Source organism: Toxorhynchites rutilus, chromosome 1 (assembly GCF_029784135.1).
Source record: "Toxorhynchites rutilus septentrionalis strain SRP chromosome 1, ASM2978413v1, whole genome shotgun sequence".
Classification (NCBI taxonomy): Eukaryota; Metazoa; Arthropoda; class Insecta; order Diptera; family Culicidae; genus Toxorhynchites; species Toxorhynchites rutilus.
In genome coordinates, this window is record NC_073744.1 from 143,697,156 (window position 1) to 144,850,588 (window position 1,153,433).

The following is a 1,153,433-nucleotide window of genomic DNA, read 5'->3' on the forward strand; positions in this document are numbered from 1 at the left end:
GTCAATTGAGACCACCCCCGTCTCGCAGAAATCGCCAACATCACAATGCACCCGTTGGGTGCCCCGCACCGATCATAAATCACAGCCGATCGAATTTAGGCAATACATCAAGCGCACGCAAATGCATTTGTATGTCAATCATAGCGCACCACGTGCCTCCCGATGCCACCCAAACCACCCATTCACCCACTGATCCACTTGGTCAGCATTATTTGTCTCTTCGCTGCAGCCTCATCGAAGAAAGGGAAACACATACCAACCTTTCTTCGCGCCGATTCAAGTCTTTTCCTTTTCATTTGCTAATTCCCACTCGCTCACTCACTCTCAGCTCTCTTCCGTGGTGCGGTTTGGACCAGCAGGGGAGATAAAGTGAATGCTAATGTTTACATGCTGTTATGCTGGCTCGTCGTGAACCTCCTCTCCGGCAGACGCGCGCGCTTGCAACGTGAGTGGCCTCCACAGCGGTGAATCGTAGCATAAAGCGAAATATTTTACTTCTGTTTCTGTTTGATCGGCACACAAGGCACGAGGCAAGGGTCTCCCTCCCCCATGCGCAACCCAGGTCACCGGGGTTCAAGAAGATTATCATTGGGGCGCTCCGAGAAGACACTCTCGGGTGGCCTTTTGCTTCCTCTCTCTCGCTTGCGAACACACAATCACCCGATCTGCTACTTGTTGCATTTTGGAGAACTTCAAATGCTGGCGGCAGAAACTTCTTCACTTACCGTGTGCCATTGTAGTTTTGCTATTAAGGGTATAAATTGGATTACTGCGCACTGAACCATCGTCAGTCATCTGTTTGCATTCCACGGACCAACAACAACAGTCCCGAAATCGCCAGAATATCGTTTTCCCGACTTAAGAAGCTTTGAACATCACCCCCAAGAAGTTCGTCCTGAACCGAACCCGTTCGTAAGGATGAGAGCCTTTGTAGTGTTGAGTTGCTGTTTGGCTCTGGCTTCTGCAAGACCGGAAGCCGGGTACTCATACAGCCGTCCCTCGTCGGGCGGAGGTTCCCACGGGGGTTCGTTCTCGGGTGGCCACGGAGGTGGTGGCGGTGGCGGTGGTTTCTCCGGAGGCCACGGAGGCGGTGGCGGTGGTGGCTTCGCCGGAGGTCATGGAGGTGGTTTCGGCGGTGGTTCTTCGTTCAGCAGCGGAGGCGGAGGCGGTGGATTCTCGTCCTTTGGAGGTAGCGGATTCGGAGGTGTGTTTTGTGATAAGAGACTACGGTACAATGGTGGTGAAGCAAGTGATGGTTGGAAAATTCTTGGTAGATAGCAAACCAGTGAGTGAGTGAAATGGACAAAATGGATATTATTGCGAGATTAATCAGTGGAAAGTAACACAAAGAACGGTTAAGTGACCACAAGGATTGACCTTATTATTGTCGTGACTTCGTGAAAATTCTCCGGTAGAAAATTACGAGCAATTCGAAGTGATCATTTTTGAATGAAGTTCTAGTAAACATTCTCAGAAATATTTGCACACTAAAACATCATAACACGCTGTGAAGACTTTACGTTGCTGCATCGAAGTCGTATCATTTGAAAAAGAAATGTTCGCAAGAATACCCTTTTCACGGGTTTTTTTTTGCAACTGATAACCAAAACGCTCCAAAATAATCGTGGTCTTCAAGAACAGTAATTCTTGGCAACACTTCCATTTGATCTTCAAAACATGGAGAGTAATGTCATCAATTATATCATTATAGTGAGTACACTCTGGCAGGTAATGCAAACAATCATCGAAAGGTTGAAGAATGATGAAAACAGAGATTCGTTTTGGCGTCCACAACAGTTTTTTGAGATTATCTCGCAAGTTGACGATTCAGAGTCGCCATTTGATTATATATACATATATTTACAATATTTCCCACACGTTTCAGTTGGTAACATGATCATTACTTGGATTTCAGTTGACAGGATCTTTTGCGTATCCTCATCAGAAAATAACTCAGCTGAGTCGAATCGCGTGCTCTCAGTGGACAATTATCATCACTAAATCTGAAAATTATGCATTTTTTTTATGTTTTTCGGGATTTAAATCAGTAAGACTTGTGAAACGCGAAACATGGCTATGGTAAAATCACCTTCTAGAAAAACTTCAACAAGTATCCAGCATTGATATGTTCTCAAACGATCCATGTGGTTGAATGGAAAATCTAAAGTTAAACAAATCACAAAAAGGATGCTTCTCATGTTTGACATATTTCAGGATACAGAGAACACTCTGTCGAAAGAAGTGTCAATGTTTTATTCCCTGTATCCACACAATAAGAGTCCTATTAAAGGAAAAACAACATTTCGCCAAATCCAATTTCAACGACCTGGTAAATGATTTTTGATCATCGATCTTCTTTCGAGCACTTTCTTACTTAATAGATTTAGCATATTTTTGACATCCTCATTCGTTACTTAGAATAAGCTCAAAAGTATCATTAAAAGAGCTATTCACCCATACATAAGCGACACTTTACAAATAAGCACGCATCAAAAGTTTCAAGTTTATGCTCTCTGTTTTACTATCAGGAGACACTTTCCGTTTATACTTTCCGTTAATAGCTAATTTGATTTTATAATGCGGTGTAATATTCTCGTGTATTGAAGGCATCGTCGGTTGTGTGGAACAGCCTTACAACCCAGTCGGCTCGATCCCTACTTGGCATCGTTTGGGATTCATTTTTAGGGTACAATTTCAAGCTGACATTCAGTCTGAGAAAATGAAAAATCTGCTCTATACAAACATTTTAACACTCTTAAAAACAGTCATTTCTGAATTTGACGCTGTAGCACAATAAAAAACAATCTGGCAAAAATTAAATTCAGTTAACAGAAGAAAACATAGTTCCGATTGCACCACAACTTTTTTTTGTGTTTATATATAAGAGCTACATCAGTTGCGCTCCAAAGTTCTCGCTGTTTTTTTTAAGCGAAAATGCCACTGTGAAAAAAAGGTTACAAATAAATCATTCAAAATACTGGTTACAGCTTTTTCCCATCTTTTTGGAAGACCTCGAATACCGCTACAGTAAAAGTGTTCGACTTTTAAGGCCTTCCACGAATCAATGTGCATTTGGATGGCTGCATATGAGCGGAACTGCTACAGGCAAATCATGTGCATTCCAACGGAACATGAAAACTATCGGATGTTGCAATATCTGGAATGGCACATAGCGGATGAGATAGTACTTCCCATTTGAATGTTTCCAAGTAGGTATCAACGGGTTAGGCACTGTGAGGTCGAGCATTGCCATGCTGTAGAATCACTTTTGAATGCCTTTTTTTGTACCGTGGCCATTTTTCGCGTAGTGCTTGGCTCAATCGCATCAATTAAATTTGGTACCTCATTGATAGTTTCGTTCGATTTCAGTAGCCCATAATAGATAATTCTGAGCTGATCCCACCGAATACACAGCATATCCTTCGCAGCTCGAGTATCCGACTGACGACGTAGAAAAACAACAGGCAATCCAATGAACTTCACTTCTTTGTATTGCTGTAATGAATCTATATTTTTATGATCATTCTCGATACGATGAAGTAAACCCTTCCTTTTCTACAGCTGGAGCAGTTGTTCGCATACGAACAAACGCCGCTCAAAGTCCATTGGCAAATAACAATTAAGGTAAACGATTTCGGTTTGTCCAGTCGAAAATATGATCATGGTTTGTCCATTTTTTTGAATGCTCTAATTCAGCACACCTTTGTCAAATCAGGTATTCGAATGCTTCAATAGTATATTTTCACGAAATCACATGTTTTAAAGGATTATAAAATACACCATCAATGCGCCCCTCATTCGAACTAACTTTTGATCGATCACCAGATGAATATTTCAGATCATTTCTGGATTATAATACTTACAAATATTTTAAACATCATTCTTGCACATCATTTGTATCAGATTTACATAGCTAAACCATTATATTACGCGTTTTGATGAACTCAATTCTGATCATGAGTTTTCCAATTCAATAATGTTGTTTTGTCCACATGATTTATATGGCAACCGCTTGGCGCGCTGCAGTTTGTTTATTGTGTCCTTGGGCAGTGTGTCCGCATGGCAGAAATAAAGTTTCTCTAAGTTGAGTGTGTTAAGGAGAACACTTTTGAAATACCCAAGAAAATGCAATATTCTGAAGAAAGCCTAAACTATGAATGGACCAATATGATGACAGTAAACAGCAAACAATGATAAATGCACCATCTTCTTGAGAATTCGAACGTTTTCATTAAAAAATAATGATTTCTAAAGCCCATGATCAGAGGTGGTCAAACCATGATCATAATTCCTCTTTGAGGAAAATCGTTAAAAAACATAAAAACTCGAATAATTTCAACGCCTTATGGTAGTATTAGCAACTAGAGACTTGGGGCTTTTCAACAGACCCAAACTCGTATCGATTATATGTGATTTGCATGAAGAAAAATCGATTTGCATTTACTAGTTGCGTAAAAACACCCCAAATCGGACAAACCAAGATCATTTACCCTATCTGGCACGAAAGCAGACATTTTTTCACAACCAAAAGTATATGGTACCAAAAATTAAATCACTGAAGTATCAGAGCGATCTGTTTACCATATGTCTTAGTATCGTTAATGATGTTTTGGATAAGTCGAAATCGACCAGCATTTACTACTGGAGCCATCTATTGATAAACAGTGGAAGCTTAGATGCGCATCTCATGATAACTGTCTGTATTTATAAGACTAGCTTTAAAATCTTATTTTTTTGGTCGCATTCTTCAGGACCATATGAAAAATGTTTTGCTCCTTACAAAATGGACATCAAATTCGTATGAACTAAAAGTTTATAATGGCTATTCTGCGTGCTTGCAATTAAGCTGTGAACTGTTGAAATTTGTGCCTCGCTCCAGGCAGAAAAAAACTGTTGCTTAAGCTCTTCAACACTGTCAACACTTCGTTGTCAATAATCATACAGCTTATCACCGAAAAGGCGAAATTGTGTAATTTACCATATGCAATCGACACGATAAAACATATACACGAATAAATTTGAAAATCTTTAGACAGCAGTTTCGAAACACACAGCACACAATTCATTTTTACAGTTATATCGGTTCAATCGGCCCTAATGTTATCAATAATGTCCTTTCAATATTATATTAATTTTTGAGAAAAAAGGAAAGTGTCGCACTGTGTCAAACCAGGTGAATACAGCGGACAATTTAGGACACAGCCATGCGATCGGCGACTTGCAAACCGGTGTGTTATCGAGTAGACGAATTCCACTTTCTGGATTGTGATATTTCGGTTGAATTCGAGGGATTCTGGCCATCAAATGTTAATATACTGGCCTAATCTTGAGTTAAAATTCTCCAGTAGCCATTTGCCCATACGGAACCATTTACTTAAATATAATTGCTTTTAATTTCGGAACAACGATAATTTTAAGTCTGTTTGCTGAGACCAGGTGGTTCAAAATAGCATATTGTAGTGTAGATTGTAGTGAAATATTAAACCCACACTTGTTATGAAGGGTATTTTATCGAGGTTGAAACACTGCGGTCGATTGATGTACCGATTCACGATATGACCGCCAAAAACTTTTGAATTTTCGCGGTACATATTGTTTTTGGCGTTACGTTGGTATTCATGTCTCTCGCTTATGCTGGCACGATCAGCCATGTCGAACCTTCAAATAATGTTGCTTTTATTGCACGTGTTTTGGCTAGTCTTCGATTTTTGCCTATTCCAAAAAAATGGAGCAAAAAATATGTATAATTTTTTGGTGAAAAACAAAATTAAGTGTGCGGACGCTTTCCGAATGTTGATTGTGCCATATGGTGAAGCTACCTTGGACCGAAGCAACGTCTATCGGTGGTACAAAATGTTCTTTGAGGGTCGAGAAGATGTGAAGTTCTCAGAGAGGAACTGGAACTGGAACTGAAAAGTCGCGATGAAAAAATTACGCGAATTACTTATAGGGACCGAAGTCTGTTCAAGAAACTTTATCACTACTTGAGAATACGAAAGAGTTCAGTTTCTATTCATGCTCTATCTTTAAAAAGCATTCATCCAATTCGCACCGATATGAGCGTAACTTTGAACTTTTGAAATTTTTCAAAATTTCAACGCACATGGAAACATAAAAAAGTAATATTCCGAACAATATGAGAACAAAAACCAAAAAAAACATGAAATATTTTGAATAATATTTTATTAGTTGCCTTGAACTATGGGTAACTATCGATGAACTCATCTCGAGTCAAAAAAAATCAAAAGTCAACCGAAATTAATTAATCGAAAACGTTGATATTTTGTCTATTCACATCCAAGAAACTTAGGTGTTTTTAAGTAACGTTTATTATTTTCACGAGAAAGCAATTCTTTCAAATGGAACTTTTGGATTTTCCTTTGGTTGAGGTCCAACTGGGCAGACGACAACATCGTTTTGTTGTTTGTAAAGAATTTTTTCTTCCGATTTTTCATTCAAATTGATTCCCATGCTTCCAGATTTGAGCTGGCTACCGACGTCATGGAGTTTCCGGGGTATGGTTCGACACATACTTAAGCCCTAAACTAGACCCCTCATTATTACTTTCTTGGAGCTCTCACGAGAGGCACTTCGAAATCACATTGTAGATTATGCGAGCGAAAGCTCTTTTTTGAGCGAATCGAGACATTTGGCCTTATCGAGTCATCTCCACGGTTTCGTTTAAATTTTCATTCAAAATTAAGATTTGATAAAAGATGTGTATAGTGTGTACGATATTACTATGTAGGACATATCAGAATGATGCTCGGACGTTTTACTCTGTACCGACAAAAAATCTATTGGAAAAATAATTCCATGCGGCTTTACTATACAGCTATTAAATTACAGATAACGTACGTAGTAGCCACCCTAATTTTTGAGAGTACAGATAAGATATATTCATTTTTCTTAAGGCGAGCTTATTATACCCATCTCCTCTACATGTTTACTCTTAGCGGGAAGTTAATAACAGCAACGTATCATCGAAGTTAACAGCAGAATTTCATGACAGAATATTTGACATATCGGTGACCTTCCGCTCTCCAGAGTTGACGTCCGTTAAAAAAAAAGGAGCCTTCAGTCGGAATACTACAATATTAGCTCACACTTCTAATTCGTATTGTATTGTTACATGTAAGACAAATATTGTTCCATAATATCAAACTGACTATAGGTCCCAAAGTAGAAATTACTGCTTAGGCTACTGTTTATTAATCTCATTCAAAACTGGATCAAATCAATACTTTTTCTTGTTGACCGTAACCCATGATAATTTACGATGGTTGGAATACTGCTTGTCAACCGACAAGCAATATATGATTCTATCTTGCATGAACGAAATCGCATCCACTCATAGAAAGCTAATATCAAGAATTCTCAAATTTGTACCATCAATTGTATTCAAGACATGACCTCATCGTCTTCGGAACATTTAATGAAAACAAATAAAATACTCAAAACACATTCAATCTCAACAAACCTTCCCCACTAGGATCATCCTTCAGCTCCGGCAGTATCAGCTTAGGCGGCGGCGGCGGCGGCGGCGGTGGCTTCGGAGGCGGTAGCTTCTCGGCTGGAGGCGGTGGCGGCGGCGGCGGATTCGGCGGTGGTTCCTCCGTTATCCAGAAGCACATCTACGTGCACGTTCCACCACCAGAGCCAGAGGAGATCCGTCCTCAGCGACCCATCCCAGTTGCCCAGGCCCAGAAGCACTACAAGATTATCTTCATTAAGGCCCCATCCGCCCCAGCCTACCAGGCTCCGATCATCCCCGCCCAGCCCCAGAACGAAGAGAAGACTCTGGTCTACGTGTTGGTCAAGAAACCAGAAGATCAGCAAGATATCATCATCCCAACGCCAGCCCCAACTCAGCCCAGCAAGCCAGAGGTTTACTTCATCAAGTACAAGACCCAGAAGGAGGGTGGCGGTGCTGGTGGCGGTATTGGAGGCGGTATTGGTGGAGGCATTGGAGGAGGAATCGGAGGCGGTATCGGAGGAGGCTTCGGTGATGCTGGTGGTGCCACTGGTGGTGGTCATGATGGTGGAATCGGCGGAGGAATCGGAGGAGGAATCGGAGGAGGAATTGGTGGAGGCATTGGAGGCGGTGTTGGCGGAGGACACGGTGATGGCCTGAGTGGAGGACACGGAGGATCAACTGGACCATCGGCCCAGTACGGACCACCTGGCAAGTCCGGACCATACTAAAGAGACAGCGGAAAACCTTTGGCCATTGAACGGATTCCGGACCACGTAGCTAGTCGAAATACACAACAAATCACCCAAGCAAACACAGGCGCGAATGGAGTCGTTCGCGACCCGCACACATTCGATTGTTGACTTGCTGAAGTGCTTCCGGTTTCGTGGACGGAGGCGCCTTGGACATCTTCAACCTGGAAACCGGAACGCCAAAGCCTCTGTTGTACATAGTTTTCCTTCAGTGAGAAGAAAAATGATTTTTCTTAGAATGTAGGAATTATTTTTACAACTTATTATAATTGTAATCATGTTTTTAGAAGAAAAAATGCAATTAAAAACGGTGACAAATTTTTACAAAAACAAAAAAAATCTTCAATTTTTTTCTTCGACATATCTGAGACGTTGGACCACAATTTCAGAAATTACGATCAAAATCTTTTAAGGTGGTTATCTCTTCAGGCCGGCGTTTGTAGACAAATCAGCAATACAGCGGTTTTTTTTTCCTTTAACCCACATTTTAGACCATTTATAGCTCTTTTCTTTTGATAATCCAAATTTCGTTCACCGTTGAATTTCCGCATGGCGATTGGAAAAAATTATTGAGTAAACAAAAATAGAGAAACTAAGGAAAGAAGTAACCTTTTCGCGACCGGCAGCGCGTAGATGGAGCAAGTATCCCCATTTCCAAATTCCAATGTCCATCCCTATCTTTATTCCCATTTAAACCACTCCCTCCCTTCCGAAGTGCAGTGTGTGGTGTATATCACAAATACATACACCAGACGAACAGAAACCAAACGCACACAAACAAATCCGTGCATAACGATGATCACTACCTATGTCATAGCCATTCCAAATCCAAACGTTTACCGTGTTAGATGGCACAAATAAATTCCGTGTTTTAGAAGTTATTCCAAAGTGTGTTCAATTTTCTCCATACAAGCCACATCCAATGGTCTCCCTGAAGTGCAATATTCTACAAATTCCTGATCTATCATCCTGGCCTCCTTCAGCCGAAGGAACCGCCATCTCCCTCAATGGTGTGATTCACCATAACCAAACGAGATAGAGAAAATCTCTACATTCTTCAAAACTAAAAATCGGCTCTTCCGTCCCGGGTGCGACGCAGAACCTTCCCTGGGTACAAATGTTTCTATTTTTCTGGCGAAGAGGAGGTGCAAATCAACTCTTCCTCCCCGGGCGCAAAAGCTTCACTCGACGCCACTGCATATAGGGCGGATATAATGCTATAAAGAAAAACTATAAGTATCTGAAAATGCAATAGTTACCAGATGTGCGAGTTGAAATTGTTCGATTGACGTTTTATTTTTTTTTCATTTGTTCAATTTATATTATGTCACTTGAGACATTTTGTTTCTTCAAAATAATACAATGATTCGTATGTAGAACAGTGCGTCGCTAATACAACACGCATTGACTAATACACTCTGTTCAACTTCTATAAGACCAGGTGCCATCTTGCAGCTTTGTGCCATTATAAATAAACAATGCTTCAACAAATATTCTAGGGTGTTGGTATTGATGATTACCATACACTGCATGATTTTCAAATGTGTGTGTGTGTGTGCAAGCGCTGAGCGTAAACCAATGGTTTTGTATTTTCCAAGTGTCATGTTTTTAGAAGACCTGTTACATTTTTCCGTTGTTTTAGTTGTTTTGACCAATAAATCTGGAAAATACCGAAGAGAAAAGTGCTCACGGAGAAAAAAGAAAGACAAATCGATGTATTTCACCAAGAAAATACATATTGGTATCAGATATATTTCTCGTCGAATTGGACGATCCCATCTGTATGAATCACCGGGACTCGCAAACACGTCTTACCTCTGCAATGGCTGTAACGAGAGGGCCGAAGTATTATCGGTGTCGTGTTCACATGAGCTGTCAGACCGAGCTCAAGGGATGGTATATAAGGGGTATACATAAAAGATGGGATGAACGAGTATGGCGAGACAGTTATAGCTGGCAGTGCTGTTAATATGCATTCTGGAGTCCACACACCATCAAGTAATGTTCAATTATTTGCCGAATCCTCAAGGATACGGTAATAAGGAGAGAGCTCCACGTAAATCGAAGCTCTTTGACCGGGATAAGCGGGAAATAGCTAGAACAGATTCGAATACATCAAAATCGCAAAATGCAAATAAAGCAATATTTTGTTTAAATGTTACTCGGGTAACAATTCGTCAAGTTTTGGTAAAAAATCCTCATATAAAGAGGGTTTAAAAGGTTAAAGCTCATCATCTTATACCATCTCACATCGGAAGATGTCTGAGTTTTGCCAAAGCTCACATGAACCGACAGTGGGGCATGGTATGTTGTGACAAAGAATTCTTCCAAAAGAATACATTTTGCTATATACCATAAAGAAAAGTTCTCCAATGTATAGGTTATCTTCACTGACGAAAAAAAGTTCAATTAGGATGGTTCTGACGGTTTCAACGGGTACTGGCATTATTTACGGAAGAAGGAACAGAATTTTTCAACCAGGAATTTTGGTGGAGGCTCGTGCATGGTTTGGGCGGGATTCTTTGCAACCGGAAAGCTCAAGATAGCTTTCATATAATTCAAGGATTACAAACATGTTCTGGAATCCTCTCTCCTACCGTTTGGGCGTGGATATCGTCACAAGAAATTCACATATCATATCATATTCATATCAGCAAGGTAACTAAGCAATGGATTAAGGATCAAAAACTTAATGTTTTGGACTGGTCAGCTCACTCTCCAGATCTGAATCCTGTTGAAAGTCTTAGAGGGATCCTTGTACGCAGAATCTACACTGAGGGAACACGGTACACCACGATTGAAGAGCTCAAGGTCGCAATTTCGGAAACATGGAAAAATATCGAGAAATTCGTTCAGCAGCATTTGGTAAATAGTATTCCAAAACGAATTTTTCAGGTTATTAGCCAAAATGACAACGTTGCCAATTATTGAGATGTAAATCAGCCTATCGTTTTGAATTTTTAATTGATAATCCTCATCACCGAACCACCACCCTTTCGGAGGAGGAACTGAAACACTTCTTCTCACTCCAAGGGCACCGATTTATTGTCGCTAGCGACTTCAACGCAAAACACACTTTCTGGGGATCAAGGCTGGTTACCACTCGTGGTCGCGTTTTATATAACGTCATCACTGACTCTGGCTATGACATTGCATCATGCGGCGAACCAACACATTGGCTAGAGGATCTTGCACGACTTCCGGACCAGCTAGACTTCGCTGTCACAAAAAAAAACATTAATAGTAAACGAATTCGATCTAAGCTCCTTCTGGACTTATCATCTGATCACTCACCAATACTTCTGGAATATTTCATAGAAAAAGAAGTGAAGCAAACATCATCCAATCTCACCAACCTTTCTACGAACTGAACAACATATAAGACATACATCTCTTCTAACATGCTCGATTTACCTCTGGATAACGAACATCATATCGAGGCCGCAGTTAACCAGCTCAGTGAAGATCCTGAAACACAGAAAAATTGTTTCTACCTCAAACATAAAAGCAGCAGTTGCAGAAAAACGACACCTAAGACGTATCTGGCAAAACAAACGATCGCCAGGATCTAAAAACCAACTCAATATGGCATTACGCAAACTAAGAAAGCTATTACAAGACGAGAAAGATGAAAAATTCCTTCATACCTCACTGAATTGTCGCCAAATCAAGATACTAACTACTCGCTATGGAAGGCAACTAGGGATCTAAAACGGCCTCAGTTACAGATCCCGCCGTTCAAAATGCCCTCTGGGAAATGGGCCAGAAGTGATGATGAAGAACCAGCTACTTTTGCAAACCATCTTCATCAAGTTTTCACCCCGAATCAATCGGCACCTAATGAAGAAACGCTCGAATTTTCTGGTGCAACAAATCAAAACAAAATGAAAATCAAACACCGACTGGCGAGACACGTTATCAAAAATCACATCAATGTGAAAAAGTCACCCGGCATTGACCACATCAACGGACAGATGATCAAGGAACTACCAGATCTGGCAATAAAAAATCTCACGAGAATTCTCAACGCGATGACCCATAGAGGATATTTCCCACAAGCATGGAAAATTTCTACCATCATTTTGATTCCTAAGCCAGGGAAAGACGCCCAGAAAGTGGAATCTTATAGACCTATCAGCATCCTTCCAATCTTCTCAAAAGTGTTCAAAAAAATTATCTCAAAAAATCAACGCCCGAGATTGAAAGATTGATCCCGAATCATCAATTCGGATTCCGAGCAAAACATGGCACTATTGAACAAGTGCACCGATTGGTAGAAAAAATTCGTAAAGTATACGAAGACCGCAGATATTGCTCAGCGCTTTTTCTTGATGTAGCTCAAGCATTCGATAAAGTCTGGCACGAAGGACTGCTCTATAAAATTAAAAATATGCTACCTCAATTGTATGAAATTATGCGTTCTTATCTACTGGGAAGAAAGTTTCATGTTCGGTATAACCAGGCTCTATCACCATATAACGGTAATGGAAAAGTGGCTTCAAAAATGGAGAATTAAAGTAAACGAAACAAAATGTGTCCATGTTACGTTCACACTTAATCAGAACACATGTCCACAAATCAAGTTCAATGGATCTGCAGTTCGTTCATTTCATCTGTTTATTTTTACTTTTAATAATAACACTTTTCCCATGTAGTGGATTATTATAAGAAAAATAACATGCATAAACAAAATCTCTGACGTCACAGATTTAAAAATCTTCCCACCTTTCGTTTTTCATCTCGGCTGCGAGTAGCCCCATACATGCAAATTAAATATCAAATTTCGTGGTATGGGTGCGTTCGTAATTCTTCGGATCGTTTGACGTTTACTCGCAACCGAGTAACTGACAACGTCTAAACCCGGCTTTAGGATTATGGAACTGCAAATTTTAAGATCGCTCTTTTAAGTAAACGGAAGGAGAGATGGTTGATTCTTGTTATGAGAAGCATTACCCAACCGTTGTTAAGTTCATCGATCATTCGGAAAATTGGCGTTCGAACTGGCGGAAAAAAACGGACTGAAGCGGACAAAACGTAATCCGAATCTGTCATTCCGGAAGTCGGAAGCTATTTCAAACATGAAAAAATGAGAAAAAATAAAAGGCCCTTCTAGGTGATTTCAGTTAAGTATTTTTGTTCAATCATTTTCAAGCTAATATTCAAGGCCACTTATTGAGTACATCAACTTGAATTTCAAAATATGATTTGTCAGTTTGTATCCATTTTTTCTTTAAGTATCCGTCTTTCCCGACTCATTCTTATTTTTTCGAAGATGCCGGATACATTCTTTTTGTAAAATTTCTGCCTCAAAAACCAATTTTATTATAAAAAGAGTTTTAGACTAACAATTTGTGGTGAGGTAGCTATATATTTATTGTGAAATTCACGAAAAAAATAATCTTTTACTCAAGGTGTCCGTCTTTACCACCTTCCCCTATATGCTTCAAAAATGCTCTTTCCTCTGAGAACTAATAAACTCCAGTCAACATAATCTTTGTGAGAATAATTTACTCTTTGTCAACCTAGCAGGCCAAATATTAACCCTCTACAACCCAACCCCACCTTTAGACGGGCTTCACGGATTTCCTTTTAAAATTATTCAGACATTATTTTCAATGTTCACCCCCACTGGAACGTCTTTAGAGTATTGTCATCTATCACACATACACATAAAACCGTTGAAAGTTGGAAATCTATATATATAAAAAAATGAGGTGATGTCTGTCTGTCTTTCTGTCTTTCTGTCTTTCTGTCTGTCTGATTCTTATGGACTCGGAAACTACTGAACCGATCAACATGAAAATTGATATGTAGGAATTTTTGGGGTCGAGGAAGGTTCTCATGATAGTTCGAGACCCCTCCCCCCTCTCTAAGGGAGGGAGGGGCTGCCATACAAATGAAACACAAATTTCTGCATTACTCGAGAATGAATCAAGCAAGTAAAACCAAATTAGGCATATGGAGGTTTTAGAGTGCAATAAATGTTTCTATGGTGGTTAGACACTCCACCTCCCTCTCTAAGAGGGGGCTACCATACAAATGAAACACAAATTTCTGCATAACTAAATAAAACTAAAACTAAAAAAACTAAATAAAGCCAAATTTGGCATGTGAAGGTTTTTGAATATGAGAAATGTTTCTATGATGGAATGACACCCCTCCCACCTCTAAAATGGAAAGGGATCCCGTAAAAATAATTCGCATATTTCAACCAAACATATTCCAACCAAACATGGCAATTGAACTTTTTTTTAAAGTGATAAAACGCACTCCTATATCTTCTTCTATCTATATAAATAAAAATGGATCACCGAACGTGTTGATAAGAGCAAAACTCGAGAAAGGAATCGTCCGATTTAGGACTGTATCAAACATTTATTCCATGAAACGGATAAACATGTTATTTGCAAGTGGTTGAAAAATCTTGAACGAGAATTGTGTCTGAAAATAATCTAATGAAGATCTGATAGAAGTACTAGGAATTTTATATTAAATGGAAATTTTAAAGGGTAGATTAGAAAATCAATCAATGAACAGTTCTGCGATTGGACTCATGAACGTGCGCTTAGTAAAAAACGTGAATGTGATAACGAAAAATAAATTTTGGTCGGGACGAAGTTTGCCGCGTCAGCTATTCGAGATAAAAGTGGAACGAGTTTTGTAAACAAATCAAATTCAAATTTGGGTATTTTAATGTGCATATTACACCTGTAAATAATTCACTCCGCAATAACGTTGAAGCTCAATGCCTACAACGCGGATTATTTGTTTTTTTTTTTAATTTAACTATCACTTTTTATTTCCACCATTCCTTCGAAATCAGGTTGAATTTCCTTGATGACTCTTGAAAACAGTTTGAGATTGGAGTTAATTTGTTTTGAATTTATCTCAGAGGAGAGAACGTTTTTGAAACATTTTGAACGATACGAGTTTGAGAAAAGCCATGATGCTCCACTGCTCATTTTCCTTTCGATGCAATTATTTGGTGTCGGATCTCAAGGTTTGTTTCCATGATGAACCTTCATTCAAATATAGGCTTGATTGCGTATATCGTTCCAATTTCAATTGTATATAAACAGTGTGCAATCTTGGAGAAATTTCTGTATCCGAATAATTGTTTCAATCGAAGAATTCAATACAGGGTGAGATATCCCTCATAACGTTCTAATTGATCAACGGTCCGGTTCCATCCGTTCACTTACCATATACATCCGATCCAAAAACATGCTATTCCATAACCCTAAATGCAACCGATCATCTTTCGCGGGACGGGATGGGAGATGATGCTGCGCATCTGGCACTTGCCCAGCTCTTTGCCATTTCGAGCAGCAACAAGTGCTTTTGTTGCTCGTTCTCTCGCGCTTCTTCGTTTTCGCAGACACCTCGAACCGGCTTGGACTTGAGAAGTTGCTCATTAACAGCCCGCAGTGTGCTTGGGAAGGAGGACGACGCATACGCGTGCAGGTGGATGACAGAAACTACGTAACTGGGGGTTGATGTTACCGTGTTGAAATTTAAATAAATTTATGTTCCGAGGAAATATTAGGGAAAAATTTATATTTTGTACAGAGATATTCAGAACCTATTTCCTCATTTTTTTTTTCGTTAAAATAGAGTAAACTCAAGATTGGCTGCACGGACTCGATTATATGCAGTCTCCAATTTGGTTTCACTGTATATAATCGGACTATGTATATTAGCGAACCAAAAAATATACAGTGACTCAAACTCGAATTCGTACTCCGCCATTCAGATCTCTTTTCCCTACTTTTGAAAGTCGAAATCATCTTTCGTAATCTTCTATTCAGATAATGATATATGCATCATTTTAAAGATTAAACCTTCAAACCTTTTGAAATATATTTATCTTTATGGTTGTAGATATATTGGACAAAAATATCGGAAAGAAATAAAACATAATTTTTTCAGTTTTTGCGAAAAATATGTGTGCTAACAAAATTTTTTGCTAAACAATTCAATAACAGATCTAATTAACCTTATCAACCGGCTTCACGTATACATACGCATTTCCACACATGCATGCACTCATAAACATCATTGAACAAGAAGGGGAAATTTTTCATTCAAATAAAAACATCTCTGTGTTGAAAGGTTCTATAGAGACATTATAAGGATTAAATGAAATATATAGTTGATAAGGTTGAATGGATTTGCTTTTTACTTAGTTCGCAAAAAATGTATTGATACAAATTTTTTTGAAAAAATAGAAAGAAATCGATTTTTTATTTCTTCCTGATATTTTTCTCCACTACATCTACATACACCAAGAGAACAATATGTGCATAAAATATTGAAGCTTTTAATTCATCATTATCTAAAGGCAGTGTTGCCACTTATACAGATTTTTCCGTAATGATACAGATTTTCAGTATTTTGTTTGACCAAGAATCTGTATATACAGATTACAGATTGTTTGATATCCATGCAGATTTTATACAGATTTTGTAACATGAGAAATAGAAACTATTTTTTAAAATGTATTTTACGCAATAATTAACAAACTCAATCTTTTGTTAGAAGGGAAGTGCCTCAGTACAGTACAGCATTAGTACGACATCAAGACCAAATTCTGCAAGACCATGTATAAACACCACGAGGAAAGTGAAAAATAAATAAATACGACGAAATTAACTCTTTCTGTCGTTTTTTTTTTTATTTGGCGGAATTCTCTATGTATCTAAAGCTTTCAATCTAACATATTTCACATTTTTTATCAAATTAGACCTCTGTCCAAAAATGAATTGCACAGTAAACTACATAAGCCTGGAAATTGAAAAATAATCTTATTTAAAAAACAACTGGCAAGCTATACCAGTGATCACGAGCTTAAAAATCTGTATAAGCCGAATATATACACTTTACTGCAATAATGCAATTCTTTCTTCGGACTTAATTCTAACGCAAAAGTCTTAACAAATGCAAAAAGTCTCATCAAGTGCAAGATTCCAATGCAGATTTTCTGTTTTCTCTACAAAGCTCGGAAATACAGATTTCAATATGGCAACATTGTCTAAGGGGCTGTCCACTTACCACGTGGATATAAAAAGCACAATTTTAGACCAATGATCCCCGCATTTCATCTAGCAATTATCTTTAAGTACAACTTCTCCAGCGACTGAACAAATGACAATATCTGATAATAGCAGGTGGAATAGCTCCAATAATTTTAACCGGGCTGTCAAAGAGACATGAAGTTCGACATTATTCTGGTGGAAGATGACGTCAATTTGGTCAATTTTGAACGTTCATCGCTGATCCGTTAAGTTGCTAACTGTACTTGTAGAAATTTATTGACTGATAGTTTTGGTAAACAAAGACACATTTCGCTTCCCCAAAGATTTTTCTTTTCACTCAACATTTGTGATTTTTTTTAAAGTCAGCCACGATGCTTCAAAGCTGCGAAAAGTTCATCAATTCGTTCATAAAGCTAGTCGTTGTTTGAGATGCGACCCATTAAATGTTCTAGGGTCAAGTATTGCAGAACCCATACATTAGAGTGTTTTACGTAACAAAGTTTCGCCAGGAGCTCATGAACATAGATAATCGTAATGAATCTGCTAATTGATGTGGCGGAACTGAGAATTGTTTTTGAGAAGCATCAGTGGCGGTACGAACTTTCTGGACAACATAAAAACATAGAAGCGTATTCCAAAAAATATTACATTTTCACAGAAACGAACATCGCTGCTTGGAAAACTTCTCCAGAGACATTCAAGGAAGGTTCATTTTCTCAAAACAAGTTCAAAAAACAGTATGTGAAAAAATAAAACATGCTTCGCTGGCGACTTCATCCTGCGGGAATACCTGATTCTTCAAAAAATAAATCGATGGCTCTCAGCTCATCTACGTTACTCTCAAAATACAAATCTCAGAAAGAAGTTCAACGATATGAAGAAAATATAGAAATTCGTCCTGGTAGCACTATCGGACAGCTCAACTCTTTTATTGACAAATCTTATTCTTCGAAGTTCCTAGAGGAACTTCGTTGAGATTTATATGTCAAATAACACGCCTTGGATGCATTCTGAGTGGGAAGCTCTAGAATACGCGTGACCACAATGCAAGACGGAGGAAATTTCTTTGACGAAAAATTCCCCCGACCAGAACGGAAATCGAACCCGAACCCCAGGCATGTTGGATTTGACGCAAACCGCTCGGCAACGGGACCACCTAATCGACAAATAGAGTTGTTATACAGATATTGATGAACACAGCAGATACTTTTTTCAAAACATTCATTGGCCGTGTCCACGTGGACATTATAGATACCCCCGCCCTCCTCACAAGCTTGGACAATTTCGTAACCCCTACCCCCCTAAAGTTCCTCACGTGGTTGTGGACAGCTCATAAATGAAGGGCTTAGAATGAAAGGGGTGTAAGTGATTTGATCGATTTCTCTACATCGACTCTCTCTTTTGATCATAGCTTAGCCTCAAATACATTCCCAGCTGTATTTGACAATGTGGAAGATAGGTCAGTACCTCACCTATTAGATTCTATAGCAAACTTAAATTGGAACGTTTTTGCAATTGATTTATTAACTTAAGAAAAAGTTGATGAAGAGAAATCGATCAAGTCACTCACACCCCTTGCATTCTAAGCCCCTCAAATAGAATGCGTCGAATGCTTATTTTCCATTTTCAGAAGTATTGAAAAAATATATGCATGATGGGGTACGAATTCGAGTTTGAATCACTGTATATATTTTTCTGTTGTTTTCTATACATACTCATCTGCAAAATTTTCATTAGGTTACCTGTGCATCAAAATACAGGGTCTTTCAGATTAAACGCTCACGCAAAAAAAAACTCCTTATAATTTTTTTTCGCTCCGTCGATAATAACACTGCATTCCCCATTTCGGGATGATAATATTCGGCCACACGTTCTGATCGGATGTCTTCTAGTGTCAAGATGTACAATTTACAAGAACGTGTATTTTTAGTGAAATCGTATTACTCGAGCAACCGAAGATTTAAACCACAAAATTTAGAGGAACTTAAAGAAGAAATAACTCGGATTTTCAACAGCATCGAAGTCGTAATGTTAAAGTTGTGCATGAAGAATTTTGTTCACCGTTCAAAACGCGTTATCGAAAAAATCGAAAATGTCCCTAAATAAGCATTATTTTCGTTTTTAAAATAAAAATCGGTTCATTTTTGTAGAAGTTTTGTTGCGTAAGCGTTTTATCTGAAAGACCCTGTACTTGAACATGTTAACCTTGAAAAATCATAACTCAAAGACTATTAAAATAACATCTCTGATTTTTAGATATGTTATGTAAAAAGACCTAAGCTTTCAAAAAACAAAAAAAAACAAATACAATTAATAACTACGAAAACAAATTTCTTTTTTTTGCGTAGTAATAAGTAATTAATAAGAGTAATAATAATCAAAGAAGACTAGCTATGTGGCTTAAATTTGATATATCGTTCATATAAATCGGTCCAGTAGTTCAAAAGTTATGAATTTTTGAAAAATGTCATTTATGGAAAAAAGGGAAACATCGATTTTTTCGAACAACCCCAAAATAAGGATAAGGAACAAAACTACCAATGTTCACGAAATTTTGAGAACCACTTTATCGGATTGGCATAGAATGGCTGAAAACGTAGAATTTTTTTGGACTTAACATCTCAGAAATATTAAAAATGTTTTTTTTTTTTAATATTGCTTGGATCTAGACTTTCGGTACACAGTTTTTAAATTTTACTAGAAAATTCATTTGAATACCTTTCATTTGCTATTAGAAGCTTGCCAAACGGTCACAAAGTTCAAATGTTGCAATACTTCAAACAACGGTATATTCGTGGATATCAGTTAAAAAATTCAATATTTGTAGAACGAAAACAAAAATGCTCTATTCCAAGTTCCATTTTTACACAAACGATAGAAGGTAGGTATTTAGAGAAATAATATAAAAATATTTGCGGTTTAAAAAATTTATTTTTCAGAAACATCACACTCAAATTTATCTGAATATTTTCAATCGCTTCAGTAAAAACTGAAATTTTAGGCTTGACTGTTACATAAATCATCATTTCGCCGAAGCACCAAACTATCCGTGAATTTTTTTGCGACTACAATGATAACCATCGAGTGATCATTAAAAATATAGGAATCACTATCGACCAAGCTTTAAAATATATTTTTTCTGATGAAAGCCATTGGCTAAATTTTCCTTATTGGCGCTAAAGAAACCTCAATGTTCGGAGATTATTTTTTCCAGTTTACATTGCTCGAGAAACGACGAAAAAATCAGAAAATCAAACACTGGCCCAAAATCTGCATTATTTTCCAGTAAGAGTTTCAATAGAGTGTTTTTTTTTTCATCACAATGTGTGTTCTTTTTTCATAGTAATACAGTAGAAAGTTTTGTGTAAAATGTCTAAATACATTGTTTTTTTTTTTAATTGAAACTGAAAACACCTTCCGCACTTTGCTTTGAATCGAATGTATTGAATATTATACAAAATTAACGAAATTGATAGTAAATGGTACCTAATTAATGAAATACGCTTTCTTTTGATGCAAAAATATTACCATATGATTGCTCTCCAATGGCATGAAAAATCATCAAAGTAGCTTTAATGAGTTAAAGTTAATGAGTATGAAGATAATCGAATTAAAATTTATTATTTTGATTGGGAATTGGTTCAGAAACGTTACCTTGTATATTGTGTAACATTAAAAGTTTATAGCATTACTAGATAAAACAGTTTTGAGATCTGGAATAAATTATTCGAGCGTCCTCAGTGTTTGATATCTATGTTGCAGAACTGCTTGTATCTACTCTTCAGACTGAACTATTAAACTCAAAAAAATTACAATCGGTATATATAAGATAACCATGCCCTTCTCCAGCTGATAAGTGCAATTCACATGCCTCCCATGCCGCAATTTTACGCGCTCTATGGATGACCCCTTTACGGCGCCGGTGTATTGTGTGGACCCATCCGCCTCTCGCAAGGCAAGCGCACTATCTCTGCGTCCCAAAGCAGTGAGAGTGAACCCGTCCCGATGGGCCCCCAGCATGACCGGCGACTCGCGCTTTGTTTTGTTTGGAAAAATGCTACGCGCGGACTCCCTCTCCTCCAATTACATCACTCGCACTTGAAAAGATTATCATCTCGGGGCATCGAGGAGCTACGCATGTACTGGCTGCCTAGTTTGCCTTCTCTCTCGGGCACGCGTGAAAAAAACAAAAATAAAACATTCACTCGCGATCGCGCTTACCACTCACGGGGCCTGCATTGTGTGGTGTCCCAAAAGTTGGCGGCATTAACTTCTTCATTTATTCCCATTGTAGTTTGTGGTATTAAGAGTATAAATTCGATTACCTCGCACCGAAAGTTCGTCAGTCATCTGTTTGCATTCCGCCGACCAACATCGGTACCATCGCGAGTTCCAAAACTACAACCTAACGAGATCAACCCAACCTGGGCAGTGAAAGTGTAAGGATGAGAGGCTTCGTACTGTTGAGTTGCTGTTTGGCGCTGGCTTCTGCACGACCGGAAGCCGGATATTCATACAGCCGTCCCTCGTCGGGCGGAGGTTCCCACGGGGGCTCGTTCTCGGGTGGACATGGCGGCGGCGGCGGTGGCAGCATCTCGTTCTCCGGTGGCCACGGAGGAGGCGGTGGCTTCTCCGGTGGACATGGAGGCGGCTTTGGCGGTGGCAGCGGCGCAGGATTCTCGTCCTTCGGCGGTAGCGGATTCGGAGGTGTGTTTTTGGAGATGTGTTCAGCATAAAGACTGTTGTGACTGCTGTGTCTGTGTGTTGAAGAAGTGTCCAGACTATTGCGAAGATAAATTACTACCGAAAACGTGCAGTGATGGATACTAAATAACTAATCGATGGAATATTTTGTTACTAACGATAATGCAGATTTCGTTGAGAGTGAATGAACTGAGTTAATGACGACCATTGTGGAACTATGTGAAAATTGGAAAAATCAGTGATGAGGACTAGTGAAAATGAAGTGACACTCTTCTCACGACGTGATTTTTATGATTGTGATGTTCAAGAATCATTATTACGTTATTATGGATCGCGAAATTAAATAAAATCATTCTCACGCAATCAATTTGATTCTTCTCTCATAGGTTCATCATCGTTCAGCTCGGGCGGTGGTAGCTTCGGAGGTGGCTTCGGAGGCGGTAGCTTCTCGGCTGGAGGCGGCGGCGGCGGCGGCGGTGGATTCGGTGGTGGTGCCTCTGTCATTCAGAAGCACATCTACGTCCATGTTCCACCACCAGAGCCAGAGGAGGTCCACATCCAGCGACCAATTCCGGTAGGACAGGCCCAGAAGCACTACAAGATTATCTTCATTAAGGCCCCATCCGCCCCAGCCTACCAGGCTCCAATTATCCCGCTCCAGCCACAGAACGAAGAGAAGACCCTGGTCTACGTGTTGGTCAAGAAGCCAGAGGATCAGCAGGACATCGTCATCCCAGCACCGGCCCCAACTCAGCCCAGCAAGCCAGAGGTTTACTTCATCAAGTACAAGACCCAGAAGGAGGGTGGCGGCATTGGAGGTGGCATTGGAGGTGGCATTGGAGGAGGCATTGGTGGAATCATTGGTGGAGGTCTTGGTGGTGGTACTGGTGGTGGTCATGACGGTGGACTCGGAGGAGGACTTGGTGGTGGACTCGGAGGAATTATCGGTGGAATCAGCGGAGGACACGGAGATGACCTGAGCGGAGGACATGGTGGAGCTACTGCCCCAGCTGCCCAATACGGACCACCTGGCAAGTCCGGACCATACTAAAGAAAAGAAAAACGGAACATTGTGACCATCGAAAAGATTCCGGACCATGGTAGCTAGTCGAAGAACAAATGAGAAAGAAAAGATTCCTGCGCGGTTGTTGACTTGCTGAAGTGCTTCCGGTTTCGTGGAAGATGCGGGAACGCCATCGTCCTGGGGATCGGAACGCCAAGGCCTCTGTTGTACATAGTTCCTTCCAATGAGAAGAAAAAATGATTTTTCCTAGAATGTAGGAATTAATTTAATGAATTTATATAATTGTAATTATGTTATAGAAGAAAAAATGCAATTAAAACGGTGACAAATTTTAACAAAAACAAACATTCATCTCTCATTGTTTTTAGCTGAGCTGAACAGATGACAAATTGTTATAGCAAAAAAAAAGATAGGCTCGCGAATATCCGTGAATTCTCCGCTCGTGTTATCCGTAAAAGTTGACAAATCCTCCGACGGAAATTCTTGCAATTGAAATATTCAAACACGAAGCAGTATTTGCATTTTGAACTTGAAATGTTCGTTTTAATCAACTTTAGTTGATATAAGATGCAAGATGATTGTCAATGCGTATTTTACTGAACACTTCAACGACGTTTCATGTAATTTGAAGATACTTAGCATCTTTTATTTTTCGAAAACACCGGTATTATGTTTTGGGTGATTTTACGGTTTTAGCAACAACTCATACTCTTTGCGACGCTAGTAAATAAAGTCCGATAGAGCTGAAATTTTGCACTTTTGGGTTTTTTTTTTGCGGGAATCAACATTTCGCAGGAATGTATTGTATTTGTCTCGTTCGAAAATTCGAGATGATCAGATTCAATGGCAGTTTCAATTTAGCTTTCAAGACGACTAGACGTCGTGAAGTGTTACTGCTGTATACCGTAGAAGTTAAATAAATATTTTTTTATAATCTCCTTATGGAATAAGTTATTTCGAGAACAGTCGGGTAGACCTAGACTACGTTAAGAGAAATAAGTATTGTGACAAGGGTGGGTGTGGGACGCCCGCAACAGTTCTTCAGCGCGGTTGCAACGAATACAAACACTAACCCCTTTTTAAAATACCCTGATTTCAATAGAACGTTTACTCTTTTAACAGATGCGAGTGACTTAGCACTGGGAGCGGTCTTAAATTTAGAAAAAAAAAATCTAAAGCAAACGCGTCAAGAACGTTGAACGACGCCGAATGCAATTATTCAGCTACCGAAAAGGATAAGTATAGTATGGGTGACAAAGCATTTCAGACCCTATATTTATGGCACCCATTTCTAAATCAGAACTGATCACAAACCTCTTGTTTGGCTTAAGCGAAAAACGTTTTAAACAAAAAGCTTCTGAATCGGAAACTACCCCTCGAAGAGTTTGAATTAGAAATCGAATATAAAAGATGTTCTCTAAATGGAAATACAGATGCCATATCCAGAATTCAAATCTAAATAGACGTCTAACGACAGCATGATCCAACACTTAGCTGATACCGATGATAATGATTTTATCCCTTCAACTGAGAGCCAACTAAGAGCATGTTTAGAAATGATCATAAAGTAAATAAGGTACTTTGAAACGAGAACTATCAGGGGTTTAATGTGCGGTTTGGCTTCTTGAACTACCATTGATTTATGAAACACTAAATGGAAGAAATTACATAGAAACAGCTGGGAAAGGGAGTTTTGGTACACGTGAGATGTGGGGAAATAGTTTGGTATACGCAAAATGGACACTACATACTAGGAATTAATATACGAAACAATAATACTATTCAATACCATCAACACTATTTTAGACGCTTTCATTTCAGAGTAGAGTCACTCAAAACGGCCACTAATAAGGTTTATGGGATCATTCAAATATTCCAATATTACGTAACGCATTCAGAACGGAAGGAGGGAATGCCTTGTGAAAATTTGTTTAGAAATAAATCCAAATAAGTCTAAACACTTCTATGCAAATGTGTTACATACTGTGGAACGAAATATGAATGATATTTTTTTTATTTATCATCATTCATCTATAAATCAACCACCGATAAATGCATCTGCAGCAAAGTTTAAAAAATAATCGATTTTAACTGCTTTTTCAACTTACCCCAGGGTTGAAAAAAACATCATGTGAGTTAAAAGCAATACGGAAAAAAATTCTCAGTTTAGTTTTCAAAACCACTACAATTGATTCTCCCTATTTGATTACCTAACGTACAATTGTGGCTATATTTTTGAAAAAATCAATGTTTTGGGACCGAGTCAGCATGCAAAAATGTTTATTTCGATTTCAAGGAACAAGGAAAAGTAAACAAAGGAGCGTATTTCGTCAAGGCATTCCAATATACTGGTAATGACTGGTAAGATAGGTTAAATAACAATGTTCACTATATATTTTTATCACCACAGTCCATCATTTCTAGTAAAGGTTGTGGCTTTCGTCCTAACTTACTCCGTATTTCAACTTGCCCCGGTGTACCTTATAAAGAAACTTCCGTTCAGTCCAGCTAGTCTCATTAACATCTTGAGAGAATGCGCCACACCAACCTGTATTAATAGCCTGTTGTTCTGCGAACAACCTACGCTTTTGAATCTACAAACCATTAAAAAAATTACTTCTCTAGAGCGAAAACATTCAAAACGAAAAACGTCCATATAAACAAAAATATGTATTAACAGCAGAGCTAACAAAACCTTCGCAAATCGTTCAATCCTTCATTATAAATAGTAAAAATAGAAACGCTTTGCGACAAATTTTCGCATCTAACCATGGTCATTCCCATAAGAGCCGTAACACGATACCCATACTCAAAGTAATATCACGTTTCCTATCAAATGTAGGAAAACTTTCCTTTCTCATAGTGGAGCGAGAAGCTTCATTCACATCTACAACCGTGCAAAAATTTTTCGAAGAATATGACATAGAATATCAAGTTATCTTTAAAAATGATTTTTCAGATTTCGGAATGAATACAACGTCCCTGAAAATATTGAGCTGAAAATAAGAAAAAAAAGATAGATTCTTTAGAATCTTTTCTGCAAAACATAACGAAATAAAATATCTACAAAAAATAACAAGTCCAAAGAAGAACCTAGAGTAATCCAACCTAGCGACAAGGTCTACGATAGGAAAAGTAAAATTTAAAAAGAAAGAATCAAGAAAGATACCGAGAGTTAAAAGTTGTAGACAACGTGCGTACTGATGAAAACCGAAGAAAAAATCATAAAACTAAACTAAAACGAAAAAAAGGAACATTAACAAAACTCGCTACATTTTGTATTGACCCACATGTCTTCAATATTAGAAATATTGTTCTAAATAACTCGAGAATGGCTGCAAATGGAAGGACATTGATAATGAGCCCTTTTTGTTCTTAATCCAACCAGGTTTCATAATTTGTGGCTAAAATTGGTTGTTAACAAACAATTTCCACAATTCATAAAAATTCGACGTTCCACAAAGTTCGTCAAAAAATTTTACCAAAAAAAATTAAAATTAAAAATTAAAATGAAAATTATAGGAGGTTGTGTTCAACAAACGACCGCATTGTTGACGTAGAACTACGCTGTGATTTAATTCAAGTCGCTTGTTTGTAACTGCGGATATTATTTTGTTATGCTATGAAAATTTTAAAATAGCCATTCTACCGGTTTGATCGCCCTGAAATGTTTCTTTTATTGTAGAATCATTTGACGATAATTGTTTGATGTTTCATTCTTGTGTTCGCAGAACAATACATGCTCGAGATAAGCGCAGCTGACATCCTTAGTGGCGAAAGTTTTGCTATTGGCAAGCGAAACCAAATCACATACAAAATTCCAGAACGACATTTACTTTCATGGTGACCAAATAAACGAAATAAACTCTATCTGTTTAATCTCAACAACCTCGAAAAGAATAGCACTGCTTCATTATGATCAAGATTAGCGCGAATGCATTCCTAATTGAAGGCAGTTTTGCGACTGGCACGCGAGCCCAAATAAATTAATAACTTAATATAATTTATTGAATAACTATTCCCCAAATAAATTTTTTGATGCACAACCTTAACACCTGCTTCACCATAGCGTCAGTTCAATGCACTGATGACAGAAAACAAACAATGTAAACTGCTTGGAAAAAGGCTGAATATTTGGCTCAGCTGAGATTCATTATTAATACCCTAGCGCAAATATTTCCCTCCCGCTATCTCCCTTCCTTGTTTATATTTGTCATTACGGCTGCATAATTTGCAACATCAAACAATCGTCAATCATAGCATGAAAAATTAGCATATACAAGACATAGACTACGTTAAGAGAAATAAGTATTGTGACAAGTGTGGGTGTGGGTCGCCCGCAACAGTTCTTCATCGCGGTTGCAACGAATACAAACACTAACCCCTTTTTAAAATACCCTGATTTCAATAGAACGTTTACTCTTTTAACAGATGCGAGTGACTTAGCACTGGGAGCGGTCTTAAATTTAGAAGAAAAAAAAATCTAAAGCAAACGCGTCAAGAACGTTGAACGACGCCGAATGCAATTATTCAGCTACCGAAAAGGATTTGGTAGCAATAGTATGGGTGACAAAGCATTTCAGACCCTATATTTATGGCACCCATTTCTAAATCAGAACTGATCACAAACCTCTTGTTTGGCTTAAGCGAAAAACGTTTTAAACAAAAAGCTTCTGAATCGGAAACTACCCCTCGAAGAGTTTGAATTAGAAATCGAATATAAAAGATGTTCTCTAAATGGAAATACAGATGCCATATCCAGAATTCAAATCTAAATAGACGTCTAACGACAGCATGATTCAGCACTTAGCTGATACCGATGATAATGATTTTATCCCTTCAACTGAGAGCCAACTAAGAGCATGTTTAGAAATGATCATAAAGTAAATAAGGTACACCGCAAGTTGAAACGATTGTTTCAAGTTCAACTTTAAAGTTATGTTAAAAAATCACTTTATTGAAAATCTGTTTGCAGCATATACAAGGTTTAACAGATGACTTTACAAAAAAATAGAGATTCACACTCGATGTTTCGAATAATATCAATTTTTAAAATGTTTAGTTTTCATATGCATTGTTTCAACTTGTACCGTAGAGCGGGGTAAATTGAGACGAGAACTACTCGCGATTGTTGTTGCGGCCAATGCACACGGGAGCAGATATAAATGGGATTTCAGCGTAGCGAAGATGCACTATTTTTACGTACGGGTTATGAAACACGCACGTACGCACACAAAGCCATATATCAATGGCTTAAAGCAACTAAATATACACACACTTATCTCCGTTTTGCGCTTTTCTCAACCGAAGCCCTTTCTGGTTATATTGCCAGTCTCGATTAGCTTAGCTGTCATCCTTTGTGGAGAGAGTTTCCTACCGTCATGCGAAACCAAATCACTGTCAAAATTCCAGAACATTTACTTTCTTGGTGAGCTAACGACAGTCTAGCTTTATGATTCCCCACACGATTGTGTAGCTCAGAACCTTAATGCAATGGCATCAGTTTGATGCAATGATTGCAGTGCCAGAGACATCAACGAAGGAGAAATTTGGTCGCGTCCACAGCACAATCCGAAAAGAAGACATGTGGTGACGCAAAAAAAGGATGAACAAGCGATATTCATTGCTTTGAATACAGAACGATACTGAAAGTTTGCCTTCCTTCCTTGCTTGAGACTTTAATCTTCTTCAATTCATTCGTCTCTAACCTTCGAAAAGGCCCTTGGTAAACTTTACTTATCCATAATATTACTACTCAACCCCCATTACCTTGAGAAAGGCATTCGATCCCTCGCCGTCCAACTCGCCCAGCAACGATGTTATTCAGTCGATTTCCTCACGAAGAATGAAAGTTTGCCTTAGCGAGATCCACTGTTTATACTCTAGGCAAATATTCCCCTTCGTTCTTCTTCTTTTCCTTTGTTCACGGAGACTTTACATCTTACGATTTCCCCTTCGTTGCTCGTCGATACGTTGCTCGTTATTGACAGCTCTGTTCGGGAAAGCACACGAATGGACAGAACAAATATATGAGGAAATGGAAATGCTTCCAATTTTCATCTATTTAAACCATATACAGACTTTGGGATTGTAATGCATAGCATATCAAACAAATCTTAGGAAATCTTCGATTCGTTTGGTATGTGAATCGCCAAAATCCGTTCGCGGCAAAAATAGTTATTAAGGTTAACTTTATTTCATAACAACGTGACCTGTTTTCTGATTTGGCACCCTTAATGAAAGACGTAGTTCTACGTAAAAAAAAATGATATGTGCCAACTGAAAACAAATCAAATTTATCAAGAATGCGCCTCGAGTTATGCAACCAACAATTTAAGTGGTGTGTTGTGCGTTCAACTAAGAAAAACGTATGGCAATTCACATCTCTTACGACAGTGGCTGTCTTAAAACCGATATGAGTCGAGTAAAAGTGCCTCAATAATTGTATGAAATGCTTAAAAAAACATACCGTTTTCTATATAAGGACACTTAACAGACCTATGTGTTCATTATTAAAACATTGGTTTCACGAGACATGTACATATTCACCACTAAAACACTAAAAAACCACCAGCAAGCAGAGTAAAAATCGGTGCTTAATTGAAGGTAATGCAATACACTAAAATAAAGTATTTTAATTGTCCAATAGCCCCCCCGTCTTCCCCTACTCGCTCAGCTCGGTGCAAACATTCTGTGCCAAATTTGATAATTGTCGAATGGAATAAGGGTTTGCTATGAAATATGAGATATTTGATTTTGAAGCGAGAAGATAAATTCGCATTGACGACATTAAACATTCTATCACGAGTTTGGAAAGCGACAAAGACTCAAATTGATTGTCAGGTGGAATGAACACACTTTCGAGATTAAAATTATGAATAAAAAATAACTTTTCTATATCTAATATGTGATATATTATATATCTAATATGATCCATATCTAAATCATACCCAGGGGGTCTTCGTAGCCACATTGGTTGCGCGTTCGCTTAGTAAGCGATCGATCGTGAGTTCAAAACTCAGGGCCCTCATTGACCATCTTTGTGTTGTTACAGAATAGCTACGTCCACGCAACAATCATCAGCGATGGAGATCGATCCACGGTCGAAAAAAGATCGATTCATCCATACAACTGCTCTGCTCTGCAAGACACATCGGGCTGCTGTTCTATAAATAACTCAACAATGATCAATCAACTGTCTCCGCTGTCCGGTGGTCCAACTGGATAATGGAAGAACAGAAAGAATACTCTTACGCCTAAATGGCTACTGTGTGAATGTACCATATGTAATGGTATAGAAGAAGGAATACTGGCGAATGACAACTGTGTAATGTGCTAATTATAGATATGATAACCATGTGACATGTACACGATTAAAAATCGGCTCTGTTACAGCTAGATTGTTAATGAGCCTTAAATAAATAAATGGGATAAAAAAAATGGGTAGGTTATATCTATGATATAACGCAAGGTTGACGTGGGACTACCTTAGCTTAGCAATCATTTGTTTGTATTGATTAAAATTTTGATTGAATGAAACAATTTTCGAATTCGATTAAATTCAATATATTTATATCATTAATTCAATTAATATATATCAACACATTTCAGTCAGAACAAAAATGACCCCGATTTGCATGTATTTGCAACGCCGATTTCCCCAGACACCTTGGTTTAGAAGTCTTTATTAGGTAAACACATTTCAGTCGGAATAAAAATACCCCTGACCTGCATGAATATACAATGCCAATTTCCTCAGACACCTTGGTTCTGAAGTCTGCGTTAGGGAAACACATTTCAGTCGGAGCAAAAATACCCCCGACTTTCACATATTTGCAATGCTGATTTCTCTAACGCTGCTTGGTTTTGAAGTCTGTGTTAGGGAACACATTGCGGTGCGAACAAAAGTCCCCATACTTTCATGTGTTTGCAATGCCGATTTTCCTAAGGATGCTGGGTTTTGATGGCTGTGTTGGGGAAACCGTGAATCGGACCAATCAAAACAAGGTAGTTAGGGCGTTTATATAACGCTCAACATTTTACAGTTATTCAATTGTTTATCTAATGAAAAATAACATTTTAATCATTGCGATAGAAGCGTAGAAATATTCCGTATCAATTGATGCAAACATCTTTCCGATCCAGTAAGAAATGTTCGAGTTATAAGCATTCGGAATCTTGCATTTCTTCCTGCATGTTCTATGTTTAGGTTTTCATTTTACCCCCCATATACTCCGGTTAGACGTAGTCCCACGTCAAAAAAAAAATCATACCTGATCTATATCTAATATGTCTGTATCTTATATGTAAATCTATAGTGTCGACTGGCAGAAATATCCATTTAGGGAGTCATATTATACTCTATCAGTTTACCAGACCCGGAGGGAGGAAAATTTTAAATAAAAACTCTTACTACTATAGTAGATGACTAAATAACTGATGAATTGTTCTTAAAATCTCGATGCATTATAAAATAGTATCTGGAGTGATACACAAGCGGATTGAATAATATAATTCCGTTGGTCTACGTCGAAAATGCGATCGCGTCCTAGACACAATCCCTTACAATTTTTGACGTAGGATTACGTCTTTCGGGAACATATTGGGGTACAAATTGAAAATCGAAAATCGAGCACATCATGAAAATTGTCCAATTTCAAACGCTTATTGCTCAGTCAGTTCACGATGGATTGATGAAATTTTTGCTTCAATCGTTTTCAGTGCTCCATAACAATTTTTATATTGGAAAAAATAATATATGTCATGAAACTAACTATCGAACAATTGAAAAATTTCAACCCCTACCCTAACGGAAATACCCACTTCTGATTGGTCGAAATTGACGACACATGCGGCGATTCCCTAACAGAGACATCAAAACCAAGCTGCCTGGGGGAAATCGGCATTGCAAATACATGAAAGTAGGGGGAACTTTTGTTCCTACCGAAATGTGTTCCCTAACAGAGATATCAAAGCCAAGGTGCCCGAGCGAAAACGGCATTGCAAATATATGCAAGTCGGGGGCATTTTTATATTGCAAGTAAGATTAGTGATACGATTGATTCTAGCAAATAAATAAAAAAATAAATTTGGAACTTGGTTGCTTCGTGAAATTTCCAATGACCAATCGTGTACTGTGAAAAATTTAGCATAAGCACACTCAGAAAGTAAAACTTATAAAAGAAAATTACCTTTTCCATTTCAAATATGTTTTCTCTATATTAAAGTAATATGTTTTTACTGATGAGAAAAATTGATAATTGTGTTCGGTATTGGTAATTATCTTATATTACACTGGTGATTTTTTTTTCTTTATTTCATCCATACATAACACAGGAGGCATCTCGTCTAGGATCACAGAGGGTGGTTTTCGTCATATTTCGTTCCACTTCGGTATCTTTTATCTGATACGCACCATCCAACGACTGTTTACCATTTTTCTGTCATCATCACTCAGTAAAACTGGTGGAGTGAACAAACAATACCCAACAACCAAACAAAACGGCCCTTTTCAGGACCACCAAATCATTATCAAAGAGTTTAACGAGGTAATTCTTCAAACATATCCAAAATGAACAGATAGCCTAACGGAATCCTACGTCAACTATGCGGTCGTGTCTCGGACACAACCCTACTGTGACTTTTTTCACAAATTGTGTAGTGAACACTATTTTCAAAAGCTACTGATGATGGTCCCTATTCCTCGCGCAAAAACAGGTTTGCCTGTATAGGTTCTTGTCCGCCTCAGACAGCAGCTGATTACCTACAGTGTTCTAGTGCAGTAGCTCATTCAAGATGCAGCAAATGAGATGTTCATATCAAACTATTAAACTTAAAAACAAATTCGAAAGACAAATCTCAAATGAACTTTATGGAGAAACATTCAATTCTGCGATCTTTCAATTATACAATATTATAAAAGATTTAAACTCTATTTCTATTTTGACCGAAGAATTTTTTCGTTAAAGCAAATAGATCCGACTTTTACTAGTCCCCACGTATCTTTGAACTTGTGGCTCACAAATGTGTTCAATCAAGTACTAAAAAATATGGCACAAGTAATATTATGTTGACAAAGTAATATTGCTCTGCGGAACTCAATGCCATGGAGTAGAAGAAAGAATGATACGAATAAATGTAAACATGAACTTTGGAAAATAGAAAAGAAATAGGCACAGATTTGTTGATACAGATTCAGTACAAAAAGCTACATTACTATATATAATCCCGACAAATGTTCCCATTGCCCCCTTCCTAAACCACGAGAGTTACTGCACTAAAATTTCGTCATCATCGGACGCACAGAAAGTCGCTAATTACGCGCGATTACGCAAAGACTTTACGTGACCAGCCCATTACGATGGGTTATACTCATTCGCCCGGCGTTCCCTGATCACCTCCCGCATTTCGCCGCGCCTCATGATCGACCTTCATCGTTTCACCTTCTTTCTCCCATCCGCGATCCGTTCGCTCCCTCCCGAGACGGTCTGGATTTGACAACTTTCTTCTCGTCTCGTGTGATCACACATAAAAGGAACAACAAAGCAGAAAACAAAATATTGAACGGCTCCAGCAGAGACACACAAATGAAGCAACAAAAAAACCAAAACTCGCAAATCCTGTTCCTGTTCGGTCGTAATATTGCACGCGTCCAATTACGTCGTAGTGTGGTTCCGAAATCTCTTTCGCGCGCGGGGTTCATGTGCTTGTGTCATTGTTGCCGTTGCCGTTTGGTTAAATCAACAGATCACGAGTGTTCGTTTAAGAGTGCAAGATCGATACGTGTTTTTCGGTTCCTGTTTGAGTTGCTGTGGGGTAAAACCGCCGGCGTGCGATTCCGCCACCGCTGGTGGAATGTCACAGCCCAGCGCGCCTAATCATGACCTGGCATTCAGCACACATACACACACTCTGAGCTGCGTGCATTTGAATTGAATTCACACGTCAATCCGAATATAAATCCACAAACGCGCCAATTGCCCCATAACGGATTAAAACACAATCTGCATTTCCTACGCAAGCTTGTATTCCAGCGCCCTCTCTCGGGGCTGCCGGTGAAATGGAAACAAAACCAAAAGCAAAAGAAATGGCAGTTACGTTATGGTGACTCACGATCGTTTCGTTTGCAGCAGCAACTACGCGCCAACACCAAACCAGCAGCAATCACTTTCATCTTCTCGGAGGCTGACGAAGGTTGGGAGCGGAGGAATTCGCGTGACGTGATGCGACCTCGCCGCTTCTAACCGGCGTGGCTTGGTGGCCTTTTCCGAGTGCGACGCTTTGGAGCTTCCTCCCCGTGGGAAGGGGTTGGCTTTTCGCACGTTACTGTTACAGTTTCCACTCTCGCTTCTTTCTTCCGCCGCTCGATATGGGGGCGGGAAAAAAGCGCAACACGACGACCGAAGCAACAAAACTAACGATGCTCGATTAGATCATACTTCTGCTGTGCTTCTTGAGTGGAGTCAGCGACGGGGCGAAGACACCTAGAAGGGTGCAATGATGGCGTTAAGCACCAGAAAAAAAATGTGTGAAAAAAGATTATTGCATAATCGCTCTCGACACCAATTTCAAACCCCCAAAAAGCCCTCGGGGGCTAATGCGTCACGCAACAGATGATTATCTGCTCAATTTAAGGTGAGATGACCTCACGTGTTTTCACTCGGCTTGAAGGTCTGTCCGGGGGTTTCTGCAACTTTGTTTACATTTGCTTCGCAATGTTCACATTGCGCATGTTGGAATAGTTTCAATTTCAGCGCTGACTTAATCTGTAGTTCGGTCACATCTGCTCTAAATAATGTATGTATAATGACCTCCGAAAATGACTCGAAGTAATTTATTATACTATAAATTATAGCAAATTATTCGGCGTCGAATATGATGTAGGTGACGAATTCCATGCCAACTCGATTTGGGAGTTGACAGCCCCATATCAGATTTAACTGAAACATTGTGGGTGTAAAACACCTGCTGTTGCTTGGCGTACTTGAAATCTTTGAAAATCATCTAGATGATTTTTTTGAAAAGGTCCTTTTTTCTGAAATTTTACCAAAAATTCTAACTTAAAACTAGAAGACCTGCATTTTTTTCGCCAAAAAGTAAAATGTAGGAAATTGTTTCAAATTTTCATTGAAAAATATCGTGAACATTAAAATTTTCCTTAAAATTACACTGGCATTTTTATTCCACAGTTTTCGTTTTCAAATTAATAATATATATACAGCCATTCCATGCCAAACCGATATAGTGGTCCTCAGATTTTGGTGGAAAGTGGAAATTTTGTTCTTTGTGACCATTTCCATTTTAGGGTGATCCGAAAAATATTTTTTTCTCCTTTTTCAAAAAATGACTTTTTAAAATAATTTTTTAATTCATAACTTTTCAACTACTGAGCGGGCAATACATTTCGCGGCAATACATACACACACTCTTTACAGATGCACGGGCCGAAGGTTGTGCAGTCCACTGATGATTCAACAAGAGCCAAAGGTTGTACCGCTCATGACAACTCTACACGAGCTGATGATTGCGCCGGCTAGTGATCATTCTATCCTGGATTCCTCGAGTCGAAAAAGACGCACCACGCTAGATATGGGGTGCAGACTAGGGGGTCGTTGCTGATTAACGGTCAGCTGCATCCCAATAGGAAGTATCCCGTGTCGGGCACACGTACAGAGCATCGAAGACTGCAACATCCCAATTATGAGAACACTTGTAATACTAACCTCGAGTCAACCGCGAGTAATCGGTTACATATTACTAACATAGTTGTAAGCAAACATTGTCAAAATATTGAACTCCCGGCCCCGTTAGGCTGACGCCATGTGAGCCTTAATAAAATATATATTTTGGATAAAAAAAAACTACTGAGCCGATTTAGATGATCGACATATCAAATTAAAGCCAATTAGCTGATCTTTTTTGAAAAAAAATTCCAGTGTTGCACAAAATTTCAATTTTGGTTTCGTTATTGTTAATTGTATTTTTTTTTTTATAGTTTTCATGGTCTCGGAACCAAAGGCGCTAATTTTTTTTTTTTTTTTTTTGAAAGCTGAGAATCGAAACCAGAGAGGGGTTTTTTATTTTTTAAACTATGATTTTCCAAAGTTGAATTAACTTTTACATAACATATCTCGAAACCAGAGAGGCGTTTTTTGTTTTTATGTTATGATTTTTCAAAGTTAACCGTAATTATTTCTTAATTATTCATTGTATTTATTATTATAGCTTACATGGTTTCGGGACCAAGAGCGCTATTTTTTTAAATATTTTTTCTTGAAAGCTGAGTTTTTTCACATAACCTATCCAAAATTCAGAGAGGCGCTTTTTTTTAGTTTTCGAGTTATGATTTTTCAAAGTTAACATGTTTTTGCGCAGCTTGATGAGTATAAAATAGGAATAAGTATAGTTATCGGTAGATATTAATGACAATGAAAAACATGTATCAGGTAAATGCAAAAAAATGTTGAGATGACAAGTTATAAAGCAATGAAAAGAAAACTTAAAACCCGTTATAATCATGTGAAGCAAATTTCTAGAACTCAGTTATATCACAGTTTTAGACCGAAAAATGAAAATTATATTATCGTAAAACGATTCTCGTTCTCCGAAGAAGAACATTGTGTGAGACTGTAAAAGTAGCTTTAAGCATGCTTTATGCCTTGAATAAAAAATATGAAAAATATAACAGATGAATTTTAATTCCTACCCATTATGATTACGCGTTATGATTTTTTTAAAGTAATTTTTTTGAAAAAAGTGAAAAACTTTGATTTTTCGGACCACCCTAAAATGGAAATGGTCACCCTAACAAAATAAAAAAAATACGAGTGTAATGGTTTGCTTTATGCCTTGAATAAAAAATATGAAAAATATAACAGATGAATTTTAATTCCTACCCATTATGATTACGCGTTATGATTTTAAAATAAAAAAAATACGGGTGTAATGGTTTGCTTTATGCCTTGAATAAAAAATATGAAAAATATAACAGATGAATTTTAATTCCTACCCATTATGATTACGCGTTATGATTTTTTTAAAGTAATTTTTTTGAAAAAAGTGAAAAACTTTGATTTTTCGGACCACCCTAAAATGGAAATGGTCACCCTAACAAAATAAAAAAAATACGGGTGTAATGGTTTGCTACAAAGAACAAAATTTCCACTTTCCACGAAAATCTGAGAACCACTATATATGAATAGCCCACAAAAAAAAACAATTCATTCATAAATCGAAACCACAATGGGGAAAAAGTCGTTCTAACAAAGCTGAAAAATTCAACCCACCCTTATTTTTAATAAACTCTAATATAAAAAATAAATATAGACTTTTGTCATAGCTGTCAACTTTCAATCTCTTATAGCTTCAAAAATATACAGCATTTTCGCATGGAGTCTTCTGAAAATCTAGGGTTTTACTCATAACATTTTGGTGTATAAATTCTCGCGATTTACATATTAGGCTGTCAAAAAAGTCCTGCGGTATTTTTTTTGAATTTTCATTTGTTCATAAAATTAGTTACAATCATCTGTTTTAAGTCAAATATGCGCCGTTTTGTTCGATGACTTGTTCCCAACGAGATGCCAACTTCATAATACCCCTTTTTTAAGGAAGCTCGCTTCCTTATTGACAAAAAACTCGGATAGTCAATTTTCACAGGCCTCTTTTGTGACTAACTTCTGACTACCTAGCTCGTTCGCCATGGACAAAAACAGGTGGTAGTCACTTGGTGCAAGGTCCGGACTATACGGCGGATGCAAAAGAACCACCCATCCGAGCTCCCGGAGCTTCTGGCGCGTCACCAAAGAAGTGTGTGGCCTGGCGTTGTCCTGATGGAAGACAATGTGGCCTCTGTTTATCAAAGATGGCCTCTTCTTCATGAGTGCTACCTTCAAGCGGTCCAAAATAAAAAAAATACGGGTGTAATGGTTTGCTTTATGCCTTGAATAAAAAATATGAAAAATATAACAGATGAATTTTAATTCCTACCCATTATGATTACGCGTTATGATTTTTTTAAAGTAATTTTTTTGAAAAAAGTGAAAAACTTTGATTTTTCGGACCACCCTAAAATGGAAATGGTCACCCTAACAAAATAAAAAAAATACGGGTGTAATGGTTTGCTACAAAGAACAAAATTTCCACTTTCCACGAAAATCTGAGAACCACTATATATGAATAGCCCACAAAAAAAAAAACAATTCATTCATAAATCGAAACCACAATGGGGAAAAAGTCGTTCTAACAAAGCTGAAAAATTCAACCCACCCTTATTTTTAATAAACTCTAATATAAAAAATAAATATAGACTTTTGTCATAGCTGTCAACTTTCAATCTCTTATAGCTTCAAAAATATACAGCATTTTCGCATGGAGTCTTCTGAAAATCTAGGGTTTTACTCATAACATTTTGGTGTATAAATTCTCGCGATTTACATATTAGGCTGTCAAAAAAGTCCTGCGGTATTTTTTTTGAATTTTCATTTGTTCATAAAATTAGTTACAATCATCTGTTTTAAGTCAAATATGCGCCGTTTTGTTCGATGACTTGTTCCCAACGAGATGCCAACTTCATAATACCCCTTTTTTAAGGAAGCTCGCTTCCTTATTGACAAAAAACTCGGATAGTCAATTTTCACAGGCCTCTTTTGTGACTAACTTCTGACTACCTAGCTCGTTCGCCATGGACAAAAACAGGTGGTAGTCACTTGGTGCAAGGTCCGGACTATACGGCGGATGCAAAAGAACCACCCATCCGAGCTCCCGGAGCTTCTGGCGCGTCACCAAAGAAGTGTGTGGCCTGGCGTTGTCCTGATGGAAGACAATGTGGCCTCTGTTTATCAAAGATGGCCTCTTCTTCATGAGTGCTACCTTCAAGCGGTCCAAAATAAAAAAAATACGGGTGTAATGGTTTGCTTTATGCCTTGAATAAAAAATATGAAAAATATAACAGATGAATTTTAATTCCTACCCATTATGATTACGCGTTATGATTTTTTTAAAGTAATTTTTTTGAAAAAAGTGAAAAACTTTGATTTTTCGGACCACCCTAAAATGGAAATGGTCACCCTAACAAAATAAAAAAAATACGGGTGTAATGGTTTGCTACAAAGAACAAAATTTCCACTTTCCACGAAAATCTGAGAACCACTATATATGAATAGCCCACAAAAAAAAAAACAATTCATTCATAAATCGAAACCACAATGGGGAAAAAGTCGTTCTAACAAAGCTGAAAAATTCAACCCACCCTTATTTTTAATAAACTCTAATATAAAAAATAAATATAGACTTTTGTCATAGCTGTCAACTTTCAATCTCTTATAGCTTCAAAAATATACAGCATTTTCGCATGGAGTCTTCTGAAAATCTAGGGTTTTACTCATAACATTTTGGTGTATAAATTCTCGCGATTTACATATTAGGCTGTCAAAAAAGTCCTGCGGTATTTTTTTTGAATTTTCATTTGTTCATAAAATTAGTTACAATCATCTGTTTTAAGTCAAATATGCGCCGTTTTGTTCGATGACTTGTTCCCAACGAGATGCCAACTTCATAATACCCCTTTTTTAAGGAAGCTCGCTTCCTTATTGACAAAAAACTCGGATAGTCAATTTTCACAGGCCTCTTTTGTGACTAACTTCTGACTACCTAGCTCGTTCGCCATGGACAAAAACAGGTGGTAGTCACTTGGTGCAAGGTCCGGACTATACGGCGGATGCAAAAGAACCACCCATCCGAGCTCCCGGAGCTTCTGGCGCGTCACCAAAGAAGTGTGTGGCCTGGCGTTGTCCTGATGGAAGACAATGTGGCCTCTGTTTATCAAAGATGGCCTCTTCTTCATGAGTGCTACCTTCAAGCGGTCCAGTTGTTGGCAGTACAGGTCCGAATTGAGCGTTTGGCCATAGGGAAGCAGCTCATAATAGATTATTCCTTGACAATCCCACCAAACACACAGCAGAACCTTCCTGGCCGTTAATGAGGGCTTGGCCACCGTCTGAGCCGCTTCAGCGGGCTTCGACCACGACCGTTTGCGCTTCACGTTGTCGTAAGTGACCCACTTTTCATCGCCAGTCACCATCCGCTTCAGAAACGGGTCGATTTTGTTGCGATTCAGCAGCGATTTACATGCGTCGATACGGTCAAAGATATTTTTTTGCGTCAACGTGTGTGGCACCCATACATCGAGCTTCTTTGTGAATCCAAGCTTCTTCAAATGGTTAACAACGGTTTGATGACTTATCCCCAGCTCTTGGCCGATGCTACGGCTGCTACTATGCCGGTCTTTCTCGGCTAATTCAGCGATTTTGTCGCAATTTTCGACGACAGGCCTTCCGGAGCGTGGCGCATCTTCGACGACCTCTACACCAAAACGAAAACGTTGAAACCATCGTTGTGCGGTGGAAATGGAAACTGTATCGGGTCCATAAACTGTACAAATTTTATTGGCAGCTTGAGATGCATTTTTGCCTTTGTCATAGTAGTACTGTAAAATATGTCGGATTTTCTCTTTATTTTGCTCCATATTTGCGACACTATAACTCACTATATTATAGCGCGCAAAAATACCTTTCCAACAAGCTATAGTATGACTCGATACAATGAAAACAACTAGAACTACGCGCTTACAACGACACCTCGCGGAAATACCGCAGGACTTTTTTGACAGCCTAATATTATTAACATGTTCCTAAACAGAATGCAGATTGCAGTAAACGTAAATCGCTAGAATTTACATGCCAAAAAAAATTAATGGAACACTTGTAGTATATTTTCTAAGAAATCACGAAAAAGTTGTTGTTAGAAAAACTCGATTCCTGTAGCAATTTATTTATTTATTACAATAATCAACAGGCAGAATCTATGCCCTAATGATATTTAAATGGGTTAATATTCTCTTAAAATTACGTTTAATAGCTACCCTACATAAATTGAAATCAAAGCCCTCTGCAACTCTGTTGAACATTCTGAGCAGACCTGATATACTACCGTAGGTCGCGTAATTTGTTCGCCGGACCGGTATACGCAGCAAATTTTGGTTCCGCAGACTTCTTGGAGGCACCTGTAGTTGGAATGAACGGAGCAACGCCGGACACTCTGTTTTCGACGTCAGGACATCAGACACTAGCATAGCACGGGCGACATTGCGGCGAACAGCTAAGGTGTCTAAATTGATTAGAAGGCATCTACTATCATAGCTGGGTAGCCGAAACGGATCCCTCCACGGCAAGCGTCGAAGAGAAAAGCGCACAAACCTGCGCTGTACAGCTTCAATTCTGTCGACACCATTTTGGTAGTAAGGACTCCAAACTTGACAGCCGTACTCAAGAGTCGAACGTACCAGCGAGCAGTACAAAGACTTCAAGCAATATATATCATTGAAATCTTTACCGATTCGAAACAAAAAGCCCAGACTTCTGGAAGCTTTGCCCACAATATATGAAATGTGCTGCTGGAACGATAGTTTGCTGTCTAGAAGTACCCCTAGATCTTTGATACAGTTGGTTCTCTCGATGGAAGTATCCAAGAGTTTATAATCGAACAAGATCGGTTCCTTTTTTCTTGAATAGGTGATAATAGCACATTTACTTGGGTTCACCTTCATGCAATTAGCAATACACCATTCGGCAAAACTATCCAGCTGTTGCTGAAGTAGGCAGGCATCGGCAGTCGAGTTGATTATAAAATAAATTTTCATATCGTCGGCGAATAACAAGCGCGGAAGGTTCAGCTTAAAATTGACGTCATTGAAGTACAAGAGGAAAATCAACGGCCCCAGGTGGCTGCCTTGAGGAATCCCAGATGGCGCGTCGAATTTGCGCGAGAAATGATCACCAATTTTTACTGCTAGCTGGCGACCGATTAGGTATGACCGCAGCCAACTGATAATTCTGCCGCCAAACCCCAAATTCTCCATTTTAGAAATCGCAATTTCGTGATTAATGCTGTCAAACGCTGTTGTCAGGTCGAAATATATCGCATCTGTTTGTTTGGCGCTATTGAAACCTTTCGTTATATAAGCCGTGAAAGTCAACAGATTGGTTACAGTAGATCTCTTAGGCATAAATCAATGTTGGTCTTCTACAATGTAATGCTGGCAGAAACTAAAGATCGGTTCCAAGACAACAAGCTCAAGCAGTTTGGCGACCGAGCTTAGTGCGGAAATTCCTCGGTAGTTATCGATTTGAGTCTTGGCACCCTTTTTATGTACAGGAATCAAAAACGCCGACTTCCAGGAAGTTGGAAATTTTCCACTAATCAACGATAAGCGGAAAATGCGACAAAGAGGAATCATCAGATTAGCTGCGCATTTCTTCAATATAATAGACGGAATACCATCAGGACCAACTGAGCAAGACGCCTTGAGTTTGTTCATAGCAGCTTGTACCATTGGCTCGTCAACCTCGATATGGGAGCAAGACTGGCCGAGAAAAGGTACGTTTCCAGTAGCAGATTCAATTTGCTCGGGTGTTATCGACTCATCCGAAAACACGCTTCCAAATTTATCAGCAAATAGGTCACATATCGTTTGTGTGTCAGAACTCCAACGCCCATTGTACTCCATTGTAGAAGGTAGACCGGACTCATGCCTTTGCTCGTTTACGAACTTCCAAAAAGACTTAGGATTTGATTTCAGTTTCAGCTGCATGTTAGTTATGTAACTACGATAACACGATTGAGTAGCTCGCTTGTATGCATTGTTTAGTCGCACATAATAATTCCTAAGTGGCACGGTTCGGTACTTGGCAAATCGACGTAATGCCGCTCTCTTTGCTGTTTTCATTTGACTTAGTTCCCTAGTCTGCCATGGAGTATGCGAATGCTCTAAAGTAGTTCGCTTCGGTACATGCCTGTCAATAGCATAGTTCACGATAATGGAGAACATTTGAACTGCATTGTCTACATCGTCACAATCTAAAACATCTTCCCAGTCGATAGTAGACAGGACGTTAGAAATGACGTTATAGTCAGCTTCTTTGAAGTCATAGTACACTGCAGTTGCGGTTTTGCGGAATTGATTTGAAGCACGGTTCTCCAAAACAAGGTGCAGAGCGGGGTGGTGAGGAACGGTTGTAACTAGCGGAGCAGCCGCTGCTGAAATAACTGGAGCTGAGTCAGCACTGCTAACGAAGCAGAGGTCCAGAATTCTTCCGTTGTTGTTCTCGACATGGTTGATCTGTTGAAGCAGGCTGGTGCTGTACGAATCCAATAGGGAGACTGTGCATGTCGAAAGTGTAGAGTGATTGGCATCCGGGTACAGAAATCCTGATCTCGAAGGTCTCCATTTGATTCCAGGTAAATTGAAATCCCCGATTATCGCAATTTCATCCATCGGTTTGAGTCTAGAACGCACTGTTGCTATCGAATCCGTGTGGACGGTCATCAAAGCTACATCACGGACGCGGTCTGATGGTACATAAACGGCGCACAGAAATAGCGAGTGATCAAACATCTTAATTTCAACCCACACTTGTTCGATGCTTAACCAAGAGTCATTTGGAACGATGCGGGGTTTTAACTCACGGCGGATGGCAAGCAGCACTCCACCTCCAGAAGCTTTCGAACTGTTTGACTGACAGCGATCGCAGCGAAAAACATCGTAACTCTTATCAAATACCTGAGTGGATGTGGTACGGTCGTTTAACCAAGTTTCGGTGAGTGCAATAATGTCGTAACATAAATCAGAACTGGCCAGCAAATAATCCTTAATGCTACTATTCATACCACCAACGTTTTGGTAGTAAACGTGCAAAGTTGAAAGATGGCGATCACTGTTATGTGAATAAGTACCAACAGCCACAGAATGACGATCGTCTCCTTCTGAAGCACATCCTGAGAGAAGTGGGTACTGTAGGCTATCGTATGTTACGTGTTCATCAACAATAAGAGGGTCGCAAGTAGAACTGAAATTACAAGAGCCTTCAAGGAATGATCGACTGTTATCGCACACGTACTTGCCTGAAAGTGCAGGCTGGAAGACCTCTTCCGAACCTCCGTGAACAGGGCCGGGACGACTGCGACGGCAGGATACGGAGCGTGTAGAGGTGACGGAAGACGAAGGCTCGACTGTTACGGGGTCAGGAGAGGCTTCCATAATACTTTGTGGTGTGCGTCCCGGTTGATTCGAAGATGAAATCAGCTGACTTATGCAGGACACAATCGAATTAGGCTGGCTTACAGAAAGCGTTTGTTGTACTTCATGGTCGATGTCAGAGACAGGGCTGAAATTTGGAGGATCTTCAGGGACAGATCGACTGACAAAACACGTATACTTGCCGGGAGGTGTAGGCTGGAAGACCCCTAAACCTTCGTATACAGGGCCGGGACGACTGCGACGTTAGGAAGCGAAGTTGTAGAGTGTGGTGGAAGATGGCTCGACTGTTACGGGATTAGAAGGAGCTTCCAAAGAGCTTCTCAGCGTGCGTCCCGGTTGTCTTGCAGAGGGTACCGTTGACTCGAGATGTTCGAGATCGAATCCGATGCATTCATGTTTGATGAGGAGTTGTCTTCGAGAGGTGCCGTTGACAGTAAACTGACAATTGTCGGACCGTTTTTTGACCGATGATCTTCAAATTCCCGAAATCGGATACTCTCGGGCCACGTGTCACTGAAGAGGGCTTTTTGTTTGTACTGGACTGCAATTCCAACCTTGAAGGAAACGAACTGCAACGAGTTCAAATATTTTCCTTTCGGAACTAACTTCACCACCTTAGGTGGCACGCTGGTCAGATCCAGGCACTCACTGACGAGCGAAGAGATTTGGTTCTCAGATGTAGCAGGATGGAAGGCCGAAAGGTGGATCCAGAACAATTGCCCGTATTACGATATATGAATGACTTGTTGGTTGTTGTATGGGTTATTCATATAATGTTTTTCTGAATTTAGAAAATGTGGTTTTGAGAAACAAATATTATGAATAATTTTTTTTTCATAATATTTTTTCAATTTTGTACGATAGTTTTTGGTGAAAATTGAAACATCTTCCTACATTGCATTCTTTGATTAAAATTTTCAAGGCCTTCCAGTCTTTGATTTGAAATTGTTTATAACTATGTTAGAAAACAAAACATAAAATTACACTAAATTCAAAAACTATAAGCTCAATAAAACTTAAGTCAAAGATAGATTGTAAGAAATTATTTAAATTTGCATTAAAAAAATTAAACAATTTTCTGATATAATTTTTGCTTTTTTTTAAGTTTTAAATCAAATTTCACTACAATCTTAGATGGTGCTGCCAATGGCAAGTCCAATCCAGCAAGTCTGGGCGAATACCAACCTTACACGGAATAAAAAACGTTTTCGGGTTCTCTGGTGGGGCGAAATGTTGGTGTGCCAAATATAATCGTAGCTTCAGATTCCAAAATTGAGTTGTAGAGTAAAAGGGGGGAATTTGGACCCCCTAAGCATATCGCCTAATATTTCCAAACCAATGCGGTCTAAACAACAAATGGCACATTGAACACTGAGCTACACTTGTTTTGTCTCAATCAATAACGTTTAATCATTATATAAAGCTTCAATCTACCAAATATATTATAAAATAGAAGAGATGATTTTTGGACATTAAAATTTGATGCGGGGTGATTTGGTTCAGTGTGTGTTTCATCGAAAAAAACATACTTATGTCTATGTAAAGTATTTTGGGATAATGTTACAAACAGTCACAGTGTTCTGGGATCGATACCAGGTGTCTTGGCCAGATTCTAAACCAGAAAAATTGGATTAAGACCATCTCGAATCGATCTTTTCACTGTTGTTCGAATATTTTCAAACACTTTCGCTGTTTGGTCACAGAAAATCCGTTCTTGATGACCTGCGTTGCTCTTTCAAGCTTCTTCCTCTTCCAACGTTGTTTGTCCATCTTTTTTTTTTGTAATTCTGCAACATTTGGAATCAATTAGACCAAAGAAAACCCTCAAACCTGTAGGACCAATTCACTCCACAGAAACGTGTCCATGTCACCCCACACAACATGCAAAAATTAAAAGGCGATTAATTTCCTTTATTATTATCAAATTTACAGTTTCGCTGTATCAAAATGTTCCTCTTCTGAAGGCGAACAGAACTTTACAATACACAATACACGAAAAGTTTGTTTAATCAGCGGAAAAAAACTTGAAACCACGATCGAAAGACTCACATTTTCTGACAATCAAAGTGTTTGATATGTTCATTCTACCGTTTCCCTCTACCTGTTAAATTTTACCAAAGTTTTTTTTTCGTTAGGTATATACGGTTTATCAATAAAAGGAGATAACATTATAAAAAAAAATCAAGTTGAGCCGTACTTTTTGAGATAAAGGGGTGGTCCAAAGCACCCCGTATGACCAACTCACCCAATGTTACCCTATATGAAAAATGTATGCAGTGTCGACGTCTGATGGCATTATTCGTGCGTGGAACGCAAATTATCGGTTATCGAAGCAATGTCAAACAACGTAAATAATCAGTGAATAAAATCAAGCAAGATTTCGAATTATCTCAGATCTGTTGTCAGTAACACCACAAATGTAACACACAAAAGGACTCAGCAATGGCTGTTACAAATAATGTCAAAATTACCAGGATAAAGAATACAAAGCACAAATAAATTAAATGTTCTACAATGAATAAAACGTTCGGATCTCGATTGTTTTCGCACAATATTGTCGTATGTGACCCATTCCCCATCCCAGTCACTATCCGTTTATGGAATGGATCGATTTCATCCCGTTTGGTCAAGGCTTCGCAGATGGAAATTCGATCCAACAAGTTTTTTGGTGAAACCAGCTTTGCGCAAATGGTTTAAAACTGTTTATAGTCAATGTTTAGCTCCTGGGCGATGCAACGACTACTAACATACTGGTCACCTTCGATTTTTTCTGTGATTTTTTCGACATTTCCCACTAAGGGGCCTGCCTGTTCGAGGTGCATCTTTAAATCAAAAATGAACAGAACAGAATCGACGAAAATAAAATTGCATGTGATTAGCTGTTACAGTATCGGCACCATGAACACCATTATACAATATCAGCGGTCTGGCATGCATTTCCACCTTTACCAAAGAAAAACTGTAAAAAGTAAAAGTACCGAATTTTTACCAACAACAATTTTCATTTCATTATAATTATGGTGGTTCTTTCGAACAGCTGTTGTGGCATATACATGGAGTAGGGATAGGTCGACTGCACCCCCAGTGAGATTAATCTCTTTGAAGGGGGTGTTAAGCAGAAATACTCAGTAGAGTTCACAGGGATTCAACACCTTAGGCACTCAGATGATGTAGTTACGAATATTTTCTGTAATACGCATTCTCAGTTGATGTTTGAAGTCTGTCATGTTACGTTGAGCTCGTAGACTAAGTGGTAGTTGGTTGTAGCGATGTTTCCCATAATACATGAATGATTTTTTCATTGCCTCAGTCCTCGGACGCCGAATAGAAAAAGCTCCTTGGTTTCTCATCACGTAGCCATGCGACGGAGTCATGAATGATTGATTGTAATGAGCAGATGGATCAACTTGGAGCTTCTTCAGTTGGGTTAAGCACTGAAGTTCACGAAGGGCAGGGATTGGAAAGATGGATGGACTAACTTCAGAATATAAACAGACAGAAGAATACAGTCGTGGTTTACTGTGAACAATTTTTAGGCATCTGTTTTGGATACGTTGTAGAATTTGGAGCCTTGACTTAGACTTCTTCTTCTTCTTCTTCAATGGCACTAACGTTCCTAGAGGAACTTCGCCGTCTCAACGTAGTATTACTTGCGTCGTTTTTATTAGTACTTAGTTGAGATTTCTATGCCAAATAACACGCCTTTAATGCATTCTGAGTGGCAAGCTCTAGAATACGCGTGATCACAGTGCAAGTCGGAGGAAATTTCTTTGACGAAAAATTTCCCCGACCAGAACGGGAATCGAACCCGAACACCCGGCATGTTAGTTATGACGCTAACCACTCGGCCACGGGAGCACTATGTGAACTTGACTTAGACGCTACTCCCCAAATTGACACCATATATTGCAACTTTGATTGAACGAATGCATGATACATAGTTCAGAGCTGTTTGTGCGGCAGGAATTGAGAAGCATTCCACAACATTCCGCAAACTGAAATTAGGCTTCTTCGGAGTTTAGTAATGTGATCTTCCCAACTAAGCGCGGCATCGAGAGTTACACCAAGGTATTTAAAGACGTCTACTTGCTCCAAAACCATTCCATTCACGACTAACTCTCTATGTGGTGGTAATCGTAGTCGTGGCGAGTGAAACACGACATATTTAGTTTTACTCAAGTTCAAAGACAGAAGATTTTCATTAAAATAATCTTGAAGGACATGTATATCTTTGTTCATCTGCGGGACAATATTCTCTGGATCTGATGCTTGGTATGACAGAGATGTGTCATCTGCGAACAAACGAGGCTTGCCGTATAAGTTTAATCTCGCCAGGTCATTGATGTAAACCAAAAACAGTGAGGGACCAAGGTTACATCCCTGTGGCACTCCAACATATAAAGGACACTGGGCACTTATGGTGTTGCTGATGACAACACATTGGGTACGGCCAGTTAAGTAACTCTTAACTAGATCGTTAGCTGTTCCTCTTACGCCATACGAATCTAACTTTTGCAGTAGTACCTCATGGTCTATAGTGTCGAAGGCTTTCTTAAGATCCAAAAACAAAACTCCCATAATTTTACGTGAATCCACTGCCTTGTAGATGTCATCAGTTAGCTCACACATAAAGGGTGTGTCACATCAAATTGCATCACGGAAAAAACGCTGTAGAAATTCGCCCAGTAGACCGATCCTTTTGAAAATTTTAGACAGTAAAATAAAAACTATTAAACAACTTTTGGCATTTTCTTTTTATTCATACTTCGAGCCCAAGCCCGTATGCTCGCACCTTCCTCTTTACCCCGTCCATAAGGTTCTGTACAACGTCAGGTTGTAGTTTTTTTAAACAGAAATCCATTTTCTCTTGAAGTCCGCCTCCGATTTGACAACTTTTGGGTTCTTTCGGAGGGCCTGCTTCATATTCGCCCAATATTTCTCTATTGGGCGAAGCTCCGGCGCGTTGGGCGGGTTCATTTCCTTTGGCACGAAGGTGACCCCGTTGGCTTCGTACCACTCCAACACGTCCTTTGAATAGTGGCACGAAGCGAGATCCGGCCAGAAGATGGTCGGACCCTCGTGCTGCTTCAATAGTGGTAGTAAGCGCTTCTGTAGGCACTCCTTAAGGTAAACCTGCCCGTTTACCGTGCCGGTCATCACGAAGGGGGCGCTCCGCTTTCCGCAAGAGCAGATCGCTTGCCACACCATGTACTTTTTGGCAAACTTCGATAGTTTCTGCTTGCGTTTCTGCTTTGTCCTCTGCGGAGAAGAACAACAGGCCCGGCAGCTGACGAAAGTCCGCTTTGACGTAGGTTTCGTCGTCCATTACCAGGCAATGCGGCTTCGTCAGCATTTCGGTGTACAGCTTCCGGGCTCGCGTCTTCCCCACCATGTTTTGCCTTTCGTCGCGGTTAGGAGCCTTCTGAACCTTGTACGTACGCAGGCCCTCCCACTGCTTGGTCCGCTGGACGAATGATCTTGACAAATTCAGCTTATTGGTGACATCCCGGACCGAACTTCTCGGATCACGTCTAAACTGCTTAACTACGCGCTTGTGATCTTTTTCACTGACGGAGCATCCATTTTTGCCGTTCTTCACCTTCCGGTCGATGGTTAGGTTCTCGAAGTATCGTTTTAGTACTCTGCTGACCGTGGATTGGACGATTTCCAGCATCTTACCGATGTCCCGATGTGACAACTCCGGATTCTCGAAATGAGTGCACAGGATTAATTCACGACGTTCTTTTTCGTTCGACGACATTTTTCCAAATTTACCAAAAATTGACAGTGAAGCATGGCCAACGTGATCTATACACTCTTATCTGATTACAAGCGAAAGCTGAAGATATAATTCCTAAAAATTAAATTTCTACAGCGTCTTTTCCGTGATGCAATTTGATGTGACACACCCTCTAGCAGTAAGAGTACTGGATCCGGCTCGAAATCCATACTGATGGCTATACAGAACATTATTCTGGTTGAAAAAGCTGGTAAATCTTGATACCAGAAGTTGCTCTAGTATTTTACTTAGAACGGATAAAATTGATATTGGTCTATAATTGTTGATATCCGATTTGCTGCCAGACTTATGCACGAGAATTACTCGAGCCATCTTCAGACAATCGGGGTAGATACCAGTCGAAATGCTTTCATTGAAAACGTCCCGTAACAGTTTAGAAAACATTTCGTGATGTGTTTTGAGGAACGCTACATGGATGCCATCTAAACCGCAACTTTTGTTGGGATCAAGATCTCTTATTCTCAAAATAACCTCTTGATCTGTAGTTGGCGCCAAACGGATGAAGTTTCGCAAGGGATTGAGCGTTCCAAATTTATTGATATTCCGTCTACTAGAAATTGAACAGGCAAGCTGGGGTCCAATGGAACTGAAAAACTATGTTTTGTTAAGACGACTCCATCAGTAACAGTTATCAACAATTCATCTATTATGCAGTGTTGTGTCCCGTCAAATCCGAAGTTATCTAAAATAGTTGCCATTGTGAATTATGTGGATTATGGCGAGGTTCAAGGTAGCACTCTAGGGTAGGCTGACCATATAATCCAGGAATGAAAACGGGACACCTAAGCCAAAAAAATTACTTTTGATATTTTTGGAAAAAAAATTATTGAATTCATAAAACCGAGCATAAAACAAAATAATCAAACATTCTTAGATGTGCTGCTTTGTTCTCTACAATGAAGGTATATAATATGTTTTTTTGGAAGTTTCATGATTAAATTTGTCACATTCCAGATCGAAGTTCTGTTTGGTTTCAACATTGAGTCGTGACTTTTCCGTTGTCCACATATTGTTCATAGCAGAAAAAAAGCTTTTTACAGATATGGCACTACCAAGTAGACACAAAATATAGATCAATTCTTTGCCAGAACAGACTATTTTTACGCGACCTTGTACCATTTTTTTTATGTAGAACTATGATTTTCAGTAAGGATGCCAAATCAGAAAACAGATCACGATCACGAGATCGAATGTGTCACTAACTGTGGCGATAGTATTCGCGATGAATAGTACATTGCTGAATTACTATAAGGAAACAAATTTCTTGCGTCAATAATCTCCATCTTTTTCTACAAAATCATCCATCGGTCCTTTTAAAGCCCCTAAAACTTGATTTGAATTATTTGAAAATTTTCGGTGCATTCTAAAACAATTCCGGCATAATGAAAATCAAATTGATTTTTATAACTTTTCTGTCAAAAAAGAGTTTTTGTGAATTCAGGTAACTTGTTGGTGACTTTTTTCGATCAATCATTCTAATTCCGTGAATTCGAGCATTGTTTCCGGGTTAAAAGTGGCGTCAAAGCTCAGTGTTGCTTTTGGCAACAGGCTCTCGCGTGCGCTTTATTGGGAATTTCGTTGAGAGAGGTCTAAATGCCTTCGATGGTGCATTGCTCTCCAGACGTATCGTGCTGAACTAAATGAATGCAAAAGAAGAGACACAACCTACGATAGGCAACACTTTTAACTTCTCGAAGTTGGAAGAAATTTTCGAAGTTTAAGACAGAAGAAAATCGGCCGTAAATAAAATTGATCATCTGATAATGAAAATAATAATCTTGGTACCTGCCACCAAACGTAAAATTTGACGCGGAATTGCTCTATAATCCGTTAGATTTAAGAATTCTTAAAATCCTTAAAATCCTCCTAAAATCAGTTTTCCATCTCTATAAACATCTGCACCCTCCGATTTGCAACTGGCACCAATTCTTTGTTACACATTTTTATCTCATAAATTATAACTTCTCCAATCATTGTCCACTTATCAACAAAATATACTTATCTATTTGAACTGGATTTTTTACTAATGCTACTTTGAACATCTGACCATTTAGGAATGAACTTTAATACAATCGATTCATTCTATTATGTTTCTCGTAGGCTAACCTTCCATTACTCAATGTGTTCCAACGCAGTATCGAAAAAACACGAACAATTCGAACAAATCGATCAAATAGTACAAGGCATTTTTTTTCTCTTTATACTCAAAATACGGTACAGATTGATAAAAAGACGGGACAATATAAAATGGCCGACAGAATGGTACTGTCCCGTTAAATACGGTACGTGTGGTCAGCGAACTCTAGGCCCTACTCTGTTTGATTGTTATGTAAAAAAAATTTAAGGGCCTACCCCTCCGAGGTGTTTTGTTCATCTTTGCGGATGATATAGTGTTGATTTATGTGGGCGAATCCTGTGATCTACTCCAGAGTGAGATTAACGAAGATCTCTGCAGTTTGAGAGAGTGGATGAATCAACACAAGCTCACTTTGAATATTTCCGAAACAAAATACATGCTGTTCAAATATTTCATGCGACGGTAACTTTATTGATCGAGTGGATGTTTTGAAGTACTTGGAAGTATGGCTTGATAGTGAACTAAAGTAGTCTGAGCACCAAACGAAACCTGCACTTTTCACTGTAGTCATTTAGTCTATGGAATACTAGTCTGGGATTCAGCCAATAAATCAGCAATGAAACCTTTTCGAGTCATTCAGAACAATGCCATTGAAAATCTCTTTGGGTATTCCTGGAGATTTATAACATTTATCACAACCTTAGTGACAATTTGAAGTCTCGTAATGTATATTTCTTTAAAAAACAGTTCAAAACAAGTCTGTTGTCAGAGCAGTTTCCAAATGTTTGAAATTTTTCAGTTTTTGTCAGTTTCGATCACCATTTTACGGTTTCGTTTAAATGTATTTGTACCTCATTCAATAATTAACGTTATGAATTTAAAATGAAATCCAAAATATTGATAATTACTAGTCAGGCTCATTGACATGTGTTATCGAATGAATGAAAACAAAGACCGGTCACACAAAATCAAATTAATGCGTTCATATTTTACCTTAAACTTGTGCCTGAATAGGTTGTACACTTCGCAGTTGCTCTTCGTGATTTACCTTATCCAGGGAAATTCACAAAGTACACACTGAATGACGGTTAGGATAAGGAAACCATTCTTACATTCTTGCATGTTCCGGTGGTTCGAACGATAAATAGTCAACGAAGACGCCGGTCCACAGTAGGGAATCGCTGGCCATCAGGAAAAATTAAAATTGCCTCAGCTGTATCGTAATATTTTTCCTCTCTTGCTGTAATATTCAAATGTTCAAATCACAAATTTGGACGGAATATCACGAAATCTGTTTTTACTTGACTTTTCCAAAAAAAAAAATCATGTAAGAACAAATCGCTATTTTCAGCCCAGCAATACCAATCAATGGAATTTTCACATTTGGAAACTTCAAAATTAGAATGAGCCTCATCATTGACATGCCAAAGCACAAGTGTTCTCGTAATTGGGATGTTGCTGTCTCCAATTCTCTGTACGTGTGCCCGACACAGAATACTTCCTATTGGGATGAAGCTGACCATCAATCGGCAACGCCCCCCTAGTCTGTACTAGAGGTGGGCGATCCGCTCGCGAACTGATCTAAAGGGCTGGTTCTTTAAAGTGATTGAGCGATCTACCACTCTTTTTTAAAGAGCGGTAACTCACCGCTCACTTCAGGAAAAAAAACTGATACATGAATTTGTTGATTAGGCTGAGCGCGAGCGAGAGCTATGTAAAAGATCTTAGCATTACCGCGCGCCAGCCAAGCCACTCTAGCTACTGAACTAGAACCCCTGATCCCTGAATGGGAGCTGGGCGTTGGCAGTTGGCATACGAACGACCAAGATAGAGCTGATCGAGAGTGAGAGCGAGAGCGAAAGCGCATGCCACGTGCTGTTTGCTGTATGTATTCCATCCACTGATCTGAGTACTGACTACTGACCGTGGCAGCGAGCGAAAATTGAGCGAACGAGAGTTTTTTTTTTGTCCCTTTTATTTATTTTAGGCTCATTGGCATTTTAGTTGTAACAGAGCCGAATTTTAATCGTGTACATGTCACATATTTATCATATCTATAATTAGCACATTACACAGTTGCCATTTTTCGGCGTTAGAGTATTCCCTTCTATACCATTCCATATGGTACACATTTACACAGTAGCAGCCATTTAGGCTTAAGAGTTTTCTATCTGTTCTTCCATTATCCAGTTAGACCGGACAGCGGAGACAGTTGATTGATCATTATTTATAGAACAGCAGCCCGATGTGTCTTGCAGAGCAGAGCAGTTGTATGGATGAATCGATCATATTTCGACCGTGGATCGATCTCCATCGCTGATGATTGTTGCGTGGACGTAGTTATTCTGTAACAACACAAAGATGGTCAATGAGGGCCCTGAGTTTCGAACTCACGATCGATCGCTTACTAAGCGAACGCGCAACCAATGTGGCTACGGAGGCCCCCGAGCGAACGAGAGTTGTTCTGAGTGGTATTGAGAGCGGGACGGTTTGCCCACAAACACAAACAACCGAAATCATTGATTATTGCTCGGATTATGCTTTTCTGTCAACAATTAAATTTCAAAATCATTCAATCTCGTAGTTTGGTGGTACGTATCAACGCTTGAGTTTGCTCTGTTGTTTTTTCAGTAAAATTAAATTGGATATTCCGTTTATCTGAATGGTAAGCTTAAATAGAAAAACGGAGCACGATTCATTAGTAGTCATCTTTATTCTTTTTTTTTAGCCAAAATGTTACCGCAAGGAAGAACGCAGAGTGATATTTGGTACCATTTTTCCAAGGAAGACGGTAAAGGTTTATGCCGGTACTGCAAAGCCCGTGTCGCTATGTCTGCGAGATCTGTAAGCAACTTAAAGAGGCACCTTAAAACGAAGCACCCCATGATTCCTCTGAAAAGAGTAGATGGTGCATCGAAAGAGCAGACGGAGCCACGTTCTGAACCCGCAGCAGAAGCTGTTGAAACTTCAGGTGATGTACAAACTCAACCTCTTCCCAGCAATCAAGACCGAAAATCTGCAACGACATCCGACACTAGTACCTCTGGGTCAAACTTTACGCGGTTCATCCCGCAGTCTTCGATGACACAATTCGTCGAGATCGTTAAACCGTATCACCTCACAAAAGCCGGCTTATTGACATCCAGCTATTAAAAATGATTTGTAAGGAATTCCATCCTTTTTCAATTGTTGAGGATGAGGAATTCAAGAAGTTTATACATCTTCTTAATCCGTCCTACACACTTCCAAGCAGAAAAACTTTGTCTACTGGGCTTATGCTTGCTACTTACAATGAGTTGGTAGCAAAAGTAAAATCAGAGGTGCTGGAAGCTCCGGCTGTCTGTGTAACTTGTGACGGTTGGACCAGCATGACCAACACTGGTTTTTATGCACTCACTGCACATTTTATTGATAAAAATGGTACGTTAAAATCATACCTGCTGGAGTGCTCAGAGTTCACGCCAAGGCATACCGGTGAGAATATTGCGAAGTGGGTGAGTGATGTGCTTCGTAAGTTTGGGATTCAAAGTAAAACGATTGTAATTGTTACTGATAACGCTTCCAATATGAAGTCAGCAGCAAATATATTGAACATGAGACAGCTGGGCTGCTTTGTACATTCCTTGAGCTTAGTTGTGCAGAACGCGATTAAAAACTCCATACAACAAGTTGTCGATAAGTGCAAGACTATCGCTCAATTTTTCAAAAAAAGTAGCCATGCTGCCTCAAAACTGACCGAAATGCAGGAAAAGCTTGGTAAACCGACTCTAAAACTAAAGCAGGATGTTCCAACGAGGTGGAACTCCACATTTGATATGTTAGAGCGAATGATGGTGAATAAAGAGTCTGTAATTTCAACATTGGCCTTACTGGATCCGAAACGCTGTACGCTGGATAATGAAGACTTGGAAATCATCGAGTCAAGCATGGACATTCTTCGTACTTTCAATGAAGTAACTGTTGAAATATCTGCTGAAAAATCCGTCACCTTGTCCAAAAGTGCAGTACTTGCACGAATGATGATTGATCAAACTAAACTGAAACAGCAATCATCCGATTCGCTTCCACCAATTGTCAAAAAGCTAGTTGATGAGTGACATAGTGGTCTTGTAAAACGATTTGGAGATAGAGAATCGAATGATCTTATCGCTGAAGCTATTTTTCTAGACCCAAGATTTAAAAAACAAGGTTTTTCTGACCAGGCGATGTTCAACGAAACATACCAAGCTCTTTTGCAAGAGATGCAACAAAATTGTACTGCAACGGATGAGGAACAACAACCTGAGCCCCAGTTCGACGAAACCATCAGCAAACTACAAACAACACAAGATCCAAGGACTGCCTGCATCATGGAACTGGACAAATACATTGCTGAACCGTATTTAGCCAGACATGGAGACCCGCTTGCCTGGTGGAATTCAAGGAAACATGTCTACCCAAATCTATATCGGATTATGCTTACCAGGCTATGCATCATTGCTACGTCTGCTCCATGTGAGCGAATCTTTTCGAAGACGGGACAGCTCATTAGTGAGCAGCGAAGTGCACTATCTCCCAAGAATGTTGCGAAGATCATGTTTTTAAATGTAAATCTAACTTAAAATATATTCAAAACATACTTTTCAACCATTTATTAATAAATTGAACATTTTAACAGTAATACCAATAAATTTCTTGAGGTTTTTACTAAATTGATCGAATTCTCTAAGAAAAATCAAGCGAAATGAAATGAACGAGTGAGCTGTTAAAAAGAGCTAGTTCACCTTAGTGAGCGGAACCGCTCTGATCCGCTCACTAAAAAGAACCATTTTGCCCACCTCTAGTCTGTACCCCATATCTAGCATGGTGCGTATGTCTCGACTCGAGAAATCCAGGGAAGAAGCGGGCAGATTGATCCAGACCGAAGTAGCGATTACTATATTGACACAGCAAAACGTTACTTTAATCTGTACTCTTGATGTTATATGACTACTGCTATGCACAGAGTTTTACTTCATGGCTGTAAGATTATTCATTCCGCAATATTACCAATAGAAAGAATGACCGACGAGGCTCAAGAGAAGAGTGATAAAATAATTAAATATGCCCTAGAACATTTCACTCGTAAAAATTGTCGAGAAAATACTAATCATAACATAGTCAATCTTCTTCTTATCTCCACATGTCCATTAGTAAACCCTTATTTTAAAAAGGAGAAAACTAATTGTGAAAAACTTCCAAATGAAGTAATGTTTCTTTTGAAGAAAACAATTGTTGAATCAGGAAAAGATGACGATGAATCTGATGACAGTTTTGAAGTAGAAAAAGAAGAAGAACAAGATGATAATGATGATTATTTTAATTTGTAATCTAAAGAATATCTTTAATATTTATATCAGAATTTGTTTGATTTGAGGAATCGTCCATAAACTAAGTGATATTTTTTTCAATAGGGAGGATGCTTGTGTTTAATTATCATAAAATTATATAAAAAAGTATATAAAAAAAACAACGGAGGGAGGATGCCATAAGATCCTGAAAAAAATAGATCACGGGCTTTATGGACGGGCTCGAATAAAACATAGATGCCAGATTCGTGTTCATTATGCAAAAACCATGTTTTTATTCTTTCATGAAGTCAACCCACTGTACACTGGTGTTGTGCCTAACGGCGGCGACAACATTTAGAGTTTTTAACCGTCCAGTATAAGTCGACCTTATTTTGATCGTAACACCCCTTACAGACCACCCTGTCTGAAAACACTCCTCCAAGACTTGGGTTTGTCATTTGCATATGTTCGCAATTTAACACTGCGCTATGTTGGCGCGAAAAAAACAAAGGTCTAATTTGACAACCTAACACGTGATAATTGCCGTATTCGCACCCCGTCGATATTGTTTGAAGAGACGGCGTCGTCAGCCCACCATTTCGTACTACTAATTCAATATTGATCATGAGCGGGGTCGTCGGAACGGAGCAGCTCCGATCCCTCTCCATTAGTCAATTGTTATTGTACAATTACACCGTCCTGTCGTTCATTTTTCTCGCTTTCCTTAGATCGCGTCTTCCGCGTAGAAATTCAACGCAAGCTCTAAGGTGAAGAGGCGCCTCCAGGTTCGCAAGAGTAGCTTCCGCGTTTTTTGTTCCGTTTCAACTATAGTTATCGACCGACCCTCCTCCCTCTCACGTTCATGCTTCATCGCTCGAGATGATGGCACAAGCTGCAGCTGCAAGTGGATGCATATATTACTTTTCGATTTCATTGAGTGACGGAGAGCTCGTTGGATGGATCTTCATGAGCCCAATGATTGCTGCTTCAGGGTTCTGTAAATATATTTGATGCGTTCAAGTGATCGCTTGATTCAAGATCATCGGGTAGATGAGGTCGAGTTACAATTTTAATCGAAACTTGCGCAATCTAAAAAGATTGCCTTCATATTATTGCCGCTGACACTCATTAGTAAATAGTTGCTCACAAAACGGTTTAATTTTATTTTAATTTATTTTCGTATCTCAAATGGGACACAGAAAACGAAACAATCTATTTAATTATCGTTGAACTCTGACTGCTGTGCAGTACCCGGTTCTCTTTTTGTCATTGCACCAACTGTTCGGGCTTGGACAACGACACGATGAAACAATTTTCATTATTATACACAGGTTCTCCAGTATCAAGTTTCAATCAATTTGAGCTACAATTATTCATGGGAGGGAGTAGATGGGGGGCGTTATTTGTGAAGATGTGGAAAGTGTATACTCTTGAGAGACTTGACACTGACTGCCAGACAATGGATAGCGTAGCTGTAAACGTTTCCTGGAGACTGCGGCGGAAAATGCGAGAAAGTGCATCATGAAACAATGGCCGTGGGATGCTCCGGTGGCTCTCTTGTCCGTGATGCAAAATTTGTATTGAAAAAAAAACTTCCAATGAGGGAAGTTGATGTTTTAATACTGCCCGTTTCATTAAAAAAAATTAAAAAACAGGAAGTGGGTTATATCTATGGTATAACCGCAAGGGTGACGTAGGACTATCGTTGATTTAGAGATCATTTGTTTGAAGTTGAATCTAAATCCATCCTGAATGAATGAATAAATAAATATTTGGGTGACTTAAAAAACGAGAGTGTTACGTTGGAGACTCAAGGTTTTATGCATCCAATATTGGATACAAAAAACCTTGTTCTGAAGAATAATCTTCAGAAGCTTTCCTGCTAACTGCACTTGATTGACAAATCACAAAACCAAATGTATGTGGTCGCAGTATTATATGGATAGAAAACATTAAAATAAACTCGCTTGAATGTAATTTTCAATTCCAAGGGGAACTGGCAGATTATTTTTCAGCAACGATCATTTCTTTCCAGGTTTCCTCTCGATAACCAGCAAATGAAAAGAGTTGCGCGCGTGTATGTGTGTGTGTGTGTGGCGGCTGCTTCTATGTCTTCCCGAGGAACCGTATTTCGATGCTGATACTCTCTTGGTCACGAGAGTATCAGCATCGGCTTTTCTGCGCTCCCTCACAGTTAAAACAAACTGATTGCATTTCAGGTCAGGTCAGGCCAGGTAATGAATCCCTCGCCGTTCAGCTCGTTCAGTAACGATGTTGAATATCATTTCAGTATGCTTTTCGTGCGTGATTGAATCGAGAGAAGGTGTGGTTTACGATGGCAATTTGGAAGGCAAACTGGAGGAGAATGAACTCTCTGAGTATGAAAATTTCGGCGACTGAGCAATAATCGATTGAAAATTATATAATTTTCGCGATACGAAACATTTTCCGTTTTTCATGTTATGCATCCAATATTGGATACGAAAATATCCTACTGATGGGAAAGAATAATCTTCAGAAGCTTTCCAGCTAATTACACTTGATTGAAAAATTACGAAATCAAATGTATTTGGTCGCTGTGTTCGCCATATAATTTGAAAACATTAAAATAAACTCTTTCGCATGGATGTATTCTTCAATTCCCAGGGAACTGGCAGATTATTTTTCAGCAACGATTAGATCTTTCCGGAATTTTCTCGATGCTGTATGGCATCCAAACGAAAATTCTCGTTTTAGTTTGGCCTGTAAAAAACTTTTCTAAACTCTAATCCATCAAATTTGGAGCCCTGAAAAGGGCCGTTGATTATATGCTAAGCTAATATAGCACCCTTTCCTTGGATTCGATGGGCCAGCTGAATGTCCTTGGGCATGATGTGACGCGTTTTGCGTGGATAGCACACAAATTTGTATCTTCGAATAAGCCTCCTGCAGCGTCATAACCGCGGAACTTTGGAAGCGCAAGTCTGTTTTGAAGTCCTGAGCAATTCCACGATCCAAAAGCTGCAAAGGTAGCTTGCGGATCAGCAATTCGGTCGACTTCCGATAGCGATGAATTTCACGCAAAGTTCCCGGTCGATAGCGATGTGGCTTCTTCACCTATCCTGCGGCTGGTGCGCTTATCCGAGCTGCTTTCGTGTGCCTTACCACTGAAAGACTAACTATCTATCTGCTTGATCCCAAACAAACGAGTCGTCACGGTGCGAGAGTAGAGTAAGAAATGAACGAAAGCAAAGGAAGCGTCATTTTATAAACCATAAAAGTATAGAATCTAAACCCCACCCTTCGTTGCTTACCCTGAGAGAGAAACGAATAACATCGAAGTAAGTATACAGTAATGTATTTGAATCCGGACACTTTGCGTTACATTTAATACCATACCGCAGCCAAAACATTTTCTGCATGTTGAATTAATGCGATTGATTAGTAACTATCAAGAAACTATCAGTAACTATATTAGCAACTATTAATCGCATAAATTCAACATGAAAAAAATGTTATGGCTGTGGTATGATATTGAATGTAATGCAAAGTGTCCGGATTCAAAAGCATTACTGTAAAAAAGAGTTAACTCGACTGAAATTTTTTCGGTTCGGCCTGCAAAAACGAAATTAAGAGCCCCCGCCGACTGCAGACTGACTTGTCGACCGATAGTTCGGTCTGCTTCTTAATCAGTACGGAGAAAAAAAGTCTGTAGTGTACAGCATAATGCATAGACGTAAGTATGAGCTTCCCCATCTCACATTCCAATAAGATTAATGGGTTTCCAAGTGGGCGCGCTACATACGGATACGAATGATTTCAATAACCTGTTTTCGAAGCTATCATTAAGCTATTGAAACAATTTTTCGACTCAATAAATAGCAATCATATAACTCTTGGACATTTTATCTTTTGTATGAAATAATTATCATACTGTTCCGTTGATCCGAAGCAGAATGAATCACGCTTAAAGAAGGAATGGATTTTTTCTTGGAATTTAGTCAGCAGAAATAATGCCATTTCCCAACAATTAAAAACGACAAACGGTAAACAGTTTCATCAAAGTGATTTCTTCGATATGGGGATATATTCACTACATCATGTCATATATTTCATATTTTTCATTATGAAATTCATATCCATGGCACCTATCGGTATCGAATTATCATCGACACCACGATTTTCGCTAAATGCTCCTTTCAGTTCGGCCTGTAAAAAACTTTTCTGAACTCTAATCCATCAAATTTGGAGCCATGAAAAGGGCTGTTGATTATATGCTAAGCTAATATAGCACGCTCTCCTCGGATACGATGGGCCAGCTGGATGTCCTTGGGCATGATGTGACGCGTTTTGCATGGATAGCACACAAATTGGTATCTTCGAATAAGCCTCCTGCAGCGTCATAGCCGCGGAACTTTGGAAGCGCAAGTCGGTTTTGAAGTCCTGAGCAATTCCACGAACCAAATGCTGCAAAGGTAGCTTGCGGATCAGCAATTCGGTCGACTTCTGATAGCGACGAATTTCATGCGAAGTTACCGGTCGATGACGATGTGGCTTCTTCACGCTTCCTGCGGCTGATGCGCTTATCCGAGCTGCTTTCGTGGTGCCTTACCACCGAAAGACTAACGAGCTGTCTGCTTAGTCCCGATGAAACGAGTCCTCACGGTGCGAGAGTAGAGTAAGAAATGAACGAAAGCAAGGGAAGTGTCATTTTATAAAACATAAAAGAATCGAATGTAAACCCCACCCTCTTTATTGTATAAGCTTACTGTATACTCACGAATATAATAAGGGTGGGATTTAGATTCTATACTTTTATGGTTTATAAAATGACGCTTCCTTTGCTTTCGTTCATTTCTTACTCTACTCTCGAACCGTGAGGACTCGAGCTCGTTAGTCTTTCGCAGACAGCTCGTTAGTCATTCGGTGGTAAGGCACACGATGTCAGCTCGGATAAGCGCACCAGTAGCAGGATAGGTGGAGAAGCCACATCGCTATCGACCGGGAACTTCGCATGAAATTCGTCGCTATCAGATATCGACCGAATTGCTGATCCGCAAGCTACCTTTGCAGCATTTGGTTCGTGGAATTGCTCAGGACTTCAAAACCGACTTGCGCTTCCAAAGTTCCGCGGTTATGACGCTGCAGGAGGCTTATTAGAAGATACCAATTTGTGTGCTATCCATGCAAAACGCGTCACATCATGCCCAAGGACATCCAGCTGGCCCATCGTATCCGAGGAGAGCGTGCTATATTAGCTTAGCATATAATCAACGGCCCTTTTCAGGGCTCCAAATTTGATGGATTAGAGTTTAGAAAAGTTTTTTACAGGCCGAACTGAAAGGAGCATTTAGCGAAAATCGTGGTTTCGATAATAATTCGTTACCGATAGGTGCCATGGATATGGATTTCTTAATGAAGAATATGAAATACATGACATGATGTAGTGAATATATCCGAAGAAATCACTTTGGTGAAACTGCATTATAAAATTATTTGTGTACGAATGCCGCAATCGATAGTCGACTCTAATTTGCGCTGGGTAATTTCCTCGGAGGACTCGATTCCTCCTTTGAGCATTAATAATCTCTTTCTGGCAAAACGAAGTGGTATGAATCACATTATTTGAATGATAGAATGAAGAAGTTTTCTGTCAATTTCCTTCAACCTCCAAACGTATCTTTCTCCCGTTTGTCGTTTTCGCGTTCGCTAATCCTTTCTCACAACACCCATTTCTAGTTTGAGAAATTGTTGAGTAAACATTGTTTGCCAGTGCGCGTAGAGCGGGAATTCCTAAATATTCATTGCACCTCTAATAAATTGCCGAAAGACGTGGTCTTACGTTGATCGCACTTGATTGAAAAAATCCAAAACGAAATGTATTTGGTCGCAGCATTATATGAGTAGAAAACAAATAATCGCTCGAAAATGACTTGATTTTCGCGATGTAAAACATTTTCCGTTTTTCATGTTATGCATCCAACATTGGATACGAAAATTTCCACTGATGGGGAAAAAAATATTCAGAAGCTTTCCTGTTAATTGCGATTGATTGAAAAATAACAAAACCAAATGTATTTGGTTGCAGTGTTATATGGATAGAAAACATTAAAATGAACTCTTTCGCATGAATGTATTTTTCAATTCCCAGGGGAACTGGCAGATTAGTTTTCAGCAACGATGATAGCAACGAGAATTCCGCGCGTGTATGTGTGTGTGTGTGTGGCGGCTGCTCCGATGTTTCAAGCGGAACCGTGGCATCACTCTCCTCCTGATGGATTCCCTTTTGGCCTTAGGTGCACAAACAGGCTCTTGGTGACACCGTTCATCAGCGCTTTCATGATAAACGAAATTAGCTTCACAACAACAGCGACAACATGCTCCAATCGCTGTTCAATCATAACTGAGTGGGTTTACGAGCGGCGCTCGCTTATATACCGATTGGTGATTTCAATAGCCTGTTTTGAAAGCAATTTTAAGACTATTGAAACAAGTTTTTGGATGAAAAAGTAACAAGTATATGACGCGTAGACATTTTATCTTTCAAATGAAGTGTTTATCATACCATTTCGTTCAGTTGTTTAAGAGCTATTAACGCTCAAAATCTCGGTCTCCGGCGTAACGCTTTCGTTCTCGAAACTTTGGTTTTACACCCCGGTATAGAAATGAAAGACGTAGTCCTACGTCGAAACGTGTTCGGAAGGGGGTAAAAAAAGGTAATTTGTCCCTCGAATATAATGGAACCGATCATAATTATCCCAATTATCGCAAATATTTTTTTTTGCAAAATGATCCGTTCACAGCAACTAACAATCGACTGCCGTTGCTTTCGGTAGCTTGATTGGCCAACTCTTAATCACTATGTGTTGCCTGTCGCTTTAATGGAGTCTCAGCGGTGTTTCAATTCAATTTGATTGATGAGGGAGTTTAGTGCATTGCAATTTCGCTGTGCTCTCATTTGCATCGTTCGGTGCTGTAATTGACTAATTAAGCCAATGTTAGTGTGTTTGACGGTTATAAAATAAGATGCGAACAAAGCACATGGTTTGAAATCACAACAGGGTTTTCATGAATTCTGGCACTTATGATGAACTGAATATTTCCAATTAGTGTTACTAATCAAATTTTGAATAGAGGGGATTAGTGATAATTTACGAAACTCCACATTCATTTGAATCAAACGCCATTTCAGAATAAGTTTTCCTTCACAGTTTTGCAGACTGTGAATTGTTGTGTATGCTTTAAACTATGTGAACGACTACCAATCACTCGAGTCAGTGTATAAATGTCAAAACTAATCAACACACAGAATGTATCGCAGCTTCATTGAGCGGTCACGAACCGATACTTTACATTAACCATTATTACCGCATCTCTGGGCCGCGATCCTAACCGAATGGCTCGCGCTTTTGAACCTTTTTTTGGACCACTTTTACCATATAAAATCGGTACATGCTGCCCACAAAGGACAAAGGTTAAGTAAGAGGGTAACAATTTTGTTCCTTCGTCTGTCATACCTTCTGTCCAGGAGGGTACACGACCGTCTGCTGCATAGCATAGCATAGCTTGCATAATGCATGGCAAAATTCGCGGCTGGGTACAACTAGATACTGCTGCGAAGGCACGAAAGGAAAGAAAGGTAAAGTGTTTTAAATTGGATCTGCTTGGTGAGACGTCACGTCGGGTAAAGGCCAGACCGAGATTATTATGGGCCACCGAGAGCGGTCGCTTTTGAGCTGTAGATACCCCGGTCATAGCGAAAGAAACTGCGAAATAAATTGAGGTAATTATACCGAGCATCATTTTACCGCTAAACAAGGGCGTGGGTATTCTTTTTTGTGCACTGTCAGCTCTGCTTTTTTATTGCGAACGCTCTGGTGACGGCTTGAAATGGAGACCATTTGTTAAGATCAGATCGTTTCCCTTGTATAGCTGTGGTCATAATGAGAGCAGAAATAGAAAGTGTGTTATTAGAACTGCAGTTTTTCTTTTTTTCATTCTCACACAGGTAAATTAGTTGTTTGAGAAACAGGACTAGTTCATTTGGCACAACTTCGAGAAAACCACAAAAATCGAGAAGAAGTCATGGTAAAGCAAACATTATCATAAGGTTCTGTAGATAGGACAACATTGCTGGGAAAGGTTGAAGTTTGTTTCATAAAGTTTGTTCGTAGTACAAGCGGCGCTCCGATCTCAAAGCCCGCTTTGGTAATCAATATAACAATGCCCAGAAACAACCATTCTCAATAAATAAATAGCTAATAAAATTTGCGGCGAACGTATTTTGATTATGATCCATTCCATGAGGTTATGCACCAGAGAACAAAAAATCTAGTTTTAGGAGAAAATTGAAAACTTTATTTGAATAAGCACTAGTTATATCATAATTTTTTCATAACAAATTTAATTTTTATGCACCAACCTTTGAGAGAGGCGAGTTTTAAAAACTACATAATTATATTTAAAATATTTTAGGTTTACACTTTTTTTAATGTTTCTTGAGATATCTCTGCACATGCTTAACAAAACTTCAATGTCTATATAGCATTGAATGGGTGATTAAATGCTTGTTTGAAGTGCCGTGGGTAAACCTATGTTTTATTTTGTAATTTATGAGAAAAAAGCATTTGAAAAACAGGTATTTTGAAACGTTGTCACAAAAATAGAGCATTTTTTTAGTTTATCAGATGAACATAGGTTCAAACATTTTTATACTTGGGTTTCTCTGAGCAAACAATGAAGGTCAACAACCCTCAAAATTTGGTTGAGATCCACAAATAGAGGAGTATCAACTGTCTCCAGAAGTTGTTGTCACGTCACGAAAAGTATACGATCCATTCCAGTGTGATGTAACAAAATTTTGACTCACTATAAACACTTTTTTTGCGTTCTCATGAATAAAGCACACAAAATTAAACGATGTTATAGTAAAATTAAGAAAATTTCCAACAATAATCATCAGTTGAAGAATATTTTATAGTTAGTTTGGCTTTTTTTTTTAATTCGTTTATTTTTACAGGCTCAGTTACTTAAGTTTAAAGGAGCCGAATTCTTAAATATATTTTTAAAACTATATATATAGAAACAATTTTCTTACATCTATGGTTAGTAAGGTGGAAACCCGATTACTCGCGGTGTACTCGAGTTTAGGAGGGTGACATATTTTTAGGAGAAGGATGGGATATAAGGAAATTGTAACAATGTTGATGAGCACTCAATTCTTAAATCTATTCGTATATCTATAGTTTATTTACATTTCAACTTATTCTACTATTTATAGCAAGGGGACGAATTACCCGCGAAGGAAGGAAAGGAGGGTATAAGGATGTAGGGACAATCACACACGAAGATCTATAGCTTTAAGGAAAACATATATATGGGACATGTAATCAAGGTCTAACCGAGCCAACACATCTCTCACCGGCACATTGGGCTGTCTTCCTCGGGCCCGAAGGGAGTTTTCTAAATTCGATCTGGCGACCAGATACACCTCGCACGACCAAACAATGTGCTCGATGTCGTGATAACCTTGGCCACAAACGCAGAGATTGCTGCTGGCAAGATTGAAACGAAAGAGTAGTGCATCTAACGAACAGTGATTGGACATGAGTCGGGAGAAGGTGCGGATAAAGTCCCAACTCAAGTCTAGACTTTTGAACCACGGTTTGAGGCTAACCTTAGGGATAATCGAGTGAAACCACCAATTCATCTTCATTCCACTTGCGTTGCCAGTTAGCGATGGTATTTTTGCGAACTAAAGAATAAAATTCATTGAAGCCGATTTGACGCTGATATATATCGCCTTCAATTGCACCTACCTTTGCCAATGAGTCAGCCCTCTCATTACCCGGAATTGAGCAATGTGAAGGGACCCAGACAAAGGTAATGACATAACAGCGTCTGGATAAAGCACTCAAAATTTCTCGTATTCTCTCAAGGAAGTACGGCGAGTGCTTTTCCGGCCTCACTGAACGGATAGCTTCGACAGAGCTAAGACTATCCGTTACAATGTAATAGTGTTCAACAGGTCTTGAGGCGACGCTGTCCAGCGCCCAGTATATCGCTGCCAATTCAGCAATATATACCGAGCAAGGATTCTGAAGACTGTGTGAGGTGCTAAAAAATACGTTGAACACTCCAAATCCTGTGGACTCATTCATAGAGGACCCATCAGTAAAGTATATATTATCACAATTGATACGCCCATACTTTGCATTGAAGATTGTAGGAACGAGTCCCAATCTAAGATAATCTGGATTTTCATGGATTTTCTCCTTCATGAACAGATCGAAATGTACAGAGGAATTGATGTAGTCAGGAAAACAAACACGGTTGGGAATATACGAAGAAGGATCAACCTGCATGGAGACGAATTCATGATATGAGCTCATGAATCCAGAATGAAAATTTAGCTCGATCAGCTGCTCAAAATGTCCGATCACCAATGGGTTCATAACCTTACACCGGATGAGGAACCGAAGAGATAATAAATTGAAGCGATCTTTTAGTGGGAGTACGCCTGCCAAAACCTCAAGGCTCATGGTATGCGTTGAGGGCATACATCCCAACGCGATACGGAGACAAAGATACTGAATTCGCTCGAGTTTAATGAGGTGTGTTTTGGCAGCTGATTGAAAACAGAAACTGTCATACTCCATCACTGAGAGAATAGTTGTTCGATACAACATAATAAGATCTTCGGGATGGGCTCCCCATCATGTGCCGGTAATTGTACGGAGAAAGTTTATTCTTTGTTGACATTTTTTACTCAGATACCTAATATGGGCCCCCCAAGTACATTTGGAGTCGAACCAGACCCCAAGATACTTGAATGACATAGCATGAGTGATCGGTTTACCCAAAAGTTGAAGCTTTGGTTTTGCTGGTCTATGCTTCCTAGAAAAAACCACCATCTCTGTTTTCTCCGTGGAGAATTCGATCCCTAGCCCAATGGCCCAGGTTGAAAAATTGTTCAAAGTATCTTGTAAGGGTCCTTGCAGGTCGGATTCGTTTGATCCTACGACAGACACCACTCCATCATCTGCAAGTTGTCTTAGGCTGCAATTTTGTGTAAGGCAATTGTCGATGTCGCTTACATAGAAGTTGCACAAAAGGGGGCTTAAACATGAGCCCTGGGGGAGGCCCATGTAAGAGACCCGACTTACTGCCGAATCTCCGTGAGAAAAGTTCAAATGTTTCTCACAAAGCAAGTTGTATAACATATTATTCAATAGAGGCGGCAGACCCCGAGAGTGTAATTTGTCTGACAAAACCTCTATTGAAACAGAATCAAAGGCCCCCTTTATGTCCAAGAATACTGAAGCCATTTGTTTTTTTTCGGCGTAAGCAATTTGAATTTCTGAAGAAAGCAACGCAAGACAATCATTCATCCCCTTACCCCTGCGGAACCCATATTGTGTATCTGAGAGTAGGCCATTCGTTTCAACCCATCGATCAAGGCGAAACAAGATCATTTTCTCCAACAATTTCCGTATACAAGACAGCATTGCTACTGGGCGGTACGAATTGAAGTTGGACGCGGGTTTTTCGGGTTTTTGAATAGCTATAACTCGTACTTGTCTCCAATCATCTGGAACAATATTATGCTCCAGAAACCAATTGAATAAGTTCAACAAGCGATGTTTCGCCACATCAGGGAGATTTTTCAGCAAGTTGAACTTAATTCTATCCGATCCCGGAGCAGAATTGTTACATGAAAGGAGAGCAAGAGAGAATTCTACCATCGAAAACTCGGAATCAAGATCGCACCTATCTTGTGGTATATCTCGAACAATTTTTTGCACAGGAGCGGAATCAGGACAAACCTTTCGTGCAAAATTAAAAATCCATCGATGTGAATATTCTTCACTTTCATTCGTTGAAGAGCGATTTCTCATGTTTCGAGCCACTTTCCATAATTTTTTCATTGACGTTTCTCGTGACAAACCTCCCACGAAATTTCGCCAATAAGCACGTTTTTTCCCTTTGATCAAGTTTTTAAATTGATTTTCAAGGTCCAAATACGTCTGAAAATTTTCAGGGGTTCCACGTTTCCGAAAAGCTTTAAATGCATTCGATTTTTCTATATAAAGCTTGGAACATATGCTATCCCACCATAGATTGGGAGGCCTTCGACGAATAGTGGAACCTGGGATGGGTTTCGTTTGAGCGCGAACCGCGCTGTCATAGATCAAACGAGAAAGGAAGTTATACTCCTCCAATGGAGGTAAACCATCTCTGGAATTGATGGCTAGAGCAATCGCGTCCGTATATTTTTTCCAGTCAATGTGTCTTGTGAGGTCATATGCCATGTTTATAGATTCAGAAGAATTCGACGCAATGGTGATGGAAATTTTGATTGGCAAGTGATCACTACCGTTGGGGTCCTGGATTACATTCCACTTGCAATCTAACGATAGTGAATTCGAGCAAAGCGAGAGGTCAAGAGCACTTGGGTTAGCAGGAGGTTTAGGCACACGTGTTGTTTCCCCAGTGTTCAAAACGGTCATATTGAAGTTGTTACAAAGGTCATATATCAACAATGAACGATTGTCGTCGTACTGTTCCCCCCAGGCAGTTCCATGAGAGTTGAAGTCTCCCAAGATCAATCGTGGCTCAGGAAGGAGTGAGCACATGTCATCAAGTTGTTTGCGGCTAACCGCAGCTTTCGGAGGCCAATACAAGCTGACAATACAGAGGTCTCTGCCTCTGATGTTTGCATGACAAGCAACATTTCAATCCCTCCAATAGGTGGAAGGTCAATTCGAAAAAATGAGTGGCACTTATTGATCCCCAAAAGCACCCCTCCGTATCTATCATCGCGGTCCAAGCGTATAATATTAAAATCGTGGAAAGAGATATCATCTCGCAAAGAAAGCCAAGTTTCGGACAGAGCAAAAACATCACAATTGAAGTTATGAATTAAAAATTTGAATGTATCCAATTTAGGGATAAGACTACGACAATTCCACTGTAAAACAGTGATATCTCCGACCTCTCTATTTGAATTAGACATCAAGAGAGATAATCATTGCAAGGAGGGGCCATGTTTGCATCAATTGCTGTAAAATTGTCTTTAATACTGGAAGCATTGAGATGACAAGGGTTCTGATGGAGTCGGAAACATTAAAACACTTGAAGATTTGATCCAAAAGGTCAGACAACTTTATAAATCCCGATTGGGAAGTTGAGCTAGACGGAAAAACAGGGACAGTTGGGGTTTTTGATGTCCCCTCGAGTGCTGGGTCGTTCGAAGGTGAACTCTTCCCACGGAAGCCAGGAGGAACCTGATTTTGCTTGTCCGCTGCACTCGATTTTTTAGGCAAGCTAACTGGGGGTATCACCGGGGGGACTTGTTCTTGAACTTTGGGAGTGGTCACATTTTTGCGCCGGGGATTCCCTTTGAAAATAAACGGTGTGCCCCCGCTAGCTGTGTCCGCTTCCATTTCATCAACTGGCAACGTGGAAAAGATATTGTGTGTTGTTGTTGTTGGGCCAGTGGAGAAGCGCCCTTTAAAATTTCCGCAAAAGTGCGCTTCGAGCGTTCCTTTAAAGAGCGCTTCTGTTTCTCCCAGCGACTCTTGTAAGTTTCACAAGCTGAGAGCGCGTGTGGGGATTCTCCGCAATATGGACACTTATGCTCAGTCGCACTGCAGGATTTCCCCTCATGTTGCTCTCCGCAAGTGGCACAGCGCTCCTTGTTGGCACAATAATCTGAAGTGTGACCAACTGACTTGCATTTGTTGCAAGTCATGGGCTTTGGCACGAAGAGTCGCAAAGGTAGTCTCAATTTGTCCACCATAACGTAGTCAGGGAGGGCGGCACCAGCAAAGGTGACTCGAAACGAGTCTGACGGCGTAAATTTAGTTTGGTCCCCATCATGGGAGAGTTTCCCGAGTTGGCGACAGTCCAAGATCTTTACTTCCATTGAGGGAAGTTCAAGGCCTTTTCCTTCTTTTTTTTATTTGTTCGCTCGTCAGACCCGTTTCAGTTATCACCCCCGCAATTTCTACGTTATGGGAGGGTATAAATGTTCTATATTCGAGAGTGAAGTGTTGGTCAGCAACAATCTCGTTTGCGTGTTTCCGTTCATTCACGACAACCCGCAATTTGTTCGGTCTAACCCTGCGAATTTCAGATACAGAAGTGTATCTGGCCAGATCTTTCATGATCTGAATCACGTTAAGGCTTTTTCCTTTTGGTTTTGGCCGGAGGAAAACAACCCACGGGCCAGTTCCAGGTGCATCTTCTGGATAAACTCTGACACGTGGAGCGGAGACAACAGAGGGAGAAGACGAGAACGAGGACGAGGACGAGGATTGGGTTGGATCGGAAACATCAGAAGGGGGAAGCGAAATCGATGATGGGAGAGGGGGAGTGGAAGTAACAGTGGGTTCAGAAGGGAGGCTTGCTATTTTCTTAGAGGGGGGCTTGGAAGGATGAGCAGATTCGTCCCCAGAAGAATTATCTTCTTTTTGAGGGACTCGTTTATGTTTTTTCCCAGATCTTGAATGGGATTCATTATCGGAGATCTCCATCTCTGGAGATCCTCCACTATTCTCCATTTTACAAAAAATTTTGTCTTATTTCTAATCTATTATTGATTTTAACAATAATCTCAAAAAAAAAAATAACAAAACAAACAAACAAAAAATTATGATGATAATATTAAGCAATGAACATATGAGTTGAACAATAATATTAATAATAAATATGTGTACCTTAATATAAAAGTTGTTCCGATACTGCGCTCTACTGCCCTAACCAGGGAGAGACAGAGGCTACGCGCTATGGATCAACACAATAGCGCAAGAATAGCTCACACGGTCACGTGATGATAATTCCCGTTAACGACAGCCACACGATGGCGATCCCGTTATGCCAAAATGTTCAACAGCCGCCAAGGGCTGCAAGCTGCAAGAGCGCTGCTTCCTTTGTTCCACTTCACAAAAGGTCAATTCGAAAGCGGACCGCAATGACCTTCACTCGTACACTATACCAATCGCACAATAGTAAAAGTGGCAACGCACAATAACGACACTGAACTTTACTCGTCAAGAGTTGGATAGCGAATGAGTTAGTTTGGCTTGTTGTCAGTCAAATACTTTTGTGACGGGGCAACACCTGACTTTTTGCTGTTACGGACTGTTGAACATTATTGATTAATTTAATTAGTTACAGTTCCGTTTCGAGACATACAAATGATCTTTCCCCTATGTTTTACCAACAATATATGAACTTAAATTCCATAATATAAGATATAATCTATAAGATATAATTTCAACTTCCGGTTTGCTGATGGCTGTATTGAATGCTAAAAAGTATGGGAAACCCATACGATATGGGCTCACCAGCGGAAGTCAAATATCGTATTCCGATGCCATTTTGGAATCGAGGATGGTGACTTCCGGTTCGTTAAAAACGGATATAAAAGACCGGGAATGGCATGAAATCCCACAGTACGATCGTGAATGGTAATGTTGGCATATATCCATAGGTGCGCGAAGAGAAATAAAAAAAAGAATAATGTTTGATAGTGAGAGAGATAGGATTTAAGTAAGAGGGAGATAATGTTTGAGTGTAAAGAACTTAGCCGAAGAGCGACATGTATGGAGTTATACAAAAAAAAAAAGTACACAAACAAATGCACACGCAAAAATCAACGATCAACGATCATCGATCAAAGTCAAAGTCACGTCAAAGTCAAAGTCATCTTCAACACGCAAACGTAAACGCCTTTGCACAGGTATGTGTGCGGATGCATACAAACAGTTTATCAAAAGTTTCTGATAGCAAAATCAAATGCGTTACTCCTGTAGTGAGCGCCACTCGATGAACCAGGATTGTGCTAGCCATTGATGGCAAGCGCCAGAGTGAACGTGTTAAACAATCATGAAAACTGGAGGTTAGGATCGCCCCGACTTTTCCCAAATAAAGACATACCGTGTATTACAGGTAACAGGTAGATTAAATTTCTATAGCTTATTTTGATGAACATACCATAAACAATTAAAATTGCCTTGTTTTGCAATGTTTCACAATCTAAAAGAACATAGAACTCATTTTGCACACAGGTCGAATATATTTCTTCTCTGTTTTTGAGAAATGAAAATGTAAAATGGCGGTAAAACGCTAGAATGGAGAGAACCAGAAAAAATCACCATATTATCAAAGTGTCAGCGCTATAACACCTTTCATTTGACACTACTGAAAATTCGGTAGGAAGCACCGTTTCTGAGATACAAAGAAGAGTAGGTTCCCCTATAGGATGGACTTTTGGAAGGGGAAGGGGAGAACTCAGAGGAAAGTAAGAAGTATTTAGAGTAATAAGAAAAACATAAAAAAAGTATATCACTTGCTACAATACGGTGAAATTCTTATTCAATACAACTTATTGATTGTGTGGCGTGACAATGTTTCGTGGAGACTGTTTATTCGCACAGAGCGCGTTGACACGTCACAAAATGCATGCCGTTAAAATGCATGTTCTTGCGAGTTTTTCGAAAAACTGAGTATACAGGAATCTACTTTCATCTTTCGTTGACAAATCACAGAACAATGCTTATTTTTATGTTTTGAAACGGAACTGAAAATACAACATTAATGTTCAAAAGACGAAACCCGCAAAAAGATAGGTGTTGTCACGTCACAAAAGTATTGTGCTGGCAACAAGCGAATTCAACTGCTAAATATTCTTCTACTGAAGATTCTTGTAGGAAATTTTCTCAATTTTACTTTGAAATCATTTACCATTTGGAAATCATGTGATTTATACATGAAAACGAGAAAAATCCAGTTTTTAGTAAGTCAAACCGTTGTCACGTCACGCTGGAATGGGTCTTATCCGCAAACCAATCGAATCGAAATTTCTCTGAAAATCATTTCTGTTTCAGTGGATTTGAATTACATTACTGCAATTCTGGATTAGCTCAAATTATAGAAAATTTGATGTGGAGTCGTCAAAACAACGCCTTATGTAGGCACAGTTTTTGTGTGCACCCGTGGCCGAGTGGTTAGCGTCTCACATTATCATGCAAGGTGTTCGGGTTCGATTCCCGTTCTGGCCGAGGTTTTTCGTCAAAGAAATTTCCTTCGCCTTTGCAGTGTGGTCTCGTGTATTCTAGAGCTTGCCCCTCGGAATACATTCAAGACGGCAAAGGTTCCCCAGGGAACGTTAACGCCATTTAATAAGAGGCACAGTTTTTAATGCAGTATTACGTTGTGTCCGGGATCAAACTGAAAAACTAAATATCGTACGCCTCATGTAAATTGGTCAGTTTTGAGTACTTAGTGCTAAGTTAAGTTATTGCTGATTGAGATTTTTACTATTACTATATAGATTTACAAGATCTTTGCACCAATCGATTTGGAATAGGTGAGTTCTTCGTTCTCCGATATCGGTTCTACTGTCAGTTCCACTCTGCAAACGGGCTGTTAAGTTCCTTGCTAAGATAAAGATCGTGGGTTCACTCACAATACAATGTGCTAAGCGGCATTTTTCAAGGCCAGAGGCAAAATGAATGATTGGAAAGCTTAAAGCCTTTATGATAGCAACAACAACAACAATTTTCATTCTAGTCTCATGTTGGCAAACTTGCAACGAACAACCTTTTCAGAGACTGAGCGTTAACTTCAAAACCTTCAAGTTGTATTAATCTCGAATCGTTATTTGAAATGCGCTTACGAAGCAACTGGCTGTGAATAAACACTTGAAATGACGATTTCCAACAACACTTTATGTGTATGCGTTGGCTCGTGGTATGCAGTCAGAATATATGTACTTGAGCAAAAAATTAAAAAAAAAATCAACTCGATTAACAACATTGAAATCTCTGTAACTTATCGCAAAAACTCATTTCATAGGAATTTTTCCACGCACGAAAGCAGATTTTTCTATTTTGTTCTTGCATGATGGAAAACTCTACACCACATTTTCTTAAAACATTAAACAAATCACATTGAAAATCTGGACATACCAGGATCAAAACACAATCAAAAGAAGAAAAAAGTTCTTTTTTGAAAATCTTTTTCCCTGTAAAATTGCCCATTTTTTAATGTATGGGTGATTTGTAGGAAATTGTAAAAAATTTATAGGGAAATGTATGTATTCATATCTATTTTTCATAATTTTTTAAATAAACATGTTTCGAGAAAAATGATTTTTTTTTTATTTTCTAAATATTTTTTTTCAATGATTTTTTCTCTCCAAAATTTTTTTGATATTTTTTAATGAAAATCTAAATCATTTCCTACATTTTATTCTTTGTCTAAAATGTTGTAGGTCTGATAGATTCTTTTGTGATTTTTTTTTTATTTTGAGTTTTTTTTCCAATTTGTTTTCGAAAAATCTTAATTTAAAAACTATAAAATGTTGGTTGAAGAAAGGAATATAAGAAATTATTCACATTTTCATTAAAAAATATTTAAAAAATTGAAAAACAATTTAATTTAAAAAAATATTTTGGATATTAAAATTCTTTTTTCTGAAAAACATGTGTTTTAAAAATTCTGAAAAAATAGACATAAATATCCTTTACAATTTCCAACAAGTCACCCATAGATAAGTAGATGTGCACCTCTACAGTGAAATAGTATTTTTTACGACAACCTTTTCATGTTTTCTTTGAAAAATTACTATTAACTTTGTATGTATGAATTATCGCGATTTACATGTTCTGCAATTTTTTTTTCAGTCTTCATACAAAAATGCCTTATATTCCAGAAACTATAAAAGATAGAAAGTTGACGTCTTCGACAAAAGTTTATATTTTAATAAGATCAAATTATGTGTAATTAATTGTAGTTTTTTCAAAGAAAACATGAAAGAGCTGTTGTTAGAAAAACTTTTGCCCTGTAGAAGTGTGCATCTTACGATGTATGGACCACTTTTGAAAATTGTAAAGGCTATCCACATATTTTTTTGAGAATTTATAAAAAAGATCCTTTTTTGGAAAAACTTAGTTAAAAGTTTTAAAATATTATTGTTTTGTTCGAATTAAAAAAAATTGTTTGTATTTTATAATGAAAATATAAAATATAAAAATAATTCTTTTATCCTCCGATCAGAATTTTGTAGGTATCCTAGTTTTTGAGTTATACATTTTTGTGAAAAATTAAGAAAATTTTGTTGGCTATTCAAAAAGTAGTCTAATTCTGTTTCAAAGGTTTCAAATATGCAAAGTTGCTTAAATGACCCATATCTTCACACCCACAGCGTTTCACTGCTCTCTGAGATGGCGCTGCCAACTCCTAAGACGAGTTGGCATGAAATTCGTCATATTCAGATTCTAAATTGAAATTCCCCAAAAAAAAATCCAAAATTCCAAATTTACTTTTTGAGACTAAGATTTCAAATTCAGTTCCCAAATCCCGAATCGATAATCCTATTCCAAATTCAGATTTACCATTCAATTTCAGGATTCACCAGAATGTAACATTTAGCCGAATGTAACATTCATCCGAATTATCTATTTACAGCTATATTTCATTGGAAGGAATTTTTCATCCTTATGGTGTATTTTCTTACAAACGCAATAATTTTTAGCAAATAGTTTCACCTCCGATTTCGGATGCTGTCCAAGCAATTGGGTCTACACTAATTTCAGAAAATGGGTTTGCAGAGACTCTCTCTTCATTTACAACTTTTCTTATCTCAATTTTTTATTTTACTTCGTATTTAAGTTGCTCTCTCATGTTGTATTCAATCAATATTATATACTAGCTTACCCGACAAACTTCGTATAGATAGAAGAAGATAAAGGAATGAGTTTAATCATATTAAAATTCATTTCCACTTTCGAACAAAAATCAATTTCGTTAGCGCAAACATGAAATGGACTAACAACGTTTGTCACTATATAATTGTAGAACATATGCGAATTTGAATTTTCCTAATTTTTCCATTTTCCTTCAGAGTTTTCCGAAAATTTTGAGTTGTCATGTTTGGTTGAAATATGTGTATTATTTTTAGTGGACTCCCTCTCCATTTCAGAAGAGGGATGGGTGTCATACTATCACAGAAACATTTCTCGTATCCAAAAACCCTCACATCCCAAATTTAGCTCCATTTGCTTGAGTAGCTCTCGAGTTATGTAGAAGTTTGTGTTTCATTTGTATGGCAGCCCCCTTGCCTTTAGAGAGGGGGAAGGATTGTCAAACCACCAACCAAATATATAAACAAATATTGTCCCCTAAATTTTCCGTTTACAAAATTTGTTTCCGTTTGCTTGATTAGTTCTTGAGTTATGCAGATTTTTTTTCATTTGTATGGCAGCCCTCCACTTAGAGAGGAGGGAAGGGGTATGTAACCGCCACAGGAACATTGATTGTACCCTAAATCCTCCACATGCCAAATTTGGCTCGATTTGCTTGATTGGTTCTCGAGTCATGCAAAATAAATGTGTTTCATTTTGTAATAGCCTCCCCTAGAGAGGGGTGAGGAGTGTCGAACCACCATAGAAACGTTCATCGATCCCTAAAACCTTTATATGCCAAGTTTGATTCCATTTGCTTAACTAGTTCTGGAATTATTCAGTCCCCCTCCTCTTTACAATAGGGGAAGGGGTGTCAAACCACCATAGAAACATTTATTGCCCTCAAAATCTCCGCATGCCAAATTTGGCTCTGTTTGCTTGATTAGTTTTTGAGTTATGCATAAATTTATGCTTCATTTGTATGGCAGACCCCCTCCCCCTCCTCCTTAGAGAGAGGGAGGGGTGTCTATTCATCATAGAAACGTTTCTTGTCCTCTAAAACCTTCACATGCCAAATTTGGCTTCATTTTCTTGATTAGTTCTTGAGTTATGGATCAATTCATGCCTCATTTGTATGGCAACCCCCCCTAAGAGAGGGGGAGGAGTATCTAACCACCATAGAATCAATTATTGCACCCTAAAACATCCACATGCCAAATTTCCTTTCATTTGCTTGATTAATTCTCGAGAGAGGGAGGAGGGGTCTCGAACTATCATATGAACCTTCCCCGGAACCAACACGTTCGGCGATCCATTTTTATTGAAATAGATAGAAGACGATATAGGAGTGCGTTTTATCACATTAAAATCCATTTCCTCTTTCGAACGAAGATAAATTTCGCTACCACAAACATAAAATGGACTAACAACGCTTGTCAATATGTAATTGGACACATGCGAATTGATTTGTTTGAATTCTACCATTTTTCTTCAGAGTTTTCCGAAAAATTTTAATTGTCATGTTTGGTTGAAATATGTGCATTATTTTTATGGGACCCCCTCTCCTTTCCAGAGGAGGAAGAGGTGTCATACCACCATAGAAACATTTCTCGTACCCAAAAACCCTCACATCCCAAATTTGGCTCCATTTGCTTGATTAGTTCTCGAGTTATTCAGAAGTTTGTGTTTCATTTGTATGGCAGCCCCCATGCCCTTAGAGACGGTGTAGGTGTGTCGAACCACCATAGAAACGTTTCGTGCTGCCTAAAACCTCTACATGCCAAATATGGCTCAATTTGCTTGATTAGTTCTCGAGTTATGCAGAAATTTGTGTTTCATTTGTATGGGAGCTACCCTTTAGAGAGGGGGAGAGGGTTAGAAGAGTGTCGAACTACCATAGAAACGTTTATCGATCCCTAAAATCGCTATATGCTAAGTTTGATTCCATTGGTTTGATTAGATCTCGAGTTGTTCGGCACTCTCCCTCCCCTCCTCTTTAGAGAGTGAAAGCAGTGTCACATAACCATAAGAACATTTATTGCACCCTAAAAATTCCACATGCCTAATTTGGTTTCATTTGCTTGATTAGTTCCCAAATAATGCAGAAATTTATGTTTCATTTGTATGGCAGCCCCCCTTAGAGAGGGAGGTGCAGTGTCTAACCACCATAGAAACATTTATTGCATCCTAAAATCTTCGTATGCTTAATTTGGTTTCATTTGCTTGAAAATTTCTCGAGTAATGCAGAAATTTGTGTTTCATTTGTATGGCAGTTCGATAGTAGCGCAATGTTAGTTCAACACTATTTCCCGTAAATGGTTGCTTCGCCAATTATCAAAAGTTTCCACTAGGAAAAAATAGTTATGCTCCCTTTTCTTCGTTAGAGTCTGGAATGTTTGTTTTGCCTCCGGTCTTCAACATTCTCCAGGCACTTTCAATTGCATGTTCATGGTTTAATTACATGTATGTTATGCGTGCTGACAGAAGCTAATGAATGGGATGATGCAGATATTTCTGTTAGTACTCTCACCTTGTTTTGCTGCATACAATGTCAGTTCAACAATGATCTTCAAAAGAATGCAATTAATGATTTAAAATGCAAAACAAAAGTACATTATTAAATCCAAATTGAGATAGTTTTGATTTACGTTCGAATAAAGCCACTGATTGTAAAATTGAAGAGAACTGGCAGCTATTCATGAGCGGTTTACTTTTGACCTCATATTCATCGTCGTCCATCCTTGCTTATTCATTTCGGCAACTATTGAAGTAAAAATGTTTTTTCCCGGGCTTTATTCTCATTCAAAGTGTTTACACATGTTGAATGTGTTAATGATTAATTGTTACTGAGCCAGTAACTCTTTAATCAAAGCGATCATACGGTTATCCGAATTCGATGTAGCGGTAATTTTTACTTGTTTTTGACCCCACGAAAATCAATAAATTTCATACATTTTCTGTTACGTGTATTTATTTATTAAGAACTGTTTATTAATCATATCTTTATTGTCTACTTTTTTATTAACAGATGATCAAAATGATGGTAACTGTGGTGATCGTGTTCACGATCTGTTGGCTGCCGTTCAACTCGCTCATGGTAAGTTTTCGCAAGACGCGTTAAGCTATCAAACGTACGTTCAATTTCCCCCCTCATCCCCAGGTAGTGGACGTCGACACCTCCTGGAATCTACTGCCCTACGTCTGGTTCGCCTTCCACTGGCTAGCAATGTCCCACAGCTGCTACAATCCCATCATCTACTGCTACATGAACGCTCGGTTCCGGTCCGGTTTCATCCTAGTGCTGCACGGGGTGCCCGGACTGCAGCAGCTGTGTTGCTGCTTCCGCCACACTCCGATCAACCTCGCACGCAACGTCGGTTCCAGTGTGGCCCTCGCCGGTGAGATGAATGGAATTTACGGTGACAGTGCACTATCCCGAAAGGCTAGAAAGCGAGTTAGGTGCTACCAAAATAACAAATTCACCTTTCTTGATCTCACCCCAATATCGCCCCTCGTTGCTTCTTAGTGTGTGTATTTGCCGTTGGCATTGCTAGCTATGTTTGGTTTCGGCGATGTTTAGATAGACACAAGATAGTGCAAGCTTGATAATGATCATTTGGTTTGGCTTTCCGACATTTCAGGCTTCTCATTGCATTGTAGATGGAATAGTTATGGGAATAGTATTTATTTCTTCATTTTACAACCATGACAATTATTTACGATCCGGACAACTAAAGGGGCTAATTTGGAACATACATTCTGTCGAGTATATACCTGGGCTTTGTGTTTTTGAAGAAAATGTTTTATTTATTATCTAAATTTATATTATCGTCTTCAAAATAGGAAACACTTTTTGTAGCTGTATTCAGGAATTGCCTTCAGTTCACGCAGCGAATTCGTTTTTATGACCGCTATGTTGTCAAAACGGGTCCTACGAAGCGGTAATCTGGGTTTCGGAAACAGAAAAAAGTCACACGTAGCCATATCTGGAGAGTACGGTGTTTGTTCGACCACATTCGTGCCATTTTTAGTCGAAAATTCGTTCACAATGATCGATCCATGGGCTGGTGCATAATCGTGGAGCAAAATCCAAGTGTTATTCTTCCGCAAATCTGGCCGCTTGCAACGAATTTTCTCTCTAAAACGAATCATAACGCCAAGGTAATACTCTTCATTGACCGTTTGGCCCTCCGGAAGGAATTCCGAATGTTCAACATAATATCAAAAAAACACAGAACAATAAAAAGTTGTCTTGTTCTTGAGGGGTTTTCTATGTGTACACGATTCCAGCCCTTCTGGTTAACAAATATAAATGAACAGATTTTGAAACAGAAAAGATGCCGCAATGGCATTAACCTGCTTTTTCGCACGTTTTTTATGACAATTTTTATTTCTATTCAGAAACAGAAAATCCGTACGGTGAGTTGTGAATTGACCGGTTTTGCTCGTTTTAGATGGCAAAGCTGGAGAGGGCAAAGACCGGCCATAACGTCGAGTTTTCGTTTAGATAAGGTTTGTTGTTTGGTTTCAAAAAGTATATAACTTGGAATCACGAAAATTGTGCGCACACGGAGGAATGTTGCATTATTTTACGCAATGGATTACTCTCGGACGAATTTTAGTCGACTGCATAGCGCAATAATAAAAGGTTTTTCAAACTTTTCGGTATTCCAATCAATACTACGTAAAAGTAGAAGAGGACCGTGGAAGTGGAAGAGGACCGAAACGTAAGACTGATGCAGGAACGAACATGCTAGTTATCCGGGATGTAAAAACACCCACGAACGACCATTCGGGCAATTAAAGAAAGGTTGGATCTGGACCTTTGCAATCGCACCATTCGACGACGCCTTCCGAAACGGGACCTGAAAAGCTACTTCGCCAAAAAGCGACGTAGCTGATGATCAGCAACATCAACAAAAAAAAAACGACTTCAGTTTGCGAGAGACCATGTCAACAAGCCGTTGGAGTTCGCGTTATTTGGTCGGACGAGAAAAAGTGACTCATAGCATGGCGGAAGATCGACGAGGGCATCCAAGACCGACATCTACAGCCGACCATGAAGCACAGTGGTAGAAGCATCATGGTATGGAGCTGTTTCACATAGGCTGGGGTGGTCAACGGTATTACGACTGCCGACATCGACATTTCGTGCAAGAACTTGGAAGAATTCACGCTGAAAATGAGACTACACCTTCCAGCAAGATAAGAAAGAACTCCGAGCATACTGCGAAGAAAACAGCAGCATTCTTCCGATCGACCCGAATCAAACCAATGGTGTGGTGTTGAGAATTTATGGGCGATTTTGGACAACAAGGTGGACAAAACTGACGTTACGAACAGGTAAAACTATTTTGCTGTGTTAAAGAAGGCTTGGAACGATCCGGATGCGACAGCTCTACGGAAGTACAGGGTGGCTCAAAAGCCATTAAATTAATCAAACATAAGGTGACTATCAATATGGTATCGATAGTCAATAGTTATACTACCAAACAAGCTGATGACCACTTTGATTCCACTACCCCTATACACTGCGTTTCACAACTATAGAACCACTTATTTTCCAGAAGTTTCCAGAGATATGCAAGAAGTCGAATGAATTGAAGTTTATAGTGTAGAATACAAAAACTATGTTCATTTAAAAGACTGGCCATTTGAACTTTATTGTTATGTTCAGGGAAACGATAAAAAAACTGAAATTCCAATGTTTCATAACAATAGAACCAGATCGATAAACTCTGACTCCTTTACAAAAATAAAGTCAAATTCACATGAATTACAAAAAGTTCCTGATTCGTAGGTCGTCTTTAGTTCTTAATCAGATCAAATAACCCATTCGGGGTGGTGTAGACCAAGCTGTAGTGTGTATCTCGTTCTACGCAGAGGATAATGCTCGTTTGAGCTCTTCAAACCACTCATACTGCTTGTAAGCTGCATCTACTATTCGTACGATCACTCCTCATAAGTTCTTGATATGGTTTTGATCTGGTAAACAACCAGTCCAGAATATGAAGCCCCTCTCCAATAAACCATACCTTGACTTTCCGGATGTTACGAATTAATGCCAAATTATCCATTTATCACATTGTTTTTGATGTAAAAACAGCATTAAACGATTCTGAAGAACTTCGTTGCACTTCTGACTGTACATTGGTGTTGATGAAAAGATATCTGAACCAGGCCTTTTTGAAAATATTTTTCCTCAATCCATCAAACTGCCGCCTGCAAAGTAAAGAGTTGAACAATTACATTACATGTTCTGTAAGTCATTCCAGTATGAAGAATTACTATTCAAGTTGGATTTCTTTTTATTAGGAAAGTTCAACTGAAATAGTGAAGCCCATGGCATTAGCTTCCACATTAGTTTTCGGACCAGAAGCTTTGAAGATGGGATTTTTATGGTTTGGGGAGAATTTTCACAAAAAAGGCCTGGTTCAAGTAGCTTACCAGCAACAGGAATGCACTGTCAGAAGTGCAACGAAGTACTTCAGAATCGTTTACCGCTGTTTTTACATCATAAACAATTTGATCCGGAATCCGGAAAGTCATGGCATGGTTTGATGAATAAGGGCATGAGGTTCGGAGCTGGTCAGCTTGTTTACCAGATCAAAACTCTATCAAGAACTTATGAGGAGTGATCGTACGAATAGTAAATGAAGCTTACTAGCAGTATGAGTGAATAGAAGAGCTTAAACGAGCAGTATCCTCAGCGTAGAAAGAGATACACACTACAACATGGCGCAACTTGGTCCAAATCACCCCGAATGGGTTATTTGAACTGATTGAGAACTAAAGTCTGCTTCATTTAATATTGGAACACAAACAATTGCGTGTAGTTCAGTCATTTATTAACGAATTCATAATTTGTTTTTCATACAAATGTAGCATTTTCTTTACTCTTTCATAAAAAAAATTTAAAAAATTATTCATTGCTGTTTCGAAGAAATTCTCGTACTTTTCCCGTAATACGGCACATTAGGCGGCGCACACCCTTTTCGTCCACCGTTTTGGCGATTTGATTCCACCAGTTCTTCATTTGAGTCATGTTCCTAACAAGTTTTCCCTTTGCCTTAAGCCTCCGCTTCGTGATTGCCCAGTATTTCTCTATCGGCCGGAACTGGGGGCAGTTTGGGGGGTTGAGGTCCTTCGGTATTACGCTGACCCCGTTCGTTGCGTACCATTCCATAACCGTTTTGCTGTAATGGCAGCTTGCGAGGTCCGGCCAAAACATTACTGGACCGTTGTGGGCACGAATAAACGGCAGAATCCGTTTCTGTAGGCACTCTTTTTTGTAGACTTCTGATGTCATTGTCTTGTCAGTGAGAAAGACTTTGGTTTTCTGTCCACAACTGCATATCCCCTGCCAAATCATGTACTTGCGGGCGAATTTATCCGCAAACACGAACTTAATTTTTGCAGGTACATCCCCCCGAGCCGTCGCCAAATAAAATTTTTGACCTGGGATTTGCCCAAAGTCCGCCTTCACGTAGGTCTCATCGTCCATCAGAATACATCCGTCGAACTTGGTCAGCACTTGGTCGTACAGCTTTCGAGCACGGATTCTGGCCACATTGTTCTGCTTCAGCGTCCGATTTGGCTGTTTGCTGGCTCGGAATGACCTTATTCCTTCCCGGAGACGAATTCGTCGCACCGTACTGTGAGTGGCCTGGAACTTATTGGCCAAATCGCGGTCTGAAAGATTGGGATTCCTCTTGACGGCCTTGATGACTTTCCCACGCAGTTTCCGGTCGACAGTTCCACTCCGACGCTTCGAATGCGGCTTCCGAGCCGTCGTCAATGTTTCCTTGTACTGCTTGTACGCCATACGGTATTTCTGGGCATTTTAAGCTGTTTAGCTAGCTTAGATGCCGACAACAATGGATTTTCAAGAAAACTGTGCACAATTTTATCTCTCCGTTCGGCTTCCATGGCGGTTGTTTACAAAATGCTATCGTTTGGTGTTATGACATAAATACATGGTGAAAGGTAATGAATTTCCCGACACATGGGTGTCGTTTCCAAATCCGTCCACTAGGAGCGCCACAATGAGCAAAAGAATTTGTTCCAATATTAAATGAAGCAGACTTTAAAGATGACCTACGAATTAGGAACTTATTGTAATTCATGTGAATTTGACTTTATTTTTGTAAACGAGTGAGAGTTTTTCCATCTGTTTCTATAGTTATGAAACACTGTAATTTTTGTATTTTGAATGTTTCACGCCTGAACACAACAATAAAGTTCAAATGGCCAGTATTTTAAATGAAGGTTGTTATTATATCCTACACTATATACTTCAATTCAACCAACTTTTTACACATCTCTGGAAACTTAGATAAAATAAGTGGTTTTATAGTTGTGAAACGCAGTGTATTACTTCATTCGCCAGAATCATAACAAAGACTACGCTACACTTTGGATCAATTCACCATATTCCAACAAAACATGATCTTATAGGCTATAACCTATAAGGCTATAACCTATTGATACAAAGTGTTACACTACAATCCATTTTCATCTAACCGCGATCCAAATTGAGCACAGCATCGCCATCGCGCAGAGACCTTTCACAGTTTTAGTCATAACGCCATAATATCAACTTATATTCCTAGAATATAAACACTACTCAGATCACAGATTGAGGTATTACCCTTCATTCTACGCGGCGAATGACGTGAGCTAGCAAAGTTTCTCGCTTTATTGTGGAAGCCACCTTACTTTTCTGCTCCCATTTGATATCCAAGTCGATAACATACGAGGGTCGTTAAGAAAATAATTTTCAGTGCCTCAGAAATCGCGGAAAAATAAAGTTAGGACAAAAAACAAGGTGATTTTCGTAATCTATGTTTTATTTTCTATTTTTCTACATAATCGCCGTAACGATCGAGGTATTTTTCATAGCGTGGCGCGAGTTTTTCTATTCCGAGCGCGAAGTGCGTAGCGTCTAACTTTTTGAAGTACGATGTAACTGCGTCACGAATTTCTTCAGTGTTATCGAATCGTTGACCGCCGAACGCCTGTTTCATCGCCGGGAATAAGTGATAGTCGCTAGGGGCGAGGTCTGGGGAGTAAGGAGGATGCTCGAACACAGTCCATTTGAATTTTTTTCCAATTGCTCTTGAGTTACGCGAGCAGAATGAGGCCGCGCATTATCGTGGATGAGGAACACTCCTTTCGTCAATAAACCTGGCCTTTTGTTCTTAATCGCGGTTCTTAATCGGTCCAAAACTTCACAATAGTACGGTGATGAAACAGGCGTTCGGCGGTCAATGATTCGATAACACTGAAGAAATTCGTGACTTTATTTTTCCGCGATTTCTGAGGCACTGAAACTTATTTTTTGAACGACCCTCGTATGAGGACTCAACTCCAAATCTCACCCAATGACAAATTATAGTCGCCTTCGGGGACACCATGACTTAAGCCATCTCACGTCATTTTGAATAAAAGCGAGCACTCTAGAGTTTGAGGCTAGGTGACAGGACAGTCGTTTAGAAAGCCATTTTTCCTGAGCACATTAATAACGATTTGTGAAATTCAGTTTCTATTATGCGGAGGAATGACCCATCGTTTAGTTCCTCAGCAACCTGCTATGAACTATTATCTACTACTCTGTTGGAACGCTTTTTCGAAATTACGAAAAATGGCTCATATTGTGTGGCTCCTAAAACCGAGGAATCACCCAACACGCGTTGTGACTTATACTGCTGCCTGTATGAGGATGGGCTCTGCTAGGTGCGGCTCAATCGAGTGCGTGACCCCGGAGATAGTAACGCATCAAGTGTGTGCATACGAGGTGGGATATTTTAGTAGAGGATAACGAGCGTTATCGACAACGTTATCATTATCAACTAGTAGCATCACACACACATATGTTTCGTTTTCCTAATTATCTCAATGTTATATTGAATAACAATTTGCTCAATTCAATATCAGTTACACGAAGAAATGACTAATCGTTTGAGTTCCTCTACAACCCGGTACGAACCAATGTATAGAACAATGTGCCTGACCAGGGGTTTACCAATAAAGCATCCAATAAATGAATCGTTACAAAACTTTAAGCATTTGTATATCTCAACAGCAAAAGAGTCATGGAGTGGGCGTTGATGCACCGTTTTTGCATCACGGATGTATTTTCAATTAAACCGCACAAGGACCATGAGCCTAAGGAACAATGGTGCTAAATGAAATATGTTATCTGCACTCTTTATTTCCCTCCCCCCCATATCTCGCTTGCACGATAACTTCAAATTATCACAGTTTCCCGTGTGGTCGAAACAGTCCTGCCCGTCTGAAGTGTGAGTGTTTGTGTGTGGTCGGCCGCTCGAAACTGTTGCACTCGGACTGTGAAAAATTCATCAGGCGAGCTAGAGAAAACTTTCACCACAATAGCCAAGGCATAGCCCGGACGGCTTCGGGACCAGCTGTGCGAGCAGTACTTTCGGGGAGGAAAGCGATAATGAAGACTGTAATGGCGCTACAGCGATAACGAGGAAAGAGTTTTAACACTGAACGGAAATTTGCAGTTTGGGGTAAATGATGAGGATGGGGCCTCTGGGGTTGCCTTTTGACGTGGGACTACGTCTAACCGGAATATATGGGGGGTAAAATGAAAACATAGTTACTGAACATGCAGGAAAAAATGCAAGATTTCGAATGCTTATAACTCGAACATTTTCTACTGGATCGGAAAGATGTTTGCATCAATTGATAGGGAATATTTCTACGCATCTATCGCAATACATAAAATGTCCTTTTTCATTATATAAATAATTAAATAACTGTGAAGTGTTAAGCGTTATCTAAACGCCCTAACTGTCTCGTTTTGATTGGCCCGCTTTACGGTTTCCCCAACACAGACTTCAAAACCAAGCAGCCTTGGAGAAATCGACATTGCAAATACATGAATGTCGGGGGTATTTTTGTTCCGGTTGATATGTGTTTCCCTAACACAGACTACACATCCATGGAGCGTAGGGAAATTGACATTGCCAATTCATGCAGGTCGGGGGTATTTTTGTTTCGACTGAAATGTGTTCCCCCAACACAGACATCGGAACCAAGGTGTCTGAGGAAATTGGCATTGCAAATTCATACGAGTTAGGGGCATTTTTGTTCCGAATGAAACGAGTTTCCCTAACACAGACTTCCAACCAAGATGTCTTGGTTAATGGGTTTTACAAATAAATGCAAACTGCGAGTACTTTTGTAGAAGTTGAAGTTGTTGATTCATGCAAGCCGGTGGTACTTCTGCACCCGCATGTTTTTTTTTTGCACTCCGAAAAGTGTTTTCCTAACACGGATTACAAGAATGGGTACGAACATAACGCTTTGGCTCGGTTATTCAAGATTGCATTGAAGGAAATGCCATCATATCTTCTGCTCACTGAAATCATTGGTAAGCTTAGGTAGTCCCACGTCAACCTTGCGGTTATATTATAGATATAACTCACCCATTTTTTTTTTCTCTAGACCTTTTACTTGGATCAATTGAAATATGATTAGCATACTATTTCAGAATTTGACGCAAGTTCTTTACCGAACAATGGCATATAATTTAAATATTGATCACATAGCTTTAGGAAACGAGTGTAGACGAGTTCACGCTTAAAATAAATTGTATGGAGGTTTGCGCCACAAGTAAACACCACCATACTGAGAAAGAACGAAAAATATACATAGATACACCTCCTCCAATTGTAACTGAACCAAGCGAAAACAAAATTTGCATGTGAGTGTGTATTTGATTTGAATCGCAATTCAACTTATCAAGCGCTAGTGAGAATATTGTCATTCGGCTATGCGAAAGAAACCGAGTAGGAGTGAAATTTTGTTCAGAATGGAATACCACCCGATTGTTCTGTAAGTATTTTCAATTCCAAAACATTACACATCAAAATTTGATCTAATTTCTCGTCTGGCATATTTACTTCAGTTTAATGATGCTCATCCTAGCTCGAACCACTCATGGGACGAACCTAGAATGTACAACCCGCGACGACGATCATGACTGTTGTATCAGCAATCTTGTTATAAACTCCAATTTGCCCGAATCGTACAACTTCCCGGCTGAGCGCTCGCTTCATCTCGAAAACTGTACCATCGATAATTTTTCGTCAGCACTAGCGGACAGAATATCAGACACGACCAATGAACTGTCCATCATGCACGGAACCGCTCCCGAAGTGTACGTGAAAAAAACCCTGTCGTCATTTTCCAGCCTTTACTGTGGAACTAGCCATGTCGTGATCGACCCAGAGGATAACTTCAACCTAGAACTGCTGGATGTCAACGGAGGGCTTCGCGCCATCCCCGATAACGTTCAGCATCTGAAGAAGCTGGCAGTACTGGATTTGTGCGAGAATCAAATAGAATATGTTGATCTGGATTCGTTCCATGGACTTGAGCATCTGAGAAAGGTGAATTTGGGCCACAACCGAATTAGATCTGTCCGGTTGACGAAAGATTTAAGCCTTCCGGCGCTGACAGAGTTGTTCCTTCATGGGAATGAGCTAACTACTCTAGACTTGACTCAGTTGGAGGCCGTGAATCTGCAGCGTTTCTATGTGTCACATAATCAACTCACGCTCATTGGTGGTTTTCCAGAGCGATATACAAAGATGACCCGTGCAGATCTGTACTCAAACAAGTGGAACTGCCAATGGTTGAAACAAACGTTGGCCCATTTGGATGCGGGACAGGTGGAAACGCTAAGTTACTTGCCGGAAGAGGTTTGCGATGAGAAAGGATCGGTTAAGCTGGTGAAAATCGAATGTGTAGAGGATTGAAGATTATACACTTTGTTATTCAATAAATAAACTAAACGATAGTATACTATTCAAATCGTCATTGTTATCATTACACAATAACATCCCTTCCGTAGTTCTGAAGATTCTCGATTTCACACGCATTCTAGTTCATTTGATTGTTTAAAATCGTTAAATGCCACCGCATCGCATTTTATTTACGGTACACTAAACTTCTCGAACTTCTTCCGACAGGAATCGATGAAATATCGCATCTGCATCGAGTTAACACATGCACCACCTACATAAGCACCAGGAGGAAGACGAATCAAAACACGCAACAGGTAAGGATGGATAATCCATGACAATTGCAAGCCAGTTTCATCTTAAATCCGCCTAATACATTCGTGAAACCATCGAGAATCTCTTAATTAGTTCCTTATATCATTCTGAGCGTCAGACCTCATCTGTATACGAATGAAACGTAATTTTACGTTCGGACATTCGTAAGTACGACCTATTTCGGCTTTCCAATGCGCATAGGAAATTATTCCCTCTCAGTGGTTATTCAAGACAGAGTATCCATTTTTCTGATACAGTGCTCGACACAAAAAATCATCCGCTCTACAATATGTAAAAGTTGCATATGTGAATTTCTTGCCTCTATCAGTGTTAGGGTCTTCTGGTGTCATAGTCAGAATGATTGAAAATAGATTCTATTCAAATATCTATTAATCAAGTACACACACGGAATCACCTTATTTTACGTCTGCCCAGACTTTGAATTTGTTGGCAATGACTCACCGCGTTTACCCCATGATCTTTTGCGAACGGTTTTTCCAATGATGATTTGCTTCTGTAATGGATTAGTAGTGTTTCACTAAGGGAAATTCGGTCAATCAATTCATCAATTCAATTCAAACAGCAAGTTTCTTCATGTAGTCTGCCTTTTTCTAATTTCTAATGATAATGATTTGTCACGTGATAAACTTTCAGTGCATTTGGTTATCTTGGGTTGCAAAAATGCAATTTTTTCAGCCACTGCCAACCTCTTCCTCTTCCTCTTCCTCTTCCTCTTCCTCTTCCTCTTCCTCTTCCTCTTCCTCTTCCTCTTCCTCTTCCTCTTCCTCTTCCTCTTCCTCTTCCTCTTCCTCTTCCTCTTCCTCTTCCTCTTCCTCTTCCTCTTCCTCTTCCTCTTCCTCTTCCTCTTCCTCTTCCTCTTCCTCTTCCTCTTCCTCTTCCTCTTCCTCTTCCTCTTCCTCTTCCTCTTCCTCTTCCTCTTCCTCTTCCTCTTCCTCTTCCTCTTCCTCTTCCTCTTCCTCTTCCTCTTCCTCTTCCTCTTCCTCTTCCTCTTCCTCTTCCTCTTCCTCTTCCTCTTCCTCTTCCTCTTCCTCTTCCTCTTCCTCTTCCTCTTCCTCTTCCTCTTCCTCTTCCTCTTCCTCTTCCTCTTCCTCTTCCTCTTCCTCTTCCTCTTCCTCTTCCTCTTCCTCTTCCTCTTCCTCTTCCTCTTCCTCTTCCTCTTCCTCTTCCTCTTCCTCTTCCTCTTCCTCTTCCTCTTCCTCTTCCTCTTCCCGAAAAATGATTTAGTTTACTGGAAAAATTAACTCTTTATAATAACTTTGGTGGTTCTGAAAAAAACTTTATATATATTTTTTTTAATTTGAATTGTAGTTGGTCGATTCGGTTTTCGTTGGACTTTGATAAGTTTTTATTTAATTTCTACATAATTTCGCAACTTATTTTGGTTTCCTCTTCTTCTCCTTCTTAGTGTGCTTCATTGAAGCTTTTTATTTAAACATTCACTGGACGGGGAAGCTTCGGTGATGACGATGTTGTCTTGAATAGTAGATGCTTAAAATTTCTCCAGTTCATTCGCGTCTAGTCTTGGAAAAGGACAATTTTCAACTTATAACCGCCACCGACTGATTGCAAACTTCTTCTTCTTGGATGGTACTAACGTTCCCAGTGGAACTTTGGCCTTCTCAACGTAGGTACCACTTGCGTCATTTTTATTTAGTACTTAGTACTTAGTTGAGATTTCTATGCCGAAGAACACGCCTAGAATGTGTTTCGGAGTGGAAAGCTCTAGAATACACGAAACATCCCCCGGCCAGAACGAGAATCGAACCCGAACCCCCGGCATGATAATGATAATGATTGCAAACTGAGTTGATGATGTTTTGACGAGTGGTTGATTGTTTTGTTATGAAGGCTTTAAACTTTTGTAGTTCATTTATCTCTAACCTAGGAAAGGCCAATTTAAAAAACCTATTACAATTTCACGAAAAAAAAGCCATCATCGCCACCGTTTGGTTGTTAAGTGGATGGCGGCCAAAATCGCGATGATGTACAGTCGACAGGGTCCGAAATCTTCGAAGATGAAAAATGAAAATCGACTCTCCTCTCAGTAGCTTTGCTTTGACATGAACTACTTCGGCATTCGCCGTCAACATTATTTGAATTGACTCTAAAATAAATTGACGAGCGTTGAGAGCGAGGATGACTGATGAACTATTCTTGATGGACGGTTTACTGTCTACCCAACGTGAACTCAAACCAGCGAACTTAGACAGTTATCAGGTATTCTATTCGCGTTAGTATTAGTAAATTGCTTGCAATATAGTTTGCAGTTTGGAAGGAATTCTGAACAAAATTCTAGTTCACTTTGTCTTCGAGTTCAATTTTTCGAAAAAAATATACAGAAAAACGGGTTTTTATCAACAAAATTCACAAATTTGTCAGTGGTTCCGGACACAACACTGCACACTATTTTACACGTGTGAGCAATTTTCGTGTTAGATACAAAAAAAATTAGCTCACCTGTAGTATATGTCAAACCACGTTAAACTCAAACATCGATACATACATACGTGATACATGAGAGAGAGAAACGAATTCAGTCTAGAAGGAGTCACTTCGGAATGCAATGAAGTCCATTTGACGCGGAAGAATGGAATGAGATAATCGAGTTATGCTACAAAAATTTTGTCTATGAGTATATACATACTTCATTATGTAGCTTCTGTAAATGGTCCAAAAGGTCCAAAAGGCAGCAACGTGATAAACCGTTTATTTTAAGTACAAATTAACTCCTCTCCACAGCATTAATATGCTCGTTGATGATTGCTCGTTGTCTAAAGCGACACTGGAACACTGAACTTGCAAAATATCCAAGTATTTTTTCCGTATCTCCCAAAAAATTACATCTCCCCGCTCCAACAACATCATTCCCAAAGAAGTAATTTACAAATTATGCTATGAAAGCAGAACGGCAACAGAGAATTTCAAATTGAATTGCTTGTGTGATTATTTTACATGAGCAATGAACAATGTGCTCTTGTATCAAGCAAAATATGAAATATGTATATGAAATCACCATAAGAAAAGACTATCGTCTGCTCGTTAACTGGAGCGAGAGTAGGGTGGCTTCCTTCCTCATTTGTTCTTTAAACTCGAAAGTTCAATCTCCTCTAGTGAGGTGGCTGAGTCAGGCGAATATTTATAAGGTGTCTTCGTTTTCTCATTTCCTTTGAATGCAATTATATACACTATGGATAGCTCCAAATGTTTTCCCAATGGTATTGATGTATTCAAATTGTATTCCGATCTTACTCTAGCTATTTGTTTTTTTTTCTGTTAATTTTTGTTAATTTATTTAGGCTCATGTAACAGAGCCTGATTTCAACCCCTTGAGTGGAAATGACGAATTCACCTCACCATGAACTTTCCTGAGCAAACTGACGTTATGGCGTTAAATGACAGATATGGCTAAAAGAATGGGGGATATTTTATGCGAAAGTGATAATGACAGCGTTAAATTGACTGAATATGAACCATCAATTTTCAAATCATTCTCTCCTTTAGAAACTAAGAAAAATGAATCGTGTGCCAGAGCAGTCTTGACTGAAAATAAATTGTCGTTCAAGGGGTTAATCGTGTACATGTTACATATTTTATCGTATCTATTTAACTGCAGAAAACGAATGTTCTCCAAGGTACCAATCTAGCAGTTTTCTGATTCGATATTATCCTTGGTGGAATCAAAGTTGTCTTCTATGCAGATGATATACCTTTGATCCTATCAGACCAACATCAACCCCTTGGAAAATTTGATTTTTTTATCTGAATCAGCGAAATCAATCAGAAATCTATAGCAAGCCTACATTTTAAATGCATACCGTATGCGTGATAATAATTGCACCATCGTACAACAAAAGTTCCCGTTTCACATGTGCATACAATGCTTTGGTTTTCTTTCCATGCAGGTAATCTATAATTCAAATCTTAGTAGGCTGCGAGTTAAAAAAAGGCCGATTTCCTTAGTTTGACAGTTGCGCCATGACGAAGTGGCAGCGTATACGTGATTTGTCCCACGCGCAAATGTCGCAAAAAGTAATTTCAATCGCAGAGGGAATGTTCCGGTGAACCGTGAAAAAATGACTTAGGCCGTGAACAGAAAGGACAACTCTTCGCGAAAGTGTCCACAGGAGAATTGGTGGCTTCCGATGGCAAGAAATGATCCAGATGTTCATTCCAGAATGTGACAAAGTAAACACGGATATCTACATCGGGATTTTAAGTAGGTATTTTCTTCAGTGGATCGAAGGGCAGTACGGCCAGAAACCAAAAGTTGTATTTCAACAAGATGGGGCTCCGTACCACACCTGCCGTTCAGGGCAAAGGATATGAGACCGCCATCCAGACCTGATTTTAATCCGTTGGATTACTCAGTATGGCACGTCATAAAGGTCAATATCAGTTCTATACGTCACCCAAATACAGCTTGCCTCAGGCAAATATTGATCCGTACTTGGAGAGAAACGGATTCAGGCTACATCATTTAGACCTGCCGTGCATACCAGAAGCGCGTGGAGGCCGTAATTTCAGCAAGTGTAAACTCGAGTGATAACTAACATAGTTTCAGACTCTCAAACACATCCCCCTTTTGTAAAAAAAAAACAAACAGAAATTTTTGAGATTTTTTAAAATTTTGTCATTGTTCAATGTACAAAGCTTATCACGCATGGTTCCCGGAATAAATCGCCACAGAAAACGACTGCAACAGAAACCACCGCTTATAAAATGTGTAGTAGGCTATAAATATTGTGGCGCGGTATTGTATTTCAAAACAAGAATTAACCGGGCAAACGTATCGCCCCAGGCAAACGTAACGCCCCGGGCAGACGTATACCGTCCGACGCTCGCTAGAGCTCGGTCGGACATTGCTAAAGGATCGTATCCTATGTTTCAAACTAACCGGGCAATCAGTGGATCCCAGGTTTGCGTGCGAGACACCGCCGCTTCCGACGGCGGGTCGGCGGTGGACTCGGATTGCGTCATCTTGGCGGCATGGGCCGCCTCGATTCCTTATCCTCGCCAAATGGGGACTTCGTCCCCATTACATTGTCCTCAGAATAAATTTCGAAAAACGAGAACAAGAGAATAAATTTATAATAGAAATGTGAGGCACATGATGTTTTTCCCGCGCCAAATATTTCTAGCCTACTACACTTTTTCTAAGCGGTTGTTTCTGTTGCAGTTGTTTACTGTGGCGATTTATTCCGGTCACCATCACGCATATGATAGCGTACTGTTTGATATTGTAGTTATTCCCAATACTAGGATTGTCCGAAGGTTTTCAACAGAGTTCTAGCCTGAAAAAAGAGCTGGTCAACCCAGTGAATCTAGTTTCTTATCCATGGTTCACTGCTTGTATTCCCTGTTTGTATCAAAAGTGTCTTTATCTTTAAGACACGTGAACTTTTTGCGACTATTTCAGAAACAGACCTTTCCAGCACAAGGACGAAGCAATATGCAACATGCATAGAATACATAATACTCTACAATATCCATTGAATCCTGGAAAATCATACAAATTCAACTTTTGAACATCAACAAAGACAATCCGAAAAATCAAAAGTATCAGAAATATGGCTTTGGTTGTAGCATTAGAACCAGTGCACGGAAATATCTATTTTACATAATTCTTTTCAGCTGAATTTCGGACCAGTTGCGGTCATTGGGGGTTATCCCAAGAGTCGCTTCACGAAGTGACAGTCAATTCGCGTACGTGTTGGTATTCTGAGAATCAATGTAAGTAAAAAAATGCCAGGTGCAATGAACACTGTGAAAAACTCCGAATGGAAAAAAAATCACTTTTACCAAATACGGTACAGAAACGCCAAGCCTCACAATCGCAGTTGACTATCACAAGCCTCACCGACAGTTGATTCATTCACTTTCATCCATTCCCTCTTTCGTTCTGCTCTGCGTTCACGGAATGTGAACAAAAGGAAACATCCCAAGTTTTGTCATTAATTGATATTCATATACCAGTTCATTCAATATCAACATCGTTCTCGGACACTGACCAAATGCCAAAATCGTTGAAGAAGATAAGGAAGTGCAGAAAACTCATAATAGTGACATCAAATTAGGATAGCGTTGCGGAGTATGAATGAATTGACAGTGTAAGCCATGGAAGGTTCGATTTTACATTGTTTAATTAAGCAAGATTTTCGTTTCAGTTGAAATGTTTTCATTTTACATAGTGAATATGCAAACATGCTTCAAAAACACTCCAATTCCTATGTTAAAAAGTTCCGTTTTGACTCGAAATCCACACACTTCATTTTACAGACTAAATTTACTGAACATCCTTGTTGTTTTGATACCTATAAATGTTCTTATAGGAAGAATATAGGTGTTTTGATTATTCAATCTATATATATGAAAATCTCGTGTCACGGTGTTTGTTACCGAACCTCTACGAAACGGTTCGACCGATTTTGATGAAATTATGCACAAAACAAACTTGGTAAACATGAGAATAGGTTGTAAATTATATACGATTTAATAGCGATTAGAGTGTCTACATGCAAAAAAAATCTGATTATTTTTTTCTTAAATTTTGCTTCATACAATACATATAACCACAAATGTAAACCCCCATACCCTATTTTTAATCGCGATTATAAAGTTTTGTACAAATAATATTCAAATAATTTAACCATCGCTCGTTTTTAAAACTGAACGAATTTATTCATGTTGTTGAATGATAGGCCTAGCGCCCCGCCTCATCGAAATCGAAATTAGCTGGATCATCTGGAAAAAAAACGTGATATACGATATCCTTGCAATCCATGAGCCCATAACTTGTCTCCAGTCCTAATGTGTTTCAGTTTTACTAGCGTCATGCCTTCAACATTTGGATTACGAGTAATACTTCTACAAAACGCCATTGTAGATGTGTCGTTTCTAAATCACATTCTTTCGAGGCATGCATATTGAAATCTTTGAAACTAAAAGATTACCACATACCTTCATGGCTTTGAAGCGACCTTCCTAGTGAATCGTTTTCTTTGCCACTCACTGTACAGAGTCCAAAAACCCAATCAATACAGCTTCGCTTGACAAAGCATTTGATTGCCCTCTTCGGCCAATTGGCCATTGGCCAGAAATGAAATCGTCCCCAATCACACACATGTTGTCTGCCTCGAACACACCACGTTAAATTTAAACTCAATTCGGAATGGCTCGACGGATCTAATGGATCATGTATCAGTTTATGACTTTTCTTCCTTTCTGGGTTTCCCGCTAGATTGAGTTTTACGAACAAAATCAAATCGAAATCGTGTTTCCTTCTGGGAAGCGAATATCGGGAGTAGTGTCTGGGAAATTTCATTCGTGCAGCGAAGGGTTACAGTCATGTTTAGAGCATTTCATGATCAGCGGTTTCCACATCCTACTTTAGTATTAGTTATGTTATTTGTCTCGACCGAGGATCAGAACAAGATTTCATTATAATCGCATACTATATGCATGGTGTTTATTGAAAATTGAAGGAGTAAATTTTCAGCACTAACTCTTTAGGGCCGCAGCTGCATTCCTCATGTTTGTATAGGTCGCAGGACAACATCTTCTCTTAGCTGGATATTTGTTATCAGATTCACAAGAGAGCTGTTAACAGTTTCTTTAGTGGACGGAATACATGCTGCATTTGGCTGTACATCCTCTTTTATCTTCATCTATTGAATTTAATTACAGAGGGCAGCCTTGTGACACAATTGGAATACACTTAGAGAAAAGGGGAAGCTGTGGTGTTGCGATTCATGTAATGCCCCAACTGAGCCTACCGTACAACATGGTCTAATCCAGTGGCGTAGTGTAGGGAAGGGGGGCGGAGGGGGCTGTTCACCTCGGGTGTTACCCTTAGACCATGACAAGTATATTATATTGAAAAAAAAATCATGATTTTGAATAAAGGTAGCTGTTTATAACATATGATATTATCTAGCAGAACAAGTCTCTATCAAAAACAAAAGTCCATGTTATAGAGTTTTTCTTGTTTTTTTAAAGGGTGTGTCACATCAAATTGCATCACGGAAAAAACGCTGTAGAAATTCGCCCAGTAGACCGATCCTTTTGAAAATTTTAGACAGTAAAATAAAAACTATTAAACTACTTTTGGCATTTTCTTTTTATTCATACTTCGAGCCCAAGCCCGTATGCTCGCACCTTCCTCTTTACCTCGTCCATAAGGTTCTGTACAACGTCAGGTTGTAGTTTTTTTGAACAGAAATCCATTTTCTCTTGAAGTCCGCCTCCGATTTGACAACTTTTGGGTTCTTCCGGAGGGCCTGCTTCATAATCGCCCAATTTTTCTCTATTGGGCGAAGCTCCGGCGCGTTGGGCGGGTTCATTTCCTTTGGCACGAAGGTGACCCCGTTGGCTTCGTACCACTCCAACACGTCCTTTGAATAGTGGCACGAAGCGAGATCCGGCCAGAAGATGGTCGGGCCCTCGTGCTGCTTCAATAGTGGTAGTAAACGCTTCTGTAGGCACTCCCTCAGGTAAACCTGCCCGTTTACCGTGCCGGTCATCACGAAGGGGGCGCTCCGCTTTCCGCAAGAGCAGATCGCTTGCCACACCATGTACTTTTTGGCAAACTTGGAAAGTTTCTGCTTGCGCTTCTCCTCCGGAACGCTGAATTAGTCCTCTGCGGAGAAGAACAACAGGCCCGGCAGCTGACGAAAGTCCGCTTTGACGTGGGTTTCGTCGTCCATTACCAGGCAATGCGGCTTCGTCAACATTTCGGTGTACAGCTTCCGGGCTCGCGTCTTCCCCACCATGTTTTGCCTTTCGTCGCGGTTAGGAGCCTTCTGAACCTTGTATGTACGCAGGCCCTCCCGCTGCTTGGTCCGCTGGACGAATGAACTTGACAAATTCAGCTTATTGGCGACATCCCGGACCGAACTTCTCGGATCACGTATAAACTGCATAACTACGCCCTTGTGATCTTTTTCACTGACGGAGCATCCATTTTTGCCGTTCTTCACCTTCCGGTCGATGGTTAGGTTCTCGAAGTATCGTTTTAGTACTCTGCTGACCGTGGATTGAACGATTCCCAGCATCTTACCGATGTCTCGATGTGACAACTCCGGATTCTCGAAATGAGTGCACAGGATTAATTCACGACGCTCTTTTTCGTTCGACGACATTTTTCCAAATTTACGAAAAATTGGCAGTGAAGCATGGCCAACGTGATCTATACATTCTTATCTGATTATAAGCGAAAGCAGAAGATATAATTCCTAAAAATTAAATTTCTACAGCGTTTTTTCCGTGATGCAATTTGATGTGACACACCCTTTATGTTCATTGTTTCGTCATAAAACATCTTTCATTTCTGTACTGAGATGTAATTTTAAGTCTCAAGAACGAGGGAATTACGTTCGGAGTACAAAGTTTTGAGCGTTAATATCTCTGTACCGGATGAAAGAAGTGGTATGAAAATGACATTATTCGAAAAAAAAAATGATCTAAGATAGATACATTAAAAACTTGTTTCAATAGCTCAAAACTGCTTCGGAAGAAAAACTATTTAAATCATTATAAATAGCGATAGCTTGATGCATGATACATGATGCGTCGGCTGGCCAACCTCTGTCAGTTTCTCTTTTACTGCCGTGATGAACGGACATGCAAAATATTGAATATGATTTCGCACACATTTGGGCAGTTTACTAGGTGTTCCCGTGATGATTTTTTATATTACGGGAAAGATATTTAGGATGTACGAAGGATTGAAGGCTTGTCTTGATGATTTGAGTGTCGAACGTAAAAAAGAGATCTCGAACAAAAGAATATTATATTTCGGATATATTTGAACAGAACGCAAAGTAATTCCAAGGGAAAACAAAATATCCATTCAGCCATTAATACAGAATGATTACTATGCCAATGGTTGTCCTACGTTAACCTTGCGGTTATATCACGTATATAACCCACTCCTAGTATTTTCGTTATGGGTGGGAAAAGCTGCAGATTTGAATAACGACATCCTTCAACAACTGAAGGCCAGGGTTTAGTTTTTATGGAGTCCCGTTCGAAAGCTATTGACAGCACAAACCATGTGCGGATCAAATCAAGGTGTTCAGTTTATAGACAACTCCTTGGGCTTATGAGTACAACATGATTTTGCTGAGAATCTACAGTGTGTGACATTTTTGGAGCTGTTTAATTTGTTTACTAGTTTTTCGCAGCTTCAACTGATCGATGAGGAATGTCTCTGAGCCACAGAGGTGTGTTGTTAGAAGACAAACTCGATGGAGTGCTCATTATACTGCTGTGAAACCAATGTATGGAGTGATCACAGCCACTGGAGTGTTATGCGACTCAAATACTGGATCAAGTGCACGGTTCCTCCTACCAGGAGTTTATGATTTAGTACTTCTGCAATATCTGTACTTCTGAAGCGTTGTATTACATGAAGTAGATCTAGCGCAGAATGTTTACAAACCAAAGAACCATCGCCTAAAGAAGAAGCTGAAATGTTTGTAGCAGTTCAAGCTCGACACATGTTATGAGTACCCGACAGCGAACTGAAAAAGTCGATTCGACAAACTGGCAACTACGAACTTTCGGAAAGGTAGCTTTTGCTAGAGATACCAGGACTCCGTAGTCATTTGAAGGCCGATGGAATTAATTCTAATGATGTCATTAATGAGATTACATTGAATGAGTTACTGCTCATCATGAAGTGGAACTTCCATAAATCGGTTCCAGATTTTACAATGAAGTTGAAACTGTTTCTAACTGTATAAGTTTCTAAGGCATCTTATAGGGAGCCTTATCAGAGTTGAAATGAATTAAAAATTGGCGGTCAACAATGCACAATGGTCCAGGAGATACATTTAAGTATAAATTAGCATTTAGAGATCGACAGCTATTCTCTAGACAAAAACTGTCTTCGACAAAGTTCTTACATATAATAGAGCGCTCATTTCCATGTTATCAAAAATAGGGTGACCAAAATTGTCGATGAAATAAAAAATCTAACTTTCTAATCTTTATAGATAGAGATAAACATAGTTCGACAATGATGTAGCCCCAATTATTTGAAACAGCTTTGTAGAACAAAGTTTAAAAAGGGTTTTTTCATGGTTACTCTCATGAAACTTAGTTAAAAAATAACTTTGGGGGAGACATTTATTCTTTAGACAAAAACTGTCTTCGACAAAGATCTTACATATGATAGAGCGCTCATTTTTATGTTATCAAAATGGGGGAGGCGATCTGGCGTAGGGTTAACATCCATAACTCTCACGCAGAGATCATGAGTTTAATTCTCACTCCCGACATTCTTTCAAAAATGGAAGTAAAAGTGACGAACCAACCGGAATGTGTTGAAAGTCACTATAATAGAAGTCACAAGTCACAGGAAGGTTGTGTCCGAGACACGACCGCACAGTTGACGTAGGATTCCATTAGGCTATCTCTTGCATGCTGATTTTGGATATGTTTAAAGAATTACATTGTTAAACTCTTTGATAATGATTTGATGGTCATGAAAAGGGCCGTTTTGTTTAGTTGTTTGGTATTGTTTGTTTACTCCACCAGTGTTTTTAACCGAGTGAAGATGACAGAAGGATGGTGATTAGTCGTTGTATGGTGCGTATCACGATAGAAGATTCCGAAGTGGAATGAGATATGAAAGCCGCCTTCTGTGGCCCTGGACGAGATGGCTCATGTATTCTGTATGAATGAAATGGCGGGTTAGAAAAAAAATTTACCTATGTAACATAAGACAATTACCATTATCGAACACAATTATCAATTTTTCTCACCAAAAAAAAACATTTTACATTATTATAGAGAAAACATATTCGAAATGAAAAAGGTAATTTTCATTTATAATTTTTATTTTCTGCGTGTTTATTCAACCCATTTCCATTTACGCTTTAAAACCAACGGAACACGATGTGAATTTCAATTGGACTAACAGCACCGAATATTTCTTCATTTATCTAATTTTTATAGTCGCATAAACTTTCCTTGAGTGGAAAAAAAAATCGTTTCATATTTCAAATAATTTGAACACAACCGCTACCATATAAAATTTTACACTTACACTTGTGCTAAAAGTTTTACAATGCATGATCGGTCATTGATATGAAATTTTACGGAGCAACCAACATTAAAGTTCCAAATTTAAAATTTATTTATATTCTATCAAACATAAGTTCTATTCAGTTCAATAAAACATCATTCTTCAACCAATCCATCGGAAGATTCTTATTGGAACGAAAAAAAAAACCAATTGTTTTGGTCCGTACTTATTCATCGCTCCCAAATTGTTCGCCAGCGCGTATGCAACCAGCAGTACCCACACTACTTACAATGAACACAACCCATTGGTGCGCGTCGGTTGTCAAACCATCGACCACGAGGGTATTTACGTGCTGTTTTCTTCCAGACACCTTGAATTTGAAGTCTCTGTTAGGTAATACATGTCGGTGAAAACAAAAGCTACCTCTACTTTGATGTATTTGCAATGCCGTTCCCCTTCAATTCCGACCAATCAGAACGAGGTATTTCCGTTTTGGGATTTTTCGATAGTTTGATAGTTAGTTTCATGTAGTATATTATTTTATTCATTGTGATGAATTATAATGGTGTGCTCAGATCGATTGATGTAAATATCACGCAAATCCATCAGGAAATAACTGACCAATAATTGTAAGTTCATGAGCCGTCGCATGTGTCGTCAATTTCGACCAATCAGAAGTGGATATTTCTGTTAGGATAGGGGTTGAAATTTTTCAATTGTTCGATAGTTAGTTTCATGACTTACATTATTTTATTCAATGTGAAAAATTGTTATGGAGTGCCGAAATCGACTGACGTAAAAATCTTATCAATCCATCACGAAATGACTGAGCAATAAACGTTTGAAATTGGACAATTTTCACGATGTGGACGATTTTCAATTTCAATTTGTACCCCAATATGTTCCCGAAAGATATAATCCTACGTCAAAATCGAGGAGTTGTATCCGAGACACGACCGCTTAAGACGTAGGACTACGCAATCTACGCTAGCGTTCACACCTCGAGGGGAAACATAACACACAAAACGAGCAGAATAAGCGACGTTTGTTATTTCGGGCACAGAAAGATTCTGAGAATTTTCCTCAGAGGAGATGAAATACTTATACACTAGCGACAGCAAGGGTGGAGTTTACTTCGCAAATATTCTCTTTTGGCTATCCCTCTCGTTGTTTCTATTCCAGCGGCTGCATGAGTTACCCGTTATTGACAGCTCTGTTCGGGAAAGCACACAAATGGACAGAACAAATGTATGAGGAAATGGGAATGCTTCCAATTTTCATACATTTAAACTATATACAGACTATGGGATTGTAATGTAGAGCATATAAAAGAAATCCTAGAAAATTTCCGATTCGATTGGTATGCAAATCCTTAAAATCCGTTCACAGCAAAAATAGTTATTAACGTTAACTTTAATTCATGAAAACGTGACCTGTTTTCTGATTTGGCACCCTTAATGTAAGACGTAGTGCTACGTCAAAAATCAAAAATAGGGTGACCAAAATTATCGATGAAATAAAAAATCTAACTTTCGAATCTTTATAGATAGAGATAAGCATAGTTCGACAATGTTGTAGCCCGAATTATTTTAAACAACTTTGTAGAAAAAAGCTTTTTTCTATCTTTTAATATAATCGATTTGGCGCTTTTTTCCTAAGCTGCATTAGGGTGACAATGAAAAAGTGTTTCTTTTGCTCTAACTATTATATTTCAAATTCTACATCAAAACTGTCTTCGTACGACTTTTAGAGCTTATCAAGACCAACATTTTGCGATGCAGTACTTGTCAATATCTTAATCCTACTCAAATTTATTAATGGTTTTTCACCCCAAAACTCATGTTTTCAATTGTAATTTACTCAAACACGAAAAATAACATAGTTTTGAAAATCACACATCACGTAGAGTGAAATATGCTCTTTCAAATGCCATCAATAAACTTTTTTTTATGTTTGCCCCAGAAAGAATGACAAACAATTGAAGAGAGAATTTTTGGGGAAGAAATATAAATAACTTTGAGTGAAGTTGAGATATTGACAAGTTCTGCATCGCAAAATATTTTTATTCGTGAGCTCTAAAAGTCCTCCGAAGATAGTTTGTATGTAGAATTCGAAATAAATAGGTAAAAGGATCTGAGCCTAGGGGCACAGACGGAAGTTTGACGTAGGACTGGGATTGTTCAGAACAGTTGTTTTTTTAAATGTAATTCTTTTCATTGTTCAGAAATCTGTTAGTTTAACTCATTTGAAACTCCAAATAGTAGACCTGAAAGTTATATGTACTCGTAACCGTCTAACGGTTTGTAACGAACAAAAAAAAAGTTTTTGGCGAAAAGTTCAACTGTCTAATTGAACTTTATTAATGAATATCAGTTTAACGCATAACAGAGTGGAATGGTAGATGGAGTATATGTGGATCGGTAAACAAAAAAATCGTCATTGATTACATTGAATATAAAGCTTATGGGGAAGAAAAAAATAAGTTGAAAATACCTACGATTTCGTGATATTTTGAGGTAAAATACACATGAAATCATGAATTTTTAATGGATAGCTATGGTATTGTTTTTTTTCCATTGTGTTATTCTTATTATTATTTTTAGGAAGAGCTATATTTATACTTAAAATTGTAAAAGTAAATTACTTTTGCGACGTTTCTTATTATTTTGGATTAGTTTTAATTTCTTATGGATTAATTATATTAAGATTTTAAATTGTATTTTAATATAGGCATCGGGAATAGTAGCATTTTCGGTGAAATAATGTTCGTTTGCATACTTTCTCAATCAAGTCGTATTGGTTCTACTGCTGAATCTATCATAGAAAGAATTGAGTCATTGAGAATTATGAATATGAGTCATGAAGATTATTATTCGCTGTACAATTGCCCATGTTGTCGCAGCCCTGAAGATACTCGCTTAAGATGTTCGTTACCCGCTAACTATTTCACTAACTGGACTATCTTCAACTGGACTTATCTATAGCAGGGCGAACGTTAATTGGGTTGTAAAGTAGGTACAGGTCAGACTCGATTATATGTGTTTCGATTATACACAATTTTGGACTCGATTTATATAGTTTGGAAAAAAATATTTTTTTATATTTCAAATATGACTTATTTCAAGAAGAAATGTAACCTTTCAACGTTAAAATGTAATTTTGATGGCTAGTGCATGTACAGTGGAGTAAAAATCATGATTTTTGAATATTTTGCTTGAATTTTCACCAAGAATTGTTTATATCGATATTGCAGCCAAATTAAGAAAAATAGAAGTTTGGTGTCAAAGAAAAAATTGTAGGCCGGTTAGAGAGCTTCAATTTAATTGATAGAAACAATCTAGTTTAATGTAAATTTTTTCGATTAAAATCATAATAACACATTAAAAATAATTGACTTTCAAGTTTTTCACTTCCAAAATGTTATTAAAATGAACTAATTTAGATGTTCCACTACTATATCCTGTACTAAATTTTCCCATCTTTCAAATGGAAACAACAGAATTGTATTCCGTAGCGTACTTTGTAATGTAGAGGCAACAAATTTCGAAACAAAAAAAAATTCAATAACTCTGTCATTGTTAAAATTTGAACACATGCTTAGAAGGATTTTTTTATCAAATTTGAACGTCTGTCACTTCCTGAGAGAATTCTGATAATTTTTTTATGTGAGAAAGGTAATTTCTGACTTTAAGGGGATGAATCAAAAATTCCTCTTTTATATTCAAAACACAAAAAATACATGCAAAAAAAACGAATAAATAATTTTTTTTTGACTCGATTATATACAGGATTCGATTGTATACAGTGAAAAGAAAACAAAAGCTGTATATAATCGAGTCCGCGCTGTATGATGTCATCTTCAATTTGAAGTATTGCTCTTGCTGTTTTGCAGCCCAGTTAGCGAGGTCTTGCTATTTTGTTTGATAGAACGAATTATTGTAATAATACATGAAATACCTTCGCATCCGCTCGCAGAACATGTCTCTTTTATTTGTTAAATTGCTCACTTGTTTCATTATGTCCACTGTTGATGTCTCAGACGAAAAAAATGCTGGATAAATTTGCTGTCTAATGATATATATTATAACATATATCATAAAAACGATTCTGCGTAATATGCACTTGAAAACTCTTAATGAACGTTACATTTTTCGACGAGTGACCCCCCCTATATAGAAATCCTACGTCAAAAGTCAGAGCAAAAAAACAGATTTTTTCATGATGACCCTAACGCAACTTACAAAAAAGGCGATATATCGGTTATTTCAAGAGATAGAAGAGATGTTTTAAATAATTGATACTACAACATTGTCGAACTATGTTTATCTCTATCTATAAAGATTAGAAAGTTAGATTTTTTATTTCATCGACAATTTTGGTAACCCTATTTTTGATAACATGGAAATGGGCGCTCTATTATATGTAACAACTTTGTGGAAGACAGTTTTTGTCTAAAGAATAGCTGTCTAAATGCTAATTTCCACAAAAATGCAACTCCTAGACCATAGTGCAATGGGGCAGATATGTTTAACACGTTGAGCCCAGTATCGTTATTGCTGCACATTAATTGAGCCCACAACAAGAGAGCTAAAGTGCACTTAACGGGAAGCACTTGTACAATATCAGTGTCGGTCTCAGCTCCCAAAAATATCCATCTGATAAGATTTATTTGAGTCACATTTCGACACCCAAAAATAAACCATATTTTATTTATTCTCTTATTTTGTAACTATCAGTTCCAGTGACCAACGCGTGAAAATTTTGTGATCTCTTGTTCGTCCTATCGAATATTACAATAAATACGTTTCATATTTAGGATAAGTTTGGAGGGATGACACCCTAGTGATCCGCCCCGAGTGTCACCCGGCCACGCTACACCACTGGTCTAATCTCAATCGATGGCTCGATAATGGGATGTGAGTGAGGAGGCTCTACAGCGGGTTTCAGCTCTATGTGATATTTATCAGGGACAGCCACGCGGACAAAACCGCTAAATCTGACATGGACCTTAGAGGTCGCCATCCTAAATTTGGGTGATCTGAGCTGAGTATCCACCTTTTTACCGTTTGATACAGACCCTTTAACAAATATTCAAATTAAAGATTTTCAATATGATGAAAGGTTCGTTTTTATAGCAGCATTGTCATTTGTAAAGAAGTTTTTATTTACGTGATACATATTTGATCAAAGGCGAGTAAATGCAAGTGAACATGGAAACTATTCGCAAATGACACAACCAGTGTGACATCGACCAAAACGTGTAATCGCACTGGGAATTCGTAGATGAAAGTAGAAATCGTACCCCCTAACGTTGGTATAACACAGCGAGTCGTAATGACACGTTCTTCCCGCTGTAGACAAATCTGGTGTATCTCTTCCTGAGAATGCCTATCCCAATAACAAAGTACATATCGGAATTGGATTGCGACGGGACGATGTCAATCCACGACGTCTGCTTCGCTTCAATATCCTGGATTACAATTTCCTAGGAGGAGCCATTGGGGACCTGCAAAAACAAACCGCTCAGATTGATCCGATAGAGCGTGCGGATTCTCCCTCGGGGGCTTTTCCGATTCCGCGACTACACGTTGGGGGCGAAAACGAAACGATGGATGGATTCGAATAAACAGCACCGACAGCAATTATTTTACCCCAAAAAAAATCATTTGTTTATTTTTACGGAGCTATTTTTCTCCATCCCAACAAATATTCATCCCCGAGAAAGTGCAGGAAATGTTACTAGGTGGGAGATCTGATGAATTTATTGACTGATTTGATGGTTATGTTTTGGATAAGTTTCTTTTTTCGCTGATAAAGACAAAAGTTTTTCACGGGAGAAGTTAGGTTGGCTCGGAAATAGAAATAGCAACTTCGAGTGTGGGAAAAATGCCAGCTTAATGTGTGTTTGACAACAACGTATCAAATTAGAGTCCCCTCAAAGAGGAGATAAAAATGCCCATATCACAATTTTTCCCGCCATATTGCTCGTTCGGAAAACTTTCAACATTAATGGTTCCTATGAGCGCAATTCCGAGGAAAGGAAGTTCAATCGAAAAAAAAAAATCAATCACATTCGGAGCATTCGAATTGATTCTTCAGAGTGAAATTTAACAATCTGTATGTTTCTGGATTCTTCGTGTTGAGACGATACCGGGAACCGTATAACAAGCATTACACGTGGAACAACCGTTAACGAGAATTTTCATGATAAAGTTTTCATAAATTTGGCAATTATGGCGAAGGCACTGACGGAGGTGTATGCTGACAACATCGGCCGTACGCTGTCTGGTCTCTAGCGCAAAATGACAACGACGGACGACAAAATTGAATAAAATTAAATCTCATACCCGGTCCATAATTACTTGACGAAAAATGTGATACCCGGTCAAACGAGCTTGAGGGAGGAAAACAATCATTCTACAGTTTTACTCACTAAACTGATATTTTTCAATTGTAAACAACACTTCCGAGCACGGAAACCGCCATCTGGAGGATCACTCTCATTTTCTCTGGAAGGTATCAAAGCCCCAAACAAAATATTTTTTGAGCAATGTGTTTGTTTTCTTCGAAAATTACCCTCTCACCTTACTGGAAACATAGCGAGAAGCCCCCGATTTTGATGCTAATTGCAGAATGTAGTAGGAAAACTCCTGTGTGGGGGTTTGAGTGAGGAAATTGTCATTTTACTTTCGGAAGTCTTGGAAGTACCCAGCAAACATTAAATTGTATAACCAGGCATATTCCAAGTTGTATATAGAGTGGAATCGAGTCACAATCTTATAAAACATTGTTTAAAGTATGCATCGTGTATATTTAAAATCGTATAAAACGCGAAAAATCTGCTTTCATTTATCAGTCGTAATCTGGTATAGCAAACATCGGTTTTATGATATGCGCTATCGTAAAATTGAACTAAACGACATAATATATTCATATCAGGCAGATGCAGTCCGAGAGTCCATGTTCCGAGTTTCCAATCTCTAGTCCGTGTTCTTTGCGTGGGTCTAGTCCGATTGTCCTGTCTCGAATTTCTTTGTGAATTTTCCTGTGCGTTTTATTTTTACGGATGGCTTGCAGGGCCTGCACCAACCCCCTGTCTCGCCGGAGGACCGTCGTGCACAGCTCTTTTTAGAGTCCCCGCTGGCACGAAGACAGTGATCAGCCGCCCCTAACATGAGGATCAGACGCTGTTTTGAGCCGCACCTCCATGGTGAACAGACGCTCGAATGGGCCCCCTTCCCTGTCAGCATTCGACCAAGATCCCACCGGGGTTGGTTACCCGATCTTCACTATGGTTACTCGTACCCCAGCCGGCACCACGGGGAGGTAGGGATAGGAGTTACTGGACAGGAAGCTAAGGACCACGAATGGGGTCTATTTTATGCCTGCAGGTACGCGAAGTACCGATGGTACGCTTAGTCCAGTCATTTACCAACTAGTCCGAGAGTCACATAACGTATAATTTAAATCAATGTAGTACTGCGAAAAATCGTGTTACATGCTGTGGAATATCATTCTACAGTAAATCATGTTAAATCGTAATTGAGGACATATTACATCATACAGTAAAACCTGTTTTTGTGCGGTTTTTTGTGCGATTTTTTTTTGTGCGGTATATGAAAAGAAGCATATTTGACGATGTTAAAGTCCATTTAGTTTTTTTCGATGGTTTATATGAATTTCAGTGTGAAAAAAAACATATTTGCGTCTCAATTATTCACTTCTGAAATCATTCCCCTCCTCTCATCAAATGCTCTAAGTTTTTCGAAGTTTTTGCATGACATGATATCTAACAGCATCACGTTTCAGCATGCAACTAAAAGCACAAAACAGCCACGCGCAACCGAAGAGGCAAACTGTCCCATCGCAAAGCAGGGAAACGAAAAGAAATTGAACGGTGAACGGCGTGGATTTGAGTTGTTTTCTTGGGGGAAACTTGTTTTATGCGGTCCCTATCCACCGCACCAAAAAAAGTTTTTTTCAAAATGTGTACCGAACACGGTTTTTTAAAGCTACTGGTTTCGCACGATTTTTTTTAATGCGGTCCATACCCCCCGCACAAAAAAAATGTTTGCCTGTATTATAAATTTGACACATCATGACTGTTGATGTTTATTTCGAGACGGATCTATCCCAGCAAACATCAAATCGTATAACTAGCATATACGCAGCATCATATATCCCAGATTTTGGCATATACATATACTGGCATATACATGAGTAATTCCAAATGAAATCGACAAATGACAAAACATGAGTATTTTTGATTCGAATTAAAGTGTGTATTCCGTTTGGGTTGGAGGAAATATGAGTTCTCCACAGCAATTGGGAAGTTTTTTGACTCAAGCGTAACTTGTAAAAAGGGCGTATCGATTTTAGTAAGAGAAATCTTTGATAATTTATATCTCAAAAACTATGAGTCGTACCGAAATAGTGTCTTAGAAAGAGTTATAGAGTATTGATGGTTGAATATGAAAAAAATGTACACAGAGAAAAAAAAATACTACTCTTTTTTTTTATTTACAAAATAAAAATTCAATTTGTAATATCCAAAATATATATTTTCTAATTTTTTTTTTAATTTTTTCATACAAAATAGAAGTAATGCAGAAAATTTAAAAAATGAGCCCAAGATGATAAAACTATTTTTGACGAACTTTGTGGAACATCTAATTTTTAGGAATTTTTGAAACTTCGAATTTTTGTATGTTAACAATCTTTTTTAGCCACAAATTATGAATCCTGATGTGATTTAAAACAAAAAAATGTTATTATCAATCTCCTTCTAAATGTAGCCATTCTCGAAATATTTAAAAAAACATTTATGATCTATTGTCTTTATAATAGTAAATAATCCCTTTAAATATGTTTGTCGTGTTATACCATCATGTTCATGAGATTTTATGAGTCCGCTTATAATGTCCAACAACTTTTCCAAATACATCGTTTTGGTAAAGACATATGTTTAGGAGTTACGTTACGAAACGTTCGAAGACAATTGGGGTCATACAAATCGTAGCGAGACTAAAAAATCTTTTTTATCTTAATACAAACTTCAATCAATTAAAAAAATTGTTGTAAATTATAAGAAAATTCATAAAATTTCATGAACATGACGGTATAACACGACAAACTTATTAAAAGAGATTATTTACTATAATAAAGATTATAAATTAGAAATATTTTTTTAAATATCTCGAAATATCTTTTTTATAGTTTTTTATAATCTCTTTTAATATGTTTGTCGTGTTATACCGTCATGAAATTTTATGAATTTTCTTATAATTTCCAACAATTTTTTTGATTGATTGAAGTTTGTATTAAGCTAAAAAAGATTTTTTAGTTTCGCTACGATTTGTATTAACCCAAATGTCTTCGAATGTTTCGTAACGTAACTCCTAAACATATATCTTTACAAAAACGATGTATTTGGAAAAGTTGTTGGAAATTATAAGCGGATTCATAAAATCTCATGAACATGATGGTATAACACGAAAAACATATTTAAAGGGCTTATTGAGTATTAAAAAGACAATAAATTATAAATATTTTTTTAAATATTTCGAGAATGGCTACATTTAGAAGGAGATTGATAATAACATTTTTTTTGTTTTAAATAACATCAGGATTCGTAATTTGTAGCTAAAAATGATTGTTAACTTACAAGAATTCGAAGTTTCGAAAATTCCTAAAATTTCGATGTTCCACAAAGTTTGTCAAAAATAGTTTTACCATCTTGGGCCCATTTTTTTAATTTTCTGCATGACTTCTATTTTGTATGAAAAAATTAAAAAAAAAATTAAAAGATATGTATTTTGGATAATGCAAAATGATTTTTTTTTTGTAAATAAAAAAAGAGTACTAATTTTTTTTCTCAGTGTACATTTTTTTCATATTCAACCATCAATACTCTATAACTCTTTCTAAGACACAATTTCGGTACGACTCTTAGTTTTTGAGATATAAATTATCAAAGATTTCTCTTACTCAAATCGATACGCCCTTTTTAAAAGTTACGCTTGAGTCAAAAAATTCCCAATTGCTGTGGAAAACTCGTATTTCCTCTAACCCAAACGGAAAACACACTTTCATTCGAATCAAAAATACTCATGTTTTGTCATTTGTCGATTTCATTTGGAATAACTCATAGGTAAAAAACACTCGTAACCTTAGAAATTTTTTTTCGAAATTTCATAATAAATTTTCTGCCTTAACATACGCTGCGGACTGCTCGCTGTCTAGAGCGACTCTAGTCACAAAAACAACCTTTAATTATAATGTTGCAACGTGATATGTTCGCGACCGATCCACGCATCATCAGACAAAAAATGTAGCATTTGTTGACTTAGAACTACGAAATTATTTATCTGTATACCATTTGATAATCTATATATATATATATATATATATATATATATATATATATATATATATATATATATATATATATATATATATATATATATATATATATATATATATATATATATATATATATATATATATATATATATATATATATATAAATCTCGTGTCACGGTGTTTGTTACCGAACTCCTCCGAAACGGCTCGACCGATTTTGATGAAATTATACTCAAAATACTTGGTAGGTATGAGAATAGGTTGTAAACTATATATGATACCGGTAGAATACCGATACCCATACATTTAATACTGAATAGGGTGGCTCTATGCAGAAAAAAAGATCTGGATATTTTTTTTTTCAAATATTTGACTTCATACCATACATATAACCTTAAATTTTGGCCCCAATTCCCTATTTTTAATTGCGATTTCATTATTTTTGTGTCAAAAATATTCTAATAATTTAACCGTTGTTCGTTTTTTCAACAGAACGAATTTATTTAAGTTATTCAATGACTGATGGCGTAACGCCCGCTTCATTGAACATCCATCTACAAATACACAAGTAACATCAATTCATCTAAAGCAGGGAGCATCTCCGACGAGCTGGAAGCCTTTTTGAATGAGCACATTGAGTTATCGAAATTCTTCAAATCACATTTGCTCGGATTACAAAATGATAATCACGCTATTGCCATCAACCCTGATAAAACATCAGCTGGAGAGCACGTGTGTAGATCCAAAGCACAAGCGCTGCTGGAATCATGATAGCACGGTGACACGAGAAATTTAATGCGAAGAAAAAACAATAATCTGGAATTCATCGTTGACACACACCGTTCATACGACCCTCGCTATGTTCTTCTTCAATGGCACTAACGTTCCCAAGGTTTGCCTTCTCAACGTAGTACTACTTGCGTCATTTTTATTAGTAAATAGTTGAGATTTCTATGACGAACAATACGCCTTGAATGTATTTAACGAAAAATCTCTTGCATAAACATTAGACCAACGAGACCCCGTCACAGATACTTAATTCATTATGAACATCATTTCTCATTTTGATTTAATATTTATGAACATGCGACGAAACAAACAGAGGGCGCGCTCGAAGGATTTTTATGTTTATCATATGGTGATTTGACATGGTCAAGAAACGCCAATTCAAGATATCGTAAGCTGTGCCAACAATTTATGGTCGACATATACGCGATGGTAGAGATTGAACGACTGCAATTCTTACTACACAATCAACAAAAGCGGTGCGAGGAATAATACATTCACTTGCGAGACACTATCATGAGCAACGCCGACACAGCTTCAGTTATAGCCAGGCCAAAGCGCAATGCATTGTCATGACATTGCGCGTGTATTCAAACACAAAATGAAGTTCGATCGTATTCGTCCCCACATATTGTTGGTTGTATTCTGTTGAATGGAAAAGCGCAATTTTGCATTCTGTTCAAGCTCAAGTCCAATCGAGTTGAGCAAATGTGACAACCTTGCCACGCAATTCGACGTAAACAACATTGGTCTCCATGTTCCATTTCTTTGAAGCAAAAATAGTAATGGTTTTTCGGGTGGAATAAACACGCAAAATTTAGCATTCAAACACATTCAAAACAAATTTAGCATCCAAACGAAATAGAATAATAATTTTCATTCAAATTTCAACAATTTAGAATTATTTCCGGAATTATGCCGATCAGATAGAGAGTAATTTGAACCACAAATACGGATAACTTATTTTGACCATTGTTTCGCGACAAGGCGAACGAATTTAAGAGTGTAAAAGTCGATTTCGATCGAATTGTAAAATCCGATCACTCATATGCATATATGAATATTGAGTTCTACAAATCGGTGAAGAGTAATAAAAACATCCATGAATAAAGGAAGCAATATGACTGTGTTTCAAACTTAGATTACCGATGTGAATACTCCTCGATTGAATGACAACGATAAAATAACGCGATTCCAAACAGGCCGATTAATCAGCACCATTGAAGTTAGCTGGCGTATCGCTGTTTTCCAATTTATGAACGAGACCAAGCTGTTATAAACTAAGCCATGTTGAAAATCACATGCACGTATTTTCTAACAAGGAGACAGCAATAAATATTGATTTTTTATATTTCATTTTTTCTACTTTACGACAAACTTAAATTACTTTTTTCAGTTGACGTTTAACTTTTAAGAGATCAAACATGTCAGTTACGTTAATGAAATACACCAAGAAACATCATATAACCTTTCGTTCAAATCATTTAATTCGTTTTTTTATCGGTCACATTCGATTTATTTTAAAGATCGTTAAAATATTCAAACACACTTACAATACATTAGTGTGTTTTATTCAACACCCTAAATATTCACTAGAAATAATTTATTTGACAGAACAACGTTTGCCTGGTCAGCTAGTAATCTATATAATTAATATTTTTTACTTTCATCAGGCGAAATTTTCAGGCGAAATAAGTACAACATTGTGGATGTGTTTTTCGTGTCGAATATCAACTCTTATGCCAAAAGTTGCGTAGATACATAATACGATCTGTCAAGTTCAGTCAACGACGATGAAATACACACGAGTGTCTCATTTGCTGCAAGTGACATTCGAATCTCGTCACAATTGCTCACTTACTAGTCCATTTTCCTAATTATTCTATCGTTTACATTCTCTCTCGTCTCTTCCCTTTCCAGGTTCTGTCAACCGAGACATCCCTGCTACGATGATATCAGCAAAGCTATGACTGAGCGGCGACTACACGCACCGTGGTCCGAACGGAGAATTGAGCCTGACAAAAAATCACTATAAGCAGCAGCAGTAGCGTCCGTAGGAAGTTGATGAGGTGCGAGAGGTGTCATTGTTGTCGTTCGTAGTATTCTGGCCACCTTCCTGAAGCTCTATCTTCGACACCGGTGGCAGCTTCGTTGGAATGCGTAAACCACACGTACGCAACCACAAACACAAACACACACAGAGATAAATACTTCTGCTCGGCAAAGGACCAACGTAATACGATACAGGAAGTAGGAAGCAACTTGCAAAATGATCCCCGTAGAGGGTAGCCGGAATCAATCATCGACGAGACGGGAGGCAGAAGGAAGTAATAACAAGAAAATGTCACTTCTCATGAATGGGTGGGGTGGGGGAGAAAGATGCCATAAATCAGAGAGAGAGAGAGAGGAATCTTGGGAAAGTTTGGGCTGTGGGCTACTGGGTATCACACTATGGCAGTGCGGTGCGGTGAAACACTCGAAAGATGCCGTTGAATGATTATGCTCATAAACCAAAGTGGATGTATGAAATTTACACACGAAAAGAACAGTTCACAAATGGGAAAACTTAGCAATGGATGTAAGAGTGGGATTGTTCACTCATTCGAATTCACTTGCCAGTTTCAAGTTGCGTTCATTTGTTCATTTTCGATCTATTAAAAATACGCAATGCTAAATTCATACACTCATTCAGAATTGATTCAACCTTAAGCTCATTTGTGCTGTGAAGTGAAAAAAATATGAGATGTACGGTGGTCGAAACGTCATGTCGCCTAGGTAACTTATTTATAAAAGAAAAACTGAACGAGGCGCAGCATCATCGGAAATAAACCTAAAATTACAAAAAAAAAAGTTTTCAATCCTTCAGTCTAACGCCTTTTGTGGTTCTGTTGAGGACATTTTACATTACGAATGAAATAACAAAAGTAGTTCAGACTGATATTCTCGAACATACTATGGACATACACTGAATCTGTAATAGAAATATAAATTTTATAAGGATTTTTTTTTATTTCTAAATTAAAAGTTTTTTCTCCGTACGTATAACTCATAATCTCAAGAGGACGGATGGTCAGATACAGAATCAAATGGAGAATATTGAAGAAAATTTCGAAAAAAGTAATTGCGCATATGTTCTGGAGTGAAAAGTTTGTCCAATTGGAGTTCATTGGTTATACTTGGCCGTTCTGTTTTTATTCCAGTAAAATCTTTAAAAACATTTTTTTGTATATTAAACTGCAAAAACCAGTATTTAAATTATAGAAAACTAAAATTTTCAAAACTATAATCGAACATCTTTTCAACCTGATGGTCTTACCCCTAGTTTCCCTACATGTTGAGAAATCAGAGTGGAACGACGGGGTGTATCTTCTATTACTCCAATTACTCCATGTTTCGAGCTCGCGTATCTTCAGTAGGATGATTGGAAATCCTTTCCTCACAAACAAGGTCTTATTTTAACCGATCTACACTTAGTTCCTTTCTATCAGTCTGCGATAAAAATGTCGACTGATAATTTTCAAACAACTGCTGAGCAATTTTATTCATCCGTTAGGTATCTATACAATCCGTTTATTATTATCATATCTACAGTGACTCACAGTGACTACATACCTAAATCTACAACAACTATTCAATACCTGACCGACCGATCAAGAGATTTTTGGCAGAGATTGTTTAAGAGATGTCGTTGCTCTCCGAATTGAAACATATTGTATTTGACTACAAAAACAAGCTGAAAACTGTATTTAGCATCCAAGGGTAACCATAAATCAATTTCTACCTGTTATTGATTTTTTCTATTTATTTATTTAATTCACAAATACAACAGGCTACACATGCCCTAATGTATGATATAAAAAACTAAAACTAAAACTATTTTTCACTAAGCCTACTAAAACTAATACATAAGAAATTTCAAATTATGTAAGAGCAATAACATACAATTTTTTGAGGGACGAACGTGAAAGATGACAGTCAAAACAGGAGCTACAACGGTTAAACAAACGGCACATACTAGTCACAGGTTCATGGTATCCGTAATTTGTTCGTGTTGAGGAGATGTAGAGAAAATGACGAGAACGCAAGTTACGACGATTAACATTAAAGTTGATTAACCGGAGAAGCTCAGGACAGTCGATTCTAGCGGTAATTAAGTCCGAAGTAAATAGGGCCTTGGCAACGTTTCTCCGTGAAACTAATGAGTTAATCCCTATTAGTTTGCATCGATCCTCGTAGCTAGGAAGATTTATTGGGTCATTCCATGGTAAATTGCGTAGTGCGAATCGGATGAATTTCCGCTGGATCGACTCAATTCGATGAACACTATTCTGGTAGTACGGCGACCACACCACACAAGCATACTCAAGAATCGAGCGAACCAACGAGCAATAGAGAGTCTTGATACAATGCACGTCCTTGAATCGCTTTGTGACGCGGAAGATAAATCCAAGTGTTCTGGACGCTTTAGCGATGATATAGGATACGTGGTCGCGAAAAGTGAGTTTCGAATCCAGCATAACGCCGAGGTCCTTAATGGTACTGACACGATCCAATTTAACACCATGCAGCTTATATTCGAAGATTATCGACGAACGCTTGCGTGAGAACGATATTACCGAACACTTTGATGGATTCAAAAGCATCCTGTTGTTTGCAAACCATTCGGCGAAGATGTTGAGTTGCTGTTGTAAAATCTCAGCATCTCCGATGCAGTTTACTGGGAGGAACAATTTGAAGTCATCTGCATACGAGAGTTTGAGACACTTCAAACTGAAATTTATATCGTTGAGATACAGTAAAAACAGGTAAGGACCAAGGTGACTGCCCTGAGGAACACCAGATGTTACCCGTAAAGGAGTGGATATTGTGTCGCCTATTTTCACTGACATAACGCGGTCAGTGAGGTAGGAGTGGAGCCATTTCAAAAGTGGACCGTTGAAACCAAGACGATGAAGCTTGGCTACTGCGATGTCGTGGTTGATAATATCAAACGCAGCAGAGAAATCTGTATATACCGCATCAATTTGTTTTCTCGATTCCAAAGAGCGGATAATGTACGATGTATATAGAACGAGATTAGTGACAGTTGATCTTTTGGGCATGAAACCATGTTGTTCTTCTGCGATGTAGTTGTTGCACGCATGCGATATGAATTCCAGAATTATTATCTCGAATAGCTTGGAGATAGCGCATAGGGAAGCAATTCCTCTGTAGTTTCTGACGTCTTTTTTGCAACCCTTTTTAAATACTGGGAAGACAAATGATTTTTTCCATAGATTCGGAAATCTTCCGCAGAGAATGGAGCGGCGGAATAAGTTACTCAACGGTATCGAGAGGCTGCTAGAACACATCTTCAAGACGACGGGATACTATCGGGTCCGTAATTTGAAGATTTTTTCAATTTTTTACAGGCATCGTGTACAATAGCTGCATTGATCACGGGATAATATCTGACAGATGACAGGCTGGGTACGTTGTTCATAGCTGCAGATACTTGATCGCAAGTAAGTTTTTCGTCGACAAAGACTCCGCTAAATTGTTTCCGGAACAACTCTCAGATACCTTCTCTGGTGGTAGCCACATCATTATCGCGCATCATCGTAGTAGGCAAACCAATCTCTTTCCTCTGGCTGTCAACATAACTCCAGAAACCTCTTGGGTTGACACGCAAATTCATTTGTGTACGATTTTGATAAGCATCATACAACGCATTGTTCAATCGTTTGTAATTTTTGTTCGAAACTGAATACCGGTTTTTCCAATAGTCACAGCGATATTGAGAAAAAAATTTCAGGTTGGATTTTTTAATTGACTTTAGTCGTTTCAAATTACGATTTGTCCACGGTGGAAAGGGCGTTTTACTAGTCATCCTTTTGGGAACGAACTGCTCAATTGCGTAAACCAACACATTTGACATGGATGATGACGCTTTGTCTATGTCATTATCGTTCAAAATTTCATTCCAATCTATGCTTAGAAAGAAACGGTTCATTGACGAAAAGTCGGCCTTGCGATAGTTGTAATGAATTAACTCCGTAGTGTGATCGAAAACAAGCGGCGGACTAATGGATACAGAGATCAGTAGTGGTGGATGATGACGGCATTGTTTCACCAAAGGGGCAGGAGCTTCAATCACTTCCGTCTTGAAAATGATCTCTACACTACTAAAACATAGGTCAAGAATACGGTTGTTGTCGTTGAGGATGCTATTCATTTGACATAAACCGGCGGTGCTAAGGCAATCTAGCAGATACTCTGTAAATGAATTTACAGATGAATTAGAATAATCTGGATATAGATATTTCGATGCACTTAAAGACCAAGCGATGCCAGGCATGTTGAAATCACCCAGCAAGAGGATACTGTCATTCATCTCCATTTGTTCTGTGATCCAGTGAATAGTCGAAATATGCTGATTAATAACCACCGAGTCATTGGTACGATCAGGAGGAATGTAAACGACACCAAGGTACATCGTTCGATTATACAACGAAATAGCTCTATAACTGTACACTAGGATGCCAATGAATGTACGGGAAAAAATCGACCCTAAAATTTCAAAAAGTTACCCTATACGAAATGTTTACCACCTCGAAAAAACACCCTATGCCATTTGACATCAATTTATCAGCTCAATCAGACATGATATTTATCAGCCCAGTCGGACTTAAGGGAGAGTGGCGCAAAGCGGTCAAAGTTTAAGTTTTTTTGAATATCGAAAAATCACCCAAGGGGGAAGAAAGGAAATCAGGGTTTTCGAAAAAAAAAGTTTGATGCCAAATGTCTTAAAATTGCATTTGCAACAAATTTCACTCTATATAATATGTGATTTTCAAAGATATGTTATTTTTTGTTTTTGAGTAAATTAAAATTGAAATCATTAGTTTTTGGGTGAAAAACCATCAATAACTTCGAGCAGGATTAAGATATTGACAAATTCTGCATCGCAGAATTGATAAGCTCTAAAAGTCGTACGAAAACATTGTTGATGTAGAGTTTTAAATATAAAAGTTAAAGTAAAACAACCGGTTGTTTCATGGTTACCCAAATACAATTTAGTTAAAAAACAACATTGTGGGAGATATTTATTCTTTAGACAAAAACTGTCTTCGACAAAGTTGTTACATATGATAGAGCGCTGTTATTAAAAATAGGGTGGCCAAAATTGTCGATAAAATACGAAATCTAACTTTCTTATCTTTATAGATAGGGGTAAACATAGTTCGACAAAGTTGTAGCCCCAATTATTTTAATTAACTTTGTAGAACAAAGCTTTTTGCTATTTTTCAATATAATCGATTCAGCGCTTTTTTCCTAAGCTGCATTAGGGTGACCATGAAAATGCGGGTTTTTTTGCTCCAACTTTTATATTTCAAATTCTACATCAAAGCTGTCTTGGTACGATTTTTAGAGCTTATAAAGACCAACATTTTGCGGTGCAGAACTTGTCAATATCTTAATCCTACTCAAAGTTATTGATGGTTTTGCACCCAAAAACTCATGATTTCAATTTTGATTTACTCGAACACGAAAAATAACATAGTTTTGAAAATCACACATTATGTAGAGTGAACTCTGTTCTTTCAAATGCCACCAATAAACTTTGTTTATGTTTGCCCCAGAAAGAATGACAAACAATTGCAGAGAACGTATTTTTTGGGATGAAACATCAATAACTTTGAGTAAAGTTGAGATATCGACGAGTTCTGCAACGTTTGTATCAGTATCAAACTTTTAGAATAGTCTTTCGAAGACAGTTTGTATGTAGAATTTGAAATATGAAAGTTAGAGAAAAAACAGTTTTTTTAATGGTGACCCCAACGCAAATTTGGAAAAACGCTCTATATCGGTTATTGCAAGAGATAGAAAAAAAACTTCGCTCTACAAAGATGTTTTAAATAATTGGGACTACCACATTGTCAAACTATGTTTACCTCTATCTATAGAGATAAGAAAGTTAGATTTTTTATTTCATCGAAAATGTTGGTCACCCTATTTTTGGCAACATGAAAATGAGCGCTCTATCATATGTAACAACTTTGTCGAAGACAGTTTTTGTCTAGAGAATAACTGTCGAGCTTTAAATGCTAATTTCCACTTAAATGCATCTCCTGGACCATTGGACCATGTATGGGAATCCCCTGATAGCTGTTTTAATTAAACTTTTAAGCTCATTTGAAGTAAAGTATGAGGATGTCAAAAAATGTGCTGAATATTTATATAAACTGGCCAATCAAGAATCGGTTTCGGCTGGTTTCCAGACGTTTGGCGCGGTTGGCTTTTATAGGATCGTTGTCAGTTGAGTACTAGACCCATGCACGTTGTTAAGTATCTGCCTTTTTATGATTCTCCAATTATTTTATTAATCGAAATAATTTCATGACCGTACAAGATGGATGCCTGGATGCCTACGCCTGGAAAATGCTTTACTTTTGGAGTTTAAACATTTTGGTGGCCTTCATGCTGAAAACAAAATGGTTATGAGAAAACTGAAATTTTGATTCCCTATTTAAAGAAAATATGATACTTATACAGAATAAGCAGATAAATTAGAAAAAAATGCTTTTGATTTTTCAAAAACCGATTGAACCATTCCTACGCCGTTTAGAAAATCGATTCGTCAAGATTAATGTAAAATTTTCTTCAGACGCGATTTTCGTATAATATGTTTTTCTCTCTTGCAAAAAATATGGTTTTCATGTACATAAAATACAGATTCGATATAGAAAAGCTATTTTTCATTCACAATTGTTATTTTGAAGTGTGTTCATTTCACCTGAAATTTTATCATAATCATTGTCGCTTCCCAAACTCGTGATATGAAGCTCAATGCCGTCAACGCGAATTTATTGCTCCAAAAACTAATATCTTCGCTTCGTATGCGCTGCCGGTTCGTAATGAGAAGTAACACAAATACATCATGTTTTTATCGACCTGTACCGGTACGTGCAGGATAATATAAAGCCGCCTTTACAGTGAGAGTGTGAGAGAGAGAGGCATGTGTTCATGCCTTCCCTATTTGACAGCGAATAAACGAAGTCGTGCTTCACTGAGGAAAACCGAGTTCGCGAAAATGAATAATTTGTTTTCATTCGACTCAATACATTCATCTCAGTCCGAATGAGAGAAACTAGGTTCTCGTTTCACAGTGAACCCTTTCGGATCTTGATTGACGATATTATTCAATCTCAAACGATCGAGTAATGCTTTTTTTTATTTGATGACGAATAGTATTCTCTGTGATTATCGTCGATCTTTTTTTAATTGGGTTTGAATTTTTACCGCACTGATCATGACAACACCAGGCCATACACACATCGATAGTGATTCGCCACAAGCTCCTGTAACTTGATTGAGAGAAAGTTGTGAAAATCAACTGTCTTAGGTTTTTTTCTTTCAATAAGGTTGGAGGTCATTATGAAATGAACTTGAATATGACAATAGATTTATCAAACAAAAGTCGTGCTTGACCAAAACCGGGTCATTCTAACTATGCTGATCAATTAAATTGAAAAATGCTGACTTTCGATTTACTATTCTTTATACTTGGCACCTATCAACTGCTAAAGTATAGTGATAATGGAAGATGGAATCGCTAGCTGGCGTCCACGTCGGAAAATGTTCAATATAATTTTTTTTGTGTCGTAGAGTTTTCCACTGGTTCATGTCGAATCAGACCCTTGATCAATACATATTTACAACGGCATCCGCTGTCGTCATCGATGGACTATCGGAAATCATTCTCTTATTAACTTTTTATAGGAACGGACAAAGTTGCCTCACTTGCCACTATGAAGAACATGACTAACGCAACCCGCGGCTTCCCTACTGTTTTTTCCATGCTTTACATCAACACAAAGAAATTTGTAACTGATAACTAGCGACAATTTAGATCAAACGTTGCTTTTTGCTTTGTTCTACCTGCAATATCTGAACGGACGGCAAGCTTCAATCTTGCTTTGATTTTTCATTTAACACCACTAACTTAATAAACCTTCATTGAGTCAAATGGATCTAAACATCGTGAGTACGATGTTATTGCAATACAGTGATTTTTTTTTATTGAAATCAGATCTGTTGATTAGAACAGAATCGAATTCGTGAGGAGTTAAAATATTTGAATTTCGTTTAAAATTTGGTTTTGACTTACACTACGTTTTTCTGGATTGTTTCCAGGCTCAATCCTTCTTCTGGCCTGTGGTCTCACATGCTTGAAAGCCGTCATTGAAATTCATCCAAAATCGAGTTGAAACAGCACAACACCACAAATTGGCTGAATCGAATGTTAGAATTTTTCACTTGAGTTAATCCAATGTTGAGTTATTCTTCCCAATAGAGGAAAATCGAACATTCCTTTTGTCAGTAGCAAACCAGAGGAACCGAGAATCGCATAAAAACAGAATCGGAAAAATCACAATCGGCGGGTTGTCTACTAGTTTGAAACACATCCGGAAATCTCCATGAATCATTTTCAATTACGTGTAAGATTGCCAGGCGACGTTGAGTTATGACTGAAATCTAATATTTCTGCGTTTATGCACTTGTATGTGACCGAGGATTAATCACCTACATCCAAAATGTCAATACAATCTACCGGTATTTAATACAATGAACATCACATAAACTTCTTGAACACTCGAATAGTGTTGAAATAATCCAAAAAATAGAAAACTGGACAATTAAAAACAATTGTCGCGCAGAATAAAGGCAAAGAAACAAGTTTGTTTCGACAGGAGCGTGAAAGGAATTACAAGAAAATTTCAGTCGCAATGAGAATGTATCGGTTTCCCACAACTGGATTTAATGAAAATAAGCGTATAAGACTATTCACGATTGTAACACATTTTCACAAACAAAACATTGGTTTCATTAACATCATGAGATGCCAGCATGATAAACGGAATCAAACAAATAAAAACAGTATTCACATTCGCCCAGCACGAACACCCTAATCAAACATCAATCAATCAACATCGCTTCCGCGCGTTGGGCAGATATTAAAGCTGACACCTACTGACTCCAGATCCTGATGACACCCAGCGATAACTATTTTCCAAACGTCAGTCCCATATAAGACGAAGGGCTGGGACTGGCGAACATCAAAAGTTATTCCAATCATAACCCGCCATCGATATTGAAATGGGTTACTGATTCAATAAGGAAGGCATCCCATGTCTAAGACAAAGGATTCATGTTATTGTTAGTTGCTGTAAATCCAATTATCATAATAATCGATGCTATCGGAACATAGAGGAATGTATAAACTTTTTGGCAGATATGTAATTTGATGAGAGAAGAAACCAAAAAAAGTCAATCTTACGTTTATACCTGTATATATAATGGAAAACACAAAAATGAATATCGAGTGACTGATAGTGCTGAAATCAATTCTCGTAAACCATTTCATTAAAAAATTTATATAAAACATGACCCGACTAGATGAACAAAAAAGTGCTTCGTGTTAGGCTAACTGGAGAATATTGGTGTATGTATCATTTTCGAAAACCTGTGTAAATAAAAGAACGATATTTTATACAAAAAACGACACTGTTAGTCAAGCTCAACAATATATGAATCTTTTCTTTTCGATGACAAACCAATTTATATTTATTTAATTTTTTTTTTGATACACAAACCGTAGTATCAATTACTCTTTCACTGTTCATGAGGATTGAAGGATTCCCCGTAGCCGTTTGCCGACTAAGACATTCTTACGCCGATGTCTTGCAGGGTATTCAAAACAACGAAAACTCCTTCTGTTTAACGTAGACCAGGTCGATCGCAATCTCTGAAGTCTTCACAACCTCATATCCGAGGGTCACTTGTTTCACTACGGAGCTACACACCTATTCGAAGTCACTGCCATACTGTTTGTGAAGAATTCCAGCGCAACGCGTTTCGCCCTATTTCGAATGGTTTGTCCTGTTTAGTTCTCTTTCACTCTGAAGATCCTCTCACACTCCGGGAACGGATGAATTGAAAGATGTAAAGTCTCCGTTAACAAAGGAAGAAAAAAACCTACAAACAATTTTCTTTCTACACGATGAAATTGGTACTAAGTTCCAGGTCTTGTGCCCTCTGAAGGAAGCCATCTCCTAGCGCATCGCTACTTGCTAGACTAACCGGTCGTGGCTTTTTTTCTTTCTTTATTAAAGAGATTTTCAGCCAAAGGCTGGTTCATCTCTAACAGCCGATCGTGGCTGCTGATAGCTTCACAGACATTCTAAGGGTGAGGCCAGAGTGAACGCGACACGCTATGCAATGCGATGCGACGCGAAAAGAACGTGATGTTTAAAGCGACATAGTGGTCAGAGTGGACGCGATTGAACGCGACAGATGTAAACAAGAGGTTTTATTTTCATTTTGTGTTCAAGTTTCGAAATGGATTCTGACGAAGAATATTTAATGTCCGAAAGCGTACGTAATTTTTTTTCCGAAACAAAAAAGACCTCGGATGAATGGATCAAAAGGAAAAGAGGAGAATACGGAGAATATCACCATCTATATCAAGACCTGGTTAAAGATCCGAACAAATTTCGCAACTATACCCGTACGAGCATCGAAACTTTCGAATATATTTTAGGACACAATGAAGTTGTTCTCATGAAAAAGTGGACCAACTTTATTAAAACTCCAATTGAGCCTGGCGAAAAACTTTTGATCACACTGAGGTAAGAAAATATTCATAAATAATATTTATGTTCGATTTTGAATCTCTTTCCCCTTCACGTAGTTTTCCGGCATTATTTCAAAATCCCTTTTTCTGTGCTTTCTAGGTTTCTTGCAACTGGATTCTGGGCTTCATTTGTTGCTTCATAAATAGCAGACTACTGAAGTATGGCCAGTTAGTGGAAATGCTGTCATCACCGGGATCCCTAGATCTCGACTGCGGCAGCTTTCGCAGTTCACGGCCAAAAGTATCCCGTAAATTTTTCTATTTTTTTTAGCAGCATACTCTGAAATTCGAAAAATCCTTTCAATATATATTCAAACAATTTCATTTATCTCACTTACCAGTGATTCCTAATACATCCGAAACTTCTTTCCAACACTTACTAACAAGAACCCGGTTCCTGTAGTGTCGAGTTTGTTGATTCCAAAGTGCACTTCTTTGAAATATAGCTCCGATTAGTGCTTCCACATCCACAGACACATCTTCTTCCGCCATGATGTAAACAAAATATAAAACTGACATTCACTTGTCGCGTGTTCATCGCGCGAAAATGCTGTGCATGTCGAGGTTGATTTTGTGTCGCGCAGAAATTCGCTTGTCGCGTCACATCGCATCGCGTTTCCTCTGGCATATGAAATAGTTTTTTGCCAGAATCCTCCCTCTTCAGATTTGAATCCTGTTTAAAATCTTCGGGGGATCCTAGTATGGTTGATGAACTCAAGCACGCGATTTCGGAGACATGGGAAAATTTCGAGAAATCCGTTCTGCAAACTTTAGTATAGTGTCGCGTCACATCGCATCGCGTTTCCTCTGGCATATGAAATAGTTTTTTGCCAGAATCCTCCCTCTTCAGATTTGAATCCTGTTTAAAATCTTCGGGGGATCCTAGTATGGTTGATGAACTCAAGCACGCGATTTCGGAGACATGGGAAAATTTCGAGAAATCCGTTCTGCAAACTTTAGTATATAGTATATAGTATGCTAGAACGAATTTTCCAAGTTTTTAACCAGAATGTCAAAGTTACCAATTATTGACATGTAAACTTGTCGGCTTTAAGTTATACCAACAGGCACTTTACTCCCGTAATGATTTTCTTCAAAATTCTTGTGTCATGATGAATGACATTTCACGCTTAACTTTTCAATATGACGTATCTATTTTGATTCATTGGCTTTTCCTTTCGATAACCACGGCCTTGCAAACCTTTTTGCGCCAGTTTTATCATATAGGTTGATTAACGAGGTTTCCCTCTACACTCTTGATTGTCGAACAGCTCGGGAAATGCTTCAACCGCTGAATTACTAAGGGTAGAAAGTCGATGAAGAGAATCGATCAAAACAGATAGGTCCTAGTGAAAAGTTAATTTTAGTGTCATTTTATCCAAACGTACCAAGACCGTAGATCAGCAATTACATTTTATTACAGCCATCCCTTAATTATTTAGGGGAAATGGGGAGATTCGGACCCCCTAAGCAAATCGCCTAATATTTCCAAACCAATACGGTCAAAATAATATTTGTCACATTGTATACTAAGCTACACTTGTTTTCTCTCAATCAATAAGGTTTAATCGTTAATCGTTAATCGTTTAATCGTTAAGCTTCAAATTACAAATATATCATAAAATAAAAGAGATGATTATTGGACATTAAAATTTAATGAGGGGTGATTTGGACCATCTGTGGGGTGATTTGGTCCAGTGTTTAATCGAAAAAAACATACTTATGTTTATGTAAAGTATTTTGGAATAATGTTACAATCAGTAACAGTGTTCTGGGATCGATACCAAATGTCTTGGCCAGATTCCAGCCTAGAAAAATTGGATTGAGACCATCTCGAATTCTGCATGGATCTTTTCACTGTTGTTCGAGCATTTCAAGCACTTTCGATGCTTGGTCAAAGAAAATCCGTTCTTGATGGCCTGAGTTGCTCTTTCAAGCTCCCCCTTCTTCCAACGTTGTCTGCCCATCCTCTTTTTGTTATTCAGCGGCATCTGGAATCAATTAAACTAAAGAAAAGCCTCAAACCTGTAGATCAATTCACCCCACACAACATGCAAAAATTAAAATGTGGGAAAACCTTAAAACCACGATCGTAAAACTCACATTTTTTGGCAATCAAAGTGCTTGCTGCATTCATGCTACCGTTGTCCTCCACCTATTAAATTTTACCAAAGTTTTTTACGATAGGTACGTAGGGTTCTACAATAGAATCAGATGACATTATAAAAAATCCAAGTTGAGCCGTACTTTTTGAGATAAAGGGTTGGTCCAAATCACCCCGTATGTCCAATTCACCCCGTGTTACCTTACATGTCGCGGGAGGGATTCCTTGGACCTGCTTTCATTGCTCAAGCGAGCTATTTGGGATTTCTCCCGTCCTTCGTCATTTACACGTAGATAAGCTCCGTGATGCCTAACTTTTATTGTACTCATCGCATGTGATGGAATGAGTCAATCTATGCTGGCTGCTTATTGTTTATTTTTCCGTTTCGTTCAATCAATGTGTTATTTTGAATGGAAATATACGGAAAATATAGAACACAAATATACAGGAACACCTGCTAGTTTGATTCAAACTAGAACTGGTTCAGCACATGACCATGTATTTTCTACGAGTCCTGAAGAATAGCCCAAGAATATTAGCTTCTGAAATGTTACGCTAAATTCTTTGAATTTTTCTTTCGTTTCATTAAGTTTAGCGGTGAACAACTCCTATGGGATAATACTTCCAAATTTCGCCGATGAAATATTCTGAAGGTATAGGGGTAGTGGGGCAAATTGATCATGGGGACCTGCTTTTTTGGTAGTATTGGTATTGGCTATAGATGCCGTATAGATAGTCACCTTGTGCTTGAAGATTTTCATGACTTTTGAGTCACCCTGTACTTCAGAAATCGCTCTCTCGGTAGCCATTCGGTCGAAGTTTTGTGCTCATCATATTTAAGGAAATCCATGCGGAATTTAGTTTTTTCGACCTAATATCTTCGACAAATCATCAGTTTGGACGATTGTTCACAAATTATTATTGGAGTACCGGTAAGTTTCTTCATTTTTTTTCAAAAGTTTTATTCTGCAAAAATGGTTACAAATTTAATATTCAAAGTATTACCCATCGCTAGTCAGAACTTTTTCCCATCTTTCTGGAAATTCACGGATACCTTTGCGGAAATAATCGGCCGGTTTGTCGGTTAACCACGAATCGATCCAATTTTTGACTTCGTCAAAATTGGATTTTTGCTGTTAAACCAGGTCATATTGCATCGATCGAAAAAGGTGACGTATCTTGATCGAGTAAAGCCTCCAATTCTTGATCTTCAATTTTTTTTGCGATCCGGAAAGTTCTTTGTCTTCCAAGTCAAAATAACCACTTTTAAACCGTGCAAACCACGTCTGACACGTCCGCTCAGTTGGAGCATGGTCACCATAAACTTCCACCAAAATGCGATGACTTTCCGCAGCTTTTTTTTTCATATTTAAGTAATGAAGTAACACTCCCCGCAAAAACACTCTCGTTGGTACGAAATTCGACATATTCGAAGTGGCAAAAAACTATGTTGTTTACGCTTCAACTTTTTGACATATACTGAAAAAGACGCGCAATGACAGTAGCTTTCCAACGAATGTCTGGAAATTTGATTCACTGGAATAATAATAGAGTTACGCCATCTGTTGTAAAACCGAAGAAACTTACCAGTACACCTAATAGGATAGGTAAACAGATATTTTGATTAATCTCAGCGTTTAATTCGCATTGAAATTACTTTGTTGTTTTGGGACAAAGTGGCCACAACTGGCCCCCCTCAGATCGGACTCAAAAATTCTTGAGAGTGCCTGGAGGATTTCAGGGAGGCAGTCATGAAACCACCAGTTACTTGAACTGCTCGAAACAGAAAGTGTGTTAGTATCGGTTATTCTGAACACGAAATTTCAACTGCCCGCAATTTGAATGATTGTTTTCACGTATATACAGAAAAATATGTTTTTGTGCGGTTTTTTGTGCGATTTTCTGTTCTTGTGCGGTGTATGAAAAGAAGCATATTTGACGAAATTATCGTCCATTTAGTTTTTTCGATGGTTGGCATTTCAGTGCGAAAAAAGCATATTTGCGTCCAATTATCCACTTCTGAAATCATTCCCCTCCTCTCATCAAATGCTCTAAGTTTTTCTAAGTTTTTGCATGACATGATTTCTAGCAGCGACACGTTTCGACATGCAACTAAAAGCACAAAACAGCCACGCTCAACCGAAAAGGTAAAGTGTCCCATCGCAAAGCAGGGAAGCAAAAGGAAATTGAACGGTGAATGGCATGGATTTCAGTTATTTTCTTGGGGGAAACTTTTTTTATGCGGTCCCTATCTACCGCACAAAAAAAAAGTTTTTTTTCAAAATGTGTACCGGACACGATTTTCTGAAGCTGCTGGTGAAGTTTTGCACGATTTTTTTTATGCGACTTTTTTTGTGCAGTCCCTATCCCCCGCACAAAAAAAGGTTTGTAATAAGAACGGCTTTCGGACACAATAAATGCGCTAATCGAAATTGTTAAAGATTAATTTTCATCGTTATTTAATTTTCTGTTTGATATTGTCGCTTACTTACTATTGGTTGGCCATTTGCAAATATGTTCACTATACATCTCTTATCACTCTCTATCTATCATTACTGTGTTACAATTGGAATAAGATTCGTGACAATTAATAAGTATTGGTATAACGAATGTGCACTTCTCTCCTGATTTGTTCTTACAACGACGGTTCCGAGTGTGTCTTCTATTTTCGACACCATCAAACGACGCACATCAAATAAGTGATATAAAAATAAATATTTATACGAGCAAAAAGCTTTCGCTCTGTGATGTACTTAAAACTTAATTCAATCAAAAAATATAAAACCATCTCTGCAGATTCGTTTTTCCTTTGTCCTTTTTGCTTTCTTCCTTCCTCGAATGCTCACTCATAATCGTTTAAAAGTATTTTAACAAACAGCGAAAGAGACTGTTGGAATCGTTGGGGAGTTCTAATACCAGGGGGAAGCAAAATAACAAAGAGCGAATCAAACTGTGTGCAAACACTTCAGAAGCCGAACGTAGGCATCAACGTGGAAATCATAGATCTGATTGATTACGTACTGTTTGTATTGAAAATCTTTGCGATATCTTCATGGGGACGAATGGTACCTGTTTTGTTTGGCTTCGAGAAAGTGGAGATAAATTTCCACTTGAGGGGCTCCATCTTCCCTATCTGGGGCTTCACATACGCGCGTCATAACAGTGTTTCCTACATCCTATAATGGTATTTGTTCTATTGCTTTAGAATATTCAGCTTTAGTTTTACTTACGTAAGGCAACGGATTTGTGTGTCGTTGTACAATAATGAGTATTTTTGTATTTTTGTTCTTTTCGATAGAGTAAGTTTGTTTGAATTCAGTATTTGCTGCTATTAAGTATATTATGTCGCTTCAGAACAAGCTTTACAGTATGTAGTTATAAGTGGTATATCGGAACGGATGTTCTCTTCTCGAATTTGCTTGCTTGTCACTTGTCAATTTACAAACTGCAATGGCACTTTGGGTTACTACTGATAATGTTCTTCCAAAAATTACTGCCATTTTTACTGGCAACATATACCAACTTGTGATGAATGTGTTGTAGATTTCTGCTGCTGCATTTGTTTAGAGTAGTATGTGTTGTGTCAATTGAACTTTGAATTTCATTGTGAGCCGTCCGAAGTAATAATGAAAAAAATACAACAACTAACGCCAATAAGGAAATCAGATGTCAAACGAGTATGACAAGGCTCTAGATACCTCAAATTCAGAATTTAGAATTGAGAGCAATTTGTAAAAGCAAACTCTGGCAGTGTGATTTGCCTTCCTTCCTGCAACCATATTGTTCCAAAAAAGGATCATTTTCAAGAACCACCCAATAGAGCTGAAGTTTCATTGAATGTCACAATTTTTCTGCAGAAATAGCATGTAATGAGTACGATGAGTCAAAATTGGTATAAGAAACTCATTTTCAAAGAACTCTTCGATGATCTACTGAAAAAAACGAGCCATTGATCGTCACATTCGATCGATGACTTTACTGTCCTCTACAGGAAATTGCTCATGAGGTATGTTCCTTTCAGCTCAAACACATCTTACATGTGAAATGATTGGTTCTTCTCCTTGCTCGCTATAGTTCGATTGGAAGTGTGTGTTACTTCCGTAGATATCCTGAGTGTCACAACTCTCGCATTCTTCGTGACCACAGTAGTAGATTTAACGTCTAGATCTCTCAATATTTTGCAGTAGGAACGGTTTGTTAAATGTCCGTCAGATCAGATAGTAGGTTGCAAATGTGAATCATGCTCATCTTCTGAGTGGTTCTCTGTAGCCATAACGGTTGCGCGTCCCCTTATTATGCGAACGACCGTGGGTATAATCCCAGAAGTTTCCATTGATCAATATTTTAATAGGTCTTTATCAAGGCTAGAGGTGAATGAACATTGAAGTTTCTATAGTACAATCAGTCAATCAATCTCGCCTGTGTCGCCTGTGACTACGCTAAAACGGACTATTATCGGCAATACTGATACTAATACAGACAAAACAACCTCATGCTTACGTCAAGCTATGCCAGTAAGGTTTTGTTCGCATTACAGTGTGGCGCGAGTGGGATGTTCTAGTGTGTCACTGGCATACAATTTTACGCCGACAATGTTTTGAATTTCGTAATGCATAATCGCAGGGACAAAGCAAAGTTTAGTTTTGTTCCCCTTCATCAGAGTTTAATTCACATTGAAAACGCTCGCGCTACGCTGCGGTGAGAGCAAACCCTAAACGTTCATCAATACATTTGATTGTTCGCATAAATTGACGTATGTGTTTTTCAAATGGAATAAACATGTAATAAATCACAGTTTTTTTCAGCCTTCTTTTAACCGATAAATAACTGGGTCGAGGTGTGTTCGTTTCGTTTTTGCATGGAAAACATATCCATTTGAAAAATGAAATGAATTAGTACATTATTCAAAGATTTGACGGATTCCGTCGCGAAGGAAGCGTTCATCTTATGAAGCCAGCCTATTTTTGATACTCTGTTCTGAAATAAAGTGTTCTGCATCGAACAAAACAAATGGTAGTCGGGAGGGGCAAGGTCTGGGCTGTAATGCGGGTGAACAAGAATTTCCCATCCGTTATTTTCCAAATAGTTTTCAACTCGAACAGCAGCATGAGACCGAGCGTTGTCATGATGGTCTTTTATCTACTCGTGTCTGTTCGCATAATGTGGACGTTTTTCGACAGTACCCCGCTTCAAGGGGGTATTCTAGTGTAGAGACACGAATTTCGGACGTTTTTGAGAGCTCCGTAAAAGAAGAACATTTTTACTATTCATTATATAATCATTTGTTCATCTATCTTCAACCAATAAAACAAAAAATTAACGAATAAAAAATATTCATAACTAGAATAGTTATGATGTTATGTCTTATGAGTTATGTGATGAAGTAAGAGGGTTCAAAAAAAGTTGTGCCATGGCGTACACGATTCCAGCCCTTCTGATTATCTGAAACAAAAAAATCGACCAGATTCTGAATCAGTAAAGATGCCGCTATCGCATGGGTATATTCTTGAATGCCCTAAATTACAGAAATATGAATATGGCCTGGCTTTACATATGTTCCACTGCGTTTTGGATTGCGTTTCAGATACACTTTTCGTCCATTGGAAGCAGAAAATTAGAACTTCCTTCAAATGGTGGTTATTTGCAATGAAACTCAACATTTTCAACACAGAAAAATTGAGCTTGTTGTGCAAAGCTCGATTTTTTTTTTCCTGTATTATAGTGACTTTCAACACTTTTGGCTGGTTCGTCACTGTTACTTCCATTTTTTGGAAGAATGTCGGGAGTAAGAATTGAACTCATGACCCTTAGCATGAGAGGTATGTATGTTACCACTACGCCAGATCACCTCCTCAGCAAAGCTCGAAGACTTATAATAAATATTTGGTTACCCTTCACGATTCAGCACGAATCAGCAGTTACCATTAATTATTTACAACACCACGAGCCATCTTGTGGTAACGGAACGATTGAAATTTCCTTGACAGCTCGGCTCCACTTGGCCAATTCATACTATAAGCGTCTTTGCCCAAAACTTCGGGACGTATATTCTCCAGGAGAAGTCTGCGGTGGCTGGCCAGCTACAAACAGTAAAATAAAACAGTGCCTTCATACCCGCAACGACATCCACAAGACCACACAGGATCGAACATTTTAACCATTTCTTCAACAGGCGGTTTTTCTCAAACATCGTGAGAACTTGGCAAAGTACAGATGAGCCCGGGAAGACATGTTCACGACTTTGAGACGGAAAAAGAATTAACAGAAATATCATGATCATATAGACAAAAAAAAGCTGTCCCGTGTCAATGATACGCGGAAGTTCTACGAGAAGTTTAAGCCATCTATGTAGGGATATGGAAGATAACACGATCACCAACGAAAGCAAGATGGCTGATAGGTGCAAGCAGCATTTCGCAAGTAGAAGGGGTAATGAAACTGACTTTATAGCGCCACAGCAGATGACCAAATATCTGTCCTCAACCCTCACGAAATCCTGTGAGGGTTTGTAAGGCTGAAAAACAACAAAGTCGTTGGTAAGGATGGACTGCCGGAACATTTGCGAGAGCACTGTATGAAAAGAAGGGCATGTCCGGTATCCAGACCGTCACATTAGCGTTCGCTTTGAAACGATATTCATCAGAAACTGAAGCTAGAGTAGGTGTAATTTTGGAAATGACATACTGACAGGTTATGGTCTTAGCTTAAAATGGTTTTCGAACAGGCGACCCGAACCCGAACCCGTGATGGAATAGAGATTTGGGGAACATTCGGAATCGGCTTAGGAGGACACGAAAGTGGTATTTTCGATCGAGAGGTGATGACCTAAAAGGCAGTTTTGCGGGAACCAGAGCACCGAATCAACTCTTTGACTTAGGTCTTACATAAGCCGTGTGCAAATCGACGTCAGGATAAAGCCACAACAGCTTTGGACACACATTAAACTACAGACCAGGGTTCGGTTCGGCATAGTCATAGTCAACTGACTATCTGACTGACTGTATCCATATTCAGTCGGAAATGTCTTTTGGCTTCTTCACGTAGTTTCTCCGCCAAAACGACTCAGTCGGGCGTTTAGACGCTATCTCCCTCTACCGACTCGACTATATCATTTCATTCTTTCCAGTCAAATTATCTTCATTGCATTTTGAAGTGACTCCCCCCAAAACGAATTCGTTCCTCTCTCTCTGTTATGTATCATTATGCATGCATTGATGTTTGAGTTCAAAGTGGTTTGACATACGCTACAGTTGAGCTAGATTTTTTTTATCGTACACGAAAATTACTCAGCGTGTAAAGTAGCGTGCAGTATGTGTGCGCTATTTTGCTCGCTATTTACAAATACTAACGCGAGGACCTTTATTGCATACTTGATAAATGTCTAAGTTCGTTGGTTTGAGTTCACGATGAGTAGACAATAAACCTTCCATTGATGGTATAACTACTTTTTTGCATCAGAAAACAAGTTTTCGTTTCTCTTTATATGGACGTAAAATAAGATTGTGTACGCGGGAATAAAATTAGTGTCAGGGGGAAATGGAAGTGTGGATTAAAGTCAGTTGAATGAAGAGCAGATTTGTATTCATTAGACGCGTCAGTTAAAATAACCACTGACTGGACTAGTTCACCAGTTATCCCCGCTAGTCGACGCTAGTCAATTCGTTTTCTAGTCAAGTCACTTTTTGTTGACGGCGATTGCCGAAGCAGTTCTAGTCGAAGCGAAGCTACTGAGAGTAAAGGGTGTGTCACATCAAATTGCATCACGGAAAAAACGCTGTAGAAATTCGCCCTGTAGACCGATCCTTTTGAAAATTTTAGACAGTAAAATAAAAACTATTATACAACTTTTGGCATTTTCTTTTTATTCATACTTCGAGCCCAAGCCCGTATGCTCGCACCTTCCTCTTTACCCCGTCCATAAGGTTCTGTACAACGTCAGGTTGTAGTTTTTTTTGAACAGAAATCCATTTTCTCTTGAAGTCCGCCTCCGATTTGACAACTTTTGGGTTTTTCCGGAGGGCCTGCTTCATAATCGCCCAATATTTCTCTATTGGGCGAAGCTCCGACGCGTTGGGCGGGTTCATTTCCTTTGGCACGAAGGTGACCCCGTTGGCTTCGTACCACTCCAACACGTCCTTTGAATAGTGGCACGAAGCGAGATCCGGCCAGAAGATGGTCGGGCCCTCGTGCTGCTTCAATAGTGGTAGTAAGCGCTTCTGTAGGCACTCCTTAAGGTAAACCTGCCCGTTTACCGTGCCGGTCATCACGAAGGGGGCTCCGCTTTCCGCAAGAGCAGATCGCTTGCCACACCATGTACTTTTTGGCAAACTTGGATAGTTTCTGCTTGCGAATCTCCTCCGGAACGCTGAATTTGTCCTCTGCGGAGAAGAACAACAGGCCCGGCAGCTGACGAAAGTCCGCTTTGACGTAGGTTTCGTCGTTCATTACCAGGCAATGAGGCTTCGTCAGCATTTCGGTGTACAGCTTCCGGGCTCGCGTCTTCCCCACCATATTTTGCCTTTCGTCGCGATTAGTAGCCTTCTGAACCTTGTATGTACGCAGGCCCTCCCGCTGCTTGGTCCGCTGGACGAATGAACTTGACAAATTCAGCTTATTGGCGACATCCCGGACCGAACTTCTCGGATCACGTCTAAACTGCTTAACTACGCGCTTGTGATCTTTTTCACTGACGGAGCATCCATTTTTGCCGTTCTTCACCTTCCAGTCGATGGTTAGGTAGTCGAAGTATCGTTTTAGTACTCTACTGACCGTGGATTGGACGATTCCCAGCATCTTACCGATGTCTCGATGTGACAACTCCGGATTCTCGAAATGAGTGCACAGGATTAATTCACGACGCTCTTTTTCGTTCGACGACATTTTTCCAAATTTACGAAAAATTGACAGTGAAGCATGGCCAACGTGATCTATACACTCTTATCTGATTATAAGCGAAAGCTGAAGATATAATTTCTAAAAATTAAATTTCTACAGCGGTTTTTCCGTGATGCAATTTGATCTGACACACCCTTTAGAGTCGGTCTTCATGAATCAGAATGTTTTCTACGAAGACAGTACATCATCATGAAACGAAGAAAGAACTCGAAAAGATGACTACACGAATGTTTTCGTCCGCCATGTCGAATGTTTCGGTAAACTGCCTGAAGGCTTCTACGAACCCTGGGCCGGATGGCATTCCATCAATCATTTACAATTTGCTTAACACATTGAGCTCCGAAGTGTGCTGCCCATGTTCACATAGTTGACATAATCACTAACACCGTTAGTTTTGGGAAAACGTATTCTTGTTGTTTTTTGGCCGAAAAGCATACCCATGTACATTTCCATTGAAATAATCTGTCCAGTTAAAGCTAATTATCGGTAGAAAGAGGACCTAGAAGATTTTGTGAATTAAAACATATTTGTTCCATTTGGAAATGGCTACGTCAATTTATGTGAACAACCCATCGATGAACATTTGTTCGCATAACTTGACGTAAGCACCAGGTTGCTTTGTCTGTGGTATTAATATTTATTATTACATCAAAAATAATAGTCAAAACGCATCCCTCGATAGTTTGAGTGGTTGTCGAATAAAAACAAATAGGTTTGGAAGAAATTTCATGATATATCTGGAAAAGATACTCTGGATTTGTTGCGAGTCTATGATAGTTCCGACATGGAAGGTGAAAATGAATCCAATTCACCAGCCGCGTCAATATTATGTGAGTGGCTTAGAATGAAAGTGATTTGATCGATTTCTCTACATCGACTCTCTCTTTTGGTCATAGCGTAGCCTCAAATACATTCCCAGCTGTATTTGACAAAGTGGAAGATAGGTCAGAACCTCACCTATCAGATTATATAGCAAACTTAAATTTGATTCGATACGAGTCAGGTATCGGCGACACGGTATCAAATTCATCATCTTTTATGTAAGAAAAAAAGGTTGTAACGGTGGGTTTAGACTAGGGATATATTCATGTGAAGAAATATGATGGGATCTATAGAAATCGCATCAACCGTTTACACTAGCGCGAACTTATATTAGGCTGTCTAAAAAGTTCTGCGGTATTTCCGCGAGGTGTCGTTGTAAGCGCGTAGTTCTAGTTGTATTCATTGTATCGAGTCATACTATAGCTTGTTGGAAAGGTGCTATAATATAGTCCTTGACAGTGTTTTGTTTGGTAAAGTCGTTCGTGAGTTATAGTGTCGCAAATATGGAGCAAAATAAAGAGAAAATCCGACATATTTTACAGTACTACTATGACAAAGGCAAAAATGCATCTCAAGCTGCCAATAAAATTTCTGCAGTTTATGGACCCGATACAGTTTCCATTTCCACCGCACAACGATGGTTTCAACGTTTTCGTTCTGGTGTAGAGGTCGTCGAAGATGCGCCACGCTCCGGAAGGCCTATCGTCGGAAATTGCGACAAAATCGCTGAATTAGCCGAGAAAGACCGGCATAGTAGCAGCCGTAGTATCGGCCAAGAGCTGGGGATAAGTCATCAAACCGTTATTAACCATTTGAAGAAGCTTGGATTCACAAAGAAGCTCGATGTATGGGTGCCACAAACGTTGACGCAAAAAAAAACATCATTGACCGTATCGACGCATGTGAATCGCTGCTGAATCGCAACAAAATCGACCCGTTTCTGAAGCGGATGGTGACTGGCGATGAAAAGTGGGTCACTTACGACAACGTGAAGCGCAAACGGTCGTGGTCGAAGTCCGCTGAAGCGGCTCAGACGGTGGCCAAGCCCTCATTAACGGCCAGGAAGGTTCTGCTGTGTGTTTGGTGGGATTGTCAAGGAATAATCTATTATGAGCTGCTTCCCTATGACCAAACGCTCAATTCGGACCTGTACTGCCAACAACTGGACCGCTTGAAGGTAGCACTCATGAAGAAGAGGCCATCTTTGGTAAACAGAGGCCGCATTGTCTTCCATCAGGACAACGCCAGGCCACACACTTCTTTTGTGACGCGCCAGAAGCTCCGGGAGCTCGGATGGGAGGTTCTTTTGCATCCCCCGTATAGTCCGGACCTTACACCAAGTGACTACCACCTGTTTTTGTCCATGGCGAACGAGCTAGGTAGTCAGAAGTTAGCCACAAAAGAGGCCTGTGAAAATTGGCTATCCGAGTTTTTTGCCAATAAGGAAGCGAGCTTCTATAACAGGGGTATTTTAAAGTTGGCATCTCGTTGAGAACAAGTCATCGAACAAAACGGCGCATATTTGACTTAAAACAGATGATTGTAACTAATTTTATGAACAAATGAACGTTCAAAAAAAAATACCGCAGGACTTTTTTGACAGCCTAATATAATGAATAAATTCATATTTTCGGTGAATTTATTCACCTGAAGTAGAACTGCATCCAACTTTAGTGATTTCTCATCAGTGAGAAATTCACAAGCGTTTACATATGCCTGAATTTATTCTAATCATAGTGGTTATATATACCCCGAAGAAGTGTATCATATATATTCTCATCCGTTTACATCTATTTTCGCGTGAATAAATCCGTCTGTAGCTATAGATCTCTCTATTGTAAACCCGCCATAAGAGAGTGTTGATAACTGAACAAATGATTGCACAGCTCGATTAGGACGACAAATAGAACCAAGAGAGGCACAGGGAGCAATCTCTACGCGTCTCTACTATATACACTTAACATTCTTGTAATGTTTAATGGGCAGTCAAGTCATTTAATTAAATGTACAGATGAACTTCAGAAAAAATAAAATCTCGATAAAATGCAGCAGCATCTCTACAAAATACATATACACACATCCAGACGCCAATCACCTCACTACAGATCTGTCACCGGACCGGAAACGTTGATCGCACTCGTGGACAGATGCAGATATTGTTTGGAGGGCGAGGCGAGGCTTTGGATTTGGGCTGCCTTCTGGAGACTCGGTGATGTTCCGGATGGTGGTCGTGGTAGTGCCCCACCAGCACTCGGAGACGCACTGTTGACATTGCGGAAAAAGTACGAATTGGTGTGCTGTGGCTGTGGCTGCTGCTGCTGATGGTGATGGTGATTAGAGCTGCTGCTACCACTGGAGCCTCCGCTACCGCTGCCGCTGCTAGTCACCAGACCAACCGGAGTCGTCAACTGCTGCTGAATGACGGAGGCATGATGCTGCGAAGACAGCGGCGTTATTGTTGGGACCTGTTCTTTGAGAGTGCTTACAATATTTTCCAAACTTTTGTTTTTTTTTTGTAAATAACAATTCAGCAATTTATGGATGAAGAGATGCGAACATGGAAGAAATGAATAGATATTACCATGTTAGAGCCAGTTTTAGTACTGCAAAAATACACACACGCACACATGTCTACACAGGTCAGTGATGCCAACAAGCGGAACAAAAATCTGTACACCAGTGGCATCATTGACGCTGCGATGGTTAGCTTACGCTGTAATCCGGCTTTCCGATTCCTGTCTCGAGACCAACGCGTCCTGAAGCTCTCGTCTTATTTTTAACGCATCCTTTTCCAACAACAACACCTGATCATTTGGGGAATCATCATGCATCTCATCGCCAAAACCTCCACCATTTACCGTTGAGCCAAAATTATTCTCACCGAATTTCCTCATATTGCTTCCGTTGCTGTATCGCATTTCGTTTGTCACGTCGTTAAAATTATTACCGTAGATATCGTCCGTATTGTTAATTCTACCATAGTTCAAATGCAAACTATTTCTTCTGGCCTTGCTGGCGGCCGATCCTGGAGCATTTGTCGCGTTCATAGTTTGCCCATAAGAGTCCCGCTCTCGTAGGGTAAAATTTTGCTGCTGCTGCTGCTGCTGCTGAAGGGTCAACTGTGCCTTCAGATTGATTACCTCGTTCTCCAGCTTGAGCATCCGATCGACTAGTTGGTTCATTTCGGATCGCACGAATTGGACGGATTTCTTCGTTTCTTCCGCTTCCTTGAGCAACCTAAAATTGGCTTCGTTCAGGGCCCACGAGCGCTCCTCAATCATAGTCTTCATGCGTTCCATCATCGCTTCCTCGCGGACGCGAGACACCTCTCGGATCTCCCGTATCACATCCGTTACAATACCGGGGGTGTAGTTCCCTGGAAGGATTTAAATGATTGATTAGTCGAGCTAATGTAATCGAACAATCGAGATTCGTGGCAACGCTATTTTTTCTACACACGCAATACGGTCAATGCGAGTTGTTGGAATTCGTATCTGTTTTCATCGATTACTACTCCACATACCACACAACAAACGTGCGCAACTCGCATTGCTTCCACTAAACACAACGAGTGAACGAAAAAAAATCGACAATACAAATACCTTGTGAATGATACGTTGGTGCGGGACTCTGCAGTCCAAAGCTATTGTAACGCATTCCTACCGGCTGACTATTAGTGCTCAAACCGCTTATGCTGTCTCTACGGTGACTAAGGCCCCAGTGCGGAGTATGCTTCAAAGCTTCCATCTCCACTAGAAGTGTCGAGAGATTCGGTAGACAGAGATTTAGAGCATTGCCAGTAACGGGAGATATTCAAAGCATAAAGAAAAAAGTGAGTCAGGAGAAAAAAAACAGTGAAATAGAGAAAGATAAGAAATTTAGCTACATAAACGTAATGATAACATAGTCAAAACAAAGCGAAACACGAAATAGCTGTCATTTTAGGTTGCTGGCGCGTACGTTTCGGTAGTCACGCACACGCGCAGGCGATAATAAGAGTATGCTTCCTACTTCTGACAACAAACTAACATACCTTTGGTTTCATGCAAATTTCGGCAGATTTTCTTATTGGTATCGTGCAGTTTGTTTATCTCCTTCAGCAGAAGCAAAATCAAATTATTGCTGCTTACGTTGGGGGCACCGTTTCCTATTGAGCTACCACCACCACCATTCAGGGCACCATTGCCAGTGACGGCACCGTTGTTGACCGTCGCGTTGTTTAACAGGTTGAAGTCCGCCAGCAGAGATTCAGCTGTGTCTGGCTTGGATTTGGCACAGCTGTTCTTCGATTCGTTGTCCGAGGAATCGTTGATGTATGGATCCGTCATTCTACAAAAAAAATGTATGAAAAGTATGTTACTTTTTGTTATTTCGATTTTTAATGAAATTGTTTTACGTTTCTTTGTAAGAAGTAAGGAACAAAGCGACATCAATCGGACAACCCGATTGAAATGTCTTGTAATATTTCTTTGAAACAGAATATTTGTGTTCGGTTGTTCTTGTTTCTATTACCCGAATGAATATTGTATGATTAGTAATTACTCATATCGCAGCCCTTATCTGCTAGCGTAATAATTTTACACAAGAATCAAATTAATGATGGACGAAACGTTGGTTTGATCGATCAAAATTCTGCCGCGGGTCGCAAAAAAAAGTGCAAGCTGTTTCGAATAAAGTGATTGTCATACCACTTGGTAGATGGTAGATGCAAAAATATTTTAGCATTAGCTGGTTCGAATTCAGAACTGTTAATTAAAAGCTCGCCTACATCAGTTATTGAAAAGATACTAAATTGGAGATAATATATCTTAGATGAGTGCTCCCGTGGCCGAATGGTTAGCATCACACCGGGGGTTCCGGTTCGATTCCCGTTCTGGTCGGGGGAATTTTTCATAAAATAAATTTCTTCCGACTTGCACTGTGGTCACGCGTATTCTAGAGCTTGCCACTCGGAATGCATTCAAGGCGTGTTATTTGGCATATAAATCTCAACATAGTACTAATTTAAAAAAATGACGCATCTCTTAGTTCAAGGCACGCTCCCTCTAACAGTTTAGAACTGTCCTGGCAACTGCGAAGGAAAAGGAAAGAATGTTAGTTTGGTATTTACTTTCGGGGGTATTCTAGTGTAGGGGCACAAATTTCGGAATTTTTTTCGAGCTCAGAACAAATAAAACAAATAATATTTTTACCATCCATTATTTTATTATTTGATTTTGAATCTTTTAAGAACACAACAAAAATCAAACCAAAAAAAAAATTCAATATGAAAAAACAAGCTGGTAAAATATGGGTGTTCAAAAAAACATTGCCTTGACGTACACGATTTCAGCCCTTCTGATTAAATTTAAAAAAAAACAATGGATTCTAAATCATGACATCATATTCTTAGCCAAAATTACGACAGTTCAAAAATGAAAACATGGTTTTAGCAAACTTTTTTATGACAATTTTTTTAAATAGTAAAATTTAAAAAAATATTGGTTCATGTAATAGACGAATTTCATGCCAACTCGTCTTAGGAGTTTCATTAAAAAATATGAAACAAATTTTTGGAAAAAAATTTCATTGAAAACAAATATTATGAAAATTAAAATTGATTTTTCTCGAAAACATGTGTTTTTAAAATTCTGAAAAAAACAGATATAAATAGCCCTTAGAATTTCCATCAAGTCACCCATACATCGGAAAATGGGGGCAAATGAATGGCTACAAAGTCAAATCCAAGGTGTTCCTACAACTAGGGAGCGAGTAATTTAAGCCATTAAGGAAGGACCCCGGTCTAGATAATCGAAAAAAAAATTTTTAGTTTTTTGCATTTTTTGGAAGCTTATGCCCTCAGAAATGTTGTCTTATAAGGACTTTCCGGTATTTGATTTCGTTCAAAAGTTACAGTCAATAGTATGAGGTCACCTCAAAGAATATAGTAATGCTGTACGAATTTTAAAACGCGTTTTTTTTCGAAACCATGTTATTTCAACTGGTGGTATCGATATCTCAGGATCTACTCGACCGATTTGGCTGAATTTTTTTATCAGCATGTAAAAATGAATCATCTAAGGCGTTATATAGCCGTTTTTTGATAACTCATTTTTTCGATTTTTTAAAAATCGCTATTAACAAAAATGGCCGCCGTTTTGGCAATTTTCCGAATTTTCAAAAACCGCTAAGTAACACTTTAGGTATTGTCCTAAAGTTTCAAAATATCATTGGAATTTGTTCTACAACACCCCGCTGCTTCAGAACCGATCCCACCAGCAAGGTACCGATTTTCAGACAGCATCTACGCATCCAGCTGTCAACAGCGTCATAATCATTATTCGTGCACTCAAAAAATGGAAAACACACCTTCAAATATACCTTAAACAATAACCAAAATACACGAACACTTCACTTTATTCGTAACATCCGAAAAAAATCCACGAAAACTCATTATTTTCTGACCTTCTAGCCAGGGGTCCCCCCCTTAACACTCCTATACTCGCGCATTGGTCTCTCAGACCGAGAAATCAATAATTCGTTCATTTCTCAGAAAATATGAACACTACAACTTTGCGATTCTCTCTAGCTTCGTTATTCGTTGTTCGTCATCGTTTAGCGTATCGCATGTGTTGGTACAAAGGGGACGTGTGCCACTTTTTCAACACTTTCGGTCTGACACACCGACGCGAGTATAGGAGTAACTTTTTTGGACATGTGCCTTTTTTCATATTCTAGAATATTGTTGAATGAAATGTATATAATTAATGTTAGTGGCGTGGAATATTTATTGAATATAATGCATAAGATCATTACCGGAGTATTCTTATTTGGTTTCAGTCCCTTTTGTAACTGGATTGAACAGATCCATATATTAACTATTCGTCGATATATTCGTCGTTAGATTCATATGTTCAAAAGCAAAATGTAAATGTTTGACTTTCGTATAGTTATTCGCTAAGTATAATGGTCAAACATATACACACTTGTGAAAGAATTTCACTTATGGAATAATTGTAAACAGTAAACTATAAACTAATCGGTGGCTTATGGTAATTTTTAACAGTTACAGTTTCGGGGATATTTTTTTTTATAATGGACAATATCAACAAGAAAACAAGAGAAAGAAAAGGAAGTTCCTAGAAATCCTTTTATATCATCTTTTTGTGCCATATCTATAAAAAGGCATTAATTTTTAGTTTACCAAGAATAAAGAGACAAAGAATATTAGAAATATGCAAACTTTATATTCCAGAACCTTTATCATCTGGTGATTATCTAGAAGGTCGGTATACATTATTCTCTTCGATAAAAGATCCGAAAAAACACGCAACAATTGCATGGAATGTAAAAAACGTGTTTGTTTCGAACATGCAGTTATGCTATGTTCTGATTTTTACTCCAATGAAACCACAATCGATTAATTCGTTTTTATGTTATTTTATAGCTCTTTATACTTCCATGAATTATATTCGGTTGCTTACTTTTAATTAATAACAGTGAAAAATTCTAATTTCGTTATTTGTGTTGGAGTATCAGAAATTAATCTGTTTTGAGGAGGCTTAATTAGATGACTATTTAAACATAATAAAGACGGGGAAAACATATTTTTCGGAGGTTTTTCATTTAAACATACCCTCTTCTTAAAATAAATGCCAATAAAGCCCGAAAAATACACAATGGCAACATTACAGAGAAGTTCAATTTTCGGTCTGTGACACCGTGCGCGAGTATACGTGTTATGATTTTGCACGCGAGTACAGGAGGGTTAAAGACAAAGCTGTAAAAATAATTTTTTTTTCACAAAAGCCATTGATATAATTTAGATTATTGGTGTTACAGAAACCCTTTAATGCTGTAAAAGCATACACATGTCAGTCAAAGCTACTTAGGGAATGCATTCCATCCTTAAAACAACTAGCGGCTACTAACGAAGTTAATCTATACTGGGTACCTGGTCACTGCGGTATAGAAGGTAACGAAAAAGCCAATCTCTTAGCATGGTTAGGATCTTCAACTGAATTCGTCTGGCCTGAGCCATTTTGTGGACTATCCACATCATGCATGAAATCTGAGCCCAAAACCTGGGAAATATCAATGATTGAAACCAACTGAAGGGCTCTATCAACACCAAGACAATCCAAATTTTTCCTTACACCTTGTAACAGAATAACACGCAACATATTCAGCTTGAATAAGGCAGTTTTGAGTACATTAACCGGTCTATTGACCGGACACTGTCTGAGCAGGTATCACCTTAAAAAAATCAGAAAACTGGTAGATGATAACTACCGTACCATATATACAATATTCTCACATTCTATAAACGCACCCCCACTTTACGCAAATAACAATGTTTACGCTTTAATCAGCATGTGTATCATATGCCACCGTTTAGGTATTAGTGAATCATAGATATTCCACATTGAATAGTGATAGTGTGTTCGTTGCATCTGTCAGAAACACGATATATCTGTTTCCGAAGCTCCCATTTTTATAAACGCAGTGAGCAAATGCAGGTAAACTTTTGAATTTGAATAAATTTTCTCGATCGTATTGCTTGAAAATGCCAAAAGGAAGTGTTCTAAGTGAAAGAGAAAGGGGAATGGTCGAAGCCTACCGACGAGAAAAGGTGGCTCTTCGCGAAATTGCCCGTAGACTCAGTAGATCAGATTCGGTGATAAGAAACTTCTTGAAGAAACCGAGAAAGTATGCAACTACCAAACGGAAGGCTTAACAATCAAAGCTGTCGGTGCGCGATGAACGAAGAATTGTGAAATTGGCGTCGAATTCAACAATATCGGCCAAGATCAAATCTGAGTTGGATCTGTCTGTTGCGGATGATACTATTCGTAAGGTTTTGCACTCCAGCCCCAACATAATTCGATCTAAAATGCACAAGACTCCGAATCTAACACCAGATCACAAGCAAAAACGTTTGGATTTCGCAAAAGTGAACATGGCTCATCAGTGGGACACGGTAAAGTCTTCGTTATTTCCTGTATTTTTCTCAGATAAATGTTACAATGCGATTACAAGCTATTAGAGCTTTTGATTTTTTTTTATTCATCTTCAGGTTATTTTTTCTGATGAGAAAAAAATCAATCTGGATGGCCCAGATGGATTTACGGGGTATTGGAGAGATTTGCGGAAGGAACCAATGTACTTCTCAACACGGAACTTTGGTGGAGGATCTTTGATGGTCTGGATCGGATTTTGCGCAAAAGGAAAGCTCAACCTAGCATTCACATCTTGGCAAATGAGTTCGCCAGACTACATAGAGGTGTTGGAAAACAGGCTGAATCCATTCAAAGCGAAGTATCGTCGCCAAAAAATTTGTGTTTCAGCAAGAAAATGCTAGTATTCACACGAATTCAGTGACAAAATCCTGGTTCGAGTCCCGAAAAATTGAACTGATGTAGTGGCCAGCCCGCAGCCCGGATCTGAATCCTGTAGAAAACATCTGGAGAATAATCATGCGACGAATCTACGCCAACGGAAAGCAGTATAACAGCATTGCTGAACTAAAACTGGCAATTTCGGCAGCCTGGGAAAATTTTGAGAAATCAATTTTGGGTGCAGTAGACAAATGAATATGAAAAATCAATGTACATCGAGGAGTGATTGTTAGATGTGTCCTCACCTAAAAAGGGAAAAGAAGAGAGTTGAAGATTTGATGTGACAAAGAATTATTTTTATGTGGTCTTGGTCTGCTGAACCAAAAAAGGTAAGGAACTTCATGAAGGAAGGCATACCTTCGTGGGAGGATATGCAAAGTTCTAGTGCGATTTTTTGACGTGGGACTACGTCTAACCGGAATATATGGAGGGTAAAATGAAAACCTAAACACAGAACATGCAGGAAAAAATGAAAGATTTCGAATGCTTATAGCTCGAACATTTCGTACTGGATAGGAGAGATGTTTGCATCACTTGATAGGGAATATTTCTACGCATCTATCGCAACTAACAAAATGTTGTTTTTCATTAGATACACAATTGAATAACTGTAAAATATTAGGCGTTATCTAAACGCCCTAACTGCATCGTTTTGATTGGCCCGATTTACGGTTTCCCTAACACAGCCATCAAAACCAAGCAGCCTTGGGGAAATCGGCATTGCAAATACATGAAAGTAGGGGGACTTTTGTTCTCATCGAAAAATGTTCCCTAACACAGACTTTAAAACCAAGCAGCGAAATCGGCATTGCAAACACACGAAAGAGCCTAGAGGCGAGTGAACTGAGAAGTTTAAACCCTCTTAAAGCCAAAAAGAAGAAAAAGAACACACGAAAGTAGGGGGAGCTTTTGTTCCCACCGAAATGTGTTCCCTAATAGAGATTTCTAAACCAAGGTGCCTGGAGAAATCGGTATTTCAAATTCATGCAAGTCGGGGGTATTTTTGTTCCAACTGGAATGTGTTTCCCTAACACAGACTTCAAATCCATGAAGCGTGGGGAAATCGGCATTGCGAATTCATACAAATCGGGGGTATTTTTGTTCCGATTGAAATGTGTTTCCCTAACACAGACTTCAAAACCGAGGTTTCTGGGGAAATCGGCTCTGCAAATAAATGCAAACTGCGAGTACTTTTGTCCTCGCTTGCCTTTGTGCAGAGTGGAATATGTCTGTCCTAACATGATCTTCTAAACTTAGGAACCTGGGAAAATCGTGCAGCCACTAGAAGCGAATGAACTTCCCAGTTTCAAGCAAATTCGAGATTCGAGAAGTATGTACACTTTTGGGATGTAAACTTCAGAGGGAAATGTAAAATAAAATAATCGTTTGATAATTTTTTTTTGTCTTTATTGGAAAGATTTTCAGCCTTAGGCTGGTTCATCAAACGTTTGATAATTCTTCCGTACATATATTTTGTTCTAGTCATCATACCAAACGTAAAAGGTCCGTCATTAAATTTACTTGTAACGAAGAACAATCAATCACAATAAATGAATTGACTTTACACGGCATTTGTTCATTTTTTTCACTCACAGAGCAAATATATTGAACTCAATTGAATTTGGAAACTGTTTCATTCAATCAAGAATTTAATCAATACAAACGAATGATTGCTAAGCTAAGGTAGTTCCACGTGAACCTTGCGGTTATATCATAGATATAACCCACTAATTTTTATTACCTGAGTGATGGAACAAACTGACACTGCATACATAGCAAACTGGAGTACAGTACAATAGATCAAACCAATGGTCGCAGTGAGACAATGCTCCTACAGATGAAGAAGATGGGATCTTGGATGGAATTGGAGCGAATTGAAAGTGACAAATTGTTAAGGGTGTGCCTTGACAGAAAGAGTTCGCTCGAATATTATCTTGAGCCACTGACATTTTACACGTTTTGCATGGATGATTCAGAGATACACGCCAATTCACGGCAAGTTCTTGAGTCGAGGGAAGTGGGTCCAGAAAACTTTTCTGAACATGAGGAAAAACACCTTCGCGCTTCCTCAACTTATTTTTGACATAGGACTACGTCTAACCTTTCAATATAGGGGCCCATTTCAATATTTCGGTGTGAAAAAGTGTTCAGTTTTTGAACGCTAATACCTTCTCAATTAATGAATGAATTTTGGTTCCAAATACACACATTGAAAGGAAATATCCTCAGCAATTTTTTATATGCTACACATTACGGTTTTTCAGCTCATATAAAATTCTAATTGAGGAAAAATTGGAAGAAAGAATTCCCTACTTTTCCATACATTTTGTCTGCGCTCCCGCAACAAACAGCTATTCATTACAAGCAACCACGGGTACGAGCGAAACGTATGGACAAGATGAAGGAGAAAGACAAAAAAAGAAATTATAAATAAATATAGGCGGTCGCTACAACGTTAACTATATGGCTATATAAAGTGAACAATGGTGGGGCTTGACCACATTCTATCATCGGACGCCAAGCAGAATGTACGATATCTTGAAATTGATTATCAGCAAAAGAGATATCGCTGCATTTGCCGGGGATGTATGCGGTGCGATACCGCAAGAGTGAGAGACAGGAGTTTCAACGGGATGTAGAGCAGGAGAGCCTATCGAAGTGTATTAAAAGCGGTGGGAGCGTCGCGCCGGGTGAATGAGTGGCTAATAGCGCTCGATTTGATAGAATGCAGGAGTTTTTAAACGGTTTTATTTGGCTGTGACATATTTGTATGTTTGTATGTAACATCTTTGTCTATGGCGCGGTACCACATTAACTGAAATTTGACCCCTTTCCCGTTGACCGGTTGATCTGAAATTTGGAACACACTTTTATCTCTGCAGTCAACATAAACTCAATATAAACTAAAACTGCGTATTTCATGATCTTGAGAATCCAAGATGGCGACCGCCACTAAATGACGGATTACATATGAAGGGGTCAGAATGCAAGGGGTGTAAGTGACTTGATCGATTTCTCTTCATCAACTTTATATTTTATTTAGTTAATAACTCAACTGCAAAAACTTTCCAATTTAAGTTTGCTATAGAATCCGATAGATAAGGTTCCGACGTATTTTCCACATTGGTAAATACAGCTGGGAATGTATTTGCAGCTAAGTTATGACCCAAAGAGAGAGTCGATGTAGAGAAATCGATCAAATCACTTACACCCCTTTCATTCTAAGCCCCTCATATTTTCTCTAAACCCCATCAATATGGGTATCAAATTAAGGACTTGACTAGTAGAACACAGTTATTCATGAGGAGTGCAAATCCCAATTATATCACGATACCAGACGGTAAATTCCTATTACGATATGTTTGCCATCAACTGTGTGTTCGTTGCCGGCTGAACAATAACTTCTACAACATTTGCGCGACAAATTTTTTCGTATTTGAATCTAAACGTTTGAGTGTTTTCTGAGTGCTGAGGTTCTGTTTTATCCTTTGTTTTCTTTCTGTAATTTTGTACATGAAAAGCTGCTCATTCTGGGATCTGTGCTCCATGATATTCAAATAATGGACACCCCTTGGTGTAGTCCTACGTCTCCGATATGTCCCCGATATTACCCACCCGGCTTTTTAGTTTTGGAGTATCAAATGAAGCAAAATAGGTATAAAAAATCATCAGAGGAGAGACTGGAATGCACAATGTTCAATCGATGAGTGACACTACCACGCAAAGTAAGGGGAGCCAGAATCGACGACATTCCCGCACTAACCGAAGTACAACTACGCAGAACTGCAGACAGTGTAGGAGAAGATTACAGCATGGAAGCAGGAGGCAGTGCATGATGGCTATCAACAGCGATTACACATCGAAAAAACCACGCTTACACGTGATGAGATTTTTCCGGTAATGGTTTCATTGGTAACTATCCAGTACAGAATTATGTCGAGAAGAATCTGTTGGCGATACGTCTTGCATCAAGACACTAAAGATGTATAAGGTTGTATGAATTCTGACAGGCTGTTTCGCGTTAGACAAAGTGGTTCTAATTGTTCATTGATAAATGGCGCTCCAATGGGGTGTACCGGAATATGACAGATCTCCCAATGCACATATGATTTCGCTATTTCACTGAACCAAAATCACAAAGAGATCTAGGACTGCAAAATTTGCAAATGCCGACCATTGACCACGGAACTCAAAAATCTGAAATTTTTATTCTTTCGAGAGAATTTAAAATTCTAAACACATAACATATTATTCTAATAAAATTTTATTCTACATAAGGCAGACTCTGAGATATACCCAATTGAAAGCGTACCGATTTTAAACAGGCAGGGTTTTAACATTTCCACATCTTATCCATATCATAGACGAGTGGTTACAAAATCCAACTGTTATAATTCAACAGGAACGATCGAAAATTTACATTGCTAATCAAAAAGTAAACTAGAGTCTCCTCATCGCCAGAAGTGCACATCTCTTCATTCTTTACACTCACATAACACCTACACCGGATCCAATTGCAACAAATAAAACGCGAAGATAAAGATTCTTCTGGTGAAGGGGAAGCACTCGAATCAGAACCTATCGCCAATTAGCACTCACCTCATGCGGCTAATGAGTCGTTTGACCATCGCTAATGCACTGAAAACCTCGCAGTAAATCAAGCACACCCATAAACGCAGCAGCAGCAGCACCCGTCGTAATTGACCGATTGCCGAACAAAAATCGCGAAGCCACCGATTTCTTCTTGTTCAACGAGGAAAAACAAACAAGTTCGATGAAACCGTGTTTTATTATTTCATCGTCTTAGAAGCTGGTAGACTGTTAGTGATAGCAACGAGGATTCGGACACTACACTTGTGCTTACAACGCACGCGTTATTTGCGATTACAATTCAAAAGAATTGTGTTTGCGTGTTTTTTTTTTTCAATCATATCACCCACCGAACGAGTCGGGTGCTATGCGTATCACTCCGCTGATCAAGAAACGCGCCGCCTAATCGACTCCAGGCCCGGTAAGACAGTGATCGAGCGATCGAATGACGGCCAAAGAACCAATGGACATCATTCCTTTTTTACTTATGTGCGGGGTGGGAATTTTTTTCGTTGACACCACAATTAACGAATTGTTTACTTGTATGATTGCACACGGCGCCGTGATTGTACTCTCATTTTCCAGCCATTTTTTATTGGCAGTATATGGCAGTATATCTTTATTTCGTTTTTGTTCGCCGGTCCGTCGGTGTGGCGATGGCGACGGGCGTTTTATTGAGTTCTAAAAAGAAAGGAACAACACTTTGTGTGTTTGAAGTCTGCATAATTAAGCTTGTTTTGATATTGCATCTAAAACTGAACCAGATCATGTGTATTGAAAAAAGCAATCTAGGATTAGACTTGTTGAAATGTCCCGGGAAATTTTACATTGTTGTATAGGACCATCGAAGGTCTGATACCAACCACCGCACAAACCACTTGCAGTATAATTATATTTGTATTTTTGCTGTAAAATTTTCATTAAATATCATAAACGCTAACATTGAATATCAACCACTCACAATAATACATCGAGTAATGTAGCATACCTGGAAGTTTTTTCAATATACTTTGGGGCAAACGAAACAAATGCCAAAACAAATACAAGGATTCGATTAATTCAAATAAACGAATATCTGCAATTTTAATCGAGTAATTTTGTATCGAATAACAAAAAAATCAAGATATGAATACATCGAATAATTATCACAGTAATCGCGAATAATGAAAAGAGAACCATTTTTTACAAAAAAGGCAGTGCAAGACTTGTTTAACCGTCATGGCGTTTTGTCGAAAATTATCGAATATGCTAAACCATTTACGGTTGAAGCATGAACTAATTCCCTGGTGGTAGAGAAGACTGGGAGGAAGAAGTAAGCGTCCGCAGAAGTAAAAGACGGAATTGAAGGAGGTGGTCTAAGTTCGCGTACTAAAATGGTAGTACAGGTCGGACTCGATTATCCGGAGTATTGATTTTCGAATCCTCCGGATAATCGAATTATTAAAAAAAACGAATTTTCTCTTGGTAAACGTAATATACTTATGATTTACACTTATTTATTAAACGGTTTTATTTAGCTTGGACCCGTTTGTGTGTTTGTGAATTTGTAACTTTGTCTGTAGCGCTCTACCACATTAATAGAAATTTAACCCCCTTTCTGTTGACCGTTTGATCTGGAATTTGGAACAAATATTTATCTCTGGTGTCATTATAAAACTGCGTATTCCATGATCTTCAAAATCCAAGATGGCGGCCGGTACAAAATGGCGTATTATGTACATATTTTCTCAAAATCCCATCAACATGGGTTTTCCCAAAAACCCATCAATATGGGTATCGAATGAAAGGGCTTGACTAATAAAACACAGTACATCATGAAAATATTCCGAAAAAAATTAGGTAAGAAATAAACGTTTGATTTCCATTATCCACAGTTATTTGTTTCATCAAATACCCCATGATTTTATTTCAGTCTCATCATTGCCCTATATTAATGAAGGAACGGATGTGATAACTACTAATTGCTACTTGTCTGAATATTTTCTAGCTTTTAGTACATTAACCATATAACTTAAAAAGTTTTTTTTTACCTATTTCATTTTCTAGTTTTTATTAAATTATCTGTATCATTAGTATACTTCTCTACAATAAAACCGTTCAACTTTTTTTTAAATTTTTATTTCTTATCTAACTTTCTTCGGAATATTTTGATGATGTACTGTTATATAAGTCAAATCATTTCATTTGATACCAATATTGAGGGGATTGCAAAAAATACATAGTCGACCATTTGGTGGCGGCGACATTTTCGAATTTATGTTGTTCATAATGTAGTATATTCTCCAAGTCAAGCCATTGAGCTATATTTTAACGGCGGCCAAATTGAATGTTTCAAGATCATGGAATACGCAGAGTTATAGTGGCAGTAGAATTAAAGGTATGTTCGAAATTTCAGATCAACCAGGGATCAGGAACGGGGTCAAATTTCAATTAATGTGAGACAATCCTATAAACACTTAAACATACATACAAACAGGGCAATCTGAACGAAACCATTAAAAAGTAATTGTTTATTTGGGAACTGCGGCCATCTTGGATTTAGATTTTTCATGAAGTACTATGTTCTGCCAGTCGAGCACTTTCATTTGATACCCATATTGATGGGGTTCTGAGAAAATATGTAATCCACCATTTTGTAGTGACAGCCATCTTGGATTTGCATTTTTCATAAATAACTGTGTTTTACTAGTCAAGCCCCTCATTTGATACCCATATTGATGGGGTTGTGAAATAAATATATATTGCGCCATCTTGGATTTGCATTTTTCATAAAAAACTGTGTTCTACTGGTCAAGCCTTTTCATTTGATACCCATATTGATGGGGTTGTGAAAAAAAACAGATATGGCGCCATCTTGTGGTGGCGGTCATTTTGAATTTGCATTTTTCATAAATATCTGTGTTCTACTAGTCAAGCCCTTTCATTTGATACCCATTTGGCTATTCAAAATGCAATTATTATACAAATTATTCAAACTTTCCGTAAACCAAAAATAAAATACTCCGGATAATCGAATCCCGAATAATCGAGTCCGACCTGTATTCAAATTCAGAGTGCCAAGGAAAATATACCATACTAGTGGTCAATGATTCTATAAATATACTTCTTTTGAACTAGTAGTTATAAGGACGAAGCGGAAATTTTCAAACAAATCTGGTATTTCAACATTCGAAGAATAGGTAATTTTGATCGAAAAAATGGTAAAAACATTGTGCATCATTTTCATGATGTGCTCTTTTTTAATCGCCCGCAATAATCATGAAATGGTAAATTTATCAATATACAATATACAGGGAAACTTCGATATAACGTACCCTCGTTATAACGTACCCTCGATATAACGTCACTCGATATAACGTACATTTTACCTCGATATAACGTACACATTTCCAAAGTGTGAAGGAAAATTTTTTTCAATACTTTTTTTCTGATAGAACAATGAATTATCCATATTGTGATGCTATAACAAGTTTTATGCCTTCAATCAATTCCGAAACACAGCTGGTTTTGTGATTCCGGATTCTAAATGAATCAAGCTTTAATCAACAGTACGAAGGGAAACTGGCTTCGTCTTCTGATTGAAGTTATTCATTAACTTTACTAAAACAGCAACACAATAATGTATTATAGACTACCTTTGTGAGTACTTTATTATGCTTCGATATAACGTACAATTCGATACAACGCACAATTTTAAAAGTGAAATGTACGTTATATAGTTTACCTGTACAATATATATTTATCAATATACATTTATCAATATATAATCTCAAGCACAAAAATATCGAATAGCTCCTCATATTTTTTTTTCGCTCCGTTGATGGTAATACTGCATTCCCCACTTCGGGACGATAATATTCGTTTTTAGTATCAAGATGTACAATTTACAAGAACGTGTACTTTTAAAAAACCGTATTACTCGAGCAACCGAAGCCTTAATGAAACTTTGTCTTCTAATGGTAAGAATTCCAACATTTTTTTGCTATGTTAATAAGCCACAAATTTTGGAGGAACTTAAAGGAGAAATAACTCGGATTTTCAACAGCATCGAAGTCGTAATGTCAGAGTTGTGCATGAAAAATCTTGTTCACCGTTTAAAACGCGTTATCGAAATAAGGGGTGGTCACCTCGAAAATTTCCTTTATTTTCGTTTTTTAAAAATAAAACTCGGTTCACTTTTGTAGAAGTTATTAAAATTTGTTGCGTGAGCGTTTAATCTGAAAGATCCTGTACGAAAATACCATTTCATGCAAAAACTATTATTCTGCACCATGTTTATTTTAAAATTATATTTAATGTAACTTCTGAAATTATGAAATCATAATCTTTTTTCACTATGACATTATGTCTGTTTGTTTTGATTAAAAGAAATAAATATTCGCTCGATTAATCGAACACTGGAGGACAGTTATTCGAATGAAAGGAATATTTTAAAATGGTCCTACGATTAAACGATAATCGAATGGACGATAAATCTAGACATCTCTAGCTATGCACCGCAATGTTCCGGATTCTGATGCCAGATGATTCTCTGGTTATTTTTCATTGAAAAGGTAAAAGATAAGCTTCATTGTGGTACATAACATTCTAATGCAAAACTTCGTATTAAAAAGTTATAACCAAATTTAATCAAAAAGGATCAGTCTTACGCCAGAGGACTTTCCATCATCATCGTTATTTGTTTCATACTGAGACGAGTCAAGGCAATAATGGGGTCGATTATTCTTTGTGTGAGTGGTACACTAATCACTATCTCCTTTGTTCTCATTTTACCTAATTTTTGATAGGAATAGTGATGTCCGGTATCTATTTGTGGTGTCCTTTAAGATTATTCGTTTATCCCGAGCAACATTGATTTATTTACATTAAAATAATTTACAGTAAAATTTAGAAACTACAGACAGATTAGAAATTAACAAAAATTATGTTGAAACATAACCAAAATTTGGCTTGTAACATTCTCGTATTTTGAATTATTTTTTATATGTATTTTTGTATTTTGTATGAATTTTTTATGAGACTTTTTGTTACATTACTAGAAAACTAAAAGTTCAACTTAGTTGAATTTTTTTATATTTCCGAACATTCATTCAGACCATACTTTGAATTAAATCTTGTTTTTATCCGGATGATGAGCGTAGTTGCAGTTAACCTTGTATTCGTATAAGGTGTACAATAATACAATGTACAGTACACCACGAACTGCCTAATTTAAGGGCGAACCCTGAATTCAGAGGGTCGTTTAGACTGCATGAAAGTGATTGTGCTGAAATGTCGGACAGTAGTATAGCAAAGATGAAGTATACAGCGAAACCGGTGCGGAAACGAAGAAGAATAATTATCTCTTTCTCTTTCTGTTTAGCTTTCTTTCTCTTTCTCTTTTTCCCTTTTTCTCTCTTTTTTTCTTTCTCTCTCTTTCCCTGTTTTTCTCTCTTTCTGTTTTTTTCTCTCACTTTCTCTATCAGTATTTCTCTCTTTTTCTCTATTTCTCTTTTCCTCTCTTTCTCTCTCTTTCTCTCTATTTCTCCCTTTCCCTTATTTCTCTCTTTCTCTCTATTTCTCTCTTTCTCTATTTCTCTATTTCTCTCTTTCTCTCTTTTTCTCTATTTCTCTATTTCTTTATTTCTCTATTTTTCTCTACTTCTCTCTATTTCTCTCTTTCTCTCTATTTCTCTTTTTATTTCTATTTCTCTCACTCTTCCTTTTAGCGCGCTCTCTCTTTCTCTCTTCTTTCCATTCTATATCTCTTTCACTCTCTCTTTCTTTATTTCTCTCTCTCTTTCGCTTTATTTCTCTCTGTCTTCATTTATATCTATCATTGTTCCTTTCTTTCACTCCCTCTCTTTATATTTATCTTCTCTATTCTCTTTTTCTCTCTCTCTCTCTCTCTTACTCTCTCTCTCTCTTCCTCTCTCTAGAGATTTCTGAGCAATTCATGCAGTGTCATAGCACCATACATCAGGACAATCTCTGCACAAAAAATGTAGGATTCGAGGATGTCTTGAAGGATACTATCCAAATCGTCAATCATCTCGCACGCATTGGATCATCGTGAGCTCCAAACTTTTCTTGAAGCACAGTATAGCGAAATTCCATACTTTACTGAGGTACGATGGCTTAGTAGAGGAAAAGTAATTCGTTTGACCTTCGTAAAGAAATTGCAGAATTCGTGTAAAGTATCACAAGCCAAACGAAGGATTTCTATTTAGACCTGCAAGGTAGAGGTAAATTGGATCACACAATGAGCAACTATATCAAAAAAATCGAAAACAAACTCAAGCTTAAAAAAAACAAATGGAAATTTTCATTTCATCCATATTATGACACTCCTGGTACTCCTGTCGATAAAGACTGGGTTTTCTTTCAGATTTTGATACCTCAAAGCACATGTAAAATTATCCTTTGTTTTCTACCCAACTCAGTTTCGATTATGTACATGTCATTGAAAACGAGCAGATGGAACCCATTGAAACGCAATGATCATGATCTTTTCATACCTCAGTCCATCGGATTATTTACTTTTGGACAAAGTTGGAGGAGCGCGACTGTGCACATTCACATTGGAATTAACAATCGTCGAAGAATTCTACCGAGAAGCGTGCAGCGATTGACGATTGGCTCTATCCTTTTTCAACTCTCGAATGATAAGAAATAATTTCTACTAACGTGTTAATTATTAAATTTTGTTCCCTTCTAAGATAATATTCGAAGTGATGAACAAACAAATTGGATGAAATAATTTCGTAGTCCTACGTTAGCAATGCGGTTGTGTTTTGAATATCACACTTCTATTTTTTGCCGATAGTTTCGCGTTATCGTTCAATAACGTAATCTAGAATACAATTTTGACGATTTGCGTACCAACCTAATCGAAAATTTGTTTGATATGCTAAATATTACAATCCACTGGTGGTTTAAATTGATGAAAAATAGAAACATTTTTATTTTCTCATACATTCTCATTGTAATTCTGCTCATTTGTGTGCTTACCAACCCGTGCCGTCAATAAGGAGCAACTTACGTAATCGCGACATTGTACACAACAAAGGGAATATTTGCGAGGGTATGAATAGTGGATCTCTGCTGCGACAAATATTCAGTCCCGTTCTTTGCTCAGCGAGCGAGGTGGTTGGATCAGGAGGAGCATGACTTGGCAAGAATCGTTGCGGCCGGGAGTTGGAAAATTGCAACTATGGACCAAATTCATTAGCGGAACATTGTTGTCAATAAGATCGGAGATCTCCATGGGATGTAGTATGTAAACAAAAATAGATTCGAAGCGACAAATATCGCCATGGCGTCAGCACAATTATGTGGGGAATCATCAAGCTGAGCCATTGACACGTCACAAAGAAAGTAAATGTCATTCTGGAGTTTTGTGTGTGATTTAGTTTAGCGTGTCGGTAGCAAAACTCTCTCCATCAAGGATGATAGCTATGCTTATCGAGGCGAGTAATAGGAGAAGATAGGGAAAGATGGACACCTATGTAGGATTGATAAATTACATTTTTATTATAAATTTTAATTGTGTACAAACTTGCAATACAGTGTATCAATACCTTTGACACTTACTGTGTACACCTAGCTGGCCTTCTGTTAAAATAGTAAATAAAAACAAAAAAGTAATCTACAAAGAGCAGTTTGATGTAAATTTTCGTCTGTAAATAAGGTACTCATTGTTATCGAGTAATCGAGTAAATATCGAGAAATTTTTTCGTTACGTGAGTGTTTCACCATCACTTTTCATTCAGTTTATCGAATCAGTGGTGAGTTTTCTCATTTTTACTCCAGGAATATTGATGAAAAAAAAAACTTATCAGGTTGGGTAAGACCGACACTCCGTCGGAGGGAAAGACGGATACTTTGTTCTGAAAACAATTTGATTATATCCTCTTTCTTTATCTTAACAGATATGTACTATCTACGTTCACTAGAGCAACCGGAAGTTAGGGGCCGAACCACCTCTTCCATCCGATGGTCCGTCCATGGCTGTCAAAGCTGTGAAAGAAGGATCCCCGTAAACACAGCTGCGTTGACTTACAACATTCCAAGAACAACATTCATACGGCTCCTCAAAAATATCAATATTTCACAATAGCTAGGACCACTTCCGAAAGTTTTCAGTCAGTAGAAGGAGCAAGAGCTAAAGCGGCATCTCTTCGACCTTGAGAGGAGATTGTTTGAGATAACCATGACGGAAGTCAGAAAATTGGCTTTCGAACTAGCGGAAAAAAAGAACTGAAGCATTTGTTCAATGAATCAACTCAGATGGCTGGAAAAGAATGACTTAGCGGTTTTCGAAGCGTAATCCCAATCTCTCAATCTCTCATTCCGAATTCTTTTATTCTGAATTTGTCTGATTCTCTGTCAAAAATTCGCGACTGTCAATACCGCCTTCTTTTTTGGATAGTTTACACAAATACTTATTTACGTTACTACAAATTGGGTTCTAGAAGGACAGAATTTTTCTTGCGCTTTTTCTCTTATTTTCAACAGTCCGGCTGAAAAGTTTATAAGGTAACAGAGTAAAAACATTTTTTTTTTGCAAAATTCTATTTTATTATTCAACATAATTGCCTTCGAGTGCGATATAGCGGTTTTTTTTCGGTTTTTCCTCAAAATAGGCCTCAGTTTCGGTAATCACTTCATCATCGGTCTTAAATTTCTTGCCAGCGAGCATTCTCTTCAGGTCTGCGAACAGAAAATAGTCGCTGGGGCCAGATCTGGAGAATACGGTGGATGCGGAAGCAATTCGAAGCCCAATTCATGCAATGTTGCCATCAATGAACGGAATTTGGATTTTTCCATTTTTTTCACAATAACAAAAGTTGCTTTACTATCAATGCTGTAACTCACGAACCAATCGAACGATTGTTGTCAAATTCTGACACGTGTCCATTAAAAGATGGTGTTTTTTGATAGTCAAGTAGATTTTTGCAAGAGGCGCCATCTAGATGTCAACCTTATGAACTTTTCAGCCGAACTGTTATGTTCGTAACCCGCGAAAACTCCAAAGCCACGATACTTTTTGAACAGACCTCGTATACACGTTCTATTCAGGTGACACGACTCATGCCGATATAGAAGAATGGAAATAGAATTCTCACAGAGGTTGGTGCCCGATCCTTTCCGTTTATCATCCATGAGAATTTGTCTTACATATCGAAATTAATTGCATTGCAACAAGCTTTCGATTCTCTAAATAACTTCTTCCCATCCAATTATAAAAATATTGATAAATTGATCGGTTGAAATCAAACATTTCTGCCGACTGCATTCAACTATTAGTTTCATTTTCAAGCAGACGGTGTGAATGAACAGTAGTGGCCTTTGTGTGCAAATCACATTTCGCGTTCTCTCTCCGTTCTCCGCGCGTTCACGCGTAAAAAGTTAGATATCGAACGATTGGGGTCTGATTTATTAGGCATGGAAAATAATGTATTTTACACAACCGGGTCAGCGTAAGCAATACGTGAGAAAGTGTAACAATAAAAATTTGCAAAAATTCGATCCAAAACTGTTCTCCATTATTTGCAAATGAACACTACCTTGAGCGTCCAAACGAAAATCAATATTTTCAACACGGTTCCATCCACTGCTGATAATTATGGAGAACGAATAGGTTTTAAACGGATTTGTACGATAATCCTATACATGCAAAGCCGTAGACAGCCGGTCTTCGGTTTATATTTTTCCTTCGCGTCAGAACATATTCTTGAACAGGAACAGATCGATATGTATCTGCTTCTACCTATTTCACATTGGATTTGGTCATCTGGTCTAATATAAACCACTTAAATCCCCTCTAACTCACACCGAACGAGCGGTGCCACAAGAGGATAGAGAGAACTAAAATCAAAATCCGGATGCTCAAACGATTAGCTAGTGGCTACCGTCTGTCGGCAGATGCTGCATAGCCATGATACAATACGGTCATTGACGCGAACAAAAACACCGACAACCGAACTGTTGAATCAAATTTAGGGTTTTAGGCCATTCTCTTCTCACATAATGCGCAATTCACTCCCGCGCCACGAAATTGAATCACCATAAAACGATAATTGAATGAAATATACTCACATCCTCTGCGAATTGAGCAGATCTTGAAACGACGAACTCTGGTTCTGTTGTTGCTGCTGCTGCTGCATTGGCACTCTTCGGCCGATGGGTTGCTGCTGCTGCTGTTGCTGTTGGTGTTGCTGACTGCCGTGATGGTTGTTTATTCGCGGTGGGAGACTCGCAAATTCGCTGCCGTCATTGCTCAAACAGTTGCCGCCACCGAAGCCACGATATTGCGAGTGCGGGAGAAGAAGTTGCTGCTGTATGAAACCGGACACTGGCGGTGACTGTGGCTGCTGGGTAGGTGACAGAAAGCCCCCGATCGACGTGGACGAGTTGGGCATGTCGTGATAGCCCTGGAAAAAGAAGCGAAATGTATCGGTCTTTTAGCTTTGAGTTGACAAAGTGACATAACGTCGATGACGGGCACATATGGTTTTTGCGGGCAGAAAAAAAAGGAGAGTGGGTGGATTGCAAGAGACGGTCAACCATGTGTGTTCTGAACGGAATGCGAAATCGTTTCTTCGCCTCTCTTTGTTGCACATTCCCGCGTACACGACTTTTAACAAAGTGCAATGTGTGAATAATTCTCCAGTTAGGAATGAGTTGGTAATCGTTGATTAATTTTTACTCATACAGAATGATTATTAGTTTCTTTACTCAAAGTTTATTTTCAAGGATTTTTTTTTAAATTATTGTTATTACAGTTAGTCTCACAATTTCAAATACACAAGAAATAAAAAAAAATGCCAGAGTTGACCAGATAACAAATCTGACTGGTTTCAGGAATTCATATTCGGTAACTAATCAAACCCTTAAATATGTGCTTCATTAATGAGTTGATTTTTCGATCAACGCGTTTCGCTATTCCGAAAACTACCACTATGAAACTCAAGAGCCATTACAAACCCACTTCCGGAATGAAAATCTTTTATTATTTTTCAAACTTTGAACTTTCATCCATGTTACCTATGATCATCGATTCACCGGTCGAGGGTCCATTCGATTAATAGCTATTTGCATCAATGGGACACACACTAGCTGAGCAATGTTTCATTTTTATAACATAAACGTGTTTTTTTATAAATAAAAACCAAACAATACTCAATCGTTGATCACAGGAAAATATGTTCTTGAATTAACATTTTAGAAAAACATTTATGGTGCATTGAAGTACAATATTATTGGCTATGGATGATTGCCCTTTTTGATTTTCAAAATGTTGACGCTTTCTGTTCCTCTTTCTCTTTCACTTTATCGTTATCTTTCTCTTTCTCTTTCTTTCTTCCGGTTCCCTTTCTTGCTTCCGCTCTCGCTTTCCTTCTCCAAGATGATGTCGATGGGGGCCATCGTGACCATGACGCAAACTCGCATCGCCACGAGTTAATACGCACTATTAACCCTATTGTTGTTCCGCTGAGTTTTTAACGCTGCGATCCAGGCTAAGAATCGTAGTATCGATGAGGAGATACTAGCTAAAAGGTGTCTCTTGCTGCTGTTTGGGCCAGAATTTATAGGCATAATTCTAGACAGTGTATTAACTATCTTCGTTGTCTCTCTTTCTGTCTCTCTCTCTCTCCATTTCTCTCACTTTCTAGGCCTTTCTATCTCTTTCTCTTCCTCTCTCTTTCTTTTTCTATCTCTATCTCTTTCTTTTCCTCTCTTTATCTCTTTTTCTTTCTCTGTCTCATTCTTTCTTTATTTCTTTCTCTCTCTTGCTATCTCTCTCATTCTATCTCTTTCTCTCTCTTTCTCTTAATCTCTCTTCATCTCTCTTTCTCTCTCTCTCTCTCTCTCTTTCTCTCTCTCTCTCTCTCTCTCTCTCTCTCTTTCTTTTGCTCTTTCTCTCTATTCGGGACTAACTGATTACCCCAAATGCGTATGATCAGATGGGGTTTTTACTACTGCTGTATCATATCAGAAGAAAGTTGTACGTAAGGAGATGAGAGCATGATACGCAATTCACCACAACCAAAGTGGGTCAAGACAGCATCAGCGTAGCGCAGATAATATGGCTTTACGCTAAGAAACTTATTGACGTTGGACTACGTCTAACCGTAATTTAAAGGGGGTTAAAATGAAAACCTGAACATAGAACATACAGGAAAAAATGAAAGATTTCGAATGCTTATAACTCGAACATTTCTTACTGGATCGGAAAGATGTTTGCATCAATTGATACGTAATATTTCTACGCTTCTATCGCAATTAATAAAATGTTATTGACGTAGGACTACGTCTTTCATTTCTATACCGGGGTGTAAAATCAAAGTTTCGAAAACGAAAGCGTTACGCCGGAGACCGAGATTTTGAGCGTTAATAGCTCCTAAACAACTGAACGAAATGGTATGATAAACACTTCATTCGAAAGATAAAATGTCTACGCGTTATATACTTGTTACTTTTTGATCCAAAAACTTGTTTCAATAGTCTTAACATTGCTTTCAAAACAGGCTATTGAAATCACCAATCGGTATATAAGCGAGCGGCGCTCGGAAATCCACTCAGTTCTAATTGAACAGCGATTAGAGCATGTTGTCGCTGTTGCGGTGAAGCTCTTTATTTATCATGAAAGCGCGGATGAACGGTGTCACCAAGAGCCTGTTTGTGCACCCTAGGCCAGAAGGGAATCTATCAGGAGGAGAGTGATGCCACAAACGGTTCCCTGGGAAGACATCGCTACACACACATACACGCGCGGCTATTAACAGGTGGTTATCGAGTTGGTATTAACCACTGGTGGGCTTCCAGTATCGAGGAAAATGTGGAAATATCTAATCGTTACTGAAAATAATCTGCCAGTTCCTTTGGGAATTTTCAAAATATATTCATGTTAAAGAGTTTATTTGAATGTTTTCTTTCCATGTAACACTGTGATCAAATATGTTTCAATCAAGTGCTATTAACAGATGGTTATCGAGTTAGCATTAACCACTGGTGGGCTTCCAGTATCGAGGAAAATGTGGAAATATCTAATCGTTACTGAAAATAATCTGCCAGTTCCTTTGGGAATTTTCAAAATACATTCATGTGAAAGAGTTTATTTGAATGTTTTCTATCCATGTAACACTGTGACCAAATATGTTTCAATCAAGTGCTATTAACAGGTGGTTATCGAGTTGGCATTAACCACTGGTGGGCTTCCAGTATCGAGGAAAATGTGGAAATAACTAACCGTTACTGAAAATAATCTGCCAGTTCCTCTGGGAATTTTCAAAATATATTCATGTGAAAGAGTTTAATTGAATGTTTTCTATCCATGTAACACTGTGACCAAATATGTTTCAATCAAGTGCTATTAACAGATGGTTATCGAGTTAGCATTAACCACTGGTGGGCTTCCAGTATCGAGGAAAATGTGGAAATATCTAATCGTTACTGAAAATAATCTGCCAGTTCCTCTGGGAATTTAAAATTATATTCATATGAAAAAGTTTATTTTAATGTTTTCTATCCATGTAACACTGTGACCAAATACATTAGGTTTTGTGATTTTTCAATCAATCGCAATCAACAGGATAGCTTCTGAAGATTATTCTTCCCCATCAGAAGGATATTTCCGTATCCAATATTGGATGCATAAAACCTTGTGCCTCCAACTTAACGCTCTTGTTTTCGAAGTCCCCCAAATATTCATTCATTCAGAATGAATTCAGATTCAACTTCATACAAATGATCTCTAAATCAACGATAGTCCTACGTCACCCTTGCGGTTATACCATAGATATAACCCACTTCCTGTTTTTTTCATTAGATAATCAATTGATTAACTGTAAAATGTTAAGCGTTATTTAAACGCCCTAACTAGCTCGTTTTGATTGGTCCGATTTACGGTTTTCCCAACACAGCCATCAAAACCAAGCAGCCTTGAGGAAATCGGCATTGCAAACACATGCAAGTATGGGGGCTTTTGTTCGCACCGAAATGTGTTCCCTAACACAGACTTCAAATCCATGGATCGTGGGGAAATTAACATTGCAAATACATACAAGTCGGGGGCATTTTCGTTCCGACTGAAATGTGTTTCCCTAACACAGACTTCAGAACCAGGGTGTCTAAGGAAATTGGCATTGCAAATGCTGGTCAGAACTAACAGAGACATCAAAACCAAGATATCATCATACCAAACGTAAAAGGACTAACCTTAAATTTACTTGTAACGAAGAAAAATCTATTGGATGAATTGACCTTACATGGCATTATACAATCTTTTTACTCACAAAGTAAATATATTAAATTCAATTGAATTCGGAAATTGTTTCATTCAATCAAAATTTCAATCAGCACAAACAAATGATTACTAAGATAAGTTAGTCCTACATCAACCTTGCGGTTATATCATAGATATAACCCACCAATTTTTCAATTCAGTTTTCATTAAAGGGAAGAAACCACAGCTAATGTTTGTGGCCGTCAGAACTGGTTTGAATTTTCTTGTTTAACACTTTCGTGTTAAACGGAGCGACGAACGTGTTAAGTATGCATCACCGGCGGCAATTTAAATTTGTAGTTGGAAACGGATTTCCCTTTCAGTGTCGGATGTCAGGAAAAACTGAGCTGACACTCTTTCTCTCTCTCTCTCTCTCTCTATCTCCCTTTCTCTCTCTCTCTATCTCCCTTTCTCTCTCTATATCACCCTTTCTCTCTCTCTATCTCCCTTTCTCTCTCTCTCTATCTCCCTTTCTCTCTCTATATCACCCTTTCTCTCTCTCTTTCTATCTCCCTTACCCTCTCTCTATCTATCTCCCTTTCTCTCTCTCTCTCTATCTCCCTTTCTCTCTCTCTCTATCTCCCTTTCTCTCTCTCTCTCTATCTCCCTTTCTCTCTCTCTCTATCTCCCTTTCTCTCTCTCTCTATCTATCTACCTCCCTTTCTCTCTCACTCTCTCTCTATCTCTCTCACTCTCTCTCTATCTCTCTCACTCTCTCTCTATCTCTCTCACTCTCTCTCTATCTATCTACCTCCCTTTCTCTCTCACTCTCTCTCTATCTCTCTCACTCTCTCTCTATCTCTCTCACTCTCTCTCTATCTCTCTCACTCTCTCTCTATCTCTCTCACTGTCTCTCTTACATGACTTTCTCTCTCTCATGAGACTTTCTTTTTCGCTCACATAATTCTACATGAAAAAATGTATGAAACGATTTGACCTTAATCTAGCAGTGAAAATAATGTTATATGAGGGGTATATATTTAAGTCGATATTTAAGCGGATTTCGAAATTTACGCGGTTTTTTCAACGCGGCACGTATCAACCGTGTAAAAATTTAATGTGTTAATTGATGTGACTTTTCACGAAATGAGTTTGTATTGTATCACTGATTAGTAGCTGAGAAATAAAAGAAGAAACAGATATCATGATTGTAGCATGTAAACAAATAAAGTTAATCAATTGTTAGAATATGGGTTTCATTTTAAACTAATAATTCATTATTTATTAGATTTTCACACTAATTTTGACATTTCCGAAGTTTTTATGCGAATTTTGGAATTTACGCGTTTTTAACGCGGATTTTGAATGTACGCGGTATTTTTTACGCGGAATTTGAGATTTACGCGGTTTTCGTTTACGTGCCACGTATCCCCCGCGTAAAAAGCGACTCCAGTGTACTAACATTGAAGAGGCCACCCTAATGAAAAAACAGGAAGTGGGTTATATCTATGGTATAACCGCAAGGGTGACGTAGGACTATCGTTGATTTAGAGATCATTTGTTTGAAGTTGAATCTAAATCCATCCTGAATGAATGAATAAATAAATATTTGGGTGACTTCAAAAACGAGAGTGTTACGTTGGAGACTCAAGGTTTTATGCATCCAATATTGGATACAAAAAACCTTGTTCTGAAGAATAATCTTCAGAAGCTTTCCTGCTAACTGCACTTGATTGACAAATCACAAAACCAAATGTATGTGGTCGCAGTATTATATGGATAGAAAACATTAAAATAAACTCGCTTGAATGTAATTTTCAATTCCAAGGGGAACTGGCAGATTATTTTTCAGCAACGATAATTTATTTCCAGGTTTCCTCTCGATAACCAGCAAACGAAAAAAGTTTCGCACGTGTATGTGTGTGTGTGTGGCGGCTGCTTCTATGTCTTCCCGAGGAACCGTATTTCGATGCTGATACTCTCTTGGTCACGAGAGTATCAGCATTGGCTTTTCTGCGCTCCCTCACAGTTAAAACAAACTGATTGCATTTCAGGTCAGGTCAGGCCAGGTAATGAATCCCTCGATCCCTCGCCGTTCAGCTCGTTCAGTAACGATGTTGTCTTGTCGATGTCCTCAGGCGTCGTGCACAAATTACGTAACGCTAAAAATCCGAATTCTGAACCACCTCTCCCCCCCCCCTTTCGTAACGCAATTTCCTATCTCTAATAAACAGAAAGTAACGCAACATCTACCCCCTCCCCCCTTATCGCGTTACGTAATTTGTGCACGACGCCTCACGAAAAATGAATCGGTTTCACCACCAGAATATCATTTCAGTATGCTTTTCATGCGTGATTGAATCGAGAGAAGGTGTGGTTTACGATGGCAATTTGGAAGGCAAACTAGAGGAGAATGAACTCTCTGAGTATGAAAATTTCGGCGACTGAGCAATAATCGATTGAAAATTATATAATTTTCGCGATACGAAACATTTTCCGTTTTTCATGTTATGCATCCAATATTGGATACGAAAATATCCTACTGATGGGAAAGAATAATCTTCAGAAGCTTTCCAGCTAATTACGCTTGATTGAAAAATTACGAAATCAAATGTATTTGGTCGCTGTGTTCGCCATATAATTAGAAAACATTAAAATAAACTCTTTCGCATGGATATATTCTTCAATTCCCAGGGAACTGGCAGATTATTTTTCAGCAACGATTAGATTTTTCCGGAATTTTCTCGATGCTGTATGGCATCCAAACGAAAATTCTCGTTTCAGTTTGGCCTGCAAAAAACTTTTCTGAACTCTAATCCATCAAATTTGGAGCCCTGAAAAGGGCCGTTGATTATATGCTAAGCTAATATAGCACCCTCTCCTTGGATTCGACGGGCCAGCTGAATGTCCTTGGGCATGATGTCGTCACATCACGTTTCACGTTTTGCGTGGATAGCACACAAATTTGTATCTTCGAATAAGCCTCCTGCAGCGTCATAACAGCGGAACTTTGGAAGCGCAAGTCGGTTTTGAAGTCCTGAGCAATTCCACGATCCAAAAGCTGCAAAGGTAGCTTGCGGATTAGCAATTCGGTCGACTTCCGATAGCGATGAATTTCTCGCAAAGTTCCCGGTCGATAGCGATGTGGCTTCTTCACCTATCCTGCGGCTGGTGCGCTTATCCGAGCTGCTTTCGTGTGCCTTACCACTGAAAGACTAACTAGCTATCTGCTTGGTCCCAAACAAACGAGTCGTCACGGTGCGAGAGTAGAGTAAGAAATGAACGAAAGCAAAGGAAGCGTCATTTTATAAACCATAAAAGTATAGAATCTAAACCCCACCCTTATTATATTCGTTGCTTACCCTGAGAGAGAAACGAATAACATCGAAGTAAGTATACAGTAATGTATTTGAATCCGGACACTTTGCGTTACATTTAATACCATACCGCAGCCACAACATTTTCTGCATGTTGAATTAATGCGATTGATTAGTAACTATCAAGAAACTATCAGTAACTATATTAGCAACTATTAATCGCATAAATTCAACATGAAAAAAATGTTATGGCTGTGGTATGATATTGAATGTAATGCAAAGTGTCCGGATTCAAAAGCATTACTGTAAAAAAGAGTTAACTCGACTGAAATTTTTTCGGTTCGGCCTGCAAAAACGAAATTAAGGGCCCCCGCCGACTGCAGACTGACTTGTCGACCGATAGTTCGGTCGGCTTCTTAATCAGTACGGAGAAAAAAATTCTGTAGTGTACAGCATAATGCATAGACGTAAGTATGAGCTTCCCCATCTCACATTCCAATAAGATTAATGGGTTTCCAAGTGGGCGCGCTACATACGGATACGAATGATTTCAATAACCTGTTTTCGAAGCTATCATTAAGCTATTGAAACAATTTTTCGACTCAATAAATAGCAATCATATAACTCTTGGACATTTTATCTTTTGTATGAAATAATTATCATACTGTTCCGTTCATCCGAAGCAGAATGAATCACGCTTAAAGAAGGAATGAATTTTTTCTTGGAATTTAGTCAGCAGAAATAATGCCCTTTCCCAACAATTAAAAACGACAAACGGTAAACAGTTTCATCAAAGTGATTTCTTCGATATGGGGATATATTCACTACATCATGTCATATATTTCATATTTTTCATTATGAAATTCATATCCATGGCACCTATCGGTATCGAATTATCATCGACACTACGATTTTCGCTAAATGCTCCTTTCAGTACGGCCTGTGAAAAACTTTTCTGAACTCTAATCCATCAAATTTGGAGCCCTGAAAAGGGCTGTTGATTATATGCTAAGCTAATATAGCACGCTCTCCTCGGATACGATGGGCCAGCTGGATGTCCTTGGGCATGATGTGACGCGTTTTGCATGGATAGCACACAAATTGGTATCTTCGAATAAGCCTCCTGCAGCGTCATAGCCGCGGAACTTTGGAAGCGCAAGTCGGTTTTGAAGTCCTGAGCAATTCCACGAACCAAATGCTGCAAAGGTAGCTTGCGGATCAGCAATTCGGTCGACTTCTGATAGCGACGAATTTCATGTGAAGTTCCCGGTCGATAGCGATGTGGCTTCTTCACGCTTCCTGCGGCTGGTGCGCTTATCCGAGCTGCTTTCGTGGTGCCTTACCACCGAAGGACTAACGAGCTGTCTGCTTAGTCCCGATGAAACGAGTCCTCACGGTGCGAGAGTAGAGTAAGAAATGAACGAAAGCAAGGGAAGTGTCATTTTATAAAACATAAAAGAATCGAATGTAAACCCCACCCTCTTTATTGTATAAGCTTACTGTATACTCACGAATATAATAAGGGTGGGATTTAGATTCTATACTTTTATGGTTTATAAAATGACGCTTCCTTTGCTTTCGTCCATTTCTTACTCTACTCTCGCACCGTGAGGACTCGAGCTCGTTAGTCTTTCGCAGACAGCTCGTTAGTCATTCGGTGGTAAGGCACACGAAGTCAGCTCGGATAAGCGCACCAGTAGCAGGATAGGTGGAGAAGCCACATCGCTATCGACCGGGAACTTCGCATGAAATTCGTCGCTATCAGAAGTCGACCGAATTGCTGATCCGCAAGCTACCTTTGCAGCATTTGGTTCGTGGAATTGCTCAGGACTTCAAAACCGACTTGCGCTTCCAAAGTTCCGCAGTTATGACGCTGCAGGAGGCTTATTCGAAGATACCAATTTGTGTGTTATCCATGCAAAACGCGTCACATCATGCCCAAGGACATCCAGCTGGCCCATCGTATCCGAGGAGAGCGTGCTATATTAGCTTAGCATATAATCAACGGCCCTTTTCAGGGCTCCAAATTTGATGGATTAGAGTTCAGAAAAGTTTTTTACAGGCCGAACTGAAAGGAGCATTTAGCGAAATTCTTGGTGTCGATGATAATTCGATACCGATAGGTGCCATGGATATGGATTTCATAATGAAGAATATGAAATATATGACATGATGTAGTGAATATATCCGAATAAATTACTTTGATGAAACTGCATTATAAAATTATTTGTGTACGAATGCCGCAATCGATAGTCGACTCTAATTTGCGCTGGGTAATTTCCTCGGAGGACTCAATTCCTCCTTTGAGCATTAAGAAACTCTTTCTGGTAAAACGAAGTGGTACGAATCACATTATTTGACTGATAGAATGAAGAAGTTTTCTGCCAATTTCCTTCAACCTCCAAACGTATCTTTCTCCCGTTTGTCGTTTTCGCGTTCGCTAATCCTTTCTCACAACACCCATTTCTAGTTTGAGAAATTGTTGAGTAAACATTGTTTGTCAGTGCGCGTAGAGCGGGAATTCCTAAAGATTCATTGCACCTCTAATAAATTGCCGAAAGACGTGGTCTTACGTTGATCGCACTTGATTGAAAAAATCAAAAACGAAATGTATTTGGTCGCAGCATTATATGAGTAGAAAGCAAATAATCGCTCGAAAATGACTTGATTTTCGCGATGTGAAACATTTTCCGTTTTTCATGTTATGCATCCAATATTGGATACGAAAATTTCCACTGATGGGGAAAAAAATATTCAGAAGCTTTCCTGTTAATTGCGATTGATTGAAAAATAACAAAACCAAATGTATTTGGTTGCAGTGTTATATGGATAGAAAACATTAAAATAAACTATTTCGCATGAAGGTATTTTTCAATTCCCAGGGGAACTGGCAGATTATTTTTCAGCAACGATGATAGCAACGAGAATTCCGCGCGTGTATGTGTGTATGTGTGGTGGCTGCTCCGATGTTTCAAGCGGAACCGTGGCATCACTCTCCTCCTGATGGATTCCCTTTTGGCCTTAGGTGCACAAACAGGCTCTTGGTGACACCGTTCATCAGCGCTTTCATGATAAACGAAATTAGCTTCACAACAACAGCGACAACATGCTCCAATCGCTGTTCAATCATAACTGAATGGGTTTACGAGCGGCGCTCGCTTATATACCGATTGGTGATTTCAATAGCCTGTTTTGAAAGCAATTTTAAGACTATTGAAACAAGTTTTTGGATGAAAAAGTAACAAGTATATGACGCGTAGACATTTTATCTTTCAAATGAATTGTTTATCATACCATTTCGTTCAGTTGTTTAAGAGCTATTAACGCTCAAAATCTCGGTCTCCAGCGTAACGCTTTCGTTCTCGAAACTTTGGTTTTACACCCCGGTATAGAAATGAAAGACGTAGTCCTACGTCAAAATAAAAAAAAAAGCGGATCAAATATTTTGTGATAAGGAACAAAATAACCAATTTTCACTGCAATGTGAGAACCTCTGTACCGCTTTGGCATGGAATGGCTGATTATAAAGTATTTAAACCGCAAGGTTCATTCGCCTCTAGCCTCAAAAAAAGGCCAACTAATCGAACCCACGATAGTTCGCTCAGTGAACAGGCACGCAGCCATCTAGACTACGGAGACCTTCCTCCTGCCATTACTAGCACTCTTTTTTGTCATATAGAATAATATTTAGCTCCGGGATTAGATTCAGCAAACACTTCATTGTCCGTCTTGGCAAAACATGGAGGATTCTAACAAACTTGATTTCGAGCCCGAATCCGAATCGTTACACGAAAGAACGACTAAAATTCTGAAACAGTTTTTATGTTTCGCTTATGATATTTATTGCAAGAGCGGAATATGTATCAACTTTCCTTTTTGATTGTGAAGTTTCAACGAACGAAGTACTTCTCGTACATAACAATGTTGATGGGCTAGTTGCGTTACAAAAACTTATACTGATACTGATACAATTTAGAATAAAAATTGCTATGAGAATAAAGACTTCTTTCACACAAAATCAAGATAACTTTGCTGTCCTGAAGCTTATTGTAGTGTTCAAAATCGTCATGACAAAATTGTCACACAGCGGAAAAGTCAGTTGTTTTATATGATAAGTCTCAGCCCATAAATGTTAAACGCACCCGAAATTCGCTGATACTCTAAAGGGTCCCTTACACGATAAATAATAATGACATTACTTCATCAGAATGACAATAACAATGATCGTGTAAGGTTGACAAAATTGGTATGAAGGACAATAATGATGCAAATCCGGATTTTCTGATCTCGCTCCATCATTACTGTAATACACTGCGTTTCACAACTTTAGAACCACTCATTTTTTCAGAGATTCCAGAGATATGTAAGAAGACGGTTGAATCGAAGTATATAGTGTAGGATATAATAACTATCTTCATTTAACAGAGGCGAATGAACTGCAAAGTTTAAAGCCTCTTAAAAACAAAGAAGAAGAAGAAGATCTTCATTTAAAAGATTGGCCATTCGAACTTTGTTGTGTTCAGGCGCGAAACAATCAAAAAACTAAAATTCTAGTGTTTCATAACATCTATAGTTCTCAATCAGTTGAAATAACCCATTCGGTGTGGTTTCGACCAAGTTGCGCCATGTTGTAGTGTATATCACGTTCTACAGAGGATACTGATCGTCCAAGCTCTTCAAATCACTCATACTGCTTGTAAACTGCTCCTACCATTCGTACGATCACTCCTCATAAGTTCTTGATAGAATTTTGATCTGGTAAACAAGCTGACCAGTCCAGAATCTGAAGCCCTCATTCATCAAATCGTGCCATAACTTTCCGGATTCTATGAATTGATACCAAATAACCCAATAACCACATTGTTTTTGATGTAAAAACTTCAGTAAATGATTCTGAAGTACTTCGTTGCACTTCTGACTGTTCATTTGTGTTGATGGTAAGCTACCTAAACCAGGCTTTCGGAAACTTATTGTAATTCATGCGAAATTGACGTTAAATTTGTAAAGGAGTGAGATTTTTTCCATTTGGTTCTATAGTTATAAAACACTGGAATTTTAGTTTTTTGATTGTTTCGCGCCTGAACATAACAGCGAAGTTCAAATGACCAGTTTTCAAATGAAGATAGCTATTATAGCCTACACTATATACATCGATTCAACCGACTTCCTACATATCTCTGGACACTCTGTAAAAATGAGTGGTTCTATAGTTGTCAAACGCAGTGTAGAGCAGGGACACTATCATTTGAGGTGTCTAGGTTACTTTGCGACATTTTGTGTCAAAATCTATGTTTGTGAGCCAATTTGTGGGCCCAAAGCAATTTAAAATTCTTAAAATTTGAATGAAAGTTATATTTACTGTTACTTGAATGCATAAAACACGTAGCACTGAACCTTACTTGATCAATTTTCTATAATGTTTCTGAAATCCCTACTAAAACTCATTAGTATAAAATAAAATTACCACCAGAATTAGTTTTAGCTCAAGATTTTTTCACCATTTACAGAAAACCTGTTGCTCTATTACATAGAGCAACATATTTGTTGCGAAAAAAAAAAGATTTTCATTTATACTTTTTGATTTTAAAAGTTTGTTTCTTCTACCTGAAACCCCATTTTCGCTTCACAACGATGGAGCACGAAACTTAAAATGGTAATTCGCGATAGCCACGGTGCAGTGTCGACATCTTTTGCCCAAATGAATGGGTGAAGCATACGGGCGAGATACGGTGTCGACATCTAAGAAGGTATTAAATGGTAATGAATCAAGCATAAGCTATTTAGATTACTATTGAAAATATAAATTGTGAATATATCAATGAAAATAATTTCAAAATGGGTTTCGAATGCTCATAACATATTGTTTTGAATCTTCTTCATCCATCACCGCAATATATTCTATTAACAGATCAAATTGTTGAAATAATAATTAGAAACCATTATTAAGAACAACTTTCGTTCTAGATATTTTCATTGTTTGCAGAAAACCTTTCAAATTGTTGATGTGAATGTTTATTTGATACAATAAAATTGATTTTCATTGATAGTTTTCATTTCGAAAATGTGTATATTTCTCTTACGACTATGAAGGCTAGAGTTGCTGCATTCCTCGAAGCAATAAAAATGATTGTGTAGGGTTGAAGAATAATGATGATGCCGAGTGGAGTGTGCTTTGCTAGTATTGCCATTACTGATAATGTCGATGCTACTGATCGTGTAAGGACCGCTTAAGATGACATCGAAAAAAAATCGACGAAATGATTATGTCATGAATACTTCTTTGAAATTATGAAAAACCAAAATTATCAATCGCTATCGTATCAGAACCCTAGAAAGAGAAATTCTTCCAGCTTAACCTCAACTCAAAGAGACGAATGAACTCTCAGAGTTTAAAGTCTCTCTAATTCAATACCTTCCTTCCTTCCTCAACTCAAAGAGACGAATGAACTCTCAGAGTTTAAAGTCTCTATAATACAATACCTTCCTTCCTTCAACTCAAAAATCATGTCATAACACCTGGACTGAAATATTCTATCGTTGATAATTTTTTAGGCCGCAGGGAGAAGAATAATCTTAGATCAATTATTGTGGACTTGACTGCTCTAAACCGTATCATTAGCATTAGCATCACGACAATTGTACAATATCGTAGGTGATACGAATTCAGAACTGTTAAGTTAAAAGTTCACCTCCATCCGTTACTGAACAGATACTAAGTGGAGGATAGGCAATAAATCTTTAGAGGCGAATGAACTGTAAAGTTTAAAGCCTCTCTAATACAAACAAGGAAGGAAACAATAAATCTTAGAGAAAAGCATGTTCCTTCCAACTGTAAATGACTATCCTGATCACGTCTTTGTATCTGCTATGGAAACTGAAAGAATTCTAGTCCGATATTAACTTGAAGAGTACTCTACGACCTCTCACAAATATCACGGGAACTTGGGTTTTTTTTAGTAGGGATCGCTGCCCTATACCGTATCAATAAAATTACTAACATCCGTTAAAGCTCCGATAAATCCACAATTACCGTTATACACAAACAAAAGAATACTCACCAAATGGGGTGGGAGAGATAGCGGCTCGGCGAAACTCCCTTTCAGCGTAGGGCTATCCAGCGGGTCAACTGAATCCTGGCCCGTATTGTTTTCTAACCCCCGAATAGCGTTCGCCAGCCAAATGTCCAAACGTTTCGATGGATTGAATACGGGTTGCTGCTGCTGCTGCTGTGATTGCGTGGATGACGCTTTCTGCCGATTCAAATTAATCTCTGTCGCGTCGAAGGAATTGAATCACGAAATTTGAAAGAGAGAAAGAAAAAAAACAATGTGAATACTGACATTAATTATTCAGCGGGTAGGAGGCAGGTTTTCTGCGATCGTGCGGATCTCTTTGGACGGCGTCGAACCGAGCGAGCGTGAGTACTAAAGTTATCTGGAAGCGCGTGTGCGAGCAATACTGTGTTAGTCGGTGTGGATAATTTCCCTCACAAAAAAACCATGTACAAGGACGCTCGTCTCGGTGGTTGATTTTGATTTTACAGATCTTTTTTATTTGTTTGCTTGTTTGTAGCGCCGTGGCGCACACAAACGCAAGCCTAATAAACGCGCATCGATTGTAACCATCGGAAGGGGGCGCGCTCTGAATATTTGCCACAAACTGTTTCATGCTGTCATTGCGGCTGTTTCTTCAATGCTTCTGCGCTCTAACCGTATGACTGGGTAAGCGGATCGAAGAAGTTCTGGCATTTAAAGCTGGAAAGTGTACTTTTTGTTTTGATATCTTTTCTCGATCGCTATGAGAGAAACTTGTTTCGCTGAATAAATTAAGGGGGAACTCAACAGATTACTTAGTAACTCACATTGTCTACGCAAGAACGAAGATTGAGTACAAAAAAACCGTAGCCGTAAAATCCTTTTTTTTTTCATCTCGGCTAGTATTGTGGCCGTTTTTGCACGCAGTGGCCAATTCAATCGTATCAACCAAACTCTATACTATTCCCTAGTGATAGTTTCGCTCGGTTTCAAAAGTTCATAATAACACTTTCCTGTCTGTCCTATATGACGGGTGTTAAATAAAAAATGAGAATTTTTTCAATCACATATAAAAAAATGAGAATTTTTTCAATCACATATAAAAAAAATATTTTTTTTTTCAACGATTTCAGTATTTTTTATTAATAACATAATGTATTTTCTTCAAAAAAATGTCGGTGAATGTTTGAGTAAGGGCCGTGGTCTGCTGTTCGACGCAACTTTGTCGCGATGCTCTCACAACAACGTTGTACGGCACTTACGTCCATTTTCCGGATACAATTCCGGTTCTTGTACTCAGTTGCTTCGTGTCCTTGGCCCTCCAATTGTTTTCATACACATACACTGAGTGAGCCAAAGAAATTCTCTATTGGGCGGCACTGGGGCAAGTTTGTTGGGTTACGATCTTTCGGCACAAACGGTATCTTTTTCTCCTCAAGATACGCCAGCGTCTTCTTGGCGTAATGCCTTGTCCGGCCAGAAGACGTACTTCCCATCCGCGTGATGCTCGTTCAGGAACGGCAGCAGGATTTTATCGAGGCACTCTTCTCGATAGATTTGTTGGTTGATTGCCAGACCGCTCGGCTTAAATCAAGGCTTTGAAATGCCCCGGTCGGGAATGGCGATGTACAACATAACCTTTTTTTCAAACTTGTGCTTGAACTTGTATTCCACTTCAGGCGGTGTGAATGACTTGTCGCTGGAGTAGTAATTATCATTTCCTTGAATATGCATTTTGGACAGCGGAAAATAGCTTTCGTCGTCCAGAACGAAAGACGTCCCGCGGTATTTTTTGGTCATCCACCGACACTGTGATTTAACCGTCTCAATCTGCTCCTCCGTGTACTCCGGCGACCTCGTCTTCTTCCTGCAGACGATTCCTTCCATCTTGAGGGTCCGATGGATCAATACGTGGGAGCAGCCATATTTCCGACCGGCGTCACGCAGGCTGGTTGCGTCCTTTTTGTCAAACAGCTTTTTTAACGATGTCTTCCTCTGCTTCGTCATTATCGTCACCGAACGACCACTTCTGACCTTCCGCTCTACGTTCAGGGAACCCAGGATACGATATACCGTACTGACAGGTACATTTTCTTCCTTAAAATTTGCCACCGTGAACTTTTTTCCTTGCTGGAAATGCGTTTCGTAGAACCGTACAATGCGTTCACGGAGAACGTGCTGTTTCGACGCCATCTTTGCTTTAACTAAATTCAAACTATCAAAACCAAACACGCCTACTGTTTCTAGGGAGCCCAAAGAGCAATTTTCATGGAGAAAGAAAATTTTACGCTCTTTATTTGAGTTACTGAAAGGTATTGAAAAAATTCTCATTTTTTATTTAACACCCGTTATAGCAGTGGCGCCAATTGTACATAACCCACATACGCAATTTGATAAAAAAAAACTAGCTGGCCCGGCAAACTTCGTCCCGCCCAAAATTTATTTTTCGTTTTGATAACGTTTTCTTACTAAGCGCACGTTCATGGGTCCAATCGCAGAATTGTTCATTGATTGATCTTCTAATCTACCCTTTTGAAATTATTTTTTACTATAAAATTTCAGTACTTCCACCAAAACTCGACATTTTAATATCAAATTATTTTCAGACACAATTCTCGTGCAAGATTTTGCATCCACTTGTAAATAACATGTTTTTCCGTTACATGGAATAAATGTTTGATACAGAATATATGGTCGGTTTTAAGTCAGACCGGACCATGTGACATTTTTATGATTTCCAGAAAAACGAACATAAAGTTTAATGCTCTGCAATTTTCAAAGTATTTAATTTTTTCGTTCAATATTGTTCTCAGAAATGTTAGCTACTTTCTGGCCATAATTTGACATATGATAGTTGTAAAAAAACATCAAGTATCATACCAAAAAACGCAATTATTTGGTTGTCTATATGTATATGGTCCACTCTGACTGAACAAAATCAAGCATTTTTTAAGAGTTGGATCACTATGACTGAACAATTTCGAAATATTTCTCAATCAATTAACAGTTGTGAGTCGAAGTGTGCCATTCTGCTATGAAAATTAAAGTGAGAGGGATTCTTAGTTTGGAACTGCATACACATTTGTTTGCGTTCAGCATAATAGTCTCTGCCATCTACTGCTGGCATGAATATGAGTGCACGGCAAATATGTTAAGCATAAACCTTCCATTTTCAATCACCTTAGACAATATTCGTCAAGAGACAAGAATCGTTAAATTTGAATTCATTGTCTTCGCTACAGCCTAAATCGCACTCTGAAATAGTACATTTTGCGATCATTCACACTGAGGACCAGCATTTTTCAATGATCCGTTTAGTCGGAGTGGACCAAGTTTATCTTTTAATATACTCAGAATGTGCACATTTCAAACTAACGGGTTCAAGCACATTTCAACAAGGTACCTATTAGCTTCAAGAAAATGTTTTGTTGGTTTGAATTCGGCACTTGGATATCGTTTAAATTCAATATACAAATGATTGTCGCGTGGTCCACTCTGTCTGCACATGATATAGAGCCATTTCGCCATGGTAAATGATACATGGTCCGCTCTGACTGCAGACTATGAGAAATTTTCGTTGATCAATCATAACAATTTCGATCCGTTATTCCTGCTATATGCGTGATTTTCCAAGTCTGATAATCCAACCACCATATAATCATTTATTGCACCCCAAAACCTCCACATGCCAAATTTGGTTTCATTTGCTTGATTAATTCTCGAGTAATGCAGAAATTTGTGTTTCATTTGTATGACAGCCCCTCTTTAGAGAGGGGGAGGGGTCTCAAACTATCACGAAAACCTTCCCCGGCCCCAAAAACCCCTACATAGCAATTTTCATGTTGACGGGTTCAGTAGTTTCCGAGTCCATAAGAATCAGACAGACAGAAATCCATTCTTATATATAGATAGATAGATAGATAATATAGGATATATCTTGAAAACGGCTTGTCCTAGGGTCAAACGTTATAAATAGTTTTTCATGTAGAACCGCATGTAGATTCTTTTTTTCATGTTACTTTTCTTAAAAGATTAGAATTTTGCAAATCAATGAAATTTAATAATTTAAAAAAAATGAGTGAGTCCTTTTACATTTCGTATGATGCCTAGGACAAAATATGTGAACGGAAGAATTATCAAATGATTATTTCATTTTACGTTTCCTTCTGATGTTTGCATCTCTCAAGTGTAAGTACTTCTCGAATCGCGAATTTGCTTGATTTGATGAACCTCAGGCACTCAGTTTCGATTTTGACATGTACGTCGCACACATATTGTTTAACCAATAGGCGTCATCGCAGCTATTGGTTATCAACATCTTGCCTAATCATCAAATGGTATGCGTAGTAATTCAGAGAGCAGAAGATATGAAGGCATATCCTTCAATTCAAGCTTGAATAACCGAGCCAAAGCGTGGTATTCGTACCCGCTTTTGTAATCCGTGTTGAGAAAACACTTTTCGGAGTGCAAAAAAAACATACGAGTGCAGAAGTACCCCCGGAAGACCGTGTTAAGGAAACATATTCTAGTTTGCACAAAGGCAAGCGAGTACAAAAGTACTCGCAGTTTGCATTTATTTGCAGAGCCGATTTCCCCTGACATCTTGGTTTTGAAGTCTGTGTTAGGGAAACACATTTCAGTCGGAACAAAAATGCCCCCGACTTTCATGTAATTGCAATGCCGATCTCTCCAACGCTGCTTGGTTTTGAAGGCTGTGTTAGGGAATATATTTCGGTGAGAACAAAAGCCCCCATACTTTCACGTATTTGCAATGCCGATTTCCCCGAGGCTGCTTGGTTTTGATGGCTGTGTTAGGGAAACCGTAGATCGGGCTAATCAAAATGAGGCAGTTAGGGCGTTTAGATAACGCTTAACATTTTACAGTTATTCAATTGTTTATCTAATGAAAACTAACATTTTATTAATTGCGATAGAAGCGTAGAAATATTCCCTATCAATTGATGCAAACATCTTTCCGATCCAGTAAGAAATGTTCGAGTTATAAGCATTCGGAATCTTTAATTTTTTCCTGCATGTTCTGTGTTTAGGTTTTCATTTTACTCCCCATATACTCCGGTTAGACGTAGTCCCACGTCAAAAATCTTATCCTCATTTTGATGAGTCCGACCCGGCACCACAATATATCAAACTTTGATAAATTGAAAGATTCATCTGAACAATATTTTTAAAAATATAGAAGGATACATGTTTAGAGCGATAAACATTTTTAATACAAAATTCAACTTTTGAGCAAGTTTTTCAACAGTGTATTTATAATGTTATTTTTCATAGTGTTCCCGAATATGTTTCGAACTACTTAAATGCCCGGATGAAGATAGAGAATGATTGTGGAGCAAAACTGTACATATAAAATTAAACAAATGTATGTCTATATATATATATATATATATATATATATATATATATATATATATATATATATAAATGGAGTGATGTCTGTCTGTCTTTCTATCTTCTGGAATGTGGAGGTTTTATGGTGAAATAAATGTTTTTACGGTGGTAAGACACTACATCCCCCTCTTTAAGGGGGAGCTGCCATACAAATGAAACACAAATTTCAGCATTACTCGAGAATTAATCAAGCAAGTAAAACCAAATTAGGCATATGGAGGTTTTAGAGGGCACGAAAGGTTGTTATGGTGAATCGACGCTTCTTTTTGCATAACTTGAATTTTTTTTGCATAACTTGAAAACTAATCAAGAAAATGGAGCCGAATTTGGCATGTGAAGGTTCTAGGGGACACGAAACGTTTCTATGGTAGATAGACACTCCTCCCGTCCCTCTCGCATGTGAAGGTTTTGACGTAGGACTACGTCTAACCGGAAGATATAAGGGGTGAAATGAAAATCTAGGCACTGAACAAGTAGGAAAAAATGCAAGATTTGGAACGCTTATAACTGGAGCATTTCTCAATAGATCGCAAAGGTTTTTGCATCAATTGATAGGAAATATATCTACGCATCTATCATAACGAATAACATTTCATTTTTCTTGAGATGAATAATTGAATAATTGTGAAATATCAAGCATTATCCAAATGTACTATGTGCCCATTTTTGATTGGTCCATTTTGTGCTCCTCAAATCGTACCGACCAAAACGGGCAACCAGAGCAGCAGCGAAATACAAAGAAGCACGGAAAAAGAAAAATATGAACGAAACATTGGTCGCAGTCTCACACATGCGTAATTCTCGAGCCAGCCAGTCAGCTTAAAAAAAATTCTTTGTGTGGACACCGACTGGACAACATCGTTGCTGGACGAGCTGGACGGCGAGGGATCGAGTGCCTTTCTCAAGGACGGAGGGTGGAGGTGGTAGCGCTGGAGTAAAGTAGAGTAGAGTTTTCAAAGGGCCTTTCTCAAGGCTAGAGACGAATGAACTGAAAAAGTTTAAAGTCTCTTTAATACAACACCTTCCTTCCTTCCGTAACGATCATTCTCATCCAAACCGTACACCACATCGTTTCGCATCACATCAGATCAACAAACCAAAACAGAAGCCATGGTTGGACATGGCAAAGGAGGAAAAGTGAAGGGAAAGACAAAATCCCGCTCGAACCGTGCTGGTCTGGAGTTCTGCGCAAGAGTAGCTAGGCCGAGCACGTTAGTACCAATGCACCAGTCCACCTAGCATGCGATATATAGTTTCGGCCGCCGAAGTGATCGAGTTAGCTGGCAAAGCTGCTCGCGACGATAAGAAAACCCGCATTAAGAACAGACCACAATCGGTTCCGTGGACACATAGACAACAACAGGCAATTGCAGCGAGTGGCGAGTGGCAAACGCAACCGCAAAACGGCATCAGGTAGCAGAAGAAAAAAGTTTGTTCTTTATACAAACTGCTTTGGTGGCAAATCCAGAACAAGGCAGCATCGAGGGCGTTCGAAATGTTTTTTTTTCAAAACCACGAGTACTAAGTTTTCTAAATTGGAACCATTCCATAAAACACGGCGCTTATCAGGGCCATTAAACCTTCCAAAAAAGAGTTTACGAAATACAGTTCAATGCATTCTAAAATATTATCCAAAATAATAATAAAACACAAATTGATTTTTTCATAATTTGTTTGCCAAGATATGATGAGTATGAGAATTTGGCAGTTGTGCTGAGCTTATTGATGGTTGGGGACTTTCTCGATTATTCAATTTTCACCAATTCAATTGCTTCCAGATTGAAAGTACAGTAATTTACATTTAGATCGACATTTAGCTAATTGGACGGACCTGTAATGCGACATATTTAGTTGGACATTTTTGTAGACATAGAGTTCGGGGTCCAAATTATGACCCAACATGTCGCAAGCTGGATGGGAAGAAATTTTCCAACTGTGAAAGCTGTACCACTCACTGTCATCGCAAATGTTCAATTACAGGTTAAAATCGCCTCCAAAGCGACACTGAGCGGCACGTCGCGTTAAATGTAATTTACTGTACAACATGTCACAAGCAGGATGGGAAGAAATTTTCCAACTGTGAAAGCTGTGGCGAGTGGCAAACGCAATCGCAAAACAGGAAGGTTTAGCCGAACAAGATGGGGATATCCAGTGATAACAAAACAATAAACTCTTTAGATTAAAGATAATTTTGTGATCCTGAAAAGGACCCCTTTTAGCCTGCATGTGAATCCAATGAGCGAACAAATCGTAATGAATGTATTTATTTGCCATCGCTGCCTTTTAACGCTCATTCGTTCGTCTCGTTGGACTCGCCCCTTTGGCTTAGTCTGCCGATTTGTCTCTATCCTGTGAGCGTGTACCGCTAAAGTACAAAACACGCGGATCCGCTGAAAAATATATCATTCTGTTTCAAACCGTAAATCAGTGTGGTTGTATGACATCGTTTCATATCACATCGCATCAACGGATTGGTTCCGAAGCACCAGTATACCTAATAGCGGTTATAGAATTTCGGCCGGCGGAGTGCTCGAGTTGGCTTGCAAAGCTGCTCACGACAATAAGAAAACCCGCCTACAGAACAGAAACGCAATCGCAAAACGGCAGCAGGTAGAAAAAGGAAAAAGTTTGTTTATACAGACTGCTTTGGTGGCAAAACCAGCCACCGTAAAACACGGCCCTTTTCAGGGCCATTAGACCTTTCAAAGAAGAGTTATTAAAAGTTATTCACAATACCAATGCATTCTAAAGTGACATAATATGATATATAATATGAACTGATTTATTTTGTTCATGCTTGTTTTTGAACTTATTGGTGGTTGGGGTCTTTTAAGTTGATCATTCAGTTTTCACAAACCCATGCATGGTTCCCGAATTGAAAGTGGCTTCAAATTACAACACATTGTATGCAGGATAGCATTCACGAATTTTCTCGGTAGTAAGAATTGCTTTCTTTGGTTGATAACTTATGTTGAAAATTGACTGAGGTTACATCTGCATTGTATAGAAACATAACTAAGGAGCAACATGATGAGCTATGTATTTCCTGCTGCTCTGTTCTTATTTTAAAGGACTTTAATCCGAAGGTCATCCGTCCCTGTATTTACTGTTGGCTTTTCAGAACGCTTATAGCTCGTTTATTGCTCGACAGATCGTATAGTTCGTATCCAAAACCTCAGTTCTTTTTCATTTTTATTTACATTGTTTGCGGAGACTACAAATCTTACAATTCATTCGTTTCCGAAACCACAGTTTAAGGTACGGTGATGTGCTCAATAGTGAAATATATGATAATGAATGAGCCATCATTTTGATTGTACGATATGTGCATACGCCAAAAGATGCCCGGCGTTGAACATTTGATAAGTACAAAGCCTTCAGAAAAATATCAAGAGGCAACTATAAGATAGTGAGAAAAAATTGAAAATGTTTGTAAAAAAAACGTAAAAAAACAACATCAAAGGTTCTTTTCAGAACCTTCAACATGTTCATAAAGAGTAAACAATAAACTAATCCATTTTTCAGTTTGATAGGTAGGTATTCACGTAGGAGAAGAAAATAAAACAATATATTTAAAATATATATTTAGCAAAAGCTGTCCCCTTTGTATAGTCCTACGTCACTCCGGTTATGTCCCCGACATTACCCACTCGTCTTTTTGAAAATGAGAAATGTTTCTATGTTGGTATGCCACCCGTTCCTTCTCTGAAATGGAGAGGGGGTCTCGTAAAAATAATACATATATTTCAACCAGGCATATTCCAACCAAACATGACAATTGAATTTTTTTTAATGTGATAAAACGCACTCCTATACCTCTTCTATCTATATAAATAAAAATGGATCACCGAATGTGTTGATAAAAGCAAAACTCGAGAAAGGAATGGTCCGATTTAGGGCTTTCTTTATTCTATCATATTTTCTGTATCAAACATTTATTCCATGTAACGGATAAACATGTTATTTGCAAGTGGTTGAAAAATTTTGAACGAGAATTGTGTCTGAAAATAATCTGATATTATAATGACGAGTTTTGGTAGAAGTACTAGGAATTTTATAGTAAAAGGTATTTTTAAAGGGCAGATTAGAAAATCAATCAATGAACAGTTCTGCGATTAGACCTATGAACGTGCGCTTAGTAAAAATTATAGGAAGTTGTGTTCAAGACACGACCGCATTTTTGACGTAGAACTACGCTGTAGTTTAATTCAAGTAGCTTGTTTATAACTACGGATGTTATTTTATAATGCTACGAAAATTTTGAAATAACCATTCCTCCAGTTTGGTCGCGTTGAAATGTTTATTTTTATTGTAGAATCATTTGACGATAATTGTTTGATTATTCATTCTTGTGCTCGCAGAACAATACATGCTCGAGATAAGCGCAGCTGTCATCCTTAGTGGAGAAAGTATTGCTACTGGCAAGCGAAACCAAATCACATACAAAATTTCAGAACGAAATTTACTTTCTTAGTGACTAAATAAACGAAATAAACTCTATCTGTTAATCCCAATAACCTCGAAAAAAGTAGCACTGCTTCAGTTTAGCGCAAATGCAATCCTAGTTGAAACAGTTTTGCGATTGGCACGCAAGCCCAAATAAATTAATAACTTAATATAACTTATTGAATAACTTGGTATTCCAGATTTTTTTCCATTCTTCCTGATTTTTGAAAATTATGGTTGGCAATCCTGGTTGCATTTTGACGGCGCCAGTGGTTGTATGGTTAGCGTAACAGCCTCACAATCCGATCGGCCTGGGTTCAATCCCAGCTGGCGTCGTTGGGATTTTCTGAGGCGAAAAATCTCTGGTTACGTCTTCCTTCGGAGCGGAAGTAAAAGAAGTTGGCCCGGCTCATGAGTTGTTGAGTCTGATAGGTAGGAACAGGTGGAGTCGCCTCCCTGATGTCGGTGATTGGCACTTAAGTGGCGGAAATAGGCCGACGAAAAATAAGCGAAGATAAAAAAAAAAAAAAAAAAAAATCCTGGTTGCATGTGAAATGGTATAGCCGTCGATGCTCTGATTGTTGGTCAATAGTGCCAAGATGTTGTAGATGCCGGAATGGCATATCCGGCGTCCACAAAGTGCCGCACGATGTCCGTTTTCGACGCGGCGGGGTACTGTTCTTTGAACGCGCACACGTCTGAACGGTTTAGCTTCATTGCTTTCTCCATCACGGTTAGAGTTCGACTAATATAGCTGTCATTTTTTTCTGACGACTCATGGGTAGCTATGATTGATGCTGCATGGGTAGTTTCGTCAGTGCGTGTCATGGTAAACCCATGTAAAATAGGCAATTGTTGTCCATTTTTTAAAATGCAAACGTTATGGACATACACTAGATTTATTTAGACACAACGTATCTTACATGGAAGTATGCGTTCAAATCCCAGTAGGAAAACTTTACTGTTGCACGTTATTCGGCTCGATCCCACCTCGAGCGGAGTATAGGAACAAATGGGGTTTATAGTTTGGGATCGATATCTTAGTGGGAAGGAGAAACTCTCAAGCTATCAACGTGATATATTTATAGTGTCAGACATAGTGGGTTCTCAGTACGGATCAGCAGCATACACGGAGTTTCCAAAAATTTCGATGCTATGGTGAACAAGCGTATTGAATAATATAGTTCCGTAGTTCTACTTCGAAAATGCGGTCGCGTCCTAGACACAACTCCTCACATTTTTTTGACGTAGGACTACGTCTTTCATTTCTATACCGGGGTGTAAAATCAAAGTTTCGAAAACGAAAGCGTTACGCCGGAGTCCGAGATTTTGAGCGTTAATAGCACCTAAACAACTGAACGAAATGGTATGATAAACACTTCATTCAAAAGATAAAATGTCTACGCGTTCTATACTTGTTACTTTTTGATCCAAAAACTTGTTTCAATAGCCTTAAAATTGCTTCCAAAACAGGCTATTGAAATCACGAATCGGTATATAACCGAGCGCCGCTCGGAAATCCACTCAGTTCTAATTGAACAGCGATTGGAGCATGTTGTCGCTGTTGTGGTGAAGCTCTTCATTTATCATGAAAGCGCGGATGAATGGTGTCACCAAGAGCCTGTTTGTGCACCCTAGGCCAGAAGGGAATCCATCAGGAGGAGAGTGATGCCACAAACGGTTCCCCGGGAAGACATCGCTGCACACACATACACGCGCGGAATTCTTTCCGTTTGGATGCCATTCAGCATCGAGAAAGTTACGGAAAGATCTAATCATTGCTGGAAAATAATCTGCCAGTTCCTCTGGGAATTTAAAAATACATTCATGTGAAAGAGTTTATTTGAATGTTTTCTATTCATGTAACACTGTGACCAAATATTTTTCAATCAAGTACTATTAACAGGTGGTTATCGAGTTAGTATTAACCACTGGTGGGCTTCCAGTATCGAGGAAAATGTGGAAATATCTAATCGTTACTGAAAATAATCTGCCAGTTCCTCTGGGAATTTAAAATTACATTCATGTGAAAGAGTTTATTTGAATGTTTTCTATCCATGTAACACTGTGACCAAATATGTTTCAATCATGTGCTATTAACAGGTGGTTATCGAATTAGTATTAGAATTAGTGGGCTTCCAGTATCGAGGAAAATGTGGAAATATCGTTACTGAAAATAATCTGCCAGTTCCTCTGGGAATTTAAAAATACATTCATGTGAAAGAGTTTATTTGAATGTTTTCTATCCATGTAACACTGTGACCAAATACATTTGGTTTTGTGATTTTTCAATCAATCGCAATTAACAGGATAGCTTCTGAAGATTATTCTTCCCCATCAGTGGGATATTTCCGTATCCAATATTGTATGCGCCCGCAATCGATTTTTGCTCAGTCGCCGAAAGTTCCGAGCTCAGAGAGTTCATTCCCCTCTAGTTTGCCTTCCAAATTGCCATCGTAAACCACACCTTCTCTCGATTCAATCACACACAAAAAGCATACTTAAGCGATATTCTGGTGGTGAGACACATTCATTTTTCGTGAGGACATCGACAAGACAACATCGTTGCCTAACGTGCTGGAGGAGGTGGACGGCGAAGGATCGACACATACACGCGCAGAATTCTTTCCGTTTGGATGCCATTCAGCATCGAGAAAGTTCCGGAAAGATCTAATCATTGCTGGAATATAATCTGCCAGTTCCCCTTGGAATTGAAAATTACATTCAAGCGAAAGAGTTTATTTTAATGTTTTTTATCCATAAAATATCCATATAATACATTTGGATTTGTGATTTGTCAATCAAGTACAGTTAGCAGGTTAGCTTCTGAAGATTATTCTTCAGAACAAGGTTTTTCGTATCCTATACCAATATACACAAGGTTTTATGCATCCAAATGCATAAAACCTTGTGCCTCCAATGTAACGCTCTCGTTTTCGAAGTCCCCCAAATATTCATTTATTCATTCATTCAGAATGGATTTAGATTCAACTTCAAACAAATGATCTCTAAATCAACGATAGTCCTACGTCATCCTTGCGGTTATACCATAGATATAACCCACTTCCTGTTTTTTCAATTTAGAGCCAGTTTGAGGCAAGCAGAGCCCGAAACAAAAAAAATCTATAACTCTGTCATTATTGTAATATGATCATATGCGCAAAAAGATTCTTTTCATCAAATATGATCGTCTATCACTTTCTGAGAGATTCTGGATAAATTAATTCTTTTCATGTGAGAAAGGAGTGTTCTGACTTTGAGGGGATTAATCAAAAATTAAATTCTCCTTTTATATAAACAGTGGAAAAAAACCAAGACTGTATATAATCGAGCCTGCCCTGTGCTTTAGAATCATTTACTGCTACACCAAATACACCGTTATGATAGGGTAATTTGGCATCAATTCATAATGTCCGATCGACCATGGTATGGTTTAATGCATAGGGGCTTCAAATCACGGACTGGTCAGCTTGTTTATCAAATCAAAACCTATCGAAAACTTATGAGGAGTGATCGTACGAATTGTAGATGCAGCTTACAAGCAGTATGAGAGATTTGAAGAGCTTAAGGGGGTCGTACATTATGGAAACTTGAAAAATATAAAAAAAAATAAATTTATATGTTCTCTGGGACGTCTACTCTACTGTAGTTTTTGTCACAGGTTTGTCTGGAGGCTTGAGTGAATGATAAAAGTTCAGAAAAATGTAATGTTGATACCCAGACTGAATACCATCCTAAACTTCAAGGCCTCCATTGATCCGAAATCGTGGCAACTTTGAATTAGTCACCAAAAGGTGATACATTTTCAACGTGAGTCATAGCTGCTGGATTAAAGTAAATACTTGAAAAGACAAAGATGAGAAAATGCAAAAACCTTACGGGGCATTTGTCCAGGTAAAAATCTTCTAATTACTCAGAAAAGCATAAGAAACAAAATGTGTCACAACGATAAGGGCCAAATGCCGACAACCGAAACCGAGATTCGGGCGTAACACAAAGCAAAATAAAAGTAGCAAACTAAATTAGCAGCTCAAAACTGATTCATTCTCACGCCAATTATTATCGGCGGGAACCCGCGTGGGTGGGTATATCTTAATCCAGTGAACCTGGGAATGAACCTTAATCGGCTTCCAGCCGAGACCGATTCTCGAGCAAATAGACGGCGCCGAAGTAATTAGCACGGATCAAAATGGACACTGTCAGGGCAGGAGAGTTGTAGTAGACCGATATTGCTTGCTTTGGAATGCGACACGCATTCCAAAAATAACGGACCAATGTTTATCATTTTTATCTTCAATTCAAGAAACCCCAAATGAATAAACTAGATAGCGCCCAGATAAGAAGTGGGGACTGTGACCTCGACAGGTGCGTGCGCGTGAATGATACAATAACGCATCGTAATTATTTCTACGTTTCTTCTCTGTTCGCGCATGAGCTTCACTACGGAATAAGATAAATAAAAAGATAACGATAGCAAAAAAAAAAGCAGCAACTCCCCTTCCGAACAGAAACTGGGCGAAACCGGGCACGGAAGAAAGATAATTCAATCAATTAGCATAGCTTTTTTCTCACCGTTACCGTTGCGTTGTTGACCGTTGTTTTTGTTTTGATTACTGTTAAGCTGTGAGCTTTCCCGGTGGAAAGATGTTGCCTGCTGCTGCTGCTGAGTTTCGTAGTCTGGTAGAGTGAGACCTGCTCCGGAGGAACTTCCCAGCCGCAGATCCGACATGCTGCACACTGTTATTTCATCGAAGCTGAAGAGGCGGCACACAGCGAATCATGCCAAGAAATGAAGAACAAACTGTTGTAGACTAATCATGTAGCGAGAAAACGCATTAACTAGGCGAATGTTATGCGTTTTTGCAGTTATACAAACGCGGAATGGAAAACTAAGCTGGGGTAACAACGATAAAACCAAGACTTAATCCACAACACGTTCATTACTTCTGGCGGCGTTTAAATGTTCAAAATGTTTTACCTTTTATCCATGACGAACGACTCCAACCATGAGTTATTCAACCTGCCTGGAAGTGTAAGCAAATCCTTCAAGCTTCAGCATTGAAATACAAACAACTCAAACACTGCACTGTTACGATTATTCCGGCTCTGCTGATGTCACTGAATTCCAACTCGTCGAACGGCTGTTTTTTCAATAAACAACGTTTTATTTGATTAGGCTCACGGCGGAAGTTCAGAGAGCCCTCTCCTCTTTTTTTTTGGAATGAGACAATTCACTTCCTGCCAGGCTGCTTTGATTGGCGAATATATAACTGCTGATCACAAACTATTTTCTATAATTCGACCGACCGACCGAAATCAGATATTCATCTCGCCAACCAGTCTGGGTCTTTGGCTTCATTCACTGCTGCTGCTGCTGCTGGTTCTCACTGCAGCACCGTCTTGAACCCATATATTTTCGTGCTTTCCTATCTCCCACGGTCTTCGTCGCTAGCTTTGTTTTGTTACGGCCGCTGCGCTGCTGCTCTCGATCGCTGCTAGTTTCCCCCTTTTCACGATCTTCTATTCACTTCCACACAGAGAGACATTCACATTAAAATTTGATCGACCAGACCATATTATCATCACACAGGGGACACATTCGGTATGTCCGGAACACGAACGGCGATAAAAGGCACCATGGTGACACACGATTTTCACGTTAGCATCTTACACTGCTGCCAAAAGAAACAACATTACACAAAGCCATATTCGCGAGAAACACTTGAAAATAACAGCAGCAAACTCTCGTTTCCAGACTAAACTGAACCGACGATCGCAAAAAGCACAAACGTATTGAGGAGATTAATGTATCATCTGACACCGTTTTGGTGCCCCGACAATTGAGTTGTTTTCCTTCCTCTGCGGAATAACTGAATACTGATCGTTTTTACGTCAACGATGTCGACAGAAGAAAAAATTTTTGGAGGTTGTGTCCAAGATACGACCGCATTGTTGACGTAGAACTACGCTGTTATAATGCTGAGAAATATTCGAAACAACTGCTTAGTAGAATAATCTTTGAAATGGTTTTTCATTGTAGAATCAGTTGACGATAATTGATTGATGATTCATTCTTGCCCTCGCAGAACTATACACTAGCTGATCTTATTTCGCAATTTATTTCATGTCAATGCATTGAAAATTTACCTCGAACGCTATTCCGGTGGCCTTTTTCGCAATTGACATAGACTCGGCTACAGTCGATTATATACATGTTACACCAGCACCATTATTCCACATCTCATAACTACATCAATATATCTTTGGCACCGAATGGAAACAACAACAATGACAACACTTGCAAGTATGAAATATCATGCTACATGTTATTTAGTATTGTCTCAAAGCAATCGCACCTCTAGGCATCGTTCGTACAACGTAAACCAAGCGCCAAACAAGCGTTCGGCATACCATGCATACAGAACTATACATTGGTGGCTTGAAGCTACTAGGAAAACAAATACTTCTCATCATTTTGCGCTATTCTCAAATGAAACGTTAATATTACTGGCCTCAAAAAAAATTGCATTACTTTATCATGCTCGAGAGAAGCGCAGCTGTAATCCTCAGTGGAGGAAGTTTTGCTACTAGCAAGCGAAACCAAATCACATACAAAATTCCAGAACGAAATTTACTTTGTTGGTGACTAATCAAGCGAAATAAACTCTTTTTGTTAATACCAACAACCTCGAAAACAGTAGCAATGCTTCATTCAATGCATTCAATATCAGCGCAAATGCAATCCTAGTTCAAGGCAGTTTTGCGACTGGCACGCGAACCTAAATAACTTATAACATTCCAGTAAGACATTCAAGATGCTTGGTATTCCCCAAATATTTTTTTTTGTAGCATTACCTTAACGCCTTCTTCGCCATAACGTCAGTTTTATGCATTGATGCATTCTCAAAGGCACCAAAGAAGCCGTTTACATTTTCGACCGACTTGCCGAAATCGCCTATTTTGCTGTTGTTCGATGCGGTGTCACACTCGTGAAGGCTTGGTTCAGTGCGAGCGCTTTTCACAACACCAACATCGCGTGCATCATTAGATGACGCTTGCCTCGAAATTTCATTGCCCCTGGCAATGCGTTAGTTTTTTGCAGGGCTAGAGCCTGCCTCCCTCTTCTTCTTGCTCATCACACACTACGCGAAACGTCCAATTTATGACGCGGGAAAAAAAACACACGATACGAATAACGAATAACGAACAGAAAAAGCAAACGACGATATCCAAGTTGGATTACCACTGGTGGGGTCCAATCTTAGATCGAAGCGCAGCGAAAGCAAAGTGAACTGGATTGCTCAATAGTCCGATGCCGAATGAATGTTTGCCTAAGCGAGATCCACTGTTTATACTCAAGGCAAATATTCCCCTTCGTTCTTCTACTTTTCCTTTGTTCACGGCGACTTCAAATCCTACGATTTCCCCTTCGTTGGTCGTCAATAAGTTGCTCAATATTGACAGCTCTGTTCGGGAAAGCACACTAATGGACAGAACAAATGTATGGAAAAATGGAAACACCTAAAGTTTTCATGTATTTTAACCATTTACAAACCAGAAGATTCTAATGTATAGCATATTACACAAATCTTAGGGAATTTCCAATTCGTTTAGTATGTAGATCGCTAAAATCCATTCGTGACAAAAATAGTTATTAACGTTAACTTTATTTCATAAAAACGTGACCTGTTTTCTGATTTGGCACCCTTAATGAAAGACGTAGTTCTACGTCAAAACAGCACGTTTTATCGTTTGACGGACGGAAGCAACCTTTGAAATGTTTCAAATATTTCATAAAATATTTCAACAGTGTGTGTCTCAACTTAAACGAATCGGGAAATAAATTTGATCAGACCAGTGCTGCAATCGTCATCTATATCTGCGGGTTGTAATCCTTTTATAAACCCAAAAAATGATTGATTGATTGAATATGTTGAATTAAAAAGGTTTGAAACTCTGAGAGTTCATTCACTTTCAAAAAACAGATAGTGGGTTATATCTATGGTATAAACGCAAGGTTGACGTAGGACTATCGTTGATTTAGAGATCATTTGTTTGAAGTTGAATCTGAATTCATTCTGAATGAATGAATATTTAGGGGACTTCGAAAACGAGAGCGTTACGTTGGAGGCACAAGGTTTTATGCATCCAATATTGGATACGGAAATATCCTACTGATGGGGAAGAATAATCTTCAGAAGCTATCCTGTGAATTGCGATTGATTGAAAAATCACAAAACCAAATGTATTTGGTCACAGTGTTACATGGATAGAAAACATTAAAATAAACTCTTTCACATGAATGTAATTTTAAATTCCCAGAGAAACTTGCAGATTATTTTCAGTAACGATTAGATATTTCCACATTTTCCTCGATACTGGAAGCCCACCAGTGGTTAATGCTAACTCGATAACCATCTGTTAATAGCACTTGATTGAAACATATTTGGTCACAGTGTTACATGGAAAGAAAACATTCAAATAAACTCTTTCACATGAATGTATTTTTAAATTGCCAGAGGAACTGGCAGATTATTTTCCGGATCTTTCTCGATGCTGAATGGCATCCAAACGGAAAGAATTCCGTGCGTGTATGTGTGTGTGTGTAGCGGCTGCTTCGAGATCTTCCCGGGGAAACGTTTGTGGCATCACTCTCCTCCTGATGGATTCCCTTCTGGCCTAAGGTGCACAAACAGGCTCTTGGTGACACCGTTCATCCGCGCTTTCATGATAAATAAAGAGCTTCACCACAACAGCGACAACATGCTCCAATCGCTGTTCAATTTGAACTGAGTGGATTTCCGAGCGGCGCTCGCTTATATACCGATTGGTGATTTCAATAGCCTGTTTTGAAAGCAATTTTAAGACTATTGAAACATGTTTTTGGATCAGAAAGTAACAAGTATAGAACGCGTAGACATTTTATCTTTCGAATGAAGTGTTTATCATACCATTTCGTTCAGTTGTTTAGGAGCTATTAACGCTCAAAATCTCGGTCTCCGGCGTAACACTTTCGTTTTCGAAACTTTGATTTAACACCCCGGTATAGAAATGAAAGACGTAGTCCTACGTCAAAAATGATTCAATGCGACTGTTGAGCATCTGTTGATTTGGGGAAACCGTAAATCGGGCCAATCAAAACTTGACAGTTAAGGCGTTTAGATAACGCTTGACATTTTACGGTTACTCAATTGTTCATCTCATGAAAAAAAATATTTTATTAATTGTGATAGACGCGTAGAAATATTTCCTATTAATTGATGCAAACATCTTTCCAATAAGTTAAGAAATGTTCGAGTTATAAGCATTCGAAATACGGGTAGGGTTAGCACAAAAATCGGCAGAACAAATGTATGGGAAAAAAGGAAGTTCTTCCAGTTTTCATGAATTTAAACCGCTTAGAGATTAGCGGATCGCAATTTATAGCTCATCAAACAAATCTTAGAGAATTTCCAATTCGATTGGTATGCAAATCATGAGAATTCGTTCACAGTGAAAATAGTTATTAACTTTAACTTTATTTCATAAAAAGGTGACCTGTTTTCTGATTTGGCACCCTCCCTGAAAGACGTAGTTCTACGTCAACATTGTAAGGGGTTGTATCTGGGATACGACCGCATATTTTCGACGTAGAACTACGTAATTATATTATGCAATCCACTTGCTTGCAACTTCGAATATTATTTTAGAATGCATCGAAATTTTGACGTAGGACTACGTCTTTTATTTCTACATAGGGGGGTCACTCTACGAAAACTGAAACGTTTATTAAGTGTTTTCAAATGCATATTACGCAGAATCGTTCTTACGATATATGTTATAATATATACCGTCAGACGGAAAATTTACCCAGATTTTTTTTCGCCTGAGACATCAACAGTGGAAATAATAAAACAAGTGAGCAATTTAACAAATAAAAGAGGCATGTTTTGCGAGCGGATGCGAAGGTAAGTCATGTATTATGCATTCTTTCTTCCAACTTCGTTCCCATGAATGTTGTATGTAACACAAATTTGCGTGCAATAATTCGTTCTATCTAACAAATTAGCAAGATGTTAAAGTTATCAGATGCAAGATTTCATGCATCAATCAAACTTCATGCAAGATTTCATCAAAGCAACTAGGAAAGTGTCACCCATACAGTGATCGTTCATTAATTAGGAGGAGGCTGCGATTATAATGCGAAGACTTATTGAGATCGGCATTACATCGCATCACAAAAAATGAAACGAAATGAAATACTAATATTCTTCATGATTCATATTCATAATTCTCAATGACTCAATTCCTTCTATGATAGATTGAGCAGTGGAACCAATTCGACTTGATTGTGATAGTCTACAAACGAACATTATTTCACCGAAAAAGCTACTGCTCCCGATGCCTAATAAGAAGAATAAAACAATGGAAAGAAATCACAATACCATAGATATCCTTAAAAAATAAAGCAACTTCATGATTTCATGTGTATTTTACCTCAAAATATCACGAAATCGTGAGTATTTTCAACTTGTTTTTTCGTTTCTTCGCCATAAATTTCATATTCAATGTAATCAATGGCGATATATTTTTTTGTTTACCGATTCACATAAACGTCATCTATCATTTCACCCTGTTATGTGTCCCACTGATATTCATTAACATTTTTAGTTAGACAGTTGAACTTCCTGCCAGAAGCTTATTGTCTTTTTTTGTTTTGTTCGTTACAAACCGTTTGAAGGTTATGAGTACATACAACAAAAGGCCCTTTTCAAGGCTACTATTTACAGTTTCAAAAGAGTTAAACTAACAGATTTCTGAACAATAAAATGAACTACATTTTAAATAACCAAGTGTTCTGAACCTTCACAGTCCTACGTCAAACTTCCGTCCGTGCCCCTAGGCTCAGACTCTTCTACTTTTTATAATAGATTATGTTCTTCGTTACAAATAAATTTGATGAACGTCCCTTTACGTTTGATATGATGCCTAGAACTACCAAAATATGTGAACGGAAGAACTGTCAATCGATCATTGTATTTTACATTTCCCTCTGAAATTATTGCACATCTCATGTTCACGTAGTTCCCGAACCGCGATAGTTCATTCACCTATAGTATCTGAAATGACGATTTTCCCAGGCTTCTCAGTTTAAAAGTACGTTCTAGGGAAACATATTCCGGTCTGCACAGCGACAAGCGAATACAAAAGTACTCAACACCAAAAAATACCCCCGACTTGCATGTATTTGCAAAGCGGATTCCCCCAGGCACATTAATTTTGAAGTCCGTTTTATGAAACAGCTCAGTAGAGAAAAAAAACCCCGACTTGCATGTATATTTGCAGAGCGGATTTCCACAGGCACATTGAATTAGATGTCCGTGTTAGGGAAACATAGCTCGGTGGGAATAAAAATACCCCGACTTGCATGTATATTTGCAGAGCGAATTTCCACAGGTACATCGATTTTGAAGTCTTTTTGGGGAAACCGTAAATCGGGCCAATCAATACTGGGCAGTTAGGGTGTTTGATAACGCTTGACATTTGACAGTCATTCAATTGTTCATCTCATGAAAAATAATATTTTAGTAATTGTGATAGACGCGTAGAAATATTTCCTATCAATTGATGCAAAGATCTTTCCGATCTGTTAAGAAATGTTCGGGTTATAAGCATTCGAAATACGGGTAGGGTTAGCACACAAATCGGCAGAACAAATGTGTGGGAAAAAAGGAAGTTCTTCCAGTTTTCATGAATTTAAACCGTTAAGAAATTAGCGAATTGTAATATATAGCATATCAAACAAATCTTAGAGAATTTCCGATTCGATTGGTCTGCGAATCATGAGAATTCGTTCACAGTGAAAATAGTTATTAACGTTAACTTTATTTCATAAAATCGTGACCTGTTTTCTGATTTGGCACCCTTCCTGAAAGACGTAGTTCTACGTCAAAAATCAAATCAGAAATTCAAAATGGTAATATCAAGTATATTTGAACCTTATTTTAATTTAGACGAGATGCAATGCTAACAACGGTTCGCGACGATGCAAGTCGCAGGAGACCCTGTTGATGTAAAAATCATATTTTTCTCAATATAAAAATGTAAAAAAAATCTGACAGGTGGTTTGAATACATGCACATACAGATCGGACTCGATTATATACAGACTCGATTATATATGATTCGATTATATTATATGCAATTTTGGACTCAATTATATACAATTTGAAAAAAAGGCTTTTTTTATATTTCAAATATGAATTATTTCAAGAAAAAATGGGTGTCAAAGAACGGTTAGAGAGCTTTAATTTTATTGATAGAAAGAATCAAGTTTAATATAATTTTTTAGGATAAAATTATTAATAACATATTAAAAATTAATAACTTTTAAACTTTTCACTTCCAAAATGTCATCAAAATCCACTAATTTAGATGTTCACTACTATGTCCTGCACTAAATTTTCTCATCTTTCAAATGAAAACAACAGAATCGTCTTCCGCAGCGTATTTTTTAATGTAGGACCAGTTTGGGACAAGCTCTATAACTCTGTCATTGTTGAAATTCGAACATATGCGTAGAAGGGGTTTTTCATCAAATATGATCATCTATCATCTCCTGAGAGATTCTGAATAAATTTTTTTTTTATGTGAGAAAGGTGTTTTCTGACTTTAAAGGGATGAATCAAAAATGAAAATTTTCTTTTATTTTCTAAAAATGAAAAATACATGCATAAAAAACGATTTTTTTTGACTCGATTATATAATCGATATAAAATATACAGGGGAATGTTTTGATTTATTGTCACAATTCAGCTTAATCTGTGGAGAAATTGTCAGTTAGTCATCAACGAGAATTAGCTACCTGTGCAATACACCTCGAGGTATAAATCCTTATCCTATGCTATCAGTTGCTTTCAAGTACATGATACTCATAGTTTTCGATGACTAATAGAGGCTGAAACTGAGAATGGTTTTTATACAACTGCAATATAGGAGTCATAGATTTAATTCAGGAATGGCAAAAACGGCCGTCGCCATTCGAAAAGCAATCGATGATTAACGTAAAAGTATTGGGTCTTGCGAGCGACCACGTGGCAGACATATGAATGATGTTATTTTTCACAACTAATGGTCCAATTCAACCACTAAACTGAAATAAGGATAATCGGAATCTGAACTTTGTTGTGTTTGTTTTAACTCTCTCGAATAAAAAAGTCAAATACTTTTGAATGGGCTTAAAAATAATCACACATAGAGCATAGTGTTAAAGAACTGCCAAATAGATAACAACAAAGGCTGATATATTTTAAGTTAGCTACCCGATACGGTACAGAAAGATAAAGGGTTACTTTCAAACTCAGTTTCAAACTCAGAGAGTTCATTCGCCTCTAGTTTGCCTTCCAAATTGCCATCGTAAACCACACCTTCTTTCTATTCAATCTCGGACAAAAAGCATACTTAAGCGATATTCTGGTGGTGAAACGCAATCATTTTTCGTGAGGACATCGACAAGATAACATCGTTATTGAACGAGCTGAATGTGCTGGACGAGCTAGACGGCGAGGGATCAAGAGATTCATTACCTGGCCTGACCTGAAACGCATTCAGTTAGTTTGGAACTGTGAGGAAGCGCAGAAGAGCCGATCCATCAGAAGAAGAGAAGACGACCGAGAGAGTATTAGTGCCGAAAAACGGTTCCGTTTGGGACATCGAAGCAGCCGCCACACACACATATATACGTGCGGAACTTCTTTCGTTTAAATGCCATCCAGCATCGAGAAGATGCCGGAAGAATATTATCGTTGCTGAAAAATAATCTGCCAGTTCCCTTGGGAATTGAAAAATACATTCATGCGAAAGAGTTTATTTTAATGTTTTCTAACCATATAACACAGCGACCAAATACATTTGGTTCGATGATTTTTCAATCAAGTGCTATTAGCAGGAAAGCTTCTGAAGATTATTCTTCCCCATCAGTAGGATATTTTCGTATCCAATATTGGATGCATAAAACCTTCTACCTCCAACGTAACGCTCTCGTTTTCGAAGTCCCCCAAATATTCATTTATTCATTCATTCAGGATGGATTCAGATTCAACTTCAAACCAATGATCACTGAATCAACGATATTCCTACGTCACCATTGCGGTTATACCATAGATATAACCCACTTCCTGTTTTTTCCCCTGCTTTGCCATGGCTTGTGTTAATTGCAATGCCAGATGCACTTCATGTGAAATATAAAACATAAAAAACATAAAACATAAAACACAAAACGAGCAGAATAAGGGATCTTTGTTGTTTCGGGCACAGAAAGATTCTGAGAATTTTCCTCAGAGGAGATGTAATACTTATACGCTAACGACAGTTTACTTAGTATGCAAGAATGGAGTTTACTTCGCAAATATTCTCTCTTCGCTATCCCCCTTCGTTGTTTCTATTCTAGCGGCTGCTTATGTTGCCCGTTATTAGGCCGTATGAATAAAAACAAAATTCACCTTCACTTTACTTCATACGAGCAGTCGAGTAGTGAGATTAAGTTTTTACTACGTTTAGTATGAATAAATGAAACAACAAAGTATTTACTTCTCGAAAATGGATGTTTAGCTGATTTCGTATGAATAAAACAGCATTCATCAAGTATTTACTTCGTTACTATCAAGTTTGCTCATGAGCATACTTTGGATCTGGAAACACTATCATTCGTTTTGATGTCATATCCGATTTATGTTTAATGTTGCTATCTTGCGCTTGAAGTTAAACAAGTTAACGATCCGCATTGATGGCATTGAGCTTCGTTTACTAGTTTAGGGGAGCGTAAAAAAATTTATTGATTTTCAGGCGGAATGAACTCGTTTTTAAAATTTAAATTATGAATGAAAAATAACCTTTCCGTACCAAATTGGCATTCTGTTTAAATGAAAAACACTTTTGTTTGCAGGTGGTGAAAAAATCTTGTACGAATATTGTTTTTGAAGACAACTTTATATTATAATGAAAAGTTTCAGTAATGATGTTGGAAATGTATAGACAAAGGGTTAAATAAAAGTCGGAAAAAAGTGTTTTAAGTGATTAAATAACATGATGTGAACATTTTCATTCAAATTTTAACATTTGAAAACTGGCTTCGTGTCTTCTAATATGATAGGTATTACACTAACGAGATAGGGACCCAAACTATGGTCCCTAATTGAAAGTCGCCACCAGACGTCGACACTTTTTCATCGCGAATTCACGCTTTGTCAAAAAAAAAAACGTTTTGAAACGAAACCTAAACAATCAGTTGATAGATGTTTGACAAAGTAAAAACTATGTTCGAATTCGAAAATCAAATTAGTAAAGTAAACTTTTTTTCATACGGATTCAAGTAAATACTAGGAAAGTTTACTTTACTTGGAAACGGGCAGAATAAGTAAATACTTTTTTATTCATACGACCTATTGACAGCTCTGTGCGGGAAAGCACACAAATGGACAGAACAAATGTATGAGGAAATGAGAAAGCGTCCAATTTTCACCAATTTAAACCCTATACTGACTATTGGATTGTAATGCGTAGCATATCAAACAAATCTTAGAAAATTTCCGATTCGATTGGTATGCAAATCGTCAAAATCCGTTCGCAGCAAAAACAGTTATTAACGTTAACTTTATTTCATAAAAAACGTGGCCTGTTTTCTGATTTGGCACCCTTAATGTAAGACGTAGTCCTACGTCAAAAAATAAAAGCAACCAAAACAGAGCACCGATTAGAATGAACTTGTTTCTGCATCAGTGTCATCTTGCTTACTACCATTTAAGTGCGCTACATATACAACGTCCCGTCACCGTGAAGTCAACGCAAAGGAATGAAATCTCGCTTAACTTTTCAAAAAGACCTATGTGTTTTGATTGATTCTCTTTATTGACTTTCTCTTTCGATTACCACGGCCTTGCAGACAAACTTTGAACCAGTTTTGCCACATAGTTTGATTAACGAGGTTCCCTTCTATACTCCTAGTCGTCGAAAAGATGAGGAAACGCTTTTACCGCTGAGTTATTAACGGTAGAGAGTGTCGATGAAGAGAATCGATCAAAACAGATAGGTCCTATTGAAAAAGTAAGCGTGAAATGTCAAACATTCTCCCATGGAAATCGTATGGTAGCATTCACATACACCATCACCGGCAACTTTGACGTCGGCAAAAAAAGTCCAAGAGAATAGTTGACGGGACGGTGACGGTGACGCTATATGTGTAGCGCACTTTACTCTACGGATGTACCAATGTACACTGTGTTGAAAACTTCAAGAAAGATTTGCCTAAGGTGGTAAAAAGATTGGCTTCGTGCAGAAGCTTCTGAGCAGTGTTAAAAGAAAAGTTAGATAACACGCTTACCCTACGAAAAATAGTGCAACTTATATTGAGATCGGAATAAAAAAAAGGGTTGAGAAGTATATTTGAGAATAAAAAAAATATAGGAAAACAATAATTGTGGTTTTTCTTAATTAAAAAGGAAGTGTATTTACAATTTTTGGAACTGTTTATAGAGGAACTGGTACAAATTCAGTACCCCGTGCGTAATTTGGTACCCACCCGGGTCTTCGGTAGTGAGCGCACTCTGGTGCTGAATAAAAAAAAGTGTTCTAGTAATGTAGTAACAAACTTCAGATGCCAAAAACCCAAAATATCTGTGTTTAAAAAAAAAAATTCAAGTTTTGTTGTTTTTGAAATCTCGAAAATTTTTCATGTGCGCCTTTTGAAAAATCATTACAAATCGAATAGTGAGCAGATTTTAATTATTAATGCTGATTTGGATCAAGAAATTGATGTTCTTCAACGAATTCGAGTAAGTGTATCGAGATTTTAATCACAAATTTCAAAGATTTCATTCCAAAGTGAAAATTCGGTATGGCACCCCAATGTAAACATAGTGTTGATGATACACTATGCTAAGTATTGCATGCTCATGCAGCAAAATTAAATTAAAAAATTAACTACGCTTGTAAACTACGCAACTTTTGTAAAGGCTTTTGATTCGTTTTACTTTTTTAGTTAGAAATAAATCGAGATGGAATTTGTTCACTTTTACTTGAAAAAAACCTTTTTTGGTCCTCTTTGTTTTGTAAAATTGCATGCTTTTTCGTCAAAGTTGAGTTAATTTACGTAAGATAGTGTACTTCATCTCTATTTTGTATGAAAATGTCAAAAAAAAACATTTTTTAGTGATTTCAGGACGATTCCTTTAATTTGAAAAAATAAAAAAAATGGGGTGCCAAATTTATATCCAAGCATCTCGGGTACTTGAATTTGAGTTGTTTCACTTCTATGCTCAAAGTTCGGAGCCAAATCAAGATCTTTGAAATCGGTTTGCGGAACAATGTCCGCAATAGATCTCTTCATAAGCTGTTTAATATGAAGAAATTCCGAGCATTGGCCAAGGGCTAAGTCAAAAAAAAAATCAAATGGGGTACCGAATTTGTACCAGTTTCTCTATTGTTTTCAGAAGATCGAATTGAAAATGGGATTTATTACACAAATTTCCAACTGTGATACTTCATCCGAAAATAGAACAAAAAAAAAAACAGGGATAACTTGAATAAGGTACATTCGAGAATTGTGATTTCAAATCAGCAGGTGCATCTCATCGTAACTAGCACATGTCTGGTTATATGAATCCATGGCTAATGATGTTATGGTTATGGTTATGAATATGATGTTATGGTTTGATAAGATCAACCGTTACGAACATTGAAGGTTAGGTTGGGGCACCCAGAAGACTGTATCAGAAAAAAGCTCAGAGGAAAGTCCATTTAACTCCTGTTGAAACCGTGGATATCCCCACCCCACCCACAATACAGGTGTCAAGTACATAAAAATTATTCATTTTTCTTACACACACATATTCTTTTCCCACATCAGGAGCACACTGAAGGTTATCAAAACACCACACAATTACAATCGGTCGCGTACTTTGCGTTGTAAACTAGCTTAAGTCAATTAGCGGCAAATGTGCCAACAAATATCGAACCAGCCATAGTTGGGAGCCAACCGATGGGCTGGCAGAAATTTTTCCGCTATCGAATATCACGCGCTCGCAGTCCTTCTCTTCGCGAAAATCGAAAGGCGCTAACAAACACGTGAAAATCGGAAAAATGCAGAAAACCGCGTCTGAATCGAAACAATGAAAGCCATGTGAAAAAAGGTGCTGAATGTAACAGGGTCAAAAACGGGAAGCGAAAAAAAAATGAAGAATGCAAAACGACTCAAGCTGATGCAACCGCCTAGGCCGAAGACCACAGTCCTGCGGGAGTTGGTTCAACGGTTCCACCAAACCCAGATGGACAGCTTGAGGTTGTTGGCGGTTGCATAACCGCGATATTGACATAATTTAACTAATTGAATTAGATGTACGGTACGGCCTGTGGAAGTTCGAGAACTGGACACGGCCGCAGTGGCTGGTATTCGCGTTTCGGAAGTCGCACTGAGTGCTGCGAAATTTTCGCTACCCCTCCGGCAGGTTCGGTTCCGTTGGATATTTTTGTATTTGTTTTTTATGATAGTTTTTTTTGTCTTAAAAATGAGTGATTTATAGTTTATTTTTATTCAATATCCTCAGTTGGTCAGTAATTGGTTTGTTCGGATAACCCAAATCACGTTTCTAGACTTCTGGCAAAGGAATTTGTGTTCATTAATTTAATTAGTACAATTATATAAATATCTAGAACTGGGAAAAAGTGCGATTGGGGAAACGCAATCACGATCTTTTGGATCGTTTCATGTCGGATAGATACGTTTTCGTCTGTTTCATTCGTTAGCTTGAAGTGCTACGCAAAACTGTAATGGTGGAAAGCCTAAAATCCTATGGAAAAGTGTTGAAGCAACGCAAAATCCGCTTTATTTTCCAATAATCCCGCATATAGTGTCAGGAAACAGATCGGTGGTGAAGAACCGTGTGTAATCCGCGTATGGAAGCGAATAAAACAACGCGAAATAAGTGATTGGCGTTGACATTAATGGCAGTCACACACACCAGATGCCGTTGCTCGTTCAAACCTTAGTGTGGAGAAGTGACTTACCCTAGTGCTGACCTTGAATCAATTTGGGGGAAGGTTGTTGGGGTTACTGTGAGTCAACATGAAGAAGACCACAGAGTCCAAGGAGAACCTGTTCAGTTCGAACACATCGCTATCTCCAGAGGATGGGGACGCCAAATCGAACAAGAGCGGTGGTTTCGAGTTCGATCGGGATATTCCCGAACAGGTACTGACGAAGACGGAGAAAAAATTCTTGCTAACAGCCGAACGGGGAGATTGCGCAACGGTGCGAAGGTGAGTGGCAAAAATCCACTAAGTATTGTGTTATTTGCGTGTCGTTAAAGTTATAGAAGCTATAACAGTTTCAAGAACGACAAAGGCTACTTGGTACTCCCGCTGTGGCATATACTGTGATATATAAAGTGTACAAGTGTGTAAACGTTTTACGGTTAGTGACATTGAGCACTTCTAGGACTTCGCAAACTGTTAGGTGTAGTAAAAATCGATCCATAATTTTTCAATAAATGGTGTTAAAAATGGATTTCATACTAAACAAAACACTCGGACAGTTTTGTGATTCATTAACCCAATACTGTTTGAGCGCACGCCAAAAATGGACAACGAGAAAGAAAAAATACGAAAAATATGAATAGTATTGATGGTTCTGGTTCTGTCCCATCATATCACGCTAAATTTCGGTATATTAATACTGAATTTTGAAGTCAAAGATGCGTCAAATATCCAAAAATATCCATTTATGAACTCGCCTATCTCTTCATCCCACGAGTTAGCAGACAGTTTTGCTGAATTCTTCGAGTATGTTTATAGCACAGCATCGCCAACATTCTCTCCTGATAGTGTAAGAACTTGCCCTGCGTATAATCTGAGTTGTCCAGGCCCCGGCCAAGAGGATATGATCTGCGAGTCAAGATGTGTTGCAAATTTAGCTGTCATTGCCAAACTATCAAACTAATCGGTGAGCTCAAGGCAGATCTACGGAATAAGGTGCGCCCATTCGCTAATCATATTTAACTCGAAGCAATCGTCAAATTCGCGAAAATTTAAAGAGGCAGTTTCGCAATCCTCAGATTTAAGTTGGAAGTTGCCAAAGGGCCCGGCACGGACAATATACCGCCACTGTTTCTAAGGGTGGGCTTAGACCAGTGATATATTCATGTGAAGAAATATGATGAGATTTATAGAAATCGCATCAACCGTTTACACTAGCGTGAACTTCTATAATGAATATATTCATATTTTCGGTGAATTTATTCACCTAAAGTAGAACTGCATCCAACTTTAGTGATTTCTCACCAGTGAGAAATTCACAAGCGTTTACATATGCTGAATTTATTCAAGTTATATATACCTCGAATACGTGTATCATATTTATTCTCACCCGTTTACACCTATTTTCACGTGAATAAATCCATCTATAGCTATAGATCTTCCTAATGTAAACCCGCCATAAGAGAATGTGTCGATTCACTGCTGATGCCACTGACGATAATTTTTAACAGGTCACTAAGTGAAGACGCATTTCCGGATGCCTGGAAGCTGGCCTCGATTACTCCGATTTTTAACCCTCCTGTACTCGCGTGCAAAATCATAACTCGTATACTCGCGCACGGTGTCACAGACCGAAAATTGAACTTCTCTGTAATGTTGCCATTGTGTATTTTTCAGGCTTTATTGACATTTATTTGAAGAAGAGGGTATGATTGAATGAAACAACTCCAAAAAATATGTTTTCTTCGTCTTTATTATGTTCAAATTCAGCCTTCTCAAAATAGAGTAATTTTTGATACTCCAACACAAATAACGAAATTAGAATTTTCCACTGTTATTATTTAGAAGTAAGCAACTGAATGTAATTCATGGAAGTATAAAGAGCTATAAAATAACATAAAAACGTATTAATCGATTGTGGTTTCATTAGTGTGAGAATCAGAACATAGCAGAACTGCATGCTCGAAACAAACATTTTTTTTTACATTCCATGCAGTTGTTGCGTGTTTTTCTGGTCTTTTGTCGAAGAGAAGAATGTATAACGACCTTCTAGATAATTACCAGATGATAAAGGTTCTGGAAAATAAAGTTTGCATATTTGTAATATTCTTTGTCTCTGTTTTCTTGGTAAACTAAGAATTAATGCCTTTTTTTAAGATGGGGCATAAAAAGATTATATAAAAGGATTCTAGGAACATCCTTTTCTTTTTCTTGTTTTCTTGTCGATATTGTCCATTATAAAAAAAATATCCCCGAAACTGTAAATGTTGAAAATTACCATAAGCTACCGATCAGTTTATAGTTTACTGTATACAATTCTTCCACAAGTGAAATTCTCTCACAAGTGTGTATGTGTATGACCATTATATGCAGCGAATAACTATACGAAAGTCAAACATTTATATTTTGCTTTTGAACGTATGAATCTAACGACTAATAAAGGGTGTGTCACATCAAATTGCATCACGGAAAAAACGCTGTAGAAATTTAATTTTTAGGAATTATATCTTCAGCTTTCGCTTATAATCAGATAAGAGTGCATAGATCACGTTGGCCATGCTTCACTGTCAATTTTTCGTAAATTTGGAAAAATGTCGTCGATCGAAAAAGAGCGTCGTGAATTAATCCTGCGCACTCATTTCGAGAATCCGGAGTTGTCACATCGGGACATCGGTAAGATGCTGGGAATCGTCCAATCCACGGTCAGCAGAGTACTAAAACGATACTTCGAGAACCTAACCATCGACCGGAAGGTGAAGAACGGCAAAAATGGATGCTCCGTCAGTGAAAAAGATCACAAGCGCGTAGTTAAGCAGTTTAGATGTGATTCGAGAAGTTCGGTCCGGGATGTCGCCTATAAGCTGAATTTGTCAAGTTCATTCGTCCAGCGGACCAAGCAGCGGGAGGGCCTGCGTACATACAAGGTTCAGAAGGCTCCTAACCGCGACGAAAGGCAAAACATGGTGGGGAAGACGCGAGCCCGGAAGCTGTACACCGAAATGCTGACGAAGCCGCATTGCCTGGTAATGGACGACGAAACCTACGTCAAAGTGGACTTTCGTCAGCTGCCGGGCCTGTTGTTCTTCTCCGCAGAGGACAAATTCAGCGTTCCGGAGGAGACTCGCAAGCAGAAACTATCCAAGTTTGCCAAAAAGTACATGGTGTGGCAAGCGATCTGCTCTTACGGAAAGCGGAGCGCCCCCTTCGTGATGACCGGCACGGTAAACGAACAGGTTTACCTTAAGGAGTGCCTACAGAAGCGCTTACTACCACTGTTGAAGCAGCACGAGGGCCCGACCATCTTCTGGCTGGATCTCGCTTCGTGCCACTATTCAAAGGACGTGTTGGAGTGGTACGAAGCCAACGGGGTCACCTTCGTGCCAAAGGAAATGAACCCGCCCAACGCGCCGGAGCTTCGCCCAATAGAGAAATATTGGCCGATTATGAAGCAGGCCCTCCGGAAGAACCCAAAAGTTGTCAAATCGGAGGCGGACTTCTAGAGAAAATGGATTTCTGTTCAAAAAAAACTACAACCTGACGTTGTACAGAACCTTATGGACGGGGTAAAGAGGAAGGTGCGAGCATACGGGCTTGGGCTCGAAGTAAAAAAAAGAAAATGCCAAAAGTTGTTTAATAGTTTTTATTTTACTGTCTAAAATTTTCAAAAGGATCGGTCTACTGGGCGAATTTCTACAGCGTTTTTTCCGTGATGCAATTTGATGTGACACACCCTTTATATCGACGAATAGTTAATGTATGGATCCGTTCAATCCAGTTACAAAAGGGACAAAAATCAAATAAGAATAGTCCGGTAATGATCTTATGCATTATATTCAATAAATATTCCACGCCACTAACATTAATTTATACATGTAGTTCAATAATATTCTAGAATATGAAAAAAGGCACTTGTCCAAAAAAGTTACTTCTATACTCGCGTCGGTGTGTCAGACCGAAAGTGTTAAAAAAGTGGCACACGTCCCCTTTGTACCAACACATGCGTTACGCTAAACGATGACGAACGACGAACAACAAAGCTAGAGAGAATCGCAAAGTCGTAGTGACCCATTCCATGAGGTTATTCACCAGAGAACTAAATTTTAAATCTAGTTTTAGGAGAAAATAGAAAACGTTATTTGAATAAGCACTAGTTAAATCATAAATTTGTTGTAACAAATTTAATTTTTATGCACCAACCTTCGAGAGAGGCGAGTTTAAAAAACTACATAATTATATTTAAAATATTTTAGGTTTTCGCTATTTTTATGTTTCTTGAGATATCTCTGTACATGCGTAACCAAACTTTAATGTCTATATACCATTGAATGGGTGATTAAATGCCATTTTGGAATCGAGGATGGTGACTTCCGATTCGTTTACAACGGATATAAAAGACCGGGAATGGCATGAATTCCCACAATACGATCGTGAATGGTAATGTTGGCATATATGGGTGCGCGAAGACAAATAAAAAAAGAATAATGTTTGATAGTGAAAGATAGGATTTAAATGAGAGGGAGATAATGCTTGAGTGAAAAGAACTTAGCCTTAGAGCGATGTGTGTGGAGTTATACAAAAAAGGTGCACATACAAATGCACACGCAAACATCAACGATCAACGATCAACTATCAAAGTCAACGTCAAAATCAAAGTCATCTTCAACATGCATACACAAACGCCCTTGCACAGGTATGTGCGCGGTTTATCAAAAGTTTCTGATAGCTAAATCAAATGCGTTCCCCCTGTAGTGGGCGCCACTCGATGAACTAGGATTGTGCTAGCCATTGATGGCAAGCACCAGAGTGAACGTGTTAAACAATTACGATATAAAAAATGGAAGTCGGTTTATGACCACCCTCACTTTTCCCAAATAAAGACATACCGTGTATTACAGGTAACAGGTAGATTCAATTTATATAGCTTATTTTGATAAACATACCATAAACAATTAAAATTGCCTTGTTTCGCAATGTTTCACAATTGAAAAGAACATAGAACTCATTTTGCACACAGGTCGAATATGTTTCTTCTCTGTTTTTGAAGGAATGAAAACGTAGAATGGCGCTAAAACGCTAGAATGAAGAGAGCCAGAAAAATGTCACCGTATTATCAAATTGTCAGCGTTATGACACCTTTCATTTGACACTATTGAAAATTCACCGTTCCTGAGATATAAAGGAGAGTAGGTTCAGGACCACCGGTCACGTTAGGACCACCTTCCACTATAGGATGGGCTTATGGAAGGGGAAGGGGAGATATCAGAGGGAAGTAAGAATTATTCAAGAGTAATAAAAAAACATAAAAAATAGTATATCGCTTGCAACAATACGGTGAAATTTTTATTTAATACAACTTATTGACTGTGTGACGTGACAAAACTTCGTGGAGACTGTTTATTCGCACATGCCGTCAAAATGCATGTTCTTGCTGAGAATCTACGTTCATCTTTCAATTACAAATCATAGAAAAAAGTTTATTTGTATGTTTTGAAACGGAACTGAGAATACAACATTAATGTTCAAAAGTCGGAACCCGCAAAAAGACAGGTGTTGTCACGTCGCAAATGTATTGGACTGGCAACACGCGAATTCAACTGCAAAATACTCTCCACCTGCAGATTCTTGTAGGAAATTTCCTCAATTTCACTTAAAAATCGTTTACCATTTGGAAATCGTGTGATTTATACATGAAAACGAGCAAAAACCTGTTTTTAGTAAGTCAACCCGTTGTCACGTCACGCTGGAATGGGTCTAGTGTTGATATTTTCTGAGAAATGAACGAATTATTGATTTCTCGGTCGGACAGACCAATGCGCGAGTATAGGAGTGTTAAAGCTGGCAACAATCATGTAGTTGAGATTACAGAGGTGTCTCGATTTTATGTTCTCTGTCAAAAGTGTTCGAGCATTTGGCTCACGATGCTCTGTATGCCGCTTCCCGACCATTGCTATCGGAGCTCCAGCATGGTTTCGTAAAGCTGCGATCCGCAACTACCAACCTGATGTCCTACGTAAACTTCGTGTGTTCGAAAATTGAGAAACGACACCAGATTGATGCGTCATTCTTTGACTTCTCTAAGGCGTTCGACAAGGTACCTCTGGACTTGGCAATTGCTAAATTTAAATATCTTGGCTTCCCTGATTGGACCGCCGAATGGCTACGCTCGTATCTATCTGACCGGAGTGCGTTTGTCAAACTAAACGGTTTTCACTCACGCGTTTTCTCCATCACGTCAGGCGTTCCTCAAGGTAGCGTTCTTGAAACGCTGATATTCATTTTGTTTATTAATGATCTATGCTTCCGGCTGAAATCGAGTTTGCTGATGTACGCCGACGACCTGGAAATCTACAAAATTATATCATCTCATCTAGACTGCTGCGCACTTCAAGCTGATGTGGACGAGTTATCTCTGTGGTGTACTGAGAACGGGATGGAGCTTAACACCAAAAAGTACAAATTTATGTCGTTTTCCCGCCGACAATGATCTGATTTTCAATATTCCATCCATTCAGAGGTTCTGGAACGTGTAGAATCTATCCGTGATCTAGGGGTCACGGTTGATAGCAAACTACGGTTCAACGAACATGTAAGCGTGACAACCGCAAAGGCCTTTGCAGGCCTAGGTTTTATCCGACGCAATGCAAGTGGCTTCACTGATGCATACGCTCTTAAGGCACTATACTGTTCGATTATCCGCAGCATCATGGAGTACGCTGCTCTCGGTCACCTTATCATGCAGTCCAGAGTATTCGGATGGAAAGGGTTCAACGCAGCTTCATTCGGTATGCTCTTCGACAACTTCCGTGGACTGATCCAACAAATTTGCCGGACTATCGAAGTCGCTGTAGACTCATTCATCTTGAAACTCTAGCCGACAGACGCAGCAACCTTCAGAGACTGTTTATATTTAAACTCATTATTGGAAACATAGACTGCTCTTCTCTTCTGCAAAAGATCAACTTGTACGCACCTTTCCGTCAACTTTGTGAGCGTGATTTATTTGTAGTTAACCGTCACAGAACAATGTATGGGTACAACAATCCTTTCGATAACTGTGTTAGATCGTTCAATGAAGTGAGTGCTGTTTTTGTCTAAATACGTGTTCAAAACTAGATTCAGGAACTTAGACTAAGATTCAGTCTGTGCAGTGTTTAAAACTCGAGACCAAGTAAAATAATAAATAAATAATAACAATGTCAATACACTGTTGGAAACCGTCGATTGTGATCATCATATGAACCCGGTTTAGTTTTAGAAGCCAAACTGATTGTGAAGGCTGGATACAAAAAGAAGCTTGATGTATGTATGCCAAACGAGTTACGGCAAATAATGCACAAAATCGAAAAAAATCTACAAAATCGGAGTGGATAAAAACATGTGATGAGTCGTAGGCCATTTCGGCAAGCGAAAAACAATCGTGTGCGGAACAAGGTGAGCTGGCGCAAACGGTATACAAGCCAATATTGCTGGGCAGGAAGAATTTACAGTGTGTTTGATGGGGTCAGCGTAGAATAATATTCTATTAGCTCTGCTTTACGGTCAATTTATCGATTTGGACCTGTAACGTCAATAGTTGAACCAACAGAAGCAGGCAGTCGCTCAAGATTGGCCAGCTTCGACTAATAGAAGAGAAACTGCGTTCCATCAGTACAAAACCAGTCCACAAAATGATAGTAACTCGTTGAAAGCTCGCTGGTTTGAAGTTTTTTATGCAACCAAATGATATGTCTATGGTTATTGATTTACAGGTGGAAAATTCGCATCAAAAACCTCCCGCTTCAGTCAGTTCATGAAAGAACATGAACATTTCTCACGCGCTTAAATGTCTAGTTCACACAACGGTGAGCTTCTGTTGAATCTTTCGAATTGGTGAAAAATACGGTTGCAAATCGGCTCAGAAAAAAACCTCCGAGCTTCTTTGAGGTTTCAAGCATTTAAACGGGCTCTCGTCGTTCTCCGATACGGTGTCGGTACTTACTTGAAGAGTCAACTTTGAAGACTGCTCGGATGCTTCTTCCTGAACCGATCCGGCAGCGTTTATATAAGCTTTTCATCTTTGTTTATTTTCTAGAGACTTCAAACTTTAAAGTAAGTTCACAAACGTGTACGAAACCGACCCTTGATAATCTTAACCCAGCTATGATGCATACATTTCAAAAAACATCTTTTATTGTTGTCATGGTTATTCCGGAATTCTCGGAAACTCAACAGTTCAACAAGAAACATTCATACCTTGTAGACTGCTTAGAATAAAGTATATTTAATGTCAATTCCGTTCAAAAGAGTTGTTTATTTATTGTGCTTAAATATGATAATTTCAGCTGTCCAGTTTCTATAAGACCACTTCAAAATTCATAAGTATTATCAATGAAAAATTCAAAACGATAGGATGATTTACATGTCAATAATTGGTAACCTTGCCATTCCGTAGGTAGGAGAGAGGATTCCAGAACATGTGTGTAATCCTTGAATGATGTGAAAGCTATTTTGAGCTTTCCGGTTGCGCAGAATCCCGCCCAAACCATGCACGAGCCTCCACCAAAATTCCTGGTTGAAAAATACTGTTCCTTCTTCCGTAAATCACACCAGTACCCGTTGAAACCATCACCACCATCCAAATTGAACTTGTTTTCGTCAGTGAAGATAACCTATACATTGAAGAACTCTTCGTTATGATATAGAGTAAGATGTATTCTTTTGGAAACATTTTTTGTCACAACATACCATGTCCCACTGTCGGTTCATGTGAGCTTTGGCAAATCTCAGACGTCTTCCGAGGTGAGATGGTGTAAGATGAGGAGTTTTAACATTTTTTTTTTGTGAGGATTTTTTACCAAAATTTGATGAATTGTCACCAGAGCAGTTAAGTAGTCGAAATATTGCTTTATTAACACATGCGATTGTGAGGTATTCGAACCTGTTCTAGCTATTTCCCTCCTTTCCCGGTCAGAGAGCTTCGATTTACGTGGAGCTCTCTCCTTCTTAGCGTATCCTTGAGGATTCGCCAAATAATTGAGCACTACTTGATGGGATCGTCCAATCCGACGAGAAATTTCTCTGATACCAACATTTTCTTGGTGAAATGCTTCGATTTTATTGATCAAAACAACTAAAACAACGGAAAATGTAACTGTATAGATGTATAGAAACTTGACAGTTGAAAATACGAAAACATTCGTTTACGCTCAGCGCTCGCACACACACATATGAAAATCATGCAGTGTATGGTAGTCACCAATATCTACACACTAGAATATAAATTGAAGCATTGTTTGTTTACGATGACATAAAGCAGCAAAATAATCACCTGGTCTTATAGAAGTTGGACAGAGTGTACCCTGTTCTCCATCTGACATCATCCGTTGGGTGAAACATCAGATCAACCTGAGTTGGGATTTAGCCTGTTGAAACATTCATCCTATCCATCTTCACTAAACCCTCATTCTATTCAACAAACGCATAACGAAATTTCCACAATTATAGGTATTTTGGTTTGGACATATAGCACGCAAAACTATAACTCGTATACTCGCGCGGTATCACAGACCGTCTTATACCCATGATGTTTTTCCGCGGCATAATATTTCTAGCGTACTTGTGATCTTACACTTTTTCTGAGCTGTTGTTTCTGTAGCAGTTGTTTTTCGGAGCGATTTTTTTCCGGAAATCTTTGATATCATATTCTACATGAAAAAGAAGGGTGGGTAATGTCGGGGACATAACCGGAGTGACGTAGGACTATACAAAGGGGACAGCTTTTGTTAAATATATATTTTAAATATATTGTTTTATTTTCTTCTCCTACGTGAATACCTACCTATCTACCTGAAAAATGGATTAGTTTACTGTTTACTCTTTATGAATATGTTGATGGTTCTGAAAAGAACCTTTGGTGTTGTGTTTTTGTTATCACTCGATATTCCCATCTTGTTCGGTTAAACCTTCCTGTTTAGCTATTGCGTTTGCCACTCGCCACAGCTTTCACAGTTGGAAAATTTCTTCCCATCCAGCTTGTGACATGTTGTTCAGTAAATTACATTTAATGCGACGTGCCGGAGAAACACTTTGCCACTCACTGAAACTAATTGTTGCCTTGATGAGCGCCGAACCGAAGCTGCTCTGTTCTTGATACGGGTTTTCTGATTGTCGTGTGCAGCTTTGCAAGCCAACTCGAGCACTCCGACGGCCGAAACTCTATAATCGCTGTTAGGTATACTGGTGCTCCGGCACCAATCCGTTCGGCCTAGTTACCCTTGCGGAGCAATCAGTGAATGCGATCAACAGGGAACTGGAGACCTGCACGGTTCGAGTGAGACTTTGCCTTTCCCTTAACTTGTCCTCCTTTGTTACGTCCACGATGCCGATGCCGTACAACCACACGGGTTTACGGTTTGAAAGAAAATAAGATATTTTTTGGGGTCCGCGTTTTTTATACTCTAGCGGTACACACTCACAGGATAGAGACAAATCGGCAGACTCAGCCAGAGGGGCGAGTCCAACGAGACGAACGAATGAGCGTTAAAAGGGAGCGATGGCAAAAAAATACATTCATTACGATTTGTTCGCTTGTTGGATTCACATGCAGGCTAAAAAGGGTCCTTTTCAGGATCACAAAATTATCTTCAATCTAAAGAGTTTATTGTTTTGTTATCACTCGATATCCCCATCTTGTTCGGCTAAACCTTTCTGTTTAGCGATTGCATTTGCCACTCGCCACAGCTTTCACAGTTGGAAAATTTCTTCCCATCCAGCTTTGTGACATGTTGTACAGTAAATTACATTCAATGCGACGAGCCGAAGCACCACTCAGTGTCGCATTGGAGGCGATTTTAACCTGTAATTGAACATTTGCGATGACAGTGGTACAGTGTCAACTTTCAATGTGGGGTCATAATTTGGACCCCGAACTCTATGTTTACAAAAATGTCCAACTAAATATGTCGCATTACAGGTCCGTCCAATTAGCTAAATGTCGAGATAAGTGTAAATTACTGTACTTTCAATCTAGAAGCAATTTAAGAATTGGTGAAAATCAATAAGCTCAGAACAACTGCCAAATTCACATACTCATCATATCCTGGCAAACAAATTATGAAAAAATCAATTTGTGTTTTATTATTATTTTGGATATTGTTTTAGAAAGCATTGAACTGTAATTCCTAAACTCTTTTTTGGAAGGTTTAATGGCCCTGAAAAGCGCCTTGTTTTATGGAATGGTTCCAATTTAGAAAACTTAGTACTCGTGGTTTTGAAAAAAATCATTTCGAATGCCCTCGATGCCGCCTTGTTCTGGATTTGCCACCAAAGCAGTTTGTATAAAGAACAAACTTTTTTCTTCTGCTACCTGATGCCGTTTTGCGATTGCGTTTGCACTCGCCACTCGCTGCAACTGCCTGTTGTCTTGATGTCCACCGAACCGAATGTGTTCTGTTCCGAATGCGGGTGTTCTTATCGTCGCGAGCAGCTTTTCCAGCTAACTTGATCACTTCGGCGGCCGAAACTATATAAAGGCGGCTAGGTGGACTGCTGCACTGGTACTAACGCGCTCGGCCTAGGCTAGCTAGCTACCCTTGCGGAGAACTCCAGATCAACACGGTTCGAGCGGGATTTTGCCTTTCCATTCACTTTTTCTCCTTTACCATGTCCAGACATGGTTGCTTGGGTTGGTTTGTTGATGTGTTGTGATGCGAACCGATGTGGTGTACGGTTTGAATGAGAATGATCGCTACGGAAGGAAGGAAGGTCTTGTATTATAGAGACTTTAAACTTTTGCAGTTCATTCGTCTCTAGCCTTGAGAAAGGCCCTTTGAAAACTCTATTACTCTACTCCAGCGCTACCACCTCCGCCCTCTTGCCTTGTGAAAGGCACTCGATCCCTCGCCATCCAACTCGTCCAGCAACGATGTTGTACAGTCAGTGTGCACACAAAGAATGATCGTTACGGCAGCGGAGCGGAGATTTTTAAGCTGACTGGCTGGCTCGAGAATTACGCATGTGTGAGACTGCGACCAATGTTTCGTTTCATTTTTTTCTTTTTCCTTTCCAATCGTGCTTCATTCTATTTCGCTGCTGCTCTGGTTGCCCGTTTTGGTCGGTACGATTTGAGGAGCACAAAATGGACCAATCAAAAATGGGCACATAGTGCATTTTGACAATGCTTGATATTTTACAATTATTCAATTATTTATCTCAAGAAAAATGAAATGTTATTCGTTATGATAGATGCGTAGATATATTTCCTATCAATTGATGCAAAAACCTTTGCGATCTATTGAGAAATGCTCGAGTTATAAGCGTTCCAAATCTTGCATTTTTTCCTACTTGTTCAGTGTCTAGATTTCCATTTCACCCCCTATATCTTCCGGTTAGACGTAGTCCTACGTCAAAAGAAGTGCATTGAGCACTAAATGATAATTCAACAACCTTTCGAATAAAATCTCTATCAACGTCTATCAACGATTAGCCATTTAAACCAAACTCTCGTCAAAACTTTGGGGATAATAAAGTGTCGCCATCGTCCAAGTCATCTCCTCCTCAGTTAAAAAAAATAACGGGTAAGTAAGATCACGAGTTCAATTCTCACTCCCGACATTCTTCCAAAATGGAAGGTAAAAGTGACGAACCAGCCAGAAGCGTTGAAAGTCACTATAATACAGAAAAAAAAACGGGTAAGTGCTTGCTATAGGTAAATGTAGAATAATTCTTAATACGCATCGACTCACCTTGTCCGTCACGAAAAAAACATGTAAGAACGAATAAGGCCTAGACCATGGATTAGAGATGAGTGAAGCAGTTCACTTTGAAGAACGGCTCATTCGCTAACTGTTCATCTACCAGTTCACGCTCACTAGTTCTTTTGAATCATTAGGCCGTATGAATAAAAACAAAATTCATCTTTACTTTACTTCATTCGAGCAGTCGAGCAGTGAGATTAAGTTTTTACTACGTTTGGTGTGAATAAAAGAAACAACAAAGTATTTACTTTTCGAAAATGGATGTTTAGCTGATTTCGTATGAATAAAACAGCACTCATCAAGTATTTACTTCGTAATTATCAAGTATGCTCATGAGCATACTTTGGATCTGAAAACACTTTCATTCGTTTTGATTTCATATCCTATTTATGTTTAATGCTGCTATCTTGCGCTTAAAGTTAAACAAGTTATCCGCATTGATGGCATTGAGCTTCGTTTACTAGTTCAGGGGAGCGTAAAAAAATTGATTGATTTTTAGGCGGAATGAACACGTTTTTAAAATTTAAATTATGAATGAAAAATAACCTTTCCGTACCAATTTGGCATTCTGTTTAAATGAAAAACACTTTTGTTTGCAGGTAGTGACAAAATCTTGTACGATAATTGTTTTTGAAGACAACTTTATATTATAATGAAAAGTTTCAGTAATAATGTTGGAAATGTATAGATAAAGGGTTAAATAAAAGTCGGAAAAAAGTGTTTTAAGTGATTAAATAACATGATGTGAACATTTTCATTCAAATTTTAACATTTGAAAACTGGCTTCGTGTCTTCTAATATGATAGGTATTACACTAACGAGATAGGGACCCAAACTATGGTCCCTAATTGAAAGTCGCCACCAGACGTCAACACTATCCTTTTTCATCGCGAATTCACGCTTTGTCCAAAAAACGTTTTGAAACGAAACCTAAACAATCAGTTGACAGATGTTTGACAAAGTAAAAACTAAAACATTTATTCATACGGATTCAAGTAAATACTAGGAAAGTTTACTTTACTTGGAAACGGGCAGAATAAGTAAATACTTTTTTTTATTCATACGACCTAATATTCTGCCCGTTTCCAAGTAAAGTAAACTTTCCTAGTATTTACTTGAATCCGTATGAATAAAAGTTTACTTTACTAATTTGATTTTCGAATTCGAACATAGTTTTTACTTTGTCAAACATCTATCAACTGATTGTTTAGGTTCCGTTTCAAAAGGTTTTTTTTTGGACAAAGCGTGAATTCGCGCCATAGTTTGACTATCTCGTTAGTGTAATACCTATCATATTAGAAGACACGAAGCCATTTTTCAAATGTTAAAATTTGAATGAAAATGCTCACATCATGTTATTTAATCACTTAAAACACCTTTTTCCGACTTTTATTTAACCCTTTGTCTATACATTTCTAACATCATTACTGAAACTTTTCATTATAATATAAAGTTGTCTTCAAAAACAATATTCGTACAAGATTTTTTCACCACTTGCAAACAAAATTGTTTTTCATTTAAACAGAATGCCAAATTGGTACGTAAAGGTTATTTTTCATTCATAATTTAAATTTTAAAAACGAGTTCATTCCGCCTGAAAATCAATCAATTTTTTTACGCTCCTCTAAACTAGTAAACGAAGCTCAATGCCATCAATGCGGATCGTTAACTTGTTTAACTTCAAGCGCATGATAGTAGCATTAAACAAAAATCGGATATGACATCAAAACGAATGATAGTGTTTTCAGATCCAAAGTATGCTCATGAGCATACTTGATAATAACGAAGTAAATACTTGATGAATGCTGTTTTATTCATACGAAATCAGCTAAACATGTGGAGGCGATCTGGCGTAGTGGTAACATCCATGCCTCTCACGCTAAAGGTCACGAGTTCAATTCTCACTCCCGACATTCTTCCAAAAATGGAAGTAAAAGTGACGAACCAGCCAAATGAGTTGAAAGTCACTATAATACAGATAAAAAAAAAAAAAAAAAAAAAAAAAAAAAAGCTAAACATCCAGCGGGGGTTGTTTGTTCTGTTATTGCTAGGATACGCCATTATTGCATTTTCACATGCGAGAGTAGTGGATGAACTGGATGAGAATGAAATTCTACAAAATCATCCCTTCTTTTTCACATAAATTCATGAAAGCCGAACAAAGTAGGCATAGTTCGAATAAGCGTCGTGGCAGTTTGTAGGGAGCCGCCGGCAGCTGTTTGTAAACAATACCGACAGCAATTCCAATATGGCTGAAAGTGCATTTCATATGATTGTTTCACCTGGTATATATAGAGGCGCCTTGGCTGGAACCAGGGTTCGGTAAAGCCATATTCAACTGAGGATATTCAGGGGACAATGAAGTCATTCAATTGAAAATAAGTTTTTGCTTCTTCCATCAATTTATATGTTAATATGAATCAAAAGTCATGGCGTAACTACCTTTTTGCATCACAAATAAAGTTTATGTTACACTTTATATTGACGTAAAAATAAGACTGTGTACGCGGGCAACGAGATTGGTGTCGGGGTGGACTAGGAGTGGTGGTCAAATGAAGAGGCAGATTTGTATTCATTCGCCACGCCAATTAGAATAACCATTTACTTCAACTAGCAATGAATTAACGGCCGTTTAGAGCGAGTATAACTGATGAACTCTAGGTCAACATGTCAAAAGGGTCTATCTTCTTTAATCGATTCTCTTCACCGTCTTTCTCTTTCGATAATCACTTCCTTCCAGACAGATTTTGCTCCAGTTTTGCCATGTAGTTTGATAAACGAGGTCCCCTTTCACACTCCTTGTCGTCGAACACATCAGGAAATCCTGTTACTGCTGAGTTATTAATGAAAAGGAATGTAGATGAAGAGAATCGATCAAAGAAGATAGACCCTCTTGACATGTTGATCCAGAACTAATCATGTTGACGGCGAATGACGAAGTAGTCCAACTCGAAGCGAAGCGACCGAGAGGAGAGCTGATTTCCATGCTTCATCCTTGAAAATATTGGACCCCGGATGAAATCCACCATACATAGATAGCTTCACAATCATTCATGTCCTGGAATTACTATTGTTGGATCGAATAGGACATTTTTTTGATTGATGGGGAAAGAAAATGTGCTTCTTTTTCAAAAGTCGCAAATTTTAGCTAAAAATATGATTCTCACCCGACAATACCCAGCGCAATCTGCTTTCTACAAGAGTAAATGATTTAGGATTGTCCAGTCGAAAATATGATCTTAGTTTGTCCCCTTTTTATGGCGCACCTGTGTCAAATCATGTATTCAAATGTTTTCAAACATATAATGAAAATTTTCTTTATCATGATTTACATGAGTTACAGCCCACTCCGGATCTTCTGGATCTGGTAATCTCCTTTCCGGTATATGCACAGCATTCTCCTCCTCCCTGAGCGAAATCAGTGGAGCCACAATCAGCGTTATTTCTTGTCACCATCGCCGTAGGATGATAAAACTCTTTTCCTCGCCGATGGGAGCCAAACAGAAGTACATCTTGCATGGAAAGAAAGGCATTGATTGCGCGGCTAGAAGTGAAAAGATATACTTAAAACATCCTTCTGCACTGTTATGATTCATCCACTTATTGTAGATGGCTGAAAAAATAGAAGCAATTATGAGAAATTGTTACAATAGACATCCAGAAAATTGCCTAGCTACCTAGCTACAGTAAAGCGCGAGCAGCTATTTTGCCAACGAATGTATTTATTACCAAAAGATACGATTTGTTTTGTAAACAATTTTTTTTTTTCACGAGCAATGGCCGAACAGCAATTTTGACATTGCGGTCCACCTATAGTATAATGCCTTGGATCGGAGTACGCACGAAAATTTGATTGTGCGATAATTGACAAAGAGAAACAAAAAAAAAGTTCGGTACACCCAAACTAGCGTTGGCTGAAAACTTTTCATCTTTGCCAGAAATGATGCCATTTCGTGTGCTGGAGGGTCAAATGCGCAAATGATGAGCTGTTTTAAAAGCTTAAAAATGGTTTTGTATGTATGCGAGCAGTCATCTCTTTCTGTTTTATTTTCTCATTTTATTTGGGATTGTGTAAAAAAAAGTCCATACGACATCAATGGGGATCGAACCAAGGCCGCCTGGAATGCAAAGCTATTTCACACGACCACGCTATCCATATAGCTGATAGTGCTGTTATCAAGAAGCGTGATAATATTACACCTCATCATAACATGAAGTTGGAAAGTGTTTTCTAAGAGGATAAAGAAGAACATGAACGAGAATATATCTTTCTCTGTCTGGGCCGTGTATTTGGCAAACTATACGAAAAGCTTTCATATGCTTCCATTTGAATGTGTCTCCTATTTCGCTCGCTCGCTTAATGTAATAAATCGAGATGAGATACGATAACATGTGCTAAAAATTAACTTTGGGTGTAGAAGCTGACGAATTCGAATGAAGCAAGGGGGAACAATGTAACCACACCAATACAATTCAATGTGGCTGTTGGCTTACACTATTGCATACAATTCGTACGGCCACATTTCCGCAGCCAATGTCACCGCCGTGCAACGCCCGAATCGTATGCAAACATGTTGTTTGTTGCTCTTCCCCAGCGCAAACAGCGAGTAAAGTCTAAAAAACATACCTACTTTATTCGTTACATTGTTTACTTGTTTAACTAGCCTCACTGTTTCTATTTTAAGCAAAAAAAAAGCTGAATAAATTTCCCATCAAATGGAATAAACTAAAACATATATCGCAATAACGATTTTGCAAAATATGCATTTGAAATACAAAATACAAAATTTTTTTTACATGCCACATTTTCAATTTCAGAGGGTGATACCCCCCCCCCCCCTATATAGGAATCAAAGACGTAGTTCTTCGCCGAAACAAATTGGTAGCGCATTTTTTATAACATTTGGAAGGCTTATCAACCATTGATATCAAAAGATATAAGATTGAATTGTGGGTAATTCTGTAACTGTTCTGTGACCTCACATCCCTAATTTCTCCAACCAGACCTGAATTCATTCGTAATACTAGTTACGCGGGATGTTTATTGTATTTAACTAAGTATAATAATGACCAGCATTTAATGTAACTCACATTTTTGTGAAATAACTATATCAAATACCTCTTCTCTGCCTTGCAGAATTATCCACGAGAACCGTGATACACCGGAAGAGTTCGACATAAACTGTGTGGATCCGCTCAATCGTTCGGCCCTGATCGCGGCCATCGAGAATGAGAATATCGAACTGATCAACTTACTGCTGGCAGAAGGAATTCGAGTACAGGTAAAATCGCACAGGTTTCTTCTTGTGAAAACGTTCGCTTCACTATGCATTACCCTCCCCCTTTTTGACAGGATGCATTACTGCATGCCATCAACGAGGAATATGTGGAGGCGGTCGAAACTCTACTGGTATGGGAGGAAGAAAATCACGTCCCGGGTCAGCCTTACGTAGGTTTGATTTGAGCAGAAGAATTACGAATGCTACAAATGTATATATCTTCATATTGACAGAGTTGGGAAGCTGTCGACCGCTCATCGTCTTCGTTCACAGCCGATATAACGCCACTTATACTCGCAGCCCATAGGAACAATTACGAGATTTTGAAGATTCTCTTGGATCGAGGTGCAACCCTGCCTATGCCACACGATGTTCGGTAAGTGAGGTGCCTCGAAGCTGCGTCCCTTTGGGTGAAACTAACCACACATCCCCCGGGGAGGGTGTTATGAATGAAAACGCATCACGTAAATGGGTTGATGTAACCATAATTTGCAGAAACACGCAGCAATCGCATAATTAATAACTCTACGTGCTAGTTCTTGAAGTTCATCCGATAACATTGCAGTGCCAAAAGAGGAGGACGAATCAACTGAATGAATCGTTAAATAATTTAAAATGCCAGATCACGACTGGCTGCGATTACCCTGCCCACTACACTTACCGCACCAGCTTCCTTCAACTAAAGTATATTGTAATTTTGTGTTTGATTTCACAGCTGCGGATGCGATGAGTGTGTTACATCCAGCGAGCAGGATTCCCTGCGTCACTCGCAGTCACGTATCAACGCCTACAAAGCACTATCATCCAGCTCGTTGATAGCCCTCAGCTCGAAGGATCCAATCGCAACCGCCTTCCATCTGTCCTGGGAGCTGCGGCGGCTCAGTCGCACTGAGTCCGAGTTTCGGGCCGAATATGCGGTAAGATGGGGACGGGTTATGTGCTATACATTGTAACCGGGAAATTGTGTATTTTCATCCGACTATTTATTGGAAAACTTCTCACTGGTGAGAAATTGCACCTATTCCATGCCGAATTAACCTTAGGGTGGAAGGTGGAAGCTAGCCACAATGGCGCTCATTTCTTTCATCTCCCTCCCTCAACTCTCGCCCGAAAATCAATGATTTTGCGAAACAGTGTGAAGAAAATGATCATTTGCACACACTGCTCACCAAGTAATATTAACCAAAATCTAATCGATTACTCACCAAATATTAAATTTTCATCTGCCGTCGCAATGTATAGTGAAAAACATCGTAAAACTCGAGCTAGTGCTCTGAAAGTTAACTTTTCATTTTTCAATTCTCCGCAATGGTTTTGTTTGTATTGGTGAAAACATCTTTATTTTTCCGACACTGATGCCAGACAACATCATTGAAACAGATTTAAAAACCATTGAATAAAATGTTATTCCTGAGTCATAGCGTTTCATGTCATGAAAATCAATAGAATAAAATTGTGTTGATATACAATTATTATTTAACGTTTAATGGGTCTATAATGTAAGTTTTAGCAACTTCAACATTGGTTAGGCAAATTGTATTGCAGAGCTCGGAACACTGCCACGGCTGCCTATGCTTTCAAAAACAGTAAACTTAAAAGTATTACATTCAATCAAAATGCCTCGGCCAACTAAGAGAAGGGTTAAGGCTCTCCAACGTGAATATGTGAAAACAATACGACCAACGAAGGAAAATATTGAGGAATTATCGAGTTACTATGCGGAAGAACTTGTTAATGTTAAAAGAGCCCAATTCGCATGTGTTATAAATTTGCTCATGTTACGCTCGCGTATAATCAGAATTTTACTTCATATGCAAATGAACCTTCTATATATATTTATGTTTACAATTGTTCATCGGAACATATCGTTCATACATTCAACTTCAGTATTGCATTGTTATTTTTTTCAAATGTATTCAAAGACTCGTGTCAATGAAGCGCCACACAGTCTGATAAGTGAATTGATCTATTTACATGTGCTTTGCTCTTCTCTCACAGACACTATTACCCCATTTTTACACGTGGGTTTACCTATACTACTACAATGGCCGGCTTCCACCTTCACCTCATTTCAGCCTCATTTCTATCAAAAATATATAAAAAATATCAAATGTGGGGTGTCGAAATATAGTTTCTTCTAATATTCAGTACACTTTTTGAGCAATTTTTCAACAGTGTAAATAAGTTCTTTTCTTGAATGGCACTAACGTTCCCAGTGGAAGTTTTGCCTTCTCAACATAAGTATTACTTGCGTCATTTTTGTTAGTAGTACCTAATTGAGATTTCTATGCCGGATAACATGCCTTGAATGTATTCTGGAGTGGCAAGCTCTAGAATTCGCGTGATCACAGTGCAAGTCGGAAGAATTACTTTTGACGAAAAAAACCCCGGCCAGAACGGTAATCGAACCCGAACCCCCGGCATGATAATGTGGGACGCTTACCACTCGATCCCGGGAGCACCGTGTAAATAAGTTAAAAAGCAAGTTAAACAAGTCAATACCTAGATCCCAGAAATCCTAGATAGTTTAATGATTTAAAAAAAAAATGCCGAAAAATAATACATTTCCAGATGAACCAGCTTTTAAGTTATGATTTTTAAAGAGAAAGGTAACTGTTGTAAATATCTCTCGTGATAGATTAGCTGCTATTAGAATCGCTCATACGATAATGAAAATTTCGGGTAGACATCGATGAATATACAAAATTTAAAATAAACGAAGAGAGGACAGCGAACGACTAACTCGGCGTGGAATTTGTAAGAATAGTGATGAACACGACTATCTAACAGTACAGCGTTTTATTCTCTTGCGATAATCTAATTTGCGATGATTTTTCGAATGTTACCGAGAAAATAGTATATGAGTTAATTTTATTTTCGAGATTAATGCGTTGTTTAATAAAAATCAACACCACTGGGAGTATTAACTATGAATGTTCAATATTTTCCTCCTAATCTCGGAGCCATCGTAAAATTACCTATTGTTCTTCTTCATCAATTAGAATCATTAGAAACAAATCAGCCATTCCATTCCAAACCGATATAGTGGTTCTCAGAGTTTCGTGAAAAGTGGTAATTTTGTTCTTTTTCGCAAAATAATAGACCCGTATTTTTTATTTTTTCATTAGGGTGCCCATTTCCATTTTAGGGTGGTCTGAAAAATCGACTTTTCCCCTTTTGTCCAAAACTGCCTTTTGTTTTTTTTTCGGCGAATTGTTGAATTGGAAACTTCGGCGAATGCCGAAGTAGTCGTCTTACTCGAAGCGAAACAACTGAGAGGAAGGTCGATTTTCATGTTTGGTCTTCGAAAATATTGGATTCTGGTTCTTTATGCGCTCGCTACTCTCATGGCCATAGCTCAATAGGTTCTGTTCAGCAGTGTTCGGCTTTGCTCATTGTTGAGCGCTATTGCTCAGGCTGGACCAGCATATCTGAGTATCGATGAAGATAGCTAGAGTCGCCTCTTACAGTTACTGTTTCAGGCATTATTCGGAATGATCATGGCTATCTACGTTGTGGCTTTTGCCGCCTTTTCATAGGTATAGTTGACATGACTTCCGAAGTTAAGACGGTCGTCTATTATCACCCCAATAACTTTTGTTCCCATTTAGAGACAATGCTGTGATCCCCAACGATGATTTCCACTCGTTGTACAGCTCTACAGTTGCTGACAAGTACGATTTCAGTTTTGTGATGCGCTATTACCAGTTTTCCCTCGTACTGTCATCTCTCTATTGTTTTCATCGAATAATTATCACCTGCAAACCCAACGATGTTGACGTTCTTCGGCAACTTTAGCGTTAGCACTCCATCGTATATTACCAAACAGTTCCAAAGAGTTGGGCCCAGGATGGAACCTTGTGGGACACTTGCAGTTATATTGAACTTCTTCCCAACTGGCACAATATTTAGAACACGTTTTTTATGTCCACTTTTACGACGGCGCAGAATTAATTGCCACGTCGTTTTTGGTTCAGCGCTATCTCGGCTATTCCAATTACGCACAGGATAGCTTCTACAATAGATATTCCCTTCCGGAACCCGAACTGCAACTTTGAGAGCCCACGTTCTCTCTCTCTCTCTGTTCACTTCGTCGGTCTGTTTAGTATTATTCTCTCCAGAAGCTTACCAAGTATATTAAGAACAAAAATAGGAATGTAAGGTGACGACTCTCCTGCTATTTTTCCTGGCTTCGGTAGTAGTATGAGCCATAGGGGGAGGAGAGGCACATAGCACGAGAACTTATCAAGCAAATGGAGCCAAATTTAGCATGTGGAGATTCTAGGGGGCAAGAAATGTTTTCATGGTGGTTCGACACTACTCTCTCCTCTCTAAAGTAGGGCTGCCATACAAATGAAACACAAATTTATGAACAATTCAGGAACTAATCAAGCAAACGGAACCAAATTTGGCATCTGGAGGTTTGTGGGGACAAAAAATGGTAGTTCGACACAGCTCCCTTCTCTCTAAGCAAACTTTTGGTAAACTCTGAAGAAAAATGGGAAAATTTAGTAAATTTAATTCCCATATGTTCTACAATTACAAAGTGACAAGCGTTGTTGATCCATTTGATGTTTGCGCTAACTCAATTGATCTTTGTTCGAAAGTGGAAAGTGGTTCGAAGGCGAAAAACGCACTTCTATATCTAATAACTATTTTAAAAAAACGGATCGCCAAATGGTAGGCGCCAAATTCGAGGAAGGTTTTTCTAATAACTAATACTAATTAACTAATTATTAGCTAATAACTAATTAGAAAAAAGTTTCGGGGACCATGAAAAGGTTTAATGGTTCAAAGGTGGAGCTATTTATTTATCTTATCTGTACAGACTGAATGACAAAAAAAACCAACAAATCTTGTTGCATCAGAACAGAGCCGATGTTGCCGTTGTTGTTTCGGGCACAGAAAGATTCTGAGAATTTTCCTCAGAGGAGATGCAATACTTATACGCTAGCGACAGCTTACTTACTATGCAAGGGTGGATTTCACTTCTCAAATATTTCCTTTTCGCTATCCCCCTTCATTGTTTTTATTCTAGCGACTGCATAAGTTGCCCGTTATTGACAGCTCTGTTCGGGAAAGCACACAATGGACAGAACAAATGTATGGGGAAATGGGAATGCTTCCAATTTTTATCAATTCAAACCATATACAGACACTATGGGATTGTAATGTATAGCATATCAAACAAATAATAAAAAATAAAAAAAATCCGTTTCGATTGGTATGCAAATCGTTAAAATTCGTTCGCAGCAAAAATTATTATTATTAGTTATATATAAAAGTTATTAACGTTAACTTTATTTCATAAAAACATGACCTGTTTTCTGATTTGGCACCCTCAATGGCACGTATTCCTACGTCAAAAATCCGTTTTGGGCGGGACGAAGTTTGCCGAGTCAGCTAGTTTCAAAATAAAATCCTTTAAAACTTACTTGTATACTCAATTATAGTTGTCTAAGAGACTTGATCCTATTTTTTTATTGTTCGACACTCAAGTTTAGGATAGTGTTTGGGATGTATCTATACATTGAACATTGAAAACTACACGTTCTAAGTGTCCATCAACGCTACAAAGTTTTCACTTCATTCTGGATTATGCGTCTAAAAAAATATCCATTTCTCGATACACTTATCAATTTCCTGCAGAAACAGCGAAGAGATATTCTACCTATTCGTGGGCTGAGAATTCAAGAAAATAATGGCTAGTGAATTCAATGGATTTGCCAATACATCCTGATTCAATTCTTGTAACGTTTTATTGACAAAAGTCTGAACATTGTGAAGTATCAGATTTATTTCTTTGTCTTTTGGACTTTGGGTTTCTTCGGTTTAAATTGAATGAAGCTATTTATTTCATCGAGAGGAAGAAGCGTGCAATAGGGAACTATTTAGATGTACAAGAACAGCCATTTCAACTAATTACTAATACGGTTTGTACAACTCTATTAACAGTCTATGCGTCTCACCGTCCAAGAGTTCGCCATGTCCCTGCTTGATCACGCCCGAACATCCAACGAACTGGAAATTATGCTAAACTTCAACCCTGGCTCAACGGACAACTGGGAACCCGGAGAGCGACAAACGCTCGATCGTTTGAAGCTGGCGCTCAAATTCAAGCAGAAGCTGGTAAGCTAATCCCGTTGCTATTTGTGAACATAGCGTACAAGAACAATAATTAATCCTCCCTCCACCAGTTCGTAGCCCATCCGAATGTCCAGCAGCTGCTGGCCGCCATCTGGTACGAGGGTCTGCCCGGATTCCGCCGCAAGTCCCCCGTCGGCCAGATCGTGCAGGTGGCCAAGCTGGGCGCCATGTTTCCGGTGTACAGCATGATCTACATGACGGCGCCCAACTCCGAGATGGGTCGGTTTATGAAGAAACCGTTCGTCAAATTTATCGTGCACTCGGCGAGTTATGCGTTTTTCCTGAGTAAGTTTGGGACTGTGACTGTGGCTGCGGAATGAGGTTTAATTCAAGTGTTTGAATTGTTTTAGTGCTATTGGGCGCTGCTTCGCAGCGTATCGAATACTTGGTTATGGAGTGGTTTGGACCGGATTGGTTGCAGGAGATATTGAAGGAATGGAAGCGCAAGGAACGTGGATCGTTTCCGGGGATGTTCGAATGCATGGTTATGTTGTATATAATAAGTAATATGAGTTGATGATAATGATAAGAAAAATTCCCACGTAATAGAGCTGTTTTATAGGTTTGATATGGCATGAAATGAAGTCACTTTGGAACGACGGATTGCTCGATTATATCGCTGATCTGTGGAATATAGTGGATTTCATTTCCAACTCGTTCTACATAGCCTGGATCAGTTTGCGCTTCACGTCCTGGTACACAGTTTGGGTAGGTCGAGCGGGTATTGTTCTTAAGCGTTCACTACATCAAAATATTTACATCCACAGCGTGATGCCAACGCTGGTCTGAATCCGTGGTATCCTCGAGAGCAATGGGACCCGTTCGACCCGATGCTGCTATCGGAAGGTGCCTTCGCCGCCGGAATGATATTTTCCTTCCTCAAACTTGTGCACATATTTTCGATCAATCCACATCTGGGACCACTGCAAGTATCGCTCGGTCGAATGATTATCGATATCATTAAATTTTTCTTCATATACACATTGGTTCTGTTCGCGTTCGGATGTGGATTGAACCAGTTGCTCTGGTATTACGCCGTGTTAGAGAAAAACAAATGCTACCATTTGCCGTCGGGACTTCCGGATTTCGACAATAACGAGAAGGCTTGTACGATTTGGCGCCGTTTTGCGAATCTTTTCGAAACGTCCCAATCGCTGTTTTGGGCTTCGTTCGGTTTGGTGGATTTGCTGGCTTTTGAGCTGAGCGGAATCAAAAGTTTCACCCGCTTCTGGGCTTTGCTAATGTTTGGGTCGTACAGTGTGATAAACATTATCGTGTTGCTCAACATGTTGATTGCCATGATGAGCAACAGTTATCAGATAATCTCGGTAAAATTGAATCACACACAGCAGCAAGAATCGCGTGCGAGTTGATAAGCTGATTTCCATTTCTAGGAACGTTCGGATAGTGAATGGAAATTCGCTCGCTCTCGCCTGTGGATGAGTTATTTCGAGGATGGTGACACCCTTCCGCCCCCTTTCAATCTCGTGCCTTCGGTGAAAAACTTTTACAAAATTTTCAACTGTGACAAAGCCAAGCGCTCGACAACAAGTATAATCGTAAGTTTTTGCCTCTGGCGTTTGGGCTTTCCAGTGTTCTTCTAACGAATACTCCTTCGCAGAAACGAAACCGGGAAAAGGCCCAGAAGCGTCACGAAAACGTTATGAAATTATTGGTGCGAAGATATGTTACGGCCGAGCAGCGAAAGAGGGACGACTTTGGCATCACTGAGGACGATGTTATGGAGATTCGGCAGGACATTAGCTCTTTGCGATACGAACTCATCGATATTCTGCACCAAAATGGAATGAAAACACCTCGCGTTAAGCCGACCGATGCGTCAAGTATGCATCTGAAGGGGTTTCATACAGCCATTCCATGGCAAACCGTTAGAGTGGTTCTAAGATTTTGGTGAAAATTAGTTATTTTGCTAATTATTGCAAAATATTAGGCCTGTATTTTTTGTTTTCATTAGGGTACCCATATCAATTTCAGGGTGATTAAAAAAATATAAGTTTTCCCGTTTTTCCATATTTTTAAAGTTTTTTTTACAAATCCAAAAACATAGAGGTTTTTTTTCGGCGTTGACATGTTTTCAGTTTTCGTTCAATATTCCTATGCGTCTAGAATTCAATTTTTCGCAAGTTTGATATTTGGACGTAGTACTACGTCATTAAGGGTACCAAATCAGAAAACAGGTCACGTTTCATGAAATAAAGTTATCGTTAATAACTACATGCTAAACGTTGCAATCCCTGCATCCCTGCATAAATGGTTTGAATTGATGAAAACTTGGAACATTTCCTCTTCTCATACATTTGTTCTGCTCATATGTGAGCCTTCCTACCCGTACCGACAATAACGAGTAACTTATGTAGTCGCGATAATATAGACAACGAAGGGGAATATTTGCTAAGGTATAAATAGAGGATCACTGCTGAGGTAAACTTTCAGTCTCGTTATATACTCGACAGGGCTCGGCAAAGTCATATCCATCGGTCTTTGCATTTAATTGGAAATAAGTTTTTGCTTCTCCCAGCAGTTCTCCGTCAACATGAATCAACCATCATTCGGGTCCTCTTGTCGCTCCGTGCTCGTTTCGTTCTTCACCGTCAAATGGACTTCATGGCAAATTGAAGTAACTCCCCCGGCTGAACTCGTTTCTCTCTCTCATGTATCCTTTATGCATGTATCAACATAAATGGAATACAGTACATGTACCGATGGTATATAGTACATGTACCGATGTTTGAGTTTACGGTGAGTAAACAATGGAGCCATTAATTCATAAATGGTGTAACTACTTCTTTGCATCAGAAATCAAGTTTTCGTTTCACTTTATGTGGATAATATTGTGGCCTTATTCTCGATAGGAGTCGTCGGGTGCGGATGTGTTTCTTAGCTCCGCGTTTGTGTTTTTTTTCGTTTGGCATATTTTACCGTGTTTCGGCTCAATTCGCTATTGGGAATAGTTTGTCAATGAAAGATATTGTTTGGCTTGAGCGAAGTTCTTAAAACGCGTGAAATAGTGTTTTTGTTATAAGATTTTTCGGATCTTTGCAGTCACACGGAAAGTGATCGTTTGTGAAGGTTTTGCGGTTGCAAGTTTTGCTCGTTTCCCGCATCGTTTTTCAACTCTCTCGTGTATTGTGTGCGTATGTGAGAGACTCTAGCGCATGATCTCTCCAGCAGACATCGAGGGAGGAATCATAACTAGCAGGACGATAATCTCACCATGTTGAGAAACGTCAACATTCCAGATAAATTATTTTAAGATATTTTAATGTGTTGTTGTAGTTGTTATATTCATGATTCGAAATTTCGACAATCGATCCGAAAACTTGCCGAAATGTATTTCGCATACAGAGAGTCTCTCAGTGTTGTAAGAGGGAGTGAATGTGTCAGTCATAATAAGCTGCGGCTGTGTGAGAATGTGGCCGTATGAGTCGTATACGGTCGTGAGATTTTAGCTGCACAGAATTGTATTAGTGTGGGTGCATTGCTTTCCCTCGCTTGTTTCGGACTCGTATGCATCGGGCTAGCAGAGAGGTTTGTTTCTTTTCGCCAGTTGTGCAGTCAAGTTTTCGTTACAGCTCGGATCCACTGTTACCGTAGCTTTGAGCGCTATTATATTGGATTTGAGTGTACGGTAACTGGTGAGGGGAGTCAGGCTATTTTGTACACTCGATGCGTGGGGGCGAGGGGACAGGGGGGGCCGCACCGGTACAGTTCTGTGTAACTGTTTATTTATCGCGATTACATACGATTCGACTGCATTTTCGCACTCATGGTTACCTTCTCAGGTTTCCCAAAGATAACTCTTCGTCATAGTGATTGGAATTTGAGAAAGAGTATGCGTGATGAACAATTGAATATACCGTAGGATCGATTTATTTGTAAGGAGTTTCTTCGGTTGCCTTCTTAGGTTTCCTAAAAACAACTCTCTGTCGTCGTGATTGAAGTTCGACAAAAACACGCGCGATTAATAATATAGTATATAGCCGGTCTAATTATTTTACAGGGTTTCCTTTTCAGGATATCAAAAGATAATCTCCGCATTGTATAGTGACATATAAGATCATCGAAATTTCGTTTCGTCGATTGCCCGATATTTCGCGTTCACATAATCACATCACTTACCTCAGTGAATCCCGATTTTTACCTCTCCCCACTAACAACTATCCCTCCCATGGTGTTCGATAGGGAACCACGCTATAGAGGCGACCCTTCTGGCCTTCGGGCGGCGAATACCATACTAACATTCCTTCACTTCCCCTAGTGACTGTAAGGACGTGTGCGGCGTCGTTATTGACCATTCAAAGCTCGAATCATCGAAAATTACACAACGAGAATGATTTGCTAGTCCCGAGCATCATTCTGTGTGTTCTTTGTGCAATTTGGTTGGTTCAGGTCAATCACGGAGAGCAACTACGAATTGTACAGTCTACCGGAGCTCAAGCTCAAGCTCACTTTATATAGATAATACTGTGTATGCGAGCAACAAGATTCATGTCAGGGTGGAATAGTAGTGATGGATTGAAGTTAGATTGAGGCAGATTTGTATTCATTCGTGACGTCAATTAGAATAAACATTTGCTAAAATAGTTTATCGATCATTCTCGCTCTCAACGCTCGTCAATTCATTTCTAGTCAATTCAACTCATGTTGACGGCGAAAGTCGAAGCGAAGCGACTGAGAGGACTGTTGGATCCTGATACTCGAAGCAATGAACATCGTTTGTTTCCCCTTGTTTCACGTGATCATATGTCTTCTTTTCCCCTTGATCTGTGGACCTAATTACCAAATTACTCACTCACTGATGTCTCTGGCATTGGCATGAACTGGTTCTTGGGGTACTGGACTGTAGTCTTTTAGTCTTTCTTCACAACTAAGGATTCCGGTGTTTAAATGAAAACACTCAATGTATAATAACAACACTGTCTATTTACAATGCTATGCTACATTACAATATTTATTACACAAATTACAATAACATTTATTGGACTTATACCACACAATAATATTTACAATCATGGCAATTTTTTCCTCGGTGGTTGGGGACATAATAATTTTTATAACATAAACGGGTTTTAGACTTCCACAACACATTATACATTCACACAATTCCATTTCGCTCTCCTGAACCGTTGTTTTTGTTGTTTACTAGAAGGTAGGTATTCACAGATTGCGAGGGGTCTGACCACAACGATACCTTCTAGTAACGAACAACAATCATCGCATCAAACTGATGCCATGGCGTTAAGGTTCAGAGCTACTCAATTATGTAAGAAGAAAAACTATAAAAGGGTTATATCTGTGATATAACCGCAAGGTAGACGTAGAACTACCGCCAGTTTCCAACAGTTTCGAAAATAAAGAATGAAAATCGACTATCCTCTTAGTCGCTTCGCTTAGACTAGGACTACATCAGCATTCGCCGTCAGCATGACTTGAATTGACTAAAAATGAATTGACGAGTGTTAAGAGCGAGGATGACTGATGAACTATTCTAGCAAATGATTATTCTCATTGACGTGACGATACGTCTTCATAGTTCCCTGCATCAGCAAAGCATTATACGTTCCATTCCATAGCGTTGGATCCAAAATTGAACCCTGTGGAATACCGGCTAATTCATTGAACGACTTCTTTCCCTTGTCTGTGTCATATCTCATAACTCGGTTCTGGAAGTAGCTTTTTTGGATCCTACACACACAGTTTGATACCGTCAATCTGTGCAACGCTTCGGCGATAACTTCCCCGGTGGCACTGTTGAAGGCGTTTTTCCTACGTCGACCGTTATCACCGCACAATATCGATTACGACGTGGAAATCGATATTGTGCGTTTTGCTTCAACACTTATTCAGCTGTTTCAGCGACTGACAGGATGGCATGTACCGTTGATTTTTTTTAAGAAACCGAACTGTATATTCGAGAATCCGTGTTCGCTTTCTGTGTACCTCTACAACCTGTTGAAAATGAGCTTCTCTGGCAGTTCTCCGAGGGTATTAAGGAGACAAATGGGTCTATATGAACTCTCCTCTGTTAGCACCCTCTCGACGTGTTCTTCGTCATAACAATATGGCGTTGCTAGTCGAATCATGCTTCGGGGAGAGCCCTTCTCCGATATACTTCAAATTTTCCGGGCAAATTACACGGGGCTTCGATGGACCTCTGATTTTGGCCATCACTATCGTATGCGCTGTTCCCCAAGTGTTCGCATCGGAATATTCGCTCGATTTAAGTCCTGAGCCATTTCATTCTAATACTTGGTTCGAAGACAGTTCGAGTGAAGGGAGTTTATCGTTTTGTTCAACCCATAAACTGGACAGCATTCGTGTTTCCGGCATTCGTTGGCTACGTCACATGCTCCCACTATAATATTTGTAAGCTTGCTGGCACTCAAGTTATCAAGTGAGCGTTCCTCTCGGATTGCTTCAAATAAGAGATTCTTGTCGAATTCCACCGACTTCCAACATCGACAACCTGTTCTCATTCCTCATCTTCTTGATGGACTTTGACTACCAACGACACAGTGAATTGCTTTGTGGTCGCTGTGGGTATAGTCTTCACACACCCTCCAGTTAATGTTTTACATTAACATAGAAGAACTACAGAAGGTAACATCGATAATAGACTCTCGATCATCCTTGCGGAAGGTACTAGTGGACCCTTCGTTGACCAGTCTTACGTTCAGCTTTACCAGAACTTCAAGCAGGCTAAAAGCCCTCGCGTTACAAAGTCTATTTTCCCACCCCACTGTCCAAGCATTAAAGTCCCCGTTATCGTTTCCTTTATCTGAAGGTGCTTGGTACCAGTGTTGCCACATTTCCATCTGTTCCAGAAGGAGTAAAAATCTTTTTCATCTGTACTTTTTATCCAAAATAATCTGTACCATCGACAATATTCATTATAGAGAAAAATATGTTCTATTAGTATGAAATGAATACTCATTTATTTACTGCAAAATACTCTAGGTGGGTTGTATCTTTGATATAACCGCAAGGTGGACGTAGAACTGCCGTTGGCTTAGTAATAATTTTGTTTGAAGTTGCATCAGAATCAATCCACAATGAATGAATGAATGGATATTTTGAGAATTTTCTGGACGTTCTCCTTGTAAGTGTGTGTATGTGTAGATAAATAAAAGTATTGAATTATAATTGATACAGGGGAATACATGAACTTCGACTCTTTTAAACTGGCTAGTGGTCTTGAAAAGGATCGATGAGTGGCTTTGTAGAAGCTACTGAAGATGATAGATACATGATTAATTTTTATTCTCGTGAATTCAATACATGAGATTTGTGTCTTTATTGTCAGTATCATTCTCTACTTTCAGACATTTACGGCTGTCACAGACGATTTTATATTTGTTCCACCACCACCATTATATATCTTTGTGAACGTATAAAATAAGCAATCCTTACTTGCGATTCAGTACACAAACTCTCTGCAAACCAACTATGTACGGAACTCATGTGAACTTCAGCACCAATCTACTCAAAGCTTTCTTGAATATCCGGCGAAGAATTATTTACGTTCAAATGAGGAATCGATTGATTCCTGGAAATAACCAGTGCAAATTCCCCGTCCTCTCCCCGCCAATTGGAATCATCTATCGATTGCGGCATTGGTGAACATTTAATATTGACACTGCTTCTTACATCAAACAATGCGGTTACTTTGACTCAGTGAAATATTCTCTACCCCATATCAAAATTTGTATCCAATTATCATCGATATCAGAATAAAACGGGCTATGTTCGTCGGCAGAAATGGATTTGGGAGTAGTGCTAAGCGTGACCATTCTCCAGTCATTTCGCAATTACAACTAAATGGCTTTCCGAGCGGGTGCCAGCTTATATACAGATTTGTGTGAATTCAATTTGCATTTCTGTAGCAAAACTCCACCAAGGATAACAGTTACGTTAATAGAGACCGGCGAAATTAACAGAAAGAGCTTGTGTTGACAAGAGCGCAAAACGGGGAGACGTGCATGTGTGTTCGGTCATTTCAATCAATCAATATATGGCTGTGTGTGCGTACGTGCGTTCTCCATAAGCTATGCCACACAATTATTTGGGAAATCATCAAGCTAGACCATCGCGAATGTCGTACTGGCATGTTATGAGTGACTTAGGTTCACGTGCCAGAGCAAAATTGTCTTCAACAAGGATGACATCTGTGATAATCTTGAGCTAATTGAAGCGATACAACTCTTTTCGAGGTTGATAAGTTTAACAGAAAGAGTTTACTTAATTTATTTAGTCACCAAGAAAAAAAACTTGACGTTCTTGAAGTTCGTATGTGATTTGGTTTCGCTTGCCAGTAGCAAAACTTTGTTCACTAACTATGGCAGCCCGCTAATCTCGAGTATAAAAAAAGTAATGCAACTATTTTCAACGCCAGTTATATTAACAGAAAGCGTTTCTTTCGAGAATAACACAAAATGGTGGGAAGTGTTTATATATTTAGTCGCGTCCAGCCTCCAGTGTATGGCTCTGTGTGAATGCTATGTAGAACGCTTGTTTGGTGCTGGTTGGTCTGCATTATACGAACGATGTTTAGAGGTGCGAGTATTGCCATGATTGTTGTTTCCATGCTTTTCCAAAGATATACTGATGTAGTTAAAAGATGTGGAATGATGGTACTGGTGCAACAAATATATAATCGCCTGTAGCCGGGTGTATTTTTTTTTATCTTCGCTTATTTTTCGTCGGCCTATTTCCGCCACTTTAGTGCCAATCACCGACATCAGGGAGGCGACTCCACCTGTTCCTACCTATCAGACTCAACAACTCATGAGCCGGGCCAACTTCTTTTACTTCCGCTCCGAAGGAAGACGTAACCAGAGATTTTTCGCCTCAGAAAATCCCAACGACGCCAGCTGGGATTGAACCCATAGCCGGGTGTATGTCGAATGCGAAAAAGGCCACCGAAATAGCGTTCGACATACATGTTCAATCCATTAACATGAAGAATCAAATGGCGACATATGAGCAGCTTATGTATTATTCTGTGAGGGCAGGAATGTATCATTAATAAATTATCGTCAACTGATCCTACAAAAAAAAAAACACTTCAAAGCGACTAAACCAGTCGCATGTTTTCTAAAATCTCGCAGCATTCCAAGTTATATCCAAAAGAATTGAATAAAATAACATTCCAAGCATTCCAAGTTATATCCAAAGGAATTTAAAAAAAACAGCGTAGTTGTACGTCAGCAACAACAAAAAACAATGTTTTCTAAAACTTCGCCGTATTCCAAGTTATATCCAAATGAATTGAATAAAATAACAGCGTAGTTGTACGTCAGCAATACCGTCAACAACAATTTTCAAAAAGGCTAATATAACTTTAAACTAATTAATTTGATATTTCGATCATCTGAATCGGTCCATTTGTTCAAAAGTTATGAATTTTTGAAAAAAAAATCATGTTTGGAGAAAGAGGAAAAAATTATTTTTCAGACCACCCTGAAATGGGCACCCTAATGAAGAAATAAAAAAAACGGGTCTAATATTTTGCGATAAGGAACAAAACAACAAATTTTCACGAAAATCTGAGAACCACTATATCGGTTTGGCATGAAATGGCTGCATATTTCTTATTCGCTAATTGATTTTTTTGTTGATTCTATATCCAGTCGCTGGTAAAAAGGGTCGCGTCATGGAGCGTCGTATTCTGAAGGATTTCCAGATAGGCTTTGTTGAGGGTATCCTGAATGAGACGTTCAAGAATGCCACAGACAAGCCTGCAGCCGATGTGTTCAGCACTATCGCAAAGGCAATCGGTGGGCGTACCAGTGGCAAGAAGAAGTATCCCAAATTGATACCTCCATCTTACCAAAGATATAATGAATGTTATCCCCTCCTGCAGGAAGCCCGAAGACTGGAACGCCATCGTCCGCAAGAACACCATGGTTCGTGATCCTATTGGAAACTCTTCAGAGGCTGTTATGCGTCGTAATCAGCAGAGTTTACGCAAGCGAATCATCGAGGGCTCGCAGCAAGGTCTGGCGATGGACACCCAGAAATTGATCGAGTTCAACCCGAAGCTGTCCGAGGTGACACCGGTAACTCGTGTTGCGTACGTCAAGTTCATGACAAGCAAGCTGAAGAAGGACTTCCGCGAAGGAGAAGCGGATGAGGCGGTTGTCGAGAACGAACGCCCACCGGGGATCAAACCTTCGCTGAAGAAAATAATTAGAGAGAAGATTATTGTTGTAAGTTCCCACAAATAAATATTTAGTTACATATAATCCAGGGATTCCTCACGTTTCTTTTCAGCCAAATGAAGCCAATAACAAAGCGTCGGCCAATATCAAACAGAATGATATTCCGCTGAAGGAAGCGGCGCCTGCTCCAACCCAGGTGAGAATTCAACCTCCCGTGGGAACCGCTAATACCGCCTTCAAGGAGGAGAGAGATGACAACAGGATTGACCTCTCCAAGGTCCGTGTGCGTTCTCCCATCCTGGAGGATCCTAACGAGGAGATGAGTGGTTCGGATGGAGAACGGTGCCTTTCGCCCACCAAGAGTGACATTCCCGACCGTCCCAACTCTCCGATCCCATCCATAAGCCCACCGCTGGAGAAGGAAACCGACGCAGGAAAACCCAGCAGTGACGAAGTGAGCAAAGCGGGTTCCATCAAAGTCAAAGATCCCGTCGTCCCGGAGGAGAAACCGAAGACCCAAGCGAGTCTCAAGAAAGACACCCTTTCTCCAACCGCCTCGACCAAATCCGAATCGTCGCGGTCTCCATCGCCGAGTCCCGCGGCTCCCAAAACGCCCGCCAAACGCTTGGAAGCACCGGCGGCCAGCACCACCGACGATAACCTGTCGCGTTCTCCCTCGCCGGCGATATCCGACAAGGGCAAATCGAAAATCACCGGCAAAACGATCGGTGGATGGATGTAGTTTCATTTGCACCATCATTCGATAGAATATTTGCTTTGATTTGGGAAGCTTCCCTCACTCTCTTTCACTGTAGAACTAATTAGCGGGAAAAGCTTACGCAATTTGGATGTTAATTATTTCGTGCCCTATTGTGAGTAATAGAAAGGTTTAATTTGAATTCCATTGAAAGACGAATCAATGTGTTGTGCTGGTGTCTTTTCCTTTCAAAATGATGACCGGTCCTGAGTGAGTTTTGTTGTTCTTCCGGTTTAAGCTTAGGTGATAGTGCAGCAAAATTTGACGGATAGCATACAATTTCCTTTCGACATTCAAAACCAGGTTATTACTAAAGTAACATAAAGGAATAACATAATAAATTGGTAATTAAATTAAATTAGTCAATTTAGGAGATTATTATTCTCAATCACATCAATTTGTCTCGATATCATCACTAGAATCAGTTTTTGAGGTCCTGATTCTTAATGTGCCACAAACAATGACTAATTATTGTTGAATTTCGTTGTAAGATCAAGCAATGCCTAACCAGAGGTTTATGATATTTCTACTATTTTTAAAGCCCATCATAAATGTCTGCTGTATCGATCCACGAACATCTTAAAACTCGCACCATCCAACCTAATCTGCGTCTGCAGAATATTTCACCCAAAATTAGCGCGACAGTTTCTCCCCACCCACGCACAGGGCAAAACTCTCGTCCGTCCGCGCCCTTCACCTGCTTTATCTCATCCTCGCAAACTCCAATAATGCGCACACTTATCTTGTAATTTTTCCTTCGCTACGTGCTATCATTCGATTTGATGTTTGTTTGATTAATCCTGGCTTGAACCATAAATACCAGCAATTTGTTACATTAAGGCGCATTTTTCCCCCCGCATCTTCACGCTGTGCATTGATTCGCACACCGTAGTGCGATGCAGTTGGATTATTATGCCGGAATCTGCAACAACTAGCCGACCGGATCGTCGCCGACATGGAGTGAAAATTGATCGTAAAACATTTATTTTAATGAAAGTCTCACCCCGAAAAAGATGTTCTCTTCGATGGATGGGGATGCGTAGAGTAACCGGTCTGGGTTTGCATCGGTTCTGCATATTTATAGTCTTCAGAAGCCCCATGGTGGGTAGATAAAGCAGTCTACCAGCGGCAGTTCGTTTAATTCAAAGGTTCATTCAAAAGCTGGATTTTGAAATCATCTGCATTCCCTTTGAAGATTTTGCGAAGTCTAAAATTTCAGGTGATGTTTGAAATGCTCTAGCTTTGTTAGAAATAAACACATGAAGAATGAGTATAAATAATTTTGAAGCTTCTTTCAAGTTTTAAAATATTTTACGAACAATTTTATATCTGGGTGTGTAGATGAAATCAAAGTATTGCAATATGTGATCGTCTGGAAAAAAGGGGGCTTAGGGTAAATTTTGAATTTTTTTTTTGCGATTCGGGACCAGAAACTCCTTAAGAATCGATTGAGACCCATCCGAGGTTCCTAAGTTGAATATTCAGCCCGTGAGATGGTTTTTTGTACAAGGTCAATTCAAAAAGTTTTTCAAAAAAAGTAACAAAACAATTTATAATATTTTTTTTCTGCGAGTTTTTTTGTGCTCAAACTAGTTCACTAGTATGACAACATATCACAGAAGAGATTTCAACCAACACGACACCTTAAAAACAGATGTTTTCGCAGTGTAAACTTTAAACGCGTTTTTCTCGGAAACTTGTTTTTTACCCTAAGCCCCCTTTCTTCCCGGACGATCACATATGAAGAAGTTTTTCCAAACTACGTAAACAGCCATTCCATGCCCAACCGATATACTGGTTCTCAGATTTTCGTGAAAAGTGGTAAGATACACCGGGACAAGTTAAAATACGGGGTAAGTTAAACCGGAAGCCATAACTTTTACTAGGAATGATGGATTGACGTAAATAAAATATATATAGAAAACATTCACCCCTATTCTGTATTTCGATCGATTCGAAATATTTCGAACGGTTTGATAAAACTCCATTCTGTATTCCGTTCGAGTTGTTTGTGCATTTCGTTCGATTTGTTTCTCTTGGAACATTGGATGGGCGAAACGTTCGAAATAGGGAATGCGAAATTAAAACTCGAACGAAATAACGGTTTCGAACGAAATGGAAATCCGTCGGAATACAGAATAGGGCTGATTATCTTTCAACCCATATCATGACAGCCAAAACCAGAACAATGGAATGCCTTAAAGTGAAGGTGAAAGGAAGCCACAATCATTTCTTTCATCTCCCTCCATCACCCCTCGCCAGAAAATCAATAATTTTGCGAAACAGTGTGAAGAAAATGATCGTTTCGCACACTTCCTATCAAGTAATACCAACCAAACTCTAATCGATTACTCACAAGATATTAAATGGTCATTTACCTTCGCAGTGTATAGTGAAAAACGTCGGAAAACTCGAGCTAGTGCTCTGAAAGTAAAATTTTCATTTTTCAAATTTCTGCGATTGTTTTGTTTGTATTGGTGAAAGCATCGTTATTTTTTCGACACTAATGCCAGACAACATCATCGGAACAGCTATAAACACCACTCAATAAAATGTTATTCCTGAGTCATAGCGTTTCATGTCATGGAAATCAATAAAATAAAATTGTGTTGATTTCAATACAATTATTGTTTTTACGTTTAATGGGTCTATATTGTAAGTTGTAGCAACTTTAACATTGATTAAGAAAATTGTATTGCAGAGCTCGGAACACTGTCACGGCTGCCTCTGCTGTCAAAAATAGTAAACGGAAAAGTATTACATTTAATCAAAAAGCTCGGCCAACGAAGAGAAGGGTTAAGGCTCTCCAATGTGAATATGAGAAAACAATACGATCAACGAAGGAAAATATTAAGGAATTATCAACTTCGAGTTACTGTGCGAAAGCAGTTGTTAATACCAAAACAGTCCCAATTCGCATGTGTTATAAATTTGCTCATGTTACGCTAAGATATAATCAGAATTTTACTTCATATGCAAATACAACATCTATATATACATATGTTCATCGGAGCACATCATTCATACATTTTACTTCAGTATTGAATTATTATTTTTCCAAATGTATTCTATGACTCGTGTCAGTGAAGCGCCACACAGTCTAATAAGTGAATTGATTTATTTACGTATAAAAATCAAAACAGACGAAACAAATTGCTCTTCTCTCATAAACACTATTGCCCCATTTTCACACGTGGTTTTACCTATACTACTACAATGGCTTCCTTCCACCTTCACCTTAACGCAATCCATGTCTTCATTTACTTTTCCTTGTTCCGTGAAATTAAAACAAACATTTTTACGCGCTGACTCAATCGGCCCGAAAACATTCCTTTTTTTTTAAATATCGCCAGAATTGCACGTCAGGTTATCAAATAGGGAAAATCAAGTGGAGTGGTTTTGGAAACTAAATTGAAAAATAGTAGAGCTCGAAGCATTTTAACTCACCCCATGATTTTTCAACCCTGGGGTAAGTTGGAACCAGTGAAATTCGACTAGTTTTTGAACATTGCTGCAGATGCCGGACGTTATTTGTCGGGGATTGCTGTATGAATGAATGATGGTAAAATCTAAAAATGAGATTCATTCATATTTCGTGCCTCAGTATGTTTTACATAATTTTTTGAATACTCAGACATGATATAAGTCATATTTGTTAATTTTGCAACTAGGGGTCGTTCAAATATTACGTAACGCAATTTTACAATTTTACTATTTTATACTCTCTCTTCCCCACATAACATGTAACAAATGATCATTTGCATAAAAATGGTTAGACTCATTTGGATTTATTTCTAAATAGATTGCACAAGGCATCCCATCCTCCCTTCCTCAGTGTGTTACGTAATATATGAACATTTGAATGATCCCGTAAACTTCATTAGTGGCCGTTTTGAGCGGATCTACTCTGACATGAAATCATCTAAAATGGTATTCTTAATGTTATTGTTTCATATATTGATTCTCAATATGTTGTGTCCTTATTGAGTATATTAGACTACTCCCCTACATCTCACGTGTACCAAAACACTTTTTTCCAAATGTTTATATGTAGTTTCTTTAATTTAGTGTTTCATAAAATACTTGTATATAGTTCGAGAAGCAACACCGCACAATAAACTCATGATAGTTCCGCGTTTCAACTTATCCCGCTTTACGGGACAACGGGAAACAATGCATATGAAAACTAAACATTTTAAAAATTGCAATTTTTCGAAACATCCTATATTTTTCATCGAAAGTCATCTGTCATACTTTGCATATGCTGCAAACAGATTTCAATTTAGTGATTTAGTGATTTTTAAGATAACTTTCAAGTTGAACTTCGAAAAAATCATTTCACCTTGCCCCTGTGTACCTTAGTTTTGTTCTTTTTTGCAGAACATTAGACCCGTATTTTCTTATTTCTTCATTATCGTGACCATTCCCATGGTGGTCCAAAAAAATCAACTTTTTCCTCTTTTTCCAAAAACATCTTTTTTTCAAAAATTCATAACTTTTGAAGTATTCAACAGATTCAGATGATCAATACATAAAACTAAAGGTAATAAACTAGTCTTCTTCAAAAAAATATTACACTTGCAAAAAAAATCGTATTTTGATGCAGGATTACGTCTTTCGGGAACATATTGGGGTACAAATTGAAAATTGAAAATCGAGCAAATCGTGAAAAATGTCCAATTTCAAACGCTTATTGCGCAGTCATTTCATGATGGATTGATGAAATTTTCGCGTCAATCGTTTTCGGCACTCCATAACAATTTTTTCTATTGAAGAAAATAATATATGTCATGAAACTAACTATCGAACAATTGAAAAATATCAACCCCAAGCCTAACGGAAATACCCACTTCTGATTGGTCGAAATTGACGACACATACGGCGGGTCCCTAACAGGGACATCAAAATCAAGCTGCCTGGGGAAAATCGACATTGCAAATACATGAAAGTATGGGGGACTTTTGTTACTACCGAAATGTGTTCTCTAACAGAGACATCAAAACCAAGGTGCCCGGGGGAATTCAGCATTGAAAATATATGAAAGTCGGGGGCATTTTTATATTGCAAGTAAGGTGGGTGATATGATTAATTCTAGCAAATAAAATCTAAATTTTGGAAATTAAATATTGGTTGCTTCGTGAAATTTCATATCAATGACCGATCGTGTATTGTGAAAAATTTAGCACAAGTGTAAGTGTAAAATTGTATATGGTAGCAATTGTGTTGAAAATGATTTGATATATGAAACGATTTATTTCAATTTTCATAAATAAAAACTAAGGTGTGTTCCCGCTCGAGAATGTGTCGTTTGGTGTAAGCTGTCTGTTTTGTTGTGTTCATTTTCACCCAAGGAAAGTTAATACGGCGAGAAAAATTGGAAAAGTTAAGAAATATTAGAAAAAGTGATTGCTCTACATCTAGTGTTAGGTGTTGTTATTCCAATTAAAATTTGCATTGGGTTGAATAAACACTCAGAAAGTAAAAATTATTAAAAAAATTACCTTTTCCATTTCAAATATGTTTTCTATATATTGGTAATTATTTTATATAACATTGGTGAGTTTTTTGTTTTCTTTATTTCATCCATATATAGGGTTAGGGAAAAAGAAATGTCGTATTTCTGATCGAAATATGACGATTTATTCAACATACTTAAAATTATCCAATATAAGTCAAATACGCGCCGTTCTGTTCGCAAACTTGTTCCCATTTAGGAGGCAACTTCGTTTTACCTTGCAGGTAGTAAAAACGTAAAATATGGCGAATTTCTTGCTTGGTGGACTCCATTTTTGAGGCGCTATAACTTGAGACTGAAAAGCACAATCACAACACTGTCAAAACGACACTTGTAGCACAGATTGTTGTCTTTAAATAGCCCTATAGTATGACCCGATGCGATAAGTACAACACAAGATATGTTTAAGTGTTGCGATATATTGACAATATACGACATTTCTTTTTCCCCAACCCAATATAACACAGGAGATATCTCGTCTAGGATCACAGAGAGCGGTTTTCATCATATCTCGTTCAACTTCGGCGAACAAACAAAACCCAACAACCAAACAAAACGGCCGTTTTCAGGGCCACCAAATCATTATCAAAGCGTTTAACGATGTAATTCTTCGAATGGAACTTCGAACTAGCGGAATCCTACGTCAACTATGCGGTCGTATCTCGGACACAACCCTCCTTTTTTGTCATAATTCTTGATTGTATTTGTTTGTTATAGTTTTCATGGTTTCGGGACCAAGGGCGCTATATTTCTAAATATTTTTTTCTGAGCTCTTTTTACATATCATATTCAAAAATCAGAGAGGCTTTTTTTTTGTTCTTGAGATATGATTTTTCAAAATTAACCGATGGTCCAAAAACCATTTTTTTTCCCTTTTTTCACCACAACAATTCGTAACTTTTGAACTACTGGACTGATTTAGATGATCGACATATCAAATTAAAGCCAATGAGCTTTTATTGTTTAGCGAAATATTACACTTGGGGAAAAATAGAATTTTGTTTTCGTAATTATTGGTTGTAATTGTTTTTCATAGTTTACATGGTTTCGGGACCAAGGGCACCATATTTTTTTATATTTGTTCCTAAAAGCTGATGTTTTTTCACACTATATATTCAAATTTCAGAGAATGTCTTTTTTCGTTTATGAGTAATGGTTTTTTCTAGGTTAACATGTTTTCAGTTTTCGTTCAATATTCATATTTGACCATACTACATCTATACAACTAGAATCCAACTTTTACGCAAGTGTGGTATTTGAAAGAAACCCAACTCATTGACTTCAAATAATAATATAAAAAATACGGGTCTAATATTTTGCGAAAAGGAACAAAACTACCACTTTTCACGAAAATCTGAGAATCACTATATCGGTTTGCATGGAATGGCTGTAAAAGTAGATAATTAGAACATTTTTGCCATTTCAGTAACGTTGAACAAAAAATGACTTTGGTTCCTAAATGGGTACTTTTAGGATCTGAGATAAAAAAAACCACTTGCATAAATTTGTATGAATGTATGGGAAAAATATCTAAAGTTTGAAAAAGTTTCCCTATACAAAATCTTCACTGCCTCGAAAAAACACCTTATGCAAAATTTCAGCTCAATCGGACTTAAGGGAGAGTGGCGCAAAGCGGTGAACGTTTGAGTTTTTTGAGGGGCTGCCATACAAATGAAACACACATTTCTGCATAACTCAAGGACTAATCAAGCAAATAGAGCCAAATTTAGCATATGAAGGTTTTAGGGGGCCAGACACGTTTCTAGGGTAGCCCTCCGCCCTCTCTGGGGGGAGGCTGCCATACAAATGAAACACACATTTCTGCATTACTCGAGAATTAATCAAGCAAACGAAACCAAATTTGGCATGTGGAGGTTTTAGGAAGCAATAAATGTTTCTATGTTAGTTAGACACTCCACCCCCCCTCTCTAAGGAGGGGCTGCCATGCAAATAAAGCATAAATTTCAGCACAACTCAAGAACTAATCAAGCAAATAGAGCCAAATTTAGCATATGAAGGTTTTAGAGGGCACGAAACGTTTCTATGGTGAATATACACTCCTCCCTCCTTTCTAAGATGAGGCTGCCATACAAATGAAGCATAATTTTTTGCATAACTCAAGAACTAATCAAGCAAACAGAACCAAATTTGGCATGTGGGGTTTTAGGAGGCAATAAATGTTTCTAAGGTGGTTTGACACTCCTCCCCCTATCTACAGGGGTAGGGCGGGGGGTTCTGAATAACTCGAGAAGTAATCAGGCAAATTGAATCAAAATTTGTATATGGAGGTTTTAGGAAGCAATAAATGTTTCTATGGTAATTTGACACACCTGCCCCCCCTCTAAGGGCAAGGGGACTGCCATACAAATGAAACATAAACTTAAAATATTATAAGAATGGAGCCAAATTTGGGATGTGAGGGTTTTTGGGTACGAGAAATGTTTCTATGATGGTATGACACCCCTTCCTCCTCTGGAAAGGAGAGGGGGTCCCATAAATGTAATGTACATATTTCAACCAAACATATTACAACCAAATATGACAATTGAAAATTTTTGGATAACTCTGAAGGAAAATGGGAAAATTCGAAAATTCAATTCGTTAGTCCATTTATTCCATGTAACGGAATAAATATGGTTGAAAAACCTGAACGAAAATTGTGTCTGAAAATATTCTGAAATTATAATTAAAAGTTTTGGTAGAAGTACTAGGAAATTTATAGCAAAAGGTAATTTTAAAGGGTAGGTTAGAAGATCAATCAATGAACAGTTCTACGATTGGACCCATAAACGTGCGCTTAGTAAGAGAGAGGGGTGGAGAGTCTTAGAGAGAGGGGTGGAAAGTCTAACCACCATAGAAATATTTATTGCATCCTAAAACCTCCACATGCCCAATTTGGTTTCATTTTCATTTAATTCTCGAGTAATGCAGAAATTTGTGTTTCATTTGTATGGCAGCTCCCCCTTAGAGAAGAGGGAGGAGTATCTAACCACCGTAAAAACATTTATTGCACCCTAAAACCTCCACATGCCAAATTTGGTTTCATTTGCTTGATTAATTCTCGAGTAATGCAGAAATTTGTGTTTCATTTGTATGGCAGCCCCCACCTTCTTAGAGAAGGGGGTGGAGAGTCCAACCTTCATAGAAACATTTATTGCACCCTAAAATTTCAGTATGCTTAATTTGGTTTCTTTTGCCTTATTAATTTTCGTGTAATGCAGAAATTTGTGTTTCATTTACATACCAATTTGCATGTTGAACGGTTCAGTAGTTTCCGAGTCCATAAGAATCAGACAGACAGACAGACAGACAGAAATCCATTTATATATATATAGATTTGGACAATTTTTACATCATGCTATTTGATTACTTGAAACACGCATTCCTGACTTTTATTTAACTTTTTTTTTTCAAATATACATTTCCGATATTTCACAGAAACTATTCATTATAATATCAAATTGTCTTTCAACACAATTTTCGTATGAGATGTTGGCCTTTTGGCCGGACCTGGGCTCGGCCCATCATGCCAAGAGATCATTGGGGTGGAGATGGTTCGGCTGACGATTAACGTCTCGCAGCTGCGACTGATAAAAAAAATTTGGACGATCTTCAGACAGAGGATCTATTCCAGAAAAATCGTGATCAAAACGAAGAAGAAGCATCTCGCCAAGGCCACGGATGACCTAAAGAACTAGTCGTATTCTATCCTTTCATCAGGCTAAGTTTCCAGGGCGTCCACACATTTTTGGATTCAAAGAAAATTTGTTCCATCGAATTATATTTCTTAGATTTCATTTCATCTACATCTCAAGCTAGTTATTTTTTTAGTTATAATGCGAGGTATTCCCTAGGGCTGGACTGCCCGTCCTATTCTCATTGGAAACTGTTTTCAATCCAGTTTCACTTCCTACACTGCGATTCAGCTGCTTGGTCATATTCATTAGTAAAATTATTTTATTCTTCATCATCCAAACTCGATCAAACTTAAAGGGTGTGTCACATCAAATTGCATCACGGAAAAAACGCTGTAGAAATTCGCCCAGTAGACCGATCCTTTTGAAAATTTTAGACAGTAAAATAAAAACTATTATACAACTTTTGGCATTTTCTTTTTATTCATACTTCGAGCCCAAGCCCGTATGCTCGCACCTTCCTCTTTACCCCGTCCATACGGTTCTGTACAACGTCAGGTTGTAGTTTTTTTTGAACAGAAATCCATTTTCTCTTGAAGTCCGCCTCCGATTTGACAACTTTTGGGTTCTTCCGGAGGGCCTGCTTCATAATCGCCCAATATTTCTCTATTGGGCGAAGCTCCGGCGCGTTGGGCGGGTTCATTTCCTTTGGCACGAAGGTGACCCCGTTGGCTTCGTACCACTCCAAAACGTCCTTTAAATAGTGGCACGAAGCGAGATCCTGCCAGAAGATGGTCGGGCCCTCGTGCTGCTTCAATAGTGGAAGTAAGCGCTTCTGTAGGCACTCCTTAAGGTAAACCTGCCCGTTTACCGTGCCGGTCATCACGAAGGGGGCGCTCCGCTTTCCGCAAGAGCAGATCGCTTACCACACCATGTACTTTTTGGCAAACTAGGACAGTTTCTGCTTGCGAATCTCCTCCGGAACGCTGAATTTTTCCTCTGCGGAGAAGAACAACAGGCCCGGCAGCTGACGAAAGTCCGCTTTGACGTAGGTTTCGTCGTCCATTACCAGGCAATGCGGCTTCGTCAGCATTTTGGTGTACAGCTTCCGGGCTCGCGTCTTCCCCACCATGTTTTGCCTTTCGTCGCGGTTAGGAGCCTTCTGAACCTTGTATGTACCCAGGCCCTCCCGCTGCTTGGTCCGCTGGACGAATGAACTTGACAAATTCAGCTTATTGGCGACATCCCGGACCGAACTTCTCGGATCACGTCTAAACTGCTTAACTACGCGCTTGTGATCTTTTTCACTGACGGAGCATCCATTTTTGCCGTTCTTCACCTTCCGGTCGATGGTTAGGTTCTCGAAGTATCGTTTTAGTACTCTGCTGACCGTGGATTGGACGATTCCCAGCATCGTATCGATGTCCCGACAACTCGGGATTCTCGAAATGAGTGCGCAGGATTAATTCACGACGCTCTTTTTCGTTAGACGACATTTTTCCAAATTTACAAAAAATTTACAGTGAAGCATGGCCAACGTGATCTATACACTCTTATCTGATTATAAGCGAAAGCTGAAGATATAATTCCTAAAAATTAAATTTCTACAGCGTTTTTTCCGTGATGCAATTTGATGTGACACACCCTTTATGATCAATTCGGTTCTTCTTGTGCATAACATGTGAAAGTGAAGGGTATGGTTGAAGAACAGAATAGTAGCGTGAAATTGACTATCGTAAAAACTAGGTTTTGCGAAGTATGAAACGAATGTGTTTCTTATTAACTCATTTACAATTCGATTCCTTATAATTACAACAGCTCACAATAGACGAATTTCATGCCATTTCATCTTAGTTGTTGGCGGCTCCCTTTGATATTGCGGTGAAACGTTTATAGATAAATAACCATTAAAATTTCGATAAACAAAATTCTGAAGTGGATTAAATTGTAATTTCCATAGTAGAGCAACTTTGTATCGAAACAATCAGAACGATTATTTCCATAGCGTTTATCACATAATTGGAGATGATTTTTTTTATGCTATATAATAGAATAATTTTGATCACTTTTAAATTTTTATTTTTTTTTTATCTCATTTATTTATTTATTAGGCTCATTAGCAGTTTATCCGTAACAGAGCCGGGTTTTAATCGTGTACATGTACATATGTTTATATTTCTATAAATTGTAAATTACACAGTCGTTAGTAGTAGCCATTTAGGCGTTAAGCTTTCTGTTCTATTACATTATGGTAAATTACACAGTAGTAGCCATTTAGGCGTAAGGGTATTCTTTCTGTTCATCCATTGTTCAGCACACCGGACAGCGGAGACAGTTGATATTGATCATTGTTGAGTTATTTATAGAACAGCAGCCCGATGTGTCTTGCAGAGCAGAGCAGTTGCATGGATGAATCGATCTTATTTCGACCGTGGATCGATTTCCATCGCTGATGATGGTTGCGTGGACGTAGTTATTCTATAACAACACAAAGATGGTCAAATTGAGGGCCCTGAGTTTGAACTCACGATCGATCGCTTGGTAAGCGAACGCGTAACCAAGTGGCTACGAAGACCCCCTTACTTTCAAATTTTGATTCAAAGTAAATGATTACTTATCTCAGGTTTTTATTTCTGCATCATAATATTCTAATTTTTGTCTTAACGATTCCCTACTACGAATTGCGTCTGCTCAAAACAACAAGTATCATTATTGGCATCATCAGCGTCAACCAAAACCTCATCACCTGTTTGCTCGTTGCTGTTACTGAGCTTTCCATCCCCCAGCACAGGACCTGTTGCTGCTTTCCACATCACCACCCTGGAAAAGCTCGCCCACGTGAACTACTGGTCAAGCAGTCATGCGCTCGTTGCTGTTCGCCCAGCAGTTATCCCACCATTCCAACAATATATAAGGCGCGAAGGACTTGTTGGGCAGCATCATTTTCACCGTAAGTTGGCAAGTAAAGTGGTCATCAGTTGCACCAGGGGAAGTCATTCTGGTTTCTGGAATTTTTAGGAAGTGAATCTGTGTCTTGTGTGAAGAAGAAGAATACAAACGAAGAACTCTGTACATAGTTTATTATTACCCAAGTTGAATTGAGAACGGATTTACCGTGGACCGCCGACTCATCGTAATGCTGCCAGTGTCACAGTTGAAAATGCTCGCGTACATTTCGTTGGTGCTGATTGTGTTCTCGACGGCCAAATTCTGTCGAGCAGAAGGTGAGCTTACAAACGTAATTTGATTGTTTATCGCGACATTTGGAAGATTCTATGAACCTGAGACGAATCAACTTATCAAACAGTCATGACAGAATTGCCAAAAAAATGAGTGTTAAATATTTCAAATGTGCCGCTTGAAGATTATTTTGGGAAACTGGAATTTTAAAGCGAAAATCTGACAAAAAGTTTTCGAGTGAGTTCTTTCCTTCAGGAAAAATAACAGACAAATTCTGTTTGGAAAGGACAATTTGGTGAATAATGACCATAGACTCAACATTTTTGACTTTTCGAGTCGAATAGACAACTTTAGATTGATACTAGCTGACGTGGAAATCGTTGTTCTGCCATAAACAATATTTCTAGTGAATATGTGGGTTGTTAAATAGAAAACAAATAATATATTGTAAGTGTGTGTTGTTTTAACGATCTATGAAATCGATTGAATGTGATCGAGAAAATAGAAAGAATGAACGATTCGAACGAAAGTGTGTTTGATGTTTATGCTAGAATTGGAAAAAGAAAAAGATCGATCTTGACGAATCGATTTTCTAAACGGCGTAGGGATCGATTCAATCGGTGCCAAAGAATTGATCTTTGCTGAATCGATATTTGAAAAATCGAATGCTTTCGTTTTTCAATTTATTTACTTGTTCCATATAAGTATTGTCTTTTCTTTAAACAAAGAATAGACATTTCACATTTCTATGATTCAGAATGAAGGTCACGAAAAGAAATTTGAAAGTCCAGAGAAATGGCATTTTCCCGGGCATTCATTTTGTACCACCATGGAATTCATTAATTATGTAAATTAACTGAAAATTATTATTAGAAATTCAACAACTGATATTCATCGAGAACTCCGCTGACAGTAATCTCATAAAATCCCAACCGTGCCATACGTCTGGCATTTAATCGAAATCTCGGTAACTGAATATAACTTATGACCACTTGTCTCGTCATGACCAAACTTACAAATCTTGGAATGGATCAAATGTTTATGAAATTTGTCAGGTGGATGAGTGAGATTTAAATTAATGTTCACTGAAAAACAAATGTACAAAAAAAATCTACGAATAAGTAGATCGGAAGGATCGAATAGAAAAGATCGATTTTCGCGATTTTTTGGAGAACAAAGAATGGATCCAAAAAATCGGAAATCGGAGAGGAAAAGATCGATCTTCTAAAAATCGATATAAGATCGCCCAATCCTAGTTTATGCTCTCGAAAATGAAGGTGCGCATTGTCATTCGATAAACAAATGTGAAACATTCGTGAATCTTGTGTTCATACTTGTGTTTGACATACCGAAAAAGGAGCGCCAAGTCAACATATTCACAAAAATAGAAAAAAAAAAAGACATAAACCATTCCTTTTCTCAATGCAATGTGTTTCATTAACGTACCTGATTTCTTAAAAGTTAAATGTAATGTGAAAGAAGTAATATATTTTGGTCCTAAAGTACACAAATTTAATAAAGAAAGTCAATATAAATTTCGTTCAATTGCTTCCCCGTTGGTGAAAGATACGCACTTGTCGTTTTCGGATCGACGTTTACATTTATAACAGACTTGTACAAAGTGATGTATGTTATCAAATATTTATTTAAAACTAGCTGATCCGACGAACTTCGTCTCGCCCAAAATAGATTTTTTGATTTGAATACTTTCAAACATCCACGTTTTCTTACTAAGTGAACGTTAGTGAGTCCAATCACTGAACTCTTCATTGATTGATTACCCTGATGACCCTTTATAATTTCCTTTGACTATAAATTGTCTAGTACTTCTACAAAAAATCGTCCTTATAATATAAAATTATTTTCAGACACAATTTTCGTTCAAGATTCTTCAAGCATTTGGAAATAACATGTTTCTCCGTTGCATGGAATACATGTTTGATACAGAGAATATTACAAAATAAAGACAGCTCAAATCGAACCATTCCTTTCTCGGGTTTTGGGCACAGCAACACATTTGGCCTTCTATTTTTGTTTATATAGATGGAAGATATACGAATGCGTTATTCCGTCTGAAAATCTTTTTCCACTTTCGAACAAAAATCAATTTCGTTAGCGCCAACATCAAATGGACTAACAACGCTTAGCTAATTGTAGAACATATGGGAATTCAATTTTCCGAATTTTCCGATTTTTCTCTCCGCTATATTGATCTACGGTACAACGAAATATAGATAACTCAAATTGAACCATTCCTTCCTCGGGTTTTGCGCTTACCAACACATTTGGCCTTCCATTTTTATTTATAGATATAAGATATGGAAATGCGCTACTTCGCCTGAAAATCCATTTCCACTTACGAACAAAGATCAATTTCGATAGCCCAAATATCGAATGGACTAACAACGCTTATTATGATGTAATTTTCGAACATGTGGGAATTCAATTTTCCGACCTTCCTTCACGATTTTCCGATTTTTTCACTTCATATTGATCTACGGAAAGAGACGAATACAACAAAATAAAGAATGCTAAAATCGGACCATCCCTTCCTCGGGTTTTCCGCTTACCAACAGATTTTGCCTTACATTTTTATTTATATAGATATAAGATAAGGAAATGCGTTATTTCGCCTGAAAATCCATTTTCACTTACAAACAAAGATCAATTTCGATAGCGCAAACATCGAATGGACTAACAACGCTTATTATAATGTAATTTCCGAACATGTGGGAATTCAATTTTCCGAATTTTCCGACCTTCCTTCAGGATTTTCCGAAAATTTTCCGATTTTTCTCTCCACTATATTGATCTACGGAAAGAGACGAATACAACAAAATACAGGAGGCTAAAATCGGACCATCCCTTCTTCGGGTTTTCCGCTTACCAACAGATTTTACCTTACATTTTTATTTACATAGAAGCGTATATGTACAAAAAAAAATAAAGTCGCTGTCATTGTCGCTGACCGTTGTAAGACACTTCCGGAAACTCCTGCAAGCAAGTATACGCTTTTTTTTTTAATTTCTATATGCTCATACAACATTATCTTGCTTAAGTTCGGCTTGGAGGTGGAACGGACAGAATTCACAATATGACCTTCCGTACGATGTTTTCATAGATGTTTTTTTTAGGTAATTTCCTATTCATCCACAAATATCATCCTGTCCTAGAAGGGGTCACCAATTTTCCTCACCAATTCATATTTACGAATATGATCTCCGCATTGGTTTTTGACTCAATTATTCCTATTCAATGTAATGTTTCAATACTATACTATCCTTATACAGTGATATGTATAAAAAAACACCTTAGATGTATAGAAATTTACCTCAACCTCTGGACTATTTCATCAAAAACTACTACCGTAAATTTATAGAATCTCTTTATTTCTCTTTCAAGTAATTAACAAATTTTGCCATTTTTGTTAGGTTTTGTTTACTCCCTCACATGACTTCTTTGATGCAACACCTTTGAGTTACCCCTCGTAACCTCTTACTTGTTATGACATTTAAAGCTGTGCGGTATTGTTAGAAATCGATATTGGTGCGATAGAAAAAAAAAATTGTTTACATTGTATTAAAAACAGTATTAGATAACGATTTTCTCAATTTTGTTTGAATAAAAAACAATTTTGTTGAGTAAAAATAGCAATTTCATTAGTCTTTATTATGAAAACAACATTTTTCATTGCATTTTCATTTTCAGGATTAATTCAAGAAACTTGAACCAAACATTCTATTTCAATGGCACGCAAAACAAAAATAGACAACAAGTATCGAGATCGAGAAATAACAAATCACACAATAAAAGCAAAAAAAAAATATAAAAGCATCAATATTTAAACGATGCTCCGATGACCTGTCGAAGTTGTTTGGGCATGCTATCGACCATCTTCTGGAGGTGCTGAGGGTTGATTTCGTTCCACGGAAAGAAGTGTCCTTACTATAGGAGAAGTGTGTAATACGCACACCCTAAGCGAGAATGAATTTATCTTGACCCTTGCTCTCAAAATTTAAGGTAACACCTACGACAGTACGTAGATTAGTTAACCTTCAGTCATCTATACTCGTTCTGTATTCTAGATACTGAATAACAAAAGTGCTACGAACTTTATTTTGTAAGGCGCCCAAATTCTAGATTTCCAATCATACGGTGTTAAATGGCCCAGCAGAAGTATAATATGCCCATGAGTTGTTTCTCTCGGAGACTATAAAGTTCAGAGAAACAGCTTGTATGCATGAGAGATTCCATCAATTTATTCCCTTCATGCCCACCAGCGAAGAGAAGAAACCGTTCCTCCGATGAGCGTGTTCTCCCAGTATTCGTGCATTAATTCTCCAGTCCGCGCTCTTGTTTTCTTGCATTCTCTGAGCACATAATATAGATGCCAGATGTGAAGACATGTTTTCGTTTTGAAGACATTTAATTTTGTGAAAACATACTGAGGTCATTTCAAAGTATGTAAAAACAATTGTTTGTGTGATTTATCGAACATTATTTAGAAATATCGTGATGGTTTGCTCATTTTGTTCATTTGGATTACCTTTGAAGACATTTATTTGTGCCATGCAGAGATATTCGAGAAAATCATCTGGCATCTATCATTGACTAGCACGATTACCTATAACCATTGCATTTCTTTTCTTGATGGTTTACGAGAAAATCAGGCGGGTCAAATTGCCCGGCAGGCGCGTTTTAGACACATCTCCTCTAGTAACACCATCTCTCACCACATTGTTGTCGAGAATGGCCCACCGCTTCTCAATCGGGTTAGGATCAGGACTTTGTGTTGGCCATTCAAGGGGTTTTATTTTGCGTGAAGGGAAATACGCTTTGGTCTTCTTAGCAGTATGCCTCGGGTTGTTGTCCTGTTGGAAAACGAAGCTGTTTCGTAGGTCAGTTTTTTTGAAGTGATTCCTTCAGGTTGTCCTTAAGGATGTCAATGTAGACATCTGATGTTATGATGCCATGAACTCGCACCAGGCACCATTCCAGGAAAAGCATCCCAACTGTTAACGTTTGTATTACTGATCGTATTTGTTTGTGATGTTTTACTGTTACATTTAGTCTGGAGAAAAATATGCCATAAAAATACGTTACACATTAGTAAAGGATTAGGTTAAGTAACACCTACACATTCACATAAAAGCTGGAGTGAGAGAAAGGATAGGATGCAACAGAAATAAAGACAGGGTTAAAGATGAACAATTATGAATATATAAAGGAAAGGATAGAAAGAGAAGCAGAAGAGAAAATCAAGAGAGTGAAGACAGTATAGCGTAGATGAGATGATCGCTGAAATGATGGATCATTTCCTGACTAAAGCGACGACAGAGAATACTCATGAAACACACACAGAGAAAAAGTTTTATAATTCAACAAAATAACAAATTGTTGTAACAGAAAACCTTGACAACCAGTAGTAGCTGATAGAATCAGGTATTTATTGAAAAAGTCGATGTCAGGATTAAATTAGAAAAGAGACTCGAGGTAAAATTCTCTTCCTCTCTGTCCTATCAGGACCCGTTAATACAGGGTTAGATAATAACCCCAGAAAGCTAGTGAGCTTGAAGCATCGTGCAGAGACCCTATCCAGCTGGCGACAAGGATTCCAGCGGAAACACACCAACGACTGACACCCACCCAGCATTGTGAGAGGTTAGGTAATAAACGAATTATATCTACGCGCTTTTCCATACTCCACATCCGAGCCTTGATCAGTTTTTTCCCCGAAGAGCCGACCCTGAGAGTGATTTGCCACAAGCTCGAGCTTACCAGCATTAAAAGAGACGTTGAGAGCCCAACCTCAAAGGTTCCCAAGGCTCAGCCCAGGAACCGAGGTGTTGCCGTCTGACCCCCTGGAAGTAATACAACAACATTATATTGCCACCTTGGTGCCTTGTCTGTAGCCTGCAAATGAGGTTCCTGCAATCGATAAACGGACGTTTTCTTGTGAATCTGCTCTTGAATCTGTTTTCTTGTGAATCTGCCTTGAGCTCACCGAGATGTTTGATAGTTTGGCAACGACAGCTAAATTTGCGACACATCTTGACTCGCGGATCATACCCTCTTGGCCGGGGCCTGGTATTAACCCTTTGCGGTTCTTTGTCTGCTTTGAGCCACCCCAGCAAAGAAGTATACTAATATTATAATTCATGCAACGATGTACTAAACTTTTTCTAAACGAATTTTAATGTCTTGTTAACTTATTCACGAACCAAAACGGTGCTACTATGAATAATATATAACGGTCCACAGTATAAACAAAAAAAAATCATCCGTGCTTGAGGGGAGGATTAATGGAAAACTCTATGTATTGTGGCGCTGTATAGATGTAAAGAGCATTGTTTTGTATGTTCAAGCACAAAGATAAAAGGCGAAAGACGCAACACTAATTATTTTGTGATACATGCGAAAGATATCACACGAAGAAGAAATATCGAAAATATTTTTAAACATAAACATAAAAGCATTATTTAGTAAAAACTTATCAGAAGTTTACAAATAATAGAGGAATCTTGTTCATCTTTCATCAATCTCATAAAGCTATAAATTACAGCTTTTTCATTTAAAACTAATTCCGACCAGTGCGACATACATGTAGAAATTCATTACGACCGCAAAGGGTTAAATTTATAAGTTAAATCTTGAAGCATAATCTTAGCTTTAGTGTCATTCATTGGCATAGTTATTATGAATTTGTGATGTTGATGATATCCACCTGAAAATTCGTAAAATTGTGCTTCAGTAAGAAAAAGATAAACAGTTATTTATTTATTGTAAAGCTAGCCGACGACGCAGACTTTTTCATATTTTCGCCTTAGATTAAACATGAGAAAACAGTGCTACATGCTACTTATGAATGATAAAATGACTATCAATCAGAATGATTTGAATGCTGTATATATAAAATTGATGAGTTGGGAAATTTTTTTATTGAGACCAAGCGATAACTAATATTGGATCGTAATTTTGAAAAATCTGTAGATATGTATGAAAACCAAAAAAAAACTGTAATCTGTATCTACAGTTTCTTTGAAAGACTGAAAAATCTGTATAAATACGGATTATTCTGTAGATATGGTAACCCTGGTCTTAACATGTGAAAGCAAGGGGTTCATCAAAGGTTATGAATGATTTTAATATTATTGGGCTTCTATTTTTGTCACGGCATATTTGCACACTTTAAAGAATTCCTTACTTACATAAGGTAAACAAAATGTAACAAAAACTTGTTAATTACTCGAAAGAGCAATAGTTGATATACAATTCAATGAAATTACTATAATAGTTTTTGATGGTATAGTACAGAAATTGAGAAAAGTTTTTGAATATGCAAGGTGGGCTTTTCTGATGCGTGGAGGCGATCTGGCGTAGTGGTAGCATCTATACCTCTCACGCTAAAGGTCACGAGTTCAATTCTCACTCCCGACATTCTTCCAAAAATGGAAGTAAAAGTGACGAACCAGCCAAATGAGATGAAAGTCACTGTAATACAGATAAAAAAAAACTTCTGATACATATCACTGTACCTTTTTTTATTTTGTCAAACGGTGGATATGATGAAACTTATCAAACATGATAAGGTTGAATATGACATACAAAACTGCAGACAATATTTGAATATCCCTCTCAATTACCTACGTGGGAAGAAACTGCGTTTTCATCTTGCTCCCACCACATATATACTAGCAATCATGACGAAACATAAAGATACAATGCTCTGCTTAATCTCAAATCGCTCGCAGCAAAAGAATAATTATAGCGCTATTATCACTCGAAATAAGAAGAATGAAAAGTAGATTTTCCTAATTGAAAATGGATGCAAAACAATACACACCAACAAGAAGGAAATAAGAGAGAGAAACATGTAGGCAATCCGAAATGACTCGTCCGGCTTATAACACCGAATCAGCGCGCGCCTTCGGCAAAAATCCGCCGGCGAAAAGATGATTTTAATCATTCAGTTTTGTTTTTCGCTCTCAACTGCCACAAAGTTTGCTTATGCTCATTCCCATTACCTTCCACTCGCCCACAGTCGACCAGGACACCGTCGTCAGCGAGGTGCGACACAAACGGGGACCAACGGTGGGACTGTTTGCCTACCCGCGAGTGGGACGTTCCGATCCGGACATGCTTGAGTGGGGAGATATGCCGATGGAACTGTCGGAGGAATATGGTGAGAGAGATTAGTTGGCCGTAATGATTACACTTGCATTTCACAATAATTTTTTTTTTGAATTGTTGTTTTCATTTCTCGCCCGTAGACTACCCCATCCGGGAATCCAAAAGACAAGGACTGGTCCCATTCCCGCGGGTGGGACGTTCGGGACAGAACGGCGGGCGTCAGTTCTGGCCCATGCAGCAGAAGCGCGCTAGTAACTCGGGCGCGAACAGTGGCATGTGGTTTGGCCCTCGGCTAGGTAAACGTGTCAGCCGGGCATCCAGCGAGATCAAAGGTGAACAATTGTAAATACAGGTGAATTACTGTTCAATGTTGGATGCTAAACTAAACCGTTTATATTTGTTCCGTTCTGTTCCGTTCAAACCATCTGAGTGTTACGAGGTGATTGGTGAGATGGTCTGTCGCTACCAACTAGCCGTTTTTCGGATTTAATGTGCATGAGATCAAGCACGATCCTGGCCACGGGGAATGACATGAGAAATACAGTTGTTATACATTACTGTTTCTTTTTTTTCGACTAATACAGATTATGAAGCGTGTACTAATGTAACTAATCGTATTTCCAATTCCAGTAGGTAACGAACTCTACACACCACGCCTTGGCCGTGATTCGGGGGAATTCTCCAACTCCAGGAAATTCAAGGACTTTGAACGCTTCTTCCGATTGTCGCTTTCATCGGAGAACTAAATTATTAGACAAGAGAACTATTTTTATCATTATTAAGCCAACACGTACTTACAAGTCACATCCTAAATGTGCGGCAGTAGAAGCCAAGCCAATCGCTTTCGTGTTATAAATCTAGAGGTTAACTAATGCCGCCATTAGAATTGTCCGTCAGGATTTCGAAAATGTGTTTACCAAAAAGGCTGGAGGATGTTTGTCTACGAACAGGCCACCGGTGCCGAGCAGTTTCCGTAGACGAACCTTCTTAATTGGGACACCACTGAAACTCTGACAAACAATTTTCGATTCAACTCACAGACCGTTTGAGAGTACCACATAGAGCCTCTCAGCAGATACAGAAAAGCACATAAAATAATATGTTGCTATTGTTAACAGTGAGATGTGTACAATTGTAAATAAACAAAATTCAAATGAAATTATGCTGGCATTTGTAGAACAAATAATTATTGTCTTAAGATAAAACAATCCGAAATCGAATGAATCCCTATTCACTTCATTCCTAAACAATAATGGTTAGTTAAGTACACGATAATTGGAGAGATATGTCAATGTATAAGTTGCTTAAGTAGATAAAGAGAATATTTGGCTTTGGTACTTTAATGAAAACAATCTAACAGCAGAAAATCTTTTAACGTAATGAGTGCCCCAGAAGCGAATGTACTTGGAAGTTCAAAACATTTTCATAGAAGTCACATAGCGACAAATGGACCCTGGTATCTACCTGAATATTGTTTTATCTTCTAGTTTTAGTATCTGCGTTATAATTTTATTCCTTTCGGTAAAATAGTTTAATTAAAAAAAATTGTTATGGCTTCTATTTTTTTCAGAGTTTACCATAGGTTTAATATTTGCAACTGGAAATTACCAGATCCATTTGTTTCGACATCTGCAGAACTCTCTTGATGGAAAAAACATTGGCTGGCATAAGAGTAAATTACTTAGAAAAGTTTTCCAATTGTGAAATTACCCGATAATGGCAAAATGTGATTGATGATTGATTTTCAATAGAGAAAAATCCCACTTAAAAAAAGGGGAAAAAATCACTGATACAATTTCAATGACTCAATATTAAGCAAACACGTAAACCACAATGAGTGCCACCTTCACAAAGCGCTCCAAGGGGATGTTCTCCAGCACAAACCCAAGAATACCAAGACTATTACAAGCCTTTGTGAAGAAGCGAATATAGCAACGGGCAGAGCTCAAATTGAATATTTATTTTCTTTTAATGAGTACTCCAATTGAATTTCGATCGAGCGATTTGATTCCAAAATAATGATGACTTCCGGTTGCAGTTCATTATTGCTTGAATCACACCTAATAATATTGAGAGCTGTTCTTGCATTCGACTAAAGTTTTGATCGAGTGCTTGACCGTACCTCCATTCTAGAGTAGATGATAGTACGTATTCGTTTTTATGACAAAGTTCGAGAGCTTTTCTCAAAAATTCGATTAGTTCAAAAATTGCTTGTGGCGCAAAGGTGCGCAGTTGCTTTGGGGCAAAGGGCGCAGTGGCTGTGGGGAAAAAGTTCGCACCAACATTTTGCTCTCGAAAAAAATTTATAAACTGTTTTCAACCAAATTTTTAACAGGACCCACAAGAAGAAAACTTATTTGAAGAAATGCACTCCAGAAATGCTCAAATGGCCCGACAGAGGCTCCGGAAGGGAGTCTCGAAGCGTCGGTTTGCGGCAGACCTCGGTATTTCTGAATCAGCTCTGAGGAAGACGCTCATATCTGTAAGTGATTTATGATTTGAATCTTCTTTTATTGACATTTCTACTTCTGCTGGGATGTGCCAACGAGCACCTAGGGTGGTCCAGACAAGTATTTACGAGTGAGCAGTCCGAGGATCCGGCGGACCACTGCAGAGCACTGGACAAAGCTTTCTATGGTATGACTCTCAGAGATTGACGGCGCCTGGCTTTTGATTTTGCGGATGCCAACAACCTCCAGCACGAATTCAGCCAAGTTGCAAAACTGGTAGGAAGAGATTGAGATTCTAGCTTCATGAGAAACCATCGTGTGTCTCTTCGAACCTCACAACAGCGCAACGAAACAACAGCGCTCCAAGGCAAAACGTCGGAATCCTCGGAACTGAAATCCAAGACGAGGAAGAAAAATAAACAGTTGCTTAAAAATAATTCAGAATTAATTTCAATTGATTTTTTTTTTATTTTCACCATGCATTCAATTCAATAACGGTTATGCTTCGTTTAAATTTATTTTTTCACAATGAATTTCAAATAAATATTGTTTTTTTCAACAATGAGTTTCAAATAAATCAAGTGAAGGTAACTATGTATTTATAAACTTGGTCTATATAAATAAAAATTATTTGGTGTTCGTTCCTCACGATTTAATCCAAAAACGGAGCAACGGATTTAAACAGTCAGTATCTGGATTGATGCGACTTAGTCTGCATAAGGTTCATATGTCAAAAAAGAAATTATATATTGCGAGTATAGATTACGTACATAAAACTAATTTCTGTGGGAACTTGAGTGTTCGAAATAATTTATATCAATATATCAGCAAGTATGGAAAAGATCATTCGCTCATTTCTCCACACCTGATTATTAATCACTCTTGTATCTGCTTGGAATAATCATGGCGAAAAGAATGCAGCAAACAATCGTGAGATTGCACGATGAATATTTTACACTCCCCGGTTATCTTCATTCGAGACTGATAGAAAACATAACAAAACAAAGAGTGGAAAACAACATTCAATGAATGAATATTCCTTTGGAAGGATTGCACGAAACAAAATAACAAGTGAATCAAAATAGATTGAATCTGCGTGTATGTATGATTTTATTTTCCCTTCTGCTCTTTTCGTTGTCAGCATTCAAGTGCACATGAAATCCACCTTCCCGCTCATCAAGAACTTGCGTTAATATGGTATTTTGTGTTGGCTTAGATCGTTTCATAATAGAAACAAAAAAATGTCATTGCAATAGTGCACAGGAAACAACTCGATTTCAACTATCCACCTATATTTTACTGCCGCGATCGAGGCTCAATGATTGCTATTTGAGTGAAAAACGAATGATTTTACAGAGACACTCGCTGGCTCAAGCAAATGAGGCAAATGAGGGAATGCAAAAATTTCTGAGAATAGAAGAGCGGGATCGAGACAGCATTTTTCCATTCTAATCGAGAAAGAACTTTGCGAAGAGGATAGGTGAATGTTTTCTGTCTCAAATAAAGTGAGGCATAAACGGAGAATAGAAGGGTGAGTTTTATTTGTGAATGATTGATTATCTGTGAATGCCCATACCTGCATATCAGTTGTGGGTGGGACGAAGTTCGCCGGGTCACCTAGTTTGTTAATAAAAACAATTCTGTTTCAAATGTTGGACATTTTCATATATTTTATTTTGTCAGTCTCCTCCCTCCCAAAAATTTCCACGTCGAACATATGACCATAACAAAGTTCAAAGTTCAGAACGAACTGTGTATGGTGATCGGTGTATAAGAGGAAGGCGAGCGAGCGAGTGATAGATGAGTGCTGTTGAAAGGTGAATAGTCCTCAAATTAACGAAAGGAAACAAACGATGGCCCCATGAAATAACAAAAATAAGATGTCGGGATTGTCGTTTTGATAATAAAACGCAATATTTCAGTGGTTCTTAAATTGTATTGTTCGATTATTTATCAAATAAAATTTTAATTTCATATTTTTAAGTTGAGGGTAAATATTCAGTAAGAAATGCAAATCTACCTCACCAAAAAAAATATAGTTGAAAGCGAAACAATTCGAACAAACAAAATCGTAGTGCGATTTTCTATTCTGCTAATGCTTCCTTTACAATGCAGGCTTTTAATCGCATGCGATATACTCACTCGCGATATTTTTCAGTGCAGCTCTTTACAATGGTGCGCGATATCGCGCGGTAATCTGTCATAATCTGTGTGTCAAACCTGCATCTCTCTAGTCATTCTGCCATTATTTGTTACAACAAACAAAATGGAACAAAATCATATCGCACGAAGTGTGAATGCAAGTATAAAATTCCAGATAATAATTGAAAAACTAACAAATTCAATTGAATATTACAAAAATGTGTAAAAATAGTTATGCTTATGTAGCAACATGCTTGCAATAGATGATCGACTCAGCTCTCAATTGATGAAACGTTTCATATGTACAGAGCAGAACATTTATTTCAATATATCGTTCCACCCATCTAGATATTTTGTTCCACCTGCCTGATGTATGTAGTGTCTCCTGTCAAAGCAACGCGATTTTCGCAGCCAAAGCTTGGAGTGTTCTATCTTTTTTCGCACTGTCATGGGTGATTTCGCGCTTTGCTCTGATTGGTTGACGAATAAAAATCGTTATTGAAGTAAAAAAATCGCGCTCAATGTGAATTATTGTAAATCCGGCATAAGATATTTTTAACGAAATTCGGACATATAATTATTTGCTATCAAACAGCATTTTATGAATAAACAGAACAGTCCTTCATAACATCCCACACTTTTTTATACTTGCTTTGGCATATCCCTCTAGTGTACGAAACAGTGAGTGAACTGCTCGAAAGAACTGGTTCACTTAAGTGAACGGTTGATCACTGAACGGTTCATTTTTTTTTTGTCTTTATTTAAGAGACTTTCAGCCGTAGGCTGGTTCGTCTCTGCTGCGAACAGCTCATTGAAGTGAACCGTTTTGCCCATCTCTAGAAAAAAACACAGCGAATTTCATACACACAACAGGGATGCCAGGTGATTTTTTCAAATGTCTTCACAATCACATCGAAAGAAAATAAATTTAATAACTTACTTTTGAACAAAGTTTGATAGCTTATTCAATGTTTATTCTAATTCACTTTGTTATAAAGCGAATTTCATTAAACCTGCCTTGAAGTTTTGAAGTTTATTTCAAGATGTTAACGAAGAATATATTCCGCAATTGCAAACTAAATTTTATGAGTTTAGAAATGATAATTGGCTTGATATACCGTTGAGTGAATATCGCCAAAGTTATTCCACAGAAACGGAATTGTGATAACTCATTTTGTTTGATTCAGCTTTTAAGTATTGGTTGTAACTCAAACCATCAAAAAAACTAATTATTCAAACGGTAACGGAAAAAAACGTTTTGAAAAATCTAGATGAATCTATTGTATAGTATAGGCCCAAAATAATGAAAATATTAGGCTGTCAAAAAGGTCCTGCGGTATTTTTTTTGAATTTTCATTTGTTCATAAAATTAGTTACAATCATCTGTTTTAAGTCGTCGTCTTTGTCGGGGGTCTTCGTAGCCTAATTGGTTGCGTGTCCGCTACTAAGCGAACGATCATGAGCTAATAACTCAGGGCTCCTCAACTGACCATCTTTGTGTGTTATTCTAGCTACTACGTCCACGCAACAATCATCATGTGTCGGTAATCCCAGTCCCTTACCGCTCACATTACGATCTGCTGCATCGGTAATTGGTGCTAATTCTAACACAGCAATGGAAGCCTCATATCAGCAGTCCCGTTGTGAACAGTCCAACTGTGAACATTCGAACAATAGGAATATTATAACGCCGAAAAAGGCGGCATGTGTTGTGTATCGATAGAAATGGAATACTCGGCATGTGTTGTGTATCGATAGAATTGGAATATTCTTAGGCCTAAACAGCTACTGTGTTAGACATAAAAAAAAACAAATGTTTATCGATGGATAGGAATCTTAAGCCTAAATAATATATAACAATAGTTATCTTAACATAAAAATGTATACGAATAAATTCGGCTCTGAGACAGCTGAATTGCTAAATGAGCCTAATAAACGGATGGGATAAAAAAAAATCTGTTTTAAGTCAAATATGCGCCGTTTTGTTCGATGACTTGTTCCCAACGAGATGCCAACTTCATAAAATACCACTGTTATAGAAGCTCGCTTCCTTATTGGCAAAAAACTTGGATAGCCAATTTTCACAGGCCTCTTTTGGCTAACTTCTGACTACCTAGCTCGTTTGCCATGGACCAAAAACAGGTGGTAGTCACTTGGTGCAAAGTCCGGACTATACGGCGGATGCAAAAGAACCTCCCATCCGAGCTCCCGGAGCTTCTGGCGCGTCACCAAAGAAGTGTGTGGCCTGGCGTTGTCCTGATGGAAGACAATGCGGCCTCTGTTTATCAAAGATGACCTCTTCTTCATGAGTGCTACCTTCAAGCGGTCCATAAACTGCACAAATTTTATTGGCAGCTTGAGATGCATTTTTGCCTTTTTTTTCCCAAAATATATATTTTTATCAAGGCTTATATGGCGTTAGCCTCACGGGGCCGGGAGTTCAATACTTTGACAATTTTTCTTATTATCTATGTTAGTAATATGTAACCGATTACTCGCGGTTGGCTCGAGGTTAGTATTACAAGTGTTTTCGTAATTCGGATGTTGCTGTCTCCAATGCTCTGTACGTTTTCCCGACAGGGGTTACTTCCTATTGGGATGCAGCTGACCCTTAATCAGCAACGCCCCCTAGTCTGTACCTCATATCTAGCGTGGTGCGTCTTTCTCGACTCGAGGAATCCAGGATAGAATGGTCACTAACCGGCGCAATCATCAGTTCATGTAGAGTTGTCATGAGCGGTACAACCTTTGGCTCTTGTTGAATGATCAGTGGGCTGCACAACCTTTGGCCCGTGTATCTGTAAAGAGTGTGTGTATGTATTGCCGCGGCTAAGTAAAAGTTTATCGATCGGATAGGAGGGATATAAAACGGGGACACAACGAAGGAAACATCATTAAACGTTGACATCGGCGTTTCTGAGGAACAGATATAGATGAAGCAGAAGATCAGGATCACGGCTACCTAAGATATCCCGGACGGGGATCTCCGATTGTCTGCCTTGTGCTCTCAGTGCTCTAGGGAGCTGAGAGCGAGCAGTATGGAACCGGATACACGACCAGACAACATGCTCGATGTCGTGGTAGCCATCGCCACAATCATAAAGATTGTTTGCTGCGAGCCCAATGCGATAGAGATGCGCGTTTAGGTTGTCGTGATTGGACATAAGCCGAGATATCACGCGAATGAAATCACGACCTACATTCAATCCCTTGAACCATGCACTCGTCGAGACCTTAGGGATAATCGTGTGTAACCAACGACCGAACTCATCTCCACTCCACATGCGCTGCCTACTTACGAGCGTGTACTGACGAGGACTGTGGAAAAATTCATTATAAGCAATTTACCTTTCAAAAAGTGTGCCTTCTGAAGCGCCCACCTTAGCTAGCGAGTCCGCTTTCTCATTCCCCGGAATCGAGCAATGAGAGGGAACCCATGCTAAGGTAATCTTGAATAATTTTTCGACCAAAACACTCAATAGATGTCTTATTCTTGTTAGGAAATAAGATGAACGTTTATCAACTTTCATTGAGCGGATTGCCTCTATTAAGCTGAGACTGTCTGAAAAAATAAAATAATGGTCGATGGGCAGTGTTTCAATGATCCCTAGAGCATAGTATATCGCACCCATTTCTGCGACATACACGGAACAAGGATCTTTGAGTTTGAAAGAGGCACTGGAATTTTCATTGAAGATGCCGAAGCCAGTGGACCCGTTTAGGAATGAACCGTCAGTAAAGAACATTTTATCAGATTTAACTTTCCCATATTCTGCCGAAAATATCGACGGAATATAATCGGAGCGTAGATGATCTGGGATTCCATGGATTTTTTGTCGCATGGACAGATAAAAAATGACAGAGGAATTGCAAAAGTATGGGAAGCAAACTTGGTTGGAGATGCCTGGTGAAGGGTGCACGTCGTGGGTAAGGTACTCATGGTATAAGGACATAAAACATGACTGAGGAGTCAGTTGGAGTAGATTTTCGAAGTTATCAATCACCAATGGATTCATGATCTTGCAACGGATGAGAAATCTGTAGGATAATTCTGTGAACCGAAGAGTAAGCGGGGTTACTCCTGCCAAAACTTCGAGACTCATCGTATGTGTCGAATGCAAACACCCCATGGCTATACGCAGGCAACGATATTGTATTCTCTCCAGCTTGAGAATATGAATCCTGGCAGCTGATCGGAAGCAAAAACTGCCATATTCTAACACTGATAATATCGTTGTTTTGTATAACTGAATGAGGTCTCCTGGATGGGCACCCCACCATGTTTTTTTTTCCTTTTTTCCATTTTTGCCTTTGTCATAGTAGTATTGTAAAATATGTCGGATTTTCTCTTTATTTTGCTCCATATTTGCGACACTATAACTCACGAACGACTTAACCTAACAAAACACTGTCAAGGACTATATTATAGCGCGCAAAAATACCTTTCCAACAAGCTATAGTATGACTCGATACAATGAATACAACTAGAACTACGCGCTTACAACGACACCTCGCGGAAATACCGCAGGACTTTTTTGACAGCCTAATATGTCAAAAAAGAAATTTTATATTGCGAGTATGGATTACGTATACAATGAATACAACTAGAACTACGCGCTTACAACGACACCTCGCGGAAATACCGCAGGACTTTTTTGACAGCCTAATATGTCAAAAAAGAAATTTTATATTGCGAGTATGGATTACGTACATAAAACTAATTTCTGTGGGAACTTGAATGTTCGAAATAATTTATATCAATATATCAGCAAGTATGGAAAAGTTCATTCGCTCATTTCTCCACACCTGATTATTAATCACTCTTGTATCTGCTTGGAATAATCATGGCGAAAAGAATGCAGCAAACAATCGTGAGATTGCACGATGAATATTTTACACTCCCCGGTCATTTTCATTCGAGACTGATAGAAAACATAACAAAACAAAGAGTGGAAAACAACATTCAATGAATGAATATTCCTTTGGAAGGATCGCACGAAACAAAATAACAAGTGAGTCAAAATTGATTGAATCTGCGTGTATGTATGATTTTATTTTCCCTTATGCTCTTTTCGTTGTCAGCATTCAAGTGCACATGAAATCCACCTTCCCGCTCATCGATAACTTGCGTTAATATGGTCTTTTGTGTTGGCTTAGATCGTTTCATAATAGCAGAGATCGTAATCCTCGCTCGGATGCACGATAAATATTCAATCAATCAATCTAGTTTTCGATGAACCGTGTATTGTTGATATTTTCGTCTCTTCGTTTTCACCGAAAAATCTTTTTCAGAGAGAAAGAGTTGTGGAAAATCTCGTTCTCGGAAGTTCAACGAGAATGGTTTTTCGTCTCTCATTTGGTACTGAAAATATGGAGCGAAAAATCATAGCTAACTTTACCAACGTTAATCTGTTAGGACAGCGTCCAAACGATCTGCATTTGGACAGCTTCTGAATTGTACAAATATTAATCCATCTCATGTTCACTTCACGATGAAACCCAATATTGCCGCATACTTTCATGCAATGTTTTCAGCTGTACTGAAGAAGTGAAAAACCATTATCGGCATCAAGGAGTCACTAAAAACGAAACCATTTTTCGGCAATCATAACTCACCGAAAAATAAAAATCGGCTTTGCGTTTCTCGCGAGAATCGAAGTGAGCATATAACATTCTCTCGCCTCCTATATTCTCAGCTATTTTTCTCTGTGGGTGAAAACTGCATAATAGAAACAAAAAAAAAGTCATTGCAATAGTGCACAGGAAACAACTCGATTTCAACTATCCACCTATATTTTACTGCCGCGATCGAGGCTCAATGATTGCTATTTGAGTGAAAAACGAATGATTTTACAGAGACACTCGCTGGCTCAAGCAAATGAGGCAAATGAGGGAATGCAAAAATTTCTGAGAATAGAAGAGCGGGATCGAGACAGCATTTTTCCATTCTAATCGAGAATGAACTTTGCGAAGAGGATAGGTGAATGTTTTCTGTCTCAAATAAAGTGAGGCATAAACGGAGAATAGAAGGGTGAGTTTTATCTGTGAATGAGTGTTGTTGAACGAATTTCGATGCGATTTTGCCCATACCTGCATATCAGTTGTGGGTGGGACGAAGTTCGCCGGGTCACCTAGTTTGTTAATAAAAATAATTCTGTTTCAAATGTTGGACATTTTCATATATTTTATTTTGTCAGTCTCCTCCCTCCCAAAAATTTCCACGTCGAACATATGACCAGAACAATGTTCAAAGTTCAGAACGAACTGTGTATGGTGATCGGTGTATAATGGCGGGTTTACACTAGGGAGATCTATAGTTGTGCTCCCGTGGCCGAGTGGTTAGCGTCAAAACCTAACATGCCGGGGGTTCGGGTTCGATTCCCGTTCTGGTTGGGGAAATTTTTCTTCAAAGAAATTTCCTCTGACTTGCACTGTGGTCACGCGTATTCTAGAGCTTGCCACTCAGAATACATTCAAGGCGTGTTATTTGGCATAGAAATCTCAACTAAGTACTAATGAAAATGACGCAAGTAATACTACGTGGAGACGGCGGAGTTCCTCTAGGAACGTTAGTGCCATATAAGAAGAAGAAGAAGAAAAAGAAGATCTATAGCTATAGATGGATTTATTCACCTGAAAATAGGTGTAAACGGGTGAGAATAAATATGATACACTTATTCGAGGTATATATAACTTGAATAAATTCAGCATATGTAAACGCTTGTGAATTTCTCACTGGTGAGAAAATGTCACAATCATTCAAGTTATTGAGTGCAAATGAACTAATGTTTTCTAGAAAAAATATGTATTCAGACCGCTTGAAGTTCTCCAGCTTCGTATTTAAATTCATTCTATATACTTGTGGATTTTCTGCTTGGAAAAGCGAGCGAATGACACTGAAGCAAAAGCCATACTTCTTTTGACAATATTTTCGGTCAATAGTTGGAACTTTATGGAAATAATATCTCTCAAAAATTCACATACGCTGCAGTACTGAATTGTCTTCGCATATTTCATAATGTCTTCAAAATGTCTTCGCAAATCAAATGTCTTCACCGAAAGTCAAAAGTCTTCAAAATGAAGACATGTCTTCAAACCTGGCATCTCTGAAGACTCGTCCACATTACGCCAATCGGCCTTGGCCGCCCGATAAAGCCGACTAAATGTGGACGTACCGCCCGGGCGACGTGTCGAAAACCGACTCGAATCAAACCGAACCCAACCCGAAACAAGTGGGTCCGGTTCGAGAAAGTCGAACCAAAACAAAACGAAGTGAATTAGCGTTGACGACATTGTGCTTCGTGTGTTCGTGACGGCTTCGTGCATCCGATGGGACTTCGGCTTCGTGCACCCGATGGGGCGTCCACATTACATAACGAACCGAATATGCCGCCTGGTACAGGCCGATCGGCATCATTCGGCATAGTGTGGACGCGCCTTGACACACAACGACGCGCAATTGAAAATGCAACGTACTGAACGGCCCCTGTCCCTCGCACAAAAACAGTTTTGTCTATATTTAAATTTCTACAGTGATTCTTATAGTTTTTCAAGTTTGCAACAATTATGTTGGTGAGAGGGAGGCAAGTTGGCGACGTTAAGCTTTGGAGAGCCCTGGAACTTGGATTTTTTTTAAGTTGATGCTGATTCTTATAGCCTGAAGTATCGACGTATCCTGAAATTGATACAGATTCAATATTTCTTGCATATAGAACATGGAAACGCAAATGCTGAATTGAAAGTTTAACCTCCATGTCTGGATATTTTCGTCGATAGCGTCTCAAAGTTGATTCTGGCACACCAAACTGTTTTGAAGCACCCAGAACAGACGAACCTTCTTCTATAGCTTTCATAGCATTCTCCAAACTGATATCCGATCAACATTGGTCTCTTTTTCGTTTATAAGTTCTAACCATCTGCAACAAAAAACCAAAAATTAACATAATGTTGCTTTTCATTAAAAAATTTTAGGTGAAAAAAATTCAAGATTGAAACTCGCCGGAAACAAACATATTGTGTACAATAGAGTGCCTTTATCAGGTTTAAAATTATTTTGAAATTTTAACTTACCTCAAAAATTGGATAATGAAATTTGAAAAAAACCGAGAAAAATAACAAAATCACGATTCTTCACATTTTTATTTTTCACTTTTTTGTGATAACGTTTTCGGCAGAGTTACCGAGTACAATGTTTGGCCTTGTTATGATGCATCTTCAGTAAAAAGTAGGTGGCGCTACCTTCGTTACAACGGGTCAAATTGCCGATTCGTCATCTTGCCTCCCTCGCCAACTTGCCTCCCTCTCCCCTAAGCTACTATGAAACCGGGAATGGGCATACTCCTTAGCAGGGTTGCCAATAATAATTATCAAAAAACTGGAATATCGCTCTTTAAAAAACTGGAAGAAAACTGGATCCTTCAAAACCGTTTTATTTTAAAAAGATTGACTTTAAAATGATTTTTTACCCATTCCAATGATTGAGAAATAAAATCTCCTTTGAAGCTTCGTGTCGTATTCATATGAAGTTCATAAAATGACGAACATTACTGTAAAACAATATTTGAGGATCTTTCTTTTTAGAAAATACGGTTTCATTTGGGTAAAACTTGAAAAATCTCGTATTTTTTGCTTCATGTCCATCATGTCCTTCATGACATGTCATGTCCAGATTAATTCAGGTGCATAGTGACACGAAATTTAACTCCAATCCTGTTCTTTTTCTACTAACACGAATATTGATTTCTGTAGTGTTCTGTTTGACCATATTCGTTGCTATCTTTTTCTCACTCACCAAGAACGTAGGATAAGAAAAATCAATCTTCGGTTCGACTTTCTTGCGTGGTTTATATCCCATTTGATAACATTTTAATACGGACATTGAAAATTGCAACGAAAGGGAACTCAAACAAAACACGCCAAACAGACGTCTCCGTGCACTAATTTATGCAGTGATCTATGTATCAAAATTATTGAATATTTTTTCATCGGGTCCCATAATATTATTTCAATACTAAAAAGAGCACATTTAATACCAAAGCAACACTGCTCAAGTGTTACTGTGATATTGAAATTGTAAAATATTGGTATTGAAAAGCTATTTCACTCCAATTATGATATAATTATTTAGTATTTTACTTTTATATCAGACTTGTCCAAACTAAATTCGGGTATCAAGATCAAAATGAGGTATCCTTAAGTATTTCCTATTGCTCGAGAATATACTTTTGGAAAAATATCCATAGTATACATACTTGCTAAATAAACACTATAATGCTTATGTATTTTTTTGCAGAGCCTGCATTTTTTTTTTCGAAATATGCCTCAAAAAGGAGTGTTCAGAGCATGCGTAATATTAATGCTATTTAGAACTAAAAATCCTTGTCGACCGCGAGTATTCGGTTTCCTATTTTATTAACCATAGAATTAAGGAAACATGTTGATATTTTCTAGTAAAAATGTAGTTAAGAGCGTGGCTCCTTTAAACCTATCTAACTGAGCCTGTAAAAATAAACGGATTAACGGAGACCATTAAAAACTAATATTCCATTGATATAAACGGGGACCAGATTACATGGGTTTTATGTTCATATCAATCAAAGTCAATTGAACTCATTGACACGAAGGTCTTCTGAAATGTAAAAAAGATTTTGGGGGGCATATAACATTTGATGATTATATAAACTCAAAGCCAGCATAGCACACGGGCTCTATAAACCTATTTACGTAAGACTATGAACATTGCTAGTGTGAGGTGCGTGAAAGACACAACGACCTATCCCTCGCAGTTGACAGTATAACAGTGATGTTGATATTATATACTGCCAACACTAGTTAGCCATACATTGGGCATCATTTCCTCTCACAACAGACAACTGTCGAGCCGGTAAGTCATACTCAATATTTATTCCCTGTGTCGGGTGATTTCACTATAGGTTTATACCGACTACATTGAGGAACCTGTACAGTAAATATATGAATGCTTCACAGCTAGTTGAAACGGTAGTTCAATTAGTCTCAACTAGGAGGACCTAGAAATTCGGAAGTGTAAGCAAGAATAAAATAACACTGAGTTAAGTGTGAAATAAAAGAAAGATCAATCCAAGGTAAACGCAAATTGGATCGAACGAACGATTAATGTGAAAAAATTAAATTGGGCCAGGGATAGGAAGGGTGAGTGAAGGATATTGTTTATAGATTTTGAATTTATTTTACATAAAATGGGTAAAACTGAAGCACACATATAAAAAAAACTGGATAAAACTGGATGATATTTGAAAAAACTGAGATATTTTAGGGTTTAACTGTTTGACAGGATCGAGTGAAAAAAACTGGAAGAATCCAGTTTAAACTGGAACATTGGCAACGCTGCTCTTTAGGGTGTATGTCCACTCCACTTTACGACCAGTTTTCCTAGATAAAATTAAAGTTTTTAACCCACGGTGACTGAAAATTAACCTACCGTTCCTTCAAAACTTCTATTCCGCTCAGAAACCTGAAAACTGTAAGTGAAAGTCGCTCTTCATCCTGTACAAAAAGCTTCATGTTTTATTTCTCAAATGATTGAAGGTTTTCTAATTCAACGCGAACAGTACTTGTAGGAAGTAATAGAATTGAAGGTCATCTCCAGGATAATATCCTATATTCAAACCGAACAATTATGTGCGCTCTCTGTTGTCCAATACCAGAAGAGACCATTGATACTTTTATCCTTTAGGGATAAAATGCGTAACGCGCATCCTAAACCCCAAAACCGTATATTCCAACCTTCATCGATTGTTTTTTCCCAGTTAAGTCCGTTCTGCATCTCCCTCGTTGTCTCAAAAACTCTTTCGGCAGGACACCTACGCGCTGGCTCTCCTTCGCATTTCCGCTCCCTCTCCGCATGCAGACACCAACAGTGAGTGAGCAGAACAGCTTCCAAACCCTACAAGCGAGGAACGACAACGAACCAGTTTCGGTCGGGATCTCTAGCGAAACGGAAGTGCAAAAGCCACGATCCGGCGTGTCCGGTGTGTCCAACAGTGACAACACGTCCCACACCCATTACCACCTCAATCGGTAGAGTGCAGTGCGGGTGGCGGCGGCGGTGGACCGGACGGTGCTGCCAATAGTACTGGGAATCGGGATTTCGGTGCGAACGGGGCGACACAGAATTCCCTCTTCCGCGTCCGTGTGTGTATGTGTGTTGTCTGTGCCTGTTGTGAGGGTGCTGTGAGAAGATAAAAAGATGGACATTTTCGCATAGAGCGATGACAAGAATCAGAATATGGTCACCAGAGGTGGGGCGAATGAATGCGAAGCGGAAGCACTCCTGCTAGAGGGGTGGAAATATTAAATTCCGTCCTCGTACGTAGCCACTCTCTTCCTCGAGGATTTTCTTCGTTAGGGTTATTGTTGGAAGCTTCGAGGGGCGGCGAACGCAAAGTAGGATAACAAACGGTGGCACGAAGATATTGATGCCCTGGATGCAGTCAGTGGCTAGATTGAATTAGGATGGCGATGAATTTTCCGAGAGTGGCGCGCGAGTTGTAAAAACTTAGCCCTGCGTTGCGATGCGATGAGTTGCGGGAGTGGAGCGAAAAACGGTTGTAATGATTTGCTGCTGGCGTTGTCTGCCAGAGAAATGACTTAATACAAGGCGAAGTGATTGAGTGATTTTGTTATGGGCGTTGGAATGGATTTTCCAATGTGCAGAAAAGTTTCTCATCGAATAGTGCGATGCGTGTGGTGATGCCTTCTTCAGTTTGCGCCGGGAAAACAACGACCAAAGGTTGATTGAACATGTGTTCGATCTGTAACATTATTATCATAGGCGTGTGAATTGAATGTACACAGTGCAGAGGTTCCCATGGATTTTCCTCAAACACTGCAAAACCACAGTTAGGAGCGAACGAGGATAGAAACATAAATACACTTCATAGCAGACAACATGGTCAGAGTGGAACAAAAGCTGAAAAAATAGACACTGATAGACCACTAATGACAACGGCGACGACGGATACGATGATAGCCCCGATGATGGATCGATTGTATTAGTGTGGTTTCCCAGCCCCAGAGGGATATACCCCACTGTTTTCCCCCCGAACCAAACGGTTTTCCACCAACCAAATACGACACGCTTTTTATTTTCAACAATTGTGGTTGCGTATATAACGCCGAAAAAAGGAAGTTCACTATCGTAAAAACGGTCAAAGTGCGAAAAGTTACAGCTTGTTGCTGCTGCTGCACAGTGCGCGACTAGCCCGAGAGTAAATTTCAAAGCTCGTAAAGTTGGTTGCGAAGAAACACCCGCGTTATTTACTGCTGCCAGTTTCAAAACTATCGATGGTGTGTCCCGGAAACGGAAGCAAAATCAATACAGTTATACAACTTCGGAAAAATCTGTCGAGTGATCGGGAAACGGTATTAAAGTGTTAACCTGCGAGTGAGGGAGTGAGTGCGGGAGGGGCGGGCGAACCATCACAACTCGACAGTGCAGCGCTGTTATTTAATCCTCTATTTAATCTCGTTAAGATTGAGTATACAGCCATAAAAATGGTAAGCAAAATAAATGGTAGCGGAAATAAAGAATGATGTAAAAATAGGAACGTAATTCGAAGCGAAGAGATAAGAATAATTTAATTACGGGCGACAAGTGACGGGTTCCCCCCAAAAAAAACCCATCCCCGAGTGAAACCGGTGTATGGGAAAGTTTATAATGAGTTTATCGTTAACAAAAACACCAATTCGCAAAGAGCCTCATCATCAACGGATAGCATAGATAGCGATTGTGTCCGCGTGACACCTGTGTACAAATTTACAGTCTGGTTGACGAAGCTTTTTCAAAAGTATTTTATTGCTTTTCTCTCGTTCTCGTTTTATTTTCGCCCTACCCAACTTGAAAATGGCGAAACCTTTGCCGGTGGTGATTGACGTGACGACCACTGCAGTACGGGTTTGTGAACTACGCGCTGGAATTGCTGGTACTGAAAAATTTCGGAACAACCATATGGGAACAAATAAAGTAAGTATTGCTGTAGGAGCAGTCGGATACCGATAGCTCTGATCAGCAACGTTTCAACCTCTCTCAAGCTGGCCTCAACAGGCTGGAATAATTATTTTCTCGACAATGTGAGAGTTATGTCGGAAAATTCTCGCCATCGTGCTCTGATGTCACACACAATCGATACCGACTCGCAGAATGAGCTAAAAGAATACAGACAAACATTGAAGAAAGGTTAAAATTCCGTCTCAGAAACTTCAAATGTATTTATTGCTTTTTTAATTCTAATCACGAAATCACTGACATAAAATAATTTATGTGATTGCTGTAGTTCGAACCATTATAAGTGTTTATTTGATTTCTTCCATTTAGAACAATCGTTTGATGAATTTACGAATATTTCCAAACGCTATCAGTAACAAGTTGAGCCCCGCGTCGGTTCCGCGGGACTGACTTCCGCGAGAGCGCGTTTGTGCAAACGAAGGGCGAACGAACGAACTTTGTCGTGTTCGTTCAAGCCAGTCTACAGAAAACATACGCTGCGTTGCACTTGAGTTTAATTTTCATCAGTGCGCGTTCATAACAAATACGTATTCTCTCTTGGCACGAAGTGTACCAAATTAATAAATATGAGAGCGACGAATGAACACAGCGCAGAATTCAGATACTAGACATCGCTTCTCACTTGTGTGATGCGGGCCTCATTTTATACACACACTCATCGAATTCTAGCACCTGTTTTGTCTTCGCTCGTTCTAAGCAAAGCCTAAAACAACAGTGCGCTTCCATACCAACCGTATGCGCTTGTGTGAAGAAAAATAACTCAACAGAAAAGGCAAACCAGATTCGAGCGCGGTGTAAAACATGTAACCGCGAGGCCGGGGAAGCCCGAGAGTTAGTCGCAACCGGGGATTTTGCCCGGTTGGCTTAAGCGCCTCTCCCATGAGGTAGATCGACCGCCGTGTTATTCCTTAATTGCCCGGCAATGAGACACCCACTGAGGGCGGGTTTGTCCTTTCTCCTCACAAACCCGATTAATTCCGTGACCTTCTCTGCGCTCTCGAGAGGACCCGCGACACCGTTGATCCGCGATCCGCAATACAACCACAAACTGAGAACCTCGACATTTTTCAAGAACACTGTTTATGCCGAGAATCTCATCACAGAACCAAATTTAATATCTTCAATCTCACCCACCTTGATCTAGCTTCGGAGAACGTGAAGCTGGGTTTGAAATATTGCAACTGTAGAAAAGGAGTCCCAACCCTGTACTCAAGACCTACCCCTGAAAAAGTTTTCGGTGATTCGGCTACCCGCCAGCCAGTAAATGAATCAGAGTTCATTCCTAAATCTTTTGGTTTCAAGGCTGGACCCTACTTTTCTATCTAGCCTAAGTTGCCATTCGTATTTGCTCTCGTGCGCATCGGCTCTGTTCTGATGCAACAAGCTCCTAGCTTTGTTGACGGTTTTGACCGAGTCGAGAAACGATTTTTCATAAACGGTCATTTTCGCGACGTTTCATTTTTATGCTAAACTGTGTACATCTGTTAGACGCGTGTTTGATGCTTGTTGAATGGCGATGCACGGAAGATTCCTCTCGTCAAATATTTAGTGCAATGCGTGCATGTTATAAAGAAAAAAATTGCCACATATGACCAATAAGTGTATTGTTCTCGCAAAGGCAAGAAAGAATCGTTGCTTCTAGAAATTATTCTACAAAACCACGCAAGCCATTAAACCTTTTCAGGGTCCCCGAAACTTTTTACCAAAGAGTTATTTATGATTTCGTATTCGCAAATAATATCCGAAATGATAAGCCAACAAATTTCAAAAAAAAAAAATTGTGTAGCCCTACGTCCTAAGCGGTCGTGTCTCGGATACAACCCCTCGATTTTCCAACGTAAGATTACGCCTTCCGGGATCTTGTTAAGGGTACAAAATGAGTCTTGAGAAAGACAATTCATTACCACTCGATGCTCGCCGGCAAGCGATGTTCACTCAACAATCACCAAACGGGATGTGGGTGTGGCAGCTGTTTCTGGTAATTCTGCGCTGAATATGTGGCAGTAGTGATAACGGAACTATTAATTGAAATTTACAGTACCGTTACCACTGCTGTCACGCATTCACATTCAAAATCACACCTCATTTGAGGCTCGCTCTTAGTTCTTTCGAAATATAACCATGAAAATAGTTGTATAAAAAAATAAAACCCACTGTTTATCGTTTCGTGCGCTTCAATTTTCTAGTTTTGCACCACATATAAACACATCAGCCATTAAATTAATCAGTCCATCTAATGTCCATCCATCCTATAGATATTTCAACTCTATGTTACGTGATCACACATACCAATGCACGTGAATATTACCCTACATTATAAAACGCAACGAATCTTATAGATATACAGTGACAGTATTTGCTGAGAGCAGAACGAAAAGCGTAAAACAGTATATTAACGTTAACGTCTTTGATGAATGCGTAAATTAAAATGTTTCCCCTATTTTTGGATCTGTCATACATGTTATACACAAACTCGCTTCTCGCTTGGGGAAATTTTGTACTAGTGTGTGAACGGCTTCCCCGGATAGCTCTTCTAATGACATGTTTAAGCTCATTTAATATCACCTTTGGGATGCCTAAAAAAGTGCTAATTATTTATTTTGGGTGTAGAGACTTAATACTTCTTTATTCGACTTTATCAATAGTTTTATTTCAAGCAATATAACTCGTACACAGTTTTCGAATGAAGTGATTATCGTGTCACTTCATTCAGTCGATAAAGAGATATTGAGGCTCAAAAGCTTGTGTCTCCAACGTAACGCTCTCGCTTTCAAAACCCCCCGAAAATATTCATTCATTGATTCATTGAGAATTGATTCAGATAGAACTTCAAACAAATGATTACTAAACCAACGGTAGTTCTACATCAACCATGCGGTTATATCACAGGTATAACCCACTCCTATTTTTTGGATTACATCATTGACCTGGCATGATTAAAGCTATATGGTAAGACTAGTTTGGTGGCAGATCACACATCTCTGTCGTACCATGTACCGGATCCAGAAAATATTGTCCGGCTGATGAAAGAAGATATGCATGTTCATCAAGATTATTTTAGGGAAAATCTTTTGTCTTTGAGCTTGACTAAAACTAAATATGTCGTGTTTCATTCGGCCCGACTACGATTACCATCACATAGAGAGTTAGTCGCGAAAGGAATGGTTTTGGAGCAAGTCGTTCTCGGTTCCCGTCACACAAACGGGGCTTTGCACTATGTATCATGCATTCGTACAATCAAAACTGCAATATATGGTGTCAATTTGTGGAGCAGGGTCTAAGTCAACAACTCTAAACAGATGCCTATGAGCCTGAAGTGTAGAATCCCTGTGAATGCTACTGAGTACTGCTGCTCAACACCCCTTCAAAGAGTTTAATCCCACTGGGGGTGCAATCGACCCATCTCAACTCCATGGATATGTCATTACCGCTGTTCGATGGAACCATCATAATTGATATTCAGATGCATCAATCAAATTGTAGAATGTAATCAATATATCTTTGTTATAATGATAAATAAATAATAAAAATAAACCTAAAAATTATTAAATTTGTTAAAATATTTTTTTGTGGTGATTCATTTCCCTTCGATGTTATTGTTGTTTACTTATTGGTCATAGCCCATGATAAAACTGTTCGATTTGATTTAGTCTTGCGATAATGCTTCGTTCATAAAAAATAGATTTATGAAGTTACTTTGCATTAATCAATGTGACACCCAAACATCGTTTTTTTTGCGTAGCCTTTTCAAATGACATCATTGTTGAAATTGTTCCTAGTGATGTTGCAAAAAAACTTTGTTGAAATAAAAAAAACAATGGTGAAATTGTTCCTAGTGATGATTTTTTGATTCAGCACAAATTATGATCGAACAATTGTATGTATAAAAATAAAAAAAACAAACAATCTGAATAGCGAAATTAAAACAAAGGTTCACACAAAGAAATGTCTACTCTCAGTAACAATGTTTTTTTTTGAGATCAATATAAACAACTTATAAAATGATCACGACAAAAGATGAAGGGATGTTCAATTCATTGGATTTGAAGAGATACTGTCCTAGATCTACTGGCGGGCACCTAGGAATGACTATATGTATGGTATATTTTATGAGAACTAGGTATCCAGTAGTTATCCAGCAGTCGTTCTTTCCCCGAGAAACTATCCCATGTCAGATTGTATAAATCAGAATAATTCAACATTATATTACTTTTGTATTACATATATGAAAAAAAATAAAACACATAAGTTACTGCTTGACTTTCAATGGAAGTCAAACTTCACAGCAACAGCATGAATCCCCAGTATAAATATTTCAACAGACTTTTCCGCCTTCTATCTCCCTGACTCAAGCTACGACCAGGGTTGCCAACTATTTTTTTTGAAAAATCAGGGAGAATGAAAAAAAAATCAGGGAAAATCAGGATAGCTCATATTGGGTTGTCCGGAAAGTTCGTACCCTTTTTTTAGAAAACAAAAGTATTTTTTTTAAATTTTATATGCACAGTGTTGTTTTGCAATCAATTCAGGAAGTTCTGAAATCTTTCAGGTAGCCTAACATTTCTAAACATTAACTAATTATGGAAGCTAATTTGTCCAGTTGCGGGCAGTATTTGTGGGATTCTATCGATTGGTTACTTGGTAGAACTCTCCAATACCACCTGAACCAGATCACCCGTTTTCATCACCCGCCACGATTTGCTTAAAAAAAAAACGATGCATAGATGAAACGCACAAGTCGTAACTATTTACGTAACGGAGATTTTAAACATATGTAGTGAGCTAATTCATTTGTTGTGTCTCATGGATCATTTTTGCAACTTCTTGCTTTACAAACAATTTAATATATATTCTTCAAGAAATAAAACACTTTTTAATAATAATTACAGTTTAATAAAAAAAGATGCTTACATGTTCTTACTTCTAAAATTCTTGTGCATCGATTATTATACTTGAATGTTATGTGCTGCGAAAATGTAATGCAACCTGTATCGTTTTTATTTAACTGTACATAATTTTTGGTCGCTAATATTCCTTTCATCGTTTCCGTTCTTTTTCTGTTTCTAATCTTCGTTTTATTGAGATTGAATAGCGAGAACCTTCGGGCATATGATTCTTATAGATTATATTTCTTTCGCGTTAACTTCAAAATTTGAAAAATATCGACACTGTACCTTCGAAAATGCGAACAGATAGAGTATAATCGAAAGAAAGAGTAAGCGTTATATAAACGCGGACGGAAAGCTTTTTAATGTAGGCTATTATGACAGTTCTCATACACAACCAGCAAAACTCCCAGTATATTTATATGGATTTTTTTCTGATTTAGCAAAAAGTAAAAAATCAGGAAAAATCAGGATCATTTTATAAAAATCAGGGAAAATTGAGTGTTTATCAGGATATCAGGGAGCGTGCCAAAAAGTCTGGGAAACCCTGAAAAATCAGGAAGGTTGGCATCCCTGGCTACGACAGCTTGGCAGCGCGCACTTTGAAATAAAACCTGAAATCAACGTAAAATTGAAACAAAAATAAAACTTTATTTTATTTTCCTGTCGACTGTTTCAAACAGTTCCTCGGTACTCTCGGTTCCCCGGTTGTAATGCTGTGGGTTGTGGATGCGGGAATAGCTTCTGCTTTTCCATTACCGATTCAATTTTTTCCCGACACCCAGCATCTGATGCTGGGCAGATGGACAGGGTAGAGGAAGAGGTTCAGAACATCCGCGTGCCAAGTTTTTAATGAACAAAACTGCTACGGTACACCTTATGTTAGGAATGAAGCTCCCACTGCCGACCGGACCCACCGGTTGATGCCTGTTGGAAGGCGTGGAGGTGATGGAATGGAAGCTGGCGAAATAAATCGCGCAAATGTGCTCACTTGATGGGAACTGTGGCGGGGTAAGGAAGGGGAAAATATAAACGAGAGGAAGTTTATTGTTGCGATACGATAAAAAAAACCGGAGTTGCTCTTTCGGGTACTAAACTTTCATTTCGGATCGAAGTTTTGCGGAAAATTATGGCCCGAATCGCGGAAAGTGTTGCACCCGGAGGTTGGATTTTGAACTAGTGCTCGGCTCGTTGGTAAAAAGCGGCACCGGAGAAATGAAAACGATGTTCCCCTCAATAGCATTCAGGAGGCCGGGTTTATGGTTTAAATTAATAATTTTAGATGCCCAAATGGCGTCCCACAACTTATCATAACCCCTCTAAGACTAATTAAATGGGTGAAAGATTGATGACGGAATCTTTCCAAGGAGGTAAACTTATTTGTTGTTTGATATGGTGAGCATGAAGAAATTAGTTTGTGAAGGAGATTTATCGACGTGAATATTTCATTGGATTTTTCGTCCGTTTAATATGGTTGATGTTCAGCCGAAGTGTTGAAGGATTACTGAAATGAAAATTTTCTCAAGCGTGTGAGCTGATGAAGTGGAAAATGTGTTGGGCACGAGTTGGAAGTTCGATGACAGCTGAACTGTCGAATTCTTCGCCGGTGGAACAAAACTTCGTGGGAATTGGTGTTTGTTGAGCCGTTTAACGGATCCGCAATCCGTAAATCATACATCGAGGACGGAGGTCGAAACTGTGCGGAGAGCTCAGAATTTTGGCAAATGAAATTATCAAGAGTTCAGTGATCAACCAATAAGGTGGGACCAACATTTCAATTGCGTTATGGTTTTACTTTACTGCTACTTGAAGTACAATTTAAGATTAAATATGAAAGAAAATGATAGAAAAATATAACTGTGAGTTTTATAATACAGGGTCTTTCAGAACGCTCACGCAAAATAAATCGAATAGCTCCTTATGGTGCTCATGCACTGTTTGACCGAAGCCAAATATTTGACTATTTTTGACAGATAAAATTTTATCAACGTGTACTGATCAAATATTTTCGACACAAAACACGACGAGCAAATATTTAGTACTTGTTTGCTTAAACTTTTTTAGACCAACTTGTCAAACAATGTACTGACGTACGTTAAATATTTCAATCAAACTTTCTGTATTTTTGATGTTTGTCATTGTGATAATTGAAGAGTGGCAAACAAAGTGGCAAGTGGCAAATAAAACTACCGAAAGGGATGCCAGATCTTTTTATTGTAATTTTTATTCATTCATTTCCAAATCAGTGAAAATTTGTGTATTTTCTATTTGAATTGTTCAGCCCAGTTTGTCATTCTTTATATTTCATCAACCCCAACGAAATTAATCAATGAATTTCAGGCCTGAGATACATTGAAAAAATTGAGCAACACGGATCAATATGTGCATCTGGCATTCATGCCTGAAAGTAAACATTAGTAAACTTTTCGCAATATGGCCGAAAGGTAAGTTTATTATTTTCTATAAAAGATTATATTCTTATTGAGATTAATTGCTAGGTTTTCGGACACAATAATAATTCAAGATGAAGCGCACAACCTGCAGACAATATGCGAGGAGTATGCATCAACACGGTTCGAATCACCCGACATTGCCTTCTGTATTGATGATATCAACTCGGTGATGCATACCTAACTCACTGCCGATTCCGAACGGCTGTCCAAATAAATTCAATATGCACCAACTGATTTGGTTAAAGGACCTGGTAATCAGGTTTGGAATTGATCTTCTCGAGAAGATTAACGTTAGTTTGTTGTTTTTTTTTAGAGTTTCATAACATTCAATGAATTTCTGTTTTCAGATAAAAGAAATCAACTTTGAAGTTTTAAGGTGAAGGTGGAAGCTAGCCACAAATGGCTGCTACAATGGCGCTCATTTCTTTCATCTCCCTCCCTCACCCCTCGCCCGAAAATCAATAATTTTGCGAAACAGTGTGAAGAAAATGATCGTTTTTGCACACTTCCCATCAAGTAATATCAAACAAACTTTAATCGATTACTCACAAGATATTAAATTTTCATCTGCTTTCGCACCGTATAGTGAAGAACGTCGGAAAACTCGAGCAAGTGCTCTGAAAGTTAAATTTTCGTTTTTCAATCTTCAGCAATGGTTTTGTTTGTATTGGTGGAAGCATCGTTATTTTTTCGACACTGATGCCAAACAACATCATCGAAACAGCTATAAAAACCACTCAATAAAATGTTATTCCGGAGTCATAGCGTCCCATGTCATGAAAATCAACAGAATAAAATTGTGTTGATATCAATACAATTATTATTTTTACGTTTAATGGGTCTATAATGTAAGTTTTAGCAACTTTAACATTGGGTAAGAAAATTGTATTGCAGAGCTCGGAACACTGCCACGGGTGCCTATGCTTTCAAAAACAGTAAACGGAAAAGTATTAAATTCAATCTAAATGCCTCGGCCAACGAAGAGAAGGGTTAAGGCTTTCCAACGTGAATATGTGAAAACAATACGACCAACGAAGGAAAATATTAAGGAATTATCAACATCGAGTTACTATGCGGAAGAACTTGTTAATACCAAAAGAGCCCCAATTCGCATGTGTTATAAATTTGCTCATGTTACGCTCGCGTATAATCAGAATCATATGCAAATGCACCTTCTATATATATTTATATTTGCATTTGTTCATCGGAACATATCGTTCATACATTTTACTTTAGTATTGAATTGTTATTTGTTTTTTTTTTTTCAAATGTATTCAAAGACTCGTGTCAATGAAGCGCCACACAGTCTGATAAGTGAATTGATCTATTTACGTGTGCTTTGCTCTTCTCTCACAAACACTATTACCCCATTTTTACACGAGGGTTTACCTATACTACTACAATGGCTAGCTTCCACCTTCACCTTAACCGATCTAATATAATTCGACACATGGCGGTAGTTTCCCGGAAGAGCTGGTTTAGGCGTCGCGGGGGTTTGCAAAACTTCGCGGAGTTTCTGGTAATAGATTTTGCCGTAGTCCCCAGTATCGACAATCGATCGATAAATGTTACAAGATGTACATTGATCTCGAGTTTGTGAGTTGCGAGTTTGTCATGGAAGTCGACGATATTCACGAATGTGTCAAAGTGCTGAAGTCGGTTCTGTTGGTGATCGCACAGGATACCGCCGCCTCATACGACGACCAGGCGAAGTGCTGTATGGCTTTGGGTTTGCTCAATTTCCTTGGTTCGGATGATATTGGAGACATTCTGCTGGTGATGAAATGTTTTGCGGGAATCCAATGTCGATGCTGCTGCCCTTTACAGTTACGCTTTTAGCGCTTGGGTCCTACTGCTCACGCCAGTTCCCTTGGGGGATTTGGTTTCCAGAAGCCACCAAGATGCTGGCCACCAATGAACACAAGTCGCGCTAAACGTGACCGCTAGGTGCAGCGTGCGACCTTTCGTCCAACGCTATCTGGAGGAAAACATCTCGCCGGAGATTCCACTCCACTATCATTAAATCTGTCTCTGGAATACGCTGGGTTTCAGAATGAACGTGCGTCTGTCGGAGTACGGTTTTTTGCGGGATGTGCTGTGGCCGGGGACTCGATTGGACAACGTCCAGGGCAACGTTGAGATGGCTAAAGTGCGATTCACATACAACATCACGACACGTTCACGTCCCATCCCGTCACGTTGCGTCAATTATTCTTCCAAGCATTTCTTATGCAAACATTCACATACACCGGCAACGGCAACTTCGACTTGCCTTTGCTGGTGTATATGAATGTTTCAATAGGAATTCCATGGAAGAATAATTGACGCAACGTGACGTGACGGAACGTGAACGTGACGTGGATGTTGTATGTGAATCGCACTTAAAGCAGAAAAGAATTTCAACCGCCTTCAAGGCGCGCCCAATCACCAGCGGGGAGAATCATGAGCTGTTATCAATTAAACGGAGGTTCGCAGGTGTATGTGTATGTGTATATGTTTACATAGGTGTGCGATATATTTTTAATAGTATAATCAATAATTTAATAGTTCGATTTGAAAGAACATAATTAAGTGACTTTAATTTGGATAAATAAGAAAAAAATATAAAAATAAAAAAAAACATTTCTTGGATTAACGGTTAGTACAAAGTCGGCAGAAATAGAGGGCTCACAACAAGATAAATATATTTTTCACAGACTCATTCTTTAATGCTGTTAAAATAGCATCTAGTACTTTGGGAACAATATGGAACAAAGTTGTTTCCGGAATCCTAAAAAGGTACTGTAGCGACACGAAATTGTCTCCGGTTGCCAAAAATCTTTATGTCAATGCACATCCCTTCCCGCATTTGTGTATTCTCTTTTTCTATTAAGGGTGTAGCGCTCGGGACAGTTTCACGTAGAATCGCGTTTGGGGTTTTTTGATCCACTCGTTCATCTACAGCTGCGGTTAGGGACCCTTTTTCGTTTTTTTCTGATTCTCTTCAATTGTCTTAGGTGCAGCGGCTAGGACAACAGCCTTAGCACATAGCATATGACATCTTCAGTGGCCGTTGTCATTTACATCTTTTTTTTTTCTTTGAAAAATGACAGCGGACGCACACAAAATATTATTCGACTTAACAAACAGTGTTGTTGGCAACACTTGCCTCAACGCACGTTCATTTTTATCACGTCTTGGTCAACACATACAGACAGCGACAAGTAGGTCGACATGTCACTGAGTGACTATAATGTAAAGAACAATACCACACAAAACCATGGAAATTTAAATAATTGTTATCTACTTATATTCTATTGTACGTAAAACTTTAATTAAATTTAATAGTAAAAAGCATCCAGTATTGGTAAGAGGTTAAATATTTATATATAAAGTCTAAACTAGAACTTGCTGACTAGAAACTACCTAAACTAGGGCTACAACTTATTAAATATTTATGACTACGGCTACGACTATGGACTACAACTATCTAGACTAGAACTAGGACTTATAATTGTCTAAACTAGGATCTACAACTAGATATACCGACGACACCACGCTTAGAATATCATACACTATAAAAAGGGAAACTAAACGTAAGTTCTAAACCTATTTTTTACCTTTGAAACTGTGAACAAATTTTATTTAGTAAATTATTTATTTCTTAGGAAATTATATTCTCGCTACAACCGGATTACACGACTTTTATTCGCTTCCAGTCGAGAATCATAATTTTGGAAACTTCCCGTTGAAATTTATTTTCAACAAGTGTACTATGCTATAACTGTGTTTTTCATTCTCTCCAAATAGCTGTATTTCGCCAAATAGTTTTATGTCAAATTTTTAACAAAAACAAATAGGTGTAATTATGACTATAAAATATGTTAGTCAAATATGGAATTTGTACTAAATTTTGACCAAATTTTATCTGTCAAAAAGTGTCGAATATTTGACCTCGAGTCAAACAGTGTACGGCCACCTTTATACATTTTTTTTCCGCTCCGTCGATGGTAAAACGCATTCCCCACTTCGGGACGATAATATTCGGCTACTCGTTCAGTCTGATCGGATGGTTGTTAGTGTCAAGATGTACAATTTATAAGAACGTGTATTTTTAGTGAAATCGTATTACTCGAACAATCGAAGCCTTAATGAAACGTTGTCCTCTTATGGTGAGAATTTCAACATTTCTCTTCGTCGATTGCTTCCTCTGGACTCAGGGCTCAGGGTCACTCAACAGATCATCTTTATGTATTATTCTAGCTACTATGTCCACGCAACAATCATCATGTGACGGTAAGCACAGTCCCTTACCGCTCACATTTTCGGTCTGCTACATCGGTAATTGCCATTATTAATAACACAACAATGGAAGCCTCATACTAACAGTCCCGCTGTGAACAGTCCAGCTGTGAACATACGAACAATAGGAATATTCTTACGCCGAAAAAGGTGACATGTGTTGTGTATCGATAGAATAGAAATACTTCTACGCCTGAATGGCTACTATGTAATAGATAAAACAAATGTTTATCGATAGATAGGAATACTCTCCCGTCTAAAAAAACAGGAAGTGGGTTAGATCTATGGTATAACCGCAAGGGTGACGTAGGACTATCGTTGAGATCATTTGTTTGAAGTTGAATCTAAATCCATTCTGAATGAATGAATAAATGAATATTTGGGAGGCTTCGAAAACGAGAGCGTTACGTTGGAGGCACAAGGTTTTATGCATCCAATATAGGATACGAAAAACCTTATTCTGAAGAATAATCTCCAGAAGCTAACCTGCTAACTGTACTTGATTGACAAATCACAAACCCAAATGTATTATATGGATATTTTATGGATAGAAAACATTAAAATAAACTCTTTCGCTTGAATGTAATTTTCAATTTCAAGGGGAACTGGCAGATTATTTTCCAGCAACGATTAGATATTTCCACATTTTCCTCGATACTGGAAGCCTACCAGTGGTTAATACTAACCCGATAACCACCTGGTAATAGTACTTGATTGAAAAATATTTGGTCACAGTGTTACATGGATAGAAAACATTCAAATAAACTCTTTCACATGAATGTATTTTTAAATTCCCAGAGGAACTGGCAGATTATTTTCCAGCAATGATTAGATCTTTCTCGATGCTGAATGGCATCCTAACGGAAAGAGTTCTGCGCGTGTATGTGTCGATCCTTCGCCGTTCACCTCCTCCAGCACGTTAGGCAATGATGTTGTCTTGTCGATGTCCTCACGAAAAATGAATGTGTCTCACCACCAGAATATCGCTTAAGTATGCTTTTTGTGTGTGATTGAATCGAGAGAAGGTGTGGTTTACGATGGCAATTTGGAAGGCAAACTAGAGGGGAATGAACTCTCTGAGCTCGGAACTTTCGGCGAATGAGCAATAATCGATTGCGGGCGCATACAATATTGGATACGGAAATATCCTACTGATGGGGAAGAATAATCTTCAGAAGCTATCCTGTTAATTGCGATTGATTGAAAAACCACAAAACCAAATGTATTTGGTCACAGTGTTACATGGATAGAAAACATTCAAATAAACTCTTTCACATGAATGTATTTTTAAATTCCCAGAGAAACTGGCAGATTATTTTCAGTAACGATTAGATATTTCCACATTTTCCTCGATACTGGAAGCCCACCTGTGGTTAATGCTAATTCGATAACCATCTGTTAATAGCACTTGCTTGAAACATATTTGGTCACAGTGTTACATGGATAGAAAACATTCAAATAAACTTTTTCACATGAATGTATTTTCAAATTCCCAGAGGAACTGCCAGATTATTTTCAGTAACGATTAGATATTTCCACATTTTCCTCGATACTGGAAGCCCACCAGTGGTTAATGCTAACTCGATAACCATCTGTTAATAGCACTTGATTGAAACATATTTGGTCACAGTGTTACATGGATAGAAAACATTAAAATAAACTCTTTCACATGAATGTAATTTTAAATTCCCAGAGGAACTGGCAGATTATTTTCCGGAATGATTAGATCTTCCCGGAACTTTCTCGATGCTGAATGGCATCCAAACGGAAAGAATTCCGCGCGTGTATGTGTGTGTAGCGATGTTTTCCCGGGGAACCGTTTGTGGCATCACTCTCCTCCTGATGGATTCCCTTCTGGCCTAAGGTGCACAAACAGGCTCTTGGTGACCCCGTTCATTCGCGCTTTCATGATAAACGAAGAGCTTCACCACAACAGCGACAACATGCTCCAATCGCTGTTCAATTAGAACTGAGTGGATTTCCGAGCGGCGCTCGCTTATATACCGATTGGTGATTTCAATAGCCTGTTTTGAAAGCAATTTTAAGACTATTGAAACAAGTTTTTGGATCAAAAAGTAACAAGTATAGAACGCGTAGACATTTTATCTTTCGAATGAAGTGTTTATCATACCATTTCGTTCAGTTGTTTAGGAGCTATTAACGCTCAAAATCTCGGTCTCCGGCGTAACGCTTTCGTTTTCGAAACTTTGATTTTACACCCCGGTATAGAAATGAAAGACGTAGTCCTACGTCAAAATTGTTATAGCGTGCCGAAATCGATTGACGCAAAAATTTCATCTATCCATCACGAAATTACTGAGCAATGTGCTCGTTTTCCGATTTTCAATTTGTACCCCAATAAGTTCCCGAAAGACGTAATACTACGTCAAAAAAATCTGTTTTGTTTCAAATTGCATTTGAATTCAATAGCGCCTCTCCACATGTACATAAGGGCAGACTCCCCGGATATGTCAGAGCAATCAAATCATAAACTCCGGCTTGTTGCGGATATATATGCTGTACAAAAATCATCCACTTCATATCAATCAGGTGTCGTCGTAACTTTCGTAGAGAATTTATTATGACATTAACTCACGAAAACCGTGAGTAGCTATTTTCAGAGCCTAACCCAGCGGCAACCAATTGTTTCTGGGACTGGTTCGATCAAACAACGTAACATTATATTCGAATCCCAGCCGCATTGATAGGAACGAGGCACGGGGCTGTAAACGCGCCGTGAGCGAGGGAAATTGATTGATGGGGATTACCAATATCCACAAGCAGCTGAAAAGTGGAAAATTGTTACAAGCGTCAGCGCTTGAAGGATCTCGTATCTGCAGGATGTCACCTACCCAATATTAAGGTTCAATAAAATTCAAATTTATACCAACCCCATCGGAGGCCGGAGCTCACACAGATAGTCCCGATAGCAATGTCGGTAAATATTTGCCTCTTTATGTACCGTTTGAATTTTTCGGCAATCATAGCCCCATCTTTTATCCTCTGGTACCCACTTTAAGCACCGCAGAATCCTTTTCCATGTTTTTTTTTACTGTTACGATTTGTGTTTATAGACACAGAACGCAAACGAGATAGCGCGCCTTTGCTCTTTAAATATGTTTGCGAAAATTTGGCCCTCCATTTACATATTTTCATAGTGCAACATTGTTGAACATCGTTCGAATGAAGCCCTGGCAGTCAATGGGCCTTCCCTCCTGGGAGGGGGGAGTCAGTTGGCTTGCGTATTTGCGATGCTGTGCGTGTTTGCATGAAAAGTCGAGAACAATGGATGATATTTATTGCGTGAACAACAGGACCCCGGCAGCAGTCCTGGCATCTGAAACGGATATGAATTTAGAAAGTCTTTAAAGTGTTTGCCTTTTGTCCACGGTTTGTTTCCGCCGAGATTGGCTACCAAGGACGGACGAGATGCGTGGGGTGGGCTGATGGGCTCGTTTGTGCGATCCCTGCCTGTCCCAGAAGTAACGCAAAGGAAACAAAAAATCGGTGTGGAGATTGAGTCGGTGGCCACCACCAGGTTTTTATACCCGCAGCGTTGTTAGCACGTGTTTTTATTCACATCTTATGGACCGAACCGAGGATGGGGATCACGGTTACGATTAAAGCCAACGACGACGTGACACCAGTGATTGCCTCCGTTCATGGACAACTGAATCTGCTCGTATTACGTGGTAAATGGGCGCAAGCGGTACTCTCGAGGTGGGCGTTATTTCAACAGAGAGCACAGACCTGGGAATTATTTTTCTGGCAAGCTCAATACTCGACGTATCGTCTCGGGTGGTATCTACTCGCATCGGGCCAGAAGTTAGTTCCCAGGAGACGGCCACCGAAGGATCCTGGGAAGTGGCAGTGAATTTTTCATACCGCTTCTAGACAGCATGGCATGTGTACGTGTGAATATTTCAGGGATCTTTAATGGCCATTTGCGTTCGTGTACTGAATGTAAAACGTCCAGTCCTTGGCAGTCCTCACGCTATGAGGAAAATTGTTGTTAATGACCAAACAAGAGGCCCTGGGTGCTGTTGGGTGGGTGAGACAAATGAGTGATGAAAATTTACGCGGTAACATGCAGCCGTTGCCTCCAGTGGCCCGTGCCGTTAGATCAAATGCTTAATATCGGAGATTAGCAGCGCACGTGACTAGAATTAATATTTGTGGTTCGATTGTGACTGAACAGTTGACAGAATAGATTAACGTTTCGAGGAGTTATTTTCCTCTGTTATCGTTGATGACCATCGACTGAGGAGTGACAGTGTCGAGTTGTCATGATGTCAACATTAGCTTCTTCCTAGCTCATCAATATATTTGCATGAAATGAATGGTTTACCAAAATGATTGGTTCAATTTTAAGTTAACATTTGAAAGAAAGAATGTACGAGTTCGCAAACTAAGAAAACTTGTGGAAAAGAGACTTAGCTATACAAATGCTTCATACGGAAACCTTCTGTGCGATAGCCGTAGAAGTCGTTCGTTTGTATATCTTCAAAACCAGCGGCAACCCTGGAGTGCTCTCGTGACTCCCTGGTGTATAAATTAGCATTCAAGAAGCGCCTGAGCACTCTGTGAACGATAGATAGCAATATGGTAGCAGCAACGATAAAGAAACAGATGTTGGGAAAGATAAGATTGCCACTGTGAGATCGTGAAATAGTTTCTACCGTTTGTGCTCACAACAGGTTTTCAGAGTCTTTTCAACACTCTGAACAAGTAACAGTAGCTGATTGTTTCAATAGTTCAGAGCTCGTATCCCGGTATCGACGGATGGACTTCTTCTCCTTGGATGGCACTAACGTTCCAGTGGAACTTTTGCCTTCTCAACGTAGCATTACTTGCGTCACGCCTTGAATGTATTTTGGAGTGGCAAGCTCTAGAATACGCGTGACTACAGTGCAAACCGGAAGAATTTTCTTTGACGAAAAATCTATCTTTGGGCATTACAGGTGACTAATTGTTCAAATGTTGGGCAGCGTTCTACCAACGTTGACTGTATCAAAAAGTCATTAGAAAATCAAAGTAGTTGTTTCCTCTAGGTTTAGGGCCCTTGCCCTAAGGACTGGTTCCTCCCTCGCAATCACTCGGATGGTAATTATTTTGAAACCACTTCGCTCAGTTTAAACACCAATTACACAACTTTAATTCATTTACAATATCAACTACAATTCACAATATCTACACTATTTCACAATTGGTTCTTGTTACTTGGTATAAGAATGGGTTTTGGGTTTCATAATAGGTTTGTGCTCCTATTCTTCCGAAATGGTAATGATCGGGGTTCGTTTTGGGTAATGGGTGCCTCCTATTAAACCTTTTTAATCTTCTATCCTCTTTTGAAATTTTATCCTCAGTAGTCACAATGCTTTCCCTTGTATTTATTGTTTTTCTCTTTTCTGTCCCTTTCCTTTCCTGCTTCTATTTCCATGTTTATGTATAGGTGAGTCTAGTTCGGAAACCAAATGATTCGACCTATGCAGCAAATTTTGTTGTGCCAGGGGGTTCACCGAATTGAATTCGCTCTTGTATCCAACAGTAGCACTAGAAAATAGAACAAGGTTTTAACCCTCCTGTACACGCGCGTAAAATCATAACCCGTATACTCGCACACGGCCCCGTCGGCCCCTAGGGTCCGACACGGGGCTCATCGTGTTAATTAAAAGAAAAACATAGGTCATGCTAATAAGTCAATTATAAATTATTCTATAAAATAAAAATAATTATCGGTTACTAAATAATTGATAAGTAATACTTTATTTTCTGTGAAGTATTATCAATCATTATAGTTGATTTTTTAAAGGAAATTGTCATTTATGAACAAATAAAACATTTATTTTCCATGAAAAATCACTCAAGATGATTATTGTATTCCTCAATTACCTAGAGGTATATGAACCCTCTATCGGAAATATTGAACCCTATTATGTAAATTCAATCGAACGGCCGATTCGATCCCTATAACTATTACACCGAACAAACTTTCGTATTTTATAAATCGATGGAATCTTATCGAATAGAGAACTTCGACGAGTTATATATTTTGAAACGTTGCCGAAATGTTTCCCAAAGAAAACACCAGAAATGCAACAAGCAAACCAAACAGCTCGAGAAATTATGCCAACAACTTTCACCGGACTGTATCTATGAAAGCAAAATAGAGCTAACCAGCAAAGTTCTGTTAACACTTTCGACGCCCCGTCACACAGATATGGGTGACACTTTCCTCGCTCAAATTGAGTAGGATTTTTAGAAGGAATTTGATAGAATAGCCGTAGTTAAACCATAGCGAGGAATCATACTAAATACTTTATTCAACATTGTAATAATTTACATTTTTTCTAAACGAATTTTAATGTCTAGTGAACATTTTCACGAATGTACAAGGAGTTTCTATGACGATAGGCAACGATACTCAATATAAACAAAATATTATTAGCGTGAAAAGATAAGGGGATCTATTTCAAGGGAAATTAATTTCGACCAAAAAGGTGTGAATTAACCCTAATTTACTTATCATAGTTCTAAAATTAAAATAACGATACTGCATTAAAACTTACATTCGCAGTCTTCAAAAGCGAAGTTTTCTCCAAAAATTCAGTTCTTATTGATTTTCGAAACCTGCCGAATGTTTCCAGCATTTTCAATTGATCATTTAACAAATGATATTCCTGGTGAAAACTTTGTTGAAATTGTTCCTAGTGACAATTTTTTTCTTTACTACAAGATATGATCGAACAATTGGATATTAAAAAACTAGTCAAAAAATATACACTCGACAAAAAAAATAGAGGAACAGAGTGCGAAGCCGGAAATTTGAAGTGATTTTTGATATGCTGTAACTTCGTGCAAAATCAACACATATCGATAAGATGTGCATCATTTTGAAGCTACACCTTTTAGGTATTAGAATATTTTACGTACCTATTTTTATCTTGGTGTGTATAGGTGTAGTGGGCAACAATATCGGGAAGAAGAGGGCGTGGAAGTGTAGAAATGCGTATCAATATGTGTGAGTTTCATCACTCCTTACAATATTTGTACCTACAAACGCATGAAAACGAAAGTTACGAATCGTTCGTTCTGAGAGTCGCGTAGGATTTTGTACTGCTGATACGATTTGCGATTCAATGCTCCTCTAATTTGCTCCAAACTTTGAAAAATCGGTTATAAATACGGCTGAACGTATCAATATGAAAAGTTTATAGATGTTTGGGGAATACATCAGGCTTAAAATTTGCCAGCAAACATTAGAACTTACAGCGATATTCACAGGATTACAGTGGATTTTGTAAAGCACTATGGAAATCCAGTTTTTGGCACTTTTTTGAAATCGATGCAAAAAAATTAAATATTTTTTTCCCGTCAAAGTAACAAATTATACTTGTATAGAATTTATTGGAGTTTTTAAAACAGCCTTTCGATTTACGGTGCGATGGTTTTTTATTGATTTATTCATCATCAAAGACGAGGGGGTCATTTTTCATTCAAACTAAAAAATCTCTGTGGCTGGTTGATAAGGTTAATTGGATTTGCTGTTGAGATGGTTAGCAAAAAATTTTGTTAGTCCAGAATATTCTTCAAAAATCAAAGAAAAATCGATCTTTCATTTCTTCCCGATATTGTTGCCCACTACACCTACACGCCAAGCTAAAAATATGTACATAAAATATTCTAATACCTGAAAGTTGTAGCTTCAAAATGATGCACATTTCATCGATATGCGTTGATTTTTCTCGATGTTACAAATCACATAAAATTTCAGACTGCGCCCTCTGTCCCGTAAATTCCAAAAAAGCCGCATATAAATAAACCGGGTATATTTCAAAATCTGTGATAAATCTAACAAACAGTGGATTATTAGTTTAAAATGCAACCCATATTCTAACAAATCGATTAATTTTCTTTGCATGCTACAATCATGATATCTGTTTCTGCTTATATTTCTCAACTACTTATCAGTGATACAATACAAACTTATTTCATGAAAAGTCACATCACCGCGTAAGAAGCGACTTCTGTGTACATGAGGTTAAAGCTAACACCAATACCAATACACAGAATGCGCATGGTGCGCACCTACACAAAGATGAAAAGTGAGTCTTTGGGGACAGACACTGAATCGTACAGCTAGAAAATCATTTTCAGAAAAGTTCTCTATCGTTGCATCGAATCTATCGGACTTTTGCGAGACAGACGGAGAATTCATAGTCGGATCTCTAGGTCGGTCGGAGCTCAAATTGTCAAGCATGCCTAACCCATCGTTGACTGCAGATCATGTTTGATTAATTTCAACTTTGAAGAGCCTCTTTCAGGAAATACCACAAAAATCCAAACGGTTAAATAACAGTTTCAACTTCATGATTTGGAAGCGTTTCTTGCAATTCCCACAATCCCCATTCTATTATTTATTCCACATTCAACTTATGTATGAGAAGCATCTCGAAAATAAACCACCCATTATTTAGTTAGTGTTCCAGTGTGTTGTAATTTTCCAAAGTGTTTTATTTCTCCATAGCAAACGGTATCCAAACAGTCTTTCTCAAGACCAGTACCAGATTTATCCAATTCCTGAGCTATGAGCCTTCATATGGTCTTTTTGATAAGATTGTTTTGCGGACTACTATTAGAAGGAATTTGTGCAATCGAACATTTATTTAAGGCAGGATCTCACGAAACTTCAGTTCAATGTTTAGAAAACGAGAGTGACACTGGAGTGCAACCGACTGAATGGAGTGGTATAATAATCACTTCATTCGAAAGATAAAATGTCAATATGATTGTCACTCATTGGTCAATGGCTTAAAAATTGCTTTGAAAACTGGCTATTGAAATTATAACAATCTGATGATGATTACTTTTGTGGTGATCAAAATGTGTTCCCGAACACGGACGTAAAGTCGAGGCACATGAGGAAACCGTGATCCCGAATACATGGAGGCTGTGATTTCTTTTACTCGCTTGCAAATACGCTCGAGCAAAGGAAGATTTGCGTATTCGGTTGCCGTGATACTATTGTATCCAAGAGCATCACTTTCTGTTCTGCTTCCGCGTGGAGTAGTTATGAAAACTCTCGTGTATTATTCTCACGAGAACAAAATAGAACTTCATCAGTTGCTTTTGCAAAACCACGCAAACCCAACGGTTCTTTCCTAGACCACCAACAAGTTCGAAATAGTTGAATTTCATGTTAATAACAATTTCATACTCATACTCATCCACTCACATTTAGTATGTGAGTATGTGTTTAGTATTTAGTAGTAAGGAACTCTTTCAGCGATCTTTAGAAATAATGATCCATTCATTCATTCAGAATTCATTCAGGTGCAATTTCAAAACAAATGATCACAGAGCCAGATGTAGTCCTACGTTTACCTTGCGGTTATATCACAGATATAACCCACTTCTAGTTTTTTGTCATCACACCAATGTGGGACAGAAGCAGGGTCTAACATTTTCGAAGACGAAACATGAAAATCGACTCTCCTCTCAGTCGCTTCGCTTCGAGTAGGACTACTTTGGCATTCGCCGTCAACATGACTAGTTCATCACTTATCCTCGCTCTTAGTCCTCGTCAATTCATTTCTAGTTGAAGCAAATGGTTAGTCTAATTGGCGTGGTGAATGAATAGAAAACTGAAGAAAATCTACGAATTTCATAACAATCAAAAGAACTACATTCAAAAACGTTGTTAGAACAATCACAGAACTATGTTAAGTTTTTGCTCGCACAGACCCTTATACATTTTCACTGGATTATCATCAACCACTGACGTGGAATTATCATTCAAAAACTTGAAGAATTTTTTGACGTAGGACTACGTCTTACATTAAGGGTGTCAAATCAGAAAACAGGTCACGTTTTTATGAAATAAAATTAAAGTAACAACTATTTCTGCTGCGAACGGATTTTAGCGATTTGCATACCAATCGAATCAGAAATTTTCTAAGATTTGTTTGATATGATATACATTACAATCCCACAGTCTGTATATGGTTTAAATTGGTAAAGGGCGAACACGAAATTATTGCGACACCGAAAATGTCATGCCAATTTTCATATAATGTCTAGAATCAAACCAAAATTTTAGGGTAGTTTTATACATATATTTACTTCAAGAATCAAAAGAAAAGTTAATCGATGGAGCCTTGAGTAAAAAATTGAACGCATTTTCGCTTGATGCCCTCCATCAAAGTCTTTACAGTGTCATCCGGTACCAGTTTCTCAGTTTTTTTCCATTTTCTTAACATGTCCTTCTCATCTTTGACTGTCTTCTTGCTCTTCCGAAGTTCCCGCTTCATAATTGCCCAGTACTGCTCCACCGGGCGCTTCGCTCCGGACAGTTTGGCGGGTTCATGTCCTTTGGAACAAAATGGACAGAATTGGCCTCATACCACTCCAGGACACTTATAGAATAGTGGCATGATGCCAAATCTGGCCAAAATAGCGGAGCTTCGTCGTGCTGCTGCAAGAACGGCAAAAGGCAAAAATGTATGGGAAAATGGAAAATCAGAGACACTCAGATTTGTAGATCTCGCCATTTAATGTGCCCTTTGTCACGAGAGGCTCACTTCTCAGTCCGCAAGAGCAGATGGCCTGCCAAACGAGATATTTGGAGGCGAACTTCGACATTTTCTTCTTCTTAAATTTGTCGTCCACATCGAACTTGCTCTTGCCGGTGAAAAACTCCAACTAACTATTTTTGCCGCGAACGAGTTTTAGCGATTTACATACCAAACGAATCGGAAATTCCGTAAGATTTGTTTAATGTGCTATACATTAGAATCCCCTGGTTTGTAAATGGTGAAAATTCATGAAAACTTTAAGCGTTTCCATTTTCCCATACATTTGTTCTGTCCATTTGTGTGCTTTCCCGAATAGAGCTGTCAATAACGAGCAACTTATCGACGACCAACGGAGGGGAAATCGTAGGATTCAAAGTCTCCGTGAACAAAGGAAAAGTAGAAGAATGAAGGGGAATACTTGTCTAGACTATAAACAGTGGATCTCGCTGAGGCAAACTTTCATTCGGCATCGGTTTGTTGAGCAATTCAGTTCACTTTGCTTTCGCTGCGCTTCGATCTAAGATTGGACCCCACCAGTGGTAATCCAATTTGGAAATCGTCGTTTGGTTTTTCTGTTCGTTTTTCGCGTTATTCGTATCGTGTGTTTTTCTTTCCGCGTCATAAATTGGACGATTCGCGTAGTGTGTGATAAGCAAGAAGAAGAGGAAGGCAGGCTCGAGCCCTGCAAAAAACGAACGCATTGCCAGGGGCAATAAAATTTCGAGGCAGGCGTCATCTGATGATGCACGCGATGTTGATGCAGTGAAAAGCGCTCGCACTGAACCGAGCCTTCGCGAGTGTGACACCGCATCGAACAACAGCGAAGTAGGCGATTTCGGCCGTTACCCAGGCAGCAACCAAAATCAAGCTCTCCACGCTGGTGATGAAGATGGTCGCTCTTGACAAACTCATCAGCGAATTCGCATCGATGGGTATTACAGCAGAGTACAAGCTGTGTGGCATAATTCAGTCTTTTTCCAAGCAGTTAACATTGTTTGTTTTCCGTCATCATAAGGGCTTCGTTGGTGTCTTTGAGAATGCATCAATGCATTAAACTGACGTTATGGCCAAGCATGCGTTAAACTTGTGCGCCAAAAAATTATTTGGGGAATACTAAGCATCTTGAATGTCTTACTGGAGTGCTATAAGTTATTTAAGTTCGCGTGCCAGTCGAAACTTCAACAACCTTCAACTAGGATTGCATTTGCGCTAATATTGATCATAATGAAGCATTGCTACTGTTTTCGAGATTGTTGATATTAACAAAAATAGTTTATTTCGCTTGATTAGCCACTGCAAGTAAATTTCGTTCTGGTGATGTTGTATGTGATTTGGTTTCGCTTGCCAGTAGCAAAACTTCCCCACTAAGGGTGACAGCTGCACTTCTCTCGAGCATGAGAACGTAATGCAACTTTTTTCGAGGCCAGTAATATAAACAGAAGCGTTTCTTTTGAGAATAGCGCAAAATGATAAGAAGTGTTTATATTCCTAGTAGTTTCAAGCCACCAATGTATGGCTCTGTATGCGTGCTATGGCGAACGCTTGTTTGGCGCTTAGTTTACGTTGTACGATCGATGCCTAGAGGTGCGATTCCTTTGAGGCAATACTAAATAACATGTAGCATAATATTTGATACTTGAAAGTGTTGTCATTGTTGTTGTTCCCATGCGGTGCCAAAGATATATTGATGTAGTTATGAGATGTGGAATAATGGTGCTGGTGCAACATTTATATAATCGACTGTAGCCGAGTCTATGTCAATAGCGAAAAAGGCCACCGGAATAGCGTTCGAGGTAAATTTTCAATGCATTGACATGAAATAAATTGCGACATACGATCAGCTAGTGTATTGTTTTGCGAGGGCAAGAATGAATCATCAATCAATTATCGTCAACTGATTCTACAATGAAAAAACCATTTCAGAGATTATTCTACTAAGCAGTTGTTTCTAAAAAGGTATAAATAAGCGACCTATATAAAATATCAGCGTAGTTCTACGTCAACAATGTGGTTGTATCTTGGAGACAACCTCCTATAATTTTTCAGCCAAATCACGGCTTGAGACGTTGGGATTTGCTTCAATCATCCGCATCACCTTTCCCTCCATCTTTTTGTTCTCCGGTCCCGGTTTTCTTCCAGCTCCTTTGCCGTGGTCCAACGTCAACCGCTTCAACACTCTGGAGACGGTTGAATGGTGAATGTTTAAAATTTTTCCCAACTGCCAGTGCGACAGGTCAGGAAATTCCTCCATTTTCGTTGAATCGAAAAACACGACTTCGAGTTTGACAGCATGTAGACAATACACATCAATGAGAAAGTGTGCAAAATTTGGTTGATTTTTACCCAATGGTAAAAAAGTTATGCCCTGTTGAATGTGTCGCAATAATTTCGTGTTCGCCCTTTAAAAATTGGAAGCATTCCCATTTCCCCATACATTTGTTCTGTCCATTTGTGTGCTTTCCGAACAGAGCTGTCAATAACGGGAATCTTCTGCAGCCGCTGGAAAAGAAACAACGAAGGGGGATAGCGAGAAGAGAATATTTGCAAAGTAAACACCACTCTTGCACAGTAAGTAAGCTATCGCTAGCGTATAAGTATTGGATCTCCTCTGAGTAAAATGAATCTGTCTGTGGCCAAAACAACAAAGGTCGCTTATTCTGCTCGTTTTGTTTTTATGTTTCCCCTAGAGCTGCGAACGCTAGTGAATATTTCTCTTGAAGTGCATCTTTACAGTCCTAGGTTTCTTTAAGGTTGTCTCATGGCGAGTTTTTCGATAAAAAAGACGGGTGGGTAATGTCGGTGACATAACCGGAGTGACGTAGGACTATACAAAGGGGACAGCTTTTGTTAAATATATATTTTAAATATATTGTTTTATTTTCTTCTCCTACGTGAATACCTACCTATCTACCTGAAAAATGGATTAGTTTACTGTTTACTCTTCATGAATATGTTGATGGTTCTGAAAAGATCCTTTGGTGTTGTGTTTTTGTTGTCACTCGATATTCCCATCTTGTTCGGTTAAACCTTCCTGTTTAGCTATTGCATTTGCCACTCGTCACAGCTTTCACAGTTGGAAAATTTCTTCCCATCCAGCTTGTGACATGTTGTTCAGTAAATTACATTTAATGCGACGTAACGGAGAAAAACTTTGCCACTCACTGAAACTAATTGTTGCCTTGATGAGCGCCGAACCGAAACTGCTCTGTTCTTGATGCGGGTTTTCTGATTGTCGTGAGCAGCTTTGCAAGCCAACTCGAGCACTCCGACGGCCGAAACTCTATAATCGCTGTTAGGTATACTGGTGCTCCGGGGCCAATCCGTTCGGCCTAGTTACCCTTGCGGAGCAATCAGTGAATGCGACCAACAGGGAACTGGAGACTTGCACGGTTCGAGTGAGACTTTGCCTTTCCCTTAACTTGTCCTCCTTTGTTACGTCCACGATGCCGATGCCGTACAACCACACGGGTTTACGGTTTGAAAGAAAATAAGATATTTTTTTGGGGTCCGCGTCTTTTATACTCTAGCGGTACACACTCACAGGATAGAGACAAATCGGCAGACTCAGCCAGAGGGGCGAGTCCAACGAGACGAACGAATGAGCGTTAAAAGGGAGCGATGGCAAAAAAATACATTCATTACAATTTGTTCGCTCGTTGGATTCACATGCAGGCTAAAAAGGGTCCTTTTCAGGATCACAAAATTATCTCCAATCTAAAGAGTTTATTGTTTTGTTATCACTCGATATCCCCATCTTGTTCGGCTAAACCTTCCTGTTTAGCGATTTGTTGCCACTCGCCACAGCTTTCACAGTTGGAAAATTTCTTCCCATCCAGCTTTGTGACATGTTGTACAGTAAATTACATTCAATGCGACGTGCCGAAGCGCCACTCAGTGTCGCATTGGAGGCGGTTTTAACCTGTAATTGAACATTTGCGATGACAGTGGTACAGTGTCGACTTTCAATGTGGGGTCTTAATTTGGACCTCGAACTCTATGTTTACAAAAATGTCCAACTAAATATGTCGCATTACATGTCCGTCCAATTAGCTAAATGTCGAACTAATTTTAAATTACTGTACTTTCAATCTGGAAACAATTGAGGAATTGGTGAAAATTGAATAATCAGGAAAGTCCGCAACTATCAATAAGCTCAGAACAACTGCCAAATTCACATACTCATCAGATCCTGGCAAACAAATTATGAAAAAATCAATTTGTGTTTTATTATTATTTTGGATAATGTTTTAGAAAGCATTAAACTGTATTTCCTAAACTCTTTTTTGGAAGGTTTAATGGCCCTGAAAAGCGCCTTGTTTTATGGAATGGTTCCAATTTAGAAAACTTAGTACTCGTGGTTTTGAAAAAAACCATTTCGAACGCCCTCGATGCCGCCTTGTTCTGGATTTGCCACCAAAGCAGTTTGTATAAAGAACAAACTTTTTTCTTCCGCTACCTGCTGCCGTTTTGCGATTGCGTTTGCCACTCGCCACTCGCTGCAACTGCCTGTTGTCTTGATGTCCACCGAACCGAATGTGTTCTGTTCCGAATGCGGGCTTTCTTATCGTCGCGAGCAGCTTTGCCAGCTAACTCGATCACTTCGGCGGCCGAAACTATATAACGTCGGCTAGGTGGACTGGTGCACTGGTACTAACGCGCTCGGCCTAGCTACCCTTGCGGGGAACTCCAGACTAACACGGTTCGAGCGGGATTTTGCCTTTCCCTTCACTTTTCCTCCTTTACCATGTCCAGACATGGCTGCTTGGGTTGGTTTGTTGATGTGTTGTGATGCGAACCGATGTGGTGTACGGTTTGAATGAGAATGATCGTTACGGCAGCGGAGCGGGGATTTTTAAGCTGATTGGCTGGCTCGAGAATTACGCATGTGTGAGACTGCGACCAACGTTTCGTTCATTTTTTGACGTAGGATTACGTCTTTCGGGAACATATTGGGGTACAAATTCTAAATCGAAAATCGAGCTCATCGTGAAAATTGTCCAATTTCAAACGCTTATTGCTCAGTCATTTCATGATGGATTGATGAAATTTTTGCGTCAATAGATTTCAATACTCCATAACAATTTATTATATTGAACAAAATAATATATGTCGTCAAACTAACTATCGAACAATGAAAAATCTCAACCCCTATCCTAACGGAAATACCTACTTCTGATTGGTCGAAATTGACGACACATGCGGCGGGTCCCCAACAGAAACATCAAAACCAAGCTGCCTGGGGGAAATCGGCATTGTAAATACATGCAAGTAGGGGGATCTTTTGTTCCTACCGAAATGGGCTCCCTAACAGAGACATCAAAACCAAGCTGCCTGGGGGAAATCGGCACTGGACATACATAAAAGTAGGGGGAGCTTTTGTTCCTACCAAAAAATAACAGAGATATCAAAACCAAGGTCCCCGGGTTAATCGGGATCACAAATATATGCAAGTCGGGGGCATTTTTATATTGCAAGTAAGGTAAAATTAATTCCAGCAAATAATATTTCAATTTGGAACTTTAATGTTGGTTGCTTCGTGAAATTTCATATCAATGACCGGTCGTGTATTGTGAAAAATTTAGCACAAGTGTAAGTGTAAAATTGTATATGGTAGCAGTTGTGTTAAAAATGACTTGATATATGAAACGATTTATTTCAATTTTCATTAATAAACACCAAGGTGTGTTCTCGCTCGAGAACAGGTCGTTTGGTTCAAGCTGTCTGTTTTGTTGTGTTCATTTTCACCCAAGAAAAGTTTATACGGCGAGAAAAATTGGAAAAGTGAAGAAATATTAGTAAAAGTAATTTCCCATATTCTCTACATATAGTATTCGTTGTTGTTAGTCCAATTAAAGTTCGTATTGGGTTGAATAAACACTCAGAAAGGAACAAGTATAAAACAAAATCACCTTTTCCATTTCAAATGTGTTTTTTCTATATCAAAGTCACATGTTTTACTGATGAGAAAAATTGATAATTGTGTTCGGTATTGAAAATTATCTTATATTACATCGGTGAGTTTATTTTATTTATTTAACCATACATAACACAGGAGGCATCTCGTCTAGGATCACAGAGGGTGGTTTTCATCATATCTCGTTCCACTTCGGTATTTTTATCTGATACGCATCATCCAATGACTATTTACCATCCTTCTGTCATCACCACTTGGTAAGCACTGGTGGAGTGAATAATCAATACCCAAAAACCAAACAAAACGGCCCTTTTCAGGGCCATTAAATCATTATCAAAGAGTTTAACGATGTAATTCTTCAAACATATCCAAAATCAACAGATAGCCTGACGGAATCTTACGTCAGCTATGCGGTCGTGTCTTGAACACATCTCTCCTGTGACTTTTTCTTTTTCCTTTCCAATCGTGCTTCATTCTATTTCGCTGCTGCTCTGGTTGCCCGTTTTGGTCGGTACGATTTGAGGAGCACAAAATGGACCAATAAAAAATGGGCACATAGTGCATTTTGACAATGCTTGATATTTCACAATTATTCAATTATTTATCTCAAGAAAAATGAAATGTTATTCGTTATGATAGATGCGTAGATATATTTCATATCAATTGATGCAAAAACCTTTGCGATCTATTTAGAAATGCTCGAGTTATAAGCGTTCCAAATCTTGCATTTTTTTTCTACTTGTTCAGTGCCTAGATTTCCATTTCACCCCCTATATCTTCCGGTTAAACGTAGTCCTACGTCAAAAAAACAGGCGTACGTGAACAATTTTGCTGAATTAGGCTCGCTTTGTAAGACCTACACAGACAACTGCTGTTTAATTTCCGGAAGATATATATAGATCATTTGTGTACAGGTTATACACGGTATTTGACGCACCTCGATCGAACTTATTCAGCATTTTTGTACTAATTAACACGATACTTTTTGACCAATTGTCGGGATCCAACTGCTTCGTTGGTTTTGCGACTTGGTGGTGATGAATTTGAGCTTGTTGAAAATGTTCATCATACATGCTCGTACCCGGTTGCCTCATCAAGATGACTTCAGAGTCGAGTAGTTAACATAATGAGTTTAATCTCGCCTCTCTAACAAATATCCATTACACGATAATCGCAAATCAATCATTGAAGCGCTATTGAAGCGCACTGAGCGTATTATAATCTGTTGACATCAAGATGACGGGGCTCCGCCCCAAGCCGTGCTTGTCTGAAACGTCTGCTACTTTCTGGAAAGCCCTCGTATGTTGCATCAACGATGTCTTTCGGGTTTTGTAGATAAAATGTCCACAATAATCAACGCTTCTTGAAATGTTACGTTACGAGTTCCACATTGATCACCACACAAAAATTTAGTTGGGATACTTATTTAGTTCGTTGTGCTCATGTCTGAACTGATTCTATACATGGAGATTTAATCATTATGCTATTTCCCAAATAATTATTAATAATGTGATGTTTATAGCCCATAATTGGTACTCGGTAAATTTTGAGTTATTTTCCAGTTTATTTCAAAGTTTGTTCCTCATGAAAAAAGCGATTTTAATTGTTTCCAAGACATGCAACAGATTTTTATACAAATATGTAACAATCAAAACATTTAATCTAAGGAAAAAAAGATAGCAGTTTGGTCACGTAACTAACGAACTTCTGTAGCGTACTTTTGAAATGAAAGCCAGTTTAAGGCAAACAGACAAGTTCAAAATAAGAAAAGTTCAATAACTCCGTTATAGTTGAGATTCAACCATATATGTAAAAGCTTTTTTTGATCAAATATGATCCTCTTTCATCTCCTGGAAGATTTTGCATCGAATTTTTAACCCCCTGTATATGTGCTCGAAAATTATAATCAAAAAGCTACATTGTAGCTAGAACACTATTTACTTTATTAGTTATTGAGTCGTAGTTTTGACGTAAGTTTTTACACGTACTAATCAATTTTGAAACGCTTTGATGTCATTTTAATATTCAATTTACGCGGAAAGTCGTTTCCCTTTTACCACATGTATCATCTTTATCAGCAGCAAACAGTCTAAAATATTACGGATTTAATTGGTCAAACAACTGCGGTTAAGCAGTTATCAGTCAAAACTCTCTGTTCGGTTGGCTGGAAGTTTAAAGCATCGAACCAAATTTAAAAAACAGAGGAAGAAATAAAGCAAAAACGTAATCTCTCAAAATCCCGGTAAAAACAAAAAAAAAACATTATATAATGGTCCTAATGCAATACACCTACATCTAACCAGAAATGAGCATGAAGCAAAAATAATCCGGAGAATTTAACGATACACAGGTGTTTTTGTTGGATAAAGGATTTTCGTTCCATCTGCGGTTGTGGGCAGTGATAGTGAATCCGGTCTGAAACATACCCACTGCAAACGATGGGTGGAGCGTTTTATTTTGTTTGAACTGAATACCATCTCGATGAATAAGTTATGAGGCTTGCATCTACGAATTGGGCAGATGTGCCCAGATTTGTTGTTTATTCATATTTTTAGTAACATATTCCAATGGTAAAGATAGACAAACAAAACAAAATACTGATTCCTTCAGAGACACATTGAAGAAGAGCTCCTCCCACTCGCGCCCCTTATGTCACATTTTTAATATACTGTTGAAAGTTTCATTCTTTCTAAACACTTTTGACACGCCTGTTTCAACGCGTCCTCAATCGACTGTTAACGCTAAGATATGTTTACAACCGTGGTGCTCAAACAGCTACTTAACACGTAAGTATGTCGTTCAAATTTTACCGAAAAACATAACCTAGCGAGGAAAAGCAATTTTCTACAATCCTATCATCGCCTTATCACGCCCACGCAGCGACAATAGCCGGGACAGGTGACAAAGCCGATTCACTCACGGCGAAGTAACGGAAAATTCCACCGGTTTTAGGGGAAAAGCGTTTTATTCACATGCCGCAAGCTAGGCGTGAGCCCCGTGTCTACGTGTGTATCCATCACTAATGTGAATTCGAAACTCGTCAAGCGGAAAGCCATTGTGCGGCAGTTTGTGATTTCTGTTCGCCCCCCGCTCCGAATGTCAAAAGTTATCTAACGCTAAAGTACCTTCCGAAAACCCCATCCTTTGATGACGCTTGACTTATCACGCTAAAATGGCTTGAAATGAATGTGTGTGTGTGTGTGTGTGTGAGTATGCGAGGAGATGATGGATGCCCGCAATCATACAGGATGGCGAATTGTTCCAATGGAATGAGATGGAACAAAGTTTGATTGCTGTTTCTGGGAAAAGCTCAATTTGTGGTACTCGCAAGAATAGTTTCCGTCAAGAAAATGTGTGGAACGGAAAATCACACACGCTACCAAGAAAGCAATATAAACATTCTTGCTTTCAGTGAACAAAGACTGCACACAGTCATTCCCTTCAGAAACGATTGCTCAGCGTATTCCGAGAGGGAAGTTCTAAACCCTGCACAATACTTTAGATTGCTTGGGGCCTTCGTGCGCGCTGTGAATGTGTGTCTGCATATGGGTTATTTTCCTTTTAGCCGACCTTGCCCTCCATTCACAACCATGCCTTCCTTCCTCATCTGTTCTGTTTGTTTTCGTATGTAAGAGTGTTTGCAGAAGCATCAAAACAAAATCTACTTAAAAACTGGTGAAATGTACACATACGCACACAATCAACGGACGGCTAAGCTGGTAATCCAATTTGTGACCCCTTGGCGTTGTTTTGTGAAATCGATTTTCCTGTCTCACTTCGGAATTGGTTCTTATTGGGGATGAGCGTTTACCTTTTTTTGTATTCGGTGGGAAGTATCACGCGAGTGTTTGCTTTGTTCTCGAGCATTGACATCGGCTTTATATAGAGAAACTCACATAATTGTGTATGTAAAATAACTCAAACTATCAAATAGGGGTCTTCAAAGGCAATTAATTGCAGTTAATTCACAGAAATGTAAAATGTAAATGCGGCTCAGTTCGGAAAACAGAAAAAAGTAGGAAACTGAAGATAATGTTATTCACTAGGTCGATGGAAACAAGTATCAGAAATTATTATTTCCTATCAATTGGTGTAAACATCTTGTGATCTTTCATTTTCCCTCCATGTTCAGTGCCCATATTTTGACGTAGGACTACGTCTAACCGGAAGATATAGGGGGTGAAATGGAAATCTAGGCACTGAACAAGTAGGAAAAAATGCAAGATTTGGAACGCTTATAACTCGAGCATTTCTCGATAGATCGCAAAGGTTTTTGCATCAATTGATAGGAAATATATCTACGCATCTATCATAACGAATAACATTTCATTTTTCTTGAGATAAATAAATGAATAATTGTGAAATATCAATCATTGTCAAAATGCACTATGTGCCCATTTTTGATTGGTCCATTTTGTGCTCCTCAAATCGAACCGACCAAAACGGGCAACCAGAGCAGCAGCGAAATAGAATGAACCACGATTGGAAAGGAAAAAAAAAATGAACGAAACATTGGTCGCAGTCTCACACATGCGTAATTCTCGAGCTTAAAAATCCCCGCTCCGCTGCCGTAACGATCATTCTCATTCAAACCGTACACCACATCGGTTCGCATCACAACACATCAACAAACCAACCCAAGCAGCCATGTCTGGACATGGTAAAGGAGGAAAAGTGAAGGGAAAGGCAAAATCCCGCTCGAACCGTGTTAGTCTGGAGTTCCCCGCAAGGGTAGCTAGGCCGAGCGCGTTAGTACCAGTGCACCAGTCCACCTAGCCGACGTTATATAGTTTCGGCCGCCGAAGTGATCGAGTTAGCTGGTAAAGCTGCTCGCGACGATAAGAAAACCCGCATTCGGAACAGAACACATTCGGTTCGGTGGACATCAAGACAACAGGCAGTTGCAGCGAGTGGCGAGTGGCAAACGCAATCGCAAAACGGCATCAGGTAGCAGCAGAAAAAAGTTTGTTCTTTATACACACTGCTTTGGTGGCAAATCCAGAACAAGGCGGCATCGAGGGCGTTCGAAATGGTTTTTTTCAAAACCACGAGTACTAAGTTTTCTAAATTTGAACCATTCCATAAAACAAGGCGCTTTTCAGGGTCATTAAACCTTCCAAAAAAGAGTTTAGGAAATACAGTTCAATGCTTTCTAAAACAATATCCAAAATAATAATAAAACACAAATTGATTTTTTCATAATTTGTTTGCCAGGATATGATGAGTATGTGAATTTGGCAGTTGTTCTGAGCTTATTGATTTTCACCAATTCTTAAATTGCTTCTAGATTGAAAGTACAGTAATTTATACTTATCTCGACATTTAGCTAATTGGTCGGACCAGTAATGCGACATATTTAGTTGGACAATTTTGTAAACATAGAGTTCGGGGTCCAAATTATGACCCCACATTGAAGGTCGACACTGTACCACTGTCATCGCAAATGTTCAATTACAGGTTAAAATTAAATCCGATACTGAGTGGTGGTAATGCGACGTGCCATTTAATGTAATTTACTGTAAAATATGTCACAAGCTGGATGGGAAGAAATTTTCCAACTGTGAAAGCTGTGGCGAGTGGCAAATGCAATCGCCAAATAGCAAGGTTTAGCCGAACAAGATGGGGATATCGAGTGATAACAAAACAATAAACTCTTTAGATTGAAGATAATTTTGTGATCCTGAAAAGGACCCTTTTTAGCCTGCATGTGAATCCAACGAGCAAACAAATCGTAATGAATGTATTTTTTTTTGCCATCGCTCCCTTTTAACGCTCATTCGTTCGTCTCGTTGGACTCGCCCCTCTGGCTGAGTCTGCCGATTTGTCTCTATCCTGTGAGTGTGTACCGCTAGAGTATAAAACACGCGGACCCCAAAAAAATATCTTATTTTCTTTCAAACCGTAAACCCGTGTGGTTGTACGGCATCGGCATCGTGGACGTAACAAAGGAGGACAAGTTAAGGGAAAGGCAAAGTCTCACTCGAACCGTGCAAGTCTCCAGTTCCCTGTTGGTCGCATTCACTGATTGCTCCGCAAGGGTAACTAGGCCGAACGGATTGGTGCCGGAGCACCAGTATACCTAACAGCGATTATAGATTTTCGGCTGTCGGAGTGCTCGAGTTGGCTTGCAAAGCTGCTCACGACAATCAGAAAACCCGCATCAAGAACAGAGCAGCTTCGGTTCGGCGCTCATCAAGGCAACAATTAGTTTCAGTGAGTGGCAAAGTGTTTCTCCGGCACGTCGCATCAAATGTAATTTACTGAACAACATGTCACAAGCTGGATGGGAAGAAATTTTCCAACTGTGAAAGCTGTGGCGAGTGGCAAACGCAATAGCTAAACAGGAAGGTTTAACCGAACAAGATGGGAATATCGAGTGATAACAAAAACACAACACCAAAGGTTCTTTTCAGAACCATCAACATATTCATGAAGAGTAAACAGTAAACTAATCCATTTTTAAGGTAGATAGGTAGGTATTCACGTAGGAGAAGAAAATAAAACAATATATTTAAAATATATATTTAACAAAAGCTGTCCCCTTTGTATAGTCCTACGTCACTCCGGTTATGTCCCCGACATTACCCACCCGTCTTTTTTTTTTACCCCCTACATCTTCCGGTTAGCCGTAGTCCTACGTTAAAAGAAGTTTGCAAAAGAAAAATGCTGTGTTTTATTCATTTTGAGAGTAATTTTTCCCAAATTTCACTGAATTACGCTGAGAGTGTATAAAATCACGGACTCTCTAGTACACATATTTGGTAGCAGTGACAACGTCCGATGAACGGTTACTTGTTACTTACGTCCAAAAACAGGGAGTGGGTTATATAGGGTTGGGGAAAAAGAAATGTCGTATTTCTGATCGAAGTTTGACGCCTCATTTAACATACTTAATGTTCGATGAACGAATGCAGAGCCATCTGTATGAAATGATCGACATTGTTTGCAAGAAAATTTATTACCTTCAAGCTACAAAAAACATGACAAAATCAATCGAAGTAACCAGGAAATTAAAATTTTCACTTCTGCCAACCAACATCTATAAAAGGCTGTTGAATCGTATGCGGGGTCTCTTTTTACCGCTCGGTTTTGACCGATGAAGACCAGCTGCTCGATCTTCAGTTGAAATAATTTAGTTTGTGAATTACTTTTCTTGAAATACTTTGTGAATTGTTTAATAGAAATGTGATGTGAAATTATGGAGAAATAAAATTAGTTTACGTACCTGCATCGCCTCACCGTTCCGGAAAGCGCTACTTGATAGGAAACCTGCCTTACTCACCCTCAAAGTTGCTGCCCAGTGATCCTGCTCTTCTTTGCTATCGACACTTAAAATTATCCAATTTAAGTCAAAAATGCGCCGTTTTGTTCGCAAACTTGTTGCCATTTAGAAAGCAATTACACGAATTTTTTCGGCCGTCTTCGTTGCAGTTTTACCTCGCAGGTAGTAAAAACGTAAAATATGGCGAATTTCTTGCTTGGTGGACTCCATCTTCGACGCGCTATAACTTGAGACTGAAAAGGACAATCACAACACTGTCAAAACTATACTTGTAGGACAGATTGTCGTCTTTGAATAGCCGTATAGTATGACCCGATGCGATAAGTACAACACAAGATATGTGTTGCCATATATTGACAATATACGACATTTCTTTTTCCCCAACCCAATACTTCAATGGAACGTTCTACTGCACTACCGATTGATGACGCAGAGTCTGGCTTAAATAATAAATATTTTCATAGAAAAAACGAATAGCAATACATTCAAACTATTTTTTAAAAAATTAGCAAGAATGTGAGGAGAGCAGAGTTTATGATGTTATAATTGTTCAAAAATTCGGCACAGCAGGTTCAGGCTAGGATTGGGTTTCAAAAAACAAGCTATATCAACATGTAAGGTAAACGATTTTGGTTTGTCCACTCGAAAACATGATCATGGTTTGTCCACTGTTTTGAATGCTCTAATTCAACGCATCTGTGTTAAATCTGGTATTCCAATTTCTCAAAACATATAAATAAAATTCGCTTTTTTTTCTGATTTACAGTAGTTTTATAGTATGTTTTTACGAATTCACATGTTTTAAAGTATTATAAGATCCACCTTCATTGGTGTCAATGCGCCCCTAACTTGAGCTAGCTTTTAATCAATCACCAGATAATTATTTGGTACGTATTCAGTCCTTTTCTGCATTATAACACTTACAAATATTGTAAACATCATGTTTGCACACCATTTGTATCAGATTTACATAGCTAAACCATGTAATTAAAGCATTTCGATGACCTCAATTCTAATCATGAGCTGTCCGATTCACCAATGTTGTTTTGTCCACATGATTTCTATGGCAACCGCTTGGCGCGCTGCAGTTTGTTTATGGTGTCCTTCACGCATAGCAGAAATAAAGTTTCTCTGTGTTGAGTGTGTTGATGTGAACACTTTCAAAATGCCCAAGAAAAGGCTATATTCTGAAGAAAGCCTAAATTATGAATGGATCCATATGATGACAGTAACCTCAAGAAATGAGAGAAGCAACATCTACTTGAAAATTCGATTTTTTTCATTAAAAAATTGTGGTTTCTAAAACCGGACAAACCATGATCATTTTTTGGACAAACCATGATCATAAGTTCTATTTGAGGAAAATCGTTGAAAAATATAAAACATTGAATAATTTCAACGCCTTATGGTAGTATTAGCAACTAGAGACTTGGGCTTTTCAGCAAACCCAAACGCGTATTGATTATATGTGATTTTCTTGAAGAAAAATAGATTCAATGCAAATCTATTTTTTTAGTTACGTGAAAACGCCCTAAATCGGACAAACCAAGATCATTTACCCTAGTATGTAATATGTACCATACACCATCTCAAACTATTACGACAAACGGTCTGTTGATTTCTCAGTCTCCAGAAATGATTCCCTCAAAAAATGCCACCATGGTTTGAATCAAGGATATATCGTACCAAAATTATATCACAAAGAAGCAGAATTATAGCAAAGCGAGCATTAAACGACACAAAAACATGACACAACACGAACTATAAATCTCTTTCCACAACTGGATTCCTCGGCTCCGCATTCTTGCTTCTAACAAAAGCTCATTGCCAGCTGGCACGTAAATACGCAGTACAGTTTTGTAATTCACTAAACGTAAACATGAAAGTAGACCATTTGTTCTCAAATTTAATGGTATGTACACATGTTGCTTGCCATTCACAACTAAACCACAAATCTGGGGAGCCTTTCCTTTTTTTTCAAAAACCACTGGAACCTTTTTGTCTGCTAACAAGCTAACATCACTTTTCGCCCATTTCTGTATCGTAAACTGATATGCTGCTTTTTATGTTGGTTTTCGGGATGCGACTGGGAAGGTTTACGAATCCATTTGGCATAGTTACGACGCATATAGGCGCCGAGTACATACCAAAGCAACAATAATACATCAAACATATCACCCACAGGTTCCTTGCCAAAAAGCATCAACCAACATTTCGGGACTGCGTAAAGCATTTCCACATCTGGGTGAGCTCTCAACGTTCTGCATCAATGTCCCCTCGGAACACAATGGCGGTGTGCTCCAGTTCCATTTTCTCCCAACGAGTTTCCCACCGAAACTGTTGTTGTTCGGCGAAAAACGTTTTCCACTCTGATTTTTTTTATGCTAGAGTACTAAAAAAAAGAAAATGGCAGCTAGAGCGGAAGCCAAATTTGGTGAACAGAGCAGATGTTGCAACCGTTCCCATTTCGGTTGGTTGATTTTTACTCTCCCCAGCCCCAGCGAAAGAGATTTTTTATTCGTGCGGCAAATGTGTTATTCCGACGGAACAGGATTTTCGTCTTCAATAAAGCAGATTGGATTTTTTTCTCTTTCATATCTTTCGGTGTGCAGTTAGCCCCCGAAGCTCGTCACGCTGTTTCAATTTCATTATTGTTTCACCTTTTCGGAACAAATAATCTGGCGATACAATTTGTTTCGCAACAGGCGAACAAATTGTAATCTTTCGAACGGGCAGAAACTGTTTTTTTTTGCTCGCTGTGGATTCTTGCTTTTATCAAAAATGTAATCATTCCCAATCGATCATTTGTTCATCAATAACGAAAACGGCATGACAAGCTACACCAGAGAATGAGAATTTTCTCTACAGTATTTCTGTTTCATGATAAATTGATTCTTTGCGACCTATCGAAGTTGGACTAATCGATACATCCACACAATTCCTTCGAATGGAATGACTTTAACCTCTTTTGCTCGTTTTGGTAACAATAGTTTGGGGTTCGGTTCATTTATTTGACAGAAAAGAGGTAAAAACGATCGCAACAATTTTTTTAATTGGCATGAAACGTTTCTTGGGAGCTTCATCTTCGCAAATAAGTATTACAAGAATTGTTTCTTTCTTAGTACTTACTTGAATTTTACGAATAGAAACTCCTCGATTGTGCTGTTTGGTCAATAATTAGTAAATCATAATGATAATTAGTAAATCAAATCTATTATAAAATTGGATCGTTATATGACTGAGCAAGAGATTGCAAAAAAGTCTTGGACTCGTTCAAAACATAAAAACGTTTGCATTAAAAAAATGGATTTTTTTCGAATGGTAATTATGGTAGGAGTACCGGTAAGTTTCTTCGTTTTTTTTCGAAAATTAATGCTTTATTCTGCAAAAATGGTTACAAATTTGATATTCAATGTATTGCCCATCGCTAGTCACAACTTTTTTCCATCTTTCTGGCAATTCACGGATCCCTTTGCGGAAATAATCAGCCGGTTTGTCGGCTAACCACGAATCAATCCAATTTTTGACTTCATCAAAATTGAAGAAGTGCTGGTCAACCAAGCCATGTTGCATCGATCGAAAAAGGTAGCAATCGGACGGAGCAATGTCTGGAAAATACGGTGGGTGGAATAGGACCTCTCATTTTAGCGTTTCCAGGTATGTTTTGACCGGTTTCGAGACATGCGGCCGAGCATTGTCGTGCTGCAAAATAACTTTATCGTGTCTTTGCTCGTATTGTGGCCGTTTTTCCTTCAGTGCACGGCTCAAACGCACCAATTGTCGTCGTGAGAGGTCCCCCCTAATGATTTCATTCGGTTTTAGCAGCTCATGGTACACCACACCCAGCTGGTCCCATCAAATAGACAGCATAACCTTCGGGCCCTGAATATACCGCGCGGCCGTCGATGTTGATGCATGGCCGTGGTATCCATACGTTGCCCGACGTTTAGGATTGTCATAATGGACCCACTTTTCTTCGCCAGTAACGATTCGATGCAAAAAACCCTTTCTTTTATGCTGTTGGAGCATTTGTTCGCACGTGAAAAAACGGCGTTCGACGTAACGTGGCTTCAATTCAGACGGCACCCAATGTCCTATCTTTCGAATCATTCCCATTGCTTTTAAACGATCGGATATGGTTTGCTGAGCTACTCCGAGTGTATCTGCAAGTTCTTGTTGCGTTCGTGACGGATCTTGATCGAGTAAAGCCTCCGATTCTTCATCTTCAAACTTCTTGGGCGGTCCGGAAACAAGTCAAAATTACAACTTTTAATCCGTGCAAACCATGTCTAACACGTTCGCTCAGCTATAGCATGGTCACCATAAACTTCCACCAAAATGCTATGACTTTCCGCAGCTTTTTTCTTTATATTGAAGTAATGAAGTAACACTCCCCGCAAAAACACTTTCGTTGGTACGAAATTCGACATATTCGAAGTGACAAAAAATGTTGTTTACGATTCAACTTCGTCCCGCCCAAAATTTAGTTTTTGTTATCAATACCTTCAAACATTCACATTTTCTTACTAAGCGAATGTTCATGAGTCCAATCGCAGAACTGTTCATTGATTGATCTTCTAAATAACCCTTTACTTTTTACTTACACAATAAGATTTCAGGTACTTTTACCAAAACTCATCATAAAGGGTGTGTCACATCAAATTGCATCACGGAAAAAACGCTGTAGAAATTTAATTTTTAGGAATTATATCTTCAGCTTTCGCTTATAATCAGATAAGAGGGTATAGATCACGTTGGCCATGCTTCACTGTCAATTTTTCGTAAATTTGGGAAAATGTTGTCGAACGAAAAAGAGCGTCGTGAATTAATCCTGTGCACTCATTTCGAGAATCCGGAGTTGTCACATCGGGACATCGGTAAGATGCTGGGAATCGTCCAATCCACGGTCAGCAGAGTACTAAAACGATACTTCGAGAACCTAACCATCGACCGGAAGGTGAAGAACGGCAAAAATGGATGCTCCGTCAGTGTAAAAGATCACAAGCGGGTAGTTAAGCAGTTTAGACGTGATCCGAGAAGTTCGGTCCGGGATGTCGTCAATAAGCTGAATTTGTCAAGTTCATTCGTCCAGCGGACCAAGCAGCGGGAGGGCCTGCGTACATACAAGATTCAGAAGGCTCCCAACCGCGACGAAAGGCAAAACATGGTGGGGAAGACGCGAGCCCGGAAGCTGTACACCGAAATGCTGACGAAGCCGCATTGCCTGGTAATGGACGACGAAACCTACGTCAAAGCGGACTTTCGTCAGCTGCCGGACCTGTTGTTCTTCTCCGCAGAGGACAAATTCAGCGTTCCGGAGGAGATTCGCAAGCAGAAACTATCCAAGTTTGCCAAAAAGTACATGGTGTGGCAAGCGATCTGCTCTTTCGGAAAGCGAAGCGCCCCCTTCGTGATGACCGGCACGGTAAACGGGCAGGTTTACCTTAAGGAGTGCCTACAGAAGCGCTTACTACCACTATTGAAGCAGCACGAGGGTCCGACCATCTTCTGGCCGGATCTCGCTTCGTGCCACTATTCAAAGGACGTGTTGGAGTGGTACGAAGCCAACGGGGTCACCTTCGTGCCAAAGGAAATGAACCCGCCCAATTCGCCGGAGCTTCGCCCAATAGAGAAATATTGGGCGATTATGAAGCAGGCCCTCCGGAAGAACCCAAAAGTTGTCAAATCGGAGGCGGACTTCAAGAGAAAATGGATTTTTGTTCAAAAAAAACTACAACCTGACGTTGTACAGAACCTTATGGACGGGGTAAAGAGAAAGGTGCGAGCATATGGGCTTGGGCTCGAAGTATGAATAAAAAGAAAATGCCAAAAGTTGTTTAATAGTTTTTATTTTATTGTCTAAAATTTTCAAAAGGATCGGTCTACTGGGCGAATTTCTACAGCGTTTTTTCCGTGATGCAATTTGATGTGACACACCCTTTAATAATAACAAATTATTTTCAGACACAATTCTCATTCAAGATTTTTCAACCACTTTTAAATAGCATGTTTCTCCGTTACATGGAATAAATGTTTGATACAGAAAATATGATAGAATAAAGACAGCCCTAAATCGGACAATTCCTTTCTCGAGTTTTGCTCTTATCCATTCTATTTTTATTTATATAGATAGAAGAAGATATAAGAGTGCGTTCTATCACAATAAAATCCATTTCCACTTTCGAACAAAGATCAATTTTGCTAGCGCAAACATCAAATGGACTAACAACGCTTGTCACTATGTAATTGTAGAACATATGGGAATTGAATTTTCCAAATTTTCCTTTTTCCTTCAGAGTTTTCCGAAAATTTTCATTGGCATGTTTGGTTGAAATATGTGTAATATTTTTATGAAATATTGTGTAATATTTCATTCCAGAGGAGGGAGGGGTGTCATACCATCATAGAAACATTTCTCGTATCCAAAAACCCTCATATCCTAAATTTGGGTCCATTTACTTGATTAGTTCTCGAGTTATGTAGAAATTTATGCTTCATTCGTATGGCAGCCACCCCTTAGAGAGGAGAGAGGAGTGTCTATTCACCATAGAAACATTTATTGCATCCTAAAACCTCCACATGCCAAATTTGGTTTCGTTTGCTTGATTAATTCTCGAGTTTTGCACAAATTTATGTTTCATTTATATCATAAAGACCTTCCCCGACCCCAAAAACTCCTACATACAAATTTTCACGTCGATCGGTTCAGTAATTTCCGAGTCCATAAGAATCAAAAAAAAACAGACAGAAATCCTTTTTTATATACATCCATTCCATGCCAAACCGATATAGTGGTTCTCAGATTTTCCACCTTTTTTTTATTTTTTCGTTAGGGTGACCATTTTTACTTTAGGGTGGTCCGAAAAATCATTTTTTTTCACTTTTTCCCAAAAATGACTTTTTTCAAAAATTCATAACTTTTGAACCACGGAACCAATTTAGATCATCGGCATATCAAAGCTTTTGACGTAGGACTACGTCTTTCATTTCTATACCGGGGTGTAAAATCAAAGTTTCGAAAACGAAAGCGTTACGCCGGAGACCGAGATTTTGAGCGTTAATAGCTCCTAAACAACTGAACGAAATGGTATGATAAACACTTCATTCGAAAGATAAAATGTCTACGCGTTCTATACTTGTTACTTTTTGATCCAAAAACTTGTTTCAATAGTCTTAAAATTGCTTTCAAAACAGGCTATTGAAATCACCAATCGGTATATAAGCGAGCGCCGCTCGGAAATCCACTCAGTTCTAATTGAACAGCGATTGGAGCATGTTGTCGCTGTTGTGGTGAAGCTCTTCGTTTATCATGAAAGCGCGAATGAACGGTGTCACCAAGAGCCTGTTTGTGCACCCTATGCCAGAAGGGAATCCATCAGGAGGAGAGTGATGCCACAAACGGTTCCCCGGGAAGACATCGCTACACACACATCCATGCGCGGAATTCTTTCCGTTTGGATGCCATTCAGCATCGAAAAAGTTCCGGAAAGATCTAATCATTGCTGGAAAATAATCTTCCAGTTCCTCTGGGAATTTAAAAATACGTTCATGTGATAGAGTTTATTTGAATGTTTTCTATCCATATAACACTGACCAAATATGTTTCAAGCAAGTGCTATTAACAGATGGTTATCAAATTAGCATTAACCACTGGTGGGCTTCCAGTATCGAGGAAAATGTGAAAATATCTAATCGTTACTGAAAATAATCTGCCAGTTCCTCTGGGAATTTAAAAATACATTCATGTGAAAGAGTTTATTTGAATGTTTTCTATCCATGTAACACTGTGACCAAATACATTTGGTTTTGTGATTTTTCAATCAATCGCAATCAACAGGATAGCTTCTGAAGATTATTCTTCCTCATCAGTAGGATATTTCCGTATCCAATATTGTATGCGCCTGCAATCGATTATTGCTCAGTCGCCGAAAGTTCCGAGCTCAAAGAGTTCATTCTCCTCTAGTTTGCCTTCCAAATTGCCATCGTTAACCACGCCTTCTCTCGATTCAATCACGCACAAAAAGCATACTTAAGCGATATTCTGGTGGTGAGACACATTCATTTTTCGTGAGGACATCGACAAGACAACATTGTTGCTGAGGGTGCTGGACAGCGAAGGAACGAGATCTGCCCTGAAACGCAAGCAGTTTGTTTGAAACTGTGAGGGAGCACAGAGAAGCCGATCCTTCAGGAGAAGAGAAGGTGACCATCGAAGCAGCCACTACACACACACACATACGCACGGAATTCTTTCCGTTTGGATGCCATTCAGCATCGAGAAAGATCCGGAAAATAATCTGCCAGTTCCTTTGGGAATTTAAAAATACATTCATGTGAAAGAGTTCATTTGAATGTTTTCTATCCATGTAACACTGTGTCCAAATATGTTTCAATCATGTGCTATTAACAGATGGTTATCGAGTTAGCATTAACCACTGGTGGGCTTCCAGTATCGAGAAAAATGTGGAAATATCTAATCGTTGCTGGAAAATAATCTGCCAGTTCCCCTTGGAATTGAAAATTACATTCAAGCGAAAGAGTTTATTTTAATGTTTTCTATCCATAAAATATCCATATAATACATTTGGGTTTGTGATTTGTCAATCAAGTACAGTTAGCAGGAAAGCTTCTGAAGATTATTCTTCAGAACAAGGTTTTCGCATCGTATATTGGATGCATAAAACCTTGTGCCTCCAACGTAACGCTCTCGTTTTCGAAGTCCCCCAAATATTCATATATTCATTCATTCAGAATGGATTTAGATTCAACTTCAAACAAATGATCTCTAAATCAACGATAGTCCTACGTCACCCTTGCGGTTATACCATAGATCTAACCCACTTCCTGTTTTTGTTAAAAAATATTGAACTTTCGAAAAAAAAAATGTATTTTATTTTCGTAATTATTGATTGTAGTCGTTTTATATTGTTTTCATGGCTTTGGACTAGAGGGCACTATTTTTTTTATATATATTTTTTTAAACTTGAAGATTTTTTACATAACATATCTCGATATCAGAGATGTATACACTTTTTGAAAGTTTTTTATAGTATTTCCACAACTTTGCATTACTCACCAGAAATCCCATAAGAATATCTACCATCTTCACTGGTAATAGTAATAGTAATAGTAATAGTAATAGTAATAGTAATAGTAATAGTAATAGTAATAGTAATAGTAATAGTAATAGTAATAGTAATAGTAATAGTAATAGTAATAGTAATAGTAATAGTAATAGTAATAGTAATAGTAATAGTAATAGTAATAGTAATAGTAATAGTAATAGTAATAGTAATAGTAATAGTAATAGTAATAGTAATAGTAATAGTAATAGTAATAGTAATAGTAATAGTAATAGTAATAGTAATAGTAATAGTAATAGTAATAGTAATAGTAATAGTAATAGTAATAGTAATAGTAATAGTAATAGTAATAGTAATAGTAATAGTAATAGTAATAGTAATAGTAATAGTAATAGTAATAGTAATAGTAATAGTAATAGTAATAGTAATAGTAATAGTAATAGTAATAGTAATAGTAATAGTAATAGTAATAGTAATAGTAATAGTAATAGTAATAGTAATAGTAATAGTAATAGTAATAGTAATAGTAATATTAATAGTAATAGTAATAGTAATAGTAATACAGGTCGTACTCGATTGTATGTGATTCGATTATATACAATTTTTATATTTCAAATATGACTTATTTCAAGAAGAAGTGTAACCTTTCAACGTTAGTTGTTGAACGTTGAAATTTAAGTGACTATTACATGTACAGTGGGGTAAAATCGTGATTTTTGAAGTTTTACTTGAATTTTCACCAGGAATAGTTTATATCGATATTGCAGTAAAATTAAGAAATATAGAAGTTGGGCGTCAAAGAACAATTTGTAGAGCAGTTACAGAGCTTTAATTTTATTGATAGAAACAATCTAGTTTAATATACATTTATTGAATAAAACTAATAATAACACATTCAAAATTATTAACTTTTTAGTTTATCACTTCCAAAATGTTAATAAAATCCACTAATTTAGTTGTTCCGCTGCTATATGCTGTACTAGATTTCCTCATCTTTCGAATGAATGCATCAGAATCGTCTTCCGTAGCGTACGTTTTAATGTAGAGCCAGTTTGAGGCAGCAGAGTATGAAACAAAAAAAAAAGTTCTATAACTTTGTCATTGTTGAAATTCGAACATATGCGTAGGAGTATTTTTTTTCATCAAATATTATCCTCTATCACCTCCTGAGAAAATCTGGATAAATTTATTTTTTTCATGTGAGAAAGGTGTTTTCTGACTTCAAGGGGATGAATCAAAAATTAAATTACTCTTTTATTTTATACATGAAAAAAAAGGAATAAAATTTTTTTTTTGACTCGATTATATACAGGATTGATTATATATAGTGAAAAGAAATTAAAAACCGTATATAATCGAGTCCGTCCTGTAGTAATAGTAATAGTAATAGTAATAGTAATAGTAATAGTAATAAAAAAATGATATCATTACTAACTCCCACTAAGTTATTAGTAATAACAAGCTTCGCCAATAACACTGACTGAGTGTATCCTATGGTTTACCTTTCCTACTAACACATTTCCTGAATTCCCGAGGTATTTATGAGAGGTCGTAGAGTTCTCTGCATCTCTCTTAAGTAAATATCGAACTAACATTCGTTTCCTTACCCTATCAGTTGCAGGACAATTTTTAACTGTTGGAGGAAGCACGCCTTTATCTAAGAGATACTACTGATCGTCAGTAAGCGATGGATGCGAGCTTCCAACGTATCAGTTCTGAATTCGTACCACCTACGATATTGTGCAACTTGCTTCTTTGGTTTGTGCAATGTAATTGTTCGTCTGGGTACTATATTGAATGAACAATTATATTGAACTGACTAAAATATTGCGCAATAATATGGAACGTCTATGGGCCACTTAATGCTAATGCTAACATATCTCGATATCAGAGATGCTAATTTTTTCGTTTTTTAGATATGATTTTTCAAAATTAACCTTTTATCCAAAAATGAATTTTTGCAAAAAATTATAACATTTGAATTACGGAACCGATTCAGATGAACGACATATTAAACTGAAGCCGATGAGCAAACTTTCTATATAACGCCCTCTAGTTCAAAGCCATGGAAACAATAAAAAACGACTACAATTAATAATTACGAAAATAAAATCCATTTTTTTCGAAACATCAATATTTTTTAACAAAAAGCTAGCTTGTCTTCAATTTGATATGCCGATGATCTAAATCGGTTCAGTGATTCAAAACTTTAAAAAAAAGGCATTTTTGGGAAAAAAAGTGGATAAAAATGATTTTTCGGACCACCCTATAATAAAAATGGTCACCCTATCGAAAGAATTAAAAGTATGGGTCCAATATTTAGCGATTGACGAAAATCTGAGAACCACTATATCGGTTTGGCACGGAATTGCTGTATATATAGATTACGCTACCAATGAATGTCAAAAAAAAAGATTTATTTCATGGTATAAGTGAGATGAGAGAAAATAATTGAAATTGCTTGAACAAAAATAATTATTGTATGAAATTGGAACATTATATTCAAAAATCTGTAATCTGTATCTACAGATCCTTGGTTTGAAAAAGTCTGAAAAATCTGTCTAAATATGTATAAATCTATATAGGTATGCTATAAAGGTCCTCTTGTTAGTATTAGTAAATAGCGTGCAAAATAGCATGCAGTTGGGAGGTATTCTAAACAAAATTTTATTTCACTTTGTGACGCATGAGAGAGAGAGAGAGAGAGAGAGAGAGAGAAACGAACTCATTTTGGGGGAGCCACTTCAATATACAATCAAGTCCATTTGACGGGGAAGAATGAAATGAGATAGTCTATGAGTCTCGTTTCCAACTGAATACGAAGGCGAATTACTTCATAGTCCCTTGAATATCCTCAGTTGAATATGACTGCCGATACCTGTATATTTTATTTATTCACCAGTGGTGTACAATGTGAATCCATTCATTGATGTTTTTGAACATAGACTCAACCATCCGCCTCCATAATTTCAAAACAAGTGGAGCAAAAATCTAATGTCAAGCAACATTGAGATACGCAATGTGACCGTTTCATCGCTAAAATGATCTTTCCTATCCAAACCACGCACAAATCAACAGCAGGAAGCATCTTCGCACAAATCCGCATCACTGGCTTGCTTATCAGTTCCCTGCGGCAGTTAATCAACTTCGGTAGCAACAACCATTTCACGAGCAAACAAGCCGGAAAATCCACTGGAAATGGAATCAATATAAATGTAACGTATATATGGAAATCACAACGGAATTCCCATTTCATGCGTGTCGTTGTAGCAGCATCTATTTATAGTCGCTTAGCCTATCTCGGCGCAATCGATTGCTTGGGCAAATCAATGCGCCCTTGTAGATCACCCTCCTCGTGTTTGCTCACGGTTACTCCAATTTGGGTTGACTGTTTATGTTAGCGCACACAACACATCCTGTTCCTTTGCTCTGCTTACTGCTATCAACCGTTTTGCCCAAGCTCCAGATCGCAATTTCCCCTCCCGGTAGTCTCTTGTTCCGGGAGATTTTTTTTCCTCCATTTCGCTAAACTGTATGGTTCACGAAGACGCGTGGCGACGAAGCGGGATGCGGGTGTCATGCTAATGGACAGGAAATTGGTAAGAGGTTCAAGGAAAGCGCACGTCGTGTTTTTTTTTGTTGCGTTCGTTCCTTCGAGAGAGAGAGAGAGAGAAAGATGCTTCGATGATACATGATAGGAAAAACTCCAGAGGACACGCATGGGCTTAGTCATTTCGCAGTCATCCGGAACAGTTTCCACCCGCAGGGAAAGAGCATTCACCACGACGGTGGACCAGTGAGTGTGAAGTGCTTCTCTAGAATAACAACGTCGAACAACGCCAGAGAGGCATATAAAAATAAAATAACAAAAGTCCACCGAGAAGCATAATAGGGAAAGATGGGTTTTCCATTCACCTTTTCGCCCGCTCACAGAGATGATGATTGCGCCGTATAATATAATAGGTGTCATGCTGATGATGACACTACCTGTCGGCAGCTGGCAAGTGTGTGAATTCTTCAGATTTCCACCACAGTGCTTCAGCTTCGTTTCATGAGACACATCACATCAAGTTTCGATTAACCTTTTACGGCGGCTGAAACAGTGGCACTCGTAGGCGATCTTTAATGAAAATAGATTAAATGAATTAAGTATAAGACGGATGGGAGTATCTTTGTATTGCTACGAAATTAAATCCAAAAATATCGACCGCCTGAAAACATTGATTCTAATGCACAGCTGGCAGATGGTGTCATTCCCAGTGGTTATCCGTTCAGAGTGCTTCTAATTATAGAATGTACCCACTCTCTCTCGCACAGAATTTAGCGCAGGAGAAGTTCAGATTAAAAGCCCACCCGCTATAAATTTCTCCAGCTTTAACTTCCCAAAGCCATCTATCTTCGATCGTTCCCATCTATCTCCTCGATTCTCTAGCACTGAATCTCGTGCTATTCTTTTTTATTTTGTTATATGAATCTGACCTATGCCCAGATTGGTGAAAATTTTTTGGTGGCTGCCGCTGTTGGACCAAGTAATTTTTTCTTCACTTGAATAGTAGCAGTGAAGCTGGATCATGGCGTGTTATAGATGAATCCTTAAAATTGTTCAGACATTTCTATCCAGGGCGTTTTCCGATCGAAATGTATATACCGTTTAGTTGTAACATGCTTACAGCAAAAAGCACAAGTTATCGATGTATTCGTTTTTTTTTTGTGGCCTGACCATTCGGGAGACCCACGTGACACTTCAATGGGTGGCGGAGGAAAAAAGAAGAGCGGTAATAGTATCAATTTATCTTCTCGAAGTCCTTTTGGTGTTACGCTTTGCGGCTAGGGAGTGCCATCTCACGCTAATGTGACTTCTGCCAGGCTCATTATTTATATGGCAAGATTTTCACTCGGAGCAACTGATTTGGCGTGTATTTGTTTCACGCTCGTAGTTGTTATGTCTGGTTTTGAATTGACGGTAACAAGGCGGCTTTGAGATATGCGAATCGCATTAGAGAGAAATGTACTGCAGCAAGAGTATATTGTTGAGCAACCCAACCACTCTGAGTTTGTGGTAGAATTTTAACAGAATGCATTCTTCTCTGATTAACAAATAGCATACCTTTCATTCCCGTGAGTTCTATAAGTATCAAAAGTCAACGCAAAGAAAGTAATTTGTTTTCATTCGTGATTAATTGAATCTCTCAAAGATTGGACTTATAGTGACCCGCAACGAAAAAAATCCACCCGAATTCATAAACTTCTTCATAACTGAATGATTAGAAATATGTGGATGATAATTAAGATAACATCTCGAATGGAAGTTAATATCAACCGTTATTGAACAGCATTGAATAATTCCAATTTGATTCGTAATTTTTCATGTTCTATGCAAATTTGGTAATTTTTTGTTGAGACAGGTATGACATGAACAAAAATCCACTGGAAAATTTCACAAAACAGACCCAGACGGAAAACATTGAAAAGAAACAAAAAATCCCTTTATACAAAACACCGATACATTCTGAATTAAATAAAAACTGTTCCGTATTCAAAACTTTAAAAACATTCTGCCAAACCTGGGTATTCCATATTTATCAATAAACGGATTGAGCTGCCTGCTTGATATATTTTTACTAATAGCATTCTTCTTCATTGATTATTCAGATTGAATTATGATTAAATATATGATTGAATATTCATATTCTGAAAATAACTCACGTAAACTGTGAAGGACCGAGATCCTATGATCCTATGACTTTTAAAAATATGGGTTATGCATAAACGTTTATAGCCCAAAACTATGAAAACTAAACGATTCCATTATAGTTGAGTTTTCATGATATTACGCATATGGCTTTTTCTTCAAATATAATTTACTATAGATTTTTTTCTATCTCGAGAACAATTGGTCTTAGGATAATAATGTCTGTATAGTTTTTCATGCCGAATTACGTGTAAAATCAATTTTTGCATTTTTTTTCCGAAAAGTTGCAATTTTTCAAGGTATTGTAATTTCGTCGATTTCTAGGAATTAATATTTACATTTGCGTAAAATGATCCATGCACCACTAGTCGTCAAACTTTAATCAATTGAGCTAGTATTCCAATATTGATTTTTCTGAAAATTTCGCATAGAATGCAGTTGAAAAACATTTAGTTTGATGGATTAAAGTACCTTTTAGAGGTGAAAACAAACTTGATTTTTTTTCGTTTTTTAATGGTTTTTATTAATTTTTTGCCAACAATACATGATCGCCGTCCAGTCTGTCCAGTCGGTGTCCACGCAACGAATGACAGTCGGAACAAAAATGCCCACACGGCTGCTTGGTTTTGATGGATGTGTTGGGGAAACCGTAAATCGAGCCAATAAAAACGAGGCAGTTAGGGCGTTTAGATAAGGCTTAACATTTTACAGTTATTCAGTTTTTTATCTAATGAAAAATCACATTTTATTAATTGCGATAGATGAGTAGCAATATTTCCTATCAATTGATGCAAACATCTTTCCGATCCAGTAAGAAATGTTCGAGTTATAAGCATTCGAAATCTTTCATTTTTTCCTGCATGTCCAGTGTTAAGGTTTTCATTTTCTGACCCTAATTAAAATAATTTTCATCAATTTTCAAATATTCTCACCAAAACTAAAAAAAAATAGTGTTATAATATAAAATTATCTTTAGACACAATTTTTGTATGATATTTTTTCACTACTTGCAAGCAAATGTGATTATCATTTATATGGAGTACTAATTTGATTTTTCATAATTTTTATTTTAAAAGTGTGTTCATTTCTTCTGCAAACCCATATTGTCATACCTACTTCCACATTTCGTCATACGAAGCTCAATGCCGTCAACGCGGATTTACGTTCGATTCAAGCTGTGCTCCGGTTGCTTATCGTTGACAAGAGTGTTGGGACTTGGAAAAATCATGGCTGGTAAAAAAATTTCAATTCCCATCCGAGATTTGATGGTGAAAGACTGTAAGGATAATCTATCGCAACGAAAAACTGCTGCAAAATATAGTATCAGTCGTGGTACTGTACAAGAAATTTCGGCAAAGTACCAGAAGCTCGGATCCTTGACTGACGAACGCGTAGAGGAGGTGAGCGTATAACAGACCGTCGCACTGCTTCAATGATCATCCGATAAACCAAGAAAACTCTATCGGTAACAATTCGATCTATAAAGAAATCCTTTAGTTTTCAGTATCCGACCGTACAATCAGCCGCAGAATCAATGAACACGGATTGCAGAGCAAGTTCGCTCGTAAACTACCATGTATCAGTCCCAAAAATAAAAGAGCACGGCTAGAACTCGCAGAAAAAATATTTCAACAAGCCGGTATCTTTCCACAAACGTGTTTTGTTGACTGACGAATCGAAGTATAGTGGTTGAAACGTCATGGTCTGGCATCATGGTTTTGATGCCAAATGTCTTCAAATCGCATAAAACCACGAGATCGAGAGAAAATTGCATGAAACGAGATTTACTCTTATCTCAATTTTTGTTTGTCATGTCATGTGTTGGACTTTTCAGACGGAAAAACGACCGAGTGCCATAAAGTCAATTTTTTGTCCTACTAGAAGTAGGCTATATTTGTGAAAAAACCACAAGGTAGACGTAGGACCACCACTATCGTGGTAAACATTTGTTTGAAGTTTGTCTGAATCATTTTTCAATGAATGAATAGCTGAAAGTTTTTCTTGCTAGTGTGTGAGTGGATGAGTATAAGTATGCAATTATCTCTACATGGATACACATAAAATTCAACTCATTTGAGCTTGTTGGTGGTCCTGAAAAGAACCGATGGGTTTGCTTGGCTTTGTAGAAGCAACTAAAGATGATTAATGCATGATTCATCTTTGTTCTCGTGAGAACAATACACGAGATTTGCTGCCTCGATGACCATCAACCAGAAGATTATGCGGGTGTGAGGCGGCTGACTTCAATAACCAGCCCTTATCCATGGAAGCGGTAGCCTTTTTCGACGCAGATGCTTTTTTAGCCTTCTTCTTAGCGATACCACTCTTCTCTCCGGTGGACTCCTTTTTGACCTTAGGGGGAATCTTGAACGAACCCTACGCACCAGTGCGCTTTTTTGTACAAACCGTCGTGTTCTTTTAGCGTCTTGATTACGGTCACTGTCATCAAGTTAACCGGTTGATGGTTGGTAGGTTTTTTTAGCTGCTTTTATACTTCCTCATACTGATCACCATAAATGCAAGCTGTAAAGTCCTGGGAAAAGTACTTGTCTATCGTGTTCTTCCTTGGTTCGTCTCGAAACCACAATATCATCAATATAAATAATACGCCACCAACATCAGTTAGCTTTTCCGTCATAATTCTTTGGAAGATCTCAGGCCCGTAGTCCACACCGAACATCAAGCGCTTAAACCGCATTAAAACTCTTCCGGTCATGAAAGTGGTGACACAGCGGGACTCGCGATGGAACTCAATGTGGTAATACGCTGACGTGATATCCAAACATGAATAAAATCCCTTTAGCTTGCTCATAAAAGTAGTGGATAATGCTCCCGCTGAAACGCTTCATTCGGATATTTCATTTTGATGCATATTCTGACATCATCTTTTCCTTTCGGCACTATAACTATGGGAGAGATCCATTCTGGAGAACCTTCGCCTTTCTCAATGATGTCAGTTAGCAACATCTCTTGAATTTTATTATCAACTCTTTTCTCCATAGCTGCAAGAATTCTGAGATACGCAACTTTTTCGGGGGTACTGTTTGGTCAATGGACAGCTTTACTAGAATGTCCGGAAACATCGGGAATGTTTTGATGGTCGTGTTGGAATGGTAAACATGGTTTTACTCAGATTCACAAATACCCAAGGGCCGAAAATAGCTATCACGTCTGGCGGTACACTACTTGCATACGCAGACTTCGATCTAATTAGTATCTTTTTTTGAAGATACTTGTATTTCAAATTTCTTTTTTCTTTTTCGACTCATCACACACATTTTCCGTGACAGTGTTTACCAAGTCAACAAGAAATTCTACCGGTATATGTCGATCTGACATACTATCAATCCATCATTGAGGGTTTCAGCTTGTATATCAACCTGGTGGAAAATAGAAGGTATATATTTCAGAACAATTCTTCGATTTAAAATTCAACAACAAAATTCACGATTGAAGTAAAACACTTGTAACAAAGTTCGCATCATCCGCAAGGCATTCAGCTTCTCGTTCGGAAAAACGTGACGTCGTCGTGGATTCTCGCGCATACATTTCCCGGCGTAGTGTCCCCTCTGTCACAACGTTTACAAGTTGCGCCTCGAGTATAGCACTCGCAAGAGTCCTTGGTATGCCTGACAGACCCACAGCGGTCGCACTGAATTCCAAAATGATTGAATTTTCAGCACGTCTGAAGTTTGACCGTCTTCTAAATCGGAATATATTCTGGTACTTTGTTCCGGGCTCGCCTCTCTGATACCAAGAAGGGTCGTGCGAAGACTGTTCAGTTCCTGTTCACCTTGAAATGGTTCGAGCTTCTCGCTTCGCTTTATAAAAATTTCACGGTAAACGGCATAGTTGGTGATTTCATCTAAGCTCATTGAATTTTCCAGCATTGTGTTCCTCACACTCTCATCACCAGCACCCATTGTAATCTGCTGCAGAAGCTCGGTCTCGTCGCGATCACTGAACTCACACCTTGATGCTTAAGAGCGCAGCCGGAGTACAAAACTGTTGAATGGTTCTTCGTTCGCTTGCTTCATTTAACGGAAAATCTCGAGCTCCACACGTTCATTTAGATCACCGACAAAGCTTTTCTGAGCGTATTTCAGAAGAAGCATCAACGAAATTTTTACCGGCTCTGGTGTTATTTCTTCAGAAACTGGTCGTGAATTAGAAAAAAAAACTGTAGCCCTTTTCCTCCAACTACCAGCATAGTCACCAGCATTTAGAGCTATGGCTCAATGTTTCTCATCTCCAGATACAGTTCCAAAGTCCGGTGCCACTCTTCCCATTCCCGGTGCTAATCTTGGGAATAAACTTTATCCTTGGAAGTCCCTAGCATCATCCTGTATATTTCGTCTCCACTCATCTGAAATAACAGAAATAACATCAATCTTCACTTCAAAAGTAATTTCATAACTTCAGCCCTTCTGATGAATCTTCTTCACGAATGTGGAGAACAATATATTTTAAATTCTATTTCAAGTTAAACTCACCATGATCCTACCGAATGCGCTAAATTGTAGCGTTTTTAAGTAGCATCCCAAAGTAGCGTCCAAAGGTAGCGATAGCTATTTAATGAAGCATTTCTAGAGTTGATCCGTTTCGATGCTCCCTGAAATCCAAGAGGATTTCAGTTACTATTTTACTATTTTCAACGACAGTTGTCGTTGAAAATAGTAACCTAGTAACCTTTATGCATATGCTTCCGCCAGCTGGCTCGGCTAATAAGATTCAGGGAGTGCTTTGATGGTGGTACCGCCACTGGCGCATAATTTGCAGCTTTGTTTTTTGTGCTGGTTCATAACGACAATCAACCGTGCCGGCGAAACTGTAGTCAATGTTTAGTGTTGTTTGGATGCCATCTATGTAAATAAGTTCAAACTTACGGGATACGTCCGAACGGCAATTCTGACATTACGTTTTATCTTCCACTTCACTTTCCTTGCATAAATCATATCTATTTGTACGCACAAGATGCTCTTGACATTGTGCAAACGTCATTCGCTGTAGATGGATTCTGCCATCATACACTGATGCAAATAATTAGTGTTTTTCCAAGCAACTACAAAAGTACTCGCAGCTTGTATGAATCTGCTAAGACCATTTCCCCAGGCGCGTTGAATTCGATCTCCACAAATTCATTGCCAATGAGTTAGAATGTTATGATTACAGTAAACTGCTTTCAAAGCAATTTTTGAGCTATTGAAACAAGTTTTAGGATCAATAAGTAACGGTCATATAACTCTTGGACATATTACTTTCGAATAAAGTGATTATCATATCACTTTGTTTAGCCGGAAATGAATTATTAACGTCCAAAGGATCCTCGAAAATACACAGCGAGATTAATGCTCCCCTCTTCGACAATTGGAATCATCGTTCGATTGCGGCATTCGTGAAAATTCGATAACTTAATGCTATTTTCACCAAATAGTGCGGTTTCTTTGATATGGTGAGTTATTCTCTTCCCCATATCGAATATTTCGTATTCTTCGCTATCGAATCCATAGCCAATGGCACCATTTGACCACAATCTGTGCTCGATACTTTGTTTTTCACTAAAGCCTTTGTCCAATCCGGCGGCAGAAAAGAAATGGGATTGGGAGAGAAGAGCATAGTGCTTAGTGAGGTGAGCGTGATCATTCTCCAGTCACGTCGCAATGACAAATGAACAGATTTCCTGGCGGGCGCCAGTTTTTATACAGATTTGTGTGATCTCAATAGCCTGTTTTCAAACCAATTTTTTATCTATTGAATCAAGTTTTCGGGTCAATAATGAAAAAGCATATTTATATAGGTATTTTATCTTTCGAATTAAGTGACTATCATATCACTTCGTTCAGCCAGCAAAGAGGTATAACGTTCAAAATTTTGCACTCTAAGTGTAACGCTCTCGTTTTCGAAACATGCAAAACAGGGACAGCGTGAAACTGTCTTCAAAAAGTAAGTTTTCGAAAATAAAATTAAAGGAGGGGATTAGGTCCGCGACACGGCTGCTGTTTCTGTGTTGTGTGGGTCCAAGAATGTGATGTTTCAATACGTTTCCTAATCACCAGGATTGTGCTGTGAAGGTGCAAAGACAAATTACCATTGATTCAACAAACCAGAAACCCGTGCGCTCTTTGGTCTTTTGTTACTCAAGAAGACCCAGAATCAAGGTTGCTTTCAAATTTTATCAAGCGGTGCGAATATTGTTGAAGAATGTGGATTTATTATGGATCTTATATTGAAAGTAGTTTCTTCTAAAAAGTCTATACTTGAATTCACTGACCAATCTTGAGATTACAAACCATTCTACATATTCAAATGAAAATTCATTATCGAACCGGATCGTTGTTATCACCAGCTAGTTTCGGAGAACACAAGTTTCTACAAATTGAATTCGTTGACGTTATTCGTTGTCGATCGCGAATGAACGAGAAATAAACAGTTACGGGAGAAGACTCAAAGAAAATGTATTTTTTTAGACCGAACGAAGTTCGCCGAGTCTGCTTTTATGATATAAATCTATATTACAACGGACTGGTTGCTAGCTGGAGTGAGTAAGTGAGTGTTCTAGAATTACACTTAAAGGCAGAATTTAGTGAATATTCGAGTAGTTTTTCAGTATCTATTAGCAAAATTATATATCTATTGTTCCCAAAAACATCAATACAGAAGTAATAATCCAAAAATTATATTATGCAGCACTTTTTACGGCAACAAAAAACCCTAGCCGAATCGCTTGTGCGCATCGAAACAATTTTTTTTCGGTTTCAAACCGAAGAATACAGCTCTCACCTTGCGAGAAAACTTTTTCCCTGTAGAAGTGCCCATCTTTCGATGTAATCATGACTTGTTGGATATTGTATTGGGCTATTCATATATATATATATATATATATATATATATATATATATATATATATATATATATATATATATATATATATATATATATATTAAAAATATATATATATATATTATTAATAAATATATTAAAAAAATACATTTTTGAGAAAAAATAATTTCAATTTTAAAAAAATAATATACAATTTTTAATTAAAATTTCAACAATTTTCTACATTTCCCTCTTTGGCCAGAATTTTATAGTTCTTTTGATCCTTCAGTTAGAAATTTTTGTGAAAATTCAAGAAAAAATCGAATTTTCAAAAAGTATTTCCAATTTTTTTTAATTTCAAGTATAAAACGTTGCCTAAATGACAAATATCTTTACACCCACAACGGTTCACTACAATGAGATGAGATGGTGCTGCCAACCACATGAAATTCGCCACTACCTTCTTCACACAAATTACAATTAAATAAGCTTCACTTTTAAGTCACTTTGAACCCGGAAGCAACGCACGAAAATTGAACAGTTAATCGGAGAAAGAAGCAAACAAAATAACATCACTATATGTGTTGGATCGATAGTACGAGAACGGCTTACTCATTCTGCTCGGTAAACAGGGGAATGAAACAAGTTGTGGTTGCGGTATGATTTTTCCCCACAAATGTGCCACCCTTATATTGGCACTCGGTCTTTATAGAAGACGCTTTTGACTTTACTACAAAGTCTTCCATATATTTGTGATCGAAATGATAATAAATTTAGGGAGATCCGAAACCTGGATTTTACTCACTTCCCTGTTAACGAAAACATGGATATCTTTCTTTTGGGAAAAATTTATGCATTTATTGACATTTATAAAGGCATGCCAACATTTGTTCTTTTCCTAAGTAGAAATTATTACAACAATTCTGATTTTACCACAGTTTTTATCAAACGTTTAACGGTTCTTTACAGAATACAAAATTACAAGTACAACAAGAACTAAAACTATGCGAATTCTGACCGTAGACCGTTATTTTAATTGCTAATATTAACAAAATTGAGCAGAACGAAAAATCGATTCCTTCCAGTTTTTCCCAGTTTTTTTTATCGGATTTTTACAACCATTTCAAAAATTTGATTGTTGCTGACGCTTTGCTAGCGCTCCTCTTGATGTGAACTGCCGATTAAATGGATGATCGCTTCCGCAGTGAAGTAACGAATTTATTGCATATTGATTGGCAGGAAAATCGCACAGGGGTGAGGCTTGCAACACAATGCCTCACTTATCTTTATGCATCCATTACATCGGGCATGGGGGTCTCCGTAGCCATATTGGTTGCGCGTTCGCTTAGTAAGCGATCGATCGTGAGTTCAAAACTCAGGACCCTCATTGTGCATCTTTGTGTTGTTACAGAATAACTACGTCCACGCAACAATCATCAGCGATGGAGATCGATCCACGGTCGAAATAAGATCGATTCATCCATGCAACTGCTCTGCTCTGTAAGACAGATCGGGCTGCTGTTCTATAAATAACTCAACAATGATCAATCAACTGTCTCCGCTGTCCGGTCTAACTGGATAATGGATGAACAGAAGGAAAAACTCTTACGCCTAAATGGCTACTGTGTAAATGTGTACCATATGCGATGGTATAGAAGGGACTCTAGCGCCGAAAAATGGCAACTGTGTAATGTGCTAATTATAGATATATGATAACCATGTGACATGTACACGATTAAAATTCGGCTCTGTAACAGCTAAAAAATGCTAATGATCCTTAAATAAATAAATGGGATAAAAAAAAATTACATCGGGCAAAACCGTTGTATGTGACATCAGCATTAGAAAATAAGAAGAAAGCAGGCTAGCTTAAAACTCGCTAGCTTAAAACTGTTATCTATGTTTCTAAGAATATGAGTACCATTTTAGAATAAGTTGATGCCCCAGAGAGTGTCTAATGATTCAGCATCGTCATCAGAATCAGAATGTGTTTGATCATCTCACAAAACTATTTCTTCATCCCATCTCAAAATTGGTTCGTGAAACAAGGATGCACTTCACCTTCGTTACATTTCCTCGCGATTTTACCGATTCAATAATGTTTATACCTTCAGCAACGATATAAAATCAATCTGCAGAAAGAAGATACTTTAGATCTAAAATGACCAGAATGGGTGAGCAAACATAGCGAATTATTTTACAGCAAGACAACGCTAGATATTACAAATATCGTGTAAACATAAGTCCTTAGGGGTTAGGATGTGCGAGACAAACTCCCTTTGGATTGCTACTTATTTTTTACCAAAGTTATAGTCCTGGAGAAACACTTTCTCCGAAGAATTCTCCAGGTTGTTTGATTCACACTTCATAATCGAAAAATATCCTTCAACTTCGATTCAATTTCCAACTCCATTGTCTAGAAACCATAAATGAGAAAAAAAATATCTAAAAGAAAGTCATAATTGCATTTTTTTTTGGTATCTCTCATCCACGATCAATAATCATTGATCAAACGGAGACGATACCCAAACAAGATTTCATCAGTTTGAAACGTAACGATTCGAGAACAAAGCATGAATAAATTACACCAGAGACAAAGTACGAATTTCAGGTAGAAGAATAATCACCTGCGTGGAAATTTATGGAGATGGAAATTCTCCCGCTAATTGTTCGCATTCTTTCTGGCGTGAATTCCGAGCGAACCTGTTCTGCAGCATTCATTACCAGGAAGGGGAAAAATATCATTATAATCTAGAGCTCATTTTTCATGCCGAACCGTATGTCATACACACACAGACACACAAAAAGGAATGAAAATGAAAGGGAAAGCATAATGTAATCTGACAGTTTTTATGCCTCTTCGTTGTTATGCAAACCTTTATTGTGATGATTTTTTTTTCTCCTCCGTGGAAATGAATGGAAGGTTCAAATACAGAGACCGCATATTCATTGAAGCGATGCTCTGTGAGGATTTTTGCGAAGGAGCAGATAATTATGAATTTATGTCATACTCGAGCGTTTCAAAATTAAACCATGTAACTCGCGGGCTCTCCACCCCGTGACGCGTTTCGCGGTTAGGAAAGCATACCGTGGGATAAGATTAGGGCCCCAGCTAAATATGTGTCTAACTTCTTGCCAAATTTTCAACTCGTAGCAGGGAAAAATTATGGCACAGCTTGAGAGAGGTAGATTTTTAGCATGAATGAAAGGTTTCTTGATTCGAGTCACGCGTTTTTCCTCGGCGAAAAAGGGTCGGGGGTAAAACGTGACTTCGATAATAAACATGCGTTGGTCGGAAGATTAATCAAGGTTTTTGATCTTTTCCCACAGGAAAAAAGCTCAGGTCAACATGGAGGGCCAATTTTTGGTCCGACAGATTTACGAAGACGACATCACGTACAACTTGATAGAGGCTGCAGTAGACATCCTAAGTAAGTGCACAAGATGCCTGATATGTACAGTGACACGGCTCTCTTTTTTCCAGACATTCCCGCTGGCGACATTTTGGAGCTTTTCGGAAAGACATTTTTCGAATTTTGCCAAGACTCGGGTTACGATAAGATTCTTCAAGTGCTCGGCGCAACGCCTCGAGATTTCTTGCAGAATTTGGACGCTTTGCATGATCACCTTGGAACGCTGTATCCGGGCATGCGTGCTCCCTCGTTTCGTTGTACCGAGACCGACGGCCAGCTGGTGCTCCATTACTACTCAGAACGACCGGGGCTGGAACATATAGTGATAGGAATTGTGAAAGCGGTAGCATCAAAGCTACATGGAGTTGACGTAGAAATTAAGATCATTCGGAGAAAAGGTGATCCGATCGAAGTGCCCATCCCTAAGCTGGAAGAACGAGCGAAAACTGCACCTCCAGTGTCGACGATTATTGATAAACCAGTTCCTATCATCACGTCAGCCGATCTGGCTGTGCCAGAGCTGGCAAACCTAGGGCTATGCAAACGAATACTATTGTCTAAAACGTACGGTGAATCTTATCTATCGAATAGACTGAATAGTACGTTGATCCTACTGTATTCCGCAATCCAGCCGTAGTCTTAACGAGTAGTTTTCCTTCCTTTTTTCTCTTTCTCGTTTTCTGGTACTCTTGCTCTCATTCCCAAACCGGACCTTCTTCCGATAGATTTAGCAACCTCCAAAAGCTCGACAACGCTTGCACACCGAACTGATCCTACGTCTTGCAATGGCAATAAATCTAGCTTAAGTAGTAGTCAAAATGGAAGCAATAGTAGACTGTTTTTCGATGATAGCAAAACGACCACTAATAGTAATAGCGACACCAACAATTGTGATAGCAAGCGGCACCCGGCGAAGAAGGAGGACCTGGCGACGCTCGAGCGCTCCGACCACATCCAGTTTCTGATCACCGAGATATCCGGCCCGAAGACGCCCACCCGGAGGAGCGAGGACAAGGAACAGCAGGCGGATTTCCAGCTGGTGGCGAAAGGTGAGCGTTTTTGGTTGAATTCTCAGTGTTTTAAGCGTTTTAACCCTGGTTACACCTCTTAAACATAACACTACACACTACAGAACAATAATCACATTTCCGTTATTCTTGAAGTACCAATTCTAATCTAAAACTCGGATTTAATTTGAAACATTTTTACATAATCCAATAATTCTGCTGTTTTTCAATATCTTCAATGTGATCACATGACGATCTTCTTGGTTTACAATTGTTTTGGGTATGGCGTTGACATCACTTTCAGTGACACTCGTAGCAAATTTTAATACAGAAGATTTTTCGTTGTCGTGTCGATAAAAATTATGTTATTGAATAAACTGAATCTCACACAAGAATTTCATTGTACGGAATTCTCAAATCATTGTACTTTTAATGGTTAGCCATCAAGCACATAATCACAGGTAACAAAACGTACTTTGAGTCATAGTCATAATCATTCCCCGCTAATAAATAGTAATAGTAATTCATCAGCTTCATCAGAATAGTTCCTTTTCTTCTCCAAATTACCAATAGTTGTTAAGCACTAGCAAAACAATTACTTATTATTATTATTACAATTATTATTGAGACTACCTTCCAGGGAAAGTCATCTAAAGTTTATCATTCAAACAATTAATCAAAAAATGTTGTGTGAAATAAATATCGAACGGCCATTGATCCACAAATCATCGGTATGCTCTCCTTTTTACTCTAAGAAAACACTTTCCAACTTCATTATATAATGAGGTGTAATATTATCACGCACTTTTGCAACAGCACCAGTAGCTATGTGGAGAGCGTGGTCGTGTTAAACAGCCTTGTATTCCATCTGGCATTGGTTCGATCCCCGTAGTCATTGTATGGACTTTTTTTGTTGGTACAATCCCAAAAGAGATGAAAAAAGAAAAAATAAAGAACAAAAATAAACAAACATTTTGAAGCTTTTGAGAGAGATGATTTTATTTGCTATTTTGAAGCTTCAGAACACGAAAAGGTATTGTTTCTGCCGAAGATGAAATTTTTCTAGCAACGCTAGTTTGGGTGTAGTTGAAAATATTATTCGAAGAAGTTCTAGGTATATTTTCAACAATTATTCGACTTCTGTTGACTTTTCGAACCAAAGCGAACTTCCCATTTTTATAACTAAATACAAAATGTCCAATGTCAATCTTTTTTGACGTAGAACTACGTCTTTCATTAAGGGTGCCAAATCAGAGAACAGGTCACGTAAAGTTCACGTTAATAACTATTTTTGCCGTGAACGGATTCTGGCGATTCACATACCAAACGAATCGGGAATTCCCTAAGATTTGTTTGATATGCTATACATTACAATCCCATAGTCTGTATATGGTTTAGATTGATGAAAATTGGAAGCATTTCCATTTCCTCATACATTTGTTCTGTCCATTTGTGTGCTTTCCCGAACAAAGTTGTCAATAACGAGCAACTTATCGACGATCAACGAATGGCAAATCGTAAGATGTAAAGTCTCCGAGAACAAAAGAAAAGAAGAAGAATGAAGGGGAATATTTGCCTAGAGTATATACAGTGGATCTTGCTGAGGCAAACTTCATTCTTCTTGAGGACTCCAACTGTACAACATCGTTGCTGGGCGAGCTGGACGGCGAGGGATCGAATGGTTTTCTCAAGGCAATGGGGGTGGAGGAGTAATATGAGGAAAGAGTAGAGTTTACTAAGGGCCTTTTTGAAGGCTAGAGACGAATGAACTGAAGAGGTTCAAAGTCTCTTTAATTCAACAAGGAAAGGAAGGAAAGGCAAACTTTCAGTATCGATCTAGATACGAAACAATGAACATCGCTTGTTCTTCATCGTTTATAAATGTCCTGGAATTTTGTCAGTGATTTGGTTTCGCTTGCCAGTAGCAAATCTTTCTCCACTAAGGATGCGCTTATCTTATGTATGTATTGTTCTGCGAGCACAAGAATGAATCATCAAACAATTATCGTCAAATGATTCTACATCTAAAAAAAAACAATTCAGGGCGACCAAACTGGTAGAATGGTTATTTAATTTTTTTTTCGTAGCATTATAAAATAATATCCGCAGTTATTGTTGACGCTAAACTACAGAGTAGTTCTACGTCAACAATGCGGTCGTGTCTTGAACACAAACTCCTATAATTTTTTTGTTTCCAGCCACTTTAGCTGAAATCTTCGTTGAAAAGTCAACCCTTCTAGGTATATTTTCAACAATTATTCGACTTCTGTTAACTATCTTTATAACTAAATACAAAATGTCCAATGTCAATCTTTTTTTTTTTGTTTCCAGCCACTTCAGCTGAAATCTTCGTTGAAAAGTCAACCCGTGTATATGATGTTCGTGTAAACAAGTTCATATACAACACTGAATTGGTTACACAAATTCAGACTTACGAATGAAACCAGCGTGGCCAATCTTCACTGTGATCATTATTCAAGTTTTGCTTTGTGGGTACCATAATAACCCATTTATGTTTTCGCTCAAGTTTTGAGTACGGAAGAACACGATAGCGCTCCTCTTATCATATGAGCAATTCCAAATGAAATCGACAAATGACAAAACATGAGTATTTTTGATTCGAATGAAAGTTTGTATTCCGTTTGGGTTGGAGAAAATATGAGTTTTCCACAGCATTTGGAATTTTTTTTGGACTCAAGTGTAACTTTTGCAAAAAGCGTATCGATTTTAGTAAAATAAATCTTTGATAATTTATATCTCAAAAACTATGAGGCCTATCGAAATAGTGTCTTAGAAAGAGTTACAGAGTATTGATGTCCAAACGTGAAAAAATATACACTGAGAAAAACAAATAGTACTTTTTTTTTATTTACAAAAAAGCTTTAATTTTCAATATCTAAAATACATCTTTTAATTTTTTTTTTAAATAAAATAGAAGTCATGTAGAAAATTAAAAAATAGGTACAAGATGGTAAAACTATTTTTGACGAACTTTGTGGAACATCGAATTCTTATGAATTTTCGAAACTTCGAATTTTCGTATGTTAACAATAATTTTTAGCCACAAATTATGAATCCTGATGTGATTCAAAATAAAAAATCTTCTTATCAATCTCCTTCTAAATGCAGCCGTTCTCGAGATATTCGAAAAAACATTTCTAATCTATTGTTTTTCAATTTTATTTTATTTTTTAAATTTATATATGTATTTTTTATCTTCTTTTATTTTTCATATAAAATATAAGTCATGTAAAAAATTGAGAAAAATAGTACAAGATGGTAAAACTATTTTAGACGAACTTTGTGGAACATCGATTTTTTATGAATTTTCGAAACTTCGAATTTTTGTATGTTAACAATCATTTTTAGCCACAAATTATGAATTCTGATGTGATTTAAAATAAAAAGCTCGTTATCAATCTCCTTCTAAATGCAGCCATTTTTTAGATATTCGAAAAAACATTTCTAATTGATTGTCTTTTTAATTTTTTTTCATTTATATTTGTATAATATTTTTTTTATTTTTTTTTAATCTGTCATATAAAATAGAAGTCATGTAGAAAATTTAAAAAATAGGTGCAAGATGGTAAAACTATTTTTGCAAATTTTGTGGAACATCGATTTTTTTATGTTAACAATCATTTTTGACCACAAATTATGAATCCTGATGTGATTTAAAATAAAAAACTCATTATGCAGCCATTCTCGAGATATTCGAAAAAACATTTCTAATTTATTGTCTTTATTGTCGCTACGTTTTGTATTAAGCCACATGTCTTCAAATGTTTTTCAACGTAACTCCTAAACATATATTTTTACCTAAATTATGTATTTGGAAAAGTTGTTGAAAATTGCGGTATAACACGACAAACATATTAAAAGAGCCAATTTAGTATAAAAAAATTTTTTTTTTTTTTAAATCTCGAAAATGGCTTCATTTAGAAGGAGATTGATAATGAGCATTTTTATTTTGAATCACATTAGGATTCATAATTTGTGGCTAAAAATGATTGTTAACATACAAAAATTCCAAGTTTCGAAAATTCATAAAAAATTCGATGTACCACAAAGTTCGTCAAAAATTGTTTTACAATCTTGGGGTCATTAAAATTTTCTACATGACTTAAAAAAATATAAAAAATACATATATAAATTAAAAAATATATAAAATTGAAAAAGACAATAAATTAGAAATGTTTTTTCAAATATCTCGAGAATAGCTGCATTTAGAAGGAGATTGATAATGAGCTTTTTTATTTTAAATCACATCAGGATTCATAATTTGCGGTCAAATATGATTGTTAACATAAAAAAATTCGATGTTTCGGAAATTCATAAAAAATCGATGCTCCACAAAATTCACAAAAATAGTTTTACCATCTTGTACCTATTTTTTAAATTTTCTACATGACTTCTATTTTATATGAAAAAAATAAAAAAAATATATGTATTTTAGATACTGAAAATTAAAGTTTTTTTTTGTGTAAATACAAAAAAAGTACTAATTTTTTTCTCTGTGTATATTTTTTCACGTTTGGACCAAGGCGCCTAGAAGTATATCCTAAGGTGGGCCAACTTGCTAAAACCACTCTTCAGCCATCTTGGAAGTCTACTGTGTTTTGTTTGTAAACAAAACACAATATCCTTGTGCCCAAGCTCGCTCGTGATCAGTTTGTCTCTTTCACGCTTCAAGCAAATATTTCCCCTTCTGCTTTCTTCCGTACTGTTTTCATATACCGCTCCCCTAACCAACTTAGTCATGAAACGGCCTCACCTTAGGATATACTTCTAGGCGCCTTGGTTTGGGCATCAATACATTATAACTCTTTCTAAGACACTACTTCGGTAGGGCTCATAGTTTTTGAGATATAAATTATCAAAGATTTCTCTTACTAAAATCGATATGCCCTTTCCAAAAGTTACACTTGAGTCAAAAAAAATTCCAAATGCTGTGGAAAACTCATTGTTCCTTCAACCCAAACGGAATACAAACTTTCATTCGAATTAAAAATACTCATGTTTTGTCATTTGTCGATTTCATTTGGAATTGCTGTTCAGTGTCCAGAATTATGTGCAGAATTTTTTTCCCGCCTTTCGCGTTTCATCGTCGATAGCTTTTGAATGTGTTCTACAATCTTGATGGAATTTTCACTACTGAATAAACGAACCATCCGGATCAAAACGCTGTCAATAGTTTCTCGATGTGACAACTAGGGGCTCTGCAGTGAATAAAAATAAGCGACCAAATTCTAACTGAAACACACTTCAAGTATGTCAGTGATGCCATTTTCTGATGGAGAGTGCCCTTGTATTTTTGGATCACACGCACACATTGTTGTTCTCATGCGTTTGCAAAGGTAGATTGAGGTAGTTAAGAAATGTGAAATGAAGCTACTGGTGGGATAACATAAAGTATCTAATTCACGAATCATAAGCCATTCAGCTAGCAACCGGACGGCGCACGACTCGGAATCGCTTTGGAAAAAACGTTGTAAATAAAAGATAAGAAGCTGCATTGCAATTCTGATGTTTTCCTTTTGATTTTTGTTTTCAAATCCGAGGTAGATATCAGATTTTCCATGATAGATTTTGTTTTGAACTAAAATCATCTCGTAGCGTTAGCGTAGCGTAGCATATACAATGTAACATTCCAAAAAATATACAGTAAAACTTTCTGCCTCATTCATGGAAGCATGATGGAATACATAGTTACCAAGATAAGCTTGGTTTCGATGCACTACTCGAATGTTTATATTGTGATCTATTTTAAGTACAAAAAGGGTGTTTTTTCTTGACATGAATCTGTATAAGGCGAAATGTGCTGATAGACTCTCTCAAATCGAAATCAAAACATTTTTCGGTACATCATCTGGCACCCATGACTTGACAAACAAATTTTTTTTATATACAATAGAACCACCATTATCCGCGAGCGGACAATCCGCCCCGCGGATTCCACACTAATTTTATAGGGGTAGTGGGGGCAAATTGGTCATGGGGGGCAAAGTGGTCACCTGCTTGTTTGATAGTATAACTATTGACTATAGATGCAGTATTGATAGTCACCTTATTTTTGACGAATTTGATGACTTTTTAGTCACCCTGTACATCAGTAGAGCTTTCGCATGTCAAAATACAAATAAAAACAAAAATTATTCTCTCGATAGCCATTCGGTCATAGTTCTGTGCACATAGTATCTGAGGAATTTCTCGTGAAATTTAGTTTATTCAATCTGATATGTTGGATAAATCACTTGGACGACTGTTCACATATTCTAGGAGAGGTGAACAAATATTTTGTTTAATCTCAGCGATTAATTAGCATAGAAATTATGTTCATGTTTGGGGGCAAAGTGGTCATAGGTGAATGATGAATTACAATGTTCTGTTTACTAAAGCTGATATACGTCATCACATTCTGCTCTTAAAGAAGATCCTTTTTGTGGCTTTGACCGTGGATAAATATGCCACACCAACTAAACCAAGCCTCATTATGCAGAACGTTATATGTTTCTTACTACGCTTTTGTATGCAAAAGAAAATTTAAATTGATACTCTAGGTGAATAGGCCAAGCTTATTTCATGCATGTACCTACTATAACAAATATGATTTGAACAAAGTTGGACAAAAAAATGCATAAATCTATCCCATTTAGCTTGATATGTGCGGGTGACCACTTTGCCTCCAAGCAAAAAACAGGAAGTGGGTTATATCTGTGGTATAACCGCAAGGGTGACGTAGGACTATCGTTGATTTAGTGATCAATTGTTTTTAGTTGCATCTGAATCAATTCTGAGTGAATGAATAAATGAATATTTGAGGAACTTCGTTACGTTGAAGGCACAATATTTAGCAATAGAAGCAATCACACGAAAGTTGTATAATACATAATACATTGCTTGTATTGTGATATGATTTGTGTTCCATTTCCAATAGACAAAACATCTGTTGCATCAAATCAGTCTACATAATTTTTGCGTTCGCTCATCCATTCTCACAACACCCATTTCTCGTTTGAGAAATTGTTGAGTAAACATCGTTTGCGAGTGCGCGCAGAGCGGGAATTCCTTCTTAAGATTCATTGCGCCTCTAATAAATTGCCGAAAGACGTGGTCTTACGTTGATTGAAAAATAACAAAACCAAATGTATTTGGTCGCAGTGTTATATGGATAGAAAACATTAAAATAAACTCTTTCGCTTGAATGTTTTTTTTTTCAATCCCCAGGGGAACTGGTAGATTATTTTTCAGCAACGATAACATCTTTCCGGACGCTTCTCGACGCTGGATGGTAACCAAACGAAAATAGTTCTGCGCGTGTATGTGTGTGTGGCGGTTGCTCCGATGCTACCGATGTTTTTCGATGCTGATACTCTCTTGGTCGCCTTCTCTTCTCCTCCTGATGGATCGGTTTTTCTGCGCTCCCTCACAGTTCCAAACGAACTGAATGCGTTTCAGGTCAGGTCAGGCCAGGTAATGAATCCCTCGATCCCTCGCCGTCCAGCTCGTCCAGCTCGTTCAGTAACGATGTTGTCTTGTCGATGTCCTCACGAAAAATGAATGCGTTTCACCACCAGAATATCGCTTAAGTACGCTCTTTGTCCGTGATTGAATCAAGAAAAGGTGTGGTTTACGATGGCAATTTGGAAAGCAAACTAGAGGCGAATGAACTCTCTGAGTTTTAAACTTTCAGCGACTGAGCAATAATCGATTGAAAATAATATGATTTTCGCGATGCGAAACATTTTCCGTTGCGCGCGCATTCAATAATGGATACGAAAATATCCTACTGATGGGGAAGAATAATCTTCAGAAGCATTCCTGCTAATTGCACTTGCCGATAACAATAACATCTTTCCAGATTCTCCTCGATATTCGAAGCCTACCAGTGGTTAATGCTAACTCTATAACCACCTGTTCATTGCACTTGATTGAAAAATCACAAAACCAAATGTATTTGGTTGCAGTGTTATATGGATAGAAAACATTAAAATAAACTCTTTCGCAATGTATTTTCCAATTTCAAGTGGAACTGGTAGATTATTTTTCAGCAACGATAACATCTTTCCGGAATCTTCTCGATGCTGAATGGCAACCAAACGAAAATAGTTGCGCGCGTTTATGTGTGTGTGGTGGCAGCTCCGATGTCTCAAGTGGAACCGTTTGTGACATCACTCTCCTCTTGATGGATTCCCTTCTGGCCTAAGGTACTCAAACAAGCTCTTGGCAACACCGTTCATCAGCGCTTTCATGATAAATGAAGTTAGCTTCACCACAACAGCGACAACATGCTCCGATCACTGTTCAATTATAACTGAGTGGATTTCCGAACGGCGCTCGCTTATATACCGATTGATGATTTCAATAGCCTGGTTTGAAAGCAATTTTAAGGCTATTGAAACAAGTAGATTTTTGGATGAAAAAGTAAAAAGTATATAATTCGTAGACATTTTATCCTTTGTTTAGGAGCTTCTTCTTCTTCTTCTTCAATGACACTAACGTTCCTAGAGGAACTTCGCCGTCTCAACGTAGTATTACTTGCGTCATTTTTATTAGTACTTAGTTGAGATTTCTATGCCAAATAACACGCCTTGAATGCATTCTGAGTGGCAAGCTCTAGAATACGCGTGATCACAGTGCAAGTCGGAGGAAATTTCTTTGACGAACAATTCCCCCGACCGGATGGGAATCGAACCCGAACACCCGGCATGTTAGTTATGACGCTAACCACTCGGCCACGGGAGCACAAGGAGCTATTAACGGTCAAAATCTCGGTTTCCGCTTTCGTTTCCGAGACTTTGATTCTACTCCTCGGTATAGAAATGAAAGACGTAATCCTACGTCAAAAGTCATTCTTGGAAAAAAGAGGGGAAAAGGAATTTACGAAATGGGCACCCTAATGAAAAAATACGAAAATACGGGTCTAATATATCGTCATAAGGAACAAAACTACCAATTTTCACGAAAATCGGATAAACCCTTTATCAGTTTGGCATGGAATGGCTGTATATATCTCCGCATGAACCAATAAAAATATATAATTGTTATATAACTAAATCTAAGACTTCGGTTAGAGGGGAAAGAAATCAAACAGTGATATCAATTTTTCTGAGGAACAATTGAAGGGGGAAAATAAGAGAATCTTGATGGTTATACGAATAATAGGAATCAATACGATAATAAATTATCGTCATCCACAGAAAGAGGAAAACACTGTTATCCCTCTTGCTATCAATCTCTTGTATCTTAATTTCGGTTCGGGTAATTCTCCGAACATATATAGATTGTTTCGATAAGTTTCCCCAAACAAAACTATATATCATATTCTAGCTATTCCACCGCAAATTCACACGCAGCCGACTCCTCATGTTTGTTGTCTGCTACAATGTGAAAAGCCATTTCGTCGCACACGTTTTCGGAACTTTCCCGCATAGATTTACAAAACGGATGCTGTCTGTTTGTGGCCATGGGCAGAAATATCATGTCACGTGTTTCAGCAGCGCACAGAGTATGACACATTCCAACCCAACTGAAGCCACATTCCATGTTGGCCTGTTGGCGGAGAATTCCACTCACCAGCGGCCGGAAATCGGCATGAGCTCCGCTTGACCTCGAGTATTGCCACAAACAGTATGCGCTTACACAAATGGCGACGATTCCCTCATAATTGCGTATCCGGTCACTGCAATTTCCCTTCCCTTTGTTCGCGAAATACATAACATTCTATGTTTTTTTATTCGTCATGCGTCGAGAAGCGCAACTGTTATCTCACCAAACAATGTTTTATCAATTTCAGCGCCAATGATCTCTCCAACGACGTTCTGTAAAGTATTTCCCTTCCACCTGATGTTCAACCGGGATATGATAATTGTACAGGCGGGCAGATCCGTGTCACGAGTCATACCCAGGTAGGTTCACAAGCGCGGTTATTCTCTAGACATTTATGCTCACCAAATAAGCAACTCAATCACTAGAATATCAGAAAACAACTGCCCACTGCTGGCAATCTTTGAGGCGGTCAGACCTCACCTGCAGCTAAGTTTCGGCAATATTCTGGCTCACATCAACACAATCTACGTGCTCAAGACGAAGACGGGAGTTATGTCGATCCGTGACATAAATCTAAGACTGAAGGTTAGTTCGCAATATGTACGCATTTCCATCCCTCTGACAGTCTAAAATTCCAATTTCCAGGGCCAAATGATGTACATCCCGGAGTCGGATCTTATCCTCTTCCAGTGCTACCCTAGCGTGATGAACCTAGACGATTTGACCAAGTAAGTCCATCCAATTTTCTGCACTAACTGACACCACATCACTATTTTCAACCCCCGCCAGAAAGGGCCTGTACATTTCCGACATTCCCCTGCACGACGCCTCGCGCGATCTGGTGCTCCTGTCCGAAAAGTTCGAAGCCGAGTACAAGCTGACTACCAACCTGGAGATTCTGACCGATCGTCTCCAGCAGACGTACCGGGATCTGGAGAGCGAGAAGCAGAAAACGGATCGCCTGCTCTACTCGGTGCTACCCAAAACGGTGGCCAACGAGTTGCGCCATCAGCGGAAGGTGGCCCCCAAGCGGTACGACTGTGTGACGCTGATGTTCTCGGGTATTGTTGGGTTCAGCCAGTACTGTGCGACCAACACGGACGCCGAGGGAGCGATGAAGATCGTGAAGATGCTCAACGAGTTGTATACCATTTTCGACGAGCTGACGGACTCGAAGAGTAATTCCAATATCTTCAAGGTGGAGACGGTGGGTGATAAGTATATGGCGGTTTCTGGGTTACCAGATGAGTGTGAGAACCACGCCAAGTGTATAGCGCGACTGGCGCTCGACATGATGGACATGGCGCGGAATGTCAAGATGGGATCGGAGGCAGTGGTGAGTAGTTTATCTTTAACTTTATTGTTTGATTTCGAATTATAACTAACCGCAACTAAATATATTTACATTGCTTAACCTAGAAAGGTCCCCGATTTTTTGAACATCAATTTTGTTCCTGATCAATGTACTCCTCATGGATTCCTGAATTCCTGAATTTCTTGTTCTCACGCAAGAAGCTAATCGATTCTTTAAATCAACTACTTCAGATGAAACAAGGAAGACAATGAATCAGTTCAGTTCTAGCGAACTCACATAATTACTAGAATAGCGGTGATCATTTTATTCAAAAGCGAGTTCAGAATGGTATTTTAAAAGGTCCACTTGCATCCACAAATCAACAGAGATTGAGAAATGTCCTCTGTTTTTATGGTTCATGTCTTGTTTATGATCTGTGTTTGTTTTTCGACGTATTTATGGTAGTTTTTTGAAGCTTTAAATAGCAATTTTCCTCTTGTTCGACTCATTTGTCGTCTTATTTCAACACGGTGGTGCATATTACTTCGATTTTTCGTGCTAAGTGTGTGAAAACAGTGTGTTGTTTTGACTGTGATTGCATTCCAAAAACAATACCCTACCACACTCCACATAATTTTTTTTTCTCTCGGAGCGACATCTGCATTTGAATATTGTAACTCAAATCGTACGCAACTCACGACATTGTTGCATACAAATCAAGTGTCAGACTATTTGAATCTTGTTCCGCTCGCTGCATATCGGTAGGCGCTTAAGAATGGCTAAGACATGCTTAAAATGCTCTGATTCTATCACCGGTATTGATTATGTTGTTTCAAGCAATATCTCAAGTCGACTGGGAATTTCTGAAAACAATCGAGGACATGGACGCTGCCGTTTCCAGGTTTACCGATATTATTACTCGTATCATCGCTGATTGCGTACCAGCGCGGAGGGCTGCACAGAAACCAGTTTGGGGTAATAGAAGGTTGAGAGAACTTAAGAGGTTGAGATCCTCTGCTCTCCGGCGTTTTTGTAGGCTGCGCTGTCCACTTGTTAAACAAGAGCAGAACCGGAGGAGCAATGAGTACCGCTTGTATAATCGTTTCCTATATAAGCAGTATACGAGGCGGATGCAGAGAAATCTCCATAGAAACCCAAAGCTGTTCTGGTCTTTCGTCAACAGCAAGAGAATGGAAGAAGGATTGCCCACAAACATGTTTTTGGTAAACCGCTCGGCTAACACTGCAATCGAGAAATGCAGTCTTTTCGCTGCCCACTTCAAGCGAGAATTCAATGACAGTACGTCCTCCGAAATGCAAGTTGCTACTGCCGTTAGAGACACTCGACTCAACGCATTGAATTTCGACATCTTCCGAGTTAGCAGTGAGGTTGTGGAGGCAGCGATCCGTAAATTAATGTATTCTACGACCCCCGGGCCGGACGGTATTCCTTCTTGTGTGCTGAAAAAATGCGCTTCGTGCCTTGCGTACCCTTTATCGGTCCTCTTCGACACCTCTCTACACAAGAGCACGTTTCCCTCGGTATGGAAGCAGTCAATAATGTTCCCAGTGCACAAGAAAGGAGATAAACGGAACATAGAAAACTACCGAGGAATCACATCACTTTGCGCCTGCTCGAAAGTTTTCGAAATCATCGTCAATGATGCTGTGTTTTCCTGTTGCAAGAACTATCTATCACAAGATCAGCATGGATTCTTCCCAAAAAGGTCAGTCGCTACCAATTTGGTCGACTTTGTTTCTTCCTGTCTGCGCAGCATGGGGCAAGGCACTCAGGTGGACGCAGTGTACACAGACCTTAAGGCTGCTTTCGACCGTGTCGATCACAAAATCCTGATAGCAAGGCTGAACAAACTAGGTATTTCCTCGAGATTCACGATATGGTTGAACTCTTATCTAACAGATCGGTGGATGTGTGTCAAAATTGGATCTGCGCAACCTGCGAGTTTCTCCAATCTTTCGGGAGTGCCTCAAGGAAGCAACCTAGGCCCACTGTTGTTCTCATTGTTCATCAATGAAGTGTCCTTACTACTTCCATCTGGCTGCCGCTTATTTAACGCCGATGATGTGAAAATATATATGGTTATCAGGAACGCTCTTGATTGCTTTAGACTTCAGAACATGGTCGACTGTTTTGAAGAATGGTGCTCAAGAAATATAATGTCGCTCAGCATCACGAAATGCAGTACCATTTCGTTCCATCGTAAGCTAAAGCCAATTGTGTTTGGCTACTCCATCTGTGGCCAAGTTCTGTCGCGAGTAAGCCATATCCGAGACCTTGGAGTGACACTCGATAATGCACTCAGCTTTCGACTACACTTCAGTGAAATAATCGCTAAAGCCAACCGGCAGTTAGGATTCATCCTTAAAATTACAAGGGAATTCCGTGATCCACACTGTCTCCGATCTCTCTACTGCTCCCTAGTTCGATCCATACTGGAGTTTAGCGCAGTTGTATGGTGCCCATTTCAATCAAATTGGATTTCAAGGATTGAGTCTGTTCAACGGAAATTCGTCCGACATGCTCTCTGGAACCTTCCGTGGCGGGATCCTCTAAACTTGCCACCATACGAGGCGCGTTGTCAACTTTTGGGACTGGAGACGCTGGAAAGAAGGCGTTTCAACGCTCAAGCTATGTTTGTCGCTAAACTTTTGACCGGAGGAATCGACTGCCCTGCTCTGTTGACACAAATCAATATTTATGCGCCTGAACGTACTCTTCGTGTCAGAAACTTCCTGTATCTCGAAGGACGCAGTATGAACTATGCGTTGCAAAACCCTGTCCGTTTCATGTCAGTCCGTTTCAACGAAGTTTTCGACTTATTTGACTTCAATATCTCATCGGACACCTTTTATAGACGACTCATTCATAGATGACTTATTGTGTATTTTGAATCGTTTTTATTTCGTATGACCAAAGCTTTGATGTAGTTGTGACGTTTAGTTTTAAATAATCATTTAGAGCAAATGTGAGTCAGATGAGTCAAAGAAATAAATAAATAAATAAATAAATAAATATATACTGGTCGACATTGTTGAAATCCAGCGGTTGAAATATCCGCATCATGTCTATACTCGCGAGTAAATACCCACTTTTTTACATCCGCCATGTTCACGTTTGTTTATTTGTCCAGCTTCTCCAACTCAAAATCTAGGTTCAGAATCGTGGTTCAGAATTCACGAACAAAACGAGCAGTAAAACGTAAATTTGATCGTGAAATTCGATTCGGAAATGTCAAAGTTGAACTGTCAGTTTTTTATTATATTCGTAAACAATTAATGGGCGAATGCTCTGATTACAGATTCCCGTGTAGAAACTGATTCTCGGTATTATTTAAACACTAGCAATGTTACTGCATGTTTTATTGCATCGTAAATAATTGTTCATTCATTGTGAGACAAATTATTTCAAACAGGCTCGCGAATGAACGTTTGCTACTTTCACTCGTTTTCATGAATCAAAAACTGTGAGTGAACCTGAAATTTTCTTAGTAACTTATGCGCATCGAATCGGATATCAGACAAAATGCTTATGAATTTCGACAACTATTTTTCAGAAGAGTCCAAGACTGAAGGATACAAAAAAAACATTTTTGATTCGGAGACGAAATGATTGAAATAACGTGCATTTGCATTTCGAGCATCATTTTATAGGTAGACCATGCATTTATTCTTCCACAATCCTTCACCATTCTTTATGTTTCCATAGAGTCAAAGTTCTTGCTCTTCAAAAAATTTAGCTTTTTTCGAATGTCTGCAATTCAAATTTTGAATTGTGTTTGAGTACGTATGAGAATATAACAAATTTGGAACGGTTTTCGATTTATTTTCTTGTTTTATATATATTTTATATATATTATTAAATATCTATAACTCTGTAATTCTTGGTGTAAGATTCTGGAGTGAGAGAAAAACAAAAGAGCAAGTGCCACCATCTCACTGACAAATCGGATCATCCGTTCGTGGATAACCGGCGTTCTTCAGTATCTATGCTCACCTGGTGAAGCCTGGTCACGTGAAACGCTACAATTTATGAGTTTTACACTATTATATGAAAAAAACATTTAATGGATCGAATTTCCATCAGCTCGTATTTCCAAACTAACAATTTTCAAGAAAATCGTGATTGGTGAAGAAAAATCTAAGCATTCACAGAAATGTTGAGTGAAAAAATACAAATTTTTTTTTTTATACTCAAAATACGGTACAAATTGATAAAAACTAGAAGTGGGTTATATATTTTATATAACCACAAGGTGGACGTAGGACTAACGCTGACTTAGCAATCAATAAGTAACAAGCATATAAATCTTAGACGTTTCATCTTTCGAATAAAGTGATTATCGTACCACTATCGTTTAGCCAGAAAAGAATTATTAACGTTCAAAGAGGGAATCGATTTCACCTCGGAAATATCCAGCACAAATAGTACCCACTCCCCAATCCCCGATAATGGGAATCATCGTTGATCCGGAGCAGGATTATTAACGCTTGAGAAGGAATGGATTCCTCCTCGGAATTACACAGCGAAAATAAGAACCCCTTCCCAACAATTCCAACTTCACAATAACGACGATCGATTGCAGCATCTGTTAACAAATAAATTTATAGCGCTGCTTTTATAAATGTGATTTCTTCGATATGTAATATAATATCCACTTCGATCATATCCACTACACCGTATCATACCATATCAAATCCATAGTCAACCCGAGTACAATAGTACCCGCAGCTCACATCTATTTTGCTATGCCGATTTTCTCATGCTTCATGATTTTGAAGTCTGTGTTAGGGAAACATTCCAAATTGCAGAAACGCAGCTCACATCTATTTTGCAATGCCGATTTCCCCAGGCTTTGTGATTTTGAAGTCTGTGTTAGAGAAACATTCCAATTTGCAGTAACGCAAACGAATACAAAATACCCACTGCTTGCATCTAATTTGCTATGTCAATTTCCCCTGGCTCCATGGTTTCGAAGTCTGTGTTAGGAAACCTTCCGATTTCCAGAAACACAAGCGAGTACAAAAGTACCCGCAGCTTGAATCTCTTTTGCAATGTTGATTTCCCTCAGGCTCCATGGTTTCCAAGTCTGTGTTAGGAAACCTTCCGATTTCCAGAAACACAAGCGAGTACAAAAGTACCCGCAGCTTGAATCTTTTTTGCAATGTTGATTTCCCTCAGGCTCCATGGTTTCGAAGTCTGTGTTAGGGAAACATCCATCCATATCAGCGATCGTACCTCAATCGTTGCGCAGTTATAACTGAGTGGATTTCCGAGCGGCACTCGCTTATATACCGATTGGTGTGATTTCAGCCTGTTTGGAAAGCAATTTTAGGGCTATTGAAACAAATTTTCGGATCAAAAAGTAACAAGCATATAACGCGTATACATTTTATCTTTCGAATGAAGTGTTCATCATACTATTTCGTTCAGTTATTGAGGAGCGTTAATAGGCTCACAATCTCATCCTCCGGCGTAAAAGCTTTCGTTTTCGAAAGTTTGAACTTACACCCCAGTATAGAAATCAAAGACGTTGTCCTACGTCAATAGATATTGCAAAACAACCCTCAATGTTTACTGATTCAATTGGCGTTGATGCCATAGAGCTTCATTTTCTGTCATTGTGAAGCAAAAATCATTATGGATTTTCGGATGGAATAAACGCACTCGTGTTTTCAGTATTCCCAAAAACATCAAGTTCTTATTTTCATTTAAAATATAACAATATGAACAGCTATCGAGCGGGTGCCAATTGCGTGAACATTAAACTTTAATAATTGTCGGCACTGTACCTTCGATAGAGTGAATCGCTTCGAAATTTATATGTATATACTAGCTTACCCGGCAAACGTTGTTCTGCCATAACAATTATTTCTAGTGAATATGTTGATTGTAAAATAAAAAATAACTAGTTTATTGTAAGTGTTTTTAAATGTTTTAAAGATCTACACATAATTGAAACGTTCGTTACTCTTTCTTTCATACTTGTGTTTGACATACCGAGGTATAGAGCGCCAAGTCAATGACAAAAATTTAAAAAAACACAAAACATTCCTTGTATTCCATTCCCGATGTATTTTATTCACGAATCTGACATGTTTGTTCTCTTGAACGTTAAATGTAAATTGAAAAGGGAATTAATTTCGTTGTTGCAAATTTGTTGCTCTTCATCGAATGTTTCGCTCAGCTGAGGCGAATATGGCACTACTGAACGGTTTTCCATGTCAATGTCTGCGTTGTTAATTTTTATGAATGATTGTCCGTCATTATCAATTTTTATTCGTTGACATATTGGACATCCACCTAGGCTTGCGGTCGTGTCGTTGGTGAAATCTTTAAGAAAATGCATTGTACAGTTTCCATCTGCCATGCAAGGCTATAAAAAAAGGCTATGTTTGTGGTAACAATATCGAACAATCACCCATATTTCGTCATTAGCAGACCCGAAAGCAATTTAAATTGTTGAAATTTGAATGAAAATGTTTATTCGATGTTGTTTGAATACTTAGTAGACGCAGCCTTGACCCTAACTCAACTATTTTTCTATAAATCTCCTTGTATTTCAGCCAAAATATTATCCAGAATATAAAATAATTATCAGAGACTATTTTCGTCCGATATTTTCCCTACCTGTAAAGAATGTGTTATTCTAGTACACAGAACACACAATAGAGCCATAGTTCATTTAAATTTTTTGTTATATTTTGTTTATTTCACTCGAAAATTCATAAGAGTTTACGCTTCACAGAAATGGAACACAAAACTCAATGACGTCTATACGCATTGCGTTTCCAGCATGACATTAGTTTCTTTGAAAAACAATCTACGGGTCGATTATTTGGATTATTTCGATTATTCATACCAAAATACTAAAATCGCGATTAAAAATAAGAAATGGAGGTAAACCTTTTAGGTTATATGTACAAATTTATAAAAAAATCTTATTTAGATTTTTTTTTGCATAGGACCACCCTAATCGGTATAAAACATATGGTAATCGGTACCCTAGCGGTATCATATATAGTTTACGTCCTATTCTCATGCCTACCAAGTTTTCAGTGCATAACTTCATGAAAATCGGTCGAGCCGTCTCGGAGGAGTTCGACCACGAACCTCGTGACACGAGAATTTTATATATATTCTTCTTCTTCTTATATGGCACTAACGTTCCTAGATCAACTCCGCCGTCTCAACGTAGTATTACTTGCGTCATTTTCATTAGTACTTAGTTGAGATTTATATGCCAAATAACACGCCATGAATGCATTCTGAGTGGCAAGCTCTAGAATACGCGTGACCACAGTGCAAGTCAGAGGAAATTTCTTTGAAGAAAAATTTCCCCGACCAGAACGGGAATCGAACCCGAACCCCCGGCATGTTAGGTTTGACGCTAACCACTCGGCCACGGGAGCACTATTTTATATATATTAGGCTGTCAAAAAAGTCCTGCGGTATTTCCGCGAGGTGTCGTTGTAAGCGCGAAGTTGTAGTTGTATTCATTGTATCGAGTCATACTATAGCTTGTTGGAAAGGTATTTTTGCGCGCTATAATATAGTCCTTGTCAGTGTTTTGTTTGGTTAAGTCGTTCGTGAGTTATAGTGTCGCAAATATGGAGCAAAATAAAGAGAAAATCCGACATATTTAACAGTACTACTATGACAAAGGCAAAAATGCATCTCAAGCTGCCAATAAAATTTGTGCAGTTTATGGACCCGATACAGTTTCCATTTCCACCGCACAACGATGGTTTCAACGTTTTCGTTCTGGTGTAGAGGTCGTCGAAGATGCGCCACGCTCCGGAAGGCCTGTCGTCGAAAATTGCGACAAAATCGCTGAATTAGCCGAGAAATACTGGCATAGTAGCAGCCGTACCATCGGCCAAGAGCTGGGGATAAGTCATCAAACCGTTATTAACCATTTGAAGAAGCTTGGATTCACAAAGAAGCTCGATGTATGGGTGCCACACACGATGACGCAAAAAAACATCTTTGAACGTATCGACGCATGTGAATCGCTGCTGAATCGCAACAAAATCGACCCGTTTCTGAAGCGGACGACAACGTGAAGCGCAAACGGTCGTGGTCGAAGCCCGCTGAAGCGGCTCAGACGGTGGCCAAGCCCTCATTAACGGCCAGGAAGGTTCTGCTGTGTGTTTGGTGGGATTGTCAAGGAATAATCTATTATGAGCTGCTTCCCTATGGCCAAACGCTCAATTCGGACCTGTACTGCCAACAACTGGACCGCTTGAAGGTAGCATTCATGAAGAAGAGACCATCTTTGATAAACAGAGGCCGCATTGTCTTCCATCAGGACAACGCCAGGCCACACACTTCTTTGGTGACGCGCCAGAAGTTCCGGGAGCTCGGATGGGAGGTTCTTTTGCATCCGCCGTATAGTCTGGACCTTGCAGCAAGTGACTACCACCTGTTTTTGTCCATGGCGAACGAGCTAGGTAGTCAGAAGTTAGCCACAAAAGAGGCCTATGAAAATTGGCTATCCGAGTTTTTTGCCAATAAGGAAGCGAGCTTCTATAACAGGGGTATTATGAAGTTGGCATCTCGTTGAGAACAAGTCATCGAACAAAACGGCGCATATTTGACTTAAAACAGATGATTGTAACTAATTTTATGAACAAATGAAAATTCAAAAAAAAATACCGCAGGACTTTTTTGACAGCCTAATATATATATTAGGTTGGGGAAAAAGGTATCCATTATTTTCTCGTTGGCTGGCTTTAGTGATCAATATCTCGCGTAATATCGATCATACAATTTCAAGTTTAGGCTCGTTGTAAAGGTGACATCTCACACTAAAAAAATCTGGACAAACGCAAGGCCTCACAATTCCGAGAGCTTGGTTGGGATGTTTTAATGCACCACCATATATTTCGGACCTGGCAACGAACGATTATTACCTTTTTCTCGCATTGGAAAATTTCCAGAGTGATAAGAAATTAGGATCAAGAGAAGTTTGTAAAAATCTCTTGCTATGGTTTTTCACTAATGAAGACCAAGACCTCTATGATAGAGAGATCATGAAGCTACTTTTAGAATGGGAACAAATTTTCCAAAAACGGTGTATATTAAAAATAGGTTTGAATTCCATTCAAAAATAATGGATTACTTTTTTCCCAACCTAATATTTCCCCGTTCATGCTCATGTTCGAATGTCCCAAGGCATTCTGAAAAATCATTTTGCCGTAAATTGATATTGATGTTGTATTTCAGTAGTAAGTTGTGGAAACTTTTTCTTTCCAAAATATATATTTTTATTAAGGCTCATACGGAGTTTAATATTATTCCCCCATTCCCCCAATTCCCCCAATTCCACCATTGGCATGGAAACTTTTTTGTAAGGATTCAAATTATCCGAATTACTTTATTGTGCTCCCGTGACCGAGTGGTTAGCGTCACACCTAACATGCCGGGGGTTCGGGTTAGATTTCCGTTCTGGTCGGGGAAATTTTTCGTCAAAAAGATTTCCTCCGATTTACACTGTGGTCACGCGTATTCAAGAGCTTGCCACTCAGAATGCATTCAAGTCATGTTATTTGGCATAGAAATCTCAACTAAGTACTAATAAAAATGAAGCGTATTAGACGGCGAGGTTCTTCTAGGAACGTGAGTGCCAATTAAGAAGAAGAATTACTTTATTGATACCCGATGGTTATTTACTTCACGTTTACTGGAGAAATTCAATGTGAATGTGAACGTGAACAAGAACATTCGTTTCACCACGATTTTCTGAGTTTTTTGTTTGCAATGTTGTTCACCGTGAAATGATCGTACTATTTCACCACCTGTTCATTTTCACATTCACGTGAGGTCTAAACCAGTCTTCACTCATTTTTGACTGTGTTCTAAATCATCCACCGTATTTAGCTGATTTAGCAAACTGTTACTTTTCGCCTTTCTAAAAAATTAAGGCATAATTCAAAGGATATTTTTGACAACTCTCGAGCGCCAATAGATTTCAAAAATGTGTTGAAGTTAGAGGAAACAACAAAATAAATAATATTGATTTTTTGTTTGTGTATCTATGTAGAAATTTTCATGTAAAATCCCAGAACATAATTGACACACTGTGAGTGAACACGTGATAACTGAACGTTCAAATTTCATGCCGCCGAGAAAAGTCACAATCGGAATGCGAATATGAAAGCAATTAGGATTAGAAGATGAATCAATATTATAAGATGAATTGCAGTTCATCCTTAGGGGGAGGGCTTTCAGAAGCTGGGTGTGCCGGACTCATAGATTAAATATTGGGCAAGGGTATCACATCACGCAATAGAGGCCGGTATATCACGTCACGCTGAGTATTAAATTTTTCCACATCCGCTTGCCCGCCATTGTTATCGGGATCATCTCGTATCGCTAGCAGGCAAGATTCCACGATCCGTCGACCGTAATTCATGATGGACGATGACATGCTTTTCTGCTTTTCCTCAGGAGAAATATTATGAATACATTTTTCCTCTGCCATGAGTTATCGTTCCATCGGAAGGAACCTCGATATGGAGTAATAGATGCTAGGAGCTGATAAATATTCTGGTGGTGGCAGTTCGAAACCATCCCAGTATGAAAGTTATCGATTCACTTTACTACTATTCATTTGACAGCTTGTCATCCGAAAGAAAAAGAACCGTTGGCATTCTTATTATCTGGATGCAGAATCAACCATAAATTGATATTAATGCTGAAATTCTCTCTCTCAACCATCCCCAGAAAATCACCATTGGCATCCATTCAGGCGAAGTTGTGACCGGTGTGATCGGCAACCGAATGCCCCGGTATTGCCTGTTCGGAAATACGGTTAACTTAACGAGTCGAACGGAAACGACCGGTGTCCACGGGCGAATCAACATCAGCGAAACGACATACAGGTAAGTTACCCACACAAACACATAAACACACTCATTTGTACCCATGTCTACCCGGGCCACCGACTGGAATCAATCCATCAGATCGATATATTTCTTAATTTTTCGTGGAACCGCCAATTTATTGATACCACGAGGCAATTGAAAATTATTGCGCAGTTGATTGCGTACGTGACAGCGACACATACGCTTCAGCTTTGGCACTCCGAAAAGTTGCTCCGGGGGGATGAGTTTTTCCGCCAGCAGCGGCGCGTACTTTTTCTCAAACATTTCCCTGCGTACGTGGAACAGAGCCGGTTTATAAGGTAACTCCACCATGATGGTGCAGCGCAGCAGCAGCCGGAGACAGGATACCAGCTGATAAGGATAGCCACGGCTCTCGTACTCGAGCAGTTTGTCCAGGATGCTCACGATCGGTGAAGAGCCTCCGTCGGCCGGAGTGGGATCGGCCCCGTGACTGGATGAGAGCGAGAGGACAAACAGAGAGGAGGTGTTAATTGCTGTGAAGCTTTTGGGCTAGCTAATGAATACTAAGTACCGTAATAATATCATCAGAACATCTGGTGCCGATGCTTGGATGGCCACCCGCAGCGGTGCCGCTTTACCGCACGATTCGATTGGAACGTCAATGAATCTGGAAGAGAGAGAGACCACAAGCTGTGTGCATTAGCGGGTCACAATCATGCTTTGGGGTTATAGCGGATTAGAGTGAGGCTTTGCATCTGTACCGAAGGTGAAGATAAGTGGGTTCGAGCGATACGATGATAATGATGCTTCGTAAATAATACACAATGGCTGGTTTGAAGTCGAAAATGAAGCTGCTGGTTACTAAGTGGGTCAACCTCTCCCTTGTCAGGAAAATGAGATACAGGAGATACCGGTTTCACAAAAACATGAGTGCTTAGGCACAGTCAATCGCAAAATTCAGTATACAACTCGTGCTAGTTTGTTATTGTTTAGTTTTACGGGGTTAAAAAATAAATAATGAAATGCGACTTATATTCATCGTAAAATCGATCCATTTTACTGACATGTAGTGTTTGTTTAAAATACAAACAAAATATCTCCAACTACGGCGTTACAAAATTCGGTGTACAGTTCAAGTATTTCTTAAAACGAAAATTGAAATCAGTTCGGAAATGTTAATAGATAACAAAAATAAATCCCCTAGTATTTGGTATGACCTTAAACCCCCCCCCGGCGTCCAACACTTCCTGCGAGCCCTGAGGCGAGATTTCTGGTCACCGTAGACATAAGTACCCAGATCTCCGTAACCGTCGTTTTGAGTTCCGCTTCGTTCTCTCGATTTTAATGGATGGATGATTTTTGTTTTCCCACCATATACAGTAAACATTCGGTAACTGGGCGAAAAGGGAAGACCAGTTATCGACATTCGCGTTTTAACTGGTCCGGCGTGTAAAACGTCAAATAAAATCGAGGGGAACTTCAATGAATTGTTTGATTCGCGTTAATCATGAAATTGGATAAACAAAAGGATTTCAATGGAAGATTCGCATTGAGTGCGACAACAGGTATGAAATATAATTTGAAGAAATGATTTTACTGTAATTTAATCAATGTTTTTGTCATGCGAAAATAATGTCAATTTTCATAACATTCCAAATTACATTCGAAGCCCCTCACAGCAAATCTTCCATTTGAAAATGGCGTCAATTGTTTACGAAATTCGGCTTTTTAACTGATCCAAGGACCAGTTAACGTTCGCCCTGTTAAAAAGCAGACCGGTTAAACCAGGACCAGTGAGTGAGCGATTACTGTATACTCAATAATGTTCAAGTTCGGTGATTTTGTAGATGTTTTGAGTTGATTGGGACATAATAGAGCAGGTATTCCAGGTATTCCACGAAGTCAGTTTGCTTCGAGTCATTATTCTGTTGAAAGTAGTAATCACGATGGAGACCGAATTTCTGAACGGGAGACTGCAGGTTACGTTTCAGGAAGATCAGCCATTCTTGTTCTTCGCGGAATCGATAAACATCATGGTTCCAGTTCCAGAAGCCGTCGATGTACCATGCATCATCTGACTATCGCCGCCGTGTTTTAGTGATAATGTGATAATGTGATAATGCTGAATCTGAAGCACCGATCCAGGTTTCCTCCACGCCATCTGTCTTCCATTCGATTCAAAGATATTGGTTTGTGGCTCATCCGTATAAAAGACCTCGTATGTGTATACCGAGTACTCCTTAGGTCTGTTTACAAATGACGAACTATAGTCGTTTTTTTTCATATTCATCTTTGAGATGAAATACTTTTCACGGCCAACACGACCTCTCAGATTGTTCCTGTATGCTCTCCGGACAGCGTCTGAGCAGACAGGTCTTCCAATGATGCCGGCCTCATCGGTAGTCAATTCAGTAATGTTTGTTTTAGGGTTCTTTCGCAATGTTCGAACAATTACCCATTCATCAGCAGAAGATACGATCCGTTTGCGTTCTCTACCGGGAGATTTTCAATGGTTTCATCAATAAAAAAAAACAAAAACCAATATTGCCCAAGCAATGATTAAGTGTTGACACCAATCACTGATGAAAAAAGTACGTTAATTCACAAAAAAAAACTTACTTACAAGACTAATTTGTTCGGAGAAATTTAAGGTGTACACTCAATTTTGCGATGCCTAGAATAGAGATTGTTTTCAATTTTTAGGGATAAACAATTAGCAGAAAACTTTTCTCGGAATTTTATTGCACGTACAGCTAGTTAAATGTGCGAGTAATAAATATGCATCAAAAGAATCAATATATTCAAAATATTTTATACCAAATAATTGGAAAGTATCGTCAAGTAGCATTTGTACACTCAATTTTGCGATAGACTGTATATCCGAAAAGAAGTAACAAAGTTATTTTCACTTGCGAGGTCAATTATTTAGAATGGCGACAAACAACTGTAAGGTAATAATGGTGTTTACGTTTTACACAAGTGGCATAGAGCTGGATCTTATCCAGCAGCGAAGACAGTTAAATGCGTAATAAGTTATCACAATAAACTGATTATAAACTCCGCCAGAACGATTTATTTCGATTGTGGAGCTGACAAACATAAACAGCGATGGCATTCTAATGTGTAATTCCCGTGGCTGCTGGCATTACATTATTTTTGGCTGTACAATCTGCATCTTTGCATCAGAAATCAGAGTACGCATCCCCGAGTGTGATAACTCCGACAGTTGAAAATCAAGGAAGAAATGTTTTAGCTATTCCAAAGGAACGAAATAATAGTTTACGCAACTGTTATTACTCAAGTTGAATTTTCAACTGTTTTGAGCATTCTTGATTACCGAAAATTATACACAAATCAACTCTTCCGCACAGGGTGCGACAGATTCACTCGACGCCACTGCATAGGACTATGAAATGATATTATTCAATCCGCTTGTTCATTATTTCGGGTTATTTTAAGTATAAATCGAAATTTCTAAACTTGTGATGTGGAATGAGCCCTGTTTTTCTAGAATGAACTCAAGATGTTTGAGTCATTAGGCATTCTTTCCCATACGAGAATAATATGACGTTTCTGGTTGACACACACACAGTCTACGGGCGACCATATGTTTGTGCCATCATAATGGTTGTTCCACTCCTCTAATCAACATTAAAACCGCCTAATCGTAACCATTTCAATACATTTGTCAACGCAGAAAACTGCGTGCATTGTGTCCGTGTGCAAAAATACACAAAGTGTGAAACGACATGAAAACCTTGTATTCGATGTTGCCAACCAAATCGCACCACGATTGCATTCGACACATAACAGCATGACGTACCATCGAGTCCCAAAGCGATGTTGACCGCTCGCTGCCACGAGCAAGCCTGGTTAATGAAAATTAAATTTTCTGATTTTACACCCATACGGTCGTTTGTCTGCTCTCAGCCACCACAGCTAGGAATTATACTGAATACTCTATTCAACCATGTACAGGGGAACTTCGATATAACGTACCCTCGTTATAACGTACCCTCGATATAACGTACATTTTACCTCGATATAACGTACAAATGTTCAATGTGTAAAAAATATTTTCCGAAATAGGTATTTAGAATTTCATGTCAATCTCACAGGTTCAAAAAACGTCACTTGGTGGCCTGTACTTTTAGCCAATCTCGAGATACAACTGGTTTTATGATTGCGGATTCTAAATGAATCAATCAGCATGAAAGGAAACATCATGAGAAAGGTCGTCTTCATCTTTTAGTTAAATTTTTCCATCATTATTTATTTACCTAACCCAAACAACAACACAAAAAAGTAATGTTAGTTATGTTCCTGAGTTCATTATTTTGCTTCAATATAACGTACAATTCGATACAATGTACAATTTTGAAAGCGAAATGTACGTTATATCGAAGTTTACCTGTAACAGTTTACACTTTTCCTAAACGAGTTTTGATGTCGAGTGATAATGTTCCCGAACTAATACGTCGATTCTATAAATAATAGATAACGGTACTCGGTATAAACATAAGATTATAAACGTGGAAAAATAAGACGATCTCTTCCAAGGGAAATTAATTCCGACCGCAAAGGGTTAATACTTTCTCTCTCCACAGTGTCCGTAGAACGAACATTGCTTTTGTATTCCGAGCGTGCGATTAAGATGCGGTTGGTTCGCATTGGTGCATTTCGATTATGCTTGTATTATGCGATGTATTACTTTGATCCTGGGTCATGCGGATAGATTCAAATTGATTGCCAAAAAGAATCCAATAGAAATATCAAAAGAGACAGAATAATCAGGAGAAAAAAAGTGTTACTTTTCTTATAATAGTCCACTTCATAGAGAGTGTATTCTTATTAAAGGCAAAAATAATACAATTAATAAAAATTAAGAGACGACATTTTTCCATCAAATAATGCTAGCGTTCAAATTCATAAAGGACCACTTTACATTTTGTTAGATACTGAAATTGCAGTATTATTGACTTCTAACTTCTCTTCACTAACTTCTCTAAATTTAATTATAACTCAATTTTACTTCTCGTTAATTGGTTTTTATGATTCTAAACGCTAGAATTATATTATTTGAACTTTTTTCTTCCATGAAAACTTTTTAGTACACGTACGCTACTTATAACTGTAACACTATAACACTAATTATAACATTTATTTCATTGGAGTTCATGAAAAACGTCAGGATCAATGCATAATACTAAAATAAACGTATTTCGACTGTCGAGCTTTGTTTTTCTCATGTTGTATGCTATGCAAAATGCTCCAAACCATGGCAGTTAGGTATAATTATTGAATAATACTAAAATAAACAATTCCTAGCTGGGTGTGGCAGGAATCAAACGTCTCAAAGATTTCGTCAGTAAGACAATACACCTTCTATAGGAAAAACAGTTGACAGCATGAGGAAAAAGTGGCAAGAGTATGTGTTCAAGCAAAATGCATTTGAAAAATAAATTTGATTGACTCCACATGACCTAGGTTAGAACTATTCCAAAATTGGTATTCGAATAATCAAAATCTATTTACCATAAGTTATAAATGAAACAGATGAACAGAAGTAGAAAACTATAATGATAGTGCCTTTGTTGTGACATCGTTTTGAGGAGGCAGAGAGTCATCTATTCGCTCGCGTCCCTCCCTCTCAGCTATTTTTTGTGAAAAGCCATTCAGAAAATTTTCAATGAAGGATTCTTAGAGTGAGCACACGATCAATTGCTCAACGGATGAGCGGATGATTTACTCGCCTTTGTAATAGATGCAAACGGAGGGAGCATGAACAGCAAAGCTTGTGTCTATAGAGGAATCATTGCATGACCGCAATTGTATTGAAATGCGCAGGGCAAATGCATGAGAGGATTCCACTGATAAAAAGCGTTCGACTGAGGGCTGACTGGATCTGAAATCGAGGATCTTCTTTTTCTACCAAATCAGTTATCAACGGGAGGAGCTTTGGTTGCAATATGTTCTCCCTTCATTTGTTCAAAGAACGAACACGCACAATTGTGCGGGTAGGTAAGCACACAATTGTACAGAACAAATGCATGGGGAAATGAAAAAAAATGGAAATTGCTTCCACTTTTCGTTAATTTGAACTATTTACGGATTAGGGGATCGTAATGTAGAGCATACCTAACAGATCTCATGGAATTTCCGATTCGATTGGCAAAAGATGCTTGTTGTTGTGTTACAACGTCAAATGCACAAATAAATAAACAAAAATGGAGCAGACTTTAAAGTTCATTCAAAGTAGTGTATGAGGATGTCGAAAAATGTACAAAATATGAATTTTTGGTGTAGAAATCATATTCAAATGCAATGAAAGAGAATTATTTTACGAGGAAACCCAATTCGAGGCAATAAACACCATTTATCTCGAATTTCTCTAGAAGCGTACTAACACAGTGTTTGGCAAATTGTATAGCGGAAGACATTGTTTTCGTATTATAATTTTTTATATCTAATAACCATTGCCAACATCATGATAGATGACGGAAAGGGTATCTGCGCATGGATGGGTGATTGGGAAATCTGAAGAGAAAACGCTTTGTCATGGGAAATGAGACTTTATTTCTGCACGACGGATGACGGAAAATGTGTTAATTAGTCGTTCCGAGACTTTGCCAGACAACCAGTAAATTAATATAAATGGTGTAAAAAGTGTTGGCGGAGAGTGAAAAGGAAACGACGAGGAAAAAAATAGTTTTTCCTACATGATTTTAATTGTATTACATAGCTATTCCATAGCCATTAGTGATATCTCTTTCGGCTAGCTCTTCCATAAATATATTATCGCAAATTATTACTATCGTAATTTTTTCCACATCAAATTCTCCACAAATGGCGTTTCGATGAGTTTGTTTCTTCGTCTTCAACATTCAGAAGGACAACAGACTGCTCCCCAATCTAGGTCTCTTACACTAACGTTGATTTTTCATTTTTTCTTTCTCGTTACGTGAAAATAACAGTTGAAGAATCCGAAACATCGTTGAACAATTTGATGCTTGTGACAAGATGCTTCAAAGATACTTCAAACAAATGCCTACACCTAGCTCACAGTTAGGCTGATTTCTTGAAGAATGTTTCAAGCACAACATCGCCTTCTCCCCTAATAGTGTAGGAACATGTCAAACGCACAGTCTGAATTATCCGCCCCTATTTTTCAGCCATCTAGCTATTTTTGAGAAATCTCGTTAACTTTTAAAAAAATATTGCGCCGTCTATAACATGCAGCTAATGCAGCTGCGTGGTGCAGTTATTCATTCACGATTCATCAGTGACCTGCCGAGCAATCAAACGGATGGCGGTGACCCGCAAGGATTTCCATATAGCCTTTATCAATACCGAGAGTTAGAGTTAGTTATCTAAATAGCCTTTTTCAAGGCTAGAGACGAATGAACCTTTTTGTTTAAAATCTCTATCATACCAAAAACTACCATTGCAAAGCTCACTGTGCCAATCAGTCGCGCAAAAATTCTCGTACGGAATGAAAATGCATCGGGTTGTGATTGAAAGATATCGCGCCGTAGCGCGAACTTGAAATTTTTTTAAAATTATTTTCTGAAATCCTAGGACGCTCTTTGGAAAGGCGAGTTAGTTATCCGAACCGCGTCAGTTATCATACCGTTAGGCGGAAAGAGTTTACGTATGCTAGAACCACACGTAAGCATTTCTGATATTATGTGTTGTCAAAGGTAGATAAAGGTGGGGTGGAAGAAATATGTAATCACCCGTAACAGAGTGTATTTCGGCTGCGAAAAAGACCATCCCATGTCAGTTTTGTTGTTCGAGAAGAAGATCTTTCGCGATGCATTGACAAAAACCAAACAAAACACTTTTTTCTAGCGGCTTCTACCGACCCACGTGAAGCATTAACCCTTTTAAGGCGTTCAAAATTTTGTACTAAAAATTAAATTCAGAAGGTTCTATGTACGCTAGCATAATATTCGAAGTGACAAACAAATGAATCGAATCGAGTAATACTGTAGTCCTATGTAAACAATAAGGTCGTGCACTTCGAGCGGATTCGTGCGGAAGCTAGATGACGAATGGACTCTGGAATTTTGGAAACATTGCCTTCACGGCTCCCCTTAGTATCAGCCAATTATTCGTATTTATGAAAACAATGCAGTGCTGAGAGATTCTATCAAGAGACTATTTTGAACGTTAACTCTATGCGTTCGTTTGCCTGCTCTCGGCCACCGCAGCAAGGAATCATTCTAAATGCTTTATTCGATCATGTAATAGTTTTCATTTTTTAAATGGTTTTATTCAGCTTGCCCTGTAACATGTTTGTATGTTTGTAACGAGTTTGTCTGTAGCGCCCCACATTAATCCCACATTAATAGAAATTTGATCCCCTTCCTGTTGACCGGTTAATCTGAAATTTGGGACACACCTTTATCTCTGCAGTCACTATAAAACTGCGTATTTCATGATCTTAAAAATCCAAAATAACGGCCGCTACAGAATGGCGGATCCCATATTTTCTCAGAACTCCATCAATAAGGGTATCAAATGAAAGTGCTTGACTAGTAGAACACGGTTATTTATGAAAATGCAAACCCTGCCACTACAAAACGGCGGACTACATATTTTCTCAAAACCCCATTAATATGGGTATTAAATGAAAGGAATTAACTAGTAGAACGCAATTATTCATTAGAAATGCAAACTCAAAATGGGCACCTTTACAAAACGGCAACAAATATATTGTTTTTATACCCCCTCAATATGAGTATCAAATGAAATGGATTGACCAGTAGAACACAGTTATTTATGAAAAAATGCAAATTTAAAATGGCCTGGCGGTGGCCATATATATGGCGATATATATTTTTATCAAGACCCAGTTATTATGAGTGTCAAATGAAAGGGATTGAATAGTAGATCACATAACTTGAGAACTCCGAACCCAAGGTGGCCGCAATCACGAAATAGCAAATTACTTTTATTTAGTTTAATTAAGCTTGAATTGATTGTGTGTATGTATATATGTATGTATGGTTGTATCACACTATGTATTTTCAACAATCCACTAAATATTGATATCAAATGAAATGATTTGACTAATAGAATACAGTACATTGGTTTCATTGTAGAGATATTATAATGAAACAGATAATGCACTAAAAACTAGAAAATAAAGTAAGTAAAAAAAACTTGTTAATTTAAACGTTTTCATTGTTATTAAATATAGTAATGTACTAAAAACTAGAAAATAATTAGGCAAGTAGCAGTTAGCAGTTATCACACCCCTTCCATCATTAATCTAGGGCAGAGGTTTTCAGTTTTTTTTTTATGGCAGAGCACTTTTTATAGCAAAAACATTTGACGGAGCACCTGCATTTTTTAGTCAAGAAAATAAATATTATTTGCGTTGTTAATACCCAACTGGGAACAACTCTATTTCGGTTGCGCGTCCCAGTTACATTCCATTTGAGCCGGAGTAAACAAGATAAATCTCTATATGCCCAGTGAAATGAAATTAATGTTTTTCTCGAGGTCGGTTTTCAAGTGGGAGCATTTGCTATAAATTGAAAACCCCTGATCTAGGGCATTGATGAGATTAAAATAAAATCGTGGGGCACATCAGATTTCCTTTATTAGTTGTTTCATCATATACCCCACGATTTTATTTTACTCTCATCAATGCCCTAGATTAATTAAAGAAGGAGTGTGATAACTTCTAACTGCTACTTGCCTAATTATTTTTGACGTAGAACTACGTCTTTCATTGAGGGTGCCAAATCAGAAAACAGGTCACGTTTTTATGAAATAAAGTTAACATTGATAACTATTTTTGCCGCGAACTTATTTCAGCGATTTACATACTAAACGAATCGGAAATTCCGTAAGATTTGTTTAATATGCTATACATTTGATTCCCCTGGTTTGTAAATGGTTAAAATTCATGAAAACTTTAAGCGTTTCCATTTTCCCACACATTTGTTCTGTCCATTTGTGTGCTTTCCCGAACAGAGCTGTCAAAAACGAGCAACTTATCGACGATCAACGAAGGGGAAATCGTAGAATTCAAAGTCTCCGTGAACAAAGGAAAAGTAGAAGAATGGAGGGGAATACTTGCCTAAAGTATAAACAGTGGGTCTCGCTGAGGCAAACATTCATTAGGCATCGGACTGTTGAGCAATCCAGATCACTTTGCTTTCGCTGCGCTTCGATCTAAAATTGGACTCCACCAGTGGTAATCCAACTTGGATATCGTCGTGTGGTTTTGCAGTTCGTTTTTCGCGTTATTCATAAATTAGACGCTTCGCGTAATGTGTGATGAGCAAGAAGAAGAGGAAGGCAGGCACGAGCCCTGCAAAAAAAAACGAACGCATTGCCAGGGGCAATAAAATGTTGTGCGCCAAAAAATTAATTGGGGAATATCAAGCACCTTGAATGTCTTACGGGAGTGTTATAAGTTATTTGCGTTCACGTGCCAGTCGCAAAACTGCCTTCAACTAGGATTGCATTTGCGCTAATATTGATCATAATGAAGCATTCCTACTGTTTTTTTATAATTTTTTAGTTTGAAGTACATTGCTATGTTCAATCACAATGAAACCGTTTAACTTAAAATGTTTTTTTTTAATTATTTTGTTCTATACGAACTTTAATGTCTAGTGGACCTGGTCACGAATTAAAAAAGAGTTTGTGTGAATAATAAATAACGGTACTCGGTTTAAACCAAAGATTATTATCGTTGGTAGATATAAGAATAAGTCGAATTTATTTCTCTTACAAAGGAAATGAATTCGTCCAAAAAGGGTTAATAACTCTTTGCAGATTAAGGGAAGTTTTTATTTCAATAACTCAAATTTATTCCAAAAGCTCAAAAATTATTTTGCTACCGTGTTTAACGGACGTGCAAAATGTTTCACTTGAGAATGCATCCGAAGAACATCTACAAAAGAAGCTCTACGCTTGCACTTGCTTGGACTTCTGAAATCATTCAACGTATCCTTCATTGAGAATTGATTACGTTAGTCCTACGTCAACCTTGTGGTTTTACCACAAGTATAACGCAACCCTAGGTTTTTTTTTCCGAAAAAAATCCTCAATTTTGACAAAAATAAACCACACTTCATAAAATCAATTTTAATCAGCTGTACTCTTTGGCAATTCTTTTTATTTTCGAACTTTGAAAGACTGAATGATTTTCATGTGACAATGATCGCGTCCATTTTGATGGTGTAGAAGAGCAACATAAATACCAACCGTTGAGCAACAGTTGCAGGTTTTTTTTTGTATTCAATTCATTAGAATTTCAAGTATTATTTTATAGAATTTGTGCCTCTTAACCAGAACCAACTTTTGGAACATCGTTAATCGTAGATCTGGCGCATAATTATGCGTCATGTAATCATTACCATAAACAAATTACGTTCCACTGTTTACGTTATTTTGCAGCGAACCTCCAGGCATGCTCGTTATGAAATATTCATATTAGCCTAGCTTGCCTAGTCTAAGTTGACCGACAAGGAAGGCGAATAGATTGGATTGCATTTCTTAACGAAATTATCTATAGTGGGATGGATGAATGCGGTGAATGTTCCGCCCTTTCTGAAGATACAAAACATAGCAGTTTCTGTTCCACATCGTAACCGCTGAACAACGGCGCTAGAAGCTGAACATCGGGTTTAAGATAGTATTCAATTTCGGTTAGATGCCAACAGTTATAATTCTTTGAGTTGGGTTCTGAATTATTGATGCGAATCATTGCAGAATAAGTGACTGTTTCCATTATATCAAATATGTATGACATACGGCAGATACATTTTACAAATAATTGAATGCATGAATGAATAAATTTTCGTATAACAGCAAGGTAACGTCATAACAAAAAAGGGAGCAAATTCATAATAACCCTCCCATTTTGGCATGCTTTGCGCGTCCGAAGCGCGAGTTCAAAAAAAAAATTAAGAGCGCAGAGCAGGTGAAAACTTTCCATAGCATCGCATATGTTAGGTCATTGCATGTGGCTGAAAAATTCCGCATAATTTTCCCATATTTTCACGATTGGGTTAACTAAAAATCTCTCCACTTTTCCCCGTGGACAATTGTTGCTAAGCCCAACCAAAATTTAAATGAAATGTGTATCATATAGTAATATCGATGATATTGTGGAAATAAGGATAACTGTGTTTTGGTACACATCAACTTACTGAGTAGGCACGGTACTTTGATACTCGTATGAATAACTCGGAAAGCACAATCCGGTTCGACCAGCATGATGCAGAAAGAACACAAGCGCGCGAAGATTCTCGTCCTGATCCTTGAAATCACTCTTCCAGCCAGCGATGAAATGCGGTGCGTTCGATCCGAACAGTGCTCCCAGAAAGATCCGTTCGAAAGTTTTCTCACAACAGTAGATCTCCTCTGAAAGTTATCAACTAATTATTACCCCACATATCGCCAAACCAACCACCCAACCACAGAACCAAACAATCAATACCTAGCAAACACTTGACAATTCCCGAGTCCTCCAAACTCCAATCCCATGCAACCCTCAGCGCGATGTACAGTACGTTGTGGTACTTGCCCATCATGCACACCCGATGATTACCGTCCTTCATCTTCCGGTGGTAATCAATCGCTGACTTAACGGCCAATCCGACCGCTAGCTGGGGGCTCGCCGTCTGGCGGCCCTCGATACACCCGGAAATGACCGAGTTCAAATGATCAATTACATCCCTCCGTCCGCTGCGGGTCTTCAGACCACTGCGCTCCATCGTCAGGAAGGACTCCTCGAAGAACACATCGAAAACATATTCCATTGCTGCAGTCCTCACGAATCTCCGCGCACCCGATAGAACCTTTCCGCAACTCACCGTCGTTGCCCACTATTATTGCAGCAGCATCGGTTAATTATTTTCACTTCTCTTCTTGCCACCTTGCTAGAAGCCGACGGAAGAATTTTTATTTCAATTTTATACGCGATATGGAATCTCTGCTTCCTTCCAACACAGTCCAAATCTGGACGACCGAACCGCGGCAGGAGAAGGCACGGTTTGTAGACTTGCTTTCGACAGATGGAAAAAGTCGACTGCCTCGAGACTGGGACTGGAGGGAAAAAATTCAATTACTTTTACCTGAGGCGTACTTATACCATCGCTATAGAAAACTGTACGGCGGAGCGTTAGCCTCGGATTATAAGACTAGTTTTCCCCTGGAGAAATCGAAAACCACGCCGCGTTCGGACGAAGGGAAGTACGTGCAAAGGGACGCGCTTGTAGGACTTCTTTTTCCGATACGCCAGCAGCCGTAAATATGGAAAAGCGAGCGCGGAATCGTGGAAGGGGCGTTCCCCCAGCAGAACCCATTGAAATGGTAAACACAGGAAGCTTGTTGTTCGATTTCATTCACCATTACCTCGTTATTGCACTGCGGAATAAGGATGCGATTTGTTCTGACGACAGTTTTAAGCCACTTTAGATTAACTAACAGGAGGACTGTTGTATCGGTGCGATTCGTTTGCGGATTTTTCGGATTTTGTTTCCCAATGTGTCACAATAATTTTGACTATTTCATGAAGTGCTGGTTTTGGTGCAGTCGTTCCGTCCAATGAGTTCTTATCGACTTCTTCTCATGTTCAGATCGTGATGGTAAATTTCTGAAAATGGCTACAGCTATTGTGAATAGTTCGCAGCGATTTAAAATAGGTTAGACATCTATATAAAAAAAAATGATTTGGTGTCCGTTCCTCACGATTTAACTCAAGAACGGGGCAACGGATTTAACAGTCAGTATCAGGATCGATGCGTCTTAGTCTGCGTCAGATTTATATGCCAAATAAGTTATGAAAATCATTCGGAAAGTTGGAAAACTTGAAGGTAATGTTGTTGCAATTTGGCGGTTTATATGTCGTAGGATCTATTTATAGTGAAAAACGTACTTTTTCGTTTATTTCACGCCATCCTCAAAAGCTTCGAGATAAAAATTTGAAAAAAAAATCGAATGTGCATCTTACTACGGTATATCAACAAAAATTATCAAACAAAATATTTATCAAAAATTGAAGTACTACAAAAATAAAGAAATTTTGAAAAAAAAAATTTTGGGATTCAGAGATTCAGTACTTCTCTAATTCATATTTTAATGTGTTACTACGGCTTTTCTAGATATGTGTGATTTTCTTCAGATTTTTTTCAGTGTTGCGCGGTACAAAAACATTTTTTTTTATATTTCCAAAGAGTCTGCCTGCGTAAGGGAGTAAAAAGTGGCCTCAAACCAAATCACCAGCTGTATGTAAAATATTGTTTAGAGTACTAAATAAAACATTTAACAGCAGTAGTACCATATATTGGGTTGGGGATAAATAAATGTCGTATATTGTCAATATATGGCAACACTTAAACATATCTTGTGTTGTACTCATCGCATCGGGTCATACTATACGGCTATTTAGAGACGACAATCTGTGATACAAGGGTCGTTTTGCCAGTGTTCTGAATGTCCTTTTCAGTCTCAAGTCATAGCGCGTGAAAGATGGAGTCCACCAAGCAAGAAATTCGCCATATTTTACGTTTTTACTACCTGCGAGGTAAAACTGCAGCGAAGGCGGCCGAAAAAAATTCGTGTAGTTGGATGGACCCGATACTGTAACGATTCGCACAGCACAGCGTTGGTTTGATCGATTTCGTTCTAGTGTTCTGGCTGTCGAAGATACACCCCGTACTGGTAGGCCAATCGTCGTGGAAACCGATAACATCGTTGAAATCATCAAAGTAGACCGGCATGTGAGCACTCGCTCGATTGACCAGGAACTGGGTATAGACCATAAAACCGTTTGGAACCATTTGCAGAAGATTGGATTCCAAAAAAAGGTGGATGTATGGGTGCCACACGAGTTGACGCAAAAAAATCTTTTAGACCGAATCATCAAACCGAAAGCCTGCGATGCACTGCTGAAACGGAACGAACACGACCCACATTTGAAGAAGATGGTGACTGGTGATGAAAAGTGGATCACGTACGACAACCTAAAGCGAAAAAAGTCGTGGTCGAAGCGCGGTGAGCCAGCCCAAACCATCGCCAAGCCCGGATTGGCGGCCAGGAAGGTTTTGCTGTGTGTTTGGTGGGATTGGAAGGGAATCATCCACTATGAGCTGCTCAACTATGGCCAGACCCTCAACTCGGTTCTCTACTGTGAACAGCTTGACCGTTTGAAGCAGGCGATTGACCAGAAGAGGCCAGAGATGATCAATAGGAATGGTGTTGTTTTCCACCAGGACAACGCTCGGCCTCACACCCGTCAGAAGCTACGGGAGCTCGGATGGGATGTCCTATTGCACCCACCGTATAGTCCGGACCTGTCTCCAAGTGATTATCATCTCTTCCGTTCCATGCAAAACGCTCTTGGTGATACAAAGTTGGCCTCAACAGAGGCTTGCGAAAACTGGCTGTCTGAGGTTTTTGCAAATAAGGGGGGGTGGGGGTTGTGGGGGGGGTTTTATAAGGGGGAATAATAAAGTTGCCTTCTAAATGGCATCAAGTTTGCGAACAAAACGGCACATATTTGACTTAAATTGGATAATTTTAAGTATGTTAAATAAAGCGTCGAATTTCGATCAGAAATACGACATTTTTTTCCTCCGACATTTTTCCCCCGACATTTTTTCTGCACCTTCTCGTTTTTTTCAACACCTGCACCTTCTCGTTTTTTTTTCACGCCATTCTCAATAGCTTTGGGACAAAAATATGGAAAAAAAATACTGAAAGTACATCTTACTAAGGTGTATCGATCAATATTTTTAAACAATTTCTTCATTAATTATTAATTATTGATTATTAAATTAATTTTTATTTTAATTTTAAATCAAATTTTATTTTTTTATTCTGAAATTCAGTACTACTTTAGTTTGAATTCAAATTTCTTCCTACGTCTATTTTAGGTATATGTGATTTTTTTTCAGAATTTTTAGAGTTTTTTTCGCGGTACAAAAAAAATTCTTAGGTATTTTGAAATATTGAAAGAAATATTACATTAAGACCCACTTTTGCTCTAATTTTTATTTGAATGCATTCGTATGTGTTGTTTCTTCCACATGACTCAAATATATGGTACTACTGCCAAAATGTTTTATTTAGTACTCTATACAATATTTTCCATACAGCTGGTGATTTGGTTTGAGGGCACTTTTTACTCCCTTACCCAGCCAGACCCTTTGGAAAGGGTCTAAAAAGGAATTATGTACCACGAATATAGATCACTTACAGAAAAACAATTTCTGTGGGGACTTGAGCGTTCGAAATTATTTAAATGAAAATATCAATTGTTTGTGAGAAGAAGTTCGCCGAGTCAGCTAGTCTGCCAATAATATTGAAACCATATCACCTCGAATTTAATACAAGAAACTTGATATTGTATGTGTTTGAGGAATGCTTATATTCAGATACCGTAATTAGAAAATCGACATAAGCTTAATATTTGCTTCATAGGGAGTGATAGTGTGAAGAGAAGGAAACAATAGAATCTGGGTTATTCATTAACGTGAGAAATGACCTGTTTGATGGATCGACAGATGGAAAAATTGGACGATACGCTGTACACATGTAACACATGCTCGCCACGGGACCTTGTTTATTATTGAGGGGCTTAGAATGCAAGGGGTGTAAGTGACTTGATCTGTTGCTCTTCCTTAACATTTTCTTTAGTGAATAACTACCAAAACGTTCCAATTTGAGTTTGCTATAGAATCCGGTAGATGAGGTTTTGACCTATCTTCCACATTGTTAAATACAGTTGGGAATGGGTTTGCAGCAAAGTTATGACCAAAAGAGAGAGTCGATGTAGAGAAATCGATCAAATCACTTACACCCCTTTCATTCTGAGCCCTCTCTATTGGAATATTAATAAATTTGTGTAGAGTTGAGATACTGACAAGTTTTACATCGCAAAATGTTTGGCTTAGTAGGTTCCAGAAGTCTTCTGCTGACAGTTTACATGTAGAATTTTAAATATAAAAATTAGAACAAAAAAACGTTTTTTTCACGGTGACTCTCGCGCAACTCAGAAAAAAGCTCTATATCGGTTATTTTGGGAAATAGAAGAATACTTTGTTCTACAAAGTTTATTAAAATAACTGTGGCTACAACATTGTCGAACTATGTTTACCTCTATGTATAAAGATAAGAAAGTTAGAATTTTTATTTCATCGAATATTTTGGACACCCTATTTTAGATAACATGGAAATGAGCGCCCTATCATTTGTAACAACTTTGACGACAGTTTTTATCTAGACAATAACTGCCTTGCTCTAGAAGCTAATTTCACCTTAAACGCATCTCCTGAACCATTGTGCAATGTGGTCGTGTAACATTATAACATTATAGAAGCCACGTTCAGCATTGAGGTGTACTTTTCTAACGGCCGCCCAATTATCATCCCACAACGTTTCTTGAGCACTGTGATTACGTACGACAGTCAATTTATCGTGGGCTAAAAACTTCGATGAAACTGGTTAAGGGTAGACGAAAATCTGCGATATCACGAACAGCGAGGTCAGCCGAAATTTTAGGGAAAGTGCTTTATTTATTATCTAAGTTTATATTATCACCTTCAAAATAGGCCCCTTCTGGAGCAAAATACTTTTCTCAACAAGCCAGTCACACTTTTTATGACTGCATTCAGGAATCACCTTCCGTCGAGTCACACGAAGCGGTAATTTGAGTTACAGAAATAGGAAAAAGTCACACCCATGTATCGTCGCCAGTAATTATGCGTTGGATGAACCTGGGATCAGAATTTGATCGTTCAAACATGTCTTCAGCCACTTGAGTGCGATGATATTTATGAGAAGGATTGAGTTTTTTTGGCACAAGTCGTGCTGTGACTTTTTTCATGCCCAAAACATCAATCAATGACGAAAGGTCTCGTGTGATATATTTAATTCACGGGCAGAAACTCTCAAGCACCTTTTTTTTTATTTTGTCGATGTTTTCATCAGTGGATGGTACCCTTGAAGTGGCATATCGCTTATCTCTTCTCGGCCGTCCCTGAATGTCTTATACCATTCATACACCCGTGTTTTCGATATAGTTGAGTCATCAAATGTATGCTGCAACATTTGCAACCCAAAACTTCACATAATATCTTTGACCTATAGATCTATCCATATCAAAAGTCGTCGAGCAAAAAAGAGTTAAATTGTTCTTAATGGCGCTGTAAAAGACAGATCTCGTTCAAAATTGACATTAAGACCACTGACAGTAGAACCAACTTTAGAAAAATGAAAAATATCCAGCGGGAAGGTTTAAAATTACAAATTCCAGGCATATATTTGACAGAATGTATTTACTACATATTCACAGTACGAGATCAATGAGGTACATATCGAGGTGTAGACGAAATATATTTCTATTGTGAAGTAAAATATGGTGTCGTAATTATTTACGTTTTATATGAAATGTGTATGGAAGAATCAAAACAATGTTCGAAATACTCACGATTTCTCGGCTCGGAGAAATGTGGCCATGATTCGTCCAAAATTCAAAGCAATGTTAAGGATTGGAGTCTTACAAAGTAACAAAAACGGTTTCTGGCTTTCATCAATAGCAACAACGAAAATCCTTTGGACCAAAACATCTGGCATCATATCACTATGCTAAAACCGTGATGGAATGTCATGAAATTCTACAGTTGAATGTTGTACCAAAACTTGCCGATCGTCCCAATAGTCGTGAGTTTCGCCTAATGGAAAAATTTCTCCGACTAGTGGAGATTGACAACATAATATATATGATTTAATCATTCACAAAAAGAGAACAACGTTTGTCTGCCGTCGATAAATATGTTGAACAAAACATTCGACACCAATTAAGGTGCGGTTTTGACAATAACAGGCACCATCAGCCTAAGATCTTAGGAACTTAGGAACTATGTAAACTAAATTTTCTACAATGTTAACAAATCAAATTCACATCTACAGTTTTGTTTTTCATTGAATTTCTATATCCGAAAATTCGTCTGTCAAGACATAATTATACTGAACTATACTACAAATATATGTTGAACTTTCCTAGACATTGTTAGTTGAATTAGTTGAAAGCACATATCCATTTCACACATTATATACAGTCTAAAAAGCATTCCATTCATTTGTTGTTTTATTTTTCAGACTTCTCTGCGAACCGGTCAATCAGGATCCTTCATTCCATTTGGAATACCGTGGCCTAGTGACGATGAAAGGTAAACCAGAACCGATGGAGTGTTGGTTCCTTACCAGGAAAACTTCAGACAGCAACGGGCAACCACCACCTTCACTACCACCTACAGCGCCTGCTGCTTCCTGTAATTAAAATGCATGAAATGCCATTACCTTAATGGATACTCATCGAAAGATGAGCATCAACCAAGTGGATAGATTTCGAAGACTAGTAATCAAGAGAAAGGAACTATACGGTAGAAATAAATCAAGCCACGATGAATTGAAAACAAAAATTGAAGCTCGAATAGATAGCTTCTGATTCTAAGATAGCATCCAAATAAAAAAAAAAGTAACAAATAATCATACTTTACAATAAACATAACTAAAATCAAGATAATATCGAACCGTACATCATGGAGGTAGATGTTAGAGATAGTAAATAAAAAGCATATTACCAATAGGAGAAACTCTGAGCAACAATGATGTACATTCTATCTCAAAACCTGAAAGCTATTTCTAAAGTATGGTAACTCGAACTAATAAGCTACTGTTGATTTTGTTTGTAGATTTTATTGTATGGAAAAAAAGATAAAGCCGCTGCCGATTTGTTATGTTTTGGCTTGCTATAACTACTAGGGGGTTTCATCTTAAATCTACGTTGATTTGACACATGTGAGCTTTAAAAACTATTAGATGACAACAGTATAGTAGCTGCTAGAAGCAGATAGTGAATATTTTATGTAGAAAAAAAGGAGGTAACGGCTGAAGGCGGGCAATGAAGAGACATAAACATCAATAACACAAAAGAATCAAAATATGGAATTTTTGGTGTACTGGAATTGTAGAAATCGGTAAACAGTAATGGTGTAGGTCAAATAAACCAAAAATAAATACTTATTTCAATGCACATCGGTGTTGTTCTATTTATGTTCCTTTTAGCGCGTCATTTGAATTTCACAAACAATGTAATGCATACTACTTCCGCCCAATTGCTCAGAACTGTCGAATGAATCACAAGTTCTTTAATCGTTGTGAATATTTATTATTATCGACGATTACTCATCATATCAAAACATGACCTGTAAGTGGTCAGCTACCATTCCAACCACTACGAACGGGTCGTCCAGACGTACCTGTTCTAAAAACCCGATCGCTTATCTTATCAGCAATGAAAAAATCGTTGATTCCGCGAGGTGGTGGTGGTTCCTACAACGATGGCACTCGGCCCGTTTTCGAAGCTTCAGTCTACTACGAAACAACGCCCCGACCGGTCCGAATCGAGACGGAACTCCGCGATCCGTTGGCCGGAATGATAGTGATAAGTGCTGATAAGCAGGTGTGACTAAGATTGGGTGGATTTTTCGAAGAAAAATTTTGGATTTCAGTGAGGAATAGTGCGAAAAAATGCGTTGGCAGTTACTACTGCTGCTGTTCTGTACAGTAGCTGTCCTGGAAAGGACGATTGTTGTGAAAGCGGATGACGCTGACGTCACCGATGACGGTGAAACAATCCATTCAAGCGGAAGTGGCAAGCTGGAGGACGAAGAAACTGAAACGGAAACCGTTTCGGAGATTGAAGATGGTGAAGCAACGGACCAAAGTGAAAGTGAGGATACTAAAGTGGACGAAGACGCCGTGGAGGTAGACCCGAACGCCAACGCCCGATCCGATGGCGATAAACCCGTGGGCAGACGTGGGAAATACTACAACTACGACGACTTTCTGTCTAATTTGGATTCTTTTGACCCCAATTACGACTGGTCGAGTAAGTTTGCACAACATATTTTACTCATTAACCATTCTGCTTTTCCGAGAAAACGGTTCTATTGGCAAGAAGCTACAAGTATGCTTTATCTTATCGAGACGCGAATGAGTAAGAGATAAGTCTCCGCTTCGCCCTGAATATATACACCTGTCGCAATCGAACTTCTGCCGGTGCGTTTCACATTGATTAGATTATGAATTGCTGAGCTTCGGGCGAGGTTTGGTGTTTATTTTGTATGATGATATCAAGCCCCGTATTGGAGATATGCTGCGTTGTGTGCTTTCCGCGCCGTTAAGTGTTTGGCAATGTTTGTTCGCGCTGATAACGAAGGTATGACGGCGAAAGCTCGCGCGATTGCACAGTGTGGGATCGATAAACAGCTTGCAGTCATCATTCAGAATGAAACCATTTTGTGCGTACGATATCGCTCGCACGGTTATTGCTGCCGCAGGATGGTATTGTGTTTAATCTCGATGAGTGTTCTATCTGGTTTTAGAATTGTATTTTTTACACCCATAGCTCTGAAAAAGACCTGCTTCCGTAGTACCGGGAAACGGTGTGACTTCGATAGCTTTTTTTAATGTTCGTAGAATATTTCATTCATAAACTGGCAAATCTTTTCGTTGTTTTTTTACAAACAAGTTATGAAATTGATAAAAAAAAACAATCTCTACACTCCTTGAAGGGTTTATTTTTACTTATCCCATTTTCGAAATTATGTCACGATATTGAAATCAATTCTTTTATCTTCACTTTTTTGTTAATAATTTTCAACGTTTTGGTAAATTCAAAGAGCTCAGAGTGTTTTAATTGCAGGAAGCAACATACACGCTGTCCAACTTCTATAAGACCACCCTGATTTTATTTCGTTGCAACACAAACAGTTAGAATTTCAACAAGATACATTCATACATTGTTGAATGCTTAAAAAAAAGTATATTCAACGTCAATTTCGTTCAAAACAGTTGTTTGTTTATTTATTGTGCTTAAATATGATAATTTTTCATAGAAACTGGTATAATACCATTTCGAAAATCATATGGATTTACATGTCAATAATTGGCAACCTTGCCATTTCGGCTAATAAGGAAAGTTCGTGTTGGAATACTATTTACCAAATGCTGCTGAACGAATTTCTCGATATTTTTCCATGTTTCCGAAATTGCGACCTTGAGCTCTTCAATCGTGGTTTACCGTTTTCCCTCAGTGTAGATTCTGCGTACAAGGATCCCCCTAAGATTTTCAACAGGATTCAAATCTGGAGAGTGAGCCGACCAGTCCTAAAAATTAAGTGTTTGGTCCTTGATCCATTGTTTATTTTCCTTGCTGATATGAATAGTAGCATTGTTTAACTGGAAAGTGATTTTTTGTGATGATATTCACGCAAAAACGGTAGGAGAGAGGATTCCAGAACATATATGTAATCCTTGAATGATGTGAAAGCTATCTTGAGCTTTCCAGTTGCACAGAATCCCGCCCAAACCATGCACGAGCCTTCACTGAAATTCCTGGTTGAAAAATACTGTTCCGTAAATCACGGAAAGTACCCGTTGAAACCATCAGGACCATCCTAATTGAACTTTTTTGTCATCAGTGAAGATAACCTATACGTTGAAGAACTTTTCGTTATGGTAGATAGCAAAATGTGTTCTTTTGGAAATATTCTTTGTCACAACATACCATGTCCCACTGTCGGTTCATGTGAGCTTTGGCAAAACTCAGACGTCTTCCGATTTGAGATGGTGTAAGATGAGGAGCTTTAACCTCTTTAACCCTCTTTATGTGTAAATTTTTTACCAAAACTTGACAAATTGTCACCCGAGAAACATTTAAATTGAATTATTGCTTAATTTGCATAAGTGATTTTGACGTATTCTAATCTGTATTAGCTGTTTCCCGCTTATACCGGTCAGAGAGCTTCGATTTATGTGAAGCTCTCTCCTCCTTACCGCATCCTTGAGAATTCCTAAAATAATTGAGCACTACTTGATGGGATCGTCCAATCTGACGAGAAATTTCTCTGATACCAACATTTTCTTGGTGAAATGCGTCGATTTGTCTTTTTTTTCCCTCCGTGAACACTTTTCCCTTCGGCATTTTCCAGATTGATTGATCAAAACAACTAAAACAACGGAAAATGTAACTGGTCCTATAGACACTTGGAAAATACAAAACCTTTGGTTTACGCTCAGCGCTTGCACACACACATATGAAAATCATGCAGTGTATGGTAGTCGCCAATACCAACAAACTAGAATATAAGTTGAAGCATTGTTTATTTATAATGGCACAAAGCAACAAGATAGAGTGTACTTCATGGAAAAGGGTAAATAGATCTGTTCAAGAAATTATGTAAAGGGTATTCCGTTAATGATGTGACTAAAATTTAAGGATAAATCAACTCCACTGCGTATTTCATGATTTTATAATTCCAAGATGGCGACCACTACAAAATGTCGGTTACATATTTTCCCAAACCCCATTAATATGGGTATCAAATGAAAGGGCTTAAATAGTAGAACACTGTTATTCATGAGGAATGCAAAATGGGTATCAAGTGAAGGGGCTTGACCAGTAGATCCCAGTTATTTATGAAAACCTGTTTGTATGTATGTTTGTATGTCAGGAGGGTTGTTCCACATTAATAAAAACTTGACCCCGTTTCTTTTGATTTATTGATCTAGAATTTGGAACAAACCTTTATCTCTGCTGTCATTATAACACTATGTATTCCATTATCTTGAAAAATCCAATTTGGCCGCCGGTAAAACATGGCTGAATGGCTTGACTTGTAGTACACACTACATTATAAACAACATAAATTCAAAAAGGTGTATGTATTTTTTTGTAATCCTCTCAATATCGGTATCGAATGAACTGATTTGACTAATAGAATACAGTACATCATCAAAATATTCAGAAGAAAATTAGGTAAGAAATAAAAATAAAAAAAGGTTGAATGGTTTAATTGTAGAGAAGTATACTAATCATACAGTAATATACTAAAAACTAGAAAATAAAAAAAAGAAAAAAAAACTTTTTAAGTTAAACGGTTTAATGTACTAAAAGCTAGAATATAATAAGGCAAGTAGCAGTTAATATATATCACATCCCTTCCTTCATTAATCTAGGGCAATGATGAGACTAAAATAAAATCGTGAGGCACATCGGATTTCCATTGTTCACAGTTAGTTGTTTCATCATTTTGATTTTATTTTAGTCTCATCATTGCCCTAGATTAATGAAGGAAGGGATGTGATAACTATTAACTGCTACTTGCCTCATTATTTTCTTTCAGTACATTAAACCGTTTAACTTAAAAAGTTTTTTTTTACTTTTTTTATATTTGATTCTGTTTAGTAAGGTAAATGAAGTTCGTTGATTAGCCCCAAGTCTCTAGTTGCTAATAATACAATAATTCGTTCAAATTATCTATTTTTTATGTTTTCTAACGATTTTTTTCAAAGAGAAATTATGAGCATGGTTTGTTCACCTCTGATTATGGTTTGTCCGGTTTTAGAAGTCACTATTTTTCAATAGAGAAGTTCCAATTTTCAAGTAGATGTTGCATTTCTCATTGATTGAGTTTACTGTCATTGAGTTATGGATGGATCAATATTCATAATTTAGGCTTTCATCAGAATATTGCACTCAACACAGAGAAACTTCATTTCTGACACGCATGAAGGATAACATAAACAAACTGCAGCGCGCCAAGCGGCTTCCATAATAAACATGTGAACAAACCAACATCAGCATATCTGACAAACCATGATCAGAATTGAGGTCATCGAGATGCATTAATTACATGATTTAGATATACAAATCTAATACAAATGGTGTGCAGGCATGATGTTCACAACTTTTGTAAGTGTTATACTCCAAAAAAGGTCTGAATATGTACCAAATAATCATCTGGTGGTTGTTTGGAAGTTAGCTCAAATGAGGGGCGTTTTGACTCCAATAGAAAGTGGACTTTATAAACCTTTAAAACGTGTGAATCCGTAGAAATATCCTGTGAAACTGCTTTATATATTGAAAAATATAAAGGGATTAAGCATGGATAAATATGCTTCGACACACAACCTATGTACTTCATGCATTCTTTGAGACTAATTCTCCTCACTTTTTCAATTGCCTAAAATAAGCGATGTTCAATTACTGATAATGATGGTTGATGTTAGATGGCAGAAAAATTAATTTGATATTTATTTACAAAATCAGTTGTATCTTGGGATTGGTTATAGATAAAAGAATTTTTCATATCAAAATGAAGATAAATTCTTTTCCGAAAAAAACATTAACAAATTGTTTCCGTTTGGACTCTTTGTTGGCCAATCCCAGCGGATATTTTATTCAAAGATCTCTTCACATCTGCAACATCCCTAGTCACTTTGGCACCCTTCCTCAATTTCCGCTTGACAATTGCCACATACTTTCCAATTGGCTGGAATTGGGGGCAATTGGGAGAATTGAGGTATTTTTCAATGTAATCAACCACTGAAACATCTCTCAACTGTAGTGACTGCTTGCGAAATCTGGCCAAAACTTCACCAGACCTTTGTAAGCTTCAATAAACGGAAGGTGGCGTTTCTGTTGGTGCTCTTCTATATACATTTTCGAACCCATTCTCTAGTTCGTGGCGAGAACCTTGGTTATCTGTCCACTGCGTCATCTTTCGAGCCCTCTTTTGACCACCAGATTTTCATTCAGTGTCCTGTTTTGTTGCTTGTAGGCACGGAAATGGTGATAACCGAGTTGTCCGCGAGTCCTGATTTTGCCTTATTTGTTCTTAATCTCCATCCTCAAATTTCGATCGTAAGGTCCACTCCGAAGCGTCCTCTGATCAATTCGAATAACAGTTGTACGTTCACGAAAACGTTACGCATATCATACACAGTCTTTTTAGCCACTTCAAGCGATTTCGTCCAAAGTCAAATTCATTCTTTCGACTTCCATCCTGTACAACTTTCTCAAAGCAAAACGGATAAACGTGAAATTTTTACCGTCGAGACATGTAAGTTTTCCCAAAAATTTGCTGTCAAAAGATTTCAGATACGTCTACTACGACCGCTGTTATAAAGTGAACAGTGATTTCGGATACTAACTGAATCACACCTCAAAAGGTGTGAAGCTACACTATCGCTGACGATATCTCTCGAGTATTCGTTCTTAAATCTTCGTATGAAATAATTGGCAACAGGGAAGCGCAATCTTCAAATACAACGCTGTCAAATCATCCTAAAAATAGATTTATGTTCAGAACTCAACCGCACTGTTGCCACAGGATACGAAATTATTTTATTGAAGCGAGTTGAATAAATATTGCTTTGGATATTATTGTATAATGCATCCAAAACTTACAAAAAAATGTTAAGCAGAAAATTTGCTTGATCATAAGAAGGGCTGAGAGTTTACGTAGTTCTGTAGGATCAGTTTAAGATGATTGATTAATGATTCGTTCTTGCTCTAATATTATATTATATACATAATCTAGCTATAACTAACTATAACAGCTAACGCAATAGTCTTCTTCGCAGATGACATACACTCGGCGATTATATGTTTGTTCCACCATCACCATTATTCCGCATATTTATAACCACTTCAATCAGCTTTTGGCAACTCATCAACACAACAACAATGCTTCAATGTCATGCAAAAATACAGAAGCACCCTCCACTAGATGGGATGAGAACCGATGTGTGAATAATTTCATCGAGCCTCATGCTTGGATTTGAAGTTGCGAACAAAATGGCACCGCTATTTGGCTGTTACGTTCGTATATCAACCAAAACCGCTGTGCGTGACAGCAGCATTAAAGAAGACTGTTGACTAATCGTCAACTGGAGCAAGACTGTGTAATAGAAATGATAATGTGTTTATATTTCAACACTTTGAACTCGAAGGGTTTACTCCCCTATATGTGATGTAAATCGCTAATGGATTCTTTTATAAATTAATGGGTAAACGGGCGTGAGGATAAAATGAAATATTTCCTCTATCCACAGTGTCCGTAGAACGAACACTGCTTTTGTATTTCAGGCGAACGATTTAAGCGTGCCTATGATATATATATGATAAAAATTAAGCCTCGCTGTTACACTAGTTGCTCGTTGTTGACAGCACGAATAGATAATAACAGAAATTACATAACAAATCTATCGCAGAATGAGAATGATGTTAATTTCATTCATTTCCTCCATTTGAGAACCGAGCAATCGTGATTTATAGCTTATCAAACAAATACTCAAACCATCAGAATCCGTTCGCAGAAAAAGAAACTCTTACTGAAAAACGCATTCCTGTATCAAAAAAAGTTTGCAGCAGCTAGCAATAAAAGACGAATAGTAAAACCCTACCTGATTTAGTCTGGTTATATCGGCAACCCTTAGACCAGTGGTGGCCATCCTGCGGCCCTCCGGCGTTGTTTATGCGGCCCGCGGCCTGATTTTAAAAAAAATCATATGAGCGAAATTATGAATATAGTTGAAAATTCTTCCATTGTTGTTGTTTATTGTTTATATCAACAGACCTCCAAGGTCCCAAAGATTTCAACTTAACCTAATTAAACTTAAGAATCGCTGCTTCAACATGCTTATGGAGGAATTGAGATCAAATACGGGAGCAATCGTATTGAAGGTGTGCTGTAGTCCCGTTATTCCGGAATGCATGCCATAGTTCGATCGCTGAGGTAACATTCGCATGAACGGTGTATTTCTCAGACGTCGTGGAGGAACATTGAAGTTCAGTTTTTCCAGGAGTTGCGGGCAATCGATGCGGTTGGTTATGAGATCAACAACAAACAATGACCTCGCTAGATTTCGTCTGGTATGTAGAGAGTCCAGATGGATCAGCAAGCTGCGACTCTCGTAGCTTGGAAGCCGAAGCGGATCACGCCAAGGCAACAGTCGGAGAGCGTATCTAACAAACCGTCGTTGCACTGATTCAATTCGCGTCGCCCCGTTCTGAAAGCACGGATTCCATATGACGCTTCCATACTCCAGGGTTGGACGAACCAGAGCGCAATACAACGATTTGAGACAGTAGACATCGGTGAAACTTTTGGAAACTCTAAAGATGAAACCCAAATTTCTTGATGCCTTACCAACGATGTGTGAAACGTGTTGCTTAAATTCCAATTTTGAATCTAGAACCACTCCAAGATTTTTAATCTCCGTTCTCCGTTCAATTTTGACATCAGATATTATATAATTGTGCATAATTAGCTCCTTCTTCCTACCGAAGGTAACCGTCGTACACTTGGAAGGGTTGATTGACCTATAATTGACAGAACACCAAGAAGCGAATACTGTGTACAACTTACGAACAACTGTGATCAGAGCCAGTCATCGAATTGATTTTGAATTTGCTAAAGCGTGTGGCTGATTCACTGCCTTGCAATAAAGTTTGTTCATGTCGGTTTTCTTTCACTCATCCCCCGTTTTTTTTTTCGCAAAGACGCGCTCGAAGTTTCAAATTTAATATTCGGGACGTGGCTAAACTGACGTAGCGGACGAGAGTGCGCAAGTTGTTTAACATAGAGACAATTAGAGGAGATGTGTCTAAAACGCGACTGCCGGGCAATTTGACCCGCCTGATTTACTCGTAAACCAGGAAGAACAAAAATGCAATGGATATAGGAAATCGTGCTAGTCAATGATATCATCCTACCATGAAAGTTTTACATTTGTAACATGCTTTAAAAAATATGAAAAATAATTTTCTTTGGAGCGATTTTCGATGTAATTTTCAACATCATTTCTTTAAAATTTTTGTTGCTTGAAACCGATTCAGAGGCGATAACTGTGAGTCATATTTATTGAGTCGAGTTCCCAGTGAATATCTCAGATGAAGAAAATGTTAAGAAAGGATTCATTTCCTGCTCAATTTGATATTTTCCGCATCAGCTTACCATCGGGCAGTGTGGCATACCCTCGATCGGGGCAATTTGCTCGCTTTCGGCCGGATAACATTCTCACGAGAGAAATAGCTTGTATGTGAGGGATGCCAAATGATTTTTTCAAATATCTCTGCATGGCACGAATAAATGTCTTCAAATGTAATCATAATGAAGAAAAATGAGCAAACCATCACGATATTTCTAAATCATGTTCGATAAATCACACAAACAATTGTTTTCACAAACTTTGAAATGACTTCGGTATGTTTCCGCAAAATTAAATGTCTTCAAAACGAAACCATGTCTTCACATCTGGCATCTATATTATGTGCTCAGAGAATGCAGGAAAACAAGAGCGCGGACTGGAGAATTAATGCACGAATACTGGGAGAACACGCTCACCGGAGGAACGGTTTCTTCTCGTCGCTGGTGGGCATGAAGAGAATAGATTGATAGAATCTCTCATTCATACAAGCTGTTTCTCTGAGCTTTATAGTTTCTGAGAGAAACAACTCATGGGCATATTATACTTCTGCTGTGCCATTTAACACCGTATGATTGGAAATTTAGAATTTGGGCGTCTTACAAAATAAAATTCCTAGCATTTTTGTTATTCAGTATCTACAATACAGAACGATTACAGATGACTGAGGGTTAACTAATCTACGTACTGACGTAGGTGTTACCTTAAATTTTAAGAGATACATCCATTCTCGCTTAGGGGGTGCGTATTACACACATCTCCTACACTTTGATGCGGACACAATCCGAGTGAAAAGAGTAACTCAGTTCTCCGATCTTTACTCAGTCTAGCGATACCCTGATCCACTCACAGTAACCAAGATAACATCGTCAGTCGTTAGTCATTCCTCTAGCAACGTAAGTGCTATTAAAGAAGGCGACCTTATCGAATATCCGGACAGTAGACGTCGAGCGTTAATTGAGGTGCCTGGAGAGACGGCTTGAAAAAGATTCACTGTTTTACGAGAATGTACGACAATAGGTGTCAAACTACGCGTCAAATGGCTACATCTACGTAATTACGACAGAGGAAATACCATAGAGGACGCATCTGCAGCTCCCATTAGGTGTGGTATTGAACCTAAACAAACCTGGTGGAATATGAGTTATTTGGGATACGTCCGAAAAGGTGGACGCCAAATCACTGAATATGATGTTACTTAATAATCCTATTGACTCCGCAGCTGCACGTAACGTTAATATTCGGCGAACGGTAAGTCATCTTTTCCGCCGATATTCGAGAAACGTTTCTTAGAGTCGGTAAGAGCGATGGGAACGGGCTGTTATTCGCACATACAATACGTTAAGTACCTGAACCCGACGGAGTATGAGCAAGAATAGCCTGAGGCGACGGTAGCAATCGAAAATAAACATTATGTCAACAACTATCTCGATAGTGTCGACATCAAAAAGCAGGCTTATACGCAACTGAATGTCAAACTGATCCTTAACTCCATAAGGCTTAAGCTATCGGAGAAGTGAGTCCAGCTGAAGACCAGCTAAAGGTCTTTCGATGAACAGTCACAATGGGTTAGAGTGCGTCTGCCTCACGATCTGTCTGCAAAAGGAAATAGGATCGATCGTGGAGAGTTACATTGCGACAAACAAAAATTATGATGCTGGGCTTCGTGGAGAGAATATACGATCCAGTGGGACCTACTAGGTTCGATTGTAACTTAAGAAATTATACTGCTGCAGAACGTTTGGTGCACTGAGCTCAATTGACTAGAATGCAAATCTACGTTCTAAAAAGTATGAACAGCCCTCTCTCTTGACGTAATCGGCCAACCGAGAATAAAATCATATTAAAGGGTGTGTCACATCAAATTGCATCACGGAAAAAACGCTGTAGAAATTCGCCCAGTAGACCGATCCTTTTGAAAATTTTAGACAGTAAAATAAAAACTATTAAACAACTTTTGGCATTTTCTTTTTATTCATACTTCGAGCCCAAGCCCGTATGCTCGCACCTTCCTCTTTACCCCGTCCATAAGGTTCTGTACAACGTCAGGTTGTAGTTTTTTTTTAACAGAAATCCATTTTCTCGTGAAGTCCGCCTCCGATTTGACAACTTTTGGGTTCTTCCGGAGGGCCTGCTTCATAATCGCCCAATATTTCTCTATTGGGCGAAGCTCCGGCGCACGAAGGTGACCCCGTTGGTTTCGTACCACTCCGACACGTCCTTTGAATAGTGGCATGAAGCGAGATCCGGCCAGAAGATGGTCGGGCCCTCGTGCTGCTTCAATAGATGCTGTAAGCGCTTCTGTAGGCACTCCTTAAAGTAAACCTGCTCGTTTACCGTGCCGGTCATCACGAAGGGGGCGCTCCGCTTTCCGCAAGAGCAGATCGCTTGCCACACCATGTACTTTTTGGCAAACTTGGATAGTTTCTGCTTGCGAATCTCCTCCGGAACGCTGAATTTGTCCTCTGTGGAGAGGAACAACAGGCCCGGCAGCTGACGAAAGTCCGCTTTGACGTAGGTTTCGTCGTCCATTACCAGGCAATACGGCTTCGTCAGCATTTCGGTGTACAGCTTTCGGGCTCGCGTCTTCCCCACCATGTTTTGCCTTTCGTCGCGGTTAGGAGCCTTCTGAACCTTGTATGTACGCAGGCCCTCCCGCTGCTTGGTCCGCTGGACGAATGAACTTGATAAATTCAGCTTATTGGCGACATCCCGGACCGAACTTCTCGGATCACGTCTAAACTGCTTAACTACGCGCTTGTGATCTTTTTCACTGACAGAGCATCCATTTTTGCCGTTCTTCACCTTCCGGTCGATGGTTAGGTTCTCGAAGTATCGTTTTAGTACTCTGCTGATCGTGGATTGGACGATTCCCAGCATCTTACCGATGTCCCGATGTGACAACTCCGGATTCTCGAAATGAGTGCACAGGATTAATTCATGACGCTCTTTTTCGTTCGACGACATTTTTCCAAATTTACGAAAAATTGACAGTGAAGTATGGCCAACGTGATCTATACACTCTTATCTGATTATAAGCGAAAGCTGAAAATATAATTCCTAAAAATTAAATTTCTACAGCATTTTTTCCGTGATGCAATTTGATGTGACACACCCTTTAGATACTTCGGTTACATTTCATGTGATTTCAAGTCATTCTACAGAGTGATTTTAGAGGCATTCTTCGATAGATTATTATTTACAATATTATTAGAATATACTTATGGCTACCTCGGCTGACTCGGAGGAATTTCAAAGGGGAAGTCCAATTTCGACCGCTTTTTGTAGCAATGGAGGCCGTACATCAGTGATAACGTGGAAAAAGTTGGCTTCAATCGTCAGCAGATTATAGGTGTAGGGACTTCACATAGTATCACAAAAACAATCCAATAGTGTTTAATCGCATGATATTGATAGCCTACCCAACGTTTCATTCAACAAATCAATTGTGGCCTGCGTGGTGTGCCATGTTGCACCATGTTGATTGAACCACACCTTCTCCATACACTCAATTGTTTTACGAATATGTCAAAGATCATGGCTCTATAACGGTCACCACGTTTTTTTTTCTGTATAATGTGCGATTCACATAGAACGTTACAGAGAAGAACGTCTACGTTCAGTCAACGTCTCCACCAATTCACACATGCAGTCAATGCTTCCACCAGTCCGTCACGTCAAATGTCAAACGAATGATTTATTCAATGTTATTCATGGTGTCGCCACCTACAACAATTTTAAATTGCAATGCCCTCTTTCGAACCAACATACCTAGAATTTGTCCTAAATTTTGAAAAATTCAATGAAAATCATTGAATTTAAATGCTTGAACCCCGTAGTCCGACCCTTATTCAACAATAATAATATATATACCATTTCTCTCAGCTAGTCGCGAATGATTTTCACTCCGAAATTTGGAACTAAGAGATATGTTGGCATAAAAAGTACAGTAAGTTACTTATAATGCGACATGCCGAGGCACCACTTAGTGTCGCATTGGAGGTCATTTTGATCAGTAATTGGACATTCGCGACTGGTGGTGACTTTCAATGTGGGGCCATAATTTGGGCCCCGAACTCAATGTTTACAAAATGTCCAATTAGAGGTAAAAATGTCCAATTAAATGTGTTGCATCACAGGTCTGTCCAATTAGCTGAATGTCGAATTAGATGTAAATTACTGTACAACCAAAATCAAAACAAAAGCCGAGACATATCCCCAGACAAAAACCCAAGGAACCGTTCCTCTCCGTCAATTATTCTTTTCTACAAATCCTACCGGCCGTTCTCATTGAACGTATGCTGACGGGTCGTTACGTTGCCGGTGTATGTGAATGTTTTCATATTAATTGCATGGTAGAATAACTGACGTAACGTGACGTGACGTGGATGTTGTATGTGAATCGCACTTAACAGTGACTTTTAACACTTTTGGGCTTCTCGTCACTTTTACCTTCCATCTTGGAAGAATGTCGGGAGTGAGAATTGAACTCGTGACCTTTACGTGAGAGGCATGGATGTTACCACTACGTCAGATCGCGTTCACGCGGTACCATGAAGTATTACGTTCTGGCCGGCAAAAGGACGAAGAGCGCGATGAGTTTCTCAAACTGAACCATAGTTACCGTAAAAAATCTGCTCAATTTACAGTTCTGCACGTCGTTCAGTTCTATTCATAATGGACTGGAAAATCAAAATAAACACGAATCAAGTGACAGCTGTCAAAACGTCGCACACATATAAGAAAATGTAGACACATGAAGTTCCACAAATCTATTAAAAAACATGCTTTCTCATACGACAAAAGACATCACATTTCATATGTTTTTATTAATTTTCTTGTTTCATATCATTCACCAATTCACATGCGATAATTGCTTTTTCCTTCTATTTTTCATGTCTCATTTTCAACCAGACCCAATAAATCGCGAGCAGCCAAAGGATCCCCCTAACTTCCATACCGATGGCTCCGCCTACACAATCACCCCTGCTCGCTTGGCGGAAATTCGCCGAAACTTCCTCTATCCATTCTACGACCAGGGCGGTCCGGAAAATATCGGCGATTATCAGCGAGATATCCACGATTCGATCTCCCAGGTGCACAAAAACTTCAACTTCCAGCTGCCATTCTTCGGGTTCCGGTTCAATTACACTCGCATCTCTAAAAACGGTTTTCTAGAGTTCTCCGATCCTCCGGAGCACTACACCTACCCGCTGTCATTCCCCATCAAAGACTGGCCCCGTCGGAACGATCCCTCGTTCATCGGGATATTCTTCTCGAAGTGCCGCATAGGTCGAATTTATGACACCGACATCGATCAACGCGTCCCTGGGGTGTACTTCCGGATGGAGCGTGACTTGCAAACCCGAACCGACAGACCCGGGGTGGAGATGCGGGAGCGTGTCATGTGGGATATCCGACAGGGTGTGGTCGGATCGGATACATTCATTCCGAAGCACGTGATCATTACCACGTGGAAGAATTTGACCTTCGCTGGTGGCATTGATAACTCGCTGTATAGAGTATGGTATTTCGTCGTGTTGTGCGTGCGATAGACATTCATCTGTTCGAACTTTTCAGACCAATACTTTCCAAATGGTGCTAGCAACTGATGAGGTTTATACATATGCCATATTTAACTATGCGATTATCAATTGGTCGTCGCATACGGAGGCTGGTGGCGATACGACCGGAGGAGAGGGAGGAGTTCCTGCTTACGTAAGTTAACAAGATACAACCAATTGGAGGCAAAATCTTGATTACCATAACGGTTACAGATTGGATTCAATGCTGGAAACGGAACACAAGCCTATGAGTACAAACCTTACAGTCAGGCTTCAGTGCTGCGTGATTTGACAGGTCGAGGTTGGGCCAACAACTTCCCTGGGCGACACATTTTCCGTATTGATGAACGAATCATGCTGGGAACCTGCAACAAGGATATCGATGCGGCCCATCTCCCCCTAGTGTTCGCTCCGGAATCTGGCAATATGCTTGGTGGTACCGTTGTGAACATCACGGGACCGTGCTTTATGCCGAACGATCGCGTGGCGTGCCGTTTCGACACGGAGGAAGTGGTGGGAACGGTCGTCGATACCAATCGTGCCATCTGCATTCAACCATTCCTCAAAGCTCAAGGTTATATACGTTTTGAAATTTCGATCGGAACGGAACGATTCAAGTGGAGAGGTAGATATTTTGTTGAGACTCCGGCAACCGCAACGGATCGAATCTTCTTTGAAACCGACGACGTTCATCGTAGAAACCCGTCAGAAATCCGCATCACTTGGAACCGATATAACCTTACGACTAATTTGAATGCCAACATTCAGATTTCATTATGGGGCTACAGGGAGGCGACAATCCGGTAGGTTTGGAAAAATTACATAGTGTTGAGTTATGAATACTAACGTATGATTTGTCTTTAAGACCCGAACTAGAGTACATAGACATGATTGAACCGCAGTTAACGAATACGGGGGCATATACGATCGCCCCAGCCAACTACCGTCTACGGGACAACCCACGCAATGTAGACATGCAATTTGGGTTCATCCAGATCAATCTAACCACCCCAGAACAATTCAACGGACTTAGCATATCTCCGTAAGTTTGTCAACTCTGTTGTTCTTGCGAGCACTAATCCATTTCTCCCACATACAGGGTTCTCTGGTCAAAACCCATACCCCTTGGCTGGTACTTCGGACCACAATGGGAGCGGATCCACGGACGAAACTGGCCTAGAGCCTTATGTGACAACTGGCTGATGTCGGACCGATTCCTTCGCAACTTTGCCAATGAACTTCCACTTTGCCCGTGTACTCTGGAGCACGCCATCTATGACAAAGGACGCTTCCTACCCGATACGGAATGTGATCGCGATGCAAACCCGACTTGTCTACACCATCGGGGTGCCATACACTGCGTACGAACCGGCCAACCATCCGTGCAGGGATCTGAACAGCAATGTTGCTACGATCGTAATGGACTGCTGATGCTGTCATACGATCAGATGTGGGGTTCGCGACCACGACGCAACCACAACGTCGGTCAAATGCCCTGGAACGAAGCCAACAAGGTACCCACGCTGTCCACCTGGTTCCACGATGTTCGACCGTACTACTCGTGTTGTATGTGGCAGGATGAACAAGCGGTGGGCTGCGAAACGTTCCGATTCGAACGTCGCCCGTCTCAGGATTGTATCGCGTATCAGTCCCCGGCGGTAGGTGCCGTTTTTGGTGACCCCCACATTGTGACCTTCGATGGACTGCAGTACACCTTCAACGGGATGGGCGAATTTGTGCTGTTGCGGGGAAACAATGGACGTGAACGCATCGATGTGCAGGGTCGTTTCGAGCAAGTGCCGCGCAATATCCACGGACCCGTAATGGCCACCCACCTAACATCGATTGCAGCTCGGGGTAATACCTCTACGATTATTGAAGTGAGACTACGACCCCGAGAAGCACAGTGGCGTTATAGATTGGACGTGTTTGCCGATCAACGGAGAATCTACTTTGACAGACAAAGCTTGAAGTTCCAGCACTTCCACGGGGTGACTGTATACACGCCTACATATATTCTGAACCAGTCGGAAGTCGTTATTATGTTTTCATCGGGAGTTGGAGTGGAGGTCGTTGAAAATAATGGCTTCATGACGGCGAGAGTGTACACACCGTGGAGTTTCATAGTATGGAAGAACTTATTCTTAACGTCTAACGGACAATACCATTGGTTCTCATTTTTCCTTAATTTTCAGAATAAAACACGGGGACTACTTGGTTACTGGAGTTGGAACATGATCGATGATTTGGTTCGTCCCGACGACACTGTTGTCACTCCCAATTTGAATAATTTTGAGGATGTTCACAGAAATTTTGCAATGCATTGTAAGGACTACGTCAAAATGATGCTTTCCGAAGGAATTAATGTTCTTTTTGTGTCACAACTAGGGATGTTGGCGGACCGAGAGATCGAAGGCGTCGGTCAGGCACTGTTCACGAGAGAATTCGGTAGAACTTCTAGTTACTTTGCAAATGTTTCATTCACACCGGAGTTCCGTCGAGAGCCGAGAGAGTTCTTGCCACCAAACCGCACCAATGATATCGAGCGCGCAACGGAGCTCTGCGGTGAGAGTTACCAATGTCGTTACGATTACGGCATGACTCTGAGTCGGGAGATGGCACACTTCACCAAAAACTATCACTCCAGCGCCATCAACATTCAGACGACCAACAATGAGTTAGTATCCCTGACGCATCGCTTCACGGCATTGTCGCCTTTGAATACGTTTTGAATTTCAGACGAACTATATCATGCGGAATACTGGAAACTCCAAGGTTTGGCCGTAAGTCAAACTTTATTTTCACACCGGGAGCACGAGTTTCCTTCGAATGCAACGAAGGATTCGTGTTGATTGGAGATTCTCGCCGCGTATGTCTGGAGAATGGACAGTGGGACATCCCGGATTACGGTTACACTGAATGTCTACGTAAGTAACTCTCGCTTCGCTTGGCTAGGATAACCCCTCTCTAACCGGAGACTCCTTCGCTCGTTTAGGGGCCGTATTCTATACCCGCCGTACTGCTTGGATAACAACGGGCATTGTCATCGCTGTTATGTTACCCCTGATAATGTGTATTGTTTGTGGAGTTTACTGTATCCGCAAGCGCAAGCTTAAGGAGGATCCAAACTGGCGCATGCCTATCCCATCGCGGTCGGCTTCGCGAACCACGCTACGCAATCTAAATGGCAGCGATCTCGACGATAACACCATCAAGAAGGTTCGTCGGTACGATGCGACGTACAACACGCACGAACCGCTGGCTGGCAAGCCGGACATTAAGTTCGAACCGAAGAAAATGGACCTAGATGAAGAAGACATCACATCCTCGGAGGGAGGTGAATATAGAGATAAAGTAACAGATGATTTCCAATATAAAAGCATGGGTGATCAAAAACAATTAGGTCGTCGGAGGCTGACCGCCGGACCAGAAAACGGACCCTTCAATGAAGATGAAGAAAATAATTATCCCCCACCACCGGTTGATTCTCCGACGCAGGAGTACGGTGCCTACAGCCCCACCTTCAGTGGCATCGATCGCAACAGCAGCTTCGCTACGGACGAGGCGTCCCCGGTTCATCAGAGGCGTCCACAGGGATTCCCAACGCAACCCGCCAACAGCACATTCTTCGGCAATCGACCAATTAACCAAAATGTCGGAATACCCGGGAAACTTGACAGCCGATCAACCGACGTTTAAAAGATAGCTCTTTCCTTGACAATATAAACCCTGTTTCATAAATTCCGACAGCAGTCACAAGTTGTACGACTTCACCGATTCCGTCATCGCTCTATTTTTTTATTGTAATAACCGTAAGTTTGATAAGCTCAGGTAGACAACACACATGATGTTAAAGTAATAAACCCAATGTGTACTTAGTGATAAGCAAGAGTGTGAAATCAATAAAATAAGCTCAGTGTTAACAACTACTAACACGCATGTATTCGTACTAACACGCACTAAACATTGCATTCCAGCACAGGCAATGCCCGTTGGCCAATCAGGAAAATGTTGTGCCGTAATGACTGGTCGATACCTTTTTTATCGTAATCTATTTGTCCAAAAACAGGTGAACCGGAGTATTCCGCGCGTACAGCGGGAGTAACTTTGAGTGTGATGCTTATGCTGCTGATACCACTGGCGCTGATTTGCCTTCTCGTCGGACGACATTTTCTTAGGGGCAAAATGGCGGCGCAAAAACGTGCGCCATAGAAGGTTGGTTGTGTTATCGTTGGAATTGTGATATCTTTTCGTCGTACATTAAAGTTGATCTCTAGATAAGAATATCTAATCATTGAATGGTTGTAAGACTTGTTATATATTCGAATGCCTTGCTAAAACTAAAAAAAGCCCATCAGCACTATCAATACTTGTTTTAGAAGCGTTCCTATTAAAATTGCATGGTATAAATTGCATGGTAGAAAATTGTCATGAACATCATGCGATAGTACATACTTCTAAGCAGGGCCTGACAATTTCACTTCAATTAGCACATCGTCACTCAATAATGTGTCTATCGCTTCTCAAAACAGAACCAGAACCATGCAGGCTAAAAATATATCTACTCTCTTTTCACGCACAATAAGAAAAATATCTCGTCTCTTTCGTACATATTCCTTTCATTTCACGTTGATTCCTTTCATTCTGCAAACAAAAGCGACGTTAGAAATCGTCACTTGGAAATTAATTTGAAGCATCCATGTATTCTGGCAGTTTGTATAGAAATGAATTTTTCCTTGTTGCATTCGAAACTTATTCACTGAAACTAATGAAAACGGTGCAGTGAGGGTTGTGTAGTATGCCTGCAGGAGTAATTATTTACCGGCGCTAGTTGTCAGTGTGAAATTAGTGATGAAACGGATAGTGGTTTGGTCAGATACTGGATACCGATCAGCTTCGAGTCCGGATAGCCGAGTATTCGACAGCCCGATGTTTGTGTTTGTGCTTGTTTGTGTGCGTGCACGTGTATTTGTGTGGGTGTTTGTGTATGTTCGCGCGTTTTTTAGGTGTTTGTGTGCGTGTGTGCGCGTGCATTTGGGCGTGTTTTTTTGCTTGCATGCAGGTGTGCGCTTTTTTTATGCGCGGGCATGTGTAGGCGTGTTTGCGCGCATTTGTGCGTGTTTGTGTGCGCGTGTGTACGTGCGTTTGCGCGTGTTTTTGACGTAGGACTACGTCTTTCATTTCTATACCGGGGTGTAAAATCAAAGTTTCGAAAACGAAAGCGTTACGCCGGAGACCGAGATTTTGAGTGTTAATAGCTCCTAAACAACTGAACGAAATGGTATGATAAACACTTCATTCGAAAGATAAAATGTCTACGCGTTCTATACTTGTTACTTTCTGATCCAAAAACTTGTTTCCATAGTCTTAAATTTGCTTTCAAAATAGGCTATTGAAATCACCAATCGGTATATAAGCGAGCGCCGCTCGGAAATCCACTCAGTTCTAATTGAACAGCGATTGGAGCATGTTGTCGCTGTTGTGGTGAAGCTCTTCATTTATCATGAAAGCGCGGATGAACGGTGTCACCAAGAGCCTGTTTGTGCACTATAGGCCAGAAGGGAATCCATCAGGAGGAGAGTGATGCTACAAACGGTTCCCCGGGAACTCGAAGCAGCCGCTACACACACACACACACACATACACGCACGGAATTCTTTCCATTTGGATCGAGAAAGATCCGGAAAATAATCTGCCAGTTCCTCTAGGAATTTAAAAATACATTCATGTGAAAGAGTTTATTTGAATGTTTTCTATCCATGTAACACTGTGACCAAATATGTTTCAATCAAGTGCTATTAACAGATGGTTATCGAGTTAGCATTAACCACTGGTGGGCTTCCAGTATCGAGGAAAATGTGGAAATATCTAATCGTTACTGAAAATAATCTGCCAGTTCCTCTGGGAATTTAAAATTACATTCATATGAAAGAGTTTATTTTAATGTTTTCTATCCATGTAACACTGTGACCAAATACATTAGGTTTTGTGATTTTTCAATCAATCGCAATCAACAGGATAGCTTCTGAAGATTATTCTTCCCCATCAGTAGGATATTTCCGTATCCAATATTGGATGCATAAAACCTTGTGCCTCCAACGTAACGCTCTCGTTTTCGAAGTTCTCCAAATATTCATTCATTCAGAATGAATTCAGATTCAACTTCATACAAATGATCTCTAAATCAACGATAGTCCTACGTCACCCTTGCGGTTATACCATAGATATAACCCACTTCCTGTTTTTTCTTGCTTGTGTGCAGGTGTGCGCGTTTTTTTGTGCATGGGAATGTGTGGGTGTGTGTGCGTACGTGTGCACGTGCGTGCTCGATTCTTTCCGTGCGTGCGTCTGTGCGTGTGCACGTTTGTGCGTGTGTATGTGCTTGTGTGTGCGCGTTTGTGCGCACCTGTGCGTCCATTTGTATGTTTGTGTGCACTCGCGTTTTTTGTGCACATGTTTGTGCATGTTTGCGCGTGTGTGCTTGTGTACCCAATGGTATGTGCGCGCGCGTGCTTCCGGCGTTGTGTATGCGTTTGTGCGTGCGCTCGCAATTCTGCGTGGGCACGCTGAAAGCGCAGACCTAGTCGAAAATCGCGTAATTTCGAGCAAATCGTGTAAAAAAAATCGCGTAATTTCAAGCAAATCGCGTAATTTTGAGCGAATAGCGTAAAAAATATCACGCAAAAAACGCATAAAAAATAATCCAGCATACTTGCAAATAACATGCTTCTTCGTAACATGGAATACATGTTTGATACAGGAAATATAATAAAATGAAGACAGCTCAAATCGGACTATTCTTTTCACCCTTAGAGAGGGTGAAAAACTCGAGAAAGGAATAGTCCAATCTGTGCCGTCTTTCATTTTATTACATTTTCTGTAACAAACATGTATTCCAAATAACAGAGAAACATGTTATTTACCAGTGATTGAAGAATTTTGAACACGGTCCACGACGATCCATTTTGGTAACTAACGTTTTGGTAACTAACTTACGTTTGAAAGCAGCAAGCATCCTCTAACATGCGAAATGAAAATAAGTATAACCCGTTCAAGCAGTTTTAATCGTCAGTGAAAGCTTCTGCTTTTATACTTGTAAGAGAACGAAAGAGGAAAGGAACGAAACAAAAGAATCAATGTTACTGTATGCGTAGAGAATATTTCGTTTCCACTTCACCCCGATACACTGAAATTAATCCACCGAAAATGACTGTAGTGGAAGTGAGAGTTGTATGAATAAAATTCAATCACATTTATTAGCTTCGAAAATAACTAGCCCTGCTTCTAAGACCTTTTGACGATTACGTCTTGCGAGAACATATTGAAAGTACAAATTGAAAAAATCGGTTACTTCACAAAAGACGTTCATTTTGGATTTAAGAGATTTTCGAACTCTTCCCAACAATCTATTGCAATATTGAAAATTTGGAATCTTTCCATACAGTCTAGCCTGTTCTTGTGCGATTTCATTTTTAACTGTAAACACATTTTTCTTAAAAACACATCTTAAAATCATTTTTTATTGATCAATCAAACAAGGAAACCGTTCGATAATGTTTATGGAGCTTCTTCTTACAGTGTGTAAAGAAAAACAAATGAAAAAATGATTATTGGAAATATGCTCTGACCTTCGAATTAACGCCTTTCATTAGGATTTGTACAGTGGATCGATCGGCTTTCTTGAACGCAAAATTACAGTTTTTCTTGAATTTCACCATGGTATTATTGATCTTACCATACTTTTTGAAGATTCGCTTGACAATAGCCCAGTATCTCTCGATCGGACGAAGCTGGGGGCAGTTTTGGCGGATTGATGTCTTTCTCAATAAACTCTACATCATTATCCTGAAACCACTTTAGAGTGATTTTGGCATAGTGGGCCGAATCCAAATCCGGCCAAAATAGTGGTGGGTTGTTATGCTTCTTGTATAGTGGAAGCAACCTTTTCTGCAAACATTCAGATTTGTAGATATCGGCATTTATTATCCCTTTTGTGTACACTGAGAGAAATAATTAGTAGATATAACGAATTTTTTGGTAAATACTACCAATCTATAGTCATTTTCGACCGTACTAATAAACACATATGTCAAGCAGAACCATGATTCGGAAGCCCAATATCGGCTACATTTTCTCGCCGAAAATGCACGTATCAGAATTATATCCTTATTATACCTCCGTATTGCCTTATGGGAACAATGAAAATGGTTAATACGCGCTTTTCTCACCAATTTTCAGATATGACAATATCCAAGCTTACTAATGTTATCGAGTAAAATATACTAATCTCTGGTAGGGATGCGGGTTTGTTGACAATATGTACAAAAAAATTGTACATTCTACTAATTTTACATTACCAAATGTATTTAGTAGTTTTCGACCGAGGATTTTTCTAAGGGTAGAAACTTAACCACTTCAATTCACAAGAACAGATTGCCTGCCAAACAAACACTTTCTGCCCAAATTTTTCGCCTTAATTGACTTCTCATAGTCACTCACTTCCTCGCCAATGACTGTGGTGTAAAATTGTGGCACCGAAAAAGTTGTTGAGTCCTCTTTAACGTAAGTCTTATCATCCATTAAAATGCACGCACTGGATGTCTGCAAAATTCGATGATGCAGCTTCCGGGCTCTGGTTTTCGCTCGTGATTTTTGTTCAGCTTTGTTCGTTTGTATTGTGTGTTTGTTATGATATTTTTGCTTCTTGTATGTCTTCAAGTTGTTCCTGAAGTTCCTGGTTGTGTTTTGACTCGTCTTCCATTTTTGCCTATTCCAAATTAGCAGCTTCCATTGAGATGATTGAGCTTTAATTTCCACGTCATAAACATAAAGGGTGTGTCACATCAAATTGCATCACGGAAAAAACGCTGTAGAAATTTAATTTATAGGAATTATATCTTCAGCTTTCGCTTATAATCAGATAAGAGTGTATAGATCACGTTGGCCATCCTTCACTGTTAATTTTTCGTAAATTTGGAAAAATGTCGTCGAACGAAAAAGAGCGTCGTGAATTAATCCTGCGCACTCATTTCGAGAATCCGGAGTTGTCACATCGGGACATCGGTAAGATACTGGGAATCGTCCAATCCACGGTCAGCAGAGTACTAAAACGATACTTCGAGAACCTAACCATCGACCGGAAGGTGAAGAACGGCAAAAATGGATGCTCCGTCAGTGAAAAAGATCACAAGCGCGTAGTTAAGCAGTTTAGACGTGATAGAAATATATATATATATATATAGAAAAAACAAATATATATATATATATATATATATATATATATATATATATATATATATATTTTTATTTATTTTTTTCGATAAAATGAAGAATAACACCTTAAAAATCACAAACTTATTTTAATTTTTTCGCTTCTCGGTTTTACAATGACGGTTTTACAACTGTATCATATATCAAATTTTCTCATCTTTCAAATGAAAGTAACAGAGTTGTTCTACGTAGCGTGATTTTGGAATTAGAGTCAGTTCAAGGCAAACAGCGCCCGAAACAGAGAAAAAGTTCAATTTCTTTTCATCAAATATGAACCTTTATCACCTCCTGAAAGAATTCTTTTTTTTATACGAAGAACGAATGTGATCACTTTAAGGGGATGAATCAAAAACTAAATTCTTGTTTTATATTCAAAAACGAAAAATATTCGCATAAAAAACTAATTCTAAAAAAAATTGACTCGATTATATACAGTGAAAAGAAGTTGGAGACTGTATATAATCGAGACCGCCCTGTATTATAGTTTTGGAATTAGAATTTTTTGTAAAAAATTGAGAAAGAAACTATCCCGTTCCAAAAAGTAGTCAAATTGTTTTTTTTTTTGAGATTTCAAGTATGCAAAGTTGCTCAAATGACAATTGTATTTACACACTCGAAGTTTTACTGCAATCTGAGATGGTCCGGATCCGTCCATTGAAAATATGTACGTTAAAGTCAGAGATCAGAGGTCAGATGTCTAACGCGGGACACAAAAAACAAAACGTTATGTGAGCATAAACCATAGTTCAGCGAGTCTTAACTGATCAGTATTATTTCTTGCTGAGTATCGGCACTCAGTTGTGATTTTTCGATGGTTTAGATTTTGTTTACGCCCGAAAAACACTCGCTCAGCATATACGCCTGGCAAGCACGATTCAAATTCTACAATTTTCTTCAAATTACCGAATGGAATGCTCGAAAATTCCGAATCATTTTTCATCGATTTTAGTGTTAACGTATGCATGATTTTTCCATACTGCAAGCTCCACCCCACAGCGAAAGAGTTGGACATCCTGAGGCACTTTGTGTCCGCCAGATATAGCCGATCTGGTATTTACAATATCATCTCTTTGTCGTTCCTTAAGCCGGGAGATCGATGAAACCGGCCAAACGGTGTAGAAGAATCTGGCTAAAATGGACATTTTTATGCGGAAGCGTCGGACGAGACCGGCCGTATCTGAGCAGCAGGCAATCTCCCAGAAGGAGTAGCTTGAGATGCTGGTGGAAAACTTCTTTCCGGTGAAAAAATTGAAAAACTTCTGTTCGTACTCTTAATGAAAGACGAGACGTACTTGATGCTAGAATTCAACGAATGACAGGGGACCGGGTACTTTACGTTCCCCAGGTAAGCGATGACATCGAATATATCATTCACATCAAGTTCTCGAAGAAGGTCCTTCTCTGACAGACGTGAAGGGAATGTCCAAGCCGCTCTTCTTTCGAGTAATATGGTGAACGGGGAGATATATAGTACGAAGTGCTTGCCGGAGTTGGGAAGGTGATGTGGTCTTTATGCTGAACCTGGGATCAGCCCATTATGCCAAAAGATCACTGAAGGTTTGATAGGCTGGAGATAAACATTGTCGCGAAGACCACCAACCTTCCCAGCACTCTCTAGCTGCGCCCGATAGAAAACTATTGGGCGAATGGCCAAAATAGAGAGACAGACGACCACCAAAGCCACGAAAAGGTAAAATAACACGCCCAGCGCTTCATTTGTGTTGTTACAGAATAGCTACGTCCACGCAACAATCATCAGCGATGGAGATCGATCCACGGTCGAAATAAGATAGATTTATCCATACAACTGCTCTGCTCTGCAAGACACATCGGGCTGCTGTTCTATAAATAACTCAACAATGATCAATCAACTGTCTCCGCTGTCCGGTTGTCCAACTGGATAATGGAAGAACAGAAAGAATAACTCTTACACCTAAATGGCTACTGTGTGAATGTACCATATGTAATGGTATAGAAGAAATACTGGCGAATGGCAACTGTGTAATGTGCTAATTATAGATATGATAACCATGTGACATGTACACGATTAAAAATTCGGCTCTGTTACAGCTAAAATGCTAATGAGCCTTAAATAAATAAATGGGATAAAAAAAAATTGTGATATTGCAATATATTGATATCGCGGGACATTTTCGTTTCTTTTGCCAAATGCGGGACGTTTCGCGGGATGGAATCTTACGCGGGACAGTTTATTGAAATGCGGGACTGTCGCGCGTAACGTCAGTTTAATGTTCGTTATATCGAAGTTTCCCGGTACATCTTAGAATATTCAACTGATTGGATTTATTCTCGGTTTTATTCACTGCATAAAATTCTTCAAAAAATATTAAATAAAAAAAAAGATATCAAATAATCTTCTTCTTGGCTTACGTGTCCTGTTTTTATTTGGTCAGCCTATCCTATAACTAATATTTATCTATTTTTTCATAGTTTTAACTGAATAAACATTCTGCTATGGTATACCTTCATAGTCCACACCGGTAAAAATGATTAACAAGATTTAAATCTACACGAGCCGTGAAGTTCTGTCCCGCTTCAAATGATAATTCGCTCGATCAGTGATAGTGCTTGCGTATCACTAAAATAAAATCAATCGGAATGAAGTAGTTAAAGTTTCAGCTTGATAAGCATCCTAAACATTGCTTGTACCAGATTAGATTTTGACGAACAATGAACGGTCGAATTTTGCGTTCCCACTTTTGCATCCGAAGCGAGCATGCACTCTGCGTTTTATCGCCAATCGCGCATTTCTGCCCAGCTGCATCTCCAAGGAAATTCTTATTTCAAGAACTAATACATTGAGATTTTATGAATTATTATACACCGTACAATTAACAACGAAAACGATTTTCTGTTGAATACAACGTAATATAATGAGCATTGTTTATTAACCGAGAAACGATATTTTTAATACTGAACAAACAACTACCACAGCATGTAAATATAACATGAATAAATGCTTACGCATTCGCGACGAGAAAAAATATTCGCAATTTTGTTATACTCAGTCTCTCCTCTCAAAGCTAAAACTATTATACTGCGAGGGTGTACCACTTGAGAGCACCCTGGTGCGAGCCCCCAGAATGCGGGTAAACAAAACACAACCACATGAACCTGTTCACGTCAGCTAATCATATCAACACTCTCCTGCGTAAACAAAGTGTACATGCCCACAGAGAAACCCGTCATATGGTCCAAAGTGGGTTGCGATAACAACTCGAACGAACAGAGCGACTGAGAGATTCCCCAACCCAGCGTGTTCAACGAGAAGCGACTTAAATTTCGCTCAGTTCCATTTCAACTCTCGCACGGTTTCCAACAGCCGGTCCATCTGTTGGTCTCATTGGAGTGTTCGGAAGGCAAAAAACAAATTATAAATCACAATCTACTTTTATCTTATGCCTGTGCCACTTGACAACAGTTTGCTACGTGGATTTCGTGTGGTTTGAGTGGTAGGGATCTGAACAAAATGTACAGGATTATCACCCGACAGTACCACAGTACTAAGGGGGTCTTCGGGTTCAAACCAAAGCAGCAGAAAGCGTTTCAACGTAAGTATTCATCAGTCAGTGCATGTGATGCCCAAGCTCACAAATTATTCCCCATGAGGTCCACGCGGACTACCTCGCTGTGTGCTAAATCTTGTTTGTTCATTACATCGATTCTTTATCAGCCCAAAGATTGCGGCGAATGAACTTCGCTGATTGGGGCGTGTATGTGGTACATATTCAAACAAGATTAATTTCAGTCGTATGTGTCTGGGAATACTATGAAAATAGTCCTAATTACTCTTAGAAATAATTGGGTTGGATTTCCTTTTCACAGTGGATAAAATCGTAATCGAGGCAAGAGTTCAAAAAAGTAATGCATACCGTTGGGTAGAAGCCTATCGGAACCATGCTCATCGAACAGCGGCAATAGATCCTGTAACATTCCGCGCACAACCTGTAAGCGATGTCCCAGAGCTCGACAGTCTACGATACGGACTATCATCGCGCGATTTCGTTGAACCATTTGGTATTTTCAATTCCAAATCCAACTCCACGTTGACTGTCGAACAGCTTAAGGATCTGCTCAGTCAAACTTATTGTGGCAGTGCGAGTATTGAGCTAGCTTATATCGAAAATGAGCAGGAGCGCGAGTGGTTGACAGAGAACTATGAACGACTCTTCCACGAAAATCTGGGCACCACCGACCGGAGAGAAATCGCAGAACTACTGCTCAAATCACAAGCCTTCGATAATTTTCTGGCCACGAAATTTCCCACCGTAAAACGTTATGGCGGCGAAGGAGCCGAAAGTATTATGGCCTTCTACCGGCAGCTTTTTATCTGTGCGGCAGAGGCCGATCTCACCAATATCGTTGTTGGAATGCCTCATCGAGGTAAGCTAAACGTACTGACAACGCTATTCCAAACGCGTCCTGCAAAAATCTTCCGCAAGTTCAAAGGTCTACCCGAATTCCCGCCAGATGCGAAAGCAATGTGCGACATTGCTAGTCATTTCCGTACGTTATGTAGGATAATCGAAATTGTCATTATTCATCAACACTTCCTATTTCAGATACCTCAACCGATCTACAAATTCGTGGCAAAACAATTCATTTGAATATGCCCCATAACCCATCTCACCTGGAAGCGGTTAATCCCGTTTCGATGGGCAAAACTCGTGCGAAACAACTCTTCCTACGGGATGGACCATACGCCAGCGAAGGTACGCGACCGACCAAGGTTCTGAACGTCCAGCTGCACGGGGATGCCGCCTTCACGGGCCAGGGTATCAACCAGGAGTGCCTGATGACGGCTAACGTGCCTCACTTCGATGTTGGTGGCTCGATTCACATGATCGTAAACAACCAGGTAGGTTTCACCACACCCGGAGATCGTGGCCGCGGAACACGCTATGCATCGGATCTTGCTAAGAGCATCATGGCTCCGATCTTTCACGTTAATGGCGATAACCCTGAAGCGTTGACTAAGATAACTGAGTTGGCGTTCGATTACCAACAAACGTTCGAAAAGGATGTGTTCATCGATTTGAATTGCTTTCGGCGATGGGGTCACAATGAGCTGGATGATCCAACGTTCACAAATCCCAAGTTGTATCAGGTAATCCACAATCGTGACTCTGTCCCAAATTTGTATGCGAGGAAACTTCTAGACAGTGGAGAGCTTACACAAAGTGAGGTCGATTCGGTGGTTAAAAAACATATCGATTACCTGAACCACGAACTACAGAATGTGAACGAGTACCAACCGGAGAAGAGTTATTTTGAACGACAATGGAATGGAATACTGCAAGCCGGTAGCGAAATCACGGTTTGGGATACCGGAGTCGACTACAGCCTGCTGAATTTTATTGGAAGAACTAGCGTGAAGTGTCCATCCGACTTCGCGCTTCATCCACATCTCAAGAAGCACCACGTAGAAGCTCGTTTGAAGAGGACTGCGGAGGGAAACCGTATAGATTGGGCCACTGCTGAAGCTATGGCTATCGGTAGTTTGATGTACCAAGGATTCAATGTACGAATCAGTGGGGAGGATATTGGAAGAGGGACATTCTCCCAACGGCACGCAATGTTTGTCGATCAGAATTCAAACGAAATTTTCATTCCGTTGAACGAGCTCCAGGGTGGTTCTGGTGGGAAGCTAGAGCTTGCCAATAGTATACTTTCGGAGGAAGCGGTGCTTGGATTTGAGTACGGAATGGCTATCGATAATCCAAATAATTTGATAATCTGGGAGGCACAATTCGGCGATTTCTTCAACGGAGCTCAGATTATCATAGACACATTTCTAGCAAGTGGTGAAAGTAAGTCATAAGATAGTCACCACTCTTCAAAAACTGAAATTTTTGTTTTACTTACAGCTAAGTGGATGGTTTGTAACGGACTCGTCATGCTGCTTCCACACGGTTACGACGGAGCTGCATCGGAACATAGCTCGTGTCGTATGGAACGTTTCCTGCAAATGACAGATTCTAAGGAAAGCACACCGGACGGTGATGACATTAACATGCAAGTTATCAATCCTTCCACACCAGCTCAGTATTTCCACGCACTTCGCCGACAGATGATTCGTAACTTTAGAAAACCACTGATTGTTGTGGCACCCAAGACACTTCTTCGCCTATCCGAGTGCGTGTCTAGCCATACAGAATTAGCCCCGGGTACATTTTTCCAACCGGTACTCGGAGATAGTGTAGTCACCGATCCCAAAAAGGTAAAACGAGTTATCTTCTGTAGCGGTAAACACTACTATAACCTCAACAATGAGCGACTGGCAGCTAGGAATTATGAGGTAGCGATTGTACGGCTGGAATCTTTGTGTCCCTTCCCGGTGCAAAACATACGGGATGAATTGGCAAAGTATACGAATGCAAAAGAATTCATCTGGAGTCAGGAGGAGCACCGGAACATGGGAGTTTGGAGTTTTGTTCAGCCTAGGTTCGAAAATATGTGCGGGAACAGGGTAAGATGGGCTATCTCAATATTGTGCCAGTTAACTCAGAATATTCGTCGTAGATCAACTACAGAGGACGCTACGAAGGAGCTACCATCGCTGTCGGAGTAAGTTCGTGGCATGTCAAGGAAGCAGAGTCAGTGATTAAATCGGCATTCAATTAAGGATCAGATCAAAATGTTGCTAAACAATGAATTTATTCGTGCAAAGTGTAGGCTAATAGTGCTATCAAAGCGTTCTGCGAGGTCGCAATTGAATGTTATCAATAAAAAAAAACTATGTTATGGCTTGTTGAAGTGCGTAACGGTGAGGTTGTTCAAGGTGTAAGACAATTCTTCCGCATGTTTTTATCAGAAATTCATAACTATACCGTAGAAAATTCGCAGTACACGATAGCATTTAAAATATTGATCACCGTCGACTTTCAGTCATCCTTCAGGAAGCGCGATAAATCTGGTGACGAACACCTAGCATTGTTTGAGACGATTCATGGATCGATCTGTTGTTTGACGTAAGACCACCGCGCCAGGCGATAGTATCTTCTATCCTTTCATTAGTTGAGATTTCTTATGCCAAATTACACGCCTAAATGTGTTTGGAGTGGAAGCTCTAGAAAACGCATCAGTCTCGACCTCATTGGTCCCAAGTCACGCAATAATTGAAATAGATCCTACGTTCGCTCGAAAATTTATTTATTCATTTTCGTCAAACAAATGCAGAATTTTCTATCAGTCGCAACTGGGCGACGTTGGGAGGAATGGCGGTCTTTGGTACTGTTGGCGCGTTCCTAAAGCCAAGCTAGGGGACTGTATTTTAGCGGGATACTTATCAACGGTGTGGAAATAAACTCTTGTTTTGCCTTGAGAAAGGCAGGCAATGGTTTCAACAGCAGTTTACTAGCCCGATATCGAACACGTGGTACTTTTTCTCCAACTGGATGTATATTCGAACGATGTTACACGTATAACGCGTGAAAACTGAATGAATCAAATCCTCCCTTCATTGATTAATAAAGACTTTAACTTTTTGCAGTTCATTAGTCATTAGTTCATTAGACCACAGCGCATGTCGAAGGAAATTTCTCTGGCGAAAAATCCCCCGGCCAGAACGGGAATCGAACCCGAACACCCGGCATGATAATGTAAGACGCTAACCACTCAGCCACGAGCGCACCTTTTGTTTTTTGAGGGCGCGAATAATGATTATGACGCTGTTGACAGCTGATTCGTAGATGCTGTCTGAAAATCTGTACCATACTGGTGGTATCGGTTCTGAGGCAACGGAGTGTCGCAGAACGAATTTCAATGAATATTTTAAAAATTTAGGACAATACCTAAAGCGTTTCATAGGGGTTTTTGAAAATTCGAAAAATTGCCAAATGGCGGTAATTTTTGTGAAAAAAGAGTTATTTTTCGTGATAAATAGCTATTTGAAAGATTATAAAAATCGAAAAAATGAGAAAAAAACGTGATTTCGTGAAAAAGGCGTTTAAAAATTTGTACAGCAACACTATATCCTTTGAGGTGTCATACTTTTGGCTGTAACTTTCCAACGAAATCAAATATCGAAAAATCCATCTAGGACAACTTTTCAACAAGTAGAACTGCATCTAACTTTAGTGATTTCTCACCAGTGAGAAATTCACCAGCGTTTACATATGCCAGAATTTATTCTATTCATAGTGGTTGTATATACCTCGAAGAAATGTATCATATATATTCTCACCCGTTTACATCTATTTTCGCGTGAATAAATCCATCTATAGCTATAGATCTATCTAATGTAAACCCGCCATTAATCTAGATAAATTTTCGGAAAACTAAGTATGTCAAGTTGCTTAATTAGGTAAGGTCTCCACGCTCAGAAAGTTTCATTCAATTTTGAGAGGGTCATGCCAAAATCTGGTCGAGTTGGCGCGAAATCCATCTGAATCGATCTTAAGGCTGATTTAGACGATGCCAGTCAGCGCTCTAGTTGAGGTATCCAGTGAACAGATAACAGACACTCTGTCCAAGTCACTTGTACCAGTATCGAACAAGTAATTGGCCTCTAACTTGAACAGAGTGTCTGTTCTCTATTCACTGGATACTTCAACTAGAGCGCTGACTGGCATCGTCTAAATCAGCCTTTATTCTTGTGTTGAGAGCAAGCAAACCATTTGTCATGCGTAAATGCGAAAACAGAATAGAAACATACGGTATGAGGCATGATGTCGACGCCAACCTCTCTCAGTTTCTATTCTGTTTTCGCATTTTCGCATGACAATTGTCATGACAAATGGTTTGCTTGGTTGAGAGTTTTTGACTCGAGTTTAAGAGAATACCGATGTCAGTTGTTTTTTTTTTTTTGGATCTCGATATTCTTTCTGAAACTTAGATCCGCACGTAATACACTCATGTCGCGTTGATTGATAAATAACACCAACTGGGTGGTGAGCATAAAACATTTGCTGAAACGTCGAAACATTAAGAAAAAATGCAATACAACGCTTCATTAAAATCTTACATATATTATACGATTCAACATTCACACATCGAAGATAAACTGTTAATAATAATTACAATACATCTCACAACATCCTTATTGAGAACTTAAACTACCATCAGTGACATTCCCAGGTATTCAATGATTGATGATCTTGGTATACTCTAGACACCAGTAACCATTTTTGACGTCCGTCTCATCGGATTTCAGCTGACTGAACAAATTCGTGGGCAGAATAGGATCAGTACTCTGATAAAATACACTCTGCACCGTCCGGAACTTGCTCTTGCTCGCCATCCCCACCCTCCTGATGTATGGCGATGAGTTCTCTACCAGCTCAATAATTTTGTTGTTTAAAATCGGAATCTCCAACCGATCCGTCTTGCGGGATCGCATCTCCTCAAAGCAAACCGTTGGTCGGGCAAAATATTCCTCAGCCACTTGCGGATATATACTGGTCAGCTTCAGATGAGTCTCAATCGAGAGCAAATGCTCCAGAAGCATATGAATTTGGGCCAGTTTTGCGATCCTCATATTTGCCTCATCCTCGTTGAAATAACTATTCCGTATGGCGCCATCATCGTCATCATCGAGCTGTTTTGTGTCGCCCGGATTGGAGAGTAATGCCGTCTTCCGGCTCTGGGAAGACGGGACAGCCTCATACATGGACTTGCGGATGCTAGAAGCTCTCGAGACTTTCATGGAATCGTGGCGGACGTTCGTCGTTTTGCCAACGTTCGCCAAGTCGAGATTGCAAATTTTGCTTTCGTGGAAAATTATCTGATAGTCTTTGAAAATCTTTTCCAACCCGATTTCCAACAAAAGTTCCAACGGCTCGGCTCCCGTGAGGATCGGGATCGCCAACCTCCCCTGAGCAATCGATTTGATCAGTTGTGCCAGGCGATTGTTGTTGCTGGGAATGTTCTGGAAGAGATGATAAAAAATCATGATTCTGTCAATAAACTGAAACGTAAAATATTCTACCGCAAGATAGCTTCTGGAAGCGGCTTTAAAAATAAACGTTAGAACATCCTTCAAGTCGTCATAGCAGGAACAATCTTCAAAAAAAAATATATTCAAGCAAAAACCAAGAAAGGATCACACATTAAAGTTATGTTACATTTGAGCACACTCCATAATCGATCGGTTACATCCGCAGCTGATCGATTCTTGACACGCTCTACAATCGAGCCAATCTGAGCCAACTTATATTCGGTGGACTCAACGACGCAAAACTCCGTCAAAATCTTGTGAACTTTCTCCTCGATGAGATCGACATCTAAAGTCCCGGCGAACCATTCGTCCTCTAAGTTTGTCTTGCCCTCGCTCCGTACCTGTAGAATCCTGTCCTTGATGATATCCAGCAAGTGTAATTGGCTCCAAAAATATTCCGCCACGGATTGGGTATCATTCACTTGTATTGCTTGGCGGAGAACAATGTCCGCCTTCTTGTTGATGAGGAATGAAGGATGCTCTGAATTAGTTATCCAGCGAAGCTTCACGCTGATGTGAGACTGTATTTTGTACCTGAAAAAAATCATCATTAATAACTAAACATCTTCGATGCATTCAATCCTTTTACCATAGCTCAATACTGGTCTCCAACTCCTTCGTGAATCCTGGCGCCCTGGTATCGTGAATCCGCTGCAGTTTCACCATCGTTAGCTGCTCTTCCGGAAAGTAACCAAGCAGTTTAACCACTCCCCTAACGAATTTATTCATCGTGTTGATTTCCACCTGCAAAAGCAGCGTCTGATCCATATCCTTGCCGTCACAGAGGGCCCACAAATGACCAGATCCCGCAGCGCCACTATTCAACACCTCCTGAAGAATGGGACGTGCTTTCTCGACGGGGATGGGAGCGTAACATTCCTCCCGTTCGAGCCATGGATTCTCGAAACAAACTAGCCCATTCTGATCGGTTGACATGTTTAAATCTTCCAGTTTCACATCATCCTTGAGGGGTGAACCCGTCAGGTCCAAATCCACCTGTGAGGTATCCTTTACTTTTGGGCTGAAGCGATTGCCACCATCGAGAGTGGCTTTGCTGCGTACTTCATCGTATTTATGGATGAACACAATTTTTGAATCGATTTCCGACAGAGACTGGATGTATGTCGGTGGTGGGGCCAGCAGGACATCCACGGAATCGTACGAGTCTCTCAGGAAGGCGTACACATTCGCGAGATTTACCACTTCAGCCGGCATTGCTAAAACAGACAATTCAAATTAAATTCTATTACACAAATAAAACTTCGAACACAATCGGTCGATTTCAGTTTACTTTTTTGAAATTCAAACGTCACAGAAGCGCGCTGAAAAATTTTCTTAACCAGGGGTCTCACGATGCAGTTTTGGAACAACCATCCATATTCAGATCCATACACTGAAATTAATTTTCATATAAATTTCATGTGCGTAAATAGATAAACGCGATTCTTTCAGATTTTGCATTAAGGCCCATTTATACGTTGCTAGTAGCTGACTTGACAGTGAGCAGCTACTGACCCGGTGGACTCGCTTGACAATCGGTTGACTCGCCTTGTCTGTTCACACAGTGTGAGTTGTTGGCATGTAACTAGATACAACAGCACGGGTTTACCAGGGATGCCAGGTGATTTTTCAAATGTACATCAAATAATGAGAAACAGGAATCAGATCAGAATTTGACAGATAATTGATCCGAAATCGACATCTCTATTGGCAGTTTTTATCTCAGGTTTTCAGTTGCATTTATTATCACACAATTTGATCCCGAAATACACGCTAACCGTAGTTTATACCGTATACAATGTTGTCCAGCAAAACACGGCTGACTGTAGTTCGTACCGTGACAAAAGCGGTTACAAAAATACTTTGTGCTGAATTACTTCGAGCTGAAGGTACTATTCGGAAAAAGCAGAAAGGCAAAAGGATTTGGGCCAGGAATTGGATGCAAAAAAAAGGAGCAACAAATACAATACTGAACGAACTCTACGATAATGATCCCCGAGAGTACAGAGCAGTGTTGAGAGTAACACCAGAACAAGTGGAAACACTATTGGATTTAATTGCTCCAAAAATACAACGCCAAGATACACTTATGAGGGGTGCTATACCTGCAAGAGTGAAATTAGAAATTACTTTGGTGTACCTCTCCTCTGGAATATCGTTCAGATTATTGTCGATATTTTTTAGAATCTCGAAGGCATCCATAGCTAAGATAATTCCGGAAGTATGTGACGCTATAAATTTCAGTCTAAAAGATTTTATTAAAGTAAGTAGCTTTTTTTATTATCTAAGTTCTATTGTATGGAAAGTGATCCTTAAAAATAGTACAATATTGCATGACTTGGTTATAGTATTTGCGACTGTTGATTTGATTGTGAAGATGTAGGACGTTAGGGTGATCTTGGTGGAAAACCTACAGTCGCCTGTGATGTTTCAGTATATTCGTGATCAGAATATGTGTATTGCATTCTACTGACGCAGAGGGCATTCTTACGGTATCTAGAAAGAATTGCATGTATTTCATCTGTCGCATCAATTCTATCAATTGGGGATAACTGTCTGAGCTGCATTATAACATGTCTTCCAATTGCCTCACATTCATCTTCTGGTTCTCCCATACTCGAGGCAGACACTGTTAAATTATTATTCAGTTCCTTCAGTTCATTCACGGCCGCTTGTATTGTAGACTGCTCAGTTGACAATTTCTTCTTCGATCTTCTGTTCGATGGCTTCTTTGGTAGGATTTCATCAGCGTTGTTTTCATCAGTAGCATCGAGGTACTCCTCATCGATTATTGTAATTTCTTCAGCAAAATCGCTCCCAGATGTTGATGCATGAAATGGTTCCTGAAATTGAAAATATTTTATTTTATGACACTATTCTAATTGAAATCATAACTAACAATTATATTTTAATTTTTCAGATGCCGAATAAGGAAGAATGGCAAGATATAGGAGTAGGATTCCATTCAAGGTGGAACTTCCCAGGTTGCTATGGAGCTATTGATGGGAAGCACATCACAATTCAAGCACCACCTAATTGTGGTAGTGAATATTACAACTATAAGGGAACGAATAGCATAGTGTTAATGGCAATCGTGGATCACGATTATTGTTTTAGATATGTTGATATAGGCTCATACGGTCGTAACGCAGATGGTGGGATATTTCAAAAATGCTCTTTATATTCTCATCTAGAAAACAATATTCTATTGCCTGAAAATGGCGTTTTAGTAGGTGATGATGCGTTTCCATTAAAGCCGTATTTATTGAAGCCCTATAAAAATACACCGACTAAAGAAGAAAAGATTTTTAACTACAGATTGAGCAGAGCAAGGAGAATAGTTGAAAATGGATTTGGCATTTTAGCATCTCGTTTTCGTATTTTGGGAAAACCAATCCAGGTTAGAGAGGATACCGCAATGAAGATAGTTTTATGTGCATGTACTTTACACAACTGGTTGCGTATGTCTGCATCGAAAACGTATACTCCACCAGGAACAATTGACTATGAAGACATAATAAATTTTGAAATTAATTTAGGGCAGTGGAGGTCAGAGATTGAGGGTTTACGAAGCATTCAACGCTCACGGATGAATAATAGATCAAAGGCTATTGCAGAGAAAATGAGAGATAAATATAAACATTACTTTAATAGCGAGGGAGCGGTTACTTGGCAAAATAATATGATTTATTAATTAGAGAATACAGTATAATATAGTGTAGTATAGTTGCAGTATAGTATAATATCGAATCATTTAGTAATGTATATATATATTTAGTGTTATAGTGCATTATATAATAGAAGAAAATAACTTACTAGATTACTTATTGTTTGTTTTTCCTTCAGATGAATAATATTCATGATGTAATCCATGGCATCGAACCATTGGACGGAAGGTTTATATATCTCATCAGTACCACATCCGCTTCGTTTGCTTTTCTCAATTTTTAATTTCTCCTGGTTGTATGTAGAACGTAAATTTTTTATTTTTTTTGTAACTTCTTTCGTATCCGATAACCCCACTTCTGAACGAATGTATTCAAGCGAGGCTTTACGCAAATCTCTGTTTTTATAATTGGGATCCATACAGTTCCACAAAATGGTTTGTTCTTTATATAATTCCACAAAGTGTTCATTTTGTTCCGAATTCCATCTTTGCGTCATTTTTTTGCTTTTAACTGCTGCTGCTAACACGAAAAAACATGCAAACAAACAGAATGCACACGGACTACTATCTCTTCGTATTTCGCCTTGACAGCAGCTTCTTGTGCCGATTTGTGAAGTGAAAATGATAGTTGATTTACAGGTGGAATAAATACGCGTCAAAAATTGAATTTTGTTATTTTGTTTGAAAAATTGTTATTTTTCATAAGATAAACAATTGAATAACTGTAAAATGTTAAGCGTTATCTAAATGCCCTAACTGGCATATCCTATGAAGGATAACCATTTGCAGCGATAACGCCTATTGATTAAACAATATGCATTCGACGTACATGTCAAAATCGAAACTGAGTGCCTGAAGTTCATCAAATCAAGCAAATTCGCGGTTCGAGAAGTATGCAAACATGAGAGATGCAAACTTCAGAGGGAAATGTAGAATAAAATAATCGTTTTATAATTCTTCCGTTCACATATTTTGTCCTAGGCATCATACAAACGTAAAAGGATTTACTTGTAACGAAGAACATAATCTATCACAATGCATGAATTGATCTTACATGGCATTTATTGAATCGTTTCACTTACAAAGCAAATATATTGAATTCAATTAAATTCGGAAATTGTTCCATTCAATCAAAAATTTAATCAATACAAACAAATGATTGCTAGGCTAAAAAGTCCCACGTCAACCTTGCGGTTATATCATAGATATAACCCACCCATTTTTTTTCGTTTTCGTTTTTCAAAATTTATTCTTAGATCAATGTAATGGGGCGGCCCAAGCCGCCAACTGATTGCCCGCTTACTATGAAATATAGAATACGATCCTTTAGCAAGATCCGACCGAGTTTTAGAGAGCATCGGACGGCATACGCTTGCCTGGTTTATTATGGCGGGTTTACATTAGGGAGATCTATAGCTATAGACGGATTTATTTACCCGAAAATAGATGTAAACGGGTGAGTATATATATGATACACTTCTCCGAGGTATATATGTATACGATGCATAGAATAAATTCAGGCATATGTAAACGCTGGTGAATTTCTCATTTCTCACAATTCTACTTCAGGTGAATAAATTCATCAAAAATATGAATATATTCATTATCTAAGTTCGCGCTAGTGTAAACGGTTGATGCGATTTCTATAAATCTCATCATATTTCTTCACATGAATATATCACTAGTCTAAACCCACCCTTACGTTTGCCCGGTTATGTTTTGTTCTGAAAAATATCATTCATTACAATTCAAAACTATTGCACCACGATCTGAAGGATCAATTATAAGTATTTTGGTTTGGACATTTAGCGCGCAAAATCATAACTCGTATACTCGCGCATGGTATCACAGACCGTCTTATACCCATGATGTTTTTCCCGCGCCACAATATTTCTAGCCTACTACACATTTTCTGAGTTTCTGTTGAAGTTGTTTTCTGGTGCGATTTATTCCGCAAACAATGTGCTGCACATAACATCACCCGTGTTATGACAACCATTCGTGATAAAAAAAATGATGGAGCAACGAACGAAAACAATATCGCTCTCTGATTTCACGCTTGAAATTCTCAAGCTCCCAGCAGAGCAGCCGCAGTTTTTCAAAGTTATGATCATTTTAAGCTCTTTATTTTAGTTATGGTCAGCATAAATTCTTAAAAAATGACACCAGCTCGTGGATATAGTGACATGATCACGTAGAACGTGGGACTACGTAATTGTTTTATTTAATCAACTGGTTTATCATTTCGGATATTATTTAAGAATGCATCAAAATTTCATAAATAACATAGTAGAAAGTTTCGGTGACCCTGAAAAGGGTTAACGACTTTCGTGGTTTTGTAGAACCATTTCGATGCAACGATTCTTTCTTGCCTTTGCGAGAATAGCACACAAATTGTTCATATGTTGCAATTTGTTTCTTTATGTCAACGCACGCTTTGCACTGAGTATTTATCCTGAACGCTATCTCGATGGTTTTTTCGCATTTGACACACATGTGATTATATATTTATTCTATCAACACCGTTATTCCACATTTCTTAATCACTTTGATATATATTTGGCAACCCAAAGATATATACAACAAAAATGGCAAAACCTGCAATTATCGATAATCATTCTTCATTATGTTTTATGCATCTTCCGTACATCGTCTTTCTGCAAGCACCAAGCACGCGTTTAACAGAGAACGCACACAGCTGCATAGATAAAAATGAAACATCACGAGAATGACCATTTATGAAAAATCGTTTCTCGAACTCTTGGTCAAAACTGTCTGCTTGTTGCATCGGAAAGGGGACGATGCACACGAGAGCAAAAACGGCAAGTACATGGCTCGGATCGATATGTTGAATTCAATGCCAGATACATAGCGAGTGAAATATTCGCTCGCATCCACAGCTCGAGGGAAAACATATATATATATATATACAACCATTCCATGCCAAACCGATATAGTGATTGTCAGATTTTCATGAAAGTGGCACATTTGTTCTTTATCGCAAACAATTAGAGCCATATTTTTTTTAAATTTATCGTTAGTTTAATTTCCGTTTTAGGATGGATTGAAACGTTCAGCTGTTTTAAGCCAATTTATCAAAGTTTAAAGTATGCTACACACTTCATCGCAAATTGTACCAGAAATAGAGAACGCTAAGCGTACTTTCAGAATGAACGATTTGTAATTTTTGTTTTCATCCATCTCACATATACACGCACTCCTCACTCCTTCCTGCCTCTCGATTTACGGTGTGATCATTACTTATTGAATTATTAATCATAAAATTTTCATTCTAACAAAAATATCCCCGATGGAAAGATCCTACAGGTATACTCCAGGAACCACATGAATGCTGGTTGATGAGGTTATTTTGATTTGCTATTGAGTTGGTTGACAAGAGATTGTGTTAGTTACAAAATTTTTGAAAAAAACTAAAAAAAAAATTTTTTATTTCTTTCCGATAATATTGTCCACTACATTCACATATACCAAGATAAAAATATGTAAAATATTCTAATGAAATTATTATAATACCTGAAAGTTGTAGCTTTGAAATGATGTATATCCTATCTGTATGCGTTATTTTTTTCACGAATTTACGGAACCTCCGTCAATTGATGATTCTTTGGAGGACATAGTTTTCTGCAATAACACTCGAAGACGATCAATTGAGAGCCTCGAGTTTTGAAATCTCCTCATTTAGTAGTGCGCGGACTAAAGCTAATTGCCTTTGCTCTAAACGGGTAAAATAACAATATTGTTATTGAATATTTCAATAATAATGTATATTGTTTTCTGCTGATTCTTATCCATTTACCTGCGTGGGTTATTGCTTACGTTATTTCAACTGTGATTCATCCCCACTATATACACCTTGAGTTGATGTAATTTACCAGTTGACCTTAGAAACCAAACCTATCATCGCAGCGATTGACAACAATTTTCTTATCAGTAGCCGGAACGTAAACAGTGTCGATTTTGGGTGTTTATTTGCATAACAGGCAGAAACCGTTCGTGGTATTCCCGTTCCGTGGTAATGCGGATAACAACGTCCCCGGGCGAGCAGCGATTCGAGCATAATCGTAGCAGCAGTGTGTTCTGTCGTGGCAATTCTCTGGTGATGGGTCCCGCCGCAAAGCTCAACTACCGCATTTCGGTGTCAACATTTTTCGCCAAATCTCACCCGAGTGACGAATGCTGCGGAAGCAACGGACTTCCGCTGACGCCCAATTCGATCGGGATCTTTGGACGATCGCAGGTGCTGAAAAGTGACACGATGAAACACGTAAATCTGTGCGAATATTTAGATGTGATCAGGGGGAAGCATGAGCGGACCATAATAGTGCAAGAATTCGCCGGAAGCACCTTGACGGAGACGTTCATTGGAGAGAATAACAAGCAGGAGATTCTGCTTAGGATTGGTTATCAGGTTCTGCGAGCGCTGTGTCACTTGAATGGGAATGGACTGGTTTGTCGAAACCTGGAACCGGCTAATATACTCATCAGTAGAGATTTTAACGTGAAGTTGTATAATTATGGTTTATATTACATGACATACGAAGGAAAGTGCGTATCGTTTCCGATTGGAAATGTTAGATATCTCGCTCCAGAAGTACTGCTGGGCTCCCGAGAGAACATCAAAAGTGACGTTTGGTCCCTTGGAATGATCTTGGCTGAAATAGCATTGGGCTGTAAGCTGTGGGATTCCCTGAAATTATCGCAAGTGTCTCGTAAAGTGCTCAGTTTGACTAAGATTGGTAATGTTTTTGAAAAACTTGCCCGAGAGCACAAACAGATTGAACTCTATGAATCGTTGGATCAGCCGCTCAGAAAAATAATAGAAGAATGTCTTACCGTACCGGTGAGAAGTCGTCCACGAGCGAAAGATATTTTGCAGAATGAGGCATTCGATCATCTTCGCAATGAAAGCTTTGCTCCGTCTGATGCTACGGGAATGACCCTACTTGAGAAACATTGCGACAATTTGGCGGAGATTTACTATCTTTGGCAGTTGGCTGGTGGAGACGTTCAGCAGGAATTGAAGAAAGAAGGGTTGATCAAAAGTGAGGCTCCAATACTATCCCTACCAAAGTATGTTTAGATTATTTGCAATTTATTGTCAACAATCATTTTTATTATCTTTCAATCGTTGCAGCTTAGTTCTTCTGAATGGAAAATCAATTTCGCCGCCAAAGAGTCAAAGTTTCCTGCATGACAGTCGAATCATTTTCCTTAACTTCAACATTCTCTTGGAGCGTCTCTCGGATATTCCTGAGGAAGATTATCTACCGTTGATATATTCTACGAATGCTTACTTAGAATCTCCCATCTTCAAGACTGACCTTCCGCTGGTAATCCGAGAACGTGACACGGTGTACCAGTTTTATCGCATTATGCTGCTGAAAACCCTGCTCCAGGGCTATCCATACACTCAAGATTTGCTGAAAAGCTTCGCCAGCAAGGATATTCCGCCACCATTCCGTGGCCACGTCTGGGCCTGTCTGCTTGGCGTGGTGGAAAATGGTCTCTACGAGCAGTTGGACAAGTGCTCTCCAACTCACACCGATCGGCAGATTGAGGTGGACATTCCCCGCTGTCATCAGTACAACGAACTGCTCTCGTCCCAGGAGGGACACACCAAGCTGAAGAGGCTGCTCAAGGCGTGGGTCACCGCCCACCCGCAGTACGTATACTGGCAGGGGCTGGATTCACTGACCGCTCCGTTCCTGTATCTCAACTTCAACAACGAAGAACGGGCGTTTTTGAGCTTGTACAAATTCATCCCCAAGTACTTGCATCTGTTCTTCCTCAAGGACAACTCATCGATCATCAAGGAGTACTTGGTGAAGTTTTTCCAGCTGATATTTTTCCACGAACCGATGCTGGCCAAACATCTGCACGGGATCAATTTCATACCGGAACTGTATGCTATACCGTGGTTTTTAACCATGTTCAGCCGTAAGTATCGTTTCTTTGGTTTATGTTGAATTTCAATCTGCTTTTTCTATATATCCAGTGAGTAGAAACTTACAGTGGATGCTAGGTTCAATCGCTTTGTGAGTTTTATCAGTGCAATCTAGAGATGGGCAAAACGGTTCACTTTGATGAACAGTTCATTGACCGGCCGTTCACTTAAGTGAACTAGTTCTTTTGAGCAGTTCACTCACTCTTTCGTACATTAGAGGGTAATGCCAAAGCAAGTATAAAAAATGTTAGAGGACTGTTCTGTTCATTCATAAAATGCTGTTTGTTAGCGAATGTCCGAATTTGTTGAAAATATCTTAGCAGAATAGAACATCAAACTATGATTTTTAAATTTTGATTTAGTGTGAGCCATGATTCAGTCTTTTCAGTACAAACTAGCATTGCGCTGGTTTTCTTGCGATGTTTTACAATAACTGCTATAGCAAAACTGTACCAAAACGCGAACGACTTTCTCGAAATTATCGAGCACAATATGATATAATATAAAAACATTTCATTTCAGCGACGCAAATTTTTATTTGCTGTTGAAAAAGACTGTTTGAATCGTTTCACTTTCAACTGTTTTTTTTTTAGTGAGGTAGATTTGCATATCTCACTGAAATCCCTCAATTTAAAAATATGAAATTCAAACTTTTTTGATAAATAATCGAACGATTTAATTTAAGAACCACCGTATCCTGATATATTGCGTTTTATTATGGAAACGACAACCCCGACATATTATTTTTGTTATTTCATGGGGCTTTTTTTTGTTTCCATTCGTTAATTTGATGACTGTTGCAGCAGCATTCAGCTATCACTCGTTCGCTCGCCTCCCTCTTATGGCGGGTTTACATTCGGGAGATCTAAAGCTATAGATGGATTTATTCACGTGAAAATAGGTGTAAACGGGTGAGAATAAATATGATACACTTATTCGAGGTATATATAATTTGAATAAATTTAGTATATGTAAACGCTTGTGAATTTCTCACTATTGAGAAATCACTAAAGTTGGATGCAGTTCTACTTTAGGTGAATAAATTCACCGAAAATATGAATATATTCATTATAGAAGTTCACGCTAGTGTAAACGGTTGATGCGATTTCTATAAATCTCATCATATTTCTTCACATGAATATATCACTAGTCTACACCCACCCTTATACACCGATCACCATACACAGTTTGTTCTGAACTGTATGCACAGTTCAACCAGCGGTCAGTTCGTACTGAACTGTATACACAGTTCCGCCAGCGGTCTTCGTACACAGTTCGTTCTGAACTGAGTAAGCAGTTCATGTGAACTGTTGCCCAGTAAAAAAGAACGACCGTTCGTTCACTCTTTTTGGTGAACTAGCTCTTTTGAACAGTTCATGAACGGTTTGCCCATCTCTAGTGCAATCAATTTGGACACTGAACCAAAAAAAGCTTTCCATAATTTTGCTGGCCAAATAGGTCGGACCAAACTCTACCCATGGAGACGTGTTATTTTATAAAACCACTTGCTATTTTCGGCTCAAATGGAGGCCATCAAGTTAGAAATGTTACGAGAACTGCGTAGAGAGAGAGAGACAGAGAGTGGAAGATCGAGCGGAATGTTAGGGCAGGTGTAGTGATTCCCGATTTTTGAAATTAATCGTTCATCAGCTAGTCGAATAGTTTTCAGCAGTTTGTTATTCGATACGATTAATCGACCAAAATAATCGATTAATCGCAACCAGTGGCGTCTCGTCCATGTGTGCCCCTCGTGCACTGCACAATCTAATATTTAAAAAGAAAAAAATGAAACGCTCTTACTCTGCTATGCACAAATAGCTTAGAGCTCAAATAAGAAACGCCTGGAAAGTATGAAAAACATACGGCTCTCCCATCCCACGCACTGTGCAGAATTACGTATATTGGTTTCTATTTTGTACCATTTATTCTATGCTCTCCCCCCCAGCCAGTGCACATCGATTAGTGCACAAAAATTACGTAGGATAACACGGGGTGAGTTGGACATACGGGGTGATTTGGACCACCCCATTATCTCAAAAAGTACGGCTCAACTAGGACTTTTTATAATGTCATCTTCTTTCATAAATGGATCGTATGTAACTAACGTAAAAAAACTTTGGAAAAATTCGACAGGTGGAAGAAAATGGTAGCATGAACACAGCAAGCACTTTGATTGTCAAAAAATGTGAATTTTCCGATCGTGGTTTTAAGGCTTTTCTCGCTGATTAAACAAACTTTTCGTGTATTGTGCAGTAAAGTTCTGTTCGCCTACAGAAGAGGAACAATTTGATGCAGCGAAACTGTAAGTTTGATAACAATAAATGAAATTAATTGCATTTTTATTTTTGCATGTTGTATGGGGTGATATGGACACGTTTTTGTGGGGTGAATTGGTTCTACAGATTTGAGGGTTTTCTTTGGTCTAATTGATTCCAGATGCCGCTGAATTACAAAAAAGAGTGTGGGCAGACAACGTTGGAAGAAGTAGGAGCTTGAAAGAGCAACGCAGGCCATCAACAACGGATTTTTTTTTACCAAGCATCGAAAGTGTTTGAAAATACTCGAACAACTAATTTTAATGTCCAAAAATCATCCCTTTTATTTTACGATATATTTGGTAGTTTAAAGCTTGATATAATGATTAAACATTATTGATTAAGAGAAAACAAGTGTATCTTAGTATACAATGTGGCATATTTTATTTAGACCGTATTGGTTTGGAAATATTAGGCGATTTGCTTAGGTGGTCCAAATTCCCCCCTTTTCCCCTATATCTACGCACTGATTTATAAAATTGTGTTGAAGCTTCGGGTAACTAAACTGCCAATGTGTTGGCAACGATTTCGTGCAGTGGACTCTGTGCACAACAGAAGAGAATGGTGGTGGGTTGATTCAGATCTCCTCATCGATAGTCTCTCTCGATTCTCTCGCAACCCGAGTTCAGACTACCAGACCAGATCCACAATCGGCGCGCTTTGCGTAAGATGCTTTTATATAGCGGCTCTCAGAAATCTTGCTTGACGCAGATAATTTATTACGTCATCGACATCAGTCTCTGTGCACTTTTTCGGTGAACAAATAGAGCGGCGCTCACACGCTCTAGTAAATTGCCAATGTATTAGCGTATGTATCGTGCATATTTTGCTTTGCGCGTGAAGAGATCCACGCTTTAGATTCGCAGTCGGATTGGCGCACTCCAGATGACAAAATTTCATCCAGTTTTTTTTGGTGTGCCAATTGAGATTCGCGATAAATCATCACAAATCACACTGTTGGGCAGTATATTATCGATGAGTTTTTGAAAAGGTCGTTTGCGAAAAGAACTGTGAGGGAGAAATAACTTTTTGCGAAAACGGATTTTCCGCGGCCAAAACTGGACAAGTTAAAAACGACTTGTGCTAGAAACGGTGAAATAGTTACACGGAACTTTGATGCTACAGCTCATGACGCGAAGTACATTTGTGGTTCAGGTACAAGAGTAAAGCTATTTTGTTGGCCTTGTTTGCTGTTACAGAGCCCAGCAGAAAAAACAGCGTAGAGGTACTTTTATTTTTATTTTTTTTAATTTTTATTAAAAGATACATTCATCTGACATAAGTCTTAATGAACTATACAGAGTAGGATATGCAGATTTAAATCATCCATCTTTCGCTATAAATACTCATTCAGCTACCAAAGAGCACACCAACAACAGCATGACATGCCGCACGTTTGAGAAAACTTGCATTGAAGATGCGTTAGATTATGCTAATGAAATCGTAAGAAACAAGCATAATTCAATTGTGAAGAACAGAGAAGGCATGAAAATTCTCATTGAATTAGTTTGTCTTCTTAGTTCACATGGGTTGAGCTTCCGAGGTCACGATGAAAGCATAACGTCTGTAAATAGAGAAAACTATAAATACATGTGTAACTTTTTTGCTACGAAAGATATGTCGGTTTCCGCCGTCATAAATACCACGGTAGTATTTTCTGGAACATCAGAATAAATTCAGAATGAGTTTAGTTTACTGCATCAATTTGGCGTATCACCTGCTAAGCTGGTTGCGCAAACATATGATGGAGCTCGAGTGATGTCAGGAGATAAATGAGAAATCCAGGCGATCGCAAAGAAGTCGTTTCCAAACGCTAATCATATTCATTGTAAGACGCATGTTCTCAATATTATATTTCTGCACTCTTGCACGAATAATTCAAAAACAAGGACATGTTTTTCTCCTCTCTCTTCGTTGGCACCATTCTTTATCCAAAGCCCAAAGTGCGATTACGAGTTGAAGAAATTTATGCAGCAGAATATCCCGAACTTGTGCAAAGTCAAGTGGGCCTACAGCTCTAGGATGATCAACATAGTTGAAACAAATAATAAAGAAATTTCTACTTGTCTGGAAGAAATGTATCTAGGTGACACAAAGTGGGATGGTGATACGATTTCACTCTCACCAGGGCTGAAAATTGTATCAAAATCCAGGATACATGCTGGATTTTGATACAATTTTCTTCATTTTCTTTTCAAACATTTTTTCGACTGATTTGCGATTTAAATTTCATTACCGTATCACCAGAAGAAATTTAACTAAAAAGATAATTTGTCTCTGAAAACAATACTCTAATATTATGTTTAAGAAACATTCTATCGCGCTCCATTACGCATCTAAACTTATGCAATTTAATATTGAATGTATATACAATCTACTACGCACGATTATGAAAAATAGCCCAAAATAAGAATTAGACTCAGAAATGTTTGAAATATGAGGAAACACGGTTAGTTCAGTCAATTAACTAAAATTCATAGATAAAAAAAAATATTCGAGCACTAATTAGCCCCTTTCTTTTGCAATGTTGAGCAGAAATTTATCAAATTGTGGGTTTCACTGGTTCATCGTGTAGGTGCACAACTGGTCAATTTACTCACGAGGCTGGTAAGAATTTCAACATTTCTCGTTGTCGATTACTACGTACGTGAAGGACCGTTGCTATGTTGATAAGCCACAAAATGTGGAGGATCTTAAAGAAGAAATAACTCAGATTTTCAACAGCATCGGAATCGTAATGTTAGAGTTGTGGATGAAGAATGTTGTTCACCGTTTAAAATGCTTTATCGAAAAAAGGGGTGTTCACATCGAAAATGCCCTAAAATAAGCTTTATTTTCGTTTTTTTAAATAAAAATCGGTTCACTTTTATAGATGTTCTTAGAATTTGTTGCGTAAGCGTTTAATCTGAAAGGCCCTGTATTAATAATAACAATAAAAGCAAACAGCCCTTCCCTGGGTTTTTCTAGGATATTCAAAATTAACATGCTACAAACAGCCTGACGTAGTTCTACCCCAACTATGTGGTCGTGCCCCAGACGCAACCCTCTTAAAAACTAATCGTTATCATTTCAGACGTTTTCCCGCTGCACAAGATCTTCCACCTGTGGGATAAACTCATTCTCGGCGACAGCTCGTATCCACTGTTCATCGGAATTGCAATTCTCAAGCAGTTGAAGAATACACTTCTCAAGTCGGGCTTCAACGAGTGTATTCTGTTGTTCAGCGACCTTCCGGACATTGTGATGGAAACGTGCGTAAATGATTCCGAATCTATGTATCAGTTTACGCCCAGCAGCATCTCGTTTCGGAAGTATGCAATGAGTGAAGATGGACCGGGCGAGTTCGTAAGTTGTACTCACCATACGCGGAATCCATTCGCATTGAAGTAATTAAAAAAAAATATCGTTCCAGGATCTCAAATATTCGGATGAGGACCATCGTGAGGTTCAAACCGAACTGTACCCCCGCGTTAGTGTGTATGATCTGATTCGATTGTTGCGGGACCGCCCCTCACAAGTCGCAATGCTTGATCTTCGGAGCAATCTCGAGTACAAGAAAATGGCAATCGAGAACAGTGTCAACATTCCATTCAGCTCCGTCTCGCTGAAGGAATCCCGTTTGAATGGTCTCAACATTCCCCGATTAGAGGACTACCTGCGGAAGAAAATTGTCGTTATTATCAGCACGTCACATGAAAACGCAATGCTTTTCGCGAAATTTCTAGTCGACTGCAACGTTCCTTATGTGTGCGTTCTGAATAGAGGTTTCGAATCGGTGTATCGAACCGACAACAAACTGGTGTTGCAAACATTCGACTACATTACTACATTGGCAAAAAGTGTACCGAATATCTCCAACTACGTAGATTCGTAGAGGTCGTAACGATTTCTAGTATGTCACATGTGATATATCCTTCTTAGTTATACAACGAATTTAATGTCATTTTTTTCAATCAAACTTTACCAGTTTAAATTGCTTGAACTTTTTTATAGTATTATTATTGTGTATAATCATGTGTTATTGAAATGTTTCGCCTTCGTTAATTATCTGTTGCTTTACATGCCCAAATAAATCCTAGTTACTCCAAGTGGAATAGTCTATGTACTCTCAACCGAATACGATAACGATCCGATCAAACCAGCGATAGCGGAAATCCTCATTGTTCCCTCTAGCCTTGACACTCTGAATTGTTCTGTTCTTATGAAACATGTAGGTACTGTGGCGTAAAATGAACAGTCATGAGCCATCCTGCATGTGATTCTTGCTTGCTCGACGGGCGAAAAAAGGAAATCCGCAACGAATCCATTTTAGTGAATCCTCGTAAATGCTGCGTGACTTTTATTCGGACGCGGTTCTACGGATAATGAATACAATGGCTAATCGGCGATACTGTTCATATCAATTAATGCTGTTACTGTGTGGAAGAAAATCTCTTCAGTTCAGAACATACTGTTTTTGTATCTGTGATATCTGTGATATCTATGATTAACGGTCTCGTGTTGGTAGCTCTCACCTCTCAACTTTTTTTCCCAAAAAGGTTTATTAATCAGACTCAATTACTTGTCATCTAACATTACAGAGTCATCTTTTACCTTATGATAAAAACGTATTTTCTGTATAATTAAGACTAACAGTAACAATTGAATATTGACTAAATCTAACACTAGATTGACTGGACAGGATTAGAATTTAGGACTAGGATGGAGCGAGTCAGTCTTCCGTGTTTTACAGTTTTATGCTTGCAGACAAACATTATTTTTTCGTACCCGTTTTTCAAAAAAAGTGACATGTTTGTTTCACATGGTGTTCAGTTTCTCTCACATTTTCATCCCAAGCAACAGCAGTGTGTAGAGTAATAGCGAATTCGTTTTTATTCAATGTCAACCCAAGTGCCACACTAACTGCTGTCAAAACGTTTTTTATTCACTCAGTTTCAATCCAGTTTCGCACTAGGTTAAACTGACCAGACGACCCGCATTTCAACAAAATGTCCCGCGTAAGATTGCGTCCCGCGAAACGTCCCGAATTTGGCAAAAGAATCGAGAATGTCCCGCGATATCATTATAATTTAATACTAGCTGACCAGGCAAACGTTGTTCTGCCAAATAAATTATTTCTAGTGAATATTTTGGGTGTTGAATAAAACACACTAATGTATTGTAAGTGTGTTTGAATATTTTAACGATCTTTAAAATAAATCGAATGTGACCGATAAAAAAACCAATTAAATGATTTGAACGAATGGTTATATGATGTTTCTTGGTGTATTTCATTAACGTAACTGACATGTTTGATCTCTTAAAAGTTAAAGTTATTGACGGCTGTAGTCACGCGTATTCTAGAGCAATATTTATTGCTGTCTCCTTGTTAGAAAATACGTGCATGTGATTTTCAACATGGCTTAGTTTATAACAGCTTGGTCTCGTTCATAAATTGGAAAACAGCGATACGCCAGCTAACTTCAATGGAGCTGATTAATCGGCCTGTTTGAATTGGGTTATTTTATCGTTGTCATTCAATCGAGGAGTATTCACATCGGTAATCAAAGTTTGAAACACAGCCATATTGCTTCCTTTATTCATGGATATTTTTATTACTCTTCACCGATTTGCAGAACTCAATATTCATATATGCATATGAGTGATCGGATTTTACAATTCGATCGAAATCGACTTTTACACTCTTAAATTCGTTCGCCTTGTCGCGAAACAATGGTCAAAATAAGTCATCCGTATTTGTGGTACAATTTACTCTCTATCTGATCGGCATAATTCCGGAAATAATTCTAAATTGTTGAAATTTTAATGAAAATTATTATTCGATTTCGTTTGGATGCTAAAAAAATTTGAATGTGTTTGAATGCTAAATTTTGCGTGTTTATTCAACCCGAAAAACCATTACTATTTTTGCTTCAAAGAAATGGAACATGAAGACCAATGTTGTTTACGTCGAATTGCGTGGCAAGGTTGTCACATTTGCTCAACTCGATTGAATTTGAGCATGAACAGAATGCAAAATTGCGCTTTTTCCATTCAACAGAATACAACCAACCATATGTGGGGACGAATACGATCGAACTTCATTTTGTGTTTGAACACACGCGCAATGTCATGACAATGCATTGCGCTTTGGCCTGGCTATAACTAAAGCTGTGTCGGCGTTGCTCATGATAGTGTCTCGCAAGTGAATGTATTATTCCTCGCACCGCTTTTGTTGATTGTGTAGTAAGAATTGCAGTCGTTCAATCTCTACCTTCGCGTATATGTCGACCATGAATTGTTGGCACAGCTTACGATATCTTGAATTGGCGTTTCTTGACCATGTCAAATCACCATATGATAAACATAAAAATCCTTCGAGCGCGCCCTCTGTTTGTTTCGTCGCATGTTCATAAATATTAAATCAAAATGAGAAATGATGTTCATAATGAATTAAGTATCTGTGACGGGGTCTCGTTGGTCTAATGTTTATGCAAGAGATTTTTCGTTAAAGAAACCCTTCTGACTTGCACTGTAGTCACGCGTATTCTAGAGCTTGCCACTCCAGAATACATCAGTGTTTGCCAAATGATCCACACATTGAAAAAATCGCTTTCGTTCGTTCAAATATGATCTTTCAGGAAACATTTCTCCCAGCGGTATTCTATTGTTGTTATGTGCTGCAAATCACGACACAAAAGAGAACGAGACAACTCTGCATCGGCTCGCACTTCATTGCACACCAGCATGCAAGCAAAGCTATCATATACGCTTTCGGTGCAGAAAGCTTATTTTCTTCTTTGCCTCTAACATATGCATGCCGACCCCTCCATGCATCATGACACAGCAGGATCGTACGGACAACGCAAAGCGAAAGATTCATATTCAGCTAATGTAGCAGATCCTGATTTTTATGTCTCAGAGAGTGCAAACTATATGATTATTTAGCTCGATAGAGGCTAAGGGAAGGGTAGTCAGATTATATTTTCCATTTTTAACGCCTCTATCCCTTGAAATGTGTATATTCATATAGACCGCATAGTTTTACTAGCAACACCGCTCTCTTTCCCCATTTGTTGCTCTCCGCAAATGGTGACCGAATGATGACGTAATTTTTCTTGTATCATTTATTGCTTTGCACTTGCCTGTGCAGTGGGTTTCGCTATAGTAGAGCGGGACGATATATGCGGTTCAAACTTGTATGCAGGTTTCGAAAATGGTATGCGATGTTTGATACAGATCGGATATGCAATCAACAGTCTTCGTTCCTCTCTTAGTTTAATCACTAAATATTACACAAGTGATTACTGACATTCATACAAGTATCTGAATGATCCTCTCATATTTGGTTATATGTTCGTGAGAGTTTTCTTGCATGACACATTGTGTATCATTCGATTTTGATCGAAATCCAAACACTGGAATACATTCAAGGCGTATTGTTCGTCATAGAAATCTCAACTATTTACTAATAAAAATGACGCAAGTAGTACTACGTTGAGAAGGCAAACCTTGGGAACGTTAGTGCCATTGAAGAAGAACATAGCGAGGGTCGTATGAACGGTGTGTGTGAACGATGAATTCCAGATTATTGTTTTTTCTTCGCATTAAATTTCTCGTGTTACCGTGCTATCAGATTCCAGCAGCGCTTGTGCTTTGGATCTACACACGTGCTCTCCAGCTGATGTTTTATCAGGGTTGATGGCAATAGCGTGATTATCATTTTGTAATCCGAGCAAATGTGATTTGAAGAATTTCGATAACTCAATGTGCTCATTCAGAAAGGCTTCCAGCTCGTCGGAGATGCTCCCTGCTTTAGATGAATTGATGTTACTTGTGTATTTGTAGATGGATGTTCAATGAAGCGGGCGTTACGCCATCAGTCATTGAACAACTTAAATAAATTCGTTCTGTTGAAAAAACGAACAACGGTTAAATTATTAGAATATTTTTGACACAAAAATAATAAAATCGCAATTAAAAATAGGGAATTGGGGTCAAAATTTAAGGTTATATGTATGGTATGAAGTCAAATTTTTGAAAAAAAATATCCAGATCTTTTTTTCTGCATAGAGCCACCCTATTCGGTATTAAATATATGGTTATCGGTATCCTACCCTTATTATATATAGTTTACAACCTATTCTCATACCTACCAAGTATTTTGAGTATAATTTCATCAAAATCGGTCGAGCCGTTTCGGAGGAGTTCGGTAACAAACACCGTGACACGATATATATATATATATATATATATATATATATATATATATATATATATATATATATATATATATATATATTGTCTTAAATGGATGAACCTCAAAAAAAAACTTTTATGGCCGATGAAAAAATTAATGTTGACGTGTTCTTTTACCTTTTTGTGGGTTTGGTGGTCAGCTGCCTCTCCACTTTGGCCTTCGCCCAAAAGTTTTCTATCGGGCGACAATATTTATCTTCAGCCGATCCATCCTCCAGTGATCTTTTGGCATAATGGGCTGATCCCAGGTTCGGCATAAAGACCACATCACCTTCGCAACTTCCGGCAAGTACTTCGTACTGTATATCTTCCCGTTCACCATGTGACTCGAAAGAAGGCCGACTTGGACATTCCTTTCTCATCTGTCAGAGAAGGACCTTCTTCGAGAACTTGATGTGGATGATATATTCGACGTCATCGCTTACCTGGGGAACGTAAGGTACCCGGTCCCCTACCATTCGTTGAATTCTAGTATCAAGTACGTCTCGTCCTTCATTATGAGCACGAAGAGAAGTTTTTCACTTCTTTCGCCGGAAAGAAGTTTTTCAACACCACCTCAAGCTACTCCTTCTGGGTGATTGCCTGCTGCTCAGATACGGCCGGTCTCGTCTGACCTTTACACATAAAAATGTCCATTTTGGCCAGATTCTCCTTCACCTTCGTTTGGCCAGTTGCTTCGATCTCCCAGCTTAAAGAGCGACAGGGAGAGAATGTTGTTAATAACAGATTGGCTACATCTGGCGGACACAAAGTGCCTCAGGAAGTTCGCTGTGGAGTGGAGCTGGCAGTATGAAAAAATCATCAAGTTGCTTGACGGTGCAAGACTGCGAATCAACAGCCTTGAATCATTTTTAATGTAGGCTTAATAAACGTAAGATTTAGGGAAAACTTGTTCCATTGAATTATCCTTTGAAGTTTTTTAAATTGCCATCCGAAATTAGTTCGATTTTTAATGCATACTTTAGCACTAAAATCGATGAAAAATGGATTGGAATTTTCGAGCTTTCCAGTCAATAATTTGAAGAAAATTATAGAATTTGAATAGTGCTTGCCAGGCTTAAATGCTCTGACTGAGCGAGTGATTTTCAGGCGCGAACAAAATCTAAACCACCGAAAAATCACAACTGAGTTCCGATACATAGAAAGAAATAATACAGATTAGATGTCCCGCGTTAGACCTCTTTACACTCTTTACACCATCTGGTCACTTTACACTAGATTCAACCCTAAAGCTGTTAGTTTCGCACTGAGATGTTTCACGGGTTCGCACTCGGGTTCACCAATACAACTATAGACGAATTTCATGCCAACTCGTCTTAGGAGTAGGCAGTACTATCTCAGATAGTAGTGAAACGTTGTGGGCGTAAAGACATGGATCATTTAACCAACTATGCATACTTGAAATATTCGAAAAAGAATTAGACTACTTTTTGGAAAAAGCCATTTTTTTCTTAATTTAGGCGAAACTATAGAGCTCTAGGGCTCTTGTTACACATACATGTAGAGCATCTGTTGAGCAAACATAATTTGTTTACATTCGTTGCTTCTATGCAGCAGAAGCTGATTCATTATCAATCGACGTTCTTGTAGATGATTCAAATATAGTTGCGATCTTTCTATTAGCGCGAAATATTTCATAGAACTAACATGAACTTTGTTAAACAGTTAGGCAAGCTATTTACCGAACAAGAGCTTTTGTGTGACGCATATTGCTTAACTTACTAGTACCTATTTCGCGATGTTCATTGAGCGACTTTCCTACTAGATTTGAAACGAAAAAATGACAGGAAGGGATTATCAGCATGTTCGGACCTAGATTCAAGACACAGAGGCTTGAGCTCACGTTCGAATGCTTCCTTGTATTTTTCATGAATTAGCCAATTGATGGATTTTCTTTGTTTCCGATAATATTTCTTATAACCATATTTCACTTCTCCGTAGAGCATTCAGCTACCCGGAAATCATATCTGATGGTTGGTTGATCTTTCTGGTTGAATATGCTCTTAAGTTCAACATAATAATCTGCTTTTTCGGCGAATCCAACTTCCGATTAAGGATATCTACACACGAATATTCAATGTAGTTTACTTCTTCACGAACCAGCATTTTAGGGCAAAAAGCACGAAGCCTAAATGGGAGCACACTTCACACAATCCGGCTATACAATCGCAATATGCAGTTTGCACTTTTTCTGTGAAACTAATTGATTAATCAATTTGCCTCGATTGATATGGATCATAGCCATAACAGAAATTTCAATTTTTCTCCGTATATATGGCTTGGACGCTAAAATTAAATATTTTTATGTAAAGAGACATATATTCGCATGTTATTAGCATTTTGACGTCCGCACGGTTCGTAAAAAAATGTGCGCTTTGCGCCGGCAACGCTAACTCGGATTACTTGACTTGTCGCCTCCCGTTCTTGATATTATCGGGAAATAGGAAATTGTCAAGTTTTACTAATCTTATTGTTAGTTTTCATAAGTTCTCAACCCTGTTCCCCTACTTTCATGAATTTGCGAAGATATACATACGTAAATATTACAAAACTGTCCATATTCCCTCCACTATATGTCCATGCGGGTAATCATCGAAAAAATGTTCTACTTTTCGGTCTGTTTTAATTTTAGTAAAAACATTGAAAAATATTCGGACGATTAATTCGAAAAACAGTATATTGAAATGCAAGAAACGGCATTGAAGTTTGGAAAAACATGAGTTTCGAGAGATATAATAAAAGTTCTTCTTAATATGTCCGTTTTTCCCCACCTCCCCTACTTGTAAAAACATAAAACTTGATAGCGTGTGTGAGTTATTGTTACCTGAACAAAACCCCAACAGAATGCAAACGATACTAAAGTGCTGTCGCCGGCCACTGAGATACTATGCGCACGTAATCACTGCGGTGTCGCCGGCAGTCAGGCGCTAGTTTTCGTGCGTAACCACTGCGGTGTTGCCGGACGCCAAAGTGTTAATATAGGGCCTGATCATGAACATCACTGTCACAAACGCTTTCACGTCACTTACACTTCACTTAATCTTTTTGTGTCTATCATCATTGTCACGGACAGTAGCGTGTAAAAATAAACTCCGTGAAGTGAAAGAGTTCATTCCCATTTATAACAGACATGTCGGTTGCATAATATCGGGCGTTTGAACGTTATGTCGGTAGCATAATTTCGGACGTATGAACTTTGTGTAGGTAAAATTAATAAGTGTATGAGATAATATTCCATTCAATTGAACGTATGTTTTAGAACGACAAGTTTGCGATTATATCTCGATGATTCGGTATTTTAATGCCAGCTATTCGGACTCATTCCATGAATCATTTGCTTGGTGCGTTAGTTTGCTGAATCAAACGCTGGTTCAAAGATGAAGAGGAATACTTGGTTGCTCTTGAATGATGTAGTTGTTGAACATATGGGAATGCAATTTTATTTCCTCTTTCTATAAATTACTCTAGAGATAAAGCATGACTATCATGAGTTTAATAATCGATATCTCGCATACTTTTGTACTCAGCTTTGTCTTACTCGTTTGAATAGTGAGAAGTATTTAGTATAGGTCAATGTTAAAATGATTTTTTAACAACCGTTTCTACAATTTTGAGGAATAATAATAACTTCTATATTTCAGAATAAACCCGAATTTATCCATCTCATGATCAGTATAATCTGAGTTACTACCATATGGGATTCTGAAGTTTAATCCTCTTATCCTTCCCATTCTCGTGTAATTTGATATACAGGACATGAGGTTTGATATAATTATTTGAACAGAAACTGGTCAGTACCGTCGGTCAGAAGCATAATTTTCAAATTTAACACCTGATGAGTTTTTCTGCCAAACGCAGAAAATGATTCAGATTTTCTTTAGACGGATATCAAAATTATGGAAAAAGAACTAGAGAATAATTTAAAAATAATTACTTTAAAAACTTTGCTATGATAGATTCATTTTTTCCTTATTCGAAACTTAAATATTCTTTCATCCAAAGTATGTCTTGAAAACAATATATGAAAATATCTATTACGTAAAAACAAAAAGATCAGTGACCTTATTCGATGTAACTATCGTCCTGATTCGGGTATTTTCCACCAAATGCGAATGTTTGAATTACAAAAATCAGCTCTGCAATGTTGGAAAACATTACAGTTATTATTTTATATTCAAAATATCAGCAAATCAATATTATGCACAATCAACCATAATGATTGTCAGTGGCCAATGGCCTCCATTGCCATTTTATGGGGTTGCAACTCTCTGTTAGTCTAATCAAACTGCCAAGTTTTGTGGCAATTTTTGCTTATCATTGCTATCTTCAAAGCGAAATAAATGTGTAATATTCCTTTGCACAATTCCCCCCTTTTAAAGACAAAATTTTCCACTAGGAAGGAATTCCCCCCGGTTGAAAATCATTGTTCTAGTCGAAAAATTGAAGGAAAGTCAGGTACCTGTTCAGCTGCTTGCAACAACTCAGGTAGCATTAGGGTAAGTGGGGGTTATTTGGACACCCCCTTCATCTCGAAAAGTACCACTCAACTTGCACTTTGTATGATGTGATCTCTTTTTATTGTTGAACCGTATGTACCTAACGTAAAAACCCTGGTAAAATTTGACCAGTGGAGGGAAACGGTAGCATGAACAAATCAAGCACTTTGATTGTAAGCATTTTTTTTCGATTGTGATTTTAATGTTTTTTTCCGCTGATTAAAAAAACTTTTTGTGCATTGTGCAGTAAATTTAAGTTTAACAACAATAAATGAAATAAATTGCATTTATGTTTTTGCATGCTGTGTGGGATGATATAGACACGATTCTGCGGGGTGAATTGGCCATACAGGTTTGAGACTTTTCTTTGGTCTAATTGATTCCAGATGCCGCGGAATGACAAAAAAGGATGGACAGACACCGTTGGAAGAAGAAGGATCATGAAAGAGAGAACCCAGACCATCAAGGACGTATTTTCTTTGTACAAAGCATCGAAATTGCTTAAAAATTTTCGAACAACAGTGAAAAGATTAATGCAGGATTCGTCAGTCGCCTTCGTGGAATCAGATTAAACCGTTTTTCACTTCAGCAGGAACTGGAGATGGTCAATCATTATCTCGACCTGCAAAATCAGCTATATGGTTTGACATCACATGATATTTAGGAAATGGCATTTGAATTGGCTGAAAAAAATAAGTTTACTCATCCGTTCAATCTTAAAACTCGTTTAGCCGGAAGAGATTGATTTGGCGGATTCGTGAAGCGTCAGAAATGTCACAATCAACAATCATTGTCACCGAATATCTAGGGTATGCTACACTCTGTTCAACTTCTATAAGACCACCCTGTTTCTATTCCGTTGCAACACAAACAGTTAGAATTCCAACTAGATACATTCATACATTGTTGAATGCTTAGAATAAAGTATATTTAACGTCAATTTCGTTCAAAAGAGTCGTTTGTTCATTTATTGTGCTTAAATATGATAACTTCAGCTGTCCAGTTTCTATAAGACCATTTCAAAATTCGTAAGTATTATCAATGAAAATTTAAAACGATCGGCTGATTTACATGTCAATAATTGACAACCTTGCCATTTCGGTTAATAACCTTGAAAATTCCTGTTGGAACACTATTTACCAAATTCTGCTGAACGGATTTCTCGATATTTTTCCATGTGTCGAAAATTGCGACCTTGAGCTCTTCAATCGTGGTTTACCGTTTTCCCCTAGATTCTGCGTACGAGGATTCCCCTAAGATTTTCAAATCTGGATAGTGAGCCGGCCAGCCCCAAAAATTAAGTTTTTGGACCTCAATCCATTCTTCGTTAAATCATACCATGTCCCACTGTCGGTTCATGTGAGCTTTGGCAAAACTCAAACATCTTCCAATGTGAGATGGTGTAAGATGAGAAGCTTCAACCTTTTGAACCCTCTTTATGTGAGGATGTTTTAATCAAAACTTGACGAATTATCATCCGAAAAACATTTAAATTCAAATATTGCTAAACGATTTTGAGGTATTCCAAGCTGTCTATTTCCCGTTTATTCTGGTCAGAGAGCTTCGATTTACGTGAAGCTCCCTCCTGAGCACTACTTGATGGGATCGTCCAATCCGTCGAGCAATTTCTCTTATACCAACATTTTCTTGGTGAAATGCATCAATTTGCCTTTCTTCTCTCTCTGTGAGCACTTTTCCCTTCGGCATTTTCTAGATTTATTGATCAAAACAACTAAAACAACGGAATATGTAACTGGTCTTATAGAAACTTGACACTTGAAAAATACAAAAAAACATTCGTTTACGCTCTGCACTTGCACACACACACACACACACACACAAATGAAAATCATGCAATGTATGGTAGTCATCAATAAATACCTACACACTAGAATATAAATTAAAGCATTGTTTGTTTACAATGACACAAAGCAGCAAGATCATACTCTGGTCTTATAGAAGTTGGACAGAGTGTACATGTTGGGTAACGCCATCCTTTTGTACCATAGAATTTTGTTACTGAAAAAGGAATTGCATGATCTCAATGCAATTTTTCTGGTCTGGCTTCTGGCCAAGATACCTGGTATCGATCCCAGAACACTGTTATGATTGAAATTTTATCCTGAATTGCAAAATAAATTCATTTCAACAGCTGCTCTACACGGAATAAATTAAAACCTCAGATTTATTGGGATAAAGATTGTCATTCTGGCGAGAGCGTAATGTCTGTCTTCAACTAATTACCGGTTCATTTGGGTCGAAATGCAAATTTTTCCCTCATTTCACTTTCCATCACCATCACCACCCAACCGGAGTACTTTTGCAAATGGTGCTGCCATGTATGGTAAAAATAAAAACCATTCTACGGGGAATGACAACAAAACATAGCTATCTCCAATTACACACAGGGCACTCGATGGGCAAGGTCCAGTCAGTCAATACTTGTTGGACTTCTGTCGGTGGAAATTTAAATCCATACTTTCCTCGCGAGTGCTGCTCCATTCTGGACGCGGCATGTCATATTTATGCCACACACTACATGTACGCTACCCCCACTGACTGGGGTGGCAGCGGGTTCGGACACACGGACACACCGTAAGACACACTTTCGTCGAGAAATATCCAGAGCAGTTCTGGCGAGCCTGCCGCCTGTCAGCGAAAAAAAGGGAGCTAATTAAATTAAGACCCGTTGTGTGGCACCACGGCGCACACTTTCGGTCCAATTGGTAACTTATTTGACGACTATTGCATTGAATCCCGCTTATTAGTTCGCCGAGTGTCGTAGCCAATGGTTCGGTTCAGTCCAGATCTTCTACGGGTTCCCGGGTTCGTCTGGTGTTACTAGTTCTGAAACGGTCGTTTTATATCACTGTGTGGATTTTTGATGGTTTTACCTGGGAAATACTGAAATCAGTGCTCGTGAATTTTGGATTTCCATAAATTGTGATTCTGAGTGGATAACAATTGCAATTGCTCGGGAAAAAGTTCAGTAGCCAACCGACCCATCGGAGTGAGCAGAAAGCTGGTGGTGTTCAAAATGCCTCGGGTTTGTAGAGAAATGTCCATTACAAGATTGGTGAAACCCGTGAGTAGCCTCAAGGATTTATTTCGGATGAGTACAAATAACTTTTTTACGCATTTGGATAAATATGGTTTATTATGAAACAAACACTGAACGAAACTGTGCTAATTAGATTATGCTCCATGTTAATTCAATTTCCGCCACACTGAGGTGTGCTATTTCATGGTTTTAAGTGCTGACGCAGTGAATTGGATTTTTTCTAAATGATTTCCTCACATCATACTACAAGGTGGTTTGTTCCAGAAACCTGAAAAAATATAAGAAATAAATGCACCTTCATTTCAAACAAACCAATCTACGAAACAATTGCTAACAAATGACTGACTCCGCTGCGCAGATGGAGGGCGCTTGGTAGATCGCAAATGGTTTGATGAATTGTGAATTGTGTCTCTCTCTTCTTCTGTCCATAGACTTTACATTCATTCCCCTTGTAGAATGGTTAATCATTGTGTACCTGCCGTGTGGTGTGGGGGCGTGTTGGTCAACCTGCATTGTTCTGACCATTTTTGTATACCTCACGCTGCCTATTTAGAAGCTGCATCGACTGATTAAATCCATTCAGTAGTGGTTTCCTGCTGTGTCAATAAAAAAAGAAAATGATTTGTATTAGGTTGTTTGTTATGCATTGATATGTTATGAATGTTATCCAATGTTAGGTTGTGTATTATTTGAGGCGTTACATTTCTGGTTATTTGGATCTTTTTTATGATAAGTAAAATGAATGATGAAATAAAGTCAGTTACTCGTCAGATTATGTAATAGAATATATTTCTATTGCTGTTTGCTGTTTAGTTTTCAGCTCGCGCCAGTAGATCTATAATTCAACACCTGTTTCCAAATTATATAAGTTATTGCAATCGACACGACCATCTTTTGAGAGTTTGTCGAATAATATTAGGCTGTCAAAAAAGTCCTGCGGTATTTCCGCTAGGTGTCGTTGTAAGCGCGTAGTTCTAGTTGTATTCATTGTATCGAGTCATACTATAGCTTGTTGGAAAGGTATTTTATAGTCCTTGACGCTATAATATAGTCCTTGACAGTGTTTTGTTTGGTTAAGTCGTTCGTGAGTTATAGTGTCGCAAATATGGAGCAAAATAAAAAGAAAATCCGACATATTTTACAGTACTACTATGACAAAGGCAAAAATGCATCTCAAGCTGCCAATAAAATTTGTGCAGTTTATGGACCCGATACAGTTTCCATTTCTACCGCACAACGATGGTTTCAACGTTTTCGTTCTGGTGTAGAGGTCGTCGAAGATGCGCCACGCTCCGGAAGGCCTGGTGTCGAAAATTGCGACAAAATCGCTGAATTAGCCGAGAAAGACCGGCATAGTAGCAGCCGTAGCATCGGCCAAGAGCTGGGGATAAGTCATCAAACCGTTATTAACCATTTGAAGAAGCTTGGATTCACAAAGAAGCTCGATGTATGGGTGCCACACACGTTGACGCAAAAAAACATCTTTGACCGTATCGACGCATGTGAATCGCAACAAAATCGACCCGTTTCTGAAGCGGATGGTGACTGGCGATGAAAAGTGGGTTACTTACGACAACGTGAAGCGCAAACGGTCGTGGTCGAAGCCCGCTGAAGCGGCTCAGACGGTGGCCAAGCCCTCATTAACGGCCAGGAAGGTTCTGCTGTGTGTTTGGTGGGATTGTCAAGGAATAATCTATTATGAGCTGCTTCCCTATGGCCAAACGCTCAATTCGGACCTGTACTGCCAACAACTGGACCGCTTGAAGATAGCACTCATGAAGAAGAAGCCATCTTTGATAAACAGAGGCCGCATTGTCTTCCATCAGGACAACGCCACGCCACACACTTCTTTGGTGACGCGCCAGAAGCTCCGGGAGTTCGGATGGGAGGTTCTTTTGCATCCGCCGTATAGTCCGGACCTTGCACCAAGTGACTACCACCTGTTTTTGTCCATGGCGAACGAGCTAGGTAGTCAGAAGTTAGCCACAAAAGAGGCCTGTGAAAATTGGCTATCCGAGTTTTTTGCCAATAAGGAAGCGAGCTTCTATAACAGGGGTATTATGAAGTTGGCATCTCGTTGGGAACAAGTCATCGAACAAAACGGCGCATATTTGACTTAAAACAGATGATTGTAACTAATTTTATGAACAAATGAAAATTCAAAAAAAATACCGCAGGACTTTTTTGACAGCCTAATATAACTGTTCAACGCGAACAAACCTTTCTCATGATCAAATGATAGGAAGATAAAGCATAAGAAAAAGAAGAATTTTTTGATCGGCATCTTGTTACTCCCAGGAGCTCCCGACTCAGGTTCTTGTTTTTATTCAAGTTTCAGGTATATACTAACAAATTCTGAAGATTGTTGCTGCTACGACCTGTGACGATGGCAGAATCATTTTTATTATAGTTTTCATTTGACCAGTTACTCATTGCGAATGAATATATTATTGTTCATAAAATTTAATGTTCCTATTGGCAGTAATGTACTCATTCAAGTGATATGTAGATGCACGCTTCGATGGTTTCCTCGAATTCGATCTTTGGTTTTTTTCTTTGCTCCCAAATCATTCGAAATGCGTTTTTGGAATTCATCCCAGTGGCAAACAATTTGAATCATCGAACATGGAAAAAGAAAAATAGTGATGAAAATACTTTTGACCCAGGTTTTGAGTATAAGAATTAAATTATATTTGAAACAGATATATGAATAAGTAAATAATATAAAATGTATATCTATAAAAATGATTTTCTGTCCGTCTGTCTGATTCTTATGGACTCGGAAACTACTTAACCGATCGCCATGAAAATTGGTATGTAGGTGATTTTGGGAAGGTTCTTATGATAATTTTAGACCAATCCTCCCTCTTTAACACTCCTATACTCGCGCATTGGTCTGTCAGACCGAGAAATCAATAATTCGTTCATTTCTCAGAAAATATCAACACTACGACTTTGCGATTCTCTCTAGCTTCGTTGTTCGTCGTTCGTCATCGTTTAGCGTATCGCATGTGTTGGTAGAAAAGGGACGTGTGCCACTTTTTCAACACTTTCGGTCTGACACACCGACGCGAGTATAGGAGTAACTTTTTTGGACAAGTGCCATATTTCATATTCTAGAATATTGTTGAATGAAATGTATAAATTAATGTTAGCGGCGTGGAATATTTATTGAATATATTGCATAAGATCATTACCTGACTATTCTATTTGATTTCAGTCCCTTTTGTAATTGGATTGAACGGATCCATATATTAACTATTCGTTGATATATTCGTCTTTAGATTCATACGTTCAAAAGCAAAATATGAATGTTTGACTTTCGTAATGGTCATAAGTATAAACACTTGTGAAAGAAATTAACTTGTGGAAGAATTGTAAACAGTAAACTATAAACTAATCGGTGGCTTATTGTAATTTTTAACAGTTACAGTTTCGAGGATATTTTTTTATAATGGACAATATCTACAAGAAAACAAGAAAAAGAAAAGGAAGTTCCTAGAAATCCTTCTATATTATCTTTTTATGCCCCATCTAAAAAAGGCATTAATTCTTAGTTTACCAAGAATACAGAGACAAAAAATATTATAAATATGCAAATTTTATATTCCAGAACCTTTGTCATCTGGTAATTATCTAGAATGCGTTATACATTCTTTTCTTTGATAAAAAAAACCCCGAAAAACACGCAACAACTGCATGAAATGCAAAAAATATGTTTGCTTCGAGCATGCAGTTATGCTATGTTTCGATTCTTACTCCAATGAAACCACAATCGATTAATACGTTTTTATGTTATTTTATAGCTCTTTATACTTCCATGAATTATATTCTGTTGCTTACTTTTAATTAATAACAGTGAAAAATTCGAATTTCGTTATTTGTGTTGAAGTATCAAAAATTACTCTGTTTTGATGAGGCTGAATTAGATGACTATTAAAACATAATAAAGACGAAGAAAACATATTTTTTGGAGTTTTTTCATTCAATCATACCCTCTTCTTCAAATAAATGCCAATAAAGCCTGAAAAATACACAATGGCAACATTACAGAGAAGTTTAATTTTCGGTCTGTGACACCGTGCGCGAGTATACGTGTTATGATTTTGCACGCGAGTACAGGAGGGTTAAGCGGGGGCTGCCATACAAATGAAACACAAGTTTCTGCATTACTCGGGAATTAATCAAGCAAACGAAGCCAAATTTGGTATGTGGATATTTTAGGGTGCAATAAATTTTCCTATGAATGCTCCCGTGGTAATATGGTTAGCGTCACACCGAACATGCCGGGTTCGATTCCCGTTCTGGTCAGGGGAATTTTTCATCAAAGAAATTTCCTCCGACTTGCACTTTGGTCACGCGTATTCTACAGCTTTCCACTTCGAATGCATTCAAGGCATGCTATTCGGCATAGAAATCTCAACTAATCTATATAAATAAAAATGTGAGGCCAAATGTGTTGCAAGCGCGAAACCCGAGGTAGGAATCGTCCGATTGGAGCCATCTTTATTTTGATGTATTCGTCTCTGCCCGTAGTTCAATATTATGGAGAGAAAATTCGAAAACATTTTCGGAAAACTCTGAAGGAAGGTCGGAAAATTGATTTCCTATATGTTTTAGAATTACATTATGATAAGCGTTGTCGGTCCATTCGATGTTTGCGCTATTGAAATTGATCTTTGTTTGAAAGTGGAAATGGATTTTCAGGTGGAATAACGCACTCCTATATCTTCTATCTATATAAATAAAAATGTAAAGCCAAATGTTTTGCTAAGCGCGAAACCAGAGGAAGGAATCGTCTGATTTGAGCCATCTTTATTTTGATGTATTCGTCTCTGCCCGTAGTTCAATGTTATGGAGAGAAAATTCCATTCGATGTTTGCGCTATTGCAATTGATCTTCGTTTGAAAGTGGAAATGGATTTTCAGGCGAAATAACGCATTCCTATCCATATAAATAAAAAAAGGCCAAATATGTTGTTAATCGCAAAATCCAAAGATGGAAAGATCCCTTTTGAGCTTAGCTTGATCTAAGTTTTCGTCTGCAGGATATAAGGTTTTCATTGTTATCGAATAATTTGTTGGGGTATTCTTCGTTACGTGAATGTTTTATTATCACTTCTCTTGCAGTTTATCGAATCAGCGGTGAATTTTCCTCATTTTGACTCCAAAAATATTGACGAAAATAAAATACTAATCAAGTCGGGTAAGACGGACACTTCACCAACAAAGAACAAACATTTTGTTTTGAAAACGAGTTGGTTATCTCCTCCTCGTTTTTTTATTAACAGATGCCCACTAACTACGTTTGCAAGTGCAACCACATATCATGGACGAATCAGCAGAGCGGTTTTAAAACGTAATCCGAATTTGTCATTCCGAATGCCGGAAGCTATTTTAGACATGAAAAAAATGTAATAATTACAAGTCCTTCTGGGTGATTTTAGTCTAGCTTTGTTTTGTTTAGTCTTTAAGGCATATTTAGGGGGCACAAAACTTTTCTATGGTGGTTCGATACCCCTTCCTCCTCTCTAAGGGCATGGGGGCTGCCATACAAATTAAACACAATCATCGGGCTATAAAGTTAATACAAACAATGACCTCCAAAACATATCGAGTACATAAACTTGAATTTTCAGTTTGTGTCCGTCTTTCCCGACTCAATCTTATTTTCTCAAAGTTGCCGCACACATTCATTTTTCAAAATTTCTGCCCCAAAGACAAATCTATATATATAAAAATGGATTTCTGTCTGTCTGATTCTTATGGACTCGGAAACTACTGAACCGAACGACATGAAAATTGGTATGTAGGGGGTTTTGGGGTCGGGGAAGGTTCTTATGATAGTTTGAGACCCCTCCCCCTCTCTAAGGAGGGGCTGCCATACAAATGAAACACAAATTTCTACATTACTCGAGAATTAACCAAGAAAATGAAACGAAATTTGACATGTGGAGGTTTAGGGTGCAATAAATGATTCTAGGGTGGTTAGATACTCCTCCCCCTTTCTTAGGGGGAGCTGTCATACAAATGAAACACAAATTTCTGCATTACTCGAGAATTAATCAAGCAAATGAAACAAAATTTGGCATGTGGTGGTTTCAGGGTGTAAAGAATGTTTTTATGGTGATTAGACACTCCACCCCCTCTAGAACTATCAAGCAAATTGAGCCATATTTGGTATGTGCAGGTTTTAGGGGGCACAAAACTTTTCTATGGTGGTTCGATACCCCTCCCTCCTCTCTAAGGGCATGGGGGCTGCCATACAAATTAAACACAATCATCGGGCTATAAAGTTATTACAAACAATGTTCAGGACAACGTGGAAGGAAGACATATATTAGGAGCATAATATTAAGATCGCGACTACTTAAGCTATCATAATCTGATATGCGTGAGTATACACTTTCGATCTTCTGAATCAGCAGTCATTTTAATTGCATTTTTTTATTTAACCAAACAACATGCTCGATATTATGACATCATGGACAACAATTGTATAAATTGTTAGTAGCAAGACCTACACGATACAAACGTAAATTAGGCACGAATTGATTGGGCAACATACAATACAATAACTGATAAATGCATATTATCGGTAAATGGAGAATGGGAGAATGATTCATTGTACGCATCAACTCACATTGTGAGCTAACGCCCGAATTTAGTCAAAAAGATTGCTCGTTGCGTCTGGAAGGAAAGCGAGTGGTTAGCGCAATTGACAGCAAACATACCCATTTTAATAGTCAAATTGTTAACTTTTTTTACTTTATTCACTGTTCATGTTATAAGCAAAAAAAATGCTGGATAAATTTCCTGTCTAATGGTATATAACACAACATATGTCGCCATAACGGTTTTGAGTGATATGCGTTTGAAAACTCTTAATAAATCGTTACATTTTTCGTAGAGTGGGCCCCCTTCATCTATAAATCAAAGACATAGTCCTATGTCAAAATAATTTTAAAGGGTAGATAAGAAGATCAACCAATGGACAGTTCTGCGATTGGACCCATGAACGTGCGCTTAGTAAGAAAACGTGGATGTTATAACGAAAAATAAATTTTGGGCGGGACGAAGTTTGCCGGGTCAGCTAGTTTTATTATAAAAAAGACGTGGACTATCAATTTGTGGTGAGATTGCTATATATTTTTCGTGAAATTCACCTATATATGGAGTTTCAAAAACAAAACCTAATAAAATACAAAATGTGTGAACTTTTCTACAGTATTACTTTGATAAAAGAAGACACATTGTGATGTAGGACAAAGAAGCTTGGCAGATAGTGGGTTGAAAACATGTATATAAAACAAACAAAACTTTAAATTATAATAAACTATACAAACAATCAAAACGTAGATGTTCCACAAGCATTAGAATTATAGGTACCAGCAACAGTTTGTCAGATCGCCATACGAAATACGAAGACAAAAAGAGCCCAAACCGTCGACGGGTGGGAGGGGGAAACGGGTCAGACATTCGTAGAAGAAAACCGATTGCTGAACAATAAAAATGAATGACTATTTGTTTTCCAGATTATCATCATTCGGCATCATTGTTATTGTGGGTTTAGATCGGCGACAACTGATTTACGGTTTGATACGTGTGGGTGGGTGTGGAGTAGTGGTACATGGTGCGAGAGAGGGGCAGAGGAATCATGGAAATAATTCTACATTATGGTGTGACGCTGACGCCACATTCACTGTGGAACCACGCAATGCCGGGGTTGGGTGGAGTTCACAAGCTGAGAAAAATATATCGTTTTACTTGCCATCTTGTTCCAGAGCCGTGGCGACTGAGCTGAACAGTTTGAAGAGTCAGGTTATGTTAAAAACAAATCGACAATAATTTTTGAACCAACCAATTTTTGCATCCAACCAATTTTTGCATCATAACCAACCATCGTAGGCTTCATGTACAAATACTCCTATTGTATCCTTTCTACTGGAGAAGTGGACAAGTGTTTATATTCAAACACTCGTCGCCACAATTGTGTCATCGGGGAAGGCAGCCAGCCAAAAGAGTATGTGATCATCGTCCGCCAAGGACAGGCGGTCCTCCTATCGCCGTTCCATTCGCGCAACACATCCTCGTCTATCGGGAACGAGAATCGCTTACATATAGGGTTCCGATGCGTTCCCCAACATATTTCGTTCGTTGTCGATTATAATGATGTGCGACATGGATTAAAAATATGAGAACTGACTGAGGGAAAAGAGATTACCGAGTTGAGCTTTCGTTCTACGTTTGGTTTTTTGTTTCATTGCTTGGATTTTGGAGACATACCAGTGTTCTTGGTCTGTTCTTGTTTATTAAGAGACTTTAATCCGAAGGTCATTCGTCCCTCAAATGACATACCAGTGTAGTGTATTGGAACGAAGCAATAGGACACCTGTTAGGAACTTTTTATGTTCTAGTCTTTGTTTTAATTAATGACATTCAATAACATCAGGGAAAAACTGACACCCTAAGTCTAAATTCATTTTTCTATGCTATCAAAATTCAAGTTCTACTCAATGGGCCCTATTCCAGAAAACGAGACAAGCAGACGAGTGCTCGTCTCGTTTGTTTTCATATTCCAGAAGCCGAGCTCGACTAAAAACAGACGAGTAGCTCGTCTGGCTCGACAACCGTTTGGCTGCGCTCGTCGATGAATCAGTCAAATCGTCTAGTTTGTTTGATGTGTTTGTTCACCTTGTTGATTGAAAGCATCGATATTCTTCTGCTCCGCCTTTATCTTCAAAAATTGTTTCACGGCTAAACTAGTATTGCCTAAGCAATGTATGTTTTCAACTGCAACCATTAAATTCAATTCAGTAATTGCAAGATTTTACAGATTTCCAAATGGGCCTCTTCCAAACAGCACAACCAAATGTAAACATTTAACTCATATCCAGGGATGCTAGATGACTGTTTTGAATATATTAACACGGCACGACAAGGGTCTTCACATATTGAACGAAATTTCAAAACGACTACTTTATTGGAAATAAATCTATATAGATATAAGACTTTTCTTGTTAAATCGTTGATTAGGTGATCAAACACTGCCCCCAATAAATCCATAATAACAAAACGTCTGAGTGTTGAAACCAAATGCTCGAGGAAAAATATCACTGAAACCAAACTTATTCCTTTTTGTTATGTTTTTTTTAATATTTTGGCACTGAGAAAAGGGTATCGATTGATCAATTTTAAAACTGTTTGTTGTTTTTCTCAAAACAAAAACTTGTGTCATTTGACATCACTGATCATACCGAGAAAAACTGACTGAAGTCTCTCCAGTCTACCAAATAAAACATTTCAATGAAACTCGTGTACTGGAATGGGATATTTTGTTCGTCTCGACAGTGACTGAAGCCGAGACGAGACGAGACGATTTGCTCGTCTCGTTTTCTGGAATAGGGCCCAATAAATGCCCAACAGATTCTGTAGAATGGTTTATGTAGAGTTTAAGAGAGAATCTGTAATGATTTCAAGTCAAAGAAACATGGGAGGTCTTGAAAATGTATGGAAATAATCACTTAGGGGATTTTTTCCATACATCACTAAGTCACTTAGGGGAAGGACGCTTGAAGAGTGGCAATAGTGGCAAATGATACGTAGTTGGATTGCAATGACAACAAACAAATTCATGTATTTCGACTGTAAAATAAAGCTGTCCATGGATGTCTTATTGAACTCTATAGCTGTCGCTGCTGAGGTTTGCTGAACGAATGGTTCGAAACCGGTCTAGAAATCTAAGTCAGCAAATGTCTTTTTCTTATTGAAACACTTCTCACGTTGTTTTATGCAAATTCAAACACTAGACGACGGATATCGGTAATAAGAATTTCATAAAAATTGTTTTCAAGATCGAGCAAGTGACGGACAAATTTTTGTTCCTGGTCCGGAGTGAACACGGGAGTTCTGATTCCAGCTTGGGTGAACATCCACTGGAGATGTGGTCGATGAGCGTTGATCGAGTGATACCTCGAGCTCTGGCAACCTTTTGACATAGGACTAAAGGGTGTGTCACATCAAATTGCATCACGGAAAAAACGCTGTAGAAATTTAATTTTTAGGAATTATATCTTCAGCTTTCGCTTATAATCAGATAAGAGTGTATAGATCACGTTGGCCATGCTTCACTGTCAATTTTTCGTAAATTTGTAAAAATGTCGACGAACGAAAAAGAGCGTCGTGAATTAATCCTCATTTCGAGAATCCGGAGTTGTCACATCGGGACATCGGTAAGATGCTGGGAATCGTCCAATCCACGGCCAGCAGAGTACTAAAACGATACTTCGAGAACCTAACCATCGACCGGAAGGTGAAGAACGGCAAAAATGGATGCTCCGTCAGTGAAAAAGATCACAAGCGCGTAGTTAAGCAGTTTAGACGTGATCCGAGAAGTTCGGTCCGGGATGTCGCCAATAAGCTGAATTTGTCAAGTTCATTCGTCCAGCGGACCAAGCAGCGGGAGGGCCTGCGTACATACAAGGTTCAGAAGGCTCCTAACCGCGACGAAAGGCAAAACATGGTGGGGAAGACGCGAGCCCGGAAGCTGTACACCGAAAAGCTGACGAATTGCCTGGTAATGGACGACGAAACCTACGTCAAAGCGGACTTTCGTCAGCTGCCGGGCCTGTTGTTCTTCTCCGCAGAGGACAAATTCAGCGTTCCGGAGGAGATTCGCAAGCAGAAACTATCCAAGTTTGCCAAAAAGTACATGGTGTGGCAAGCGATCTGCTCTTGCGGAAAGCGGAGCGCCCCCTTCGTGATGACCGGCACGGTAAACGGGCATGTTTACCTTAAGGAGTGCCTACAGAAGCGCTTACTACCACTATTGAAGCAGCACGAGGGCCCGACCATCTTCTGGCCGGATTTCGCTTCGTGCCACTATTCAAAGGACGTGTTGGAGTGGTACGAACCCAACGGGATCACCTTCGTGCCAAAGGAAATGAACCCGCCCAACGCGCCGGAGCTTCGCCAATAGAGAAATATTGGGCGATTATGAAGCAGGCCCTCCGGAAGAACCCAAAAGTTGTCAAATCGGAGGCGGACTTCAAGAGAAAATGGATTTCTGTTAAAAAAAACTACAACCTGACGTTGTACAGAACCTTATGGACGGGGTAAAGAGGAAGGTGCGAGCATACGGGCTTAGGCTCGAAGTATGAATAAAAAGAAAATGCCAAAAGTTGTTTAATAGTTTTTATTTTACTGTCTAAAATTTTCTAAAGGATCGGTCTACTGGGCGAATTTCTACAGCGTTTTTTCCGTGATGCAATTTGATGTGACACACCCTTTATGTCTTTGATTTCTATATAGGGGGGTAACTCCACGAAAAATGTAACGATTCATTAAGAGTTTTCAATCGCATATCACTCAAAATCGTTATTGCGTTATGGTGCGTTGTATACCACTAGACAGGAAATTTATCCATCAATGTTTTGTCTGGAACACGAACAGAAGATATAGTAAAAAAGTTAAACAATTTTACGGTTGAAATGGGTATGGTTTTCTCGATTGCACAACCACTCGCTTTCCTCTCCGACGCAACGAGCATTCTTCCAGCCTACATTCGGGCGTTAGTTCACAATGTTAATCGATGCTTGTTATGAATTATTCTCCATTTGCCGGTAATAGGCATTTATCAGTTGTTGCATTGGATGTTGTCCGATGAAATCATGTTTAATTCACGTTTTTATCGAGGAGGTCTTGTTACTAACAATTTATGCAATGTTGGTCCAGGATAACATATCGAGCATGTTGTTTGGTAATATAAAAATTCAAACAAAAATTTAACTGGCTACTGATTTAGATCAGATTATATCAGATTATAATAACTTGAGTAGTCGCGATCTTAATATATGTATGTATTCCTTAGAAGTCCACTTCGCTTCCTCGAATGCACTTGCCCATTCTCCTTTCCCTTTCCTATACATAAGCAGAACTTAGCACCCAATGATATCTGTTCACTACAGCAGCTACACAAACTTCTCAAGAGAGCACTAATGGCCATAGGATACTCAATACACATCACCTGGCTATAAAGTTATTACAACCCCCTACAAACAATGTTTCGGAAAACGTGGTAACGAAGGAGAAATGCTATTTTTATCTATAATATATTTCTGTTATCTTAGGGTTATATTTATTTAGATCTTAACTTGTGTTTAAAAATGATAGATGATGCCTCCTTCTCTTCTTCTGCATGATTGAATGAACAGATGAAAAGGGTAGTAATGGTTTTAATGGTATATTTGTGTACATTTTTGAACAGAATGTGGTTTTGGATTCTACCACGTCATTTCATCTAACCCGTTTAAAGGATACAAGTTTATACAGGAAACATTTTTTATGATTTCCATTTGGTCGGTGTTAAGTCAGACCGGACCAAGTGTCATTTTTATGATTTCTAGAAAAACGAGTTTAAAGTTTGAGGCTACAAGGGGTTTCTATTGAGCGTTCAAAACAATTTCGATAAGTTATTCTTGCTGTACGCGTGATTTTCCAAATCTGATAAATGTAGAATGTAGCTTACAAAATGTTTAACATAATGCAATCAAAAACTCGAATTTTTTAGTTCTGCGACTTGGTTCGCTCTGACTTAACACTGACCATTTGATGTATCAAAAGATATTTACAATACAGATTTTGATCAATGAATAAACTCAATTCAAATGCAATTACTACACACAATCACAGTGTCAAAATCCCATCCGTGCCTCTAGGCTCAACCCATCAACTTTTTTGTTGTCATGCCCTGCTCAGCGCTGGTTCTGGCTGCTTTCAGCTGAATATCAATCCAGCTCTGTCGTTTTGCCTTCCAAACATAAATACAAGGCGTCCACAAAAAATTAGGACGCATTTTTCCTGTCTGTAAAACACATACCAGGTGTCGGTTTTACCCTGAATGACAATTTTTTTGTGGATCGATAAGCAACTGAACAACGGTCTAAGCTGAATTAGTCTCACAAAAAGTATCCAATTTCACAAAATTTTCCGACTAGAACAATTAAATTCCACTAGCGAAATTTTCCATGGAATGTTTGTTGTTTGTTGACCGGTTTTGTTTAGTTGTTTGTTTTGACAGCAAAGCGGCTTCCGCAGCTACATGGAGGTTCAAGACGTAAGAAATGGCAAGTGTGTGTGTCGGTTCCCTTGGCCGAGTGGTTAGCGTCATAACTAACATGCCGGGTGTTCGGGTTCGATTCCCGTTCTGGTCGGGGGAATTTTTCGTCAAAGAAATTTCCGCCGACTTGCACCGTGATCACGCGTATTCTAGAGCTTGCCACTCAAAATGCATTCAAGGCGTGTTATTTGGCATAGAAATCTCAACTAAGTACTAATAAAAATGACGCAAGTAATACTACGTTGAGACGGCGAAGTTCCTCTAGGAACGTTAGTGCCATTGAAGAAGAAGAAGAAGAAGAAGAAGTGTGTCGGTTCCTCAGTTTGAACCGTGGAAAAGACAGTTGTGTGAGTCGGATGCGTGCAACTCGCTTGTTCGAAATGCAAATTCGGCGTTCGTTCTACTGTGGAGAGAGGAAATATTGAATTTAAGCTACGACCAATTGCAACTCAGAGAAAGAGATGAGCTCAGAGTTCAGAGAGAAATGAGAATGTGTATGTGTTAGCTCTCTCCTCTTTCTGCTAGTATTTTTTGATTTGTTGAGTTTGGCTCAACATGCCGTCGAAACAAGAAGTATTTTTCGAATGCGTTGTACAGTTCTACACAGAAATTCACACAGAAATTGCACATAAATCTCGGCAAAAAGTATACGGTACAGCATTCTGAAAGAGAAAAATGTTGCGACTTCGACTGTTTCCCATATTCTAAGATTCCAAACAAAATTACGGACGCAAAAGGACTTCGTTCTTTTTCTCATACCTTCAACAACAAGGATTCACTGAGTCAACGGGATGACGCAAGAAAGTTCAACTGTTCTCACCAAAATATTGAAAAGAATCAGTATAACCGAAAGCCGAAAGAAGACAAGAACCCTGAAATACATTGCGAAACTGAATTCGACTCCGAGATCCCGATGCCAAGTGGCCGAATGAATCATCGTCACGTCACGCCCAAAAAACACAATCGTTCCTGAATATTTCGATCCCATTTGTACACAAAAACCTCAACCCGACAAATCTGCCTCGGTGTCGCCCAACCGAACTCCTTAGTGTACATAAATAACAGAAGAGTCACGAATTGCAAACAGTTGATTGACAGAATCAAGAGATACATTCGCCAGGTGACATGAAGGCCACGTCAAACGGGAGCTTCGCCGAACAGCTGATTATGGACTGTTTGGAGTGATGTAAGAAAATCTTGAACTTCCTCAAGCGAAAAAATCCGGTAATCCTGTTCACAGACGAGAGAACATTTACCATCGATCCAGTATCGAATACCAGAACCGAACGCTATATTAGTTCCCTCCCGGTAAAAGACGTGACCGACGAGCATAAAAACGTGTATCTGACCAAGCATCCTACTAGTGCTGTGGTGTGAGGATTGGTGACTTCCGATGGCAAAAAAAAGAACCCGGTGTTCATTCCAGAAGGCGACAAAGTAAACACGGGTATCTACTTCGGGATTTATAATAAGCATGTTCTTCCGTGGATCAAAGAGCTTGAAACCAAATGTTGTATTTCAGCAAAATGGGGCTCCGTGCCACGACTCGAATGACACTCAGACGTGGTTGCAGAAACATCTGCCGTTCTGGGCGAAGAATATGCGGCCGCCATCCAGCCCCGATCTGAATCTACTGGACTACTCAGTATGGCGCGACATGAAAGCCAACCCTTGATTCAAACGCCACCCGAGTACAGCAAGCCTCAGACAAACATTGGCCCATACCTTGAGAGAAATGGATCCAGGCTACATTAATAGAACCTGCCTACGTTCCGGAAGCGTGTGGAGGTCGTTATTGCTGCAAGTGGAAACTCGATCGATGATTAACATAGTTTAAGACTCTCAGGAACATCCTCCTTTTGAGTGAATAGAATCAAAAAAGTTTTGAGAAAATTTTCTAATTTTGATTATGTTTAATGATGCAAACATTATCACTCATACGGTATCTTTAATTTCAATAAATCAGATCTTTTTTAAGTATGTTTGTCTTTTTTTTACAGCTTGAGAGAGAAATTCCAAAATTTTGGTTGTCACCCGTTACACGCACTTCCATTCCGCGCGGCGAAACATTTAGGCCATGTTCTCACTGTAGCGGGGCGTCAACGTGGCGTGAGCGGGGCGTGTTCACTTCTAGCCACGATATTTTGATTCACTCATATTACACCGTGCCAGCGACGTGTCTTCGACGTGTTTTATGAAAATTGTCAATGTGTGTTTTTGAATGAAAGAATGAAAATTGGTTTATTTTTGAATATTCCAACATCGTTGAACGTATTCGGCTAAAAACTCGGAGGATTAAAAACGTAAAAAATAAAAAGAAAACCAGAAAATTCTAAATTATGTCACTACTACAAACAAACATATGCAAGAGAGAGGCGGTGAAGTACAAATATCGCCGGCGTGAAGTGTTGACGTTTGCACGCCAACCACACGCTCACGACACGTCAGCCTGGTGTGAAAACATCGGTAAGAACACACACGATTAATCGTAAGCGTCACACGCCCCGCCCAAGCCACGCTGACGTCCCGCTGCAGTAGGAACAAAGCCTTAAGGTGGCTCAAGTCGCAGTGTTTACAAAAAAATGGTTACAAATTTAATATTCAAAGTATTACCCATCGCTAGTCACAACTTTTTCCCATCTTTCTGTCAATTCACGGATCCCTTTGCGGAAATAATCGGCCTGTTTGTCAGCTGACCCCGAATCGATCCAATTTTTGACTTCATCAAAATTGGAGAAGTGCTGGTCAACCAGGCCATGTTGCATCGATCGAAAAAGGTATTAACCGGACGCAGCAATGTCTGGAGAATACGGCGGGTGGGATAGGACCTCCCAGTAGTTCGTGGCTTCAATTCATACGGCACCCAATGTCCTATCTTTCGGATCATTCCCATTGCTTTTAAACGATCGAATATGGTTTGTTGAGCTACTCCAAGTGTATCTGCAAGTTCTTGTTGCATTCTTGACGGATCTTAATCGAGTAATGCCTCCGATTCTTCATCTTCAAACTTTTTTTGCGGTCCGGAACGTTCTTCGTCTTCCAAGTGAAAATTATCACTTTCAAACCGTGAAAACCATGTCTGACACGTTCGCTCAGATGGAGCATGGTCACCAGAAACTTCCACTAAAATGCGATGGCTTTCCGCAGCTTTTTTCTTCATACTGAAGTAATGAAGTAACACTCCCCGCAAAAACACTCTCGTTGGTATGAAATTCGACATATTCGAAGTGGCAAAAACTATGTTGTTTACTTTTCAACTTTTTGACATGTACTGAAAAAGACGCGCAATGCCAATAGCTTTCCAACGAATGTCTGGAAATTTGATTCATTGGAATAATAATCAAGTTACGCCATCTGTTGTAAACCCGAAAAAACTTAGCTGTACACCTAATAGCTTTCAAATTCTTGTGTTTCGAGCAATAAAAGTGTTTAGTATAAAAATTCAACTTTAAAAGAAAGTTTAAGACGAACGCATTTGAGGTACATAAAAAAACCACTGCAATGAATAAACTCAAGCGATTTGGTCAGTTTAGAACATTCATAGTAATTCGAATCTATTGCAAAATTAACGCATTATGATGATTGAAGTTACTTTATGATAAACAAAAAAAGCAGACAATTGTTTATATGAACAAGACACTAATCTTCAGCAATGTAATATGGAAATACATGAGAATATTTTGAACATTTATTAAACGATATCTGGCTAAGTGTATCGAAAGCATACAATTATAGCATCACAATAACAAAATTGATGTGATGTAAAACTACTATCCACACAGAATGAGTCTTTAAAGATCTTTGAGTAATTATTGGTTACAATTTCTGTGTCACTTATCCTTCCCTTTTTTTTGCGCTCCAATCGCCTTGCCTGCACTCTTCAAACCTTGTCCATTGTCAAACAAAGTCCTCAACTGATTCTCAAGATGTGCGGCAGGACTACACCAAATGTGGGGGAAAAGAATCCAGCGGAGAAAATCACTCACCCAGGGCATACTGTACCATACACATACCACATTTCTTCCAACAGCGCCTTCCGCCGGGCAAAGAAAAGCGGCACCAATAAAGGAGAGACTCCATCACGATAATCATCGTGGGACGATATTCTTTCGAGCTGCACTTGAATTAGGGAAAATCGCTGAGCTAGCCACAATCTTTCGCTCCGTCGTCGCTGGTTGTGGCCATAATAACGGCGAAAGAAGGTGCATGAAACACTGCCGCTTCCTGTTTCCTGTTGGTGGTGGTGGTGTTGTAAGATCTACCGCTCGGCGATTAACCTCGGAAGTTGGTCGGGATAAGTGTGAGTAATGAAAATTCTGCTACACTGCTACTTTCAGGCGCAAGGAATATTTTTCCTTAAGCGCTTAAATAAGTTTTCAAGTTTTTCTGCATTCATATACATCTCCTATCATGAACAGTAATTATAATTCAATCGCGGGAGAAGCGAAAAAACTGCACCAACCCACACTTTACCACGTGCGCAGTTCGGCGTTTTTCTACCACATGAACGTGTCACCTCACCACGTTTCCTGCTTCCCGTGTGCGGCGGTAGTGGTGCAATAATTCACCCATTTGTCATCGAACCGCGCACCGAAAAAAGCGCGATGCAATTCCAACGAAGGCACCTTTTGTGTCTATAAGCTCACTCTGTGGAAACATCATTGCATCTGCGTTGAGTGCTTCCATATGGTGGCTGTCTGCTTTTGGCTGTGGAACAATTCTCGCTGCTGCAGCGTGTGATGTAATCAGTATTCATCATCTAAGTCACGTAGACCTCCACAATACCGTTCCTGTTCCCGTCTCTATCAACGCCAAGTGTCTTCCCACATTGTACAAAGAAACACTCGTCCAGTTAATAGATTGGGTGTAGCTTATGTGGTATGGAGAGAAACATTTTTCACACATTGAAGACAATAGGAGGAAAATAGAATATTTTTTATTTGTAATATCAAATCATATATCACTAGGACAATTTAACGAGAAATTATCCGAAACTAATAATTTGATTCGACTCTGCCCAATTTATAGAAATTTGTATAGTTGTCTAAAAATCAAATCTGCCGAAGCCAAATTTTACGTAGGACTACGTCTTTCGGAAACATGTGGGGGGTGCTATTTGAAAACAAAAGTTTGGTCGCAACTCAAAAAAGACTGGTTCGTAATGCCTTGTGCATAACCGGAGAGGCGAAGGACTACACAAAGAACTATCAATTTAAATATATCCATTTGTTTGAATTTTTCAAATGGCACTGGCGCTGAAGATTCTGGATTCAATTTCCCTTAGATGTCGATGAGTTTACAAATTATTTTGTTATATTTTTTAAGGCTTCGTACTTAGACATCCATTCCCTGGGGATGTTGTTGTCTTGAACTATAGAAGTTTTTAAATTTTTCAGTGCATTCGTCTCAAGTCTTGAAATCGCCTCGCAGTCTCGAAGCTGCCGCCGACTGGTTGCTAGCTGGATGACTGTTGAATTGTAAATGATATTTTGACGTGTGCAATAGCGCCGTCATCAGCTTATTCCCTATCACATATTCCACTATCGAACACATTACAGTACCTTAACCCTTTCGCGTACAACGTCGAACCATGCTCGTGGTGATTAGATTGAGCCAGAACGTGCAACATCTAACCTCACTCGTGGTGCTTTAGGCGTATAGGTGGGACCAGAATGCCGCGCTATGCGTCGCGTTGCGAAAATTGTGCTTTGACACTTCATTTTAAATTTGTGTGTTTCCATTTAGTCGAACACAATAATGCATTGCGTCATTAGCATCGTTGTACTCAACGCTAACATTTGTTCTAAACTGCTTGCGCCCAATTCGCGATGACAGTGGCATGGTGTCGACGTCTTTGGACAACTTCAAATCAAGACGGGTCTATGAGGCCGTTTCGTCACTAAGTTGGTTAGGGGAGCGGTATATGAAAACAGTATGGAAGAAAGTAGAAGGGGAATTATTTGCTTGTAGCGTGAAAGAGACAGACTGATCACGAGCGAGCTTCGGCACTAGCGTATTGTGTTTTGTTTACAAACAAAGTACAGTAGACTTCCAAGATGGCTGAAGAGTGGTTTTAGCAAGTTGGCCCACCTTAGGATATACTTCTAGGCGCCTTGCTTCAAATTAGGGCCATAATTTGGGTCCCAAACTCATTAGTGTCATCTCTATCAGATTAGAAGACACGAAGCCGGTTTCGAAATTCTAAAATTTGAATGAAAATTTTCACATCATGTTATTTGATTACTTGAAACACGTGTTTCTGACTTTCATTCAACCATATGGCTAAAGAATTCCAACATTGTTGCTGAATTTTTTCATCATAATATAGAGTTGTCTTCATAAACAATTTTCGTATGAGATTTTTTCACCACCTGCAAACAAAAATGTTTTTCATTTAAATAGAATACTAGTTTGATATAGAAAAGCAAATTTTCATTCATAATTTAAATTTTGAAAACGTGTTCATTCCGACTGAAAATCAGCTATTCTTTCACTCTCCCCTAAACTAGTAAACGAAGCTCAATGCCGCCAGCGCGGATATGTCAATGTGTTGTTTTTAAAAACATTCAACTGATCCGTGGACACAACAAGAATAAGATGTTCATCTTCTTCTTTCTTCTTCTTCTTCCATGGCACTAACGTTCCTAGAGGAACTTCGCCGTCTCAACGTAGTATTACTTGCGTCATTTTTATTAGTACTTAGTTGAGATTTCTATGCCAAATAACACGCCTTGAATGCATTTTGAGTGGCAAGCTCTAGAATACGCGTGATCACAGTGCAAGTCGGAGGAAATTTCTTTGACGAAAAATTCACCCGACCAGAACGGGAATCGAACCCGAACATCCGGCATGTTAGTTATGACGCTAACCGCTCGGCCAAGGGAGCACTAAGATGTTCATACGAACTTTATTTTGTTTTTGTTTACATGAAAAGTGGTGACGCGAAGGCTAGATTGTGCCTGCAAATCAACAGATTGCGTCGGGCGAATGTTTTAATACAAAACGCAAGCAATTACTGCTGATGAGAAGCAACGCACAACGTGGCATTCTGTTTCCACGTTATCTCTCACATTTAAGTTGATTTAGATAAAATGGCCCAAGAAAAGTAGTTCGAATGAAATCGAAACAGTGTTGAACTTCTCTCTCACCAAGTTTCATGGTCCCATCGATACTTGTTCTGTTTCCTAGCAACGATAAAGTTCGGTCTGTACGTGAAGCATGTGGCAACTGTCACGTTATTTAAATGCGGGAAACCGGCAAAACAGATCTACGAGCTGCTCAAACCGTTTCCTATCGATGAGCGATTCGTGTTCCGTACACTCCAACAGTACAAAGAAACAGCTGTTGTGGGCGATAGGCTCATAAAGGGAAGTCCGAGGTCGGTAGGCTGTGCAATGTTATCTACGTTTTCATGAACGCGTTCAACACAACGTTCAACGTCGAAATTGATTGATGCGTACATCGATGTGTGAGTCATTCATTGACGGCCAGATTGAAGCGAATATGTTTGGAACGATGCAAAAAATTCCTGGAATGGTTAAAAAACGAGACTGACAACAAACCTGCCAGACTTCATCTCCCCAAATTACGTGCCTGTGGATGTTCTCATTGGAATTAGCAATCGTTGTACAGAATTCTATCGAGAAGCTGCAGCGATTGACGATTGTCCTTAGTGTTTTCGACTCTGCGTGAAGAAGCGAATAAATTTGCCAAAAATGTTAATTCTGGATACTTTTATACCTTCAATAAAAGTTTTGGGTTTTTATCTTATTTTGTTCTCGAGTTATGAGTTTCACAGGTATATAATTGAATTCTTTCTTATTTAAAATAAAAAGTAAGTCAAAAAAGTACCAGTTGAATACGTATATTTCACATTTAATTATGAAAAGTAGTAAGAAAAAATCATTACGGCCCGCGGCTATAACAAAAACTCTAATGCGGCCCGCACCGTGTCTATACCTGGCCATAACTGATTTAGAGCCAGTCAGAACAAGATTATATTCGACTTCCGTTCGTTCGATTGTATTCGATTTCCGTGTAGCAGGGGGTAGATTCGTTGCAGAATCAGACCTCGGTTGAGGACCATGGGGTGGTCGGTTTAACACCATCATTTTTGGAAATATCACAAAAGGTACTTTCGATTTGGCCTCTGTTTTCCCTTCTTTCTAGACTCATGAACCATACCGACCAATAGAAAATAAATTTGAAGAGTTATACTGTATATTTCATAAGTCGCACAAAATTAGAATATTAAGTGCCATAAATGGCCGTTGCAATTTAGGGGGCCGGGTTAGGTCCACCCTCATCTATGCGTCTAAACTTCCCAAACAAGTTCCCTCAACTTTTTGGGTGCGTCATCAAAGATGTGTGTGGTTTCGCGTTATCATGATGGAAGTTGATCAATTCAGTCTTTTTTTCTTGTTTGCTTCATGTATCTATTCAGTTGCGAACAGTAAAGCTCTGAATTAATCGTTAGGCCAACTAATAATGGGCGTCTACTTTCCAGTTGTACAATACACACAGCATACCTTTATTTGGCGTCAATCCAGACATTGAAATTGTTGACCGCAAGGTTGTCGTAGGGCTTAGTAATCATTTGTTTGTATTGATTAAATTATTGATTGGATGAAAAAGTTTCCGAATTCAATTGACTTCAACATATTTACTTTGTATATAAGAGATTGTAAAAATCTTATGTCAGATTAATTCATGCATTGTTATAGACTACTTTATTCGTTACAAAAAATCAAATGAATAAGTCTAACCGTCCATTATTCGTTAACGTATGACATGATGCCTCGGACATTTCCCAGCAAACATTAAATCGTATCACTTTTAAACAGGTCAGGTCGCATATACATTTGTATAAAATTACAATCGTATAAAATATCAATCAAAGGATGCATCATGTTTATCTGTAATTGTATAAATTGCAAAATACGATTTTCAATAGCATTGATAGATTAAGTCGTATATCGTATATAAAAATCATCCTAATATGGCGACGTTCGGTGAAATATACGTACATTCTATTCATTTTATATAACATTGTCAGGTCAAATCGCATATTGTTGTGACAAGCATCGTATATCGTTATATATGGCTTTATATACAAATGTAATATTACATATCCGTATGTCGCCTCCATATTTGCATGTATCTGCCAGTTTTCACACAAAAGTTGCATGGATGTATGTATATCGCCTCCAATCATGGCATTTTATACGATTTAATGGTTCTTCTTCTTGAATGGCGTTAACGTCCCCTGTGGAACTTTTGCCGTCTCAACATATGCATTAACTAGCGTCATTCATAAATACTTAGTTGAGATTTCTTAAGCCAAATAACACGCCTTGAATGTATTCCGAGGGGCAAGCTCTAGAACACGCGTGACCACAGTGCAAGTCGGAGGAAATTTCTTTGACGAAAAATCCTCCGACCAGAACGGGAATCGAACCCGAACACCCGGCATGATAATGTGAGACGCTAACCACTCGGCCACGGGTGCACCCCAATTTAATGGTTGCCGGGTTCATTAATTTATCGCGGACTTTCAACGTATGTATACGGAAGAATTGTCAAACGATTATTGTATTTTACACCCAGGTTTTTTTTACGCGTTTTTTTTGTGCGGTTTTTTTACGAGGTTTTTTTGCACGGTTTTGTTTACGAGGTTTTTTACGCGGATTTCCCAATTAACGCGGATTTTCCAATCAACGCGGTTTTTTTTACGCGGATTTTCCAACTAACGCGGTTTCTTTACGCGATACCCGCGTAAAAAAAGGCCAGTGCAATATCACATCTCCCCCTCAGCTCACATTTTTCTCTCATGTTCCCTCAGAGCAAATTACGGTAATTAGTGCTTGTAACGGAGTTTAGCGCTTAGTGCCGCACCTTATCACGATTCTTACGTGGATTCTAGGTATTGGGTAACGGGGAGCTCGCCGGGCGGTACAACGGGACGGGGTTTATACAGGCAGCTATTCGTGAATGTCTTTCCCTATCTACATAGCTCTGGACGGTCCAACAGTGGTACTGCACGTGCATCGGTAAAAGACTGTACAAATTACTAGGGAATCTTCTAACAACAGCAGATGACCTCATTCGTGAGGAAAACCGAACTATAGCTACCTGTAACCAACGAAATTGCAACACTCAACTTTTTACTTCCGTTCTACGTAAAGATAGTCCCATTTGATATCTATCATTAGGTGACATGGTTTTTTTTCACGCGGATTTCCCAATTAACAAGTTTTGTTTTACGCGGATTTTCCAATTAACGCGGTTTTTTACGCGGAATTTTTACGATGTACTTATCCCCCGCGTAAAAAAAAACCTGGGTGTACATTTCTCTCTGAAATTATGTCTCAAGAATATGTACTTATCGAACCGCAAATTTGCTTGACAAATAATTATCAAAATTTTGCCTAATCATCAAACAGTATTTGTAAAAGCACATGAGTTACAACCTTAATAACGTTGTAATTCGACAAATCCAAATGATTTTAACGAATAAAACTAGTATTTTTTAATAACTTATTTTTATCATAGCACAAAAAAGCACGAAAAAAATTATTTAAAAAATAAGCTTTCAAGAAAAATATAAACCATTATAGACTATATCCCCGAGACCATGTAAACTACAAAAAAACAAATACAATAAATAATTAGAAAAACAAAAGACAAAAATGTTTTCGCAAGTGTAATATTTATTCAAAGAAGACTAATTCATTTGGCTTCAATTAGATATATCGATCATCTGAATCGATCAAGTAGCTCAAATGTTGTGAATTGTTGAACAAGTAACTTTTGGAAATACCGAAATAATTGATTTTTCGGACTGATATAAAATGGTAATGAGGACCCTAATGAAAAATAAAGAAAATACGGATCTAATATTTTGCGATAAGAAACAAAATTACCACTTTTCACGAAAATCTGAGAGTCACTATTTCAGTTTGGCATGAAATGGATGCACTTACAGTATCTGTGTTGTAAACTTATCTAATTTTTCTACATGTTTCTGGTGCACGTTTTTAGTGAACATAATTTTTTTTGCCTCTTCAATCAATATGACTTTTGAAGTAATTGGCTAAACTTTGTTTACAACACTTTTTACCTAAGAATTCATCGTTCAGGATCATATTTATTTGACACATTTGGACCCACTATATAAATGTTTCTTAAGGTGACAAGTCATTTTCCTATATAATTCGCGTTTTGTTCTCCTTCCTACATTATGTTCACTCGTTTTGGTTGTTCGATCGCTGCATGTTTGATTCATGGCCCAATTGCATTCAAACCGCCATGAAATACCCGTATGGTTCACCAGACCGTAATGTACACTACACTGTGTACACAATTTTTTGCGTCGAATCAAATTTAATTTCCACAAACTGTGACCGAACTGAAATACTAACCACAAACGTCAGCCACAAAATAACCGGTAACATAAGCTCACTGTTTTGACACACGTTTTGTTCACTTACATAGTTTCCATTCGTTGGTTTTTCCACAATATTCCATTGAGTACGATCACTGATCACTGGTGGAACCGCAGGTGACAACCACACACATTAGATACACATAAGCCGCGTCGAATACATCTCTGAATCACTGCATTTTTCGATAGCCACAAGGCAGGAAACCAAGCCTCGGCCCTCGGATCGGCACTGCACTGTTGTTTGTGATTGCCCTCCGACACACCTGAAAATTTGCTCACCTTGATTCCGAAGGGACAAAAATGACACAGGTTTAGCAAACTTCAGGCTGGTCAGAGACATTCATTTCTTCTTGTTTGATTGCATACTGAAGTTCGTTGGAGGTTTCCTGTTTCCCGGGGGGCGCGTCGCTTGAATCATCCCACGTTGAATTGGTTCTTTGTTTGCGCCGTTCAAGTGCGAGCGGAGGAGTCCCGATCTCAAACGTTGGATTGGATGCCCTCCGTTTCATCCAGCCGCCCGACTTCAGCACGAGCAAAATACGTGCAAACAAAAAACATGTGTTATCTCGCTTTTGGACGCGCGCGCACTTCTTAACACGTCCGTCCGCTCGAGGGTGGGGACGGATTCTGTAAGTTGCTTCCCCGGGGACACGACTCCGGTGGTGGTGGGTGCACTCAAAAGTGCAACCTCAACGAAAAGTCGCACTGGTATCGTAATTAGCCGATGATTCTTCTTGCGGTGGGTTTCATCCAGCTTCGTTCTCTTGGGTTCTCGGGCACCGATTGGTTGTTGTTCGGTTTTGCTTGTCACTGCATTTTGCTTTGATGTGATGGCGGAAGTGAATGAGGTATGTATGTAACACATTGTTTGTGAGAGCAATTTGAGCCGACGTTGGATCATTGTTGCAAATGAACTGTAGTCGCTATGTTATGAAAAATATTGATTTTCCTGTATTTCGCCGGAAGATGTTTGAACCTTGTCAATTTTAATGGTACTGGATGGTATAAAGAACATTAAACATTCTAACAAATACGACGGCAGTCCGATAAGTACTTAGCATACAAAAAAACAAAAATTTTGAAAAGTGGCGATTTATTTCTCAACATAGTCTCAATGTAGCTCGATTCACCTGACCCAGCGATGCTCAAACTTCTTTAATCCATCTGAAGAATACGTTTTCTCAAGGTTTGCAGAGTAGACCTCCGTTGCGGCGATGACCTCCTTATTCGACTCAAATTTCTACTCGGCAAGTGACTTTTTCACGTTTGGAAACCAAAAAAAAAAGTCGCACGGGGCCAAATCTGGAGAATACGGTAGATGGGGCAGCAGTTCGTAGTGCAATTCGACCAATTTGGCCGTGGCGACGGTGGAACTTCCATTTTTCCATTCCCGCTCCCACACACGGTCAAAACAAAACTGCGAGTCCGATTCGGCTGAAATTTTGACAGTAGCCGTTTACGAGAATGTACTACACGATAAGTAATCTCTCTTGCGATACTGACACCATCGGGCGATGAGGCTAAGTTGGGCTGACGAAATAGTACCGAACTAAAAACGGGACACGCAAACCAAAAAAAAATCAAAAACCATTTTTTTTTATAGAATTTTATTGAGTGAACGAAACCGAGAATAAAGGGTGTGTCACATCAAATTGAATCAAAAAAAAAATTTTAGACAGTAAAATAAAAACTATTAAACAACTTTTGGCATTTTCTTTTTATTCATACTTCGAACCCAAGCCCGTATGCTCGTACCTTCCTCTTTACTCCGTCCATAAGGTTCTGTACAACGTCAGGTTGTAGTTTTTTTTAACAGAAATCCATTTTCTCTTGAAGTCCCCCTCCGATTTGACAACTTTTGGGTTCTTCCGGAGGCCCTGCTTCATAATCGCCCAATATTTCTCTATTGGGCGAAGCTCCGGCGCGTTGGGCGGGTTCATTTCCTTTGGCACGAAGGTGACCCCGTTGGCTTCGTACCACTCCAACACGTCCTTTGAATAGTGGCACGAAGCGAGATCCGTGCAGAAGATGGTCGGGCCCTCGTGCTGCTTCAATAGTGGTAGTAAGCGCTTCTGTAGGCACTCCTTAAGGTAAACCTGCCCGTTTACCGTGCCGGTCATTACGAAGGGGGCGCTCCGCTTTCCGCAAGAGCAGATCGCTTGCCACACCATGTACTTTTTGGCAAACTTGGATAGTTTCTGCTTGCGAATCTCCTCCGGAACGCTGAATTTGTCCTCTGCGGAGAAGAACAACAGGCCCGGCAGCTGACGAAAGTCCGCTTTGACGTAGGTTTCGTCGTCCATTACCAGGCAATGCGGCTTCGTCAGCATTTCGGTGTACAGCTTCCGGGCTCGCGTCTTCCCCACCATGTTTTGCCTTTCGTCGCGGTTAGGAGCCTTCTGAACCTTGTATGTACGCAGGCCCTCCCGCTGCTTGGTCCGCTGGACGAATGAACTTGACAAATTCAGCTTATTGGCGACATCCCGGACCGAACTTCTCGAATCACATCTAAACTACTTAACTACGCGCTTGTGATCTTTTTCACTGACGGAGCATCCATTTTTGCCGTTCTTCACCTTCCGGTCGATGGTTAGGTTCTCGAAGTATCGTTTTAGTACTCTGTTGACCGTGGATTGGACGATTCCCAGCATTTTACCGATGTCCCGATGTGACAACTCCGGATTCTCGAAATGAGTGCACAGGACTAATTCACGACGCTCTTTTTCGTTCGACGACATTTTTCCAAATTTACGAAAAATTGACAGTGAAGCATGGCCAACGTGATCTATACACTCTTATCTGATTTTAAAGCGAAAGTTGAAGATATAATTCCTAAAAATTAAATTTCTACAGCGTTTTTTCCGTGATGCAATTTGATGTGACACACCCTTCAATACCGAACAATAAAACATTTTTAGAGAGCCATTCCATGTCAAACCGATATAGTGGTTCTTAGGATTTCGTTGAAATTGGTAGTTTTGTTCCTTATCGCAAAATATTAGGCCCGAAATTTTTGGAAAAAAGGGGAAAAATTATTTTTCAGATCACCCTACTGAAAAAATTTAATAATACGGGTCTATTTTTTTGAGACAAGGAACAAAACTACCAATTTTAACGAAAATCTGAGAACCACCATATCGCTTTGGCCTGGAATGACTGAACCAGCTTTTTTTTCTATAATAAAGAATATTTAGATAATTATGATGTTAGGAAATTTTCTCGTAAATTTTGTCACAATCCAGATAAACATTCTATTTGCCAATTATTTATGACTAGCTGACCCGGCAAACTTCGTCCCGCTCACAACTGCTTTTCTGATTCAAATAATTGCGAACACTCACGTTCCCCGAAAATCATTTTTCTGTGCGCGATCTATATTCGCAGTATATGATTTCTTTCTTGACATATACACCTGACGCGGGCTGAGACACTTCAGTCCTGATACTGACTGTTCAAATCCGTTGCTCCGTTCTTGAGTTAAATCGTGAGGAACGGACACCAAATCATTTTTATTTATATAGGCTTCAATTTTGTCTAGTGACTTTTTCGTTGTCCACATATTTTTGATCATGGAAAAATCATTCCAACTGATGCGATACTACCTGACACACATAAAATATAATAAGTAAGCTAAGTTACACTATAGAAATTAATTTTCCATTTCTGAGAATATTTGCACCCAACGATTTGCAGCTGGCAAGGATTATTAGTTTCACCACCATTTTATCTCATCAATTTTCATTTCCTTAGTTGTTGTGTGCTCATCAAACAACATGTTTCCATTTATCTGAAAAGAAGATTTTCACTGAAGCTACTTTGAATGGTCAGTTAGGAATGAACTTCAATAAAATCCAATTCAACGGTTGTGTGTTTACTAGACCAACTTTTCATTTTTCAATGTCCTCCAACGCAGTATCGTAAAGTTATCCACAGTTTGAATAGATTTCGTTTATTGTATTTCATCTGAATCAGCTAAACTTTCATTTTTGGCCTTGGATTTGGTCTAACCGAGCCAACACGTCCCGCACCGGCACAATGGATTGTTTCCCTCGGACCCGAAGAAAGTTTTCTAAATTATATATTGCAACGAGATACACCTCACACGACCAAACAACATGCTCAATGTGTGATAACCTTGTCCACGAACGCAGAGATTGTTGTTGGCAAGATTGATACGAAATAACAGCGCGTCTAGCGGACAGTGATTGAATATGAGTCAGGAGAAGTTGCGAATAAAGTCCCGACTGAAGTACAGACCAGTGTTGCCACATTTTCATCTATACCAGAAGGGGTAAAAATCTTTTTCATCTGTACTTTTCTTCAAAAAATCTGTGCCATCGAGGATATTTATTGTAGAGAAGAATCTGTTTTATTAGCATGAAAAAATACTCATTTATCTACTACAAAATATTTATTTGCTTATTAACTTTATATCTACATTTACTTACTACAAAAACTACATTTCTTGTATAAGTACATTAACATTTGCAAGCTTCAATCACTCGTGTGTTTGATGATTTGATGAGTCTTTCTGAATAAAGATTGCATACTATCATTCAATAAAATTTTCGAACTGACGCCTCGATGTTTATTGAAATCGTTTGATCTTAAAACTGCGTTCTGCGTGTCGTTGCTAAGCCGGTTTCGAAGCTTATTCCTGTTTTGGTCATATTCGGCGGTTCAACGGGTGTGAGGCATAGTGAGAATGTTAGAAACAAGGCAACGAAGCGCAGAAAATGCGAGCGGACCTTCAATTCTTTTTCAGCATCCAATTTTTGTACACCAATCCTACAATTGGATGCCAATCCGGAGCAGTTTCACTTTTAGGGTACGGAATTCGTTCCCCAGATATTGTAAATTCCCCTTGTGAAACCCTGGAAACTCTGCTAATACAGCGCTGGAAGAACAGAAAAACAACAAAAACATCCATGAAGCACAAAGTTGTTCTTCACATATAGCTTTACATATTACCTTTTCTTTTGTTTTCATTCATACCAAGAGATGCGTCTCTAGTAATTTCGACTAATAACACATAGCAAGAAAAGTAAGAAATTTCACATGCGGGAAAAATCTGCACCAATCTGTACTTTATGTTTTAATGTCTTCAATGTCGTCAAAACGGGTCCCACGAAGCGTTAATTTGGGTTTCAGAGTTAGGAAAAAGGATGAACGTGGGATTAGATTTTGATCGTTCAAGCATGTCTTCAGGCACTTGATTGCGATGATTTTTTTTTTGATGAAATTTAAGCTCTTTTGGCACTAGTCTTGCTGCGACTTTTTTCATCCTCAAAACAACAGCCAAAGTTTTAAAAACGATCTCGTGAGAGATATTTAATTCACGGGCTAGCTTTCTCAAACTCAAATCACGAATTAAAAAAAAAAATAATTAAAATTTTAGCAATTTAAAACCGGATGATCTGAGAGAGAGTATTTTGCCTCGTCAAAACTAATCTCGTATATAGATGTCGATACCGTACAATCGTCATTGCGGATTTTACAGTTACTCAATAATTAGTTTCAAAACAAGTATAATTTTTCTTTATTGTAATAGGAGCGCAGAAATATCTTCCATCTATTGATGCAAGCGTTTATTGGAGGACGGAAACGTTTATGAGATTTATGAGGTTTATTTGGTCCTCACTCTTGCGATTGAACTGCGCAGGTTATTCGCATCCGATCTAAAACACCTTTTCTCCTATATTTCGCTTGAGGTGGAAACGAACCCCAACACATGCCACAGTAATGCTTTCCTACCAGGAATTGAAAGCATACTTTTATGAAGGGTACGTTGTATCTTAATAAATGCATTTTTTGTCCTTATTCCAATAGTCTGGATATTTCATATCCGCACTGGCTTCTCATATGCTGCAGGCACCTTCTTTGTCGTTGCACATACACTTTGATACAGAGGACTTCCTCTTCTTCGAGGCTGTGTAGTGAATGCAATCGAATTTGCATCGCTGTTCTGCAATATCTTCCATTCATTTCATTCTTGTATCGAGCTGTGTGTGTATGTGTCATATCAGCATTAAGGATAAACGTTCTCCGCTCGCTAGCTCGCTCGATACTGTGATTTCTTTCCTTTCTTCCTTTTCCCCTTGAACTTTTTCAGTTCATTCGCCTTTAGCCCTGAGAAGAGCTCTTCACTCCAAAATCCCTTTCCACCTGCCTTGAGAAAGACAATTAATTCTTGCTCGATGCCATGCGACAACCATCAAACGATGATTTGTGACTGTGATAAACGTAAATAGAGTGTCAGTTGTATTACTTACACTATTACTTCCCGCTTCTTTATGTAGTGATTGGCAAAGAAAAAAAAACGAAAAATAATGTCAACATACTGTACAGTGTTTTTAAAATTAAGTTCTCTTTATTGGAAAGTGGGTGTGTTCGTTGGACTGTAATTTCAAATCGCAAATGACTTATTTATACCAGCTAAGATGAAAACGGGTAGACACGAATGTATTTGTTGCTCGTTACCAACGGTATGGGTAGTTAAGCACACAAATTTGCAGAACAAATGTTTGAGAAAACGGGAATGTCTCTAGTTTTCGATTAGGTAATCGTAATTCATAGTATATCAAACAATTCTTAGAGAATTTCCGATTCGATTAATATGCAAATCTTTAGAATTCGTTGGCAGCGAAAATAGTTATTAACGCTAACTTTATTTCGATAATTCGTAATCTGTTATCTGATTCAGTACCCTTACTGAAAAGCGTAGTTCTAGAATACTTCGACTTACATTACGCCAATGTTAAAAACTACGTTTGACAGCCTACCAATAATACTTCCATACACAAGTACTGATAGTTTTGGAAAATGAGTAAAATTAATTCATACACCCAATTTAAAAAAGGTTTGTGCGAATGCAGACGTGTATTGATCACCATAGAAAATACTTTGAAAAACAATAAAGGCATACTCAATGACAAAACACCAGGTTTTTTTCCAATTAGTCGGAAAACAACGATGCAGCCCTTGTAATATGCCTCGATATTGATTAGGCTCTGAAAGTCAGGATCGGAAAAATATCGATAGCCGGAAGCCGTAGAGAGGTGAATGAGCTGCACTTCCTGAAGCATCGCGATTGTTTTGTGCTGGTTTGGACGATTAGGGGTAGTGGGGGCAAAATGGTCACGTGGGGTAGAGTGGTCACCTGCTTGTTTGGTAGTATAACTATTGACACCGTATTGATAGTCACCTTGTTTGAAGAATTTCATGACTTTTGAGACACGCTGTACTTTAATGGAGCTGTCGCATGTCAGATTATAAATAAAAACAAAAATCGGTAGCCATTCGGCTATAGTTTTGTGCATTTCGAATTAAAGGAATTTCTAGTGAAATTTAGTTTATTTGACCTGATATTTTCGACAAATCAACAGTTTTGACGACTGTTCACATATTCTAAGAGAGGACAACAGATATTTTGTTCATTTTCAGCGATTATTTCGCATAGAAAGTACTTTGTTGTTTGGGGGCAAAGTGGTCAGTGGAGGATTACAGCTGACAAAGCTCTGTTTTCGAAAGCTGATATACCTTATCGCCTTCTGCTCTTAAAGGAGTCGCTATGGTGGTTTTGACCTAGAAAAAATATGCCACTCTAATCAAAACCAAGCCTCATTATGAAAAACGTTATGTGCTTCCTACTACGTTTTTGTACGCATAAGAAAGTTTCAATTACAACTCTAGGTGAATAGGCCTAGCTCATTTCATACATGTTCCTACTATTTCAATAATGGTTTAAACTAATTTGAACAAGAAAACACGCAGAAATCTATCCCTTCTTGCATGATATGTGCGAGTGACCACTTTGCCCCCCACAAATGACCACTTTACCTCCTCACTAAAAAATGTTCGATTTTTCAACTTTTTTTTTGAAAATAGGTCACGTTTTTATGAAATAAAGTTAACGTTAATAACTATTTTCACTGTGAACAAATTCTCATGTTTTGCATACCAATCGAATACCACAGTGCATGTCGAACGAAATTTTCTTTTACGAAAAATCCCCCGGCCAGAACGGGAATCGAACCCGAACACCCGGCATGATAATGTGAAACGCTAACCACTCGGCCACGGTTGCACTTTTTTGCGCTCAGGGTTCTCGAAATAAACTCATTTTTCGTCGCCAGTGACAATCCGATGCAAACCGATTTCTTTCGGTGCCGTCGAAGAGGGAATTTAACAAATGGTTTTGCGATGCTTCATTTGCTTTTCGCTCAATTTGTGTGGCACCCATTTCCGAGCTTCTGGGTCTTTACTATGATTTCCAAACGATGGCCAATTGTTGTTCGGGATACATTCAGTGTTTCTGCCAATTATAGTTGTGTTTGGTGCGGACTACATCGCTCGTTTTCAAACCGTATCGCAGCATCAAAATGGTCATTGTCCTTTAGATCGAAATCACCACTTTTGAATTTCCGAAACCATCTCTCACATATTGACATAAAATAAACTGACCAGACGTCACGCGTTACGCGGGACAGTCCCGCATTTCAACAAAATGTCCCGCGTAAGATTTCGTCCCGCGAAACGTCCCGCATTTGGCAAAAGAAACGAAAATGTCCCGCGATATCAATATATTTCAATATCACAATTTGATCATGTTGATTTTCTTAAATGGATGAACCTCAAAAAAACTTTTATTTGGCAGACTCTTCAAGAGCGCTTCTAATGCATCCAAAGATTAATACGTTGAGCTGGTTTCATCGCACCGACATTGGAATTTTGTTTAGAGAGTGTCAACTGGAAGCGACAGCAACAAAATTGGAAAATGATTTTAATGAAAGTCCCCTATTGATCCGCAGGGACCAACTTGAGTCAGACGAAAAGTTCATCTTTGGTCCCCTAGCTCGGTCAGTGCTTAACGTTTTAAATAAACCGGAAGAACTAGTGTATAAAGGGTGTGTCACATCAAATTGCATCACGGAAAAAACGCTGTAGAAATTCGCCCAGTAGACCGATCCTTTTGAAAATTTTAGACAGTAAAATAAAAACTATTAAACAACTTTTGGCATTTTCTTTTTATTCATACTTCGAGCCCAAGCCCGTATGCTCGCACCTTCCTCTTTACCCCGTCCATAAGGTTCTGTACAACGTCAGGTTGTAGTTTTTTTTTAACAGAAATCCATTTTCTCTTGAAGTCCGCCTCCGATTTGACAACTTTTGGGTTCTTCCGGAGGGCCTGCTTCATAATCGCCCAATATTTCTCTATTGGGCGAAGCTCCGGCGCGTTGGGCGGGTTCATTTCCTTTGGCACGAAGGTGACCCCGTTGGCTTCGTACCACTCCAACACGTCCTTTGAATAGTGGCACGAAGCGAGATCCGGCCAGAAGATGGTCGGGCCCTCGTGCTGCTTCAATAGTGGTAGTAAGCGCTTCTGTAGGCGCTCCTTAAGGTAAACCTGCCCGTTTACCGTGCCGGTCATTACGAAGGGGGCGCTCCGCTTTCCGCAAGAGCAGATCGCTTGCCACACCATGTACTTTTTGGCAAACTTGGATAGTTTCTGCTTGCGAATCTCCTCCGGAACGCTGAATTTGTCCTCTGCGGAGAAGAACAACAGGCCCGGCAGCTGACGAAAGTCCGCTTTGACGTAGGTTTCGTCGTCCATTACCAGGCAATGCGGCTTCGTCAGCATTTCGGTGTACAGCTTCCGGGCTCGCGTCTTCCCCACCATGTTTTGCCTTTCGTCGCGGTTAGGAGCCTTCTGAACCTTGTATGTACGCAGGCCCTCCCGCTGCTTGGTCCGCTGGACGAATGAACTTGACAAATTCAGCTTATTGGCGGCATCCCGGACCGAACTTCTCGGATCACGTCTAAACTAGGTTCTCGAAGTATCGTTTTAGTACTCTGCTGACCGTGGATTGGGCGATTCCCAGCATCTTACCGATGTCCCGATGTGACAACTCCGGATTCTCGAAATGAGTGCACAGGATTAATTCACGACGCTCTTTTTCGTTCGACGACATTTTTCCAAATTTACGAAAAATTGACAGTGAAGCATGGCCAACGTGATCTATACACTCTTATCTGATTATAAGCGAAAGCTGAAGATATAATTCCTAAAAATTAAATTTCTACAGCGTTTTTTCCGTGATGCACTTTGATGTGACACACCCTTTACTCGACAGGAAGAGGCAGAGTTGTTTGATGAAGCATCGTAAATGAAGCGCTGGGCGGTCTTACGGAAGTTGGCCGGAACCTGAACTATGGCCGATGAAAATATGTATATCGGCGTGTTATTTTACCTTTTCGTGGCTTTGGTGGTCGTCTGTCTCTCTCTTTTGGCCATTCGCCCAAAAGTTTCAATCGGGCGCAATTTGGGAATGCTGGGAAGGTTGGTGGTCTTTGCGACAATGTTTATCTCCAGCCGATCCATCCTCCAGTGATCTTTTGGCATAATGGGCTGATCGCAGGTTCAGCATATAGACCACATCACCTTCCCAACTTCGGCAAGCACTTCGTACTATATATCTCCCCGTTCACCATATGACTCGAAAGAAGAGCGACTTGGACATTCCCTTCACGTCTGTCAGAGAAGGACCTTCTTCGAGAACTTGATGTGAGTGATATATTCGACGTCATCGCTTACCTGGGGAACGTAAAGTACCCGGTCCCCTGCCATTCGTTGAATTCTATCATCAAGTACGTCTCGTCGGAAAGATGTTTGCATCAATTGATACGGAATATTTCTACGCTTCTATCGCAATTAATGAAATGTTATATTTCATTAGATAATCAACTGAAAAACCGTAAAATGTTAAGCGCTATCTAAACGCTCTAACTAGCTCGTTTTGATTAGCCCGATTTACGGTTTCCCCAACACAGCCATCAAAACCAAGCAGCCTTGGGGAAATCGGTATTGCAAACATAGTATGGGGACCTTTGTTCGCGCCGAAAAGTGTTCTCTAACACAGACTTCAAAACCAAGCAGCGTTAGAGAAATCGGCATTGCAAATACATGAAGGTCGGGGGTATTTTTGTTCCGACTGAAATGTGTTTCCCTAACACAGACTTCAAATCCATGGAGCGTGGGGAAATTGGCATTGCAAATACATGCAAGTCGGTGGCATTTTTGTTCCGACTGAAGAATATTTCCCCAACACAGACTTCAGAACCAAGGTGTCTGAGGAAATTCGCATTGCAAATTCATGCAGGTAAGGGAATTTTCGTTCCGACTGAAATGTGTTTACCTAATAAAGACTTCTGAACCAAGGTGTCTGGGGAAATCGGCATTACAAATACATGCAAATCGGGGGCCTTTTTGTTCTGACTGAAATGTGTTTGCCTAACACAGACATCAAAACCAAGATGTCATCATACTAAACGTAAAAGGACTGTCATTAAATTTACTTGTAACGAAGAACATAATCTATTGCATGAATTGACCTCACATGGCATTATACAATCTTTTTTTCTCACAAAGCAAATATATTGAATTCAATTGAATTCGGAAATTGCTTCATTCAATCAAAATTTTAATCAATTCAAACAAATTATTGGTGAGCTATAATTTATCCCACGTCGGTTATATCATAGATATAACCCACCCATTTTTCACCAGTACCCCAAACTACTCCTTCTGGGTGATTGCCTGCTGCTCAGATACGGCCGGTCTCGTCTGACGCTTCCGCATAAAAATGTCTATTTTGGCCAGATTTTTCTCCACCGTTTGGCCGGTTGCTTCAATCTCCCGGCTTAAGGAGCGGCAAAGAGATGATATTGTAAATACCAGATCGGCTATATCTGGCGGACGCAAAGTGCCTCAGGATGTCCAACTCCTTCGCTGTGGAGTGGAGCTTGCAGTATGGAAAAGTCAACAAGATGCTTGACAGTGCTGCTGCTGCGAATCAACATACTTGAATCATTTTTGTTGTAGACTTAATAAACGTAAGATTTAAAGAAAATTTGTTCCTATAAATTATCTTTCATCGCCATCCGAAATTAGTCCATTTTTTTAATGCATGCGTTAACACTAAAATCGATGAAAATGAATTGGAATTTTCGAGCATTCCGTTCGGTAATTTGAAGAAAATTGTAGAATTTGAATCGTGCTTGCCAGGCGAAAATGTTCTGATTGTGCGAGTGATTTTCGGGCGTAAAAATCTAAATCACCGAAAAATCACAACTGAGTGCCGATACTCAGAAAGAAATAATACTGATCAGTTCAGACTCGCTAAACTATGGTTTATGTTCACATAACGTATATACATAACGTTTTGTTTTTCGTGTCCCGCGTTAGACCTCTGACCATCTGGTCACTTTAACATAGAACTATGTCTTTGATTTCTATATAGGGAGGCAAACGCATATTACCCAAAATCGTTATTGCGACATATGCTGTGTTATGTATATATTACAACGGAGCTATTCATCCGTTATTAAACAGTCAACAAGAAATATTTTCTAGGTTTGATGAAGCAAACTTTTTCTCCTTATTCTAGAACGAGGCAAACCGCAGAAAGTGAATCTGATTTCTGCGTTACACGAGAATTAATCAAGCAAATGAAACCAAATTAGGTATATTGAGGTTTTAGGGTGCAATAAATGTTTCTATGATGGTTAGACTCTCCACCCCTCTCCACGAGGGGACTGCCATAAACATTTCTGCATTACTCGAGAATGACCCAAGCAAATGAAACCAAATTTGGCAAGTGGAGGTTTTAGGGTGCACTAAATGCTTTTACGGTGATTAGACACTCCACCCTCGTCTATGGTGAATAGACACACCTCCCCTCTCTCTGAGGGGGGGGCGGTTTGTATTGCCATACAAATGAAGCATACATTTCTGCATAATTCAAGAACTGATCAAGCAAACTGAGCCAAATTTGGCATGTGGAGGTTTTAGGGGGCAAGAAACATTTCTGAAGTGGTTCAACAATCCTCCCACCTTTATGAGGGGGGGGGGGGCGTCTGTCATAGAAATGAAACACAAATTTCTGCATAACTCGAGAACTTATCAAGCAAATGGATACAAAGTAGGCATATGGAGCTTTTAGAGTACAATTAATGTATTGTGGTTAAACACTCCACCCCCCTCTCTAAGGAGGGGGGGGGGTCTGCCATGCAAATGAAACACAAATTACAGGGAGCACACAAACACAAACTTTTGCATAACTCGAGAACTAATCAAGCACAATTTGGGATGTGAGGCTTTTTGGTTATGAGAAATGTTTCTATGATGGTATGACACCCCTCCCTCCTCTGAAATGCAGAGAGAGTCCCTTAAAAATAATACACATATTTCAACCAAGCATATTCTAACCAAACATGACAATAGAATTTTTTAATGTGATAAAACGCACTCCTATATCTTCTTCTATCTATATAAATGAAAATGGATCACTCAATGTGTTGATAAGAGCAGAACTCGAGGAAGGAATTGTTCGATTTAGGGCTGTCTTTATTCTATCATATTTTCTGTATAAAACATTTATTCCATGTAACGGAGAATCATGTTATTTGCAAGTGGTTGAAAAATCGGGAACGAGAATTGGGTCTGAAAATAATCTTATATTATAATGATGAGTTTTGTTAGAAATACTACAAATTTTATAGCAAAAGGTAAATTCAACGGGGTCGATTAGAAGATCAATCAATAAACAGTTCTGCGATTGGACCCATGAATTTGCTCATAGTAAGAAAACGTGAATGTTTGAAGGTATTGATAACAAAAAACAAATTTTGGGCGGGACGAAGTTTGCCGGGTCAGCTAGTCATACAATGAATTCCATACCTACTCTAGATACTCCATGACAATTTTGTATTCCATGAACTCAACATACGACTATGAAGAACTGGAAGCTATAAAAATCCAGAAAGTCTTCAAGTAGTGGACCTAACACTGACTCAAATGAGTCAAATAGATTTTTGATCATGAAAGTACTCAGACGCATCAGAGCAGCGCACTCATCGTCAAACCCATTTGGGTCCATTTCAAACCGAGCGTCAATCTCATCCGTAACGAATCATTTGGTTCACACCTCCGAGAAAACAAACAGCAACACATCGTATCTCACCTCACACGCAAGGATCGTCCGTCCAGTGGTGACATCCAAAATCTCAAACCCTCGCTATCCATCTGCGAACATATCCTCCTTCCCGCCGCCTGGCTCCTCTATTCCACATTCAATCCACAGGACGGCAGCTGCATTCGTTTCTACCGCTTGTCGCTGTGGAGATTCCGAACTCGAAAGTGCACTCACGATCGGACCTCGCGCATCGTTGTTGGTTGATTTGACGCTGCTCCTGAAAACGGAGAGAGAACCATAAAAAAATAACTTATTAGCTGGGGGCAGCAGATGTAGCGTCCGCTGGATTGATCGACCTGGAAGGGCAAACATTCATTTTTTTCTGAGAACAAAATTTTTCGGGATGATGTTTGCAGCTTAATTGAATATTTCATAAGCGACGCTCGAGACGCTTGATTATGATATGAAGTACACACACACACACACACACAGAATGGCACAGCACAAAGGGGTCAAGATGGTGGCACTCTGTACAATCTCATATTTCAGGCACTTAGACAGAAGCCCATACATGGTCGGTCGTTGTCATGCAATGCACCCATGCCGACTCAGATCAGAGACGAGTTACGAATAGTAAAGTCCAAATTTGTAGCATGACGGTCGGGAAGCCGCAGGGAACCGGTTCCGGCAGTTGACGCAGGGAATGCTCACTCACGTTCCGTCCCGAGCTGTAGGGTTACCCTCGATGTAATTGCCTAGCGTGATGTGTCTTCCCTGAGATGACCCTGGCACGGCGAGAGATTGTCTCAGTGGAACCCTGGGTTCCGCCGAGCTAACTAACTGCCGCTGTGCCCTCGCAATAGATTCGTTAAATTCGTACGAGTGGGCGATGAGAATGGAAAGGCTTGCCGCGCGATGCCAAAGGGGGGGGGGGGCGAGGCGTTATAAGATCGGGCGAGTTTTAATTTGTTTGTAAAAGCGTTTTCGAAGCACCCACGGTGCGCTTAATTGCATTCAACTTGTTGAGTAATTTAGCAGATTGGGGTAGTTAGCTTTGTTCTATTTTGTGCTGACTCCGTCTCTCGGCAAAGATGTTCGTCATGAGTCCTGTGCAGCTGTAACTCCCGACACTTAGTGTATCACAGGCGAATCGTCATTACCTCTCGCGGGAAATGTAATTACCTCTGAGCTCGAAAAGTGTACCAAGTGTACGCTTCTCGGAACCTCCACACAAGGGTTTCAATTTTCACGATCGTTCCGAGACGGCGTTAGATAAAAACATCAATACGGCCGAACCGCGCGCGCTCCCGGAGAGTGTTTTATCGCTTCATAGAACCAATCACTTACTTTCCACGAACAGAAGCAAGCAACTGTTCTTGCATACTTACAGTAGAAGCGCAGTACAAACGCAAATAAATTTCAATCTTGTACAGTGTTATTTAAACCCAGCGAAGAACAAAAAATGCGCCGAACAGTAAAAAACTCCGATAACCTACTTTCCGTTTATTTATCTCACTAATTTTATCTATCACGATGTCGGAGAAGTACATCATATATTCTTTCGGAAAAATTCTCACGCTGGGAGGAGGATCCCGGATGGACCGGTGTGAGCAGGAGGGGTCGGGTAAAGTTTACTAAGTTTTTCCTACTACTTCACGGAAAACGACTTCATATCTACTCCTCGGAATCGCGCTGGGGCGGCGCGATAAAACATGGAGCCCACCGGGAAACATGAATGCGTATCAATCTTCGCCGGGGCAGAGAAGAAAGTGGCGGAAGAGGAACACCAGAAATTGCATGCACTGCACCATTTAACCTCCCCTCGATTGATTCGCTTTGGCCTTTGCTTTCTTCCCAGCCAACGCTTCGTGACGTGTTGAGAGGGGGAAAATCGGATAGGATGGTTTGCAGTTTGCATGCAAGCAAGCAAGGAACGAATTTCCACTTTCCACACTGCAGAACTTTTTCTTGGCCGCGCGCAGGAGGAGACTGCGGCGAAGACAGCGATAAGCAAGGCGCACCAGACGGAAAGTTCCGCTCTGACAGTACCTACCACTCGAGGGAGCGCTATTTAGTGTTGAGGCTCCTCAATTATGAAACTTGGGTCTATCTGGAGCGATAAGCCGTAGTTCGCGTGAATGGGTACTTTGTCCTTTTTTTTCCTACGTTCACAGACGTATAATGAATTACGTTGAAAAGATAAACTTGGGCATCGATTTCCTGTAATAAGACATTTTATAGCACCGAGACGCTTGAAAGACGATGGATCCGAAAACTAATAGGTACGATGACAGATAGTATAATTTTTGTATAATTTTCATTTTCAATTCCGAATCATTTCCTCGTCAAAGCGCTTGTGTTAAAGTGTTAAGTATGAGTCGATAAAAGTCCTAGAAATATCTGTTTTTTCTATGTCTCAACAGAGCCTGAAGTATCTGTAAAATTCACCGCTCCAATTCGAATAAAACGTTGCACATACGTTTGAGTTAGAGCACTGACCAGGCATCCCAATAGTACAACCTTCTGGCTACACTTGGTATTCAACTGAATCATCTGTATCTGTGTGCACGCAGTTGATCCTCTCAACCATGCGTTCGACATACTTCCCGACGTTTATAGGCGATAGAAAATAAATACATAAAATGACACTATATTGTAACAGTCGATGTTTCGTCAAATTTGTCAAATTTTCGCGCCCTGAACGTAATGAGCCGAAACGATTGGTCATGATTGGTGTGTACCTAGTTAGTTCCAAACGGGCGGGGCTTAAGATGCAATATTTCCACTCTCTACAGTGTCCGCAGAACGAACACTGCATTTGAATTTCGAGCAATAATATTTGGAACGCCTGGTTTGCGGTAGATGTGTTTCGTCACTGCATTAGTTGCTTATTTTGGACATCACGAGTACGTAAGCACAGAATTGCAAAAAACGAATGTGTGACGTGACATGTTTTAGGAGTTGACACCCGCACACACAAATCCTACGTCAAAATTTCCTCAGAACGAGTTATAGGAAATTATTCTGGTATTGCGACAAAAATGAACACTGAAGAAAAATGTGGTCAGACCATACCCGCATAGTTGACGTAAGGCGTAGTGCACAAATTACGCAACGCGAGTAGGGGGGAGGGGGGTCGAGGTTGCGTTACTTAATGTGACATAGCGGGGAGGGGGTGTAGCCGTGATCTTTACGTAACAAGGTTCCAATTTTATTCCTAAATAAATTCACGGGCTCCTATATGTTTGACCAGCTAGCTTCGATTCCGGACCGAATGAGCTGTGTTTCCTGAACCAAGATGACGAAGCAAGTGTTAAAATGGGTTTAACAGGCCAATAAGCAAGCACTGGTAGATGCATCTCGAACAGGGTTACCATATCGACAAAATACGGTTTTATTTTACGCGGTTTTTGGAATCTACGCGGATTTCGAAATTTACGCGGTTTTTTTACGCGGCGCGTATCAACCGCGTGAATATTCAATATGCTCATTGATGTGACTTTTCACGAAATAAGATTTGTATTGTATCACTGATTAGTAGCTGAGAAATGAAAGGAGATACAGATATCATGAATGTAGCATGCGAAAAAAACAGTTAATGAATTGTTAGGATATGGGTTTCATTTTAAACTAACATTACACTGTTTGTTGGATTTTTACACGGATTTTGAAAATTACCTAGTTTATTTTTACGCGGTTTTTTTACGTGGATTTTGGAATTTACGCGGTTTTTCTTTACGCGGATTTTGGAATTTACGCGGTTTTCTTTTTCGCGGTTTTTGTTTACGCGGAACGTATCCCCCGCGTAAAAAGCGACTCCAGTGTAATCTGTATTTCTACAGATATTTAAGACGTTTTTAAACTAAGAATCTGTAGAGACAAATTTGTTGTGTTTAATACAGAATTTACAGATTTATTAAAATAACGTTGCAATAATGACTTGAGGTGAATAATATTTTTTCCCATCTCACCTATTTTATTCATATAGTGTAATAATAAATAAATAACATCGTTTATCTTTTTCTTACTAAAGCACAGAGAATGTGAATTTCAGAAGTGCACTCATACTGTTGTGAAAATTCATTTCCTTTGAAAGTTTATTATTCGAATGAATTGAAAAAGCACAGCTCAAAGCGAAAAGAAGGGATAAAATCAGGAATTATTGAAGCTCGAAGCATTGAAAATGCTGAATTCGCTCGCTCTATCTTGAATCCGTCGTCAAACATAACCTAGAGAGATTAAACTATGACCAAAATCCTATTTTACTGTTTTTTGAACTACGTTTTGTTATTGATTGTTTTTTTCCTTTATAAAAAAAGACGGGTGGGTTATGTCGGGGACATAACCGGAGTGACGTAGGACTATACAAAGGGGACAGCTTTTGTTAAATATATATTTTAAATATATTGTTTTATTTTCTTCTCCTACGTGAATACCTACCTATCTACCTGAAAAATGGATTAGTTTACTGTTTAATCACTCGATATTCCCATCTTGTTCGGTTAAACCTTCCTGTTTAGCTTTTGCGTTTGCCACTCGCCACAGCTTTCACAGTTGGAAAATTTCTTCCCATCCAGCTTGTGACATGTTGTTCAGTAAATTACATTTAATGCGACGTGCCGGAGAAACACTCAGTATCGTATTTGAGGCAATTGAAACCTGTAATTGAACATTTCCGATGACAGTGGTACAGTGTCGACTTTCAATGTGGGGTCATAATTTGGACCCCGAACTCTATGTTTACAAAAATGTCGCATTACAGATCCATCCAATTAGCTCAATGTCGAGCTAAATATAAATTACTGTACTTTCAATCTAGAAGCAATTTAAGAATTGGTGAAAATTGAATAATCGGGAAAGTCCCCAACCATCAATAAGCTCAGAACAACTGCCAAATTCACATACTCATCATATCCTGGCAAACAAATTATGAAAAAATCAATTTGTGTTTTATTATTATTTTGGATATTGTTTTAGAAAGCATTGAACTGTATTTCGTAAACTCTTTTTTGAAAGGTTTAATGGCCCTGATAAGCGCCGTGTTTTTTGGAATGGTTCCAATTTAGAAAACTTAGTACTCGTGGTTTTGAAAAAAACCATTTCGAACGCCCTCGATGCCGCCTTGTTCTGGTTTTGCCACCAAAGCAGATTGTATAAAGAACAAACTTTTTTCTTCTGCTACCTGATGCCGTTTTGCGATTGCGTTTGCCACTCGCCACTCGCTGCAACTGCCTGTTGTGTTGTCTTGATGTCCACCGAACCGAATGTGGTCTGTTCTGAATGCGGGTTTTCTTATCGTCGCGAGCAGCTTTTCCACTTCGGCGGCCGAAACTATATAACGCCGGCTAGGTGGACTGATTCACTGGTACTAACGCGCTCGGTCTAGCTACCCTTGCGTGGAACTCCAGACTAACACGGTTCGGGCGGGATTTTGCCTTTCCCTTCACTTTTCCTCCTTTGCCATATCCAACCATGGCTGCTTGTGTTGGTTTGTTGATGTGATGTCATGCGAAACGATGTGGTGTACGGTTCAGATGAGAATGATCGTTACGGTGGTGGTGGTGGTGGTTTTGTATTATAGAGACTTTAAACTTTTTAGTTCATTCGTCTCTAGCCTTGAGAAAGGCCCTTAAAACTCTACTCTTACTCCTTCATTACACCTCCGCCCCCATTGCCTTGAGAAAGGCACTCGATCCCTAGCCATCCAGCTCGTCCAGCAACGATGTTGTCCAGTCGGTGTCCAAACAAAGAATGATCGCTACGGCAGCGGAGCGGGGATTTTTAAGCTGACTGGCTGGCTCGAGAATTACGCATGTGTGAGACTGCGACCAATGTTTCGTTCATATTTTTTCTTTTTCCTTTCCAATCGTGCTTCATTGTATTTCGCTGCTGCTCTGGTTGACCGTTTTGGTCGGTACGATTTGAGGAGCACAAAATGGACCAATCAAAAATGGGCACATAGTGCATTTGGACAATGCTTGATATTTCACAATTATTCAATTATTTATCTCAAGAAAAATGAAATGTTATTCGTTATGATAGATGCGTAGATATATTTGATATATATAACAATTGATGCAAAAACCTTTGCGATCTATTGAGAAATACTCGAGTTATAAGCGTTCCAAATCTTGCATTTTTTCCTACTTGTTCAGTGCCTAGATTTTCATTTCACCCCCTATATCTTCCGGTTAGACGTAGTCCTACGTCAATAAATTAGGCTCAGCTGTCCCATAGAGCAAATTTTGGCCAATCGACCATTATAGTATATACATAACCTAAACTTAATAAAAAAAAATCAGCTTTGAGGAAACGATTACCCGCGGTTTACTCGGTGTTAGTTCCAAGCGCACTCACATACATACTCTCCAAACATTCGCATTCTTTCGCTATCCTGCATACAAAAGGATGGACAAGGGAAGGGAAACTAACTACCTTATACTAACTTATACTATGTGTTGGTCTAAAATAGGAAAGCAAACAATGTACAAATTCATAATTGACTTTTCGATTTCATCATGAATTCGTGTAAGAGCTTCATGGTGCAAGTGATTGTTCAATTGAAAAAAAAACAAACTGAAATTCCTGAATTCACTAGAACACTTTCTCTTACTTTCTTAAGTAATATATGCCAAGAATAATACATCAAATCTGATGTTCCAGGACCAGATTTTGGAAATTTAGAAAAGCATCTGAAGATATCTACGTAGGTGTTGGAGATGTGGAAATAGAAGCTAATGAACTGGGCGAGGACAAAACAATTGCTTTAAGGACCATCTGCTGAACCATCAAATGGTTGGACGAATAAGTTTGAATAAAAAATATAAATTAAAATAAAAAGATACCCGATTAATTTGTTCAGAATGAAAAATTTCTGGCCTGTCCATATCCTGAGCATTAGCTGTATAGTAACTTCATGTGCCCTTCTCAAGCCTTGACAGTTCTCCAGTTTAGCCTTATTATGCTACCTTTTAATTCATTACTACGTCTAACCAATAATTTCTATGACAATCAATGATGCTGAAACTAAAATTATGATTAAAAATTGGACTTATAAACCTAATACAGATTTTTTTGAGAAATAGCTAAGATAAAAAGATTTTCTCAGACTAAAAACACAGATTTGGATTTTGTCATGGCTGCTAAACAAAAGCTTATTCCGTCTGTTTAGGACATTTTGGTCATGCTGAAGCAGTTTAATACAGTGGTTCAATGTACGTTGCATTTCGTTCTGGAAGGCACTGTTCTTGAACGCATTTTATCGTGGGCTCGATTTTAAAAGGATGCTACCTGAATTCGAGATTATTCAGCCTCAAGGAATAGTCAAGCCAGTAATCATAAATAGTGTGGATGGAGGACCAGACGAGAACCCGTTTCAAAAAAATCATAGATATTTTCGATTTATTATTTTAATCAATTGAATCTTGATCCAATACGCGTTACTACAAATGCTCCAGAACTCCAAAATCGATGAAGCAGAATTAGTACGATATTAAGCCGAGTGGTTTGATCGTCACGTAAGGACATCTCAGGGCCTTATGCAAGTGGTGAAATGTAACGACATGAACTGCTGCATTGAACCAAGGAGTAGTGTAAATCAACATCAATTTGTATCAGACCTTCTTCCTCTCAGCTAATCGCCAGATCGGCTGAAAACACCAATCCCAACTGATGTCAGCATTAATTTTCCGTCTATGTTTGTTCAAAATTCTATGAACTTGTCGAAAGTTCTTCTGATGTCATTACTTGGCATATAAGGAACTTCCGTAAGAATATTTGGGCAAATATCTATTTTTTTCATGTTGAACGAACGACTTTGACTTTGTATGAAGATTAGCGTAACGTAACATAAGGGAGGGGGGGGGGTGTTTGTCTTGCGTTACTTTTTGTTGCAGAGGGGGGGGGGGGTTTGGTGGTCCTAAAATCAGTCGAATCGGGCGCGAACAAGTGCACATATTTAACACGAATTTAACACGATTAACACCGAAGTTACAGCTTTTCAAAAATCTCGATGTTGTACCTTTTATTTCTTTTTTGTTTGTGAATTGCTGAGACTAGGCAGACAAGAATGAATTGCTGAGACAAGACATGACAACTGGTTTATCTTTTTGTTTTTTCTCAAATCAAGCAGGGAGGTCGAGCCACGCGAGATGTCATACCCAAATGGTATAAGATTACTGAAGATTGTTTTTCCACAATCGTACCTTATGTTTTTCATACCATATATCCTAAGAATAGAAACATTTAGTTGGGATAGTACAAAAATGTTACAAATTTTGCAAATGAAAATAGATGAAAACTAGTTCGAGAGAATGTATCGTGTGTCGTTATGTGGGAGGGTATTTTCAAATAGTGTTGACAACGCTTTAGAAACGATCAATCAGAATCGGATGTAAGTTTGACAGATAACTGGTACGAAATCGATCCCTCTATTTTCTGATCTCGTTTTAGGTCGAATGCGTTTCGGATAAAACAATCTGTTAGGTCAACATAAAGTGGATTTTTCAAATCCCAATTATTTCGAGAACAAACATATTCTAATGATGTAAATTTCAGTTTGACATTTTTTTTGACCTAAAATGAAAATATAAACTTTGAACATGTAAGAAAGAAAAATTAAATTTCGGATGCTAAAACATTGGCATTTCCTCATAGATCGCGAAGATGCCAGATCGCCTCCGCTTCTGTTCCCAATGCATATACGCTTATCGTAATAAATGAATTAGAGGCGAATGAACGTGAAAGTTTAAAGCCTCTTGAAAACAAAGAAGAAGAAGAAGTAATGAATGTATTTCCCTTACACAGACTTCAAAACCAAGAAGTCTGGGGAAATCTGCAAATACATGCAAACTGGAGGTATTTTCGTTGCTCTCGCTTGTATTTGTACGGATCGGAATGTGTTTCCCCAACAATGATTTCAAAACCGAGGAGCCTAGAAAACACGACATTACTGATACTGAAGGCGAATGAACTTTCAAATTTGAAGTCTCTATAGTATGAAAAAAATTAAGTTGAAGTTATTGATTCATACAAGCCGGAGGTACTTTTGTATTCGTATGCACTTTTGTACTCTGGAATGTGTTTTCCTAACACGGACTATAGAAACGGTCATGAACACAACACTCATTCAAACAATAATTTTATCACTAAGTCAACGGTAGTCCTACGTCAACCTTGTGGTTATATCATAAATACAACCCACTTATTTTTTTACAGTGGTTTGTTTCTGAAGTAGTTCTCTTGCGGTGGTGAAAGTGCTTGTGTTTTGGGGGTCCGTAAATGTCCGTAGAAAAAATCGTTTATCAGCGAGAAAAAAAATCGGTAACTCCAAACCGATTTTTCCAAACAGCATGAGAACGATCTAAAATCTTACTGGGAAGATGCAATTTTATAGATGATTCCAATATTAACATTTTCTGCTCCGGTCATTTTTTAGACGAGATATTAATTTCACGGGATATTAAAAACTTGCTCTGTTGTTGTTGTGATAAGGTTTTACAAGAATACACTAGGGATTAGGTGAGACTTGTTCAATCCATAAGAAAGATCCACAGAAAATATATAATGTTCCCTGAAAGTCCACACTAGACTACCTGATTCAGTCAGGCGTCCACATCCTGTTGAGGGTCTTAGCCCGATCGAGGGAGGCAACCTCTACATTTTTGTCATTATTCATTATTCGTTGAAGATTCAAACGAAACATAATTTTTCAAATGGCCGAATCATAATGGTTTTTATTTTCTCCGAGAATTATTTTTTTAAGATATCGCTTTAAGTGGTTATTGGAATAGTGACTAAACCAAAACTCAATGAATTGTAATTTACTACGCAAAATAAGGGACATTGAAAAATTTAAAAATTTAAAAATTTAATTTTCGTTTTATCGAAAGTACTTCAACATGATGAGGTTCAGGTATTTATTTAAAAAATAATGAGCTCATTTACTTCAGAAATAATGAGCTAATGAGCTTCTTCCTTCAATTGTTTCTTTGTTAACGGATACTCTAAATTTTTCGACTCATTCGCCAATGAAACGAAAATTTAGGTAAAGAACCCGAAATACCAACCCCGATTGAGAAAAAGTTATATGGTTGGACTGACCAAAAAAGAAATAATTGTTTAACAAAAATGCAATTTTGTTATGTGTCTCTTGCAAAATTTGAACATGGAATAACAGTATGGAGCAATACGACAAATCAGCCATTCCATGCCAGAACGATATAGTGTTTCTCAGATTTGAACTTGAGCTTGAGCTTGAGCTTGGGTAGACTGTACACTTCGTAGTTGCTCTCCGTGATTGACCTGAACCAACCAAATTGCACCAAGAACACACAGAATGACGCTTGGGACTAGCAAATCATTCTCGTTGTGCAATTTTCGGTGGTTCGAGCTTTAAATGGTCAATAACAACGCCGGCCACGTCCTTACAGTCACCAGGGGAAGGGAAGGAATGTTAGTATGATAATCGCCGCCCGAAGGCCAGAAGGGTCGCCTCTATAGCGTGGTTCCTTAGCTATTATCATGGAAAGGATAGTTGTTAGTGGGGAAAGGTAAGAATCAGGATTCACTGCGGTAAGTGATGTGATTAATGTCAATGTCAAAGCCATATGATTTGGGATTTTAAACGTAAGATTTCAATTTTTATGATTAGTACTTATCTTGATTTTTCTGACACATCGTGTGCTTCTCTTTCTCATATTCTTTCCGGGAAAGCTGCCAGTCCTTTCTCCAGAGAAACACATTCCCTCTAACAGATTACATCATGCACTCAACACAAATACATTCGTATACATGTGAAAGAGAGGGTGGAAGAAGAAACCGAAATAAATTTCGCTCGGGGACACATTATTACACTACATTAACTATTACTTTATGATAGACTACAATAGGTCTGGGAAAAAATAAACCGACGATATGAATTAATCCATGACGCGCGTAAACTCACTCATCTATCGTATGTACACACGACAGTGAAAGTTGTCCCTGGGTAATCTGAAAAGAGCACCACTGGAATAAACTGAACCGGCGATACAATTCATAACTCGTCACACGTAAAATTCTTTGACCTATTCTGTATTGCAACACACGGCCGAAGGTATCCTTATGCAACCTTAGCGGAAGCAAAAATGCCAACGAATCGATTATTCCGTCATTAAAATTTTTGGATATTTCCTACGCTCTATTCAGTCTCGTGATCATCTTCCAACGAGAAAGTAACACTTTTTAACACAATCGCTAGCCATTCTCATTAAAATTAAACAAATATGTTCTGGCAACATTGCTTACACCACAAGCTACTGAATTTTTAGCTGTCACAGCCGAAGAATAATGCTTCATTCTCACTATGTATCTTCCTATCACTTCCACACAAGATACAGCAAACACACAAACATCACAACTTCTTTTTTCTGGCGATTTGCATATGAACGCAGCCATTTTCTTTTAATTACTACTGCTACTGAATTTGAAGATGCGGACTCGATTAGGTGCAAAAACCTAGTTTCTTGCACAAACACATACAAGATAAGTCACGATGGAACGAGAAACAAGTCGTTATACGAAAGCAACCAAACAAACAAACAAGCAAACTCCACTCAATTCCAATGACTGTGGCAATAAGCACACTTAACCGTGCGATTAACGCATTTTAGACCGAAGCAAGAAATAAAACACCGACATTATAGAAGAAAAAAAACGGAGCGCAAACGAGCAAGTCTGATCCGCGCCATCACTCAACTCAGATCTACCACAGGTTTTCCAAATGATTTGCTGTCTCGATATAGTGTTTCTCAGATTTCTATGAAAAGTGGTAGTTTTGTTCTTTATTGCAAAATATTAGACCCGTTTTTTTTATTTTTTCGTTAGGGTGACCATTTCCATTTTAGGGTGGTCCGAAAAATCAACTTCTTCCACTTTGTCCCAAAAATGATTTTCATTAAAAACCGATTTAGATGATCGACATTTCAAATTAAAGTCAATGAGCTAACCTTCTAAAAAATATTGAACTTGCAAAAAAGATGGATTTTATTTTGTAATTTTTGATTGTTACCCTTTTTATATTAGAGGGCGCATTATTTTTTAAATATTTTTTCTTGAAAGCTGAGGATTTTTTTACATAACATATCTCGATATCAGAGATGCTATTTTTTCATTTTTGGGATATGATTTTTCAAAGTTAACCGGTGGACCGAAAAATCATTTTTCCCCTCTTATTCAAAAATAACGTTTTTCGAAAGTTCACAACTTTTGAACTACAGAACCGAGTCAGATGAACAATATATCAAATTGAAGTCAATGAGCTATACTTCTTTGAAAAAATGTAACACTTGCGGGAAAACTGGAGTCTAGTCACATAGAAGTATTGAACGAAAACTTAAAACATGTTAACATCATGTTAAAAATCCTCAGCTTTCCAGAAAAAAAATATAAAAAATATAGCGCCCTCTATCTATTTCATAGCGAAAACTATGAAAAACTAACTCAATCAATAATTATAAAAACGAAAATCCAAAAAATCGCAAGAATAGTATATTTTTTTACTAATTCATAAGCTTCAAGTTGATATGTCTGTCATCTGAATCGGTTCAGTAGTTTAAAAGTTATGAACTTTTTATAGTGAGAAAAAGAAAAAAAAATTTTCGAACCATCGGTTAACTTTGAAAACTCATTTCTCAAAAATGAAAAATTACATCTCTGATATTGAGATATGTTATGTTAAAAATCCTCAGCTTTCAAGAAAAAATATTAAAAAATATGGCGTCCTCTGGTCCAAAGCCATAAAAACAATGAAAAACGACCAATGATTACATGTTTTTGCAAGTTCAATATTTTTTTTTATGAAAGGCTAGCTTATTGGCTTTAATTAGTTATATCGATCATCTAAATCGGTTCAGTGGTTCAAAAGTTATGAGTTTCGGAAAAAAAAAATTTGAAAATAAGTGAAAAAATTGATTTTTCGGACCACCCTAAAATGAAAATGGTCACCCTGATAAAAAATAAAAAATAGGGGTCTAATGTTTTGCAATAAAGAACAAAATTACCACTTTTGACGAAAATCTGAGAACCACTATATCGGTTTGGCATGGAGTGGCTGAAATAAGATTACTGGTGCACAAGAATACGACTCTTTTGTTTCTTTTTTAGATAATAAACCATGCGTTTTCATTGGCTGGAAGTGGCTTGTTTGTCCTATGGTGTCGCATGGTAATTTTTAAGGCAGTGTGTTATATTGAAGTAATTTATGATCACACAGATAAAATAATGATGGTCTATGATATCGCAATATTATCATTTCAATTATGCCAGTGATTGCGATTTAGAATTCAGTACATTGCTGTGGGAAACATGTGAGGGAAACATACTTTCCTTTTTTTAAATGTGTTCAAATATATTAATTCGCAATACGAATTATTTACGAAAATTGAATAGCTCAGTATACTATTCTGATGAAGTTCCTCAAAAACGACAGTTGTGGGCCGTGATAGCCCAAACACACATTTGAAGTATTCAATTCCATGAAAATTACGTTGGTTTCACATATTACTCAAAGGGTATTGCCTTGGAGCTCTCCAAAGTGAATGTATCTGGTCGTCATTCCAATCGAGTTATCCATCTTGCTTCGTGTTTTAACCTAAACCGCATTCCAATATACAAGAATAGGAGCTAAATGCAAATTACAGGGCCACGGGCTTCACACAACCAGACACAACCAGGTAAAAAAGTGCAAATTTCAAAAAATCCAACCCCACTATATGTAATCACCGCCAATGTTTTCACTGTGCCCTACCGACTGTTGCTTATTCCTATAACAAGTTACAAAGCACACCGTTCCTTCGGCGTCACGCCATTCCATTTATTCAACTCGTCCACCACTGGGACCCACTGCGCCCGGCTGAGATAGCTACGACCTTCTTCAGGCTCCCTAGGCGGAAAGTACCATCGGACGTTCTACCGGCAAAAATATGTGTTTTATTCCAAGTTGATTACGGCTGGAATAGCGTTTCACTAACGCGCCTCCATCACCACCACCCCCACTATGGTATGCTCGCTAGTGTTTTTCCTTGAGCGAAATATGTACACACACTCGCATTCCGCTACCCGTGAACTGTAGATTAATTATAATGGGTGAAAGACATACGCCAGAACACCCATGCCCCAGACCAAAAAACGTCGGCCTATGCTGGGGCTGCTGCTCTTGGGTCAACTTCGGGGGAGGGCTCCCGTGCGCTGGTTCATTTTGCATGAGGAAATGCTTAAAATTGATTTTTCACTTTGTGCGTATTATTTAATTTTAGATTTCGCCATGTGTTCAAGTTCTATTCCCACTGAAATTGTTCAAAACAAAGTTGTGTAGAGACGATGTGGCCGCATCAGCCCTTCTGCGTTGAATGCGTTGGTAGAGTCTACCGATCATCGAAATGCACACATGGCACCGTAAAATTTGAATAAAAACAAACGTTAAGCCGTGTTTGTAGATCATGTTTGGTTTCGAGAGCTTTGCGAAAATGGTACAATCGAATTTGCAAATTCGCTCAATAGAAAGTGAAAACGAATTCTGCAAAAACTGGGTTGAAAGGGTTTCGTTGGGAATAGGAACAACCGAGAATAATTCAATGAAAGTAAATGTTTGTTTTGAGTGGTTCAGGGGAGGGATTTTTGCAACATGTTCGCTTCAAATCTGCCACATTTTTTGTCATATCACAGACTAGTTTATATTTTTGTTTTCGAGGCATTAGTTCTTTGCATTCTGGATAACTTAAGTAAGCTGTGAGTGTTATTACATAACACTGAATCCCATCGCACTGCATTTTGTTGGAGTGGAAGGAAGCAATCTTACAGTATTCCTTCAAGAGCATGATGAACAGGACGTTTTGATCGCTTATACGAAAAATCAAAATTAGGAAAGAATCATATACTTCGATTTGCGAAGCCAACACTAATGCAAACTGACTTTGCGGATTTCTAATGCCTGCAAAGCGCTTAATCTCAATCAGCTTAATCTTGCGTTAGTGTAGGGAAATACCGATCAAGTTGTGAATTCAGGGAATCCATAAAAGAAGCATTCTTCGACTAAATTCTGATGGAGATGATACCAAAAATATCTAAAAAGTAAAACAGATGACAATCTTAACTATGGAACGAGTAAAAGTTTCACCGAAACAGTCTGTGCGGAAACATTCAGCATCTATCAGAATATCAAAATCAACTGTGAGTTAAATTCTTTGATTCAAAGTTCCATCTCTACAAAATAGATGTGATAATGTCTATCACAAGAGGCTTTGTGCCTAGAGTGAGTCCTAAGTAGACTACCTTTCTGGACCATTCGATAAGTGAGTCACCAAACCAAATTCTGACGTTAGGTCAGACAGACATCTGTTCACGGGGACCGTCACAATGCATCTATTATCGACTAGCGTGGGATTCAGAAACTCCAAGGTCGGCTCACGAGGACACTGAATTAAACAAACACACCAACTTCTCTTTCGGATGTCTTTATTCTAATCTAACATAATTTTTTCTGATGTTTGTGTATCGTAATAGCGTGAAAAACAAGCATCGTGATTTTTTCAGTTTTTGTAGTTGTTTTCACTATTTTGTTTGCTGTTTTCGTATTAAAAGCTAGAAAAGGTAAGAATTAATTGTAAATGGATGAACAAATGATCTTTTATGCAAAAATATTCATTAAAATCAGTATTTAAGTAGTGTTCGGGAATTCCTTCTCTGGGACTCTCTACGCCAAAGTGTGCCACGAATATTTCCATCATTTATTCGTTCAAATGTTTTCTCAAAATCAACGGATACTGCACCCAAAATAATTATTACGCACATTTATTACATCTTCATAAATTACTTTGAATGAGCTTAAAAAATCATTAAAAGAGCTATCCAGGGATGCCATATATGCCGTATATACACTTGTACGGAATTTACTCAAGACCGTTTGTGTATAATATATATGACATAGTGCTGAAAAATAAGAGCCACTTAGAGGAGATGTGTCTAAAACGCCCCTGTCGGGCAATTTACCCGCCTGATTTTCTCGTAAACCAGCAAGAATCGAAATGCAATGCATATAGACAATCGTGCTAGTCAATGATAGAATCATATCATGCAAGTTTTACATTTGTAACATGCTTTCAAAAATAAGAAAAATAATTTTCTTTGGAAGCGATTTTTGATGTAATTTTCCACATCATTTCTATAAGGTTTTTGTTGCTTGAAATCGATTCAGAGGCGATAACTGTGAGTCATATTTATTGAGTCGAGTTTCCAGTGAATATCTCAGATGAAGGAAATGGTAAGAAAGTATTCATTTCCCTCTTAATTTGATATTTTCCGCATTCGAGGGTATGCCATACTGCCCAATGGTAACCCTCGATCGGATTTGCTCGCTTTCGGCCGGATAACATTCTCACGAGAGAAATAGCTTGTATGTGAGGGATACCAGATGATTTTTTCAAATATCTCTGCATGACACGAATAAATTTCTTCAAATGTAATCATAATGAACAAAAATGAGCAAACCATCACGATATTTCAAAATCATGTTCGATAAATCACACAAACAATTGTTTTCATATACTTTGAAATGACCTCAGTATGTTTTCACAAAATTAAATATCTTCAAAACGAAAACATGTCTTCACATCTGGCATGTATATTATGTGCTCAGAGAATGCAGGAAAACAAGAGCGCGGACTGGAGAATAAATGCACGAATACTGGGAGAACACGCTTACTGGAGAAACGGTTTCTTCTCTTCGCTGGTGGACATGAAGGGAATAGATTGATGGAATCTCTCATTCATACGAGCTGTTTCTCTGAGCTTTATAGTCTCTGAGAGGAACAACTCATGGGCATATGATACTTCTGCTGGGCCATTTAACACCGTATGATTGGAAATCTAGAATTTGGGCGCCTTACAAAATACAATTCGTAGCACTTTTGTTATTCAGTATCTAAAATACAGAACGTTTACAGATAACTGAGGGTTAACTAATCTACGTACTGACGTAGTTGTTACCTTAAATTTTAAGAGCACGGTCAAGATAAATCCATTCTCACTTAGGGGGTGCGTATCACACACTTCTCCTATATCTACGCACACATCAAAGGTTCCGCATTAAAATACAATTGTTCACGCTCTCCGTTTGAAAGCTCTCATTCGTGTATACATATATGATCCCAGCCACAGGCTAACATCACTCAAGCAGAACTGTCAGTGGGGAACCCTATTCAGGCATAAAACAAAGGGAAATATCAGTAAGGAACTCTACATGTTAGCTTCTATCAGTTCAATAGGTGTTCAATTTGGATGTCCCGTACGTGTGTGATTATGTGGATCAGCCTCATAACCTAGTCGGCCAATGTTCAATCCCAGTTCGGCATCGTTTGGAATATTTTTGGGTTCAATTCCAAGCTGACATTTAGTCTGAGAGAATGAGAAATCTGTTCCATACATACAAACATTTTTCAATCTTCAATACAGCAAACGGCGCGCCACCAACTTGTATTAAGGTGGCCTACACCTATTCGGACGCAAAAGCATGCATGCTTTCGATTTCCACTAACGACGAAGTATGATAGCCACTCTACACTGCAGACTTCGGCCTAGCAACTCAACTCCTCGTACCAAGAATGCGTTTCTCTCTCTCGAATACCAGTGTATAGCAAGACTTGCCCGAAAAGATTTCCCCAGCTAGTTGAACCAGCTGAACTTCTTTCAAAGTCATACGCATCCCACCGCCACTTCAGCTGCTTGTTCGGAGTTGATCATACCTAACCTAATCCTAACCTACCTAACCTACCTAAACCTAATCATATTTAAAGGCCGATCCGCTGTTCACAATTCACAAACCCCTCCGGTACTGTGCTGCTGAGCTGCTGCATGTTTTGGATGTGGTCACTACGTTGTAGGCTATGCAATGAAGGAAGAAAACTTATTTCGAAATCATGCTTAACGAATCCTTCACAACCGGAAGTATTGCATCTTCTCCAGTTTCCCATGATTTCTCTGTAGAAATATCGAGAATTGGTACCAGCTGAAATGATGCACCGAGACATCGGAATCTGTAGCTTGTGTACCCTCCTAATCATAAGCAATGACTTATAGCCTTATTACAGCATTATATCAGCATCTATTGGGTGTGCAACTTAATTCGTTCCATGTTTTTGCATGAAAAACGCATTTGTGTGAATATTGAAATGAATCATCGGATCAATTGTTCCCTGTAGAAATTTTATTGATGCTTTGACCAGGTTTTAGAAGCTCGTAGTGGATCATATTCTTTTGATCCCACCAAATATGGAGGATTACTTTGGCACCGCGGATATTCGGCTTCGACGTTGATGTTCCTGGTTGGGCGGGCCTCATATACGATCTTTGGCGTTTCAGATTGTCGCAGTGAATCCATATTTCGTCCCCGGTAACGATTCGATACAAAAAAAAAATCCTTTTGTGCCGTTCAAGCAATATTTCGGCCGTTCGACATCTATCGCTTTTAATTCATATGGAACATAGTTTCCTTGCTTTCAGATTTATCCTGCGATTTTGAGTCATTTAGAAATAGTTTGTCGACTTACAACTAATGCAAGCTCTGCGTTCAACACCAACCTTGATCGAGTAATGTCCCCAATTCATCGTTTTCAATCTTTTTCGATTGAATCGGACGGTTTTTGTCTTTAACACAAAAATCATCACCTTTCCCTACAAACACCATTCCCTACAAAATCTATCCGATGTTTCAGAGTCACCATAAACTCGCACAAGTATTGATGTGCTTCAGCTGCACTTTTTTTCCAAACAAAAAATCAAAACTTCCCGCAAATAGTGCTCATTCGCAACGAAACTTCAACGCAGTAAAAATTGAACTTGTTGTGCAAAACTCAAAGACTTTTAAACAATATTTGATTAACCGATGTTGATATCTCACGATTCAGTACAAATTTTATAGCACTTGAAGCCACCTTGTGGAAACGGAACGAAATAAGTTGCACACTCGATACATTCTATCGTTTTCTTAGCGATTCAGATTCGTTTTCGTTTATTCAGTGCAATTTCTTCCACTAAACCTACACAATATAACAAACCGGTTTTATGGTTTGAAACAATGTTTTACACACCAAAAATAATCGATTAGTACGTATTTTCAAGTACAATTCTTGATTTAAAAAAAAATATGTTTCAACGATGAACGGGTTAGAGCGATTTTGAAAAAATGGCACTCTGTCCGCTCTGTCCGAACAAGATATAATCATATATTCGATTAACTTTCCAAAAACTATTACATGTCTGAAAACCACAAACATTGTGTTCCAATATGAATTACTTTTCCGTGTTCATTGGAAGGCAATGTGAAGAACCTTCTGCTGTGGAGAAATCCAACATTTCATTTGAAATTTCTTCCATTTTCTAGTTGTCAGAAAAATGTAACTTCTCTCTAGTCGCTATGGCCGTATGCAGTTGGTCTACTCTGACTGCTTGTTATTATGAGTTTTTGCTGTTCAGTCAAAATAATAAACTTGGATGTATGCAATATAAATGTGATCTGATAAAAGTAGAATGTTAAGGAATTCTAGATTGTTTGCTGCTATTAACCCATTCTGTCTTATTTTGTTACTTAGTCCGGTCTAACTGATCACCAACCTTTTGTTCTGTACATTTCGGTACTTACCCCTCCGTGCTTGCAATAACGAGTCACTTATGAAGCAGCGAGGTTTATTTTTAATACACCACTACGAAATGCGAGATGCGCGTAATTCACTCGCTCGAAATACAAATGCAGTGTTTGTTTTACGGACACTGCAAGCAGCAACTTGAGCAACTTAAGCTCCGCCCATTTACAACTTATTGGATATAACAGCCATTCGTGGTTTCTCGCAGTCTGTGAGCAGTCAGGAGTTTTTTATGATTGCTGATGTCAGCAGTTTTTTTCTAATACGAAGAACACGAACACCTTGGAGGATCGATTATTTGTTGGGAATAGAAGCGGTCGCATACTGTGGTGCGATTTTTTTTTCGCAACCTCGAATCAAAGTTGGTAGTTTGTTAAAATGATACATCTCCTAGGTTGCCATGTCATCTGGTGACGAGCACTTCTGAGTTTTTGTACCACAAAATTGTGACATATAGGCTAGCCTGCGTATAGTTCTCGCGAGCGCAAGAATAAATCTTCAATCAACCATCTTTTCAATTGCTTCTACAAACCCATGGAAAACATTAGCGTTTCTCAGGTCATCAAAACATTTTACCGAAGGATTTTTTTTTAAATTTCGATAATAGCTGAAGTGATAAAAAAATCAATAATGCGGTCGTAACCTGAACCTGAACTGATATAATTTTATATTAGACGAATAGCAAAACGTAAGGAAATTTAGACAAAAACTTACGGCCCTTTGTCGGCCGCGGGACCATCGGTTGAGAATCTTTTATCTAGAAGTTCAAAATAATTATTTTAATGTTAAAAATAGTGAACGTCTAGGCGCACTGAAGCTGAGCATCACTATCGACTTCGTATGATGGGTTTCTGTGAATAAACGGTTGTTAAACGAGCAGAGACACGACAAAGTGATTTTAAAATGCGTTGATGCTCGGCAGTACGTTGCAAAGCTAGAGTAAACCTATACAAGAGTTTTTTTCTACTGTACTGGAATCAACCTAGTTTTGCACAGTTTCTGTTTGGAGTGTAAGATGGGGTATTTCAATAGGGATGCTACAAAAGTAGACCGATAGGGACAGCAGACGACGCCATATTTTTTCCCGCTCCATTTCATAATGGAAAGGTATACGATCCAACAACGAGTCGAGATTATTAAAGCTTACCACCAATTGAAGAAGACCCAAATCAGTCTCTCACACGTCGTTCTCAATTTTGCGGAAAGATCTGGGCCTAAATCCTTACAAGATCAAATTGACGCAAGAACTGAAGCCGCTTGACCACCAGAAGCGTCATATGTTCGTGAATTGGGCTGAGCAACAACTTGAAAATTATCCGGATTTTCATCGAAAAATCACCTTCAGCGATGATGCTCGTTTCTGGCGGAATGGCTTCGTCAATAAGCAAAATATGTGTTATTGGTCAGACAGCAATCCACACGTACTCCATGAGTCACCATTGCATCCCGATAAAAATTACGGTTTTGTGCGGTTTATGGTCCGGCGGCGTCACTGGACCGTACTTCTTCCGTGATGATAAAGATCGGCACGTTACTGTGAATGGGAATCGCTACCGCTCAATGATAACCGAATATTTTTGGCCCGAATTGGATGATATGGACTTGGATAATATGCGGGTTCAACAGGACGGGGCTTGTGGCACAGTGAATTTAACAATCGATTAAATGAAATCCATGTTAGGTGAGCGTGTTATCTCACGAAGTGGCCCAGTCAATTGCCCGCCTCAGTCGTGCGATTTGACGCCGTTAGACTATTTCCTATGGGGCTACGTCAAGTCTATGGTCCATGCCAACAAGCCAGTGACGATTGATGAATTTCGTACGAATATCGAACGTGAAACTGCAGCAGTATCGGCCGATTTATGCTTGAAAACCGTCGAAAATTGGGTTTAGCTTCTGAACTTCTGCAAGCGTTCCCGTGGTGGCCATGCAAAAGAAATCGAGTTCCATATATAATGGCATCGAATGTACTTTCACATGAATAAAGAATTTCATTGATATCCAAAACCGTTTTTGTTTTATTTGAAAAAAAACTTTTGTAGCGCTCTTATTGAGAACCCTGATATTTGCATCCTTTGAATGGCGTGGTTGTATATTTTATCTCGGCCAGGATAGAAAGGAGTCAAATAAGTGAAACCGTGTGAAGAACTTCTGTAAGTTCAGTAAGTTACCTCTAGTTTGACATACCGAGGCACCACTCAGTGTTGTATTAGAGGCGATTATGACCTATAATTGGACATTCGCGATGACAGTGATATAGTGTCGACATTAAGGGGCGACTTTCAATTTTGGTCCCAAACTCGATGTTTACAAAAATGACCGGTTGGAAGCAAAAATGTCTAATAATTCGTGTCGCATTACAGGACTGTCCAATTACCCAGCTGTCGGATTAGAGGTAACTTACTGTATATATAGAAAATCCGATGCTGTGTGATGCTGCAGATCCATAACTCAACCGTCTCAAGAGTGTTGAATAGAGAGAAGGAACGATTGGCAGTGGATCACAAGTGTTGAGCGGAAAGGATACCACTAGCATCATGTAGAAATATTGTCAATCAAGATAAGGCCTGGATCACTTGCACATAAGTCCAAAACTTCCCGGTAAAAATCGCTAATGGTTGCCAAAGCTCGCACTGGTAATTCCAAAAAAATACCAGGATAAGAATTTTACACCGGAAAACAAGTTCAAAGTAAAGGGCTGTATCACGAAGAAGAGTATGCTGAAATCTGTATCTGTGGACCGTTAACGTTTGCCCTAGAAACTACTTTCCCCAAACCTGACCGAATTGAAAAAAATACCACTAAATAGAGTAGAATGTGTGGCTAACCGCAATTATCATGTTTCATCAGCACATTTTGTGTACCTTGGGGGCAGCGAGGGTGTTCAATAAAACATTTATTTTCAAGGGAAATCGGAACATATTCAAGGCCCCAATACATAGGACATACAAGGGCTGTCCGATAAGTACTTAGCCTACAAAAAAAAAACAAAAATTTGGAAAATTGGCGATTTTTTTCTCAACATAGTCTCCTTTTAGCTCGATACACTCGACCCAGCGATGTTCCAACTTCTTTAATCCATCTAAAAAAACGTTTTCTCGAAGTCTGCAAAGTAAGCCCCCGTGGCGACGAGTGACTTTTTCAAGTTTGGAAACAAAAAGACGGGTGGGTAATGTCGGGGACATAACCGGAGTGACGTAGGACTATACAAAGGGGACAGCTTTTGTTAAATATATATTTTAAATATATTGTTTTATTTTCTTCTCCTACGTGAATACCTATTTATCTACCTGAAAAATGGATTAGTTTACTGTTTACTCTTTATGAATATGTTGTTGGTTCTGAAAAGAACCTTTGGTGTTGTGTTTTTGTTATCACTCGATATTCCCATCTTGTTCGGTTAAACCTTCCTGTTTAGCTATTGCGTTTGCCACTCGCCACAGCTTTCACAGTTGGAAAATTTCTTCCCATCCAGCTTGTGACATGTTGTTCAGTAAATTACACTTAATGCGACGTGCCGGAGAAACACTTTGCCACTCACTGAAACTAATTGTTGCCTTGATGAGCGCCGAACCGAAGCTGCTCTGTTCTTGATGCGGGTTTTCTGATTGTCGTGAGCAGCTTTGCAAGCCAACTCGAGCACTCCGACGGCCGAAGCTCTATAATCGCTGTTAGGTATACTGGTGCTCCGGCACCAATCCGTTCGGCCTAGTTACCCTTGCGGAGCAATCAGTGAATGCGACCAACAGGGAACTGGAGACCTGCACGGTTCGAGTGAGACTTTGCCTTTCCCTTAACTTGTCCTCCTTTGTTACGTCCACGATGCCGATGCCGTACAACCACACGGGTTTACGGTTTGAAAGAAAATAAGATATTTTTTTGGGGTCCGCGTGTTTTATACTCTAGCGGTACACACTCACAGGATAGAGACAAATCGGCAGACTCAGCCAGAGGGGCGAGTCCAACGAGACGAACGAATGAGCGTTAAAAGGGAGCGATGGCAAAAAAAAATACATTCATTACGATTTGTTTGCTCGTTGGATTCACATGCAGGCTAAAAAGGGTCCTTTTCAGGATCACAAAATTATCTTCAATCTTAAGGATTTATTGTTTTGTTATCACTCGATATTCCCATCTTGTTCGGCTAAACCTTCCTGTTTAGCGATTTGTTGCCACTCGCCACAGCTTTCACAGTTGGAAAATTTCTTCCCATCCAGCTTTGTGACATGCTGTACAGTAAATTACATTCAATGCGACGTGCCGAAGCGCCACCCAGTGTCGCATTGGAGGCGATTTTAACCTGTAATTGAACATTTGCGATGACAGTGGTACAGTGTCGACTTTCAATGTGGGGTCATAATTTGGATCTCTATGTTTACAAAAATGTCCAACTAAATAAGTCGCATTACATGTCCGTCCAATTAGCTAAATGTCGAACTAATTGTAAATTACTGTACTTTCAATCTGGAAACAATTTAAGAATTGGTGAAAATTGAATAATCAGGAAAGTCCCCAACTATCAATAAGCTAATGGATAATGATAAAATAAATAAGGATAATGTTTTAGAAAGTATTGAACTGTATTTCCTAAACTCTTTTTGGAAGGTTTAATGGCCCTGAAAAGCGCCTTGTTTTATGGAATGGTTCCAATTTAGAAAACTTAGTACTCGTGGTTTTGAAAAAAACCATTTCGAACGCCCTCGATGCCGCCTTGTTCTGGATTTGCCACCAAAGCAGTTTGTATAAAGAACAAACTTTTTTCTTCTGCTACCTGATGCCGTATTGCGATTGCGTTTGCCACTCGACACTCGCTGCAACTGCCTGTTGTCTTGATGTCCACCGAACCGAATGTGTTCTGTTCCGAATGCGGGTTTTCTTATCGTCGCGAGCAGCTTTGCCAGCTAACTCGATCACTTCGGCGGCCGAAACTATATAACGCCGGCTAGTTGGACTGGTGCACTAGTACTAACGCGCTCGGCCTAGCTACCCTTGCGGGGAACTCCAGATCAACACGGTTCTAGCGGGATATTGCCTTTCCCTTCACTTTTCCTCCTTTACCATGTCCAGACATAGCTGCTTGGGTTGGTTTGTTTATGTGTTGTGATGCGAACCGATGTGGTGTACGGTTTGAATGAGAATGATCGTTACGGCAGCGGAGCGGGGATTTTTAAGCTGACTGGCTGGCTCGAGAATTACGCATGTGTGAGACTGCGACCAATGTTTCGTTCATTTTTTTCTTTTTCCTTTTCAATCGTGCTTCATTCTATTTCGCTGCTGCTCTGGTTGCCCGTTTTGGTCGGTACGATTTAAGAAGCACAAAATGGACCAATCAAAAATTGGCACATAGTGCATTTTGACAATGCTTGATATTTCACAATTATTCAATTATTTATCTCAAGAAAAATGAAATGTTATTCGTTATGATAGATGCGTAGATATATTTCCTATCAATTGATGCAAAAACCTTTGCGATCTATTGAGAAATGCTCGAGTTATAAGCGTTCCAAATCTTGCATTTTTTCCTATTTGTTCAGTTCCTAGATTTCCATTTCACCCCCTATATCTTCCGGTTAGACGTACTCCTACGTCAAAAAAAAAGTCACACGGGGCCAAATCTGGAGAATACGATGGATGGGGCAGCAGTTCGTTATGCAATTCGACCAATTTGGCCTTGGCGACGGCGGATTTTCCATTTTTCGGACACGCCCGCTTCAACACACGGTCAAAACAAAACTACTCATCCGATTCAGCTGAAATTTTGACAGTAGCCATTTAAGAGAATGTACTACACGATAAGTAATCTCTCTTGCGATACTGACACCATCGGGTGATGAGGCTAAGTACTTATCGGACCGCCCTCGTATTCCGAATGTAAGGATGATTCAAAATCTTCCATTTTGTTGACAGTATAACTCGAATTCGTAAATAAAAGGAGAGTGGAATATGTGTGATGACATATTCCCATGACTGCATCAGTAATATTACACAAACGGAGTCCCTGTTAAGCTTCGTGCAGCTGAATAATGAATAGTATAAATTAACGATAACGTTAATTGTAAACAAACGTCTAGGGCATTGGATGTTTCATTCGATGAATAACAAACTTTAAACTTGTCTGTGTGTGTCATTGGCAAATTAAGCTGTTAATTACACCGACAACTTAATTTCGATTTTATTCCATTTCGCCCTGGCAAGTATTTGGTTGATCAAAATCATTTGCGAAATCCCCGTCTCACCAATTTGCGGGTTGAGGAAAACTTATTTACACAATGCTTCGCTTGTGAAGGCTTCCACCGAAAGAATGTTTGGGTTGTTGAAATGCGAAAAAAAAACAAACAACTATTCTGACTGGTGCTTATTGTCATTCCGAAATACGCTCACTCATCGAATTGCATTCAATCTTGGAGAAACCTCCAGCTGCTAGCCATTGGGACTGCTGGCAGCTAGTTACGAATTCACTACAAACAGCGCAGTCAGCTTCACTCGTGCCGTTTTCCAGCAATCCATTCCGGGAAGATGTTGTGACATGTAACACAATGGGGGCGCTGAAATATGTGATTATTCATCATCTTCTCACATTTAGTTGTTTGCTCGGAGTGCCCACACATCGCTATAATAACAAGCATCACACCGCGTGCCTTGTCCACATAGAACTTTAATGTAGAACCATAGTTGAACAATTTTTTTTTCCTAGTGTAGTCTATAAAATGAGGCCCTCTGAATGGAAATGTGTGCATGCACACAATTTAGTGCTACGCAAATATCGATTCCAAAGCCCGTTAACGAATATCGCGCTCGACAGAAAAAAAACTTCTCATAATATTCGGCTAATTGCTCACTTTTTCGTGTGCCTGTCATGTGTAGTCGTGCAGGATATCTTATATGGACTTGCATGGAAAAAAACACACTCCGATAAAAGCCGAAGCTGCCGAAAAGCGAGGCTTATACGCCACACTTCGCACCTTCCGCCCGTCAATTTTATGTTCATAGTCTCTCTCTTCAAGCCGACTGACGTAGGCAGCTGGAAAACTTTGCCCTTGGCAACTAACCCAATAAAGCCATCCACTGGGGGGTATATCTATGTTCATTTCCTCTCCAAACACTACGAACGGAACGTCCACATCTGTCGCTTCCTCTGCCTTTAGTTACTAGCGTTTTTTCCCACCGAACTTTTTGTATTGAGACATAAACCACGTTGTTGTGCCCGGCATTTTGAGGTCTTCGAAGTATGGAAGGGGCAAAAAGAGGCGGGCATACTTACTTTGTAGAACTTTTTTTTTGTTTCGTATTCCAAAATCCAACGTCGTCATTTGTCACGTGTATGCGAGAGATATCGAATCTTCCTCAGTCGGGTTTTGAATCACTGCAATATCAAAAAGAGAGAATTATTTAGTGATTGATTGGTGACGAAGTAATGGGAAAAGTAGATGATACTTCTGACAAATTGATTGTTTCAATATTTTCTAATAGCAAAATACTACTGAATGTGTTGTATAGCTGCAGAATTTAAAAAAATAATATCTGATTTTGCCTAAATCGTTTTTGAAATCTGTCTGTGATGTCAATATTCTTGGTTTTAGAGGATTAGGCCCTGTTCTCACTACAGCGGGGCGTCAAGGTGGCTTGAGTGTGTTTACTTCTCGCCACGATATTTTAATTTACTCACATTGCACCGTGCCAGCAGCGTGTCTTCGGCGTGTTTTATCAAAATCGTCAATGTGTGTGTGTAAGAAAGAATGACATTTGGTTTTGTTTTGAAATATTCCAGCACCGTTGAACGTATCCAGGTCAAAACGTCATGTTGTCATGGTCATGTTGTCGAAAGCAATACGATATAAGCAATTTTCAGAAGATATCGATTGGTGTTGTGCGTCTGCCAGATCAGGATGAATCAAAACAATAACAAACTAGTTCGACTTTTCCTCAGTCCCGCACACAGGGGTTTTTTTACACAATATGGAAAATGTGAATGTAACAAATTTAGGGAATATTTCATGGTATATTACGCAAAATCGTAATTATATGGGTATCATTATACGGAAATTTATTTGTTTAAAATACAAATAGTGGAGGAAGCAAAACAAATAAACAATTGACCGAATAAAATGTGTATGTTTTCTCGATTCTACTCGCCGCTCGAATTTTTCCCACAATGGGATTAGCCACATTCATGCACATCTTTCATGATACGGGTTTTTTTCTCTACGCTTACTGCACGTCAGCCTGGTGTGAACAAATCGGTAAGAACACACACGATAAGTGTCACACGCCTCGCTCAAGCCACGCTGATGCCCCGCTGTAGTGAGAACAGGGCCTTACTGACACCTTTTACGAACGCTTCCTGATCAGTGTTGCCACACGTACAGATTTATCTGGAAAGGTACAGATTTTTTCGTTATTTTTTGGTACAGATACTGCACGGTACAGAGTACAGATTTCCGTCAAAAAGTACAGATTGGTACAGATTTTTTCCGCGTGTGAAATTCCTTATATTTGAACAAAGCAACATTAAGGTATATGACAACTTTTACGCCGCAGTATTGCTTGGAGTGATTTTTTTTAAAATTGTAATTCGTTGTTGGCTGTCTAGATTAAAAAAAAACTATGTATAAACATTATGAAACACACGAAGGTCCTATAAATGTAAATGAAGCATTTGTAGTAAATTAATGAGTATTTTTCCAGGCTAAAATTCTACAACGAATATTTTCGATGGTACAGATTTTTGGACGAAAAAGTACAGATGAGAAAGATTTTTAACCCCTCTGGTACAGATTTAAATGTGGTCCGGTCCGGACTACGGTTATTTGAGTTATCCAGCAGCAGCTATCTCACACGGCTATCTATAATATAATTCTAGAGCATATAAAAAGAAAGAGATGCATTCGGATACGTCATTTTTTTATCCCATTTATTTATTTTAGGCTCATTAGTATTTCAGCTGTAACAGAGCCGAATTTTAATCGTGTACATGTCACATGGTTATCATATCTATAATTAGCACATTACACAGTTGCCATTTGCTAGTATCCCTTCTATACCATTGCATATGGTACATTTACACAGTAGATATGTAGACTTAAGTGTATTCTTTCTGTTCTTCCATTATCCAGTTAGACCATTAGACAGCGGAGACAGTTGATTGATCATTGTTGAGTTATTTATAGAACAGCAGCATGATGTGTCTTGCAGAGCAGAGCAGTTGTATGGATGAATCGATCTCCATCGTTGATGATTGTTGCGTAGACGTATAACTTTTGCACATGCTAGATCGCATATAAATTCGTATCAAACTATAATAGTATAAAATATCAATCAAAGGATGCATAATGTGTATCCGAATTCGTATAAAATGCAAGAACGCATCGTATATTATTATATACGGCTTTATATGCGTATAAAATGTAGCATATACGTACATCGCCTCCACGTTTGAGTGTATATGGCAGTTATATGCATCATATATCATCCAAATGTGTCTTGAATTTATGTATATCTCCTCCAATTATGGCTATTCATACGATTTAATGTTTGCTGGGAGCCTTGTAAAACAAAACAAACATCAACAATCTTGATGTGTGTGTGTGTGCTCCTGCGACCGAGTGGTTAGCATCACATATATCATGCCAGAGGTCCAGATTCGTTTCCCATTCTGGTCGGTCGGATCTTCCTAATAAGAAGAATCTTGATGAGTCAAGCTCATAATATGATGTGGTATGTCCTCCATCACGTTCTAATGTCATTTGATTATTATTTGATTATTTGATTTTTATTCATGTAACTTAAGGAAAAAAAATCCTTTTCGACTGCGTTACACTGTGGTGGGATATTCTGATAAAAAAAAATAACATATCATTACAAACTATCATAACAAGTTCCTGAATTTTAAATTTAATTCAAACAAATCCTTTATTGCATGCGATTGAGTTCCCCGAGTAGACCCCTTTGGAAGCGTGAAATAGTTATAGACGATTTAAGAGCAGGTGATAAGCGATTCCAATATATAACACCTCTCACTAACATTGATTACCCATAGTAAACAAATGAATGTTGTGGAATTAAAAAAACTCATAGTTCTCGTGTTTCTCATAAACTGAAGTTGTTCGAATAGGTACTGTGGCACGCAACTTTTAACAATTTTGGAAAAGTTTATGCATGTACGATACACATAAAATTTGAGGAAACTACATTCTAATAAAGTGCTATGTAAGTGTGAGACACTGGAATATCTCGATAAATTGTATACATATCTTACACATGAATTCAAAGCAACTCTTAGTCTGTTGAGTGCGGCCGCAGAATCATTAGTGTAAAGGAAATCTCCGTACAAAAATGGGGAAGAATCAACGGCTTGAATAATTTTATCTTCGTAGATGTTTCCAAATAAGCATTGCTTTCGTTTTCATAGGATTTACTGAAAGTAGGTTTGTCCGGGACCATTGCAGAATATTCCTCAAGTCGTGATTGATTTTTCTAACCATGTCCGCCAAATTAACATTGACGGGAGCGCACAAATATATTTGGACGTCGTCGGCAAACATATGAATGGAGCAAAACTCGAGAGTAGATGGCAAGTCGTTAATAAAAAGCGAAAACAATAGAGGACCTAGGATTGAACCCTGGGGTACACCTGATTCAATATAACCGAAAGGAGACATGATTCCATTGTAAAACACAGCTTGACTTCGTCCGGATAGATAAGATCTAATCAGGTTGGCAGAGTTTTGTGAAAAATTGAAGAAGTTAATGAGCTTATTAACGAGTTTGCAATGTGACACTCGATCAAAGGCTTTAGCGAAATCAATCAGAAGCAGAATAGCAATGCCTTTTTTGTCAATCGCACGAGCTATTTTCCACAGCATGAGGCACGATTTTTCACATTGATTCATTGATTTTAAATATACGTTTACACGACTCATGAACTGCATCTGCAAAAGCAAAAAAAAAATGAAAGTAACAAAACTTTGAAAAAAAGCCCATTTTCAACTTCATCTGTCGTGTAAAATAAATTGTGTTTTCCGCATTTTATGCGATTGTAGATATTCACAATGTATACCTTGATCGACATTTAATACGTTTGTGATTCGATACCACTCTATATTTGACTTTGAATATGCCAAGTCATACTATTTAATGTCTTCTGGGCAGAAACTTTTTCAAGCTCGTTTCATTATTACGCAATCTAATGAAGTCATCATTTCCGTAATTCCGAACCAAAGCAATCGGAAGATTTTTTGTCAAAGAAATTTCTTCCGACTTGCACTGTGATCAAGCGTATTATTGGGCTTGCCACTACAGAATACATTCAAGGCATGTTTTCCGGCATAGAACTCTCACTGAGCACTGCTAATAAAAATGACGCAAGTAATACCTATTGAGAAGGTAAAAGTTCCACTTAGAACGTTAATGCCATCCAAGAAGAAGTGAGGAACCTCTTGGTATTCCGTTTAATTATGCATGTCACAAACATTAGTCCAGTGTATTCTTTTTTTATTAAATGCTTTAAATTTCAATGCTTTCATCCTTTCATCCTCCTCCTGTGTTTTCCAGTAGGTTGGTATCAGGACTGCAAGCTGCTACCTTCTTCATCCGCGACACACTTTTCAAAACATTGATATCGGCCACATTGTTAAGGTTGACTCTTTAGCATAGATATTTGGTTGCGCTGACGAGGGCCTATAAATGAATGCTTGCACTGACCAACGCTTCTTTTGACGTTGAACTAAGTCTTTCATTGAGGGTGCCAAATCAGAAAACAGGTCACTTTTTTATGAAATAAAGTTAACGTTAACAACTATTTTTGCCGCGAACGGATTTAGACGATTTATATACCAAACGAATCGGAAATTCCCTAAGATTTTTTTATGCTATATATTACATTCACCTGTTGTGTAAACGATTTAAATTGATGAAAACTAGAAGCATTTCCATTTTCCCATACATTTTGTTCTGCTCGTTTGTGAGCTTCCCTACCCATGCCGTCAACAACGAGCAACTTATCGGCGATCAACGAAGGGGAATCATTTGAAGTCACCGTGAACAAGGAAAAGAAGAAGAAGAAGAAGAAGAACGAAGGGGAATATTTGCCTAGAGCATAAGTATCGGATCTCGCTGAGGAAACTTTCAGTATCGTTCTAGATATGAAGCAACGAAGATCGCTTGTGCTTTCTTGTTTTGCGTCATCACATGTCTTCGTTTCAGATTGAGCTGTGGCCACGACCAAATTAGTTACTCGCTGATGTGTCTGATATTGCAATCATTACATCAAACTGACGCCATTCCATTAAGCTTCTGAACTACACAATTGGGTGAGGAATCATCAAACTAGGCCATCATCGGCTCACCAAGAAAATGATTGTTTAGGAATTTCGAATGTCATTTAGTTTCGCGTGACAGTAGCAAAACTATCTCCACCAAGGATGACAGCTAAGCGAAACCGGAAATATTAATAGGAAGAGCTTCTGTTGAGATGAGCGCAAAGCGGAGATAAGTGTATGTGTGTAAAATAATATCCGAAGTTATGAACAAGCGATTTGAACAGAATATCAGCATAGTTCTACGTCAACAAAATGGTCGTATCTTGGACGCAACCTCCTATAATTTTTTTTTCTGTATTTCAGTGACTTTCAACAATTTTTGGATGGTTCGTCACTTGTACTTCCATTTTTGTGAAATTTCGGGAGTGAGAATTGTACTCGTGACTTTTAGTGTGAGAGGTACGGAGCCTTTTTATTGTTTGTTTTTTCATAAGTCCATCAAAAGCAGAACATGTTCTATCTAGTAGCTGTAAAAGACTCTGACGAGCGTCTGTATAGGTTTCAAGAAGCGAATTCTGTTTGTAGAAAATTTATAGAAAGATCATCTTAACAAATAAAAATATGGTCAAATAAACGATTCCACCACAACTCGCAGTTGGATAAACGTTTCTATACTCTCCCAGATCATTCGCTTCTGATTATCCTAGTTTGTACTATCGCATGCTGCATTACAATCCAGGTGTGACATTTAAGTACTGATTAGTACCATTATAAATCATCTTCGAGTGATTTTTTCGAGATCTTGCCATACTATTTTACAATGTTTTCTTTGAGTACAGAAGAAAACGGACATATTTTCCATAACAAATTTTCATCGTTGAGCAACAAGAGAAAATTATTCCATGAGTATATGTTTTTGGTACTTCTAAACAGCATCTCCCGTCCTAGCAATAACAATCTCGAAGCGATGGTGCAGAACAAATTAATAAGTGATAAAAGCAAACAAAATGACGAAACGGTCCAAACTACTACCCATGTCAATTTTCGAATACCGCTTGGAGACTGACAGCACGCATGGACGAGATGAAAAACAGCTGTTTCACAGCGTTGTGCAAATTGAGGCTGACTTCACTCACAGGCTCCAATGCTATGATGTTGCTCTGCTGGTGACTACGGCAACGACGAGAACAGAGATGTGAGTGATGCTGTCGCTGATGATCGTCATCGTTCAAAGAGCCGAGATGCATACCATTGGAGAGCCGGCGAATGGCATCATGGGATGAGACACATGACCATATAGCTACAGATAGCTTCGGAGCGGGTGATTGCATCATCATCCTCCTCCTTCATAAAAGACCGCGCTGACACAGGCCAAGCTGTTTCCCAAGTTCAGCTGATGGTGGTTGTTCAGTCGCAGCGTGACATATGATACAATTAAAGCCATTTGTGGTGTGATGAGCTCGACAGCGGGTTAGAAGTGGCTTTTCTAATGTTTGTCTCATTCAAACACAGGAAGCGCAATTTTTACTGCCAAATAATAGTGAAGAGTTCACCGTTTTCGCCCTCAGCGCTGTAATTTCTGAAGCGGCGCCACATTGTGTTTTTCGCCCACCCATCCCATTATCCAATCTTATAATATTATCGAGAAGCGTTACTGAATACTTTCCAAACCATACAATTTCGAATCATAATGAAAGTGTATATGATAGCAATTGCTCTCATAATGATATGACATACAGAAAGAAACGAAGTACATTCGTTGGAAAGCCTTTGTTATGGTTCCATTACTAGGCTATAAACATAAAAAAACATTTTAACTATTTTCGATCCAAACGCCTGCACACAAACAAAGACCATTCGTTATGAATGTACAGATCGAGAGGGGGCGGGCGGAGGAAATGGAAGAACGATTTGACCCAATTTCCAATTGTGTGTTTTCACTATTATAGGGTTCTTCTCATGTTCTGTCTGGTTTTGAACTTCGGCTTCACGCCTGATGGTGGTGCTGCTGGATGGATGGATGGATGGATGGGTGGAGTGCGGCAAAAGACCTCTGGCAGCAAAAATTAAGCACCCATGACGCGCGCCTCTTTTTCACCTTTGAACATATTTCCACTTTGGAGAGCCAAAAGAAACAACACTGCTTTGTTTTGTTATGTTTTCCCTAGACCGGGAGAGGCGATGGCACGCGTGACTTGCGATACCTACTTGTGCTACAAGTCGAAACATCACGGCGCCCTAATCGGATTATAAAATAATATAGTTAGAAGCGTGAACGTTTGCCGTAGCTAGAGTTTTTTTTGTTCGTTTTAGGGGAACTCTCGGACATCTTTGGGTGTAGAATGAGATTCCAACGGATTGAAAGCGCTGATGAGTTTTCGATTTCGTTCGTTGTTATTCGTGTCTTTGAAATTGTGGTATTTCGTATTATTTTCACGAATATTCATCATCAATTTATATGTGTAAAATGAGCATTGTGTTCGCCTCGATTCCATATAAATTAGCATCTAGAGCTCGACAGTTATTCTCTAGACAAAAACCGTCTTCGACAAAGTTGTTACATACGATAGAGCGCTCGTTTTTATGTTAACAAAAATAGGGTGACCAAAATTGTCGATGACATAAAAAATCTAACTTTCTTATCTTTATAGATAGAGGTAAATATAGTTCGACAATGTTGTAGTCCCAGTTATTTAAGACATCTTTGTAAAACAAAGTTTTTTTTCTATCTCTTGAAATAACCGATATTGCGCCTTTTTTCTAAGTTACGTTAGGGTTACGTAATGTTTTTTGCTCTAATTTTTCAATTTCAAATTCGACATATAAACTGTCTTCAGAAGACTTTTAGAACTTACTAATACAAACATTTTGCGATGCAGAACTTCTCAATATCTCAACTTCACCCAAAGTTATTAATATTTCTTTCCATAAAACACGGTCTTCTCATTTGTTTGTCATTATTTCTAGGGAAAACATACAAAATGTTTGTTGACGGAATTTGAAAGAGTAGATTTCACTCTATATAATATGTGATTTTCAAAACCATGTTATTTTTTGTGTTTGAGTAAATTGCAATTGAAATCATGAGTTTTTGGGTAAGAAAACATCATAACTTTGAGTAGGACTAAGATATTGACAAGTTCTGCATCGCAAAATGTTGGTATTGATAAGATCTAAAAGTCGTACGGAGACAGTTTTGATGTAGAATTTGAAATATAAAAGTTAAAGCAAAAAAAAAACGTTTTTTCATGGTTACTCTGATGCAACTTAGAGAGAAAGCGCCAAAAACAACTTTGTGGGATATATTTGTTCTTAAGACAAAAATTGTCTTCAACAAAGTTGTTACATATGATAGAGCGCTCATTTTTATGACTTTTAGAGCTTTTTTTTCCCCAAAATATATATTTTATTAAGGCACATGTGGCGTTAGCCTGACGGGGCCGGGAGTCCAATATTTTCACAATTTTTGTCTTACAACTATGTTAGTAATATGTAACCGATTACTCGCGGTTGGCTCGAGGTTAGTATTACAAGTGTTCTCATAATTGGTATGTTGCAGACTTCGATGCTCTGTACGTGTGCCCGACACGGGATACTTCCTATTGGGATGCAGCTGACCATGAATCAGCAACGCCTCCCTAGTCTGTACCCCATATCTAGCGTGGTGCGTCTTTCTTGACTCGAGGAATCCAGGATAGAATGGTCACTAGCCGGCGCAATCATCAGCTCGTGTAGAGTTGTCATGAGCGGTACAACCTTTGGCTCTTGTTGAATGATCAGTGGACTGCACAACCTTTGGCCCGTGCATCTGTAAAGAGTGTGTGTATGTATTGCCGCGACTAAGTAAAAGTTTATCGATCGGATAGGAGGGATATGAAACAGGGACACAACGAAGGAAACATCATTAAACGTTGACATCGGCGTTTCTGAGGAACAGGTATAGATGAAGCAGAAGATCAGGATCACGGCTACCTAAGATATCCCGGACGGGGATATCCGATTGTCTGCCTTGTGCTCTCAGTGCTCTAGAGAGCTGAGAGCGAGCAGCATGGAACCGGATACACGACCAGACAACATGCTCGATGTCGTGGTAGATTGTTTGCTGCGAGCCCAATGCGATAGAGATGCGCGTTTAGGTTGTAGTGATTGGACATAAGCCGAGATATCACGCGAATGAAATCACGACCTACATTCAATCCCTTGAACCATGCCCTCGTCGAGACCTTAGGGATAATCGTGTGTAACCAACGACCGAACTCATCACCACTCCACATGCGCTGCCAACTTACGAGCGTATACTGACGAGGAATGTGGACAAATTCATTATAAGCAATTTGCCTTTCAAAAAGTGTACCTTCTGAAGCGCCCACCTTAGCTAGCGAGTCCGCTTTCTCATTCCCCGGAATCGAGCAATGAGAGGGAACCCATGCTAAGGTAATCTTGAATAATTTTTCGACCAAAACACTCAATAGTTGTCTTATTCTTGTTAGGAAATAAGATGAGCGTTTATCAACTTTCATTGAGCGGATTGCCTCTATTGAGCTGAGACTGTCTGAAAAAATAAAATAGTGGTCGATGGGCAATGTTTCAATGATCCCTAATGCGTAATATATCGCACCCAGTTCAGCGACATACACGGAACAAGGATCTTTGAGTTTGAAAGAGGCACTGGAATTTTCATTGAAGATGCCGAAGCCAGTGGACCCGTTTATGAATGAACCGTCAGTAGAGAACATTTTATCAGATCCAACTTTCCCATATTCTGCCGAAAATATCGGCGGAATAGAATCGGAGCGTAGGTGATCTGGGATTCCATGGATTTTTTGTCGCATGGACAGATCAAAAATGACAGAGGAATTGCAGAAGTATGGGAAGCAAACTTGGTTGGAGATGCCTGGTGAAGGGTGCACGTCGTGGGTAAGGTACTCATGGTATAAAGACATAAAACTTGACTAGGAATCAGTTGGAGTAGATTTTCGAAGTTATCAATCACCAATGGATTCATGATCTTGCAACGGATGAGAAATCTGTAGGATAATTCTGTGAACCGAAGAGTAAGCGGGGGTACTCCTGCCAAAACTTCGAGACTCACCGTATGTGTCGAATTTTTTAGAGCTTATTTAAAGTTATTGATGTTTTTTACCCAAAAGCTCATGATTTTGGTTTTTAATTTACTTAAACACAAAAAATAACAAACAAAGCCGTCAATAAACTTTGTTTATGTTTTCCCCAGAAAGAATGACAAACAATTGAAAAGAGGGTATTTTTTGGGAAGAAATATCAATAACTTTGAGTAAAGTTGAGATATTGACAAGTTCTGCAACGCAAAATGTTTGTATTAGTAAGTTCTAAAAGTCTTCCGAAGACAGTTTGTATGTAGACTTGAAATATAAAAGTTAGAGCAAAAAATAGATTTTTTCATGGTAACCCTAACGTAACATAGAAAAAAGGCGCTACATCGGTAATTTCAAGAGATAGAAAAAAAATTGTTCTACAAAGATGTCTCAAACAACTGGGACTACAACATTGTCGAACTATATTTACCTCTATCTATAAAGATAAGAACGTCAGGTTTTTTATTTCATCGACAATTTTGGTCACCCTATTTTAGATAACATAAAAATGAGCGCTCTACCGTATGTAACAACTTTATCGAAGACAGTTTTTGTCTAGAGAATAACTGTCGAGCTCTCAATGCTAATTTCCACTTAAATATATCTCTTGGACCATTGCGCGTTGGCCTCAGAATAAATTGCATTACAAAAAAATAAATTCACAATGGAAATAACGCTCCGGTGGCGTTAATACATAAGTACCAATGATGAATACTGACACTGTCCATGTATATTATTAGTTTTAATTCTAATATAAACAAAATTGAGAAAAAATTCAAAAAAAAATTTTTTTTGAGTTCTTCCAACTTTTTCAAAAATTTGTTTGCTATCTCTGTGATTAACACAAATCGAGATCGTATACATCCTGAAATAAATGTGACGATGTGTGTGTGTGGGCAGAGATTTTTCTTGACGTGACATCGTTTCGGAAAGAGAGTTGTGGATGAAAGATGTCAATTGTGATTCTGATCACTATTTTTAAACTTTTGTTCTCAAATCAAAATTCACAATTTATTGTAGGTGGAGACTAGATGAAAAGTTATTTCGCGTTGATTTCCATGCCGTTAGGTGAAGGGTGTTTGTGTATAATTAAATCGCACGTAAGCATTGTTGATTTTATGAGCTGTCAATGATGGTGGTGGTACCTTTATAGAATATATCGACATATGGTCAACTTGTATATTGTTCCCGCGAGAACATTAATGAATCGTGAATCAACCATTTTCAGTTGCTACCAGGGCTCGGTAAAGTCATTTTCAAGTCAGGGGACTATGGGGCCATCGGCCTTCGCATTCCAATGGAAAGGAGTCTTTGCTTCTTCCAGCAGCTTCTCTGTCAATATAAATTAAAAGCCATTCGGGCCCTTTCGTCGCTATCTGCTAATTTCTAAAGAACTCAAAGCCGCAGGATACACCCAAAAACAAGAAAATTCTATTCATATTGGAAATGTTGCTTGAACCGGGGACGGAAAATGGATTTACTAGGATAATCCAAAACCTAAAAGATCGTATATAAAGTCCCGTCAACCAGGAACATCAACGCCAAGGCAGAATATCCATGATGCCAAAGTAATATGTACTCTATATTTGGTAGGATCAAAAGTGTGTGATGTACTATTAAAGAGTACAAGGTTCGGACTATGTTCTAAAAAGAGTTCACTGGACTCTGGCCCGGGTCAACGAACTTAATGAATAAGATTCGGGCACAGAGTATATAGAGAAAAACACGACTGGTTATCTCACTGGTCGAGAACGTTGAGACTGTCTAGTCAAGTGTTTATTTAGAAGTAACCTTCAAGCGTTATCAAACCTTACATCTTTTGATGACGTTTATCGTCAAGCGTTTGTACACGCTGCATCCAAAGTGCAACACAACACTATGAGCTGCTAAAACCTGGTCAAACGATTAATGGAGACTTCTACTGGCGACAATTTATCCGTTTGAAGCAAGTTATTGCCGAAAAATGCCCAGATTATACGACGAGTCGATTATACTCCTACATGACAACGCTCGGCCTCATGTTGCTGTTCGAGTTAGAAAAAAATTGGAAAATGGCGGATGGGAAATTCAAGTTCACCCGTCTTATAGCACAGACGTTGTCTCATCCAACTACCATTTATTTCAATCGATGTAGAACGCGTTGAGTGGAATACGCTTAACCTCAGAACAGGGTTGATAAAATTGTCTAGTTCATTATTGGCTTCAAAATGTGAACGCTTCTTTCGCAACGGAATCCTTCAATTACCAGAAAGATAGGAAAAAGTAGTGGTAGCGATAGCCAATACTTTGAAAAATGTTTTAATCCATTTTATTATTCTAATAAATGTGTTTTTCCCATTTTTGTTCAACGAAACGAATTAAGTTACACACCCAATAGAACAATTATTTTCAAAACAATTTGTTTAAAATAACTGACATGTTTTCTGATCCGACACCGACACCGACACCGACACAAATAGCCCTTCGGAAAAAAATGTCAAAATAAAGTTAATAATCGTAATAAAATTGTTTTGTTCCTTGCACACTGAACATATGTATGCACTACAAATGATAACTCAAAATAAACAAATAAACAATGCAGAATACGGTCCAAACTAATATAACCAAAAAGATGGTGAAATAAACTCACAGCAGTGTCAGTCATCTTCAAGAGAAGTGAACACAGTTTCACATATCTAATCGATCGTCAAAACTGAGCTGCGTCATTTCAGCCAGCGCAGTATGACTCAACATTTCACTTCGAACACCAAGCAATCCATCTCTGGAGCGCCATAATTCTCGCACACACCGCGTACATTAAAATTGATCTGAAGTATTGGCCCGGAATCGACGTTTTGCACGGTTATAAATAATACTTTCCAGAACGTGTGTTCGAATTCGCCGTTTTTATGATCGAAAGCATACGTTTTCGTTTCTCTTTCGCTTCCCTATCCGTATCTTCTCTCCCCCCAAACAGAATAAAGAAGAAGAACAACGAAGGGAAGCAAGATGACAGATGAGTATCTCCTGACTTGCCGGAGGACACACCGGCAGGCAGCTGGCGGACGAAACAAGTGGGTGGCTTCGCAGAGACACATGTCGGTTACCCGGTCCCACAAACGCCAATACTGAGGCATCATCAAATACTGGGAGATGTGCTAACCTTCCTATCCTCTGCCCCTTTCGTCCACTCCAACTCATCTTATTCGAAATTAGTGATGTGTGAGAGAGACTCATGGAAGAGAGGCTCATACGTTTGGAGGCGTGTGATATGGTGGGTACGTTTATGGTCCATACTGTAAACATGTGGAACATACGAAAAATACAAATCCGCCGAAAGACACATGGAAAAGGGAAGCGGAAAATCGGATACTAAAAATAGCACGCCTTTGTGTAAAGTCTTGCAGTCCTCCAAAATTCGTTGTGATTTGGCCCCAACCATTTCTCATTTTTTCCCCCGTCTTGTTTTTGGGCAGACAGACAAAACGTTATGCTCACGAAAGTTTATGTATACACGCATATATACAGATGCGAAATGGAAATTGGGGAATGATTGGTTTTGATCGGTTCCACTTGTGGTTAAAATTTGAATGGGTTGGAGAGGTGAGGGCGGAAAATAAAACAAAATAAGGAAATGTGTGTTTTGGTTTTTTGTCTCCTTCACATAGGTTTGGCTTGAAGTGCGGTTTTGAGCGCCGTTGGTTTCGAGTGAGTGTTGTTTTGATGGATTGAGGGACTGCTGGGCTGGGAGCTACGAAGCGAGCGATATATTGGATCACGTTTGAATCGAATGCTGATTATGGCGTGAAGTATAGTCTAAACAAGCTCTCCACATTTGTTTTTATGATAGTTTAAGACCCCTTCCCCTTCTCCAAGGGGGGGCTGCCATACAAATGAAAAATAAATTTCTGCATAACTCGAAATCTGATCAAGCAAATGGAGCAAAATTTGGGATGTGAGGGTTTTTGGGTACGAAAAATGTTTCTATGACACCCCTTCTTCCTCTGAAATGAGTGGGTCCCATAAAAATATTACACATATGTGGCAATTAACCACAGGTTTCGCTATATTATGGCACTTAACGGCTGCTTCTTCCGGTAGGTATCTCTTCAAGAGACCGGACCCAATTGCTCACATATATAAGAAGAATGGATTAATAAAAGGGGATAGTACAGTAAGCTTTGAGACTGACCACACGATTATTTAGTCGATGTCCGAAAATCGAGTTTCATTCACTTCAAATATTCGTAGTTCTCACACATATTTCAACCAAACATGACAATTGAAAATTTTCGGAAAACTTTGAAGGAAAACGGGAAAATTTTGTTCCCATATGTTCTATAATTACATAGTGACGAGCGTTGTTAGTCCATTTGATGTTTGCACTAACGAAATTGATCTTTGCTCTAAAGTGGAAATGGATTTTAATGCGATAAAACGCACTCCTATATCTTCCTCTGTCTATATAAATACAAATGGATCGCCGAATGTGTTGATAAGAACTAAAACTCGAGAAAGGAACTGTCCGATTTAGGGCTGTCTTTATTCTATCATATTTTCTGTATCAAACATTTCTTCCATGTAACGGAGAAATATGTTACAAGTGGTTCGAAAATCTTCAACGAGAATTGCTCGCGAGAACCGCACCACGGATCATTCGCTTGCGTATAATCGAGGCTCTACTGTAGATTTTTTTTCGTACGTATAACACATCATCACAAGAGTCAGATTTGAGCTGAGTGTAGATTTGAGCAAGTTTGACCGACCCTTGAAACCTGTTTTTCTTTAAACTTGGTAGTTATGATGGAAGCTGTAAAAAATCACATTTCTCATTATCATGTGACCAACTGAAATTACGACTGATTTTTTAAAAGGGCGTATCATTGATCTTTCTTTACAAAAATCGTGACTCAAAAATCCAAATGTCTGAGTAATATGATGTTTGGTAAATTTGATGGAAAATCAACAAAATATTCAGAAAAAAATAACATTTTGAATACACTGTCAAAAAATCTCTCCATTTAATATGAAAGACTTTTATATCTCAAAACAAAGCTCATTGATTTTCCAACAACTTTGTCATACATAATATTTTAATCAGACATCTTGATTTTGAGTTACGATTTTTTGAAAAAAATAATGATTTTGATTTTGAAAATGCCCTTTTAAAAATTAATCAAAATTTAAATGAGTGATTTTAGGTAGTTCCTCCCAAGTACCAAGTTTCAAAAAATATTGACGTAGAACTACGATGTTGTTTTATATAAGTCGCTTGTTTATAACTTCGGATATTATTTTGTAATGCTGTGAAGTTTTAAAAATAACTGTTCAGTAGAGTGGTATGATCGTCCTGAAATGTTTTTTTTTGTCGTAGATTCAGTTGACGATAATTGATTGATGATTCATTCTTGTCCTCGAAGAACAATACACTAGCTGATCATATGTCGCAAGTTGTTTCATGTCAATGCATTGAAAATTTACCTAGAACGCCATTCCGGTGGTCTTTTTCACAATTTTTACTGTTACTGTTAATCTCAACAACAGTCACTGTTATCTCAACAACCTCGAAATAAGTAGCATTACTTCATTATGATCAAGATTAGCGCAAATGCAATATCCCCTATCTCCCCTCCTTGTTTATATTCATCACCACGGCTGCCTAATTTGCACCACCAAACAATCGCCAATCACAGCATCAAAAAGTTAGGCGATTGTTGCATCGTGACAGGGCCAATGTACACGGGAGCAGACACAAATGGAGTTTCAGCGTAGCAAAGATGCACTATGCTACGAAGATATGTAATGACGCAAAACAAGGAAAAACGAGTGATGTTCATTGATTTGAATACAGAACGAAAATGAAAGTATGCCCCAGCAAGATTCAATATTTATACCCTAAGCAAATGTTCCCCTTCGTTGCTCGTCGAGAAGTTGCTCGATATTGACGGCACGGGTAGAAAAGCTCACAAACTAGCAGAACAAATGTATGGGACAATGGAAACGCTTATAGTTTTCAAGAATTTTAACCATTTACACACCAGGTGATTGTAATGTATAGCATATGTATAGCATGTCAAACAAAATGGTATGTAAATCGCTTATTAATCAGTTACTAGCGTTAACTTTATTTCCTAAAAACGTGATCTGTTTTTTGATTTGGCACCCTTAATGAAAGACATAGTTCTACGTCAAAAAATCGGAGAGAGTCGGGTTAGCGACCGGCTGATTTGGCGTTAAATTGCTCTATATATAAAAATGGATTGCTGTCTTTCCGTCTGATTAGAGGCGAATGAACTGAAAAGTTTAAAGCCTCTTTAATCCAACATCATCATCATCTGTCTGATTCATATCGCCTTGGTAATTACTGAATTGATCGGCGTAAAAATTTGTATGTAGAGGTTTTTGAGGCCGAGCAAGGTCCTTATAATGGTTCGAGAACCCTACCCACTCTCTAAGGGGTGGCTTTCATACAAATGAAACACAAATTTCTGCATAACTCGAGAACTAATCAAGCAAATCAAAATTGGAATGTAAGAAATTTTCGACACCCTCTGGAAGGAGGAGAAGGGTCCCATAAGAATTTCTACCAAACATGACAATTGAAAATATGATTTTTTTTATGTTTGCGCTAACGAAATTGATCTTTGTTCGAGAGTGGAACTGGATTTCAAAACCTACTCCTATATCTTCTAACTATATAAATAAAAATGAATCGCCAAATGTGTGGGTGAGCGCAGAACTCGAGAAAGATAGAGTCCGAATTGAGCTGCTTTCATTTTATTATATTTTCTGTATCGAACATGTATTCCATTTAACGGAGAAACATGTTATTTGCAAGTGATTGAACAATCTTGAACGAGAATTGTGTCTGAAAATAATTTGATATTATAATGATTGTAAAGGGTCAATTAAAGGATCAATCAATGAATAGTACTGCGGTTGGATCCATGAACGTTCGCTTAGTAAGAAAACGTGAATGTTTGAAGGTATTGATAGCAGAAAATCCATTTTGGGCGGGACAAAGCTTGTCGAGTCATCTAGTATTTTATAATTTTTTTAAAAACTTATATCTCCATTTTGGTGATTTTTAAAGAGAAAGGTAATGGTTATGCATACGCCATACGCCAGGAGGAATCGGTTCCTCCTCAGAAATACCCAGCGCAAATAATACCCCCTCTCAAACCCTCGACAATTGGAATCATCGGTCAATAGCAGCATTCGATAGTAGAACTGCTGCTTTTGCTAAAAAATGCGGCACAGTTCAGTCCGGCGGCAGAAAAGAAATTAGATTGGGAGAGAAGAGCATAGTGCTTGGTGGGCTAGCGAGACCATTCATGTCACTTCGCAATCATAACTGAATAAATTTGTTCCTTCACTTTTTTCTTTTTCTTCTTGTTAAATTATAGAAACGTTGAACGTTTGCAGTTCAATCGTCTCTAGCCCTGATAAGGGCCAAGGGGACAGCTCAATCCAAACTTTTTATCCACCTGCCTTGAAAAAGACACTTCATTGTCGTTCGACGCTCCTCAGCAAACCGTGTCCGTTTCAGCTAACATCATACGGCGTTCTTGAAATGGACTTCAGAACGGGCACCAGCTTATATACAGATTTTTGATTTCATAAGTCAGTTTTCAAGGCAATTTTTAAGCTATTGAAGTTTTCGGGTCAATAATAAATACGCATGTAACTCTTGGACATGTTATCTTTCGAATAATAAAATGGTATGGTTACAAACCATTTCGTTTAGCTGGAAAAGAATTATTAACGCCCAAAGAAGAATCGATTTCTCCTCGAAAATACCTAGCACAAATAACGCATAACGCCAATTAAAATCATCGATCGATTGTGACATTTATCCGATATCATCGAAATCGGTCCACGGGTTCCGGAAACATGGCCGGGACAAGTTTCTAATCCGTGCATTCCAGAACCCTAAACTAAACAATACCCGCTGTTTGTTGTTCTGTTGTGATGAATTCAAGTCTATATGACCTTATTGACTTAACCTGAATATACTCCGAATAACCTTTTCGAAGGGAGTGACCACTTCATGAGCTGAACCAAATCCAATCATGCGACACATCCAACTTCATGGTTTGTCAAAATTAACTCATTGCTGACCATTTCAAGGGTTCTCGGATAGTCTCCGGATAGCCTTTAGGTGAATTAAGCCCGTATGTGAATAAATCAGTGAATTTCTATACATTATTGTGCGCTTTTTGGGCTGGGGTAATCACTGGTTCATTTTTTTCGAAAATGATTCCGATCGTAACTTAACAGTTAATAGTGCTAAAGGGTAATAACCACCGACCTTCGTGTACAACAACTGCCACAAGTGCCACCAATGTAAAGAGACTGCGGTTCCAACAATTTCACGTGATGGACTCGGAAATTGGCCTCAAAGAACATGCCATTTAACACCGTTGGACTATGTTTTATGGCTTTATAAAGTATCTGGCCTACGCCAGTACACCGAAGACGATAGGCTTGGATTGATATACTACCTCCATTGCTGGAAAGAGTGATCGGAAATTGGATGTCCCGGTTGGACTTTTTCAGTGCTAGCCGAGATAGGCATATACCGGAAATCATCTATATATATGAAAATGGATTTCTGTCTATCTCAGTCTTATGGACTCGGAAACTGTTGAACCAATCGGCGTGAAAATTGGTATGTAGGGGTTGAAACAAATGAAACACAAATTTCTGCGTAACTCAAGAACTAAGCAAGCAAACGGAACTAAATTTGGTATGTGGTGGTACTAGGGGTACAAGAAATGTTTTTATTGTGGTTTATTGTTTATTGGAGGGGGGGTGCCATACATATGAAACACAAATTTCTGCATAACTCGAAAACTAGTCAAGCAAATGGTATATGTAGGTTTAAGGGGACAAGAAATGTTTTTATTGTGGTATGAGACTCCTCCCTAAGGGGGGTCATACAAATGAAACACAAATTACTGCATAACTCGCGAGCTAAGCAAGTAAACTGAACTAAATTTGGCATGTAGAGGTTCTAAGGGACAAAAAATGTTTTCATTGTGACGACTTTCCACCCCCCCTTCTCTATGAGGGGCTACCATACAAATGAAATACAAATTTCTGCATAACGCGAGAACTAATCAAGCAAAGGGGTAAGGGTAAAACTCGAGCAACGAATCGTCGAATTTCGGATGAAATCATTTTATTATGTTTTCTGTATCAAACATATATTCCATGTGAGCGAGAAACATGTTATTTGCAAGTAATTGAAAAATCATGAACGAGAAATTCATAACAAAAGGAATTTGTGAAGGGTCAAAATGAATCAATGAACACAATGAGCTGCGATTGAACCCAAGGACGTTCGCTTAGTAAGAAAACGTGAATGTTTGAAAGAATTTATAACAAAAAAACATTTTGGGCGAGACAAAGTTTGCAGGATCAGCTAGTATTCAGTATAAAAATGGAAAATGATTATCTTTCGAATAATACCAAACTTATGACGTTTTACACCGTTATCCATTTTAAATTTTTATGTGCCTTAAATAACACCCTGTAGAACAAACGAAGTTTGGTTGGGCAATAACTGAAAAGTGAAAAATATGTCATCGAGCAAACATCGGAAATTTTATGTATTTCATCAAATGATATCAATTCGAATACATAACGGAGACACCAGATGGAAAACGATCGAATTAAGGTACGAATTCTTGCATTCAACTACAAACAGAGAACGATAAACAAGCTCATGCTGAGCCAGTTTCGATGGATACTCTGAAGAATTCCAACTTCTAGCAAGCTGTTGAGATTTTGGCAGATGGACTCTAATTACAAAACAAATAGGTCAGCGTGTAGCACCTATGCTCTAGGCACATCTGTCGAGTCTGTCGGCATGAAAAATGCGAACCATGATGTGGTGTTTCTATTAGTGAAGGGTTGTTTAAATCATATTCTTAGTTTAGCTTACAATTTTCAATCGAACCTTACAACCAATTTTACCTTTTTGGTGCGCTGTGTCGATTCCGATTCTCCGCGGGACTGCATCGATATGGCCCCCCAAAAGGGGTAACCACGTTCGACCGCCTAGATGACGCCAACTCTCATGGGTCAGTACGGAGGAAATACGACGGCGGGAGCGGGACGGCGCGCCGAGGACATTCGGAGCAAAAACTTTCGCTTCGATCGAGCCTTCCCGAGCATGGGTGACACTGAATTTCGTCGAATTCACATTTGCTTCTTCTCACTGTTGCGCTTTCAGCATCGCGATTTTTCAAACAAAGGAAAATAAAAATCCACAAACACCACAAACTCTCGTTCTCGTTTTCGTTTCCTGTGTCGCCGCGACCGTTGTGCTCTTCTGTTACATCCCCAAACTGGCATGGGCTTTGTTGTGGAGTTTTTTTTGTGTCACGAGAACCAAGCTTTGGACAAACGGACGGACTAAAGCTTTCCACAACGAGGATATCATTACAAGTTCTTGAACCATCGACTGTCTTCGCTGCTAAGCACTTCTCTGACTCTCGGGAGAACACAACTACCCCGGTTGGCAGGAATATAGTAAAACTGGTGTGGGAGGTTGCCAATGGATGCCAAGTAAAACACGACCGGAACGGAACACGGATCGTAACCGACTGCGACCAGTTGACGGTGACACTCGACAAGACTGCTTCTTCTCTGCCAGTCCCGCTGCTCCATGTTTTGAACTCCCCCGCGTGAAAAGCTATGTTCTTCCATACTCTCCCGTAACATATACACGCGCACTCCCAGAAGCGTTCTCCAGAACACGGTCCACTATTCCACACGTTTGGTCCACCACACCGAATGACTAGTACTGCGCCGGTGAGAGCGAGAGGGATGCTCCGGGAGAAAGAGAACGCAACGAAATCAGACACCACCAATACCGCAACTTCGACACAGCACAGAGCACAGAGCACATCCACCCGCATAAAGCCGCAATCGTCGTCGTCGCGCTGGCCGCAAGTAAAACTGATTCCATGGCGCGCGCCTGGCCTTTCTTTCCCAGCTTGGCGTTTGCTGTTCGAAATCGGGGTACACTCGCGGAGTCTCCGCCAATGCGAGAGGGCAGCAGCAATCGCATCATCACACATAGCCAAACAAAATTAAAATTTGCTTTTTTTGTTTATTTCTACTGCGCTCCGATCGCTGAGTCATCGCCAAGTGGGTGCAGTAGATTACTGGGTTGTTTCGATTTTTTTTTGGTGGGAGTTTCTCTGTTTTGTTTCTAGATAATATCTTATGCGCAAATGTGTTAATGATTTTTTGTTATCAAAATTGAGCATCATTCAAATATTTTATTTCTTTTTATTTCTTTCTGGTGGAAAAAATTGTCAACTACATAGTGTTTTAAATAAGTTTCAAGACGAGCATTGCAAATAATGGTCTAAAAACAATGAATTTTCCTTTTTTTTTTGATGCTAGGAATAAAGTGAAGGGATCGGATATTTTGGTTATTCTTTAAGGTATATTTAAAGGTGTATTCTTCATTTCTTTGAGTGCACAAATAATGATTATTACGCTATTGACAGTTGGATGCGTAGATGCTGTCTGAAAATCAGTACCTTGCTGGTGGTATCGGTTCTGAAGCAACGGGGAGAACGAATTCCAATGAATATTTTCAAACATTAGGACAATACCTAAAGCGTTACATAGGGTTTTTTTTAATTCGAAAAATGTTTTCATGAAAAATCGCTGTGTAGAAGCTCAAAAAAAATGAGATATCGAAAACGGCTATGTAACGCTTTAGATAATTGATTTTTACATGTTGATAAAAAATTTCAGCCAAATCGGTTAGCACGGTATCGAGAAGAACGTGTTTAACGATTCGTACAGCAATAATATATCCCCTTGAGGTTACCTCATAGTTTTGGCTGTAACTTTCCAACGCAATCAAATATCAAAAAACCCTTTAGGGACAACATTTGTAAGGGCGTAAATTTCCCAAAAATGCAAAAAAGGGGTACAACGCTTGTTTACAATATTTATGTATTGTGGCAATGTTTTCGCTTCTCGTACTCTTTCTAGCCAAAGCGATATAGCATAGCAGTTCTGATTTCTGTTTTAGTCGACATTAGTTTCTTTCGGAATCCAAATTTGTCATAGATCAATAGAAGACCAAATGCCTACATTATTTCTCTGTGTTTTGTGTTTTATTGGTTTTCATGGATGTTCTCTCAGAAACAAGTTCGTAGTCGTGGACTTTTACCAATTTCAAATGATCATTCTGTCCAACTTCTATAAGACCACCCTGATTCTATTCCGTTGCAACACAAACAGTTAGAATTTCAACAAGATACATTCATACATTGTAGAATGCTTAGAATAAAGTATATTTAACGTCAATTTCGTTCAAAAGAGTTGTTTGTTTATTTATTGTGCTTATATATGATAATTTCAGCTGTCCAGATTCTATAAGACCATTTCGAAATTCAGTATCAATGTATTATCAATGAAAAAATTAAAACGACCGACTGATTTACATGTCAATAAATTGCAACCATGCCATTTCGGCTAATAACCTGGAAATTCGTATTGGAATATTATTTATCAAATTCTGCTGAACTGATTTCTTGATATTGTTCAATGTTTCCGAAATGGCGACCTTATGCTCTTCAATCGGGATGTACCCTTTTCCCTCAGTGTTGATTTTGCATACAAGGATCCCCCTAAGATTTTCAACAGGATTCAAGTCTAGAGAGCGAGCCGGCCAGTTCAAAAAAAGAAGTTTTTGGTCCTTAATTGCTTAGTTTCCTTGATGGTGTGAATAGTAGCATTGTTATGCTGGAATGTGATTTTTTTGTAGCGATATTCATGCAAAAACTGTAGAGAATTCCAGAACATGTATGTAATCTATGAATGATGTGAAAGCTGTGTTGAGCTTTCCGGTTGCAAAGAATTCCGTCCAAACCATACACGAGCCTCCACCAAAATTACTGGTTGAAAAATACTGTTCTTCCGTCCGTAAATCACGTCAGTACCCGCCAAAACCATCAGGACCATCAAAACTGAATTTTTTGCGTCAGTAGAGATAACCTAAACTTTTCGTTATGGTATATAACTGAATGTATTTGATGGGATCGTACAATCCGACGAGCAATTTCTCTGATACCAACATTTTTTGTTGTTTATTATTTTTATCTCATTTATTTATTTATTAGGCTCATCAGCATTTTTTAGCTGCCGGGTTTTAATCGTGTACATGTACATATGTTTATGTTTCTATAAATTGTAAATTACACAGTAGTTAGTAGTAGCCATTTAGGCGTTATGTTTTCTGTTCCATTACATTATGGTAAATTACACAGTACTAGCCATTTAGGCGTAAGGGTATTCTTTCTGTTCATCCATTGTTCAGCAGACCGGACAGCGGAGACAGTTGATATTGATCATTGTTGAGTTATTAATAGAACAGCAGCCCGATGTGTCTTGCAGAGCAGAGCAGTTGTATGGGTGAATCGATCTTATTTCGACCGTGGAGCGATTTCCATCGCTGATGATGGTTGCGTGGACGTAGTTATTCTATAACAACAAAAGGATGGCCAATTGAGGGCCCGGAGTTTGAACTCATGATCGATCGCTTGGTGAGCGAACGCGTAACCAAGTGGCTACGAAGACCCCCTTTTTCTGTTTTGTTTTTGTTGTTAAAATGCATCGATTTGTCTATCTTCTCTCTCCATGAGCACTTTTCCCTTCGGTATTTTTCAGATTTATTGATCAAAACAACTATGTTTTAGGAAAACGTAACTGGTTAAAACTCCTCATCTTACACCATCACACATCGGAAGACGTCTGTTTTTTTCCAAAGCTCACATGAACCGACAGTGGGGCAATATGTTCTGGAATTCTTTCTCCTACCGTTTTTGCGTGGATATCGTCACAAAAAATTTACATTCCAGCAAAACAATGCTGCTATTCATACCAGCAAGGAAACTAAGCAATAGATTAAGGAACAAAAGCTTAATTTTTTTGGACTGATCGGCTCGCTCTCCAGACTTGAATCCTGTTGAAAATCTTAGGGGGGATCCTTGCACGCAGAATCTACACTGACGGAAAACTTTACACCACGATTGAAGAGCCCAAGGTCGCAATTCGGAAAAATGGAAAAATATCGAGAAATCCGTTCAGCAGAATTTGGTAAATAGTTTTCCAACACGAATTTCCAAGATTATCAGTCGAAATGGCAAGGTTACCAATTATTCGATCGTTTTGAATTTTTCATTGATAATACTTACGAATTTTGAAGTGGTCTTATAGAAACTGGACAGCTGAAATTATCATATTTAAGCACAATAAATAAACGAATAACTCTTTTGAAGGACACTGACGTTAAATATACTTTATTCTAAGCATTCAAGAATGTATGAATGTATCTTGTTGAAATTCTAACTGCTTGTGTTGCAACGATATAGAATCAGGGTGGTCTTATAGAAGTTGGACAGAGTGTAGCTATATGGGCCTACAACAAAACTTTAGCCTGAGTCTCTCTTGTACAGTTTTTATGTTAATTATATGGTCGATTGTTCATCAGGAGATTGCAGATTGGTACTATTTGCTTCTTGGAAACTGTTCTCATCGATCATTGAAAATCATTACAAGACACTCTGGACAGCCTTCCGCATGATATTCTCTATGGAAAAAAAACAAAGAAATACAAATCTGCCCACTTTAGCTCCACATATCCTGCAAAACAATGGTTTTTGAATACCTGGAGGTGTATTTCGATTATAAATGCAACTCACTAATTTAAAAACAAGAAAAAACTTCGAAGTAGCTCAGCAGGAAGTAGCCCCATACGTATAAATCAAATGTCAAATTTCGTGGTATGGGTACGTTCGTCATTCTTCAGTTTGCTTGAAGTTTAACTCGCACCGAGTAATTTACAACGTATAAACCTGGCATTATTCTGGAAAAGACCTGTCGATGCATGGTCTAGTAATCCCAGATCCGGTAGATTTACCAATTTTAAAACCATCGGAAATAAATACGAATTGTGATTAATTTTAATCACTTTGAATGGATCACTGGCCGGATCAACGGTGCTGCGTCAGGAAAATAGAGATAGAGATAGCAGAGATTATAATGAAAATGTCTGCCACACTAGATATTTCTTAGTGGATTTCAATAGTTTCACATGTTTGAAGATTCTATCACCTTTCCCCTTCCGGTTGCCGTATCAAATTTCTGCCCAGGAAGCTGTTTGAAGTCTGCCTTGGCGTGGCTTTTGTCGTCAATCGCGTCAATCGCGTCAATCGCAATCGAACTCCGTCAGTACCAACGTGAACAGCTTCCGAGATCAGGGTTCGATCGTCTCGGTTTTTTTCGTCGCGATTTGAGGCTTTCGATTTCCTTCTGAACCAGGCTTCCTGGCCATCAACAAACGTTCCCCGAACATTTTCGTTATGATTGTGACAGTAAATTTGATCATTATTAAAAATTCCGTAACTTGACGTGCGATTAGTATTTCCCATGTGTTGTCACGTTGCTTGAGCAATATTTTAATGAGCTTCTTCTCTTGTAAAGTCCCCATTTCGATAATCGAATGCCAAAATGAAAATACAGACTTAATTTTGCATTCTAAAGTATTTTTATTTGTAATTCAGAAAACGTCGATTTCGATGCGCAGTTCTCGAATGCTCTAATAGTAAACCTGTAGCCGATTTTAGTTGGTTCGGTTGTTGATTTATTATCAGAACATTCGAGAACAGCGCACCCAAATTGCTGACTTCTTCATTGATTTCGCAGAATCAGTTTACGATATTATCGGTCTTTCGGAGATCTGACGTATTTGTTCCTTCAATTTTTTTTAAGCACATTCACCGTTTGCCGTGACGATCGTAGTCCACCCAACAAATTATGGCGGAGGTATTTTGATAGCCGTCTCATCCAGGCTAGGCGATCCTACTCCAGTGTGCGACACCCTCGAACAGCTTTGGGTTAAAATCCGGATGCGAGTTTTGATTGCATGTATCGGCGTTATTTTTTTACCACCCAATAAGAACATATTGGTTGCACTAGAACCATCCTTTCTCAGCTTGAAGCACAGGACTTGAGTTGCCTTAATTCCCAGAAAGCGAACTTTCCTGCATTATATCATGCAATAGTTCAAGTTGACTGCGAATTCCTGAAGACTATTGAGGATATGGACAAGGCCTTTCCAGATTAACCTGCATGACGTGTATAATTACTCTGATTGCATATCAGTGCGGAGGGCTGCACAGAAATGGATGCCGTGGTTAAAATAAAAATACAATCATCGGGTATTACGCGAACGCGGTCTCTAGACCACCCGACGAAACAAATTCCCGAAATTGTATTGGATGTGCAATTTAATTCGTTCCATTTTTTTGCATGAAAAACACATTTATATGAATAATAAAATGAATAAATACATTGTTCAAAGTTGATAAGAAAAATTGTCAAAATATTGAACTCCCGGTCCCGTCAGACTAACGCCATATGAGCCTTAGTAAAAAAAAAATGTCCAAAGTATTGGCTATCGCTAACCACTACTTTTCCCATCCTCCTAGCTATTTGCGGATTCCGTCGCGAAAGAAGCGTTCATCTTTCAAAGCTAATCTAGCTATTTTTTCAAACCCTGTTCAGAAGTAAAGCGTGTTCCACTCAAAGCGTTTTGCACCGATCGAAACAAATGATAGTCGGAGGGGGCATGGTCTGGGCTGTAAGACGGATGAACCATTTTCAACTCGAACGGCAACTTGAGGTCGGGCGTTGTCATAATGGAATATTGTTGGCTCGTGTCTGGATCCTAGATTCTGAGCTAACATTCCGCGATCATATCTCGTACATCATCACCAACGCATCTAGGGTCTTAGGCTTCATTTTTCGCGTCATCAAGCAGTTCAATGACCCACATTGTATCAAAGCTCTCTATTGTGTTCTAGTCCGCTCTACTCTTGAATACGCGTGCATAGTATGGTCTCCCTACTACCAAAATGGAGTCCAGCGGATTGAGGCTATCCAGCGAAAATTCGTCCGTTTCGCCCTACGTAACTTGCCCTGGAAGGATCCTTCGAATCTACCAAGCTATGAGGATCGTTGTAAATTGATCGGACTCGATTTGCTGAGCTTACGTAGGGATGTAGCGAAGGCAACTCTCATATCAGATCTGATTTCTTCGAAAATCGACTGTGCTGATCTTCTGATCAATCAATTTTAACCAACGCCTTCGTAACCTGCGTTCTCATACTATTTCCCGCCTCCCTCACTCTCGTACAAATTACGGTTACAACGAAACCGTATCGAGTATGTCTCGTGTTTTTAACCGTTGCAACTCGTTTTATGACTTTCACTTATCTCGTGCAAGCTTGAAAAGGCATACTTGACCGCTGTTTCCAGTTAGGTATAGTTTCAAGTAGATATTAGATATTGTAGTATTAGTGTCATTAGGGCAAGTGAAATGAATAATTGAATAAATGATCTAGACGTTTTTCGACATTGTTGGCTCTAGAAGTCTCCATCGATTGTTTGACCAGGTTTTAGCAGTTCATTGTGGATTACACTCTTTTAATTCCACCAGATACAGAACATTACTTCGTAACCGTGGATATTCGGCTTCGGCGTTGATGTTCCTCGTTGGCTGGTTTTCACATGCCTTTTTTGTGTTTTCGATTGTTGTAGTGAATCCAGTTTTCGTCCCCGGTAACGGTTCCATTCAAAAAAGACTTCCTTGTGTGCCGTTCAAGCTACATTTCGGACAAGCAAAAACGCCGCTGGACATCTCTCGCTTTCAATTCGCATAGAACCTTTTGACGTAGAACTACGTCTTCCAGGAAGGGTGCCAAATCAGAAAACAGGTCATGACTTTATGAAATAAAGGTAACGTTAATAACTATTTTCACTGTGAACGAATTCTCATGATTTGCATACCAATCGAATCGGAAATTTTGAAAGATTTGATATGCTATACATTACAATTCGCTAATCTCTAAACGGTTTAAATTCATGAAAACTGGAAGAACTTCCTTTTTCCCATACATTTGTTCTGTCGATTTGTGTGCTAGCTCTACCCGTATTTCGAATGCTTATAACTCGAACATTTCTTAACAGATCGAAAAGATGTTTGCATCAATTGATAGGAAATATTTCTACTACGTGTTCTACGTATTACAATTAATAAAATGTTATTTTTCATGAGATCAACAATTGAATAACTATTAAATGTTAAGCGTTATCTAAACGCCCTAACTGTCAAGTTTTGATTGAACCGATTTACCGCACAAATCCAACACAGACTTCTAAATCGATGTACCTGTGGAAATCCGCTTTGCAAATATACATGCAAATCGGAGGTATTTTTGTTCCCACCGAGCTGTGTTTCCCTAACACGGACTTCTAAATTAATATGCCTGTGGAAATCCGTTTAGCAAATACATGCAAATCGGGGGTATTTTTCGGTGTTGAATACTTTTGTACTCGCTTGTCGTTGTGCAGACCGGAATATGTTTCCCTAAAACTTACTTTTAAACTGAGAAGCCTGAGATAATCTTTATTTCAGATACTAGAGGTTGTAACTTACGAAGACTTCCACTCGTCTCCGATGCGGACGTCTTCTTAAGCCAGCCAAGCTAACTCTCACTCAATTATTCTCAGGGTCGACTAAAACGCGCTAGTGGAAACTCACCTGTCCCTTCTTTATGCTGGAGCTTATCAAGCTGAAAACAATTTCTTTGGTGCACACAAGAAAATATCGCAAGCAAAATGTATAAAAACGAATTAAATAACACTTTATTCCAGAATCCAATGACAATTTATTTAGTAAAAAGATCTAAACGGACTCACACGCTCTGCTCATATCTGCTTCCGTCGCTGTTGTGATACCGTCACCACGTGGTTATTACCGGCTTTCAGAGATCTGCTGCGCTGTGTTTTCCGGTTCCCAACCGGCAAGATGGACGTCTTCGGCTACTACGGCTTATAATTCCGACTCTGGTCGGAAGATTAGATGATGGTGGTTGGTCGTATGTTGGTGGACGACCTTCGGCGACCTGGATAGCGGTATGTGCACTCCGAGAGGAATTATCTCGGCTTTGTTCACTCGCGACACCTTGCATTCACGATCGGAAAATAACTTAAATGTGTCGACTAACTAACCCTTCGACCGGATGCGACCTCTTCACCTATTAGCTGGCCTCAACGTTAGCTATGAGGACCAGGGCTATATGAAAATAGCTTACTAGCTACGCTCACTATCTTCGAGCACTGTAAATGTTTTATTAAACAGAACCACTGTTTTCTAAAGCAATTAAATTGCTGTTAACACTAGATTCACTACGAAATTGGACTTGCCGAAATTAACACCACTTTTTGCTTCACTAATCCAGGAATCAGAGAGCATCGAGTGGGCTAGAGGGCCTTATATAGCATTCCGGATCCCGTCCTTACAAAGGATCGTACGATGCGTGGCGTCATCACGCATCAATTGTGGATTGCGCGCTTTGTGCTCAGTTGGATGCTGTGCTGGTATTGGTATCGGCTCCACTGATGAGTTTAGCAGAGATGTGAGCAGTGAAATCCGTCTGTTATCCCTGCGCTAACTAGGTTCGAATTTTCAAATAACTCTACACTGTGCTACCTCCTGATTGGCTAACCGAAATGAGTTCCGTCTCACTTAACGACACATCAATTCTTTTTGCCGTGCTGCAAGTTTCCCTGTTTTTTTAAATACGTTGCGTGACGACGAAACTCATAGTGGGTTGCCAGAAATTTGAATTCAATTTTAATTTGATTTGCGAAATTCGTTTCTGTTTCTCTTTTATTTAATTTGTTTTATATAATTCAATTATTTCTTGTGCGGTTATTTATATTTACAAACAATATTTTGTTTTTCATTGATATCAAAACTATCACCAAGTGAGTGATCTCAGCTTGTAAGCTTTGAAAAAGGTTACAAGATGGGTGAACTTTCGCGGTTCGAGAACTGCGTAAACATGAGATGTGCAATAATTTCAGAGGGAAATGTAAAATACAATGATCGTTTGACAATTCTTCCGTTCACATATTTTGGTAGTCCTAGGCATCATATCAAACGTAAAAGGACATTTTTCAAATTTATTTATAACGAAGAACATAATCTATTACAAAAATATCGATGCATTCTAAAATAATATTCGAAGTGGTAAACAAGGGGATTGCATAATATAATTGCGTAGTCCTACGTCGAAAATATGCGGTCGTGTCCTAGATACAAATCCTTACAATTTTTTTTTTTGATATGTCCGGCGGCTTTGAGTCTTTTAGAAATAGATTGTCGAGTTTCGTTACAGTGGATGTTGACTTGACTTTCACCCGTGCAAAATCCGAGGCGCGAGATTTCCAATCTCGACTAAATTGCTCGAAAATCCTTTTTTTTCGCTATCCATTAAAAATAAAGCAACTTCTTGATTTCAAGTGTATTTTACCTCAAAATATCATGAAATCGTGAGTATTTTCAACTTGTTTTTTCGTTTATTCGCCATAAATTTCATATTCAATGTAATCAATGACGATATATTTTTTTTGTTTACCGATTCACATGTCATCTACCATTCCACCCTGTTATGTGTCCCACTGATATTCATTAATCATTTTCAGTTAGACAGTTGAATTTCCTGCCAGAAGCTTATTGTATTTCTTTGTTTTGTTCGTTACAAACCGTTTGAAGGTTATGAGTACATACAACAAACGGGCCTTTTCAAGGCTACTATTTACAGTTTCAAAAGAGTTAAACTAACAGATTTCTGAACAATGAAAAGAATTACATTTAAAATATTATAAGTTTAAAATAACAAGTGTTCTGAACCTTCACAGTCCTACGTCAAACTTCCATCTGTGCCCCTAGGTTCAGGCCCTTCTACTTTTTTTGTTTGATTATTTTCACCGTACGTTGCAATGGGTCACCCAATATAAACAGAAAACTAGTCGTTTGTGAGCAATGATTAATCGTAAAATCCACAAACTTGCTTCAAGCTAGAAGCACGAACTAAACGCACCCATTTTTTCCAAGACATCGTTCATTGGTTCAGCTGCGTCCCGCGGGCATTGTGAGCACTCCGTAGAGTATGCCAGCAAATCAGCGGAAAAAGGCGCACATAAACACACCAAATGAGAGCGAAAGGAGATGCACATTTCACGTTTTCGTGCGGAAGAAATATCTAGAGAGCGGGAGAATGTCACGATCATCGGATTTCTCTTTCAAGCTATTGAGAGTGTTGCTTCTTTTGTTTTCCTCGTCCGCTCCACAAGTGGGAGAGATCCAACGTGAAGAGGCTTGTAGGCGAAGAGTGAGTGTGTGTCGCTAGGCGGGAAATACGGGGGGTAATCGACAGACTACACCAAAAACAACACCGGTCGGGTGGGTGGTACTGGTTCCGGTAGGTGGTGGACAACTGCTGGCCCCCGCAAGGAACTGGCCCGCGAAGTGGGGTGGTGGATACAGAGCTACGAGGCGACATTACCACAACGGACGAGAGTGTATTGTTGTGGTTTGTGTCTCTGTATGAGTGCGAGCGAGTGGAAAGCGGAAATAGTGCAAAGAGCAAAGGAAAGTCAGCAGACATGGGCAGATATTAACCAGAGATTTACTTTGTGGGCCGAGGAGTTGGAAATTACTATTCACGAAATATGCAGCTGAAGTGGGCGGGGGAAGGCATGAGAGAAGTTTGAAAATGAATCAAATAATGTAAACTATAGACGAGTACGATGTTATATGATGATAGGGAAGTGACGAAGGGCAAGTATCAAATGGGGTACTTTCGGAGTTCCTGCTTTCGTTCAACTGATTACAGGGAAAAAATGTATTTCAGTTTCCTTTCCAGTATAATGACAGTGATTACCAATGGAATCGCGGAAAACAGTGTCAAACAAATCACAAAGCTATTAACGGTGATGAGGTTGTAATGCAATCAATTACAGTTTGGTTCTTTGAAATGGGTTGGAACGTTGTAGAAATAGAAAATCTAGTGTTATGTAGTTCTCAATTTGTTTACATGTTTTGTGTAATATGCTTCTATTCGATAGCTTACTATCTCCGGTAGAAATTTTCACAATATCCACCGTATATAAAAAGTTCAACCAAGCCCATTTTGTGGCCTTTCTTGATGTTCAGTAGAGTGGCTATTAAGTTTTCCAAATAATCCCAAAAAGATTATTGAGCCTATGAAACACTACGATAGTCAGATGTAGCAGTTCGTTCTAACTTGGATTTCAACATATTTCAACAATTGAACCCGCTAAGTCGCCCTGTGTAAAATGTGCTTCATTAACGGAAAGGCGATATTTTCCCGTATCCATAGGGACACGTCGTTGGACTGTTGGAGAAATAGAGTTAACGACGCACTAAAGATAGCTATTAGTCGTTGCAGTCGTCCGTTTGTACTAGCATTCAGGTTTGGCAATTTGTAAGAAAATGACGCTGCCGACAAATATCACCATGATTATTTGTAAGGTAAATGATTTTGATTTGTCCAGCAGAAAATATGATCATGGTTTGTCCACTTTTTTGATTGCTCATTGCCACATGTTTTAAAGGATTATAAAATCCACCCTCTATTGGTGTCAATGCACCCCTCATTTCAGCTAACCTTTAATCAACCGCCAGATGATTATTTGAAACGTATTCATACCTTTTCTGAATTGCACACAGTTTGGATCAGATTTATGATTTATGATTTATGAGTTTGTTCCTGAGAGAGAGGAGCCAGCTCGCGTTTGTTGTGATCACCCTTATGTCAGCGCGAACCAGTCATGATGAACCAAGGGGAAGTATTGAAATATGTAAAAAAATTTAACATGACATTTTTTTGCAAGACATTTTATGTGAAAATAATTTTGACGTCAGACTACATCTTTCATTTTTATACCGGCGTGTAAGTTTAAAGCTTCGAGAACGAGAGCGTTACATTAGAGAAACAGGATTTTGAGCATTAATGCCAGTTGAAAGGAATGGTATGATAACCGCTTCATTCGAAAGATAAAATTTTTACGCGTTATATGTTTGTTACTTATTGATTCAAAAACTTGTTTCAATAGCCCAAAAATTGCTTTAAAATCAAGCAATTGAAATCACAAAAATCTGTATATAAGCAGGTGCCAGCTCGAAAATCCACCAAATTATAATTGTACAACTGATGGATCATGTTATCGCTGCTCAAGGTTGATATGGTGAAGCTAACTATATCACACACAAAGGGGAGAAAGACTCTTGACACTTTTAATTTTGTGGACGAAACTGATTGGTTCACCTTCACTATCGGTCAATTCGATTTGACCTGCCTTGATTAGCAACCTGCATGTAAAATTTGAAATTTGCATATGAATTGTTCACCAACGATGAGCAAGAAACGGCAAAGACGTCGAGAGACTGGTAGTGTAACTCTCATCTTCATCCGAATCATGATCACTACCTATTAAAAATGCAGACACAGTTGGTACTGTATCCTTTTTAGTCAACCTATTATTATTTCACAAAAAAAAACAAAAAAAAAAATTCCTCAAAATGCACCTGGGAGAAATCAATGTTGACTCTTTTCATTAGGAGATTAGCACTTATTTTATATATTCCACAAACGCTGCTTATTCACATTGCATCGAAGAGTATCCAATTATTGCCCGCATTGCAAAAAACGATTCACTGAGCTACCTGGAATCAGTGAAATTATATATTGGGGTGGGATTTTTGGATCCCGCCACATTGCCTCACCTGGCACCTCATCTTTGCTGTACCATAATTCTTTAGGACAGCTATATTGAAATTTTCAGCAGTAAAAAAAAACATTGAGTTTGAGTGAGCCGATTCTGCTGGAAGCCACGATGTGGGCTGACCTGGTACATCTTTCATTATTTCCTACATGATCAGTGTTCAAATTTTTGTTCTATCCTCCATATATTCCTGTTAAACGTAGTCCTACGTCAAAAATCAAATCTGGGGTAAAAACGCACAAATGTAGTCACAAACAAAGAAGTTTGAACACTTTTCTCATGAATGAATGACAACAACTTGCTTGATTGAAATTGTCCGATTTGAATTTTCTTGACGAGAAAGCGTAAAAAAATAAGAAGAAAACAAACTATCTGGCATTCAGCTGGCTCCTCTCTCTCAGGTTTGTTCAATGCGCTGATGTTGGTATGTTCACATTGTTACTATGGCTTGGCGCGCTGCTGTTTGTTTATGTTGTTCTTCGTGCGTAGCAGAAATAAAGGCTCACTGTATTGAGTGATGTTCACCTTTAAAATGCCCATGAAAAGGCAAAATTCTAAAAAAAGCCTAAATTATGAATGGATGAATAAGATGACAGTAAACTCAAGCAATGAGAAAAGCTAGATCTACTTGAAAAATCGAATTTCTTCATTCTAGAATAGTGATTTCTAAAACCGGACAAACCATGATAGTTTTTCAAACAAACCATGATCATGTTTCCGCGTTGAAGAAAATCGTTTAAAAACATAAAAATTTGGATAATTTGAAGATATTATTAGCAACTAGAGACTTGGGGCTTTTCAACAAACCCAAACTCGTCTTGATTATATGTGACTAGTTGCGTGAAAACACCCTAAACCGGACAAACCAAAATCATTTACCCTAATTGGTAGAAAATTTTCTGGGAAAAGTAAACTTGACTTGAATTCTGTGCGAGTCCACATGAACTAGCGCCGGATACAATATTCGAAACTCTCATGGCTGCAATCGTTTGCCAATTCTTAATTTTCAATCCAATTTGGTAGTGTTAACAGAAACACGTTGATCTTATACGAAATAATATTAGATTGACGAAAAATAAATCCATAATTTTTGCATGAATCTCAAAACCTTATTTAGGATGTTTCAGATTGTCCGATCTGGGTCAAATATACACCGTTTTGTTGTATAATTTGTTGCCGATGTGAAGGTAGCCTCATAATGCCTCTCTCATGGAAATTCTGGGCATTATTGGCGTAAACTCTAGTAATCGATTTTCACAATCGAGAAGATCCTGATCTCAATTTCTTATCACTCAGGAAATTTTGAAATGCAAAAAGGTGATAATTGCTTGGTGCCAGGTCTAGGTCTATATCGTGGATGCATGAAAACATCCCAACCAAGCTCCTGGAGTTTCTGGCGAGTCATTACAGACGTGTGTGTGGCCTTACGTTGTGGAACACAACACCTCTTCTGTTGGCCAATTCTGGCCGTTTCTGGTCAATCACTAGCTTCAAACGGTCCAGTCGTTCACAGTAGAGATTTGAATTGAGTGTTCAGCCATACGGAAGCAAACTCATAATAAATGGTTTCTTTCAAATTCCACAAAACACGCAGTAGAATCTTCCTGGCCGTTAGTGCTGGTTTGGCCACCGTTTGTGCTCCTTCGCCACGTTCCGTTTTAGCACGATATTGTCGTACATATGTGGCCCATTTCTCATCTCCAGTCACCATCCGTTCAAGAAATGGGTCGATTTCATTCCGTTTGGCGATGGCTTCGTAGATGGAAGCAGGGCTTGGCTTAATCATATCCAACTGAGGATAGTCAGGTGACTATTTGAAGTGACTCCTTCCAGACTGAATTCGTTTCTCTCTCTCATGTAGCACGTGTGCATGTACCGTAAACCGGGGGCAAATTGATCACTAATTTCAGAATAATGTGAATATTTCCGATTTTTTCTGTTAGATTTATACCCAATTATTTTTAAAAACAGTACTGGTGCTAAGCCCACAAAACGTTATGGTAAGTTTTGTTCAAAAAATCCTTATGCGCTAATTTGGAAAATTTTTAGCGGAAAATTTCAAAATGTAGCTTTGGGGTGAAATTGATTAATCTATGTTCTTCAGGATTTTCTAGTATCATGTGCACAAAAATGTATAGAAAATCAATTATTTCTTCACCTACGGTCATTTTAATGATAATTCAAGGGTTTGAAGTGACATAAACCTGATTTAATCCACCATTGGGAGACTCGGGGTTGAATTTCGGAGAATCCCCCAAGTATCGGATAGGTCAAGGAAATAATAATACCGTCGCGATTAATGGTCAACTATCTACTAAATTTTATTTACAACTTATTATTACAATTCAACATGTGTCCGGCTGGCCGAGTAAGTCGATGACCGTCATCATCGGGTGATGAATTGGTGTGTATACACGCGTATATAGATAATGCGCAAGTGGTAGATCACCAGCACGATATAGGCCTTGTTCTCACTGCAGCGGGGCATCAGCGTGGCTTGGACGGGGCGTGTGATGCTTACGATTAATCGTGTGTGTTCTTACCGATGTGTAGGTTATCCGGAGACCATTGGGGTTATCCTAATGTGGCCAAAAACTCTTGGAATGGTTACCGATGAGCTAGTTTTGACAAACCAAGACGTTCGATATTTCGCATGATGGGATTCGATTCTGGTCATTCATGGTGCTTTTTTGTTAAATAGTTTTTTCTTACTTGTTTGAATAGTAATTACAAGTATTTGATTACTTATTAAACTCGTCAAGTATCACCTAGAAGTGAATTAATATGTTTAGCGTCTATAATAATTATTTTGATGTGTTGAAAATATGATTTTTGCCATAGGGGAAGTGGGGGCATAATGGTCACCCTAAGGAATATGCCCATTTCCAGCGTTCACATACCGCTTAAATTCCCGTTTCTCGAAGAACATTATAGCTCAACTCATTGTTGTTCAAGATAGCAAATGGCTTTTACTATAAAAATTCAAAATGGTACATTTTTCATCATTAGAAAAAAGGGGAAAATCGAACATTATTTTTGCTTGGAGGTAAAGTGGACACATAGTGGGGGCAAAGTGGTCACTCGCACATATCAAGCTAAATTGGATAGATTTATGCGTTTTTTTTCACCCAAATTTGTTCAAATCATGTTTGATATAGTAGGCACATGTATGAAATAAGCTTGGCCTATTCACCTAGAGCCTCAATTTAAATTTTCTCATGCAAACAAAAACGTAGTAAGAAACACATAACGTTCCGCATAATGAGGCTTGGTTTAGTTGGAGTGGCATGTTTGTGCAGGGTCAAAACCACAAGAGGATGCTCTTCAAGAGCAGAATGTGATGCGGTATATCAGCTTTAGTAAACAGAACATTGTAAGTTGTTATTCACCCATGACCACTTTGCCCCCAAACATCAAAATAATTTCTAAGCCAATTAATCGCTGAGATTACACAGAACATCTATTCACTTCACCTAGAATATGGCGTCCAGACCGATGATTTGTCCAATATATCAGATTGTATAAACCAAATTTCACGAGAAATTCCTTAGATACCATGCGCACAGAACTACGGCCTAATGGCCATCGAAAGAGCAATTTCTGAGTTTATTTATATTTTAACATGTGACAGCTCTACTGAAGTACAGGGAGCCTCAAAAGTCATTAAATTCTTCAAACATAAGGTGACTATCAATACGGCATCTATAGTAAATAGTTATACTACCAAACAAGCACCACTTTGCCCCCCATGACCAATTTGCCCCCACTACCCTTAGTGAAAAATGGAAACGAAAATGCTATTCAGAAAAATGTTAATTTTCATGCAATTCAATAAGAGATTCGTTGAGATCCATTGACAAAAAAAAACCTTCAGATGATTATTGAACATATCACATTAAAAAGGTTTAAATTTAAATTGCATAATACCTCTGAAAATTTGGGTTTGTTTTTAGTAATACATTTGATCAATTTCACCTCGCTAATCAGATCAGTTTGCCCCCGGATGACGGTATCGATGTTCGAGTTCAACCTGGTTCGAACTATACGAGGGTCGTTCAAAAAATAAGTTTCAATGCCTCGAAATCGCGGAAAAATAAAGTTAGGCCAAAAAACAAGGTGATTTTCGTAATCTACGAGTTACGCGAGCAATAGAACGGTGATGAAACAGGCGTTCAGCGGTCAACGATTCCAAAACCCTGAAGAAATTCGTGACGCAGTTACATCGTACTTCAAAAAGTTGGACGCTACGCCTTTCGCGCTCGGAATAAAAAAAACTCGTGCCACGATATGAAAAATGCCTCGAACGTTACGGCGATTATGTAGAAAAATAGAAAATAAAATGTAGATTACGAAAATCACCTTGTTTTTTCTTCTAGCTTTATTTGTCCGCGATTTCTGAGGCACTGAAACTTGTTTTTTGAACGACCCTCGTATATCTCAATAACCTTCAACTAACCGCAAACCATGCCGGGCTTACCCCAGTCAAAGGGGGACGGTCTTACCCCAACAACAAATATTTTTAAGAATATTATTTGTATTGCTTTAACTTACTTCAACTCGAGTCCCAGTGATAGTCAACAATCCAACAATCCAAAGCTACTTGTAGAGCAACGCAAAAGGATTTGAAACCTAGTTTAAGAAATAAAGCTTAAACTCCACTACCGAAAAATTACATCTGGTTGCGCATCATCGGTACTTACACTCGTTTCGATGGATATTTTTACATTTGACGGATCACGGTGGGTTCGATGTGATTTAAAACGTCTAAAATAATAAAGTCTAACATATAGTGTTTTCAAAAACATAGTTAATCTGCGTTTTCTGGAAAAAACTCAGGGGGTGCTGGACTTACCCCCAGTTCCCCTACATTTATCATTAAGTTTCAGCTGAGATTGCTCTGATTTTTGAAAGGGCGAAAATCAATCATCATGTTACTTTCATAGTTCAGAGACCATTTTTACTATTTATTCCCAAGACATTCACATCTGGTCCAGTAATGATCTAAAAGCTATTCGCTGCGGTCATGCAAAACCGATTTTATCGGAATACATAACTCAAAAATTGCAACCATCGACGGGTTTCGTCTATTGCTTGGCTAATGACAATATTTTGGCTTCGCCTTTCGATTGTTCCAAACAAGTGAGTCACTCGCTGCCAAAGCTCGAAACACGAAATCCCCCAACCGCTAGAAGTGCTCCCACAGGGTCAATCCGAAACCGGTTGACCCACTTCACTTTTGTTTTCTGCCTCACGCGCTTGCCAGCTTGCCTTTCATGAAGCTGTGCTCAAACCAGTTACAAACCTTCTGCTCGCGCGGGAATCGAAACCCCCGAAGAACTTGGACAATCTGAAGTGTACGCGCGCGAATACAACCAAACAATCGAACTGCTCTGCAAACGCGCGTGCAATATTTCCATCGATTATCTTCGCTTAGCTTTTAATCGACCGTACTCGCGGTGTGGGAGTCCCGTGTATTTGTGTACGGGGTACGGGAGCCCTCCCCCTTGGCGCGGAGATCCCAGTCGCCACCCACTCCTAGGGAAGTAGGCGCACACATACAACATACAAGCGAGTTTTGTTATTATGGGTCCCGCTGGCACAATCCGCTCAAGCCGTTTTGGGACAGCCGCCAGTCGCCGCACTCTCGCTGGCATCATCTTGTGTACATATTTAATTATTTGTTTATTTTGCCCGAGCTCTAGATGCTTGCTCTGTAATTTTTCTGCCGTTTCGAGAGCAGCCGAACGCTCGATTGCAGCAATTCAGACGGTTGTTGGATTTATGTGTCGATCATAATGATAATCGAGCTGATATTTGGAAGCTGGTTGGGCGCTGTGATGTAACGAAGATTATTCGGGCAGTCTGAATCATGTTGTGCTCTAGGAAATGTTTTCGGATTTGGTGCTGTTCAATGTGACTAAAATGGAATCGACATTTCGCTGCTTTATTCAGGAGAAGCACATTTTAGCTGTCATTTCAACTAATCAAGTTATATAAAATTATCAACTAATGATTAACAAAGTACACGTCAGACTCGATTATATACAGTTTTAGACTCGATTATATACAGTTAAAAAATTATTTCTTTATATTTCAAACATGACTTATTTCAAGCGAAAATGAAATACGTTAAAGTGAAAGTTATTGGTTATTATGAGTACAGTGGAGTAAAAATCGTGTTTTGATAGATTATAGTTGAAGATTCACCAATAATTGTTGAAAATTATATTGCAGCGATTAAAAATTAAAGATGTTGGGTGTCAAAGAACAAATTGTAGAGCGATTAGAGAGCTTTTATTTTATTGATAGAAACAATCACATTTGAGAGGCTTAGAATGAAAGGGGTGTAAGTGATTTCATCGATTTCTCTACATCGACTCTCTTTTTTGGTCATAACGTAGCTGGGGTACATTCCCAGCTGTATTTGACAATGCGGAAGACAGGTAAGAGCCTCATCTATCGGATTCTATAGCAAACTCAAATTGGAACGTTTTTGCAGTTGAGTTATTAACTGAAGAAAAAGTTGATGAAGAGAAATCAATCAAGTCACTTACACCCCTTGCATTCTAAGCCCTTCATTTATTATGAATTCTTGGGAAAAAATGATAATAACACCTTCAAAAACTGCTATCTTTCAAGATTTTCTATTCCACAATATTATTTAAATCCACCAACTTAGATGTTTCACAACTATATTCTGCACTAAATTTTCCCATCTTTCAATTGGAATGGCAGCAAGATCGTCCTACGTAGCGTTCTCTTTGAACAAGAGCCGGCGTAGGGCAAACAGTGCCCGAAACAAAAAAAATAAATTCTATAACTCTGTCATTGTTGAGATTGGAACATATGCGTAGAAGGATTTTTTTTCCTTCAAATATGATCCTCTATCACCTTCAGAAAAAAAATCAGATTTTCAATGGGAGAAAGGTATTTTCTGTCTTTAAGGGGATGAATCAAAAATTAAATTTCTCTTCTACATTAAAAACAATAAATGTATATTATAAAACAAATTTTTTTTTTGACTCGATTATATACAGGATTCGGTTATGTACACTAAAAAAAGTGTGGAGACTGTATGAAATCGAGACCGTCCTGTACTACGTTTAACAGGAAAGTAGAGGGTGTAAAATGAAAATCTAAAAGCTGAACATGCAAGAAATAATTAAAAAAATTCAAAAGTTTGTAACTCGACTATTCCTTTGAGATCCCAAAACTGTTTGCATAAATCAATTGGAAAAATTTCTTCGCACCTTTACAGAAAAGAAAACTATATTTTTTTTGAAAACAAACTATTGCATAATTGTAAAATGTCAAGCATTATCTAAACATGCTAAATCGCCACTAAAGTAACATTTATGATTCAAAAATCATCTGGCGAACAAACGGAAGGCGGTGATCCTTGAGACTTTCCAAATTACATTTTCCATACTGAGTGCACTACGTGCATATGTACAAATATCGATATACGCTCTATCCAACTTCTATAAGACCAGGTGATGATCTTGCTGCTTTGTGTCATCGTAAACAAACAATGCTTCAATTTATATTCTAGTGTGTAGGTATTGGTGACTACCATACACTGCATGATTTTCATATGTGTATGTGTGCAAGCGCTGAGCGTAAACGAATATTTTCAACTGTCAAGTTTCTATATGACCAGTTACATTTTCCGTTGTTTTAGTTGTTTTGATCAATCAAATCTGGAAAATGCCGAAGGGAAAGGTCCTCACGAAGAGAGAAGAAAGGCAAATCAATGCATTTCACCAAGAAAATGTTGGTATCAGAGAAATTTCTCGTCGGATTGGACGATCCCATCAAGTAGGGCTCAATTATTTGGCGAATCCTCAAGGATACGGTAAAAAGGAGAGAACTCCACGTAAAACGAAGCTCTCTGACTGGGATAAACGGGAAAAAGCTAGAACAGGTTCGAATACCTCAAAATCACATGTGCAAATAAAGCAATATTTCAACTACTCAACTACTCGGGTGACAATTTGTCAAATTTTGGTTAAATATCCTTACATAAAGAGGGCTGAAAAGGTTAACACACCTCATATTACACCATCTCACATCGTCAGACGTCTGAGTTTTGCCAAAGCTCACATGAACCGACGGTGGGACATGGTATATTGTGACAAAGAATTTTCCCAAAAGAATACATTTTGCTACATACCATAATGAAAAGTTCTTCAATGTATAGGTTATCTTCACTGACGAAAAAAAGTTCAATTTGTATAGTCCTCACGGTTCAACGGGTACTGGCATGATTTACCGAAGAAGGAACAGTATTTTTCAACCAGGTGGCGGAGGCTCGTGCATGGCTTGGGCGGGATTCTGTGCAACCGAGAAGCTGAAGATAGGTTTCACATCATTCACATGTTATGGAATCCTCTCTCCTACCGTTTTTGCGTAGATATCGCCAAAAAATCACATTCATAACAGCAAGTATACTAAGCAATGGATTAAGAACCAAAAACTTAATTTTTTGGACTGGCCGGCGCGCTCTCCAGACTTGAATCCTGTTGAAAATCTTAGGGGGGATCCTTGTACGCAGAATCTACACTGACGGAAAACGGAAACGATTGAAGAGCTCAATGTCGTAATTTCGGGAAAATGGAAAAATATCGAGAGATCCGTTCAGCAGAATTTGATAAATAGTATTCCAAAACGAATTTTCAAGGTTGTTAGTCGAAATGGCAATAATTGACATGTAAAGGGTGTGTCACATCAAATTGCATCACGGAAAAAACGCTGTAGAAATTCGCCCAGTAGACCGATCCTTTTGAAAATTTTGGACAGTAAAATAAAAACTATTAAACAACTTTTGGCATTTTCTTTTTATTCATACTTCGAGCCCAAGCCCGTATGCTCGCACCTACCTCTTTACCCCGTCCATAAGGTTCTGTACAACGTCAGGTTGTAGTTTTTTTTGAACAGAAATCCATTTTCTCTTGAAGTCCGCCTCCGATTTGGCAACTTTTGGGTTCTTCCGGAGGGCCTGCTTCATAATCGCCCAATATTTCTTTATTGGGCGAAGCTCCGGCGCGTTGGGCGGGTTCATTTTCTTTGGCACGAAGGTGACCCCGTTAGCTTCGTACCACTCCAACACGTCCTTTGAATAGTGGCACGAAGCGAGATCCGGCCAGCAGATGGTCGGGCCCTCGTGCTGCTTCAATAGTGGTAGTAAGCGCTTCTGTAGGCACTCCTTAAGGTAAACCTGCCCGTTTACCGTGCCGGTCATCATGAAGGGGGCGCTCCGCTTTCCGCAAGAGCAGATCGCTTGCCACACCATGTACTTTTTGGCAAACTTGGATAGTTTCTGCTTGCGAATCTCCTCCGGAACGCTGAATTTGTCCTCTGCGGAGAAGAACAACAGGCCCGGCAGCTGACGAAAGTCCACTTTGACGTAGGTTTCGTCGTCTATTACCAGGCAATGCGGCTTCGTCAGCATTTCGGTGTACAGCTTCCGGGCTCGCGTCTTCCCCACCATGTTTTGCCTTTCGTCGCGGTTAGGAGCCTTCTGAACCTTGTATGTACGCAGGCCCTCCCGCTGCTTGGTCCGCTGGACGAATAAACTTGACAAATTCAGCTTATTGGCGACATCCCGGACCGAACTTCTCAGATCACGTCTAAACTGCTTAACTACGCGCTTGTGATCTTTTTCTCTGACGGAGCATCCATTTTTGCCGTTCTTCACCTTCCGTTCGATGGTTAGGTTCTCGAAGTATCGTTTTAGTACTCTGCTGACCGTAGATTGGACGATTCCCAGCATCTTACCGATGTCCCGATGTGACAACTCCGGATTCTCGAAATGAGTGCACAGGATTAATTCACGACGCTCTTTTTCGTTCGACGACATTTTTCCAAATTTACGAAAAATTTACAGTGAAGCATGGCCAACGTTATCTATACACTCTTATATGATTATAAGCGAAAGCTGAAGATATAATCCCTAAAAATTAAATTTCTACAGCGTTTTTTCCGTGATGCAATTTGATGTGACACACCCTTTAAATAAGTCGATCGTTTTGATCTTTTCATTGATAATACTTTTGAATTTTGAAGTGGTCTTATAGAAAGTGGACAGCTTAAATTATCATATTTAAGCACAATAAATTAACAAACAACTTTTTTGAGCAAAATTGACGTTAAATATACGTTGTTCTAAGCATTCAACAATTTATGAATGTATCTTGTTGAAATTCGAACTGTTTATGTTGCAACGAAATAGAATCAGGGTGGTCTTATGGAAGTTGGACAGAGTGTATGGTCAGCTTGCGTAGTGTTCTTACGAGAACAAGAATGAATCATGAATCAATTATCATTTGCTGCTTCCACAAAACCACGAAATCCTTGATGGCACCGTAAAGGACCGATGTTTTTTATGATTTTATGGGGCTCCCAAAAGCTTTCTCAAAGGGTTTCGTCTCGAAATGACAACAGACAAAAAAACCGTAAACACAAGCAAATGTCCTTTAAAATTTGACTTTCACCACACATAGTCGACACCAATAGCAGGGTGTGAAAATTCATTACATCACATTATACACTTGATTCCTTATATGTTGTTCAAAATAAATATTACACTTATGTATACAGCCTTTCCATGCCAAACGTGTTCTCAAAGTTTCGTGAAAAGTAGTAGTTTTGTTCTTTATAGCAAAACATTAGACCAATTTTTTTATTTTTTCATTAGGGTGCCCATTTCCACTTTAAAGTGGTCCGAAAAATCTACTTTTCCATTTTTTTTCGACATGGGACTATGTCTTTGATTTCTATATAGGGGGGTGGGGGTTAACTCTACGAAAAATGTAACGATTTATTAAGTGTCTTCATACGCATATTACGGCACATGTTGTGTTATATACCATAAGACAGGAAATTTATCCAGCATTTTTTTTGCTTAAAACATGAACAATGGATATAGCAAAAAAAAGTTTACAATTTGACGATTTAAATGGGTATGTTTTCTTTCGATTGTACTAACCACTCGCTTTCCTCCCCAACGCAACAAGCAATCTGTTTGCCTACATTCAGGCGTTACTTCACAATGTTAATCGATGCGTATTGTGAATTATTCTCCATTTGTCGGTAACAGGCATTTATCAGCTGTTGTATTGTATGTTGTCCAATCAAATCGTGCTCAGTTCACGTTTTTCTCTACTAACAATTTATGTTATGTTGGTTCAGGATATCATGATATCGAACATGTTGTGTGGTAATGTAAAAAATGCAGTTGAAGAATTTAACTGAATGCTGATTTTAAGGTTCGAAAGGGTATACTCACGCATTTCAGATTATGATAGCTTGAGGAATCACGATCTTATTATATGTATAAAGCCTAACTATTAAGAAAATGCTTTTTTGTTCTATAATATTTTTCTGTCATAGATTTATTTGACTTGGGCTTATAATTTTGTTGACCTTATCTATTTATATTTTGTATTTAAAAATGATAAATGATGGCTCCGTGTCTTCTTCTGCATAATTGAATAAACAGACGAAAAGGATAGTAACGGTTTGAATGGTATTTTTGTGTACAGTTTTGAACAGAATATGGTTCCGGATTCTACTAAATTATTTCATTTAACCCGTTTAAAGAATATAAGTTCATACAGGAAATAGTATTTTGGGGGTTCCATTTGATGTATCAAAAAAGAAAAGAATACAGATTTTGATAAATGAAAAAACTCAATTCAAATTCAATTACTCGCACAATCACAGTCCTATGTCAAGATCCCGTCCGTGCCCCTAGGCTCAGACCCATCAACTTTTTTTCAAAAATGCCTTTTTTTCAAAAATTCATAACTTTTGAACTACTGTACCGATTCTGATGATCGACACATAAAATTAAAGCAAATGAACTAGTCTTTTCCGGATTACACTATCAAAAAAATCGAATTTCATTTTCGAGAATTTTTAATTGTATTTATTTTTTACTGTTTGCATGACTTTGGACTAGTGGGCGCTGTATTTTTTAAATATTTTTCGTGAAAGCTGGGGTTTTTGCGTTACATATCCAAAAGTCAGAGAGACGTTTTTTCGATATTGAATTATAATTTTTCAAAGTTAACCGATGGTTTGAAAAAACAATTTTCTCCCTTTTTTCCACACAAAAATTCATAACTTTGAACTACTGAACCTCATTCCTCGTCAACAACTTGAAGGAGCTCGGTGCGCTTTCCATCACTCTTCAAGCATTGTTCTCGAAGTTTTTTTCTCCTCTCTCCAACCCTAAAACCCTAACACAGGGTCGTTCAGATTATGACAAATATTAAAAGATACACCTCTGTTTCCGAAATTTGCAAAATAAGACCGAAAAAATTGCGAGTTGTCGTGTCTAACCGAAAGGACGCGAACGAGATTGTTGCTGATAAGCATTTCAACCTCGAATATCGAGTTTTCATTCCCTCACATAACGAAAAAATTGAGGGCGTTATATCTGAAACGGGTCTGACGTTCTTAATCCATTGCTTAGTTTTCTTGCTGGTATGAATAGTAGTATTGTTTGACTGGAATGTTAATTTTTGTGAATGTGAATGAACGCAAAAACGGTAGGAGAGAGGATTCCAGAACATTTGTGTAATCCTTGAATGATGTAAAAGCTATCTTGAGCTTCCGGTTGCACAGAATCCTGCCCAAACCATGCACAAGCCTCCACCAATATTCCTGGTTGAGAAATACTGTTCCTTCATCCGTAAATCACCCCGGTACTCGTTGAAACCATGAGGAACATTCAAATTGAACTTTTTTTCGCCAGTGAAGATAACCTACAGATTGAAGAACTTTTCGTTGTGGTATATAGCAAAATGTATTCTTTTGGAAACATTCTTTGTCCTAACATACCTTGTCCCACTGTCGGTTTATGTGAGCTTTGGAAAAACTCCGACGTCTTCCGATGTGAGATGGTGTAGGATGAGCAGTTTCAACCTTTTAAGTACTCTTTATGTGAGGATTTTTTACCAAAATTTGACGAATTGTCACCCGAGTAGTTGAGTAGTTGAAATATTGCTTTATTTGCACATGTGATTTTGAGGTATTCGAACCTGTTCTAGCTATTTCCCGCTTATCCCGGTCAGAGAGCTTCGATTTACTTGGAGCTCGCTCCTTCTTCGCCAAATAATCGAACACTACTTGATAGGATCGTCCAATCCGACGAAAAATTTCCCTGATACCAACATTTTCTTGGTGGAATGCATCGAGTTTCTTTGCCAGATTGAATTGATCAAAACAACTAAAACAACGGAAAGTGTAACTGGTCTTATAAAAACTTGACAGGCATTTATCAGCTGTTGTATTGTATGTTGTCCAATCAAATCGTGCTCAGTTCACGTTTTTCTCTACTAACAATTTATGTTATGTTGGTTCAGGATATCATGATATCGAACATGTTGTGTGGTAATGTAAAAAATGCAGTTGAAGAATTTAACTGAATGCTGATTTTAAGGTTCGAAAGGGTATACTCACGCATTTCAGATTATGATAGCTTGAGGAATCACGATCTTATTATATGTATAAAGCCTAACTATTAAGAAAATGCTTTTTTGTTCTATAATATTTTTCTGTCATAGATTTATTTGACTTGGGCTTATAATTTTGTTGACCTTATCTATTTATATTTTGTATTTAAAAATGATAAATGATGGCTCCGTGTCTTCTTCTGCATAATTGAATAAACAGACGAAAAGGATAGTAACGGTTTGAATGGTATTTTTGTGTACAGTTTTGAACAGAATATGGTTCCGGATTCTACTAAATTATTTCATTTAACCCGTTTAAAGAATATAAGTTCATACAGGAAATAGTATTTTGGGGGTTCCATTTGATGTATCAAAAAAGAAAAGAATACAGATTTTGATAAATGAAAAAACTCAATTCAAATTCAATTACTCGCACAATCACAGTCCTATGTCAAGATCCCGTCCGTGCCCCTAGGCTCAGACCCATCAACTTTTTTTCAAAAATGCCTTTTTTTCAAAAATTCATAACTTTTGAACTACTGTACCGATTCTGATGATCGACACATAAAATTAAAGCAAATGAACTAGTCTTTTCCGGATTACACTATCAAAAAAATCGAATTTCATTTTCGAGAATTTTTAATTGTATTTATTTTTTACTGTTTGCATGACTTTGGACTAGTGGGCGCTGTATTTTTTAAATATTTTTCGTGAAAGCTGGGGTTTTTGCGTTACATATCCAAAAGTCAGAGAGACGTTTTTTCGATATTGAATTATAATTTTTCAAAGTTAACCGATGGTTTGAAAAAACAATTTTCTCCCTTTTTTCCACACAAAAATTCATAACTTTGAACTACTGAACCTCATTCCTCGTCAACAACTTGAAGGAGCTCGGTGCGCTTTCCATCACTCTTCAAGCATTGTTCTCGAAGTTTTTTTCTCCTCTCTCCAACCCTAAAACCCTAACACAGGGTCGTTCAGATTATGACAAATATTAAAAGATACACCTCTGTTTCCGAAATTTGCAAAATAAGACCGAAAAAATTGCGAGTTGTCGTGTCTAACCGAAAGGACGCGAACGAGATTGTTGCTGATAAGCATTTCAACCTCGAATATCGAGTTTTCATTCCCTCACATAACGAAAAAATTGAGGGCGTTATATCTGAAACGGGTCTGACGTTCTTAATCCATTGCTTAGTTTTCTTGCTGGTATGAATAGTAGTATTGTTTGACTGGAATGTTAATTTTTGTGAATGTGAATGAACGCAAAAACGGTAGGAGAGAGGATTCCAGAACATTTGTGTAATCCTTGAATGATGTAAAAGCTATCTTGAGCTTCCGGTTGCACAGAATCCTGCCCAAACCATGCACAAGCCTCCACCAATATTCCTGGTTGAGAAATACTGTTCCTTCATCCGTAAATCACCCCGGTACTCGTTGAAACCATGAGGAACATTCAAATTGAACTTTTTTTCGCCAGTGAAGATAACCTACAGATTGAAGAACTTTTCGTTGTGGTATATAGCAAAATGTATTCTTTTGGAAACATTCTTTGTCCTAACATACCTTGTCCCACTGTCGGTTTATGTGAGCTTTGGAAAAACTCCGACGTCTTCCGATGTGAGATGGTGTAGGATGAGCAGTTTCAACCTTTTAAGTACTCTTTATGTGAGGATTTTTTACCAAAATTTGACGAATTGTCACCCGAGTAGTTGAGTAGTTGAAATATTGCTTTATTTGCACATGTGATTTTGAGGTATTCGAACCTGTTCTAGCTATTTCCCGCTTATCCCGGTCAGAGAGCTTCGATTTACTTGGAGCTCGCTCCTTCTTCGCCAAATAATCGAACACTACTTGATAGGATCGTCCAATCCGACGAAAAATTTCCCTGATACCAACATTTTCTTGGTGGAATGCATCGAGTTTCTTTGCCAGATTGAATTGATCAAAACAACTAAAACAACGGAAAGTGTAACTGGTCTTATAAAAACTTGACAGTTGAAAATATTCGTTTACGCTCAGCGCTTGCACACACACATATGAAAATCATGCAGTGTATGGTAGTCACCAATACCTACACACTAGAATATAAATTGAAGCATTGTTTGTTTACGATGACACAAAGCAGCAAGATCATCACCTGGTCTTATAGAAGTTGGACAGAGTGTACGACTTAGAATATGCCAAAAGTATATGATTGAATGTTTGCTGGGCGTACACTTTAGGGATACAATAACTTTAGAGGGAAATGTAAAATATAATGACAGTTTGACAATTCTTCCGTCCATATATTTTGGGAGTCTAAGACATCGTGCCGTACGTAAAAGAATAACGGACGATCAGAAAAAGCTTGAAATTTACTTGTAACAAAGAATTTAATCTATCACAATGCATTAATTGACCTAACCATCCATTTAGGTTTCTCAAAATAAATCATATAGCTGCTCATCCCTCATATTACATACATGTAATATGGGAGATGCCATGGATACATGGAGTTGAATCCATGTATTCATGGCAACATTAGATAGAATATTTTGATTTTACTAAGCTCATCTGTATCTATTGGAAAAACTGTGAGTAAATGTAATGAAATGCATTTCAAAGTGATTGTACACGATTATTTCTCATTGTCTCTTTCCCGTGGATTTTATACAACATTTGTACTGTCGGACTGATTTTTTTTATAACAATGCAAAAAGTATTTACGAAGATTTTAGTTCTTCGTAGTCGATATAGCACCATTCTACCATTGTCAAGAAGTCATGGAACTCTAAAAGTCACATAACCGAAACAATAATTACTCGTTACGTAGGAAAGTTTGGCAACCCGCCTCCCCCTTCATTGTTGATTGTTCCCTAGAATGTACTCACTGAAAGACTAGTTTTCTTCACAAAGCAAAACTCGTAAAAGAATGAATGAAAACATTTTGACCCGATGACAAGAGAGAGGAAACCGCACAGATGCGCATCTGCGCATGATTTACTATCCTGTGCTGAACGAATGAAAAATGTGCAATTACATCAAGATTAAAGTTCCCTCCAGCCACTTTCGAACCGCTTAGAATTAGTTTTGACTTTCCAATATGACTTTTTTTTTTCATTCTTCCCACATTCCGCAAACTCTATCGCGCAGCAATCCGCCAGGCGCTTCCAGCGGCATCGAGCGAAATGTGTTTGCAATTTTCGATTTTTATGATACTTAATTAATGGCACTAGTTATAATTCATATGGGCGAGCAGCTCCAAATGGATGGCGGCACATCAGCCACAAGGCGGCAACCGCTCCGGATCGGATCGGATCCGGAGGGAAAGAAAAAGGTTCGCTCGCGTTGCTATCGGAACGGGGAGAGGGGCGCGGATAAGGGCGCGCAAATTAAAAATGATACACTAATGAATGAATCGACTCCATTCGGTCGCGCAGATCGGCGCACTCGAATTCCCGGCTGCTGATGCTGGGACCAAAAGAGAGAGAGGGAGAGGGTGCGCACGATAATGGGTAAAACACAGAAATTAACTATAAATTTTAATTGACTCAAATCAAACTCTCGCACTGGGACCGCGTGTTTTATTTTTTGCTTGTAGGCGGGAAAAATGCAGCTGTAATTTGACCTTCGGCGAAAATTAGGGAGCTATTTGTTATACTGGTGAATACAAATCATAAACGAACGATTCCTCGGTTTTGACATTATTGTGAACTTCTTTTTTTTTTGCCAGTAATGGTAAAGCCAATTGGCGTCTGTGGATTAATTATTATTGTAAACGGGGAACAATGCGCCGTTTAAAAGTCAGATCACTTACCGCACTGAAGAGCACACAAAGAGGGCAACCCCCGCACCCACATAGCGTCGAGCGTTGCAAGAAAGGACGTAAATCGTTAGAAAAACATTGCAGAAATTAGTGCCATCGAAGTCGAGAAAAGAATCGTGAGCGTTTTGAACTTTGACATTCACTTCTGAATGTGGACTGCATGAAGAAGAGAAAAAGTTAGTTTTGTGATTGGTTGAGCAGAATCTCAAGTAACTAAGCGCTCAAGATGTTGTTCATCACATGACAAGTACGAAAAATGAGTTGAGAATCGGCTGAAAAACTTTCCCTATCATGGAACCTTTCACCCGTAAACGCGGTTAGCTGGATTCTTTCTTTTTTCCTATAATAAATATGCTGCTTGATCAGCTGTTGAACTCGTATTTGGGACAGTGCAAGGAACGAGGGCCATGCGGTGGGTATAAAGGGTGTGTCACATCAAATTGCATCACGGAAAAAACGCTGTAGAAATTTTATTTTTAGGAATTATATCTTCAGCCTTCGCTTATAATCAGATAAGAGTGTATAGATCACGTTGGCCATGCTGCACTGTCAATTTTTCGTAAATTTAGAAAAATGTCGTCGAACGAAAAAGAGCGTCGTGAATTAATCCTGTGCACTCATTTCGAGAATCCGGAGTTGTCACATCGGGACATCGGTAAGATGCTGGGAATCGTCCAATCTACGGTCAGCAGAGTACTAAAACGATACTTCGAGAACCTAACCATCGAACGGAAGGTGAAGAACGGCAAAAATGGATGCTCCGTCAGAGAAAAAGATCACAAGCGCGTAGTTAAGCAGTTTAGACGTGATCCGAGAAGTTCGGTCCGGGATGTCGCCAATAAGCTGAATTTGTCAAGTTCATTCGTCCAGCGAACCAAGCAGCGGGAGGGCCTGCGTACATACAAGGTTCAGAAGGCTCCTAACCGCGACGAAAGGCAAAACATGGTGGGGAAGACGCGAGCCCGGAAGCTGTACACCGAAATGCTGACGAAGCCGCATTGCCTGGTAATGGACGACGAAACCTACGTCAAAGCGGACTTTCGTCAGCTGCCGGGCCTGTTGTTCTTCTCCGCAGAGGACAAATTCAGCGTTCCGGAGGAGATTCGCAAGCAGAAACTATCCAAGTTTGCCAAAAAGTACATAGTGTGGCAAGCGATCTTCTCTTGCGGAAAGCGGAGCGCCCCCTTCGTGATGACCGGCACGGTAAACGGGCAGGTTTACCTTAAGGAGTGCCTACAGAAGCGCTTGAAGTCGGAGGCGGACTTCAAGAGAAAATGGATTTCTGTTAAAAAAAAACTACAACCTGACGTTGTACAGAACCTTATGGACGGGGTAAAAAGGAAGGTGCGAGCATACGGGCTTGGGCTCGAAGTGTGAATAAAAAGAAAATGCCAAAAGTTGTTTAATAGTTTTTATTTTACTGTCTAAAATTTTCAAAAGGATCGGTCTACTGGGCGAATTTCTACAGCGTTTTTTCCGTGATGCAATTTGATGTGACACACCCTTTATATGGTCGTGGTCTCGCGAGGAAGGTTCACCCACATCTTTCATTACTGCGGGAAACAAGTTTCAAGTCACGCTCTGCTCCTCTCGGTAGTTTGTTCTATCGAAATTTATACGTCTGGAGCGACCGTTATCAAAACAACTTTCAACTGGGTCCGTGTTTGGCGAATCGTGTCGCGGGTTCGATGCAAATGTGTTTTTGTATTCCTGCTTTACATAAACTTGGTACAGCTAGTATTTTACTATGCTCCATATTTTTATGTCTGGTCATAGCGAGCTTCGGATGAGTCCGGGAGATGAACAATTGCAATAGGATTGAGTTTCTTGGACTGGGTAGGCTTAGGAAGAGATGATATCTACTGCGTTTGAATGAAGGAAGAACATATTTGCTGGTTTGGACAATAGTAGAATTAAAATGTCTCCTCCGCCTGCAGCTAAAACTTCTGACTATTTTTCAGGCAATTTACGATTGCTTTCCTGGTCGTTTCAAATAATCCATTCATAAAGCTATCTGTTGTATGCTGATTTTGGATATGTTTGAAGAATTACATGGTTAAACTTTTTGGTAATGATTTGGTGGCCGTTTTGTTTGGTTGTTGGGTATTGTTTGTTCACTCTATCAGTTTTTACAACCTAGTAACGATGACAGAAGGATAATGATTAGTCGTTGGATGATAGAAGATGCCGAAGTGGAATGAGGTATGATGAAAGCCGCCCTCGGTGGCCCTGGACGAGATGGCTCTTGTATTATGTATGGATAGGGATACCATCTGGTCGGAGTTGAAAATCAGGACACCTATCACAGCTACGATTATGACCGAATCATAATCATTGTTTTAAGATATAAATAAATAAAAACACGTTGTATGTGATTTACACTACCAGAGACTAAAATACTTAAATGTATTTTTTCTGTATTAAAGTGCCTTTAAACACTTTTAGCTGATTCGTCACTTTACTTCCAATTTGGAAGAATGATGGGAGTGAGAAATAAACTCGTGAGAGGTATGGATATTACCACTACACCAGATCGCCTCCACTCTCAAGGGGGTATTCTAGTGTAGAGACACGAATTTCGGACGTTTTTTCGAGCTTCGAAAAAATGAAACAAAGAATAATTTTACTAACAATTATATCATTATTTGTTTATCTATATTTTAACAATAAAACGAAAATTGAGCGGAAAAAAATATATTCATAATTAGAATAGTTACAAGCTGACGAAGTGAGTGGGTTCAAAAAAAGGCTTGCCCTTCTGATTATCTGAAACAGAAAATCGAATAGATTCTGAATCAGTAAAGATGCCGCTATCGCATCATCCTCGGACAAGTCAAAAACATGTTTTTCGACAAGATGTAATTTAAAACTTTTGTTCACGTTTCCACATTTTTTTAAAAAAAGGAAAATTAGAAAAATATTATTTTTGGTTCATGCGATAGAGAGATGCATACATTGTATTCATATCAATTTTACATAAATCGGTTTAGTAGAACTTGAGATATCGTGTTTGAAAAAACAAATTTCGAGAAAAATGCGTTTTTGTATCAAGGCCATACTAGATTAGAGTCGCATCACTAGAATGGCCATAACTCGGTAAATAATGGGATTTAAGAAAATTCATCTCTAGGGATAAGGAATAAAAATAAGGAATAAGGAGAAAAAATTTTTTTTTCAATTTCTAGATTAGAATACTTCCTTAAATATATTTGTTTAACGTATTTCTTGGACGATACATACGTTGAAAATAATCCGGAAGTGATAGCTTTTGTTCTATACGAGAACAGGAGCTTTATGGGCTGTTTCTGAGTCATTGAACATCATGCGCAATGGTGCCAGTGCAATTAATGGATTTGAAGTTTTTTTTTCTGTAATGAAAACCAAGAGTTCCTACTGCAGCTCAAATTCTCTGAGCGATGTGATTTTTATACCATATAATTCAACATGGATTTAGAAGAGGATACCAATTGAATATGCTTGCAATGTTTCGGTGTATGGATATGCTTTTTCAAATCAGATTCACCTGGTTCATTGTGGATTCAAAAGTTCTGTTTCAACAAAATGCCAAAATGAACATATCGCTATTGACCACCAATAAGTAAATAAATAAATAAATAAATTCTAGTCACCAATAAAAAGTTACAGGGGGATTACGGCCGAGAAACGACAGCATATGACGTAGGATTACGTTAAGCTATGATTGTAAATTAATTCTGGATATATTTGAAAAATTCCATTATTTAACTCTTGGATAATGATTTGATGACTGAAATCAACACAGATTGCTTGTGCCAATTGACCAATCAGACCGCGGGACTTTCGTGTAGATAATTCTTGACATTTTTCAATTATTCGATGGTCAATTTCCTAAAATAAAAAATTTGGTTCATCGTATTATACAGGGTTTTCCAACTTTAAATTCCGAAAGTAAATTGAAATAAAACACACTTAGAATTCGAATTTCGATGAAACTTTTATTTCAAATTAAAGTTTGATTTATGCCATTATGTGTGAAATACAACATCATTCAAATGTCCTCATAGGGCTTCCTCGCACACCTTGATCCGGAGCAGGTAATTTTCGATGACTTTTCGGCACATATGGGGCGGTATCTCGGTCATAACTTCACGAATGTTGTCTTTCAAATGTTCAAGAGTTTGCGGAGAGTTGGTATAGACACGGTCTTTCGCATAACCCCACAAAAAAAAAGTCTAGCGGGTTCAAATCGCATGATCTGGACGGCCAATTGGCATCACCAAAACGCGAAATCATGCGTCCCTCAAATTTCGTTCGCAATATGGCCATGTTCGGTCGTGTTGTGTGGCGCCGTCCTGCTGAAACCACATGTCATCCGTATCCATATCTTCAATTTGTGGCAAAAAAATCGGTTAACATGCGGCCATAGCGCTCACCATTCACAGTTACCGTCTCGCCGTCCTCATTTTCAAAGAAATACGGCCCGATGACTCCACCAGACCAAATGCGCACCAAACAGTGACTTTTGGCGGATGCAATAGCCTCTCAACAATCACATGTGGATTTTCTGAGCCCCATATACGGAAATTTTGGGTGTTCACATAGCCACCGAGCTCGAAATGTGCCTCATCGCTGAAGAAATTTTTATGCGAAAATTCAGCATTTTGCTGCTGTTGTTCGTTCACCCAATCGACGTATGCCCGACGCATTCCATGGTCACCACGCTCTAATTTTTGTACCAGTTGGACTTTATATGGATGTAGGTGCAAGTCCAAATGCAAAATTCGCCACAATGATGTGTTTGACAAGCCCAATTGCTGAGCACGCCGTGAAATCGAAACATTCGGGTCATCCTCCACACTGGCAGCAACAGCAGCAATATTTTCGACCGAACGCACATTACGATGATGCACAGGTTTCACAATATCCGCTTCGAATCCAGTTTATTCGAATTTACGCACTACATTAGCGATTGTGTGCTCTGGTGGCCGTCCATGACGACCAAAATCCGTCCGTAATGCTCGAAAAACATCATTTTTATAGTATAATTTAACAAAATCAACACGTTGTGCGATGCTGAAACGATCCATATTGTAAAATGGCAGACATTCAACTAACGATATGACGCTTTGGTTGACAGCTATGTCAAACGGTTGTCAGCGTAGGGCTGTATACTTTCGGAAATCCGAAATGGAAAACCCGTATTATTAGGGAATGTCTAAATCGAATGATGCAAATATCTCGAAAATCCTTGAGAAAAATCTACCTCATCGTGAAAATTGTCTAATTTCAAGCGCTCATTGCTCATTCATTTGAGCAATGAGCGCTTAAAATTAGACAATTTTCGCGATGCGGTAGATTTTTCTTTTTTCACTTTGTATCCCAATATGTTCCCGATAGACGTAATCCTACATCAAAAATGTTTTACTCCAAAACAAAATACAAAAACAAATGAATTATTTATGATCAAAGTTTGGCAATTTCAAACAAGAAGATGAAAATGGTTTTTATACTTTTCTCATTAGTCAGAATCTTTTTCGATTGTGAGTATTCTTTACCCAAACTGAAACATCGATTCTTCTATTTCGTTCTTTTCTACTGTCATTTCATTTGAATTTTAAAGTAAACACTTTCTCTTGAAGATTGAACCTGCTCGAATTCATTATCATTTGAATGGGTTATGTCAATTTCAGTTTCACATGTTAAAAGACCATCGTTGCTTCCAATTGAATGTTTCGCTCGGATTCATTTCTCTAAACTGGATTTTCCCGGACTGAAAAAAAATTGAATTAATCGAGGCATATGAGGACATATTAGTCTTACAACCAGCGCCAACAACTGATTATGTCTTCTGGCATACTGCACATCCTTCCACATCGTCATATTCATAACTTCGCTTCATTGTGAAGGATGAATCAAAAGAACGTGGAACGAAACAATACTGTTCAGAGGTGAGGAGATATTCTTTTTATTGAGCGTGAAGAGTGAGTAGCATTATTTTTAGCCTGCATTAGTTTGCAGCCAATTGAAAGGCGATAGGATCATCAGTGAGTGAGGCTGTGTCAACTGAAGCGAAATTGTAAGGCCCTGACTATTCATCAACATAATTGAATTTCTTATAAAAATCAGGACAAATGCTAGAATATGAAAAATAAATCAGGACGCCCCAAAAGCATCTCAAAATCAGGACATGTCCTGCTAAATCAGGACAGATGGTAACCCTATGTATGGATAAAATAAAGAAAAAAAAACTCACCAGTGTAACTTTATTATAGAGAAAACATTTTTTAAATGAAAAAAATAATTTTCTTTCAAAATTTTTACTTTCTGAGTTTTCATTCAACCCATTTCCATTTTCGCTTCAAATCCAACGGAACATATATGCCTCAATGCGAATATCAATTGGACTAACAGCACCTAATACGGTATGTAGAGCATATGGGAAATCCCTTTTTCGAATATCCCTTCACTTTCCCAATTTTTGTCGCCGCGTGGACTATCCTTGTGTGAAAATGCATACAACAAGACAGACAGCTTAAACCGGACGATCCAATCTCGAGCGGGAACACACATAGGTTTTTATTCATGAAAATTGAAATAAATTGATTTATATTAGAAGTCATTTTTACACAACCGCTACCATATACAATTTTACACTTACACTTGTTCTGAATGTTTCACTATGCATGATCGGTCATTGATATAAAATTTCACGTAGCAACGAAAGTTCCAAATTCATTTTTCTTTTTGTAGAATTAATCATAGCACTCACCTTGCTTGCAATAAAAATGCTCCCGACTTACATATAATTGCAATGCCAATTTCCCCAGGCTCTTTGGCTTCGAAATCTGCGTTAGGGAATACATTTCACTCATTTTCAGACACTGTGCTAACGTAAGAACGGCTGTACACAAACAACACGCGGAACGCGATGGGACTCAACAGCATCGAGCTTGAAACCGGTCGACTAAAAAGGTAAATTTACCATCCTTTTTATGTTTGTAAGAACCATAAGTGTTGTGTCCTGTCGCGTTCCGCGTGTTGTGTGTGGAATACATTTCGGTGGAAAAAAAAGCTCCTTCTACTTACATAACTTTGCAATGCCGATTTCTACAGACACCTTGGCTTTGTAATCTGTAGTTTCGTAAAATATATTAATTTACTCATTATCACTGTAATGAATTGTTATGAAGTGCCCAAAATGATTAATGCAAAACTCTCGTAAATCAATCAGAAAATGACCAAGCAAAAATTGTGAGTACAAGAGGAAGCCTGTGTCTTGATCAATCAGAACGAGGTTTTTCCAGATTGAGATTTTCCAATTGTTCGATAGTTAGTTTCATAATTTTTTTTTATTCAATTAAAAAATTGTTATGGTATACCGAAAACGATTGATGCAACGATTTATACCAACGATTGAAGTTGGACACTTTTCACGATGCGATCGATTTTCGTGTTTCAATTTGTACCCCCAATATGTTCCCGAAAGACATAATCCTACGTCAAAAAATATGTGTGAAGGTTGTTAACATACCTATGCCGAAACGTTGTTTGAGTCGAATCGACTCTTATTGGCGATATGGAATGACCCATGATAATGTTGCAGTTTCGATATCTATTGAAGATATTGGTGACAAAACAACTTTTTTTTTGCAATAATATACCCATATTGGTCGAACGTGGCACACGCCAGTGCCAGAGCGTCATCGGCGGGCAAAACAATGACATCACCACGCAACGACGAGTTTCTTGCCGTGTTACGCGATCTCCTATTTTCGACCCCGTAACGGTCACTGGTCAAGAATAATGGCGCTCGCTGATTTCTGACGTGATTCTTTTTCTTGCTTCTAAACTTTTCCTCGTTTTTACATGCCGCTATCGCTAAGATCAAAAACGAAATCCATGAAAGGGTCGTAAATCATTGAAGCCACCACCATGGTGGGGAAAAGAGGTAGTGTAGGAAGAGACCGAGGGAAAACAATTTGCGAGGCCGAACGATTTTCTCGTCGAATCTAGATTTGTAGTGGTAACCGATGGCGGTGGCGTAAGCATCGTTTAAACAATGAAATTACACTCTCTCGGTAAACACAACCTGCATCAATACATCCTTAATTTGACAAGAATTCATTGAATCAGTTTCACTACTAGAATATGGAACAAAAATCTTCGAAAGATAGAATCTGCTCTAAAGATTCCTTAGGATTGAGAATATAATGATCCGTTGCATTCTACTTGTGACACGATCATTCGAAAATAATAGTAAGAAATGGATCAAAAACACGTCAAGTATGCACTTGTTCCCTTTGACCCAATTCAAACCTTTATGCGTCTAACCCTATCGAGGAGCTCAAGTAAATGATAAATCTGAAGCAAAAGTTTGCATGGGGGAATGTCGTGGAATATCGGTTCGGTTCACACCGAAAAGTGAATTAATGAAGGTGAAAGTGTTTTTTTCCTGGTATTCGGATTCCCCACCTTCGGTGGCATTTGATGTTGAGGGTGCGGAAGAGCTTTCCTTCATGCCAATGTTTGCTTATGTTGTCCGACTCGTTTTATTGTCCTTTGTTATAATGGTAAGAATCAAATCGTGTTCAGGGTGTGTTAGGGTTGAAGGAAAAAGTCCGGCACTCTAGTGGGATTTTGGGCTACGTGGAGCTGAATTTATCTAATCATGATGAACCCGGGTGACGTATTTTCTTTTATTTAGAAATTTCGGAAATTTTCATTTCCGGAATGGAAATCAGGCGGTATAATCGATATTTGTGAGATAGCAGCATAAACACATATGTAGATTGTGTTCCAAGATTGTACGTGCATTATTTGTTTCTTGTTGGCACATTTTTATAGAAAAAAATCATAAATACCCAATCTTTTGCCATGAATAAATGTCGTCAATATCGTTACTGATGATTATATGGCCAGAATCAAACTTCCGTCCTCATTGTGAAAAGAAGAGGGCATGAAAAGATTTATAGGGTCGAATATCAAGTAAACGGATAAAAATAAATTACAAATAACTTTTCTTCCTTACATATATCAAATTATTTATTTTGAATTTTATTGGACATTAATAAAATAAAAGACACACAAAATAACCATATCCAAGCGAAACGCATCGATTTGCTCGTTCTGCAAATGCGTCAAATGACATATTGTCTTCGAATGTATTCAATAAATCAAAAACGATCCCCACAATTCTATAAATGAAAAAATGTGGACATGTGCATCTCTAACTTTTTTTTTTTTTTTTTTTTTTTTTTTATCTGTATTATAGTGATTTTCAACTCATTTGGCTGGTTCGTCACTTTTACTTCCATTTTTGGAAGAATGTCGGGAGTGAGAATTGAACTCGTGACCTTTAGCGTGAGAGGCATGGATGTTACCACTACGCCAGATCGCCTCCGAGCATCTCTAACTGGATACATCCTATGCCAACCAACAGACTAATGACAGCTAAATTAGGAGGATCTAGACTTACAACGAAACCAACTAGAGGTTGCCCTCTAGGAGGAGTTCTGTTTCCTTTGTTATGGTCCCTAGTTGTTGTTGCTGTGCTCCCGTGGCCGAATGGTTAGCGTCCCATACTATCATGCCGAGGGTTCGGGTTCGATTCCCGTTCTAGCCGTTCTAGAAAATTCTTCCGACTTGCACTGTGCCGAAACGGGTGTATCCGGCGTCCACAGAGTGCCGCACAATGTCTGTTTTCGACACGGCGGGATACCGTTCTTTAAACGCGCACACTTCTGAACGGAGTAGCTTCAATGTTTTCGCCATCATAGAGCTGTCAATTTTTTTCTGCTGACTCAACCCATGAAAAATTTGCAATTTTTGTCCATTTTTTTTAATGCAAACGTGAGTACACTCCAGTTTGCTATACATGCAGTGTCAGTTCGTTCCATCACTCAAGGAATAAATGATAGTTGCATTAGGACTTTGCATATCCCCCCACGAAGGTATGACTTCCTTTATGAAGTTCGTTACCTTTTTCGGTTCAGCAGACCAAATCTCGTTACGCAAAAGAATGCCCTTCCCAAGAATGCTGCATTGAGTGTACTGCATTGAAACAGTAAATGTTCCGAAGTTTCAGCTTCGAAATTACAGAAACGACAATTACCATCTTTCAGTTTTCCGATTCTTTAAGGTTAAGGTACTCAAATCTGGCTTATTCAAGTTGAGTAGTCTGCGTATTATTCTGTTACAAGATGTAATGAAAATTTTGTATTGTCTTGGTGTTGATAGGTTGTTGGCTTCAATCATCGGTATTTCCCAGGTTTTGAGCTCGGATTGCATGCATAATGTAGATAATCCACAAGATGGATAAGATTCGATGAATTTATTACTTAAATTCATAAAAGTCGAAAGCCCCTAACATTATTTATTAAACTGGGGCTTCAGATTCTGGACTATCCTGCTTATTTACCAGTTCAAACTCCAATAGAGAATTTATGGGGAGTGAAGAGTGCAAAATTGCTGTTAATTGTTAAAATGATAACTGTATTTCACAGCTATAGAACCACTCAACCACTGGGGAGAATTTGCTCAAAAAGGCCTGGTTTAGATAGCTTACCATCAACACGGATGAATAGTCAGAATTGCTACGAAGAACTTTAGAATCATTTACTGCTGTTTTTACATAAAAACAATGTGATAATTGGGTAATTTGGCATCAGTTCATAAAATTCGGAAGGTCATGATATGCTTTAATTAATAGGGACTTCAGATTCTGGACTGGTCAGCTTGTTTACCAAATCAAAACCCTGCCAGGAACTTATGAGGAGTGATCGGACGAATAGTGGATGCAGCTTATAAGCAGTATGAGTCATTTGAAGAGCTTAAACGAGCAGTATCATCTGCGTAGAACGAGATACACACTACAACATGGCGCAGCTTGGTCGAAACCACCCCGAATGGGTTATGTGAACTGATTGAAAACTACAGATGACCTACGAATTAGAAACTTATCGTAATTCATGTTAAATTGACGTTAATTTTGTAAAGGAGTGAGAGTTTTTCCTTTTTTGTTTTTTTTTGAATGTTTCGCGCCTGAACACAACAATAAGTTCAAATGACCAGTCTTAAAAATTAAGATGAAGGGTGTGTCACATCAAATTGCATCACGGAAAAAACGCTGTAGAAATTTAATTTTTAGGAATTATATCTTCAGCTTTCGCTTATAATCAGATAAGAGTGAATAGATCACGTTGACTGTCAATTTTTCGTAAATTTGTAAAAATGTCGTCGAACGAAAAAGAGCGTCGTGAATTAATCCTGCGCACTCATTTCGAGAATCCGGAGTTGTCACATCGGGACATCGGTAAGATGCTGGGAATCGTCCAATCCACGGTCAGCAGAGTACTAAAACGATACTTCGAGAACCCAACCATCGACCGGAAGGTGAAGAACGGCAAAAATGGATGCTCCGTCAGTGAAAAAGATCACAAGCGCGTAGTTAAGCAGTTTAGACGTGATCCGAGAAGTTCGGTCCGGGATGTCGCCAATAAGCTGAATTTGTCAAGTTCATTCATCCAGCGGACCAAGCAGCGGGAGGGCCTGCGTACATACAAGGTTCAGAAGGCTCCTAACCGCGACGAAAGGCAAAACATGGTGGGGAAGACGCGATGACCGGCACGGTAAACGGGCAGGTTTACCTTAAGGAGTGCCTACAGAAGTGCTTACTACCACTATTGAAGCAGCACGAGGGCCCGACCATCTTCTGGCCGGATCTCGCTTCGTGCCACTATTCAAAGGACGTGTTGGAATAGTACGAAGCCAACGGGGTCACCTTCGTGCCCCGTTGGCTTCGTACTATGAACCCGGAAATGAACCCGCCCAACGCGCCGGAGCTTCACCCAATAGAAGAAATATTGGGCGATTATGAAGCAGGCCCTCCGGAAGAACCCAAAAGTTGACAAATCGGAGGCGAACTTCAAGAGAAAATGGATTTCTGTTCAAAAAAAACTACAACCTGACGTTGTACAGAACCTTATGGACGGGGTAAAGAGGAAGGTGCGAGCATACGGGCTTGGGCTCGAAGTATGAATAAAAAGAAAATGCCAAAAGTTGTTCAATAGTTTTTATTTTACTGTCTAAAATTTTCAAAAGGATCGGTCTACTGGGCGAATTTCTACAGCGTTTTTTCCGTGATGCAACTTGATGTGACACACCCTTTAGTTATTGTATTCTACCACTATATACTCCAATTTGACTTCTTACATATCTCTGGAAACTCAGAAAAAATGAGTGGTTCTATCGTTGTGAAACGCAGGGTATAGTTATGAAACACTGGCGTTTTCGTTTTTTGCATATTTCGCACCAGAACAAAACAATAGAGTTCAAATAGCCAGTCCTATAACCGAAGATAGTACCTTACACTATATACATCCAGGGTTACCATGTCTACAGAATAATCTGTATTTCTACAGATTTTTTCGACTTTTTGGGACCAAGAATCTGTAGATACAGATCACAGATTTTTTGAAAAACGTTCCAATGATAGTTACGGCTGGATGTTAATAATATTTTTCCCATCCCACCCATTTTATTCATATAACATTCGAAACTGTTTAAATGTGAATCATCTGTTTTCGATATTCATATGATGTCCTACATGCTTAGGCATATGTGTTATTCGTTAGCGTTATCTATATAAATCAAAATGGAACGCCGAATGTGTTGGTAAGCACAAAACCCTAGTATGAAATGGTGCGATTTAAGGTGAAGGTGGAAGCTAGCCATTGTAGTAGTATAGGTAAACCCACGTGTAAAAATGGGGTAATAGTGTTTGTGAGAGAAGAGCAAAGCACACGTAAATAGATCAATTCACTTATCAGACTGTGTGGTGCTTCATTGACACGAGTCTTTGAATACATTTGAAAAAAAAACAATTCAATATTAAAGTAAAATGTATGAACGATATGTTCCGAAGATTAATTGCAAATATAAATATATATAGAAGGTGCATTTGCATATGAAGTAAAATTCTGGTTATACGCGAGCGCAACATGAGCAAATTTATAATACATGCGAACTGGAACTCTTTTGGTATTAACAAGTTCTTCCGCATAGTACCTCGATGTTTATAATTCCTTAATATTTTACTTCGTTGATCGTATTGTTTCCACATATCCACGTTGGAGAGCCTTAACCCTTCTCTTCGTTGTAATACTTTTCCGTTTACTGTTTTTGAAAGCATAGGCAGCCGTGGCAGTGTTCCGAGCTCTGCAGTACAATTTTCTTAACCAATGTTAAAGTTGCTAAAACTTACATTATAGACCCATTAAACGTAAAAATAATAATTGTATTGATATCAACACAATTTTATTCTATTGATTTTCATGACATGAAACGCTATGACTCAGGAATAACATTTTATTGAGTGGTTTTTATAGCTGTTTCGATGATGTTGTCTGGCAACAGTGCCGAAACGATGTTTTCACCAATTCAAACAAAACCATTGCGGAAAATTGAAAAATGAAAATTTAACTTTCAGAGCACTAGCTCGAGTTTTCCAACGTTTTTCACTATACAGTGTGACAGCAGATGGAAATTTAATATCGTGTGAGAAATCGATTAGAGTTTGGTTGATATTATTTGATGGGAAGTGAGCGAAAACGATCATTTTCTTCACACTGTTTCGCAAAATTATTGATTTTCGGGAGAGGGGTGAGGGAGGGAGATGAAAGAAATGAGCGCCATTGTGGCAACCATTTGTGGCTAGCGTCCACCTTCACCTTAAGCCGGCTTTATTTTGTTAAACTTTGAGCGAAAGCTCGAATGGAATGAATTATATGTTCTTGAATGACATCGTTGTTAGTTCAATTGGATTTCGCGTTTTCGCAATTAAGCTGCGCGTTTCGTTGATGTGAAGCGAAAATGGCAATGGTGAAATCCCAGGTGAAATAGCGCGTGTTGAAAATAAAAATTATGAATGAAAACTTACTTTTCTGTATCAAACACGTATTTCATGTAACGGAGAAACATGTTATTTGCAAGTGAATTAAGAATCTTGGGCGAAAATTGTGTCTGAAAACAAATTTATATTTTAATCACGAGTTTTGGTAAGAGTACTAGGAAATTTCTAATAAAATGAACATTGTAAAGGGCCAATTAGAAGATTAGAAGATCAAATAACGAAGAATTCTGCTATTGAACCCACAATCGTTCGCTTAGTACAAAACGTGAATGTTTGAAAAAATTCATAACAAAAAATCCGTTTTAGACGGGACGAAGTTCGCCGGCTTAGCTAGTAATAAATAAATAACACTGTTTAGCCTTTTTTAATATAGCACAGAGAATGTTAAAAACAAAAGGGCGTTCATACTCACGTGAAATCAATCAATCAATGAAAAATTATTAGGTACACCGGGGCAAGTTTGAACGATTTTTTCGAAGTTCAACTTGACAGTTATCTCAAAACATCACTAAACCTCTAAATTGAAATCTGTTTGCAGCATGTACAAGGTATAACAGATGACTGTCGATAAAAAAAATAGGAATTCCCACTGGATGTTCCGAAAAATATGAATTTTGAAAACTATCATGAGTTTAATGTGCGGTTTACTGGTTTAAACTCCAGGGTTGAAAAAAACATGAAATGAGTTAAAATGCTCAAAGCTATACGGTAAAGGATTTTCAGTTTAGTTTTAAAAGCTACTACACTTAATTATCCCTATTTGATTACCTGACGTGTGATTCTGGCGTTATTTTTGAAAAAATCAGTATTTTCGGACCGATTGAGTCAGCGCGCAAAAATGTTTGTTTTGATTTCACGGAACAAGGAAAAGTAAACAAAAGCGCAGATTGCATTGAAGCTGTCAATAAGATGGGTTGAAAGATAATGTTACTATATACATATTTTTGTCACGTCAATCCATCATCCCTAGTAAAAGTTATGATTTCCGTTTTAACTTACCCCGAATTTCAACTTGCCCCGGTGTAACTTATCAAAACCTGTCCGTATCCTTAGCAATAGTTTCATAGTAATTTCATGTTCCCTTTTCAAGCGTTGACAGTCCTCAGTTTTTGAATTGTTTCCTTATTATGCTGCCTTTTGATTCATTACAACCATTACATTTTCGTGTGACTTTACGTGGATACCATAACATCGCCTTATCTATAATAACTATGCCAATCAATTATACTAAAGCTAAGATTATGCTTCAGAATTAGACTGATAAATTTAATATAGCTTTCAATACAGATTTTTTGAGAAAAAACTAAGATAAAAAATAAAAAAAAAATTTCAGACCAAAAACACAGATTTTATAATGGCAACCCTGTATATATCGTGTCAACCGAACTCTTAGGCAAGGCGCAAATTGAGACGCATATAGCGCGAGTAACTTGGCGCGATATAGCGCCTGTTTTTGTGGCTAATGAAAACAGATAGAACGGCGCAAATTGGCCAGATGACGCGAGATGGTGGAGCGCTCGTGAGACACGACTCGCGCGACGCTGTGGCTGAACCACAGTTTCTCGTGCTGGTTATGCCTGTTGTGGTAGTTGTGTTGGTGAACAATCATATAGCGCCGTGGGTTTGACACTGTATGACTGTACTGGTCGGGTGATTGTGTTAGTAAATAAATATATCGCGCAACTCTGTGTTAATCAGTCATTGTATGCGAGTGGCATGTTATTTACACCAAACTGCGACTCAATATGCGCTCCAACACGCTACGTTTGTGGCACGTATGAGTCGTGTTGGTAGTCTCGCGTTCGCTTACGAGCGCTATACGCTTCTCAATTTGCGCCTAGCCTTACACAAGCTCTGGAAACTCAAAAAAAAAACTTTATGACAAGCAGTATATTACGATAGCAGTATATGAAAAATTGAGTCTGTTCGACGCAAATTGTGTACCGTATCCTGGAAGGATCATCAGAATCCACCCAACTACGGTGATCGTTGCAAGCTTTTGAGAAAGAATCTGTTTTGGATACAATGTAATACTGCAAAGGCTTGTTTTCGATATCATTCAAGGAAATATCATCAATTGTCCAGAATTGGTTCAGCACATAAACTTTAACACCAGAAAATTAAATCCGTTTTCCTACAGCGCGTATAGTTAACACGTTGAGCCCCGCGTCAGTCCCTAGGATCCGACGTTGAGCTTTTTGGTAGGAAATCGCTGAATGAAGAGGACTGACAGTTGCAAAATAAGGAAATAAGAATATTCACGGGTTGTTTTCAAATGTATTAAAAAATGTGACTGCTTTCTAGTTGAATTTCTGACTATTTTCTATTTATACGATAAGTATCTTTGGAAGCTGGGACCTACACTGATATTGTGTTTAAAGGTCTTGAAGCTGGCTGAATGGAAAGCACAGCAAGAAAAATTCGGGGCTCAACGGGTTAAAAGTGCGCTACACATACGACATTACGTCAGCGCGAGGCCAACGTAAATCAAATCAAATCAATCAAATATTTCCTAATGGAAATAAAACTGCGTTTTCGGTAGTTTTTCCCACATCACAAATCCGCTATAGCTAACGGTCTCTCGCAATTCTTGCAATATCCTACCATACCGACTCGACACCATTTTCGCCAGATTACATTACAATTATAGCACATCAATTATATTTACTTCCCTACTTCACAAAAATATTCTGCTGAAAAACAATTACCAAAAAGGTGTCAATATTTAAAACAACATAACACTCAGTTGAAAAAAAAACTAACTAAACTGTAACAAACGGTTACATTACAAAGCTCATTCGCCTCTACCCTTTGAAAAGGCCAATTAAAATGCCAATCAATGAGTAGTTCCGGTATTGAACCATCGAACGTTCGCTCAGTAAGAAAACTTGAATGTTCGAGAGTATGCATACAAAAAACCAACCACTTGACACCATTATAAACGATGTTCGAATTCACGAAAATTGAATGATCAGTCGGAAAAAGTGATGATTCAATTCAATCATACACGAACCCTGCTATCAATGACATGATAGTCGATGGTTTGCGTTGTATTGTTGAAACAGTTGAAGAAGGTTGATTGATCCGTACACAATAAAAACATTGTATATTACATACGTCAGATCAATTCTCGAATACTGCAGTATTGTATGGTCCCCCTACATAACTTCACACGAAGACAGAATTGAATCTGTACAAAAACAATTTTTATTATTTGCACTTCGTAAACTAGGCTGGTCTTCATACCATCTCCCTCCATATGAGGCACGTTGCATGCTAATCAATATGAAAAGCTTAAAAGAACGTCTGAACTCTGCCATGATTCTATTTATTATTGACATCATATCACAACGAGTGGACTCAGAAGAAATATTAGGAAACCTATTTTTTTACGCATCGATTAGGCACCTGAGAAACCCCAACATTTTCTACATAGATTACCGAAGAACGAATTATGCCAAATAAAGTCCTATTAATCGTTTGTTAAGCCTCTGTAACGAACACAGTGAAATAATTAATTTAACCACGTCAAGGTCAATGCTCAAAGACTATCTGAATAGAATAAAATATAGTTAAATTTCACTGTAATATTTGGGCAGCATATTTAGTCTACGCTGGTTTGACGAAATAAATAAATAAATAAAAAATTTGTTAATTTGTTTGTAACTTGTTAAGATCGTCTTTTGAATTAAACAGATAAATTATCCAGCCAGTTCTTTTTAGTTTTTTTTTTTAGTTTTAAGTAAGTAGTTTCAAGTAGTATTAAGAATGTATTGGTCTACAATTTTGATTGACGACAATAAATAAATAAATAGATGATTCATAATGCGTGTGATTCAAAAATACAGAAGCGCTCTCGGTCATACGAGATGAGAATCCTCCGAACAAAATTGCACCGCTTCTTCCGATGCTTCCATTCTTCTGTCCTTCCTTTGAATGATAATGTTGTCCGCTCGCTAGCTGGACTGAAATTGTAATTTGGAATCTTGACTGGCTTACTCATTTTATTTTTTTCTGTATTATAGTGACTTTCAACACTTTTAGCTGGTTCGTTTAGGAAGTGGTTTAGTGGCGCCTCCACAAGGCTTATTTATACTCAAAAGCTCCGCCTGTTTAATCGCAATATTTCCTCTTTCTACATCATCCGTAGAACGCACTGCATTTGCATTTCGAGCGAGCGATTTATGCACGCAGTGCTTTATAAATATTGTGCCTGGTTCGGTTCGGGAAAACATCACCTGTTTTCTGATTTGGGACCCTAACTGAAAGACTTAGTGCTTAGTCAAAAAAAAAACTTTCATCAGATAAGAAAAACTCTCCATAAAATGGTTAAGCGAAGTGTTCTACCGAAATGCATTCAAATCATCAATGATTCAAATGACTATACACGAAGTGCATTCATCTCGTGATTTAATGCAAAAAATAACTATTGCAGTATTAATCATTAAAAACTAACTCTACAAAAGGGAATAAGAAACACAAACAGAAGACTTATCGTTGATTCACTTAGTGTGGCATCAAAATAGTACAACACTGCAAACCGAAAGGTGGAGCCGTGACGCTCCGATGGCATCAAAGGTCGCAGCTAGCTAACTAATTCAATTATGCTATATTTTATACACTGCCGCTACATTGATCTCCGCCAATACCTATGGAAATAGTTGACGTCATTCGAGACACAATGCATTGCGCGAGCCGCGCACTGGTGTCATCACGCCGGGAAGCCAATGGTATTCAAATTGCAGTAATCATCGTGAAAACAGTTACTGTATTATTTGTGTTTGTATAATTCGAATTTAAATCGTATTCATTATATACGAGATCAACGAGATTGTGTTTCTGTAGGCTGTTAAGGTTGGTTTTTAGCCTTCTTAAACTGATGATATTTGATCATGGTTACTTTACGATTCAACACGCGCCATGATCGAGTTGCAAAAGAATGGATCTGGTCCACAGTTTTTGAACAGAGATCCGAGGATTGGTGACGAGAGTCACCAGATGTTTACAAATTTACCCACAGCTGCGCAACTTGTCATCTATCACTGAACTGTCATTTATTTGTCAACACCTCGGAGCTGAACCATTAGTGCCAACAGGCGTTATTTGCAACGTTCAAACATACGTTGCGCCATTTTCAGTCACAACTTCAAGTTATGCCTACAAATCCTCCACTAGGAACTGAATGCAAAAATCAAAATAGGTCCTCTCAATTCAGGCACGTACAAATCGTGTGTATGCTGATGAAGCAAACAGCTGTCCAAAATGAAGCATAAGAAATTCACTGCAAACGTTCGGCTCCACAATGTCACATGCCTGTGTTCCCAGAAGCCAACGCGAACCGCATTCAACAGTTTTCCCTCCTCATCAAATGACGCTTACCAGTGTTTCTCACCCCTGTTTCCCACTCCTCGTTTCATTTATTTATTTTACTGTGATGCTGTGGAGAAGAGGAGCAGCAATTGGCTTGCAGAGAGCAATCCGAGACAAAATAAAGCTTGATTTTGGCGACAACAGAAATTGGTCGGTCGCGCCACTTCTGTTCCAACTAGTTGGGATATTTTATTTTGGCGGGCTGTGTGCAATGTTGGGCCATGGCTGATTTCGCTTCATACTCGACGAAATTGATTCATATTAATGGACTAACATAGAACCAAGCGTACGTGGCATATAGATTCCCAGTCCCCAATATTTCAAATGAATTGTATTTTTTTAATTTTATTTATGTCAAACGTTGAAGGCAACCCGGGTCGAGTTCTTTCGAACAAAGAATGGTACTGTTATTACACTTTCATTTGTGTCTGAAAGAGAGTGTCTGAAGCCTTCAAATCCTTCCACCCACCACAATCATGATCACTTTGTATACCATTATCAAAACAAACATTTTATCATCCAACGACACATCGCTGCCGATAATGATGTCAACCTTCAATGCAATGCACACTCGCCTGAAATCAGCCATTCAGTAATAACAGGATGACATTTATTTTTCACCCACCCCTGGTGTCTTGGAGCCACTGAAACTGCTTTCACTGTTCGTCAATCACGGCGGCAGGATGTTTTCGCTGCAAACTGCCGACACCTTTCCACTCCCCCATCCGTCCTTCCGGCGTATAATTTTTCCATTTTAACATTTTCCGCTCGATAAATTTGATGTTCCGTTGGAAAATAGTGTAACGTATGGGTCCCTTGTTAGTGAAATGTCGTCGGTCCAGTTTGTTCAGAACTGTTTGAAGATATTAGTTTGTAGGTTCTTTATGCTGATTGAGGTTGAGACAGTAACTGCGTCGTACATGGTGATTTTTCCATCGTCATGTATTCATAAGGCCTTAATGGTTAATGGAATTTATTTCTATTCTAAATGTATTTCTTTGATGAGGCAAAAATGCAAGCCAGGCGGCTAAAATTCTGAATGATGTTTATTGTCCTCCCGATACTGCAACGGCTAATTACGAACCTGGCACTAAGTGATTACTACCTGTCGAAGGTGAACACTTTTGTTGGTGAAAAATTCGAAGGTATTGAAGCTAATGAGAATCGATTGCGATCGTTAGTTTCTCGTTTTTTTTTGGTCATCCAAGAACCCATCCAGTTTTTGGTTTCTTCGTAATAAATGAAGCTCCAGGTGTTGAGACACCGGAACACGTAATAGTCAGAAACAGCAACGTCCAGTAGGTGGAGTAGGACATCCAATTCCTTGAATACTTTCAAAATATATGGTCAAACATAGTCTTGTAGAAAGACCACTTCTTCAATCCTTTCTGTATATTGGTAAGGTTCCCAAGAACGAACAGAACCCTTGGAGCAATTCTCACCAATTGCACAGTATTAACAACGACCTGTATTCGGTTCAGCATCGTTTCAACCTTGATTCATTGACGGGCTTCTCCATTGATTTAATTTGCTTTGGATCAGCGTAGGTTGCTCAATTCTCATCCACCGTGATTCGATAAAAAGTACCCTCTCTTTTCACCTTTGGATCAATTATTCGTACGTGTAAAAAAACAGCACTCGGCGTCTCCGAGCTTGTTTGGTTCACGAAACTATCATTTTCTTCCCGCCTTAACATAATGTGTTAACATATCGTTTGTTAAGTCACTGCTACAAAATCAGCGAACTCCCCTTGAGTTTGAATCAATCTTTACAGGCCGCACTAAGAGCTCTTTGTCGCTGGTATCTGAATTACAACTTGCCAGTGAATGTGAGTACTATCGCATATTTTGTTGATAAGCATATTTATCAGCGACACTTCTCTCAAAATCAAAACAAAAAACACATAAAGGATGACACATAAAGGAAAACATTTATTTATTTATTTAACTTTTGCTTCGCTTGAATTAAACATAGATCTACAACAGTTGTCAAGGGGATTTTTAAACCTATACACTGTTCTACATTCTATCAAATATATACCGGGAATTTGCGTTTTTAAAGAAAATGCTTTATTTATCATAAAAAAATTATATTATTACCTTCAAAAGTTTCAAAAAAAAATTGTGATGCCAAATGTCTTAGAATTGCATGACACGTCGAGATTTATAGTTGTCTCAAAAATTTTGTTTTTCAAAAATCGACCTCAGACGGAAACACGACCAAGTGCCAAAAAAGATTTTTTTCTTCGAGATAAAAGTAAGCCTGGACGAGCAATGCAATTTTGAGACATTTGGCATCACAAATTTTTTTTCGAAAACCCCGATTTCTTTTACTCCCCCTTGGGTGATCTTTCGATTTTCAAAAAACTCAAACTTTGACCGCTTTGCGCCACTCTCCCTGAAGTCCGATTAGGCTGATATTTGGCATAGGGTGTTTTTTTCGAGGTGGTGAACATTTTTGATGAGGTAACCTGGTGCCAAGGACTAGGCATACGTACAAAGTTCAGAAGGCTCCAAATCATGACGAACGGCAAAATACGGTGGGAAAATCACGGGCCCGAAAACTGTATAACCAGATGCTGACGAATTCTCATTGTCTCATCATAGATGACGAGACTTACGTCAAGGCGGACTTCCGGTAGCTTCCGGGGCTACTATTTTCTACCGCCCAGCACAAGTTTGATGTTCCGAAGGCAGCAAGAAAGCAGAAGCTTTCAAAGTTTGCCAAGAAATACATGATTCGGCAAGCGATCTGCTCATGTGGTAAACGGAGTGCGCCGTTCGTAACTACCGGGACTGTAAACGGGCAGATCTACCTCAAGGAGTGTCTACAGAAGCGTCTGTTTCCTCTGTTGAAGCAACACGAGTGCCCTTTGGTCTTCTGGCCGGATCCAGCTTCGTACCAATATTCAAAGAATGCCCTAGAGTGGTACGAAACCAACGGGGTCACTTTCGTACCCACCCTACCGCACCTGAACTAAGACTCATCGAAAAATACTGGGCTATTATGAAGCGCCACTACGGAAGCATTCCAAAAAGGTCAAATCTGAGGAAGACATGAAGAAAAAGTGTTTTTCCGAAGCTGTATCCAGATGTTGTACGGAACCTTAAGAGTGGAGTTATGCGTTAGGTGCGAGGATACGGATATGGTATTGAAGTTGAATAAGATAAATATGCCAAAAACTTACTAATGGGTTATAATTTATTGTCTGAAAGTTTGAAAAGGATCGGCCAACTAGGTAATTTTCTTCAGCGTTTTTTTCTGTGATATTCTTTAAAAGTTAGGGTTGTATAAAATATATTATATAAAAATATACACTGAGAAAAAAAATAGTACTCTTTTTTTATTTACAAGAAAAAAACTAAAATTTGCAATATCTAAAATATATTTTTTTTCGAGAATGGCTGCATTTAGAAGGAGATTGATAATGAGCTTTTTTATTTTGAATGGCATCAGGATTAATAACTTGTGGCTAGAAATGATTGTTAACATACAAAAATTCGTAGTTTCTAAAATTCATAAAAGTTCGATGTTTTACAAAGTTCGTCAAAAATAGTTTTTTTAGTAAAAAAGTTTTGGTAAAAAAAAAATCCCAATTGCTGTGGAAAACTCATATTTCCTCCAACCCAAACAGAATACAAACTTTCATTCGAATCAAAAATACATGTTTTTAAAATCTGCATTTCTAGGACGATTCATTTGGAATTGCTCCATTACGATACAGAATTAATGAGTACAACGCTTGTCAAACCTTCTTGAAACAGTTTGAAAAAAATAAAGCTATTTTCAGGTGTTGAAAACGTTGGCTTCTAAATATCATAGCACTCTTCGAATTCTCTTAAAAAAATCTTCAGACGGTATAATTCCGCCCTATCAAAATATGCCCTACCCCTAAAGGAAGTAAAATCCTTCGTGGAACAGGATATAAAACATAAATTGCGCAATAACATGATGAACTGGTGATTTTTATATCCTTTCCCGACCACTCCCCGTCGTGTCGACTCCGTATACCTTAGCTATCTCCCCTCCGCTCAATCGAACCAAACTGGAACGAATGGGTAAAGTTCAATATTAACGCAGCGCGAAAGGTGAGACAGCGTTCTGATTCACACCCACGCGGCGGACCAACGGCACCGATAAGAATTGGTGGTGGGTTCTCGCTCCTTTATTACGATAATAGTCGCTTTCTCGCTATAATAGTACTTCGTTTGCACAACAAATTGATTGCCGTCAAATGTTAATGGTGGATGATTTGGCGAGTTGACGGCGTTTAGCTGCACCCCTATCGTGTCCTCCGCACATCTCACACACCCCCTCATCGGATCGCGGCGCTGATCGCCTCGGAGGTGCTAGTAGTGCCACAACCCGGAACCCACTTTCCCTCCCTGCTTTTCTTTTTTGTTGTTATTCAGGAACCACCGGGAAGAACCTTCCTTCGCTGGCTGGCGCTTCCTGCGCGGCTAACCAAGTCGGACGTAAGAATTTAATTGGAATAATGAACGAACGGGCTTGGCTGCCCTCCTGCGGTATGGGCGACGATTTTTTTTTCGGTGTTTGCTTTTCAGTCGATAAAATTGTCACATAAAATACGACAAAACGAAGCGTGGACTCCCAAGCGCGCCAAAGATAGTATCAATTCGTTAGTTTCGGTACATATCGAGGAAGGACACACGTGTACGCCTGGGTGTGTTTAATCTAAGGTAGGGAATAAGGTCCCTCAATTGATGAGATTTAGCATTGGACGATTTGTTATCCAATCCATAAAGAAATACTATTTCAATTTTATTCTAGGATTAATCAATCATAGTGGAAGAAATCAATGTCGCAAATGAAATCAGTGCAAGCTGTAGAAAATTTTGATAGCTCGACTTCTCACCATTTCTTTTAAAATTAGGCTCAAATTGAAAATTCGAAAAGGCAACGATTGTCAAAATAAATGTAAGTTTTGACAAAACGTTTTTCAACGTAACTCCTAAACATATATTTTTACCAAAATGATGTATTAGGAAATTGAATTTGAAATCTCTGTTAGGGCATACATTTCAGTGGAAACAAAAGCTCACCCTACTTTCATGTATTTTCAATGCCGATTTCCCTCGGGCAACTTGGATTTGAAATCTCTGTTAAGCAATGCATGTCGATGGGAACAAAAGTTCCCTCCACTTTGGTGTATCCGCAATGCCGATTTCTCCGTATCTTCAATTTCGACCAATCAGAACGAGGTATTTCCGTTTGGGGATTTTTCGATTGTTTGATAGTTAGTTTAGATGGCTAGATAGTTAGTGATGAATTGTTACCGAGTGCTCAGATCGATTGATGCAAATATCTCATAAATCCATTAGGAAAAAACTGAGCAATAATTGTAAGTACATAAGTAGCCGCTTGTGTCGTCAATTTCGACCAATCAGAAGTGGGTATTTCCGTTAGTATAGAGGTGAGATTTTTCAATTGTTCAATAGTTAGTTTGATGACATATATTATTTTATTCAATGTAAAAAAATGTTACGGAGTGCCGAAATCGTTTGACGCAAAAATCTCATCAATCCATCATGAAATGACTGAGTAATAAGCGTTTGAAATTGGACAATTTTCAAGATGTGCTCGGTTTTGGATTTTCAATTTGTACCCCAATATGTTCCTGAAGGACTAAATCCTACGTCAAAACCACCCCATATCATGAGTGTTCCATCTCCAAAGTTTTTCGGGTTACTTCCTCAAATTATGCCAGTAGTATGCACATCAATCGGGGCCATCTAAATTGAACATCCGAAAATACAACGCTATTTCATTCATTTCGTCATACCATATTCTTTTTGGCGGAATTATGTACTTGAACTTGTACTTTGTGTACTTGAAGTAACCAGATCCTAGCAATATTTTACAATGCGCTTAGGAGAATCCAAGTTCCTTCTTAATTTTCGATGCATTGAACTTTTTAGTTCCGGCCAGCTTCTTGTCATGTTTCCTTATTTTGGTATTCCCATTAGTTTTCTTCTTAATGCCACATTTTTCACCTTTCCGCACATTTCGAATCGATGTTTCGGATCTTTTTTTGCTCTCCTTCCTATTTCCCGGTTTTTTTTTATATATATATCTGTATTATAGTGACTTTCAACACTTTTGGCTGGTTCGTCACTTTTTACTTCCAATTTTGGAAGAATGTTGGGAGTGAGAATTGAACTCGTGATCTTCAGCGTGAGAGGTATGGATGTTACCACTACGCCAGATCGGCTCCAATATTTCCCGGTTGCTCATACCAATTATCTTCAGTTCACGAACAACGCTATGTTCTTTCTATTCACGTATGTTCTGATTCACTCAAATATCTTTTTTTTTTCGAAATTTTTCACCTCAGTTCAACAAGTTGTCAGCACCAACAAATGGTTTGCGTACTAACACAGTAACAAAACTGAAATGACATATTGCTAAGGTTTTTGGTGTCATAGGTGCGTATTCAATAATGTGCATAATAACCAATTTCCATCCTCAAAATGAAATTTTGCCTCCTATTAAAGGTATACGCAATTTTCAAATTAAATGATTGTATGTGTAAACTTTACACCCGACGATCAATCGAATACAGTTGCGAAGACAGATTTCGGATCGCTTGTTTGAGGACTTTGGACAAAAATTAGCTTACGTTTAAACGATATTTCCTCACTTTATGTACACTATCACCAAGAAGGCGATTCAAATCTGTTTGCTTATGGAACAACGCAATTTGAAGACAAACAATCAAACCGGAATAATGACATAGTAATTATTTGTTTGTATTGATTAAATTTTTGATTAAATGAGTGGTGTGTTCGTACCTGCTTTTGTATTCCGAAACACATTCCGCAGTACAAAAATACATGCATGCAAACACATTCATTCCGATATGCATATTCGCGTTGACAGCATTGACGGTTTATCTTCCAATTAGTGAGGCAAAAATGGTCAAGGCTATTTATGTGGAATTAACAAACTTCTAATATAAAAAATCATGAATGTAAATTAGAGCAGTCATCGCGTGAATACGTGTTTGACCTTCGCTCCGTTCTTGTTTGATGTTTCTTTTCTCAATGGTGGTGGAATAGATTGTGTGCTGTATTGGAGCAATTATATTTCCAAAACATTCCGAAATATTAATTTTTTTATTTTTTTTTTTTTTTGACAGGGTTTCATTGTGATGTGACCTACAGTTGTTGTTTACATGAATATTCCGGATTTCCGTTGCCGTTCTGCAAAGGGGTGCATGATATAATTCGTTGATTATTACTTTGGGAATGAAAGTTGGAAACGTAATTTTGCTAAGAGATACAGAAAAAATTACTTGAATTTTCGAGAGGTTATTTGAAATGACAGCCCTTGGTGAAGTCCTACATCTCTTCGATTATGCCCCCAACCATAATTTTCAAAAATCAAGAAGAATTAAAATAAGAATCAGGAAGAAATCAGATAGGTTATATTCATTTGTCTGGAACGTTCGTGCCAATTTTTGGGGAAAACAATCATTAAGCAAATTTTAACATTTTCAAACTGGTTTCGTGCCTTCTAATCTTATCTAAATTAGACTTTCAAGTTTAGGACCCAAATTATGATCTATAACTTGAAAATCTGTATTGCATGCATTCGCAATGCCAATTTCCCCTTGTTTTCGAAGTCTGTGTTGGGGAAAACGTATTCCGCTGTAGCTCTGGTTGCTCCTTTTTGTCGGTACAAAACTACTACCGTAATATCATAGAATTGTATATTAACTATTACTCTTTCAAGTAATTAACAAGTTTTGCCATTTTTGTTCGATTTTGTTTACTTCTTTACATGACTTCTTTGAAGTGTGCAAATGTGCGATGACAAAAATAAAATCCCACCCCAAAAAATAATATTAAAATCATTCAAAAGTTTGAGTGACCCCTCGTTTCAACATTTTATGACAGCTAGAGCTGTTAGATATTATTTACAACCCGTCAGTGATTCAGTTGATGCGATATAAACAAAGTGTTGTTTACGTTGGCACATTAAAGTCGATTTTTGTTGTGTACACAAAGAGTTTTCAACAAAATCGAAATGGGTGGAAAGAAAATCGAAAATTAAGAAATGCTCGGGTTAAGAGCATTCGAAATCTTTCATTTCAAGTGTTTCGATTTGTATTTTAATAGTTGCACTTAGAGTATTTTTTATTTAATTTTCATCTCAAAGCCTATTGAGAATGACATGAGGAAGAAAGACTGCGTTTTTCCCCATAGGTCTTATAGAGAACCATATTCTTAATAAAATAAGTAAAAAAAACTTTTTAAGTTAAACGGTTTAATTGTGATTAAACATAAAGATGTACTAAAAGCTAGAAAATAATAAGGCAAGTAGCAGTTAGCAGTTATCACCCCTCTCCTTCATTAGTCTAGTGCTTGATAAGACTAAAATAAAATCGTGGGACATATGATGAAGTCGCTAATTGTGAATAATAGAAATCCAACGTGCCTCACGTATTTATTTCAGTCTTATCAATGCCCTAGACTAATGAAGGAGAGGTGTGATAACTGCTAACTGCTACTTGCCTAATTATTTTCTAGCTTTTAGTACATTATTATGTTTAATCACAATTAAACCGTTTAACTTAAAAAGTTTTTTTACTTATTTTATTTTCTAGTGTTTAGTACATTATAGTACATGGTAGGATTTTGATGGATTTGCATTTTTCATAAATAACGTTGTTCTACTAGTCAAGCCCTTTCATTTGATACCCATATTAATGAGGTTTTCAGAAAATGTGTAGTCCGCCATTTTGTAGTGGCAGCCATATTGGATTTACATCCGTCATAAATAAGTGTATTCTACTAGTCAAACCCTTTCATTTGATACCCATATTAATGAAGTTTTTAGAAAATATGTGGTCCGCCATTTTGTAGCGGCAGCCATCTTGGATTTTAATTTTTCTTAAATAACCGTATTCTACTAGTCAAGCCCTTTCATTTGATACCCATACAGATGGGGTTTTGGAAAACCCATATTAATGAGGTTTTTAAAAAATATATGTTGTCCGCCATTTTGTAGCGGCCGCCATCTTGGATTTTCAAGGACATGAAATACGCAGTTTTGTAATGACTACAGAGGAAGGAAGGGGGTAAAATGTCTATTAATGTGGGTTAGTGCTACAGACAAACATATTACAAACATACAAACATACAAACATACAAACATACAAACATACAAACATACAAACATACAAACATACAAACATACAAACATACAAACATACAAACATACAAACATACAAACATACAAACATACAAACATACAAACATACAAACATACAAACATACAAACATACAAACATACAAACATACAAACATACAAACATACAAACATACAAACATACAAACATACAAACATACAAACATACAAACATACAAACATACAAACATACAAACATACAAACATACAAACATACAAACATACAAACATACAAACATACAAACATACAAACATACAAACATACAAACATACAAACATACAAACATACAAACATACAAACATACAAACATACAAACATACAAACATACAAACATACAAACATACAAACATACAAACATACAAACATACAAACATACAAACATACAAACAGATTACAGGGCAAGCTAAATAAAACCGTTTAAAAATTACCTAAGTTTGTGTTATAGGACTCTATACACTATTTTCCATAGTGTTGGTTTTAAGGTTTGGGGGTACTTTTAACGAATACAATGAAGTCATACATTTTAGAGAAATAAAAAATCAGATTGTGAAAACATGGGAAACAGAATGCTCGAAATTTCCTGAAAAATACCACACATATCTAAAAACAAAAAAAAATGTTTGTGAGCGCAACACTTTTTAAAACCTGAAAAATATCACGTAGGATAAAAGGCATAGAAACACATTTAAATACAAAAAAAGTAGTACTGAGTTTCTTAATCCAAAACAAAATTCTATTCTTTTTCACTTTAATTTTTGAAAAAAAAATTGAACTTTGATTCTATTTTTAAAATTATTATAGTGGGAAAATAATTGAAAAGTACATTTTTCTCCGCAGATCCTATGGTGTACCGCATAGAGGTTCAAAAAAAAGCCAACATACTATATTTGGTACCCTATACAATATTTTCTATAGAGCTGGTGATTTTGTTTAAGGGCGCTTTTGACTTCTTTATCCAGCCAGGCTCTTTACTACGATATTCACCAAAAACAAAATATTGCATATTTCCCTTACCCTTCACTCGAAACGATGAAGGCATCCGATCGATGACGACGTGGAAAATAATTTTCTCCCTCTAGCGATCACTATTAGGCCATAAAATCACCCGCTATGAATGACTTCTCATTAGTGCAACGCTCGTTCATCATATTGCCGTTTCTCGTGTCGGGATAGTTATTGGATGGAATATTTCCGATGAATGGGCTCATAAAATTAGTGTTACACACACCGAAAAACACTACGTGTGCGCTCGTGTTGCAATGTTGTGCTGGTTTAAGGTAGTATCTACTATTAGAGTTACTTTATTCAGCGGATTATTTTAAGTTTAACAAGAACTGGAGATGACGAAAACCCAATAAAGAAAGCTCCAAAATTTTACCAGTTTTCCAAAACTTGATTCCAAAAATAATCACATTGCTCCTATCCAAACATAAAACATCGTATATTCTCCATGTGGGCATCCAGCTATTATCCGAACCAGCGCTTCGACACATTATATTGCCACACAGGAAGAAGGTGTAAATATTGGCCTTTTATTAGTTCATTGAATTCGAACGCTGCCCAATATTACGAGAAGCCATCGTCCGCTCCGGTGATCGGTTGCACGATGCACCGAATGATGAGTCTGGAAATTATCTAGCGATATACCTATTGCGAACAATAAATTAGTCAGCGGTATTCAAACTGTGTATCAAAATTCTGAGAAATTGCTAGAAACATTGTTTAGCATTTGGCTTCATGTTTTCTCGGAAAAATGGTTCGGGAAAAAATAATGATTACCAGATATCTGATTACGATGATATGGTCCTTGCGATGAATTTCGACTGTGCAACAAAATCCTCCACAATCAATGGTTAGCTGAAATCCACCGATTTGATAGCTTCAGTTCACATTATCATTCCATTCGTCAATTTCTTTTATTCATTCATTTAACCACAAAAAAAAACCACGAGAAAAGGATCACCGGAAACCGGAGATGAACATATGCATTCATCTTCCATCAAATTTTTGTATTATTTATTTGAGGGAAATGATAAATATGAATAAAAAAAGAACCCGCTCCTCCGGAGGTAAGTAATTCCACACCATGTCAACCCGTGTGTGCAGACAAATACAAACAGTCACCCACTCATAACGTTCGGTAATTTAATCCGAACAGCATATTGTTGTTAGTGGCGCCGATCCTACACCTATGGCCATCCCACCCTCCGCTTGAGCAGCATACGTTTAATGGCGCCGCTCATTAGGGCGCATCCTTTCTATTATATTTTATTGGTAATTTGACATTTGCAGTTTCCGGACCCCCGGTATTCAAATGTCATCCCTCCGCGGCAGAATGTGTTTGGGGAGAGGGGTGTAGCAAACGTTATGCTACGTTTGACTTCTTAACAAAGTGCTGGTGATTTCCTAACTGATGGGAAGGCCCTCCTGCATATCCCGTACCGGGATGGTTTGGAAATCCTTGCGACGATGAGTTTTATTATCACATGAATTTTGTTGATTGAGAGATAATGATGTATGTGATGGGTATGACAGGTGGTAAGGAATCGTTATTTGTGTGAAATAATAAAACTATCATCATTGCAAATAATGATGTGCAGGACGTAGTAGAATGTAATGGCCCTAAAATACCGTCGATGGGGAGTGAAAATGGGTAAAAAAAGGTAGTTTTCGAACTTTTTGTTGAATAATTATCGTAAATAAGAGTAAAACACAATTCTGATTACGTAAATGTTCTCTAATGATTAACACTCGTAAGTGTTCAAGGAATTGTTGAATAATATTAATTTTTCACTGAACTACGATTAAATGAAAGTTGACCCAATCTCACCCCTTGGAATGGGTCAAAATAGTGTATATTACTTTCTATTAAGAATTGTGTTTTTAAATCAATTTCTCAATAATAAAAACTAAAAGAATTGCGCCTGACTACGCCTAGAATAATTATAGCTAAATCATTGTACATAGGAAACTTTTGGAATAATAAAACCAACAAGCGGAACGTTTGCCAGTAAGTCTCAAACAGACATCACGCGTTCCCACTTTCAGTCCGAACTCTCCGTAAGATTGTCAACTGCTCGCTGGCTGGAGCTGGAGGATTATAGAGAATTTCAACCTTTCAGTTGAAAGTGCTTGTTCACTGGATCTGCATTTCAAGTGACCAATTAACGCGTTTCACACAGATTTTTAAAAATTACGTTCTTTTGTTTATTGTTTCGTTTAATTTTTTTCAGTTCCAGTTATCCCATCTATTCTATTTATCTGTGTATTCATATATCTCACCTGTTTATAAATCGAATCGTTTGTTTGAATTAGCATCATCACTTTCAGACATGTGAAATCGACGAAAAAATGCAAAAATCTGATTGTTATATAAATCCGTCATCGTCAAAATAACTAAAACGAATTGCTTTTCCTTGCAAAAGTACTGTGAATGTACTATTTATTTTTAATTCCTAGCTACAAGTTGTCTTATGTAGCAATAACACAAGAAAGAAACATGTCTCTCAGAAACTGTCTATACTCATGGCTTCATGGCTTCATAGCATTTTCATTTTATCTTGTTTATAACAGAAATATATCACAAATATTAGCAAATACTAGCGCTACGGAATTACCACCATCATCGCCGAATCATTCAACTAAGACGATGCTCGAGACTTGAACTCATAATTTGTATACAGATATCAATACAGGTTTTCAAAAAAAAAATACTTAGATAATAAACCGAAAACACTGATTTTATTATAACAGTGATGTAATAAATATCTTGGTGCATCATATGAATCTACGCATCCATAATAAGCCTGAAAACTCACATTGCAGTGTCACTCATTTCAAACGTCCGAAATATGAATCGTTTCGGACACTTTATTTTGTAATTTTTTGAAGTTACAGTATTTTTACATTATACTTGATTATATTTCATAGTCAACTGCGGAACACTTACCAAGCAATAACAGTAAACTGATAACGATTTAAGTATTGATGAACGGTTAAATTCTACATGCTTACGCTAAGCAAATGTCAAACACAAACGATAATGAGCATTGCTGTTGGTTTGTTTCCCCCTATGTTATAATTCAAATGTAATTGTCAGCCGTATGGCACCCGCCATGTTTTTGGTGCCAACATCTCACACGTCAGAAGTATTTTTTTTTCTTCAAAGTAGCGATCCGCGTTGATGGCAATGAGCTTCGTTTACTAGTTTAGGGGAGCGTCAAAGAACAGCTGATTTTCAGTCGGAGTGAACGTTTTGAAAATTAAAATTATGAATGAAAATTAGCTTTTCCATACCAAATTAGTATTCTGTTTAAATTAAAAACACTTTTGTTTGCAGGTGGGGAAAAAGTCTCATACGAAAATTGTTTATAAAGACAACTTTATATTATAGAGAAAAAAATCAGCAACAATGTTGGAATTGTATGACCAAAATTGAATCAGAAATACGTGTTTCTAATATTTAAATAACATAATGTGAAAATTTTCATTCAAATTTTAAAATTTGAAAACCGGCTCCGTGTCTTCTAATCTGGTAGAGATTACATTAACGATTTTGGGACCCAAATTATGGCTCTAACTTGAAGTCGCCACCAGACGTCGACGTCATCGCGAATTACCAATTTACCACCATCTGACATATCGTGATGTCGATGATGAACTTTTACAGCAGAAGGATAGTGAGATAGGCGGTGACGGTATGTAGAGTGAGATAGCGATAATCGTGTCATACACCTGGTAATTGTCATATAAAATGATAGTTAAACCAAGGGGTTACTCAGAAGAATTAATTGTTATATTCATTTTATAGTTATATCATCAGGGCATTAAGCATTTCAAGATATTATTACAGTGTCCGAAATATGGTTCAGAACAGTACATACTGTTAAGAATCTGCGTAAAAACTGCTATCAAAACGTCTTTTCGTTTGCCTGAAAACCTATCCGAACAGGCGGAATGTATTGGTTAACACGGAAATGCACAAAAAAATGTATGAATAATAAGAACGGTTCAAATTTCCGTCAATTTGAACCATTTACAGACCAACGAGTCGTCACGGTTAGGAATCAAATAAATATCAGAGAAGTTCCGATTAGGATGGCATGTAAATAATACCTTCACATCAAAAATAGTTATTAACGTTATAAATATTTCACGAAAACGTGACATGATTTCTGATTGGGCACCCTTGCCGAAAGCACAACGCCTCAGATCACTCCAATTCTGGAATTTCACCTGAAGTATAATAAAATTTTTTTATTAATTTTCCTAATCTTAGCTTTGACAGCTGTCAAACTTGATGACAATATACCTGTTATTTATTCATTTGAAGCTTTCCTCGTTGCCATTTATCAACGAACGTTTTACAACAACGTTTTACACGTCGTTCAGTGTAACCTCTGTTGAAGTTTTGAACAAAAGTGGTAATAATATAGGGTCGGACAAAATGTCGCGTTTACGGGATCTTTAAACTTTTGATCAACCGGGAACAAATTTTCGCCAAGCTATGACCGACATTCTAGTCAAACTATGATAGGAAATATAAGGAAAAAATACCCAAAACAGATAGAGTTCAGATTTGGAGCCGATCTGGCGTAGTGGTATCATCCGTACCTTTCTCGCTGAAGGTCACGAGCACGGTTGCCAACTATAATTTTAAAAATTAGGAAGAATGAATACAAAATCAGGATAAATCAGGATAGCTCATATTGGGTTGTCCGAAAAGTTAATGTCGATTTTTGGGAAAACAAAAACATCATATTTAATCAAAGCATTATCATTTAATTTTATACCCATAGTTCTGTTTCACAATCTTTCGCATTCTTTCACACAGCTTAAATATTCTATCCTCTCAGAACATGTTTGCTTCCTCGTCGAAAACTGCTGCGAACCATACATGTGAATAACAGGTTGCTTGGAAGTAGCTCATTATACAGAATCCATTCCAAATCCCACCAGAAACAGAGTATATCTTTCTTCGGCCGAAAACCGGATATGTAAAAGAATTAATAAGCATGGTAGAAATTCTCGCATAAGCGGGAATGCTTATGTTTCGCCTGACCTTTTGATCATTTATATTTTTTTCGAAAAAATCTACAGCATCACTATGGTCAATTGCAGAGAAATCAATATTCAAATTTTCACTGAATTCATCGTCCATGCTTTGGGAGGAATTTTTCCTCAACAAATGAAGAAAGCATATCAGCAGTGGAAGACTTGTTGAATTTTTCCTAATTTTTATGATAATTAATACAGTTATAGATATATTTACCATAGTCCCATCATGAAATTTTATTCTACTCTGAATCAGACGAGCAAATTGCATATAAATTTTTTTTATATTGACTGTGGATTCAAAAACTTCCTCTTGAATAATTTAACACTCTGAAACGTGTTCCTACATTAATAACTCTGGGGATACATCTAGATACACATTATTCTCAATAAAGCAATGTTTCTCCTCAAACTTAATCTTCTAATTTCATAAATCCATCAGACAATCTGGCTTCATGAAATTTTCTAGTACACTTTTGAAAATCCACAAAACAATTGAGGGTAGAGATAGAAAAAGTTAAGTACAGCTTTACGTCTAGAGAATTTAACTTAATGTGAGATATATACAGGGTTTTCCATTTCGGGCTTCCGAAAGTATACAGCCCTGCGCTGACGACCGTTTGACATAGCTGTCAACCAAAGCGTCATATCGTTAGTTGAATGTCTGCCATTTTACAATATGGATCGTTTTAGCATCGCACAACGTGTTGATTTTGTTAAATTATACTATAAAAATGATGAAAAACCGGCAAATGTTTTTCGAGCATTATGGACGGATTTTGGTCGTCATGGACGGCCTACAGAGCACACAATCGCTAATGTAGTGCGTAAATTCGAACAAACTGGATCCGTAGCGGATATTGTGAAACCTGTGCATCATCGTAATGTGCGTTCGGCCGAAAATATTGCTGCTGTTGTTGCCAGTGTGGAGGATGACCCGAATGTTTCGATTCCACGGCGTGCTCAGCAATTTGGGCTTGTCAAACACATCATTGTGGTGAATTTTGCATTTGGACTTGCACCTACATCCATATAAAGTCCAACTGGTATAAAAATTAGAGTGTGGTGACCATGGAATGCGTCGGGCATACGTCGATTGGGTGAACGAACAACAGCAGCAAAATGCTGAATTTTCGCATCAAATTTTCTTCAGCGATGAGGCTAAATTTCCGTATATGGGGCTCAGAAAATCCACACGTGATTGTTGAGAGGCCATTGCATCCGCCAAACATCACTGTTTGGTGCGCATTATGGTCTGGTGGAGTCATCGGACCGTATTTCTTTGAAAATGAGGACGGCGAGACGGTAACTGTGAATGGTGAGCGCTATGGCCGCATGTTAACCGATTTTTTTTGCCACAAATTGAAGATATGGATACGGATGACATGTGGTTTCAGTAGGACGGCGCCACGTGCCACACAACACGACCGAACATGGCCATATTGCGAACGAAATTTGAGGGACGCATAATTTCGCGTTTTGGTGATGCCAATTGGCCCTCCAGATCATGCGATTTGAACCCGCTAGACTTTTTTTGTGGGGATATGCGAAAGACCTTGTCTATGCCAACTCTCCGTAAACTCTTGAACATTTGAAAGACAACATTCGTGAAGTTATGACCGAGATACCGCCCCATATGTGCCGAAAATTCATCGAAAATTACCTGTTCCGGATCAAGGTGTGCGAGGAAGCCCTATGAGGACATTTGAATGATGTTGTATTTCACACATAATGGCATAAACCAAACTTTAATTTGAAATAAAAGTTTCATCGAAATTCGAATTCTAAGTGTGTTTTATTTCAATTTACTTTCGGAATTTTATGTTGGAAAACCCTGTACAAGTACGAACCGGAGAACTATCATGCCAGAAAACTTTGGTATTAAAACCAGTATATTTATTACGAATAACGTAAAGAATAAAATAATCAGGAAAAATCAGGATCATTTCAGAAAAAAATCAGGATAAGTTGAGTGTTCGCCAGGATATCAGGGAGCGTGCTAAAAAGTCTGGGAAATCCTGAAAAATCAGGAAGGTTGGCATCCCTGGTCACGAATTCAATTCACTCTCCTTACAGTCTTCCAAAAATGGAAGTAAAGTGACAAATCAGCTTAAAGTGTTGGAAGTGACTTTAATGCAAAAAAAGAGTCCTGATTTAATAGTTACAGTCTCAACGATAAAAAAAAAATAAAGACCAATCGAAATTATTTTATATGTTTGACCCTGTATTGTCATTACTATAAACTAAACTTTTGGTTATTATTTTCATTGAAATTCCTATCATGTGAATATACAAATATAAGAAATAGAAGTGTCATTTGGAAACACAAATTTTAGTAATAATTAATCAAAAAAACAAATTTAGATCCTGATATCACAACGCCTCTAGTTACACCGGTAATCCATTTCAACTAATAAATATCGATAGTATCATCCATCACGATCACACCCAGCCTGTAACCAGCAAGTATCAATTTTCACCAATAAATTACTGAGCTATCATATCAGGCAGTACAGTGAGTAGGGAATGTTCGAACAAACTAATTAAACTAATTGTTTCTTATTGGTTTCGAACCCGGCATTCATTGCACACCACCGTAATGCTCTTTGTGCAAGATGTGACTTGAATCCACAACACGCAACCCCCTCCGCACTGGAACTCTGTACAATGTTGACAAAGTATTCTATATCATAACGATATTGTTCCAGAGCTCGATTTGCGTTTTAATGCTAAGGAGAGACTGACAGTTTGGAGTCACGGTGGAATCGCGTGTTCTAATCATTTTAACCGCTCGTACCATCCACTGTTCTGTGCCCATCGGTCACCCTAGATCCATAGAGAGCGGGGGAAAAAAAACTAGGTGGGACAAGCCCAACACAAAGTGCCACTCCCTGGAGCTCGGAGCAAGTCAACGGAGGTGGAGGCGTTCCAGTCCGCAATTTTTCATCCGCTTCACAATAGTGATTGGCCACACAAATTTGAAATCTATCAAAGTTCGCACAGCTCCACTTGCAAATTACGTAATCGGATCCGCTTGTGAGATAATACACTAAACGATAATATACTGACTCAACTGACGTCCGAGTATCAACGCACATTCATGTCAGCTATCCAACCATTCTTCGGACAAACGATTTTCCGCCCGATGTAGGGTAGGTACATTCATTCCTCCTCTATCTATCGTGTGTACGATGGGCCTCTGGAGTGATAGACGACACGAGAGCCAGCGGATACCCTCGCACAGGCGGGCATTCTTGCTTGGCATGCTCATATTCAATTGCAGGCCCAACCCAAAGCTTTGTTGAGCTATTAGCAAATTCTAAGGTGTGGTTGGTGCTCTCTATTTTTGTTTTTTTCCGTTTTTTTAATTCACGTAATACGGTTTACCCATCCATTAGCTCGTCAGTTGATTTGGGTGCTCTTCCGGCCAAAGGAACGGAGTCCGCACGCATAACAGCATGAGACTACTGTCGACTGGAAACGAAGAAAAACGGACGGTCTTTGGAATGTCGTGCATATGCTCAAATGTGTAGTATATAAAATAGTTAACGGAGGTATGGAAAAAGCTCAAACGAACGATGTATTCATTTATTGAATTTACTATTTACTATTAACCATCTTCGGTAACTTCTATTTGTCCGCAGTAAAGTGTAGCGAAACAATTCACTTATGGTTTTAAAAATGGGGTTGTCCTGAAAGTTAGCATCGGTTTTTTGGGGAAAAATCAAAAGCATATTTTTCATAGATGGATTTCTATTTATTCAATTTTGATTCACGTTTGTTCTCCACATTCTTTCGTCTCGTAGAAAAATTAGCCTTTTATGCTGTTCTCGTCGGAGTGACAATCTGAATGTACATAAACGGTATGGAAAAGCGGGATGGCATTGCACATCGCAGCCAAACTAACAAAATATTCTATTTTTCTAATATGAACGTTTGTCCTTGATCACTGCCCTTAATTCGTTCAGTTGCGACCAGAGATGCCAACCAAAATTATGGAAAAGCTGGAAAAATTTGAAAAAAAAACCTGGGAAAGCCTGAAAAAAAAATTAAAAAACTGGAAAAAAGCTGGAAGAATTTTTTTTTCTCAATTTTTTATATTAACAATACAAATTAGGGTTTACAGTGACAGTGTCAGTATGTAACATTGATACTTACGTATTACCGCTAACGGAGCGTTATTTTCATTATGAATAATTTTTTTTCGCAATGAAATTTTTTGTGAGGCCCATGTAATGGGTGCGAAATTCTCATCCAACAATTGGTGGAGACAGGTTTGCTTGTGAGAGGCCGCCGCTTCTGACTGCGGGTCGGCGGTCGAATCGGATTGCGTCACCTCGACGGATTGGGACCGTCTCAGTTCCTTATCCTCGTTAGCTAGGGGGCCTGATTCTCGAATACACTTCACGGTGAAAACGAAATGCAATGAAATGCCGCGATGACAACGGTACGGTGTCGACATCTGGATACGAAATTAGTTTCCCACTAAAACTCATCACCATAATGTCAAATTATATTCAGATAAATTTTTTGTATGAGATTATTATACCACATGAAAAAACAAAGTTTTCCATTCACATTGAACACCAGTTTGATACGAAGGAGTTAATTTTCATTAATGATTTTTATTGGAAATTTGCTCATACTGCCTGAAAACTCATTATTATCTTCGACACTTCACTAACTCGTAAAACGTAGTTCAATGGCGTGCCGTTTATTGTGCACTACACATACAACGTCCCGTCATCGTGAAGTCAACGTAAAGGAATGAAATGTCAATGAAACGTATCCGACAACGGTACGGTGTCGACATCTGGATACGAGATTAGTTTCCCACTAAACTTATCATTATAATATCAAATTATCTTCAGATGAAATTTTTGTATGAGATTATTATATCACATGAAGAAAACAAAGTTTCCCACTCACATTAAACACCAGTTTGACACGAAGAAGTTAATTTTCATTAATGATTTTTTATTTGAAAAGTGCTCATTCTGCCTGAAAACACATTATCTTCGACACTTCACTAACTCGTAAAACGTAGTTCAATGGCGTGCCGTTTATTTTGTTTCCATCGTAAAGTGTATTCGATAATCAGGCCCTTCATTTCCACCGTGAAGTGTATTCCAAGGCGCATAAAAGTATATCCTAAGGTGAGGCCGTTTCGTCACTAAGTTGGTTAGGGGAGCGGTATATGAAAACAGTACGGAAGAAAGCAGAAGGGGAATTATTTGCTTGAAGCGTGAAAGAGACAGACTGATCACTAACGAGCTTGGGCACAAGCGTATTGTGTTTTGTTCACAAACAAAACACAGTAGACTTCCAAGATGGCTGAAGAGTGGCTTCAGCAAGTTGGCCCACCTTCTTCTGGGCGCCTTAGTGTATTCGACACCCTTAAGCCGGGTTCAGACGGTGCGAGCAAGCATACGAGTCGGTCTAGTCAGTTACTGCAGTGCAGCTACTCACACCGTGTGAACACATCATGCCAGTTATTGTCATGTGTGATCCGGCGTGCGAGCTACTTCAAAGTTTTTTGAATTTACTCGCACTCGCATGCTTCAAAACGTCAAAAACAGAATTTAGCGTTCGAATCAGGGATGCCAAATGTAAAGAAATGTCTCTATTTTTAAGATATTTGAAAATATGCGAAGATATTTATAGACTTGAAAATTATTGGAAAAACAAATAAAACCCTCATAGTTTCTTAACGAAATCATTGTTATTCTGTTTTGCACGCTGGCGGGGCACGCTTTCTTTTTGAGATAGTTTTCTGGAGAATGTCTAATATAGAATCATTATCAGGCACAATTTTCATTCAAAATTCACTCACAACTTGCGAAAAAAAGTAAGGTTCTAAGAAACAGAATACATATTCGATTTAAAAAAGTACATTTTCATTCATTATTTTAATTTTTGACGCGTGTGAATAAAATTTTAAAAAGTCTTCTAGACTATCATTTAAAGCATCACATACTTCCGGAATTATCTTAGCTATGGATGCTTTCGAGATTCTAAAAAATATCGACAACAATCTGAACAATATTCCAGAAGAAAGGCATATCAATGTCATTTATATTATCACTCTTGCAGGTACAGCATCCTTCATGAGTGTATCTTGGCGTTGTATTTGTGGAGCAATTAAATTCAACAGTTTTTCCACTTGTTCAGGTGTTATTCTCAACACTGCTCTGTAATCTCTATAAAATTGTGTAATGATACATTCAACTGAAAACCTAAGATGAAAACTACCAATAAAGAAGTCGATTTCGGACCAATCATTTGACAAATTCGGACCTGATTGCTGTTTCTGACTATTTGATGGACATTTGAAAAATCGCCTGGCATCCCAGGTAAACCCGTGCCGTAGTATCTAGTTTCTCGCCAGCAGCTCACACTATGTGAACGGACAAGGCGAGTCAACCAATTGTCAAGCGAGTCCACCGGGTCAGTAGCTGCTCATTGTCAAGTCAGCTACTAGCAACGTATAAATGGGCCTTTAGGGCACCCATATACTAATACACTGCATTTGACAGTGTCAAACATGTCCGGGTCTAGGTAGTGCGGACTGAATCATAACGGCTGTCAAAAAAAGATCCAATGATCAGGAGTGTTATTTTTCTTATGATAATAAACACTATGAAGAAGGTATTGTTATCAAAGGCAAAAATAATTAAACTTATAAAATGAACGAACTTCATTTTTCCGTCAATTTTTTAACTGACCATTGCATCTCTGAAAGAGCATCTTATATTGCTGGGTATCGGATCCAGACAGAATATAAACAACTTACGAATAACGCTTAGTTCACTCCTAGATTTTGATGTGGGAGCAAAATTCGATGTTGATGAATTTGCTTGAAAATGAAGTGAATTTGAGTCCGCATCACTTAGGTCCGATTGAAAAAGGTTAAAAAAAATAATCGTCGTAGGATCATTTAAACCGTCATAGATCGATCTTACTCGGATCTTCTCTTTGTTTCATGTCCTTGGGTACGAAAGTGACTCCGTTGGCTTAGTACCACTCAAGGACATCCTTTAAATAGTGGCACAAAGCTCGATCCGGCAAGAAGATCGCAGAGGCCTCGTGTTGCTTCAACATGAGCAGATCGCTTGCCAAATCCTGTCTTTCTTGGCAAACTTTGAAAGTTTCTGCTTCCTTACTTTCTCCGGAACATCAAATTCGTGCTGGGCGGCGAAGAACAGTAGCCCCGGAAGTTGCCGGAAGTCCGCCTTGACGTAAGTCTCATCCTCAATGAGGAGAGAATGAGGTTTCGAAGGCATGTTGGTGTACAGTTTCTCCGGACACCCAAGATTTGAAGCCTTCTGCACTTCGTACGTATGCAGTCCCTCCCGGCTCTTGGCTCTCTGATCGAAAGACTTTGGACAGATTCAATATTTTGACCACATCCCTGACCGAAGCATTGAGATTGCGCTTAAACGGTGTCACGACACGCTTGTGATCCTGATCACCAATTGAACATTCATTCTGACCGCATTTCTGCTTTCGTTCCATGCACAGTGTTTCGTAGTAATGTTTAATCACACAACTCACCATTGACTGCACGATTCCGATTCCAAGTTGTTTGTCGATGTCCCGATGAGAGAGTTTGAGGATTTTCCAGCGGCTTTTGCAAAATCAATTCGCGACGTTGCTTTTCGGGTGACGCCATTTTTTTCCAATTTTTCGAAAAGCTGACAGCGATAAAAATACAGTGTAAACAATACACTCTAAACTAATTCTACCCAAATTTTCGAGAAAAAAATATCCAATGGGAAATTTTTACAGGGTTTTTTTCCGTGATGAAAATTTGATGTGGGACACCCGTTAATAAGTGGCGTCTCGTTCGCCTGTTTTAAACTGTTCTTAGGACAGGTAGACCATTTCAGAAAAACAAATTAAAAAAAAAAATTTTTTTTATTATTTCACATTCATAGATGAGAATGAGGAATAATAGAAGGTAATTTATTCGTAATTTCCTTATTTTCTTTTCTGTTTGGGTGAAACTTCTCCGCCGTGAAGAATGTTTTTAGAAGGCTATATTTGTTTACACCACACAACCCGCACGCAACACAACACGACACTATGAATTAAGTAGAAATGACTACCGGGTTCAAACCTTTCATCTGAATCCACCGTCATTCGAAGTCTTTTCTACATACATCTTCAAGTGCAGCGCAGTCAGCTATGTATAGAGTGATCACTGCTACTAATGCGCTGCCTTGCGTAAAAAGATGTTTGAGGTTCAAAGTTTTCTGCTGAACGAAGCCGATGGAAACGATAGAAACACACACCATTGTTCATTGAACAGATAGCTCATTTGGTCACGTGTCGCCTCCAGGGTTGCCATAATAAAATCTGTGTTTTTGGTCTCAAAAAAATCTTTTTATCTGTGTTTTTTCTCCGAAAATCTGTATCGAAATCTGTATTAACCCGTTGTGGTCGTTTGTCTGCTCTCAGCCACCACAGCAAAGAAGTATACTAATATTATAATTTATGCAACAATGTATCATTTCACACTTTTTCTAAACCAATTTTAATGTCTTGTGAACTTACACTTAGAAAAATCCTCGGTCGAAAACTACCAAATATATTTGGTAATGCAAATTTAGTAGAATGTACAAATTTTTTGTACATATTGTCAACAAACCCGCATCCCTACCAGAGATTAGTATATTTTACTCGATAACATTAGTAAGCTTGGATATTGTCATATCTGAAAACTGGTGAGAAAATCGCGTATTAACCATTTTCATTGTTCCCATAAGGCAATACGGAGGTATAATAAGGATATAATTCTGATACGTGCATTTTCGGCGAGAAAATGTAGCCGATATTGGGCTTCCGAATCATGGTTCTGCTTGACATATGTGTTTATTAGTACGGTCGAAAATGACTATAGATTGGTAGTATTTACCAAAAAAAATCGTAATATTTACTAATTATTTCTCTCAGTGTATTCACGAACCAAAAAGGTGCTAGTATGAATAATAAATAACGGTACTCAGTATAAACAAACTTCAGGAAAGAATTAATGGTAAACTCCATGTATTGCGGCACTGTGTAGATGCAGAGAACATTGTTTTGTCTGTTCAAACAGAAAGATAAAAGGTGAAAGAGGCAAAACTAATTATTTTTGTGATACATGCGAAAGATATCACGTAAAAAAGAATTATAGGAAATATTCTTTAAACATAAACATAAAACTATTGTTTAGTAAATACTTAAAAATACTCAATAAAAATTTTACATGAAATAAAGAAATCTTGTTCATCTTTCATAATCTAACAAACTTATACATCACTGCTTTTTCAAGTAAAAATAATTGCGATCAGTACGACACACATGTCGAAATTTAATACGACCGCAAAGAGTTGAATTTATAGTTTCAATTTTGAAGCATAATCTTAGCTTTAGTATCATTGATTGGCATAGTTATTATGAACATGACGATGTTGATAGTATAAACGTAAAAACTCGCATTCATTGTTCTTTAGTAGAAAAAAGACAAACAGTGTTATTTATTTATTGTAAAGCTAGCCGATGACGTAGTCTTTTGCTTCTTTCGCCTTAGATTGAACATGATAAAACAGTATTACACGCAACATATGAATGTTATTTTGAAAAATCTGTAAATCTGTATGAAATCAAAAAAATCTGTAATCTGTATCTATAGATTCTTGATTTCAAAAAGTCTGAAAAATCTGTATAAATACAGATTATTCTGTAGATATGGTAACCCTGGTCGCCTCTGCTTTTAATGATAAGTTTCTGCGGAAATATCGGAAAATGTATAGACAAATGATTAGTAAGAATCAGGACTACATATTTTAAGCATTCAGAAAACATTAATTAATTATATTCATTAAAAATATAACCATTTTTAAAATGCCTTCGGGCATGTTCGTCTAATTAAGTATCTTTCTTCCACGCCACCTTCAATTAGTAAATATAGACACTGTACCTATGATAACGCAAATCGTTTAAAAAAAGATAGATAATAAACAGAAAAGAGTAGGCAAGAGAAAGAAACAGTTAGAGTATTCAAAACTGAAGAGTTTTTTAATGTAGGTCATTACGAATGTAAAAATTATAAAAATCCGGAAAAATCAGGATCATTTCAGAAAAATCAGGCAAAATTGAGCGTTTGTTAGGATATCCGGGAACATGCCAAAAAGTCTGGGAAATCCTGAAAAATTAGGAAGGTTGACATCTCTCCCTAGGACTAAAATTTCGCCGAAAACAGTAAAAACTATACCAAATTTATGGTCTAGTATAATGAATCAAATATGAAAAATTGGCCCAGGAAGGATCAACATAAAAGTGTTTCCTACTCAATCCGCACTTGGGGAAAGTATTCGGCCCTATTTAAATTTTCTTCCTTTCCTTCGAATAAAATCATTTTCAGTATTTTGAATTCTACAAGGTTGGAAATTAGAACTAAACTAGATATGTATGAACTTTCAATTGCGTGTCGTTTGGAAATCGAAGCGTCGATGGATAACAATCAACAAGAAATCAATGAGATGTGTATGCCCCAACTAAGCTAAATTCGGGAAAATCCTCAATGAACTAAGATTGCTTGAAATATTATTTCTTTTTATGCTGTTCAAGCAACATTTCGAACATGCAAAATCGCCGTTCGACATCCCTCGCTTTCAATTCATATGGAGCATAATTTTCTTGCTTTTGAATGTATCCTGCGCCAGGGCCCGAAATCTTCGAAGATGAAAAATGATAATCGATGCTATAAAGGTCCTCGCGTTAGTTTTAGTAAATAGCGTGCAGTTTGTAAGGAATTCTAAACAAAATTTTGGTTCACTTTGTCTCCGAGTTCAATTATGTGAAAAAAACATACAGAAAAACGGGTTTCTATTAACAAAAATTCACAAATTTGTCAGTATTTCCGAACACAACGCTGTGCGATATTTTATGTATGTGAGATACGATACGTATGTGATTTGTACGATACTACAAAATCTAGCTCACCTGCTGAACTCAAACATCGATACATGCATACGTGATACTTGAGAGCAGAGATGCCAACCTTCCTGATTTTTCAGGATTTCTCAGACTTTTTGACACGCTCCCTGTTAACCTGACAAACACTCAACTTTGCCTGATTTTTCTGAAATGATCCTGATTGATCCTTTTTACTTTATTAGAATACAAATTATACGTAATAAATATACGAGGTTTTCCTGGTTGTTAATGAGAATTGTCATAATAGCCCACATAAAAAAGTTCTCCAATCCGCACTTGTATAATGTTTAATCTTTTTTTGTTTATTATTTACGATTCGCTTTATCGAAGACACCCTGTCGACATCTCTTAATCTCTATCAGATTAACAAGCCCAAAGGCAGTTCCAAATCATTATATTTTAAGATAATTACTTGTTGTTTTTTGAATACTTAAAACACGTAGTCCTAATTCTTACTTTACAACTTCCTATACATTTCCTGGTATTTTCACAAACACGCATCATCATTAGCATAATCTTTCGAAATTGTTCTCGAAGCTGAACTTATTTATTATTTTCGAAGCTCCATTATGAGCTACTAATCAATAAATTCCCATAACTACTACTCGCAACAAATTAAAAGGAACTTCCAGAATGAGTCAATGAGATAGCCGTCGTATTCCATCAGAGCAACGCCAAACTTCATGTCTTCTTGACAGCATGACAATTCATTTCGGAGTCTGGTTGAAATCTGTTGTCCCACCAACTAAACTAATCGGATATTGCACCTTCAGATTATCACAGGTAAAGGTCCCTGCGAATTTTTTTCATGCACACGAACTTCGACACTATGGACAGCATAGAAAATATCTTTCATTTATATATAGAACAGTTATCGATGAGAAAGCAAGCATATTCTGAGAGGATACAATTTTTAACCTGTGCGAAAGATTGTGAAAACTGTGCACATAAATTTGAATAAATGTATGTCTGCCTATAAAAATAATGCGTTTGTGTATCCAAAAATCGGTTCGAACTTTCCGGACAACACAATATGAGCTATCCTGATTTCTTCTGATTTTTATTTTCATTTCCCCTGATTTTTGAAAACAATAGTTGGCAACTATTTAATACGTAGGCGTTTTTCTTCATAGTCCTCTGACTATCCTCAGTGGAATATGACTTTGTCGAGACCTGCCTGCGGCTTTCAGCTGTTTAGAAATACTTGTCAAGTTACTCTCAATGATTCTGCAAGTCCTATTCGCGTTTGACACTAATCTTGATCGAATAATGTCTCTAATTCATCGTCTTGAAACTTTTTCGTTTGACCCGGACGCTCTTTGTCTGTAACACTGTAAATCATCACTTTTTAATCTTCCAAACCTTTGCCTACAAAATCTATCCGATGGTGCAGAGTTCCATTAGCTTCAATAAGCATTTGATGCGCTTCAGCTGCACCGTTACAGAAAATCAAAACTAAATAGTGCTTATTTGCAATGAAACTCGAATTTTTTAACGCAGTAAAAATTGAACTTATTGTGCAAAAATTAAAGACTTATAAACAATAATTGATTCACAAATGTCGATACTTCACAATGCAGCAAAATGTCGTCAGCACGGATAGACTTAATTTTTCAACAACTTTGTAGAACACCATATTTCAATCGACAAACTGGATTTCGAGCGACGTTTTTTTTTTTGAAAAAAGGTCAATGATTATGGATACGCCCTAGTGAAAAAATCGCTATTCTAATTAGTTATATGATAATGCAAATGATTATTATGATTAGCCACCAACGTTTGTTCAGTTTTTCATTTCCGGAGGATAGGGGCAGCGCGTTCTATAAAAACTCCGCCTGCCTTAAAAACCACAAACGAAACAATTTTAACAAAATATTGTTTTTTAATGATTTTGAGATTCCAATATTTTTAACAGGATGAGTTTGTTTTACTTTGTCAATAATCGAACAAATACATTATGAATCAGCGAACAATGAAGGATGTCTTATGATACTTTGAATTTTGCCAGGTTATGCAATCTCATCGATGGAATTCGTACATCGATTACATTCGTTTCCGGGCTAGAAACAGCATTTCAACCTTCTAGCCGGAAAACGCCATTAGTCGTTGTCAGCTTTTTATCTATCAATTCGTTGGATAACGGCACAAAGTTGACGCTATCATAACCCCCAAACCAAAACCAATCCGGGGCGTGATCAATCGATACCCCACGCGGCTAAGGCAATGGGAAAACCTAATTTAATCATGTGATGACATAAAACAGACTTCCCCCCAGGAGTGTCCACCGTTTCGCCGGCTCTCAGTGTGCGTCCGTTGTGGGACTATCGTCAACGGATAGTACAGTGTTTCCGTTCGATTATCCGCCCATAGCGCCATAATTGGCTACACCTTATCCTGCTGTGAAGGAAAATGAGATTCACGTTCTATATACCTATATATATCGTATCGGTCTTTGCGTTACGTTGCCCTCGTCTTCTAATTAAATTGCCACGTAGCACTCAAATCATCCGCGATAAGATTCTGGCTCATCAATGGGTTTCTCCGAGTTTTTTTAGTGCCGAATCCCGATAACATACCTTTCCCTTTTTTTCTCATCAATTTCAGAGCAATCCGGGTATCGAGTACCTTTTCAAACTCGGCTATACACTGGTGTTCGTGACGATCGGGCTTATGATATGGGCGTCACTAGTAGAAACTCGGGAGTTCGATGTTTCCCGCCATCCGCCATGTGCCTTCAACGCACTTTGCACCTGCTCAAAGACTGCCCCCGATCTGGGAGTGGTGGACTGCCGTCACGTATCGTTCCCAGCGATTCCGCGAGTGATAAACAACTCGAAATTGTTCATGCTACACATGGATGACACCGGACTGCTTGATATAGAACCGTATTTCTTTCAAGCCACCGGTCTGTATAGACTGGACATATCGAACAATCCTATCACGGAAATCCCGGATGAAGCGTTCTTCGGCCTGGAACGGTCTCTATGGGAGTTGATACTTCAGAACAACCAGCTGATAGAAGTTCCCTCGAGAGCGATTCGGCATCTGGCAAAACTTCGAATGCTCAATTTACGTGGAAATGATATCTCTGCCATCGAGTCGGGTGCCTTCAGAGGCCTGGACAAATCGCTTCAAACGCTGATTCTAGCCGATAACTCGATCTCGCAGATTGCCTACAGCAGCGTAAGCGGTTTACCCAATCTGGAAACAATAGATCTTAGCGGGAATAACCTGATCCAAGTAGATCCTGCTGCGTTCAAAGATGGGCTTAACAAACTATCGAAAGTTTATCTTGGCAACAATCTTCTCACACAAATTCCGTACAGTGCCCTTCAACCGCTGAGCATGCTGCGTGTGCTCGACCTTGCCAACAATCATATCAAGAACTTTGGATCAACTGAAACAAACGCCAACTACAAGTTAACTCTAGACGTATTTCAGTTGCAGTACAATTCGATCAGTGAAGTACCCTCGAACTCGTTCACTTTTTTCGATACTATTAACTCCACATTTCTCGACGGAAATCCGATAAATCATATCGAAGACAACGCTTTCCGACAGGCAAAAATGCGAGAACTGTACATTCGTCACTGCGGGCTGGACACCATCTCTCCACAGGCATTCTCGGGACTCGAAAGCTCGTTGAAAATCCTTGATCTCTCTGGGAACAATATCACCCATTTATCGAATACTTTGTTCAACGGTTTCGATAACTTAAGGTAAGATATTGCCACGTTATCTGTGTAACATTTGAGACACATTATTTTTTCTTTCTAGATTCTTCAACCTCAAGGACAATGTTATCAAGCAGGTTGATCGTAATGCGTCCCCATTCACGAATCTAAATTTGTACAGGCTAGACACCACAGGCAATCAGAACCAGCCTGTCACTCTGGAGCATTTATCAAAAATGAAAAGCCTTCGCTCCCTAGCTACATCATTCATGCCTTCGGTTCAACTCGGCCCGGACGATTTCACCAACTTTAGCCAAGAGCTCGAAGAACTGAAGATAACACGCGCCAGTTTGAAAGTCCTAAACAACCATGCCTTCATCAATCTACGCGGTCTGAAACGGTTGGACCTCAGCGAGAACCGCATCGACAAAATCGAAGCGAATGCTTTTACAGAAATAGGACATTCGCTGGTCTCCCTCCGAATATCGCACGGCTTCAGCTCACAGATGCAGCAAATCCCGCACGAATCATTCCGGCAACTGACCTCGCTGGAAGCGCTAGATCTCAGCAACAACAAACTGAAATCGCTAGCGGATAACAGCTTGCACTTCATGAAGAATCTCGTCAGTCTGGAGCTGCACGACAACCAGATCGAAAAACTCCAGAAAGGCATTCTGCAAGCCGACATACACACCAAGCTGGCGCTGGTATCGTTCAGGTACAACAATCTCAAACAAATACCGTCCCATTCCTTCGTGGATCTGGGGGAACTTAATACGCTCTATTTGGACGACAATCGGATCGAAACGATCGAAAAGCGAGCGTTTATGAACCTGGACCATCTCAAGCTGTTGAATTTGCGGGGAAACAAGCTGCACAAAATCGCTGCGGAAGCTTTCCAGGTTAGTGGTAGTAAATTTGTGTTACGCCCAATTTGCTGCAGAACAGAAAACCGATCGACAGTATTTTCTCGTGTCTGCAAAATAAGATCCGTTTACCATTTATTTCTGACTGAAAATAAAATACATCTCCAATATAACTTCAAAAAATTTTCCTCCCGGGCCCCTCTAGAGTTCGCCGAATCACAGTGCTACACCAACCAAAACTTTTTACAGAATGTATGATGCGAAGAACATATGCTACGGATCAGGGCTCGGCAAAGTCATATCCAACTGAGGATCGCCAGGGTACTGTGGAGCCATCGGCCTTCGCAATCAATTGGAGACATGTTTTAGCTTCTTCCAGCAGTTTCTCTGTCAACATTAATCAAAAATCATTCGGGCGCTTTCGTTGTTATCTGCTCTACGATGATCCATGTTCATTTAATTTTTCACCATTAAATGAACTTCATGGTTTATTGAAATGGCCTATCTCTCAGACTCAGTGGTCCCCATGGCCCAGTGGTAGGCGTTGCGCTTGCCAAGATGGGGGCTTTGGGTTCGATTCCCGTTCGGGTTAGAAATACCATCGTCATATATCGTTTTTCTGGCTTGCACTGGTAAAGGGGAACTGTCTAGGGTGTGGTGGGATGAGAATTGGGCATTGCCAGACCCCAAGAAAAAAGCCACAAAAACCCGAAAACAGCTCCTCTAAGCGAATGGACGCCGCTATAAGCGTCTTCGCCCAGTCCTGGTGGTACTCAGGACGTAAAGCAGCAGTATCACGACGGTCCTCCTGCGAGATAGTGGGGTTGGTCGCAGGCCTTGCAAGCCGCACCACTAAAACACCAAGCAACGAACGATACACAAGAAAAATTGTGAATCAGGCCATGTTGTAAAGACGTTAAGCCAAAATAAATAAATAAATAAATCTCTCAGACTGAGTTCATTTTTCTGTCCCATTTGCGAATTGTGGATGAGTTCACAGTGAGTAAACAATGCAGTCATCCATTAATGGTGTAACCACTTTTTGCATCAGAAATCAAGTTTTCGTTTCACTTTACAAAAAGGCGGTTTACTAGATCTGGCACTAAAACCAATATGGCACGGTTGGCCGTTGGATCGTTCTGGGCTGATACCGTTGTTGAATTCCTAATAATTTTTATTTCAGTTCATTTATGTAATCAAATGCTTCCATGACGGCTCAATATGAAAGCCCTGGAAAATGCCTTTTTCTGGATTTTCATGTTTTTTGTGGTCTTCATACTGAGGAATATATGCTTTTGATATTAAATTGAAAATTTCACATTTCATTCACTGTTTGAAAAAAGACAACGCTTGCGTATTAACGCCATCGGAGCCGAAATACAATAGAGAGCAATTTTATTGTTCGCACGGGCACTCAGTTATTTTTTTGTGTTGTTGTTGTTTGCAGGGTTTTAGTGAATAATGAGCCCCACACGACGTCTAGGTTTACCCGCCCAGATAAAGCTGGTAGTGCATTACTAACCACTAAAAATAAATAAATAAAAAATAAGAAAGGATGGTGCATTCTTGCCGCTTTGAGTGCTTTCCTCACTCTCCTCTCATGGTTTTCTAGATCAATTTTGCTCCACTTGACTACTCCAAAACTGAAGGTAGGTTTTGGGGTAGTCAAGTCTCATGAATGTCTTCAAAACACAGTTCACTCGACTCAAGAACTTGTCTCTCAGCTCCATCTTAATGTCGGAGTGGCAAATCCCGGTGAGCTATCGGGATCCAAGATATTAGTGAGATTCGCCACGAACCATGTCCTGGATAAATTCGCCGTTATAGACCTCATAGCCTCCGGATTCGGTGTGTTGTCCTTTTTGTAGATGGATACAGCGGCACTTATCGAGCCTGAACTCGATGCCGATGACCCTGTTCATTTCATCGACAACCCGGATAGCTACACCCTAAGATAAGATCAGACAATAGAGGGTCTTTTACGGACCAAATTTCTGTCAGTCGTTCTGATTTCTGATTGGCTGATTTCGATAAATTTTGTAAACAAAGTCGATTTTTTCAGTGTTGCCAATAAAAATAAATAGAAATAAATAGGATTTGTATTGAATTCAGAAATAGTGAATTTAATGAATATTACGATATTTAGTTTAAAGGAAAGGTGAAGGAATTATATGCAGGTTATGTACGTGTTTTTTCACAATGGAATAAAGTGAACGGCAAAACACTCGTTTGTCAATCTAGCTTCGTTAGGTCCCTAATGCGATTTCACATTTCGGAATAGAATTTCCATTGCTATGAAGAAATGGAAAGTCTCATCATTCACTATGCAGATGGGAGAGTTGTTAGCTCTAGCTCGTTAATATGAAAAAAAGATGGTTGATACCATCCAGGTTGTGTTTTGCTGACTTTGGTATTACTTTGGTGTTACACTGCTGACTTATTCTGATGATGGAAAGAGCTATATAGAACAACGAATTTAGTTCTGTTCTGTCGAGGAAAGTTTTCGCTTCATCCACGGTGTACTCATAGTCGAATTCAATATTCATGTCATGCACATTATCACTAAAATCAGATGAAACCGAAATTCGATATGATGTCGATGCTGCTTCACTGTTCATCAATTTCTGGGCTGAACATTCTTCTAGCCGCTTTGATAGCAAGTCCATCAAACCAACAAGATGTTCTTGTGTATCGGCTGTATACGAAGCGTTCAGTACCACGGTCATGTGTTGCGAAAGAATCACAATTTTCAAGTTGTTCCTGAATAGCAATGGAGTTGAGCGCCGCACCAACCAAATGCACCCATACCTCGCTTTACGGCCTAGATACGTTCCTGGGCCGCTAATAAAAAAGCCGTATAACGAATCAATTATTCCAATACAAATTCATACAAACTCTACCGGATCGGTTCCAAGCTTGTTCAACGAAAAGCCGTATAAATAGCGGCCGCATAGCGAGGTATGGGTGTGTTACGATTCATAAGAACCGAAAAAATCCTAAATTTTATAATATTTGGCAAGCCAGTTGTCTCATCTTATCTTAGGCTACACCTACACACTGACATGAATCAGCGTAGACCTTGAGATCGTCCATGTAAAAGGTATGGGTCACTTCTTCGTGGGCGCCGTCTCCATACCTTATCAAATAGCCATGACCATTTCTCTTGAGTGTCATTCTTAGAGAAATAAAAACCATTATTCTGGAAACAGATAGCAAACCTTTCAACTCTCATATGACACTATGACTTTATCTTTTTCGCTTTGCCAAAAAATTGAGGGACGTTTACTACCCGAAAGCCTTATATTGTTCAATTGTGCGTCCTATCCTGAAATACTTATCTATTGCTTGGTCTCCGTATTACCAAAATGTAACACAGAGTATTGAATCTGTTCAAAGGAAATCATGAGGTTTTTATTCGTCACCTCTGCTGTGTTATGTCCACTGAAACGAATACTTGAAAATAGTTAAAGAGGGGCTAATCGGATTCATATGTTTCACAGTAAAAAGGTGTTTGTAGGATCGAGGTCGAAACTAGAGTGCCGACTCATTTCAATGTTTTATTGCATGAAACCTTTCTCCAAGAGAGACACTTATATTAATAGCAAGATTTTCGTCTCTTTCTGATCTGATTCTATAATCAGAACTGTCATTTGACAGTACATCACATGCTGGAGGGATCCTTTGAATTTGCCAAGCTACACAAGCTGATATAAGCTCACCAACTTGAAACTATTGGACACGAGACGCAAGGTAATGAAAGCATGCTTTCTTGAAAATCTCCTGCAGTGTAATATCAATTGTCCTATACTGCTTAGTATGTTATACATTAATACCCGTCGTCGTCATCTACGATCACACTCATTGCTCATCATACCTCATACAAGAACGAACCTAACAGTTCGGCTGAGAATTTTAAAAGGTAACACAGTAGAACTTTTTTTTTTTGATTTAGGACTACGTCTTACATTAAGGGTGCCAAATCAGAAAACAGGTCACGTTTTCATGAAATAAAGTTAACGTTAATAACTATTTTTGCTGCGAACGGATTTTAACGATTTTGCATACCAATCGAATCGAAAATATTCTAAGAGTTGTTTGATATACTATACATTACAATCCCATAGTCTGGATATGGTTTAAATTGATTAAAAATGGAAGCATTCTCATTTCCCCAAACATTTGATCTGTCCATTTGTGTGCTTTCCCGAACAGAGCTATCAATAACGGGCAACTTATGCAGCCGCTAGAATAGAAACAACAAAGCGGGATAGCGAAAAGAGAATATTTGGGAAGTAAACTCCACCCTTGCACGGTAAGTAAACTGTCGCTAGCGTACAATTATTGCACCTCCTCTGAGGAAAATTTTCAGAATCATTCTGTGCCCGAAACACCAAAGGTAGCTTATTCTGCTCGTTTTGTGTTTTATGTTTCCCCTCGAGCAGTGAACGCTAGCGAATATTTCACTTGAAGTGCATCTGGCATTGCAATTAACACAACGATCTGAGCCATGGCAAAGTAGATGAAAAAAGAAAAGAGTGCAAATTATTATAGGTCGCTTCTAGCTATCAATGTTTGACTTTGTGTGTGTTGCTTGTTTTCGTTGCGCGAAGTTTAGAACTTGTTCATTTCCTGTACATGTGAATAGCACACCTTCGATACTTTCAGTTGCTATTCGTATTTGCTAATGCAACAAGCTCCTAGCTTTGTTGACGGTTTTGACCGAGAGTCGAGAAACGATTTTTCATAAACGGTCATTCTCGCGATGTTTCATTTTTATCGCTATGACTGTGTGCATCTGTTAGACACGTGTTTGATGCTTGTTGAATGGCGATGCACGGAAGATGCTTCTCGTTAAATACTCAGTTCAATGCGTGCACTGATATAAAGAAACAAAGAAACAATGCGACATATAACCAATTAGCGTATTGTTCTCGCAAAGACAAGAAAGAATCGTTGCTTCTCGAAATGATTCTACAAAACCACGCTTAATGGCTTAATCCTTGTGAGGGATTAACTTTTTACTCAGAGTTATATATGAAATATCGACGTATTCGCAAATAATATCCGAAATGATAAGCCAACAAATTTTAAAAAAAAATTATAGGAGGTTGTGTCCAAGATACCGCATTGTTGACGTAGAACTACGCTGTTTTTTTATATAAGTCGCTTATTTATACCTTCGGATATTTTTCTATAATGCTGTGAAATTTTAGAAACAACTGCTTAGTAGAATAATCTCTGAAATGTTTTTTTCATTGTAGAATCAGTTGAAGATAATTGATTGATGATTCATTCTTGCCCTCGCAAAACAATACACTAGCTGATCGTATGTCGCAATTTATTTCATGTCAATGCATTGAAAATTTACCTCGAACGCTATTCCGGTGGCCTTTATCGCAATTGACATAGACTCGGCTACAGTGGATTATATACATGTTGCACCAGCACCATTATTCCACATCTCATAACTACATCAATAGATCGTTGGCACAGCATGGAAACAACAACAATGACAACACATGCAAGTATCAAATATATAGAAATCGATCAAATCACTTACATCCCTTTCATTCTAAACCCCTCGTGTTATTTTCAAAAGATATTGGGTTTGTGGAGCCGATCTGGCGTAGTGGTAACATCCATACCTCTCACGCAGAGATCACGAGTTCAATTCTCACTCCTGACATTCTTCCAAAAATGGAAGTAAAAGTGACGAACCAGCAGAAATATGTTGAAAGTCTATAGAGAAAAAAAAATTATAGGAGGTTGTGTCCAAGACACGACCACTTTGTTAACGTAGAACTACGCTGTTATTTTGTTCAAGTCGCTTGTTAATAACTTATATTATTTTACACACACACACACACGCTTTTCACCGTTTTGCGCTCTTCTCAACAAACGCCCTTTCTATTAATATTTCCGGTCTCGATTAGCTTAGCTGTCAACCTTGATGAGATAGTTTTGCTACTGTCATGCGAAACCAAATCACAAACAAAATTACTTAACAATTATTTTCTTGGTGAGCCGATGATAGCCTAGTTTGATGAGTCCCCAAACAATTGTGTAGTTCAGAACCTTAATGGAATGGCGTCAGATTGATGTAATGATTGCAATGCCAGATAAATCAGCGAGTAAGTAGTTTGGTCGCGTCCATAGCTCAATCCGAAATGAAGACATGTGATCGAGGAAGAACAAGCGATGTTCATTGCTTCGTATCTAGAACGATACTGAAAGTTTGCCCCAGCGAGATCCAATATTTATGCTTCAGGCAAAAATTCCACTTTGTTCTTCTTTTTCTTTTCTTTGTTCACGGTGGCTTTAAATCATTCCCCTTCGTTGATCGCCGATAAGTTGCTCGTTATTGACAGCATTGGTAGGGAAGCTCACAAATGAGCAGAACAAACGCATGGGAAAATTGAAATGCTTCTAGTTTTCATCAATTTGAACCATTTACACATCAAGGGATTGTAATATATAGCATAAAAATAAATCGTAGGTAATTTCCAATTCGTTTGGTATATAAATCGTCTAAATCCGTTGGCGGCAAAAATAGTTATTAACGTTAACTTTATTTCATAAAAACGTGACCTGTTTTCTGATTTGGCACCCTTAATGAAAGACGTAGTTCTACGTCAAAAAAAATATATTGGGTTTTTCTGCCGCTTTGAGTCTTACCTAACTATTGTTCAAGGTGGCTTTTTCCAATCTACGTTTAGTTCTGTTTTATTCATTAAGACTTATAGTCGGATGATGTGATAATAAATAAATAAATCATCGGTCTTAAATTTCTTGCCAGCGAGCATTCTCTAAAGAGGTTTCGGAATGGGTTCCACGAGGAAAACACAGAAAATACAAGTAGTTAGAGATCGAAGATATTAACATGTATTTGGTTTCTTGTTTGAAGTTACAATAATGATATGTGAAGAAAAGAATAGGTTACAGTAGCGTCCGCTACTATAGGCAGAGATGCCAGGTTTGAAGACATGTCTTCATTTTGAAGACATACTGTGAAGACAATTGATTTTGTGAAGACGTTTTGAAGACATTATGAAATATGTGAAAACATTTCAGTATGGTAGCGTACGTGGATTTTGGATATATATTATTTCCATGGAATTTTAACTATTGACCGAAAATAACGTCAAAAGAAGTAGAACTTTTGCTCAGTGTCATTCGCTCACTTTTTTACCAGTGTTTGCTTTTGTTCTTAGTAATAAACGGAGACTTTTGTATCTGGACTTACTTTTTCTCAAACTATATAATGAATCCAACAACAAAGTTATAACCAAAACATCAAAGCTGATGAAACAAATTGAGTTATCTCAGTTCCGTTTTGTGGAAGAACTGGGGCTATATTCACTCAATCAATGGTTTATCAAGCCAATTATCATTTCTAATCCCTTAAAATTTCGCAGTTGCGCTACTTGTTCATATTTTTTTAAATAAATTTCAAAGCCTCAAGATAAGTTTATTTAAATGCACTTTATGCCAATACCAATTCGAATAAACTTTGAATAAGCTATCAAACATTGTTCAAAAGTATGTTATGAATTTTAGTTTCCTCCGATATGATTGTGAAGACATTTGAAGATTTTTTTCCGTACTATGTGAAGACATTTGAAAAAATCACCTGGTGTCCTTGACTATAGGGCACATCAGTGTTACCAGAAGTTGTACTCTAACATTCGCTTCAGGTCTGCGAACAGAAAATAGCCGCTGGGGGCCAGATCTGGAGAATACGGTGGATGCGGAAGCAATTCGAAGCCCAACTCATGCAATTTTGCCATCGTTTTCATTGATTTGTGATTTCTCCATTTTGTTCACAGCTGGAGGCGATCTGGCGTAGTGGTAACATCCATGCCTCTCACGCTAAAGGTCACGAGTTCAATTCTCACTCCCGACATTCTTCCAAAAATGGAAGTAAAAGTGACGAACCAGCCAAATTGAGTTGAAAATCACTATAATACAGATAAAAAAAAAAATTGTTCACAAAAACAAAAGTTGTCTCACTCTCAATGCTGTAATCCACGAACCAATCGACCGATCGCTGTCAAATTTTGACACGTATCTATTGAAAGATGGTGCTTTGTGATAGTCAAGTAGATTTTTGCAAGAGGCTCCATCTAGACGTCAACCTTATGAACTTTTCAGGCGAACTGTTACATGAACCAGTGCGGAGTATGTTTTGTGTTTTCAATAAGTGTTACTTTGTGTTTGATTTCAATGTGTCACAAGAATCGAATAAGCGCAATTTTAGGCGATTTTTTGTTAGTTTACGGTATTGTCAGTTTTAAAATTCGCGTTGAGCAAATCTATGTTGTTAGTTTAAGTTAGTTTAAGTACTAATGTCATTGAGATGGAAATCATCTGTTGGCAAATACAAAAAAAAATATAAGAAATATAAATAGAATGTTCCGAATCCTTGTTTAGACATTCAAAAGGAGGGAAAAGCATGGTGGAGTACGATCACGAGTTTGAGTCACTGTATTCCTTTTTCACCAGAGGCTCCCATCAGATCGGCAGTAGAATAGAAACGGGATTGGAATAGGGAGAGCATAGTGCTTTAGTAAGCGAGCGAAACCATTCTCCACTTATCCCAATCACAACTAAATGGATTCCGAGCGGGCACCGGCCTATGCTTAAAGCTACGTTTAGGCAACATTCTTTTGGATCAATAATTAAAAACATAGAACGCGTAGACATTTTATCTTTCGAATGGAGTGATTTTCATACCATTTCATTTCGAAGCTTTGAACTTACACCCAAGTATAGAAATCAAAGACCTAATCTCACATAAAAAAATGTTAATTTTCATTTTTTGACGTGGTACGCGTTAAATGCTTGTTCATTATTGATCCAAAAAATTTGTATACATAAAACGACACAACAGATAAACCTGGATAAAACGTGGATAAGAATTTCGAACAAATGCTTCTCATACTGAAGGTTTGCATATTAAACTGTTATAATTGTTTATTATCAGAAAAAACAAATATTACAATTCATATTTATTTGCCTCTGTTTTTGCCCTGTGCTCGTCTGCTCTTTCCCAAGCGTTTCTGTCCTTTAGCGCCACCACCGGGTCCACCCCTCCGCTTGGGCCCATCGTTGAGGAACGACTCCTTCGTATTCCGTTTCGAGCCCTTCTTTCTTCCTCCGAAGCCAAACTTTGCGTCCCTAGCTTTTCGTTTGCCTCCAACCTGTTTCTTACCCGGCGCTCCTCTGCTTGAGCCCTTTTTCTTCTTTCCACCGGTTGACTCGTCCCCATCGTCATCCAAAAAGTCCAGATTGGACAGCTTACCCTTGCGGAACTTCTTGATGTCATTAAGCATTTTGCGCCTTTCCTCGTCCCGCTTCTCGGTTGTCTGTCTCTGAATCAACTTTCCGATACGACGCTGCTCGCGAAGCTGCCGAATCCGTTCCGATTTGGCAATACCTTCTTGTTTCGCCTGCAGTACCTTCCGAATCCGTTGCATGTGCTCATCCGTTTTGGCCATTTCCGCAAAGTAATCATCTGGACGCTTGGTTGCAATGCCCAAATCGTGCAACCGTTTCATTCCTTCAATCACGGCTGCCTGCGCCTGTCGATGGAACAGAATCTCTCGTTTGAAATCATTCAGCACCGGATCGACCTCTGGTGCGACATATGGAATTTTCTTGTTTCCTTTAAACTGATTTTCCCGCTTCTGTTCGTGCTTTTCCATCTGTATGGCCAGTTCAGGTGTCAGCGGAGCAAGATCGTTTATCAAATCCATCCGTTCAACCCATGGTGCCTTCAGTATGAACGTTTCCAGGACAGACTTTAGTTTCGCTGTGTTGTTTACCGGATCTGCTTTCTGCTTGGAGATCACGTTCAGGCCAGGTTTGAGCAAACCTTTTGCCAATGCCTCTCGGAGCTGAAATGGAGCAATTATCGGTAATTCAATTATCAATACGGTACGGTTTTCGAAACTTACCTCATCATCTTCGTCATATGAAACGTAGCTGGAATCGGAATCTTCCATCTCCTCCTGAAATGCCGGCATAGTGATATTGTAAGCTGTACTATGATTGTTACTAAAGTTCACAAAATCCTCGTTTATAAACACATGTGCTTCGCTGAAAGGTGAGAAGTGTTTTGAAATACGGCTTGCCTGCTGAAATGTCACCCGCAGGAGGATAGCCAAACACGTTCATTTGGTAGCCCTTCGTATACACATTTGTAAGGTTTCATGGTTGTTATAAATAGGTGGGATATAATTATGTTGCATAGAAATGTACATATAGTATGTGCGATTGTGTCGTATTATATGATGAAGAAATTTACATTCAAATTTTGTGAAATTTACAAATGGTTTGATTTGTTTATTTCTTTCTGAAATATTTGATGCGGAAGATCGATCTCGTCCTGGTCGGCCAGCCACTGTAAGTGTCGATAAATTTTTGCAACCGGTGGAGCAAATCTATGCAAAAAACTCGGTGTATGGGTTCCACATGAATTGACGCAAAAGAGTTTGATTAACCAAATTTCCATCAGTCAAGCATTCGACCCATTTCCGAAGAAAACCATAATGATGAAAAATGATGAAAAATCTTTCACAAAGTATATCATATATAATATTATCATGGGATGAGTGTGGCGAGCCACCGTAAATAACTTCAAAACCAGATTTGACGCCAAATATGGTCTGGTAAGATTGGTAGAGAGTCATCCATAATGAATTATCAACACATGGCTTAACGATAAATTCAAAGCACTACTGTGTTCACAACTGGATAGATGACACGAAATGGCGAAGAAAAAGTAAACAAAATTGACCAGCAGAAAAAGTTTTTTCAATCAGGACAACGCGATACCATACACATTGTTGAGAGGTGCCCAAAAATTTGTTTGGTTGGGAAGTTTTGAAGCACCCACCATACAGCGCGGACCTTACACCGTGTGTCTAAAATTTGTATTGAACTTTGCAGAACCTTCTTGGTGGAAAATCATTGGTAGGCGCAAGAGCTCTTGAAAATAATTTTAAAAAGTTTTTCGCCAACAAGTCACATAGGTTCAACAAAGATGAAATTATTAAATTATCCTGAAAATGGCGAAAGGTTTTTGATAATAATGGCCAATACATATTTAATTAAAATTAATTTCAATAAATTACAATGGTGTTATGTGAACAAGATTAGTTTGGTCTGAAGTCGAGTGTTGTCGAGGATGAGAACGCCTCACATCCGAAACAACCTTAAATCTGAGAGCTAGATTCCAAAATCATAAACGAACAAAAAGGTTCAGTATTAATGAGGTTTCAGTAGAAGAAGTACTAGGAATTACGGAATTACGAATTATGTGATCGTTTTTATTCAACATTTAACAATTTTAACCTGTTTCAGGAGTACTTATCTGAAATAAAGTACTTTAATATTGCGAATAAGCAGCTGGTCCAGATTTATAGAAAAGTTGTACGGAATCAACTCCTCTATTGGTAGAGATTGACACTGTGACAATGGACCAGCCATCCTTGTTAAGTATTATTATTATACGAATTCACTCTACATAGACACATTCGTTCCAAATTGACAGAAATACTGAAAGAATTACCGGTTGATTACCTTTTAAATCTCATTATTTTGATATTGATAGGTCTTATGTCTTTGAAAAATAAACTGAAACTCAGTAATACATTCAAATTGATTAACTGATTATTTATGAATGAGTAATTTTTAGGAAATATTACAAAGTTTCTTTCGATGTGGTAAGTTACCGTAAAAGACAAATACATTTCCACATGAGTTCGGTACAACTGTACTAAATTCATGGCCATTGCGATATACAGAAAAATGAACCAGCAGATGAACTTGCTAGAAGTGAGCTTGAGCCAGTTCTCTTCAATCATGCTCTTGAATCGAGTCTGACACCTGATAACTTCTCAAAAACATGTTTAGCGTACCAATTTTCTCTATCTACAGTTTATTCCGATATTCGTCTCGCTTTCATGTTTAATCGTGAAATCAAAAATACTTTTTCTCGTTCTATTCTGTCTGCAATTTTGTGTATATTGTTTACAATAACCAACCGGAACACCAGTAATCGGGAAGAATAAATGGATGAATAAAATCATTTCGTATTCCTCCGTTAACAATCCGCTAACAAAAAACATGATTCAGTTCGAAAAACTCTTCTTCGTTCATTTTACGGTCGACATAATTGTTCATCAGAGCAATTTTTTTCGTAACTTTAAGAGAATTTTAGCCAACTTAAATATCATTAGGATATAGATTCCGCCTTTTTGTTGTTGTTATAAATTTATTCGAGCAACCATGGATCGCTTGGCCACCACTATCACTCTACAAGATAACACATCATTAAAGGCGTCGTACAATGCGTAACGACGCTCGGTATGCTTCAAGTACCGGTGTAAAGATTAGTTTTTCTTCTAAAATGTTGTCGGTCAGAACGTAACAACTAAAACTGACTGCTATAAAACCATGATCATCAACTTTTTTGTATATGAACTGAGCGTCTTTACTGTGACCGAGTTGTGGTTTCGACACGACGTTGCAACAAGCTACACAACGCTTGTCACAATTGATTTATTGAAGGATGCGCACAACGAACGAATAAGTTCGCGTAAAGAACTCGTCCGAATTTCATCCAGGACTATGCGATCGAAAGCCTTCAGCCCTTTTTATGGCTAGCTGAAGAGTCTAGTCTACACTGTTAATTCGCAGACAATTGAAGCATGGATAAAAGATCTTTACCCTTCTATTGCTAAGCAGACACCATTGTCGATATTCACAGCCAAAAAGAATGCTTATCTCAGCAATTTTAATTCCCATGTTATTTATACAACTATTTTTCAATTTTGCAGAATCTTCCAGAGCTCGAGAAACTTGATCTGGCTTACAATGTGCTAGATTCCTTCGAATTCGATTATTTCGACCAGGTGAGTTAGCCTTCAAATATTCTCTCCTATCACTGGCAACTGAACAAAAAATTTTCACACTGGTTATTCTAGGTTGGTTCACTGACCTCGTTGGAAGTAGACGTAAGCCATAATCGGATTAGAGCGCTTGGAGAAACGTTCGAGGTGCCCGTTAACGACTCATCAGCAGCCGTGCCGAACCACGTGTACAATGACCGGGACTACATGTTTTCGCATGTCAACATAAAAACACTGGACATGTCTAGCAACAACATTACCAAAATAGCCAGCGGCTATTTCAAACCGGTCGAGATGTCGCTGATGAAACTATCACTTGCGTCAAATCAGCTTTTCAACGCAAGCCGCGATGTGTTTGGAAATATGCCCCATTTGCAATGGTTGGATCTGGAGTATAATCGGATTAGCGAAATGGATTATGATACGTTCAAGTATACCAGAAAAATACAGGTGCTCAAATTATCCCACAACATGATTTCGGATATTCCCATGGATCTGTTCCGTAACATGCCGGCCCTTCGGATACTGGAAATGGCTCATAATAATCTAAAATATTTACCAGACAGTCTAGTGTTCGAAGAAGGCTTAGAGCGTTTGGATTTATCTCACAATCAGTTCACTAAAATACCTGTTACTTCACTATCAAACTTGGCCGCACTTGCCTTGTGCGAACTTGATTTGAGTCACAACCACATTGGAGCAATTCATAGCGTTGATTTATCCAACAAATTCAGAGTAAGTGGATTCACAGAAAAAGGGCATGATCTAATCAATAATATTAAATTGACATTGCAGTCTTTGTCGGTTCTGGACCTATCCAATAACAGATTAGTTAGACTTGAAGATGCTGCATTTGCGACTCTACCACGGCTCTCGTGGCTAGACCTGTCCCATAACGACGAACTAGAGGTCATGGGTAAAGCATTTATCGGTCTTGAAAAAAGTCTCATTGAGCTCCGCCTATCGAATGTTTCTCTGAATACGGTTCCAGAGTTGAGCAATCCTTCACTTCGCATTCTGAAAATTTCACACAACGATCTGCCATCGATTCCAGCTGAACTGGCTACCAATATGGCTTCACTGAGAGAACTTGACCTGTCTGAAAATGATCTGACACATGTACCAATAATCACGCACTCCTTACCGAACTTGAAGTATATAAATCAATAATGAATGTTTATTTAAAATTCATTTCTAAGATTGATTTTTTTATTTGTAGATCCTTATCTCTCGCTGGAAATCCTATAACACTGATGACTAACACCAGTTTGCTCGGAGTAGCAGACTCGTTGGAACACCTTGATATTGCTAACCTAAATTTAAATGGGTTCGAAGTAATACTACATTACCGTGTACAAACAAAAACAATTTTTGATACGTATTTCATTTTAGAATGGTGTACTTAACAAATTACACTTCCTAAGAACACTACGAATCTCATCATATCCTCATATACCCAGCTTCAACATTCCAAAAATTCTGGAGAGCGCACATAACCTACGTGAACTATGGATACAGGCTCCTAAGTCGTTTGAACCATTTGACCATTCTTCGAAACCGGTATCAGCAGTTCCCAGCGATTTACGTGGAGAAATGGATGGTCTTTTGCCGCGAAAGCTGAAAAGCATCACATTCGGAGGCTTCGGCTTCAATCGTCTCGCCGACAATATCCTGCAGGGTATTCAATCCGCTGATTTGCACGTTTCGTTCTTCAATACTTCTCTTGCGGGTCTGCCGACTGATTTGTTCAAAAACATGGGAAAATTTGTACGGAATATCTCTCTGGATCTGGAGTATAACAACCGTTTGTTGAAGTCTGTTCCCAACCCGAACACGGCTCATTACTTACACTTACCGGAAAATATGTTTCTAACGGATTTGCGAATCTCGGGAAACTCATTGGTTTGCGATTGTGAATTAGGGTAAATATTTGTGATATTAGGATATTTATTCTTGAATGATTGATTATTTCTCTGCAGTTGGGTCGAGTTTTGGCAACGCAAACGGCGCCAGTACATGTGTCCCGCCCAACCATGGATAGAAAACAGCAGTTTCAATAGCTACTTCCGGAATCACGTTCCGTCGATGATGTCGCAAACGAGTGACGATTGCGAGCAATCGGCGGATAATCTACGCGAAGCTACCTGCAGCAATAAGAAGAACGAAAATTTGTTGGAGGTACTGAAAACGGAACTTGAATGCGGCTGGGGAAGCGGCGCTACACGACTGCGTATCGTGCCAGCGATAGCGTTCGTGTCTGTGTTTGTAGTAGCACTGATCTGACTTATGCGACACCTGTTCAAGATGTACAGTGAGTTCTACGATTACCTCGAGCAGCTGTACAGCGATAGAAGCACGATGAACGGAACGGCTGCCGCCGTGTCGTGTGCCGACGATTATGGTAGTGAATTCGATCTTGAGTTGGATGATTTTTAGAAGCTGTTATTCTTGTTTGTCTTTTGTTGTTTGCAGTGTGACAATTATAATTTGTTCAAATTTTATAACACGTGGCTCAAGTCTTTAGCTTTTTTGATAAGCGTTACAATGCCATTTTGTGAATTCAACGTGCCAAATCGTTTATAATAATATAATAAAAAGTTAATGAAAATCATACCTGAGTTTAATTCCGAAGACAATTGCTGTCTTCTTCTCATTAGAATAGTTACAGCAATTGTATCCTTGATAATATCTGTTGATCATGAACTCTTTTTAGAGTACGTTCATCTGGATAATGAAAATGATTGATTCACAACTACAGTGATGTGCCCTAATCCTTAGTCTTTCCTTTATATATTTGAAGTGCAGTTGAACCCCGATTATCAACGGAATTGAATAGCAAGGTCATCGCGGATAACGGAATTCGCGAATTACGCGAAAACAAACTAAAATTATGTGCATACATGAAAAAGATGTTTCAGAAACCCATGTTTTAATTATACAGCCATCATTCAACTACCCTTCTGTAAGGTCATGCACACCTGTTATCAAATAATGTGAAAGCCGCAACTGAAACAAAACATACTAAGGACTAACAAGTGAACCTCACTTCACCGAATATTGATTTCAACGATGTGCAATGATTCATCCGTGTTGGATAATCACGGTGCACCAAGCTACTTCGTACGCTAAATCAATGATAAAATAGCCACTTTATTCTGCGCTGCAAGTTATGTGAGATAGCAAAGTTTCTCGTTTTATTGTGAAAGTCGTTTCTACCGTCTATTCGATACCCGAATCGATATCAAAGGAGGACACAACTTCAAATCTCATATAGTCACGCCATTCGCCTTGGAGGAAACATTGACTTAAGCTTTCTCACGTCATTCGCCACGTGGAACAGAAAGGATACTTTTTTGTCACACTCGCTAGTTGCTGTAATCATGTGTACACTTTCTGTCCCAAAATAAACCACTCGTTCTCTACAGATGGGACCGCTGACATAATATTTCTCCCTGATAATTGTTTTATGTAAGGTAGAACTAAAGTAAGATAATACCTGCCAATAGAGGGGTTTTTGTGCCAGTTTTCTGTCAAATTCAGACCAATACTGGTTGGCTTATCTTTTTAAAACATACATACTTTTCCAACCAGTTGTAAAGGGTTGCCTATTATGCTTTGAAATATACTTCTCCCTCATGTGTATATATATATTGAATGGCGTTAACGTTCCCTATGGAATTTTTGCCGTCTCAACGTATGCATTAACTAGCGTCATTTATAAATTCTTAGTTGAGATTTCTTAAGCCAAATAACACGTCTTGAATGTATTCCGAGGGGCAAGCTCTAGAATACGCGTGACCACAGTGCTAGTCGAAGAAATATTTTTTGGTTCAATATAGGGGCCCATTTCAATATTTCGGAGTGAAACAGTGTTCAGTTTTTGAACGCTAATATCTCCCCAATTAATGAATGAATTTTGGTTCCAAATACACACATTGATAGGAAATATCCTCAGCAATTGTTTATATGCTACACATTACGGGTTCTCAGCTCATATAAAGTTCAAATTGATGAAAAATTGGAAGAAAGAATTCCCTACTTTACCATACATTTTGTATGCGCTCCCGCAGCGAACAGCCATTCATTACAAGCAACCACGGATACGGGCGAAACGTATGGACAAGATGAAGGTGGGGGACGAATAAGAGATTATGAATAAATATAAAAAGTGAGCGATGGTGGTGCTTGGCCACATTGAACAGAGTTGCGCTCTCTCAATACACGAAATAATACAAAATCTGTATGATTATGCTACCTGACTTTCTAGTCGTTACCTTTCAAGGTAACGGTTTTGGGATTAGGGTAGATATATTTATTTCCAGTTTGATAAGTAGTTTAAGTTGGGACAATGTAAATAATTTGGGGAGGGTATCTTATAAGTTAGATTTAGGTATAAAAAAAAGGTAACAAAAAACTAGAAAAGTTCAGGCATGATTTTACAATAGGAATATGAAACAAACGGATAATGTGTATGATGAAAATCTTTACAGAACTTGACATTGCAATTTAAAGTTGTAGAACCCTAGGTTGATCGCTTGAAATGTAGTATTATATTATAATGTAAACCAAATTAAGAAATAAAAAGAATTTAAGTGAAAAAAAAAAGTGCTTGGCCACATTCTATCATTGGATGCCAAGCAGGAAAGACGCTATCTTGAGATTGATTTTAAGCATAAGAGATATCGCTGCATTTGCAGGGGATGTATGCGGTGCGATTCCGCGAGAGGAAGAGACAGAAGTGGAGCGGGAGAGCCTATCGAAGTGTGTTAAAAGCGTTGGAAGCGTCGCCCCGAGTGAAGGAGAGACTAATCGTGCTCGATTTGATTGAATGATGGAGTTTTTAAACGGTTTTATTTAGCTGTGACATGTTTGTATGTAACATGTTTGTCTATAGCCCTGTACCACATTAACACGTTCGTCGCCCAACGCGACGTTTTTGAGTTTCTTGCAGAGCCCAACTTTCGATAAATTATTAAATGACGATCAAACATAGTTTGTAGATAACTTTTACATGATCTAGCAATGTTTGTTTTCAATTGAAGACGAATATTATAGGGGTTTTGCAAAAAACTGCAATACACACCATCCGTACTATAAATTAATAAAAAGTATAGTATAAACAATATAATATTATGGTTATGATTTTATTATTTTTCTTCATAACCTATAGTTACATTTAGGTGCCTATTTTATCAAATTCCTTCTAAAAATCCTATTCAATTTGAGCGAGGAAAGTGTCACTCATATCTGGGTGACGGAGCGTTGAAAGTGTTAATTGAAATTTGACTCCCTTCCTGGTGACCGATTGATCTGAAATTTGGAACACACCTTATCTCTGCAGTCATTATATAACTGCGTGTTTCGTGATCTTGAAAATCCAAGATGACGGCCGCTACAAAATGGCGGATTACATATTTTCTCAAAGCCCCATCAATTTGGGTATCAAATGAAATACTTGACTAGTAGAACACAGTTATTCATGAGGAATGCAAAACCAAATTGTATCACGATACCAGATGGTGAGTCGCCGGTTGAACAATAAACCCCACATCATTTGCATCGCGTTTGAGTGTTTATATACAAATACGAAACAATCAAAATTTGTCGTGAGCTGAAGTTTTATTCTTTATTCTTTATTCTTATTCTTTCAACTTTTTCTTTAATTTTGTGCATGAAAAGTTGGTAATTTTGGGATCTGTGCTCCATGATATTCGAATAATGGACGCCTCTTGGTGTAGTCCTACGTCTCTCCGGTTATGTCCCCAACATTACCCACCCGACTATTTGAGTTCTATTTGTAATGATTATATAAGGGTAAGGGACAAACAATATTTGAAAATAATTTTAATTCAATTTTTGAAAATTTACAACTGCCTTCGAGCATGCTGATCTAAAAGAGGGTACACAGAGTTATTATCGTGTTTCAGAGGACAAAACAATGGTAAATGAGGTAGAAACCACTTCAGTACATTTCATTCTGCCACAAAGTATTCGTTTGTTTCATAAACTGCCATAGAATTCATGGAAAATCGTCACTCAAATTCCAGTTGAAAAGTACATGATTGCAAATGTAAACATGCATCATACAAACATAAAATCCGGCTGTACGAAGGCGGCCCGATTGCCCGATGGTGTCAGTATCGCAAGTGAGATTATTTATCGTGTAGTACATTCTCGTAAACGGCTACTGTCTAAATTTCAGCCGAATCGGACTTGTAGTTTTGTTTTGACCGTGTGTTGAAGCAGGTGTGTCCGCGGATTTCAGAGAAATGGAAAAAAATGGAAAATCCGCCGTCGCCACGGTCAAATTGGTCGAGTTGCACTACGAACTACCACCGTATTCTCCAGATTTGGCCCCATGCGACTTTTTTGTTTCCAAACTTGAAAAAACGAATAATCTTTTGGAGCATCGTTGGGTCAAGTGTATCGAGCTAAAAGGAGATTTTGTTGAGAAATAAATCGCCACTTTTCCAAAATTTTTGACGTAGAACTACGTCTTTCATTAATCAGAAAACAGGTCACGTTTTTATGAAATAAAGTTAACGTTAATAACTATTTTTGCCGCGAACGGATTTTGACGATTTACGTACCAAACGAATCGGAAATTCCCTAAAATTTGTTTGATATGCTATACATTACAATCACATGGTGTGTAAATAGTAAAAACTCATGAGAACTATAAGCGTTTCCATTTTTCCATACATTTGTTCTCTCCATGTGTGTGCTTTTCCGAACAGAACTGTCAATAACTAGCAACTTATGGACGAGTAACGAAGGGGAAATCGTAAGACTATTTACTCACGAGACGCGACATGAAACTAGGACATAACACTTATAATACTTACAAACATTAAAAGGGGTTAAAATTACTTTTTTCGTCGACCGGTTTCGGGCTCGATGTTGCCCATCTACTGGACGGTGTCCGACTCAAAATAAGTGAAATCGTAAGACTTAAAGTCTCCGTAAACAAAGGAAAAGAAGAAGAACGAAGGGGAATATTTGCTTGGAGTATGAACAGTGGATCTCGCTGAGGCAAACTTTCATTCTTCGTGAGGACACTGACTGAACGACATCGTTGCTGGGCGAGCTGGGCGGTGAGGAGTGGAGGAGTAATACGAGGCAAAAGTAAAGTTGGAATACTTTCCTTTCCAAAGGTTAGAGACGAATGAACTAAAGAAGTTTAAAGTCTCACATGTCTTAGGTTCGGATTGAGCTGTGGGCGCGACCAAATTACTAACTCGCTGATGTCTCTAGCATTGCAATAATTGCATCAAACTGACGCCATTGCATTAAGGTTCTGACCTACACAATTGTGTGGGGAATCATCACGCTAGGCTATCGTCAGCTCACCAAGAAAATAAATGTTCTGGAATTTTGTCTGTGATTTAGATTCGCATGACGGTAGCAAAACTCTCTCCACAAAGGATGACAGCTAAGCTGATCTAGACCGGCAATATTAACTAAAAGGGCTTCTGTTGAGAAGAGCGCAAAACGGAGATAAGTGTATGCATAGCTAATTGCTTTGAGCCAACGATATATCAATATGTTTGTGTATGTACGTGCGTGCGTTTTAACGTACTGCGCTGTTGCGGGTGAACATGTCGATCCGTACGTGTCGACAAGGAGATAGTATTTGCGATAGGGTATTAGTAATTAATCTCTGCTGAGGCAAATATTCAGCCTTTTTCCAAGCAGTTGACATCGTTTGTTTTCCGTCATCATATAGGCTTCGTTGGTGCAATGTCAGAGCATCAATGTAATGAACTGACGCTATGGTAAACTCCATTGCACTAGAATTGCATTTGCGCTAATCTTGATCATAATGAAGCAGTGCTACTCTTTTCGAGGTTGTTGGGATTTACAGGAAGAATTTATTTCGTTTATTTAATCACCAAGAAAGTAAATGTCGTTCTGAAATTTTGTATGTGATTTGGTTTCGCTTGCCAGTAGCAAAACATTCTCCACTAAGGATCATAACTGCGCTTATCTCGAGCATGTGTTGTTCTGCGATGACAAGAATGAATCATCAAACAATATTCGTCAAATTATTCTACAAGAAAAAAAATATTTCAGGCCGACCAAAATGGTAGAATGGTTATTTCTAAAATTTCGTAGCATTATGAAACAGTATTCGCAGTTATAAACAAGCGACTTGAATTAAACTACAGCGTAGTTCTACGTCAACAATGCGGTCGTGTCTTGGACACAACCTTCTATAATTTTTTTTTGCTTTTGTTCTTGCTGGCTAAGTACTTTTCGGACTGCCCTCGTATCTTCTATGTCAGGAATAGAACCCACCTCTAGTTTTAAATGCTCTGTTTGCTTTGGAACCTTACAAATGCGACATTTTTCACAATACTCTGGCCGATTACATGTTTGTCAGTTTCTTCCTTATTGTTTTTCTGCCATTATCATGACATGAATGAAATCAACCGTGAAATGCACTGTAACCTGACCTGAGAAAATTCTAATTCGAATCGACAACCCGGACACCGGTCTTCCAAATATAACTGAAACATATTTGATAGTAATCTAGTAGGAGAGTGGTGATCAAAGTAAAATGAAAATAGTGGAGCTAAAACCCAACCGCTTGCTTATCAAGGCTAATTTCGATGGCTACAAGGTATCGCTCGAACCCATTCCCATTGCGCGTACCGAGCTGACAGGATCGCTAGGACCGGATCGTGTTCGACCAAGCCACAATCAGTACTCGTACTTGCACGCGACCCTCTACGGTCTCCACAATCATTTGGTGCGCGATCCCTGGTCATCTGGAAGTTGCTATTACGTGGACGAAGCGTGGAATGTTCGGCGAGTGCAATACGAGGAGGGCTCCGGAAAGGTGAAACCACTGAGCTCGGTGCTGAAGCTGGGGAAACCGAGACCCAGAGTGGATGGCGACTATAACTGCTCGTTGCTGTTCATATCGGAAAAGTTAGCATTGGTAGCCGACGGCCAGGGAGGGCTGCGTTTGGTCGACACGGGAGATCGCCGCCGGGGCGATGAATGGAAGGCTTTATACATGTTTCCTGCGATAGATGAACTGAAGGCGGGGTTTGTCCTTATGGATGGGCGACTTGAGGTCATCAATGAAGAGATCCAGATTCACGTGGTTTGTTTATCCATAGAGGAAAATAAAGGAAAGTTCAGAACCGTTTTGCATTGGCTTAAAATAATCCAACAAGAATCCCCAGAGGAATGGAACCATGATTCAACGCACGTAATGAAAAGCGAGGGATTTCCAAGCTATTGTTATTTAGAGCCCAAATGTGGGGCTTTAGTCGTTGTAAGTGATAAATCTGTCAAATTTGTTCAGGATTCCCAGGAACCAGTGGTGCAGGAGGCTGGAGTGTCCCTAGAGAAGAAACACGATGATGCTGTACCGGAAAAGTGTCTGTTTAGTTGGACTCAGTCGCCAGAGGACATCACCATAAAAGTGCCCAAGGAGGAAAATGTGGAATATAAGATAACAAATGCAGAGCGCAAGTTGAAAGTTTTCCGCGACGCAGCTTTGATCATTGATGGAGATGCTTTGTTCGGGGGAATCGATGGAGATTTAACTACGTGGACTAATGAGTCTTCCGAGCTGCAAGTAACCCTGTTGAAGCAACCGTCAGGCACAATATGGCCTTTCCTGTTTCCTGGTAGCCCTGAGGAAAGTGGCGATCGGCCTGCTGCAGATTTACCCCCTGCTCCGAATCTCACATCCCAACTGGAAGAGTGTGATTTCGCCTCATCGAGTCAAGACACTGAGTACACTATCGAAAGACTGGACGTCAAAAAATTCTCGACTAGCCACAAAGTTTGCCTAGGCAGCACTGCACCGTTGTTCAACGCCACTCTCAAGACAGGGCTTCCTCCGGCACTGGCAATGAGGCTTGATGTGGATGCTTGTCTGTGGTTGCAAAATCCAGGAGAGAATTGGAACTTCAGACACGAGGGAACATTACACGCATTTGCTTACGTGTTGGCCTCGAAGCAACAGCGGAAATTTGTGTCCTGTTCGCCGGATCTTACCTACGCCATAATCTGTGAATCGGATCGGCACGTGTTTATTTACAAGGCTCACTTTAACAGCGCAAGTGGACTGCGCAACCGGAAGGGAGCGCAAATCAGTATTGGCGAGCAGCGGCTGATTCGGCTGGAGGGAGCTGGTGAGGTTTTGGGCATTTCTTGCGAAAATGACTACTGCATACTGCTGACGGAAATGCGTCTTATGGTTATACAGATGTGTACCGAAGAGGAATAAACAGATGATCTTTTGCTTATTTATTTATTACTTTTATTCATCTGACTTTTTGTTGTCTTAAAGAATTAAGATGGGGAACAATCAAAAACAGAAGGCCTAAAAACTCCACATTTTTTCATTCACAAACAAAACATATATAGGGTTCGCTCTAAGATACACAATAAGGATTCCGCAGGGGCAAGGAGACGAATGATTGTCTTGCGTTGCTTTCTTCAGAAATTCAAATGACTTAGGCGGCGGTGACACTGGATGCAGAAAAGAGATCATACGAATTGTATGCAATAGTGAAAGTAAACAACCACATTGAGTTGCATTGGTGTGGTTACATTGCTTCCCCTTTGCTTCGTTCGAATTCGTCAGCTTCTATCGAACAAAATTGTTTGTTTCTATTCGTACAATCAAATTTTCGTGCGTACTCCGATCCAAAGTAACCTTAGTCTTAGGCTGCGGTGATACTGGATCGGAGTACGCACGAAAACTTGATTGTACGATGACTGACAAAGAGAAACAAACAGTTTTGTTCGATAGAAGCTGGCGAATTCGATCGGAGCAAGTGGGAATCAATGTAACCACACCAATACCACTCAATGTGGTTGTTTACTTTCACTATTGCATACAATTCGTACGACCACTATTCTGCATCCAGTGTCACCGCCGCCTTTGGCTGTTCCGATCTGTTCACAAACACACAAATCGGCAGAACAAACGTATGGAAAAAAGGAAGTTTGTCCAGTTTTCATGAAATTAAACCATTTAGAGATTAGCGAATTGTAATGTATAGCATATCAAACAAATCATAGAGAATTTACGACTCGAATGGTATGCAAATCATGAGAATTCGTTCACAGTAAAAATAGTTATTAACGCTATCTTTATTTCATAAAAACGTGACCTGTTTTCTGATTTGGCACCCTTCCTGAAAGACGTAGTTCTACGTCAAAAAAAAAATGGCTTCAATCTGTTAACACGTGCCAGAGGTGAGCAAAACGGTTCACTTTAGTGAACAACCATTGCTCGGCCTCTTTTGGTATCCGGCGTTCAACGAGGTAAGACGTGTATTCGTACACGGATCAATAATGGCTGCCTGGCTGATTCCTTAGTGGCTTTCGGAACTCCACAGTTATGTAGGACATATCATTCATAAAATGCCGTTTTAATAATTGTTCGTCCGAATTTCGTTAGAAATAAACTTTGATTTATAATTTCAAAATCTAAGTTTGATTTTTTTTTTGATTTTGTTTGAGTCGTTATTCATTTTTTTTCAGCACGAACTAGCTTTGTGTTGCTTAGCTTATGATGTATTGCAATAACTGCTACAGCAAAACTGTTCCCAAAACGCGAACGTCCATCTCAAAATTATCGAGCAAAATAAGAATAAAGAGATCGAATTAATGCCATGTAAGGTCAATTCATGCATTATGATAGATGTTCTTCGTTACATGTAAATTTAAGGACAGTCCTTTTACGTTTGGTATGATGCCTAGGAGAAAATATGTGAACGGAAGAATTATCAAACGATTATTTAGTTTTACATTTCCCTCTGAAGTTGGCATCTCTCAAGTGTACGTACTTCTCGAACCGTGATTTTGCTTGATTTGATGAACTTCAAGCACTCAGTTTCGATTTTGACATGTATGTCGAACGCATATTGTTCAATCAATAGGCGATATCGCAGTAAATCGATATCGCCTATTGATTGAACGATATCGCAGTAATAGTTGTCAACTTTTTACCTAATCATTTAATGGTATGCGTAAAAATTCAGTGAGCAAAAAATATGAAGGTATATCCTTCAATGCGAACTTGAATAACCGAGCCAAAGCGTTCTGTTCGTACCCGCTTTTGAAATCCGTGTTAGGCTAAGATTACTTTGGATCAGAGTAGGCATGAAAATTTGATTGTACGAATAGAAACAAACAATTTTGTTCGATAGAAGCTGACGAATTCGAACGAAGCAAGGGGGAAGCAATGTAATCACACCAATACAACTCAATGTGGTTGTTTACTTTCACTATTGCATACAATTCGTACGACCACTTTTCTGCATCCAGTGTCACCACCGCCTTAGGAAAACTGTTTTCGGAGTGCATAAAAAACGGTTTTACTCGCGAAATCCGCGGCGGCGAATCCGCCTAATGTGACATCAGCCTTAGAGCCCCCGCAGACTGCAGACTTTTGTTGGTCGACTTAAGGTGAAGGTGGAAGCTAGCCACAAATGGCTGCCACAATGGCGCTCATTTCTTTCATCTCCCTCCCTCACCCTTCGCCCGAAAATCAATAATTTTGCGAAACAGTGTGGAGAAAATGATCATTTTCGCACACTTCCCATGAAGTAATATCAGCCAAACTCTAATCGATTACTCACAAGATATTAAATTTTCATCTGCTGTCGCACTGTATAGTGAACAACGTCGGAAAACTCGAGCAAGTGCTCTGAAAGTTAAATTTTCATTTTTCAATCTTCGATAATGGTGGCATTATTTTTACGTTTAATGGGTCTATAATGTAAGTTTTAGCAACTTCAACATTGGGTAAGAAAATTGTATTGCAGAGCTCGGAACACTGCCACGGCTGCCTATGCTTTCAAAAACAATAAACGGAAAAGTACTACATTCAATCAAAATGTCTCGGCCAACGAAGAGAAGAGTTAAGGCTCTCCAACGTGAATATGTGAAAACAATACGATCAACGAAGGAAAATATGAAGGAATTATCAGCATGCGGAAGAACTTGTTAATATAAAAAAAAGCCCAATTCGCATGTGTTATAAATTTGCTCATGTTACGCTCGCGTATAATCAGTATTGTCAGTGTCAATGAAGCGCCACACAGTCTGATAAGTGAATTGATCTATTTACATGTGCTTCGCTCTTCTCTCACAAACACTATTACCCCATTTTTACACGTGGGTTTACCTATACTACTACAATGGCTAGCTTCCACCTTCACCTTAAGCGCGATTCACATACAACATCCACGTCACGTTTACGTTCCGTCACGTCACGTTGCGTCAATTATTCTTCCATGCAATTCCTATTGAAGCATTCACATACACCAGCAACGGCAAGTCGAAGTTGCCGTTGCCGGTGTATGTGAATGTTTGCATAAGAACTGCTTGGACGAATAATTGACGCAACGTGACGGGACGGAACGTGAACATGACGTAGATGTTGTATGTGAATCGCACTTTAATCAGTACGGAGCGATATGCACATGCGCATACTACACCGATTCAGTACCGGCCGAAAAATAAAGTTTGATAGGCTTCCCGATTGCATTCAAACTATTCGGTCGGTCAACTATCGGCCGTCCGCTTAATCAGTACTGGCTCGCATCGATCTACACACACACGACGATTGTTTATCGGCCGATAGTTCAATTCGCTCTCAATTTGCTCTCAATTCGCTCTCAATTTTGGCATCCGACATACGTGCCGTGCGAATCACTGAGAATAGAATGCACCCAATACTCTCTGAATCTCTTTTTGATTTTGCTTCACCGTTCTCTTCTCCGTTGTCAAACACAAATTAAACACAGTCCCCCTTATTCCACGCGGCGAGTAACGTGAGATGGCAAAATTTCCCGCTTCATTGTGGTAGCTACCTTACTTTTCAACTTTTTGACGTAGAACTACGTCTTTCATAAAGGGTGCCAAATCAGAAAACAGGTCACGTTTTTATGAAATAAAGTTAACGTTAATAACTATTTTTGCCGCGAACGGATTTTGGCGATTTACATACCAAACGAATCGGAAATTCCCTAAGATTTGTTTGATATGCTATACATTACAATATCATAGTCTGTATATATATGGTTTAAATTGATGAAAATTGGAAGCATTTCCATTTCCTCATACATTTGTTCTGTCCATTTGTGTGCTTTCCCGAACAGAGCTGTCAATAACGAGCAACTTATCGACGAACGACGAAGGGGAAATCGTAAAGCGGACCTTACACGGTCAACTTTATTGACAATATGATGACATTTGAGAGCATAATGACAGCTGAACATGGCCGACGATGCAGAAATCCGGATTTTCTGATTTTCGAGCATCAATATCGTGACATTTCATATGGATGCATGATGTTGACGTTTTACCTCACGGACTTCCAGACTGAGTTGCCAGATATGCAAGCACACATTTAATTTTTGTTAGTCTTTTTTGCGATTGCAATTAAAATTTATAAACTACTGAAATTGTAGGAATCATAAATGGAAGCTTTTGGTTTGGAAAACCGATACTTTGAATAGCAAAATACGGTACTTTTCACGATACAAATCAAAACTTCAAAGTAAACTGACAATGTGATGGTGAGGGAGGGGATGAAATTTAACAACGTTTTAGGAATTTTTTAACGTTGAACTCGGTCATTCTTTGCGCTAGTGAGCGGGTTGTGTGTTTCTTCACACTCCGCTATAAAATTTGGAGAATGAGAAGATCTGGGAAAATCACAATCCCGATTATCCGATTATCCGCGGAATAGTCGGGCAAACTCACCGCGATTAACGAAAATCGCGGATGACTCATTAAAGGACAAAAAATGCAAATACGAAGAGAGATGTTTCATCATAAAAACTATGTTCTATCAATACAGAAATCAATCAACTATCCATCTATAAGGTCGTGTACACCAGTAGCTAAATAATGTAAAAGCCATGACCACAACAAAAGAGCATGGGCCTACCACTCACTAACAAATTCCGGAAAGGCCTATTGATTTACTATGGAACTCGCAGTCACGAATAATCCGCAGGGCGGATCACCCGCTCGCGGATAATCGGGGTTCTACTGTCATAGTCTCATTTATGGAATAAAAATATTTGCTTGCAGATAAAATAACTTGCATATATTTTCGCAAACTAAAATAATCTGGCATCTCTGAAACTGAAAGGAACAGTCTGTATTTGTGAAACGAGTATTATGATGTATTTTTGAGAAGAAAAACCGAATTCTAAAGTGTAAATTATGAATGAAAATTAACTTTTACGAATCAAATTAGTATTCTATGTTAATGCAAATCACTTTTTTTCTGCAAGTGGTGAGAAAATCCCATACAAAAATTATGTCTGAAATTGACCTTATATTATAATAATACATTTCAGTAGGAATATCTGGAAATTCAGGGGAAATAGGTTAAATTAAGGTTAGGACTACGCGCTTCAACTAATTAAATAATACCAAGTAGATATTTTCATTCAAATTTTACCAATTGAAAATTGCCTTTTAGCCTTCTAATCTGATAGAGAATAGTTTGGATCCCAAACTCAAATGTCGCCACTAACCATCGCGGATATTTTCGTTGTCTCGGGTTGAGGGCGATATTGACCGTGTAAGGTGGAAAAATATTGATTGAGGTTAGATCAGATGTTGAAAGCCTAGCTGTCACGATATTGAAGACACTTATTGTCAATCCGGTTGATTGTGTAAGGTGCCCATAAGATGTAAAGTCTCCGTGAACAAAGGAAAACAAGAAGAATGAAGGGGAATATTTGCCTAGAGTATAAACAGTAGATCTCGCTGAGGCAAACTTTGATTCTTCGTGAGGAAATAGACTGAACAACATGGTTGCTGGGCGGGCTGGACGGCGAGGAATCCAATGCCTTTCTCAAGGCAACGGGGGAAGGGGAGTAATATGATGGATAAAGTAAAGTTTTCTAAGGACCTTTTTGAAGGTTAGAGACGAATGAACTGAAGAAGTTTACAGTCTCAAGCAAGGAAGGCAGGCAAATCTTCAGCCTCGTTCTGTATTCAAAGCAATGAATATCGCTTGTTCTTTCTTGTATTGCGACATCACATGTCTTCGTTTCGGATTGAGCTGTGGACGCGACCAAATTACTCACTCGCTGATGTCTCTGACATTACAATCATTGCATCACATTGACGCCATTGCATTAAGGTTCTGAGCTACACAATTGTGTGGGGAATCATCAAGCTAGGTTATCGTCAGTTCAACAAGAAAATAATTGTTCTGGAATTTTGTCAGTGATTTCGCATGACGGTAGGGAAACTCTCTTCACAAAGGATGACAGCTAAGCTAATCTAGACTGACAATATTAACAGAAAGGGCTTCTGTTGAGAAGAGCGGAAAACGGAGATAAGTGTGTGTATATTTAGTTACTTCAAGCCATCGATATATGGATATTTGGGTGAGTACGTGCGGGCTTCATAACTCGTACGTAGAAATAGTGCATCTGGAGGCCCATTTGTATCTGCTTCCGTGTGCCCTGTAACGCCCTGTAACGATGCAACAATCGCCTAATTTTTTATGCTATGATTGATGATTGTTTGGTGTTGCAAATTATGCAGTCGTAATGATAAATATAAACAAGAAGGGGTAATAGGGGGAGAGAAATATTTACGCTATGGTATTAGTAATGAATCTCTGCTGAGGCAAATATTCAGTCTTTTCCAAGCAATTAACGTTGTTTGTTTTCTGTCATCAATGCATGGAACTGACGGTATGGTGAAGCAAGTGTTAAGGTTGTGCACCAAAAAATATTTGGGGAATACCAAGTTATTAATTTATTTGGGTTCGCGTGCCAGTCGCAAAACTGCTTTCCACTAGGATTGCATTTGCGCTAATCTGGATCATAATGAAGCAGTGCTACTTTTTTCGAGATTTTTGATATTAACAGATAGAGTTTATTTCGCTGATTTAAGTGCGATTCACATACAACATACACGTCACGTTCACGTCCCGTCACGTCACGATACGTGAATGATTCTACCATGCAATTCTCATGAAAACATTCACATACACCAGCAACGTAACGACCCGGCAGCATACGTTCAACGAAAACGACCGGCAGGATTTGTAGAAAAGAATAATTGACGGAGACGGACGGCTCGTTTGGTTTTTGTCTGGACTTTGTGTCTCGGCTTTTGTTTTGATTTGGTTGTACAGATTCAGATTTACATCTGAATCAACATTAAGCTGATTGAACAGATCTGTGATGTAACATGTTTAATTAGACATGTTTACCTTTAATTGGACATTTTTGTAAATATTGAGTTCGGGGCCCAAATTATGGCCCCAAATCGAAAGTCGCCACCAGTCGCTAATGTCCAATTACTGGTCAAAATCGACTCCAGTGCGACACTGAGTGGTGCCTCAGCATATCGCATTATAAGTAACTTACTGTACTTTTTATGCCAATATATCTCTTACCTCCAAATTTCGGAGTGAAAATCATTCGCGACTAGTTGAGAGAATTATTCTATTTATTATTATTGTTGAATAAGGGTCGGACTAAGGGGTTCAAGCATTTTAATTCAATGATTTTCATTGAATTTTTCAAAATTTAGGACTGATTCTAGGCATGCTGATTCGAAAGAGGGCATTGCAATTTAAAATTGTTGTAGATGGCGACACCATGAATACATTAAATAAACCATTCGTTTGACATTTGACGTGACGGGCTGGTGGAAGTATTGACTGCATGTGTGAATTGGTGGAGACGTTGACGGAACGTAGACGTTCTTCTCCGTAACGTTCTATGTGAATCGCACATTAGTCACCAAGAAGTAAATGTCGTTCTGAAATTTTGTATGTAATTTGGTTTCGCTTGCCAGTAGCAAAACTTTCTTCACTAAGGATGACAGCTGCGCTAATCTCGAGCATGTATTGTTCTGCGAGTACAAGAATGAATAATCAAACAATTATCGTCAAATGATTCTACAATAAAAACAATTCATGGCGACCAAACTGGTAGAATGGTTATTTCAAAATTTTCATTGCATTATAAAATAATATCCCGCAGTTATAAATAAGCGACTTGAATTAAACTACAGCGTAGTTCTACGTCAACAATGCGGTCGTGTCTTGAACACAACCTCCTATAATTTTTTTTGATACCCGAGTCGATAACATATGAGGACACGATTTTAAATCTCACCTAGTGACAAACTATAGTCGCGCCATTCGCCTACGGGAATGCGGTGACTTTAGCCATCTCACCTCATTCGCCGCGTGGAATAAAGGGGATTCTTTCGAGAATATTTGCCCGACAGTTGGTTATTGTGCGCACTCTTTACCAATCCGTCTGTTTGGTTGACTCGGTGTGCGCACTAGCAACACGACCCGACCAAACTATCGGCTGAAAAAAGTCTGCAGTGTGCGGGGACTCTGAGGATGACTTTTGTCTGCACTGTTTCGAATGAAATGGGTATCATAGTATTTCGTTCAGCTGTTTCGGTGTATTAATGCTCAACATTTTGTTGGTCCGGCGTAACGCTCTCGGTCATGAAATTTCGTATGTGTGCGTAGATCGATGCGAGCCAGTACTGATTAAACGGACGGCCGATAGTTGACCGACCGAATAGTTTTAATGCAATCGGGAAGATTATCAAACTTGTTTATCGGCCGGTACTGATACGTGGTGTTGTGTGCATATACATATCGCTCCACACTGATTAAGTCGTCCGAACAATCTATCGGCCGACAAAAGTCTGTAGTCAGCGGGGGCTCTCAACCTATACCCGAGTATAGAAATGAGAGACGTAGTCCTAAGTCAAAATCAGCCAATTTCAGATATTCCAACATAAACACATGAAAACTTAAAATTATGTGGTTTTCTTGTATCAATGTTCCTATACGTACATAATTTTTTTTTTATGTACAATAAAAAGGAGTAAAATGAAATAAAAAGATGGTCGTTCTCTTAGAATTAACATGGCTATTTTAATCGCTAGTAGTTATGAAAATGACCTTCCGATAGATGATTCATACATTCACGAGATTGTACGGATTTGAGCTCGGCTACTTCTAGGCGAAAAGCCTTGCCACGTCTTTGCAAGCCGATCGAATATCTGGGTATTGATACTGGAACCCAAATTCCTGCACGCGCTTAGGGACAACCTTAGCACCCTTGGTAAGTAAAACGGCTCGCTCTTTGTCGAAAATGAGATTCAGCACAAATTCAGGCATTGGGAAGAGTGCGGGTCGCACTAGGGCAGCTGCGAAAGCCTGTAAAACATTTATTCGATTATTTCTGATAAAATGCTCCAAACAAACCATTTCTTACCTTCGTGAAATCATAATTTGTGACTAATTCTGGCGCCACTCCATTGAGCACCCCGCTCACCTCGGGCCTTTCTATAGCAAATTTAATCAAATTGCAGAGATCTTGTACGTGAATCCACGGCAAATCGTGTTTCCCATCCGCTATGGGACCCCCAAATCCAAACCAGAAAGGCAAAATTAACGACAGTATCATTCCCCCCTCCCGACCAATCACAACTCCACTGCGAACCTTCGATACCCGACAGATCGAGTTATCCGAGAGGTTTGCGGCTTTCTCCCATTCGACGCATAGCCTAGACATAAAATCAAACTCAACCGTTTTCGATTCCTCTGTGTTCGGCTGAGGCCCCGCCGGATAGTGGCTAACGCCTACAATACTGACAAAAGCGCGCGGCTTAACCGTGGCTCGCTCGATTGCCCTCGCACAGGCGGCAGTCGTATTGATGCGGGAATTCCACACGTTCTGCTTGTAGCCCGGAGTCCAGAAGCGTGTCGGATCCAGCACGTTCTGGCCAGCCAAATTAACGACGGCCGATGTGCCCTCGGGGAGACCATTCTTTTCCAACTCGTGCCATGTTATGCTCTTGAAGGCTGGCATGCGCGAAATTGTGGTCACTTCGTAACCATCAGCGAGTAAGGTTTTCGCTAGACGCTTGCCGATAAAGCCAGTTCCACCACCTGAGATAAATTTTATCCACTGTTACATAATATATCGTTCTATCTTTTCAACAATAAGCAATCACCGATAACTACGTGTTTCAATGCCATTCAAATATAGGAATACACTTTTTCGATATAAACTTTTGAGAATATTTGTTTAAAATCACGGTATGAACCGTAATTCGTTTCGACTACAATTATTTTCGTTGAAGTAGTTGTTTACTTCTAAATTGTTGAAGTTTCGCACAGTGTTTGTTTTTGTGCAAAAACAAATGCATCAGCTGTTTATGACAGATGCAAAACTTTGAACAGTGGCGTCATGTTTTTTAGAAACACATGTCCTCAATTTATTAGTTAGGACGCCGCATCGACCAAAATTACGTTGCACCGAGAAAAAAAATATTTAACACTCCTATACTCGCCCATAGGTCTGTGAGACCGAGATATCAATAATTCGTTCATTTCTTAGAAAATATCAACACTACGACTTTGCGATTCTCTATAGCTTCGCTAATTGTCATTCGTCATTGCTTAGCGTATCGCATGTGTTGGTACGAAGGGAACGTGTATCACTTTTTTAACACTTTCGGTCTGAGACTCCTACACGAGTATAGGAGTATTTTTTTTGGACAAGTGATCTTTTTCCTATTTTAGAATATTGTTCAATGAGAAGTATAAATTAATGTTAGTTGCGTGGAATATTTATTGAATATAATGCATAAGATCATTACCGGACTATTCTTATTTGATTTTAGTTTTTTTTTTGTCACAGGATTGAACGGGTTCATATATTATTCGTTGTTATATTCATACGTGTAAAAAAAACATACAAATGTTTGAGTTTTTGAGTTACAGTTATTCGTTAAATACAGGGTGGGCCATTTAAAGTGGAAGGATTTGTTTTTGCAATAGCAAAGTAAAGAAGTGGAATTTAAAAACTATGGATGGGTTATACCTATGATATAACCGCAAGGTTGACGTAGGACTGCCGTTGGCTTAGTAATCATTTGTGTTTTTTCAATTAGCAATAATCGCACCTCGGATGTTCCTCATTGGGTACGATATCGCCGCTGCGCAGAGCTATCTTTCGCATGTATTGATTAAACTAGTGAATGAATGAAACAATTTACGAATTCAATTGCAAACAAATTCTAATTTAGGTCAATTCATGCATAATGGTACTGGTTATCGCAGCAAATAGTTATCAACATTTTGCCTAATCATCAAACGGTATGCTCGAAGGTTCAGTGAGCCAGTGACATGCAGGGATATGCAGTCTTGAATAACCGAGCCAAAGCGTTGCATTTGTACCCGCTTTTGTAGACCGTGTTAGCAAAACCATTTCCGAAGTGTAAAAATACATGGGAGTATAAAAGTACTGCCAAGATCTGCAATGCCGATTTTCCCAACTTATTGGTTTCGGAATCTGTGTTGGGAAAACACATTCCGGTTTGCAAACAAAGTATAGTAGAGTACAAAACTACCCGCTGCTTGTATCTATTTTGCAAGGCCGATTTCCCCACGCTTCATGGTTTTGAAATCCGTGTTAGGGATACATTCCGATTTGAAGGAACGCAAACGAGTCCAACATTACCCGTTGATTGCATCTCATTTGCAATGCCAGTTTCCCCAGGCTCCATGGTTTCGAAGTCTGTGTAGGGAAAAATTCCGATTTGCAGAAATGCAAACGAGTACAAAACTACCCGCTGCTTGTATCTATTTTGAAAGGCCGATTTCCCCAGGCGCCATGGTTTTGAAGTCTGTGTAAGGGAAACATTCCGATTTGCAAAAGCGCAAACGAGTACAAAAGTACCCGTTGATTGCATCTCATTTGCAATGCCAGTTTCCCCAGGCTCCATGGTTTTGAAGTCTGTGATATGGAAACATTCCGATTTGCAGAAATGCAAACGCATACAAAAGTACCCGGTGCTTGTATCTATTTTGCAATGCCGATTTCCCCTGGCTCCATGGTTTTGAAGTCCGTGTTAGGGAAACATCCATTCATTCCAGCGATGGTATCTCGATCGTTGCGCAATCATAACTGAGTGGATTTCCGAGCGACACTCGCTTTTATACCGATTGGTGTGGTTTCAATAGCCTGTTTTGATAGCAATTTTGAGGCAATTGAAACAAGTTTTTGGATCAAAAAGTAACAAATATAGAGCGCGTAGACATTTTATCTTTCGAACTAAGTGTTTATCATACCATTTCGTTCAGTTGTTTAGGAGCTATTAACGCTCAAAATCTCGGTGTCTGGCGTAACGCTTTCGTTTTCGAAACTTTGAACTTACACCCCAGTATAGAAATGAAAGACGTAGTCCTACGTCAAAAAAAAAATTTGAAATTCATTTTTTTTTGGTCCAAGGAGATTTGTTCTAACTACTTTTTGATTATGATATCTCGTAAATGACCGCCTCTGGCCTTGACCGCAAAATGTGCCCTTTTTTCGGCATTTTCCATCACTTTGCCCAATGTTTCGGCCGATATGGCAGCAATTTCTTGTCGGATATTGTCTTTCAACGCAGCCAGGGTCCTTGGTTTACCAGTGTTTACCTTGGATTTTAAATATCCCCATAAAAAAAAAGTCAGGAGGCGTCAAATCAGGTGATCTCGGTGGCCAGTCATAATCGCCGTTTTTCGATATTAATCTTCCGGGGAACATTTCGCGCAATAATTTGGTCGTGGCAGCAAGGCAGGGCTAGTTGGTCATAGGGGTAAGTTGGTCAGTGACGATGTCTTCGAATCTGAGCGTCCGAAAAATTTGTGGTCTATGGATGAAAAATAGCGAATTGCTGATGCAAAATAAACAAATTGAAAAACAAAATATTAAGTAGGTTAATGGTAATCGCTTCTAAAATTATGTTTATTTAATTTTTATGAATATTCTTTTTACCAGTGTTTACCTTGGATTTTAAATATCCCCATAAAAAAAAAGTCAGGAGGCGTCAAATCAGGTGATCTCGGTGGCCAGTCATAATCGCCGTTTTTCGATATTAATCTTCCGGGGAACATTTCGCGCAATAATTTGGTCGTGACAGCATTACCAACACTACCAGACGATATAAATTTGGCATATAATCGACGTATAGTGTTGTCTCCAGGCGATGTTTTAACTTTATTTTTATTTCTCCACGCACGTTTAGTTAACACAATTGAGAAGTTATTTTGAATGTACAGCTGAACAATTTCAGCGCGTTGTTTAGGTGTGTATTGTTCCATGGTTAAAATTGTACTGAAATGACGCTTCCAACGCGGTTTGACATTTGTTAATCTGACATCTCTGTCAAAAGTTATGGGGTTGCCAGATGCTTCCACTTTAAATGGCCCACCCTGTACTATGTTCATACATATACACGCTGGTGAAATAAATGCACTCGTGGAAGAATTGTAAACTGTAAACTATAAACTAATTGGTGACTTATAGTTATTTTTACAGTTACAGTTTCGGCGATATTTTTCTTTATAATATGTGGGCTGAACAATATCGACAAGAAAACAAGTCGCAGGAAGTTCCTAGAAATCCTTTTATATAATCTTTTTGTGCCCCATCAATGAAAAAGGCATTAATTTTTAGTTTACCAAGAACACAGAGACAAAGAATATTAGAAATGAGGGGCTTAGAATGAAAGGGGTGTAAGTGACTTAATCGATTTTCTCTTCATCAACTTTTTCTTTCGTAAATAGCTCAGCTGCGAAAACTTTACAATTTGATTTTGTTGTAGAAACCGATAAAACTTTAAAATACGCTACAACTGCCTGAAATGTAAAAAATATGTTTGCCTCGAGCATGCAGTAATTGTATGTTCTGATTCTCACACTAATGAAACCACATTATACATTTACTTATACGATTAATTATTACTTATACGTTTATTAAACGATTAATACGTTTTTATGTTATTTTCTAGCTCTTTATACTTGCATGAACTATATTCAGTTGCTTACTTTTAATTAATAACAGGAAAAAGCCGAATTTCGTTATTTGTGTTGGAGTATCTAAAATTAATCTATTTTGAGGAGGCTGAATTAGATGAATATTAAAACTGAATAAAGACGAAGAAAACATATTTTCTGGAGTTTTTTCAATAAAGCCAAGCCAACAAAGCCTGACACAAGGGCTTTGTGGCAGCCTGGGCACAAGGCAGGAAATTGGATATCCCCGTCCGGGATATCTTAGGCAGCCGTGATCCTGATCTTCTGCTTCATCTATACCTGTTCCCCAGAAACGCCAATGTCAACGGTTAATGATGCTTCCTATTATGTATCCCTGTTTCATATCCCTCCTACCCGATCTATAAACTTTTACTTAGTCGCTGCAATACATACACACACACTCTTTACAGATACACAGGCCGAAGGTTGTGCAGCCCACTGATCATTCACCATGAGCTGAGGATTGTACCGCTCATGACAACTCTACACGAGCTGATGATTGCGCCAGCTAGTGACTATTCTAATTGAATTCTTCGAGTCGAGAAGACGCACCACGCTAGATATGGGATACAGACCTGGGGGGCATTGCTGATTAATGGTCAGCTGCATCCCAATAGGAAGTATTCCGTGTCGGGCACACGTACAGAGCATTGGAAACTGCAACATCCCAATTATGAGAACACTTGTAATACTAACCTCGAGCCAACCATACATATTACTAACATAGATGATAAGAAAAATTGTCCCGTCAGGCTAACGCCATATGAGCTTCGATAAAAATATATATTTTGGATAAAAAAAACCTGAATAATACACAATAGCAACATTACAGAGAAGTTCAACTTTCGGTCTGTGACACCGTGTGCGAGTATACGAGTTATAATTTTGCACGCGAGTACAGGAGGGTTAACAGAACGAACAAAACCAGTACAGAGCAGTGTTATCATATATACAGAATAATCTGTATTTCTGTAGCGTGATGTCCTATTTTACCAACTTCGGTTTAATTTGGAAAAATGCAAAAATCTGTATCATCCGTGAATTGGTTAGCATTTCAATCTATATAAATAAAAATGATTTGGTGTCCGTTCTTCACGATTTAACTCTAGAACGGAGCAACGGAGTTGAACAGTTATTATCAGGTCTGATGCTAAAAACAGAAATTATATACCACGGATATATTTCTGTGTGAATTTGAGTGTCGTCCGAAACTATTTAAATGAAAATATCAATTTTGTGTGGGACGAATTTCACCGGGTTAGCTAGTAAATTAATAAAACTGTTTGTCTTTTTCCTACCTAAACCACAGCCTTACATTCTGTTCGAAAGTATGCTCACAATATCGCGATTTTGCTTTGAGAGTTCTTGTTGCAAGGATTGAAAATATCTAGAAGAACAATCGATACTTTTGGCGTAGCAGTGTAAGGCAGGGCTAGTTGGTCATAGGGGTAAGTTGGTCAGTGACGATGTCTTCGAATCTGAGCGTCCGAAAAATTTGTGGTCTATGGATGAAAAATAGCGAATTGCTGATGCAAAATAAACAAATTGAAAAACAAAATATTAAGTAGGTTAATGGTAATCGCTTCTAAAATTATGTTTATTTAATTTTTATGAATATTCTTTTTCGTATATTTTTTTTTATCCCATTTATTTATTTAAGGTTCATTAGCATTTTAGCTGTAACAGAGCCGAATTTTAATCGTGTACATGTCACATGGTTATCATATATCTATAATTAGTACATTACACAGTTGCCGTTCGCCAGTATTCCTTCTAAACCATTACATATGGTACATTCACACAGTAGCCATTTAGGCGTAAGAGTATTCTTTCTGTTCTTCCATTATCCAGTGGGACCACCGGACAGCGGAGACAGTTGATTGATCATTGTTGAGTTATTTATAGAACAGCAGCCCGATGTGTCTTGTAGAGCAGAGCAGTTGTATGGATAAATCTATCTTATTTCGACCGTGGATCGATCTCCATCGCTGATGATTGTTGCGTGGACGTAGCTATTCTGTAACAACACAAAGATGGTCAATGAGGGTCCTGAGTTTTGAACTCACGATCGATCGCTTACTAAGCGAACGCGCCACCAATGTGGCTACGGAGACCCCCCTTTTTTGTATATAGAGGGGCTAGTTGGTGACACAACAGCGGGACTAGTTGGGCATACCAATAGCACCGTTGTAGAAATTACTCGTTTGAAAGCAACGCATATAAAGTTTTCAGGTATGCCGCGTTTCATTAAGCAAGCTATAAACAAATTTAGAAAGCATATTTTTCACTGTTAAACCCAGTGTATTTGAAACGAGACAACCACCGCACAAACCACTTGCAATATAATTGTCATATTTATATTTGTTGCTGTAAAATTTTCATTAAATATAATAAACGCTAACATTGAACATCAGATTGCCTGACTAATTTCCAACAACGATGAGGATTTGAAATTTTCATTAATTTATTTTTTACTTGACGTATGATATTTGTTAACTGTTTTTGTTTTGATTTTATTAATTTATTTATAATGAAGGAAACTTCTAACGAAAAAAAACGCTTATTATTTGCTCAAAAAGAACATGCTTATTATTGACCAACTTACCTCGTGTGTGGGGTTAGTTGGTCAATTTATTCTGAAATACAAAGACGTTAAATAAAAGAAAAATGTCAAATAAATGATTCTCCGATTAGTTTTCATTGAAAGGGTACAGGTAAGCTTCATTGTGGTACATAACATTCCAACGCCAAACTTCGTACTACTAAGTTATAGCCAAATCTATTCAAAAATGACCAACTAGCCCTACCCTATTACGTCTTTCGGGAACATATTATGAGTAACAAATTGAAAAACTTATTGAAGGGTTCAGAAGGAAAGGGGTGTAAGTGACTTGATCGATTTCTCTTCATAGACTTTTTATTAAGCTGATGACTCAACTGCGAAAACGTTCCAATTTGAGTTTGCTATAGAATCCGATAGATGAGGTTCTGACCTTCCACAGCTAAGTTATGACCAAAATAGAGAAATCGATGATGTCACTTACACCTCTTTCATTTTGAGCCACTCAAATATCGGTCGTGTCGCCTGTGCTATTGTCGATTGTCGATTGATATTGTTCATGCGGGCGCTACACGATTCGTCCAACGTTTCACTCGAATGTTGGACTCAAACATTTGACTCGATGAATCGACAAATGTTGTGACGAATGTACTGCTACACGGTGAAGTGAATGTTCGATTCAATACAATCGGTCCAAACAATCGGCGAGTATTTGGATCGAATGTTTATTGTTTTTATTTACCATCAAAAACGTTATGAAACTGGATGACGATGCGAGTATTGAAATTGCTGCCGTAGCAATTGTACTGATATCGGGCTGTAAATTAGAAATGCTTGAAATCAACATTATAAAACTGCAATATTTTGAATTTTATGAATCAATTTCATAGTTCCTTCATCTTAAACTTGTAAACAAACCAATCTGTCAAAGATAGATTCGGATGAATCGTGTAGCGCTGTATCGATTGTCATCGAGTGCCGAATCAACGAATGACAAAAATCATTTGACTCGTGCCACTCGCGTTGGAAGGTAATCCACATCGAACAGATTACCTTCCAACGCGAATATTCAACCCTCAACATTGGAGGTTCGTAGCTCGTCAGTCGACTACACGATGCGTCGAATCATCGAGCGTCCAGCATTCGAGGGTGTTCGTAGTATCGTTTAGCGCTGGCTTAACCATCGAGCGTCCAATATTCGGGGGTGTTCGTAGCATCGTGTGGCGCTGGCTTCAGTCATTTCTTGATCGATTTACGATGGATTCACCAGTCGGTTTGGAAACATCCCAACCATCTATTGAAATACAGTAAACATTCGATAACTGGGCGAAAAGGGAAGACCGGTTATCGACATTCGCATTTTAACTGGTCCGGCATGTAAAACGTCAAATAAATTCGAGGGGAACTTCAATGAATTGTTTGATTCGCGTTGATCGTGAAATTTGATAAACAAAAGGTTTCCAATCGAAGATTCGCATTGAGTGCGACAACAGGTATGAAATATATATTTTTTTTTTATCTGTATTATAGTGATTTTCAACTCATTTGGCTGGTTCGTCACTTGTACTTCCATTTTTGGAAGAATGTCGGGAGTGAGAATTGAACTCGTGACCTTCAGCGTGAGAGGCATGGATGTTACCACTACGCCAGATCGCCTCCTAGGTATGAAATATAATTTTGAAATATAATGTTTTTGTCATTTTTGTCAAATTACAATCGAATGCTCCTCACAGCAAATCCTCTTCCAAAACTCAAAGATTAACCTTACCTTTTGTATTCATCGAATATGGTGACTAGAGATTTTTCGCCTCATTAAATATGGCTGGAATTGAGCCGATTAGGTCGTTATGATACCATACACCCTTATTCTGCATTCCGCCGGATTTACATTTCGTTCGAAACCATTATTTCGTTCGAGATATAATTTCGCTTTCCCTATTTCGAACGTTTTGTCCATTTAATGTTCGAACAGAAACAGATCGAAAAAAAAATGCATAAACAACTCGAACGGAATATAGATTGGAAATGTATCAAGTTGTTCGAAATATTTCGAATCGATCGAAATATAAAATAGGTGTGACAACCAGTGACGCCATGGGGTCGAAAGTAGCCTGACTTTCTCCAGTTGGCAACAGCTACCATTGCTGGATCCACTGTCTCATCTACGATGAATAAAAAGACTATTTCTAGTACAATATTTATTTTGCATCTAGTCTCTCTTTATTGTTATCCAAACATCTGTAGTTTTGTTCGAGTAATCATGTATGACCACGTTTGAGATGGTTCCCTAGTTACAAGTTCTAGCAGATATTAATCTGTGTGAGTTATCTTCCCACACATCTGCCCCATATTACAATTTCTTTTTTTTGGTTTTTAAATAGCTACATGTTTTATAAACTTTGAACGCGTTTTTAACCTACCAAAATACCTGTCTTCTTTTTTTTCTTAAATAGGTTTTTATTACTCTCAACTGGTTTATCATCGTCATTAAAACTTTGTTCTCTGCCTTCTTTCACTGTTGGTTGTTGACGGGCATTGGTTATGTGAACCCTTCTGGCGTTGCTTAAAATTGTAACTCTGCTGTGTTTGTTTTTCCATTTTTCGTGTTTATAATAAGATTAAAATACCGGTAATTCCAAAACCTAACTGCTCCAAATGGATAGGTTTTTTTTTGCTTAAGGAGTGATTAATTGAGAGCTCCGAACTTTAGACACTACGAAAAGAGTATCGATAGTTTTTGGCATAATAGGTAGTATGGAAGGAAATTTTTGTTTAATTATCTGTGTTTTTGTTTTTCGTTACCAAATATCAAATACATACACGAGTATCCATTATGTTGTTCGCTTCTGCTTACGGACTAATTCAACGATGCTACGCTTGGATAAAATATAACATTTAATTTTTCTTCTTGATTCGTTATTGTTCACTACTGACTCAAACAAACGTCATAAACTATAGGTATAATTTTTAACAAGCCAATTTTTTATATGAAAAAACATTTTCTGAGAATATACCTATCATAAATGGAAGAGTAAGCTCAACACTGGAAATTTCCTGTTACACTTAACAAAGGCATGTTCCAAGGTGAATAACATACATGTGGCATTCTTATTTGTTGAAATAATTCAGTTCATGTGTTTTTTTTCTCGTCTCTAGATTTTTTTTTCGGCATCACATTTTTATATATATATTTTTGGGATAGTAAAATGGAGTTAACACCTAACCATTCGTAAGCGTAAATGCACAGCTGCTGGTACCCAGTTGGGCGGCCAATATTGGTTTTGTTGAATCGATTCGCGCTGGACCACCGGAAAAGATTTGCTGTCGACTGTTTTTTTTTTGGGAAGAGAAATTTGAAAGTTCTAACAATCAATGTGTGCCCTTCTTGTATTTTTTGTACGAGTTTTACTATCTAAAACTTATTCTGTGTATAGATTATGTCAAAATTGTATTTAAAAGTTTGCATTTCTATCAATTAAATAATCTATTACATCTAGCAATAGAAATGCTTGGCCACTTTGGGCTATGGCGTAGTTTTTTTGTTTTTGTTCTTGTCGAATAAATAGGTCTCTCTTACAATTTACCACCATTGGAATCGAATTGCTGATTAGTTTTTTATAGATGAACAGAATGGAGGGAGCAGGGAAACGAAGAGATATATCGTTTGACCTTCGCAGAACTTGAAACCAACGTAACTGAGCAGGTACAAATAAATGAAATAAAAAAACAAAAGGCATGATGCCCCTTCAGTGCGGACGTTATATCCCCACCTGTACTGGCATGCTACCCGCAGCGCCAGGGAGATGCAGTATACTACGATTCAGCAATCGGAATGCAAAAGCGTGGCAACACATATTCCTCGAAGAACCACGTGGGATTAGTACCAGAGACCGGGACGCACAAGGGCGGTAACGACAACATCGTCTATCGTTGCCACTGCGATCCTTCAAGCCGCCGACACAGCACCATCCACAGTTGATGTCCTAATTCACCGAAGATCCACCCTCTGATTCGACCGTGCTTCGCCTATGCCAGTTGAAGCAAAGTCTAATGCCGACATCTATGATGCATGATGCAGACGCAGTCGACGATATTTTATTCAAGCTATGGCCGGAGCTCCAACTTCCCAACAAATCTCACCACGTTTCCTTGGCTGCCTCCGAGTGGCAAGGTAGCCCAACCGCGCAACGTTGTCGATGGAGTTCCACCAGGAAACATCGCATCCAATACCACTACACATCGGATTCCTCACCACACCGTCTATCAGAGCAGCAAAGTCTGACCACCAACCTCGCTCTTCAATGGAACATCAATGGGCTGTACAACAATTTAGAAGAACTGGGGATTCTTGATCGAGAGCTGACAGCGTCTATAATCGCACTCAAAGAGATTAATCTAGTTTCCCCAACAAACATCCAAAAAATCCTTAGGGTAGACGGGAAGGGAACGACGGCACGTATACTTTCCGCAGAGGTACAAGTATCACAGCTATTGATATTTCAGCGGCAAGCCTTAACTTGGTGGGTAGGCTAGGATGGAACAAAGCCGTCGGCTTTCATGGGCGCGACCACTACCCGATAACCGTTAGCTTCAACGACCCGCCAACGCTCATGACTCGTAGACCCATGTGAACTGGACAACCTTTTAAAAAACCTACGACTTCTTGCTATCTAGGGACAACCCCACACTTTCAACAAAATAGTCACAGAGGGGGTCGAAGCCTCCAACCCAAGAACGAAAACCCCTTCCGGGCTCCATTCGTGATCCGAGGACAGCTCCAAAGTTTTACACGAGACAGGAGTACCTCAAGGTTATGTTTTTGCCGACACCTTCTTTCTCGTCGTCATGAATAGTCTGTTCCAGGTGCTGCCTAGGAGAGCCTTCGTGTTCGTCTACGCGTATGACATTCTTCTGATGCCACCCACAGGATTCCACGCATCAGGATACAGACAGCTAGTGACGCCATCGGCCGATGGGAGCCGAAAGAGACTTTCTAACTTTCTAACTAACTCTCAGCGCAGAAGAGCGGCCATATGGTGATATGCAGCCTCAGACATAAGGGTCTCACTTCCAGGATCCAGATATAAAGAATGCATTTCTCGTCCAAAAACATTAAACATCTTCGGAGTGTTGGTCGACCACAAACTTTGCTTCCTCCGCCATTTGTAGGAAATTGATAAGAACTATGCCACCTTCTGAAAACTATTTCCAAACCACAAAGGAGCAACAACGGGTGGCAAATGCTATCATCAGCAGTCGTCTCACCTATGGCCTCGAGCTGACGTGTTTGGCCGCAGATATGCTCCCAAAAACTCTGGCACCGATTTATTAAACCAGCTGAATCTGTCTACGCTGAAATTAGAGAACGCTCTTTCGACTTAATCATCGACTAGGCCATCATATCTAGGACTGCCAAATCATTATCGAAAATCAGCGGTAGTGGGAATACCTACCTGACCGCCCTTAGCAACACAATCCTGCAGAGCTCGGACGGTCTGCAGAACACTTTAAGTCCATCATAGCAGAAAAATACTGTATCCACGAAATCAGGTATACGGACGGCACAAAAAGACCATCAGGAGTTGGATTTGGGGTAAACGGCGGTAATAACAGACTAATTTCCGGCAAAAAAAAGTGGCGATTTGTCAGGTCTTCTCGGCAGAGGTGGCCGGCATTTTCGAGAAGTTCCTCAGAGAGGTTAAGGGTCACTGCTCGGTCTCACACGATTTCAACGGAGGACCTTTCCGTCTACTCTGCGATCACTGTCAATATCGTCGCTCCACAATTCCGTCGAACATTCAGTGTGTTCAACGGCATGGCGTCCTTTCCACTGATCTGGAGCCATGATCCGAGCACATTCTTGCCATCTGATCCAGCAAGCAAGCAGGAATGGACGAGAATTTTGTTTAATTGTTTTAAATCGTTGTTATTTCAAGTTCAAATTTTATGCAGTCATTCTATGTTAATTTTTGACGTAGAACCACGTCTTTCATTAAGGGTGCCAAATCAGAAAACAGGTCACGTTTTTATGAAATAAAGTTAACGTTAATAACTATTTTTGCCGCGAACGGATTTTGGCGATTCACATACTAAACGAATCGGAAATTACGTAAGATTTGTTTAATATGCTATACATTAGAATCCCCCGGTTTGTAAATGGTTAAAATTCATGAAAACTTGAGGCGTTTCCATTTTCCCATACATTTGTTCTGTCCATTTGTGTGCTTTCCCGAACAGACCTGTCAATAGAGAGCAACTTATCGACGAGCAACGGAGGGGAAATCGTAGGATTCAAAGTCCCCATGAACAAAGGAAAAGTAGAAGAATGAAGGGGAATACTTGCCTAGAGTATAAACAGTGGATCTCGACGAGGCAAACTTTCATTCGGCATCGGACTGTTGAGTAATCCAGTTCACTTTGCTTTCGCTGCGCTTCGATCTAAGATTGGACCCCACCAATGGTAATCCAACTTGGATATCGTCGTTTGGTTTTTCTGTTCGTTTTTCGCGTTAAGGTAATATTATATTATCAGGCACGTAGCGTAACCGGCACGGCACGTTTCATGCAAGACAAATATTATTGCATGTGTTTCAAATGTGTATGCGTATACATAGCGGAACGGCTCCGAACATACACAGCACGTTTCAGACAAATGCATGAAGGATTTCTCGAAAAGAATATTTTGCCGGTGCCGGGCACGAACTACACGGGCGAGTAGCACCATACATACATATCAAACGTCGAAGTTCGTGGTAGTGGTGCGTTCGTCGCTCTTCGGTACGACATCGGTTCAATCACCAGTAGCATTTCTCCGCTCCGTCCGCGCTGCCGGTCCGTACAGAGAAGTTGCTATGTCTGATGATATGAATACATCATGTATTTGTCTGCCGGTGTCGGTACGTGCCGTTTACGCTACGTGCTGGATAATATAAAACGGCCTTTATTCGTATCGTGTTTTTCTTTCCGCGTCATAAATTGGACGACTTCTTCGATGAGCAAGAAGAAGAGGAAGGCAGGTTCGAGCCCTGCAAAAAACGAACGTATTGCCAGGGGCAATAAAATTTCGAGGCAAGCGTCATCTAATGATGCACGCGATGTTGGTGCAGTGAAAAGCGCTCGCACTGAACCGAACCTTGCCAGTGTGACACCGCATCGAACAACAGCGAAGTAGGCGATTTCGGCGCGTCGGTCATAAATAATGTAAACGCCGTTACCCAGGCATCAACAAAAATCAAGCTCCCCCCGCTGGTGGTGGAGGCGGTCGCTCTTGACAAACTCATCAGCGAATTCGCATCGATGGGTCTTTCAGCAGAGTACAAGCTGTGTGGCACAATTCAGTCTTTCTCCAAGCAGTTAACACTGTTTGTTTTCCGTCATCATAAGGGCTTCGTTGGTGCCTTCGAGAATTTATCAATGCATTAAACTGACATTATGGCGAAGCAGACGTTAAGGTGCGCCAAAGCATTATAGAATAATATACGAAGGTATAAACAAGCGACTTATATAACATAACAGCGTAGTTCTACGTCAAGAATGCGGTCGTATACAACCTCCTATAATTTTTATATGTATTTTATGTAGGGTAAATGATTTTGGTTGGTCCGATTTAGGGTGTTTTCACGCAACCAGTAAATGCAAAACGATTTTTCTTAATGAAAATCACATATAATCAAGACGCAAGGCTTGTTGGGCTTGTGGAAAAGCTCCAAGTCTCTAGTTGCTAATAATACCATAGGCGTCCAAATTATCCAAATTTTTATGTTTTTAACGATTTCATCAAAGCGTAATTATGATCATGGTTTGTCCACTTCTGATCATGATTTGTTTGGTTTTAGAAATCACTATTTTTGAATGAAAAAAACATCGAATTTTCAAGTAGATGTTGCATTTCTCATTGCTTGAGTTTGATGTCATCAAATCGATCCATTCATAATTTAGACTTTGTTCAGAATATTGCTTTTTCTTGGACATTTTAAAGGTAGAATAAATCACGATCAGAATTGAGTTCATTGAAATGCATTTATAACATGTTTTAGATGTACAAATCAGATCCAAATGGTGTGCAAGCATGATGTTTACTATATTTGTAAGTGTTATAATCCAGAAATGGTCTGAATACGTGCCAAATAATCATCTGGTGGTTGATTGAAAGTTAGCTCAAATGAGGCGCGCTTTGACACCAATAGAAGGTGGACTTCATAAACCTTAAAAACATTTGAATCCGTAAAAATATCCTATAAAACTACTGTAAATCATGAACAAGACTATTTTATTTATATGTTTGGAAACATTTGAATATCTGATTTGACACAGGTGCGCTGAACTAGAGCATTCAAAAAAGTGGACAAACCATGATCATATTTTCGACTGGATAAACCAACATCATTTACTTATTGAAATGTGCGGAAAATGTATACTGCCGTCGCTACAGAGGCGAATCAGCTTCTTCTTCTTCTTGAATGGCGTTAACGTTCCCTGTGAAACTTTTGCCTTCTCAACGTATGCATTAACTAGCGTCATTTATTAATACTTAGTTGAGATTTCTTAAGCCAAATAACACTCCTTGAATGTATTCCGAGGGGCAAGTTCTTGAATACGCGTGACCACAGTGCAAGTCGAAGGAAATTTCTTTGACGAAAAATCCTCCGGCCAGAACGGGAATCGAACCCGAACACCCGGCATGATAATGTGAGACGCTAACCACTCGGCCACGGGTGCACCCAGGAGGCTGAAAGCCTCTCAAATAAAAAATGAAAAAGGCATTAAAAAAAACTCTGCAATCGAACTATTCCGATATAAAAGTTTTTTTTTAATTGTTCGGTATTCCAGTCATTTCAGCATGGTTGATTTAGTTTTTAGAAAAACATAAAATTACTTTTGTTTTAGGGTATGACATCAAAAAATCACTTTCGTAAAATTGTTTTACCGTGTTTTCTTCATCGATACACCCCTCGGTTTCGTCAGCTAGTTGTTTACATATGACACAAACATAATTTTCGTAGCTGTTTAGTCAACTTTTCGTGCACAGTGACGTGTTTTTGACGTTGAGGAAGCTCCCGGAAAATGGGTGGAAAGCAGGTCCGAAATTCGATTGTGCACGACTTCCAATGTAAAGAATCTGAACAAAACATTGCTGAGAAGTTAGCCGTGGTGCGGACCAGCAGGTCACTCGGATGCATCAGATGCGTGGCCGATTGACCGGGAAGAGGACCGAAACGACTGATGCAAGAACGAACACGCTAATCATTCGTGAAGTAAAGAACACCTACGAAAGATCATTTAGGCGATTAAAGAATGGTTGGATCTGGACCTTTCCAATCGCACCATTCGACGACGCATGGTGGAACGTCACTTGAAGAGCTACTTCGCCAAAAGGGACAGATGATCAGCAACACCAACAAAAAACGACTTCAGGTTGCGAAGAATCCGATCGGCCTGGGTTCAATCCCAGCTGGCGTCGTTGGGATTTTCTGAGGCGAAAAATCTCTGGTTACGTCTTCCTTCGGAGGGGAAGTAAAAGAAGTTGGCCCGGCTCATGAGTTGTTGAGTCTGATAGGTAGGAACAGGTGGAGTCGCCTCCCTGTTGTCGGTGATTGGCACTAAAGTGGCGGAAATAGGCCGACGAAAAATAAGCGAAGATAAAAAAAAAAAAAAATAAGGTTGCGAAGGATCATGTCAACGAGTCGCTGAATTCTGGAAGCGCGTTATTTGGTCGGAAGAGTCAAAGTTCGAGTCGTTTAACAAGAAAATCTGAGCGACGAGGGCCTCCAGAACCGGCATCTACAACCGATTATGAAGTACTGTGTTGGGAGCATCATGGTGGGGCGCTGGTTCTCGTGGGCTGGGGTGGGACACACAGCGCAGGTCAACGGTATTATGACTGCCGATGGTTCCATCGACATTTTGCGCAAGAACCTGGAAGAATCCATGCTGAAAATGAGTTTGAAGAATAATTACACCTTACAGCAAGATAATAACCTGAAGCATTCTGCGAAGAAAACAACAGCATTTTTCCCATCGGCCCGAACTTGATTCGTATTAGGAATTTTTGAACGCGATTTTGAACAACAAAGTGGACAAAACCGACGTTACGAACAAGCAAAACCATTTTGCTGCGTTGAAGAAAGCTTGGAACGAGCTGAATCCCCAACACCTCCGGAACCCCAATGAGAGTATGGGTTGTCAGTTGATTATCGAGATCAAAAGGGGTCATATTACCTACTTTAACGTATTGACTGGAATACCGAAAAGTTTGACAAAACTTTCAATATTCGAACAATTCGATTTCAAATGGGATTTTTTGCGACCATCAGTGTAGTACGAGCCATTAGGATTCTATACTGCTATGTAAACTGAGAATATATACAAATGTGTAAAATATTTTCGGAAAAAACCCTGTTACATCCCAGCACCACTCTGTCCACCAGTTTTTTTTTCCGAATTCTAGTTAGAAAAACCCAACGACAAGCTTCAACATTCACTGCAACTAATTATTCGGAAGCATAGAAATGCTATTATTATGGCCATCCTTCCTGCCAAGGACGCGCGTAAAAAGATACTGAACAAAACTCGAGTGCATCTGCACGGTACCCGCGGTAACCTCCATCAGTACGTTTGGTATTATTGCTGGCGTGGGGGATGCGGCCTGCTCGAAGCCATTGCGTTCCAACTGTTTTCACGCTTTGAATATTTGCGGGAACTCGTTGGCAATCTCCCGCACAATCTGCTGATCTCCGGCGCTGCACTCCGTCTCCTCGCAGAAGATCCGGGTGAAGATCTTCATCAGGTCCTGCTTGCGGTGTTGGTGCTCTGAGTACCGTGTGTTTCGCACGATCTTTCTGCAGAGCTCCAGGTACCATTTGCGAATCTGAATAAAAAAAACCAAGGGATATTATTAATCTCTCAAAAAAATTAACTGTGATTTACCGGTTCTCCGGCCGAAAGATCCGACAACTGGCGCACAAGAATATCAATCAGCACATTCTGGTCGTTGGTATAAAAGATGGAAGCAGTTTCCGTTCGGCTGAATAAGTCCACTAACATCTTTAGAACAGGATTTATGTGCGCTGGAGTGTGTTTTAGGGTATGTACTGGATCCTCTGCGTAAGGAGAAGTACATATAATTCACGATTTGAAACGAGATTGCATCTAATCACAGTTACCTTCACGATTAATAAGCACCAAGATTTTCTCGGTGAATGTTTTTGCGGTTTGTATTTGCTCCATGGCCTCGAGTACGACATTGTCGGCGAAGTTGTCGAATTGCAGATTAAACGACAATATAAGGTTGATCATGGTGTCCGATAACACATTGTGGATATCCGTGTCCGGCGGGTTCTCGATGATATTCAATAGAAAGATAACGAAGTCGGATCTGAGGTGCTCTGAAATGGAAACGATTAGCCTTGATACCATTCATTTTATGAGGGGCGCTCAGAAAGATCTGAGAATGGGAGGAATCATTTGCGTATTGGAAACAATGATGATGATGCGAATTTAACACGTAAACTTTTAAAACATAGAACCCAAAAACGGGTTAACTCAGGTAGATTTTTATACCCTTTGACCATCTCTTCGATGATTTTCACCAACAAGGTTTGATTCAGTTAGAGTCCGGAATCACTGTTCATTTTATAGCGGCGGCCGTAGTAGGCGTATCAGAAATATTTTGTTAGCCAATTGTTTTGAAAACTTCGACAGTACAAATTTCGTGTTGATCCGTTTTGTTTTGAAAAAGATGTTTGAGTTTGGACACCCACATTAAAAATCCGGCACATAAATTGCGTACATAAATTGCGAAATCGCTGAAAGCGGCTAAATCGACCGTGTATGATGTGCTGAAACGTGAACTTATATAAGACAACCTTGAAAGCGCTTCAAAAATCAACCTCCAGACCGTTTAAACGTTGAACAATTTGTACTCTTTCTAAACTGGGTTTGCCTTTCATGTGTTTGTAGTTGTCATACAAACAAATATTGCTGCTGCGATCTTTCAATGGCGCGAAAACTTATTTTCCTTCAATTTAAGAAGCCATATCAGATGAAGCAATAAGTTTCGCTGAATGCAATATCGTACGTATTTCTTTTTTATCAAGAATCGTGCCAAGAAGAATTGGTACAAGCTCTTCCAATTTCCTTTTTTTGTTATGTTGATATAAATAGCGCCTTTTTATCGAAATAGTATTTGCAGTATTGTGGAGCAAACAATAAATTAGTTCTACCGGAATTGAGAACAAAATATAGTTGATTTGAAATCAATTATGTACTCAGTAACATATATGAACGTTACAAAGAAGGGTTTAACCACCTTTATTCTGCGCGGTGAATGACGTGAGATAGCAAAGTTTCTCGCTTTATTGTGGAAGCCACCTTACTTTTCAGCTCCTGTTTTATACCCGAGTGGACAAAATATGAATACACGACCGCAAATCTCACCTAAGTAACAAACTATAGTCATGCCATTCGCATGCAGGAACACAGTGACTTGAGTCATCTCATGTCACTCGCCGCGCGGAATAAAGATGAATATTTCGAGATACAGACAGCTTAGGTTTACCTATTACTTGGTATTATTGTTTTGGTAGAAAATCGTCGAAAATTTTTCAAAATTTAGCACATATCCCCCGCTGGAGTATGCTATACATGTTCTACCCTATGATTAGAAAGTACCGGGAATTTTTCAATAAAACAAAATAGGGTTAAATTTCAGGCAAATCCCTGGTAGGCCGACGAAGAGATGGTCTTTAGTCCCTTCGTCGCATTTTCTTTGATCCCCTCGATCGATTGAAATCTCTTTCCACGAAATGGCAACTTCAACTTGGGAAGCAAAAAAAGTCGCACGGGGCCGTATCATGTGAATAAGGTGTTTGCTCGATGGCATTTACTTGACCAAACAATGCAGTACAATTCGGGCTCGATGCGGTGGCGCGTTATCATCATGCAAAATCCAAGAATTATCGGCCCACATTTCCGGCCGTTTGCGACGAACATGTAGACACTAATGATCGGATGGCACTAAAACCTGACAGATAATTCACGGTACGTTTAAATTAAAAAAAACCAGAGCTGACATTTGTCACTGCCACTATTAGCGAATTCATTTTTGTTCAGTTTCAACTCCAGTGCCAACCTAACTGCTCTCAAAACGTTTTTTTAGTCACTCAGCTCCAACTGAGATTCGCACTGAGATGTTTCACGGGTTCGCACTCGCAGTACAACTATGCTGAACTGTCAAGTTCCGAGTATTGTTTTGGAAAATCTAAAAATTAAGACTATAAAAATGGAAAACCTGCTGCTTTTGATTTTGTATTATTGGAATCGTAATCCAATTCGGATTCTGATTTTGAAGAGAATATTCGCGTAGACGGCATTAAGCTTCGTGTGATTTCATTGGCATAATGATGGATATTCAGGTGGAATAAACATGCTCTCAAAATCATAATTATGAATTTAAAGTATCGAATATTTATTTTATGTGATGAAATAAGAGGTTTTTTCCGATATCGCAGAAACATATTGAACGAAAATGGTGTCTAATGATGATTTTATATTATAATAGTAATGATTTATGGAACTAACAGGAAATGCAACGACAAATGGTGAATCCTTTCCCTACGAGCGTCGTCTATAGGCGATATCCGCGCCATGACTTCCTGTTTAAGTATCCGAAAATTCAGAACGGTTGCGCGCGAACAACGATCATTGCAACATTACCATCAAACGACATGCAACAAAACAATGTGTTCACTCTTTGATGATAAATAGTTTGTCAGAGTATTTTGACGATCAAAGCATGTCGAAGTCAGCACACTATGATCATTAAGGGGGTAGTACGTTATGGAAACTTGAAAAAATTCCAAAAAAATATTTCAGGCTTAAAATGTTCTCTGGGATGTCTACTTTACTGTAGTTTTTGTCCCAGGTTTGTCCGATGCTCCATTCCAAAGTTACAAGCCACAATCCAATTGACACCAATGTTTTTTTTTGTTTGTTAAGCAACATATACCTAATAAAACTGTGATATCAGATTAACCATAGTAATTTATTCTATCGTTGAAAAAAAATCGCGAAGATCACATACTTTTTATGATGTTCATAGTGTACAGATGTAATGGAGGTTTACATGTTTATCAAGGTGCATATGTCTACGTTGCGTTGCGTGAATACCAATACATATTATATAAAACTAGCTGACCCGGCAAATTTCGTCCCGCCCAAAATTTATTTTTCGTTATCACATTCACGTTTTCTTACTAAGCGCCCGTTCATGGGTCCAATCGCAGAACTGTTCATTGATTGATCTTCTAATCTACCCTTTAAAATTACCTTTTACTATGAATTTCCTAGTACTTCTACCAAAACTCTTCATTATAATATCAGATTATTTTCAGACACAATTCTCGAAGATTTTTCAACCACTTGCAAATAACATGTTTCTCTGTTACATGAAATAAATGTTTGATACAGAAAATATGATAGAATAAACACAGTCCTAAATCGGGCAACTCCTTTCTCGAGTTTTGCTATTATCAACACATTCAGTGATCTATTTTTGACGTGGGACTACGTCTAACCGGAATATATGGGGGGTAAAATGAAAACATAAACACTGAACATGCAGGAAAAAATGCAAGATTTCGAATGCTTATAACTCGAACATTTTCTACTGGATCGGAAAGATGTTTGCATCAATTGATAGGGAATATTTCTACGCATCTATCGCAATTAATAAAATGTCATTTTTCATTAGATAAATAATTGAATAACTGTAAAATGTTAAGCGTTATCTAAATGCCCTAACTGCCTCGTTTTGATTGGCCCGATTTACGGTTTCCCCAACACAGACTTCAAAACCAAGCAGCGTTGGGGAAATCGGATTTGAAAATACATGAAAGTAGGGGGACTTTTGTTCTCACCGAAATATGTTCCCTAACATAGACTTCAAAACCAAACAGCATTGGCGAAACCGACATTGCAAATACATGAAAGTAGGGGCAGCTTTTGTTCCCACCGAAATGCGTTTCTCTAACACAGACTTCAAATCCAAGGAGCGTGGGGAAGTTGGCATTGCAAATACATGCAATTCGGGGGCATTTTTGTTCCGACTGAAATGTGTTTCCCTACCACAGACTTCAAATCCATGGAGCGAGGGAAAATTGGCGTTGCTAATACATGCAAGTCGAGGGCAATTTGTTCCGACTAAAATATGTTTTCCCAACACAGGCTTCAGAACCAAAGTGTCTAGGAAAATTGGGATTGCAAATTCATGCAGGTCGGGAGTATTTTTGTTCCGACTGAAATCTGATTACCTATAAAGACTTCTAAACCAAGGTGTCTGGGGAAATCGGCATTGCAAATACATGCAAACTGCGAGTACTTTTATACTCGCTTGCCTTTGTGCAGACTCGAATGCGTTTCCCTAACACGGTCTCCTAAACTTAGGTACCTGGTACGATCGTGCAGACACTAGAGACATGGCATTTGTTCAATTTTTTTACTCACAACGCAAATATATTGAATTCAATTGAATTCGGAAATTGTTTCATTCAATCAAAAATTCAATCAATACATACAAATGATTACTAAGCTAAGGTAGTCCCACGTCAACCTTTCGGTTATATCATATATATATATAACCCACCCATTTTTTTCATATAGATAGAAGAATATATAGGAGTGCGTTTTATCACATTAAAATCCATTTCCACTTTCGAACAAAAATCAATTTCGTTAGCGCAAATATTAAATGAACTAACAACGTTTGTCACTAAGTAATTGTAGACCATATTTGAATTTGAATTTTCCTAATTTTCTCATTTCCCTTCAGAGTTTTCCCAATGTCAATTCACCATAGACACGTTTTGTGCCCCCTAAAACCTCCACATGCTAAATTTGGCTCTATTTGCTTGATTAGTTCTTGAGTTATGCAGAAATTTATGCTTCATTTGTATGGTAGCCCCCCTTTTAGAGAGGGGGGGAGTGTCTTTTCACCATAGAAACGTTTCGTGCCCCCTGAAACCTTCACATGCCAAATTTGGCTCCATTTGATTGATTAGTTTTCGAGTTGATTTTATTTGCTTGATTAGTTCTGGAGTTATTAAGTTCCCCCTTCCCTTTAGAGAGGGGGGAGGAGTGTCTATTCACCATAGAAACTTTTAGTGCCCCCTAAAACCTTCGTAAGCCAAATTTGGCTCCATTTGATTGTTTAGTTTTCGAGTTATCCAGAAATTGATGCTTCATTTGTATGGTGCTCCCCCTTAGAGAGAGGGGTGTACCACCGTAAAACATTTATTGCATCCTAAAACCTCCACGTGACAAATTGGTTTCATTTGCTTGATTAATTCTGTCAAATGCAGAAAATTGCGTTTCATTTGTATGGCAGCCTCCCCTTAGAGAGGGGGCAGGAGTCTCGAACTATCTCGAATTTCCACGGCCCCAAAAACCCCCACATACCAATTTCCATGTCGATCGGTTCAGTAATTTCCGAGTCCATAAGAATCAGACAGACAGAAATCCATTTTTATAGATATAGAAGAAGATATGCATAGTCACTTTTTTCGATTTTTCCTAATCATCTCAAATATTGTCCAAAGTACTCTATCATTCTAATTTGATGATATTTTATACGTACGTGGGAAAATCCTTCTTTTATATATAAAGATGCTAAAACTTCGAGGATAAATAGGATATAATTGAGTATAACCGGACTGTCAAATACGAAAATTTGGATGTCGAGGAGAAATTTCAGGGATAGAAATAAAGTTTCTTCTTTATTACTTCAGCTTGTAGATATTGTTCAAGCTTTGGTCAATTATAAATTCTGTTAACAAAACGATTTTCTATCGCGTTTGCGACATAGTATTTATTTCAATAATTACAAGAAGCGACAACCGAAACAAAAATCGAAGTTTTGCTCGATGAAGATAGAATCTGCAATAATCATCAATTCGTTACGGACAATTTTACCGCCTGGCTGATCGGTCAAAGCGTATGGACAGCAACTCTGCAACAGACCTCTCGTTGCATCGTACTTCGTCAGTCACCATTTGAACAAGATATTCGTCAATAGGAAGTGACTGTCGTTGTACGTCAGTTGTCAGTGATACTGATGAAACAGTGCAACTGTGGATTCAACCCATTCATCCAATCTCAAAGCAATACAATAGCCATTACAATACGCGTAATAACTCACCTTGCTGGTTCACCGGCATTCGTCTACCAATCGAGAATACAATAATCAACATATTGGCTAGCTCCTGAAGTTTCTCCACGTTCCTGGCGTTGGAAATCATATCCTGGACAATTTCCAGCGGTAAGACCGAACCGAGCAGAATATCAACCGTAGTGTAATCGAGGTGACACATTGCTTTAAATGCCTTCAGCAGCAGCTTACGGATGGACCAACGCGTTTCCATCTGATAATAAAGAACCAAATTGATGACACTTTGGTAGTGATCAACTGCCATCTCATTGCGGCAGATTTTCGGATCGGCATCCGTGAGAATGGTAATCAATTCGTTGAGATACCGACTGATATCCGCTTCGTCTTCGTGTAGCATCCAGGTGCGCTGTTCGGAATCATTCTTACAGTCCGAGAGACCTGTGAAAATCACCCTCAGCCGCTGGGCATCATGGGTTTGGGCTAGTAATGCATCCGGTACGTCCAGGGGGGCGGTCAGATGCACGGCTATCGGTTCCAAATGCTTGATCACTGGGGGAGGCAGCAAGGGTTCCAGTTCACTGAGCACAACGCGGAGTGCAACGCAAGCCATCTCATGACTCAGGCTGGTGTTGGTACGGATAGCATCCACCACCTGATAAACATCCTGCGGCTCGATTCTCGCGTCGGAGATATCGTTCAGGTTTTGACTTTCCGCAATCGTATCCGGTTCGCTTAATGGTTCTTTGGCGGAGGACTCTTTGGGTTGTGGTTCGTTCTCGCTGGTAGTCATGTCATCATTATTGGTAATTTCTAGCTCCATCTCGTGATCGGTCTGTATTTCTGGTTCCGCGATCAACTCTGTTCGAGCATTTTCTTCATCCCCTCTGGAGATGGCCGTGATTTCGTCGCTTGTAGTTGTGGTTGTAGTCGTGGTCGCCGTGTTGGTAGTTTCCGCTTCGGACACTTCGGATAGCACACTACTTTCCTGTGCCGTCGGTGTTGCCGGATCGTCCTGGTTGAGCTTCGATGAAAGAATGCTCATGCTGGGACTTTCCTGCACAAACTGCGGTACACTGTTTGTGGCTCCTACCGCAGGACTAGATTGTGACTTCTTGGTTAGTTTCTCATGTTTTGAGGTGACCGGTGAACGCCTATATTCAGCATCTTTGTAATTTTGATTGGGATCTGCAAAATTCTGTCATTATAGTTAGGTTCACATTCCTCATGCTTGGTGACTCACCTATACAATTATTGCAGGAATAATCATCCAAATGTCTGATGCTTCCATTGCCCATTTTGAGAGGCTGTTCTTCTTCGTTGTCTGAAAATTCACTCTACAAAACAAAAAAAATTAAGTAATGGCTAATAAAATTCGAACTAACTTAGCTACCTTTAGCAGTTTTTCAACTCTCATCTTCTTCTCCATCAGTCTATCCATCAGTTCGTCACGGTGAATGATACCGTTAATTTCTTTGTCAGTCGACATTCGCAGGGATTCAATGCTGGATTCGAGAAATCCATTGAGGAAGTTCGGATCCACCTGTAATGGGATCGATTATTATCAAAACAAAATGCGCGTAACCGGATTATGTATGACGACTCGTTTCATTTCGACCGTGACTTATATTTCACCGCGTACATATGTAGGGGAAAAGGGGGGAATTTGGACCACCTAAGCAAATCGCCTAATATTTCCAAACCAATACGGTCTAAATAAAAAATGCCACATTGTATACTGAAGTACACTTGTTTTCTCCCAATAAATAATGTTTAATCATTATATAAAGCCTCAATCTACCAAATATATCATAAAATGAAAGAGATGATTTTTGGACATTAAAATTTGATTCGGGGTGATTTGGACCGTCTGTGGGGTGATTTGGTCCAGTGTGTGGTTCATCGAAAAAAACATACTTATGTTTATGTAAAGTATTTTAGGATAATGTTACAATCAGTAACAGTGTTTCGGGATCGATACCAGGTGTCTTGGCCAGATTCCAGACCAGAAAAGTAGGATTGACACCATCTCGAATTCTGCATGAATCTTTTCACTGTTGGTCGAGCATTTTCAAACACTTCCAACGTTGTCTGTCCATCCACTTTTTGTAATTCAGCGGCATCTGGAATCAATTAGACCAAAGAAAAGTCTCAAACCTGTAGGACCAATTCACCCTACAGAAACGTGTCCATGTCACCCCACACAACAACCAAAAACAAAATGCAATTAATTTCATTTATTGTTATCAAACTTACAGTTTCGCTACATCAAATTGTTCCTCTTCTGTAGGCAAACAGAACTTTACTGCGCAATACACGAAAAGTTCGTTTAATTAGTGGGAAAAACCTTAAAACCACTATCGGAAAACACACATTTTTTACGATCAAAGTGCTTGCTGTGTTTATGCTACCGTTTCCCTCTACTTTTGAAGTTTTACCAAAGTTTTTTACTTTAGGTACATACGGTTCAACAATAGAAGGGAATGACATTATAAAAAATCCAAGTTGAGCCGTAATTTTTTAGATAAAGGGGTGGTCCAAATCACCCCATATGACCAAATCACCCCGTGTTACCCTATTACGTGTGACCGCCAGAAAGACAAACATTGATCATATAGGGAAACTGGGGGTAAGACCGGCACAACTTGAGTTTTACTAGAAAACTCTGATAATATGTTTTTAAACACTGTATATGTTAGTATTCATTATTTTAGACGTTTTAAATCACGTCGAACCCACCGTGTTCCATAAACTACACCTGCGAATGACTGATCTCTATTGTAGCATGTCCGAAAAAGAACCTGAAAGAGTCCAAAGCTTCTAAGGAGGATGGTTGTAATAGCTGTTATCCATGGTTATTATGCGAAGAAAGAAATGGATAAACACCTGATTACATCACCGAAACCTTCTGGGGCCGACATCATCATATCGGTAGGCGACTTTAACCTCCCTTATCTCCTGTGGCAGTTCGACGATGCCATAAATGGTTACATTCCATCAAACGTTTCATCTGAGACCGAGAAAAACATGTTTGCCACTGGCTTCCAACAAACCAATCTCGTGAACACAAATAATAGACTGCTGGATTTAGTGTTTATCTGGTCGGTACCAGATGAATTAGATCTCATAGCACCGTCTACTTCACTTTCACTTGTGTATATCACCATCCACGTTCTATTTTATTACTCGACGAATACTTGAACGACTCAGGCACACCTGGAGACTGCAATGAAAATGTGTCATACAATTTTCAAGCTTGTGATTTCGACCGATTGAACGACACACTCACCAACATTGACTGGGACGGTATAATGAGCGATGGAACTGCGGATGAATTACTTTCGACTTTCTACGACAAGTTGAATCAAGTTTTAACTGAACACGTACCTCGGAAAAGACGAGCCTCCGTTATTGGCAAACCATGGTGGACTCCTGAGCTGTGACATCTACGTCTGAACACCTTCAGAAGAGCACGCAAAAGATTCTTCCGAACAAACTCTGAGAGAGAGCGCAACAATCTTCGCGAAGTAGAAACAAGTTATAGAGAACTTCTTCTGTTCTCTTACGAAAACTATATTTCTATGGTACAGTCAAATATGGAACAAAATCCTCAACTCTTCTGGGACTTTGTGAAAAAAAGGAGATCATCTACCCGTATTACATCCAATGTAAAATTCTTTGAGAGTGTGTTCAGCAAAGTGTCACCCGTTTGTCGTCGCAATTGCTTTGCTCACATATCATCGTATGACATCACATTTTAAGTTCTTCAGTTCGCTCTGAAGATGTGAAAAACGAATTTGAGGAACTTGACGCCAAGAAATCATCGAGTGCAGATGGAATATCTCCCTTGCTTCTCAAGAACTGCTCTTCCACCTTTTATTAACACCCTTATATTTTAGATGCAGACTGCAGGGATGTAGTATTACTTTTCTTTATGGCTTGATTCAGCTCCCTGCGCTAGCAACCTCTTTTTTCAGACACTTCTTTGCGATTCTGGCGGTTGCAAAGGTAGCTGGCAGTGTATAAAACACGTCAACATTTCAGTTTTTCGTTGAAGACTTTGAAAAAAATCATCTGGCATCTTACTCTTGTAAATTCCTAAGGGGCAATGTTTATATTTTGTGCACTTTGTCCCATCTGTGTATAAAAAAATCAGTTTAAAAGCAATTGCTTAGGACGAAAAAGCACACAAGCGAATCATATACGACCATTCGTCAGCGACACACCACTGAAACCTTCCGTTGCAGACGCGGAAACCATCTTCGATAAAATCATTCGAGAAAACAAATACCAGCGGACATAATCTACGAAGATGACAAGTGCCTAGCCTTTAACGCCGTTTCGCCGCAGGGTCCGGTGCATTTCCTAGTAATTTCCAAGCAGCTAATCCCAAAACTTGAAGATGAAACCGCGAAGGATGTGGAAACGTTTGGACATTTGATGGAAATTGCTAGTCAGCTGGGAAAACAGAAAGCCCCAGATGGATTCCGATGGGTAATCAACAATGGAGATCATGAATCTCCATCTACATTTGCATATTATTGGTGGCCGTTAGTTGAGTTGACCTCCAAGATAATCTATATTTTTCTGTTTTTGATGTTATGTTACCGCTATCTATTTCATGGCTGTCGTGGAATGTAATTAAAGTTATCCGTCAAACTGTTATACATTTATTGTCAATTCATTCGACACCTATCTCGAACTGTACATTTCTCATATTCCCTCCTGCAGTAGCTGCCTTTCTTTGGCCATTTCCCGATAAGCAACGATAGCCAAATTAAGTTGAATTTTTTTTGATACAGTGCTCCGTGGAGCGCCAACTCCATCTGAGGAGGATATTCTTGAAATTTCATGTTGGAAACTTGCAAGTTACAACAGCATCCCTTCTCGGTGAACCAGCAGGTGCCAGAAAAATGGAATGGTTACATAGTTATGAAACGCAATATATATGCATTTGAGCGGCAATTCGGGTGTGTTGAAAGATCCAAAACTAGCGATACATTACAACATTTTTACAATTTAAACAGCGCGATGATATCCACATCGTTTTCGACGTAAGACTACGTCTTTCATTTCTCTACCGGGGTGTAAGTTCAAAGTTTCGAAAACCAGAGAGTGACGAGTGCATAGTTTTGAAATTGCTTTGAAAAAAGGTTATTGAAAACACACAAGTCCATATATAAGCTGGCACCCGCTCGAAATCCATTTAATGGTTATTACGATATGAGACGAGGAGGGTCACGCTTATTTTGTTTCTGCAGCAGAACTGAACGGAGTATTTAGCGAAAATCTAGGTATCAATGATAATACGAAACCGATGGGTGCCATTACGGGTTTGATAATGAAGAATACGAAATGTTTGATATGGTGTAGTGGATATTTCACCATATCGAAGAAATTACATTGATGAAAGCAGGGGTATAAAATTATTTGCAAATGTATGTCGCAATCGATCGTTGATAATTCTGCTCCGGATCAACGAAATGGTATGATAATCATTTCATGCAAAGGATAAAATGTCCGAGAGTTATATCTAAAATTGGAATAACTTCCATTTGGCTGTTGCCACATTTAAACTGGTTCAGCTGTTGTCAAATATATTTATTGACAAATTGAAAAGGTTTTACCCGCACTGGTTGGTGAATTCCGTTTTCGTCAGTTTTGAAAATTGACTATTCTGTCAATTTCTATTCTGTGAGAGAAACATAACAAGATGTGCGCTCAGATCTCACAAAACAAAACCTTCCCTTATGGGGCCGGTCTTACCCCCAGTTCCCCTACATAGCATTATTACTTGTCAAGAAGAAAAGAACAACAATTAAGGAGTAATGAGCTCGAGAATTCATTCTCAAATCGTTGTCGCCTCATAGAGTGGTAAACGCTTTTGCTTATCGTTAGAACTATGAATGCGGAAGCTAATTTAAAATGCAGTAAAATATCGATTTTTCTTCCGCTAGCACTAGTATCCTTTTCGGCCCCAAACATTTTTCCAGTCCTACCTTTAGCTTCATGACATAATTCGACGGAACGAATCCGATGTTGCCTTTCATGCTGACCACTTGCCACCAGTTCCGCTGGCGGGCACTGGTTTGATGTAGGATAAAGTACTCGCCCTCGTCGAAGCTAATCGTTTTCGGGTAAACGGCCGTAAAGTCATACAGAGCCTTTAACATTTCGAAGCTTTCTGCAAATACATACACGCATGAGAAATAATTGATTTTTTATCCCCCCCATTTCCACTATAGCAATAATCGAAAAAACTTGAAAAACACCTACCAGCTTCATTTATTAAACTGTCCCCCATCATTGAACGCTTCCAACAACTGCTGTGCACACTATCCGCGACAGCTTCTAATCACATTTGTCACAATTTTCCACTATTTTCAGCCTTTTTTCGTGCGAAAAAAAAACGAGGGAGAAAAGAAAAACTCACACACCCTCTTCACGACTGCCCCATATACTGGCGGGGAGGCCAAAGAAAACCCATCCGTGCTCTTTGGAAGTCTAGCACAAATTGTAGTATGTATAGCGCAAAACATTTCTCTCGCGCTGTTATGGTTCATCCCGCGAATGGCATACAGCAGCATCCGCTGCTGTCATCTCCCACTATCACGGTTTGAACATTTGCGTTGGTTGGGAGAGATGATGCTCTGTTTATTTTTGCACCTAGAAAACGAGCATTCACATTGGCGGAGCGATAACGACCGCGTATCGTACGGGTTCGTTCCTGGATGTTGTCGGGCGGGAAGAGGGTGGTAAAGTAAATGTCAATGTCACATTGTTTTTCTTCGCCATGCTTTGCTCTCTCGTTCCTCTCTCTCAGAGCGAGAACCTCGTGAGATGTGCTATGCTTTTGGTCCTTTAAGTATTTTTAGCGGCATCTATGTATAATTTATGCAAGTGTTGAACTGATGGCTGATACCAGGGGGATGCTAAACAGCCATCTTTTTGTAGCCAGCATAGAAAATCATGAGAATAAAAATCATAACCTAAAAATAAAATTAAAGTGCTCCATGCGATCCTGCAGCAGTGATATTGTGGAACGGTGCAATGCGTACCTCTTCAACATATATTGTGCCATTCATGCCTTCACCAAGGCGCCTAGAAGTATATCCTAAGGTGGGTCAACTTGCTAAAACCACTCTTCAGCCATCTTGCAAGCATACTTTGTTTTGTTTGTAAACAAATCACAATACGCTTGTGTCCAAGCTCGCTCGTGATCAATCTGTCTCTTTCACGCTTCAAGCAAATAATTCCCCTTCTGCTTTCTTCCGTACTGTTTTCATATACGCTCCCCTAACCAACTTAGTGAAGAAACGACCCCACCTTAGGATATACTTCTAGGCGCCTTGGCCTTACCCTTTCTCATGTGTACCTTTCGTACCTACATCTTGGTTGTACCGGATGCGCTGCCAACAGCATAAACATCATTCGCCATACAATACGTGTCTATTCAAGACGATCGAAACCATTCTGTACACTTTTACTTCGAAAAAACGTGTTCGAGTGATTTACAGGAGTAATTTCTGTAAATTTGGTTATTCCCTCTAATTTATCGTTTACCGAAATTCTACCTGCCTTGTTTACGAAATTCTACTGCATTGGACTTTACCAGCCATCATGTATTACGAATTTAAATAACCAAAGAATACCAATAAATTATTTTCAATTAATGTTAGAACACTTAGAACATTGGGAATGTGTGCAGCAACATGCGGAATTACCTCGAATATATAAAGGCACAACGCACTTCTCTACCAAGCCTAACAGTTGTTGAGTCTTCAAATTAGTGAATCTGTCGCCGATCATAATAATTGCGATTTATAGTATAGTAAATGCACCCCCTCTCAAATTACCATCCCTTAAGACAATTCTACACTTACAAATTGGGCACTGATTATACTGACAAATTGAGTCTACTGATTATAATATGAAACCGTTATCAGAAAAACTGTTCCAAATTCCTTGAAGAAAACATGATACACTATTAAATAGGATATCTTTTCAAACTCGCAATTATCGCACCTCGGTAAAATCCATTGGTTACGATATTGATTTTAGACGAAACAAATAATATTCGTTCAAAATTTTTATTTGAAAATTTGTTTCTTTCTTTCTTACATTTAACGCTTTATTTGCATCATGACACATGTCGTTTTTATTAATTTTCTATTTGCTGATAAAAAGCCGAATATCCGGCTATCCGGCCTCAGAACTGGCCGGATGTTCGGGACATCCGTTTCATCACTAATATAAAGCGTTCTGTTCTTTAACCATCTTCCATTTCTCAAGAAGCTTCATTATGTCCTTTTTTCAAAATTGATGAAGCTTATTGGAAAAATATTCATCTAGGTGCGTTTTTATTTCGTTTGTGGATTTGAAAGATTTGCCATTTACCTAATTTTTCGAAGGAAAGGAACAAGTAATAATCTGAAAGAGCAAGGTAGAAAGTTCCAATCGAACTGTAATAATTTTTGCCTTACGGTCAACGCAAATTGCGGTCTTGCGTTGTCGTTTTGGGAAACGACACCTTTTTCCAATTGATCCAGTTGATTGCAATATTTTTCAGCGTTCATCGTATCACCTTGAGGAAGGAGCTCGTAGTACATTACACTTTTCCAGTCCCACCAAATTTAGAAAAGAGCCTTCTTCGGATGTAGTGCAGCCCACAGTTGAAGGTCTATTTTCCTTAAACCAGGTGTGTTTTCGAAACACATTTTGGTATAAGATTTTGGAAAATCCAAGTCTGGTCTCCAGAGACAAGCCTTTTCAAGAAAAGTATCTCTTTCATGTCGCTGGAGAAGCAAAGGCACGTAGAGAGGCGTAAGACCGGCTTCCATCAATAGGTGAGGAACCCAAATTTTTTTTATCGATTTTACCATACAAATGAAACACAAATGTTTGCATTACTCGAGAATTAATCAAGCAAACGAAACCAAATTTGGCATATGGAGGTTTTAGGGTGCAATAAACGTTTCTATGATGGTAAGATACTTCTCCTCCCTCTCTAAGGGGGGCTGCCATACAAATGAAATACAAATTTCTGTATAACTCGAAACTAATCAAGCAAACTGCCGCCTCTTTTAGGGGGAGCTGTCATACGAATGAAACACAAATATCTGCATGATTCGGCAAATCAAGCAAATAGAATCAAACTTGGGATATAGAGGTTATAGGGATCAATAAGCGCTTCTATGATGATTCGACACTCTTTCCTCCTTTCTAAAGGAGGTCTGCCATAGAAAACTAATTAAACAAATAGAACCAAATTTGGCAATTGAAGGTTTTTGAATATTAGAAATGTTTCCATGATGGTATGACACCCCTCCCTCCTCTGAAATGGAGAGGGGGTCCCGTAAAAACAATACACATATTTCAACCAAACATATTCCAACCAAACATGACAATTTTTTTTTTGATGTGATAAAACGCACTCCTATATCTTCTTATATCTATATAAATAAAATTGGATCACCGAATGTGTTGACAAGAGCAAAACTCGTGAAAGGAATTGTCCAATTTGGGGCTGTCTTTATGCTATCATATTTTCCGTATCAAACATTTATTCCATGTAACGGAGAAACATGTTATTTGCAAGTGGTTGAAAAATCTTGAACGAGAATTGTGTCTGAAAATAATCTGATATTATAATGACGAGCAGTGCCACAAATTATCAAAATTTATTCACGAATCAAGGAATTAGATTTATCCCAGTATCGGATGATTTCTCTTCTGTTGCAACTCAACGCCGTATCTGTCATAATGAGTATAACACAAGAGTCGAGACGCGTGAATTTTGTCTGGTATATTGATCGAGAACAGCATGAACGAATTTCGAAAAGCCTGCATTCAGGCACTTTCATGACTGTCAATAATTTCTGGTGATTATCACGATCGTTAAGTTGATCTTCATCGCTTGCAGTGAATTTTGATTGAAAACGTGTCACCCATTGCACATATAAATGGTGTTGTATGCAATTTCCGAGCAATCGTGAGTAGAATCATAAAACTTAGCAAGAGTTATTCTATACATTCCATTGCCGAAGTCGTCAAAAACAAGAATTTTTTGTGATGAACTGTCATCCTTTACCATTAATCGATTTAACTCTCAATTGGTGACGCAGAATTTTATGATTTGATTTTCACTAACACGCAATGATCTTCAATTTCGACCTTACGAATACCATGACGAAAAGGAAGATGCAAATGAAAAATGAACTTCATGGCAAGCTGATGTTGACGTTCATTCCACTGGGGTTCATTGATAGTGTTGTTTCATATTTATCGACTCTCGCTTGAGCAGTAGGTTATCAATACAAGGAAGGCGGAAATTCGCCGAATTTTAATGTCGTGAACGTGAATATTTTCAGCACTGATGACGAGTTTCGGTAGAAATACTAGGAATTTTATAGTAAAAGGAAGTTTTAAAGAGTAGATTAGAAAACCAATCACTGAACAGTTCTGCGATTGGACCCATAAACGTGCGCTTAGTAAAAGACGTGAATGTGATAACGAAAAATTAATTTTGGGCGGGACGAAGTTTGCCGGGTCAGCTAGTTGTGTATTGAATTTGAAGCAAACGATTCGTTCATGTTAATGAATTCTGGCATCCCTTAATAAAATTCAATAACCACATTTTGCTCATAGATGTCACTAGTAATTGATGAATGTCATGGACACCTAGGCGTCGCTGCGGTGAAAGTGATGATGGATGCTATGTGAGCTTATGGAAGGTTTGTAGTTCTTTCCATAAATTACAATGTTATAATCATAAAAGATTATTTGATTGCGATGAGTTTTTAAGAAATTTAATTCTGCGCATTTTTATATATAACATGTTATTTTCTTATCTCTTTCAGTAGTGAAAATTGTATAAATATTGATAATGGTTGAATCAAAGACGGAAATTCGAGAGCACCATCAAAAACAAGTAGAAAAATGCATGGTTCTTGCATGCATGCACCTTAGAAAGTCCGGAAGTAAAACATACGTGATTTGTTTTTCAATTTTAGGTTACTTTATCATCATTTTCTTAGTTCAAAAACAGAATCCAGATGTCTCACCGATCGTTTACGTTTTGCTTTAGATCGCCAATAAAGTTTGTTCCATTGAATGAATGTAAAATAGACCTGTAAAAATAGGCTGCTTAATTTTCATCCGGCAACGAAAGATAGCTTGGTTTCATTTAGGTAGCAAAGGAAATTCAAATAGGAAGTTGGGAAATTCATTCCCTCAGTTACATGCAAGTTTTATATGTTAGACTTTAATGCACTAAGCGAATTGCATAATTCACGCTTATTTGGTTTCCTTCAATTAACATTTCCATACTTGTTTTGTGAAAATAACATAATCAAGTTTGTTTAACTGCTTTTCAACGCATTTTTTTTTGCAATTTTCGATACTTTGGCGAGATACACTTATCGAGAGGGACGAAACACGTGTTCACATGTGCTTTTCTTTCAGGCGCTTCGAAAACGGACGCTGCCTTTTCTCGTTCACGCGTATGGGCGGTCATCGTTTGTGTGTCATATAATACACTCGATTGTATTTTTAATTTATTCACATACTTATAATTTATCTTACAGCTGCAAATAGTGAATTTTGCCCAATTTTTAAGTATTTCAAAATCACACAAATTCCTTAATTGTTAAAATACTGCTTCTGTTTTGATATGGCGACACATTTCAATCAAGAGTAGTAGGAGCTAGAGTGGCATCTACGATCTAAGGAACTTCAACGATTCAACAAATTACATGAATATTCAGTAATGGGATAAAAACCTACATCTAGCGATAAAAGTAACGATTGGCTTGGATATACAGGTGTATGTGTGTAAGAGATTCACAACATCATGATTGCTTATTGTGCTACTCCGAACGATGCTGGATATGGAAATACGGGTGCCTTGGCGAAAGGAACTGTGGTACATGGCGCATGGGAAAACTGAATCGATGTATAAATCTTGCGGCGCAACCGTTCGCAATAAATCTGTACGATCAAATCATGAAACATTAGCGTTCTGGCTACTAAGCATACGCGCGGTGGCATCTTCTGCATCAGAAGAACTCCGCTGGTCTTCCCAGACTTGGCAATAATTTATTACTTTAATCAATAAATATATCTTAATCGACTATTGTTTTAAAAATCTCGCCATGTTTTCGTTGTTTGGTAAGCCGATAGCCGGACGAGAGACTGACCGATCAGTGGCATGTGCGTGCCGCCTGTCGCTGAAACTTCCTTAACCGTCGATGCCATTCGTCACGCCATTCGATCACGATCGATCGTGGGCCGATGCCCAGCGCTCCTGGTGGTCCCTCGGTGTCTCTACCGAGGATTAAATAGGACCTGGAAGGATAACAAGGTCAGAAGATGTTTCGGGAGTTTGATTTTATTTAAGCTTACTTATTCACTTTGATTTTTGGGCAACGACACTCGAGACTTTTGATGTCCACGACGAGTGTTACGTGGGACGACCTTCTCAGGGACAGCGCTAGGGGGCTGTTTAGTCGGGTGCTCTTTTTGAACAACTTTTGGACGCTTAGTGTGAATGTTGCCACGTCGTCGTTGTTGCTGTTGCTGTAGCTGTTGCTGCTGCTGCTGCTGCTGCTTGTGATGCTGGTGCTTCTTAGGTTTTCGTTGTCGCTTCTCGTGTCCCTCGCTATCACTTTTGCCATTATCACTGCAGGGAGAAAAGAGTCAAAAGTAAATCAATCGCTTAAATTTAAATCGAACTTAAATCCAATTACAACTGGTCGACTCGGCAATTGCAATTATCCTTTTAAAGAGGTCAGCAGCCAACAATTATAATTGATGTATTCATGTAAAGCTTGCTAAACCATAAAGCTATTTTACGGTCGAATACTGCCACAGAAGCAATGGTAGAGTTATGATCTTATTAGTGTTCCCACGCTTAATTGTCGTTTCGTACCGATTCCTATGAACAACCGTAGTTTAGCTCAGCTCTAAGGTCTGTGGTACCACATCAATTACAACGGCAGGTCGTTGCCTGCATCCCATTCACACCTTATTGTCACAAAGTATTGCTTGCCATTTGCTAGCGATCCATTAGGCACCACTAGCACCACTGCCCAGGAGGGCGGTAAGACCGATGATGGTAGGAGGCAAACACCAATTAGTTACGAGCCATTTTGTTAAGCGGCTTAAATGAATAAATAAGCAAATTTTTCATTTTCCAATCATCCCTTCCCGCGATTCCCCCACAAGCTGTGGAGGCTTAGATCGGATCATGGCGCGATATTTATGACCCTCGGACCCGAGCCTAATCAATTTACGATCCCGGGAGAGTGACGATAGTCGCACATTTGCACGATGTGTCTTGATTTGGCACAGAGTCTCTTGTAAGGCGATGGTTATTTACTAGTTTGCCATTTTTATTCGTTTTCTTGTAGGGTAATAGTGAGGCCAGATTAAGTAGGGCTGGTTTTCATCCAGACCTCGTATAAAAGTTATGGTTTGCATAATTGATGAAAACATATTACGATCGAATTAGCTTTAAAGTGATTGGGTATCAGATATGTAAATAAGAAACCTGATTTTTATGTGAACAACACACGTTTATTACTTGGAAATTGGCGCATTTAGCGTAGGCAGGGATGCCAACTTTCCTGATTTTTCAAGATTTCCTAGATTTTTTGGCACGTTCCCTGATATCCTGACAAACACTAAATTTTGCCTGATTTTTCCTGATGTTTGTTCTTCTACTTTACCAGTAGGGGAAGTGGGGGCATATTGGTCACCCTAAGGAATATTTCCATTTCCAGCGTCCACATACAGCTTCAATTGCCGTTTCTCGAAGAATATTATAGCTCAACTCATTGTTGTTCAAGATAGCAAACGGCTTTTACTATAAAAATTCAAAATAGTGCACTTTCCATCATTGGAAAAAACGATTATAATTCGAACTTTTTTTTTGCTTGGAGGTAAAGTGGTAACCCGGTGGGGGAAATGTTCACTCGCACATATCAAGCTAAATGGAATAGATTTATGCGTTTTTTCGTCCAAATTTGTTTAAATCATATATGATATAGTAGGTACATGTATGAATAAACTTGGACTATTCACATAGAGTCTCAATTTAGATTTTCTCATGCATACAAAAACGTATAACATTCCGCATAATAAGGCTTGGTTTAGTTGGAGTGGCATATTTATCCTGAGGCAAAGCCTCTAAAAGATCCTCCTCAAGAACAGAATGTGATGCGGGATATCAGCTTTAGTAAACAGAACATTGTAAGTCGTTATTCACCTATCACCACTTTGCCCTCAAACATCAAATTAATTTCTATGCTAATTAATCGTTGAGATTAACCAAAATATCTGTTCACCTCTCCTAGAATATGTGAACAGTCGTTCAAACAGATGATTTGTCCAATATATCGGATTGAATAAACTAAATTTCACAAGAAATTCCTTAGATACTATGCGCTCAGAACTACGAGGGAGCGATTTCTGTTTTTATTTTTATTTAAACATGCGACAGCTCTGCTGAAATACAGGGTGACTCAAAAGTCATTAAATTCTTCAAACATAAGGTGACTATCAATACGGCACCTATAGTCAATAGTTATACTATCAAACAAGCAGGTGACCACTTTGCCCCCACAACCCCTATGAACATTATCCGTATAGTCATCCGGGGGTGAATTGATCACCGGGGTTAAATTGATCAAACGTATTAATGAAAACAAAGAGAAATTTTAGAAGATATTATTCAATCAAATCTAAAACTTTTTTATATGGAACGTTCAATAATCAGCTGCAGATTCTTTTCGTCAGGGGTTTTCATCAAATCACTCAATGTATGGAAATTTATCTTTTTCTGAACCGCATTTTCGTTTCCATTTTTTAACATGGTAAAAAAACATATTTTCGACACACCAAAACAATATCAATAGAAGCCAAACATATTAATACACACTCAGCTGATCTCTAACGAGTTGAAATGGTAATCGGATAATTACAATTACTATTAAAAAAAAGTGATAAAAATTAATTTTACGGAAAAGCACCATAAAAGAGAACTTTTTTTTTCTTAACCAGACAACAAATGTCGCAGCTCAGTCTTCTCGGAAGCCGCTGAGCCGAATTGGACGCGATAAGTTTCATTTGAAACCCCGTTTTGTTTCATTTGAAACCCCGTTTTGTTTCATTTGAAACCCCGTTGTGTTTCATTTGAGAACCCTTCAAAGTTTTATCGGAATCGGTCCACGGGTTCCGGAGATATAGCGAGAACAGATTCAATAACCATAAATTCCAGAACCCAAAACAACACAAAATCCGTCAGTTGGAGTAACAAACTCCATGATTTTTCAAAACTAGCTCATTTGTGATGAATTCAAGCATATATGACCTCATTTACGTAACTCGGATATGTTCCGGATCAGGATTCCGAGGAAAGTGACCACTTCATGACCAGAACCAAATCTCATCATGCGACATATCGACAGTCTGCAGGATGCAACTCGGTGCTGATGCGCAACAAGATTTTCGTACACAGTTGAGCTCCCACTCCTTGTGCACACATGCGCTTTGGCGAATGAGCACGCTCCGAAATACAGATGAAACGTTTGGTTGTCAGCGCCGTTCTTATGCAGAGATTTGCGGAGATAGTTAATCTGAGTTTTACGCAGAAATTTGCGTCGTGCTTGCGCCGTATTTGTATACTGCGCGCTTGAAACTGGATTGGTCTCTCTATTGAGATATTTTTCTTCACACAAGCGTGTACGGTTCAAATGAGGGCGCGCTGTTGTTTTTATGCTTTGCTTAGAACGAACGAAGACATAGCGGGCGCTAGAATTTGATATATATGTGTGTGTGTGTGTGTGTGTGTGTGTGTGTGTATAGAATGAGACGCGCATCACACAAGTGAGAAGAAATGTTTGGTATCTGAGTTCTGCGCCGGGTACATTTTGCGCTGTCGTGCTTATGAATTTTGTGCTTTTCGCACCAAGATAGACTACGAGTTTTCTTTGAGCGCGCGCTGATGAAAATTAAACTCAAGCGCAGCGCTGCGTTTGTTTTCTGAAGACTGCATATCGATCTTCATGGCTTGTCAACACTAGTTCATTAGTGACCATCTCAAGGGTTTATGCCCACATTGAGATAATTCGGACGGTCTCCGGATGACCTGCAGTTCAAACTTCAAAGGCATGACTACGCCTTTAGGTGGATTAAATCGGATTACGTGTCCTCAAACGCTTGAATTATCATTTATATAAACATAGGTTAAGAAATCAGTGAATTTTTATTCATGTACCTACATATTACACTAGAAAATAATAAAAAAAGGGATTGATCAATTTCACTCCAAAGGTATGTTTTGAAATTTTTCGCTGAAAATTTTCCAAACTATCGTTAAAAGAAATTTTTCAACAAAACATTTCACATCATTTTGTGACCTTGGCACCAGTACGCTGCCGTTCTACGCATAGTTTTCCCACGTTACTTTAAGACGATTTTCACTTTTCTTCATAAAACGTTGTTTTCATGCATAATCTTACGGAAAAACACAAAAAAAACATATAGTTCATTCCCAACTTTTAAAAAAACAACATCAAGCTCAATTCTCCCATGTTGATATTCTATTCACAACTGTCCCACCATGTATTTTTTGTAGATCCATATCGAATAAGTCGGTTCAAGTACAAGAATTTCATGTCACACTTTCAGCAGGCCTAATGAACTCTTTTCTGGTTTGGAAGAACGAATTAATTCTCAAACAGAAAGTTTAACAGAACACGTGTACACCTTGTTAGCGAATGCGTAATAACAATTAGATTTATATTCTGCGAAGGTGTTGCAGATCACTCATTTTTTCATAAAACGATGTTTCTATGCATAATCTTTCGGAAAAACACAAAAAAATTATTGTTTGTTCCTAGTATATCAAAAAACAACATCAAGTTCAATTGTCCCATGTTGATATTCTAGGCACAACAGTCCCACCATGAATTTTTAAACCCGTAATCAAGCTTGATTGATTCAGTGAGGGGATCTCATCACATTTCCTTAAACAATAGTATAGTGCTTATAAAAACACTCGGTGTATTGCTAAATTGAAATGCTTAAAGCTTTGGGTAGACAAATATGCGAGAAAACTTTTCTCAGTTGCTGATTTTGGAACATGGGACAACTATGCGTAGAACATCAGTACGGGTTGTAAAAATAATTGGGTTTGATTTAAACAAAACATTTCGTAAATGGTAAAAATCCCGGATTGTTCTCACTGCGCATAGATGTTTCGAGGTTTTTCGAAAAAGTGCTTGATAATTTCGAGACACCACAAAATCTGACAAATTTAAGAAATGACAACGAGATTAAGTCTGATGAGCAACATTACCTTGTATGATGTATGTGTGTGGATCTGCAACACCTTCGCAGAATATAAATCTAATTGTTATTACGCATTCGCTAACAAGGTGTACACGTGTTCTGTTAAACTTTTTCTTATCTGTTTGAGAATTAATTCGTTCTTCCAAACCAGAAAAGAGTGCATTAGGCCTGCTGAAAGTGTGACATGAAATTCTTGTACTTGAACCGACTTATTCGATATGGATCTACAAAAAATACATGGTGGGACAGTTGTGAATAGAATATCAACATGGGAGAATTGAGCTTGATGTTGTTTCTATATCGTTGCATCGGACCTTTGTGAGCCAGACGGGAAATTCACTGTCGGACCCCTAGCTCGGTCAGAGCTCAGTCCTAGCCTAGCCTAGCCCATCGTTGACCGCATATAATTTTTAATTAATTTCAACTCTGAAGAACTTCTTTCGGGAGATTTCACAAAAACGCAAATGGTTAGTAACTGCTTCAAATTAACTTTAAGATTTGGAAGCGTTTCTCACGTCCTACACCTACGCACAAATGTGCGGTCTTTCTCGAGAACAAAGTACCTAATTTAGGCCTTCTTCATCTAGTGCATCGAGTATAGTCACAACGTTATCCAGAAATAATCCTCTGGTTTGCGACCGTTTCTGCGCAAGATCTACTTCGTGTAGTACATCACACCTTGAGCACAAATATCGCAGAAATGTTGAATTACAAACTGTTAGTAGAAGGATTTCGTGCACTCCATCTAGTAATCAAGCATTCGACAGGATGACACGAACTTTTTATGGCTGTGATTGCCCCATCGTAGTTCGTAGTTTTGGTAATCACACCTCACTGCATTCCAGCGATGAGTTGAGCTGTGAAAAACGAGTAAACAAATCTAAAAATGTCACATACTGTGAATTTTCAACAAAAAATGAGCAAAACGAAAAAAAAACTCAACTCAGGACAGTTTCTATGGCCGGTGGCTCCACTCAATTATCCCTAAGGTTAGCCTCAAACCATGGTTCAAAAGTCTGAACTTGGGTCGGGACTTAATTCGCACCATCTCCCGACTCATGTCCAACCACTGTTCGTTAGACGCGCTACCTTTTCGTATTAATCTTGCCGACAACAATCTTTGTGTTTGTGGCCAAGGTTACCACGACATCGAGCACGTTGTTTGGTCGTGCGAGTTGTATCTTGTCGCCAGATCGAATTTAGAAAACTCCCTTAGGGCTAGAGGAAGACAGCCCAATGTGCCGGTGAGAGATGTGTTGGCTCGGTTAGACCTTGATTACATGTCCCAAATCTATATTTTCCTTAGAGCTATCGATGTTCGTTTGTGATTATCCTTATATCCTTACATCCTTTGCGAGCAATTGGTCCTTTGCGAGCAATTGGTTGCTACAAACAGTAGAATAAGTTGAAATGTAAATACACAATAGATATACGAATATATTTAAGAATTGAGTGTGTGAGATTATCATTATTGTAACAATTTCCTTATATCCCATCCTTTTCCTGAAAAAATATGTCACCCTTCTAAACTCGAGTAGACCGCGAGTAATCGGTTTTCTACCTTAGTTACCTTAGATTTAATAAAATGGTAATATATAGTAACAAAAATATAATTAAGAATTCGGAGATAGTTTTGCTACTGTCATGCGAAACTAAATCACACACAAAAGTCCTGAACAATTATTTTCTTGGTGAGCCGATAATAGCTTAGTTTTATGATTCCCCATACAATTGTGTAGCTCAGAACCTTAATGGAATGGCGTCAGTTTGATGTAATGATTACAATGCTAGAGACATCAGCGCTTAAGTAACTTGGTCGCGTCCACAGCTCAATCCGAAACGAACCCATGTGATGATGCAAAACAAGGAATAACAAACGACATTCATTGCTTCGTATCTAGAACGATACTGAAAGTTTGCCTCAGCGAGATCCAATATATATTCCCCTTCGTTCTTAATCTTCTTCTTTTCTTTGTTCACGCAGAGTCATTCCCCTTCGTTGCTCGCCGATAAGTTACTCGTTATTACACGGCACGGGTTGGGAAGCTTACAAATGAGCAGAACAAATATATGGGAAAATGGAAATGCTATCGTTAATTTAAACCGTTTACACACCAGGGGATTGTAATATATAGCATAACAAACAAATCGTAGGGAATTTCCGATTCGTTTGGTATGTACATGACCAAAATCCGTTCGTGGCAATAATAGTTACTAACGTCAACTTTATTTCATAAAAACGTGACCTGTTTTCTGATTTGGCACTCTTAATGAAAGACGAAGTTCCACGTCAAAAATTCATTACAATATCTGGCAAACAATATATATATATATATATATTAGGCTGTCAAAAAAGTCCTGCGGTATTTTTTTTGAATTTTCATTTGTTCATAAAATTAGTTTTAAGTCAAATATGCGCCGTTTTGTTCTATGACTTGTTCCCAACGAGATGCCAACTTAATAATACCCCTGTTATAGAAGCTCGCTTCCTTATTGGCAAAAAACTCGGATAGCCAATTTTTACAGGCCTCTTTTGTGGCTAACTTCTGACTACCTAGCTCGTTCGCCATGGACAAAAACAGGTGGTAGTCACTTGGTGCAAGGTCCGGACTATACGGCGGATGCAAAAGAACCTCCCATCCGAGCTCCCGGAGCTTCTGGCGCGTCACCAAAGAAGTGTGTGGCCTGGCGTTGTCCTGATGGAAGACAATGCGGCCTCTGTTTATCAAAGATGGCCTCTTCTTCATGAGTGCTACCTTCAAGCGGTCCAGTTGTTGGCAGTACAGGTCCGAATTGAGCGTTTGGCCATAGGGAAGCAGCTCATAATAGATTATTCCTTGACAATCCCACCAAACACACAGCAGAACCTACCTGGCCGTTAATGAGGGCTTGGCCACCGTCTGAGCCGCTTCAGCGGGCTTTGATCACGACCGTTTGCGCTTCACGTTGTCGTAAGTGACCCACTTTTCATCGCCAGTCACCATCCGCTTCAGAAACGGGTCGATTTTGTTTCGATTCAGCAGCCATTCACATGCGTCGATACGGTCAAAGATGTTTTTTTGCGTCAACGTGTGTGGCACCCACACATCGAGCTTCTTTGTGAATCCAAGCTTCTTCAAATGGTTAATAACGGTTTGATGACTTATCCCCAGCTCTTGGCCGATGCTACGGCTGCTACTATGCCGGTCTTTCTCGGCTAATTCAGCGATTTTGTCGCAATTTTCGACGACAGGCCTTCCGGAGCGTGGCGCATCTTCGAGGACCTCTACACCAGAACGAAAACGTTGAAACCATCGTTGTGCGGTGGAAATGGAAACTGTATCGGGTCCATAAACTGCACAAATTTTATTGGCAGCTTGAGATGCATTTTTGCCTTTGTCATAGTAGTACTGTAAAATATGTCGGATTTTCTCTTTATTTTGCTCCATATTTGCGACACTATAACTCACGAACGACTTAACCAAACAAAACACTGTCAAGGACTATATTATAGCGCGCAAAAATACCTTTCCAACAAGCTATAGTATGACTCGATACATTGAATACAACTAGAACTACGCGCTTACAACGACACCTCGCGGAAATACCGCAGGGCTTTTTTGACAGCCTAATATATAACCGGTCATTTTGACCAGTGGTATTTCTAGTGTTAACAACTGAGCGGGGACATACGGCGGAAAGACGGAAACAAAGATTTTCCCACAAATGCCGGGTTTCGGCCGAAGGATTTTTCGTCAGGATAACTGGTACACGCGTAATGTCGAGCTTGCCCAGAGTACAGTCAGTCAGTGTGTTATTCGACATACAAATTCCAACCAAACCCTCTAAACGACGCCAGTAAAATCACGTTGAGACTACAAAGATCCTCCAGGAACGATAGAGCCTTTTCTTGGAATCCCTAGGATACAACGACTAGAATGGTGAAATCAAATAAAAACGTTCATAGTTATCTCAAAAACTCGTTTTTGTAGTATTCAGTCGATGGACATCGTCTACAGTAAATTTACATTCTCGCATATCAAAATAACAATTTAAACCCAAAACCTCTAGTCCCTGTTTGGGCGTCCTTAGACGCTATGTTCGTTGTTCGCTCAACCGAACTCTGTGTCGGAGACAGGGAAAAAACAAGAAATCGTACATTTCCGGGTGCGATTAATCATTCATGTATGTATGAAACGGAATAAGAGCGAAAGCGTTTGGCAAGCAGAGCCAGCCAACGTTTTCAAGATTTGCCAAGAAGGAAAAGTTCTTTCCCTTTTCCATCCCAACCACCTCCCCACGGTAGAGTAGCCCATTGTACAATGGCGCAAATCCTGTTGATGTGTCATGTTTTCGGATAAAATATTACAAGTTGAACGATCTCTCGCCTCCGGCCAAATCGCTCTCCGAGTTCTACTACTACGATACTAGCCTGCATAATCGTTCTGTCATCCAGACTCACACAGAGTATCCAAAGCTCTGGGAAAACAGATTGTATGATGTATGATGGACGAGAGTGCGACGTATGCTGCAAATGTACGTTTTATTAAATTTTTGCTCATCCTTATTTGTCGATCCCCCGGAATCGGGTGAAGCGACTTTAGGATATGGTTTTCCACCCAATCCTACGAGGCTAGCCTCTGGTTTTCAAAACTGAAATTAATTTTTGATGCTGCCCTGCGGGCACTCGATACTGGCGTACGGAGAGTCACACGAGCCTCCCGTGGAATAGTCGACAGCGTACGAGCGAAATCATAAATATGACAAACTCCAGAAAGCATATCGAGACTAACTGGATGGGCAACAAATGATTGCTCTGGGACACGCTTGTTGTTTACAACGACGAGAGTAAAACGCTCCAGCAAGTTGGCTAGAGTATGAATGTTTGGTAACATGTGAAAATGAAATGAAAAATGAATTTCCATCCGCCTCTGGTGTTGCTGCTGCTGCTGCTTTACCAGGATCGGGTCGGGAATGAACGCGGCAGCTATTCAAACAAAAAGCATTATGAAGCTCATTGCTAGCGGCGCGAAATCACTTGATTCCTTTGGAGCCAGGAACAGGGTGCTGTTTTTTTTTCCGCCCACCGGTGGCTACACAAGGGGTTTAGAGCTTGTGTGTGTTGCGGAAATGGCGAATCGTAACTAATGCGCTCACGTTATGCCCAATTATACATACGAATGCGTGACTTGTTACTGATAAATGGTTCCATAATTCTTCGGTGGAAATTTATATACCGTTAAACTTTGTTTGTTGCTAGAATTCACTAACATTCACCGGAAAATGTGTATCGGATTGAGGGAATCATAAATCTAGGACACGAGCCCAAAATTTTAGGTTGGTCATTATTATATATATATATTACCCTCCGTGTTGCGTTGTCTACTTTTTCTAATTGATTGGAAGTTGTCACATGGATGATTCTTAAGCCGGGTTCAGATGGTGCGAGTAAGCATACGAGTCGGACACATCATGCCAGTTAGTGTCATGCGAGATCCGGCGTGCGAGCTACTTCAAAGTTTTTTGATTTTACTCGCACTTGCATCCCTCAAAACGTCAAAAACAGAATTTAGCGTTCGAATCAGGGATGCCAAGTGTAGAGAAATGTCACTATTTCTAAGATATTTGAAAATATGCGAAGATATTTATATACTTGAAAATTAATGGAAAATCAAATAAAAACCTCTAAACGAAACGTTTCTAGACGAATTCGTTGTTATTTTGTTTTGCACGCTGGCGGGGCACGCTTTCTTTTTGAGATAGTTTTCTTGAGAATCTCTAATATAGAATCATTATCAGGCACAATTATCATTCAAAATTAACTTGCAAAACAAAGTATTGTTCTAAGGGTGGGTTTAGACTAGTGATATATTCGTGTGAAGAAATATGATGAGATTTATAGAAATCGCATAAGCCGTTTATATAATCTTATATGATGAATATATTCATATTTTCGGTGAATTTGTTCACCTGTAGTAGAACTGCATCCAACTTTAATGATTTATCACTAGCGTTTACATATGCCTGAATTTATTCTATATATTCTATACATATATACCTCGAAGAAGTGTATCATATATATTCTCACCCGTTTACATCTATTTTCGGGTGAATAAATCCTTCTATAGCTATAGATCTCCCTAATGTAAACCCGCCATAAGAAACAGAATACATATTCGATTTAAAAAAGTACATTTTCTTTCATTCTTATACTAATTTTTTGACGCGTATCCCTTACCTGCAAATCTACTATCATTGTCATTTCATGAATTGGTACACGAAGCTGCTGGCAAGTCGAAATAAATAAAATTTAAAAAATCTTTTAGACAGCCATTTATAGCATCACATACTTCCGGAATTATCTTAGCTATGGATGCTTTCGAGACTCTAAAAAATATCGACAACAATCTGAACGATATTCCAGAAGAAAGACACATCAATGTGGTTTTTTAATTTCACTCTTGCAGGTATGGCATCCCTCATGAGTGTATCTTGCAGGGGTTAGACATAAATTGAATATAGGCTACCCAAAATCAAAATCAATATGGCGTCATTTGTTTATCAACATATCATTTAAGAGGATTGAAATCAAAAAATGCGCTGCTTTATTCTAACTGCATGAGCGATTTTCATATTTCGGTTTCACATGGAAGTGTTCACATTTAACATGGAGTTTAAAGTTAGCCACTATTCGACTATATAACCGGACCGAGTTGTATACAACAGTAATTGATAGAACCAAAATGTCAGTAAACCACGCAATATTGGGTACACTGGCAATATGAGAGATTTGACGTTTTAGTCGTACCCCTGGTATCTTGGCGTTGAATTTTTGGATCAATGAAATCCGACAGTGTTTCCACTTATTCAGGTGTTTTTCTCAACACCGCTCTGTGTACTCTAGAGGATCATCGTCGAAGAGTTCCTTCAGTATTGTATTTGTTGCTCCTTTTCCTTGCATCCAATTACTGGCCCAAATCCTTTTGCCTTTCTGCTTTTTCGGATAGTACCTTCAATTCGAGGAAATTTAGCACAAAGTATTTTTATACATGGTCAGCGTGTATTTCGCGATAAAATTGTGTGATTATAAATGCAACTGAAAACCTGAGGCGAAAACTGCCAATAGAGAAGTCGATTTCGGATCAATCATCTGTCAAATTCGGACCTGATTGCTGTTTCTGACTATTTGATGGACATTTGAAAAATCATCTGGCATCCCTGGTAAGCCAATTCTGTAGTATATAGTTTCTCGTCAGCAGCTCACACTGTGTGAACGGACGAGGCGAGTCAACCAATTGTTAAGCGAGTTCATCGGCCCAGTAGCTGCCCACTGTCAAGTCAGCTACTAGCAACGTATAAATGGGCCTTTAGCTTAGACGAGACAAGCCAACAGAGGGGTCGATTTCGGATCAGTTTTCGGACCAGCTGCTGATTGATCAATTCTAAAGGGTTTGCCAATAATATTTGAAAATACACTTCTACACTCATGGTAAGCACTCTAAAACTAGCTTTCATGACAAAGCATAACAGCAGAATATAATCTGTTGAAAAATATGCAACAATTTCGCACTACATCAACCAAATAAAACTATTGATGAATATATGATACGGGAACATATGTTAGGTCACCTAGGAAAATAGTCTTCAGAAACTTTATCTTATTTCTAATCTTGACGTCTTGAGTGGTTCGGCATCCCTGTTGTTCGTGCTTGGTCGAGGAAAGGCAAAAAGTATCCGCATTGACGGCATTAGGCTTCGTATTACGTAATGGGGGAGTAGGCATGACAATATGGGTTTGTTGAAGAAATGAACACGCTTTCAATATAAAAATTATGAATGAAAATAATTTTACCCAAATCAAAATAGTACTCTATGTAAATGAAAACCACTTTTGCTTGCAAGAAGCGACAAAATATCATACAAAAATTATGTCTAAAGATAATTTTATATTATAATGGTAAGTTTTGGTGAGAATATCTGAAAATTCATAGATAATAGTTGATATTAAGGTCAGAACAACGTACTTCTAGTAGGTAAATAAAGCCAAGAAAAATTTTTCATACAAATTTTAGCAATTAAGGTCGACTAATCTGATAGAGTAAAGTTGGCCTCATACAAACTAATGTCGTATCCAGATGTCGACCCCATTCCGCCGTCAACGCGAATAGTAAGAATCCAGTTGTCATGTGTTGTCTCTGATTCTTAGTGCTTTGGCATCGACTTTTTGCTAATAATTAAATTTAAAAATGTGTTTATTCCACATGAAAATTCATTGTCTATGTCGTTTCACAAAAGTGGAACACGAAGCTCAATGTCACTAACGTGAATTGGATTAGCCTTCCGACATATATGGCAATCAGCACCATTGAATCATAAATAACTGTAGATATTCTTATATTGCCCAATAGTGGTTAATCGCAGAAAAGCTTTGTGCTTTGTTTTCAATGTGCATTTAAAATACGTTCAGACCATAGGCTCATCTTGCCTTTTTCTCAATCAAACAAACAGAGTTCATTATATTAGGTTGGGGAAAAAGTTATCCATTATTTTTGGGTAAAAATTCAAAACTATTTCTAGTATGCCTCGGATTTGTTCGATTTGGGTCAAATATGCACCATTTTGTCGTAAAATTTGTTGCCATTCATCACTCTGGAAATTTTGCAAAGCGAGAAAAAGGTGCCTCTTCGCCTCTTCTGTTGGACAATTCTTGGCGTTTCTGGTTAATAACTAGCTTCAAACGGTCCATTTGTTCACAGTAAAGAATTGAATTAGAATTGCACTTAAAAAAAATTACAAAAAAAATTTTAATCCATTAAATTGCACGTATTGTACTGTTGCAGTATCGGAACCGTAAACACTTTTCACAATTTCAACGGCCTGGCTTGCATTTTTGCCTTTATAAAAGAAAAAGTGTAAAATGTACCGAATTTTCACTTCCATTGTTATCCCCCTTTAACTCGCAACTGAGTGGAACACAAAAAAAACAGCGAAAGATTTTTTTAGTGTGAAATGTCATCTTTCCAACGAGCCTTGAAATTGTTTGATCGATATTACGCGAGATATTGATCACTAGAGCCAGCCACCGAGAAAATAATGGATAACTTTTTCACCAACCTAGTATTATAAGCAAACCTGTAGAATTGGTTGAAAAGGCATGGTTTTTTTTACAAAACTCCTAATAGAAGAAATACACACAGCCACTGGCGGTTATATGTTTGTTCCATCAAAACCATTATTCCACATTTCTAAAAAACCAGAACATTAAAAGCGTTTAATGGTAACTTTTTCAACCTATATTTGACAGCGCATAAAAACCAACAATAATGTGTGCGTATCAGGGCTCTGCATAGTCATAGTCAACTGAGGATAGTCAGCTGACTAGTTGACTGACTATATCCGTATTCAGTTAGTAATGACTTTTGGCTTCTTGGCTTTTTCACGCAGTTTCTCCACCAAAACGACTGAACCGTCAGTCGAGCGTTTAGTCGCTATCTCACTCTACCGACTCGACTATATCAGCCGGGTGACGTCTTTAGAGAACCCCCATTGAACTGACAGGAGCCAACATATCGGGTATCCCACTGATATTTTCCCTTTGTATTCATATGAATTGGGTATCCCACTGACAGTTCTGCTTGAGATTTTGCTAACGATCCTAGCATCAATCATAGCACCCGGCTGGACTATATCATTTCATTCTTCCCAGTCAAATTGCCCTCATTGCATTTTGTAGTGACTTCCCCCAAAACGAATTCGTTCCTCTCTTTCTCTCTCCCATATACGTGTGCATGCATCGATGTTTGAGTTCAACGTGGTTTGACATACGCTACAGGTGAGCTAGATTGTTTTGTATTATACACGAAAATTATTCACACGTATGAAATAGTGTCAGTGTGTGTACGCTGTTTTGCACGCTAATACTAACGCGAGGACCTTTATAGCATACTTGATAAATGTCTAAGTTCGTTGGTTTGAATATACGATGGGTAGACAATAAACCATCCATTGATGGGGTAACTTCTTTTTTGCATCAGAAATCATGTTTTCGTTCCCCTTTATATGGACGTAAAAATAAGATTGCGTACGCGGGTATAAATTTCGTTCTTAGTGGAGTAGAAATGTGGATTGAAGTCAGTTGGATGAAGAGGCAGATTTGTATGCATTAATCGAGTCAGTTAAAATAACCACTGACTAGACTAGTTCACCAGTCATCCTCGCTAGTCAACGCTAGTCAATTCATTTTCACATTTCAAGTCACTTTTGATGGCGGCGACTGCCGAAGCAGTTCTAGTCGAAGAGAAAAAACGGAGAGTAGAGTCGGTCTTCATTTTTCACCTTCGAATATTTCGGGCCCTGGTGCGTATGATGCAAACATACATAAGTGTTCTCCACCATGCGGCATGAAAACCCATATCTGTAATCTGTATCGACGCTCTATGTCGTTTGATAGAGTTCCGTCTTGGATTTGGAGATTGAATTTAATCTTTCGAATAAAGTATTTATTATACCACTTCGTTTAGCCGGAAAAGAATTATTAACGCTCAAAGGAGGAATCCATTCCTCCTCGAAAAAATCCAGCGCAAAAAATACCCCTTCTCCAATCTCCAACAATTGGAATCATCGGTCGATAGTGGCTTTCGTGAGCATTCGGTAATAGAACTGTTGCGTTTACCAAAAAAATGCGCATCCGTTCAGTCGAGTTGCAGAAAATAAATGGGTGTAGGAGAGAAGGGCTTAGTGCTTGGCGAGCTAGCGAGACCATTCTCATATCACTTCGCAATCACAACTAATTTCTTTTTCTTCTTGCCGTTGAATTAATGTCTTTGTAGAGACTTTGTAGTTGCAGTTCATTCGTCTCTAGCCCTGAGAAGGGCCCTCGGGGACAACTCAATCTAAACCTTTTCTCCATCTGCCATGACAAAGATATTCATTGTCATTCGACGCTTCTCAGCAAACCGTGTCCGTTTCAGAAAACATCAAACAACGTTCTTGAAGTGAATTTTGAGCAGGCACCAGCCTATATACAGATTTTTCTGATTTCAATAGCCTGTTTTCAATGCAATTTTTAAGGTATTGAAACATGTTTTTGAATCAATAATTAATAGGCACACAACTCTTAGACATTTTATCTTTTGAATTAAATGATTACAATACCACTTCGTTCAGCTGGAAAAGAATTATTAACGCTGATGAGAAATCGATTTTTAAATTGTGGCATTCGTCAATAAATGATATTGAAATTCCTGCTTTCATTAAATAATATGGTTTCTTTGATATGTTGGAATATGTTCTACACCATATCAAACACTCATTTTTCTCCGCATCAAATCCATAGCCAATGTCACTATTTGTAAACAATCTTTATCGAATTGTCATTCACACTTGGTTTTTTGTTGAAGGCTCCGTTCGCTCCGCCTGAAATGGAGTAGGGAGAGAAGAGCATAGTGTTTAAGCGAGCGAGCAAGACCATCTTCTCGTCACTTTCCAATCACAACTAAATGGATTTCTAAGCGGGTGCCAGCTTGTATACAGATTTGTGTGATTTCAATAGCCTGTTTCAAATCATTTTTCAAGCTTTGGCACAAGTTATGGCATCCCGATTTATTACATTAAATGAGCTGAAAAATAACAGAAAATATTCTACTCCCCAATACATGTATATCATTTGTATAATATATATGCTAGAGCCAATATGAGCGAACGAAACAGGAGACACATTTAAATGAAAGCATATGAAAGCTTTTCGTATAGTTTGCCAAATACACGGCCCAGACAGAGAAAGATATATTCTCGTTTATGTTCTTCTTCATCCTCTTAGAAAACACTTCCCAACTTCATTTTATGATGAGGTGTAATATTAGGCAGTATGAATAAAAACAAAATTCACCTTTACTTTACTTCATTCGAGCAGTCGAGCAGTGAGATTAAGTTTTTACTACGTTTGGTATGAATAAAAGAAACAACAAATGTTTTACTTTTCGAAAATGGATGTTTAGCTGATTTCGTATGAATAAAACAGCATTCATCAAGTATTTACTTCGTTATTATCAAGTATGCTCATGAGCATACTTTGGATCTGAAAACACTATCATTCGTTTTGATGTCATATCCGATTTATGTTTAATGCTGCTATCATGCGCATGAAGTTAAACAAGTTAACGATTCGCATTGATGGCATTGAGCTTCGTTTACTAGTTTAGGGGAGCGTAAAAAAAAATTGATTGATTTTCAGGCGGAATGAACACGTTTTTGAAATTTAAATTATGAATGAAAAATAACCTTTCCGTACCAATTTGGCATTCTGTTTAAATGAAAAAACACTTTTGTTTGCAGGTGGTGAAAAAATCTTGTACGAATATTGTTTTTGAAGACAACTTTATATTATAATGAAAAGTTTCAGTAATGATGTTGGAAATGTATAGACAAAGGGTTAAATAAAAGTCGGAAAAAAGTGTTTTAAGTGATTAAATAACATGATGTGAACATTTTCATTCAAATTTTAACATTTGAAAACTGGCTTCGTGTCTTCTAATATGATAGGTATTACACTAACGGGATAGGGACCTAAACTATGGTCCCTAATTGAAAGTCGCCACCAGACGTCGACACTATTCCTTTTTCATCGCGAATTCACGCTTTGTCAAAAAAACGTTTTGAAACGAAACCTAAACAATCAGTTGATAGATGTTTGACAAAGTAAAAACTATATTCGAATTCGAAAATCAAATTAGTAAAGTAAACTTTTATTCATACGGATTCAAGTAAATACTAGGAAAATTTACTTTACTTGGGAACGGGCAGAATAAGTAAATACTTTTTTTTATTCATACGACCTATTATCACGCTATCAACATATATCTTTGCATTCCAGCCGGCCTTGGTTCGATCCCAATTGACGTCGTATGGACTTTTTTTTGCACAATCCCAAAAGAAATGAGAAAAGAAAACAGAAAGAGATGTCGCATACATACAAACCATTTTTAAGCTTTTAAAACAGCTCATTAAAACAATTGACTCTCCAACACACGAAATGGCATCATTTCTGCCAAAGATGAAATTTTTTCTGCTAACGCTAGTTTTGGAGCATAAGCTTCCCAAAAGTGCAAAAAACAAAAATCCTTTTTTTTAATTTTCCAGACCGGGGTCCCCCCTTAAAAAATTGTTCATTAAAGTGGTGATAGCTGTGCGCGTGAGTACTCTCTAAAAACCGGGGAACATTTATCTCGGAATTCTTAAATAATTGTGAAGGCAGATAAGAAAACAAAAACAAACGCGTTTCTATCTCTTTAATACTGTGATGCTTTGAAATGAATGAGGCAAATGAAGTACAAATGAATTACTTTATGTTTTTGTGCTCGTTAACATTGTGAGTGTTATAAGCTATCCGAAATTGTGAAAATAAAACATTTCATGTTTCGTTTTTCCAGGGCCCTATTACATTTGTTGCTCAAGTGTGGTACATAGAAAATATGCAAAATTGAAATAAAAAAAAATGAGTGGGTTATATCTATGATATAACCGCAAGGTTCACGTGGAACTACCTTAGCTTAGCAATCATTCGTTTGTATTGATTAAATTCTTGATTGAATGAAACGGTTTCCAAATTCAATTGAGTTCAATATATTTGCTCTGTGAGTGAAAAAAATGAACAAATGCCGTGTAAAGTCAATTCATTTATTGTGATTGATTGTTCTTCGTTTCAAGTAAATTTAATGACGGACCTTTTACGTTTGGTATGATGACTAGAACAAAATATATGTACGGAAGAATTATCAAACGTTTGATGAACCAGCCTAAGGCTGAAAATCTTTCCAATAAAGACAAAAAAAAATTATCAAACGATTATTTTATTTTACATTTCCCTCTGAAGTTTACATCCCAAAAGTGTACATACTTCTCGAATCTCGAATTTGCTTGAAACTGGGAAGTTCATTCGCTTCTAGTGGCTGCACGATTTTCCCAGGTTCCTAAGTTTAGAAGATCATGTTAGGACAGACATATTCCACTCTGCACAAAGGCAAGCGAGGACAAAAGTACTCGCAGTTTGCATTTATTTGCAGAGCCGATTTCCCCAGAAACCTCGGTTTTGAAGTCTGTGTTAGGGAAACACATTTCAATCGGAACAAAAATACCCCCGATTTGTATGAATTCGCAATGCCGATTACCCCACGCTTCATGGATTTGCAGTCTGTGTTAGGGAAACACATTCCAGTCGGAACAAAAATACCCCCGACTTGCATGAATTTGAAATACCGATTTCTCCAGGCACCTTGGTTTAGAAATCTATATTAGGGAACACATTTCGGTGGGAACAAAAGCTCCCCCTACTTTCGTGTGTTCTTTTTCTTCTTTTTGGCTTTAAGAGGGTTTAAACTTTTCAGTTCACTCGCCTCTAGGCTCTTTCGTGTGTTTGAAATGCCGATTTCGCTGCTTGGTTTTAAAGTCTGTGTTAGGGAACATTTTTCGATGAGAACAAAAGTCCCCCTACTTTCATGTATTTGCAATGCCGATTTCCCCAAGGCTGCTTGGTTTTGATGGCTGTGTTAGGGAAACCGTAAATCGGGCCAATCAAAACGATGCAGTTAGGGCGTTTAGATAACGCCTAATATTTTACAGTTATTCAATTGTTTATCTAATGAAAAACGACATTTTGTTGGTTGCGATAGATGCGTAGAAGTATTCCCTATCAAGTGATGCAAACATCTCTCCTATCCAGTACGAAATGTTCGAGCTATAAGCATTCGAAATCTTTCATTTTTTCCTGCATGTTCTGTGTTTAGGTTTTCATTTTACCCTCCATATATTCCGGTTAGACGTAGTCCCACGTCAATATTATAGAAGGTTGTGTCCAAGACACGACCACATTGTTGACGTAGAACTACGCTGTTATTTTGTTCAAGTCCTCCGCTTTGCGCTTTTTTCAACAAAAGCCTTTTCTATTAATATTTTCGGTCTCAATTAGCTTAGCTGTAATCCTTGGTGGAGAGTGTTTTGTTACTGTCATGCGTAATCAAATCACACACAAAATTCCTGAACAATTATTTTCTTGGTGAGCCTATGATAGCCTAGTTTGATGAATCCTCACACAATTGTGTAGTTCAGAACCTTATTGGAATGGCGTTAGTTTGCTGTAGTGATTACAACTCCAGAGACATCAGCGAGCAAGTAATTTGGTCGCGTCCACAGCTTAATCCGAAACGAAGACATGCGATGACGCAAAACAAGGGAGAACAAGCGGTGTTCATTCCTGCGTATCTAGAACGATACTGAAAGTTTGCTTCAGCGAGATCCAATATTTATGATCTAGGCAAATAGTCTCCTTCGTTATTCTTCTTCTTCTTCTTCTTCTTCTTCTTCTTCTTCTTCTTCTTCTTCTTCTCTTCTTTGTTCACGGAGACATTAAATCATTCCCCTTTGTTGGTCGCCGATAAGTTGCTCGTTATTGACGGCATTGGGAAAATGGAAATGCTTCTAGTTTTCATCAATTTAAACCATTTACACACCAGAAGATTGTAATATATAGGATAAAAAACAAATCTTCGGGAATTTCTGATTCGTTTGGTATGTAAATCGTCAAAATCCGTTCGCGGCAAAGTTGATATTAACGTTAGCTTTATTTCATAAAAACGTGACCTGTTTTGTGATTTGGCACATTTGGCACACTTAATGAAAGACGTAGTTCTACGTCAAAATAAATTAATGAATACACTGAAAACATACGATTTATTCGATATGGAATATGGAATGTGTTTATTGCACGAATGGCAAGACCCATAACAGATTCTAATACTGTGATTCTGAAATACAACACATTTTTATGTGTTGATTATACAAACTTCTTTTTACATTTAATGCCCAATGATTTGGTTTTAAGAAGCTGAATATGAGAAATTTGATCTAATTCGTAAGCACAGTATGCCGTTTACAATGATTGCATCTATATTTGCAGAACTGATTCCTGATTGAGAGGAAAGTAGACGAAATCACTAACTTTGTTGAATGAAGTCAAATCACTTTTTATGTCACCAAGCAGTCACCACTCCAATTGCACTTCTGAATGAGGGGTAAAAAATTACGCCCATCCCAAGCATCATTTCCCAACCATAAAGAATCAATTTACCACTCGCACACAAAAAGATTATAATCAACAGTTTAATCCGTGGAATCACAAAAAAAAGCACCCATAAAACTTGGTTTCCCGTGAAATAGCAGTCAGCGAGTCGAGCCGAGCCGGGTCGATGTCATCCTAGGCGGCCAGAAGCCGGTCCCGTATCTTACGTCGTCTAAATGGCCACTTGCACTTACCGTAATCTCTTTTGCAGAACTTGTTTAGATTTAGCCGTTTGGTGCCGATTCTGCACTTTCCGCACTCTGAAACGAGAGGAAGGAGGAAGAAAAAAATCTCCGATTAAACTTTTTAATCATGTACTCTTCCTTGATTGAAGCGCGTTCGTCCGGCCGGCGGAGTGGTTCCCAGCAGCATCCCCGGAAAGGACAAACTGGTGGTACTTTCTTCCTCCCATAGGCTGGCATTGTCATTGAAGCAAGGAGATGCGATGCCCTGATGCAGCGATTGGAGGATTAATTTTACAGTCGCCTTTTTTATGATGTTGATTTGCGATATTTTTACGACCCCAAACAGGATTAACTGTTGTGAGCGATGCATAAACTGAAATTTATGGTACGCTCCGGGCAGTCATCGAGGATTTATGAATTCTCTCTTAGTTGGCCAACTTGAATGCAGATATTTTTAATATTCCAAGACTAAAACTGATAAGGTGTTTTCCAACGAAACCTATTACGGATTCGCTGGTATAACACATAATCTCACTTTACGAGTTCCGCAGCGAGCGATCCCTCCTTCCCCGCCACACACATTCCTACATGTTTGACCCGTGTCTAATTTGTGCGCTCATCAAACGGTACTGCTGATTATGGTTTCGAGAGTGATTCCGGCGGGATTCGGCAAACAAGCGAGCGATATAGATCGTCAACCCGTATTAGCTGTTGATTCGACGATATCCTTCTGTTTTATATCGGTCCCCTGTTTTGGCTGGGTCTGTGGGGCGAGCCAAATCACACCCAAAGGAGCCAATTATCTTGTGTCGGGTCTTGACACAGAATCGTGTGCCGTCGTTCACCATTGAATTTTAAGTAGTCCCGGTCCCGGTGTGCTGCTTTATGATGTGTTATATTGCTGCGGGATGTGGGGTGTGGGAGCTTTACGTGGTCGGATGTTTGCGTTGGAAGATAAAATTAAATTACGAGCTCCCGTGCCGACCTTTCGAGGGCAATGGATGTAAAATATGCCCCGCAACGGTAGCGATGCCGCAGTGGAGATTTTTTTATAATGCTAATTAATATTTTTCGAAGTAAAAATGTCCATTTACATAAGCTTCCTCTGGACGTGTTCTATGGGCTGGAACGGAAGACTTAGCTGGAGAATCCAATCAATTACACCCAGGTTTTTTTACGCGGTTTTTTTTGCGCGGTTTTTTATGAGGTTTTTTTTTACGCGGATTTTCCAATTAACGCGGTTTTTTTACGCGGATTTTCAAATTGACGCCGTTTTTTTACGGGGATTTTCCAATTAACGCGTAAAAAAAGACCAGTGCAATATCACATCATCCCCTCAGCTCACATTTTTCTCTCATGTTCCCTCAGAGAAAATTACGGTAATTAGTGCTTGTAACGGAGTTTAGCGCTTAGTGCTGCACCTTATCACGATTCTTACGTGGATTTTAGGTGTTGGGTAACGGGGAGTTCGCCGAGTGGTGCAACGGAACCGGGTTTTTACGGGCAGCTTTTCGTGAATGTCTTTCCCTGTCTACTTAGCTCTGGACGGTCCAACAGTGGTACTGCACGTGCATCGGCAGAAGAGTGTATAAATTACTAGGGAATCTTCTAGCAACAGCAGATGACCTCATTCGTGAGGAATACCGAACTATAGCTACCAGTAACCAACGAAATTGCAGGAAAAATCTACGGGTTTTCGGAAGCGAGCAACACTCAACTTTTTACTTCCGTTCTACATAAGATAGTCCCATTTGACATCTATCATTAGGTGACATGGTTTTTTTACGCAGATTTTCCAATTAACGCGGTTTTTTTACGCGAATTTTAAAATTAACGCGTTTTTTTTACGAGGTACGTATGCCCCGCGTAAAAAAACCCGGGTGTAGGTGTATTGATTCTATTTTTCATGAACTACATATTCAGTACTAGCAATAGATTAGTACGATAGTTTTGTCAAATACACTCGACAATAAAATTAGAGGAACAGAGAGCGAAGTCGGAAATTTTATGTGATTTTTGACATGCTGTAACTTCGTGAAAAGTCAACGTATATCGATGGGATGCGAATCATTTTGAAGCTACAACTCTCAGGTATTTTTATCTTGTAGGACCTTCCCACACAGAGATATTTCAGTTTGAATAAAAATTACCCCTTCGTCTTTGATGATGATGAATTCAATAAACAACCATCGCACCGCAAATCGAAAGCCAGTTTTGAAAACTCCAATAAATTCTGCACAAGGATAATTTGTTACTTTGACGAAAAAACATTATTTAAATTTTTTGCATCGATTTCTAAAAAAGTGCCAAAAACAGGATGTTTATAGTGCTTAACAAAAACTACTGTAATTCTGCAAATATCACAGTAAGTTCTAATGTTTGCAGGTGATTTTTTAGTCTCATGTATTCCCTAAACATCTAAACATCTGTGTTTTTCATATTGATACGTTCAGCCGTTTTTTCTAGTCGATTTTTCAAAGTTTGAAATAAATAAAGGAGCATTTAATCGCAAATCGTACCAGAAGTATGAAATCATATGCGACTCTCAGAATGAACAATTCGTATCTTTCGTCTTTATGAGTTTGTGGGTGAAGAGTGTGTGTATGTGTGGAAATGTGTATGAAAATGTGTGAGTATCATCACTCCTTACAATCTTTGTACCTACAAACGCATGTAAACGAAAGTTACGAATCGTTCGTTCCGAGAGTCGCGTATGATTTTGTACTTCTGACACGATTTGCAATTAAATGCTCCTTTATTTACTCCAAACTTTGAAAAATCGGTTAGAAAAAAAGGGCTGAACGTATCAATATGAAACGTTCACAGATGTTTAGGGAATACATGAGGCTAAAAATTTGCCAGCAAACATTAGAACTTACTGCGATATTTGCAGAATTACAGTGGTTTTTGTTAAGCACTATAAAAATCCTGTTTTTGGCACTTTTTTGAAATCGATGCAAAAAATTGAAATAATTTTTATTCGTCAAAGTAACAACATATCCTTGTGTAAAATTTATTGGAGTTTTTCAAACTGCCGTTCGATTTGCGGTGTGATGGTTGTTTATTGAATTATTCACCATCAAAGACGAAGGGGTAATTTTTCATTCAAACTGAAATATGTCTGTGTGGGAAGGTCCTACAGGAATGTTCTTGGAACCAAATAAAATCTAGTTGATGAGGTTAAATGGATTTACTGTTGAGTTGGTCGACAACAAATTGTGTTAGTCAGAATATTGTTGAAAAAACAAAGAAAAATCGATTTTTCATTTCTTCTCGCTATTGTTGCCCATTAGACCTACACACACCAAGATAAAAATATGTACGCAGAACATTCTAATACCTGAGAATTGTAGCTACAAAATGATGTGCATCCCATCGATATGCGTTGATTTTTCACGAAGTTACAGCATGTCAATAATCACTTAAAATTGCCGACTTCGCTCTCTGTTCCTCTAATTTTTTGGTCGAGTGTAGTATATCAGTTACCGTCAATTCCAAACGGCAACACCAGCCATGCACCAGCTCGAACAACCTAAACAGCGGCATCTTCACTTTTGGCCAAACGTCCCATCTTCACTGAAATAACATATTCAACGTAGACACCACAACACGAATCAGCATAACAGGCAACGGTAGGCAACTCGAGAGTGTAGGTATCAAATTCCCTTCGGCTCATTGAGTAGGCATAAATCATAAGTCATGTAAACTGGAAGCGATAATAAAGTTAGTCTTAATCTTACAGTGAACAAGTGTAGTTCTTTTTTAAAAACGCTCTCCTTTAATTTAAAAACGTAAGTGGCGCAGTCGTGCGGATTGCGGTTTTAGTTAGAAGTTCGCGTGTGTGACCGAATCGACGGCTTATCGATTGTAGTGGCACCCCAAGGACAACTAACAAAACCAAGCGATCAGAACCAGCGAAGGAATATCGCAAAAATTAAGGTAAGAAAAAAGAGACTAGGTATAGTGATTTAATATTTAGTGATTTAATAACGAATAAAAAGGTGATTTTTTTTATAACCGGTACCAAGTGAAAAACTTTATAAAAAGATATTTTAATTTCCTAGAGACTAGGTGTAGTGATTTAATATTTAGTGATTTAATAACGAATAAAAAGGTGAATTTTTATAACCGGTACCAAGTAAAATACTTTTTTAAACAAGGAAATTTTAATTTCCAAAATTAAGCGATTTAGGAATTTCAATCGAGGCCGAGACATGGCAGAGAACCAGCTCGAACTTCTCCAAGCGAGTTTGGAACAACTGGCCAGCCGTCTGGCCGAGAAGGATGAGCAGATCGCTCAATTACAAATCCAAGCAGCGCAAGGTGAGCGAAATGCTCAATCACTTGCCGCCCAACTGGCTGCCAACAGGCAAGCGAACCCCGTGCAGGTGATTCAAGTGCCGGAGCAAAGAACGGAATCGATACTAAAATCGTTACAGACGCCCCAAATTATTCGGGATCTTCCGTGTTTCGACGGAAACCCGTTAAAATTAAACTCATTTTTAAAGGGGATTGATAATATAATCCCTCTGCTGAATGAGGCACAGAATACTAACGTCTATAGAGTGTGGATTCAAGCGATCCGCACAAAAGTAATTGGGGACGCTGACAACGTACTCGAACTATACGGCACCAACCTAACGTGGGCCGAGATAAAACAAACCCTAATCACACATTACAGCGACAGGCGTGACGAGGTCTCCCTCACCAGAGACCTCTTCAAATTGAACCAAATCGGAAACGTGGAAGAATTTTACTCCAAGGTATCGCACATCGTTTCACTGCTCACAAATAATCTGAGCATAACAGAACAAAATGCAGCCGTGAAACAAGCAAAGAAAGAATTTTTCCAGGACATAGGGCTAAAAGTTTTCCTCGCTGGCTTAAGAGAGCCGCTAGGACCAATCATTAGAGCCCAATGCCCCACTACAATGAAAGACGCTCTCCGACTTTGTATGGAGGAGCAAAACTATAATTATGTAAAATCATATAAACCAATGCTACCACCGAAACCATTTAATCATCCAAGAGCTCCTATTCCTCCAAACATACCTACCCGGCCAGTGAATCCTTTTAAATTTTCAGCACCATACAATGGTCCTGTGAACGTACCCCGTTTTCCACCGAACCCCAAACCAATCAATTGGCAACCTAATTTCTCTCCAAACCCAATTCAGAGACCCCCAATTTTCAGAAATAATTTCACCCAGCAACCAAATCCTAATTTTCCCCGCAATCAGTTTGGACAAAACCATCAAAATAATTTTCCCAAACCAGTCCCTATGGAGGTGGATCACTCGATCCGAAGTAGGAACGTAAATTACATGAATAGAAACAATAATAACCATTTTAAACCACGCCAGAATTTAAATCCTTTTCACCCAAGTCCCAACTATCATTTCGAACATTGTGAAGAAACATATTTGCCCGATTATGGACATGCTGAAAATGACAATTATGCCTTAGCGAAGGTTGAGGGAAATTACCCAGACTATGACCCCCATAACAACATCTATTCAGAAAATGATCCAAACATTTTCGGAGGAAACATCGAAACCAATGAGACATCTGAGAACACAGAAGGAAATGTAGATGATTTAAATTTTCAACCGGATTCAGACAGTTCAAACGGGAGATAACAAATTTTATCCCATATGTAAAATTAAACACGAAAATAGGAGAGATGAAATTTTTGATAGACAGTGGCGCTAACAAAAATTACATCAATCCTGCGAAAATTGCAAATCTAAAAATTTCCAAACTAAATCATTCTTTCGTCAGAAATATCAACGGCACCCATTCCATTAGCGAATCCGTTGAATTTTCTCCCTTCGATGGAAAACCTCCCATCACATTCTTTTTGTTCAAATTTCATCCCTACTTTGACGGACTTATTGGCTATCAAACATTGACTGAACTTGAAGCCGACATAATCACTTCTTCTAACACACTTAAATTTCCAGACTATACCATCCAGATGAGTAGGAAATATCCTAATTCCTACGACATCAACTTGAATGCAAATGAAGAGGTTCCTATAAAACTTCCAATAGACATACAGAACGGTGACTTCTATATTCCAGAACTTTACTCCTTAACAAACGACGTGAATATCCTTCCAGGACTCTATCGATCAACCGATAATAAAGCTACTGTCATGATTAGAAATACTAGCCATTGTCCGGTGAAAGTTAATTCAAACAGACCTATTTTTTCCGAATTAAACAATTTTGACGAAGTCTCACCTCCTGATTCAATGAATAATAACCCTCAAGAACTGCTGAAACAAATCCGCTCAGACCACCTAAACTCAGAAGAACGCCAAAATCTGTTCAAAATAATAAAGAAATACAGCGATATATTTCATCAAGAAGGACTAAACTTGACCTTCACAAGTGCTATTAAACACGAAATTAACACCAAAGATGAAATACCGGTACACTCGAAATCCTATAGATACCCTTATTGCCATAAAGCTGAAGTGCAACAGCAAATAAGCAAAATGCTCGATCAGGGTATTATTCGTCACTCGAGCAGCCCTTGGTCTTCCCCGGTGTGGATTGTCCCCAAGAAAGAGGACGCATCAGGGAAGCGAAAATGGCGTCTAGTGATAGACTATAGAAAATTGAACCAAAAGACTATCGAAGACAAGTACCCTATACCCAATATAAATGAAATATTGGACAAACTGGGACGTTGTCACTATTTCTCTGCATTGGACTTAGCTAGTGGGTTTCACCAAATTGAAATTCAAGATCGGGACATACCAAAAACCGCCTTCAGCGTGGAGCATGGGCACTATGAATTCCTTAGGATGCCATTTGGTCTTCGGAATGCTCCATCCACGTTTCAACGCGTGATGGATAATGTCCTTAGAGATTATATTGGCACCATATGCCTTGTGTATATGGATGACATTATAATTTTCTCCACCAGTCTTCAAGAACACATTGAAAGCCTTTGTAAAATTTTCGATAGACTTAAAAGATTTAACATGAAACTTCAGTTGGACAAAAGCGAATTCTTGAAAAAAGAAGTTGCTTTCCTGGGTCATATTGTGACTCCAGAGGGCGTTAAGCCTAATCCCAATAAAATACAAACAATAAAAGAGTGGCCTTTACCTAAGAATGAGAAACAACTCCGTGGGTTCCTCGGCGTGTTAGGATATTATAGGAAGTTCATTAGAGACTTTGCGAAAATCGCAAAGCCCCTAACAAACTGTTTGAGGAAAGGTGAGGAAGTCCATCATTCAGAGGAATTTATTGAAGCTTTTCACAAATGTAAAAATATATTAACAAGTAGCGACATACTGCAATACCCCGACTTTACACGAGACTTCATCTTAACCACAGACGCCTCTAACCACGCGATTGGAGCCGTATTATCCCAAGGCATAATAGGTCGAGACAAACCAGTAGCGTTCGCCTCGAGAACTCTAACCAAATCCGAAGAAAATCTCTCAACGATCGAAAAGGAATTACTAGCCATTTGGTGGGGCTGTAAATACTTTCGACCATATTTATTTGGCCGCAAATTCACACTATACACTGACCACCAGCCCTTGACTTACGGTTTAAATTTGAAAACCCCCAACAGTAAATTGATCCGCTGGAGATTAGATCTTGAAGAATACGACTATGACATTAAATACCGACCAGGCAAACAAAACACTGTTGCCGACTCCCTATCTCGGATTCCCCTAGAGATCAATCTCAACGAAGACACAGATAATAACGAAGACGAAAACGATACCGACGACGCAACCGTTCATTCGGCAGACACGGATGACTCGGAATTCATACCTATGACACTAAAACCACTGAATGCATTTTCAAATCAAATAGTTTTAAAAATTGGACAGACAGACAGTGAAGAAGTCGAAGAGATTTTTCCACGCGTGTTCAGAAAAACGATAACAAAATTACATTTCGGAGTTCCGACCCTTCTAAGAATACTACGTGATTACACAAATCCAAAAAAATTAAATTGCATCAATTGTCCAGAGACCGTCCTACCTTCTCTTCAAATAGTCTACAAAAACTATTTTAGCCGAAATAAAACTTTTAGAATGAGAATATCCCAAATCACCTTAGAAGACGTCACTACCGAAGAACGCCAGAACGAAATCATACGAGGACAACACGATTTCGCCCACAGAGGTATTCAGGAAAATCTTCAGCAAATCTCTCGAACATACTATTTCCCTAGCATGAAAAGAAAAATCAGAACGTACATAAGATTATGCGATCAATGCAATAAAGCCAAATATGATAGAGCACCTTACAAAATCAAACTAGGACAGACCCCCATCCCAAAACGGCCACTAGAGATTATCCATGTGGACATATTCATATCTCAACCGGATATGTTCTTATCCATTGTAGATAAATTCTCTAGGTTCGGAGTTTTAGTAAGTATCAAGTCCAGAACAATACAAGATATAAGAAGAGCCCTTCTGAAGTTCTTTAGCACTCATGGGAAACCTCAACTTATTGTATGCGATAACGAGCCATCCATGAGATCTATTGAGGTTCGAGGACTCCTCGATGACCTAGGCATACAAATATATTTTACACCGACAAATCATAGCGAGACCAACGGAATAGTGGAAAGATTCCACAGTACACTCGCCGAGATTTATCGTTGTAATAGGCATAAGTATGAATCACTATCCAACAAAGAATTATACAGAATTTCTTGCACTTTATATAATGAAACCATACATTCTGCAACTAACATGAAACCCCGAGAAATCTTTTTAGGTATCAAGGACCAAGATGAAAGACCTCTGGACGCCGAAGAAATATTGGCAAAAAGAGATAAATTATATGACGAAGTCGTATTAACACTGACCAAAACACAAAGGAACACACATAAACAACACAACCGGCATCTGGAAGACGAACCAAAATTGGTCCCAGATCAGCAAGTGTTACATAAAGTGCAGGGAATTCGGAATAAAACGAGAAAACGATATTCAACGGTTCAAGTTGTCGAAGACAGATTGAAAAGCTTTATTGACGACTCGAATCGTAGATTACACAAAAATAATATAAAAAGAATAAATAATAACTAATAATATTTTTTCTTTCAGATGGCACTTTGTCTGTTGATCCTTCTTGTTCTGCAAATGCAACTTTATTTTGGACAAATCATTCAAATTCAAGACATTTCAACAAACCCCGGACTATTGACCATACGAATGGAATCAACATTCATCAAAAACGGACATATTCACGTTTATCACGAAGTAGACCTCGACCTATACCAACCTATACTTAACCAACTCAACACCATAATCACCGGATTAGAAACCTTTCCTAACATCAGAGAAATCACAAGAATGTTGCGTAGTAAAATGCATGAAATTACAAACTTATACAGAATCCTTTCCCCTAAGGAGAGACACAGAAGAGGAGCCTTCAATTTTTTAGGGTCTACAATAAAATTAATTACAGGAAACCTAGACCAAGAAGATTTAGACAGAATTAACACGGAGATTGAACATCTCAAGGCAGGAAATCGACAGTTAATTAATGAAAACAATTTACAAGCAACAATCAATGAAAAACTACAAAATAGAATAAATAAAATAATCCAATCCATTAATGACCAACAAAGTAAGTTGGTAAAACAAATTATTTCAAATAGACAAGCTATATTAGATCCCAACAATGTAAACCAAAATTTCACGGCCCTCAGCAAAGTAATCAGAGTTTCATTTCACCTAGACCAAATACGAAACCACCTAGACACCGTATTCGAAACCATTCAATTAGCTCGCGTAAATGTGATTTCGAGGAACTTCCTAGAACCGGAGGAATTAAAAGTCATAGTGCATCAGTTAGAAAAACAGAACATTACATTGCTTAATTCAGAACAGGCTTATGAATTTATAAGTATAAAAATAGTCTTTAAGAACAGCAAATTATATTTTGTTATCTCAGTGCCATTTGTTAAAACGGAAATATTTAACGAGTTGCTGCTGGAACCATTACCAATCAACGGAACATCTCTAAAACTACCATCAAGGACAGCAATAGTAGGAAGCCAATCAACTTATCTTCTCAACGGGCGATGCCAACCTGTGGGACAAAATACCATGTGCGATCAGAACAATCTGATAGACGTTTCCAACGACGCATGTTATTCCAAAATCCTACGAGGATTTTCCGGAAAGTGCAGCTTCGTGGATCACGATGCCAATTCAGGCGTCAAGCGGCTAACTGATTTCCATATCGTGCTGAAGGACGTTCAAAAAGTATTCATACAAACGGATTGCAAACTGACAAACAGAACACTATCAGGTAGTTTTCTAATATACTTCTCAAACTGTGCAGTAATCATCAATGGCACAAAGTTTGACAATCGAGAAAGACACAACAAACAAACACCACTGGCAATATCGCTAGATGGTCTACAAATAGAAAAAGGCGCTCTCGAGGAGAATATAACTATAGAAAAACTACAAGAATTAAACATCCGCAACCGTGAACGAATGGATTCAATAGAAGAATCATTTGCAATCCATATCTCAACAAATATCGGAATATTTTCGATAATTATAATTTCTGGAATAGTAATAGCCATAACGAAAATCAACAAACGCACTAGTAACGTATTTAAAATTGGCCAGCATCCATTCCCAGAACCCCGCAGAACATTACCAGAGAAGAAGGAAAATTCAGAGAAACCAACATCCGCTAAAATCGAACCGGGACGGTTCGAACTTCATGAGGGAGCAGTTACCGTCAATTCCAAACGGCAACACCAGCCATGCACCAGCTCGAACAACCTAAACAGCGGCATCATCACTTTTGGCCAAACGTCCCATCTTCACTGAAATAACATATTCAACGTAGACACCACAACACGAATCAGCATAACAGGCAACGGTACGCAACTCGAGAATGTAGGTATCAAATTTCCTTCGGCTCATTGAGTAGGCATAAATCATAAGTCATGTAAACTGGAAGTGATAATAAAGTTAGTCTTAATCTTACAGTGAACAAGTGTAGTTCTTTTTTAAAAACGCTCTCCTTTAATTTAAAAACGTAAGTTATCAATTATGAAATCTGATTATTGAAACAAATAAAGTCAATTTTCTAGGATAATTTTGTACCTTTACGCAGTCTGACAGTTTATCCAGTTAACAGTAGAGATCCAAATGGTAGTAACTCATAAAAAATTATCCTTTTCCAGTCCCACTAAATGCATAACAGAGCCTTTCGGAGGTTAGTCCGGGTGAACTTTTTAACATGTTTCATAATTTTAATCATAATAGTTTTTGTGCAAGGTTACTCTTAGTCACCATCTGTTAATGAAATGGGTTGATCTCATTCCGTTTGGCGGATAGTGATTTTTGTGATTTTATTATCATTCTCGAAATTTCCTGCATTTTCGCCGGTATCGACGGAACGAAAATTGGTCCTGGTACAACCGGAGCCATAAACACCATTCACAATTTCAGCCACTTGGCTTGCATTTTCGCCTTCGTCAAATTTGTAACCAATGCACTATGGTCCAGGAGGTGCATTTAAGTGGAAATCAGCATCTAGAGCTCGACAGTGATTCTCTAGACAAAAACTGTCTTCGACAAAGTTGTTACATATAATAGAGCGCTCATTTTTATGTTATCAAAAATAGGGTGACCAAAATTTACGATGAAATAAAAAAATTAACTTTCTTATCTTTATAGATAGAGGTAAACATAGTTCGACAATATTGTAGCTCTGGTTATTTTAAGTAACTTTGTGGAACAATATTTCTTTCTATCTCTTCAAATAACCGATATAACGCTTGTTCTCTAGGTTGAGTTAGGGTTACCATGAAAAAAAAAGGTTTTTTTGCTCTAACTTTTATATGTAAAATTCTACATCAAAACTGTCTTTGAATGATCTTTAGAGCTTTCCAATCCACGCATTTTACGGTGCATAACTTGTATGTATCTTAATGTTACTCAACGTTATTGATGTTTTTCCCCGAAAACACGACCTTTTCATTTGCTTGTCGTTCTTTTTGGGGCAAACATAATAAAAAATTATTGATAGCATTTTAAAGAGCACATTTGACTCTACATAAGGTGAAACTTTTAAACGAGTGTTATTTTTTGTATTTGAGTAAATTAAATTTGAAATTATGAGTTTTTGCATATAAATGAACAAGTTGCAATTTTTAAATGCATATAGTAAGCGTAGACTTTAAAGCAGCATCATTTCAGTTCAGTCTTATAGCCACTCAACATGGAGGTTCAAAGAAGACACATTGTTGATTTCCTTTTTCGGTGGACGAAATATAGAAGGAGTTATACAATTATTACGAGAAAAATTTCTGACTATTTTCTTTTCCTACAATAAAATATATTTATTGTATAAAAAGAAAAGCGGGGACCGACAAATTATCAAATGCTTCCTGAATAGAAACCGTATGAAGAACAACTCGGGGCTCGAAGTGTTATTTTTTAGTAATATATTGACATATTTTACTGGCAATGAGTTTTTTTTATCTTCGCTTATTTTTCGTCGGCCTATTTCCGCCACTTCAGTGCCAATCACCGACATCAGGGAGGCGACTCCACCTGTTCCTACCTATCAGACTCAACAACTCATGAGCCGGGCCAACTTCTTTTACTTCCCCTCCGAAGGAAGACGTAACCAGGGATTTTTCGCCTCAGAAAATCCCAACGACGCCAGCTGGGATTGAACCCGGGCCGATCGGATTGTGAGGCTGTTACGCTAACCACACAACCACTGGCGCCGTCAACAGGCAATGAGTTGATTGATGACATTATTTTACCAAACTTTTGTTGTTCCTATTGTTTTATTCAAATTTATTTTTATAATCTTCCGTATGTACATATTAACCTGTTTTAGTTGTTATAATGGAAATTAAATTCATAGTAATAAATGAAAATCATACAAAAAAAAACTACAAAATCAAATGCTTAGCATTTTCCGGAATCAGAAGATCGGAATACTCTGGTGTTTGCCTATTACTAAGAGATAATACTGGATCCGAAGCTGTTGCGAAGCCCAGTTCTTCAGCAGATAATTTTTCTGTAATCTCCCGAACACGGTTACGCTTCATCCTTTGGCTCAACATTTGTCATTTCAGGCACTTTCTGGCACTCAAAACACATATATCTAGGCATTTTTCTCGTAATAATTGTATAACGTCTTCTATATTTCGTCCACCAAAACAAAAACAAAAATGTGTCTTCTTTAAACCTCCATGTTGAGTGGCTATAAGACTGAACTGAAGTGATGCTGCTTTAAAGTCTACGCTTACTATATGCATTTAAAAATTGAAACTTGTTCATTTATATGCAAAAACTCATAATTTCAAATTTAATTTAATCAAATACAAAAAATAACACTCTTTTGGAAGTTACACCTTATGTAGAATCAAATGTACTCTTAAAATGCTATCAATAATTTTTTATTATGTTTGCCCCAAAAAGAACGAACGAAAAGGTCGTGCTTTCGGGGAAAAAACATCAATAACTTTGTGTAGAATTGAGATACATACAAGTTATGCACCGTAAAATGCGTGGATTGGAAAGCTCTAAAAGTCATTCGAAGACAGTTTTGATGTAGAATTTTACATATAAAAGTTAGAGCAAAAAAACCATTTTTTTCATGGTAACCCTAACTCAACCTAGAGAAAAAGCGCTATATCGGTTATTTGAAGAGATAGAAAGAAATATTGTTCCACAAAGTCACTTAAAATAACCAGGGCTACAATATTGTCGAACTATGTTTACCTCTATCTATAAAGATAAGAATGTTAGATTTTTCATTTCATCGACAATTTTGGTCACCCTATTTTTGATAACATAAAAATGAGCGCTCTATTATATGTAATAACTTTGTCGAAGACAGTTTTTGTCTAGAGAATCACTGTCGAGCTCTAGATGCTAATTTCCACTTAAATGCACCTCCTGGACCATAGTGCAATGTTTACGGAGGAAAATAAAAACAACATAAATGGAGTCCGAAAAAACTGAGGAGCGATACAAAAAACTTCATGGACAATTTTTTTAAAATATATAATATAGAATAGAAAACAACCACCACTGTCAATCAAGCTAAAACTAAAGATCATTCGATTCAAAATTTAACGAAATTTTCTTCATAAAAACAAAAAAAAATAAAACAAATCAAATCTAAAATTTAAAGAAAAAAAGGGAAAATGTTAACGTGGTTAGAAAGGGGAAAGGTATAGCAAAAGTCCATGCTTGTCACGGAGGGGGAAGAAGAGTCGAAAATCGTGTTTTTATTTTGTCTGCGTGGTATGTGGACAACCCCTCAGCACTAATTGCGGGAAGTTTTGATTTTCTGTTTCCATTGGAAGAAGAGTGCTGCTGAAGCGAGTCGAATGTTTGTAGAAGTTTACTCTGCATAGGTCTGGATAGATTTTGTAGGGAATGGTTTGGACGATTTAGAAGACAAAAAGCGTCTCGGCTGGGTGAAAATGAAGGCAATGAAATAGAAAAATTACTCGATCAAGACTAGTGTCAAACGCAAACAGAGCTTGTACGATTATTAGGAGTAATTCGGTCTGCTATTTCTGAACGACTCAAAGCTGGATGATACATCCAAGAGAAATTATGTTTTTCACGAAAGCAAAGCGAGAGATGTTGATGAATTTTGCATGTTCGAAATGTTCCTTGAACGGCACAAAAGGAAGCCTTTTTTGCATCAAATCGTTACCGGGAACGAAAAATGGATTCGTTACGACAATCCAAAACGCAAATGATCGTATGTAAAGGCCGGCCAACCAGGAACATCGACACCGAAGCCGAATATCCACGGTGCCAAAGTAATGTTCTGTATTTGGTGGGATCAATAGAGTGTGATCGACTATGAGCTGCTAAAACCAGTTCAAACGATCAATGGAGACATCTACCATCCAGATTATGTGACCAGACATGAGTCTATAATATTTCACCATGACAACACTCGGCTTCATGTTGCTGTTCGACTTAAAAACTATATGGAAAATAGCGGTTGGGAAATTCTGGATCACCCGATGGAATTCGTAAATTGCCAGAAAGATGGAAAAAAGTAGTGATGGCCAATATTTTTAATGATGTAATAATTAATTCTATTATTCAAATTTTGACGTAACGTGACGTTTGTTGACGTGGGACGTAATTATTTGATTCGCTTGTTCATCACGTCGGATATTATTTCGGAATGCTTCGAAAATATAGTAAAATATTCTGGTGGGCGCCCTAAAAACGGCGGATGATTTGCGTGATTTTCTAGAAACAGCTCAAGACGGTTGATTCATGATTCGCTCATGCCCTCGCGCTTGCATCGCAAACATTCTTCTTCATTTTATGGAGGCTTCAAACCTTACAGTTTATACACTACGGTCACAGGCGATTATATATTTGTTTAACCAACAATTATCCCACATTTCTGACGAACAACACACATCACTATGGTTACCACATTAATCTAATTTTGATAACGCATCAATGTGTGCGTGTGATGCAAACATACACATGCACTCTCCGCCAAACGAATGAAATACGCAATGAAAAACGGTAATCACACTCCGAAGTAATTCTGTTTTTGGACTTCGTATCGGGCAAAGCCTTGGTTTGTAATTTCAGCATTAAGAAAAAATGTTTACCGCTAGCTGACTGCAGTGAGACTGTGTAATAGAAATCGTTTATACTTGAAATAAGTTGTAATTGGGTTGCCTGACGCAAAACAGCAATGAACCACTCTAGCGTGACGTGACAGCGTTTTGACTCACTAAAACGGTTTTTTTTCTCGTTTTTATGTATAAATCACACGATTTCAAAAACGCAAACGATGTCAAAGTCAATTTGAAAAAAAAACCCTTCAAGAATCATAAATTGGAGAATATTTTATAGTTGAATTCGCTTGATGCCAGTCCAATACTTCTGTGACGTGACAACATCCGAGATTGTGCGGTTGCCGACTTATTCAGTTCCTTTCCGAAACATACAAATGGAATTTCTTCTATAATTTGTCAACAAATGATGAACGTAAATTTCAATAAATATTTTTTTTCAAAAAACTCGCAGAATCTTGCAAATATCGACATGCATTTTGTGACGAGAAAACACGCTCTGAGCGAAAAAAATAACATCTACAAATCGTTGTCACAAAATCAATAAAGAGCATTAAATATGAATTTCATCCTTCTCCTTCTAAGAGCCCCTGCATACTACAGACTTTCTGTCAACCAACAGTTTTGTCGGGTCGGCCTTCTGGTGCAAAAACCGACCCAACTGAATCGGCGTAATGTGCGCATATGCATACCTCTCCGTAATGATTAAGAAGCCGACCAAACTATCGGTCGACAAATCAGTCTGCAGTCTGCGGGGGCTCTAAAGGTCCAATCTGTAGGGGAAGGTGGTTCGGAATGCTTCCCTTTGTATCTCAGGAAAGGTGCTTCCAACCGAATTTTCAGTAGTGTTAAGGTGAAGATGGAAGCAAGCCTTTGTAGTAGTATAGGTAAAATCACGTGTAAAAATGGGGTAATAGTGTGAGAGAAGGGCAATTTGCTTCGCTTGTTTTGAACTTTGTACGTAAATAGATCAATTCACTTATCAGACTGTGTGACGCTTCACTGATACGACTCTTGGAATACATTTAAAAAAAAAACAATTCAATACTGAAGTAAAATGTATGAACGATTTGATCCGATGAATAATTGCAAATGTAAATATATATAGAAGGTGTTTTTGCACATGAAGTAAAATTGTGATTATACGCGAACGTAACATGAGCAAATTTATAACACATGAAAATCGGGGCTCTTTTGGTATCAATATGTTTTTCCGCACAGTAATTCGATGTTGATAATTCCTTAATACTTTCCTTCGTTGATTGTTTGATTGTATTGTTTTCACATATCCACGTTGGAGAGCCTTAACCCTTCTCTTCGTTGGTCGAGTCATTTTGATTGATTGTAATACTTTTCCGTTTACTATTTTTGAAAACATAGGCAGTCGTGGCAGTGTTCCAAGCACTCCAATACAATTTTCTTAACCAATGTCAAAGTTGCTAAAACTTACATTATAGACCCATTAAACGTAAAAATAATGATTGTATTGATATCAACAAAATTTTATTTTAATAATTTTCATGACATGAAACGTTATGACTCAGGAATAACATTTTATTGAATGGTTTTTATAGCTGTTTCGATGATGTTGTCTGGCATCAGTGTCGAAAAAGTAACGTTGTTTTCACCAGTACAAACAAAACCATAGCGGAAAATTGAAAAATGAAAATTTAACTTTCAGAGCACTAGCTCGAGTTTTCCGACGTTTTCTACGATACATTTCGACGACAGATGAAAACTTAATATCATGTGAGTAATCGATTAGATTTTGGTTAATATTTTCTTTACACTGTTTCGCAAAATTATTGATTTTCGGGCAAAAATGAAAGTGCAACAACGCAGACAATTTGGTAATGTGACACTTTTTTCTTGCTCTCTTCATTCTAGCGTTTTAGAGCGATTTTGCGTTTTCAATGCTTGAAAAACAAAGAAAAAAATATTTTTGGTCTGCATGGAAATTTTTATATTTTAAATACCTGTTGTCTTTAGTCGGGTTTGTCCTAAATTGACCTCCAATATTAACTTCAATGACCATCAATGACTCACACAAGCTTGGAGCATCGGGCGGCGCTCACGACCAGAAGAGCGCATTTGATTCTGCTGTCAGAAACTATTGATTAACTCCATGTATTTGCGTCTGTGTGCGCATATGCGTGTGCCTGTGCGGGGGTGTTTATGTTCGCGTGTTGGTGATGACGTTGACTTTGACCGTTGGCGGTTGATCGTTGACTGTTGACGTTTGCATGTGCATTTGTATGTGCACTTTCTTTCTCCAATTCCACTCTAACATCATATTCTACTCGCTCAAAGCCTATTTGCTCACCAGTTCCGGTGTTCTATTTTTACGAACCAGAAATTTCGAAATTAATTTTTGAATGTTTGAAACTAAGATTCATTAAATTAATAATTAATATTCAATAGCCCGAAACAGCAAAAAGTTAGGTGTTGTCACATCACAAAAGTAGTTGACTGACAACAAACCAATCTAACTATAAAATATTCTCCAACTAATCATTCTTCTAGGATTTTTTTTGTATGATTTCTGCAGGAATACATAGCATTGCAAGTTTTTGTTCAGATAACGTTATAATTTTTTCCTTTTTTTTTTTCTAAAATTTGTTTCCATGGCGCATTACCTCAAGGAATGGGTCCAATACATGTCTCGAAGACATGTTTTAGTAGAAAAGTAGAAAAGTCTTCCGGCAGTTTTGCTAACGCTTGTAAACAAGACTAACTCACGCATAAAGGAACTTTGGTATGGATACGGAATAGTTAACATTGTCCCCCCTTTGTAGTTAAATATATCGCTGACCTGAGGATCAAAAGATATGCTCATCAATTGCTATCTTTACCGTGGAGGTGGCAAGCGGATTTATTTTATGAATTCGTGTGAATATTGGTAAAAGTATGCATTTGGCCAAATTTATCGTGTACTATATCCGTGGTGCCAGTTTCAGTTAATGAGGAAGTTTTCGGGAATTGTAAAGCGGAAGTTGAAAATGAAGGGAATCGTCATGTCAGATGAAAAATTGGAATAGCTCAATGAAAACTGTGTCCGAATGTGACAGGCGTTGGCTTATAAGACGCATTAAGGAGGTATTCTAGTGTAGAGACTCGAATTTCGGACGTTTTTTTCGAGCTCCGTAAAAATAAAACAAAGAACATCTTTACTATCTATTATATCATTATTTGTTCATCTATCTTCTAACAATAAAACAAAAATTGAACGGAGACGTTTCTTTAGTTTTCTTACGTTTCCCGATTTTTTAAAAATAAAAGATTTTTTAAAAGTAAAATTAAAAAAATATTATTTTTTAGAGATTCATGTAATAGAGAGATGCCTGCAGATTGTACCCATATAAATTTGACATGAATCGGTTGAGTAGAACTTGGGATATCGTGTACGCCAGTTTGAAAAAATTAGTTTCGAGAAAAACGCGTTAGAAGTTCATTGTTATAGCCGTACCAGGCTAAATACCGCATCACTAAAATGGCTCTAACTCGATAAATAATAGGATTTTCGATAAGTCCTTTCTATGGTATATCCCTGAATGCCTGAACTACAGAAATATGAAGGAAAAAAATTCAGATTTTTTTCAAATTTCTGGACTAGAATACTCCTTTAACGGAAAAGTTTCTTCAAAATAACGATGAATATTTCAATTTTTTCTCCTAAAAATATAAGGTAGGGGAAAAAGAGATCCATTATTTTCTCGGTAGCTGGCTGTGTAATGATCGATACCTCGCTATAGTTTCAAGTTTATGCTCGTTGTCAAGGTTTTTTTCCTTTATTATAGTGACTTTCAACACATTTCGGCTGGCTCGTCATTTTAACTTCCATTTTTGGAAGAATGTCGGGAGTGAGATTTGAACTCGTGTTCTCTGTGTGAGAGGTATGGATGTTACCACTACGCCAGATCGCCTCCACTCGTTGTCAAGGTGATATTTCACACTAAAAATTCTTTTGCTATTTTTTGTTTGTTGTTAGTTACAGGTTGTTTACAATGGAGGTTAACAAAGAGCAAATTCGGTACATTTTACACATTTTATTTAATGAAGGCGAAAATGCAAGACAGACCGCTGAAATTGTGAATGGTGTTTACGGTACCGCTATGTAACGTGCAATTATTTTTTTGACGTGGGACTACGTCTAACCGGAGTATATGGGGGGTAAGATGAAAACCTAAACACAGAATATGCAGGAAAAAAATGAAAGATTCCAAATGCTTATAACTCGAACATATCTTACTGGATCGGAAAGATGTTTGCATCAATTGATACGGAATAGTTCTACGCTTCTATCGCAATTAATAAAATGTTATTTTTCATTAGATAAACAATTGAATAACTGTGAAATGTCAAGCGGTATCTAAACGCCCTAATTGCCTAGTTTTTATTGGTCCGATTTACGGTTTCCCGAACACAGACTTCAAAATCAATGTACCTGCTGGAATCCGCTTAGCAAATATACATGCAAGTAGGGGGTATTTTTGTTCCAACCGAACTGTGTTTCCCTAACACGGACTTCAAAATCAATGTGCCTGGGGGAATTCGCTTTGCAAATACATGAAAGTCGGGGGTATCTTTGTTCCGACTGAAATGTGTTTCCCTAACACTGACTTGAAATCCATGAAGCGTGCGGAAATTGGCATAGCAAATACATGCAAGTCGGGGGCATTTTTATTCTGACTGAAATGTGTTTCCCTAACACAGAATTCGAATCCATGGAACGTGGGGAAATTGGTATTGCAAATACATGCAAGTCGGGGGCATTTTTGTTCCGACTGAAATGTGTTTCCCTAACACAGAATTCGAATCCATGGAGCGTGGAGAAATTGGCATTGCAATTCAGGGGCATTTTTATTCCGACTGAAATGTGTTTACCTATTACAGACTCATAAACGAAGGTGTCTGGGGAATTCGGAATTGCAAATACTCGATTATCCGCGATGTGGTTTATCCGCGAAAGCGAGTTCTATAGTAATGCTATGGCCCTTTCCGGAAATTATCAGTGAGGTGTAGGATTTTGCATTTTTGTTTTGGTCATGACTTTCACATTATTTGACTTCTGGTGTACACAACCTTATAGATGGATATTTTAATGATTCTTTTATTGATAAAACAAAATATTGTGTTTGCATCTCTTTTTTAGTCATTTATTGCGCATTATCCGCGATTTTCGTGATCCGTGGTGACCTATCCAGACTATTCCGCGGATAATCGGGGATCTACTGTACATGCAAATCGGGGGCATTTTTGGTCCGACTGAAATGTGTTTGTCTAACACAGACTTCAAAACCAAGATGTCATCATACCAAACGTAAAAGGACTGTCATTAAATTTACTTGTAACGAAGAACATAATCTATCCAAATGCATGAGTTGACCTCACATGGCATTATACAATCTTTTTACTCACAAAGCAAATATTTTGAATTCAATTGAATTCCGAAATTATTTCATTCAATCAAAAATTCAATCAATACAATCAAATGATTGCTAAGCTAAGGTAGTTCCACGTCAACCTTGCGGTTATATCATAGATATAACCCCCCCCCCCTTTTTCTTTGGCAGACTTATCTCACTTCTTTACTAGGCGAACCTAGCCAGAATTTTCACCTGCCCCCGGGCTTCTGAATGCCAAAGGGGGACTAGGCTCTGCGGAATGCACGTATCTGCATGCTCGTGCTGTTTTAGTCCTGACCGAGGAATTGTCGGACAATCGCGCAGGTGCTAAGGATGACCGACTTTTGGATGCCGGCCAATTCCTTCTCGATGTTCAACACCTTTAGCGCTTCCAGAAGTGTCTTCGGGATAATTCCAGTTCCAGAGAGAACGACTGGAACAATTCTTGGGACCTCCCTTAGCCCCCACAGTTCCTTGAGCTCCACGGCCAATGGTCGGTACTTGCAGATTTTGCGACCGTGGGTCTCCTCCAGATTCTGGTTCAGTGGAATAGCGACATCGATGATGGTGACTTTGCGGTCGCTCTTGTCGTAAACCATTATATCTGGGCGGTTGTGGTGGATCGAGAGGTCGGTCAGAACAGTGCGATCCCAGTACAGCTTGAAACGGTCATTTTCCAGGACAGGTGCAGGCAGGTACCGGTAGTTTGGTACGTTGTCTTCCAGTAGAGCACATTGGAGCGCCAGTTGTCGATGAACAATACGGGCCACGTTGTTGTGGCGCTCGGTGTAGGCTGCGTTGGCCAAAACGGGACAGCCTCCCATAATGTGCTCTATGTTTTCACCTGGTTGATGGCACATCCGGCAAATGTCATCAACGTCTTGATGCCAGACGTACCGCCTGCAGTTTCTCGTCGGCATTATCCTGTCCTGGATGGCTATCATGTCGGCTTCTACTACTGAAGAGAGTTCACCACGCGTTAGCCACAGATTAGATGCGGCCTTGTCGACGTGTGGCCGGTCCAGTTGATGGGGGTGGGCACCATGCACTGCCTTCTGCTTCCAAGCTGCAATCTTCTCCTCCACTGTCTGCAGATTGCAGTTGAGTTGGTACTCCGCTTGCGCCAAGTGCAGAGCGCTGTATCCTCTGTCGGCGGCGCAGACAGCCCGGTATAGCGCGTTTTGGTTGGCGCGTTCTGCGAAGTACTCGCGCAGTTGTCGTACCTGGGCAACACACAGTGCAGAAATGTCGACGATTCCAAGTCCCCCTTCTTTGCGTGGTAGTGAAACTCTCTCCAGTGCCGATTGAGGATGGTGCATTCCGGCCTCTTTGAATGCTTTCCTCATCCTCCTCTCAAGGTCCTCTAGGTTAGTTTTGCTCCATTTGACTACACCAAAACTGAAGGTCAGCAGGGGAACCGCGAATGTGTTGATCGCGCGTACCTTGTTCCCCGCGTTGAGGAAAGTCCTCAGGACACAGTTCACTCGACTCAAGAACTTGTCTCGCAGCTCCGTCTTGATGTCGGAGTGGCGAATCCCGGTGAGCTGTCGGAATCCAAGATATTTATAGGATTCGCCACGAACCATGTCTCTTATAAACTCGCCGTCATAGACCTCGTAGCCTCCGGATTCGGTAAGTTGTCCTTTCAGCAGGTGGACACAGCGACACTTGTCGAGGCCGAACTCCATACAGATGTCCCTGCTTATGTCTTCGACAACCCGGATAGCTACACCTAGACGCTGACGTGAATCAGCGTAGACCTTGAGATCGTCCATGTAAAAGGTATGGGTCACTTCTTCGTGGGCGCCGTCGCCATACCTTATTTTATAGCCATGACCGTTTCTATTGAGCGTCCTACTGAGGGGGTTCAGTGCCAGACAAAACCAAAGCGGGCTGAAAGAGTCGCCTTGGAATATCCCCCTCTTTATCTGCAGCGTTCTAGACTGCAACACATTTTCCCCATCACTAAGGTGCAGAGACGTGCTCCACTGCCTCATCGCATGCTGCAGGAACCTAACGACGACGGGATCAATTTTGTAGAGCTCCAATACCCGGACGAGAAACGAGTGAGGTATGGAGTCATAAGCCTTCCTGTAATCGATATAGGCCATGCTTAGGTTCCGCTGATTATAAACCGCCTGGCCGACTATGGTTGCGTCGATGATGGCCTGGTCTTTGCAGCCATGCGTATTTTTTCTGCATCCTTTCTGCTCTTCTGCGATGATATGGTGTTGTTCGCAGTGGGCAGAAACTTTGGCGGTTATGATGCTGCTTAATATCTTGTACAGACTCGATAGGCACGTTATCGGCCTGTACTTTGATGGGTTCAATGTGTTGCTGTCTTTCGGGAGGAGGAATGTGACGCCACGGGTGGCGAATTCAGGGAGGTTGTGTGGGTCACGTAGCACCTTGTTGAAGCACTCAGCTATCTTTTGATGTGCGACGGTCAGCTTCTTGTGCCAGAAGTTCTGAACACCATCGGGGCCCGGTGCTGCCCAGTTCCTCAGGTACCGCGAGGCTTCGCGGACATCGTTCTCTTCGACGATGATAGCTGGCATCTCTCCAATTTCACCACAACTCTCCTCCTCCCGTCTTAACCACATTTGCCCGTCGCGATGTTGTACTGGGGTCTCCCAAATACCAGCCCAGAAGTTCGTCACATCGCTAATATCTGGCAAACCTTCGCGGTAGTCGGGCTTCTCGTCGCTAATGTGGTCGTAGAACGCTTTTTCGTTATCTCTGAACTTCCGATTTTGTTCCTGGCGCTTTGCAGAGTTAGAGTAACGTTTCAGCCGTTTTGTAAGGACGCTCAATTGCTGTACCAGTGTGTCGAGTTTTTCCGTCAGCTGGTGAGCTCCCAGCTGGCGAAGTTCAGTAGGCCGCACGATCACAGCAACTTGGCGACATAATTTCGCCGATCTGCTGCCTCTTTTGTACGCCATCAGTCTTCCAATTGCGGCGCGCTTGTTTAGGATCCGTTGCTCCAATCTCCTTCGCCATGGAGGCTCACGCCTTTCACGGAGATGTTGGAGCAGTCCGCCTCTTGGCCTAATACGGTATCCTAAACTTTTGGCGGTCGCCACAGCAGCACAGTAAACTTTCAGTTGCAGCTCCTCCATGTTCTCAGCATCAACCAAGTGCAGCGGAAGAACGTGCTCGTTCATGAGCTTTACTGCACTTGTCAGCCTGCGGGAATGCTGCAACTTCGGGATCCTGGGGCGCGACAAAGGGTCCGTGTCGCGGAACTGTGAGATCGCCTCGTCGTAATGGAAGACCAGATCGCGTAGTAGTTGTTGATCTGGCTGTGGGTCTTCCGGCTCAGGGGGTTGTAGTACTGTGGCCTCCACTGGTGCTGATTCGCGTGCCCCACTCGCGAATGAATTGCTCAGCCGTACTGAACTTCGTCTCGACACATCGCTTGCTCTGCTTGTTCTGGAGCTTAGTTCTCTCTGCACCTGCTGCTTGATCTCGTCGATTTGCGTTTGGGAGAGCATGTTGTTGCGTACTATCGCTCTACGCCTCGCGTTCATCGCGTTCTGATCAAGCCTCCCGACGAACTCTGGATACGCTTCCTCGAACATTGTTAGTATTCGAGGGCGACCGCTCATGTCCGTCTCCAAAGCAGTGCAGATGTAATAGGCGCGGATCACGAATTCGTTCATTTCGTGTGTCCACATGATCCGTCGCCTAGTAGTACCCACAAGTGTGGACGACTGTCGTCTGACAGTCGCAACACGCCTCGTAGGCGCAGCGTTTCGTTGGTGATGTCGATGGCTGCTGTTTCCGTGTGGCGGTAGCTCTTCGGGTTGAACCCGGCTGGTGGCCCGCTCTTGCACATCGCCCTCCAGCCGCTGGCCGCTCGCTCTTACGCCCGTTCCAGGACCAGCTCCAGTTCGGGGACCCTCCTCGGGCGATCGCATTCTGAGTATTCTTCGTGAACGTAGCTCCATTTTCTGGGTGTATCTCCTTTGCCCGGGAGACAGCGGATTGGCAAGGCCTCCATGACCCGGGAGGCCTTCCCCGGGAGAGATATAGCGCTCTGACTCGCTCGCACCCCCTCACTTAGCCACTTTCGACACCCGTTCTCGGAGCCAAGACCAGGTGTGTGTTTCCAGTTCACGCCCGATCTAAAAATGTCGTCATATGATCTTCGTGGAGGCGTGAGATAGGAACATTTGAGACCAACAGGTAGGCTCCTACCCTAGTGTTGATCCCCATTTGAGAACCACCCCCCCCCTTTTTTAAATTTTAATTATTTTTTTTCAATTTTTAAATTTTTAAACTTTTTCTCTATGTGCAATACACTAAATTCAGATCTCTAGATAACACAACCTTTATGTTTTGTTATTGATTTATCCAGTAAATATTGAACCATTGTATGTAGTTTTAGTCATTTATTGAACTATCTAAAATGCGATATTAACAACATTACATTGCATATTAACTTGTGGCCGGGCTATCGCAGCGCCCGACATTTGATCCTGCGTCGATTGAGTCTGATCCGTGGCCACAAATTAGGAAACAAATTGTAAGGGGTTGTATCTAGGACACGACCGCATATTTTCGACGTAGGACTTCGAAATTATATTATGGAACTCAATTGTCAAACGACCATTGTATTTTACATTTCCCTCTAAAATTATTGCACATCTCATGTTTACGTAGTTCTCGAACCGCGAAAGTTCATTCACCTCTAGTATCTGAAATGACGATTTTCCCAGGCTTTTCAGTACAAAGCGAGTACAAAAGTACTCAACACCAAAAGTTACTCCCGGCTTGCATGTATTTGCAAAGCGGACTCCCCCAGGAACATTAATTTTGAAGTTCGTGTTAGGGAAACACAGCGCAGTGGGGAAAAAATATCCCCGACTTGCATTTATATTTGCAAAGCGGATTTCCACAGGTACATCGATTTTGAAGTCTGTGTTGGGAAAACCGTAAGTCGAGCCAATCAAAACCTGGCAGTTAGGGCATTTAGATAACGCTTGAAATTTTACAGTTACCCAATTGTTCATCTCAGGAAAATAACATTTTATTAATTGTGATAGACGCGCAGAAATATTTCCTATCACTTGATGCAACCATCTTTCTGATCTGTTAAGAAATGTTCGAGTTATGAGCATTCGAAATACGGGTAGGGTTAGCACACAAATCGGTAGAACAAATGTATGGGAAAAAAGAAGTTCTTCCTGTTTTCAGGAATTTAAACCGTTTAGAGGTTAGCGAGTCGAAATGTATAGCATATCAAACAAATCTTAGAGAATTCGATTCGATTGGTATGCAAATCATGAGAAATCGTTTACAGTGAAAATAGTTATTAACGTTAACTTTATTTCATAAAAACGTGACCTGTTTTCTGATTTGGCACCCTTCCTGAAAGACGTAGTTCTACGTCAAAATACACTATGATTACTACAAACAGCTACGATAAACGATAGCCAATTCTCACTTGATGCGGAGCTCGGTTTTGTGCCACGAAGTACCCAGATTCCTCATTATTGATGTAATGTCTTCGCATTTTCCCACAGCAGACGGGCACGGATCATTGTTTGACGGTCCAATATGTATCAATGCTGAAGAGAGAACATAAATTGAATTGATTTTCTAGAGCGTCACTAACCTGTCCTGAATCTGGGTTAATTCGACCTTCTTCTGTGGAGAAATCAATATAGAAAAGAAGATCCGCTCAACTCAATTACCCGTCCATTAATGGTGTAACTACTTTTTTGCATCAGAAATCAAGTTTTCGTTTCATTTTATATGGACGTAAAAATAAGATTGTGTTCGCGGGTAACAAGTAGGATTGAGCGATCTTTATAAAAAGATCGATCTTATCGAATCGATTTTCCAAACGGCTGAGGGATCGATCCACTGATTAAATCGGTACTAAAGAATCGATCTTTGCTGAATCGATCTTTACCGAATCGATTTTTGAAAAATTTAAAGCAATTTTTTGAATATGCTTGTTCTATATGAATGTTGTCTTTTCTTTGAACAGGGAATGCAAACTTCACATTTTTATTTAAATATCAAAAGCATTTCGTTTTGTTTCTCAGCATGAGGGTCATAGCCACAGGGCATTCATCTTATGTTGTCAGGTAGTCGTTTTATTAAATAAATTAATTAAAAAAGCATAATTAGAAATTCAACAACCGCCCAAAACTCAGCTGACAATAAGAGCCAATCGTGCCATACATCTGTCATTTAGTCGAAGCGGATTCTTGATTTTGGCGCCAGATCCAGAAAACAATCTTTCGCCAGTAATTGATGTCAACATTAGGTTCGGTGATCCTATGCGCAATCGTTTACAGTTCATCCTCTCAGTAGCTGCCACTAGTTCCGTCTCTGTTAGCATTTGAACAGAAGTAAATCGTAGAAGGGTCAATCCAAATGTTGACGTTATGTTCAAAAAAAAGTTAGGTGACATTTGAAGAGATAAAAAAATCGATGTATACTGAAAAATTAATTTACAAAAAGATCGATCCAAAAAATCGAAATAGAAAAGATCGATCTTCTAAGAATCGATCCGAGATCGCCCAATCCTAGTAACAAGATTCGTGTCAGGGGAAGTATAAATGTGGATTGGAGTCAGTTGATTTGTATTCAATTCTAAATTATTAAGTCAATTAGAATAAGTATTCATTTTCTAGTCAATTAACTTTCTGTCGATGGCAAATGCTGCTATGGTCCTAGTCGAAGCGAAGGTATAGAGAGGAGAGTCGATCTTCATTTTTTACCTACGAAGATTTCGGATTCTGATCAGGACAACGCAAGGCCACACAACTCCGAGAGCTTGATTGGGATGTTTTAATTCATCCAACATATAGTTCGGACCTGGCACCATGCGATTATCACTGTTTTCTCGCATTGCAAAACTTCCAGAGTGATAAGAAATTGAGATAAAGAGAAGATGGTAAAAGTCTATTGCTAGATTTTCCGCCAATAAGTACAAAGAATTCTCTGAGAGAGGCATTGTGAAGCTTCTTTCAGAATGGCAACAAATTTTTCAACGGTGCATATTTGAACCAAACCGGACAACCAGAAGCATCAAACTTTGAGACGAATGTATCCAACCGACTGGGACAGGTTCGTATGGGCCAGTTGGCGTTTTGAATATTTAATGATTTTATGCATGACTTCGATTTTTTTTTGATTGTACAGAAAAATGAAGTGACCACTCCAATTAAGGGTTTTCAGCCTGTCATTCATGGTGTTCTATTTCATGATAAAACTGTTGCCTTCACTAACAAGTTTGAGAAAAGAATGCATGTAAATAAATTAGGAAATTGAATCTGTTTGAAATTGTGTCAGATATCCAGTCATCGCTATTCTCATTGTAATGTATTCACACCGAAACGCACAAATTGTAATTTGTTCCCCGATGAGTATCTAGAAATCTTCCCCAAACGTAAAACTTAGATGACTGCAAAAATTATTACAATAAATTTCCGTATTAACTCTTGAAAACTTTTACCGGTCCTGTAAACCCCCACATCGTATCCCCACCGCCACAGTTTTATTGCATTTCGGTGTTGGCCCTCATCATCACGATCCACTCGTACCATCTACTTTAGCCGCCACCTAGCCGACATAATAACATTTTCACACACACATGCACACATACACGAACCCACACCTACCCGTTGCATTGTTTTGCCGGTGCTCATGTTCAAATTGCACGCTACGAGTTGGATCTTGCCGGTCTCACTCACGGTTGATTTTAGTACCATCAAGATCTCCGGGTCCGGGAGAATGGTATCACACGCGTCCCAAGAAACTTTCCTCTGGCGGTGAGATGACGTCCGGGAAGATTTGAGAGTGCACCAGACGACGGCACATAGTTGAGATAATGAAACAAGTTTTTCGGACCGAGACTTCCACTCGAGGTAGCAAGCAAGGGAATGTGTGGTATGGGAGTTTATAATCGCTTCACGATCATCTAGTACTAATATGTTGATGGCGGTGGCCTATAAATTCTGCGGCCGCAGCTGGGGATGAGTTTGGGGTTCTGAACTGCGGGACCAACATTGGGGGGAAACTAAACCATATCATGTAGGACAGTAGAAACTGTTCCGGACTAGTTTTGCTGGGAAAGGGCAAAGGAACAGCATGGTAGGAAGAAATATTGGATATGAAATAGATCTTGCGGAGTGATTTCGCGTTAGGAATTAATGGTTCGTACATGTTTACGGAACATACAAGATGTATGTACTCCTCAAATCATGTGAACTCCGGAAAAGATTAATCTCACTTCGCTCAGAGGCGCGTCTTCCACGATTGCGTTCGCATGCTCTTGACAATTTTTTTTCCATACTAAGACAAATTGTTGTTCCTTCAACGTGTCCGTGAAAAATAGATAAAAAGGCAGGTTTTGGCTACGCCAAATTCCATTGGAGCTCAACTCGGGCGTGTCTGCTGCGAAAAGGTAGCTAAAATACTTACACCGAAAGTAATAAATTTCCTCTGTTGCCGGTGCAGCCAGGCAGCCGACAGCAAATTGTTTTTCATTAAGTTAATCTCCAGATTTCCGCTGAAAATCCCTGCGAAACGCGCGCGTTCAGCACGGAAAATTGTGCCCCAATATCGGAAGCCAGATTAAAATGTAATTACTTTTCTATTACTTGTTCGGAGCGCTCCATGAGTGGGAGCTTCCGTGGGTGACAAATAAATGGAAAGTAAATTGAAAGCAGAGTGGCACATTATGTGTCTGCGAAATTTAGAAATGGGATAACATCGAAGCAGAGATTTGTTGCATCAGTTCGGTTTGGTTTGTGGTTGTGACATTGAGATTGGGTTTTAAGTGTTTTCATTAACAATGTGACAACCGCAATGAATCAAATACTTGTTTTTCGATGCGATCTAGCTTCACGAAAAAATCGGAAAAAGGGTATATTAAAGCTGGAGGACACTAATATGAATAATAAAATCAACAACCATTAAAATAATTAGTTTAAATCTAAATAACTAGATTAATATTCATAAAGACATATTCAACATAAGATATCTTTTCTTTGAAAAAACCTAACCTAAAAACATCAAATCTGATCAAAATAGAATCTTCGAGAAATTTGTCGAAAATTCAGTGGACTATGCAGAACAAATGAAAAACGGAATACACTGTTCAAGGAGATAACTCAAAACGCAATATTTAAAAGAAAACATTTTAGCTCTATTATTTGTATAGTATGATGTAATGCAGATTTCCTATTCCGTAGTAAGTTGAAATTGATGGAAGCATTCCCATTTTCCATACGCTTCGGAGTGCATTTCAGCGCAGTGCGTAAATGGGCGCTTAGGGAACAATTTACAGTTGTTAATTTTTATTTTAAAACTACTTCCGGGCTAGGTCACGTTCCTATGAAATAGTTTCCATGTTAATAACTATTTTTGCCACGAACTTATGTTGAAGGTTTGCATACCAATCGAATCAAAAAGTCTCGATGATTTGTTTTATATGTTATACATTGTAATTCCCTAGCCCGTGAATGGTTTCAAATAACGAAAAATTCAAGCGAGCCATCAACGTGTCAGCGAGGTACAACATTTATGTACTACTGCGAATCAGACATTTATGAACAGATCGCTCGAAATGCAGTGAACAAGCGCTGCAATAAGTGAACGAACACGGTAGAGAGGAAATATTGCTATTTAAGCTCCACTCGTTTTCAAATTATTGGGTAGAAATTTGGGCACATCTGTCAGCTTTTAGTGCCATCTGATTATTAGTGTCTAGGCAAACACTAGTGATACGTCGCAAACGACCGAAAATGTGGGCAATTCTTGAATTTTGCATGATTATAACGCGCCATCGCACCGAGCCCGAATTATTCTGTATTTGACCAAACATCAAGTAAATACCATCGAGCAAGCACAGTACTCACCAGATATGGTCCGTGCATTTTTTTTGTTCCCCAAGTTTCAGTTGTCACTTCGTGGGAAGAGCTTTCAGTCGATCGAACAACCGGTAGAGGTGATGTTAGTAACAAGTATGAATTCGATTTAGCTGATAAAGTCGCAAGAAAGTTTATGAGTTATGTTATGGCAAGGGATTTACAGTTATGTTATGGCAAGGGATTTACAGCGAACAAATAATCCAGGTTTTCGGAACCAACAAGACTATGGGCCTGATTCTCGAATACACTTCACGGTGGAAACGAAACAAATGGCACGCCATTGAACTACGTTTTACGAGTTAGTGAAGTGTCGAAGATAATAATGAGTTTCAGGCAGAATGAGCACTTTTCAAATAAAAAAACATTGATGAAAATGAACTTCTTCGTATCAAACTGGTATTCAATGTGAGTGGAAAGCTTTGTTTTCTTCATGTGATATATTATGCTGTTAAAAAAAGTCCTGCGGTATTTCCGTGACGTGTCGTTGTAAGCGCGTAGTTCTAGTTGTATTCATTGTATCGAGTCATACTATAGCTTGTTGGAAAGGTATTTTTGCGCGCTATAATATAGTCCTTGACAGTGCTTTGTTTGGTTAAGTCGTTCGTGAGTTATAGTGTCGCAAATATGGAGCAAAATAAAGAGAAAATCCGACATATTTTACAGTACTACTATAACAATGCATAACTTTCAACTTGCGAGCAATGCATACCGCAGCCTTAACGCCTCTCTTTATAAATCGTACGTGCTTCGTGTGCAGACAAACTTACGTAGGAATCCAAGGAGTTTCTGGAATTTTGTCAATTCGAAGCGTAAAACTACAGACATCCCATCTAAGATGTGTTTGGGTGATTCGGAGTCGTCGTCTGTCCCGGAAACATGTGATTTGTTTTCTAAACATTTTGCTTCAGTGTTTGTCGCTGATGCAGCCACCTCATCTGAAGCCGAGAGGGCTGCTGCTAACGTTCCAGAGTACCCAATAGACTTGCGGTCATGCGTTGTTACTCCCCAGATGGTAGAGAAGTCCGTAAAAAAGTTGAAACGTTCTACAGTTCCTGGCCCAGATGGAATTCCAGCAATAGTTTTCTGTCGCTGTGCTTCAGCTTTGGCGTTACCACTCTCCCGCATATACACAGCTTCGCTGGATCAAGGAGTCTTTCCAGATGTGTGGAAGCACTCATTTGTGTTTCCCGTCTTCAAAAAAAGAGACAAGTGTAACGTGAGCAACTATCGCGGGATAACCAGCTTATCTGCCGCCTCTAAGCTATTTGAGATGATTGTGAACGATGTTGTCTTCTTCGAAGTTAAGAGCTATATCTCACCAGTACAACATGGGTTTATGCCAGGACGCTCGGTAAGCACCAATCTTCTCGAGTTCTCATCATTCTGTGTCAACCGCCTAGAAGAACGTGCTCAGGTTGATGCTATTTATACCGACATAAAAGCCACTTTCGACCGAATTGACCACCGCATCCTGCTGAGAAAGCTATCCCGGCTTGGTGCTTCTGATGGATTCATCAACTGGATGAGGTCATATCTTTCTGGAAGAACGCTCCGTGTTAAGCTCCAATATCACATTTCGTCTCCGTTTGCTGTTTGTTCGGGAGTTCCACAAGGCAGTAATCTAGGGCCACTGCTGTTCGCGATATTCTACAATGATGTGTCCCTTATTTTAGCATCCGGCTGTGTGTCGATCTTTAGCATCCGGCAGACGACTTGAAGATTTATTTGGCTATCAGAACCCTTGAGGATTGCCGTCGACTACAGAGCTTGCTTGACCAGTTCGTCAGTTGGTGCCAATTGAATAAACTTACCATAAGCATCGCCAAGTGTGTGATCATGAGCTTTCACCGAAAAAAACAGCCAATTATATTCAACTACACGATCGACGATTTGATTTTAGAGAGAGTCAGTCAGGTTAACGACTTGGGCGTTGTTCTCGATCATAAGCTAACTTTCGACGCACACCGATCTGCATTGATCACTAAGGCTAATCGTCAGCTTGGATTCATATCGAGAATCTCTAGGGACTTCACTGATCCCTATTGCCTAAAATCGCTGTACTGTTCTCTTGTTCGGCCGATTCTCGAGACTGCATCGGTAGTATGGATCCCTTACCAGCATATGTGGAGCATCAGGATTGAGCGGATACAAAAATGTTTTATTCGAAGAGCGCTCAGGCATTTGCATTGGCGTGATCTCCGGAACCTACCGCCATATGTAGCCAGATGTCGCTTGCTGAATCTGAATGCACTTGAGAGACGAAGGCGTATTCAACAAGCTACTTTCATTGTCAAGCTTCTTTGTGGTGAAATTGATGCGCCTCACCTGCTCGAGATGGTAAACTTTCGTGCTCCCAGCAGAATTCTACGATCCTCGTATTTGCTGCAACCGCTTCCACATCGATCATCGTTTGGACAACATGAGCCGATCTCGGGAATGATCCGTACGTTCTCGTCAGTAGAGCAGTTTTTTGTTTTTGGAGAACCATCACTACGCTTCAAAAACAGAATTGTGAAATCCGATGCGTTCAATGGTGTGTTTTAATGTTTTAGTTTTAAGTTTAAATTCATTAAGACTATGTCAGATGAGTTTTTTATCCAAACAACAATAAACAATAAACAATAAACAACAACAAAGGCAAAAATGCATCTCAAGCTGCCAATAAAATTTGTGCAGTTTATGGACCCGACACAGTTTCCATTTCCACCGCACAACGATGGTTTCAACGTTTTCGTTCTGGTGTAGAGGTCGTCGAAGATGCGCCACGCTCCGGAAGGCCTGTCGTCGAAAATTGCGACAAAATCGCTGAATTAGTCGAGAAAGATCGGCATAGTAGCAGCCGTAGCATCGGCCAAGAGCTGGGGATAAGTCATCAAACCGTTATTAACCATTTGAAGAAGCTTGGATTCACAAAGAAGCTCGATGTATGGGTGCCACACACGTTGACGCAATAAACATCTTTGACCGTATCGACGCATGTGAATCGCAACAAAATCGACCCGTTTCTGAAGCGTTACTACCACCTGTTTTTGTCCATTGCGAACGAGCTAGGTAGTCAGAAGTTAGCCACAAAAGAGGCCTGTGAAAATTGGCTATCCGAGTTTTTTGCCAATAAGGAAGCGAGCTTCTATAACAGGGGTATTATGAAGTTGACATCTCGTTGGGAACAAGTCATCGAACAAAACGGCGCATATTTGACTTAAAACAGATGATTGTAACTAATTTTATGAACAAATGAAAATTCAAAAAAAATACCGCAGGACTTTTTTGACAGCCTAATAATAATCTCATACAAGAATTTCATCTGAAGATAATTTGATATTATAATGATAAGTTTAATGGGAAACTAATCTCGTATCTGGACGACACCGTACAGTTGTCATCGCGGATACGTTTCATTCCGTTTCCACCGTGAAGTGTATTCGAGGATCAGGCCCTATGTGTTTCAGAATGTGCAAGCGGATGCCTGAAAAATCGTATTCTTTCGTACACTAAAGTTCACAATGAATCTGTTAAGTTTTAGCCAGTAATCTGGCAAGCTGCCACTACAGCTGAGAAAAACTACAGTGGCATCGAGACGACGGGGTTGATTTCTTCGAAAAGGACATCAATCCACCCAACTGCCCTCAATTCTGTCCAATTGAAAATATTGCTCTCGCAGTTTTGTGTTTGCACACAAACATGATTTTTTCGTACCTGTGTTTCAAAATGTGAAATGTTTGTATTCGTAGTAAATTTGGATATACGTTATTTGATTCCAATGTTTCACATGATTTTTAAATGTGGTGTACAGTTTCCCTCTGTTTTTTACCTCAAGCAACGGCAGCGTGTAGAGTAGAAGAAGCAAATTGGACACCACACCACCACCACTCAACACGCGGTGTGTTGGTATGTTGACATAGAAAAGAAAGGGAAGCATCTATCATGACAATGGGTACTTCTTCTAAAATTTTCTGGCAAATAAAATACACCTCTTTATCTGTTCTGAACAAAAAAAAGCGCCGATTGTTAGTTACCCACAACAAAACACGAAGAATAGACGTGAACTTTCCTCAAAACATGTACCTAAAACAAAATTTTGGGTATTTATTTATTTATTTATTTCACCAGTATTTGTATGACGTCACCCCGTTGTGCAGTCGGTTGCGAACTAAATTTGTAGTTAGTTTCTGTGAAAAAGAATTCTACAAAAAAATGTTTTAGTCTGTCTCTCCGTGCATGAAAGGAATCCAAGAGCAATGAATACTACGACAACGGATGGTATGTTTTGTACATGATGTGCTTGAATTATGTTTGTTTATGTTGTGAGAAACGAATGTTTATGTTTGTGTGTCATTGGTTGTGTTTGGTATAAACATTGAACACCAGCGAAAAGCATGTTCGTGTAGAACAATAACATGGAATTTGAACATCGCGTACATATGTGTAATTGTTTTTCGGAAGACTGATGAGAGATATTCGAAAAAGCGTTGGAGATTTCATCAACATCAAACCGGAATATTTTTTTCCCTATGTTTTCTTTAAAGTGTAATTATTGACCTTCATTTTGAGCACCGAAGTTTTATATTTCATTAGAATTGATCCGAGATAGCTCCGTTTTTTGCGTTCAGATATTAAATGAGCCAATCTTTATTCAATTGTTTGTCGATTCAACTGACATTTGAACGTTAGTGGTCAATATTAATTTTCGCATAGCATCTGACTCGCTGCATGAAAAGCGGTGAAACTTTCATCTTCGGAAAAAGACTACTTTACAACCAAACCGCTGTCAAAAACATCTTGTAGTGGTCACTGAGCGTGTCGCTACAAAATCTAAAGCGCGTGCGGATTCTAAGTGGACAATGCTGAAGTGAACAACGAATCGGTCTCGTAGTTTTGTTTTGACCGTGTGTGGAAGCGGGCGTGTCCACGGATTTTATAAAAATGGAAAAAAAAATTCCGCCGTGGCCACGGCCAAAATGGTCGAATTGCACTACGAACTGCTGCCCCATGCACCGTATTCTCCAGATTTGGCCCCGTGCGACTTTTTTTTGTTTCCAAACTTGAAAAAATCACTCGCCGGGCAAGAATTTGGGTCGAATGAGGAGGTCATCGCCACGGAGGCCTACTTTGCAGACCTCGAGAAAACGTATTTTTCAGATGGATTGAAGGAGTTGGAGCATCGCTTGGTCAAGTGTATCGAGCTAAAAGGAGACTATGTTGAGAAATAAATCGCTACTTTTCCAAAATTTCTGTTTTTTTTGTAGGCTTAGTACGTATCGGACTGCGCTCGTATAAAGCCTGTCCACGTTTAATTTCGGACACTTTTCTTTAAGTGTAGTTTATGAAATATTTCACTAATCAATGAAATATTTTTCTTACATGACAGCTGAAACCCTCCTCATTATTTCAATGTCCAACATGTTTATATTCTTCTTCAGTGTGGTAAAATGGCGTCGAATCAAGTGGTAGTACGCAAACGCATTTTGCGCGAACGGCTGCAAAATCCAACACTGTCTGTACGAGATCTCGCCAAAAAGCTAAAACTGCCGAAGAGTACCATGTTCAGTGTGTGCAAATCGTTTGAGCAGCGCTTAACTGTGGATCGGAAGGTTGGAAGCGGAACAAATCAAAAAGTATGCTCCCGACAGATGATCCGAAAGGTGGTTGCCATTATTGAGAAACATCTCAACCTTTCAGTTAGAAATGTTGCTCGAAAGGTTGGAAAATCAAAATCATATGTACCAAAAGGGAAGCAGAGGCATGGACTGAAGGCGCACAAAGTGAAAAAGGTACCCAATCGTGATGATAAGCAAAATTTCGCTGCAAAAAGCCGTACTACGGTGCTCTACACCCAGTTTTTGCAAAAATGTTCTTGCACCATAATGGACGATGAAACTTATGTTCTCGAAGACTTCAAACAGCTCCGGGTCTCGCTTTTTATACTGCAATGCGAAGGAATGCCGTAGCCGAGTGTTTCCGGACCAAGGAGCAGTCTAAATTCCCCAAAAAGCACTTGGTTTGGCAGGCCATATGCAGTTGTGGCCGAAAATCCAAATCTTTCGCCTCTACCGGCACTATCCACAAAGATGTCTACGAGAAGGAATGTCTCCAGAAACAGTTGCTACCATTCATAAGAAGCCACGACTCTCCAGCGTTGTTTTGGCCTCTTGTCACTATGCAAAATCCATCCTGGAATGGTATAATGCACATGAGGTCAAATATGTGCCAAAAACAGCAAATCCACCAAACCGTCCAGAACTTCGCCCAGTGGAAAAGTACTGGGCTCTGACTAAGCGAAAACTATTCGAAACTAAGAAGAAAGCGAATGGCATTAAAGATTTCAAGAGGTCTGGGGATACTGTACGGAACCTAATGGCAGATGTTCCCAAGAAAGTTCGTGAATTTTACAGACAACGTAATTAACATTGATGTAAGCTTTCCTTGTTTTTAGATATAAGTGTATTTTACTGAAATAAACAATCGGTTTTGTTGAATTACGTGAATTTTTGTTTTACTGGCATCATCTTGGTGTCCGAAATTTAACGTGGACAGGCTTTATGTTTATTTTCCTGCATCTGATTTGGCGAATCCCTCACTATCATAAATGACGTTGCAAGGACAAATAAACATATTCATCTGGAATCTTTGACATCTTGTCCGCTGGTCTGCATCTTTACGTGCATAGTCTTGAACTTGACTTTTGCTTCATACTGTTGCGCTCCCGGAAGTTGTTATTCGAACAACTTTTGGGTTTGAAACGTCGGTCTCTTATGCGGCCCACAGACGTTCATATTGAATATTTAGGTTTGTGCAACATAATTGATCGTCTAGGAGCAATATTGAAGCTGATCTAAATATTGCCCAATATTGAAGCAAACATATTGCGCCATAATATTGAACGTGTATGGGCCGCTTAAAGCGGTCCCTTAAAGTCCTTCAGTTTACCAAAATAACAAAATATAAAATTTAAAAACTCATTGTTTTGAAGTTTTTGACGAGAAAACAAAAGAAAATATGTTTCTTGAAGTTTGCGAAATCATAGTTACGATCAGTTAGCAGAGCCCTCCCTAAGTCCTACGATCCGATGTTAGTGTTCAAACAAAGAAATGAAAAGGGCACTTACTTACCCCTTCCGGCGTCCGTGCGGTAGGAAGGCGATTCAGGATCATGCCGCTGCGGATCGGGCGCCGTATTCTGGGGGTGAACGATGCTGATGACGCGTGGAATCTCTGTTGTTGGAGAGCGGAATAACAAGATTAACACGCTTATTCGAATGATAGGAGCCGACATGCGAACTTACTTATGCACGGGGCGATGTGTGATCTGCTTTGCTGATATCCACGTGCGCAACGGTTGCAGGTTAGGCCTGTTACACCGTCTTTGCATGGACACTGACCGGTGGTGTGGTTACAGGTGTTGCCGGTTGATCCAATTGGGTGACAGTCACAGGCTGTAATGGAAAGAAAAATAACGATTAATTAAATTAATAACATCCAATGGATTTTGAAGCTATGAAATGCGAAACCTCAGTTGCCGATATAGGTTTGTTCAAATTGAAAAGAATAATTGTGTTTCGGTTTTACATTCATCCGTACATCGGATCCAGCATCCATCAACTTATCTCCGAGTCTGTCTAAAATATGAAATCCAAACCAGACACCGATGGAAGAACGAAACCGGTCGGGGCATAATATGGCTAATTTTTCTTTGAAACGAGCTACACAATGTTTATAATCATCACTCCTCCTAATTCGATCCGATCTGTTTCGCAAAATAATCTGAAAAAATGATCTTCATTAGCATAACTTGTAAATTCTCGTGCTGCGCTGCGAAAAACTCCACCCGAAATCGCCCCGCGGCAAAAATCGGCAGAAGCAAGTTAATAATTGAAAAAGAATGTTCTCTTGCCGATGGCCGCCAATGATGGCGGACGGGGTTCGACCGCTGAGTGAAATGCAGTCAGTTCCTTCGGAGCCTGAATGAAGAATCGGTCCGTCTCATGCTCCAGCAACCATTAAATTAATTATTAATTTAAGTCTACTTAACGCCTCTGGTGTCGACTGGATCGATGATGCCCGACACAAGGAGTTGGTCCGCGTGGTGAAATTTTTAGGCACAAATCTTTATATCTACCGTCGGTTCGTTCTGGAGGAATATGTCTTCGGAGCGATGTTTATCGACGAAAGCCGCCAAAAATTCGGTGGCGGGAAAAGAGTACTCGTATAATTTCCCGCGAGAGCAGTTAATGCAATACAGCATTTGACAAATATTATTTTCCGTGTCCAGAGAGAAATGATTGAAGACTTTTGCGAATACAGAAGGACGAACATTTGTTTTTCAAGTGTTAAATTTCACACGAATGGTTTTCCCCCGGCTGGGGAGCATTAAACTTTATGCGGGGAACTTTATTGAGCATATCGTTTCGGAAGGATCTTGTATGGCAACACGAGAAAAGTGTTTATCAAATTTGTGCAATCGGTATATTTTCATTGCAACGGAGAATGTGTAAACGCTAGTAATTTAATATAAAAAAATTGAAAATATGAAAGAGCTCAATCATTCTGTGAAATCACTTCCGATGTGCAATTAAGAATTTTCGTCGAACGGAACGTCTGCGAAGCCCTTCTCTCAGCTAAGTTGACAGTTCATTTACGTAGCCGTCCATCCGCCTCATAATGGTCCATCAACGGGCAGAAAGCTAAGAACAGGTGGGCATCCCGCTAGGGACTAGGGAAACTCTCTTTTGTTTCTCGTTCGCGCGTCGGGATGAAACGGACACTCAACACACCCAGACACCGTTCAACCGACCCGGGAACTGAAATGTGCGATGATTTACGAGCATCGAGCGAGCTAGCTAACCAGCCGGCTTTGACTTTATATCTTGACTGTATCGTTGTTGTTGTTGTCGGTCCGCAGGGTGTCGTTCCGGGCGCCAATATTGTTCTGATGGATGTGGAAGGCAAAAATGATTTAATGGTAATTTGATAGAAACCGACGTGTTATGATTAATTTATTTGGTCAGCGCCTGGCAGTTTCGGGAGTGCTTTGGACCGACATCATGATGGGTGATCTCGACTGCCGATAGGAGGAAGCAACCGACGTACATTTTGCGTTGGAAGCTGGTGAGATGAGGAGAGTCCCTTTGTTTTGTTTTGGTAGACAAGTTCGATGAGGAACGGTTCATTAGCGGTTTTTGTGCATGTTGAATGATGTACGCTGGTTTGCTACAATGAAACTTTGTATGTTTTGTAAAGCACATTACCTCCAAAGAACATTGAACTCATGTGATGCAATGAACAATGATAGAAACTCAATTTATACAAAGTAGAACTTTAAAAGCTTAAAACAAGAGCTTCTAGTAGAATTGGATGCTTAACTTGACTATTTATTGAAAGAAAATATTATTCATAATATTGTCCCTCTCCAATATTTTCAACTTATATACGTCTTTTGAGACGTTAATTTTTTTATTAAGACAATTTTAGTCAAAATTTATGAGGTCTGTTATTGATACCCTGTTCTGAAGTGAATCTTATCACAATGAGTTTTTTTTTTGCATTGATCTAACCACATCGTAGCCAGTCGTAAACTATCAATTAATAATTCATTACTACTATTTTTCGAATAGTTTCTAAAGGTATAGCCATATGAGGCTGAGCGTTTCCATGGTAGATTATTATTGCGTGTTCTCTCCTGTTTTCGAACAACGCCCTCATAAAACTCCTCGCGATCGTTCGATCGATCCGAGTTCATCATAGATGACACCCTTCTGATTCTACCGAAGACAGAGAGTTTCCTTGGCGCCATGGGTATTTCACATTTGACGTTGAAGTTCCAGATCGTTTTGCCCTAATGATTATTATTACATGATTTATAACAATTCGATGCAAAAGCGACTTTTTTGACGTAGGACTACGTCTTATATTAAGGGTGCCAAATCAGAAAACATGTCACGTTTTTATGGAATAAAGTTAACGTTAATAAAGGGTGTGTAACATCAAATTTCATCACGGAAAAAACGCTGTAGAAATTCGCCCAGTAGACCGATCCTTTTGAAAATTTTAGACAGTAAAATAAATTATTTTACAACTTTTGGCATTTTCTTTTTATTCATACTTCGAGTCCAAGCCCGTATGCTCGCACTTTCCTCTTTACCCCGTCCATAAGGTTCTGTACAACGTCAGGTTGTAGTTTTTTTTGAACAGAAATCCATTTTCTCTTGAAGTCCGCCTCCGATTTGACAACTTTTGGGTTCTTCCGGAGGGCCTGCTTCATAATCGCCCAATATTTCTCTATTGGGCGAAGCTCCGGCGCGTTGGGCGGGTTCATTTCCTTTGGCACGAAGGTGACCCCGTTGGTTTCGTACCACTCCAACACGTCCTTTGAATAGTGGCACGAAGCGAGATCCGGCCAGGAGATGGTCGGGCCCTCGTGCTGCTTCAATAGTGGTAGTAAGCGCTTCTGTAGGCACTCCTTAAGGTAAACCTGCCCGTTTACCGTGCCGGTCATCACGAAGGGGGCGCTCCGCTTTCCGCAAGAGCAGATCGCTTGCCACACCATGTACTTTTTGGCAAACTTGGATAGTTTCTGCTTGCGAATCTCCTCCGGAACGCTGAATTTGTCCTCTGCGGAGAAGAACAACAGGCCCGGCAGCTGACGAAAGTCCGCTTTGACGTAGGTTTCTTCGTCCATTACCAGGCAATGCGGCTTCGTCAGCATTTCGGTGTACAGCTTCCGGGCTCGCGTCTTCCCCACCATGTTTTGCCTTTCGTCGCGGTTAGGAGCCTTCTGAACCTTGTATGTACGCAGGCCCTCCCGCTGCTTGGTCCGCTGGACGAATGAACTTGACAAATTCAGCTTATTGGCGACATCCCGGACCGAACTTCTCGGATCACGTCTAAACTGCTTAACTGCGCGCTTGTGATCTTTTTCACTGACGGAGCATCCATTTTTGCCGTTCTTCACCTTCCGGTCGATGGTTAGGTTCTCGAAGTATCGTTTTAGTACTCTGCTGACCGTGGATTGGACGATTCCCAGTATCTTACCGATGTCCCGATGTGACAACTCCGGATTCTCGAAATGAGTGCGCAGGATTAATTCACGACGCTCTTTTTCGTTCGACGACATTTTTCCAAATTTACGAAAAATTGACAGTGAAGCATGGCCAACGTGATCTATACACTCTTATCTGATTATAAGCGAAAGCTGAAGATATAATTCCTAAAAATTAAATTTCTACAGCTTTTTTTCCGTGATGCAATTTGATGTGACACACCCTTTAGGTTATTAGGTAGCTGATCCGAAAAATGTTAAGAGATAGGGGATCATAAAAAATCTTCCACGCTGATGATCAAATCTTAACTACGAAAGAATTATTGAACCTTTCCTTGAGACCTGTTTTTTGCCTTAAAATGACTGAACTGAAAATTCAAAAAGTGCGCACGATGCTTTCATAGCAGGAAAATTTGCATAAACTTATGTTGTGAACACATTTAAATTAGTGGAAGATAACAAGAAGAATAATAGTGTGGTGTCAAGGAAGGAACTGTAGAGTGGTTGGAGAGCTTCCATTAAGTTTTTTTTTATTTGTAATATAGTGATTTTCAACTCAATTTGGCTGGTTCGTCACTTTTACTTCCATTTTTGGAAGAATGTCGGGAGTGAGAATTGAACTCGTGACCTTTAGCGTGAGAGGCATGGATGTTACCACTACGCCAGATCGCCTCCAAAGGAGAGAGCTTCCAGTTTATCATGCATTTTTGGAAAATTAATTAAAAACACAAAATTTGAAGTTCCTTACATTTAAAAGTTGATCCTTGGTTCTATTAACTTGAAAGTTTTACAATTGCATTCTATGCAAAAATTTTTTTTATCAAATATGATCCTCTATCACCTCCTGAAATATTCTATAATTTATCAGAACACTGGCTCAATTGTTTTAAGTTGACGACTAGTGATGCATAGACAATCTCCTGCAAATGTAAATATTTATTCCTAGAAATTAATGAAATGAAAATACTTTGGAAAAATTATTTTACACGCAATTCTGTATGAAAAACTATACAGACGTTATTATCATATATTGTTCTCGAGATATAACAAAACGTATAGAAAATTATATTTGATAAAAATCATTTACGCATATCATGAAATCTCAACCATTATGGAATCGTTCAATTTTTATAGTTTTGACTATGAGGGCTATGAATACCCCGTAACGATAAAACTTCGATCATAGGAAATAGTTGGTCATTCATAATTTACGTGAGATATTTTTATAATACAGATTTCACTGAAGAAGATCCATGATATGAGAGAAAATATATGAATGTTTGACTGGGCAGCACTCTCAGGCTTCTCAAGATAAATACGGAGAGAGAATTCTTCCTGTCCACGTGGACTCAGTCTATACCTCCTCCCCCCTCTCCGTGGACAAGAGTGGACATTTTTGCTCATTCAGAAACGCAAACGTCCACATCGACATAACTATGACAATTGAATCAGATTTGAAGATTGAACCGTTTAATAATATCTTTACCACATATCCTTAACCCATTCGCTGCCAAGGACGAGTATACTCGTCTTTGACAGGGTGTCACACTTTGCCAAGACGAGTATACTCGTTCTACTTTAAATATATTATAACATGCAGGCTTTTGAATTAGAACATTTTTTGTGGCCACAAACATAGATATAAATATTTTGGGTTTCTGCTTGTAAATGATCATGTGTGATAATATATGTGCTCTTACCAAGAAATAACAGGGTTTTGGTAAACAATAACACTCAAAATATGAATGGCAATGGGAATGACTTCATATAATTTAGGCTTGGCAGCGAATGGGTTAATTTAGCTGCAATTGCTGTAAACGTTGTATCATTGACTATTCTTTCCGAATATAATCTAGAATCATAAAGAATCACATAAAAGAGAGTGAAAACGCTAAAACATAACAGAAAAATAACTCCAAATCGCCGTCAAACTGCGACCTGTCGAGGATGAAATATAAATAAAATAAGCCGCCTCGTCAGTTTATTATTCCTTCCAGAGAAGATGCTACTATCCTAATATTTATAAACATCCGAGAAAAGCATCTTGTCTGTCCCGACTCGAGCAAAAAAAAAAGTTCCATATGATATCGTCCAATTTGCTGCTTTCCATTTGTTTCTTCCACCCACTATCACTGCCACCATTTCGAATCCGCTCCGCTTCGGGGAATCTCTTATGGCGAAAACTTTTTCTTTCTCCCCGTTTACAGACAATCCTTCGTCAATGGGGCCTCGGGGGAAATTGATAGAGATGTTTATGCCTCTCTGCCGATTTTATTCGCATGTTTACAACTCCAAGGCCAAACGGTTTGTCTTTTTCGATTTAATTTGGGGTGAGCCGTCCGAGACGATTTTCTGGACTCTCTATCGAGCTATTTATAAATTAAGTAAAAAAAAAAAGAGCGAAAGTTACGATTTCAGTCCTTTACTGAAATCTACTGCGCTGCATCAGGATAGTTTCGGGATTGATTGTCGGCAACAGGGATTTCCTAGCGTGTCCAAATTCAAACACGCGCAAACCTAAAGGAATGATTCTCTTTCCGTAGTGTATCTTCATCGGAAATCCTCGCCTTAGTAGGAGCTTTAAATCCGACGATTTAAAGAGATTGACCTCGTGATGTATGGACTGGCACTTGGCTCTAGCGGAAATGTTTACACAAACGTAGGTAAGGGGGGAGGAAATTCGGTTTCTTCGCTCAAAATACAGCCCAGAAAAAATCTCATGTAGCAGAAGTGGAGTGTCTGTCCTTCTTCCCTCGCTGCCATGAATCACATAGACACAAGTACACACATATAATGGGAAAATGGGAAAAACAAAGGGGATAAAAGGATAACAGGTCCGCTGCGTTGGGTTCCCTCTGCGTCTCTTCCTTCCCAATTTTTGATTGTTGGGTTTCGACTGTAACAACGATACGATTCTGTTTCCTGCCAGTCGGCGCGTAATTGGAGGACTCCGAGGACTATTGCAACCAAAGATGTATGTGCACATCATCATGCCGCCCCGGACTCTACACCGGGTTGCCTGTTCAGACCACTCGAGAAATGGCAGCGGCATCGGCACTGGTAGGAAATAAAAAAAACCCGAGAGGGATCAGGGCCGGCACAAATGGAAAGATCTGTTTCTCAGTCGTTTTCAACGCTCTGATGCTGGGGACAGAAGAAAGTGGAAATAATAATCGAGTTATAAAACTGTCAGTGGGGATATTTTTCTCGCTGGCGTTGGTGGATAAGCAGTGATGGGTTTCTTGGACGAGGAAAGACCGGAGGGCCTTAATCTTGAACCTTGTGGATGGATTTATGACGTTCGTGATTATGGGGGGACGTTGCCGAAATTCAATCACATTGACAAGTTAATATTTGCATCTGATCCCTTTCGAATTGGTTGATTTTTGTGGGGTATTTTCAATTATTGTTCGATTGGAAATATAATCGTTATATGGGGATATTCAGAAATGCTTGCATTTTTTTATGAAGGTCTCATGCAAACCATCATCATCAGTACGATGGCTATATATTGAAAGTGATTTTCACATATGAAAACAAATAATAAATTTTCGTTATTAAAACATTTAGAATCCGGAATCACAAAACCAGCTGTATTTCGGGATTGGTTAAAGGTACACAACATGTTTTTAGTGTGTGTAGATAGTGTAGATAGTTTATTGTAATTTTCAGGAAAACATATAGAAAACTTTATTCCGTTACAGTTTTGATGAATTTTCGTACTTTTATTACGAATACCTTCCATCAAATTATGGACTCTCTGTTGATCAATTTCAGGGCCATTTTATTCCACGACCTCTTCATGTCTGCAACATTTCGAGTACTTTGGCACCCTTTTCAATTTCCGCTTGACAATTATCCAATATTTTTCGATAGGGCGGAATGAGAGCAATTGGGAGGATCAAGGTCCTTTTCAATTGTAACGGTATTCCTGAAGCACTTCTGAAGCGTTTCTTTTCTTTATACATAGTTTTTCTGTCCACAGCTGCAAATCGCCCGCCTATTCAAGAAACTCCTGAAAAATTTATCAGCGAAAATTAACTTCAAATTATCTTTCTGGGGACATCTCCTCTGGCAGTGGCCTTATTATTTCGAGCTTTTGAGCTGTTCAAAATCTATCTTCACGTACGTTTTGTTACCCATCCGCAAGCATTCTCGTACTTCGTTAAAACCTTGCTGTACAACTTTCGAGGGCATCTTTTGGTCTCCATATTTTGCTTCAGCGTCCTGTTTGGTTGCTTCAAGGCACGGAAATTACGACAAGCATATTGTCGACAAGCGATGTTGTAGTACGAGAGACCCAGGTTTGTCTTAATTGCCCTCAATACATTCAACCTTAGCTTCTGATTTTAATCATACACGGCCGATTTAGCCACTTTCAGCGATTTCGCGATTTTGGTATGTGATCGTGTTTTTAATGTGGGTGTCCAAAATCAAATTTCTCCTCTCAGCTTCTATCCTGCACAACTTTTTCAAAACAAAACGGACCATCGTCAATTTATACCGTCGAAAGATACAGGTTTTCTGGAAAATGTGTTGTCAAAAGATATTAGATCAGCCTACTACGACCGCTGTTATAAAATGAACAGTGATTCCGTATTCTAAATGTTTCAAGTCTTAACATATGGTTTTAACAAAAACGATTAGTTCAAGAAAGGAATCATTCAAAAAGAATTCAATTCATCAATATCAAGTTTTGTGAAATAATGTTCACTCGATTCGCCGTGAAAGCACTGTCAATGTTGTGATCGTTCTGATTCACCAAACTTGCACCAAAACTTTCGACCAAAGAGTTATTTTGAAAATTTTGAAACATTCTAAAATAATATCCCAAATTCACTGTTTAGAATTTATTTTTAAATTTAAGGATGCTAGAATTTATTGGTGTAATGATAATAATGTTCTGAATTGTAGAGGCTCTGTCAGACTTTCAAGTTTTTTTTTAAGATCATTCGCCTTTAGCCTAAAAACAGGCTTAATTGAATGAATTAATTGAGAATGATCATTCAGAAAACCTTGCTGTCGCTGTCATTCGGTCGTTAGCAGAATGACTGATAAATATTAGTTACTTTTATCCGATCTATATGTTGATTCTATAAATTGAGTGTTTCAGCGTCGCTCCAGACAGCGGACAATCAATAGTATTAGTTAATGCTGAAAGATAATTTCAAAATCTGCTCAAATTAGCGTTTTGTTGCATCGTGAAATCATTCAGGGCCCTTCAGGGCTTAGAAATATTTTTTACTAGAGAGTGTCTATAATGTTTGTTCTCGTCGTTAACAATACGATCGTGACTTGGACACCACCCTTTTTTGCGGCCTGCGATACCATGATTAATACGTGTTTATGGCCCCTGTGACAAAGAGGTTCAGAACCGTTGCGCTATGATATGAACCTCGGACAAGTCAGAAATATGACAAAATGGCGATCGGTTCAAAACAAAATTCGTTTTTTTGCATGTTTCATTAGACGATTTCAATCTTTTAAAAACAGCTACATTGAAAAATTATATTGTTCATACAGAGATGCATTAAGATTTGTTCAGATCAAATATTTGGAATAAATCGGCTCTGTAGAACTTGAGATATCGGGCCTGATTCTCGAATACACTTTACGGTGGAAACGAAATGAAGTGTATAATTATAATATCAAATTATCTTCAGATAACATTTTTGTATGAGATTATTATACCACATGAAGAAAACAAAGTTTTCCATTTACATTGAACACCAGTTTGATACGAAGAAGTTAATTTTTATTAATGATTTTTATTCGAAAAGTGCTTATTCTGCCTGAAAACTCATTTTTATCTTCGACACTTCACTAACTCGTAAAACGTAGTTCAATTGCGTGCCGTTTATTTCGTTTCCATCGTAAAGTGTATTCGATAATCAGGCCCATCGTGTACATGTTCGGAAAAAGTAGTGATTTTTTTCATCTAAAAGTATTAAAACATGTTGCAGACCACGGCACTGAAAACCCAGAACACACATGCTCTAATGTCATGATAATGCATTGTGTTTTGGCCTGGCAATACAAAGGCTGTGTCGGAGTTGCTTATGGTAGCTTCTCGCAAGTGCATGTATTCTTCCTTATACTGTTTCTGTTATTTATATTGTAAGAATCGCAGTCGTTCGCTCTCGACTTCACGTACATGTCGACTAAGAATTTTTGGAACCAGTGTTGCCACATTTCCATCTGTACCGGAAGGGAAAACAAACTTTTTCATGTGTACATTTTCGTCCAAAATTCTGTACTATCACAAATACTCAATACACAAATTAGCATGAAAACATTACCCATTTAACTTTTACGAAATATTACATCTTCTTCCTAACTTCATAATATATTTACATATTACAAATATAACATTTGCTGTAAATGTACATTAACATTTGCAAGCCTCGAATCATTCGTGCATTTGATGATGCTCATAAATAGTCTAGGTAAAAGGTACGAGAAATGCGAACAAACCGTTAATACTTTTAGGTATCTCATTTTTGTCCAACAATCCTGCAAATGTTTTGTTTTATGAAACGGAGATTTTCTTTCGGAGCAATTTTACTTTTAGAGCACGAAATTCGTTCTCCAGATTTTGTGAAACCCCATCGTAGAACCCTGAAAACGCTTTCTATACAACGTTGATGCTTGTTAAATTGGAAAAGTTGCATCAAAAAGGTGTTGAAAAAATAGTGCTCAAGTCTCAAATTACTCATTTGTTTTATGATTGGTATACACACTCTTGCTAAACTTTGACTGCATCGGTTATTAAAAGTTTCGTGCTGCCATATGCTCTTTGATTAAATGTTTAAAATTGAAGATTGGGATCATATCGTTTCTTCGTCGATTTAGATGTTTAGTTGTGTTGTTGTAATCAGCAAGAAATCAATCGACAGTTGCAGAGGATTGATGTATAGTAAAAATATTAAAACGCGAGCGAACTGTCATCTTTTCAGGCAACCTATTTTTGAAGACATTTGGCACTAACAATTTTTTTGAAAACCCCGATTTTCGGTGATCTTTCGTTTTTTAAAAAAAAACTCAAATTTTAACGACTGCAACACTAATAAATAAAGTCCGAATGAGCAAATATTTTGCATAGGGTATATTATCGTGCAAATCAACATTTCACAACAAGTTCCGAATGAAAAATCTAGATAATTATTTATATTGGCACTTAAAACCATATGTTTCATCTAGTACTCCGAAAAAAAACAAATCCCAGAGTGTCGATTTTTGACAAAAAAAAATTCGAGATGACACTAGATTTCGACGTTTCATGCAATTTTAAGACATTTGGCATCAAATATTTTTTTTCGAAAACCCTGATTTCCCTCACTCCCCCCTTGGGTGATTTTTCGATTTTCAAAAATCTCAAACTTTGACTGCTTTGCGCCACTCTCCCTTAAGTCCGATTGAGCTAACATTTGGTATAGGGTGTTTTTTCGAGGTGGTGAACATTTTTTATGAGGTAACTTTTTGTAATTAGATATGACCATTTTCATTGGCACCCTAATATACAGCCATCCCACGCCAAACCGATATAGTGGTTCTCAGATTTTCGTTAAAATTGGTAGTTTTGTTCATCATCACAAAACATTTGACCCGCATTTTTATTTTTTTTCATTAGGGCGACTATTTCCATTTTAGGGTTGTCCGAAAAATCAACTTTTGCCTCTTTTTTCCAAAAATGACTTTTTTCAAAAATTCATAACTTTTGAACTACTAGACCGATTCAGATGATCGACATATCAAACTAAAGCCAATCACCTGGTACTACACCTGCAGAAAATTCGAATTATGTTCCCGTTATTATTGATTATATTCGTATTTTTGTATTATTTTATATTATTTCTGAAAAGCTGAGGTTTTTTCACATAACATATGTCGAAACCAGAGAGGGTTTTTTTTTCGTTTTTGAGTTGAATTTATTAGAATGAAACCTTTGAGTAACCTCTCATTTCTTCATGTTGTGACAGTTAAAGCTGTGCGATATTGTTAGCAATCGATATTGAAGCAATATGAATAAAGTGTTGTTTATATTGTATTAAAAACAGCATAAAATAACGATTTTCTCAATTTTGTTTGAGTATAAACAATTTTTTTAAGTAAAAATAGCAGTTTGGTGAGTCTTCATTATAAAAACAACATTTTTCATTGCATTTCCATCGTATTAAGCAGGATTCAATTCATAAAACTAAAACCGAATATTTCATGGTACGCAAAATAAAAATATACAACAAGTGTAAAAGCCCGAATTTGAGGAATAACAAATCACACAATAAAAATAAAAAAAAGTTAAAAGCATGAACATTAAGTGTGGCATCCTGAAGCTTCAATGACCTGTTTAAGATGTTTGGGCATACTAACGTCCAAGTTCTGGAGGTGTTGAGGGTCGCTAATTCCGATATTGCAATCCTTCATCATCCTTCCGTCACACTCTTTCATGTCGCTCCTTGTTGGAAAATTCAAATTTTGGTTGTTCAGTCCAAAGTACTTTTTTCCAAAAGTTTTTGGGTTTGTTAACATGTTTCCATGCAAATTCCAACCGTTTTCGTATTTTTTCTTGCTGATAAACATCCGTTTTTTTGTGAATCTGATCTTGAATCCCTGCTCAGTTAGTCTGCGGCATACGTTTTTAGCCGATACCGCCAACGGGAGGTTTTCCTGAACGACTTTGACTGATACTTTTGGAAGTTTCTTCACTTGATTCGGATCATTCGTTGATCCGTCCGACTCTCGGTGACGGCCTCTTGCGGATCTGTTAACACATTGCGGACCGCTCCGTTTTCTCGTGTTTCGCGTTCCGTTTATAACGGATGGATCACGGAATAACCCGTGTTTTCTACACTTGATGGTTAAATCCTTGGTCTGCCAAGAATCTATCAAGCCCTACCGATGGCTCGCCTTCGGTATGAAGCGTACAAGCTAGCCTCAAAACGTGCGGTCCCTCATATGTTAACAAGCGAATCGTAATTTTTGAGCTTGTTCACAATTTCATGGACTGCTCCTCGGATAATTCCGAACTTCTCTGCAACCTTCCGTTGTGAAATCAGCTGCAAATGATCCTAAGCAACAATATTTCGGACTTACATGCTGATTTTTTTCTTTTCACCCATTTTGATGTTGTTGAAAACTCCTTGTGTAGACAACAACAATTGGCTTTTATGTGCCAACGTAAACAACACTTTGATTATATCGCTACAATTGAATCACTGCAAGGTTGTAAAGAAGGTCGCACAGCTTTAGCTGTTGTACCATATGGAAATGAGGGGTTACTCGACGGTTGAATGATATGAATATAATTTTTTGTGGTGAGTTTTTATTTTTGTCATCGCATATTTGCACACTTTAAAGAAGTCATGCAAGGAAGTAAACGAAATCTAACAAAAATGGCAAAACTTGTTAATTACTTGAAAGAGTGATAGTTAATATACAATTCTTTGAAATTACGGTAGTAGTTTTTGATGAAATAGTCCAAAAGTTAAGGAAAAAAGCCGCTATTCAGGTTGTTTAGGAGAAAAATGTGTCTTAATGAGATGTGAAAAAAATGTATAATGAAGAGAATGAATCTTTAAAAAATTTGGAACTTTACAACGACTTTTGAATAATTTTTAACAGTCATCGCATCGATCATTCAGTTTAAAACCAAATTTTTCACCCTCCGAAACCACTTTGTACCGACTCTTTCATAGCGATTCTATTCGCTCTCAAAGATAGTGTAGATTTTAGGCAAAAAAATCGTCTTACAATTCAATTTATTTGATTCTTTTTTATCCTTCTATACCCAATAGCAAAACCACGCCGATGTTCAGTGCAGAACGAGAAAAAATAACATTAGTGCCGAAAATTGGTTTTATCATCTGTCGGTCTTTTGTATATGGTTTTTCTATATTTCTCCCGGGACATGCATTTTACGGTCCTGCATTGTCTGGTAGCTCTCAGCAAATTTGAACCGGGCACCGTTCTCCATACGAACAGTTTTGTTCCCTGGTCACAACGCTGCTCTCAGCCAAGAGCCACGGAACGGGACGCATTCCTACAAAACCATAATCGAGCGATTTCTATCCCGATAATAAACGTCGGTTCAAATCCCACACAACGTTGGTCTGAATTGATTTGACAGTGCTCCGAATGTTCTCGGTGGAAAGTCGCCTCGGTGCTGTGGTTTTACAATCTGTCCTTTAACTATTTTTCCAAGTGCAAGAGAGCGTCCATTCCCTGGTGGCGATAAGTTGTGCGAAACAAAAAAAAAAAAAAAACACGGGAACTGTAAACGCTTCATCCGATCTGTTTTTTGCACCACGGATGCCAATGTCAGCTGGACCAGTTCCATTCTACGAGCGACACATGAGCGGAAAATATTAGCCTAATCGAAAAAACGATTCAAATTTATTGCCTCGTACGGAGCTGATTAGTGATCAGAATATCGACCGATGTATTCTTTTTTGTGCCATTCACCAAGAGCAGCTGTTGTTTGGTGCATTAATCGTAAAACTGTTTTCAGGAAAAGCACTACCAAATCCTAGCCCAGCTTCCAGGAACCAATTTTTCCAATACATCTCACCCCATATGCTACACTAACAAGCGAAATTGGCTTAAGCTCCGACGAGATGCTTCCCCTAATTCGTTTATAAATATTTAATTAACACATCAACTGAGAAAAGATGAGCAGATTATCTTCTCTCGGCACTACTGTTCCGGGCCTCTTTAGCCGGTCGGCCTTTCGGAGTTTGGTGCTCGAGTTCGGAGACATAATAAAAGAAAAATCACCGAATGAGAATAAAAAAGAACTGAATGAAATGCGAAGGAAGAAAGGAAAAGTACTTCGGTGAGAGCAACGAGTGGCTCCCATTCGGCAGTAATGGTGTTGGGATCAAATTGAATTAAATTTAATCCGTTTAATAGGCTGTATGCATTACGAATTAGGATCATTAGAGGGCACCGGTGTTCCTCTGTGTCTGTGTCTGTGTGTTTTGTGAACTAGGAAGAAAAAAGAGAATCAGAAATGAACCGGGAAGCTGGAGAAGGCGTGGGTGACACGACGATGAGAATTAATTATCGCACGCTATTGCTCTACCAATCACGTTCGAGGGCTCCGCCAGACAATAGTTGCAGCTGATGTATGATTACACTGATGGGAAGCGTGACATGATACGTAGCGTGATGAATTTAATCGGTTTGACGTTTGTTTTTTGTTTACCGAATTCTGTGCGCTGTATGATGCGCGCACACCTTGGAGATTGCACGTGGGTTATACGTTGCTACAGCTGTCGTTATGGACCAGTCATCTGCGATTGATCAGTTTCATGAATCGGTACTCCGATAAACTAATATAATGTCAAGCAAACAATGTATACAAGGTTGACATGATGCTACTCAGTATACAATCAACGTGTGTTATTTGTCATCGGAATGTCAATCAAGTAACAATAAGAATTACCATAGGAAAAGCTAGAAATTTTGTTGTTATTGATTTTTGTTTTGTTGATTGATTGATGTTGATTTTTTTTTCACCAATCAACACAAAACTTTTTTAATTTCATATTTTTGGTTTAGCTGAAACTTTGTCAACTTGTTCGGCACTAGGTACGATGCCATTTTACGGTATAAGATACTTTTTACATACGATCACGACTAATTTTTGAATAGGGTTTATGCAAAAATGGTATCATTTCAAAAAACAAACTATAACTCCGAAACGGGTTATTTGATCGAAATGGTATATTAGGCAAAGTTATAGATTATAATTTTGTGGTTCTGGAAAAATAACACACTAAAAAAAAAAATTTTTTTTTGATAGAGAAAAAAAAATGCAGATGTAGTTTAAAACTGGAATATCTCATAAACTACTTTTTTTAAATACAAGTTTTTGACACAATAAAGCCCATATTGTCTCCCACATCTGGTAGAAATTTGATCCTGGGCAAATTATACACATTAATTATACATGAAATTCTAATGAAATTTTGATTTTTTTTTAACAGAGTATATGAGCTTGAGCTTGAGTAGACTGTACAGTTCGTAGTTGCTCTCCGTGATTGACCTGAACCAGAGAAATTACACAAAGAACACGCTGAATAGTGTTTGGGAGTAGCAAACCATTCTCATTGGGCATGTATCGGTGATTCGAGTTTTAAATAGTCAATAACGACGTCGGCCACCTCCTTACAGTCACCAGGGTAAGGGAAGGAATATTAGCATGACATTCGCAGACAAAAGGGTCGCGTGGTTCCCTTTCGATTATCAAGGAAAGGGTAGTTGTTAGTGGGGAGAGATAAGGATCTGGATTCACTAAGGTAAGTGATGTGATTTTGTACGCGAACTATTATCGACCACTCAACGGAACAAAAATTAAAAAATCTCGTCTGTCACTGCCGCGTAGATTATCTTTCGGTAACCAGAGATGGAAAACCAGTTAAATTAAATGGGCCATCTATTCATTCTATTATTTATCGCATGTCCGTTTTAGGTTAAAAAGCTGGGAAGGTATCCGAGACAACTGCTCTAAAATTATCCGACCCAGCGATATATTCCGTTATTCCCAATTTTTCTTTAACAGTATACAGGGCGGACTCGATTATATACAGTCTATGATTTCATTTCACTGTATAAAATCGAATCCTGTATATAATCGAGTCAAAAAAATTTTTTTTAATCGTTTTATATGCATATACTAGCTGACCCGGCAAACTTCGTCCCGCCCAAAATTTGTTTTTTGTTATCAATACCTTCAAACATTCACGTTTTCTTACTATGAGCTAGTCCATGGGTCCAATCGCAGAACTGTTCATTGATTGATCTTCTAATCTACCCTTTAAAATTATCTCTTACTATAAAATTCCTAAAACGTCTACCAAAACTCGTCCTTATAATATCAGATTATTTTCAGACACAATTCTCGAGGAGTATCTATTTACCATGGAAACGTTTCGTGTCCCCTAAAACATTCGCATGACAAATTTGGCTCCATTTGCTTGATTAGTTTTCGAATTATGCAGAAATTTGTCTTTCATTTGTATGGTAGCTCCCCCTGAGAGACGGGGGAGGAGTGTCTAACCACCGTAAAAACATTTATTGCACCCTAAAACCTTCATTTGCTTCATTAATTCTCGAGTTATGTAGAAATTTGTGTTTCATTTTTATGGTAGCCCCACCTAAGAGAGGGGAGAGAAGTATCTAACCACCATAGAATCATTTATTTCAGTCTAACATGCAAAATTTGGTTCCATTTGCTTGATTAATTCTCGGGAAGGGAAGGTTGGGAAGGTTGGCGGTTTATCTCCAGTCGATCCATCCTCCAGTGATCTTTTGGCATAATGGGTTGATCCCAGGTTCGACCACATCACCTTCGCAACTTCCGGCAAGCACTTCGTACTGTATATCTCCAAGTTTACCGTATGACTCGAAAGAAGAGCGGCTTGGACATTCCCTTCTCGTTCGTCAGAGAATGACCTTCTTGGAGAACTTGATGTGGATGATATATTCGTCGCCATTACTTATCTGGGGAACGTAAAGTATCCGGTCCCTTGCATTTGTTGAATTCTAGCATGGAATACGTTTTGTCTTTGATTATGAGTACGAAAAAAAGTTTTTCACTTCTTAAACCGGAAAGAAGTTTTTCACCTATACCTCAAGCTACTCCTTCTGGTTGATTGCCTGCTGGTCAGATACGGCTTCTGTAGGCATCGCGGTCTCGTCTGACGCTTCCGCATAAAAATGTCCATTTTGGCCAGATTCTCCTTCATCATTTGACCGGTTGCTTCGATCTCCCGGCTTAAGGAGCGGCAGAGAGAGGATATTGTAAATATTTACCAGATTGGCTATATCTGGCGGACACAAAGTGCCTCAGAATGGCCAACTCCTTCGCTGTGGGGTAGAGCTGGCAGTATGAAAAACTCATCAAGTTGCTTGACAGTGCTGCTGCAGCTGCGAATCAACAGCCTTGAATCATTTTTGTTGTAGGCTTAATAAACCTAACATTTAAGGAAAATTTGTTCCATTAAATTATCTTTTGTAGTTTTTTTTCATCGCCACCCGAAATTAGTCCTTTTTTTAATGCATACGTTAACACTAAAATCGATGAAAAATTGATTGAAATTTTCGAGCATTCCATACGATAATTGGAAGAAAATTATAGGATTTGAATCGTGCTTGCCAGAACTAAATGCTCTGACCGAGTGAGAGATTTTCAGGCGTAAACAAAATCTAAACCACCGAAAAATCCCAACTGAGTGATTACAGGTCATGTTTAATTGCTAGGATACATGTTAAGGGTTTCACGAATAAATGAGACTCTCTTAACTATGGTTTATGTTCACATAACGTATATACATAACGTTTTGTGTTTTGTGTCCCGCGTTAGACCTCTGACCATTTGGTCACTTTAATCTTATTGATTTCATTTCATCTAAATATCCACATCTAAACTTTTTTTTTTTCTTAAATGATGATGGTCCCACCTCTTTCCCCTACATAGGTTTGAGCTGGACGAGTTATCTTGTGGATAATTATATGGAGGAGTTTCTTTGTAATATCAAATCAACCAGTAAGCTAGTTAAAAACAAAAAACGGTCCGGTTGTACCACTGGCATAGATTGTTTATCAAAAGAACAAGTAAGGGCATTATCTAAACGCTAAATATTCCATGGCATGTCAAGAGAATTTCCAATCCGGGAAGACACTTGACCGATCGGGAATCGAACCCAATGCCTATATCAGCATTAGCAATGAATTTACAAGGGATTTCCCGCTTTACTAGATTCCCGAGAACGATCTACTAATGCGATCGCTTTCGAGTCCAGACAGCTGAGCAACCCCGAGCCTAATTCTAGCCGACACTTCAGGCCCAGTAACTCTCCCAAGGCATGTCAAGAGAATTTCCAACCCGGGAAGACCCTTGACCGATCAGGAATTGAACCTAATACCTATGTCAGTACCAGCCTTGAATTTACAAAGGAAATCCCGCTTTACTGGATACCCGACAACGATCTGTTAATCGTTTTCGAGACCAGACAGCTGAGCAAACCTAAGCCTAATTCCAGCCGATACTTCAGGCCCTTCATTCAACCTGGGGTATAATCGCGTCAATCTGAATCTGCAATGAGATCTGCCACAACACAGAAAGATCTCGTCAATCATCTGTCAAAAGGATAAATTTACAAGTATTCCGGTTGAGCTATCCCTAGCTTCTTTTCAGTTTCCACTTTCAATCCCTTGGAATGGATCGATCTTATTAAACAAAACAAAAACAAAGAAAAAAATCACTTTTGCCAATGTTCAATTTCAAATTTTACTATGCCGGTTCACGCGCGCGATGCTCAAACTCTTGTAGACTTCACAATTATTTTTAAACTAATCTAATAACTAAAATTATTAAAAATTGAAGAAAAAAAAATAATAAAAACAACATACCATCATCATCATAGTCTAAAGATAAAAAAAAAACACACACACATGCACCTACACCTAAAACAGTACTCTATTCATAATGTAATAATGATGACGGTCCCACTTTATTTTCCTACAACGATTTTAGCTGGACGAATTTTCTTTGATAACTATATATATATATATATATATATATATATATATATATATATATATATATATATATATATATATATGGATTTCTTTTATAATACAAACAAAACCAGTATATTAGTTAAGAGCATATACATAGATTGTCACTCGAAAGAGCAAGTAAAGGCATTATATGAACGCTAGATATTCCAAGGCATGTCAAGAGAATTTCCAATCCGGGAAGACCCTTGACCGATCAGGAATCGAACCTAATACCTATATCCATACCAGCTTTGAATTTACAAAGGAAATCCCGCTTTACTGGATACCCGACAACGATCTGTTAATCGTTTTCGAGACCAGACAGCTGAGCAAACCTAAGCCTAATTCCAGCCGATACTTCAGGCCCTTCATTCAAATTGGGGTATAATCGCTTCAATCAGAATCTGCAATGAGATCTGCCACAACACAGAAATATCTCGTCAATCATCTGTAAAAAAAAGAAAAATTTACAAGAATTCCGGTTGAGCTATCCCTAGCTTGTTCGCAATTTCCACTTTCAATCCCTTAGAATATGATTTTCTTAAAAACAGAATAATTTTTTTAGCCAGTGCTCAATGTTAAGCTTCTCTATGCCGTTTCACGTGCACGATGCTCAAACTGTTGTAGACTACTCGAAATGTATAAAAAAAAATAAATTAATTAAAAACGAGTACAAACAAATAAAATACCACCATCATCATAGTCTAATGATAAAAAAGACAAAAGCACAAAAAAAAATTAATCCGTTATAGCTTCGTCATCTTACATACTAACATTGATTACACACCAGGTCAAAAATTTAAATCATATTTCAAAAACTCTTTACAAATACTACGAAACATTCGAAGGCTTGTTGCTGTCTTTGCCTCATTGGGTAAGGTATTATACAGTCGATATCCCTTATAAAAAATTGAATTTTGGGTACACGACATTCGGAAGTTCATGGTTCTGAGGTCGCTTGCTTGTCTTGTATTATATCGATGCATGTCTCTTCCATACATTATAGTGTTTCGTAGGTAATTCGGCGTCATATTATTAGTCATTTTGTATATAAACGTGAGCGTGCAATATTTAATACGCTGACTGACTGACATCCATTGTAGGCATTCTAGCATGAATCTCCGCGGAGTTCGTCGATCACATCTCAACATCAGGCGCATAGCCTTGTTTTGCAACATTTGCATTCTTTGCATCTGTCTCTTATTTGCAAGAAATAGTACAGATGCACAATAATCAAAATGTGGAGCGATCAGCGCTTTGTAGATCGTTATTTTGCTTTCAAAAGTCAAGAAACGATTTATTCTACAAAGCACTCCATACTTTTGAGCTGCCTTCTTTATAGTATAATTAGTGATCTCTTCAAAAAGCAGCGTTTCGTCTAGAATAACGCCAAGATATTTGATTGATGATACTCTTCCTACGGGTTGCCCATCTATACTTATACTTAGATTGCCACTATCAAGACTGCGTGTCGACACTACCATGTATTTCGTTTTACTTATATTTAATTTCAATTTTTTCCATTTTAACCAGTCATCTAAGTTTTGTAGTTCAAGATTCATTTTTCTGTAACAGTCTTGCAATGTATCTGCCACAACAAATATCGCTGTGTCGCCAGCGAACAAATTCACGTCGCTGTCATTTAACACCTGTTTGATGTCATTGATATAAAACAAGAACAGTAACGGCCCCAGAACACTTCCTTGAGGCACACCCAGATTCACTGATCCCGCCGATGATTTACTGTCCCTATAAATAGTGATTTGTGTTCGCCCGCTAGTGCATTTAAATAACATTTCGGAAGTGAAAACGTAAAAGTTGGTAATTTTTAATGTGTTATTATTAATTTTATCCTGAAAAATCATTTTAAACATGATTGTTTCTATCAATTAAATTGAAGATTTCTAATGGCTCTACAATTTGTTCTTTGACACCCAACTTTTATCTTTCTTAATTCAGCTGTAATATCGATATAAACAATTCTTGGTGAGAATTCAACCAAAATCTTAAAAGATCACGATTTTTACCCCATTGTACATATAATAGCCACCTAAATTTCACTTTAACGTTGAAAGATTACATTTTTGCTTGGAATAAGTCATATTTGAAATGTAAAAAAAAATTTTTGAAACTGTATATAATCGAGTCCAAAGGACAAAGGAAGAGTGTCTGTTCACCTTAGAAACGTTTCGTGCCGTAGAATTTTCCACAGGTCGATTGGCCGTTAATATCAATGCAAACAAGTTGGAAAAAATACATGTAAAAGTATCGTCATTTCAAGATCGGATCGTCAATATGGATGCGGCTTTCGTTCTCTAGTTCGGTGTAGGTTCATCTGCAGTAGCATTCGCTGTCCACGGCACAAGCGTTTCGTCAGGTCCAGCTTAAATTCAATGCAAATTTAACTCGAATGTTCAATTTACTTGAAATCATTGTGTGTTACGTTCACGAAACAATGTATTTAAACGTTTGTTTGTTTATTTGGACTATAAGCTGTAAGTCCATTAACCTTTTTAACAACTAAACATCAAAACAGAAAATACACAATGCTTGACTTCTTAAATATTAGGTTCGGGAATAAGTAATCTATTGTTTTCTCGGTAGCTGGCTGTAGTGGTCGATATCTCGCGTAATAACGATCAAACAATTCAAGTTTAGACTAGTTGTAAGGGTGACATTTCACTCTAAAAAAATTTGCTATTCTTTGTTTGTTTCATTCAGTTATGAGTTACAGGGTGTTAACAATGGAAGTCAACAAAGAGAAAATTCGGTACACTTTACATTTTTTCTTTTACAAATGCAAAAATGCAAGCCAGGCCGCTGAAATCGTAAGTGTTGTTTATGGCGCCGAAACGGTAACAGTCAAATACGTGCAATTTAATGTTTTTTAATTTTAATTAATTTTAAAATTAATTTTTATTTTTTTTTATTGCAATACACTAAATTCAGAAACGTTCAGAATTGGCCAACAGAAGAGATGTCATGTTTCATCAAAACAACGCACGGACACACAACTCCGGGAGCTTGATTGGGATGTTTTAATGCATCCACCATATAGTCCAGAAGTTAAGATTAAGAGTAGTTAAGCTTGGTCGAAGTAAAGCATTATTTATGATCAGAAATTATCTGAGAGGTGGTCAACTCGAAAAGCTCATCGCATATTCGCGCAATCATACTCTTTGATTGCGAATGAATCGGCGGACTTATCAGGCAGAAAATTACTCATTTTGGTTACCTTAATTGAATATTAGCTACATAAATTATCGTAATCAATATAATTATATCCAGGTTACCGAAATCAGCTTTAAAATGAATTTGTTTCTGTTTGGGATTATTTGCCGAAGTAGCGTAATTGGATTTGTTACAGAAGATGCAGTCAATATGATGTCTCCAGGCACATTTTTGGCACCATCTTGGAAAGAGCTTGTGCTTCACTTTTCGTTATGAAATTTATCTTAAGGACTATTTAAAAAAAACAGACAAATCCAAATTTTTTATTCTTCATCAGACATATTTTGTTGAAAAACTCTCGGCAACCCTGGGGCTAGAACCTTCCACAAACTTGTAATCGAGGTTCCACTGTAGTTCTTTTAGAGAATAAAATGTTTTATAATAGGTGCAATTTTTGTTACAATTCACAATTTTCATAATTTAATAAATTTAATAATTTTGCTCATTTGAGAGATATGAGGAAATTGTAAAGCAAAAGGTAAAAAGAATTGACAAGGTAGCTCGTGATGCTGTAGAGATGAAGAGATGATGGGTTAAAATGGCCGCGTTGGTTAACCAGCATAGTGTCTAACATCTGATGCGAGGTAATTCTAAATTCAACTTTTATATTTCTTCAATATCTCAATATTTCGTTCTCATTCCCGGTACAAGACAGAGCTGCTTTCTTGAGTTTGTTTTTATCGGATCGAGTCATTCAACAAAATGTGAAACTTTTCCCACTATTTTTTTTAAAATTCCGGATCGTTAAGCAGTATATCTAAATTTTCCGCTGAATAAAGCATCAATTTCCCATTCACAAACAAACATTTTAAACAACTTTCCAATGGAATCCAGGTAATTCAAACCATCCGTATCAATGCAAAATGCCGTCTGTCTCAACGGCCCAAGCGTAGTTTGGATTCCTTTTGAAGTTTGCTAGCATTTCAACGAGCGAGAACAAATCTCCTGCTGTCAACGTAAATAGTGCAGCTGGAATGGAACAACATTCACTACCGTGAAGCGATGCTATTCCAACCGAGACTGCCGGATCCGATTCGATTCGATCGTGGTGTGTAATCCTGGGGCTGCCGTCTGTCGTCCCAGCAAAACCCTGCTGAAATGTATATCCCTCTGAAGCTGCTCACTGTTCGTTTCATGTGTGAGCCACTGACAAACACCGACAAAGTTGCCCTGTTCTTTAATTCTCTGACTCTCTTTTCCCCCCCCCCCCTTCAGACAGATTATTGTATCAAACGGTGTACTTCTGAGTAAACCCCCTTCCACTCCGAATGATTGATATGGAAGTGATAACGATAGACAGCGAACTGCTTGTGGCGTGTGTCGGCTATCACTCTGTCTCGCTTTTATTGCTATCATAATCAAACAGTATCATCTCAGCGTGGCGCTCTCTCTGCTTCGACCATCCATCTATCCAATCCATCCATCCCGGGAGGTATTAGAAAGAGGTGGGCCCCCACAAGATGATAAATTATACCAATTATCAGAATATCTCCGACATCAATAAATTGTTCTTCCACAGCTGGCCCCATATCGTAGTGTAATAAAAAAAACGAACGGCAGAATAGACTACAAGAAACGCCCTCCGACCCGTTGTCAGAGATACCTTCGAAGGTTATGAAAAATTGTCTCCCACCGGCCGTTGCACCATTGGTGAGTGGGAATGTCTGGATCGTCGTAGTCTGGAATTTTGCCGCCAGACTACTTTGGGGCGATTGGGATTGCTCGAGTCGGGTGTTATCTTTTTGGTGGGAAAACAAGTTTTAGAACAATGTGATTCTTCTTCTCTTGTCTGCAAAAATTTGATGTGACAGTGACGGGGTTCACGCGGGGTCATCTGAGGTTCTTTGTTATTCGTATGGGAGTGAATCTGACAAAATAAGCGCAAGCAAACAGCAAAGGTCTAAAATACATTCAAAGCAATGTTGAAAATAAAAAAAAGGGGGGCTGAAAAGAAAATCCGTTTTGTATTGGCTCGTCAGTAAAATCGTGTGACAAATTTTCTCCCAAAACATATATTCGAGATTAATCTTTGCTTGCTATATTTGATTGTTCAGCAAGTTAGACACTACCAGAGCTGCCAGTTTTATTCGTGTAAATCAGTTTGATTTTTTTTCCTGAAATACATCGGATAAAATCCATTTTACGCGTAAACCATCGACTAAATATACATCCATTCCATGTCAAACCGATACAGTGGCTCTCAGATTCTCCTGAAAAGTGGTAGATTTGTTCTTTATCACGAAATAATAAACTCGTTATTTTATTATTTCATCAGGGTACCAGATTCCATTTTAGGGCGGTCCGAAAAATTAATTTGTTCGCCTTTTTCCCAGAAAGTTTTCGGACCACCCTAAAAGGGGAATGAGTACCCTAATGAAAAAAACGGGTCTAATATAGAACAAATATACACCTTTTCACGAATATCTGATATCGGTTTGGCATGGAATGGCTGTATACTGATGTAGAACGGTTTCAAATATGTAATCGTCCGAGAAGAAAGGGGGCTTAGGGTAAAATACAAGTTTCCGAGAGAGACGCGTTTAAAGTTTACACTACGAAATCTGTTTTCACGGTTTCGTGTTGGATGAAATCTTTTCCGTGGTATGTTGTCACTCTATTTTATCGACATTTCCATGGTGTATATTATTCGGTTGGTTGTAGACGAAACATTTCCTATCACTTTGCGGTTTTCGTGTGGTAACACGAACAAGTTTTTGATTTTGACATCGCAAAGACGTGATGTAATTCATTTTATTCAATTTAAAATACTTTTCAGTCGTATTTTTGTTCTAAATAATTGTTACCGGTGTGCAAGGTGATGTATTCGTATGCGTCGTTGAAAGAATTTCAAAGTAAATTCGATGAGTATGAAGCAATGTATGTAATGTGTAGTTGGGATGAGAGTTTGGAAGAAGAGAATTCGGAAGAAGCATGTTCGAAAAACGAAATGCCGAGAAATCTACGCTGAAAACAAAATATTGTAAATTGTTTTGTTACTTTTTTAATAAACTTTTTGAATTAACCTTATACAAAAAACTCACTCACAGGCTGAATTTTCAACTTAGGGACCTCGGATGGGTCTCAATCGATTCTTAGGAGTTTTCTGGTCCCGTATATCGTGAAAAAAGTCGAAAAATTTACCCTAAGCCCCATTTTTCCCGGACGATCACATTTGAAAAGTGATTGATTCAATTTTGTTGCGGATCGTAATGAGGTTTCGTAGCGCTTTTGGCAATTCATGGAAATAAAGCAACTTTTCAAACTCATTAATTTAAATTCTGTTTGTTTGATTGTTATGGACTCGGAAATTACTGAACTGATCGACGTGAAAATTTGTAGGTAGAGGTTTTTGTGGACGGAGAAGGTTCTTATGATAGTTCGAGGCCCCTCCCCCCTTTCTAAGAGGGGGGGGGGGGGTTGGTGGTTCATGGTAAGGGGGGTTAAGAAATCGTGAATGTTTGAGGGTATTGACGACAAAAAATGCAATGAACATTATACCAGTCGTGGTTGGATTGGTAGATCAATTGGTCTGAACCTAGGAATGTTTTGGAGGACCCAGAACACCTGATATTGAAATTAATTCAAACACAGTGTAGCAATTTTCTGCTTGAGTTGGCTCGCCCTGTGCGTTAACCGTATTGAAAAAAAAAGCAGGAGAAAAAACAGGAAGTGGGTTATATCTATGGTATAACCGCAAGGGTGACGTAGGACTATCGTTGATTTAGAGATCATTTGTATGAAGTTGAATCTGAATTCATTCTGAATGAATGAATATTTGGAGAACTTCGAAAACGAGAGCGTTACGTTGGAGGCACAAGGTTTTATGCATCCAATATTGGATACGGAAATATCCTACTGATGGGGAAGAATAATCTTCAGAAGCTATCCTGTTGATTGCGATTGATTGAAAAATCACAAAACCTAATGTATTTGGTCACAGTGTTACATGGATAGAAAACATTAAAATAAACTCTTTCATATGAATATAATTTTAAATTCCCATAGGAACTGGCAGATTATTTTCAGTAACGATTAGATATTTCCACATTTTCCTCGATACTGGAAGCCCACCAGTGGTTAATGCTAACTCGATAACCATCTGTTAATAGCACTTGATTGAAACATATTTGGTCACAGTGTTACATGGATAGAAAACATTCAAATAAACTCTTTCACATGAATGTATTTTTAAATACCTAGAGGAACTGGCAGATTATTTTCCGGATCTTTCTCGATCCAAACGGAATGAATTCCGTGCGTGTATGTGTGTGTGTGTAGCGGCTGCTTCGAGATCTTCCCGGGGAACCGTTTGTGGCATCACTCTCCTCCTGATGGATTCCCTTCTGGCCTAAGGTGCACAAACAGGCTCTTGGTGACACCGTTCATCCGCGCTTTCATGATAAATGAAGAGCTTCACCACAACAGCGACAACATGCTCCAATCGCTGTTCAATTAGAACTGAGTGGATTTCCGAGCGGCGCTCGCTTATATACCGATTGGTGATTTCAATAGCCTATTTTGAAAGCAAATTTAAGACTATTGAAACAAGTTTTTGGATCAGAAAGTAACAAGTATAGAAGGCGTAGACATTTTATCTTTCGAATGAAGTGTTTATCATACCATTTCGTTCAGTTGTTTAGGAGTTATTAACACTCAAAATCTCGGTCTCCGGCGTATTGCTTTCGTTTTCGAAACTTTGATTTTACACCCCGGTATAGAAATGAAAGACGTAGTCCTACGTCAAAAAAACACTGAGTCGAGTTTGTAGGAAAAGAAGGATCGATCCAAGGTGAATATAAAATTGGTCGAGGGATAGGAAGGGAGAGTGATGGATAATATTTATACATTGTGAATATATTTAACATAAAATGGATAAATCTGAAACACATATATAAAAAAACTGGATGAAACTGAATAAATAAAAAAGCGGAAAATTTTGGGTTTAAACTGTTTGGCCGGATCGAGAAGAAAAAAACAAAAAATCCAGTTCAAACTGGGGCGATGGCAACCCTGCTTTACAGCACCATATGAATTGCCACACACACATCGTTTGGATGGTTGTATGAAAGTACGATGTAACAATGGTGGCCGCTGTAATAGTAAAAGTTTGAGTGTTGCACATCCATGAGCAGGATTATTAGGTGGAGTAGATTGTAGAGTTTGCGGGTTAAGTGTGCGTGATAGCATGTGCTACCATAGCTACTTTTTATATTCAGACGTCAATATTTGTGTTTACATTCAATTGCATTCCACATCCATTTGAAAACGCTATTTTTAGCAAGTCTTTTATTGAAGCTCCCACTGAATATGAGTATAATGTGATAGAGTGCATTTGATTCGTGAAATGATATCGGAAAACATGAAAAACGTGGTATTTTTGTGTGTCGTTTTTACTCTCTCACATTCATAGAAACAAACATATTTTTCATAATTTTCGCGATGATATGATGATATTTTCAAAGGCTTACAGTGTCGGTCTATGTGATATGAGAAAAATAGTTTTCAATTAAGTAACAGGTAATTGAAAATTCTGCTATTCCCCAAGATAAAGAATACGACTGTTCTCGGTTTTTTGCTCCTTGAATAAAGTAAGTAGGTCACAATACAATTGTCATTTATTGAAAAATAATCAGTTACAAGATTTCATGAGCAATTATGTTCATAAAATCATGAAACGCTAAATTTTTTAACATTTGTTTTGTTTCTTTCATATACACTTCATATTAAAAGCAAATAATGACGACACCATATTTGTTTACCAATCCAAATATACTCTGTCTACTGCTCCACCTCATATGTATCTGGTTGCACATATTGAACGGTATGTCGTCATACACCTATTTTTTGACCAGAAGTGTATGTAGCGATTCAAACAAGTTGCCAAAATGTCTTCTTTGGTACCTTATTCAATATTTTCCATAGCACTGGCGATCAGGCCCTTTGCACAAAGAAGGGTTTGCTTCAATATTGTTAAACAAAAAAATTAACTTCTCTTTTGTTGGTAGAAAATTGGGAATCATGTTGAAATTTGACTCACGTGTAGTGGATTTTTCGAAGAAAACTAACTAAAGTTGGTAGAGTTTATAAACTATAGCTTTCTTAAAGTGGATCTCTAATTAAAGTTTCACTGATTTTTACGTAATTTTTGTCAATGAAATTATTTCCTGGATTTATCTCTATCCTAATAATTCAGTTTATCTTTAATTCTGGATATTCCTCGAGGCAATAATTGTCCATACAAAATCAAAATCTCGTAAACTGTTTCGTATTTTAACCCTTTATAAGACCGTGGCAACTACATTGCCAACCATGCAAAATACTTATTCCGCTGCACTTTGAATATTATTTCCATATTTTACTTAACTGAAAACTTCTGAAGGTATTTGGCAATACTACAATATATAGGGGTTAAAATAAAAATCTAGGCACTGAACAAGTAGGAAAAAATGAAAGATTTCGACTGCTTACAACTCGAGCATTTTATAATAGATCGCCAAGATGTTTACATCAATTGATAGGAAATATTTGAATGAACAATGAATGACATTTCATTGGTTTTGACTGCTAAAAATTTTTGGAGCTATGTCGCAGAACCACGATTTTAGAGCGCCGGCAGAATTTTTTTTAAAATTCGTTGACGGCAACGAGCTGATAGGTTCTTCACTGTATTTGATGAAGAATTTAAATTTTATTTTTTTTCCTCTGGAACTCTATATAAAAAAAGAACATTTTATTCACTGCACTACATATAATATAATTTTTGCATAACCAAAGGCGCAATAAAGTGATCCTACAAGGCAGCCGCAATCAGTGTTTTTGGGGTTTACTTGCAGTGGCCACTATATTACATGTAAGGTTGGAGTCGATTCGTTGCCTAGTTTTCAAGTCTTTATAAAGGGTTAAACGAATCCAGAGATTTGGCCTCTCTGCTCACATTTCGCAGAAACTCGCTAGCCCCGCTCGCACGTGTACAGCTAACACACCGAACGCCGTTTGTTGGAAAACTTCGTCTGCAAAGAAGGGACCCGGAAACTAAATCGGAAATCTTGCTGAATTGTCGCTTAAACGGTGCATGTTTTATTTCTTTTCTTAGGAAGTCTACTTTCGCCGTGTCCGATAAAAATCGACAGCTTTCGGAGAAGGGTGGGACGAAAGCGCGACGGAACAGGATTTTTTTTATTGTGACAGCGCTAATCCCGACCCGCCAAACCAAAAACTAGCCGATCAACCCACCCCTTTTGCTACGAAAAAAAAAGAGCTGGTTGGTTGAGGAAGTTTCGCATACGTGCCGTTCGATGCAAATAAATCGGCTGTCCCCAAGGCCCGAGACCCGAGGAAAACAAACAGATCGATAAATTTTTCAACTTAATGGTCACTTTTATGGACGACATTAACGGGCCCGTTTCGGTCTTCTGCTCGAGCGTTCAATTTATTGCTCGGATCGATTCTTTTTTTTCGGGAGGTATTGCAGCATCAGTAGCAGAGAGGAGGTAATTGGATAATTTTTGCATTGGCTATAAGTGCAATGTGGTCTGCGAGTTGTTGGAAGACATCCAAATAAGAAGTGGTGCTCATATGCGTACATTGTTGCGAGCTCGATATTTATTGGGAGCGATTAATGGGAAAGTGGTATTCAAAATGATTTGTAAATTAACTTTGCTTGAATCACCCTACGCAAACGGACACTCGGGTCGTGAATGAATAACATCGATTCTTTCATTTCAGTTTATAACAAAATTATATTGATTGTTTTTTGGCAAATTTTGAGCGTTATTTTTATATAGACTTCTATACAATTAAGAGGTAGAGGGAAAAGATATTGTCAAACAGACACCAGCACACAGTAGATGCTTTATTTGAAATTCTACTGAACATCTTCCGTGTGTTTTTGTGGAAAAATATAGTGGAGTTCGAACTTTGATTAATTTACATTAAATCACGTTGTTCTGAAGCGTCATCGCAAGTGAGCCCAAGCTTGGGCTAACATTTCATGGTAGTTTCCAATGATTGTCTTTTGTAATCTTCTATACAACACTTACTTCCTAATATGTGTGCGTTCTTATTATTGTTTAATAGATAATCATTTCATTTGTTTCTATTTGATATTACGATACCAAATTATAAGCCTTGATTAACAAAGATAAATTTTAATGTTCACTGAACTATTATACTGGAAACAGCAATCAGAATATTAATTCTGAATGAATATTACGTATTCACTGTACGAAGTCTGAAATCACCTTTTGGAATCCGAATCTGGTATCACGAACCTGGAACTAGAACCTATATTCGTTATCTGGAATCTGAAATCAGAAATTGATTCTGGACATGTTATATATTTTGTAGATGGAATAAGGAAACTGGATCTGGGATCCATATATCGAAACGTATACCTGAAATATATATCTGTATTTGAGACCCGTGTCTGAATTTGTTTCCGCAAAAGAGAGCTGCATTTTGCATTATTACTCGGTGAATGCTTCAATACCGAATAACAAGCCTTGTTTAGTGAAATTCCATTGTGATATTTTTCCATTCCCACTTCTATTTTAGGGTGGCTCGAAAAATAAATTTTTCCGCCTTTTTTCAAACATGCCTTTTTTTCAAAAATTCATAATTCGAATTGAAGGCAAAATGAGTCTTCTTTCAAAACAAACTACGATCGCAAAAATATGATTTTGTTTTCGTAATTATTGATTGAATTTGTTCAATCCTATACAATTTACAAAGTTTAGAAATAGGGGACGCTATATTTTTTATTTTTTTGCAGCTGAGGTTTTTTCACATAACATTTCCAAAAATCAGAGATGTGATTTCTATCGTCTTTGAGTCAAATATTTCTATTCGACGATTGTAACATGGTTATATTATTGATAATAATTATGATTTCCAATCCTATACAATTATGTTACATAAGAAATTATTTAAAAAAATTAAAATTATAGCGTCTACGATCTCTAAAGCATGTAAACTAAAAAAAAATAAATGTAAAACTATAAACTATAAAAACAAATACAATCAGAAATTACGAAAACGAAATCTAATTTTTTGCAAGTGTAATATTTTATCAAAGATGATTAGCTAACTGGCTTTAATTTGATATGTCGATCATCTGAATCGATCTAGTAAAGGGTCATCCATTAGCGACTTGCGAGCTGCTGGTCGATAATCCAAACAGCTGGCGTTCGATTCTTATCGGAGTAATTTGTAATTTCTTCTTCAACATCACCATCACTAATTTTAAATATTTATATCCCCCTCTCATAGAAAGTTAATTGAATAATTCCTATTTCTTCAAACATACAAGTTCTCACATACACAAATGGCGATTTGTGAGGCTAAAAGTATTAGGTTGGGGAAAAAGCAATCCATTATTTTCTCGGTAGCTGGCTTTAATGATCAATATCTCGCGTAATATCGATATCGATCATTCGATTTCAGCCTCGTTGTAAAGGTGACATTTCAACTTAAAACAAATCTTTTGCTTTTTTTTTGTTTGTTCCATTTAGTTGTGAGTTGCAGGGTGTTGACAATGGAAGTCAACAAAGAGAAAAGAAGCCCTCATTGACCATCTTTGTGTTGTTACAGAATAACAACGTCAAAGTAACAATCATCAGCGATGTAGATCGATCCACGGTCGAAATAAGATCGATTCATCCATATAACTGCTCTGCTTTGCCGAAAAAATCGGGCTGCTGTTCTATAAATAACTCAACAATAATCATATCAACTGTCTCCGCTGTACGATGGTCTAACTGGATAATGGAAGAACAGAAGGAATACTCTTACGCCGAACAATGGCAACTGTGTAATGTGTTATTTATAGATATGACAAACATGTTACATGTACACGATTAAAATTCGGCTCTGTTACGGCTAAAATACTAATGAGCCTAAAATAAACAAATGGGATAAAAAAAGTGAAGATTGTAAAAATCTATTGCTAGAGTTTTTCTCAAATAAGGACAAAGACTTCTATGAGAGAGTCATTATGAAGCAATCTTTAGAATGGTAACAACAAAACAAAACGGTGCATATTTGTCAATCCGGACAATCCATTCCGCCATTTACTTTTTTTCTATGTATGTAATAAATCGTAAATGCATATGACATTCATCGTTTCAGATGCATGTATAAGTCGTATATTCATCTAAACTAATTCACAAGCATGTGTCATGTACGTAAATCCTTTCCACTTTTGCATGCAAATGTTAGTTGTGCTCATCATATACCACCGAGAAAATGAGATATATGATTCTGTATAAACGCTAGTTTTACGATTTAATGTTTGGTGGGTTCCCTTCGTCAGGTCAGTGTAAGGGATTGTGTCACATTTACCGAGTTCCAATCACCCGAATGTAACAAACACCCGAATGCGACAAGTACCCGAATGGATCATCTACACGAATGAACATTTACCCGAATGCGACATTTATCCGAATACAACATATACCCAAAAGTAACATTTAACCAAATGTACTATTTACAGCTTTAGTGGATTAGAATGTATATTTATATTGAATCCTGATAAGCGTTATTAAAAATATCACATTTATACATTACCTGGTATAGAAAAATTCGTATTTTTCGTAGTTAGAGGAAAAACGAAGGAGAGCGGCGTTGTGTATTATATTTTTCATAGTTATGAAAAAGGTATATAGTTTCACTTTTATATTTATTAAATTATTAGTTTTGTATGAATGATGACTTTTATGTAGCCCATACACGTAAAAGAAAGTTGAAAATTTCAAGCAGTTGCCATAAAATTCATAAAATGAATATTGAAGTCTGTTGAAGAAACAAAAAAAAAGACAGATAAAGCGTTGGAATCTGTAATTAATGAAATAAGAAATTACCGTTTTTTAAAATCAATTCCAATATTCCGAATTAATAAAACTAACGCGAAAGAACAGCTCAGGTTTAAGATGAAAACATTGTATAGAATTTTTTTATCGTACCGTCATCCGAGGGCAAATTGATCACCGGGGTGAAATTGATCAAATGTTCTAATGTCAAACTGATGTTTTTGAATTTATTATTTAATTAAATTTAAGAACCATTTAATATCACACATTCCGTAATCATCTATAGGATCTTTCCGTTAGTGGTTCTCATCGAATCGCTCATTGAATTACATGAAAAATTATTCTTTTCTGTACAGCATTTTCGTTTCCCGCTGTCCGGTAATTTTTTGAATTGAAATATGAATGATATATCTCAAAACTAAAATTAACGCACCAGGGAAAAGTATCCGGTCGGAACTAACTAAATGATTGTCTCTTATTTTTCAAGCTAACCAATCGGCAATCGGTGGAACACTTGCTTGCGAGAGGCCGTTGTTTCCAAAAGTGGGTCAGCGGCCGACTCGGATTGCGTCACCTCGACGGTTTACAGCCGCCTCGCTTCCTTATCCTCGTTAGGTGGAGACTTCGTCCCTATTACATTGACCTCATGATAAATTTCGTTACGACAAAATAACTTCATAATAATAATTGCACTGCAGTGGCGTTAATACACATTTTTTTTCTAACCATTTTTTTTACATTTATAATTTTTATGTTAAAATTACGAAATTTTCCATAGCCTGTGTTTATTCGGGTAAACCTGTTTCGAGTTACTTGTATTCGGAATGTGACACAACCGTGCAAGGACGAATCGTTATTGACAATTTAAACATTACCAAAATTTTAACAATGAGAAGAATTTCCTTTCTTTGTAAAATTTGGGTGGTTCAAGTCAATAACAGAAAGTAACTACGAACTGTATAGTCTATCCAAACTCAAGCTATGTCATTCGATTGTTGAATCCATTTTTCAAAACGTATCAAACGTATGGAGATGGCTGCTCAAGTCACAAAAATAATCGATTCAGTGCCAGTTAATGTTGATCGCAATCGAGTTGTCCAGGCAACGCTCTTCAAAACTATGCTGCTGTGTAATTTTTTGTCTGACCCGAAAACCACTTTGTTAATGTGCGAAATAATCTGTTGATATTAATTATTCATGAACGGTTTTCGCCTCCAAAATGTCAACCGAGGCGTGGGATCTTTTACGAACTAAACAGTTAACTATTGCCAATTATACGCTTCATAAACCCTACCACACATTGGGTACTCAATTTCACGACAACTATTGACTTTCGTCGTAAATCAGCGATCATTACTTGTCTTTTTGTAACACACGGCTTCTCTCATGGAGCGGAAAATAAATTTTCTCTTTCAACGCCACCCGCTGCTCATTCAACCCCAGACTAGCTGATGATAATATTATTGAATCGTAAAAAGTCTTTCGAGTAACAACAATCTCTCAATGCGGTGCGACTCACTCACGACTTTTTACGATGCAACATTTTTACGAGCTTCGGTGCGCCGAAAAGCGGTGACGTGTGTGTGATGTGATGGCGAATGATGACCCTTCCCATGGCCTGTGGGGGAGACAGTCCACGGTGTCAATGACGATGGGCCTATTCTCGGTTGGACATGGAGAAGGTGCACCTCGGTTACGTGTCACTACTCGCCAGGATTTTATTCCCTTGTTCCCTATTGTTTCGCCGCACTAGCTTGTGACTAAATAAAACGGCATCGACCCATCGGGGCGCCTCGCAAGGGTTTTGTTTTACGAATTTATTGGGATGCTTCGGGAAGGGTTCTGGGTGGATTATATCCTGCAATTTCAGTTACTGTATATCGAACAACGTTATTGTTTCTACAAATGCAAGTCTCTGGCAAGTTTTTTCCTAGTTTTCGGAGCTTTGCTATCCTAGGCGTTTTACTAAACCGGATGCACATCCCGATGTAGTCTCGTATTTAACAACTCGCATTCACCACATGTGGTCCGAAGCCACACGCTGGAGCTTCAGTCGGTGCGAGCAAATTGTACGGGCAGTTATTCACACTCAAATCACCTATTAATTATGAAATGATTTGTTTCTCACACTACCTGGGCTCACGCAAAATCTTGTTTAACTCCCCGCCCGACCAATTGTGGATACACTTCGTGTCGGGAACAGCGGGCAGGCCGCAAACAATGTTTTCAGGTGGAATTTCATATATGAATGGTTGTGTGGGTGGAAAATGCAACCAATTTTTGAACATGTATGCCCGGGGTTTTTAATTAAAAATTAATAATTTAGGCGTGAACAAGTTGCGCTGTTTCACCACCTAACCAGCGTGGGAGGCAGCAAAACGAATTTTCTGACCAGCGTTACAGACGAAGCTTTTGAGTTATGCTCGCTATTTTCATGTTTCCCGGAAAATTTATCCAACAATACCAACCACGAGAAAACTGCATTACATCGGTCTAGCCCAACATATTTTTGGTCTTCTTCAAAAGAGATTACGATATAGCGCAGGAAAACTTTTACGTCGTGAATTTGGAAAATGTCTTCTTATCGCTGTCGTCTGCCGTTTGCTGTTTGGGGAAAACCTCCAAAATTTATCGTTAAAACTTTCACAGAATTAAGATGTGCTTTTGTTGTAAAAATGAATTACTCTTTTATCTATCTATCTACCCATTGCAAACATACGCCCCTCGATCGTGTTCCTATGCGTTGGAAGTATTATGTTATCAGCTCTTCGTATAGCTTTCTCTTTTGACAAATTTGATGCCAATTTGACTGATCATTGGCAGCAACATCTCGATTGCAGTAAAACGCACAATATCAGTGTCGGCCCCAGTTCCCAAAGATACTTATTGTACAGATAGAAAACAATTAGGAATCAGTCACATTTTGTAAAACATCCGAAAACAAACCGTATATTTTTTATTTTATTATTTTGTAACTGCCAGCCCCAGACAGTCAGCACTTTCCTACCAATAAGGTCAACGTCAGCCCTTAGGGACCGACGCTGGGCTTAACGTGTTAAACAACTTTGTATACTTGAAATCTTCATAAAAATCAAACATTTATAACAAGCACTACAATAGTTACAAAATTCTGGTCAAAGAATGAAATGCAGAAAAATTGAGGAATAATAGCATTTTTTTTAAATTACACTGAAAAAAAATATTTGAAAATTTGAAATTTGAAATTTCCTCAAAAACGTAATTTTTCAAATTCTCAAAATATGGATAGCCCTTAACCCTTTCCCGTACAACATCGAGTCTCACTTGTGGTGTACTTGCATAACATAGGGCGCTAGAACTTTCAGCAGTATTGATAGCTACTGCTCAATCGAGAGTCGATAAATATGAAACAACAATATCAATGAACACCAGTGGAATGAACAGCAACATTAGCTTGCCATGAAGTTAATTTTTCATTTGCATCTTCGTTTTGGTCATGATATTCGTAACGCCGAAATGGAAGATCACTGCGTGTAAGTGAAAATCAAAGCATAAAAAATTCAACTGTTTGAGTTTGAGAGTGAAATCGATAACACAAAATTCTTGTCTTTGGCGACTTCGGCAATGGAATGTATAGTATAACTCATGCTATGTTTTATGATTCTACTCACGATTGGGCGGAAATGTCATACACTCCCAATTATATGGGCAATGGGTGACAATAACAGACGAGCGGGAAACGAACATAATCTTATTTTGATTTCCGGTTCAATGATACTGGCTCTAAATGACCAGCAATGATATAAATTCCCTACGATATGGGTATTGGATGAAAGCAGAAGTCGAATATCGTATTCCGATGCCATTTTGGAAAAGAAGATGATGGTTTCCGGTTCATTGAAAACATTGAGCGAAATGGCGGTAGTAAAAGAGCACGGAGACGAACCGTGTCACACTAAATGTAACGAGTTCTATTCTCACTCTCGACATTCTTACAAAAAATGAAGTAAAGTGACGAACCAGCCAGAAGGTGTTGAAAGTCTCTATAATACATCATAAAAAAAACGGAACGCTCAACGCCGTTCAACGCTAAACCTCACTCAGCCGCTCAACACCGCACGACGGTCAATGCTCAATAAAAACTAATGTTGACTGTTCCGGAATCCTGGTTCTTTCTTTTTTTTTTTTCTAAATATGAAATTCAAACACGATTCCAATAGAAATTCACTGCAAGTGATGAAGATCTACTTAACGTTCGTGATAATCACCTAAAATTATTGACAGTAATGAAAGAGCCTGAATGCAGGCTTTGCGAAATTCGTTCATGCTGTTTACGTTCAATATTCCAGACAAAGTTCACGCGTCTCGACTCTTGTGTTATACTCATTATAACAGATATGGTGTTGAGTGTCAACAGAAGAGAATTCATCTGACACTGGGAAAAAGCTAATTTCTTCATTCGTGAATAAATTTTGATAATTTGTGGCACTGCTCAGTAGAGTAGTGAAATCACTTGATGTGTGTCGTATTAAATAATACGGGAAGGAGTTAAATTTCCAACAAGTCACTCATACATCGAAATATGGGCAGTATTACAGGAAAATGTTTTTCTAGCAACAACTTATTCATATTTTCTTTGAAACCATATTTAATCCTAATTTTGTTTCAATTCAAGATATACAGGTCGGACTCGATTATCCAGAATTTTAGACTCGATTATTCTGAGTATTTTAGTTTTTAATTTTTTTCAACAGAAATTTTGAATAATTTGTTAACCCATTAACGACCAAGCCGTAAAAATATTTTTTTTGACAAAAGCCATTGGTGTAATTTTGATTATTGACGCTAAAGAATCCCCAATGTTCAAGAATTATTTTTTCCCATCTCCCGTTTTCCGGGAAATTACTGTTCGAAAAATCGAACATTGGCCCAGACCCGCACTTTTTTTATAAGTACAAACATACTGCGAACTAAAAGTCACTTCAATTAGCAAGTATGCGGCATTCATAAATGCATTGATTTTACATTCCGGGAGCACAGGAGAATGAAAGTCTCTAAGTATAAGCCTTAATCCTTTCATCCTTTCAATCCTAAGTAATAAGACTTAAATTAATAAATTTATGTTGAGATGTGACATTTCTTGTTTCATGTAGTTTTAACTTATTACCGGCAGGCATTTTCTTTCAAACAAAAGTTAGTGCTGTTATTTTTATCATTGACCGTGGAGCAATATCATTGCTTGAGAATTATTTCTTTCCGATTATCCATTTCTCGAAAAATCGAACATTTCCCAAAACCTGCAAAGTACAAAAACGCTGCGAAAAAACAACGACATTGAGTTTGAGGTGTTATTATTCAGTTGGACAGAATCGTCACTTAGGTTTACTTCATCGATGAGACCGCCCACCGGATCCGGCGGAAGAATATTGACACCAGAAGTCCTTTTAGAATCCTCGTTACACGTACTGAAGATTTCCTCCAGATCCTCCAGACACGAAATTCTATGGACTCCTAAGGTTATTATGGACAACAAATCATTTCTTAATTAATCAATACTTGCGAACATTCACATTTGAGAATGCAAAAATTAATGAAAAAACCTTCCGTCTTCTAAAGTGAACAAACCAGAGAGCGCTGCGGAGGCTAGATGTGTTGGTATTAATTCAGCAGAAAAAAATGTTCGTTATGGCCAACGTTCGATTTTTCGAACACTCAATTTTCCCGGCTGTTATTTCCCTGCAGGAGGATCAATCGAATGATTTTTGCCCTGCAATACAATGTGTATCGTTTTATCAAAGTAATACTGTAGGAAAATTTTCATATTTTTGTATTTTATTGGGGGTTTTTATTTGAATTTAAAACACCTTCCATACATACTTGCTTTAAATCGAATCCATTGCTCAATAAAGTTGTACAAAACTGAATAAAATTGATGGTAAGTGGTAGCTAACAAATTACGCTATCTTTTGATCCAAAAACATTACCATATGGTTGCTTCTCAAAGACATGAAAAATTATCAAAGTTGCTGTTCGATTTTTCGAACGCTTGGCCTGAAATGGGTTAATATACTTTATAAATATGATTATTTGGATGTAGCTAAGCAGAGGAAGGGTTGGAATAGAGGTTGTTCCATACAACTAGTTTCGATTATCCGCAGTAGATTTATATATAACTAGCTGACCCGGCAAACTTCGTCCCGCCCAAAATTTATTTTTCGTTATCACATTCACGTTTTCTTACTAAGCCTTCATGGGTTCAATCGCAGAACTGATTTTCTAATCTACCCTTTAAAATTAACTTTTACTATAAAATTTTTAGTACTTCTACCAAAACTAGTCATTATAATAGTATTATTAGGGGATTATTTTCAGACACAATTCTCGTTCATGATTTTCCAACCACTTGCAAATAACATGCTTCTCCGTTACATGGAATAAATGTTTGATACAGAAAATATGATAGAATAAAGACAGCCCTAAATCGGACAATTCCTGTTTTATATGATAAGAGCCTCGACTGTAGATTACTCTTATATAGGTGTCTCATTTAATTACTAATAAAGTCAGTTCATATAGTACCTCCAATAAGTAGAGACGTATACCTTTTTACCTAATGCCGAATACAACATGGCGCAGGCGGTTATCATTAAGTAATGAAAATCAAGAAAAAGCCTGTGTCACCGGAAAAAACAGACCTTCGAATTACGCTAAAACCTAGGAGACCACAACGGAAAGCTTTTTCAGAGGAGTGCATCAAGCAGCAGTGAGCTCGGATTGCAACTTTGAGAGACATAGGAAGATTGCGTGGATCGACGAACTTATTGCCAGAGCCGTCTGAAAAAGAAACGGTTAGAATGGAAAGCTTTAAACGTCCAGAAACGTTAGATTTATCAGGGAATGTGAGTGATCTGATAATATAAAGATCGCTACTCTGCTGAACCTAATAGGCGATTACGCGGTTGGGGTATACAACACTTTTGTATCCACTGATGAAGAGAGCAACGTGTATTCAAAAGTGATCGAAAAGTTTTACACTTATTGTAATCCGCGAAACAATGTGAACTATTCACGTTGGAAATTTTTTTCCCAATCACAAAGAGAAGATGAACCATTCGAGCACTTTTTGACGGACTTGCAAACATTGGTCAAAGAGTGCATGTCTGCCGAACCAGAAAAAATTATTAGAGACCGTATCATTTTCGGATGCCAAAGCAAGGACTTGAGGGATAAACTCATCATGAGGGATTGTTCGAAGGATGTTACATTGCAGGAAACTATTGAAGCAGCACGATTTGATGAGATGAAAAGTAAGCAGTTGAAGATTATGGACTATGGACCGATAAATAATGTTGCTGTAGAAACTGTAAGCAGAGCAATGCCAAATCGGAGTTCTTTAAGGTATAATCGTGGATCTGGAGGGACACAAATCTGAAGGAGGCTAATACAGTGTACCTATTGTCTAACTTCACATGCCAAAGGAAGATGTCCTGCATTTGGCCAGCAATGTAGGAGATGCAGCAGGATGCATAATTTCGAACGAACCTGTAGGAGTAATAATGTGCAGAACCAAGAGATATGTATGTCGAATCCCGGAACCTCATCACGTTCAACATCGCGAGATTGGGTTGTTGAAACCGGAGAAACGGATGACGTTGTCGTCAGTTCGGTGGTTAAGGAATTACCACCTGTCAGCTTGGTAAATATCAAGAAACAACGTTGGTATGCTAAATTAAACGTTGAAAATATGATGCTAGATTTCAAACTAGACTGTGGGTCGGATGTAAATTTTATTCCTAGTGATATTTTCGAAGATTTTGGAGGATCTTGCGTCAACGTTATGCGGAGCTGATTTTTACACTGTACTGGATCTTAAGGATGGATTTTATCATCTTGAACTTGATGATGTGTCTAGTAATATATGTTCATTTAGTACACCGTTTGGAATTTTCAAGTTTTTGAGACTGCCGTTCGGTCTGAATGTTTTAGCGGAAATGTTCCAAAAGTGGAGCGAGTATTTTTTCGGAGACATTGATGGAGTGATTATCTATATTGATGATATTTTGATTGCGGAAAGGACACACGAGGAGCATGATCGACGTCTTCACGCTGTGCTACGCAGGGCTGTTGAGGTGAACACCAGATTCAATTCTAAGAAGATTCAGCTGAGGGTACGAAAGGTGAAATACTTGGGTCATATTTTTTCCAAGAACGGAATGGAGCCGGATCCAGAACGTACGACGGCAATAACGGATAGGGAGATGCCAAGAAATGTAAAGGCGCTGCAACGATTTCTCGGATCTGTCAATTATCTCCGAAATTTTCTTCCACGGTTGTCTGAAGTCACAACACCGTTAAGGGATCTGTTTAAGAAAGAATCATTTTTCCAATGGTTGCCAATTCATACCTTATGCCGAATACAACAATTCCTTCCTCGAGTTTTGCTCTTATCAACACATTCGGCGATCCATTTTCATTTATATAGATAGAAGAAGCTATAGGAGTGAGTTTTATCACATTAAAATCATCGCGTAAAAAATCCAATGTGTGTTAGAAAATATTCCTACGTTTTTGATTCCAAAGTGTTAATTTTCCTGTGCCACATCCAATGGTCCTCCTGAAGTGCCATATTCCGTGTATTTCCGTGTATGATCCTGAAATATCATCCAGGCCTCCTTCAGCCGAAGGAACCGATTGACATTCCAATTTTGGTTCCATTTGCTCTATTAGTTCTCGAATCATGCAGAAATTTGTGTTTTGTTTGGATGACATGTATGTTAATTTCAGGTCACGGTGTTTGTGGTCGAACACCCCCGAAACGGCTTGACGAATTTTCATTAAATCTTGCTCAAAAAATATGGTAGGTATGAGAATAGGTCGCTAGGATACTGATTACCATATATTTATTACCGATTAGGGTAGTCGTATGCAAAAAAAAAAATTTCTGATTTTTTTTTGCATTTTTTTTTCTTAAATTTCGCTTCAAAAATACATGTAACCCTAAATTTTCTGTCAATTCATCGTTTAAGCCCAGACGCATCGCTGCCGAGCTAGAAGCTTTTCTGAATGAGCACAATGAATAAATAAAAGGATTCTAATCAAATTCTAATCATGCTCGGATTGCAAAATTACAACTGTCATCAATCCTACAATCCTACTCTGTTTAATCCTGAAATCCTACTGTCATTAATTTAATAATCTGGAGCTCATCGTCTGTTCATAAGACGCGCTTCTCTACGTAGTATTACTTGGGTCATTTTTATTGAGAAGTTTATGCCAAACAACATGCCTTGAATGTGTTCTGAGCGACAAGTTCTCCAATATGTGTAACCACAATGCAAGTCAGAAATAAATTCTTTGACGAAAAATTCCACGGTCGTTCTAAAGGGACAAGACGAATATTGCATTTTTTTTTGTGTATGGTATGATTACTGAGTGGTCCCCATGGCCTAGTGGTAAGCGTTGCGCTTGGCAAAATGGGGGCTTCGGGTTCGATTTCCGTTCGGGTCAGAAATTCTATCGTCATAGATCGTTTTTCTGGCTTGCACTGGTAAAGGGGAACTGTCTAGGGTGTGGTGGGATGAGCATTGGGCATTGCCAATCCCCAAGAAAAGCCCAAAAACCTGGAAACAACTCCTCTAAGCAAATTGACGCCGCTATAAGCGTCTTTGCCCAGTCCTGGTGGTATTCGGGACGTAAAGCAGCAGTTTCACGATGGTCCTCCTGCGAGATAGTGGGGTTGGTCGCAGGTCTTGCAAGCCGCACCACTAAAACACCAAGCAACGAACGATACACAGGAAAAATTGTGAATCAGGCAATGTTGTAAAGACGTTAAGCCAAAAATAAATAATAATGATTACTCGACGCGGCCAGAACAACGTCATCCTACGATGTCGTGAGCTGTGCCAACAATTTATGGTGGACAGGTATCTGAAGGTAAAGAGCGAACGGCGTAAGGAAGAATACACTTACTTGCAAGACGCAATCAGGAGCAACGCCGACACAGCCTTTGCTATTGTCATGCCAAAACGCAACGCTTTGTCATGACATGACAGCGTGTATTCGGGAAAAAGGAAATGGAATTTCAGGTGGAATAAACACGTTTTTAAAACAAAAATCGAAAAATTTAAATTACCTCTATCGTATCAAATATTTGTTATATCTAAAATAATAACCACTCTCTGCAGATCGGGAAAATCTTGAACGAAAATTATATATGATAATGATTTCATATGATGGATAAAGTTTTTGAGGAAATGCAAGCAAATATGCAGAAAACAGTTAAAATTTAAAAAAAAACCCCTAACGGTCAGGACTATGGGTCTGATCATTAACGTCACTTCACGGCGAAATCGAAATGATTTATATGCAGGTAGTATACATTTCATTTCGTTTTCACCGTAAAGTGGCGTTCGTGATTAGGGCCTATGTCTTTTAAGGATTCAAATAACCTCGAGTAATGATTTGCATTCAATTTTAACAATTTTTAAATTGCTTTTGACAGAGAGTTCCGAGAATTTCTTCTAAAATATGGATGAATCATTTTGAAGATTGTATTGAGTCAAAACAAGGCTGCCACATTTCCATCGCACCACGAATATTTAAAGACACGGTCAAAAGCGTAGGCGGATATCAAATATATATAAACGAAGAGATCCTGATAATGGCGATAAATCATACGAACAACGCAGACATTGAAATTTAAAATCGTTGGATGTGGATGTGGATGTGGATGTGCTTCAAATTGAGAATATCGATTTGAATACTCCTCCATTGAATGACAATGAAGTTGCCTGTCGTATCATTGGTTTTCCAATTAATGAACGGGACCCAACAGTTGTAAATTTAGCCATCCATCCCATAAATGGCAAGTGCGTACTAGATAGAACGAGCTTACGAGATTGAATTATTCATTTATGGGATTACACTACACAAATATTGATATTGGAGATACTGAAATATTGAATAGATTGTGTATTTTCATTATTTTTGCAGCGGTCATCGTCTATAGCGCTCCATTCCTCTGTATATCGATCTTTTCATTCGTTCTATTTAATCGATCACACTCGGTTAATTTTATAGATGGCTAAAACATTCAAACCCACTGACAATACATTTGTTATCTTTTATTTTTAAACCAAAATATTCACTCGAAATATGACAAGACAAGTTTTGCCGGGTCAGCTAGTTTTTTTTTAATATAAATAATTTTCTACAATTTATCCTTTGACCAGAATATTGTAGGTATTATAGTTTCTTAGTAAGAAATTAGAAAAATATATATCTTTGGTTTTTTGTAAAAGTTCCAAGTTTGTCCGATTTAGGGTATTTTCAAACAACTAGTAAATGAAAATCACATATAATCAAGATGAGTTTGGGTTTGTCGAAAAGCCCCAAATTTCTAGTTGCTAATACTGCCATAAGGCGTTCAAATTATTCAAATTTTTATGTTTTTTAACGATTTTCCAAAAAAAAAAGAAATTATGATCATGATCCTCCAAAAAACGATCATGGTTTGTCTGGTTTTAGAAAACAACAATAGTTGCATTTGCTTTCTGATTTTAATTTTTTTTTGATTTTCTGATGCATTTGCTTGAATTTACTGTCATCATATTGATCCATTCATAATTTAGGCTTTCTTCAGAATATTGCCAACATCAGTGCATCGTGCAAACCATGATCCGAATTGAGGTCAACAATATGCATTAATTAGATGATTTAGATACATAAATATGATACCGTTTTGTCTCAAATTCCGAACAGTCTCAAATACCGAACACTTCATTTTCAAATGTAAATTTACTGAACTTTAATATTTTCAATAATTGAATAATAAATACTCTGACATTCTTTGTGGTGTAGGCTTCATTTTAACATCATTCACAGGTATCGATACTGTATATGACATATAATACAAAGCATTTGCAAAAAAGTGACTGTCAAAACCAGCGATAAAATGTTTGCGTTAGCAAATTCGGAATTGGAATCAGGTTTCGAAGCATACAATCCAAATTTTTGGAAGTGTTATATTTTTCAAAAAAAAAAAAAATAGCTAATTCGCTTTGATTTGATATGTCGATCATCTGAATCGGTCCAGTAGCTCAAAAGTTGTTATTTAAAAAAAATGATTTTGGGTGTTCGGAATTTGAGACAAATGTGATCAAACATATTTTTAGTTTTTCACCATGAATATGAATCTATAAATTAATTTAATGGTGGCCAATTGAAAGAAAAGGCTCTATTTTATCCAAACACCACATTGATATCGCGAAAAAGTACCATTTTGAGTAATGAGACACTGTTTAATGGCTAAAAAAGCTTAAGTGTTCGGAATTTGAGACAAAACGGTACAAATGGTGTGCAAGCATGATGTTTACAATATTTGTAAGTGTTATAATCCAGAAAAGTTCTTAATACGTACCAAATAATCATCTGAACCCATAAAAATATCGTATAAAACTACATGATTTACGAAAAAGACAATTTAATTCATATGTTTGAGAACATTTCAATACCTGATTTGACACAGGTGCGCTGATCTAGAGCTTTCAACAAAAATCAATCACCATTTACCTTATGCAAAGTTGCTTGAATGACCAATGTCATTAACCCACAACGTTTCACAGCAATCTGAGATGGGGCTGCCAACTCCTATGATGAGTTGACATGAACATCGATTTTTATTAATTTAAAGGACAAAAATCTTGTTCCGCTTGAGACAGATTATTCCCTGGGAAGCTTATCAGAAGATGCCAGGAATAATGCGGGTCTGTTGTACTAGATTCATTCGGAAAAAACAGTAAAAAGATTATATGCCAAATACTCACCAATATATACTGGCAGAAATAGAACCTGATTACTTCAACGATACGGTACCACAACATAATAATACAAATTACACAATTTTCACACCACTTCTATATAAATTACCACCTCGTTAGCATGGAATGCCCCCGGGGTCCACAATATTAGAAATTAAAGCTTTCGTTAGAACAGATACCGAAAACTGCATGCTGCGAAACATGCGTCCATCTATTACGCACATTAAAAACTATTTAGCAGCGTATTGCATACTTGTACCGGTCCATAAATCGCTGGTTAATGTACCGGCATCCGTTAGGGTGAAGTTATATATAACCGACACCTGTGGGAAAGAACGAAAATCTGAACCACCATTTTCGATTGATTTAGAGCTGCGGCCATTGAAATCAACGTGAAATTGCAATCCCATGGTAAGTCAAAAACCATGGAATCGCATAAAACTTCTCTCCCTTTGCATTCATTGAACAAGACGGTAGCGGTAGCCGGCCAGGTGCATCGTGGAGTGCGCAAAAGTTGTACCTTACGGCTTACAGACCATATATCCTGGTGGTGCGACGAGCGACCACCGCAGAGCTTCGGCTCGTAAAATCATCAGCATCAGTGTGTGTGTGGGTGTGTATCGCTGTTTCTCGAGAGGAAGGTGCACATCCACCTGGCGATGCTCCTCCCTAGGACGAACATTATTGATACCGTGTAACGTATCTGCTGCTGCTGTTTTTTTGTTTTGTTGTGGGTGAGTAAAGCAAAAAAAATGAAACGTCCGTAAGGTGGAATTTATGAATTAATCAACTACATCGTAAAACCAACTACATTATGTTGAAACCAGCGCTACGTGGCAGTTTGATGCTGCAGTGTGAACGAATCGTGTTTCAGCTTCAAATTAGTATCACATTTCAGCATGCAATCGATGATTTATGATGAATGACTATGGGTTGCTTCAAAAAATCTTCCTCTGAATATCACCACTTTTAGAAACATATTTTCTTCGCAACTTACATTCACCAAAATAAAAAAAAAACTCAGATATCATCCCTCCCACACATTGTCCCAACGCTAATGATTCGCACCCCTCTCAGTATTCACCAATTCCAGTGGCATCAAAAATCTCCCGCCCGTATCACAACGCTGGGGTGTCAACCGCGGGGAGATTCAAAATTAAATTCAATCATCCGGCAAGCGGATTTTATTTACGGTTGACACATGTTTCACATGATCTGCGCACCATCTCGGCCAAATGGCTTTTATTAGCTCCGCGGGCGCTATTCGAAATTATTGAATTTTGATTGTTTGCTTATGCTCACGGAGCTCACCGAAATAGAGCGGAGGGATGTCGCTATCCGCCCCGGCTTAACGTATCGTACAGCAGTGGTGGGAAGTCCAGGTTGCATTTCACCGGGACTGACACTTCCGGAGGGGTGAATCGATGAATCGACAATGTGTTGCTGTTTTATCGTCGATCTCGGAGGAAACGCGGATTGCCGTTTCGATTGCTGACAGAGTGTTTCTGTCGGAATGGAACTTTTGAATATAAATCATATGTCAGGGGCAAAAATCCATGACTTTTAACGTAAACTGTAAGACCAAGTGTGTTTCAGATTACTACAATCAAAAAAAAATTTCAGAAAATATAATGACATCCTGATTTATAACATTACATGAGCTTAAAAATAACAAAACATGTGCTACCCTCTCATACTAGTACAGCATTTGTACAATACATATGCTATTGCAATATAAGAGCGATATGAGAGAGCGAAACAAGAGATACATTGCTAATAAGCACATTTTAACCTTTTTCGCATACTTTGCCACATACACGGCCTCCGTCCAAAAAGGATACAGACTTACGTACATGCTCTCTTTTTTACTCTTAAAAACACTTTCTATGTATACTTTTAAGATCCAACTTCATTTTATAATGTGGATTAATATTCTCACGTTTTTGTGTAATAGTAGAAGTGGCCATGTGGATAGCGTAGTCGTGTAAAACAGCCCTGCATTTCATCCGGCCTCGATTCGATCCTCGCTTGGCATCGTTTGGACTTTTTTATTGCGGTACAATTTCTAGCTGACGTTCATTCTGATAGAAAGAGTATGTATGCTCACATACATACAAACATTTTAAAGCTCTTGAAAATGATACTTTTGTTTGTTCATTTCACCCTACCGATCAAAAGTTGAAAAGGTAAACAAAAACCTGAAAATCGTTCATGATTCCGCTTGTGGATGCAATTTTATCGGTTTCGATATTAACCATTTTGAGTGGTTTAATATAAAAATTCAATTTACTAACGATTTTTATTCTCAGTTTGTGAGTTAATAGAGAAGCGATATTAGGTTTGTACGGCAAAGTAAATTCATTTGTGAGTGGGAAACAGTGTTGAAAAAATCATCTTCGCTAAGCATAGATTTTCGGACTAGGTTGCATCGAAAACTTATGCAGTGAGGGGCAAAATAAAGTGTCTAAATTATTTTTTTTCCATTTGTTTCATTTTTCTGGTTTAAATTCAACGAAAACACATCGTAATCATATTTCAAATTTTATTTATTATGTCCTTTTCAAGTTTTGTTAATGTTACGCTGATAAAAAAAGAAAGTTTTTCTGATAGAAAAAAAAACAGTTAATATTCTTAAAAAACAGGGTCAAAATAAAGTGTCCAACTCGAAAATCGATATAATTTCAATAAGTTTCCATCGTGAAGCCCCTCGAATTTGTTTGTTTTGTGTATTTTGACGTTTCAAAAACAACTGGCTTGGCACTGGAGCATTCAAAGAGGTGTCTACATTCGAATAAGTTGTAAAATATGGAGAACGCAAAAATTTCCGGTTCCATTCAGTTGTCCATACGGAAACTGGTTGTTCGTGATGTCAATAACGGCCAAACGCACCGGGAAGGGGCCAAGCACTACGAAATCAGCAAGACAGCGGTATCAAAAATCATGAAGAAGATGAAAACGTTCGGATCGGTGGTGGATCGCCCGGGAAGAGGACGGAAGCCCAAGACAGATGCCAGAACGGACAAGAAAATCATTCGTGAGGTGAAGAAAAACCCAAAAATTACGATCCGGCAGATACAGGAAGAGCTCTAACTTTCGGTATCGCGTCGTACTGTCCGTCGCCGCATCCAAGCGAAGGAGTACCATAGCAAGATTGCAGTGAGAAGGCCTTTCATCAGCCAGGTGAATAAGGCTAAGCGGCTCAAGTTCGCCAAGGAACACGCCGATAAACCGCTCGAATACTGGAAAACAGTGTTGTGGACCGACGAATCCAAATTTGAGCTGTTTAACCGGAAGAAGCGGGATCGTGTGTGGCGCAAGTCGGGTGAGGAGCTCCAAGACCGCCATATCCAAGGAACAGTCAAGCACGGATGAGGTGACGTGATGGTGTGGGGTGCTTTTCTTGGGGTGGGGTGGGCAGTTTGGTACAAATTGACGGAATCATGACAGCTGAGTCATATTGCAATATCCTGCGGAAAAACCTCGAGGTATCTCTCATCAAGACGGGCCTCGAAGAGTGCTTCGTTTTCCAGCAGGATAACGATCCGAAGCATACGGCCAAGCTGACGAAGTCATTTTTCCGTTCCTGTCGCATCAAACCCCTTGAATGGCACCCACAAAGTCTTGATCTGAACCCTTTCTTTCTTTTTTACCAGCGCAACATTAACAAAACTTGAAAAGAACATAATAAATAATATTTTAAAAAATGATTACGATGCATTTTCGTTGAATTTTAACTAGAAAAATGGAAGAAATGAAAAAAAAATAATTTGGACACTTTATTTTGCCCCTCACTGTATATTCCGAACGTAAATCAAAATGACAGATCCAGACAACCAGTGAATATGAGCAAATGAACTTTTGTTCTTCAATATATTTTGAAGTTTATTTTCCACCCAATGTCATTTTCGTCTTGATTATTGAAGACGTCGGAATTGAATTACATTTTAACCAAATGAATATCAGCTGTTCCCGATGTCGCAAATCGCTTGACAGTAGCTACAACCACTCGTTGCATCCGTTCTGCATATGACGTTATTAGCGTCTTGCCAAATAAAATTCTGCGCGATTTCTTGCAAAGTTCGTTTCATCGAACTCAGGTGTTTTTGTTCTCTGAATGGTCCAACCTGACCAACCTTTTTTTATTTTTGAATTTTGACTCCAATTCACTGCCAGAATGAATATCGTTTCGAATGTGATGAATATCAATTTGTTGCTTTTGATATTCAAAGTATAAATAACGGCGAAGTTATGAACCCCACTCAATGCCACATTCATTCATCATAGCAAATTTGTTCATGCATCAGCGACAAACAAAATGAACTCTTTTGTTATTGTCATCAATATAATGAGGGCAGTGTGTTACAAACTGAAAAAAAGTGTTTCAGGGTACAAAATCATATTCATTACTTGTGAATATTTGTTGATATTCTAAGACACTGGTGGGAAATCTAAATTATTAGGAAAAATAATTAATTTGATAGGTCTGGGCCTAGGTGGACGGTGATTGTGTGTAGTAATTGCATTTGGATTGGGTTTTTCCTTGTTCAAAATCTGTATTTTTTTCTCTTTTCAAACATCAAAGGGTAGCCTTGAAAAAAACCTTTTCCTGTATGAAATGTATCCTTTAAACGGGTTAGATGAGATAACGTGATAGAATCCGGAACCACATTCTGTTCAAAAATGTACACGAAAATACAATTAAAGCCATTACTACCCTTTTATTCTGTTTATTCAATTATGCAGGAGAAGACAAGAAGACATCATTTATCATTTTTCTACACACGTCTAAATAGTTAAGATATACTTAAATATGAACCTAAGTTAAATAAATCTATGACAACAGACATGTATTTTGGATTAAAAAAGTGCAATTCAAGTGCATTCGAGGAAGTGAAGCGGGCTTCTAAGGAAGACATATATATTAGGGTGCCAATGAAAATGGTCATCTCGAATTTCAAGAAGTTACCCCATAAAAAATGTTCACCACCTCGAAAAAACACCCTATGCAAAATATAAACTCAATCGAACTTAAGGGAGAGTGGCGCAAAGCGGTCAAAGTTTAAGTTTTTTGAAAATCGAAAAATCACCCAAGGAAAAGTAGGGGTTTTCGAAAAAAAATTTGATACCAAATGTCTTAAAATTGCATGAAACGTCGAGATTTAGTATCATCTAAAAAAAATCTCAAAAATCGGCACTCTGGGACTTCGGAGTACGAAACGAAAAATATGGTTTTGGGTGCCAATAAAAATAGTTATTTCTATTTTTCATCCGGAACTTGCTACGAAATGTTGAATTGCACGATAATATACCCTATGTAAAATTATTATTATTATTATTATTAATCTTCGACCTAGTCGCACAGATCTTAAACTTAAACTACGTTCATAATTCGGTTTTTAAAATCATTTTTAGCCATATTAAAGTCGAAACTGCTACTAACATTGTTGAACGCCCTTAGGCAGCTGCTGAATGGGCTGTTGAACCCATAACTTGTTCTATGTCTAGGAACGATAATTAAAGGCAATTGTCTAAGTTGACGTTGAGGAACGTAAAACGATACTTTTTCAAGTAGGTCCGGACAATAGATGCTGTTTTTCAAAAGGTCGAATATGAACAGTGTTTGGGTTCTTCGTGCTGATAGTAACTGAAGGTCTTAAGTTGGCAGCGAGCCGCATAATCAGGGAGATTAGCCGGGTCGTTCCAGGGAAGGTTACGGAGGGCGAAGCGCACGAATTGCCTCTGTACACGTTCAATGCTGATCACTTGCGCAACGTGATAGGGTGACCAGATCGGCGAGGCATATTCCAGAGCACTGCGCACTAACGTACAGAAAAGCGCTTTCAGGGCATAGATGTCGGTAAACTGCGATGCGTTTCGGCGGATGAATCCGAGAACAGAAAACGCTTTGGCTGTTATGGTGGCGATATGTTCGTTGAACGTCAGCTTGGAGTCACTGACAACGCCCAGATCGCGGAAGGACTGAACATGTTCTAGAGGAGTTGTGTTAATTGAGTAGGCGTGATTGATCGGCGACATACCACGGGTGAACGTGATTACCTTGCATTTAGTGATGTTCAAATGCATACCATTATATTAGCTCAATCGGACTTTATTTACTGGTGTCACAAACTGGTTTTGTTTTTTTTGACCAACTTGCGATTTTGAGTAATATGCGTTTGAAATCTCCTAATGCATCATCCATTTTTCGTAGATTGATCAATGACATAGGTCTATGTCAAAATTGTACTGGTGGGGCGAAATGGACAGTGATGTGTTGAGATCACATCCAATACATAATAGAAAGTGACGGAAAGAGTATTCAACTTTTTTTCTCTCGCTTTCTCTGTTTGTTTTATATCAGTTGCTGGACAAACAAACGATGAGAGAGAGTGAAATTATTCCTCTCGCGCGCGATAAACATCTACGCTTCGTATATTACAAACCTGTCCATATTCCCCCCACTATATTGATTGATTAGGCAAAATGTGATAACAATTTGCTGCGATAACTACTACCATAATGTATGAATTGACCTAAATTGGGTTTTGTTTGCAATTGAATTCGTATTTTTTTTTCATTCATTCACTAGTTTAATCAATAATTTAATCAATACATACAAAAGATAGCTCTGGGCGGCAGCGATGTCGTACCCAATGAGGAACATTCGAGGTGCGAATATTGCTAATTGAAGAAACAGAAATGTTTACTAAGCCAACGGCAGTCCTACGTCAACCTTGAGGTTATACCATTGATATAACCCATCCATAGTTTTTATTAATGAAAACAATGATTTTATTTACATTTTAAGGAAAAACAATGATCAATATTTAGTTTGCTTTCCGTTCTTGCGAATAGTTTTGAAAATTCTATTCGGCATGTATTTAACGAGATTTTAAGGCGTTGGAGCTGCGATGGACCTCCAGAGTTCTCTGACAGCAGCTTATAGTTCCCGAACTGTCCCCCAAAGATTTTCAATTGGATTTAGGTCTGGACAACGTACCTTGATGTCTCGCTCCGAAAACCACTGCATACTTCTATTACTGACATGGATTGTTGTATTGTCTTGCGGAAAAGTGTCTTCATGCATTAAATCCTCGATAAGCACCAGAACGTTTTCCATTAATTCCGCGTACTTTTCTGAGTTCATCCTGGTTGAAATTGAACCAAGAGGGGTTTTTCCATGACGTGAAAAACCACCACAAATCATGAGTGTTTCGCCTCCAAAGTATCGGCTCATCTTGGCTTCGGGTTCCTTCCTCAAATATTGCCAGTGGTATGCAAAACAATCAGGGCCATCTAAATTGAACTTCTTTCCATTCGAAAATACAACGTTATCCCATTCATTTTGCCATGCAATGTGCTTTTTGGCGAAATTCAATCGAGCCTGAATATGTGCTGGAGTAAGATTCGATTTTAGTGTTCTTGAAGTAACCAGATCCCCACAATTTCTGTGCAATGAATATGCGCATTGCACAGAGATTGTGGGGATCTCGTTACTTCAATCAGGAGGGCAATCAGGAGTCCAAGTTCTTTCTTAATTTCCGATGTATTGAACTTGCCAGTTCCGGTCAGCTCCAGAATTCGATTACTGTCACGATTGCTTATTTTGGTATTCCTCTTAACTTTCTTTTTAACGCCATATTTTTCATCTTTCTTCAACACATTTCGAATCGATGTTTCGGATCTGTTTACTCTCTTTCCTATTTCCCGGTTACTCATATCAGTTTAATTTAGTTCACGAACAACTTTATGTTCTAATTCACTCAAATATTATTCTTTCGGTATCTTTCACCTCAACTTTCACCAGATCAACAATCAACAACAGCACTAACAACTGTTTAGCGTACTAACACAGAAACAAAACTGAAATGATAGATGGCCAAGGTTTTCGGTGTCATAGGTGCGCATTATATTTAATTGTGTTGAACGCACACTTTTTCCCTCCTTAAAATGAAATTTTGTCTCCTATTAAAGGAATACGCAGTTTTCAAATTGAATGATTGTAGCTCTAAACTATATACCCGTCGACCAGTCATATTTAGTAGTGAAGACAGATTCATTGTTTGAGGACGTCGAACAAAAATTAACTTGCGTTTAAACGAACTTTCTTCATTCTACTTCGTAAATTAAACATTGCGAAATAAAGTATCTAGTCAAAAAGTGTAAGTTTGCGGAACTTTCATCGCTGCTGGTGCTGTCTTCTTGCGCGTTCAAATACGCACATCTAGCGCAACTGGGCCAATTGCTAATCCACTTCATTATTCCGAGATCATTCGTTTCAAACAACTTCTCCCCGATTTCGTGACGTTCGAAACCTCGTCAAAATGTGGCCGACATCGATCAAAATCGTGTTTCACCTCTCAATTACCTGCCACGCAGGCACACCGCACATTAGTGTTCTCTGAGGCGCATTATGGCAGGGAAAATTGGTGTCTCGTTAACATCAGAAAGCCATTTCATCGAAGCCTCATGATATGTGCGGCTAAGAACCTAGCTAAGATGCTGATTATGCTGGCACGCTTCGCTCCGTGTAGGCTTGCCGTCGGATTGACATCAATAAGCACCATTCGTTGCATGATGCAACCAATCCGCGCTGTCACCTGTTTATGATATATGAGGATTTCAGTAAAAAAACAGCATGTGTCCTTCCGAAATTGACGAGGTGTTTCGCGTTCGGAACCCGCGCTAGCCCGTGTGGGCCGGTACGACTCATTTCGTTATTATTTATGGTTCAATATATTCACCGAGTTTTGATCCGGTGCTGTGATTGGGAAGCGCTCGCTATTGAAAATTAATCGATCGTGAACATTCGTATTTATTCATGAGCCATTGATTAGACTGTCAAAATTTGATGACAGGGACAGATTCACTGCGACGTCCGTTCGATGGAATGAACAAACAGCGGGAAATATATATACTTCGGAGCGTCACGTCCTCCGCCTCGAATCTCGAATTCTTTTCACGTTTTCAATCAACTACAGTTGTCCCCGGAATGACAATTGAAGAAATGGTGTACCGAACGGAAGGCAAGCGAAACCAACTGATACAACGTTGCCCGCACATTGACGCGAATGGCGGACAGGACCTTCCGAATGGATGGGAAAATAGTTTATCTTCCTTGAACAAATCTATCAAATAATGAACCGAGTTGTCGAACGATGTTTGTGGGAAATGCGAAACAGCCCCCCGCCCTCGCCCACGGAGCATTGATTTCACAAAAGCTATCTGTTGTGGAACCAGCAGACTGTTAAAATAAGATACTGGGAAATGACGCGCTGCTTTGCGCGCCACTCCCCGGGATGAGTTGTTCCGGTCACGTTCCGATCCATCTGTTCGCGGTGGCGCATCGTTCGGGTGGGTGTTGTCGAGTCTGGTCTGCTGGAGATTTAATCACCTCGGAGAGTGCTGACGAATGGATGCGTTGTTGTTGGTGGGGGGTATTTTTAGATTCGTGCGGTAACAAAAATGTCATCGACTTGAGTGGAATTGATTGGGAACATTAGACCCATTCCATGAGGTTATGCACCAATAAAATCAAATTTAAGATCAAACTTTAGGAGAAGATTTATAATGTTTTCTGAATTAATACTTGTTATAATATGAATTCATCGAAACGAATTAAATTGTTATGCACCAACCTTTTATTTGAAATATTTTATGTTTTCGCAATTTTTATGTTTCCTGACACTCACATAACCAAACTTCTATGTTCATATACCACTAGCTGACCCGGAAAACTTCGTTCCACCCAAAATGGATTTTTTTGTGATTAATACCTTCAAACATTCACATTTTCTTGCTAAGTGAACGTTCATAGTTCCGATCGCAGAACTGTTCATTGCTTGATCCTATAATTGACCCTTTAAAATTTCGTTTTACTATAAATTCCCTACTATTTCTACCAAAACTCGTCATTGCAATATCAAATTATTTTCAGACACAATTCCCGCTCAAGATTTTTCAATCACTTGCAAAAAACCTGTTTCTCCATATTTTTACATATTTGACCGCTGACATCTCAAATATGACGATTCCTTCCTCGAGAGTTCCCCTTCGATTGATTAGTTCTCGGGACATGTGGAAATTTGTGTTTAATTTGCATGGCAGCTACCCTTAAAAGGGGGAAGGAGTGTCGAATCACAATAAAACATATCAGGCCCCATAAAACATCCACGTGCCAATTTTGGTTCCGTTTGCTTAGTTCTTGAGTTATGCAGAAATTTGTGTCTCATTTGTGTGGCAGATCCCCCTTAAAAAGGGGGGAGGAGCGTTGAATCACCATAAAAACATTCCTTGCTCCCTAAAACCTCCATATGTCAAATTTGGCTCCGTTTGCATGCTTAGTTCTCGAGTTATGCAGAAATTTTTGTTTCATTTGTATGGCAGTTCTCTTTAAAGAAGGGGTGGAGTGTCGCACCATAATAAAAACCTTTCTTGTCTCCTAAAACCTCTACATGCCAATTTTGGTTCCGTTTGCTTAGTTATTGAGGTATGTAGAAATTTGTGATTCATTTGTATGGCAACCGCACCTTAGAGAAGGGGGAGAGGTCTCGAACTATCATTAGAACCTTCCCCGGCCCCGAAAACCTCTACATAAAAATTATTCGATCGGTTCAGTAATTTCCGAGTCTATAAGAATCAGAAAGACAGACAGAAATCCATTTTCATATGTATTAAATACATATTTCATATGATTAAATACTTGTTTGAAAAGTAGTGGGCAGACCTAGGTTTCATTTCGTAATTTATGAGGAACAAGCATTTGAGAAACAGGTATTGTGAAGCGTTATCACGTCACGAAAATAGAGCTTTTTTTAATTTATCAAATGAATTTAAGTTCAAACATTTTTATGCTTGGGTTTCTCTTAGTAAAAACAATAAGGGTCAACAAGCCATAAAATTGGGTTAAGATCGGTCCACAAATAGAAAAGTACACCCAAATTTGATTTTTAGCTCATGTTTTGTCGTCCCGATTTATGACATTAAATGAGACATAACATTACAGAAAATATCATGACTCACAAAAACTTGTAAGCATTCGTAGAAAACATTTCATCTTTGGCAGAAATGATGCCATTTAGTGTGCTGGAGAATCAAATGCGCAAATAATCAGCTGTTTTAAAAGCTTTAAAATGGTATGTATGTATGCATGTAGACATCGCTTTCTGTTTTCTTTTCTCGTTGCATTTGAGATTGTGCCAAAAACAAAGTCCACACGACGTCAATGGGAATCGAACCAAAGCAGACTGGAATGCAAAGCTATTTTACACGACCACGCTATCCTCATGGCTAATGCAGTTGTTCAGCAACTACATGATAATATTGCACCTGATTATAATATGAAGTTGGGAAGTGGTTTCTAAGAGTAAAAAAAGGAGCGCATGAAGGAGAACAATATCTATCTCGGTCTGGGCCGTGTATGTGGCAAAGTATGCGGAAAGCTTATTTGTCTTTTGTTTCGCTCGCTCGTATTAATCTGATATTGATGTACTATTTATATAATACAAATGCTTACCAGTATTTGTGAGTCATGACATTTTCTGTTATGTTATGTCTCATTTAATGTCATAAATCTGGATGACAAAACATGAGCCAAAAATCAATTTTGGGTGTATATTTGCTTGGTCGACGGGTGTACATTTACTTACAAATTATAATTAATTTGAAAATTAAGGTATACGTTAATAAGAGGCAAAATTCATTTTGAGGAGGGACATTCGTTTGAACGCGCACAATTGAATATAAGCAACTGGTCCACCTGTGACACCAAAAACCTTGCAAATTTTTCATTTCAGTTTTGTTGTTGTGTCAGTATACTGGAGAAAAAGTTTAGTAAAGGCAGCTACCAAATCTTTAGTAGTCAAAATATTGGTAATACAGAGTTTTCCATTTCGGGCTTCCGAAAGTATACAGCCCTGCGCTGACAACCGTTTGACATAGCTGTCAACCAAAGCGTCATATCGTTAGTTGAATGTCTGCCATTTTACAATATGAATCGTTTTACCATCGCACAACGTGTTAATTTTGTTAAATTATACTATAAAAATGATGAAAAACCGGTAAATGTTTTTCGAGCATTACGGACGGATTTTGGTCGTCATGGACGGCCTACAGAGCACACAATCGCTAATGTAGTGCGTAAATTCGAACAAACTGGATCCGTAGCGGATATTGTGAAACCTGTGCATCATCGTAATGTGCGTTCGGCAAAAAAAATTGCTGCTGTTGCTGCCAGTGTGGAGGATGACCCGAATGTTTCGATTCCACGGCGTGCTCAGCAATTGGGCTTGTCAAACACATCATTGTGGCGAATTTTGCATTTGGACTTGCACCTACATCCATATAAAGTCCAACTGGTACAAAAATTAGAGCGTGGTGACCATGGAATGCGTCGGGCATACGTCGATTGGGCGAAGCAGCAAAATGCTGAATTTTCGCATCAAATTTTCTTCAGCGATGAGGCACATTTCGAGCTCGGTGGCTATGTGAACACCCAAAATTTCCGTATATGGGGCTCAGAAAATCCATACGTGATTGTTGAGAGGCCATGGCATCCGCCAAAAGTCACTGTTTGGTGCGCATTATGGTCTGGTGGAGTCATCGGGCCGTATTTCTTTGAAAATGAGGACGGTGAGCGCTATGACCGCATGTTAACCGATTTTTTTTGCCACAAATTGAAGATATGGATACGGATGACATGTGGTTTCAGCAGGACGGCGCCACGTGCCACACAACACGACATGGCCATATTGCGAACGAAATTTGAGGGACGCATAATTTCGCGTTTTGGTGATGCCAACTCTTTCCGTCCGAGCCGATGAGGTTCACTTTGGTCTCATCCGACCACAGCACATTTCTCCATAGTTTCTCCTTTTCCGGGTCCATCGCCCACTCGGCTGTACGTATATGCCCCAGTATACAAATAAAACATTCAAACATGGAGGAGGTAACATCATGGTGTGGGGGTGCTTTTCTTGGTACGGGGTGGGTCCCTTGTACTGGATCGACCGGATTATGGACCAGCATCTCTACGCCCAGATACTTCGGGAAGTAATGCTGCCACACGCCGAGTGGGAGATGCCCCTAAAGTGGCAGTTCCAGCAGGACAACGACCCCAAACATACCGCTAAAACGGTTAAAAAGTGGTTCCAGGATAATAAGGTAGACGTTATGGAGTGGCCAGCACAGTCCCCTGATCTCAATCCCATAGAGAACCTATGGGAAATAGTTAAACGTAAGGTGTACACCGAAAAATCAAAAAACAAGCAGCAGCTGTGGGAGAGAATCCAGGCGGTGTGGTACGCTATCCCGCTGAGAACGTGCCAAAAGCTGGTGGAGTCGATGCCGAACCGGGTGCGAGAAGTGATGCGTAATAAGGGTTATACCACCGAGTACTAACCCTGCAAATCGATCACGGTATGAATTTCCTATTTTTTAAATTTTTTTTACCATGAATTCTAAAGCGGTCCTATTTTATGTCGCGTTATTTTAGTCAGTAAGTATGCTTAAAACGCATTTTTAAATAAAGGACAATTGGTTTAACTACGGATGATTTTAATTTCTTCGAAGAATGGAATTTACAATTTGTAAATGGTTTGATGCACTTAAATGGAAATTTTTTTCTCAAAGTTTTGTCACTTTCTGTTTTGGATTGAGCTGTGGTTCTATTCTATTGTCCGACACTATATATATATATATATATATATATATATATATATATATATATATATATATATATATATATATATATATTATATATATATATATATATATATATACAAGTTTTCTGTTCGTTTGTGTGCGCGTTAAAAACCCGAAAAGTACGGAACCGATTGAGCTCAAACTATCAAACACATCCAGGGTTGTTGTTCCAGGGTACAGCTAGCATATAATAAAATATAATAGAATAAAAATTAAAAAAAAAATAAATCAATATCCCTGATGTGTCCCAAACAAAACCTTTACTGATATTATACCAATGGAGGGTAACAAAATCTGGCATTATTGAACCGATTAATCAGGGATTTGTTGAGTCCATATTGATCCAACATTGGACCAACAAACCGTAGTTCAGCGAGACATTTGCGCCTACTAATTTTTTTTCGTAGAATGTACCAATGATTAGTAGGGTAGAAAATGACTAGAGAATTGGTAACATGTACTAAAAAATTGGTTATATTTACTACATATTCCTCTCTGTGTACTCAAAACATTTGTTGGTGCTCAACATTTGTTAATTTAAGGTGAACAATGCCGAATAAAAGATATTTGAGTGAATCAGAAGAAAGAGTTGTTCGTGAACTGAAGAAAACCAGTATGAGTAACCGCGAAATAGGAAGGAGAGTAAACAGATCCGAAACATCGGTTCAAAATGTGCTGAAGGTAGGGGAGAAATATGACGTTAAGAAAAAAATTAAGGGGTATACCAAAATAAGCAATCGTGACAAGAACCGAATTCTGGAGTTGGCCGGAACTATAAAGTTCAATGCATCAAGAATTAAGAAGAAACTTTTGGACTCTCGATTATCAATAAGTTCATTGAACAGATATTGCAGGGATCTGATTACTTCAAGTACACTAAAAAGGCCAAGAAGCCAAATCTTACTCCAGCACATGTTCAGGCTCGATTGAATTTCGCCAAAAATACATATGGCATGGCGAAATTAAAGGGATAACGTTGTATTTTCGAATGGAAAGAAGTTCAATTTAGATGGCCTTGTTTGTTGTGCGTACTGGCATGATTTAAGGAAGGAACTCGAGGTCAATTTGAGCCGAAACTTTGGAGACGGAACATTTTTCATTTGGGGTGGTTTTTCGTGTCATAGAAAATCCCTCTTGGTACAATTTCTACCAGGATGAACTCAGAATAGTAAGCATGATAAACTCAGAAATTAGTGAAAGACATTCTGGTACCATTTACCGAGGATTTTGTGCCCGAAGACTTCGCTTTTCAGCAAGATAATGCAGCCATCCATGTCAGTAAGAGAAGTATGCAGTATTTTATTTATTTATTTATTATTCGACACCATCCGACAATAAGTCTTAATGGTAAAATAAACTTGAACTTAGATTGGGAAAAGCCACCTTGAGTAAACGTTAAATTTTAACTCAAAGCGGCATAAAAACCCAATATCTTTTCACAATGGTGTACAAAGTATTGTTCAACAAATGCAACGCTGGACATTTTTTCGCGACTGTTCTTCAGTAAGCGAATGCCGTTGCGTTTGATGAACTTCTCGACATAACCGCAGCTGCCAAAGTTAACCATCTGGTTGAAGAATGTTTTCGCTTGAACCTGAGACACTTCCTGACTTACCGGTCGATGATTCTGTCGTTTTTGAAAAACAAACAAACATAGAGAGCTGATGTTCTGCGAATATCCTTGAAACACTTACGCTTTGCAAGAGATGCATACAAAAAATATATATAAACGTATTTTACGAAATATTATGCTCTCGAGATTTTGGATGATTTTCTCTTTGTCGGTTAACAATAAACTTACACGTTTCTTTACTTTTGCTTGCTTAAGCGAAACCCGACCCATTTTCGAACGGTTTAGCCGATTTGCTTGAAAGAAGAGTTGTTCAATAAGAGAGTTGTTTGACAGCTAGTTCCCCATTACACGCTCAAATACTTACATCGATATTTTCAGCGCGTTACACAACGTTGCCCGGCAAAAAATGGAAAAAATAAGAATTGAAAATTAAAAATAAAAGTAACACAAAAAAAAGTTACGTTATATCGAGGTAAAAGTTATGTAACTTAATATGCGTTATATCGAGGTATAACTGTACATAAAATTAATCAAAATGTTTGGATCGCAAAAAATTCCTCCGGTAGTGAGCGCTGCCCGATGAACCAGGTTTGTGCAAGTCATTGATGGAAAGTGACAGAGTCAACGCGTTAGAAAAAAAATCCTATGGTTAGAATTGTTAAAATTTCCTTGTTTTGTAATGTTTCGCAATCTAAAAGAACAGACAACATCAATGTTCCAGAGTCGAAAACCGCAAAAAGTCAGGTGTTGCCACATCACAAATGCGAACAACATGCGAATTCTATAAAATAATATAAAATAAAATAATCTATAAAAATATAAAATCCAACTGATGCTTGTTGTGGGAAATTTTCTCAATTTTACTTTGACATCTTTTACTTCTTGGTAATTCTGTGATTGATACTTGAGAACGAGAAAAAAATCACTTTTTTGTGAACCAAAACGTTGTCACGTCACGTTAAAATGAGATGATCAGTTCTGTGGATTTGAATAAATTTTCAATGTAAATTAATCTATACGGTCTTAACAAGAATTTTGTTTGGTTCCACTGTAGATTTTATTCCATTAATAAATAGTGAACTAGTAAACAAGTAATTTCTTCGCATATGCTTCTTCTTGGCACAGAAAACAACATATTTAACACTTTAACCAAAAGGCACATAGTAGAACCAAATACCGACATTCACGAACCATCGATCGGCGATTGCCAGAAAGGAGTTCCCTCACGATAATGACATAACATTTGAACACCGCAATTCAACCGACTTTGTCACTAGACTGTGTGATCTCACCTGAGAGCACGCTCACGGAGACCTTTCCCAGGCGTTTCGGAATGACAGACGCATTAGGGACACCTTCAGCCATTTGCGCGTTCTAGCGGTTTGCGAGACGGCTCTCTTCGGTGTCGTAAATCTAGCAGCCTCAAGGCACTTGAAGTGCGGCGGCACTTCCAGTGGGGTCCTACAAAGCGACTTGCGGCTCAAGTCGTTATTTTTGTCGAGCAATTAGAGATGAAAGGCAAAAGAGACAAAAAAAAAACAGTAACGCTGGCCAGGTAATTATACAGGTTCAAGAATTAACGGACTGATTTATTGGTTAGAATAATTAGCCTTTCGCGCTCTTTTGAACTTGCGACAGGGAATTGGATATTGCGTGCGCATGGATGACGACAGAGCTGCGCAACCCATCAGGAAGGAGGCGAATATTATTTACCTTCAAACGGTGACGGCAGGCTGACTTTTCTAGTTCCTAGACAAGAAAAATACTTGGGGGTGATTTAGTGAATGCCGTTTGCATTCGATTTATTATCGCAAATTATAGAATGTTTGCTGCGATGACAGTAACGATGGTGCGATAAATTGTTAGAATTAAGACACACAATAGTTAATGTCTATATTAACAATTGCAGTGCCGGAGTGCGCTTGTTCGTTACAGATCCGGATTTGAGCACGAAAATGCATAAATCAGCATTAGCGCAAACACGCTCCAAGCACAGGTAAGGCGTATCACTCAATCAATCTACGTCGTACACAATTAAATTTGACGTTGACGTTTTTTCATCATTAGTAGATCCACCACAACTGTCCGCAATAATTCATATTTATATTGTGAATAAACTCGTATATTAATACATTCAGCCAGAGTGTGAAATTAATTTGAATTCTGATCATCAATTTCCATTTCTGAACCCCAGAACGGAACCACCTTCTTTTTATTCAACTTCGCACTAGCCTTCCAAAGATCTTAGGCGAACCAATATGAAACTACAGGGGTGAAATGGTTTAATTTGATATTATCATAATTCTTCATCTCCATTGAGTGCGTCTTCTTCGCTATAACCTTCGGTTCAGTATGGTGACAAAGCACATTTTTAGAACAATTTTCTGCACATTCCCTAGAGGTTTCGTCGATTTTTTTTATTAGATGAACTTTTCATACCAAAGGAATCCAGTGATTCGGTGGAGAATTATTATTCTCATTTCAATGTTCATTTCGGTGTTGATCCGTATTGTCCTATTATATTCTTGATAATTTGACAGAAAATGTGTATTGCTTTCAATGAATGAGAATATAAGTCATAATGAGTATAAATATAAGAATGGATATGTGGATGAGAATGTCGTGCTATACGGTAAATGGTAAAAAATGTATGGTAGACACGACCACATATTTTCGACGTAGAACTACGCAATTATATTATTTAATTCAATTGTTTACCATTCCGAATATTATTTTAGAATGCATCGAAATTTTTGTTATAGATTATGTTCTTCGTTACAAATAAATTTGATGAACGTCCTTTTATGTTTGATGTGATGTCTAGGACTACCAAAAAATGTGAACGGAAAAATTGTCAAACGATCATTGTATTTCACATTTCTCTCTGAAATTATTGCACATCTCATGTTTACGTAGTTCTCGAACCACGAAAGTTCATTCACCTCTAGAATCTGAAATGACGATTTTCCCAGGCTTCTCAGTTCAAAAGTACTTTTTTGCATGTATTTGCAAAACGGATTTCCCCAGGCACACTAATTTTGAAGTCCGTGTTAGGAGAACACAGCTCAGTGAGAAAAAATACCCCCGACATGCATGTTTAGACAAAGCGGATCCCTCCAGGCACATTGATTTTGAAGTCCGTGCCTGAGCTCGGTGGGAACAAAAATACCCCCGACCTGCATGTACATTTACAAAGCGGATTTGTACAGGAACATCGATTTTGTAGTCTGTGTTGGGGAAACAGTAAATCGGGTCAATCAACCCTTGGCAGTCAGGGCGTTTAGATAACGCTTGACATTTTACAGTTATTCAGTTGTTAATATCATGAAAAAAAAAAAATTTATGAATTGTGATAGACGCGTAGAAATATTCCTTATCAATTGATGCAAACATCTTTCCGATCTGTTAAGAAATAAGCATTCGAAATAAATCGGCAGAAAAAATGTCTGGGAAAAAAAGGAAGTTCTTCCAGTTTTCATCAGTTTAAACCGTTTAGAGATTAGCGAATTGTGATGTATAGCATATCAAACAAATCCTAGAGAATTTCCGATTCGATTCGTATGCAAATCATTAGTTCACAGTGAAATTAGTTATTAACGTTAACTTTATTTCATAAAAACGTGACCTGTTTTCTGATTTGGCACCCTTCCTGAAAGACGTAGCTCTACGTCAAAATAACAAGGGAATTAGAACTTATAGCAGAGAATGATAAAACTATGAATAGTACGTTTGTCCGGAGGTTAAATATTTGACACTTTTCGACCGATCAAATTTTGTTTCAAATTTGTACAAACACTATTCTGTTTATAATTAATATTTTTTAGGCATCCAATAACTGAATATTTTCTTGACGTTTTTTGTGTCGAATATATTTGTTTAGTACACGTTGATCAAATTTTATCTGTCAAAAATAGTCAAATATTTGGCTTCGGCCCAACAGTGTATGAGCACCCTTAGAATTGACATCAAGAACGGTTGGAACTTATACGAGTAGAGGCTAAATGGAATAGAAAGAAACAATTTCTCGAAAATAAACTTACGTATCAAAATGGACTAAGAAAAAGTGAAAGAAAAATAAAGGACTAAGGATCAAAAGAAAAGTGAAAGTTTATATGATAGAATTTCCTTCACTCTACTCTCTTATCCAAACTCTCGGATGAGGCATTCTTCAGGAGTTCTTTTTAAATTGTTACACTATCCTCCCAATAACTGTATCAGATCCTCAAGCGTCATCCCTGTCTTTTGACTGTTATTTTATCCGTTCCCATGATTATTATAATGTATTTATCTTCTTGAATGGCACTAACGTCCCTAGAGGGGTTTTGGCATCTCAACGTAGGTATTAACACTTGCCTCATTTTGACGTAGAACTACGTCTTTCAGGAAGGATGACAAATCAGAAAACTGGTCACGTTTTTATGAAATAATGTTAACGTTAATAACTATTTTCACGGTAAACGAATTCTCATGATTTGCATACTAATCTAATCGGAAATTCTCCAAGGTTTGTTTGATATGCTATACATTACAATTCGCAAATCTCTAAACGGTTTAAATTCATGAAAACTGGAAGAACTTCCTTTTTTCCCATACATTTGTTCTGCCGATTTGTGTGCTAACCCTATCCGTATTTGCATTTCTTACCAGATCGGAAAGTTGTTTGCATCAATCGATAGGAAATATTTCTACGCGTCTATTACAATTAATAAAATATTATTTTTCATGAGATGAACAATTGAATAACTGTAAAATGTCAAGCGTTATCTAAACGCCCTAACTGTCAAGTTTTGATTGGCCCGATTTACGGTTTCCCCAACACAGACTTCAAAATCGATGTATCTGTGGAAATCCGCTCTGCAAGGCATTTTTGTTACCACAGAGCTGTGTTTCCTTAACACGGATTTCAAAATCAATGTGCCTGAGAATTAATCAAGCAAACGAAACCAAATTTGGCATGTGACGGTTTTAAGGGCACGAACAAATTTCTGCATAACTCGAAAACCAATCAAGCAAATGGAGCTAAATTTGACATTTGGTTGTTTTAGGGGGCAAGAAACGTTTCTTTTTACGGTTTTGTATTGCTTTGTATTTGCCAACAGATGATTTCCATCCCAATGACATTAGTACTTAAACTAACTTAAACTAACAACACAAATTTTAAAACTGACAACACCGTAAACTAACAAAAAAATCGTCTAAATTTGCGCTTATTCGATTCTTGTGACACATTGAAATCAAACACTAAGTAACACTTATTGAAAACACGACACATACTCCGCACTGGTTTATGTAGGCCATAGTTCGTTCTAGCATGAGGTATGATGAGAAATGAGTGTGATCGTAGATGACGACGACGGGTATTAATGTGCAGCATACTGAGCAGTATAGGACAATCGATATTGCCCTGCAAGAGATTTGCAACGAAGCATGCTTTCGTTACCTTGCGTCTCGCTTCCAATAGTTCCAGGTTGATGAGCTTACATCGGCTTGTGTAGCTTGGCAAATTCAAAGGATCCCTCCAGCTGAGGTGACGAAGTGCAAACCTAATGAATTTCCTTTGAACAGATTCAATGCGTTGTGTTCCATTTTGGTAATGCGGTGACCAAGCAATAGATGAGTATTCCAGGATAGGACGCACAATTGAACAATATAAGGCTTTTAGGCAGTAAACGTCCTTATATTTTTCGGCAAAGCGAAAAAGAAACCCCAATTGCGAAGTGGCTTTAGATACAGCATATGTGACGTGATCTTTAAAATTCATTTTATCGTCGATCAGAATCCCCAAGTCCTTGACTGTTGATTCGCGTTTAAGTTGTACGCCACCCGTGGCCGAGTGGTTAGCGTCCCACACTATCATGCCGGGTGTTCGAGTTCGATTCCCGTTCTGGTTGGAGGATTTTTCGTCAAAGAAAATTCTTCCGGCTTGCACTGTGGTCCCGCGTATTCTAGAGCTTGCCACTCCAGAGTACATTCAAGGCGTGTTATTCGGCATAGAAATCTCAACCAAGTATTAATGAACGACGCTAGTTAATGAATACGTTGAGACGGCAAAAGTTCCACAGGGAACGTTAACGCCATTCAAGAAGAAGAAGTTGTACGCCAGTACGCCAATGTGTAGTCAAAGCAGAAGAGTGTGTGTTTACGCCCGAATGAAATAACGGAGCACTTCGACACGTTAAGCGACATACGATTTGTTAGACACCATTCGGCAAAAGCGTCCAATTGTTGTTGCAGGAATAATGCGTCTCGCGGTTGCTGTATCACGTAGTAGAGCTTCAAGTCATCGGCATACGAGACATTTCATCGTGAAGTTGACATCGTTCATGTACAGCAGGAACAAAAATGGTCCTAGGTGACTGCCCTGCGGAACACCAGGCCAAACCGGAAACGGTGATGAAACATGATCTCCAATTTTGACTGCCATGCTACGACCAGTTCGATACGATCGGATCCAGATGACCATTTGGTTACTCATTCCAAGTTTGTCAAATTTAGCTACTGCTATTCGATGATTCATCTTATCAAACGCTGCGGCTTAGGCAAACGCTTAGGCATAAAGCCGTGTTGTTCCAATGAGATATACTGTGAACAACTTTGCATTAACGCCTGAAGCACGATCAGCTCAAACAACTTCGAGGTGGCACATAATGCAGCAATACCTCGATAGTTCGAAACGCCATACAATTGAAACACAAATTGCTGAATAACTTGAAAACTAATCAAGTAATTGGAGCCAAATTGAGCATATGAAGGTTTTAGGGGGCAAGAAACGTTTCTATGTTAAATAGACATTCCTCCCCCCTCTCTCAGGGGGGCTGTCATACAAATGAAACACAAATTTCTGTATAACTCGAAAAGCAATCAAGCAAATGGAGCCAAATTTGGCATTTGATTGTTTTAGGGGGCAAAAAACGTCTCTATGGTGGTTAGATACTCCTCCTCCTTCTCTAAGGGGAGGGCCGCCATACAAATGAAACACAAATTTCTGAATAATTCGAGAACTAATCAAGCAAATGGAGCCAAATTTAACATATGAAAGTTTTAGGGGGCAAGAAACGTTTCTATGATGAATAGACATTCCTCCCCCTCTCTAAGGGGGGGCTGCCATACAAATGAAACACAAATTTCCGCATAACTCGAAAACTAATCGAGCAAATGGAGCCAAATTTGGCATTTGATTGTTTTAGGGGGCATGAAACGTTTCTATGGTGGTTAGACACTCCTCCACCTTCTCTAAGGGGGGGCTGTCATACAAATGAAACACAAATTTCTGCATAACTCGAGAACTAATCAAGCAAATCGAGCCAAATTTGGCATGTGGAGGTTATAGGAGGTAATACACGTTTCTATGGTGGTTTGACACTCCCCTCGCCTCCCTAAGGGGGGCTGCCTTACTCGAGAGTCAATCATGCAAACGGAACCAAATTTGGGATGTGAGGGTTTTTGGGTACGAGAAATGTTTCTATGATGGTATGACACCTCTCCCTCCTCTGGAATGGAGGGGGAGGGGGTGGTTCAAAAAAATTAAAACACATATTTCAATCAAACATATTCCAACCAAACACGACAATTGAAAATTTTCGGAAAACTCTGTAAAAAATGGAAAAATTTGTGAAAATTCAATTCCCATATGTTCTACAATATCATAGTGATAAGCGTTGTTAGTCCATTTGATGTTTGCACTAACGAAATTGTTCTTTGTTCGAAAGTGGGAATTGAATTTATTGTGATAAAACTCACTCCTATAGCTTCTTCCATCTAAAGTCTGCTTCATTTAATATTGGAACACAAACAATTGCGTGTAGTTCAGTCATTTATTAACGAATTCATAATTTGTTTTTCATACAAATGTAGCATTTTCTTTACTCTTTCATAAAAAAAAATTAAAAAAGTTATTCATTGCTGTTTCGAAGAAATTCTCGTACTTTTCCCGTAATACGGCACATTAGGCGGCGCACACCCTTTTCGTCCACCGTTTTGGCGATTTGATTCCACCAGTTCTTCATTTGAGTCAAGTTCCTAACAAGTTTTCCCTTTGCCTTAAGCCTCCGCTTCGTGATTGCCCAGTATTTCTCTATCGGCCGGAACTGGGGGCAGTTTGGGGGGTTGAGGTCCTTCGGTATTACGCTGACCCCGTTCGTTGCATACCATTCCATAACCGTTTTGCTGTAATGACAGCTTGCGAGGTCCGGCCAAAACATTACTGGACGGTCGTGGGCACGAATAAACGGCAGAATCCGTTTATGTAGGCACTCTTTTTTGTAGACTTCTGATGTCATTGTCTTTTCAGTGAGAAAGACTTTGGTTTTCTGTCCACAATTGCATATCCCCTGCCAAATCATGTACTTGCGGGCGAACTTATCCGCAAACACAAACTTAAATTTTGCAGGTACATCCCCCCGAGCCGTCGCCAAATAAAATTTTTGACCTGGGATTTGCCCAAAGTCCGCCTTCACGTAGGTCTCATCGTCCATCAGAATACATCCGTCGAACTTGGTCAGCACTTGGTCGTACAGCTTTCGAGCACGGATTCTGGCCACATTGTTCTGCTTCAGCGTCCGATTTGGCTGTTTGCTGGCTCGGAATGACCTTATTCCTTCCCGGAGACGAATTCGTCGCACCGTACTGTGAGCGGCCTGGAACTTATTGGCCAAATCGCGGTCTGAAAGATTGGGATTCCTCTTGACGGCCTTGTTGACTTTCCCACGCAGTTTCCGGTCGACAGTTCCACTCCGACGCTTCGAATGCGGCTTCCGAGCCGACGTCAATGTTTCCTTGTACTGCTTGATAACACGCCATACGGTATTTCTGGACATTTTAAGCTGTTTAGCTAGCTTAGATGCCGACAACAATGGATTTTCAAGAAAACTGTGCACAATTTTATCTCTCCGTTCGGCTTCCATGGCGGTTGTTTACAAAATGCTATCGTTTGGTGTTATGACATAAATACATGGTGAAAGGTAATGAATTTCCCGACACGTGGGTGAAAAAAGTTTCCAAATCCGTCCACTAGGAGCGCCACAATGAGCAAAAGAATTTGTTCCAATATTAAATGAAGCAGACTTTATATAAATAAAAATGGATCGCCGAATGTGTTGATCAGAGCAAAACTCGAGGAAGGAATTGTCCGACTTAGGGCTGTCTTTATTCTATCATATTTTCTGTATCAAACATTGATTCCATGTAACGGAGAAACATGTTACTTGCAAGTGGTTGGAACATCTTGAACGAGAATTGTGTCTGAAAATAATCCCCTAATAATAATATTATAATGAGGAGTTTTGGTAGTACATCTTCTTTTAGTACATTAGGAATTTTATAGGAAAAGGTAATTTTAAAGGGTACATTAGAAGATCAATCAATGAACAGTTCTGCGATTGGACCCATGAACGTGCGCTTAGTAAGAAAACGTGAATGTGAGAACGCAAAATAAATTATGGGTCGGATGAAGTTTGCCAGGTCAGCTAGTATATTGATAAAAATACAGAATCAAAATGAATAACATAGTTCAATCAACTTCACAAGAAATAACTGATGGATTATTACTATGTGTATTAGAATAGAGTCAATCGAAATTGTCTCCAACTGTTGGCAGCCGAAGTTGACATGGAACATTAGGCGCCAACACAAGAGTTAGTAAACTGTGAAGTGCACATCATCGGATTTCCAATCGAAGGTTTTTCACAAAACTAGTACACACGTGATATATTGCACGGGCTTTCAGCGGATCCATATTTCATCTTTAAGCCTCCCCCAGAGTTAGATACAATTAGCAAACCAGGCGGCGATGATTACCGACCGAACTCGCGAAAGGCAGGCAAAATGAGATTCTAAGAAACTGGCAGGCAATCTTATTCGAGTGGCCTCCCGATGAGCACTGGTTGAAGCCGATGAACAGATAATTCAACACTTAATATAGATGAATTATTGCCAGCCAGCTAACTGTGCCCCACAGTCCGTGCCCCAGGCCCGGCCCTAGTGAAATGCAGCTGCACTTAACTGAATTTATGGCCCGGCCCCATTAGAGCTCATCGAAATAAATCAAAATGGAGACGCACGGCGGTTAAATGTTTCGCGCGCTCTTCGGATAATGAAAATTTGCGGTTCACTGTTATCGGTGCAGATGGAGTCGGCGGAGAGGTTGTGATATCTATATAGGTTTGTGTGTGTTCCAAAGGTTAAGCAGTCACAAAAAGAGAGAAAAAAAATTATCGACCATATCTTATCTTATCCCCCCCACCTCGGGCAGGGATTCTCACCAAATTTAATCAATCTCGAGAAAATTTCGGTGTGTTGGCGCTGGTCCCTCAGGGACCCTCGGGACAAACTCCATTTCTCATAGCTACCATCACTTTTCTGTTTATGTCTTTGTGCCGACGCTTTCCTTCCCAACTCTGTGACCTTTCCAAGCCGGCAAATGCCTCTTCGTCTTAAATGAAACCGCAATGAGCTTGCAAATACCAAATGATCGGCCACACTGGAGATGGAAACAGAATTCACCCTCCGCCATTTGCCTTCCGCCCGTTTGAATTGATGGAATAAGACCGAGGTTTTCCGCCGGGAATCGTCTACCACGAAGTGAACAGAGGTGGCGCGGTCTTGTTCGTTGGGATTTTTTCCCCGGGTGTTCTATGTTTTGATGCGCTGTTTGGCTAAATTTTCAACAAGCCTGTGTATTTGTGGTCTATCTTAGGCGTCGGCTGGAAGAGCTGCATCATTTACATTCACTCCCCCCATTTGACAAAACGCTCCTCCGAAAGTAAAAGGTGATTCATTATTTATAACAGGTTTTTTTTGACGGAATTTCTGAATTCCCTTTGAAAGCGCTCGTACAACACATTCGGACGAGTCATTCGAGAAGTTTTTTTTTTACGGAGTGCTGTTTGGGGATTTGGGTAAATGTAAACTGACAAATTGGATAAAGGGGGAAGTCGTGAAATGGGTTTATGAATACGGGTTAGGCGGATGCCGGAATCCTTTCCGGAACGACGGGGGAAGGATTTCAATTTCCTCCGGTTTACCGGTGACATTCGACGTTGTTTGGGACGAGTTGACATTTTGTCAAAATGCAATGAGTGGAGTGAAAATAATTCGATCAAAAATGCAATTCACAGCAGTTACTCACGTTTGCAAACCTTGCGGTGGGAAATCGGTTTGGTGGCATCTCGATAGTATCCCTCGCGGCAGTAATGACAGTGTCTCCCGGTAGTTGCGTGCCGACAGTTAAGACAGACTCCTCCGGAAATCCTACCGGACATCTTGTACAGCTCCATGTTGAAGCGACAGCGGCGCGCGTGGCCGTTGCAATTGCACACTGTGGAAGAAAGCAAGAGTGAGGGTATACATTAGTGATGGACGGGTAAACACACGCTATGATCATAATAGTGGGAGGCCACCCAGCAGCGGAAAGGGAAGGAAATTGGACGTCCACAATGGGATGTGTCCGGATGTTGGGCCGGAATATCGGTGCCGCTCATAAAAAATGTATCACTTCCCGGTAGATGTTTTTGTGTGTGTGTGTTTTTTTTACTGTCGTGTGCATACAATCTCGCGAAATCTCGCGATCATAACCTCCAGAAGAATAGTAGATTCTGCGTCGAACATGGCAGGCGAAACGAAAGACAGATTGCGTTACCTATTTAATCTTTAATTTCCGGCTGAGAGAACGACATCGTCTGAAAGGTTTGTCGGGGGAGTAACTAGTGCTACGGATGGGGACCGGACCCGGATGAATTATTCAAGAGTAGAATATAGGGCGAAGTGGATAAGATATTATTCGTTCGTTCTATGAAATCATTGCAAGAGTTTATACTTTAGGGTCTTGGTTTCAGTATACTGAAAATTAATTTTGAATCATTCAAGTATCAGATCCGATGACGTTTTGACAAACTGACATACAAATATAGATATACTTCACAAGTAATGTTCATGCATTTATAGATTTATATAACTGTAAGAAGACAACACTTTTATTGACAGCTGATTTGCCACTGACGAATTTCATGCCAACTCGTCTTAGATAGATAGAAGTGAAACGTTGTGGGTGTAAAGACATGGCTCATTGAAGCAACTTTGCATACTTGAAATATTCGAAAAAAATAGACTACTTTTTGAAAAAAGCCAATTTTTTTTCTTATTTTTTTACACAAAAATATAACTTAAAAACTATGATACCTACAAAATTCTTGTCAAAGGATGAAATATAGGAAATTATTAAAATTTTCACAAAAAATATTTTTTTTTATTTTAAGAATTGAAATTCATTTTTCTCAAAAACGTATTTTTTTAAATTTCCAAAAAAAAAAAAAAAAAATATATATATATATATATATATATATATATATATATATATATATCTATATATATATATTTGGTGGGTATATATATATATATATATACCCACCAGGTGCCGGTAATTGTACGGAGAACATTTTTTACTCAGATACCTAATATGGGCACCCCAAGTACATTTGGAGTCTAACCAGACCCCAAGATACTTGAATGACATAGCATGAGTGATCGGTTTACCCAAAAGTTGAAGCTTTTGTTTTGCTAGTCTATGCTTCCTAGAAAAAAACCACCATCTCTGTTTTCTCCATGGAGAATTCGATCCCTAGCCCAATGGCTCAGGTTGAAAAATTGTTCAAAGTATCTTGTAAGGGTTCTTGCAGGTCGGATTCGTTTGATCCTACGACAGACACCACTTCATCATCTGCAAGTTGTCTTAGGCTGCAATTTTGTATAAGGCAATTGTCGATGTCGCTTACATAGAAGTTGTACAAAAGGGGGCTTAAACATGAGCCCTGGAGGAGGCCCATGTAAAACGCCCGGCTTACTGCCGAATCTCCGTGAGAAAAATTCAAATGTTTCTCACAAAGCCAGTTATATAACATATTATTCAATAGAGGCGGCAGACCCCGAGAGTGTAATTTGTCAGACAAAACCTCTATTGAAACAGAATCAAAGGCCCCCTTTATGTCCAAGAATACTGAAGCCATTCGTTTTGTCTGCCATACACATGAAACAAAAGTTTCTGCATTACACGAGAATTAATCAAGCAAATGAAACTAAATTGGACATATTGAGGTATTAGGGTGCAATAAATGTTTCTATGGTGGTAAGACTCTCCACCCCCCTCTCTAAGGGGAGGCTGCCATACAAATGAAACACAAGTTTCTGCATTACTCGAGAATTATTCATGCAAATGAATCCAAATTGAGAATATTGAGGTATTAGAGTGCAATGAATGTTTCTATGGTGGTAGGACTCTCCACCCCCCTCTACAAGGAGGGGCTGCCACACAAATGAAACACAAATTTCTGCATTACTCGAGAATTATTCAAGTAAATGAAACCAAATTGGGCATATTGAGGTATTAGAGTGCAATAAATGTTTCTATGGTGGTTAGACTCTCCCCCCCCCTCTCTCTAAGGTGAGGCTGCCATACAAATGAAACACAAATTTCTGCATTACTCTAGAATTATTCAAGCAAATGAATCCAAATTGAGAATATTGAGTTATTAGAGTGCAATGAATGTTTCTATGGTGGTAAGACTCTCCACCCCCCATCTCTAAGGGGGGCCTGCCATACAAATGAAACACAAATTTCTGCATTACTCGAGAATTATTCAAGCAAATAAAACCAAATTGGGCATATTGAGGTATTAGAGTGCAATAAATGTTTCTATGGTGGTTAGACTCTCCCCCCCTCTCTCTAAGGTGAGGCTGCCATACAAATGAAACACAAATTTCTGCATTACTCGAGAATTATTCAAGCAAATGAATCCAAATTGAGAATATTGAGTTATTAGAGTGCAATGAATGTTCCTATGGTGGTAAGACTCTCCACCCCCCATCTCTAAGGGGGGCCTGCCATACAAATGAAACACAAATTTCTGCATTACTCGAGAATTATTCAAGCGAATGAATCCATATTGAGCCTATTGAGGTATTAGGGTGCAATAAATGTTTCTATGGTGGTAAGACTAGGAACCCCGCCCCTCCCCACTCTAACGGGGGTGATTGGCTGCCATACAAATGAAACTCAAATTTCTGCATTATTCGAGAATTAACGGCTATCCATTAATGAAACCAAATTTGGCATGTGGAGGTTTTTACGGTGGTGAGACACTCCACCCGCTCTCTAAGGGTGGGCTATCATACAAATGAAATACAAATTTCTTCATAAATCGAAAACTAATCAAGCGAATGGAGTCAAATTTGGCATGTGAAGGTTTTACGGGGCACGAAACGTTTCTATGGTGAATACATTCAACCACCCTCTCTAATGGGGGCTGCCATACAAACGAAACACAAACTTCTGCATAACTCGAGAACTAATCAAGCACAATTTGGGATGTGAGGGTTTTTGGGTATGAGAAATGTTTCTATGATGGTATGACACCCCTCCAAACAGGACAATTGAAAATTTTCGCTAAACTCTGAAGGAAAAAGGGAAAATTTGGAAAATAAATTCCTATATGTTCCACAATTACATAGCGACAAGTGCTGTTAGTCCATTTGCGCTAGCGAAATTGATCTTTGTTCGAAACTGAAAATGGATTTTAATGTGATGAAACGCACTCCTATATCTTCTTCTATCTATATATAAAAAAAGGATCGCCGGATGTCAAAAAACAAATTTTGGTCGGGACGAAGTTTGCCGGGTCAGCTAGTTTATACATAAAAATGTAACGAATTGAACATTAATAGTATTTTTCCAAAGAAAAATATGAAAAAGTTGTTGTTCGAAAAACATCTTCCATGTAAATGTGCCCATCTTCCTATACATGATGACTTGTTGGCAATTCTAAGGGCTATTTATATATATATTATATTTTTTTCAGAATTTTAAAAATACATGTTTTCGAGAAAAATTAATTCTAATTTTCAAAATATTATTTTTTCAATGAAATTTTTTTCCAAAATTTGTTTGATAATTTTTAATGAAAACCAAAATAATTTCCTACATTCCATTCTTTGACTAAAACTTTGTAGGTCTGATAGATTTTTTGTGGGCTTATTATCGAAAAATCTTAATTTAAAAACTATAAGATCTACAAAAAGTTGTCCAGAGAGTGAAATGTAGGAAATTATTTAGGTTTTCATTAAAAAATATAAAAAAAATTGAAGAAAAAAATTCATTGAAAAAAAAATTTGAAAATTAAAATGCATTTTTCTCGAAAACATGTGTTTTTTAAATTTTGAGAAAAAAAATAGATATAAAAAGACCTGAGAGTTTCCAACAAGTCACTGATGACAAGATCGGAAGATGGAAAAACATAGAAAAAGTTTTTCGAACAACAACTTTTTTCTTTTTTTTTTCTTTGAAAAAATACTATTAATGTAAAATTCGTAACATTTTATGTATAAATTATCGCAATTTACAAGCTCTGTTAAATTTTTCCTATTAAGAAACATGTCAAACGTGAGAATTTACACACAAACATGTTACGAGCAAACCATGGTTTTTTTAAGGAGTCTTCATACACAAATGACTTGTATTCCAAAAACTATGAAAGATAGAAAGTTGATATCTTCGACAAAAGTTCATGTTTTGATGAGATCTAATACTTTGTCGAATACACTATATCGCTATCTTGACTTTCGACTTGTATTTGTATTCTTTCGATGTATGGACGAATTGTTGAAAATTGTGAGGGCTTTTTTTTCCAAAAAAGTTTTGTTATTTTTTTCTGAAAATTGAAACAAATTCCTACATTTCATCTTTTGACAAGAATTTTGTAGGTATCATAGTTTTTAAGTTATAGTTTTATGTAAAAAATTAAGAAAACATTTTTGGCTTTTTTCAAAAAGTGGTCTAATTCTTTTTCGAATATTTCAAGTATGCAAAATTGCTTATGTTTGGTAGAAACGCACCCCTAAACGCGCTCCTGCGGTTGTTACACAGCGAACGGAGAGAACGGAGTATGGCAGAGAGTGAGTGTCCTCACTGAATGAACCGTCATCGTCATCACCTACACTATTACCGACGATGATCGAACAAGGGACCTTTGTATGCCGAGATATAAAAGCCAGTCCTACTTAAAAGGAAGTAATTGTGTTGCGCAAAAATGGTCGAGAAATAATTTGTGAATTTGAATAAACGCAGTGTTGTAAATTGGCCCAACCCAAGCTATCGAAACCGGAAATCCCAACCCTGAGGCGCCAACGATACAACAGCTTAAATGACCCATGTCTTTACACCCACAACGTTTCACTGAAATCTGAGATGGTGCTGCCAACGACCAGTCGATTTGGCATGAAATTCGTTCATTTAATCATGAACTGACTGACACCTGAACCACGCTCGCAAATTTGGAAATTTGTTTTTGCGTAAACCATGTTTTAGTTCACGAAACTCATTGTGAATTGAACGAAAAAAAAGTTTAGTGATGAAGCTAATTTTTGGTTAAATGCATTCGTTGCTTTGTGATGTAACCGACGTATTTGTAGTAGAGAGAATCCTCATGCTTTTGCCGAAATATTGCATTCTAGTCAAATGACTGTTTAGTGCGCTTTATGGACCGGTAAAATCATTGGTTCGTTCTTCAACAATCACGCCACTCAGAACGAAACAGCTGTTCAACAACTGTTGTGGGCCCAGTAGAATCTCTGATCTACGCCGCTGATGGTTGATGCCTAGAAATACGATATTAGCCATGTTAGCACTGATTGGACTTCCTGATTAGATTTCCTTCGAGCCATCCGAGGTAGCCATATGTCGGAGATCATATTTCAATGAAATTGGCAAAGAAAAATTCGTTGAATTCAGCGAATATTAATTAATGTTGATGGTTTGTCTGAACTCACTCATAATCGTTTTTGCGTAGGGTTCTCGAAATAATTTCACTTTTCATTGTATACTAAAAAAAAAATAATTTACATTCATTGTTTTGTGGTGTCAGATGTAGGAATACAAAACGGACTACAGTTTCTGTTCTGAGTTAGATGAAAGTGTGTATTTTTGTACTTATTTTTGCACTTATTTTTTTCTACTATTGACTGGAATGTTTGCGTGTTAATCGGATAGTGTTCTGTGTATTCTGTGAGTAGTATTTGTTAATCGGATTCGGGTTCGAATTTCCACATAATGGTTTTAAATACTAAATGTATACCAATTTTGTGTTTGGTAGTTTGATAGTAATAGATTTAAAAATAAAGTATTAAATAAATGTTTACAACTGTGCAGCAGCGTAGTGTGCGGGTGGCAAACTTGGCATCTGCCGGGGGCGCTGATCTTTTGGGGCGCCAAAGTGGAAGAACTTTCAATAGAATTTTTTCCCCGTATTATATTTCATCTTTCAATTGAGTAAAAAACATCCGTAATGAGTGGCTGTTTCTGTCTTTACATTAAACCAATAACCTGTCTTTGATTTTTATTAAACGGTTTTATTTAGCTTGCCCTGTAATTTGCATGTTTGTATGTTTGTAGGTTTGTATGTTTGTAACATGTTTGTCTGTGGCGCTTCACCACATTAATAGACATTTGAGCCCCTTCCTGTTGACCGATTGATCTGAAATTTTGAACACACCTTTACTTCTGCAGTCATCATAAAACTTCGTATTTCAAGATTTAAAAAATCCAAGATGGCGACCGCTACAAAAAGGCGGATTTCCTATTTTCTCCAAACCCCATCAATCTATCTATATATATAAAAATGGAGTGATGTCTGTCTGTCTGTCTGATTCTTATAGACTCGGAAACTACTGAACCGATCGACATGAAAATTGGTATGTAGGGGTTTTTGGGGCCGGGGAAGGTTTTCGTGATATTTTGAGACCCCTCCCCCCTCTCTAAGGGGGGTCTGCCATACAAATGAAACACAAATTTCTGCATTACTTGGAAATTAACCAAGCAAACGAAACCAAAGTTGGCATGTGAAAGTTTTAGGGTGCAATAAATGTTTCTATGATGGTTAGACAGTCCTTCCCCCACTCAAAGGGGGGGCTGCCATACAAATGAAGCACAAATTTCTGCATTACTCGAGAATTAATCAAGCAAATGAAACCAAATTTGGCATGTGGAGGTTTTAGGATGCAATAAATGTTTCTATGGTGTTAAGATACTCCTTCCCCCTCTCTTAGAGGGGGCTGCCGTACAAATGAAACACAAATTTTTGCATTACCCGAGAATTAATCAAGCAAATTAAACCAAATTAGGCATATGGAAACTTTAGGGTGCAATGAATGTTTCTATGGTGGTTAGATACCCCTCCCCCCTCTCTTAGGGGTGGCTGCCATACAAATAAAACACAAATTTCTGCATTACTCGAGAATTAATCAAGTAAATGGGCGGGACGAAGTTTGCCGGGTTAGCTAGTATGGGTATAAAATGAAAGGGCTTGACTAGTAGAATACAGTTATTTATGAGAAATGTAAATCCAAAATGGCCGCCATCTCAAGATGGCGGATTACATATTTTCTTAAAACCCCATCAGTATGGGTATCAAATGAAAGGTATTGTCTAGTAGAATACAGTTATTTATAAGAAAATGCAAACCCAAAATGGCTGTCACCACAAAATGGCGGATTATATATTTTTTCAAAACCCCATCAATATGGGTATCAAATGAAAGGGATTGACTAGTAGATCACAGCTATTTATGAAAATTCCAATCGAAGACGGCCGCTGTAACAAAATACTGAATCACTTTTTTAAACGGTTTCATTCAACTTGACCTGTTTGTATGTATGTTTGTATATATGTAGGGTTGTCCCACATTAATAAAAATTTGACTCCGTTCCTTTTGATTTATTGATCTGAAATTTGGAACAAATCTTTGTCTCTGCTGTCATTATAATACTGTGTATTCCATTATCTTGAAAAATCCGATTTGGCCGCCGGTAAAAATGGCTGAGTGGCTTGACTTGGAGAACACACTACATTATGAACAACATAAATTCAAAAAGGTGTATGTGTTTTTTTGTAATCCCCTCAATATCGGTATCGAATGAAATGATTTGACTAATAAAATACAGTACATCATCAAAATATTCCGAAGAAAATTAGGTAAGAAATATAAATAAAAAAAAAGGTTGAATGGTTTTATTGTACAAAAGTATACTAATCATACAGATAATACTTAAAACTTTAAAATAAAAAAAAACCGCGCAACCGTTCTGATTTTTTCGGATACTTAACAGAAAAACAGATTTGAATTTGAAACACAGAACATAATGCAAACAGATATATTTTATCGACGAACAATTACCGATGGTTTATTTCTGAGTCTCTGCTTTCTGATTCTATTGCTGCACACACTTAGCTGTACTGTCTGCTATACCGAAAGAGCGAACAAAGTAGAATTTTTGAAACTATTCTCTCCCGAGATACGTGATCACTATGTAAGCTATCGCAGTGCTGTGTGGATCACGTTCGGAGTGCACAAAATTCCCTATCGTCGCAAACAAAGTTAAATGGTCTCATCATCATTGGTCTCATCAATGGTCTTTAGTCTCATCATTGTCCTAGATTAATGTAGGAAGGGATGTGATAACTACTGACTGCTACTTGCCTAATTATTTTCTAGCTTTTAGTTCATTAAACCGTTTAACTTGAAAAGTTGTTTTAATTTTTTTTATTGCAAAATTGAAACACTCAACATTACACCAATACTCTTTTGATTTTTCCGCTACGCATGCCTAGGCATCCCTCGATGCTATGTCTGTGTTAATAAAAGACCCATTCTCTCTCTCTCTCGCTCCGTGTTCAGGCTGAGCCTTTTTGTACTGTGTTTGTAATGATAGAGCCAGCCCAACCAAATTAGCGTTGGCTGAAAATTTATCATCTTCGGCAGAATAAATGTTTTTTTCGTGTGTTGAAGGGTGAAATGAACAAAAAAAGTACCTGTTTTCAAGAGATTTGAATGTTTATATGTATGGGAGCAGGCCTCTTTTTCTTTCAGACCGAACGTCAGCTTGGAATAAAGGGTGTGTCACATCAAATTGCATCACGGAAAAAACGCTGTAGAAATTCGCCCAGTAGACCGATCCTTTTGAAAATTTTAGACAGCAAAATAAAAACTATTAAACAACTATTGGCATTTTCTTTTTATTCATACTTCGAGCCCAAGCTCGTATGCTCGCACCTTCCTCTTTACCCCGTCCATAAGGTTCTGTACAACGTCAGGTTGTAGTTTTTTTTGAACAGCAATCCATTTTCTCTTGAAGTCCGCCTCCGATTTGACAACTTTTGGGTTCTTCCGGAGGGCCTGCTTCATAATCGCCCAATATTTCTCTATTGGGCGAAGCTCCGGCGCGTTGGGCGGGTTCATTTCCTTTGGCACGAAGGTTACCCCGTTGGCTTCGTACCACTCCAACACGTCCTTTGAATAGTGGCACGAAGCGAGATCCGGCCAGAAGATGGTCGGGCCCTCGTGCTGCTTCAATAGTGGTAGTAAGCGCTTCTGTAGGCACTCCTTAAGGTAAACCTGCCCGTTTACCGTGCCGGTCATCACGAAGGGGGCGCTCCGCTTTCCGCAAGAGCAGATTGCTTGCCACACCTTGTACTTTTTGGCAAACTTGGATAGTTTCTGCTTGCGAATCTCCTCCGGAACGCTTAATTTGTCCTCTGCGGAGAAGAACAACAGGCCCGGCAGCTGACGAAAGTCCGCTTTGACGTAGGTTTCGTCGTCCATTACCAGGCAATGCGGCTTCCTCAGCATTTCGGTGTACAGCTTCCGGGCTCGCGTCTTCCCCACCATGTTTTGCCTTTCGTCGCGGTTAGGAGCCTTCTGAACCTTGTATGTACGCAGGCCCTCCCGCTGCTTGGTCCTCTGGACGAATGAACTTGACAAATTCAGCTTATTGGCGACATCCCGGACCGAACTTCTCAGATCACGTCTAAACTGCATAACTACGCGCTTGTGATCATTTTCACTGACGGAGCATCCATTTTTGCCGTTCTTCACCTTCCGGTCGATGGTTAGGTTCTCGAAGTATCGTTTTAGCACTCTGCTGACCGTGAATTGGACGATTCCCAGCATCTTACGATGTCCCGATGTGACAACTCCGGATTCTCGAAATAAGTGCACAGAATTAATTCACGACGCTCTTTTTCGTTCGACGACATTTTTTCAAATTTACGAAAAATTGACAGTGAAGCATGGCCAACGTGATCTATACACTCTTATCTGATTATAAGCGAAAGCCATATTCAAATGGAAAATTTGCTGTGAGGGGCATTCGAATGTAAATTTTGAATTTTTTTGAAAATTGACATTATTTTCGCATGCCAAAAACATTGATTAAATTACAGAAAAATAATTTCCTCAAACTATATTTCATACCTGTTGTCGTACTCAGTGCGAAACTTCCATTGGAATCTTTTTGTTTATCCAATTTCATGAACAATGCGAATCAAACAATTTATTGAAGTTTCCCTCGATTTTATTTAAAGTTTAACATGCCGGACCAGTTAAAACACGAATGCCGATAACTGGTTTTCTCTCTTCGCATAGTTAGTGAATGTTTACTGTATTAGTCTCAGGTCTAGAAAAGAACGCTTCAGCTAGTCTCGATGTCATCCAATTTCTTCACAATTTTTACTGCCAGTCTAGTTAACACATTAAGGACCGCGCGTTTTGAGGCAAACGTGAACGCTTCATTTGTTCAGATTCCACGAATGACATCGTTTCCTTCGATGTGGATGAGACGAAGGCGAGCCATCTGATGGTGTTAATATAATTTGTAATCACTTGTTTTGTAATGACCAAACTTACAAAACAGCCATATCCTATATTTACGACCTTGAAATTTGAAACATTTATGAAATTTGTCAGGTGGTTTTGGATGAGATTGAAATCAATGTTCAATAAAAACAAATTTACAAAAAAACACTCCAATCAAAAAGATCGGAAAAATCGAAAAAAGATCGATTTTTGTGTTTTTTTTTTGAATACAAAGCATTGACCCAAAAAATCGGAAATCAGAGAGAAAAAGATCGATCTTCTGAACATCGATCCAAGAGCGCCCAATCCTAGTTGGAATTCATCGAGATTAGTGGCTTGGTAAAAGCTCATAACACAGATTTGCTTCCAGTCCCACCAGACCCAGACCATGACTTTCTTCAGGCGAAACCCTGCTTTTTTTTTTTAATTTAACATAATTGTGATTGATTAGCCCTTCACAATTCGCTACAAATATGTATTTTCGTTGCGTTCATGAAACGAATTGCACATTGAGATGCGTTCTGGAATACGATTAGATTTGAAATTAGCACAATATCGCATTCTTCAATCTGATCAAGTCAAATCCCATCGGGTTGTGCGAATGATGCAACCTTCGATTGCAGAATGTAAAAGTTGATCTCGTTCGGATTGCGATATGTTAAATCCGATTGAGAGGGGGGTCTCCGTAGGGGGGTCTCCGTAGGGGGGTCTCACATTGGTTGCGCGTTCGCTTAGTAAGCGATCGATCGTGAGTTCATAACTCAGGACCCTCATTGACCATCTTTGTGTTGTTACAGAATAGCTACGTCCACGCAACAATCATCAGCGATGGAGATCGATCCACGGTCGAAATAAGATCGATTCATCCATACAACTGCTCTGCTCTGCCAGACACATCGGGCTACTGTTCTATAAATAACTCAACAATGATCAATCAACTGTCTCCGCTGTCCGGTGGTCCAACTGGATAATGAAAGAACAGAAAGAATAACTTTTACGCCTAAAAGGCTACTGTGTGAATGTACCATATGTAATGGTATAGGATGAATACTGGCGAATGGCAACTGTGTAATGTGCTAATTATAGATATGATAACCATGTGACATGTACACGATTAAAATTCGGCTCTGTTACAGCTAAAATGCTAATGAGCCTTAAATAAATAAATGGGATAAAAAAAAATCCGATTGGGGTCCAGAATATGGGTTAATGGGTAGTCCATACATTGTAGCGCTTTATTTACCCATGCTTCATCAGGTGCTCATGAACGGTTTTTGACGTAGAACTACGTTTTTCAGGAAGGGTGCCAAATCAGAAAACAGGTCACGTTTTTATGAAATAAAGTTAACGTTCATAACTATTTTCACTGTGAACGAATTCTCATGATTTGCATACCAATCGAATCGGAAATTTACTAAGATTTGTTTGATATGCTACATTACAATTCGCTAATCTCTAAACGGTTTAAATTCATGAAAACTGGAAGAACTTCCTTTTTTCCCATACAATTGTTCTGCCGATTTGTGTGCTAACCCTACCTATATTTCGAATGCTTATAACTCGAACATTTCTTAACAGATCGGAAAGATGTTTGTATCAATTGATAGGAAATATTTCTACGCGTCTATCACAATTCATAAAATGTTATTTTTCATGAGATGAACAATTGAATAAATGGAAAATGTCAAGCGTTATCTAAACGACCTAACTGTCAAGTTTTGATTGACCCGATTTACGGTTTCCCCAACACAGACTTCGAAATCGATGTACCTGTGGAAATTCGCTTTGCACATATACATGCAAGTCGGGGGTATTTTTGTTCCTACCGAGCTGTGTTTCCCTAACACGCACTTCAAAATTAACGTGCCTGGGGGAATTCGCTTTGCAAATGCATGGAAGTCGGGGATATCTTTTGGTGTTGAGTACTTTTGTACTCGCTTGTCGTTGTGCAGACCGGAATATGTGTCCCTAAAACTTACTTTTAAACTGAGAAGCCTGGAAAAATCGTCATTTCAGTTACTAGAGGTGAATGAACTTTCGCGGTTCGAGAACTACGTAAACATGAGATGTGCAATAATTTCAGAGGGAAATGTTGGTAGTCCTAGTCATCATATCAAACGTAAAAGGACGTTCATCAAATTTATTTGTAACGAAGAACATAATCTATTGCAAAAATTTTGATGCATTCCAAAATTATCTTCGAAGTGGTAAACAAGTGGATTGCATAATAGAAATGCGTAGTTCTACGTCGAAAATATGCATTCGTGTCCTAGATACAACCCCTTCCATTTTTTTTCTTTCTTTATCAAAGAGATTTTCAGCCAAAGGCTGGTTCATCTCTACTCATGAACGGTGGTTTTAGTGAACTGTAGCAAATTTGCTAATACATGTGTCGTGAACCAAGGATTAATCTTGATAAGTGTCTCGATTTGATTGTCATCACTGGCAACATGAACATTTCATATAACCTAATAGAATTATATTATAAAAATTACTAGATATCAATAAAAAAACATCATTGCAAGAAATAGATCTCCACTCCAGAGATATGGTCCGTGCACCTACGCAGTGGCGTTGCGTGACCGGGTGACACCCGAGACGGATGTTTTGGTTGTCATCCCTCCAATCAACCCTTGTTGTCAAGTTTTTTTTTGTTTTTTTAACACTGTAGGCAGCGTATCTTGAAAGATTTCATTATGAATCTTACTAGTCCAATGATTGGTATCGTCCACGTGATTTCAGGGGCATTAAAATACGGAATATTGGTATCTCTAACAAAAACTCACTTTCTGAAACTTCGTCGTATTAATTTTCGACGTTTTTAGTCACTGTCAGATGTTAATAACATGCGCCAAGCTTGAATTGCTTCAAAAATTTCGGCTACTTCTTTGGACGATTTTGACCGCTCTTGTATTTCCGATGAAAACGACGAAGTACTCCGGCATTCACGCCTTATTTTTTTTAGTCATTTTTAGTTTAGTTCTTCCGCCTAGCTTGTTTATCTGATGAACAATTTTCCTTTCAGCAGGGAACCTGTAATCGTTGAATGGTCTTTTCGGCTGAATCGCGAATTAAAGGCGATGGAATTGTATGCCGTAAAGAACGTGATTGTGGTGCTCGAAGATTACAATCGTTATAAAACTTCAGAGCTCCATAGAGAGATAGTGGGTTCTCGTCATTTTTACAAACATCGGATATGTTCTTTAAATCTACACTACGTACACTACGCCACTGCAAATATGTAAGATTTTTTTTGTTCGTTTCAATTTTCGGAAAACCTATAGAGATTTCGAAAAATAGAAACGAAGCAGTTTTGTCATCAAGAGCGGAAGCTGAATCGAAACTCGCACTTAAGTCGCGATTTTCAATACTACAAAGATTCCAACATTTTTTGTGTCTTTGGGTGTCTTTGTCTTGACGGAATCCATGGGCCTCTATTACCGATTGGAATAAATTATTCGATCCAAGTTCATGTGCGTTTCTTTCAGAATATACATTTCAGGGAAGAAGTTCAGATTTATGAAAAAATATGAATGTTTGAACAGGTAGCACTCTCAGGCAACTTAGTATTTTTATTGATGAATACAGAATTCCCAGGGTGGGCGTATAGTTTGTATATCTTGTAAATACAGAACAGATCTCATTCATTTTTGACTATACACATAAATGTTTTACATAAAAAATATTTACCGATTCCACGTGGACATTATCTAAACTTCTTAGTTCCTGGCCGTGGACAATCGTGGACATTTTCCTAACCCCTACCCCCCTTAAATTTGTCCACCCCTGATATTATATCATATTTCAACATGAAGTTGGATCTTAAAAATATACATGGATAGTGTTTTCTAAGAGTAAAAAAGAGGGCATAAACGTGAACCTGTACCCTTCTAGTCGGTGCTGTGTATGTGGCAGAGTATGCGAAAAGATTTAATGCGTGCTTATTTGCAATGTGTTTCCTGTTTCCCTCTCGATATTGCTCTTATATTGCTATGGCATATATATTACAGCCATTCCATGCCAAACTGATATAGTGGTTCTCAGATTCCAGTCAAAAGTGGTAGTTTTGTTCTTTGTCGTAAAATATTAGACCCAGATTTTTTCTTGTTTATATTAGGGTGCTCATTCCGGGTGTTCGGGTTCGATTCCCGTTTTGGCCGGGGGATTTTTTCGTCAAAGAAATTTCCTTCGACTTGCACTGTGGTCACGCATATTCTAGAGCTTGCCCCTCGGAATACATTCAAGGCGTGTTATTTGGCTTAAGAAATCTCAACTAAGTTGAGACGGCAAAAGTTCCACAGGGAACGTTAACGCCATTTAAGAAGAAGAAGAAGGGTGCTCATTTCCATTTTAGGGTATTCCGAAAAATCTTTTTTTTTTACTTTTTTGTAAACCGACCTTTTTTTGAAAAAAATCATAACTTTTGTACTACTGGACCGATTCCGATGATCGACATATCTAAAAGATGCCAATTAGCTAGTATTTTTTGATAAAAAAATTTATATATACCAGCGTTAAATTGGATTTTATTTTCATAATTATTGATTATATTTGTTTTTTTATAGTTTACATGGTCTTGGGACCTAGGGCACTATTTTTTTTAATTTTGAGTTGAATTTTTCAAAGTTAACCGATGGTACGAAAAATAAATTTTTACCCCTTTTTTCCACCACAAAAAATCATATCTTTTGAACTACTGGTCCGATCCAGATGATTCACATATCAAATTAACATCAATACTCTATTACTCTCTATAATTTCGGTACGACTCATAGTTTTTGAGATATAAATTATCAAAGATTTCTTTTACTAAAATCGATACGGCCTATCAAACATGTACATTTGGGTCAAAAAATCTGTCGGAAGCTCATATTTCCTCCAACCCAAGCGTAATACAAACTTTCATTCGAATAAAAAGTCCTCATGTTTTTTCATTTGTCAATTTCATTTAGAATTGCTCAATACTAACATTAAATTTCAAGATTAATCATAAAATTTCAACACTCCTCAAATGTCTACAGAACCGCATCAAGACCGTTTTGCCGTATACCCCCAGGCAAAACCAAACAGCAAATCGGCAGTTCTTAGCCGGAGCTTGAGCGGGATTTGGAATCCACACGCAGAAAACACTCCGGAATGTCTGTTTTCGAAGGACAGTGTGGCGGAACATAGGTCCGCTCGTACGGACAGACACACACTCACGCGCACACACATAGAGAACCGGAGCATCATCATAGGTGGATAACAAACATAGCTCGGCTGACGGCCTGGGCTTGACTAATTGGCGTGCGCTCGCTTTTGAATGCGTTGTGATATTTTATGTATAAACACCACTCATTTTTACTAACGACACCAATATTTCGCCAGAGAGAGAGAGAGATGCTGGTTCTACGCCTCGTTGGTTGGCGTGACAAGGATCGTTTTGTGTTTTGCGCGTGTTGTTTGGAGCACGGATTGAATAGGGATCGTAAAGTGGTGGAGGATGTTGAGATGCTGCGAAGAATTTTGCCCGCATGGAGACAATTCTTTAAAAAAACGATGCATTTTTCAGTGATTTATCAAACCGTTCCCGAAATTTATTTCAATTCAACCATTATGTGATCCCTTCGTTTCAATAATTAATTTCATTAATCGACTAATACGCTCGTAACTCACGGTAAGCTGTAATATAAATTCTAAATTTGTCACAATCCAAATATTTAACCCCTTGTTTGGAACATTATCATCCAAATCGTCGCTTTTCAAACAAACAATACTGTCATCCGCCTTAATCTGTCGATGGGGGAGGGCGAGAAAATCCATATTCTATGCAGCAGCAGCTTCCGAAGATTTATTGACTCAATTCAGTGCGCAGCATTTTCTCGGTTTCGCCTCTCTCGCCTCCCGTTTCCAATTGTTTACCGCTTTGTCCAACAAAAGATTCGAACGAATGACTCGTTTAATCAATTTAATAGCGTGTTTAATTAAGTTAATGAACGGCGTCGATACACGGTTGCGTTTGACTACCGAATGTTTTACACTCCATTATGGGGCCGAGAAAGTGTCAAATTGGTCCGGAGTAGTACTTATTTTTCACTCTAACCTTTTGCATTAGCGTGGCTCAAAGGCCAAGATCTTGGTAGACACAACACATTAAACGATGACTTGTGACTACTATCCGAGTAGGAAAAAAACAAGGTTAGAAAAATCACTATGAGTCAAAAGTCGAATGCCACATGACAAGAGGGAAGACTCGTTGAATGCAATGATGAATCAAAACTGTCCCATCACCTCCATCAGTAGCAGCATCATCGTTACCGTCAGGTGTCTGCACGAGATGGGCTTTCCACAATCTGAAGCAATTTGTGAAGCAATAATGATAATTCAATTTTATTTACCTTCTCACGCCTTCAACGTTCGAATGGAAGACCTCCGCAACCGCCAGCAGCAGAAGGATGATATTGCACCCAAATGCTGTTAGTTCAAGAGGAAAGGAAGAATTAAATTGCTCCATAACTAACTTACATAGTTCGCCAACTTGCCGCAACCGTCTCAGACACCGAGCCCCGGTTCCTTCAAGCTCCAGGAAAGCTTTTCGGCGCAATTTTAGGTAAGAAACGGTAAAAGCATTAGACCGCCAAATGATGGAATTTTCCACACCTTCTCTGATGAAGCCTCCCAGCAGCAGTTGAAGGGGTGGCAGTCACAAAGTGATACATCGCTGCTTTTAACTTCATCAGGGAGCAAAACTTTCCCCGAGCAAACACGAAAGTGATACTAAAAGTTCTGGCCACAAACTTCGACCGCAGAAACACGAACGAGTGTGGATTTTCGTGTCTGTGGCATTGCCTCCAAGATAGTGCTAGTTTTTCCGTTAGCAGTGGCTTAGGAATGTTGCAAAATTTAAACCACTTTTCTGTTGGGCGAGGAAAGACATCTGGAAATAGTATGGGGTCAGTTGTATATCTAATTTTATACAATTGAATGTAACATTATAACCGAAATCGATGTGTTTAAAAGGTGTGTCACATCAAATTTCATCACGAAAAAAACGCTGTAGAAATTCGCCCAGTAGACCGATCTTTTTGAAAATTTTAGACAGTAAAATAAAAACTATTAAACAACTTTTGGCATTTTCTTTTTATTCATACTTCGAGCCCAAGCCCGTATGCTCGTACAACGTCAGGTTGTAGTTTTTTTTGAACAGAAATCCATTTTCTCTTGAAGTCCGCCTCCGATTTGACATCTTTTGGGTTCTTCCGGAGGGCCTGCTTCATAATCGCCCAATATTTCTCTATTGGGCGAAGCTCCGGCGCGTTGGGCGGGTTCATTTTCTTAGGCACGAAGGTGACCCCGTTGGCTTCGTACCACTCCAACACGTCCTTTCGATAGTGGCACGAAGCGAGATCCGGTCAGAAGATGGTCGGGCCCAATAGTGGTAGTAAGCGCTTCTGTAGGCACTCCTTAAGGTAAACCTGCCCGTTTACCGTGCCGGACATCACGAAGGGGGCGCTCCGCTTTCCGCAAGAGCAGATCGCTTGCCACACCATGTACTTTTTGGCAAACTTGGATAGTTTCTGCTTGCGAATCTCCTCCGGAACGCTGAATTTGTCTTCTGCGGAGAAGAACAACAGGCCCGGCAGCTGACGAAAGTCCGCTTTGACGTAGGTTTCGTCATCCATTACCAGGCAATGCGGCTTCGTCAGCTTTTCGGTGTACAGCTTCCGGGCTCACGTCTTCCCCACCATGTTTTGCCTTTCGTCGCGGTTAGGAGCCTTCTGAACCTTGTATGTACGCAGGCCCTCCCGCTGCTTGGTCCGCTGGACGAATGAACTTGACAAATTCAGCTTATTGGCGACATCCCGGACCGAACTTCTCGGATCACGTCTAAACTGCTTAACTACGCGCTTGTGATCTTTTTCACTGACGGAGCATCCATTTTTGCCGTTCTTCACCTTCCGGTCGATGGTTAGGTTCTCGAAGTATCGTTTTAGTACTCTGCTGACCGTGGATTGGACGATTCCCAACATCTTACCGATGTCCCGATGTGACAACTCCGGATTCTCGAAATGAGTGCGCTGCATTAATTCACGACGCTCTTTTTCGTTCGACGACATTTTTATAAATTTACGAAAAATTGACAGTGAAGCATGGCCCACGTGATCTATACACTCTGATCTGATTATAAGCGAAAGCTGAAGATATAATTCCTAAAAATTAAATTTCTACAGCGTTTTTTCCGTGATGCGATTTGATGTGACACACCCTTTAATTTAAAGTGAAAGCTTGACACATTTTAATAGATAGATGGATTTGATTTATTCATAGATTATAATAGGAGTACCGGTAGGCTTCTTCGTTTTTTCCCAAAATTAATGCTTTATTCTGCAAAAATGGTTACAAATTTAATATTCAAAGCATTGCTAATCGCTAGTCACAACTTTTTCCCATCTTTCTGGCAATTCACGGATTTCTTTGCGGAAATAATAGGCCGGTTTGTCGGCTAACCACGAATCGATAAAATTTTAGACTTCATCAAAATTGGAGGAGTGCTGGTCAACCAGGCCATGTTGCATCGATCGAAAAAGTTAGTAATCGGTCGGAGCAATGGCTGGAGAATACGGCGGGTGGGATAGTAACTCCCATTTCAGCGTTTCCAAGTATGTTTTGAACGGTTTCGGGATATGTGGCCGAGCATTGTCGTGCTGCAAAATAACTTTATCGTGTCGTATTGTGGCCGTTTTTCCTTCAGTGCACGGTTCAAACACATCAATTGTCATCGGCAGAGGTCCTCCGTAATGGTTTCATTCTGTTTTAGCAGTTCATAGTACACCGCACCCAGCTGGTCCCACCAAATAGACAGCATAACCTTCTGTCCTTCTTCTGGAAAATTCCGCGCGGCCGTCGATGTTGGCCGTGGATGCATGGCCGACGTATCCATACGTTGCCCGACGTTTAGGATTGTCGTAATGGACCCACTTTCCATCGCCAGTAAAGATTCCATGCAAAAAACCCTTCATTTATGCCGTTGGAGCAGTTGTTCGCATGTGAAAAAATGGCGTTCGACGTCTCGTGGCTTCAATTCATATGGCACCCAATGTTCTATCTTTCTGATCCTTCCCATTGCTTTCAAACGATCGGATATGGTTTGCTGAGCTACTCCAAGTGTATCTGTAAGTTCTTGTTGCGTTTGTGAAGGATCTTGATCGAGTAAAGCCTCCAATTCTTCATCTTCAAACGTTTTTGGCTTCAACTTTTTGACACATACTGAAAAAGCCGCGCAATGACAGTAGTTTGCCAACGAATGTCTGGAAATTTGATTCACTGGAATACTAGTCAAGTTTCGCCATGTGTTGTAAGACCGAATAAACTTACCGGTGTACCTGATAATTGAAAAGCTAGATGATTTGTTTTTTTTCTGAAGGTATAAGTTGGCAGCAGTTTTGACACTTGTGTTTCGTTTGTCTGATGTTGTATGGCCTATCACTAGGGGACAGCAACTCGAAGCGAAAAGTGAGGAATAATTTGTGGTTGCGCTAATGCAAATAGTGAACGAACGAATGAGTGTAAACATTCTAAAACTTGCATTGACCTTCACTGACAACTACATGATACTGTTAATACACTGAGTTTCACAACTATAGAACCACTCATTTTTTCTAGGTGTCCAGAGATATGTAGGAAGTCGGTTGAATTGAAATATATAGTGTAGGATATAGCAACTATCATCATTTAAAAGACTGGCCATTTGAACTTTGAAGCTATCCGTTCGATAAAACCTATAAGAGCCTCATGTTATTTTCTTATGAAAATAAGACAACTCTTGGGTAGACTAGTGGAAAAATCTTATAGGATTACATTAGCCTGGGTCCCAGCCCATTGCTCCATTACAGGTAACGAGAAAGCGGACTCGTTAGCTAAGCTCGGGGCTTTGGAAGGCACCATTTTTGAGCGACAAATAACCTATCATGAATTTTTTTTTACTCCTCGTAGTTATGTACTCTCCAATTAGCAACACTTTTGGAATGAAGATAATATGGGTCGCTGGTTCCATACAATTATTCCCAAGGTATCGACAAACGCATGGTTCAAGGGATTGAATGTAGGTCGGGAATTCATTCGCGTGATGTCCCGCCTCATGTCTAATCATTACTTGTTAGATGCACATCTGTATCGCATTGGGATCGTTGATAGTAATATTTGCGTTTGTGGTGATGGTTATCATGACATCGAGCATGTGGTCTGGTCCTGTAGAAACTTTCATTCTGTCAGGGCTCACCTATCGGATTCACTCAGGGCACTAGGAAGGCAATCTGACTTACCGGTTAGAGACATCTTAGCTAGTCGCGACCTCAACCTTATGCTTTCTCTTTACCATTTTATCAAAAGAAATCATATCTCTGTTTGATTCCTTCTCTCTTAAACAAACCAAACTACCTCACTCGCTTCATCCTAGTCCCAAATCCTAATCCTGTCCAATTAATCTAGTGTTAGATTTAGTTATTATCAAATTGTTAGTCTTAATTACTGCTCGTTTAAGCTCTTCAAATTACTCATGCTGCTTGTAATCTTCATCTACTATTAGTACGATCACTCCTCATTAGATCTTGATAGGATTTTGATATGGTAAACAAGCTGACCAGTCCAGAATATGACGCCCTGTTTTATCAAACCATGCCATGATTTTCCGGATTCAATGAATTGATGCCAAATTACCCAATTATCACATTGTTTTTGATGTAAAAACAGCAGTAAATGGTTCTGAAGTACTTCTTCGCACTTCTGACTGTTCATTCATGTTGATTCACCCCAAACCAAAAAAGTCTCATCTCCAAAGCTGCGGGTCCAAAAACTAATGTGGAAACTAATACCATGGGTTTCACTATCTCAGGAGAACTTCTCTGATGAAAAGAAATCCTACTTGAATAGAATTTCTTCATACTGGAAGGACTCACGGAATGTGTCGTGTAATTTTTCAACTCGTTACTTTGCAGGCGGCAATTTGATGGTTTGAGGAAAATATTTTCAAAACGGCCTGGCTCAGATAGTTTTTCATCAACACAAATGTACAGCCAGAAGTGCAATGAAGTACTCCAGAAACATTTACTTCCGTTTTGCATAAAAAACACCGTGATAATTGGGTAATTTGGCACCAATTCATAACATTCGGAAAGTCAAGGCATAGTTTATTGAATAGATGCTCCAGATTTTGGACTGGTCAGCTTGTTTACCAGATCAAAATTCTTATGAGAAGTGATCGTACGAATAGTAGATGCCGCTTACAAGCAGTATGAGCGATTTGAAGAGCTTAAACGGGCAGTATCATCTGCGTAGAACGGAATACACACTACAACATGGCGCAGCTTGGTCAAAACCTCCCCGAATGGGTTTTTTTTAACTGATTGAGAACTAAAGCTGACCTACGTATTAGAAACTTATTGTAATTCATGTTGAATTGACGTTAATTTTGTAGAAGAGTAAGAGTTTTTCCATCTGGTTCTACAGTTATGAAACACTGGAATTTCTGTTTTTTTAATGTTTCGCGCCTGAACACAACAATGAAGTTCAAATGGCCAGTCTTTTAAACGAAGATAGTTATTATATCCTACACTATATACTTCAATTCAACCGACTTCTTACATATCTATGGAAACTTAGAAAAAAAAGAGTGGTTCTATAATTGTCAAACGCAGTGTATGGGTGAGATGCCTCAAAAAAGCTGGGAATAGATATTGTTTGTATATGTTATTTATGTTCCCATCATAAACCACGAGTACAAAATTATTTTCCATTTGCAACATTTTTTTGACAATGAAATTAAAACTAAAACAGTAGGGGATGGTGACCCTGACTTTATTGCAACGACCAAGCATCACAGAAAAATTCTTGTTTTTTGGCGACTTCGGAATTAAAATGAATATGTTAATTATTTAACTATGTTTTGTACAGGTTGAAGTAGTTCATGAGTGTTAAAAAAACAGAGGCCAAATCGGAAGTACCTTCTTTCGACATCTTCAAAAATTGTTGTTCTGGACCTTCGATTTTTTGCAGCGAATCTACTCCCAATTGGCAGGAAATGTCATACCTCGCCGATTATACAGGTAATGGGTGAACATAGCTGACAAGCGGGAAACGACTATAATCTTGTTTTGACTTTCGGTTTGCTGATAATGGCTCTGAATGGCCAACAATGATGGATACCCCCTACGATATGGGTATTGGGTGAAGTGACTATAGGTTCTCCGATGGCCGAGTGGTCGATGCCCGTTCTGGCTGGAGGATTTTTCGCCAAAGAAATTTCTTCTGACATGCACCGAATATCGTATTCCGATCCCATTTTGGAAACGAGGATGGTGGTTTCCGGTTCATTGAAACTAAAAGATCGGAAATAAAGTTAGGGAAGTTTAGTTATACCAATGAATTTTCTAACTATTTTGTGCAACAGACCCCTTTTCCAGAGTGAAGTGTTACCTTACAGCCAAATTTGCTTAAAAATAATATCTGTAGTTTTTTCCCTTCTTCTTCTTCTTCTTCAATGGCACTAACGTTCCTAGAGGAACTTCGCCGTCTCAACGTAGTATTACTTGCGTCATTTTTATTAGTACTTAGTTGAGATTTCTATGCCAAATAACACGCCTTGAATGCATTCTGAGTGGCAAGTTCTAGAATACGCGTGATCACAGTGCAAGTCGGAGGAAATTTCTTTGACGAAAAATTCCCCCGACCAGAACGGGAATCGAACCCGAACACCCGGCATGTTAGTTATGACGCTAACCACTCGGCCAAGGGAGCACATCGTTTTTTCCCATTCATACAAATTATTAATCAATTCCAAAACTTTGGTTAAGTGAATAAACTTGTCATCATTTTCTCATAAAAATTCAACAAAATAAATATACATTCAGTAAATATCAAGGTAATTAATTTTTGAAGAGAGCTGATGTGATGGATGAAGCTGAATACTTTCTACCAATATATCTAAATCCGTTAACTTCTGGTCGTACAACTTCCAGGCACGGCTTTATGCGACCATATTCCATTTCTCGACATGGGTTGGGGACTTCTGAATCTTAAACTCCGGTCCGAAATGTCGAATTCAAAAAAAAAAAAAATAAGAAAGAGAATACGCGTCAAATTACCAAACATTTCATTTACAAAAACTACAAAATTACACAAAAAACACACACTTCAAATGTTGAATTTTGCAGCACATATCCTGGATCCGCACCTGGAAAAGGGATCAACAAGTGCATTCGATACAAAATAATAAATACCGCCACATACCTTTTTCATCAGGAACAAAAACCTGCAACAATATAAATATTCAGCCATTCCATGTCAAACCAATATAGTAGTTCTCAGATTTTCGTAAATAGTGGTAGTTTTGTTCATTATCGCAAAATATTAGACCCGTTCTTTTATTTGTTTGTTAGGGTGCCCATTTTCATTTTAGAGTGATCCGACATATCGAATTTTCCCCCTTTTTTCAAAAATGACATTTTTCAAAAAATTATAACTTGTGAACTACTGAACCGATTCAGACGGCCGACATATCAAATTGAAGCTAATTAGCTAGTCATTTTTGGAAAAATGCTACGCTTGCAAAAATTTCAGGTTTTAGTTTTGTCATTATTGATTGTATTTGTTTTTTATAGTTTTCATGGTCTCGGGACCAAGGGCGCTATATTTTTATATTTTTATGAAAAGCTGAAGGTTTTTCTCACCACATATCTCGAAGCCAGGAAGGCGTTTTTTTCGTTATGATTTTTCAAAGCTACCCGATGGTCTAAAAATTTACTTTTCCTTTTTTTCCCAAAAATGACTTTTTTCAAAAATTTATTTCTTTGGAACTACTGAACCGATTCAGATGATCAATATATCAAATTAAAGTTTACTAGCTAGCCTTGAAAAAATAACATACTTGCCGATTAATTGGATTATAGTCCAATACATCCAGTCTAGTCGGATAGAAATATTGAACGAAAACTGAAACATGTTAACTTTGAAAAATCATAACATAAAAACGAAAAATAACACCTCTCTGGTATTCGGACATATTACGTGAAAAAACCTCAGTTTTCGAGAAAAAACATAAAAATATGGCGCCCTTGGTCCCGAAATGATGTAAGCTATACAAAACAGATATAATCAATAATTACGAAAACAAAATCCATTTTTATTCAAAGTGTAATATTCTGTCAAACAAGACTAGCTTTAATTTGATATGTTAATCATTTGAATCGGTCCAGTAGATCAAAAGTTATGATTTTTTGTAGTGGAATAAATGGGAAAAAAATGATTTTTCGGACCATCGGTCAACTTTGAAAAATTATAACTCAAAAACGAAAGAAAAGCCTCCCTGGTTTCGAAATATGTTATGTGAAAAGTCCTCAGCTTTCCATAAAAAATATAAAAAAAATATAGCGCCTTTGGTCCCGAGTCATGAAAGCTATAAAAAACAAATACAATCAATAATAACGAAAACATAATTCGAATTTTCTGCAACCGTAGTATTTTTCCAAAAAAGGCCAACTAATTGGGGTTAATTAAATATGTCGAACATCTGAATTGGTTCAGTGGTTCGAATGTTATGAATTTTTGAAAAAAGTCATTTTTGGCAAAAAAAGTGAAAAAATGGATTTTTCGGACCACCCTAAAATGGAAATGGTCACCCTAACAAAAAATTAAAAAGTACGGGTCTAATAATTTGCGATAATGAACAAAACTACCACTTTTGACGATAATCTGAGAACCACTATATCGGTTTGGCATGGAATGGCTGTATTGTTATTATATTAAGCAAAATACATAACAAAAAGCACTTACCCGTTCCGTAGTGAACGTTCCGGACTCTTCGTTAACACACACACACACACACACACACACACACTCATCACAATATAAACAATAACATTTTACAATCATAACAATAACAATCGAATTGCCATAGAATAGGAACGAATGGAAACGGACCCGCTATAAAACAAAGCTCCATTGTTTATAGCGAATATTCCAGAATATATAGGGCATATAAATAGGGTACGAAATGTCCAATACTTCGTTCAGTCGCAAATAAACCATCGTAGTGAAATAGTGAAACTATCCAGTTTTCTGAAATGAAGTAAAGTGCGAAAGTAAGAAACGTTTTCCTCTTGATCCGAATTGGAAGAAAGGTCCGTCAAATTATTGCAGTGTTAGATTCCAGTGTGGAGTCCGCGAGTCGTCGTATTCTGCACGAAAGTCTTCATATCTTCTACATCACGAACTAAGGCGTTCGGTTTCTGTTTAACTCTTTCATTATGGCAGTGTGTTCCGCCGAAGTGCTACCCTTGTACGGAGCACTGTGCCGAAAAGTATGCACATCGCGCTGGTGTGATCGAAGAGCAGTATGAATTTCATGTCACAGTAAAACTATTTTTTTTGCAAAATTCGATTTTATTATTCAACATAATTGCCTTCGAGGGCTATACAGCGATTATAGCGATTTTTTCAACTTTTCGATCCTATTTATATAGCACTCTTTCGGTTTTTTCAAAGTTTCAGAGTTTTTTCAGGCCTTAGTTTCGGTAATCACTCCATCATCGGTCTTAAATTTCTTGTCAGCGACCATTTTATTCAGGTCTGCGAACAGAAAATAGTCGCTGGGGCAAGATCTGGAGAATAAAGTGGATGCGGAAGCAATTCGAAGCCCAATTCATGTAATTTTGCCATTTTTTTTTCCACAATAACAAAAGTTTCTTCACTCTCAATGCTCAATGATATGAATATATATTCATTTTTCAACTTTACGACAAAAATCTATTAATTTTTTCTCTTCACATTTAACTTTTGAGAGATCAAACATATCAGTTACATTAATAAAATACATTGCATCATGAAACATATTACCAACTTCCGTTGAAATCGTTTCATTCGTTCTTTTTATCGATCACATTCGAATAATTTTGTCGATCGTTAAAACATTCAGACACGCTCAAAATACATTAGTTATGTTTTATTTAACACTCAAAATATTCTCTAGAAATAATTTAAATGGCAGAACAACGTTTGTTGGGTCAGCTAGTTATTGTATAAAAGCTTTGTTTTTTCTTATTTGAATTAACTCAAAAACAAAAACATCCAAACATCATGGTGATTTTCAGTACATTTTATTTTAAAATCACGGAACGGTAACAATTAACAAAATACGTACGCCTTTTTTATTGCAAATCATTCTTACTTTCATAAAATCGGGCTAAAAAACATTCATAAGAATCCTATCGACAGTTTCAAGTCCACTTCTTTTCAAAAAGTTTTAATTTTTTTGTCCATTTTTTCCATCTTAGTGTACTATGCAGCAAAATTTATTGGTTGTCTGCAGAAACATATGAAAAAAAAAATTAAAAGAATAATCCGAAACACCTTTTATAGAAAAATTTTAGTTTTAAGTGTTTTTGTCTGAATAAAATGAAAATAAAACATATTGTCCATATAGTCCCAATAATGAACTAACAAATTGCGGAAAACACCAAATCAATCGAACCAACCGTTTCTGAGTTATATTTTTTGGAAAATTTTCTAGCAATTTTTGTTCAGACCCTTCTCAAAAGAAGACTGACCGTTTTGTCAGCTGTCACTTGTTTTGCGTTTATCAGATGTTGGAAGGCCTATCGCCCTGAATCGGTGTACTCTAACGTTGTGCAAACAACCTTTTCCAATCGACGAATTCATCGATAAAAATCATCAATATCCAATGCAATCGAATAAAAACCACGCGTAAAATTAAAAACGTGCAACGCAACAGACTGGCGCCGGCTTCAATTAATTACTTTATTAACAAACCATATCTGGCCGGAAAAGATCTGCACGCGCCTCATTCTAGCGGCAGGATCCTCTGGACGAAATCATCCAATTGTTTATGTCTTATTCTCGGTGGTTTCAAATCGGGATACAAAGCGCAAATTAAACAAAAAGGAACCCCGAAACAGAACGATCCCCCAAACTCGATGAAAGCATTAAATTTTCCTCGTCGCAGCCGGATTCATTGACACCAGCCGCACCGACAGGGGGCACCATAATCGAACAAAAAAAAAAAAAGGAACGGCGGTGGGAGGTGGTCTTCGATAGAGTGAGAGCGATAAGGAAACGAATCCACAACCGCCGCGTTCCAGGAATCTTCCTCCGGAGCAAACCGCGCGCGGGGCTCGAAGGATCCGGGCGTTTTCGCGGGTTCACTGATGTGTTTTTACGCTGCTCTGCTTGAAGTTGGAGCTTTATTTTTTTTCTGTTCTATTCGCCAGACAGCAGTTGGATGCAACAGTTCTTAATGAGTTTTCAAATGAAACAAACTGCCAGCGTGCTTCTGCGTGCTAAATTGAGGGGGAGATAAAAAGATTGTTTCGCAAAGCTGGAAGAAGCGAAGATGAAAACAGAAAACAGACGAGATGCGGTATCTGTTGAGTTTCAAACGTTTGGGATGTGTTTTTCACTTTTCAGGATGAGAAACGACTTGAGCAAGACATCACTGCGATTGAGGTATGAGGTATGTTTGGATAATGAAGTTTCGAAAAACAAACACAAGTGAAGTAAAATCTACACTAAGAGAATAATTTCGGAAACTTAGCGGGAGGAATTCAACTGTAATTCAGATATTTATTTCCTCTGTTGCAATCAATTTTGGGCTGTTTTATAGAAATGAGCGATCCACAATTTACAAACCAAAGAGGTGATGGGATGTGTTGGTGATGTTGTAAATGTTCTCTACACCATCGAAATTATAACAATTCAATAATGGGTCAAACATGGCAAATATTGAATGAGAATTCCATTCAAAAAAAAATAGAAGTCAACTTTTATGTCGCCCTGTGACTTTCATGTCCAAGTCAAAAAACGACAAAAATAAATAAAATAAAAATAAAATCACTTTTTTCCAAAATTTTTACAGTCTTGTAGTTTATGAAAACCATGCACATTTATTTAGTAATCGATAATGTTTGCGTTAGGAGCAAACTAGGAGCATGGTTTTAAAATGCAATTGCAAAAGTAACATAATTGCACCAGTGGCACCAGGAGCTGCGCACGCCTAAGAAGAACTGGTCCATTGTGGAGCAGAATTTTATTAATAAATTTTCACACATAATATTACTGCACAACAGTCGGATTTGTGAAATGGAATTGAATTATGTGAAGACGATAATGGAGGCTGAGCAAAATATGTTTTTCAAACAGAGAGCCTATTTGTTAACAGAAATAAAAAAAAAGTGGATAATCTAATAGAAAACAAAAAATACGGAAATCAAAATGGAACATAGACCCTTTGGAGGGATTCACTATAAGGAAAAACAATAAGAAAAGGAAGACTCACCGATTTGAAAATGAAAGCTTTTATGTTAATATTGACTACATATAAACTACAATAAAAGAAGACAGAAAGAAATTATAAAATCAGAAAAATTGTAAAAATGTATGGTGTTTGGCACTATGATAGAACACATTCATTTACATTCCTGATCATGTAGTGTCTCATCTGACATTTGAAAACTGTAATTAAAATACATTAAATTTTCGATTTTTAGTGGCGGCTTTCAAGTCAGTGGGAAGTGTGTTATACTTCAACTCTTTGTGGTCGCTTGACTGCTCTCAGCCACCATACCTTTTTACCGTTCTGATCGTTTGTCTGCTCTCAGCCACCACAGCAAGAAACCATGCTAATCTTGTATTTTACTCATCCAAGTATCAGTACATGCTTATCCTGCACGAAGCTTGTTCACGAAGTTCACGGATCAATACGGTGATACTATGAGTAATAGATAACAGTACTCAGTATCAAACAAAGTAGTCACCCACACGAGACAACGCACAGTGCGGCGAATGCATAGGAATGTGGGACAATCATCATAACAGCAGAATTTAGCCATTGTAACACTTCGTTGTTCATAAGTATCAGAACTACTGTTTGCAAAAGTGTCGTAAGTTATTTGAATAATCGCATAAGTGTATCAAGCGACAAAATCTTTTTTTCTTCTAAAGCGAAGAGTAACTACTGGTTTAAATTATGTTGAAGTAGTTGTTTTTAAAGAGCGAAATAATTGTTTGCATAAGTGTATTATGTAATCTGAATAATCTAATGTAAAAAAAAACCTTTGTTTGTTCAAAAAGAAAAGTGCTGATCTCTTCGGATACACATTCTTCTTCTTCTTCAATGGCACTAACGTTCCCAGAGGAACTTCGCCGTCTCAACGTAGTATCACTTGCGTCATTTTTATTAGTACTTGATTGAGATTTCTATGCCAAATAACACGCCTTGAATGCATTCTGAGTGGCAAGCTCTAGAATACGCGTGATCACAGTGCAAGTCGAAGGAAATTTCTTTGACGAAAAATTCCCCCGACCAGAACAGGAATCGAACCCGAACACCCGGCATGGTAGTTATGACGCTAACCACTCGGCCAAGGGAGCACCCCCTACACATTGCTGACATTAATTAACACATTTATTAAATCAATGGTAAAAGTGTCTCATTTTCAACGGATAATAAAACTAAAATTATGTGTTGATTATACTTCATATGATTTACTCTTGGAGAGAGTTTCGGAAGATTTCACACGAAGACGAATTATAATATATAATTTTTATATAAAAACACCACATCAAAACACATTGTTCAGTTAACACTTATAAATAATTCACAAAAAAATAAGAACAATGTTTATTTTTCATAATCTTGCATTTATCACTGCTTTTTCAAGGAAAAATAATTCCGACCAGTACGACACCCATGCTATAATTTAATACGACCGCAAAGGGTTAATGGACCGTAACTCATGATATGTGTAAGACTCAGGTTTATGTATGCTCTGCTTGTTAGTAACAAGGCGCCTAGAAGTATATCCTAAGGTGAGGCCGTTTCGTCACTAAATTGGTTAGGGGAGCGGTATATGAAAACAGTACGGAAGAAAGCGGAATTATTTTCCTGTAGCGTGAAAGAGACAGACTGATCACGAGCGAGCTTCGGCACTAGCGTTTTGTGTTTTGTTTACAAACAAAACACAGTAGACTTCCAAGATGACTGAAGAGTGGTTTTAGCAAGTTGGCCCACCTTAGGATATACTTCTAGGCGCCTTGGTTAGTAAATCATTTTTATTTTCTCGTATTTGCAAGGTTAACCGGAGTTGAAACACTTATGTTGTGATGGATTTCTGGATCACTTGAGATGTTAGGACCAAATAATACTGTTTGAGTGTCATACAAGCCTATAGCTAGTATAATTCTTGTCCTACCCTATAACTGGTATGGTGAAGTGCTGTAAACATGTACAGAGTATAATTGCCCGATATAATACAGGAGGCATTCCACTAATCAACACGACACCATTTCAATTTCATACTATTGATTTAGCTGAAACTTTGCCAACTTGTTCGGCACTGGCTACAATGCCATTTTACGGTATTAGTTTTTTAAATACGATCACGACTAATTTAGGAAATGGCTTATTTAAAAATGTTATCATTTCAGACAATAAACCAAGTAAAGTTATATATTATAATTTTGCGGCTCTGTTTTTCTAACAACAATTTAAACATGTTTTCTTTCAAAAAACATGAAGTGGGTTATATCTGTGGTATAACCGCAAGGGTAACGTAGGACTATCGTTGATTCAGTGATCATTTGTTTTTAGTTGCATCTGAATCAATTCTGAATGAATGAATAAATGAATATTTGGGGGACTTCGAAAACGAGAGCGTTACGTTGAAGGCACAATATCAGGTCAGGTCAGGTCAGATCAGGTAATAAGCGCATCAGCGCTTTCATGATGAACGAAGTCAGCTTCACCAGAACAGCGACAACATGCTCCAATCGCTGTTCAATTATAACTGAGTGAATTTCCGAGCGGCGCTCGCTTATATACCGATTGGTGATTTCAATTGGCTGTTTTGAAAGCAATTTTAAGGCAATTGAGACAAGTTTTTGGATGAAAAAGTAACAAGTATATATTTAAATCGTTTATTTTTACAGGCTCAGTTACATAGGTTTAAAGGAGCCGAACTCCTTACTGTATTGTTACTAGTATATATACATTTTTCCTTAATTCTAATGTTAATAATATAGGAAACCGATTACTCGCGGTCAACTCGAGTTTAGAAGGGTGACTTATTTTCTTCAGGAAAAGGAGGGGATATGAGGATATGTTGACAATGATCACACTCACACTCTCAATCACACTCATTACACTCAATTCTTAAACCTATCTTATATCTAATATGTATTTACATTTCATCTTATTCTTAAGAAGGGATCCGATCTCTCACAAAGGAAAAGGAAAAGGAAAAACTAAGGGTATAAGGACAATCACACACGAAGATCGATAGCTTTAAGGAATACATATATTTGGGACATGTAATCAAGGTCTAACCGAGCCAACACGTCTCTCACCGGCATCATGGGCTGCCTTCCTCGGGCCCGAAGGGTGACTACTAAATTCGATCTGGCGACAAGATACAGCTCGCACGACCAAACAACGTGCTCGATGTCGTGGTAACCTTGGCCACAAACACAAAGATTGTTGTCGGCAAGATTAATACGAAAGAGTAGCGCATCTAACGAACAGTGATTGGACATGAGTCGGGAGAAGGTGCGAATAAAGTCCCGACTCAAGTCCAGACTTTTGAACCATGGTTTGAGGCTAACCTTAGGGATAATTGAGTGGAGCCACCGGCCCAATTCATCTTCGTTCCATTTGCGTTGCCAGTTAACTATGGTATTTTTGCGGACTAAAGAATAAAATTCATTGAAGGCGATTTGACGCTGATAAATATCGCCTTCAATTGCACCTACCTTTGCTAATGAGTCAGCCCTCTCATTACCCGGAATTGAGCAATGTGAAGGGACCCAGACAAAGGTAATGACATAACAGCGTCTGGATAAAGCACTCAAAATTTCTCGTATTCTCTCAAGGAAGTACGGCGAGTGCTTTTCCGGCCTCGACAGAGCTAAGACTATCCGTTACAATGTAATAGTGTTCAACAGGTCGTGAGGCGACGCTGTCCAGCGCCCAGTGTATTGCTGCCAATTCAGCAATATACACTGAGCAAGAATACTGAAGACTGTGTGAGGTGCTAAAAAATACGTTGAACACTCCAAATCCTGTAGACTCATTCATAGAGGACCCATCAGTAAAGTACATATTATCACAATTGATATCCCCATACTTTGCATCGAAGATCGTTGGAACGATCCTCGATCGAAGATAGTCTGATGTTCCATGGATATCCTGCTTCATGGACAGATCAAAATGCACAGAGGAATTGATGTAGTCAGGAAAACAAACACGGTTGGGAATATACGAAGAAGGATTAACCTGCATGGAGACAAATTCATGATATGAGCTCATGAATCCAGAATGAAAATTTAGCTCGATCAGCTGCTCAAAATTTCCGATCACCAATGGGTTCATACCCTTACACCGGATGAGGAACCGAAGAGATAATAAATTGAAGCGATCTTTTAGTGGGAGTAGGCCTGCCAAAACCTCGAGACTCATGGTATGCGTTGAGGGCATACATCCCAACGCGATACGGAGACAAAGATACTGAATTCGCTCGAGTTTAATGAGGTGTGTTTTGGCAGCTGATTGAAAACAGAAACTGCCATACTCCATCACTGAGAGAATAGTTGTTCGATACATCATTATAAGATCTTCGGGGTGGGCTCCCCACCATGTGCCGGTAATTTTACGGAGAAAGTTTATTCTTTGTTGGCATTTTTTACTCAGATACCTAATATGGGCCCCCAAGTACATTTAGAGTCGAACCAGACCCCAAGATACTTGAATGACATAGCATGAGTGATCGGTTTACCCAAAAGTTGAAGCTTTGGTTTTGCTGGTTTATGCTTCCTAGAAAAAACCACCATCTCTGTTTTCTCCGTGGAGAATTCGATCCCTAGCCCAATGGCCCAGGTTGAAAAATTGTTCAAAGTATCTTGTAAGGGTCCTTGCAGGTCGGATTCATTTGATCCTACGACAGACACCACTCCATCATCTGCAAGTTGTCTTAGGCTGCAATTTTGTGTAAGGCAATTGTCAATGTCGCTTACGTAGAAGTTGTACAAAAGGGGGCTTAAACATGAGCCCTGGGGGAGTCCCATGTAAGAGACCCGACATACTGCCGAATCTCCGTGAGAAAAGTTCAAATGTATCTCACAAAGCAAGTTATATAACATATTATTCAATAGAGGCGGCAGACCCCGAGATTGTAATTTGTCTGACAAAACCTCTATTGAAACAGAATCAAAGGCCCCCTTTATGTCCAAGAAAACTGAAGCCATTTGTTTTTTTTCGGCGTAAGCCATTTGAATTTCTGAAGAAAGCAACGCAAGACAATCATTCGTCCCCTTGCCCCTGCGGAACCCGTATTGTGTATCTGAGAGTAGGCCATTCGTTTCAACCCATCGATCAAGGCGAAACAAGATCATTTTCTCCAACAATTTCCGTATACAAGACAGCATTGCTATTGGGCGGTACGAATTGAAGTCGGACGCGGGTTTTCCGGGTTTTTGAATAGCTATAACTCGTACTTGTCTCCAATCATCTGGAACAATATTATGCTCCAGAAACCGATTGAATAAATTCAACAAGCGATGTTTCGCCACATCAGGGAGATTTTTCAGCAAGTTGAACTTTATTCTATCCGATCCCGGAGCAGAATTGCTACATGAAAGGAGAGCAAGAGAGAATTCTACCATCGAAAACTCGGAATCAAGATCGCACCTATCTTGTGGTATATCTCGAATAATTCTTTGCACTGGAGCGGAATCGGGACAAACCTTTCGTGCAAAATTAAAAATCCATCGATGTGAATATTCCTCGCTTTCATTGGATGAAGAGCGATTTCTCATGTTTCGAGCCTCTTTCCATAATTTTTTCATTGACGTTTCTCGTGATAAACCTCCTACGAAATTTCGCCAATAAGCACGTTTTTTCCCTTTGAAGTTTTTAAATTGATTTTCAAGGTTCAAATACGTTTGAAAATTCTCAATGGTTCCACGTTTCCGAAAAGCTTTAAATGCATTCGATTTATCTCCATAAAGCTTGGAACACTGGCCATCCCACCATGGATTGTGAGGCCTTCGACGAATAGTGGAACCTGGGATAGGTTTCGTTTGAGCGCGAACCGCGCTGTCATAGATCAAACGAGAAATGAAGTTATACTCCTCCAATGGAGGCAAACCATCTCTGGAATTGATGGCTAGAGCAATCGTGTCCGCATATTTTTTCCAGTCAATGTGTCTTGTGAGGTCGTATGCCATGTTTATTGATTCAGAAGAATTCAACCCATTGGTGATAGAAATTTTGATTGGCAAGTGGTCACTACCGTTGGGATCCTGGATTACATTCCACTTGCAATCTAACGATAGTGAATTCGAGCAAAGCGAGAGGTCAAGAGCACTTGGGTTAGCAGGAGGTTTAGGTACACGTGTTGTTTCCCCAGTGTTCAAAACGGTCATATTGAAGCTGTTACAAAGGTCATATATCAACGATGAACGATTATCGTCGTACGGTTCCCCCCAGGCAGTTCCGTGAGAGATGAAGTTTCCCAAGATTAATCGTGGCTCAGGAAGGAGTGAGCACATGTCAACAAGTTGCTTGCGGCTAACCGCAGCTCTCGGAGGCCAATACAAGCTGACTATACAGAGGTCTTTGCCTCTGATGTTTGCATGACAAGTAACAGCTTCGATCCCTCCAATAGGTGGAAGGTCAATTCTAAAAAATGAGTGGCACTTATTGATCCCCAATAGTACCCCTCCGTATCTGTCATCGCGGTCCAAGCGTATTATATTAAAATCGTGGAAAGAGAGATCATTTTGAGAAGAGAGCCAGGTTTCGGACAGAGCAAAAACATCACAATTGAGTTTATGAATTAGAAATTTGAATGTATCCAATTTAGGGATAAGACTACGACAATTCCACTGTAAAACAGTAATATCTCCGACCTCTCTATTTAAATTAGACATCAAGAGAGATAATCATTGCAAGGAGGGGCCATGTTTGCATCAATTGCTGCAAAATTATCTTTAGTACTGGAAGCATTGCGGTGACAATGGTTCTGATGGTGTTGGAAATATTAAAACACGTGAAGATTTGATCCACAAGGTCAGACAACTTTATAAATCCCGATTGGGAAGTTGAACTGGACGGAAAAACAGGGACAGTTGGGGTTTTTGATGTCCCCTCGAGTGCTGGGTTGTTCGAAGGTGAACTATTACCACGGAAACCAGGAGGAACCTGATTTTGCTTGTCCGCTGCACTCGATTTTTAGGCATGCTAACAGGGGGTATTACCGGAGGGACTTGTCCTTGAACTTTGGTAGTGGTCACATTTTTGCGCCGGGGATTCCCTTGAGAAATAAACGGCGTGCCCCCGTTAGCTGTATCCGCTTCCATTTCGTCAACTGGCAACGTAGCGAAGACATTGTGTGTATTGATTGGTTGTTGTTCTTGAGCCAGTGGAGAAGCGCCCTTCAAAATTTCTGCGAAAGTGCGTTTAGAGCGTTCCCTCAAAGAGCGCTTCTTGTTTGCGAGCCTTGTATGTTTCACAAGCTGCACTGCAGGATTTCCCCTCATGTTGTTCTCCGCAAGTGGCACATCGTTCTTTATTGGCACAATAAGCAGCCGTGTGACCAACTGACTTGCACTTTAGACAAGTCATTGGCTTTGGAATAAAAAGTCGCACGGCTAACCTCAATTTATCTACCATCACGTAGTCAGGGAGAGCTGAACCAGCGAAGGTGACTCGAAACGAGTTGGACGGCGTAAATTTCTTTTCTTCTCCTTCATGGGAGACTGTTCCGAGCTGGCGGCAACCCAAGATCTTAACAGTCGTCGAGGGCAGTTTTTTAAAACGGCCGGTACTTTCACTCGTAATGTATTCGCACGTCAAGCCCGTTTCGGTTATCACACCCTCAATTTCGACTATGTGAGAGGGAATGTAGACCCGATACTCAATTGTAAAATGCTGATCGACAACAATCTTGTTTGCGTCTTTTCGATCATTCACGACAACTCGCAATTTGTTTGGTCTAACCTTTGAAATTTCCGAAACGGAGGTATACCTTGCCAGATCTTTCGCGATCTGCATGACTCTCAACGCCTTTCCATTTGGCTTAGGCCTGAAGAAAACAACCCAGGGACCAGTTCCGGGCGCATCTTCTGGATAGACCTTTACACGGGGAGTGGGAATAACAGGGGGGGAAGGCGAGGACGGGGATTGAGAGTGGGAAGGCGAAGGTTGAAAAGGAGCGGGAAGAACGGAGGGAGAAGACGAGGTTGAAGGTAGAGTGGGATCGTTAAGGGAGATTTGCTAGTTTTTTGGAGGGAGGCTTGGTAGGGTTAGCTGACTCGTCCCCAGAAGAAGTATCTTCCGTATTTGGAACACGTTTGAGTGACTTTTTTTATCCGTTAGGAGGGAACTAGAGTCAGAGACCTCCATATCCGAAGGTCCCCCACTCTCTGCCATTTTAAATTTTCACTTATATTCTAAGTATTTTTTTAAACAATATTTCACAATAAAATAATTCACAAAAACAAAAAAAAACTTATAATTATTAAATATTTTCTCTCAGTATATTTAATGTTATTCACCTATGAACGCACTCCAGTGCAGATGAACGGGAGCGTGCTGAAAGCTCGTTGGTGGTGGGAATGTGCCTGCGACACCACTACACACAGTCGTCGGTGAAAGCTTACCCGCACTGTCACTGTTGGCACGATGACTCGGCGAAATCTCCAATGTCGGCGAAGCAGCGACAAAACAAAAACCAATGCTTGGCTTTCCGAGGATGAAAGCCTCTATCCACTTGCAGGCAGAGCACTTCACTCACTATCCAGATAGCGAAATGAAATCTTCAGCGGCAAAAAAAATACAACAATAACGCGGTAACCGATAACGGAACTTGGACGCGACTTTCCTTCGTCTGGTTACTTCGGGCAATCGGCGAAGAATGACACAACAAGTATATAACGCGTAGACATTTTATCTTTCGATTATCTTTTTTTATAATACCATTTCGGTCAGTTGTTTAAGAGCTATTAACGCTCAAAATCTCGGTCTCCGGCGTAACGCTTTCGTTTTCGAAACATTGATTTTACACCCCGGTATAGAAATGAAAGACGTAGTCCTACGTCAAAATAAAAACTGATTCTATATGAAAAACATGACACATTTATTGTTAAGAAAAGTATAACCCTGTAGCAGCTCTCTTCTTCCGATGCATGGTCAACTTATTTGTAATTGTAAGGGCAATTTAAACAAATTCTTTCAGAATTTAAAAAAAATTTTTTTAGAGAAAAATTAATTTTCATTTTCAAAAAAAAAAAATTTCAATGATCTTTCTAAATTGTGTGATATTTTTTATTCAGCACATAAATTATTACCTACATTTTATTCGTTAACCAATATTATATAGGTCTTAGAGTAATGCAGGGCAAAGGTACGCACCTAACTGTTATCGTTCAATAACTCTTGAAATAAAAGCAAATAAAATTCCGTTTGCTTACCAAATTGTAACTATATATATTACCTTCGAAACGTAGTACAAGCATTTCCCGAGTTGGGAATGCGCACATTTATCCCATAGTGGGGGCAAAGGTGCCCACTTATTGAATTGAACTTCTGAGATAACTTATACCAAAAATAAATGTTTTATCATCTGAAGCGGGAGAAGTATCAATACTAGAGAGTGTTGGCACCGTCCAGTAGGCAGGAGGGGGTGTTCTATGTTTTTTTTATGGGTGGAGAAGAGTGGGTGTTATAGTCGAACATACCACGTGGAAATTTTTGGGAGGAAGGAGACTGACAATATGAGAAATCCGAAAATGTCCAACATTTGGAACAGAATTCGTTTTTATTAACAAACTAGCTGACCCAGCGAACTTCGTCCCACCCACAATTGATATATTGATATAAATCATTTCGAACACTCAAGTTCCCACAGAAATTGTTTTTATGTACGTAATCTATACTCGCGGTATATAATTTCTTTTTTGACGTATGAACCTGATGCAGACTAAGACGCATCAATCCTGATACTGACTGTTTAAATCCGTTTCTCCGTTCTTGAGAAACGGACACCAAATCATTTTTATTTATATAGATCAAGTTTATAAATACATAGTTACCTTCATTTGATTTATTTGAAACTCATTGTTAAAAAAAACAATATTGTTTTGAAGTTCATTGTGAAAACACAAACACAAAAGAAACATAACCGTTATTGAATTGAATGTATGGTGAAAATAAAAACATTTTTCATTCGAAATTCATTTTGAATTATTTTTAAGCAGTTGTTTATTTTTGTTCCTCATCTTGGATTTCGGTTCTGAGGATGCCGACGCTTTGCCATGCAGCGCTGTTGCTTCGTTGCGCTGTTGTGGGGCTCGAAGAGACAGACGGTGGTTCCACATGAAGCTAGAAGCCCAATCTCTTCCTGCTAGTTTTGCAACTTTGTTTAATTCATGCTGGAGGTTTTTGGCTTCTGAAAAATCGTACACCAGACGACGCAAATCTTTGAGAGTCATACCATAGAAAACTTTGTCCAGTGACCTGCAGTGGTCCGCCAGATCCTCAGACCGCTCACTCGTGAATACCTATCTGAACCGTACTAGGTGCTCGCTGACACATTCCAGCAGAAGTAGAAATGTCAATAAAAGAAGATTCAAATCATACACCACTTTCTGATATGAGCCTCTTCCTCAGAGCTGATTCAGAAATACCGAGGTCTGCCGCAATCCGACACTTCGAGACTCCCTCCCGAAGCCTTTGTAGGGCCATTTGAGCATTTCTGGAGTGCATTTCTTCAAATCAGTTTTCTTCTTGTGGGTCCCGTTAAATATTTTGTTGAAAACATGTTAACGCTAGTGCGAGATTTTACCCCACAGCCACTGCGCACCTTTGCCCCACAAGCAATGTTTGAACTAATCGAATTTTTAAAAGCTCTTGAACTTTTTCACAAAAACGAATACGCACTACCATCTACTATAGAATTCCTTGACAGTGTAGTTTCGAACTTTTCGGTTATTTTAGGTAAGTAAATCGTCATCTCCAAAACTGAAAAAAAATAGTTCAAAACATCGCAAAACTCTTTTCACCTTTTCATAACTTTTTGCCACTTTCATGAAATGTATCTTATTTTATATGTGTAATAATGTATCTAACGACTACACTGTTGTCGAAATTTTATGCTACTATTACTTCAAAATGGCCAATGCACACCTTTGCTCCGCACTACTCTATAGTTTTTGAGTTAAGATTTTGCGAAAAAAAGCACAAACACAAACTCAAAAATTCTAAAACTTTCTCACTCAAAAACTATAAGACCTACTTGATGTTGGTTAAACAAAAAAATCATTAAAAAGAAATATATTTATTTTTTCCAAAAAATCTGTTTTTAAAATTTCGAAAAAAATATGGACCGTACAGTTACCTACAAGTCATTCATACATCGGAAGATGCAGAGAAAAGTTCTCCTAACAACTTTTTTTTCATGTTTTGAAAAATTACTATGAATGTTTCAATCGTATCATTTTAGTGTGTAGATTTCCGCGACCAACATATTCTACAAACTACAAACTATGCTGAGTTTGCTGAGAGTAAAACGGAAAGCAGCTTTTTTACCTTTGATGTGTGCTTATTTGCAAAGTGTCCCTTATTTTGCTTTCTTATAGAGCAATTCCACGCCAAATCGGCCGAAAACACCCAAAATTTGACCCGATCCTCTCCGAATCATTTGAAACTTGGTACTTATACTGGAAACTACCTAAAATCACAATTTTCTTTATAATATGACCGATTTAAATTAAGATTGATTTTTGAAAAGGGCCTATTCAAAATCATTGATCTTTCTTTCAAAAAATGATTACTCAAAATTCAGATATCTGATTAAGATATGTTGTTTGACAAAGTTGTTGAAAGAATAAAGAACTATTTAGCAAAAAAAAAAACCTTTAGAATACACTTTTAAGGAATCTAACTCACAAATTTAATTTAATATTAAAAACTTTTATATCTCAAAACACCCTGTTTCGATATTGTTTTGTATATTTTTATTGTAAAGCCGTTCCAATTCAACAAAGTTTGACTTATAGTTGTGCCATGGTAAGCTTACCAAAATGGAGATATGAATTTTCGAAAATTTATAAAATTTCAATACTTTGTAAAATCGCAACCATTTAAGAACGGTAACGTAGAAAATGGAATCTACATGCGATTTTACATGAAAAACCAAATCAACGTTTTATCCTAGGACTAACCATTCTCGAGATATAACCGTTTTTTAACGTGAAAATAATGCTAGTGAAATTCGTTGCGTTGTTAGTCCATTCGATGATTGCACTAAATAAATAAATATATTGCACTAAATATATAATATATATAACTAGCTGACCCGGCAAACGTTGTTCTGCCATAAACATCATTTGTAGTGAATACCTACACAAAAATAAACATTAAAAAATAACTAATGTATTGTAAGTGTGTTTAAATGTTTTAACGATTTACACATATGCGAAACGTTCGTGACTCTTGTATTCATGTGTATGTCAATACCGAGGAATAAAGTGATTATTACTGATAAAAATTTAAAAAAACACAAACCGTTCCTTTTGTTAATTCGTTGTTGTTCATTAACGAATCTGACATGTTTGTTGTCTAGAACACATAACAGACCCACATTTCCTTTATAATTGTTGTACTAAAAGCGTGTTTATTTCACTCGAAAATTCGAAACAATATGTGCTTCGCGGAAATGGAACACGAAGCTCGATGACGTCTATATCGCATTGCGTTTCAAGGTTGTCACATTTGCGCAGTCCGTCGAAGTCGAACGGATGACAGAATGCGATATTGCAATCGATTCGGTTAATTTTGACTCGCTCGGATTTCAGAATACGGGTGAGTAGTTGATCAGCAAACGTATCTGGAATTTTTGTGGACATTACACTATCGATTTCCTCAGAGCGTCGTTGTTGTCGACTATCCAAATTAAAAATGTGCATATAAGATAATCCTCACTTTTGCCATTCAACCGAACACATCCAACAAGGTGTGGGATCGAATACGTGTAATGTTGCAATGAAGTTCATTCTTCATATTAGGGTTGATGACAATAACGTGATTATCATCTTGCAATCATGTAAAAGCATGTAAAATATGTAGAATTTCAATAATTCATGTTTATTATTATGTTTATTCAAAAAATCTTACAGCTCGCCGGGAACACGCATGGCTTTAGCTGAATCGAGGTTATTGGATGCCTGTGTGGAAGAAAGTTTGATGACGCGAACTTAGCGCCATCTGTTATTTACGGAAAACCGTGGAAGGAATGGTCCGGTTTGAGCAGGCTTTATTGTGTTATATTCATTTCTACTCATAGACCAATTTTAAGTTATGGTTAAAGTTTATCAAAAGCTTTGAGAGAAAGCTAAAAAAATCAAATCCCATGTGTTCTACAATAACATCGTTGTTAGCCCAGTTAGATTTCACGTTTGCGGAATTAAACTACGTGTTCCATCCATGTGAAGCGGAAATGGCAATAGATTCTCAGGTGGAATAACGTGCTTTGAAAATAGAAATTATGAATGAAAATTTACTTTTCTGTATGAAGCAGCTATGCATGTAACGGAGAAACATGTTATTTGCAATTGGTTCACTTGAATCATGATCATGAATCATGAGCTAAAATTTGGTCTGACAATAAATTTATATTATAATGACGAGTTTTGGTAGAAGCAAATAGAAAATTATAATAAAAGAAAATTGTAGAGAGCCAATTACAAGATCAATCAATAGCGAGTTCTACGAACGTTCGATTGGTAAGAAAACGTGTATGTTCGAAAGAATTTATATCAAAAAATTAATTTTGGGCGGGACGAAATTCGCCGGGTCAGCTAGTAGTTCAATAAATATGATATACCGACATAAATAGCACCCCTAGATGATCCTAATGGGACTGGAAAAACACTATCCTGTACCAACAAACGGTATAAAAGTCAACAGCTTCACGAATTAAATGCAGCCTGTTTCGAAATCATTCATCAATCACTTCTCTCGATCATGTCCAATCATTGTTCGTTAGAAGCACTACTCTTCCGTTTCAATCTTGCTAGCAGCAATCTCTGCGTTTGTGGCCAAGGTTATCACGACATCGAACACGTTGTTTGGTCGTGCGAGGTGTATCTGGTCGCCAGATACACCTCCCTTCGGGCCCGAGAAAAACAACCCAATGTGCCGGTGAGAGATGTATTGGCTCGGTTTGAGCTTGATTATATGTCCTAAATATGTGTTTTCCTTAAAGCTATCGATTTATATATACATATATATATATATATATATATATATATATATATATATATATATATATATATATATATATATATATATATATATATATATATATATATCCTTATACCCTTTGTTTTTCCTTTGCGAGTAATTGGTACCCTTGCTGTAAATAGTAGAATAATTAATTGCAATTCTTCATCAGGCAACGACCCCTGAAGATATAACTTTGAATTTTTGTTGATAAATTTTCTAAGAACAACCATGGATTTGGAAATACAGTTACAAATCAGATTACGAATTCCAAGGTTTATAAGGAAGAACGCCCTAAAAAAGGGGAAGTTTTGGCTAGGTTTGGACACTTCGGTGATACTGAACAACGGGGTCGATTTGATCGAAACCACTCAACCCCTCCCAATTGATACCAATTTAGCTCAATCGAGTAAAAATAATTTATTTTATAACTAATTGTTGAAAAAGGAGTCAAGGGATGATGCAGAGATGGAAATATGAAAGAAACAAATTCTGATTTTTTTTTCGTAAAGCGCAATTAAAAACATTCATTTGTGGCCAACAACATTTCATACTATCAAAGCTATTTCGCGAAAGAGCTGATTTCTGACGTACAATTTTTAACTGAAGCACGCCTTTCCATCTATCTTCCACCATGAAGATATTTCACCAGTTCGAAAAGTAATTTTTCCTGTTTTCCACAAGCGCTATCATTGAGAATGAGGTGCCAATGAATGTATGGGGAAAAAAATCGACCCTAAAATTTCAAAAAGTTACCCTTTACAAAACGTTCCCCACCACGAAAAACACCCTATGCCAAATTTCAGCTCAATCGGACTTAAGGGAGAGTGGCGCAACGCGGTCAAAGTTTGAGTTTTTTGCAAATCTAAAAATCACCCAAGGGAGGAGTGAAGGAAATCGAGGTTTTCGAAAAACAAAATTTTGATGCCAAATGTCATAAAATGGCATGAAACGTCGAGGTCTACTGTCATCTCGAAAAGTTTTTTTTTGTCAAAAATCGGCACTCTGGGACTTAGTTTTTTGACGTTGAACTACGTCTTTCATTAAGGGTGACAAATTAGAAAACAGGTCACGTTTTTATGAAATCAACGGTAATAGCTATTTTTGACGCGAAGGGATTTAGGCGATTTACACACCAAACGAATCGGAAATTCCCTATACATTACAATTCCCGGTGTGTAAGTGGTTAAAATTCATGAAAACTATAAGCGTTTCCATTTTCCCATACATTTGTTCTGCCCATTTGTGTGCTTTCCCGAACAGAGTTGTCAATAACGAGCAACTTATCGACGAGTAACGAAGGGGCAATCTGAAGATTAAACGTCTCCGCGATCAAAGGAAAAGAAGGAGAACGAAGGGGAATGTTTGTCTAGAGTATAAACAGTGGATCTCCCTGAGGCACACCTCAGAGGCGAATGAACTGCAAAGTTTAAAGCCTCTCAAAAACAAAGAATAGAATAGGCACACTTTCAGTCTCGTTCTGTTATCGAATCAATGAACATCGCTTGTTGTTCCTTGTTTTGCGTCATCAAATGACTTCGTTTCGGATTGAGCTGTGGACGCGACCAAATCACTCACTCGCTGATGTCTCTGGCATTGCAATCATTGCATCATACTGACGCCATTGCATTGAGGTTTTGAGTTGCGCAATTGTGTGCGGAATTGTCAAGCTGGCTATCATTGGCTCATCAAGAAAATATATGTTCTGGAATGTTGTCTTTGATTTGGTTTCGCATGTCAGTAGCAAAACTCTCTCCACAAAGGATGACAGCTGCGCTTGTCTTGAGCATGAGAAAGTAATGCAATTTTTTTCGAGGCCAGTAATATAATATTAACAGAAGCGTTTCTTTTGAGAATAGTGCTAAATGATGAGAAGTGTTTATTCTAAAGGGTATGGCACATCAAATTGCATCACGGAAAAAACGCTGTAGAAATTTAATTTTTAGGAATTATATCTTCAGCTTTCGCTTATAATCAGATAAGAGTGTATAGATCACGTTGGCCATGCTTCACTGTCAATTTTTCGTAAATTTGGAAAAATGTCGTCGAACGAAAAAGAGCGTCGTGAATTAATCCTGCGCACTCATTTCGAGAATCCGGAGTTGTCACATCGGGACATCGGTAAGATGCTGGGAATCGTCCAATCCACGGTCAGCAGAGTACTAAAACGATACTTCGAGAACCTAACCATCGACCGGAAGGTGAAGAACGGCAAAAATGGATGCTCCGTCAGTGAAAAAGATCACAAGCTCGTAGTTAAGCAGTTTAGACGTGATCCGAGAAGTTCGGTCCGGGATGTCGCCAATAAGCTGAATTTGTCAAGTTCATTCGTCCAGCGGACCAAGCAGCGGGAGGGCCTGCGTACATACAAGGTTCAGAAGGCTCCTAACCGCGACGAAAGGCAAAACATGGTGGGGAAGACGCGAGCCCGGAAGCTGTACACCGAAATGCTGACGAAGCCGCATTGCCTGGTAATGGACGACGAAACCTACGTCAAAGCGGACTTTCGTCAGCTGCCGGGCCTGTTGTTCTTCTCCGCAGAGGACAAATTCAGCGTTCCGGAGAAGATTTGCAAGCAGAAACTATCCAAGTTTGCCAAAAAGTACATGGTGTGGCAAGCGATCTGCTCTTGTGATGACCGGCACGGTAAACGGGCAGGTTTACCTTAAGGAGTGCCTACAGAAGCGCTTACTACCACTATTGAAGCAGCACGAGGGCCCGACCATCTCCTGGCCGGATCTCGCTTCGTGCCACTATTCAAAGGACGTGTTGGAGTGGTAGGAAGCCAACGGGGTCACCTTCGTGCCAAAGGAAATGAACCCGCCCAACGCGCCGGAGCTTCGCCCAATAGAGAAATATTGGGCGATTATGAAGCAGGCCCTCCGGAAGAACCCAAAAGTTGTCAAATCGGAGGCGGACTTCAAGAGAAAATGGATTTCTGTTCAAAAAAAAAACTACAACCTGACGTTGTACAGAACCTTATGGACGGGGTAAAGAGGAAGGTGCGAGCATACGGGCTTGGGCTCGAAGTATGAATAAAAAGAAAATGCCAAAAGTTGTTTAATAGTTTTTATTTTACTGTCTAAAATTTTCAAAAGGATCGGTCTACTGGGTGAATTTCTACAGCGTTTTATCCGTGATGCAATTTGATGTGACACACCCTTTAGTAGCTTTAAGCCACCAAATATTAGGCTGTCAAAAAAGTCCTGCGGTATTTTTTTTTAATTTTCATTTGTTCATAAAATTAGTTACATTCATCTGTTTTAAGTCAAATATGCGCCGTTTTGTTCGATGACTTGTTCCCAACGAGATGCCAACTTCATAATACCCCTGTTATAGAAGCTCGCTTCCTTATTGGCAAAAAACTCGGATAGCCAATTTTCAAAGGCCTCTTTTGTGGCTAACTTCTGACTACCTAGCTCGTTCGCCATGGACAAAAACAGGTGGTAGTCACTTGGTGCAAGGTCCAGACTATACGGCGGATGCAAAAGAGCCTCCCATCCGAGCTCCCGGAGCTTCTGGCGCGTCACCAAAGAAGTGTGTGGTCTGGCGTTGTCCTGATGGAAGACAATGCGGCCTCTGTTTATCAAAGATGGCCTCTTCTTCATGAGTGCTACCTTCAAGCGGTCCAGTTGTTGGCAGTACAGGTCCGAATTGAGCGTTTGGCCATAGGGAAACAGCTCATAATAGATTATTCCTTGACAATCCCACCAAACACACAGCAGAACCTTCCTGGCCGTTAATGAGGGCTTGGCCACCGTCTGAGCCGCTTCAGCGGGCTTCGACCACGACCGTTTGCGCTTCACGTTGTTGTAAGTGACCCACTTTTCATCGCCAGTCACCATCCGCTTCAGAAACGGGTCGATTTTGTTGCGATTCAGCAGCGATTCACATGCGTCGATACGGTCAAAGATGTTTTTTGCGTCAACGTGTGTGGCACCCATACATCGAGCTTCTTTGTGAATCCAAGCTTCTTCAAATGGTTAATAACGGTTTGACGACTTATCCCCAGCTCTTGGCCGATGCTACGGCTGCTACTATGCCGGTCTTTCTCGGCTAATTCAGCGATTTTGTCGCAATTTTCGATGACAGGCCTTCCGGAGCGTGGCGCATCTTCGACGACCTCTACACCAGAACGAAAACGTTGAAACCATCGTTGTGCGGGGGAATTGGAAACTGTATCGGGTCCATAAACTGCACAAATTTTAATGGCAGCTTGAGATGCATTTTTGCCTTTGTCATAGTAGTACTGTAAAATATGTCGGATTTTCTCTTTATTTTGCTCCATATTTGCGACACTATAACTCACGAATGACTTAACCAAACAAAACAATGTCAAGGACTATATTATAGCTACGCGAACATACCTTTCCAACAAGCTATAGTATGACTCGATACAATGAATACAACTAGAACTACGCGCCTTCAACGACACCTCGCGGAAATACCGCAAGACTTTTTTGGCAGCCTAATATATGGCGCTGTATGCATGCTATGGCGAACGCTTGTTTGGCGCTTGGTTTACGTTGTACGAACGATGTCTAGAGGTGCGATTCCACTGAGACAATACTAAATAACATGTAGCATGATATTTGATACATGCAAGTATTGTCATTGTTTTTGTTTCCATGCGGTGCCAAAGCTATATTGTTGTAGTTATGAGAGGTAGAATAATGGTGCTGGTGCAACATGTATATAATCGACTGTAGCAGAGTCAATAGTGAAATAGTGAATAGCGTTCTCGGTAAATTTTCAATGCATTGATATGAAACAAATTGCGACATACGATCAGCTAGTGTATTGTTCTGCGGGGGCAATAATGAATCATCAATCAATTATCTTCACCTGATTTTACGATTAAAAAAACCATTTCATGGCGATCATATCACTAATCACTAAACAGTTATTTCTAAAATTTCACAATATTATAAAATAATAGCCGAAGTTATGAATATGCGACTTATATAAAATAACATCGTAGTTCTACGTCAACAATGCGGTCGTATCTTGAACACAGCCTCTTATATTTTTTGGAATACGAAACGAAAAGTATGATTTTGGGTGCCAATAAAAATAGTTATCTCAAATTTCAACGTTTGTGACACCAGTAAATGAAGTCCGATTGAGCTAATATTTTGCATAGGGTATATTAGCGTGCAAATCAACATTTCGAGATAACTATTTGTTTTGGCACCCAAAACCATACTTTTCGTTTTGTATCCCAAAAAAAAAAACAAGTCCCAGAGTGCCGATTTTTGACAATTTTTTTTATTCAAGATGACACTAGTGGTGGTGAACATTTTTTATGGGGTAACTTTTTGAAATGCGAAATGACCATTTTCATCGCCACCCTAGTGTTCGTATTTAGAGATATTCCATATCAAAGTAATAATATGGTTTCGTTCTTTGATCGAGAAATAATGTTTTGATGTAACTCCGTGGCCAAATATCAATGTCACAAATATGATGCCGCGAGTATCGTTCGATTCTTGTTCAGGCCGTTGAATTCTTCGTTCTCGAAATTGAGTTAGGCATGCACTGGTACATACACACGTATTCTGGAACTTGCAACTCACGGTTTAGTCATGGCGTATCATTTGGGTTAGGAATCTTAACCAAGTACCGATAGAATGACGCGAGTAATCCATTCTCTAGGTACATTAGTGCCAGTGAAAAGAAGACGATTTACACAAAAAATCTAGCATCTCCGCTTCCGACTGCATCCAACGCAAGGAACCAGCAAACCACCGAACCCGACAGAAAGCCGTATAAAGCCATAATTCCTGCCGCTTGCGACGGTCTCGAAAACTTTTCCTTCTGCCGCTCTATCGGTTAGCAGGAATCAAATAAATTAAAATTTGATGAAATAAATTCCGGTCCAGCGTCCGGGAACCCGGGCTCGACCAAATTTGATCCGAAGCAGCAGCAGCGGCGGAAAAGATGCTAATTAGTATAATTTTCTCGCTCGCCTCAGTGCGTTGCCTTCATTTTTGGCGCTGCTCTAGTCCCGACTGAGAAAGGTGGACTCCAGGAGAGCTGATGATCGAGGGGATACGAGGGTAAACGTGGATCGAGCTTCTGCCCGGTTGGAAGTTGGCCGAACTAATTAGCTGTGAAAAGTGCCCAACGACGATCCGACGGCAGCATCCGATAGACGGTTTATTAGATTGTGTAGATTATCGTAAAATTGAATTCAAGTCGACTTGTTTGCCGCTCCGTTTGCTGCCGGTATCGAGGATAGTTTAGAAGAATGTTAATTCCATTTAAGATGCTTCCGATAGCGTTGAAATTAAGTGACAAATTTCGATGGTAAGGCACTTTAAAGATCCAAATCGCTATAGACTCCCCAAAGCGAGCAGCATTTCCGCTCGAATCGAATCCGATTGATTCGGACAGGGAAGGGAAAACACACAGCGTCAAAAACCACCCCACCGATGCGATGAGAAACCGGAGAGAAAATTGCAGCGTCGGAAATGGTTGAAACGGTGGAAGATAAATCTCACTTCATCATTCAAATCTGCTCGTCGTTACCTTGCTGTCGAGGGAGAGGGCGGCAAGAGAGGCAAAAAAAACACCACGGCAGCAGGGGTGAGCCGTTTCCCGTTCGCCCTCTTTTCTCCGTCTGGCCGTCTGTAAATTCCCACTTTGATAGGGTATAATACACATCGCAAAGGTATTCGCTGCCTGTGGCCCCGTGGAGTGAGGCTAACCCGCAAGAATAACCCCAGGAAAACCGGCATGATGATTGCAAAAACTGGAAAAAGACTTGGCAGTGCAGTCGGGCGGAAAACACGAGCCTGCGTCGGATGAGAGAAGAGGAAATCAAATTAAAGGAAAATATGGGGGTGTTTTGATTAAATTTAGTAGAAAAGGAGGGTAAACTTCTAGGCCGCGTATTGATGAAGCGGTGTTTCGAGCGGAGTTTGTGTGGCAAATCGTTCAAACGACTCGCGCTGAGCATTTGTGTATTTATCATATTTTCGTACCAGAGCTTTGCCAACTGATTGCTAATGATGTTTGTTATTGCGTTTTTGGGACAAAATATAATTTGCTTCTTATGGTAGGAATAACAGTTAGGAGACAAAATACACCGGGAATTAAAAGTGTAGTGTGGCTCGTCTTTGCAAATGATTTTCGATCTCTGCGGAAATAGTGAACCAGTGACTCATCAAATCGAAGCATTTTTTGAATATTTGTTCAGACGAAAAATCCGACACATTTTGTGTGCAAGATATCAGAGATGGATTTGATAAAATCAGTAAATTGTGTGCTCAAAATAAAAACTCTTATTGCACTTTCAGCAAAAAATATCCATAAAATTATCCCGATTCGGTTGAGGAAGTCATTTTTGACATATTTATCAGCAACAACAAACTAGAACTTTGAATATTTCCCCGCGCCGTTGCCTGATGGAACATTCGGCCTGAAACATGTCCGGAAGTCATCATTGCGTACGTTCCGTCGTTCTTGAGTATAAGTAGGCTTGGTACTTAGTCTGAACCTCGCTGTACAACTTCTGAGTGTTTTTTTTTCGTTTTCAAATGATTTTGCAACGTTAACATGTTTTTAGTTATCGTTCAATATTCCTATGCGGCTGGACAACATCTATGCGACTAGAATCCAAATGTTATGCATATGTGGTATATCATGTGGCTTCAAATTGGTTTATCGATCATCTGAATCGGCCCGGTAGTTTATAAGTTATGAATTTAAAAAAAGTCATTTTTGGAAAAATGAGAAAAAAAATATCTTTCGGACCAACCTAAAATGGAAATGGTCACCTATTTAATTTGATATGCAGATCATCCGAATCGGTACAGTAGTTCAAAAGCTATGAATTAAAAAAAAATAGTTTTGGAAAAAAAGGGAAAAATGATATTTCGGCCCATCGGTTAATTTCTAAAAAACACAATAACAGAAGGTAATGCATCTCTAAATTTTGGATATGTTATTTAAAAAAATCTCAGCTTTCAAGAAAAAATAGAAAAAAATTGTAATGTAAACTATAAAAAAATGCAATCAATAATTACAAGGCCAAAATCCAGTAATCGGTTACATATTACTAACATAGTTGTAAGGCAAACACTGTCGAAATATTGAACTCCCGGCCCTGTCTGACTGACGCCATATGAGCCTTTATTAAAATATATATTTTGGAAAAAAAGACAAAAATCCAAAACTTCTGCAAGTATAATATTTTTCGAAAAGAGACTTTAGTTTGATATGCCGATCATCTGAATCGGTGAAGTAGTTCAAAAGTTATGAGTAAAGTAATTTTTGGAAAAAATGTTAAAAAAAATAATTTTTCGGACCACCCTAAAATGGAAATGGTCACCTATTTAATTTGATACGTAGATCATCCGAATTGGTACAGTAGGGGAGAGGGAGGCAAGTTGGCGAGGGAGGCAAGATGACGAATCGGTAATTTGACCCGTTGTAATGAAGGTAGCGCCACCTACTTTTTACTGAAAATGCATCATAACTGGGCCAACCTTTGTACTCGGCAACTCTGCCGAAAACGTTATCACAAAAAAAGTGAAAAATAAAAATAAGAAAAATCGTGATTTTGTTATTTTTTCTCCGTTTTTTTCAAAATTTATTATCCACTTTATGAGAAAAGTTAAAATTTCAAAATAATTTTATACATGATAAAGGTACTCTATTGTAATTTTTTTAGCTAATTTTTTTTATATTGAAAAGTCGCTTGGGGGCAAGTTGGCTAACTGCAACATTATATTAATTTTTGGTTTTTTTATTGCAGATGGTTAGAGCCTATAAGCGAAAAAGAGACCAATATTAGTCGGACACCAGTTTGGAGAATGTTATGAAAGCTATAGAAGAAGGTTTGTCTGTTCTGGGTGCTTCAGTTCGGTGTGCCAGAACCAACTTTGAGACGCTATCAACCAAAATATCCAGACATGGAGGTTAGATTTTCAATTCAGCATTTGCGTTTCCATGTTATTTATGCAAGAAATATTAAATCTGTATCAATTTCAGGATACGTCGTCCAATAAAGACCGCTTTAAAGCCACATTCAGGTCCAGCTTCGAAGAATTGCTTATTCGTTTGCGGTTAAAAATGGCATAGCGCACCCTTTCAAAGGAACATGCGCTGGACGGACATGGGCTGAAATGTTTATGAAGGCTCATAAGCTATCTTTGAGAAAGCCAGAAAATACATCAGCGGCTTGTTATCACATTTTGTTGAATTTTAGGTGACCAAACCATATTCGCCAACTTGCCTCCAGGCATTCCACGTGGAGGCAAGATGGCGAATTCGACGCTTTTTGCGCAAAGCTTTTTGGTGGACAATATGATAGAAAACACTTCAGACTATATGAATCAGCATCAACATTAAAAAAAAAAAACAATTCCAAGATCCAGGGCTCGCCAAAGCTTAACGTCGCCAGCTTGCCTCCCTCTCCCCTAGTTAAAAAATTATGAATTTGAGCTTGAGCTTGGGTAGACTGTACAATTCGTAGTTGCTCTCCGTGATTGACCTGAACCAACGAAATTGCACAAAGAACACACAGAATGACGCTTGGGACTAGCAAATCATTCTCGTTGTGCAATTTTCGGTGATTCGCCCTAGTTCAAAAATTATGAATTTGAAAAAAAGGCATTTTTGGAAAAATGGGAAAAATGATTTTTTTGGGCAACCCTTAAATGAAAGTGATCACCCTAATGATAAAAAAATACGGGTCTAATGTTTTGCGATAAAGAACAAAACTACCACTTCTCACGAAAATCTGAGAACCATTATATCGGTTTGACATGGAATGACTGTATATAAACATTTCCATCGAACTTCTAGCTGGATTGACACTATTTTTGTAACTCAAATAATCATTCAAGACACTTACATGTTGTTAAATTATTTTTAAATTATTGAGCCTATGCAGCGATCTTTTTTGCCTGCCCAACAGATCGCTAATACATATGCACGCTGCAAGCGCCCTATTTATTACATTAAATGAGCTGAAAAGTAACAGAAACTGTTCTACTTCCCAATACATGTATATCATTTTTATAATATGTACTAGAGCCAATGTGAGCGAGCGAAACAGGTGACATATTTCAATGAAAGCATATGAAAGCTTTTCGTATAGTTTGCAAAATACACGGCCCAGACAGAGAAAGATATATTCTCGTTCATGTTCTGCTTTATCCTCTTTGAAAACACTTTCCGCCTTCATTTTATGGTGAGGTGTAATATTATCACGCTTCTATATAACAGCACTGGCAGCTATATGGATAGCGTGTTCGTGTAAAGTAACTTTTGCATTCAAACCATTTTTAAGCTATTAAAACAGCTCATTATTCGCGCATTTGACCCTCCAGCACACGGAATGGCATCATTTCTGCCAAAGATGAAATGTTTTCAGCGAACGCTAGTTTGGGTGTACTCATATATTCATAGATTTCTGTGATTTCAATAGTGTTCTTTCAAAACAGTTTTTGAGTTATTAAAAAAAGTTTTTGGGTCAATAAATTACATAAATCACTACACCCAAAGAAAAATATATGTAGTTTAACTACATTCTCTTTTGATATAATTGTACTATTCCCACCCGATCCGGATAAAGTAGTAGACCTGACGAATGTTTTCTCGGGTGCCAACTGCGTTAAAGTTCTGAATTCAGATTATCGTTTATAGTCGTATCTAAACCAAACTCCTAGATTAAGCTACTTGATATAGAATCATTTTAATTTGGGTTAGATTATACTAGAAGCAGGAAAATTATTACCTTTTTGGAGAATATAAATATTAACATTCGTTAGATTTAAGTAGCTTTAGGATTGTCCGTTTGACGCCTTATTGTAAATTTAAACTTAATTAGTGCCTTATTGGATAAAAAAATCACTGGTTTCAAGCATGTTTCTGTTGATCAATTCTGGACGTTTCTGGTCAATCGCAGGCTTCATACGGTCCAGTTGTTGACAGTAGAGATCTTAATTTAGTGTATTGCACTAAAACAAAATTTTAAAAAAATTGATCGTATTTAGCTGTTACAGTATCGGCACCATAAACACCATTCACAATTTCAGCGATTTGGCTTGCATTTTCGACTTTCAGCCATTTATTTTATTACCGTCTTCGTCCTAGACGTACAGACTGAATAGTGGTTAGTAATCTATACAATATTCTTTATCTTAATTTTAAATGTGCTTTTGGACATATTCAGATCAAATTCGTCACTGATTTTATTAAACGCACGAATACACGAGTCGAACGGATTGTTGTAGCCGTAGTTGGTTCTATGACGGGGAAGTGCCAACAAAGACGAACTCCGGAAACGTTGAGGTGGAACATAGAACGAGATTTGTTCCAGAAGTTCAGAACAGTCAATATTGCCTCGTAGCAAGTCGAAGACGAATAAGCGCTGCATATTGACCCTCCTGCTGGATAAGGTCTCCAAGTCGATCAGTTGGCAACGGTCGGGATATGGAGGAAGATCGATAGGATCATTCCATGGAAGTTGACGTAGTGCAAACCGTATGAACTTCCTCTGTATGCGTTCCATACTGATTATGTGCGATGTGTAGTATGGGCACCAGACAGTAGCAGCATACTCCAGTATACTGCGCACCAAAGAACAGTAGATCGACTTCAAAGTGTGTATATCGGTGAAATCGGAGGCGTGCCGGCGGATAAATCCAAGAGTAGCAAAAGCTTTAGCGGTCGTGATTCCTACGTGTTCGTTGAACCTGAGTTGGGCGTCAATGGTCACTCCTAAATCACAGATAGATTTGACCCGGTCAAGTGAGTCCGCGTCCATAAAATATTCGTGATAAGCAACGTTGTAACGGTGACCGAAGGATATGACTTCTTACTATTGACCTGCATACCGTTATCGCCACACCATGTCAGCACTGTGTTTATATCTTCTTGCAAGGCGACATGATCCAGGGGCGAGGTGATGCACCGATAAAATTTCAGATCGTCGGCAAAAGAAAGCTTAGAAGAAGAGAGCAGTGAAGACAGGTCATTGACAAAGAGGTTGAAGATCAGAGGGCCAAGGACGCTACCCTGAGGTACGCCAGACGTGATACTGAATGGTCTAGATTTTGTATAATTAACCATTACGTACGCGGAACGATCCGTCAAGTACGACCATAACCACTCCATAAACCAATCGGGAAAGCCCAAGTGCTTCATTACAACAGTAATATGCGGAACAGTGTCGAATGCCTTCGAGAAATCAATGTACACCGAATCTACTTGTCGCCTGGGCTCTATTTCACGAGATAGAGCGGTGACGTAACACATGAGGTTAGTCGTGGTACTCCGATGTTTCATGAAGCCATGCTGGCTATCGGAGATGATCAAAGATGACACGTTGTACAACACCTTGTGTACTAACTTTTCGAAGACCTTGCTCAAACAACTCAGTATTGATATTCCACGATAATTGCTGACATAAACGCAGTTTCCGGATTTATGGATCGGAACAATACAGGCACGTTTCCATGCAGCCGGAAATGATCGGTCGCGCAGAGAGCGGTTGAATATAAGAGCGATGGGCCCCGCCAAGCTGGAAGAGCAGTTTTTGAGAAGCAAGGGAGATATTCCATCTGCACTCGATGCTTTCTTGGTGTCAAGTTCCTGAAATTCTTTTTTCACATTTTCAGAGGAGAACTGAAGAACTGGAAATGTGATGTCATATGATGGTATGTGAGCAAAGCAATTGCGACGACAAACGGGCGACACTTTGCTGAACACACTCTCAAAAAATGTAGCGAAGAGTTCCGCTGCTTCTACATTCGAGCTTGCATCAGATTCCCCGTATTTCACATTGAATGGAACGCGGGTAGATGATCTCCGTGTTCTCGCAGAGTCGTAAATGTCGCAGCTCAGGAGTCCACCATGGTTTGCCAATAACGGAGGCTCCGAGGTACGTGTTCAGTTAATACTTGATTCAACTTGTCGTAGAAAGTCGAAAGTAATTCATCCGCAGTTCCGTCGCTCATTATAAATTAATTTATAAAATAAAAAGTGTAAAATGTACCGAATTTTCATTTTGTTGACTTCCATTGTTAACACCCTGTAACTCACAACTGAGTGGAACGATAAAGAACAGCAACAATTTATTTTATAAAAAATGAAGTCGTTCAAAATTAACAACGCAGCATATGTTAATGCTTATACTGCGAAAACCTCATCCATTTCCAATTTCACAGTTTTAAGATCAATCGAAAACAAAACCCAATGCAAAGATTCCCGCTGGTCTAACCGATTTCTAGTAATTACCCCATCATCATCTCCACTTTCATAAACTCCCCAGGAATGCCCGTCTGCCGATAAACATCCTGCATTCCTCTGACACCTGAGCCGAGTTGCACAACACCGATGGACGTGATTCTAACGGCAGCCGAAATGAGAATGCATATTTCATCCCATAATAACCAAAAATTTGGAGTGCTTGCGCCTTCCCCAGGCAAATATTTGTTTACTACTTCGCCTGGGCCTTTGGCCCGAGTTGTTAACGAGGTCCACACTACCTGAAACGACCCGAATCAAACACACAGCAGGGGATTTCCCCGCTGGCCGACCGGACCGAAATTGCTTCTTAGATGTTGCTATTCATCCGTTTCGGAATCGTTTACAGAAGAAACAAAAATACTTGCACTTTCCGTTTGTGGTTTACAAACAACCACGGAAAACGGAGGGAAACAAAAAAGAAACTATTTCAACCAACACAAGCTATTTTCATTTCTTTCACCCTGAATTGTGTTTGCCATCCACTTGTGGGATGGGAAGTGACCTCCAGCGTTGGTGCGGGGGCAGTTTTCAGCTGCTACTTAACCGAACCGCCTTTCGGACGAAGGGTTTCACAGTCCCATTTTTCACGTTCACAGCTGGACAGATTTCAGCTTTCAAGTCATTAACAAACGGTCAGTCCGAGAATGAAAACTTCATTATTCCAACAGATGTCACCGCTGATGAAGTTGCTCCTCATTCACTGAAATTTCAAAATTTCAGGAAGTTTCACAATAACCAACCTCGAAAGCTTTGGTCAGCATCCCTTCCGTCAAACTAGCATTGCCTCTCATGGCGGTCATCACCATCAATCAAATAAATGAGCTGGAGGGATTGTGCGGAAGTTCGCGCTCCCGGCAATCGTTTTGCCGAGTATGCCAAAGATATGCAAATAATGGAATAATATCCCTCTAATTCGGCCGGAAAAGTTAATGAGCAACGCTGTGTCTGTTCCATAAAACGGGGCGAAGATTTTTTTCCCTTTCCAAACGCGGTGCGAGCGCGCCAATTTTTTCCGACAACTTCGTTTGACCATCTGTGTCTATCCGGGCAACGTTCAAATCCCCATCCATCCGCAGACGCATCCTTCGCTACATCACTTAGCGTAAATGAAATGAAAAATGATCTCCGCCGTGGCGGGTCCCTCGGCATTGTTATCGTATATTTACCCAGTCGGGGCAAACGCTTGCGGACGGAATCATTAACAAATATTCAAAGTAGTTGCGAAGTTTGCTGAAATGGGATTATTGTGGAGTTTAGAGTGGAAAGCAGCACGGAGGACTGTTGAATGAACTGTTCTTATGCGAAAACTGTGTCTATCTTTCATTGAAACAGAAACCATTTTGGAAATAAAATTCAAATCAACTGAAAGTGACAAGGATTTTAATTGCTATTTAATTCTTTCTTATGTTTGCGTTGTTGGCTCCTAAAACGAGTTGAATAGCAAAAGTGCCTCAGTGGTTTTCGAAGACTGAAATTCGGTTCGATTCCCGTTCTGACTGAGAGATTTTTTCGTAAAATAAATTTCTAGAGCTTGCCTCTCAGAACATATTTGAATCTTGTTTTATGGCATGATACATCTCAACTAGGTATTAATTAATAACGCATGTTAGAACCTACGTTGAGACGACAGAAGATCCTGGGAACGTTAGTGCCATTCAAGATTTCTCACCGAATAACCTTTCAATAGCGAAACAGTGTTTTTTAGAACGTTCTTCCTTCGTATTGTTAATATATTCTCATATCAATACTAAGAGCAACATGCCAAGTATAGAATCCTGATTTATTGAAGTTTAACCAGAAATTTGAACACAGAGCATGCAGGAAAAAAAAGAAAGATTTGGAATGCTTATAACTCGAGTATTTCTTGATAGATCGGAAACATGTTTGCATCAATTGATAGGAAATATTTCCACGTATCTTCTTCTTCTTCTTCAATGGCACTAACGTTCCTAGAGGAACTTCGCCGTCTCAAAGAAGTATTACTTGCGTCATTTTTATTAGTACACTTAGTTGAGATTTCTATGCCAAATAACACGCCTTGAATGCATTCTAAGTGGCAAGCTCTAGAATACGCGTGATCACAGTGCAAGTCGGAGGAAATTTCTTTGACGAAAAATTCCACGTATCTATCATCTATGAATAAAATGTTATTATTCCTGGGATAAGAAATTGCTGTAAAATGTAAAACGTCAAACGCTATCTAAACGCCCTAACTGCCTCGTTTTGATTCGCGTTGACGGTGGAATGGTGTCGACATCTAGATACGACATTAGTTTGTATGAGGCCAACTATTCTCTATCAGATTAGTCGGTTCTAAGGCAGTTTTAATTGGTTAAAATTTGTATGATTTTTTTCTTTGCGTTATTTGCCTTTTCAGATATTCTCACCAAAACTTACCATTATAATATAACATTATCTTTAGACACAATTTTTGTATGATATTTTTTCACTACTTGCAATCAAAAGTGATTTTCATTTACATAAAGTACTAAATTGATTTGGAAAAAGTAATTTTCATTCATAATTTTAATTTTAAAAGTGTGTTCATTTCTTCTGCAAACCCATATTACCCTGCCTACTCCCCCATTTCGTAATACGAAGCTCAATGCCGTCAACGCGGATTGGCCCGATCTACAGTTTTCCCAACACATCATCAAAACCAAGGTGCCTGTGGAAATTGGCATTACAAATACATGCAAGTTGGGGAAACTTTTGTTCCCACCGACATATGTCAGTTTTCTGATTTGCCACCCTTAATGAAAGACGTAGTTCTACGTCTAAATATATGGCGCCATTTTGTTTTCATAAATAACTGTGTTCTACTAGTCAAGCTTTTTCTTTTGAGTGGTCTGTTCCAATTCAGCAGCTTCCATTTGGGATGATCGTTGGTTTTCGCGCCGTAACCCTAAACCCATTATTTTCCAGTATTGACCCTCTGGGACCCTCTGTCGTCGCGGACAACAGCTCCTCTGGGACTGTCCACATACCACGACAGACAACTTTAGGGGGTTTAGGGGGTACCGAGAATGTCCACGCTTGTCCACGATGAGGGAAAAGGGACTATATATAATGCGGAATTTTGATAACATTTTAAAAAATGCATTACACATCGATATTCAAGTTCAATTAATTTTTTCGTTTTCAAAATTTTCATACTTTCCGCTCTGATTATTCGCATTTATCAGAGTTCAACTGTGCTATCAGGTCGAATACTCATATTTCTTTCATATCGTTAAACTTCTTCACTAAAACTTTTCTGAAAATAACTGATAAACTGTAAGCGACGGGGTTATCTCTTTTGGCAGGATCAATCATTCCACAAGGATTCAGGAAAAATCTCTACAGATATGAAATTAGAAACTAATCTGGTTTTTGTAGATGCTTCGAATAACATTGTAGCGGAAGTAGAAGGCACAGTTTGGCGTCAAAGAACGAGTCGCAGAACAGTTTGGGAGGATTTATTATGTTGACTAATGTAATGTAATCAATGTAAATTTCATCTTCCAACATTCAGGGTTTTTTTTCCCAATGGCTTTTAAACGATGAAAAACGGTTAATTGGAATACATTCAATTGTTCTACAAGTTGTTAAGTTTGACCATTATCTTCTTCCGATAAAGTTTGCAATTCGGTTTCTTCAAGCATTTCCATGAATTCGCTTTAAAAAAAACAAAAAACAAATAGATAAATAAAAATGGATAAAAAAAATTATTCTCCGCCATCATATTGCAATATGATTTTATGCACAAAACGGCTGCCTCACAAAAATGTATTTTTATCGAAGAGTGGTGTTTTCAGATATTTGAACTTCTGATAATAAATTCAATTTTTTGTCAACCCCTTCCTTTTTTTATTATAAGTTAAGGAGAGGCCCTACTTTGGAAAGTCAAAAACTAATGGATTTTCGTATCTTTTCGGTTGAAAATGGGTGTAGAGACATTTTGATGATTGGTTAAGGTATATTTGAAGACGATGTTTATCATCTTCTAGTGGCCAGATCGATCCACTAGATTCTAGTCATCTTGAAAATGAATTTCGAAAAATGGCAGCCATGTGAATAAAAATAAGCATATTATCTGAAGGTATAATCCTCCCGAAAATGCAGATTTTTTTATTGACTTTCCAGAATGAGTTTCCTCCTTAACAACGTTATATTTTTGACGTAGAACTACGTCTTTCAGGAAGGGTGCCAAATCAGGAAGGCGTCGTGCACAAATTACGTAACGCTAAAAATGAGGTTTTTAGACCCTCTCCTCCCCATATGTAACAAAAAGTAACGCATGACGAACCGAACGAACCCTCTCCCTTATGTTACGTAACGCAAATCTGTACACAAATTGGTGCTTTAAAACCATCTGGCGTTTAGCTGAGAAAAACATGGACTAGTATAAATTAATGCTGATTTACACAAAAGCAACTACTCCTTCGTTCAATGCAGCAGCTCCTGTCGTTACATTTCACTACTTGCAAAACGTCTTTACGTGACGAGCAAACCACTAGGCTCAATATCGTACTAATTCTGCTTCGTCGATTTGGGAGTTTGCGGACTTAATATACTCTGCTTTGACAGAATATCCATCGATCGCTAGGGTTATTCCACAAATCAGCTAACGATTCCCCTGCACACTAAAAATGTTTTGTTTCCAATTCCAGGTACTTTGTTTTGAGTTTTTCATCCAAGTGATATCTCTTATGATCACGAAGAAATATTTAACCTACCGGGAAAGTGGGGCAATCCGACTTTCAATTCAGTTGAATGCACTGCATGTTGGGGAATTGGTAGCAACTAATATTGCATCAAGATTCTATTGATAGATCAAACATATCTATGACCTTTTTGAAACGAAGGTTCTCGTCTGGTCCTCCATCCATATTAATTATGGCTTCTGGCTTGATTATTCTTTGGCACCGAATAATCTCGAATTCAGGCAGCTTGCACACACATTGAAAATCGAGCCCATGAGAAAATGCGTTCGAAGAACAGTCCGATCCTGAACAAACTGTAAAGTTATTGGAACACTGCATATAACTACTTCAGCATGATCGAGGTGCCTTAGCTTTATTTAATTTTTATTTTTTTTGAGTTTCTTGCGGAGCCCAACTTGCGGATAAATTATTAAATGAAAATCAAACTTAGTTTGTAAACAACTTTTACATGATCTAGGAATATTTTATTTATTTTACACATTCCAAAGTCATATGTTATATGGGTTTCGCAAAAAGCTGCAGTACAAATCATCCCTACTAAATACTAATAAAAAGTGTAGTATAAACATTATAATGGTTTGGTTATAATTCTATTATTTTTCTACATATCCTAAAGTTACACTTAGGTGCCTATTCTACCAAATCCCTTTTAAAAAACCTATTCAATTTGAACGAGGAAAGTGTCACCCGTATCTGGGTGACAGGGCGACGAAGGTGTTAACGCGATATTCGAGATACATTAAGGCAATATTCTAGTCTAGAAATTTGAAAAAGATCACACAATTTTTTAATAACGTTTTCGAAAATCCCATTATTTATCGAGTTATAGCCATTTTATTGATGCGGTTTCTAACCTGGTACGGCCGTAAACAATTACCTTCAAACGCGTTTTTCTCGAAACTAGTTTTTTCAAACTGCCGTACACGATATCTGAAGTTCTACTGAACCGATTTATGTCGTATTTATACGAACACAATCTGTACGCGTTTCTCTATCGCGTGTACCAATAAGAAATAATATTTTTTAAATTTTATTATTTTTAAAAAATCGGGAAACAAGAGAAAAAACGTTGAAAACAGCATTTTTTTCTTCAAAAGGCCGCCATTTTGTCAAAAGCATGTGAATCTTAACTGAATCTGTTCGATTTTTTTGTTTTTTTTTGTTTCAGATAACCAGAAGGGCTGGAATCGTGTACGCCATGGCACAACTTTTTTTAACCCCCTCACTTCATCAGCTTTTAACTATTCTTATTATGAATATTTTTTCCGTTCAATTTTTGTTTCATTGTCACAAGTAGATAAACAAATAATGATATAATAGATAGTAAAAATATTCTTTGTTTTATTTTTTCGGAGCTCGAAACAACGTCCGAAATTCGTGCCTTTACACTAGAATACCCCCTTAAGCGGTGCCTGCTTACTGCCCATTACAACACGTGCTTTATCATCTTGGCTCCAGAAACACATCTTTTTCGGTCTCAGAATCGAAGTTAGAAGCGCGTGAATTTATCCAGGAATAAAAATGGAATTTTGCTACGTAACGATCACGGCTTCCACCCTCCCCCCTGTGTCACATTAAGTAACGAAACCTCGACCCCGCTCCCCACTACTCGCGTTACGTAATTTGTGCACGACGCCAAACAGGTCACGTTTTTATGAAATAAAGTTGACGTTAATAACTATTTTCACTGTGAACGAATTCTCATGATTTCGAATCGGAATCGGAACTTCTCTAAGATTTGTTTGATATGCTATACAAACAAATCTTAGAGAACTATACAATTTGTTAATCTCTAACCGGTTTAAGTTCATGAAAACTGGAAGAACTTCCCATACATTTGTTCTAATTCTACCCGTATTTCGAATGCTTATAACTCGACCATTTCTGAATAGATCGAAAAGATGTTTGCATCAATTGATAGGAAATATTTCTACGCGTCTATCACAATTAATAAAATGTTATTTTTCATGAGATGAACAATTGAATAACTGTAAAAGGTCATGCGTTTTCTAAACGCTCTAGCTGCCAAGTTTTGATTGGCCCGATTTACGGTTTCCCCAACACAGACTTCAGAATCGACGTACCTGTGGAAATCCGCTTTGCAAATATACATGCAAGTCGGGGGTATTTTTGTTCCCAACGAGCTGTGTTTTCCCTGAACTGAGAAACCTGGGAAAATCGTCATTTCAGATACTAGAGCTGAATGAACTTTCGCGGTTCGAGAACTACGTAGACATGAGATGTGCAATAATTTCAGAGGGAAATGTAATGTAAAATACAATGATCGTTTGACAATTCTTCCGTTCAAATATTTTGGTAGTCCTAGGCATCATATCATACGTAAAAGAACGTTCATCAAATTTACTCGTAACGAAGAACATGATCTATAACAATGCATGAACTGATCTTACATGGTAACTGTTCGAACTTATTACTTACAAATCAAATGTGTTGAATTCAATTGAATCCGAAAATTGTTTCATTCAATCGATAATTTATTCAATACAATAAAAATACTTACTAAGACAACGGTAGTCCCACGTCAACCCTGCCGTTATATCATAGATATAACTCACCCATTTTTTCCACAAGGGCCCTTCTAAAATGAATTTCAAATGAAAATTCTTACTACTGAAGTAGTAACAATAAAAAAAAAAACTAAAAAGTTACTTCAAAAGTTTCGATGCATTCTACAATAATATTCGAAGTGGTAAACAAGTGGATTGCATAATATAATTGCGTAGTTCTACGTTAAAATGCGGTCGTATCTTAGATACAACCCCTTACAGGTTTTTTTTCTATAAAGTTTATTGATTCTACAAAAAAAATTCAAGGAAATTTTTGAAAATCGATCGAGGGCTGGGAAGCGGCCAGTTAATTTGATGCCCTATGATCTCTTCGAAGCGTACTTGAGTATAAATACATTTAATTTTGAAGGCCCCTAAATAAAGCAATATTCCGTTGCCTCGAAATAAGCAAGGTTCCACTGAGTCTGGATTGAATCGCCTCACGATCACTTCGGAAGTCACTACAAGCAGAGTGGGTGATAAGGATTTGGACATTATTTGCAATACGCTGGTAACCTCTTAGCTGAAATATGGAGTAAGCCGTGTTCTCTGAAATTTCTCCGAACACGAAAAAGGTTTTGTATTGCGTTCACGACAACCACCAGTTGAGATACTGCGACTTAACAGGAACACAGTTAAGGAAAGTAAATCGGAAATCGAGATTGAAAATGAACCTGCCTTTCTTGTAATAGGTCTTATTACACAGTGGACAAGGCCACCATGTACAGAAACACTAGAATCACTAGATATTAGTGCCAGCTGCAAGAGAAAAAGGTACAGATCTTTTGAACATATCATTCATTTTCTTTGAATTTATTCTTTTGTTTCTATCAATTGAGTATCATAATATGGAACAGGAAATAAACTTAAAATTGAATATAGACATTATTCTAATAGTACCGGTAAGTTTCTTGGTGTTTTTTTTTCGGAAATTAATGCTTTATTCTGCAAAAAAGGTTACAAATTTAATATTCAAAGTATTGTCCATCGCTAGTCACTACTTTTTTCCATCTTTCTGGCAATTCACGGATCCCTTTGCGGAAATAATAGGCCGGTTTGTCGGCTAACCACGAATCGATCCCAATTTTGACTTAATCAAAATTTGAGAAGTGCTAGTCAATCAGACCATGTTGCATCGATCGAAAAATGTAGTAATCAAACGGAGCAATGTCTTGAGAATACGGCGGGTGGGATAGGACCTCCCATTTCAGCGTTATCAAGTATGTTTTGACCAGTTTCGCGACATGCGGCCGAGCATTGTCGTGCCGCAAAATAACTTTATCGTGTCTTTGCTCGTATTGTGGCCGTTTTTCCTTCAGTGCACGGATAAAACGCATCAATTGTCGTCGATAGAGGTCTTCCGTAATGGTTTCAGCTCATAGTACACCACTTCCAGCTGGTCCCACCAAATAGACAGCATAACCTTCTGGCCGTGAATATTCCGCTCGGGGTATCCATACGATGCCCGACGTTTAGGATTGTCGTAGTGGACCCACTTTCCATCGCAAGTAACGATTCGATGCAAAAAACCCTTTCTTTTATGCCGTTTGAGTAGTTGTTCGCACGTGAAAAAACGGCGTTCGACGTCTCGTGGCTTCAATTCATACGGCACCCAATGCCCTATCTTTCGGATCATTCTCATTGCTTTTAAACGATCGGATATAGTTTGCTGAGCTACTCCGAATGTATCTGCGAGTTCTTGTTGCGTTTGTGACGGATGTTGATCGAGTAATGCCTCCAATATTTCATCTTCAAACATTTTTGGCGGTCCGTAACGTCTTCTCAGTCAAAATTAGCACTTTTAAACCGTGCAAACCACGTCTGACACGTCCGCTCAGTCAGCATGGTCACCATAAACTTCCACCAAAATGTGATGACTTTCCGCAGCTTTTTTGAAGTAATTAAATAACAATCCTCGCAAAAACACTCTCGTTGGTACGAAATTCGACATATTCGAAGTGGTATAAAACTATGTTGTTTACGCTTCAACTTTTTGACACATACTGCAAAGACGCCCAATGACAATAGCTTTCCAACGAATGTCTGGAAATATGATTCGCTGGAATAATAATCAAGTTACGCCATCTGTTGTAAAACCGAAGAAACTTACCGGTACACCTAATATTATTTCCTTGATCTTCCGTTTTTTAAACACGTGGACAAACCCTTAGCAAAATTAAGTATCTTGGATACTAATTTCATTTCGACCCTCATGCCCAAATCATTGTTAAAAATCGAATGACACGAGCCAATTGATATGTTTAGGTACGCAGCAACTTCCCCAAACTACAGCCAAGGACAACGGTCACAGCAAACGACTTTTTAACATTGATCCATTAAAATCGAAATTCCTATGAAGACCAGAGAATACTAGTTGTTAGTTGTTAGGACAGTTCAAAGAGTTCTTGTTGAGATGCAGCTCAAAGCCAAAAGCCAAATTTTGCAAAGGATCAAGCCATCTGATCGACAGACAAAAGGCCGGATGCCCGGAAAATGTGCAAACATGTCAGCAATTCAACCTTCTCGCATGTACGAAGGTGGCAACAAAAACGGTAGAGGAAGGAGAGAAAAAATAACTTTTCGACAAATTTGTGCTGCGAAATCACTGCTGCTGCATCTGCCAATTCATTTGTCGAGGTTCCAAAGCCAGAGAGCTCTTAATGAAACAAACGACGAGAGAAGATGAAAACAAATAAAACACATCTTCCATTCCCAACGGGCGGCGTGCGCAGGAGATAATCTCGTAACAATGTGATTGCTCGTATCGTGTTCTCCTGCCGGACAAGATACGGACAGCGAAACACCGATTCTCATTATCTTTACGAGCCACCAGACTGAAAAGAGGTAGTCGCCGTTGTCATTATTTTTATCATCATCTTCATCATCATCATCATCGTCGTCGTGGTGATCGGTGCCGGGGACCTCCCAGATGACCTTTCTGCTCCAAGAGCGAAAAGCTAAAACCAAAGAAAAGTGAATTAATGGTTGGGGTTGACCAAACTGTCCGTCAAGATGAGTGACACGCAAGGTACGGAGGCTCACGCCGTCCAACTTATGAGTGGTGGTATTTGTGGGCAGGTTTCTTGAAAAATTGATAGGATGGAACATTGAAATTTCGTCTATTATTGGAGAAAGAGAAAAACAAAACACATAAGCTCATCTCAAGGCTGACCCAATAAAAATACTTCCCCGTAAACAATCCTCCCAATAAAAGGATAATCATTAAACTCTCCGCCGGAGTCACGCCACCGGTCGAAAGAGGTTCTGTGTAAATAAAATAACAACGGCAGTAAAGAGTTTAACCCCTTTTCTCTTTTACCGACGTGACGTGTTCTGTTGAATATGTGTACACAGTTGAACCGAAAACCAGCAATTTAACCCTAACAGATTGTTACCTGCGAGCATCTTTCCGGATTCACAATCAATCACAATCTAAGAATAGGATTTTCGGAAAGAACACGGCTTACACCATCGAGAAAAGCATCCGTTTTGGGCAGCAGGATGTGTTTATCTCCTTGTGGATTGATCTGGAATCCGAAATGGAAATTTTTATATGCGAAATGCTTAAAAGGCCCGAACCCTCGCACCGACAGACAAAAGCCAACCCAAGCGCCCAATAGCCAACGGTAATGGCAATGAATCGAGCAGATTATCAATAGACAGGCGAGCCATCAATAGGTTTCACTGCCTCCTGTCACAATAGAGGAGAGAATCGAAACGAGCCGAGGTCGCCTTCACACAAACCCAAGCAGGAAAACGTTGCTTCGGCACTGAAGGCAAATCGATCATGATAGACGACGGAATGACCATTGTTTGGGCTCCGAGCGTTTACGGTACGACATTTTATCACCGTTCCAATCTTGGTCCGATTCTGACCGGGCGATTGCTATTGCAAAATCCATCCGTTACACAATCGGTGTAGGATTCATTTGGGCTGGCTGTTGTTTGTTAATGTGGAATGCATGATTGACCACTGTCCGTTCATTCATGAATGGAAACGGCCGAGTACAAACGAGTTCGGTTCATTCTCTTCCATATTGGGTAGAACTATCGATCCATTCTGCACGCGCCGATAGAAGTTTTACCAAACAATGTTGACGTTTTCAATAGATGTGTATTGTGTGGAAATAAACACGTGTATCAAATAATGTACATCTGTTTATCTAACTGTATTATGTTCCAATTTTTGAACAACATGAGAGAGATGGTCTTTGCTCTTCACTTTACTATTTGAAGGTAAGCTTGAGCCTCAGCTTCATCGAACAGTGGTAGTCGTGAACAAGTGCGCACTCTAATTATTTTGGAATTGTATCTTGTAATAGATGTTTTAAAAAAATTGTTAACAATTTCATGTATATTATTATTTGTTGCAGTGACTGACAAATCAATTAGACCAGTTATTGAAACAGATATTGACAAATTAGTTTATCATCGTACACAAAAAAAAAACATTTCAATGTTACAAAAGCATTTGAGTTAAGTTCCAGCTTTCCTAAGTAAACAACAATTTAGGGCCAAAATATTGAGTTCCACAAGATGGCTCAAGGTGCTATAAATAGTTGACAGCGATAGCTGAGTTTTGCTGAATCATGTCGACAATTGTCTACCAAATATTGTTTAGAAGTCTTTGAGTTTTTGCACAAGTTGAATTTTTATTGCGTTGAAACTGCTAGAGAATTATGTTCCTAAGAATTGGAAACGATCATCCACCGATTAAACGATCGAGGGACACTTCTACAGGCAACAATTGATCCGTTTAAGACACCTGTACTCGCACGCAAAATCATAACTCGTACAAACGCGCACTGTATCACAAGACTGTGTGTGTCTCTCTAATATTTCTATTGTGTGTTTTTAGGCGTTGTTGGTATTTATTCAAACATAATACAATGAAAAAAAAAACTCCAGAAAATATTTTTTCTTCAATTTCATTCAGTTTCAATAGTCATTTTATTCGGCCCCCTCAAAACAAACTTATTGATTCTCGGTCTGTGAGACCATATGCGCGATTATAGGAGGACTAAAGTGAGTTATTGCCGAAAAACATCCAGATTATGCGAACAGACACGAGTCGATGATATTCAATCATGACAACGCTCGGCCTCATGATGCTATTCGGAGATAAAATCTAAATTGCGGATAGGATATTCTGGTTTTCCCACTCAGACTTTGCCCATTCTGACTACCGTTTGTTTCGATCGATGCATGGTTGGATTCAAAAGATGAACGCTTCCTTTCGCGACGGAATCCTACTTTGTTCCACCCAGAATGATAGGAAACAAGTAATGGCTAGCTATGGTCAATACTTTGAATAATGTACTAGTTCATTTAATTATTCGAATAAATGTGTTTTTCATGAATAAAACGGAACTAATTAAATTGCTCACCAATTATTTCCCAGCGTATCGTATGTAAATTTCATACCCCTTTTTGTAAACCTTTTTACTTCTGAATCTCAATATTCCACAATGGTTCAGGAAACGCACTTAATTGGAAATTAGCATCTTGAGCTCGGCAGTTATTCTTTAGACAACAATTGTCTTCGAGAAAGTTGTTACATATGATAAAGTACTCATATTTATGTTGTCAAAAATAGCGTGACCAAAATATTCGATGAGATAAAAAATCTAACTTCCTTAACTTTATAGATAGAGGTGAACATAGTTTGATAATATTAGAGTCCCAATTATTCTAATCATCTTTGTAGAACAAAGTTTTTATCTATCTCTTGAAATATCCAATGTTTTGTCTCAAATTCCGAACAATTCGTTTTTAAATGTAAACTTATTGAACTTTTTTTTTTATATATAATTCGTTTATTTGTACAGGCTCAGTTACATAGGTTTAAAGAAGCCAAACTCTCAACTATACTTTTACTATTAACATGTTTTCTTAATTCTACGGTTAATGAAATAGGAAACCGATTACTCGCGGTCGACTCGAGTTTAGAAGGGTGACACATTTTCTTTAGGAAAAGGATGGGATGTAAGGAGATTGTAACCATGTTCACACTCACACTCACACTCACACTCACTTTCACATTCATACTCACACATCACACTGAATTCTTAAACTATCCTCACATCTAATATGTATTAACAATTTAACTTATTCTAATGTTAGGGAACCGATAGCTCGCGAAGGACGAAAAGGAGGAGAAAATGGGGGGGGGAAAGGATGTAAGAACAATCACACTCGAAGATCGATATCTTTAAGGAAAAAATATATTTGGGACATGTAATCAAGGTCTAACCGAGCCAACACATCTCTCACCGGCACATTGGGCTGCCTTCCTCGAGCCCGAAGGGAGTTTTCTAAATTCGATCTGGCGACAAAATATAGCTCGCACGACCAAACAACGTGTTCGATGTCGTGGTAACCATGGCCACACACGCAGAGATTGCTGTCGGCAAGCTTGAAACGAAAAAGCAGCGCATCTAAAGAACAGTGATTGGACATGAGTCGGGAGAAGGTCCGAATAAAGTCCCGACTCAAGTCCAGACTTTTGAACCATGGTTTGAGGCTAACCTTAGGGATAATCGAGTGGAACCACCGGCCCAATTCATCTTCGTTCCACTTGCGTTGCCAGTTAGCGATGGTATTTTTACGAACTAAAGAATAAAATTCATTGAAGGCGATTTGACGCTGATAAATATCGCCTTCAATTGCACCTACCTTTGCTAATGAGTCAGCCCTCTCATTACCCAGAATTGAGCAATGTGAAGGGACCCAGACAAAGGTAATGACATAACAGCGTCTGGATAAAGCACTCAAAATTTCTCGTATTCTCTCAAGGAAGTACGGCGAGTGCTTTTCCGGCCTCACTGAACGGATAGCTTCGACAGAGCTAAGACTATCCGTTACAATGTAATAGTGTTCAACAGGTCGTGAGGCGACGCTGTCCAGCGCCCAGTGTATTGCTGCCAATTCAGCAAAATATACTGAGCAAGGATACTGAAGACTGTGTGAGGTGCTAAAAAATACGTTGAACACTTCAAATCCTATGGACTCATTCATAGAGGACCCATCAGTAAAGTACATATTATCACAATTGACACGCCCATACTTTGCTTTGAAGATCGTAGGAGCGATCCTCGATCGAAGATAATCTGGAATTTCATGGATTTTCTCCTTCATGAACAGATCAAAATGTACAGAGGAATTGATGTAGTCAGAAAAACAAACACGGTTGGGAATATACGAAGAAGGATCAACCTGCATGGTGATGAATTCATGATATGAGCTCATGAATCCAGAATGAAAATTTAGCTCGATAAGCTGCTCAAAATTTCCGATCACCAATGGGTTCATAACCTTAAACCGGATGAGGAACCGAAGAGATAATAAATTGAAGCGATCTTTTAGTGGGAGTACGCCTGCCAAAACCTCGAGACTCATGGTATGCGTTGAGGGCATTCATCCCAACGCAATACGGAGACAAAGATACTGAATTCGCTCGAGTTTAATGAGGTGTGTTTTGGCAGCTGATTGAAAACAGAAACTGCCATACTCCATCACTGAGAGAATAGTTGTTCGATACAACATTATAAGATCTTCAGGATGGGCACCCCACCAGGTGCCGGTAATTGTACGGAGAAAGTTTGTTCTTTGTTGACATTTTTTACTCAGATACCTAATATGGGCCCCCAAGTACATTTGGAGTCGAACCAGACCCCAAGATACTTGAATGACATAGCATGAGTGATCGGTTTACCCAAAAGTTGAAGCTTTGGTTTTGCTGGTCTATGCTTCCTAGAAAAAACCACCATCTCTGTTTTCTCCGTGGAGAATTCGATCCCTAGCCCAATGGCCCAGGTTGAAAAATTGTTCAAAGTATCTTGTAAGGGTCCTTGCAGGTCGGATTCGTTTGATCCTACGACAGACACCACATAGAAGTTGTACAAAAGGGGGCTTAAACATGAGCCCTGAGGGAGGCCCATGTAAGAGATCCGACTCACTGCCGAATCTCCATGAGAAAAATTCAAATGTTTCTCACAAAGCAAATTATATAACATATTATTCAATAGAGGCGGCAGACCCCGAGAGTGTAATTTGTCTGACAGGACCTCTATTGAAACTGAATCAAAGGCCCCCTTTATGTCCAAGAATACTGAAGCCATTTGTTTTTTTTTCGGCGTAAGCCATTTGAATTTCTGAAGAAAGCAACGCAAGACAATCATTCGTCCCCTTGCCCCTGCGGAACCCATATTGTGTATCTGAGAGTAGGCCATTCGTTTCAACCGTGGGACAATTCGTTTCAAGGCGAAACAAGATCATTTTCTCTAACAATTTCCGTATACAAGACAGCATTGCTATTGGGCGGTACGAATTGAAGTCGGACGCGGGCTTTCCAGGTTTTTGAATAGCTATAACTCGTACTTGTCTCCAATCATCTGGAACAATATTATGTTCCAGAAACCGATTGAATAAATTCAACAAGCGATGTTTCGCCACACCAGGGAGGTTTTTCAACAAGTTGAACTTAATTCTATCCGATCCTGGAGCCGAATTGTTACAAGAAAGGAGAGCAAGAGAGAATTCTACCATCGAAAACTCGGAATCAAGATCGCACCTATCTTGTGGTATGTCTCGAACAATTTTTTGCACAGGAGCGGAATCAGGACAAACCTTCCGTGCAAAATTAAAAATCCATCGATGTGAATATTCTTCGCTTTCATTCGTTGATGAGCGATTTTGCATGTTTCGAGCCACTTTCCATAATTTTTTCATTGACGTTTCTCGTGACAAACCTCCCACGAAATTTCGCCAATAAGCACGTTTTTTCCCTTTGATCAAATTTTTGAACTGATTCTCAAGGGCTAAATACATTTGAAAATTTTCAGAAGTTCCACGTTTCCGAAAAGCTTTAAATGCATTCGATTTTTCTACATAAAGCTTGGAACATTGGCTATCCCACCATGGATTGGGAGGCCTTCGGCGAATGGTGGAACCTGGGATGGGTTTCGTTTGAGCGCGAACCGCGCTGTCATATATCAAACGAGAAAGGAAGTTATACTCCTCCAATGGAGGTAAACCATCTCTGGAATTGATGGCTAGAGCAATCGCGTCCGCATATTTTTTCCAGTCAATGTGTCTTGTGAGGTCATATGCCATGTTTATAGATTCAGAAGAATTCGACCCAATGGTGATGGAAATTTTGATTGGCAAGTGATCATTACCGTTGGGGTTCTGGATTACATTCCACTTGCAATCTAACGATAGTGAATTCGAGCAAAGCGAGAGGTCAAGAGCACTAGGGTTAGCAGGAGGTTTAGGTACACGTGTTGTTTCCCCAGTGTTCAAAATGGTCATATTGAAGCTGTTACAAAGGTTATATATCAACAATGAACGATTGTCGTCGTACTGTTCCCCCCAGGCAGTTCCGTGAGAGTTGAAGTCTCCCAAGATCAATCGTGGCTCAGGAAGGAGTGAGCACATGTCATCAAGTTGTTTGCGGCTAACCGCAGCTCTCGGAGGCCAATACAAGCTGACAATACAGAGGTCTTTGCCTCTGATGTTTGCATGACAAGCAACAGCTTCGATCCCTCCAATAGTTGGAAGGTCAATTCTAAAAAATGAGTGGCACTTATTGATCCCCAAAAGCACCCCTCCGTATCTATCATCACGGTCCAAGCGTATAATATTAAAATCGTGGAAAGAGATATCATCTCGCGAAGAAAGCCAAGTTTCGGACAGAGCAAAAACATCACAATTGAAGTTATGAATTAAAAATTTGAATGTATCCAATTTAGGGATAAGACTACGACAATTCCACTGTAAAACAGTGATATCTCCGACCTCTCTATTTGAATTAGACATCAAGAGAGATAATCATTGCAAGGAGGGGCCATGTTTGCATCAATTGTTGCAAAATTATCTTTAATACTGGAAGCATTGAGATGACAATGGTTCTGATGGAGTCGGAAACATTAAAACACTTGAAGATTTGATCCAAAAGGTCAGACAACTTTATAAATCCCGATTGGGAAGTTGAACTGGGCGGAAAAATAGGGACAGTTGGGGTTTTTGATGTCCCCTCGAGTGCTGGGTCGTTCGAAGATGAAATATTCCCACGGAAGCCAGGAGGAACCTGATTTTGCTTGTCCGCTGCACTCGATTTTTTAGGCAAGCTAACAGAGGATATAACCGTGGGGACTTGTTCTTGAACTTTGGGAGTGGTCACATTTTTGCGCCGGGGATTCCCTTTGAAAATAAACGGTGTGCCCTCGCTAGCTGTGTCCGCTTCCATTTCATCAACTGGCAACGCGGAAAAGGTATTGTGTGTTGAGATTGGTTGTTGTTGTTGAGCCAGTGGAGAAGCGCCCTTTAAAATTTCCGCAAAAGTACGTTTCGAGCGTTCCTTTAAAGAGCGCTTCTGCTTCTCCCAGCGACTCTTGTAAGTTTCACAAGCTGAGAGCACGTGTGGGGATCCTCCGCAATATGGACACTTATGCTCAGTCGCACTGCAGGATTTCCCCACATGTTGCTCTCCGCAAGTGGCACAGCGCTCCTTGTTGGCACAATAATCTGCTGTGTGACCAACTGACTTGCATTTGTTGCAAGTCATGGGCTTTGGCACGAAGAGTCGCAGTGGTAGCCTCAATTTGTCTACCATAACGTAGTCAGGGAGGGCGGAACCAGCAAAAGTTACTCGAAACGAGTCGGACGGCGTGAATTTTGTTTTTCCCTCTTCCTGGGACACTTTTCCTAACTGTTGGCAGTCCAAAATTTTAACTATCGACCGAGGAATCTTTTTAAATCTGCCATCTCCCTTTTTTATAAATTCGCTCGTCAGACCCGTTTCTGTAATCACCCCCGAAATTTCTACGTTATGGCAGGGCACATAGGCGCGATATTCTAGGATGAATCTATTGTCGACAACAATTTCGTTAGCTTGCTTCCGATCAGCCACGACAACACGCAGTTTGTTCGGTTTAACCTTTCTCATTTCGACCACGGAGGAATAATTTTTTGTCAGATCTTTCATAATCTGAATGACGTTCAGCGATTTCCCGTTGGGTTTGGGCCGGAAGAAAACAACCCATGGACCAGTTCCAGGTGCATCCTCTGGATAAACCTTGACACGGGGAGAGGACAAAACAGAAGAAGAAGACGAGGACGAGGTTTGGGCCGGAACGGGGACGGTAGAGGGGGGAGATGAGGTGGATGGTTGAGAGGGATCAGGAGCAACAGATGAGGAATGCGAGGTCGATGGTTGAGTTAAAACGGGGGGGTTCGGGGGATGAGTGGCGAGGTTTGTGGATTTCTTAGAGGGGGGCTTTTTAATCGACGACTCTTCTGTATCACACGGAACGCGCTTAAGCGACTTTCCGGCACCTTTTTGTGCAACGGAAAGGGAGTCATCGAAGGAGATCTCCATATTAAAAGACCCCCCACCTTCATCCATCATTTATGTGGCTGATAATTGCAATAGTTTGAATGATTCCTATAACCTAATAAAAAAAAAACAAAGAAAAACAAAAAATAATAAAACTACTTGCTAACGCACACCAGTGCGATGATTGCGGTAACGGCTGCTGCTCGATCGGATGATTGCAGACGCCGCTGCGATTGTGCACTTTTCAGTCCGGTGCTCGTTCTCACGTTCTCACTCACAGCGATTCACACGAGATGCACCAGTACAATTGAACTTAGCGATCGGCTGATCGCGTGTTGGGCGCTCGGCACAAATGAAATGGTGTATCACACCACTAAGCGCGTTCTTCCACACTGATATTGTGTGCGTGCGACTGACCACCGTGTCCGACTCCAATTTGCGATGGCGATGAATTGGCGAGAAATAAAAGCCAGCCACTTTGGCAGGCCTTGTTGCGGCTTCTCCACTCGCTGATTGCGAGGTTGAACACAATGTACACAAGACCACGGTAAACGCGTGATAATAAAAACACCAGGGCGAGTAAGGTTAATAACAGCTTACGGCACTCGATCACGATTACGGGAACGCGAAAGTAAACGACTGATTGCTTGCGCTGTCCAGACTTGAATGTTGAACTTATTGAACTTCAATGTTATAAATTGAATAAACTGAATAATAAAAACCCTGACATTATTTGTGAAATAGGATTCATTTTAGCATCATTTACAGGTATCGATACTGCCTATAACATAACCCAAACATTATTCCGCAAATTGTCTCAAAACGTATCGATCTTCATCACTATTTTCACGACTAACAGTCAATAACAACTCTGAAAAACCAATCGTAACTGTTGTTCCGTGATTTGAGCTTAAAGTTGACGCCTCGGAGCGAACAATTTTACATTGGACATTTTGCCTGCCGCGCAAAACATGTGCAAAACATTGGACATATTACGTTGCACGATAAGAATTTGAAACTAACTATTAAAATATAATCCAGATATCTAAAGACAGATTATTATTATTATCACTCGTTGAATTGCACTGAAATCGATAACACCTAAAAGAAACAAAAACTCAAGACGACCAAAGTACGACTTCGTGTTATGTTTAGGGTATATGTTAAACCAACGTTGAACCGACTGCTTATACTGTTATCGCGTTATATGTACAAATCTGGGTCATGCGGATAGAATCAAATTGGTTGTCAAAAAGAATTCAATCGAAATGTCAAAAGAGATCCAATAATCAGGAGGGGGTAAAAGTGTTACTTTTCTTAAAATAAACCACGACATACAGAAAGTATTGTTATCAAAGGCAAAAATAATCGAATTAAAAAAATTAATGAACTACATTTTTTCCATCAATTAATGCTAGCGTTTGAAATCATGAAAGCACAACTGATATTTTGGTAGATTCTGAAATTTCAGTATTACTTATTCCTAAATTTCTCTAAATTTAATTGTAATTCCATTTTACCTCTCGCCAAATGTTTTTATTATTCTGAACACTAGAATTATATTATTTGAACTTTTTTCTTTCTAAAAAAAATTACGAGGTTGTGTCCAAGACACGACTGCATTGTTGACGTAGAACTAAGCTGTTATTTCATTCAAGTGGCTTGTTTATAACTTCGTTCTTAATCTTCCCCTTTCCTTTCTTTTTTATCATATTTAATTTTTGTTCACGGAGGCTTTAGATCATTTCCCTTCGTTGATCGCCGATAGGACGCTCGTTATTGACGGCATGGGTAGGGAAGCTCACAAATGAGCAGAACAAATATATGGGAAATGGAAATGCTTCTAGTTTTCATCAATATAAACCGTTTACACATCAGGAGATTGTAATATATAGTAATATAAAAACAAATCTTAGGGAATTTCCGATTCATTTGGTATGTAAATTGTCAAAATCCGTTCGCGCCAAAAATAGTTCTTACCGTTAACTTCATTTCATAAAAACGTGACCTGTTTTCTGATTTGGCACCCTTAATGAAAGACGTAGTTCTACGTCAAAAATACGAATTACCCAAATTATAACATTTACTCAATTCTAGTTCAATCACAAAAGGTTAATAAACAAAGACACGAAGTCACGAAGAGTCACGAAAACGTTTACTCCTTTTATAGGAGAAACGTTTGACAGCATGGTGAAAAAAGCTGCAAGTAATTTTTTTTTCAAGCAAAATGCACTTGAAAAATAGATTCGATTGGGTCCGCATGACCCAGGTACGAATAATTCATATTGCAAAAAAAAAATACTAATCATTGGTAACGTTTACCAAAAAACTAATCATATATACTAACTTTTCGGGAGAGTGTATGATCAACGATTATAATGAGCACGAGGAATTGCTCTGTTTATACAAACAACGGTGGATGAACTCTGTGTATTAATGATGAATTCTACCAAAGGTTTACAGTGACGTGAAATCCGGAATAAGTTTGTACTCACTCCACATTGTTTTCACGTGTAGTGTATTCGGGAATAAGGCCCATAGTCAACTGAGGATAGTCAGTGACTGACTATATCCATATTTTGTTGGCAATGACTTTTGGCTTCTTCACGCAGTTTCTCCGCCAAAACGACTAAAACGTGTGCTTTGACACACGCTACAGGTGAGCTAGATTTTTTTGTATCGTACACGAAAATTTCTCACACGTATAAAATAGCGTGCAGTGTGTGTGCGCTATTTTGCACGCTGTTTACTAATACTAACGCGAGGACCTTTATAGCATACCTGATAACTTTCTAGGTTCGTTGGTGCGAGTTCACGATGGGTAACAAACCGTCCATTGATGGGGTAACTACTTTTTTGCATCAGAAATGAAGCTTTCGTTCCTCTTTATATGGACGTAAAAATAAGATTGCGTACGCGGATATCAAATTTGCTCCAATGGGAGTTGGAATGTGGTTTGAAGTCAGTTGAATGAAGAGGCAGATTTGTTTTCAGCAGTTGAGTCAGTTAGAATAACCATTAACAGAGAAATATTATTGTAGTAAAGCTTGCATTATTTTGAACACTAATATTTTTGACGTAGAACTACGTCTTTCAGGAAGGGTGCCAAATCAGAAAACAGGTCACGTTTTTGTGAAATAGAGTTAACGTTAATAACTATTTTCACAGCGAACAAATTCTGATACTTTGCACATCAATGGAATCGGAAATTCTCCAAGATTCTTTTAATATACAGTACAATACAGTACAGTACAGTATACAGTACAATCCACCAATGCCTAAACAGTTTAAATTAATGAAAACTGAAAGCATTCTCATTTTCCCATACATTTGTTCTGCTGATTTGTGATTTGAAATAGTACTCTTTTTTTATTTACAAAATAAAAATTCAATTTGCAATATCCAAAATACATATTTTTAAATTTTTTCATACATAATAGAAGTCATGCAGAAAATTTTAAAAATGGGCCCAAGATGGTAAAACTATTTTTGACGAACTTTGTGGAACATCGAATTTTTAGGAATTTCCGAAACTTCGAATTTTTGTATGTTAATAATCATTTCTGGCCACAAATTATGAATCCTGATGTGATTTAAAACAAAAAAGGTTATTATCAATCTCCTTCTAAATGTAGCCATTCTCGAGATATTTAAAAAAATATTTCTTATTTATTGTCTTTTTTATAGTGAATAATCCCTTTTAATTTGTTTGTCGTGTTATACCGTCATGTTCATGAAATTTTATGAATTTGCTTATAATTTCCAACAACTTTTCCAAATACATCATCATGGTTCATTTTTTGACTCAAGCGTAACTTTTGAAAAGGGCGTATCGATTTGAGTAAGAGAAATCTTTGATAATTTATATCTCAAAAAATATGTAAAATTTTAAAATGCGATATCAAAAAATATGTATTTTTTTAAATTGTTTCATATAAAATAGAAGTCATGTAGAAAATTTAAAAAATGGGCCCAAGATGGTAAAACTATTTTTGACGAACTTTGTGGAACATCGATTTTTTAGGAATTTTCGAAACTTCGAGTTTTTGTATGTTAGCAGTTATTTTTATTTACAAATTATGAATCCTGATTTGATTTAAAACAAAAAAGGTTATTATCAATCTCCTTCTCAATGTAGCCATTCTCGAGATATTTAAAATAATATTTGTAATTTATTGTCTTTTTAATAGTAAATAGGCCCTTTAAATATGTTTGTCGTGTTATACCATCATGTTCATGAGATTTTATGAATTCGCTTATAATTTCCAACAACTTTTCCAAATATATCGTTATGATAAAGACATATGTTTAGGAGTTACGTTACGAAACATTCGAAGACATGTGGGCTAATACAAAACGTAGCGAAACTAAAAAATCTTTTTTATCTAAATACAAACTTCAATCAATCAAAAAAATTGTTGGAAATTATAAAAAAATTCATAAAATTCCATGAACATGACGGTATAACACGACAAACAAATTAAAAGGGATTATTCACTATAAAAAAGACAATAAATAAGAAATATTTTTTTAAATATCTCGAGAATGGTTGCATTTAGAAGTAGATTGATAATAACCTTTTTTGTTTTAAATCACATTAGAATTCATAATTTATGGCTAAGAATGATTGCTAACATACAAAAATTCGAAGTTTAAAAAATTTCGTCAAAAATAGTTTTACCATTTTGGGCCCATTTTTTGAATTTTCTCATGACTTCTATTTTATATGAAAAAATTTAAAAAAATATAAAAAAATACATATTTTTTGATATCGCGAATTAAAATTTTATTTTGTAAATAAAAAAAAATACTAATTTTTTTCTCAGTGTACTTTTTTTCATATTCAACCATCAATACTCTATAACTCTTTCTAAGGCACTATTTCGGTACGATTCTTAGTTTTTGAGATATAAATTATAAAAGATTTCTCTTACTCAAATCGATACGCCCTTTTCAAAAGTTACGCTTGAGTCAAAAAATGAACCATGATGATGTATTTGGAAAAGTTGTTGGAAATTATAAGCAAATTCATAAAATTTCATGAACATGACGATATAACACGACAAACATATTAAAAGGGATTATTTACTATAAAAAAGACAATAAATAAGAAATATTTTATTAAATATTTCGAGAATGTCTACATTTAGAAGGAGATTGATAATAACCTTTTTTGTTTTAAATCACATCAGGATTCATAATTTGTGGCTAAAAATGATTGTTAACATACAAAAATTCGAAGTTTCGAATTTCCTAAAAATTCGATGTTCCACAAAGTTCGTCAAAAATAGTTTTACCATCTTGGGCCCATTTTTTAAATTTTCTGCATGACTTCTATTTTGTATGAAAAAATTAAAAAAAATTAAAAATATGTATTTTGGATATTGCAAATTGAATTTTTATTTTGTAAATAAAAAAAGAGTACGTATTTTTTTTTCTCATTGTACATTTTTTTCATATTCAACCATCAATACTCTATAACTCTTTCTAGAACACTATTTCGGTACGACTCGTAGTTTTTGATATATAAATTATCAAAGATTTCTCTTACTCAAATCGATACGCCCTTTTCAAAAGTTACGCTTGAGTCAAAAAAATTGCTGTGGAAAACTCATGTTTCCTCTAACCCAAACGGAATACACACTTTCATTCGAGTCAAAAATACTCATGTTTTGTCATTTGTCGACTTCATTTGGAATTACTCAATAGCGCATCGATGTCAGTTCTGTAGCGAAGTAACTTTCTCAGGGGAATGTAATGAATTTCCAAACAGAAGGATACATCCCCCATCCCTTATCCTCCGTATAAGAGCCATTTTCATAAAACTTATATTGACGCCGATACCAAACTGCTTCTGTTTCATCTTTTCACGATTTGTTTGCTATCCTCTCACGACACGTATCCGACGTATCGTAAGCGCTTTTTTTCCCTTGTTGTTTCTTGTCTCTTGGTGTCGTGTACACTGAAAGGAATATTATGGGGGACCTGGCTACAGGAAACGCAAGCTTAAGGACTTTATGATAGTTTGTTTGATGACTTTCGTTTATTTGCAAACACTGAGAAAGTGTCATCGCATTAAAAAGGAATAACAAAGTTGACGATCGATCGGTTGAACGGTTGAAGTGGTCATCGAATCAATCGAGCGATAGAAGCTTTCACCTTACATTTATCGGGGGTTTGTTAATCAAGCACTGGAAACACTGGGCGAATCGTTCAATTTGCGCTGATACTCTACTTCATTTGTCGCAAGCAATTACAAAGTGTCGGATTTAAAATTTAATCAATGCTCTCCCCCTCTCTTGTGCGGAAGAATGCGAAATCGTCGTTGTTCGCCATGTCCATTTGTCGCCTCGGTGCGGTGGAGATAAATATTGAAATGAGAAGGAAATTAGCATATTGTGATACATTTTAATTATCCCCTCGGTCAGTCAAGCTATGAGCCGCGTGTGCGCATTCGATTCCAGCAGACGCAGAGTTTTAGACGGCTACAAGTCGACATCATGTCTCCGTGTCCGTATGGATTTATATTGACACGAAGCGTGATGTGGCTGTACATTTGTGTCATTAACGCAGATAAAGTTCCCACTCGGAATGCTGGTGACATTTCGCATGGTTTTAGATCTGCGCTGATTAATTCCGCTGCTCCGTGTCTTGATTCTGTCCGAACGCAAAAAAAAAATCTTTGGTAGGCTTCAAATGCATTTCTATGGCTGATTAATTTATTATAAGCCAGTTCCCACGATTGCTGAAAGCGAACGACATGTGCCACGGAAAATATAGACATCATATTTCTTGATGGGAGATATTGGAAGTGGAACGGAACCTTCGGAAGCTGGTAGAATGGTGCTCCGAGTTTCGTTCACCTGCCAAACCCACTCTGCTCCTGTTCTCGTGGTATAATTTATGCAGGATTTTAATTCATTATATATGAGTACACAATCCTCCAGAACAGCGAGCGCAAATTCCCTCCGTCTAAGCGCGCAACATTAAATCCGGCGCTCAAAAGCAGCAACGACTGTTACCATTTTTCGAAACAGAAATCACGAAGGCACGCTCCACGCTCGGTTGAACATAACTTGCAAAGCACGCGGATTTCTGCCAAAGCACGCCGCCGCCAGTCAGATCCGTCCGCATGTTTCTGATGGCGGAAAAATATAGGTATATATTCATGCACACCGAACGGCAGCAACATCGTCGTCCCATCGCACCGTCGCGATTGTGGGGATGCCCGGCCAGGAAGGGGCCAGGAACGTGGAGTCCGGGAATCGGAATCAGTGCTCTGGCGCGCTCTGCCAGAAGAACAATAACATTATGAAAATTGAAGATAAACAGGATCAAAGATTATGTAAATAGCACCATCCTGTTGCCGGATTGCGGCAGAAGGCTAGAAGGGAGGACTCCAGCAGAGGCTAGTCAGAAACAATGATATGCTGGTTTATGTCGGAGTGAAAAGTGAATTTCGTTCGGGGAACTGAGAGGCTGCTGCGGCAGAAGGGCGATTGTGGTTTGGTGATTTGGAAATATCAGACAGGTGAATTGTTTACTCAATGTTTGTGGTGAGTGTACAGATTTTTTTTCGGCATATTGAATGATGGGCTGAGTTTTTACAAGTGCTTGATTTTTAAATAAAACATTTCGGAATTCATTGGTTCTCATTGTGTTCGGTTGAATAATGTTTAGTTCAGCTTCATGTACCGAAAAAAATTGGATGTTCCGTCTTAAACTTTTTTTTGGGTCACAATAATACAGTCACCGAGGAGTGAATCTTCCTTAATTTCCGTGAGAACTAACACAAAGCGGAGTCAAACAAATGCTTCCATAGCATTTCTACCAGCCTTCAAATGAATCGTGCTCGTGTACCCAATAAAAACCATGTTCGTACTGCCGGGTCAAGTCACGCGCTGCGTTAATTGCAGCGAACCACCCTCACCTGGTTGACACGGTTAGCAGGTCGCAATAAAATGTGCAGAAAATCGTGTCTGCGTGAATTTTATATATGCCAAAGGTTAACCCGCATCGAAACTGTGTGTCACTGTCCCAGACTCGTACTCGTACTAAATAGATCCCTGAGGAAATACGTTGCCGCCGCTGCCGCGTCGGCCCAATCTGTACCGAGAATCGAACCTTATTGGTTCGCATCCCCACCCAGAGATCACGTAATGCCAGCCAACTCTAATCAAGATAAATTGCTGCACTAAGCGAAACTAATAATCCATATACACATATACAACTGCGGTGCGGTAAAACTGGACAGTTCCGAGGGGACAGTATGAACGTAATTTTAATTAAAGATGTTTGTTTTTCAAGAGCTTGGAATGCAATCAAGCGCAGAGAGATTTGCGTTCCGCGTGCATTGCATTTCGTTAATGCAGCTGAGTCTTCTGGAGACATTAGATTGAACGATGAATGGGATATAAGTCTTACGATGTATTTTCTCTGTTGGTTAATGTTGTTATTATAATTCAATTCTAACCTTCTTACTATACACTCCGTTCCTGACATACAAATCCTCTTTTCTGAGCTTCTACAGATACAAATGAAGATCGGTGGACATGGCAAAATAATGTGCATGAACTGTCTTCGTTAACACTATATAAACTTTTTCATAAGTTGAGCTTGGGTAGACTGTACATTTCGTAGTTGCTCTCCGTAATTGACCTGAACCAGCGAAATTGAAAAAAAGTTTCGGTGAATCGAGCTTTAAGTAGTCAATAACGACGCCGGCCACTTCCTTACAGTCACCAGAGGAAGGGAAGGAGTGTTAGTATGATAATCGCCGCCCGATAGCCAGAAGGGTCGCCCCTATAGCGTGGTTCCCTAGCGATTATCATGGAAGGGATAGTTGTTTGTGGGGGAGGTTCGAATCAGGATTCACTGAGGTGAGTGATGTGATTATGTAAACTCGAGCTGTCGACCACTCGCCGAAACGAAGTTCCGAAACTCCCAGCAGAGATTGACTTGAGAAGGAAAATCTATAAAAATACTATATCATATTGTTTATTGCTCCTACTTTTTATCGATAGCCAATCGCGACAGCGGAAAGTTAAATATGAGAAACCTGAGAAGGTAACCAACTGGATCGCCAATGTATTCCGTTATTCAACTTTATCGAACTCAAATCGCGATGGCGGAGAGTGATTCTGGGAAACCTGAGAAGGTAACCGAAAGAACTTTAAAACTAAGTGGATCGACGATGTATTCTGTTATTGAAAGTGCGTACTCGATCGATTTTTAATTGCGATGGAGGAGAGTTATCTTTGGGAACCTAAGAAGGTAACCGAGAGAACAGTTCTAAAACTGATAAGATCGGAAGTAAATATCATTATTCATCGCATGTTTTTTTTTATCTGTATTTTAGTGACTTTCAACACATTTGGCTGGTTCGTCACTTTGTTCCATTTTTGGAAGAATGTCGGGAGCGAGAATTGAACTCGTGACCTTTAGCGTTAACGCTCAACTTTACAATAGGGCCTATCTGTTTTGATCGATTCTCTTCATCGACATTCTCTATCGTTAATAACTCAGCGGGAAAAGCACTCCCTAATCTGTTCGATGATCAGGAGTGTAGAAGGGATCCTCGTTTATCAAACTATGTGGCAAAACTGGGGCAAAATCTGTATGCCAGGCCGTGGTAATTGAAAGAGAAACTCAGTGAAGAGAAGCGATCAAAACTGATAGGTTTCATTGAAAAGGTAAGCGTGAATTATTCGAATGAATCGAATATTGAAAAATGTCCCAACGATTAATCGATAATCGAAAGAATGAAAAATTTAGACATCACTTATTCCTAAGCACCAGTGAACATCAAACAAACGTAATACAGGAGAAATGAGAGGAGGAGAGAGGAAAAGAGAAAAATTAGCCTCTCAGCCTTTCAGCCAATACCTTTCAAGTAAATAGCATTAAGAAGGAAAGAGAAAAACGATAGCCGTGTCCAATGTTCGGTTTTCTTCGGCACTTTAATAAACTCTCCCTTTGGTAGCTTCTCTCGTTCAATGGAAGAGCAGGAAGCAGGGTTGTCACATTTAATTCTGTATAATTTTCTAAAAAAATCTGTATATCTGTATTTTTAGCCAAAAAATCTGTATAAAAAATCTGTATCCGAAATTTGAGGGAAAACAATGAAAATAAAGGTTTATTTTCCCCTTAAACTTATTTTTTTTTTATTTATAGGTTGTTAAAGTCGTGTCAATACAACAAAATAAATCATAAAAAAGTTTTTCGCCTCTGAATTGTATGATGTTTTTACATGGTTTTGTTGAACTGCGTCTTCAAATTTTCCTTCAACTTCATCCTTGACGCTCCTCCTTGAGCCGATACATAGTTAGTCTCAGTCTCGTGTCGCATCTCGTGAGTGGTGACAATTGTTTTTACGTTAGCAAAAACCAAAATTAGGTAATACACAGTTCTTCGCTTTTAAAATAGAGTTCATAATTGTTTGAGGCAACCAATTTCCGGACTTTGTTTTGCTGGCACTGTAAAACAAAAATATTCGCTCAACACATGTTGATGAATGTCATCAAAAATGTCTTGCAAACGACTTTAGCAATGGATACAAAAATTTCCCATCACGCCTTTTGGCAAAGCCTGGGACAAAGTTATATCCACTCAACTCACTTAATTCATGCCCCATAAGATTCGACTTGAGTAGCCTGAATTCGTTATCCAAGCCTTGTTTTTTACCTGTTTCGACGAATTAAGAAAATTGGCGCATCAAATCATTGAGGTATAGTAGCTTGACGAAATTTTGAGGGTTTATCAAGGCTGCAGTTCTGTTTCACCAGTTCAATATAGAAGTCACGAAAAAATCGATTTGAAGTATAACTTCCTAGCTGCATCCAATTCTGTTTTGCATCGATACCAACGCAAACATCCTCAGGCTTCTTCAGAAAGTCTTCAAAATCATTCACATCAAGGTCAGCATCAACGAATCGTTGCACGAAGCTCTCCAAACATAAGTTACCGAACATGATCAACAATAACAGTTTTATCTTATTATGAAGTTCGCAAAATTGAGAACTTTCTGATTGAAAAGTGCGAATGACGTTATTGATGAGTTGTAGAACAAAGATTAGGAACAGTATAATCGGTTTAGTCATAAGATCGTTTAAATGAGTCAATATACGATTGGCGGATTGATTACGGTCATACATAACTTAAAGATTCCATTTTACATAACTCAGGTATCTATGTATTCAATGTAATAAATTTAATATTTAAAATTGATTTTTTTAAAAATCTGTAAATTCTGCATTTTTGCTGAAAATCTATAATTCTGTATATAGAGATTCTGTATCTGAAATTTGGCGAAAAATCTGTAAAATACAGAATATTCTGTATATGTGGCAACCCTGGCAGGAAGAGCACTTTGAAGAAAATTGCACTAGAACACAAATTCATCAAAATCAGCTAACACTGGACGCATAATTCTTTTTCTTCTAACACATAACAAATGCGAGTTAACACTTTCTTTCAATTGCCATTACTCTTACAATTTCACTTGTAGATCCCTGTATTTCTCGCTCATCGAGAAAACGCAAACAACCACAGCCGCATACAGTCAATCGCAAAATTGAGTATTCTACCCGTGCTGGTTTGTTATTGTTGAGTTTTTCGGGGTAAAAAATAAAAAATTAAATGCGACTTCCATTCATAGTAAAATCGATCCATTTTACTACGTGGAGCCGATCTGGCGTAGTGGTAACATCCATGCCTCTCACGCTAAAGGTCACGAGTTCAATTCTCACTCCCGACATTCTTCCAAAAATGGAAGTAAAAGTGACGAACCAGCCAAATGAGTTGAAAGTCACTATAATACAGAAAAAAAAAAGATCCATTTTACTCTCATGTAGTGATAAGAAAAAAGTTAAAATGGTCACATTTTGACTTCATATTTAAAATACAAACAAAAAAAAACTCAATCAAAATCTCCAATTAAGTTCAAGATAAACTTGAATTGGAGATTTTCCATGGTTCCTTCGTATTTCCACTTGTTTATGATTTTCTTTACTGTAGAGTGGGTTCTTCCGACAGCAGCTGCTATTTCCTGCAATGTCTTTCCACGACAATTCATACTTATTATCATTGTACATGTAACAATATCTATTTCTTTCCTCTAACTTGCCATTTTGATAAAAAAAAATTCAAACATCAATAAAACACAAAAACCAACACTGCCCAAGCAATGGTTGAGTGTTGACAACATTCACTGATGAAAAAAAGTACGCTAATTCGCGAAAAAACTTACTAACAAGACTAATTTGTTCGGAGAAATTTAAGGTGTACTCAATTTTGCGATGCCTAGAATAGAGATTGTTTTCAATTTTTAGGAATACACAATTAGCAGGACTCGGAATTTATTGCACGTACTGCTAGTTAAATGTGTGAGTAATAAATATGCATCAAAAGAATCAATATTTTATACCAAATAATTGGAAAGTATCCTCAAGTAGCATTTGTACACTCAATTTTGCGATAGACATCAAATGGCATCAAATATTTTGCGCTTCTATCGGTAACAAACAGAAAAACAAAACTCTTCCCAGCAACTTTTGCTAGATTTGCACTGCAACTTATAGCAGCATGTGTGTCTTTTTCACATACTATACATGACTGTAATCGAAAAACAATTAAAGAAAAACGCGGAAGGAACAAAAGCCGTTTGTTCATGCGCCATTAAATGAAAATATACGCGGAGAGACTCACTATATAAACTTATTAATAAGTTGTACAAAAAGTCACAACTTTTTAAGAAATTATGTCATTATTTTAATTTAAATTGAAAGGCAATCAAAATTACTTGCTTGAGCGATCTAGTGTCAATGAAACTCGCTACCAAATATTTATTCTCGAGTAGCTCGTTCTTGAATTTTAATAATGTTTTCTCCCGCCGACAATAATATCGTAGTCCTACGTTAACAACGCATCGTGTTTTAACCCACACCCTTCTAAATTTTCTTTCACTCGGAAACTCAGCAGTTTTTGATGTAGGGCTGCGTCTTATAGGAAGAAATGGAAATCTAAAAACGTAAGAAATCTTGAAAGAATTCGAATGAATTATATAAACGCGCTAAATCCTACGTATGTATTGCCCCAATCTGCGAAAACAATCTTAGCCATCCATTGTGCATGTCATTCTATCCAAGGGAAATACGAAGCATAAGGAGACGAAGCCATAGAAGTATTGACCTCCCTTTAGTCAACCTTAATCTTGCACCAGCTAGCGAGCGGATAAAGGTTTTGCTTGATATAATTAAACATATCGCATATTGTTCAGTTCCTGACACCGGGTGGTAGTCAACATCATTTACCAAAGGAAAGAACCCGGAAAGAAGAAGAGTAATCAAATCAGTATCAGCAACAGGAGCGGTGGTAAGGCAACAGGAATAACCTCAACAACAGTAACAACATCATGTGGAGGTAATCTGGGGTTGTTGTAATATCCGTACCTCTCACGTTAAAGATCACGAGTTCAATTCTCACTCTCGACTTTCTTCCGAAAAGGAAGTAAAGTGACGAACCGGCCAAAAGTGTTTGAAGGTCACTATGATATAGAAAAAACATTATCATCAGCAGCACTAGCAACAGCAAACGAGTTTCAATTTTCCTGTCACAACCAGGGTTACTATACCTACAGAATAATCTGTGTTCATACAGATTTTTCAGACTTTTTTAAACAAGAATCTGTAGATACAGATTACAGATCTATTGGGTTTTTATATCGATTTGCAGATTTTGCAAAATAATGTTAGTTATGGCTTGATCTCAATGTTATTTTTTCTCAACTCACTAATTTTATTCATATAGCATTCGAACCAGTCTGGATGAGAGTCATTTTGGCATTCATGTGTAGCGTGCAATACTGCTTTCTCATATTCAATCTAAGGGGAAAAGATGCTAAAGTCTGCATCATCGGCTAGCTTCACAATAAATAAATAACACTGTTTATCTTTTTCCTACCAAGGCGTAGTAAATGCGAATTATCACGTGGATACAAATTCATAATACAGTCATTCCATGCCAAACCGATATAGTGGTGCTCAGATTTTTGTGAAAAGTGGTAGTTTTGTTCTTCATCGCAAAACATTAGACCCGTATTTTTTTTTATTATTTCAGTAGGGTGACCATTTCCATTTTAGGGTTGTCCGAAAAATCAACTTCTTCGTCTTTTTCCCAAAAATGTCTTTTTTTTAAATTCATAACTTTTGAACTACTACACCGATTCAGACGATCGCCATAGCAAATTAAAGTCAATCATCAGATCTTTTTTGAAAAAATACTACACCTGCAGAAAATACGAATCCTGTTCTCGTTATTATTAATTGTATTCGTTTTTTTATTGCTTTCATAGTCTCGGAACCGAGGGCGCTATATTTTTATATTTTTTCTGAAAAGCTGAAAAAGCTGTCGATCATCTGAATCGGTTCAGTAGTTGAAAAGTTATGAATTTTTAGAAAAAATCAGGAAAAAGTTGATTTTTCGGACAACCCTAAAATGGAAATGGTCACCCTACTTAAATAAAAAAAAAACGGGTATAATGTTTTGCGATGAAGAACAAAACTACCAATTTTCACGAAAATCTGGGAACCACTATATTGGTTTTGCATGGAATGGCTGAATAACTATGCCAACCAATGATATTAAAGTTAAGATTATGCTTCAAAATCTTTTATATATAAAACAAGGTTTTTCTCACGTACGTATAACTCAGTATCACAAGAGAAACGTTGATCGGATTTGAGTCGTTTATATATCGTTGTGTCTGTCTCCACCAGGGTTGCCAACTATAATTTTAAAAAATCAGGAAGAATGAAAATAAAAATCAGGATAAATCAGGATAGCTCATATTGGGTTGTCCGAAAAGTTAATGTCGTTTTTCGGGAAAACAACATCATCATTTTCAATCAAAACATTATAATTTAATTTTATATCCCTACTTCTGTTTCACAATCTTTCGCCATCTTTCACACAGCTTAAATATTCTATCCTCCTAGCATATATTTGCTTCCTCGCCGAAAACTGCTGCGAACCATACATGTGAAAAACAGGTTGCTTGGCAGTAGCTCATAATACATAATCCATTCCAAATCCCACCAGAAACAGAACATATCTTTCTTCGGGCGAAAACCGCATATGTAAAAGAATTAATGAGCATGGTATAAATCCTCGCATAAGCGGAAATGCTAGTGTTTCGCCTGACCTTTTGATCGTTTATATTTTTTTTATTTTATAATTTTACACTCTGAAACGTATTTCTACATTAATAACCCTGGGGATACATCTACATACACATTATCCTCGATAAGGCAATGTTGTTCCTCAAACTTAATCTCGTTGTAATTTCATAAATTCGTCAGACAATCGTCAGACAAATTCATGAAATTTTCTAGCACTGTTTTGGAAAGCCACAAAACAATTGAGGGTATAGATAAAAAAAGTTAAGTACAGCTTTGCGTCTAGAGAATTTAACTTAATGTAAGATATATACAAGTGCGAACTGGAGAACTATCATGACAGAAAACTTTGGCATAGAAACTAGTATATTTATTACGAACTAGCTGACCCGACGAACTTCATCCCGCCCAAAATAGATTTTTTGATTTGAATACTTTCAAACATCCACGTTTTCCTATTAAGTGAACGTTAGTGAGTCCAATCACTGAACTCTTCATTGATTGATTACCCTTTGACCCTTTACAATTTCCTTTTACTATAAATTGTCTAGTATTTCTACAAAAATTCGTCCTTATAATATAAAATTATTTTCAGACACAATTCTCGCTCAAGATTCTTTATGCATTTGGAAATAACATGTTTCTCCGTTGCATGAAATACCTGTTTGATACAGAGAATATTACAGAATAAAGACAGCTCAAAATCGGACCATTTCTTCCTCGGGTTTAGGGCACACCAACACATTTGGCCTTCCATTTTTGTTTATATAGATGGAAGATATAGGAATGCGTTATTCCGTCTGAAAATCCATTTCATCTTTCGAACAAAAAACAATTTCGTTGGCGCCAACATCGAATGGACTAACAACGCTTAGTTAATTGTATGTAATATGGGAATTCAATTTACCGAATTTTCCGATTTTTCTCTCCGCTATATTGATCTACGGGAAGAGACGTATACAACGAAATATAGATGACTGAAATTGAACCATTCCTTCCTCGGGTTTAGCGCTTACCAACACATTTGGCCGTCCATTTTTATTTATAGACTAGCTAACCCGGCAAACTTCGTCCCGCCCATTTACTTGATTAATTCTCGAGTAATGCAGAAATTTGTGTTTTATTTGTATGGCAGCCCCCTCTAAGAGAGGGGGCAGGAGTATCTTATCACCATAGAAACATTTATTGCATCCTAAAACCTCCACATGCCAAATTTGGTTTCATTTGCTTGATTAATTCTCGAGTAATGCAGAAATTTGTGTTTCATTTGTATGGCAGCCCCCCCTTTGAGTGGGGGAAGGACTGTCTAACCATCATAGAAACATTTATTGCACCCTAAAACTTTCACATGCCAACTTTGGTTTCGTTTGCTTGGTTAATTTCCGAGTAATGCAGAAATTTGTGTTTCATTTGTATGGCAGCCCCCACTTAGAGAGGGGGGAGGGGTCTCAAAATATCACGAAAACCTTCCCCGGCCCCAAAAACCCCTACATACTAATTTTTTCGATCGGTTCAGTAGTTTCCGAGTCTATAAGAATCAGACAGACAGACAGACATCACTCCATTTTTATATATATAGATAATGTAAAGAGTACAAAAATCAGGAAAAATCAGGATCATTTCAGAAAAATCAGGATAAATTGAGTGTTCGTCAGGATATCAGGGAGCGAGCTGAAAAGTCTGGGAAGGTTTGCATCTCTGGTCTCCACCCAAATTCGAATGATAGAATACTTTGAAGAATATTAAAACAAATTAAAATTTAAAAAAAATTGGCTACTGCAGTGAAAAGTGAAATCGAAAAAAATGATTTGTCCAATTGGAGTTAATTTCTTCCATTGGAATTAATTTTGACGACATTGATATTCATGTTTAATGATAATAATAATAAATTTTCAGGTGGAAACTGAAAATGAATCACCGCATTGTGATAGTAGAATTCGAGTAAAGATTGTCCGATTTGAGCTGAGATCCATCTCTGGCCTTAGATCAATATAACGGTGAGGAAAATTGACTTATTTTTTGGAAAATATTGAAGGAAAAAGGAAAAATTCGGAAAAACTGTATCATCTTATTTTCTACAGTAGACGAATTTCATGCCAACTCGTCTTAGGAGCTGGCAGTACCATCTCAGATAAGAGTGAAACGTTGTGGGTGTAAACACATGGGTCTTTTAAGCAACTTTGCAGACTTGAAATATTCAAAAAAATTAAATTTGGTGTGTAAATTCTCGCGTTTGACATGTTCTTGATATGTTTCCAAACAGAAAAAAATTAGCAGAGCATGTTAATCGCGATAATTTTTACATAACAATGTTACAAATTAAACTTTAACAGTAATTTTCAAAGTAAAACATGGATAAGTTGTTGTTCGAAAAATTGTTTTCCCTGTAAAAGTTCCCATCTTCCGATGTATGGGTGACTTGTTAAAAATTGTATGAACTATTCATATCAATTTTTTTCAGAATTTTAAAACAACACTTTTTCGAGAAAAATTAACTTTAATTTTTTAAAGTATTTTTTTTCAATGATTTTCTAAAATATGCTTGATATTTTTTTAATAAAACAAAGTTTTTATGTTTATGTTTAAAAGAATATTTGCTATAATTTTTTCTTCGTGTGGTATCTTTCGCATGTATCACGAAAATAATTAGTTTGACGTCTTTCGCCTTTTATCTTTCTGTTGAACATACAAAACAATGATTTTTACATCTACACAGTGCTACACAGTGGAGTTTTCCATTAATCATTTCCCCGAGTACGGATGACAAATTGTTTTTATAATGAGTGCAGTTATCTATTATTCATAGTAGCACCGTTTTGGTTCGTGAGTAAGTTCACAAGACATTGAAATCTGTTTAGAAAAAAATTGTAATGGGTTGTATCTAGGACACGACCGCAGTTTTCGACGTAGAACTACGGAATTATGTTATTCAATCCACTTGTTCATCACTTCGGATATTATTTTAGAATGCATCGAAGTTTTTGCAATATCTTTTTCGCTATTTAATTTTTTATTACTTCAGTAGACTCGAAAGAGTCGAGTACAGTCGAAAGCTATCAGCATTTCTCGTTTATTTGGTTCAACTCGCATCAGACTTTCTCCTTCCTGCTCAGATATCAATCACAAACTATAAAAACTTTTGCTCCTATATTACGCTTGAGATGTAGTTTGAATGCATACTTTCATGAAATATACGTTTATCTAAATAAATGTAGTGTGTATATATATATATATATATATATATATATATATATATATATATATATATATATATATATATATATATATATATATATATATATATATATTCCAAAATTATGGATACTTTTCCATATCCGCACTAACACAGAAAATTCTTGTATGCTGCTCTTCTTTGTTGTAGCACACCTGTGTGTGTAAGTGTGTGAAATCAACATTAGACATGAATGATATCCGCTTGTTGTGTTATGCTAGCTCACTCGCATCTGTGTTTTCATTCTGTTCTATTTTTGGTTTCCGCCTCTAGCCCTGAGAAGGGCCCTTGTGGAAAGAAACTCTGTTCCATACTCCTCCTTCACCGACAAGAAAACAAGCCTCTCCCGCTCGATGCTCTGCGGCTTGTTGCTTCGATGACCACCAAACGAGAAGTGGTGTGGCTTCAAATCGCGGATGGCTTATTTGAATCGAATATGTTGAAAACGGACAGAAACGAATGCATCAGTTGCTCGTTATTAACAGCTCTGTTCGGAAATGCACACAAATCAGCAGAACAAATGTATGGGAAAATGAGAATGCCTCCAGTTTTCATTAATTTAAACTGTTTAGGCATTGGTGGATTGTACTGTATAGTATATTAAAAGAATCATGGAGAATTTCCGATTCCATTGATGTGCAAAGTATCAGAATTTGTTCGCTGTGAAAATAGTTATTAACGTTAACTCTATTTCACAAAAACGTGACCTGTTTTCTGATTTGGCACCCTTCCTGAAAGACGTAGTTCTACGTCAAAATGTAAACTGATACATTGTTGCATAAATTATAATATTAATATACATCTTTGCTGTGGTGGTTGATAGCAGACAAATGACCGCAATGGGTTAATGCAGATTTCGATACAGATTTTCTGAGAAAAAAAATAGAAAAACTTAGATAAAAAGATTTTTTGAAACCAAAAGCACAGATTTTATTATGGCAATCCTGGTCACAACCTGAACGAAAATACAACGCGTTTTATTTCATCGTTTACCACGCAAAAGAAGGTAAGGTCATTTCTTCTCAGAACTATTTTTTTCAGAAGAGTTTCCGCTGAGGATCTGCAAGGGCACGTTTCCATCGAAGAACCGTTCTCCTCCAATCGATCCAACACACACAGTGATGCAATTGTGTGCAGCTTAAGCATCGTTTCGATTCTCATCTCGTCTAGTGAAGAGTGTTTTTGTATTTTTGAATCACACGCAAACATTGATGTTTCTTCCTTGCGTTGCCAGATAAAATAATTGGGGTGGTTCAGAAATATTTAATAGAAGTGCAACAGAAGCCAATCAAATTTAATACAAATTACTGCATATCCGAAAACCAGTCAAGCAAAGGGGTAAGCGCAAAACTCGAGGAAGGAATTGTGCGTGAAAATAATTTGATATTACAATGACGAGTTTTGATAGAAGTACTAGGAAATTTACAGTAAAATAATATTAATTAGAAGATCAATCAATGAACATTTCTGCGATTGGACCTATGAATGTTTAAAGGTATTGATAACAAAAAAAAATCCATTTTGGGCGGAACGAAGTTAGCCGGGTCAGCTACTAAAAAATAAAAATAGGTTTTTAGAGAAGAAATTGGTTTGAATGCAATATAGTTTTTAATAATGAAAACAATGATTTAGTTAACATTTTAAGGAAAAACAATAGACCCATACCATGAGGTTGTGTACCAATTAACCAAATTTCAAGTTTAGTTTTTTGGGAAAAAATTAAAGCGAAATTTGAACGAGCACTAGTTATATCATAAATTCCTTGAAACGAATTTGATTTTTATGCGCCAACCTCTGAGAGAGCGAATTTGAAAACCTACATAATTATATTTAAAATATTTTAGGTTTTCAGTATTTTTATGTTTCTTGAGATATCTCTGCCCTTGCTCAACCAAAATTCAATGTCTATGTACCATTGAATGGATAATTAAATACTTATTTGAACAGCCGTGGGTTGATCTAGATTTCATTTTGTAATTTATGAGAAACATGCATTTGAAAAACAGGTATTTTGAAGCGTTGTCCCGTCACAAAATAGAGCATTTTTTTAATTTATCAGCTGAACCTAAGTTCAAACCTTTTTATACTTGGGCTTCTCTGAGCAAACAATGGGAGTCAACAACCCACAAAATTTGGTTAAGATCGGTCCACAAATAGAGGAGTATCAACTGTCCCAAGAAGTCGTTGTCACGTCAGCAAAGTATACGATCCATTCCAGCGTTACGTGGTAATATTTTGACTCAATACAAACATTTTTTCGGCGTTTTTATGTATGAAACACACAAAATTAAACTTTGTTTTAGTGAAATAGAGAAAATTTACTACTATAATCATCAGTTGGAGAATATTTTGTAGATAGATTAGCTTGTTGTCTGTCAAATACTTTTGTGACGTAACAACACCTGGCTTTGTTTCGGACTGTTGAACATTAATGTTTGAAACGGAACTGAAACCGTTTCAAAACATACAAATGAACTTTATTCTTTGTTTTGTCAACAATAGATGAACGTAGATTCCACAACATAGAATTGATTCTTGTTTCGACTTCCGGTTTGCTGGTAATACTCGTAGTATTGAATGACAAAAAATATGGAAACCCCATACGATTTGGGTATTTCGTTGCAGGTGTCTTACAAGCGGAAGTAGGATATCGTATTACGATGTCATTTTAAAAACGAGGTTGGTGACTTCCGGTTCGTTAAAAACGGATCTAAAAGACCGAAAATGGCATGAAATTTCACAGTACGATCGTGAATGGTAGGAACGGCATATATCTATGGGTACGCGAAGAAAAATGAAAAAAAAAAGAATTAAGTTTGATAATGAGCAGATAGGTGTCAAGCGAGAGGGAGATAATATTTGAGTGGTAAAAACTTTGCCTTAGAGCGACGCGTGTGGAGTTAGACAAAAAAAGTACACATCCAAATGCTCACGCAAATGTCAACGGTTAACGATCAAAGTCAACGTCCAAGTCAAAGTCAAAGTCATCTTCAACACGCAAACATAAACGCCCTTGCACAGGTATGCGCACATGCACATATATACATACAAAGAGCTTATCAAAAATTTCTGATAGAAAAATCAAATGCGTTCCCCCTGTAGTGAGCGTCACTCGATGAACCGGGATTGTGCTAGCCATTGATGGCAAGCACCACAGTGAACGTGTTAAACAATCACAATGTAAAAATTGGAGGTCGGCTTAGGACCACCCCGAATTGTCCAAATAACGGCATACCGTGTATTACAGGTAACAGGTAGATTCAATTCTCTGCTTTTGAAGCAATAAAAACGCAAAATGGTGCTAAAACGCTGGAATGAAGAGAGCCAGAAAAAAGTCACCATGTTATCGAGTTGTCAGCGTTATGACACCTTTCATTAGGCACTACTGAAAATTCGGTATTCGATACTTCGCTCCTGAGATACAAAGATGCGTAGATTCAGGATCACCGGTCGCGTTAGGACCACATTCATCTATAGGATGGACCTTTGGAAGGGGAAGGGGAGATCTCAGAGGAAAGTGAGAAATATTTAGAGTAATAGAAAACATAAAAAAATAGTATATAGCTTGCTACAATACGGTGAAATTCTTATTTAATACAACTTATTGATTGTGTGACTTGACAACGCTTCGTGGAGACTGTTTTTTTTTTGCACAGAGCGCGTGGTCACGTCACAGAACGAATGCCGATTTTTGCAATGCGAGTTTTTTAATAAACTGAATATACAGGAATCACCGTTCATCTTTTGTTGACAAATCATAGAACAAAGTTTATTTGTATGTTTGAAACGGAACTGGAAATACAACATTAATGTTCAAAAGTCAGCAACCGCAAAAAGACAGGTGTTGTGACGTCACAAAAGTATTGGGCTGGCAACAAGCGAATTAAACTATAAAATAATCCAACTGAAGATTCTTGTAAGAAATTTTCTCTGTTTTACTTTAATATCGTTTACTATTTGGAAATCGTGTGATCTATACATGAAAACGAGAAAAAAACCTATTTTTAGTGAGTCAAAACGTTGTCACGTCACGCTGGAATGGGTCAATAGTCAATATTCAGTTTGCTTTCCGTGATCTCTTCGGCATGGAATTAATGAGATTTTCAAGCGTTGCAGCAGCGTTGGTAACTTGAAGTTACCAGATCCCCGCAATATCTGTGCAATGCGCTCATTGGTAGTCGAGAGTTCAAGTTCCTTCTTAATTTCCGATTGAACTTTCCAGTTCTAGAATTTGATTCCTGTCGCGATTACTTATTTTGGTATTACCCTTAGTTTTCTTCTTAACGCCATATATTTTACTTTTCTTCAGCACATTTTGAATCGATGTTTCCTATTTTCCGGTCACTCATACCAGTCTTCTTCAGTTTATGAACGACTCTTTGTTCTAATTCACTCCAATATTTTTTTTCGGCATTTTTCATCCCCGACGAACAAATTGCCAGCACCAACAAATGTTTTGCGAACACAACAACAACTGAAATGGCAAATCCGCGATGGTAGCGCAGTGTCGTCGTCTGGTGGCGACTTTCAATTAGGGCCCTTAATTTGGGTCCCAAACTCTATCAAATTAGAAGACACGAAGCCAGTTTTCAAATGTTAAAGTTTGAATGAAAATTTTTACATCATGTTATTCAGTTACTTGAGACACCTATTTCTGATATTTACTCAACAATTTATCTATACACTAGCTGGCCCGGCAAACTTCGTCCCGCCTAAACTTTGTTTTTTGTTATCAGTACCTTCAAACATTCACGTTTTCTTACTAAGCGCAAGTTCATGAGTCCAATCGCAGAACTTTTCATTGATTGATCTTCTAATCGACCCCGTTGAATTTACCTTTTACTAAAAAATTCCTAGTACTTCTATCAAAACTCATTATAATATCAGATTATTTTCAGACACAATTCTCGTTCAAGATTTTTCAACCACTTGTAAATAACATGTTTCTCCGTTACATGGAATAAATGTTTGATACAGAATATATGATAGAGTAAAGACATATCCCTCCCCTCTTCTCCCCTTAGAGAGAGGGGAGGAGTGTCTATTCACCATAGAAACGTTTCCTGCCCCCTAAAATCTTCACAAGCCAAATTTGGCTCCATTTGCTTGATTAGTTTTCGAGTTATGCAGAAATTCGTTTTTCATTTGTATGACAGCCCTCCCTGAGAGGGGGGAGGAGTGTCGAACCACCATAGAAACTTTTTTTGCATCCTAAAACCTCCATATGCCAAATTTGGTTTCGATTGTTTGATTAGTTCTCGAGTTATGCAGAAATTTGTGTTCCATTTGTATGGAGACCCCCTTAGAGAGGAGGGAGTAGTGTCTAACCACCTTAGAAATGTATCTTCCCCATAAAACCTCCACATGTCAAATTTAGTTCCGTTTGCTTGATTAGTTCTTGAATTATGCGGAAATGTATGCTTCATTTATATGGCAGCCCCCCCTTAGTGTGGGGGGTGGAAAGTCTAACCATCATAAAAACATTTATTGCACCCTAAAACCACCGCATGCCAAATTTCGTTTCAATTACTTGATTAGTTCTCAAGTAATGCAGAAATTTGTGTTTCATTTGTATGGCAGCCCCCCATTAGAGAAAGGGTCTCAAACTATCATGAAAACCTTCCCTGGCCCCAAAAACACCTACATACCAATTTTCATGTCGATCGGTTCAGTAGTTTCCGAGTCCATAAGAATCAGACAGACAGACAGACATCACTCCATTTTTATATATATATATAGATAGATATAGATTTTCTTGAATCAATAATGAATAATTTCATTATAATATGAAGTTGTCTTCAAAAACTATTTTCGAATTAAATTTGAAAATCACCTCTTGCAAAAAAAAAGTGTTATCCATTTAAATAGGATACGGATTTGATACGGAAAAGTTAATTTTCATTCACAATTTTTAATTTTAAAAACGTGTTCATTTCTCCTGAAAATCAATTATCCTTTGACGCTCTCTACGCTCCTAAACTAGTAAACGAAGCTCAATGCCGTCAACGCCAAAGTGCCAAAGAATTGCCAAAGTGTTCGGTGTCATAGGTGTGCTAGTCGCTTATATTGAACCGTGTGCGTTTGAAGAAATTTCCCTCTTCAAAATGAAATTTTGCCTCCTATTAAAGGTATACAAAGTTGTCAAATTAAATGATTGAAGGTCTGAACTATACATCCGACGACCAATCAAGTATAGTTGCGAAGACAGATTTATGATCGCTTGTTTGAGGATTTCGAGCAAAAATTAGCTTGCGTTTAAACGAATTCTCCTCACTTTACATTTAACCCATTTTTCGATACTCACAACTATCTTTATTGTTCGCTTTCTGATTTCTTTTGCATATTTACTGTGGGTTACTTATTATGTAAACCACATCCAATGTAACATCAGACATTGAAACGAAGTTCGATCTCTGTATTTAAATGTCATTCATCATATTGATTTTCGATTGGTTCCATTTTCATTGCAACAGCTGGCTCTTAATGCGTATGATGTCATTCCATTCGGGATATCAATTTATTTGTTACTTTCACACAGTGAACAAACCTTCGATAGTTAGTTCCAAATTGGCAATATGTACAAAACCCAACCGGTAGAAAGAGTGAGGCTCGTAACACTCCATTCAAATTCCTAGTTTCCCGAACCGGCCAGAGTTCAAACTTTGCCCTATTTAGCTAACCTAATTCGGTGCACAAACTGCGGGAGATAATTCTGTCGATTCAATTTGCACCCTTTTCGGCTCGTGAACTCACGGAATGGGTAAACTGGCTATGGTATTTTGATAAGTTTCGAAAGATTTCCAACGATGCGGCGTTTCGGGGGAGGACTGTGTATAACGCCTTTTATGGCACCCCACAACGAAATATAGTGGGAGAAATAAAGCAAAACACGGCCATAAAAGCGGCGTGTGTATTTTCCTTTGACCCTGCCACACCCCCGCATTCGACGACGATTTTCTAGTGATAGTTATAGTCTCTCGGTTCAGTTACGCTCGTTTAACGCTCGGCCAGGCTGTGTGCGTTTGCCCAGGCACTTCCTAACAATCCGAAGGGTCATAGTTTAAATATGGTGTTTTGCCAGCAGCATCAGCAGCGGCAATAGTATCATTGTCATCATCATTATTACAACCATAGTCATCACCACCATCGTCATTACATCATTTTGTGCCATCATCTTGTCTTCCCTCCCTCATAGATCTATCTCGGAGGCACTGAATCTATGTGTGGACCATTTTTGTCCCTTATATTCATGTGCCAGACAAAATGCTTGGGATCGGAGGAAGGAAATCAGAATGTAAGCGACTAATTAAATATGAATATAACATGACTGTTGTTTCCTTTGCTCTTGGAAAAGCACCCCCACAACCACCCACCAAAGCAACGCAACGTGGTCTACAAACGATTGAAACGGGGGAACTTTTGTGTTATCCCCCCTCCGGGTTGAGCGTGTACTTCGTTAGAAAGAGATTATGAGGATGCGATGGGACCGAAACATTTCTCAGGCAGAGTGCAGATTTTATTCCTAAAGTTTTGCCCGGAAATTAGTTCATTCTGTTTTGGACAAATTTTGTTAGTTCGTTTCGATCTGATTAGTTGGCATGATAACGAAAGCAACTGGGGATGGAATATTCTGGAATTCGGTCAGAGCTACTCGTTCAGTTGCTCAGTTCAAAATGATGGCCCGTATGAACAAGTGAATTTAGGTGAAATTGTATATTTGTAGAACTAAAAATGAACTTCGTTTTCGTCAATAAATGTACAATGAAACAACATTTCATTTTTGTTTCAATAAACGATTATCGCTTTTCAAAACGAGCTAACTGCTAACCACGCTGATCAAAACACACCTTAGCACCTCCTCATGCCATTAATCAACTTAAACAGCGCAAAAAAAAACATCTCCCGCCTTGATTCAGCTTTGATCTACCTTTTTCATGTTAAACCAACTCACAGAGCAACGCAAGAATTACTTTCTCCACGGCGCCTCATTTAGCATTCATGTGTACCTTCGCGCGAAAACGATGGGAGGCAGCACCTTGGGATGTTCCCCCGCGTATACGACCTTGCTCTCTCACGGGATGTTTCCTCCTGGAATAATCCCTGTCTCAGGCACCGGTGCGGTGGTCGCCTTGGACACACGGGATGCGGGAAAAGATGAGGTGATAGTAATCAAAACGTAAACCCAGCTGCTGTTTGTGTTGTTGGCTGGACACTCTTGTCCCCCTGCTCCTCTCTGTGTCCCCCTGTGTCGTTGCCTGCCTCGTACCCGTGGCATAGGTCAGGTAAATGAGCGGATCGGTGCCAATGGCCGGTGTTAAACGGGAGTTATCGATGCGATTAACTTTTCAATTAAAGGCTTATTTATGGAGGCTCTGAGGGCTTCGGACCGGAGAGCTTGCAGAACATATGTCCCATCTTGTGTGTATTCTTATGTTGCAAAAATGTAGCGAGTTATAAGGTGCATGCAAACACACCGAGCGATTCATCGATTGGATATGCGGGTATTCGAGATAAGCTTGATAAATGAACCCCGAGGTAATAGAAGATCATATCGGCGGGTTTTTATAAGGAATCGGCGTTAAACCGATTGAGGTGAACTGGCTGATGAGGTGTTGATCGAGCTTCGAAGCCACTTGATGATTGTGGCGGAATGTCGTCAATCTATAAACTGTCCATTACTTTTATTGTACGAGGGTCGCTCAAAAATAAGTTTCAGTGCTTCAGAAATCGCGGAAAAATAAAGCTAGAACAAAAAACAAGGCCTACCACAAGGCTCCTGCCTAAGCCCCCTCTTGTACAGTTTTTACGTCAATGATATGGATGATTGTCTAACTAGAGACTGCACGCTGAGACAACTTGCAGACGATGGAGTTATTTTCATCACGGGTACTAATCCCGTCGTTCTGCAAAAGTCGTTGCAAGATACCCTGAACAATCTGTTCACGTGGGCCCTCAAGCTGGGTATCGAATTCTCTACAGAGAAAACTGAAATGGTCGTTTTTTCTAGGAAGCACGAACCCGCCCAATTCCAGCTTCACCTATCCGGCAAAACGATCCAACACTCTATGTTTTTCAAATACCTGGGTGTATATTTTGATTCTAAGTGTACCTGGGGGAGACACATTACGTATTTGAAACAGAAATCCAGCAAAGAATCAATTTTCTCCAAACAATTACCGGAACATGGTGGGGTGCCCATCCAGGAGACCTCATTCAGTTGTACAAAACAACGATATTATCAGTGTTAGCATATGGCAGTTTTTGCTTCCGATCAGCTGCCAGGATTCATATTCTCAGGCTGGAGAGAATACAATATCGTTGCTTGCGTATAGCCATGGGGTGTTTGCATTCGACACATACGATGAGTCTCGAAGTAATGGCAGGAGTACCCCCGCTTACTCTTCGGTTCACAGAATTATCCTACAGATTTCTCATCCGTTGCAAGATCTTGAATCCATTGGTAATTGATAACTTCGAAAATCTACTCCAACTGACTCCTCAGTCAAGTTTTATGTCTTTATACCATGAGTACCTTACACACGACGTGCACCCTTCACCAGGCATCTCCAACCAAGTTTGCTTCCCATACTTTTGCAATTCTTCTGTCATTTTTGATCTGTCCATGCGGCAAAAAAACCATGGAATCCCAGATCATCTAAGCTCCGATTATATTCCGCCGATATTTTCGGCAGAATATGGGAAAGTTAGATCTGATAAAATGTTCTTTACTGACGGTTCATACATAAACGGGTCCACTGGCTTCGGCAGCTTCAATGAAAATTCCAGTGCCTCTTTCAAACTTAAAGATCCTTGTTCCGTGTATGTCGCTGAACTGGGTGCGATATACGACGCACTAGGGATCATTGAAACACTGTCCATCGACCAATATTTTATTTTTTCAGACAGTCTCAGCTCAATAGAGGCAATCCGCTCAATGAAAGTTAATAAACGCTCATCTTATTTCGTAACAAGAATAAGACATCTATTGAGTGTTTTGGTCGAAAAATTATTCAAGATTACCTTAGCATGGGTTCCCTCTCATTGCTCGATTCCGGGGAATTAGAAAGCGGACTCGCTAGCTAAGGTGGGCGCTTCAGAGGGCACACTTTTTGAAATTGCTTATAATGAATTTTTCCACATTCCTCGTCAGCACACGCTCGTAAGTTGGCAGCGCATGTGGAGTGAAGATGAGTTCGGTCGTTGGTTACACACGATTATCCCTAAGGTCTCGACGAGTGCATGGTTCAAGGGGTTGAATGTAGGTCGTGATTTCATTCGCGTGATATCTCGGCTTATGTGATTGTGATTGTGATCTTTGTGATTGGCGATGGCTACCACGACATCGAGCATGTTTCTGGTCGTGTATCCGGTTCCATGCTGCCCGCTCTCAGCTCTCCAGAGCATTGATGGCACAAGGCAGACAATCGGATATCCCCGTCCGGGATATCTTAGGTAGCCATGATCCTGATCTTTGCTCCATCTATACCTGTTCCTCAGAAACGTCGATGTCAACGTTTAATGATGTTTCCTTCGTTGTGTCCCTGTTTCATATCCCTCCTATCCGATCTATAAACTTTTACTTAGTCGCGGCAATACATACACGCACTCATTACTGACACACGGGCCGAAGGTTGTGCAGTCCACTGATGATTCAACAAGAGCCGAAGGTTGTACCGCCCATGACAACTCTACACGAGCTGATGATTGCGCCGACTAGTGATCATCATCTATCCTGGATTCCTCGAGTCGAGAAAGACGCACCACGCTAGATATGGGGGGCAGACTAGGGGTGGCGTTGCTGATTAACGGTCAGCTGCATCCCAATAGAAAGTATCCCGTGTCGGGCCCACGTACAGAGCATTGAAGACTGCAACATCCCAATTATGAGAACACTTGTAATACTAACCTCGAGCCAACCGCGAGTAATCGGTTACATATTACTAACATAGTTCTAAGCAAACATTGTCAAAATATTGAACTCCCGGCCCCGTTAGGCTGACGCTATATGAGCCTTAATAAACATATATATATTTTGGATGAAAAAAATTACGATCGTTTCAACCCCCCTTATAAACACTTACCTTTGCACTCGCTGGACTCCCTCGCGTTGGCTCGTCCCCAGGGCCGATCGAAGTGAAACGGCTTGCATCGCTCGCAATCCCTTCCGGCGGTATTGTGCTTACAGTCACAGGTCAGCTCACCCTCACGCCCGGGGACACACCTCGATGCGTGTCCATTACACTTGCAACGCCCACCAACGGCAAAATCCGAAACCGCGTAGTGATGCGTCAGGGGTGGAACCGTTGTCGAGGTCGTAATCGTTGGACTTGTTGCACTACCGTACGGTTCGATACCGTTGAATCCGAAGGGATCTTTATTCGGCCTAAACGAGGGCGGCACCTGTGGCGATCCGAGCAGGAGTAAATCTTCCAGCGATTCCTGTGGCATTTGAAGTCGATGGAAAACCACCCGAATGTCGGTTGCCGTCACCCAATCTTGGAGAACTGGCGAGGAGTCGAAATCGGATGCCGAAGGTCGACCTTCCAGTGTGCTGAAAGCGATCCGTGACCCTTGGATGCCGGTTGATTCGCCCGTGTGCCTGTGAGCATCAGTGCAGCGAGCTTCTTGTTCGTTCGCTTTGGTGATCATGGCTCGGTTTGGTCGACCGTACACTCGTCGGCACTGGGAGCTGTAGAATTGGAACGGTTGCCAGGTTCTTCCGAAATCTACACTCTTGTAGATTGCTATCGAATCAGGTTTGACAGCCCCCGGGCAGAAGGTTAGGCTCACATATGTTAGTTCGTACTTTTTGCCCAGAGATAAGGTCAGTGTGACGTTATCCGGGGGATCGTTCATGCCAGTGGGAGTTGGAATTGGCGCCGAGCGCCAACAAGTAACGTTATTCGAGTTGTTCACATCCGTCAGAGCGGAAGGAGGGAACCGTTTGCGCGGGACGGAGTTATCGCATTGGTGGCAGGGCCCTCGGAGTTCCTGACTGTCACAGACTTCCACTGGTCCGTACAGTCCACACGTGGATGAAGCCACTATGGGCATACCGAAAGCGGCGTTTACGAAGTCCGGCACACATCGTCTCGATCGGTCCTCATCGTAGCAGGGATCATATTGGGACTGAAGGGGAAACATATTCAAATAGCCATCCGGGGAGGCAGCCACAAACGCCAACAGCAGGACACTCGACCAACAAACCATATCGAAACAAATGAAACGCACCATTGTTCCACAAATTGCCCTTTACCCGGTGAAGTGGGCGCCGAAATCTGTTTTTCTCATAAAATTTTAATTAATTACCGTTGTCGCATACATTAAGGCTGGTCGCGCGACGGAAGCGAATCGAACATGGAATTTTAATTACCACACTCCACTCCACTTGCGGGTGACCTCATTCCCGGAAACCGACAGGACACCCTAACGGTGTAACAACGTTCTGAGGCTTCACTTAACTCACGCTGCAAGCAGCACTCACACAATCAATTAGCTACCGATTTCCCGTAACAATTTCCCTGGCGGCGACACAACTTTTAATCATCCTATTATCACGATTCTAAAATTAACCCCGCAAACACATGTTTCACATTACACACGCACCATTTCCCGCGCTCGGCGGCCCGCGGCTCTGGAATTGAATTCCCTTTTCAACGTCCGCTCGCTGTCACACACAGCAAAAGCGAAACCATGCGGTTGACAGCAGCGAAGGAACCGAGCAAAACAAACGGCCCGAAGAAATGGAAGCTGCAAGTGACGAACACCACCAACAACAACCGGTCGACACTTTGTCTACGGCTGCGGCCACGCGTCAAGAAAGCGTCCGCCGAGATAACAGCTCCACGTGATGCTGCTTCCAAAAGGACCTCGGATATTCGTCGGAGAAATTGTGAAAACGCGTGAATCTAATGATAGAGTGTGGGACGAAATAAAGCCCGGAGAACGACGACGACGGCGACTGGATGCTGGATGGATGCTGACTGAATATCATATATTCCTGTGGCAGCCTGAGTTCGGGGCCGAAACGGCGCGCACACACAGCAGTAGCAGCGGCAGGCAACAGTAAAGGAAGTATCATCTGCCAGCGTCGCAGGCGAAAATAGCCGGAGCACAGAGAGATGTGAGCTACAGGTCGGAAAAGGGAAATTTGCGTGGAGTTTCAAAGGATCGGCGGCCCAGGAACAGGTCCGGGTGGGTATTCTGATGAGGGAGGGGGTGGCGCGGGGTCGGAGCGGTCAGTATTTTCCCGCAGCTTCTTTGTCGGCACGGTGTGTATATTATGATGGCAAGTGAGCAAGTTGAGCGATTGCGCTCCCGCTGGAAGAAATATCCGGAGAGGAATGAATCATGAAAGCAAAACAGAGCACCGGAGGGAGGAAGTTGCAATCTGCTCTTTCATGTGCGGTGCTGTTAAAGAACCTGGATGTTTTGTTTTTATTTTCCACTCTTACCCTTTGGCGGAGATCGTCGGAAAGATGCGTTGAGCAGAGCAGTGATGAGCTCTCTCTCTCAGTCGGAGAAGAAATCGCTAGAGAGTGAGTCCCAAAAACGGGAGATGCTGTTGAGCGTGTTCTCTTGAGAAACATGAATGGACGCTACTCAGAGAGTCTGTCAGCTGTTACTCGCAGATAGTGAGAAATTTAGAATGCCGGCAAGTGGAAAACGTTCGTTCACTTCTCACGAGTTTCGAGCGAGTGACAGAGGGAGAAAATGGTTGTGCGAAAAGGTAAGCTAGTGTTGCTACGAATATGATCTTGCCTTAGCACTCAGATTTAAAATTGATCCTTTACTAACTCAGTATTTGCATGCATGATGATGGTTAACTTAATCTTCTCTCAAACTCAGAATAGTTGATCTTTGATGGATTTTAGTGTTTAGAGTAATTGCTTCTGTAATGGCAAAACAATATTTGTAATTATTTGTCCCTACCTGAGGTAATTTACCACTATCAAACGGTTTGTAACAAAGTTTTTGAGAGTACTTCTAAATTTTGTATCTGTATTGTTGTCAACGATTTTCAATTGATTTATTCAACGGTGGTCATAACTTTAAGAAGCAGTTCGGCTCCTTTAAACCTATGTAACTGAGCCTGTAAAAATAAACGATTTAAATAAAATAACTTTAAGTAGATTCTTCTTCTTCTTCAATTGGACTAACGTTCCTAGAGGAACTTCGCCGTCTCAATGTAGTATTACTTGCGTCATTTTTTATTAGTACTTAGTTGAGATTTCTATGCCAAATAACATGCCTTGAATGCATTCTGAGTGGCAAGCTCTAGAATACGCGTGATCACAGTGCAAGTCGGAGGAAATTTCTTTGACGAAAAATTCCCCCGACCAGAACGGGAATCGAACCCGAACACCCGGCATGTTAGTTATGACGCTAACCACCCGGCCACGGGAGCATCAGTAGATTACGCTATTGAAAAAATATTCAGCCATGCTTCCGGATGGCCGAATTCGAATTTTTAAACTCTTGCCATGTTTGAATAAACAGCAAATGAACGAATATTATTTTTTTTTGGTTCAGAATAAATATCCTATTTAGTTGTGTATCAAGTTTTCTCCAAGGAATCTGGAACAGTTTTTTTTTTCTGATAATGGTTTTGTATCATAATATTGAAATTTTTGTAAGTGCATTGAAATCATTCTAATACTGGTCGAATGAGAGTAAGAATTACGTGTTTTAAGAACAGCAATCAATTATTTTTATTGAGATTAAGAAAAACTTAGAACTGTCTTCAGAGATGGTAATCTGAGAGGAGGTACACTTACTTCACTACAAATCGAAATCATGATGACCGGCATTCACATTCACTAATAACACGACCTAACAACTGTTAGGCTTGATGAAGTAGTGTGTTGGGCTTTTACAGTCAATCACAAAATCAAGTATACACTCCGTGTTAGTTTGTTATTTTTAAGTTTTTCGGAATTAAAAAGTAAATAATTGAAAGCGACTCATATTCATCGTAAAATGGATCATTTTCACTCTCATGTAGTGATAAGAAAAAATGAAATGGTCATATTTCTACTTCATGTTTAAAAAAAAACAAACAAAAAATCTTCAATTTAGCGTTGCAAAATCGAGTGTACAGTTCAAGTTTTTTTTGAAAAGAAAATTGAAATCAGTTCAGAAATGTTAACACCGACCGCCGACCCGCCGTCGGAAGCGGCGGCCTTTCGCAAACAAACCTGTGTTCCATCGATTGCCTGGTTAGTTTGAAACATAGGAGACGATTCTTCGGATAGGTCCGACCGAGCGTTAGCGAACGTCGGACGGCATACGTTTGCCCGGTTAAGTTTTGCTTTGAAATATATCTATCTATCTATATATATAAAAATGGATTTCTGTCTGTCTATCTGCCTGTCTGTCTGATTCTCGGACTCGGAAACTACTGAACCGATCAACATGAAAATTGGTATGTTGGGGTTTTTGGGGCCGGAGATGGTTTTCGTGATAGTTTGAGACCCCTCCCCCCTCTCTAAGGGGGGGCTGCCATACAAATGAAACACAAATTTCTGCATTACTCGAGAATTAATCAAGCAAATGGAACCAAATTAAGCATATTGTAGTTTTAGGGTGCAATAAATGTTTCCATTATGGTTAGACACTCCACCCCCCTCTATAAGGGAGGGCTGCAATACAAATGAAACACAAATTTCTGCATTACTCGAGAATTATTTAAGCAAATGCCATACAAATAAAACACAATTTTCTGCATTACTCGAGAACTAATCAAGCAAATAAAACCAAATTGGGCATATTGATGTTTTAGGGTACAATTAATGTTTCTATGATGGTTAGACTCTCCTTCCCCCCTCTCGAAGGGGGGCTGCCATATAAATGAAACACAAATTTCTGATTTACGCGAGAATTAATCAAGCAAACGAAACCAAATTTGGCACGTAGAGGTTTTAGGATGCAATAAATATTTCTGTGGTGGTTAGACACTCCTTCCGCTCTCTAAGGGTGGACTGTCATACAAATGAAACACAAATTGATGCATAACTCGAAAAATAATCAATCAAGTGGAGCCAAATTTGGTATGTGGAGGTTTTACGGGGCACGAAACGTTTCTATGGTGAATAAACTCCTCTCCCCTTCTCTAAGGGGGGCTGGCATACAAACGAAATACAAACTTCTGCATAAGTCGAGAACTAATCAAGCACAATTTGGGATGTGTCTCTCCTCTGAAATGGAGAGAGGGTCCCAAAAAATATTACACATATTTAAACCAAAAATATTCCAACCAAACATGACAATTGGAAATTTTCGGAAAACTCTGAAGGAAAAAGGGAAAATTCGGAAAATTAAATTCTCATATGTTCTACAACTACATAGTGACAAGTGCTGTTAGTCCATTTGATGTTTGCGCTAGCGAAATTGATCTTTGTTCGAAACTGGAAATGGATTTTAATGTGATGAAACGCACTCCTATATCTTCTTCTATCTATACCAAAAAAAAAAGGATCGCCGGATGTGTTGATAAGAGCTTTAGGGCTGTCTTTATTCTATCATATTTTCTGTATAAAACATTTATTCCATGTAACAGAGAAACATATTATTTGCAAGTGGTTGGAAATCTTGAACGAGAATTGTGTCTGAAAATAATCTGATATTATAATGATGAGTTTTGTTAGAAATACTAGGAATTTTATAGTAAAAGGTAAATTCAACGGAGTCTAATAGAAGATCAATCAATGAGAAATTCTGCGATTGAACCCATGAATTTGCTCATAATAAGAAAACGTGGATGTTTGAAGGTATTGATAACAAAAACAAATTTTGGGCAGGACGAAGTTTGCCGGGTTAGCTAGTCATTTATATTTATATTTCAGGGGTCGGCAGTTTTATTTAGCTTACCCTGTAATTTGTATGTTTGTAACATGTTTGTCTGTAGCGCTTTACCACATTAATAGAAATTTGAACCCCTTCCTGTTGACCGATTGATCTGAAATTTGGAACACACCTTTATCTCTGCAGTCATTATAAAACTGCGTATTTCATGATTTTGAAAACCCAGGATGGTGGCCGCTACAAAATGGCGGATTACATATTTTCTCAGACCAAACCTCATCAAAATGGATATCACGTGAAGGGGCTTGACCAGTAGATCACAGCTATTTATAGAAAATTCAAATCCAAGATGGCCGCTATCTCATCATTGCCATAGATTAATGAAGGAAGGGATGTGATAACTACTAATTGCTACTTGCCCATTTATTTTCTAGTTTTTAGTACATTAAGCCGTTTAACTTAAAAAGATTTTGACATAGGACTATGTCTTTGATTTCTATATAGGGGGGTCACTCTATGAACAATGTAACGATTTATTAAGAGTTTTCAAACACATATTACTCAAAATGGTTATTGCGACATATGTTGTGTTATATATCATTAGACAGGAAATTTATCCAGATTTTTTTTGCTTGAAACATGAACAGTGAATATAGTAAAAAAAGTTAACAATTTGACTATTTAATTGGGTATGATTTCTCTCGATTGCACTATCCACTCGGTTCCTCCCCGACGCAACGAGCAATCTTTTTGCCTAAATTCGGGCGTTAGCTCATAATGTGAGTTGATGCGTAAAGTGAATTATTCTTCATTTACCGATAATAGGCATTAATTTTATATTATATTGTATGTTGTCCAATCAATTTGTGCTCAATTCATGTTTTTATCGTGTAGGTCTCACTACTAACAATTTGTGTAATTGTGGTCCAGGATGTCATAATATCGAGTATGTTGTTTGGTTATGTGAAAATGCAATAAATTAATTTAAATGGCTGCTGATTTAGAAGATCGAAAGGGTATACCCACGTAAATCAGATTATGATAACTTGAGTAGTCGCGATCTTACAGGGCTATAAAGTTATTACAATCAATATTCCGGACAACGTGGTAACGAAGGAGATAATGCTATTTTTATCTATAATATATTTTTGTAGTCATAGATTGATTTGACTCAGGCTTATATTTATGTAGGTCCTAACTATTTAGACTTGTGTTTAAAAATGATACATGATGACTCTTTGTCTTCTTCTGCATGATTGAATAAACAGATGAAAATGGCAGTAATGGCTTTAATGGTATTTTTGTATACATTTTTGAACAGAATGCGGTACCGAATTCTACCACGTTATGTCATCTAACCCGTTTAAAGGATACAAATACATACAGGAAACGGTTTCTCCAGGGCATCCATTTGATGAATCAAAAGAGAAAAAAATACAATGAACAATGAAAAACTCAATTTAAATGCAACTACTACACACAATCACAGTCCTATGTCAAGATCCCGTCCGTGTCGCTAGGCTCAGACCCATCAACTTTTTTAACTTCTTTTATTTCATATTCACCTTTGAGATGAAAGACTTTTCACGGCCAACACGACCTCTCAAATTGTTCCTGTATGCTACTCTCCGGACAGTGTATGTGCTGACAGGTCTGCCAATGGTGCCGGCTACCTCGGTAGTCAATTTAGGAGTGATTGTTTTACGGTTCTTTCGCAATGATCGCACAATTACTCGTTCATCACAGAAGTTATGATCCGTTTGCGTCCTCTACCCGGGAGATTTTCCATGGTTCTTTCGTATTTCCATTTGTTTATGATTTTCTTTGCTGTATAGTGGGTTCTTCCAAGTATAGCTTTTATTTCCTGCATTGTTTTTTCACGACAATCCATACTTATTATCATTATACGTGTTATATCATTATATTGTTATATTTATTCCTTTCCTCTATCTTTCCATTTTGATGAAAACTATTTCAAACATCAAAAAACACAAAAACCAACACTGCCCAAACAGTGGTTAAGTGTTGACACCAATCACTGACGAAAAAATGTACGCTAATTCGCAAAGATCCTTCTTACAAGACTAATTTGTTCGGAGAAATTTAAGGTGTACACTCAATTTTGCGATGCCTAGAATAGAGATTGTTTTCAATTTTTAGGAATAAACAATTAGCAGAAAACTTTTCTCGGAATTTTATTGCGCGTACAGCTAGGTCAATGTGTGAGTAATAAATATGCATCAAAAGAATCAATGTATTCAAAATATTTCATACCAAATAAATGGAAAGCATCGTCAAGTAGCATTTGTACACTCAATTTTGCGATAGACTGTATGTCGCAATAAAGGTTTCGAGTAATATGCATTGAGTATATCTCAAAATGAATCGTTACACTTTTCATAGAGTGAGCCCCCTGTATAGAAATCAATGACATAGTCCTATGCCAAAAGCAGTTATTTGTCAATAATAAACGTCATGTTCAATTTGAGGTTTTGATCTCAAGATGTGAGGGGAATTCGAAAATAATTTGAGATGATATAGAAATAGACATTATTTTCCCATGATAAAAAGGAGGCGAGAAAGCGATCTGGCGTAGTGGTCAACATCCTTACCTCTCACGCTAAAGGTCATGACTCATGAGTTCAATTCGCACTCCCGACAAACCAAAATGTTGTAAGTCACTATCTATATATATATATAAATGGATTTCTGTCTGTCTGCCTGTCTGTCTGTCTGTCTGTCTGTCTGTCTGATTCTTATGGACTCGAAAACTACTGAACCGATCAACATGAAAATTGGTATGTAAGGGTTTTTGGGCCCGGGGAAGGTTTTCGTGATAGTTTGAGACCCCTCTCCCCTCTCTAAGGGGGGGCTGCCATACAAATTATAAACAAATTTTTACATTACCCGGGAATTAATCAAGAAAATGAAACCAAATTAGGCATATTGAGGTTTTAGGGTGCAATAAATGTTTCTATGGTAGTTGGACTCTCCACCCCCCTCTCTAAGGGGGGGCTGCCAAATGAAACACAAATTCCTGCATTACTCGAGAATTAATCAAGCAAATGAAACCAAATTGGGCATATTGAGGTTTTAGGATGCAATAAATGTTTTTACGGTGGTTAGATACTCCTCCCTCTTCTCTAAGGTGGTGGCTGCTATACAAATGAAACACAAATTTCTACATTACTCGAGAATTAATCAAGCAAACGAAACTAAATTTGACATGTGGAGGTTTTAGGATGTAATTAATATTTCTATGGTGGTTAGACACTCCTCCCGATCTCTAAGGGTGGAGGGGGGTGGTCTGCCATACAAATGAAACACAAATTTCTGCATAACTCGAAAGCTAATCAAGCACATTTTGGGATGTGAGGGATATCCCTCCTCTGGAATGGAGAGGGGGTCCCATAAAAATATTACACATATTTCAACCAAAAATATTCCAGCCAAACATGACAATTGAACATTTTCGGAAAACTCTGAAGGGAAATGGGAAAATTCGGAAAATTCAATTCCCATATGTTCTATAATTACATAGCGACAAGCATTGTTAGTCCATTTGATATTTGCTCCATCGAAATTGATTTTTTTTAGAGAGTGGAAATGGATTTTAATGTAATAAAACACACTCCTATATCTACATGTGTTGATAAGATCAGAACTCGAGGAAGGGATTGTCTGATTTAGGGCTGTCTTTATTCTATCATATTTTCTGTATAAAAAAATTATTCCATGTAACGGAGAAACATTTCATTTACAAGTGGTTGAAAAATTGTGTCTGAAAATAATCTGATATTATAATGATGAGTTTTGTCAGAAATACTAGGAATTTTATAGTACAAAGTAAATTCAACGGAGACGAATAGAAGATCAATCATTGAACAGTTCTGCCATTGTACCCATGAACTTGTTCATAGTAAGAAAACGTGAATGTTTGAAGGTATTGATAACAAAAAACAAATTTTCGGCGGTACGAAATTGCCGGGTCAGCTAGTAATACATAAAATCAATTACTTTTTTCCATTTGTGGAATTGCTTTATAATATTCAGTGTAATGTATCCAACGTAGCTCGGTGCAAATTGACGCAACTTGATCCAAACTTCGTAACGATTCATTCACTCTGCAAGATAAAACACGCGTCAAAATTCAAATCTAATTGTTAGCAATGGACTGTTACCGATTATCCAATATCTATTGCAATCATTCCAAAAACCGTGATCGGGAGACCATTAGATCTCTTCAACTTCGCTGCTCCTTGTTTGCAGTTAAGCAATTTCAATATTTACAGATTCAACAGAAGATAAGTATCCACTTTGGGCTTGCTCCTCCCTGCTCCGCTGCCAGACTTCGATTAATTAGAGCTATTTTCTCTCGTTTGCACATCCTTCAGAATCCTTCAAGTGTTCCACTTTTCCGAGTGTCTCAAGTTCACACATAAACCACTGCCATCACGGCGCGGCGGAATCGTTGTCTCTACTCAGTCCTGGGGAAGGCTCACGGGACGACGAAGACACATTGGTGCACATTGGAGCGAACCATCCAACCAGGAGAGATAATAAATGTGCTCTAGATTAAGTTTCCGATTTCGCTTTTCATTCGTCTCTTCTGGAGTGCCGTGCCATGGAGCATGTGAACCGCACTGTGCCATGTCTTTCTTGAATTTCTGGAAGCTAAGCGGTTTCGTCGAAAGACAGGAGGGCGAGGAGAAGCCATGATTCCGGGAAATTCCGTCTGTGTCTTCCACAGGTTAGTGAGTTGGAACACTAAATCTTATCACAATTCGTTTGTATCCACATTTATTTCATTTGCTCACGGATTGAAACCTTTGCCTCTCGTCTGTCTGGTTGCCATTGAGGGAAAAAGCAGGCGCAAATACTGAAGTCGGAATGCGGCTTCAGTGGTGCAGCATCACGAGAGAGATGGTGTTTATCATTTCGGCGTCACGGACGTGATTTACTTCTTGCCACAGTTGAACGGAACAACTCTATCAAATTCACACGAGATAGCAGAACGATGCTCCGAAGCGGGGATTGGCAAATTGGGATGATCTGTATGTTTTTTTAGCCGTTGGGATCAGGAAACTGATCAGCTTGAATAAAGCCTGGAAGCCGCGGGCAACATTCCGATTGAATAGCGACGCGGAAATAAACATGGATATCGCGGTTATATAACCGTGCCGAAGAAACTGGTCAATATTTGCGGACACTTTAAACGGTACCATGCCGAATTTCCATGAAGTAGAATTAAAAAAAAAAAACCACCGCAGGTACGATATAACCATATAAACATAATTTTACGGCTCTCGCTTTATTTTTGTCAGTTTCTGTGCGACAAATATGTACACGGGGGGGTTAGCCAGCCAGCCAGGCGTCAACAAGCGCAAAACGCAACGACCACGTAATGTTTGTCATTTGTTTAATTAATTTAGATTGAGATTATCATGTAATCTTCGAACGGTGTGTACATTCGGCTGAGATCAAAGGCCGGCGCTGCGGAGAAGGGAAAAGAAAGATTATGTGCATCACAAATGGATTTACAAACAAATCCGCTCAGTTTGACGAGTTTATTTGTGGAGAATGATTGGTTTGATGACATCCAACGTAGCTGGATGGAGACTTTTCATAGATGATGGTTTTATGTTGGGACGCGTTATAAGACCGATATACGGAAAGCTATGATGATTCGGACATTTTTTTCTACACGCTTCAAAATACAACACTCTTTTAAAAACTTTAATTCGGGCAAATTTATTAGAAACTAGCTGACCCGGCAAACTTCGTCCCGCCCAAAATTTGTGTTTTGTTATCAATACCTTCAAAAATACCTTTTTGCTGAACTTGTTCAACAAGTTTCTGGAGCTGAATATTGTCCCGCATGACTGGAGACAAGTGAGAGTGATAGCCATACGGAAACCCAACAAGCAGGCTGCGATCACAACTCATATAGGCCGATTGCAATGTTATCCTGTATTCGTAAATTGTTAGAGAAAATGATTCTACTTCGTTTGGACAAGTGGGTCGAAACGAACAATTTGCTGTCAAATACGCAGTTTGGCTTCCGCCGAGGTAAAGGGACAAATGATTGTCTCGCGCTGCTATCTTCTGAAATCCAAATCGCATTTACTCGCAAAAAACAAATGGCTTCCGTTTTTCTCGATATCAAAGGGGCATTTGATTCAGTTTCCATGGAAATTCTCTCAGAGAAGCTTCATAATCGTGGACTTTCTCCAATTCTCAACAATTTCCTGTACAATTTACTGTCAGAAAAGCACATGATTTTCTCTCATGGCAGCTCGAAATCTTTTCGTTACAGTTTTATGGGCCTACCACAAGGCTCCTGCATAAGCCCCCTCTTGTACAGTTTTTTTTGTCAATGATATGGATGATTGTCTAACTAGAGACTGCACGCTGAGACAACTTGCAGACGATGGAGTTATTTCCATCACGGGTACTAATCCCGTCGTTCTGCAAATATCCTTGCAAGATACCCTGAACAATCTGTTCACGTGGGCCCTCAAGCTGGGTATCGAATTCTCTACGGAGAAAACTGAAATGGTCGTTTTTTCTAGGAAGCACGAACCCGCCCAATTCCAGCTTCACCTATCCGGCAAAACGATCCAACACTCTATGTTTTTCAAATACCTGGGTGTATATTTTGATTCTAAGTGTACCTGGGGGAGACACATTGCGTATTTGAAACAGAAATGCCAGCAAAGAATCAATTTTCTCCAAACAATTACCGGAACATGGTGGGGTGCCCATCCAGGAGACCTCATTCAGTTGTACAAAACATCGATATTATCAGTGTTAGAATATGGCAGTTTTTGCTTCCGATCAGCTGCCAGGATTCATATTCTCAAGCTGGAAAGAATACAATATCGTTGCTTGCGTATAGCCATGGGGTGTTTGCATTCGACACATACGATGAGTCTCGAAGTTTTGGCAGGAGTACCCCCGCTTACTCTTCGGTTCACAGAATTATCCTACAGTTTTCTCATCCGTTGCAAGATCATGAATCCATTGGTGATTGATAACTTCGAAAATCTACTCCAACTGATTCCTCAGTCAAGTTTTATGTCTTTATACCATGAGTACCTTACCCACGACGTGCACCCTCACCCCGGCCTCTCCAACCAAGTTTGCTTCCCTTACTTCTGCAATTCCTCTGTCATTTTTGATCTGTCCATGCGACAAAAAATCCATGGAATCCCAGATCACCTACGCTCCGATTCTATTCCGCCGATATTTTCGGCAGAATATGGGAAAGTTGGATCTGATAAAATGTTCTTTACTGACGGTTCATTCATAAACGGGTCCACTGGCTTCGGCATCTTCAATGAAAATTCCAGTGCCTCTTTCAAACTCAAAGATCCTTGTTCCGTGTATGTCGCTGAACTGGGTGCGATATATTACGCATTAGGGATCATTGAAACATTGCCCATCGACCACTATTTTATTTTTTCAGACAGTCTCAGCTCAATAGAGGCAATCCGCTCAATGAAAGTTGATAAACGCTCATCTTATTTCCTAACAAGAATAAGACAACTATTGAGTGTTTTGGTCGAAAAATTATTCAAGATTACCTTAGCATGGGCTCCCTCTCATTGCTCGATTCCGGGGAATGAGAAAGCGGACTCGCTAGCTAAAGTGGGCGCTTCAGAAGGCACACTTTTTGATAGGCAAATTGCTTATAACGATTTTTTTCACATTCCTCGTCAGCACACACTCGTTAGTTTGCTGCGCATGTGGAGTGAAGATGAGCTCGGTCGTTGGTTACACACGATTATCCCTAAGGTCTCGACGAGTGCTTGGTTTAAGGGATTGAATGTAGGTCGTGATTTCATTCGCATGATATCTCGGCTTATGTCTAATCACTACAACCTAAACGCGTATCTTTATCGCATTAGGCTGGCAGCAAACAATCTTTGTGATTGTGGCGATGGCTACCACGACATCGAGCATGTTGTCTGGTCGTGTATCCGGTTCCATGCTGCTCGCTCTCAGCTCTCTAGAGCACTGAGAGCACAAGGCAGACAATCGGATATCCCCGTCCGGGATATCTTAGGTAGCCGGGATCCTGATCTTCTGCTTCATCTATACCTGTTCCTCAGAAACGCCGATGTCAACGTTTAATGATGTTTCCTTCGTTGTGTCCCCGTTTCATATCCCTCCTATCCGATCGATAAACTTTTACTTAGTCGCGGCAATACATACACACACTCTTTACAGATGCACGGGCCGAAGGTTGTGCAGTCCACTGATCATTCAACAAGAGCCAAAGGTTGTACCGCTCATGACAACTCTACACGAGCTGATGATTGCGCCGGCTAGTGACCATTCTATCCTGGATTCCTCGAGTCGAGAAAGACGCACCACGCTAGATATGGGGTACAGACTAGGGGGGCGTTGCTGATTAATGGTCAGCTGCATCCCAATAGAAAGTATCCCGTGTCGGGCACACGTACAGAGCATCGAAGACTGCAACATACCAATTATGAGAACACTTGTAATACTAACCTCGAGCCAACCGTGAGTAATCGGTTACATATTACTAACATAGTTGTAAGACAAAAATTGTCAAAATTTTGGACTCCCGGCCCCGGCAGGCTAACGCCACATGTGCCTTAATAAAATATATATTTTGAAAAAAAATACCTTTCCTTACTATGAGCAAGTTCATGGGTCCAATCGCAGAACTGTTCATGGATTGATCTTCTAATCGACCCCGTTGAATTTACCTTTTACTATAAAATTCCTAGTATTACTAACAAAACTCATCATTATAATATCAGGAGTTTCCTCTTGAGCTGGCAACCCGATTGGGACACTGGAAGTCTTGGGCGGTGGTTATATTCAATTATTCCAAAGGTTTCTTCGAGAGCGTGGTTCAAAGGTTTGGACGTAAGTCGTGACTTCATTCGTGTAATGAGTAGACTTATGTCCAACCACTACTCGCTAGATGTGCATCTCCAAGAATAAATCTTGTTCAAAGCAACGTCTGTCGGTGTGGAAATGGTTACGATGACATCGATCACGCAGTTTGGCAATGTACGGATAATTACGCAGCCAGAGAGTACCTTTTGAATGCCCTTGAGGCCCAAAGAAAACAACCCTATGTTCCTGTTTGAGACGTGTTGGGAACTCGCGACATCTGCTATATGCAGTTGATCTATATGTTTGTGAAACGGTCTAGTATGAGTATTGAATGCTTTTGTGTTTTTCTTTTTCGTTATTAGTTTGTTTGTCTTGTCCTCTCATCTCTCCGTCGCCCACCCTCGACAGATAGTCGAACACCAGATGCTATCCCTGGTCATTAAGCACAATGCCACAGTGCGTGCGGCAACTCTCGGCTGAGACAACGATACCTCATATCCATATCCCTAACCTGACCCGTCCCACAAAAATTGTTGCCCTTTTAACCTCGAGTAAACTGCGAGAATTCGGTCGAATCCTACTAAACATAGCAATTAGTTGAAACTTTGTATAAACAAACCTTGAATTAGCGGCCCCGCAAAGCTTATGCGATCGAGCCTTACAAATAAATGAATTGGAAAAAACAAAATATAATATCAGATAATTTTCAGACACAATTCTCGTTCAAGATTTTTCAACCACTTGCAAATAACTTGTTTCTCCGTTACCTGGAATAAATGTTTTATACAGAAAATATTATAGAATAAAGACAGCCCTAAATCGAACCATTCCTTCCTCGAGTTCTGCTCTTATCAACATATTCGGCGATACTTTTTTATTGGTATAGATAAAGGAAGATATAGGAGTGCGTTTCATCACATTAAAATCCAATTCCAGTTTCGAACAAAGATCAATTTCGCTAGCGCAAACATCAAATGGACTAACAGCATTTGTCACTATGTAATTGTAGAACATAAGGGAATTTAATTTTCCAAATTTTCCCTTTTTCCTTCAGAGTTTTCTGAAAATTTTCAATTGTCATGTTTGGTTGGATTAGTTTGGCTGAGAATTGTGTAATATTTTTATATTTCTTTTCACTCTCCATTCCAGAGGAGAGAGGTGGGTCACACCCCCATAGAAATATTTCTCAAAAACCCTCACATCCCAAATGGGAGTGTTTAACCACCATAGAAACATTTATTGTACCCTAAAACCTCCATATAACCACTTAAGAAATGTTTCTTGCCCCCTAAATCTCCACATGCCAAATTTGGTTCAGTTTGCTTGATTAGTTCTTGAATTATGCAGAAATGTATGCTTCATATGTATGGCAGTCCCCCCCCTCAGAGAGAGGGGAGGAGTGTCTATTCACCATGGAAACATTTCGTGTCCCCTGAAAAAATTCGTTTGCTTGATTATTTTTCGAATTATGCAGAAATTTGTCTTTCATTCGTATGGCAGCCCCTCCCTTAGATAGGCGGGTGGAGAGTCTAACCACCATAGAAACATTTGTTGCACCCTAAAACTCCCATACGCTTAATTTGGTCTCATTTGCTTGATTAATTCTCGAGTAATGCAGAAACTTGCGTTTCATTTGTATGGCAGCCCCCCTAAAAGGGGGGTGTGGATAGTCTAACCACCATAAAAACATTTATTGCCCTCTAAAACCTTCACATGCTAAATCTCGTTTCATTTGCTTGATTAATTTTCGAGTATTGCAGATATTTTCGTTTCATTTGTATGGCAGCCCCCCCTGAGAGAGGTGGGAGGAGTATCTAACCACCATAGAAACATTTATTGTACCCTAAAACCTGACTGGTCCAATTTTAAATTTTCAATTTATTCACAAACTCAACAGGCTGAACATAGATACCCTAATGCTTTCAATTAAATCTACTTATATACTATTACTACCAACTAATTTAACCCTCCTCTACTCGCGTGCAAAATCGTAACACGTATACTCGCACACGGTGTCACAGACCGAAAATTGAACTACTCTGTAATGTTGCCATTGCGTATTTTTCAGGCTTTATCGGCATCTATTTGAAGAAGAGAGTATGATTGAATGAAAAAACTCCAAAAAATATGTTTTCTTCGTCTTTATTATGTTTTAATAGTCATCTAATTCAGCCTCCTCAAAATAGAGTAATTTTTGATACTCCGATACGAGTAACGAAATTCGAAGTTTTCACTGTTATTGACTAAAAGTATGTAACTGAATATAATTCATGGAAGTATAAAGAGCTATAAAATAACATAAAAAGGTATTAATCGATTGTGGTTTCATTGGATTAAGAATCAGAACATAGCATAACTGCATGCTCGAAACAAACATATTTTTTACATTTCATGCAGTTGTTGCGTGTTTTTCGGGTCTTTTATCGAAGAGAAGAATGTGTAGCGACCTTCTAGATAATTACCAGATGATAAATGTTCTGGAATATAAAGTTTGCATATTTCTAATATTCTTTGTCTCTGTTTCTTGGTAAACTAAAAACTAATGCCTTTTTTTTAGATGGGGCATAAAAAGATGATATAAAAGGATTTCTAGGAACATCCTTTCCTTTTTCTTGTTTTCTTGTCGATATTGTCCATAGTAAAAAAATATCCCCGAAACTGTAACTGTTAAAAATTACCATAAGCTACCGATTAGTTGATAATTTACTGTTTACAATTCTTCCACAAGTGAAATTCTTTCACAAGTGTGTATATGTATGACCATTATATTTAGCGAATAACTATACGAGAGTCAAACATTTATATTTTGCTTTTGAACGTATGAATCTAACGACGAATATATCGACGAATAGTTAATATATGGATCCGTTCAATCCAGTTACAAAAGGGACTGATATCAAATAAGAATAGTCCGGTAATGATCTTATGCATTATATTCAATAAATATTCCACGCCACTAACTAACTAAAAAAATAACTAAAAACTAATTAATTCATACATTTCATTCAAAAATATTCTAGAATATGAAAAAAGGCACTTGTCCAAAAAAGTTACACCTATACTCGCGTCGGTGTGTCAGACCGAAAGTGTTAAAAAAGTGGCACATGTCCGCTTTTTTCCAACACATGCGATACGCTAAACGATGACGAACGACGAATAACGAAGCTAGAGAGAATCGCAAAGTCGTAGTGTTGATATTTTCTGAGAAATGAACGAGTTATTGATTTCTCGTTCTGACAGCCCAATGCGCGAGTATAGGAGTGTTAACAATCATAAAAATCCTATTGCATATGATAGTCGAAATTAGTACTACAAAGCAGGGCCTGACAATTTCACTTCAATTAGCACATCGTCACTCAATAATGTGTCTATCGCTTCTCAGAACAGAACCAGAACCATGCAGGCTAAAAATATGTCTATTCTCTTTCCACGCACAATAAGAAAAATATCTCGTCTCTTTCGTACATATTCCTTTCATTTCACGTTGATTCCTTTCATTCTGCAAACAAAAGCGACGTTAGAAATCGTCACTTGGAAATTAGTTTGAAGCATCCATGTATTCTGGCAGTTTCTATAGAAATGAATGTTTCCTTGTTGCATTCGAAACTTATTCACTGAAACTAATGAAAACGGTGCAGGAGTAATTATTTACCGGTGCTAGTTGTCAGCGTGAAATTAGTGATGAAACGGATAGTGGTTTTGTCGGATACTGGATACCGGTCAGCTTCGAGTCCGGATAGCCGAGTATTCGACAGCTCGATGTTTGTGTTTGTGCTTGTTTGTGTGCGTGCACGTGTATTTGTGTGGGTGTTTATGTATGTTCGCGCGTGCTCGTTTCTTTCCGTGCGTGCGTCTGTGCGTGTGCACGTTTGTGCGCGTTTATGCGCACCTGTGCGTCCATTTGTATGTTTGTGTGCGTTCGCGTTTTTGTGCACATGTTTGTGCATGTTTGCGCGTGTGTGTGCGCGTTTGTGTACGCATTTGGTATGTGCGTGCGCGTGCTTCCGGCGTTGTGTATGCGTTTGTGCGTGCGCTCGAAATTCTGCGTGGGCACGCTGAAAGCGCAGACCTAGTCGAAAATCGCGTAAATCGTGTAAAAAAATCGCGTAATTTCAAGCAAATCGCATAAAAAAATAGCGTAATTTTGAGCGAATAGCGTAAAAAATATCACGCAAAAAACGCATAAAAATGAATCCATTGTACTTGCAAATAACATGCTTCTTCGTAACATGGAATTCATGTTTGATACAGGAAATATAATAAAATAAAGACAGCTCAAATCGGACTATTCCTTTCACCCTTAGAGAGGGTAGAAATCATAGAAATATTCCTTGCCCCCTAAAACTCGAGAAAGGAATAGTCCGATCTGTGCCGTCTTTCATTTTATTATATTTTCTGTAACAAACATGTATTCCAAATAACAGAGAAACATGTTATTTACAAGTGATTGAAGAATTTTGAGCACGGTCCGCGACGATCCATTTTGGTAAAATAAAACTTACGTTTGAAAGCAGCAAGCATCCTCTAACATGCGAAATGAAAATAAATATAACCCGTTCAAGCATTTTTAATCGTCAGTGAAAGCTTTTGCTTTTATACTTGTAAGAGAACGAAAGAGGAAAGGAACGAAACAAAAGAATCAATGTTACTGTATGCGTAGAGAATATTTCGTTTCCACTTCACCCCGATACACTGAAATTAATCCACCGAAAATGACTGTAGTGGAAGTGAGAGCTGTATGAACAAAATTCAATCACATTTATTAGCTTCGAAAATAACTAGCCCTGCTACAAAGGTTAAACATACGGCACATGCTATGTACAGGTTCCTTATATGCTCAGGATTGGCAGATGTCTTTCCGGGAGAAAATGGGAGAAGGAAATGGGAGGAGGAAATGAGCTGGAAAAAAGGGCAGGAGGTGACTTGGAAGGAGAGATTGAGTTGACTCGGTCACTTAGTCCGGAGCCAGGAAACGACAAGGAAATTGAAAAGTTGGAAGAGAAATTTGTTGAGGAAGATAAGTTGTGGAAAGATAGTGAGTTGAAAAGCGACATAGTAAAAAGTTGTACAAGTAGAAGGAAAGTGACTTGTAGTGTGTAGTGAAGAAGTTGAGAAGAAAGACCTTCTTCTGACCACTTCAATAGGATCCAGAGCCAAACCATTCCCTCGTGGGTTCTGTATAGGAGCTCCGGCCACCTACCACCGTCAAAGCGATATTCTTGCGAGAGCGACCTCATTGCAAACGGATCACGACGAGCTCATTCGTCAGGACTGACAGCATCCCTCCTCCCAGCAGCAACGACGAATAGCAGTGGGACGACAACTACCACGAAGGACGAAGCGAAGGGCCCCAACGATCACGGTACCATATCAACACCAAACATCGAAAAAATGCAAATTTGAAAAGTACAACTAACTTTTCCTTCTACATCTATCACCAAAAACAGTTTTCTCGAGGGCCAAAGTCGACCCTGAGAATAAGAAATGAGGTGAGTTAAGCCGGGCAGTACGGCTAAAGCCGTAGTTAACAAATGGTTTGAAACTGGGTGCTTTGTTTATATAAATTTTCCTCTATAATTTATATTCTCTTCTATTTTGATCGACTATTGTTTGGTACTGAATTTTTTTGATGATAGTGTATTTAGAAATTATATTCCGTGCATGTAATAAATCTGAACACAATATCCGATCCAATGAACTAACATTATGCTAGCTTGTATATTATTAATAACTAGCTGACAAACTTCGTCGCGCCCTCAATTGCTTTTCTGATTCAAATAATTTCGAGCACTCACGTTCCCCGAAAATGATTTTTCTGTACGCGATCTATATTCGCGGTTTCTTTTTTGACATATACACCTGACGCAGATTGAGACACATCAATCCTGATACTGACTGTTCAAATCCGTTGCTCCGTTCTTGAGTTAAATCGTGAGGAACGGACACCAAATCATTTTTATTTATATACACTCGACAAAAAAATGGAGGAACAGAGAGCGAAGCCTGAAATTTGAAGTGCTTTTTGGCATGCTGTAATTTCGTAAAAATCTACGCAAATCGATGGGATGTGCATCATTTTGAAGCTACAACTTTCAGTTATTAGAATATTTTACGTACATATTTTTATTTCGATGTGTGTAGGTGTATTGGGCAACAATATTGGGAAGAAATGAAAAATCGATTATTCTTTGTTTTTCCGAGAATATTTTGGACTAACACAATTTTTTGCCAACCAACTCAACAGCAAATTCAATTAACCTCTTCAACTAGCTTTTATTTGGTTATAAGAATGTTCCTCTAGGACTTTCCCTCACAGAGATATTTCAGTTTGTATGAAAAATTACCCCTTCGTCTTTGATGATGAATAATTCAATAAACAACTATCGTACCGCAAATCGAAAGGCAGTTTTGAAAACTCCAATAAATTCTGCATAAGGATAATCTGTTACTTTAACGAAAAAAAAATAATTTTTCGCGTCGACTTCAAAAATGTGCCAGTATAAAAAACAGGATTTTTATAGTGCTTTACATAATTCAATGTTGTTCCGCAAATATACTAGTAAATTCTAATGCTTGAAGACAAATTTTTAGCTTAGTGTATTCCCTGAACACCTGTGAACGTTTCATATTGATACGTTCAGCCGTTTTTTCTAGCAGGGTTTTCAAAGTTTGGAGTAAATTAGAGGAGCATTTAATCGCAACTCGTATCAGAAGTACAAAATCCTACACGACTCTCAGAACGAAAGATTCGTAATGTTTGTTTTCATGCTAGTTGATAAGCTTAATGGAATTTGCTGTTGAGTTGATTAGCAAAAAATTGTGTTAGTTAGAATATTCATGGAAAAACAAAGAAAAATCGATTTTTCATTTCTTCCCAAAATTTTTGCCCATTATATCTACGCATACACCAGATAAAAATATGTACGAAAAATATTCTAATACCTGAAAGTTGTAGCTTCGAAATGATGCGCATTCCATCGATATGCGTTGATTTTTCACGAAGTTACAGCTCTGATTTTTTGTCGAGTGTAGATATACAAAATTTGCTGAAAAAATGTCTTTCCAATTTTGCAACTTTCCGAATGGGTTTTCATATTATTTTTAGCATATAAACCTGACGTAGACTGAGACACGTTAATCCTGATACTGACTGTTCAAATCCGTTGCTCCGTTCTAGAGATAAATCGTGAGTAACGAACAATAAATTATTTTTATTTATATACTAGCTGACTCAGCGAACTTCGTCCCGCCCAAAATTGATTTTTTGATATAAATTTTTTCGCACACATACATTTTCTTACTAAGCGAACGTTTGTGGATTCAATCGCAGAACTCTTCATTGGTTGATCTTTTCATTGGCCCTTCACAATTTCCTTTTACTATAAATTTCCTAGTCATTATAATATAAATTAACTAGCTAACCCGGCAAACGTTGTTCTGCCATATATTTTTTTCTTGTTTATATTTTGGTAGTTAAATAAAAAAATACTAATATATTTTAAGTGTGTTTCAATGTTCTAACGATATGTAACATTAATCGAGTATGAACGATAAAATAGAACAAATGAAACAATTTGGACAAAATGATGTATATGCTACAGGAAGTGGCGGTGCGTATTTTCATTGGACGGCCAAATGTATAACCTCTGGGTACCGTTAATAAATTGGAAAATTAAAGATACACCAGAAAACTTAATTGGAGCTGACGTACTGACCAATATGGTATCGCATTATTTTGTCGGTGTTATTTAATCGAGGATTATCAAGATTGGTATTCCTAGTATGAAACAAATACACTTTTCTTGCTTACACTTGTACTTTAGCCTGATAATAGCAAAGGCGGTCCCGGCGTTGCTCATGGTAGCATTTTGCAAGTGAGTGTAGTTTCTCTCCTGTCGCTTCTGTAGATTGTGTCGTAGGAGTCGCAGTCATTCGCTTGTCTACTTCGTGTACATTTCGATCGTGAATTATAGATAAAATCACGACATTGTAAAATGAGTTTTGACGATACATTTTTAATTACATACATTGAAGCCATACATTCCGTATATGGCATACATTCCGTGTATGTCAAAAGCATCTTAGAGAATTTTCTATTCGATTGTCATGCAAATCATTGAAATCCGTTCGTAGCAAAAAAGAAGTCATTTATGTTAAAACTACACTGACACACAAAAGTACCCACCTCATCATTTTTTGAATCTCTTTCGTTATGTGGCTCAAAATAGAGCGAACACACGAGACTGTTTTTAAATATTTTATTTTTTATATATTTTTTTTATTCTTCTTTTATTATTCTTTTTTTCACTTCTGGGATAAAAAAAAGTTTTACATATTGAAAAAAAATCGATTTGCATTGAAATAAAAAAAACAGTGGCAAAAAAGTGCACACGTCATTTTCGCTTCAGAAAATATAAAAAAGTAAAACAAAAGAATTTATTGATTTGAGCGAGCGTCGCTACATGTGATGCGTGCAAAGTCGAATTTCCAATAAGAGGATGATTCCTTATCACGCGATAAACTTATCCACTTACGCGATAAAATATGTTTTGATGAAAAGATTTCCGCGGATTTTGATTTCATTTTTGATTTCAGAGTTCTAGCAGCACTTCACATTATCAACTCTCAAGCGATGCGACCACCCTCCTTTCAGAGGAGAGAGGTCTGCCAAACCATCATACAAACATTTCTTGTATTCCATAATCCTCACATTCCAATTGGTTCCATTTGCTCTATTAATTCTCGAGTTGTGTAGAAATTTGTGGTTTATTTGTACGGGACCACCTCCCCCCCCTTCCAGAGGAGGGAGTATGGCAGCCTTGTATGGCAGGCAGAGGAGGGCAGAGTTTGTATGGCAGCCTTCCCTTCGAGAGGTAGGAGGAGTATCTGCTCATCATAGAAACGTTTCTTGCCCCTTAAAACCTTCAGATGCCAAATTTTGCTTCATTTGCTCGATTGATTTCCGAGTTATGCAGAAATTTGTATTCCATTTGTATGGCAGCCCCCCTTAGAGAGGGGGAGGAGTGTCTACTCACCATAGAAACGTTTCTTACCCCCTAATACCTTCACATGCCAAATTTGGCTCCATTTGCTTGATTGATTTTCGAGTTATGCAGAAATTTGTGTTTCATTTGTATGGCAGCCCCCCCCCCTTAGAGAAGGATGAGGGGTCTCGAACTATCATAGAACCTTCCCCAAACCCAAAAACCCCTACACACCAATTTTCATGTCGATCGGTTCAGTAGTTTTCGGTTCCATAAGAATCAGACAGACAGAAAGACAGACAGACAACATTCCATTTTGATATACATAGATATATTTTAAATTCATCTGTTTCCTCTATCTATTAGCATCATCAAATTATATATAAACCCAAAGTGGATAAATAAAGCTCTCTTATCATATATTTCTACATCTGTGTATTTATATGTATTACAGGTCGGACTCGATTATATATAATCGCAATTTCATTCACATTCATACATTAATGAAAAAATTGTTTTCTTTAGATTCGATCATGTATAGGATTTGAAAATAATTGTTGAAAAGAATTGGTCGACTATATTTAATAGAGTCCGACCTGTATATCATTTATTGGAAGAAACAAGTTCGGTCAGAGACTATCGGCAAGTTCGTCTCGTTCGCTCTCGGAGGAGGAATAAGACTGTTCTAAGTTTTTTAACAACTATTTTTCAGCATATTATCTCTTTACGTCTATATATTTTATAGCTTCCCACGCAACATCCCGGCCTTATCAATGATGATAATTTCGGAGAGAGGATTGGAGGTTTGATTGATCCGCAAAGTTTTTCACAACCTATTGAATAAAACATTTGTTGGCAGCAGGAATTTTTTAAAAAAGCTCATCCGGATGATCTCAAGAAAATATCGAGCTTCATGCTTCATGCTGACATAAATGGAAGCCTCGAAGAGTGGCAAAATATTTTGGAATAGTCCTACTGAATCCTGCCTAACAAGTTGAACCGGCTTCATGAGCCTCTCTCACTATAAAGAATATCTCGCAATGGAAACCGTCATAGCTGCGGGACTCATTTTATGTAAATTCATGTAACCACAAATTGTTCCCCGAAGAAACATTGCACCGCGGCGCACCACACAATGGGTCTCATACATTTATGAGCAAATACAGCAAATAATAGGGCGGAAAGTAAGAAGCGGAACGCAGTCAATAGCATCATTCTCGGCATGAATAAGCGGCGGACAAATCGAAGGACAAACAGTGCAGTGCGAGAGACAGAGCGAAGCATAATTTCAGCATATTTTTGCATTGCGATTTCAATTGTCGATTCCTGGAATGGGACCGGTGTGCCGAGCGCGCGGCATCCACCAACCGCTCTCCCGATGGAACGGCCAACCCCGTCAGCCACCAGGAATATGCAGATCGGATGTAAAATTTTCCGACAGAAATGCAACAATGATACGGCTCGGATGAGAGTATTTTTCTGCACTTTGGGGAATTCAAACGTTCAATAACTGTGAAAAATCTTTCGATTGTTCCACAGTCTGTTCTAGAATCAACGTATTCGAACAACGCATTTTGGACTAACTTTACTTTGGTTGAAAATGATTCAAATCCGGTCAATAGGTTTGCGGTTCATTTTTTGCGCTCACCATCGACACGATTACACAATCATTACTGGCAGTCTGTAATCCGTCAACGCGTGCGATCGTTTTTTTCCCTCCATTTACTACAATGCGTCCCATCCGACATTATCGATTCGCTGCTGGCTTCGGCCGGTTCGATTGACCTCGCATCGGTGAAAAATTACCATAATTATTTAATTCTCAAAATATCATTTATAATAATGGCACATAATTTATAGCCCTGAACGAATCAATAGTTTCGACGGGGGAAGGAACAAAATCGGTGCATTCTCTTTCACGAACTCAGCCGTCTCTCTGGTGATAATCCTCACAGACCGCAATAGTGGCAGGCATCTGCTTGGCACACCACAGAGCAATACTTCATGGACGCGCATACCGAAGCCAACAACCTTGGCCGTTCTGCTCTTCACCCAGGTTGCAGTGTGGCAGCGGCGGACCGTTCACTTATCCTGTTCTACAACTTCATCTGAAATGACGTCGCTGTAATTGGTTGTATCGTCCCTGCCGAGGGAGTGATTGTTTTGGCAAAGTTGGGAGAGTGAGATTGTGCGAAAATAATTCGGTAAGTTTTGGAAGTAACCAGAATTTCTTGCTAAGCTAATATTACTTAGGTTATTGTTATCAGTAGATTGATAAATATATTTGAAAATATAACGGAATAGTTGTTTTTACATAAATATTATATATCGTTTCGTTATGCGAGACTCGCCCAAGAAGGCTAAATTTGACAGATGCAATGAAGCAGAGTGATGAAAAGAAACAAAATGAAACAAAAACAAAATGCTGAACCCGCCTGAACCACCATAGAAATTTTTCTTGCTCCCTAAAATCTCCACATGCCAAATTTGGTTCCGTTTGCTTGATTTATTTTGTTAGCTATGCAGAAATGTACGCTTTATTTGTATGGCAGCCCCCTCCCCTTCAGAAAGAGGGCATGAGTGTCTATCTACCATGGGAACGTTTCGTGCCCCCTAGAACCTTCACATGCCAAACTAGGCTCCATTTGTTTGATTAGTATTCAAGTTATGTAGAAATTTGTGTTTCATTTGTATGGCAGCCCTTCTTAGAGAGGGAGGAGAAGTGTCGATTCAACATAGAAACGTTTCGTTTCTATGCTAAAACCTCCATATGCCAAATTTCGTTGCATTTGCTTGATTAATTCTCGAGTAATGCCGAAATTTGTGTTCCATTTGTATGGCAACCCCCCGTAGAGAGGGGGACGGGTCTCGAACTATCATAAGAACCTTCCTCGACCCCAAAAATCCCCACATACTAATTTTTATGTCGATCGGTTTGGTAGCTTCCGAGTCCATAAGAATCAGACAGATAGAAAGACAGAAAGACAGAAAGACAGACAGTCATCACTCCATTTATATATATATATATATATATATATATATATATATATATATATATATATATATATATATATATATATATATATATATAAGTTAACGCAAGCAACATCATTTTCCCCACAGCAACAGAACCGATCACTGTGGAACAGTTTATCGGTAGCATCAATTCGCAAACGCAAGCGAAACAACAATTTAGGACACCAACGTAAAACACCGATTCGGACTCTGTACCTGACGCGACAACGGACTGGATAGAATGTGCAGCGTAAGGGCTTTAGGTAAATGGCTAGGCTTCATGATGTAAAATTGACAATAATAAAATCAGTCTAACTTGTACTCTCTGCGAAACCGGTCTTTCCTTTTTAAAAACTCTTCGATATCCTCATGTAACTTAATTGGCGCAGTCGGTAGGATCGCTCGTTCAAGTGTTCACGCGTAGATCCAATTCGCGAAAGTGATTTCCCGCGCGAACGAATATCGAGTGGCTGACGATTGGAGAACTACAACGGACGCACGAGTGATACCTTTTTATCAAGTAAGTAATTAGATCTTAGTCAAATTAACAATCATTTAATCGGAGTGGTACAAAGCTTACCCGAAACAAAAAAAAGCTGTATCCACATCCATAAAATATAACAAAAACTACTAATTCAGAGAGACGAGCCCGGGTAACACCGTAAACGACTCTTTTTATATCACAAAAGTGAACTACTAATCTAAAACAAAAACAAACGTTAAATCAGAAAAAAAAAAACTAGCTAATCTAACAAGAGTGATTTAAGTTTTACCTTGGAGTGCTTTGTGAATAATCGCGAAAACAATGAACCCAAACAGTTTTAACATATCCCCTGAATTACCGAGGAGCAATACCTCAGCACAGGAGGAAAATTTAAATGAACACGAAGAAGCCGCCAGAATTGCTCAAACAGCGGTAATGTTCGACAAGGCGGAGAAAATCCTAAAGGCGATGCAAACGCCCCAGGCAATCCGCGAATTGCCGCAATTCGACGGTAACCCCGTCAAATTACACTGCTTCATTAGAGCAGTGGAAAATCTGTTGCCCTTTTTAGAAACTCTTAAAGGGACACCCTTCGAGCAAGTATGGCTTCAATCCATACGCTCGAAAGAAACCGGAGATGCGGACCGAGTTTTAGAAACATACGGGACACCGCTAATCTGGGAAGAAATTAAAGCTAACCTGATAGCTTACTATAACGACAAGCGTGATTCTGTCACGCTTACCCGCGAATTGTTCCAACTGCAACAAGCTGGAACAATAGAAGATTTTTATAGTTCGGTTCATCAATTGCTTTCGCTTTTGATAAACCATACAAATATTTCAACATTCGATCTCAACTTGAGAACGGACAGAATCTCGACACACCAGGAGAATGCTCTTCAAGTGTTTTTAGCAGGACTAAAAGAGCCCATCGGCGGGAACGTAAGAGCCCGCCAACCAAAAAAATTAAAAGAAGCTTTCGATGCTTCTATTGAAGAGAGAAACTATCAAAATAAATGCGGTCTTAATAAGATGGAAACTACAAATCGATTCCAAAAACCGATTGTTGTAGCACCACCTCCCCCACCAAGGCAAAAGAACTGGAATAATTTTAATCATTACCAAAGAGCCCAGTATCAGCCTCAAACGAATCATTTTAATCCACAGCAAAATTTTTCGAGATTACAAATGAATCCTTTTAATCAACGGCAAAATTTTCAAAGACCTCAAATGAATCAATTCCACACACCTTACCAACAACATCAGAACCAAAGCTTTCTAAATCAACCGCAAGTTCCTCCGCGAAACGTATTCGCCCCAAGACCAGTTCAGATGCCGAAGCCTACTCCCATGGATGTAGACCCTTCAATAAGATCTAATAAAATAAACTATATGAATAGACCTCGGAGAGCAATCAATTACCACGAAGGCACAAATATGTCTGATCCTTACGGCCCGTACGAAGGACCAAATTGTGAATACGAAACCTATGATGAAGAAAATTATGAGCAGGATAATTATCACAATGAATCGATGGCTAGTACATCTTTTCAACCTGTGGTAAACAATCAGGAAGAGAGTGTCGAAGAAAATACCACTTCCACTGATGAACTGAATTTTCAGATAATTACGGCCCAAGAAACTCCTCCGTAAACAATTTTATACCGTACATACAAATCAATACCACTAAAGGACCACTGAAGTTTTTGATCGATACGGGAGCGAACAAAAACTACATTAGTCCGAAACATGTCAATTTGGACAAATGCAAGTTCACCAAACCTGTAAAGGTAACGAACGTTAATGGTTCGCAAAATATAGATCAATTCGTAAATTTCAACCCCTTTTCCACAATACCAGGATCAAAAAAACAAATATTTTACATATTCGACTTCCACAAATTTTTCGATGGTCTCATAGGATACGAGACCTTACGTGAACTAAAAGTCAACATATTAACAGATCAAAATGAGTTGAAATTCCCCACTGGCGTACTGAAAATGTTTCGAAAATATCCAAATTCGGCAATAATCCAGTTAAATTCCAATGAGACAAAAATTGTGAATTTACCAACTATCATCAATAATGGAGAATTTTATTTGGAAGATGACATTTTTCTCTCTAAGGACATTATTATACACTCTGGTATCTACAATTCAAAAGATAGCCATGCTTTTTTCACTGTATCAAACATATCAAAAAACCCTTCAAAAGTATTAATAAAACGTCCTCTAGATGTTGAACTTAACAATTTTTCCTTAGAGGAACCGAACCAAGATTATGTAACTCAATTTGGCAGGACACCCATTTTCGATCAATTGAGAGTTGATCATCTGAACAAAGAAGAAAAATCTAACCTAATGAAAGTGATTGCAGATTATGAGAGTATATTTTATGTAGAAGGCGAACAACTGACCTTCACCAACGCGATTAGACATAAAATTTCCACAAAAGACGATATACCGATTCACACGAAATCTTATCGCTACCCTTTCTGCCATAGAGAGGAAGTTCAGCGACAGATTTCGAAAATGCTTGACCAAGGCATTATAAGACCTTCAAGTAGCCCTTGGACTTCACCAGTCTGGATAGTCCCAAAAAAGATGGACGCATCCGGCCAGAAGAAATGGCGACTTGTCATTGATTATCGTAAGCTGAATGAGAAAACGATCGATGATCGTTATCCCATTCCTAATATTAACGACATTCTTGATAAGCTTGGCCGTTGCATTTATTTTTCAACACTTGATTTGGCATCTGGATTTCACCAGATCGAAGTGGATAAGAGTGACATCGAAAAAACTGCGTTTAGTGTCGAAAACGGACACTACGAGTTTTTAAGAATGCCATTCGGTTTGAAAAATGCTCTATCAACGTTTCAACGCGTGATGGATAACGTTTTGAGAGAGCACATTGGTGTCCGATGTCTTGTGTACATGGACGATATCATCGTGTTCTCTACCAGCCTAAAGGAACACCTTGACAACCTAAAGAAAATTTTTGATAGTCTTAGAAAATTCAATATGAAGGTGCAACTCGATAAAAGCGAGTTTCTTCACAAAGAAGTAGCCTTTCTAGGCCACATCGTAACTCGTGAAGGAGTAAAGCCAAATCCCGAAAAAATGGAAATCATCAGAAAATGGCCACTTCCGAAGAATGAAAAAGAACTAAGAGGATTCTTAGGAATTTTAGGCTATTACCGCAAGTTTATTCGAGACTTTGCGAAAATAGCCAAACCACTTACAAAAACGTTGAGAAAAGGAGAAGCTATCACTCACACTAAGGATTTCGTAGATGCCTTTGAGCGATGTCGAAATATTCTTACATCGAGTGATATATTACAGTACCCGAATTTCGACAAACCATTTATTTTGACAACAGACGCCTCCAATTTCGCAGTTGGAGCCGTTTTGTCACAGGGGCAAATTGGCAGTGACAAACCAATTGCCTTTGCTTCTCGAACGCTGAATAAGTCAGAAGAAAACTATTCCGCAATCGAGAAAGAACTTTTGGCGATCGTGTGGGCATGTAAATACTTCCGTCCTTATCTTTACGGAAGAAAATTTACTCTATACACCGATCATAAACCTCTCACATATAGCTTAAACCTTAAAAACTCAAATAGCAGACTCATTCATTGGCGCCTCTATTTAGAAGAATTTGATTACGAGATTAAAAACAGACCTGGAAAGCAGAACATCGTAGCCGATAGTCTTTCCAGAGTACGAGAGGAAATCAACCTCAATGAAGCGGAAGAAAACTCTTCTTCCACATCTGAAAGCGACACTTCGTCAGACGGAGCCACGGCCCACTCTGCTGATACCGACGATTCTGACTTTATCCCAGGCACAGAAAAACCATTAAACGAGTTCTGTAATCAGATTGTTCTAAAAATCGGACCCAACGAAGAAGAAACCTATGAAGAAATATTTCCACGAGTTTTCCGACGAAAAATTACGAAATTGATATTTGGAGTTCCATACCTAATTAAAATGTTTAAAGATTACATTGATCCCAAAAGATCAAACTGCATCCTTTGCCCGGAAAAGTTGATACAGACGATTCAAATCGTCTATAGAAACTACTTCAGTAGAGGCAAACCTTTCAAAATTTATTTTTCTCAAAAAATTCTCATAGATCTGAAAACGGCCGAGGAACAAAATATTGTTATAGAACAAACCCACGAAAATGGACATAGAGGGGTATGGGAAAATAATAGACAAATAGCAAACAGGTACTATTTCCCAGCAATGAAAAGAAAAATACGACAGTTTGTAAGGCTCTGTCGCATTTGTAATAAAAATAAATACGAGAGGCATCCATACAAAATCATGCTCGGACCCACTCCGGACCCAAAAAAGCCTTTAGATTTAATACATCTAGATATATTCTTAAAACAACCTAATATATTCCTTTCCTTTTTAGATAAATTCTCGAGATACGCTACATTGATTCCCATCAAATCTAGGAACATTCAAGATGTACGTAAAGGATTAAGTATTTAACTTTTCCATTTATGGTACCCCAAATTTGATCGTTACTGACAACGAACCTTCAATGAAATCCATCGAAATTAAAACTCTTCTGGAAACCATAGTTCAAGTAATGGTACAGTGGAGAGGTTTCACTCAACTTTGGGCGAAATCTATCGTTGTACTAAGCCTAATTATCCCGACATAAACGAAAAAGAAGTTTTTAGAATAGCTTGCACCATATACAACAACACAGTCCACTCTACCACAAAAACCAAACCCCGGGAAATATTCTACGGAATAAGGGATGGAGAGGAAAGGCCTCTTGATATGGAAAAGATTTTAGAAAACAGAAACAAATTCTACAATGAAATTATTGTACAATCAGATAAAACTAAAAATAAAAATTTGGGTTACCATAATAAGAAGAGAGAACACCCACCGGTTCTTCGAGAGGAAGAAACCGTATATAATAGAAGACAAGGAATAAGGAACAAAGGAAAAGAAATGTATTTCCCAGTCAAAGTTGTCCAAGATAAAGGTAGAACGTTTCTGGACCACTCTGGCAGAGAAATACACAAAGAAAATATTCGGCGAAAATGAAACCATACAAATTATTTTTCTAAATTATAGATGTTGCGGAGCCAACTTCTAAAACTAATTACGCTGACGTTCATCACGACCTCATCATCGAGAACGATACAAATACATGACCTGACCAGAAACCCAGGACTAGTGACGTTACAGACCGGAAACGTACTAATTAAGACTGGACGTCACAGGATATATCACACAATAGACTTGGAAGACTATAGACCATTACTAAACAACATCGCTATCACTATCGACGGACTTAAAATATTCACAGACTTCAGCGACGTTTATATCACATTACAGTCCAAATTTAAGAAAGCCCAAAACACGTATATGAAATTGTTACCAAATAGAAGAAACAAGAGAGGAGCATTCAATTTTCTAGGCTCAGCCAAAAAGGCGATTACAGGCAATTTAGATGAAGAAGATCGAATCCAAATAGATAACGATATAAATAACTTAAAACGAGGCAACCAAGAACTTATAAGACAAAATAATATTCAAGTAACTATCAACAAACATCTAGGAAAACGTATAAACAAATTAATAGATTCCGTTAATGAACAACAAAGAATAATCAAGCAACAAATTATATCAGCCAGACAATCTCTAATCACCAACAAACTTGTCAATCAAAATTTCACAGCAATCCGACAGGCATTTAAAATTTCTTATCATGTCGACCTAATACAAGAACACCTAGACTCAATTTTCGAAGTTATACAACTTGCAAAAATAAATATCATTTCTAAGAATTTTCTAGAAGCAGAAGAACTAAAGTTTATCTCAGATAAGTTAGAAGAACAAAATATTACCATTCTACATCCAGACCAAGCATACGATTACCTAGACATCAGAGCCCTCTTCAAGGAATCCATCCTCTACTTCATCATCGGCGTCCCGCAGATTTTACCACATCCATTCACCAGTCTTCTCCTAGAACCACTTCCAATCAACGGTCAAATCATCAAACTCCCTTGGCATAAAGCAGCAATCTACGGAAACTCCACCTATTTCATCAAAGGCAGTTGCCAAAGTATCGGCGAAAATTCCATTTGCGAAGAAGATAAATTAGACGATACCTCAGACGACAGATGCTTCTCCAAAATCATACGAGGCTCCCCAGGAAAATGCACCTTTACGAACTATCGGAATACAACCAACATAAAACGATTGACAGACAACCATATCATCATCATAATCACAACAGTCACACTATCAAGCGACTGTCTACATAACAACAGAGTTTTAACAGGAACGATGCTGTTGTTTTTCGAGAACTGTACAATCTCACTGAACAACAAAACTTTTAGCTCCATTACGTTTCCATCGAGAATTATCCCAACAATAGTGCCTCTGGATGGCGTGAAAATTGAACAAAACGAATTCGAGCAGAACCTGGACTTTCACACATTAAAGAAATTACATTTCCAAAACCGAGAACAACTGGAGATAATTAAAACCCGATATTTCATCCAAACATCAACAAGTTTGGGCCTCTCATCTATATGCTTCATTATAGGCTTGATCGTCATAGTTTACCATTGGTACCAGAAGAAAAGGACACCCAATGAAGAAAAACCAAACATCAGTTCAGCAGACAACCATCATCCCAACACAATTGTATCGGGACGATCCAAACTTGATGAGGGAGTAGTTAACGCAAGCAACATCATTTTCCCCACAGCAACAGAACCGATCACTGTGGAACAGTTTATCGGTAGCATCAATTCGCAAACGCAAGCGAAACAACAATTTAGGACACCAACGTAAAACACCGATTCGGACTCTGTACCTGACGCGACAACGGACTGGATAGAATGTGCAGCGTAAGGGCTTTAGGTAAATGGCTAGGCTTCATGATGTAAAATTGACAATAATAAAATCAGTCTAACTTGTACTCTCTGCGAAACCGGTCTTTCCTTTTTAATATATCCTCATGTAACTTAATTTATATATATATATATATATATATATATATATATATATATATATATATATATATATATATATATAGATAAACACCTTAACGATATTGTCGCTTCACGTTCATTTTTCAATGATAGGTTGCTCTTCCAACATGGCTCCATCGGTTCTTTTTTTATTTTTATCCCATTTGTTTATTTCAGGCTCATTAGCATTTTAGTTGTAACAGAGCCGAACTTTAATCGTGTACATGTCACATGTTTATCATATCTGTAATTAGCACATTACACAGTTGCCTTTTTTCGACGTAAGAGTATTCCCTTTTATACCATTGTTGGGTTATTAACCCTCCTGTACTCGCGTGCAAAATCATAACACGTATACTCGCGCACGGTGTCACAGACCGAAAATTGAACTTCTCTGTAATAATGCCATTGTGTATTTTTCAGGCTCTATTGGCATTTATTTGAAGAAGAGGATATGATTGAATGAAAAAACTCCAAAAAAATATGTTTTCTTCATCTTTATCATGTTTTAATAGTCATCTAATTCAGCATCCTCAAAACAGAGTAATTTTTAATACTCTAACACAAATAACGAAATTCTAATTTTCACTGTTATTAATTTAAAGTATGCAACTGAATATAATTCATGGAAGTATAAAGAGCTATAAAATAACATAAAATCGTATTAATCGATTGTGGTTTCATTGGAGTAAGAATCAGAACATAGCATAATTGCATGCTCGAAACAAACATATTTTTTACATTTCATGCAGTTGTTGCGTATTCTTCGGGTCTTTTATCAAAGAGAAGAATGTATAACGACCATCTAGATAATTGCCAGATGATAAAGGTTCTGAAATATAAAGTTTGCATATTTCTAATATTCTTTGTCTCTGTATTCTTGGTAAACTAAGAAGTAATGCCTTTTTTTAGATAGGGCTTAAAAAGATGATATTGAAGGATTTCTAGGAAATTCCTTTTTTTTCTTGTTTTCTTGTCGATATTGTCCATTATAAAAAAATATCTCCGAAACTGTAACTGTTAAAAATTACCATAAGCCACCGATTAGTTTATAGTTTACTGTTTACAATTCTTCCACAAGTGAAATTCTTTCACATTTGGGTATATGTATGACCATTATATTTAGCGAATAACTATCCGAAAGTCAAACATTTATATTTTGCTTTTGAAAGCATGAATCTAACGACGAATATATCGACGAATAGTTAATATATGGATCCGTTCAATCCAGTTACAAAAGGGACAGAAATCAAATGAAAATGGCATTACCGGACCATATTATGCATGATATACAATAAATATTCCACGCCACTAACATTAATTTATACATTTCATTGAACAATATTTTAAAATAAAAAAATGGTTCTTGTCCAAAAAAGTTACACCTATACTCGCGTCGGTGTGTCAGACCGAAAGTGTTAAAAAAGTGGTACACGTCTCTTTTGTACCAACACATGCGATACGTTTAACGATGACGAACGACGAATAACGAAGCTAGAGAGAATCGCAAAGTCGTAGTGTTGATATTTTCTGAGAAATTAATGAATTATTGATTTCTCGGTCTGACAGACCAATGCGCGAGTATAGGAGTGTTAATAGAACAGCCGCCCGATGATTCTTGCAGAGCAGAGCAGTTGAATGGTTGAATCGCTCTTATTTCGACCGTGGATCGATCTCCATCGCTGATGATTGTTGCGTGGACGTGGTTATCCATCGGTTCTGGAGAAGTAGATGAGTTGAGACTACTTGACGCTGTCGTTTTCTTTCCTGCAATCTGATTTTCATTCGCCTTTAGTCTTGGGAAAGGCCAATCGATAAATAAGACACAACTTTGGCATAAACAAAAAATAGGTCATTTGAAAATTGTTGAATCTAGACATAGCGTTGAGGAAAGTTCTTGATCTATCTCACCCTGGATGGCAACGAATGGCAGGTATTTTACTTCCCCCACGAAGGAAGTGAGCTCCGAAGTGAAGTTTATTTCACGCACCAAGTTCCCCAAGAAGGTGCTGCTATGGCTGACAATCAGCGAGACGGGGATGTCAAAGTAGGCGAACTCTCCCAACGTCCCATCGAGAATTTCTGGGCAAACCTGAAGCGTAAGATCTACTCCAACAATTTTGTCGCGAAAACTGAGAAGAAATGTATAAATAAAACGAAGAAAGAACTCAGAAACATGACTACACGCATGTTCTCGTCCGCCATGGCGAATGTTCCGGTTAACTGCCGAAAGGCCGCTCGCAAGGGCGTAGATTTTTTGCAAGTAAGCTAATATGGTTACCTTCCATGGGAAATTTATCAAACTCAATTATCTGTCTTAGTTTTTTTATCACCATCCGAAAAAAATACAGTTTTGCATGCAAACGTTATAACATGGGATTTGAGATAAGATAATGTTTGACATTTTCAATTATTGAATAGTTTGATACACAAGAAAAAATATAATGAATACATAAATTCCCTAATGTAAGAGTTGCGTAACAATATTTGCAATCGATTGATGCAAAAATCTGTGCAACCTATGCAGAAATGGTCGAGTTATTAGCTTTTGAAATCTTCAATTTTATCGTTTTTTTACACATCATGTCTTTCTGTTGAATGTTGAAAAAGCATGAGAAAAAATCCATTCATACATATTCATAGCGCTGAAGATGTATGGCACAAACCCCTTTTTGGTTATTGTCAAGATTTGCATCTGCATTCAGGAATACTTCTGCGTTGCAGCATTCCTCCGTTCCGCGAGAAACCACATGCGACCACATCTTCAACGCCACTCAGTGTGCGAAGATAAATCAGTCATCCGATGTATTTCCAATTGTACCTATTTGCCGACACTGTCCCAAGCGGCGGGAAGATAACAAAAAACAAAAACGCTAGCGATTCTTGGAATCTCGTCGGCAGATTTTCTATCCTTGGGAGGCTGAGGGCGCGACACGAAACACACTCACATCCTTTGTGATCCCAGAGACTGCTGAGCAAAATATGCCTGGGAATGTTTCGGCTGCTGGAATCAATAACTTTTCGACGGACATATATGCACGGTCGGTCGCTAAGTGGCGAAGACCTGCACTTTGTTCCGCAACAATATGCATCGTTATGAAGCCACCGAACACTCCAGGTTCAAAGGTTGAGTACACAAGTCTCAACCAGCTGCGGGAGTAACCCGGGTGAGAATGTTTTTCCTCCAGTCGCGAGGCATAAGCCTGAGAGTCAACGGTAGTCGTGATGGTCCCCCGCCGATAATCTGTGCTGCAAAATCTCCGCAGCAAATGCACCTTGTTTGCGACTACTGTTTTAACCGTTCAGATCTTCGGCTGACGCCATCTAGCGGTGGGATCTTAGACGGAACGTAAGAAACGAGCGGCTCGGAGTTGGGAGCAAATCGCTGATATTTTCGCTAATTTTATGCTGCTCGTTTGTTGCTTTTTATCTCCTGCGGAAAAGTTTAGCCCCTTCGGGAGGTGGTCTCTGAACTCACGGTGAAAGTAATAAATTTAATATTAGTTTATGTTGTGGTTTTTTATCTCTCCCTTTTTTGCTTACCAAGTTGGTTTGGCTTTGAGCGGCAGTGGCTTGGCTGGGTTCGGACCATGTTTGCAATCGGACTGAGATTGTTGCTGTAGCAGTCAATTAATTGGCTGTAATTGGGAGAAAAAGCAAAACGATTTTTATTTAGATAAACTAATTACCCGTTGGTATATCGTCAAATTGGGTTTTTGACGTCAGATTGAAGGCAAATATTTCATTGGAGAACTCAAAGAAACTTTGTAACACTGGTGAAAACCATAAATAGTTGAGGAGGATAATCGAATTAATTTTCCACAAATCAAACCACAACAGTGTACCGGAAACGAATTGAATAATGCCACCCAACGCTACCGCTGCGTTGGTGAGCTGCTCACCAATTATTTATTGTCGAACGTTAAACATTTTCCGCCCGCACGAGTTTTACCCACGCGGTTTTGCACCTGAGATAAGTTATTGCTGGTAACGAATTCATTAATTAATAACAGTTCCCTGTTGCTGGCTTGGCCACTGATTTGTTCGTTTGTATTATTCCTACGAATCCCGGCAATCCACAATAAGGAACTCCCGCCTTGCCAACTCAACTAATGGGGCCCCTCCCGAGGGCCACTTCGGCAACCGACATTAATCAGAACAAACAAATAGCGGCGGCGCGCAATATCGGTAAACAGAAATTACACGGAAAAATGGCACGCCGCCAGAAAATTACCAGCTCCTATTATAATTCAAATTTCCACCCGCTCCGAGCGGCACAATTGCGGATTGTGGATTGGCACGAATATGCAAATCTCGGTGTGCACGCGGCGGATGATGGCGCAGTTCCCATTGCGAATCGATAATTGTTATTACGGGGGTAATTTTTTAACATTCCCGTCAGCCATTTGCGCGCGACAGCAAAACGATTGGAGGTGACAACTTGGTTCAAGAATTTAGAAGTAGTACAACTGAGACGGTGTGACTTCTGATTGGTTAATACCGGGAATGGCATTATCGTGGGACTCTCCCTCTCCGAGACGGTGGGTTCGGCCCACGGCTACAGCTAGGTGGTGTTTAGCCGGGTGAATGAGGTGATATACTGGATCTTATTTGCTGCCAAGCAATGCGATTAATCAATTACGTAAATATAAACTCGGCTTATTGAAAGTAAGCACAGCATACGCTATCAGAATGGAAAAATATGAAAATTATCATAACGAATAACATTTATATAGAAACAATTTTATTTTAACAAAGTTAAATGCTTGGAATGGAAAGGCTTACGCGTGTATTTGGACTTATCATCTCGATCGAGTTGTTCCTGAAAGTTCGTCATGGTTTAAAGTTCTAGCTCTCCTGTTATGAGTTATGTTTCTTATTACAGTGATAGGCATAAAAGAGCCCACCTTGGATGTTTAGAAATTTTTGCCATTTCTGGACTATTTTGTCAAAAACTAATACCGTAATTTCATAGAATTGTTTGTTAACTATGACTCTTTCAAGTTATGAACAAGTTTTGCAATTTTTGTTAGATTTTGTTCACTTCCTTACAAGACTCTTTTAAAGTGTGCAAATATGCGATGCCAAAATAAAAGCACTCCCCCAAAAAATTACGGATAGGTTATACCTATGATATAACTGCAAGGATGATGTAGGACTGCCGTTGGCTTATTTAGTAATCAACTGTACTTCCTCAATTAGCAATAATCCAACCTCGGATGTTCCTCATTGGGTACGATATCGCCGCTGCGCAGAGCTATCTTTGGTGTGTATTGATTCAACTAGTAAATGAATGAAACCATTCAATTGCAAACAAATTCCAATTTAAGTCAATTCATGCATTATGGTAGTAGTTATCGCAGCAAATAGTTATCAACACTTTGTAGCAGTCATGCTACAAGTTTTATATCAATAAATATTAGTGTAGCAGTACAAATGAAACGAACTGCTTTCCAATATTCCTTGCGCACAACGGCATACATAAATTGTATACAAGCGTTGTGTAGTTGGTCGCAAGCGCAGCGATTAATGTTCCGTCACACACACCATTCAAGGTTGAGTGGACGAAGTGCCTCGCAATTGGGTCACTTATGTGCGGCTTAGCGAGAATTCCGAGTCAGGTTTCGAGAAGCGATTCCGAAATTCGCGAAAAAGCTGACTCAACCTGACTCATGAGAGCGGATAATTGTTTCTTTGCTCTTTTTCCAACCGTGGGCTGAGGGAAGTTCGCGGATTTGAATAGAACATTATTTGCTTTAGCAAATATTGTACTCCGGGGGCAAAGATTAGGCACTAATTGTGTTCTGAGGAACTGGGGAATTTTTGCTCGTGCATTTCGACCTGATTCGTGGAAGAGGCAGCAGTGCGTGATTTTATCGCGTTGCGGTGTGTTAAATTGTATAGAATATTAGGAATAAAATCATATTCCTGTACAGTGTTATATTCGTGTGCAGTGAACATTTTTTAAAAAGCCGTTCGACGGTTTTTTTTGTCAGGATTTAAAAATCCATAGGTTCACGGCTGACCGGCGTCGCAACTTCCGGTTAGAACTCGACGCACCGCAACCCAGCATCGCTTCCCGCACTTTTGACCCCACGTGTCGGGTTGGAATATCCCGACGCAACGTCAACCCGGTTGGAAGGGAGCTGCTTCGTCAACACAGCGCTCCGGGCAGAGCCAGCCAGCAATGTGGGTGGGTACTTTTTGAATATATCTATGAAGTGATCACAATTTCAAATGGAATAATAGTGCGGAGTGCGGAAGTTTAGGTTAGGCGATTAGTTTAGGGAATTCATTGTTAAAGGATAGGTTCAGTAATAAATGTTTGAATTGAGAAAATGTGGTAGTTGATTCTGTGGAAATATTGTTGTGTTTGGAGGAAACCGTTTTTCTAGCTTAGCGTCGTTTCTTTTGTAGAATCTTTTTGTTGTACTCCAAGTGTGGACTGCTTGGGAGTCTCAGTCCATCTCGGCTCTTGTTCTTGGAAGCGATTGGGAAGGTTTAGGCAGCAGGAGGAACCAGGGGAAGACGCTTTGGTGTGCATATCAGTGCCCCCGGTAGAATCCGCGGACTTTCTCTCGTTTGTGTCGTTGGAGACAGAGCAGAGAAACGGGAACGCAAGGTTTAGGTGTCAGGAAAGTCAGCTTTTCGCGCATTTTGGGATCGATTCAAGAACCCGTCCTGAGGTCGGAATTCTTGCTGGGCAGACAACGAGTGAGTGGCCCTCTAACGAGGTGGCGCTTAAGCCACTCACTTTGAATCCTGTGTGACGAAACTAGTAGCTGCGCTTCCAGCGCGCTACAACTTTGCCTAATCATCAAACGGTAAACGCAGAAGTTCAGTGAGCTGACGACATGAAGAGATATTTTCTAATGCAGTCTTGAATAATCGAGCCAAAGTGTTGCATTTGTACCCGCTTTTGTAGACCGTGATAGCAAAACGCTGCTTGCCGCTGCTTGCATCTAATTTGCTATGCCGATTTCCACAGGCTCCATGGTTTTGAAGTCTGTGCTAGGGAAACATTCCGATTTCCAGAAACGCAAGCGAGTACAAAAGTACTCGTAGCTTGCATCTGTTTTGCAATGCCGATTTCCTCAGGCTCCATGGTTTTGAAATCTGTGTTAGGGAAACATTCCGATTTGCAGAAATGCAAACGAGTAAAAAAGTACCCGCAGCTAGCATCTATTTCGCAATGCCGTTTTCCCCTGGATCCATGATTTTGAAGTCTGTGTTAGGGAAACATCTATCCATTCCAGCGATCGTACCTCAATCGATGCGCAATCATAGCTGAGTGGATTTCCGAGCGGCACTCGCTTATATACCGATTGGTGTGATTTCAATAACCTGTTTTGAAAGCAATTTTAGGGTTATTGAAACAAGTTTTTGGATAAAGAGTAACAAGCATATAATGCGTAGACATTTTATCTTTCGAATGAAGTGTTTATTATACCATTTCGTTCAGTTGTTTAGAAGCTATTAACGCTCAAAATCTTGTTCTCCGGCGTAACGCTTTCGTATTCGAAACTTTGAACTTACACCCTAGTATAGAAATGAAAGACGTAGTCCTACGTCAAAATAATATTAAAATCATCCGAAAGAGTATGCCTGAAAAAACCACGAGACTCATCGTGTGCGTTGAGGGCATATATCCCAACGCAAAACGGAGGCAAAGATACTGAATTCCCTCGAGTTAAATGATGTGTGTTTTGGCAGCTGATTAAAAACAGAAACTGTCATAGGGGAACCGCGGGTAAGACGGACAGTAGGGGTATAATGGACAGGTGGTTGATTTGTTGAGTTGCATTATGAATTTCAAATTTATGTTGATGGGGAACTCTTCTACATGATATTCTATAATATTTAAACCATCCTATGATAATGAATGCTAATCAAGAGTGGAATAGGGAAACAGAAACCGAAAATCGAACATGATTCCGCATGTGAATGTAACTTTTGCGGCTATTTTGAGTGGTTTATTTGCAAAATTGAATTCGCTGATGGTTATATTTCGGTGTGTGAGTTGACTGAGAATAGATTTTCGGTATGTACGGAAAAGTCAATTCATTCGTAAGTGGTAAATTTGAACTTTTGAAATAATTGGACTGTTAGGGTTGAAATGGACAGTCAGATCCATAATCACATCCAATGCATGATGAAAAGTGAAGAGAAGAATATTCAATTCTTCTACTGCTTTCTCTTTTTGTTCTATTACAGTTACTGGACACACAAATACTGTGAGAGTGAAATTCTTCCTCTCGCGGGCGACAAACTTCTACGCTTCGTATATTATTTACCTGTCCATTTTCCCCCAACTACATGTCCATTACACCCACATCGATAGAAATGTTCTACTTTTCGGCTTGTTCTAATTTCAGTAAAAAACATGGAAAAACACATTTTTATAAAACACTAGCTGACCCGGCAAACTTCGTCCCGCCCTAAATTTATTTTTCGTTATCATATCCACGATTTCTCACTATGCGCTGTTCATGGGTCCAGCCGCAGAATTATTCATTGATTGATCTTCTAATCTACCCTTTCAAATTACCTTCAATTGCTTGATTAATTCTCGAGAAATTTAGAAATGTGTGTTTCATTTGTATGGCAGCCCTCCCTTAGAGAGGGGCAGGGGTCTCAAACTGTCACGAAAACCTTCCCCGGTCCCAAAATCCCCTAAATACCAATTTTCATGTCGATCGGTTTAGTAGTTTCCGAGTCCATAAGAATCAGACAGACAGAAAGACAGACAGACATCACTCCATTTTTATATATAGGGTTGGGGAAAAACAAATGTCGTATTTCTGATCGAAATTTGACGCTTTATTTAACATATTAGGCTGTCAAAAAAGTCCTGCGGTATTTCCGCGAGGTGTCGTTGTAAGCGCGTAGTTCTAGTTGTATTCATTGTATCGAGTCATACTATAGCTTGTTGGAAAGGTATAATATAGTCCTTGACAGTGTTTTGTTTGGTTAAGTCGTTCGCGAGTTATAGTGTCGCAAATATGGAGCAAAATAAAGAGAAAATCCGACATATTTTACAGTACTGCTATGACAAAGGCAAAAATGCATCTCAAGCTGCCATTAAAATTTGTGCAGTTTATAGACCCGATACAGTTTCCATTTCCACCGCACAACGACGGTTTCAACATTTTCGTACTGGTGTAGAGGTCGTCGAAGATGCGCCACGCTCCGGAAGGCCTGTCGTCGAAAATTGCGACAAAATCGCTGAATTAGCCGAGAAAGACCGGCATAGTAGCAGCCGTAGCATCGGCCAAGAGCTGGGGATATGTCATCAAACCGTTATTAACCATTTGAAGAAGCTTGGATTCACAAAGAAGCTCGATGTATGGGTGCCACACACGTTGACGCAAAAAAACATCTTTGACCGTATCGACGCATGTGAATCGCTGCTGAATCGCAACAAAATCGACCCGTTTCTGAAGCGGATGGTGACTGGCGATGAAAAGTGGGTCACTTACGACAACGTGAAGCGCAAACGGTCGTGGTCGAAGCCCGCTGAAGCGGCTCAGACGGTGGCCAAGCCCTCATTAACGGCCAGGAAGGTTCTGCTGTGTGTTTGGTGGGATTGTCAAGGAATAATCTATTATGAGCTGCTTCCTTATGGCCAAACGCTCAATTCGGACCTGTACTGCCAACAACTGGACCGCTTGAAGGTAGCACTCATGAAGAAGAGGCCATCTTTGATAAACAGAGACCGCATTGTCTTCCATCAGGACAACGCCAGGCCACACACTTCTTTGGTGACGCGCCAGAAGCTCCGGGAGCTCGGATGGGAGGTTCTTTTGCATCCGCCGTATAGTCCGGACCTTGCACCAAGTGACTACCACCTGTTTTTGTCCATGGTGAACGAGCTAGGTAGTCAGAAGTTAGCCACAAAAGAGGCCTGTGAAAATTGGCGATCCGAGTTTTTTGCCAATAAGGAAGCGAGCTTCTATAACAGGGGTATTGTGAAGTTGGCATCTCGTTGGGAACAAGTCATCGAACAAAACGGCGCATATTTGACTTAAAACAGATGATTGTAACTAATTTTATGAACAAATGAAAATTCAAAATAAATACCGCAGGACTTTATTGACAGCCTAATATATTGGGTTGGGGAAAAAGAAATGTCGTATATTGTCAATATATGGCAACACTTAACCATATCTTGTGTTGTACTTATCGCATCGGGTCATACTATACAGCTATTTAAAGACGACAATCTGTGCTACAAGTGTCGTTTTGACAGTGTTGTGATTGTCTTTTTCAGTCTCAAGTTATAGTGCGTCAAAAATGGAGTCCACCGAGCAAGAAATCAACCTTTAGAAAATGCTTTTTTGCACGCTTTCAATTTCACGCGGACAATTTAATTTTTTTTTAAATGGTGGAATCAAAAAAATATATTGTTATTATTTCATGCGATAGAGAGATGTACGAAAAATATTTCGCATCAACTTTGAAATAAATCATTTCAGTACTTGCTACATCGTGTATGCCAGTTTAAAAAAAAAGGTTCGAGAAAATCGTGTTTGAAGTTCTGTGTCAAAGCCGTACTAGATTAGATACTGCATCATCAAAATGGCTGTCTCTTGGAAAAATATGGGATTATTGAAAAGTCTTTCCTAGGGTATATACTTGAATGTTAAAACTTCAGTTATGTGAAGAAAAATATTTTTGAATATTTTTTCTACTTTGTAGACTAGAATCCCCCTTAAGAAACATCTTTAAAACAATTATGATTATAGAAACTATATAAAACTTATTTTTTAATTTGTATGTCGCTGAACTGGGTGCAATATATTACGCATTAGGGATCATTGAAACATTGCCCATCGACCACTATTTTATTTTTTCAGACAGTCTCAGCTCTATAGAGGCAATCCGCTCAATGAAAGTTGATAAACGCTCATCTTATTTCCTAACAAGAATAAGACAACTATTGAGTGTTTTGGTCGAAAAATTATTTAAGATTACCTTAGCATGGGTTCCCTCTCATTGCTCGATTCCGGGGAATGAGAAAGCGGACTCGCTAGCTAAAGTGGGCGCATCAGAAGGCACACTTTTTGAAAGGCAAATTGCTTATAATGAATTTTTCCACATTCCTCGTCAGCACACGCTCGTAAGTTGGCAGCGCATGTGGAGTGGTGATGAGTTCGGTCGTTGGTTACACACGATTATCCCTAAGGTCTCGACGAGTGCATGGTTCAAGGGATTGAATGTAGGTCGTGATTTCATTCGCGTGATATCTCGGCTTATGTCCAATCACTACAACCTAAACGCGCATCTCTATCGCATTGGGCTCGCAGCAAACAATCTTTGTGATTGTGGCGATGGCTACCACGACATCGAGCATGTTGTCTGGTCGTGTATCCGGTTCCATGCTGCTCGCTCTCAGCTCTCTAGAGCACTGAGAGCACAAGGCAGACAATCGGATATCCCCGTCCGGGATATCTTAGGTAGCCGGGATCCTGATCTTCTGCTTCATCTATACCTGTTCCTCAGAAACGCCGATGTCAACGTTTAACGATGTTTCCTTCGTTGTGTCCCCGTTTCATATCCCTCCTATCCGATCGATAAACTTTTACTTAGTCGCGGCAATACATACACACACTCTTTACAGATGCACGGGCCGAAGGTTGTGCAGTCCACTGATCATTCAACAAGAGTCAAAGGTTGTACCGCTCATGACAACTCTACACGAGCTGATGTTTGCACCGGCTAGTGACCATTCTATCCTGGATTCCTCGAGTCGAGAAAGACGCACCACGCTATATATGGGGTACAGAATAGGGGGGCGTTGCTGATTAATGGTCAGCTGCATCCCAATAGGAAGTATCCCGTGTCGGGCACACGTACAGAGCATCGAAGACTGCAACATACCAATTATGAGAACACTTGTAATACTAACCTCGAGCCAACCGCGAGTAATCGGTTACATATTACTAACATAGTTGTAAGAAAACATTGTCAAAATATTGAACTCCCGGCCCCGTTAGGCTGACGCCATATGAGCCTTAATAAAATATATATTTTGGATAAAAAAATTTTTTTTTTAATTTCAATATTGTGGTAGATAAGACAATTAAATAAATCGAAACTAGATAATAAAAGTAACAAATCTGTATATATTCTGAGTGCCTTGTCTGTTCCGGGAATCTTTGAGGAATTTGTAAATGAGCATGATAGACGAATGTTGGACTCTCCAAAAATGGAATGTGAGAGCGCTGCTAGGCTTACAAAGAGTAACAAAATGAAGTAAGAGTTCACAAGAAATATACGTCGATATGTCTTTCATGCTATTACCGAATTTCCGAGGACGAGAATGAGGTAAATGAGTGTTTAAGAAGCCCATTGTCTCTTCTGCTGAAATATGCCGCAAATTCAACAAACGATTATTCTCTCTCGTGTATTGAAAGGCATATCGACGTATATTTTTTGTGTGCTCTTACTTTATTTTGTTACTCTTTGTAAGCCTAGCAGCGCTCTCAAATTTCTTTTCCATTTTTGGATAGTCCAACATTCGTCTATCATGCTCATTCTAAAATTTCTCAATGATTCGGAACGGACAAAGCACTTAGAATATATACAGATTTGTTACTTTTATCATCTAGTTTCGATATATTGTCTTCATCTTATCTCCCACAAATATTTGAAAAAAAAAAAAGAAATTGTCATAAAACGTGCAAAAAAGCAGTTTATTTTTCCAAACAGCCGTTATTTTACACAGCTCTTCACTACCCTGACCAATCCAGTTTCTATTTCTCTCACTTCGATCAGTCGACGAAGATATATTAATATAATCTCTTGATGAGATTTCAACTTACTGTGTTGGTTTCACAAATATCACAAATATTTGAACCAACGAAACTATACGATATCTTTGATATGGTGAAATTCCATTTCGTATATTCATATATTCTGTATAGACTGCTATAGACCTAATTGCTATTGACACAATTCGCTCGTTATCCATCTCGAATTACGTTAAACAAGTTATAGCAGTTTGGGCAAGAAACAACGCATAAATCTATTCGATATTGCATAATGTGTTCAAGTGTCCATTGTACCCTCTCCAGATGACCGTATTAACCCCACAACAAAAAAATCGATTTTAGATTTTTTTTTCAAATAATGAAAAATGTACTATTGTCTATTTTGTTTGCAAAAGCCGTTTCCTATCTTGTAAAACAAATATGTAAGTTACAACATTATTAGAAAACGAGGATTGTAGCGGTATGTGGACGTACAAAACGAGTAGATTTCATTGGGCGGTCACTTTATCACCAGTTCCCTGTTTCTACAAGAATGGACAACTGCCGTCTGGTAGTCGTCGGTTTGTAAGCGCAGCGTTTCTTCGGAATGTTGATGGCTGCTGCTGTCGAGTGGCGATAGCTTTCCATGGTGAACCCGGCTAGTGACCCGCCTTTGCACAGAACTTTCAGACCGCTGACCAATCGCTCTTACGTCCGTTCCAGGACCAGCTCCAGTTCGGAGACACTCCTCGGACGATGGTGTTCCTAATATTAGTCTTGATCGCAGCTTTATTTTATGAATGGATCTTCTTTTGACCGGAAGACAGCAGGGTGTTTTAATGTCCTGACATTCTAGCAGTACGTTTTCGGACGCCTCCCCTAACATGGAGAACAGACGCATCTCTAAGCTACCAGTGATCCGGGAGAGCCATAGCGCTCTTACTCGCTAGCACCCACTCATTTAGCCACTATCGAGCCTCCGATTTCTGGTCCAAAACGAAGTGCGTGTGGTTTCAGTTAGCGTCCGAATAAACGAAATGTCATCGTATGATCTACATGAATACGTTAGGTAGAAGCAGTTAAGACAGGTATAATGATCATTCCAAATGATTTTTCTCTTTATTAAATTAGTTTCGCTCAAGAAGATAAGGAGCCATCACTTTTTTTTTGTCCCATTTATTTATTTCAGGCTCATTGGCATTTTAGCTGTAACAGAGCCTAATTTTAATCGTGTACATGTCACATATTTATCATATCTATAATTAGCACATTACACAGTTGCCATTTTTCGGCGTTAGAGTATTCCCTTCTATACCATTCCATATGGTACACACATTTACACAGTAGCAGCCATTTAGGCGTAAGAGTTTTCTATCTGTTCTTCCATTATCCAGTTAGACCAGACAGCGGAGATAGTTGATTGATCATTGTTGAGTTATTTATAGAACAGCAGCTCGATGTGTCTTGCAGAGCAGAGCAGTTGTATGGATGAATCGATCATATTTCGACCGTGGATCGATCTCCATCGCTGATGATGTTTTCGTGGACGTAGTTATTCTATAACAACACAAAGATGGTCAATGAGGGCCCTGAGTTTCGAACTCATGATCGATCGCTTACTAAGCGAACGCGCAACCAATGTGGCTACGGAGGCCCCCTCGCCATCACTTGTCGATACATAAAAAAATAAGAAATTTAATATAAAAGAAAGTAATATTACATTCTCGAATACTTCAATGCAAATAAAAAATATAGGAGGTTGTGTCCAAGATACGACCGCATTGTTGACGTAGAACTACGCTGTTATTTTATATAAGTAACTTGTTTATACCTTCGGATAGTATTCTATAATGCTGTGACCAACGAAACCCTTATGATGACGGAAAACAATGTTAACTGCTTGGAAAAGACTGAATTATGCCACACAGCTTGTACTCTGCTGTAACACCCATCGATGCGAATTCGCTGATGAGTTTGTTAAGAGCGACCGCATTCACCACCAGCGGGGGGAGCTTGATTTTAGTTGCTGCCTGGGTAACGGCGTTTACATTTTCGGCCGACGCGCCGAAGTCGCCTACTTCGCTGTTGTTCGATGGGTTGTCACACTCGCGAAGGCTCGGTTCAATGTGAGCGTTTTTCACTGCACCAACATCGCGTGCATCATTAGATGACGCTTGCCTCGAAATTTTATTGCCCCTGGCAATGCATTCGTTTTTTGCAGGGCTCGAGCCTGCCTTCCACTTCTTCTTGTTCATCACACACAACGCGAAGCGTCCAATTTATGACGCGGAAAGAAAAACACACGATACGAATAACGCGAAAAATGAACTGAAAACACCACACGACGATATCCAAGTTGAATTACCACTGGTGAGATCCAATCTTAGATCGAAGCGCAGCGAAAGCAAAGTGAACTGGATTGCTCAACAGTCCGATGCCGAATGAAAGTTTGCCTTTCTTTCTTTCTTTTTTTGTTTTTAAAAGGCTTTAAACTTTGCAGTTCATTCGCCTCTAAAGTTTGCCTCAGCGAGATCCACTGTTTATACTTTAGGCAAGTATTCCCCTTCATTGTTCTTCTTTTCCTTTGTTCACGGAGATTTTAAATCCTACGATTTCCCCTTCGTTGGTCGTCGATAAGTTGCTCGTTCCTGACAGCTCTGTTCGGGAAAGCACACAAATGGACAGAACAAATGTATGGGAAAATGGAAACGCTTATAGTTTTCATGAATTTTAACCATTTACAATCCAAGGGATTCTAATGTATAGCATATTAAACAAATTTTAGGGAATTTCGGATTCGTTTAGTATGTAAATCGCCAAAATCCGTTCGCGGCAACAAAAGTTATTAACGTTGACTTTATTTCATAAAAACGTGACTTGTTTTCTGATCTGGCACCCTTCATGAAAGACGTAGTTCTACGTCAAAAAAAATGGCAAAGACCAAATTTCAAAACGTCTCATTATAAGTTCATCACGGGTGCTATCCAGCTGGAGATCTCTCCAAATACCTGTGCCACGCGTACCGCTGCCAGCTCAATATAGAACATCGGGGAAAAGGTGTCGTACCTACTGGCTTTATGCACGTCGATCATTCCGTTCTCATGCGAAGCACAGTTCGATACTAGTGACAGAGCGAACGGAGGACCCATACTAATTAGAAATTCCATCGGTGGCGTGTGTCAATGTGTTGATATGATTTATCGGCGGAACAGTCCGGGGCCGGGATTAATAATTAAATGTGCACGAGCATAAGAACGGGTTGCCAAAGTACTCGGGAAGTGAAATTAAAGCGTTAATATCTTATGAAGGCTCGAGGCGGTGATGACTACACCTATCAAAAACTTTGAAGGGCTTAGCTTTTCTCCGGGCGAGAACTACGAATATTCCACCCTTGATGAGTGCTACAGTGCTTTATAGCTTCGGCTACTTTAGGGGAGGTTTTAATGTATTCTGACACCCCACTGGGAAAAAGGATGGGAGCTGACAGCACTATCAAATATATGAAACTCGTGCTGGCACTCGTTCTGATGTGAAAGTAGAATGACTTATTCATAACTCAATAATCTTCTACTGGTACACAAGAAAAGAAAATATGATTCATAGCATAATCACATATCGTCCGTTTAACATGCAGATGATGCAAACGGCCTGTTTTACAAGCTTGCTACATGGAAGCCCTCAACCTCGCCCAGCGAAGTCCACCGCAACCCGCTCGGAATGGTCGACGATCGTTGCCCCTGAGTGGGCGTTGTCCACAGGCTCGAATGGGTGCATTCGGTTTCATACACCTTTCATATATTCAGCGTGATAAAATAATTAAAGCCCAACCCAGAGCGCTCAAATTGGTGCGAAATTTGTTGCTCTCACCGCTTGCCGGTCGATGCCAGCAGATAGGTACCCGCGCGGAAACCACGCGAGACAACCACTTGCTGCCGCCGCCGCATGGTGCACCGACCGGGTGGAAGTAGATGCCGAATGGCCAGGATCCCGATAAAACCCACGCCACTCGGCATGCCACACAAAAAAGAAGCCGTTTGGACAGCGGCAGCCAACAGTTTTCCATTGCTCTTTTCAATAAATAACAACTCATTCTCGGAGGCGTCTCGAAGCAAAGCGTGCGCATTTTTCTATCGCTAAATTACCATATCTCGAAAAGCAGAAGGGGAAAAAAAATCTTCGCCACCACCTCCTAGAGATTTGTGGGGATCGCTTGCGAAAGTCATTCGAGCTCGCGCCAACGGGGCGCTCGGTGATGGAACGGCACTCGATAAGAATCTTTTACCCCTGAACAGCCAGAAGTACTCGGCTTCGCACGGAAAGGGTAACCGAATAACCCGGTCTGAGTATCGTATATTCACAGTGACATTACGAATCGTGCGGCAAATTTTGGACAACGAGGGGCGTGTGAATGTATATTTTCGAGCCATGCACTACTTGTTTGCTAATTTTATTCACTACTATCATTATGATTAGAACGTCTCTCTTTAGTTCATTATCGTTCATCCCAGTTGCTGGAATCTGGACTAATATTTACAGCAAAGTGAAAATACCTCTAATAGGATTGAATATCAGAAGTTGACTGAAAGTTTCACTGTATGTAACAAAAATAGGTTGCAACGCAAATCGTGGATAACTTAGGTACCAACATTTGGATCTCGTTAATCTTCAATTCCTAGAAACTGCTTCTGGTTTACGATTTTGAGTTGAACAAATGGCTTGGTAGATACATCAGCAGCTTTACGTTTAGTGTTAACGTAGTTAACTACAACCTCCGATCCATTATCAATTGCTTCGTGGAACAAATAATATCGTATGTTAACATGTTTGATTCTTGGGTTGAATTATCTACTTCTGGAATTGCAAATGGTAGATTGATTGTCACACAAGATTGGGATGGCCATCATTGTCGAGTACCGAGTATCTACAATTTATCGAGGTTTGTATGGACCAACTCCAAACGCACCTTGGCTTTTGAGTCACTATCGAGAAATACGTCACGCGCATGGTTACCTTGCAGGCACACAACACATTCTAGCGCCTCAACATGGTCGATTGTGAAACCGTTAGCCATCTGTTGCGAATGTCTCAAACTTTGTAGATTCAGATGACTCAATGTTTCATGTTTGTGTCTACCAGTTGGGACAATACGAGTCACTTTCAGTCGTACTGGACCCCAATACATCTCCGTCTTCGGTAAGAGCCGTACCGTTGTCCGCTGTGAATAACTTCGTAAAATTTCTGCCATAGATTTCATTAACCGACCGACACTGGAAAATTGACATTGCCTCTCAGGCAAGTCCCAAATGGTTGATTTTCGGCCAAAAAAATTTTTTCGAGATGACACCAGATATCGACATGCATTTTTAAGTCATTTGGCATCGAAAAAATAAAGTCGATTTTGGAAGATTTTCGAGGATCAACAAATCAAAACTTTGAGCGCTTTGAGGCACCCCTAAATCATGCTGAAACTTTACACAGATCATTTTTTTGGACCATTAAACATAATGTACATGGTCGGTTTTTGAAACCACAACATTATTTAAGGATTATTAACTATTTCTTAACTTCAATTTCGGCGGTCGATTCACAAACGATGGCCATTTTAAGTGCAGGATACCGATGCCTTAGAGACATAAAAGATAAGAAAGATTTTATTTCCCGTATTTCGAGAATAGGTCTGCAGGCGGGAAACAACGAGGATGATTACGATCAAAATTGGCGAAGTATCCAGAGAAATCAATCGCCTGCCCAAGATCTACACGATACCATGAAAGAATGCTCTGTTGAAAGATGCATTGGGAAGTAAAAATAAAAGATGCTCTAGTTCGGGTGCTTGATTAGAGTCATCTGATTTGTTCGAGGTTTCATCGGAAAAGGTTCATAACTGAGATCCCCGACTCGTTTATACTCTCAACAGAAAAAGAGGGAGACAGTGTGGATGTGGGTACAGACAATCGTGAATCCTAGCGCGCTGACGATCTTGCAGGGTAACGAGCAGTTGCAGCCTAATGAGCGTAGAACGTTGGAGAATTCTAGTCCGCTTTGGAGATCAAAACTGAATTGTCTGCTAATTATGTCTTGTAACTACTATTTCACGAAACTACTCGTCCGATGTACCAGTTTACGAAGCTATCCAACGTTTAGCGTTGCATTGCCCGTGATTTGGCGTATCTCGATCCTCCATGAGATTTTATAGAATAGTTTCATTTTCAGAAGTCAGAGTAACTCTTTATTTCTTTGCCTTAACCTTCACTGGCATAGACTATTGCGAACCTTCTTCGATTTGTGGCGAACGAACAAGAAAATTTAAAGCCTCTTTAGTACAAAAAGTGAAAGTGAAGGTAGGAAGATACGAAGTAAAAACGTACTAAACTTCACTACACCCAAAATTGATTTTTAGTTCATGTTTTGTCATCCCGATTTATAACATTGGGCCTGATTCTCGAATACACTACGAATACACTTCACGGTGGAAACGAAATGAAACGTATTCGCGATGACAACGATACGGTGTCGACATCTGGATACGAGATTAGTATCCCACTAAACTTATCATTATAATATCAAATTATCTTCAGATGAAATTTTTGTATGAGATTATTATACCACATGAAGAAAACAGAGTTTTCCACTCACATTGAATACCAGTTTGATACGAAGAAGTTAATTTTCATTAATGATTTTTTATTTGAAAAGTGCTCATTCTGCCTGAAAACTCATCATTATCTTCGACACTTCACTAACTCGTAAAACGTAGTTCAATGGCGTGCCGTGTATTTCGTTTCCATCGTGGAGTGTATTCGAGAATCAGGCCCATTAAATGAGACATAACATAACAGAAAATGTCATGACTCACAAATACTAGTAAGCATTTGTATAATATACATGGTACAGCAATATAAGATTAATACGAGCGAGTGAAACAAAAGACAAATATGCTTTCCGCATACTTTTCCACAAACACGGCCCTGACCGAGATAGATATTGTACTCCTTCATGCATTTTTTTTACTCTTAGAAAACACTTCCCAACTTCATTTTATAATCAGATGCAATATTATCACGTATTTGCTGAACAACTGCTGAAGCATCATTAGTCATGTGGATAGCGTGGTCGTGTAAAAGAGCTTTTCATTCCAGCCGGCCTAGGTTTGATCCCCATTGACGTCGTACGGCTTTTTTTTGGCACAATTCCAAATGAAATGAGAAAAAAAGAAAACAGAAAGAGATGTCTGATCGCATACATACAAACCATTTTTAAGCTGTTAAAAAAGCTCATTATTTGCGCATTTGACTCTCTAGCACACTAAATGGCGTCATTTCTGCCAAAGATGAAATGTTTTCTGCCAACGCTAGTTTGGGTGTAGTAGCTTTAAAAATTGTTTTTGCTACATAATTTTAAAACAACATTTTTTATGCGGGGAATAAAAAGGACCGCATAAAAAATGGGTGTGTATTTTTTTTAGAAACTTGGATAATTTCATGGGCTTGAAGATGTTTGTCACCTTTCCCTTTCTTGTCCGGGAAGATGCTTGAAATCCGATTTTGCCAACTTCGACTACAAGGAGCCTGGATTTTCGCGTTTCGTTAGCAAAAATTTTGTCAAAATCAAAATAGAGAAATCATTCTACATGCATACATTTACAACACGAGGGGTGAGGTCTCCAGTTATTTGGGACTCACTTTGGACAGTTATCTGATGTTCATATCTCATGTTAATAAAACTAATGTATCATCCTACCTCGTATCCCATAATTGACAAAGATTCGAAACTTTGCTTGAATATTTAGATAGTTGTCTATACAGATCATCTATCTAGCCATACTATATGGAAGCTCACAAACCAAAGTACCGATAAGAGACTTGTTGGTTTGGTTAGAACTTGATTACATGATCCAAGTTTTTTTTTTCGCAAAGCTATCGATCTTAGGGTGTGCATTATATCACTTCCTTTCCTGAAGTAAATATGTGTGACCCTGTTAACCTCATGTTTTCTGTGAGTAATCAGTCATAGAATTCAGATAAAATATGTAAATTTAATAGAGCTTGGCTTCATAGAACTTTTATAACTGAGCCTGTAAGAAATAAAAACTTCAAAAAGGCAGTTATATTTCAAAACATGCAGATGTCATATACTGCCCATGATTGCATAGGAGACGTAATCGACAACACCATTAGTGTTGGGAAAACGCATTTTGTTGTTTTTTGGCCTACATGCATAACCATGCAAATTTCCGATGAAATGATCTGTCCAGTTGAAGGATATTATCGGCAAAAAGAGGGCCTAGGTGATTTTTCGGATTCTAACATATTTTTTCCATTTGGAAAACGCTTGCGTCTATTTATGTGGACAATCAATCGTTTCAATGAACATTTGTCCACATAGCTAGACGTAATCACCAGGTTGCTCTGTTTGTAGCGTCAGTATTTACAATTCCGATAATACTCAAAACATCTCCGTCGGTAGATTCAGTTGTTATCGGATAAAATCAAAAAGGTTTGGAAGAAATTTAGTGAAATGTTTGGTGCTCTCGATTTATTGCGAGTCTATGATAGTACTTTTTTCCTGAAGAATACTCTGGGATATGATAAGAACAGCAGGTTCGTGTTTTTTCAATTAGTTGAATTTGTAAAGGCAATCTGCACTGTTGGTAATTTTAGCAACATAATTTACCGATATCACGATCAATCGCATAAAGATGGTGGAGTGACTTACTCCAACGGTATGAGTAAATGCTGAGTATGTCGAATAATTCAGTGTTGAATCCGAGGAGTTATAATGCTAAGAATCAATATTATTTTAATTTTACTACTGATCTGATTGTTTCATTATCCACTTGCAGATTCAAATACAGCAATTTAGGTAATTATAACATTAAAAAACACAATTGCTTCTCTTTGTTCATCGTGTACAGAAAATAGTAATTATACGAGCAGCGTTTCAATGGTTTCTTATATTCATCTATTAGGATACACTAAGTAATAAGACACTATCGTGACAGGCATCTTTTGACTGTACAACGAATGTGATTCAAATGTAGATTTAGCTTATAACGGGTAATAAATAAAAAATTAAAAATGAGATTTTTTTCAATACCTTTCAGTAACTCAAATAAAGAGCGTAAAATTTTCTTTCTCCAAGAAAATTGCTCTTTGAGCTCCCTAGAAACAGTAGGCGTGTTTGGTTTTGCTAGTTTGAATTTAGTCAAAGCAAAGATGGCGTCGAAACAGCACGTGCTCCGCGAACGCATTGTACGGTTCTACGAAACGCATTTCCAGCAAGGAAAAAAGTTCACGGTGGCACATTTTAAGGAAGAAAATGTACCTGTCAGTACGGTATATCGTATCCTGGGTTCCCTGAACGTAGAGCGGAAGGTCGGAAGTGGTCGTCCGGTGACGATAATGACGAAGCAGAGGAAGACATCGTTAAAGAAGCTGTTTGACAACAAGGACGCAACCAGCCTGCGTGACGCCGGTCGGAAATATGGCTGCTCCCACGTATTGATCCATCGGATCCTCAAGATGGAAGAAATCGTCTGCAGGAAGAAGACGAGGTCGCCTGAGTACACGGAGGAGCAGATTGAGACGGTTAAATCACAGTGTCGGTGGATGACCAAAAAAATACCGCGGGACGTCTTTCGTTCTGGACGACGAAAGCTATTTTCCGCTGTCTAAAACGCATATTCCAGGAAATGATAATTACTACTCCAGCGACACGGCATCTACACCACCAGAAGTGAAATACAAGTTCAAGCACAAGTTTGAAAAAAAGGTTATGTTGTACATCGCCATTTCCGACCGGGGCATTTCAAAGCCTTGGTTTAAGCCGAGCGGTCTGGCAATCAACCAACAAATCTATCGAGAAGAGTGCCTCGATAAAATCCTGCTGCCGTTCCTGAACGAGCATCACACTGATGGGAAGCACGTCTTCTGGCCGGACAAGGCGTCTTCCCATTACGCCAGACGCTGGCGTATCTTGAGGAGAAAAAGATACCGTTCGTAAGATCGTAACCCAACAAACTTGCCCCAGTGCCGCTCAATAGAGGATTTTTTTGGCTCACTCAGTGCCCTATAAAAACAATTGGAGGGCCAAGGACACGAAGCAACTGACTACAAGAATCCGGAATTGTATCCGGAAAATGGACGTAAGTGCCGTACAACGTTCTTGTGAGAGCATCGCGACAAAGTTGCGTCGAACAGCAGACCGCGGCCCTTACTCAAACATTCACTGACATTTTTTTGAAGAAAATACATTTCTTTTATCCTATTTATTTATTTTAGGCTCATTAGCATTTTAGCTGTAACAGAGCCGAATTTTAGTTGTGTACATGTCACATGGTTATCATATCTATAATTATAGCACATTACATTACACAGTTGCCATTCGCCAGTATTCCTTCTATACCATTGCATATGGTACATTTACACAGTAGCCATTTAGGCGTAAGAGTAATCTTTCTGTTCTTCCATTATCCAGTTAGACCACCGGACAGCGGAGACAGTTGATTGATCATTGTTGAGTTATTTATAGAACAACAGCCCGATGTGTCTTGCAGAGCAGAGCAGCTGTATGGATGAATCGATCTAATTTCGACCGTGGATCGATCTCCATCGCTGATGATTGTTGCGTGGACGTTGCTATTCTGTAACAACACAAAGATGGTCAATGAGGGCCCTGAGTTTTGAACTCACGATCGATCGCTTACTAAGCGAACACGCAACCAATGTGGCTACGGAGACCCCCCATAAAAAATACATTATGTTATTAATAAAAAATACTGAAATCGATGAAAAAAAAAAAATTTTTTTTATATGTGATTGAAAAAATTCTCATTTTTTATTTCACACCCGTTAGTAGGTGTTTTTGATAGATATGTTATATAACGTTAAGTTGGCAACACTTGTTTTATGTGCGCCATTTCGAAAGCTGCCAGTTTTTCTGTGTTCAGTAGATTCATATTTGATTTAACTTTCAGTGAACTTGCTTGATGTACTCGTGAATTGCAATTTAACTCATATTAGGTCAAGCGTTCGAAATATCAAACACCAATTTTTATAATTTTTCATGGCTTTGGGGAGCAATCATATGGTGAGGTTTTGGCATCAAATGATAGCTTAGTTTAAAAGCTAGCTCTTACTATCAATTTTATTCAATTTTGTATAACTTTATTCAGCAATAAATTCAGTTTAAAGCAACTATGTGCGGGAAGTACATGAGGAATTTCATGCCATTGGCAACACCGTCTCAGATATCAGTGAAACGTTGTGGGTGTAAACACATGGGGCTTTTAAGCAATTTTGCATAATTGAAGTATTCTAAAAACAATGAGGCTATTTTTTGAAGAGCCAAAAATTGAAGAGCCAAATTAACCTAACCAGCGACTGGAAGAGAACATACTGTATAAAAAGTATAGCATGGACACATATTCCCGATTCGAAAGGGATACCGAACTTGAACGCCCTTTGCTTCCCGGGTGGCAAAATATTATTGAATGAAATTGTAACTCCTTTCACACTGGGAAGCAAGGGGCATCAAAATTGCTGACAATCCATTATCTTAGTATTTAAGAACCCACAAAGCATGTAAATAATCAGTATCAATAAAGTATCCAAAGAGTATTCAAGTAGTACGTTCGGGTCCTCTACATCCGAAAAAGGTTTTCCTCCGGCGTGAGGAAGCTTACTAAGTTGCATCTTTCACTTCGCTACAAATCCTGAGTTACTCTGTTTCACTTGTGCTGCAAGTGGAACATAGAAACTTACAAACAAACTTGGAATTAGAATTGGCCTGTACTGCAGGACGGTTCTAACCAAACCTCTCCCTTGCAAGGAAGTTATCATTGGAGTTCTCGTTACGCGGGATTTTCATTGTCTAACTTCTGGTTAAGTCTTGGACGGTCTGTTCAGCAGAACGTCGAATACTGACCGGCAACCCAACTCGCGTCGTAAGGTCGGCGTGTATCGATCGCCGACAATTATCAACAAGTCGTCCATACATCGGAAATAGACACTTTTACAGGAAAAAATTTTCATAACAACAACTTTTTCACGTTTTTTTTAACACAACTAATCCTAATTTTGTTCAAAGTCAAGATAGCGATAAAGTGCATTCAACAACGTCTAGATCTTATTAAAATGTGAACTTTCATCGAAGACGACAACTTTCTATCTTTTATAGTTTCTGGAATATAAGGAATTTTTGTTTGAAGACTCCTGAAAACATTATGTTTTAGTCGTAACATTTTTGAGTGTAAATTCTCGCGTTTGACATGTTCTTAGCTTGTTTCTTAATAGGAAAAAATAGCAAAGAATGTAAATCGTGATAATTTACGCATAAAAATGTTTTTTACGCATAAAAACGAATTAAACATTAATAGTATTTTTTTTAGGAAAATCATGAAAAAGTTGTTTTTTTTATCCCATTTATTTATTAGGCTCAATAGCATTTAGCTGTAACAGAGCCGGGTTTAATCGTGTACATGTACATATGTTTATGTTTCTATAAATTGTGAATTACACAGTAGTTAGTAGTAGCCATTTAGGCATAAGTTTTTCTGTTCCATTACATTATGGTAAATTACACAGTAGTAGCCATTTAGGCGTAAAGTTATTCTTTCTGATCTTCCATTGTTCAGCAGACCGGACAGCGGAGACAGTTGATATTGATCATTGTTGGGTTATTTATAGAACAGCAGCCCGATGTTTCTTGCAGAGCAGAGCAGTTGTATGGATGAATCGATCTTTGTTTCACCGTGGATCGATTTCCATCGCTGATGATGGTTGCGTGGACGTAGTTATTCTATAACAACACAAAGATGGTCAATTGAGGGCCCTGAGTTTAAACTCACGATCGATCGCTTGGTAAGCGAACGCGTAACCAAGTGGCTACGGAGACCCCCATGAAAAAGTTGTTATCAGAAAAACTTTCTCCCTGTAAAAGTGCCCATCTTCCGATGTATGAGTGACTTGTTGGAAATTGTATGGGCTATTTACATCTATTTTTTCATAATTTACAAAAAATATGTTTTTGAAAAAAACATATAGGAGGTTGTGTCCAAGACACGCCCACATTGTTGACGTAAAACCAAGCTGTAGTTTAATTCAAGACGCTTGTTTATAACTGCGGATATTATTTTATAATGCTACGAAATTTTAGAAAGAACCATTCCAACCAGAATCATTTGACGATAATTGTTTGATGATTTATTCTTGTCCTCACAGAACAATACGTGGTCGAAATAAGCGCAGCTGTCATCCTTAGTGGAGAAAGTTTTGCTGCTGACAAGCGAGCCCAAATCACATACAAAATTCCGGAACGACATTTACTTTCGTGGTGAATGAAAAACGAAATAAACTCTTTCTGTTAATCTCAACAACCTCGAAAAGAGTAGCACTGCTTCATTATGATCAAGATTAGCGCAAATGCAATCCTAGTTGAAGGGAGCGCGATTGGCACGCGAACCCAAATATTATAACTTATTATAACTAATTGAATAACTTGGTGTTCCCCAAATATTTTTTGGGCTACCGGAAACGAGACGAGAACTTATGAGGACAGCACCCAATCGCAGTTTTATATTTCATGACTTTTTGTCACATCATCGATTTCTTTTTTGGCATTACAAATCTTTTGTATGAGTCAATTTGGGAAATGATTGATTGATAAGCCGTCGCATAATATTATCATTATATTTATTTTTTCCACGAATAAAAAAGAAAACCAGGAAAACCCGGAAACCAGCAACCCGGAAAATATCTCTTGCGAAGATAATAATGATTCATCAATCAACTATTTTCAACAGTTTCTACAAAACTATTCATCGGTCTTTTTAAGGCCCCTAAAAAATTCTACCGTCATTTAAAATTCAAGTTATTTAAAATTTTTCGATTCACTCCAAAGTAATGCCCGTAATAGTAAAAAGCAAGTTGATTTTTTTATTTATTTGCCAGAAAAGACCTTGCGTGGATTCAGGATTGTGTTCGGGCTTATTGGTGACTTTTTCCGACCGATGATTAAATTTTAGTGAATTCGAGCATTATTTCCGGGTTAGAAGTGACCTCAAGCTGCAGCGATTTTCAAGCCGGATGCAGAGAATGTATTTTGCAGTGGTAAGAGTAGTGTTCTTTGGCGAAAATTGAAGATGAAAGTTTGTTCCGGTTACTGTCACCACACTTCGGACCGAATTTTCGTTTATCATATTGCGAAAGATGCTACATAGTGTAATTTGTAGTATTTGTTTTTCTAGAACATAATATTTAGGGTAAAGTTGGAGATGTCGTTTTGCTGAGAATTATTGAAGGCCTACTTGCTCTAGACAGCGCGCAATGAACAGTACATGTTAATGTTGTGAGTTACTTTGTCAAATTTGTTCAAATTGACTTTTTATTGTTTGACGATTCGTTCGTGCCCTAGGCGCATCATTAATTTACGACTCTTGTTAGTGCTACTGAATATTCGTACTGAAGAATTCATTTTTAAATTCGTATTATGTTTGTTTTCGGTGGCAATAATTTTGCTGTCCTAAGTTAAAAATGCGGTTGTGTTTTGGGTGGTGTTCTATTTTTCAATCAAAAATTCCCCGCCAAAGAACTAATATATTAATTTGAATCTATTATTGTTGACATTTTCTACAGTAATTTGTAATTTGGGTAATGAATTTGTAATATTATATTATTCGAGTATGTTTTTTTAAATAAAGTCAATATGCCGCTAGCAATGGACCCCTCGTCAGACTCTATTGTACCCGAGAGTCAGCACCGCAAAGCGACAAAAACCCATTCTCACCTGGAAATATTCACGAGTCAATTTGGGCTTCCGTCGTGTCACCCGTGTCCCGTGGCCACCGTTGGCAATAACTATCAAATATGGTAAGCGAAAAGAGTTGAATCTCACAAGCAATAGGTCTTCTGCGTTTGCGAGCGACGAAAAATAGTCCCAGCTAACCGCACCGAAGCTCAATGGTCCTCAGCGTGACAACGGAATATGTATGCAATGGAGATGATGCCATATTTGGCGGACCAGGCGGATCGTGTGTCGGTGGCGCACGGCTACCGTCAATGGAGGCAATGGATAGCTGCTGATCGGTTGCTGATATGATGATTGTTAGCTGGTTACAAAATAGAAACTGAAATTGAGACACGAGAATTGTGTATATGCTCTCGGCCATAATTTGAGTGTGAGATATTCAATCGGAGATGTGACTTAGGCAAATATTTCTACGATTCTTCTCGTCATGATTCATCGGGGAAAAATTCAATTCACCACCGCGGGAAATATCTTCCCGTACACACTTCATGAGAATAAATTGTAGGGATCAAATTGAAATTCCATTCTGCAGAAGGTTAAATTTGTGACGCGTCACGGGAATTTTTTTCCGCTGCACTCATGCTAGCTTACTTCTAGAGTTCAACGTTCAACGGTGGCTGGGATAAAGCTGCCTCTGACAGCGTATTAATTCGCATTTCTCAGAATATTGTAGCGCATTCTTCGTCCCTCACAAGAAAGGATGTCATTCCTTCGATTTAAATGTCGGATACTGATGGATGGTAATAAAAACTCATTCTGATTTATTCTGATTTTTTAACAATATGCATTCTGTTTTGTGGTTAAACTTTCGGCGGTCTTTGATTGCATTTTTTTCCATTGAATGACTCCGCCGAAGGTATTCAATGAGAACCACGCGTAGCGCTCTCAATAGAGATGCCAGATCTGCGAAAATATGTGTGGGTCAACTGATTCTTTTTTTAATTTACGTCGGATGCGTCGGAAAAATCGAGCCTTTATGCATTTGATGCATTCCACCAAGCAACACGAAATTTCGAAGAATTTCAATTTCATATTTTTGATTTAGCTGAAACTTTGCCAAACTTGTTCGGCACTAGATACGATGCTATTTTACGGTATTGGTAATACGATCATGACTAATTTTTGAAAAGGGCTTATGCAAAAATGGTATCATTTCAGAAAATAAACTATAACGCAAAAACGGGTTATGAAATTGAAAAAATAAACTTTTATGACTTTTTAAAATTTGCACGTTTTTACAACAATTTCCAACTCAAAAACTATAATACCTAAAAAATTCTCGTCTTAGGATGAAATGTAAGAAATTGTAACAATTTTCTAAAAAAAATATACACTAATACACTGTAAAACAAAATTTTGAAAATTGAAATTCATGTTTATCAAAAACGTGTTTTTAAATACGATCATGACTAATTTTTGAGAAGGGCTTATGCAAAAATGGTATCATTCCAGAAAATAACGCCAAAAATGGTTATGTGATGGAAATGGTGTCCTAGCCAAAGTTATAGATCATTTTTAATATAGTTTTAATAGATTGAAAAAATCATTTTTGACAAAAAAAATTGAGAATAAGGTTTAAGAAAGAAATACTTAAAAACCTACATTTTTTTTAAAAAACCTGATTTTTTTAAACTATAAAGCCCATTTTGTCTCCAACAATCGGTTTTTTCATTTGATTCTGGGCAAATAAAAAAAATATGTTTAGACATTTGAAAATTTGCACCTTTTTTACAAAATATTTCTAACTGAAAAACTATAATACCCTCGAAACTCTCGTCAAAGGATGACATGTGGGAAATTGTTTAAAATTGTCTTGTTTTTCAAATTACACAGAAAAAAATATTTTTAAATTGAAATTCATTTTTCTCAAAAAAAATATTTTTTTAAAATTCTCAAAAAATATATATGAATACTCTCCACAATTTCACAACAAGTACATAGTAAGATGAGCACTTAGCAAATTTCGAAATATTCTCTTTCAATGTTTTTTTTGAATTGATTGACATTTTGTTGAGAAAACATAAATTATTTCCTGTTTCATTCTTTAACCAAAATTTTGTAAATCTCCTAGTTTTTTAGTTAAGAATTTCGAAAAAAAAGAAAAAAATGCTCAAAATTTTGAAATAAAAATCTCACTAGAAAACTATCAAAATTACAAAATGTTGGTTCCAGAATGAAGTGTAGGAAGTAATTTATGTTTACATTAGAAAAAAAAATTGCTTTGCGCAGTGGCGATATCGTAACCAGTGATGTTTTACCGAGGTGCGATTATTGCTGGTTGAAAACTAATACAATAAAAAAATATTAAACAATAACCAAAAATCATTGAAAAAAAATGTTTTGAAAATTAAAATTCATTTTTCTCAATAATATGCTTTTTAAAAATTACATTCACTTTTATTTTACATTACATTTGAAAATACGTTTTTCAAAAAGACTTAAAACTATGTCGAATACGCTATATCGCTACCTTGACTTTGAACAAAATTAGCATTAGTTGTAATTTTTTCAAAGAAAACAGGAAAAAGTTGTCTTGTAGTTCTTTAGTTAAGATTTTTCGAAAAAAAAAGTTGGAAAAACTCAAAATTTCGAAAAATTTTCCAACTAAAAAAAATGAGTGGGTTATATCTATGATATAACCGCAAGGTTCACGTGGAACTACCTTAGCTTAGCAATCATTCGTTTGTATTGATTAAATTCTTGATTGAATGAAACAGTTTCCAAATTCAATTGAGTTCAATATATTTGCTCTGTGAGTGAAAAAAATGAACAAATGCCGTATAAAGTCAATTCATTTATTGTGATTGATTGTTCTTCGTTACAAGTAAATTTAATGACGGACCTTTTACGTTTGGTATGATGACTAGAACAAAATATATGTACGGAAGAATTATCAAACGTTTGATGAACCAGCCTAAGGCTGAAAATCTTTCCAATAAAGACAAAAAAAAATTATCAAACGATTATTTTATTTTACATCCCAAAAGTGTACATACTTCTCGAATCTCGAATATGCTTGAAACTGGGAAGTTCATTCGCTTCTAGTGGCTGCACGATTTTCCCAGGTTCCTAAGTTTAGAAGATCATGTTAGGACAGACATATTCCACTCTGCACAAAGGCAAGCGAGGACAAAAGTACTCGCAGTTTGCATTTATTTGCAGAGCCGATTTCCCCAGAAACCTCGGTTTTGAAGTCTGTGTTAGGGAAACACATTTCAATCGGAACAAAAATACCCCCGACTTGCATGAATTTGAAATACCGATTTCTCCAGGCACCTTGGTTTAGAAATCTCTATTAGGGAACACATTTCGGTGGGAACAAAAGCTCCCCCTACTCTCGTGTGTTCTTCTTCTTCTTTTTGCTTTAAGAGGGTTTAAACTTTTCAGTTCACTCGCCTCTAGGCTCTTTCGTGTGTTTGCAATGCCGATTTTGCTGCTTGGTTTTAAAGTCTGTGTTAGGGAACATTTTTCGATGAGAACAAAAGTCCCCCTACTTCCATGTATTTGCAATGCCGATTTCCCCAAGGCTGCTTGGTTTTGATGGCTGTGTTAGGGAATCCGTAAATCGGGCCAATCAAAACGATGCAGTTAGGGCGTTTGGATAACGCCTAATATTTTACAGTTATTCAATTGTTTATCTAATGAAAAACAACATTTTGTTAGTTGCGATAGATGCGTAGAAATATTCCCTATCAAGTGATGCAAACATCTCTCCTATCCAGTACGAAATGTTCGAGCTATAAGCATTCGAAATCTTTCATTTTTTCCTGCATGTTCTGTGTTTAGGTTTTCATTTTACCCTCCATATATTCCGGTTAGACGTAGTCTCACGTCAAAACTATAAAACATGCAAAATGTTAGTTGCTGAATGAAGTGTAGAAAATAATTTATGTTTACATTGAAAAAAAAATCAAACAATTGAAAAAAAAGTCATTGAAAAAAATATTGTGAAAATTCAAATTCATTTTTCTTAAAAAATGTTTTTTTTTAGTTACGTTAACATTTAATTGACATTAATTTTAAAAAGAATATTTCAATAAGAACTAAAACTTTGTCGAATACACAAAATTAGGAAATTGTAATTCTTTCGAATAAAGCATGAGAAAGAAAAACTTTTTCCCTGTAAAAGTAAAAAAGAAGGGCTTCTTCCAATGTATAGGTAACTTGTTGGAAGTTGTAAGATCTATTCATATATATTTTTTAAGAACGGATTTCAATTGAAAATTGGTATTTTTTTTAGGAAAATATGAACAATTTCATCCTTTGACAATAATTAAGTAGGTATGATAGTTTCTCAGTTAATTTTTTTTTGTAAAAAACGTTTAAGTTTTAATATTCCATTTAAATTCATTTTTCATTTGCCCAGGATTAAATGGAAAACCAGTTGTTGGAGACAATATGGGCAGGGCACAACACTTATAGTTCTTATAATCGTAAAAAGGACGTTGAATTTACCTTTTAAGTCGACCGATTTCGGGCTCGATACTGTCCATCTACGGGACGATTTCCAACTTATTACACAAACAAAAAACTGCTAAACTTAATTTTTTTCGGACAAAAATAAATTACTTCAATTTTTTCCAGAGCCGCAAAATTATAATGTATAACTTTACTAAGACATCATTTCGATCAAATAGCCCGTTTTGGTGTTATGATTTATTTTCTGAAATGATACCATTTTTGCATAAGCCCTTTTCAAAAATTATTCTTGATCGTATTCAAAAAAAAAACTAATACCATTAAACGACATCGTTCCTTTTGACGAACAATTTGGCAAAGTTTCAGCTAAATCAAAAATATGAAATTAAAATGGGTTCGTGCTAATTGGTGGAATGCCTCGTTTGAATCAAATTACGATTTTGATTAAGCTATATATAGGGAAAATTTTAATGAAGTTTTAGTTGGAGATGATTTTTTTATTCGGTACAATTGAATATACAAACACTCAGCCGGCTTGGAAAGAGTCGCAATTCGCATGGTTTTCCGCAAGCCTTGCCCATCCTAATTGTGTCTCTTAATAAGTTTTTAGGCAAAAATTTCGATACATCAGAACATTTTTAAACGGTTTTATTTAGCTTGCCCTGTAATCTGTTTGTATGTTTGTATGTTTGTAACATGTTTGTCTGTAGCGCTGACCCACATTAATAGAAATTTGACGCCCCTTTCTGTTGACCGATTGACCTGAAATTTGGAACACAGCTTTATCTCTGTAGTCATTCTAAAACTGTGTATTTCATGATCTTGAAAATCCAAGATGGCGGCCGCTACAAAATGGCGGATCACATATTTTCTCAAAACCTCATCGAAATATGAAAGGGCTTGACTAGTAGAATATAGATTTTTTTATGAAAAATGCAAATCCAAAATGACCGCTACCACAAGATGGCGTCATATATGTATTTTTATCAAAACTCCATGAGTGAGGGTATTAAATGAAAGGGCTTGACTAGTAGAACACAGTTATTTATAAAAAATGCAAATCCAAAATGGCTGCCACTACAAAATGGTGGACTACATATTTTGTCAAAACCCCGGTAATATGGGTATCAAATGAAAGGACTTGACTAGTACAATACAGTTATTAATGAAAAATGCAAATCCAAGATGGCTGCCACTACAAAATTGTGGACTACATATATTCTCAAAACCCGATTAATATGGGTATCAAATGAAAGGGCTTGAATAGCAGGCAGTAGATCATGCAAAAACCAAATCCAAGATGGCCGCAATCACAAAATAGCAAATTATTTTATTAAACAGTTTTATTTAGCTTGAACTGTTTGTATATATATTTGTATGGCTGTAGGGTTGTCTAATATTAAAAGAAATTTGACCAATAGAAACTGACCGAATTTATTAAACACCTTTAGCTCTGCTGTCATTTCAAAACTGCTTATCATAAAAAATCCAACTTGGCCGCCGCTACAAAATAGCTCATTCCATATCATCTCAAAAAAAGGTTGATTGTGATATACACACTACAGGTAAACTTCGATATAACGTACATTTAACTTTCAAAATTGTACGTTGTATCGAACTGTACGTTATATCGAAGCATGATAGAGTACTCACAAACGTAGTTTATAATACATTATTGTGTTGCTGTTTTTGTAAAGATAATGAATAACTTCAATCAGAAGACGAAGCCAGCCTTTCTCATGATGTTTCCCTTCGTACTGTTGATTAAAGTTTTTATTCATTTAGAATCCGGAATCACAAAACCAGCTGTATTTCGGGATTGATTGAAGGTACAAAACTTGTTTTAGCATCACAATACAGATAATTCATTGTTATATCAGAAAAAAAATATTGAAAAAAAATTTCATTTAAACCTTGGAAATGTGTACGTTATATCGAGGTAAAATGTACGTTATATCGAGTGACGTTATATCGAGAGTACGTTATATCGTTATAAGTTTCCCTGTATGTGTTTTCTGCAATCCACTCAATATCGGAATTAAATGAAATTATTTGATCGATAGAATACAGTACAATGGTTATATTGTAGAGAAATATTCTAATAATGTACTAAAAACTAGAAAATAAAATAAGTAAAAAATTTTTTTAAGTTAAACGGTTTAATTATGATTAAACATAATAATGTACTAAAAGCTAGAAAATAATTAGCAAAGTAGCAATTAGCAGTTATCACACCTCTCCTTCATTAGTCTAGGGCATTGTTAAGACTTAAATAAAATCGTTGGGCACGTTGGATTTCCATTATCCACAATTAGCGACTCCATGATATGTCCCACGATTTTATTTTAGTCTTATCAATTCCCTAGACCTATGAAGGAGATGTGCGATAACTGCTAACTGTTACTTGCCTAATTATTTTTTAGATTTTAGTAAATTATTATGTTTAATCACAATTAAACCGTTGAACTTAAAAAGTTTTTTTTTTTTACTTTATCTATTATCTATTATAAAAAAAAAACTAACAATCGTATTTGAACCCATTCCTTTGACAAATCCTTTGATCAGAAGAATACTGCGAATTTACATGAAAAACAAAGCTGGCATCTCCGGCTCTCAACCCTTCAATCGCGGAAAGCACATTCGCAAGACATTCCACAAATCAATCTCCGGCGAGAGAGGCCTTCGAACCCGTTCCCAATTCGTCGTTGAGTACCAGCGGTCAGGGATCTTCTGTACGGGGCCATAAATACTGCCACAGAGTCCAAATAAACACGAGAGAACCGGCAGCCGCCTCGTCTTCAACCTCGCGACGGAAGATGTTTATCGCGCCATTCATTATGGACTTAAGAGGGAGAGAGAGTTCGCCACATCACCGGTTCGAAATTGGATTTGAAATTTGTTTATAAAACCACACTAAAACGAGCGAATCCAAACCCTTATTTACTCGGAAAATAAATAATGCACTAATCTCTGTTTGGTTCCGCCAACCGCGGCGATGCAATGAATCTTCGCGGTCGATAGTCAATAAATGAAATAAACACGATTCCGACGGGGATCCGCACCGGGTTCTGGAGAACTGTTTGTGGAAAAGTTGTGTCAAAGCTGGCAATTAGCCAGGGCCATTCATTTCACCAGCGAGCATTTGCTTGGGCAGGAGATTTATTGTTCACGAATCTAATTAATGGCGGACTGTGTGGTTTCTCAATTGATTGGCACAAGCTGCATCCTGATCCTTTAATGGTTGTGACATGTGCATGCGCGAGCTGAGCCCCGATAGACTGGATCATCGTAAATCTGTCTCGTTTGTGACAGCTCTAAGACCGAGTTGCTTTTGTTATTCAAATATTTTCGTGGCGCTGTAAATCACTGCCAATCGCATGATAATATATAAGCTCACGGAAATTAGTAATTGTAATGTCAGCACCTCTACAGTCCATATAACATGCTATCCAACCAAACACAAGCCGATAGATCGTGGCCTAGATCGAACTGTTTACACTTGAATGAATTATTACGGAAAATATGATTACCTCCCGAAATCACTTCTTCATCCCGTTCAAAGTTCGTTCGTGTGTTTGACTTTCAATCCGTCGAAGGGCGATGATGCTTGATCAAAACTCCGGCGCAGAAAAGAAACTACGCCTCCGCCACTTCCTGTGGCTGTGCTAGATGAAAGATATAAAACTAATTAGACAAATTAATGTATTAACACGTTTCTCATTTTCAACAAGTTGCCCCTCCTCCCCCGCATCCGCATCACATAATTATCTCCACCCAGCCGCCGCTTCGGCTAAACGGCAAACGGCAACAGCAACCGTCAAGAAATATGACACACAACACAACACTGATGCTGCTGGAGAGTAGCGTAAACAATGCCAGACAGTGTGGGCAAACAAGGCAAACCAATCGATTCTGAGCCCATTGAGAAAGCGAAGGGGAAAGGGCGAAGGAAGCAGTGACTGATCCGTGGGGGGGAGACATTTATGTTTTATGGCCTAGGGCAAGCGGACAATTGGATGCGGTCGTGCACATTTAGTCAAAATAAGCACCTAATTGATGCACTAAAAATGAGGTAAATATTCGAGAGATCGTCCCATCCGGATCGAGCCCAGGGTTGCCAAAGAGTAAGGGGGTGCATTAATTAAAAAATACTAAATTTATGTTTTCTAACGAGTTACATTTTTCTACGAAAATTGTTTTATTGTTTTAATTGTTTTAATCGATTAATTCGGACGAAGTTTTGAACTTTTTTCCAGCGCCTGGCTGATTTCACCCGATCTAACGTAAGGATCTCCCGGTAATGTTTGAATACGGTATTTATGATCGATTTTGGAAATTTCAGGAGTTTTGCGAATTTCTTAACATGAGTGTCTAGAATTTTATCCCGCCTTTCGCGTTCCATCAACGATAACTTTTGAATGTGTCCTTAAACTAGCAATAATCACACCTCGGTAAAACCACATTGGCGATCTAACGTACAAATCTACACCTAGGCGGCGCTGCGGTGAAAGTGATGATGGTTTTAAATTTTGCCATGTGAGCTTATGGAAGGTTTGTTGTTCTTTCCATAAATTACAATGTTATAATCATAAAAGATTATTTGATTGCGATGAGTTCGTAAGAAATTTAATTCTGCGTAATTTTATATTAGGCTGTTTCAAGAAGTCCTGCGGTATTTTTTTTGAATTTTGATTTGTTCATAAAATTAGTTACAATCATCTGTTTTAAGTCAAATATGCGCCGTTTTGTTCGATGATTTGTTCCCAACGAGATGCCAACTTCACAATACCCCTGTTATAGAAGCTCGCTTCCTTATTGGCAAAAAACTCGGATAGCCAATTTTCACAGGCTTCTTTTGTGGCTAACTTCTGACTACCTAGCTCGTTCGCCATGGACAAAACCAGGTGGTAGTCACTTGGTGCAAGGTCCGGACTATACGGCGGATGCAAAAGAACCTCCCATCCGAGCTCCCGGAGCTTCTGGCGCGTCACCAAAGAAGTGTGTGGCCTGGCGTTGTCCTGATGGAAGACAATGCGGCCTCTGATTATCAAAGATGGCCTCTTCTTCATGAGTGGTACCTTCAAGCGGTCCAGTTGTTGGCAGTACAGGTCCGAATTGAGCGTTTGGCCATAAGGAAGCAGCTCATAATAGATTATTCCTTGACAATCCCACCAAACACACAGCAGAACCTTCCTGGCCGTTAATGAGGTCTTGGTCACCGTCTGAGCCGCTTCAGCGGGCTTCGACCACGACCGTTTGCGCTTCACGTTGTCGTAAGTGACCCACTTTTCATCGCCAGTCACCATCCGCTTCAGAAACGGGTCGATTTTGTTGCGATTCAGCAGCGATTCACATGCGTCGATACGGTCAAAGATGTTTTTTTGCGTCAACGTGTGTGGCACCCATATATCGAGCTTCTTTGTGAATCCAAGCTTCTTAAAATGGTTAATAACGGTTTGATGACTTATTCCCAGCTCTTGGCCGATGCTACGGCTGCTACTATGCTGGTCTTTCTCGGCTAATTCAGCGATTTTGTCGCAATTTTTGACGACAGGTCTTCCGGAGCGTGTTGCATCTTTGACGACCTCTACACCAGAACGAAAATGTTGAAACCATCGTTGTGCGGTGGAAATGGAAACTGTATCGGGTCCATGCACAAATTTTATTGGCAGCTTGAGATGCATTTTTGCCTTTGTCATAGTAGTACTGTGAAATATGTCGGATTTTCTCTTTATTTTGCTCCATATTTGCGACACTATAACTCACGAACGACTTAACCAAACAAAGCACTGTCAAGGACTATATTATAGCGCGCAAAAATACCTTTCCAACAAGCTATAGTATGACTCGATACACTGAATACAACTAGAACTACGCGCTTACAACGACACCTCGCGGAAATACCGCAGGACTTTTGACAGCCTAATATATAACATGTTATTTATTTACCTGTTTCAGTAGCAAAAACTATAAAAATGTTTACAATGGTTGAATAAAAGAAGGAAATTCGAGAGCACAATCAAACACAAGTAGAAAAATGCACGATTCCTGCATGTGATAACTACCTTGGAAAGCCCGGAAGTAAAATATACGAGATTAGTTTTTGAGTTTTAGGTTACATCAGAATCATTTTCTTAGTTCAAAAACAAAATCCAGATGTCTCACCGATCGTTTACGTTTTGCGTTAGATCGCCAATTGGTTTTGGTATTGGCGATCTAACGTACAAATCTACACCTAGGCGGCGCTGCGGTGAAAGTGATGATGGTTTTAAATTTTGCCATGTGAGCTTATGGAAGGTTTGTAGTTATTTCCATAAATTACAATGTTATAATCATAAAAGATTATTTGATTGCGATGAGTTCGTAAGAAATTTAATTCTGCGCAATTTTATATATAACATGTTATTTATTTACCTCTTTCAGTAGTGAAAACTATAAAAATGTTGACAATGGTTGAATTAAAGAATGAAATTCGAGAGCACAATCAAACACAAGTAGAAAAATGCACGATTTCTACCTTGGAAAGTGCGGAAGTAAAATATACGAGATTTGTTTTTTGAGTTTTAGGTTACATTAGCATCATTTTCTTAGTTCAAAAACAAAATCCAGATGTCTCACCGATCGTTTACGTTTTGCGTTAGATCGCCAATCGCCACTGCGCAAAACTAAATGTGTCCTTCAATCTTGATGAAATTTTCACTACTGAATGTGGATCACAACGCTGCCAATAGTTTCTCGATGTGACAACTAGGGGTGCTGCAGTGAATAAAAATATGCGATCAAATTCTAACAGAAACAAACTATATGGCATGTGTCAAAGCAAGAAATGGTCATTTTTTGTTGTCTGTAGAAATGTATATTTTGAACGCAGATAATTTTATTGTGTTCAGCGAAGAAGCTCATTTCTGGTCGGATTGATAATTATAATGAAATCGATGATTATGTACCTTTTTTGTCTCCAATGCAAGATTAGATTTCATTAGATCTGGCCGATATGTAGGTTACTTGCCACACACCACTCGAAATAATAGCTGATGGGTTGGTGAGCCATAAATCTGTCGTTTGTGGACCTGTAATTTGCCGCCTAGATCGTATAAATTGACATTGCCAGTATCTCGTCTGTACTGGTAAATACAGTCAATCGCAAAATTGGAGTGTAGACTGTTGGTTTGTTATTTTTAATTTTTTCGGGGTTAAAAAGTAGATAAAAAACGACTCACATTCTTCCTAAAATCGATTCTTTTTACTCTCATGTAGCGATAAGAAAATAAATAAAATGGTCACATTTCAACTTCATGTTTAAAAATCAAACAAAAAATCTCTAATTAAAACGTGGCAAAATTGAGTGTACAGTTCAAATTTTTCTCAAAAAGAAAATTGATATCAGTTCAGAAATGTTAACAGAAAACAAAAACCAATCTCTTAGTAATTAATATGGCCCCCTATGGCGTCCAGCAGTGCCTGCAAGCGCCATTGCATCAATTCGGCGAGATTTCTGGTCAATGTAGACGAAATACTCTCCCAGATCTCCTTAATCGTCGTTTTGAGTTCTGCTCTGTTTCCCTAGATTTTTATTCTTCAGACGATTATTGATTTTTCACCATAGATGCTCAATAGTGTTCAATTCCTGTGATTACGGAGTTGTTTTGAGTTGATTGGGACATTATAGAGCAGGCACTCCCGCAAGACGAGATCAGCGTGTTTCGAGTAATTATCCAGTTGAAAGTAGTAATCACGAGGGAGACCCAATTTCTGTACGGGAAACTGCAAGCCACGTTTCAGGAAGTTCAATTAAGCCATCTTGTCCATCGCCGAATGGATAAACTCCATGGTTTCAGTCCCAGAAGCTGCCATTGTACCGTACATCTGATGACTGCTGCCTTCGTATTTTTTTTTATTTTTATTTATTTATTTATTGCCCAGTAGTATAAAGGAACACCTTTTTAAATCACTACTTCCGATGGCAATACTGTGATGAAACATAAACAAGACTTATACAATAAAAATTTAATCTAACTCAATTATTCATTTATAAACTATTCCAGTAGCGTAAACAGTCTCTCCCAAAAATTGCTTTCGATGTTGAACGTTTTAACTCGGATGTTAACATATTCCAGTTTCTAACACCCCTGATGAATATAGAGTTAGCATAAACAGATGTATTGTTTGCAGGGATAACCATGTTTTGCACACGTTGACCTCGAAACGGAATCAGTCTTTGATGCAGAGTAGTTGGCGTGCAGTTTGTCATAATCTTTCTGATGAACATGCAAGAGCGATATGTATACAATCGTTCAAATGGGCAACCCACATAATTTTGTTGCAAATGGCTCACTCGTGTTTAACTGTGGGAACCAAGTGCTGAACCTTCACACCATCTGTCTCGCATTAGATTCAAAGAGATTGGTTTTCGTCTCATCTGTATGAAGGAACTTGTTCCAGAGCTACTTAGGGCTGTTTGCGTATGCCTTTGTAAACTGTAGTCGTTTTTTCGTATTTACTTGCGAGACGAAAGACTATTTACGGGCAACACGACCTCTCAGATTGTTCCTGTATGCTACTTCCCGGACAACATCTGCGCTGACAGGTCTTCCAATGATGCCGGCTACTTCGGTAGTCAATTTAGGAATGTTTGTTTCAGGGTTCTTTTGAAATATCCGCACAATTACCCGTTCATCATTAGAAAACAGGATCCGTTTGTGTCCTCTACTCGGGAGATTTTAAGGTGTACACTCAATATTGCAATGCATCAAATTGAGATTTTTTCATCTTTCAGGGTTAAATAATTAGCAAAAAAAACTTCTCGCGGAATTTTATTGCATCAAACGAATGAATGTATTAAAAATATTTTGTACCAAATAAATGGAAAGTATCGTTAAAGTAGCGTATGTATACACACTTTTGCGGTTGACTGTAAGTCACAATTGAGATCTTGGAAAACAATATTACATCATTGGTGAGAAAAAAAACACTATTCTTTCGTTTCTATTTCTTCCCTCCTGTTTTATGTAGTTTTTATGCATTTCAAATATATCTTATTTCAAGAAAAAATATAACATTTCAACGTTTAGGTGCAAGATAATAGTCTACTGTAAGTGTAAAGATCGCGATTTTTAAATATTTTGATTGATTGCTCACCAGGCATTAAAATATTTCTAACACATGGTTTTTTTTCTTCATGAGAAAGGTATTTTCTGATTTCAAGAGGATGAATAAAAAATTAAATCTTTCTTTTATATTCAAAAAATTCATAAAAAAATGAAAAATATATGTATATACAGTAGGGTGCCAATGAATGTATGGGAAAAAATCAACCCTAAAATTTCAAAAAGTTACCTTATAAAAAATGTTCACCACCTCGAAAAAACACCCTATGCCAAATCGGACTCAAGGGCGTGGCGCAAAGCGGTCAAAGTTTGAGTTTTTTGAAAATAGAAAAATCACCCAAGGGGGGAGTAGAAGAAATCGGGGTTTTCGAAAAAAAACTTTTGATGCCAAATGTCTTAAAATTGCATGAAACCAGATCTAATGTCATCTCGGAAATTATTTTTTTGTCAAAAATCGACACTCTGGGACTCGACTTTTGACGTAGGATTACGTCTTTCGGGAACATATTGGGGTACAAATTGAAATCGAAATTCGAGCACATCGTGAAAATTGTCCAATCTCAAACAGTTATTGCTCAGTCATTCCATGATGGATTGATGAAATTTTCGCGTCAATCGATTTCGGCACTCCGTAACAATTTTTTATATTGACGAAAATAATATATGTCATGAAACTAACTATCGAACAATGAAAAATCTCAACCCCTATCCTAACGGAAATACTCTCTTTTGATTGGTCGAAATTGACGACACATGGGGCGGTTCCCCAACAGAGACATCAAAACCAAGCTACCTGGGGGAAATCGGCATTGCAAATACATAAAGGTAGGGGGACTTTTTGTTCCCACCGAAAAGTGACATCAAATCCAAGGTGCCCGGGTGAATGGACATTACAAATATGCTGCAGCCAGACACTGCTTCTCATCAATAATTTAGCACAAGTGTAGGTGTAAAATTGTATATGGTAGCTGTGTGTTAAAAATGACTTGATATATGAACCGATTTATCTCAATTTTCATAAATAAAACCAAGGTGTGTTTCCGCTCGAGAACGGGTCGTTCGGTTTAAGCTGTCTGTTTTGTTGTGTTCTTTTTCACCCAAGAAAATTTATACGGCGAGAAAAATTGGAAAAGTATGGATAAATTGATATATGTGTTCGGTTTTGGTAATTATCTTATATTACATTGGTGAGTTTTTTTTTGTTTCATCCATACATATCACAGAAGGGATCTCGTCTAGAATCACAGAGGGCGGTTTTCATTGTGTCTCGTTCCCCTTCGGCATCTTTTATCTGATACGCACCATCCAACGACTGTTTCCAATCCTTCTGTCATCATCACTAGGTAAACACTGGTGGAGTGAACAAACAATATCCAACAAACAAACAAAACGGCCCGTTTCAGGGCCAACAAATCATTATCAAAGAGTTTACCGATGTAATTTTTTCAACATATCCAAAATCAACAGATAGCCTAACGGAATCCTACGTCAACTATGTGGTCGTGTCTTGGACACAACCCTCCTGTGACTTTTTTTTTCGGAATAAAGGGTGTGTCACATCAAATTGCATCACGGATAAAACGCTGTAGAAATTTAATTTTTACGAATTATATCTTCAGCTTTCGCTTATAATCAGATAAGAGTGTATAGATCACGTTGGCCATGCTTCACTGTAAATTTTTCGTAAATTTGGAAAAATTTCGTCGAACGAAAAAGAGCGTCGTGAATTAATCCTGTGCACTCATTTCGAGAATCCGGAGTTGTCACATCGGGACATCGGTTAGATGCTGGGAATCGTCCAATGCACGGTCAGCAGAGTACTAAAACGATACTTCGAAAACCTAACCATCGACCAGAAGGTGAAGAACGGCAAAAATGGATGCTCCGTCAGTGAAAAAGATCACAAGCGCGTAGTTAAGCACTTTAGACGTGATCCGAGAAGTTCGGTCCGGGATGTCGCCAATAAGCTGAATTTGTCAAGTTCATTCGTCCAGCGGACCAAGCAGCGGGAGGGCCTGCGTACATACAAGGTTCAGAAGGCTCCTAACCGCGACGAAAGGCAAAACATGGTGGGGAAGACGCGAGCCCGGAAGCTGTACACCGAAATGCTGACGAAGCTACATTGCCTGGTAATGGACGACGAAACCTACGTCAAAGTGGACTTTCGTCAGCTGCCGGGCCTGTTGTTCTTCTCCGCAGAGGACAAATTCAGCGTTCCGGAGGAGATTCGCAAGCAGAAACTATCCAAGTTTGCCAAAAAGTACATGGTGTGGCAAGCGATCTGCTCTTGCGGAAAGCGGAGCGCCCCCTTCGTGATGACCGGCACGGTAAACGGGCAGGTTTACCTTAAGGAGTGCCTACAGAAGCGCTTACTACCACTATTGAAGCAGCACGAGGGCCCGACCATCTTCTGGCCGGATCTCGCTTCGTGCCACTATTCATAGGACGTGTTGGAGTGGTACGAAGCCAACAAGGTCACCTTCGTGCCAAAGGAAATGAACCCGCCCAACGCGCCGGAGCTTCGCTCAATAGAGAAATATTGGGCGATTATGAAGCAGGCCCTCCGGAAGAACCCAAAAGTTGCCAAATCGGAGGCGGACTTCAAGAGAAAATGGATTTCTGTTCAAAAAAAACTACAACCTGGCGTTGTACAGAACTTTATGGACGGGGTAAAGAGGAAGGTGCGAGCATACGGGCTTGGGCTCGAAGTATGAATAAAAAGAAAATGCCAAAAGTTGTTTAATAGTTTTTATTTTACTGTCTAAAATTTTCAAAAGGATCGGTCTACTGAGCGAATTTCTACAGCGTTTTTCCGTGATGCAATTTGATGTGACACACCCTTTACCAAACGAAACGTTTCGGTTTTGGGTACCGATAAAAATAGTTATCTCGATTTTTCATTCTGAACTTGCGGCGAAATGTTGATTTGCACGATAATACACCCTTTGCAAAATATTAGCTCATTCGAACATCATTTATTAGTGTCACAGACGTAAAAAAATGATTTTTTTTTGAAAAACGTAAGATCACCGAAAATCGGGGTTTTCAAAAAAGACGGGTGGGTAATGTCGGGGACATAACCGGAGAGACGTCGGACTACACCAAGGGGTGTCCATTATTCGAATATCATGGAGCACAGATCCCAGAATGACCAACTCAAACGTTTAGATTCAAATACGAAAAAATCAAAATTTGTCGTGCGGTGCAAATGTTGTAGGAGTTATTGTTCAGCCGGCAACGAATACACACTTGCAAGCATATCGTAATAGGAATTTACCGTCTGGTATCGTGATATAATTGGGCTTTGCACTCCTCATGAATAACTGTGTTCTACTAGTCAAGTCCATCATTTGTTACCCATATTGATGGGGTTTAGAGAAAATATGTAATCCGCCATTTTGGATTTGCATTTTTCATAAATAACTGTGTTCTACTAGTCAATCTCTTTCATTTGATACCCATATTGCTTTGAGGGGCTTTGAGAAAATATGTAATCCGCCATTTTGTAGCGGTCGCCATCTTGGATTTTCAAGATCATGAAATACGCAGTTTTATAATGACTGCAGAGATAAAGGTGTGTTCCAAATTTCTGATCAACCGGTCAACAGGAAAGGGTTCAAATTTTAATTAATGTGGTACAGCACCATAGAAATACATGTTACATACAAACATATAAATATGTAACAGCTAAATAAAACCGTTTAAAAACTCCAGAAAATCGAGCGCGATTAGCCACTCATTGACCCGGCGCGGCGCTTCCACCGCTTTCAACTTCGATAGGCTCTTCTGCTCCACATCCCATTGAAACTCCTGTCTCTCACTCTTGCCGTATCGCATCGCATACATCCCCGGCAAATGCAGCGATATCTCTTATGCTGTAAATCAATTTCAAGATAGCGTCTTTTTTCTGCTTGGCGTCCGACGATAGATTGTGGCCAAGCCCCACCATCGCTATATTTATTTATAATCTCTTTTTTGTCTCCCTCGTTCACCTTGTCCATTCGTTTCACCCGTACCCGTGGTTGCTTGTAGTGAATAGCTAGTTGCTGCGGGAGCGCAGACGAAATGTATGGGAAAGTAGGGAATTCTTTGAACTTTATATGAGCTGAAAAACCGTAACGTGTAGCATATAAACAATTGCTGAGGATATTTCCGATCAATGTGCGTATTTGGAACCAAAATCCATTCATTAATTGAGGAGGTATTAGCGTTCAAGAACTGAACACTTTTTCACACCGAAATATTGAAATGGGCCCCTATATTGAAAGGTTAGACGTAGTCCTACGTCAAAAAATTTGTTGGTGCCAAATGTCTTAAAATTGCATTACTCGTCGAGATTTACAGTGATCTAAAAAAAATTGTTGTTAAGTACAGCAACTCTTAGATATGGTAAACCCTCAGGATCCAACTATTGTCGTATCTGATAATAACCTAGGGTGGAATTTCGGCGAACACTTCGACAGACGGTTGTCAAAGTTCCTCTGACGATCCTACCTCTGCTCTTCCGAACCGTTTATGCAGTTAATCAGGTTCCTGCTCCGCAGCAATGCATCGTCTCGTTTCGATATTCTTCTGTAGTAAGTCACTTTCAGCCATGGCGATACGCTCAAGTTAGTTAGTAAGTTCTCTGTTTTTTTTCCAAAATATATATTTTTATCAAGGCTCATATGTATTTTGGACTTGATAAAAATATATATTGTGGAAAAAAAGGCTCATATGGCGTTAGCCTCACGGGGCCGGGAGTCCAATACTTTGACAATTTTTCTTATTATCTATGTTAGTAATATGTAACCGATTACTCGCGGTTGGCTCGAGGTTAGTATTACAAGTGTTTTCGTAATTGGGATGTTGTTGTCTCCAATGCTCTGTACGTGTGCCCGAAACGGGATACTTCCTATTGGGATGCAGGTGACCATTAATCAGCAACGCCCCCATAGTCTGTAACACATATCTAGCGTGGTGCATCTTTCTCGACTCGAGGAATCCAGGATAGAATGGTCACTAGCCGGCGCAATCATCAGTTCGTGTAGAGTTGTCATGAGCGGTACAACCTTTGGCTCTTGTTGAATGTTCAGTGGACTGCACAACCTTTGGCCCGTGCATCTGTAAAGAGTGTGTGTATGAATTGCCGCGACTAAGTAAAAGTTTATCGATCGGATAGGAGGGATATGAAACGGGGACACAACGAAGGAAACATCATTAAACGTTGACATCGGCGTTTCTGAGGAACAGGTATAGATGAAGCAGAAGATCAGGATCACGGCTACCTAAGATATCCCGGAAGGGGATATCCGATTGTCTGCCTTGTGCTCTGAGTGCTCTAGAGAGCTGAGAGCGAGCAGCATGGAACCGGATACACGACCAGACAACATGCTCGATGTCGTGGTAGCCATCGCCACAATCACAAAGATTGTTTGCTGCGAGCCCAATGCGATAGAGATGCGCGTTTAGGTTGTAGTGATTGGACATAAGCCGAGATATCACGCGAATGAAATCACGACCTACATTCAATCCCTTGAACCATGCACTCGTCGAGACCTTAGGGATAATCGTGTGTAACCAGCGACCGAACTCATCTTCACTCCACATGCGCTTCCAACTAACGAGTGTGTCCTGACGAGGAATGTGAAAAAATTCGTTATAAACAATTTGCCTTTCAAAAAGTGTGCCTTCTGAAGCGCCCACCTTAGCTAGCGAGTCCGCTTTCTAATTCCCCGGAATCGAGCAATGAGAGGGAACCCATGCTAAGGTAATCTTGAATAATTTTTCGACCAAAACACTCAATAAATGTCTTATTCTTATTACGAAATAAGATGAGCGTTTATCAACTTTCATTGAGCGGATTGCCTCTATTGAGCTGAGACTGTCTGAAAAAATAAAATAATGGTCGATGGGCAGTGTTTCAATGATCCCTAGAGCATAGTATATCGCACCCATTTCAGCGACATACACGGAACAAGGATCTTTGAGTTTGAAAGAGGCACTGGAATTTTCATTGAAGATGCCGAAGCCAGTGGACCCGTTTATGAATGAACCGTCAGTAAAGAACATTTTATCAGATCTAACTTTCCCATATTCTGCCGAAAATATCGGCGGAATAGAATCGGAGCGTAGGTGATCTGGGATTCCATGGATTTTTTGTCGCATGGACAGATAAAAAATGACAGAGGAATTGCAAAAGTATGGGAAGCAAACTTGTTTGGAGATGCCTGGTGAAGGGTGCACATCGTGGGTAAGGTACTCATGGTATAAAGACATAAAACTTGACTGAGGAGTCAGATGGAGTAGATTTTCGAAGTTATCAATCACCAATGGATTCATGATCTTGCAACGGATGAGAAATCTGTAGGATAATTCTGTGAACCGAAGAGTAAGCGGGGTTACTCCTTCCAAGACTTCGAGACTCATTGTATGTGTCGAATGCAAACACCCCATGGCTATACGCAAGCAACGATATTGTATCCTCTCCAGCTTGAGAATATGAATCCTGGCAGCTGATCTGAAGCAAAAACTGCCATATTCTAACACTGACAATATCGTTGTTTTGTACAACTGAATGAGGTCTCCTGGATGGGCACCCCACCATGTTCCGGTTATTGTTTGGAGAAAGGTGATTTTTTGCTGGCATTTCTGTTTCAAATATGCAATGTGTATTCCCCAGGTACATTTAGAGTCAAAATATATTACAAGGTATTTGAAAAACATCGAGTGCCTGATCGTTTTGCCGGGTAGTTGAAGCTGGAGTTGGGCAGGTTCGTGCTTCCTAGAAAAAACGACCATTTCGGTTTTCTCCGTAGAGAATTCGATACCCAGCTTGAGGGCCCACGTGAACAGATTGTTCAGGGTATCTTGCAACGACTTTTGCAGAACGACGGGATTAGTACCCGTGATGGAAATAACTCCATCGTCTGCAAGTTGTCTTAGCGTACAATGTCTAGTTAGACAATCATCTATATCATTGACGTAAAAACTGTACAAGAGGGGGCTTAGGCAGGAGCCTTGTGGCAGGCCCATAAAACTGTATCGAGAAGATTTCAAGCTGCCATGATTGAAAAACATGTGCTTTTCTGACAGTAAATTGTACAGGAAATTATTCAGAATTGGTGAAAGTCCACGATTATGAAGTTTCTCTGAGAGAATTTCCATGGAAACTGAATCAAATACCCCTTTGATATCGAGGAAAACGGAAGCCATTTGTTCTTTGCGAGCAAATGCGATTTGGATTTCAGAAGATAGCAGCGCGAGACAATCGTTCGTCCCTTTACCTCGGCGGAAGCCAAACTGCGTATTTGACAGCAAATTGTTCGCTTCAACCCACTTGTCCAAACGAAGTAGAATCATTTTCTCCAACAGTTTACGAATACAGGATAACATTGCAATCGGCCTATACGAATTGTGATCGCAAGCCGGCTTGTTGGGTTTTCGTATGGCTATCACTCTCACTTGCCTCCAGTCATGTGGGACAATATTCAGCTCAATCTTTGTTTTTAACAGGCTTTAAACTTTTCAGTTCATTTGCCCTTTAAATACGCTCAAATATGTTGTCGCCTCGAAAGGTCTAGGTCCAGATCGACCTTTATCCTTGTTCGTGAATTGTGCAGCTTCTTTGGCCACCCTCGTAATGTTTATCATTTCTCGACGGCCCCTTTCCTGAAAATTTGAAGCTTTCGTCAAGTACCCCGATTTTCAAGTCTGGCAACATTCACAACGTGGAAAATTATTTTTTGAAAAACCCCTAGATAGTTCAACGATGTGTATGATGTTTTCGATGATTGAAAATCTGAAATGGAATCTCCAGTACTAGAAAAATCAGGTATTGAAGAGCCGTCAAATTTTCTTCGCTGACGATATGAAGTGAGCTTTCTACGTTACGGTTGAGTTTGATGCCCTATTTTTCCAACGACAGGAAATTTGTCAGAAATGGTGCTTGTAAAATTGCATGATGTTGAATCCAAACAAATGATCCACGATAACATTTACGAGAAGAAAACATCCTATTCGTTTTAACCATTATCTTGAAGATGTTCCGTACACAACTCGAATATACAAGAACTACGAAATAAGAATGGGATCTACGGCTTTATTTAGACCAGTGCCACAGATTATCAAAATGTATTCATGAATGAAGGAATCAGATTTTTCCCAGTATCGGATGAATTCTCTTCTGTTGAAACTCAACACCATATCTGCCATAATGAGTATAACACAAGAGTCGAGACGCGTGAACTTTGTCTGGTATATTGATCGAAAACAGCATGAACGAATTTCGAAAAGCCTACATTCAGGCACTTTCATTACTATCAATAAATTTAGGTGATTATCACGTACGTTAAGTTGATCTTCATCGCTTGCAGTGAATTTTCATTGAAAACGCACATATAAATGGTGGTGTATGTCATTTCCGAGCAATCGTAAGTAGATTTATAAAACGTAGCAAGAGTTGTTCTATACGTTCCATTGCCGAAGTCGTCATAAACAAGAATTTTGCGTGATGAATTGCCATCCTTTACCATTAATCGATTGCAATCTCAATTGGTGACGTTGAATTTTATGCTCTGATTTTCACTAACACGCAATGATCTTCATATTCGACCTTACGAATACCATGACGAAAAGGAAGATGCAAATGAAAAATGAACTTCATGGCAAGCTGATGTTGATGTTCATTCCACTGGGGTTCATTGATAGTGTTGTTTCATAATAATCGACTCTCGCTTGAGCAGTAGATTATCAATACAAGGAAGGCAGAAATTCGCCGAATTTGAATGTCGTGAACGTGAATATTTTCAGCACTGATTTAGACGGCAAGCTCAATTTTGGAACACATGTCAATTACGTAGTTGGGACCTTTCCTCAGTCTTGAAATCATCATGTGCACCTCGAGGGGCTCCAACGATAATGATTCAATTATATATTAAGTGCTTGAGTTCCATCAATCCTGGAATACTGTTGAATTATTTCGAATGCGCACTATTTTCAGGTAATAATAAGAGAAAAAACATTCGTATATGAAAACCTTGTGATAAAAATTCCAATCACGATTACGAAAAATTCTAAAATTCAAAGGCGAGGTGAAAATGGTAGCACTGCTTAGTCACATAAAGAAATCAGCGCACATCACGTCTCCGAAAACGCTCTACCATACCAAAATTCAATTTTCTAGATAACATCCCCTGAAAAGACCAAACCAAACATGACCTACCTGACCCGTAATACCTCCACCGTTTCCTTCCAACGAACAACTCCCTCGATGTCAACAGTTTACAACGATGGAGCCACCAAAACTCCGATTTCCGATCGCCGAAAGCGATCGTATTTTGCGAAACACAATCTTTTCGATGTCATCCCCCCCTCCTCACCAAACTATTCACAAAATCACCGTGAGACCATAATTATTGTGACCACTTTTTGCACGCTGTTCCTGTCCGAAACGCTTAGACGTTTGTGGTCTCGGAAGATTGGATTACAAATTGGTCTCTTCCTGTGTGCGAAACTAAAAATAACGACCAGCGCACTCGGGAGAAGCGAAAAATCGGAGAGGGTCATTAATTTCTTTCTGGGGGAAACTAACATCAAATTTCGAGCCCCAAAAACTAACAAGTGTCTTGTGAAGTGCCAAATCACTCCGAAGCCTTGCGTTCGTACCCCAAACGAGAAGAATGCACGGAAACGAGTAATGTCGCAAAACGGACACGAAAAGGGTGTGTTGAAATAACTTTTTCCCCCAACAATGTTTGATCGTAATCGGAGAGCAGTGTTTTTATTTTCCATGTTTTCGGCACGGTACAAGTCACGATTCGGTTATTATTTGAAGGAAATATTTTGCAAACCACGCATCGTTTGCTGATTGTTTATAGGAAGTTATACAATAAACACAACTCATGAAGTGCCTGCCTGTGGCATATGGAGTTATATATTTTAGTTCCTAAGCCCTCAACCCACATTACTAATCACTCAATAATCTCGATTCGAGGCTTAGGCGCTAAATCCGGTGGCGCCTGACTCACGCGCGAAATTCGAATTTCCATCCCGTTCTCCCGGCCTTCCCTGGCGTGTAGACACAAATCATTCCGATTGACAAAACATGCCATTCGAATTAATCGTTACCTCGGGCGCTGTACTCCATCCGAGTAAATCACGCTGAGGCACCGTAAGTATGATCATGTTCAATTGCGGCTAATCGATGACTAAATGTGTCTATTCCTTCGTTTTTACGCCGGGTTTCGTTGTTTTCTTCCCCTGTAGCGCCAAATCTGGCGCACTGTGCACTACCTTCTGGCTGGGCTGCGGCGGTAATTTGCATGCACGAAGGCAAAACATTAATCTGGCGCTGACGATCGCGCAAGATTAAATGGGTCCTAAACATGACGACAACGATGATGACGACGACGGCGACTTTGCGGGAAAATATGGTGCCTCGGAGGTACGAAGGAACCACAGCTGGTCGGGCCAATCTCGGCAAGTGGTGTTGAACGTTGTGTGAGGAATGTTAGTTTCTGAGTATCATGCAAATGGCCCAGGATTGCTCTAGATTGAGGTAATTTTTTCTGTTTAGCAATTAAAGGTGTGAAAAGCAATAACACATGGAAATTGTTTTCCATAACACTGCTCTCGTAAGCATTGAAGAAAACTGTAAAAACTCTCCGTCCATAACTGTTTGAAAAACCAAACTAGAAACAACTAATTTACTTTTTTCCATTTGCACGCTCGAACCACTATTTCCAAAGCGTAAGAGTTGAGTTTTCATTCATGTATTACTTTGTTTAAGAATGAAAAATCGCATCTTTTATTGTATGTTTTTCCTGGGCAAGACACTGGGTGCCTAGAGGTGAGCCTGACGGTCAGTACAAGCTCTGCACTATGCTTACTTCGTGCATATTTTGCGATTGTATTCTGACGCGAAAAATTTTGCACGTCCGTTTTACACAGTACCACAGCACTGAGCAGTGTTGCCACCAAACGGATTTATCTGGAAAGGTACAGATGTCTTCGTTGTTTTTGGTATGTTCGCGACCAAAGCGTGAAGTTTGAGCAAGTGTTCCAAATGCCCAATTTTCAATGGCCATCCCTTTTTCCTATCCAAATCACCTTCCCATTCAAAATGCATATATAACACCACTACAAACAGCAGCAAAACTCGATGCACAGCTTAAATTGTAACGAATACCAACGAAGTGTAAAGTGCATACTTATCTATACCTATCAACGCCAAGCATTCGTTCCAAATCCAAACGCCAAAAGCGTGCATCGTGAATAAATCCGATAGTATTTTAGTTGTACTCCAAAGTGTTTTATTTTCTCCAGTGCAAGTCATATTCCGTATATTCCCGAAACCTGAACTATCATCCTGGCTTCCTTCAGCCAAAGGAACCGCCATCTTCCTCAATGGTGTGATCCACCATGGTACAGAATCTGTACGGTACAGGGTATAGATTCTCGTCAAAAAGTACAGATTGGTACAGTTTTTTTTCCGAAAAACTGTTTACATTAGAACAAAGCAACAATAAAGTACATGACGACTTTTACGCCGCAGTATCGTTTGATGCTGCTAATCATAAAAGCATTTACAATGCACTGATTGATCAGTTTCATAAGGATGAAATTCCCTTCAAGGATAGTCTGAAAGTATTCGTGTTGGAAGGTGCAACCGTGATGATGGGGGTTTCAAATTCCGTAATGCGCTTGATAAATTTACATGCCATTCACTGGGTTTGTGTGCTAGTTATGCATATGAGAGAACCTCTCACTATTTTGACCATTTATTTGTGGACATATATACCTATATATTCAATATCCCAAATATCACTAACAAATTCGAGGTAAATTAGGAAATTTTGGAAAATCCTACACCCTTCGACCACCTATTGGTTTTCGTTAGCGGTGGTGGTGAAGAGATGTATTTCATGATTTACAGGATTAATTTTGATTTTCACCATTTAGTATGAGTGGGAGGAAAATCAGACTGCTCGCAAAATGTTTTATTTTATCATTCTTATTAATATCTGCGAGAAATCTCACGTTGTTTCAATGGCCAATCCTATTAAATTTGAAGATCATTTCAAAAGCAGATCATTAAAAGCAGAACAGATCATTTTCAAGGATATTTGTCGCAGTTTTTTCGTGAAGCTAATCAAGCAAATGAGAAAAAGATTCGATTTGGATGATCAATGTGCAATGTGAAATCCCAGAAACTTTTCCAAATTGACAAGCATTAAAGTTGTGTTAGAAACGTTTCCAGGATGGTGGGAATATACAAGATCTGATGAATGAATTCCGTACCCTAAAAGTTAAATTAGTCCGTGAGGAAATCACAGTTTTAGAAAACGAATATTTGCAGAATTGGTGGACAACAATTGGATGCTTGAAAATAATTCACGGTTTACTCGCTCGGCAATTGTCGGTGATTGTCGCTCGGCAACAGTCGGATAATTTTATTCCGAACTATCTGACCCGGCAAACTTCGTCCCGCCCAAAATTTGTTTTTTGTTATCAATACCTTCAAACATTCACGTTTTCTTACTATGAGCAAGTTCATGGGTCCAATCGCAGAACAGTTCATTGATTGATCATTTAATCGAACCCGTTGAATTTATCTTTTACTATTTTCTTTCTTTATTTCTTTATTTTATTTTATTTAATCCATCTGACATCAAATTGTCTTAATGGACCTAACCAAGTCAGTATCAAATACACGCATTGCGAGTGTCAACTTATTCTGAAATAATCATTTAATCTAATTCGAAGCGCATTGCTAGCGAGATTAAAGTCGAAGATGTGAAAAATCCTATTGAATGTAGCAGACATAAACTCCATCGGATCATGCTGGCCATACAAACTATTCCGGAAATCGAGCCTAAGGAAATCACGATGACGTAGGGTGCGTTCTGGAGCATACATGTTTAGATTAGCTAGCAAGAAAGGGGAGTCAATCTCGTTCCTCAGCAGCTTCGCAACAAACATGGCTTGTGCTGCAGATCGCCTGTTTTCCAGAGTATCAATTCGCAGCAGATTACAGCGTTCCTCGTAAGGAGGCAATTCCCTTGGATTCCGCCATGGAAGATTCCTCAAAGCACGACGTACGAACTTTCTTTGTACAGATTCAATGCGCGCTTTCCAAATGCTGGGGAAAGGGCACCATACAACAGAAGCAAATTCCAGGATAGAACGAACAAGCGCACAGTATAGAGATTTCAAGCTAAGCGGATCCTTAAATCTATTGGTTACCTTCAGAACAAAACCGAGCTGCTTGTTTGCCCTGGAGATGATGTCGTTGTAGTGGTAGATGAAAGTGAACTTCTTGTCAAGCATTACACCCAAGTCGCGCACTTGTTGAACCCGCTCGATGGCTTTGCCGGATAACATGTGGGAGAAATTGATGGGATTCCGCTTTCTGGTGAACGATATAACTTGGCATTTCTCGACGCTTAACGTCATACAATTTCGTACACACCACGTCTCAAAAATGTTCAGCAAGCTTTGAAGATAATGACAATCATTTATGTCTTCGACAATAACGTAGACCTTAGAATCATCAGCATAGAAGAGTCTCGTTTCACGTGGCAGGATGAAGGACACGTCGTTTATAAATAATGCGAATAGTAAGGGGCCTAAATTGCTCCCCTGAGGCACTCCAGATATGTTTGTGAACGACTCGGACTCATGTGACCCTATTCTCACACATAAAGCTCGATTCTTCAGGTAGGACTCGAATCACTCGACAAAACCAAGGGCTACGCCACATTTCGCTAGTTTTTCGAGAAGGATTTGATGATCAACCCGGTCAAAAGCTGCCTTCAAGTCCAAGTAGACGGCATCCACTTGGTTACCAGCATCCATGGCGCGAATACAACGCGATGAGAACTCAACTAGATTGGTGTTCACGGATCTCTGTGGGTAGAAACCATGCTGATTCGTTGAGATGTACTGCTTGCAACTAGCAAAAAGCGATTCATTTATAATGATCTCAAACAGCTTCGAGCAGGCGCAAAGAGAAGTAATGCCGCGATAATTTTTAGCATCTCGTTTATCTCCTTTCTTGTGGATGGGGAATAGGTACGATTTTTTCCAGCTCGAGGGAAACACACGTTGCTGCAGTGATCGATTAAAAAGTTTCGTCAGCGGAGAGGCCAGTGCAGAACTGCATTTTTTCAACACTGCAGGTGAAATTCCATCCTGGCCTGGGGCATACGAGAATTTAAGCCTTTGAATTGCTTTGACTACATCCTGTTCAGATATTTCGAACATTTCAACGCTATATACATCCCGGGGAGCATCCTGGACAGATAATCTCACCTGTTCAGGTTGAGCTGTATAACTGTTGAAGGCGCGTTTGAACTGTCGTGCAAATAGTTCGCATTTTCCACTGATCGAGTCAGCAGAAAGTTCGTCAAGATACATTGATGTCGGGAGACCGTTTTCATTTCGCTTTCAGTTGACGAACGACCAGAACCGTTTTGGATTCACACGTAGGCTCTCCTCAATACGAATCTTGTATCTGGCATACAAAAATCCATTGTATCTCCTGTACTCATTACTGGTCCGATTGAACTGCAGCTTCGAGTGTTGAGAACGTTGACTGCAGTAGGAACGTAGAGCAGCAGATCGACGACGTTTCAGCAAGCGTAAACGGTTGTTTCACCATGGCGGTTTACACGGTGGAGACTTCAAAGGAACGTGAGCTGTAATCGCCTGAAGTACAGCGTTGGAGAAGAATCCAACTGCTCTATCGGTATCTTGAATCGTGTCCAGAGTATTCCAGTCGACCACGAGTAATGCTGCACATAAATGCTCAAAATTGGCCCGTTTGAAATCGAAACCAGGATCGTTACGTTCTGTTTCGTATGTTACAGCCGTTGGATATGCAACGATTAGCTCGAGTGGTTGATGACGAGGATCAATCCTAGAGAGCGATTCAACGGATTCGCTAATCTGGTAACCAGGTAGCACGATGTCGTTTACGAGGACAAGATCAAGAGTCCTGTTCTCTGCATTCTCCAAGCTGTTAACTTGGGACAAGCCGTGGAAGCAGAAACCATCCAGAAATGAGCAGCTGGCAGCACACGGTCGAGAGCGATCCAGATCAACTGACGCGTAGCCATCCTCGTTAACAGCCCAGTGCACATCACAGAGATTATAATCACCAAACTGTAGTGCAATGTCGTTAGGAGAGAGATTCGAATGGATTGCGCCAATTGAATCGATGTGTTTACGAATAGCAGAGATGTCATTCTTTCTACTTGGTGGAACATAGAGAACTCCAATACTAACGATTCTATCCATGGATTCAATCCTGATCCAGAGCTGTTCAAGCGTAACGTCGACCGGTGTTGGATCTATATAGGAGCTGTATCTAGACGAAACAGCAATCAATACTCCACCACCCGTTGATTTGCGGCTGTTTTGAGCGTTGCGATCCGTTCTGTAAACAGAGTAGCCGTTCCCGAAGAGTTGCGACGAATAGATGCAATCATCTAACCAGGTCTCAGTGAGCACAACCATGTCGTAATCAGCATCGCTGATAGCCAGGAAAAAAGCATCGATTTTGGTACGTAATCCACGGACGTTCTGGTAATAGATGCGTAGGCTACTGAAAGGTACAGAAGCATCAGGGGAGTAACCGTTGATTTGTGTGTCATACTTGCCGTATGGAGCAAGCTGGAAAATCCCTTCGCCAGACCCTCGAGCAGGACCGGGACGATTGGTGAGCGCAGGCTGGATGGTCGCGACTGCAGAGGGCGGCTCGGGAATTTCCAAAATGCTCGATGACGTGCGTCCCGGTTGAAAAGCCATGTCCAAAGGGCGAGAGGTGGATTTACTTAAGCTGGATGTGCAGGCTGGATGACCATTTTCAGGCGAATCAGAGGCAGAAGGGACTGACAGACAGCGAGGAGTATAAGATCGATGATGAATGTTGGTCCGTTCGACTGAGTCTGAGTGGTTGTGGGCTCTCTTTGGTGCTTTTTACTATAAAATTCCTAGTATTTCCAACAAAACTCATCATTATAATATCAGATTATTTTCAGACACAATTCTCGTTCAAGATTTTTCAATAACTTGCAAATAATATGTTTCTCCGTTACATGGAATAAATGTTTTATACAGAAAATATGATAGAATAAAGACAGCCCTTAATCGGACAATTCCTTCCTCGAGTTCTGCTCTTATCAACACATTCAGCGATACTTTTTTATTGGTATAGATAGAAGAAGATATAGGAGTGCGTATCATCACATTAAAATCCATTTCCAGTTTCGAACAAAGATCAATTTCGCTAGCGCATCAAATGGACTAACAGCACTTATCACTATGTAATTGTAGAACATATGGGAATTTAATTTTCCGAATTTTCCCTTTTTCCTTCAGAGTTTTCCGAAAATTTTTAATTTTCATGTTTGGAGGGGTGTCATACCATCATAGAAACATTTCTCATATCCAGAAACCCTCACATCCCAAATTGTGCTTGATTAGTTCTCGAGTTCTGCAGAAGTTTGTGTTTCGTTTGTATGGCAGCCCTCTTTATAGAGGGGGATGGAGTGTATTCACCCTAGAAACGTTTCATGCCCCGTAAAACCTTCACATGCCAAATTTGGCTCCATTTGCTCGATTAGTTTCGAGTTATGCAGAAATTTGTATTTCATTTGTATGACAGCCCACCCTTAGAGAGCGGGAGGAGTGTCTAACCACCATAAAAACATTTATTGCACTCTAATACCTCAATATGCCCTATTTGATTTCATTTGCCTGAATAATTCCAATACCAATTTTCATGTTGATCGGTTCAGTAGTTTCCGAGTCCATAAGAATCAGACAGACAGACAGACAGACAGAAATCCATTTTTATATATATATAGATATAATCAGAACGAAAATAAACTTCGAAATCGGCTCATACGATGAAGATTATTTTGAGATACAAAAATTTGACCAAACATCGTGAAGGCAGCTCGAAAATTTAAATAAATGATAGTATGCAATCTATACTCAGAAAGAAAAACTATGTATAAGCATCATCAAACACACTAATGACTTGTAAATGTAAATGTAGTATTTGTAGTAAACAAATGAGTATTTTTGTCATGCTAATAAAATAGATTTTTCTATACAACTAATATTATCGATGATACAGATTTTTGGAAGAAAAAGTACAGATGAGAAAGATTCTTAACCCCTCTGTTACAGATTGAAATGTGGCAACACTGGCACTGAGGTTGGCAAGGACATGCCGATGACAAGCATTAGCTGCTGGTCAATCTTGACTGAGGTGAACTTTGAAGCGAACTATTGAAATTCCAAAAATCTCTAAATATGGGTATCTATATTTACAGATTCTTGGGATTTTAATAGTTTTTCAAAGCAATTTTGAAACTATTGAAACAAGTTTTTGGGTTAATAAATAACAAACATCACCCATAACTACACTTTTTATCTTTCGAATGAATTGTTTTTCATACCACTTCGATCATCCGACAAAGAGGTATTAATGCTCAACACCTTGCATCCCAAACGTAACGCTCTCGTGTCCGAAACTTTAAACTTACACCCCAGTAGAGATGCAAAAATGATATGATGCAAAAATACTGAAGCACTGTCCGCTAAACGGCATGAAAATCGATTCGAAATTGCAAATTGTGACATCAGCATTGAGAAAGACTGCAGTCTGTCAGCTGGAGCGAGAACGTGATTTGAATGATGATGGTGTTTTGAATTCTAGAGGTTCAAATTTTCCCAGTTCGATCGCATTTAGCACCAGGGTCAATTTGAAAAAACAAAACTTAACTAAACTCCCGGTCTTCAGAATGTCCATTTGGAAAACCTCGCTGCCATCCGATCGCTACCTATATGACTGATGAATCGTGAATGCTGTGATCTGAAAGCGCGAATTGATTGTTCATACTCAATAAGTAGAAAACGGGCGGAGCTCAAATTGCAATATTTTCTCTATCCACATTGTCCGTAGAACGATCGCAGCATTTTCATTCCGATTCACGCACGCCGTATTCGCAGTGGTATATAAATGATGTGCCTTGATGATACATTTGTTGCTCGTTAGTTGATAGCACACAAATGAGCAGAATAGTAAAATAGGAATGCTTTCAATTTACTTTAATTTGAACCATTTAAGAAATAGGGAATTGTGATGTAGACCATATAAAAGATATCTTCGAGAATTCCCGATTCGACTGGTATACAGATCATCAAAATATGGGAGCAGCAAAAAAGTTATTAAAATGAAAACTATTTCTATAAAAACGTGCCCTGTTTTCTGATTTGACACCATTACTGAAGGACGTAATCATATGTCAAAAAATAGGTAATGATTTCTTGAAGTTTTCGCGATCATTACACATTCAAAATGGTTTCAAATAAAGTAATATCAGGTGCGCCGCAGGTTGAGCGCTCTTGATACGGACTGAATGAAAAGTGTAGCAAGAATAGTTCGGGGCTCAACCATGTAGATCAATTCCACGTCAAATTAGTCGAAAGTTTTTACTCCTAAGCACACAAGTTGTAATTCTACCTAAAGGGCCTGGCCGGGTAAGGGAGTAAAAAGTGCCCCCAAACCAAATCACTAGCTGTATGGCAAATATTGTATAGGATATTAAATAAGAAATTTTGAGCCCGTATGTGGTTTAACATAGGATCTATAGTGAAAAACGTACTTTTTCGTTTATTTCACGCAATCCTCAAAAACTTCAAGATAAAAATTTGAAATAAATACTGATTGTGCATCTTACTACGGTGTATCAAAAAAATTATCAAAAAAAATTTAAGTACTAAAAAAATATTGAAATTTTGAAAAAAAAATGTTTGGGAATTAGAGATTTGGTACTACTCTAATTCATATTTAAATGTGTTTGTACGGCTTTTCTAGACATGTGTGATTTTTTTCAGTGTTGCGCGATACAAACAATATTTTTTTTATATTTTCAAAGATTCTGGCTGGGTAAGGGAGTAAGAAGTCCCCCAAACCAAATCACCAGCTGTATGGAAACTATTGTATAGGGTACTAAATAAAACATTTTGGCAGTAGTACCATATCTATGGAGAAGAATGCACCTTTTCATTTTTTCACACCATTCTCAATAGCTTTGAGACAAAAATATGAAAAAATACTGAAAGTACATTTTACTTAGGTGTATCGATAAATATCTTCAAACTATTTTTTCATCAAAAAATAAAATAATAAAAAAAAATTAAATACGCAGTACAAAAATTTTTTATATATTTTCTGGCTTTTCGAAATTTTGAAAAAAAAATTAACTTTGAGACCCACTTCTGCTCTAACTTTTATTTAAATGCGTTTGCATGTGTCTTTTTTCTACATGTGGCGTAATTTACCTGAATCTTTAAGAGCATTGCGAGACACAAAAATAATTTTCTTCATCGTCTGCATTATTATTTTTATTTTCTTGAAATCAATTATTTAATTGTATTTGTGGTATTCAATTGTAAGATTAAAATAAACAAATAAGAATAATTTGGATTTTTTAGTGTTCTTCTCATTAATCCGAATGTTTTTTTCACAAGGACTTTTTTTTCTCACAGAGCTCTATCGTACTGCTGACTCCTATGAATTTGGCAAACCATTTAAATCCAATGTAAAGATAAAATAATATCATATGTTTGAAGATACGAGAAAAAAAATAATCTTTGAACAGCGCAATGCTCTAAATATACCGACAAAATTTAGACATATGGAAAACAAAATTTAAAAAAATATTAGAGCAGTAATGGCAGATTTTTCTTCTACTGTCGAAGCTTTTGAGGATTGCGTGAAATAAACAAAAAGTACGTTTTTCACTATAGATCCTATGTTAAAACACATAGTGGTTCAAATGAACCGTCAAAATTTCTTATTTAATATCCTAAACAATACAATCTTTACCATACAGCTAGTGATTTGGTTTGGGGGCACTTTTTACTTTCTTACCCGGCCAGGCCCTTTGTCATCTGGCCTTTAGGAAAAAATACACATAAGTTTTATGCAGAATATTATATCAAAATGTGATCCGTCAAACATTTTTCAGTCTGTACGTCTAGAATACGTATGTTAAATAAATAGATAAACACCCCTGACCTGATACAGTGATAAAAAGAAGGATCAACACCCCAGATCTGACCAAGCCTAGAATATCGAAATTAAAAGTAAAAAGGTTGAAAGATTCAGCCAAGATGACGAAAAGCAACAAAACAAGAGACGGAGGATGCTGCGTAAAACATTTTGAATGGAATCTAGAATAAAACTCGTAGGTTTTTTGGGGTTCATCGATGTATATTAAAAGACAACGTATCCCTCATTATGATGAAATATCATTGATATGAAAATAAATATTAAAACAAATTTTTACTGCAAATTTTTGTTTCACTAAGATTTGCTGTTACATACCTTACAAACAGAGGATAGGAAACGAATGAGACTGGTAGAATGTGACCAATTCTTAAACAGTCATATATAAAAAGTAAACTTATTTAGATATAACTGGTTGCATTCGACGAGGAAATTTAAGTATTATCAACCAGTTTTTGACTTTGAAGTAGCGCACACCGGAGATTTTTCTAATTTGTATTTTTCCATCACTTATGTTTTTTTTCATTGTATCTTGAGTCACAAGCTTCTTTAGGCTTCAGAAAACATATTCAAACCCAACTCATTTGTTCTCTATGACATATAAGTAGGATATTTTATGTTGACTTGACTTGGTTTGGGAATATATTACCCAAATCTGGAGTAGCATTGAGAAAGAAATATATTATTTTTGTTCACTACACGTACACAATTGAAGTTAAAAATATGTACCTGGGATATCCAAAACTGGGCTTCAAAATTGATCATCAGGCGTTAGTTTACCACAAACTCACAGTGTTTCAAAAATCGCTTAAAATTCAAATGTCGCGCTTTGTATTTCTAATTTTATCGTCTATCAGAATCATATTCCGCTGCAGTTATTGTAAAATTGGCAGGAAGGCGGCTGTAGAAAGCTGAATCATAAAAAAACGATTGTAAAGCTATTTTCAGTAAGAGAAGGAACCAATACATGATGAATGATTGAAGATATACTTTTTGTATTTTTATTATGATAAATGAATAGAATACAGTAGAACCACGTCAAAAGCAATCTGCATTGATTCTCCAAATTCTAGTTTTACAACGATAAACCGAGGCACAAGGGTCCATTAGAAACCTCTTTACAGCGTTACAGTTTCCATTCACGTTTCAAATTCTCCACAAATTAATCTACAACCCTTCCGACGAATCACGTATTCGTTTCGTATACATCGTGTTAACAGATGCATTGAAAATTCATCAAAACTCCAGTTTTTTTTTCTTTTACCGCTGCCCAGCCCCAATAAACCGCCCATAAACAGGCTGTTACTACACCGAACACAATTTCTTAATTCACTCTTATCCTCCATCCCATCGGATCGGCATAATTTATGCTTTATTTACATTGCCCATCGAGAAAGAGCATCATCCCAATCGTATAATCCACACATAGATCCAATAAAAACGACAGCAGTAAAATTTTCCCTTCGATCACCTATCCCCAAAATCTCAAAGTGACGACCGGACCGGTCGAAGTTTCGAACAGCTCAATCCAGAGAGATTGCATTCATTCCCGTCTGGAATCCGTTGCCAAGGCTGCCGCCGGAGAGGAAGTACGGTATTAATTTCCATAAAATATGACCGAAATTAAAGTAGCACCACTACCGGCCGGTTGGCCGGGCCGAATGCGCGGAGGAGGCGTCCCCGGGGAAACGGCCATTCCGCACAGGAATGGGCTATTATAAATGTGAGCTTTTTGGTAGGCAGGAGAGAAAAAGTGGAATATTAGTGAATAGAGAAATCAAAGTTTAACGGAGCCGCTTGATTGACATTCGGCGTCGGATGTTGGACGTATGTGTGTGTGTGTGCATGTATGTATGCATTCGTGGAGTAGATAACACCTGAGTGCTAAAATTTGGAACAATACGATAAGCGCTCATCGGGACGCTCTGATAATTATTGATTTGATAGAAAGGTACAGGCGAAGCGTGGGAGCTTTCGACCAATGTGGATTCGGGAATTCATTTTACATGGAAATATAGCTTCACTGATCGCTTTGATGTGGGTTCCGGTAACTCCGCACTGCTTTGACGTGTGTGGATTGAAATCGGCAGACATGGTGTGCACTCAAGTGAAATTTACATATGGATATCCCATATCCCGTAAAACCGAAATGCCGAATGCCGAAGTGTATTTGTTGAACTCTTTTTTTTTTATTACAATTTTTTCCTACTTCTCGTGATCATATCTTGTTTACTCGGCCATTTGTGTATTATTTCTGATATCGAATGGTGTAATATTGGACATTAGTTTAAATCAGCTGCATTTGTTGGCCTCTCCAAATCATAGTTCATTACAGTATTGCTTCAAATTCAAGTGTTTATTTGTTATGGTTTTAATGGGAAGAATTTGTTTAAACGCACATTAGTTTTATTGACGTAAACAATAATCCAATTAATATTTCAGCAGTAAACATTAGCCAATAAGTTGGTTCGCCAGTTGAAAACGTTATATCTTGCTCCAAAACTCTTTGCTAAAAAATTAAGGTCTCTGGCAAGGAGGTTCTAGCTATGACGTGAAAAATCACCGCAAACATGAGTGTCCAGATCCCCGCAAAATTTGCGAAATTCGTTAAGTGGTGATCGGGAGCCCATTCATTTATTTATTACTAGCTGACCCGGCAAACTTCGTCCCACCCAAAATGTGTTTTTTGTTATCAATACCTTCAAACATTCACGTTTTCTTACTAAGCGCAAGTTCATGGGTCCAATCGCAGAACTGTTCATTGATTGATCTTCTAATCGACCCAGCTGAATTTACCTTTTACTAAAAAAATCCTAGTACTTCTACCAAAACTCATCATTATAATATCAGTTTATTTTCAGACACAATTCTTGTTCAAGATTTTTCAACCACTTGCAAATAACATGTTTCTCCTTTACATGGAATAAATGTTTGATAAAGAAAATATGATAGAATAAAGACAGACCCCTCCCCTCTTCTCCCCTTAGAAAGGGCGGATGAGTGTCTATTCATCATAGAAACGTTTTTCTTATCCCTTTTGTTTATTTTAGGCTCATTAGCATTTTAGCTGCAACAGAGCCGAATTTTAATCGTGTACATGTCACATGTTTCACATTCTTCGCCGATTGCCCGAAGTAACCAGACGAAGGAAAGTCGCGTCTAAGTTTCGTTATCGGTTACCGCGTGATTGTTGTTTTTTATTGCCGCTGAAGAGTTCATTTCGCTATCTGGATAGTGAGTGGAGTACCCTGAATGAAAGCGGATAGAGGCTTTTATCATCGGAAAACCAAGGATTGGTTTTTATTTTGTCGCTGCTTCGCCGACATTGGAGTTTTCGCCGAATCATCGTGCCAACAGTACCAGTGCGGGTAAGCTTTTACCGACGACTGTGTGTAGTGGTGTCGTAAGCACATTCTCACCACCAACGAGCTTTCAGCGCGCTCCCGTTCATCTGCACTGGAGTGCGTTCATAGGTGAATAAGATTAAATATACTCAGAGAAAATATTTATTAATTATAAGTTTTTTTTTTGTTTTTGTGAATTATTTTATTGAGAAATATTGTTTAAAAAAACAAAAAATACTTAGAATATAAGTGCAAATTTTAAAATGGCAGAGAGTGGGGGACCTTCGGATATGGAGGTCTCTGACTCTAGTTCCCTCCTAAGTGATAAAAAAAAGTCACTCAAACGCGTACCAAATACGGAAGATACTTCTTCTGGGGACGAGTCAGCTAACACTACCAAGCCTCCCTCCAAAAAACTAGCAAATCTCCCATCTGCCCTTAACGATCCCACTTTACCTTCAACCTCGTCTTCTCACTCTGTTCTCCTCGCTCCTTCTCAACCTTCACCTTCCCACCCTACTGTCCCCGATCCCTCTCAATCCCCGTCCTCGCCTTCCTCCCCTGTTATTCCCACCCCGCGTGTGAAGGTCTATCCAGAAGATGCGCCCGGAATTGGTCCCTGGGTTGTTTTCTTCAGGCCTAAGCCTAATGGAAAAGCGTTGAGAGTCATGTAGATCGCGAAAGATCTGGCAAGGTATACCTCTGTTTCGGAAATTTCGAAGGTTAGACCAAACAAATTGCGAGTTGTCGTTACTGACCGGAAAGACGCAAACAAGATTGTTGTCGATCAGCATTTTACAATTGAGTATCGGCTTTACATTCCCTCTCACATAGTCGAAATTGAGGGTGTGATAACCGAAACGGGCTTGACGTGCGAATACATTACGAGTGAAGGTACTGGCCGTTTTAAAAAAACTGCCCTCGACGACTGTTAAGATCTTGGGTTGCCGCCAGCTCGGAACAGTCTCCCATGAAGGGAATGAATCTAAATCTACGCCGTCCAACTCGTTTCGAGTCTCCTTCGCTGGTTCAGCTCTTCCTGACTACGTGATGGTAGATAAATTGAGGTTAGCCGTGCGACTTTTTATTCCAAAGCCAATGACTTGTCTAAAGTGCAAGTCAGTTGGTCACACGGCTGCTTATTGTGCCAATAAAGAACGATGTGCCACTTGCGGAGAACAACATGAGGGGAAATCCTGCAGTGCGACTGAGCATAAGTGTCCATATTGCGGGGAACCCCACACGTGCTCTCAGCTTGTGAAACATGCAAGACTCGCTGGGAGAAACAGAAGCGCTCTTTGAGGGAACGCTCTAAACGCACTTTCGCAGAAATTTTGAAGGGCGCTTCTCCACTGGCTCAAGAACAACAACCAATCAATACACACAATGTCTTCGCTACGTTGCCAGTTGACGAAATGGAAGCGGATACAGCTAACGGGGGCACGCCGTTTATTTCTCAAGATAATCCCCGGCGCAAAAATGTGACCACTCCCAAAGTTCTAGGACAAGTCCCTCCGGTGATACCCCCTGTTAGTTTGCCTAAAAAAACGAGTGCAGCGGACAAGCAAAATCAGGTTCCTCCTGGCTTCCGTGGGAATGATTCACCTTCGAACGACCCAGCACTCGAGGGAACATCAAAAACCCCCAATGTCCCTGTTTTTCCGTCAAGTTCAACTTCCCAATCGGGATTTATAAAGTTATCTGACCTTGTGGATCAAATCTTCACGTGTTTTAATGTTTCCGACTCCATCAGAACCATTGTCACCGCAATACTTCCAGTATTAAAGACAATTTTGCAGCAATTGATGCAAACATGGCCCCTCCTTGCAATGATTATCTCTCTTGATGTCTAATTTAAATAGAGAGGTCGGAGATATCACTGTTTTACAGTGGAATTGTCGTAGTCTTATCCCTAAATTGGATACATTCAAATTTCTAATTCATAAACTCAATTGTGATGTTTTTGCTCTGTCCGAAACCTGGCTCTCTTCTCAAAATGATCTCTCTTTCCACGATTTTAATATAATACGCTTGGACCGCGATGACAGATACGGAGGGGTACTATGGGGGATCAATAAGTGTCATTCATTTTTTAGAATTGACCTTCCACCTATTGGAGGGATCGAAGCTGTTACTTGTCATGCAAACATCAGAGGCAAAGACCTCTGTATAGTCAGCTTGTATTGGCCTCCGAGAGCTGCGGTTAGCCGCAAGCAACTTGTTGACATGTGCTCACTCCTTCCTGAGCCACGATTGATCTTAGGAGACTTCAACTCTCACGGAACTGCCTGGGGGGAACAGTACGACGACAATCGTTCATCGTTGATATATGACCTTTGTAACAGCTTCAATATGACCGTTTTGAACACTGGGGAACAACACGTGTACCTAAACCTCCTGCTAACCCAAGTGCTCTTGACCTCTCGCTTTGCTCGAATTCACTATCGTTAGATTGCGAGTGGAATGTAATCCAGGACCCCAACGGTAGTGACCACTTGCCAATCAAAATTTCTATCACCAATGGGTTGAATTCTTCTGAATCAATAAACATGGCATATGACCTAACAAGACACATTGACTGGAAAAAATATGCGGACGCGATTGCTCTAGCCATCAATTCCAGAGATGGTTTGCCTCCATTGGAGGAGTATAACTTCATTTCTCGTTTGATCTATGACAGCGCGGTTCGCGCTCAAACGAAACCCATCCCAGGTTCCACTATTCGTCGAAGGCCTCCCAATCCATGGTGGGATAGTCAGTGTTCCAAGCTTTATGGAGATAAATCGAATGCATTTAAAGCTTTTCGGAAACGTGGAACCATTGAGAATTTTCAAACGTATTTGAACCTTGAAAATCAATTTAAAAACTTGATCAAAGGGAAAAAACGTGCTTATTGGCGAAATTTCGTGGGAGGTTTATCACGAGAAACGTCAATGAAAAAATTATGGAAAGTGGCTCGAAACATGAGAAATCGCTCTTCATCCAATGAAAGCGAGGAATATTCACATCGATGGATTTTTAATTTTGCACGAAAGGTTTGTCCCGATTCCGCTCCTGTGCATAAAATTGTTCGAGATATACCACAGGATAGGTGCGATCTTGATTCCTAGTTTTCGATGGTAGAATTCTCTCTTGCTCGGCTTTCATGTAACAATTCTGCTCCGGGATCGGATAGAATTAAGTTCAACTTGCTGAAAAACCTCCCTGATGTGGCGAAACATCGCTTGTTGAATTTATTCAATCGGTTTCTGGAGCATAATATTGTTCCAGATGATTGGAGACAAGTACGAGTTATAGCTATTCAAAAACCCGGAAAACCCGCGTCCGACTTCAATTCGTACCGCCCAATAGCAATGCTGTCTTGTATACGGAAATTGTTGGAGAAAATGATCTTGTTTCGCCTTGATCGTTGGGTTGAAACGAATGGCTTACTCTCAGATACACAATATGGGTTCCGCAGGGGCAAGGGGACGAATGATTGTCTTGCGTTGCTTTCTTCAGAAATTCAAATGGCTTACGCCGAAAAAAAAACAAATGGCTTCAGTATTCTTGGACATAAAGGGGGCCTTTGATTCTGTTTCAATAGAGGTTTTGTCAGACAAATTACAGTCTCGGGGTCTGCCGCCTCTATTGAATAATATGTTATATAACTTGCTTTGTGAGAAACATTTGAACTTTTCTCACGGAGATTCGGCAGTAAGTCGGGTCTCTTACATGGGCCTCCCCCAGGGCTCATGTTTAAGCCCCCTTTTGTACAACTTCTACGCAAGCGACATTGACAATTGCCTTACACAAAATTGCAGCCTAATACAACTTGCAGATGATGGAGTGGTGTCCGTCGTAGGATCAAACGAATCCGACCTGCAAGAACCCTTACAAGATACATTGAACAATTTTTCAACCTGGGCCATTGGGCTAGGGATCGAATTCTCCACGGAGAAAACAGAGATGGTGGTTTTTTCTAGGAAGCATAGACCAGCAAAACCAAAGCTTCAACTTTTGGGTAAACCGATCACTCATGCTATGTCATTCAAGTATCTTGGGGTCTGGTTCGACTCCAAATGTACTTGGGGGGCCCATATTAGGTATCTGAGTAAAAAATGTCAACAAACAATAAACTTTCTCCGTACAATTACCGGCACCTGGTGGGGAGCCCATCCCGAAGATCTTATAATGTTGTATCGAACAACTATTCTCTCAGTGATGGAGTATGGCAGTTTCTGTTTTCAATCAGCTGCCAAAACACACCTCATTAAACTCGAGCGAATTCAGTATCTGTGTCTCCGTATCGCGTTGGGATGTATGCCCTCAACGCATACCATGAGTCTTGAGGTTTTGGCAGGCCTACTCCCACTAAAAGATCGCTTCAATTTATTATCTCTTCGGTTCCTCATCCGGTGTAAGGTTATGAACCCATTGGTGATCGGAAATTTTGAGCAGCTGATCGAGCTAAATTTTCATTCTGGATTCATGAGCTCATATCATGAATTCGTCTCCATGCAGGTTAATCCTTCTTCGTATATTCCCAACCGTGTTTGTTTTCCTGACTACATCAATTCCTCTGTGCATTTTGATCTGTCCATGAAGCAGGATATCCATGGAACATCAGATTATCTTCGATCGAGGATCGTTCCAACGATCTTCGATGCAAAGTATGGGGATATCAATTGTGATAATATGTACTTTACTGATGGGTCCTCTATGAATGAGTCCACAGGATTTGGAGTGTTCAACGAATATTTTAGCACCTCACACAGTCTTCAGAATCCTTGCTCAGTGTATATTGCTGAATTGACAGCGATACACTGGGCGCTGGACAGCGTCGCCTCACGACCTGTTGAACACTATTATATTGTAACGGATAGTCTTAGCTCTGTCGAAGCTATCCGTTCGGTGAGGCCGGAAAAGCCCTCGCCGTACTTCCTTGAGAGAATACGAGAAATTTTGAGTGCTTTATCCAGACGCTGTTATGTCATTACCTTTGTCTGGGTCCCTTCACATTGCTCAATTCCGGGTAATGAGAGGGCTGACTCATTAGCAAAGGTAGGTGCAATTGAAGGCGATATTTATCAGCGTCAAATCGCCTTCAATGAATTTTATTCTTTAGTCCGCAAAAATACCATAGTTAACTGGCAACGCAAATGGAACGAAGATGAATTGGGCCGGTGGCTCCACTCGATTTTCCCTAAGGTTAGCCTCAAACCATGGTTCAAAAGTCTGGACTTGAGTCGCGACTTCATTCGCACCTTCTCCCGACTCATGTCCAATCACTGTTCGTTAGACGCGCTACTCTTTCGTATTAATCTTGCCGACAACAATCTTTGTGTTTGGGGCCAAGGTTACCACGACATCGAGCACGTTGTTTGGTCGTGCGAGCTGTATCTTGTCGTCAGATTGAATTTAGAAGACACCCTTCGGGCCCGAGGAAGGCAGCCCATGGTGCCGGTGAGAGACGTGTTGGCTCGGTTAGACCTTGATTACATGTCCCAAATATATGCATTCCTTAAAGCTATCGATCTTCGTGTGTGATTGTCCTTATACCCTTAGTTTTTCCTTTTCCTTTTCCTTTGTGAGAGATCGGATCCCTTCTTAAGAATAAGATGAAATGTAAATACATATTAGATATAAGATAGGTTTAAGAATTGAGTGTAATGAGTGTGATTGAGAGTGTGAGTGTGATCATTGTCAACATATCCTCATATCCCCTCCTTTTCCTGAAGAAAATATGTCACCCTTCTAAACTCGAGTCGACCGCGAGTAATCGGTTTCCTATATTATTAACATTAGAATTAAGGAAAAATGTATATATATACTAGTAACAATACAGTAAGGAGTTCGGCTCCTTTAAACCTATGTAACTGATCCTGTAAAAATAAACGATTTAAATAAAAAAAAAAAAAAAATGTCACATGTTTATCATATCTATAATTAGCACATTACACAGTTGCCATTTTTCGGCGTTAGAGTATTCCCTTCTATACCATCGCATATGGTACACATTTACACAGTAGCCGTTTAGGCGTAAGAGTTTTTCCTTCTGTTCTTTCATTATCCAGTTATACCGGACAGCGGAGACAGTTGATTGATCATTGTTGAGTTATTTATAAGAACAGCAGCCCGATGTGTCTTGCAGAGCAGAGCAGTTGTATGGATGAATCGATCTTATTTCGACCGTGGATCGATCTCCATCGCTGATGATTGTTGCGTGGACGTAGTTATTCTGTAAAAACACAAAGATGGTCAATGAGGGTCCTGAGTTTTCAACTCACGATCGATCGCTTACTAAGCGAACGCGCAACCAATGTGGCTGCGGAGACCCGTTTCGTGCCCCCTACAATATTCACATGCCAAATTTGACTCCATTTGCTTGTTTAGTTTTCAAGTTTTGCAGAAATTTGTATGACAGCCCACCCTAAGAGAGGGGGAGGAGTGTCGAGCCACCTTAGAAATTTTTCTTCCCAAAAAAAACGCCACATGCCAAATTTATTTCCGTTAGCTTGATTAGTTCTTGAATTATGCGGAAATGTACGCTTCCCCCTCAATGAGACGGGAGGAGTGTCTATTCGCCACAGAAATGTTTTGTGTCCCCTAAAACCTTCGCATGCCAAATTTGGCATTATCTTGATTAGTTTTCGAGTCATGCAGAAATTTGTCTTTCATTTGTATGGCAGCTTTTTCGTCAAAGTTGAATTAATTTACGTACGATAGTGTACTTCATTTCTATTTTGTATGAAAATGTCAAAAAATACATTTTTCAGTGATTCCAAGACGATTCTTTTAATTCGAAAAAAATTAAAAAATTGAGTGCCAAATTCATACCCAGACATCTCGGGTACTCGAATTTGAGTTGGTTCACTTCTATGCTCAAAGCTCCGAGCCAAATCAAGATTTTTGAAATCTGTTTGCGGGGAAATGTCCGCAATAGTTCCCTTCATAAGCTGACGTAATATGAAGAAATTCCGAGCATTGGCCAAGAGCTAAGTCCAAAAAACAAAATGGGGTACCGAATTTGTACCAGTTCCTCTACTGTTTGTTTTCGGTTGTTTTACCAAACGTATACTTTCTAGTAGAATTTCTGACTATTTTCTATATCTACAATAAGTATCTTTGAGAGCTGGGACCGACAATGATATTGTGCAAAAGCTCTTGATGCGGACTGAATGGAAAGCACAGCAAGAAAAATTCGGGGTTCAACGTGTTAAATTTAATATTTTTTTACCATACCTTCATTGAAACTCAAGCTAAGCCCCAGAAGGTCGATGTTGGCCAAAATTTTTTCCAGATGAGACTAGATTTACTAGATTTCGACGTTTTATGCATTCTTATGTTATTTGGCATCAAGAAAAAAAATCGATTTTCCTAATTTCAGAGGAAAGGAAAAAAAGTCACAGGAGGGGGACACGACCGCATAGTTGACGTAGGATTCCGTAAGGCTACCTGTTGATTTTGGATATGTTTGAAGAATTACATCGTTAAACTCTTTGATAATAATTTGGTGGCCCTGAAAAGGGCCGTTTTGTTTGGTTGTCGGGAATTGTTTGTTCACTCCGCCAGTGTTTACCGAGTGCTGATGACAGAAGGATGGTAAACAGTCGTTGAATGGTGCGTATCAGTAAAAGATATCAAAGTGAAACAAGATATGTTGAAAACCGCCCTCTATGATCCTAGACGAGATGCCTCCTGGGTTATGTATGGATGAAGTAAAGAAAAAAAAAACTCGCCAATGTTATATAAGATAATTACCAATACCGAACACAATCATCAATTTTTCTCATCAGTAAAAATATGTTACTTTAATATAGAGAAAACATATTTTAAATGGAATAGGTAAATTTATTTTATAATTTTTACTTTCTGTGTGTTTATTCAACCCAATGCGGATTTTAATTGGACTAATAACAATTCATTGACATGAGTTTCACGAAGCAACCAACATTAAAGTTTCAAATTTAAATTTCATTTGCTAGAATTAATCGTATCACTCACCTTACTTGCATATATTTGCAATACCGATTTCCCCCAGGCAGCTTGGTTTTGATGTCTCTGTTAGGGACCCGCCGCGTGTGTCGTCAATTCGACCAATCAGAAGTGGGTATTTCCATTAGGATAGGGATTGAGATTTTTCAATTGTTCAATAGTTAGTTTCATGTAGAGACGTCGGTTAATCGTTCGATTAATTCAAATAATCGAATATCTGAAGTTTTGATCGATTAATTTTGTATCGAATAATTTGAAATCAAAATATGAATACATCGAATAATTGTCACTGTTATCACGATTAATGAAAAAAGGAATCTTTCTTAAGGTTAATGCATTTTTAGGCCAAGAATTAGGCTATATATTTTTTTTTATCCAACCATCTAACATCGACAACCCGATAGACCACGCGATCAGAATGACAACGTGATACGTGATTATTTCAAGAAATAAATATTCGTTCGATTAATCGAATATTGAAAGACAATTCGACAATTCGAATGAATCGAATATTTAAAAATGCCCCAACGATTAATCGATAATCGAACAAATGAAAGACATCACTAGTTTCATGACATATATTATTTTCTGCAATATGAAAAATTGTTATGAAGTACCGAAATTTCATCAATCCATCATGAAATGACTGAGCAATAAGCGTTTGAGGTTGGACAATTTTCACGATGTGCTCAATTTTCGATTTTAAATTTGTACCCCAATATGTTCCCGAAAGACGTAATCCTACGTCAAATAACTAGAGGTGGGCTATATCATTGATATGTCCTAGAAGCAGACGTAGGACCACCGTTGGCTTAGAATGAATGAATGAATCTTTTAAAGTTTGCTGAACGTTCTTCTTGTGAATATGTGAGAGGATGAGTATAAGTATTGAATTATAATTGATACAGGGAAATACAAAAAATTCAATTCTTTCGAAAATCCCTGGGTTTACGTTGCTTTTTACAGGGTCCTTCAGATTAAACGCTCACGCAAAAAAATCGAATAGTTCCGGACAAAAATTTGTTTCGCTCCGTCGATGGTAACACTGCATTCCCTACTTCGGGACGATAATATTCGGCTACTCGTTCAGTCTGATCGGATGGTTTTTAGTGTCAATATGTAAAATTTACAAGAACTTGTTTTTTAGTGTAATCGTATTACTCGAGCAACCGAAGCCTTAATGAAACTTTGTCCTCTTATGGTAAAAGTTTCAACATTTCTCGTCGTCGATTCCTTCCTCTGGGGGTACGTGAACGACCGTTGCTATGTTAGTAAGGAACTTAAAGAAGAAATAACTTGGATTTTCAACAGCATCGAAGTCGTAATGTTAGAGTTGTGCATGAAGGATTTTGTTCACCGTTTAAAACGCGTTATCGAAGAAAGGGGTGGTCACATCGAAAATGTCCTAAAATAAGCTTTATTTTCGTTTCGGTTCACATTTGTAGAAGTTACTATAATTTGTTGCGTGAGTGTTTAATCTCAAAGACCCTAATTTAATGATGCCAAAACAAACTTTAATTGTTTCTTTTCAATCCCTGAAAAATTCGGTGATACCGTTTTGTCTCATATTCCGAACAGTCTCAAATTCCGAACACATCATTTTTAAATATAAATTTACTAAACTTTTCTGTCATGAATAATTGAATAATGAAAACACAGACATTCATTGAGGTATAGGCTTCATTTTTACATCATTTACAGGTATCAATACATCTTATTATTTATAATATTAGACATTTGCAAAAAAGTGACAGTCAAAACCAATGATAAAATGGTTTCGTTAGCAAATTCCGTAAAAAAACAAGCATCGTTCCTTTTTTTAGTTTTTGTTGTTGTCTCAACTATTTCGATTGCTGTTTTCATGTTAAATGCTAGAATATGTAATAACCTACGATAACTGGGTGAAAGAAATGATATTTTATGCAGAAATCTTCATGAAAATTAATATTGAAGTAGTATTCGGAATATGAATCAAATTTCTACGCATGATTCAAATTCCGTGCACTTCATTTTCAAATGTAAGTTTACTGAACTTTAATGTTATAAATAATTGAACAATCAAAATCCTGAAATTCTTTGGCTTTTAGCCTTCATTTTAACATCATTTACAGGTATCGATACAGCCTATAATATATAATATTGAGTATTTCCCAAAAAAACGACAGTCAAAACCAATGATTAAATTTTACGTTTGCAAATTCTGTAACAAGCAAGCATCGTTAATTTTTCAGTTTTTTGTAGTTTTGTCAACTATTTTGTTTGTCATTTTCATGTTAAGTGGTAGAATTTGTACGAATCTACAATAAAAAAAAATAATTATCAAAACCTTGACATTATTTTGGTTATATACTTCATTTCATCATCAATTATAGGTATTGATACCAATATAGCGCCCTTGGTCCAGAAACCATACAAACTATGAAAAACAAATACAATCAATAATTACGAAAGCAAAATCCATTTTGGCGATTATAACATTTTTCCAAAAAGACTAGCTCATTGACTTTGATTTGATATATCGATCATATGAATCGGTCCAGTAGTTCGAAAGATATGATTTTAAAAAAATGCATTTTTGCTGTTCGGAATTTGAGACAAAAGTATTCAGAATTCGAGACAAAAGTAATTAAACATATGTTTAGTTTTTCACCATGAATATGTATTTGTAAATCAATTTTATTGTAGTCAAATGAAAAAGAAGGCTCTATTGTATCCAAGAATCAATTTAATTTCGTGAAAGAGTACCATTTTGAGTAATGAGACACTGTTTACTGGCTATCAAAGCTTAAGTGTTCGGAATTTGAGACAAAACGGTAATCAAATAAAAACCCGAATGCTGAGAATTAATTTTGTTTGTGCGGATTTTAAACGGTACACTTTTTGGTCGATTCCTAGCAATTTTTGTAATCGTAGACACGAGCTTGGTGCTGTTGACTTCACCGATTCAATGGAGGCCCTAGTGAAATTGTTGAACCAAAAGTTGCCTCGTCGTAATGAGCATTCTACCATCACTGATAAAGTTGTCTCTCATAAATCTCAGCGTGACGAATTCCTTGGCATCTTTCACCTGATCAGATTACTTCTTGGCCGGAGATTCAATCTTTAACTTCTTATGATGATGAAATTAGGAATTATCAAAACCTAAGGAAAGTATGTCTGGATTTATTCATGTTTTGATGTTTTGATAGAACTCCGTTTATGTTTTGATATAAATTCGCATTTTTGTTGTATCGTAAATATTCGTGACTACAAAGAGATAATATTATAAATTCAAAATCATAACAATGGGGAACAAATGTGAATCATCTTAACAGTTTATCGGCTATCTTCTAAACATTCCATCACCCACTATTTATGCAAACAGATATTTATGTTAATTCCCAGTCAACAACACCATTTGTGCGAGCGGCATTTGGCAAGTATCCAATCATATTGATGAAATATTGTGCAGTTTTTGATGTCAGCTGTGAAAACTTATCAACAAACAGAACAATCTGAAGTGCTATCAAAATATGAAATTCTACCCCATGGCAGAAGCACCAAAGTTTTCATGGTCAAGGCTCCCGCGGAGAAACCGTCCACATTGTGCTGCTTCGGCTGTTTCGCGTGCCGTCCGCCTTGAATAATCTCCATAAAAGATAGATTCAAATCCGACCGTGAACTGAAATCGTCGTCGACTGCGAAAATTATCAATCGGCTATAAATTACTACTCGAAAGATACAAACACTCACCTTTTATCGACAGACACACGACACGGTTGGCGAAGAACGTTATGTCCTACCGTAGAGTGCCCCTGTGGATGCAGAGACTAATCCCATTCTTGAACCCATCCGGATGACAGACGACTTCTGTTATTTTATTGCTTCCGTTTTTGGAGCTTTGCGCATCTTCGAGGGCGTGAGCATCAGTTTCCGAGGGAGAATTATGCACACCAAACAGGTTTGGTGTTCGCGCGTTATTCAGGCGATTTATTAGCTGTAAAGGGCGAATACGAAATTATTGCGACACCGAAAATGTCATGCCAATTTTCTTATAATGCTTAGAATCAAACCAAAATTTTAGGGTAGTTTTATACATATATTTACTTCAAAAATCAAAAGAAAAGTTAATAGATGGAGCCTTGAGTGTAAAATTGAACGTATTTTCGCTTGATGCCCTCCATCAAAGTCTTTACAGTGTCATCCGGTACCAGTTTCTCAGTTTTTTTCCATTTTCTTAACATGTCCTTCTCGTCTTTGACTGTCTTCTTGCTCTTCCGAAGTTCCCGCTTCATTATTGCCCAGTACTGCTTCACCGGGCGCAGCTCCGGACAGTTTGGCGGGTTCATGTCCTTTGGAACAAAATGGACAGAATTGGCCTCATACCACTCCAGGACACTTTTAGAATAGTGCCATGATGCCAAATCTGGCCAAAATAGCGAATCTTCGTCGTGCTGCTGCAAAAACGGCAAAAGGCGCTTCTCGAGGCACTCAGATTTGTAGATCTCGCCATTTACTGTGTCCTTTGTCACGAAAGGATCACTCCTCGGTCCGCAAGAGCAGATGGCCTGCCAAACGAGATATTTGGAGGCGAACTTCGACATTTTCTTCTTCCTAAATTTGTCGTCCACATCGAACTTCTCGAGGCATTCTCGAGGAATTTGCCTCAAATCGGCTTTTATATACGTTTCGTCGTCCATCACACAGCAGCCATATTTTGTCAGCATCTTCTCGTAGAGCTTCCGTGCCCGAGTTTTAGCCGTCGATTGTTGCCGCTCATCGCGGTTTGGGAAGTTCTGTACCTTGTATGTATGTAGTCCAGCTCTCTTCTTTGCATTGTGGACGTAGCTCTGCGACATGTCGATCTTTTTAGCCAAATCACGGCTTGAGACGTTGGGATTTGCTTTAATCATCCGCTTCACCTTTCCCTCCGTCTTTTTGTTCTCCGCTCCCGGTTTTCTTCCAGCTCCTTTGCGTGGTCCAACGTCAACCGCTCCTGGAATCGCTTCAACACTCTGGAGACGGTTGAATGGTGAATGTTCAACATTTTTGTCCCACCTCCGGTGCGACAGGTCAGGAAATTCCAGGTGTTTGGAAAGAATTTGTTCTCTCGACTCGCGTTGGTTCACCTCCATTTTCGTTGAATCGAAAAACACGATTTCGAGTTTGACAGCATGTAGACAATACACATCAATAAGAAAGTGTGCAAAATTTGGTTGATTTTTACCTAATGGTAAAAAAGTTATGCCCTGTTGAATGTGTCGCAATAATTTCGTGTTCGCCCTTTATTGACTAATAACTTTGAATAATTGACGCCATGATTTCGATGCTGCCGATGTGCAGGGAGACGCACTGAAGGAAATCGTAGCTAATCGTTGTTGGATTCAAAATGTCCGAATAGCAGAAAATAGCAATTAGCATGTAAATGACCGAAGAAGTTGCAATGATTGACAAAATGATTGGTGAGAAGTGAAACATTCAGCATGATTTTGAGGTGAGACACTACGGTTGAACGCTCCATCAATTCAGAAAACCGAAAAAAAAAATGAAAATGATGAACGCAAATCGGTCGTAAAAACTTGAATTAAAATCGCTTTTATCCAGCACTTAATTGCTGGTGATCCACTGCACCCTCGCCGATTAATTCCAATTGAGAGTGCGCTTCGTGCACTTCGAAAGCAGCCATCATCGGTTCAGGGGTAGGGCGATAAAATATCAATAAAATTCAAGAGTTTATAAATTGGTCACGCGCTGATGGCACTTACCCGAAAGTAGATACCATCACGAAAACAATAAACCATCTCGAGCTCGAGAGGATGCATGAATCGGATGGTCGGAATTCGCCCGAAGATCTTGGCGCGTTAGCGCGAAATGTGTGAGATGAAAAACGCACCAGATAAACAGCTGTCGAATAACCGCTGCCGCCATTCTGCGGGCGCCTGCGAATGGCCAATCAAAATAAACTTGAAACCCATTTGATTGGACTCGGATTTGGTCCACACCAGAGAGTGATAGAGGAAGTTGTCGGCTCAAGTTTAAACGTTGGTGATTATTTTCGTTTCATCAAATCACTTCGCTTTCGACTGTTTCACCGTGTGGATGATGACGCTTTTCCGCCCACCGATGAAACACTCTCGGAAACCAACGCCGCTCAGGGACTGTCGGACGGGAGTGTGAGCTGGTCAAACGTGGGGCGGAGAAGCAAATACTGGAAAAAATAACAACACATTTCACAAGTGTGTTTACGCGTAGCTCATAGCTCTTACCTTCGAGGGTTTGGCTGCAGTCCGTGCACGTGATCGAGGAGGAAGTCGTAACCGATTATTGATTTTAGCTAAAAATTGGATCGGAAATCACCTTCCATGCGGGGAGATGTGAGAAGTCCCGTGTGGGGTGGCGTCGAATCCAGTTATGATATTATTTTAGGATTGCCATGTTTACACCAATTAAAATGGTAACACAGACTCGTTCCATATTTTTTCGTGAAATTTGCATGAAGTTTTTGATTTTCGAAACATGGCCATGCTTGTGGTAAACAATCAATTACTATTCAATGAATTACGAAATCTGGGGGGAAATATGGAGTGGCTAGTCTAAAACACTTCAAAGTGGAACTAAGTGTAGCGGTAACATGGATATCACGTTAACAAGGTTTATGATTAAAATTTATTAGGGGTTGTATCTAGGAAACGGCCGCATATTTCCTACGTAGATCTACGCAAATATATTATGCAATCCACTTGTTTACCACTTCGAATATTATTTTAAAATGCGTCGAAATTTTTGTAATAGATTATGTTCTTCGTTACAAATATATTTGATGAACATTATTTTTACGTTTGATATGATGTCTAGGACTTGCAAAATATGTGAATAATTTGAAGAATTGTCAAACGATCATTGTGTTTTAGATTTCCCTCTGAAATTATTGCACATCTCATGTTTACGTAGTTCTCGAGCCGCGAAAGTTCATTCACCTCTAGTATCTGAAATGACGAGTTTAAAAGTACGTTATAGGAAAACAGATTCCGGTCTGCACAATGACAAGCGAATACAAAAGTACTCTACAACAAAAAATACTCCCGACTCGCATGTATTTACAAAGCGGATTCCCCCAGGCACAATAATTTTGAGGTCCGTGTTAGGGAAAGACAGCTCGGTGGGAGTAAAAATACCCCGATTTGCACAGTGGATTTCCACAGGTACATCGATTTTGAAGTCTGTGTTGGGAATACCGTAAATCGGGCCAATCAAAACTTGGCAGTTGGGGTGTTTAAATAACGCTTGACATTTTACAGTTATTCAATTGTTCATCTCATGAAAAATAACATTTTATCAATTGTGATAGACGCGTAGACATATTTTCTATCAATTGATGCAAACATCTTTCCGATCTGTTAAGAAATGTTCGAGTTATAAACATTCGAAACACAAGTAGGGTTAACACACAAATCGGCAGAACAAATGTATGGAAAAAATAGAAGTTCTTCCAGTTTTCATGAATCTAAACCGTTTAGAAATTAGCGAATTGTAATGTATAGAATATCAAACAAATCCGATTTCCGATCCGATTCGTATGCAAATCATGAGAATTCGTTCACAGTGAAAATAGTTATTAACGTTTACTTTATTTCATAAAAACGTGACCTGTTCTCTGATTTGGCACCCTTCCTGAAAGACGTAGTTCTACGTCAAAAAAGTAACTAGATTTTTTTAATCTCACGGATTGCATAATTTCGATTGGTGCAATGTTTTGTATGAGATGGTAATTCATGAGTGCAGTTTTATTGGGAGTGATTTTGTTAAAAAAAAAAAATAAAATAAAAAAAAAGGAATGCATCTCATGGAAAATCTCGGTAGCTACATTATCATTATTAACGCCTTCTTCAATAGATTCGTCTCTCTGGGAGTGCAGACGACTCTATAAATCCGCTGGCCACCGAATCGTATGAATTGCTTTTCGCAATAATACCAATATGAAAAAGATGGTATTGTGCCTCACTACAGTGTATAATTTACAAAAAATACTTAACTAAAAACAATATACATTGTATCAATATCTCAGAAATAACATACCTTGAAATCCATTGATATTTTTTTATGAAAATATGAGCGTTGCATGAGTTTGTATGATTTCAGTATGATCAGACGAGTTGGTTATGTCGTGGACATAACCGGAGAGATGTATCCTGGGCCAGAGCTGTCAACTTGACTGATTTTTCAGGATTTCCCAGACTTTTGGCACGTTCCATGATATCACTCAATTTTACCTGATTAGTCTGAAATGATCCTTTTTGCTCAAGTTCTTTCTGGTTGAAATAGGAGCAGAATTCTAATTGTCATAATTGGCGTTGACTTTGTGTTCCGAATCTGGGAACCAACGATAACTACATATAATGGATTATCAGGTGGGCATACCTTCAAAATAAAAATCATAAATTTAAATTAACTTTTCCGTATAGAATATGTATTCTTTCCAAAAGAGTAACAGTTTTTTTTCACAAATTGTGAACAAAATATTGAACAAAAAGTACAAGAGTCTCAGCCCAGGGGCACGGACGTAAGTTTGAGGTAGGATTGAGGTTGTTCGGAACAATTGTTTTTTTAAGGTTATTCGTTTCATTGTTCAAAAATCTGTTATTTGAACTCTTTTGAAACTCCAAATGGTAACCATAAATAGGTAAACAAAAAAAAAAGCGTCCTCATTGATTACATTGAATATGAAGTTTATGGGGAAGAATCAAAGAAATGTTGAAAATACTTACGATTTCATGATGTTTTGAGGCAAAGTAGACTTGAAATCATAAAGTTGAATATACTACGTCTTAGATTTCTATATATAGAAATCTAAGACGTAGTCCTACGTCAGAAGGCCCTTGGCGAAGACTCTACTTTTCGGTTAATGCTTCACACTCATGCCTCGAGAAAGGCATTCGATCCCTCATCGAGGCTCGTCCAGTAAACGGTGTTCACCAATTGAACATCCCACAAAGAATGGCGAGCCTGGGAAAATCTGCATTGCGAATACATGTAAGTTTGGGGAACTTTTGTTCCCATCGAAATGTGTTCCCCAGCACAGACTTCAAAGTCAAGGAGCCTGGGGAAATCGGTGTTTCCAATATATGCATGTCGGGGACATTTTTGTATTGCAATTAAGGTGTGTGATACTTCGTTATGAATTTTTGTGGTGAAAAAAGGGATAAAAATTGATTTTTCGAACCATTCGTTGATTTTGAATACTCATAGCTCGAGAACAAAAAAAAAACACCTCCCTGATTTCTGGATATGTTGTGTAAAAAACCTCAGCTTTCAAATATAAAAAATATAGCGCCCTTGGTCCCAAGACCATGTAAGCCACAAAAACAGATGCAATCAATAATTATGAAAACAAAATCCATTTTTTGCAAGTTTAATATTTTTTCAAAGAAGACTAATTTATTGCCTTTTGTATGTTGATCATTGGAATCGGTTCAGTACTTCAAAAGTTATGAATTTTTGAAAAAAGTCATTTTAGGTGAAAAAGGGGGAAAAAGTTGATTTTTCGGACCACCCTAAAATGGAAATAGGCACCCCAATGAAAAAATAAAAAATAAGGGTCTAATGTTTTGCGGTAAAGAACAAAATTACCAAATTTCACGAAAATCTGAGAACCACTATATCGGTTTGGCAAGGAATGGCTGATGATAATGAAAATAGTGGTTTTGGGTGACTGTCACCATATGTAGTAAATTTAAAAAAAATGGGTGGGTTATATCTATGATATAACCGCAAGATTGACGTGGGACTACCTAAGCGTAGAAATCATTCGTTTGTATTGATTAAATTTTTGATAGAATGAAACAATTCTCGAATTCAATTGAATTCAATGTATTTGCTTTGTGAGTAAAAATATTGTATAATTCCTTATAAGGTCAATTCATGCATTGTGATAGATTATGTTCTTCGTTACAAGTAAATTTAATGACAGTCCTTTTACGTTTGGTATGATGCCTAGGACAAAATATGTGAACGGAAGAACCATCAAACGATTATTTTATTTTACGTTTCCTTCTGAAGTTTGCATCTCTCAAGTGTACGTTTTTCTCAAACCGCTAATTTGCTTGATTTGATGAACTTCAGGCACTTGCACAAAGGCAAGCGAGTACAAAAGTACTCGCAGTTTGCATTTATTTGCTGAGTCGATTTCCCCAGACATCTTGGTTTTGAAGTCTGTGTTAGAGGCAAACACATTTCAGCCGGAACAAAAATGCCCCCGACTTGCACGAATTTACAATGCCAATTTCCTCAGACACCTTGGTTCTGAAGTCTGTGTTGGGGAAACACATTTCAGTCGGAACAAAAATGACCCCGACTTGCATGTATTTGCAATGCCAATTTCCCTAAGCTCCATGTATTTGAAGTCTGTGTTAGGGAAACACATTTCAGTCGAAACAAAAATACCTCTGACTTTCATGTATTTGCAATGCCGATCTCTCCAACGCTGCTTGGTTTTGAAGTCTGTGTTAGAGAACACATTTCGGTAAAAACAAAAGTCCCCATACTTTCATGTATTTACAATGCCGATTTCCCCAAGGCTGATTGGTTTTGATGGCTGTGTTAGGGAAACCGTAGATCGGGCCAATCAAAATGAGGAAGTTAGGGCGTTTAGATAACGCTTAACATATTACAGGTGTTCAATTGTTTATCTAATGAAAAATAACATTTTATTAATTGCGATAGAAACGTAGAAATATTCCCTATCAATTGATGCAAACATCTTTCCGATCCAATAAGAAAATATCGAGTTATAAGCATTCGGAATCTCTATTTTTTCCTGCATGTTCTGTGTTTAGGTTTTCATTTTACCCCCCATATACTCCGGTTAGACGTAGTCCCACGTCAAAAAATCGCAGAATCGGGTCAATGGCTGGCTGAATTAGCATAGAATTGCTCTTTAGCATCGTGTTACGTTTGGGTTGATGCAAAAAAGGAAATAGGTTGAATAAACACTCTCAGAAATTAAAAATTGTAAAAGAAAACTACCTTTTACTAAAATAAAGTAACATATTTTTTATGGTGAAATACATTGATAATTGTGTTCGATAATGATAATTATCTTCTATTACGCTGGAGAGTTTTTTTTTATTAATTCATCCATCGTATCTCATTCCACTTCGACATCTTCTATCGTGATACGCATCATTCGACAACTGTTCACCATCATTCTGTCATCATCAATTGGTTGGAACACGGATGGATTGGACGAACAATACCCAACAATCGGAGTCACCAAATTATTATCAAAAAGTTTAGCGATGTAATTTTCCAAACATATCAGAAATCAGCATGCAACAAATAGCCAAACGGTATCCCACGTCAACTATGCGGTCGCGTCTCGGACACAATCCTTCTATTACTTTTTTGTATTATAGTAACATTCAGCTTTCGGCTTGGGCCACGGCATTTCCGAAGAAAGAATATCGGGAGTGAGAATTGAACTCGTGATCAGGGTTGCCAACTATAATTTTCAAAAATCAGAAAAAATTAAAATAAATCAGGAAGAAATCAAGATAGCTCATCTTGGATTGTCCGAAAAGTCCGTAACGATTTTTCGTAAAACACAAGCATCATTTTTATGGACAGACTTACATATACTACATTCACATTTATACTACACTAGCTGATTCGGCAAACTTTGTACCGCCTAAAATTTGTTTTTTGAATACCTTCAAACATTCACGTTTTCTTACTAAGCGCAAGTTCATGAGTTCAATCGCAGAACTGTTCATTGATTGATCTTCTAATCGACCCCGTTGAATTTACCTTTTACTATAAAATTCCTAGTACTTCTACCGAAACTCATCATTATAATATCAGATTATTTTCAGACTCAATTCTCGTTCAAGATTCTTCAACCACTTGCAAATAACATGATTCTCCGTGACATGGAATAAATATTTGATACAGAAAACATGATAGAATAATGATAGACCCCTCCCCTCTTTTCCCCTTAGTAAGGAGGGGGAGTGGCTATTCGCCATAAAAACGTTTCGTGCCCCCTAAAATCTTCACATGCCAAATTTGGTTCCATTTACTTGATTTGTTTTCGAGTTATGCAGAAATTTGTTTTTCATTTGTATGCCAGCCAACCCTAAGAGATGGGGGAGGAGTGTCGAACCATCATAGCAATATTAATTGCATCCTAAAACCTCCACATGCCAAATTTGGTTTCGTTTGCTTGATTAGTTTTCGAGTTATGCACAAATTTGTCTTTGATTTGTATGGCAGCTCCCCCTAAGAGAATGAGGAGGAGTATCTAACCACAATAGAATCATTTATTGCGGAAATGCCAAATTTGGTTTCGTTTTCTCGATTAATTCTCGTGTAATGCAGAAATTTGTGTTTCATTTTTATGGCAGCTCCCCTTAGAGGGGGGGGGAGTGTTTAACCACAGTGAAAACATTCATTGCGCCCTAAAACCTCCATATACCTAATTTGGTTTCGTTTGCTTGATTAATTCTCGAGTAATGAAGAAATTTGTGTTTTATTTGTATGGCAGCCTCCCCCTTAGAGAGGGGGGAGGGGTCTCAAACCATCATGAAAACCTTCCCCGGCCCCAAAAACCCTTACATATCAGTTTTCATGTCGATCGGTTCAGTAGTTTCCGAGTCCATAAGAACCAGACAGACAGACAGAAATCCATTTTTATATATATAGATAGATTCTTATTATTTTATTCTACAATCTTTCGTTATCCTGAACGCAGCTTAAAAATTCTATTCTCCTAAAACATGTTTTTTTTGTATTTTTTATGCTGGTCATAGAGTTGAAGTTTCTGCCATTGAGAAAATTTCGTAGGGTTTTTTTGATCGTTTATATTTTTTTCTGGAAACCTACACCTTCACTACATTGAATTACAGAGAAATCAATTTTCAGAGTTTCTTTGAATACTTGGAAGGAGGAAAGCTTATCAGCAGTGGTTGAATTGTTGAAGGTTTTTCAATGTTGTTCTAATTTGATTCTAAAATAGGTAATTTAGTATAGTTTCGCCATTATTATTTTTTGTACTTTGAATCTGACGAGCAAATGTTAAATCAAATCTTAGAATTTTAGATAAATCTAATTAAAAAGTTTCTCTTGTATTACACTCTGAAACGTATTCCTTCATCAATTACATTGCGGCTGCTTGTTCATACACATACACATACACAAGATAATGTTCCTTCAACATAATTTTGTTATTATATCATAAATTCTTCAGATATTCCGTTTTCATGAAATCATCTAGCACTGTTTTGAAAAGCCTCTAAACATTTATACGTAGTGAAAATCGGATTTTTCACTTATTCACTTATTTGGGAAAAGCTAGTTCAGTCGATTTTTAATGACCATTAGGTACGATCATGTTAGGTACAGCTTCGTATCAGGAGAATTTAATTTAATTTGAGAAGATTTGTTTCGGATATTATACACACGACATGAAATACATTGACAGTGAAACATATTAATACGTTCAAATTTATTCTTCGCAGAGCCACTCAAAATTTGCAGGATTGAATGATCGAAACTTTGTAGACGTGGGCCTGAAGGAATCGAATTTGTTTTTGCTTCCCACTGAGTTTGCGTGGGTGTTGTTGAATTTCTATTCGGACTGTTTACGGACTAACGCCTGAGTGGTACTATGTCAATAGCTATGAATTATTCCATGCCAAATTGACTATACTTATCCTCACCCTCAAACTTGGGCTCGCTTCACCGCGGCTGCTGCTGCTCAAAGACAGAACTTTACATCTTCCGGGCATCATGAATCTTGTTCGCTCTGCACCATTTGTTTATTTTTACACCAGCAACGACCACCAGAGTACCGGCGCTGGCGGTGGGTTTGGAGAAATTCGTTAGAATTCTGCATCGTGCTGGAGTGAGTCTCTTTTACCTGTGCGCCGCCACCACCCACCTGCGGGCAAAAGGCGCCTCGTGCTCAACCATTCGTTTGTTTGGCTCAACTCGGGCCGACCAAGCCGGGTAACCGGTGCACGATTCAGCTTATCACAAAAAACTCAGAAATTACAATAAATTGACGGTAATGATGGCTATTACCGACCACCATATCGCGACCATTATGATATTGCCTCGCCGGTATCGACGGCATCATCGTGCTGACGTTTTGCTGTTATACATTGAAACTAACCGTTTAGTGGTTCGGAAAGTTGGTCACCCTGTGAGCAAATATTGACATTTGCGCGGAAATAATCAAGGAAATTGCCAGATAATCGGAGCGTGCTGAGAGTTGATTAATATCTCAGTAAGTGGGTTTCCAGATAGTCGGATTTTACTCTGGGAAATATCGCTTGAATGATTTTTGATTGATTTGGTAGCGATTGTAGAACGCTGCCGTTTAGCTGTACATGTCAAATTGGCCCACATTTGTATTATAGGACTATTTAGTATACGGTTTTGTTGTAACTTTCATCAGGTTTGTTCTGCATAACTTCCCAAGATAGGATCAATGTTCTGACCAGAGCATCCATTAATGAGTAAATACTTTCATCAAAATCCGTATCCGTTTCAAGTATTCAAATTACTCTGCAAGCTCGTAGGCTAGACTAAGTATTATTCTAGCATCCACCATTTCTTAGATTTACATCTCAGGCGAAAACTCACGTTTAGGAAAAAATATTGGAATAAAAAATTTAAAATTGTTATATTACAGATAGAATGGGTCGATGAATTACAGTCATTCATCAGTCCACTGCTAATGTGCGTGTTTAATATTTTACATTCCACTAACCCGACGAGTGGTAATTAGATGCCACCAATCAGTCCATGCGGGAACCACTTCTGTGGAACAGCAACCCCAAACGGTCCACCACCAGTAGGTGACACTGTTTATCACATTATCTCGCTCTCTCTATGTACTCCACCTAATGCCTCTGGGGATTCAGTAATAAACCTGCGAAACAAATAAAAATAATTACTATAATTAAAGTTCGATTAATGCCGGCGGCTAGGCGAAGTGGTCGGTTGTAGGGGTGCGAACCAGAGTTCTGATGTCCGCACTGAGGTGGATAATGAGTAGCACAGAGATAAAGAAAAAAGCCAGCCAGTAAACCATTGGGCGGTAATAATTATTATTGAGGTAGGCTATATCACTTCGGATGGTACATATTTGATGAATCACATTTCGAATATCATCGGGGAACATAATGAGAGCATCATGGCACACGGGATTGGTTTTGTTTGGAGCGAATGTTAGTTATGCTAATATTAGTAGCCCATAAAATACGCCACAAAGGCTTAGTTCATATGTTGGGGGTTAATCGTGCAAAAATGCAGAAAAACAATAAAAATGAGTTATGACCACACTTTTTATGGTTAAATTTGATGATATCAGTTTGCCTCTCCCCTGTTCAGTTTCACAAGCACCCTTTTGTTTTCATTGACCTGAAAATTTCAAAAAAAAAAAAACAACAACACCACTCCCAAGCATTTCATCATAATCGAGAGTTGCTTCAGGTTCCGCTAATGAGCGGAATAGTCATTGTGGCTCCTTGTGCTTGAACCATACCCAAAAATCAAGCCCGGCCGAAGATGTCTTGATCGATGATAATGGCACCACTTTAGCAGTATCGATAACCATCGGTTTTGTTTCATAAAATCTTGCGTGATAGACCTCCGTGGTAGCGTAGATATGAATCTGCATGGTTTACCTAATATTATGTCATAGGGTGAATAGAATAAAGAGCTATCAACTAATTTTCAAGAGGAATTTGACAACATAAGCACCTAAATGTAACTATTGGATATGTAGAAAAATAATAAAATTATAATCATATTAACATAATGTTCATACTATACTTTTTATCAATATATCAATATAGTACAGAAAGTTTGTACTGGAGTTTTTACGAAACCCGTACAATATGACTTTGGCATGTGCTATTGTTGTCATTTCGTCTTCAAATAGAAAGAAATTTCACTAAATCATGTAAAAGTTGTCTACAAACTATGTTTGGTATTCATTTAATAAATCATCCGCAATTTGGTTCTCGCGAGAAACTCAAAAACAGCGCACTGAGCGACGAACGTGTTAAACACGAAATCATTTGCAATGTAAGAGTATACTGCCCGAGATATTTTTACAGAATGCTCCCATATATTTTTCCATTTATTTCCCATTTTTTATATTGTTTTTTTTTCTCTCCAATGATAGATTATTGAGAAATCTATAAAATTTTCTCAACATGACATTATTTATGTGTTATGTCACAAAGTCACAATTTTCATTATCTTATGACAAATTAAAATTACGTCTGATGTCGTATTCAGAATCAATGATCTCTCTTTCAAAATCGTAACCGTAACTAAAAATCTACACCCAAACTAGCGTTGACTGAAAACATTTCATCTTTGGCAGAAATAATGCTTTTTTCGTGCGCTGGATGGTCAAATGCGCAAATAATGAGCTGTTTTAAAAGCTTAAAATGGTTTGTATGTATGCGAGCAGACATCTCATTCTGTTGTCTTTTCTCATATCATTTGGGATTGTGCCAAAAAAATAGTCCGTCAAAAAATACGACGTCAATGGGTATCGAACCAAGGCCGGCTGGAATGCAAAGCTATTGCACACGATCACGCTATCCATATAGCTGCCAGTGCTGTTACAAAGAAGTGTGATAATATTACACCTCATCATAAAATGAAGTTGGAAAGAGATTTCTAAGAGGATAAAGAAGAACATGAACGAGAATATATCTTTCTCTGTCTGTGCCGTGTATTTGGCAAACTATACGAAAAGCTTTCATATGTATTCATTTAAATGTGTCTCCTGTTTCGCTCGCTCATATTGGCTCTAGCATATACACAGGGTTTTCCAACTTTAAATCCCGAAAGTAAATTGAAATAAAACACACTTAGAATTCGAATTTCGATGAAACTTTTATTTCAAATTAAAGTTTGGCTTATGCCATTATGTGTGAAATACAACATCATTCAAATGTCCACCTAGGGCTTCCTCGCACACCTTGATCCGGAACAGGCAAATTTCGATGACTTTTCGGCACATATGGGGCGGTATCTCGGTCATAACTTCACGAATGTTGTCTTTCAAATGTTCAAGAGTTTGCGGAGAGTTGGCATAGACACAGTCTTTCGCATAACCCCACAAAAAAAAGTCTAGCGGGTTCAAATCGCATGATCTGGACGGCCAATTGGCATCAGCAAAACGTCCCTCAAATTTCGTTCGCAATATGGCCATGTTTGGTCGTGTTGTGCGGCACGTGGCGCCGTCCTGCTGAAACCACATGTCATTCGTATCCATATCTTCAATTGGTGGCAAAAAAAATCGGTTAACATGCGGCCATAGCGCTCACCATTCACAGTTACCGTCTCGCCGTCCTCATTTTCAAAGAAATACGGCCCGATGACTCCACCAGACCATAATGCGCACCAAACAGAAACTTTTGGCGGATGCAATGGCCTCTCAACAATCACGTGTGGATTTTCTGAGCCCCATATACGGAAATTTAGGCCACCGAGCTCGAAATGTACCTCATCTCTGAAGAAAATTTGATGCGAAAATTCAGAATTTTGCTGTTGTTCGTTCACCCAATCGACGTATGCCCGACGCATTCCATGCTCACCACGCTCTAATTTTTGTACCAGTTGGACTTCATATGGATGTAGGTGCAAGTCCAAATGCAAAATTCGCCACAATGATGTGTTTGATAAGCCCAATTGCTGAGCACGCCATGGAATCGAAACATTCGGGTCATCCTCCACACTGGCAGCAACAGCAGCAATATTTTCGGCCGAACGCACATTACGATGATGCACAGGTTTCACAATATCCGCTACGGATCCAGTTTGTTCGAATTTACGCACTACATTAGCGATTGTGTGCTCTGAAGGCCGTCCATGACGACCAAAATCCGTTCGTAATGCTCGAAAAACATTTGCCGGTTTTTCATCATTTTTATAGTATAATTTAACAAAATTAACACGTTGTGCGATGCTAAAACGATCCATATTGTAAAATGGCAGACATTCAACTAACGATATGACGCTTTGGTTGACAGCTATGTCAAACGGTTGTCAGCGCAGGACTGTATACTTCCGGAAGCCCGAAATGGAAAACCCTGTATAATATGGTAAAGAATGTGAATCAATAAAGAGATGGTTCTGATCATGTTGGCGCTTACGTCAACCACGCATATTTGCGCAGTAATGATTATACCGTTCCGAATCATATTTCGGACAGCTTCATATTTGGGACACTCTTTAGAAATACTTAATGCCCTGATGATATAACTAAAGGGTTACTCTAAAGAATCAACTGCGATAATTATTTTATAGTTACCTCATCAGGTCATTAAGCATTTCAAGTTATTTCTAAAGAGTGTCCGAAATATGATGCGGAACGGTATTTTTTTGTAATATTGTTATCAACCAATGGTTAGTTATCGAAAATAATTTGTGTTTTTATCGCCACATTTCCAAAGGACTCTCCCACTATTCATCGGGACTCAAAACTTACATAAAACTCGATTTTGTTTTACATGAGCAACAAAGGGGCCCCCAATTGCAACACCGCCGCTTGCAATATAAAGGGTGTGTCACATCAAATTGCATCACGGAAAAAATGCTGTAGAAATTCGCCCAGTAAATCGATCCTTTTGAAAATTTTAGACAGTAAAATAAAAACTAATCAACAACTTTTGGCATTTTCTTTTTATTCATACTTCGAGCCCAAGCCCTTATGCTCCACCTTCCTCTTTACCCCGTCCATAAGGTTCTGTACAACGTCAGGTTGTAGTTTTTTTATTTTTATATGACGCTTTGGTTGACAGCTATGTCAAACGGTTGTCAGCGCAGGGCTGTATACTTTCGGAAGCCCGAAATGGAAAATCCTGTATTTTAAAAATGATATACATGTATTGGAGAGTAGAACATTTTGTGTTATTTTTCAGCTTTTTTTATGTAATAAATCGGGATGCCTGAACTTGTGCTAAAAATTAACTTTGGGTGTAGAAGTCTGATTGAAATATAATGTTTGACAAAGTTGTTGTAAAATCAATTAACTATTTGAAAAACATTTAACATTTGCACCGTTAAAAAATTTCTTTCAAAAATTGAATTTAATATTAAAAACTTTTATATCTCAAAATATATTTATATCTCATCCCCCCTCCGATATTTTTTTTTGTACATTTTTATTCAAAAACTCTTTTAGTTCAACAAAGTTTGACGTATAGTGGTGCCGTGCCGGACTCACTGAAATGGTTATATGAATTTCTGAAAATTTATGAAATTTTCAAATTTTGTGAGACCGTAGTCATTTAAGAAAATTTACATGGAAAATAGAATCTACATCCGGTTCAGCACGAAAAATTTATGTTTATAAAGTTTTATCCTAGAACCAAACGTTCTCGTGATATCATCATATTTTAACCAGACATCGGGATTTTGAGTTACGATTTTATAAAAGAAAGATTAAAGATTTTGAATACGCCCTTTTGAAAAATCGATGGTTATTTAAATTGGTCATATGATAATGAAAATTTTGATTTTAGATAGATTCCATCATAAGTACCAAGTAAACACAAGCTCTAAGCCCGAAAGAGCGCAAATGTCTTCACTGCGGCGGGACTCCTCATGATCTTACTCAATGCCCGGTGTACATACAACGAGGGGAAAAAATCAAGCGTTCCTTAAAAGAACGTTCCAAGCGGACTTATGCAGAAATGCTTAAGAGTCCCGTTCCAACGACTCAGGACAATCCCTACTCCATTCTGCAGAACGACGAGCCTGTTGCAGACGCTCCCAATGCAGGAAGTTCCGGTACATCGCAGGGTGCCATTAGGAAAAGAAAAATTACTTCTTTTCCATCACTCCCCAGAAAGAAAACCGAAACTTCCCAAGTTGGAATGAAAACTCGAATCGAACGTGCTGAGAATAGACCGAAGCAAGTACCTCCTGGTACCTCCTCAGCACTTCCCGGAGCAGCACCCAACACGTCTGCTCCTTTTTCGCGGTCGAGGCAACAGCCACAATCTGGCTTGCTTGCGCTTTCTGACCTGGTGGACAACATTTTAAATGCTTTAAATATAAACGACCCTCTTAAAAGCATAGTATTATGTTTGCTTCCGATTGTGAGAACATTTTTGAAAGAAAAATGTGGTTTTTTGGCAGCGTTCATTTCCCTCGATGCCTGATTCAGTGCAAGAGGTCAAGGATTTGACCACTGTAATACAGTGGAATTTCAGAAGCATTATTCCTAAACTAGATCAGTTTAAATTTTTAGTTCACACCTCTAACTGTGATGTATTTTCTCTCTGTGAAACATGGCTTTCTTCAGCCGATGAGCTGAATTTCCACGATTTCAACATTATTCGCCTCGATCGAAATGACTCGTTTGGTGGCGTACTATTGGGGATTAAAAAATGTCACTCCTTCTATAGAGTCACTCTCCCATCGATGACAGGCATTGAAGTTGTTGCTTGCCAGACACAAATCAATGGCAAAGACCTCTGCATTGCTTCGATATATATCCCTCCCAGAACTACGGTAGGCCGCCATCAGTTCTTTGATACTATCGAGGCAATGCCGGAGCCGCGGGTAATCTTAGGTGATTTTAACTCCCATGGAACAGCATGGGGATCACTCTACGATGACAACCGTGCCACTTTGATTTATGATCTGTGCGACAACTTCAAATTGACAGTTTTGAATACTGGGGAAGCAACCAGAATAGCCAACCCTCCTGCACGGGCAAGCATGCTAGACATATCTCTATGCTCTTCTTCGTTATCCGTGGATTGCATGTGGAAGGTAATCCAAGATCCCCACGGTAGTGATCACCTACCAATAATTTTATCGATCGCTAATGAATCAAGCTCTCGTGAGTCAGTCAATATTTCGTATGACCTCACGAAGAATACTGACTGGAGAACATTTGCGGAAATAATATCTGAAGCAATTGTTTCAATGCATGAACTTCCTCCACTCGAAGAGTATAACTTTATATCGAGTTTGATTTACGAAAGCGCACTTCAAGCTCAAAAGAAACGTGTTCCTGCTACCACTTTCCGACGTCGTCCTCCATCACTTTGGTGGGACAAGGAGTGTTCAAAGGTCTACCTTGAAAAATCATCCGCTTTCAAAAAATTCAGGAAAACTGGATTAGTGGAATGGTTTCTAAAGTACCAAGCTCTAGAAGCCAAACTAAAAGGTTTGATTAAAGCAAAAAAGCGTGGATATTGGCGGAAGTTCGTCAATGGTTTGTCAAGGGAGACCGCTATGAGCACTCTTTGGAATACGGCTAGGAAAATGCGTGGCTGGAACCATACAAACGAAAGTGAGGAATACTCTGACCGTTGGATTTTTAACTTTGCAAGGAAGGTTTGCCCCGACACCGTTCCTGCACAAAACGTCGTACGCGACATTCCACTTCAAAGCGATTATGAGAATTTTTCGATGGTGGAATTCTCAATTGCCCTTCTCTCATGTAACAATTCAGCTCCGGGGTCGGACAAGATTAAATTCAACTTGTTGAAGAATCTTCCCGACTTGGCAAAACAGCGTTTGCTGAACTTGTTCAACAAGTTTCTGGAGCTGAATATTGTCCCGCATGACTGGAGACAAGTGAGAGTGATAGCCATACGGAAACCCAACAAGCCGGCTTGCGATCACAACTCGTATAGGCCGATTGCAATGTTATCCTGTATTCGTAAATTGTTAGAGAAAATGATTCTACTTCGTTTGGACAAGTGGGTCGAAACGAACAATTTGCTGTCAAATACGCAGTTTGGCTTCCGCCGAGGTAGAGGGACAAATGATTGTCTCGCGCTGCTATCTTCTGAAATCCAAATCGCATTTGCTCGCAAAGAACAAATGGCTTCCGTTTTCCTCGATATCAAAGGGGCATTTGATTCAGTTTCCATGGAAATTCTCTCAGAGAAGCTTCATAATCGTGGACTTTCGCCAATTCTTAACAATTTCCTGTACAATTTACTGTGCAATTAGAAAAGCACATGATTTTCTCTCATGACAGCTCGAAATCTTCTCGTTACAGTTTTATGGGCCAACCACAAGGCTCCTGCCTAAGCCCCCTCTTGTACAGTTTTTACGTCAATGATATGGATGATTGTCTAACTAGAGACTGCACGCTGAGACAACTTGCAGACAATGGAGTTATTTCCATCACGGGTACTAATCCCGTCGTTCTGCAAAAGTCGTTGCAAGATACCCTGAACAATCTGTTCACGTGGGCCCTCAAGCTGGGTATCGAATTCTCTACGGAGAAAACTGAAATGGTCGTTTTTTCTAGGAAGCGCCCAATTCCAGCTTCACCTATCCGGCAAAACGATCCAACACTCTATGTTTTTCAAATACCTGGGTGTATATTTTGATTTTAAGTGTACCTGGGGGAGACACATTGCGTATTTGAAACTGAAATTCCAGCAAAGAATCAATTTTCTCCAAACAATTACCGGAACATGGTGGGGTGCCCATCCAGGAGACCTCATTCAGTTATACAAAACAACGATATTATCAGTGTTAGAATATGGCAGTTTTTGCTTCCGATCAGCTGCCAGGATTCATATTCTCAAGCTGGAGAGAATACAATATCGGTTCTTGCGTATAGCCATGGGGTGTTTGCATTCGACACATACGATGAGTCTCGAAGTTTTGGCAGGAGTACCCCCGCTTACTCTTCGGTTCATAGAATTATCCTACAGATTTCTCATCCGTTGCAAGATCATGAATCCATTGGTGATGGATAACTTCGAAAATCTACTCCAGCTGACTCCTCAGTCAAGTTTTATGTCTTTATACCATGAGTACCTTACTCACGACGTGCACCCTTCACAAGGCATCTCCAACCAAGTTTGCTTCCCATACTTTTGCAATTCCTTTGTCATTTTTTATCTGTCCATGCGACAAAAAATCCATGGAATCCCAGATCATCTACGCTCAGATTCTATTCCGCCGATATTTTCGGCAGAATATGGGGGTAAAGTTAGACCTGATAAAATGTTCTTTACTGACGGTTCATTCATAAGCGGGTCCACTGGCTTCGGCATCTTCAATGAAAATTCCAGTGCCTCTTTCAAACTCAAAGATCCTTGTTCCGTGTATGTCGCTGAACTGGGTGCGATATATTACGCATTAGGGATCATTGAAACATTTCCCATCGACCACTATTTTATTTTTTCAGACAGTCTCAGCTCAATAGAGGCAATCCGCTCAATGAAGGTTGATAAACGCTCATCTTATTTCCTAACTAGAATAAGACATTTATTGAGTGTTTTGGTCGGAAAATTATTCAAGATTACCTTAGTATGGGTTCCCTCTCATTGCTCGATTCCGGGGAATGAGAAAGCGGACTCGCTAGCTAAGGTGGGCGCTTTAGAAGGCACACTTTTTGAAAGGCAAATAGCTTATAATGAATTTTTCCACATTCCTCGTCAGTATACGCTCGTAAGGTGGCAGCGCATGTGGAGTGGTGATGAGTTCGGTCGTTGGTTACACACGATTATCCCTAAGGTCTCGACGAGTGCATGGTTCAAGGGATTGAATGTAGGTCGTTATTTCATTCGCGTGATATCTCGGCTTATGTCCAATCACTACAACCTAAACGCGCATCTCTATCGCATTGGGCTCGCAGCAAACAATCTTTGTGATTGTGGCGATGGCTACCACGACATTGAGCATGTTGTCTGGTTGTGTATCCGGTTCCATGCTGCTCGCTCTCAGCTCTCTAGAGCACTGAGAGCACAAGGCAGACAATCGGATATCCCCTTCCGGGATATCTTAGGTAGCCGGTATCCTGATCTTCTGCTTCATCTATACCTGTTCCTCAGAAACGCCGATGTCAACGTTTAATGATGTTTCACTCGTTGTGTCCCCGTTTCATATCCCTCCTATCCGATCGATAAACTTTTACTTAGTCGCGGCAATACATACACACACTCTTTACAGATGCACGGGCCGAAGGTTGTGCAGTCCACTGATCATTCAACAAGAGCCAAAGGTTGTACCGCTCATGACAACTCTACACGAGCTGATGATTGCGCCGGCTAGTGACCATTCTATCCTGGATTCCTCGAGTCGAGAAAGACGCACCACGCTAGATATGGTGTACAGAGTAGGGAGCGTTGCTGATTAATGGTCAGCTGCATCCCAATAGCAAGTATCCCGTGTCGGGCACACGTACAGAGCATCGAAGACTGCGACATACCAATTATGAGAACACTTGTAATACTAACCTCAAGTCAACCGCGAGTCATCGGTTACATATTACTAACATAGTCTAAGCAAACATTGTCAAAATATTGAACTCCCGGCCCCGTTAGGCTGACGCCATATGAGCCTTAATAAAATATATATTTTGGATAAAAAAAAAATAAGTACCAAGTTTTAAAAAATCGGAGAGGATCGGGTAGGTAGCCGGCTGATTTGACGTGGAATTGCTCTATAACAGTTCGACTGGTTTATTAAGTAACACAGTAAAACTATTTTTTTTGCAAAATTCAATTTTATTATTCAACATAATTGCCTTCGAGGGCGATACAGCGATTATAGTGATCTTGCAACTTTTCGATACCATTTTCAAAGAACTCTTTCGGGTTTTCCTCAAAATAGGCCTCAGTTCGGTAATCACTTCATCATCGGTCTGAAATTTCTTGCCAGCGAGCATTCTCTTCAGGTACGCGAACCGAAAATAGTCGCTGGGGGCCAGATCTGGAGAATACGGTGGATGCGGAAGCAATTCGAAGCCCATTTCATGCAATGTTGCCATCGTTTTCATTGATTTGTGACACGGTGCATTGTCTTGTTTTTTTTGTTTCACAATAACAAAAGTTTCTTCACTCTCAATGCTGTATATCAAGAACCAATCGACTGATCGCTGTAAAATTTTGACACGTATCCATTGAAAAATGGTGCGTTGTGATAGTCAAGCAGATTTTTGCAAGAGGCGCCATCTAGACGTCAAACTCATGAACTTTTCAGCCGAACTGTTATGAAACTACATCCAATTATATTCCTTCCTTGTCCTTGTTAAAATTTTCGCACAATTCACAGAACAGTCAAATTCAATCAAGAACAAATTTCTGATAAAATGTATCTGATACAGATGTACATTCTATTGCTCATAAATAATACTTCATCTCATATCGTCTCTGAAAACTCCAAATACTTCAGCTTCTTGTTTTTCAATGTAATATACATACAAACCAACTTGTATTCGGTTTAGGGGATAGAAGAATCCCCAGAATAAGAGAAATCATGTAATTTTTTTCATTTTCTCGGATTCATAATAATGTGACTTTTCATAAATCGTCAATGTGAATCAAATGAATGCGATTGGTTTTCGTTGATTAATCCGAAATGAATTGACGCTTTTCGAATTTTATAACAGTGCAATTACACGCCAAATCAGTAGATTGCTATCCTTACCATCTTCATTTTTTGGAAACTTTCATAAGGGTAAAGCAAAAAAAAACAATCTATATATATTAGGGCGCCAATGAAAATGGTCATCTTTAATTTCAAAAAGTTACCCCATAAAAAATGTTCACCACTTCGAAAAAACATCTATGCAAAATATCAGCTCAATCGAACTTAAGGAAGAGCGGCACAAAGCGGTCAAAGTTTAGGTTTTCTGAAAATTGAAAAATCACCCAAGGGGGGAGTAAAGGAAATCGGGGTTTTCGAAAAAAAAAATTTTTATGCCAAATGTCTTGAAACGAAAATGAAACGTCGAGATCTACTGTCATCTCGAAAAAACATTGTTTGTCAAAAATCGACACTCTTAGTTTTTTTTTCGGAATATGAGACGAAACGTATTGTTTTTGGTGCTAATTAAACTAGTTATCTTGATTTTTCTCTCGGAACTTGCTGCGAAATTTTGATTTGCACGATAATATATGCTATGCAAAATATTAGTTTGTTTTGGACTTCATTTACTAGTGTCGCAGACGATAAAATTTGAGTTTTTTGAAATCCGAAATATCACCGGAAATCGGAGTTTTAAAATTTGTTTTGGTGCCAAATGTCTTAAAATTGCATGACACGTCGAGATTTACAGTTATTTAAAAAAATTGTGAAAAATTTACTTTTCAGACAGAAAAACGACCAAGTGCCAATAAAATATATTTTTTTTACAAAAATTCGTATACACCCAGGTTTTTTTTACGCGGGGGATACGTACCTCGTAAAAAAACAGCGTAAAAAAAACCGTGTTAATTGGAAAATCCGCGTAACAAAAAAAAAACGCGTTAATTGGAAAATCCGCGTAAAAACCCGCGTTAATTCGAAAATCCGCGTAAAAAACCGCGTTAATTGGAAAATTCGCGTAAAAAAAACCATGTCACCTAATGATAGATATCAAATCGGACTATCTTTACGTAGAACGGAAGTAAAAAGTTGAGTGTTGATCCGAAAACCCGTAGATTTTTCCTGAAATTTCGTTGGTTACTGGTAGCTATAGTTAGGTTTTTCTCACGAATGAGGTCATCTGCTGTTGCTAGAAGATTCCCTAGTAATTTGTACACTCTTCTGTCGATGCACGTGCAGTACCACTGTTGGACCGTCCAGAGTTAAGTAGACAGGGAAAGACATTCACGAATAGCTGCCCGTAAAAACACCGTCCCGTTGTACCGCCCGGCGAGCTCCCGGTTACCCAACAACTAAAATTTACGTAAGAATCGTGATAAAGTGCGGCACTAAGCGCTAAACTCCGTTACAAGCTCTAATTACCGTAATTTACTCTGAGGGAACATGAGAGAAAAATGTGAGCTGAGGGGGAGATGTGATATTGCACTGGTCATTTTTTTACGCAGGTATCGCGTAAAAAAACCGCGTTAATTGTAAAATCCACGTAAAAAACCGCGTTAATTGTAAAATCCACGTAAAAAAATTGGAAAATCCGCGTAAAAAAACCGCGTCAATTGGAAAATCCGCGTAAAAAAACCTGGGTGTATATATACGGCTATTCCACGCCAAACCGATATAGTGGTTCTCAGATTTTTATGAAAAGTGGTAGATTTGTTCTTTATCGCTTTATATTAGACCCTTATTTTGTTTTTTTTTTCTTTAGGGTGAACATTTTTATTTTGGGGTGGACCGAAAAATCAATTTTTCCCCTTTTTCCCAAACATTTTTTTTTTTAGATTCATAACTTATGAACCACTTAACCGATTTAGATAAGACATATCAAATTGAAGTCAGTGAGCTACCCTCTGGCATACAAATGTGACACAAATTTCTGAATATCTCAAGAACTAATCAAGCAAATGGAACCAAATTATTCATATGGAGGTTTTAGTGGGGCAATAAAAGTTTCTATGGTGATTTGACACTATATATGTGCAGGTATGTGCATATTTTAGGGGGTACGAAGTGTTTCTATGGTGATTTCACACTCCTCTCCTCTATCAAAGAGGGGAGAGGGGTTTGCATAACTAGAGAACCAATCAAGCAAATGGAACCTAATTTGTCATTTGGGGAGTTTTAGAGGGCACGAAATGTTTCAATGGTGGTTCGATCATCTCTCTCCAAGGAGGGGGAGGGGGTCTGCTATAGAAATGAAACACAATTTTTTGCATAACTCGGGAACTAATCAAGCAAATGGAACCAAATTGTGCATGTGAATGTTTTAGGGGACAGTAAATGTTTCTATGATGGTTCGACACTACTCCCTCCTCTCTATAGGCGGCTGCCGTACAAATGAAACAAATTTTCAGCAAAACTCGAGAACTAATCAAGCAAATGGAGCCAAATTGAAGGCATGTGAAGGTTTTTAGGAATGACAAATGTTTCTATGATGTATTGGAATATTTTCCTTTTCTGAAAGGGGGGGGAATATTGAAATATTCGGAAACACTGAAGGAAAGTTACATTTACTTCGGGATAAGCATTGTTAGTCCATTTGATTTTTGATGTCTATATAAATAAAAATAGATCGCTAAATGTGTTGGTAAGTACAACACTCGAGAAAGGAGTCCGATTAGGGCTGTCTTTATTTTATTGTTTTTCTTATATCAAACACGAATTCCATGTAACGGAGAAAAATGTTCTTTGCAAGTGATTGAAGAATCTTGAACAAGAATTGTGAATTTAATACGAAATAACAAAGATCAATTTGGAAAACTAAACTGAACACTCGGCCTTGACAAAGGCTATTCGAAAAGCCTTGCTGTCGCTGCCATCTGTTCGCTAGTAGGATGACAGATAATTCGTGAATGACTTATTGGTTACTTCTGGTGAGCGATCAAATAGTTTTCGTGATTTCGTGCAAATAAGCCTCAGAGTGAGATAGATATATAGAGAGAAAATGGGTGGGTTATATTTATGATATAACCGCAAGGTTGACGTGGGACTACCTTAGCTTAGTAATCATTTGTATGTATTGATTGAATTTTTTATTGAATGAAACAATTTCCGAATTCAATTGAATTCAATATATTTGCGTTGTGAGTAAAAAGTTTGAACAAATGCCATGTCTCTAGTGTCTGCACGATCTTACCAGATACCTAAGTTTAGGAGACCGTGTTAGGGAAACGCATTCTAGTCTGCACAAAGGCAAGCGAGTATAAAAGTGCATGTATTTGCAATGCCGATTTCCCCAGACACCTTGGTTTAGAAGTCTTTATAGGTAATCAGATTTCAGTCGGAACAAAAATACTCCCGACCTGCATGAATTTGCAATCCCAATTTCCCTAGACACCTTGTTTCTGAAGCCTGTGTTGCGGAAACATATTTTAGTCGGAACAAATTGCCCTCGACTTGCAGTATTAGCAATGCAAATTTTCCCTCGCTCCATGGATTTGAAGTCTGTGGTAGGGAAACACATTTTAGTCGGAACAAAAATGCCCCCGAATTGCATGTATTTGCAATGCCAACTTCCCCACGCTCCTTGGACGTGAAGTCTGTGTTAGAGAAACGCATTTCGGTGGGAAAAAAGCTGCCCCTACTTTCATGTATTTGCAATGTCGGTTTCGCCAATGCTGCTTGGTTTTGAAGTCTGTGTTAGGGAACATATTTCGGAGAGAACAAAAGTCCCCCTACTTTCATGTATTTTCAATTCCGATTTCCCCAACGCTGCTTGGTTTTGAAGTCTGTGTTGGGGAAACCATAAATCGGGCCAATCAAAACGAGGCAGTAAGGGCGTTTAGATAACGCTTAACATTTTACAGTTATTCAATTGTTTATTTAATGAAAAATGACATTTTATTAATTGCGATAGATGCGTAGGAATATTCGAGAGAGAGAGAGAGAGAGAGAGAGAGAGAGAGAGAAGGAAAGAGAGAGGAAGTGCAGTTCATTCGTCCATAGCCCTGGAAAAAGACAATCTAGAAATTTTATTCTAAACAGTCGGTCTTGCGACGAGCCATTTTGAATGCTCCCACTGCCGTCGACGTTGGGTTGCTTGATGGATTATTGGCAATTCTTAATTTATAGACCTCAGTTTGAGGTACTGTAATGTGTTCGAAAATGAAATATGTAATAGGGAATGAGGCTGATGATCTATGCTATGCATTCACAGACATACTTTTGATAGCCCAAATTTCATACGCCAAGACAACATCCATGATTCAACAGTCATCCAGCTAGCAACCATCCGGCGGCGGAGCCAGACGACGAAAATGACCTTTCTCAAGGCTAAGAGCTTTTTCAAGATGAATATGCGAATGCGAATAAAATGGAATAGTTTCAAGCCTCTGTATTTCAGGCCAATATCATAATCATCATCAAAACATCTCCGCCAGATGAAATTTAAGTACAATAAAATATACATAATATCAGTGTCGGTCACAACTACCAAACATACTTATTTGATAAAGAGAAGATAATCGGAAATTCGACCAAAAAATAGTCACAGCATGTTTTGTTTACTTGTGAAAAACAACAGTAGGTCACTTGTTTACGTTTTCGAAATTGTTTTTGAGATGCCGCGAATCGAACTGAACACTAAAGAAAAAAGTCACAGGAAGGTTGTGTTCGAGACACGACCGCATAGTTGACGTAGGATCCCATTAGGCTATCTTTTGCATGCTGATTTCGGATATGTTTGAAGAATTACATCGTTAAACTCTTTGATAATGATTTGGTGAAAAGGGCCGCTTTATTTGGTTGTTGGGTATAGTTTGTTTACTCCTCCAGTGTTCATAACCGAGTGATGATGACAGAAGGATGGTGATTAGTCGCTTCTATCGTGGTGCGTATCACGATAGAAGATTCCGAAGTGGAATGAGCAATGATGAAAGCCGCTTTCTGTGGCCCTGGACCAGATGGCTCCTATATTCTGTATGAATGAAATGGTGCGTTAGAAAAAAAATTCAGCTATGTAACATAAGACAATTACCATTATCGAACACAATTCTCACCAGAAAAAAACATGTTGCATTATTCTAGAGAAAACATATTCGAAACGAAAAGGGAATTTTCATTTATAATTTTTTCTTGGGTGAAAAAAAAATCGTTTCATATTTCAAGTCATTTTAACACAACCGCTATCACATACAATTTTACACTTACACTTGTGCTAAAAGTTTTACAATGCATGATCGGTCATTGATATGAAATTTCACGAAGCAACCAACATTAAAGTTCTAAATTTAAAATTTATTTATATTATATCAAACATAAGTTCTATTCAGTTCAATAAAACATCATTCTTCAACCATTCCATCGAAATATTCTTATTGGAACGAGAATAAATAAAAACCAATTGCTTTGGTCCGCACTCATTCATCGCTCCCAACTTGTTCGCCAGCGCGTATACAACCAGCATCACCCACGCTAGTTACTATGAGCACAATCCATTTGTGCGCGTCGCTTGTTGAACCATCGACCACGAGGGTATTTTTATGCTGATTTCCCCCAGACACCTTGAACTTGAAGTCTCTGTTAGAGAATACATGTCGGTGAAAACAAAAGCTCCCCCTACCTTTATGTATTTGCAATGCCGATTTCCCCCAGGCAGCTTGGTTTTGATGTCTCTGTTAGGAACTCGCCGCATGTGTCGTTAATTTCGACCAATCAGAAGTGGGTATTTCCGTTAGAATTGAATTGAAATTTTCCAATTGTTCGATAGTTAATTTCATGCCATATATTATTTTCTTCAATATAAAAAATTGTTATGGAGTGCCGAAATCGATCGACGCAAAAATTTCATCAATCCATCATGAAATGATTGAGAAATAATCGTTAGAAATTGGACAATTTTCACGACGTGCTCAATTTTCGATTTTCAATTTGTACCCCAATATGTTCCCGAAAGACGTAATCCTACGCCAAAATTTTGCACATTTGGTGCACTGAGAAGGGTGTAACATACAAAAAATTGCCCGGCGAGTGTGAAACGAATATTTCCCTGGAGATTCCCTAAAGGTGAAACGTGTTCTGTCAAGAAGAGGACGTCGACCCGACTCTAGTGACTTCGGATTTGACCAGAAAGTCGTGGAATATATTCGTAAGCATCGATCTACCTCTGTTCGTGAATTTGGTACCAGCAGCGGAATGATTTAACATGTTTTGAAAACCTATAAGCAGGAAGTATCCCAATAAACACCGGAACAACAACATGGTGCCAAAACGAGGACTCGAAAGTTTTTAGAGCGTATTCTGTGTGTCATAACCACAAAATTTTGATGGGCGACGAGACATACGTCAAAGAGGACTCTAGAACACCGCCGGTGCCTCATTTTACACTTAATCAGTTGGGGAGAGTATACCGACTACGGATACGATCATTGCGGTGGAAAAACCCTGTGAAAAGTCGCTAGTATGACAAGTCATTTGCACATGTAGCTTGCGTTCTTCTACTTTTCTCACAAAAGGGACCATAAATTCTAAAATTTTTTGCGACGAATGCTTGAAGAAGATATTGCTTCCATTGCATGGAAGTCACCTGCCTCCTCTATTCTGGTAGTATCCAGCAACGGCTCATTGCTCTCAATCTACTCTCCGGTGCTTTGCGGAAAACAACATCATAAACGTCGAAAAATCGACCCTCATCAACATCAACCCACCAAATTGTCCCCAACTGTGACTACTCGAATGTTACTGGTCAATTTTTAATGGCAATTTCAAGAAGGGTGGTACAGTTTCTCCGAACGAGTGAGACTTCAGGAAGAAATGGTCAACAGCGTCCGGAAAGTACACGAAGGCTACTGTGCAGAATTTGATGGGAGGTGTCAGATCCAAGGTACGATCATTCTTCAGGAATCAGCGATCGGCTTGAATTATTCACTATACTATCTGGCAACACTATGAGCAATCGAAAAAACGTGTTTAACTGAAAATTTCACAAACTATTCGATTTTTTTTATTTTTGAAAGTTTGAGATTACTTGTTGATAGAAGGATATATTTTTCATCTAATCATCATTAAAACCGTCAGTTGTAGTTCTGCTTCTGTGTAGATCGATCTGTCAAGATTTTTCGTATCAAAATTCATGGTAAGAATATACACAATACACAATACATGCTCAGTGTAGTGCTTCCGCTGACATTGAAAACAAAAAAGGAAAAACCGCGCAAAAAGGATGCCATTTTCCGTCAGGATAAGCTTATTTCTTTATATATTTGCTTCACTAGAAAAAGAGTGTCACGAATCGATCCTTCACCGCTCGCAATAAAAAAATCCAGTACTCGTGAATAGGCTGAACTGTTAAATTATTCCAAAACGACTGATGGTTCCACTCTTCAAATGCATTTTAATTCTTATTTTCCTATTTCCCTAAGACGCAATATTTGTTCCATTGTTCGCGACCTTGCTTGAACTATATCTTCAATGGCTGTAGATGCTACAGTCCATTATGAAACAAAAGCAATAACTATTTAATTCAATTTAAAAACACGTGCACTGTCAGCTTCGTGTATTATTTGTCCTTTCGTTGCACTAAAGTGATTGTTAACTTTAAATTGTAGCAATCTGTAGTTATCGTAAACGAAGGTACAATCGGCTGCTCCGTAAATCTCGACTAATTTTAATGGGAAATAAAAAGAAATGTTGAAATAATTTCCTCTGGCCCCTTCCGCGTCGATCAACGACGCTGTGCTCTATGACTTTTATTGGCCAATGCGGCTGCGGTCGCACTCTGAAATGGCCGAAAATGTGTTCCCCGTCGAGAGGCCCCCTCACCGAACCCGGTCACATTTTCCACTCAGAAGCACTATTGCCGCTGTCCGGACACATTTTATGAACCCGCATAAAAACGCTCCATAAACACTTCCCACACACGGCGGCGATGATGGCCGGATAATGGCCGCGACGATCTTCGCCGAGTCCCACTCTTTGTCACTTGATCTAGCGCGCGGAGTTGCTCGCCTGGAGACGAGTCCGTAAATCTAAACGCGTGCATTATGGCCATATAAAATCACGGCCAGCAGTTCCCTCCGTCGGGTTTGGTCGTTCGGCTATAAAAGGATTGTTTCCATTCCGCACATTGTACCGCGGGTCAGGAGATACGTCGTCCAACGATGGAATGATCGGAATCTGCGCCAAACACTTGTTCTTAATGGCCGTGAAACTGAGCAATCCAGTAGGAGGAGCTGTTCGATTAGGCAAACTAGCGCACTGCGTTGAAATATTGAACCGAAAAAAAATATTTATCGGCCAACCGCGTGTTTAATAATTGGTGATAAATTGGGGAATGATGATAGAACCGATAAATTCAATACTAATTGGTTGGAGGGGAATAGATAACCGAATGCCATAAAAATAGAGTAATCGCGGTTTGAGGGAGACCATCATCTAACCGATTATTTTTATTATAAAATAGTTCATTGGTCCCTAAATAGCATATGTTATCGTAGCATGAAAATCTCTGCACTTCAAAAAATATCTTAACGCATGGAGAAACCATGTTTGTAAGTTGAACTACGTTGACTTCAGCTTGGAACTTGGTCAACCGGTGATCGTTACACAACCACACATCGAACAACGTGTGCTTTGGCGGGTATTTCTTCCCACGCATCAACGACTATTAAAATGTTCACCGTGCTCACATTAAACAATAATGTTATGCATTTCCTTTTTCTCCTCCCACAGCGGAGATCATAAAAAAAACTCTCCATTGCCAAACCTCCAAACATTGCACCTTTCATCATGTCAACACCACCCGTCAGCCCGCCCCGCTTGGTCGATTGGGTCAAAAGATATACAAAATCATCCGCAGGGAATTGTCAATAGAGCGATGCTGTGGAAAATTTAATGCAATTAATCACTTTCCTTTGTTGCTTGCATAGCTGCTCAGCATCAATTTCGGCCTTCGTTCCCTTTCCCTTTCCACGACGCAATGGCCTATGAGTTACCCTCGCGCACCGGGAATAACAGATTTATAATTTGACATGCATGACATTTTTCGGAAGTCGTGCCGAAAAATTCAATTTGTCAGCTGCTGATGCCGTTGGTGCAGCATGAAATTTGGCTTGTTCCGACGACCGGAGTTTGAAAATTGGGTGATAGGATGAAATGCAATCAAAACAACTGTCATTGAAGGTAATTGATCTAATTTCTATTCTGAATGATTAACCAGTAAGTGGCCAAACTCTATTTTATAATTGAAGTCGTTGGTTGATTTTGACTATTGGTTGGCCAAACCCCAATATTCAAGATTTTTTTTCCAATCTTCCATTTTCCGGGAAATGGCTGTTCGAGAAATCGAGAGTTGGCAAAAACCTGCATTTGTTTTTTGTTTTGACGTGGGACTACGTCTAACCGGAGTATATGGGGGGTAAAATGAAAACATAATCACTAAACATGTAGGAAAAAATGCAAGATTTCGAATGCTTATAACTCGAACATTTTCTACTGGATCGGAAAGATGTTTGCATCAATTGATAGGGAATATTTCTACGCATCTATCGCAATTAATGAAATGTTATTTTTCATTAGATGAATAATTGAATAACTGTGAAATGTTAAGCGTTATCTAAACGCCCTAACTGCCTCGTTTTGATTGGCCCGCTCTATGGTTTCCCCGACACAGACTTCAAAACCAAGCAGCGTTGGGGAATTCGGAATTGCAAATACATGAAAGTAGGGGAAGCTTTTGTTCCCACCGAAATGTGTTTCCCTAACACAGACTTCAAATCTAAGGAGCGTGGGGAAGTTGGCATTGCAAATACATGCAAGTCGGGGGTATTTTTGTTCCAACTGAAATGTGTTTCCTTAAAACAGACTTCAAATTCAAGGAGCGAGGGGAAATTGGCATTGCAAATACATGCAAGTCGAGGGCATTTTTGTTCCGACTAAAATATGTTTCCTCAACACAGGCTTCAGAACCAAGGTGTCTAGGGAAATTGGGATTGCAAATTCATGCAGGTCGGGAGTATTTTTGTTCCGACTGAAATCTTTTTACCTATGAAGACTTCTAAACCAAGGTGTCTGGGGAAATCGGCATTGCAAATACATGCAAACTGCGAGTACTTTTGTACTCGCTTGCCTTTGTGCAGACTAGAGTGCTTTTCCCTAACACGATCTTCTAAACTTAGGTACCTGATAAGATCGTGCAGACACTATAGACATGCCATTTGTTCAAACTTTTTATTCAAAACGCAAATATATTGAATTCAATTGAATTCGGAAATTGTTTCATTCAAACAAAAGTTTAATCAATACAAACAAATGATAACTAAGCTAAGGTAGTCCCACGTCAACCTTGCGGTTATATCATAGATATAACCCACCCATTTTTTTGTTTGTACAAACATACTGCGGACAAAAAGTCACCCTAATTAAAAATATACGGCGTTCATAAATGCATCAATTTTGAATTGCGAGACGAACCACCAATACAGGGTAACTTCGATATAACGTACATTTCACCATCAAAATTGAACGTTGTATCGAATTGTACGTTATATCGAAGCATAATAAAGAACTCAGAAACGTAGCTTATATCACTTTATTGTGTTGTTGTTTGGGTAAGGTTAATGAATAAATTCAACTAGATGACGAAGCCATTCTTTCTCATGATGTTTCCCTTCGTACTGTTGATCAACGCTTGATTCATTTAGAATCCGGAATCACAAAAATGGGTGGGTTATATCTATGATATAACCGCATGGTTGACGTGGGACTACTGTTGTCTTAGTAAGCATTTGTATTGTATTGATTGAATTATCGATTGAATGAAATAATTTTCGATTTCAATTCATATTTGCTTTGTAAGTAAAAAATTTTAACAGTTGCCATGTAAGATCAATTCATACATTGTAATAAATTATGCTCTTCTTCACAAGTAAATTTGATGACCGCCCTCTTACGTTTGATATAACGTCTAGGACTACCAAAATATGTGAACGGAAGAATTGTCAAACGATCATTGTATTTTACATTTCACTCTGAAATTATTGCATCTCTCATGTTTACGTAATTCTCGAACCGCGAAAATTATTTCACCTCTTGTATCTGAAATGACGATTTTCCCAGGCTTCTCAATTTAAAAGTACATCATTGTTTTGAAATTCATCTTAGGGAAACACAGCTCAGTGGGAACAAAAATACTCTCAACTTGCATGTGTTTGCAAAGCGGATTACCACAGGTACATTAATTTTGAAGTTTGTGTTGGAGAAACCGTAAATCGGGCCAATCAAAACTTGGCAGTTAGGGCGTTCAGATAACGCTTGGCATTCAATTGTTCATCTCATGGAAAATAACATTTTACTAATTGTGATAGACGCGTAGAAATATTTCCTATCAATTGATGCAAACATCTTTCCGATTCATTAAGAAATGTTCGAGTTATAAGCGTTGGGAATCTTTAATTTTTTCCTGCATGTTCTGTGTTTAGGTTTTCATTTCACCCCCATATATTCTGGTTAGACGTAATCCCACGTCAAAACCAGTTGTATTTCGGTATGGGTAAAGGTACAAAACATGTTTTAGATACAGATAATTTATTGTACGTTCAGGAAAAAATATTCAAAAAATTATTCCCTTAAACTTTGAAAATGTGTACGTTATATCGAAGTTCCCCTGTCAGATCCTTAAAATTGATCTAAATGATGATTTTCACTGCAAAACATAACTATGCGTACCTTCGAACTTCCCCTTTTTATTTTAAATATCCTTATTCTATATATGAGATATGCATAGTCATTTTTCGAATTTTCCAATTTATCTCAAATGTCCTCCAAAGTATTCGATTAACCTAATTTGGGTGAAGATAAACTCACAAAATATATATATGACGCTGATCTGGTCAGCCGTTCTCTCGTGATGATGAGTTATACGTACGTGGGAAAATCCTTCTTCTATATATACAGACTAGCTGACCCGGCAAACTTCGTCCCGCCCAAAATATATTTTTCGTTATCACATTCACGTTTTTTTTAGTAAGCGCACTTTCATAGGTCCAATCGCAGAACAGTTCATTGATTGATTTTCTAATCTACCCTTTAAAATTACCTTTTACTATGAAATTCCTGGTACTTCTACCAGAACTCTTCATGATAATATCAGATTATTTTCAGACATAATTCTCGTTCAAGATTTTTCAACCACTTGCAAATAACATGTTTCTCCGTTACGCAATCCTCCATATGCCTAATTTGGTTTCATTTGCTTAATTAATTCTCGAGTAATGCAGAAATTTGTGTTTCATTTGTATGGCAGCCCCCCTTAAGAGAGGGGGGGGGGACGGGTCTCGAACTATCATAAGAACCTTCCTCGACCCCAAAAACCCCCACATACTAATTTTTATGTCGATCGGTTCGGTAGTTTCAGAGTCCTTAAGAATCAGACAGATAGAAAGACAGAAAGACAGAAAGACAGAAAGACAGAAAGACAGAAAGACAGAAAGACAGAAAGACAGAAAGACAGAAAGACAGAAAGACAGAAAGACAGAAAGACAGAAAGACAGAAAGACAGAAAGACAGAAAGACAGAAAGACAGAAAGACAGAAAGACAGAAAGAAACGTTTCGTGCCCCGCAAAACCTTCACATGCCAAATTTGGCTCCATTTGCTTGATAAGTTTTCGTGTTATGCAAAAATTTGTGTTTCATTTGTATGACAGCCCACCCTTAGAGAGCGGAAGGAGTGTCTAACCACCATAGAAATACTTATTACATCCTAAAACCTCCACATACCAAATTTGGTTTCGTTCGCTTGATTAATTCTCAAGTAATGCAGAAATTTATGTTTCATTTGTATGGCAGACCCCCCTAAAAGAGGGGAGGGGGGAGAATCTTACCACCATAGAAACATTTATTGCACCCTAAAACCTTCATATGCCTAATTTGATTTCATTTGCTTGATTAATTCTCGAGTAATGCCGAAATTTGTGTTTCATTTGTATGGCAGCCCCCCCACTCAGACTGGGGGGAGGTGTCTCAACTTATCACGAAAACCTTCCCCGGCCCCAAAAACCCCTACATACCAATTTTCATGTTGATCGATTCAGTAGATTCCGAGTCCATAAGAATCAGACAGACAGACAAACAGACAGACAGACAGACAGACAGACAGACAGACAGAAATCCATTTTTATATATATAGATATAGATAGAAGGCAATATAGGAGTGCGTTTTATCACATTAAAATCCATTTCCACTTTCGAACGAAGATCAATTTCGGCAGCGCAAACATCGAATGGACTAATAACGCTTATCAATATGTAATTGTAGAACATAATCGAATTAAATTTTTCGGAGTTTTCCATTTTTTTTAGGGTTTTCCGATTTTTTTTCAAATGGTCATATTTGGTTGGAATATGTTTGGTTGAAATATGTGTATTATGGGACTCCTTCTCCATTCCAAAGGAGGGAGGGGTGTCATACCATTATAGCAACATTTATCGTACCCAAAAACCCTCACATCCCAAATATGGCTCAATTTGCTTGATTATTTCTCGAGTTATGCAGAAGAATGTGTTTTATTTGTGTGGCAGCCACTCCTTAGAGAGAGGGGATGAGTGTCTATTCACCAAAGAAACATTTCGTGCCCCTAAAACCTTCACATGCCAAATTTGGCTTCATTTACTTTAATTTGTTTTCGAGTCATACAGAAATTTGTGTTTCATTTGTATGGGAGACCTACCACTCCTCCCCCTTAGAGAGGTGGAGGAGTGTCTATCCATCATAGAAACGTTTATTGCACTCTAAAACCTTCACATGCTAACTTTGGTTCTGTTCGCTTGATTAGTTCTTGAGTTATGCAGACATTCATGCTTCATTAGTTTGGCAGCCCCCCCTTTGAGAGGGGGGAGGGGTGTCTAACCACCATAGAAACATTTCATGCACCTTAAAACCTTCTTCTTCTTCTTCAATTGCACTAACGTTCCTAGAGGAACTTCGCCGTCTCAGCGTAGTATTACTTGCGTCATTTTTTATTAGTACTTAGTTGAGATTTCTATGCCAAATAACACGCCTTGAATGCATTTTGAGTGGCAAGCTCTAGAATACGCGTGATCACAGTGCAAGTCGGAGGTAATTTCTTTGACGAAAAATTCCCCCGACCAGAACGGGAATCGAACCCGAACACCCGGCATGTTAGTTATGACGCTAACCACTCGGCCACGGGAGCACTACCTTAAAACCTCCACATGCCAAATCTGGTTTTGTTTGTTTGATTAATTTCCAAGTATTGCAGAAATTTGTGTTTCAATTGTATGGCAGACCCTCCCTCCCCCTTAGAGAGGGGGGAGGAGTGTCTAGCTACCATAGAAACATTTATTGCACCCTAAAACCTTCACATGCCAACTTTGGTTTCGTTTGCTTGATTAATTTCCGAGTAAAGCAGAAATTTGTGTTTCATTTGTATGGCAGCCCCCCCTTAGAGAGGGGGAGAGGTTTCGAACTATCATAAGAACCTTCCCCGATCCCAAAAATCCCTACATACCAATTTCCATGTCGATTGGTTCAGTAGTTTCCGAGTCCATAAAAATCAGACAGACAGAAAGACATTTTCATTTGCCACTTCGTTGAAACAGTTGCATGGGTGTCGTGAGCTTCACATGTAACGTTTGACTCAGTTACATCTGTTTTGATTCATTCAACAGGTATTGGAGACGATGATTAGCTGTTACTCTCATAAGATTTGCATAAGAATATTATAGCATACTTAACCCGATAAAATTTTCTATCGTGCTGTTTCCATCTCAAGCCATCCAAATAGTCTGACTTAAACCTTGGGACTAAAGAGGGGCTACAATCAGGTCATTTGAGTCTTAACCTAAGTAGTTGGTACGACTTCCCAATACAGCGTTTAAAGATGCTTTTTTGCGAGGTTTATAGTCATTTTCAAGAGTTTTACTCCCCCAAACTATACTCGTTTGTGCCCAGACAAACAAAAGACTTGTTTACACTAGAATGTGTTTGCCATAGTATGACTCTGTGTGCATTATATGCACGTAAACACATACTTGAGAGAATCAAGTAGTTGTGTAACTCGCTGAGGTCTCTGGCATTGCAATCGTTGCATTGATCTGTGGGGGGAATCATCAAATTAGGCTATCATCGGTTCATCAAGAAATTAATTGTTCAGGAATTTTGTGTGTGATTTGGTTTTGTGTGTGATTTGGTTTCGCATGACAGTAGCAAAACTATCCCCACAAAGGATGACAGTTAAGCTAATTGGGTTCGGAAATATTAATAGAGGGGCTTCTGTTGAGAAGAGCACAAAATGGAGATAAGTGTGTGTGTATGTGTAAAATAATACCCAAAGTTATTAACAAGCGACTTATACAAAATAACAGCGTAGTTCCACGTCAACAAAGTGGTCGTTTCTTGGACACAACCTGATATAATTTTTAAAAAAGTAAGTTTATAAAAGTAACGACATGCAGTGTACATCAGGAAACAGGAAAAGTCAACGTATATACCTTGTTTTGATTAGTGGACCATACGAAATCGGTATTGCCAAGTTTTGTAATTTTTCACCATCCAAAAGAATATCTATCTTTTCCGTTTTTGAAACACTGAAAACACAAAATAGTGCAAAGCACTAAAATGAAGGGAGCAGGGAAAAGGTATAACCAAATCACCAGCATTGTCACACCTTCCATTTGATACTACTAAAAATTCGGTAGGTTACGTCATTTCCGAGATCCAAGGGCAGGTCGATTCAGGACCACCGGCCGGATTAGGACTAACTTCCCCTATTGGCTATTCCTTTCACTTTGATTCTGCGTTAATATGACACAATTTTATGATTTTTTAAACGTATCGGGGGTAGTAACCTGAACGTAGTTCGTCAGAAGTGTTCGTGCGATCCTTGAAACAAAATGTTTAATTATTGAATAAAATGGACAAAAATCTTTCAGCGTGCGATCAAGTTATGCGTTAACTTGCAATTTTGTTGGCCTTTTCATATGCAAGCAAGAAATCAAAACGGCTTGTTCATTAGCCGTACACTATTTTAGCAATCTAACCAAAAATTGATATACAAGCCAGAGGGCCAAAAATAAGACCGACTCGCGTCTACACTCCGTTCCTAAAAGTGAATGTCATCACTGATTAGTTAAGAATCCTTCAAAAGTTATTAACGACTACTGTTCAACCGCAAACCGGTTGTTGCTCTTCCAAATATCGGTAATCGTGGCCATTGTCTATTATGTTAACATGGGTCCGTTGTCATCAATCAAAAGGTAGCTCAATCTTAATCAACCAACGCTTGCGGTGATGCCGTTAATGGACGAATGACGTTGATACTTCACTTACCGCCCGTTTGGTGATGAATTAGTAGGTCAAGTGATCCTTCAATGCTAAGAAGCTGCTACTGACTATGGTTAAAGTAAGTCGGCCTCACGATCGTTCACGATCTCAACTATTCGAAAAATATTTTTGGCTCGATTAGAATAACACCATTTGTAGCAGTGGGTACAATACATCTTGATTCCAATAAAACAATTAACACCAACGAAACACATGCCACACTCATGTCCTAAAATGAATGACTAGTTCAAGACGGTAGCCCTGATTTTTGGATTGCTAAATGAATTGAGTTTTCGTGTAACCGATATACCCGTAAGCTCCGCGTTTCAGAAATTGACTTCCAATAGTCAGATTCACATGGTCCATACCCATAACGGCAGCAAGGTAATTTCAAGTAAATTAGCCCACCACATAATCCCATTCACACAAGACCTAACACCGCCGAACGATCGGACCGACGTTTGGATTCTGTGTGTTCAATAAGACCACAAATGGAGTTGAAAGTTGAGCGAAAAACAAAACCAAAAGAAGCACTGGCGAGCGCCATAAACCTCAAGCCGCGCGTTGTTAAACAAACATTTAATCGCTTACGTTTACCAGGTTTCCACCCTCTGTCACTCATCTCTTGGAAACCCACAAATGAGAGCTTAACCGAATCTCGAATGGGTTGAAAGTGCTGCTTTCGTAGCCACCGCGAGAGAAATCCCAAGATATTCCAAATGTGGAAAGAAATGGGTGAAAAAATCTCCATTCTCTCGGTATTGTTCCCACTGGTGCGTAACACGATTTGTTTTTGTTTTGGAGTGCTGTCGGAGCACCCGTGACCACTTGAGGTATCGATGTTTCTCCTGATGTAACCCGAGCCAGCCCACTCGATCATGTTTGGGTATTTTTCTTTGTTTGTTTACATACCCGTGTCGAAATGTGTCTATCGAGGAGTATGTGTGTGTGTGTGTGTGAGCACATAAGAACTGTCGCCAATCAAACAGACGGAATATGTTTTTCAAATATGATCGACATCTCGGATGGGTGAGGGCTGAGCCACTCAACCGCTTTGCAGAGTATTGTGTTTCCAATTAATATTGACGCTAACGCGATCTTTGCACCACACTTTCGAGGCTGGATTACAGGAAGTGAAATTGTATAATTGTGAATAATTGATATGTTATACTGCATGATATTGGAGCATCGAATTAATAGTGACAATGGCCTATAGTTTTGGTACATAGTGTACAAGGGTCATCCTAGTTCATTGGTTGGTTAGTTGGTACCTTATTCGAAAACACAGTTTTGACGTAGGACTACGTCTTTCATTTCTATACCGGGGTGTAAAATCAAAGTTTCGAAAACGAAAGCGTTACGCCGGAGACCGAGATTTTGAGCGTTAATAGCTCCTAAACAACTGAACGAAATGGTATGATAAACACTTCATTCGAAAGATAAAATGTCTACGCGTTATATACTTGTTACTTTTTGATCCAAAAACTTGTTTCAATAGTCTTAAAATTGCTTTCAAAACAGGCTATTGAAATCACCAATCGGTATATAAGCGAGCGGCGCTCGGAAATCCACTCAGTTCTAATTGAACAGCGATTGGAGCATGTTGTCGCTGTTGCGGTGAAGCTCTTTATTTTTTCATGAAAGCGCGGATGAACGGTGTCACCAAGAGCCTGTTTGTGCACCTTAGGCCAGAAGGGAATCCATCAGGAGGAGAGTGATGCCACAAACGGTTCCCCGGGAAGAACTCTAAGCAGCCGCTACACACACACATACACGCGCGGAATTCTTTCCGTTTGGATGCCATTCAGCATCGAGAAAGATCCGGAAAATAATCTGCCAGTTCCTCTAGGAATTTAAAAATACATTCATGTGAAAGAGTTTATTTGAATGTTTTCTATCCATGTAACACTGTGACCAAATATGTTTCAATCAAGTGCTATTAACAGATGGTTATCGAGTTAGCATTAACCACTGGTGGGCTTCCAGTATCGAGGAAAATGTGGAAATAACTAATCGTTACTGAAAATAATCTGCCAGTTCCTCTGGGAATTTTCAAAATATATTCATGTGAAAGAGTTTATTTTAATGTTTTCTATCCATGTAACACTGTGACCAAATACATTAGGTTTTGTGATTTTTCAATCAATCGCAATCAACAGGATAGCTTCTGAAGATTATTCTTCCCCATCAGTAGGATATTTCCGTATCCAATATTGGATGCATAAAACCTTGTGCCTCCAACGTAACGCTCTCGTTTTCGAAGTTCTCCAAATATTCATTCATTCAGAATGAATTCAGATTCAACTTCATACAAATGATCTCTAAATCAACGATAGTCCTACGTCACCCTTGCGGTTATACCATAGATATAACCCACTTCCTGTTTTTCATAATTGGAAATCTGCACATTTTTCTACCAAATTTATTCCGTTGGTTCCAAACAATAAATCTGAATTATTAATGCATCATGTGATAACCTGACCACCTGAATTGCAAATTGTTCTCCAATTATTTATTCATTGATGGTTTTTGTGTGGGACGAGACGAGTGACAACAAACAGTTTTTATTGCTTACCCATCCGTATTTAGGCGGAATCATGTGCATTCGGAATACCTGACATATTAATGTGTTCAGGGAAGATTTATTAGTGGTTAACAGTTCCATTCAATGAAAAAACATGTGTGTTTTTGTGACTTTACAGGTGGAATCGAAAGTCATGCCAAAAAAAGTTTCACGGAAAAATTTTTCCCTTGAGTTATGCGCTCAAAGTATTTCCCATAGATTTTTGCAATCAGCATCGCAAATCGAAAGCAAATTGCCAATAATTTCGTCTATTTTACAAGCTCATACCGAGAAGTGATACCAAATTAAAGTTGGAGTTCTTCGCGGCGCTTTGGAGTCGAATGTGGCATGCGAGTAATTTCCCAGGCACACATTTCACATTCTCTGCGGGATTTCCTTCGCATTCCCTAATTTAATTCGCGCCATGATGCGACGGCATCGTCTTCCAACACTCCTCCTGCTTGTATCGTCATCATCACGATCCTCGCAAATCCTCGGTGGCGCAACACTCATTCCCGCTGCAGAAGTGGCTGGAATTGGATTTCCACCCCGCGTTATAACTAAATCACGGAAGGTGGCAAGTATTTGCGAAATATGAGACACAACTGCCACCGCAGCTGGAGGAGAAGTCGGAATTTCACACACCGCAGTATCGATTGAATATTGAAGATATTTCACAGGCGCCTCACGAGTGCCTACAATGAGCACAGGAAAAAAATGAAACGTTCGCTCGAGAAAAGTTTATGAGCTGTGATAGCAAACAAAATGGGTTTCTCGTTTTATTTCAACCGCTCTGAAAGCGGTATATCAGAAGGTGTGCGAAAAGACGCTAGAGAGTTGAAAATTGTGGTTACAGCGCACTTCACACGAACCAATGTGCAAGAGTGGTTGTTAGATAGAAACGTGCGAAATTCAATTCAAACGAGCAAATATTTGCCGCGAATTTATGTTTTAATTTGATCGTGGTGACAACCAGCGCGTATTGATTGGTGACAGCGATTGTAGGAAGCTATGAGGATGGGATTATGCTGCATACTGCCGAGGTATCGAAGCTCTTCAGGTTTTTTCGAATTGATATTTTGTTTTGCAGTTGATAACAACTTGATTACTTCTTGCGCTTACAAATAGGTAATCCATAAACATCATCAGCAAATTTGTCATTATGTCAGGTGATGAAAATCTGTTAAAGTGAAATGTAACAAATGATGTTTCTGTAAATTTTTGTAAAATACAGCGATGGCGAAAATAAACGTGTAAATGTGTAAATTATTTTTCTGTATGTACGTACCATTTGTGAATGTTGGATGCAGTGATAAGATATGATGAAATTTAATTACGGTACACGCATACTATCTTTAAAAGGGAAACGGATTTCTGTGTTCTCAAGGCTTTTGACGTAGGACTACGTCTTTCATTTCTATTCTAGGGTGTAAGTTCAAAGTTTCGAAAACGAATGCGTTACGCCGGAGAACGAGATTTTGATCGTTAATAGCTCCTAAACAACTGAACGAAATGGTATGATAAACACTTCATTGGAAAGATAAAATGTCCACGTGTTATATGCTTGTTACTTTTTGATCCAGAAACTTGTTTCAATAGCCCTAAAATTGCTTTCAAAACAGGCTATTGAAATCACACCAATCGGTATAAAAGCGAGTGCCGCTCGGAAAACAACTCAGATATGATTGCGCAACGATTGAAGTACGATCGCTGGAATGGATGGATGTTTCCCTAACACAGACTTCTAAACCATGGAGCCAAGGGAAATCGGCATTGCAAAATAGATGTAAGCAGTGGATAATTTTGTACTCGCTTGCGTATCTGGAAATTGGAATGTTTCCCTAACACAGACTTAGAAACGATGGAGCCTGAGGGAAATCAGCATTGCAAAACAGATTCAAGCTGTGGATACTTTTGTACTCGCTTGCATTTCTGGAAATCGGAATGTTCCCCTAACACAGACTTCAAAACCATGAAGCATAGGAAAATCGGCAGCAGGGTTGCCAATAATATTTTTCAAAAAACTGGAAGATTGTTCTTAAAAAAACTGGAAGAAAACTGGATTTTGTAAAACCGGTTTATTTTAAGAAAGTCGGCTTTCATTTATCTAAAAAGATTTTGACGTAGGACTACGTCTTTCATTTCTATACCGGGGTGTAAAACCAAAGTTTCGAGAACGAAAGCGTTACGCTGGAGACCGAGATTTTGAGCGTTAATAGCTCTTAAACAACTAAACACTTCATTTGAAAGATAAAATGTCTACGCGTCATATACTTGTTACTTTTTCGTCCAAAAACTTGTTTCAATAGTCTTAAAATTGCTTTCAAAACAGGCTATTGAAATCACCAATCGGTATATAAGCGAGCGCCGCTCGTAAACCCATTCAGTTATGATTGAACAGCGATTGGAGCATGTTGTCGCTGTTGTTGTGAAGCTAATTTCGTTTATCATGAAAACGCTGATGAACGGTGTCACCAAGAGCCTGTTTGTGCACCTAAGGCCAAAAGGGAATCCATCAGGAGGAGAGTGATGCCACGGTTCCGCTTGAAACATCGGAGCAGCCGCCACACACACACACACATACACGCGCGGAATTCTCGTTGCTATCATCGTTGCTGAAAAATAATCTGCCAGTTCCCCTGGGAATTGAAAAATACATTCATGCGAAAGAGTTTATTTTAATGTTTTCTATCCATATAACACTGCAACCAAATACATTTGGTTTTGTTATTTTTCAATCAATCGCAATTAACAGGAAAGCTTCTGAATATTTTTTTTCCCCATCAGTGGAAATTTTCGTATCCAATATTGGATGCATAACATGAAAAACGAAAAATGTTTCACATCGCGAAAATCAAGTCATTTTCGAGCGATTATTTGCTTTCTACTCATATAATGCTGCGACCAAATACATTTCGTTTTGAATTTTTTAAATCAAGTGCGATCAACGTAAGACCACGTCTTTCGGCAATTTATTAGAGGTGCAATGAATCTTTAGGAATTCCCGCTCTACGCGTACTGGCAAACAATGTTTACTCAACAATTTCTCAAACGAGAAATGGGTGTTGTGAGAAAGGATTAGCGAACGCGAAAACGACAAACGGGAGAAAGATACGTTTGGAGGTTGAAGGAAATTGGCAGAAAACTTCTTCATTCTATCATTCAAATAATGTGATTCATACCACATCGTTTTGCCAGAAAGAGATTATTAATGTTCAAAGGAGGAATCGAGTCCTCCGAGAAAATTACCCAGCGCAAATTAGAGTCGACTATCGATTGCGGCATTCGTACACAAATAATTTTATAATGCAGTTTCACCAAAGTGATTTCTTCGGATATATTCACTACATCATGTCATGTATTTCATATTCTTCATTAAGAAATCCATATCCATGGCACCTATCGGTAACGAATTATTATCGAAACCACGATTTTCGCTAAATGCTCCTTTCAGTTCGGCCTGTAAAAAACTTTTCTGTACTCTAATCCATCAAATTTGGAGCCCTGAAAAGGGCCGTTGATTATATGCTAAGCTAATATAGCACGCTCTCCTCGGATACGATGGGCCAGCTGGATGTCCTTGGGCATGATGTGACGCGTTTTGCATGGATAGCACACAAATTGGTATCATCGAATAAGCCTCCTGCAGCGTCATAGCCGCGGAACTTTGGAAGCGCAAGTCGGTTTTGAAGTCCTGAGCAATTCCACGATCCAAATGCTGCAAAGGTAGCTGCGGATCAGCAATTCGGTCGACTTCTGATAGCGATGAATTTCACGCAAAGTTCCCGGTTGATAGCGATGTGGCTTCTCCACCTATCCTGCTACTAGTGCGCTTATCCGAGCTGACTTCGTGTGCCTTACCACCGAATGACTATATAATCAACGGCCCTTTTCAGGGCTCCAAATTTGATGGATTAGAGTTCAGAAAAGTTTTTTACAGGCCGAACTGAAAGGAGCATTTAGCGAATATCGTGGTGTCGATAATAATTCGTTACCGATAGGTGCCATGGATACGGATTTCATAATGAAGAATATGAACTACATGACATGATGTAGTGAATATATCCCCATATCGAAGAAATCACTTTGATGAAACTGTTTACCGTTTGTCGTTTTTAAGTGTTAGGAAAGGGCATTATTTTTGCTGAGTAAATTCCAAGAAAAAATCCTATCCTTCTTTAAGCGGAATTCATTCTGCTTCGGATCAACGGAACAGTGATAATCATTTCATACAAAAGATAAAATGTCCAAGAGTTATATGATTGCTATTTATTGAGTCGGAAAATTGTTTCAATAGCTTAATGATAGCTTTGAAAACAGGTTATTAAATGACGCTTCCTTTGCTTTCGTTCATTTCTTACTCTACTCTCACACCGTGACGACTCGTTTGTTTGGGACCAAGCAGATAGCAGGTTAGTTTTTCAGTGGTAAGGCACACGAAAGCAGCTCGGATAAGCGCACCAGCCGCAGGATAGGTGAAGAAGCCACATCGCTATCGACCGGGAACTTTGCATGAAATTCATCGCTATCGGAAGTCGACCGAATTGCTGATCCGCAAGCTACCTTTGCAGCTTTTGGATCGTGGAATTGCTCAGGACTTCAAAACCGACTTGCGCTTCCAAAGTTCCGCGGTTATGACGCTGCTGGAGGCTTATTCGAAGATACCAATTTGTGTGCTATCCATGCAAAACGCGTCACATCATGCCCAAGGACATTCAGCTGGCCCGTCGAATCCAAGGAGAGGGTGCTATATTAGCTTAGCATATAATCAACGGCCCTTTTCGGGGGCTCCAAATTTGATGGATTAGAGTTCAGAAAAGTTTTTTGCAGGCCAAACTGAAACGAGAATTTTCGTTTGGATGCCATACAGTATCGAGAAAATTCCGGAAAGATCTAATCGTTGCTGAAAAATAATCTGCCAGTTCCCTGGGAATTGAAGAATACATCCATACGAAAAAGTTTATTTTAATGTTTTCTAATTATATGGCGAACACAGCGACCAAATACATTTGATTTCGTAATTTTTCAATCAAGTGTAATTAGCTGGAAAGCTTCTGAAGATTATTCTTTCCCATCAGTAGGATATTTTCGTATCCAATAATGGATGCATAACATGAAAAACGGAAAATGTTTCGTATCGCCAAAATTATATAATTTTCAATCGATTATTGCTCAGTCGCCGAAATTTTCATACTCAGAGAGTTCATTCTCCTCTAGTTTGCCTTCCAAATTGCCATCGTAAACCACACCTTCTCTCGATTCAATCACGCACGAAAAGCATACTGAAATGATATTCTGGTGGTGAAACCCATTCATTTTTCATGAGGCGTAGTGCACAAATTACGTAACGCGATAAGGGGGGAGGGGTTAGATGTTGCGTTACTTTCTGTTTATTAGAGATAGGAAATTGCGTTACGAAAGGGGGGGAGGTTCAAAATCCGGATTTTTGCGTTACGTAATTTGTGCACGACGCCTGAGGACATCGACAAGACAACATCGTTACTGAACGAGCTGAACGGCGAGGGATCGAGGTATTCATTACCTGGCTTGACCTGACCTGAAATGCAATCAGTTTGTTTTAACTGTGAGGGAGCGCAGAAAAGCCGATCGATCAGAAGGAGAAGAGAAGGTGACCAAGAGAGTATCAACATCGAAATACGGTTCCTCGGGAAGACATAGAAGCAGCCGCCACACACACATACACGCGCGCAACTCTTTTCGTTTGCTGGTTATCGAGAGGAAACCTGGAAAGAAATGATCGTTGCTGAAAAATAATCTGCCAGTTCCCCTCGGAATTGAAAATTACATACAAGCGAGTTTATTTTAATGTTTTCTATCCATATAATACTGCGACCACATACATTTGGTTTTGTGATTTGTCAATCAAGTGCAGTTAACAGGAAAGCTTCTGAAGATTATTCTTCAGAACAAGGTTTTTTGTATCCAATATTGGATGCATAAAACCTTGAGTCTTCAAAGTAACACTCTCGTTTTGGAAGTCACCCAAATATTTATTTATTCATTCATTCAGGATGGATTTAGATTCAACTTCAAACAAATGATCTCTAAATCAACGATAGTCCTACGTCACCCTTGCGGTTATACCATAGATATAACCCACTTCCTGTTTTTTATCCATTTCAATGCTTGAGTAATAGATTTTCCTTTGAATTTTGGTATCAATATCAGAAATGAGGTATCCTTATTTTTTATATTCATATGGAGCTCTATGATCTTCTGAACTTTAGAATGATTTGGAGGACCTATATTATCTGATATTTATATAAACTCAATAGTAGATCAATTGGTTTTGACATCAGAATGTTTTGGAAGATCTAGTACATCTGATATTCATAGAAAAAATCTGCGTCATCGGTTAGCGTTACAATAAATAACACTCTTTATCTTTTTATATTCAAAGCACAGCAATGTGAGCCTCGCAAGTGCGCTCACAGTGTCGTGAAAATACATTTTCATTTCAAAAGTCTTGTTTTAAGGTTTTGAAATATTTGAAAGTACTATCGACACGTTTTGATGTTGGATTACGTTTTCGGGGACATTTAGGAAGTGAAAATAACATATCATTTCATGAGGGATATTTTTGATATTTTTAAAAATAAAATTTAATCATAAATTTAATTATTAAATTTCATATAGTTGATGGCAATTAGTGAATAGCGTTGAAAATAGAGCTTCTAACTGCTTATAGATTCGAGTTGTTTCCCCAACACAGACAAGACCGTGTCAGATCTATCCCATGTTGAAAATACTGAATTCGTTCGCAACAAGATGGCTTTTGCTGGAATCCGTCGTTAAACGTAACCTCCAGGTTCAATTACGGCCAAACCCAAATAGTGATTTTGAATCATTTGAACGACTCGAAGACCAAACATGTGTTTTGTTAAACGTTTCGCTATTGATTATTAAGTCGAACAAACAAACTGAAACGCCCGAATTTACTCAGATTAATTCGGAAACCACAACAATTTATCTTTCTCTCTTGAACAATATATGCCCACAATAATACACAAATCTAAAGAAATTTTGAACAGCATCTAACAGTGACTACATGGAATATTCTTGAAATCAGGAAATATCAGGGAATTTCGTCACCAATAAGGGAAAAATGCAATTCCGTCGATTATAATTTTAAATATTGAATTAATTAGAAAGTTTCATGGTACCAAAGAAATATATCTTGCAATTTTATCCGGGATGCGAAGGGATGTTAAACGCACTATTTTTAAAACTTGTGAAGCGTTGATGTATCCTACGACGAAAATCGTATCCTCTCTTGACCTTTCCGTCATTAACTCCTATCAAAATTTGGACGTATCAGTAGATACTATACTATTGTGCAATGCGACATGTGTTTCACGTTGGAGGGATAACATAAATAAAAAAGTTGAAATAATTAATTCAAATTACATAAGAGATTATCGATAAATTTTCATTCACTTCTTTTAGAAGGTAAGGAAAGCCGGAAAAAAGAGCTTTTGCATCAAATAATACAAAATAATGAAACGGCTACTAGAAGCAGAAGTGAAATTTCTCGAGGTGAAACGAAGGATATTTTGGAAAACCCATGGAAGGAAGCCCTTAGATTGCAAAAAAATAGTTTTGTTAAAATTGTAATAGTTTCGTGAAATGCAATCAAAAATCACAAACAATTCATCCATTCTAAGATACTTTAGATATAACTACATTACTAGTAGAAATTTAGTTACTAGTCTACAACTGGTTTATTCTGAAAAATTGATGGAAAATCAGGGATTTTTTTTCGGGGTTTGAGTCGACAACCTGTCTAAAGAAGCTAAATATATCTACATCGGTGTTGAAGTTGTAGAAACAGGAGCTACTGAACTGGTCGAGGTAGAAAAATGACATTTTAGACTATCTGCGGAATCGTCAAATGTTTCAACGAAGAAAGTTAAAAAAAAAATAAATTTGAATGAAAACATACCCGAGATTTTTTTAAATTAAAAACACAGATTTTATTGTGGCGACCCTGAGAGGGATAATATGATAAAAAAAACTGGATAAAACTGGATAATATTTCCGAAAACTGGAAGATTTCAGGATTTAACTGTTTGACTGGATCGAGAAAAAAAAACTGGAAGAATCCAGTTTAAACTGGAACAATGGCAACGCTGATCGGCAGAGCAAAATAGATGTGAGCTGCGGGTACTTTTGTACTCGCATGCATTTCTGCAAATCGGAATGTTTCCCTAACACAGATTTCAAAACCATGGAGCCAGGGGAAATTGGCATGGCAAATTAGATGCAAGCGGTGGGTACTATTGTACTCGGAATGACAATGGATTTGATATGGTATGATACGGTGTAGTGGATATGATCGAAGTGGATATTATATTACATATCGAAGAAATCACATTTATAAAAGCAGCGTTATAAAATTATTTGTTTACGAATGCTGCAATCGATCGTCGTTATCGGGAACTTTGGAATTGTTGGGAAGGGGGTCTGTGTAATTCCGAGGAGGAATCTACTCCTTCTCAAGCGTTAATAATCCTGCTCCGGATCCACGATGATTTAAATTGTCGGGGCTTGGGGTGTGGGTACTATTTGTGCTGGGTATTTCCGAGGAGGAATCGATTCCCCCTTTGAATGTTGATAATTCTTTTCCGGCTAAACGAAGTGGTATGAAAATCACTTTATTCGAAAGATGAAACGTTTAAGATTTATATGCTTGTTACTTATTGATTGGTAAGTCAACGTTAGTCCTACGTCCACCTTCCGGTTATATCAAAGATATAACCCACTTCTAGTTTTTTTTTCAAATTTTATTTCACCACATATGCTAAATATGCTTCATCTCGGAAACACTATCTATTTTTTTTCCAAATTCTGCTTCTGCTCGGAAGCGGAACATTTTGCATTACATTTTACAAAATTTGTTTCAGCTCGGAAACCCATTTTTTCAAAATTTACTTCAGCTCGGAAGCGAAAACGACTGCTTTCGCAACTTTCGTAACAATATCTAATCTGCATGTTCTGTTTCAGCTTGGAAACCACAATTATTCTTTCAAACCCATTTCCAGCTCGGGAACATCACTACAATCTTGGAATCTGCGTCAGCTCGGGAGCCACTATCAATTTTTTGCAAATTCTGCTTCAGCTCGGAAACGGGAACGACAGCTTAGAAATCGCACTGCGGTTGACGATCTCTGTTTCAAGTTGGAGCCCGAATTCAGTTCCAGCACGGGAACTACACTACAACTATCACCAAATCGACTGATTCAGTACGGATGTCGTACAACAATCTACTATTCTGCTTGATTTTTGATTTTTGTAACTCTTTTGAAAGTCTTGAGAAAGACTATTGTACTCTTTCGAAACAATAATTTATTCTTCCTTTGTTATCTGCTGCTGATGATCGACTACCGATTTCCCAACACTGTTGCTCTGCCGAGGCTGCTCAGATGCTGGTGTTCCACTCGATGTTCGGTTGAAGAAAGAGGCTGATTGCGAGATACGTAATGCTATCTTATAGCTATCGTTGGTACTATTATCTCCTGTCTGTGTCCTTCAATAGGCATGGCTACGGATGCTATCTCATTTCATCTATTGTGCACGAAACAAAGCCTTGCCTTTCGATTGCTCGCATCGCACGCGAGACGAGCATGGTTTCAACGGGTACTGGCGTGATTTACGGAAGAAGGAACAGTATTTTTCAACCAGGTTTTTTTTGGAGGCTCGTGCATGGTTTTTGCATGGATATCGGTACAAAAAAAATCACATTCCAGCAAAACAACGCTACCAGCAAGGAAGCTAAGCAGTGCTTTTTGGACTGGCCTGCTCGCTCTCCAGACTTGAAAATTTAATGGGGAGCCTTGAACGTAGAATCTACACTGAGGGAAAATGGTACATCACGATTGAAGAGCTCAAGGTCGCAATTCCGGAAACATGGAGAAGTATCGAGAAATCCGTTCAGCAGAATTTGGTAAATAGTATTCCAACACGAATTTTCCAGGTTATTAGCCGAAATGGCAGGGTTGCCAATTATTTACATGTAAATGAACCGATCGTTTTGAATTTTTCATTGGTAATACTTATGAATTATGAAATGGTCTTATAGAAACTGGACAGCTGAAATTATCATATTTAAGCATAATAAATGAACAAACAACTTTTTTGAACGAAATTGACGTTAAATATACTTTATTCTAAGCATCCAAAAATGTATGAATGTATCTTGTTGAAATTCTAACTGTTTGTGTTGCAACGAAATATAATCAGGGTGGTCTTATGGAAGTTGGACAGAGTGTAGCAGCGATCTCACTAACCCAATCCACCATCTACATCAACCTTCATTCTAACACACTGACGGGATGTATAATTAGTTTGGTAGAAAGTTTAGTTAGAAAGTTTAGTTTGAAGATGAAAAAATGCTCACAAAATACAGAATTTAACTTCGCAATGGCACCCACAACATAATAGACCCATTCCAGTGTGACGTGACAACGGTTTGACTCACTGAAAACAGATGTTTTCTCGTTTTCATGTATAAATCACACGATTTCCAAATAGTAAACAATTTTAAAGTGAAATTGAAAAAAATTCCTACAAGAATCTTCAGTTGGAGAATATTAAGCAGTTGAATTCGCTTGTTGCCAGCCCAATACTTTTGTGACGTGACAACACCTGTCTTCTTGTGGGGTTTCGACTTTTGAACATCAATGTTGTATTTTCAGTTCCGTTTCGAAACATACAAATAAACTTTGTTCTATGATGTGTCAATGAAAGATGAACGTTGATTTATGTATACTCAGTTTTTCAAAAAACTCGCAAGAACATGCATTTTGACGGCATGCATTTTGTGACGTGACAACGCGCTCTGTGCGAATAAACAGTCTCCACGAAGCGTTGTCACGTCACACAATTAATAAGTTGTATTAAATCCGAATTTCACCGTATTGTAGCAAGCGATATACTATTTTTTATTTTTTTTATTACTCTGAATACTTCTTACTTTCCTCTGAGATATTCCCTTCCCCTTCCAAAAGTACATCCTATAGGGGAAGGTGGTCCTAACGCAACCGGTGACCCTGAACCTATCTTCCTTTGTTTCTCAGGAACGGAGTTTCTTACTGAATATTCAATAGTGTCAAATGAAAGGTGTCATAACGCTGACAATTTGATAATATGGTGACTTTTCTCCGGCTCTCTTCACTCTAGCGTTTTAACGCCATTTTACGTTTTCATTCCTTCAAAAACAGAGAAGAAATATATATTCGAATTGTGTGCAAAATGTTCTTTTATATTGTGAAACATCTGCGAAACAAGGTAATTTTAACTGATATATATATATATTGAATCTACCTGTTTCCTGTAATACACGGTTCGTCTTTATTTGGGAAAAAACGACCTTCGGTTTTTGTATCGTGATTGTTTAACACGTTCACTCTAGTGCTTGCCATCAATGGCTAGCACAATCCTGGTTCATCGAGTGGCGCTCACTACAGGGGGAACGCATTCGATTTTGCTATCAGAAACTTTTGATAAACTCTTTGTATGCATCTGCGCACATACCTGTGCAAGGGCGTTTATGTTTGCGTGTTGAAGATGACTTTGACTTTGACGTTAACTTTGATCTTTGATCGTTGATCGTTGATGTTTGCGTGTGCATTTGTATGTGCACTTTCTTTGTATAACTCCACACATGTCGCTCTGAGGCTAAGTTCTTTCCACTCAAACATTATCTCCCTCTCACGTAAATCCTATCTCTCACTATCAAACTTTTTTTTTATTCCTATTCGCACATCCATGGATATATGGCAACATTACCATTTAAGATCGTATTGTGGGATTTTATGCCATTCCCAGTCTTTTATATCCGGAAGTTGGAATAAGATTATATCTTATATTTTGGAATCTACGTTCATATATATATTCGATAAAACATAGGAGAAAGATGATTTGATTTTCGTGACGTGACAACAACTTCTGGAGACAGTAGTTACTCCTCTATTTGTGGACCGATCTCCACCTAATTTTGTGGGTTGTTGACCTTCATTGTTTGCTCAGAGAAACCCAAATATAAAAATGTTTGATCCTATGTTCATCTGATACACTATAAAAATGCTCTATTTTTATGACGTGACAACGCTTCAAAATACCTGTTTTTCAAATGCTTGTTTCTCATAAATTACAAAATGAAACGTAGGTCCACTCACGGCTCTTCAAACAACCATTTAATCACTCATTCAATGATATATAGACATTGAAGTTTGGTTAAGCATGTGCAAAGATATCTCAAGAAGCATAGAAATAGTGAGAACCTAAAATATTTTAAATATAATTATTCCGTTTCTTAAACTCACCTCTCTCGAAGATTGGGGCATAAAAACTAAATTTGTCATAAAAAATTTATGATATAACCAGTGCTTACTCAAATAACGTTTTCAATTTTCTCCTAAAACTAGATTTAAAATTTAGTTCTCTGGTGCATAACCTCATGGAATGGGTCAATATCATGAAGCTTGTAGCAGATTACATTTGGAGAAGGCTTTCTCTGGTGAGTATATCGGTATCGAAACTAGGGTAGACTATAAAAGTATCTACCCGTTAAGACCGAATGACTAGCAGAGTCCAACTTCAGTTTAAGAGTCATTTTATACATACTTTTCGCTTGCTTATACAGGTCGGACTCGATTATCCGGAGACTTGATTATCCGGGATTCGATTATCCGAAATTTTAGAATCGATTATCCGGAGTTTTTTGATTTTTGGAAATTTTTAATAATTTGTATAATAATTCCATATTGAGTAGCCAATATGGGTATCATATGAAAGGGCTTGACTAGTAGGATACAGTTATTTATGAAAACTGCAAATCCAAAATGACCGCCACCACAAGATGGCGGATTACATATTTTCTCAGAACCCCATCAATATGGGTATCAAATGAAAATGGCTTGACTAGTAGAACACAGTTATTTATAGAAAATGCAAATCCAAGATGGCGGCCACAACAAAATGGTGGATTACATATTTTGTCAGAACCCCATCAATATGGGTATCAAATGAAAGGGCTTGACTAGTAGAATACAGTTGAGGGGCTTAGATTGCAAGGGGTGTAAGTGACTTGCTCGATTTCTCTTCATCAACTTTTTCTTTAGTTAATAACTCAACTGCAAAAACGTTCCAATTTAAGTTTGCTATAGTATCCGATAGATGAGGTTCTGACCTATCTTCCACATTGTCAAATACAGCTGGGAATGTATTTGCAGCTAGTTTATGACCAAAAGAGAGAGTCGATGTAAAGAAATCGATCAAATCAGTTACACCCCTTTCATTCTAAGCCCCTCAGTTATTTATGAAAAATGCAAATCCAAGATGGACGCCACCACAAGATGGCGCTATATATATTTTTTCACAACCCCATCAATATGAGTATCAAATGAAAGAGCTTGACTAGTAAAAGACAGTTATTTATGACAAATGCAAATCCAAGATGGCGGCCACAACAAAATGGTGGATTACATATTTTCTCAGAACCCCATCAATATGGGTATCAAATGAAAGGGCTTGACTAGTAGAAAAACACAGTAGATCATGAAAAATACAAATCCAAGATTGTCGCAGTTCCCAAATAACTGATTACTTTTTAATGGTTTCATACAGCATGCCCTTTTTGTATGTATGTTTGAGTGTTCGTAGGATTGCCCCACATTATTTGAAATTTGACCCCGTTCCTGATCACTGATTGATCTGAAATTTGGAATATACCTTTAATTCTATTGCCATTATAAAACTGCGTATTCCATGATCTTGAAAAATTCAATTTGGCCGCCGTTAAAAAATGGCTGAATGGCTTGACTTGGAGAATACACTACATTATCAACAACAACACAAACATGAATGAAGGAACGGATGTGATAACTACTAACTGTTACTTGTCTAATTATTCTCTAGCTTTTAGTACATTAATCCGTATAACCTCAAAAGCTGTTTTATTTATTTTATTTTCTAGTTTTTAGTAAATTATCTGTACCATTAGCATACTACAATGGTATCTCTACAATAAAACCATTCAACTTTTATTAAATTTTTATTTCTTACCAAACTTTCTTCTGAATATTTTAATTATTTATTGTATTCTATTAGTTAAATCATTTTATTTGATAACAATACAGGGTAACTTCGATATAACGTACATTTTACTTTCAAAATTGTACGTTGTATCGAATTGTACGTTATATCGAAACATAATAAAGAACTCAGAAACGTAGCTTATAATACTTTATTGTGTTGCTGTTTGAGTAAGGTTAATTGATAAATTCAACAAGAAGACGAAGCCAACCTTTCTTATGATGTTTCTCTTTGTACTGTTGATTAAAATTTGATTCATTTAGAATCCGGAATCACAAAACAGTTGTACTTCGGGATTGGTTGAAAGTACAAACCAAGCTTTAGTATCAAAATACAGATAATTCATTGTTCTTTCAGAAAAATACTATTCAAAAAATTATTCCTTTGGACTTTGAAAATGTGTATGTTATAACGCGGGTATAGGCTATATCGAAGTTTCCCTGTATTGAGGGGAATGAATGAAACCATTAAAAAGTAATCAGTTATTTGCGGACTGTGGCCATCTTGGATTTGAATTTTTCATGATCTACTATGTTTTACTAGTCGGGCACTTTAATTTGATACCCATATTGATGTGATTTTGAAAAAAAATATGTATATTTGGCGCCACTTTGTGGTGGCGGCCATTTTGGATTTGCATTTTTGATAAATAACTGTGTTCTACTAGTCAATCACTTTCATTTGATACAGGTCAGACTCGATTATATACAGTTTGGGAAAAAAAATATTTTTTTTATATTTCAAATATGATTTATTTCAAGAAGAAATGTAACCTTTCAACGTAAAGGTGAAATTTGAGTTGGTATTACATGTACTGTGGGGTAAAAATAGTGATTTTTTAAAATTTTGCTTGATTTTTCACCAGAAATTCTTCATATCGATATTGCAGCCAAATTAAGAAAGATATAATTTGGGTGTCAAAGAACAAATTGTAGAGCGGTTAAAGACCTTCAATTTAATTGATAGAAATAATCTAGTTTAGTATAATTTTTTAGGATAAAATTGATAATAACACATTAAAAAAAAATTAACTTTTAAGTTTTTCACTTCCAAAATGTTATTGAAATCCACTAATTTAGTTGTTCCACTACTATATCCTGTACAAAATTTTCTCATCTTTCAAATGAAAGCATCAGAATCGTCTTCCGTAGCGTACTTTTTAATGTAGAGCCAGTTTGAGGCAACAGAGTCCGATACAGAAAAAAAGTTCTATAACTCTGTCATTGTTGAAATTCGAACACATGCGTAGAAGAATTTTTTTCATCAAATATGATCGCCTATCACCCCTGAGAGAATCTGGATAAATTTATTTTTTTTATGTGAGAAAGGTGTTTTCTGACTGAAAAATCAAATTCCTCTTTTATATTCAAAAAACAAAAAATGAATGCTAAAAAAACGAATAAAAAATTTTTTTTTTGACACGATTATCCGGAGAATTCGATTATTCGGAGTGAAAAAAAATCAATACTCCGGATAATCGAGTCCGGCCTGTATATGATTTACAGTTTGTTCCTATCTCATATATGTTATTTCGTTATTTATTTATTTGTCAATTCATCAACGGGCTGTAAGGGCCCCAATGATGTGCTTAAAGATACATAAAATTCTAAATCTACATTTAAATCTAAACATGAATCAAGTGACATCGTATTACAATTAATTACATCAAATTACAGTCATCACATATTAAAGATACACTTAAAAACAACAATCACGGGACTGTTTGTTCTGTAAAAAAAGAGCTAAATCTCCGACGAAGAAGCGTTCGGGATAAATGGTAATCGAACAGTCTACCCTGTTGAAGAGTCTTTGTAGACCATTTAATCCACCGAACATGCCGTAGTTTGTACGTAGGGCGGGCAATCGTAACATCAAGTTATTTCGAAGAGCCCGAGGTCGAACGTTGAAATTAATTTTTTCCAGAAGACCGGGACAATCGATGCGTCCTTGTAAGGTATCAGCTATCATGAAAGCCCTGGCTGTGTCTCGACGAACCGACAAAGTTTCCAAGCTGATCAGCTGACATCGGCTCTGGTAACTCGGTAATCGGAGGGGGTCAGTCCACGGCAATCTACGCAGAGCATATCTTATAAATCTTCGTTGAACTGATTCGATCCTTTCGACACCGTTGTTGTAGTGTGGAGTCCAAACAGCTGCACCATACTCTAAGATGGAGCGAGTGAGGGAGCAGTAGAGGGATTTCAGACAGTAGATGTCGGTAAAATTTTTAGCAATCCTGAAGATGAACCCCAGAGTTCTGGATGCTTTATTCACCATGTATGTGATGTGCGGTTTGAAAGAGAGTTGCACGTCTAAAATGACACCCAGGTCCTTGACTTCGCTGACACGCTCATTTTCCGTGCCGAACAGGACATAGTTGTGCAATATGGTCTGTCTCGTGCGCGAAAACGAGATGACAGAACATTCAGCGGGGTTAACCTCCATTCGGTTAAGAATACACCAATCGGCGAAAGCATCCATCTGTCGTTGAAGGAAGCGACAATCTTCAATCGAGCCGACCTGAAGGTAAATTTTTAAATCGTCAGCATATGATAGCCGTGGACCTTCAATTACCAGATTTACGTCATTAAAGTATATCAGAAATATCAAGGGGCCCAGATGGCTACCTTGTGGTATACCAGACGTAGCAGCGAAAAAAGGGGATTGGCAATCACCTATAACGACGGCTAGTCGACGGCCAGTGAGATATGATTGAAACCATTGTAGAAGGTTGCCGTTAATCCCAATCCTGTCCAGTTTGGCGACAGCTATACAGTGGTTTAATCTATCGAATGCTGCAGTCAGATCAGTATAAATAGCGTCCGTTTGGGCATGCTTCAACATGCTGTCGGTGATGTAAGAAGTGAGGCACAGTAAATTTGTGGTGGTAGGGCGGCCCGTCGTGAATCCGTGTTGGTCAGTACTTATGTACGGTTTGCTGAGAGCGTCTATCGGTTCCAAAATAACGAGCTCAAATAGTTTTGCCAAAGCGCAAAGCGAAGTGATGCCGCGATAATTGTTAATATCTCGTCTATTTCCCTTTTTATGGACTGGGAACATATGCGATAGTTTCCAACAGGTCGGAAAAACACCGGTGGCTACAGAGAGTTGAAATATGTGGAGCAGCGGGATCAATAGGTCATTCATGTGCGTTTTGGGAAAAGCTGAAGGAATACCGTCGGGTCCCGGGTTGAACGACGTTTTGAGCTTTGAGAATGACCTTGAAATCATCTCCGTATTGATATCGAACCTACTCAGAGTTTGGTTAGAACGGGGGAGGTAGCTAGCAGCATGCCTGATATAGTCGTCGGTTAATGTTTCATCGTTGAAAACACTGGCGAATTTTTCTGAGAATAGGTTGCAGATATCCTGCTGAGTAGAGGCCGCATTTCCGTTGAACGTCATAGACGAAGGCAGGCCAGCTTCATGGCGCTGCTCGTTGACAAAATTCCAAAATTGTTTTGGGCGGGATTTGAGTTTCCTCTGTATTCAGGAAAGATTTTTTCGCGACACGTTTGTATTCGTAATTGATTCTCGCATACTGGCATTGAAGAGTTTGTGTGCGGTATCTGGTGAACTTTCTTAATGCGGCCCTCTTTATGGATTTCATTCGTCGAAGTTCTCGTGTTTGCCATGGTTTTAGGGACGTATGGAGGCACTTCTTCTTTGGCACATGTCTATCGATGACATATGCCAGGACATTGGAGAATGTTACAGCTGCAGACTCGACGTTAACGGTATCTAATATGTCGCCCCAATTGAAGCTAGAGAACAACTGGCTAATACTACGATGGTCAGCATTACGGAAGTCGTTAGAAACGACTACAGGTGAAATATTGATATCCTGTAACAGTTTTGTGCCAACGGCAACCAGCAAGGGTGGGTGGTGAGGGGTAAGTTTCACGAGAGGAGCGGGAGTCTCGCATAAGAATGGGGCTGTATCCTGCGCACTCACAAAGCAAAGATCCAGGCTACGGCCGTTCTCGTTAGTGACGTGATTAATTTGCGAGAGAGTGGCTAAGCTATAAGTATCTAGCATAAAAGACGCGTTGGAATGGAGGGCTGAGTGACCCAGATCCGGATAAGGGAAGCCGTTGCGTGATTTCTTCCACGAGATTCCTGGGATATTATAATCACCCATCAAGATGATTTCATCTGTTGCTTTAGCGACTTCCAGAACGGAGAAAATTGACTGGCAATGGATCTCGATAAGTTCACGTTCTCGTGTTCGGTCAGGAGGGATATACAATGCGCATAGATATAAAGTGCGGTCGCCAAGTGTGATCGCCGTCCATACCTGCTCTAGACAAGATCATTTTTGGTTTTCTACAGCCCTCGTCTCAAGTCTGGAGTTCACGGCTACTAAAACGCCTCCGCCTCTAGCCTTACGACTATTATCAGCGTTCCTATCGCAACGAAAAACTTCGTAGTCGCAGCCGAACACTTGGTGAGAGAGTATACGTGAGTCCAACCAAGTCTCCGTGAGAACTACTATGTCGTAGCATCGGTCTGATACAGCTACCCGGAAATCGTCGACCTTGTTGTTGATACCGCCAACGTTTTGGTAATATACACTAATTTCCTGATGACGGTTGGAAGAAAGAACGTTGAAATGCGAGGTTGTGGTAGCTGGAACAACAGTGGCATCTAGGTTCGGCTCGGCATCAACCACACCATTGATGTATGCAGCACTATCAATGGGACCAATATCAGGAAGCGGAGAAACAGTACTGCAATCGTACTTGCCTGAAGTAGCTAGTTGGAAGACTCCCTCACCAGCTCCGGACACAGGAACGGAAAGTCTTGAGTGGCAGGAGCAGTCAGCGGAGAGACGACAGCGGTGCTCGACTGTGCCGGGCGGTTTGGGAGCTTCCATCATGCTATTTTGCGCGCATTCCGTTGGGAGTAACCATAGACGGCTGGAAACAGTCAGCGGTGACGGTGACGATGTATCCTCTGATTCGGTGAATGATGACCGACAAACAGCAGAAACGACGGGAGCATCAGAGTTAGGTGCGGTATCAGCCGCACCGTCGATGTAGGCAACACTATTAGTGGGACGGATTTCAGAAAGCGAAGGAACGGTACTTTAATCGTACTTGCCTGAGGTAGCAAGTTGGAAGACTCCCTCACCAGCTCCGAACACAGGAACGGAATGTCTTGAGTGCGTTATTATTTGGGTGAGCGAGACAAAGGGAGCGACAATGCCGGAAATGTTCTTATTGCTAAGTCAGTTAAATTTAGTGCACATTGAACCTGGCCTGGAACCTGGAAGTGTAATTTGAATCCTGTAGTATGAATGCGCCTGGGTACGGACTCCCGAAAGCGTGAGGTAAAGAGTGGGGAGTAATAACTTCCGATCGTACGTGTGGCACATGTGGTTGCATTTGCGTTAATTGTGTTTTTGTATACTAAGCATTTTTTTGGTGAACGGCCTTTACATTTATTTGGTTTGTTTGCTTTTGATAGTGGTGCTCAAATCATGTGCCATTACAAGCTACTTTTAGAATGGAAACAAATTTTCCAACAAAACGATGTATATTTGACTAAACAATCGGAAAATCCTAGGCATATGGAAAAAGATTTTGAATTTCACCCAAAAATAATGGATTAACCGTGGTGGCGAAAACAGTAAAGCTACTCCGTTCAGAAGTGTGCGCGTCCAAAGAACGGTACCCCGCCGCGTCGAAAACGGACATCGTGCGGCACTTTGTGGACGCCGAAAAGCTGAAAAAAAAGTCTCGCCGAAAAGCGCCGAAAAAAGTCCATTTTCTCAATGCAAACGTTACTTCAATGTTTTAAAACTCTATTAAAGCCACAATCAAACTCATATCAATGATAGATGTGTTATGTGTTAGATTTGTTTTCACAGAAAACCGAAACCTATCGATTCCGGATCGAATCCGCCAGCAAACAATTTGTTCCGAACGCAAAGCAAACACAACCAACGTCTTCAAGTTCGACGACATCTCCCCCTAAGTACGCCGTTCCACACGAAATGATTCCAGTTTCAATTAACCTTATTAAATTTCAATTTAGCATCATAAACTTCGGTACTTCGGCGGAGCGCAAGGCGAGACTTATGGCATCCCCACATGATGTGACCGCCCTGATGTTATGCGGTGGCCGCACACACCATTAGTGGGGTCATAAATCTAAATGAAGCGTATTTTCTTCGCTTTTGTCGGGGCCCTCTTCCGTGAAAATGAAAATATAAACACACATGAGTTACGGTTCCCCGGGACCGAAAATCAGAAACCACCGCAACCAACAACCATTTACCTGTTTTGTTGGCTCCGAGATAACCCTCCCGTGCGGACATGTGAGCGTCATGCTTCACACATCATATTTATGCTGCACCAGGCCTTGAGGAGATACAGGTAAGCCGAACAAAAAAAAAAAAAAATAACAACAACAGTAAACTCGTGTTTCTACTGCATTTGGGATGATAATCTCGCCCGCGATAACGATAACATATATTTCATTTCGGCTTTTATTACCGCCATCATTATTCTGGAGTGCGCTGCGGTGATGCCTTCAGTCCGCGATAGTTGGATTCTCGCAGAAAGGTGAATTTTCGAGCATACTCCACCGAAAAGGGGGAGAGTACCAACTAACAACAACAGCAACAAAAAAGACGAGTAACGCCAAAAGGGTGGGCGCACTAGCGGTGATAAATTATACCAATTATCAGAATATCTTCAACATCAATAAATTCTTTTTCCTTTCTTCGCTTGCCCACCTCTCGGAAACGGTCGGTCGCTAATGGTGCCGGACAGCAGCTCGGATTCACACACAGGCGTTGACAGTGGACCAGGTGAGGACACAGGGCTTTCGGCTCGTCCCCACAAGAGAAGTGGGAAAAAAAAGCGTGGCCCAAAATTGCTTGATCATCTCTCGCCATCGCCAGCGATGGCACAAAAGAAGGATGATAATGGGTCGATTCCGGCGAGATTGGAGTGACAATCGAAAATAATGAGCGACATGCCCCTTTGGTGACTCGGCGTAATGTAATGATAATAGGAAGTCTAATCTTTTTCTGCCTGATTTGCTGGATTCAATCATAGTAATTGCAACCGTGGTTGGCTTTTCGTTCGGAGGATGGTACATACATCCTAAAAATCCTCAAAAATATCGCTTTCCTACACCAAGCATGCTATCTCGAGACTCGTATATCATAATTGATCAACCGCGTTAACGCGTCAAGTTGCTTATGCATCGCAAGTGTTTTACAACATGTCTTACAAATGATCTCCGTGCAAGGGGCTCCACACATCAAGCATAACGAGCACCCGTCAGATGGGTGATCTCGTTGATGCCGTAAAGTGAAAAGTATCACAGCTCACTCGACGGCGGCGGCGGAGATTGCAACTCATTGCGCGCACACGGTTTCGTATGCAAATTGCGGCTGTGTAACACAAGCCTCGGAATTTCTCCGGCTGTCCACCCTTTGGCTGCAGATAATCGATAAATACCAACAACAGCAACAACAGCAGCAGCATCGACCTTTTAATTAAACCCATTTAAGTAACAGTTTAACACATTAAATTAATTCGAAACATGTTTCATTCATTAAAATTTAAATGAGGCTGGCTGCAAGACATCAGCACCAAGCCGATGCAGAATGCAACGCCCAAGCATATGGACCGATCGGAAAAGATGGTACATATATTGCAAGCGGCGGTGTTGCAATTGGGGGCCCCTTTGTTGCTCATGTAAAACAAAATCGAGTTTTATGTGAGTTTTGAGTCCCGATGAATAGTGGGAGAGTCCTTTTGGAAATGTGGCGATAAAAACACAAATTATTTTCGATAACTAACCATTGGTTGATAATAATATTACAAATAAATACCGTTCCGAATCATATTTCGGACACTCTTTAAAAATAACTTGAAATGCTTAATGGCCTGATGAGGTAACTATACAATAATTATCGCAGTTGATTCTTTAGAGTAACCCTTTAGTAATATCATCAGGGCATTAAGTATTTCAAGTTATTTCTAAAGAGTGTCCCAAATATGAAGCTGTCCGAAATATGATTCGGAACGGTATGATCATTACTGCGCAAATATACGTGGTTGACGTAAGCGCCAACATGATCAGAACCATCTCTTTATTGATTCACATTCTTTACCATATTATACAGGGTTTTCCATTTCGGGCTTCCGGAAGTATACAGCCCTGCGCTGACAACCGTTTGACATAGCTGTCAACCAAAGCGTCATATCGTTAGTTGAATGTCTGCCATTTTACAATATGGATCGTTTTAGCATCGCACAACGTGTTAATTTTGTTAAATTATACTATAAAAATGATGAAAAACCGGCAAATGTTTTTCGAGCATTACGAACGGATTTTGGTCGTCATGGACGGCCTACAGAGCACACAATCGTTAATGTAGTGCGTAAATTCGAACAAACTGGATCCGTAGCGGATATTGTGAAACCTGTACATTATCGTAATGTGCGTTCGGCCGAAAATATTGCTGCTGTTGCTGCCAGTGTGGAGGATGACCCGAATGTTTCGATTCCATGGCGTGCTCAGCAATTGGGCTTGTCAAACACATCATTGTGACGAATTTTGCATTTGGACTTGCACCTACATCTATATAAAGTCCAACTGGTACAAAAATTAGAGCGTGGTGACCATGGAATGCGTCGGGCATACGATTAGGTGAACGAACAACAGCAGCAAAATGCTAAATTTTCGCATCAAATTTTTTTCAGTGATGAGGCACATTTCAAGCTCGGTGGCTATGTGAACACCCAAAATTTCCGTATATGGGGCTCAGAAAATCCACACGTGATTGTTTAGAGGCCATTGCATCCGTCAAAAGTCACTGTTTGGTGCGCATTATGGTCTGGTGGAGTCATCGGGCCGTATTTCTTTGAAAATGAGGACGGCGAGACGGTAACTGTGAATGGTGAGCGCTATGGCCGCATGTTAACCGATTTTTTTGCCACAAATTGAAGATATGGATCAGGATGACATGTGGTTTCAGCAGGACGGCGCCACGTGCCACACAACACGACTGAACATGGCCATATTGCGAACGAAATTTGAGGGACGCATAATTTCACGTTTTGGTGGTGCCAATTGGCCGTCCAGATCATGCGATTTGAACCCGAATTCTAAGTGTGTTTTATTTCAATTTACTTTCGGAATTTAAAGTTGAAAAACCCTGCACGAACGCTAAGCATAAAATCATGGTATATTTGTTCGATAACATTTGATAATTATTAAGAAAAAAACTAGGCGTAGGTTGTATCTGCTATACAACCGCAAGGTTGACGTAGGACTACGCTGTTCTACGCATAGTTGTCCCATGTTACTTTTTGACAATTTTCATTTTTCTTCATAAAACGATGTTTTATGCAAAATCATGCAAAAACACAAAAAAAATTATTGTTTGTTCTCAACTTTAAATAAAAAACAACATCAACCTCAATTATTCCATGTTGATATTCTAGGCATTACTGTCCTATCATTTTTTTAGATACATTATTATTATTATTATTATTATTATTATTATATAGAGTTATGGCACTTCTCAGCATTGAGCTGGAATATTCACCTACCCCCGGGCTTCTTAAATGCTAAAGGGAGATTAGGCTCTGTGGTATCTTTTTTTTTTCTTTTTTTCTCTTTATAATAGTGTCTGCACAATCATCGTGTTCTAATTATGGTGATTCAGGAACCGTCGTGCTATGTTACACGTTCCAAGAATCACCGCTTTCTGCATAACCGCAAGCTGCTCTGTTACTTGCAGCTTCTCCAATGACTGCGTGAGAGAGTGTGGAACTAAACCAGTAGCTCACTACTGGTATAATACGGATGCCTTTCAAATGCCACATTTGTTTTAGTTCTTCTGCCAAGTCATAATACTTGGTTATCTTGGCAGCAAACGTAGATTGTAGATTGTGGTCTAACGGTATTGCAATGTCTATTATCAGCACTTCTTTCTTATTTTTATCGTAGACCACAATATCAGGGCGATTAGCTGGTATTCGGACATCCGTAATAATCTCGCGATCCCAGTACAACTTGTAGCAGCTATTTTCCAAAACCGGATCCGGAATATACTTGTAGTAGGGTACCAACTGATTTACCAAGTTGCGTTTTGATGCTAGCTGTTGATGAACAATCTTGGCAACCGAGTTGTGACGATTGAGATAAGCTGATTCGGCTAGCGCTCCACAGCCGGCTATGACGTGTTCAATCGTCTCTCCTACTTTATTGCACTTTCTGCAACAGTCAACAACGTTTTCGTGCAAGATGTACTTCCGGTAGTTTTTAGTCGCTATTAGCCGGTCCTGGATGGCTACCATACACCCTTCTGTTTCAGAAAAGAGTTCACCTCGCACCAACCACGTGTTCGATAATACTTTGTCGATATGCGCTTGCTCTAAACGATGGGGGTGCGTCCCATGAAGTTCCTTTTGCTTCCATGATGTTATTTGTTCTTCTATGGTCTGCAAATTCCAGCTAAGTTCGTACTGCTCCTGCGCCAGATGCAGGGCACTGAATCCACGGTCCGCTTCACAGACAGCGCGATAGATATCGTGACGGGTCTGACTTTCCACGAAGTAACTCCGCAACTGCTGGATCTGGGAACTGCAAAGCGCTCTAATGTCAGTGACACCTCTTCCTCCTTCAACACGTGGCAGGGTGAATCTTTCTATGGACGACTTTGGATGGTGCATACGGTGTTTTGTGAACGTCACTCTCATTGCTCTTTCTATTGTTTCTAAATCGGTTTTCGTCCACTTCAGCATCCCGAAACTGTACGTGAGTAAAGGAACGGCAAACGTATTGACGGCTTTGATTTTTTTGCCGCCGCAGAGGTTTGTTTTCAAAACCTGGTTGATTCTGATCAAGAATTGTTCCTGGAGTTCCTTCTTGATTTTTGTGTGACAAATCCCTTTCAGTTGCAGAAATCCTTCAGTCTCCACCAATCGTCCACGGTGGAGCTGTACTGCCTTACACTTTTCGATTCCGAGTTCCATCCGCACATCGGTACTAAAGTCGCTAACACACTGTAGAAGACTATGTAGCGCTTCTGTTGATTCCGCAAGCAGTCATTTTTAGTACCTTTATCAGGTACGTATGCGGTACTGAGTCGTATGCTTTTTTATAGTCAATGTACGCCATACTCAGGTTCCTTCTGTTTCGGCTTGCTTGTCCGACGATGACTGCATCGATAACGACTTGATCTTTGCAGCCCCGCGTGTTCTGTTGACAGCCTTTCAGTTCTTCTGTTAATATTTCGTTAACATCGCAATGGTTTTGTATCTTTTTTATTAATCACCGACGTAAGTAGCTTGTACAGGCTCGTTAGACATGTTATTGGCCTGTACTTCGCCGCATTCGCTGTGTCTTGATCCTTTGGCATCAGATGAGTAATTCCCCTGGTCACGAATTCCGGTGTTGTTTGGGGATTTTCTAATACCTTATTGAAGCACTCTGCCATTCGCCCATGAGTTGAAGAAAACTTTTTGTACCAGAAATTGTGCACGAAATCTGGTCCTGGCGCAGCCCAATTCCTGGAATATCGAATGGCTTCGTTGATATCATGGGCGGTTACCATAACGGCAGGCATTGCTTCAAGTCCGTTTCCATATTCCTCTTCTTCTGCCAGCAACATCCTGTTACTTCGGTGTTGAATAGGGTTCTCCCATAAACCTGACCTAAACTGGGTAACTTCGTCAATCTCAGGAAGACCACCATCGTAATTATTGCGTTTCTTTTTGATGCGGCTGTAGAACTCCCTTTCGTTCATACTGAACATACGATTATCCGCATGTCTTTTTGTACATTCCGTATAACGTCTTAACCTTTTTGATAGAGCACTCAACCGTTGTACATGGGTGTCGAGGATCTCAATGATGCGGTTTTCATTAAGATCAGAGAGCTCTGCCGGCTTCACAATTTCAGAAACTCCACGAATCAGCTTTCGCGATCGACTTCCCCTCTTTTACTGCGTTAGTCGACCGATTTTTATTCGGAGCGTTTGGATACGACCTTCCAGGCGTCTCATTCAAGCAGGTTTCGGTTTTTTGGAGAGTACGCGGTTCTGTCTATCGTCTTGGTGAAAGGTGCGTATTCCTAACGTCCATACAACTGCTACAGTTCCACAATAAACGATAAATTGCAGCTCCTCTAGATTCTCTACCACTTCCAGGTACACAGGTAGAACTTCCCGGTCGAGTACTTGGACGGCACTCGTTAGTCGGTGGGAATACTGCAACTTCGGAATCTTGTGTCGGGTTAAGGGGTCCGTTCCGTAAAACTGGGTCACTGCTGCATCCATGTGGAAAGCCAATTCGTTCTTTAGTTGACCTCGTTGTTGATCCTCTGCGGGCTCTTGTCCTCTGGATCCGGTGGTGGTGCAATAGATTCGCGCCTTTCACTAGCGAACGATGCACTCAGCCTAGCAGAGCTCCTTCTCGACATATCACTCGATCTTCCACTCTTTCTACGCAGTTCTCGTTGCACTTCCAACTTGATGGCCTCTATTTCAGCCGGGGACAGCATGTTGTGTGACAAAATCGCTCGTCTCCGTGTGTAGAGCTTATTCCGATCTAGTTGGCCGGCAAACTAGATCGGAATAAGGAACTGCTCGTTGAACATTTCCAGCATTCTTGGTCTGCCGGACATGTCCGTCTCCAATCTTGTGCAGACATAATAGCAACGAATCACGAATTCATTCATGTCTCTCGTCCACATGATTCGTTGCCGTTGGCGGCCTGTCAATGTGAGCGACTGACGTCGTCCAATCGCAGCATCATTTGCAGGTGCAGCATTGCCATTGTGATTTCTTGTGCTGCGGGTTCTGTTTAGCGTTCGGTTTACGGGCTGAGCCCGATGACTAGGGGTCCGCTCTTGCACCAATTCCTCTAGCCGCTGGCCGCTCGCATGTACGCCCGTTCCAGGTCCAGCTCCAGTCCGGGGGCCCTCCTCAGGCGATCGCATTACTATAATTCTCCGATTTCTCAATTGCATTATTGGTAGTTTTCCTTTTCCCGGGAAAACACGGGTTGGCACAGGTTGCTTCTTAGAGTCCTCAACCTGCCTGAAGGACGGTATCTCAGCCGTTCCTAACCTGGAATACAGACGCTGTTGTGGGCCGCTCCTAACATGGAGAACAGACGCTACACTAGTCCCCCTTCCCTGTTTGCATACGACCCAAGGTCCCACCGGGGTTGGTTACCCGATCTTTCCAAGGGTTGCTCGCATCTCAGCTAGTACCTCGTGAAGGTAGGGATCGGAGTTCCTGGGCAGAGGCTGAAGGTCGTAATGGGAACTACGAGACACGTGCACCAGGCTTAACTAACCTTATTATTATTATTATTATTATTTTGTTCGATCCATCTGACTTACAGTCTACATGAATATGAAATTATAATTAAATGTAAATAAATAATCGAAAACATAAAACATCAAGTAGTCAAGTTGAAACGTTTCAAACGGCAATTAAATTCATCCACGGAACAACAGAAATCAAACAAATGAAACACATTATTAAATTCACGACAAATCGATACAATCGGTTCATTTCTTCCGTATTCGGTTCGTCTGAATTCTAGTCGCAGAAATTCCCTTGATCGTAGGACCACAGTCGGTGCGTTTAAATTAAACTGTTCAAGAATGTGGGAGGAATCCGTATGTCCCAGCAGTACTTTAGCGACAAATAAAGCTTTTGCCGAGCTACGTCTTTGATGCAGAGTTTCTATCCCAAGCAGACGGCAACGGTCCTCATACGGTGGTAGGTCAGCCGAGTTAGTCCATGGTAGAAATCTCAATGCAAATTTAATGAATCGAGATTGAACAGCTTCAATTCTTTTTATCCACACGTGCGCATATGGACTCCATACCACTGAAGCCGTCTCCAGGACAGATCGAACAAGGGCGTAGTAAAGCGATCGGAGACAGTAAGGATCTCGAAAGTTGTTTGCAGCTCTCATTATGAAACCTAAGTTCCTGTTCGCCTTATTAATTATGTTAGAGTAATGATCTCTGAATGTGAGCTGTGAATCGAGACGAACTCCAAGGTCCTTTACAACGCTGGCTCTCTCGATCTGGCATCCACCAATGTCGTAAACCCAGTGAATTGGACACTTTTTTCGTGTGAAGGTGATGACAAAACATTACTGGACGCTGATGGTCAGACGATTACAACAACACCAGCTTTCAAATTGATTAATAAGTCGCTGCAGTTCCTTACAATCCTCGGTGGATCTAACTGTTAAGTAGAGCTTGAGATCATCCGCATACAGAATTCGACAACCTGGTGGGATGAGCAAGCACACATCATTGAAAAATATAGAAAACAATAACGGTCCCAGGTTGCTTCCTTGTGGAACTCCAGAACAATTCGTAAATGTATAGGACTGCGATGATCCGAGCTTCACGGTTAGTGGCCTGTTGACTAAGTAGGAACTCAGCCATCCAGTGAAGTGTGAACAAGCACCTATACGCTTCATCTTAGCAATCAGCAATTGATGATCCACACGGTCAAAGGCAGCCTTCAGGTCAGTGTAAACAGTGTCGATTTGTACACCATTCTCAATTGCCCTGACGCAATACGATGAAAAATCCACCAGATTCGTGTTAATCGACCTTCCTTTGAAGAAACCATGTTGATCATGTTGATCATGTTGAAAAGCACGCCACCAACAAGGATCCCGAATAGCTTAGACCCAGCGTATAGAGAGGTTATGCCACGATACGTAGACACGTCACGTTCATCACCTTTTTTATGGATAGGAAACATCACTGATGCTTTCCATTTCTCCGGAAACTTCTCCTCTGATAGTGACTTGTTGATGATGATTGACAACGGAGCAGCAATAGCCTCAGCACACTTTTTAAAAACGATCGGTGGAATTCCATCAGGACCAACGGCCGAGGAAGATCTCAATCTGCGAATCGCGTCAAGAACGCTTTGCTCTGTAAATGTAAAATTTCCCATCTCAATTACGTTTCTGGGTACATTCTCTAGTGCCAGGCCCATGGCTTGATCCGTGATGAAATTCGCTTTAAACACGCTGGAGAAATGCTTAGCGAACAGATCGTAAATTCCCATACGAGACTCAGCTACTCTATCAGTCACGATCGTTTCGAAACACCGTATAGTAGTCACCAAATAGTTGGGCGGAGTGGGCAGATTTCATCATTCAACCATGTTTCGGTGAGAACAATAACATCATACTCCGTATTCGATGCAGCCAGAAACAGGTCATCATTTTTGGTACGAAGTCCTCTCACATTCCGATAGAAAACCGTTATGCTGCTCCTGTTGTAGAAATCGTCATTATGTTGCGCCTTTCGTGTGTTCTGGTCAGGTACTGTTGGAAATCTGTGAACGACGGGTGATTCAGGAAGCGTATTGTTTGAAGTGGATATGTTCTTGCCTTGAAAAGCAGGCTGGAAGACCTCTTCCGTAGCAGCAGACACAGGACCGGGACGACTGCATAGACTGGAACTGAGTCGATTTGATTGCAGAGATGAACTGCTTGATTGGTCGGTCACGACTGTGCTGCGCATAGAAGAGGCTTTCATCGTGCTTATTGACGTGCGTCCCGGTAACTGCTTAACACCTCCGGTGGTCTCAATGTGCAGTGAAGCTTATTGATAGCAGACGTTTTGTGAAGAATTGCTAAAACCTGAACTTTGATGAAAGAGCAAGGATTCTTTATCGGAAGAATACTTGCCTGACAGAGCAGGCTGGGCTGCCCTATCTCCACCATCGAGCACAGAGCCGGGACGACTGCAACAGGAACTAATATGATGTGGCTCGACTGTGTCGAGAGGATAAGGGCTGCCCATATGACCTGTTTGTGTGCGTCCCGGGTTGTTCGCTTTTTGTCACCTCTATGAGAATTTCGGACGAGTATTTAGAAGCAGCATCGTTTTTTTGGTTCAGATCAAATGCTCGAACAGTGGATCCTTCTGGCCAGTACCAGCGATCGCCGACCACGTTGGAAACAGCCTTACTGACGGTAACTTTGAATGACACAAAGGACAGGTCCGCTAGGCTTTTCCCACGAGGAACTAGCTTTACCACTTTTACTAACGATGAGTCCACATTCGCAATGTCATAAATATGTTGTTTAACATCGTCTTCTTTTTGATCCGGGGTGAACGGGGTCACATTAAAGGCTACCATCTCTTCAGAAGCCTGTCCAATTTTGGCAACGCTTAAAGTTCCCGTGCAACGCCGGATAACATTAACACCAGTGTGGTTACTGTTACTGGGCGAGGCGTGATGACCGGAGATGACAGATTGCGGCTGATTCTTATTACCATCACGATGAGCAAGGGATGAAGACGAAGACTCGATGACAGATGGTTTGCTCGAGTTATTGATTAGCACAGCCGGTGTAGATGCAGTTGTTTGCAGGGGTTAGACATCAATTGAATATAGGCTACCCAAAGTCAAAATCAATATGGCGTCATTTGTTTACCAACATACCATTTGCGAGTGATCAATAGTGTCATCAAGATTGAGTTGATCAATGCTTTGGGGAAATGTAGATTTATCCAATGATTGGTTGGTTTGTTTATGTTGCTGCATACAGTAGCGTCTCCCAATTGCTAATTGGCATAGTTTACGGTTAGACCTAGGGCGGTATCTAATCGCCTTCGATCCTCTAACTTTCGTTCTTGATTAATGAAAGCATCCATGGCAAATGCTTTCGCTTTAGTTAATCTTACGACGGTCTACGAATTTCACCTCTCGCGTCGTAATCATTACCTCCGGATCCGGTTGCAAACCAATGAATATTAGGACCGAGGTCATATTCCATTATTCCATGCAAGATTATTCTCGGCCGTTGTGTAGCCTGCTTAGAGCACTCTAATTTGTTCAAGCTAATCGCAGCTAGGCAGGTGTAAACACCGCACCCGATAAAGGGCACAAAGTGCCACCGTGTATGTGCACCCAGTCTTATAGTCGCAGCAATACCAGTGACCTACTGCCATCATTAGGAGTAGCACCCGTGCTGGACAAGAATGAACTTCGAACGTTTTAACCGCAACAATTCTAATATACGCTAGTGGAGCTGGAATTACCACGGCTGCTGGCACAAGACTTGCCCTCCACTGGATCCTTGTTGAAGGATTTATGCTCAACTAATTCCAGTTATAAGACATTATAAATAATTCGGTTCAGGTCCAAGAATTTCCTTTCACCTTTTGAGCAGGGTTAATGCATTCATTTCTGGTTTGGACTAACTAATTCTCAAACAAAAAAAAATTATAGGAGGTTGTGTTCAAGACACGACCGTTTTGTTGACGTAGAACTACGCTGTAGTTTAATTCAAGTCGATTGTTTATAATTGCTGATATTATTTTATAATGCTACGAAAATTTTGAACCATTCTACCAGTTTGGTTGCCCTGATATGTTTTTTTTATTGTAGAATCATTTGACGATAATTGTTTGATGATTCATTCTTATGCTCGCAGAACAATACATGCTCGAGATAAGTGCAAACGCCATCCTTAGTGGAGAAAGTTTTGCTACTGGCAAGCTAAACCAAATCACATACAATATTTCAGAACGACATTTACTTTTTGGTGACTAAAAAACGAAATAAACTCTAGCTGTTAATCTCAACAACCTCGAAAAGAGTAGCACTGCTTCATTATTATCAAGATTAGTGTAATGTAATCCTAGTTGAAAGCAGTTTTACGACTGGCATTCGTCTGTAACCTACAAAAAGGCTCTTGTAAAATTTTACTTCATCCATAATATTACCGCTCCACCCCCGTTGCCCTGAGAAACGCATTCGATCCCTCGCCGTCCATCTCGCCCAGCAACGATGTTGTTCAGTCGATTTCCTCACGAAGAATGAAAGTTTGCCCCAGCGAGATGCATTCTAGGCAAATATTCCCCTTCGTTCTTCTTCTTTTCCTTTGTTTACGGAGACTTTACATCTTACGATTTCCCCTTCTTCTTCTTCTTCTTATTGGCTTTAAGAGAGTTTAAACTTTTCAGTTCATTCGCCTCTAAGGTTTCCCCTTCGTTGCTCGTCGATAAGTTGCTCGTTATTGAGAGCTCTGTCCGGGAAAGCACACAAATGGACAGAACAAATGTATAAGGAAATGGGAATGCTTCCATTTTTAATTAATTTAAACCATATACAGACTATGGGATTATAATGTATAGCGTATCAAACAAATCTTAGAGAATTTTCGATTCGTTTGGTCTGTAAATCGCCAAAATCCATTCGCGGGAAAAATAGCTATTAACGTTAACTTTATTTCATAAAAACGTTACCTGTTTTCTGATTTGGCACCCTTAATGAAAGACGTAGTTCTACGTCAAAAAGTTTAATAAAACACGTGTTAGCGAATGCCCTAATAACAATGAGATTTGAGGGGCTTAGAATGAAAGAAGTACACCTCGATTTGATCGATTTGTCTACACTCTCTCTTTTGGTCATAACTTAGCTGCAAACTCATTCCCAGCTGTATTTGATAACGTTGAAGATAGGTCAGAACCTCATCTATCGGATTCTATAGCAAACTCAAATTGGAAATTTTTTGCAGTTGAGTTATTAACTAAAGAAAACGTTGATGAAGAGAATCAGATCGATCAAGTCACTTACACCCCTTGCATTTTAAGCCCCTCATTTATATTCTGCAAAGGTGTTGTAGCTCACTCACTCACCTAACACCACCAGGGTTGCCACATATACAGAATATTCTGTATTTTACAGATTTTTCGCCAAATTTCAGATACAGAATCTGTGTATACAGATTTACAGATTTTCAGCAAAAATACAGAATTTGCAGAATTTTTAATCCAATTTGACAGAACGAAGATAGCTTCTGTAGTTGAATCTGTCATAGCCATAACTCGACATGATGAACTAGTAGAGCAAATGAGAAACAATAACTTTGCTATTGACGGATTTCGCACCAACTCGACCAGATGTTGGCATGACCCTGTCAGAACTTAACCCTCTACAGCCCAAGCCCGCCTCTAGACGGGCTTCGCGGATTTTCTTTTCAAATTATTCAGACATTATTTTCAATGTTCACCCCCACTAGAACGTATTTAGAATATTTTTTTTAATCTATCACACATACACATTGTTTTTATGCTGGCAGCTTTCTGCTAGGAGTATTTTATGTTGAAAGTCGGAAATTCGAGACTCTAAAACGAATGGCAAAGAGAGCAAGTCTTGCTCAAGATTACGGAAACACAATCCACACAACACTAGATCTTTATGATTGGGCACTTGAACAAAATGCAACACGAAATTGAATTTCTGTTACGTATCCAAAGAACAGCATACAAAAAATGCAAGTGAGCTTGAGGAACTATTCAATCACGCGAAAACAATATCGGGAACACAAAAATTTCATTGCTTAATTCCTGTAGATGAAAATAAAATCGCAGCTAAAAGTTTTCAAATTTAGTAGATGATCCCAAAATCTTCAAAATGTTAGATAAAAAAATAGGAAAGATATGATGATTGTATCACTTTGAATATAAGTTAACACGTACATGGTATAATATCAGATGAATAAAAATGAATTTAATGTCATAAAATGTCATAAGTTTTATTACATTTGGATTGAAATAAAGACCTCTAAAACACTCATTCAACTTTTATATTATTTGTATTTGTTTATTGAAAAAAGGAATAAACTTAATTTCAAAAAAATATTGTAAAAAATTTTGTTAGACAAACTTTCTTGCCTTAAATATGCACAAGTTGAGATGTATGGAAGAGTTGTAGCGCACATCTTTATCTACCATTTATCTGCCATTTTATCAAAATCTGAGAAGACCATTTTGAGAAAATCGACTTTTAGTTTTTAAAGTCGATTTTTTCCTGTGTGGGATTACAAAAAATATTTTTTCAATATTTTTTTCGAAAATTCAATTATTTTCCTAAAACTCTTCCATATATCACTCTTTTGTATGTCTTGCCATTTTCGAGTAAAAAAGAATAATATAAAAAAATAGTCAAAAATATATAGCCCATTCCATATGTTAGTCTAGATGAATCTAAGTACTGCAAAAACTAAGTACGCAAAGTTGCTTAATTAGGTAAAGTATTCACGACCAGAAAGTTTCATTAAGTTCTGAGAGGCTCATGCCAATCCCATAAACGAGTTGGCGCGAAATCCGTCTATTATAGGAGATGAATCTACCCACCGAAGCAGTCATAAAACTCTGGCCCTAGTGGTCAGGATGATGGGTAAGAAATCTTTGTCTGCAATGATGTTTTGGCGTAGGATTACGTCTTTCGGGAACATATTGGGGTACAGATTGAAAATCGAAAATCGAGCACATCGTGAAAATTGTTCAATTTTAAACGCTCATTGCTCAGTCATTTCATGATGGATCGATGAAATTTTTGCTTCAAGCGATTTCGGTACTCCATAACAATTTGTTATATTGAGGAAAATTATATATGACTAACGAACAATTGAAAAATCTCAATCCCTATCCTAACGAAAATACCCACTTCAGATTGGTCGAAATTGATGACACATGCGGCGGGTCCCTAACAGAGACATCAAAACAAACCAAGCTGTCTGGGGGAAATCGGCATTGCAAATACATAAAAGTAGGGGGAACATTTGCTCCCACCGAAATGTGTTCACTAACAGAGACCAAGGTGCACGGGGGAAATCGGCATTGCAAATATATGCAAGTCGGAGGCATTTTTATATTGCAAGTAAGGTGAGTGATACGATTAACTCTAGCAAATAAAATTTAAATTTGTAACTTCAATGTTGGTTGCTTCGTGAAATTTAATATCAATGACCGATTGTGTATTGTGAAAAATTTAGCACAAGTGTAAGTGTAAAATTGTATAGGGGTAGTGGGGTCAAATTGGTCATGGGGGGCAAAGTGGTCACCCGCTTGTTTGGTAGTATTACTATTGACACCGTATTGATAGGCACCTTATGTTTGAAGAATTTAATTAATTTTGAGACACCCTGCTCTTCAGTACATGTCGAGATATAAATAAAAACAAAAATTGCTCTCTCGATAGCCATTCGGCCGTAGTTCTGTGCACATGGTATCGAAGGAATTTCTCATGAATTTTAGTTTATTCAATCCGATATGTTGGACAAATCATCAGTTTGGACGACTGTTCACATATTCATATTCACAATCATAGAGACGTCTCTAGGGTTGAAGGGACATGGTCTCCTACCTCTGTGGGTAACAGTTGGTGATTGCCAACAGATTTATGGATCGGGGTGTTCCGAATTAAAAATTCCACAATAAAACAACCGAAGACTGAGGATTTATGCTCTGGCGATGAATTATTATTTTCCTGTAAGTTTTCATTACATTAGTTGACAACAAAGCTTGCATGAAACCTATTCGAGTCAGAGATTACGTTTAGTCCCTTCTTGTGTCTTATAAATTGTCTCTCAATTCAGGATATAGATAATTTGAGTAAGTCTATCTTGATCTAACCGTACTTCCTGTTCGCATTATAAATTGAGGCATGAGTATTTGTCTAAACTATAGGTTAAGGCATGACTATTTTTATATAATTATTTATAGATTAGTTTTACCTTTCAACTAGTTTTAAGTCCATTTAAGGTTACGTTCAAAATATGAATAATTTTAATCGCGTGTGTGAATTCACTGTTGGTACTAACAAAATAATTCAAAGTTAGTTCGATTTAATTAATTCTCCAATTGATTTTAGTTACTTCTTTATATAGCACAATAGCGTAGTAAACGATCTGATTTTGTTTCAGTTTCAACTCACGAGGTTCACTTGTTCCTACTTTTGTTTGTTTGATTTCCTAACTTTTCTTTTTGCTCAAGGATAACTATTCGTGGTTTTTATGGAAACCATGGAAACCATGTCGAAACTATAGGAACTATACTCGTCGGAACTGGGTTGCTGTGTGCTGGCTGAAAGTGTACTACAGTAGCGGCGCGTTGGCGCCAATTCGCCAACAAGTAGTCTTACTGGAAAGTTCCAGGTAGGTTACATTGACCCTTTTCAAAATACTCCATTATAATCGCGACACAAAACATGTGAAGTTACATTTAACGGCTTATAAACGGAATAAATTGGTTGAAAATGTGTACCATAAAATTGTTACTTCTACGAACATGAAAACAGTTATCGTAAAACTAAATTGACGTGTTTTTCCAAAGATTCTACCAATCTTGCAGTAACTCCAAGTAAACCCGTCCTGGTTAAGTATCGATAATCACTGTGTACACACTGAAAAACGGCAGGCACCCTTTTATCCCTGCAGATCCGGATACACAGTGCAGTAGCAATAAATGACGCTACAGCAAAGGCATCTCTCATAACTAAAGCGATGAAACCTTCTTAACGGTGGCGTTTTTGGTTTTTATCATTTGTTTGTTGAATCCTTCCTAAATTGCCGCAGTTTCCAGCAGAAGGATATGCTGCGGCGGTCGAGTTCGAGTTGGTTGCGGTAATGCCAACCGACCAACTCCTACTGCAGAACCAACCTAAAAAGTTAATAAACGTTGTTTGCCGTTTTCAACGGATTCACCCGCAGTGTGCTGCTGCCAAAGTGGACTAAACACTCTATGCGGAGGCTGTGTGGATGAATTTTTATTATGTAACGGAAAAGAGGTTGGAATTTGGTGAAATCTCATTAGGTTGATGAGTAATGGTTCAATGGTAGATTATGGATTGGAAACGACGTAGTTTTCAATGTGATAAGCCTAAGTTTATTCTTAATTTATATTCCCCTCCTTCGTTATCATAAGCCGCAGTTAAGATCGTATGTTTCTTCCGATCGTCGATCCAGCGCCAAGGTGAAGGTGACTAACTGCTAATTGCATTGGCTGCAAAATATAGTTAACATCTGGGCCCCTCTCCGGATCGAACGGACGCGGAACAGACGGATGGACAGACGAGAAAGATGAATTTGCAAATTGATTCTTTAAACAAGTTTGCACACCATCCGGCAGACACAATGCCAGTTGGTAGAGTGGCACCATCGTCATTATCTGTTGACACTTATGTTGTCATCAGCAGATCAACAACGGGATGCATTGCGCTTGAACTGGGATGCTGTTGATTCTGTTACCCCATCAAACGATTGGTTTTGTTTAATTTTCGTTAAACCGTGGGAGTTGCAGACTAGACTGGAGCACGATAATTGTCGCTAATCGATCTGTTTGTGTCCATTTTGACGGCAGTGGAATGCTCCTGGGAACGTTTACTGTCGTCATTTATCACTGTGAAAGAAGGTGTGAACGGATTTTGTTTGAAGGATGATTCAGTATCGAAATGGCGGTGAATTAGCCCAAAGAACGTGCGACGTTATTGAAATATATCAACATCTAGTCGAACCATGTGATATCATCATTTGCATTCTAGATAGCGCAACAATATTCATTATAACGGACGCTGATGACTTTACTTTACTATCTGCTGTGCCAGCCCATTTTTCTCAACTCATCACACACTCATCATCCTTCTGGGCATCACCGAAGATACTCTCCCAGTTTCCGCCCTCCATTCATTCCTCAGAAAGGCATCCATGATTTAGCTCCCCGTCCAGCACATATCTTTCCAGAGCTCTTCAGACATATTATTTTTCCTCTGTTCGTGTTTCCTTCCCGATTGCAGCCGGTTCTGCGCCTTGCTTGGGTGTTATTTATCATGCATTCATTAATTTATCACATCACTATTTACGCCGAAGTAATTTCGCATATTACGGAGATTTATCACGCCCCCGCCCTGAAGGATACTGGCACTGGCCGCGGCCAGACGGAGAACCCATCTCGCAAAACAAGAAGTAGTGCTGCAGTGCGAAATGCATTGGGCGCGTGTTTGTGCTGATGCACACTAAGTATCCCGAACGGTTCTGGCCAAGAGAGGGGAGTAAACTGTTGTTTTGATTTAGGAACTGCGATGCAGATGGAGCTCTCGTGAATCACTTGTATTGGGGGAAACGTTTCCGATATTGGGTTTCTTCGAGAGTCGAGAATTGAGAACAAGCGTGGGTTCAGGGTTGCCACATTTAATTCTGTGAACTTTTCTGAAAAAAATTGTATATCTGTATATTTAGCAAAAACAGGAAGTGGGTTATATGTATGGTATAACCGCAAGGGTGACGTAGGACTATCGTTGATTTAGAGATCATTTGTTTGAAGTTGAATCTAAATCCATTCTGAATGAATGAATAAATGAATATTTGGGGGACTTCGAAAACGAGAGCGTTACCTTGGAGGCACAAGGTTTTATGCATCCAATATAGGATACGAAAAACCTTGTTCTGAAGAATAATCTTCAGAAGCTAACCTACAAACTGTACTTTATTGACAAATCACAAACCCAAATGTATTATATGGATATTTTATGGATAAAAAACATTAAAATAAACTCTTTCGCTTGAATGTAATTTTCAATTCCAAGGGGAACTGGCAGATTATTTTCCAACAACGATTAGATATTTCCACATTTTCCTCGATACTGGAAGCCCACCAGTGGTTAATACTAACTCGATAACCACCTTTTAATAGTACTTGATTGAAAAATATTTGGTCACAGTGTTACATGGATAGAAAACATTCAAATAAACTCTTTCACATGAATGTATTTTTGAATTCCCAGAGGAACTGGCAGATTATTTTCCAGCAATGATTAGATCTTTCCGGAACTTTCTCGATGCTGAATGGCATCCAAACGGCAAGAATTCTGCGCTTGTATGTGTCGATCCTTCGCCGTCCACCTCCTCCAGCACGTTAGGCAACGATGTTGTCTTGTCGATGTCCTCACGAAAAATGAATGTGTCTCACCACCAGAATATCGCTTAAGTATGCTTTTTGTGTGTGATTGAATCGAGAGAAGGTGTGGTTTACGATGGCAATTTGGAAGGCAAACTAGAGGGGAATGAACTCTCTGAGCTCGGAACTTTCGGCGACTGAGCAATAATCGATTGCGGGCGCATACAATATTGGATACGGAAATATCCTACTGATGGGGAAGAATAATCTTCAGAAGCTATCCTGTTAATTGCGATTGATTGAAAAATCACAAAACCAAATGTATTTGGTCACAGTGTTACATGGATAGAAAACATTAAAATAAACTCTTTCACATGAATGTATTTTTAAATTCCCAGAGGAACTGGCAGATTATTTTCAGTAACGATCAGATATTTCCACATTTTCCTCGATACTGGAAGCCCACCAGTGGATAATGCTAATTCAATAACCATCTGTTAATATCACTTGCTTGAAACATATTTGGTCACAGTGTTACATGGATAGAAAACATTCAAATAAACTCTTTCACATGAATGTATTTTTAAATTCCAAGAGGAACTGGCAGATTATTTTCCAGAAATGATTAGATCTTTCCGGAACTTTCTCAATGCTGAATGGCATCCAAACGGAAAGAATTCCGCGCGTGTATGTGTGTGTATCGATGTCTTCCCGGGGAACCGTTTGTGGCATCACTCTCCTCCTGATGGATTCCCTTCTGGCCTAGGGTGCACAAACAGGCTCTTGGTGACACCGTTCATCCGCGCTTTCATGATAAACGAAGAGCTTCACCACAACAGCGACAACATGCTCCAATCGCTGTTCAATTAGAACTGAGTGGATTTCCGAGCGGCGCTCGCTTATATACCGATTGGTGATTTCAATAGCCTGTTTTGAAAGCAATTTTAAGACTATTGAAACAAGTTTTTGGATCAAAAAGTAACAAGTATAGAACGCGTAGATATTTTAGCTTTCGAATGAAGTGTTTTTCATACCATTTCGTTCAGTTGTTTAGGAGCTATTAACGCTCACAATCTCGGTCTCCGGCGTAACGCTTTCGTTTTCGAAACTTTTATTTTACAACCCGGTATAGAAATGAAAGACGTAGTCCTACGTCAAAAAAAAATCTGTATCAAAAACTAACGGAAAAAAGAGCTTGAGCTTGAGCTTGGGTAGACTGTACATTTCGCAGTTGCTCTCCGTGATTGACCTGGACCAGCGAAATTGCACAAAGAACACGCCGAATGACGCTTGGCAGTAGCAAATCATTCTCATTGTGCAAGTTTCGATGAATCGAGCTTCAAGCAGTCAATAACGACGCCGGTCTCGTCCTTACAGTCACCAAGAGAAGGGAAGGAATGTTTGTATGATATTCGCCGCCCTCCATATCGTTTATCAAGGAAGGGATAGTTGTTAGTAGGGGATGTAAGAATCAGGATTTACTGCGGTGAGTGATGTGGTTAGAAGTTTATCCATTTCTTTCTTTTCATAATAAGCATGGATAACAGCTATTCCAACCAACTTCCTTAGGGGCTTTGGACTCCCTGCTCTGATTCTCAATAGTTTCAGGTTCTATTTGGAACCTGCTACTATAGCGTCATTCGCAGGCGGAGTTCAAAAAACTTACGGAAAAAAAGAAAGGTATGTTTTCATTTTAATATATTTTGCTTATTTACGGATTGTTAAAGTCGTATCAATACAACAAATAAAAAAATCATAAAATTGTTTTCTTATAATACTATGAATTGTTTATATGTACATGGTTTCGTTGAACTTTGCCTTCATATTCTACCTACTCATTCTGACATTTGAAATATGGTTCAACATTTTATTATACATCACTGCTTTTGTCGTACTGGTCGGAATTATTATTATTACTATATAATAATTCCGACCAGTACGACACCCATGTTCAAATTTAATACGACCGCAAAGGGTTAAATTGATTACAGTGCATTCTCTTGATTTATAATCAAAATATTTTCATGACTCAACGACAAAAAAAAACAAAGTTTATTAGTAAGAAGGTAGATAAAAAGTGCACTGTAATCAATTTAACCCTTAGCGGTCGTATGAAATTTGGACATGGGTGTCGTACTGGTCGGAATTATTTATACTTGAAGAACCAGTGATGTATAACTTTTGAGATTATGAAAATCGTCGTGTCTTGAACACAATCCTCCTGTGACTTTTGACGTAGAACTACATCTTTCATTGAGGGTGCCAAATCAGAACACAGGTCACGTTTTTATGAAATAAAGTTAATGTGATCAACTATTTTTGCCGCGAACGGATTTTGGCGATTCACATACCAAACGAATCGGAAATTCCCTAAGATTTGTTTGATATGATACACATTACAATCCCCTGGTGTGTAAATAGTTAAAATTCATAAAAAACTATAAGCGTTTCCCATACATTTGTTCTGCTGATTTGTGATCTTTTCTACCCGTGCCGTCAATATCGACGAGCAACGAAGGGGAATTCGTTGGTTTAAAGTCTCCGTGAACAAAGGAAAAGAAGAAGAACGGAGGGGAATATTTGCCTATAGTATAAACAGTGGATCTCGCCGAGGTAAACTTTCAGTCCCGTTCAGTATTCAAAGCAATGAGCATCGCCTTGTTTTGTGTCATCACATGTTTTCGCTTCGGATTGAGCTGTGGACGCGACCAAATTACTCATTCGCTGATGTCTCTGGCACTGTAATCATTGCATCAAACTGACGGCCATTGTATTCAGGTTCTTAGCTACACATTTGTGTGGGCAATCATCAAGCTAGGTTATCGTCGGCTCTCTCCACCAAGGATGACAGCTAAGCTAATCTAGATCGGCAATATTAATAGAAAATCTTCTGCTGAGAAGAGCGCAAAACGGATATAAGCGTGCGTATATTTAGTTGCTTCAAGCCATCGATATATGGATATTGTGTGGATATGTGTGCGTACGTGTTATGCAGCCGTAATGATAAATATAAACAAGGAGGGGAGATAGCGGGAGGGAAATATTTGCGCTAGGGTATTGATAATGAATCTCTGCTGAGGCAAATAAGCAGTTAACATTGTTGGTTTTCCGTCATCATAATGGCGTCGTTGGTGACTTTGACATTGCATTAATGTATTGAACAGACGCTATGGCGAAGAAGGCGTTAAAGTTGTGCGCGAAAAAAGTATTTGGGGAATACCAAGCATCTTGAATATCGTGCTGGAATGTTATAAGTTACTAGCTGACCCGGCAAACTTCGTCCCGCCTAAAATTTGTTTTTTTGTTATCAATACCTTCAAACATTCACGTTTTCTTACTATGAGCAAGTTTATGGGTCCAATAGCAGAACTGTTCATTGATAGATCTTCTAATCGACCCCGTTGAATTTACCTTTTACTATAAAATTCCTAGTATTTCAAACAAAACTCATCATTATAATATCAAATTATTTTCAGATACAATTCTCGTTCAAGAGTCTTCAACCACTTGCAAATAACATGTTTCTACGTTACATGGAATAAATGTTTTATACAGGAAATATGATAGAATAAAGACAGCCCTAAATCGGATAATTCCTTCCTCGAGTTCTGCTCTTATCAACACATTCGGCGATACTTTTTATTGGTATAGATAGAAGAAGATATAGGAGTGCGTTCCATCACATTAAAATCCATTTCCAGCTTTGAACAAAGATCAATTTCGCTAGCGCAAACATCAAATGGACTAACAGCACTTGTCACTATGTAATTGTAGAAAATAGGGGAATTTATTTTCCGAATTTTCTCTTTTTCCTTCAGAGTTTTCCGAAAATTTTCAATTGTGTTTGGTTGGAATATTTTTGGATGCCCCCTGTAATTTGTGTTTCATTTGTATGGCAGCTCCCCCCTTAGAAAGAGGGGCGGAGAGTCTAACTACCATAGAAACATTTATTGCACCCTATAACTTTTCAATGTGGCTAATTTGGTTTCATTTGTTTGATTAATTCTCGAGTAATGCAGAAATTTGTGTTTCATTTGTATGGCAGCCCCCCTTAAAGAGGGGTTTGACTGTCTGACCACCATAGAATCATTTATTGTACCCTGAAATCTTCACATGCCAAATTTCGTTTCATTTGCTTGATTAATTCCCGAATAATGCAGAAATTTGTGTTTAATTGGTATGGCAGAGAGAGGGAGGAGGGGTCTCAAACTATCACGAAAACCTTCCCCGGCCTCAAAAACCCCTATATATCAATTTTCATGTTAATCGGTTCAGTAGTTTCCGAGTCCATAAGAATCAGACAGACAGACAAACAGACAGAAAACCATTTATATATATTGGGTTGGGGAAAAAGAAATGCCGTATATTGTCAATATATGGCAACATTTAAACATATCCTGTGTTGTACTTATCGCATCGGGTCATACTATACGGCTACTTAAAGACGACAATCTGTGCTACAAGTGTCGTTTTGACAGTGTTGTGATTGTCCTTTTCAATCTCAAGTTATAGCGCGTCAAAGATGTAGTCCACCAAGCAAGAAATTCGCCATATTTCACGTTTTACTACCTGCGAGGTAAAACTGCAACGAAGGCGGCCGAAAAAATTCGTGTAGTTTATGGACCAGATACTGTAACGATTCACACAGCACAGCGTTGGTTTGATCGATTTCGTTCTGGTGTAGTGGCTGTCGAAGATACACCGATAAATTCGTTGAAATCATCCAAGTTGACCGACCTTTGAGCACTCGCTCGATTGGCCAGGAACTGGGTATAGACCATAAAACCGTTTGGAACCATTTGCAGAAGATTGGATTCCAAAAAAAAAGCTGGATGTATGGGTGCCACACCAGTTGATGCGAAAAAATCTTTTAAACCGAATCAACGCCTACGATGCACTGCTGAAACGGAAAGGACTCGACCCATTTTTGAAGAAGATGGTGACTGGTGATGAAAAGTGGATCACGTACGAAAACCTAAAGCGAAAAAAGTCGTGGTCGAAGCGCGGTGAGCCGGCCCAAACCATCGCCTAGCCCGGATTGACGACCAGGAAAGTTTTGCTGTTCGTTTGGTGGGATTGGAAGGGAATCATCCACTATGAGCTGCTCAACTATGGCCAGACCCTCAACTCGATTCTCGGCCTCACACATCTTTCATAATCCGCCAGAAGCTACGGGAGCACGGATGGGATGTCCTATTGCACCCACCGTATAGTCCGGACCGGGCTCCAAGTGGTTATCATCTCTTCCGGTCCATGCAAAACGCTCTTGGTGATACTAAGTTGGCCTCAAGAGGCTTGCGAAAACTGGCTATCTGAGTTTTTTTTTGCAAATAAGGAGGGGGGTTTCATAAGGGGGGGATAATGAAGTTGCCTTCTAAATGGCAACAAGTTTGCGAACAAAACGGCGCATATTTGACATAAATTGGATAAATTTAAGTATGTTAAATAAAGCGTGAAATTTCGATCAGAAATACGACATTTCTTTTTCCCCAACCCTATATATATATATATATATATATATATATATATATATATATATATATATATATATATATATATATATATTATATATATATATATATATTGAGGACCCTGAGTTTGAACTCACGATCGAGCGCTTGGTAAGCGAACGCATCACCAGACGCTTTTGCGTTTTTGCGTAGATATCATCGCCAAAATCGCATTCTAGCGATACAATGCCACTATTCATACCAGCAAGGAAAGTAAGCAATGGATTAAGGACCAAAAACATGACTTATTTGACTGGCCGGCTCGCTCTCCAGACTTGAATCCAGTAGAAAATGTTAGGGGATCCTTGTATGCAGCATCTACACTGAAGGAAAGCGGTACACCACAGTTGACGAACTGAAGGCCGTAATTTCGGAGACATGAAGATCCGAGATCGAGAAATCCGTTCTGTAGAATTTAATAAATAATATTCCAACACGAAAATTCCAGGTTATTAACCGGCATGGTAAGGTACCGATTATTGACATGTAAATCAGCCGATCGTTTTGAGTTTTTCACTGATAATACATATGAATTTTGAAATGGTCTTTTTAAAATTGGACAGCTGAAATTATCATATTTAAGCCCAATAAATAATCAAATAAAATTTTTTTTAACGAAATCAACGTTAAGTATACTTTATTCTAAGCATTCAACAATGTACGAAAATATCTTGTTGAAATTCTAACTGTTTGTATAACAACGATATATATTCGAGGTGGTCTCATATATATTTATTTATTCATTTTCGTTGATTAAATGTAGACTACATACTCATATATTAATGTTACAATGTTTTCTTAAGTAAAATATAATTCCTACGGTACATTTTTCTTTTTAGCTGTTTTTTATTCATAGTTGTGTCAATTAATTCGCAGTGCTGATTGTATATACGCATCATGCGATTGATGGGAGCGTTGTTTGCATAATTTGTTCTGGATGTTTTGGTTAGAAACAAATTGCGTGTTCTTAGTTAACGCCCAGGTACATAGAAATTTTGTTTTTCTAGTAATTCAGCTGATTGTACTCGTTGCGAAATTAGATCATTAACAAAAGAAAACATTGCAAATATACGGCGTTCCTTTAGTGCTTGGATGTTTATGAGCATGCAGCGTACTTCATATGAAGGAAGTGGAAATGAGGTCCAGTTCAACTTACGGAGCGCAAGTAAGAGAAACTGTTTCTGGACTGACTCAATGCGTTCTTCATGTACGAGTATTCCAGAATGGGCCTTACGTATGTGATATACAAAAGCTTGATTGTGTATAGGTCCTGGAAGTTATGTGAGAAGCGTTTGACAAAGCTTAACACACAATTTGCCTTTTTGATTACAGAGCTGTAGTGTTCTATGAATGTGAGTTTACAGTTCAGGACGACGCCTAGATCTCTAACTATTTCACATTTCTCTACATTTTGATCTCCAAGACGTAGTACAATATTTGGTACATGATTTTTTCTGTTGAATGTAATGGAGTATAGAATTTGGACAGAGTGTAGTTTTTGAGAAAGGATCTATCAAGAATGTCTCTTACTATAATCGATTCGTGTTTTTGAAAAGATACTCTTGAGTTGAAATAATGCCAATTCCTTAGGAAAACTAATATTTCCACTAGTCCAAACAAAAAAAAACGAACTATCATCCAAATAAAAAAGACTCATGTTTTGTGTAGTGAGAAAGTGAGACGAACATAGCGTTACACGGATACATCTGAAGTTAGTCAAAGAAAGTACACGTACACATACACACACAGACGCAAATTTGGCGGACGGGAGTGAGTCAGAGGCATCTAATAGCACAACCAAATATGTTTCCTTTTTTTCGTTATTCATTTTATTTATTTCATTTTCATCCGTTACAATTCATTACCTGTACTTTGAATTAGCATTTTTGTTTGCTAAAACGAGTAGAAAACCTTAACCTAACTTAATTTACCTTAACCTAATCTAAACCTAAGGTTAGCAATACCGATTACCCGCGGCAACTCGGGGTTAATAATTAAAGTATTACGAACCAGTGAAACCCAATTTCTCCAAGCAAAACCTAACCGACCTTAGCAGATATTGGAAAATCCTATTTTTTCATAACCAGCATATTAACAACTAGCGAAACCCTATTACTCCAAGCGAAGCCTAACCGACCTTAGCAGATATTCAGAAACCCTTTGTATTTTTTTTTCAATTTTTTTTTCTTATTGTTCCACCGTATTCCATCTTTGAACGCTATCAAATAATCATTGCGAGTCTTACCAAAATTATTCAAATTGAATTTAATTCCCTCTACAGTAAGCCAGAGGGCAGCTTTCGATCTTTAACATTTTTCAGAAATTTATGACGCAATCAACTCCTCTGGATCACTGATTTGTAGTTTCATCTGCAAATGTATTATAGACTTGATCCACGACCAACCCGCAAAGCTGAAGTACAAAGTTTTATCCTGTGTTTCAGTGTGTCGAGACTACCACAAATGCTGCAAAGAGGAGAATCTATTCCTGCTATTCGGTGATTGAACATTTTACCTCGCGTAGGAACTAAATCTTTATACATCACAAATAAGGCCGTTTTTTGATCAGTTGAGAGGAACGTTTTACTGAAATTTTCGTACAGAATTTCCCATTGCACGTTGGGCAGTTCTGTTTGCAAACGAGGTTTAATATTCATCGCATTTTGAAAATGGTGATATATATTCCTGCTTGTATTCAAATTGGAATCCCATTCTAAACTTCTGGCAATAACCAGCCATTCCCTAGCGTTTCTTGTTAAGTATCTATTGTTAACGTTATTCAACATAAATTCATCGAGGTGTTGGTTGGGATCGCGGTATGAGTGTAAAATGTTTTTTTATTAAAAGACTTTTAGATTTGGTTTCTACATCTTCCAATCATAAACCACCTTTGAACGTTGGCAGGCATAATTCATTTTTCGCTACACTATACAGGTATCCTTTCCACATAAATTTATTGCACAAACTTTTTATCTCAGCAATATGTTTGTTCGCTGGTGGAAATATTTGAGCAATATACCATAATTTAGATAATTTAGAAATATTCAAGATGAACACTTTTTGAATAAGATTAAGTTTTCTCTGTGCATGCAGGAAGATTATAAATTTCAAGTTGGACACTAAGTTGGTATAGTTGATTTCAACAGTTTGCTCAAATGTTTTATGCAAATCTATTCCTAAAATTTTTAAACTATCAACTTCCTTAATCATATGAGGCCCAGAACGACAGTTATTAAATCGTAAAAAGTTCGATTCAAGGAAATTCATTTTAATTTTACCATAAATACTAAAATAATGAACTAGTTCTAAGGCTCGATCAAATTCGCGATTGTTACGTATGAGAATGTTGATATCGTCCGCATAAGCAATTATTCTTACGAAATAATTTCCAATCAGACAGCCATCTAATCAAAGGCTCGATATAAAGACAAAACAGAGCCATACTCAAGGGGCAGCCTTGCCGTACCGACGAATTGATTGCGAAAACGCGTGTTCGAAAACTATTGAATAAAACTCTAGAGTTAGCGTATTTATATAACCTTTTTACAATCAATCAATAAACATAATTGGAAATTGGAATTTCTCTAGAATAGCCCACAAAAAATCGTGATCAACTCGATCAAAGGCTTTTTCCAGATCCATGCTAAGAAGAACTCCTTTGAAATGACGTGTTTGGTGTGATTTTAACAGTGTATTCCGAAGAGTGCGCAAATTGTCAATACAGGATCGATCATCTAGGCAGGCTGATTGACCCGGGCCGATGAGATCACTCAGTAAGGGCTGTAACATGACCCACAAACTTTTTGTGAACTGCTTATAGTTTGTATTGAGCATGCTGATCGGTCGCCGGTTATTCAAATCATGCTCATCACCCCTTTTAGGTATCAATGTTATTATTCCAGACCAAAAGGAGCTAGGAGGATACTCCCCAAGTCGAAGGTATGAATTGAATAAATCTAGCATTTCACCTATTATCGTTTCGAAAAAAGTGCTGTAAAATTCATAACCCAAACCATCTGGTCCCGGAGAAGACCTTTTGGATACATGCTTAAGAACGTATTCCAATTCATTCGCTTCAATTGGTCTAAATAAATCCTCTCTGTTTTCCAAAGAAAGTGTTTTAATAATGTTCTGTAAAACATGTTGGTGATCCGTTTCATCAGTTTCATCAGTCTGTTTACTATAAATTTGCGAAAAATGATCGTAGATACTGTTTTTTAAAATTGTGACATCCGATGTTACTATGTCATTGATACGAAGATTGATCATTTTTGACCTTGTTGACTTTGATAAGGTTGATGTAGGTTGATACAAACTGATTTTTTTCCCTTGGTGGTGAGCGCCGCCCGATGAGTCAGACTTGTGCGAAAAAACGCCAGAGTGAATGTGTTAAATAATTACGTAGCAAAAACTGGGTGTTGGTTTAAACTTTAAAGCGAGAGTCGCTCATTATTGCGATAGTTTAGATTGATCGGTAAATTGGCTACAGTTCTTTTCTTTCTCCATAATCATCTATTGATTCACTAGCATATAATCGTCTTCTAATCATTGCCAATAAGGATCCCGCACATCAAACCAGAACCAAGAAGAAAGTGGCTTTTTAATTACCTCGCCGTACAATTACGGAGTCTGTTTGAAACTAGAGACTATTAAGCACTATGTTTGGTGTATACCTTGCGCCAGTCTTCGCAAAGATGTCCAAACGAGAAACTATCCAAGAGTACGAGAGAATCCTACGTTGGCAGCATTGGATTCTCAAGCTGATTGGATGCGATGTGTACAGTGTGAATTTTCGCGTAACGTCCCTCACGGTTACGATTGTATTTTTGGCCTGTTTTTTCGTCGCCGTCAGCTTCGTAGATCTTTACCTCTTCCGAGATGATGTGTACAATTTCATGTTTGTGCTAGTGACACTCTTTTACGCCATTGTTGGTTGCTGTCGGCTGGGGTTTATGCTAACCAGTTCGAAATCATTTTCCAGCTTAGTGGCCGAGGCGAAGGAGACCTACAAGCAGGCATCGTCCGACGACTCGCAGCAGCAAATTCTGTTTCGATACACGAAATTGTTGAAACAATGTGTAACCATCTACAGCTTGTCGTTCATAGGTGGTAGCATCATAGCGGCGATACTTCCGCTGATATTTTACCCTTGGGACGGCCGGAAGATGCTGCCCTTCGGAGTTGTGCTCCCATTTTTTGATCCCTCGTCGGAGGAAGCCTATCAGCTGAATTACATCTACCAGATCAGCTGCATCCTGTGGACCCCACCGGGACTGACCGCAACACAGAATATATACTTTGTGCTGGCGTTCAACATCTGCATTCAGTACGAAATATTGATAGTGAAACTAGATGAGTTGGACACGATGATAGCGACAAGCGCAGAGGAATCGAAGGGCAAGGCAATCCACGAGATGATAGCAGAAATCATCCGCTACCAGCATAAGGTGGCTCGTTTTACGGCTGAAATTGAACGTTTGTATTCGATGCAGCTGTTTGTTGAAATCAGTAGCAATGCACTGCAGATTGTGATGACCTTGTTCGTTCTGCATATTGTCAGTTTAATTTTTTTCGAGCGAGCAGTTGTAGTATAACTGGTGATTTTTCATCCCTTACAGGACATATGGATGCCCGGCTATTTGATAATCTTTATCTCGACATTTCAATTGTTCATCTTCTCATTTTTGGGCACCTTATTGGAGATCAAAAGCGATATGTTCTGTGAACGACTTTACAGCGTGTCGTGGCATAGCATATGCAACGAAGAGCAGAAAAACATCCGATTTATGCTACAACAGTCTCAACATCCGGTAAACTTGACCTACGGAGGGGTGCTGCCACTGAACATGAATCTGTTTCTATCGGTAAGCTGAACATAAAAATATCAATCTATCAATTGTTAGGTCCTCAATTGACATGGGTTGTTTCCTTGCAGGTCTATAAAAAAATTTATTCAATTTTCATGATGTTACAAAATATATAAATGAGATGGAAGTTAATTTGCACTAGCAAACCACAATGTAGTGCGAATATTACCCAATATTGATGTGTTAACCACTGATAAATGCACCATACAGTTTGCTTAATAAATGGCTCCAAATTACAGGACATGTTCGCCTACTGGGCTGAAAGTTCAGTTCAGTTAACGAATTCCGCTCATTAACTGGGTTGATCTTCCAAACGTCAAAAAACACCAAGGGGAACATCAGTGGATCATTGGATGCCCTCAAAAACACTAATATATGGAGAGAGAATGGAAACGCAAAACAAAAACGATGTATTGTTATTAATTATTTATCTATTTATTCAAGAAAATTTCCGGCACGAATCAATTCCTTAGACACAGCTTGCCCAGCTGAATAAATAAGATTAGTGTTGCAATATTTGAGTTTTACAATGAGAATGAGATACATAATATTAATACTCAGTGGTTGAGACACAATGTTAATATAGTGTTCAGACTATAGCGAATGTAAGAAGGTTGAACAAATGTTGATCCGTTAATTTTTCTCAGAACACGATGGCTATGTGCGATGTTTTCAAGATGATTTATATCACAAAACCTCAAACAAAGAGATTGATTGCGGTGAGTGCAGCGTTTATTCTTTGCTGAGGCGATGGCAATTGATTGAACCCGAGCGAACGAATAGGTTTTCCGAAGTTCCTCTTTGTGCGGATGATTCCCATATTTCAAGGCACAGTGGAGTATAAAACAATATTCTAATCTGCATTATCTGCAAAGCAACGGTGTGTTTGAATTAAGATTTTGAGAAATAAATGAATACAAGAATATCTGTCAAAAAAGTCCTGCGGTATTTCCGCGAGGTGTCGTTGTAAGCGCGTAGTTCTAGTTGTATTCTTTGTATCGAGTCATACAATAGCTTGTTGGAAAGGTATTTTTGCGCGCTATAATATAGTCCTTGACAGTGTTTTGTTTGATTAAGTCGTTCGTGAGTTATAGTGTCGCAAATATGGAGCAAAATAAAGAGAAAATCCGACATATTTTACAGTACTACTATGACAAAGGCAAAAATGCATCTCAAGCTGCCAATAAAATTTGTGCAGTTTATGGACCCGATACAGTTTCTATTTCCACCGCACAACGATGGTTTCAACGTTTTCGTTCTGGTGTAGAGGTCGTCGAAGATGCGCCACGCTCCGGAAGGCCTGTCATCGAAAATTGCGACAAAATCGCTGAATTAGCCGAGAAAGACCGGCATAGTAGCAGCTGTAGCATCGGCCAAGAGCTGGGGATAAGTCATCAAACCGTTATTAACCATTTCAAGAAGCTTGGATTCACAAAGAAGCTCGATGTATGGGTGCCACACACGTTGACGCAAAAAAACATCTTTGACCGTATCGACGCATGTGAATCGCTGCTGAATCGCAACAAAATCGACCCGTTTCTGAAGCGGATGGTGACTGGCGATGAAAAGTGGGTCACTTACGACAACGTGAAGCGCAAACGGTCGTGGTCGAAGCCCGCTGAAGCGGCTCAGACGGTGGCCAAGCCCTCATTAACGGCCAGGTTCTGCTGTGTATTTGGTGGGATTGTCAAGGAATAATCTGTTATGAGCTGCTTCCCTATGGCCAAACGCTCAATTCGGACCTGTACTGCCAACAACTGGACCGCTTGAAGGTAGCACTCATGAAGAAGAGGCCATCTTTGATAAACAGAGGCCGCATTGTCTTCCATCAGGACAACGCCAGGCCACACACTTCTTTGGTGACGCGCCAGAAGCTCCGGGAGCTCGGATGGGAGGTTCTTTTGCATCCGCCGTATAGTCCGGACCTTGCACCAAGTGACTACCACCTGTTTTTGTCCATGGCGAACGAGCTAGGTAGTCAGAAGTTTGCCACAAAAGAGGCCTGTGAAAATTGGCTATCCGAGTTTTTTTGCCAATAAGGAAGCCAGCTTCTACAACAGGGGCATTATGAAGTTGGCATCTCGTTGGGAACAAGTCATCGAACAAAACGGCGCATATTTGACTTAAAACAGATGATTGTAACTAATTTTATGAACAAATGAAAATTCAAAAAAAATACCGCAGGACTTTTTTGAAGTAATAACATATAAGTGGTGGTAGTGAAATGCATTAGTGCAGTGGAACACTATGACCTCTAAAATATGAAGGAAGTTGTCGTAGGATTCAACGTAGAAGTTTATACGTTGTGCGGGATGCTGTAGAAAAATTTATCAATGGATTTGACAAAGATCGAGACAGATGCCAGATACTTACTCGTCTAGAATAATTGCATCGCGTATACAGGGAATTCCTGGAGAAATAATCGGAAATAGAGCAAGGAGACAATCCTGAAAATTTGGTTACCAACATGGATGAGAGATTAGACTTCAAATCACGATATTGTACAACGAAAGGGTTTCTTCTAGCGAAACGCACGGGTACTGACACTCAACAAATGATAAATAATTCAATCAATGAAAACCAGCAGATGTCCTCGAATTTTCAGCTTGGTTTATCAAAAATTGATCCTCCAAAATTTAATGGTGATTTTTTCCATTGGCTATCGTTCCGTGACACGCTCAAATCAATGGTTCATTCTAATGCAAATATTCCAACAGTAGCAAAGCAACAATCTTTGGAGGGAGAGGCCCACAAACCTTCTGAATGTGTGAACATTGAAGCAGAAAATTATGTATCGACCTGGGATGCTCTTATGAAGCGTTATAATAACCGACGACTGTTCAAACGTCAAATTTTTCGTGCCGTTTACAATCTTCCGTCCGTGAAAAGAGAATCACCACAAGAATTACATTCAGTGACAGACGACTTTCAACGAAGTTGTGCAGTCCACTGATGATTCAACAAGAGTCAAAGGTTTTACCGCTCATGACAACTCTACACGAGCTGATGATTGCGCTTTGACGTAGTTTTCGTCGTCCATTACCAGGCAATGCGGCTTCGTCAGCATTTCGGTGTACAGCTTCCGGGCTCGCGTCTTCCCCACCATGTTTTGCCTTTCGTCGCGGTTAGGAGCCTTCTGAACCTTGTATGTACGCAGGCCCTCCCGCTGCTTGGTCCGCTGGACGAATGAACTTGACAAATTCAGCTTATTGGCGACATCCCGGACCGAACTTCTCGGATCACGTCTAAACTGCTTAACTACGCGCTTGTGATCTTTTTCACTGACGGAGCATCAATTTTTGCCGTTCTTCACCTTCCGGTCGATGGTTAGGTTCTCGAAGTATCGTTTTAGTACTCTGCTGACCGTGGATTGGACGATTCCCAGCATCTTACCGATGTCCCGATGTGACAACTCCGGATTCTCGAAATGAGTGCACAAGATTAATTCACCACGCTCTTTTTCGTTCGACGACATTTTTCCAAATTTACGAAAAATTGACAGTGAAACATGGCCAACGTGATCTATACACTCTTATCTGATTATAAGCGAAAGCTGAAGATATAATTCCTAAAAATTAAATTTCTACAGCGTTTTTTCCGTGATGCAATTTGATGTGACACACCCTTTGTGTGCCTCGGAAACTCTAAGGGAAATACATACATACGAATTTTCATACAATAGATCTTTAATATTCACACGTGCTTTTGTTCTTCTATAATCATCTATTGATTCACTAGCATATAATTGACTCCGAATCATGGTGAATAAGGATCCCGCACATCAAACAAGAACCAAGAAGTAGGTGGTTTTTTAATTACCTCACCGTACAATTACTGAATCTGTTTGAAGCATATCCTCCAGAGATTATTTAGCGCTATGTTCGGCATACGCCCTTCGCCAGTCTTCGCAGAGATGTCGAAACGAGAAACTATCCAAGAGTTCGAGAAAATCCTTCGCTGGCAGCATTGGATTCTCAGATTGATTGGATGCGATGCGTACAGTGTGAATTTTCGTGTAACCTCCCTCACGGTTATGATTATATTTTTGGCCTGTTTTTTCATCGCTGTCAGCTTTGTAGATCTGTACCTCTTTCAAAATGATGTATTCAATTTCATTTTTGTGCTAGTGACAATCTTTTACGGCATTGTTGGTTGCTCTCGACTGGGGTTTGTGCTAACCGGTTCGAAATCATTTTCCAGCTTAGTGCTCGAGGCAAAGGAGACCTACAAACAGGCATCGTCCGACGACTCGCATCAGCAGATTCTGTTCCGATACACAAAGCTGTTGAAACAATGTGTAACCATCTTCAGCTTGTCGTTTCTGGGTGGTAGCATCATAACGGCGGTACTCCCACTGATATTTTACCTTTGGAACGGCCGGAAGATACTGCCCTTCGGAGTTGTACTCCCATTTTTTGACCTCTCGTCAGAGGAAGCCTACCAGTTGAATTACATTTACCAGGTCAGCTGCCTCCTGTGGACCCCACCGGGACTGACCGCATCGCAAAATATATACTTCGTGCTGGCGTTCAACATCTGCATTCAGTACGAATTATTGATAGTGAAACTAGATGAGTTGGACACGATGATAGCAGCGAACGCGGAGGAATCGAAGGACAATAAGATCCACGAGATGATAGCAGAAATCATCCGCTACCAGCATAAGGTGGCTCGTTTTACGGCTGAAATTGAACGGTTGTATTCGGTCCAGCTGTTTGTTGAAATCAGTAGCAATGCACTGCAGATTGTGATGACTTTGTTTGTATTGCATATTGTAAGTTTAAAATTCTTTTGAACATGCAGTTTCAACATGACTGGTGTTTTTGAACCCCTTACAGGACATATGGATGCCCGGTTATTTTATCATCTTTATCTCGACATTTCAATTGTTCATATTCTCATTTTTGGGCACGTTATTGGAGATTAAAAGCGATATGTTCTGTGAACGACTTTACAGCGTGTCGTGGCATAGCATACGCAACGAAGAGCAGAAAAATATCCGATTCATGTTACAACAGTCTCAACATTCGGTGAACTTGACCTACGGAGGGCTGCTGCCACTGAACATGAATCTGTTTCTATCGGTAAGCTGCACTGAAAAATATCAATCTATTAATTGTTGGGTCCTCAATTGACATGGGTCGTTTCCTTGCAGGTCTATAAGAAAATTTATTCAATTTTCATGATGTTACAAAATATTTAAAGTTATCATGCACTATTAATCCACAATGTAGTGCAAATATTACATAATATTGATATTTAAACACGAGTAATTGCACTCTAAAGTTTGCTTAATAAATGAATACAAAGTAATTGTGTTTCAGTACCCCTAAACACACCGTCCAGCGCCAATGCCACCGGAAGGTTCACTTGAAGTGGATCGAACCCTTATTTGGTGATGAGATAAATCTTCGTCAAAATCAGTGTGAGAAAGTCGAGACCTCTGCTCTTCCCGGGCCGTTCGGGCTTGATCCGCTTTGCTGACACTTGACTTTTGCCTGTCAAAGTGATCATTAATTTCCATTCTGTGGACATAAATAAACACCGCATACGCACACATTATCCTCACCGTCATCATTCTCTCATTGCTGACAGCTTCTCGTCTGGCGATCGTCAAACTTCGAAACTGAACTAAGGCTGCTGTTACTCTGCCAAGCGCGATGATTGTTTGCATAAGCATTGCGCTGTGTGCAATTTGTTTTCCGTCAGTCAGCCATCCAACGGACCCATCTTCAGCTAGAATGAACCGCCGCAGTTGAATCCGTTAGGAGTGTGTGACTTGCTCTTCGCGATTGATTGGCAGCGGTAGCGAATCGGTTCGACTGACGGTTGCACTCACTTCGATTGATATTTGAAAGATTGCGGCTTACTCATGACCGTGGGAGCGAAGTGCAGCTGAATCAAAATGGAAGGTTCTGAAAGCTAATATTGGCCTGGGAAATTGAAATTTTCCGATTTTCTCCCAATACTCGCGTTTACATTATTAACACGTTCGTCGACTAGCGGCGTGATTCGGTCGTGTTTCTGCGGAGTCCAAAATGACTGTCGGTAATGATTTGACAATTATTTTTCACCACATTTATAAAAAAATAATACTGAACCGATCCTCTATTCCCTAATTCTATTCTTTTATTTTTATTATTTTTTAATTTTATTTTAAGATACATTCATCTGTTAGAAGTCTCTGAAAACGAGCATCAGATTCTGCATACTTAAAAAACTCATCAGCTGAAGAAATCGTGTCGATCATATTCGTAACAGAGGGCTGTCCACATACCACGTGGCCAGGGAAAGCTCCACCCATTCCCCCTCCGTGGACAGGCATGGACAATTCTGATACCCCTCCTCCTGTTGTCCAAGTGAACATTCCTCCAGTTTTGACGTAGGACTACGCCTTACATTAAGGGTGCCAAATCAGAAAACAGGTCACGTTTTTATGAAATAAAGTTAACGTTAATAACTATTTTTGCTGCGAACTGATTTTAACGATTTGCATATCAATCGAATCGAAAATTCTGTAAGATTTGTTTTATATGCTATACATTACAATCCCATAGTCTGTATATGGTTGAAATTGATGAAAATTGAAAAACTCCCCATTTCCCTGTTCTGTCCATTTGTGTGCTTTCCCGAACAGAGCTGTAAATAACGGGCAACTTATGCAGCCGCTAGACTATAAACACAGGTATTGCACGGGTTCTACCCACTAACGTTTTCTTCTTACCTTTCTATTTCCAGGTTACAATTTTCCCGCCAAAACTGCGCTTCGTGGTGTTGTATAGTGAGAGTGTAGAAAAGGGTGTTGTAAAAGCCTGTATTAAGGCTAATTTATATTTGAAATATTAATTCAAGGAATAAATATTAGTCAGAGAAGATATAGGAGTTAAAAAGAAAAAAAATTTAAATAACCTACTGGCTAATCCAGGTGAATTGTGTGCTAGTTGGGGCCTCTCCTGAGGTCAAGTGGTTTATTTCCACTTAATTTAAAGTGTTTCTGCGGTGAGTAATCGGTGATCAAGTGACTCATTTCATAAAAAACAGCCATTCCATGCCAAACCGATAGAGCGATTCTCAGATTTTCTTCAAAAGCGGTAGTTTTGTTCTTTATCGCAAATTATTAGACCCGAATTTTTTATTTTTTTTGGTTAGGGCGACCATTTCCATTTTAGGGTGGTCGGAAAAATCCATTTTTACGCATTTTGCCAAAAATGACTTTTTTCTAAAATTCATAACTTTCGAACCACTGAACCAATTCGGATGCTCGATATATTAAATTGAAGCCAATTAGCTTTTTTGGAAAAATACTGCAGTTGCACAAAATTTGGATTATGTTTTTGTTATTATTGATTTTATTTGTTTTCTATGGTTTTCATGGTCTCGGGACCAAAGGCGCTATATTTTCTTATATTTTTTCTGGAAAGTTGATGATTTTTCACATAACATATCTCAAAACCAGGGGGGCTTTTTTCCGTTTTTGAGCTATGATTGTTCAAAGTTAACCGATGGTCCTAAAAATCATTTTTTCCAATTTTTTCCACCACAAAAAATCATAACTTTTGATCTACTAAATCAATTCAGATGATCGACATATCAGATTGCAGCTAATGAGCTAGTCTTGTCTCGAAAAATATTACATTTTGAATAAAAATGGATTTTGTTTTCGTAATTTTAGTTTATATTTGTTTTTTATAGCTTACATCGTTTCGCGACCAAGAGCGCCGTATTTTTTCATATTTTTTTCCTGAGTTTTTTTCACATAATATTTTTGAATACCAGAGAGGTGTTATTTTTCCTTTTCAAAGTTAACATGTTTTCAGTTTTCGTTCAATATTTCTATGCGGGTAAAATCATCAACTAGACTGGATGTAGGTGACTATAATTCAAAAGTAGGCTTTAATTTGAGATGTCAATCATCTGAATCGGTCAAGTAGTTCAAAAGTAAAAAAAAATTGAAAAAAGTCATTTTTGGGAAAAAAGGTAAAAATGATTTTTTGGACCATCGGGTAACTTTCAAAAATCATAACTTAAAAACGAAAAAAAACGCCTCCCTGGTTTCGAGATATGTTATGTGAAAAATCCTCAGCTTTCCAGAAAATATATAAAAAATATAGCGCCCTTGGTCCCGAGACTATGAAAACAATAATAAAAGAATACAATCAATAATAACGCGAACTGAATTCGAATTTTCTCCAGGTGTAGTGTTTTTTCGAAAAAGACCAGATGATTGGCTTTAATTTGATATGTCGATCATCTTAATCGGTCGAGTAGTTCAAAAGTTATGAAAAGTCATTTATGGAAAAAAGAGGAAAAAGTTGATTTTTCGGACAACCCTAAAATGGAAATGGTCACCCTACTGAAAAAATAAAAAAATACGGGTCTAATGTTTTGCGATACAGAACAAAACTACCACCTTTCACGAAAATCTGAGAACCACTATATCGGTTTGGCATGGAATGGATGAAATACTTTTTTTTTTTAAAAACTTATTTTTTTTAAATTCACAGAAAAAAATATATTAATAGCCCTTAAAATTTCCAACAAGTCGTTCATACATTGGATGAAGGGAACTTTTACAGAGAAAAAGTTTTTCTGGCAACAACTTTTTTACGTTTTCTTTGGAAAAATTACAACTAATCCTAATTTTGTCCAGAATCAAGATAGCGACATAGAGTATTCGCCAAAGTTTTAGATCTAATTAAAATATGAACTATTGTCGAAGACGTCAACTTTATCGTTTTTGGGATATAAGGCATTTTTGTATGAAGACTCCTGAAAAATTCCTGAAAAAACATTTGTGTGTGTAAATTCTCTCTTTGACATGTTCTTAACATGCTTCTAAATGGAAAAAAAATCATAATTTCAAATTATACTTAAAAATGTTACGAGTTTAACATTAATAGTATATTTTCAAAGAAAACATGAAAATGTGATTATCAGAAAATCCTTTTCCCTGTAAAAGTATCAATCTTCCGATGTAATGGTGATTTGTTGGAAATTGTAAGGGATATTTATAACTATTTTTTTAATACTTTAAAACAAATGTTTTCAAAAAAAAAAAAAAATATATATTAATTTTCATAATATTTTTTTCCTTCTTTTTTCAAAAATTTGTTCGATGTTTTTTTTCAATAAAAGCTTCAATAATTTCAATTCATAATTGCATTTTATTTTTTGACCAACATTTTGTGAATTTCATAGTTTTTAAAATAAAATTTTTCGAAGAAAAGTTGAAAAACAAATCAAAATTTCAAAAATTTTCTTACAAAAAATCTATCAGACATTCCAAATTTTAGTCAAAGAAAGAAATGCAGGAAATTGTTTAGGTTTTCATTTAAAAATATTGAACAAATTTTTGAAAAAGGGTTTCATTGAAAATAAAATATTTCCAAAATTAAAAACCATTTTTCTCGAAACCATTTGTTTTTAAATCCTGATAGATATAAATAGCCCTTACAATTTCCTTGGTAAAGTCATTACTTTTACTTGGAAAAGGTTTTTCGAACAATAACTTTTTCATGTTTTTCTTTGATGAATTACTATAAATGTTTAATTCGTAACATTTTTTTTTGGTATAAATTATCAATCGCTATTTACATGCTCTGTTACCTTTTTTTTTTCAATTTAAAAACATGTCAAGAACATGTCAAGCGCGAGAAATTTATACACAAAGATGTTACGAGATGTTAAAAGATAGAAAGTTGACGTCTACGACATAAGTTCATATTTAATTAAAATCTTAAACTTAGTCCAATACACTATGTCGCTGTCTTGACTTTAAACAAAATTAGGATAAGTTTTTTCCAAAGAATACGTGAAAAAGTTGTTGTTAGAAAAACTTTTTTTTTTCTGTGAAAATGCCTTCTTCAAACGACTTATTGGAAATTATAACGGTTATTCTTATATTTTTTTTGATAACTTTAAAAAAAAATCGTTCTAAGAAAAATGTATTTTTATTTGAATTTGTTTCAGCGCAATTTTTTTTCAAACAAATTACAAATAAAACAAAAGAAAACAAAAAAAGCTATCCATTATATCATTATTGGGTTTCCTATCTTTTAACAATAAAACAAAAGTTGAACGGAAAAAAATCATTAATATTCATAATTAGAATAGTTACAAGCTGATGAAGTGAGGGGGAACACCTTAACACATAAAGAGTATCGCATAGACGCATATTCCCGATTCGAAAGGGATACCGAATTTGATCGCCCTTTGCTTCCCGCGTGGCAATAATACACTCTGTCCAACTTCTATAAGACCACTCTGATTCTATTTCGTTGCAACACAAACAATTAGAATATCAACAAGACACGTACATTTAGTTTCCTTGATTATATTAATAGTAGCATTGTTGTGATTTTTTTGTGACGATATCCACGCAAAAACGGTAGGAGAGAGGATTCCAGAACATTTATATTATCCTTGAATAGTATCAAAGCTGTCTTGAGCTTTCCGGCTGCACAGAATCCCGCCCAAACCATGCACGAGTCTTCACCAAAATTCCTGGTTGAAAATACTGTTCCTTCTTCCGTAAATTACGCCAGTACCCGTTGAAACGATCGAGACCATCAAAATTGAACTTTTTTTCGTCAGTGAAGATAACCTATACATTAAAGAACTTTTCGTTATGATATATAGCAATATGTATTCTTTTGGAAGCATTCTTTGTTACAACATATCATGTCCCACTGTCGGTTCATGTGAGCTTTGGTCTTCCGGTGTGAGATGGTGTAAGATGAGAAGCTTTAACCTTTTAAACCCTCTTTATGTGAGGATTTTTTACCAAAACTTGACGAATTGTCACCCGAGTAACATTTAAATTGAAATATTGCTCTATTTGCATAAGCGATTTTGAGGTACTCGAATCTGTTCTAGCTATTTCCCGCTTATCCCGGTCAGATCCCTTCGACGTGGAGCTCTTTCCTTCTTATATAATTGAGGATTCGTCAAATAATTGAGCAATAAATATTGAGCACTAATTGATGGGCTCGTCCAATCCGATAACCAATTTTTCTGATACCAACATTTTCTTGGTGAAATGCATCGATTTGTCTTTATTTACTCGCCGTGAGCACTTTTCCCTTCGGCATTTTCCAGATTCATTGGTCAAAACAACTAAAACAACGGAAAATGTAACTGGTCTTATAGACACTTGGAAAATACAAAACCTTTGGTTTACGCTCAGCGCTTGCACACACATATTAGGCTGTCAAAAAAGTCCTGCGGTATTTCCGCGAGGTGTCGTTGTAAGCGCGTAGTTCTAGTTGTATTCAATGTATCGAGTCATACTATAGCTTGTTGGAAAGGTATTTTTGCGCGCTATAATATAGTCCTTGACGGTGTTTTGTTTGGTAAAGTCGTTCGTGAGTTATAGTGTCGCAAATATGGAGCAAAATAAAGAGAAAATCCGACATATTTTACAGTACTACTATGACAAAGGCAAAAATGCATCTCAAACTGCCAATAAAATTTGTGCAGTTTATGGACCCGATACAGTTTCCATTTCCACCGCACAACGATGGTTTCAACGTTTTCGTTCTGGTGTAGAGGTCGTCGAAGATGCGCCACGCTCCGGAAGGCCTGTCGTCGAAAATTGCGACAAAATCGCTGAATTAGCCGAGAAAGACCGGCATAGTAGCAGCCGTAGCATCGGCCAAGAGCTGGGGATAAGTCATCAAACCGTTATTAACCATTTGAAGAAGCTTGGATTCACAAAGAAGCTCGATATATGGGTGCCAAACACGTTGACGCAAAAAAAAAACATCTTTGACCGTATCGACGCATGTGAATCGCTGCTGAATCGCAACAAAATCTCCGTTTCTGAAGCGGATGGTGATTGGCGATGAAAAGTGGGTTACTTACGACAACGTGAAGCGCAAACGGTCGTGGTCGAAGCCCGCTGAAGCGGCTCAGACGGTGGCCAAGCCCTCATTAACGGCCAGGAAGGTTCTGCTGTGTGTTTGGTGGGATTGTCAAGGAATAATCTGTTATGAGCTGCTTCCCTATGGCCAAACGCTCAATTCGGACCTGTACTGCCAACAACTGGACCGCTTGAAGGTAGCACTCATGAAGAAGAGGCCATCTTTGATAAACAGAGGCCGCATTGTCTTCCATCAGGACAACGCCAGGCCACACACTTCTTTGGTGACGCGCCAGAAGCTCCGGGAGCTCGGATGGGAGGTTCTTTTGCATCCGCCGTATAGTCCGGACCTTGCACCAAGTGACTACCACCTGTTTTTGTCCATGGCGAACGAGCTAGGTAGACAGAAGTTAGCCACAAAAGAGGCCTGTGAAAATTGGCTATCCGAGTTTTTTGCCAATAAGATAGCGAGCTTCTATAACAGGGGTATTATGATGTTGGCATCTCGTTGGGAACAAGTCATCGAACAAAACGGCGCATATTTGACTTAAAACAGATGATCGTAACTAATTTTATGAACAAATGAAAATTCAAAAAAAATACCGCAGGACTTTTTTAACAGCCTAATATATGAAAATCATGCAGTGTATGGTAGACACCAACACCAACACACTAGAATATGAGTTGAAGCATTGTTTATTCATAATGGCACAAAGCAGCAAGATCATCACCTGGCCTTATGGAAGTTGGACAGAGTGTATTATTGAATGAAATTGTGACTTCTATCGCACTGGGAAGCATGGGGCATCAAAATCGCTGACAAATCAATATCTTAGTATTTAAAAACCAGCGACCTCTGTAAATAATCAGTATCAAACTAGTAGCGAACTAGTATCAATAAAGTATCACAAAAATACATACATTCTGAAGCGCTCGGGTCCTCAATCGTCCGGAAAAGGTTTTCCTCCGGCGTGAGAAAGTTACAACGTTGAAAAGGTTTCACTTTGCCTACAATCCATAAGCTACTCTGTTTCACTTGTACTGCAAGTGGAGCAAAGAAACTTATAAAAACTTGGAATTAAAATTGGTCCGTACTTCAGGACGGTGCTAACCAAACTCTCCCTTGCAAGAAAGTTACGAAATTGGAATTCTCGTTACGCGGGATTTTCACTGTCTAACTTCTGGTTAAGTCTTGGGCGGTTTGTTCTGCAGAACGTCGAATACTGACCGGCAACACACTCGCGTCGTAAGGTCGGCGTGTTTCGATCGCGGATAAACTGAAAAATAAAAAATAATAAAGGGTGTGTCACATCAAATTGCATTACGGAAAAAACGCTGTAGAAATTCGCCCAGTAGACCGATCCTTTTGAAAATTTTAGACAGTAAAATAAAAACTATTAAACAACTTTTGGCATTTTCTTTTTATTCATACTTCGAGCCCAAGTCCGTATGCTCGCACCTTCCTCTTTACCCCGTCCATAAGGTTCTGTACAACGTCAGGTTGTAGTTTTTTTTGAACAGAAATCCATTTTCTCTTGAAGTCCGCCTCCGATTTGACAACTTTTGGGTTCTTCCGGAGGGCCTGCTTCATAATCGCCCAATATTTCTCTATTGGGCGAAGCTCCGGCGCGTTGGGCGGGTTCATTTCCTTTGGCACGAAGGTGACCCCGTTGGCTTCGTACCACTCCAACACGTCCTTTGAATAGTGACACGAAGCGAGATCCGACCAGAAGATGGTCGGGCCCTCGTGCTGCTTCAATAGTGGTAGTAAGCGCTTCTGTAGGCACTCCTTAAGGTAAACCTGCCCGTTTACCGTGCCGGTCATCACGAAGGGGGCGCTCCGCTTTCCACAAGAGCAGATCGCTTGCCACACCTTGTACTTTTTGGTAAACTTGGATAGTTTCTGCTTGCGAATCTCCTCCGGAACGCTGAATTTGTCCTCTACGGAGAAGAACAACAGGCCCGGCAGCTGACGAAAGTCCGCTTTGACGTAGGTTTCGTCGTCCATTACCAGGCAATGCGGCTTCGTCAGCATTTCGGTGTACAGCTTCCGGGCTCGCGTCTTCCCCACCATGTTTTGCCTTTCGTCGCGGTTAGGAGCCTTCTGAACCTTGTATGTACGCAGGCCCTCCCGCTGCTTGGTCCGCTGGACGAATGAACTTGACAAATTCAGCTTATTGGCGACATCATCCCGGACCGAACTTCTCGGATCACGTCTAAACTGCTTAACTACGCGCTTGTGATCTTTTTCACTGACGGAGCATCCATTTTTGCCGTTCTTCACCTTCCGGTCGATGGTTAGGTTCCCGAAGTATCGTTTTAGTACTCTGCTGACCGTGGATTGGACGATTCCCAGCATCTTACCGATGTCCCGATGTGACAACTCCGGATTCTCGAAATGAGTGCACAAGATTAATTCACGACGCTCTTTTTCGTTTGACGACATTTTTCCAAATTTACGAAAAATTGACAGTGAAGCATGGCCAACGTGATCTATACACTCTTATCTGATTATAAGCGATAGCTGAAGATATAATTCCTAAAAATTAAATTTGATGTGACACACCCTTTAAAATAAAAATTTGATGGTGCATAAAGGGGAAGACACGGCTGTTCGAATTTGGCATAGCGGAAATTGAAATGGTTTTTTTTTCGTAGACTATTCATTGAGCTACTGAAGCAAAAATGAGATTTTTTTTTTAAATAAAAAAACAAACTACATTAATTCATGAATGAAGTAAATTTATTAATATATTCGAAGCTCCAAAGTTCTTAGAAATTACAGTCTCATGAATATAATTTGTATAATTCAAATCGAAAAGCTACCAAGCAGTTTCTTGGGCAATCCAGTGTTGTATTCAATCAGGCAACATAGTATTATATTATTTAATAAGCATTTTGCATATCTGATTCAAAACGTAGCATATGAAGCTATGTCTTTGGTGTATTTATTATCCCGCCCTCAGATACGAAGTCGAGTGTTTCCTCTCGTCGATCTAAACGTGTTATCAGTTGAGTCTTACAGATTCTGCAGCATCATGAATATCGAATAAATCATCTTGTAAACCTGTTGGAAGAATCGATCATTAGTTGAAGGAGAAGCAAGCTTCAGAAAGTGCTTAACACTAAATACCGAGACAAATAGATTCATGTTTAGCGGCACCAATCCCCCATAGGTTAGCTGTAACGTTTGCTGGGATCTATGCAGCATGAATTGAACGTTCTTCCGTTCCAGCGCTGGCATCTTGTGCCAGGATATATCGTAAATTCGATTGTTAAGCACATCAATCTTCACTTCGATTAGAGTTCCCAGGAAGGAAAGCAAAAATATTTGGAATGTCGCAACAGAAATCATCATATAACCGGGCATCCAAATGTCCTGAAAGTGAGACATGGATCAATTACGGATTTCATTGCACATTATGGAACACACACACAATATGAAGAACAAACAATGTAACTATGACCTGGAAAGCATTGCAATTTATGTCGATGAATATTTGAGTCGAATACAGGTTCTTGAGAGTCAATATGAAATTGTAAAGCCGTTGCTGGTAGCGAACAATTTCCTTTATTTTATCGTGAATGGCGCTGTCCATGTTCTCGCCGTCACTTGTGACGATTAATTTGTCCAGATCGTCCAGTTTGATTACCAACATGTCGAACTGAATGCAGATATTGAATATCAGCGCGAAGAATACATTTTGGGAAGCAGTCAGTCCCGGAGGGGTCCACAGGATGCAGCTGACTTGATAGGCATAGTTCAGTTGGTATCCGCTGCGCGAGTCGGGGTCGATGAATGGCAGTATCACTCCGAAAGGTAGAATTTTCAGACCATTCCACAGATACACACACAACGGAAGGAATCCGGTAAGCACGCATCCTCCAATGAACGTGATGGTGTAACAAGTGACACATTTTTTCAGTAGCTTGGTGTAACGTAACAGCACTGATTGCTCTCGGCTATCGGGAGTTGCCTGCCTGTATGTCTCTTTTGCCTTGATCACCAAGCCGCTCATACTGTGCGATTCCTTGAAAGCGAGTCCTAATCGAGCACATCCTATGGTACCGTAACATAATGTCACCAGCACGAAGGTAAAATTGAACGCGTCATCCCGAAAATAGTACAGATCAAAAAGTGACACAACCATGAACAAACAGGCAAGAAACACTATCAGAAAAGTCATCGGTGCGAACTTGAAGTCACGGCTGTAGGCATCCCAGCCTATTACTCGCAAAATAGAATGTTGCTTATTGATTATCATCTCGAACTCTGGCTGCGCTTTTTTGGTAAACATTCTACGGATAACACAGTGTGTGGTTTCGAATAGTGCTGTATTAAGAACTGCGGAATTCGATGCAAAATTTGAGCGCTATAGTTTCTCAATTCAAACAGCATGGAATAGTACTTCATTCTGAGAATTCAATTAATTAGCTATTCACACTAATTATAATTATCCATTGTTTTATTGCCCTGCGAAGTGTTTTGAAATGCAGATTGCAATTGTAGCTACGTTTAAAACACTTAAACTACCTTACCTACGCCTTTGATGGTCTGAAAAAGAGTTCTAAAATAAGCTTGATGATGACTGAACATCGGACCAATCCACCTGGTGGGAAGACGAACATTGTGCATATCATTATGTCTGACCTTGACATTTAGTACAAGGTTTTGTCAGCAGTTGAAGGATGCATTGCAGCAAATGATAAATTAAGTCGATTGAAACAAATGTGGAATTCTGGATCGAATGATATTTGAACTCTTATTATGGACAGATTCATGCAGGTGAATCGAATACTTCTGCCAGATGAACCATGCAGGATGCAGCACGAGCCAATCTTTAATTCGTTTATGGCTCGACCTTGCATCAGTCTATCAAATTGTGCTTTCGATTGGGGGACGGAGCCTCGCATGCCCATATCAAAACAATCACCGATTAGTCATATTGATATCTGCATGTAAACTATTTCAAAACATGTAATATTATGATATTGACAAGTTCTGCATCGCAAAATGTTGATCTTGATAAGCTCTGAAAGTCGTACGAAGACAGTTTTGATGCAGAATTCGAAATATAAAAGTTAAAGCAGAAAACCCGTTTCTTCTAATGCAATTTAGAAAAAAGCGCTAAACCGATTATATTGAAAAATACAAATAAGTTTTGTTCTACAAAGTTGTTTAAAATAGCTGGGGCTATAACATTGTCGAACTCTATTTAACTCTATTTATAAAGATAACTAAGTTATTTTTTTTATTTCATCGACAATTTTGATCACCCTATTTTTAATAACATAAAAATGAGCGCTCTATCATATGTAACAACTTTGTCTAGACAGTTTTTGCCTAAGAATAAATATCTCCCACAAAGTTGTTTTTAGCGCTTGCTATCTTGCGTTAGGGTCGCAATGAAGAATGTTTTTTTATTCTAACTTTTATATTTCAAATTTTACATCAAAACGGTCTTCGTACGGCTTTTAGAATTAGTACCAATATTTTGCGATGCAAAATTTGTCAATATCTTAATCGTGCTCAAAGCCAATGATGGGTTTTCACTCAAAAACTCATGATTTCACTTTTGATTTACCGTTCTGAATCATATTTCGGACACTTATTTTGTTCTAATATCTTGAAATGCTTAATGCACTGATGATATAACCAAGGCGCGTAGAAGTATATCCTAAGGTGGGCCAACTTGCTAAAACCACTCTTCAGCCATATTGGAAGTCTACTGTGTTTTGTTTGTAAACAAAACACAATACGCTTGTGCCCAATCTCGCTCGTGATCAGTCTGTCTCTTTCACACTTCAAGGAAAAAATTCCCCTTCTGCTTTCTTCCGTACTGTTTTCATATACCGCTCCCCTAACCAACTTAGTGACGAAATGGCCTCACCTAGTACCATAGACCCGTCTTGGATATAACTATCAAATTAATATCACAATTGCTTCTTTGGTTAATCCCTTGGTTTCATTATCATTTCACATGAGAACTACATTTGAATTATAACATAATCGGCAGAAATCTTACAACACTACTCATTATCGTTTGTGTATGACGTTTCTTTAGCGTGAGCACGTAGAATTTACCCGTTCATAAATATTTAAATTTCTCCCATGTTTCATCAGTTCTCATCATCGTTAACAGTTTACTGTGATTGCTTAATAAGTGTTTCGCAGTTGACTGTGCAATATAAAATCAAGTGTAATGTAATTTTCGTCCAAAAATTTACAAAATAAAGTGTCCGAAATTTGAATTCAATCTGTCCGAAATTTGATTTAGTGTCCGAAGTTTGATTTTTATTCGCTTCATTTGAAAAGCATTTTTTTCGATGTTTTTTTTATGTTTTCTATCAAATAGGTACCAAAGTAGAAAGCTTAAAAGCATATTGAACTAATTTATTAAAAATATCAACCAAATAATTCCTGTGCATAAAGTTTAGAGCTGTTTTCTGCATCATATACCTAAAGCGTTCGAAATATGATTCAGAACGGTACTCAAACACAAAAAATAACATAGTTTTGAAAATCACATATTATATAGAGTGAAATTTGTTCTCTCAAATTCCGTCAACAAACATTTTCTATGTTTGCCCAGAAAGAATGACAAACAATTCAAGAGAGCGTATTTTTTGGGAAGAAATATCAATAACTTTGAGTGAAGTTGGGATACTGACAAGATCTACATCGCTAAATGTTCTGAAAGTCTTTTGAAGACAGTTTGTATGTAGAACTTGGAATATAAAACTTAGGACAACTTAGGTCAACCCTGGCAAATCCCAACCGATCATCTTGACATGAAGAGGATCCTATGAATCATTCCCGCAGTCATATCATTGTGTATGTTCATAAAGTTCCATGGTCAGTCGACGTGAATTATTGCACTATGAACATCATAAAAAATGAGTGATTTTCGCGATTTTTGACGTAGGACTACGTCTTTCATTTTTTCACCGGGGTGTAAAATCAAAGTTTGCAAAACGAAAGCGTTACGCCGGAGACCGATATTTTGAGCGTTAATAGCTCCTAAACAACAGAACGGAATGGTATGACAAACACTTCATTCGAAAGATAAAATGTCTACACGTTATAAACTCGTTGTTTCAATAGCCTTAAAATTGCTTTCAAAACAGGCTATTGGAATCACCAATCGTTATATAAGCGAACGCCGCTCGGAAATTCACTCAGTTATAATTGGACAGCGATTGGAGCATGTTGTCGCTGTTGTGATGAAGCTAACTTCGTTCATCATGAAAGCGCCGATGAACGGTGTCACCAAGAGCCTGTTTGTGCACCTTAGGCCAGAATCCATTAGGAGCAGAGTGATGTCACTGAGAAGGCGGCCAAGAAAGTACCAGCATCAAAAAGTGGTTCCGCCGCCACACATACACATACACGCGGTTTTGTGATTTTTAAGGTGAAGGTGGAAGCTAGCTATTGTAGTAGTATAGGTAAACCCACGTGTAAAAATTAGGTAATTGTATTTGTGAGAGAAAAGCAAAGCACACGTAAACAGGTCAATTCACTTATCAGACTGTGTGGCGCTTCATTGACACGAGTCTTTGAATACATTAAAAAAAAAGGACAATTCAATACTAAAGTAAAATGTATGAACTGTGGAGGCGATCTGGCGTAGTGGTAACATCCACACCTCTCACGCAGAGATCACGAGTTCAATTCTCACTCCCGACATTCTTCCAAAAACGGAAGTAAAAGTGACGAACCAGCCAAAATGTGTTGAAAGTCACTATAATAGAGAAAAAATAATGTATGAACGATATGTTCCGATGAACAATTGCAAATATAAATATATAAAGAAGGTGTATTTGCACATATTCACGTTGGAGAGCCTTAACCCTTCTCTTCGTTGGCCGAGGCATTTTGATTGAATGTAATACTTTTCCGTTTACTGTTTTTGAAAGCATAGGCAGCCATGGCAGTGTTCCGAGCTCTGCAATACAATTCTCTCACCCAATGTTGAAGTTGCTAAAACTTACATTCTAGACCAATTAAACGTAAAAATAATAATTGTATTTTTTTTTTTTTTTTTTTATCTTCGCTTATTTTTCGTCGGCCTATTTCCGCCACTTTAGTGCCAATCACCGACATCAGGGAGGCGACTCCACCTGTTCCTACCTATCAGACTCAACAACTCATGAGCCGGGCCAACTTCTTTTACTTCCGCTCCGAAGGAAGACGTAACCAGAGATTTTTCGCCTCAGAAAATCCCAACGACGCCAGCTGGGATTGAACCCAGGCCGATCGGATTGTGAGGCTGTTACGCTAACCATACAACCACTGGCGCCGTCTATAATAATTGTATTGATATCAACACAATTTTATTCTATTGATTTTCATGCCATGAAACGGTATGACTCAGGAATAACATTTTATTGAGTGGTTTTCATAGCTGCTGTCTGGCATCAGTGTCGAAAAAATAACGATGCTTTCACCAACACAAACAAAACCATTGCCGAAGATTGAAAAATGAAAAATTTAACTTTCAGAGCACTTGCTCGAGTTTTCCGACGTTTTTCATTATACAGTGCGACAGCAGATGAAAACTTAATATCTTGTGAGTAATCGATTAGAGTTTGGTTGATATTACTTGATGGGAAATGTGCGAAAACGATCATTTTCTTCACGCTGTTTCGCAAAATTATTGATTTTCTGGCGAGGGGTGAGGGAGAGAGATGAAAGAAATGAGCACCATTGTGGCAGCCATTTGTGGCTAGCTTCCACCATCACCTTAAATCAAGTGCAATTAGCGGGAAAACTTCTGAAGATTATTCTTCCCCATCAGTAGAATATGTTCGTATCCAATATAGGATGCGCGCGCAACGGAAAATGTTTAGCATCGCGAAAATTATATAATTTTCAATCGATTATTGCTCAGTCGCTGAAAGTTTCAAACTCAGAGAGTTTATTCCCCTCTACTTTGCCTTCCTAATTGCCATCGTAAACCACACCTTCTCTCGATTCAATCAGCATACTTAAGCGATATTCTGGTGGTGAAACACATTCAGTATGTTTCGAACTGTGAGGGAGCGCAGAAGAGCCGATCCATCAGGAGGAGAAGAAAAGGCGACCAAGAGGGTACCAGCATCGAAAATTGTTTCCGCTTGCGCCACACACACACGCATACACGCGCGCATCTCTTTTCGTTCGTTTTCGAGAAAAAATCCGGGAAAAAGTGATTGTTACTGAAAAATAATCTGCCAGTTCCCCTTGGAATTGAAAATTACATGTAAGCGAAAGAGTTTATTTAATGTTTTCTATCCATATAATACAGCGACCAAATATATTTGGTTTTGTGATTTTTCAATCAAGTGCAGTTAGCAGGAAAACTTCTGAAGATTATTCTTCCCCATCAGTAGAATATTTTCGTATTCAATATTAGATGCATAAAACCTTGTGCCTCCAACGTAACGCTCTTGATTTCGAAGTCCCCCAAATATTCATTTATTCATTCATTCAGAATGGATTCAGATTCAACATCAAACAAATAATCACTAAATCAACGATAGTCCTACGTCACCATTGCGGTTATACCATAGATATAACCCACTTTCTGTTTTTTCATTGAGAAAACAAATTAATATGATTATTCTGATATCACAGTTTTTTTAGATACTAGCTGACCCGGCAAACTTCGTCCCGCCCAAAATTTGTTTTTTTTTATATCAATACCTTCAAACATTCTCGTTTTCCTACTAAGCGCACGTTCATGAGTCCAATCGCAGAACTGTTTGATTGATTGATCTTCTAATTGACCCCGTTGAATTTACCTTTTATTATAAAATTCCTAGTACTTCTACCACAACTCATCATTATGATATCAGATTATTTCAACACAACTCATCATTATGATATCAGATTATTTTGTCTCGTTCAAGATTTTTCAAACACTTGCAAATAACATGTTTCTCCGTTACATGGAATAAATATTTGATACAGAAAACATGATAGAATAAAGACAGCCCCCCCCCCCCCAATCTCCCCTTAGAGAGGGGGAGGAGTGTCTATTCACCATAGAAACGTTTCGTGTCCCCTAAAATCTTCACATGCCAAATTTGGCTCCATTTGCTTGATTAGTTTTCGAGCTATGCAGAAATTTGTTTTTCATTTGTATGCCAGCCCACCCTAAGAGAGGGGGGAGGAGTGTCGAGCCACCTTAGAAATGATTCTTTCCCATAATACCTCCACATGCCAAATTTAGTTCCGTTTGCTTAATTAGTTCTTGAATTATGCGGAAATGTATGCTTCATTTGTATGGCAGCCCCCCCACCCCTCTCAGAGAGACGGGAGGAGTGTCTATTCGCCATAGAAACGTTTTGCGTCCCCCTAAATCTTCGCATGCCAAATTTGGTATTTTCTTGATTAGTTTTCGAGTCAGGCAGAAATTTGTTTTTCATTTGTATGGCAGCTCCCCCTTATAGAGAGGGTGGAGTGTTTAACCACCGTGAAATCATTTATTGCGCCCTAAAACCTGCATATACCTAATTTGGTTCTATTTACTTGATTAGTTCTCTAGTAATACAAAAATTTGTGTTCAATTTGCATGGTAGCCCCCCTAAGCGAGGGAGAGGAGTATCTAAGAGGAGTATCTAACTACCGTAAAAACATTTATTGCACTCTGAATTCTCCAACAATGCAGAAATTTATGTTTCATTTGTTTGGCAGACCTCCAACCGCCATCAACACCCCCCCCCCCCCCCCTTAGAGAGGGGGTGGAGTGTCGAACCACCATAGAAACATTTGTTACACCCTAAAACCTCCACATGCCAAATTTCGTTTCATTTGCTTGATTGATTCTGGATTCTGGATTGGATTGATTTCGGATTTTCCTTTATCCCATGACAATTTATATAATAACAAAATCAGTACACATCTGGTTATGTTTAACTATTTTTAGTCTATCCATTTTATTAGGATGACAATTTTTACTTTTTCTCTCACTACCCTCTAACCTCTAACAGTACGACTCCCATATCAACATTCAACATGGCCGCGAAACCATGTTGAATGTTGATATGGGAGTCGTACTGGTCGGAATTAATTTCCCTTGAAAGAGATCATCATATCTTTCCACACCAATAATTTTTATTTCTACCGAGTACTGCTATCTGTTATTCATAGACATTATTCGTTTAGAAAAAACAGAAAGTGGGTTATAGTGGGTGGGATTCCCTTCTGGCCTAGGGTGCACAAACAGGCTCTTGGTGACACCGTTCATCCACGCTTTCATGATAAACGAAGAGCTTCACCACAACAGCGACAACATGCTCCAATCGCTGTTCAATTAGAACTAAGTGGATTTCCGAGCGGCGCTCGCTTATATACCGATTGGTGATTTCAATAGCCTGTTTTGAAAGCAAATTTAAGACTATTGAAACAAGTTTTTGGATCAGAAAGTAACAAGTATAGAACGCGTAGACATTTTATCTTTCGAATGAAGTGTTTATCATACCATTTCGTTCAGTTGTTTAGGAGCTATTAACGCTCAAAATCTCGGTCTCCGGCGTAACGCTTTCGTTTTCGAAACTTTGATTTTACACCCCAGTATAGAAATGAAAGACGTAGTCCTACGTCAAAAAACTACCACATGATTGCATAAAGTATTCCGTGTGATTCCTTTCGAAGGTGCCTGAGAACAGGCATACGAACATAAAGAGTAAAAATTGTCTTCACTTCCATGGATTGATCGTAAATCCAATGATCCTAATCAGTTTGTGTACGACTTATGAAGTTGTTGAAAATTATTGCAAATCTCCAAATCTCTCATACATTCCAGAATGGTATGCCTATAGCTTTTCAATAAAGATCGAAAATATTTGCGTATCTTCAAGTGGTCACTACTCCAACATCCATCGGATTCCACATGCTACGATACAGGCGGTCAACTCTGTTTTGCACTGCGGGGTACCCACTCCAGAGGACTAGCAACTCCTCCCAACACGAGGGCGTAGCAAAATCGCCTAATCCTAATTTAATTAAATACATCAATCTTGATATAAAATTCGCATCGTCAATATAGCATATGCTGCTACACTTGGTGCTTCCTCCGAGCCTGGTGACAGAGCAGAGGGTTCCACACGATATGTTGACGGTATCAAAACGCGGCTCTCAGCTTACCGAGCAAGGGACGATCCCACGATTAGATGCCCTTACTTGCTGCTGCTGTTGCCATCGCCTAATTCGGCAGAAGAGGGGTTACCGAAAGTCGCATTTCTGTTGGGCTTCAGTTGGGAGTTATTGCCAGGCGAAATTAGAACTGAGCACATTTCCAATTTTGCACGCAACACCAATTTTCAAATTAATTCGATCCTTGAGACTGTAATTAACTGTACGCGCTCTGGGTGAGGTAAATACAGCAGGAGAGTGGAAGCGGAAGGTGGCGCAAAGCAATTCAGTTCGGGAGGATTATACGGTTATTTAGAGGCTTGAGTTCTTCGCACTCTGACTGGTTTCTAAACTGTATGACAGAGTGTTATATGTGAGGCGCACTTTGGGAGCAGATTACGACGGCAAATCGAACCGTTTTGAAATCGATACATCGACAGAGAACAACCATCAGAAGATGTTATTGGAAGAGACGATAATCACGGTCTTATGTCAACCTCAGTGGGTGTTGAATGGGCCATAAGTTTAGCCAAACTGGTGATTGAGTTACGGAATCCCCAATATGAACAAGATTTGTTTCCGTGAGTGGGATGAACGAAATGTTGTTGTTTGACTAGTGATTCCATATTCATCAGACCAAATTAGTAAAACATAAACATTAATCTTCAACGTTTATTGGCAGATATGAATAGCTACTTGAGATGACCCATTGTTGTACACAAAAACTAACCCAGCTTCCCGTAGGTCAAACAATCATACCATATTGAAAATCAACTAAAAGGCGTGTCGTACTTCTGATATGTCTCACGGGAATGATTTTCAATTACAAAATGTGTGCTGGTTCCGCATCACAAAATCGCCTGTTTTGGTTCGTTGATGGCGGCGATTTATTGCACACCGTGAAGCAGCACTTGTTGTTGCCCGACAAGTCCCAGGAAAGAAACGCACAAGAAGACACCGGCTCGTAACTCAATTCCATTCCCGAAGAAATTCGAGCTCCGTTGAGGAAAAAAGCAAACATCAGAAAGTCAACCGGGTTGTGTTTCAGGTTCCATGGTTTCATGAACTTGTTGGTTCGTTTACGGTTCGTCTGGTTCGAGCTTTCCAGTGTGTGGTGTTACATTTTTAAAGTTTGCGCTTCAAATAAACACTGATTTCCGAACTGCTAATTTTGGTTTTCGCAATGAACGATTAGAAGCCATACGAGTTGCGGCAATTTGTGTTCGCCGTTTTAGAGATCCATCTCAAAACATAACCACAGCGCTTGTCTTAAATGAAGACAAAGGCATTCGATTGCCAATTCCGTGTACTCTCATACTGAACCCTGAATACCGTAGACGCAGAACCAATGGTGTCCGTAGTAAATTTAAAGCACTCCTCTGGGAGGTGCTGTGGTGTTTATTCGGGGCTTCATTCGATTGTTTGCTTCTGTGAAACCATTACGAACCTTGCGTCTGAACCCGTTGTGGGAGGGAATGCTTACCAAGTTCGGTTTCTATCGAGATGAATATTTAGAGCATCACTTTCCTCTTCAAACATAACAGCCGACTCTCTGCAGCCATTTACGACTACTACTGTTTCTGCTTACATGCTGCAGCCAAATAGCCACAAGGTTGATTGAACGAAATGAATTTCGTCCCATAGAATCGATTACGCTCCGGTTGCCGGTGGGGTGCGTTTAGTGAACCAGCAGATGTTCTCCATAGTTTATAAATTTCAGAATTTTACAATAAATTTAACTGAAACATCGGGAGCCGCGATTTTCCAATTCCCTCAGCGTGAAATGATTAATTGTGAAAATATTATTGTGACGTAGGACTATGTCTTTCATTTAAGGCTGCCAAAGTAAAAAACAGGTATATAGGTTATTATGACATATATTTAACGTTAATAACTATTTTTGCTGCGAATGAATTTTGATTATTTGCATATCAATCGAACCAGAAGATCCCTAAGACTTGTTTGATATAGTATATATTACAATCCCATAGTCAGGGAATGGTTTAAATTGAAGAAAATTGGAAGCATTCTGTTTTCCCCATACATTTGTACATTTGTCCATTTGTGTGCTTACCTAATCGTGCTGTCAATAACGGGCAACGTTATTTTGAGACGTTAATTCCTACCTTGAACAGTAAGTACGCTGTTACTAGCGTATAAATATTGCATCTCTTCTGAGGAAAATTTTCACTTCCTGTTTGATGGTAATCGAAACAAAATCGTTGCCGGCGAGCTTCCAGCGAGCATGAATTGGTCGGTGTTAAGCCAGAGGGGACCAAGTCGCGAAATTGTAAATTTCAAGTTATTAATGGCATTAAATTAAGAATTTCGTAAGCTACATACCACATTTATCAGTTTTGGAAACTTCATCTCTTTGAAAAGTAACCTATGGTACCCTATGCACCCAATGATAGCTTAATTTATTGACTACCATTTACCATCAATTTAACTTAACACGTTGTCTGCCACATCAGTCACCGGTGACTGACACCGAGTTTTCGCTCAGGCTGCGTCAGTCACCGGTGACTAACCTTCCACTACGATAAGAAACGTTGGCTCTAATACCCCATAGAGTCGCTATAAAGCCATGTCACACAACGTGTTAATTGATGTTTGATTTTTTTTTTTTTTCGTCATTTTTAAAATGGAAAATTGGAAATTCTTAAAATTCTTGAATATTGTTCTTTTTAACCCCAGTAATCAAAATTACACCAATGGCTTCCGTCATAAAAATAGGTGATCGATTGCGAGCTAAAACTCAGGGTCCTCATCTGAACATCCGTTTGTGTGTTAGTATAGAATAATCACGTTCACGGAATAATCTTCAACGAAGGAGATAGATTCACGATTGGAATACTGACTTCTCTCCATCCTCACACGCTCTCCTGCTTGCAACAAGAAACATCGAACTATTTGTGTTGTTCATAACACAACAATGGAAGACCCATATCAACCGTTTGAAATATTTATGAGCCTGAACAAACTAACAAATGGGACAAAAACTATATTTTATAACCAATTACCAACTTCTTGCTGTAATCGTATTTTATTTATTTGCATGGGATTTTTTTCCCAGATTTGCTTGTTATGATACAAAAAAGAATTCCAAAAAGGATTCTCATCAACAGGATCCTAGGTGTCTGATCATACGCAAGTTTCCTTCGATGTGGTCGTCCCACCGCAATCTGCTTAATTTTTCCAGTTGTGCAATGGGGTTTTTTTCCAAGCAGAGAGTGCGGTTCATGATTCCTGGGTCTTCGCCATTATCGGTCTCTCAGTGTGGTGCAGTTATCCTGCACCGCCGCTAAGCTGCTAAAATCTTGAAGTCATAAACGAAGCCTAGAAGTTACACCATCCTTCAGAGCACGGTCTCGAGAGCTATGTTCAAAAGCAAGCCGAAAAATCCATGGTAATCGTGATCATTCGAGTAAGTTTATCCGGCAAGATGTACTCGTTCCGGTGCATGATCTACCATAGCTGTTCTCGATCAACTGTATCGTACGTTGCCTAGAAATCGATGAAAATATAATGGACAAGTTGTACGCACACAAATTTCCTTGTTAACAGTGATAGACGTTGAAACAGGATTTTGGACAGTACTTTGAAGACGGAGTTGAAAAGCGTGCTGTTAGGAAATTGTAGCATTCCAGCATTTAGCCCTCCTTATAGATGAGGCAGAAGATTCCTTCCTTCTTCTTCTTCAATGGCACTAACGTTCCTAGAGGAACTTCGCCGTCTCAACGTAGTATTACTTGCGTCATTTTTATTAGTACTTAGTTGAGATTTCTATGCCAAATAACACGCCTTGAATGCATTCTGAGTGGCAAGCTCTAGAAAACGCGTGATCACAGTGCAAGTCGGAGGAAATTTCTTTGACGAAAAATTCCCCCGACCAGAACGGGAATCGAACCCGAACACCCGGCATGTTAGTTATGACGCTAACCACTCGGCCACGGGAGCACAACATGGAAAAACCAGTGAATGGAAGATTCCTTCCATTCACTGGTTTTTCCGCCAGGAAATCCAGTATTGTGCTCTAGTAAGATTTCTTCACCCATGTTAGTAGAGATCGCATGGTAGTCCTTTCTTAACGTCGGTCTTATCATTCAATCTTACATTCTCCCGGTGGATTGAAACCCGATCATCCGCTGATGGTGCTCCTAGGTCAGTTCCATTTCCGCTTCTACTAGCTACATCGTCATTGAGAGGCTTATCGGTTGCTCTCAGCCACCGATGCATCGAATTCCCCATCATTCCAGTTGTTCCTGGCAATCGGTTTACTGAATCAAATCGGCGTCTTTAAGGATGTCAAGAACGTCTTTTCCTTTCCGCGCGCAATGAATGTAATAATGTTAAACGACATCGAAAATCATGCATGCATCTCCAATATTCGTAAATGTTGGTTTATATTTTCATTTGACGGTTGATGCTTTGATTCACCGAAGCAGGATAGGGATTTTTGAAATCATTCAGGCTATTTTCATTTTACTAGGTATACCTAAACTGGTAATGGAACATCTCCGCTCTTTATTAATAAGCCTTGTTCCCTGGGATACCGGTGTGACCCGGGACCCCACAGGGAATAATGCGTTTACCTCTCAGTATCCCTTCAATTTCTACCAGTTCTTCTAAAGAAAGAGAACACTTGCAGAATCGAACCAAATTACAAGGTTATTAGTATCAACAGCATCACAAATTTTAACATCGCCTTCGGATATCTCAATCTTGAGTCGTGGTCGACGGTGACGGACCTATCTGTATGGACAATGTGTTTGCTAGCAAAGTCAGTCTTTATCCAGCACCGTTTGCGCTTTTCGAAGGTTATTCCCCAGCCCTCACATGTATTTGAATTTTCCGGGCAATACTTGGAAGTACGACATTCCAGGCCCTAGAAGAGCATCGAATGAAACGTAAAGAGTAAGGAGAGTATCGAAAAGTAATCTCAAACATTTGATACGTTATTACTCACAAACGGGTGCGTATTTTCTGGACGGATGTATTTATAGCAGGATGGAGAATCAAGAGGTGAAACGTCGAATAACTTGAATCCCGAGCCTCGAAACTACCAGTCAGTGGAAGAAGAACAATGAATGTGCAACAAGAACACCAGGAACATCCTTTTTTTTCATAGTAATGAAACTCTCAGCAAGCCGAGAAGTAGAAGGAGGGAATGGATGGTGGATAAAGCTAAAGGATCGTCAACAAACAGAAAGAGAGAGAGAAAGCTGAGAGCCGGAATTGAGCAAAACGTGAACTAGATCGAATGAAGCAGCTACACGCCAACAATACGGTGAACTGAAAAAGGGGACCAAAGGTATTTGTAGATGGGATAAGAGATCCCGGACAAACTCCCTACCTGCGGACGTAGAAATTGTACGATATTTTTCATCGTCTTAGTGGTGTCGGAACGAATGCCGCTAAAATAGCGAGCAGTTCAGCTGTTGACAGATCGCATATATCAGCTCAAGCGTTTAGTTGATGACCAACATAACCCGCAACGTACAGTACCGATAGTGCATCGCATCATCCGTGTCAGCACTAAGGCCCCGGCATTAGTGGAAATCTTGGCTATCAAAAGCATGAAGACCAACAACCTGCCTGGAAAAACGACTGAATTTCTGCTGAGATGCTTAAAGCTGATCCAACTTTTTCAGCACAGGTTTTGCATAGACTCTTCAGCGATATCTGTTTACCAAGACTTTCCGCCTGACTGGACGCAGGACATCTTGGTGAAAGTTCACAAGAGATGCGATCTCACCGAATGTAACAATTGACGTGGCATCATATTGTTACATGTATAACTCTCAAAGTGTTCTTTAAAGAAATCCGTAGCTTGATCCAGGAGAAAAAAAAAACCGACGCTACTCTCCGACGACAGCAAGCTGGATTCCATGCCGGTCAATCATGTATGGATCACATAACTACGCTCCGGATGATATTAGAGCAAACTAATGAGTTCCAAGACTCGATTCTACTGGTATTCGTTGTTTCTTGAGAAACGTTTGACCGACGCAATTATTGAATATGAGACCGTATTCATGCGTAAAGAACTTAATCCATCTCATCGGAGCCCAGTACGAGGCATGTCATGTAAAGTTCTGCAAGAGGGTATCTTGTCTCGTATAGGACGAGTTACTGCTGGAGTGAGACAATGAGGTGTACTATCACCGAAACTCTTTCTTATCATGTTGAATGAGGTTTTAGCTGGCACTATTAGCACTAGACCAAATCGATTGATGTTGATCAGGCCGTCGACGTTGTCTTGCTCTCCAAGGAACTGATATGCAGAGCAAACTTGATGATCTCTTCGAAAGCTCCGAAGTAACAGGTCAACGTCGCAAGCACCAAAGACGATGAAAGCGAATACAATCTTTCATTTCAGTTTCATGGTATTGTGGCTGCAGATTGAGGAGGTGAGAATCTTCCAATATCTTGGTAGCCAGTTCACGATAGATGATGCTACCATATAGACAGACGAAGTCATACATACCAGATCTCTGATTTAACGAAGTTCATTTGTCCTTCACGGTTGATGATTTTTGATGTAGGACTATGTCTAACCGGAAGTATAAGGGAGTTAACCCTCTACAGCCCAAGCCCGCCTTTAGACGGGTTTCGCGGATTCTCTTTTCAAATTATTCAGACATTATTTTCAATGTTCACTCCAACTAGAAGGTCTTTAGAATATTTTCATCTATCACACATACACATTGTTTATCTGCGTGCAGCTTTCTAATAGGAGTATTTTATGTTGATAGTCGGAAATTCGAGATAAAAATGGGGTAGGTTTTTTTAGATAAATAAAAAACTTGGGTGGTAGAGGGTTAAATGACAATCTAGGCACCGAACATGTGGGAAAAAAGCGAACTATTTCGAACGGTTATAACTCGAGCATTTCTTTATAGATCATGAAGATGTTTACATCAATTGATAGGAAATATTTCTACGAGTCTATCACAATGAATAACGTTTTACTTTTCCTGAGGTAAACAATCGTGCTCCGTGCAGATTTGTGCTCCCAAAGAAAGTCCTACATCTCTTCGGTTATGTCCTCGACATTACCCGTCTTTTCTTTGGAACGTGTTTATCTCGTGGTGTTCGTGTAGTTTTGGACAGTAACACGTCCTGCTTGTCCACAATTTGCACCAACCAATGTCCAGAAGTACGTCTATTTAAGTTAGCACTTTTGAAATCGTAGTGATGAGAGTAGGAGCGATGCTGAAACTGTTCTTCGCAGGACTCGGAAGTTGTAATATGCAGCATATCGTTCAATTTTTTAAAGAAATCCTTCTTCAATTGATATACAAATCGTCAAAATCGATGTAGAAATATTTTGAAAACTTGTTAATAAAACTTGGAAAATAGACTGTGTTGACACCAGGTTAAACCTTTTCACTACGAAAGGCGTATATATACGCTCTCGCCAGTCTTTCAATATATACGCATGCGCATAACGCGCCGTACCTACTGAATGATTTGTCCGAGATTGGGCCGCAGTGAAAAGGTTAACGGAGGACTTTAACATGTATCAAACGAAACATTGTAAAGGGTGTGTCACATCAAATTGCATCACGGAAAAAACGCTGTAGAAATTTAATTTTTAGGAATTATATCTTCAACTTTCGCTTATAATCAGATCAGAGTGTATAGATCACGTGGGTCATGCTTCACTGTCAATTTTTCGTAAATTTGGAAAAATGTCGTCGAACGAAAAAGAGCGTCGTGAATTAATCCTGTGCACTCATTTCGAGAATCCGGAGTTGTCACATCGGGACATCGGTAAGATGCTGGGAATCGTCCAATCCACGGTCAGCAGAGTACTAAAACGATACTTCGAGAACCTAACCATCGACCGGAAGCTGAAGAACGGCAAAAATGGATGCTCCGTCAGTGAAAAAGATCACAAGCGCGTAGTTAAGCAGTTTAGACGTGATCCGAGAAGTTCGGTCCGGGATGTCGCCAATAAGCTGAATTTGTCAAGTTCATTCGTCCAGCGGACCAAGCAGCGGGAGGGCCTGCGTACATACAAGGTTCAGAAGGCTCCTAACCGCGACGAAAGGCAAAACATGGTGGGGAAGACGCGAGCCCGGAAACTGTACACCGAAATGCTGACGAAGCCGCATTGCCTGGTAATGGACGACGAAACCTACGTCAAAGCGGACTTTCGTCAGCTGCCGGGCCTGTTGTTCTTCTCCGCAGAGGACAAATTCAGCGTTCCGGAGGAGATTCGCAAGCAGAAACTATCCAAGTTTGCCAAAAAGTACATGGTGTGGCAAGCGATCTGCGCCGGAGCTTCGCCCAATAGAGAAATATTGGGCGATTATGAAGCAGGCCCTCCGGAAGAACCCAAAAGTTGTCAAATCGGATGCGGACTTCAAGAGAAAATGGATTTCTGTTAAAAAAAACTACAGCCTGACGTTGTACAGAACCTTATGGACGGGGCAAAGAGGAAGGTGCGAGCATATGGGCTTGGGCTCGAAGTATGAATAAAAAGAAAATGCCAAAAGTTGTTTAATAGTTTTTATTTTACTGTCTAAAATTTTCAAAAGGATCGGTCTACTGGGCGAATTTCTACAGCGTTTTTTTCGTGATGCAATTTGTTGTGACACACCCTTTAGTCCCCCTCTTTTTGGTTTTTGTAGAAACATGATCCATGCATAGAAGCTGTTCACAGCTGTTTTAATCAATTCTCGTTGAATTTTATTACAGTGATGAGCGAAAGAACTCCACCGTGCTCCATAGAAGAGATCGCGTAGCTCTTCCGACATACTCGAAGTCCTCTTTTCTTGTTAAACACCTCGAGCTTGGACTCGTCCGACCAAATAAAGTGCTTCCAAAACTCACACACTGAAGTGGTTTTTTTTTTTGTTGGTGTGGCAAATCATCGATCACTTTTTGGTGAAGTTGCTCTTCAGGTCCCGTTCCACCAAGCGTCGTCGAATGGTGTGATTGGAAAGGTCCAGATCTAACCTTTCTTTAATCGACCGAATGGTCGTCCGTGGGTTTTTGTTTACATCCCGGATACGCTAATCATGCATCAGTCTTACGATTCGGTCCTCTTCCCGGTCGATCAGCCACGCTGCCGAGCATCTGATGCTTCCGAATACCTAGCTGGATCGCACCACGGCCCACCCCATACTTCTCCGCAATGTTTCGTTGAGACTCCTTACGCTGGAAGTCACGCAGAACCCAATTTCGGACCTTTGTAGAAATTTGCTTTCCACCCATTTTCCGGAAGCTTCCTCAGTGTCTAAAACACGTCACTACGTAGCAAAAGTTAACTAAACAATTACGAAAATTATGTTTGTGTCAGATGAAAACAACCAGCTGTCAAAACCGAGGGGTGCATCGATGAACAAAACACGGCAAACCAAATTTACTCAAGTGGAGTTTTGTTATGTCAACAAAACAAAAATATGTGTTTTTGGTTTTCAAAACAATAAATCAATAATACTGAAATGGCAACATGGTCTACTAATTATCTACTTTTACGAAGTATTGTCTGGTATAAAAAAAGTTTGAAACTTTTTTTTTTATTTCAAATGGCAGTGGTTTTTTTCTGTGCCCATCACTATACCTCCAAACTGAAAGTGTTCGAAATCAAACTCGAGATAAATAAAGGAACAAAGAATTCAACTCTTGGTTGGTACTTGAGGAGAAGCAGCAATCCAACTCCTAAGCGCACCCATGTGCGTCTGTGCCGTTCGAGCATTGATGGCACTGGGGCCTCTATCAGAGGTCTCCGAACAATTTTAATTTTAATTTATCTTCCTTTATTGCATTCCATTCGGCTGTTTTCAGACGATCACCAACGATAGCAGCCAATATCGAATAATGCCCGGAAGGCTTTCAACAATTGCACACATCGACCACCACAGCTTCCTGAGCAGCAGAGGAACGCAAAAATTCATCAAGCGTTTGACCATTGGCGAACTCTCGAATAGAAATAGGAACCATCAGAGTTCAACCTATCAACGAAAGTGGAACTTCAGCATAACATATCCCTTTGTTGCCGCTAGAGTGGCGAAAAAAAGGTTTACCTTTCAAAACTACTAAATAATATTATCACATTTCTCCGACACCATCGAAACTCGTTCCCGCATGAATCGACAACAATCTGTTGAATCACTTCCTGCTGGCGATTAAATTGAGACATTTCCCGAATGTGGCGCGCTGATTGAATCTGCTGTTTGCTTTAAATTTCTCCACGAAACCAAACGTATAAATCACCATTAAATTTTTCAATCGGATCTGGATCGAGAGGAGCAGGGCTTAATTAGTGACCGCCTCTCGGCGGAGCCCGGAACCCGGACCCCGTCAGCGCTTCATTAGTATTTGAGCCCACTCAAATACTAATGTTTGAGTTTTAAAAGTTTTAAACGCCGCCTCGTGGCGACAATTTTCACGGCGAGCGACCCCTCGCGCGGCTGGCTGGCTCTGTTTGCTACCGGTTTAGCAATAAAGCGGTCGCGGCGGCTTCTTTGCGCTTTGTTTGGAACCGACCAGAAGATGGGCTTAACAGCTTAGAGCCTCACTCGAAATACAAATATGGCGATGGTAAACAATTTTTTTTGCTGCTGCTGTTGTTGATGTTATGATATTAGATTTCAATCAGCGATTCTTCAAAACGACTATCGAGATTTAACGGAATTATGTAATCCGTTTGAGGACCGACTGTTGGCATTTGGAATGGAGTGTGACATATCATTATTCATAACAGGGCATTCGCGACCGTCGATCTCAGTCATATCATATTTCCTATGTTAACAGCATTTATTCCTATACACAAACCTGTGTTTTCCTGTGTTCAATTTAAGTTGTTTTCATTTTAACAATTCTTCCGCTCTTCCACCCTTTGTAACGATTGGAGACTCGTGCACTTTGAGATGTTTTGTTTGTTTCACGACCTCTTCCTATTCATTTCAAATATCACCCACTCCAGCCTTGCGTTTTCCCCTCATCCAAAAACGCTCAGAAGTAGCTTGAACAGCTTTTTCATTCAGAGCAACTGCGGCGAGTTTCGTACGTCCGTTCACCGAGAGATTCTCGTCCGGAATCTGTGTAGACAGCGAAACAAAGGCGGTGGCCATCGCTATTGTGCTGCCCTCGGCTGAGGCACCACTGGTATGCAAAGCTGAGCCCTTAGCGCTATCAATACAATCCGATGGTGAGGATGATGTTGGGGCAGATGATGATGATGATGCCGATGCTTTCGGTTATGCGCTAGGTTATTTATTTATGTTCCATGTCGCGAGAAGCAGATGCACTCTTAGACTATGTACAATAAATGCTACTTCCCTCGCGGCCGGCATCATCTCAGGCGATGGGATCGAACATACATAAGCGCAAATAGGGGGGAAAGGCTGGAAGCTACGCGGGGGCGATGGGAGAAAGCTTTTAAATATTGTTTAATGAAGTTTACATGTTGGAAGCGATTGAATAGATCCATGCTCAAGGAGCAGTACGGAGTGCGACCTGTTGGGAAACTTTATAGCCACCTTTGCGAAGGCGGCAGGAAAGAGCCGAAGTTTTCTAGCATTGATGTTAAGTTCTTGTAAACTTCTGCAACATTTTTCACTTATTTGGGATTAGACTTATAAATATTTAAAACGTTGTTTCTCCGAATTTAGTTCAGACTCAGCCACGACGCAGATATGACAGCATTATTATAACTATCATGGCAAGCCGAAACGATAGAGTATGTTCATGGAAATAATCTTCTTCTTCTTCAATGGCACTAACGTTCCCTGTGGAACTTTTGCCGTCTCAACATATGCATTAACTAGCGTCATTCATTAATACTTAGTTGAGATTTCTTAAGCCAAATAACATGTCTTGAATGTATTCCGAGGGGCAAGCTCTAGAATACGCGTGATCACAGTGCAAGTCGGAGGAAATTTCTTTGACGAAAAATTCCCCCGACCAGAACGGGAATCGAACCCGAACACCCGGCATGTTAGTTATGACGCTAACCACTCGGCCAAGGGAGCACATCTCATGAAAATAATACATAACGCAAAAATATCTCCTAGCCATCAACTGTACCTACAAGCATTACAAATTCAAGATATTTTTTTAAACATCTTTAAACAAATTAGTCGAATGACATTAATGAAACATTATTCTTAACTTTATTGTCTAATTTTGTTCATTTACTGTTTAATTTAACAAGTCTCCAACACCTGCGATATCGTTTGCCACGTTTGAAGTCTAGATATCGAACTTTTTTTCTCCTAGTTTCTGCATATAGTAGGGTAAAAGATCTTGGTTTGTCCGATTTGGGGTGTTTTTACGCAACCAGTAAATGCAAATCGATTTTTCTTCATGAGAGTAACATATATTCGATACGAGTTTGGGTTTGTTGAAAAGCCCCAAGTCTCTAGTTGCTAATACTTCCATAAGGCGTTGAAATTATTATGTTTTTTTAACGATTTTCCTCAAAGAGGAATTATGATCATGGTTTGACCATTTCTGATCATGGTTTGTCCAAAAAATGATCATGGTTTGTCCGGCTTTAGAAATCATCATTTTCGAATGAAAACATTCGAATTCTCAAGTAGATGTTGCATTTATATTTTATTTGCTTGAGTTTACTGTCATCATATTGATCCAGTCATAATTTAGGCTTTCTTCAGAATATTGCCTTTTTTGGGCATTTTAAAGTGTTACCCTCAACACACTCAACACAGAAAAACTGTATTTCTGCTATGCGTGAAGAACACAATAAACAAACTGCAGCGCGCCAAGCGGCTGCCATAGAAATCATGTGGACAAAACAACATTATTGAATTGGATAACTCATGATCAGAATTGAGTTCCACAAATGGCGTTAATTTAATGGTTTAGCTATACAAATCTGATACAAATGATGTGCAAGAATGATGTTTACAATATTTGTAAGTGTTATAATCCAAAAAAGGTTTGAATACGTGCGAAATAATCATCTGGTGATCGCTAGCTCGAATGAGGGACGCATTGACACCAATACATGGTGCATTTTATAATCCTTCAAAACATGTGATAGCCGTAGAAAAATACTATAAAACAACTGTAAATCATGAAAAAGACAATTTTATTGACATATTTATTGTTTTGAATCATTCGAATACCTGATTTGAAAAAGGTGTGCTGACTTAGAGCATTCAAGAAAGTGGACAAACCATGATCATATTTTCGACTGGACAAACCAAAATCATTTACCTTCCACATTCCTCTAAAATGTGTTTAACAAAAAAGATAGGGATTTTTACATTATGGCCAAGGAGACTTATCAAAAAGATGAATATCTGTGAATAAGAGCATGACCAGTACCGTTTCTCATTCATATCACTGAGTTTTTTTTTCGTGATTTTCGATAGTGGATCATTCATGTTCAGCACTTGGAATTGTGTGGCTTTCTCATCTGCAGTTTCATTCTAATTTATTTGAATATGACTTGGATTCATTAGAAAAAATGATAAATTATCATTGTCATTAGCAATTTTCATATCTTTTTGAAAACTTTGGATAATTTGAATAAAACTGGAAACATTCTCAACAATTTTTAGAGAACTCTCTTGATTTTCTTTAGAACTCAGAGCCCCCAGAGTTCTAGAACATGTTCTCTGGAGGAGAAATGTGTGAATGTGATGATCTGAGAATGTCTTCGTGTGGTGGAATGGGTAGCTTCGTAAACATTTACGGGGTAATCCTGTGAATCTAGCGGGAAAAACTGGAGGTTTCGCTGATCCAGACGGGCCTTGAGGAGAAGTTCGTATTTCAGTAGGGCAACAACCGGATGCATACTGTCAAGAAGACCAGGTTTTTCTTCCGGTCCTGTAGGAAAACTTACAAAGTCCGGACTTAAATTCCATCGAGAATTTGTGAGCGATTCTTTTCCAGGCCACCAAATTATTTTTGAAGAGCTTAATAAAGAAATTTTTTAAACATATCTAAAATCAATATGCAAAAAACTAGAAGTGGGTAATATCTGTGATACAACCGCAAAATGGACGTAGTACTACCTTTGACTTAACAATCAATGCTTTTACAAAAAAAAAATGCAGCTCCGTTCAGTTCGGCGGCAGAA

General features: G+C 38.8%; 22 protein-coding genes, 2 long non-coding RNA genes and 2 pseudogenes across 41 annotated transcripts in view; 15 read left to right on the forward strand and 11 right to left on the reverse strand.

Moving 5' to 3' along the window:
* Positions 1 to 124,736, forward strand: part of LOC129763551 (RYamide receptor-like) — a 453,048-nt gene extending 328,312 nt beyond the window's left edge. For 3 of the 5 annotated variants that reach the window (XM_055762744.1, XM_055762746.1, XM_055762745.1), the window contains 4 exons: positions 79,968 to 80,036; positions 80,100 to 80,337; positions 89,944 to 90,032; positions 115,148 to 124,736. In XM_055762744.1, the coding sequence (XP_055618719.1) occupies positions 79,968 to 80,036; positions 80,100 to 80,337; positions 89,944 to 90,032; positions 115,148 to 115,180 (429 nt within the window). In that variant the 3' untranslated portion in view covers positions 115,181 to 124,736. Of the gene's footprint in view, positions 1 to 79,967; positions 80,037 to 80,099; positions 80,394 to 89,943; positions 90,033 to 115,147 lie in introns of all 5 variants that reach the window. The other 2 variants (XR_008740961.1, XM_055762748.1) reach the window with 2 other exon arrangements.
* On the forward strand, positions 797 to 8,542 carry LOC129763552 (probable H/ACA ribonucleoprotein complex subunit 1). Its single transcript, XM_055762749.1, has 2 exons — positions 797 to 1,204; positions 7,493 to 8,542. Exons 1-2 carry the CDS (start codon positions 919 to 921, stop codon positions 8,203 to 8,205), a joined length of 999 nt encoding a protein of 332 aa, XP_055618724.1. The 5' UTR covers positions 797 to 918; the 3' UTR covers positions 8,206 to 8,542.
* On the forward strand, positions 21,584 to 23,334 carry LOC129763553 (uncharacterized). The gene is made up of 2 exons (XM_055762750.1): positions 21,584 to 21,968; positions 22,352 to 23,334. Exons 1-2 carry the CDS (start codon positions 21,707 to 21,709, stop codon positions 23,014 to 23,016), a joined length of 927 nt encoding a protein of 308 aa, XP_055618725.1. The 5' UTR covers positions 21,584 to 21,706; the 3' UTR covers positions 23,017 to 23,334.
* A 9,592-nt stretch (positions 124,737 to 134,328) lies between the features above and the next one.
* On the reverse strand, positions 134,329 to 191,958 carry LOC129768204 (putative uncharacterized protein DDB_G0282129). Of its 2 annotated transcripts, XM_055769687.1 has the most exons (8): positions 191,088 to 191,958; positions 190,682 to 190,863; positions 176,276 to 176,487; positions 161,772 to 162,106; positions 141,758 to 142,053; positions 141,327 to 141,476; positions 140,437 to 141,100; positions 134,329 to 140,223 (listed from the first exon to the last, which is right to left on the reverse strand). In XM_055769687.1, exons 1-8 carry the CDS (start codon positions 191,096 to 191,098, stop codon positions 139,824 to 139,826), a joined length of 2,250 nt encoding a protein of 749 aa, XP_055625662.1. In that variant the 5' UTR covers positions 191,099 to 191,958; the 3' UTR covers positions 134,329 to 139,823. The 2 variants fall into 2 exon arrangements, with proteins under 2 accessions (XP_055625662.1, XP_055625672.1); XM_055769697.1 differs by lacking the exon at positions 190,682 to 190,863.
* Positions 191,959 to 204,514: 12,556 nt separating this feature from the next.
* Positions 204,515 to 240,370, forward strand: LOC129775919 (transient receptor potential protein). Its single transcript, XM_055781184.1, has 15 exons — positions 204,515 to 205,398; positions 222,985 to 223,129; positions 223,201 to 223,296; positions 223,360 to 223,502; positions 223,842 to 224,043; positions 229,082 to 229,255; positions 229,324 to 229,558; positions 229,624 to 229,776; positions 229,836 to 229,981; positions 230,041 to 230,601; positions 230,668 to 230,832; positions 230,895 to 231,117; positions 238,924 to 239,095; positions 239,157 to 239,502; positions 239,567 to 240,370. Exons 1-15 carry the CDS (start codon positions 205,205 to 205,207, stop codon positions 240,194 to 240,196), a joined length of 3,585 nt encoding a protein of 1,194 aa, XP_055637159.1. The 5' UTR covers positions 204,515 to 205,204; the 3' UTR covers positions 240,197 to 240,370.
* Positions 240,371 to 252,310: 11,940 nt separating this feature from the next.
* On the forward strand, positions 252,311 to 261,835 carry LOC129762020 (cardio acceleratory peptide 2b). 4 transcript variants are annotated; one of them, XM_055759966.1, is made up of 4 exons: positions 252,311 to 252,585; positions 260,583 to 260,723; positions 260,812 to 261,003; positions 261,302 to 261,835. In XM_055759966.1, the coding sequence occupies exons 1-4, from the start codon at positions 252,498 to 252,500 to the stop codon at positions 261,415 to 261,417; spliced, it is 537 nt and encodes a 178-aa protein (XP_055615941.1). In that variant the 5' UTR covers positions 252,311 to 252,497; the 3' UTR covers positions 261,418 to 261,835. The 4 variants fall into 4 exon arrangements, with proteins under 4 accessions (XP_055615941.1, XP_055615942.1, XP_055615943.1 ...); XM_055759967.1 differs by having other exon boundaries at positions 261,305 to 261,835; XM_055759968.1 differs by having other exon boundaries at positions 260,812 to 261,023; positions 261,302 to 261,438.
* A 14,382-nt stretch (positions 261,836 to 276,217) lies between these two features.
* LOC129764963 (guanylate cyclase soluble subunit beta-1) lies at positions 276,218 to 381,484 on the forward strand. 3 transcript variants are annotated; one of them, XM_055764663.1, is made up of 11 exons: positions 276,218 to 277,800; positions 278,193 to 278,266; positions 338,623 to 338,723; positions 338,777 to 339,304; positions 339,431 to 339,754; positions 349,509 to 349,620; positions 349,687 to 349,846; positions 349,907 to 349,989; positions 350,051 to 350,597; positions 361,302 to 361,459; positions 380,555 to 381,484. In XM_055764663.1, exons 1-11 carry the CDS (start codon positions 277,798 to 277,800, stop codon positions 380,733 to 380,735), a joined length of 2,271 nt encoding a protein of 756 aa, XP_055620638.1. In that variant the 5' UTR covers positions 276,218 to 277,797; the 3' UTR covers positions 380,736 to 381,484. The 3 variants fall into 3 exon arrangements, with proteins under 3 accessions (XP_055620638.1, XP_055620647.1, XP_055620654.1); XM_055764672.1 differs by having other exon boundaries at positions 338,777 to 339,269; positions 339,558 to 339,754; XM_055764679.1 differs by having other exon boundaries at positions 338,777 to 339,269; positions 339,603 to 339,754.
* LOC129764978 (uncharacterized) lies at positions 361,494 to 374,516 on the reverse strand. The gene is made up of 4 exons (XM_055764694.1): positions 373,890 to 374,516; positions 373,600 to 373,813; positions 361,995 to 362,090; positions 361,494 to 361,913 (listed from the first exon to the last, which is right to left on the reverse strand). Exons 1-4 carry the CDS (start codon positions 374,209 to 374,211, stop codon positions 361,529 to 361,531), a joined length of 1,017 nt encoding a protein of 338 aa, XP_055620669.1. The 5' UTR covers positions 374,212 to 374,516; the 3' UTR covers positions 361,494 to 361,528.
* Positions 381,485 to 381,816: 332 nt separating the features above from the next.
* LOC129762768 (protein mesh) lies at positions 381,817 to 400,049 on the forward strand. Of its 3 annotated transcripts, XM_055761293.1 has the most exons (11): positions 381,817 to 382,349; positions 395,150 to 395,757; positions 395,816 to 395,953; positions 396,013 to 396,602; positions 396,665 to 396,841; positions 396,899 to 397,925; positions 397,995 to 398,124; positions 398,188 to 398,476; positions 398,539 to 398,726; positions 398,795 to 399,136; positions 399,203 to 399,732. In XM_055761293.1, the coding sequence occupies exons 1-11, from the start codon at positions 381,989 to 381,991 to the stop codon at positions 399,496 to 399,498; spliced, it is 4,146 nt and encodes a 1,381-aa protein (XP_055617268.1). In that variant the 5' UTR covers positions 381,817 to 381,988; the 3' UTR covers positions 399,499 to 399,732. The 3 variants fall into 3 exon arrangements, with proteins under 3 accessions (XP_055617268.1, XP_055617269.1, XP_055617267.1); XM_055761294.1 differs by lacking the exons at positions 398,795 to 399,136; positions 399,203 to 399,732 and adding an exon at positions 399,869 to 400,049; XM_055761292.1 differs by having other exon boundaries at positions 398,795 to 399,732.
* Positions 400,050 to 408,251: 8,202 nt separating this feature from the next.
* On the forward strand, positions 408,252 to 411,865 carry LOC129771133 (probable 2-oxoglutarate dehydrogenase E1 component DHKTD1 homolog, mitochondrial). 2 transcript variants are annotated; one of them, XM_055774517.1, is made up of 5 exons: positions 408,252 to 408,641; positions 408,916 to 409,596; positions 409,653 to 410,900; positions 410,958 to 411,559; positions 411,613 to 411,865. In XM_055774517.1, the coding sequence occupies exons 1-5, from the start codon at positions 408,560 to 408,562 to the stop codon at positions 411,712 to 411,714; spliced, it is 2,715 nt and encodes a 904-aa protein (XP_055630492.1). In that variant the 5' UTR covers positions 408,252 to 408,559; the 3' UTR covers positions 411,715 to 411,865. The 2 variants fall into 2 exon arrangements, with proteins under 2 accessions (XP_055630492.1, XP_055630501.1); XM_055774526.1 differs by lacking the exon at positions 408,916 to 409,596.
* A 2,174-nt stretch (positions 411,866 to 414,039) lies between these two features.
* LOC129776223 (protein zwilch) lies at positions 414,040 to 416,333 on the reverse strand. Its single transcript, XM_055781742.1, has 4 exons — positions 415,617 to 416,333; positions 415,155 to 415,561; positions 415,019 to 415,092; positions 414,040 to 414,958 (listed from the first exon to the last, which is right to left on the reverse strand). Exons 1-4 carry the CDS (start codon positions 416,240 to 416,242, stop codon positions 414,173 to 414,175), a joined length of 1,893 nt encoding a protein of 630 aa, XP_055637717.1. The 5' UTR covers positions 416,243 to 416,333; the 3' UTR covers positions 414,040 to 414,172.
* A 205-nt stretch (positions 416,334 to 416,538) lies between these two features.
* On the reverse strand, positions 416,539 to 419,345 carry LOC129763047 (uncharacterized). Of its 3 annotated transcripts, XM_055761787.1 has the most exons (3): positions 418,844 to 419,345; positions 417,581 to 417,870; positions 416,539 to 417,523 (listed from the first exon to the last, which is right to left on the reverse strand). In XM_055761787.1, the coding sequence occupies exons 1-3, from the start codon at positions 419,189 to 419,191 to the stop codon at positions 417,415 to 417,417; spliced, it is 747 nt and encodes a 248-aa protein (XP_055617762.1). In that variant the 5' UTR covers positions 419,192 to 419,345; the 3' UTR covers positions 416,539 to 417,414. The 3 variants fall into 3 exon arrangements, 2 of the variants coding, with proteins under 2 accessions (XP_055617762.1, XP_055617761.1); XR_008740783.1 differs by having other exon boundaries at positions 416,539 to 417,870; positions 417,927 to 419,345; XM_055761786.1 differs by having other exon boundaries at positions 416,539 to 417,870.
* A 3,284-nt stretch (positions 419,346 to 422,629) lies between these two features.
* LOC129762766 (TBC domain-containing protein kinase-like protein) lies at positions 422,630 to 431,060 on the forward strand. The gene is made up of 4 exons (XM_055761290.1): positions 422,630 to 423,785; positions 423,850 to 424,652; positions 430,048 to 430,319; positions 430,387 to 431,060. The coding sequence occupies exons 1-4, from the start codon at positions 422,731 to 422,733 to the stop codon at positions 430,846 to 430,848; spliced, it is 2,592 nt and encodes an 863-aa protein (XP_055617265.1). The 5' UTR covers positions 422,630 to 422,730; the 3' UTR covers positions 430,849 to 431,060.
* An 11,395-nt stretch (positions 431,061 to 442,455) lies between these two features.
* LOC129763595 (chaoptin) lies at positions 442,456 to 624,860 on the forward strand. Its single transcript, XM_055762839.1, has 9 exons — positions 442,456 to 442,754; positions 607,400 to 608,514; positions 608,573 to 609,371; positions 622,178 to 622,252; positions 622,325 to 622,984; positions 623,045 to 623,403; positions 623,469 to 623,583; positions 623,642 to 624,171; positions 624,229 to 624,860. Exons 1-9 carry the CDS (start codon positions 442,746 to 442,748, stop codon positions 624,530 to 624,532), a joined length of 3,966 nt encoding a protein of 1,321 aa, XP_055618814.1. The 5' UTR covers positions 442,456 to 442,745; the 3' UTR covers positions 624,533 to 624,860.
* LOC129763613 (uncharacterized) lies at positions 442,848 to 467,635 on the reverse strand. The gene is made up of 3 exons (XR_008740990.1): positions 467,375 to 467,635; positions 443,105 to 443,365; positions 442,848 to 443,037 (listed from the first exon to the last, which is right to left on the reverse strand). It is a non-coding gene; the product is annotated as an uncharacterized LOC129763613 (long non-coding RNA).
* LOC129763605 (probable rRNA-processing protein EBP2 homolog) lies at positions 618,283 to 619,466 on the reverse strand. The gene is made up of 2 exons (XM_055762850.1): positions 619,292 to 619,466; positions 618,283 to 619,231 (listed from the first exon to the last, which is right to left on the reverse strand). Exons 1-2 carry the CDS (start codon positions 619,358 to 619,360, stop codon positions 618,344 to 618,346), a joined length of 957 nt encoding a protein of 318 aa, XP_055618825.1. The 5' UTR covers positions 619,361 to 619,466; the 3' UTR covers positions 618,283 to 618,343.
* Positions 624,861 to 630,653: 5,793 nt separating the features above from the next.
* On the forward strand, positions 630,654 to 632,521 carry LOC129776396 (nudC domain-containing protein 1). Its single transcript, XM_055782027.1, has one exon. The coding sequence runs from the start codon at positions 630,810 to 630,812 to the stop codon at positions 632,496 to 632,498; it is 1,689 nt and encodes a 562-aa protein (XP_055638002.1). The 5' UTR covers positions 630,654 to 630,809; the 3' UTR covers positions 632,499 to 632,521.
* Positions 632,522 to 641,152: 8,631 nt separating this feature from the next.
* Positions 641,153 to 642,456, reverse strand: LOC129761792 (epimerase family protein SDR39U1). The gene is made up of 3 exons (XM_055759565.1): positions 642,263 to 642,456; positions 641,521 to 642,197; positions 641,153 to 641,462 (listed from the first exon to the last, which is right to left on the reverse strand). Exons 1-3 carry the CDS (start codon positions 642,285 to 642,287, stop codon positions 641,262 to 641,264), a joined length of 903 nt encoding a protein of 300 aa, XP_055615540.1. The 5' UTR covers positions 642,288 to 642,456; the 3' UTR covers positions 641,153 to 641,261.
* Positions 642,457 to 643,082: 626 nt separating this feature from the next.
* Positions 643,083 to 643,261, reverse strand: LOC129763739 (U4 spliceosomal RNA; annotated as a pseudogene).
* Positions 643,262 to 650,855: 7,594 nt separating this feature from the next.
* LOC129770814 (NCK-interacting protein with SH3 domain) lies at positions 650,856 to 672,437 on the reverse strand. Its single transcript, XM_055773917.1, has 8 exons — positions 672,107 to 672,437; positions 671,830 to 672,014; positions 667,224 to 667,373; positions 667,074 to 667,167; positions 665,864 to 667,018; positions 659,835 to 660,056; positions 659,599 to 659,771; positions 650,856 to 659,539 (listed from the first exon to the last, which is right to left on the reverse strand). Exons 1-8 carry the CDS (start codon positions 672,135 to 672,137, stop codon positions 659,348 to 659,350), a joined length of 2,202 nt encoding a protein of 733 aa, XP_055629892.1. The 5' UTR covers positions 672,138 to 672,437; the 3' UTR covers positions 650,856 to 659,347.
* Positions 672,438 to 677,372: 4,935 nt separating this feature from the next.
* On the reverse strand, positions 677,373 to 916,399 carry LOC129761842 (netrin-B-like). 3 transcript variants are annotated; one of them, XM_055759633.1, is made up of 7 exons: positions 914,421 to 916,397; positions 810,195 to 810,383; positions 737,647 to 737,796; positions 737,474 to 737,575; positions 699,467 to 699,532; positions 678,233 to 678,509; positions 677,373 to 678,175 (listed from the first exon to the last, which is right to left on the reverse strand). In XM_055759633.1, exons 1-7 carry the CDS (start codon positions 915,571 to 915,573, stop codon positions 678,031 to 678,033), a joined length of 2,082 nt encoding a protein of 693 aa, XP_055615608.1. In that variant the 5' UTR covers positions 915,574 to 916,397; the 3' UTR covers positions 677,373 to 678,030. The 3 variants fall into 3 exon arrangements, with proteins under 3 accessions (XP_055615608.1, XP_055615609.1, XP_055615610.1); XM_055759634.1 differs by having other exon boundaries at positions 678,035 to 678,175; positions 737,470 to 737,575; positions 914,421 to 916,398; XM_055759635.1 differs by lacking the exon at positions 699,467 to 699,532 and having other exon boundaries at positions 678,035 to 678,175; positions 737,470 to 737,575; positions 914,421 to 916,399.
* A 24,990-nt stretch (positions 916,400 to 941,389) lies between these two features.
* On the forward strand, positions 941,390 to 948,423 carry LOC129763131 (uncharacterized). Its single transcript, XR_008740798.1, has 3 exons — positions 941,390 to 941,538; positions 945,928 to 945,983; positions 948,091 to 948,423. It is a non-coding gene; the product is annotated as an uncharacterized LOC129763131 (long non-coding RNA).
* A 29,871-nt stretch (positions 948,424 to 978,294) lies between these two features.
* Positions 978,295 to 978,419, forward strand: LOC129763890 (U4 spliceosomal RNA; annotated as a pseudogene).
* A 135,795-nt stretch (positions 978,420 to 1,114,214) lies between these two features.
* LOC129761491 (putative odorant receptor 83c) lies at positions 1,114,215 to 1,115,683 on the forward strand. Its single transcript, XM_055759213.1, has 3 exons — positions 1,114,215 to 1,115,075; positions 1,115,139 to 1,115,384; positions 1,115,627 to 1,115,683. Exons 1-3 carry the CDS (start codon positions 1,114,215 to 1,114,217, stop codon positions 1,115,681 to 1,115,683), a joined length of 1,164 nt encoding a protein of 387 aa, XP_055615188.1.
* Positions 1,115,684 to 1,119,300: 3,617 nt separating this feature from the next.
* On the forward strand, positions 1,119,301 to 1,120,612 carry LOC129761492 (putative odorant receptor 83c). Its single transcript, XM_055759214.1, has 3 exons — positions 1,119,301 to 1,120,161; positions 1,120,226 to 1,120,471; positions 1,120,543 to 1,120,612. Exons 1-3 carry the CDS (start codon positions 1,119,301 to 1,119,303, stop codon positions 1,120,588 to 1,120,590), a joined length of 1,155 nt encoding a protein of 384 aa, XP_055615189.1. The 3' UTR covers positions 1,120,591 to 1,120,612.
* A 9,591-nt stretch (positions 1,120,613 to 1,130,203) lies between these two features.
* On the reverse strand, positions 1,130,204 to 1,131,545 carry LOC129761493 (odorant receptor 67d-like). Its single transcript, XM_055759215.1, has 3 exons — positions 1,130,685 to 1,131,545; positions 1,130,381 to 1,130,626; positions 1,130,204 to 1,130,314 (listed from the first exon to the last, which is right to left on the reverse strand). The coding sequence occupies exons 1-3, from the start codon at positions 1,131,543 to 1,131,545 to the stop codon at positions 1,130,267 to 1,130,269; spliced, it is 1,155 nt and encodes a 384-aa protein (XP_055615190.1). The 3' UTR covers positions 1,130,204 to 1,130,266.
* Between the last annotated feature and the right edge of the window lie 21,888 nt (positions 1,131,546 to 1,153,433).

Excerpts from the sequence above, each read along its gene's own strand:
- LOC129762768 (XM_055761292.1), top strand. The coding sequence starts at position 381,989 with ATGCGTTGGCAGTTACTACTGCTGCTGTTCTGTACAGTAGCTGTCCTG. Across the intron at positions 396,842-396,898 it reads AACGGACTTAGCATATCTCC|GGTTCTCTGGTCAAAACCCA; the intron begins GTAAGTTTGTCA and ends TCCCACATACAG. Across the intron at positions 397,926-397,994 it reads ACACACCGTGGAGTTTCATA|AATAAAACACGGGGACTACT; the intron begins GTATGGAAGAAC and ends CTTAATTTTCAG.
- LOC129764978 (XM_055764694.1), bottom strand. The coding sequence starts at position 374,211 with ATGGAATATGTTTTCGATGTGTTCTTCGAGGAGTCCTTCCTGACGATG. Across the intron at positions 373,814-373,889 it reads AATTGTCAAGTGTTTGCTAG|AGGAGATCTACTGTTGTGAG; the intron begins GTATTGATTGTT and ends GATAACTTTCAG. Across the intron at positions 361,914-361,994 it reads GTTCTGATGATATTATTACG|TCACGGGGCCGATCCCACTC; the intron begins GTACTTAGTATT and ends GCTCTCATCCAG.
- LOC129776223 (XM_055781742.1), bottom strand. The coding sequence starts at position 416,242 with ATGCCGGCTGAAGTGGTAAATCTCGCGAATGTGTACGCCTTCCTGAGA. Across the intron at positions 415,562-415,616 it reads GAGACCAGTATTGAGCTATG|GTACAAAATACAGTCTCACA; the intron begins GTAAAAGGATTG and ends GATTTTTTTCAG. Across the intron at positions 414,959-415,018 it reads CTTCCAGAAGCTATCTTGCG|AACATTCCCAGCAACAACAA; the intron begins GTAGAATATTTT and ends CATCTCTTCCAG.
- LOC129761792 (XM_055759565.1), bottom strand. The coding sequence starts at position 642,287 with ATGGCATTGAAACACGTAGTTATCG. Across the intron at positions 642,198-642,262 it reads ATTGAAACACGTAGTTATCG|GTGGTGGAACTGGCTTTATC; the intron begins GTGATTGCTTAT and ends AATTTATCTCAG. Across the intron at positions 641,463-641,520 it reads CAAATTATGATTTCACGAAG|GCTTTCGCAGCTGCCCTAGT; the intron begins GTAAGAAATGGT and ends AATGTTTTACAG.
- LOC129768204 (XM_055769687.1), bottom strand. Across the intron at positions 176,488-190,681 it reads TCAACAACGCAACGGTAACG|AGATTAATTTGAATCGGCAG; the intron begins GTGAGAAAAAAG and ends TCGACGCGACAG. Across the intron at positions 141,477-141,757 it reads AAATTTGCATGAAACCAAAG|TGGAGATGGAAGCTTTGAAG; the intron begins GTATGTTAGTTT and ends CGACACTTCTAG.
- LOC129763595 (XM_055762839.1), top strand. Across the intron at positions 608,515-608,572 it reads AACGGTTTCGATAACTTAAG|ATTCTTCAACCTCAAGGACA; the intron begins GTAAGATATTGC and ends TTTTCTTTCTAG. Across the intron at positions 623,584-623,641 it reads TAAATTTAAATGGGTTCGAA|AATGGTGTACTTAACAAATT; the intron begins GTAATACTACAT and ends ATTTCATTTTAG.
- LOC129771133 (XM_055774517.1), top strand. The coding sequence starts at position 408,560 with ATGTACAGGATTATCACCCGACAGTACCACAGTACTAAGGGGGTCTTC. Across the intron at positions 410,901-410,957 it reads ATTTCTAGCAAGTGGTGAAA|CTAAGTGGATGGTTTGTAAC; the intron begins GTAAGTCATAAG and ends TTTTACTTACAG. Across the intron at positions 411,560-411,612 it reads AAAATATGTGCGGGAACAGG|ATCAACTACAGAGGACGCTA; the intron begins GTAAGATGGGCT and ends TATTCGTCGTAG.
- LOC129763047 (XM_055761786.1), bottom strand. The coding sequence starts at position 419,191 with ATGACGCAAAGATGGAATTCGGAACAAAATGAACACTTTGTGGAATTA. Across the intron at positions 417,871-418,843 it reads AACAAACAATAAGTAATCTA|GAACCATTTCATGCATCAAC; the intron begins GTAAGTTATTTT and ends TTTCAATTTCAG.
- LOC129761492 (XM_055759214.1), top strand. The coding sequence starts at position 1,119,301 with ATGTCGAAACGAGAAACTATCCAAGAGTTCGAGAAAATCCTTCGCTGG. Across the intron at positions 1,120,162-1,120,225 it reads CTTTGTTTGTATTGCATATT|GACATATGGATGCCCGGTTA; the intron begins GTAAGTTTAAAA and ends AACCCCTTACAG. Across the intron at positions 1,120,472-1,120,542 it reads ACATGAATCTGTTTCTATCG|GTCTATAAGAAAATTTATTC; the intron begins GTAAGCTGCACT and ends GTTTCCTTGCAG.
- LOC129770814 (XM_055773917.1), bottom strand. The coding sequence starts at position 672,137 with ATGATGGGGGACAGTTTAATAAATGAAGCTG. Across the intron at positions 667,019-667,073 it reads TTCCTGCAATAATTGTATAG|ATCCCAATCAAAATTACAAA; the intron begins GTGAGTCACCAA and ends AGAATTTTGCAG. Across the intron at positions 660,057-665,863 it reads AATGCCGGTGAACCAGCAAG|AGCACCTCAGATCCGACTTC; the intron begins GTGAGTTATTAC and ends TTTCCATTTCAG.
- LOC129761842 (XM_055759633.1), bottom strand. The coding sequence starts at position 915,573 with ATGGTGCGTTTCATTTGTTTCGATATGGTTTGTTGGTCGAGTGTCCTG. Across the intron at positions 737,797-810,194 it reads CCACCGCAAGGTTTGCAAAC|CCTGTGACTGTCACCCAATT; the intron begins GTGAGTAACTGC and ends TTTCCATTACAG. Across the intron at positions 678,176-678,232 it reads CCAAAAATCAAAGTGAATAA|GTCCTATTTAATCCTCGGTA; the intron begins GTAAGCTTAAAT and ends TTATCCTTCCAG.
- LOC129761493 (XM_055759215.1), bottom strand. The coding sequence starts at position 1,131,545 with ATGTTTACCAAAAAAGCGCAGCCAGAGTTCGAGATGATAATCAATAAG. Across the intron at positions 1,130,627-1,130,684 it reads CATTGTTTGTTCTTCATATT|GACATTTGGATGCCCGGTTA; the intron begins GTGTGTGTGTTC and ends TCTCACTTTCAG. Across the intron at positions 1,130,315-1,130,380 it reads ACATGAATCTATTTGTCTCG|GTTTACAAGATGATTTATTC; the intron begins GTATTTAGTGTT and ends TTCTTCCAACAG.
- LOC129762766 (XM_055761290.1), top strand. The coding sequence starts at position 422,731 with ATGCGGATAACAACGTCCCCGGGCGAGCAGCGATTCGAGCATAATCGT. Across the intron at positions 423,786-423,849 it reads CCAATACTATCCCTACCAAA|CTTAGTTCTTCTGAATGGAA; the intron begins GTATGTTTAGAT and ends CAATCGTTGCAG. Across the intron at positions 424,653-430,047 it reads GTTTTTAACCATGTTCAGCC|ACGTTTTCCCGCTGCACAAG; the intron begins GTAAGTATCGTT and ends TTATCATTTCAG.
- LOC129776396 (XM_055782027.1), top strand. The coding sequence starts at position 630,810 with ATGAAAATAGTGGAGCTAAAACCCAACCGCTTGCTTATCAAGGCTAAT.
- LOC129762020 (XM_055759966.1), top strand. The coding sequence starts at position 252,498 with ATGCTGCCAGTGTCACAGTTGAAAATGCTCGCGTACATTTCGTTGGTG. Across the intron at positions 252,586-260,582 it reads CAAATTCTGTCGAGCAGAAG|TCGACCAGGACACCGTCGTC; the intron begins GTGAGCTTACAA and ends ACTCGCCCACAG. Across the intron at positions 260,724-260,811 it reads GGAACTGTCGGAGGAATATG|ACTACCCCATCCGGGAATCC; the intron begins GTGAGAGAGATT and ends TCTCGCCCGTAG.
- LOC129775919 (XM_055781184.1), top strand. The coding sequence starts at position 205,205 with ATGAAGAAGACCACAGAGTCCAAGGAGAACCTGTTCAGTTCGAACACA. Across the intron at positions 205,399-222,984 it reads GATTGCGCAACGGTGCGAAG|AATTATCCACGAGAACCGTG; the intron begins GTGAGTGGCAAA and ends TCTGCCTTGCAG. Across the intron at positions 229,256-229,323 it reads TCAAATTCAAGCAGAAGCTG|TTCGTAGCCCATCCGAATGT; the intron begins GTAAGCTAATCC and ends TCCCTCCACCAG.
- LOC129763605 (XM_055762850.1), bottom strand. The coding sequence starts at position 619,360 with ATGCCGGCATTTCAGGAGGAGATGGAAGATTCCGATTCCAGCTACGTT. Across the intron at positions 619,232-619,291 it reads CATATGACGAAGATGATGAG|CTCCGAGAGGCATTGGCAAA; the intron begins GTAAGTTTCGAA and ends GCTCCATTTCAG.
- LOC129763552 (XM_055762749.1), top strand. The coding sequence starts at position 919 with ATGAGAGCCTTTGTAGTGTTGAGTTGCTGTTTGGCTCTGGCTTCTGCA. Across the intron at positions 1,205-7,492 it reads TGGAGGTAGCGGATTCGGAG|GATCATCCTTCAGCTCCGGC; the intron begins GTGTGTTTTGTG and ends CTTCCCCACTAG.
- LOC129761491 (XM_055759213.1), top strand. The coding sequence starts at position 1,114,215 with ATGTCCAAACGAGAAACTATCCAAGAGTACGAGAGAATCCTACGTTGG. Across the intron at positions 1,115,076-1,115,138 it reads CCTTGTTCGTTCTGCATATT|GACATATGGATGCCCGGCTA; the intron begins GTCAGTTTAATT and ends CATCCCTTACAG. Across the intron at positions 1,115,385-1,115,626 it reads ACATGAATCTGTTTCTATCG|GACATGTTCGCCTACTGGGC; the intron begins GTAAGCTGAACA and ends TCCAAATTACAG.
- LOC129764963 (XM_055764663.1), top strand. Across the intron at positions 338,724-338,776 it reads GGCTGCAGTAGACATCCTAA|ACATTCCCGCTGGCGACATT; the intron begins GTAAGTGCACAA and ends TCTTTTTTCCAG. Across the intron at positions 339,305-339,430 it reads TCTATCGAATAGACTGAATA|ATTTAGCAACCTCCAAAAGC; the intron begins GTACGTTGATCC and ends TTCTTCCGATAG.
- LOC129763553 (XM_055762750.1), top strand. The coding sequence starts at position 21,707 with ATGAGAGGCTTCGTACTGTTGAGTTGCTGTTTGGCGCTGGCTTCTGCA. Across the intron at positions 21,969-22,351 it reads CGGCGGTAGCGGATTCGGAG|GTTCATCATCGTTCAGCTCG; the intron begins GTGTGTTTTTGG and ends CTTCTCTCATAG.